This window comes from Dama dama, chromosome 4, assembly GCF_033118175.1.
Source record: "Dama dama isolate Ldn47 chromosome 4, ASM3311817v1, whole genome shotgun sequence".
Classification (NCBI taxonomy): Eukaryota; Metazoa; Chordata; class Mammalia; order Artiodactyla; family Cervidae; genus Dama; species Dama dama.
In genome coordinates this window covers 40780587-41934019 of record NC_083684.1, presented here as the reverse complement: position 1 = coordinate 41934019, position 1153433 = coordinate 40780587, and the positions used below count along the sequence as shown (strand labels likewise).

At 43.2% G+C, this 1153433-nt stretch overlaps 25 protein-coding genes, 5 long non-coding RNA genes, 9 other non-coding genes and 1 pseudogene across 72 annotated transcripts; 18 read left to right on the top strand and 22 right to left on the bottom strand.

Moving 5' to 3' along the window:
- Positions 1-4302: 4302 nt before the first annotated feature.
- On the top strand, positions 4303-17349 carry NQO1 (NAD(P)H quinone dehydrogenase 1). 2 transcript variants are annotated; one of them, XM_061138854.1, is made up of 6 exons: positions 4303-4433; positions 12034-12198; positions 12307-12437; positions 14600-14713; positions 15436-15537; positions 16422-17349. In XM_061138854.1, the coding sequence occupies exons 1-6, from the start codon at positions 4427-4429 to the stop codon at positions 16725-16727; spliced, it is 825 nt and encodes a 274-aa protein (XP_060994837.1). In that variant the 5' UTR covers positions 4303-4426; the 3' UTR covers positions 16728-17349. The 2 variants fall into 2 exon arrangements, with proteins under 2 accessions (XP_060994837.1, XP_060994838.1); XM_061138855.1 differs by lacking the exon at positions 4303-4433 and adding an exon at positions 4931-5420.
- A 4358-nt stretch (positions 17350-21707) lies between these two features.
- NFAT5 (nuclear factor of activated T cells 5) lies at positions 21708-143742 on the bottom strand. Of its 6 annotated transcripts, none has more exons than XM_061138843.1 (15): positions 143366-143742; positions 141580-141633; positions 83170-83295; positions 71571-72129; positions 66195-66387; positions 63999-64189; positions 62341-62513; positions 52617-52751; positions 52438-52490; positions 44499-44631; positions 40472-40549; positions 34663-34811; positions 31038-33525; positions 30133-30376; positions 21708-29668 (listed from the first exon to the last, which is right to left on the bottom strand). In XM_061138843.1, exons 1-14 carry the CDS (start codon positions 143436-143438, stop codon positions 30141-30143), a joined length of 4641 nt encoding a protein of 1546 aa, XP_060994826.1. In that variant the 5' UTR covers positions 143439-143742; the 3' UTR covers positions 21708-29668; positions 30133-30140. The 6 variants fall into 6 exon arrangements, with proteins under 6 accessions (XP_060994826.1, XP_060994825.1, XP_060994831.1 ...); XM_061138842.1 differs by having other exon boundaries at positions 40472-40552; positions 143366-143741; XM_061138848.1 differs by lacking the exons at positions 141580-141633; positions 143366-143742 and adding exons at positions 72584-72645; positions 76786-76898 and having other exon boundaries at positions 40472-40552; positions 83170-83297.
- On the top strand, positions 47463-50867 carry LOC133054142 (sugar phosphate exchanger 3-like). The gene has a single exon (XM_061138852.1). It carries the CDS (start codon positions 47886-47888, stop codon positions 49371-49373), a length of 1488 nt encoding a protein of 495 aa, XP_060994835.1. The 5' UTR covers positions 47463-47885; the 3' UTR covers positions 49374-50867.
- Positions 60627-61172, top strand: LOC133054139 (large ribosomal subunit protein uL23). The gene has a single exon (XM_061138841.1). The coding sequence runs from the start codon at positions 60642-60644 to the stop codon at positions 61116-61118; it is 477 nt and encodes a 158-aa protein (XP_060994824.1). The 5' UTR covers positions 60627-60641; the 3' UTR covers positions 61119-61172.
- A 78757-nt stretch (positions 143743-222499) lies between the features above and the next one.
- On the bottom strand, positions 222500-246652 carry LOC133054137 (cytochrome b5 type B). The gene is made up of 5 exons (XM_061138840.1): positions 246398-246652; positions 237746-237874; positions 237185-237214; positions 229084-229112; positions 222500-226155 (listed from the first exon to the last, which is right to left on the bottom strand). Exons 1-5 carry the CDS (start codon positions 246635-246637, stop codon positions 226065-226067), a joined length of 519 nt encoding a protein of 172 aa, XP_060994823.1. The 5' UTR covers positions 246638-246652; the 3' UTR covers positions 222500-226064.
- Positions 246653-282472: 35820 nt separating this feature from the next.
- TERF2 (telomeric repeat binding factor 2) lies at positions 282473-304630 on the top strand. Of its 3 annotated transcripts, none has more exons than XR_009692376.1 (10): positions 282473-282866; positions 282984-283079; positions 283721-283851; positions 293807-293893; positions 294902-295048; positions 295491-295600; positions 296879-297271; positions 299667-299885; positions 301354-301439; positions 302984-303027. XR_009692376.1 is itself a non-coding variant. In XM_061138832.1 (10 exons), the coding sequence occupies exons 1-10, from the start codon at positions 282488-282490 to the stop codon at positions 303629-303631; spliced, it is 1629 nt and encodes a 542-aa protein (XP_060994815.1). In that variant the 5' UTR covers positions 282473-282487; the 3' UTR covers positions 303632-304630. The 3 variants fall into 3 exon arrangements, 2 of the variants coding, with proteins under 2 accessions (XP_060994815.1, XP_060994814.1); XM_061138832.1 differs by lacking the exon at positions 299667-299885 and adding an exon at positions 303473-304630 and having other exon boundaries at positions 302987-303027; XM_061138831.1 differs by lacking the exon at positions 299667-299885 and adding an exon at positions 303473-304630.
- Positions 283863-315545, bottom strand: NIP7 (nucleolar pre-rRNA processing protein NIP7). Of its 4 annotated transcripts, XR_009692377.1 has the most exons (6): positions 315348-315541; positions 315142-315228; positions 314910-315048; positions 314061-314201; positions 305303-305510; positions 304581-304653 (listed from the first exon to the last, which is right to left on the bottom strand). XR_009692377.1 is itself a non-coding variant. In XM_061138837.1 (5 exons), exons 1-5 carry the CDS (start codon positions 315401-315403, stop codon positions 285467-285469), a joined length of 630 nt encoding a protein of 209 aa, XP_060994820.1. In that variant the 5' UTR covers positions 315404-315545; the 3' UTR covers positions 283863-285466. The 4 variants fall into 4 exon arrangements, 3 of the variants coding, with proteins under 3 accessions (XP_060994820.1, XP_060994822.1, XP_060994821.1); XM_061138837.1 differs by lacking the exons at positions 304581-304653; positions 305303-305510 and adding an exon at positions 283863-285673 and having other exon boundaries at positions 315348-315545; XM_061138839.1 differs by lacking the exon at positions 304581-304653 and having other exon boundaries at positions 305045-305510.
- Positions 305920-312125, top strand: TMED6 (transmembrane p24 trafficking protein 6). Its single transcript, XM_061138836.1, has 4 exons — positions 305920-306989; positions 308203-308329; positions 309838-309986; positions 311892-312125. The coding sequence occupies exons 1-4, from the start codon at positions 306777-306779 to the stop codon at positions 312123-312125; spliced, it is 723 nt and encodes a 240-aa protein (XP_060994819.1). The 5' UTR covers positions 305920-306776.
- Positions 315546-315583: 38 nt separating the features above from the next.
- Positions 315584-324501, top strand: COG8 (component of oligomeric golgi complex 8). Of its 3 annotated transcripts, XM_061138829.1 has the most exons (6): positions 315592-316078; positions 317533-317740; positions 318506-319333; positions 321085-321253; positions 322019-322192; positions 324069-324501. In XM_061138829.1, exons 1-6 carry the CDS (start codon positions 315684-315686, stop codon positions 324224-324226), a joined length of 1932 nt encoding a protein of 643 aa, XP_060994812.1. In that variant the 5' UTR covers positions 315592-315683; the 3' UTR covers positions 324227-324501. The 3 variants fall into 3 exon arrangements, with proteins under 3 accessions (XP_060994813.1, XP_060994812.1, XP_060994811.1); XM_061138828.1 differs by lacking the exon at positions 324069-324501 and having other exon boundaries at positions 315599-316078; positions 322019-322474; XM_061138830.1 differs by lacking the exons at positions 321085-321253; positions 322019-322192 and having other exon boundaries at positions 315584-316078.
- On the bottom strand, positions 319329-322134 carry LOC133054136 (uncharacterized). Its single transcript, XR_009692378.1, has 3 exons — positions 322007-322134; positions 320384-321248; positions 319329-320289 (listed from the first exon to the last, which is right to left on the bottom strand). It is a non-coding gene; the product is annotated as an uncharacterized LOC133054136 (long non-coding RNA).
- A 3039-nt stretch (positions 324502-327540) lies between the features above and the next one.
- On the bottom strand, positions 327541-338261 carry VPS4A (vacuolar protein sorting 4 homolog A). Of its 2 annotated transcripts, none has more exons than XM_061138834.1 (11): positions 338091-338261; positions 334140-334251; positions 333892-334039; positions 332646-332707; positions 332429-332548; positions 331772-331928; positions 331093-331241; positions 330682-330763; positions 330246-330465; positions 329109-329249; positions 327541-328402 (listed from the first exon to the last, which is right to left on the bottom strand). In XM_061138834.1, the coding sequence occupies exons 1-11, from the start codon at positions 338109-338111 to the stop codon at positions 328301-328303; spliced, it is 1314 nt and encodes a 437-aa protein (XP_060994817.1). In that variant the 5' UTR covers positions 338112-338261; the 3' UTR covers positions 327541-328300. The 2 variants fall into 2 exon arrangements, with proteins under 2 accessions (XP_060994817.1, XP_060994818.1); XM_061138835.1 differs by having other exon boundaries at positions 332646-332704.
- A 2838-nt stretch (positions 338262-341099) lies between these two features.
- On the bottom strand, positions 341100-411170 carry SNTB2 (syntrophin beta 2). The gene is made up of 7 exons (XM_061138826.1): positions 410588-411170; positions 377153-377366; positions 365699-365909; positions 358981-359123; positions 352624-352820; positions 349849-350033; positions 341100-348166 (listed from the first exon to the last, which is right to left on the bottom strand). Exons 1-7 carry the CDS (start codon positions 411153-411155, stop codon positions 348074-348076), a joined length of 1611 nt encoding a protein of 536 aa, XP_060994809.1. The 5' UTR covers positions 411156-411170; the 3' UTR covers positions 341100-348073.
- A 10846-nt stretch (positions 411171-422016) lies between these two features.
- UTP4 (UTP4 small subunit processome component) lies at positions 422017-448102 on the bottom strand. 2 transcript variants are annotated; one of them, XM_061138817.1, is made up of 17 exons: positions 447985-448102; positions 446207-446367; positions 443920-444111; positions 442953-443037; positions 442151-442240; positions 438411-438622; positions 434271-434442; positions 434069-434160; positions 432988-433084; positions 432126-432190; positions 430753-430875; positions 430216-430372; positions 428306-428412; positions 426880-426975; positions 424685-424870; positions 422993-423103; positions 422017-422213 (listed from the first exon to the last, which is right to left on the bottom strand). In XM_061138817.1, the coding sequence occupies exons 2-17, from the start codon at positions 446363-446365 to the stop codon at positions 422097-422099; spliced, it is 2061 nt and encodes a 686-aa protein (XP_060994800.1). In that variant the 5' UTR covers positions 446366-446367; positions 447985-448102; the 3' UTR covers positions 422017-422096. The 2 variants fall into 2 exon arrangements, with proteins under 2 accessions (XP_060994800.1, XP_060994801.1); XM_061138818.1 differs by having other exon boundaries at positions 446207-446313; positions 447985-448073.
- An 8-nt stretch (positions 448103-448110) lies between these two features.
- CHTF8 (chromosome transmission fidelity factor 8) lies at positions 448111-456167 on the top strand. The gene is made up of 4 exons (XM_061138827.1): positions 448111-448187; positions 455113-455170; positions 455435-455552; positions 455943-456167. The coding sequence occupies exons 2-4, from the start codon at positions 455148-455150 to the stop codon at positions 456165-456167; spliced, it is 366 nt and encodes a 121-aa protein (XP_060994810.1). The 5' UTR covers positions 448111-448187; positions 455113-455147.
- On the top strand, positions 456164-458598 carry DERPC (DERPC proline and glycine rich nuclear protein). The gene has a single exon (XM_061138825.1). It carries the CDS (start codon positions 456164-456166, stop codon positions 457784-457786), a length of 1623 nt encoding a protein of 540 aa, XP_060994808.1. The 3' UTR covers positions 457787-458598.
- A 7-nt stretch (positions 458599-458605) lies between these two features.
- On the bottom strand, positions 458606-485227 carry HAS3 (hyaluronan synthase 3). 3 transcript variants are annotated; one of them, XM_061138821.1, is made up of 5 exons: positions 485166-485227; positions 484789-484859; positions 466164-466799; positions 463192-463293; positions 458606-462380 (listed from the first exon to the last, which is right to left on the bottom strand). In XM_061138821.1, exons 3-5 carry the CDS (start codon positions 466797-466799, stop codon positions 461457-461459), a joined length of 1662 nt encoding a protein of 553 aa, XP_060994804.1. In that variant the 5' UTR covers positions 484789-484859; positions 485166-485227; the 3' UTR covers positions 458606-461456. The 3 variants fall into 3 exon arrangements, with proteins under 3 accessions (XP_060994804.1, XP_060994805.1, XP_060994807.1); XM_061138822.1 differs by lacking the exons at positions 484789-484859; positions 485166-485227 and adding an exon at positions 470026-470133; XM_061138824.1 differs by lacking the exons at positions 484789-484859; positions 485166-485227 and adding an exon at positions 468937-469004.
- Positions 485228-485270: 43 nt separating this feature from the next.
- Positions 485271-662942, bottom strand: TANGO6 (transport and golgi organization 6 homolog). Its single transcript, XM_061138812.1, has 18 exons — positions 662837-662942; positions 648928-649571; positions 646661-646777; positions 644333-644474; positions 642243-642379; positions 639594-639756; positions 635763-635845; positions 617480-617592; positions 615638-615814; positions 611939-612071; positions 610030-610221; positions 602422-602556; positions 594256-594732; positions 592989-593046; positions 560320-560460; positions 523205-523356; positions 515347-515460; positions 485271-486004 (listed from the first exon to the last, which is right to left on the bottom strand). Exons 1-18 carry the CDS (start codon positions 662931-662933, stop codon positions 485828-485830), a joined length of 3252 nt encoding a protein of 1083 aa, XP_060994795.1. The 5' UTR covers positions 662934-662942; the 3' UTR covers positions 485271-485827.
- Positions 596935-597061, top strand: LOC133055344 (small nucleolar RNA SNORA40). The gene has a single exon (XR_009692631.1). It is a non-coding gene; the product is annotated as a small nucleolar RNA SNORA40 (small nucleolar RNA).
- On the bottom strand, positions 630560-630632 carry TRNAG-UCC (transfer RNA glycine (anticodon UCC)). Its single transcript has one exon. It is a non-coding gene; the product is annotated as a tRNA-Gly (tRNA).
- A 2206-nt stretch (positions 662943-665148) lies between the features above and the next one.
- CDH1 (cadherin 1) lies at positions 665149-736972 on the bottom strand. 2 transcript variants are annotated; one of them, XM_061138813.1, is made up of 16 exons: positions 736568-736972; positions 735568-735682; positions 688795-689018; positions 683779-683922; positions 683496-683651; positions 682412-682556; positions 680659-680834; positions 680256-680384; positions 678623-678805; positions 676612-676856; positions 673275-673420; positions 670839-671063; positions 670284-670514; positions 669437-669567; positions 668603-668746; positions 665149-667065 (listed from the first exon to the last, which is right to left on the bottom strand). In XM_061138813.1, the coding sequence occupies exons 1-16, from the start codon at positions 736955-736957 to the stop codon at positions 666856-666858; spliced, it is 2994 nt and encodes a 997-aa protein (XP_060994796.1). In that variant the 5' UTR covers positions 736958-736972; the 3' UTR covers positions 665149-666855. The 2 variants fall into 2 exon arrangements, with proteins under 2 accessions (XP_060994796.1, XP_060994797.1); XM_061138814.1 differs by lacking the exon at positions 735568-735682 and having other exon boundaries at positions 736568-736683.
- Positions 736973-747059: 10087 nt separating this feature from the next.
- Positions 747060-751012, top strand: LOC133054128 (uncharacterized). Its single transcript, XR_009692374.1, has 3 exons — positions 747060-747214; positions 748876-748968; positions 750815-751012. It is a non-coding gene; the product is annotated as an uncharacterized LOC133054128 (long non-coding RNA).
- A 9633-nt stretch (positions 751013-760645) lies between these two features.
- Positions 760646-761344, bottom strand: LOC133054117 (small ribosomal subunit protein eS8-like). The gene has a single exon (XM_061138811.1). The coding sequence runs from the start codon at positions 761321-761323 to the stop codon at positions 760697-760699; it is 627 nt and encodes a 208-aa protein (XP_060994794.1). The 5' UTR covers positions 761324-761344; the 3' UTR covers positions 760646-760696.
- Positions 761345-768873: 7529 nt separating this feature from the next.
- Positions 768874-813049, bottom strand: CDH3 (cadherin 3). Of its 2 annotated transcripts, none has more exons than XM_061138815.1 (16): positions 812885-813049; positions 812132-812252; positions 788142-788224; positions 786642-786767; positions 786255-786410; positions 786026-786170; positions 784796-784971; positions 783919-784047; positions 782844-783029; positions 780985-781226; positions 780401-780546; positions 779393-779617; positions 776027-776233; positions 772935-773065; positions 772424-772570; positions 768874-769709 (listed from the first exon to the last, which is right to left on the bottom strand). In XM_061138815.1, the coding sequence occupies exons 1-16, from the start codon at positions 812999-813001 to the stop codon at positions 769500-769502; spliced, it is 2547 nt and encodes an 848-aa protein (XP_060994798.1). In that variant the 5' UTR covers positions 813002-813049; the 3' UTR covers positions 768874-769499. The 2 variants fall into 2 exon arrangements, with proteins under 2 accessions (XP_060994798.1, XP_060994799.1); XM_061138816.1 differs by lacking the exon at positions 812885-813049 and adding an exon at positions 812465-812866.
- On the top strand, positions 792548-792620 carry TRNAC-ACA (transfer RNA cysteine (anticodon ACA)). The gene has a single exon. It is a non-coding gene; the product is annotated as a tRNA-Cys (tRNA).
- LOC133054129 (uncharacterized) lies at positions 812546-813426 on the top strand. The gene is made up of 2 exons (XR_009692375.1): positions 812546-812635; positions 812896-813426. It is a non-coding gene; the product is annotated as an uncharacterized LOC133054129 (long non-coding RNA).
- A 3638-nt stretch (positions 813427-817064) lies between these two features.
- LOC133050665 (uncharacterized) lies at positions 817065-821376 on the top strand. Its single transcript, XR_009691658.1, has 3 exons — positions 817065-817146; positions 817610-817856; positions 821107-821376. It is a non-coding gene; the product is annotated as an uncharacterized LOC133050665 (long non-coding RNA).
- A 22381-nt stretch (positions 821377-843757) lies between these two features.
- Positions 843758-843829, top strand: TRNAC-ACA (transfer RNA cysteine (anticodon ACA)). The gene has a single exon. It is a non-coding gene; the product is annotated as a tRNA-Cys (tRNA).
- Positions 843830-876910: 33081 nt separating this feature from the next.
- Positions 876911-896723, bottom strand: ZFP90 (ZFP90 zinc finger protein). 2 transcript variants are annotated; one of them, XM_061138820.1, is made up of 5 exons: positions 896502-896723; positions 896205-896273; positions 883177-883303; positions 882754-882849; positions 876911-878961 (listed from the first exon to the last, which is right to left on the bottom strand). In XM_061138820.1, the coding sequence occupies exons 2-5, from the start codon at positions 896235-896237 to the stop codon at positions 877310-877312; spliced, it is 1908 nt and encodes a 635-aa protein (XP_060994803.1). In that variant the 5' UTR covers positions 896238-896273; positions 896502-896723; the 3' UTR covers positions 876911-877309. The 2 variants fall into 2 exon arrangements, with proteins under 2 accessions (XP_060994803.1, XP_060994802.1); XM_061138819.1 differs by having other exon boundaries at positions 896549-896715.
- A 73026-nt stretch (positions 896724-969749) lies between these two features.
- Positions 969750-969822, top strand: TRNAG-CCC (transfer RNA glycine (anticodon CCC)). Its single transcript has one exon. It is a non-coding gene; the product is annotated as a tRNA-Gly (tRNA).
- A 2985-nt stretch (positions 969823-972807) lies between these two features.
- SMPD3 (sphingomyelin phosphodiesterase 3) lies at positions 972808-1056489 on the top strand. Of its 3 annotated transcripts, none has more exons than XM_061138801.1 (9): positions 972808-972936; positions 1029869-1029939; positions 1043852-1045382; positions 1050056-1050131; positions 1050241-1050396; positions 1050907-1050996; positions 1051190-1051253; positions 1053016-1053178; positions 1053437-1056489. In XM_061138801.1, exons 3-9 carry the CDS (start codon positions 1044063-1044065, stop codon positions 1053536-1053538), a joined length of 1971 nt encoding a protein of 656 aa, XP_060994784.1. In that variant the 5' UTR covers positions 972808-972936; positions 1029869-1029939; positions 1043852-1044062; the 3' UTR covers positions 1053539-1056489. The 3 variants fall into 3 exon arrangements, with proteins under 3 accessions (XP_060994784.1, XP_060994783.1, XP_060994782.1); XM_061138800.1 differs by lacking the exon at positions 972808-972936 and adding an exon at positions 1029163-1029297; XM_061138799.1 differs by lacking the exon at positions 972808-972936 and adding an exon at positions 1029562-1029770.
- On the bottom strand, positions 979827-1000868 carry LOC133050664 (uncharacterized). Its single transcript, XR_009691657.1, has 4 exons — positions 1000696-1000868; positions 983095-983293; positions 981069-981134; positions 979827-979856 (listed from the first exon to the last, which is right to left on the bottom strand). It is a non-coding gene; the product is annotated as an uncharacterized LOC133050664 (long non-coding RNA).
- On the bottom strand, positions 1056479-1097092 carry PRMT7 (protein arginine methyltransferase 7). Of its 4 annotated transcripts, XM_061138798.1 has the most exons (19): positions 1096894-1097045; positions 1093489-1093666; positions 1090644-1090680; positions 1085137-1085286; positions 1078642-1078750; positions 1073696-1073808; positions 1071371-1071612; positions 1070993-1071173; positions 1066916-1067043; positions 1066375-1066510; positions 1065283-1065366; positions 1064774-1064821; positions 1063994-1064083; positions 1062717-1062878; positions 1061465-1061539; positions 1058958-1059118; positions 1057957-1058053; positions 1057556-1057728; positions 1056479-1057049 (listed from the first exon to the last, which is right to left on the bottom strand). In XM_061138798.1, the coding sequence occupies exons 2-19, from the start codon at positions 1093581-1093583 to the stop codon at positions 1057046-1057048; spliced, it is 2085 nt and encodes a 694-aa protein (XP_060994781.1). In that variant the 5' UTR covers positions 1093584-1093666; positions 1096894-1097045; the 3' UTR covers positions 1056479-1057045. The 4 variants fall into 4 exon arrangements, 3 of the variants coding, with proteins under 3 accessions (XP_060994781.1, XP_060994779.1, XP_060994778.1); XM_061138796.1 differs by lacking the exon at positions 1056479-1057049 and having other exon boundaries at positions 1057513-1057728; positions 1096996-1097092; XM_061138795.1 differs by lacking the exon at positions 1056479-1057049 and having other exon boundaries at positions 1057513-1057728; positions 1096894-1097044.
- LOC133055331 (small nucleolar RNA SNORA19) lies at positions 1087785-1087913 on the bottom strand. The gene has a single exon (XR_009692620.1). It is a non-coding gene; the product is annotated as a small nucleolar RNA SNORA19 (small nucleolar RNA).
- A 50-nt stretch (positions 1097093-1097142) lies between the features above and the next one.
- Positions 1097143-1103167, top strand: SLC7A6OS (solute carrier family 7 member 6 opposite strand). 2 transcript variants are annotated; one of them, XM_061138810.1, is made up of 5 exons: positions 1097143-1097372; positions 1097499-1097780; positions 1101180-1101383; positions 1101659-1101779; positions 1102518-1103167. In XM_061138810.1, the coding sequence occupies exons 1-5, from the start codon at positions 1097178-1097180 to the stop codon at positions 1102640-1102642; spliced, it is 927 nt and encodes a 308-aa protein (XP_060994793.1). In that variant the 5' UTR covers positions 1097143-1097177; the 3' UTR covers positions 1102643-1103167. The 2 variants fall into 2 exon arrangements, with proteins under 2 accessions (XP_060994793.1, XP_060994792.1); XM_061138809.1 differs by having other exon boundaries at positions 1097145-1097372; positions 1102502-1103167.
- Positions 1103153-1134707, bottom strand: SLC7A6 (solute carrier family 7 member 6). 7 transcript variants are annotated; one of them, XM_061138803.1, is made up of 12 exons: positions 1134608-1134707; positions 1132815-1132939; positions 1126444-1126498; positions 1125105-1125663; positions 1114863-1114988; positions 1112700-1112844; positions 1111977-1112100; positions 1111677-1111780; positions 1109359-1109455; positions 1107324-1107473; positions 1107017-1107200; positions 1103153-1106581 (listed from the first exon to the last, which is right to left on the bottom strand). In XM_061138803.1, the coding sequence occupies exons 4-12, from the start codon at positions 1125625-1125627 to the stop codon at positions 1106487-1106489; spliced, it is 1548 nt and encodes a 515-aa protein (XP_060994786.1). In that variant the 5' UTR covers positions 1125628-1125663; positions 1126444-1126498; positions 1132815-1132939; positions 1134608-1134707; the 3' UTR covers positions 1103153-1106486. The 7 variants fall into 7 exon arrangements, with proteins under 7 accessions (XP_060994786.1, XP_060994789.1, XP_060994787.1 ...); XM_061138806.1 differs by lacking the exon at positions 1134608-1134707 and adding an exon at positions 1134347-1134367; XM_061138804.1 differs by lacking the exon at positions 1134608-1134707 and adding an exon at positions 1134021-1134333.
- On the bottom strand, positions 1114020-1114092 carry TRNAE-UUC (transfer RNA glutamic acid (anticodon UUC)). The gene has a single exon. It is a non-coding gene; the product is annotated as a tRNA-Glu (tRNA).
- Positions 1134708-1136036: 1329 nt separating the features above from the next.
- On the bottom strand, positions 1136037-1151204 carry PLA2G15 (phospholipase A2 group XV). 2 transcript variants are annotated; one of them, XM_061138793.1, is made up of 6 exons: positions 1150993-1151204; positions 1144857-1145013; positions 1142280-1142398; positions 1141933-1142031; positions 1141314-1141538; positions 1136037-1139446 (listed from the first exon to the last, which is right to left on the bottom strand). In XM_061138793.1, the coding sequence occupies exons 1-6, from the start codon at positions 1151102-1151104 to the stop codon at positions 1138935-1138937; spliced, it is 1224 nt and encodes a 407-aa protein (XP_060994776.1). In that variant the 5' UTR covers positions 1151105-1151204; the 3' UTR covers positions 1136037-1138934. The 2 variants fall into 2 exon arrangements, with proteins under 2 accessions (XP_060994776.1, XP_060994777.1); XM_061138794.1 differs by having other exon boundaries at positions 1139183-1139446; positions 1141314-1141413.
- Positions 1140892-1140964, bottom strand: TRNAG-UCC (transfer RNA glycine (anticodon UCC)). Its single transcript has one exon. It is a non-coding gene; the product is annotated as a tRNA-Gly (tRNA).
- LOC133050657 (small ribosomal subunit protein uS19-like) lies at positions 1145072-1146583 on the top strand (annotated as a pseudogene).
- TRNAR-GCG (transfer RNA arginine (anticodon GCG)) lies at positions 1149188-1149259 on the bottom strand. The gene has a single exon. It is a non-coding gene; the product is annotated as a tRNA-Arg (tRNA).
- Positions 1151205-1153433: the final 2229 nt, after the last annotated feature.

Sequence of the window (1153433 nt, the reverse complement as noted above, 5' to 3'; positions counted from 1 at the left end):
GTGCATCAATGAAGATACAGCATAGCCAAAATAAATAAAAAAGATGTGGTGTATATATATATATACACACACAATGGAATACTAATCAGCCATAAAAAAGAATGAAATGATGCCATTTGCAGCAATGATTCTTATAAGTGAAGGAAGACAGCTAAAGACAAATATCATATGATACCACTTATGTAGAATCTAAAAATTAATAATACAAATGAACTTATTTACAAGACAGAAACAGATTCACAGATACAGAAAACAAATTTACAGTTACCAAAGAGGAGAAAGGGAAAAACTAGGGGTTTGGGGTTAGCAGATACAAATCACTATGTATAAAACAGATAACCAACAAGGTCATACTGTATAGCACAGGGAACTATATTCAATATCCTGCAATAAACCATAATGGAAAAGAATTTGAAAAAGTATAGACTGTATACACAAATTACTGAATCACTCTTCTATATGCCAGAAACTAACACAACATTGTAAATCAAGTATGCTTCAATTAAAAAAATTCTAAGTGGAGTCTTTTTTAAAAAATATTTATTAAATAAATAAATAAAAAATATTTATTTACTTGGTTGTGCCAGGTCTTAGTTGCAGCATATGGGATCTAGCTCCCTGACCAGGGATCGAACCCAGGCCCCCTGCATTGGGAACAAAGAGTCTCAACCACTGGACCACCAAGGAAGTCCATAAGTGGAGTCTTTTAAGCTCAAACTTACTTTAAGTCTTTCCAAAAGGCCCCTGGAAAATCCAAAGGATTTGTTGCTCACCAGATAAGATGTTGAGCTAATTACATTTATTTGACTTGTTACATTACTTGGGAAGTGTTATCCAAAACAAAAAAAAAAGAAGTGATGTTAAATCTTCTTAGATTATATTTGTATGATGCATGTTATTAATATAGGTGGTGTTTTAGAAATTCCCAGAAATTTGATACATGCTAGTATAATGTTATCAATCCTAACTCCGATTATGATCTTAAAATTTGTATATCACACAAATGACCAAATTTCCTTGTTAATTCCACTGTAAAAAAAACTCTCATCAAATCTTTAATCATGGGCATTTTGAAGTCTTTTGGCTACAGACTACTACTGTTTTATTCCGATGCTTTGCAAAGGTCAGATTCAAGAAAAGGGTGCTACCAAGTGCTTTTGATCACTGATACCCCTGTCAAATTACAAGGTGTCGAACCTTGGGTGCATATTTCACAACTGAAGAAGGCTCTACCTGACATCTGGTCCTGTGCAAACACTGGAGACCTCAAAATCAAATTGACTAGGAAGAGAAGTAGCCAACTGCAAGGTGGACTGCTTCCTCCAAGATGTCGGATCAAGAATATTTCTACAACAAAAAACCAAATAACCCAATCAAAAAAATGGGCAGAAGTCCTAAATTGTCTGTGTGTGCTCACACTATTTGCAGCAACACGGATACAATCAGAGATTATCATACTAAGTGAGGTAAGTCAGAAAGAAAGACAAGTATCTTTTGCTGAGCAAGGGGGTAACTGTGCTGTAAGTGGCCCATACCACTTCCTATACTTGGACTGACACTTCTGAGGAAGTTAAGACTCAGGTACGTAAGATCACCGGATAAGTCAGCTGACTTTGAAAACAGACCCTCCTTCAATAGTCTTTCTTTGACGTACTTGATTCTGATTGGCTTGGGACTTGGGGACCAGGGCTCTCAAGTGCACTCCAGACACTCCTCCTTATAAAAATCATAGTCGTCTCCTTCATATGCTGTATTTTCTCAAATGTTTTAAAAGCATATTTGCAACTGTTAACCACCAAACCAAGGATTTCCCAAAGATTCTCAGAAGAGAATCAAAGAAAAGACCCGACTTAAAGTGAACCTGACAGGAATTCCCTGGCAGTCCAGTGGTTAAGCCTCAGTGATTTCACTGGCCTCAATTCCTGGTCTGGGCACTAAGATCTCGCCAGGTCCACAGTGCAGCCAAAAAAAGTGAGTCCGATATTGTGAAAACAACATAGAGACTCATCAAAAACTGAGAATTCCAGAGTTTTGCTGGGAGTAGCACTAAAACTTAAAATTTTTTTTTAAAGTCACATCTCTCAGGCTGAGACTCTGATCAAAAGGAGGACACTGTTTAAAACAAAACAGGCCCAAAATGGAGTTGCCTAGGCTGTTTCAGGTCATTGCTACTGCTAAGTCACTTCAGTCGTGTCCGACTCTGTGCGATCCCATCTCTGGGATTCTCCAGGCAAGAGCACTGGAGTGGGTTGCCATTTCCTTCTCCAATGCATAAAAATGAAAAGTGAAAGTGATGTCGCTCAGTCATGTCTGACTGTCACTAAACCTCAACTTAATTAGTTTTGGTTCTCACAGAAATGGACTCTTAAATTTAGTCAACCTGGAATCTTCGGTAATCTGCCTGAGAGATTCCTGCCAGCCCTTAAAGGAAAGTAACCTTGCAATAATTAACCCACCTTTTGCCTCGTATAACTTCTTGTTCCTGCTTCCTTTCACCTAGAAAATTCTTCAATTTGGACAGCTCCTCAGAACTCCTTTCTGTCTAAGTCTTGAATGCTGCTGGATTCCTGAATTGTTGAATAAAGCTAGTAAGAGCTTTAAAACTTACTTGACTGAATGTTGTTTTTAAACAAAACAATCCGTTTCAACTGACTCTTCCTTTTCCTTTAGGTGCAACATGGCTTGGCTTGGTAAAAGTACTAAGCCCATCTTTATTTAACATTTTAATTTTTCATCTTTTCAAGCTTTTTGCCTTCAAATGCATTTTTAATAAATTGCACTAAAAAGTTATCTTGATTACTTTTTGAGTTTTCTCTCCCCCTTAAATTTTGCTTCCTCCCCTAGTGCGCTTCCCATCTTTCTTCCCTCTGAGTCTTCTTAGTTATCACCTGTAAATTTTCTGACGGTTACACTTTTTTCTTTCCACCAGCACAGCGTTAACATGTGGGATCCAGTTCCCAGACCAGGGATCCAACCCGTGCATACCACAATTGATGCACAGAGTGATCCAACCACTGGATCACCAGGGAAGTCTCTCTGAAGGTTATGTCAGGTAGTTAGAATAGGGAAAAAAAGTCCAGAATGGCGGTGGCTAAAAGGCCTGGAAGGGAAAAGCCCACAAAAATAGAACAAAGGAAGGTCCGAGGACCGGAGTGAGAACCTCAGGTAAAACAAACAACACTCCTGGCTGGCCCAATTTACATAAGACAGGCCCAGGGACAGAGAAGCACATAAAAAGAGGAGCCAAAGCCCTCTTCTCTCTCTCTCTCTCTCCCGAGAGATGATGGATTTTCCTGCTATTATCTAAATAAATTGAGTTGTAACACTGATTTATTTAAGAGCTATAACACGGTCTGTCCTCCAAGAGCTGTGACCCGCCAAGGGGCTTTAAAGCCCGTCACTCCAAATTTTTGTTGTGATGAGACAAAGAACCGAGGAGCATACACTTGCCTGACATCTATGTTAGTATTTTAGAGTTCTATTTCTTTTTCCTTAGCTTCTTGACAGTGTCTTCCTTCTGTAGGATGAAGACTTTACTGTAACTTTGAGAATCTTAAATACTCAAAACTTTTGCTCTGTTTCGATCAATTGCCCAAAGTAGTACTTTCGGTAAAAAGCACTACATTTTTATCTGCCTTGGCTAGTCTTTAAATGCTTCCCCTGACGATGATAACAAGCCTTGGACTAGCTCTTCAGGAAAAAAAGCTCTTCTCCAAATTATGAGAAGGGGTTTGTACCCGGGCAGTGCATTCTAGGGGACACCCCCGCCCCCGGCCCCACCAAGTGCAAAATGTGAACCTTGCAAAAAAAACACGAACAAATTCATTTCTCTAGAAGCAAGTCTCCAGGTCATCTCAGCCCTCGGAACCTAAGTCTAGTCACAGTGACTCAGCGAATCTGAGTCTAAAGAACTGCACTCCTCTCTCTGGCCGGCCCATTCCAATTCAGAGCCATTTCCCGGAGCCAGGAGAAGCCTGGATAGCGCGCCCAACGGAACCCCGGACTCCATCGGACACTTCCTCCTTTTGTCCCGAGGTGGTTTCAGAACAGGGTCCAGAGGACATGCCTCCCATACCCACCCAGACCCATGGGTTCCTTACGCCCTATCCCCTAGGAACCCTTCTTCCACATGGGTCCTTATACCTGCACTCAGACTGCCAGTTCTTCCTAGAATCTCAGCCAAGGCGTGCTCCGCCCTGCACCCCAGGGCCTGAGCCGCGGCTCCGCCTTTGCTGGCTAGTTTATGGGCCGGGCCAGCCAGACTGGGTATAAAGTAGCCGGCGCTAGGCGGCGGGCAGCACCGGTGACAGTGACGCCTTCTAGGTGGCAGCTCGCTAAGCAGCCTGAGGACCTTGCCTCCAACCCCTCCCCAGCTTGAGTCACCCGGGCAACCAGCAGACCAGCCAATCAGCGCGCCGCCCGAGCCATGGTTGGTGAGTGTCCGCCCCCCGCCCCCCAACCACTCCAGGAGCCTTGCTGTCCCCCAGCCCTCCTTCCTCTGCAGGAGCTTGTAGTTTTCTTCCTCGGCTTAAAACTGGAAACGGGGAGGCATTAGGATAGCTGGATGAACCCTGGCAGATGCCGGGAGAGGAGGGGCTCCTGTTTCTACCCCGCCCCCAGAAACTACGGTGGGCCGTTAGGAGATAATTGACCTTGGAAGCAAAAGGTTCCTTCCCTCTGGGGTCAGAATAAGCCGTCAGAGACCAAATTGGCCCACTTGCACACCCTGTTTGACTTTAATAGTATTTAAAATCTTTTGGAATAAGTTGCTAACATTTAAAATACATATAGGCAATTTCACTTAAAAATGTGGGTTCCCAACTTTTTTTTCTTTTAGTTTAAATATTTGCTTGCATTTATTTTGGTTTTTCTAAATAGACATTCACATCTGTAAACAATAGGATTTTGGCTTCAGCCCCAACCCCCAATTCCTTACAAGTTTTTCTCATACATTGGCTAGAACTGCCATTTACTGTTGTTTAGTCACTAAGCCATGTCCAGCCCTTTTGTACTCCATGGACCGTTGCACACCAGACTCCCCATGGGATTTCCCAAGCAAGGATACTGAAGTGGGTTGCCATTTCCTTCTCCAGGTTCCTAACTTCTGAAGGAAAATTGGAAGATCTGGCAATGGGGGTGCTTGAGCTGGGGAAGCTGCTCCCTTTTGTTTGATGGACATCAGACACAGCTCCAGGCTGCTGGGCCAGGAGACTTTTCAGACTGTGACCCGTGGAGTGGGCAAACCTGATCTGGGTGCTCGTTGAGTGACAGAGCCTCCCTTCTCCACCGTCAACCGTAGGGGGACCTTGGAGATCACCACAACTTGAATCTAATGTGTGGATGGCCTCTCACACATACTGGACAAGCTGCAACACCTGTTGGGTCTGGAATCCCTGTTTTCCAGACAGCCTTGCTCTGAGGTTGGATGATGAGCTAAAATCTAGATATCTATTTCATTCCTAGAAGGCAGAATTCTACCTTTTTGTAATTTCCTTCCCTATGAGCCTAGTTATGCCTTCTGAAAACACACACACAAACACACAACCTCATCTTGCTAAAAGTAAGTGGGTGAGGAAAGACATTGCTTTTGGAGTTGAGAGACTAATTAGGTGCTCAAGAGAAAAGGGCTAGGCTGGGGACTGGAAGCCCACCCAAGGTTTCAGGGCCTAAGGGGTAGGGCTTGGCTGACAAGGCTTCCTGCATGCAGATTAGTGGCTGTTTCCCTCTAGGTTATTTGTTCCTCAGCTGTCTGGAGGGCATCAATACCCCTCTTGAAATACTAGGACAAGAACTATTTCCCCATTCTCCAATCCTATAGAATGTCCTGTGTCTATGCGTAACTTAGACCAAAAAAAAAAAAAAGTTGGGGGAGCTAGTGAGGGAAAATGGTAAGATTTAGATCTTGTGTAACTAGTATTAAGCTTCCTAGGTGGTGTAGTGGTAAAGAATCCGCCTGCCAATGCAGGAGATACAGCTTCAATCCCTGAGTAGGGAAGATCCTCTGGAGTAGGAAATGGCAAAGATTTGTTTTGTGTTGATATGTTGATGTATCCCAAATGCCTAGAGAGGTGCCAGGTGCATCCTAAGTGCTCAGTAAACCAAGGTGGGGAGGCTGGGTCAGTGAGAACATTAGCATTTCAAGCTGGGGAAAGAAGGCTGGCTGGTGTGAATGCAGAGTGGAAATAGAAGGTGTAAGGTGGTGGGGACACAGAAATGAGGATGGACTGGGAGCATATTGCTTAGGGATTGAGACCTGAAAAGGAACTGGTGCAGGGAGAGAGAGGCATTAACAAGATGTGCTTAGCTGTGTTACATAGTCGCTTCTAGCAGATGGGTTAATCACGTGCAGGACAAGCAAAACTGAATGGTAAATTAGAGGTACTGATAATAATCCCATTTGTCTTCCAAGACTCAGCTCAAATGCAGCTCCTTCTCAAGGCCTTTCCTGAGGGGCTGGCCCTGAAGTGAACAGTTTTCCTCTGTTAGTTACTTGTGTATGTGCCTTATGCCTTTCTTTGAGTAAATTCTGATAAAATCAAGCTTGTGTAGCTAGTTAAATGGCAGGAAGGGAAACTGAGCCCTCTAAGTCCAAAAAAACTCAGATTTGGCCATGAAAAATGACCTGAAAATTAGAGAGGTGGGCTTATCTCTTGCTTTACCCTTACCTCCAGCAAATATGCACAACTGTTCTATTGATTGCCCATTTATACCCTCTGACCATTTTTCTACTGGGTTGTTTTTAAGAAATCTATATATTACAGATTTTGAACTCTATTGGTTATATTTTTTGTGAATATATTCTTCCTGTTTGAATCTTTTTTTTTTTTTTTAAGGTAACAGGCATGGCTGTACTGTAGTTAGTAGGTGTAAGCTCTTTGAAAGTAAGAGATAGATGTCTTGACTTTCTCATTTCCTGGGAATCACCTTTATGTTTTACTACTTATAAAATGTTTGTTAATGTTGGTAAGAAGTGAAACTATATAAATTTAAAAATTAAAATACACATATGTAGGTAAGAAGTAAGCCAAGAGAATAAAAACTGACAAAGCAGTATTTAGTAAACTGACATGACTAATGCAAAGACAAATCACAAAGAAAACACGTTAGAGTTTCATATACTTACATTGCTCTCAGTAGTGTTCAGTCCATGAGTTGATAAAAAATCGGGTGGGAATTTGTTGAAGCAGCCTCAGGAATTCCTTTTCATTTTCCCAGGCTATATCAGAAGAAACTAAATCACTTCTGTAGCGTTTAAATCCTCACCAAATTTATACCCCACGGAATCTGAGTTTATGGAGTCCAAAAGGCCAGGCCAAGCTTGGGAATCCTTTTTTTTTTGACAAGCGGGAACCTAAAGCTTACACATGACTGAGTTTAAGCCAATGGGAGATGCCTATGCCAAGTGTGGTTAATGCTGAAATCAGGGAAAGAACTAAAGGCTTACAGGTGCCCTAATTTTCTTCAAACAATACTATAAGAAGTTGCAGGTGTACTCTCCTCAGTCCACCCACAGCCACTGCTTTTAAAGAGTTAGGAAGGTGTGAAATTGTAGCTCCAGCTTCAGGAGGATGGTGGTGGTAAACTTCCTTTCTCTGGTACTCTTCCCCATGCCCTGCATGTTGGTGTGTGGATTTCTCTCTATATATTTTCAAGTTATTCCAGCTTCACCATTTAAGAGGTAAATTTGGGTAACTTGCTTAAAGTTTCTGTGCCTCAATCTTCCCATCCCTAATGATATTAATTCTGTTTACCGCACAGGGTTGCTGTGACAACTGAAAAAGCATACAGAGTACTTAGAACAATGCTCAGCATGTCGTAAGCACCCTTTACATGCTCTTGTTGCAGAATAGGGATGTTCTAATGACTTTATTAACACAAAGGATGTCCAAGAAAAAGCTCATCTTCCTCTCTGCATCTACCCCCTTGCCATCTCTTACTTGCCTAAGAAAACTGTTAACGGTGTCAGGTGATCATGCCACATCTTTTTCTCTTCAGAGCAATAGACTGCAATCTACCTACAAATATGGAGTTTCTTTTTTATAAAAGTAGATTCACTTTCACGTTATAAAGATTTTTTAAATGTGGACCATTTTTTAAAGTCTTTATTGAGTTTGTTAGAATATTACTTGTTTTATGTTTTGGTTTTTTTTGCCACAAGGCACATGGGATCTTAGCTCCCCCACCAGAGACTGAATCCACACTCCCTGAATTGGAAGGAGGTCTTAACCACTGGACTGCCAGGGAAGTCCCCATTTTATCATTTAATGATATATCCCGGATATCTTTCAGGGTGACAGTGTATCAATACACGCAGCAAACTTCATTCTTGTTAACAGCATAATATTCTGTTCAGTTCAGTCGCTAAGTCATGTCTGACTCTTTGCGACCCCATGGACTGCAGCACGCCAGGCTTCCCTGTCCATCACCAGCTCCCGGAGCTTACTCAAACTCATGTCCATTGAGTCGGTGATGCCATCCAACCATCTTATCCTCTGTCGTCCTCTTTTCCTCCTGCCTTCAATCTTTCCCAACATCAGGGTCTTTTCAAATGAGTCAGTTTTCAACATCAGGTGACCAAACATTGGCGCTTCAGGATCAGTCCTTCCAATGAATATTCAGGACTGTTTTCCTTTAGGATGGACTGGTTGGATCTCCCTGCAGTCCAAGGGACTCTCAAGAGTCTTCTCCAACACCACAGTTCAAAAGCATCAATTCTTCGGCACTCAGCTTTCTTTATAGTCCAACTCTCATATCCATACATGACTACTGGAAAAACCAAAGCTTTCTTTTTTTTTTTTTCCATTTATTTTTATTAGTTGGAGGCTAATTACTTTACAATATTGTAGTGGTTTTTGCCATACATTGACATGAATCAGCCATCGATTTACATGTGTTCCCCATCCCGATCTCCCCTTCCACCTCCCAAAACCAAAGCTTTGACTAGACGGACCTTTATTGACAAAGTAATATCTCTGTTTTTTAATATGCTGTCTAGGTTGGTCATAACTTTTCTTCCAAGGAGCAAGTGTCTTTTAATTTCATGGCTGCAGTCACCATCTGCAGTGATTTTAGAGCCCAAAAAAATAAAGTCTCTCACTGTTTCTATTGTTTCCCCATCTATTTGCCATAAAGTGATGGGACCAGATGCCATGATGTTAGTTTTCTGAATGTTGAGTTTTAAGCCGACTTTTTCACTCTCCTCTTTCATAAAGAGGCTCCTTAGTTCTTCTTTGCTTTCTGCCATAAGTGTGATGTCATCTGCATATCTGAGGTTATTGATATTTCTCCCGGCAATCTTGATTCCAGCTTGTGCTTCCTCCAGCCCAGCGTTTCTCATGATGTACTCTGTATTATAAGTTAAATAAGCAGGGTGACAATATACAGCCTTGACATACTCCTTTTCCTATTTGGAACCAGTACTGTTGTTCCATGTCCAGTTCTAACTGTTGCTTCTTGACCTGCATACAGATTTCTCAGGAGGCAGGAGGCATGGTCTGGTATTCCCATCTCTTTCAGAATTTTCCACAGTTTGTCATGATCCACACAGTCAAGGCTTTGGCATAGTCAATAAAGCAGAAGTAGATGTTTTTCTGGAACTCTCTAGCTTTTTCAATGATCCAGTGGATGCTGGCAATTTGATCTCTGGTTCCTCTGCCTTTTCTAAATCCAGCTTGAACATCTGGAAATTAACAGTTCACATACTGTTGAAGACTGGCTTGTTGAATTATGAGCATTACTTTGCTAGCATGTGAGATGAGTGCAATTGTGCAGTAGTTTGAGCATTCTTTGGCATTGCCTTTCTCCGGGACTGGAATGAAAACTGACCTTTTCCAGTCCTGTGGTCACTGCTGAGTTTTCCAAATTTGCTAGTATATTGAGTGCAGCACTTTAACAGTATCATCTTTTAGGATCTGAAATATCTCAACTTGAATTCTATCACCTCCACTAGCTTTGTTCATAGTGATGCTTCCTAAGGCCCACTTGACTTCTCATTCCAGTAGAATATATCATAAAATTTATTCAAATGTGCTCTATAAACAGGCAATTGAGGCTATGTTTAATTTTTGCTAATGACTACAAGGGTCCAAGGGTTCAGTACACATCCTTGCTCATCTGTCCTGATACTTACAGTCTGTAGGACAGATTCCCCAAAGTTGGACAACTAGATCAAAGATTTATGTGTCTTTAAAATGTCTAAAGATTCAGCTTGATTACTCTCACCAAAGGCTGAAGCAACACATATTCCCACTGGCAATGTGCCAGTTTTCCTGCACTCTTAATAGCCCTTGACGTAATTTGTCTTAAGTTGTTTTGCCAATCGATCAGTAAATAATGATGTCTCATTTTAATCTGTTCTTCCTCACAGGCCTGCCAGGGCACCTTCTCATTTGTTTACTGTTTTTGCAATTTCCTTCTCTGAATCGTATCCTTATTTTCCTATTGCATTGTCTTTTTCTGATTATTTGTAGGCATTTTGGGGGGATTTTAACTCTTTTTGGTAAGAGTTGTGAACATCTTCTCCTGGTTGTCAGAGTACCTGTCTGGTACTCTGTTTACGGAACCGTTCATTAAACACAATTTTTAATGTTTCTGGGGCTTTATCTGTCAAGCTTTTCCTTCATGGTTTCTGAAGCTGTACTTTTTTTTTTTTGTCACTCAGTCATGTCTGACTGTTTGTGACCCCATGAACTGTAGCCTACCAGGCTCTTCCGTTCGTGGGATTTTCCAGGCAAGAATACTGGAGTGGGTTGCCATTTCCTTCTCCAGGCTGTAGTCTTTCTTAAAAAGTAGCCTCTGTCCAGAGGTTATACAACTTCTCCCTTTCGTCCCATGCTTTTTAAGGTTTTAAAAATAACATTTCTTAAAAGTTAACATGTGCATAATAGGAAACCAAAAAACACAAGAAGCAAAAAAAGAAAAAGTTATCCATAACCAGTTTACCTTTTGATGTGTCCTTTCTAGGTCCTATTTGCATATTTAAACAATTAAGCATCCATTTTTTTATAATTAAGATCATACAGTTGTGTGTCATGGTTTTTTCACAAATTGTGAACATTTACCATTTCAAAGTCCCAAAGCTATGAGTATTTTGATAACCAATGATACACTACACCAACTCAATCTAGAAGAGAAAAATGTAATCCTGCCTTTCTTGGCACCAAAAATTTCATAAAAGACAAAAGTGACAGCAAGCGTCTAGAAAAAGGTATTGGCAGAGTTTATAATTTAAACACTGTAGTCCCTTGATGTTCAATTAAAAACGAGACATAAAGCAACACAGTACATACAGCATCCCATACTAGTCTAATAGTTTCAGTTTTTAAAATTTAGATCTTTAATCTTCGAGTAAGTTGTTGCTGTATGTGATGTTAGTGGGAAACTTGTATTGAATATAATAGACACACTGGAACGTGTACAAGTTCTAAGTGAATTTTCACCAACTGAACACATGCTTGTATAATCTGCATCCATTTCAAGAAATAGAACAGAGGACTTCCCTGGTGGTCCAGTGGCTAAGACTCTGTGCTCCCAATGCATGGGGTCCGGGTTCAGGGAACTAGATCCCACAGGCCCCAACAATCCTCCAAGCTGTAATAAAGATGATAGATTCCCAAGTGCTGCAATTAAGACCCAGCGAAGCCATATAAATATTTAAAAAAACAGAACACATACAGCACCCCAGGTGCTTTGTCCCCTTCCAGTCATTATTCCCTGATGGAGGATAACCACTGTACTGACCTCTAACACCTTAGATTTCTAAGGGGATAATTTTATTTTTATGCAGATGGTTGATTAAGTATGCCAACACCATTTATTAGATTAGCTATTTTCCCAGTGAGTTAAAAATCACTCCTTTGATCGATGGTACTTATAAGGAGAAAATATATTTCTGGATTCAGTGGATGGGTTGCATAACCCAGTGTCTAACGAAATCACGTCTTCCATTATGGAGCCCAGCTGGGCTCCCCTGCAGCCTGAGCTTTGCTGGTTGGTGACTGATTTTCTCCATGTGCCTTGTGTGTGTCTAAATAGTCAGAAAAGCACTGATCGTACTGGCCCACTCAGAGAGGACATCCTTCAACTATGCCATGAAGGAGGCTGCCATAGAGGCTTTGAAGAGGAAAGGATGGGAGGTCACTGTGTCGGACCTGTATGCCATGAACTTCAATCCAGTCATCTCCAGAAAGGACATCACAGGTGGGAGCGGCTCTCCCCTTTAATTAGGTCTTTGTGGAACTTCTCCCTTGTGGGCTTTCTGGCCCCGCCTTGGCCCTCTGGCGTCAGCTTCTCTTTTCCTCTCTGCAGGTAAACTGAAGGACCCCGGGAACTTTCAGTATCCTGCGGAGACTGTTTTAGCTTATAAAGAAGGCCGTCTGAGCCCAGATATTGTGGCCGAACAAAAGAAGCTGGAAGCTGCAGACCTTGTGATTTTTCAGGTGTGGTAAGACATCAGAAGGGGTGTTGAGACACTTGCGTTTTTTTGTCCCAGACCTGACACCTAATTAGCTATGTGTTCTTAGGAAAGTCACAGCCCCTTGACCATACTCTCCTTAAAGATGGATAATTACTTCAAAGGTGCAGTATTACACAGATTTATAGATGTTATGAAGCTGGCTGTATATTCTTTGAAAGTATGACTGTGACTGCAGAGATGACATGTGAACCTTGAACTCTTTTTCCGAGTGTTTAGTCTTTTCTTCAATTAGTAATTTCTCATGGAATCACTCAAGTTTGCAGTTCTCACCCCATCTCCATAAACATCCTGAAAACAGTTTTGTAGAGCGAGGCATGAGAGCTTGACTTCTCTGCGACGGGAGCTCCCAGGGCGGTGTGCACTGCCCTGCTTAATGTGTTCTAGCAGCAAAACCATGGCCTTTCTCCTCCTGGAAGCTGCCTCACCATTTAGCGGTCAGTACTGAAACCGGGTATGCTTCTTTAAGTCACCTTTCCTGACAACGCTGGACTGTACTCAGTGACTTTGCTGCTACCAATCCCAACCAGCCTTTTGGTATTAAACATGGAATGTATGCAACACTGGAAACTTCATAAGAAGTTTGATACTGGCTGTAATTTTTGCAGTTATTCAATCAGCTGCAAAGACTCTAACCTTTGAAGTCCCATCTGTTGCTATGAATCAAAGCCACATAACATTAGCCGGTGCCCCAAAGGATCCCTTTTTGATCTACATTTTCTACTCTCTCTTATTGCAGCACAGCCAAGGCAGTGAGCAGTAGCAACTGTCAGTTCTGCTTCTAAGAATCACCATATTTTAGAATTGGAAAGGACAGCCTTTCAATTCAGCTTCTATCCAATGCACACATTTTCTTTACTACCAGTACAACTGTATAGGTTGCACACTGCAAAATAGCAACACAATGAAGGGCAATGTAAACTCCACAGATTTGCATATTTATTATATCAGTTTTGCAACAGATGACAGGAAGAGTCTTATTCCAGCAAAAGCAGTGTGCTAGAAATGATAGTCTGGCAACATTAAAATAAATGTCCTGAGGAAGGACTGCCTTCATTCCTACCAACGTGCCACATGGGCTAGGCCCTGCTCAGTTGTCTCACTTCTCCAAAAGGAACTTGAGAGAGTAAACATTTAATATCAAACAAGCCAATCAATTCTATTTTCAGCCCTCACTGTAGAGCATTCACAGGGGACCAAACCTACTTGCTTGAATAACCTACACATCCTAAAAGCGGCAGATATGGCCCGTCACAACTGGAGCATCTTAAATGTGAGAATATAAGAAGCTACTAGAGACCCCTCAAGCCCCTTTTTTTACGGATGAGGAAGGGGCTTGTGTGGCAGAGGTCATGCCTCACATTATTGGCAGATTCAGGGTAAGAATGCAGGTTTCATTCTCAGTCGTGTCCAAAACTTTACTTCCTTACTCTCTTTCCTGTAGGTCTACCATTCTTCAAAGAGAGAACTACCAAGTCCTACAAATTTCTTCTCTGTCCTAGCTTTTTCTTTTAACCTCTGGGCATGTTCCTGTCATCATAGCCTTTAAGTGAGTCAAGAAGAAATACTGGTGTGGCCTTGCTCGACTTTTACCAGGACAAGAGCCCCAGTAGGTCTTTCTTGTGAGAATTCCCTGATGAACCTTGGTTACGCTGATCATTTGGTAGCATTTGTGAGTGGTTCTGTTTATTGTAAATGATGGGATTTTACATCCGTGAGCACAAGGTACAGGTTTCATATTTGTGATACCACACCCACTGAAGCAAGTTCTTAAGAAAATATTGATTTAGGTGTCACACACTGAGGCCAACTTTGCCTGCAATCCTTGCTGTTTAGACTTCGCTGCCAAACGATATTTCACAGAAACAAGTCTTTATTTCATGTGGCTCTCTTCACACCCACCCGGTATTTGTGATTTGTACATAGAAACTGGAGTGTTTAGTTGACTGACTAAGGACAAGGATTTTCTTTAAAATTTTCTTTTCTTGAATGTTCTACCTTCTCCAAGAGGAATAACAGGGCCTGAAGAAAGTTTGCCCCTCAGTGATGTCATGGACAGCAGCTAAGCACTGAACCTTCTGTGCTGGGGGTGTTCCCGATCTAACCTCTCTGTCCTCTGTCCCTCAGTTCCCCCTGCAGTGGTTTGGAGTCCCTGCCATCCTGAAAGGCTGGTTTGAGCGGGTGCTCATAGGGGAGTTTGCTTACACGTATGCTGCCATGTATGATAAGGGGCCTTTCCGGGTAGGTGGATAATTGGTTTTTTTTTTTTTTTTAATGCCTGGATTTTAGGAAGATTCTGTCTTGAGACAGAGTTTTGAGTACAGTTAGATACCACAATCAGGCTCCAGGTCCCTTTGGGAGAGATGTATGGAGATAAGATAAACCTAGAATGGCAAAATACTGAGTTAAAGCAGGATGGTGGATATATCATTATAATATTTTCTCTTTATGTACGGATATGTTTGAACTTGTCCATTAAAAAAAGGAGTCTGTCTTCATTTTCTAGACACCCAAAACTATACAAGAAGCATTTTTGAGACCTTGATCACAAGCATGATCAATACACATTGATCACAAGCTTGATCAATACATTAGATCAATACATGCCTAGTACTGTGAGGAGACAGATTTAAAACACTCCACCTAGGTACCAGCAGTCAGCACTGATTTTGCATTACCATGACAGCCTTTACCTGACTTGCCACATGCAAGAGTGTGGAATCCTGGGCCTGCCCCTCTGCGTACCACTTTCCAGGCTGGTACTTTTGCAGAGTCATACTGCACGGCTCAGAAGAGTCAATGTATGAAGTAATACAAGGAGCCGATCTAGGCAGCAGCAGGGTGGGGTGGGGTGGGGGTGGGGTGGGGGGTATGGGGGGACTTTTATATTCTTTTACCTGGGGCTGTTTCATTAACTTCCTGTCATCAAAGAGATGTGGATGCTAATGACTTTTCTTTTACAGAATAAGAAGGCAGTGCTTTCCATCACCACCGGTGGCAGCGGCTCCATGTACTCTCTGCAGGGTATCCATGGGGACATGAACATCATTCTCTGGCCAATTCAGGTATCTAGTTTTCAGTGACCCTTCAGGGGGATTAACTGAATTTTCTATTGGGTCCAGATCCTCCAGATAGGATTTCGAAACAGACTTGAGGTATGAAGATGAAAGAACTATAGAAGGGGCTTCCTCTTAGGACTGACCTGTCTTCCCAGGACCCCAGGCTTATAGAATAACTCATGTGTCTACACGGTCAAATACCACTCTCTCCTCCTAGCCAGAGGATAGCGTGGATGACTCCCCCAGGTTTGCACAGCCACGTGACTGGCATCTCTCACCAATCTCCCTGTCCTCCTCCAAGTTGCTGCTACAGTCTCACAGACTATCAGAGCCCAAGAAAAGTTAAGAAATTATTTAGTTCAGCTAATAAAACTGAAGTCTGAAGCAGGTTTTTTGATGGTCACTGGACCCTCAGGATAATCTCCTAAGGCTGGCAAGAAGAGCACATGAGGTGGCCATCTACAGGATGAGGGAATCAATATTAATAATAACACTGGAGAACAAATGGCAAGAATAGTTTATGAAGACTCGTCTGGTAATGTGGAAAGGCAGAGAAATGCACCTCTGCAGGTCTTGGCAACAGTCAGCTGCTGAGAAGCTGAAACCCTCCCTGAGGTAACAGAATTTTGGGTGCTTTTGGCAGATAGTGCCAGGTTGGCACAGTTTCAAAGGCTTCATTCACTAAGAGAAGAGTACAGCTGAACAGGCTAAAATAGGAATAACAGCTAGGTACAGAGAGCACAAGGTGAGAGGATGGAGCTATGAACTAATTCTCAAGGCCTTCACATCAGGGTGTCCTACTGGGAATCCCAGATTAACTTTCGCTGTCTGTGGTACAAGGCGTGTGGCGTTTGGCCTCTGACTCACCTCTGTGCTCTGTGTGTCCCCAGAGTGGCACTCTGCACTTCTGTGGCTTCCAAGTCTTGGAACCTCAGCTGACATACAGCATTGGGCACACTCCCGAGGATGCCCGAGTTCAGATCCTAGAAGGATGGAAGAAACGCCTGGAGAATATTTGGGATGAGATGCCGCTGTATTTTGCTCCAAGTAGCTTCTTTGACCTAAACTTCCAGGCAGGATTCTTAATGAAAAAGGAGGTGCAGGATGAGCAGAAAAGTAAGAAATTTGGCCTTTCTGTGGGCCATCACTTGGGCAAATCCATCCCAATGGACAACCAGATCAAAGCCATAAAATAAGATTCACAAGACTGGACTTCCTTCTAAAAATGTAACCAAATCTTGGTTTCTATTTTTGAGCTTCCTTTATTTGCTTTAGTTTTTAAGATCTGTGTTTTTCTTTTTCCACGAGGAATGGATAGTAGAGAACAGACTAAATTCATATGTTTTTGCATAGCTTTATTAAATAATGTAACCAATTCTTATGATTGCTATCATGGCAAAATCTGACTAGACTCAAAAGGGCTCTTAGGATGTAAAGCCAGACAGAAAGTTAGAAAGATGCCAGAGAATATTCTTTAAGGTCCTCTACACAATTTAATTCCTCTCTCTTTAGGGATATACTTTTAGGAATAAATCTGGCTAGAGAGCATCCAACTCCTCAATGATCTATTTTTCTTTAATTACCTCTCTGTGGTTTATGGCAGAAGGGAATTGCTCAGAGGAAGAAACGACAGAAATCTGTCTGACCTAAGGGACTTGTTTAATAATTGCTACTCTCTGCTTGTTTGTGATATATATTAGCTTTATTACTACACAATGACTACCATGCCTATATGAATGTCCTTCTTCCTTCAACTTTGTTGTTAGTTAATACAGATACCTTGAAATGAAAAGTTAATAAAAATCTTTTTCACTTCAATCTTCTGATTTAGTATCTGCAAATAAACCAATACATCTATAACTACATCTGCTATAATGAATGAATTCACCAAAGGAAATAGTACTCCTAATACATAAAAACAGCCTTCCACAAATAGTACTTCATTTTTGGATCCATATAACTAACCTGGAAATTTTCCCCATATCATTTATAAACTGATGACTTTCCTTTCAAGGATGTGTTTTGGTTCCATGAATCTGGGAGCAAAATGTAAGCCTAGAGTTTCACTAACTTTGGTAAATGATTTTGGCATTCATAGTCTAACTTCCTGTTTAAATGACTGAGGTGCATCTCTACTAAGTGTTGGTATAATCCAAGTTGAAAATGATGAAAGAATGCCCTCTTGTGGTCCAGAGAAAGAAAACACGAGAAACGATGCAAAGCAAGGTTGCCTCTTACCTGCCAAGGAAATGATGGCGTCAGGCAGGAGAACCTCATGTGCCAGATGCCAGCAGGCACTGGGTATTCTTTCCATACTATCCACAATGGCAGATGGCTGGGTGCTTCAGTTTGAAAACATATGAAAATGTTTCCTGTTGCCTTTATCCTCACTGCAGTTTTATGTAAATTTCTAAAAGTTCCAAATGAAATAAAATCCATTTCTATAAAACAAACTCAAATTAACTGGTTTCAGGCAAAAGTGGAATCTACCGGGGAAGGGATCAGAGGATTCAGTGATAAACTGTGGCCAGAAGCCTAAAAGGTGACTTGGCTTAAGAGCTTGCCCAATAGGGCTGCTTCATTCTGAATGGTGCTTCAATCTTAATCCAATTAAGATTCTCTCAGGGGATTTAAAGGACATTTAAGAAGATTGAGGAAGGAGTGCTTAGTTGCTAAGTCATGTCTGACTCTTTGCAATGAATGTAGCTGGCCAGGCTCCTCTGTCAATGGGATTTCCCAGGGAAGAATACTGGAGTGGGTTACTATTTCTTTCTCTAGGAGTCTTCCCAACCCAGGGATCAGGAGAGTGGTATAGAAATCAAGAAAAACACAGAATGTAATAAATAAATGTCAAGGGGCAATATTTATTGTGACTTGCCTGAATTATCTTGATTAATCAATGCGGCAGGCATTCTTCTAGGCACTGGGAATACAGCAGACAAAATAGCTATCCTCATGGAGGACTGCATTCCATGACAGAAGAACAAATGTCAGTCAGGTGATAAATGTTAGAAAGGAAGAGCAGGTGAGAGGGTTAGAGATGGGATCTGAGTTTTACAGGGTGATCAAGAAAGATCTAGTAAGGTTATAACTGAGCAAAGACTTTATAACGTTAAGAGACTGAGACATGTGGATCCCTGAAGGAAAGGCATACCGGGAGTGATGTGAGCACAAACCCATGACATAGCAGCATGATCAGTCTGTTTTAGGGAGGGAAAGGAACTTAGTGTGATCAAAGCAGAGAAAGCAAGAGAAGGATGGGTCAGACACACAGCCAGGATAGACCACAAAGGGCCTTACAAGCATTGTGAAATGTAGAAATAGGAAGTCAGTCACTGGATGGTTTTGAGCAAAGGTGTAATATAGGGCTTATGTTTAAATCTGGCTGGTGTGTGAAGACTAAAGTATGAGGAGCAATGAGAGAAGTAGAGAGAATTGTTGGGAAACTGTTATGACAATCAAGGCAACAAATGCTTTGGTTCAAAGTGATAGCAATCGCTGTATTGAGAAGTGGCTGGATTCTGGATATATTTCAAAGGTCAGAGTAACATGACCTGATGACAGATTGTTATCAAGGTCAAAAAACACAAACCCTCAGAGGTATTTTAGCTTAAGTAACTGGAAGAATGGAGATTTCATTTTGCTTAGATGAGGAAGAATCTGGAAAGAGAACTGGGGGCAGAAGATGGGGATGGGAAGGGAAGAATCAAAATTTGACTTCAGACATGTTATGTCTGAGATGCCTGTTGTGACTGTCAAGTAGACAGTTGGGTAATAGGAACTTGGAATAAAGTCAACACGTATAAAGCAATGTTGACTGGATGGGATCAACTGGAAATTGAGTTATGATAGAGAAGAGATCTAATGATTGACTTCTAGAGGTCTCCAACATTAGGAGGTCAAGAAAATGAGAAGAGAAAAGGCCAATGAAGCAAGAGAGATGTGCGTGGTGTCCTGACAGCCAAGGGAAGAAAGTGTTTCAAAGGCTGTCAAATACTGCTGATAAGCTGAGTGAGTGAAACAGGCATGGGAATTGACTTTTGAGAGGCCATTGGTGGTGCTGACAAGAGCTATTTCTGGAGAGTGGGATGATAAAACCTGATTGGAATGGGTTTAAGAGGGAATGGAAGGAGAGGAAGTGGAAATAGTGTATATGTGGGATGTGTGGTCAAAGAAAATTGTTTTTTAAGAGATGAGGAACATTACAGAAAATTCATATTCTAGTGGGTATGAGAAAAGGTTTTGATGCTGGAGAAAGAGGGTAATTATATCTATAAAACTGAATCCCTTTGCTGTTTACCTGAAACTAACACAACATTGTAAGTCAACTACAACAGAAAATAAAAATCAAAAATAAGAATTAAATTAAAATTAAAAATTAAATTACAAATAAAAAAAGAAAGAGAATAATTAAAGGACCATGAATTTGAAAAAGCAAAAAGATACGGATCCAGTTAACCAGAGGCAGAAGAACAAAGCAGTATCAGGACTAGTATGACTAATACAGGGTTAACACTTACTAGGCACTTAGCTCCTGTGTGCCAGGAACTAAATAGTTTTATGCTGATTAACTTATGTAATTTTTATAACAACCCTTAGGGGATCATTCTAGTTTTCTTCCCACTTTATAAAGAAACTGAGGAATGGAGAAGTTAAACATTTGGTATAGGAGCCAGAACTTCACCCAAGAGGCAAACTCAAGAGCCTATGCTTTTAAATACTACTGTGCCTCAGTACAGGCAGGGGCAATGACACCATGATATAGAGCACAAGAGCAGTAATCAGCTGTCTTCCTGAAAGACCATAAGTGCTGCTATTGAGAAACTACAGCTATGTTTTAATTGGAAGATAACTGTTTTACAGTGTTGTGGTGGCTCCTGCCGTATAACATGAATCAGCCGTAAGAGTGTGTGTGTGTATGTGTGTGTGTGTCCCCGCTCTCTTGGGCCACCCTCTCCCTGTCCCCATGCCACCTCTCTCAGTTATCACAGAGCGCCAGGCCAGGCTCCTTGTGTTATATACAGCAGCTTCCCACTAGCCATCTAATTTACACATAGTAGTATATATTTGTCAGAAGCTGCTTTTACACTTCTAAAGTCCCCCTGTGTCCCTAAGCAGGGATAAATGATGTTCAGTTCTCTGACAGGCCTGATTATATGGCCGCTGAGAACTGTTTGCTCCTCACGAGATGACATAGCAGGACTCTTATCAGCTTGAAGTAAAGCAGGAAAACTCTCTCCCTTGTTCTGGACACTGTAACTTAGATTATGTAACCCAGGACCACATCAGCCTTTCTGGCAGCCACTTGTAGTCCCACTTCAGATTAAAAATACCCAAATTTTTTTATATTTATACTTACTAATTGCATTTGGTTATTACTCCTTTCCAATGCTGCTGAAGTCCATAAATGCTAAGAGACAACTTTTAAACATATTTAGAACAATGGCAGCAGTGCTATTACTTTAGACCCCTAAAGTGAAAACTCATTTAGATGGATTATATACATTTGGATGTTAAAAAAATTCAGTCACTTTCACAGAATCAACAGGTACCATCTATATTTGATAAGAAAGTATAAGAATATTGTTTAAAGCAGCACTACTGAAGCTTCAGTTATTTATACATCACATATACAATATTCATGTATCACCTGTATTAGTATTTATTTAGAATTTTGGCTTTGACTCACATTTCCCCATAGTCTAGTAAGTAGACACATTATATATTTTTCTAATGTATATCCAAACACACACACATACACACACACATATATGTTTAAAAATAATGTTTACCCATGTAAATCACCTAAAATCATTCTGAATGATTAACTTATAAAAAGAGACTGTCTCTGGATGTGGGACTGAGGGCTGGGGAGACTTTGTTTTCATCAAAAGCACCTCCACAATTCATAACTTGTCACCACATGTATGTATTATTTTACTAAACATGAAACACTTTAAGTAAATAAAAATTCTATCACACTAAGTCACTTTTGTACACTACCTGGTAAAACAGTAAGTACAATGTCACTATTAAAAATATTTCCGTATTTCATACCTTTTCCTAATGACTCTTTTTTAAGTTCAGTCACATACTCATGTTGTTCAAAATTGACATTCTTAGATATGACTTCATTCGCAAAGTCTGAGGAAAAAAGACAGTTAACCACTACAAAATGAAAACTTTCAATGTTTTATTTTTGACTGCAGCTGTTTACAGAAATATAGTTGCGAGTATACAAATGTTCCAATAGAAGCAAAATATCTTTTTAATATTTAACAAGTTATCACAGATAGCTAAAAACATAGATGCAAATTAAATTCCCCCAGAGAATAAACTGAAGTATCTGGTGTCAGTGCTCTGAAATACCAACTATGAAAGCCATATACACAAAAATGTAACCCTTATATCATTGCAGGACAATGGAAGAAGGCAGTTCAGTGGTTGATCAGTGTACTCAAGCAAATAAAATTAAGTAAAAAACTTAAATGGCAGAATGGTAGCTAAACCACTTGAGAACAGGTTAATGAAATAACTGTAGTATACTGATTAAAAGACTAAGTAAAACAAATGAATGAACTCAGTAAAAAGTATCCCAAAAAAGTAATAAATACTTGGAGCTTATCAATTCAAAGTAAGGGAACAAGGTGAAGCAGATACATTCATCAGATCAAAAGAAATTAGCTCAATGTCACTGGAACCAGTTTGTCACTGAAAGTCATAAACACTTCTGTGCAGGACAGTTCTTTAATCTGATTCCAAAGTCACTCTCAAACATCTGAGATGGCGTGTGTGTGTGTGTGTGTGTGTGTGTGTTCTTTAATCTGATTCCAAAGTCACTCTCAAACATCTGAGATGGCGTGTGTGTGTGTGTGTGCGCGCGCACGCGCGCGCGTGCTATACTGAGACTCATTAGCTAAAATAATAATAGCTATACAAACTATCTCAAATTAGGCAAATTACTTCTGGGAAAAGAAAGCACGGTGATATGGTTAAACACAGAACTTTTAAAGAAAATATTACAAGTTGGAGTTGAATAATATTGTGGTGTGGTAGAATGCCTTACATAATAAGAATATAATATGCAATAAGGTGGTAAAGATGGTAACAGGAACAAGAAAGCAGGAATGTAGCTAGAGCATCTCCCAACAGTTTGCCTATATATTTCCAGCACCAAAGTTTGTAGAGTAAGCCACTTACATTTCCACTGCTACTATTAAGCAAAGACAGCAGTGGTGATTTTTATTTTGAAATGTGCATTTTTCTTTCATGAATTTATTAATTGGTGATTTGTAAACACCAGCAATTATGGAGGTACTGAATTATAGAGGGAGATTAAAATGAATAAATAAAGCTATTTATCTTATGGTTAGTTGCAAATAATAGAAAAGGGAGAAATGCCTAAACTAAATAATACAGTGTCTTGTTTAACATCTCATCTGAAGCATAAGTTCCAACCAAGGGTAGTTATATTTCCAGTGCGTCAGTTTTCATATAAAGCAAGCTATTTTAAAAGAAGAGTTATCTATTTAAAAAAGAAATCAAATAAGGTGCTTTGTTGACCTGGCTAGCCATGTTGTTTAATAGCTCAGATACAAATATAAATATAAGGAATGACAAATAATTTTGTTCTGAGAGTTGGTCTAGCCAAGACAAAACTGTTGTCTGCTGGTAAGGTAGGAGGCAATGAGAATGAAGCTTGTGTTATCACTGCCCACAATGTACCCATTTTATGGATAAACAGGAGACTTTAGCACCCGTCAATTATGTTAGCTACTAAACGTCACCATAGTTAAAATAAAAATATAGACCATTGCACCTATATATTTAAATCAGTCATTTAATGTAAACTTTTTAGTAGGTGGTAGGAATACACCAAACTAAGTTAACTGAATTATCGATAACTGGACTAATTGTATATGTACATAAAATATATATCTATAGGTAGTACTGAGAATAAATTATCATTACCAGTAAATGATTATGGATAACCAGGTTAAACTGATTTTACATTTAGAACAATGTATAACTGTCTGTGTGGGTGGAAAAAAAGCCCTTTCTAGTAATACATTTTACTGTATACACTATAAACCAGTGGTTCTCAAACTTTGGCATGCATCAGAATGACCTTTAACAGAAGGCTTGTTAAAAACAGAGACTGCTGAGTCCCACTCCAGAGTTTCTGATTCACTGTGTCTGGAATAAGGCCCAAGATTTTGTATTTTTAACTAGTTTCCAGGTGATACAGACATTGGCTGGTGGGCTGAGGACCACATTTCGAGAACCATTGGTTTATACATATATGTAGAAAACTATATACTATGTTATTAATATGAAACAAACAATATAGGAAGAAAGCTGGTTAATTAACTCTCAAACATAGAGATTAGCAAGCTGAACATTTTAATGTTTCTAAAATGATTTTCTGAAGTATAATCATTTCCCCTTATAGTCAGTTATGTCTCAAAGCCTTAGTAAGTCCTACTACACAGTCATTTTAGAAAATATTCCCATAACATTCCAAGTTGGTTATCCAAAATAAAAAGGGACATAAATATTCTAAACAGTTAAAATGTATTCATCAAAAGGAATCATCACTATACAGCATTTTTTACTTCTTTGGAATGATTAAAGTGCATAATATCATTAGGGTATTGAGAATATTGCGTAAAGATCTGCAGTCTTTAGAGTCACCAGCAGTCACGGAAATACTCACATAGGGAAAGCAGCTCTATCTCTAAGTCACTACTATCCTGACCTGTTTGCTGCTGATGGCCCTTTCTTTAGGCACCACCACTATGGTGAGGAGCTGGAACATAGGCAAAATTAACAACAACAACAAAAAAAACCAGAGGGACATCCAATCCAACTGTATCTGGCTGCAAGGAATTATTTTAGTTCTGGGGGACTCAGATATAGCTTCATTTCTTTTGCAACTATTTTTCATGGGCAGATTACTAAGGTTCTGATGGGCAAGAGGCACAAAACAATGAATTATTTGACTCTCTATCATAAGAAAAATTGAAATTACCAAGCTTTACCTAAACTATGTGTTATCGATTTATTTTCATCCATCTTATAATTAAAAGCAGAGCAGGTGCTTCAAACACTTCCTTTCTGAAAGTTAACCATACACATTTGAGCCATAGTCTCATATATACTAAAATTTTTGACAGCATTCAGATTAAGACTTACTATTGGTTGGTCAGGATGAAGACAAATTTAGCTAATTTATATAAAGTGTAGAAGAGGATCTTTCACTTATCCTCTTCCAAAGAAACAATCCTAGCTATATATCTTTTCTGTTCCTCTTCTGCCAATGGGCGTTAGGGAGGTTTGAAACTTTTCTATGGTGATCAAGAAATGGAGAAAAGAATTACTAAAAAGAAAAAATTAAAGCCGAGACTATTAAAGTCATTTGCCTATGTGTTTTTGGCAACAATGAAAAAAAAATTATAAGAAAGGGGCACTATCATGGTAAAAAGGCACTTTTCCATAAGCATTTAATCTAGATATAAAATATTAATTAAAAAAATTTCCTGAAAGAGAAAGTAGAGTAAAAATAGATTTACATTAATAAATGAGGCTAGAATGACACAAAAACAAAGGAGGATTAAAGAAGTAATTAGAATGCTGGGACAAGTCAAAAATTATATTCTAGGTATTATTCTGGTATTTACTACATTATGAACATTATCTTCATTATTGAGCTCTAAAGTGACACAAATAAGCAGACAGGAAAACCTCTTTTTAACACATGTTATGAGATTATACTATCCCATTCACTGGAGTATACATATTCCAAGTCATTTTTCTAATAAAGCCACTGAACTATACACTCTCTCTTTTATTAAGTCCCTCCACAAAACAAAGGCATGCAGATATAACATAGCTGTCTTGCTAAGGGAAGAAGCCTGTGGTCATGAAACAGAATGGCCAGAAGCTAATAGGTTTAATATAATTTTCAATTACTTAGAAAATAATCAACTAGAAAACAAACACTAAAACAGAACTTCTCACCAGAAAGATGAAAAAATTCTCAAGTACTCCCAGTAAGTATTTATAAAACCATGTTGAATTTTGAGGCTTTGATTAATTTTAATTTAAGCATTTAATTTCTGGTCTATAATTGCTGATGCATCTAAACAGGTTATACTTTTCCAAAATAAGCATCTATAATGGCTTAAATGGTCAAAAGGAATTATTCTCTTAGTTCTAAGGGGGACTTAGATATAGTCTCCTTCTCATTCCCTTTGACACAGTTTTTCCTAGGTGGATTAACTGAGGTTCTGATGGGCAAGAAATGCACTGTAATGAAATTACCAACTACAGCATAAACAATATTACAAAAAAGAAAGGAAGGAAGGTCCCTCACTAATACTGCTTCTACGATAAACAAAGCCCTTTAAAAATCTGTTCTAGGGAGACTGGTGAAAACAGATTTGCATTGGTTAAATAACAACATGATACTCTAATTACAAAGGTAACAAGATAAAGCTAAGAAGCAAAATAGCTAATTGTTGTATACAACTTCTCCCATGTTGGTGTGGATATATAATGGAATGACAATAAAGAATAAAGGACAAACACACACATACACACACACACTCATGCAGACATACAGATAAGCTCCAAGAATTCATGTGAGTTCCTAAAGGCAAGAACAATTGAATGGAACAATATAAAGGAATAAAATGTGGTTTGTAGTTCATTTAAGTCCTTCTGCCATAAGTAAATTTAATAAATTGTTGTTTCCAAGGACTCTGCTGGCTCTTGGAATCTCTCCCATATATAGATGTAACTTGTAACAGTAATCTTGAATCTGTATTATGAGCACAAGTATCAACCACTGACTACTAAGCTAGCTCTTCAATACGAAGACAAATACTTTTTGTAACCAAATAATATGTTCTGAATGCTGTACTTAACATTGACCTTTTAGCAGTAAGGAACATTTAACAATGTTAAAAAAAAATCACTACTGAATTAAGAATATGGTATCTTAGCACAGCCCTTGTACAAATAACCACAAAATTTATGAAAATAAAAGTTGGGTTTTCTGCCTCCATCCAATCAAACCACTACAGTTCAGGTGTATGTTCTGTTCTAAACTGAGATATTACAAAACAGAAAATTGGTCCCTGGTGACTTGGCATTGGCAATCAGCATTTTACAATGATAAACTTCTTGCTAAATAACAGAAATCAGCACACAAGCCAGTCTTCTTGCCACCACTTCATCCATAGAGCAGTGTTAACAGTGGAACTTGATGAACAAATAGATTTTCCTGAGTCTCCTGTGTAATCTCTTGGGAAAAAAATTCAGAAAACTCAGAAATAAACTTACAGCATTTTATTTCTACTTATTTTTATACCACTGGATAAGCTTTCTAACATCAGTCAACCCTCTGTAATTAGTTATCCATTTTAAAACTGAAGCACTGGATTGTGTGGCTGGTCCTTCTCATAACCTGAACTATACTGGGTAATTTTTCCTGATGGGGTGGGGAGATTATATATATATATATATATATATATATATATACACACACATACATACATATATATATATATAGGAAAATGCTTTTGGTTTAGAGAATTTATAAAGTAGCTCTGGATATTACAAGATGGGGAAAATGTTATTAAAATTACAAACATTTTTTTTAGTGTCTTTATAAATAAAAGGCATAGAATACAGAAAGCCAATTAATAATAACAATAACAACAATAATAAAATATTAAATATATAGTGAGCAAAGACTGGATGGCTCATTCTTGCGAAACACCATTTGACACAACTGCCTAGATGGGTTTCCTTACTTTAACATTTTGCTGAGTGTAAGATCCAGCAAACACACAGTAAGCTGACTTTAGCCCACTAATCACATCAAGGAACTGCCTGATGGAATGGCCACAGATGAACAGGTCATTTGTTTCAAAAGATACTTAAATACTCAACAAAGACATAACAAACCCCCCCCCTCACTTTATCAGACGCCACGTTGTGGTAGAACATCAGACAAACTCACAAATTTACCACAAAAATGTGTGGCAAAAAAAGAATAGTTTATATATATGTATATATATAAATTTCTATATTTATGCCAATGTACTCACTCAGTACAAATAGCAAAATAGTATACCATTTCCTAAATACAAAATATAGCTTTCCAAAAAAATGAAACACACATTAGATATAAACCATCCAAAACTTGAACGATTGAAAACTGTATTCAAAATTAAATGACCCAGAGTAGGTCTCTTTCTGAAAAGTTCCCTTCATATCGGCAAGAAGCCTGTACTACTGAAAACATAATTCAATGCCTCTCAATCAGAGAGAGAAAGAAAGGGTTGGGGGTGGAGGGAAGAATAAATGAGACCAAAGAGAATAAAACAAATTAAAGAAGAGTACATTCAAAGAACCAAGGAAGACCATCACAAAAAGGGGGAAAATTCCGGCTGTATAAACAAAACCAACACCACAATTCCACAAAGTTCAACTAAGTGTATAGGATAGAAAAGACAAAAACAAAAAACAGAAATGTAGCCTTCTACTAACAATTAACAGGCTATTTTTTGTACATTTAAAAAAATAAATGAAACAGACAAGAATGCCAAAACATCTTATCTACATATAGAAGCCACACACAATTTGGCCTTAAACTGTATTAACAGCTTTCTACATGCCAAAAGGAGAATAAGACGTAAGCATATGTCCAGACAACAGGTTGTAGTGAGAAGCAGGCATCCCATGGGTGGTGAGAACACCCAAATCTGTATAACTAATACTACAACTGCAAGTTCTGGAGTGTGTTATTTTGCTCTCTATAGATGTAACACAAATGAATTCCTCACTTTAAGTCAATGATATGACCCTGTAAAGCCCAAGGCTTGTGGGAACCATCAGGTAAATGACCACTTCAAACTGTAAAGCACTGAGGTGACAAGTGAATTACACTCACTACAGCTCAGGGAGAAGTGATGGTTCAAGAAATTTTAGTTTGTCTCTCTTTTTTTAATTAACATTTACACTGCTTCCTATAAGAGGGAAAAATTTGAAGACTTCAGAACAGCACCGTTCACGGGGAAAAAATGCATTGTTTCTTATCTCTCAGGAGTCAGTTCCCCTCATTCCTGAAAGGGTACCCCCCTGCCTGTGCTGCAGGAGTTGCTGGGTTACCCTAGATCAACATGGTCTTTTCATTTAAGTTACTACAGGGTCACAAAGCTAGTAGCATATTACTAACTGTCTAAAATAAAGTGAAGAGGGGAAGAATAACATAGATGAACATAAAAAGGGAATACCAGTCCAAGACTGGGATAAGAAGAAAACAGACTCAAATTACTGTCAGCTTTAACTAATATAGGAGGCTATCAGAACATAATTTACCATACATCATCCTCTTCATTTTTTTAATAAAGCAAGATATTTCTTTTTCTATGCACAGTTATGGCTAAAACCCTTAACAGAAACAGAGAATTAATGACTCTCTGAAAAATAAAATCAATAGCATTCCAGCTGTTCCCTGGTTGTAAGTGTGTTGTCTGTGATAAATAGAGGCCTCTTATCCGTGCAGACCTCTTAATACAGCCTACTTGTCACAATGTTACCCCTTTAGTTTCTCCATAAGAACTGAGAAAAGATTCCTTCACTATAGCCAATAGCTGTGCTTTTTATACTGAAAAATCACAGCCTTAGTTATTATTTGAACTCTTTTTCATAAGCCACTACTTGACTAAACAATGCAGAAAACACAAATGAACAAAAGTAAACATGAAACATGAATTATTTTCTAATAGCAATAATAACTGAGTGATCCAGCTTGTCAATTTAAACTGTACTTTTAAAGAAAGAGTGCCTACGAAAATACTAATAATTAATTCTGTCAGCTGGAAACAAATAGATTCTCAGTCATCACTGTTATTAGGAACATAAAATATAAAGATGTTAACAATGGTGGTTAATCACTGCAATAGGTAGCCAAGGTGTGCTCTTTTGCAGCCAGAGTAAAATCTATCCATTTACTCAATCACAGTTTTTCATATTTTGTTTTCTTTTTAAAGTGACAGTTCGATAATCCTCATGGAATCACAAGATCTCAGGATATCTTGAAATCAGGATTTTCTTCATGGAATTTCTAAAAAAAGAAGATGTTATATATAATATAACTCACTAGGGAGGGAAAGCATTTACAAAGTTCCTGTTGCCCTGAATGATCCCAAAGTATATTACAGTACTATAAATGATACTTTACTTATACTGTCATATTTTTTCAGGTTCAAGGTTTACTTCTTAAGGAAGTGAAATATGAGATGTAATTATCATTTATCAGATGTTTCATCATTTCAAGGGCAAAGAAACTTAACAGCCAGAAGGAATGCCCAGTATTAACAATATGACTATAAGTTATCATTCAGAGCAATCAATTCAGGGTAAAAAAGGTACCATTTTGTAAGAAAGCCATATTTTTCTTTTTTTTGAGAAAACCATATTTTAAAAGATCAGAGTCTAAACAGTGTTATTACTTAACCCAAATATGCTAAGAATAATAAAATTTATTGATGCTTCTCAATAAGAAAGAAGCCAAAATGCATTACTTACATATCCAGTTAAAAGGAGCCAGTTAAGTTGTTCCCTTGGTTTTGCAATGAAACAAGCAAATCAATCTTTTCAATGTTCTGGTTGGTGTTTATAGAGGATGCCATTGGAGAATTCTCTGGCATTTGCTGAGAAAGAAGTGTTGTCACAGGTGGTTGGCCCTCGTTTTGTGGCTGGCCTGGTGGACTTATGGCCATCAACTGATCTGGCAATGTACCTGGTCCAGAAGTTAAAAGCTGACTACAGTCTGCAGAGACATTGAAAACAGAGAAGCTACCTGATTAGTTATTTTCTGTTAAGATTCATAAGAAGGTATTTACTAGTGGCTGAGGTATATAAATGCATTATTTTGTTCACTCAGTAGAGACTTAAAAGTGAGGAACCTGACAGCCTCCAAAAACGTTTTCATCAGACAGTAGTAGAATTCATCCTTGGTTTTCTCTAAGCAGTATAAAAATACAACATTGTTTAGTTATCAACGTAAGTCCTATATAATTTCCTTGGTACATAAACATTAAAGAAACATGAGTTTCTACCTCCTTGGAAACTACTTGCTTTAACTGGCTGAAAAATTTTCTGTCATTTGTACTTCATCTTCCTTTCTAGGTTATATCTCAAAATGGCAGACACAACCATTTATATATATCACCACCTTTAATCCTCTCAATATCCTTGTCAAGTATGTAGTATTACCACCATTTTAGATGTGGAAATTGAGGCTCATGCATGTCAAATAACCTGTCCAAGGTCTCAGTCTATAAGTGGTACAGCTGAGACTTGAACTCAATTCTGTCCAACCACAATCTATGCTCTTAAAACCACTATGTTGTGCTTCCTTCTGGTAACAATAATGTGACCATTTCAACCAATAACATTTAAGAAATGGGAAATTAGAAAGAGTTTCTTACTATTTTGAATGCCAAATAAGAACATTCCAGATGTCTGTTGAGAAGAGCCAGGAGAATTCTGTAGCTGGTTCATTGTACCTCCTGTAGTGTTGTGAAATAAAGTAGCCTGTGGTTGAGGTGAAGATGTGGCTCCCTGGATTCCAGGCATGTTGTTCTGAGGGGAATAAAGGGGAGACTGTTGCATGTCTTGTTGGTTTATACCGGTCTGCAATGCAGACATGGATGCTGGAGAGAGGAAGAGTGTTACTTGCTGCTCTTGAGAACTGGGTGATCCTTGGACCAACTGAATCTGAGGCGAGCTATGGAACAAGGAGGTCTGTGATGATTCGGATTGGGCAGGGCCTGGGTTCTGAAGTGAGGAAACTGTGGTCTGGTTCTGAAACTGCATGGGCTGTTGCTCTTGATTCATTGGTGCCATATTATTTTGCTGATGGAAAATTGATTGGTTCTGCTGCTCCTGATTAGCCACTGGATTTTGACTTGGATTGAATATCATGTTTGGTGGTGGCTGCTTTTGAGACGCCATTGGTGCCATGGCGTTCTGGTTGCTGAATAAAATGCTCTGCTGTTGCTGCTGCTGCTGCTGCTGCTGCTGCTGCTGCTGCTCCTGGGATGGAGAGTTACTCTGGATGGCAACCATTGAGTGCTGTGCCTGAAAGATTGTTCCTTGTTGGTTTTGAGGCATTGGGTTAGGAGGAAGGGAGCCCAGGGAAACCTGAGGCTGAAACAGACCTTGCTGGGAGGGTTGTGCCTGTTCCTGGGAAAGCATAGGGGTCTGAATGTGTGATATTGGAGCCTGCTGCTGGAAAGCAGCTTGCTGCTCAGTGTTTGATGTTGACTGAAGTGGAGAAATTGAATTCTGAGCTGCAAAAAATGAAATCTGTTCTTCTTGGGCCACTGTGTTGGTTTGAAGATTATTCATTGGACTTTGGGAAAGAAATATGTTGGCTGACTGTTGGTCTTGGGGAACAGAAGAGCCCTGCAGCACAGCCATGGTATTCTGAGAGTGAAACATTGGAGGCTGCATTTGTTCAGAGGAGGCTGTAGAAGTCTGACTGTGGACAATAGGACTTGGACTGTGAAAAATAGAACCTTGAGTTTCCTGGGAAAGGTTCTGAGCATCAGCAATAGGATTCTGAGGATGAAAAAGCTGAGCCTGTGAATGAGAAGACTGCTGCAAAAAATTCCCTGATTGAAGTGACATCATCTCATTACCTTGCTGGAATAAACCATTGCCTTGCTGCTGGGTACCACTATTTTGAACACTTATCATACTTTTTGTAGATGAAAAAAGGCCAACTTGAGGCTGAGTGTCCCCACTATGCTGCATTTGGACCATGGTCTGAAAGACACTGTTCTGAATCTGTTTTGCTTGTGCTCCAGTTTCTTCTCCATCTCCTGAATTTGATGTCTGAAACAGGGTAGTGCCAGAAGTTGCAACCTGCTGTGTGGTAGTTGTAGTAGTTTCATTTCCAGAAACTGCCGGAGGAGAAGAAAACAATTCACATTGCATTTGCATGTCCTCATTGGCTGATAACGCGCTCATCATATGAGAAGTCTGCTGGTAAACTGGAGACTGCTGAAGGTTTCCATTTGCTGAAGCAGATGAAGGAAACAGCTCTGACTGAATCTGGGCAGCTGCCTGGCAGATACTCTGTTGCATCTCTATCACCATTGCAGCTGAGGATTCCATCACTTGCTGCTGCTGCTGTTGCTGTTGCTGATTAGACAATGTGTTTTCATTCTGTGGGTGAACACTTTCAGCTCTTCCAGCTATTAAATTATCTGGTCTGGTATGGACTGCTGGCTCTGTTGAGGAAAACATTCCAGGGCTTACGCTATTTTGAATTTGACTGACTTGTTGAAAAATGTCTGCACTAAGCTGTTCTTGAACATTCTCATTACCATCTGGAGCAGAAAATAAAACTGAAGATAACTGTTGTTGTGCCTCTAAAACTTGTTGGACCAAGTCAACATTTCCATTGCTGCCACTGGCAGTACTGCCTGTAAAACTCCCTGCCTGCAAGTGTTGTATCGTATTTTGTAGTTGCTGACTCACACTATTTGGTGGTGGGAAAATATTCGATGAAATCTGCTGCTGTAAAGTCTGTGCTTGTTCTTGCAGTGGAGACTGCTGCTGTTGCTGCGATGTCTCAGTCAGGTGTGACAAGTTAACCACTGTACCATCTGACTGTAACACCTCTCTAGACTGAGTTTCTCTTGTTTGAAACTGTGTAGCCTGCTGTAGTAGTGCGTCACTGCTGGGCAGCTGACTAGACGCAGAAACCGCTGGAAAAGTACCAGGCTGTGAAATGTCCTGCGTTTGGATAGTTGTCAGGGTCTCTGGGTTGTATGCCTTGGGCTGAATCTGTTGTTGCTTATCATTTTCAGAAGTTAAGTGGGAAGATGATGATGAAAAAGACCCATTTCCTGCTATGTGAGAGATATTCTCTAATGTTTGTTGAGTTGATCCAACTGTCTTCGTAGTCTAAAAAATAAAAGCCAAATAATATGTATGTGTATAAATGAGCTCATATGATTCTTCAAAAATTATTATTATAAAAACATATGCAGGACCAATTTCCCAGTCTATATTATTATTTGGAAAGCAAGTGTAAGACTATGATTACCAGTGATAACATTATGTCTTACTGTCATCAGAATTTTTAAAGAAGCATGTAAGCAAAGACAGTCAAACAATAGAAGTAGACATAGAAGAATAATCAGCTATTGATACACTTAGGACAGTAAGTACACATTAATTCTGTGGTTCATGAATTACTAGCAAATTTTAAAATATCTTTTTTTTTAAGCTGTTTCCACAAATTTATACTAGTTTTTAAATTTCATTAGTTCTTAATTTTGCAATCCAATCAGTATTCCATTTGATAATAGTACATTTTTAACTCAGTGTAAGTCATTCACATTTTAAAAATTCATCTCACAATTCCAGAATTTTTATGAGGCTGACCCATAATATATAAATTCTAAAAATTACATATGGAACATTACACTAGTCTATAATTTTTGCCTTTTCTGAAAGTAATAATAATTTGAGTTCTTTTCTACTTTATTTTTATTTTTTTCCCCCAATTATTTTTATTAGTTGGAGGCTAATTACAATATTGTAGTGGTTTTTGCCATATATTGACATGAATCAGCCATGGATTTACATGTGAAATATCTCCACTTGTGCATCACTTATAACATTATTGGGAGGGTGAAATAAGAGAAAAATGGAAAAGGAAAGAGAATCTTTCTTGGAAAAAGGAAAAAAGAAATAAGGGAAAAAGGAAAGAAGAAAAAGGAAATAAAATGTCTCTAGTTTTGAAAATGTTAAGCTTGTACTTTCATTATACCAAACATCACAAAGGTCCAGCTAATGCATTAATGCCTCTCTTGCCAAAAATGTATATTGGAAGTTCGCTGTAGGCTATTTTATTTGAGTATAACATCATTTATTCTACAAAGCAAAATTCATTAAGTGCATCCAAAGAGAAACAGCTATAAAAGAAATAGAAAAAGTAAAAAGCATTATCAGGGAAAAGAAATCAAACTACTCAAAATATAACTATTTTTATATTTGAGGTTAATATGTGACAGGGCACTAGTCAATGTAGCTCACCTTAAAAATAGAAGGCGATCTTTTCTCTGCTGTTACTTCCATTGGAGTAATGTCTTCACTTTTAATCATAGTGCTTGATATGAGCGGAGTGATCAGAGCATTAGAAAGCATATTTACCTTATCTAAGTTACATCCAGTAGTTTTCATTGCTGCACACACACCAAAAAAAAAAAAATTGAAAATCACTGAAATCAACTATTATCATTCTACTGTGTGTTGACACCTTAGTCATGAATCAAAACATTAATTTTTTGATGCTCTGATAGTAGCATGAGATACAAATGTGCCCAAAGTGTGTCCTCCCTCTTTTTAAGTAGCAGAACCTTGAGGACTCCTGGTAGTAGCCTGAGACTATGAGTTAAATATCAACAAGCTTGAGCACTCAGTTATCAAGTTATACCCCCCAGCACTCTTCAAAAGGCCCTGAATTACACTGCTTAACATGACCATGCAGCTGGAAATCTCCAGGAGGCTAAAGCTACTCAGTTACAACTGTTACATTTTCCTCTTAGTATCTGACTGCCGGGAAATTACAAAGTCAAACTTTGGGGGGTTATAGGATTGCTTGAACATTTCTCTCCTCAACAAAACTCAAGCTTCTCATTAGAAGATGCCATCAACTGATCAAACAGATTCACTTTTCTAAATTAATGTCTTAGAAAACTTGAATTTACCAAGTTAACATATAAACATATTTCTCAAGACAGGACTTAATTTTTTTCTTTTCAGAAATTTAAGTACAACTGATATTTTATGTTTACCAATTAAATTTCCAAAGCAAAACTAGCAAGTATTTTTCTACTTCCATCTACTTCCATTTTCAGAAGTAGTTACAGATTAGAAACCAAGGAGAGGCAATATGTAGCAGATAGGTAGGTTCTAGCACTTCATTCTATCTACTTTTCCCCCTTGACTCTCTTTTTTCTTTTTTGTCTATTTAAGCCTGCCACTGGCACTTAGTGGAGCACACTGATGAAGCATCACTGATGGCAGGCTTCTGAATTGAACACACAGCCAAATTCTGAGCTAAGGTTTACCACTACTTTGAGACCCTGTGTAAAGAAATACAGATTCCTTAGAAAGCTTAGCTGTTAAACTTTTTTTTTAGTTGAAAAACTAACATAATATTATATTAGCTTCAGGTGTACAACAAGGTGATTCAATATTTTAATACATAGATTTCTTAATTTGTTACTAGAAAAGAAACCCTGGCTACAAAGAGGGTTTTTAAATGGAATATGGTATATAAGCAGGATAGTTACTTTTCTAAATATTTTGACTTAAATCTTCTGGTCTTTATTCAATCTTTCTCACAGCCAATTGACCAGAAACAATCACTATGGAAACTGATTATACTAGGGGAGGAAAAAGTGCCCACTTCTGATATTCTGCTTTCATTACTCTAAGAAATCAATCATTTACGCATGAGTTCTCTGGATCTATTTTCACCTAGATCCTATCAATACCAACACAATTCAACTTACAACTCAATTTTCTCAGAGTCAAAGCTTCAGATATAGGCAGGCATTTAAAAGTATTACAGGCCCACCTCACAGGATAATTTGAAAGACAATTAGTATTGTCTTCTGTTGATCCTGTAACATCAGCTGCTATTCTTGCTTTTGGATTCTATTAGAACGTAAGTTTCATGAAGATAAGAGATTTTGTTTTGTTGTTCCTGGTGCATACTAGGGAATAAATAAATATCTGCTGAATGAATGAAGAAACAACTGTTTTCCATGTCTTGACATAATGTCACATTTGTGTATCAAGTTCTAAATCTTATTATAATTGATGGCTATTTTAAAGGATGTTATATGGAGGATTATGCCACAACACAAATTTAAGTCATTTATGTTGCTAAGAATTCATCATTAAAGCATAACTAATTAAATCTCTCAGAAGGACACCTGGGTGTTATACTAAAGCTCTGATTTCAAGGAACCACAAAAATAAGCCATTTGTCAAGGGAAATTCCTACTTGAAAGTGACTATCTTTTTTAAACTGATCAGGAATCTCCAATTAATGATGTTGTATTTAAAAATGACAAATGAAAAATTTAAACTGATAAAATAGTTTGAAAGTGAAAGTTGCTCAGTTGTGTCTGACTCTTATTTTTTGTGTGTGTGTGTCTGACTCTTAGTAACCCCATGGACTATACAGTCCATGGAATTCTCCAGGCCAGAATACTGGAGTGGGTAGCCTTTCCCTTCTCCAGGTGATGTTCCCAATCCAGGGATCGAACCCAGGTCTCCCACATTGCAGGTGGATTCTTTACCAGCAGAGCAACCAGGGAAGCCCAAGAATACTGGAGTGGGTAGCCTATCCCTTCTCCAGCAGAACTTCCTGACTCAGTAATCAAACCAGGGCCTCCTGCACTGCAGGTGGATTCTTTACCAACTGAGCTACCAAGGAAGCCTGATAACATAGTTTAATATTCAATTTAATTTTATATCTTCATAAAATTATTTTACATGATTTCAGCTGATAAAATTATCAAAATAAGATCTGAATTGTGAAAAAGAATAATGTGTGTGTGTCTGTTTCTTATTCATTTTTTAATCTTGCAAGATTTTGATTAAATGACTATATCATTTTATTATCAAAAATTAAACATAGTGTTTAACACCTTTTAACCTTCAATCTGTAATCTTGTATGAGAAATTTCACATTGGATGAGGTTAGCGTCTCTGATACTCTAGGAAAAAAGCATTTAGGAGTTTTTGGAGAAAAGCATGAACCCATCAAAGTTGGCAAAGAAAAGACCAAAAACTGTCCCTAACTTTAACGATTGATTAATTATGCTATTATTAACCTAATGAACATGGTTTGAATTATTATTGCTTAGACATTACCTTTCACACGAAAACTTGATCTATCTTTTTAAATCCTAGCGAAGTGACCTTCAGCAAATTACAGAACCTCTCTGGAATCTTGATTTCCTCATCTGTGAAATGAGAATCATAAACTACCTACCTCAGAGTTTGACTAAACGAGATAATGCTGGTAAAGAGTGTGGCATGCTGACTAGCACTTAATATATGTTCAAGAAACATTAGCCATGGTTATCCATAGCAGAGACTTGTAAATTGTCCTGTAGTTAAATCAAATTACGCACTTCAGTTCAGTTGCTGAGTCGTGTCAGACTCTTTGCAACCCCATGAAGAGCAGCACACCAGGCCTCCCTGTCCATCACCAACTCCCAGAGTTTATCCAAAATCCTGCCCATTAAGTCAGTGATGCCATCCAACCATCTCATCCTCTGTCATCCCCTTCTCCTATGCATTCAATCTTACCCAGCATCAGGGTCTTTTCAAATGAGTCAGTTCTTTGCATCAAGTGGCCAAAGTATTGGAGTTTCAGCTTCAACATCAGTCCTTCCAATGAACACCCAGGACTGATCTCCTTTAGGATGGACTGGTTGGATCTCCTTGCAGTCCAAGGGACTCTCAAGAGTCTTCTCCAACACCACAGTTCAAGAGCATCAATTCTTCAGCACTCAGCTTTCTTTATAGTTCTAGTCTCATATCCATACATGACTACTGGAAAAACCACAGCTTTGACTAGACGGACCTCGTTGACAAAGTAATGTCTCTGCTTCATAATATGCCGTCTAGGTTGGTCATAACTTTCCTTCCAAGGAGTAAGCGTCTTTTAATTTCATGGCTGCAGTCACCATCTGCAGTGATTTTGGAGCCCAAAAAAATAAAGTCTCTCACTGTTTCCACTGTTTCCCCATCTATTTGCCATGAAGTGATGGGACCGAATGCCATGATCTTAGTTTTCTGAATGTTGAGCTTCAAGCCAACTTTTTCACTCTCCTCTTTTAATTTCATCAAGAGGCTGCTTAGTTCCTCTTCACTTTCTGCCATAAGGGTGGTGTCATCTGCATATCTGAGGTTTTTGATATTTCTCCCGGCAATCTTGATTCCAGCTTGTGCTTCATCCAGCCCAGCGTTTCTCATGATGTACTCTACATATAAATTAAATAAGCAGGGTGACAATATACAGCCTTGACGTACTCCTTTTCCCATTTGGAACCAGTCTGTTGTTCCACGTCCAGTTCTAACTGTTGCTTCCTGACCTGCATACAGGTTTCTCAAGAGGCAGGTCAGGTGGTCTGGTATTCCCATCTCTTTCAGAATTTTCCACAGTTTGTTGTGATCCACATAGTCAGAGACTTTGGCACAGTCAGTGAAACAGAAGTACATGTTTTTCTGGAACTCTTTTGCTTTTTCGATGATCCAGTGGATGTTGGGAATTGGATCTCTGGTTCCTCACCCTTTTCTAAAACCAGCTTGAACATCTAGAAGTTCATGGTTCACGTATTGCTGAAGCCTGACTTGGAGAATTTTGAGCATTACTTTGCTAGTGTGTGAGATGAGTGCAACTGTACAGTAGTTTGAGCATTCTTTGGGATTGCCTTTCTCTGTGACTGGAATGAAAACTGACCTTTTCCAGTCCTGTGGCCACTACTGAGTTTTCCTAATTTGCTGGCATATTGAATGCAGCACTTTCACAGCATCATCTTTTAGGATTTGAAATATCTCAACTTGAATTCCATCACCTCCACTAGCTTTGTTCGTAGTGATGCTTCCTAAGACCCACTTGACTTCACATTCCAGGATGTCTGGCTTTAGGTGAATGATCACACCATCATGATTATCTGGGTCATGAAGATCTTTTTTGAACAGTTCTTCTGTGTATTCTTGCCACCTCTTCTTAATATCTTCTGCTTCTGTTAGGTCCATATCATTTCTGTCCTTTATTAAGCCCATCTTTGCATGAAATGTTCCCTTGGTATTTCTAATTTTCTTGAAGAGATCTCTAGTCTTTCCCATTCTATTGTTTTCCTCTATTTCTTTGCACTGATCGCTGAGGAAAGCTTTCTTATCTCTCCTTGCTATTCTTTGGAACTCTGCACTTAAATGGGTATATCTTTCCTATTCTCCTTTGCTTTTCGCTTCTCTTCTTTTCACACTAGTGCATAATTCCTAATTAATCTATTTTGGAAGTGTTGATGGTCAGAAATTATAACGGCAAGCCATACTGAACTGTATATGTGAATGCTGAATTTTACTATGACATAGGGAAAAATTCCATGGTATTTGATAAAATGTATTAAGGATATTATGCCCCTTAAAAATATAAGTATATAAAATTTTAAAATTTGACTCATGAATTTAATGGCAAAAGTGTAAGAAAAAGCTAGAATTATGGAATAAATCAATGGCCATTATGTAATTGACATCTTAACATATAATGGCACAAAAGCATCACAATTGAGCATCACAGATGTATTAGAAATCTGCTAAGAAAACAGTCTTATTCTAACACACTATAACATCCTGAAGGTATCGTCATTGTCTGCTTGGAAATAATGATATCAAAAGAAAGAATGGTACCTAAAGCAACTTTTTCAAATGCCAATAGTTCTTATTTTGGTTCTTCAGCCTCAATGTCAAGTCCTACTTACTGGCAGCAAGAAGCTTTATATAGCTATTTTGCATACCTTATCGTACTCTATACTTTTAAGATTTTTAATATTAGGGAATAAAAAAACAAAACAAAAACTCCTTAACTGTAAGATGTTTTTTAAAAAGTTGTTTATATGGCAAATGAGGGGAAATATCAAGTTAGGAAGCAAGTCTCTGCATTCAGTGAAGTTAAACAAGTATTTATTTTACAGTATCAAAGATAATCTGCTAACTGTTTCAAGTACACAACAGTAAATAAAATAGTAAGGTTTGCTAGAGAAAATACATAGCATCACTGATTTACAATTTTTGAGCAGAATTAACTTGGTACCTTTCATGGCTTCTTCGAAAGAGCAAGGTCTTGCTGGACTAGATATTTCCTTCTTTACATTCACATTCAAAGCAACAGCTGCTGTTATTAAACAAAAAAGATTAATGTATTTATTTAGACTTCCTGAAAAATGTATATCTTAAAATTCTTTAACAGGAGTATTTTCTCATAAAACATTATTAAATTATTTGTTCAGCAGAAATTCTAGGTTCAGATGAGTTTTTATAATCTATACTCACCAGTTTACCCTCTAAAATTCACCAGTCTCCAAGTGGGCAGAAGCATATGCTTATTATTAAAACAAAATAAAAATAACACTACTTTAAAAAATCTTTCTTGTAACAGTACAAATGAGTAGAAGATTGACATGAGATCTTTAAAAACGTATTAATACCAAATATACTCTAACACTAGCATGAAAAAATTCACCATTCACCTACGTAAATGATTTAAAAAAATACTGATTCAGAAACATAATTGAGATAATTAAAAAAAAAACTGTGCTGAATATACAAAATATATAGTATCATTACTTTTTAATAAAGCCTTAGAAATAATAATCTTTGCTATTATTAATGAAAATTGCTACACTATTATATCTACACATGTCAAGTACACCTACTATGAAAATTTTAAATTTAATGAGCATAAGAGTAGAGATCAGTTCTGAATGGTAAAGTTAAATTCCAAATAAAAAGATTTTCTTCAAATGACTGTATAATAATTTTATTTAAATAGATGCTAATTTTTATTTTTCAATGTATTTATATTCCCTAACTTATTCCAAATAAGAACTGAGTCAATTTATTATCAACTTATTCTTGACATCATAATGCAAAATGATGGTTATAGAGAATATAAAGATAATTAACTGTGAATAAAGAAACAAAATGTACATGTCTCCTAAGAATGAGGTTAAAAAATTTATCTAAGCATGCTGTATGTAAGGGCCAACAAATGATAATCTGAAAGAACTGTTAATTGAATGAAATTATCAAACTGAATAGAACTGACTGGAAAAGAAATTCATAGGCAATTTTAAAGCATAACATTTATTCTAACAATTACAGATTTAAGAATGGAAACTAATCTTCAAAAAATCTTTAAATTTCTACTTTTAACACAAGTTTTAGTCATTTGTTTTTAAAGCAACAAAAAAATATGAATAAGTATTTTATCCTCCATTTCTTATAGCAATTCCCACTGCAGAGTCACTACAAAAAACAATATGATTTACTTAAAAGATGAAAGTAAAACAAATTAATGGTCAAGCATGGTTCAGTGACTAGCAATGAAACAAAGGTTTTTTAAGTCTGCAAAGTAACAGTCTAAAAGAATACATATGTGACGTGTTTTTGGCAGTACAGACTCAGAGGGCTTTAGAGGGGCTTGTGTCTGGCAAAGCATGCAGAGCCAGTTTATGCTCACTTGAGCCCCTGTTCCAATCCTACTCTTAGAGTATGTACCAAGTACATAAGATACCAAAATTTTCTGCACAACTACTCTATAGACTATGTGTGCCACCTTAAGCCTACAGGGTGAACAGAGCTTAGGAGCATCAGCTGGTGCATCAAGGCCCTCCAGGTGAAGGATGGAGCGGGAGAGGGAAAAGAAGGGTGGCAGGCTGGGAAGTCCTCTTTCTTCATGTTGCCATATTCCAGTTTAGACCTCCAAGCAGTCTGAAAATCCTAAATTCAAATCTGGCCTTCCAGGTTATTGAAGGTATCTAGGTCAAATTAGGATAAAATATATTTATTTGTTATTTTTTTATCTGTAACTTAAATATTTAGACAAAATGGTGCAGCAGTCACCATTTCTACTCTTAACTCACAAAAATGAGGGTGGGTCTTGTTTTAGCTGTTATAATTACTATGTGCTAAGTCTCATCAGTCGTGTCCAACTCTGTGTGACCCCATGGACTGTAGCCCACCAGGCTCCTCTGTCCATGGAATTCTCCAGGCAAGAATCCTGGAGTGGATTGCCATTCTCTTCTCCAGGGTATCTTCCTGACCCAGGGATCAAACCCGCCATCTCTCACATCTCCTGCACTGGCAGGCAGGTTCTGTACCACTAGAGCCATCTGGGAAGCCCTATAATTATAATACGCCACTGAATATGCAAATCTTTAACCACAGTCCCCAGCTGAGTCAAAACAGCAACTAGTTTATCATAATGAGACAGTGCAAATTATCATAACCAAGTTTTCCTGAAATATTCTCTCATGTGCACACCTAAAAAGACATTCACAGTTTATAAAACAAAAAAAGTGAAATTATGGGAAGATTCTTTAATTAGCTATATCATAAAGGCAGAAACTGAAGCATTAGATCTCACTATAAAATTTGCACAAAATATATTTATTCAAATAAGAGTTTCTGAGAGCGACTGCTATCTAGTACATATAAAATACAAGGGGGAAAAACATAAAAGAATAAACATACGTCAGTGATGGTCTAAATGTGGCCAAATATAGCCAATTAGTGTAGGCTTTATATTTGGCAATTTATCAAAGAAAAATTTTTAATAATGAGCATTCATCACTAAGAAATGAAGATTCATAGTGCTGATGCTAAGCACTTCAAAGTCCTGAAGTTCTTTATTATTGATCAATAAAAAGAAACAAAGACAACAAAATCTCAGTAAGTATTTTAAGGATGGTAAAACTTTAAAGCTATTCACCCTCCCCCCACACACACTTCCTTCTCCCCTTCCCATACGAATGTATTAATTACTGTATGCCATTTTTCTCCCTCTATGAGCAAGCTTCTCTTCACATAAAATACTAAATATTCTAGCAATTAATTACTAAAGTGCTTTAACTACCATTAGTTTTAAATCAAATTTTCTTGGATTTTTGAGACTTTCATAGAAAGAAAACAATCAACTGTTTGATTTTTAAGTATAAACCAGTATCCTCTTTCCTAGTTTTGTTGAAGCCAGTATATTATTTCCAAACTTTTGTCTTTTTCTGTCTAAAATCTCTACATGTGATCTTTTATTCTGAGACAAACATTAGAAGAATTTCATAAGGGCTATATTATGGCACACTTTTGTAACAAACTGATGGGAAATAACCAATGTTGTGAAAGTTGGACATGATTCACAGAAGAAAAAGGGAACAGATAACATTAAGTGATAGAGAATAATTATCAAGACTAATTATAACTCTGTCCTAGCTACTGTGTTCATCACTTCTGTTACCAGGGCTTTCTTTCCTTGCTACCATTTTTCACTTTGCACTTCACTGATTTCTGAACAATTTGCGAAAAATGTTATCAGTAAACTTGGAGATATGGAAGAACTTCTAATTCCGAAGCACGCCTGAGATACGAACAGAGTAAATCAATGGCAGTGTGGCAGCAGCCAAGTCTACGTCAACAAAACATGTGAAGTGTTTCCATTTCCAAAATGTTTTCTCTACTTTTCCAGGAAAAGGCTTGTCCAGGCAACTAAATGGATGTAGGTAAAAATCTCGTAAGATACTTCTTACCCAGAGATATAAAATTTTAAACAAACAACTGCTCTAGTTTCTAAAGCACCTGTTTTACCTAAATGCTTAAAATTATTTTTAAAATACTTATTCACCAGAAGTCTTTGATATTTTTGACTACATAAATTAGAAAATGTTACAGGCATATGACTCTATTTGTGATATTATCACTTATCTCTCTGAGATTCTCTCTCGCCTGTCCCAAAATGCATCCTGTAAGACAGCCAGACTGAAAACTACTAGCAGTTTTCCTAAAGTAGTACATAAGAGGTATTCAATAAATGGTAATTCTTACCTTATCATACAAGGAGTACTTGTATGATAACTCTGTAAGGCGGAAACGGTTCTCTTAACTAAGAGTAAAAGCAGAGTTTGGTGGCCATCTTTTTGGGAAATAATGCCATCTCCAAAAAATATTGGTATCAATTTACCTTTGCACACTACTTCCTCTTTTAAGTTGGCTGGTCTCCATATTCTTCTGAAGAAGCAGAAATGGATTACTCCTTTTGATTCAGAACTTTTAATATTTTGACATACCTGGGTCTGGAGTGTAAGTGAATGGCTGAACATCATGAGATCTTCCAGCATTGGTTACTACATATATTCCCACTGCTACTGGCAAAGTTATATGTTGATCATGATACGGGGGAACCTTCACAATAAGATGATTCTAATTGAAAGAAAATTATAAGAGGCAGAAATAAAGCAATATATAAATTAAAAATATGAAATAAAATATTATAATTAAGTACTTTCCTGTTAGCTGTAAAGTTTAAAAAGTTTGACTAGGTGGAAAAAAGTATTATTTAAAAGTTCGGGTCCACAGGCATCAAGACATTAATCTTAAAGTTGCTTTTAAGGTTAAATACCAATGTTTTGCAATGGCATAAAAGGTCCCTGGTCCTGTCAACTTTATCTCATTCCCATTCTCCTCTAGCTTGTTACACTCCAGGCACACTGACCTTCTTACACTAACACACTAAATTCATTTTTACCTCAGAGCCTTTACAACTTGCTATTCTCTTTCACTGGAATACTCTTCTCCTTTATCTCTTTAAATATCCAGTTCCTTACCCATTTCCAGATCTCATTCAAATGTCATCTCCTCAGAGAAGCCTTCTCTGACCATCCTCTTTTGGCACCCCTCTCCAATCTGATCACAGAATCCTGCTTATTTCTTATCACCACCTGAAATTACTGTGATTATCTGCTTGTTTTTTGTCCCCTCTACAACCACAAGAATGCAAGTTCCAAGAGAAGCTAGGATGTTCTGTTCTTCATCCTATCTCCACTGTTAAGCACCTCACACAGAATATACTCAAATAGATTTGTTGAAAAAAAGAATGAATATATTTCCAAGAAAAAAAATTGCCCACCAAGCAATATCAGTTACTATATGTTTTGTAAACCTTAACAGTGAGATGTACTTTGCAGTGCAGTTCACTGCTTTCTAACCACTGACAACTAATTCTCATTTAGTCTATTTAAATTTAAAATGTTTCAATTTGTATTTAAAACTAGTAACTAATTCTCATTTAAAGTCAACTGAGTTCAGTTTACCCAAAACCCAGTAAATCAAGATCATTTTTTTGTGTGTGAAAATAGTGGTAGAAGCATCCTTTTAAGAGAAAGGAAGAGTTCCATAAATGCTTCAGCAGCACTTATTCAAGGGGACTACATCTTCTTAGAAGATATCATGAACTGCATCAGACTCATTCTCTTCTTCCCTGCTATGTTATAGCACTGGAGAAGAACAGCAAAAGGTAGTGACTGTGCTTTTGTACTATGTGATATGCAGGAGGTCAGTGGTGACAGCTGAGGATGAAATGAGTTTAATGTCATTTTTTACTTAGACTCTGGAAGTTGGCTGACTCAGTTGAACAGAACATGACAAAATGAGTCCAAGATTTCAATTTTTGAGTACTTAATTTGTTTCTAAGCCATCTTAAAACATGCTCCAAAATAGTCATATCGTAAATTTTAAAATAGCTTCTTACTTATGGTAATAGTAGAATGCTTTCTGAGTCCAGTTAGCTATCTCAAAAAAATCACACTTCTAATTCAGGTGGAAAAACATATAAATGTATACATCCACAGGAATTAGGGGGCAAAAATCTGAAAGCACATAATTGTATATGAAGCCATCAAAAAATGTATCTGCATTGACTCAAATTCTTAGAAATAAGAGTTTTAAAATCTTGCCCACCTTCATTTTTCCTCCTTTGTTTAAACACTGCAACTACATCACAAAGCAGTTCTACCTACATTTAAGGAGATGGCTGAATGGATGGACTTCCGAAGTATCTTCCCAGTCTTAAGATTATTTGACCAACTCAATAACTGAAAAGATGTTTCCAAATAAAAATTTGTTCTTGGTAATTAGTAACAGAATTAGTATCTAAAAGTCAGATGAATATATATATACACATATATTTATTTATTTACATTTATATATATTTATTTATATACATATGTATTTTAAATCTTTTACTCCACTTGTTTTAGAGAGTGTAGTTAAACAAACCTAATTTGAAACTTCTTAAAAATCAAATGAACAAATTATTCACGTACTCAATCTGAAATCAAGAAATTCTACAAATGATTTGAATTAAAAACTAAGTAAACTGTGAGTACTGACAGTAAATTAAAAAAAAAAAAAAACACCTAATCTCAAAAATTAAGAGCAATCAACTACCACTGAACTAGGAGTACAATACACCCAAAACATACAAAGGGCTGGGAGGCCTGTGGAGCAGGTAGAATGTTTTCTGAGGTAAAAAGGGAAGAATATCTAAATTTTAATTTCTTAGAAAAATCTGGTTGGATTCAAAATAACGATTTTCTTTATCCCAGCAGATGATCTTTTTTCAGGGTTTATAAGCAATGGTGGTAGATATTTTTCACATTCCTAAGGAATAATTTATCATTGTCAAAATTGTCATTTTGCAGCTGGGGGCATATACATAAAAATAACTGGAGACACAAAAAAAATTCCTAATAAGACCAGTTTGAAAACATAATCTCGAAACTCTCAAGTCTTTGTTTAGCCTAGTTGTTCCCCAAAATTCTGAGGATCTTTTGGGCATTTGTTCCGAGAATTTTCTTTACATAGTTCTACTAAAATTTCCATCTTCTTCAAAGCTCCATCTTATTTTTTTTTTATTCTTACTCTCTAAAAAATACAATATAAAGAACCCAGAAGACTAGAAGTTGAGGAATTATAATCTATACATTTTTCTATTTTTAATAGGCTAATGTCTATTTCATGTTCTGTAAAACAAGTTATACTTACATCAAATTATAGACCTCTGATACAAATGAACTTATTCACAAAATATAAACAGATTCACAGACTTTGAAAATAAACTTATGCTTACCAAAGGGGAAAGGTGGGAGGGAGGGATAAATTAGAAGTCTGGGAACTTACATATAGGCATTACTATGTATAAAACAGATCATCAACAAGAACCTACTGTACATCACAGGGAACACTACTCAATATTCTATAATAACATATACCCATATAATTACCTATATGGGAAAAGAATCTGAAAAAAGAATGGATATACTAAATCACTTTGCTGTACACTGGAAACTAACATAACATTGTAAATCAACTATACTTCAATATAAAGTAAATAATTAAATGAAAAAAACAAAAGAAGCTAAAAAAAGATTAAGCTCTCCTAGGCTCTAAAATACTTGCTTCTAATTTCCTTTTAAAATCCCTTCGGGCCCGGGTGAGGTGGCGGCGGGAGTGGTGGGGTTGTGGGCGAGGCTGAGCAAGCGTAGCAAGCCGAGCGGCCGGCCAGGAACGTGACGACTATTGCGGGTCTCGGGTGCGCGAGTGGCGAAAGAAGAAATGATTAAACCATTCACTATCCAGACTTTAAGGTCACAGTGAGAAGGAAGGTCAGGAGGAACATGGCCTGGCCAAATATTTTTCAAAGAGGAACTCTGCTCTCCCGGTTCAGCCATCATCACGTGGTCGTGTTCCTGCTCACCTTCTTCAGTTACTCGTTGCTCCATGCGTCAAGAAAAACATTTAGCAATGTCAAAGTCAGTATCTCTAAGCAGTGGACCCCAGGTGCTTTTAACAAGTCAATTGAATTACTGCCTGTGGAGATTTGGAGCAGCAACCATTTGTTTCCCAGTGCAGAGGAAGCCACTCTTTTCCTCGGAACGCTGGACACCATTTTCCTCTTCTCCTATGCCGTGGGCCTTTTCGTCAGCGGTATCGTCGGGGATCGGCTGAATTTGCGATGGGTTCTGTCTTTTGGCATGTGCTCTTCTGCATTAGTGGTGTTCGTCTTTGGCACTCTCACGGAATGGCTGCATTTCTACAACAAGGGACTGTACTGCAGCCTGTGGATCGTGAACGGCCTGCTGCAGTCCACCGGCTGGCCCTGCATGGTTGCTGTTATGGGCAACTGGTTTGGGAAAGCTGGGCGAGGGGTTGTTTTTGGTCTCTGGAGTGCCTGTGCCTCAGTGGGCAATATTTTGGGCGCATGTCTCGCTTCTTCTGTTCTGCAGTATGGTTATGAGTATGCCTTCCTGGTGACAGCGGCCGTGCAGTTTGCTGGTGGGATTGTCATCTTCTTTGGACTCCTGGTGTCACCGGAAGAAATAGGTATCCCAGGTATCGAGACAGAAGAAAATTTTGAAGAAGACTCGCACAGGCCATTAATTAATGGTGCTGAAAACGAAGATGAAGCTGAGCCTAATTATTCAATCCAAGAAGGCAATACTGTGACCCAAGTGAAGGCAATAAGCTTCTTCCAGGCTTGTTGCCTTCCTGGAGTTATAGCGTATTCACTGGCCTACGCATGCTTGAAGTTAGTGAATTACTCCTTCTTCTTCTGGTTGCCCTTTTATCTGAGTAACAACTTTGGATGGAAGGAGGCCGAAGCTGACCAGCTGTCCATCTGGTACGACGTCGGAGGAATTATAGGTGGAACGCTGCAAGGCTTCATCTCTGACATGTTACAGAGGAGAGCACTGGTGTTAGCTCTCAGTCTGCTTCTGGCCATCGGGTCCCTGGTTGGATACAGTCGTTCTCCAAACGACAAGTCCATCAATGCGCTTCTGATGGCTGTCACAGGATTCTTTATTGGTGGACCTTCTAATATGATAAGCTCTGCTATTTCTGCGGACCTGGGTCGTCAGGAGCTGATCCAAGGGAGCAGCGAGGCTTTGGTGACCGTCACTGGGATCGTTGATGGAACCGGGAGCATTGGAGCTGCAGTGGGCCAGTATTTAGTGTCTTTGATCCAGGACAACCTGGGATGGATGTGGGTTTTCTACTTTTTCATTCTTATGACAAGTTGCACAATTCTGTTTATTTCACCATTAATAGTGAGGGAAACATGCTCTCTTATGCAAAGACGACAAACTCGCATATTGAATGAGTGACTGGTGCCCACAAAGAACATCAGGACTCTTCCTTCTTTTAATTCTCCCTATTTTGGGTTTGTCTTAAGAACTCCAACATAACCTCAGATTATCAGGCCTCTTTCAGCATTGTCAGCCGCCGGAGATGCTGACCAGAGTGAAGGCTGGGTTGTTTTTTCTACACTACAGGAATTAATGATTTTTATTTATCACCCTTGTTCCGTGAATGTACCGAATGGCCTGTGAATCTGCCAGCAACTCTGTTGGCCTGTGGAGGTTCATCCCTTTAACCGTAAATGCTTTATTGAACTTGGACCCTTGTTCTCCAGCCTGGAAAGCTGAGTGACCACGAGGCAATTGTGCCTGGTTTTGTAGCAACGATGTGCTCCACAAATAGAAAGGATCATTGCATTTTGCTTCGGTCATGAGTTTACAGAGAGCAGCTCATCTCTGAAGCATCACATTCTGGTGCAGCACTCCAGCTGGGTCCAGCATAAGCCTGTCTTGGACAGAGAATCCCTTAGTTAAACTCTAAAGTGGGAAAAGTCACACTACGTGCTGAGTGACTCAGTTACTTTGTGTCTGCTCTGAAGCAGAAATATCTTCCAGTGATTGTCAGCTGTTCTCCTCCATCTTCATTCAGAATTACCTTCAACTCCTGGAAGTCTTTTGTCTTCCTGTCAAGGACCATGAGGTACCTCGGTTGTGAACATTCCAGGATGTAATTTACAACCGAAGTACTCAACCCCAGGCTTGTTCTCTGTGAACTTTTTAGGATCCACTAGGAAGCCAGTCGGCTTAGACCTATTTTCAGAGTCTCGGTCTCTGTCATAACCAGGTTCCTTGTGTTACCTCAGCAGAAGACTAGAATTAGAGAAAAAGGAAAGACCTTTTGGCCTTCTATGCATTAAGTACGTGACATTGAATCACAGTGGATTACTAGGGCCTGAGAGGTATCTAGGTGTCTACTCTTTAGATGTTTGTAGAATATACATCTTCAAGGCTGTGAATTCTATACTAATTATCAATATTTTAAGGTCATCCCGTATATATATTTTAAATTATGAAAGTGAGCAGGCGAAAAACGTGCAATTTTGAGGGCTGCCTAATTTACATGGAGTTAGGGGAGAATTTTCAACCTCTTGCTTTATACTCTCAAATGTGTGTTTATGAACTTGTTAATGTTATTTAATCAAGCAGACTTCCAATCGGTTAACTGCGCATTACTGACAGAAAGGGAAACTTTTGAAACACAGGGAAAATAAACTGACTTTTATTTAAAAAAAAAAAAAAAAAAAATCACCTTCACACTCAAGCTGCTAAACTCTTCTTTCTTTTAAAACCAATTTATCTTTAAAAACAATACATATATATATGTAGAGAGAGATCTGTCTTTAAGATATGTATCTTATATATACATTTAATAGGCAATTAAGACCCTACAGAATTCATCTAAAGTTGTTAAAATGGGAGTAGATTTAATAACCATGTGCCTATTGCTTTTGGTATACATGAGTATGAGATATATTATGGCATTGACTAGAAGAGTCAAATATTAACAAAGAATTATTTTCCCAGACTTTGTTAGCCTCAATTTTCAAGTAATAAAAAAGTTTAAAAAAAAAAAAAAAGTTTAATACCTGATGAGTTGATTTTTGGAGTTTCAAATGAATGGCTATCACAATTATATTTGCAATTTGCAAAGTCATCATTAAGTGGTCTTTTCTACTGTACCATCCTCTGGTCATTTTTTATTATTATAGGGGGCCTTTTAACTTTTCATTATAGGCCTGTTATTTTTTTATTGACCACACTCAATCAAAGTCTCTTTACTTTTCATGTATTTTCTGATCATACTTTCTTCTAAGTGTTTAATTTTTGTGTTTTTTTCTTTAATATAAGTATAATCTTTAGGATTTATTTTGTATATCTCAGCTCTGATTCCACTCTAACATACTTCCCAGAAAGCCCTTTAGAAAGAAAGAAAAAAAGAAAGTTTTCTCTGAAAAAGATCAAAAAATTTTAATAAATAGCAGAACCACAGAATTAATGAAAGATCATATTATGATTTAGCCTGTTTACATACTTGCTTACAAAAACCCCAGAGTCTCTATATATAGCCACCAAATGAGGATGTAATTCCTTTCCATTTCACCAAATTTTTATGATTATTCTGCATTAATCCACTGTATAACTTGTTTTACAGAACATGAAATAGACATTAGCCTATTAAAAATAGAAAATTCCATCTTCTTCAAAGCTCCACCTTATTTTTTTTTATTCTTACTGTCTAAAAAAATATAATATAAAGAACCCAGAAGACTAGAGGTTCAGAAATTATAATCTGATCTGTGTTCTTTTCTATAATAAAACTGAAATTGTTAAGTACAGTGCTTTCCTGAGTTCTGTGAGTTCTACTATCAAATCTTTGGCGGTAGTGGAAACCCTTGAATTTGAAGCTAACTGTTCACAAGTAAGACCTGTTCAGGGGACCCCTGAACTTGCAGCTGGTGTCTGAAGTGAGGGCACTCTTAGGCAGCACTGTACCTTTAGTTTTGAGTTTGGCAACATATTGGATATAATATATTGGATATATAATGTTAAATTTATTTTTTCAGAACACAAAGGAATTTTTAAAAATTTTAAACCAAAAATGAATATACACCAAGGTCCTACAAATACAGACTCTAAGTGTAACAAGTAGTGCTTCTGAGTGCAAAAGGTAATGGACAAATATAAAACACCTGGCACATAGCAGGTACTCAATAAATACGTTTCTCTTATTAAAAAGTAGGTGAAGATAATCCAAAGTAGGTAAAGATAGCAAATAAATATTAGGAAAGACATGTTTCATTTATTAATAATGGTGATTTTCTCATGCTCTTAACTTTTCAAATACAGAACTGTCATTTCTAGCATCAGTGGAATAAATCTATTTCAGTTAAACTCAAGAAAGAAACTTTAAATGATTTATATCAATTCCATATAAATAAGAAATTTAATCTGCTGATTTAGGAAAATCTTGGAGCAAAACTCAAGTTTCTCAGGGAATAAACAATCAAACTATAAAAAGTTTAAATTATACCTGATGAAATAATTCCATATCGATTTCAGCTTCTGACTTCCAAGAGTTTTCATCTGATTGAAATAAAAAATAGTGACTTACTAAAATTATGAAACATTTTTTACTTTGTTGCTACAACTGTATCTTTGTAACAAAGTGAAACACTCAACAATTTCTAAGGCAGTGTTATGCCTACTTACCAGAAACATTTTCTTGGAAAATAACTTTAGTTCCTTTCAGAAAGTTCTTGCCAATTAAAAATACTTCTTCCTCTCCTTTCACTGAACAGCTATGCAAGCTCTTCTTTAAGATTTCTGGCACTCCTGCCGGTTGAGCTGTAGGTATACATAAGCATCCCATAAGAAGAACCAACACATTTCTTATCTAAAATCAACTCTCGATTATTCAGTTCTGTAAGTTGTCTTTGTTGACCCCTGAATTTGCCTTCTTTTATTCTACAATGCAGGAGACTCCAGTTCGATTCCTGGGTTGGGAAGATCTGCTGGAGAAGGGATAGCCTACCTACTCCAGTATTCTTGGGCCTCCCTGGTGGGTCAGAGGGTATAAGAATACACCTGCAATGTGGGAGACCTGGGTTCAACTCCTGGGTAAAGATCCCCTGGAGAAGGAACGGCTACCCACTCCAATATTCTGGCCTGGAGAATTCCATGGACAGAGGAGCCTGGCAGGCTACACAGTTCTTGGGGTTGCAAAGAGCTGGACACCACTGAGCAAATTTCACTTTCATTCTGCAAATTAAAATTTACCGTAACAGAAAGCAAAGTTACATGTCATCTTTGTTTTGTCATTACATGAAAAAAAAAGGTGTAAAAATGAACTTGGTCAGGTTTTTGTCTTAACATTAAAAAAAAATCAATTTAATAACAAATATCTCACAATCCCAACCATAAAAATGTTAGCTGTGCTACGCCTTCACAAGACTTCTGAGGCAAAGTGAGTCTCTGGGTGGTATTAAGAGTATCTTTAAGGATCCAAATCTAGGATTTAGAGGCTCTAAATGAAAAGAACACCTGAAAACAGACTGACTCCATTTCAGAATAATTCTTTCTACCAGAGGATCTCCCTGAATTAGGATACCCTGAGGACAAAAATAAAACACACACATTTTTCAATTATAAAGACTAACTAACCACTAGTAAATTAACAAAGAGGTAGAGAAGTATTGAGGAGGAGCCGGATCTAATAAACTATAACTGGCTTACTAATCTTCCTGGTTTTCTTAAGAAAATTTAATATGTACCGTTTAGTAAAATAGGTTCCAAAATTTCCCCACACATTTCACATTCTGATGTACACTATAAATATCCAAGAAATAGGTGTAGTACACAGTTTTCTCAATATATCTGACCCCAGAAACATTCTTCCATATTGACACCTAAGGACTAGGTTTCCACCAGAATACTCCTTGGAATACGGCTTAATGCAAATACATACCTTTTAGGTACTCAGAAAACTGCTCCCTTAAGATTAAGCACTTTGAAACAGATTACACCATTTGCTGTTTTAGTAAATCCTAATAATATATATACTGCAAAGGTAATTTTAACATGGCTGTATAACTCATCAAATTCTAAATTAATGAGATAGTCTAATACACGTTGAATGTTACAAATCTCTGTCCATAGTTCTTCAGGCATTCTGTCTACCAGATCTAATCCCTTGAATCTATTCGTCACCTCCACTGTATGATCATAAGGGATTTGATTTAGGTCATACCTGAATGGCCTAGTGGTTTTCCCTACTTTTTTCAATTTAAGCCTGAATTTTACAATAAGGAGCTCATGATCTGAGCCACAGTCAGCCCCAGGTCTTGTATAAAGCTTCTCCATCTTTGGCAGTAAGAATATAATCAATGTGATTTCGGTTTTGACCATCATCTGGTGATGTCCACGTGTAGAGTCATCTCTTGAGTTGCCGGAAGAGGGTGTTTGCTATGACTAATGTATTTTCTTGACAAAACTCTGTTAGCCTTTGCCCTGCTTCATTTTGTACTCCAAGGCCAAACCTGCCTGTTACTCCAGGTATCTCGTGACTTCCTACTTTTGCATTACAATCCCCTATGATGAAAAGGAAATCTTTTTTAGGTGTTAGTTCTAGAAGTCTTGTAGGTCTACATCGAACTGGTCAACTTCAGCTTCTTTGGTATCAGTGGTTGGGGAACAGATTTGGATTACTGTGATGTTGAATGGTTTGCCTTGGAAACAAACTGAGATCATTCTTGTTTCTGAGATTGTACCCAAGTACTGCATTTTGGACTCTCTTGTTGATTATGAGGGCTATTCCACTTCTTGTAAGGGATTCTCGCCCAAAATAATAGACATAATGGTCACCTGAATTAAATTCGCCCATTCCCATCCATTTTAGTTCACTGATTCTTAAAACACCAATGTTCACTCTTGCCATCTCCTGCTTGACCATATCCAATTTACCTTGATTCATGGACCTAACACTCCAGGTTTTTTTTACAGCATCGGATTTTACTTTCATCACCAGACACATCTACAACTCAGCAATGTCACTGCTTTGGCCCAGCCTCTTCATTATTTCTGGAGCTATTTTTCTTCTATTCCCCAGCAGCATGTCGGACAGCTACTGACCTGGGGGACTCATCTTCTGGTGTCATATCATCTTGCCTTTTCATACTGTTCATGAGGTTCTTGAGCAAGAATACTGGAGGGGTTTGCCATTTCCTTCTCCAGTGGACCACATTTTGCCAGAACTCTCCACCATGACCCATACATCTTGAGTGGCCCTCCACCCATAGCTCACAGCTTCATTGAGTTACACAAAGCTCTGATTCATGTGATCATTTTGGTTACCTTTCTGGGATTGTGGTTTTCATTCTGGAGGTTGTGGGACTGTAGTTCTTGCTTCTTCTGTTTGCCCTTTGATGGATGAGGCTAAGAGGCTAGTGTAAGCTTCCTGATGGGATAGGCTGGCTGTGGGGAAAGCTGGATCTTACTTTGGTGGGCAGGGCCATGCTCAGTAAATCAAATCCCTTATGATTATACAGTAGAGGTGACAAATAGAGTCAAGGGATTAGATCTGATAGACAGAGTGCCTGAAGAACTATGTATGGAGTATTCTAACATTATAGAAAGCAGTGACTAAAACCATCCCAAAGAAAAAGAAATGCTAGAAGGCAAAGTGGTTGTCTGAGGAGGCCTTACAAGCTGAGAGATAAAGAGAAGCTAAAAGCGAAAGGGAAAGATATAATCAACTAAATGCAGAGCTCCAGAGAATAGTGAGAAGAGATGAGAAAGCCTTCTTAGGTGAACAATGCAAAGAAATAGAGGAAAAACAACAGAATGCGAAAGACTAAAGACCTCTTCAAAAAAACTGGAGATACCAAGGGAACATTTCACGCAAAGATGGGCACAAAAAAGGACAAAAACAGCAAGGACCTAACAAAAGCAGAAGAGTTTAAGAAGAAGCGGCAAAAATACACCAAAGAGCTACACAAAAAAGGTCTTAATGATCCAGATAACCATGATGGTGTGGACGCTCACCTAGAGCAGGACATTCTGCAGTGTGAAGTCAAGTCACCATTAGGAAGCATTACTATGAGCAAAGCTAGTGGAGGTGATAGAATTCCAGCTGAGCTATTTAAAATTCTTAAAAGATGATGCTGTTAAAGTGCTGTACTCAATATGTCAGCATATTTGGAACACTCAGCAGTGGTCACAGTACTGGAAAAGGTCAGTTTTCATCCAATCTCATATAAAGGCAATGCCAAAGAAATTTCAAACTACTGTACAATTTCACAGGCTAGCAATACTCAAAATCCTTCAAGCTAGGCTTCAGTAGTATGTGAACTGAGAACTTCCAGATACACAAACTGGATTTAGAAAAGGCAGAAGAACCAGAGATCAAATTGCCAACATCTGTTGGATCATCGAAAAAGCAAGAGAGTTCCAGAAAAACATCTACTTCTGCTTCACTGACTATATACTAAAGCCTCTGACTGTGTGGATTACAACTGTGGAAAGTTCTTAAAGAGATGGGAGTACCAGACTACTTTACTTTACCGCCTTCTGAGAAACCTGCATGTGTGTTAAGAAGCAACAGTTAGAACCGGACATGGAACAATAGACTGGTTCAAAATTGGGAAAGGAGTAGACAAGGCTGTATGTTGTCATCCTGCTTATTTAACTTCTATGCAGAGTACATCATGCGAAATGCCAGGCTGGATGAATCACAAGCTGGAGTCAAGAATGCCAGGAGAATTAAACAACAACTTCAGATTTGCAGATGATACTATTTTAATGGAAGAAAACAAGAGGAACTAAAGAGACTCTTGATGAGGGTAAAAGAAGAGAGTGAAAAAGCTGGCTTAAGACACAACATTCAAAAAACTAAGATCATAGCATCTGGTCCCACTGCTTCATGGCAAATAGAGGGGGAAAAAGTGGAAACAGTGACAGACTGTATTTTCTTGGGCTCCAAAATCACTATGGACAGAGACTGAAGCCACAAAATTAAGACACTTGCTCCTTGGAAGAAAAGCTATGACAAACCTAGACAGCATATTAAAAAGAAGGGATATCACTTTGTCAGCAAAGATCTGTATAGTCAAAGCTATAGTTTTTCCAGTAGTCATGTACTGATATAAGAGCTGGACCATAAAGAAGGCTGAGCACCAAAGAATGAATGCTTTTGAAATGTTTTGCTGGAGAAGACTCCTGAGAGTTCCCTGGACAGCAAGGAGAGCAAATCAGTCAACCCTAAAGGAAATTAACCCTGAATATTCATTGGAAAGCCTGAGGCTGAAACTGAAGCTCCAATACTTTGGCCACCTGATGCAAAGAGCCGACTCATTCGAAAAGACATTGATGCTGGGAAAGACTGAGGGAAGGAGGAGAAGGGGGCGAAAGAGGATGAGATGATTGGATGGCACCACTAAATGGACAAGAGTTTGAGCAAACTTTGGGAGAAAGTTAAGGACAGAGAAGCCTGGCATGCTGCAGTCCACGGGATCACAAAAAGTCGGAAACAACTTAGCAATTGAACAATAACTAAACTTTAACCAAAGTTTTAAAGTTTTTTTCTCCTTAGGTACTTATATATTTGATAATCAATTTTATCTTTACAAGAAAGTAATGTGGGAAATTACTATTGTCCAAGTACTTATTGCCCCGTTTTCCCTGGCCTGCCCTTTCTGTCAGAAGACTCTTGCTCCACACAAGGTCATTCTTGCCCCACTCATGTAAGGACTGGCCACGTGACTTGTTTATATAATGAAATGTGAACTGAAGTAATGTGCCACTTCCAGGCTTTACCATATCCATGTGGTTCCACCATCTTTTTTTTCCTTCACTAAAAAAACAGCAATATCCCAGAAAAAGGCAGCTTCTAAAGCCTGGTTCCCACAGTGAAGAAAATGGAGCTGCTCCTCAATTGCAGCCAATATTATCATAAAATGAGGGAAAAGTAAAACTGTGTTGTATAACCACTTAGATTTTTTTTGGTTGTTTATTACTGCAGCATCATTTAGTTTCATTTATTGATACAAACAAGTATCTTATCCTAATTAAATGCCAAATAATATTTTCAGCAATGCCTAAGAGTTTAAAAAAATTGTGATTGTATATACATATATACTGTCTAGAACCACAGGGTTAATGTATGAACAGATGGAAACAGTTATCAGTCATACACTGGTAATCATACACCCTTTTAAAACAAAGAACCAATTGAACTAATTTATAACTTTTGGGAGTAACACTGGAACTAGATATTCGTTTTTAAATGACATTCAAGAAGAATATGATAAGTATTATTTTGATTAGAAAACAGTAAGAGGTACAAAATTATATGAATGTATTATAGTAACAAAATGAATGGAAAGTCCAAAATATCACTCCCACCCACTTATAAAATACTATATGGAAACTCCACTTTGCTCATGATTATCAAAACTTTTTCCTATCTCCTTTTTCCCTTTTATTCATTAAAAGGCATAAGATGGCCAAATGAGGCCCCTCTGAAAGTACAGTGTATATTTATCTTTTATATATTTGTATTTACATTAGACAAAGAACTAGTCTGCTCAAGATACTTTAACTTTTGACCTTAAAAGGTCTTATCTGTTAAAAAGTTTGGTGGTTACCTAACAGGACATACTCTATACCAAATAGAACTGAAGTCAGGATTATTAAAGCATTAGCTGTTTTATTTTTACCTTTAATTAGTAAGCTGCCTCTTGAAAGGGATCACATTGCTTTAAAAAATTATAACAGAAAAAAGCAGCCACTTTTCTGGTATTATAAAAAACAATGTGCTTTTAGATGCTGTTCAAATAGGAGCCTCAAAAACAAAGCTGAAGAAAATGAACATCTGAATACTGAAAAATAACAAAGCAAATATTTCAACCTGTCAAAAGAATTAGAAAGCCTTTTTAATGTCTGTGAAGAGAACAAAAGTTAACTGAATGATATTACTCGTTACCTAAAGTTGTGGAAGAGCCAGAAGTAAAGCAAGAACTTATTCATTTCAGTAAGACTTACTATAGTATTAGTAAGATAAAGCCTAATATACATTATGTTGAAGAAAGCTATGATTAATTTTGCCACATTAAAAATTATTATAGAAGGGTAGATACCAAAAAAGTATGAAAATTGATATTTTTACTTTGATCTAGTATATATATATTTTCTGGAGAAATCTAAAGGTGTGCAAGGAGAGGATTCTTCTATCCCCTTAAAAATAAACGAGCTAAAAGAAACTGGATCCAATGGCCACTGTTAAACCAACAAGCAGAAGCAGGGCTGTTTTTCTAAGGTCACAAGGCACAGCACGAACTCTGGCATGAGGCCTTCTTTCCACCGAGAGCCTCTAGAGGGAAGATCAAGTATCTGTTTCCTCTCCTCCCTCCCACCTCTAGCACCTTCTGGCCCCTCTTCCTTTCTACTTACCTCTCGTCTTCCTGTTTCCTTCTACCTCCCACTCCATTTCTAACGAATTATTACTGCAAAGGTACCTCTTTCTTTAAAAGAGAGTATTGCTCAAGTTTATCTAATTCAATTTTGCCAAGCAGATGGCAATATAAATGCCAAACAGTCAACTAAAGGAGTAAAAACATAGATCCTACACCTCCATAATAAATGACGTTTACAGAAGGAAATGAAAGGGATAATATAGGTATTCAAGCAAAATCCCCTCATATAAATTGAGATCTACTTTCTAAATTCATAAAAAATCTAAATTATACAACATAAATCTCATAGGTAGAGGATATAGTTTTCTAACATAATTTCATACTGTAACTATAGTCCTAACCATCCGGAGGCTACAGCCGGGATAAAGTGAATCATTCGAGTTTTGTTTTTAGCACTGCTACATTTTAAGTGACTGTGGTGGCAACACAGCGCAATGGCTAGAGAGGAGGCTTTTAATCCTGTCTTACTATTTACTAGCTACGTGACCTTGAGGAAGTTATTTAAGTCTCAGTTTCACCAACTGTAGAACAGAAACAATAAAAGGCAACGGTGAGCGTAAATGACATAATGCTTATAAAGTTGTTAATAAAATCTCTGGCATACTGTGAAAAGTTCAAAATATGGCAATTTTTATTATTAGCACTATATGCCGCTGCTTCTTAGGACTATCATATTCACCCAGACACAGCTTCCAAGGGAGATAACACTTTTTGCAACATGAACATATTAATATGTTACCATTAATGGTGATGATTAACAAATGAAAATTATAACTATAGATGAAAAATTTCAGAAAATCATGTTTTCTGTTTCTTTTATATTTTCTATCTTTGGCTGGATACATTTATATTTATATTTTAACAATACTTCAATTAAATAGGAAATAAAGAAATGAACTACTGAAAGAAGAAATAAACAATTATTAATAAAATAAAACTGAGGGGGGTTCGGGACAGGGGGGACACATATACACCCATGGCTGATTCATGTTGATGTATGGCAAAAACCACCATAGTATTTATTGTAAAGTAATTAGCCTCCAATTAAAATAAATAAATGAACTAAAAAATAAGATAAAGTTGACAACCATCCCCCAGTTCCTGCTAAGGCAGTATGATCTGAATTATCTAGCATCTCCTGGATCTGGTCTTCAGAGAGTGGCTATGGTCATGCTCAAAGTATTAGATCACATAAAAGAAGAACTGCATGTACCCAACTAAAATTGAAATTCCATCCTTATAATATTCAAGTTGAGAAACCCTTTTCATGAAGATGGCGCCAAAGGCGAAGAAGGAAGCCCCTGCCCCTCCTAAAGCTGAAGCCAAAGCAAAGGCTTTGAAGGCCAAGAAAGCAGTGTTGAAAGGTGTCCACAGCCACAAGAAAAAGAAGATCCGGACGTCACCCACCTTCCGGCGGCCCAAAACACTGCGGCTCAGGAGGCAGCCCAAATATCCTCGGAAGAGCGCCCCCAGGAGAAACAAACTTGACCACTATGCCATCATCAAATTCCCCCTCACCACCGAGTCAGCCATGAAGAAAATAGAAGACAACAACACACTGGTATTCATTGTGGATGTCAAGGCCAACAAGCACCAAATTAAACAGGCTGTGAAGAAGCTCTATGACATTGATGTGGCTAAGGTCAATACTCTGATCAGGCCTGATGGAGAGAAGAAGGCATATGTTCGACTGGCTCCTGACTATGATGCTTTGGATGTTGCCAACAAAATTGGGATCATCTAAACTGAGTCCAGCTGGCTAATTCCAAATATAAAAGTTTTCACTATGAAAAAAAAAAAAAATTCAAGTTGAGACATATTGTGATTTATAGTAAACTAGCACCCAGATTAGAAAAACTTTAGAATTCAATAAACCATCTACAGATTACTTATTCTGTCCCTATCTGAACACAACAGAATGGACGTGGAATCTACACAAACTTTAAAAGGAGTATATTTATAAGTGAACATTATCCAGAAATAGTCCAAGAAAACACTAATACCATAACAAATTTTTCATAATAATGAAAAATAGAAGTCTTCTGAGTTCTCTTGAGATCACAAATATATTTACTTACTACCCTTTTAAAACAAGGGTGTTTGCCAAGCTAATGTATAGGTATTCACATCTGAAATGAATTAAAAGGAAGGGAAAAATAAGATTTACTAAGGGTGAAGAAGTTGACAAAACTAAGCTACAATTAAATAACAAAGACTTTGTAAGTGTCTGGGGGTACCAAGGTCACAATACCCATAACCCATACAATAGGAAATTCAAGTGAATGAAACTCAGTTTCTTCTGCTCTTTTGAATTCAGAAGCAAGGCCAAAGAACATAATACTTAATGAAAATCTTCTTAAGGGATGTACAAAGGAAAAAATTTTCCTATGTATTACTTGTACTAACACTCATTACAGGGAAACCAGACTATATGGTAAGGCACATTGATAACACGACTGAATTTAAATACACACATATATACATCATTTATTTTCTATGCCAAGGTCAGCAAAGCAAGAATTTAATTTCCCATTATACTACAGCACTTTAATTTGTAATCTGAACTCTCACTGCTATATATTTACAAAGTTCTGCTTAGCTTTCTGTTTCCTTACGTTCTAACACAAAACACTTTAGATCACAGCAATTTACCACAAAATGAAGATGCTGTGAAAATCCTTCGGATTTGTAATTTACTTAGGCAAACTATTCAAGTTACTTTTTAAATCAGTATAAGATTAACAGGAAACTAAAAAATGCTATATAACTTCTGAATCTTATTAGAAATTACCCACCTTTAGTTTAGTCTAGAAAACTTGACTACAGCTTTTAAAATGTTGCAAAGTTTGCATAACCATAAGCTTAAGTATGTAATACAACTGAAATCTAGAGATATCTGAATGATAAACAGAAAATGGAAAAAAAACACCTCTATATATTTAGTATCTTCATATTTTCTTACTTACTACATAAAATTGGAGAAGAGGGTGTTTGCAGTGTCAAAGTGGAGCCATCTTTCCTTGTGATATTAACTCGAAAAACCAATCTGGCACGAGTGCTCTTTTTCTTGGAACCAGCAATTCCTATTCTGGCTTCAACATCAGCATTCCTCAATTTCAATATCCCTACGCAGTCAACCCTAATACAGAAAAAATATATTAATTGATATATAAATAGTAATATATTCTTAAACATTTTCTTTTTAAGAATAATTTGCTTCTTTATTTATTTTTGAATATGTAATATAATTATATGGTTCCAAATTTTAAAAAATAGAGAAGTGTAAATTCTAAATATTCATAACTTCTCTGGTCAACTTTTTGTTTATAATAATAATGGGAAAAACAGTATAGAAATCACTATCTCAAAATCTGAACATAAGTTATGGTTTACAAGAGATACTTTTGCTTTAAAAAATTAAATTTATCCTCTTTCTTTTTGTACCTAATTCGGATACTAAAATAAGGGACAGATTTTACTTGGAAAAAAACTAGCAACTGTCTCCCTCCAAAATGGAACACTGTACAGCCATTAAGATGCATGCTTTAAATAATATGTAATGTTTATATGGGAAAATGTTCATAGTAAGTGAAGAGTAGGTTACAGAGCAGTGAGTACAGTATCATCTCATTTTATCAGAAAAAAGGATGGAAAAATAAATGTCAAAATAGTAATTAGTTCTATTAAGTTGGAAGTTGGCATTTGAGGAGTATGTTTTTAGCTTTCTATTACTACTAACTTTTACTAATTTAAAAAATTTATTCTGTTTTCAACTTATAAGGAATAGGTACTATTTTTATAATTAGTAACTCTATCTTCCACCATATACATTTACTTTTATAATTTCAAAAGTTAAAAAAAAACCTTTATTAAATATGTTTCAAAATATCTCTTTTCCAACTTATTATTTCCCTCTTTCTTATTCAAAATAGCTTAAAAAAACAAACAAACAAACAAAAACACCAAGTAAAGAAAAGTCTTCAGCTAGCCAATACAAATAATTACAAAAATGTCTATCCCATATCAATACTTGCTGCTGTTAAGTTTATTTTTCAGATTAAAGGTCCTCAACAAAAGGGTTAAGGAAAAAAGAAATTTAATTTAAATCCTTAACACTTGTAATATATTTCAGGAAATGAAAATGCATAACATGAAAAATAGGTAATCCCGGGACATAATTTTTTTTTAACACAGGAAAACAGAAATAGAAGGTAAATTTAGACTAACAATATGCTTTTTCATTCCAAGACTGGTTAAAGACACCATGAATGATGCCTGTCAGTTTCTACTGCAAACACTACAAAAGTGGAATTTAGGAAAGTAAATCAAATTGGTTGTAATTTTAGTTTTTAATGTTAATATTATAAAACCAACATATAAGTCTATATTATTTTCCAAAAGGCCAGCATTCCACCTTGCTTTTATATCCTTGCCTTTCACTATGGGAATTCTCTAGCAAAGGGCAAGAATTCATTTCCCCCATAACAATTCTGCCATAATCTATTCTTTTTATTTGTAATGCTTAAAACTCAAAATCTTTTACATTTACATTAGAAACTAAAAACTTTTCCTCCTATTGCAAAAGTGTAATGAACTAACAAAAAAATTTTTAGTAAGTACTCACGCCAGTGTCATATTGTTGCTTGGATCAAGGCCAACTTCTATAACAGTAGTGCCTTCGATATCCACTTCTTTGCAGGGAGTTGTATTTCGCCCAGTTACCCTGCAGGCCTGATAAAATCCATGTGGTTTCACTCGACCAGAGTCATTGCCAACAAACACCTGCAACACCACTGGCTCATTATGGCCTTCCAGCTGGAATGAGATAACATGGAGCATAAACACTAATTAGCATTTCAAATAATCAAACTGTAAAAATCAAACATTTAAGGTCAAGTCTTATATTATTATATTTATAACTGGATTACAATAAAGAAATAAGTCTTCCAGAAAAACAGAGGAAAAATGTTTTCATAAAGGAGAATTAGCTAAATTTTTGAAGAAAACTTAAAGTTTTAGTTCTGCAACAATCACATTAATTAAAATTTTAGATGTATAATGAAAAATTATCATCTGTAATTAATTTTTACAACCAGATGAGAATGAATACACAATCCTTTGAGGTATTTATAAATTTATGGACTGCCAAAGTATGTAGGTTACTCAGGATTTACCACCACCACTAACGGAAAATTCACTGAACTGTGTTAGTGGCATCATCATCAAGTAAGAGTACATCTACTAAATTTTTACTCTGTGAAAGTTATTGGGTAGGAAAGCATTTGACCTTCAGCTATATAAATAATAGGGGAATGGGGCTCATTTTCATAGACTAGATGCATATATGCAACATCATAAAATCATGCGCCAGAACACTATGATCTGAAAAACTGCTGGTTCAAACCAAGACCTATGGGTCATTTACAGGTCTCTAACAAGCCTTCAAAAATTAAATTACAGCTTGTATGCTGACGAACAAATAAATTGGGTTCTTGATAAGATTTATAGTTAAACATTGAAGCTGCTAATATAGAACATAGAAAATCACACAATAACTTGTACAATGCACATCAAAGTGCTTAAAAATAACTCATAAATGTTTTTTATTAAAAAATAGCTATATCTTAGTATCTATGGTATCATAATGAGTCAAATAAGCAGGCAAATAAGCAGTCTACCCAAACTGTTAGTCAGCAGTACCACAGAACAGTGTCTGGCACATAGAAGGGTACCATATCTGTTGAATGAGTGAATAAATAAACTTTTAAGATCAGGCAATTCATCCCCTATTACAGGCAATTAATCTAACAATACTTCTATAGACAAGTACTTAGACAAAACTTAATTAAAGCCAGAGCAATTCGGTTAGAAAATTAAAACTATCAAAATGTCTGGTTAAACAAATATTTACACAAAGCATAACTTAAATGTCTCACTTGCCTGTTACTTGTCCTAAGTTTGGGGGACTAAAGAAGGATTGGTGTGGTGAGCAGTAGAGGGGTAGAAATGATATTGTACATGTAACTATTAACCAACCTTATAATGGTCATGAGTAAGTTTCTTGATTTCAAGTTTCTGCCATTCTTTCTTTCAAGTATAAAAAGAAAGGCAGTTCAATGAAATGATGTTCAACTAAAACATTTACACAAGCTGTATTTACAAGAATCTACCCTGTGACTAGCCAAAATTCCTCCCTGTTTAGTATTTTGCAAGGGGTAGGAATACTTGTTAAATATCCCCTACTCCACTTTTATTTTGGTTTGTCTTCAAAGAGAAAAAGTCTTTATAAAAAGGTAGGTCAGGTGCTGAAATTTAACTGCTCCCTCTTTTTCTTTTTAGTCTAAGTTCTGAAATGCTAAAGACTCAATTGGTATCCTGTTTCCTAAACTGAAGACTTCAGTTACCTATCAACCAACTCTTTTCAGAGTTGAGTAGACCTGATTGCTTTCGACACCTCAAAAACCTTATTTTACAAGTCCACAATAATTTCTACAATATTTCTTTGGATTCACTTTAAAACATTTTTAAAATATAGGTTTGGAAGGAATGTAAAGGAGTTGCTACCAATGTCAAACATAAAGGGAAGATAGTTCATGACTGCCATATATTTTACTTGTTAGAACACATTCTGTTTCCATTTAACTAAAATTCAAATGACATCTGAGTAACAATATTTGGCTTGTGATTCAGTCAGACTTTTACTTTAATTTCTAATATATACAGTGATTAGCTTTATTTTAGACAGCTTTTATTGATTAAAAACAAAATAATAAATAAAAGTGGATAAAATTCTTCATTTACTGCTAAATAAAATAAGTACCTTCACTGTAGGAAAGCCTTGCTGTGTTCTGTCCTTTACTGAGCCACGACTACCCTCAGTCAGGTACCGAGCTCTGTGCTGGGTCTCAGGTTGTACAACTATCTTCAGCTCCTTTCCCTCACTTTTAACAGGATACTGTCCACATAACATAGGGCTCTTCTTTACTCCAGTTCCTTTTTGGTTTTCCAATGTTCTGAGAAACCAAAGCACAAAGTGGAAAAAGTATCAAAAAGAGTTTTTCTACAAAAGTCATCCAAGATAAAGGAAGAAAGAGAACAGGCAAAAACATTAAAAACAACTAATTATCTTACTCACAAAATAAATACAGCCTAAGGAATGATACATTCCATAAGCAAAGTATCTTTTAAAACTTTGTAATTAAAAAGAATGTGTGTTTGTACATATATATATACACACACTAAGTCACTTTGCTGCACAGCAGAGATGGGCACAACATTATAAAGCAACTAAACACTTCAATTAAAAAAACTGAAAATTGAATTGTGTAATAAAGTTGGATAGGGAAGACAAAGAATGCATATGTGTGGCAAGAGGAAGGAAGACTGAATGCAATAAACCAAGCATAACAGGAAAGAGAATAGCTAATGTCACTGTAACCTTTCACATTGTACTTCAGTCAAAATAAAGTTTAAAAATTACATATATGTGTGAATGTTACATAAAGTTACAAGATTATCATTATCTTCTAATAGGTCTTGCAATGCAAAAGTAGGGGTAGCAAAAAGAAAAACAAAAAACCATAAAAGGCCTTATAAAAAAACCAAAGGTACAGGTGCATATTCTTTTGGATATCTTCCTCAGTATATCAAACTGAGAAAGTTATACTTAAAAAAAAGTGATTTCATTTTTATTTGGAAATTAGCTTTATTCTAAACAATTTTTCCCAGAATTTTAATTTTTCAGAGTATTTTCATTTGTGCTTAAGTAAATAAAGCCTTTAGCATATAAAAAATGTATAATCTGGGCTTTACAGATAGTCAATTTAACTTATTTAAGTTGGGTTTCCAGTGTTTACTGAGGTATCATGCATTTGCTATGCAGAATGTATGTTTGAAGAAATATTTCAAGTGGTGGTTAGGACTTCAGGTCAAAACATTTACTCTGAAGTACTGTAAATATGGGATAAAAATAAATAGAAAATAATACTATTAGTTTAAAATTTATCTATATTTAAAAACAGAGTCAGGGCCTATAATGCTTTTGGCATGATTTTCCCAGTCCTAAAGTTTACATTCATATTGAAGATACAGGATCCAAGAGGTGACTGTGGCCAAAATGCTGTCCAAAAGCAAACAAGTCCCAGGAGAAATATTATGACTTCAAATATAGGTGGCTAAGCAGCCTAAAACCTAGCTCCAATGTTTACCTCTCTCCATTTTCTTTCTTTTTTTTAAATAAAGTTTTTTTTTTTAATATGTGGACTATTTTAAAACTGTATTGAATTTATTACAATATTGCTTCTGTTTTATATTTTGGGTTTTTATTTTTTTGGCCTTGAGGCATGTGGGATCTTAGTTCCCTGACCAGGGATCAAATCTGCATCGTCTGCATTGGAAGGTGAAGTCTTAACCACTGGACTGTCAGGGAAGTCCCTACCTCTCCATTTCTAATCAAATTGTTGCCTCAGTAGTCAATAATAAAGAGGGAAAGGCTACATTCTAAATGGAATTTGGGACTGGGGTGAACGCATGGCTAGGAAAGGGACAAAGAATGGAGGGAAGAAGGGATGCAAAGGAATGAAGTCAGACTGACTGAGAAAAAGGGTTCTGAGGGGGAAATACATTGCTCAATTATCTTCATATTCCTTAAACCTTGCACAATTCCCAAAACAAAAGATGCTGAAAAAGTATTTGCTGATGAAGGCAAACTTGTTGATGAAGTCTGACATAATTAAGTCAAAGATTACCTGTATAAGAAATTTAAAAGGCCTTGGAAGAAAAAATTCTATGAACCAAAGTATGGAGTCAAAGTCAAAACAAAAACAACAACAACAACAAAAAAAAACAAAGTCAAAACAAAGGGCAATAAATTCTACTTTTTCATCATTCTGGGTAGAAACTCAAATCTTTGCAGTGAATACAGTATTTTGCATATGAAATTCTATAGTGATACTGTTTTTTAATCATTTGAAAAATCAAAGCAGGGACTCCTTTGGAAGTCCAGTGGTTAAAACTGCTCCCAGTGCAGGGAGTCAGGGTTTGATCCCTGGTTGAGGAACAAAGATCCCATATGCTGCACAATGTGGTCAAAAAAACTTTTTTAATTTAAAAATTAAAGCAAAAATATTCACTCAAACCATATAAAAACATCCCCAAATATGCACTGAAAGGGACTAAAAGAAAATACAACAAAATTCTAGTATTAGTTGTATCAATTTACTAGATTGTAGATTATTTCTTGTCTTCTATTTTTCTGCATTTTTCAAATGTTTGTAACTAATATCTATTAACTTTACAATGAAAAAAGGAAGACTTTAGTCTGAAATATAAGAAAACTGTAGCACATCATTAATTTGGCAAGATATGGCTTTTGTATTCACTTATGCTAGCCAAAGCAATATTAATGAGAATAAATAAGATACTAAGCTTGATTATTTCAATAAAAACATTTCATTTGGGATGAAAACTATTAAGTTAATGAAGTAAACACATTATGGTTTAAAGAACAACACATGTAATCAGTTTCTGAAATGATACTTTTAAAAGCCCTTAAAACTAACTTTATTCTCTAGGTTTAAATGTAAAAATGGAATACACACATATTTAGATCTCAAGCTGTGTAAAATAGAACATCAACTACTTATTAGAAAAGTATTCATTCAAATTACTAATTTTTAATGCATTATGGCTTAAGGAAAAAATAAGAAAATAGCAGCCATTTGTATGGGATTTTACTTTTAAATTGACTATCTAAAAAGAAAATCTACCATCTTGCCATATTCTATTCAGAAGCCTTAAAATGACACTTTAATTCCTTTGTGCTACACATCCTTCTGGTTGCCTGTCACAAAAATAATTTTTACTACAAAATGCCTAAAACAGTTTCACATATATCATATCTTAATTTCTAGGAATATCTAGAAGAGACACTGGGCTACTGATTCTCAGGATATTTAGGTGAAGAATTTAAGAAAAATATGTAATGCTTAAATAACTGAGTAGTTTTTTAAAAATTGTTTTGTTTTCTTAGCAAATTCTTTCCTTTAACATTTTAATTATACAAAATGCTATTTCCATCTTGAAGATAAATAAAAACTGCTGTACCAAAATATTTGAGAGTGTATTTTCTATAATGTAGCTTTGTATAAATTGAAATTTTACAGCAAAATTTCTTTCATTTTCTAACATCTATGAACTTGTTTTTGAGATCCTCTTAACAATTGTTTCCAAAGACCTATTTTTTTTATATTTACATATGGTTTTATCCTTTCCTCAATAGAGTTCTTATAAATTCAAAGTTTAAATTTCTTCCATCATTTTCATAGGCTAGTGTCAAATGTTTTTCCATTACCTAAGAAGCTGGACATTTCTTCTGCTGCTTGATGAGTTTCTGTTCCATGAATTATTTCATGAGAGATTTTGTCTTGACAAATGTTATTATACTTTCCCTGGGTAACCTCAAATCATTTCTAAGATATATCTATCATACAAAAGCAGAAGCAGAAAAGATGTATGTCAAGATATCTTTTTAACAGCAACTGCAAATCATGTGTGTTGACTAACTGTTAACTCAAAATTTTATTTGTTCTTCATCAGAACTTTAACATTTATTTCAGTATAAAAATGAAAATCTCTCTTATGGAACTTCAAAAAAAAAAAAAACACTTTCTCCACAGAAGTCCAAATAAACACATACCTGTATTTAATGACAGATACATATGAACCTTTTATATCTATGCTACTATGTTTCAGAGCATTATTCTACAGGTAACAGTTCTACAAAATGTCCTACAATTGTTGACTCTGCTAACAACAATACTTTTGGAAAGGGTATATAAATATCTTTTAGATAATTTCCTAACTTGGACTTTCTAAAAATGAAAAATATTTAAATGGGCATTTTTATTTAACTATATCACCCCAAAGGAGTAACAGGCATTTTTGATTAACTATATCACCCCAAAGGAATAATGGGCATTTTTTATTTAACTTCATCACCCCAAAGGAGTTTTAGATGAGAGTAGAGAAGAGAGTAGTATAGAATAATCTTTGCTTAAACAGTAGATATTACTTTTAAAATATACTGAGAAAATATTTAAGGACAAGTTTAAGAAACAATAAAGATATTCTCTGTAACTCTCAATCAGATTTTTTTTTTTTTCAATCAGATTTTTAACTAAAAATCCACCAATGATGTAACCAAATAATGAACCAATCAAAAGCATCTCCATCATATTCTGTGACAACCTAAAATTGTAGGAGATCCTGGTCAACTACAGGACCATTCAAAAAAAGTAATCTCTCAAGATCCAGTAAGTTAAACTTTATCAAACTACGCTGAATATACTGTAGGAAAATGTAATCAGAAGTCTAGCAACTAAACGTTACAATGAAAGTATCAAAGGAACTAGAAAATTAAGTCACGGTATTCTGTATTTTAGAAGTGAACCTTCTATAATATAGCTACTGAAATATACTTAGTATGTGTTGTAAACTGGCAGAAATGAATGAAAACTCAAAATAGGTACCATGATTCTATTCTATTACCCTTTATACATAACCCAGAATCACAGAAAAAAAAGTGATATATTTATTTTTATATTTACTTTATTTATATTTTTATATTTATTTTTAAAGAAATCCTAAACTTGCAAAATATATTAAACAAAAAGCTTAAAATAAATACATGAGTCTAAATCGAGACTCAAACTATCAATTTAGTTTTTTGTTTTCATCAAATAAAAGGAAAATAAGGTCTTCACAAAAATGGAAATAAACTGAATCGTATGGGGGAGACAATGTGAAAGAGAAAACAAATTAGCCCTCTGTAAAAGTCTGTTTTAGCTAGAGCCATTACTTTACAAGCTATCTCAATGAGTAAAAATATTTTAAAAATCTTTTAAAGTATAAATTCATCTGAAATTTAAGTTATTTCTTAAACAGATTATTTTCATTTTCTACTACTTAATCATACCCTTACTAAGATACCTACTGGTAAAATCTGCTGGTATTTTATTATCTTCTCTTGTGAAACCTGATCATTTTAAGTTAAAATTTTCTGTGATATCAATGATAAAATTAGTATCTTTGCTTTAGATGCAAACTTGAGCTGAGCAATTAAGAAAAATGATGAATGACTTATTTTTTTGTTTTGCATAATGGTGAGAGAACTTTTGAAAAAAATGTGAATACCAACCCATTTCCTGCTTTTGAGTTGCCTTTGTTGTCCGTGGTAAGCTGAGAAAGCACATAGTGAGGTGCTTTGGCACTGTCGGCATCAAATATATCCATATTAGATTCTTCACAATCTCGTCGTTTGACCCCCGGCCTCTGCTTTGGATTTCGTTTTCGTGATTTACGAGGTACCTCAGTGTTATCATTGTAGGAACTGGTGCTCATGTTACTGAAGTTGGAGGGGGAATCCTCCATCCACATACTGCAGCTCTGCTCAGATTCCAATCCACACCCCTCATCCTGGCAGGACATCCGACTGTTATCCAGCAAGTCCTCAGGTGGTGGTGAGATGTACAAGACTGTGTGCCTCTTCGGTGTTGATGGATGCTGCTGAACTGTGTTACTGGTTAACTGCTTTTCACTTACCCCTCGGTTACTTACCCCCAAGGCTGAGGAGCAGCTCTCGACTTGCATAGCCTTGCTGTCGGTGACTGAGGTAGAATAAATGGTAGGGCTGGAAGAGGTGGTAAAGGAGCTGCAAGCACCGCCCATGGAGGAAGAGGAGGGAGCTGAAGAAGCATCTGCAGTGTACAATTTAAGAGTAAATACACTATACATGTTTTCACCTACGCTGGCTAGCAGTCCCATTGAAAAGTGATTTGTAAACTGATTGTTTTCCCCATAATGAATAGTTGGAATTTGGTTAAGTTTTAGAATATAAATGCTTCAAGCAATACAAGGCCTAAAAAAGCACAATTTTAAAAAAATGCCAAAATAGCATTATTTAACTTGTTATAATTGATAGATTTTTAAAAATCTAATTTAATGTTTTAAGCTGTAAAGCAAGAATAAAGCTTTTATTGCCTCAGCTGGATATTTCTATTGAATTTTAATCATTTAAAATAAAAAAAAAAAAAAAACCCCAATATGAAATATATGCTTGTGGTCCACATTCAATGCCAATTAAATAATTCATTATAGAATTTGAAAAGTGGGACTGTGCTTAGCCACAAAATATTAAAATAAGTTTCTAACCTATGAAGCAGAGAACTACAGGTCATTTTTAATGCAGACACTCCCTGCTTCAGAGGCAAATCCTGGAATAAAAATATGAGAAAATAAATGAGAAAAGAGCTGCTGATTATTCCAGATATCAATTATAAAATGAGAAATAAATAGAAAAAATATATAATCAACTGAATTGGAGGCAAAATGGAACTGGTACCGTCACTATGATTATTTTAAGATCTAGAAGAATAAAAATGAAAAAGGCTTGATTTGGAACAGGGTGGGCTACAGAAGATAAGCAAGTTAACTACTGAGGGTTTCCAGAAGTTGGAAGTGGCAGTTCAAAACCATGATCTCTAATAAATCCATCCTTTATGGCAGAATGAAAAACAGAGGAAGGACTTATTAATGGATGGATTTTTCTTGTAAAGTACTTGATTATACATTCAGCACTTGGTTACCACTGTCCATTTACTCTCTCTTTAAAAGGTCTATTTGATTTTAACTATTAAGGGAATTTCTTCAGGTGAGTAAACAGTAAATTTTATTGACTGAAGTCTAATGAAAAAGAGTTGAACAGAAAAAAAAAAAATCTCTGGAGAGAATCAGATCTATCAATAGTTCTTATAAAAAGGTTTTTCATAAAATCACTTCCCTTGCCTGTGCCTAACCGAAAAAGTCAAAAGTAGATCTTTTCAAAATGTGTGGCCACTGGCAGATCAGTTCGTTGAAAAATACGACTACTAAACCCTTTAACAGCATAATCTATGGAAGCACACTAATGTTACAGTTGGAAGTTATCAGTCCTATATAATTTTATCTTGTATAAGATACAGAAGGGTTTATAATCATAAACATATACAAAAATGAAAATAGGCAACATGTGACAACTAAAAATATGTTTAAATTGAAATTAATTTTTATCTATAGCATGTATGCTACTGTTTTAAAGTGGCATGATAAAATTTAAAACTGTGATGTGCAGTTACTAGAATTGCAACATCCACATCAATTATGTAAAGAGTGAAATGTAAGCATGCCAATGTTTAGATAATCAAAAGCCAAGTGCCAAAGATCTATTTTTAAATTGAAAAAATGCACCAAAACACTCAAATCATTGAAAGAACTAAATTCACCTACAATTTTTCACTGTTCTCAAGGCTGAAGAATATTGTTAATATTAGCCATAAATAATGTAATCTACATAATGCCACATGGAGAGATTTTTCTCAACTACCATGAGTTAAGGCACTTAATGCAATTAGATGATACCAGTTCCATTTTCCAGTTTGTATCCTTGTCAAATGCAGTAGTTGAAATTGGAAAAATTCAGTCACTTTAAACTGCATTCCAATTTAAAGAAAAATTTTATCAATTTTGTATCATGCATTAATGCAATGTTTTCTTAGTAAATAAATATTTTAAAAGATTTGTAAAAACTACAAAATTCTAGATACTAATGTCAGTGACAGTTTAGGAGCTGATTTGTAGCCACTTTGGGTTTAAATAACAAGGTTTTTCCTTATTTTTTTGAAAACCATGACAGAATTCATTTTAAAAAAGATAAAAAAGGTATTATGTCTAACATTCCTCCATCTGTTCCAACTATTGGCAAAAAAGAAACTACATGTGTATGAGTCTATGTTCATCATTTTCAGAGAAATACAAGTCTGCAGCATGCAGTATTTGCAGTGGATCACACAAAGCATGCAACATGAATGCTGTGAACTTGTATTTCTATAAAGACGTTTGCTCCCAACCACTCTTTGAATCTAGGTACCATGCACACGAGGATGCAGAATATGAACATCTCAGGGATTTCCTGTCCATGAAAGACGGAAAGTTAGGTAAAATGTAATCAAGAACTCAAAAGTAAGTTATGTGATACTTATGAATTTAATATGCAAGATATAATCTAGCAAGTCTTATTTAAAAATCATGGTTATAAAACCCAATTGATATAGTTGTACATAAATATCTGTTCCGGGACAGGTATGCCAAACTGTGATATCATACCCTACATAAGTTAAAATATTCTCTATATTTTCCATGGACATCTAACACACATTTTGAATATTATACCTGCAGTTTCCTGGATATATTTATTAAATTAAAAAGCTTATGAGCACAAAACTATTAAAGCTGAAAACATAAACTGTCAAAAGACAGTAGCAAGCATCTTTTTTTTTAATTACTTTTTAAAGGTTACCTCAGTTTGATCCTAAATTACTAAAGTTCTACTTATTTTAAGAACATAATGAATATAAGACAATTTTTTGAACTATATCTTTACAATAGTATCATTGTTCCTCTGATGCTGATGAATATGGTGTATAAAACCCTTCACAAAAGCATGTTACATTTTGGTTAGGAAAACATCACCTAAGTGCATTAATAATGCCAGGTGAGGTGGTGAAGTAACGGATAAGAACCATGGGCCCCTAGAAAGCACGGACAACATCTGTCTCATCTTAGACTCCCCAGACACGTAACATACTATGACTTTCATGTAGTAAAAATTCTACTTTTTAATTAAATTGATTTATGGGCAGGTCAGTATTTCCTATGTATGCTGAGTTACACTAAACTGGTAAATAAATGTACTGATGTGTTCATAATAGACACATAACAGGTTTTTTTTTTAAAGATTTACTACTCAAAATGTTTAGACTATATCTTACTGTAACAACATTATCTGCTACAGGGAAAGTTTGGAAGTAACTTAAAAGAGTTTAGAGGTAACTTATTTTTACAAAAACGTGCTAAGAACCTTGTTTCTTAAAACTCATATATAAGTCAAGTGACCTACTTGTGTGCATGCACGCTCAGTCGTGTATGACTCTTTGCAATCCTATGGACTGTAGCCTGTCAGGGTCTCTGTCTATGCAATTTCCCAGGCAAGAATACTGGAGTGGGTTGCCATTTCCTCCTCCAGCAGCTCTTCCCAACCCAGGGATCGAACCCATATCTCCTGCATTGGCAGGTGGATTCTTTAACACTGGGCCACCTGGGAAGCCCCTACATACTTGTAGATTAATACATAAATTTACTAAAAAATATAGCAAATTCTTAATATATTTATTAAAAATAAATGCATAAAATAATAGCAAGAATAGTTTAGATTTCAAATCTGTGGATGAAGAGCCAAGGATACAGAATGCCAACTGTGAAGTAATACATGGATTTTTGACTGTGCTAAGGGACAGCACCCCTACCCACTCCAACCCTCCATCGTTAAAGGGTCAACTGTATTATTAATTTGTTTGGAAAGATGAAAATGGAGTTTTAAATGATACTACATAGAGAAACCCATGTATATTTTACACAGTTTGCTTAAATTACATTTTAAAATTAAGACCTATTAGTTCTAGATTTGTAAACAAGAAATTAAATTATCACATCATTTTACTGCTTTAAAAACCATAAAAAAGAGACGACACTTTGTGGACCTAACTAAACTTTTTACAGAAAGCTATGAGATTAGAAACATTCTTTAAAGTCCTCAAAAGAAGCAAATACCTTTCACTGATTTTAAAAAATATAACAGAAATGACATTTAACTAAGCTTCCAAGATAAAAAATGTGGTCCCTAGTATTTAAATATGCACTTATATTTTATAACTTTTCAACATCAGTGCAAAATCAGTTGAGTTTCCTTAAAAAAAAAAAAAAAGTCATAAAAATTTACAAGTGTGCTAAGTGAACCAATAGTGGAACGGAGAAGGAGTAAACAAGACTGTTCAGAAAACAGTAATAAAAAACAACACAGGTGACCTGGAAACCATTTCTGGTCTAAAACACTTACTGTTCAGCCTAAGTTATTCCTTTTTTTAAGTATTTCATTTTTCTTACTGGTAACAATGACTTCAAATCTAAGTACTTTGTTTGATAAAAGTCACCAGATATAAGAACATATTTTCAGATCAAAGAAGAAAGATATTGAGAGAAAAAATTTTATAAGGCCAACATTCATATTGCCAAGGGATTGAAAAATCTAGAACACACAAAGTGGCTGCAAACCTGCTTTGTCAACACCTTACATGCCAACCTTCGTTTTCTACTTTTCTTCTTCTTCTTCTTAAAATATTAACGTAAAGTTTAAAACTTTACATAAAGCTTTAGTTTCAATCAGTATCAATTCACTATTTAGAAACAAAAAAAGAAAGGAAGGAAGGAAGAAAGAAAGAAAGAAAAAAAGACTTATGAAGAAGTCTGAAAACGAGACCGACCTATACCCTGGGTGAGATTGGATGGGTTAAGTGTCTCTGGCACTATTTGTCTTCACTATTGACAGACACTGTCACACAACCCACCACACGATGCCTGTCTCTGAATGGCGAAGCTAGAATGCAAGTTAAGTGTATTAATAGAAAAAACAACTAGCATCCCAGCATATAAAATAAGCAATCCAGATTACTTTACCAAAAAACAAAAATAAAAACAAAACAGAAAAAAAAAACCAATACCCCAAAATTGTAGTGTCTATCATTTAATTTACATGTTTAAAACAGTTTCAATTTCTCATTTGTACTTTTCCCACCCAACATAAGTTTATATGTTACAATAAGCAATGTTTTAAAACAAACTTTAAAAATTTAAATTAGTAACACCCAAATAAATGCATATGGGGAAGTTTCTTATTCAAAATGTTTGTTAACTCATATTCACCAATTTGCTCTTTTGTTTACTAATGCAATCTAATCCATAAGCCAGAATGCTCTAAGTGTTTTTAAACTGTTCCCTTACCCAAATTTCAGAACAGAAAATGTTATGTTCTGACAAATACACAAGAGCAGAAAAAAAAAAAATCTGCATTTTATAGCAAAAGAGTATTTTCATTTCTCAGGCCAGCTTCCAAACAATTCCTCATACCCCTCCCCCAAAAGTTACTAATGTACACTTAAAAAAAAATTTTTTTTTAATTTTAAAAAAATTTTGCCCATGCCACACAGCATGTGGAATCTTAGTTCCAAACTAGGGATCGAATCATGTCTCTGCATTGGAAGCTTGGTGTCTTACCACTGAACTGCCAGAGAAGTTCTAATTTACACTTTTAAATTAGATATACTAGTGTGCATAAAATGCTTGATCCCAGTGGCTCTATTTTGTAAAAAATTAGCTCTACTGATGAAACTGGTTTACTACAGACCACCCTTTTCTCCTCCAGTTCATCAAACTGCCAGTCAGAATTCTAATACTATATAATAACTAGTTACTCTCTCACTTTCAATCTAAATTCTCCTAAAATAATTATTTTTACCTTGTCTGAGTGCCATTAATAAATATATTCACAGAATATTTATTAAATAATGTTTACTGAAAAATAAAATGCTTACATTTGCAAGTGTCCTGACACTTACAGCAATGTTTTTAAAACATGTATTTTGTCCTATTCAACCCTAAGTATATAAGCACAGGGTTAAAACAGGTACTAAGTACACATTATACAATTTGTTTTTTAAATCTTCTCGGAAGAGAAAGATGCCTTCTATCATCCAGTGATTTAAATACTACTAGGTAGCATCAGTCGTTGATATTATCCTCACACTCAAATAATTTAAACACAATAGGGAATAACTATACTAGCTAACAACTGTATTTGTTGTTGTCACAGACCTCAGGAAGAACGAGGTTTAAAAAAAATAGACAGCAATTATTCTACCTGAAAAGTAATGTTTACTTGAAGACAAAAAGAGAGATTACCACCACATTAACTTAAGGACTGGAGAGAAAAAGCAGTTCTGAGGGATGCTATTTGAAGGTCACTTCAAAGCTTTATCATACAATACATTTTAAAATAGTTTAGAGTAAATAAAGGCACCCCTGCCAACACCAGTCCAATGTCTTTACATTTCTTTTTTTAGAAGTGACCAAAAAAAGGAAAAGAAAATAGTTTTTGTATCAGTATCATCAAAATCTTCTAATTTAATTATTCATAATGGTTTTACAACTGGATCTGGATTAGAGTGTATATTAGATCCAACTGTAGATAAAACATCTAGACAAAAACTAAAAGCAATAAATTGCTCTACTAAAAAGTTTTGATAATCGATCATCCAACTTTATCATTTAATGTTTTAAAAAGTGGGAAGAGCATTCTAGGGAGAATACTTAATCAGTCAAATTTGCGGAATCAAATTTGCGGAATCCTTATGATTCATCATCCTCCATCCATGTTTTTTTTTTTTTATTTACAAAGGTTCCCAGTGAGAGAGTGTCAACATTAAAGACTAACTCAGAGAGGAAATCCAATGGCCCATGTGTTGTCTGATACACAAAACTTCAAAACAATGTAAAAAACAGAGTGAGAATGGAAAGAAAGAAGCAAAACAAGGCTTAAAAACTTATTTTTATAAAAATAAGGTCTATTTTTAAAAACCTTACTAACAAATGAAAGGAGAAATCCATGTGGGAGGGAGGTCAATGTTCATCTAAACATTATTAATCATCAAGCAACATTAAGTATCTATCTTCATAATAGCCTTAAGAAAGTTGTCATTACTGTCCAGTTACAGGGGTAATATGAAAAATTTACTGAATTTCCACAAGATTCTGTCTGTATGATAGAAATGATAAGATAGCAATCAATTCATATTAGTTCTTTATGATTCCAAAGCTCAAGCTAATTTTATTGTATTTCACATATATGAAAAGAAAAATACTGTCTCAGAAATAGGTGAAGTCTCTTGTTATATCCTACCCATATCAATTCCCCTCACTCTAGTACAGCTGGAGTGTCTTTATATATAACTTGGTTACCATTATTTATATAACTAATTATTATAAAACAGTTATGGTAATACCTTTTGCTTATTATCAATCTTATTGGTAACATAAAAAAGTAAGCCTACTTCTGTACATTAACTTATTAATGTGAAATTCTACAAAACACAGGGAAAAAAGAAACTGTGTCTATTTGATATATGTATTTTATCTATGAATGGTTGAGAATCTGTGCAGTTTCAGAATGCTATTCTAAAACTCGGGTGACACAAAAATGTGCTTATTCTATCAGAAAATGAATAAATCACAATATTTATAAAAGTTGCTAAAAATTAAGAGGACAAAAAAGGTAAACATTTAGGGAATAAATCATTAATAGGCCATGTGTACTTTTTGTCAATGAAAATTTACAATATGGACAATCTCCCAAATTGGTAATTGTTTCTGAATTAACCATTACGGTCCAAGACTGCTGATGCTTTTTTCATTCTAATAATGCAGATGTTAGTAAACATCTATACACAGGTCCATATACACATATTTCTGTATGTATAAATGTATGTATTTATATGTAATTTTATTTTATTTTTATATGTAATTTTAAAAGACAGAATGAGGGGTAGTTTTAAAACCTACTTGGTAACATGTTTGAAACTGACTTACTTTTGGAAGTGGTCCAGTTTTCTAGGAAAAGTAGGAATTGATCATATGGAATAACCAAGATCAATTCACCTTTCAGTTTACAACAATATCTCAATAAAGCTGTTATTTAAGAAAAATATCTGCCATATCTCTTTAAAACCCCTAAATTCTAATGTGACTGTTTTAGTTCTTAGTAATTCTTACTAATATATTTTAGTGTCTTATAACCTACACTATAGGATTAAGAAACAACAAAAAGAATCCTTTCACAACTTGCATTTTTTATCTACTCCTTGAACAACTATTTATTTTGCCAAAAAATATAATAAGTTCATGTGGATAACTTTATGTTAGAAAAATGGCCTCTATCTTAATTACCAAAAACCTACAATATTCTTCAGGAAGTCTGTACTTTAAAACTTTTATACATTCACATATTGAATCTCAAACTACTAAGAAACTTTCTAGTGGGATAAAAACAGATGTTTTTAAAAAATGATTTAAAATACAAATTCCAGACTGCTGACTTTCAACTACACCTTCAGACTGTGACAGTTGGCCCTCTGGAGAGGGGAGACATTGTGAAGAAGGAAGCCCTCTTTCCCCTACTGCCAATCCAGGGTCTTACAAGACTGAAGAGATTATAAATGACAGTATTAAAAGTGTGTATAGTGTAGAGACAGAAAAGGAGGTTTAAGAGACATTCTTTTACCCAATATTCTGGATTGTGGATTAGCAGCATCATGTTTACTCAATCTTTCAGTAATAAGTAAAGGGAAAAAAATATAGATTGGCGAATCTGAGAAACACATTTTTAATAATTAAATAATTTTAAATGTACATGAATATCTATATGCCCAGTCTCTAAATTTTAAAATTTAAATTGATTCAGAATTTGTGAAACACAAACCTTTATGGCAGAACTAGAAGTCTGTTCCCACCAGGCCCTCATACCTGATAGCAGCCAATCCAGCTCCTTCAAAACTCTGAAGAATTAACTACATCAAGAGTCATCATTTTTATGCATTTCATATTAAAACAGCAAATGCTATAGATTAAAAAAAAAATCACAAAAGTCTAAATTAATGTATCTTTCCCTAAATATCTAGTCTTTTAGCCAGGAAACACTGAGTAACTGGAAATTTACTCCAAAACTCTTTTTGACATTTATGTCACTAAGGATATTAATATGCCAAATTTTAAAAAAGCAACTCTAAATATACATACTAACTGAACTCCCTACAATAATTATTTTGCAATTTAAACTCTCTTACCTATAATGTTATATGATGAAGGCTCTATCAATAAGACACTAGAATTCTAGAATAAGTCTATGTTGGTTAAAAGTAAATACATTAAAAAAATTACAAATGGGTTTTAGATCACAGAAACTTTCTGTGTGTGAATATATGAAAATTGTCAAGGTCATCTTCTTACTCTTTTCACAATCTTACAATGTCAATAACTGCTTGATCTAATAAAAGACTTCATTACTGCAGAACACTTCCTTTAGTTAATTCTTACTTTCAGGATTTTTCAACTCAAAGCCTTCATTCTAATTTATCTGGAGAGGATTATGGAGGGAGGGAGGGAGACAGGGAGGAAGAACCAACAGTCCATCAGTGACTCAAATTTAAAAACTTTCAATATTTATATATAAAAACTTCTAAAACTGAGTTTGGTATTATTTAAAAGGAAGTGTTGTTCTTTTTCCAAACCTAGCTAACATTTTTCAGCTTTTAAAAGGAACTGGATCTACTGTCAACAGATGTTAAAAAGCACAGAAGAAACAGACTTTTAGTTCTATACAGATTCAACATGGCTTTAAAAAAAAAAATCTCAAAAGATACAAAAGAAATCAGTTAGTCAATTTCTACCTGTGGATTTAAAGTGAAATATTTCATTTAAATTTTTTAAAAAATATTTTATTATCTGATACTATTTTAAAACTAAATACTTAAATTCCAGAAAAAAATATTCAGTGCATATAAAATGAAACCAGGTCATCTTTACAATTCAATTACTAAAAAGTTCACAATTAAATCCACAGAATCTGTTAGAAAATGTCTGGCAACACATGAACAGTGAGCAGGGCTGGTATGTTTCTTGGCCATGGTTAAAGTTTTCCTGCCCTCAACCAGGAAGGCTGCAGACTGCACTGTGCGGTTCAGGGGAAATATTGGTACACAAAATTGACTGGACTTAAGTTAATACAAATAAGAAAAATACCCAAAGTTCTACTTGAGTACCAATATCCTCATTTAAACCACAACCTTCCACTTCACTGTTCTCTTTGAAACAAAAAGAATTTACTGAAAACAATCCTCTGATGGATTTTAAGTACCATTTTAAAAGATGAGAGGTATCATATTGGGCAAGAAACCTCTAATTAGTAAGAGACAGATAAAACTTCAGAGTATGTACATATAATTTTCTAACTTTTTTAAAAAAACCAAACACACTTAGTAATCTGTAAACCCAACTAAAAAAAGAATTACAGTTGGGCAATCTAGTATTATTGAAAGCATTCTTATTATTTATCATAATCAAGACATTTTCTTATTAGTTTATCTGTCAATCTTTTCTTTTAATTCAGTAAAAATTTGAACCAATTTTATATAATTATAAAGTGTATGATTTGAGAGCTGATTAAAAATAAACTTGATAAATTTCAAACATTATTTTTCATACTTTTTCACTGATATAAAAAAAGTATCTTTATATAAACATTACATTCAGATCTTCCATTACTTTTGATTGAATTTAAAGTAAGTGTAAGGTCACACATGTTTTTAAATGTAGAGAAAAGGTTATAGTAACACGCTACAAACAAAAAAAAACTTGAGTGCTTGAGTCCTTTTTCAGATTACACGAAATAAAACATTTTCCCCTTTGAGCAAACTTTCCAAAAAACCTGTTTTATAGACTCAAATGTAATTTTCTATCCACAGCTTGGTATTTAATAACTATTATGTGCAGTCAACCAAAGAGCTTTAAACTCACTCCCATAGTTGAAGATAAGATCCATTCTGGGAGATGGCACTAACAAATATGCCAATGTGAAATTTTAAGAAATAATACATGTGTAAGACTATTTTATAGAAAATTTTTAATGTTAAAAGTATGTATTTTAAAACCTCCTGAAACAAACCCTCAAATCACACTCTTTAATACGAATTTTGCCAGCACTGTTCATGTTGACCAGATAATGCTTTAGTTTTCTTTAAAAAATAAAATGAAATGCATACCAGCAGCAACTACAGCTGGAGGAGGCGAGCCTGCCTCACCACCACTTGTCTGACTCATTGATGCTACAGATGTTTCTCTAGATGGAGGTAACTGTAACTCCTTTGGGAGAAGATCATAGACAGATTCTGTTGGGAGAAAGACAAAAAATTTTTATGAGCACAAAATTAATGTCTTTCCACTCACAAGGGTTATATTATTCATACACACACACACACTAAACTTCATGTAATTACTGTTGTAAAAATTATTAGCAAACATTTTTCTTTTATTATAATTTTAGTGAACTACACAAAGAATTTTCCATTCATTCTGACTCCCATTTTCTTCTTGGCTTTTCTTTTCATGCTGATGATATACAGAAAAAGTTACTAAAATTTTTAAACCATATAAAACTAGACAGTAGAGATGTCAAATAACCCAAGATGCTCCAACACCTTTCTTTGTATTAAAAAAATAAGTATTATATATCATCCTTTACATGTAAGATGGCACATACTAGTGTATATCAGCTATAAATTGGCTTCTTCAAACAGACCACTTAGTCTACTCCTGCTCTTTCATCCAGCACTTTCATCTAATATTTTAATTTGCTATCACATTGAATTTTTCCCTCCTAAAGAAGCTAAAAAGAGGAATGTTATGACTCAAGGAACTACTTCTTACTCTGAGGTATCTCCAACTCAAGAAAGGCACAAGTATAGAATTCTCTGAAATGAAAAAGCATAAATGCCTTTATTAGACTATGATTACTTTTGTATCCCAGATTAAAGAATACTGTATCTTTTAAACATATTTTATAATATTATAATTGTCCATAAAATAAAATTTATATCTATTCAAAATTATTTTATAATTATTATTACATGCATTTTGGACAGAAATAGTAATCAAAATATCCTCTAAAGATAGTAGAATCAATGTTGGAAAAAACTTCAGAAGACCAAGTAGAATCCTATGTTCATTTTCTAAAGAATCAAGGCACAGAGTTTAAGGGACTTGCCTAGTATTCCAAGAAAAGCAACATTTCAACAGTTAAGGAAGATTATTATTTGTACTAAGTGATTAAAAAAATAAAAGGAGCACTAGAAGACATTTGATCCTTGGTAGCAAACAATATTGCTAGCTAACTGTTTACTGATTTCAAAAATACTTTGATCCTCCCAGTTAAAATATGTATCCTGAATTTCATGCAGATAGGAATAAGAAAGAATATCATGAAGGAAAGCTAAAATTAGAAGTTGTAGTATTAAATGTTCTTTGTTCACAATAAAGAATCAACTCAAAATTTTCTTTTGAAAACTATTACCTAACACTTGAAATTTTCATCTTCAAAGCATTTGGCAAATTTTATATCTTTCTGAATGTAATAAAAATTTTCAGCTTCTTAAACCATTGCTAAAAGCCTTAAGTGTTAGTTCTACAAGGTCTTGTAGGTCTTCATAGAACCGTTCGACTTCAGCTTTTTCAGCATTACTGGTCGGGGCACAGACTTGGATTACTGTGATATTGAGTGGTCTGCCTTGGAAATGAACAGAGATCATTCTGTCATTTTTGAGATTGCACCCAAGTATGGCATTTTGGACTCTTTTGTTGACTATGATGGCTACTCCATTTCTTCTAAGGGATTCTTGCCCACAGTAGTAGATATAATGGTCATCTGATGTCCAAAAAAGATGTCCTTTTCATTATAGGGGGCTGGAATGCGAAAGTAGGAAGTCAAGAAATACCTGGAGTAACAGGCAAATTTGGTCCTGACATCCAGAATGAAGCAGAGCAAAGGCTAAAAGAGTTTTGCCAAGAGAACACACTGGTCACAGCAAACACCCTCTTCCAACAACACAAGAGAAGACTCTACACATGGACATCACCAGACGGTCAATATCGAAATCAGACTGATTATATTCTTTGCAGCCAAAGATGGAGAAGCTCTATAGAGACAACAAAAACAAGACCGGGAGCTGACTGTGGCTCATGAACTCCTTATTGCCAAATTTAGACTTAAATTGAAGAAAATAGGGAAAACCCCTAGACCATTCAGGTATGACCTAAATCAAATCCCTTATGATTGATTATACAGTGGAAGTGACAAATAGATTCAAGGGATTAGATCTGACAGACAGAGTGCCTGAAGAACTATGGACGTAGGTTTGTGACACTGAACAGGAGGCAATGATCAAGACCATTCCCAAGAAAAAGAAGTGCATAAAGGCAAAATGGTTGTCTGAGGAGGCCTTACAAACAGCTGTGAAAAGAAGAGAAGCAAACGGCAAAGGAGCAAAGGAAAGATATACCCGTTTGAGTGCAGAGTTCCAAAGAACAGCAAGGAGAGACAAGAAAGCCTTCCTCAGTGATCAATGCAAAGAAAGAGGAAAACAATAGGATGGGAAAGACTAGCGATCTCTTCAAGAAAATCAGAGATACCAAGGGAACATTCCATGCAAAGATGGGCTTAATAAAGGACAGAAATGGTATGGACCTAACAGAAGCAGAAGAGATTAAGAGGAGGTGGCAAGAATACACAAAAGAACTATACAAAAAAGATCTTCATGACCTAGATAATCACGATGGTGTGATCACTCACCTAGAGCCAGACATCCTGGAATGCAAAGTCAAGTGGGCCTTAGAAAGCATCACTATGAACAAAGCTAGTGGAGGTGATGGAATTCCAGTTGAGCTATATTTCAAATCCTAAAAGATGATGCTGTGAAACTGCTGCACTCAATATGCCAGCAAATTAGGAAAACTCAGTAGTGGCCACAGGACTGGAAAAGGTCAGTTTTCATTCCAATCACAGAGAAAGGCAATGCCAATGAATGCTCAAACTACTGCACAACTGCACTCATCTCACACGCTAGTAAAGTAATGCTCAAAATTCTCCAAGTCAGGCTTCAGCAATACGTGAACCATGAACTTCCAGATGTTCAAGCTGGTTTTAAAAAAGGCAGAGGAACCAGAGATCAAATTGCCAAAATCTGCTGGATCATCGAAAAAGCAAAAGAGTTCCAGAAAAACATCTATGCCAAAGCCTCTGACTGTGTGGATCACAGCAAACTGTGGAAAATTCTGAAAGAGATGGGAATACCAGACCACCTGACCTGCCTCTTGAGAAACCTGTATGCAGGTCAGGAAGCCAACAGTTAGAACTGGGACATGGAACAACAGACTGGTTCCAAATAGGAAAAGGAGTACGTCAAGGCTGTATATTGTCACCCTGCTTATTTAACTTATATGTAGAGTACGTCATGAGAAACGCTGGGCTGGATGAAGCACAAGCTGGAATCAAGATTGCCGGGAGAAATATCAAAAACCTCAGATATGTAGATGACACCACCCTTATGGCAGAAAGCGAAGAAGAACTAAGGAGCCTCTTGATGAAAGTAAAAGAGGAGAGTGAAAAAGTTGGCTTAAAACTGAACATTCAGAAAACTAACATCATGGCATCTGGTCCCGTCACTTCATAGCTAATAGATGGGGAAGCAATGGAAACAGTGAGAGACTTTATTTTTTTGGGCTCCAAAATCACTGCAGATGGTGATTGCAGCCATGAAATTAAAAGATGCTTGCCCCTTGGAAGAAAAGTTATGACCAACCTAGACAGCATATTAAAAAGCAGAGGCATTTCTTTGCCAACAAAAGTCCATCTAGTCAAAGTTTGATTTTTCCAGTAGTCATGTATGGATGTGAGAGTTGGACTATAAAAAAAGCTAAGCTCTGAAGAATTGATGCTTTTGAACTGTGGTGTTGGAGAAGACTCTTAAGAGTCCCTTGGACTGCAAGGAGATCTGATCAGTCAATCCTAAAGGAAATCAGTACTGAATATTCATTGGAAGGACTGATGCTGAAGCTGAAACTCCAATACTTTGGCCACCTGATGAGAAGAACTGACTCATTTGAAAAGACCCTGATACTGGGAAAGACTGAAGGTGGGAGGAGAAAGGAACGACAGAGGATGAGATGCTTGGATGGCATCACCAACTCAATGGACATGAGTTTGAGTAAATTCCAGGAGTTGGTGATGGACAGGTAGGCCTGGCATGCTGCAGTCTACGGGGTCGCAAAGAATCGGACACAACTGAGCGATTGAACTGAACTGAATTGAGAAGGCTTAAGTAAATTATTTCCATCTTTCAAAGAATATAAAGGGAAAGAGTAGGGAGAAACTAATTAAAACAGAAACGCCACATCATCAAATATTGATTTTAATACAATTATTTTTCTCAATCCATGCTGAAAACAAGCGCTTCTTATATATAAAAGAAAAGCATACTCAAGACCTTTTTTGGGGGGAGGAGATAAACAAAGAAATATGAAAACAAAATTCGCTTAAAGAGAAAGGATCTGCCAAAATGCATTTATGTCAAGGGAAAAAAAAAACAACAACAAACCTTAGAAACAGCCCAGTCACTAACCACATTTCACTTTCCCAAAGAGGAATACAAAGTTGAGTCTAAATTAGAAGTATAAAAGCAGTGCTAGTAAAAATATACTGGAAAGTAACTAAATATAGAACTTCTTATATCTCAGTCTTCCCCACAGCCTACCCTCCAAATCAAATAAGTCAAGTAGAAAGAAGGTGTAGGACGCATGGATTCATTCCTTCATCAAAGGTATTTTCTGATTAACTGACTCAAGTGTTTGAAAATTAGAGAATTCAGAAGTTTTATCCTATCTTTCCAAGGAAAACAGCAGTTAATAACAGTCCTTACCATCACAGGCTCTGACTTTAGACAGAACTCTGTTGGCTCCACTACTTTAAGCAACTTAAATCCTCAATGAAACTTTTATTTTAGCCTATTACCTCAAAGAGATTCCCTCCAAGGTAAAACTATACAACCTGACCACACACACTGGTCTTACTCTCAGGCCTGTGTGTGTGCTAAGTTGCTTCAGTTGTGTCCTACTCTTTGCAACCCTATGGACTCAGGCCAACCTGGTTCCTCTGTCCATGGGGATTCTCCAGGCAAGAATACTGGAGTGGGTTGCCATGCCCTCTTCCAGAGGCTCTTCCCAACCCAGGGATCGAACTCAGGTCTCCCACATTGCAGGCAGATTCTATACTGTCTGAGTCACCAGGGAAGCCCGAAGAAGAGCATAGGCCCTTTAAATACATGAAAACAACAAACAGTCCTGCCTCATGTTAAGCAGCCATATCTGTTTTCCTTGCATTATCTGTTAAATCGGCTAAATAAATATGGGAGGAATGAAATTCTAGATTTATAAGCATAGGATATGAAGAAAGAGAATGGGAAACCCATGATGGAAAAGCAGTTTGCCGAGAAAAGACTTTCTTAGAAAACAAAAGTATAATCTGTACTATATTTTTTTTAAAGAACCTACTAGATTTAAAAGAATTTTCAAGATTTTTCTTTTAGAGAGAAAAAATGGTTACAAGGTTTCTTTTTGGGGTAGTAAGAATTCCAAAATTAGATTATGGTAATGGCTATACAATTCTATAAAATATACCAACCACTACTGATTCTGTACACTTTAAATGGGTGAATCTTATGATATGCAAATTATACATGGGTAAAAGCTATTTTTAAAAAAGAGAGAAACAGGAATAGAATAAAGATAACTGAGAACTGCACAAGAGTGAGCTAGGTCTCTCAATGTTCCTAATAAACTTCACGGACAAAATACCTCTTCACATAGTTTCTGTTTGTAAAAAGTGAAACTGTGAAGGCTAACCTGCAAACTAATTTAATTGCATTTTAAGGCTCTTCTATTAGATCAGGAAAATTTGACAACCATAGGTATCCTACTTTCAATAAAATAACCTGATGAAAATCTTTAAAAGTTCTTATGAATAAGATGAATTAATGTAGACTTCATAAAACAGATGCCTCTAAGCAATAGCACTCAAAAATGTATGGGTTCCCCACCTTGAGAAATGCAGTTAGTTGTTACATCAACAACTTGAAAAAAGATAAGGAATTTGCAAATGACACAGGCCTAAGAGGAATACATCATATGTCATAATTCATCACAGATAATGAAAAGCTGGAATATCTGCCCAAAAAGAATAAAGTGAACTTTGATACAGATCAATGTAACAGCTGGTAAAAAACTGCTCTTGTGCAGTGTACTCAAATGCACTTACTCTCTTTCTCATTCTTTTTCTCAAAATCTAAAAATGATTTTACTTTTGTTTTTTAAAGAATTCTTTCCTTGGTCTGTCAGAATTGGGGTGATCATATTTTTTCCATTAATGTGCTAATAATTTGTGCAATATTAATGTTAATCAACTCATTTAATGGTTTATTATGAATTTTAGTTGACCAAAATTCCAATATAAGTGGGATTAAGTATCCATGTAACAGACTTAGATCAAGTACAATACAATAGTTACCATAAATTATTAACATAAGTGTACGAAAAAAAGAAATTAGGTAGAAAAGGGAACAAGCTCAGAAGGTCAAGAATTTGTTTTACGTTAGTGAAACAGTGCAGAGCCTACAGCGATTAAAGGAATGAAACCATTTTCGGATATTAAAAGCAAACTAATGCTTCCCAATGTTTGGTGGGAAGGCAAACAATGTAAAACTTGGCTGACTGGTTGGTGTGTGTGTTCAGTCAGTCATTCAAGAAATTCTAATTGATTCTTTTATATCACTAGTTATTTCTGGGCAATTTGGTCTTTAACTCTGCAACACCGGCTACACGGGGAGTCTCAACACACTGCATCAAACTCAAGGAGACAGAAATCCTATCCTGAGGGCACAAGGCAGTGAAAGAGAAGAAAAAACTGGTAACTTAATAGTGAAGCAAGTTTTTTATTCTTCTCAATCAGAAACTCTGTTTCCTAACTGCTGATAAACCAAATCCCATTGTACTATTTTACATGTTGCCCAGTTTCAAAAAGATGAAAGACTTCAAACCCTTATACTTCTCACTTTCCCACAGAAGAGTCCAGGGAGACAAAAACAAATGAAACAGCTGAGAAAAGACATGCTTTTCTAGTTTTTTCCCTTTGCAAAATAATGCAATTATTGCAATTGCAATTACAGCTACCATTTATTGAGCACTTGGCTGTTGGCACAGACACTGTTCAAAGGTCTTTTATATACATACTCACTTAATTTCAAAATAATTATGTGAGGTCAGTTTTACCAATACAGAATGTGAAGTTGTTTAACAGTTTAAAAAAAAAAAAAAAAAAGGAAAAGAAAAATACATGTGATAAAACAACAAAAGAAGGGAATGACAAAGTTTAGGACAGCAATTTCCTTTGATGGGGAGACAAGGATATAGGACAAAGGAGTAGCAGAAATAAGTTGGTCTGGATAGCAGGTTCAAGAATGTTCTTTTTACTAAAATATATAATCTATTCAATAAATACAATAAAAATTAAAGTTATGCATGGACAGTGCATAGCCTTCAGAGTTGCTATAAGGCTTAACTAAGATGATCTGTTAAAAAGAACTCCGTAAATTATTCTTGGGGCTTCCCTGGTGGCTCAGTGGTTAAGAATCCGCCTGCCAATGCAGGAAACAAGGGTTCAATCCCTGGGTTGGGAAGAGCTCCTGGAGAAGAAAATGGCAACTCACTGTAGTATTCTTGCTTGGTAAATCCCATGAATAGAGGAAACTGGCGGGGTACAGTTCATGGGGTCACAGAGTCGAACATGACTTAGGGACTAAACAACAACATCGCCATTTTGCCTTTGTTGACCTGATAGCTAGCATTCAATACTCAGCTGCTTCAGAGTCAGAAAGTAAAGATCAGAATTTTCAGAGTCCACCTACTCTTGAACTTTTTGAAGACACTTATTAACTTCCAGGTAACCAAACAAATCATAGTTGTACACAACTAATACCAGAGACTTATCTTCATACAGAGATGAACAATATAAAAGGGGGTAGTGGTGGAGTAAACGAATGAATGTTTCTGTTCCACTGTCAAGCAATCAGCTAAATGGAAGTATTTGTGGTTAAAAAAAAAAAAAAAATACTTTGTGTTGGAAATGCTTTTAAAAATTAATGAAAAGTAAATTAATGCTCAGCACAGATATTAGCTATTCAAATAATGAGTGCTCCCTGATACTAGATGCAAACACTCTAATAATACTGGAAATGTATTTATAAAAGTTTGTATCTTGTTTCTAAAATGGGATTTCACTTTGTTTTTTAACTCTATATACAAAGCTACTTTAGCATCAAGAAGAGTTAAAAAAAGACTTACAAAGAGTTCTTGTAAATGGTTTGGCAAACTAATTGCCTTACTCTTCCATGTCTTTATTAGCTACCTCAATAAGCTGGTGAATCCCAAGGCTATGGTTTCACATCAGACATTCTAAAACAAAATGCCTGGCACCTCCACTGTGCCAACATACTTCTGCATTGAAGAGAGACAGCATTCACTCTGTTAAAAACACTTTGGGCTTGACAGTCATCATACTTGGCATCTCCACTGGAAAATGTACTGGCTGCAGGTCTACTGGATATTTGGTTTCTAAAAGATTATTAAGTCCAAGAATAACTTGTATGTGATCTCTGTTTTAATAAATTTTTCTCATTTAAATTTAAATCCATTTATTAGTTTGCTGTTACTTATTTAATTGTATCACCTCTTTCTGAATATATTTTATTACTGTTTTCCTCAAGCTAGTGGTCTACAACAATTTTAAACAATATGCAGCAGCACAGACGGCAACAATTTGGGAAATAAGAAGAATAACTTGAGATCTATTTTTTCTGATAGGTATTATTTTTCACTTTAAAATTTCACAATTACTTTCTATATAACTTAGTAACACTTATGAGATACAGAATGGAGTATTCTATTTAACCATTTTTGTTATATATTATTCTTTCTTTCTTTATATTATTTTCAGAAGAAGCTATTTAAGTCTGTTCTAGAATAAACACTTTCAAAGTCCTACCTATGACCTGAGTATGACTGAGTAAAAAACCTTTACTGATTTATAAGTTCCAAACATCTTATAAGAATATTTTTTCAATACAGCTTTAAAGAACTGTAGAGTTCAGAGCTGAAGAAGGGTAAGGAGGACTTGGGCTGAGTGTCAGAAGTAAAGAATGAGGAGGGAACCCGTGGTGCGGGTGGGGGAGGTGGAGGACCAGCAATGGTTTCGGAGACCAAACAGGGTGAGGAAAGCATTAACGGGGAGAGGGAGGGAGGGTGAAGAGTACCCGGTGCAGAGTCCAAGCAACATAAATAAAATATCTACAGCCTAGTATGTGGTGTTAGAACCCAAGCACAATGAATAACTTATCTAGGGGTGGGGGTAGGGAAAGGTGGGAAAGAGTGGAAGGGTGGGATGACACCCAAGAAAGCAGGATGAGAAGAGGAGATTGCGCCTGACACACAGAAGGACAACCTACTGGGTTAGAGTCCAAGCAAAGTCAAAGTCTCCTGGGATGGGTAGACCAAACAGAATGAGGACGGTATGTAGAGGAGGGAAGGCAGAGAGTCTAGCATGGGTGTCGGAGTCAGAGCATGGTGAGAAATGTACCTTTAAGGGGATGGCACAGGATATCACAGCTGAAGCCAGTGAGGTGACAGAGGATAGCCAACACAGGGAAACAAAGCTTGAGCAGGGTACCAAGGGTATTCATGCAAGGGCAGCCAGCTCTGGGTGTAAGAACCCAAGCAGTAAGAAGGATGTCCATATAATAGGGCTGCCTGGGCTGGGTATCAAAGATTAAGCAGGAAGTAGAGTGTGCCCATGAGGGGAGTGTGGAAGACCAGCATGGGAATTAGAAATTTAAGCAGGGTGTGAAGGGCATTCATGTGAGGCCTTCAAGCCTGAGCAGGATGAAGAGGACATTCCATGGATGGGCAGCCCAGCATAAGATGTTGGAGTCCCAGTGGGGTAAACAAGATATTCATGAGGTTGAGGGAGGAGAAGCATAGGGCATCTTTTAAGTAGAATATCAAAATCTTAGTAAGGTGAAGGCTATCTGCCTAGCAGGGCTGCCCAAAATGGGGAGTCAGAACCCAAGGAGGGTGAGGAGGGTGTCAACAGATAAGCAAGAGGGCAGCTCTGGGTGTCACAGCATACATAGGATGAAGGAGGAAAGCAGTCACAGCCTAGAGGCAAGTTATGTATGTCCAAGTTGGATAATTAGGTATCAATGTGTAGGAAAGGGGGAAGCAAAGGCAAAAGAAGCTCAATTACACAGAGGGAGATTGCTCAAATAAGTAAATATATTAAAATTAAAGGGAATAAAGTTTTGCAGTGTTGAACAAAGGAGTTACAAACACAGGGAGAAAAACAAGAAGGAACCGTATAGTACTAAACTGCAACTGGAGGTATCAGCATGAACTCATAAAAGAGAAAGAAAAATAAAAATATAAATGTATACAGGTATATAAGGACTTGCCTCACAGCTCAGTCGATCAAGAATCTTTCTGCAATGCAGGAGACCCGGCTTCCATTTCTGGGTCGGGAAGATCCTTTTGAGAAGGAAATAGCAACCCACTCCAGTATTCTCACCTGGAGAATCCCATGGACAGAGGAGCCTGGCAGGCTACAGTTCATGGGATCGCAAGAGCTGGACATGACTTAGCAACTAAACCACCAGTGTCTATAACTTCCTGAGTTGGGAGACTGAGATTGGTGGATGACCAATGACAAATATATATATATAGTTCAGTTCAGTTTAGTTGCTCAGTCGTGTCCGACTCTTTGTGACCCCAGGGACTACAGCACATCAGGCCTACCTGTCCATCACCAACTTCTGGAGTTTACTCAAACTCATGTCGATTGAGTCGGTGATGCCATCCAACCATCTCATCTTCTGTCATCCCCTTCTCCTCCCACCTTCCATCTTTCCCAGCATCAGGGTCTATAAGCATACCTATATTCCCTAGCTCTGTCTTCCGAAAGATTCTATGACCCCAAAAGTACCCCAAAAGCATACTCATGGAAAATAAGCATACCTAGTATCCAGATCCTGGTTTCTAAATACTCTTTTCTACTGAAAGTAGTTAGGGCTTCTTTGAGAAACAGCTGTTATCAGGACTTGGATACGGAAAGTACAAGATTAGCCTGATATATATATATTGTTTTGCTAAAGTAAGGAAGTACTCAAAGAATTAAGGAGACATGTCAAAAGGATACAGAAACTATCTTGACCAGGCTCTCACTAACCAACATAAGCATGAAAACAAGCAATGGAAGCTCCCTGGCAGTCCAACGGTTAGTACTCAGTGCTTTCACTGCCATGTCCTGGGTTCAGTTCCTGGTTGGAAACTAATCCTGCAAGCCGTACAGCATGACCAAAAAAGAGAGAAATAACAGTAACAGATTAAAATCGAATGAAAACATAAAAGCTCATACTGACATAAAATAGTAATGAATAAACTGGAAGTATGATGAGGAATGAGATATTTACACAGTTTCAAAGTACAATGTCACAAAATATTTACTGATTACAAAGGAGAAATAGGGTAACTTTAGAGAAGTCTGACAGATACCATCTTAATCATGTGATCAAAGTGAGTATCATCGGTAATGATACAAATCAAAACTGTATGCCACCCTAGGATGCAGAAAGAATACATCATTATTTCTGTGGTATCTATACCAAAGATGCATAATTTGAATGCAATCATCAGGAACATTCCACAAATAAGTGACCTGTAATCTTCTAAAGTATCAAAACTGTGAAAAGTCCAGGAAAGACCAAAGAAGTTGTTTGACACCTTATATTTCACACTCATCAACTCAGTATTTTTAGCTATGCCATCTCATCTTCACTAACACCCTTCACACTAACCCTCAACCTGACAGAACAATTAAACATGCATTCATCATATATTTAGCTCCTGTACTGGACTAAGGACACAACATAAGAGGAAATCACTCTTAAGAAATTCACAGTTGAAAGAAAATAAAGTTAGTCAAGTTTAAAATAATGCAATATGCTACAAATGGGAGAAAATATTTGCAAATGATGTGATAGTCAAGGGCTTACCCTCCAAAATATATAAACAGCTCATACAACTTAACAACAAAAAACAAACAACCCAACTGAAAAATGGGCAGAAGACTTTAACAGACATTTCTCCAAAGAAGACATACAGATGGCAATAGGCACATGAAAAGATGCTCAACGTCACTAATTATTACATAAGTGTAAATCAAAACTACAATGAGGTACAGCCTCACACTGGTCATAATGGCCATCATTAAAAAGTCTACAAATAACAAATGCTGGAGAAAGTGTGTAGAAAAGGGAACCCTCTGACACTGCTGGTGGGAATGTAAGTTGGTACAGTGGCTATGGAAAACAATATGGAGGTGTCTCAGAAAACTAAAATCAGAATTACCATATGATCTAGCAATTCTACTCCTCTGAAAAAACTGTAATTCAGAAAGACAGATGCATTCCTATCTTCAGAGCAGCACTATGCACAATAGTCAAAACAGGGAAACAAACTAAATGTTCATCAACAAGTGGATAAAAAAAGACGTAGTCCATACATACAATGGAATATTATTGAGTCATAAAAAAAGAATGGAATAATGCCATTTGCAGCAACATGAATGCAACTAGATATCATACTAAGTGAAGTCAAAATGAGAAAGTCAAATACCATACAGTATCACTTATACGTGGAATCTAAAACATGCAACAAATGAAACTATCTATAAAACAGAAACAGACTTATAGAGAACAGATTTGTGTTTGCCAAGTTGGGGGTAGGGAGAGGAAGGGACTGGGAGTTTGGGGTTGGTTGATGCAAAATTATTACATTCAGAATGGCTAAACAACAAGGCCCTAAAGCAAACTATATTCATTAAGTGTTAGTGTTGGTTGCTCAGTCGTGTCCGACTCTTTGCCACCCCATGAACTGTAGCCCTAAAGGTTTCTCTGTCTATGGAACTCTCCAAGCAAGAATACTGGAGAGGACTGCCATTCCTTACTATATTCAGTATCCTGTAATAAACCATAATGGAAAAGAATATACAAAATAATGTATATATGTGTATGACTGAGTCACTGCTACACAGCATGGGTTGGCACAACACTGTAAATCAATTATACTTTAATAAAAAATGCAATATGTGCTTTTTTTTTTTTTTAAACATTTATTTATTTGGCTCTGCCGGGTCTTAACTGCGGCATGTGGGAACTAGTTCCCTGACCAGGGATCGAACCCAGGACTCCTGAACTGAGAGCATGGAGTCTTTGCCACTGGGCCACCAGGGAAATCCCGCAATATGGGCTTTAATAGAAATATGGACTGTTATGCAACTGGAGAAGAGGGAATCCTAAACACTGTCTGTAAAGGTCAGAGAAGGGTGCATGGAGTATGTGACACCTGAGGTCAACCTTGAACACTGAATTGGGTATTTGACAAACATATTTGTGAAGAAGGAGGAGAAACTGTAAAAGAAAATCTGAACAAGGAGAGTGTTTACATTTTGCTTGTTTCAGGGTTTTGTTTTTGTTTTTTTTTTTTTTTTTTTTCAGTTTTTCAAGTTATTCAGTTAAATTAGAATACAGGAGTTACATGGAGAAGTAGCAAGAGATGAGTCTACTGAAGACATGCAGGGGTAAGATCATGAAAGGCCCTGTATAATCATTCTAAGCAATAAAGATTTTATCCCTCAGCACACAGGGAGCTTTTGAGTGTTTCAAGAAAAGACATGATAAGCTCAGATTTATATTTGAGGATGGTCACCTGCCCAAGTATATGCAAAATAGACTATATCCTAGAGGTGGCGAAGAGTTAAGTTTTTTACAATCCTCTAAGTAAGAAATAATGAGGTCCTGAACCAAGGCAGTGTGAATGGCAAATAGAAGACAAATTTAAACATTTTCAGGAAACTGATGAACTAACTGAATTGGATGACTGGAGAGGAGAGTCAGAAATAGTTCCAGGCAGCACATAGAAACTCTGACACAAAAAATAATGTAAGGTGGTACAATGTCCCACGATAGAGAGTTTAGGAGTAAGAGTAAAACTGGAAAGTCAACAAATTTAGTTTTAAATGATGAGGCTGAGTACCTAGTGAATGTATAAACAGGAGAGGAATCTACAATTGATGATACTGGGTATATGACTGCTTCATTTTTCGCTTTAATACAAATCTTGTGCTAGAACTGGGGCAGAAAATGGTTAATTTAAAGTTATTGCTTGCTTTTGAAAATAGAGATGTGTATGAAAGAAAAGTAAATTTGCCCATGATCTCACCATCGAAAACATAGTATATTAATGTTTTCTTTCCCTATTTTTCTATACATATTTTTTAAAAGTTGAATAATGTACATAAACTTAGTATCAAACTTTTCATTGAACATAACATTAATTTCTCATGTGTACTGTAACTGACACCCTCATATTGTTATGTATCATCCTTATGTCTATTTTCTCTCTCACCAACTAGTTGAAAACTCTTCAAGGGCAGAAACTATGGTATGTCTTCTTTGAATGACTAAAGTTTAGTGGTACTATACTCACAATGGGAGTTCAATGTTTGCTGATGAGGTTATCAAAATACTAAAGAAAGTTACTGGGTAATTAATAATTTTTAGTTATGAAATAAACTTCATGAAAATTTCTAATTTCATATTATTTCAAAAACATTGCTAATATATAAAAGAAGTAATAAATGACATATCAGCGGTGACAACATTGTACCTGCTATAGAATGAAGCACAGTTGAATAAATATTCACATTCATTTACTCATTCACTCAACAAATATCTACTGAATGCCTAATGTAAGCCAAGCACTCTCTTGGTTCCTGGAGATACACCAGTTATAAATCAGACAATCTGTGTCACGAACCTTTCACTCAAGTTTAAATTTTGGTGATGGCTTGCTTGCTAAAAAGAGGAGGCTCCAGTGTCCCGTAATTTTCTGTCCTCACTAAACTCACATGTAACTGTGTGTGAAAGTCGCTCAGTTGTGTCCAACTCTTTGTGACCCCATGGACTATACAGTCCATGGAATTCTCCAGACCAGAATACTGGAGTGGGTAGCCTATTCCTTCTCCAGGGGGTCTTCCCAACCCAGGAACTGAACCAGGGTCTCCTATACTGCAGGCAGATTCTTCACCAACTGAGCTACCAGGGAAGCAAAATAAGTTCATTTCTGGAATATAAGCAGTAGAAGCATCTCAACCAAGAGTCAGACAGGACTGAGTGACTAAACACAGTGCATAGAATATGTATACACACTTGCAATTTAGCTTACTGTTTCTAAACCAACACTGAATAGAAATCTGTTTCACTGCTTAACAGTCAACCATTTTAAATAGTCATATATTTAATAAACTAAAATAACAATGTACTTATCAATGTATATAATAACCAATGAAAATGAAATAAATAGAGCATTATTTTATGCATATTTGGTTTTGAACTTGAAAAGACAGTTAATAAATGATAATCTGCTCATTCATTCATAAAGCACATTATTTTACTGTCCATTATGTGCTAGGCACAATAATAAAATAAATAAAATAGAGTTCTTAACTTCAATGTTATTTCTAATTGAATGGACTTTGGATTACAAGGTACCTCAGGAGATTATTTTCTAAAAGAAGAAAAACATAATTTTATCACCACTAATTTGTTTTGTGTATGTAAGTGTAGACACTAAAGTGACCTGTATCTGTTTTCAAACATTTACAGTCCAGTGAGGTAAACTGCATGGAATAGTTAATAATTAAATCCATTCTGCTGTTAAATAATTAATGTTTATAGTTTTTACCTTTTACAAAAATAATGCCATAAACATTCTTATATGTGCATATATATACTTCCATTGGATATATATAGGTTGAAATCGCTGAGTCAGAAGGTATGGTTCATCCAATCTTTAACCCATTTTTATATTTGGTTGCTGTTTTTTAAAAATATTAATTTGTAGGAGTTCACTATATATTCTAGATGCAAATCCTATGTTAAATGTACATACTGTAATATGTACATTTTAGAGAAGAGTTAACACCTATCTTATTCAAACTCTTCCAGAAAACTGCAGAGGAAGGTAAACTTCCAAACTCATTCTATGAGGCCACCATCACCCTAATTCCAAAACCAGACAAAGATGCCACAAAAAAAGAAAACTACAGGCCAATATCACTGATGAACATAGATGCAAAAATCCTTAACAAAATTCTAGCAAACAGAATCCAACAACATATTAAAAAAATCATACACCATGACCAAGTGGGCTTTATCCCAGGAATGCAAGGATTCTTTAATATCCACAAATCAATCAATGTAATACACCACATTAACAAATTGAAAGATAAAAACCATATGGTTATCTCAATAGATGCAGAGAAAGCCTTTGACAAAATTCAACACTCATTTATGATTAAAACTCTCCAAAAAGCAGGAATAGAAGGAACATACCTCAACATAATAAAAGCTATATATGACAAACCCACAGCAAGCATCACCCTCAATGGTGAAAAATTGAAAGCATTTCCCCTGAAATCAGGAACAAGACAAGGGTGCCCACTCTCACCACTACTATTCAACATAGTGTTGGAAGTTTTGGCCACAGCAATCAGAGCAGAAAAAGAAGTAAAAGGAATCCAGATAGGAAAAGAAGAAGTGAAACTCTCACTGTTTGCAGATGACATGATCCTCTACATAGAAAACCCTAAAGACTCTACCAGAAAATTACTAGAGCTAATCAATGAATATAGTAAAGTTGCAGGATATAAAATTAACACACAGAAATCCCTTGCATTCCTATACACTAACAATGAAAAAACAGAAAGAGAAATTAAGGAAACAATACCATTCACCATTGCAACAAAAAGAATAAAATACTTAGGAGTATATCTACCTAAAGAAACAAAAGACCTATAGATAGAAAAATATAAAACATTGATGAAAGAAATCAAAGAGGACACAAACAGATGGAGAAACATACCGTGTTCATGGATTGGAAGAATCAATATTGTCAAAATGGCTATTCTACCCAAAGCAATCTATAGATTCAATGCAATCCCTATCAAGCTACCAACGAAATTTTTCACAGAACTAGACCAAATAATTTCACAATTTGTATGGAAATACAAAAAACCTCAAATAGCCAAAGTAATCTTGAGAAAGAAGAATGGAACTGGAGGAATCAACCTGCCTGACTTCAGACTCTACTACAAAGCCACAGTCATCAAGACAGTATGGTACTGGCACAAAGACAGAAATATAGATCAATGGAACAGAATAGAAAGCCTAGAGATAAATCCACGAACCTATGGACACCTTATCTTTGACAAAGGAGGCAAGGATATACAATGGAAAAAAGACAACCTCTTTAACAAGTGGTGCTGGTAAAACTGGTCAACCACTTGTAAAAGAATGAAACTAGAACACTTTCTAACACCATACACAAAAATAAACTCAAAATGGATTAAAGATCTAAATGTAAGACCAGAAACTATAAAACTCCTAGAGGAGAACATAGGCAAAACACTCTCCGACATGAATCACAGCAAGATCCTCTATGACCCACCTCCCAGAATATTGGAAATAAAAGCAAAACTAAACAAATGGGACCTAATGAAACTTAAAAGCTTTTGCACTACAAAGGAAACTATAACTAAGGTGAAAAGACAGCCCTCAGATTGGGAGAAAATAATAGCAAATGAAGCAACAGACAAAGGATTAATCTCAAAAATATACAAGCAACTCCTGCAGCTCAATTCCAGAAAAATAAATGACCCAATCAAAAAATGGGCCAAAGATCTAAACAGACATTTCTCCAAAGAAGACATACAGATGGCTAACAAACACATGAAAAGATGCTCAACATCACTCATTATTAGAGAAATGCAAATCAAAACCACAATGAGGTACCATTACACGCCAGTCAGGATGGCTGCTATCCAAAAGTCTACAAGCAATAAATGCTGGAGAGGGTGTGGAGAAAAGGGAACCCTCTTACACTGTTGGTGGGAATGCAAACTAATACAGCCGCTATGGAAAACAGTGTGGAGATTTCTTAAAAAACTGGAAATAGAACTGCCATATGACCCAGCAATACCACTCCTGGGCATACACACTGAGGAAACCAGAGCTGAAAGAGACACGTGCACCCCAATGTTCATCACAGCACTGTTTATAATAGCCAGGACATGGAAGCAACCTAGATGCCCATCAGCAGATGAATGGATAAGGAAGCTGTGGTACATATACACCATGGAATATTACTCAGCCGTTAAAAAGAATTCCTTTGAATCAGTTCTAATGAGATGGATGAAACTGGAGCCCATTATACAGAGTGAAGTAAGCCAGAAAGATAAAGATCATTACAGCATACTAACACATATATATGGAATTTAGAAAGATGGTAACGACAACCCTATATGCAAAACAGAAAAAGAGACACAGAAATACAGAACAGACTTTTGGACTCTGTGGGAGAAGGTGAGGGTGGGATGTTTTGAAAGAACAGCATGTATATTATCTATGGTGAAACAGATCACCAGCCCAGGTTGGATGCATGAGACAAGTGCTCGGGCCTGGTGCACTGGGAAGACCCAGAGGAATCAGGTGGAGAGGGAGGTGGGAGGGGGGATCGGGATGGGGAATACGTGTAAATCTATGGCTGATTCATATCAATGTATGACAAAACCCACTGCAATGTTGTGAAGTAATTAGCCTCCAACTAATAAAAAATAAATAAATAAAAATAAAAATATTAATTTGTAGGAGTTCACTATATATTCTAGATGCAAATCCTATGTTAAATGTACATACTGTAATATGGTTTGCCTTTCCACCTCCATAAAGTTACCTTTAATAAACAAGAGTTCTTAATTTTAATCAAGTTCAGTATATGAATCTTTTCATTTATGATTAGTGACTTTTACATACTGTTTAAGAAATATTTGCATACCCGAAGAACATGAAGATATTCTGTTTTCCTCTGGAAGTCTTTGTGCGTTATCTTCCATATTTATGCCTATGATCCATCTGGAATTGGTTTTATTATATTATTGAACTCAAAGTTCATTGTTTTTCATGTTGATATTCAATTGATTCATCAAAGAACGTTTGCTTATAATCCAGAAAGAAATGTCTTGGAGGCATTCATTTTCAGAAAGATGGAATAGACACACTTTTCACTATTCCTTCCAAAAAGTTCAGCTAAAAACCTTGAACACTACATACATTTAAAAGGAAAAAGAAACAAAACTAAGAAGATTGAAAGGTGAGATAAAAAGAAAGTAGGCCAGCCACGAATTTTCTTTTTGCCTCATATATACCAGACTAGGTATTGGGGAGGCTGATAATCTGGTAACGCCAATGGGCACAGGCTAAAAAAGTCACAAGTTATTTTAAAATCAGTTTCAATTTATTGATATTTCTTGTTACATTTTATAATTTTCTGCCTCTTTCCATGACTGGTGGTTTTCGATAAAAATAAAACTTTTAGAACCATGGTAATGATTTTTGACTTGATGCCAAACATTGAGAATTTCACTTTGTGTCCTTATATTTTCATATTCCTATAAATATTCTTGAGCTTTACTTTGGGTTATAGTTAAGTTACTAGGGAACAGTTTGATCCTTTTAGTTCTTGCTCTTAAAGCTTTGTTAGCCGTGATCAGAGTATGTTTGGTCCAGTATTACTACCGAGGCAAGATCCTTCTTTTTTTTTTTTTTTTTAATTATTTTTATTAGTTGGAGGCTAATTACTTCACAACATTTCAGTGGGTTTTGTCATACATTGACATGAATCAGCCATGGAGTTACATGTATTCCCCATCCCGATCCCCCCTCCCACCTCCCTCTCCACCTGATTCCTCTGGGTCTTCCCAGTGCACCAGGCCCGAGCACTTGTCTCATGCATCCAACCTGGGCTGGTGATCTGTTTCACTATAGATAATATACATGCTGTTCTCTCGAAACATCCCACCCTCGCCTTCTCCCACAGAGTCCAAAAGTCTGTTCTGTACATCTGCGTCTCTTTTTCTGTTTTGCATATAGGGTTGTCGTTACCATCTTTCTAAATTCCATATATATGTGTTAGTATGCTGTAATGATCTTTATCTTTCTGGCTTACTTCACTCTGTATAAGGGGCTCCAGTTTCATCCATCTCATTAGAACTGATTCAAATGACTTCTTTTTAACGGCTGAGTAATAGTCCATGGTGTATATGTACCACAGCTTCCTTATCCATTCATCTGCTGATGGGCATCTAGGTTGCTTCCATGTCCTGGCTATTATAAACAGTGCTGTGATGAACATTGGGGTGCACGTGTCTCTTTCAGCTCTGGTTTCCTCAGTGTGTATGCCCAGGAGTGGTATTGCTGGGTCATATGGCAGTTCTATTTCCAGTTTTTTAAGAAATCTCCACACTGTTTTCCATAGTGGCTGTACTGGTTTGCATTCCCACCAACAGTGTAAGAGGGTTCCCTTTTCTCCACACCCTCTCCAGCATTACTAGAACAAATAATTTCACAATTTGTATGGAAATACAAAAAAACCTCGAATAGCCAAAGTAATCTTGAGAAAGAAAAATGGAACTGGAGGAATCAACCTGCCTGACTTCAGACTCTACTACAAAGCCACAGTCATCAAGACAGTATGGTACTGGCACAAAGACAGAAATATAGATCAATGGAACAGAATAGAAAGCCCAGAGATAAATCCACGAACCTATGGCAAGATCCTTCTTAACACTGTTCATGTGTAAAAAAGGTATTCTACGGATTCCCTGCTGGTCTGGTGGTTAAGAATCTACCTGCCGACGCTGGAGACACAGGTTCGATCCCTGATCAGGAAAGATTCCAAACGCCGAGGGACAACTAAGCCCTTGAGCAGCAACTACTGAGCCTGCATGCTGCAACTAATGCAGCTCACACGCCTAGAGCCCATACTCTGCAACGAGAAGTCACTGCAATGAGAAGTGCCCGTGTACCACAACTAGAGAGAAGCCCCTCCCTGCTCCGACTAGGGAAAAAACCCTCATGCAGCAATGAAGATCCAGTGCAGCCATAAATAAATAAATAAAACTTAAAGAAAGTACTCTACTCTTGCTGCTGCAAACAGGCATCATATCCAGCCCTTAGTGAGATCTGAGCACTATTTCCTCTCATCCTTTTAGGCAGTTCTTTCCTCAATTGTGGGTGGTTTTCCACCTGCATGTAATGATCACCACTTAGCTAAATATTCAAAGGACACCCTCTGCAGATCTCTAGAATTCTCTGTCTCCATTTCCCTCCTTTCTAATATTCTGTCCCTGAGAACTCTAGCTATCTTGGCTTTCCCAGACTCCTAGTTCTACCTCCTCAACTCAGAGACTACTGGACTCTATTTGTACTTCCCCTTTCACACCAAAGCCTGGAACTTTCTCCAAGGAGTAAAGCACTTGCAGGGCTCTTCTTGTGTTTGTTTGTTTGCTTGTTTTTTTCTTTAAGGATCACTTTCCTTCACTGCCTGATGTTAAATGTGAAGAGAACCATTGTCTCATATATTTATCTGGCTTTTTAGCTGCTTCAGGAAAGAGGGTAAGTAAGTAAATCTGGTCCCTGTGTTTAGCCTCATCTTGGCTAAACACAGAAGCCATTATAATTTTAACCCATATTAGTATGTTCTTTACTCAGAAAGAACTTAGAACTAATATCATCATGTTTTACTTGTGACAGTGAAGTGAAAGTGACAGTCGCTCAGTAGTGTCTGACTCTTTTCAACCCCATGGACTATACAGTCCGTGGAATTCTCCAGGCCAGAATACTGGAGTGGGTAGCCTTTCCCTTCTCCAGGGGATCTTCCCAATCCAGGGATCAAACCCAGGTCTCCCGCATTGCAGGCAGATTCTTTACCAGCTGAACTACCAGGGATTTAAAGAACTTTTTTAGGTTATTCAATTAAATATCTGATAAATACTATAATGTGCCACATGTAAAAAGTACTGGGTTAAGTCCTTCAAGGTTTTAAAAAAATGAGAATCTTGTAAAATTACAAAAATACTCTGTACATAAAGACCCATACAAATGTACCCTTTGTGTTCTATGCACAAAGGAATATGTAAAAGAAAATAAAGACACAGTAGGCTATGTCCCCCAAAAACTGAATATCTGAACTTCCCTGGTGGTCCAGTGGTTAAGAATCCACCTGCCAATGCAGGGGACATGGTTCAGTCCCTGATCTGGGAAGATTCCACATGCCATGGGGCAACTAAGCTCATGCACCACAACTACGGAGGTCCAAGCATCCTAGAGCGCATGCTCCACAAGAGAAGCCACTGCAATGAGAAGCCCAAGCACAACTAGAGAATAGCCCTCACTCACTGCATCTAGAGAAGGCCTGTGCATAGCAACTAAGACCCTGGTGAGGAGCCATAAATAGATCGTAGGCCAAGGTCTTGAATAATCAGTAAAATAGACTTTCAAGTCAGATACAGTAAAATAGGCAACACAAACCTATCATAAGACCAGTCTGTAGCAATAAGCAATTATCAGACTCAGATATCTTCTAAAACCTAGTTGTGATTGTTCATAGCAGCAAGAGTGAAAACTAGGCTATTAAAATGTATAATTATGTGACACTATAATTATAAGATAATAGCACCAATACTTGTTGAATGAGTATTTATGAGTATCTAATTTATGACCATGCACCCTTATCCCTTCTCCATTCTCTTTCCCTCCACACTCTCAAGATACAACGATTTTCAATACTTTAGCCATGCACTCCCTTATTTTATTTCTTTGCAAATGCTATTGTTTCTCCCTGAAACACTGACTTTCCCGCAGCCCCTTTCAACAGTTATTTCTTCCCCAAAAGCGTTTCCTAACCACTCTAGTCTTAGTTAGGCATCCTTTCTCTGTATTTCCTCTACCAGAACACTTACCACCCACTGTTTCACAATTACCAGTTTACCTCTGTGTACTTCTTATTAAACTACATATGTCATGAGGACAGTGGACATGACCATCTCATTCATACTGTCTTCTCAGCAACAGCACAGTGCCTGGCACAAACAGGCATTTATTTGATGAATGAACAAGAAAACAGAAGCAGTGGGAATACATAAGAATGCTGATAAACCATATAATGAATGAAGAGGCAGAAGGGTCAGAGTGAGGGGGGAAAAAAAGCCAGGAAAAAACATATAGAAAGAGTCAGAGGATAGCTTGGAGAAAGTGTCAAAAAGAACAGTCTTGGAAGCAGATGCCCCAAAATGAAAATGCCTCATTTAGTTCGAATAAGAAAAACTGGAAAGAATGTATTTATTTGATGTGGCAAAAGATATTTCTTGATACCTTTGCCAAGGAAGTATTAAGGGAGTGATGGGGATAGAAGCCAGGAGGAAAAGAGTTGACAACCAAATGGAAATGAGGAAATAAATGCAGTGTAAGCAGAAATATAGACTACTATTTCACAAAGTCCTTGCAAGGAGATAAAAAAGAATACTTAAGGAGACAGGGCCAAATAATGGGTTTATGTTATTTTACTGTGTGGAAGAAGAAATATGTATGCTTGACAGTATAAGGAAAACAGCCAGTAACGAGGAAAAGTTTGAAGATTCAAGAGAGAACATACAGAAGAGATTTAATTAAAACACCACCACCATATCTGACAACTGTGAAGTCACATCTGAATTTCCAAAAGAATGCTTGCGTGCTAATACAGGGTTATGGGACAATTAGATAGTAAAGTTGAAATTAGTGTTGCAATGAATATAATAAAACAGTTTTCTAGGGCATTGTTATGGAATTATACTACTATAAGGAGTCTGCTTTCTAACTTTTTTTAAAGTATAATTTCTTTCAGAATTGTGTTATCATGTGCCACAGCAATTTCAGAGAAATTGCAGTTAAACAGTTTGACAACTGCTACTATGAAGAAACAAAAAACATAATAGAAAATAATGAAAAACAAGAGATTGCCATGCCCTCCTCCAGGGGACCTTCCCAACCCAGGGATCGAGCCCAGGTCTCCCACATTGCAGGCGATCCTTCATCGTCTCAGTCACCAGGGAAGCCCATGAATATTGGAGTGGGTAGCCTATCCCTTCTCCAGGGGATCTTCCCTACTCAGGAATCAAACCAGGGCCTCCTGCATTGCAGGCGGATTCTTTACCAGCTGAGCTACTAGGGAAGCCCATGAAGAAAAAAAATCATAATAGTAAATAATTAAAAACAAGAGTTGAAAACTATTAAAGCAAAGTAGTATGTCAAAGAGTCAAGTCCAGGAGATTTGAGGGTGCCTTAGCATTTCTTCTACTAACATGAAAGAAAAAGAAAATAGAAAAATAAGAAGACCCAAACAAATTTTTGAGATAAAGAAGCAAAAAGTTGCTTTTTCATGAAGATGGCGCTGAAAGTGAAGAAGGAAGCCTTTGCCCCTCCCTGCCAAAGCCAAAGCAAACATTTTGAAGGCAAAGAAAGCAATGGTGAAAGGCATCAACAGCCACACACACAAAGATCCAGATGTCACCCACCTTCCAGCAACTCAAAACACTGTGGCTCAGGAGGCACCCCAAATATCCTCAGAAGAGCGACCCTAGGAGAAACAAACTTGACCACTAGGCTATCATCAAATTCCCCCTCCTCACTGAGTCAGCTATGAAGAAACAGAAGACAACACAAAGGTACTCATCGTGGATGTCAAGGCCAAAAAGCACCAAACCAAATAGGCTGTGAAGAAGCTCTATGACAGTGTTGTAGCAAAGGTCAACACCTTGATTAAGCTTGATGGAGAGAAGGCCTATGTTTGAATGGCTCCTGACTATGATGCTTTGGGTGTTGCCAACAAAATTGAGATCATCTAAACTGAGTCCAGCTGGTTAATTCCAAATATAAAAGTTCTCACTATTTACTATTTTTTAAAAAAAAGAGATAAAAAGTTGAGGGACTTTGGAAGGAGCACTTCAAAGTGCTCAAAGATAATTCAATTATTTCTTTTGGGCAGTGGCTGTGCTCTAGAAGTACATGCTTAAGAGGCATGTAAGAAATCCTTCTATATCTATTAATGTTTAAAGGGCCAATTATATAGAGGAATTAGGGATTAAGACTCAGGGTATGAAAATTCTAATACTAGAGGTTGTCAATATTATTATTAAACAAAAATATATGAATTTTCATTTGACTTCAATCAGAAAGTCAGTATCAAGAGACACTATACATACCAGATGGTTATTAGGTATTTCAAATATTATTGTAATCATTTTTGCAGGAGGTGGGGTAGGGAGGAAGGAGAAAACCACAAGGTTACATAGAAATGTATAAAAGCAGTATGATCCTTGTGTCAGGATACCAATATTGTTTACAATAAATAAGAGGTAAGTAGCATGTCATAATGAAAGAGCAAAGGTAGTGAGAACTGGGCTTTCATTACAGCTCTATCTACTTTCTGACTTTAGGCAAGTTACTCATCATAGTAAGCCTTGACTGCCTCATTTATAATATGACACAGTAAGCTTATAATATGACATCTATTTATCTTGTAGAGTTCTGAGCACTAGCAATAATATATACAACACACCTAAAACAAACTGTCCAGCATAATGTAGGCATACAATGATTATTATGCTGACAAGTAATTAACTCAACCAGAAATAATTTACTGTGAGCCAAGGATACAAAAATTAAATAAGACAAAAAGCTCCCTGTCTGTAAGGAATTTTTCTGTAATGAGAGAAACAGGAAAACAAGAAATCATTTTTAACAATTCAAAGTGGGACAAATGCTATGAAGAAGACAAATAAGAATCTGTAATCAAGAACAAAGTGGAAACTACTATAAGAGAAGACAGTCAGGGAAGGCCTCTCTGAAAGGTTCCTGGGTATAAGCGAATCAGCAACTCAAAAACAGAAGTAAAATCATCTGAGGAAACATGTACAGAAGTCCACAGGCAGGAAAAGACGTGGCTTGTTTGAGTAACCGAAAGGTGCACAGTGTAGCAAAAGCAGAGTAACCAAGAGAATGTGCTTCCTAGCATGAGGTAAGGTAGGGATGGTAGAGGGCAGCTCTTGCGGGACCTTGGCATCTTTGATAAGGTCAATATAGTGTTTACTAAATGGATGGATAAACGAACAGAAGTACAAAACAGAATTCAAACTTCAAACAAAGGACACAAGGCAGAAATACCTAATGATGTGGCCAGCACCTTTAAAAAAACAAAAATAAAAACAAGGAAGTACTACTTATTCAAATCAGGTCATTTTTTAGGGAAGTGAAACAAAGTAAAAATACAGAAATAATTACTATCGTCCTAGTAAAGCTAAAAATACAAATGTGATGGTAAACAATAGCTAAACACACACTAACAACACACTAACAACTACAGCTCTTTCCTCAACCTAAAATCTCCCAACCTAAAATGTGCCAGAAGTTTACATGTGAACTGGTTATAAGCTATGGCTATCTCTACCGTAAGTCTATAAACTCTGTTATAAAGGGAGCCACAGCTGCTAAAATTACATGCATTCACTGAGGGATTACCAGGAAACACTGAGTTATGGAGACATTAACTCGAGCTAATAACACAAATAAAAGGCACAATTTCTCCCCTCAAATGGGTATGTAATGAGGAGGTTGTTATGGATATGAGACATTCCCCGAGCATTATTTCTTTCATTCCAAAGGCAATCCAGTGAATATTCATGACCATTTAAAAATGACTAATTTCACTTTGAAATGCACAGCTTTTCTTTTTGCAGGTCTTGCACTTTCTACAGCATATATCTAGAGGGCAAAAGTGTTCTGTCTGGCCTGCACAGTGTTCTAAAACATCCTGAATTAGTAGTCAACATTTAATAATGGGATTTTACATAATCCAGATTTCTGGCTTCTCTTGACAAATCACAAGACCTGGCAACATTAAGTATATATTCCCACAAGGAAAACTCTTTTAGTGTGATTTCCAGTTACTGAAAGTACCACCCAGCCAATTTCACTGTTTTACATTACACTGAGTCCTGTAGGCATCTGAGTTTTCAATCCCTACACTAGGGAGTTTTATGACAGATTTTCTTGTGAAATGAGAGGAGGAAAAAACAAAAGATGAATCTTTCCTGAAGAAACTTTTCAAGAGCTTAAAGACTAAAATGGTGATCTCAACTTTCTTGATCATATGGATGATCTTCTTGATCTTCTTGATTCCTCTCTCCAGAGGCAAATTTAATGAGAAGGAAGCTGTATATGACAGTCAAGAGCTGGGAAGTACCTGATCTTCCAGAGTGTGAAATAAAGATGCAATACCAAAACACTTCATATTTTTTTTAAAAGGTATAGACTTTTACAGAACTTAATAATCAGACTTTTAGAGTTTATTTAGTCTACTTTCTTATTTTATAGATATAGAAACTATCTGTATAGGTCATAGATACCTAAACGTCATCTATATAGGGCCAAAGGTTAAGAATTTGCCCCAAATCAGAAAGCTGACAGCTAAATCAGAATTAGAAATCAGTCTCAAAACCAATGGTTCATTTTTAACATTTGCCAAACATCTAATACTTATAAGGCTCCATGCAAGATAATAAAGGCATAAACATGTACAATAGTACTTATTAATATATTGCTTTTCACTTTCTTTGTTAATATTTTTATAGAATTTTAAAGAACCCCTAAAGGCTACTTTTAAAAAAACAAAAAAAAAAACTACTTGCTATACCCTGAAGAATAGAAAGCTGGTACTCAAACAAATATATGTATGTGCATTCATAGCATGTGACTAGCAGCACTACTCACAAGAGATAAAAGGTAGAAACAACCTACATGTCCATCAGAAAATAAATGGATAGGACTTCCCTGATTGCTCAGTGCTAAAGAACCCACCTGCCAATTCAGGAGGAGACAAGGGCTCAATCCCTGATCCTGGAAGATCTCACATGCCACAGAGGAACTAAGCCCATGAACCACTATTTGGAGTCTGTGCTCTAGAGCCCAGAAGCTGCAACTACTGAGCCTACATGCTGCAACTGCTGAAGTCCACCTGCACTAGAGCCCACGCTCTGCAACGAGAAGCCACCGACGTGAGAAGCCCATGTACTGCCACTAGAGAGTAGCCCCTACTCGCCACAACTAGAGAAAAGTCTGCTCAGCAATGAAGACCCAGCACAGCCAAAAATAAATAACTAAAAACAAAAATTTTTTAAAATATGTGAATGGACAAAATACACTGTGCTATCCACACAATGGAACAGTACTCACCCATAAAAAAGAATGAAGTACTAATGGATGCTACAAGGTGGATATATCTTGAAAACACTCTAAGTGAAAGAAATCAGACACAAAAGGTCACATGTTGTATGCTTCCACTTATGTAAAGTAACCAGAAGGATAAATCCATACAGAAAGAATCTAGACTGGTGGTTACCAGGGGCTAGGGAGAGGGAGAGGTAGGGAACAACTGTTTAATGAGTACAAGGTTTCTTCTGGGGGTGGTAAAAATATTTTTGAGCTAGATACAGAGAGAGTGGTTGCCTAATACTGTGAACTGCTCACTTTAAAATGGTTAATTCAAAAAATAAAATAAAATGGTTAATTCATGTGAATTTCATATCAATAAAGACATTTTAAAGAACAATTCCTTATCTGACCACCTAATACAAAGTAATTGCTCTTCCTATTAGACAAAACAAAAACAAAACAGAAAGTCCCACATCCATGTAACCACCTATTAGGTACCCAAAGTTACTTTTAGCCTGTTTTCTGAACTGTAAAATAGATGAGTTACGATGTTACCTATACTTCAGATGTTACCTATACTTCAGAGGGTCGTTCTAAGGATTAAATGAGATAATTCAAGAATTTAATGACCCAGCTTCTTTGAAAGAATTAATTTTAGCTATTGTTATTATATAATTAAATAATCATTAATATAATATAGCTAATTTAATTAATATTAATATCATTGGAAATCTATAACTGGTAGGTCTCTCAATCACCAAAAACTGCTCGTATATAATAGTACTGACAAGTAAACTGTTCAAATCTCAAGTTCTTTGATTTACAATGTATATGAAACAAAAGACAATCCTGAAATTTTCCACATCACAGAAGCAGACCTTAATAGAGAAATAGGTTCTAAGCTCTGTATAAATGAAAAACATGAAGAGGACTTAGAGGGCTGAAATAAATGCAAACACTGAAAATTAAAATCTGTGAGGAAAAATTTAAAAGATGGTATCATAAAAGTTTCATTTAGTTACAATGTTCTAATACATGAAACTTCCTATTTTAGCATTTTGTTAAATTATAAAAGTGATAAAAGATATATAAAAGATACATCATTATAGAAAACTGGGATTATTTTTTAAGTATGAAGGAGAAAATAAAGCCACTTCAAATCCCAGTTCTCAGAGATAACCATTCTAACATTTTAATCTATTTCCTACTAGACTTTCTTTAATAAAATTTGGATCATAATTTTATATTTTCCTTAACATTCATCACGGACATTTTCTTTAATCAATAAGTATTCTTTGAATACATGATTTATAGTAATAGATTTAGTTTTATGCACACTTACTAGACAAAAGATAATGAAGATTTCTTTACCTTTTCTAACATAGAAAAGGAAATTCTAACATTAAATTGCATCCTAAAGGATTTTAATTAGCTAAATTAAAAAAAAATAAGTATTTCTTCTTAGTTATAAAATTTTCACAAGAAAAAAAGGTTTTATGCTTTAAATGCCTTTCATTCAACAAACTGGAAAGCTAAAGTTTAGAGTTCTACAACTACAGTTAGTAGCAGAACAAGGATTTGAATCCAAAGCCTAATAAGCATTTAACCAAAACATTATAGGATGACCTGGGTGTGGTTTTATCTAATTACAAGTGGGCAGTCTCCTTTAGCTACTCCATTTTCAAGATAAAGCTAAAAGATGCATCTCTGAAGGAAACCCCTTGAAATTTAACAACAGAACAAATTTAAAAATAAAAGACAAATTAAGTGGGTAGACTAGAGCTCACCATAGAGAAAACACTACATAAGTATTAGCTATTATCACTCACAGAAAATAATCACACTAGTGCAGAAAAAAAATTGCATGGTGTGTTTAAAACAGTTAAAAGAAAATAAAACATGGTGATGTTTGTAACAGTTAAAAAATAAAATAAAAGCGCACCAAAGATTAGTTGATTTAAGTATATTTTGTTATTACATTATGGAATACAGTCAGCCCTCTGTATCCCCAGGTTCTATATCCTTGAATTCAACCAACAGCTACAGGCTGGCAACTATTTACATAGCACTGACACTGTATTGGATATTATTAAGTAAACCTAGAGATGATTTCAAGTATATGGGAGGATGTGCAGAGGTTATATGCAAATACTAGCCATTTTACACAAGGGCTCCAAATTTTGGTATCCCCGGAGGTACAATCCAGGACTGAACCAATCCCTGGTGGATACTATGGGACTACTGCACTTTGAAGCTACTGTAAGAGTTATAATAGATCTATACATAACAATATCAGGAAGCAGATAAGAAAACATCTCATTTATGCAGAAATGTACAATAAGAACAAATAATATAAAGTAGATGGGGCTTCCCTGGTAGCTCAGTGGTATTAAAGAATCCACCAGCCAATGCAGGAGATGCAGGCTCAATCCTTGTTTCAGAAGGATCCCCTGAAGAAGGAAAGGGCAACCCACTCTAGTATTCCTGCCTGAAATATCCCATGAAGAGAGGAGCCTGACAGGCTACAGTCCATGAGATCACAAAGAGTCAGGCATAACTTAGCAACTCAACAACAATACATACATCGAGTACAGAGATGTCTGAAAGAATAATTAACATATTAATGGTGGTCATATAGAGATACAATAGACTTTCCTTTTAATTTGTTGTTTTATATCTTTCTACATTTTAAAAATTCAAGATAAATAAATATGTAAATATTCATTATACACATTAAATATAAGGCGGTATCAACAGGGAAAAGAAATAAAATGAAAAAGACCAATGGAGAATAACTTCAAGGAATAGATGGCTGTAGGTTATGCCTTGAGAATTTCTTTATCCAGCCCTTATTGCTTTTCTAACATATTCATTCTATTAATCTTGTACAATCCTCAATAACCCTAACCATTCATCTTCCTGAACCACAGCATCTAAGTTTCAATGCAGAAAATAAAAACAAACAGATTAGTACCACTATGAATTCATGATCTTCAAAGTAGCTCAGAAGTCTTTTTTGTTTGTTTTTTGTTTTATTTTTTGGCCAAGCCACACAACTTGCAGGATCTTAGTTCCCCAACCAGGGATCAACGCTACACCCTCAGCAGTGAAAGCATGGAGTTCTAACCACTGAACCACCAGAGAGTTCCCTCAGCTCTCCCATCCTAAAGCCACCAACTCATATCTATCATTCTTGGTAAATGAGTGTTCATTGCTCCAAAGAAAACAGGCAGGCTATAAGACACGAATTCCCCATTCTTCCTTTCCCAGATACAAATTATCCTTACCTTTGTCCCTTTAGGTCCAAGAGAAGAAGCAATCCTGTGTACTAGATCCCTTTTTCCTTCCTTAGTCCCTCAAAAGTTTCTTCTATTAATAAATTCCTATTCTTTATCTTCGACTCCCCCATTCCACAAAATTCCTATTTCTATTTTATCTCTTTCTAGTTTCCAGCTTCCCTTCCCTTCACAACCACACTTAGTACAAAAGTGGTCTTCACTAGCTGCCTCCACTTCCTCTACTTACGTTTATTACTCAACCTACTACTGCTTGGCTTCTGCTCCCACCAGTCCCTCAAAATTCCTGTCATCAATAAACTCCTGACTTGACTTATTTCCAACTTCTGACTCTATTACCGGTAATGCCTCTCTCCATCATCTTTTGTTTCTCTTCTTCCCTCTTTGATTCCTCTTTAGTCCACTACTTTTTCCATTCCTCTTAAATATTTTGAGTGTTTTGCCCTGGGAAATGAGTTTTCAACCTTCTTCTTTATTATTTTCCTTTCTTGATTGTTAATTTCAACTTCAACCACAAATTTAATGATATTCATAAATTGATGACTATCAATGTGTGCCTCCAGTTCCAGATTGTTAGAGATAAATACTGACCAGTATCTTCATTTGGACACTTATATAGACATTTCATCTTTAGTATGTCTAAACCCAATCTCTTTATTTACCTCACCCTCCCATCAGTCTTTTACCATCTTGTTAAAAGAGAACTCCATTTCTGCAGTCTGCTCAGTTCAAAAAATGTGGTCATCATCTTTCACTTACCTTCTTCTCTCACACCCTACACCTAACCTTTAAGCAATTCCTGTCCACTTTTCCTACAAAATATATAGAGAACTCTTACATTTCTGGCTACCTCCACTACTACCACCCTGGTCTAATTGTCTCACCTGAACTGTTATCTACATTGTAGCCTGAATAATCCTTTTAAAACCTAACTCAAAGAAATAACTGGAAAATAAACACACATACAAAACCTAATTTACATCACTCCTTAGCATCCATGTCAAAGTAAAACCTAAAGTCCTTAGATGATCTCAGCACCCTAACTTCTCTCTCACTTAATCTCCTACAACTCTTCTCCTTATCCACTCTGCTCCAGCACACTAGCCTCCTTACTAGTAGTTTCTTGAACATGCCAAGCACCTTCCCAAACTCAAATCCTCTGAATTTAACCATTCCTCCATCTGGAAAATTCTTTCCCTAGGTATTACCATAGCTTGCTCCCTCAGTTCCTTCAGGTCCATGTACAAATGAAGCGCAATTTCTTTGAGGCACTCCTACCACCTTATATAAAATAGCAGCCACTAGCACTTTATTATCTTTCCTAATGCTTACTTAGTTTTTTCACTCCCCGTCATTTTTTAATCCATGTAATTTACGTAACAAAAGTGTTCCCTTTTAAACTGTGCAGTTCAGTGGTTTGAATTATATTCACAAAGTTTTAAAGTCATCAGCTCAGTTCAGTTCAGTTCAGTCGCTCAGTCATGTCCGACTCCTTGCGACCCCATGAATCGCAGCACGCCAGGCCTCCCTGTCCATCAACTCCCGGAGTTTACTCAAACTCATGTCCGTTGAGTCAGTGACGCCATCCAGCCATCTCATCCTCTGTCGTCCCCTTCTCCTCCTGCCCCCAATCCCTCCCAGCATCATGGTTTTTTCCAATGAGTCAACTCTTCGCATGAGGTGGCCAAAGTATTGGAGTTTCAGCTTCAGCATCAGTCTTTCCAATGGACACCCAGGACTGATCTGCTTTAGGATGGACTGGTTGGATCTCCTTGCAGTCCAAGGGACTCTCAAGAGTCTTCTCCAACACCACAGTTCAAAAGCATCAATTCAATCATAAGGTAAAAATAAAAATTAAAAAAAAAAAAAAAGCATCAATTCTTTGGCGCTCAGCTTTCTTCATAGTCCAACTCTCACATCCATACATGACTACTGGAAAAACCATAGCCTTGACTAGATGGACCTTTGTTGGCAAAGTAATGTCTCTGCTTTTTAATAGGCTATCTAGGTTGGTCATAACTTTCCTTCCAAGGAGTAAGCGTCTTTTAATTTCATGGCTGCAATCACCATCTGAAGTGATTTTGGAGCCCCAAAAAATAAAGTCTGACACTGTTTCCACTGTCTCCCCATCTATTTCCCATGAAGTGATGGGACCAGATGCCATGATCTTAGTTTTCTGAATGTTGAGCTTTAAGCCAACTTTTTCACTCTCCTCTTTCACTTTCATCAAGAGGCTGCTTAGTTCCTCTTCACTTTCTGCCATAAGGGTGGTGTCATCTGCATATCTGAGGTTATTGATATTTCTCCCGGCAATCTTGATTCCAGCTTGTGCTTCTTCCAGCCCAGCGTTTCTCATGATGTACTCTGCATATAAGTTAAATAAGCAGGGTGACAATATACAGCCTTGACGTACTCCTTTTCCTACTTGGAACCAGTCTGTTGTTCCATGTCCAGTTCTAACTGTTGGCTTCCTGACCTGCATACAGGTTTCTCAAGAGGCAGGTCAGGTGGTCTGGTATTCCCATCTCTTTCAGACTTTTCCACAGTTTATTGTGATCCACACAGTCAAAGGCTTTGGCATAGTCAATAAAGCAGAAATAGATGTTTTTCTGGAACTCTGTCACTTTTTCGATGATCCAGCGCATGTTGGGAATTGGATCTCTGGTTCCTCTCCCTTTTCTAAAACCAGCTTGAACACCTGGAAGTTCATGGTTCACGTACTGCTGAAATCTGGTTTGGAGAATTTTGAGCATTGCTTTACTAGTGTGTGAGATGAGTGCAATTGTGCGGTAGTTTGAGCATCCTTTGGCATTGCCTTTCTTTGGGATTGAAATGAAAACTGACCTTTTCCAGTCCTGTAGCCACTGTTGAGTTTTCCAAATTTAAAGTCATCACCACTACCTAATTCCAAAACACTTTCATAACACAAAAAGAAATGCCATACCCATTAGCAAGTCATTCCCCACTCCCTCATGCCACAAATCTCTGGCAACCACTAATTTACTTTCTGTCTCTATGGATTTGTCCGATTTTACCCTCTAACATTTGATAATCACTTGTTCACTGTCTCTTTCCAACTACCAGCATATAAACTGGTGAGGGCAGGAACTTTGTTTTCTTTAATTCTGTGGCCCCAGCATCTAGATTAGTGCTTGGTATATAGGAGGTGCTCAATATCCCACAAGCATCTTAATTTCAACATACTCAAAATGAAACTCATCATCTTCTGCTTGGCTTTCCAGGTCATGCTAGTGGTAAAGAATTCACCTGCCAAAGCAGGAGATGTAAGAAATCCCTGGGTTTGATCCTTGGGTCAGGAAGATCCCCTGGAGGAGGGCACGGCAACCCACTCCAGTATTCTCGCCTGAAGAATCTCATGGATAGAGAAGCCTGCCAGGCTACAGTCCACAGGATCACAAAGAATGAGACACAACTGAAGTGACTTAGCCTTTCTTTTAGCATGAAATAATTATTTCGAAGCAGCACTTACCAAACTACGCTAAAATTGTGTCTGCTCTGTTATTAACAATGGTGAGTCTCTTTAAAGCACTGAGCACAAAATACATTAAATAAACGAATAAATGGCCACTTTCCCAAATACCTTAATATTCAGTGTATTAAAGACTAAAATTTGCTTAAAAATTAATAACTAAATACCATTATGGCAACAAATCATAATTTCCACCCCTCCATTCCTACTTTCTCCCTAACATCTTCTCCAGACAACAGAGACTATTAATATCTATCAAGGGTAACGCTCACTTACTTATTCATCCTCAATTAACTTTGGGTCTAAACCTAGTTTAGAACACACAAGAGGAAGATTAACTTACACATGCCAGAGTAGGGAAGCCAAAGCAGAAATGGCTGTAGCCAGAGCTAATCTCCAAGATTCACCATGGTGAATAGTGCAGTTACCTGTTTGCAACTATCAGGATACTGTGACTTTTACTGTACAAAAAAAACACAAGACATATGTAATAACTGTATAAAATGTCACTAGTTGACTATGATACTTCTATCACATTTATTAAGCTTTCTATAATACTTGAGGGTCTCTTCACTTCATCTGTGCTGCACTAATTCAGGTTCTTAGCATATCCAGCCTTGGTTTACCACATCTTGCACTGTTATACCTTTTCTCTCACTTAATTCTCCCCTTCCCCAATCTCTAGCTCTATGATCCAGCTGTACCGAATTTCTTTCAATTCTCCAACACACTCATCTCAATATTTTCCAACATGATATTCTCCCCTTTGCCTAAAACATACTTCCTCCAACAAAGTCCCTTCACCTTTACCTGATGAATTTTTATCATTTCAGAACTGAGTCTGGATTTCACCTTTTATCAAAAGCCCCTCTCTGATTCTCTGGCACACTGGCACCTTCTCATGTCCTACCTCATCAATCTGTATTTCCCTTTTCAGAGCACTTAAACATACTATTTTTAATGGGTTATTTATTAGTCTGTTTCCCCAACCAGAAGGCAAGCTAAGTTAGGGTAGGGATCACATTTTTTCTTTCACTATTACATCCACAGTCAGTTGGTAAACACATGATATTAGCCAAGATTACAGGGGGGAAAAAAGAACCGATCAGAAGTCAGAATACCTCTCAAAATCAAGCTCTTCTCCTGATTAACAGTGCAAACTTAGGCAAGTCTCTCAATCATTTGGGGTTTTGCTTTTATTATCTATAAGATGTGGATGATAACTATACCTCCCAGGTGCAAAAAGATTAAACAAAGTAATGTATATCCAAGTGCTCTACAAAGCTGTGAGCAAAGTGTAATACGAGTGTAAGCTGTCTACTTGTCCATTCTCCAACAATAGAAATAATCCTACTTGTTTATCATTACATTTTACATTGGTCTATTAAAGTTAAAAGGAATTTTTCTTTAAAAGAAACCAGATTTGGAAGATATACTAGAAGCAGAATGGTTCCTATTCCATCTCTTAGCAGTTTCAACTAACAAGCAGTAGATTTTTCTGAACCTGTTAGTCAAGTGCTAATAGGTTAATGAACAACTAGGTAGAAAAGGATAAATTCAGCCCTCTAACAGTTACAGCTGAAAATAGCACCTGGGGGGGGGAAAGTTCTAACATAAAAACAGGTTAAAATACAAGTTTTTCTTTATTAAAAAATGCTGATAATCTTGTATTCTTACACTGTACCAAAAATGGCATAGTTTCACATAATAATACTCAATTTATTTCCTCCTGTTTCCTTTTTCTCATCCTATTCTACACACCTACCAGTTATAGAATTACAACATTTATATCTGTATTCTCAAAATTACTTCGTTAAAAATGTAACTGTGCTGCAATATTAGAGGTGAATTAAAGTTATTCTGATGGCAAATGCCATTTCAGTATCCTCCATAGGTATTTCACTATAACATCTTCTAGAGACAAAGAGTAGCAACCCACTCCAGTACTCTTGCCTGGAAAATCTCATGGATGGAGGAGCCTGGTAGGCTGCAGTCCATGGGGTCACTAATAGTCGGACACATATGAGTGACTTCACTTTCACTTTTCACTTTCATGCACTGGAGAAGGAAATGGCAACCCACTCCAGTGTTCTTGCCTGGAGAATCCCACAGATGGGGGAGCCTGGTGGGCTGCCATCTATGAGGTCGCACAGAGTCGGACATGACTGAAGCGACTTAGCAGAAGCAGGAGCAGAGGCACAGAGAGATACAGAAACTTATTAAAAAAAATTTTTTTTAAACTTGACCAATTTAAATAAAATTCTGACTATGATTTGTTGTTTAAGGACTTCCTTGGCGGTCCAGTGGTTAAGACTCCACACTTTTACTGCAGGTGGCATGACTTGGATCCCTGGTGAGGGAACTAAGATACTGCACACTGCAGAAAGATTTGTTTAATGCATTTATTCATATTTAGTAAAGGTATACACATAATCTATAATATTCAAAACACACTGGTAATCTAAAACTAGTTTATTCATTTTGGACACTAATATAAGTAAAAAAATGTAGTTAAATCTGACATTCTCTCAAGTCTCCACAAAAAAATAAAATAATAATTTTTAATTTTAAAAATGTCTGCTAAATGCCGATTTCAGTGTTTAAGACTGACATCTGGAGTCACATATCCTGTGCAGCCTTCGCTGATCCTTTACAAACAGTGTTAAAGACTCCCTCTTCTCTACCTGCATAACACCCTTTATTTCTAATAAAGCACATAGTGCATTATTTTAAAGTTTGCTGATTTTATTTTCTCTCAACTGTGAACTTTGTAAGAGTGATTCCCTCTTATATTGTGTCCTTAGTCCAATACAAGAGCTATAGATGGCAAATATATGGGGAAAAAATGGAAATAGTGAGACTTTATGTTCTTGGGCTCCAAAATCACTACAGACGGTGACTGCAGCCATGAAATTAAAAGACACTTGCTCCTTGGAAGCAAACTATGACAAATCTAGACAGAGTATTAAAAAGCAGAGACATCACTTTGCTGACAAAGGCCTGTATAGTCAAATACTGTATTTCCAGTAGTCATGTATGGATGTGATAATTGGACCATAAAGAAGTCTGAGCGCCAAAGAACTGATACATTTGAATTGTGGTGCTAGACAAGACTCTTGACAGTCCCTTGGCCTGCAAGGACATCAAAAGGAAATCCATCCAGTCCATCCTAAAGGAGATCAATCCTGAATGTTCATTGGAAGCGCTGATGGTGAAGCTGAAGCTCCAATTCTTTGGCCACCTGATTAGAAGAGCCAACTCTTTGGTAAAGACCTTGACGCTGGGAAAGATTGAAGGCAAAAGGAGAAGGAGGGCAGCAAAGGATGAGAGGGTTAGATAACATCACTGACTCAATGGACATAAATTTGAGCAAACTCCAGGAGATGGTGAAGGACAGGGGAGCATGCTACATACAGTCCATGAGGTCACAGAGAGTCAGATACAACTGAGCAGTTAAACAACAACTAAGGGGAGGAAAGGCTAGAAAAAGATAGAGAACACAACTTGAAATTTATAGAATATTAAACATAAAATATGGCTCTCTAAACCACTTTAGAAGTTATTTTCTCCATATAACCTGAGACAAAGTAACTGTAAACAACAATTTTCTAATATTTACAAGCTGAAATTCAACTGAGTTTTATTTTAATGATACAAAGAAGAAATAATACTGTTCTGAATTATGAATCACCTCTCCTGAAAAACCCTGAGTTTCAGCTAATATGGTTTTCGTTTTTAAATAAATGCTCAAACCTAAAAATTATCTGGAAACCATTGTTATATATCATTGCCAATCATCTAAAGCAAGATTTGTCAATTTATTGGTTCATTCAGAATTATTTATTAATACTTAATCAGGATTAAGTCAGTTGGTATTTCAGTTCAGTTGCTCAGCCATGTTGGTATTTAGCACTCATTTAAATCTGTACTGAGAAGACTTACAAATGTCAAAGTAAGGAAGGCTCTTTAGAAACCCAGGGTGTCAAAGAATCACCTATGATGATAGATAAAATATACGGAAAAAGAATAGTGAAAAATAAAGTAACAAAGTATCAGAAAAGAAAACTTCCTGCTGAAGATAAGAAAGATCTGGAATTCAAGAGTCTTACCCTGAACATTCAAAGAAGTTATCTGAATCATCCTGAAGTTTCTATTCAATCGTAGTTGAATACTAAAATTAGAGATATTGCTTTTGTCTGTCTATTCCTAGCTGCTGCTGCTGCTGCTGCTAAGTCACTTCAGTCGTGCCCGACTCTGTGTAACCCCATAGACGGCAGCCCACCAGGCTCCCCCGTCCCTGGGATTCCCCAGGCAAGAACAGTGGAGTGGGTTGCCATTTCCTTCTCCAGTATTCCTAGCTATTTTAACTCAGAAAACTTCTTTACTTCCTTATTTTTACCAAATATTATCCCTTGAATTTTCACATTGAAGTTTTATCTACATTTAAGGATTTTTAGCAATCCAAATGTGGATTTGCTTATCTGTCCTAATACAGCACATCCACATCTGAATTGCTTAAATGGTACTTTTCTCACAGTATATCCCAACCGTCCCTTTATGAAGAGTTAAGTTTACTACAACCCATGGTCTCTTCCCTATGCAATTAACACACTAGTAGATGAACAATGTCCTGCTAAAAAGGAAGCAGGAAATCAAAGATGGAGCAGAGCATTACAGGGAGGGTCCTTCCCAGAGTAATGAAGGATCCTCCCTGTAACGCTCTACTCCATCTTTGGTTCCAGAACTAGACAGTGGTGAATGTTCAAACAGTTCTTAACGGAAGGCCTAGAACCTTGCTTTCCACCAAAATCTCTCTAATTTGACCTATCTAACAAATGGTTTCTCTCTCCTGGGCAACATTATAGGTTCCAATTTACAATGATTTTTTTCCAAAAGATCTTACTTTTCATAGTTCACTTTTTCTGTTTTATTCATAAAGTTTTGCTAAATTTCACTTTTAAATCTATTTTACTTGAGAGATTCCAACATACAGTTTATTTCTATATTGGCTGATAATTGATGTTCTAAAAAGGCCTAACAGTCAGTTCAAGAAATACTAGTATAAATGTATAGGAGAACAAAGCACATTAAATTTAAGAGAAAATGTACTTTGGATTTAGACATAAATAAGCAAGTATGATGAGAACACAATTACTCACTAGCTATCTTTCAGCTTTAAGTTACCTTTCTAATTTTAGAATTAGTGGCCATCTCCCTTCTGAAGTTTGCCACCTCAAGCAGCCCATCATAATTTCACCAAATGAGTAAAGCCAAGCCTGATTACAGACCTAATCTTACATATTCTTAGGAGTAGGTTGGTTTCTGTAATTAGGGGCAATATTAAGTTGGGGAATCTGTGATGAAATCAGTACTCAGTAAAAGCACTAGTCATTCTACAAAAATTACTGTAAATTATTTACACCTAACATATTATTTATTCATAAACCCTACTTGTACAGATTAATAAGCATTTACCAGTAAACTTACAAGTACTAGTCAAGATAAATTTAACTTCATTAAACTGAATCATATTTAAATTCTCTCATTTATTCTCAAACTTAAACTTGAGCTGTGGCAATAACTTAAGAGAACGTCCTTTTAAATAGAGAACATTTTAGTAGTCTGAGGACCAAAAGAAAATAAATTAAGCACTTTAATGCTTACACAAAACAAATACTGAACTACCCAACAATGCATTTTACCCAGGTCCTCTGATGAATACAATTACACCTTTATTAATATACCAGTATTTGAAAAAGAATAGGTACATGTATATGAATAACTGAGTCACTTTGCTGCACATCTGAAACTAACACATTGTTAATCAACTATACTCCAATATAAAATAAAAGTTAAAAAATAATAAAAAGATAAAAGATATCATTAACAAAATGAACAAAAACTAATAATCTAGCAGTACAGGGTCCTCATTATCCTCTACTAATGATTCATATAAATACAAAAAGAACACTTTTATAAGACTTAATAGGGTTTACAATTTCCATAAACAGTACAAAAAGGCCAGAAGATGAGGCCTCCGCACCCAGGTCAGAAGGTGTCCAGTATGCTACTGGGGAAGAGTGGAAGGCAATTACCAACAGATCCAGAATTACTAATAGCTCAAAGAATGAAGCGGCTGGGCCAAAGCAGAAATGACCCTCAGCTGTGGATGTGTCTGGTAATTAAAGTAAAGTTCAATGCTGTAAAGAACAATTTTGCATAGGAACCTGGAATGTTAGGTACATGAACCAAGATAGTGTAAAGTCAAGTGGGCCTTAGGAAGCATTACTACAAACAAAGCTAGTGGAGGTGACGAAATTCCAGCTGAGCTATTTCAAATCCTAAAAGATGATGCTATTAAAGTGCTGCATTCAATATGTCAACAAATTTGGAAAATTCAGCCGTGGCTGCAGGACTAGAAAAGGTCAGTTTTCACTCTAATTCTAAAGAAGGGTAGTGCCAAAGAAAGTTCAAATAACAGGACAATTGTGCTCACTCGCTCACTCTTCATGCTAGCAAGGTTATGCTCAAAATCCTTTAAACTAGGCAGGCTTCAGCAATATGTGAACCAAGGACTTCCAGATGTACAAGCTAAGTTTGGAAAAGGCAGAGGAAACACATCAAATTGCTAACATTCATTTGTTGGATCACAGAGAAAGTAGGGAATTCCAGAAAAACATCTAATCCTGCTTCATTGTCTATGTGAAAGACTTTGTGTGGATCACAACAAACTGTGGAAAATTCTTCAAGAGATGGGAATACCAGACCATCTTACCTGTCTCCTGAGAAACCTGAATGCGGGTCAAGAAGCAATAGTTAGAACCAGACATGGAACAACTGAATGATTCAAAACTGTGAAGGAGTACAACAAGGCTGTATATTATCACCCTGCTTATTTAACTTATACGCAGAGTTTATCATGCAAAATGCTGGGATGGATGAATCACAAGCTGGAATCAAGGTTGCTGGGAGAAATATAAAAAAAAAAGGTTGCTGGGAGAAATATCAACAACATCAGATATGCAGATGATACCACTCTAGTGGCAGAAAGTGAAGAGGAACTGAAGAGCCTTTTGAGGATGGTGAAAGAGGAAAGTGAAAAAGCTGGCTTAAAACTCAATATTCAAAAACTTATGATGATGGCATCTGGTCACATCACTTCATGACAAATACATGGGGAAAATGTGGAAACAGTGACAGACTCTATTTTCTTGGGCTCCAAAATCACCGTTTGGCCACAAAATTAAAAGATACTTGCTCCTTGGAAGGAAAGCTATGACAAATCTATACAGAGTATTAAAAAGCAGAGATATCACTTTGCTGACAAAGGCCTGTCTAGTCAAAGCTATGGTATTTCCAGTAGTCATGTACAGATGTGAGAACTGGACCATAAAGAAGGCTGAGCACCAAAGAATTGAAGCATTTGAAATGTGGTGCTGGACAAGACTCTTGAGAGTCCCTTGGACTTCAAGGAGATCAAACCAATCCATCCTAAAGGAAATCAACCCTGAATATTCACTGGAAGGACTGATGCTGAAGCTCCAATACTTTGACCACCTGATGGGAAGAGCCGACTCTTTATTTTTTTTTTTAATATTTATTTTTTTTCCCCATTTATTTTTTATTCATTGGGGGCTAATTACTTTACAATATTGTAGTGGTTTTTGCCATACATTGACATGAATCACCCATGGATTTACATGTGTTCCCCATCCTGATCCCCACTCCCGCCTCCCTCTCCATCCCATCCCTCTGGGTCTTCCCAATGCACCAGCCCTGAACATCCGTCTCGTGCATCCAACCTGGGCTGATGATCTGTTTCACCCTTGATAGTATACTTGTTTCAATGCTGTTCTCTCTGAACATCCCACCCTCGCCTTCTCCCAGAGTCTAAAAGTCTGTTCTGTACATCTGTGTCTCTTTTTCTATTCTGCATAAAGGGTTATCATTACCATCTTTTTAAATTCCATATATATGCATTAGTATACTGTATTGGTCTTTATCTTTCTGGCTTACTTCACTCTGTATAATGGGCTCCAGTTTCATCCATCTCATTAGAACTGATTCAAAGGAATTCTTTTTAATGGCTGAGTAATATTCCATGGTGTATATGTACCACAGCTTCCTTATCCATTTGTCTGCTGATGGGCAGCTAGGTTGCTTCCATGTCCTGGCTATTATAAACAGTGCTGTGATGAACATTGGGGTGCACATGTCTCTTTCAGATCTGGTTTCCTTGGTGTGTATGCCCAGGAGTGGGATTGCTGGGTCATATGGCAGTTCTATTTCCAGTTTTTTAAGAAATCTCCACACTGTTCTCCATAGTGGCTGTACTAGTTTGCGTTCCCAACAGTGTAAGAGGGTTCCCTTTTCTCCACACCCTCTCCAGCATTTATTGCTTGTAGACTTTTGGACAGCAGCCATCCTGACTGGCGTGCAATGGTACCTCACTGAGGTTTTGATTTGCATTTCTCTAATAATGAGTGATGTTGAGCATCTTTTCATGTGTTTGTTAGCCATCTGTATGTCTTCTTTGGAGAAATGTCTGTTTAGATCTTTGGCCCATTTTTTGATTGGGTCATTTATTTTTCTGGAATTGAGCTGCAGGAGTTGCTTGTATATTTTTGAGATTAATCCTTTGTCTGTTTCTTCATTTGCTATTATTTTCTCCCATTCTGAAGGCTGTCTTTTCACCTTGCTTATAGTTTCCTTTGTTGTGCAAAAGCTTTTAAGTTTCATTAGGTTCCATTTGTTTATTCTCGCTTTTATTTCCAATATTCTGGGAGGTGGGTCATAGAGGATCCTGTTGTGATTTATGTCGGAGAGTGTTTTGCCTATGTTCTCCTCTAGGAGTTTTATAGTTTCTGGTCTTACATTTAGATCTTTAATCCATTTTGAGTTTATTTTTGTGTATGGTGTTAGAAAGTGTTCTAGTTTCATTCTTTTACAAGTGGTTGACCAGTTTTCCCAGCACCACTTGTTAAAGAGGTTGTCTTTTTTCCATTGTATATCCTTGCCTCCTTTGTTGAAGATAAGATGTCCGTAGGTACGTGGATTTCTCTGGGCTTTCTATTCTGTTCCATTGATCTATATTTCTGTCTTTGTGCCAGTACCACACTGTCGTGATGACTGTGAGCCGACTCTTTAGAAAAGACCGTGACACTGGGAAAGATTGAAGGCAAAAGAAGAGGGCAGCAGAGGATGAGATGGTTAGACAGTATCACTGGCTGAATGGACATGAGTTTAAGCAAACTCCAGAAGATGGTGAAGGACAGGGAAGCCTGGGGTGCTGCAGTCCATGGGGTCACAAAGAGTAGAACACAACTTAGTGACTGAACAACAACCAAATAGCTTCCATAGTTATAGAAGCATATCTCACTTCATTTATGCAGTTTTTCTTCCTCCTAGCTCACTGTCACTATTGTGTGACATTTATTGGAAAACTGCAATCCTCATGCTACTATTAAATAGAAACATTTGCTTTCGAGAAATTACCAAAATGATTCAACTATGCATATTAATAGTCAAAAAAAATTTCCAATCTAAATGAGGTTAATCTACTTCATGAATTTTTCAACAATTCATCTGTAGTCTAATCGTGCTCATCAAAATTTTGTTTTTGATTATTGTAAAATGTTGCACACTCAGTATTATCCCATTTACATTTAAAGCACATTTAAATTATTCAGTCAGCTAATGTACAGTGTTACATGGGAAAATGAAACAGTCTCCCTTCCATGTGCCACCACACAATTACCTGTTTCATTAACTTTACCAAAATAAAAGTTACTATATCTCAGTCTTAAAATTACTTTTTTAAACATTTCATGTATGGGGTAAAATATACATAAAATGTACCTTTGTAACCATTTTTTAAGTCAACAATTCAATGGCATTAAGTTCATTCACAATGTTGTACAATAATCATCACTACTATTCATTTCTAGGACTTCTTTATCACCCCAAACATAAACTCTATATAAACCCATTAAAAAATAATTCATTGCCCTCTCCCCATAGTCCCTGGTGACCACCATCCTACCTTTTGTCTTTATTCTAGATACTCCAAGGAAACTGACAATATTTGTCCTTCCGTGTCTGGCTTATATCACTTAGCATATGTTTTCAAGGTTAATCCATGTTGTAAGATGATATCAGAATTTCATTCCTTTGTAAGAAGGAATAATATTCCACTGTTACATTTTAGTTATCCTTTCACCCGTTAATGGAAACTTAGCTTTCAGTACAGAGTTGTGCATCCATCATCACAATAAGTTTTAGAATATCTTTATCATTCTCCAAAGAAACTTCAAATGGTTTAACTATAATTCTCCATACCACTGTCCATCCCTAGGAACTACTAATCTACTTTCTGCCTCTCAAGATCTGCTTAGTCTGTAGATTTTATATAAATGGAATCATACAGTATGTGGTCCTTCATGACTGACTTCTTCCACTAAGCATATTTTCAAGACTCATCCATGTTGCAGCATGTATCAGTAATTGATTCCTTTGGCCAAATACTATTCCATTAAATTGACATACTACATTTTGTTTATCCATCTATTCATTAGTTAATGGACATTTGGGTTGTTTCCATACTTTGTCTATTATGAACAATGCTGCTAAGAGCATATATATACAAGATTTTATGTGTACAGATGTTTTCATTTCTCTTGGGTATGTATCTAGAAATGAGATTGCTGGATATGGTAACTCTGTGTTTAACTTTTTGAGGAACTATCAGATTATTTTCCAAAGTGGCTGTACTGTTTTATACTCTACCAGCAATATGTGAGCTTATTTCTCTACACACTTATCAACACTAATTTTACCTGACTTTTTGATTATAGCCATCTTAGTAGATCTGAAGTGGTATCTTACCGTGGTTTTGTTCTGCATTTCTGTAATGACTAATGATGTTGAAAATCTTTTCATGTGCTTATCAATTTACTATATTTTTATTAAATCAGTGCCTTCATTTTAAAACATTTATGTTTATCAATACTTATGAAAAATATATTAAAGTCAATATGCTCTTAAATATAACTTAAATAAATATGTTTAATAGCACGAGCAGTATTTTGCTATTAAACTAAATACACAGGAACAGTTAACCTCATCAATAAAATGTAGTTAGACTCTTCATACTGTGTTTCCTTATAGCAAATCACCTATGTATTTCTTTCATTTAACTAATATGTTTTTATTTAAATACCATCAATTCCTGTGCTCAAGAATGTCAGTCAGATGCAGCCACTAGGAAAACAGTACAAAGGTTCCCCCCAAAACTAAAAGTAGAATCATATGATCCAACAATCCACTTCTGGGTATTTACCTGAAGAAAACAAAACAACTATCTTGAAAAGGTATCTGCGTCCTCATTTTCACTGCAGCATTATTTACAACAGTCAAGACAAGGAAACAACCGAAGGGTCCATCGATAAGTGAATGGATAAACAAGATGTGATATATATACACACCTACACAGAGAAATATTACTCAGCCGTAAAAGAAGGAAATCTTGCCATTTAACAACGTGAATGGACCTTGAGGGCATTATGTTAAGTGAAATAAGTCAGACAGAAAGACAAGTATTGTATGATCTCACTTATATGAGCAATCAAAATTTTTTCTTAAAGACTGAACTCAAAGATATAGACTGGTGGTTTTGGGGGTGGGGGAGGGTGGGTGTTGTAAATGAAGTGGGTGAAGGTGGTCAAGTTTCAAGAGAACCTTCTTATTTGAGTATCCCGGATTTAGTGATCAAATCTACCTCCATTTTCATCTTAATTACCTAAACCTTTATCTTAACAGATTAAATAGCTCCAATTCTTTAAAGGCCTAGGCATCCTTCCACCTGTAATAATTTTAATTTAATTATTATTCCAATCAATGCTTTCTACATGGTTTATATAACTAGAGCACAATCCTCAGACTTCCAAGACCATTCCTTCCTTCTTTTTTGGATGTGGTATATTCACTCATTCACTCATTCATTCAAGCACCTTTCAGATATAAGGCACTTGTACCACATAAGAGAATGTGAGGTGTAGTCCTGTCCTTGAGAAACAAGGTATCAGTATAACTTCTTAAACAAAACTGGACTTTACTAAAAGCTCTTTATGGTTTATTGCAGCTTTAATTTCCATGGTTGATTCTAATATTGTACAGTCAGTTACCTTATTGTGGTTTGGGTTTCATTTCCTGATCACATGCATAAACTATTACTTTAGTACTAAAGCTCTCCTATGTTTTGAGAGGTCTTTCTTCAAATTATTTTCATAATTTTATTAAAAACAATGATTAAAAAGGATAAAATAGTTAAAAATAGATGCTTAAAAGATGCAAAATTTATATTCTGAAAACTATAAAACATTGTTGAAAGAAATGAAAGAAAACCTAAATAAAGGAAAACACATCCCATGTTCATAAAGACTGAATACTATTAATATGGTAATGCTCCTCAAACTGGCCTACAGATTCAGTGCAACCCCAATTAATATCACAGCTCACTTTTTTGCATAAATTGAGAAGTTGATTCTAAAATTCAAATGGAAATCAAGGGACCATGAATAGCCAAAACAATTTCATAAAAGAACAAGATTTAAAGACTCATTCTTCCTAATTTCAAAGCTACAGTAATCAAGACAGTGTGAGACTGACATAAGAATAAACATACAGATGAATAAAAAAGAACTGAGGATCCATATGCCTACAGTCAACTGATTTTCAACAAGGGTGCCAAGGCCATTCAATGGGAAACAGCAGCCTTTTCAACAAATAGTACTGGGGGCAACTGGATATCCACATGCAAATGCATGAAGCTGAATCCCTATTTCACACCATAGACAAAAACTAACTCAAAATGGATTGAAGACCTGAAGTTAAGAGCCAAAACTACAAAACTCTCAGAAGAAAACATAGGTGTAAATCTTTCTGACCTTGTATTAGGCAACAGTTTCATAAATATGACACAAAGCATAAGCAACAACAACAAAAACAGATAAAGTAGATGTCAACAAAATTAAAAAGATTTGTGCATCAAAAGCCTACCAAGAAAGTGAAAAGACAATTCACAGAACAGGAGAAAATTTTGGTTAAATCATTTATCTAATAAGGGACTTGTAAAAAGAATATAACAAGAGCTCCTACAATTAAACGACGAAAAGACAAACAGTTCAGTTTTAAATGAGCAAAGCCTTGAATTAATATTTCTCCAAAGATATTAATGGCAAATAAACACATGAAAAGATATTCAACATCATTAGTCATCAGGTAAATATAAATCAAAACCCCAGGAGACTGCTTCCTACCCACTAGAGATAGCTATAATCAAAAAGACAACAGTAAGAATGACAACAATGTGGAGAAATCAGAACCCTCCTATACTGCTGCTGAAAATGTAAAAAGGTACAGCTATTGTAGAAAGCAGTTTCGCAGTTCCTCAAAAAGATAAAAGAGTTACCATATGACCCACCATTTGCACTGGCCTAACCCAAGAGAGAAGGAAATGGCAATCCACTCCAGTGTTCTTGCCTGGAGAATCCCAGGGACAGGGGAGCCTGGTGGGCTGCTGTCTACGGGGTCGCACAGAGTTGGACACGACTGAAGCGACTTAGTAGCAGCAGCAGTAGCAACCCAAGAGAAATGAAAGCATCCACACACACAAAAACTTATACATAAACATTCAGAATAGCCAAAACCACCCAAATATCCATCAACTAATAAATGAATGGATAAACAAAAAGTATGTATCCATTTAATGGAATATTATCCATCCATAAAAAGAAATGAATTACTGTACAAGCTACAACATGAATGAACCTTGAAAACATTATAAGTGAAACAAGGAAGTCACAAAAGACCACATATTATATGATTTGTTTTATATGAAGTGTCTAGAATAGGCAAATTCATAGAGACAAAAAAGCAGATGAGTAGCTACCAGGGGCTGGGGGTGGGGAAGGGAATGGTGAATGACTGCTAAATGAGTAAGGGGTTTCTGCTTGGGGTGATGAAAATGTTCTGGAATTATATAATGGTGCTGGTTGCACAACACTATGAATGGACTAAAACTCACTGAATTATACATTTTATTTTATTTTTGAATTATACATTTTAAAACTATTAAAATGATAAACTTTATGCTCTATGAATTTCATCACAATTAAAACAAAAAGATAATCAGGAACCAGGTAGGTCTTTAAGAATTTGGATTTCATCCTAAAGCCCATGGGCACCATTATAGGATTTTTTTAAGCAAACAATATGATTAAATTTATATTTTAGGAAGATAAATCCTGCAAGACATACTGCTGTGCATGTCTAAGCTTCAGCATATAAATTTAACAACATCTGATTTGGGTGTTCAGAAGCTTATGCATCATAATAAAACCCTGTTTCCTTACTGTATCTTGAGTAAGTATGTTTGCCAAATAACTTATCTCTACATATGAATTTTATTTAATAAATATTTATATAGTGCTTACTACATAGCAATCACTATTTCAAGCTCTTTAGAAATACTAACAAATATCCAATCCAATCCTCATAACAAATATATGAATCTATTAACTCCACTTTATAGAAAAACTAACTAGAAAGGTTAAATAACTTGCCTAAAATTACATAGCTATTAAGTAATATGTTTTTGAAATTGTGTTTTTATTCACAATTCAGTTAAGTAAGTAGGACTTTGATTTACTTATTATCATCCCTACCACTTTTAATTTATCATGAATTTATTAAAAAAAAAATTTATCATGAATTTATTAGAAAATCACTTCATATTCTTCGATTTCAACTCTTCTTTTTATTTGTTCTCAATTCAGGATGCAGTAATTTTTTTTTTCCTATGCAGAATTTACAGTGTTATCCACTCTTGTGAAATTTGGGAAACATTCTAAAAAAAGTCATTTTTTAGTTTTTATTTACTATATTTTACACTATAAACATGTTATTTATGCTTACTATAACAGAGAAGTAATTTGGTTAACGTTCTTCAATAACTTCATTATCCAGGTTTTTTTTTTTTTTAAAGCAATAAAGAGTTTTTAAAGGAATTAAGTGGTGATTTTATCCAAGGCATATTATTCAATTATTATATATAAATTTTCACTCTATACACAATATCATAAGCAAAAGTAAACTAAGAAAACGAAAAGTTCTTCAAAAATAATTATAAAATTATATTTCCCATTCATTTACTTTACATCACCTAAAGTCTAGACTAGAATATAACCTAGCAATAAAAATGAAAAAGAATATAGGAAACAGTTTTGGAGTTCACAATACAATTTTATAAAACCTTATTCAAGTAAACTTTTAATTTATAGTGTTTCTCAAGTACTTATAACTGCCCATCATCTAGGTACTTATAAATTGAGCATTTATACTTGTGAACTTTCATTTATTATCATTAGTTATAATTTACAGGAGTATTTTTTTAAGTAGAAATCTTCCTTTCAGAATTTAAACCCAACAAGCAAGTTGTTACTTAAAAACTGGAAAAAAACAGTAACAGTAACAAACTCGCTAAGACTTTTAACTACAAATCAACAGTGAAGGATAGCTGCTTGTTAAGACTATGTTTGGATTTTTTACTGCTATCAGACACTTTTAAATACAAGATTTTAATTGACTCCCCTAGAAAATTGTAATGAATACTTTATTTTTATTTTTTAATTTATTTTTAATTGAAGGATAACTGCTTTACAGTATTGCTATAATGAAAACTTTAATTCAAGCAAATAGTTAAGGTTAATCACCTTCATCACCTTCATCAACAAACATTTAATTGTTCTGTTACACTGTTTAACAAAAGCATTTTAATGTCTAATGTTCAAACTAGTAGTATAATACGACTACTGGGCAAACATGAATTTTACTCAAAATTACTATTTATAATACACAATCAAGCACAAGATAGTACTCACATGGGACAGAAAACTCAGTTTATGATCAGTATAAATATGTACATACCCTCTACATATTCTTCAACTCTATAACCTTCTGAAGACTTAGATGGTTTCAAAAAGAAAGTTTAAAGTTTTAAACCTCAATTTACAGTTATTATGTAGGGGGACAAATAACACTCAGATACACTCTACACAAAAGCTTTTTCCTATTAACAAACAGGAACTTCATATTAACTTCATCCTCCACTCTAGATTGAATTATAAAACCCTTTAAAACTCTGTTATCACTGTTATTTACATACAATCTCTGTTACTAAACTATAAGCAATACGTGGCCAGGATACATGGGAATAAATTCACTTTGAGTGAATGAATAATAATGATATTACTATAATAATATAACAATAATATGGCTACATAACCTATAACCCTGCACCTAGGCATAAAAAAATTATCTCTAAAATAAACTACACTTGGCTACATTCAGAATACAGAAATAAAAAATGCCTTACTAACTTTATGTCCTTTAAAAAACTCATTTTCCTTTTTAGAAGGTTATGGTGGTTGAACAACAAAATTAAAGAGAAGAGTACACACTGTATACTGTAAACAGAGTGTGTACTGTATAAATCCATTTATACGAAATTCTAAAAAAGGCAAAACTAATCTATGGTAAGGAAAAATAGATCAGTAGTTGCCTGAGGGGCTGGAGTGAGCAGAACTGACTATAAAGAGTAGAGGTAGCTTTATGGGATGACTATAGCCTGTTAGGATGTTCTATAGCCTGTCTATAGTGGTTACACAATGTATATACTTGTTAAAAACTCAAGGAACACTTAAAATGTGTGTACCTGTAAAACTCAAAGAACACTTAAAATGGGTATACCTGTGTACCTCTATAAAGATGGTCTGTTTTTGTTAAAAGAGAGGAAAGAAAGGATACAAAAAGTAACAGCGGAACCAACAAGCAAAATGTAGAGAGAACCATGAGAAAATGGGGATATGGGTAAAATGGGAAGACTGGGGGGAAAAGAGAACGAGACAGTGGAAAGAAGAACCAAACTAAATTTAATAGGGCCTTTTGCAAAATATCACTATTTTTTTCAAAATCCTCTAACATTATTTCAGTTATTCTTCCTCACAACTCATAGGTAAGCAAGTCTGATGATAATGTCCCTGCTGGAGAAAAGGACCACTTATACGATTATCCACGTGGTCTAAAGGCTTAATCAAAATTAATATCCAGATTTTCTACTGCCTAACAATTTTCAGCAAGCTCAGAAACTAACACCAACCACAGCAAGAAACAGAACTAACTCCCAATACTCTATGAGTACTGCTTTTTCTATTGCTCATTTCTTCTTGGGTTTAGTTAGGCTCTGAAACATACCAGCAGAAACAGGGTGCAGGGACTTCTAAGCTTCTGTAAAACTACTGCCAAAGAAATGCAGAGACCAACGGCATCCTCCATTTTTAAAGCAGTTCTCCTTAGGTGGTGGCTTGCTTACTCCTCCCCTTTCTTTTCACTTCTGAGCACCATCATCAGTCAAAACAAAGGTTCAAACAGCAGTGTGCTTCAGATAAATCTTAAAGACACCCACCAAAGTCACGCATTGATTTGCTAATTTTGAGTGTTAAAATATTCCTCAAAAGGGTCATCATCATCATCTTTACTGATTTTTATGTGTGGCTTATAGAATTTCTCCCATTATTTTATGGGAACTGTTAAGCTAAAGAAATCTACACAATGTATTCTTTTTACACCATTTGAACAGTGGTATAATCTTATTAGGGCCTGAAGTATAAATGCCAATTACCAAATATTTGTACTGTTAAGAGAATAAGTAAAAACTCAAAACTCTGGAGTAAAAATAGTCAAGTTTCAAATTCCAGCCTCCTCCACTAGCTAGCTATGTGACCTTAGAAAATCAGTGAATCCGTCTAACAGTTTCCTCATTGATGAAAAGGGATACTCTCAGGATTTTTCTGAGGATTAAATGTGGAAAATATCTGTAAAAGCTGATAAACACAAATTGCTCAAAAAATGCTTTCAATCATTACTAACATTGAATTAACTCTTTCTTCTCTTTACCAACATTGTTTCTTCTAACATGTCCTACAAAGATGGCTTTACGTAGATTTTTTTTTAAACTAAAACTAAATTTGTAAAGAGTAATCAACAAATTGGCTCACTATTTATTAGTAACTTTTCTGTTCTTGTCTCATTTTAAAAACCAAGTACCAAATTTACTAAAGGACTAATAACATTTCTGAATGGGAAAGACAGGATAAGGATTCATGGCTGGCCTGCAGTAATAATCATTACCGACTTAAGCAACTAAACAACTTGTCAAGCAAATATTAAAAATAAAAGAGGAAAAAATATATTTTAATAGTTATTAAGAATAAACATAAGTAACTGAAAAATCTCATGCATCGCATCTTTAGTTTAAACCAAAAATATATTCTTCATTACAACATCAGGTTTTATTTATACTTGGAAGCTGAAATCATTATCTATAGTTAATCCATAAAGATGATTTCTACCTTTTCATTCAAGTACATGTTTATAATTAGTGTATTATACTTCATTAGTTTTTTTAATCTTGATTTTTATTAAGACAACAGGAAATATAAGACACATGAATCTCTTACACGTAACTTGAAGTAAAATCTTAATAACAAGAAAAGAGTATAATAAGCAACATTACTATTGAAGAACATCTTTTACCTCTCTAAAGTTAACAGAATTATCCTCTATCACTATATAATCAGGCCCAACTGATGGCTCAGATTAATTTGATCTTTATTTTTTCTAATTACATGTTATCCTTAATAGAAAACAATCTAATGAGTCAACTTTTTCTAATAAAAAGTGGCTATTTATATAATTATCGATCACAAAAAGAAATGTCTTTCTGTACTTTCATTTTCAAGTTTTAGGGAACTCCTGGAATAAATACAGTAGAGTCAAGAGTGAATTAAGAGCAGACCAAGAACCATCTGATTAATATGTATTTCTATCCTTTCACTGTAATAAGTAACTGAATTCAAGTACTGAATAAAAATTAAAATTAAAAAAATGAGAAACAGAATTTAGGTAGGTAGAGACAAAAAACAAATGAAAGGAAATCAGAGAGATGGATCCTAGAAACAAAAAGTTGGCATGAACTAGGTATAATTTTGTTATGTTTAAAATTCCTTTTTATAATTATTTCCATAATAATATTTTTAGTTTGTTAGGTATAAAAAATAGAGATTAATAGATTCTAAACCAGAAAAGGATTCAATAGAGTACTTTCAACATTAAATATTTCCAAAAAGTCCTTTCCAGTAAGTTATCTTAATACACATCATCATGTATGGCCTAACTATCTTATGAACACAAGCCCTAGGAAAAAAATAAACCAGATTTAAAGGTAATTAAATATCCCAGTAATATTCCATTAAAATCTGTTTAAAAAAAAAAAAAAAACCTGCTACTATTTTTAGGATTTTCAATTTTGAACTATAAAGTAAAATTACTGCATGGTACAATATCTAATAGATTTAGAGTAATGGCTTTTTTTTTTTAAGTAGATTATTTTTCCCTAACTTATTACAATATTTCATCTTTTCTTTTAAAAATCTTCCAGTCTTAAATGTTTAAGTCGTATCAGGGTTACATCATATTGGTGTTTAGCTCTTATCTAACCAGTTCTTTAATTTGATTCATATGTAATTTCTTGACTCATACTTTTAAAAGTATTTTAATGTAATCTCTTAACTCATACTTTTTGAAGAATTTTAAAATTTTAATCCCCTGTTTTTATTACTCTATTTTTTCTAATTTGCTTATATTATTTTCCCTGTTTTATCTGATTTTCTACCAACTTATATTACATCTCTATAGGTATGACCTAGAATGACCTCTTATTGCTTATTTTTGTATGTCAGTTTTTACATAGCAAACTATATATGCCAAAATAAACATTTTTTTAATATAGAAAGTGTTAAGAAATGGTACCTTTTTTTGAACATTTTTTTCCAGGCACAACAAAGAATCCTAGCCTTAAAGTCTGAACGCTGTTAAGTGTAAACCACTTTATTTTTTAAAAAATATATACAAACTACCTTCTTTAAAGAAGGTAGGGAAAATGCAAAAATAGAATCAAAAGGTAAAAATCTGCAGAATATACTTTTGTCCAGGACTTTTTTTATGCAAACTATTTTTGATGTAATTACAACAATGTCTTTTATTTACTTATTTTATTAAGAGTTTCACATGTAACTATGGGGTCATCAGAAACATTATTTTAATGGCTATGAATCATTATATTAACTAGCTAGACGGTTTTCCTACTGTTGGGTAACCACTACATTAAAACAGCAGTAGCAGAACTATGTAGGGTGACAGATGTTAACCAGACTTATGGCGATCACTTCCCAATATATATAAATATCAAATCTTTGTTGTCAACTTGAAACTAATATATGTCAACTATATCTCAAGTAAAAAAAGCAAAACCTAATTTCCTGTTCTTAAAAAGGAGGGGACAGAGCAGAAAGGTCCACAACTGATATGTAAGATAAATGCAAACAAACTGAATAGTAAAGAGATTTTGAAACTATTTTTAAAGCTAAAAACTCAACTGTAGGTTTTCCAACTTTTGTTTCAAATCCCCCGCACCCCGCAAAAAACTTTTAATTTGTAAAACCTACGTTCTTTAAAAAGCTTAACAAATTGTATGATAACAACTAAATTCCCTAACTCTGGGCTGTGCACACGTGTTTAGTTGCTAAGACATGTCAAGATTCTTGAGACCCAGTGGACTGTAGCCCACCAGGTTCCTCTGTCCATGGGATTTCCCAGGCAAGAATGCTGGAGTGGTTGCCATCTCCTCCTCCAGGGGATCTTTCTGAGTCTCCTGCACTGGCAAGCGGATTCTTTACCACTGAGCCACCTGGGAAACCCCACTCAGGACTGATTTTTTTAGTTATCAGATGGAAATCTGGACTAGTGACATAAGCATACAATAAATATTACTAGACAATACTTCATATTATATATCATAGCAAGTCAGTAGAGTTTAGTACTTTAGTACAGCACAGACTCTAAAGTGAGACTACTTGGTTTGGAATCTTGTCTCTACAACTTATCAGCTGTGTGACTCTCTATATAAGTTACTGAAACTCCCTATGCCTCCTTAGCTTCCTCATCTGTGAAATGGTGTAATAATAATGATCTCAAATAGTTGTTACGAGAATTGAGTTATTTGTAAAGTTCCTGGCACACAGTAAAAGCTATGCAGATGACTGTTTAAATTTTTAAAATTTAAGTAACATTTACTGTGTTTACTATGTGCCAGGTTAAATGCTTTATATGAATTTGCCTTAAATAATCTTAACAACACCTATGAAGATACTGTTATTGTCCCCATTTAAAAAACCGAGAAAACTGAAGCACAGAAAGACTAAATGACTAAGCTGAGATCTACACAAATGTCGAACAAGGATCTGAACCTAAGTCTGACCACATAACCTACAAATCTAGCATAGATTTTCTTATACACTTGAAGCAGTAGCCTCCTGCTATATTGTATCTTGTTGAAATAAATTAGATTATGTATTTCATGGAATAAAAGAGTATTTTAAGAAGTAATATAAGAAATATCACTCTAATACAGAGGTATTTATACATGAAATGATTATGATGTCTGATACTTGCTTTAATACAGCTTGAGGGAGGAGAAAGGATTAAGAAGAGTAGACATACTTTGATAATTGTTAAAGTCTGGTCATGGGTCTATGTGGCTTCATCATTTTATTCTCTCTACTTTTGTACATTCTTTAAAACTTCCATAATAAAAGGTTGAAAATAGAATAGGGTGCATAGATTAAACTCTTTTATCACACAAGCAAACAACTTCCTTTTGATACTTTGTATCAAAGATATAAAAGGATACGACAAACTTGATACTTAACACATTTTACAATTTATATATAATCTGTAAAGGGTGATCTTACTTTAAATAAGTGAATATCCTCTCAACCAAAATGAAAAATTAGTAAAAGCATTTTGGTTAAACATATAAATATACATATTAAATTGCTGTTTGCATTTCAAAACATTTGCTTAAGTAATTAACATGCTTTTTTTTTCTTTTCTTTCTCCTGCCTGATATCTCCACAATTATAACATTCTGATTTGTTGCCCATATTTATACAGGCAAATATGACTTCACAACATGGTCACAAATTGAACATTACAAATAAAAACAACAAATATGCTTCACTAAGACACACTTCAGAAATTCCTTGCCTCAAATTGTAGTTGATTTTTATACTAATATATATCTATGGACTTTTTATAAATATAAATATAATAACTAATTCATTTGAGAACATTTTATATGTTTTAAATTAGTTAAGACAACTTGGCTGATACCTAAGGAACAAATATACAACATTAAGCCAGACACTATATTAAGCACTTTCATACACATTAGCTCACTAAATTTAAGAGATTATATACATTTTAATAAAAGAATATTAAGATTTAGAGAAAATCACTTGCCCAAGGTCACAGCGCTAATAAGTAGCTAAATGGTATTCAAATTGAAGCTTACATACAAAACCCACCTTTCCCTTGCTATATATACCAGGCTACCATATGGGAGGCAAAAATCTACACTCAAGTCAAACTTAAATATTTAGGGCCTTTTTTAAGTGGACCATAAAATGCTTAAGTTATGGGTTACATATATATTACAGTGGCAGCTTGGTTTTGGGTAAAAAGTACCAACTACAACACAAAAGCACTGTTTACTTTGCTACTGTATGACTCTCTCCCCTCCCCAAGTCTCTTAATTTCAACCTCAGGTTACTCATCATAAGGAAGTTAATGTCCTTGCAGTCCAATTCCCAGGACTATAAAATTCAAAAATGACATATGTGAAATCACTTCAAAAACTACAAAAACAAAACAAATAGTCCTTTTTTTTTGGTTTTAGAACGCTTAAGGCAACACAGAATAAAGTTTTCTAAAGTAATTGTCAGCCATTTGCTCTACAGTCTATTAACATTTCCAGAACTTTCTAAAACCCTTTTTCCTAAGCATAACTCAATCATTATCTCTATTACTTGGCTTTTCTCATCCTTAAAAATGATGCAACAGTAATAACATCACTGCTTTTGTAATAAATAATTAATATGCCATTCCGAAATGCTCAGCCTATAGAAGTTCTAAATTTTGACTTTTCAAACTAAACATGTGTTCGGTGTCACTCTTAGTTATCTTCATTATCTTACTTAATGTTAGAGCCTTTTCACATTCAGTTTGCTTTGTAAAAAACTTGAATCAAGATACAGAATTCTAAAGTAGAACACCCAACACATAATTTTTAAGTTTTGTGGGTTTTTTCCCCAAAGCTTCTCAAAACAGATACAATAGCTAAGGACATCAAACACAGCAATAAAATCCACTAAAACATTCAGCTGCTCTAAAAGAAGGATCAGGCTCCTCAGGAGTAAACTACATTGTATGAGTTTGCAAAGTTTCTCATTTAAACTCCATTTTAGAGAAAGCCTTTGCATACTCACACAATATGCTTTAAAATGGCACTTTGCTGACCTTCCAATAGTCCAGCTCTATGAAAATTCTGTGATGGGTGTAACTTCAGAGAATCTGAAAAACACAAAAAGCATTAAGTACTTTTTATGCTGAATGACTAAAAAAAAAGCCAAGGATAGCATACATCTCTTATATAATTGTCACGTATTTTTAAGAGCTAAAGTCTGTATTTGTGAATGTATTCTCTGCACAGGAAGGCTGGATTGCCTCTACACTGGTCTTCACGCTAAACTGAGATTTTCATAAAGCATTTGTTTCATGGAAAATTATCTGATGATTACTGCACAAATGGTGTTAATGTCTTGACTATTTTTAACACCCAATTGTATCACATTAGCCCTCCTCTAAGGATCACCTCTAGATACCGTCTCTTCATGACACTCAAAATTATAATATTTTCAAGCTACTTCAGGTAATGTTGCCCGAAAAACATCCTACAGGATGGTGATTGCCAACTAAAGTCATCAGAGCAACAACAAGACAATGGCTACAGTCACTAAGTAGGACTCTACAAACGTCAGTCTATAAAGCTCAGTACCTCTCAGAGTAAACCATCGCACTCGGCTTCACTTAAGCGATTTAGATACAAGAAGGTGAGGCTGAAGCCGCCTTTTTTGGAGGAGGTGGGATCAGCGGGTGGATACATCAAACCCAAAACTGAAGAAACCCTGAATTTCTCAGTGAAGAGGTCCACACTGGTAAACATTTTTTTTTAAATACATCAAAACAAATAGCTAATAGCCCGATAATACCTTTTAGCCCTTCTCAATGTTTTAAAAAGTGGTGAAGAGTGCAGTGAGAGAATTTTGGTTCGATGGCCCTTGCACAAGGAACCTGTTCTAACACATTCTTGTGTCCAGTATAGGAATTTAACCCCAGTAGAGATCAGCTCAAGTGTTAATATTTTATATCCCGGGAATCCCCTCCAAGCCTTAGCCAACAGAGGTTTAAAACTGGAAACTCTGTCCAATGCCCCCTCCCTGCAACAAGCCTCAGAACGTTAACGAAAGAGAAAATTCTCAAAGGACAGCGTCTGTGCCCTGAGCTTGTACCCCCTGGGGCAGGAGAGGAATAAATAATGCAGAGAGAGCACCCATTTCTTTGTAAAACAGAGGGAGAAGTAAGTAATTAGAATGCCCCAGAGGTGGAAAGGGAGAAAAAAGAAAAGAAAAGAAAATTCGGGCTCTTTCCAGCAATAAGATGACGAGGAAAGAAGGACGCCTGGTCGAGGGGGGCCGTCCCAACAAGGGGAGGGAGTGGACTAGGCCGGAGAGAGGGGGGGAGAACCACGGCGCACAAACAACCTGGAGGGGGAGAAAAATGGTGATCCTGAACCCAGAACCAGCTTCAGGCTACACTCCCCCTTTGGGGGCAACTTTGCTGGGGAGGGTGGTTCTACTAAGAAGAGCCACGGCGCCCGGATCGCGGCGGCTCCAGCGCGGGGCCCAGTCCTGGGTGATCCCCAACCCGGGGAGGCCGGGGCCGGACCGCTCGGGGAGAGGGGAGAGGCCCGTCACCGAGGGGCGCTCAGAGCCACCGGGGGCCGCAGAGACCCGGGGGCCGACGGCATTTGGGCCCCGGGCGGCGGGCGGCTCCGCGGGGGAGGGGCCGCCACTCCTCTCGGGCCCCTTCCACCACCACCCCCAGCCCCTCGGCCTCCCCTCACCACGCACCCCAAGGCAGGCCATCCCGGCGCAGGCTCGGCCGCCCCCCGACCGGGCCGCCTTCGGCCCCCCCGGGTCGGGCCTCCTCGCTCCCCCGCACCCCAGCCCCCAGCCTGACTCACCTCGAGAGTAGAGGGACTTGGGCGACTCCAGGTCTAGATCCGCGCTGAGCAATGAGATGAAGTCCGAGGGCATCGCAACTCGACCCAGCCCGGCCCGAGGGCAGCGGGAGGGGCGCGCGGCGGTGGCGGCGGCACCTCCTCTCCGGGACCGCGGGCACCGAACCGGGGGCGGCAGGCGAGGGCGGCTGCCGTGCCTCCTCCTCGAGGGCAGGGACTTCCACCGAGCCGACAGACCGAGGAAACAGCGGCGCGGAGGACGGGGAGCTCCACGGGGGCTAATTCCCGGCGAGCCAGGAGGGGGGTTCAGGGCCGGGGAAAGGGAGGGGGAGAGCCAACGGGTCCGTTTCGTGCTTCTCCTCAGCGAAAACTGACGGTCGCCGCCACCGCCGCCGCCGCTGACAGGAATCTGAGCCCCGCCCCCCGCGAGGCACTGCGCAGGCGCGGAGGGGGGCGCCCCAGAGCTGGGAATAGCCCAGGCGACTGCCGGAGGGCGGGGAGGCGCGCCACGGAACAGCGTCAACAAGGGCTCCGCTTCCTGCAGCCGCGGCCCGGGGCTGCTGTTCCCGAGCTGGGAAACGGCCCCGCCTGTCGAGAGGGAGGGAGGGAGGCTGGGAGGTGTCCGCGCCTGGGGCCCCGGGGAGGGAAAAGGTATTTGCACCGACCTGATGGCGACAAGCCGGAGGCGGCTGGCCCAGCTCCGAGCGGAGCGCAGAAGGACACAGACCTAGGGGTGCCGAGGTGTCTCCGGGAAGAGGGGAGAGGCCCCCCTCCCCCAGAGCCGGGACATCCCGAGCGGGCAGGCGTGGGGTTTCAGAGGGGAATGGAGTCGCGTCCCTTGGAGTTACCACTCCTTTGGGGTTTTCATAGCAATGTCTGAATTGAGTTGGCCAAAGGACTATCAAACTCATTTCTTAATTAGGAAATGGCAGACCATATCCTGAAAACCTCGAGTTATTGGTTGTTTTTAAATTAAAGTACCTTCTCTGCCATCTTTACCCTTCCCCTTCTTTCTCTCCCCCCTACCCCCAACTTTTAGACGCTGGAAAAAAAAAAAAAAAAAAAATTAAGTCTCTCATTGTGCTGGGATGGCCGGATGTTTTCAGAGTGGGAGATAAAAGTCAATTTAAAAACTGAGTCCTATGAATCCACATGACTATTGTAGAGGGAAAAAAGCAAACTTAAAAACCATTCTTACAGTTTTTCTTTTTCTTTGTTTTAACCTGTGGACTAGACAAGAATGGAGAAAGGACACATTTAATTGAGTTTTTGCTGTTCTATTCATGAGACCAAAAGTTTCCGTTGCAAAAACTGAAAATTCTCACATACACCGCAGACCGTTTCCTGACTCTAATAGACTTCTGAGAAATTTTTAATCAAGTTATTAAAAATCAATCAAATCATATCAATTGGAGTGCAGGGTATGCTACATAGGAAATAGTTTTACTCTTGTGTGGAATAGTAATGCCAGCAGCCACTGAGGCAATATTTTTAAGCTATTTGAGTTGGTTTAGTTTCTATTATTTACAAAGATAGTTACAAATCATTAAAAAATTGGTCTGTTATTTATATATGTGTGTACACACATACACTCACACACGATTTGTAGAACCTTTCCCCTAAGAATTTGAGCAATTCGTCTGGACTTGGAGTCATGGGGATAAGGGAGAAGCCCTAAGTAAAGGAGACCCCTGTGCAAGTCTCTCTGGGGTAGGGCCCTCTGCAAAGCTTTACCTGCAGACCTGGAATTTAAATTTGTGTCAGCAGAGTCTACCTATCTTTCCATCTTTACATCTGAGTCACATTGCCCAGTTCTCTTCACTGCCTTCTGTGTAGTAACCAACCCTGTGAACATTCTCTTCATGTCAGAGGTAGGAAAGCTTTTCAGAGCCACCCCAAGATGGCAAAGCAGAACCAGAAATTATTCTCAAATGTACATCACCGCTGTACGCTGTTGTAACAAGTCCCAGCGGAAGTCTCTTCAAAACGGGCCAACGTCCCATTCATTTGAGAGAGGAAGATTCAAACCCCACATTGCCCAACAGGCCAAGGCTTAGGCCAAAGCTTTTGAATCTAAGTGGGTGTGAACACCTGTTGGAGACCTCCCCACTCCATTAGTCCATAGATAATGAGAATAAAGGAAATTGCAAGGTACCAGGCAGAACCCCAATACAAAAAAAAGAAAAAAAAGTTGAGTGAGTCACTCTGAGCTTATCCCTCTCCCCCAGACCTATGTAATCATTCAACAAACTTCGGGTATAGGAAATCCCCATTGCTGTCCTGACCCTAATTAACAAGTCAAGAATTGGCAAGGCCTCTTCCTTCCCCTTTCCCTTAACACTTCTCTGCCCCTTTATGGCTTTTTTCCTAGTACTGTGCTAAGCTTTGTTGTTTATGTTAATCAGATTTTCCCTGATTGAGTAAAAGCAAAGTGAATAAGTGTCCCCCAAAGGGTAACTTGACCTCAACTGAATTCCAGGGATTCTTTGGGCTCAGGACCCACTCCGTCAAGCCCTGAATCAAGCAGTGATTGTATCTAAACAAACACTAGTAAACTCAGTGGTTAACTCCACCTCCCATCCTCTCACAGAGATACTTAAAAAAAAAAAAAAAAACACTTAAATGGATAGTTTTCATGGTCATGCTTTGCAATACCATAGAGATGCAAATTTTCAGTGACTAAAAAACAAACACTAGTAAACGGTGTTTGCTCTGCTCTGATCACAAAAATACAGTATGACCTTCCTAATATTCAGGGTAACCAAAAATAATTATCCGATCATTGTGTTTTTAGTAAATTACATGCACCCTCAAGTTCCGATGGTATTTCCTTTTCTGGTCATTAATATCTTATTTGCTTTCCCTTTTATCTGATATTTGAAATAGTCTCATTTTATATTTTAAAAACCACTCTATTACTAGAACATAATAGCACCCCCTTGGTGGTTCAGACTATAAAGAATATGCCTGCAATGCAGGAGACCCGGCTTTGATCCCTGGGTCGGAAGATCCCCTGGAGAAGGAAATGGCAACCCACTCCAGTATTCTTGCCTGGAGAATTCCATGGACACCGGAGCCTGGTGAGCGACAGTCTATGGGGTCGCAAAGAGTTGGACACAACTGAGTGACTAAGACTTTCACCTGAACATACACCTTCATAAAACTTTTTCTATGCACAACATGAAGTAAAACCTTAAGCATATAAAATTTGGAAATTTCCTCTCACTGGAAATTACAATAGAATCATGGGACAAAACATAAAGAAGAATTAATAGTTTGTAGAATTTCTTTACATTACTTCCCAATTGTTATATCATATTCCCTAGTTATTTGATTAAGATGTTCCCAGAAGCCCAGATTCAACTACAAGGTTGTGTAGATTATGCAATAGAGTGGCAGTTCTTACACTGGCGGTGTGTTCTTTAACCCCTCCTGGACCTGTTTAGGCACCTTAGTGAATAGCTGGATCTGCTCTCACTGAAAGAGTTTCAAATATCAACCACTGAAAAGGAATTAAATAAACTCATACAGAATAGAGGCATGTGTTGTTACAAGATCTTCAGAATTTTCGTCATTCTAATACAATTAAGGCTTTTAAAATAATTTTAGTCACACGTATATTGTAGTGAACCTGCTAAACAAACACAAAACCTGAATGGAAAATTTCCAGAGCAATTCAAGAAACAGACCAAAAAAAGTTTAGACCGCAAATTATCTTTGCCCCACCTTGGGAGCACTCCTTCATAGTAATGGAGAATTGATAGTGGTGGGAAATAGCAGTGACAGTATTTGTGCTGAAACTGTAACCGAATTATTATTTGATGATGTTTATGCATCAATTTTCACCCCTAGAACATGTTCTAGCAAATATTTCTGAAGGCAAAATTTGTTTCAATAGTTTTGCCATGGAGTTTAGAACATTCTCACTTCTGACATCTTTCAAAGTGCACCTAAATCTGATAATCAGGCATCTCATTCACTTTGATGAAGTACTTTGGCATTTTATGAGTTGCTTGGTCTGGGTCAGAGTTTTCATTTGAAGACCCATGCAGACGAGTCTCTCAAGATTTAGAATGATTCCAAGTCCTGAGATACAGTGCAATCAGTTTGAATCCAGAGGATTTAGCAGTGAGGAAAGAGGTAAATGCCAGAGGAATTCAAAGGATGGATAAGGGAGGAGTAACTTATATGGGAAAAAAGAAATCCTTGAGCCCTTTAAACCAAGAAAGGAAGAAAGACATCTCTAAGTCATCCCATTCCAAGAGTAGGCAGGTTAGACTTAGGCAAACTGCTCAAGTCCTTATTCACACTGGCCTTGATACCACCACCTATCTTTGCCATGGTGCTCTTTCCACATCTAATTATAATATATATTGAGTCTAGTAGCCCCACCTTGGCTGTGATATTAGTTTGACCAAGAGTACAAATTAGAAGTGGTTTTACAATCTCCTATTACCCTCTCTCAATTCATTGAGTTTTAACCTGAGGTCCCTAGGTTTTCTTCAAGACATCTGTGATCTCCTTAAACTTGTATACAAAATTTTATAAGTGTGTACCTACATATCTCTCTTTCTTTAGGATGAAAGTCTCTAAACTTTCTACATTTTCAGAAAAAGAAATACACTTAATCTGGAAAAAAATGAAAAGCCATTCCTCTGTATGAATACTATCTATTCTTATGTCTTTCCACAAATGGGCTCTGGGAACTATGCTAGGTACAAGAAACATGAAGATTTTTACAAAGATGAATATGAGAATGTGTGTGTGTGTGTGTGCGCGTGCACGCGCTTAGTGGCTCACTCATATCCGACTCTTTGCAACCCCATGGATTGTAGCCCACCAGACTCCTCTGTCCATGGGGATTCTCCAGGCAAGAATACTGGAGTGGGTTGCCCTCCTCCAGGGAATCTTCCCAATTTAGGGATCGAACTCAGGTCTCCCTCATTGCAGGTGGATTCTTTGCTCTCTGAGCCACCAGGGAAGCCCTATGAGAAATTTACTCTGTCTACTGGAGGAGCTGACCTGTAAACAAGCTCACACTGTGACAGGTGCTAAGCTAGAACTCTGTACGGGTATCTAGAAATGATTTATCATTTTGCTTTCTTAGCTGATAGAGGGGAAGAGGAAGGAATGCCACCTGTCACTCTTTCTCCTCCCCCTACTATCCTCCACGGCTAATATCTCTTCACTACAACCCTAATTTTGTAAAGTGGTTAAAGGAGGCTAGATCATTGCTGAGCAAAGTCCTAACATACCAATGTTTATATTGTGATGCATCACAGCTATTTTGTGTTGATACAAGTATTCCAAGAAATACCTGGGTTTCACTGGACTTTGTCAGTAGATGGTCAAAGAAGCAGAGTGTCTTTTTCTCAGCTTTGCTGAGGATTATGGCTAAATACTTAGGTTAAGGATGCACTGACAAAATAGTTGAATTGGTCATCCACATCTAAGCTCCAGAATTGAAGGGCTAAGCTGAAGTTATAGGATAAACTAGACTGCTTTGGAAATAACATATTCCACCTGAGAAACATGTCTTTCAGCTGAATAAAGAAATGTGGACTGCTCCAGACATGGGGAAGTGACACAAAGGGATCTACCCACAGGTGTTAGGATCTAATTATAAAATATGAGGCTTAGAGAGAATATTCATTTATTTATTTATTCAGTTTCTCTACCTGCACAAATCCTACTTATCCTTCAAAGTCCAGCTCGGATATTAGTTCATCTGTGAATCCATCCTGAACCATTCCAACCAATATTAATTTTTCTCCCCTCTGGGTTCCCATAGCATTTTGTTCAAACTGTTAGTACAGCAATTAACACAATGAATTACATTTCATGGGTCTCTCTCTAGTATATTGTGAACACTGCTTGTACAGTCTCTAAGAATATCAAAATAGATAAAACACATCCTTGCCTTAAATAACTTATAATTGACTGTGAGCACATAATTTAGCACCAAGACAAAATGAAACAAACTCTCGAACAAGCCATTTACAGATATTTTAATAGGAATTTGATGCTGAGTACAGAGATGGATAGAATGAAAGGAGAAACAAAAGAAGAAAGAAAAGGACAGAGGTGAAAGGCCTTAAACGTTATGCCAAACATTTTGTTCTTTATCCTATAGGTACTGGGGAACCACTGAAGGTTTTTTGACGAGGGAGATGACCAGCCCAGAGTTGTATTTTAAGAAAGTAACAGAGGCAGCAGTGTAGAGAGTAAATTGGCAGCTGAGAGGCTGGAAAGAGAACCCAGCCAAGATGAATAAGGCCTGAAAAAGAAGAGCCTGAAAAAAATGGAAGGAAGGCTTTGTGTACATAGTATGAAAAGTAGAATCAGAAGAACTCAAAAATACTTAAAGGATGAGTGAGGGAGACAGAAGAGTCTGAGGAAATTCAAGAAAAGAAGATAATGGGACAAAGGTTTGAAATATCCACCAACAGTTTCTTCATCGTTGCAGCCCAAGAGCTTAACGTATCAAAAAAATAATATTTAATGGAGATACAAACACCACTAAATATGAACTACCCTCAAGAGACTTTACACTTTGTTATCCAGAGTAGCAAAAATCCTAACTAGAAAAGAAATTATCCTGTATTTACTTCTTACCAATAGGAAATCCAAGTAAACACAATTTGCTGAAACTCAGTAAAGCAGTAAACTGGTAAGAAACAAATCTATGTGAACTTGCATTCCCAATTTTCACTCTAAACATACATCAGCCTTAACACTGAAGCCTTTAAATGCTCACCTTCAGAGTAGCTATGTTTGAAAGAATTTTAAGAATCCTAGGGCTTCCCTGGTGGCTTAGTGGTAAAGAATCCACCTCCCAGTGTGGAAGATCCGGGTTCGATCTCTGGTCTGGGAGGACCCCACATGCTGTGGAGCAACTAAGCCCTTGTGCCACAGCTACTGAAGCCTGTGCTCCACAAGAGAAGCTGCCGCAATGAGAAGCCCTTGCACCACAACTAGAGAGCAGAGAAAAAGAAGACCCAGAACGGTCATAAAGAAATAAATAAAATTATTACTTAAAAAAACAATCCTAAAGGCCAACAATTTTGAGGGGAAAAAAAGGAAATAAACAAAAAGGCTTGTAGAAATAAAAAGCAACCACGATGTTTTTAAAGATCAGTTTGCAAACATTCCATTCATGGAACAGTTGGGTAATAATGGACTTAAGGTTTACTCTGTAAGGTCTGGACCAAGACAAAAGCATTTAAAAGTCAGGTACAAAAGAAGGTGTGGGAACTCTGAACTGAGCCCTGACTGACTGAACTGGAGCCCTAAGGAACAAATAGATGGTCTGCCCTTCATAATTATCAAGTAAGTATCCTTTTGGGGGTGCAAGAGATAGGAAAATTGGGGAAATTCAGGAAGAGAAAAACATGAAAGAAAAACGCATGGAGAGGTGATCCAGTAGATATCCCTCCAGAATGAAAAAGGAAGATGTAATTTTTACTACTCCTCTTGAGCAGATTCACCCTAAGGTCCAAATCTGACTTTGTCTTCAGAGTTGGGGGCAATCTTTAGAGTTCTAATTGCTTCTAGATAGACTTGGTATTTTCTCTTCAGGGTTCACAGATACATCAGTGGCCAAAAACTACCTAAGGAGCATGTGATCACATGATCCAACGGAATATGGGACAGATCTGTATTTCTCATGGATGTCACATATGCCTTATTAAGTCCAGCAGAAGGTATTTGATGAAGTGGCAAGTAAACTGAATTGGAACAAGGAGTCCTCTAAGTTCTAGTTCTCAGCACATACTAAGCAGAGGATGTGCCCTTTTGGAATGCCTAGCAGGCAGTCACACTTCTCCTGAGTGGGGTGACTTCCCTCCATGGAGTTTTGGCTTGCCCTCTGGACTTCATCGTGGGTGGGGTCAGGCTGGAGCAGCTGGCATCACCTTGCCACACAGAGGAAAGAGCCTGTCTGAGATGGAGGGAACAGAGAAAGCATTGCCAGGAAGTGGAGAGAGAGGGAACGAAACACAACCCAAAAAAGTCATCTGAGTTTCTGAAGGAAGCCATGCCTGACTTGAGTGATTTGAACTGATGAATCCATTTTTAAAATTTTTTTCCATGGGAGGTATGGCATTGGGTATTCAGTCACTTCAAAGAGAGAAAGTCTTAACTTGATACACTCTGTCCAGGATTATGGAACTTTCTTGGGCCTTTGTCTCCCCTCTGTGAAATAAATGGGTCACATTATTTATCAGGCAGGCATTGTGTTTAGATGTTAGAACCATGTTGTGCAGGGCCACTCAAGACAGATGTGTCATGGTGGAGAGTTCTGACAAAACGTGGTCCACTGGAGAAGGGAATGGCAAACCACTCCAGTATCCTTGCCTCCAGAATCCCATGAACAGTGTGAAGAGGCAAAAAGATAAGATACTGGAAGATGAGTACCCCCAGGTCAATAAGTGTCCAATATGCTTCTGGGGAAGAGCAGAGAAATTGCTCCACAAAGAATGAAGAGACCAGGCCAAAGTGAAAACAACACTTACCTGTGGATGTATCTGGTGGTAAAAGTAAAATCAGATGCTGTAAAGAAAAATATTGCAAAAAATCAAAACAAAACAAAACAAAAAAAGGAACAATATTGCATAGGAACCTGGAATGTCAGGTCCATAGATCAAGGGAAATTGGACATGGTCAAGTAGGAGATGGCAAGAGTGAACATCAACCTCTTTGGAATTAATGAACTAAAATGGATGGGAACAGGAAAATTTAATTCAGGTGACCATTATATCTACTGCTGTGGGCAAGGGTACCTTAGAAGAAATGGAGTAGCCCTTATAGTCAACGAAAGAGTCTAAAATGCAGTACCTGGATGCAATCTCAAAAACGACAGAATTATCTCAGTTCACTTCCAAGGCAAACCACTCAGTATCACAGTAATCCAAATCTATGCCCCAAGCACTGATGCCAAAGAAGCTGAAGTTGAACAGTTCTATGAAGACCTACAAGACCTAGAACTAACACCCAAAAAAGATGTCCTTTTCATCACAGGGGGCTGGAATGCAAAAGGAAGTCAAGAGATACCTGGAGTGACAGGCAAGTTTGGCCCTGGAGTATAAAAGGAAGCAGGGCAAAGGTTAACAGAGTTTTGCCAAGGGAATTCACTGATTATAGCAAACACTCTCTTCCAAAAACATAAGAGATGACTTCTACACGTGGACATCACAAAGTGGTCAATTCTGAAATCAGACTGAATATACTGTTTGTAGCCAAAGATGGAGAAGTTCTACACAGTCAGCAAAAACAAGACCTGGAGCTGACTGTGGCTCAGATCATGAGCTCCTTATTGCAAAATTCAGAATTACACTGAAGAAAGTAGGGAAAACCACTAGGTCATTCAGGTATGACTTATATCAAATCCCTTACGATTATACAGTGGAAGTGACAAATAGATTCAAGGGATCAGATCTGGTAGACAGAGTCCCTGAAGAACTATGGATGGAGGTTTGTAACACTGTACAGGAGGCAGTGACTAAAACCATCCCAAAGAAAAAGAAATGCAAGAAGGCAAAGTGGTTGTCTGAGGAGGCCTTACAAATAGCTGAGAAAAGAAGTGAAGTGAGAGGCAAAGGGGAAAAGGGAAGATATATTCAACTGAATGCAGTGCCACAGAGAATAGCAAGGAGATAAGAAAACCTTCTTAAGTGAAGAATGCAAAGAAAGAGAGGAAAACAATTGAATGGGAAATTCTAAAGATCTCTTCAACAAAATTGGAGATACCAAGGGAACATTTCATGCAAAGATGGGCACAATAAAGAACAAAAATATCAAGAACCTAACAGAAGCAGAAGAGATTAAGAAGAGGCGACAAGAGTACACAGAAGAACTATACAAAAAAGGCCTTAATGGCCCAGATAACCATGATGGTGTGGTCACTCACCTAGAGCCAGACATGTTGGAGTGTGAAGTCAAGTGGGCCTTAGGAAGCATTACTACAAATTAGTGGAGGTGATAGAATTCCAGCTGAGCTATTCCAAATCCTAAAAAATGATTCTGTTAAAGCACTGCACTCAATATGCCAGCAAATTTGGAAAACTCAGCAGTGGCCACAGGACTGGAAAAGGTCAGTTTCATTCCAATTCCAAACAAAGGCAATGACAAAGAATATTCACACTATCATACAATTGTGCTCATTTCACATGCTATCAAGGTAATGCTCAAAATCCTTCAAACTAGGCTTCAGTAGAACATGAACCGAGAACTTCCAAATATAAAAGCTGAATTTAGAAAAGGCAGAGGAAACAGAGGTCAAATTGCCAACATTCTTTGGATCATAGAGAAATCAAGGCTGTTCCAGAAAAACATCTACTTCTGGTTCATTGACTACACAAAAGCCTTTGACTGTGTTTGGAAAATTCTTCAAGAGAATTTGGTTCTCCAAACCACCTTATCTTTCTCCTGAGAAACCTGTATGCAGGTCAAGAAGCTAAAGGCAGAACCCGACATGGAACAATGGACTGGTTCAAAACTAGGAAAATGGTACATCAGGGCTATATACTGTCACCCTGCTTATTTAACTTATATGCAGAGTACATCATGCAAAATGCCAGGCTGGATGAATCACAAGCTGGAATCAAGATTGCCAGGAGAAATATCAACAACCTCAGATATGCAGATGATACCATTCTAAGAGCCTCTTGAGGAGGGTGAAAGAGGAGAGTGAAAAAGCTGGCTTAAAACTCAACATTCATAAAACAAAGATTATGGCAGCTGGTCCCATCACTTCATGGCAAATAGATGGGGAAAAGTAGAAACAGTGACAGATTTTTTTCTTGGGCTCCAAAATCATTGCAGACAGTGACTGCAGCCATGAAATTAAAAGATGCTTGCTTCTTGGAAGAAAAGCTATGACAAACCTAGACAGCAGATTTAGCAAAGACCTGACTTTGCCAACAATTGTCCATATAGTCAAGGCTATGGTTTTTCCAGTAGTCATGTATGGATGTGAGAGTTGTACCATAAAGAAGGCTGAGCACCAAAGAACTGATGCTTTTGAATTGTGGTGCTGGAGAAGACTCTTGAGACTCCTTTGGACAGCAAGGAGATCAAACCAATCAATCCTAACGGAAATACCATGCATATTCATTGGAAGGACTGATGCTGAAGCTGAAGCTCCAATACTTTGGCCACCTGATATGAAAAGCTGACTCGTTGGGAAAATCCCTGATGCTGGGAAAGATTGAAGTCAGGAGAAGAGGGCAACAGAGGATGAGATGATTGGATGGCATTACCAACTCAATGGACATGAGTTTGAGCAAACTCCAAGAGACAGTGAACAACAGGGAAGCCTGGTGTGCTGCAGTCCATGGGGTTGCAAAGATTCAGACATGACTTAGTGACTGAACAACAACATACCCAGTGGCTTACAGACTTTATTTTTCTCATGCAATGAGTTTGGATTATGCAATCCAGGACTCGTCTTGAAGTCCTGCAATGCACACAGGCTTTCCCCTCTGCCAGAGTTTAAGATTTGGGCCCTCATTCATATGTTTGCAAGATGACTGTCACCTCTAGGCATCCTGTCTGCATTCTAGGTGAAAGGCAAATGGAAAGATGAAGGGTAAAGAGAGCAACTCTATCCCTGGAACCCCCACACAGTGGCTTCTCCTTACATATCATTGGCCAGGATGGTGTCACATGATCATCTCAGCTCAAAGAAGCCTGGGAACTGTGTAGGTACACTAGATGGCTACATTGATGCTCTGAATTCAATTTCGGGTCAGTTGGCAAGGAAGAGGGGAAGAACAGATGTTGGGTAGACAATTACAAATGACCACAGCACCTTCCACAGAATTTATAATAACAAAGGTAACCTCCTTCTCCGAAATTCTGTAATTTTAATCTTCTATTTCATTTTGCCTATTTCTTTCCTTTTTCTTTTCTGGCTGTGCCTCGAAGCTTGTGCAATCTTAGTTCCCATCAACCAGAGATTGAACCCACAGGCTTGGCAGTGAACGTGCAGTGTTCTAACCACTGGACCACCAGGGGATTCCCCCTAATCTTTTCTTAATGAAAAAGAAGTAAATATTTTGTGGAAAGGGAGCACATTTTTAAAATCTCAAATTTTGGAGAAGCAGCAGTACATCTCATAAATGAAAAGACCATAGGTCCATGTGAGCTATCAGATTATTAGTCAGAAACCCTTTGCGTTTACTTTCTCTTTTGTGAAACTTCCTTCAACTTTTTAATTTCAGTCTTTAGGAAGCCTGTTCCCACTCACCTCCACTATTTTGATGTCTCCTTTAATTGAACTAAGTTCTCTAGTTTTTCCTCCTAGTTTCCAGTATGTACTTCTCAAATTACTTAGAGCCTCATCTTTTATCTCTCCAACTAAATTGTAAACTTATAAAGAACAGAGCCCAACACTTAGCACAATGCAGGATGTGTAGAGAGCAATCGATAATAGCTGAGCAATGGCTGGATAAATGAATAATTGAAATCTGAATTTCTATTTCTTTTCTCTCCTCAGAACTCCTGTCCTCAATGCATGCTTGTTAACTGACTATATCTCAGAGTCATTACCAAGGCAATTTGTATCCTGAGAAGCCAGCTTTAGAAAGTCTTTGGTTTTCTACCTTTAGATGTCTCTGGCACTGTACATTCAGGTCAGCCCCAGGAGTCAGCAATCTGATCACCTCCCTTCACTTAAGTGTTTCACCTGTTTCTTTACCTTTGCCTCCTCCCACCACCCTTGCAACTTGCAGGATCTTTGTTCCCTGACCAGGGATCAAATCTCGACCCATGCAGTAAAAGCACAGAGTCCTAACCACTAGAGCACCAGGAAATTCCCTAGACTCTTGCCATTTTAACAGATTTGAAGGTCTTACCTTGAAGAAATCTTTATATCTAAATTCTGTACATAGCCATCTCCTCCCCCTTCACTCTTAAAGTTGACAGAATGTAGCAGTAAATTACATGTTCACTAATGCCTTATAAAGGCCTGAGTAGGTTTTTTTTTTTTTTCATTTAAAAAAAGTTATGTGGAGGTTTTATACTGCAAAAACAATATGTGTTCATTGTAAAAAAAAAAATAGCAGAAAACATAAATAAGAAGATAATAATTAACAGTCAAAAACTCAACCACAACCTAGAGAAGATCAAATTTTTATGTATGTTTGCATTATATGTACAACTGACTGCACCATGTATACTATCATCCTGCCTCCTTGACATAACTGTGGACGTCAGTACACATCAATAAATATTCTTAATAATGTGTGATGGCAGAGAAGTACTTAACTGTAGAATCTCTCTTAATCAGCCAATCATCTACTTCAGTCATTTAGTTTACTTCCTTTTTTTGAAAACCTTTGTAAATATGGAACACTTATTCTATGAATTTTATTGTTATTGTTCAGTAAAAGTGTCTCTATACTATAATCTTAAGTGCAAAAAACAAGAGTATATGGACAAAGGCTGAAAGATAGTAGGCAACAATAAGAATGAACTGAGATGAACATCCTTGTAGCTAATCTGTGTTTATAGCCTTATCTTAACTATTTTCCTTGGATATATATCCCTCCATAAGCTTTACTTTGATGAGCAGTAAGGAAAAAATGTATGAAATGAGGGAATGAAGCAAGTCCATAGTAGTTTTTCACCATTATTTGGGGACCTAAAATGCATTTGGCTTGCAGGTTCCAGGGCTTAGTCAGCATAACATAATGCAATGATTTTAAAATATTTTCCTGTGGCTCAACACCTGGAAATCTGAGCTCTCTGCAAAACACTGCAGAAATGCTGATGGGGAAACTTAAAATCACAAGACACATAACTTCATGCTACATCAGAAACCATCTACTCCAGCATCTTGTATAGACAAGCAAGAGGTATCCATTTAAGAAAAACACATAAGAGAAAAATTTATAACAGAAAGTTTGGCCCATTAATTAATTATTGTTCTACTCTAAACTGAAAAATGGCTGGCATTATCTGATTTGGTGGAGCTCAAAAACTATTAGTGCAGATGGAAAAGCAGAATAGTTTGTTTTGAGTCTCTACTCTGCCACTTAGTAAATATATAAATCTCTTAATCACTCTGAAGCCTCAATCTTTTCTTCTGCAAAATGGGCTTATAATAGTACCTTTGCAATTCACAGAGTTATTTTAGGGGAAAAAATGAGCTAAGTTGTGAGAAACAGCTTTGTGAAGTATAGTATTGTAACACAAATGTTACTGGTAATGGTTATTATAATTAATGAAGTGTTGAAAAATTCAGACATTCCTAGAACTGAGTTTGTCACATGATAGCATAAATAAAATCCTAAATATAAGAATTTAATGATTTGAGAGTACTCTATATCAAAACTGTCATCAAATAAATATAGAAACAAATACTTACATCAGCCTTTAAAAGATGAGGTAAAAAAATTCCCTTAAGTTCTAAAAGTTCTTTTATTCTCTGACTCCAGTGGGAAGGAACATTTATTCTGTGAACTTTTATTGTTATTGTTCAGTAAAAGTGTCTCTATACTATAATCATAAGTGCAAAAAAACAAGAGTATATGGACAAGGGCTGGAAGATAGTAAGCAACAATAAGAATATTTGCACCTAGATGGCAGCTTTACAGATTTTTCTTTTTAAAATTCCCCTTGATCATATTACATCATTTCAAATAAAATTTTAAATATATAAAGAATAAAGTATTTCCTCTTTGTCTTATCTTTTTCTTTTCTATTTCTTAAAGTTTATAATCACATGGGCAAATTGATTTAAAGAAATGTATCTCATTAACAGTTCTTAGAGTTCTATGTCCCTTAATTAGTTTATTCTTATCCAACTTACAAAATATTTATAATTAGGCAGAAAACATATTTCTAATCAATGTTCTAGAATAATAAAATCAATCTTCCTACCCTGGTTTGAAACAAGTCACAAGATAAATAAATGTTATAGGTGAGATGGAAAGAATATTTTAGAGGAGACAAACTTATGGTCATCTCAATCAATGTGTAATATTTATTACTCAGTCATGATGCAAAAAAGAAAAAAGCAACAAACAATAACAAGAAAAACTCCAAGCAAACTAGGAATAAAAAGGAATTTCTTTTATCCAATAAATGTTTAATGAAGATAAGTTTACCTGCAAATGACAAAACAAACCAGTGGGTAAAACAAGAATTTATTTCTTACTCATGTGAATATGGGCAATTCTGGCTAGCATGACAGCTCCATGATCATCAAAAGATCAGCTATCAAGAAGGTAAACCTGGGAATTCCCTGGTGGTCCAGTGTCTAAGACTCCGAGTTTCTACTGCAGGGGGTGTTGGTTTGACCCCTGGTTGGGGAGCTAAGATCTTGCATGCCTCACAGCCAAAAAATTAGTTAATTAATTTTAAAAGCTCGCATACTTTAAGAAAGAGGAAAAGGTAAAGCTGTCAGCAGAAAGGAGGAGGAAAAGGAAAGGAGAGAACATTCCCCCTTCCCTTTAAGGATATGGACCACCTCGATCATACATTCTTGTCCGAAGCTTAGAGAGGACCATATCTTCTAACTGCAAGGGAGGATGAGAAATATAGTATGCATTTTGTGTAGCTATTTGATCAGCTAAAAATCTGGGGTCCTATCACTGTAAGAAGAATTAAACAGATAATGAGAGATAACTATATACCAAAAATCTACAGCAAATTTACAGTAAACCCCATGGTTAGTGCTGAAAAATTACAAATATTTCATTAAAATAAGAAACAAGACAGGCTTTCCTCTCTGTGCTACTATTCAACATTGTTCTAGAAGTCCTAACCAATGCAATAAGAAAAAAATAAATAAGAATAAAGATTCAAAAATAATACAGAAAAATCTTTGCTATTTGCAGTTGAAATGGTTGTCTATGTAGGAAGTCCAAGAAAAACATTCAAACAGTTCAGCAACTTGCTAGTAAAAACAACATCCAAGAATCAAAAACTTTGGTAATGACAAAAAAATACAATAAGAGCAACGAAAACTATGAGATATCCATGAGAAAACAGACAAAAGATGGACAAGACCTTTAAGGAGAAATTTACAAAATATTATTGAAGGATATAAAAAATTACTTAGGTAAACAGAGACTATACTTTGTTACTGAATAGAAGGACTCAAAATTAGCCTGTAAATTCATTAGTTTATAATGTCAGTCTACAAATTCATCATAATAATCAAAATTCCAAAAGGACATTTTATGGCTCTTGATAAACTGATGTTAAATTTCACATGAAAGAACATAATGCCCAAAATAGCCAAGATAATTTTGAAGGGAAAAAATATGGAGGCGGGAACTTGGACTTACCAGATAAAAAAATTTTATCATAAAGCCATATTTTAAAAAAACAATTTGAGACTGGTTTATTAAGAATAGACAAACAGATTAAAGGGACAAAGGCCCAGAAACAGCAGAAATACATATGGAAACTTGGCATAAAATAGAAATCACATTATAAATCAGTGGTAAAAGATTAAAAACTCAATAAATGATGCTGGAACAATTAGCTACTTATACAAAAAACAAAATAAACTTGTTTCCTACCTTACACTAGATAAAAAGAAATTCCAAGGGAATTTAAAAGCTTTAACGTAAAAAAGTAACTTGCAAAAAATTGTTAGAATAGAACAAGTAATATCTTTGTGACATTAAAATAGGGAAAGATTTTCTACACAAGACTCAAAAGTACAGAAATAAACAAAAGCATCTGATGCTATTAACATTTTAAATATCTGCCCAGACCATAATATACTATAGAAAGTATCAAAGGATGTTTACCAACTGAAGATATTTACAACTCAACAAAAAATTAATAGATGACCCAATAAAAGATTAATACACTGAATACATAAAAATTCCAACAAATCATTTAAAGAAAACAAATGTGTGTGTGTTAATCAGTGTCACACACTCAGTCGTGTCCGACTCTTTGCAACCCCACCAACTGTAGCTCACCAGGGTTCTCTGTCCATGGAATAGCACATTTTAAAAAAATAGCCAAAGGTTGTAAACAAGAAATTCATCAAAGAGAATCCTGGATAGTCAATAAATATATGAGAAGATGCTCAACCTTACCAGTAACGAGAGGAATGAAAATTAAAATAACAATTAAATACCTTTAGGAGTAAAAAAATTAATAGACATTACATTCTGAAATGGCTTTAGATTTACAGAAAACCTGAGAAAACAGTTTCCATGTACCTCATGACCAGGTTCCCTGTACGTTGATATGTGTGGTACATTTGTTACAATTAATGACACATCATTCTTCATTAAAGTCCCAGATTTTCTTAGTTTACCTAACACCCTTTTTGTATTCCAGAATCTCTCATCCAGGACCTTTACATGCGGTCCTCATGTCTCCTTAGAATTCTCTTGGCTGTGACATTTTCTCAGACTTTCCTTGTTTTTGATGACCTTGACAGTTTTGAGGAATGCTGCACAGATATAGTGTGGGATACTCCTTTATTCGAATTTGTCTGATATTATTCGTGTGGCTATATTGAAGCAATGAATTTCTTAAAGGAAGACCACAGAGTTAAAATGCCACTTTCATCACATCATATCAAGCATACATACAATCAACATGATTTATGATGTTGATCTTATACACCTGGCTAAAGAGTAGAAACATTTAGGGACCTTAAAATTCAAAATATAATCAGACAAAAAGTAAATGAGAACTTTCATACACTGCGGATCCTAGTGGAAATATAAACTGACAAAACAAAAAATAAATAAATGAACAAATTCCTAACTTTGTGTAGAAATTTGGCAACAATGTTTGGAAAATAGGACATCTCTATACTCTTGACTTAGCAATTCCCCCTCTAGATCTGATAAACTTTCACTCATGTATATAAGCATGCAATAACATGCTTACTGCAATATTATTTGTAATATTGAAAAAACTAGAAAGTGAGAATAGATGTCATCATTTAAGACCCTGGATCCACTGGTGCTTGAAGCCTGACCAGCTCTCCTGCAACCCAGAGTTCTTCACTTACGCAGCCAAATAAAAGTCCATCTTAAGCCTGTTTGAAGTGATTTTTCTGTCACTTGCAAGCTTGTTGAGACCTAACTGATACACCTAAATGTTATTGTCAAGTACATCTAAATCCATGCCTAGTTTTATTTAAAAAAGGAAAAAGGCAACAGCTATTAAGCCAAGCCTAAATGCCTAGACTTTAGACCCTAAGAGGATAATTAAACCACAATAACCAACATCTCTGGGGTTTACAGTGTATAAACTATTCCAGACAGGTCTTGCTCAGAGTGAAAAATCAATAAATGAAAGACATGAAATAAAAATAATACTTGAAATTGAAGAAAATATTTTTATGAAGTGATGTCTTACAAAGTTTGACATTCATGTAATCAAAGTGAAGTCTTTCCTTTTGTTTATTTTAAAATAGGAAATATTTCAAATGTGCAGGAAATAGATGCCATATATCCATCACCCAGATTTAATAAATTCAACTTTTCCCTATATTTCTTCATAATTTTTAGAAAGACAGAAGACACTATATATAATGTAGAAGTCTTTCTCATCCTTTTTTACCTTTTTCTACCCCTACAGTAACCACTGTTCTAAAGTTGGAGTATGTCATCCCGTGCTTGGTTATGTACTTTTACTACATATATTTATCTCATTGTTCGAATTTGTATTTTCTTATTATTAATGAGTCTGAGCATCTTTCCAGATATTTACTGACTAATAAATGTCCTCTTCTGTTTATTTCCTTTGTCACTTTTTTTTTTCATTCGGGTGGCATGTCTTTTGTTAGAGTCTTTCATATATTCTGGATACAAACTTGTTGTTGGTTATGTGTGTTGCAAATATCTCCTCCTCCCTATCCATAGCTGGTCTTTGCCTTGGTTTATGGTGTCTCAAGAACATCTGAATGACCTCAGACTTGAAAGCCAAGTCTTGGGTAAGGTGGATCTCCATCCATTAGAGATTTGCTCCTAGGTCACAAAACTCTGTCCAATATATGAATGGACAACTGCCTCTAAAATAACTAAAGAAAGCTCTTTGTTATAGGATCAATAATCTGTAAGGCTCTCAGAACTTTCTGAGAATCTGAGAATTAGTACATGGTTGTCAACACATATTCTAATTTATGCCAGTATTCTTTTATCACAGATTTTTTGGAGTAGTCAACTAACTTCCTTGAGTGAATTAAGTTTTCTTGAGTGGACACAAAAAGAAGGCCCCCAATTCAGATGCTTCTATGTAATATGAGGGAGTCATATCTTAAACTAATACTCAAAGTGTGTTCCACACAGGACATTACTTTTTTCGGATGTTTATAGATGTAAAAGGAACAAGAGAGTTTTGTGATCAAATATGTGGGAAATGTTGGGTTAAATTCTTTTTACTTTGGACTTTTTAACTTCTTCACTTTTGATATCTTACTGTGCACTGTGAATCAAGGGCTAGCTAGAATAGACAGGGTTTCCCAAACTCATTTGACCACAGAACATTTTTTCCATGGATTTGTTTTCAGCCATTAAGATCAATTAAGCAGGATCAAGCTTTTGTTTTAAAGGATAAGGAGATAGCAATAATAATGATAGAATGAACTAATGCCATTTGCAGCAACGTGGATGGACCTGGAGATTGTCATACTGAATGAACTAAACTCAGATAAAGACAAATATCGTATGATATTGCTTATATGTAGAATCTTTTTAAAAAAGGTACAAATGAACTTACATGCAAAAGAGAAACAGTTACGGCTGTAGAAAACAAGCTTATGGTTACCAGGGAGCAAGAAGGGAGGAGGGATAAACTGGAAGGTTGGAATTAACATACACACTACAATGTATAAAACAGGTAGTTTTCTCACTAGTAAGTCAGAAACTACTACATAGCAGAGGGAACTCTACTCAAGTACTCCATAATGCTTATATGGGAAAAGAATCCGAAAAAGAGTGGATATCTGCTTATGTATAACTGATTCACTATGCTGTACATCTGAAACTAATGAAACATTGTAAATCAATCATATTCCAACTTTAAAACATTCTCATTTTAAAGGATCAACAGATAATAATAACAGCTGTCAGTTCCTTAGTGTTTGCAACATTGGAGGTCCCACGCAAGGCACATTATTATCTCATGTTCTTGTCACAACAGCCTAGAGATACATATTATTATGATCTGTGTTACATGAGAAAAGTGAGGTTCAAAGGGGTCAGGTATGTGGCTGAAGGTCACATAGTAGTTGGAATGGAACCTCATTCAATAGCTGGAGGGCTCCCAGTGCTGGGGAAAAATGGCAGGGAGCACATGTGTCAGGCACAGGGTGAGTTTTTGATATTCCTATTATTGTTAACTCTCATCAATCATCCACTCTGAGGCAGGTACTATTATTGTGTCCATTTTGCAGATGAGGGAACTAAGGTTTTAGTCTCCTATCCTGCTCAGGATTCCCACGCCTCAAGGTGGATGTTAAGATGCAGAACAATGGTTATAGTACCAGCACTGATACCTCGAAACAATACTATATGTCACCAGACAATTTTTATAACCTATAAATAGGAATACATTTAAAAAAACTACTCAAGAGAATACCACATATTGTTCATATAAAATGTATGCATGTATTTCCGTATGTATACACACACATATTCAAAAATAAACTGGAAGGGAAAATCCCAACCTCATGATATGAAATGGCGGTTACATCAGCCTTTAGCTTTATCTTCAGTGTTTCTTTTTTCTTTAAACAAACAAACAAACAAAACAAAGATTGGTAGCAAACATTAAAAAATGTTAATTTTCTTTCCTGAGTCAGTGGTGAGAACATAGGTCTGGTTTTTATTTTGTTACTCTGCATTTTTCCATATTTTTGAAACATCTCAAAATATAAAAGAATTTCTAAAGAAAAATGGGAAGGAACTACACCAAAATAGTAATAGTGATTATCTTTTCATTCTTCCTTCTGCTTTTCTATCATAATTTCCAAACTTTTGTAATAAGCACATCTATACTGGGAGGAAAATTACCACATCATTTTTGTCTTGTTCTAAAGTTTTGTTTCTAGCAGACATGATCCTAACATCTGGAGGTAATTTCAGTATAAAATCAACACTGAACTATCATCTTATGCATTTTTATATACATTCTTATTAATATAATCCCAAGGACTGAGTAGCTACAATTAAACAGGAAAAGCCCATACTGTGTTAATACTAATCCTAACTCAGATCAGTAGGTGAAAGCCCTCTCAACGTGTTTGGAGTCATGAGGACATGAGTCATGGACATGATGTCAATGTCTATTGAATCTTTAATTTCTAAGGAATATAATATATATTTGCCTGCACATGTGGGTATTCTGATATCCTGAATTGTGGTTACTGCCCGGAGACAATGGACACATTCAAGATAAATAGAAGTGAGGTATTTATTGGAATTAGATAGGGTTCCCCTTACAAACTGTTTTATCATTCACTGCATTGATATTAACAGTTGGGTAACAAGAGGTATAAGCGGGTAAAATGACCCTAAATCACAATCACGTGGCGGAAGTTAGGAAAACTGTTCATGGCATGGAAACCTTTTTACTTTTGTAACGATCTGAGCAAGCAGAGCTTGCGTTTCCAACTCTACTGACAGATTTATTTTAATGTAATTGAATAATTGGAGTTTTCCACTGTCAGAAACTTTTATCCACTTCATTACTTAGAGGATTAAAAGAAAATCTGATCTGGTGTTTTATGGAGTTTTCACTTCCCAGGGACCTAGAGAGGGAACAACGGGGAACACATGACCCTGGATATTATCTGTTTCCACTGCATCTGACTGAGCACAGTATATATGAGATCACTGCCAAGAATTTAAAGTCAGCCTCTCCCCTCTATTGTCTCAGGATGATTGTGTTTTACGAGCTGGCGGAAAGAAACCTTAGAAATCACTGAAACCCTCTCATTTTACAGATGAAGAAATTAGGGCATAATTTTGGCAGGAACTAGTGAAATTAAACTTAGGTATTCTCTGTTATCAGGCTTCCCTAGTGGCTCAGCGGTAAAGAATCTGCCTGCAATGCAGGAGATCTGGGTTCAACCCCTGGGTCGGGAAGATCCCCGGGAGGAGAGCAAAGCAACCCACTTCAGTGTTCTTGCCTAGAGAACCCTGTGGACAGAGGAGACTGGCAGGCTGCAGTCCATAGGGTAGCACAGAGTCGGCCATGACTGAAGTGACCAAGCTGCAGCATTAGCATTTTCTATACCCCAGCAATTCCACTCTGGAGAGCAACCAAGGAGATGTTGATTGCAGTATTGTTTGTGACAAAATGAAAATAAAAAGCTAGAAACAATTAAAATATTCATCAGTAGGAGAATGGCTGATAAAACATAAAATGGTCATACCATGAAGCATTATGCAGCAGATAAACGGAGGGCACTAGATCTAAGTAGACAGATGTCAAAACCAGACTGAATCCAAGAGGTAAGTTGCAGAAAACTGTGGGAAATAACATTTATATAAAAATTCATAAAACAAATGCTTTGAATGTACTTACCAGGGGCCTGACCTCATCTTTAAGAGTAGATGAGGAAAGCTTCCCTGATCATATGACAATATGGCCTGGTCTTTTCACCAAACCCGGACAGCACCTGTCTGCCATGGGCACAATTCTGAATAAATAAGTTCATGCCAGTGATCTGTTGCGAGGACATAAGATGTAACTTCTATTATCTAAAGCTTGCTCCACTGGCATATCTTGGGCGGACTGCCATGAACCTAAGACTAAATCTGCTAGGGGACTTCCCTAGTAGTCCAGTGGTTAGGACTTCACATTCCAATACATGGGGTGCAGGTTTGATCCCTGGTTGGGGAGCTAAGATCCCATAGGTTTCGTGGCCAGAAAACCAAAATGTAACACAGAAGCAATATTGTAATAAACTCAATACAGACTTGAAAAATTGTCCACATTAAAAAAAAAAAAAAAAAAAAACCTTAAAAAAAAAAAAAAAAAAGATGAAACCAGCTGGTAAAAAAAAAAAAAAGAATGGAGCTCGGCTATAGGCACTGTCCTCCTCACAAGAGGTCTGGAGGTCATAAATAATAAAGCAAAAAGAGAATTCAGGATTTACCATGTTTTATATTTCTCTAAGAATTTGAACAGAATCTCTCTCTCTCCCTCAGAATTTGAACAAGGCTCCCTCCATTAGAGCCTTGACAACAAAAATACAACCAAGTAGAGAGAAATGGAAAAGACCTGTTAGATCACCAAATACCTCCATCCCCAGTGACTATGGGAGTCAGGAGTCCCTGGTTGGAAGACGTGATCAGATCTTTATTCGTTTTCTTAATGAGGCCAAAAGGGACTTCTTGGAGCTGAGGCATCTATTTTAACATGTTGACAATTGTGTTTTCAAAGCACCTTTGCATCTCACTTAAACTTCCTAATTTTTTCCTCCCCTGAAAAAGAGTGGTACCTTGGACTTAAGAGAGGGAGCTTAGCGATCTTTTGCCCTACCCACTGATACTATACAGGAGAAAACCAAGGCCCAGAGAAGGGGAGCATCTGACTTACAGTTACACAGCTGTTTATGACAGAGGCATTCTCGATCCTCTTGATCTCTTCTTTCACCTATATTTGGGTGAAGTATATATATACTATATATACACAAGAGAATGTATGGAAATATATATATACATTCCCAAATATAGGGGAACAGATAGATACATAAATTCAAAAGTGACACAGCTAAATGCAATGTGGGTCTGAGAGATCCTGGAACAGGAAATGGACACTAGAGGAGAACCAGTGAAGTCCAAATAAAGCCTGAAGATTAATAGTAGTAATTTACCAATATTGGTTTCTTTGTTTTGACAACTATTCCATGATTATATAAGATGTTTACAGTAGGGGAAAGCGGATAAGGAGGATAAAGAATCTCAGCACTATTTCTGAATGTTTTCTGTAAATCTTAAATAATTCCCCAATAATATTATTTTTAAAGGTGCATTAAAACAAGTTCAAACAAAACAGAAATGTTCAAATACAAACCAAAAGGAGACCTTGTAGAGTCTTCTACACCGTTGGCGGGAATGTAAGTTGGTGTAGCCACTATGAAAAACAGTATGAAGTTTCCTCAGGAAAAAAATAGAATTACCGTACAATCTAGCAATCTCATTGTAGGAAAATACCCAGACAAAACCACCATTCAAAGATACATGCACGCCTCTGTTCATAGCACCGCTATTCGCAATAGCCAAGACATGGAAACAACTTAAATGTCCTTTGACAGATGAATGGATTAAGAAGATGTGGTACATTTATACAAAGGAATACTACTCAGTCATAAAAAAGAATTAAATAATGCCATTTGCAGCAACATGGATGTAACTAGGTATTATCATATTAAATGAAGTCAGTCAGACAGAAAAAGACTAATACCATATGATATCACTTATATGGGGAATCCAAAATATAACACAAATGAATAATAAATAATATTAAATTATTATTTATTATTTATTATCTATGTCCAAATAATCATGGACATAGAGAACAGACTTGGATTGCCAAGGGGGAGAGGTTTGGGGGAGGGGTGGAGTGGGAAGTTGGGGTAAGCTTTTATATACAGAATGGATAAACAATAAGGTCCTACTCTACAGCACAGAGAGCTATATTCAATATCCTATGATAAGCCATAATGGAAGAGAATATTTTTCAAAACAGAATGTGTGTGTGTATATATATATATGTATAACTGAATCACTTCGCTATACAGTGGAAATTAACATTGTAGATCAACTATACTTCAATTAAATAAAAATATAATATGTACATATACCAAAAGAGACCTTGTAATTCTGCCTCTAAATTCTAACCACTTTTAATAGCTCCTTGTGTCTCTTTCCAGGCATTTTCTTTCATGTTTATTCAAAGAGTCGGACATGACTAAGTGACTGAACTGAACTGAAACACACACAAACAGTATTTAAATAGTCTATCTCATTTAAGCCTTCAAACAATCGTACGAAATCACAATCAAATGAGGAAACTGAGGCTCAGAAGGTTAAGTAACTGCGTCAGGGTCACAGTCAGACAGTTCAGTTGCTCAGTCGTGTCCAACTCTTTGTGATCCCATGGACTGCAGCACACTAGGCTTCCCTGTCAATCACCAACTCCTGGGGCTTGCTTAAACCCATGTCCATTGAGTCAGTGATGTCTTTCAACCATCTCATTCTCTGTTACCCCCTTCTCCAGCCTTCAATATTTCCCAGCATCAGGGTCTTTTCTAATCAAGTCAGTTCCTTGCATCAGGTGGCCAAAGTATTGGAGCTTCAGCATCAGCCCTTCCAATGAATATTCAGGACTGATTTCCTCTAGGATTGACTAGATTGATCTCCTTGCAGTCCAAGGGACTCTCAAGAGTCTTCTCCAACAGCTAGTAAATATCTGGGACTAGATTCAAAGCAGATTCTACCTAAATCCAAACCCATGCTGTTCCCAGGGTCCACGAGGCTGTGCACTGATAAGGGGAGCCCCACTATATGCTCCGTCAGTCATGCACTCCGGGAAGGGCTGTATCTGCCTGTGGGGCGGAGGCCTCGTTTCCTTGACATGAAGGCTTATCTTCCTCTCTCCTATGCCAAGAGGATGGTGATGCTGGCCATGGTCATGATTTTTATAGAAAATAATGAGTGTAATTTTCAATGTGTTTTGCGTTGCCAGTGGTGAAGTGTACAAAGAGGGGTGTATCCTGTAAATATCAGGAAACACAGGGGCATGGCATTTCATAACAGGTTAATAGCCAGCCCATATTCTGCCCATCATGGGCTCACGTTTTGGGTCCTCCCATGTTAACCAATAGCAAAAGATTCAAAACACAAAATAGGTTCAGCTCTCTTCCCCAAAGCAGTGTGCTCTGCCTGCCAGGAATGGAATTTTCACACATTTAAGGTCAAAGTGAAATTTCTGGGAGGGATCTCAGTGAATCATAAAGCTAGTCACCACGTGGAGGGCCTCTGAATAGGAGGAAATCGGAACAACAATATGCTGAGTTTTTCAACACTCGCCTGTGGGCAGTTCCTGAGCCCTGTGTGACCTTCCCAACAGCAAAATCACCTTTGGTTACGTTATCAGAGTAGCATTCTGTAAAATTCACGGCTAAAACAATGTATAAATGTTGACCCTTAGAACAGAAGAAACTACACTGGTATTAACCTTCACTCTGTGCTGAGTCCAGCATCACACACTTTTATGTGCTCTTATTTCATCCTCCCATCTCTCTGTGATGAATGTACTATTATCATCCCCATTTCACAGGGGAGGAAACTGAGACATAAGGAGGAGAGGTGACTCCACTAAATGTCATACAACTACTAAGCAACTTAAAAAGGACTGCAATTCAAATGCATTCGACTTGGAAGCAGGTATTCTTTCTAAATGTTTTAAAGTAACTTTGCAAACAAACTATATATATATATATATATATTTTTTTTTTAATCTCCTAAATTAAAAAAAAACCTAAACCATTTCTACAGCATATGCTATTCCCACACTATGGTTTATATTCTGAGACCAGATGGTAAAATAACCAACAGTCCTTTCCAGCACTCACACAAGCTCCGCTCACACTTTTCTACTCAAGGAAGATCTAAATACATTGGGTATGATCAAGGAACAGATTACACATTTCAAATTTGGCATAACGTGCTTATCTTGTGCCTGACTTCTTCTAAGATTTGCCCCATTCTCTTTTTAGTAAACAATCCTGTGATCAACTAACATTAATCTACGAAGTTGTCCCTTCTCAATATTTTATTATGAAAACTTTCAAACACATAGACACATTGAAATCATTATTAATATATAGGGAACATATATACCCACCACCTAGATTCTACCATTAACATTTTAATACTTAACATTTTTAAAATTGGTTTCAATAGGTGCCAAGAACTTTGCACACCTCACCTCAGCTACGCCATGAAGTTGGTACTACTATTACTCCCACTTAATGGATGAGGACACTGAAGCTCAAAGAATTGGAGTGACAGACAATGAGGTTGTCTCCAAAGCCACGACTCTAGTTATAGTCATAAAAGGGAAGCCAACTTGAGTTGAATTTAATGGAATCTTACTAGTTCAGTTCATTTTGGAGGTTTGTTTCCTGAATCAGGGAAGGAATTTCCAGGTATAAAATTCAGCAAAGGAGACTATATGTTGAGCAGAAAGAGGTTTGTTCTTTTGAATTCTTTATTTTAAAAGTGTACAGCAGAGATATATACACAAATATGTTCACTGCAGTGTTATTTAAAATAGGAAAAAATCTGAAACAATCTAAATACCCTGAATTAGAAAAACAGTTGATCACAGTATGCTCAAAACATGGCAGATGATGCAAATGCTAAAATTCATCTTTCCTTTGCCTCATAGAAATATTTGTCAGTCTAGCATAGGACATACGTGCACAGTCCAAACGTAATGTGATAGTCAGAAATGTAAATGCTAAGACTGCATATTATTCTCTTTGGCATAGGAAAATAACAGACTGAGTATCAGAATCTGAAAGGCACAGAACTCCAGGAGAAATGGATCTGTAAAAAGGACTATCACTGAAGACATGTATTGGGTGCATTTATTTCAATCTTGAAAAACCTAATATAAAGTGCAACAACAACAACAAATCACCAGCGTCTTTCATTGTGCACACATTTATCAAGTGCTTATTAGATGCAGATACTGGAGACTCACTGGCGTAGGAAAAACGTTCCTATCTTAGTGAGGACAACAGTCTCTATAGGAAGTAATCGTCCTACCTCATCTCAGGGTCACATCAAATGACTTGGGTTAGCAAAGACTCCTCCATTTAATAATACTTAGAGCAGTGGTTCTCAAACAGAGGCACTGTTTCCCCTGCCCCCTCACCCCAACGGCATCTGGAAGAAGTGGTTTGTCACAGTTTGCAGGGAAGTGCCACTGGCGTCCAGTGGGCAGAGGTCAGGGATGCCCTAAACAACACAAAATGCACAGGACAGCTGCACATTTCCCTCCCTCCCTCAGCAAAGAATTATCTGACCCGAATGTCAACAGTGATGAGGTTGAGAAACTCTGGCTTAGAGAGACTCTTAGGATTCTTCCTTGAAAGTTACAGAGGAGGAGAAACATGGAAGCCGAAGGGTATCCCACAAGTAGATGACAGCCCAGGGAGGCGGGGGTGGGGGGGGAATGGGAGGGGACAGAGATGATTTACCTGGGTGATCTCAGAGGTCATTAGGCAAACCCAAGGGTAGAGACAGCTCCAATTTGTTGAGAATCCTACTGCAAAAGTTAATTTGTAAATATTTCTTTGGCATATCTTGGATCCCCTGCCTGCCTCCCTACAGAAGACCATATGGTCCAAATGAAAGGTCCAAATAAAATCAGATGATCTGGGTGGAATCCCAACTTTGCAGTAATGAAAATCACTTTTGAGAAATGGGAATGCAAGTGATCCCCCTCCCACTGAGGAGATGAGCACAGGTGTTTGAACTTGCCTGGCTCTCTTCAGAGGCTCAAAGGTGACACTGAAATCATTATTGTTTGTATGTTCCCAATGTATCCTTGAGTGAAAAGAACAGTTATAAAATAGAACATATCATATGTGTCCAATTTCTGCTCAATATGACTACCTAGGAGAAGAGAGTCTGGAGATATTTGTATCAAATGGCTAACACACATTGTATCTGAGTGAAGAGAAACAAAGCAAAACAAAATAGAAAGCAAGCTATTGCAAATATACTTTGCTTAAAGTCTTAAAAGTTTTCTTTTCCTTCAAAAAGATATTTTATGATATGAAGAAACACTTAGGATACAATTTAAGCAATAACTAAGACAAGATAGAAATTGTATAGAGCTGGGCTGATCAACAGCGTTGCCACTAGCCCCGTGTGTCCACTGATTGCTTGAAACCTGGCTAGCCTGAATTGAGATGTGCTATAGTGTAGGAGAAAAATACAGGTTTCTTTTTTTTTTGCCATGCCACTCAGCATGCCGAAACTTCCCCAACCAGAGATTGAATCCTTGTTCCCTGCAGTGGAAGTGCCGAGTCCTAACCATTGGACTGCCGAGGAATTCCCCCAAAAAAGGTTCCAAAGAGTTAAAAAGAATATAAAATCTTTCATTAAGAATTTAATGAAATTATTAAATTTTCAGAATTTATATATTGATTTTACATTGAAAAGGTAGATCTACTGGGTTAACTATTAAAATTAATTTTACCTGTTTATTTACATTTTTCTTTAATGAGGCTACCAAAACAGTCACATATCTTTTGAATAGTGCTGTCTCAAATATAAACAGCATAAACTTGACTGTAGAATCTGAGAAAAAAAATTGAACGGAAAAATACCAAATTCACCATCATGACTGGATCTAAATGATAGAACTATGGGTGCTTTTTTTTTTTTTCAGCTTCTTTACACTCTTCTGAGCTTTCCAAGTATTCAGCAGGGTGCAGATACCCCTGTGATAATCTAGAAACAGGCACAAAGAATCGAGAATCTCTCACACATTCCAAGACAAAAACTGTCCTTTCTTCAAATGATTGCATCATGTGGGGACTATTGCTTTGCGGATTGGAAAATGACCTGGTAGCTAGCTAGCTGACCTCTCCCCTGGTCCTGGTTATGACACAGGAGGTCCAGTACTCTGTTCCTGCTCTCCAGAGGCAGGCAGGATGATCCTCCTGGGGTCTTCCCCACAAAAAGGGAACAGAGGGTGTAAGGATGAGAGGAGCAGCTCGGTGGAGGCTCACATCATCCCTGGGCAAGGAAATGAGTCAGCCAGTGAGTCAGCCCCGCAACTCGGCTTTCATTCTTGGTATTGTTCCACCTCACTGCTCCTGTCTGTCTGTCACCCTTTCCCCCTAAACCACACGCGCGGCCTCGAGGCGGCCCAGGCAGAGCTGGCTGAGTAGGGCATCTGGGTGTGAGCACCTAAGGTGCCTCCTTCGTCCCTTCCTTCATCCTTCACCTGTGGTCCCCACTTCGTCTCTCGCCCTCATGGCTACCCCTTCGACATGGGTGTTGTTACATCCTCACCTCAAAAATGAGGAAACTGAAGGACACAGACCCTGAGTCAAGGACTCACCCACAGGAAGAGGCCAAAGTGAGGTTCAAAGTCAGACCTGACTCCAACCCAAGCCAGTTCTCCCAAACATGACAGACCCCATGGCTTGGCCCTTCCTAGAACTTTCAGCCAGGTCTACCCACCTCCACCCCCGAAACGACTAAGACGTAATCAACATGTGTCTTTCCATTGCCCTGTATTTCAGGTGTCCTGAAGTGGCCCAGGCACCTGAAATACAGGTGGTCTGCTTGCTCTCTCCCAAAATATGTCTTTGGGAAAGCATCTAAGAGTCTGATACCAGACATGTAGGCGAAAGCATGACTTCAGGCCTATAATTTACTCCTTCAGGGAGAATCTGTAGGGTGAAGTTCTACTGCAGTTGTGGGGTGAGAGAGAAAAAAAGAGATTTCTGCCATTGGGAGACATGTGGGAGAGAGGCCTGAGGGAGAACAAGGGTGTTCTCAGTTCTGTTCCCTCTTGAGAACCCCATCAACCCAAGGAGCCAAGTCCCATCTTCAGTCTATTAGCAGGGTGGGTGGGGCAGAGGCCGAGGAAGCAGACGCTCATGTGATGTGACTGCACAGAATGCCACCCCCTCACAGATTCCAGCGGAGGAGAGTCATGCCTGGGGATTAATGACTTCCCCTTCTTTTAAACATTTTTATTTCTCTGTAATTTAATGTTTATATGGGTAATACATCCACATAATTCAAAAACTACATACCATTTATATAAATGCATATAAAATGACATACATTTTTAACCATGTGAATGTCTTACACACACACACACACACACACACACACACACACACACACACCCACACACACACACAGTTACACGTAAAAGTCTTTCTCCGATTGGATCCCCTACCTGCCCAGTTCCTATCTCACTCCCAAGGTCACCTCACTGCTGCTACTAGTTTCTTATATATCTTTTCACACATACATATAAATATAAATACACATGCACAGACTGCCACCTTTTTTTTTTTTCCTACAAAAGTTGCAGGCTCTTTTTACCAAAGTAAAAATGCTGGAGAGAAGAACACATTGTTACTAACACTTTTGTGCAAAGGAGTCTGTAGCTATTTTCTTCCTGGGAAGCATTGAGCTAGGCCCTCTTCCTTTGTTTGGACTTTTTTTTTTTTTTTCTTTTAAAGTCTTTATTGAATTTGTTACAATATTGCCTCTGTTTTATGTTTTGGTTTTTTGGTGAGGAGACACTAGGATCTTAGCTTCCTAACAGAGGATCCAACCCACACCCCCTGAATTGGAAGGACTGTTAGGGAAGTCCCTGTTTTGCCATTTCAAAAGTCAGGTCTAACGAGGCATCACTTACAGGAGAAGTCGCCCGTTTCAGTGGACAGTCCTGTGAGTTTTGACTGTCATGTATACAATCATGTAACCACTACTGCCGTCAGGATATTTAAAGATTTTATCACCCGCCCCCCCTTCAAAAATTCTTTCCGGACCCTTTGTAGTCATTCACTACCCACCCTCTCTGCCACTCGATTTACACTCCCATCTTTGGCCCATGAGCCACAAATGGGCTTTCCCTGTGGTTCAGCAGGTAAAGAATCCACCTGCCATGCGGGAGACCTGGGTTTGATTCCTGGGTTGGGAAGATGCCCTGGAGAAGGGAAAGGCTACCCAGTCCCGTATTCTGGCCTGGAGAATTCCATGGACTGTACAGTCCATGGGGATCATGGTGTCGCAAAGAGCTGGACACGACTGAACAAATTTTCACTTCTCCAGGCCCTAGCAACCACTCATATGTTTTTTGTCCTTAGAGTAGTTCCTTATCCAGAATGTCATATAAATGGAATAATCCAATACTGTAACCATTTATGTCTGCTTTCTTTCACTTAGAATACATTTAAGATTCATCCCCACTATTATTGTATATGTTGTGTGTATCAATACATTTGACTCTTGAACAACACGGGGGTCAGAGGCACCGACTCTCTGCTCACCTGAAAATTCATGTATAACTTACAATTCACCCTATGTATTTGAGGTTCTTCGGTATCCATGGTTCCACACCCTCAGATTCAATCAATGGCAGACCATGTAATACAGTATTTATTAATGGAAAAAACTGGCATGCAAGTAAACCAATACAGTTCAAACCCATGCTGATCAAGGGTCCATTGTAGCTTATTCCTTGTTTTCAGGGAGTTCTGTCCCATTGTATGGATGTAGCAGTTTGCTTATGCATTCATCAATTGAAGGACATTTGGGTTGTTTGCAGCTTGGGGCAGTTATGAATAGAACTGCTGTAAACATTCAAATATAATTGTGTGTGTGTGTATATGTGTGTGTGTGAGAGAGCATGTGGGAACATGCATTATCATTTTCTCTTGGGTGAATATATAGGAATGGGATGTCTGGCTTATATTGAAAGTGTGTATCATCTTGTTTTAATCCTTCCAATAGCCCCATGTTCTGGTCTTGTTAATCCTCATTCTCAGAGGGGAAATCTGAGGGCCAGAAAGGTTTAGCAGCCTGTGACCCACATCACCCATCAGGTTAAGTGAAAGAGCTGCAACTTGAACTCAGATCTGACAGAAAAAACCTCCTCTGGTAACTGTGATATAGTACAGTTCTTTTTGCTCCTCTTGTTAAAAGTGGTCAGAGACACATATAAGATATAACGGCTCCAGGTATTAATGAGACATAAACTGTATTTCTAATTCCGGCTCCTTTACAAGAATTCAGACTTCCAGCTGAGAGGAAATCCTAATGGGGGCCCCCCACTTGGCTGGTATACGCTCTGTTGCCTCAAGAACACCAGCTTTCCCGAAGGGAATGATTCCTAATGCTTCTGAGTGGGTCTGGAATGTTCTTTAAAGTTTATAGGTCACTTAACATGCATCATCTCATCAGAGAACAATTTCATGACGAGTGGATCTGTCTCTCCCTGTAACCGACCCAGAGCCACCGACAGCTGGTGAGCCTTGCGCAGAGGGATCCTCTTTTTACCCTAATTTCACTCTACCCTGAGTTGCACATCCCTCCCTTTGTGCAGGGACAACCTGGCAATCCCAAACACTCTCCCCGCACACCTGGATTGGCAGCCTGGTGGCCTGAAAAGGGTGCGGGTCTGGGAGTCCAGTTCTTCTCTCAGGAATCTGTTGGGAATTAGGAGGGCTAATATGGGTACCCAGCATGGGATCTGGCACCCAGAAGACTGTCAGCAAATGCTGGCCTCCTTCCCTTTCCCTAATAGAGAAGATAGGCACTGAGCCAGCAAATAAGACACTCAGGGTTAATTTCTGCCACCAACATACTGTTCGCTTTGAGCAAGGCACCTCCCAATCCTGCGCCTTCAGTCTCCACATTCATACAAGTGGACCACGTCCAAGTTCACTATATGGAATGTAATTATAAATGGAGCCTTTCTTTAAACCTAAAGAAGAGGGATTAAGGAGAAAACTCCTTAATCTCCTGGCTGCCCAGAGGCCCTGTCCTCTCCAAGCTGAGAGGAGATTTTAGAGCCATGGAGGGGAAGGAGTAGGGAGCAGCCTTAATCTTACTGATCACACATTACTTCACTAGATCGTTTTGGAGTGAAATGAGACCATTTCATTTCACACCATGAAACGTGAGCCAGAGGTCTCACAAGAGTTCTGTGGGGACTGCACGTAAGGTAACCAACCTGTCCTAGCTCACAATGCAACTTCCACACCCCAGGAAATCCCTGAGTCCTAGGCAAACTGGGATAGTTGGTCATTCTACCTACACACCCACTTTTTAAAGTTGAACTCACAGCCAAAGTTCAAAATTTAGAAGCTCACATTAAACATCCCAAATGTTCAGAATCTCTTAAAAACTAGAGGCTCTGTCAACTCTTTGCCCATATTTATACATGGAAACAATGGGCTGGGGCCGAGTGGTAGCAGCTTTTTAAAGACAGATCAAGCACTCACCACACTGCCACAGTCCCCACGACTCCCTTGTGTCTTTTACCATCCATGCACCTCACTTACTGACACTACCTGCCTGGCTCCTGTAGCACTAAGGTTTGCAATCCTTGGTGTAAATTCACTCTAACTTCAGAAGAACTCAAAAATTTAATAGATATAACTTGTAAACGTTGCCCCTAGGTTGCTCCTTTTCAAATGGTCCAAGACAGTATTACACCCAAATCCCAACATTTTGGTGGCTACAAATCACCATCAATTTTTTTCACTAGTTTCTTTACTTAAAAACAAAGTAATATAAACTGTAATAACCTATACTGTTTTGCCATGAAACTTAATGTATTGTCATTTTCTAATGTAGAAGAAAATGCAAACTCAGATGTTCTCCTCCTGAACTGACCCTCAAGCACAAATTCTAGTTGCAAGTAACAGAAATGTAATCTAAAGCAGTTTAAGAAGGAAAAGAGAATGGATGAGCAGAGAGCAAGAAAGCAAAATAAGGCAGGAAAGAGAGATGATTAATTTAATGGCTACTGTAATCAGACTGCAGACAAGTGGGAGTAGGGGTTTGGATCTAGGGTCAATAGGATTCAGAAACTTGGGCTCTGCCCAGCTAGGAGTCTCTGGCCTAGGTGCTCTCTGCAAATCAGCTTTAGTCTTTCAGGCCAGCTTCTGTACACAAAGGAGGAAAGGAAGAAATGGCACTCTGGGCTCACATCTTTACGGTTGAGAAGGGAAAGGGGAGTGGTGACGTATAATGATATTTGCTTTTCTATCATTGAAAGATCCAACTGGAAAAATCCTAGAGAAGAATTCTGATCGGTCTTGCTTGGTTGCTATGGCTGTTCCTGGACCAATCATTCATCTAGCCCAGAAAAAAAGAGGGATAAGTACTACACCCAAATCACAGCCAGCAACAGGTTTCTCTCTGCAGGTTTAAATGATCTCTGGGGCCCTCCAGCCTGGGACGCTCTTCTCTGCAGTCTAGTTTTTTGGTAGCAATTATGGTGATGATGATTGTGCCAGGTACTGACTTAACTGCTTTGCCTATATTCTCTCATTTAATCTCCTCATTGACCTTCATTAAGGATTTAATCATTCCTGGTTTTACAAACAGAAGAAACTGAGATGCCAAGCAGTTAAGCAACCTGCCCGAGTGTGCTGTGAACCTGGGGAGTCAGGTCAGAAATCACGTGACCTGCTTGTATCGCAGCCACCTATCTGGGAAGCGCTACCTGCTAGACTATAAAATTTTTGTCACAAATGCCCATGTGTCGGCAGTGTTCAAAGGTGTGACCACTAATGGGGTGGCTTTCCATCTGTGCGCATGGGTGGGGGAATGGGTGAGAGGTCCGGATTCCTGCCACACTTACTGCCTGTGCTAGCAAAGCCAGCTTTGATCTGCCTCTGAGCCATTGGGCACAGGCTATCTGTTCATCTAGCCCTCTGCCAGGCACCTTGGCCCAGACTTTCCTTCTGCTGCATTTTTGTTCCTCATCAAGTCTTTCTCCAGTGACCCAAGCCCTGAATCAGGAGTCAGAAAAATCGTATTTTGATTTTTGTTTTGTGTTTCTGGTCCTGGCTTGGACTCAAACAGAATACAAATAACAATGTGTTCCTTGTTTGGGTTTTAGGGGAGTTCGATTCAGTCCAACAAATGCGTAGTTTCTTACCCTGAGCCTAACTATGAGGCCAGGGTTAGAGCAATGAAATGAGAAGCAGACTCTGCCCTTAAAAAAAATTTCAGGCTACATTTTTGGTTTTTAATCCCCGTTCCTAAACGGCTCCATCCTGGACTAGGCAAAAGCTTTCTCGACTCTCTGGGTCCCTTCAGTTTCTTGATTTTTGGAAAAGTCCTATGGACCACTGCCAGGCTAAATGCTTTAAAATGCTGCTTTCATCCACAACTGGGGTGTTATTTTTCCCCAACACTCAGTCAGACCTTTAACTCAGGCCTTGCTTAGAAGTGTGATAGCCTTCTCTCTTTTCCACTCCTACCAAGTGAATTGATTTGCTCCCACAAAGATACCACAAATAGGTATCTTTAACCTATTATTGCCTTCTGGTTCACACTTGTTTGGAATTCGCCTTCAACTGCAGGTCTTAGTAGGCTTAGGCAGCCATGTTTGAATCACGAGCGTTGCCTCCTGCCTGCAGCTGATTGGTTCTGAGCGGTCACCCGACCCAGGGTACCCATCTGGAGGCTGAGCTGAGCCAATCGGCTTTTCTTCCCTTGATGTTCTGACCTAAAAGGCGGATGGGGATGACTGGTCCTGAGGCAGGAGGGTACTGTGGTGTTAAGGTGTGAAGCTTGCACCGAGTAAAATCCTAGCGAGAGAGAGAATCAGGGGAAGGGAGCCGCGTGTGGAGGCAGTGGTAGAGGTCGGAGACAGTCCAGGAGGCGCTGCAAGGGGAAAGAGAGGGAGAAGAACCAGCCCGATGTACCAGATCGAGCCTTCTGGTTTCCCTTTTGAAAGAACTCTACTTTCTAGCCTTGGATATCTGGTACACCTTCCCACAGACTCAAAACTAATTGAGCAAGTTGGACATGACCTCAGTTCCTTGCATCCAAACAGTGATTGGAGCCTCAAAAGATTTCTTCCTTACTATCATGTGCAAAATTATTACAATAAAGTGCAGCCGTTCTGTCCATCCCCAACAAATGCTGATGCCTTTTAATTAATCTTTAGATCTCTACCACTTTCTTTGGCCTCAGCACCTGGAAAATGGTCCGCGTTCAATAAAAGCTTGATGGAGGAAGGTTGATGGCCTCTACATTTTTTTTGCCTGGCTTTCCAGCCTCCCCCTGTCTGGCCCCATATCTAACCTCATTCCCCACTACTCCTCACTACACACCCTTCACTGTGGTTAAACCAGTCTCACCAAGACATCCGACTCATTTCTCAGGGCCTTTCCTCATGCTGGAATGCCCTCCTCCCTCTTCCTCACCTATTTATCCTCCTAATATCGGCCCCCTCCTTCTACATTCCTTCCTTTAGTATTTACTGAATCTCCACTCTGTATCAGGCAGTATACTAAGTATCAGACCGCAGCAGGGAACGGAAGACAGAGGCTTTCCGTCACCGTGGTGCATCTGGCCGCTCTCTGAAGCCTCCTCCTGCCTTCTCCCTCTTCTCATACTTCCTGTGAGATTAATTCTTAGTACCTCGAAACTGCTCTCAGTTCAGTTTCTTGGAGTCAGTTTTGCCCACCACGCCTCCTCCCGCTCACTGGATTTTATGTGCCTTGAGGGCTGGAGCCTCAATTCTGTACTTTTTCTATTTATATTTACGAGGCTCAGCATTGGGGACACTGTGGGCACCTCGAAAATAATTCTTCACTGCCTGGCTGCCTGATTGAAAGTGTCTCCTGCCCTCTTGGCCTGGAAAATGGAAGGACAGAGAGGCATCTGTCTCTGCAATCCCAGGAATAAACACCAGCCTGGGTTTTGGTTGATCCCCCTAACCCTGGCCATAAAGCACCATCTAAATCCAGGGGCGAGAGGAACAAATAGAGGTTTCATTTGTTCTGTTTAGTGCCAGGTCCTCTGGGGAGGGCTTCACCGACCTCCTTACCACAAACCCACGCTGACAAACAAGAAGCCACTTCTCTCTGGCAGCCTCATGAACGGGCACCCTTTTTACCTACAAGTCAACTCTCTCGTCTCCAGGTTTTCTGAAAGACATCTTTCAGCTCTGCATGTCTACAGGGTGGGAGGGGAAAAGGAAAAAAAAAAAAAAACAACAACCAGGGGCACTAGATTTCATTCTCTCCCCAGACATAAGCAAAAGTGGTTCATCCCCAAACCAAGCCCAGCAAGCCCTCACCACAGAATTTCTCTGTATAAAGAAAGTACCTTTTTGAAACACAAAGTTACTCTTTCAACTCAGGAAGGGGGGGAAAAATTAATCCTCTGAGCAACCCCTAAACCTGCACTTGGCTGGAATCCTGAGGTTTACGGCAGGATCGAAGTGAATCATTTCTCTCTCCTCTGATTGCATCAGCGACAGAGCGACAGGCAGACGTGTCTGGGAGCTGTTCGGTCCCCAGCAGAGGCCTCACACCACACTTGTGCCTAACTCTGATTGCCTTTTTGTTTGGAAGCAGGGCCATCTTAGCCAATGCAGGACAGGAGTTAGGTTCAACCCAACCAGCTGAGGCCAGGGACTGAGAGCTCTGAGGAAGAATCTGTTGTGTACTCATGAGGGAGTACTCCTCCTGAGTCGAAAAGTCAAGCCCACCTAGCTCCATCCCTCTGTTCCCTTTGAACACTCATCAATGCCTGCAACAGGAAGTCTTACTTTATAGGTATCTCTTCACAATAACAATAACTACAAATTTTGGAGCCAAGTCTTCCTAAGTACCCTGCCCTTGCTAAATGTTGTTGGTATGTCATTTCATTAGTTCCTAAAAACAAAAACAAGAAAAAAAAAAAAACAAAAACACCCATTAAAACAACAACAACAAGCCTATGAGGTCAGTGCTATGGTTATCTCTGTTTTATAGACATGGAAACTGAGATCCAGAGAATTGAGGTGGCTTGTCCACATCTAGTAACTGACCAAGGCAGGATTTGAACCCACAGCAGCTGACTCCACAAGTTCTTACTCACTATGCTAAAAGTTCTCTTTCACCTCACTTTTCCAAGGACTCCCCATTCTCAAAGACTGAAGAAAATTCCATCCCCTCACAGGTATCTGTAGGCCCCTCTGGCCTTCTTCCATCTGACTGACTTCCTCTTACCTGTTAGCATCTCTCAGGCCCTTCTGAAGAAACCATTCACTCATGCAACAAAGACTGAGGGGAACTTCCCTGGTAGTCCAGTGGCTAAGACTCTGCACTCCCAATGCAGGGGCCCGGATTCCATTCCTGGTCAGGGAACAAGATCCCACATGATACAGCAAGATTTCTGCAACCAAGAGTTCACATGCCTCAACTGGGGGTGGGGGGGGGGCAGGGCAGGGGAAAGCAAAGGGTACACTTCCCTGGTGGTCCCACCTTCCAACGCAGAGGGCATGGGTTCAATTCTTGGTAGGAGAACTAAGATCCCTCATGCCACAGTGAAGCTTTGGCATGCAGCTAAATAAGTAAATGAATAAATATTTAAACAAACAAAAACCCCCAAATACTGAACACTCACACATGACAAGCACTCTTCTAGAAGACTTGGCAGTGAACCAAACATATAAAAATCCCTGCCTTCGTGGACTTGACATTCTAGTGGCGGGGGGGGGAGATAGATTTTAAAAATATAAATACATGAAAATACACATGTCTAAGATGGCAAGGAGTGCTGGCAAGAGAAATGAGGCCGACAAAGGAGAGAGAGAAGACATAAGAAAATGTACAGTTTTAGGCAGGGGGGCTAGGGCCTCACTGAGAAAGTGATACCCAGGCTTACGCTCTCATAGACAAGAGAAGAAATTGAGCGGTGGAGGGGGAAGGGCATTTGGAACAGAGTGAAGGGGATGTGCAAAGGCACACAGAGGCAGCAGTGCGTTCGAGGAATGCCCAGTGTGACTGCAGTAAGACCAGTGAGGACGGAGAAGCAAGGAGACGCGTCCAGGCCGTGCGGAGCCTAGCAGGCCATGGTAAGGATGCTGGCGTTCACTCCGAGTGAGTCAGGAGGCTGACGGAGTGTTTCAAGCAGACGTGCACTTTAACAGAATCACCCTGTGTTGAGATCAGGCTGCTGTGTTGAGATCAGGCTGAAGGGGGATGGGGTTGGGAGGCTGTTGATGGTGCAGGTGAGGAATGCTGGAGGCTCGAATGGAACGAAGGTGGTGAGAGCAGTCAGAGCCTGGGTGTCTTCTGCAATGAAGTCAGCAGGACTTCCTGACAGATTGGAGGTGGGAGGTGAGAGAAAGGGAGGAGTCGGGAATGACACCCAAGTTTCTGGCCCAAGCGTCTGGAAGAACGGAGGTGCCATTTACTGAGCTCTCTGTGGGAGGAGCAGGTTTGAAGGAGGGAAAGCAGGAGCTCGGTACTGGGTATGATAAATGTCAGATGCCTATTAGAGATCCAGGTGAACAGGCAGTTAAATAAACAGTTCTGGCATTCAGGGGAGCGATCTGGCTAGACACACAAATGTGGAAGTCATTAGGGTGTGGATAGTATTTTTTTAAGCCACGAAATTGAGTGGAGTCAGAGAGAGTGAAAGTAACTGAAGAGGTAGGGTGTAAGGACCATGCCCTGGGGGGTTCAAACATTTAGAGGTCAAAGAGATGAAGAAAGTTGGCAGGAGACCAAGAAGGAATAGACAGGGAGATAAGATGCCACCTGGAGGAGTCTTTCAAGGAAGAGGGAAAGATCAACTGGCAAAGGCTTCTGATCCGTCAAGTGATGAGAGAAATTCACCCATCCGAGCAAAAGAAGAAATGTTTAATTGAATAGTTTTCTTGTTTTGTTTAGATGTGCATTCATCTAGACTTCTCAACCAATCACAAGGGTGAGAAGAGCAGAGTTGGATCCTCATCCACTGTGCTTCTGTCCCCTACTTTTCTCCCCATCTCCCTCTTTTCCTCCTCTCCTCCCTGTCAGCCCTCAACCCCTTCCCCCCCACCTCTAACCTCACCTCCAACTTTTGGTGGGGGTTGACTTACCTAAGCCAGGGGAATCTTGGGCCTGAGCTGAAACTCCAGAACAACCTCTGAGGCAAGTCACTGCTTCACAAATTTGGTGAAAGGAGTAAGCTACTCTCTCACTTTAAAAGGGCTTCCCAGGTAGCACTAGCAGTAAAGAATCAGTCTGCCAATGCAGGAGGCATTAAGAGATGTGAGTTCGATCCCTGATTTGGAAAGTTCCCCTGGAGGAGGGCATGGCAACCCACTCCAGTATTCTTACCTGGAGACTCCCATGGACAGAGGAGCCTGGTGGGCTACAGTCCAAAGGGTCACAAAGATTCCAACACGACTGAAGTGAAAGAAAGGGTGTGGGACTTCCTTGGAGGTCCAATGGTTAAGACTTTGCCTTCGAATGCAGGGGGTGTGGGTTTGATCCCTGGTCGGAGAGCTAAGATCCCACATGCCTTGTGGCCAAAAAATCAAAACACTAAAAAAAAAAAAAAAAAAAGGAAGTAATATTGTAACAAATTCAAAAAAGACTTTAAAATGGTCCACATAAAAAAAGAAATCTCTAAAAAAACGGGCGGCAGTAAGAGGGATAAACTGAAGGTGGCAGAAAGGGAAGACACAGATACCCACGTGAAGGGAAGACAATTTTGTTTTTAAAGAATGCCTGCAGCAATTTTGTTGTTGTTGCCGTCAGGAAGCAAAGGAATTTATCTTGGAGCTGCATAGCTCTTCAGTTTAGGTAAAGTCTTTAGTGAGCCTTTTCTAGCTGGCTCCATCCTGGAACCTAGAATAGGGTAGAGGTTGAGAACTAAATTCCTCTGCACTGAGTTTTCCCCTAGCAGGTGAGGGAGATAGGCGTGTCAGAGGCCAGGAACTGGGAGAAGAGAAACAGGAGAAAAATGGCTGGCAAAGAATTCCCAGGGGTGGGGTGGGGCTGAGGAACCTGTTTTAAGAGCGGTGAGGTCTAACATTAATTTTTTTTTCTGGAACTCTTTTATTGAAGTAATAATAGATGTAGAGATAAATGTCTACTACTTGCTAACTTTTCACACACACCCATGTAACCAGCACTCAGGCAGTTTAGCAGCTGCCCTTGTGTTCTCAGTCGTGACTCCACCCCAGGGCAGTCACTATCCTGACTTTGAACAGCATGGACTAGTTTTGCCTGTTTTTGTATATTATCAAGATGGGCATGCCCTTTAGTATCTGCCTTCTTTCACTTGACATTGTATTTGTGAGGTTCAACCATACTGGTTCATATAGTTATATATCTTTCATTTTTTATTGCTGTAGACTATTCCACTTTAATGATTATAATGCAATTGATTTATCCTCTCTATTGCTGATGGACAGAGATGTTATTTCCACTTGGGGGCCATTGCAAACACTGCTGCTACAAATGTACTTGGACATTATCTAGTATTCACTTTTTCCCCCAACTGTTTATTTTCAAATACTACAAACATGGGAAACTACAATTATTATATAGTGAACATCTATATACATACGACTTTGGATGCATTTCAAAGCAAGTTGCACTTTCCCTAGCATTTCAGAATATGTATCATAGACAAAAGTTTACTGTTTATTTATGGGGTTTCCTTTGAGGGAAGACTTACATGAAGAGAAATGCATTCACAGTAACAGTATATAATTCATTGAGTTTGAGAAATGCTTTCACCTGTGTAATCGAAATCTCTAACAAAATCTAAAATTTTATTATCATCCAGAAAGTTCCCTTGTGCCTCTTCCCAACTCCCCACTACAGTCATTGTATTCTCTTTTTCCATCAAAGATTAGTCTTGCCTGCTTTAGAACTTCGTATAAATGAAATCATACAGTATGGACTCTCTGTCTAAGGCTTCTTTCATTCGCATAATGTTTCTGAAATTCATTCATGGTATTTCATGAATAAGTAGTTTGTTCCTTTTCATCGCATGAATGTACCACAATTTGTTTATCCATGCTCCTGTTGATTGACATCTGGGATTCTTCCAGTTTGGGGCTTTATAAAGAAAAATGCTATTACCATTCTCATACTACTCTTTCTGTTGGACATATGCTTTTATTTCTCTTGAGTAAATAACCTAAAACCAAAATTGCTGGGTTGTAGGGGTATGTTTAGCTTCATGTGAAACTGCCATACCTTCATTTCAAAGTGGCTGTATGACTTTAGACTCCCAGCAACAAGACAGGAAAGTTAATACTGGTTCAGTACCTTTGCTAATATTTGACTGTTTTTGTCTTTTTCATTTAAGCTGTTATGGTGGGTGTGTAGTGATACCTCACTGTGGTGGTGTTTTTTTTCTTAAAGATTTTTTTTTAATGTGGATAATTTTTAAAGCCCTTTATTGAATTTGCTCCTGGACCAGGGATCAAACCTGAACCCCCTGCACTGGAAGGTGAAGTCTTAACCACTGGATCACCAGGGAAGTCCCCTCACTGTAGTTTTAATTTGCATTTCTCTGATAACTCAGCCACCCTTGTTAGTATAGTGGTGATTATCCCCGCCTGTCATGCAGGAGACTGGGGTTTGATTCTCCGATGGGGAGGCAACACACTGTTTTAGGGCTTCCTAACTTCATGTTATCAAGTGCTTATTGGCCATTCATCTAGCATCCTTTGTGAAGTGTCTCTTCAAATTTTGCCATTTTTAGTGGGTTGTTTGTCTTTTGTACTCTTGACTTAGAGGAGTCCTTTCCAAATCCCAAATACCAATCCTTTGTTAGATAAATGCTTTCTTTACAAAGAATATCTCCCGTCTATGGCCTGCATTTTCCTGTCTAAAAAAAAAAAAAAAATCTTTGCTTATCAACCAGTCATAAAGATATTCTCCTAGAGAAGTTTTATAGTTTTAGTTTCTACATGTAGGTCTATGCTCCACCTCAAAATAATTTTTGTATATAAGCTAATGTTTGATTTTTTAAAAATTACACATATCTAGCTGTTCCAGCATAATTCAATGAAGAGTCTCCTTGCTCTGTTAGACTGCTTTAATACTTCTGTCAAAAATTAAATCATATTATATTTCTGAACTTCCTATTCTGTTCCATTAACCTATTTGTTGATCCTTATAATAGAATCTTGATATAGAGTCTTGACTACTATAACTTTACAGTAGGTCTTGAAATCAAGTAACATGAGTCCTTCTTATCTTGTCCTTCAGCTCCTTTTTCTTTCAGTTTGGGTATTCTATCAATAGGTCCTCCATATAAATTTTAGAATCATGTCATTTTTAAAAAGTTGCTAGGATTATGAAAAAGACTTGCTGAATTTCAACATTTGTAGTGATATCTTTTATTTCTAATGTTGGTAGTTTGTCTTCTCTTCTTGCAGGGGGTGGAGCGGGGAAGTAGTTAGTACAGCTGGGGGTTATTCCTGTTTATCTTTTCAAATAACCAATTTTGGCTTTGTTAAATTTGTTTATCTGCTCTTTCTTTTATAACTTCTGTCCTCTTTCTTACTTCCTTCCCATCATTTACTTTAGGTTTATTTTGCTCTTCTTTTTCTAGCTTCTGAAAGTGAAACCTAAGTCTTTTTTCTGCCATTTGGTTTTAAAGCTATAAATATATCTCTAAGAACTGTTTTGTCTGATCTCACAAAGTTTGTATATTTTATTTTTATAATCAGTTAAAATACTTTCTAATATTTGCTGAGACTTTTTGTATTAATTATTTGTGTGCATGCTAAGTTACTTCAGTCAGGCACGACTCTGTGCCCCTATGAACTGTAGCCTGCCAGGCTTCTCTATCTATGGGGATTTTCCAAGCAAGAATACCGGAGTGAGTTGAAATGCCCTCCTCCAGGGGATCTTTCTGATGCAGGGGCTGAACCCTGCTTCTCTTACATCTCCTGCATTGGCAAGCAGGTTCTTTACCACTAGCGCCGCCTGGGAAGCCCACTAATTATTTAGATCTGTGCTATTTAAGTTCCAAGTATTTGGCATTTTTCTACATACATTGTTATTACTGACTCATAATTTCATTGTGGTCAGGTAACATTCTCTATATGATTTTAGCCATTTTATTTTGTTTTATTTTTTATTTTGGCTGCACCACGCAGTTTTCAGGATCTTAGTTCCCCCAGTATGGTTGGAACCTGTGCCCCCTACAGTGGAAGCACTGTCTTAACCACTGAACCACCAGAGAGGTCCCAGTTTTAGCCACTTTAAATTTACTGGGAATTGTTTTACAGCTTAGCATATGATCATTGGTGAATACATCAGGGGCACTTGAACATGAAGATAATGTGCATTTTGTTGAGTACACTGTTCTGTAAATATCAATTAGATCAAGATAGTTGATGTGTGTGTCTGTGTGTGTGCACGTGCTCAGTCATGTCCAACTCTTTGCAACCTCATGGACTGTAGCCTGCCAGGATCCTCTGTCCATGGAATTTTCCTGGCAAGAATACTGGAGTGGGTTGCCATTTCCTTCTCCAGGCAATTCTTCTGACCCAAGGATTGAACCTGAGTCTTTTCCATCTCCTGCATTGGCAGGAGAATTCTTTACCACTGCACCACCTGGGAAGACAGAGAGAGTTGATGAAAAGTGAAAGTAAAGTCTCTCAGTCATGTCCGACTCTTTGCAACCCCATGGACTGTAGCCTACCAGGCTCCTCTGTCCATGGGATTTTCCAGGCAAGAGTACTGAAGTGGGTTGCCATTTCCTTCTCCAGAGAATCTTCCCAACCCAGGGATCGAACCCGGGTCTCCTGAATTGTAAGCAGATGCTTTACAAAATAGTTGATAGTAGTGTTCAAATCTTCTATATCTTTTATGATTATTTTGTCTTGGCTGAAAAGGTGTTAAAATATCTAATTATGATAGCAGATTTCTGTATTTCTTTGAATTCTGTCACTCTGTTTTTCCTTCATGAAAACTCTTTGAAACTCTGTTATGTATGATTGCTATACCTTCCTGGTGATACCCATAACCCTTTTTATCTCTGATAATAGTCACTGTTCTTGTGTGTCTTGTAGACAGGGTACAGTTGTAACAGACATTTTTATCTGTTCTGACAATTTCTGCTTTTAACTGAAGTGTTATAGACTATTAACTTTTAATGTAACTGTTGATTCGGTTGGAATAGGGCCACCATTTTATTATTTGTTTTTTCTTTGTCCTCTGGTACGTGTTTGCTTCTCTCTTCTTCCTATCTTGTCTTCTTTTGGATTAAATATTTCTTCAGAAATCTACTTTGTCTATCAGCTTTTTTGTTATGCTTCTTTGCACTTTCAAAGTGGTCACTGTACCCTCCTACACTGTTGGTGGGAATGTAAGTTGGTGTAGCCACTATGGATAACTTAAAAAAACTTTTATGGAGATTCTTTAAAAAACTTGAAAACAAACAAACTAAAAATAGAACTACCATATGATCCAGCATCCTACTCCTGGCATATATTCAGAGAAAGCCATGGTTTGAAAAGCTGCACGTACCCCAATGTTCACTGCAGCACTACTTACAAGCTGAGACATGGAGACAACCTAAATGTTCATGGACAGAGGAATGGATGAAGAAGATGTGGTACACAGACACAATGAAATATCACTGCCATAAAAAATAATGAAGTAATGTCATTCGTAGCAACATGGATGGACCTAGACATGACCATACTAAGTGAAGTAAGTCAGATAAAGAAAAAGTCATATCATGATATCACCTATCTGTGGAATCTAAAAAAAAAAGTTACAAATGAATTTATTTACAAAACAAAAACAGACTCAAAGACCTCAAAAACACATTTATGGTCACCAAAGAGGAAAGGTGGAGGGGGGGAGGATAAATTAGCAAGTTTGGGATTAACATATATGCACCACAATATAAAAAAATAGACAATCAATAAGGACCTCCTGAATAAGCACAGGGAACTCAATTCAATATTCTATAGCAATTTATATAGGAAAAAATCTGAAAAAAGAATAGATATTTGCATATGTATAACTGAATCATTTTGCCATACAACATTGTAGACCATCTATACTCCAATATAAGATTAAAAATTAGATTAAAAAATTTAAAAATGAGGTAGTCAATGTACAAATTAAAATATATAGCCTTGGGAATTCCCCAGTGGTCCAGTGGTAAGGACTTGGCACTTTCACGCTAGCCCCTGTGTTCAATTCCTGGTCAGGAAACTAAGATCCTCAAAGCCATGTGGTGCAGCCGAAAAAACACATACATATATTTCAGGATCTTAGTTTATATATATATCCTTAGATATAGATTATATATACATATCCTTAGATATAGGTTATATATATATATATATCCTAACATTTCACGGTCTATTTAAAATTAATATTGTGCCATTTAATGTAAAATACTTACTATTTCATAAGTATTTTAAAGAAATGAAGTATTTTCAAATGGTTCTTAATATTACTCTTTTTATTTTGCCCTTTTTATATTTGCCCTAAGATCCAAGTTTCTATCAGAGACCATTTCATTTCACTCTGAGAAACACCCCTTTAGTGTTTCTTACAGTGCAAATTTGCTGGCAGTGAATGATCTTAGACTTTACTCATCCAAACATATCTTTTTAAAAAATTTAAATAGTTTCCTGTCCTGAACTGTGCTATAGTCTCTTTGTTCCCCACAAACCTTCAGGAAAAGTCTCTTACACAAAAAGCCTTGTTGCTGATACCTTGGGGACGTGGGGAAAGAAGTGTCTGCATGGAGTGAAAAGCATTACCAGGAGAGGATCACAGCTGCATGGGGGAGAACTTTTTGAGTGTTAGAGAGTCAGGGTAGCAGAAACTGAAAGCAGAAGCGGACAGAGGCAGTGCAAACCCTTCTCCCTTTCCCTTGGGAGCATCCCAAACTCTATGCAATGACGCCCAAGCCTCTTGTTTGATTGTTAGAGGAAAAATAACTTCAGATTTTGTTGTTATTCAGTCGCTAAGTCATTTTACGACCCCATGAACTGTAGCATGCCAGGTTCCTCTGTCCTCCAATGTCAGAAACATGGAGCATTTGAGAACATTCAGGTGACACCAAAGAGAAGTTGAATTCAATTTGACAGGTATTATTAACTGCGTAATGTGTACCTTTGTGCCTCTGTTAGGACTTTCAGAAGTTTTACTTTTCATCCAGGGAATGTGGAGACTCAGCAGGAAGACACCCTCTGTCACTGGTCTGTCGGGTCAGCTGACCCCACGACAACACCTGGCAGCAGGACGTGCCCCGTGAACAGATAAATGTGTCCAAATGGAAAAAGTTGAAAAAAAGTTTTCTCCTGCCATCAGTGATGCCAGGGAGAGAAATTTCAGCTCACAAGTCAGGCACACACGGGGTGGGTGGTGTGGGAGCTTCTTGCCAGCTTTCCCTGGCAAAGATGTTCAGGGCTGGGGTGAGGCAAGAGAGATATTTGTCTCAACTGCAGAAAATTTAAGGGGGTGCCAAAAATTCAGCAATCAAGATAAATAATATTTTAGTGCAATGTTTTCTTTTCCAAAAAAGAAATATCCATGATGAATATCAAAATTCTAAATAAGACGGAATCTGACTCTGCACTTGGAGAACTCACGTCATTCATCACTTTCTGATTCCAACCCTGCCGGGTCTTGCCTTTACTTAAAATACTAGCGTTTTGTTCATCATGGATTCTTTGAATCTTTGGATTAAAGAATCAAAATTCTTTAATTTTGATTTTAAAAAAATATACCATTAAAATGGCATTTATCTTGATCACTGTGGGTTCTGGCAAGCCCTTAAATTTTGCATCTGCCTCACCCTTGTACCAGCATTGTGTATCAGTGAGAACCTCTTTAAAATCCCTCTTTCTATACCCCCATACCCCCAAGAGAAACCCGCCAGCATACCATGATGATAAGAAGGCACTGTTTTTCATATATAAAAATAAAACGCTTACTGGTGACACTAATAACAGCCAAATGAGGAATTTGGGTAAGTTGTTGGCACAGTTCGTTTAGCAGTTTTATAACTGGGAACTCTAAAATACTTCTGGATCTCAGAGTAAAAACTCACAACTAAAATGATCCTAAATTTTCTCATTTCAACATAAAAGACTAAGAGTTGAGGCTGAGAAATTCAAGAAATTTGTTACATTTCATTATGTTTCTTACTGTGCACACTAATGTATTTGTTATATATTCAGGAATGGCTTCAGTTGGATAGAAAAATTAAAATTCAGGTCAGATACTTAGTGATTGAGAATGGTCATCATGAGTACCATTCATAAGATACTGAATCCCTTTTATTCAGTGCTACTGCATGTGGGTAGAGGTAACACAGAATAAAAGTAGAATTTGAGATTGAGAATCCCAAATGTATTTACCTGTATCAATTTGAGCAAGTCATTAAATGTTCCTTGGTCTCACTTTCCTCATCTGTAGAAGATTGCTACAATTTACTTTAAATGTCACTTAAAAACGACAACAAAAAGGACTTCCCTGGTGGTCCAGTGGTTAAGAATCCACCTGCCAATGTAGAGAACATGGGTCCCATCTCTGATCCAGGAAGATCCCACATGCCGAGGAGCAACTAAGCCCTGGAACCACAACTGCTGAATCCATGCACCTGGATCCTGCACACTGCAATGAAGAGGAGACCTTGCTCGCTGCAACTAGAGAAAGTTCATATGAAGCAACAAGGACCCAGTGCAGCCAAAAACAAACAGATAAATAAATAAATATTTTTTTTAAAAAGTGGACTTTGAGTCACGGAGTTTACAAACACACACACACACAAAACATAATACAACAATGATACTTATCTATATGAGATGATGAACATTAACTTATTGTAATTATATCACAAAATGTGCAAGTCAAATCGTTATGCTGAACACTTTAAACTTATATAGTGCTGTATGTTAATTATATCTCAATAAACCAGAAAAAAATTATCATCTGAATGCTAATGGCATCTAAACATAAAAACTCTACAAGAGTGTGAAAAAAGAAACTAATAGCCCTGTTCTTTATTTATGCTAAATAACTACAGGCCATCTTAATTATGTTTGATCTCAAAAATTATAATTTTATAAAAATTATAAAAAGAGATCTCAAAATTTTACAAAAATTCTAAAGCTCTGAAAAACAAAGTATTGTTTCTAAAAGAACATTTTGAAAAAGGAAACAGGATTAAGCAGAGTCAGATACTGTTTTAAAAGTAAGAAGAAGGGCTTCCCTGGTGGCTCAGTGGTAAAGAATTTGCCTGACAATGCAGGAGACACAGGTTCCATCACTAGGTCAGGAATATCCCACGTGCTGTGGAGCAACTAACCCATGGGTCACAACTACTGAAGCCCGCATGCTCCAGAGCCCATGCTCTGCAACAAGAGAAGCCACCGCAATAAGAAGCCCTCGCACCACAACTAGAGAGTAGCCCCTGTTCGCCACAACTAGAGAAAAACCTGCTCAGCAACAAAGATACAGTAAATCAAAAATAAATAAATAAAATCATAAAAAAAATAAATGTAATGAGAATTCCTTGGTGGTTAGAACTCCATGTTCTCACTGCCAAGGGCCCAGGTTTAATCCCTGGTTGGGGAATTCAGATCCTGCAGGTCATGAGACATGGCCAAAAATAAACATATACAAATAAATAAAAGTAATAATTTCAATGGTTTTTCCAGCTATGGTTTTTCCAGTAGTCATATATGGATGTGAGAGTTGAACCACAAAGCTGAATGCCAAAGAATTGATGCTTTTGAACTGTGGTGTTGGAGAAGACTCTTGAGAGTCCCTTGGACTGCAAGGAGATCAAACCAGTCCATTCTAAAGGACATCAGTCCTGGATGTTCATTAGAAGGGCTGATGCTGAAGCTCCAATACTTTGGACACCTGATGTGAAGAACTGACTCATTGGAAAAGATGTTGATGCTGGGGAAGATTGAAGGCAGGAGAAGGGAACAACAGAGGATGAGATGATTGGATGACATCACTGACTTGATGGATATGAGTTTGAGCAAGCTCTAGGAGTTGGTGATGGACAGGGAAGCCTGGCGTGCTGCAGTCCATGGGGTCACAAAGAGTTGGACACGATTGAGTGACTGAATAATTTCAAAACTTTTGGGGACCTAACATATTGGTCTGCATTTGCCAGATGCAAAGCAGAGATCACTTTTTTTCTTTTTTTGCCATGGGGCATGCAGGATCTTGGTTCCCAGACCAGGGATGGAACCTGTGTTCCCTACATTGGAAGCTCAGAGTCTTACCCACTGGACCCACCAGGGAAGTCCCACGACCACTTCTAATCTGAAACTTCAGAGAGTTGAGAATAGACGCTCTGGGCTAAAACATCAGTGATCTGATGTTTTTTAAAAAAAAAAATGGGAGGGGCACTTAACATCTGGGCTAAAGCTCCAGCAGACAGAGTAAGAAAACTGCTCTTGACAGTGGCTGAGTGTCATAGAGGATGGAAACCACAATCTCACCAGGACTTAATTAGGAATCCAGGTTCTACTATTAATTTCCTCCCCAAAGTCTAATCTTGTCAGGGTTACAGTTCATGATTCTGATTGTACAGCATTTGGTAGGTTAGATTTACTCTTTAATGATTTTAGCAGAATATATATCTGCTCCTTGCTTCCAATTCCAGCAGTTCTTCTCTACCATGTAGCCAGGTAAATCTCTTAGGACCTTTTCCATGCACCTGGGATGAGAAACATTAACACTGTCATCGAAAAGAACAGGAACTAAACCCCTATGAGGTTTCTAGGATAGCTTGTCTCTTTATAATTTTTTTTACAACAGCCTTATTGAGATGTAATTCACATAACAAGTTACCTTTTCGAAGTATACAATTCAATGGCTCTTCCTAAATTCATAGATTTCTGCAACCATCACCACAATCAAGTGTAGAACTCCAAAAAGAAACCCTGTATCCACAGGGGCTCACCACTCCTTCTCCCATGCCCCACAGCACTAGACAACCACTGGGTAACCACTAATCCACTTCCTGTCTCTATAGATTTGCCTGTTCTGGATGTGGCATATAAATGAATCTTACAACATGTGGTCTTTTGTGACTGGCTTCTTTCACTTTAGCCAAGGTTCATCCATGTTACAGTATGTGTCAGTACTTCATTCCATTTTATGGCCAAATAATATTCCACGGAATAAATATACCACATTTCATGTATCTATCGATCAGTGAACATTTGAGTTGTTTCCACTTTTTTTTAGCTGTTGTGAGTAATACTGCAATGAACATGTTGGAATATGTTTCCAATTCTCTTGGGTATATATCTAGGAATGGAATTGCTGGATCGTGTGCTTCTCTATACTTTTCAATGGAATAATGTATCAATTATGTATTCCTGCACAGGAAATAACCCCCAAAGCTTCATGCATTAAAATAATAGTAATTTCTTGTCTCTCAGTTTATGCGAGTCTGGAATTTGGGAGCACCTGGAATAGAGGTATTGCCTCCAGGTCTCTCATAAGGGTGCAGTTAGATGCTGGTCAGCGTGGCAGTTGTCTGAAGGCTTGGCCAGAGCCAGAAGATCCACAGAGATGAAACTCGCGTAACTGGCAAGTTAGTGCTGGTTCTTGACTGGAGGAGGCGGAGGCGCTCAGTTCCTCTCTATCTGGGCTTCCCCACCAGGATGACTGAGTGTCCTCAAAATATTAATAGCTGGCTTCCTCTAAAACAAGCTAGCCAGGAGACCAAGTTAGAAGCTGCCTTATCTTTTACGACTTAGCCTATTAAGTTAGACTGTGTTGCTTTCACCATATTCTACATAGGTCAGCCCAAATCCATGTGGGAGGGGACTAGTTCCGTAAAAGGGGATACCAGAGGAGGCAAGGTTGGAGACCGTCTTGGAAGTTGGCTACCATCTTGGACAGGATGACTTTGAAGATCTGTTCTCTGTTGCTCCTAAGAAGATGATCCAAATTTACAGACTCCAGGCAGGAGGTCAAAAAAGTACACATCAAAGTCTGTAGGATCCTAACAGCCCTGTGATTCACTCCTTCTATGTGATGCATTTAACCTACAGTGGAGCTTCCTGACTCCCCTGCAGGGGAATTTGAGGAGGAGAACCTTAGTATACTCAGTGCCTGGTGGAAATAAGATAAAGAACTCCAAGCCTGCTGCTGACCTTGGGTTAATGCCCTAGGTATTCACCTCTGGAAGTGCCAACACTTTGTCTCTCTATCCACACCAGCAAAACCTTCCTGGAATGTCATTTGGGTTATTTAATCCAGAAGTCAAATCCACTTTCTTTCCTGGCAAATCAACAAGTACTTATTAGCATCTACAGTGTACCCGAGATCAAACTCCAGGATCATTTGAGACCAGTGTAGATGGAGAAGCCAAAAAAATGCCCAGGCATGACCAAAATAGATTGTTGTCAAACCCACCTGTCTTGAGGCTTCAGAGGCAAGGAATTGAAAAGGGCTTTCTTTTTTTTTTTTTTTTTTTCCTTTGAGTTAGCATTTAGAGAAGTCACAGTCATGAAAATGCTTTTAGATTTAAATTTGCTTAGAAAACTCCCGAGGACATGAAAAAGAAAGAAAGATTAGGGAAGGATTCTAAAGTAAAGAAGTCAAAGACACCTATCTCCAAAATGAAATGCTTATCCTGGATGAGATACTGGACAAAGGGAAAATAGCTATAATATACATAATCAGAAATTGGTGCAACTGGAATTCAAACTGGAGAGTAAATAACAGTGTTAGGTCAATGCTCTCTTTTCTGAATTTTATGATCATATTGTGGTTAAGTAATAAAATATATTTGCCCTTAGGAAACACAAACTTAAGTATTAAGGGGCAAGTATGTCTACAATATATTTTCAAGTGGTTCTGAAAAAAAATTCTGTATACACACACATATACATACATACATACACACATATAAGGCTCCCCTGATGTCTCAGAGGGTAAAGCACCTGCCTGCCAATGCAGGAGACCCACGTTTGATCCCTGGGGTGGGAAGATCCCCTGGAAAAGGAAATGGCAACCCACTCCAGTATTCTTGTCTGGGTAATCCCATGGACAGAGGAGCCTGGTGGGCCTCTGTCCATGGGATCCCAAAGAGTCGGACACAAGTGAGCAACTAACAGACATGGAAAGGGACAGAATATATGCAGCAAACAGACTGAAAGAGATGTAGGAATTCTTTATAGTATGTTTGGAACTTTTTTCTAAGTTTGAAATTATTTCAAAATAAAAAGTTTTTTTAAAGAAAAGGAAGCTCCTGAGGGTCTTCAGTGAAGAACAGGATTACTGGGGTGCCACTGCTCCTTCGAGGAATATACAAAGACAAATCGAGGTCGGATGGGTGTCAACTCCCCACATGACCCAGCCAACATTGTGGCTAGGATGCTGGAGGTGACTTCTGTCTGAGTTGACATCTCCTGGCAGTTATTAGGAACCTGAGCATTACCACAACTTTGCACGGTGTTTGTGACCCCACCTTCAGCCCCTGGAAGTGGTGGTTTTGGCTCACTCCATCCCTGACCTCTGGTCTGACAACCGTCTGTATGGCTCCTCCATCATGTCCCAGGTTGGCCAGTAGCACCACCTGACCCCTTGCTCCCCAAGAATCAGTGTATTGAGCCCTGAGATGGAAGACAGAAATCTCTCCCATTCCCTCCAAATCAGAGGCAGCCTAGCCAGAAAGCCATAGTGCAGAATCCCCCAAGTTTCCAAAAACATCTCAGAGCCACAGAGTTAGCCAAACGTCTCTGAACTGGCCCCAGAAATGCTCAGTCTTAGATGTAGGGTGCACACTCTGATTCCCATTCTACTAGGTGGGTAGGAGGCAGTCGGGAGCACCACTGACTTAGAAGAAACAGATTCAATCAAAGTCCAGAGGATGCCCAAGTGAAACAGACTGGCCCTCTGGCCTGGCAAACTCACTAAATCCTAATTTTACCGAATACTCTCAATACCAGCCATATCCAGGCATCACCATCTACCTGCCAAAGCCAACCCACTGACTTCCAGTGAGCAGTGAGAGGAAGTAGAAAGCTCATCAGTCCCACAGGGTTTCAGAGAGGAGGAGGTCAGGGGAGCTCCCTGACAAGACTCAGTCACAGCACCCACCATGCGGACAGGACAACATGGCATTTCCAGTTCCTAGGAAAGTGGCTACTGGGACTTCCCTGGCAGTCCAGTGGTCAAGTTTCCATGCTTCCAATGCAGGGGACTCAGGTTCAATCCTTGGTCAGGGAATTAAAATCCCACGTGCTGCAAAGTGTGGCTAAAAAAAGATTAAAAACTTTAAAAAATTGTTTTAATTAAAAATAAAAGTGGTTACTAGACTGTGATGGCCCCCGGTGAGCCCACAGCCCGGTGGCCACCTGCTGGGGACAAAGACCTGTCACCTCCAGCTTGAATTCTCTGCTGTGTGTGTAGAAAACATTAGCCTCTGTCTATTCACCAGTCTCCTGGATGTTCTCAGCCTTCCTGACCACCCGAGATGTGGCAAATGAATCACAGGTCCAACACACAATTTCTCAGCAATGGCAAACACTGTCATAGCGCTTACCAAGTGCCAGGCGCTGTCCAAGTAGCTTTACAGATAACACCTCATGTAACCTCCCAGTAACCCTATGAACATGGTACTTTCCTATTACCCCATTTGGCAGCTGTGGAAACTGAGGCATAGAGAGGTAAACAACATGCTGCAAGTCACTGATCTAGTAAATAATGAAGCCAAGATTTGAACTCAGGTGTCTGGCTTGCATGTGTGCTTCTAGCCACTTTCTCATGTGAGGCCTCCTGGCTTGTTCTGCGAGCTGCTTCTAAAGAACCCATAAGCGAAGAAATACGCACCCATATTTCAAAAATCATATACAGACAGGAAGAGAGGGATAAGGGGTCTGCAAAGCAGGTTGATAGGTGATGGGAAAAGGGAATGGCTCTCACCATTCCCCAGTACATTCATCATCTGTACTGAACCATCCATCTGCCAATTCATTACTCACTTACCCCCTCATATTTAAGATTCAGGACCTACTAGATGTTAGGGTGGGAGGAAACAAGAGTCCACTTTAGTTAATGTAATGAAACCTGGGCACACAAATAGTGAAATAATCAGGGAAGGAGGATTTGAGGCAGAGTGAGTGGTGCTGACGTCAGGAGCAGGGTGGGATTGGAAAAGGAAATTTGGGCCAATTGCAGGGGCACAAGTCTTGGAAGTGCTACCCTGACCATTACCACCGCCCCCACTGGTTGAGGGGGGCCCCTTCTTTAGTCCATCTGTATCCACCCACACTCGGTATCCTGATTTTAGCATTTCTCAAACTGAGTTGAAGTTGCCTATCTGCTTTCCTGCCCACTATTAATTTCTGTATCCCTTAGGCAAGGCTTGGGATTAGTTACTCGGTATTTGTTGAATGACTTTCTGAACGAAGGCCACACAAACATACTTGTGAGGGTGAAAAAGAGGGAAAATGAGCAAGCAGGCTCATCTGAGCAGGGTGGGTTAGAGCAGTGGTTCTCAACATGTGGGCGCATGAGACTCACCTAGGGATCTTGTGAAAATGCAAATCCTGACTCAGCAGGTATGGGGGGCAACCTGAGAGTCTTCCTTTCCTACAGTCTTGCTGGTGATGTGGATAATCTGGATACTGCTGGTCCCTGGACCTCACTTTGAGTTATGGGGCCCTCGATGATCTCTGGCCCCTTCCAGCCCCAAGAGAGCCTCATTCCACCCTAGGACTCCCTTCCTCTGCCCTTGTGCTTCCTCTAAGGCCCTTCACACTGCCTCAGCCCCTCAGCCTGTGGTTTCCATTTGGTTTTGGCCAATGTGGTCACTGCTAGGAGACCTGAGAGCAAGAAAAGAACATGGAGGGACTTCCCTGGTAATCCAGTGACTCCATGCTCCCAATGGAAGGGGCCAGGGTTCAATCCCTGGTCAGGGGACTGAGATCCTGCATGCCTCAAATGAAAAGATCCCACGTGCTGCAACTAAGATCTCAGTTGCTCAGTTGTGTCTGACTAGTGTTACTCCATGGACTGCAGCACACCAGGTTTCCCTGTCCATCATCAACTCCTGGAGCTTGCTCAAACTCATATCCATCAAGTCAGTGATGCCATCCAACCATCTCATCCTCTGTCATCCCCTTTTCCTCCTAAGAGCTGGTGTAGCCAAAAAAATAAATATTAAAAAAAAGAAAGAGAGAAACATGGAGATAATTTCATCCTCCCACACCTGAGCAGTGTTGTATCTCTACAGCCTCATCCCCCTCAAGGCGACTCCTCCACAGCTCCCTTCAGCTTCACCACCCCAGGATGCTAACAGCTGTCTGCTGTCACAAGTCCCAAGGCACCTCGCCATTCCTGTTGTTTCTTTCTGTCCTCCCCACTTCACTGGATGGAGTCCTGTCACCAATTAGCTTACTTGATTTTATTTTTCAGTTAAACCCTTTGAGTGAACCATCTGTTCCCTGCTAGGACAGAATGTTGCATTTTTTGTCAGGTACAAGGTCCTAACTTGGCTTAAGCCAAAGCAACGGAGTTCTGATCATGGAACCTGGGGCCAGAGGGAGTCCAGAGACAGAAGGTGCTTTGTGATGGGGGAAGTGTGCTGGTGCATCTCAGTGGCCTTGAAATCCAACTACATCAAGACCCAAAAGTTGGCATCAAGATAATTTTATTCTGTTCCACTGCTGTGTTCCAGACACAGTGCTCAGGCTTGTGGGAACCAAGGGCAATGAAGCCCAGGCCCTGCGTCCCAGAGCCTCACACTCGGAGCCAAGGCAGAATGAAAGCCCTGGAGTGGAATTGAATGTGACAGGCAGCCAAGCAGGGCAAAGCTGGCTGAGATAAGGACCTAATCAGAGTTCAGACAGAGAACAGTAGCCAAACAGCAGGCAGAGGCTTTGTTCCAAAGCTCAGGACCTGGGAGGACCTCACAGGGTGGAGGAGGAGGTCACACAGGACCTTGGAGGATCATGAAGCCAGCCAATCAGCTGCCTCAGTGCATAAGCCAGAGCAGGGCCCCTTTCTGCAGCCTCCTGGGGAAGCCTTCTTGGACGCTCAGGCAGTTTTACTTGCTCTGAATTCTTCCCACACATCTAAATACTTTCCTCCTGTAGCTCACACTGATGCAGGGCCTACCCTGGGCACAATGCTGGGGCTTTTCACCTACACGTGCCCAATCAATCCTCCAATCCCCACTTTGGGTCGATGCTATCTACCTCATTTTATAGCTAAGGAAACTGAGGCTCAGTCCAAGTGACAGGCCCACAGTTTTATGAACAGGCCCTGGAGGAGCCAGGCTTTGAATCCAGAATGCCTGTACCAGAAATGCACTCTCTCTCAGTCACTTTTATTTCATCTGCCTTGATTTCTAAGTGGAGGCAGCGGTGGCGCTGAGCACTTTGTATCAAGTATCTCATTTGCTCCTCACAGTGCCCCCAAGAGGTAGGTCTGAGTATTATACCCACTTTTCGGAAGCCGAAAACTGGCCTCCAAAATTGCTCTTTCAAGGTCATAGTGGAGTCAAGGTTTGGACCCAGGAGATCAACTAGGAATTCGTGCCCCCAGCCACTACATTCCTTGAGAGCATAGCCTAGGTTATTAACGTTTTAATACATCTTGTTTTGTAGAATGGTTTTAGATATACAGAAAAACTATGAAAATAATAGAGTTTCCTAACTGTTCTTGCTAGGACTCTCAATACCATGTTGAATAAAAGTTGCAAGAGTAGGCATCCTTGTCTTGTTCCTGATCTTAGAGGAAAAGTTTTCAGCTTTTCACCATTGAAGACAAAGTTAGTGGTGGGCTTGTCATCTATGGCCTTATTAAGTTGAAGTACATTCCCTTTATAACTTTGTTATTAACTTTGTTATAAACTTTGTTGAGAGTTTTCATCCATAAATGGATGCTGAATTTTGTCAAATGTTTATCCTGCATCTACTGAGATGACCATGTGGCTTTTATCCTTCATTTTGCATCCCTAGAATAAATCCCACTTGATCATGGTGTTCAATTCTTTTAATGTGTTGTTGAACTTGGTTTGTTAATATTCTGCTGAGGATTTTTGCATCTATGTTCAACAGGGATACTGACCTATACTACAATTATCAACATTCATTCATTCTTGTTTGACCTATATCTCTACCCACTTCTACTCTATTCATTACTATTTTCTTACAGCCCACACCTCCCCCTTTTTTTTCATCCCCACTCTTCAGACTTCTTTCACTGAGTATAGTGTCTCTGAGGTTTCCCCACACTGTTGTGTGTGTGTTGGAATTGTATTCCTTTCTGTTTCAGTGGCATTGCATTGAATGCATTTGCTGCAACTTGTTTATCTGTTCCTCTGTTAATGGGCATTTGGATGGTTAACAGCTTGGGCTACTGTGAATAAAGCGTCTGTGAACATATTTGTCCATTTTGGGGTGTATGTTCTCATTTCTCATGGATAAATATCTTTTTGTATGTTTCTGTAGCCACCAATGTTTACAAGCTAATCACTACTCGAAAAAAAGTGTGATAAAACGAACTGAATGGTGGAACCAAGAGCTGCTAGGTGGCAATAATCATTTCATATAGTAAAGTGCATTCCATTAAATTCCAAAGTTGAGTACAAATGCCAACAGCAAAGTCTGGATAAAAAGAAAGGACATCTGAGGTAGGGACTGAGTGATTCAGTCAAGAATTTTGAAAAAGAACAGGCTGTGAAGAAGAGCCAATATGTAAAGACAACCAGGAGACTTCCTCCTGCAAGGGACAGAGACTCCTCTCCAAAACATTGGCTGGACTGGGAGACCAGTAGGGTGTCCCAAAGCAGGACAGTTTGGGTGGGGCAGATGCAGCTGGAGCAAAAATCAATGCCCAGCGTTTGTTAGTGAGATTTTTCATGATGTTTTATTATGTCTTGTTGAAGATCATTGTTACCCTTTGTTTTTTCCTTTCTAAATCTGCTCCTGAACTGCCACACTAGAACAAGAGACCATCCAGCAATCTTTCCTCCTTGGCGTGGGAAGATGTTTGTGTATCGTTGGGAAACCTGGGCTTCTGCCATTAACTAGCCATGTGTGCCTTTGTCTCCAAAGCTCCTTCCAGCTCTGAAATACTATGACCCGGTGGCTATACTTCTTTTTTCAATCCATACTGCTTCTTATTACAAAGGTACAAGCATTCACCATAAATAGTTAGAAAATGTAAATAAGGGAGTCAAAGAAAACATAAAATCACTCATTGGACTCCCCTGGTAGTCCAGTGGTTAAGAATCCACCTGCCAATGCAAGGGATGTGGGTTTGATCCCCGGTCCAGGAAGAGTCCGTATGCCGTGGGGCAACTAGTTCTGTGAGCCACAACTACTGAGCTCACGCCCTAGAGCCCATGCGCTGCAACAAGTGAAGCCACCCTAATGAGAAGCCCTCCGTACCACAGCTGGAGAGTAGCCCTGCTCTTCGCAACTAGAGAAAACCTATGGGCAGCAACGAAGACCCAGCACAGCCAAAAATAGATAAATAATAAAAAATAAAAATAAAATCACTCATCATTTTGTCACCCAGTGCTAACCCTTATTAACCTTCACTCATTCATTAACACATATTTATTGAGTGTTTGCCATGTACCAAGCAGCATATGAAATGTATCTTTCTAGGAAATTCCTATTTTAATGAAATCGTCCTGCTTTGTAACCTGCCTTTCACTTAATAGACAGTTGTGAACATAGTCTCACGTCAGTAAATATTTTCCTACAACGTTCCAGTTTCTCACATTAATGAACACTCTGAGAGTTAAGATTTTGAGCAAATTCATAGCCGTTACTTTAAGATAATTCCCACATGTAGAAATCCTAGATTAATTAATAATCACCCTTATAAAGCCTCTGGCAGGCGAAGCCAAAACAGTCAGCCTTCCTAGCCTTTCTTTACATCCTCCCACTCAAATGCCTGCATTTAAAGGGCCTATGACCCCTGCTACCCATTACAGCAAACATTAGACACACAAGGCTGTGGATAGTTAAGTTAAAACTAATTAAAATAAAGAATTCAGGTCCTCAGTTGTACTAGCCACATTCCAAGCACTCCATGGGCATATGTAGTGTTACCGTGACAGCACAGAAAACATTTCCATTATTGCAGAAGGTTCTACTGGACATCACTGGTCCAGATGAGAGGTTTTATTGATGTCAACTATTTTTAGTTTGGGGTACAGAGATTTGGGGGGACTTTCTGGAGATTTTCCTTTTTATTGCATCTCTTGGTCCTTTTTTTTTTTTTTTTTTTAATTTGGCCATGAGGCTTGTGGGATCTTAGTTCCCCAACCAGGGATTGAACCTGAGCCCTGAGAGTGAAAGCACCAAGTCCTCATCACTGGACCAACCAGGGAACTCCCTCTTGGCCCCTTTGTAACGAGCATTTACCAACGATTGTATTACATCTACCATGTTTAAAAGCTTTCTCCTCTTTGGAAAGGTGTACCTTCTGCTCACTGGTCCCTTGTAGATGTCTGGCTATGGGGAAACCTCAGAGCCCTTACGTCTGGTCACTGGGTTTAGATTCTGATTTCCTTCCTAGAGACAGAGCTCCAAAAGAGTTGCATTAATCATCTCTGTCCAGGGACTTCCCTGGTGGTCCAGTGGTAAATAATCCACCTGCTGATGCAGGGGACACGGTTCCACCCCTGACCTGGGAAGATCCCACGAGCAGCAGAGTAACTAAGTCCGTGCACCACAGCTACGGAGCAGCGCTCCAGAGCCCGAGAGCCGCGACAAGAGAAGCCACCACAGTGCAAAGCCCACGCGCAGCAATGAAAACCCAGGAAGCCAAAAATAAACACAAAGAATCTCTATCCAAATTTACTTACATATACATAAGGAAATTCTGGAAGGATACCAAAAAAACCCCTTAGGAATGTAACTTACATTCTCTATGGCATGCAGAGCACCTGTCTTTGCAGATGAAGACAAGAATGGGAAAGAGATTTTCCAAGTGAATGTACCACCAGTTTAAAAATAGATCAAAAATAAATTTTAAATGTTTTATTAAATTACACAAATAGCATACAATTGTAAAAAAAAAAAAAAAACTAATAGTAGACAGCGAAATTCCTTTCACTGAAGGTTATTAATGGGAGGTTGGTGAGACTCCTTTCAAATTTGGGTCTATTATGAACAAGCATACATAATACCCTTTTTTAAATATAAGTAGGGTCATAGGCAATTATGCTCTTCAGCATGCCTAACACATCTCTAAAATTTTATCTTGTCGGTGTGATTTCACTCCTTAGACATCACCAGAGCCTTCCTTTTCCTTCCTGACAGCTGGAGAAAGTGGGCTTTTAGAACTCTAGGAGTTTTTTCTCTTACGTCTCCAGGTGGCCCTTGGTAACACCTCCACGTGTCTCTCTGGAGAGCCCGTCTGTCAGACCCGTTTCTAGATGACGGCAGAACTGGCGTCAGTTGGTCCAGGCCAGTCCCACCCTCACTGGCGTTGCGGAGTCAGTTCCCCCTCACATCCCTCTCCCTCCCTCAGGGGTCTCCTGGTCCACACCTCTCCCAGGCAGTGGGAGTGAAGGGACCAAGGGCACTTCAAGATGGAGTGTCAGGGCAGGAAAGAGGCGGGGACGCGGGGGTATGAGTAACCGCCAGGTGCCCCCCTCCTCCTCCAGGCAGCCAGTAACAGCCCCGTTTCGGATCCACTTCCAGACGCTGTCTTGATGGACATGTGCCTGAACATGCATCCTTTTCTGCGTTTCCGGGACGGGTTTCCCACACTGACCTTGGCGAGTCCCTCCCCTAACACTGCTTGGGTGCATCCTTGTTCGTCATCTTCCACAGGAGAGGAAGGGGCATTTCCAGAGGACTGGGTAGGCCTGGGGGGGTCACAGCGAAAGATCCCGGGTGCCACAACGAAGACTTGCAGCCAACTAAATAAAAATATTTTTAAAGAAAGAAGTAGAGGCAAAGGGTGACTCACCTACAGGTATTGCTGATGCCCTTGGAAGTCACCCAGAACCTGGGCCAAAAAGAGAAATACCAGTTCTGGGGGGTGAGTGTGCCCCTTCCCCAGGGGGCCCCGTCACCGGCCCAGCTTCAAAGACTCTGATCCCGGCCCCGCAGGCCTGGAACCAGCAAGTCCACAGAGACAGAAAGTAGATTAATAGTTGCCAGAAGCTAGAATTGGGGGAATGAGAAGTGACTGTCAGTGGGTACAGGGTTACTTTTCACGGTGATGAAAATGTTCTGGCTAGTGGTGATGGTTGTTCTGTGAATATGCTAAAAATCACTGAATTGTACACTTTAAAAGGATGAATTTTATGGAATGTGAATTGTATCTCAATAAAAAAGTAACTTGGACGGTTTCCAATCTATTGAGATATAATTGACAAGTACTAAAATGCACCTATCTTAATGTAGAGTTCAATGATTTTTGACAAAGACATCCATGCCACAACCACCCTAATCAAAATATAGGACATGTCCATCACCCCAAAGTTCTCCTGTGCCCCTTTAGCATTCTTTTTTTCCCACAAAATTGAATAGAGTAGAAACTATCAGAATCCATTACACATAGTAAGGGGTGTTAATTCATAAAATTTACATTTTACTTATATTTAAAGGTACACACACACACACACATTATAGTGTTGTGATGTGAATCACAGCAAAAAGATCTGAAAGTTCCTATTGAAACAGAAGTACCATGGACGGTGTAGAGGGTTGTGGCAGAAATGTTATGCACAGAAATGTTATGCTCTGAGGTTGCTATGAGCTGAGCTCTCTGCTCAGCACATAAATGCATGACTTCATTCAATACTTACAGCCACTTTCTATCACGGGTCTCATCACCTCTTTCTGCAGATGAGGAAACCAAGACTTTATGATCTTTGCTGGAAGCTAGATCTGATTTCAAAACGCACTGTCCCTAATGCCTCAGTTTTCTCGTTTGTTTTTCAGTCGCTAAGTTGTGTCAGACTTTTATGACCGGACAGACTGTAGCTTGCCAGGCTCCTCTGTCCATGGCATTCTCCAGGCAAGGACACTGGAGTGGGTAGCCATTTCCTTTTCCAGGGAACCTTCCTGACCTAGGGATCGAACCCGTATATCCTGCATTGCAGGCAGTTTCTTTACCAATGAGCCACCAGGGAAGCTTCAGTTTTCTCTTTGTGGGCTTATAATTCCAGCTGAAATGTCAGATCCTAGAGGATGAAGACAGTATCTGTCAACCTCTGTCCATTCATTCAAGCACAGCAAAAACAATAAAAAGATGACGACACAGGGCTCCCTCCATGGAGCTTGCAGTCTAGTCATAGGTGTGCACACCCACCAGAGAGCCTGAAATACCAAAGGCAGGAACACAGTGTCATGTTTCTCTTTGTGACCCTGGGTGTAACCCTGGGTGTGATGGGCTGGCTTTTCCTGTGTCCAGTTGCTGGGAATGTTGCCCCAGTCTTTCTCTGAGACAATCCCAGGCAGTCAGACAAGGTGGACCCTGTGAGGCCCACTCCCTTCTAGGTTGTTCTGCAAGGACAAAAGGAGTCCTCATGACACACAGAGTCCTGAGGCTCTGGTATCCTGAGGACTGGTACTCCAGTCTCCGGGCCAGGGGTCCTGCTGGAAACACTGGAGTCCTCCAGAACCCTCCAGAGTCCTCCTGCCATGCAACTGGCTGCAGAGCAGCAGGGGAAGGATTTAAAACAGAATTTCTCAGTAGAGTCTCTGTCCCTGAGTTACACCTCCATGATAAACTGGTAGCCACCATCAGTCTCTCATTTCAAGAGTCAAGCCAGGTGGCATAAATTCTACCTTCCAGTAAGCCCTAATTGAGTTCACCCTTACCGAGTTGTTGCTAGTTAATGAGCCTGTTTATCTGAAGTCTCAAATCCTTCTTTCTCCCTTAGTTTCTCTGGCATCATTAAATCTTCTAAACATTAGGGAATGTCTCTAAATGCAAGTCTTGGACATCACTGCGCTCAGCACACCCCATGTTCTGAAACAGTCAGGGGACTCCCCAACAGAGGCCAGTTTTCATCCAAGGAGTAGCTAAAACCCTGCGAGCTTTGAGGTTACTAAGTCCTCCTCAATGTGCTCACCTGGAATGGTGTGGAAAGCTTTGGAACCACACTGGCCTGGGTTTGGGTCCCAGCTCTATCACTTGTTCTCTTTGTGACCTTGGGCAATTTACCTAACCTCTCTGAACTTGCTTCCTCATCTCAAAATAAAAAAAGAAAGAAAGAAAACACCAAAGCAAAACAAAACAAAAAACCATGAGCCCTGTAGGGTTACTGTGGGATTAGATGAAATCAAGGTATGCAGCTCTCCTCCCCCTCCTCTTGCCTGCCAAGGTGATTAATATTCTGCAGACAAGAACAGCCAAGCAACTTTCTCTAAAAGAGGATTCGTTTCTCTGTTCACATTTTTCTTGGAAGGGCGCTAATAGGAAACCTTAGACTGGCAAGAGCACCTTAACTTTGGTCCTTCTGCACAGTAATAAAAGGTTCCCACAGAGTCTCACCTGCCTGGAGTTGTCATATATTACATGATATGAACCACGTGTGTTCATTGGAAAATGGTTCTGTCTTGCCATCTGTACGGCCACCAAGAGGTCAGAGCCCCCATCTCCCACTCACCTGGGCCAATCGTCAGCCTTGCTACGGTCCGTCTTCCACTCTTGCTCTCCCTGAAGACACTTCTTCCGCGGAGGCCAAATCTCAAAATGCAAATCTGCAAATCCAGTCACAGACGCCTGCTCTGCCCCCTCCATCGTCTTTCCTGCAAACCCCAACACAGCCCACCCGCCGCCTACCACTCCTGTCCCCTTCCCAGCCTCCTCTCTCCCGGAAGCTGGACCTTCCTTCTCCCGGAAGCTGCACCAGCCACAGGTGTTTTTCCTTTTCCTTAAGCAGCCCAATTTGTTTCAGCCTCAGGGCCTTTTCAGCAGCTGCTCTCCACCTGGAGCTCTTCTCCTCCAGATGGAAGCTTCTTTTGCAATATGTAGGTTTTGGCTCCAATGCACCTTCTCAGTTCACATCTATCACTTCACCCTATTTTATTTTCATCCTTGCCCTTGTCTCTACCTTTAAAACTCTCTGGTTTGTTGTCTGTCTGATTCACAGTGCACCCCAGGGACGCAAACCATGCCTGTTAAATAAATGAACCCAGGGAATTCCCTGGTGGTCCAGAGATTAGCTGCTCTCACTGTCGATGGCCTGGGGTTCAATCCTTGGTCAGGGAACTAAGATCCCACAAGTTGCACGGTGTGGCCAAAAAAAAAAAAACAAAAAAACGAACCCTCTAGTCTCGCCATTTAAGTATAAATCAATGATCTTCAGGAAGGTCTCTCTTCATAGAAGAGCTTCTAGTGTGTGTCTAGACGGTCCTTTTATTTTTGGCATTTTTGGCAAAATGACTTGCTTCTGGAATTTAACAAAACCAGACAACGCCTGTCTCCCTAGTCTCACCCAAAGCTGTGCCACCTCTCCTAGAATCTCCGAGACTCTGGCTGCCCAGCTTCTCCATAATAACCAGGCATGGATGAGACAGAGATTTTACAAACCCTACTGGAATATCCTGCTGCCTGAAACCAGAGGCAGCCCGAATCCAGCCAGTGTCCCTGCTCCTCAGCAGGGGTGATTAATTCAGGCAGCAGCCAGGCAAGAAGTGCTGGGGGATTTTAAGATCCAGATGGGGAAGAAAAGCTGGAGGTGGGAGCGGGGGTGTGGGGTAGGAAGAACAACACTCTTCTTCTTCACCCAGGGGACTTTAACCTGCTAGGATTGATATTAAATGTGAAATTGGGGGTATCTGTGTGTATGTACATTTGGGGGACAGGGTCCATAGTTCTTATCAGAGTTGCAATAGGGTCTCTACTGTAAAAGGTTAAGAACTCTGGATCTGGAAGGCAGGCAATTAGGTTAGCAAATCATCATCCTAAACATGACCTGAACTGAGACAATCACGAGAAAGGAAAAGTGCTTCATGCTCCAAAGAAAACAAAAGCTATTTCCAACAGGAATTGGCTGTCACATTCTCTGCACTTGGAAAAAAAAAAAATCAACAGAGCATCCGCCCAGCCTGCCCAAGGCCCATCCCTTAAGCCTAGGTCTCCAGGGAAGGCTTCGAGCCTTTGTTTTCCAGTCTGTGGGCAACTGGTTGGGCAGAGAGCCAGAGGGCAGAGACCTTGACAGAAGAAAATATAGAGATGTGCCAAATTGTGAGGGCTAGAAGCACCCGAAGGTGGGCTCTGGCTGCTGCCAAGAGACCCACCAGGTGAGGAAAAAGGTGCCGGTTCAGACTCAGTTCTCTTCTGATGCCTTGCTTTGGCTCTGGCCATGATGTCAGGCCTGCTGTTTCCTCCAAGTGCTCTGGGCATCATGGTACTCATCAGGGGCCTGGGTGCCTATTTCTAAGCAAACTTTGGACCCTTCATAGTTAGCAAGCCCACTTTTCTCCCTGTGGCCACTGCCTATTTAAGGCTATGTGTCCCATCTGGTGTTCAGAAGGGACACTCCCTTTCCCTGGCCCTTCTTGCCTTTGTAAGGGGAGGACCTCAGACGTGGCAGAAGGCCCAATAAACACTGGAAGGAGCCCCACGAGCAGGCGGGCGGGCTGGGAGCCAGAGCGCTGTGCCAGCGCTGGTGTAACCTCCAGGGAGGGTGCAGTCCACACACGTCCTGGCTTCCGAGGCAGGCGCTGGGCGTCAGCCCTCAGCCATCGCCTCTCCTCCTTTGCCTCTCTGGGCACCCCACGGACTCTTGCTTGGCCTTGATTTGTTATTCTTCTGCGTTTTATAGGTTCTATCTTTAATATGCCCCTGTGCCGAAGTTCCTGAATTTCCTCCCCTACACCTGACTTTCCTCTGATCTTCCCCATCTTGACCAGCGGTGCTTTCGTCACCTTGGGGCTCTAACCCTCCAGGTCCCACCTCAACTGCGTCTCCTACCTGGAAAGACCTTCCCAAACAGCCACCCACACCCCAGGATGCCCTCCTTCACGTCATCCTGTATGTTGATCACATTCTGTAATTGTTTTATTTTTCTCTTTGTCTCTCCACTCAAAACCTAAAGTTTATGACAACAGGGGCTCCTAGGCAGTTCCCCATTTGCCTCTGCAGGGCCACTGTCCAGCCTCCTCCCTTAGGTCTTGCTGGGTTCTCCTAACCCTGTTGTCTTCCCAGGTCCAGGTGGCATTGGCTGCCAGCTGTTGCCACCCCAAGGTGCCACACCACCATTCATTCACCAGGGATCTCTTAGCCCTGCCCCCACTTCTACAAACTGTCCCTGCATTAAAGTCTCCCTGGTGACCCCCCCGAATGTGCATTGGCTACCCAACGGTGGTTCTGACCAAAATAAGGTTCATATCTAACTCCTTGACCACAGTTTTGCCAACACTGTGCTAAGGAACATCTGGCATGTCCTAGGTATTCAATACATGTGTTTTGAATAAATTAATGAACAATAAGGAAACTGTTTGTATTGACGTTTCTGTTCAGATATAATTCACATACCATTGGTTAAATGGAACATCCTTGTAATACTTAGCGTGCCATAGAAAGTGTAGGAATCAAAGAATGATGGAGGGCCTGAAAAAGTGAAAGTGAAGTCGCTCAGTCATGTCCGACTCTTTGTGACTCCATGGACAGTAGCCTGCAGCAGGCTCCTCCATCCATGGGATTTTCTAGGCAAGAGTACTGGAGTGGGTTGCCATTTCCTTCTCCAGGGAATCTTCCCGACCCAGGGATCGAATGCAGGTCTCCCGCATTGTAGACAGACGCTTTACCGTCTGAGCCACCAGGGAAGTCCGGAGGGCCTGAGGGAGACACTAAATAAATCTCTGATAAGTAAAGAAAAGTTAAAGAGAATTAGAAAAGTTGGTGATCCCAGTTAAGTAAAACAAAAATGCTTCCCCTTAGGATTTGCCTGATGGTCCAGCAGATAAGAATCTGGCTGTCAACACAAGGGACTGGGTTTGACCTCTGGTCAGAGAAGACTCCACATGCCTCAGGACAACTAAGCCCATGTGCCCTAGAGCCCAAGCTCAACAAGAAGAGAAGCCAAAGCAATGATAAGCCTGTGTGACGCTCTAGAGTGGAGCCTGCCTGCAGCAAAGAAGACCCATCACAGCCAAAAATAAATAAGAAAGCTGTTTTAAAAAAAAATGCTTCCACTCGCATGACCATTGTCTGAGGTTCAACAAAGAGTTTATCAAAGAGGGGGAACATCCAGCTAAAACTAGAACCTCAGAAGGTTTAACAGAAGGTTAGAAACACACCTATTTTAAGGTTTGCAGCCTAAACGTCAGATAGGAGTAATAAGGAACCCCAATGAAGGACTCCTCACATAGAATTCCATCACAAATTAATAGCAGGCTATCATAAGTGAGGGAAATGGCAGTATAGCAGAAAGAATTTATTTTAATTTATACCTCTAATTAAGCAACATTTGAAACTTTTTTGTTTAGTGGAAAGTCTTTCTGTTTATCTACTGCTGAATAATAAAATACCCCCAAACACACACATATGTTTAACTCACATACCATTAAATTCCCCCTAAGGCATACAATTCAGTGGTTTTTCAGTATATTCACAAATTGGTCAGACCATCACCACTAACTTCAGAACATACAGTGTCAAGTGTAAACTGTCACTCACTCAGCAGTGTCCAACTCTTTGTGACTCCATGACTGTAGCCTCCCAAGCTCCTTTGTCCATGGGATTCTCTAGGCAAGAATACTGGAGTGGGTTGCCATTTCCTTCTCCAGGGGATCTTCCTGAACCAGGGATCAAACCCTGGCTTCCTGCATTGCAGGCAGATTCCTTACCATCTGAGCCACCAGGAAAACCAATTCCAGAACATATTCATCACCTCAAAAAAGAACCCTGTACCCATCAATGTCACTGTCCGTTTTCCCTGCCCCCTTGCTCCTGGCAATCAGTAATCTACTTCTCTTCTGTGAATTTGCCTATTCTGGACATTTCATATAAGCAGAATGATATGTAACTTTCTGTGTCTGGACTTCTTTCACTTACCACAAAGTTGAAGTATAATCAGCGTTTCATTTCTTTTAACGCTGAATAATATCCCATCGTAGGTACACACCATATTTCGCTGATCAGTTGATGGACACTTGGCCTATTTCCACATTTTGGCTATTATGAATAATGCTGCTACAAAAATTCATGCCCAAGTTTTGTGTGAACATGTTTTCAGTTCTCTTGGGTATATACCTAGGTGTGGAATTGCTAGGTCACATGGTAATTCTATGTGTAACTTTTTGAGGAAGGATTCTGTTTTATTCTTTTTTTTTTTTGCCTGCACATGGGAATGTAGTTTCCCCACCAGGGATTGCACCCACGCCTCCTGCATTGGAAGCTTGGAGTCTTAATGACAGGACCACTGGGAAGTCCCAGGATTCTGTGTTTTAAATCTGTGTGTCCCACAGCACTATGCAGTAATTGCCTTGTCCTGTGGCCCCAGGTACAGGCATCTGCATGAAAGAGAGCCCAAACTGACAAGGACACGGAGCAAAGCAAGTCACACACCGCAGTTTGTCTCCTACTTACACACCCACGAGATAGCCTTGCACGTGTGCACCAGCATACAAACAAGGATGCTTCCGGTCATACTGTTGGCCAAAAGTCAGCAATAATCCAGTGCCCATTCACAGTACCTTGCATAAACACATTGTGGACTATACATCAAAGAAAATAAATGAACTTCAGCTACACATCACAGCATGGATGAGCCTTACAAACACGGTGTTGAAAGAAATAAGTCACAGAGAGTATGTATAGTACAGTTTCATTTATATAAAGTTCCAAAACAAAGAAAGTGAAATCATGTGGTTCAGGGATGCAAATGCGGGTGGAAAAACTATTAAAAATTATTTCAACCAAAAAACAGGATACTGGTTACCTCTGGCAGGGAGAACAGGAGACGACGTGTCAGGGAGGGACGGAGGAAGCTCCTCTGAGTGGCAGCCAATTTTCAAGTCTTGTCCTGGGTGATGGATACACCAGGATTCGCTGTGAATTATTTTTAACTGTACATAGGTACTTACTTACTCATGCACTATTCTTAAAAGTTTTATTTCACAATTCAAAGGACAGATGGAACAGAACCCACGTCGAGGGGTCAGGACACCTGGATTCCAGATCGGGTTACCCCTAGAGAGCCGAGTGATATAAGACCAATTATTTAATCTCTCTGCCTTGACTTCCTCATCTTTAAAATGGGAACAATGATAATAATTGTATTTACTTAGGACTATTCCCAGGCACCATGCGAAATGTTTTTACATATGTCATTGGTAATATGTCCCAAGAGCACAACAAACGTAACTGAAGCTAGCTCAAGCAAGAAGTATGACATGGTTGCAGAAATGGCCTCAGTCACCTAAGGGCAGGGTGCAGGGGGAACAGAATCTGTCTCTCATTGCAGCTCTTCTCTCTGGAACTGCTGCATTCTTCTCTTTTGCTGTGAACTGGTTGTTTCTGCACTCCACTCATATGCGAGAGGAGAAGGCAATGGCACCCCACTCCAGTGCTCTTGCCTGGAAAATCCCATGGACAGAGGAGCCTGGTGGGCTGCAGTCCATGGGGTCGCTAAGAGTCGGATACAACTGAGTGACTTCATTTTCATTTTTTACTTTCATGCATTGGAGAAGGAAGTGGCAACCCACTCCAGTATTCTTGCCTGGAGAATCCCAGGGATGGGGGAGCCTGGTGGGCTCCCGTCTATGGGGTCGCACAGAGTCGGACACGACTGAAGTGACTTGGCAGCAGCATATGCGAGAAAATGACCACCCACAGCTGCCCGGTTTATAACTTCTCCATACAGTAAGAGACTTTATTTCTGGGGGCTCCAAAATCACTGCAGATGGTGACGGCAGCCATGAAATTAAAAGATGCTTGCTCCCTGGAAGAAAAGTTATGACCAACCTAGACAGCATATTAAAAAGCAGAGACATTACTTAGCCAACAAATTTCTGTCTAGTCAAAGCTACGGTTTTTCCAGTAGTCAAGTATGGATGTGAGAGTTGGAATATAAAGAAAGCTAAATGCCGAAGAATCGATGCTTTTGAACTGTGGTGTTAGAGAAGACTCTTGGGAGTCTCTTGGACTGCAAGGAGATTCAACCAGTCAATCCTAAAGGAAATCAGTCCTGAATATTCATTGGAAGGTGGGAAAGATTGAAGGCGGGAGAAGGGGGTGACAGAGGATGAGATGGTTGGATGGCATCACCGACTCAATGGACATGAGTTTGGGTAAATTCTGGGAGTTGGTGATGGACAGGGAGGCCTGGTGTGCTGCATTCCATGGGGTCGCAAAGAGTTGGACATGACTGAGCAACTGAACTGAACTGAACTGATTCAAGACACCTCAACATCTCTCAGTACAGATTACACAGTTCCTTGAGGAAAGAACTCTTACTGCTCGTTTGGATCTGGCCTCAGCCCTGATCCAATCAACTGTGGCACGGGGCAGAGGCACACCATGCAAAACACCTGTCAGGGACAAACATCATGAAACCAAATGGGAACTATGGATAGTCGGCAGTTCAGCCCATGGAGATCTAACTCTGGAGAGATGTCTATTCCAAAGAGGGCGGCTCTGAGAATGGCAGGGAGAATGAAAGAACAGACAATCTGACATCAACTAGTATTTCATCTACTCTTCCTAACAACCCAACTAGGTACTGTCAGTATCCCCACTGTATGGATGAGGAGACTAAAAATCAGATTAGAGTCAGGGGTTTCCTGACACTTCGGGCTGCACAGTCCTTTACAGTAGGGAGCTGTCCCATGCGCCACGGGATGTTCAACAGCGTCCATGGGATGCTAAGGGCACTCCTCTAGTTGCAACGATCAAAAATGTCTCCATAGGTTGCCATATGGGGGTTAAGAACAACTGACCACTCAGCTTGAATATATTTCACAACACAGTTCCACTGGTAAGGCAGACAGGATTCAAACACAGGTCTGAGACTCTAAGGTCTGTTCTCTTAGTCACTGTCTCTTTTATGATCATATCTAAATTACCTACCTCACAAGGCTCAGCGAGGATATTATACTGGATGTGTAAGCACCTTGATGAGTTAGGTGGGACAGAAATTATGTTTCCACATTCTGATGAGCTTCCAGTTCTGCAGGTCAGCGTAACTCCTCAATCAGGACAGGGCTATAAGGAGCTAAGGAATTTGAATTCCATGGGTCTGACCACCAACCAGATTCCCCATTTAGTATCATGATGTAATCACTCTCCAAATCCACTCCCTCATGAGGATTTATATTACCAGCAACTTGCTACCCCAGGTCCAATTCCACTCTCCATAAAGTTACAATTTATGGTAACTTTTATCTTTAAAAAAAAAAAAAAAATTTTTTTTTTAATGTGAATCATTTTTAAAGTCTTTATTGAAGTTTTAACTATGGTTTCCATTTATTATGTTTTTGTTTTTTTGGTTGAGAGGCATGTTGGATCTTAGCTCCTTCACCAGGGATTGAAGCTGCACCCCCTGCATTGAAAGGCAAAGTCTTAACCACTGGACTGCCAGGGAGGTCCCTATGGTAACTTTTCTTACCAGGTTTTCTTATCTGGTTTTCCTCTAGTGGTGCCAATTCTTTTTCCAGATAATTTGGTCCCCAAAGCCTATATATTCTTCTTCCACAAACAGCTAACTCAACATCTTCCATCCCTTCCTCCATGAACCAGAGGCCTCAACCTAGGCTGCATGAGGTGGCTGGCTGCAGTCTTCAAACTCTGTGGTTTCTCTGGAGTGGACCCTCCTGTAACTAGAAAGCCTGAGAAGGACCAAGCCTTATGTGGACAGGCGCTAGTCTGTAAGCTTTCATTTTGGTTTTGATAGTCATTGTGACTGAACGATGAAGTACTTCATCTGCAAGGATGTGACGCGCTCCCATCCGAACCCTACGGGAAAGTATTCTGGCTGAGATTAGAGAAGGCTGGCCACACACCAGTGACAAGGGGTCTTCACAATGAGATTCTGGAAGCCTATCAAAGAAAGCACATCACTGCAGCTGAGTTTGGCTGCCTAATAAAATGACCACAGTATGGCATTCATATCCTTCCACTCAAGATATAAACAGTTTGTATGGAGGTCTGGTTACAAGGTAATATCTCTACAAAAAGTTTGCTAAAACTTGCTTTTAAAAATTGAAGTATAACCGCCATGCAGAAAAGTACACAAACCGTTAAGTCTACAGTCCAATGAATTTATCCCAAAGTAAACACACTCACCAAACCACCACCCAGATCAAGAAATTACCAACATTCCAGAAGCCCCTCTGAGGTCCCCTCCCAGCCACTGTTTTCACCCTCTCCTTAAATGTAACCACTCTCCTTTTAGTCTTATGACCTCCATACTTTTCGTGTATCTGATGGCCCAGATAATTATCTCTGGAGGCCAGAGTTAATCAGAAGTTGGGAGGACTGTTTCCCCATGAGTCATTCCTCTTAGGGATGGTTTATCAGTGAGGATGCTTCCAGCTGCAAGTAATAGAAACCCCAACTTAAAGGGCTTAAACAATAAAGGGATTTACGATCTCCACCTAAATGGAAGTCTTGCTAAACAGGGTGTGCTTCAGGGCTCACTGTGTCAGCAGCTGGCAAGTCTCCTGTTCTCCCCTTCCCCACTCAGCCATCTTGATGTGTTGCTTTCTTCTCAAGACAGCGGCAAAACAGCCATAGCAGTTCTTTCTGTGACCCTTGTCTTTGGAGAGAAAGTTTCTCCCACAAGTTTCATCCCACCGGTGAGAACTGGGTCACATGTAGAACCATGTGGGACAGAAGTCAGGCCCAACTGTCCTAGGCTTATCAGCTCGGGTGTGATGGATGTTGAGAAGCCCATGCCAGTGCTCCCTACAGCAATGAATGCGGAAAATGAATGAAGGCGGAAAATGAATGAAGGCGGAAAATGCCTGCCTCCGCTCATGTATACACATGCTTTATATTGATCAGTGGTAGCAAGGGTCATAAACAGGGGAGATTTGTGGCTGAATCTAATGTTAAAGAGATTCAAGGTTAGAGGTAAGTAACTCTCTGGGAGGAGAGAATAAATTGACCATGGCAAAATAAACACAGCGGCCTTCTGCCCTCTCTCCCTCTGCTCTGAATTCAATGATCCTTCCTCTTGGAATTGCCCATTTGGGCACTGAGTCATAAACATTTTTTGAAGTTACTCAGGTGGTGTCTGTTACCAGTTATGTTGAGCACAGAACATAATGCTTCAGTATACTCTTAGGACAAATCCTACCTCTTTACAGATCCCATGATGGCAGGCAGGACTTATATAGGTAATCAAGGCTGACCTGGTGATCAAGGACAACCTCATCAATCATACATCATACTGATAGCATATACCCTTGACATGACATGACAACAAATTACATCTAGAGCTTCCCTGGGCCCCAACCAGACCTATAACCTCAGTCTAATTATAAGAAAAACATCAAGTTCCAATTCAGGGCATTCTTCAGTATACCTATCCAACACTCCGCAAAACTTTTAAGGTCATCAAAAACATGAGTCTGAGAAATTGTCACAGTCAAGCAGAGGCAAAGAAGAAATGACTAAATTTAACAGTGGAACAGAAAAAAAAATTATGTAAAAATAGGAAGTATGAATAAATTACAGATTTTGATAATGATGTATTGATACTGGTTCATTAACTGTAACCAATGTACCATACTAATATTTAAGATGCTAGTAACAGGGGATGCTAGTAACAGGGTGCTGAGTTTATGTCAACTCTTTGTATTATCTTTGTAATTTTTCTAAATTTAAAACTGCTCTAAAATATAGTTGTTAAAATATGTCTATGAAACCAATAAATGCTGGCAGCTGAATTTATTTACAGAGAAGACAGAATGGATTTGTAGGGACACAGGAGTGAATGGGGTTCTTGGTTGTTAGTGATGTGGGAAGAATTAAGAATTCATCTCAAAATTCTACTTCGGAGTCCTAGATACTTCTGCAACAAATTTGGATAGGTTGCTCATTTAGACACAGCATGATAAAACCATACGGAATCTATTTAGTCCTTCTTATGGTCCAGCATAAAGCAGGGCAACTTGAAGGATGCAGAAGATGCTTCCTTCAGGGAGCATATAGTCTATTAATGAAGGCACTCAGACAAAATACACAAAGTATATGATAACAGTACCTGCCTTGGCTATCTGCTTCCCCCGATCCTTCTCCCAATCAAACCTGAGGAATGTATCCCGTTCTCTTTGATGGGACCAGAAATGGACACTCTGATGCTATCTGGCTAATTACATTCTCACTTCTAAGAGTTAGTCTTCCTCACAGGTTTGAACTAGAAACCAATGTAGCCACCTTGATTCCTACTGGTTCTAGTGCACATGAGGTTCAGTCGTGCTCCTTACCCCTAGGTCCCATCAGATGCCCATTCATAACTGATTGATATCAAGTTCCCTTTGCAATGGTTATCTTAAATATATTTATGTATCTTATTCTGACAAAAATAAACTTGTATATATATATATATATATATATTTTTTTTTTTTTTTTTTTGAGTGTGTATCTTTTTAAAGTAATAAATAGTTCTTTGCAAAGATACTTAGGACTTGGCACAGAATAAGAAAATGAGTCTCTGCCCTACAGGAGCTAGGTATACTTGGAGAGGCTGAACCTTTTCAAAGATGCTACCGAGGCAGGCATTTTAAGGTCAGGTAAGCTGCAGAGGCCACTGTATTTAGGATATGTTTTAGAAACCAAGTTTGAACTAGCTTGAGACAAAAAACAAACGTATTGACTCATACATGAAAGGTCCAGAGGTAGAATTTAGTCCAGAGTGATGTCAATAAAGATGTTCCAACAGGACTGCACTAGTTTACATGGATGGCCCAGCTTATAAACAAATCAGCTTTATTTCTTTCAAACGTTTTCTAAGACAGGCCAGTGTGTATATTTTTGGACCATAATACTTAAAAATCAAGAGACACGTAGCTGAGGTGTAACCTTGTCACTTATTAGTAAAACATGAGCCAGAGTAATGTAGTCTAAGGGGGCCAGATGGAGCAGAAGGAAGTGTATAAAAAGTCTAAAAACTGAAAAGCCTTAAAACAAAACAAAACAACAACAACAAAAAAGATTCAGGGAAAAAAAACCCGGGGGTGGGGCTGTCAGATTTGGGAGTCTTGGAAAACTCACTTTCCTGGACTGCTCTTGATTAGATTTCTTGGATAATTAAATCAGAGTGGACAGGTGTGTGAGATTTCTCTTTATTGTGGACATCTCCCTATTATTCTGTAAGGTAATGCCACCTTTCTTCCTGAAAAACTGCAATGAGGAAACTGGGGGGAAGATCCCCAAAGTAAGTTTCTCGAAGGAGAAATGAAATTCAGGCTCCTGGGTTCTTAAATTTTTCTCTTACCAGGTCCATGTGGTTCTGAAGTTAACATGACATTGATGTTTCAGGCACAGAACTTAGGACCAGGACCAAACAATAGGAAACTGCTCTGAGACTGGCACTGAAGGGTCAAAAATCCACTTGTCACACTTGTAACAAACAGCATTTGTATTTGCATTATGTTGTGCCCTCCAATGACCTTGAATCATCTTTTGCAATGATATAACAAAGCTAGAAATGACAGTTTCCAAGTCTTGTGTGCTTCATGGCATGAAGTGGAGGACTTTCATTTTTCAGATTTCCTCATGATTTATAGAGATAAGATTCAGAAAAGGCAAAGGTCAAGCCAACCTATTAACAATTACTCATCATTAATAACTGTAAGTTTACATATACATATATTTCCAAGTTAAATCTCATCCAGAATCCTAGACTGGATTACAGGATGGAAGAAGTTATGTAAGAATGTCTCATCTCTGCTGCCTAAGGATTTCATCAATAGTCTTTAACTGTTTTACAGGCTACCTTTTCTCCAAAGTTGACTCTAATAATACAGTTCAAATCTAAATTCTCATTAACTGGCATCAAGAAACTGTTTCGCGAGGAAGGGAGTGAGGGTCATTTTAAATTGTTCACACTAAACCAATATGATTCTCTTCAACAATGAAGACTTTGGGGGTGGATTCCTAAGATACCACCTATTTTCTGGTATCTACTGATTAAGAAAAATGATTGTATTATTCATGATTCTATTTTATTGACCACAGAAATATCTATATATGTAAAAGATAATCAGTAGTAGAATACCAGGCATATTATTTTGGTACAGCTAGAGCTCAGTTTTGGGGTCTTTTTAGTCATACTGCATGGCCTGTGGAATCTTAAGTTCCCTCACCTGGGATTGAACTTGTGCCCCCTGCAGTGGAAAGCACAGAGTCTGAACCACTGAACCTACACAGAAGACGCTAGAGCTTAGTTTTCATGTGGGAACAACCAACAGTAGAAACTGAGAGCTGTAGGGCTAGATTTGGGTTTAAAGTCTAGCTCACCTCTTAGCTGTGTGGCCTCAAGTCATTGGTAAAATTTGGATATCCTCGATTTCCATGTAAAGACCCTGCAGAATCAGAAGCGTGTAGAAGTCGTCTAAGATACGGCATGGCAGAATAGGTGACACATAAATGAGCGTTACAACTGTGTCCTCATGTTTTGCCTGAAATCCAACCCTAGTCTCTCCTGAATGCTTCATACAAGAATTGTTTTCTAAGATGTTAAGTTTGTGATTAAGCTGACTGGCCCTGAAAGGCTTAGTGTGGTTTAACTTATAATTTCTCTACTTTATGAGAGTGGAAGTGATATGCATCCAGTAAAACTCATACTTTTGAATTTTTATCTTTACCTGGGCCAATGACATCCAGTACGATACTCACTACTGGGACGTAACCATCTCATAAATGGATGAAAACCTGCAGGGTATACAGATATAAGCTGATTAATGTTAGGTCACCTACGTTACCTGCAGTTACCAATTATTTAGCAGACTGTGTGGGTGCTTGGTCCCTTAAATTAACACAACAGAAATCACAATCTTCCATCTCAGGTTTTCAGGAATCGACCAGGATTTGTCAAATACCTGCCAAACACTCAGCATCGGGAACAGTGAATTATTAGGACTGAAGATTAAACATTAGACTCAAACACTAGCAACAAGAATGGGACTTTTCTATTTGTAATCCTCAATTCATATGATAGTGAAATAACTACACCCTAAAGAACGATGTCTCATTGGTAACGTTAGAAAGCTATCAGTGTGTTTCAAAGGTTAATTATAAAAATGGCTTATTTACCTTGCTTTATTACCAGTCACTAGAACTTCGATCTCAATGCTTAATTTCCCCCAACAGTTTAGCTATTTCCAAGAAAAACAACCATTTGAAGACTGGCATTATAGATAACAAATATTATTACCTTGAACTGGTTTCTCTTTATCAGATGGTTTCAGTAAAAACCTGGCTACCTTGTTGCCATATCACATCTGTTAATTCAGCAAAAGTCTTGGTTTGTGCCTCTCGTGATTATCAAATGAGCAACACGCATCAAGGAAAGAGCAACAGCAGCAAAAATCCTGAAGAACCGCAGAACTCTCTTCAGTTACACTAAACCCAGTATCAGCATTGATACAGGTGGCTTTTATGCTTCCCAATTCTTTTCTTTCAGAACACCTGAGAACTACAGAACCAAAATTTCTACTAAAAAAATAAATTAAAAAAATAAATAAATAAATAACTGTAGTCAGGGCAAGAAAAGGAAAACAGTATCTTTATTGTGTGTAGTTCTAAACAAACATTCACTGTGTGCACATTCCAGCAGACAAAGATCTTTGTTCAAAATATGCTGAAATAAAATAGGTACACAAACTCCATTTATTGAATACACAAAAGGAATGTTAATATCACTTGCTCAGAGTGGAGGGTAAAATCAAAAGAAAGAAAGTGAAATTACCATGCTTTGTCTAAACAGCAAATGGAGAATATAGGTGCAGGTGCAAATTGGCCCCTCAAGTTCATGAGTGAGAAGCTAGGTGTGGAGTAGGTAACCTGAAAAATACCTCTGCTTCTTGGAACCTCCCCTCTGAGATCACCCCCAACAAATTACAAACCCAGCTCTCGCAGAGCACAACAGCCAGATGGGACTAAACTCCTCATTACTTTCATGATATTTGGCAAAAGAACAAGATGGTTGAAAGAAAGAAAAAAAAACAACAGTCTCTGTTGACACAAGACACATCTGAATCCATTTCTCCCAAGGAAGGAAGTAACCAACATTATTGTTCTATGTTTCTAAAATGGAATTTAATCAGATGGGTATCACTTGAGATTTTAAACATGAGATACTCTGTAAGTAATGATACATCTAGCCTGAAAAGCGTTTTTCATTGCTCCACATGGGAACTGTGTGAGTGTAAACACAATAATATTCTTATTTCACAACATGTGCATCTACGACAACTGCTGAAAGAACTTTACAGGGTCAAATTACAGGTTCCAATGGGTTTTTGTTGCAGCTTAAGTGGTCACATGAGAACTAAACACAGTATAAACTCTGTCCCCACTACTTTCCTGTCTTTACAAAACGTAAGTCATTTGGAAACCAAAACCAACTCCTGAGAGAGAGAGGCAGGAAATCTTGGGACCCGGCACTAACATCCTTATTTGGGGGCACTAATTTCCCCTCATCTCCTCTCCTGTGATCTCCAGCCATTATGCTGACAGTATGGTGGGCGCCGGTGGTTAAGTCTTCCTTGGGAATAAACAACCCAACACTCCAGAGACACCCCAGGAGGCTCCGGACAACAGGGACTGGCTCCACTGGCTCTGCAGAGGGGTTTTTCACAACCCATCAATGTCGAGGCTGTTTCCAGAATTCCCATCCATGTCTTAAAACAAAAGTCCTTTTTGATAGATTTGGCTAATATACTGTATTACATTATTGTTTAAAAAAAAAACCTCTGCAAGCTCTCACACAAGCTCTACCTTTCACCTGGCTGTTTATGTAGGCAGCAGAATAATAAGAAGTGGACCCAAAAGTGGTTTTTATAACACAAAGTGACATCACATTAGCAGATCAAAAGAGAGCCCTGGGTATTGGATGGATTTCATGGCTGGCTGAGACAAAGTCTGAAAATCTTTTCCTCTGGCTCTGAATAAGAACAAGTCCAGATGTAAACAGGAAACGACAACCAATATGAAACAGAAAAACATACCTTTTGCAGTGGTCTCTACCTTAAAAAATACCAAAAAACACAAATTTTACTTAAGAATATTGTTCTTTAACATTTCTTCTAAGCCAGATGTTTTCCATTCAATTTGGGGGACTGCCAACACATTTTTAATTAATCCAAGTTATCTTCTGGCTTAGTCTTAGCTCGAATGTTTCCTTTTTCAGCTCAATACTCCTTTGTTCTTCATTTCTACCCCAGTGTGGGCCCATCTCATCAGGTGACTTAAATGATTACAGCAATTAAGTATCAATTCTTATTCAAGGCAACCCTTCTTTACCTTCAAATTGAGGAGTAAAAAGTCACAACCACCTCTGTTACATAATCATCAGAGATTTTTCTTTCAGTAAATTGTCTTAAAGTGGCATCTTATAATACATACAAAATACTTTCTAAAGATAAAAATTTAAAAGTTAACCCACATCCCTGACATATAAAAGCTGGCCAGAAATCCCCTAAAATTACTCCATAATGTCATAACCAAGTGCACAATTACCAGGTTAATGTTATTTTTATGAATTCTGAATTTGCTCAACGGCTAAATCACAGGATACAAGACCTAGGCTGAACTTTTTCTTAAGGAGTTTGCATGGGCAGACCCAGGTTTGCTGTGTAGTTTCCTGTCCTGTCAAGTCTCTGGCAAGCAGGAGAGGGGAGGAGATGCTGAGCAGTGACCACGGTCCTTCCTGAACCACGCGGTTCCCTGCTGTACGTGACAATGGCTCAGAGCAGACTGGTCATCCTCAAAGGACACGGAGGAAGAATCACCACAGTTGTCAGCAGAAAACTGCCAGTGGACGGTCTCCTCAGGTGCTTCCACAGAGAGGAAGAAAGCACTTAAATACACCAGAGAAATGCCTGAACTGAGGAGAAACAGTAATATAATTCTGAATAATAACCTACTCCTCATGGAAACAGTTATCCAAGGGAAAAAAAAAGTAACTACCACTTTTTTCCCCCCTCTCAATGGAAAAACAACAAAACCACAAATTGGAGCCATGGAGGTAAAATAAGATGAAGTGGAAAACACTCTTGCCCCGCTCTCCTGCTTCCAAATGCCGCTTTACCATGGGAGTTACTTTACTGGGGCAAACAGAAGATCAAATACTGTATCTTTGATCAATTTGGAGTCTCTCACTTCTATAAAATGGCAAATAAAAAATTGCCAATTGGTTAAAAAAACAGCAAAATCTTTTACAAAACTGTAAAGCCCTAAAGATATACTTACTTGCATTTTACCAATAAAAGATGGTAACTTTAAAAGAAAAAAGATGGTTAGGAACTGGTGCCAAATCAAAAAAAAGGATGAAGTTTTAGTGGTTCTTCTGAACTCTTGCCCTTAAAGTTGTGTTTTTCAATATTTTTCAAAAGAAAGATTACTATGAATTCACTCTGTCATCCTAATTCATCTCTCCCTCTCCCTGTTTCTCTCCACTCCCAATGAACAAAAGGGAAGCAGAGTTCTGCCCTGCACCACCATCTGATGCCTTAGAGGGTGGCAAGGGCTCCTTGCTACACTTGGTCAGTTTTAACAATTACAAACAAGGAAAAGGGTAATTCTGCAGTTGTGTTTTAAGTCACAGATGTGCAACCTGATGCCATGAATTAAAACCTCTTATGATAAATAATAAAATTAAGTCATAATTTAAAAAATAGGAACATTTACTTAAAAGAAAAAGGGAAAAAGAAATGCTTCAAAACCAGAATGCGACACGCTGTTAAATATGTCTAACGTGCGTTCGAAGCACTGGAAAGCAGGCAATTTTACCAAAGGGAATGCCACAATGACATGTGGACTGTAATCAAAGAAGACAGTTCTGAAACATAAAGGCGCTCATGAACAAGAGTAAAGAGAGGAAACAAAGGCAAGGATACAGAAAAATGAGCAGGTGCTTTGAGAGTAAGGCTCTTGAGGAATGACTTGGACATAGCCGTGGAGCTGAGGTGGATGTCTGGCCAACCATCTGGGTTCCAAGGGCTAAGAATACAAATGGCAGGACTCAAGAAGAGGGCACCGCTGCAGGCTCCAAGTAAGTCTCTAGTTCTTGCTCCCAAGTGGAAATGCTCTCCAGACTTCAACAAGGTCTCCTCAGGAGGACTTGCTCTCTGCCATGTAGTAACGATACAGAAAACCTAAGAGAATAGCACCCACGATGGGGAAGATCCAATACGACCAGTAGCTAGATGTTCAAGGGCGAAAAAAACATAAAATTGTGAACATTTCATACCAAACATTCCCTATCATTCAACATTCATATTTTAATACTAAAGTATTTAAATACTTTCACATTTAATATTCAAAATTCTTTGATTTGGAGAAATAAAAAATAAAAAAAACAACAACAAAGATTTTAATTAAAGTGAGAGTTCAACAATAATTTTAAAAGGACTAAAAATGGAACATATAGCATGATACCAAAAAAAGATAATACACACACACACCTCAGTATGTGTTTTCACAAAGACATAAATGGTTATTTCTGGTTTATGGGATTACAGATAGTTTAAATTTTTCTTCAAGACTTTTCACATATTCAACAATTAACATCCTTAAACAGGAAAAGGCCACCATTTTATGTATATAATTATCAATGTAGAACCAATGATACCTAATACAATTGCTGATGATATTATATCTGCCCCAAATTATTTTAAAAATTTAATCCTCACAACAATCCTATGAAATGAGTACTATTATTATTCTCATTTTACACATAGAAAACACAAGCTCTGCACCCAAAATCACAAAGGGAAGTTAGTCAAGCAGCTTGATTCCTATCCTTGTTTGGATACTAATAAGGACACACACACAAACACACACAGAACATACTGAGAGTGCTAATAAAATTAGGCAAATAGTTCAAGAAGGCTGGCGTAAGAAGTCCTACAAAGAAACCCTCCTCAGTTTCAGGACAGTCATCATTCTCCTCAAAATAAAGAGAATTCCCTGGTGGCCCAGGGGTTAAGACGACTCACTTTCACTGCGGTGGCCCTGGGTTCAATCACTGGTTGGGGAACTAAGATCCTGCAAGTCACATGGGACAGTCAAAAAAAAAAAAAGAAAAAAAAAAAATCCTTCTTCTCTATTAGAACTTATTAACACTGCTAGTTTTAATCCAAATGACCTGGCTGCCCCTCCACTTAAGACATATGCAGTCTTAGTACTAAAAGGCTTTGAAGTCCACAAAAACCAGCTGTGGTTCAATAATAAAAATGATTCTTTTTGCCTGAACACACCAAGCACTTTGTACATTAAATTATGGCAGAAAGCTGTTCTGGACAAGTTTAGAATGTCAGCCAGGTAGCTTTGCTTAAAGACACAAGCAAGTCGGTCAGTATGTACAACAGCTATATGGCACAGGGAAACATAAAAGTAATCTCCCCAAAAGAGAAATGATTTCAGGCACCTTCCAGGGCAGCCCAAGAGGCAAAAGAGATCAAAAGCAGGACCCTTGACAAAACACATAAGATAAAGCCTTCTGTGCAAAAGACTAAGAACGGTGGGCCATCAGTCCTCAGACGATCCTTTGTCCCTTTATGACCACGGAGAAGAGAAGTAGAGGAAATGCACCTGTACTTCAGCAAAGGAGACACAGGCTCAACAACAACCTCCTGCCCGTAAGACAGAACTCTATCCACTCAGATTTACCCAGGTTATTGCCTGTAGCTGTGACTGTTACTTTTATTGGTTTGTAGTATCCCACTGTGTGAATATCCCAGAATGAATTCATTCATCTTACTAATGAATGGTTATTTAGGTTGTTTCCAATATTTTAATATTTTGAATAATGTTGCTATGAGCATTTCTGTAATGTGTTCACTGGTATATATGTATACACAGTTTTCTTGAGTGTATATGTACATATATATATCCCTAGAAATAGAATTGCTGGATCAAAAGTTACTATATCATCAAATTTACTTGATAATGCATAAACTGTTTTCCACAGTGACTGTACCCATTTACATTTCCTCAAGATCCTAACAGGGCCTAAGAATATTGGTAATTCACTTCCTAAACAACTCCTCTTATTTTTAGAATTTTTAATTTTGGCCAATCTGATAGGTGTGAAATATACCCTATGATTTTAATTTGCATCTCTCTGATGACAAATGAAATCAAACCTTTTTTTTTAATATGCTCGTATTTGTGCTTCCTCTTCTGTAAGGTGCTTAAATCTTTTTCTCATATTCTACAAAGTTATTTTTTAATTGATTTGTAAAAATTCTTTATGTATTCCACAGAATAATTCTTAACCAATTTTAAGTGTTGTAAAAGTCTACAGCAAGTTTATGGCCTGTATTTTCAAATTCTTTACGGGACTTTGGGCTGAGTATAAATCAGCTGAATTTACTAACAGTTTCCTTTAATTTCCACTTTTTAAAAATATTCTGACTATCATCTCAAACAAAAAGACACGTTAGTTTTATAGGGGCGGGGTGGGGGAAGACATATTTTCTCTATGAAATGCCTTAAGTGAGATCTCAGAAAGATGAAACAGCTCTATATAATCTCTATAAATTTTTATGAGCCAAGGATTCTACAATCATCTCAAGTAGAGACACTATTTAAGGGACGCCAAATGCATACTTTTCAGGGCTACTACTACTGTATTAGCAACATTACTGCAAGGGATATAAGGTAACCTTTGAGAAAACTCAAACTCCTGAACATGACTGCAATACACAATTTTTTTCTTTTGTAAAATGTAATAACAGCACCCACATTACAGGTGTGTTGTGAGGATTAAAAGAGAGTAAGTTTTTAGTGGAAACTGCATAGCTGGGCTGAGCTGCAGAGACTGTGGGTCTGACTCAGGACTAATACTTGTCCATGCACTCTTGCCTCTTACTACCTATGACTTTAATTAATGTCACAACGAGATTTAAAAGTTACTCAAGGCAAGAACTTTTTTTTAGATTATTCAAGATTACTGAAACTGGAAAAATTAATTTTGCTAAAGCTAAGAGACTACTGATTTGCAATAATTTTGACCAAAAAAAAGAGAATGAGTTGTCAAACTATACTCTTAAGTTATGTCACACATGTATACTTATGGCCACACAGTATTTTGGAGCATAAGAAAGTCTATTAAGGAGATACCAACCTTTTGCATGTATTGCTTTTCGGAGGTTCCTGAAGAAGATGCATATTTAAAAACAAACAAAACAAAACAAAGATTAACACAGAGTATATAAAACTTCTCATGAATATTCATGTAAACTATGAAACTAAATAACAACTTCATCTTTCATGTAATTTGATGTTTGCAAGTATCCATATGTATAGGAAGATGCGCAGTTCTTTTTCTGATAATATACTGGCATTCTCTAGTAAAGAATCACTATGAAAGCACACAGAAATGACCTAAACTCTTTTTATTTATTGGAAAAAAAATGCCATTGATACAAACTATATTACAATAAATTAATGAACTCATTTGAAGTCACAATGATATGCCTAGTTTAGCTGGGCTTGCCAGTGACAGTAGTTAAAATCACATTTCCTGAAAGCGTATTTAAAAAATAAAAACTCCTCTCTTGTAACAGAGAGATCAATTGGGAAATGCTCAAAAGCATGCAGATGACTGCTCTGTGACTTAGAAAAGCAAACTGGTTTACTCTCTGAAATCATAATAATTAAGATTAGAGATCTTAGGACTTTTCATACTGAAAACAGGAAAAATGGGGTTAGGGTTAAGAAAATACCAAAATAAATTTTTTTTTAAATGTGGCAGTAACTAATCAAGAGGTACTGATACATCAGTGACAACACTGATGAACCCTGAAAATGTTACTTGACAAAACCAGACAAAAAGACCATGTATTACATAAGTCTATTTATATGAAATGTTCAGAACAGGCAACCAAGAGGCAAGAAAGTAGATCAGTGGTTTCCTAGGGCAGGGAGAAGAGGATCTGGAGGGACACGGAAAATGACTGCTGAAGGTTATGGGGCTTCTTTTTAGAGTGATGAAAATGCTCAAAAACTGATCTGTGATTATGGTTGCACAACTCTAAATATACTAAAAACCCTTGACCCGTACATCTTAAATAGGTGAATTGGATGAAATGTGAATTACATCTTTATAAAGCTGATACCAAAATTTTAAATTCAATTTATGTAAACATCAAATCAACTTATGGATTTCATTAATTAGTTGTAGAGTACAAAAAAGCATGCTAACTTACTGCCAGAGGACAGTAACCCATTAGCACAGGTTACCGCTGCCCGAAAGATCATCTCTGCCAATAGTCAGCAGTATGCCAGGGTATGAACACATAATTACAGTTCTCAGTAACCTCCAAGAATTCCAACAACCCTACATACATACTGGCCTAGATACTTTAGAGCAGACCATGAGGTGAGTTTTAGCTTCCTATATTCAGAACATTGCAATGCAAATGAGACCATGCCTGAAACCTGAAAGAAATTCACCTACAGCCAAATAAAACCTCTAGGAAGTTTTAGATAAATCTTATTACTTTACTACTATATTTCTTTGAGACCCTGATGATAACAATCTGGGATATTTCTCCTTGAGTAGAATGAGTCAGGCTAGTTAAAACATGTTACTGTCAATCTTTGAGAAATACAGCCAATGTTTTGCAGAGTTGAAAGGTGGGAATGGTACTGACGGTTGTGTCTGCATCTCATTTATAACACTGCCTTTCAAAATATTCCACTACAGTAACCAAAAAATGATTGAATTCTATGAAGAAAATGTCCACGGTCTTTTATGCTTTCATTATCCACAAATATACCAATGATTTATAAAACAAAAAATGTAGAATTAGCATTTTTTTTTTTAAAAAAAGAAGGTAATCTGAAAAAAAAAAATAAAAAATAAAAAAAGAAGGTAATCTGAAAGGCTTACATGAGAGCATAATGGATAATAAATGTATCACTTTGCTTAACCGATAAAAACATTAAAAGCCATTAGTTCATATAAAGGAATTCTCTAGAAGTTTTCAGCCTCTTTTACAACCACAAGCACTGGGTGTGTGCTAACTCTAGTGAACCTTAGACAATGCAGTAAGCAACCCAGAGAAGAAAGAGGGGGGGGAAGAGAGGAGACATACCAAGACCATAATATACTGAAATGGTAATAGTTCCTAACAAGCAATTTTTAAAAATTTAAATATATATGGTTTGCATCCTTCCTTCCTACCGCTCATTCCTCCTTTTAACCAAGTACCTCAACCCGTTTTAAGATCAAGCTTTCCCTGAATGCAAAAAGAACTACCCTAACACTGGAGGAAAGAGAAGAGAAAGCAGCATATCCTCTTTAGAATACTGACAGCCAAATAAATGCCAAAGCACAGTTACTCTGCTTTTAATCAACTATAAATGAAAGAGTTGTTTAAGGCACTGCTCATGGTAGCCAAAAGTGCCTCAGCCAACTTAGGAAAGAAGCCAAAAAAGTTATTTTTAATTTAACAAAATTAAAAAGAAAAATGTTCTATTAATACAAAACCTTTCTTCGAGTCTACCTTTCTGTTCTCACCATGCATAGTTCTCATTTCCACTCCAGAGCTCTGCGCTGAGTCTAACAGATGCTTAGGTAAAATTCCTACAGTTTATGATTGACTTTAATTTACCCCTGTGGGTGTTCAGGCATATCTTGGCTGCTTATGTTCTTGCCCACACGTTACTTTACATGCAAGATTGGTCAGGAGAAGGCACTGGTCTCCATCTTTGGCACAGACAGTAGTAACTACAATACCCTATGATTTTAGTTACAAAAGAGCAGTTCAAATCCAGAGTTCTTCTACCAAAAGCTTTCCCAAGTAATTAACATCCATGTTTCTTTCTCCTTCAACAAGTCCGGAATACACTTCCAAACAACCACCTCGAAGTCTACTCTAACTTTAATTCAAAATTAACAGAAATTAACTGTTTAAACAAGGTGGTTCCTCAAGTTCAAGATTCACTAAGGCTTTAATTCCCTCATGAAATACATAAATAAATACATGCACATACATATAAATACTAAACAAAGGAAATACTTCATAATTTTTGAGTAACCTTTTTATTAATGCTGATTGTAACTGAAATTACAGCTGGTATCTTCAGGCTCCATGCTAAATCAGTTTCCTCACTTGTGAATTGAAAAGTTCAGATCAGATGAACCTGAATTCTAAAGTCATACTCAATTAACACATTTCTCTGACCCAAGGGCATTGTAGTAGCAAAACCTATAAGAGCAGACTTCTAAAGATGAGAGAGATGTTGACATCATGCTCCCACGTCCAGGAAGACTGAAGGAGCACCACAAAGAGATGCTTCTATCTCACAGTAGAACATAAAGATGCGTTCTTCCAGATGCTCTTCCGATATGCTTTCCCGTGGTTAAAAGAATGATAAAGAAATCTCATAACTGGCAAACATATGGGAAAGGATTTAGGGATCAGTGGGGGGTGATTTCACTATGAACCCTGTTTAGGGAAAAAAACAGGAGAACACATTCTTAAGGAATGGTGTATTTTGTCACCAGAATATAAACATAGGAAGCAGTGAGTCAAAATTATGGTTATGAGGCATTCAAATATATATACAGGGCATTATACATATACTTTCAAGCCTAAATAGCTTATATTTAGACTTTCAGAGATTTAAATAAAAGGGAAACATAAGAAGCTTATATGTTAATTCCTAAATTGAATATTTGCCATTCCTAGAGGATTCCAAGTATTTAAAATTGGAAGAAGTGGATTTTAAGCCACAGGACACCTTCAACAAATTTAATGAGTATCTGGGTGGCCTGGTAGTTTTTGTAGCTTTTTATTTAGAATAGTTTGGTTTGTATGTGGCCAGAAACATGAAAAACAACTTGGGAACTTTGTGCTTCAAACTACTGCAAAGGATTCTCCCCTCAGAATACAAAGGACCGTCGGTAACATCAGCTCTCACTACGTGAATTCCAATGCGAGGTTCACTGTACAATCCAGGAAAGCTGAGTTTTGAAAGTACATGATGTCAATATATTCATGGCCATGTGGTGTGGATCTTGAGGACAGCCTTCTCATGAAGCTCCAATGTACTAATATTTCCTTCTAGATGAGAATACAGTTTTAACAACTACTGTCTTGTAAAGCATAAACGCCTGGTCAGCCCAGTCATACAAAAAATAGTTCCCTGTACATAAGGGCAAATGCAAACATGGAAAACACCTGCTGAGACAAATTTCTACACGACTTTCTCAAGAACTCATTGTGACAAGATATAGAAGATAACACAGAAGGAAAAAATTAACACACTCAGAGACTATTCTACTTATCACCACACTGGAGGGCTGATTTGAAAAAGATGTTACCCTTGTCTTTCTGACATCTTGTTTTGCAAAACTACCCGTCATTCCTAAATAAAGCATTACAAGGAGACACACTAACCCTTGAGATTTCTCAAGAAGGGTATTTTGTCTTTCAGGAGTGACCTTGCCATTATAGTCTGCTTTATTTCAAAAGATTATGTTACAAAATACAAACGTTAGGTAAACAAACAGTCAACAATGAAACAACCACACAAAATTCTTTGGTAAATAGCAAGCACTACTCATCCAAAGGCATATCCATTTCAAATATTAATAAATTGGGTTGTAGGTATGATAGGAATAATTAACAATTCTTAAAAGGAAATTTTTAGTATGCTGCAACCAACTACATAACAAAACTATAAAGTACGTGTTCTTTTTAGTTTCCCTCTCAGAAAAGAGGAGGTAAATGGAACATTATGTATGTTCCTGGATGTACCTATAATAGAAAACTCTGTACAACAAAAGTCTGTAGAGACATCTGGGAGAGAAAAATGTACCTGCCTTTAAATGCAATTTACAAATTGCTTCTAACATAGATGGAACTGACTAGATTTCAAAAGTTAAATTTCTTAAGTTGAAAAATGAAGTTTAAGAAACATGCTAAGCTTTTATAGAGACAACCTTAGTTGCTTTAAAAGATGTTTATAAATTGATAGGAAAGTCACTAAGGTAAAATGCTTTAGTAGAAAGAAGCAAGGGTCAGAACAGTATGTGCAAGATTTTTAAAGGATGGGGTAGTTGGTCTGTTGGTCAATCCATATGCCTTCCACCCATCCATCTACATTTACGTATGCATAGAATCTCTTCAGAAGAGTAAACGAGAAAATGGCAGCTGGCTACCTCAGGAGAAGGGGACCTGGGAGACAGAGCTGGCAATGGGGGTCATTTTTATAGTATACTTTTTTGTACTATTTGAATTTTTAGCCATGTACACCACAAACTTTCCATTCAAAAAACTTAAATGGAAAAATGGTCAAGTTACTGGGTCTATTCACTGCAGTGAGACTTGACTAGTGAAGCAGTTGGGAACTGTAACCTAGAAAATACCTGCTGAATAAACGAATGAAACAGTACCCCGTTTTTTGGTCAGGTTGCATCTGTATGTGACCTTATCTCCTGAACTGAAAGTAGACTCATGACTGATAAAGATTCTAACCAAGAATTAAATGCATAATCAAGAGACATCACTGACCACAAATGTATCTTGGTTACTTGCAGCACAGTAGACAGGCAAATGGGCACAGAACAGTTTCTAAGGTGAGTTTCCATAACTCAAAAGCAGACCAGAAAAATGTTAACTCAAATGTGAACAGAAGACTGATAGCTCTTGGGACACGGGGACTAATTCAGCTGAGAAGAGATTTAAGAGATAAAAATGTTTTTAATTTTAGTTATCTTCAACTGAAGCAGCTAAGAAAAACATCCGTAGTCTCTAAGCTTTTAAGCTTTGGTATTGTAACAAACACTTCAGGGTCTTGAACCTCAGGCATTACAAGGAAACAAAGGTGACCATGCGTGTCAAAGCAAAAGTAGTATGAAAAGCAGTTTCTAAAAAACTGGGGAAAAGTTCCTGGTTTGCACTCTGGAATAGCATGTTCTAGGTGCTTTAAAAAAAGGTTTTGTTTTTTTTTTGCAGGGGTGCAGAGGTAGTTTCAGACGGGAAAGAGATATGGAGTTGCGGAGGGAAGAGAGAAGCAGAGAAATAAAGGAAGAAGGGAAATGAAAACTCTGTCCATAAGGTGGAAGAAACCTCTAAATGAGACATTGTAAAAAAAAAAAAAAAAATCAATTCTTTACAGAGGTTCTGGAACCTTAACCGAAAGAATAGTAGTGCAATGAACTTGACATTTACTTCTTCATGGTAAATGTAAAAAAAATTAAGAAAAGAGATACCTGCAGCCTAGATGCAGAAAGGCTTATTTAAAACTCATGTAAGAAATAAATCTGAAGGCGCAAGAATTTCTTCCTGGAACTAAAATCAGACTGGACTATATAAGCTCTATGACAACCTATGTAGGTGGTCTTGAAAATTTTCCCAAAGGTTTCCCTTGGCTGGTCTGCCTGAAGTACAGCAGTGTGACTGGAAACACTCAAAAATCAGACTCTCTATTTAAAGGAGACTGTCCTTTGAGTACAGCAGACATGAGGAAAACAGAGCCTTGAAAACACTGCCCTTAATCACTGTTTAATTTAAGCCGGGCTGGGGCCAAACTACATTTGGAGACTTCTAAATTCTTAACAAATTTCATCAAATCTCACCAGCTGAAAGGGTTTCTTTTTATTTCTTATAAAAAGTTCAAGGCTCAACAGTTTTAATTTATCTGAGACATCTCTAGTTACTTCTTTGGTCTACAGAAGGCAGACAGTGCTTTCCACAGAAGAGAATTGAAAGCTCCCTAAAAGTTTTCACATGAGAAGATGGGCATGTCATTCAGCCAAATGTCTGGCACTTGGCTACCTGGGTTACTGAAATGCAAACTCCCACCTCCAGAGAGCATTAATCAGTAGTAGTAATGGAAGCCCAGGGAATACGCACTTCGGAAAACATGCCAAGAGATTCCAATACAGGCGGTACAAGGAACAGAACTGTAAAAACACTGCTCTCCATTCCTAAGAATGGCCCTAACTACATATATAGCACCAAGGAAGAAAAATGGCAACAAGAAGCAATTTGTAAGACTTCTGGACACTGGAACTCCCCCCCCCCAACAGATTTTATTTGTTTTAATATAAAAACTGCTCTCAGGGTGCTGTGAACAAGTGAGTTATGGTTACTGAATTAAGGTACATCTCCTGTACAAACAGGCATATCCCTCAAACCAGATGTTGACCTCTGAGAGCAATGGTTTCTGGACATTTTCAATATCCCAAACAAACTATGCTTAGTTCAAATTTTACCTTAATTACACAAGTGAAGATTCAAGAATGGATAGTACACATGTTAGGAGGAGGGGACAAACAACTACCAGTGCTTGCAAAGCATTTAAGGAACCACTTCACATCCCCTTCATAAACAATTCAACAGTTCAGAGTAGCAGAGTGCAACAAGATGGAAGAGTTAATTTACACAAACACTCTGGATGGTGGGGGAACAGGTGGCAGAATCTGTCAAGAAACCTCTTAAGTTGAAAGAATCCGTGTGTCTTGGCCAACTTTGCTGTCACACAGGTTCAGTAATTCCAGCTCAATGTGGGAAGGGAAGCTAGAAGGAAGAAAAGGGGAAGGAGCATCGCCTCCATGAAGTTCTGGTGACAACTAACTGTTGTGTCTTTAAATTAAGAGGGTAGAAGAGTCGAGGAAAACAGAAAAAAAATGAGGGAATATGGGAAGTGAGGCATCCAGCTTGTGGGAAACAAAAAGGCATTCAAATTTTCTTCCTGGTACATTATGCAGTACACATTAAAGTTTTCAAATATTTAATCTTTTACTTTTGTGGTATCACCGAGTGAATGGGAAGGGTGTGTAGACCTATTTGAGTCCAGACAACAGGGTAATGGGGACAGAAAGGTCTGTTCCAGTTGATTACTCAATTATTCCAGTCTACAACTTGTTCTAAGACTTGCAAGAATAAATCAACTTTCCAATTCTTTTTCCAACACAGAAGCAATTATTATCACCTATACTATTGAATGTAAGAACACGGGTCATAGCTTTAGAGTTTCAATTAAAAAAAAAAATGAACAGAGGCCTGAACAAAATGTTCCTATTGTTCAAGACTCTGCTACTTTTTTCTGAGATGGTACTGGACGCAAATTCCTGAAAAATGGGATTTTTGCTTGGAGAGAAACGTTTCTTGTTAAAATACTTAAAAAAACCAAAACCCAGCAATTCCATTTGAGTAAATAGAAATATAAACACTTGAAACACACAAGATAAATAGAGGACTTCTTACCTTGCTCCCACCTCCAGGTTTAAGGTCATTCTGTTTAAAGAGGAAAATAAATAATATTTTAAGACACATCCAAACAAACTCATTACGTGCTTATTTCTAACTCTGGGACATGAGACTACCTTCTGGTAGCAATCCCCTAGGAGATCAGCGTCTGTAGAAGGGTCCTGCCACGACCCCCTACCTCACCCCCGCATCCTTGACTCTGAGCACATCACAGTCCCTTGTTAGAATGGCATGGTCCACAGTTACCACTTTTAGCAAAGAATTTGCAAGAACAATCAAAGCACTATTTTAGATCATGATATTAACCTCATTACAAAGAAACTTATCAACTAAAAACCCACTTCCAAAATCAGTTCCTTTTCAGAGATACTCTATTTGCTGATTTACAAATAAGAAGCTTCAGCTTAGCACAGTAAGGCTGGATGATTTTGGAGAAAATTTAGCCTGATGGCTGGGCTGAGTGAATCTCCATTTTAGTCATTCATTCCTCATCACGACCCCGTGGCTGCTAGATAGCTTCCTCTCTCTACAGGCACTCCTAGCTCAGCTGGTTCTTACCGGGTGAACATCACCAATGTAGTACTGCTTGAGCATTTCTCTGGCGTCAGAGGAGTGGCCTACATCTTCAAAGCTTTCAGTTGCATCTCCTCCAGCTTGTTCCATCAGAACCTCTTCTCCGCCAGGATGCTACAAGAAAAAGATATTATTAAAGTAAGGGCTCTCTGAAAAGCTAACTGATATAAGCTCCTCCCCCGCTGCTCTCCTCTTTTCCCTTTTCTCCTTTAAAATGGCAGCAATGGGATGAAACAGCATGTATATCCTGTGACAGGAGCAAACGGGATAACACTACATAATTCCTGTGTCTTCTGGCCAAAAATGCATACTGTGGGTTCAATTATGAGGAAACCTGGGAAAACCATAAACTGAGAGACATTCTACAAAATGATCTGCCTGTGATCTCCAAAAATATCAAAGTCAAGAAAGCCAAGGAAAGACGATTACTCTATTCCTGGTCTGGGATGATTCCACATGCTGCGGGCAACTAAGCGCACGCGCCACAACTGCTGAGCCCGATTACTGAGGAGCACGGGCTCCAGGCCCACAGGTTCAGGAGATCAGTCACTGCCTAATGGTGATGAAGTTTGTTTGGGGTAATGAAAAAGCTTTAGGAATGGATAGCAGTGTTGGTTGTACAAACTGTGAATGCACTTAATGTCACCTAATGGTACAGTTAAAAATGGTTACAATGGCAAATTTTATGTGTACTTTACCACACACACATACAAAGCTTGGTTTACATACCTATAATTAATGTAACCCAAAAATTTACTTTTGTCTGAATCATAGCAAAATAAAACAAGTAAGACCAAAAGAGTCTGGATGTTAGTGAACTAGATTGGTTACGGGTGCTATTCAAATCTATCACACAATCATAAATTTCTCCCTATTTTTATTAAGCAGATCTAACATAAGGTGGTACACATTTCCCACTTTTTTCTGCTTTGCTTTTAAGTCTCATATGAATCTGCAAAAAAGATTCTTCTGAATTTGACAGCCTTTATGTTTTAAGACTAACGGATCTTGTCTTAGCTTTTATTGTATAAGCAATTAAATAGCATTACAAATATTTCAAATAAACTATATGGCAGTCAAGATCATAAACTTTCAATTGATGAAACAATGCCTGTGATGGATTCATTTCTATTTCAGTCCAGCAATAATCAAGTGAAATACTTTATACAGATACAAAGGAAACTTGGTGATGTTCTTCTGTGAAGGGTTTTAGTAAATTCACAAAGCATGTGGCAGGGAGCAGGGGAAATCTTTCAGCTTTTCATTAAGTTCATGTACTAAGTATTTATTGAAAGGAGGACAGAAAAGTCATATTTTCATACAGAAAAGAAAGAGGACAAATTGCTAACATAAAATAATATTTCTAGATTGCTAATTCTATGGAACAGATAAGGAACAGATGGACAGAAAAGAGAATGTGAAGAATGCCAGTTACAGAATAAAAATCTTGTTGGGAAAAAAATTACACAAATTCTCTGTGAATGGAAATTCCATGGTGATGTAATAAAAATGTAACAATAGGATATGCTAAAGACCACCTGACTTGGAAAATGAAATCTAGAAACATTAAGATTACAGAAACTGCAAAATTAGGCCAGGCTAGCCAAACAGGATTAGCAGAATACTAATCATCAAAATAAGATATGGAGGTTAAAGTTTTGGAGAGGATTAAAAACTACTTCCTAAAAAATAGTCTGACAACTCAAAGAAAGATAAGAGACCTGGGTGGTGAACAGCAGGAAATGGTGCGGGTCCACAGGTATTTGCGTTTGGATTAGAAAGAACCTCGTAAGGCTGCGTGTCACCTAGGAGAGGTTAACTTGATGGCTGCCAGAAAGAGTGTAACTTTGGCAGTTCCAGCTGCTCAAGGTCTAAATATCAGGTCTGCAGATCCAAACATAACTCACCCCCACCAGATGATACACCCTTATTCCCCACCATGTTAGGTCCTACTGATACAGATTTTCACAATTCCTTAGGCATCTTCATGGTGTTTATCACAACTGCAATTGTTTATTTCATGTCTTCTTCCTCCACTAGACTATAAGCTCCCAAAGAACAGGAACCATGGCTGTCTTACGCCTGGCTATATTCCTGAATATAGCACAGAACCTGGAACACAGTGAGATCTAGGGGGCGCTCACAATGCCCTCCTCCACTCCCACCTGCCCTCTCTTCCTCTCTGGCATGTAAGCCGCACAAATACACACACCAAAGTCAAAGTGTCAATCAGGGCAGCTCACCTGGACAGTGCTGGAGGTTAAATTTTGCCTCATGTTATTTCTAGCTTTCCCTAGGACTAGCCACATGGACCTGTTTGAGGAAAGAAAGCATACTTTCTATAGATTTGTTAATTCCACAAGCTAGATAACGACGGAATTGCATTTCATTTGACCAGTCTTGGAGAAAGACAGTAAGAATTGTGCTTAGTCAAACTCTGAAACTTTCAGGGGGTACCCTAGGGTGGCACCAAGCAGAGCCCACATTCTGTCTTTCCTAAGGCAAGACTACTCTACCATGCACAACAACTGCTTGTGCACAGATCTCATTTTCCCGGCAAGTCCAAAGCATCTAATTCACCTTTACATCTTCAGGGCATGTGCTAGTTACTATGCACTCAAAAGATGCTATAGGAAACAACATAATTTTTAATTATTAATAAAAACAGCCACTAATACTTACTGAGCTCTTTATATCAGGTACCATGATAAGTCTTTGTATGAATTACCTAAATTAACTGTCTCAACAACTCCGTGGAGTAGGTACTATAATCTCCCTTGAACAGATGGGAAAAGGTCTTCACAGAGCACATTTTCCTAAGGTTACAGTAAAGTAGGAAACTGAACAAGACTCTTTAACCCCACAGCCCACATCTAGTCATCAGAATGTTTTATATACCAAATGTGTGTGTATATATACATGCATGTACATGTATATATATATACATCTCACCAAAATTCCCTTCAAAAGACACCTAAGAAAACGAAAAGGCAAAATACAGACTGTGAGAAAATATTCACAATACATATTTCTAAAAGGACTTGCATCCAGAATATATAAAGACTGCCTTCAAGTCAGTAATAAGAAAACAATACAATTAAAAATGAGCAAGACTGAACATACACTTTACAAGACACACACAAGGCCAATCAGCCCTTGAAGATGCTCAAAATCATCAGTCATCAGGGAAAAGCAAGTTAAAACCATTATTATATACCAGCACACATCTATCAGAATGGTTACAAGTGAAAGCACTCACAATCCATCATGCATCAGTGAGGATGTAGAGAAACTGGAAGACGGACACATTGCTGGTGTGACTGTAAAATGATGGGGCCACTCTGGGGAGAAAGTCTGCCAATTGCTTCAAATGTAAAACAAAAACAAAAGAAAACAAAAAAATATGACCTATGGGAATTCCCTGGCATCCAGTGGTTAGGACTCAGAGCTTTTACTGCCAAGGGATCCCTGGTTGGGGAAATAAGATCCCACAAGCCATGTGGTACAGCTAGAAAAAAAAAAACAAAACCCCAGCAATCTCACTTGTAGGTATTTCCCCAAGAGGAATGAAAATGTGTCTACACACAGATTTGTATATGAAAAGCTCACAACAGCTTTATTCATAATAGCCAAAAAAAAAAAAAGAGGAAACAAGCCAGTGTCAATCAACAGGTGAACAGCTAAATTTTAGTATAGTTACAGTGAATAAGCACTAAACAGGAACACGCTGCTGACACACAGAAAAAATATAGACGACTCTCACAGATACGTTAAGTAAAAGATGTCAGACACAGAACAAAGCATATTATTTTGCAATGTGAGAAATCAATCACTGGTTGCCCAAGAACACAGATGGTAGAAATGTTTGAAACAGTGATGGTGATGGGGACTATACAGGTGAGACCTTTGTCAAAGCTCATGGAATTCCACATATAAAATCTCTACATTCTGTTGTATGGACATTAGATCTCAATAGAGTTGACTTAGATGGGGGAAAAATCTACACAGCAAAATATTACTAACAACCCAAATGCTTATAAATAAAAGACTGCTTGAATAAATCAGAATCAGTTCAACAATTTCTATGAATAATAAGGAAGTGTTCCAGATGTGGATATGGAAAGACTCCTGAGATATACAGTTATGTGAAAAAGGCAAGGCATGTTATCAGTTATCTTATGGGTGGGGGGTCGGGGCGGGTGGGGGAAGAATGAGAGAATTACATTCACTTTTGCTTGCAGGAACAAAACAAAACTCTGGAAAGATTCACAAACAGTAGTAGTTAATTTTAGGAGGTGGTGATAGTGGGCAGATGGGAAGAAGGCTTTGCACAATATACCTATATGACCTACTCAAAAATTAAAAACTTACCTGGGTTCCAGAAAAAAGGTGCTAGTTCTAACTTCCCTCTATCACATTCCCACCCTTCCAAATTACGTCTAAGATGTGGAAGAAGGTGGCTGTAAAACAGACCTAATTCCATATTCTATAGCCACGAAAAAAACAAAAAAGAGACAAATCCTAATGTCATGGGCACAGGCTATCTGGTCAGACTGCTTGTACCACTTAGCATTATGACTTTGTGAAAGTTATTTCTCTGCTCCTCAGTTTTCTCATCTCTAAAATGGGCTATTAAGTGGATTAAAAAAAGCAAGTTGTTAGGATAATAAGCACCTAACACATACTATTACTATTACACTGAATCAATTAATAGACACTATAACTTGATCAAGGAATACTATGATTCTATTTCTGTTTATCAGTCAGTTCAGTTGCTCAGTCATGTCTGACTCTGCAACCCCGTGGACTGCAGCACTCCATCACAAGATGGAGGATTCAAATTCTTGGGATTTAAAGAGTTCCTTTCTTCCCTTCTGTATTGTTTTCCCCTTCAATTTATTCTCAAAACCTCAGCAAAAATAATATATTTGAAATAAATTTCTTCAATGTCACCCCCACCTTAAAACACATCAGTGGTTTTCCATTTACTTATGGTATGGTTCACAAATCCATACCACCTACCCAGCCTTGCCTGTCCTGGCTCCTGCCAAGTTCTCTGGCCATTCTTGACCTTTACTGGATACACTAAAGCCACAGATGCTTTCAGTCCCACCAACATGCCAAACTCTTGCTTGACTCTGCAAATGCCGTAGGAATGCTCTTTTCTTTCATCTTCCCAAAGCTAGTTCCCTCTCATCAACGAAAAGTCATCTTCACAGAAGCTTTCCCAGATCACTCTTATTAAAGTAGATTTCCCCACCATGGCCATTTTACTTTCTCAACTCCTTGCCTGGCTGTTTTTGCTTTGTCTCCCTTAGAAGGGTAGCTTCAAGAGGGCAGATCTATGTCTATTTTTGTGCTAACAGGACCTAGTACCACAGCACTTGAGAAGAGTCAGCACTCAACAAATGTTTGCTGAATGAATAAAATGCTATCCTGTCTGTGAAGCAGATCCTAAAGCAGTATACCCACTCATCCCAACAGTCACTAAAAAAGTACACAGAAAGCTTTAAAACAGCATAACAGATATTTTAGGTTACTGTTGTCAGAAATGGTTAATTATACATAAGACAATGGTTTCCCAACTTTTCCCACTTGTGATACAGTAGTAAGAATATAAACTGAAACGAAGTTCACAAAATCATATTTACCCTTGCTAAAATAGATGCACTTCGATATTTTGTAGTCAATGGCATAGATATCGTAACCATTTCTACTGTCATTTTTTTCAAAACCACTAAGTAACAGAAATACGATGTGTATGATTGCAATGTTTTGGTTTTTCATTTGTGATTTCAATAAATTAAATCAATACCACTGACTGAAACCTATGAAATTAATCTTTTAGATAATTATATTATCAATCCTAAATTATCATATTCAAAGCCCAGAGTAACACTCTAACCATATTCATTAATCAAAAAAGAAAGCAATCTATAAATGCTAGATATTCAAATGAGGAAACTCTTTCTAAGGAGGAGCCCCAAAGTGAATTCAGATTGGAAAGAAAAGGATGAAAATTGATGTTTCTTCCTGACCTGATCTAACAACAACCCAATTCCTCCAGACCTGCAAGGCAAAAACCTCGGTCACCCTTGACTCTCAAATTCAAGGCATCATTAAAAAAAAAAAAAAAAAAAAGGCATCATTAAATTTATTGGCTCTACCGTCACAGCACATCCAAAATCTGACACTTCTCACTACCCCGACTACCACCACCACTAAGCCACTATCTCTAGCCCGAGGTACCGTCACAGCCTCCTAACTGGATTCGAGTGTTCCTTCAGTCTCCTCTCAACAGGGCAGTCAGTAATGCTTGAATAGTAAACCGTTAAGTCACATGTTACTGGTCCTCTGCTCCACTATGCTTACCCATCTCAGAACAAAAGTCAAAATCCTTTCTAAAACCAGCAAAACTGTACATGACCTGCTCCTCACCTTGATCATGCTGACCTCATCTACTACTCTCCCGCCACCATAACCTCCCTCACTGTTTCTCAAACACACTGGACATACTTGCACCTCAAGGCCTTTGAACTTGCTTTGAACAAGCTCTTCCTGCTGATGTCCACAAGGCCGGCTCTCTTAACTTCTCTCTGGCCTTTACTTTAATCATCTTAATAAAGCCATTTTTGGCCACCATATCTAAAATTTCAACCCTTCATCTTCATGCTGTCACTCCATACATGTCCATAGTCCTCTTCTCTGCTTCACTTTTCTCCTTAGCACTTGACTTGGAATGAACAAGAACAGAGGGACAGAGACTCTGGAACAGGATAAGAGAGAATGGCGAACTGCAGGTAAAGATCTGCAAGTCAAGCTTGAAAGGCCCTGCTGGCACACCTATGATGTCTCTGGCTCCATCAGCATGTGGTGAACCAAGCTAGTAACTGTTCAAGATTAAACTAATGTCCACTATGTGCACTGAGTGTTCCTTCCAAGTTCATTATCTATTCTGAATTAATCAACAAGAAACTGAGTGGGGGAGGAATGAAACCACAAAAGAACCCATCCTGGCTTACCCATTCTGAACTATGCTTTACTCTGCTACAAGCCACACTGGAAACTTATGAGGCATACACCATAATACAGCTAAGACTAGAATTCCAAAGTATTGCTATGTAGACAAGATAAACCAAGGAATTTATCGAACACACCCTGCCACTAATCAGTTGCCTGACCAAAATCTTTCTGAACCTGTTTCTTATATCCCTGCTAAAATAAGGATCAGTACTATCCAACTCACTCTCAATTAGTTACTTTGAGGCTGAAGTAACGGGCAAACACTTTTAAAAGCGTTCAACTGCCATAAACCCCACAAATACAAGAAGTTACTAAATGCTAAGACGTTAACTTCTTGGCCACTAGAAAGATTTATTAAAATCAGTGTTGTATGGGGGGGGGACTTTAAGTTTAAAATTTTTTTTTAGAGATTTATGAATCAGGATGTAGAGCTTTGTGCCCTAGGCCCCAAATTAATAGAAAAAAAAATTTTTTTACTAGTATATTTGCTTCATAAAGAGAACTAAGAGAAATAAAACTTTTTCTCAGTGTTAGTAGGTTTATATTATACAAATATGCCCAAGAAATTAACGATTAGATTATTAATCTACTGCTCAAAATAAAAATATGCACATCAAAAATAAACCACCAAACACATTTACATTAAAAAAAAAAAAAAAAAAAATCCCAAACCCTCAGGGATTGGGAGTGAGAGGAATGACTACAAAAAAGCACGAGGGAAATTTTTACTGTAATGAAAATGTTCTTTCTCAACTGGAGTTGTGATTACATGGGTGAATACATTTGTCAAAACTCATCAAACTGTACATTTTAAACATGCATGATTTATTGTATGTAAATTACACCTCAGTAAACACATTAAAAGTATATTTCTTTAAAAAAAAAAAATCACTTGCACCAGTCTCAAGGAGAACTTGTAAAACGTAATACACATGCTTGATTTACAAAAGAGGTAACAGAGTCTGAGTCAGAGCTAAAAAAAAAAAATCAACTCATAACCTCTGGGCTCAAGGTCTGCTCAAAATAGGAAAAAGAAAGGCAGCATGATGGTAGGAAGGGAGAAGGCATCTCAGCTTCTTCTCAAGAAAATTAAAACCAAACACTGGTATTACTTCAGAAGTGAAGTGAAGTGAAGTCGCTCAGTCGGGTCCGACTCTGCGACCCCATGGACTGTAGCCTACCAGGATCCTCAGTCCATGGGATTTTCCAGACAAGAATACTGCTTCAGAAGGGACAGTTAAAAAAATGAGTAGAGATCTGGCGCTTTCAGACCTAGGTTCGAATGACTCTAAGCAGTTAGGTGAGAAACTCTGAGGCTCGGGTTTTCTTTCTGTAAAATGGTGATACCGGTGACTCAAAAGTTTAGCCAAGCAAACAGTAAATGCTCAACATGTGACAGAAGCACATTATCAAAGGTACCAGAACTTAGTGCCGGAAGAAATGCACGCAGACCTAAGGTTCCCCCCCAACCCCACCAAACTCGGCCTCGAAGGGTCGCGGTCCCTTTTGGCACGCCTCTTCGTCCTCAGCTAGGCCTCACCTCCCTCCCACACACAGCCTACCAGCGTTTCTGGGCCCGTACCCCCTCAGCGCAGTCCACCTCCTGGGCCCCACCTCGTTAAGAAAGCGGCTGACATCGTAGACTCGCCCGTGGATCACCAGCCATATGTCCTCCGGGGAGTTGCGCTTCGCCACCTCCTCCAGTCGGTAATAGGTGACGGAAGTCTCCACTCCTTGCTCTTTTCCATCGCTGCCGCTTGCTACCACAGTCGCCATTGGGCCTGAGAGAACCTCTTTTCCACCGCTATTCCGGTTTCCACTACCAACTTCCTGGAAGTCGACCTCCCGCTCCATCCTCACCGGCTTCCGTAACCGGGGCAAACCTGTCAACAGCCAATCACGCTTACGAATAGCTTCTGGTTCGTTTTCTTTTCACCAATGAAACGAGGAATTCTATTTCAAATCCCACACACTCCTCGCCAGACCCTAGGGGCGTGGGCCTGGTTCGAGGTCCAACTAACCAATCAGGCTCACCCAGCCCCTCCAATCTCACCAATCAGATACCGTGATTTTGGAAAGGCGCCTAAGAGACACGTCCGTCTGAGAAAGAGGTTTCCTCTTCAGTCGGCTTATGTGCTGCGCTTAGTCGCTCAGTCGTGTCCGACTCTTTGCGACCCCATGGGCCAAGCCCGCCGGGCTGATCTGTCCATGGGGATTCTCCAGGCGAGAATAGTGGAATAGTGGAGTGGGTTGCCATGCCGCCTCCTCCAGGGAATCTTACTAACCCGGGGATGGAACCCAGGTCTCTCGCATTGCGGGCGGATTCTTTACCGTCTGATCCACCAGGGAAGCAGCTTACAGACCTGCAGAATTCTGGAAGACGGAGCAAAGTCACTCCCGGCTGTAACCTGGCGAATCCAGTCTCTTTAAGGCTCAATTTCCTCTTCACCAGTAAAACGGGCATGATAATCTCTACTTTAACAGAGAAATTTGGCCGATTGAGAGAGAGAATGTACCTGCAGAGCGCTTGGTGCCTAGTAATCAGTGTATAAATGACAGGCGGTGAACCGGCACCTTGAGATAGTGTTTGAGGGTACGATATGGAGAATCCCAAATTTGTGCCACTACTGAGAATCTTATTTTCTTGTATGTCAATTATCTCTAAATAAGGCTTAGGGCGGGGTGGGGGAAGGGATCTGTTTTTAAGTGAATTCTTAAGTGATCAGGACAACTACACTGTTTCTACGTGGTCTAAAATAGAATTTCGCCTCAACTGTGGCTGGTTAGAGGTCCCAGCATTTTGGAATTATAAGTTTGGTTAATATGCAATATTGTGAGCTACGCATTCTTAACTGCCATTACAACTGACAAACTGGTCATGGTGAGATGTTATTTTCATCATGTTACTCTCCCATATTCTCCATGCATGCTAAGTCACTTCAGTCATGTCATTACTCTCCATAATCCTCCCCAACCATTCCCTCTTACAAGCCTTGTGCACCAGTCACTGACTCATAAACCTACTGGTATTAAGCCCACATCTGTGGTCATATCAGGTCCACCCACTTATCCCTCTTCCTTCTGATGCCTACTCACCTTTCAAGCGCCTCGAATTCCTTCCTTTTCACAAACTCTGCTACCATTCTGAGCTCCAGTGATCCCATCTCCATATGGTACTTCAGCACATTATTATTTCAGAAATTTCTGAAAGGAACTAAAATATTTACATATATATAAATTTAAGTGCTAGCAATAGAGATTTGTAGCAAATGCAAAAGGACACAGCTCTGTAAACATATTTGTTAAATGATAATTCATACTTAACCCTGGTGTGCATGCGTCAACTAGAAGGCTATGTTAAAGATGCAAATTCCCAGGAATTCCCTGGCAGTCCAGTGGTTAGGACTCTGAGCTCTCACTGCAGTGGCCCAGGTTTGATTCCTGGTTGGGGGAACTAACATCCTACAAGTCACGCAGCTCAACAACAATAAAAAAGCAGATTCCCTCCAGCCCAGACATAGAGACTTTCAGTTCAGTTCAGTCGCTCAGTCGTGTCTGACTCTGCGACCCCATGGACTGCAGCACGCCAGGCCTCCCTGTCCATCACCAAATCCCGGAGTTTACTCAAATTCATGTCCCTTGAGTTGGTGATGCCATCCAACCATCCTCTGTCGTCCCCTTCTCCTCCCACCTTCAATCCTGAAGGTGAGACTTTTCCTCACCTTAAATCTTGGCTTCCCTTGTTACTTACTTTGGCCAATAGATTATGACAGAAATGGTACTGTGCAAGGTACAACATCTAGACTTCAAGAGACCTTGAAATTTCTATCTTCACCATCTTAGAACACTTCATGATGCTGTGAAGAAGTCTGGGATTAAAGATGTTACCTATACATTGGCACTTGCCACCTACCTCTGCTGCTGCTGCTAAGTCCCTTCAGTCATGTCCGACTCTCTGCGACCCCATAGACGGCAGCCCACCAGGCTCCACCGTCTCTGGGATTCTCCAGGCAAGAACACTGGAGTGGGTTGCCATTTGCTTCTCCAATGCATGAAAGTGAAAAGTGAAAGTGAAGTCGCTCAGTCATGTCTGACTCCTAGAGACCCCATGGACTGCAGCCTACCAGGTTCCTCCATCCATGGGATTTTCCAGGCAAGAGTACTGGAGTCGGTTGCCATTGCCTTCTCCGGCCACCTAGCTCTACAAGGATCAAATTATAAGCCACTGCAGCTGCAGACCTTCAACACCCCATGAAAGGAATTAAGGTGGAGATCAGGAATGAGGCACTCTGTGCTCTGGGAAAAACTGGCAGAACAAGTCTTCAGATAATTAGGGGTTTTCAGGAGATGATTTTATGAGCCCAATTTTTGCATCTCCTTGAATTTAGAAGTGCACTAAAATCCTTCATTGTGACATATGCTCCTCGTGACTAGCAGTAATCTACAAAAACTATGTGTTTCATTGCATGTACTCTCCCTTCACCAAAATCACATATATATATATTGACATTCCCCCCTACCTCTTTGTTGCAGTGTCTCAGAGCTATATGAAATGCTATTTCTTGGGCTACAGAAATGCTGTCTCTTTGGGCCTATTTTTCCCCAAATGAGGCAAAACACAGCTCACACATTATGCTTTGTTTTTGGCCCCCCCGCCCCCAGTTGACAAAGATCAGCTACTAAAGGTGTCTCAGCTGAGACTGCCCCTTAATCAACTTAATGCAAACCATGACTGTGTTCAGGCTATATCAGCAAGTCAGCCCCATCAACCCCAGAATTATAAGATTATAAAACATTGTTTTAAAACACAAAAAATTTTAAAAAGCAAATTCCCAGCCCCATTTCCAGTGATTCAGGCCCAGCAAGTCTGGATATAGAATTAGAAATTAACATTCTTAGCAAGTATTTTGAATGACTCTGATGCACATGATCGATGGGTAACTTTGGGAAACACTGAACTTTTCTACACAATTTTTAAAGGCTTCACTCATTTACAGTTATTAGAAAATATTGGCTATATTCTCTGTGGTGTACAATACGTCTTTGTAACCTACCTTACACTCAATTATTTGTCCTGCCACTCCCCCCAATACTGCCCCTCTCCCACCCACCCGCACCCCCTGTTAACCACTAATTTGTTCTCTATTATATGTGAGTCTGTTGTGTTTTTTTTTAAGCCATTCTATTTTGTTTTTGTTCTGGCCACACCTTGAGGTTTGCTGGATCTTTGATCTCCAACCAGGGATTGAACCCTGGCCCTTGGCAGTGAAAGCACAGGGTCCTAATTACTGGACCGCCAGGGAATTCCCTGTGAGTCTGTTTTGAAGCATATTTAATATGTGTTTATCTTTCATATAGTGAATTAGTAAAATCACACAGCATTTCCTTTACTACCTCCACCTCTAGGAAACTGAGTCCAATAGTGTTTTTGAAGACCCTAAGAAGCTAGCATGGAAGAAACTCTCCACAAAGGGAGGGGTTGGACAAATATATTTGGAGTACCACAAAAGCTAAATTGGGCTTCCTGAGTCTGGGAAGAAGAAAGCAGTTTGGGATTCCTCCAGTAGCAAGAACCCTATAAGCTTTGCCAAAGGGACCCAGGTTAGTGACAGGATTTTGAAGTGGAAGGGTTACATGATGCGTGCAGAAAGACTGGACCCTTATTGCAAACGCTCCCAGCTAGCAGACATATTTCAGCATCAGTGCAGAGGTTGTCAGTTCTGCCTGATCTTCAGGAAGTGACCAGTGTGGACTGAAGACTAGAGGGCCCTTCCTGAATGTTCTGCACTATGTAAAACCCCTGGGACAGAGGAGAGAAATGCTCATAAATGACTGAGATTCAATTTGCCACCATCATGGCAATTGGAATTAGAATCAGATTAAAGTGTTTTTTTAAATTAATATTTAAATTTCCTTTTTAGAATTTCAAATGGTTTTTCCAGTAGTCATGTATGGATGTCAGAGTTGGACCATAAAGAAAGCTGAGCACCGAAGAATTGATGCTTTTGAACTGTGAAGTTGGACAAGACTCTTGAGAGTCTCTTGGACTACAAGGAGATCAAACCCATCAATCCTAAAGGAAATCAGTCCTGAATATTCATTGAAAGGACTGATGCTGAAGCTGAAACTCGAATACTTTGGGCACCTGATACGAAGAACTGACTTATTGGAAAAGACCCTGATCCTGGGAAAGATTGAAGGCAAAAGGAGAAGGGGACGACAGAGGATGAGATGGTTGGATGGCATCACCGACTCGATGGACATGAGTCTGAGCAAGCTCCAGGAGTTGGTGATGGACAGGGAAGCCTGGCATGCTGCAGTCCATGGGGTTGCAAAGAGTCAGACATGACTAAGTGACTGAACTGAAGTTGAAAGAATAATACAATGAATTCCCACTTTAACTTAGATTCACCAATGGTTATTATTTTTCCATATTTTATTTCATTTATATTTATTTTTATTATTGTTGTTAATATTGTTAAACCAAACCATCTCAGAGTAAGTTACAGACCTCGTGACACTTTCAGTTGAGTCAGTTCAGTTGCTCAGTTGTGTCCGACTCTTTGCGACCCCATGAATCGCAGCACGCCAGGCCTCCCTGTCCATCACCAACTCCTGGAGTTTACTCAAACTCATGTCCATCGAGTCGGTGATGCCATCCAGCCATCTCATCCTTTGTCGTCCCCTTCTCCTCCTGCCCCCAATCCCTCCCAGCATCAGGGTCTTTTCCAATGAGTCAACTCTTCGCATGGGGTAGCCAAAGTATTGGAGTTTCAGCTTCAACATCAGTCCTTCTGATGAACACCCAGGACGATCTCCTTTAGGATGGACTGGTTGGATCTCCTTGTAGTCCAAGGGACTCTCAAGAGTCTTCTCCAACACCACAGTTCAAAAGCATCAATTTTTTGGCGCTCAGCTTTCTTCACAGTCCAACTCTTACATCCATACATGACCACTGGAAAAACCATAGCCTTGACTAGACAGACCTTTATTGGCAAAGTAATGTCTCTGCTGTTTAATATGCTATCTAGGTTGGTCATAACTTTTCTTCCAAGGAGTAAGCGTCTTTTAATTTCATGGCTGCAATCACCATCTGCAGTGATTTTGGAGTCCAGAAAAATAAAGTCAGCCACTGTTTCCACTGTTTCCCCATCTATTTCCCATGAAGTGATGGGACCAGATGCCATGATCTTAGTTTTCTGAATGTTGAGCTTCAAGCCAACTTTTTCACTCTCCTCTTTTACTTTCATCAAGAGGCTTTTTAGTTCCTCTGCACTTTCTGCCATAAGGGTGGTGTCATCTGCATATCTGAGGTTATTGATATTTCTCCCGGCAATCTTGATTCCAGCTTGTGCTTCTTCCAGTCCAGCGTTTCTCATGATGTACTCTGCATAGAAGTTAAATAAGCAGGGTGACAATATACAGCCTTGACGTATTCCTTTTCCTATTTGGAACCAGTTTGTTGTTCCATGTCCAGTTCTAACTGTTACTTCCTGACCTGCATCTAAGTTTCTCAAGAGGCAGGTCAGGTGGTCTGGTATTCCCATCTCTTTCAGAATTTTCAACAGTTTATTGTGATCCACACAGTCGAAGGCTTTGGCATAGTCAATAAAGCAGAAATTGATGTTTTTCTGGAACTCTCTTGCTTTTTCGATGATCCAGCAGATGTTGGCAATTTGATCTCTGGTTCCTCTGCCTTTTCTAAAACCAGCTTGAACATCTGGAAGTTCATGGTTCACATATTGCTGAAGCCTGACTTGAAGAATTTTGAGAATTACTTTACTAGCGTGTGAGATGAGTGCAATTGTGTGGTAGTTTGAGCATTCTTTGGCACTGCCTTTCTTTGGGATTGGAATGAAAACTGACCTTTTCCAGTCCTGTGGCCACTGTTGAGTTTTCCAAGTTTGCTGGCATATTGAGTGCAGCACTTTCACAGCATCATCTTTCAGGATTTGAAATAACTCAACTGGAATTCCATCACCTCCACTAGCTTTATTCGTAGTGATGCTTTCTAAGGCCCACTTGACTTCACATTCCAGGATGTCTGGCTCTAGGTGAGTGATCACACCATCGTGATTATCTGGGTCATGAAGATCTTTTCTGAACAGTTCTTCTGTGTATTCTTGCCACCTCTTAATATCTTCTGCTTCTGTTAGGTCCATACCATTTCTGTCCTTTATCGAACCCATCTTTGCATGAAATGTTCCCTTGCTATCTCTAATTTTATTGAAGAGATCTCTAGTCTTTCCCATTCTGTTGTTTTCCTCTGTTTCTTTGCATTGATCGCTGTGGAAGGCTTTCTTATCTCTCCTTGCTATTCTTTGGAACTCAGCATTCAAATGGGAATATCTTTCTTTTTCTCCTTTGCTTTTCGCTTCTCTTCTTTTCACAGCTATTTGTAAGGCCTCCTCAGACAACCATTTTGCCTTTTTGCATTTCTTTTTCATGGGGATGGTCTTGATCCCTGTCTCCTGTACAATGTCACGAACCTCCGTCCATAGTTCATCAGGCTCTCTGTCTATCAGATCTAGTCCCTTAAATCTATTTCTCACTTCCACTGTACAGTCATAAGGGATTTGATTTAGGTCATACCTGAATGGTCTAGTGGTTTTCCCTACTTTCTTCAATTTAAGTCTGAATTTGGCAATAAGGAGTTCATGATCTGAGCCACAGTCAGCTCCCGGTCTTGTTTTTGCTGACTGTATAGAGCTTCTCCATCTGTGGCTGCAAAGAATATAATCAATCTGATTTGGGTGTTGACCATCTGGTGATGTCCACGTGTAGAGTCTCCTCTTGTGTTGTTGGAAGAGGGTGTTTGCTATGACCAGTGTGTTCTCTTGGCAAAACTCTATTAGCCTTTGCTCTGCTTCATTCCATGCTCCAAGGCCAAATTTGCCTGTTACTCCAGGTGTTTCTTGACTTCCTACTTTAGCATTCCAGTCCCCTATAATGAAAAGGACATCTTTTTTGGGTGTTAGTTTTAAAAGGTCTTGTAGGTCTTCATAGAACTGGTTCAACTTCAGCTTCCTCTGCAGGGAGTGGGCCTGAACGTACAGGCCCCTTACGGCCCTAAGAGAGAACAAAAGGTCTCTCTTTGTCCTGCCACCCCTTCTTGTTAAAGTATAGACTGGCATTTGTCTCCTTCAGGGAAAAAACACCCCGGTGACCTTTTGCCTGTTTTTCTGGTGCTGATAAACTCATCATGCTCGAAACCTGTTTTCCATCTAGATAATGTTCTATTGATGAAGCCTGTTTTCTATCTAATGTTCTATTGATCTTAATCATGTTGGGCGCTAGGGTAATTAATGCTTTACTGATCTTGAGTGTGGGAATTTAAAACATCTGTAGCTCTGCACGTATTCAAACCCTCGATCTATTCTTAGTAACTCCTGTTATCGTATATATAGGTGTGGTATTCTTCAATAAAGTTGGCAGAGTCAGACACAAGCGGACTCCATCCCTCTCAACCCCATCTTTCTGAGTCTTATTTTCCTAGGTACTCTGGTAATTGCATTCTTGACCAGTTCGTTTGCTGGCAGGCTCCAGCATTCCTCAGTGTTACTGGTTGGGGCATAGGCTTGGATTACTGTGATATTGAATGGTTTGCCTTGGAAACGATCAGAGATCATTCTGTCATTTTTGAGATTGCATCCAAGTATTTGGATTGTATTTCGGGCTCTTTTGTTGACCATGATGGCTATTCCATTTCTTCTAAGGGATTCCTGCCCACAGTAGTAGATATAATGGTCATCTGAGTTAAATTCACCCATTCCAGTCCATTTTAGTTCGCTGATTCCTAGAATGTCAACATTCACTTTTGCCATCTCCTGTTTGACCACTTCCAATTTGCCTTGATTCATGGACCTAATATTCCAGGTTCCTATGCAATATTGCTCTTTACAGCATCAGACCTTGCTTCTATCACCAGATCCATCCACAACTGGGTATTGTTTTTGCTTTGGCTCCATCCCTTCATTCTTTCTGGGGTTATTTCTCCACTGATCTCCAGTAGCATAATGGGCACCTACCGACCTGGGGAGTTCCTCTTTCAGTATCCTATCATTTTGCCTTCATACTGTTCATGACACTTTACCTCCAAATAATTCTGTGTCTTCTATGAAAAGCCCCTATATGATTTTCAAGTTCAGAGAATTTAACATGCAGATAAAACTATTATCTAAAAAGCTGTCCACATTATTTTCCAATCATTATAATACTGTTCTTTGTGAAATTGTGGTATGTCTATGTGATCAAAGATCCAAGTCAGGATAATGTATTGCATTTATGTATGTCTCCTTGGTTTCCTTTAATCAGGCATGATTCTTGAGCCTCTGCTTTTTTTTTTCCATGACGTAGGCATTTTTTTTTAGAATGTGGCTTCAAATTGAATTTGATTCAGGAAAATACTATGGCTTAAATAAATTCATATTCAGAGTGATAGCCCATGATAGCCAGAAAGTCTAACTTGAAACCTGTGTCCCTGCTACTCACAAACTTGGTGACCTCAGCTGGCTTTCTAAATCTTTTTTCCAAGTGGATACTCAGGGTTTCAACACTATTTGATGAAAACAGTTCCCCACTGAATTGTTTTCACGTTTGTCGAAAACTGACCATGTAAGTATAGGTCTTTTTCTCAACTTGCTATTCTGTTCCAGTTATTTGTCTAGCCTTACGCCAGTCCCACACTATCTTGGTTATGATCGCTTTGTAAGGCTTAGAGTCAAGTGATGAAAGTACTTCAGGTTTTCTGAGTTTTCAAAATTGTTTCTACTATTCTAGACCCTTTATGTTTTCACCAAAGTTTTAAAATCAGCTTGTTGAGCCACACGATCAAGGTTAACAGCACCAGTGACAAATCATGTTGATAGCATGTACTCCCTGGTACGTGCTCCAAACCACTTCCCCACTGTGGCATTCTTCCCCCAAACCCATAATTCAGTCTAAACAGGAGAAAAACACTAGGCAAACCCTAGTTTTGAGGAACATTCTATAAAATACCTGACCAATAGCAATCAAAACCATCACACTTATTTAAAAAATAAAAAGGAAACAAGGAGAAATTGTCACAGACCCACTTTGACTAAGGAGACAGAACAACTCAAATGCAAAGTGGCAACCTGGATTGGATCCTAGAACAAAACAAAAAGGATATCAGGGGAAAAAAAAGTAAAATTCAGATTAAAGTAACAGTAATGCACCAGTGTTGATTTCTTAGTTTTGACAAATGTACTATGATATATTCAAGATGTTAACATTATTGGAAGTGGGGTGAGAGGTATATAACAACTCTGAACTATTTTGCAACTTTTCTGTAAATCTGAACGTATCCCTAAATAATATGGTTACTTTTAAAAATGAGCCTGTTAATTTCTGTAAAAGCACGTATGGATGAATTTATAAAGCATGAACACCTTAATAATCCTGAGGCTCACAATCCACCAACATGGTACACTGCTCCATTTATTTGAATGTTTTTTCAATTTGTGGTTTACAGCATAGAGGTCTTCTACATCTCTTGTCAAGATTATTTCTAAATATTTTATGGTTTTCTGCTATTACAAATGGAATTATTTCATTTTCAATTGTTTGCTGCTGTAATAGAGAAATATAATTGATTTTGTACATTGAATTAGTATCTTATAACCTTGCTAAACTCACTTATAGTTCTAGTGATTGTAGGTTTCTTAGAAAACTCTACATGGCAATCATATCATCTCTAATAGAGACGGTTTCACTTGTTCCTTTCCAATCTATATGCCTTTTTCCTTGCCTTATTTCACTGGCAAGGAGTATTTCACACTAGCATTTCTAGTAGAACACTGAATAAAAATGGTAAAATGAGCATCTCTGGCTTGTTCCTAATCTTAATAGGAAAGCATTCTGTCTCTGACAATTAAATATGGTGTTTGTAGATTTTTCAGTAGATACTCTTCATCTGATAGCATTCCCCTACCTACCTTGTTTCCTGAGGTGTCTTTTTTTTCTCTTTAAATCATAAAAGGAGATGAAAGCCTGTCAAATATTTTGTCTGCATCTATTAGGATGATGATTACATGATTTTATACGATCATCTAGATAATGCTACGCTAAGTTGCTTTCAGTCGTGTCCAACTCTTTCCGACCATATGGACTGTAGCCCACCAAGCTCCTCTGTTCATGGGATTCCATATGCACATAAATAAATGTGTATGTGTCCTTACAATGAAATATAATTCAGCAGTAAAAAAAAAAAAAAATAGCATGTTAAAACATGAATGTACCTTGAAAGCATCGTGCTAAGTGAAAGAAGCCCATCACAACAGACCACATACAGTATGACTTCATATATATATAATTTCAAGAAAAGGCACATCTAGAGACCTCCCGGGTGGTCCAGTGGTTAAGACTCTGCATTTCCACTGCAGGAGGGGAGGGTTCGATCCCTGGTCAGGAAACTTAAGATCCCACATGCTGCAGGGCAACTAAGCCCGCCTGCCACAACTAAGACCCCACACAGCCTACTTAATTATTTTTTTTAAAAAGGCACATCTATAGAGACAGAAAGTACATTTAGTGGTTGTACCTGGCTGAGAGGGTTGGGAAAAAACGGTGAATGACCACTAATGGGGATGAAGCTTCTTTTGTGTACAGTAACAATGTTATAAAATTAGATTGAAATGATGCCTGCACAACTCTGTAACTACACTAAAAGATACTGAATTGTATACTTTTGATAGATAATTTGTATAGTATGTGAGTTACAAAGCTGTTAAGGAAAAAACAAAGTTAATTTAGTGGTTAGGGGAAGGGCACAAGGAGGGAATCAAAAAACATTAAAGGGCTACAATACTTTCCAGACGGAGCCAATGAAAAAATGGATGCAAAAAGATGTTAACACTTAGACATTCTTTACCCTGTAAAGGGTTCTTTTTGATAAAGATGATCCAGTTCAGAGACTGGATGATGTCATTGTTTTTACTACAATCTACTGAGCCAAAGGCCACTTTGAAAAATCATAATGTTTCCATAAACACAAAGTTTCCTTTAGGCTGGTTTTGCCCTCAGAATGTTCCAAATGTCTTTGGTCAATGACCTTTATTTAATCTGTGGAGGATGAGGGGCAAAGCACAGAAATCTCCTTCATGACTAGATTAATCTCTAATGTGTTTTTTAAGTCAGCTTTTAAAAAATATAATATATACACACTAATGTACTTTTTATAACCATCATCCACATTCATTTAACTAAACACTTCCTCAGGCTGGAGGAGTGAACAATGGTTATGGATTAAGTGATAAATTAATAAATTAAGATAAGAGGTAATAAAGGGAACAAGTTTTAAATTTAATTTTTAAGTCTTAATATATTCACATGGCTCCAAACTAAAAAAAAAAAAAATTAACATCTCAATAAAAAGTGTCTTGCCCACCACCTTTCTACCTACTTTCCACTCCCTTCCACTCACCCACCACAGAAACCATTTAACAATTTTTTTGTGTGTATCCTTCCTGAGTTTCTCCATGCAAAATGCAAGTAAATACACATATTTATACTTAGTTTTAAGGGCTTCCCTTGTGGTTCAGACAGTAAAGAATCTGCCTGCTATGTGGGTTCAATCCCTGGGTCAAGAAGATTCCTTTAAGAAGGGAATGGCTACCCACTCCAGTATTTCTGGAAGAGCCTGGCAGGCTACAGTCCATGGGGTCACAAAGAGTCAGACACAACTGAACAACTAACATTTTTATACTTAAGTTTTCTTTACATATAAAAGGTAGTGAACATCACCCTTCTGTATCTTGCCTTTTTTACTTAATGACATCTTAGAAGTGTTTAAATAATGATACATAAAGTACCTCCTTATTTATTTTTACATAGTTTTTACAGTTGCATAGTTTTTTATAGTTCAGTATTCACAGTTTGGTGTGAATATATCATAATTTAACTAGTCTCCCGCTGATGGAGATTTGGGTTCCAGTGTTTTGGAGCTGCAAATAATGCTGCAATTAATACAACTTTGATCTTTCATCACTGTACACATGTATAAGAAGAAATGGGAATTCTAAGTCAAAAGCACATGCAATTGTAATGTTAGCAATTGCACCAATTTATATTCTCACTGGTGATGTACATGAGTGCCGGTTTCCTCACAGTCCCAGAGTGTGTATCAAAGTTTTTGGATTACAACAGCGAGACGTTTTTAGGACATCCCTGGTGGACTCAGTGGTAAAGAATCCACCTGCCAATGCAGGAGACACAGGTTCAATCCCTGGTCTGGGGAATTTCCACATGCCGTGGGGCAAGTAAGCCCATGCACCACCACGATTGAGCCTGTGGATCTAGAGCCTGGGAGCAGCAGCTACTGAACCCACGAGCCCTAGAGCTCGGGCTCGGCAACAAACTGTACACCGCTCGCCGCAACTGAAGACAAGCCAGCACAGCCAGCAAAACAAAACGTGGGACATTTTAAAAATTATACCACACTGTGGTTTTGACTTGCATTTCTCTTCTTATGAGTGAGGTCAAACATCTTTTTTCTATAGTTAAGAGTGAGAGAGGAATTTATCAACCTTCCATCTAGATCCATATCTGAAAAAAACAAAACAAAACAAAAAAACCCCTAATGGCCAAACATTTCTTTCTTGAGTCAAGATGGTTTGACTTCTATATGCCAAGCACAAGCCTACTTTGGGGATATTCTCTCTGCCCAACTTCACGTTTAGATTTATCAGTCTAACCTCTGGTTAAATGTCAACCCCTGGGTGAGGCCTCGGTGAGCCACCACATCCTGAGTGGCTACTCTGTCCAAAACATCATTGTGTTTTCTTTCTATAGAGCTCATGGCTACATGATATTTTTCTATCCTTTTTCTCTCTCAAAATCAACTTTATTGGCATTCTGGAAACTAAGCAAAAAATTACAACAACCAGCTGAATGCTTAATCAAGGGGAAAAAACCAGATGAATCTCAGTCAGAGAATTCTGTGATGTTTTAACTTGCCCTGTCTCCATCCCCTGCTCTCCAGTTCGGCAGAAAGCTTTGACCATGGCAGTCACCATCCCTAGCACAAGTTCCTAGTCCTGGAGGTGGTAGCAGTGATCTCATTCTTCAAAAATCGTGGTTGTTCATTTCAACCAGTCTGGTGGCTCTCTGAAGGGCCAGCTCAAAAACTTTACCTTCATTTTGCTTAACTCAGAACTCCTCCAAGTACCAGGAAGCTACAGGGGGCAGGGGGTGCATTTGATAGATTTAAAGGCAATGTATTAGTCGCTGCCTCCCAGAACAAGAAATAATGGTTGGGCAAACAACAAACCAACCAAAAATAATAATATTTAGGTATAAGGCATTTCTTTGAGACCCCGATTTTAATTCTTTTGAGTACTGGAAAGGAAATTGCTGGATCATATGGTAATTCTATTTTTAAGTTTTTGAGGAACTGCTATACTATTTTCCATATAGCAGCTATACCATTTTACATTCCTATTCTTATCAGCAGTGCACAAGGGCTCCAATTTCTCCACATTCTCACCAATACTTAGTATTTTTAAATTCTTCATAGTACTCATCTGAATTGGGGTGATGGGAAAGGAATCTGGCTTTGCTACTGGGCTGTTGAGGCAGCCTCAAACCCTGAGGCTTTATTCTTAAAGCATTTTAACTTCGTGCTAACTTTGAGCAGTGGACGTGAGATCCACCCCGGTGAAGTTCAGGTTAGCTTTGGGACACTGGCATATTTTCTTTCATCCATAATCATTGGATCTGGGCCTATAAATCAAATAGTTAAGAAACTAAACACAAACAAGGTCATAATTTGTTTCTTCCTGCCCTCTGTTTTTCTTGGCATGGAAAAACTCAAGCCTTTCCTGACTGGGGATGGGTAATGACATTGGTTGGGCCGGGGGGGGGGGGGGGGGGGGGGCGGGCAGCACGGTGATTCATTAAAAGTAGCCTGAGTAACTAGCCTTTTATTTCTTCTCATTCTTTTCCCTTATTGTCCCAACTCATGTAAGGAAACACATGGAATCAAATAATTCTCCTGCTGATAAAGAACTTTCCCTCAGCTCTTTGTTCATTTGCAGCTATATGCTCCCAGAATCAAAATCCTGGGGCTCTGGAGGCAACTATGGTAGATGTGACGGGTATTTCTGAATAGAGAAGGAAGGTCAAGAACCCTGGCTTATGGAAGCCACCTTCCTCACTGGCTTTTCTCAACAAAGGTGTCTATTACGTTAGGAAATGGTTTGTGTCCCCTGGGATCCTGGCCACATGGCAGGAGCTGGGTGTGGCTGTGGTTAAGTCACAGATCCCTGTCTCTAAAGCGGGTGTGATGACACTAGTGCTTTCCTCAACCATTGCTGAGGCCAGGAGAGGGAAAAGGAAGCAGTGAACAATAGAAAATATTCACTTAATAGCATACATAGATCATAATACTAAAAGAAATAACATTATAAGAAATAGCATAATATTTTCCTCTTTTACACTACATGCTGCTATTTTATTTGAAATATTTTTATATTTTTTTTAAAGAAATGAAGAATACATTAAAAAAAAATATGTGTAGAAAGAAGGCTGGGTAGTAACAGACCAAAATCCTAACGACAGCTATCTCAGGGTTGAGGGCTTAGAGTGGAATTTTAGTTTTCATGTTTATGCTTTTCTGTATCTTTTTCCATTCTTTTCACAGATTGCATATTACTTCTGTAATCAAAAAGAAATTATAGTGTTATTTTTTAAGTTGATTTGTGTGCCCCAACTTCCCTCTCCTCTGTGGAAGTGGAACAATTTATTTTCAAAGAGGTGCGCTTGGAAGGACCCGAGTGGGATGGGAGAGGTGAGAGACACACATGTGACTACACTCAGGGTCAGGGTGAGGTTGTGGAAAAATACCAGCGATGCCACACCCTTAGCACGGTTTTGGTCAAGTCTACTATTTTTACTATTTTTTTTAATCCGTGTTTTTTATTTTATTTTAAAAATTTTTACTTTTTGGCCACATTCTGCAGCATGCAGGATCCTAGTTCCCTGACCAGGGATCTGGCCCACACCCCCTGCATTGGAAGCATGGAGTCTTAACCACTGGACCGCCTGGGAAGGTCCAAGTTACTCCTGAATCACCCCTCTGCTGGCTTTCCCCCCCACCTGCCCATGTGAAATAATCCCAGTTTCTCTCACCTGCTGTTGTAAATCTAGCTTCCTTGCCTCTTATCATTTTTGTGGCCACCCTCTGAGCCCACTCCCAGCACTCCACTGTCTCCGTGGACAGCTTCTCCTGTGGGGGACCCAGCCAGGAAAGGGAGCATGAAAGGATGAAATCTGTGGGTCCCTAATAACTGAAGTGGATGGTTCTTGTGGACTTTTGAGAAGGGGCTCAATAAAAAGGACACCTCCTCCATATTCAGGCTCTGAATCAGTTGGGGGTCTGGGTGGTCAGGAGATGAATTATCTTCTGATAAGGCTATATGTTAAGAGATGTGGCTGAGCATGTGTGCCCAGTAGGCTTTCTTGAATCCTAATTAAACAGACTTTCCCACAGGCCCAGGAAACAGTGGACCAGGGTGCCCTCCCTGGGTGCAGGGATGCTGCTTCCCAGCATCTCGACCCTGAGAGCCCAGGAAGAAGACGACAATGGGAGACTCATGGCCAGCTTCTCCTAATACTCCTTCTTCCCTGAGCGCAGGAGAAGGAAGGCATGGAGAGGAGCTGGGAGCGTTAATGCTAATTGATGACCCTCCACAGGAAGGAAATATTTGGAGTGGGGAAAAAGCATTTTCCTCTCCCAAAGTTTTACTATTTCTTGGACTATAGAACATTGGGAAGATATGAAGCAAGCTATAAACCACCCCCTCAGAAAAGTGAACAAAAGTGCCCATGGCTTTGGTATTAATGGTTTCTGTCTGCCTTTCCCTTTCTTCTGGTCTCTGTACCCCATCTTCCCAGGAGGAACTGTTCCTGCTGTGGTGTATGCAAAGCTAGCAGGGCTGCCAATCAGATGCTGTTGGGGCATGTGATCCAATCTGTCCAATCAGAGAAGCTCATTTCCCTGGCCCTACTGTTTCAGGAAGAGACACTTGATCTAAGGCACCCAATCAGGAAACAGGACTAAAGGCAGGAAGACTGCTTAATATCAATACCGGACTTGGAAAAAGAGTAAAACTCAGAGCTCTCCACAGCTATTTTGTCTGCATAAGTAGCAAGAATCTAAAGAACAGAGCCCAACAAAGCAGAAAGGGGCCCTAGGGGTGTTGTTGACCCTTGGATCTAGTCAGAAATGAAATCTATATAGCCTTGTGGTTACATGAGCCACTAAACTTGCCCATTTCTGGCTCAAGCTAGAGTCAGGTAGGTTGTCCGTTCCTTGCAATGTATGCACACACACAGAACTTGGCCTCCACTCTCCAAGGGTGCTTAGGCTGAAGTCAAAACATCCACCGGACATTCAGAGCCCCTTCACGGTGCCCTTTATAAACTTGAAAACTGATCAAGTATTCTGAAAGATTCAGATAGCTCTGGTTACTGCATTTGGGGCAGCAATACTTGCGTCTTCGTGTTGCTGCCATTTCTTCTTGCCAGCAACCTGTAAGTACAGACTGGAGGGCCGATAGCTTGAGAGAAGACAAGTAATATGGGTGTGTTGGAATGCAGAAAATGCTAGGAGAAAGTGACTGATCCTCTTTTCCTTTATATGTAATGAATGAGAGCTGGAGGTAGAAAGAAGAGAAAGACAACCCCAACCAAAAAGAAGAGGATGTGTGGGCAAGTTAACTTGCAAGATGGTGCTAGGATGCAGGGCAGTGTGGGAAAAACCGTGGAAAAATAACAGCTAACACTTTATTTAGCATTTAATCAAGAGAGACATTAGGCACTTCACATGCATTGTAACAATTCTGGGCGGTAGGTACTATTGCTATTTCTACTCTACACACACCGAAACTGAGATGAGAGGGGTTAGGCACTTGTGAGAGGGTTCCACAGCCCCTGGAGCCAGGAATCTGCGTCATGGTCATATGAACCCTGCACTTCCTAACTACCATGTCCTCCTCTCATGTTACACGCCTGAATCAGAACCTAGCTTTTGTCTCTCACTTGTTGAGTGACTGGGCAAATCAGCCTCTCTGAGCATGTTGCCTCACCTGGAAAACTCATATCAGATAGATCACCATTTTCTTAAATCTCTTTCGGGACTTCCCTGGGGGCCCAGCAGGGGGCGTGGGTTCGCTCCCTGGGTCAGGGAACTGAGATCCCACATGCCACAGAGGGCAGCCAAAAAGTGAAAACAAACAAAAAAACCTCTTTCAACTCAAAATTTCAGGAAAGCAAAACTTTCAAAACACAACTCCCCAATCTAGGATTTATATTCTTGGCCTGAGCTTTGCCTGTCAAGATCATATAGATTGGTTTTTCCCATGAATTTAGGATCAAAGGGCTTCGGGTTACGTGTTCCTTTGAAATGGATTCAAAGGCACGCGTTTTCAAAGTGCAGGGGAAACTGGAAAGCCTTCATCCTTGCTGAGTGAATCACCATCCCAGAGCACAGGTGACAAGTCCTGACCCATCCCTACACTGTCTGATAAACCCACAGGTCACAGGTCTAAAATCAACCCCACTTTTCCTTCTTCCTGGCTCCTTTGTGGGCTTTCTGATAAGGTGCCCTAAGTCAGCTGTGACAGTGTTTTCTCTCTCTGCAAACAACAGTCCCCAGGGCGTGCACTCTGCCTGCAAGCTCCCCAGCTGCTTCCAGCTCTCCCTCTGCCCAGAGCCCTTTAATTGCTGCATTCCAACAAATTAGCCATGTGACAGAAGATTATTTTTAACTTCAATAGAGCAGCTCCCTTTCTTTTAATATATCATGCTTGGCCCACATTCCCTCGGTGAAAAGGGCACCATCGGCTACTTCTGAGAACTTTTAATTACTTCAATTGTTTGCAAAATCCTTAGAAGCTTAAAAAAAAAGTTCCTTCTCCTTTTCCAGTTTTCCCATTTGCTGTTTAATGAAAGCTGAGGCTGACTCCAACATGGGGATTTACCAGCCTTAAGGGGTCTCCCCAAAGCCCCTCTATCTGCTGCCATTCTCTGCAGGATAGTTTTCTGAAGTGCAAACCCGTTGGGAGTTGAAAGGAAGGCAAGCTCCAGAACAACAGAGGCTCCTTCCTCAGCCCCACATGGAACCCCAGAAGGTGGCAGGATGGGGGTGGCTGGTGGCCTTAGGAAGATTGAGTGCCAAACACTTCCTAGGTCTTGGGACCCTCCAAGAGGCTCCTGATGATTGAGCTTGACACTGTGCTGAGCCTTTCACCTTGAAGTAAACCACAGAGAACAAGGAGCATCTCAGGGACCGCCAAGTGGACCAAAGACCCTTTAATTTTTCTGAATTTCCTAAACTCCAGATATTTCTTGGCTCAGGAGTCCAAGTTGGCAGAGTGGCCAAAAAGAGCAACATTGTGTCACCCACCATCACCTTGGAAGGTAGAGATAGTGTTGCATTTAAGTTCCAGTCTCCCCAAAATTGAGAAATGTACATTTTCTTATGCCTGAGTTTTACAAAGCAATTCATACAGGTTACAAAGTAATTCATACAGTAAATGTATCATTCCAGCCATTTTCTATCTAATCCTACCCCTTCCCCATGGTTTTGCTTTCTACCATTTCTGTTACCCACAGTCAATCAAGGTTCAATATTAAGTGGAAAATTCCAGAAATAAGCAACTTATACGTTTTAAATTGTGCACCATTCTGAGTAGCTTGATGATATCTCATGCCATCCTGCTTCATCCCACCAGGGCTGTGACAAGTATCCACAATATATATGCTAACTCGTTAGTCACTCAGCAGTCTACTAGGTGATAACTAGGTGATAACTAGGTGATGTGACTGTCATCACATCAGTGTTCAGGTAAATCTTACTTTACTTAGTAGTGTCCCCAAGGCTCAAGAGTAGTGATGCTGGCAATTTGGATATTCTCTTACTGTGCCTAATTTAGAAATTGAACTTTATCACCCTGAATATTCACTGGAAGGACTGATGCTGAAGCTCCAATACTTTAGACACCTGATGGGAAGAGCCAACTCATTTGAAAAGACCCTAATGCTGGGAAAGATTGAAGGCGGGAGGAGAAGGGGACGACAGAGGATGAGATGGTTGGATGGCATCACCAACTCAATGGATGAGCAAACTCTAGGAGATGGTGAAGGACAGGGAAGCCTGGCATGCTGCAGCTCATGGCGGGACGGGGGGGGGGGGTCACAAAAAATCAGACATGACTTAGCGACTGAACAACAAATGTGTGTGTAGGGGAAAACATAGTATATGTGGAGTTTGGTACTCTCTGAAGTTACAGGCATCCACTGAGGGTCTTGGAACATACACCCCATGTATAAGAGGGAACTAATATATATATATATATATATTTTATTTTTTATACTTTATATTTTTGATGCACTGTGAATTATAAAAAGACAGATGTAAAAAAAAAAAGAGATGTGCGTGCGCATGTGTATGTGTATGGGTGAATGGGTGTAGTTATGTGTTGGTAAAAAGGAAGGAGTGTTTCAGGCAGTGGGAATAGCATACATGCATGCTGACAAGTGAGAAAAAGCACAGTGTACTTGGGGAACTGAAAAAAGGCCAGCATGACTGGAATCTGCAGGCAGTAACATGGTATACCCTCAAAGTCCAGTTCTTTCAAGTTTTTACTTGTTTTCTTTTCAAGTTTTTAAAATTGAGGCATATTTTACAAAAATCAAATATCTACATTGTAACATAGGTCAATGAGTTTTGACAACCGCAAACATTCAGGTAAACCACCACCAAATCAAGATATAATGTTTCCTTCTCTTCAAGAAGTTGCCTAATATCCCTTTTCCAAAGTTTCTGTCCCCCAAACCTTGGGCGGCCACTGTTCTGATTCCTGTTACCTAGATTTGTCTCGTTTGTTCTTGGAATCATGCAGTGTGCACCTGTCTTTCTACATTGTGTTTTTGAGATACATCTGTGTTGTTCCAACAGCTCCCACCTGGGTGATGGTTTTCTGTTGGATTTGCAGGAGTAAGTGGAAGCCATAAATTCGGGCCTAACCAGAACAATTTCATTAATGATGGATTTTCTTAGAACAGGCTTATATCAACTGCCATGGACCACAGTAGCACTATTTAGACGTGGCAAGGTGCTTCTGATTAAAAAGAAGCTGGCAAAATGTAACTCAAAGCTTATCCTTGACCCAGCTCTTTTACATTATGAGTTTCTCTTACATTTAAATATACTCACGCATGTACAACATGATGTCTGTACAAGAATATGAATGCCAGGACTATTTTTTTTTCATAGCTGAGGATTAGAAACAAGCTAATGTCCATCAGTAGGGATCTGATTAAATAAATAATAATGAGTCCGGAAATGGAACCCTATCCAGTTATGAAAATAAGTGAGAAGGTTCCTTGTAGACAGAAATGAGATGATTTCCTAAGGGCAAGAAGTGGAATAGTGTGTTCATTCACTTTATTCAATGAATATTTATGAAGAAACTACAGTAAGCCAGGTGCCATTCTACACGCTGAGGATATAACATTATACCATTAAAGTCCCTCTCCTCGTGCTGCATCCATTCTAGTGGCAGGAGTAGAAGGAAAAATAAACAGATGAAAAATATATTTGTAGGGTGTGCTATCAATAATATAAGATAAAAGAATAAAAGGGGAGAAGAGAAACATAACCCTGGTGGTCCAGTGATTAAGCCTCCATGCCTCCCCTGTAGGGGGCGTGGGTTTGATTGCTTGGATAACTAAGATCCCGCATGCTGCAAGGCACAGCCAAAAGGTAGGAAAAAAAAAAAAAAGGAAAAGAAAACATAAACATATTCTTTTATTCTTTTATTTTTAGCCATGATCTTAGTTCCCTGACCAGAGAGTGAACCTGGGGCAGGGCAGTGAGGGCTCTGAGCCCTAACCACTGGACCACTAGGGGATTCCCAATGTGTTTTTAAAAAATATGCATAAAATCTCTGTCTTGAAGAAGATACTCCAACTGGTAGCACTGGGGAAGAGAACTGGGAAGGTGGGGGACACGGACATAGGAACAAATACCATTTTGTGTTCTTCATACCCTCTGAATTTTAAAATTTTGAATGTTACCTAACCCAGAACTAATGGATATAATTATAATTTTTTTTTTTTTTTAAGTTGGAGGAAGTATTTGGCAGTATTTCCAAGCACCTGGGCCCTCAAGTTGTGGGAAACACCCAACTGCTTTTGAATCAGGGCTGGAGGAAACGGCTAGCTCCAGGCTGTCACTCACTGCTGTCATGAAGCAAAGTTATAGCATCACTCCAGGAAGATTAAAGAGGCATCAGGGGGACAGAAGGAAATAAAATCAATCTTGAGTCACTTATGTTTCACGGGTATTTATAAAAGGCTTAGGCAGCTCCTTCCTAAATATGAATTAATGTCAAGAGCAAGTCATCTCAGGAAATGCAAGTTCCTCTCTTTAAACTTTCTGGGACCATCCCATTCTGGAATGAACTGCATAGAGCCAAGTTCTTTCACAGGGAACATCTGTGTGTGGGCAAGTGGAGGGATGGGAGCATAATAAAAGGACCATCTGGAAAAAAAAAAAAAAAAAAGACTGAGCAAGACCTCATCTTTTTTCTCAGCTTCCTTTGAGTTGTCCATATGTTTAGCTGTATGGGAAGGAAGGTCTATAAGGATTATTGTTTGGGTTTATTCATGTGAAAGTGGCAATCTGAAAGAGGAGCCTGACTCAACTCTGTTATCTTTTTTTTTTTTTTTTTTTAATTATTATTTACTTGGCTGTGCCAGGCCTTAGTTACAGCATGTAGGATCTAGTTCCCTGATCAGGGATCAAACCCAGGCCCCCTGCATTGGGAGTGTGGAGTCTTAGCCACCGGACCATCAGGGAAGTCCCTGAAATCTGTACTCTTTGTGAATGTTTGTATTCCAGAAGCTTCCCAGAATTACTGGATGATGGCTCTATGACTACTGTCTCCGTGTGGCCTCCAGTCAACCAAAATGGGAAAAAAAAGTTTGGCTTTGAATAACAGGTCTATAATTATCTCATCTCACAATAAATTACCCCTTTAAAAAATCCCATCATTATTTTTCTTATATTTTTATTAACTTTTAATAACTAGTTAACATAGGAATCTAATTTTGAAAAAATTAAATTGTTGCAGATAAAATTTTGGTTCTCTTTAATCATTTCCTACAATGCTAATTTAATTGGTCTGGAGTGTGGCTGGCAAGTATTAACAGTTACTTTCTTACAATGATTCTAATACTCAGCAAAGTACGAGAACCACTTGTTTAACTGATAAAGGACTCCAATATTTTTGAAAACTCAATACCTAGATGTTATGGAAAATATATATATATATATTTAACATAATAAATGGTTTTCTTTCTCTAAGCGAAAGGTGAAATTTCCCTTTCAATACAGACTGCATTTTAGCAAAAGCACTTCCATAAACTTTTGGGCTTTGCAAATAAAAAGCCAATTTGTGGGACTTCCCTGGTGGCTCAGTGGCTAAGACTCTGCACTCCCAATGCAGGAGGCCTGGGTTCGATCCCTGTTTGGGGAACTAGGTCCCACATACTGCAACTAAAGACCCAGCGTGGTCAAATAAATAAATAAATGTTAAAAAGCCAAAAAGCCAATTTGCAATCCTGGAATGAAACCTGAGGACAATGAGACCCTAAACTTATATCAGAGTTGTCACTGTTGGGGAATGTTGCACCTCTGTAGATCATCAACATGTGGCTTGAGACTGGGGACTGAGGAAGAACCAATGGAGAAGTTTCTTGGCTAGAGACAGAGAAGGTTGTCCAGACCCTTCTGGAAGGTGAGGCTGAGACATTTTGAGGACTGTGCTGTCCAACACAGTAGCCACCATCTGAATGCCGTTATTTGTCTTTAAATATAAGTGAATTAAAAATTAAATCAAATTAAAAATTCAGTTTCTCAGTCACAGTAGCCACATTTCAAGTGTTCAATAGCCACGTATAACTAGTGGCTACCATACCGGATGCAAACATAGAACATCCCCATCGTCAAAGATAGCTCTTTGGGACAGCACTACTGTAGAAATCATTTTACATGGTCTTATCCAGTCGGGAGTTTAAAATTTCCTTTCCTGAAATGTAATTACTTGCTCTTATTACCAAGCTTTCGACACAGTTTTAAAATGCTAATAACAGCTAACATTTATTGAAGACTTACATAACCGTCACTTCTCTTGGTTGCAGACAGCAGGTTTCTCTCTTGCTAATTTAAGCATGAAGGGACTTATTAAAGGGTATGACTTTAGCTCACAGAATCAGTAGGAAAGTCAAGAAACAGGCTCTAGGCTAAACATCCGGGAACCACTCCCAAAGTGATACTGTGGAACTCGCTGACGAGCAAGCCACAGCCACTGCGTCCCTCCGGAGGCCTCAGAACTGCTAAGCTGCCACCACAGCTGCTGGTTCTAGAATCACGAGGCCTTGGCCATGAACGGCCTCAGCAAAATGGATGCTTCACACCTGCCTCTTCCTCCACGTAGCTCCTAGTCCTAAAGACTCACACAAATGGAAGCTAAGTCATAAACAGAACTGGAGCTGCAAGGGAGTTTGAGACATGTTATGCACGTTTATCCCTCCAGCCTCCTGAAGTTCAGAAAGTGAGCTAAGACGGGGCAGGAATGGGTTTGGAGCAAACCAGTCAGTCCACGACCTGCTGCGTGCCACGTCCTGTGAACATGCCCGATGGCACTGCCTTCTTACAAGAATCCAGGGAGGAAGGGCCTGTAATCAACCGCCTTTGACAGAGGAGGACACTACAGGAAACGGTGGGGCACACAGTCGGTCTCAGCTGTGCTTTGCGAAGTTAGAAGAGGGCCCTCTGCCCACTGGGGAGAGAAGAAAGTGGAGCGAGGAGGGGACAGCTGCCTGGAGAAGCAGGGATGGAAGATGACCACACAGGAGAAAAAAAGCAGCAGTTCCAAGGTGACAAAGGACAGCCAGAACGAATTTGAGAGCTCACGAGTGCTGTGCTGTAGAAATTCATGCCAGATTGCAGAGTCCCTGCCCTCTCCACAAACCCATGCTGCCCTCAATGGGAAGAACCGTAACTCACGCACAATCGAGACACAAGGACACTTGTCTGTCTACATCCCAACAACCCCAGGTGCACCTGTGGCAGAGGACAGGAGTACAAAAGTAAAGAACTCAAGCAGGGAAGGCTTCCAGAAGGAGCTGAGTTTTTAGTGGGTCTGAGAGGAGATGTGTTAGCTTATGCACAGCTGTCAGAAGGCAGAGGGTTTCAGATGAAAGAGCGCATCCACATGCCAAGACTCGTGCCAAGGCTGAAAGGGGGCAGCCACTGTAGCATATCAAAGCAGTGCCCTTGACTGAGGATGAAGGAGGTGAGTCAGTGTTTGGGAGAAAACAATAAATAAGCAGGGTTGGGAAGGGAGTTGATTTGTAGGATAAAAATCATGGGAAACCTTTCCTATGATAATAATTAAATTCAAATATTAGTGAAGTATGTATTGAAACTGGATTTGAAGCAGAATGAAAATCTCAGGGAGTGGGTCCTAGACATTTTCTAACAAACACTCCTGGGTTGATTCTGGACTATTCCCAGTCTTAGCTTTCTTTCTCTGCGATGCAGCTCAAGTTTTGGTGAGCAGGGGTTGGGGTCCCCTTGCCACATAATTCTTTCCTGGAGACATTCTAGTAGGATCAAAAGATAACTACATCAGGGAAAAGAATACAGCTCAAGAAAATGGGACTCCTGGAGTTGGGCAACTCAGAAAAATTTAAGAAAGGGGTGTCAACACCCCAGACATATGGTGGCATGTATGATTCTCACCGTGCTTAAGCTTTACCAAACAATACATTTTCACAAGTGTTTCCACCTGCCAAGTTCAATCTTAAGCCATCTAATAATATATTAAATCATTTAACCCTCACAGCAATTACCAACACTAAGCTATCCTCATTTTACAAATGAGAAAAATGAGGCTTAGAGGGTCCCACAGCTAAGAACTTGACTCCACAGCCCATGGATTTAACTATCCTGCTATGCTGCCTTGACTTCCTCTTCCTCATTTGTGTTTTCTTATTATTTTTCACATGTTATGTTCATATACTTGTCAGCTTCAAAAATTAGAAGTTTCTTAGAGAGAAATGATCAAGTCTAATAATTCATCCTTTGATACCCCAGCACTTGCCAGAGACGAGCACACAGTGAGTGCTTAATATACATAAGCGAGACAGCTTTGTGACACAGTGATCGTTCACCTTAACTCATCAATTCTTGCAGCTATTCGCAGCTTCCAGAGAACAAGTAGAAGGAGTGAATCCTCATTCATAGAGGACCACAGTCAAGGCTCTTGGATCCTGACAGTCACAGGCTTAAATCCTGACTCAGACACTTTAGTGGTGTAATCTCAGGCAAACGTTAAAAGGAAAAATAAATTACAATTTATAGGCACTTCCCTGGTGGTCCAGTGGCTAAGACTCTACGCTCCCAAGGCAGGGAGACCGAGTTCAAACCCTGGTCGGGGAACTAGATCTCACCTTCCATTTCGAACAGTTTGCATGCCACAATGAAGATCGAAGATCCCGCATGCTGCAACTAAGATCCGACACAGCCAAAAAACTAAATAAAACTAATTAAAAAAATTATAAAGGATTATTCTTAAAAAAAAAAAAGGCACTGCTGTTGGGGCATGAAAAAATAGCTAGGAAAGTTTATGATTCAGGATTTAAATACATATATTAAATATGTGTTTATAAAAGTGGTAGGTGGCTGTGTTCCCAGAAGAGCTCAGTGTCTTGCTAGCGGGCCTATTGACTCTCCTGGGCCCCACCTATTGAGAAAGACCCAGCAGCAAGAACAGGGACTCATGGTTAAATGTTAACTTGTGTTTATTTCTCTTACAACTGCCTGCTGTTTAATTTGGCCAACCCAGTGAAGATTCTTTCGTAAGCCTGTGTAATTTCTAAACACCAGACCTACGACCTTTACACACATGCTAAACATTTATAGAGTGGGAGAGTTCTTTTTTCTCCGTCATTGGAGTGAGTAAATACCAATATCCTCCCCACCCCTCCCCTCCCAAAAAGTATTCTTTGATCTGCACTACAGATAAACCAGTAATAATTCATCCTGATCAGCTAAGAGCTATAAAGCAGATTCTTTGATAAGCCAATTAATTTCAGAGGGCACTGGGGCTTGTTTCTTCCTGATGCCAATTTAGATTCTTAAAGTCATAGAGTTTTAGAGCTGGAAAGAGATCTTTGAAGATTAGCTCGTCAAACTGTCTGATGTTAACAGACGGTTAAAATCTGTTAAAACGAGATGAGAAAACTGAGCTTCAGAGAGGAAAAAGGCAGTGTAGACTCACGCACAGATGTTAAGGAAGAAAGAGCCCTACAGGAATTATTTGTCACAAATTTCTACAGAATTTTAAGCTTTCTGTGATATTGCTTTTTGTTTCCTTTGTAATCTGGTAATTCAAGTATAGTGTTCGGGCCTGGAATTGGAAATCTGTGGACACTGATCCTGTTTTACGCTGACATCAGAAATATGTGAGAATCACTGCTGCCTCCTGCTGGAAGTTTAAAATCTCATAGGTTTCCCAAGTTACAGGGAATTTTTTTTTTAAATCAAAAAAATTATAAAAGTGATGTTTCTTTAGGTTAATAAGTTTAAACAGCATGAAAGGCTGCGGGGAAGGGGCAGTTAGAGAGTCTGTGATGGACATGTATACACTGCTGTATTTAAAGTGGATAACCAACAAGGACCTGCCGTATAGCACACGGAACGCCGTCTGCTCAATGTTATGAGGCAGCAGGATGGGAGGGGAGTCTGGGGGAGGCCGGATACGTGTATATACGTGGCTGACTCCCTTAGTTGTCCACCTGAAACTATCACCACATTGTTAATCAGCTGACCCCAATACAAAATAAAAAGTTAAATAAAAAGCAGGAACGGGTATAAGGAGAAATTAGAAATTTGCTTCCCTTCAATCATACTTCCCAATGATAACTGTCACTAACAATTTTTTGGGAACATTCTTCCACATGTTTTCTACTTATGTATATATATATGCATATGGGTATGTATGTATTACACACAAATAGGACAATAATTACTATGTGCACTGTTTTGCAACACTTTTTTCTTTTTTCCTTAATTTACTGATTTTTGAATAATACATTCAAACTAATCTAATGTCATTTCAATTATATCTCAATTTTTAAAAAAAAGAACTGTCTTGAACACCTTCCAAAGCCATATATATTGACAAACCTTGTTCCTTTCCATGGCACAATAATATTTATTTCACTGCTTGGGTGTATCATAAAGTATTCATTCAGTACTTCTTTGATGGAATAAAACATAAATCTCTATAAAAGTAAGGACTTTATTATTTTCTTGTTAGTGCTGTCTCTTATAATGAGAATAAGGCTCAATAAAAGTTGTTTAATGAATGATTTGACATTTTCCTAGTTTCAAGTATTTTTCTGTTTCAAAAATGCTGCCCTGAATATGTTTGTGTCTATATTTTGGGGCACAGGAAAAAAATCTAGAAAGACATACAGGTTGAAAGGCATGCAAATTTTAAATTTTGTTTGATGGCCAATTTGGTACTTTTAATGAACAATGGATCCGGGAGTTTAATAATCCTATCATTCCCACCCCTTACTGGGCATCAAAATTCAGATTCTCCCAGAGAATTTATTTTTTTTTTCTATTTTTTTTTAATTCTTTTTTGTTTTTTTCTCCCAGAGAATTTAAAATAACTCCTTTCTGCACATACCTTTTCGGTTCTAATTCGTGTGTGTGTGTGTGTGTGTGTGTGTGTGTGTGTGTGTAGGGAATATATATATTGCATAGCCCCTCCACAACACCGTGATTCCAATGCATACCCAGGACCAGGAACACCTTACTTCTTGCTACACTGCAGCAGATGGAAATGTGCTCTCCTATATCCTGACTGTAACATGCTTCCTTATTTGTTATGCACGTGATGCTTATTGAGTGCCTACTGTGCGCAGGGCCCTGTGTTCTCTCTCCCAGAGGCAAGACGCACAGGGGGTGTGGTATGGATCGCGCCACTCCCTGGGTGTTGGCGCCGGGTTAAGTGGGTGAGTCTGTTGGCTGTACTCACGCTGGCCGGTGGCTGGGGTTTGGGGAGGGAGCAGCACGTGGGTGAAACTCAGGAATCCTGCAGCACTGCAGTGGCAAGAATTTTTAAAAGGCCTCGATGACATGTCTGTGTGTCTGACAAACACGGAGCCAGTCCAATTCTAGGTCCTCTTAGGCGACTGCTACTGGGGTTCCCTACAAGTGATGCGTGGGGTGGGGCACAGTCCTTTTCCTCTGGGCCCTTCTAAGGCAGGTAAAATAGAATGCAGATGAAATACACATGGGAAATGCACCATGGCCAGCCAACAGATCGGGGTCATAAAAAAGGATGACAGATTCCACGTCATTCGTGACCCACCCAAATGTCACATCCTTCGGCAGTTCCTGCCACAAGCAGGTTTGTTTCCACATACTTCATAGCACTGGAAATATAACAATGGAAAAAAAATATATTGTTACTACTGCCACTTGAGGTTTATTATGTCAAAACTTCTAGCTGCTTTACTGAGCGACCCCATCATATTCTCCCAATAGTGCAGGAAACTCAGGGAAGTTAAATGACTAGATAAAAGCCATACAATTTGTTTAACAGAGTGGTCTTCACAATTTTTCTGCTTGTACATGCCATCACATGGGCTTCCCTGGTGCATCAGTAGTAAAGAATCTGCCTGCCAATGCAGGAGACTTCGGTTCGATTCCTGAGTTGGGAAGGTCCCTTGGAGAAGGAAATGACAAACCAATCCAGTATTCTTGCTTGGGAAATCCCATAGACAGAGGAGCCTGGCTGGCCACAGTCCATGGGGTCGCAAAGGAGTCAAATACAACCTACTGACTAAACAACAACAAATGCCATCAAATAATTTCGAAAAATGGTGTATCCCTAGAGACAGACACACTTCTATGAACGTGTAACTTAAAACAAAGGAGGCACTACAAAGAGTGGGAAAAGATCTTTAAAAAATAGTGCTAGGATCCCTAGATACCTAGTGGGAAAAAAATGAAACTGGACCCTTCTTCATTTCATATACAAACATAAAATCCAGGTGGATAAAGACTTAAATGTGAAAGGCAAAAATCTACAGTTTTTTTAAAGATTTTATATATATATATATATATATATATATATATATATATATCTTTATGACCTGTGAATGAAAGGATTTCTTTAACAAGCCCTGTCAGCTCTCAGGATACAAGAATGATAAATTAAATTGTACTTAATAAGTAAGTTAAGATACCCAGTGGTTCTTAAGTATACTCTCTAAAGAGTATAATAATAGATAAAGCAGAGAGTGAGAGAAGGTATTTGCAATAAATAACTCAACAGACTGTTGCATTATTAAGCTTAGGCAGCAAGGTTAAATGGATTTACTGGAAAACACGCATTCTTTGAATGTATGTTATATTTCACAAGAAAAAAAGAAAAGAAACTACTGCCTAAGAATATCCCCTTGTCAATTTTAAAGTTGATATCTGGGAGGGAGGCTCAAGAGGTGGGGATATATGTATACTTAGAGCTGATTCACGTTGCAGTACAGCAGAAAGGAACATAATATTATAAAGCAATTTTACTCCAATTAAAAAATAAATTAAGTTGACATCTAAAAGTTTTTCATCTTATTTACATTTTTAAAACTTGTACAATAATGCTCAGAGCAGCCTTATTTGTAACTCCCAAATTGGAAACAGCCCAAGTATCTATGGAGAATGGATAAACAAATTGTGGATTTTACGGAACATTACTCAGCAATAAAAAGGAACAGGGACGAATCTCAAAAACATGGTGATACCAAAGAAGTCCAGCACAGAGCATCTATTATACTACATGATTCTGTTTATATGAAATTCAAAAACAGACAAAACTAAGGCGTTGAAACCCAAAGAGCAGTTGGGGACGGGGATTGACTTGAAAGGGGCATAAGGGAATTTTCTGGAGTGGTTCATCATGTGTTAACTAGATACAAAAGATGTAACTTCTGCACATTACAGATCTTAACATTTAAAAATAAAACTATTATATCACTGTCATAAATATATCCAATGAAATATAAATATAATAGTGATTTGATATCTACCATCATCCATTTAAAAATAAGATATGGGGATTTCCCTGGTGGTCCATTGGCTAAGACTTGGCACTACTAATGATGCAGAGGGCCTGGGTTCAATCTCTGCTCAGGGAACTAGATCCTGCATGCCACAACTGAACATTCCCTAGGTTGTGTCTGAATCTTTGAGACTTCATGGACTGTAGCCCAGCAGGCTCTTCTGCCCATGGAATTTTCCAGACAAGAATACTTGGAACAGGTTGCCATTTCTTCCTCCAGGGGATCCTCCCAACTCAGGGATCGAACCTGCGTCTCTTACGTCTCCTGTGTTGGCAGGTGGATTCTTTACCACCGGCGCCACCTGGGAGGCCCTAAAGATCCTTCATGTGGTAACTAAAGATTCCTGCAACTAGAAATCCCATGTGCCACAATAGAGATCCCTTGTTCCTCAATTGAGGCTTGGCACAGCCATATCAATAAATATTTTAAAAAATTCAAACATATATGATCTAACTCAAACATATTCATTACGGTATCTTGGGCAAGTCATCCTCCTGGGGACTTGGTTCACTCAACAGTAACACTGGCAAAATGAGACCTTTTTTGCAAGATTTTGGTTAAGATTAAATGAAATGGCAGTCTAAGTCATAGTAAGTGATAAAAAGTAAACATGTGAAAAAATTTTTATGAGTATTATTTCTATAAATTCATTATGTTTCTATCCTTTTTCTCTTATTACATCTTGAGCATAAAATAATCTTTGGGTCCATAATTATTGGTTTATTTTATGGTGAGGTACAACTTTTATTACCAATAAAAATTCCTTACTATGAACACACAATGACTTAGTTAACAATTTTATTATCAGATCTTTTCAGTTCTAATTTTTTTTTATATAACAAGTAGTGCTGTGATGAAAATCCTTGTACTTAAATCTTGGTGCTCTCATTCATGATTATTTCCATAGAGTAAATTTCTAAACAATGGAATTTGTATGGCTTTTTTTTTTCCTTTTTCTTTCTCTGAGTTTCTCTCTGGAAAAGCTGTACTGATTTACTCTCACCAGCACTGGCTGACACTGCTTATTTCACAGCACTCAAGGTATTATTATTTGTTAAAATGTTACTATTACTATAATAATTTAACTGGAGTGTATCAAGCATCGTTTACAGGCCTTATCTCATTTCCTCTTCACTACAACCCTCTGAAGGGTCCATTTGGTAGTCTGGTGTCTTTAGAAGATTGGGAAACCAAGGCTTCCAGAGGTTAAGGTCTTAGCCAAGCCAGTATAGGTATACCTCATTTTATTGTGGGTCACAGATGTTGAGTTTTCTTTTTTTTTTAAACAAATTGAAGGTAATTCATGTGACTCATTTTATTGCAGTGGCCTGGAACCAAACTTGCAGTATCTCTGAGGTATGCCTATAACGTCACTGGGCCAGGATAAGCCTATTTGGTCCTTAACATGCTAACTATGGGGCTTCCCTGGTGGCTCAGCTGGTAAAGAATCTGCCTACAATGTGGGAGACCTAGGTTCAACCCCCGCGTTGGGAAGATCCTCTGGAGAAGGGAATGGCTACCCTTCCATGGACTATATAGTTCATGAAGTCTCAAAGAGTTGACCACAACTGAGTGACTTTCACATGCGGACCATGGCTTCTCCCCTGTACCACACTGCCTCCTGCTGGTACCCACTGAAAGGCCAAGAAGTCCTGAAACTCCTCTAATCAGATTCCTTAGGTGAGATTTGGGTATTTGTGGTCAGGAAGAGAATGATGCTGGGACAACCACATGATAGTGGGACTTTGAAAAATGAGAAAGATCATCAAGCTTTTCCCTTAATATTTATGCAATTTATGTGTTCTACATTAACTTAAAAAAAAAGAAAAAAAATGAGAAGATTTTTGATATAAAAGAAAAGGAAAGGCTTTTCAGGCAGGCAGGCAGGCAATGAATGGATAAGTTAATAAAAGTAGCTCACACTTACTGAGTCCTCACTACAAGCCAGACCCCTCACCAAGGGCACTGAAAATACTAATTCATTTAATTTTTATACAACTCCCATGCGGTACCTCTGTTATTTGTGCTTGACAGATGAGGAAACAGAAGCACAGAGATGGTTAAGTAACTTGCTCAAGGTTACGCATCTAGCAAATCGAACAGCCAGGATTTGAGGCAGGTAATTTGGCTCTTGCCTAGAAGCAGGTAGGCTGGAGCTTCCCTGGTGGTCCAGTGGTTAAGAATCTGCTCTGCAATGCAGGGGATACCAGTCTGATCCCTGGTCTGGGGAGATCCCACATGCTGTGGGGCTACTAAGCCCATGAGCTGAAACTACGGAAGCCCGCGCACCTAGAGCCTGAGTTCCATTACAAGAGAAGCCACCGTAATAAGAAGCCTGTGTACTGCAACCAGAAAGTAGCCCCCACTTGTTGCAACCAGAGAAAGCCCGCGCAGCAATGAAGACCCAACTCAGCCAAAAATAAATAAATAAAGCAGGCAGGCTGGGATCACAAAGCAGCCACAGTCACCAAAGATCTGACAGAATGAGAGGCCTCTTCCCCTATTCTGGAATGTTCACCATAAGGAGATTTTGTCAGACCAGGATACTGAACAGTTTAAGGTCCAAGTCTAATTCATTCAAGGATCCAGCATGTCATGTCACGTCCTCAGTGATGCTGCCACTTGCCTTCCTGAGTTCTCCTTTAGTGGCCCCAAAATAGATCTCTGCTGATTCTGGTCCAGTGGCGTTAGTAGAAAAACGTTTGAAGCCAGACTAGTTACTGGGCCTCCCAGAGAAAGGGCACATGCACCCACCAGAACTTGGATTTCTCGATTTAGTCCCGATGATGTGCGATGAATTCCAAGCGCATCAGAGACACCTATAGGTGGCTCACATCCTATGTCCTCACTTGCTACCTACACCCACAGCCCACCTAGTCCTTTGCAAATGCCCCCTATTCACTAACTCTCCTGCCTGTGGAAGATATGGTAGATGTGGAAGATAGTGATATATGCAATGAAGAAGGCTCTCCAAGGTCAACGTGGCAAACCCAACACAGAAATGCAAAGAAGTAAGTAAGGTTCAGGAACCCAGCTCGTGTAACCCCAAGCTGGCAGTGGATTTGGAACTGGGGTTGGACAAGAAAAGATTTGGAAAAGGAGAGATGGACCTCTCCAGGCCTGTCTACAAGGATAGGAGAAAATAACTCAGGGTATGTATCCTGTAAAGTCATAAGATTATGCAGTCAGCGGCTCTGTAGCTAGAAAATCATAACACAAATATTTAAGAAATGGGAGGCAGTTACAAGAATGTCCCTGTTTGAGTAAATATAGTTTCCTGGTGGATACAGAATTAAATTTCAGTAAAAATAACACACTGGTGGTACAGTTTTCCAACATGCATCAAAAGCCTTACTCATGTTCCTGCTCAATTCTACCCAACCTTACGTGGCAGGCCCTGGGCTAGGCTCTTGGATGCACGCTAAACAAGAAGACAGAGTGCCAGCCTGCAGATGAGCTAACTGCGGAGAGCGTAGTTCAGGAAGGGGGAAGTATGGGGTGCTCAGGACACAGCACAAACGGGATTTAACCTAACCCAGAAAACCAAGAAGGGGTGAAATGTCTTTTAAGTGACACTTGAAGGACAGGAAGGATTTACTAAGGCTGGAATGGACAAGTGAAATCAAAGTCGCTCAGTCATGTCTGACTCTTTGCAACCCCATGGACTATCCACAGTCCACAGAATTCTCCAGGCCAGAATACTAGAGTCGGTAGCCTTTCCCTTCTCCAGGGGATCTTCCCAACCCAGGAATCAAACTCAGGTTTCCCGCATTGCAGGCAGATTCTTCAGTGAGCCACAGGGAAGCCCAGGCGAAGGCTCTGAGCAAACGGAGTAGTAGGTGAAAAGGAAATGACAGCAGTTGTACACACACACACACACACGTACACACACACACACACCACACACACACACCACACACACACAAACACACACACGTACACACACACACGACACACACACAACACACACCACACACACACAACACACACACAACACACACACGTACACACACACACACCACACACACACACACACCACACACACACACACCACACACACACACACCACACACACACACACACCACACACACACACAAGACACACACACAAGACACAACACACACACACAAGACACACACACAAGACACAACACACACACACAACACACACACGTACACACACACACGTACACACACACACACAAAACACACACACACACACACACACAACACAAGCCCAAAATGAAGTTGGCAAATAGGCTACTTCTTTAGGCTTTAAAAGTCATTTTAAGAAGTCTGCATCATGTTCAAAAGTAAAAGGGAAGAGTGATGAGTGAAATTCTGATCAGTGTTCTACTGTATATTCTTTGACTCAATAATTCTACTTTAAGGAAATTACCCTAAAGAAATAATTATGAATTTGTGCAATTTAAAAGGATTTTTCTAATACTGAGATAGTCTAGAATTACAAAATTTTGAAATAAACTGAGTAACTTATGATGGTGAAAGTGATAGTCTCTCAGTTGTGTCGGATTCTTTGTGACCCCGGGGACTGTAGCCTGCCAGGCTCCTCTGTCCATGGGATTTCTCAGGCATTGCAAGCAGATTCTTTACCATCTGAACCACCAGGTAAGCCCCCTTACAGTAGTTGTTTAGATAAATGAGACTTTGGTTCATCGGTAAAATGTTATGTAGCTGCTAAAGATACCATAGGAAAAAAAAAAAACAATGACATGCAAAGATGTTCATTACATGTTGGATGCAAATTGAAGGTTATATAAAATATGCATAGTATAATCTCAATTTTGTATATACGCACACACACACATACATACAAACACAGCGAAATAGGTATACAAGACATTGGAAAGCTATAAACCTAAATGTCAACTTCTCTTTTCATGTGGGATAATGTTAATATTAACAGCTGATTTAAACTTTCACCTTTTATTTTTTCTAATTGTTCTAAATGTGCTACTTTTGTGATTTTAAAAAATGATGTCTTGGAAAAAAATTTAAAAAGAAAAAAAATTTAAACAGAAAAATTTTAAAAAGAAAAAAATTTTTAAAGATTATATGTCTTACATGCTTAGAGATTTCTGGGGTGCAGACCATATTCTATTTCTTGACCCCCTGCTGGGTTAACACTGGCCTTTTGCTTTACTTGTTAAAACGTAAACTTTAGAATAAAGTTTCCTCCCTGCACATTACATTTCACGATTTTTAAAATGCTTAATAAGATGCACGTTATTTTTCAACAGTTTACACACAGCTCCGCGTCTCTAAGGTTCCGTAATTCCGGACTTGACCACCTCAAACCGTGGTTAGTGTAGCCGTCTTGGCAACGTAGACTTCAAGTCCCAGCAGGCATTGCGGCCAGCACACTGGGATCTACGGGGTCCGAGAGGGAGGCTGGGAGCCTCCGGTTCTTTTCCTCCCAGAAGCCCGCGGGCGGCTCGGAACGCCGTCCGTATCATGGCCGCGGGAGCCGGGACGGCGGGCTCCGCTTCCGGCCCGGGCGTCGTGCGTGACCCAGCGGCGTCACAGTCGAGGAAGCGTCCCGGCAGGGAGGGCGGGGAGGGCGCGCGGCGATCAGACGCGATGGCGGGAGGAGGCGGGAGCAGCGACAGCAGCGGGCGGGCGGCAGGCAGGCGGGCGTCCCGTAGCGGCGGGCGGGCTCGGCGGGGGCGCCACGCGCCCGGGCTTGGGGGCGCCGCGGAACGCGGCGCGGGGGAGGCGCGGCTGGAGGAGGCGGTCAACCGCTGGGTGCTCAAGTTCTACTTCCACGAGGCGCTGCGGGCCTTTCGGGGTAGCCGGTACGGGGACTTCAGGCAGATCCGGGACATCATGCAGGGTGAGGGCCGGCCCTGGGGAAGGAGGCTGGGGGCCCCTGGGAAGGGGATCTGTGCACTCCCCCGCCCCCACGTGTCGCGGCTGGGGGTCGCCGAGTCTATGATGTCTTCTTTCCCAGCTTTGCTTGTCAGGCCCTTGGGGAAGGAGCATACCGTGTCTCGGCTGCTGCGGGTTATGCAGTGTCTGTCGCGCATTGAAGAAGGGGAAAATTTAGGTATGGCAATTTTTTTATGTTCTTCTCTTAGCTTACTTATTTAGGGTTACATTGTTTTCAAACTTACATCCTCGACTGAAGGATTCAGGGTTAAGGTGGGCTATTATGTTTCAGTCACAGTGGTCTTTTTCCTTCTAGGACGAGTTTATTCTCTGGCTCTACTTTTCTCCACTTAGTATTCTCTTGGCTGCTTTTCTGTGTTTATTTCCTCCCACCTGTTTCTTGCTCGCCCCAACTTTTTGCTATCTAGATTGAATTAGGTGAAGATGGACATTTTTCCTCCATAGTAGATGAGCACATTTTTTTTTTTCTTTTCCTAAATTGATCTTGACAGCTGTTTAGCAAAATGATCTATAGTTTCTGACTGTTTGTATCTGATTCTGACATTTAAGATGCATATGCATGTGTTAAAAAAACAATTTTTTACCTGTCCTGAAAATTACTGAAGGTCGCTTGAAATTAAAGGATTTGAATTTGGACCCTTAACATGTTTGTAAGCCTGTAGCCAGTATATCAACAAATTAAATACAATTCTTACTATATTTGCATGTTTTCTTATATATATACACATATAGAGAGAGACATAATTCTTCTGCTGTTTAGAAAATAGGTTAAAGTGAAAACTGTGCTTTTTGTCCTAGACTGTTCCTTTGATATGGAAGCTGAGCTCACACCACTGGAATCCGCTATCAATGTGCTGGAGATGATTAAAACGGAATTTACACTGACAGAGGCAGTGATCGAATCCAGTAGGAAACTGGTCAAGGAGGCTGTAAGGCTCTATTTTTAATTTCTTTTTTCTTTTAACAAAGATCAGAGTTGTTTGAGGAATCAGTGCTTATATTTCCTGTGTGGGGTGGAGGACAGACAGGGATGGAGAGAGAGCAAGTGAGCACACTCAAAACACATTAACTCACACACATAGGTGTTACTTCATCAGGTGACCCTTCTTCCTAGCCCAGTCTTGGAAAGGACTGTTGAGGCACATGCTCAGCTTTTGTGATTTTTGATGGTCTTCCTTGTGGCCCTGACAGGAGGGGCCACAGTACACAGGAAGTGAGTTGGCATTGAAGAATGACATTTTGGAGGTTGTACCATTCAGAGCAGCATGTAGAAAGTGCTAAAAGTAACTGGCCTAGGATTTGGTCACCCTTGTTTATTACAGACCAAGGAGAAGAGCTGGTGCCTTGGAAAATGTGGGACCGCGTTGTGCTCTTTCATGCAATTACTGAGAGGCTTAGGGAACATTCCCTTTGAGCAGACAGAATCAGAGATGCTGAGATAATCAGCCAGTTAGAGAAATAGTAATGGTAGGAGGCTGGCGCAGGGAGCGTTCTTGACAAGAAAAAAGCTTGTAGAGTGTCTAGGAATTTGGGACTGGAACTATGTCATGGTTCAGGTAGCTTTGAGTAGTGGAACTTATCTATATTTAAAACATTGAAGTGGCCATGGAAACCAGTCAGAAAAATCTTTTTCTTCTCCAATAACCAAGGCTGGGGGTGTGGAAGCAGATGCAGAGATGGGGACTGAACAACAATAGCTCAGCACTGTCTTAGTGGTGAAAGTAAGGAAATTGGTAAGAAAAGATAAGAGCACCTCCTAAAAGGATGAGATCTCAAGAGTAGAGAGGTAGGAAATAAAACCTTGCTTAGCAAAGAAGACTTTTGGTCCCTTGACTGTGTGCTGGGTACTCAGACACCCTGTTTAAAAAAAAAACAAACAAAAAAAACAGTTAAAAAAACTGTGTGGGATGCCGATATTTTATTTATTCAGTTAAGGACCTTGGGGCAGGATCTACTTTTGGTCTTGCAAGGAATGCTGAGAAAATTCTCATTCCAAGGAGGAATGATTACAAGAATAGATTTTTAGTACCCGTGAGTCAGGTTTGTGTCGGAGATAAAATGCCAGAAAAGACATTAGCAAAGGAGGAGAAATCCATGCCTACTTGGAAAATAGCTTAAGGATCTTTTGAATGGGAAGAAATGGTGCCAGTTCAGGGTAATTCATGTAACTACTCTTAAGTGGCCAGCTAATTCAGAAATGCAACTCTTCCAGAACCCAAGGGTTATAGTTCTGTCTTCTAGAAGAGCCTGTTGGCTTTCATCTTCAGCTGCATGTTTTTTATTAAAGTTCATAGATCTCTTGTTTGGACACTTCATTAGGAAAAATTTGTTAGCAAAATCTAGATTCCCTTAAAACAGTCAACCATTTTCTTATGTTGACTCCCTTCTGCTTTTTCATTTTCCACCAGGTGCCAGATCTCTTGTTATTATATTACTGTTTACTGCTGTGTAACAAAGTAAGCCAAAACTTTAGCAGCTTAAAAAAATAAATACTGTCTCTCAGTTTCCAAGGGTCAGGAATCTGGTAGTGATTTAGCTGTGTTTCTAACTGGAGGTCTCTCGTGAGATCATAGTCAAGCTGTCTGCTACGGCTGCAGTTATCGGAGTTTTCCGGGGCTGATGAGTCTGCTTCTGTGCTGACTCCACTGGCTGGTTGTTTGCAGGACATACTTTCTGGCTGGCTGTTGGCTCGAAGACTTCAGGTCCTTGTCTCTCCTTAGGATTACTTAAGAGCACAGTAGCTTGCTGCCCCTAGAGCAGTAGTGATCAAAGAGAAGAGAAAGCTGTAGTCTTTTATAAACTAATCTCAGAAGTGACTTACCACTTCTGCCATATGCTCTTGTTCACATAGACCTGACCAACTGGATTAGTATATGGAATGGGACTATGCAGGAGATGGGGATCACTGGGAGCCATCTTAGAGGCTGGCTACCATAGTAATATCCAAGTTATTAAATGATATTGTATCACTTGTCTCTTCGATTTATTTATTTTTTAAATTTCTTATTTTGTCATAGAATCTGTTAATGGTCATCTTTAGGAAAATATCTTGGAATGCCTAGGCTCAGTGACGCTTTTTGTTGCATTTTTAAGCTTTGTAAAGTATCACAGCAATTTATCTTAAAGTTTATTAAATTTATTTTTTAAAGTTTACCAAATAAGTTATTTGTTCAGTTTGAACTTCTCCATGTGCGGCCCGGGGATCTTTGCAGGTCTTTGGGAACCTTTCAGGGTTCAAAACTATCTTCATAATAATGCCAAAATGTTAATTGAGGTTTTCAGTGCACTGACATTACTGACATTTACATTGATGATGCAAAAGCAGTGATGGGTAAAATTTCTGGTGTCATAGCATGACCAAAGCAATAATAAAATGTATTAGTAGTCATTGTATTCTTCATTGGCACATGCTTACAGTTTAAAAAAAAAAAGCCAGTTTCAGTTAATGTCTTTGATGAAGCAGTAAAAATTACAATTTTATTAAGCCTTGAACAAAATGTTTTTTCAGTATTTCATCTGACAAAATAAGAAATTTTCCTGTAGCATTTCTATTGCATACCAAAACATGATGGTTTTCTTCAGGAAAAGTACTTGTGTGATTGGGCTGCATGCTGACCTAGCTGCTTTTGTAATGGAACACCGTTTTTATTTGAAATAATTGACAAATTTTGGTTTTTTGGATGTGGTAATCTGGTAGTCATTTTCTTAAGAGAGCAGAGTGAACTTGTCATGTCAATGAAAACAGTTGGTAGCATGTGTTGCCAGAGATAAAATTCAAGCTGTTCAGGTGAAAATTAGAATTTTGGAAAACCTACATTCATGTGCTGGGTATCTTTCCAATACTTAATTCTGATATGATAGTAATATTAATAACTGTAATTTTGAAAAGATTTTTAATGAATGTATCAAACATGTGGAAGATCATAGCTCAGTAAACCAATATTTTCCAAATGATCAATTGTATTGCAGAATCATTCAAGGGTAACAGATCCATTAAAAGTGCAAGCTAGACTATGACATTTTAATATAATAATGATAATGATAATATAATAATAATGATAATGATAAAAAGTTCACTTGCCAAAGTTTGGTGCAGAGTCAAAGAAGAATATCCAGATTTTCTAAAAGAGTTCTTAAAATAATCCTCCCTTTTTCAACTTTGTGTGAGGCTGTAATTTTTTAATATCCTTCAACCAAAACAACATATCACAACAGAATGAATATAGAAGCAGAATACCATCTTTCTTCTATTAAGCCAGATATTAAGGAGATTTGCAAAAATGTAAAACAATGCCACCCTTCTCATTAAACTTTTGTCTTAGAAAATAAGTAGTTGTCATAAAGATGTCATTTATATTAACCTGTAATAAGTTTATTGTTATTTTTCAGTGAATAAATATCTTGAATTTTTATGTTTTATATTTCTAATAACAGTAAATATCAGTGGATATAACCCATGTAAACAAAAGTTCTTTGGAGTCCTCATTAACAGTGAACAGTATAAAGAATCCTGAGACCAGAAGTTTGAGAACTGCTTCTGTAAGCTGATAATGGTATTGAGACTATGTTGGTTTTCTTTTTATAACTAAAAGAGAGAGGCCTCAGGTTTTTGTGAACACGGGAGAATAACATATATGGCATGTCCTTGGGGAAGCATTTGTGTGTTGCTTTTGCTGTGCACCTTTGGTAATAGCACCTTGATTTTCTTTGGGGGGGAACTTACCCCATTTGAGGGACTGGTGCATCTCACACTGTCTTAAAATTTAAATTTCTTGAAACAGAAAGCTTTGCCAAGGGTTTTTGAGCATTTGTACTTCCTTAACATCCAGGTTTCTTTCCAAGTTTGCTTCTTTAGCCTTTCTTCACTTCTGTGAGTTTGGCTTTCTCTTCTTAGGTCCTTTCTGGCATTTCCTCCAACATAAACCTAGCTCAGCTATATTGAAAATCTCTGCTTGGAATTTTGCTTTAGTTTAAGTTAGCCAGAGACCATTGCTGTTGATGATAAGAACCTTAACAGATACATAAGAGCAGAAATTATCCTTATCTTTGAAAACTTCCAAGTTTTCAAAAAGCAAAGTTTCATCTCCTAAAAAAAGAAAAAACAACAACAAACAAAAACTTATCGGGAATCAAATTAATGCATAGCTTTTTTAAAAGCTCATAGTACAAACTTTGGAGGTAGGCTTTCAATTTAGATTTTGAAAGCATTCACATTTCCTTTCTTGTTTCACAAATTAAACATAGTTGGGCCTGTATTCCAGTTCTAGGAAAGATAGACAAGCATACTCTTCTGTCTTTCTTAATGCAAGTATAAATCTTGGACAGAATGAATGGAGCAGCTATCTGAGAACACAGAAATGTAAAGGGCAGTAAGCAAATGGAGAAGACCAGAGTATGAAGGTCTACCAAACTGCTGATGGGTAGATGACCATTTTTCCCCTTTCTAGTATCACCAGGCCTGGACTTGAAGGATTCTGAAACTGGAAGTACACTCCAGGTGTGAACAGAAATAACGCCAAGAGAGGCTCTCTCTGGTCTGAAGGGCGGGAAAGGGGATCGGCTAAGGGTCAGAGAGGGTGGAAGAAATCTCAGGGGGCTTTTTTCTTCCTTTTTCCCTCCCTCTCTATCCTAGCACCCAGGCAGTATTTCACTGGTGGCAGCAGTGACAGAGTAATGATTACAGCGGCAGGAGAGCAGGCACCTCAAACCAAAGGAAGAGAACTTTTTTTCTTCAGCAGTGGAGCTGTGATTCCCAGAACTTGAAATGATTCCACTTTTTTTTTTTTTGTCTACTCTGATGCTTAGTCCTGGATGCAGATACAGTTAGTATGTGGCAGAATGGGGAAACTAAAGCCCAGGAATGCAAGGCTGGTTCAATATTTGAAAATCAGTGAATGTACTTTACCCTGCTAGTCCAAAGAAAGAATCATATGATCATATCAATTGAAGCAGAAAAAGCGTTTGACAAGATTCAACGTTAGTTCATGGTAAAAACACAGACAAAACTAGGAATAGAAGGAAACTTACTCAACCTGACAAAAGACATCTACAAAAAACCTACAGGGAACATCATAGTTAATGGTGAAGAACGGAATGCTTTGACCCTAAGATCCAAAATGAGGGAAAGCTGTCTGTTCTCACTTAAATTCTACATCATACTAGAAGACCTAGCCACTGCAGTTAAGTCAAGAAAAATAACAGATTGGAAAAGAAGGAATAAAACTGTCCCTTTTTTCAGGTCACATGGCTATCCATATAGAAAATTCCATGGAATATATCAAAAAGCTATATAATAAATAGTTTAGCCAGACTGCAGTATATAAGATCAACACACAAAATCAGTGAAATGCTAGCAGTGAAATGAAATGATCAAAACAGTATCATTTATAATACTTCCAAAGAAGAAGAGAAAAATACTTAGGTATAAATCTAATAATAAAATATGTAGGTGGGACTTCCCTTGTGTTCACTGGTTAAGAATCTGCCTGCCAATGCAGGAGACATGGTTTGATCTGGGTCCAGGAAGATCCCACATGCTGCCTGCCAACTAAACCCATGTGCCACAACTGCTGAAGCCTGTGGGCCCTAGAGCCCATGCTGTGCAACCGGAGAAGCCACCGCAAGGAGAAGCCTGAACACTGCAACCAGAGAGTGGTCCCCACTTACTACAGCTAAAGAAAGCCCATGCACAGCAACGAAGACCCAGCCAGCCAAAAACAAATAAATTTTTAAAAAAATGTAGGATCTGTATGTGGAAAAATTACAAAATGCTAATGAAGAAATCACAAACTAGTAAATGGAAAGAAATACCCTGTTTGTGGATTAGAAGACTTAATATAGTTAAGATGTCAATTCTCTCCAACAGATCTATGGATTTACTATACTTCTAATCACAGCCTCCGCAGGATTTTCTGTTAGATACAGACTGATTCTAGAAGACATATGGTAAGGTAAAAAAACCCACTAAACAAGACAGTTCTGTAAAAGAAGAACAAAGCTGGAGGACTTGCACCCGATTTTAAGAATTACTATAAAGCTACAATGTTCATGACTATAGACAGATGAGTGGAACAGAAGATAGAGTCCAGAAAGAGACCCATACAAACATGGCTCATCAATTTTTAACAAAAAAATGTGAAGGTGAACTTCCCTGGTGGTCCAGTGGCTGGGACTCTGCGCTCGCAGTGCAGGGGGCCTGAGTTCGATCCCTGGTCGGGGAACTGGATCCCACATTCTGCAACTGAAAGATCCTGCATGCCACAGCTAAGACCTGATGCAGCCAAATAAATATATATATATTTTTAATGTGAAGGTATTTCAGTGGAAAAAGGATAGTCTTCAATGAATGGAATTAAAACAACTGGATGTCCATATGCAAAAATAAATGAACCTTGACCTAAAACTCATACAAAAGTCGATTTAAAGTGGATCATAATCTAAATATAAAGCAATAAAACTGTTAGAAGAAAACATGGGGGAAAAAAACCCCAAAAAACTATGTCCTGGACTTAAGGCAAAAAGCTTCTAGATATGACAGTAAAAGCATGCTCCACAAGAGCATGAAGTAGACATCAAAATTAAAACTTGAGAAAAACACTGTTCAGAGAATGAAAAGACAAGCTATGGAGTGGGAGAAAATATTTGCAAATCACATATCTGACAAAGAATTTGTATCCAAGATATCTAAAGACCTCTCAAAATGAACAAGAAAACAAACACCCCAAATAAAACAACTAAAGAGAATATACTGTTGGCAAATAACATGAAAAGAGGTTCACCATTTAGTCAGTGGGGAAATTCTGGCACATACCTATTAGAATGGCTAAACTTTAAAACTCCTCTAACACTAGTAAGTGTGAGTGTGAATATGGAGCAACTGGAATCTTCATACATTGCTGATGGGGATGCAGAAAGGCATCTCAAGAGCATTATTATACTAAGGGAAAGACACAGGTCTCAAGGGCACTACACTAAGGGGAAGAAGCCAGACTCAAGGTTATATCCTTTAAAAATTAAGCTGAGTGACTCCATTTATATGATGCCATTTATATGACATTCTGAAGAGATGAAACGGTGAAAAGATGAAGGCTTAGGGGCGGGAAAGAGGTGGCAGCAGAGTGCAGCACAAGGGAGGTTTATCAGATCATTGGCTCTTTGGCATCACTGTTGTGCAGCAGGAGTTGACACGTATTTAGAACAGTATGCCCAAAAAGAGTTAAAACATAATAGGACCTAAATGATTTATAAAAGGTAAAACCTTTGTATTCTTCAAAAAAGTAAGTATAGTCTTAGTATAGTTTTTCTGCTGATAATGATGTAAAAGTGAATATGATGATCTGATTAAAACGAAAAGACTTACTTCATCCCCCCCGCTGGCAACCAGAACTTAGTGTTGTAACTGCTATTCAGAAGTGTGTGACACCAGTTTCCTTTGCCCTGTATGGTTGTGCTCAGCCTGTTGAGGACAGAAGCACCAGAAATTTGTATTTTCTGAATTCCCTTCCCTTGGTCTGTATGTATCTCCTTAAACTCTTCCCTGTGAAGAACTGAAAATATCTGTGGACCATTTTCCTTCCGTTTTTGTGTGTGTGAGGTATGTTTCTTTGACACTGGATTTAAATTCGCTACTTTATCCTATTAGATAACTCCAGGTGGTACAGATTTTTTCATGGCTTTCCTCATCAAAAAAATAAAATAAAATGTGCACATAAGTTTTTAAATATCCTTTTTAATTTTCAGTCACTGTTATTTGCCCTCTGTGTGTGTGCTCTAGGAACATAGAACATAGGTTTCTTGACTGAAGGACTCTCCTTTTTCTCTGTGGCTGAGGAGACCTTCTCATCCTATGTAGAATTTTGTCCTGTTTTCTTTGCTGCTTGTGGAGTTAGCCCCCTGGGGTTTATAGTATGGGAGGCTGTGCTAGTTCTACTGAACTGGCCTGAGTTCCACTAGTGGAACTCTGATCAGCAAGTCCCTCCCCCCATCTCCGCCCCCCAGTATATCCTCCTCTCATTCCCCCATTACATCAAAGCTTGTGCATACCAAAAAAACAAAACCAACTGTTCCGGGGGCCTGGAATGACTCCTGTCCATTTTGCCTTTCCATAGGAGGCCCTATTCAGATTGAGTAAATGGTCTGTAATCCAGTAGATCATATTCTGCTGTATCAGCTTTTTTTTTTTTATTCCAATGTAATATTGAATTAGTGGAGGTGATGGAATTCCAGTTGAGCTAGTTCAAATCCTAAAAGATGATGCTGTGAAAGTGCTGCACTCAATATGCCAGCAAATTTGGAAAACTCGGCAGTGGCCATAGGACTGGAAAAGGTCAGTTTTCATTCCAATCCCAAAGAAAGGCAATGCCAAAGAATGCTCAAACTACCGCACAATTGCACTCATCTCACACACTAGTAAAGTAATGCTCAAAATTCTCCAAGCCAGGCTTCAGCAATACGTGAACCGTGAACTTCCAGATGTTCAAGCTGGTTTTAGAAAAGGCAGAGGAACCAGAGATCAAATTGCCAACATTCGCTGGATCATTGAAAAAGCAAGAGAGTTCCAGAAAAACATCTATTTCTGCTTTATTGACTATGCCAAAGCCTTTGACTCTGTGGATCACAATAAACTGTGGAAAATTCTGAAAGAGATGGGAATACCAAACCACCTGACTTGCCCCTTGAGAAATCTGTATGCAGGTCAGGAAGCAACAGTTAGAACTGGATATGGAACAACAGACTGGTTCCATATCAGGAAAGGAGTACATCAAGGCTGTATGTTGTCACCCTGCTTATTTAACTTATATGCAGAGTACATCATGAGAAATGCTGAGCTGGATGAAGCACAAGCTGGAATTAAGATTGCCGGGAGAAATATCAATAGCCTCAGATATGCAGACAACAGCACTCTTATGGCAGAAAGTGCAGAGGAACTAAAAAGCCTCTTGATGAAAGTGAAAGAGGAGAGTGAAAAAGTTGGTTTAAAGCTCAACATTCAGAAAATAAGCTCATGGCATCTGGTCCCATCACTTTATGGCAATAGATAGGGAAACAGTGCAAACAGTGGCTGACTTTATTTTTTTGGGCTCCAAAATCACTGCAGATGGTGATTGCAGCCATGAAATTAAAAGACGCTTACTCCTTGGAAGAAAAGTTATGACCAACCTCAATAACATATTAAAAAGCAGAAACATTACTTTGCCAATAAAGGTCCGTCTAGTCAAGGCTATGGTTTTTCCAGTAGTTATGTATGGATGTGAGAATTTGACTATAAAGAAAGCTGAGCACTGAAGAATTGATGCTTTTGAACTGTGCTGTTGGAGAAGACTCTTGAGAGTTCCTTGGACTGCAAGGAGGTCCAACCAGTCCATCATAACGGAGATCAGTCCTGAGTGTTCATTGGAAGGACAGATGTTGAAGCTGAAACTTCAGTACTTTGGCCACCTGATGTGAAGAGCTGACTCATTTGAAAAGACCCCGATGCTAGGAAAGATTGAGGGCAAGAGGAGAAGGGGACGACAGAGGATGAGATGACTGGATGGCATCACTGACTCGATGGACATGAGTCTGGGTAAACTCCAGGAGTTGGTGATGGACAGGGAGGCCTGGCGTGCTGTGGTCCATGGGGTTGCAAAGAGTCGGACACGACTGAGCGACTGAACTGAAGTGAATATTGAAAATCTAGTACCTTACATGCTGAAGGAGAGTGTATGGTTGTTCATATGGTTGAACAATAATTGTTAGTTTTTAAACAGGAATTTGATAGAACGTGAAAAAGTTCTTGGGTATATAAGACTCACTTTTACTTTTCAGTGGAGCTTATTTTGATATTTGATATTCTGATTATATCTTTCATTATTACAACAGTTAAAAATTTTCCCCCTTTTTTAGGCAGTCATTATTTGTATCAAAAACAAAGAATTTGAAAAGGCTTCAAAAATTTTGAAAAAACATATGTCCAAGGACCCTACAACTCAGGTAAATTTGATATACTTTTGCTTCCATTACCTATATCCAGCTCATTGCTTTTTGTGGGGAAACAGGGAAAGGGTTCTCTGTCAGGAATATTAATATTCAGTACCTTGAACATGTCTTTTATATCTAGGCTAATTTACTGTTAGAATGGCTTTTCAAAAATGTGAAAAACTTACAGAAATCATTAACTTGCCCATTTCTGCCAGGTGTGTGACAAAACTCTAGTGCTCAGCACCGGTACTAACACATCTGAATTTATTTATATAAATGCTGATCCTGCAGACTTGAGAATCTGCCTTACTGAGGACTCAATGCCTCTGTTTTCTGGTGTCAAAAACTCTGCTGGTACCTTGCTCTTTTTTTTATATATAAATATAAATTTTATTTTTGAAAAGCTAATATATGTATATAATACAACATTTATAAATACAACAAAATAGCTTAGTGAAAATTCTGTCATCTCTGACTTGGCTATCTCATTCCTCTCCTTAGAGGCAACCAATGCTTTTTTCTCCTTAAGAGATTCTGTGCATATGCAGGCAAATAAGTGTGCATGTGTGTATGTACAGACATACACATATATCCAGTCTTCCCTGTTCTTCCAGTATACATATGTGAGCATATTCTACACACTTGACTTGACCATTAAATTGCTATTTTCACTTAATGTATCTTGGAGATCTTTTTATATTAGTACATATGGAGCTTTTCACCTGTTTCGGTTTTCTTTTTGAAAGTTTAAAAATCTTTATATGTAAAAGTAGAAAAATACTTTAGATCCTAAGTTCTTCATCTCCCCCCCCCGCCCCCCCCTTTTGTATAGCTACATAGTAACCAACTGTGACTGGTCAGTAATTTTTGACCTGTTCTACACTGGTAGGCTTCCTTTTCCCCCAGTGCTATTCATTGATGGTACTGAGGAAGTTCTGATAGTGCTATCTTAACTCATCATCACTGAATCTTTACTGGAGTTTTCCTTTCTCACATTTCAACTATTGGTCCTTTGTGTAGAAGCTGAGAAATGACCTCCTAAACATTATCCGTGAAAAGAACCTGGCCCACCCTGTGATCCAGAACTTCTCCTATGAGACCTTCCAGCAGAAGATGCTGCGCTTCCTGGAGAGTCACCTGGATGACGCAGAGCCCTACCTCCTCACGGTGGGGCTTGGAAACACTGGTCATCCTAAGTGTCAAAGAAAACCAAAAGTCTGGCTTTTGCATGTGACCCCAAAGCTCTATGTGGGAATTCAGAAACTAGATTAGAAAGGATAGAAGAGGAGACACAAAGTAAAATCACTTAATTTGTTGTCCAAAATAACTGTCTGGAATTCTTGCAACATCAAGATCCTTTTAGCACCACTCAGATTGAGTTCTCCTTTAGTATAGAAAACTATGAGCCATTGTGTGGGGAAGGAAAAAAGAAAGAAATCTGAGACAATTCTTTAAGTTCTCTCCCTTTTTATGTCCTCCTATAGTCTATGCCTAAATTGGGTTTGTAAGTGAAATGTGCTTGCGTATTGAATATGTTCATGGTAAAAGAAGCAGAGAGTTAATGAAATTCTGTGACTTCCTCTTCTTGATGGTATTTTTCCTTTCTCAGATGGCCAAAAAGGCTTTGAAATCTGAGTCCTCCACCTCAGCCACAGTGAAAGAACCACAACCTCAGCCAGCACCAGAGCCTGTGGAAAAGCCACTCAGAGAACCTGCCAGGTAAGAGAGATGCACTTTTGTGATGTTGGGATGAAACACAGAGGTAGTTGGAAGCATAGTCATCATCTTAGAGCAGAGTCAGTCAGTTCTTCCTGGTGATTTGACCTCCTAACATGTTACTGGGTTACTCAGGGAAGGCACTGTGGGTTTCACAGAGCACACCCTGGGAAAAGGGGAATATTGAAAACAGGATTTTAGGTCTTTGGCAGAAGTTCCTGACTGTATTTATTCCTCAAAGGCTCTTTCCTTCTGTTTCTCTGTCTTTGCCTCAGTACTTCCCTGTTGATATATCTCTTAATACAGTGTTCAGACTTGTGAATCAGATCCCCGAGACCAGTTAACAAAGCAGAGATCTCTTTGAGGGCCCTGTAGGAGATGTAAAGGAGCAAAGTGGGCCCAGGATAATACAGTTGAGAGCACAGGACTGGGACCCAGCTTTGTGTGATTGTTGCTGTGTTCACGGTCCAGGCTTCAGTTCAAATTTTATGTGAGATGTCCAAAAAATATTTTTTGAGATTTCTCACATAAAAATTTGAACTGAAGTTTTTGAATGTTGGTGGTTAGTCCAATTAAGGGGAAAAAAAAAAAAGGTTAAACAAGACACATCTGCCAGCCAGGATTGGCATGCAGGCTGCCAGTTTGCCTTCTCTTTAGAGTGTTTACTTAAAACTTTACAGGAGTTCTTCCAAGTGCTCAATGAACTTTATTTTGAAAAGGCAGTTTCTCATTGTTCCAAGACTGGCATGCTTCTCACTGAGAATTCTCAAGATCCCACTTATAAGTGTATTGTAGGAGAGAGAGGGTGGAATTGAGACCTAGTCTTACATGAGGGTTGGACTGGGACAGCTGGAAGAAGAGTTTACATTTGAAGGTGAGATTGCTGGATTATCAGTTGGTCATCCAGATGGACTTGTACCTGTTAGACATTCTGCAGAGCTCTTGCATTAAAGGAAAGCATTGCTTTAGTACATGCAGAGTAATGAATTAGCACATCCGCTGAAGAGGTCTCCATTATCATTGGCCCTGGTTCCTTTTAGGTTCTCTTGAAGTTTAAGCTCCATAATTCAATTTACATATCATATTTAAAACCTCTGCTTAACACTTATAAATGGAAGTTCTTATAAATAAAAGCTGTATCACGCACTTTCTCTTTTTTTAAATGAAGAGTTCTCAACCTGAGTCTATAATTTGAAGCTTCACAGTTTGAAAAAGTTGTGGCTGCTTAGATGGGCCTCAGCAGTGGTCAAACTGATTTCTCTGTGTTTGCATTGTTTGTAGGCAGCTACAGAGCACACCAACCACCATTGGGATTAGGACTCTGAAAGCAGCTTTCAAGACTCTGTCCAGTGCACAAGATTCTGAGGCAGCCTTCTCAAAACTGGACCAGAAGGATATGGTCTTTCCTAATAAAGTGTGCCCGCCATCACCAGCCCTCAAAAACAAGAGAACAAGAAAAGATGACAACGAAAGTTCTGCCCCCGCTGAGGGTGAGGGTGGCTCTGAACTGCAGCCCAAGACCAAGCGCATGACAATAAGCAGACTGGTTTTGGAGGAGGACAGCCAGAGTACTGAGCCGAGCCCAGGCCTCGACTCTTCCCAGGAGGTCACACCGGCATCACCATCCAAGCCCACTGTCCTCAACCAACCCCTCCCTGGGGAGAAGAATCCCAAGTATGAAGACCTTCTTTGTAGAAGTTTGGGGGCTGGTTGGTGGTCCTGGTTAGGCCTGGTATTGCTTCCATGAATGAAGTAACTTTCAGCTACGTTATTCACCACCAAGGCTTGCTCAGACTGCTAGAGTGTGACTCAGGGTGGGGAGGGACGCCGTAGCCATTCTGCCAGTTCGGGAGGCCTGTGCTGGGCTTCCAGGCATTGCACTAGGTGGGAGTGGAAGGGTGTCAGAGCCTCCTCCTCACCACTGCTTCCATTTTTAGCGAACTGCTGAGTGCCTTGACTACTAAATAGTAGTCTTCTTACAAGAAGTTTGTTTGAATTGGGCCACATTATACTCTGATCCTTAAAAGAGATTTATGAATATTTATAGTTTTGCACATTCAATGGACATTTGAAACTTGGCAAATTCAGTAAATACTAATCTCTCACATTCTGCTAGGCTCTGTGGGGCAGTGGTTAGAGTGCTTTCATTTCGCTCCACTTCATGACCCCAAGCTGGCTTCCAGTCTTGCTACCTTTGTGCCCGCTCGTGGAGCCTTCCTTTAGCCTGACTGGTCTGCTTGCTCTCTTAGCCCTCTTTCTGTCACTGTGCTCTTCTTGCCGCCTCTCATTCCCCACGTGTGGACCTTCATTCCTTCACCATCGCCTGTCAGAATCCCATCTGTCTTTCAAAGGGAAGAGAAACTGATGTTAACTAAATATTTTCTGTGGGCCAAGCACTTTCAATTATTATCTTAATATCTACACTCCTCACTCTGAGTGATTTATTAGCTCCATTTTATAGGTGAGGAAGGTTCAGAAACATTACTAACTTACCTGAAGTCATACAGCTAAAAAGTGGCAAAACTGGGCTTTGGGATTTTTAAATCCTAGTCAGTCTTGACACAAAAACCCATGTACACCAAGCTGCCTCGTCTCCCTAAATTTCCCCTGGTCACCCTGCTATAAGGGATCACCTCACTGATCTCCCGAGGTCATTGCCATCTCTGCTTGTGCACTCTGTTGTAGTTGTTTGGGGACCTACACCCCAGCATGCTTGTGCTAGGTAGTCTGTGGGGTGTGGCATCTGATAAGTGATTTATACTCGGGCACAGATCTGCACTATATACCACTATCTGCATTTGGAAGTGAGTCAGTCATTGTCTGGGCAAGCTGAATAACACAATTATTCTCATTTGATACCTGATCTCAGCCTCTCACAGCAATTCTATGAAGTATAGGTGTTGCTCCCATGAATAGATGAGGAAACTGGAAAGAGTATGATTACACTGGCTTTATAAATGGAAGGATGTGTCAAAGGTATGAGGTATGATGGGTACTCTAAAGCAGAGGTTGGCAAATTATGGCCTCTTGGCTAAGTCCACCTGTTGCTTGTTTTTGTAAATAAAGTTTTATTGGAACAGCCACACTTACGAATTATGTATTGTCTGTGGCTGCTACCTTGAGTTGAGTAGTTGCAACAAAGACAGTAAGGCCTGCAAGGATTAAGACACTATATGCGTTTTACAGAAAAAAGGGATTCCCTGACTCTGGTTCTAGAAGAAGCTTATGTGAGGTGCCCTGGGAGCTGCAGGGAAGAAGAGCTGACCTGGGCAGCAGAGTTGTGGGTGGGGCAACCTTGCAGAGGGGCTAGCCTTGGAGAATGAGTAGGAAGTCATCCAGCATATTGGGAGGTGTGGGGTTCTGGGCAGTGGGAACCTCTTACAGCTCAAGAAAGCCTGGTATGCTCTGGAAACTGTCGTGCAGTCTGTATGGCAGGAGAATACAGTGCACAGAGAGGATGAAGGGAGAAAGGTCTGGAAGGTAGATGGGCCAGATTTTGAGCTCCTATTACATTCTATCAGGCAGAGGTTCTCAAGCAGGGCTTCACATCAATTACCTGCAGTGTTGGGCTCCTGACTATGGAATGAGAAGGCACGGGGAGTGCTCCAATCTGCTTTGCTTACTGTGCCCCAGATAAACCTAATACACCTAATCTGAAAGCCTGAGCAGACATCACTGACAGCTTCTGTACTGACACTGAGGGAAAGGAGAGGAGGGTGGTGGAGCCTGCTGCCTGGTGAGCAGTCAGGACCCAGGGGAAGCTGGGCCAGGGGAATCAGAAGCAGAGAAGGCAGGCTTAGGGTCTGTCACCTTGATGGGGCCACAACTACTAGGCTTTCGTATCCCTCATGGTTCTTGGTTCTTGGAATTTAAGGGGCCACCAGCAAAACTTCTATAAAAGGGTAGGAAAGGAAACAATTTAGCCTTTGTGGGCCACTTGTGTCTCTGTTGTATGTTCTGTTTTGTTTTTTTACCACCCTTTGAAAAATATAAAAACCATTCTTAGTTCAAGGGCTGTGGTCTGCCAACCCCTCTAAGACCATTAAGTTGTTCTAACTTCACCACTTAGGAGCGCAGTGAGCCAGGAGTCTGCACAGCCAGCTAGCAGTCAAGATGAGAACCAGGTCTGAGCCCCTTCTACAACATGAGAAGTTAGGAAATACTGAAACGTTTATACATGTAATAAATGCTGAGTTCAGAGGAGGCGCAGAAAGTTACCAAAGTGATCTGCAAAGACAGTCTACAGGAAGAGTGACCAGCCACTTAGGTGAAAATGACGGACCCAGAGGTAAAAACCAGTTTTATCCCAGGACTTGGATAAATTGATGAAAAAGTTAAACTCTGATCCTGACTTTTATTTAGCTAACATCCTGAAATGGGTAAACCTCATATAATTTTTACTTTGTCTCAAATCAGTTATTCTTAGAAATATCCTTTTGGAGGTTATGACCTAATTTAAAAACAAAAGAGTCCACTATTTGTCTCAGTCAGTTAAGTAACTGTATAGAAAACTTACGAAATTTTTTTTCAAGTATATGCATTTATTAAGCAAATTGTTTTCATTACTCATTTGAAAAATACTGACAGGATTTGCAACAAAATTTCATAGTGGGGAAGAAGACAGCAGTTTGTACTCTTGTCAGGTTTTTCAGGTGATTTTGATCTATATAAATTCTTCAAAACTTAGTTCAGCTACTTTCCATGTTTGTTTTGTAAAGGATGTTATAATTCTGAGGAAGGATTTGTGCTATGTTTGGTAAGACTGAATATAATTTTCATTTATTTAGCATCTTGGATTATTTTTTAGTTTTGGAACTGTTTTTGGTTGCACCTAGGTACTAAAAATTTCATGTTACAGGGAGGGTTCTTGTTTGCTTACTATTGTTAATCTTTGATAGTATAATTCCTTTATGGCTCTTTGATAATCCACTTGTTAGCTTAATCTCTCTCCAGCTTCTGTTAGGGTATGTGTTACAGTGCAAGGTGTTTGGGGTAGACAGATGAGGATAATGGCCTCTTATGTCAAGGTGCTTATGGTTACGGGTATGTCGTGAAATGGTGTAATACAGTGGAAGCAGAGGAGCAGGGGATTTGTGTGTGTCGGGCAGTCTTCATTGAGAATGACGGCCTTGAAAGACTTCACTTGGCAGGGAAGGGAACCCCAAGCAGAGAGAACAGTAAATAGAGAGGCAGGAAAGCAGAGCTCATAGGAGGAAGGAGGGTGAGGCCGTCCTGTTTGTGTGGGTGTGTGGGTGGTGTGGCAGGAGTAGTTGGTGGGGAGAGGAGGAACTGATGAGAAATTGATGGGCCAGACTGGATGATCTTGGCTCCCCTCTATGGGCATTTAGTCTTACCTGTTTACACAGTGAGAAGCCATCACTGAATAGAGGAGGGATCTGTAAGTTTAGGATGACTGTTCAGGTGGGTTTGGAAGGAGAAGGGGTTGGAGGAGAGAGATTCCAATTAAGAGGCTAGTGTGATACTGGTTAAAGGTACTGGACCATGGGCTTGGGCTTGAGGAATGGGGAGGAAAAAGAGAACACTCCAAAGATAGGAACAAAGCATCTCTATGACAGAGGGGAAGGAATTTGCAGCTTCTAGGTTAGAATAATGCTGAAATCCTTTTGAGTCCAAACCAACTAAACAAAAAGCCCTAGGAAAATGAACAGGTTGGTGAAAGGGGATGGTGATGTATTCAGTGCTGAGTTTGGGGTGACTTTGTTTTACACTTTGTCCTCTCATTGATCTTCCCTCAGAGTACCCAAAGGCAAGTGGAACAGTTCTAATGGGGTTGAAGAAAAAGAGACTTGGGTGGAAGAGGACGAACTGTTTCAAGTTCAGGGTAAGCCAGAAGATTCTCACTGGTTTCTCCCCTCGACACTTGCTTAAGTATAGATGCATGCTACTGTCACATCAATGTTCCAGAAACTGCTTGTCTCCAAAATAGAAAAAAGTTTAAAAGTTCCACATTGTGATTCATGAGGAATCAGTTTTATGTCTTTTTCCATTAAACAATGGAGACTATCAAAGCAACACTTAACAGTTAAAGAAAATTCTTGGTTTGGTTTAATAAATCCTGTATTTAATGGTAGTTGATATTCTTCCCAAAGTATTTTAATTAGAAAAGGTAGAAGTGGTCATTCCCTACATTTCTTATTTAACTAAATGGTCTCTTACCAGTTTCTGTATAGTAAATGTTTTTTTTCCAAGATGAGAAATGTTACTTTCCCTTAATGAATACTAAGCTTCATTGCATTTGCATTAGGATCCCCCCCACCACATACTTTGCACTCTAATGAAAATATCTACATGCTAAACCTTAGTCTTGCAGATGCTGAAGACTTTTGTAACACAGCAGCAACCAGTAATCTTTTGCCAGTCTCAAAGGTTTTGTCCTTAAGAATTACCTTTTGTTGGCAAAAACATAGTTGGCAAAATCAAGGTTATACAGAAGATGGGAGAAATAACGATGAATAAAGTGGCATTAAATATGTTTAAAACAGGATATAAAAGTTCTAGAAAACATCCACTTCTGATGCAGTCCAGATTTGTCAGTTTCAGAAATCTTCTACTATATATAGTAGGAAATACTTCATAATTTAAAAATAAATAATCTGCTCCTATAAGTACCCCTTCTCCTGTGTCACCCTCCCTCATTCTTTAGGAAGCATTCCTGGGACAGTGATGTCTGCTAAGGCAGACACTGCAGCAGGTTCCACGTTTATGCAACTTTGCCAGCTTTTTAACTGGCTCTTGTTGGCCTGAGATGGCATGTTCATTACACTTGTATACCCTCCTGTAGCCCTCTGGTCCTTTAAAAAATTATCTTGGACCTTGTTTTATGAAGCCTGACCTATATCCATAATGATGAAAAGGTAGAATCTGAATAGATCTCACATGGTCTGTTGGAGTGGGAAGCAATAATTATTACCCCATTCCTTTTGTTTGAGGAATTGAGCCAAATTTTACTTACATCTAGTATTTTGGAAATTAAAAAACAATAAAACTGGGTTATTTCAAAGCCATGGTTAACAAGGAGTTAACAGAAATTATATATACACACACACACATACACTCATATATAGGTGTATGTATATACACAAAAAATTAAGTTTAGAAAATTATATTGGTTTTACTAAAGAGCCTGAAATCCTGATCAACATTTACTGAATGCCTGTTTGTGAAGTATTTGCTTTGTACAGATTCTCATGGACTGAAATGATTGGTATCTTGCAAGCAAAGGACAAAAACAAATTATCCTTTATGCTCTCAAAGTCTGTAAAATCTGAATCAAGTTTTCCCTTTGGGGATGTTCTCTGTCTTTTTCTTGTGGGTTGTGCTGAGAAAGGTGAGCACTGACATGAGTCTGCTTCTAATGTTTTCCAGCAGCACCAGATGAAGAGAATGCAACCAATACAACAAAAAAGCAGGTAATTTTTTAAACTGTCTTTTCTAATCTTTTCTGGTTGTAGGGGTAGAACAGAGGTAAAATAAGTACCCACATTTCACAGGCATAGACTACCCATGCACCTGGTAAAAAATTTTATTTGTAATTTCCAGATAATCCAAACTAAGTAATAGTTACCCTCTGGAAGAAAAATCTAGGTCAGAATGCTGACACATTTCCCAAACATGAATACATGTTTAAAGTTCTGAATGCAGAAATGATTATTAGTTGAGAACAAAACAGTAAGACACTGAAAATTAGTAAATGTTCAAATCCATGGTGTTAACTTATAATCTGTATCATGTTTTAAGAATATAAATCCTTCCTTTGGGTTCAGATTATTTTCCTAGACCTCTTCACTATATGAAAATATAAGTGGAGAGAACAGGTGGTGATAAATCCTTTGCTTCTCTCTTTTTTTCTTGCAGAAGTGGACTGTAGAGGAAAGCGAGTGGGTCAAGGCTGGAGTGCAGAAGTATGGAGAAGGAAACTGGGCTGCCATTTCTAAAAACTACCCATTTGTTAACCGAACAGCTGTGATGATTAAGGATCGCTGGCGGACCATGAAAAGACTTGGCATGAACTGAAACAGGCTTTCATTTCCACAGAATTCACAGGAGCATGGTTCCTAATAATAGCCCCTGGTAGTCTGCTGTTTCTTTCAAAAGCTGGGCTGGGATGAGAATTTTGGGCATCCTCCTCTCATGTGGGGGAGGTCCCGGTTCCACTTCATCACAGTTGGAGATCATGGAGCTGAGAAACAAAGCCAAGTCCACCCCATGTCCTTGGCAGAGATGACAGGCACATAGCTTGTACAGTGCCAGAATACCATTAGTATTTCCCTTCTTTAGTGGTTTGCTTGAATTTAAATCCCTGGTAATCAGTAGAACCTTCTCCTAGGAAATGGTGGAGTCTATTAGGAGCCACTTTTGACTCCGTGTACCTGTTAAAACCAGCAACATGAGCATTATTTGGAGTGAACTTCTTCCAGGTAAAGCTTTGGCCTTCTGATGCAAATGCAAAGGAACTTCAGCTGTCGTGAGCCCAGGTTGATGAGAAACCAGTCCTGATGGAGTCAGAGTCCCTTTAAACATTGTTCAGCCGATTGTGACGTCGACACCTAGAAACGTGACTGCCTTGGCATTTTGCTCTATTTGCTGGCCTCCGTAGGCAGGTGTAACCTCTGCTTCTCATGTGGTGGAACCAGTGTGTTTTTTGGTAAAATGGTGATTGTAGATAAGCTTAGCCCCTGGCCCCATCCACTCTTCCCAATTCCCTTCTTTATGCTGGACTTTTAAAGCTTAAAAGAATCCTGATTAAGTATAAATGCCTAATTCCATTCTTTGTGAAATGGTTGCTTCCGCCTGGTTCCCTAATTGTGCTGTGTTAGTGTCTTGCACTGGAATTCAACATTCCCTTCTCCTTTTGTACTGTGTTGTGCTTGCTGTCTCTCAGATCCTTAAAGACTGTCTTTTTAGCAAAAAAAGAATTTCAGTAAAGTGTTTTCTGTAATCTTTTTTTAAAATGAGAACTAATTATTGTCCATAACTTGTAGCATTCTTCATTAAAGTCTTGCTTCTCTCAAATTTAAGTAGCTGATTAATTGCAGCTGAAAAAGCGGAAGTAGCAAAATGCTGAACAAGCTTTGGTAAACCCTGCTGTCTGTATTAAGAAACTAATGTCAAACTGTATTGAATGTTAGAAGCTGTGCCGTACAGACATGTGGAAGTTCCTTCTTAATCTGTCTCATTGTTTCATATACCATACCTCTGAGGACAAAAGAATTCCTTTTTGTCCATTTCTTTTGACAAATGTTAAAGTTTAAACATTCATCCTGCAGTTAAGATTTGTAAACTTTGTACAGCTTTATTACCTACTAACTACGTGTTCAGGGGTTTGGTACTGCTGTTCTTCTAAGTTCACCCCAGATTAAACTAGTGAGAAGGTGAGAACTTGATCTCCACTTGATGTGGTGGTAGCTAGTCATGGTCTCCCTCCAGGCCAAGCTTTAGGATCCCGTAGCTTCTTTATTTTCAACTCACATTGTTAGATGGCACACTCTAAGTAAAAGAGTGACACTGGGATATACTTAAGGAAGCAAAATATTCCAGTAAGTGTTTCTCCAATTTGAGAAATGCATAGATCCACTAGCCCCTCCCCTTTTTTAATATAACTTCAGAGTTATTTTTTACTATAATGTTATGGAATGTGTACGGAAAAACCTCTGCCTATAGTTTCTATGGAACTAGACAACTTACCACGAACTGATGGCTGTCTTGGTGAATGTCACTGCTTACCACATACTGGTGAGCAGTGTCAGGACTGGGGCAGTGGTGGGACTCCAGTGGAGGTGCCGGTGTCACTGTGTCACTGGGAAATGATCCCACTGTCTCCGACCTTCACCTTAGCGACACTGCAGCCACTGTGCCTCCAGACTGCTGTGATGTCATCTAGCCTTTGCTGGAACTGAACATAATTATGAAGTACATTGTTCATAACAGCACATACTTGGTGACTGTTAAAAGTATTACCACTTGGAGTCATTGTGATGCATTCTGAGGCAATACTTGGTTAGAAGGTACTCATGCTTAAGATGATGGCTGAGATGAAAACATGTACACTCTGTCAGAACTCAAAGACTGGCAGACATACTGTCCTGAGGGGTAAGAGTGTGAGGCCCACTCAGGGCCCCAGCTGTGCCTATAGATGGTGAGTTAGACACTGGACTCGATGTCCATTTCATTTCTAATGTAGTAGATAATGGTACTTCCCTTGTAGGCTGATGTGAGAATAAGATGCAGGTAAATCTCTCCTCCATGAAGACAATGGGTGTTCAATAAGTCTTCTTCCCCCTGTGGGTGCTAAACAAGCCACAGATAAAAGAAGACATATCAAGTGTTTGAACAACATAACAGTCTTTCAGTGGGTTTTGGATAGCTTTAGGTGACTGTTATCATTTAGGTGGATGGTAGCAGAATGAGGAGGGCTATCTGTGGAGGAGTTTAACCACTGTCTCTTGCTCACTCTTCATCCATTTAAATGTTTCTACACACTTCCATGCTGTGCTTTGCTCTCCTATGCTGTAGCACTGGGCAGAAAGAAGTCCAATGAAACAGGTTTTGCCCCTTGTATCTTACAAGAGCAATAGGTATCATCTAGCAATTTGATTGGAGAAGGAAATGGCAACCCATTCCAGTATTCTTGCCTGGAGAATCCCAGGGACAGAGGAGCCTGGTGGGCTGCTGTCTATGGGGTCACACAGTCGGACATGACTGAAGTGACTTAGCAGCAGCAGCAATTTGATATGAATGAAAAAAAATCTCCCAGTGACTGTGCACTAAGTCCATACATTCAGATAGTTGGAAATAAACCTGCTCAATGTTTATTTCCAACAGGTAAAAACTGAAAAATGACAGCCCAAAGGAAGGGTGGAAATCACTCTTCTGAAGTAATAGATTCTATGTAGAAACCTGTTAAATAGATTTGGTAAGCCACTGAGTTTCTGAAGTTAAAGCAAAAATTCTTCCTGTGAGCCAAACGTGGGGTCTCATGCCAATTCTATTCTGGAATATCTTATGTGTGGCCCTGAGACTGGCCTAAGTGTTACTTGTGGAGTTAATCATTACCCCAGCAGTTGTCTAAATTGCTTGATTCCGTGCTTGGTTTGACAGCACATATACTGAATTGCTTGATTCCACTGGGCTGCACACACAGGAGTCTCCAGAGAGCAGCATGTTCCCTTTGCTCTTTGGGGCTGGACTGGTGGTTCTGAACCTAGTGAGCTCTGCTAGGAGCCAGAAGACAGAACCCCTTAGTAGCAATGGGGACCAGCCCCTCTTCCGTGGAGCAGATCGACACGACTTTGCCATTGTGATCCCTCCAGGAAGTACAGAATGCTTCTGGCAATTTGCCCACCAGACTGGCTACTTCTATTTCAGTTATGAGGTGGGTACGTGGTAATACTGGGGACTTGTTTTTCTTGTTTGTTCATTTCCTTTTATAAAAGGGGTCAGGTTTTAAATAAACACAGGGTTCTAGTTGTCTTTATTATGCTGTGACTCCCCACCTGTTAATGAAATGGGTCTGCAGTTAAATGGAAACTCTTGATAGACGAATAATCACTAAAACATATGGCTTGGCTTCTCAAATTGGGGGCTGTGGCAGTGTGCTCAAAATCATGGGACAAACTGGGTGCCTCTTCCTGGAGAGGTGATCATCACATTTACTTGAATTTGATGAGAGGGGAAATAAAGAGTCCATTTTTTAAATATAATAATAATATGGATATGGTACCAAGCTGAATGAAAAAAATCACATGGACTTTGGAGATAGACCCAGAGATTTCAAAGACGCTTCAGTTTTTATGAAGTTGGGGGAACAATATTACTGTCTTGCCTTTAGGGGTAATTCCAGCAAATTGAAGAATCACTGACTCAAGGTTTCTCTATGTAGTCAGTCCTGTTGCTTAAATACTTTAAGCCAAGTACTTTAATCCATGCTGTGCCCAAGGATGGTCTGCTCAACCGCAACTTAGAAGCTGTTCATTTCCTTTGTTCTTTATCTTGGAAACCTATTAACTTTCTAAATTTTGTCTACATATTAAAAAACTATATTGATCTTATTCCAACGTAACTTAAAATTCATTTTATACTAACTTATCAGAGGTTTTCCTTATCTCTCAATTGGTAATGGAATAGTAGCTACCACACAGCTCACAGCCTGGGCTTACCAAAGACCCAGCTTGGAGACAAGTACCTATTGAATGCCTTACTTGCTGTCAAGTATCAAATAAGCCCAAGTCTGGTATACCACTGGGGAGGTCAAAACCAAGTGAGTTCAGCCAAGAACTACATGGCCAGATTCAAGGTCTGAGACGTGTTTTCTCACCAGGGGTGCTATTGGCATTTTGGACAATTCTCAGTCTTACTTACTGTTTCTAACATGGCAGGATGTTCAGCATTGCTGCCTCCCTGCCCTCCCCTACTCGCACACATCATCATTGCGAAACCTCGACCCAAATGCAAGGTGGGGGTTGGGCAGTACCATCCCTGACTCAGAACCACTGTGCTGATGGTCACTGGACGTCAAATCTTACCATTCAGTTAGCTTCCTGATGATGTAGCAAGCGCTTTTCTCCCTCTTTAATGTGTCTCGGCAGGTTCAGCGGACACTAGGAATGTCACATGACCGGCATGTTGCTGCCACTGCACATACCCCACAGGGTTTCCTTATACAGACCTCTAAGAATATTCGGGGCCAGATTAACTTCTCTACCCACGAGACAGGTCTGTTTTCATTCTCACAGCTATTGTAATAATCATGTATTTCTTTGAAATTGGGAAAATAATGAGGAAATATTGAAATTAGTAAGTACTGAGATGCAAAAGCCCTGACTTTTCCACATATGGATGGTGAAACCGTAGGGGAAAAAAATTAACCTTGAACACCAGAAACCAGATTTCCTGTAGACTGCCAGTGGCCAAGGACATTAATCAGATGTCCTTGATTAGGCTCCAGAAGCTTGATTTTATCTCTTCATCTCCAGCGAACCAGATTATGGGAAAGTGATCAAAACAGGCAGACCCATTTATGATACAGAATTACAATTAATAAATTTATTATGGGATAGTACTCCAGTCATCAGAACAACTTGAGCCAGTTACCAAAAAGCAGACTCAGAATATAAGGAAACGCACGGCCATGACAAATATCCACATTCTACAGCAAAGCACTTCTTCAGTCACCAGAAATTTCCCACAGCCAGATCGAGCCTGTCCTCACTCCAGACAGCACTAGTCAGTTTGAACTGTTCTCTGTACCAGCCAGGTGCACAAAACAAGACAGTATTTCTCAACAGGTACATAAGACAATCCTTCAGTTCATAGCACAGGATATCAACATTATTATTTAACATCTTTGGCCCCGATATGCCAGTAGCACCTTCCAGTCACTTAGACAATCAAATACACTGACACATCTTTCGAACCCTGCTTCTCCCCACTGCTCCCCCACCACCACGTGCAGGAGGTGACCCCAGTTGAGAATAAGCATCAGTACATACCCCAAACCAGCAGCCCCCATACAGACCACCTTGCAGGAAGTCACTCCTGGATAGTTTCTTTCATTCACACAGCATCCATCTCTCCTACTTTCAAGATCAAGATGATATCCCAGCTCTAATGGTGTACAAGCAGGCAAACAATATGCTCTTAATATGCCTGTGGTTAGAAATTGCTTAGAAGATGTGAGAATTAGAGGTTGAAAAAGATGAAAACAAAACAAAACAAAAAAAAGATGAAAACGTTTTCCATCCAATACAGAGCTCAAGTTACTAAAATCTGGCAAAACAACATTATGGTATTTAGTAAAATACATGTCAAGGTCAGGATCTTCCACATCAAAATCTGAATCTTTGCAGTTTTGTCTATAGGAGAAGGCAATGGCAACCCACTCCAGTACTCTTGCCTAGAAAATCCCATGGACGGAGGAGTCTGGTAGGCTGCAGTCCTTGGGTTCACAAAGAGTCGGACACGACTGAGCGACTTCACTCTCACTTTTCACTTTCATGCACTGGAGAAGGAAATGGCAACCACTAGTGTTCTTGCCTGGAGAATCCCAGGGACGGCAGAGTCTGGTGGGCTGCTGTCTATGGGGTCGCACAGAGTTGGACACAACTGAAGTGACTTAGCAGCAGCAGCACACTTAACTTTGGAGAACAGTTATCTCCAGGGAAATTTAGAGGATGGGAGGGTAGGAGATCAAGAACTTGGTAATGATCTCAGAATTTGTACAGGTTTTTATCAGCTTTGTCTAGCAAACCAGCAAAACCGCTTTGGTTCCGTGCAAGTATACCTCAATTTTGGAGTCTTCTATGAGGGGACTGAGATGGACCACAAGGAGAATGAAAGAAAACAACTGAATGATACTCTGGATGCAATTGAGGTAATTGTTCTGTGGGAGAGAAACATCCATGGAAATTAAGTTTAAATTTGGAGGAAAGATTAGAATTAGTAGGAATAATATCATACTAGTGAAAGCTCGTTTCAGTAGAAACCAAGCAGGCAAAAAGATCTGAAGCCTTTAATTAATTTTGTGACTTGGAGCTCTTGAAATTCCTCACTTGTTTTCTACCAGGCATCAGCAAATAATGGCTCACAGGCCAAATCTGGCTCACAGCCTTTTAATTTAAATATAACACACCACTTTTAGTGTACAGTTTAGTGGTTTACAAGGTCTTGCAACCATTACCAGCATCTAATTCCAGAAGTTTCATCACTCCAAAAATAAACTGCATGCCTGTTATTCACTCTCTGTTCCCCATGCCCCCCCAGTCCTGGGTAATCCCTCACTAATCTACTTTCTGTTTCTATAGATTTGCCTGTTCTGTACATTTCACATGAGCAGACTCATACAATGTGGCCTTTTGTGTTTGGCTTCTTTCACTGAGCATGTTTTCAAGGCTCAGCCACATTGTAGCATGTGTTAGTACTTCATTCCTTTTTCTGGATGAATAATATTCTATTGTAAATATGCATCCTATTTTGTTTCTTATCAGCTGGTAGACATCTGGGTTATTTCCACTTCTTGGCTATCATAAATAATGATGCTGTGAGCACCTGCATATAGATTTTTGTGTGAACATACTTCTATTTCTGTACACACAAAAGTGGATACTCTGCTAGTATATATAACTTTTTAACTTCAATGAGGTACTGCTCTTTTCCACTGTGGGTAACACATTTTACATACCACCAACAGTGTTTGTTGAGAGCTGCAATTTCTCTATATTCTTGCCAATGTGTTATTGTCTTTGTTATAGCAATCCTAGTGGGTCTAAGTGTTATCTTGTGGTTTTTGAGTTGTGTCTCCAATGACTAATGACACTGAACATTTTCCCATGTTTTTTTGCCTTTTGTATATCTACTTCAGAGAAATGTCTACTCAAATCCTTTGCCTATCTTAAAATCTAGTTTTTTTTAATGGTGGAGTTCTAAGAGTCCTTTATATATTCTAGATAATAGTCCTTTATCAGATACATGGTTTGCAAATATTGAGTTGGCCAAAAAAGCTTGTTCAGGATTTTCTAGCCTATCTTCCAGAAAAACTTTTCAGCTAATACAGTATTTTATCCCACTGTTTGGGATCTCTCTCCACTTTCCTGACAGTCTCCTTGATGCACAAAAGCCCAGTTTTTGTAAGTGAAGTTTTACTGGAACAAAACAATGCTCATTTGACAATTACAGTTGGTCCCCCTCTATATCTGCAGGTGGAGAATCTGAAGATATGGAGGGCCGATAACGGGACCAGAGCATCCTCTGCAGGTCCTGGGACCAATCTCCCCGCAGATACTGGGGAACAGCTCACTGGACATATGTCCGTGGCTGATTTTGTGCCTCAGGTGGCAGAGTTTAGTAACTGCAACAGAGACTGTATGGCTTGCAAAGCCTAGAATATTTACTGTCCGGCCCTTCAGTAAAAATTTGCAGGCTCTTATCTTTTACCATATACAAAGAACAGAAGACACTGCCCAGAATGGCAATGATGTGCTGAGTATATGTCTACATCTAGACATACACTGGAACAGCTTTCTGGTTTCAGCACTGAAATTTTTCATTGTAAACATTTTTAAAAACTGAAGTCCAGGTAATTTTTTCATATACAACAAAACTAGCCATTTACCAACAACTCCAATAGCCCATTTTTTTTTTTGTTCTGCACCCTCAATAGCCAACTTTTACACATCATAAAATCATGTGACTATAGGAGGTTAGTGCTGGTGGGTACCCAGGTGAGGCTAGATGAGAGGCAGAGAGGAACCTTTTCTGTATTTCCTTTTCTGTCCCGCAGGAGAGCACACGAAAGGTGCATTACAATATCTTTCACATGTGGCGACACTACAACTTTGCTCGCATGAGAAAAACAGCTGACTTTTTCCTTCTCCAATCAAACTATAACTATGTGAATTGGTGGTCAACAGCCCAGAGCCTTGTCATTGTTCTTTCTGGGATCCTGCAGTTGTATTTCTTGAAGCGTCTCTTCAATATCCCAATGACGACAGAAACACAAAAGCCAAGATGCTAAGCTCAAATGACTACAGTGCCCTAGCTCTTTCCTTCTGGGACACAAGCTTTGTCAAATCTTTATAAAGTTGTTGGGAAAAAAATCAATTTTAGAAAGTTGTACTCCATGGCTCTCATCTACACAGGCAAAACAGCAATAAAATAATAAAGTGTATAAGTTCTGACACTGATTATTTCTAAAGTATGCACTAAATGATACCATAAAAATACTGCCCATCATATTGCAACCTCTTAACCTTTACTATATCTATTTAGAAATTAACAGAGAACCTTGGAAGGGAGAAGAGTTGAAACAAATGGGACAAAAATATATAAACTGGGTTTTATATGTTGCATACTGAAACAGGAGTTGTAGAGTGCTTTGCTATAATTGAAAAATGCTTTCTTTTTAGAGATGTCATCTTCAGAATTTAAATCAGTATATACACTAAAGAAACAACAATACTGGAAGTTAAATTTTTTCTATGATATGCTTTTTTGCTAAAAAGTACTTTAACAATTCTAAAAGTAATTTTGGAAGGCACGGGGGAGGATGGAAGAGCTGAATTATTATTGCAGGGTCTCTGATTAGTGCTTTTTGTCCAATCCAGTGAATTAAAGACTTATAAGAATATATATATAAATGAGTCACTCTGCTGTACACCTGAACTAACACAATATTGTACATCAACTATACGTCAAGAAAAAAAAATTTAATTAAAAAAACCAAAAGATTTATAATAGAAATCAAGGTGATAAAAATAACATTCAGCCTGGGATCATACCATTCAAGAAAAAGATCAAGAAAACCACTTGTTAAAGCCAAGGTAATATAATCAAACTATATTCATAATATCCTATTCTTAGTAACAGAAATACTCAGTATAAGTGTTACAAAAACAAGTCTTAGCATGTATTCAACACCATCATTTGCCAAGCGCTGTGTTAGGTGCTTTACAATCATGATTCTGAATTCTAAAAACTATTCTTAGGAAGATGGCTAAGGTATTTTGAAAGAAGAAGGAAATGAAGCTTATTGAAGTTTAATGACTCATCTAAGGCCATATAGCTAGTAAATGTGAGAAACGGTGTTTGAATCAAGAGTTTTTTCTTCCACACCACACAGCACCTATCATATAGAAAAGCCACAGAATAAACTGCCCTTACTATTTTATCTATATTTCATTTGTAAAATGCCAAACCTGACCTACTTCTGATATGGCAATATCTATTTTTCATAATATTAATAAATATTTAATAAAATTCATTATGTTCTTACCACGTGTTTGGAAAACAGTGTTATCATAGATAACAATAACAAGCTATTCTTGTCCTCAGTTCCAACAATTTAGAACCTGTTACTCAAAACAAGAAGCCCTCTGATTCAAATATAAAACACAGTAATCTATTCAGTCACAATCACAAAGATCTGAAACCTCATTTTTGAGTCATTTCTGCACAGTAAGAATCCAGCCTGTATTTGTCCATGATAAGAGAGAATTATTAAACTAAGAAGTCCCTGAAGAGGTCACAGTGTTGACAAAAATTCAACATGACGGTGGCGCCTACAGAGACACAGGAAACAAAACTAGGCCCTTCCACACAGCCACAAGTCCTTGCGACGATTTTGCTTTAAGTCAATGTCTCTTCGTGCCGCACATATTCCCCAATGTCTGCTTGATGAAATACCACAATCGCCATGGGGTCTACTTTCCTGCAGTCTTGTGTGGACTTTGCTGCCACCCCAAAACCCTGGGATTCAAAAGAAGAGACACTGATTCACTCAAGTCATTCAATAAATACGCACTGAGGTCTGGAAACAACAAAGATGAAAAAATACAGTTCTTTGAAAAATTCAAAAGGTGCCAAGAATTTAGCCTCTCAAGAGCAGACTGAAAACACATCCTTCTTGAAAGAAAAGATACTTGATTTTTTAACAGCCACCATCTCTACTCACCAGAGGGACATCTGCCATGGAGTAGACCACGACTCCCTGGTACTGAGAAGTGTTTTCAGTGATTCGCCCAAGTCCAGATTTCAGCACATGGTTCCCATACAGGAAGGACTGCTCTGCTCCAGGTTTTATCCACACTTTATACTAGAAGAAAAAGAATTAAACCCAAAAGACATAAAAATGCTAACAGTTACACCCTTGTAGATTAGCTAACTACTACGTCTGTAGTTAATTTCTTTTTTTCTTATGAACTAAGCTTTTTTACTTTTATACTGAATTATGTGCGTGCATGTGTATGTTCAGTTGCTCAGCCGTGCACGACTCTTTGTGATCTCAAAACTGAAGTACTGTGACCTACAATACTATGTCAGTTGCAGGTACAAAACATAGTGATTGTTATTTCTACACATCATTTATTTTGTGATATGAATTTTCAAGGAAAGAGGCCTGTTTCCCTTAAACCGTTCACTCCATGACGAGAACTACCATGAGATTCTTTCCTCAACTCTTCAATTTCTCCCATGGGCTTAAAGTTTAACAGCTCTTTTTCTGTAGCCCACTGTGCTCCTCTTCATAGCCACCCATTTGCTTTTCGGTCTCGAGCTGCGTTTGCATAGGCTTTTCAATTTTTGCTGGAGATAAGGACCACTACGCAGCCCCACAGGGTGAGCTCCTACCCCCCAGCACCAACGACGCCCAGGTAGCAGATGTACGGCTACAGGCGCTGGCACTGACCCTAAGCATGGTCAGGGACTCCGTTGCATAGCAGATGTGCCTAATTCTGCGTTCTGATGTGGCCCTCTGCCTAGACTGCCTCCATCCCTAGTGGCAAGCTGAAACCACCCTACAAACCTTGGCATAGGGTGCGAGGTAATCCAGAGCCGTGATGTGCAACCGAAACTTATGGGTCTTAGTGAATTTTCCGAAGCACGTTCCCAACGACACCAGCTTGTCACCGGAGATATTGGCGGCCAACTTCAAAATCTTCTCACTGAAGGGATAGGGCAAGAGGAAGTGAGGGAGTACGGTGGGACCCAGGCCCGCACCCGCTCCACGCTGCCTACCTGGCCCCGCGCCGCCTCACCTCACGTAGTACACCCGGTCGTTGTGCAGCCTGAAACAGTAGGTGCCGTCGGGCCTGTCGACCAGCAGCTGAAGATTCTCCCCGATGCTGAGAGCAAAATGAGGACTGGAGACCGCGCCCGGACTCGTCCACACACCGCGCCCCACGCCCTACCCACGCCCCTCCCCGCCAACCACACACTCCCTCTTCTGCTCCAGCGCTCTTACTATTTTGCTATCTTCTCAAACATTACTCGGGTCTCCTCTTCAGTCAGCGGCCGCATTTTCTCGCTGGGTTGGAACGCCGGATCCTCGTGCCTCAGTTAGCGGAAACGGAAGCCCAGCCGCCAGCCGCTCCTTGGCAACCCCAAAGCCGGCCTCTCTAGCTGCTTTCTAATAGTTCCCCACGCTAGCGCCCCGTAATCCGGAGGACTCTCGGGAAAAGAAAGCCGGCCTGACGAGAAACCATAGAGACTGGAAGTGAGCCCCAGCCGCTTCCGGTTCTAGATTAGAAAGTCAGCGCCCTCCCTGGACGGGAGAGGAAGTGACGCTGTTGCCGAAAAGATGGCTGCGACGGCGACGATTCCATCTTCAACTACGGCCTCGGCCACGACGACAGCCACCGCGGCTGCTCTCGGGGAGGTGGAGGATGAAGGGCTCCTGGCGTCGCTGTTCCGGGACCGCTTTCCGGAGGCCCAGTGGCGGGAGCGGCCTGACGTGGGACGCTATCTCAGGGAGTTGAGTGGCTCAGGACTGGAGCGGCTGCGGCGGGAGCCGGAGCGCCTGGCCGAGGAGCGAGCGCAGCTGCTGCAGCAGACGCGCGACTTGGCCTTCGCCAACTACAAGACCTTCATCCGCGGCGCCGAGTGCACCGAGCGCATCCACCGTCTCTTTGGGGATGTGGAGGAGTCGCTCGGCCGCCTGCTCGACCGCTTGCCCAGCTTCCAACAGAGCTGCAGGTGCGGCGGGCCCGGAGCTAGAGGGGCTTTTAATAACTGTAATAGTTGTCTTTATGATGATAGGAATACTTAACACTTAGAGCTTACTATATGCCAGCTTCTCCTCTGAGCATTTTATTAATCCTTTTAAGCATCACAGCAGCCTTCGAGGTACGTACGCCATTCCCATTTTGTGTATAAGGAAATTGAGACCGCCCTAGGATGGTCCTAAGTCAGAACTGGAACCCAGCAGCACGTCCCTCTTATAGGGCTGTTGTGAGCACTAAATGGAATGCATACAAAGCACTTATCATTGGGTCTGACATATCATAATTAACACCCTACAACTGTCAGTTTAATATATGTGCATATTTACGTAAACATACACACATCACACATACACACAACACACATGTACATACAACAGCTTGGATGAGAGATATCTGAAACAAAACTTTGACTGACAGGAGACTGACAAGAAAATCCCATTTGGGAGCAGTAATAATCCTCAAAAAAAAAACACAAAAACTCCACCAAACTTCCTTTTTGAACCATATTCTGCCTCTCTCCATCATTATCCCTAATTCTGCCTTCCAGCCTTTCATGAGAAAAGTGTTTTCTTTAGAGTCTTTCAGTACTTGAGAATAGCTTTCATATTCTTCCAGTCCTCTAGAATAGAGAAGGGGCTTCACAAAGCAGGCCTCTGCAGTTACAAAGAAGAAAGGGGGACTGTAGCAGGAACTAAGGTTGGACAATAGCAGAGAAGATTAAGAGGCTGAGGGAACTTGGGGGTTAGGTTGTAGTTCAAAGCTACTTGGGGCAAATAAGAACAGCCATTATTAAAGGAACATTTACTCCATATCACATTCTGTGTTAAATGGTTTATACCCATCAGCTGATTTAATCTTCACGTCCTTATGAGGTGGGTCATAGTACTATTTTACCAATGAAGAAACAGTTCAGAGAGATTAAGTACCTTGCCATGGCTTGTTAAGTGGCATGCTGCTACTGCTGCTGCTAAGTCGCTTCAGTCGTGTCCGACTCTGTGCGACCCCATAGACGGCAGCCCACCAAGGCTCCCCTGTCCCTGGGATTCTCCAGGCAAGAACACTGGAGTGGGTTGCCATTTCCTTCTCCAATGCATGAAAGTGAAAAGTGAAAGTGAAGTTGCATAGTTGTGTCCGACTCTTAGCGACCCCATGGACTGCAGCCTACCAGGCTCCTCCGTCCATGGGATTTTCCAGGCAAGAGTAGTTAAGTGGCATATCTGGATTCACATCTTTTTTTTCTTTAATCACTTACTAGTTGTGTGATCTTAGACAAGTTGCTTAAAATCTTTGGGATAAAAGTACCTGATGAGTTTGGTGTAAAGATTAAATCAGATTAATCATCTAGCCTAGTGTCAGTTCATAGTAAGTGCTTGGTAACTGGATGCAGAGCGGTGAACCACCAAATGTTCTCCTGACTGTTACTAGGAATTTTGTGAAAGAGGCTGAAGAGATCAGTTCCAATCGCCGGATGAACACCCTGACTCTAAACCGGCACACGGAAATCCTGGAGATCCTGGAGATCCCTCAGCTCATGGACACCTGTGTCCGGAACAGCTATTATGAAGAGGCCCTGGAGCTGGCAGCCTACGTACGCCGACTAGAAAGGAAATACTCCTCCATCCCTGTCATCCAGGTAGCCAGCTTGCCCAGAGAAGACTCAAACTTATGTTCTTATGGTCAGTAACTCTGTGGTCATCACTGACCCTTTAGGCAGAAACCCTGGGGAAACTCCTTACATGTTTCACATCAGTTACTGCAAGGCAGGCAGGCTTGATCATAAAACATACATTCATTATTCAGTCAGCTGATAAATATTACCCATGTGCCAGGCAGTGATCTAGGTGCTGGGGAAGTAGTGTGAACAAAGACAAGGCTGTGGCTCTTGTGACTATAAGCTGTTAACTGGCAAAGAGATAATATCCTTTCAGATAGTGAACTACACCAGGGAGTGGGGTAGAAGACTAGGTGGGTTGCTCCAGAAAGAGTGGTCAGAAAAGGCTTTTTTGGAGAAGTAACATTTAAACTGAGACCCAGATGATGAGAATCCAGCCACATGATGATGTGGGGAGAGACCAAACCAGAAAGTGTCTGACAAAGTATAGCAGGCTAAGGAGAGAAGAAGTTGGATTGTTTAGAAGTAAAAAAGACAGCCATTCTGGCTGGTCTGCAGTGAGCAAGGGGAGAGCATTAGGACGCAGGTGAGGGCAGGAGAACCAGGCAGGGCCTGTAGGCCACAGTGAACCAAACCTTTGTTGGTGAGCCTGGATGCATCAGTTTTAGGAGGTCCATCTCATACGTCAGGACAGCAGTGGGAATGTTGGTTGGCAATATTCAGGGCTAGCAGAATGGGTTCCGGGGCGTGTCTTCCCCAGCGTACTGACTCACCCCGTTTTGTCAGGGCATTGTGAATGAAGTGCGCCAGTCCATGCAGCTGATGCTGAGCCAGCTGATCCAACAACTGAGGACCAACATCCAGCTCCCCGCCTGCCTCCGTGTCATTGGCTTTCTACGGCAAATGGGTGTCTTCACTGAGGCTGAGCTGAGGGTCAAGTTTCTTCAGGCCCGAGATGCTTGGCTCCGTTCCATCCTGACTGCCATCCCCAATGATGATCCCTATTTCCACATCACAAAAACCATCGAGGCCTGCCGTGTCCATCTGTTCGATATTATCACCCAGTACCGTGCCATCTTCTCAGACGAGGACCCTCTGCTGCCTCCTGCCGTGGGTGAGCACATGGTGAACGAGAGTGCCATCTTCCACGGCTGGGTGCTGCAGAAAGTCTCACAGTTCCTGCAGGTGCTGGAGACCGACCTTAACCGAGGGACTGGCAGCCGTCTGGACTCTCTGCTCGGCCAGTGCATGTACTTTGGGCTGTCCTTCAGTCGAGTAGGGGCTGATTTCCGGGGTCAGTTGGCACCTGTTTTCCAGCAGGTGGCTATCGGCACTTTCCAGAAAGCAATTCAGGAGGCCGTTGAGAAGTTCCAGGATGAAATGAACTCTTATACCCTCATCTCGACTCCAGCCGTCCTGGGCAGCAGTACCCTGCCAGCTGCTGCTCCAGTCACTCAGCCAGGGACCCTGCAGCCGCCCATGGTGCTCTTAGATTTCCCGCCCCTTGCCTGCTTCCTCAACAACATTCTGGTCGCCTTCAATGATCTACGCCTCTGCTGCCCTGTGGCCCTGGCGCAGGATGTGACCAGGGCCCTGGAGGACGCCCTTGACAAGGTGAGTGCAGACTGTTGGCTCTCTACTGGGGCCTCCTTTTTTTTTTTTGCGGGGGGCGGTAGCGGGGTGCTCCTTTTGTTACAGGTGGCCAGACTTTTGTAACACACCAGTCTGTGTGACAGGGTGCCTGCTGACTTAGGTTTAGTGTGGTTTTAGAGGTTTTTCTGTTGAAAAGGTCTGGTTAGTCCTCCTTCATGAAGTGGCTCACCTGGAGTAATTTTTCAGTGATGTATTGGTTTTCTGTTGCTGCATGACAAACTCACACAAACATAGCAGCTTAAAACAACACATATTTATCATGTCTCAGTTTCTTTGGGTCAGGAGTCCAGGCACAGTATAACTGGGTTGAGCTTCTGCTCACGAGGTTGTAATCGAGGTGTTGGCCCGACTGTGGACTCCTCTGGGGCTCGGGATCCCCTCCTTTCAGGTTCATTCACAGTGGCATATTCCTGTTCCTTACAGTTGTAGGACTGAGGCCCTCAACTCCTGGAGACCACCCCACTCCATGAGCAGTTCACAGTTTTTGATTCTTCAGGGCCAGTGGGAGCACATCTCTCCTGCTCAAAGTCTCTTCCTCAGCCCGCTTTTTAAGAGGTTCATCTAATTAAGTCAGGCCCACCCAGGATAACTTCCTTTTTCATTAATTCACAGTCAGCCGATTTGGGATGTTAATGAAAACTGCAGAATCCTTCACCTTTGCCATATCCTATTGGTTCTGCCTGCGCTCAAGGAGGAGGAGAAAACACAAAGGAGTGGGTACCAGGAGGTGGGGATCACAAGAGCCGTCTTAGAATTCCATCTAATATAAGTAACACTACTGATCCTACCAATTTCTGAGTATGGTGCACGTTTTTAAACATTACATCTTTAGATGTTGAGGTGCTTCTTACAGTTGATGGCATCCTATAATCCCTGTCAACCAGGTGGCAGTTGTGACATGCTTGCATTGAGTCTTTCTGTTGAAAACAGCAAGAAAGCGTGAGCAGTGAGGCTTTTTAGGGTCAGTGAAATTCAGATAATAGAATTAGCTAGTACCCATCTAGAGCTTACCTCCACAGAAGCACTGAGTGCACAGCTGGAACTAGAGCCCAGAACATCTAGCACCAGAGGCTCTTCGTTATTTACTTGTTTGTTTGGCGGGACAATGCAGCTTGTGACCAGGGATTGAACCCAGGCCCTTGGCAGTGAAAGCATAGATTTCTAACCACTGAAGCACCAGGCAGTTTCCCAGAGTCTCTGTTCTTAACCCTGTCACCGTGACACCTGTCTGTAATGTTAGCTATGCTTGCTCTGTTATTTGTATGTGGAAATAATGAATGTTCTTTGTATGTGGAAATAATGTATGTTCTTTTCCAGCTCTGTTTTCCTGCTCCTTTACAATTTTCTAGTGGTTCTAGCATTTTGGAATTTCAGAGGCCTTACTCAGTAAAACCTTTCATGGTATTGCTGGTATTTTCCTGGATCCATCAGAGTTCCAGTCCATCTCCCATTGGAGCCAAAAATGTTGTATTCTGTGTATTTCATGATGTTCCTGCACTGGAATTGGAAACTGCGCCAATAATGAAACTAGTTGAGTAAGGAATACATCATTGAAGTGACAGAATTGTGAAGACTGACCACAGTTGTGAAATACAAGATAATGATGTACTGTTTGGAAGGAGTGTTCTTTCAGAAAACTTGAGGGCTGCACATCTTTGTCACTGCTGATGGGGATAGATTAACAGGTAATTGGTGGTGCCCTTTTCTCCTAGGTAACTAAAGTAATCCTGGCCTTCCATCGTGCAGAAGAGGCTGCCTTCAGCAGTGGGGAGCAAGAGCTCTTTGTCCAGTTCTGCACTGTCTTCCTGGAAGACCTTGTTCCTTATTTAAATCGCTGTCTCCAAGTCCTCTTTCCTCCAGCTCAGATCGCACAGACCTTAGGTAAGAGAATGGAGAAGAAAAGATTTTTAAAACTATTTTATTGACATAATTCACATACTAAGTAATTCACCAATTTTTTAAATTAAGAGTTTTTAGTAAAAATGTACAGAGGTGTGCAACCATTGCTACCATCTAATTTTAGAACATTTCCATCACCCCAAAGATCCCTGGTGTTCATTTGTGGTCATTCCCCAATCTCACCCTTAGCCCCTGGCAGCTACTAACCTACTTTCTGTTGCAGTCGATTCTCCCTTTCTGGACATTTCTTTTTTTTTTTGGACATTTCTTATCTATAGACTCATTCAATATGTTTATATCTGGCTAAGTGAAAGAAGCCAATCACAAGAAACCACAATGTATGATTCCATTGCCACGAAATGTTTATAGACGGTGTTTATGAAGTATTTTTTCGTAATTTGCCTTCGTATCCCTTTGTCCACTGTCTCTGTGTGGTGAAGGGCATGCGGGAGGGCAGTGAGCAGTGGTCCCACCAGCAGAGTGGCTGCTCTTGGCTCCCCCAGCTTCTCCTTGGCCCTGTCCGGGGAAGCCGGTGCCTGCCCTGCACTGTGCTGTTCCGATTACCTTCACGGTCTGGCTTTACGGCACAGCTCCCTGTCCCCTCTCACAAAGGTGATTTTTACAGTACTGAAATGTGGTAACTGTGTTCGTTACTCCCAGTGTTTTCGGATTTTTTCCCTTGTGACACATCAATATTTAAACTTATTAAAAGTTTTTTTCACTTATGTTCTTTACCTTCTGGATCAGGCATTCCACCCACTCAGCTCTCCAAGTACGGAAACCTGGGGCACGTGAACGTCAGCGTCGTCCAGGAGCCTCTGGCCTTTATCCTGCCCAAGAGAGAGCCGGTCTTCTGTCTGGACAAGGAGCTAGTCCCGGAGCTCCCGGCTCCAGCGCCAGCACTGCCCCCCGAGGCGCCGAGCCCGGAGCCCGTCAGCCCCGCTGTCCCTGACGCGGGGCAAGAGGAGGTGGAGTCCGCGGGGCCCCCGCAGCCCGACGAGCCTAGTGCGGGTATCTGACAGGCGCTGCCTGCCCCCAAGGCCGACGTGGTGGGTCCCCGGGCGCGGGGCGGGGGAAGGTTACGCAGCTCCGATGGGAACGGGTGTTGCCGCGCGTGGGAGAGGCTGCAAAAGGCGTAATTCAGGAGAGAACCCCCAATACTGTAAAGCAACCATATTCCAATTAAATTTAAAAAATAGTGAATCTCTTGGCTATTCTTGTAAATGCTTGGTTAAACTATCAGAATCGGGAAAAAAAAACAAACCTATCAGAAACGGGACTTAAGGCTGAAAGACGCCGCGGAGAGGCAGGCTGTGTACTGGGAGCGGCGCCGGCGCTCCCGGAAGGCGCACGGAAACTTCACTTCCCGGCGTCCCTGACGGCGGAGCCTCGGCTACGGGGGCCGACGAGGGACGCGTCCGGGCGGGCGACTCTGCTCCACGCGCCATGGGTCACCTGGGAGTTGGGCTGCTGCTGCGGTGGCTGCGGGCGCCGCGCTGCGTTGGGTCGGCCCTGCTGTGGGGAGAGCGGGTAGCGGTCGGCGGCGCCCGGACCTACAGCTCCACGCCCGCCCGGGATGAACTCCAGGGGCCGGCGCGCCGGCGCTCCTACTGGCGCTATGTGCGGCGTCTGGTGCGGGGAACGCCGGAGCCGCCGTACCCGCACGTGTGCCAGGTCGGGGACCCGGCGCTGCGGGCCGTGGCGGCCCCGGTAGAGCCGGCGCAGCTGGCGGGACCCGAGCTGCAGCGGCTGGTGGAGCGGCTAGTGCAAGTGATGCGGCGCCGGCACTGCGTGGGCTTGAGCGCGCCGCAACTCGGGGTGCCGCTGCAGGTACTGGCGCTGGAGTTCCCCGAGGCGCTCTACCGCGCTTGCGCGCCGCGTGTGCGCGAGGCCCGTCAGATGGAGCCCTTCCCCCTGCGCGTGTTCGTGAACCCCAGCCTGCGGGTGCTGGACAGCCGCCTGGTCACGTTCCCTGAGGGCTGCGAGAGTGTCGCTGGCTTCCTTGCTTGCGTGCCCCGCTTCCAGGCGGTGCAGATCTCAGGTGCGGAAAGGTGGGGTCCCTGGGGCGGCGACTGGGTGCCTGTGTGCTCCCCTTCAACCTGTGTAAGGCGGCGGGTTCGGATCCCACGGAAGAGTTTACACCAAGTTGCAGTTAAAGTGTAGACACGTTGATGGCTGATCTGAGGAGCCTACCGACATGAAGAAAGAGCAGACCCTAGAGTGGACGAAATTCAGGGCTGATGGGACGGGGCAGGAGGTGCTGTGGGAGCAGAGCCAACTCAACTGGGGCACAGGGGTGGGGACTGGAAGGAGGGCCTGGCTCCGCTGTGAGCGATCACCCTGTGTCTCTTTTCTCTCTCTCTCTCTCTCTCTCTCTCTCACATCTCAGCTGCTATTAGATCTGTCGTGGTGGCTTGGGAGAAGTGGAACCCAGCTTTGCCTAGCTCAGGGTGATAAGCCAGTACCTGTCTGTCGTCCCACAGGATATTCTGCAGAATGGGATTCTTTGCTGGAGGGTTGGGATGGTGGTTCTTCTTGAGCAAGCCACTTGGGAAGATCATGTCTCATTTTAGCCCCATAGTGAGCCTAGCAACCCACCTGTCAGGATTGGGAACCTGGTTGAATACTTGGTAGAGTCAGAGTTCAGACTTCGTTTTTAGGATGGAGAGGGGCTGCCGTCTGCATTCCCTTCTGATGTTGCCTCTTGTAAACACAGCCGGGGGCAGGGAAAGTCTCAGCAGGTTGAGAATGACGGAGTTCCAGCATGTCCTCACGCAGGGTGTACCTTCCTTTGCAGGGTTGGACCCTAGAGGAGAGCAGGTGGTGTGGCAGGCAAGTGGGTGGGCAGCCCGCATCATCCAGCACGAGATGGACCACTTGCAGGGCTGCCTGTTCATTGACAAAATGGACAGCAAGACGTTTACAAACATCCACTGGATGGAGGTGAATGACTAACCAAGACACACACACTCCGGCTTTGAGCTGGGCACATCTTCCTTGCTGGACTTGGTGCTGGCTCTGCTCTGACAGAAAACAACGGACTGCCAGAGCTACCAAACTGAGTTGGAGGAAGATGCTAAAAATATGTACTCTGAAATGAGCTATGGACAATATATTGCTTTCAACCTGAGAAGAAAAATATCTCCTCTAAAAGAGTGGACATTTCCTGGCAATTTTGTATAGAGATGGGAGGTGAGGGGTGCAAATAAATAGCCACTCAGTAGATGTGATTTCAGAGGAGTATAGCTATCTATTCCCCAAGCCAAGATTAGATAATGATGTAACCCCCAAACATCTGAAAGCTGTATTTAAAATGCAGATTAAGGTTGTGGTTGATCGTCTTCACCAATTTCTTATGTTACAGAGGGTCTATGTGTGTTACTCGCAGATACCAGTCTGCCTGTGGAAGTAAAACACAGGGCAGAATATCTCCAGTTCAATGCAAGTATTAACGTAACTGAGTAGTCATACATTTTTCAAGGTTCAGATATAGTTTAGGTCTCGGGCTTTTGCTTTCTATCTTTAACAGGCCTGGGGAAGATTTTTCTGCTGAGATCTCTTAGGTTGCTGGTACGTGGCTCGTTCTTTGGGTGGAGGCCATGCAGCAGGGCTGGGAAAGGGGCAATACAGGTTTCCCCAGGATCTGAAAGAACATTCTGATGAAGCCTTTCCTAAGCTGAAATAGCATACATGGAAGAAGCAGTTACCTTAGGACACATCATGCTAACAGATGCTCACAGACACAGTTCAGAGCGATGGCGGCTTGACGCTGAGAGGCTAAGTGTAGCTCCTGGGGAAGGAGCTTGGTGGTGCCCCCCTGGCTGCTCTGAGTGTTGCTGCTTCTGTAAGAGCTTGCTGCAAAACAGAAGCTGAATGCTGTTTTAGCTTTTGCCTTTTTTTGTAAAAGTGAAAGTCCTCTTCAAGTTTCTTTCCATTTGAAAACAGATACTAATGTAGGTCTTTCATAAAAGTGAAGCAGTGCAAAGTGGTTTCAACAAGTGGGGACTGCCTGTAGTTGAGAAGAAGCAATGAGCCTCCTGTCACAGTCGGGGCAGAAACAGAAAGCAGAACTTCTGCTTCCTCGTCACCACACTTACTCTGAAAAAATAAACCAGCACCATGGTGACTGCAGTTTTAGCTTTAAGATCCTGTCAGAGCTTTGTCAGGAGGTGAAAGAATCTCATTTTTATGTTGAGTTTTGCCATGCAGGTACTCTGACCGAAGTCCTCCAAAATCCAAGTACAGGTATAGTAAGAAGTCCAGTAAGCTGTTTATAGAGAAAATGTATCTTAAATGGTAGTTAATGAAACGACCCAGGAAAGACCCACTCTCCCCAGGTGCTTTCTCTAAATAGCCAAGTCTGGGGGTGTGTGGGCCCAAGCAAGCCAGCCAAGTCTGGCTTTGTGTCCATCACACTTCAGGGAGGAGCAGGGCCTAGCGCTGCCCTGAGGTGAGGACAGACTCAGCCCTCGCGGAATCTGTAGTAAGCTCTCCTTTATACTGAAAACATGGCTCCTTAGGAAAATTAGGATTCAGTGAGCTTCCTTTCCCTTGCAGGATCGTATTAAAACATTCTGAAGGTTCCTTACAGGCCCTGAGGTTAACAGTCCTTAATCATGCCTTTGTTATACAGATTGGTAGTATCTGCTGGACGCTTCCTGACTTAAGGCCCAAAAGTCAATGACTGCTCAATGTGGACCTCGGGGAAAGCCTGAGATTCTGTTGCTGACAATAGATTAGATTTATGGTTGTAATAAACAAGGATGGATTTGATCAATTAACCCTAGACAGTACAACCCAAAGACAACAAATCCTTGCCTTTACGAGGAAGAAACTCTCTTCCACCTTGGGCAGATACATCAGCTGCAAGACCACACACATGATTCAGCACCTTGAGCTAATGAAAGTTTTAGAGGTCAGCTTCCACAGTGTAAATCAATGTAGGCAGAGGGTTAAGAATGGAATCCCCAGGTAGGGAGGAAGTGAATTTCAGAGTAAGCGCTTAGGGAAGGAAGTTCCTCTGCACTTTTAAGCCATGTTGAGCATCACCACTGTGCCAGCCTCAGCAGTGAACAAGACATGTGTTTGCCCGTCACTCAGGGTAGAGAGAGAAGTGGGAAGGCAGAACGGCTGTGATGAGAACTGTGACGATGAACCCCAGCAGCCCTCTGGTAACCCCTGTGACTTGCCAATGCATTCAAGCAGCAGCAAGAAGGAAGCAGGTTGAAAAAAAAAAAAGGCAAGGGCCTTCTGATTTAAATAAAGGTAACGAAATACAACTGACTACAATGAAGCAGTACAGGGAGGGGGTGGCCAGTTAGTTTTCGAATGTATTTTCAAATGGTAACTGGTGGCCGAGGGTCCATCAGGAACATGATGTGGAAACGCTCCAGCAAGTGACACAGCTCCCCCGACCCAGCACAGCACCATCTGGGGGTCACGCCTGCTAATGCTCCAGATAACGAGAGCGGGGCTGACCCACTGCACTGGAAAGGAGCACTGCGCCTAAGCCTTCAAGGAACAGAGCAAAAGCTGGCTCAATTCAGCAGAAACCCCTACCCAGATCAAAGAAACCCCACGGTGCGATGCTAACAACATCAAGAGGTGGCCACATCTCATCAGTCATGGGCCATTCTGGTTGGAGATACTGAGGACTGGGAGGGGGAGGAGAGCTAGAGCAACTGGATGCCAGGCTGCTCCTGCCGCCCCTCAGACGGTACCCCCGTCTGGAGCCGTGGCTGCCCCACTACGAGGAATCACAAACTCAAGGGGCCACCGGGGCCGGACAGGAAATGCCACGGAGTGAGGCAGTCCGGGTGGGGAGGGTGAGCCGGAGGGCACAGTCCCCTGACGCAGAAGGCAGATCCTGGACGCAGGGCCAGGGTTTCCCTAACCTGCTTCAGAAGCCAGAGATCTCAATTTTTGTCAGCTCTTGACTTTTAAACGTTGGCAGCAGACCAAACCAAAGCACAATGGCAGGCCGTGTCTAGACCACAGGCCTCTCTGCTTGCAGCCTCTCATGTGGAGGTTGAACAGTTCTTGCCCAGGTCCCTGAAACACACCCACCACTTCCAAGGTCTTGGGGGAAGAAAGGTCTTGTGAACGCAATGGGAGAACAGGCCCGGAACTGCAGCTGCTGGTGACATTCCTGTTTACTTGCAGCTCCGCTGAAGAGAAGAGAGCAGAGACCAGAGGGTCTTTCTAGGGGAAGCAAGTGTGGCCTTCAAGGAGCCCGACAGGAGTCAAAGATGAGATCGCTCTCAGGTGGCTCAAGAAACGAAAAGGGTTTATTAGCCCGCTTCCAGGACAGGGACCCAGCGCAGAGGCTGGGATCAGTGTTCTCACATTCAGAGGGATTAGAAAAAGGCAGCAGTGACACCTGCCTGACTGCCTTCCCTCGGTCTGATCTACAAGCTTTGTGCTCACAAAACCATCCTCTCCTCCTGCAGGGAGGACACAGGGCCCGCAGGGAGCAAATGGCTTGGCTCTACTTGTGGCCCTTACAGGCAGAGTCTGGGCTGGGGACTCTGGGCAACAGCCATTCTCTTCACATGGAGCAATACTTGGATCTGGACGGGAGGGGCAGCGGGGGGCGCTGGGCAGCCGTTCTGAAGGGCCACTGCGCCAACCCCAAGGCCGGGGGCCGCTCTCACTCCCTGATGCCTTGGGCAGGTTTTGAATTTATAAACAAGTCAAAAATCCAAGCAGCATTAATTTAGGGGAACAAAGAATGGTTTAAAAAAAAAACCATGGGAGCGGGGCAGGACAAGGAGATGGTGAGCATCCAGAAGAGGAGGAGGAGGAGGAAGCAGGAAGAGCCAGTACCCCCCAGGCACTGAATGTGCTTCTGCGGCTCCGTGGCGGGGAGGCCCTTCCTTCCTGCTCCCCCACTGACGGCCGGTCAGCAGGGGGACGCTGCAGCGGCCTTGGGACGAGCGCGGGAGCTCTGTGTGGCCACTGACCTGGGGAGTACTGTGGATTGACCCCAATCAACCTCCCACCTTCACCATCAGGCAGGTGAAGAAGCTTTTAACTCTCCTGTCCAAAGTCCTCTGAGAATTTCTTCACTTTCAGGAGGTCTTCTGCATTCACAGTGGGCCGAGTGGTGGCCAAAGACCGGAGCATGTCCGACTGCAAAGAGAAGTGCGGGCAGGTGAGGGGGGCTGGGCTCCAAGCCCAGCTGAGTCTCAGCCACACGCAGTCCAGGGTGGGAAGAGGGGTGGGAAGAGCCCTGCCTCAGAGGTCACCCCCAAGTCCCAAATGCAGAACCTGGCTTCTGCCCGCAGGCCTCCTGGGGCAACCCATGACATTTCTAGACAGCCTACTTCTGGTTGAGGGAATCTTAAGTCCCTGTTATCTCTTAACTCCTGTGAGAAGCTCTTTGTAAGTGCACGCCCACCACACCAGGCCCAGTGATCTTGCCTGACACCACCTCACAGCACAGCTAAGACCACTGGCAAGGCTGAGATAAGGAGAGGCGAGGAGCAGTGAGCTGAGTGGCTGCCTGTCCAACTGTACCAGATCAACAGTGCTGAAGACAGCTACCGGTTCCTTCTGGGTTAGGAGGCCAACCCCAAAGGTACCAAAGAAGCAGTCCTCACCTGGCCTTTACTCTTCCTGTTGAAGAAGATACAATTCTAACACTATGGCCTCCAGCCTGGGTCCCCACTGAGTCTGGTATAAGGAGCGCCAGCTCCTCAGAGCCCCAGAGACCATTCTGTCTAGGAGGAGCCACAACAGCCCAGAACATGGAAGGGGAGGAGCAGATTTTATTCTTGGATCCAAACCCCCAGGTTCCTGGGCTCTCTGTAGTCCTCTCTCCCAGCCAGCCACTTACCATGCAAACTACAGGCTCTAGCAGTTTGTCACCAGGGACATCCATCCAAGTCATCTCCATGGCCCCTGGGTCCCCCGGCGAGCATGGGGTCAGGAGGTCATCGATCATAATGCTAGGGTTGGTGCGGGAAGGGCCACAGACCTGAAACCAAACAGGAGCCTGACTGGCTGGAGGGGCTGCCCCTTGGCATCCGGGGAAGGGGCGGGACACCTTGGGTTTCTGAGCCCTGAGGAGAAGGTAACAGCGTGATGTGGACGAAGGCCTGGGTTTCTAGATCAGCAGTTTGATCTGAGTGATGGGCTCCTTCAAACTCTTGGGCCCTGGGAGTCTGGGTGGCTCCAAATCTGATTTCAGAGGTTTGCGATCAGCATGCTGTTCTAATTGTTGTTCTCCAGAACCGCAATCTGTGACCCAAAGGTCTAGAAAGCTTCCTTTCCTCATCAACTCCATCAAATCTCACCATGAACGCAGTGACGTCAAAAGTGTTTTTCCAACCAAAGGATGCCTGCTCCATTGGCAACATTTCCCAAGTATCTCCAGGGCTCAACGCTTACATCCTTCAACTCCTGACTTGGTTCACCCAGGGCGCCCCATCCATTAAGAGTGCAACCTACCCACACCCCCTCCAAATCGCAGAACACCAGCCCTCCCTCCCTTGCCCTGTTTCCCCCATCACCCTCTGAGAAAGGAGTCTTTGCTGTCTGTCTCCCCACTAGAAACGAGCTCCTGTAAGGGTTTCTGTCTGCTGTGGTCACAGGTGTCGCCCCAACACCTAGAGCGGAGCCAGCAGTGCCCGCAGTGACCCTGACAGACATCTACCGTGTGAATGCAGTTCCTCTTCTTGGTGTGCCGTTTTGTGGCCCTTGCTTTCAGACACGCAGCAGGGTCCAGGGCTGACGCAGGGGGCGGAGGTGGTGGTCACGGCGCCCTGTCCTCTGGCATCACCCGATTTGAGGTGGTCGCCCTCAAGCGACCTTGCAGGGGTGATGGGAGCAGGTAAAGCCCAGGCCCCTGAAGGCCAAGAACTCACCACGCACTTAACCTCGGCTCCCAAGATGCGCTGTCTCCCAAGCAGCCAGCCAGCCAACATCCCCTTTCCTGTGACACTCCTAAGCGGCTCCTTGTGGGCCCGCTCACCTTTTTGAAGTGTGTCGCTGACTGCACTTTCCTCACGGGCTGCATGAGGGAGTCCCGCACAATGACGCTGATGTCTGCGCCCGAGTAGCCTTCCGTCTTCCGGGCCAGCTCGTGGATATTGGCGTCTGTGAGGTTGTGAGGAGTGCTTCCCAGATGCAATCGGAACATCTGGGCGCGGGCAGCCTCCTCCGGCAATGGGATATAAATTCGCTTTTCAAACCTAGAGAGCCAAGCACACAGCAGGACTTGAAAGCGGAAGGCGGGATGGTCTCAATGGAGGGCTCGAGGGCCCTCCAGGAGCCGGCCTCACTAAGGGCTCTGCAGACTCGGAGAAGCCGCCAGAGAAACAGGGTCCAGCTACATGCCTGCTGCCAGCTGCAGGCTGACCACGGCTGGAGACAGACCTCGGCCCTGGGCTCCTCCAGGGAAGACTCACCTCCTTCTAATGGCCGAGTCCAACACCCATGGGATGTTTGTGGCACCTAGCACCAGAGTCCCATCATTGTTGTTCCCCACCCCTGTGGACAAAGGGAAACACAGACGCTGACTCAGCACTGCCAGGCTCCTTCAGGACCTCGGGGGCTCTGTGTCCTGAACTGGAGCTGTCCCCGGATCCCCCGGCAGGGCCCCGGCAAGCCTTACTGGGGTACAAGCCCCACAGCCCTGCCCGCCTCGGGAAGGGTGGAGAGGCAGCCGGCCAAGGCCTCAATGAGAAGGAGCTAAGAACTGCTTCTCTGCTAGTCCCTCCACCATAAGGGCAGTCAGATTCAGCCACAGCTAAATCAAAGTCCGGGGCTGGCTTCAGGTGGGGTGAGGAGTGGGGAGGGGGCCGGGGACTGGCACACACCCTGCATCTGGACTAGGAACTCCGTTTTGATCCTGCGGGCAGCCTCGCTCTCATTCTCATTGCGGGATCCGCAGAGCGAATCCACCTCGTCGATGAAGATGATGGAGGGCTTGTGCTGCCGGGCCAGCTCGAACAGGTTCTTGACTAGCCTGTGGGGGGAGACACGGGTGGTATCCCGGCCCAGCCCGGGTCCCTGGCACCACCCTCCTCTTGCCCTTCCCTTGGAGAGGCTGAGTCGACAGAGAAACAGTGGTAACAAGTCCTCGGGCAGCCCCGCACTGGGAGGAAGAGCAAGCCTCAGCATCAGTCTCAAATCCGGCAGCCCCGTTCATTAGCTCTGGATGGAGGACAAGTCCCTTCCCTTCCTCTCAGCCTCAGTCTCCTCATCTGCAATATGGGAGCCAGTGTGGAGAATAAGTTAACTGTATCAAGTCCCCAGTGGAGGACACTTAGCTGAAACCCAGTTACTGTGAGTGCCTCTCCTTTCCCCTCATGTGGACTCATGGCTCCCAAGTGACCTTCCAGTCTCGGCTTGCTCTGTCAGGACAGCGTCCCACCTGACAAGCTAGCAAGATACCCCTCTCCCGGCGCCTCTGGGAGGCGAGTCCAAGAGCCGGGAAGCCGGACCACGAGCAGCCACTGCAGCTGCCGTGGGAGCGGAGCCTGGCAGTGGACTCACTTCTCGCTCTCCCCCAGCCACTTAGACATCAAGTCTGAGGAGGACACAGAGAAGAAGGTGGAGTTGTTGGCCTCCGTCGCCACTGCTTTGGCCAGGTAGGATTTCCCGGTGCCGGGCGGCCCGAAGAGCAGTATCCCCCGCCAGGGGGTGCGCTTGCCTGTGAGAAAGAATGAACTCGAGTGAGCTGCTTCCTGACTGCGGAAAGGGAGGGAACAAAAGCAGAGGGGCCGGAGTCACAGTAAACATGGCCAGGGATAAAAAGCTCTACAAGGCGACTTTGCTGTAGAAGCAGAGGAGTCAAGGCAACTAGATCACCCGCCGAGAGCTTGGTCCTGGCCGGGGCTCCTGACCCCCGAGACCCGCAAAGTGACGCTGGCTGGCGCAGGACGCCCTGCCTTCCACTGGAACGATTCAAAGCTCTAGTCACGAAAGTGCCTCTGACATGGAGAGAAGCCAAGGAGTAGGTGACCTCAGTGAGCTGGCCCTGGACCCTCCCTTGACGGAGAGCACTCAGGAGGGCCAGGGCCTCGCCTGTTAGGGGCGAAGGGAGCCGAGTTGCCACCTACCCCTTGGATGCCTGCATCAGGGGGGCCCTGAGCTGGCGCTCTCAGAAGCCTGACTTTTGTGCACTGGGGCCTAAAGTGGCTTAACTCTTACCTGTGAACAAGTGCGGGAATTTAATTGGCAAAATGACAGCTTCTTTGAGGGCCTCCTTGGCTCCCTCCAGCCCGGCCACGTCATTCCACCGGATGTTGGGCTTCTCCATCACGACGGCACCTGCAGGACCAAGATGGAACCTTCGACCTGGAGCCTGACCCATCTGGGGGTCCCTGCCACACCCACCTCCCACCACCATGGGCCTCAAGCTGCTTACCCATCAGCTGCTCTTGCAATTTCTTTTTCTCTGGATTATCTCCTTCACTGTCACTATCGCTGCTGGGAAAGGAGACAAAAGACAACAGGCTGGAGTGAGAGGCAGCTAGCAAGGCGGCTCAGAGAGCGAGGCCAGGCTCTGACAGCCAGCCCCGTGCTGAGCAGACACTTTCCCTGCTCGACAGTGGTTGAGAGGTCTGCACGCAAGGCACCCCAAGGATGTCGGGGCTGCACATCGTCAGCAATCCTCTCTGGATCCTCCAGGAAACACTCTCCTCACGCACCCTCACTTCTTCACGAGGGGCAGAGAACTGAGATGTGTGCGCTCTCATGAAGGCCAGTGAGGGCCCTGTGCTCTGGCAAGCACTGCGAGCTGCTCCTGGACTTTCACAGGGACTCGCAACGGGACAGTACATGGCTGTGCCTCCAGGGCCAAGCCCGACACGGACACGTCATGTGTCATCCTTCGAACTCTTCCAGGCCCCTGGGCGGGTCCTTTCAACCCAGGAGCAGAGCTTCCCCGCTCGGGGCAGAGCTGACACATTACCCTTCTCTCTCCTACTCCACCACCTCTGGGCTGCACACCCTCCCTTCACCTCCAGGACATCACTGGCCTTTGTGTTCAAACCACAGATGTGAGGTGAAAGGCTGTGGAGGGAACGCTGGCTTTAGAGCCCAAAACAGAGCCCCCAGGTCTGGGTCCAGACCCCATCAAGTAACAGCTCTGTGACCGTGGCCATCCCTGAACCTCTCTGAGCCTGCTGCTGTCCATCACGTGATGATGAGAACCTCTGATAACACAGCGGGCACTTATTTGATCCTTACTGCGCTCCAATCTCTCTTCTCTGGGCTTTTCCTGCATCATCTCATTTGCTCCTTAGGGCAACACTGGGAGGGAAGTCCCACTACCTTCCTCCTACAGATGAGGAACCTGTAGGCCCAGCAGGGTCATGGCGCTTGTCCAGGGTCACACGACTAGGAAGTGGCAGCGCCAGGCTAGATCCTGACAGTCTGGTTGCGGAGGCCAGGGCTGACTCCCTGCCATGCCCACAGCTTTTCCATCCAGATCTAGTGAGACAACGGATGTATATTTCCTGTAAAGGGTTCGGTGAAGGCAGCTGCAGGCATCATCTCTATTACAAGTAGAATTCCCCAAAGGACAGCACCAAGATGACGGCGACACAGGAAACGGACCCTGCTCGAGGGGGTGCTGGCCCCCGCCGGGTCCTCCACTCCTCGGTACTCACCCCTTACTCTCGCTTTGATTCTCTTTGACTGGCTTCTTGCCATGCTTCTCTTTGTTTCGTAAGTAATCCTTCAGTTTCTCCGCCCGGTCCAGGTACTGCATGCACTTGGCTCGAATGCTCTCCTTGGCCTTGTCGCTGTGTGCCTCATCTGCAGAAGGGGAACCATGGAGGGGCCCCTGTGAGCGCCGTGTGCCCACCCTCCTCTCACGGGGGCTCTGAGGCCAGGCAGGACCCTGTGGGGGACTCACATTTGATAGCGTGCAGGAAGTACTCCACGGCATGCTGGTAGAGCCGGAGCGCCTCCTCGTAATTCTTGGCTTTATCCTCTTCTGTGGCTTTTGTCACCAGATCAATGGCTTTCTGGAAAGGCAAAACACACAACCCAGTGCTTCCCACGAGATCCAGAAAGTCCCTGGGTTCCGGGCAGCAGGAGTACACTGATAAGAGATATTGCCAGGCCCGGGAATCCATCAGCTGCAGACCTTTATGTTGGCCTACTTGTCCAACATCAACTAGAAAGGCCTTGAGAGGAAGCTTTAAAAGACAGCTGTCCCACTTCACAATACACTCATACAGTTAAAAGCAACTGTCTTCTCAGTCAAGTGGAAGCCTGATCAAGTATCTCAGGTTAGGGCCCAAAGGAGAGTTCACTTTCTATTTCGCAATTTCAGGGGAAAGAGAAATAGAGCTGGACTGAGAGCCTGCAACAGGGCAAACAGCAGAACCAACTGATTGCTGCGCTGTTCAGATGGAGGCCAGAAACCGCCCTTGACCCTGTGGGCCAGAAAGGACCCAGCCAGCTAGGAAGGTCCTTCATCAACCCTAGAGTTTTATGATATGGACTTAAAGGGATCTCTACTTTTTTGTATTAGCTCAACTCACTTCTCGAGGCTGAAAAGAGAAGACAGTTTCCCTAAAGTTGATTCCTAGGGAAGGGATGCTTAGCCACGTGACTCAATACACGGATTGAGGACCTCTTCCTGGAGGTCCAGGAAGAAAAGTGCCTGCTTACTTCAAAGGCATCTATGTGCTGCCAGTGGTGGTGAGCTTCCAAACCCTCCTAAGAACTCTGCAAGAGTGTCTTTGTGAACCTCCTAAATCCTGTAGGCCTGTGCTCTGGACTGAACTGAAAGCCTGCTGGATCTCAGGCAGCTGCCCTACACCTACACAGCCAGTTTTAGAAACCATGGCTTCAGCAAGCTGGGAAGCACTACCAGAATTCTCCTCCTCAAACAGACAGCACTAGACAGCAGGCAGGCAGAAACCACTGGCCACACAGTGAACAATAAGCCTCCTGACTAGCTCTTGGCAGGGCCCAGGGCCTTTGTGCAGCCCTTTCTCATCGGAAAGTAAGAAGTCTCAGAAAAACACAGAGAGCTCTACAGAACTAACAGACTGGGACAGGTCAGGCCAGGTTGATGTTATACAAGCTCACCAGCTTGAAGAGATGAGGAAAGGCGACTGCTTTCTAGCCTCAGTGCCCTACTCTCCTTACAAACAGATAACGGCTGGGAGCCCTGAATCTTCCTGGATGATCAGCTTAGACACAGACTTCATGTGTTTACTGTCCTCCACGAGGCTGCCCTTCAGACAGACATGAAATGGGGTGCTCCTGTCACCAGGGGCTTCGCATCTCCAGAACACACCCCCAGGTCCTCGGACTTTTCCACTCTACACACTTTGCTTGGGTCTTTTTTGAAAGGGTGGGGGGAGTGGTTCAGAACGATACTCTAGGAATGCTCTGCTTCTCAGGTGGCAAAGCAGGCCCACCCCCTCCCTCCTTCTAGATCCTCAGTGCCCCTCAGAGCACAGTCACTGTTTCTGGCAACCATACATAGTTTTTCATGTATGTGGCCTGAGCTGCAATTTAGAGTCAAACAGTTTTGCTTAACAGGAGGCAAAGGTGACAAAACTGTCAGCTCTGTGGAGTCTCTAGTAACAGGTGTGGCAGAGGATAAGGATGAAAGAAAAGGGTAACAAAGACATGCTAACAGGCGGCAAACTTTCCATAAAGGACCAGAATGTAAATATTTTAAGACTCTCCTGCTGTATAATCTCGTTGCAACTACTCAACCCTGCCTTTGTAGCCCCAAGGCAACCAGAGATAATATGTAAATGAAATGAGCAGGGATGGGTTCCAATAAAACTTTACAGACACTGGAATTTCAATTTCATGACTGTCACATATCATGAAATATCCCTTTTTCCATACACTTAAAAATGTAAAAACCGGGGCTTCCATGGTGGCTCAGTGGTTAAGGAAGCCACCTGCCAATGCAGGAGACATGGGGTTTGACCCCTGATCCAGGAAGATCTCACATGCGATGGGCACCACAACTACTGAGTCAGTGCCCTAGAGCCTGGGAGCCACAACTACTGCACCCCTCGCACCCTAGAGCCTGTGCCCTGCAACAGCAGAAGCCACCACAATGAGAAGCCTGGGCCCTGCGACCAGAGGAGCACCTGCTCTCTGCAACTAGAGAAAAACCCACACAGCAATCAAGACCCAGGATAGCCAAAAAATGAAATAATTTTTTTTTTTTTAATGAAAGAACCCATCACACAGGATCACATATTATTGATATGTAATTCCATTTATATGAAATGCTCAGATCAGACAAAGGCTTAGGGACACAGAATGGATTAGTGGTTGCCTAGGGTTGGGAGAAATAGACATTTGGGGGGTGGAGAATTGTGACTGCTAAAGGAGGCAGCATTTCCTTCTGGAGTGATGAAAGTGTTCTAAAAGTGATTGTGACGATGACTGTACAACTCTGAATATACTGTGAAAGTCGCTCAGTCGTGTCCAACTTTGTGACTCCATGGACTATATGGTCCAAGGAATTCTCCAGGCCAGAACACTGGAGTGGGTAGCCTTTTCCTTCTCCAGGGGATCTTCCCAACCCAGGGATCAAACCCAGGTCTCCCACATTGCAGGCGGATTCTTTACTAGCTGAGCCACAAGGGAAGCCCAAGAATACTGGAGTTGGTAGCTTACCCCTTCTCCAGCGGATCTTCCCAACCCAGGAATTGAATTGGGGTCTCCTGCATTGCAGGGGGATTCTTTACCAACTGAGCTATCAGGGAAGCCTCTGAATATACTAAAAGCATTGAACACTTTAAATGGGTGAATTGTATGGCATGTGAGTTATATCTTAATAAATCTTTGCTTAAAAAAAAAAAAAGGAAAAGGCATTCTTAGCTCACAAGCCCTGGGAAGGTGAGATCTGCAAGCCATGTTGGTCCACCCCTGTGATAACAGCTTCCACTGGTGGCTGTTAAGGTTTGACTCTGGACACCAGCAAATTCCTGGCCTAGAACCCACTGTATTCCATGCCTCTGTTCCCCTTTTTCTCTCCACCTGGAGTAACTATCCCTCCCTCAGCTGCTGGTATCTGCCATCCCCCCATTCTTTGATTACCGACCCAAATGCCTCTTCTTCCTCGACCTCTTGCCCAACTCCCCCAAGCACTGTACCTGTCACCACTTAATGAGCACTTAATATGTAGCTGACACTGTGTTAAGAATGCTTCACCTGAATCACTCAATCTAAAGCAACACGACAACCCTACAGGGCATTACCCCATTTCACTGACAAGGAACCCGAGGCTCCAAGATCAGCTAACGAGCCCAAGGTCACATGCTAGTGAGTGGCAGAACCGAGATTCAAACTCAGGTCTGAGACAAGAAGAGCGCGTTCCTGTTTTCCGGCCGACCTAGGGCCAGCAGCACCTGGAGGACGGGTCAGTCATGCATCCAGGTGGCGCCACCCCAGCACCACCCGACGCGATCCAAGGAATGAATGAAGGGTCTTAGGCCGAGAAGAGGAAATTGGAGAGCGGGGAAGGAACGGGGATCTGTTCGAAGGGAGGCAGGAGGAGAAGGAGGGAGATCCAGCAGCCTGACCGCAGACCCGAGCTTCCCGGGCGTCGCTTGTGAGGCCCGGGTGAGGCTGATCCCCAAGGCAGCTCCGGGTCGCCAGCTTACACACAGCGACCTCGAGGCTCGGCCCGGTCTAGCGGGCCGGGCATTCTAAACGCGAAGCGACCCACGGTTCAGAGCGCGAGAAAAGAGAAACGGGCACAGAACGACGGGGCGGGGGCGCGAGGCCGTGGCTAGGAGGAGGCCGCCCGCTCGTCCGCAGGCCCCGCCGCGCCTCCTTCGGCCTCCGTAAGCCGGGCTGGGCCGCGCCGAGGTACCTGGAGGGTTGGCGTTGTCATTTCATCTCCTGGGTCTGCCCCACACCCCGCGGCGCTGCTTGCGGCCTCGGTCCTGCCCCGGGAGCCGAGGAGCTGGTCCGGCGCGGAGAGCCCGATGGGTCGGCGCTGGGCGCGGGCAGGGCGGCCGCTCGCAGCCGGAGCAGAGTCCGAGGGCGAGCGAGGAGGGCGGCCCAGAGCGGTCGGGCCAGAGCCGTGCGGCTGCCCCCCGGCGGCCACGGCCGGCACTGCAGGCCGCCGCTCTCGGCAGAGGCTGTGAGACCAGGGCGTGAGCCAAGGGGCGTGTCGGGGGCGGGGCGAGACTGGGGCCCCCCGAGGGGGCGGGGCCAGAACCGGACCGGAATGAAATCATCAAGTCCAGAATCCCACTTGGAATAAAACATCTATTGGGCAGGTTTTTCTCTCACAATAAGCCTGCCTTCTCAGAGCTTTGGGTTCCTGATGTTTAATAAGTTATACTACTACTAATAATTAGTATCTGCCTTGTCTGCCTTTTGGAGGAAATGAATGAGCGAGCTAACGTAAACAGTGTACCCCACACTGGGTCTTAGACCCTGGTTACTAAGATGTCAGTGGCTCTGTCTAGAGCCAGTTCTGTTTTCCTTTATATTCCTTTTCTCCCTAGGAAAGTGATTTTCTTAAGTCTCCAAACCTGGGGGCTCTGCCCAGGAGATCTTAAGCATAGCAGATTGGTTATTAACAGAAGCGCTGCGTGTTTAAAAACCAATAGGAAGAATCCACTAAAGAAAGCTAGCCGATGGGAATGGGACCAAAGCCTAGGTGGATGCATTGGCTGCAGACAGTAAAGTGGCAGCGGAGAAGATAGGTGCCTACCTAGGCTGGGCAGAAGATAACAACAAGTTGGGAGAGTACCTTTGGATGGCTTCTGTTTTCTTGGTGAATTAGAAGAAAAGAGAATCTGCTGTTAGAGGGAGAGAAGGTGGAAGGCTTGGGGTTTGAGGAGAGTAAGGATGGTTTGAAATCATTTCAAGTGAACAAAGCTGGTTAAGGGTGGCAACTCTATAAATGTATAGAGGTGACAATTTGTGTATCTGTTAATCCCAAACTCCTAATTTATCATTCCCCTTTCCTGCTTTAGTAACTGTTTTCTATGTCTATGACTATTTCTGTCTTGTAAATACATTCACTTGTACCATTTTTTAAGATTCCACATATAAGTAGTGTATCTTTCTCTTTCTGATTTCACTTTGTATGATCATCTCCGTTGTTGTTGTTGTATAGTCTATAAATTGTGTTTGACTCTTTTGTGGCCCCATGGACTGTGGCCCTCCGGGCTTCTCTGTCCGTGGGATTTTCCTGGCAAGAATACTGGAGTGGGTTGCCATTTCCTCCTTCAGGGGATCTTCCTGACCCAGAGATCAAACCCTCGTTTTCAGCATTGCAGGTGGATTCTTTACTACTGAGTCATCTGGAAGGTACATGATCATTTCTAGGCCCATCAGGTTCATCCATTTTACTGCAAATGGCATTATGTCATTCTTTTTTTATGGCTGAGTAGTATTCTGTTGTATATATGTACCACATCTTCTTTATCCATTCCTCTTGTCACCAGCCATTTAGGTTGATTCCATGACTTGGTTATTGTGAATAGTGCTGCTATGAATATTGGGGTGCATGTACCTTTTCAAATTAGAGTTTTCATCTTTTCTGGATATATGCCCAGGAGTGGGATTGCTGGATCATATGGTAAATCTGTAATTTTTTTTTTAATCTATAATTTTTAAGGAACCTTCACACTGTCCTCTACAGTGGTTGCCTAATTTGTTGTTTCTCACACAGTACTTTACTATATTGGGTTCTAATGACACTGAGAATGTGACAGTTGTAAACCCAAGCTTGGACCAGTAAGTCAACTCTGCTTAGCCCGTACAACTTCATAAAATCAGACTGGCTCATGCCAAGAATGGGTCCTGAGCAATTTGTTAAGGAGCTTCTTGGTTGAGAGCAAGAACAGTGTGGGGGAGGAGGAATAAAAACAAGGTTTAGGATTGTAACGTTTCGGAGAGGTAAGGCCAGGGCAAAATTATGCTGAGATATCACACAAAGTGAATGATACCAAAATAAATGGAGCACTGATCTCCTAGCAAGATTCCTGAGAAACTCTCACCTCACTTTCCTCTGTGTGACTGAACGTATGATAAAGCTCAGACTGATCCAGTGATTAAGCTCCCATCACACAGATGGTCAGTGGTAGAACTAGAACAAAAACTAAGTTTTTAAGAGTTTGGAGTTGCCCTAAATATGTTTAAAAATGGCATCAGAAGAAGCTAAGATGTGACAACCAAACACATGTGATACTGGATAGGATCCTGTGCCAGGAAGGAAATGGAGACATTCATTGTTGGGAAGACTGGCACCATTAAGTGGGGTCTTTGGATGGGTGGTAGTGCTGAGCCAAAGCCGACTTCCTGATTGGGAGGGCTGTAGGGTGGCAGTACAGGAGAATGTCCTTGTGTTTGCAAAGTACACACTAGAGAATTTAAGGGTGATGAGCATCATGTCAGAAAAAAACGACAGGGTAATGGAACAAATGTGGCAAGATGTTAACATTCGGGAAATTTGGGTGATGAGGATGCAGGAGTTCTTTGTACTTTTTTTTTTTTTTTTAAGATTATTTATTTTTGGCTGCGCTGGGACTTTATTGCTACACTTGGGCTTTCTCATGTTGTGGTGTGCAGGCTTCTCATTGCAGTGGCTTCTCCTGTTGCAGAACAAGGCTCTAGGCACACGGGCTTCAGTTGTGGTGGTGCATGGGCTCAGCAATTCCGGCTCATGGGCTCAAGAGCACATGATCAGTAGTTGTGGTGCACTGGCATGTGGGATCTTCCTGGATCAGGGATTGAACCTGTCTCCTGCATTGGCGGGTGGATTCTTTATCACTGAGCCACCAGGGAAGCCCCTTTGTACTGTTCTTAAAACTTTCCTGTAAGTTTGAAACTATTTTAATATTAAAAAGTGAAAAAACAAGTCTAAAAGCAATTCTTTTATTTACAGTATAAAGGTTACAAAGGTATATATGTATTTATATATATAATACCCTTAAGTTACAAACCTCATTGTAATGTACAATGCTCTATGTTGATGTGCAACTCAAGGGAAAGTGTTGTCTATGCATTATACTTACAGAGTACACATAAAGCTTTCTCATTATTAAGAACACAAATACTGCCCTGTTTTACACCATGGGTTTTGATTTGGTAATCTGGTAATGCCAGAAGACTTGAGACCTAAATTTTAAACAATACTTAAAAAGAAGTCTTGTTTAAATACAGGATTCCAAAAGGAAGGAAAAAAACAGAATATCACATACTTTTAACTCCTTGTAGAAGTGTTATGCTAGCTTTCTAGGTCTTAATACTTAAAAAAACGAGAGTTGTGTGGGACAGAATACATACAAGAGGGTATAATCAGAGTTTGCACAGATCAGCCAAAACAGGCCTTTATAGGTGGTGTTTTGCCACATTAGTTTCTAAAAGACCTTGGGTCTGGTACCACAAAGGAAACAGATTCTTTGGGTACCCAGGTCTTATCACGCTGAACCCATCAGTGTTACAGTGTTACCCAGACTGTAAAACATAACACTGGAGTCCAAACTAGAGAAAAACAGTTGGAAATTGGTTCTTATGATAGAGAAGATTTGGTTTAAAGTACGAAGAGTGTCATCAAGATTGATGACTGTACCAAACCCCAAACTTGTAGCTTAAATCATTTCTTTTCCTCCAAATTCTATTAATTCACAAAACAAGAGGTGACAAAATGTAACTGACACCCACCTGAACAGGACTGATAGAAGGAAAGCACTTCTTCCCGCCTAGGCAGTACAGACACTCACAATACAGGCTGGTTCCAACAGCATCATTAGCACCTGATTGTCAAAGGGGGCGGTTTAAAGTCAAGACCAAGACATTAAAGGCATGACCTAAATTCTGTGCACAACTACGGGACACTGAAAACCGTGGAGAGGGAGCCCAGGAGGATGTGCTCCCTGCGCCATTCCAGTCACTGACACTTCAGCGCCTTTCTGGGCATGACAAAGGCTGTGACCGAAAGGCTGCCTCTAGTGACAGATGGGAGGCAGGCTGGATAGAAGGGACTGATACTGAAGGAAAAAACGGAAAAACTCATGCAACCTCCCTTATTTTTGTAAGGTGCCCTTTTTACTGAGTTTGAATGCCCAAGTGTTCTAGAGTAAGTGAAATTTTGCTAAGTTTTAAATATCTTCATTATTTTGATTTCTCAGATGAAGCAACAGTCTATCTATCACATGTAAGGAGTTTGAGCAAATGAGATGTTTAAAAGCTGTAAGTGTGGAAATGATTGGATCAGCAGAATCTACAAAGGGGGGTAGATAAAATATACACTGATCTCTTCTGTTGATAGACAAGTATTTCTTTAAAAAGACTTTCTCATTGATCCACTTAGGGCAACAGAGCTTACTTTTAGTTGTGATTTGCCTTACTAAGAATATTCTACACTATTCTGCATCCCAAACTTAAGTCTGATTTTGCATTAAAAAAAAAAGATGCATGATGAAAAGACCAACCTTCTTAAATGTGCTTGGAGTTCTTTCATGCTGGCATAGACCAGTGACTGAGCATCCTTTTAAACACTGTCCAGTCTGCCAGGTGAGCAGAACTGGAGGTTTACTTTGGTAAAAATATGAGGTGGTTAATGACTTAACCTCTGACTGATAAATAGATGGCATGGTATGACTGAGAAATAATGGATGAGGTGTTGCTTGAGGGCAGGAATTTTCTTTTGGACCCTTCAGAGTGCCTGTGAAGAACTGCACATGAATAAATGCTTATTAGATGAAAGAATTCATGAATTAATATATAATTAACTAGATTTGACATTTCAAAAATTTCTCTAGGGCCCCAAAGAACCTTTTGTCTATTCATTAGGGACTTATGTCACCTTGGAAGAGGTGATAATTAGGATCCAAGGGTCTATATGGGACTAGGATAAAGAGGGACTCAAAAAATTTTGCATTTGTGTCAATGGCATGGAGGTAAGATTATTATTAAACTGAGCCAAAGTACTTCCAGGACACAGAAGTTAGAAATCTATCAGAATACCTAATTTTACAATAAAATGAAGCATCATTTCTCTGTTACATCTTTTTAGTTTCAACCAATCTATTTTGTGGCAATTCAAAGATTATAGGTCATATGGTAGACTTTTGTTGAATACAATAAAATGTTCATCGGAGAGCAAGCAATAAACGCCATATTTATGCATTACATCAAGGATACATTTACTTTTAAAACCAGAATAAGCTTTGGTTCAGTCAGCTAAAGTGGAAAGTAAGAACAGAGGTGACAAGAAATTCAGCTCAAGTTTATAAAAGAAGAAATCTTGTTAAGATATTTTTTAAAGTTAATACATAACAACCATTCTTCCAGTTGGCAGTTTAGCTAGTGTTGAAGAGACAGATGTGTTCTATGTGTCTATTAATTGTACCTTACCTTAACTGGAAAATACTGATCTGCTAGAAGTATGCTTGTGTATGTGTGTGCTTTAGGGAAAGGGTTTCAAATCAACCACCTATGTAGTCTATTACTAGTGTAAAATAAACTTCACTTAATATTATTATACCATAGAAGTAGCTCTATTGCTCAAAAACACATAATCCTGATATACAGCATAATTATTTTAGAATTGTCCATCATCACACAGTTAAGGAGTGCCTCCAGGCCCAGCACAATGAAACATATAGCTTAAAAAGGTGAGCGGGGGTGGGAGGACTGCTGCTGTCCGTTTTTAAAGACAGTGTGCATAACAAAATAATTCTAGATCACCAGGCAAATAAAATAGGGACATAGAATGGTAGAAAATGGCAGATTCCTCTACTTTGATCTAATGGAGAAAAAAAAAAAAAAGCCATGATAAGAATTCAAATTTAAATGAAACATATTTCCAACAGGATGTAGTACCACTTGGCATGTAATATATCTGATAGACATCGGTAAAACAAATGAATATGACTATAACAAATTCAACTTAAAGTTTAAGCAGAATCCCAAATCAGTCTCTCTTCCTTACACAGATATGCAGATCTCAGTATGCTTTGAGACGAAAGAGATCTGGCATTTTACTTCTTCATTGGATATTGGGGAAAAAAAAAGACCTTTGGCTTTCTAACCAGCCATTTCATTCACAGCATCAATAGTGGATGGCAGTGACATGGAAATGTATGCTGGATATTTGGATGGTTTAAATATTATGTACAATCAATAGCTTATAACCAGTGAAAATAATAAGAACATAATTCAGCGTGTCTAAGATATAAGAAAAAAAAAAAGCAGAGAAAGTGCTTAAGTCTACAGGTCTTCCCTGAAAACTTCAAAAATGTTTAACTTTTTAAGTAGGTAGGGCTTTTAATAGATTTTGCATAGCAGCTTACAAGATACTTTGAATTTAAAAATATGGATATAAATTAAACAAGAAGACTGGAGGTTCTCTCAAAATTAAAAACAATCCATTATAACCTTTTCTCAAAAGTGGACACACTTTTGTCCATCAAAACCATTTACAGTGAAATGTAGTCTTGTCCATATTCCACACAGCTTAAATTTTTTTTAAAGAGTAAATTTTGGTTTATTAGCTAAGTGCATGTAATCAGCTGAAAAAAGCTTTGTTACCATTCTGTTAGGATGATAAATAAAGAGAATAATCAGTAACAACTTTAATGACTTGTTGGTCAGAGAGATTTTTCCACTTATAAAAATATAGGAAATAAACAGTTTGATCTTTCCTGCATGCAATAATTTTCAATAACTTTGTGAGAGTAGATGACAGGAACAGGCACTATCAGACTTCACCTAGCCTAAAAGGTGCTAAAACATGGCTTTAAAATAGGCAAATGACCTTCAAAGTAATATTTCTGATTCCTGTACATGTCCCAATATTTAATCTGAAACTTTTCTAGGTAGGTGAGTTTACAGTTACGACTACCTAATAAATACTGTGTAACATACATTAAAGTATTTCTTCATATAAAATATTAGATATAATTTCCAGGTAAGGTTTGTTTGAAGACTTGAGGAAAGGACTCACATTTTCCAACAAAAGTATAATTGAGCCTTTTCTTCCTTTCCTTTTGCTTTTTTGGAGAGGGAGGGAGGAAGTTTTAGAGAATGAGGAGGAGGAAAGCTCACACCCCAGCTGGCTGCTTGTAGCCATCCGTGTGGAATGTGGAGAAGACATCTACACCCTCAGGTGGGTCCCGAGGACACAGGATGGGTCCATCGGAACGAGGGGATGCTACTCTGCGGCTCCCTTCCACTTGACACAGGGAAGCCCACCACATCCTCAACAGTCTTCCTAATTCAAAATCAAAGAGAAATGAAAAGTCAGCTGTTCTAGAAAAGAGGTGAAATATCAAAACTGCCCATCTGCAGTTACCATTTGAAGATAATTTGCCACATTTTGGCATCTTGATACAAAATAGCTATTTACCAAGGCTGTCTCATTCATAAAAAGCACCTGATTTGTGGTATGAGAGTCCCACAAACACACTTATTTGAAGAACAACCTGGTCACCCATGATTGGAAAGCTGCTGACATTTGTTAAACAAGCAGCTGAAGGGCTCTTGTTCTTGGGGGTGCTTGTGGTAAAAGGAAACCCCCCATACACTTTCATTTTGCATCAAGACTCAAAAGATGCTAAGAAACCTAGGGATCTTGGTGCTATGACAGTTAAAGCTTGAGCAAAATGAGCCAAAATGCACACAATGCTTACCTCTCCTGTGCACGTTTAAATCACAACTCTTTAACAGATCTTTTCCATAAAAGAAATGAGCGGGTGGCTCAGAAGTTCCCCCAGAAAAAAATTCTCAGTGGCTTATTAGCCTTTCGTACTAACACAGAAAACCTCACCAAATGGCTTTGCTGTGTAAGTCTATGACTGTATTGTTCAACTTCTCAGATTAATATTACTCTCACTGCAAAAAGTGTCTAAGCTTACTTATCTGAGGGTATTTTGTGTTGATATTCTGCTTCCGGAAATCTTGGCTGGATCTTCAAGATATTTTCTTTTTTTCTGACTTGCAACATATCCCAGATGAAACCAAACTTAGATTTATGAAATTTCAAAACATTAAGAAAAGCTCTTAGAAGTTATATTCCAGCCTAGATTTCAATTTCCAGTTTTAAGTAGAACATTTTGGGGACTGGAGCTGGGAGAAGAACTGACTTATGGGGTGGAGGGAGGACAATGAGTTTACAAAGTCTAACTTGAACCATCTCTGCTCATTGGTCTGCTCTTTTATATGTCCTGCCTATAGGTCAGTCTGCACTCAAACCAAATAGCTCTTTGCAAACGTACATTTGTGGGTGGTTTTTTTTTTTTTCTTCTTCTTATCTTTGGATTGCTATCCTCTAACACCCTCCATAGTACACACATCCTCTATGGCATTCCTGATAACTCTAGTAAATGAGAACTATTCCTAGACCCCTCCCCAGAGAGCACAGAGAACAGCCAAGTCAGTGTTATCTTTTCTTTTGGATCTGGGGACTGTACTAACCTTGACATTTTATATAGCTATTATACTGTTGTAAATGGTTTCAGATATATACCTCTTTCATAATTAGGAAAAGAAAGCTGAATGTGATTCTCCAGTACGGCAGAACCAGCCCTTTCGCTGCTGCTGTGGTCTCCTGATGACACATCGGGTGAGGCTCAGCGAAGCCCAGGCAGCTGTTCCAAGGTCTCGGTGCCCTGCCCGCTGCAGGAGGCGTGACGGAGCCAGCGCTGAGTGAGCAGTGCTGATGGACGCCGCTCTGCTGCCCTGGAGGGAGAGGGCCTGGGCCTGGATCCTGCCTGGGCTCACACAGCCCAAAGCGACGCGACACGGTGTTTGTGCTGACGGTGTGCTGCTTCACTGATGTGTACTCTATAAAACAAGCTGGCTCTATAGGATTTATCTTGCTTCAAAAGATCTACCAGTTGGAAAAGATACCACACTAAGGAAACCCACCTCAAAGACTGTTCCTCAAAATTAGGATAGATGACTTCCCTGGAATGGCAGTGATATCCAGTTATTCAAACAGTGACTAATAAAGCTCCATTAACCCTCACCAAAGGCACATTTGGTCGGCAATAAAAAAATGGCTTCAGCTAATGAGGATTTTCTTTTAAAAGAAATCTTACCCCTGGCTCCTACCAAAGAGAAAAATCAGAAAATCCTAAAACAAGCAAAACTTTGCTTTCAGAGCAGTGGTTACCAACTTGCTCTTCAAGTTGGTCACTACCAGATAGGGAGTGGAAAGCAAGGCAAATCAAATCTCCTAAGTTCTAAGTCCTAAAGTGAGCACTTAGGCGTGGCAAAGCCAGGGGCGTGGCGGGACATGATGGTCAGGGTAGGATACAGGGAGAGCCAGGACATGTGAAGAACCCTTTGGTGATGCATTTCAAGGACTTCCGAGGGTAGGAGGAGTAAATGAGGACAGTAAATTCCAATCAAATGTCTAACCTACACGGAGTGACCAAGAAGCCCAGGCTGCTGCAAACTAGCACCTGTGAAGGGATGGTTGTTCTAAGTAAGTGGTCAAGGTTAAGCCTGAAATAAATTCTATTGGAAGGAGGAGAAGAAAACGCTCAGATGTTTGATTATGCCCAAAATGAAAATGAATGAGCCACCCTTCTTAACAAGGGATATAAACCTAATTACTTAGAAATCACATTAGGAGACGAGACAATAAATTAACAGATTCATTTTGGAGCTTACTAGAGTCCTAGAATTTCTGGCCAAGGTAGCTTGTAAAGAGCAAGCTCTTCTTCAAACACGGTAAGTTCAGCAGTGATCTGCAGGTCCTTGTCAAGGCACTGTGCTGGGGGAGGGAGCAAAGAGCTTTCTGTTTGTGCTTTTTTTTTTTTTTTCTGAGGTGGAAATACTTCTTATGACATTCAAGGCTCTTTAACTGATTTTTTTTTTTGCTGCTCATACAAGCAGTCCCATGCGAGTGACTTTGGCCGACAAGAATGTGTGCAACACAAATACAATCGGCTTCGGACAGGAGTGCAGGTCCATGGTCTGTGGAGAAAGGACATTGATTGTCACTACTATACAGAGATGCTTTAATATACAAATGTGCAAAGTAAACAAATTTGAACATGATATTCTACTTAAAAAAAAAGATTTATTCATTAATTTTTTGGCTGCACTGGGTCTTCGCTTCTTTGAGAAGGAAAATTTTCTCTGGTTGTGGCGAGTGGGGGCTACCCATCCTTGTGGTTGGGCTTCTCATTTCAGGGGCTTCTCTTATTGCAGAGCATGGGCGAAGGAGAGCTCGGGCTTCAGTAGTCACAGCTCACAGGCTCTAGCGTGCTGGCTTAGTAACTGTGGCACACAGGCTTAGGTGGTCCCTGGCATGTGGGATCTTCCTGGACCACGAATTGAATCTGTGTCCCTTGCATTGCAAGGTGGATTCTTAACCACTGGATCACCAGGGAAACACTTTTTTGTGTTCTACATTTTAAAAAGAACTTGGATAAAGGATGTGCCAGATTTATGGCCACACGGGCAATTAGAGCTGCAAATGGAAGTATATTCAGAAGTAAGGCTATTCCATGGCACAATTAAACACTAGCGTGAGAGTTCACATCCACAATTAGGACACTCTTAGTGGTGTACTAGATTCCACCATGCCAGATAGGAAGAACTTAAAAGTAGAAGAGGTAAAGAAAAGAGGAATATCCTATATGGAAACCACTAACTGTAAGTATATTTCCCACAGGAAATCACAGTGAATTCAGCTGAAGTATGATCATCTATTAAGATTTTTGACACCCCTTATCAGTTTGTGGTGGGAATGGCAAATCTTGAAGCTAGTTGGGTGGGCTAGTTATACCTTCCTAAGCACAGGCCTCTAATTTGGACAGCTGACAGATGAACAGGCTTCAACAGGCTTTTGAAGTCCATGGCTATCCATAGTTTCCTAAAGGTTCATCATTTAAAAGAAGATTTCTAGTCATAGTTTTCTCATTTGGAGTTTGAACTATATTATCCCTAAGATCTCTGTTAGTTCTAAAATTTCAAGTTTCTGTTTTCCAAATTTATACCTGTTGTGACTGTATCAATAGACATAAGATTACAAATATAAGACAAGACTTGAACTACTGGCTCAATACCGTAAGACACAGAGGCATGACTTTTTGAATCCTTTATCATAATTTCAGATTTCTGAAGTACCCTCGACACACTTCTCTAGTTCTCCAAGGGGACTCAAGAATTCCTGTGGGTATTTCCTTTAAAGGACAAGGAAGTCAAAACAGATGATGGGTGTATGGCCATATCTTTGCATTTTTTTTTTCTGACCAGCAGAATTTCTATAGCAACTAAGTCACTATTACTTTTAACTCTTATCCCAACAAATTGCTGATAACAGCAATGGATAGAACTCATTTATTAAAGTTTGCGAGGCGTAGTATTTTATATCTTACATTTGACAAAAGCCTGTTTCTTACAAGGTTATCTAATTTTTCCTGCTGATACTCAAACAAAACTTTAAATAGGCAATGATTTCCTAATGTGGGGAAAACACAAAACAAAATCCCAAAGCCAAACCCATACATCTTTGAAACCTGAAGAAGAATTTCCTTGTCTCCAAATGGAATATTAGATGGAAAGTCCATAATTTTCTATAACAAGAGGTAAAAAATGATAAGAAAGAGAATATCTATTAGAATAAACATGTTTTTCAGAAACATGCTTACCAGTTCTCCTTCGGGTCCACCAAAATCCAGATACAGATTTCTGATGCCATCATCAGCAGACATTTTCAGCCTTTCAAAGGGGTAGCGGTACAAGACGCTACTGGAACCTCCATTTTCCCTGGAGATAGTGAACCCACTTTCATAGTGGACGGTAAGTCTCACCTCTTGGCCATTTAATGTGCAGCCTATTGAAGACAAGCAACAGACATCACTAATGAAGTTCCTACTTCAGTTAGAGAGTGACAAACGCTTCTTCTGACTTTAGAAAAGGGAAAAGAATCTTCCTGAGAATGTATGATACCTAACCTATTTGGAATGTTCTGAAATAAGTTCTGTTTTGGTCACTCAAGTCAACATCTTGATTGAGATGAGGAAGAAATTACTATAACTTTACTTGACATCTGATCTGAATCAGTTCAATTCAGTGAGTATCAACTGAACACTGTGCAGACAGTAGGCTCTGTGTGGTGCTGGAGAAGTAAGAGGCATGGTCTCTGCTCTCAAGACCTCTTAAGTGACAGGTGTAGACATGAAATCCCTAACTGCTTAAGGTAAAGGGTATAGAACGTGACTAAATACTAAACTCAGTAAGGCCCAAGTTGAGGAATGGTTTCCTGGAGAAATGGGACTTGAGAAAGGCCTGAAAACGTGGTCAAATCTGATAGGCAGTGAGGAGTAGGAAGAAGGTTTCGAGTGGGCAAGAAGGAGGAACAATCAAATGAGAAAAGGTAGAGACACCTTTCAGGGGCAGTTACATGGTTGGTAGTTGGAAAGTCACGCTGTCAATCCTACCAAAGATAAAATTCGAAAAGATACATCTGAATTGATGGGACCAAAAGAACTGATCATCAAGACTGGCAAATGTCTCCTGTCAAGACTGGTGAAGTCCCTGTTTCACCAACACTTAAGCTGTTTTATTGTTAGTATAGAGGCTACTGGTGAGAGGCCTTCTGCCCCATGGGAATTAACACACTCCTCTGAGAGCTGCGCTTATCATCACTCAAAGGGCCAGAGCCGAGAGAGGGAGCATGGCTGTGAGCAGGAAGAATGGTTCCCAAACAAGCAAGTCCTCATAACCAGACCAATGTATCCTTTCACTGGACATGAAAAATACTCAGTCAAGGCAGCTGGCATGTTCAAGAAATAAGGAAAAAGAATAACTCACAGAGGAGAGTTTTGAACAATGAACTCTGAATATTAATTACTTCAGAAAAGAAACGAACAATTTAACAGAAGAAGGTGGTAACGCGCATCTGAAGGACATGCCGGCTTCTTTATGTACGTGTGTATATGTGCATATGCACACGAAGCACGCACGTCCTATTAGAGATGTGACAGACTAAGTGCCTGCCCCACGCGTGAGTACGTGCACACACATACACTTCAAAGACGTCCTGGTTCTTGTCAGAGTGATTTACTTTCAGCCAGTTTAGTATGTCTGGAAAGCTCTAAATACAGAATAAGTGATTAATAAGTACTTGACTTGAACTGTGGAAATGAAAGTATTACCAAGGTAAAATATTGAAATAGAGTTGTCAATGAGAACAAAAAAATTCAAAATTACCAAAAAACAAGTTTCTTTTGTCCATTTAAAAATATAAGGAACCAGGTGGTCCTTATTTTCTCTCTATTCAAGCCATTTGTATTTAAACAATTGTGAGCCAAAGACTAAATAGATTTTGGCTTCCTGTATTATGAAATTTACAGACACCAAAGGAACAACACGAAACTAAAAAATGTTCAAAAGCCACATTGTACTCTTTGTTTTGGGAAGCATATCTCTCCAGATACTTGAAGATATGGTGACCCCATGTGCCAGTGATAAGTGTGCTGGCCAGACCCCTGGGACTCCACACAAGGACACAGAGCATCCAGCCTGTCCAACTGAAGACTTCTCCATCCCAGAAATCACATTCTGTGGCCAGGACAAAAACCAGAGCCCACAGTCCTCAATGTGGTGACCAATCACAATGGGTGGGAGACAGGCAAGTGAGAAAGACAGTGTGGTATGGTGACTTTGGTCAAAATCCAAGGCGGGATCTAGTCATTGGTGTCACTGCTTGAACCATCATTGTGGTTGTAAGGAAAATACAGAGCACATCCTAAACAGCTGAAGAATTGTGACACAACCATATTAAAAACTGCAATTGTGTCTTAATTTTGACAACTCTCTGTTCTCCTTAAAATGAAAAGCAATCTGGAAATACCTATACATACCATATACACAGATACACACATATGAACCCATCCCTTCAAATTCATACAGACAAGCCACAAGAGGGCGCTTCAACAATGGAAAGAGACCACCAGGGTCATTTCCTTTAGATGCTCATTTCAGTACTCACTGGCACACCTCTTCCAACTTTGCAACAGAAACCCCAATTCCAGATTCTTCGCTTTTCTACAGCTATAAGCTCTTCCAGATGGTCACACTTTTAAGGGTGTCTGTCCATGTTCCAAATCTTAACAAGAGGGTCAATACACCTAGTATTTAGTAAGTGAGTCCTCACATTATTAAATATTTAAATAATGAGTAAAACTGCCATGTTATCTTGTATAGAAACTGTTGTGAATGTGTTCAGAGTCACATAAAAAACTTATGAAAACTTTGCTACTGAAATAGAGAAACCCAGTTTCTTTCCATCATGATCACCTTCAGGTGTCTTATTTCAGAACATTTTTAAGTCTGGAACACAGGATAATGATTTTCAATTTAAAACAAAGAATGACAGTTCCATTTAATTACTGTTAGGAATGAAATGCCAGGATCTATACCTAGAGAGACTTCCTTGATCAACTCAGCAGCTGCATGGCAGCCCTGAACAAGCATCCGGGTCCAGGTGGACAGATCCCGATGTGTCTCCACCCTGAAGAGATGCATCTCGATGCCCTGCCGAGAGCCTGTCCTGGTGGCGAACGTCAGGTCAGATCCAAGGGAGGGTGAGCGACACCCAGAGCCAGAATGAACCAGCCTAGGACCACAAGCACAGCAAAGTTCAAAAGTCATTAATGCACTGTCAGAGGACAATCTCAACAATTTATGCTGATAAAAATGCAGAAAATTATAAGTGTCATCAGCAGTTTTTAGGTAAGTATATCTCAAAACAAGATTATAGTCTTTGACATAGATAGTATTCTGTTTTCCCATAAAAATGACTCCTGGTGTCACAAGCAGAACACTAGGCCAGATGGCCCAAGAACCTCAATTTCCCATTAGCTTTTTCATGCTCCCATGAAAGGCTGTACTGTGCTTAGTCACTCGGTCGTGTCCGCCTCTTTGCAATGCCACCAGGGAAACCCTCCCAAGAGACTAGGCATGTCAAAAAAAAAAAAAAAAGAAAGACTCAATTTTGATTAAGAAATAAGCCACAAACATGCATATCCTCCCCCACTGTCAGTATCACCAGAATGGTAATTTTTTTACCAAGGATAAATGTATACCAATACATCATAATCAGTCAAAATCCAGGTTTGGACAAATATATCAATATAAAGACATATAGCCATCATTATAATATTTTCATTGCTCTGAAAATCCTCAGTATACTGCCTACTTATCCTCTCTCTTCCCAGGCAACACCTGATCTTTTTATTGCCTCTTGGAGAATGTCAGATCTAGAGCAGAAAATATACAAGTCCAAAATGTTCTATCATAACAGCTAATATGGCAATTCTCAAATTTTTCTTTTTGGGCCACACAATGCAGAACTTCCCTGACCAGGGATTGAACCCATGTCCCCTGCAGTGGAAGCATGGAGTCTTAACCACTAGACCACTGGGGAAGTCCTCAAATACTTTTATATAAAAGCCCTATCAAAAAGGCTCAGAAGTCCAGCTGAAGAGGCTACTATTGGCCAAAGATAGACCATGATTTTTTCTTTTTTTAACTGACTGGTTCTTCAAAAAGTTAAACAGAGGTACCATATGATCCAACAATTCCACTCCCAGGTATGTACCCAAGAGAAATAAAAACATATATTAGAATAAAAATTTGTTCACAAATGTACATATCAGCATTATTCTTAATAGCCTAAAAGTGGCAATAGCTCAAATATCCATCAATTGATGAGTAGATAAAATGTGGCATGTATATACAATGGACTATTATTCAATCATAAAAAAGAAACTTTAGAACTACTTGGCTACAGCTCTTGACTCTCATTCACTTAAAATATACTACTCTACTAAAAAAAAAAAAAAAAAATGATGTGCCATCATTTTACTTAAAAAAGTGAGTTCCAGGAATTTCCTGGCAGTCCAATGGGTAGGATTCGGCACTTTCACTGCTGTGGCCTGGGTTCAAACCCTGGCCAGGGAACTAAGATCCCACAGGCTGTGCAGCATGGCCCAAAAAAATCATTCTGGGGAGAACAGTCAAATCAAGAATGGGACAACAATGAAACAAAACAGAGAAGAGAAGAAACATGAGAAACATAAGCAAGAAAGAGCCTTAGTTTCTACAATGTGTCCTACATATTCTGTCCCATGAGATGCTCACAAGAATAGGGTTTCAAGGTCAAAGATAAGAAATGTGACATTCATGAACTAAAAAATATTTTCAGATAAAAGGGAAAGGGCAGAACATTGTCTAAGAAAGTATGACTGTTAAAGAATTTTAAAAATCCCTTCAACTAATAGTGAAAAGCTTCCCACAAAGAAAAGCTTAATCCCAGATGGCTTTGCTGATGAATTCTACGAAATATTTAAAGAAGAATCAGTACCAATTCTTTATAAAGTCTTCCCAAAAACAGAAGAGGAGGGAATATCCCCCGACTCTTTCTATGAGGCCAGTAACACCCTAATACCCAGACCGAAGACATCTCAAGAAAAGAAAAACTACAGACCAAGATAATTTATAAATACAAGACACAAAAATTCTCATCAAATTATTAGCAAATTGAACCTAGCAAGCCCAATAAGATTTATCTCAGGAGTACAAGGTTGGTTTAATATTCAAAATCAATATAGTAATTTATTTATAAATTGATCCAATTTGAAAATTATTTTAAAATTTATTTATAAATTGATAAGTAAAACCATATAAGTAGAATAAAGGACAGAACCTTCAAGATCACTGTAATAGACATGGAAAAAACATTTTAACAAATCCAAAGTCATTTAATCAAATCAAAAATTGAAAACACTCAACAAATGTGGAATAGAAGGGAACTTCCTCACTCAGATGAAGTGTACCTAAAAAAAAAACCATAGCCAACTTTGGGTTGTTTAGGGCTGGGTGAGAGAAAAATGAAGAGTGAATGCTAATGGGTAAAGAGTTTCTTTTTGGGGTGATTCAAGTGTCCTAATATTGACTGTGGTAGTTGTATAACTCTGTGAAAATATTAAAAAGCATTAAACTTCATACTTTAGGGATTCCTTGGTGGCTCAGTGGTAAAGAATCTGCCGCCAATGCAGGAGATACAGGCTTGATCCCTGGTCCAGGAAGATCCCACATGCTGCAGAGCAACTAACCCATGTGCCACAACTACTGAGCCTGTGTTTTAGAGCCCAGAAGCTGCAACTAGTAAGTCCATGTGCCGCAACTGCAGAAGCCCACGCACCTAGAGCCCGTGCTCTGCATCTAGAGAAGCCATGGCAATGAGAAGCCCCGTGCACCACCTGCTCTTCGCATTTACTATATTAAGAAATACAGTATATTTACTATAATGAGAAATTAAAACTGATAAATCTTTAAAATATTAATTCATTTAAAAATAAAAATAACAAACCTATTAGGTGCTAATATAAATAACATACTTTTATTAAAAATAATATTTTTCAAAACTAAATGAATGTGAAGACTGGCACTGTTTTAATTTTCTTCAAATCTCTTTCATATACAGCTTAATAAAAGACAGCTGAATTCTCTTACATGTATCTGCATTCTGCCACAGTATGTAGCTGAAGTATACCCAGCCTCACACAGGTATGCAGTAGGACAAGGAAGGAGTCTTTTAATAGCTATTTCAGATAATTGTGGCTATCTTTCTGTCCACCAAACCATTTAAGGATTCACATTTATTGGTTCAAATACAGTACCTAACATTTGCTAAACATGCATTTCACACTTGTTCACCAAACCAAAAATCAACAAGTAGTTTCTTAAAGGTTAGTTTCAAGGTAGGATCTGAAACCTTATCAATAAAGTTTTTACGTGTGCTAAGTTGCTCCAGTTGTGTCCGACTCTGGGACCCCATGGACTGTAGACCTCCAGGCTCTTTTATCCATGGGACTTTCCAGGCAAGAATATTGGAGCGGGTTGCCATGCCCTTCTCCAGGGGATCTTTCCAAGCCAGGGATCAAACCTGCTTCTCCCTGCAGCTCCTGCATTGCAGGCAAATTCTTTACCACTGAGCCACCAGGAAACTCTCAATTATCTTGTTACATTAAAAAATCCAATGGTCTCTCTTGCAGCTTGAATAGATCTTTTTTACCCTTGCATGATTTTGCAGCATCATGTATTGGTCATTTGGAATATATTTTTTTATTGGGTTATGCATATTTTCCAAATGTTAAAAGCATTTTATTATACAAAAAAAGTCACATTTGCTAATATTGCTACTGATCTCATCAGATAAGTCTTTAAGTACTAGGCAGCTGTCAAAATTCATAGTGAGAGATGCAAGTTTTCCAGAATTCTAATTTTTTGTTTGGAAGATAGAAAGTTATAATTGTTAACAAATACCATCAATGCTTTCTTTAAATGACAAATTCATTTTGAATTTTATTTTAGAAAAAATAAAAAGTCTGACAAATACCCAAGTCTGAGTAGCCATAGTCTGTCAGCCAGTTGTGTTTTTTTTTTTTTTTGAAGGGAAAGTGGTGTTCCATTAAAAACAAAAAAAACCAGTGAGTTCAGCTCACAAAACCACACATGCTTTTCTTTGCAACAAACCATCACACCTTGATATGCAGCAGAAGTGTACTCTAAGCACTTCCTCCTTTATCTCACAGATTATCAACAAGATGAATACTCAAGGGCTGAGATTAAATAAAACTAGCAATTTTCTGCCTCAGCAAAGGCATTTAGAGGTTAAACTGGCATGTTTTCTCCCTGCAAGGCCATACAGTTCAGCACCAACTGCCTTGATTCATGATAAGGTACAAGCAGTTTTACCACACTCAGTGCAAATGTCAACAGTAAGAAAAGCAAACAACATGTTAGTATTACTGTGAAAACAGTTTTGAACTTACAGAACCCCTGAAGAGGGTATCCCCAGAGATCCATGAAATTATTATTTGAGAACCACCTCCCTGAGCTGACCCCTGTAGAACCAACATGCCAATTACACATTAGCTACATCAGCAAGAGTTAAATGAGTTTCAAAACTACTCCACATACAAGCCAAGTAATACAGAATGTGAGCAAAGTGTCAGGGTGTATTCCCTCATATTCAGTTTGATTGCTAATCTCAAATCAGACCTTAAAAAATATAAAGTCCAGGAGAATTTTTCCTACAGATTTGATTATGAAATATTTGGAAGAGGGAATCTAATTCAAACCAGCTGCTGGACTCTTGCGGCACAGCAGTTGGTTAGAACACACTGCCAGAAGGCCCCCTTAGCGGGGAGGCCTGATGAGCTCATGCAAAGGCGGTATAGCGGCTTTGGCCCCACAAATCCCATGAGCACACCACCACTCAATTTTCCACATTGTCAAGTAGCCACGCTTTCTCTGAATCTTTTTCTTTTCCAGTCAAAGAAGGCATATAGGAAAAGACTACAAAATGCACATCCTGCAAAATCTACAGCACCTGTATCTAATTCTCTACCTGTATCGGGCACTTGGCTTTAACCTCAGGTAATGTGTCAAATGAAATAAAAAAATTAAATAAAAATCCTCTGCACTTATCACTTTCATGTTTTACTTAATTCCACAACCATCCCAAAATACCAACTATTAAGTAAACACACACATATAGCTTTGGTTTCCAAGAATCTGTAAATTTGCAAGCCAATGTAAATAGTAACTCACGGTAATTTATATCACCCTAACAGTGTTCTTTGATTTTTGAACAATAATTAATTTATTTATTTATCAGAGACTATCTACCTTTGCTACTGAATCATCAAGGTCCTTTCTGCAGGACTCTTATGTCCTGAAGGAATTAATGAGGGCACACCTCTCTAATTCTGAAGCTCAATAAATCCTTCATCTCTATTCTGTGATCTAAGGGCTACAGCTCTAAATTACAGAGAAACTCCTGAAAAGCTAAGTGAAAATTAGATTTTTATAAAAATAATGATATATGTAAGGGAACTTGGCAAATTGAAGGAAATCCTATATAACGTAAAAGTCTTCCTGTAATTTAAGAATTCTCTTCCTCACATGAATCTTTGTCTCCTGAAAGCAGGAATGCCCACACTGTTTCCCGTGGGACATACCAGATAACTCCATCATTTAGCCTTTTTGACTACCAAGTATGTTTTTGTGGGACTCCTTTTTAATGTGTAGTTTTTGAGTTGTATCAAAACCTGATTCTATTTAAAGCCCAAATTAACACTGAATGTGAATATGTTTCCTAGTTTCACACTAGATTACTAGTTTCTGGTTATTTCTTAAGACATATTGGCCTCCAAATCTACATTTCTCCATTCTTTTCCCTTCCAGCTCCCCACATCTGGCATACTAGAAACATCCTGTTGCTTCAGGTCAAATAAATGTTTATTTGATGGAATCAAATGTACTCTTATACTAGAAAGAGAAGTTGAAGAATATTTTGGTTGAGTTGTGTAGTTTATCCACAGTACCTCATTCTGGTTTAACTGATTTCATCACTCAGTCAAAATGCTGCCACAATTTCAGTGGTTTTCTAGTCACAGTCAATAAGGAAAAAAAAAACAAAGCACAATTACTTATCTTCATAAGTAAGCAAGTCTTGAAAAGAGCAGTTAGGGAGCTGCTTTGACAACTTAAAAAATACACACAAAAATACTAGTGACAGAAACCATATATTCTGAGCTAGGAGCTGCAAAAATGATCAGTAGGGTTGTGAAAGAAAAGTTTTTGTCTATATCGTCTACATCAGCTGCTTGAATGCTATTTTAGGCACCTAAAAGATAACAGAAGTTGTTTTAAAATTCCTTCGTAGAAGCAGAGTAGGACAGATATTTTGTCATCTTTAGTCTTACCTTGTGGCAACAAGAGGGTAGCTATGACATGGTGATGCCCAGGCATCCCTGGTCCATGGCATACAGTCATAAAGCAGCAGGTCCTTCTCAGTCACGGCCATGAGGACAGGTCTCCACTGCTGCCTTCCACCATCTAGCTTTGCCTGTTACAGAGGTGAGATCCAGAAAGTAGAGCTAACTATAATGATATGCAACTGTGAAAGATCCTTCAGTGACCACCTAAGACAGTGGGTCTCCATTCTGCCTCCCCATCCTAACCCATGTGAGACAAAGGATACGGCCCACAGGTTCCTTCACACTGGCAGGGCCTCTCCACTGGGAGGTGTGAAGTAGATTGTGTAGCTGGAAAAAGTGCTCCCTGAGTGAATTACACACATTTTCTAATGATATGACACAGTTTCTTCCCCCTACTCCACAATAACTAATTATCACCAATTCTAATTAAATACACAGCACTCAGTTCAAAATGGTAATAGTTTTAGTATGTAAGTGCAAGATAGAAACTGTTACCAAGTAAGTCTGTAGAATCTAAATATCAAAAATATTTTTGATCAAGACCTGCTATAAGAAATACATTTTATATTGCAACTCAACACACACATATATAAACACTGAATTTAAAAATTTCCTCAACAACCAAAATTCCTATCCTTTGTACAATGCACTCTGATAATTTCTATTTTATCTTTTTAAAATGGCAAAATGACCAACTATGTTCTATTTTGGAAAACACTGATATAAACTATTGTCAAAAAGATCCCCATTACAGTTCAGGAAGTTTATGCTTCAGTTTCAAATGTACCATTGCATTTAATTGCACAAAGCTCAGTTATCTCTGTGATAGTTTAAAAACGTAGGAAAACAACCACTATTTATATATATTGTCAAGGATCCAAGGCCAAAAAGCAAAAGACTATGTTCAAGTAAACCCCTGGTATCATCAAAATGTTTGCCTTCCTAAGATGAGACCTTTGAGCAGGGAGCGCTTAATAACAGAGTATTTCAACCCTCAACTTTTCAGCTCACTATCACTGACGGCTTCGAGGTAAATTTAAAATTGATGAATCACTTTTCTCTCACTTGTCTTCAGATCCACCTTTTATCTTCTCTTCCTTAATGACTTCTGAAGGTAATATGAACATGTCAGAGCACTTTAAGAATACATCTATAATCTGAAAAGTGGCCTGAGTGGTTCATTTCTGTGTTGTAACATCTACACTGAGCCTCTATTTCTGCTAGAGCTATGACTGGATTCCACGAGTGGAAACTGAATTCCAGCCAGTGAAGCTACCCATGTTCAACCATGTGCTGAAAGCCCAAAATATATGACCCAACCCTGAGAATTCTAGCAAAATACAGGAGAAATAATTAACTCTTTCCTTACTGGTGAACCTGAGTTTTCTAAGACTTTATAGGTCTATGGGTAAAGACTGTGATGTCTTTCTAAGATTTTATACATCTAGGCTGAAAGACTAAGACTGTGATATCTGGAGGGAAAGTATCAGCTGTAAAGAGGCTGTCTTGGATTCTTCAATGTTGGGGTCACAGATACTCCAAAGGGATTTCTAGCTTATATGCACTACTAAGTCTTTGCCTCTGAGATTGTTATGGACAATATTTCATAGGGAAAATAATATAAAAATCTATCTTCCCAAAGGGATAAAATGATAACCTAATTTTTTAAATGAACTTTTTTTGCTAAGTTATAAGACAGATTGTGAACGCTAGGTCACAGTATATGCATTTAGAAAATCTAAATTAAGTGTATTTCTTCTCAAAGAAGAGAAAGGAAAACTGCTAATGTCAATAGAAACAATATCCATATTAAAGACAGAGAACTTCTGTTTTCAATAAACAATTTTTAAAAAGTGTTTATTCTTTAGCTCTTTCAAGTCCTTCGCTTTTGGAGAATATCTTTTCCCTCTTCTACTTAATCACTGGAGAAAAATGAAACCTCAGTTTCAGTCATTCTGTTTGTCTGTCTGCCTTAACTTACAAGGGGACTGTTTGCCTTCGCTGGAATCAGAATGCCACTGGCTATATATAGCATGTGTTTTCGGTTGTGGTATCAGTACAAGCAGCCTTGGGGCTCAGCTGCTGAGGTGGTTTTTTTCCCCTGCTATCGAGTTTTTGGCCAGAGGAAAAAAGGATACTAATGTTAGGGTTCTGCTTTGCTTGTGTTTCAACACCCACACATGTGTACACCTGGCCAAACAATGGTCCTCTCCAAATTTTATTTTTTAACAACTAGAGTTGAATAGCACTAAAGATGAAAAAATTAACCATAGTTATTATTCATTCCCTAAATCTCTTCATCCTACAAATCTTTTTAAGAGGTGATATACTTCTGTTCTTTATGCATTTTAGTATTACAATAGAAAACATAGAGCAAAAATAAACTGTGCCATTAATCCTGATTTAGTGTATATGTTTCTAATTTGAATCTTGACACATTTTGAGAATAATGAGGGACAAAGTAGAAAGTGTGAAAACAAAGCTTTCTTTGGCTATCTTGGCTTTTCCATCAATACTCAAATGCCTAAAATACTTATTTTGTAGATAACATATGTCTCCCCCTTGGTAGACTTAAAGAAAATTCCCTCTTAAGAATATAAGAGGTATAGTTAGAATATAAGAATATAAATAATAAGAATATAAAAATTATAGTTATCAGTCACATAAAAATCATCATCAATAAAGAGATAAGTCCCTTGCACAGAAATTATTTATTAGCTACCGAACATCTATAGCCTAGGTTTTCCCTATTTTAGGCAAACTCAATTTATGACAATGTGAAATAACTAACAGATAAATTAAAGAAAGATCATTAAAGTTAAATAAATAATCCTTCCTTAAGTTATCTGCCCCAAATGCCTATCTTTTCTAGGTACGACTGAAACAGTTTCAATTACGTGTATGCTTTTCAGGAAATATATCTATTGCTAAAAGAAATGCTTACCTATTTTAAAAAGATTTATATGATCTAAAAATATATTGGTCATTTTCACACTCATAGAATTAAATAATATTACAATTAAAGAAGGCTTTGGCATTTACCTCGTTTAACTTTTATCAGATATGTAAGTTCATTATAAAATTCCTCTGAGAAACGATATCCAATCTTGCCTGAACACCTTATTCTGAGTGTATTTGATTTGGGCAACCCAAACAACTACTTGGAAAAAGTAAAAATCATGAATAGTTTAAAAACAGCACTTTGGATTAGTTCTGTAGTAGTATTTTTTAAAGAACTTGAAACTATTCAACTTAGTATTGTTTCCCAACCCTGAGCTTATGTTCCTGGATAGTTCCTGGATATGTAAGTTCATTATAAAATTCCTCTGAGAAACGATATCCAATCTTGCCTGAACACCTTATTCTGAGTGTATTTGATTTGGGCAACCCAAACAACTACTTGGAAAAAGTAAAAATCATGAATAGTTTAAAAACAGCACTTTGGATTAGTTCTGTAGTAGTATTTTTTAAAGAACTTGAAACTATTCAACTTAGTATTGTTTCCCAACCCTGGGCTTATGTTCCTGGATAGTTTTATAATTAATGACCTGTCTACTTGCCTTTTGCATGTATATATGTAGACAAAGGAAAAAATTACTGAATATCTACTATATACAAAGCATTAGGCTAAGTTCTTTGGGGTGAAAGATTTGAGAGAAATGTGCTCCTGTCTTTGAAGAGCTCATAACTGAGTGGAGGAAACACACACATAAAATATAGTCCATCAAGGGCAGACTGTGATGGATTTATGGCTTTATTTTTCTCCTTTCTTCTGGTCTGTATATAGCATAAACCAAATTAACTCCACTTTAAAAGTCTGGCAACTCTCATATATTGCTGGTGGGAATTTAAATTAGTTCAGTCCTGATGGAAGGCAATTTGACAATATCTATCAAAATTACTGATACAAAGTGTTAGTCCCAGTGTTTGTGGTTGTGTGTGTCAGTCGCTTGGTCCTGTCTGATTCTTGGCGACCCCCATGGACTGCAGCCTGCCAGGCTCCTCTGTCCATGGAATTCTCCAGGCAAGAATACTGAAGTGGGTTGCCATTTCCTGCTCCAGGGGATCTTCCCAACCCAGGGATTGAATCTGGGTCTCCTGCATTGCAGGAGATTTGTTACCATCTGAGCCACCAGGGAAGCCCACTGATGCAAATGCCTATATCTTTTGTGGTAGTTTAAAAAGATGTCCACACATTCTTTACCATTCTTCCCTTTAAAAGCTGGAGCCCTGGGGTGTAGACAGGACTTAGTAATAACTCACTTCTAATGAAAAGAAGAGAGAAGAAGAGCCTAGGTCATAGCCACATAGGTACTGTAGTGTCTGTCTTGTTCTCTCTCTCAGATCACTTGCTCTGAGGGAAACCCACAGCTGTATCTTGAGGACACTCAGGCAATTTTGTGGAAAGGCCTGCATGGCAAGGAGCTGAAGACTTCTGCCTACAAGCAGCAAGGAACTGAGACTTCCTGCCAACAGCGATATAAATGAGTCACGTTGGCCCTCAGATGACTGCCACCCTGGCTGACAGCTTGACTGCAACTTCCTGAAGGGTCCTGGGCCAGGACCACCCCGCTAAATGGCTACCAGATTCACAGTCCTTAGAAACTGTGGGACATAAGTGTTATTCCAAAGACACAAGTCTTGGGGGTAATTTGCCTTATAGAGATAGGTTATTAATAAACCCTTTGAAACTGCACTTCTGAGATGTATCCTACAGATATACAAATATTCAGTTCTATGAACTCTAATGATCAAAGCTCAGGAAATGATGCTGAAATTTTAGATAAATCCTTTTCTAACCAAAGTTTTACAACTTACTACCAGAAACTTAAGAACCAAATACATTCAGATAATGTGTATTCTCTTGTTACCTGCTCTATCTGGATTCTGGAACCAAAGAGTTTGGACAGCACATGTGTGAAAGGACAAACTACAAGGTTATTCATTATAGCAAGGTTATTCATTCTTTATCAGGGCACAAGATTATGACAACAACACTGGAAGAAATGCTTATTTAACTACAGCCACACAATGAAAAACTATACAGTTGTAAAAAAGAATGCTCCATATGTTTTGATATAAAAAGATCTCCAGGATATACTGTTTCATGAAAAAAACCAGCAAAGTATTGATATAAAGTAGTGTGCATAATATGCTTTCTTCTTTTATAAAAGAGAAAAAGAACATATTTCATATTTGCTTTTATCTGCATAAGAAACTCTCAAAAGAGTCACTATAAAGGAATCAAAGTGATTACCTTTCTGGGGGCTGAGGGGTGGGAATTAGGTGGATGGGGAACCAGAAGGAGGGTAAGACTTCACTTATTAACTTCTCATTTTAATCTTAGAACCTTGTGGAAGTATTCTTTTAAATCATGAAGATTTCTAACATTGCCAAAAGCACAGAACTACCACTCCATTGAGTTTTTCAACCAGCATATAAAAACATAGAAACAATGATAAAATACTAAAACTTTCAAAGTCATAAGTACTTACACCATGATTTTCATTAGTTTCTTCTGCTTATTCTAGTCATGCCTCCTAGAAATCATCACAGTACTAATTCTGTGTTCTAATTTATTAGAATCATTATTTGAAGTGTTCATAAAATTTCACAGCTGAAAATAAATAGTTCAGTGGAGTCCAAAACTGATTCACCTGGGGGAGCAAATGAGATTGCCAGGCCCCACCATCAGTCTACCAAATGGGGACTCCTGAGGGGGACCACGGGGAGCCAGACTCTGAAACTGTATTTAAAATAAAACAAAACAACAACACAAAAGAACAAAACCTTTCTGGGCTGATACTGATGCAATCCCTGCCCCCCTGGCACACACGAAGGAACTAGGGTGCAAAGATATAAAGGAACTTTTAAAAAGAAAACCAATGAAGAACAGTTAGCACTCGAATGAACACTCATCTTTGACTCCCTAATCCTGTTTGTTTTCAGCTCCCTCTGGCCCAACTGACGGTGAAGGCCCCGAAAGAAAAAGGATGTGTTGTAACATCATGTAGAACTTTTAGTCTCCCTTTTGTCAAACTTTAGATCTAAACTGACTAGGGTTATGTTCTTCCTTTCCTTTCACCCAACCTCTATTTAAGTTTTCTGGTTTCTTTCCATTTGTCAGTTGTAGAAGACAACTGCACATGTGTTTAATAGCTTGTAAAATATTTTGTATATTTTAAATTTTTCCCAGATCAGGATAGTAAGCCTGTTGTCTCTGAAACTCTGTCAATAGACTAGAGCAAGAATTGGGAAACTATGACCTGTACAGCCCACTATCTGTTTTTGTAAATAAAGTTTTATTAAAGCACAGCCATATCTATTCATGTTCATGCTGTCTATGACTGTTTTGCTGCTATCATGGCTGACTTAAGTAGTCGTGGCACTAATAGCCCTTTGCAAAATGAGTTGCTGATTCCATTCTAAAATCATGAAATTTATCTCCAGTCACTAAGGACAGAAATGATAAGAATCTCTTCATAGTTATGTTATGATGATGACTATCATGACAGTCAATTCTTCTGGTGGAAGTGATAATTAGCAATAAACAGCTAAAGACTAGGGGAGGAGAAACAAAAGATCTACAAGTTAGGCATTGGCGACCTGACTGTGTGATAAATATTCCAGACATACGAAATGGGGGAACAATCCTGGCTCTGAACGGTGACCCGGTGAGACCTCGCCCTGCCTCCCAGCCTACCTGTTCTGCCAGCCAGGCAATGTGCTTAACCTCCTTGCCGCCTCCCGCTGTGCTGGTGGCACCCAGCATGGCATTGAGTTCAGCCAACACCTGTGGGAGGAGAGCCATTATGTTGGTGTGGATAGCTACGAACCAGGAGTGTGCTGTGGCTGTATCCTTGCAACGGAGGATCAACGTGTTCCTGCTATCAGGAGAATGGAGCTCTATCAATCTGTGTGGAAAAAGAAAAAAGAAAATGAGCTAGATCAGAAGCCATCAAAACTGCCATGGTTCAACATACATAACTGAAAATCAACTTTAATTTTACATTCCAGAATATAAATGCTTTTTCTTAATTCCTTAGAGTCCAATCCCAGAGAAATCCACATGTGGAAAGATCATCACCAGAAAGACTAACTGCTGGGTCTGCTGTTTCAGTATTCATGAAATGACCTGAAATGAGAGAACCTAGTATAGAATCCGTAGCAAGAACACTTCGCTCCACCTTCATTTCCAAGTCAAAGAAATGGAGAGCCTGCTTGTTGAATCTCATGGGCACATTGTAATGAAAGAATTTTTTTTTTAAATACTTAGAAAATTCTGGTATATAGAATTGCTAGGTAAGTAAAACTTATTGCCAAAAATTGAACTGAAATTTCCACTGTGTGAAATAAAATAGCTGAAGAATACGACTCTCTATGAAAATTTGGAATTGTTTTCTAGGATCTGGGTAATGCCGAATGATTAAATCATCCTCCAAGTAGTGGAGGAAAAATAGTTAAGAAATCTTCAACTCTATGACTATTATTTATTAATGCTCAACTGAGAACAATCTCTACTTCAAAAGTAACCTTTAGGACTTATTTAAATTTTTTTAAAGGTACATGCAACCAATTCCTTATAAAGCAATTTGCTGGGTACTATCTTGTGTTTTGATCAAAGCTTTTGCCAAGATGAATTTTAAAAATCAATCAATAAATGACTAGCATATGTTCACCACTGTGCTCTAACAGTGAATATTTATATCTTTTAAAAGGGAAAAAATAAAAAGCTCTTAGGAGTGTTTTTCATGGTAGGCTGAAAACTGACAAACTGCCACTGACCAAGGAGAGAACTTCTTATTCTTTCATCTTTCTGAAGACAGTTTTTGCTTCCTTGCAGCCCTGTCACGAGATCCCACAGTACCTGACAAACATGACTGGTTTACAGGTACACCAACCAGCATGTCTGCCTTGAAGCTTGCCATCCCCCTCTCTGGTCATATTTAGAAATTCCTTTATAATTCCACATATTAAAAAAAAAAATTCCACATATTTTAACTTGCCATACTCAATGTGGCAAATATTCATTCTCATTTGAGCTCTGGTCAGTCCATCCTTTCTTAAATAAACATTTAATGAAAACCTACTGTTTTCTAGATTCTATGCTTGACACTGTCCTAGAGATACAATAGTGAAAAAAATAGAGAAAAACTAGTCTCTCCTCTCACTGGGCCTATCATCTAATGGGGAAGGCAGAAAGTTTATATTTAACTAATATACAAGTTACAAAAACTACTTCTATAAAGAACTGTGATGACTACCACAGAATTCTTGGCTCAAAAAGGCACTCCTGAGATGTTAGCAGCAAAGCAGGACTGCAATGGGGGCCTCTTCACCACTAGGGCACACTTACCAAACTGGTATACAGCTTATAAACACATCTATCCATGCTACCTACCTACTTATCCACTGACATGCCCTCCCACTAGACTTACCCTGCTAGCTACCTGAAGGTCTACCCACCAGTCTATCCATGTTTCTTATGACTTCACAGTTTTACAGCAACAGCCAAATAGGCCAAAGAGTTCTAGAAAATAGTCAAAACATAAAATAAGATCTGTGACCAGTCGAAACACTTCACAAAGCCCATACCTGAAGCATCTTTAGATTGCAAGTCACAAGCTATTTTGCTTCTGTTTTAGTTATAGTTCTGATGAGCTTATTTGATTTCCTAACCTATAGCTAAATACAGCAAGAAGTAGTTTGAGATTAAAACTTTGGGGGTTTTGAATAGCAGGTTAAGTCTGGATATTAATTGGTAAGCAACGTGGAATCACTGAGGATTCTGAACAAGGGGACAGTACGATCAAGACAATGAATTAAAAAATTAACTTTATGAGATATGTGTACACCTAGGTTCAGAGGAGCATCATTCACAATAACCAAAAGGTGGGAATGACCCAAATGTCCATCAATGGGATGGATAAACAAAATGGGATACACACACACATACATAATATTCAGCTTTAAAAAGGGAAGAAACTCTGACACATGCTACACAGTACGAGTGAACCTTGAGAGGATTATTCTAAATGAAACAAACCTATCAGAAGAGGGCAAATATTATATGAGTCCACTTATATGAGGTACCTAGAGTAGTCAAAGTCACAGAAACAAAAACTAGGATGGTAGTGGCTGGGGGTGGGAGGAGAGGGAAATGGAGAGCAGTTGAATGGGTACAATTTTTGTTGTACAAGAGGAAAAAGTTTTGAAGATTGGTATTATAGTAATATGAATATAATTAATACCACTGAACTACACATTTAAAAATAGTTAAGATGGTAAATTTTATGTTGTGTGTGTGTGTGCATGTGTGTGCTCAGCTGCTCAGTCATGGGATTGAATCTTTGCAACCCCATAGACTATAGCCAACCAGGCTCCTCTGTCCATGGGATTTCCCAGGCAAGAATACAGGAATGAATTGCCATTTGCTCCTCCAGAAAAATGCTTATAATGGTAAATCTTATGTTATGTGTATTTTATCACAATTAAAAATAATAAGCTACAAAATAATTTTATGGTGTGATGTAAGGTAGATTACAAAAGAGAAATGGCCTGGGGAGATTTAATTGGACCCAAAAAGGATGAAACTATCTGCTGAGTCACCAGCAGGACATACACTCCTAGGCAGGAGGAACTCTTCCATCCAAAAAGCCCAGAATAAGTAGAGAGAAGAAAAGACATTTCTGACAAATAGCTTAATATTCACACTGACCTTTATTTAGTTTTCTATACTATCTTATAATGTTTTTTTCCTTTTAATGTTATTTTTCACTATATCAATTGTTGCTGACATGGTCCTTAACATAAATATTGATATTTGTCGACTAAAAAATGATTCTATTCTCTAAAAAAAATTATACACTTATTATAGAAGATTTAAAACAGTACATTACCCCAACTCCCTGGCCCTGAACTCCTGGCAACTGTTGATCTGTTTCCAAGAAATCTGTAGTATGTAACTTTCTCACTTAACAATATGCATTTAAGGCTCCTCCATGTCTTTTGTGGCTTGAGAGCTTACTTTTTTCTGGCTGAATAATATTCCACTGTCTGGAGGAACCATAGTTTGTTTATCCATTCACCTATGGAAGGTCCTTTTGGTTGTTTTCAAATTTTGGCGATTATGATTAAAGCATTCATGTGTAGGTTTCTGTGTGGACCTAAGTTTTTGACTCCTTTGGGTAAATACTAAGGAGCACAATTGTGGGGTCACATGGTAAGACTACTATGTTTAGCTTTGTAAGAAACTGCCGAACTGTCTTCCAAAGTAGCTGTATCATTCTGCATTCCCCTCACTGATGACTAAGCCTTCCTGGTATTGTACGTCTTTACCAGCATGTGGTACTATTGGCTGGATTCTAGCCATTCTAGTATGTGTACAGTGACATCTTATTGTTTTAATTCACAATTCCTTAATGGAATATGATTTTAGCACCTTTCATCTGCCTATTTGTCATCTCTATTTCTTCTTTGGTGAAGTGTCTGTTGCCCATTTTGAAATTGGGTTGTCTTCTTATTACTGAGTTTTAGAATTCTTTGTATATTTCAGTTGTCAGTCCTTTATTTCATATGTATTTTACAAAGATTTTTCTCCCAGTCCTCAGCTTATCTCTTTGTTCTCTTAACAGTGCGTGATGGTTAATTTTATGTGTCAACTTGACTGGGCTAAGTAAGGTATGTCCAGGTAGCTGGTAAAACATTGTTTCCAGGTGTGTCTGTGAAGGTGTTTCTGCAATAGATTAGCATCACCAGTAGAATGAGTAAAGGAGACGGCCCTTGCCAGTGCGGCTGGGCATCATCCAATTCACCGAGGGCATAAATAGAATAAAAAAAGCAGAGGAGAGGCAAATTTGCTCTGTTTTTAAGTTGGGACATTCATCTTCTCCAGCCCTCAAACACTGGTGCTCCTGGTTCTTGGGCCTTTGAACTTGGGGTGAATTTTAAGACTGGCTTTTCTATTTCTCCAGCTTGCAGACCATGGGACTTCGTCTCCACAACTGCATGAGTTAATTCCTATAATAAGTAAATAAACCTATCTATCCATCCTATTGTTTGTTTCTCTGGAGAACCCTAGTACACAGTGTCTGTTACACAGCAGCAGCTTTCATTGTATTATTAATAAAGTTCAACTTGTAAAGTTTTCTTTAATGTACTGTGCTTCTGGTATTTTATCTAAGGAGTCATTTACAAATTTAAAGGGAATTTTTAAAAAGCATAATCCTACAAACTCAGGGAGAAGATCAGAGGAGCGACTACAACAAAATTTTGGAAGCTGGCAAGCAGACAGAGAAGTTAAATGATTTAGCAAACCTAAGAAAAGTAGGGGAGAGTCAAACCCGAGCCAGTCCATGTTGCAGAATCCTGAAGAGACCAAGGAATTGGAGGCACCAGTTACCTCTGGAAGTGGGAGTAAAGCACGCAGCTAAAATAGAGAGGCCAGCTGACCAGTTCAGCATTCCCCACACCCAGCAGCTAGTGACTGCCCCACCCTCAATCCAGCAGAAGCCTGACCTCCACCCTCATCCCACCACACTGAATGCAGGAGCCAGGGATGTCCTTAGTTTAGGCCCTTTACTGGGCTGACCATTTTCTACAGAGGCTGTTCATTTCTACCTGGTTGCTTTGGCACTGTGACCAGCTTAACATCCTTAATCACGTGCTAAAAGTTCAGTCGCAAAACCATGATGAAAAATTTCTTTCACTCCTCCTACTGACCTACTTAACACTAAAGGCAGGAATCAGCTCTTCCTTCTCTGGGCACAAAACGTTCACTTTCTGAAAAAGCCTTCAGACCTCATACAGTTCCTGTGAGAGTCTCTCAGGCACAGGCCCTTGGCCATAGTTAAAACTCTGAAAATCCTGATGTTAAAGTTCCTACTTATTAATAAGTGAAAGAAAGGAAAATAAGTCTGTTATAAAATAAACTTAACCTGATTAAGCAGAAGATCATGGGACCACTAGGCTAAAAAAGGGGAAAACAGGAAGTAAAACAGTTCCCTAGGACAGAATCACCAACTTTTCATCAAAAGAGAAAATTTGCAGTGTTTCTTAAAATATGATTGTAAAATAGGAAATTAAATTAGAAGAAACAGAACATAAACTCCACAACAGGACTAATGATTCTAGGATCCAGAAGTCTGCCTTTGAAGAAGCAGCCCCTGGAACTGATAAAGGGAACAAAGTGTTTCCTAATGTTGACTGCTGTCTTAAAAGACAAATTCAAATGAAAACTACTAAGAGTTTGGAGGCAGTCTGCCAGTCATTGTTTGGGCCCACAGGAGAGAGGAGGAGACAGCTACAGTGTGAAGAGGTCTGGCCTCCAGTCAAACCACTGAGGATTTCCTGAGAAAAGCAATTACATTCTGACCAGATGAATCAGATCATGGTTAGGTCCACAGGGTATAAGATTCTGTAAGTCTAGCCTGCTTTATTTCTTCTGTTCAGAAAAGTCTTTGTCATAAAGTATGAGTTCAATTTATAATAATGTTCAATTAATAATCATGTTGTTGTATGTTATAAAGCCAAAATTTACCTTTTACATGGAAAACGGCCAAAGCGAAGATGACCCAGACTTTGTGAACCTCTTCAATGATAACAGTTACATTTCTGAAAAGCAGTGTTTAAGAACACCTTTTTCTCGATAAACTCTGCACTGCCCATAATGCTGTTTGCTAAGGAACAGGCTCATGTTCTCTCCCTGGAGTTTGTCATTATTTATTTAGCTTTCAGTTTCCACAATGAACTGCTTATAATGATCAGAAGCATCTAGTGAGGTCTTGAAAGAGGAGAGGTGGAAAAAGCAAATAAATTTCTTCCCCCTCCTCACTTACACATTCTGATAGTCGGCACTTTTTTCCAGCTCTAGATAGTCAAACTAAATCAATGTAGTGAAACAGAGGGAAAAAAAAGGTTGCTTTCCTCTCCTGTCAAAGAAGTCTTTACATAAACACAAAGGATGAACCACAAAGAGATTCCACTACACATTCATCAGAACAGTTAATGTTAAAAAGACTGACACTATCAGTGTTGGTATGGATGTGGCTGGTAGGAATGTAAGACGGCACAACCACTTTGGAAAAAAGTCTCGCAGGTTTTTGAAAAAAACTAAACATACACCTATCCTTTGAGTCAGCAGTTTCACTCCTAAGAACTTACCCACAAGAACTAAAAATGTATGCCCGCAAGAATTGTAACCATCAATAGGAAAATTGATAAAGAAACTATGAAACTGTGGTATGTCCATAAAATATGCTAATACTTAGCAATAAAAGAGAAAGAACTACTGTTACACATAACAGGAAGGATGAAGCTCAAGAATCTTACACTGGAAACCAACACAACACTGTAAAGCAATCTTACTTCAATTAAAAAATAAATTCAAAAAAATCTTACATTGAGTAAAATAATTCTATCACAAAAAGTACACATGACATGACTATAATTTTACGAAGTTTTAGAATAGTTGAAACCAATATATGACAGCAAGTCAGAACAAGAGTAGCCTTGGACTGTGGGAGAGGGAATTGACCGGGGAGGGCAAAAGAAAACATCCTAGGGTTAAGAGTAATGTTTTGTACCTTGACAGGCTTGGGTTACACAATTGAATGCATCTGTTAAAACTTATGGTTTGTGTATTTTATTGTATGTAGATAGTATCTCAAAAGAAAAAAAGTTACAACAAAAACACTGAACTCTATATGCGTGCTTGAGTAGACGTAAGCATAGTAATGTATGCAATTCACTTTGAAATGAATCAAAAATATAAGATGGACTGATGGATGGCTAAATGGGCCTATTTGTGATAAAGCAAACATAGTAAAATGTTAATGGTTGAATCTAGGTGGTAGAAAAATGAACGTTGACTGTAAAATTATTTTGACTTTGCTATAAGTTTGAAGATTTTCACAATAAAACATGAGGGAAAAAATTAGGGCTACAATGTGATAAATATCTTGGTGACAGATGTCCTGATAAAACTTATTTTTATTGTTCCTAAATGAACTGTTTCTCTCCATGGCTTTAAACATTGCAGTTGTGTTACCTGTAATGACATTCCCTTTGACAGAGCTGAGATAAATTTTAGGATGAATGAGCTCGAAGTGATTTTATAGATACCATCTTATTTATTCTTGAAGTAGTTCTAAAAAACAGAGTTGAACATATATTATTATGCTCATTTTATGGAAGGAAAAAAATAGGAGGACAGGAAACTTAAGGGACTTATTTAAGGTTATAAGGACACCAGCAGCAGGTATAATAATAATATACTGGGAGCATTCTATGCCAATTTTATAATAATTTTCTTATTTAAGCTTTCTTATATTTTCTTATTTAAGCTTCTTATATAAGCTTTCATTTTCTACAGGAGGAAACCATGGCTTATGGAAAACAAATAGCTTGGCTGAAGTGTCCAAGTTCACCACCCTAACTTCAGTCTAATGAGTCAATGGCTCTTAACTTTTTTTTTTCTAACCAAGACACAAAGGACAAGCACCCACACCCCTGCAGGGATAACCAAAGTCACACGGAATTCTTCCAGGTGCCTGCAATTCTACTGTTTTTCTTTTTCTCTAGAAAGCACGCTTGGAATGCAAGTAAGAGTGATATAAGAATAACTTTGGATTTCGTGGTTGGGGGGGACGGGGTGGGGTGGTAAAAAAAAAAAAAAAAGAATAACTTTGAATCTCTTTCGATTTATATTTTACAAAAAGCAGATCATATGCAAATTTGTTATTTCTTTTTTTGGCTGCATTGTGGGGCATACTGGATCTTAGTTCCCCGATCAAAGATTGAAACTGTGCCCCCTGCAGTGGGAGCAGGGAGTCAACCTCAGGACTGCCAGGGAAGTCCTCAACTTTGGTATTTCAAGCAACATCAGAAATGAATTACTTTACAGAATTAAGCCTGAGAATCTGCAACAGCCTGACTCTTCTAAGAATTTCCCTTGTACAGTACACTCTGGTCAAGTAGACCAATCAATGGTCTTACTAAAGAGCATGGTGTGATACACTCTTGTAACCCAAACTGCACTCTCCATTTGGTTCTAAAAATCTATTTTAAATTTGACCATTGATCAAATGTCTTTAGCATATGTGCTAAAGAGAATGCAGCCCCAAGTTTCAATGAAGGTCAAGATTATTGAGCTCTGAAAGACGTCTTTGTGGATGATAAACTAGCAGAGCTTTCAGCAATATAGCCAAGTCATTTCATCTTCTTCCTTCCTTCTTTCCTCACTCCCACAACTCCAGTATCCTACAGAAACTGTGTAATACTTTTTCTTTTTTGACAATACTCAGATATAGCAGCAGCACTCCAAGTGCTATAGACGAAATGTTTGTGTCTCCGCCTCAAATCCCTATGTTAAAATTCTAACCCAAATATGACAAGATTAGCAAATGGGGCCTCTGTCAGGCAATTAGATCATGAGGGCAGAGCCCTCACAGATGGGACTAGTACTCTCCTGTGAGAGAGACCCCAGAGAGCTCTCTAGACTTCTCTGCCATTGTAGACATGGCAAGGAAATGACCATTGGAAGCGGGCCTTCACCAGACACTAAGTCTGCCACTGCCTTGATCCTGGACTTCCCTCCTATCCCCTAACCATGAAAAATAAACTTCTGTTGTTTATAAGCCACCCAGTTTATTTATTTATTTATTTATTTATTTTTAACAGCAGCTTGGATGGACTAGGACAACAATCTACTCTCATTCTCAGAAATGATTTATAATGGAGGGACATAGCCTGAATACTTTCCTCAGCCTGACAGTCAGTTGACAAATTTAGTGGCTATTTGTTCTTCTTTAGTCACATTACAACTCTACTCTAGTCCTTACTATTTTTTTTTTAAAGTCCATGATTAACAGATCAAAGTTTCTACATAAACCTATCTCATTTGAGGAAAAAAATTTAATTTGGATTTAAGAGGTGATAATTCACTTTACAAATTAAATTCTTACTGTATAAAAAAAAAAAACAGCATTTCTTCAAAGATCAAGCTATTTTGTATTTACATATGATCCAATATATATATAATCTTTCACAAAGAAACCTGTATGCCTGTATGCAACACAAAGTAATTTCTATGTCTTGAACTTTTAAAAGAAAGCAAATAAAAACAATACAAACATATCAGAATGTAATTTTCAAAATATGTATATATGAGAATTCACTGGTGGCCCAGTGGTTAGGTGGAGAAGGCAATGGCACCCCACTCCAGTACTCTTGCCTGGAAAATCCCATGGATGAGGGATCCATGGTAAATCCGTGGTAAATCCCTCGTAGGCTGCAGTCCATGGGGGTCACTAAGAGTCAGACACGACTGAGCGACTTCACTTTCACTTTTCACTTTCACACATTAGAGAAGGAAATGGCAACCTACTCCAGTGTTCTTGCCTGGAGAATCCCAGGGACGAGGGAGCCTGGTGGGCTGCCGTCTATGGGGTCGCACAGAGTCGGACACGACTGAAGTGACTTAGCAGCAGCATCAGCCAGTGGTTAGGACTCCACACTTTTACCTCTGTAGACTCAGGAACTAAGAACCCACAAGCCACACAGCAAAGCAAACAAAACGTGTGTGTGTGTGTATGTCTGTATACGTATGTGTGTGTGTGTGTGTGTGTATATATATATATATATATATATATATATATATACAGGATTCCCTGGTGGCTCAGACATAAAGAATTAGCTTGCAATGACACACACAAAGTTAAAGTTAGCAGTTAAGACTTTTTAAGCTACTATTTCTTATGATCCTGCTGTGTGTTTGACTCTATGCAAAGGGCTGCATGTGGTTATCTCATTTAATCTGCACAATTAAGCCTTTTTTCTTAACCAGTGAGAATATGAAGGTTTACAGAGGTGCAGGAACTTGCTCAGAGCCCTCCTTGGAGCAAGTGACCGAGTCGGGACTCAAACCAAGGCCTGTGTGATTGCAGAACTCAGAACAATATACTACAGAGGAGGAGCTTCTATATCCCTATGGCCTAAGATGCTCAAGAAGGTCATTCACTTTCTTGTTGTCTTCTGTGAACCATCCCATCCTGACTAGGCAATCAGATCAGAGGAGACCATAAAAGTCAAAGTAGATTATAAAAAGTTTGTCCTTGTGAAAGTTAGTCACTCAGTTGTGTCCGACTCTTTGTGACCCCATGGACTGTAGCCCACCAGGCTCCTCTGTCCATGGAATTCTCCAGGCAAGAACTCGGGAGTGGGTTGCCATTTCCTTCTCCAGGGGATCTTCCCAACTGTCATTATCTTTCTTTTTTCCCTTAATGTCTATTCTAATACTAAATTTAATGGTACCACTTCATGGCATTAATGAAGACAAAGTCATAGAAACCAAATGGTGATATAACTAGGAGGGACATTAGAAATTATTCAATCCAATGCTCTCATTTTATAAATGAGGAAACTGAGGTCAAGAGAAGCTAACTTGCAAGGGTGACATTAGTAGTTGATGCAACCTGATCTATAATGAAGATCTCTGATTCTTTTCACTATCCATAGAATAAGGAATTTCCTTCTATGGAGATATTTTTAGAAGTTTCTTGAACAAGATTTTTTTCAGTTATTAAGTCATAATCACAATGAAGGAGTATTATTAACACTCCATAAAGGCATAAAATGAAACGTAAAGGCCTCTTCTTTCCTTCTACCTTCTAATCCCACTTCACTCCCCAGGGATAACCATCATTAAGTTTCTTGTGTGTTCGTCCAAAATTGTTTGGCCACCTGATGCAAAAAGCTGACTCACTGGAAAAGACCCTGATGCTGGGAAAGATTGAAGGCAGGAGGAGAACGGGACAACAGAGGACGAGATGGTAGGATGACATCACTGCCTCAATGGACACGGGTTTAAGCAAACTCCAGGAGATAGCGAAGGACTGGGAAGCCTGGCGTACTGCAGTCCAGAGGGCCGCAAAGAGTCAGACAAGACAGAGAGACTGAACAACAACAATACACATATATGTGTGAAGTAATTTAAATATGGAAGTCCAGAAGTGATTCTCTCATCTCAGATTGATGCTTTTCTTTACCTAATTTAGTCAACAGTCATAATATTGCATAACATATGCAAAAGCAGTATTATAATATATCCATTTAAGTTTGCAAAGCTGTGAGTAGGATGTTCTCCTTAGGTACAGCTCACCTGTTCTCCAGGTCCGGCATGCTTAGGTTTCTAGCAGCAAAGCACATTTTGAGCGGGATGACCTTCCTGTCCTTGGTGCTGTTCTGGTGTTTTGGAGAACCCGAGTCCTCACTGCCACTAAAGCTGGGTGACTGGGGAGCGGCACTTTCCCAGGGCAGATCTGACACCAACGATGGCTTCTTGATATATGGTGTTACTTCTCGTATGAATTTAACTATGAACAAAAGTCAAAGGAGAAGGTCAGTATTTTTACTTCCTATGAAAAATAGCAACTGAAATATATACATACAGGAACCATCTGGCATGAAGTGAAAAAAAAATACACAAAGTTAAAGAGCCCGCCCACAGAATTTTAGGATTAGAGGGTGCTTTAAGAGCACAGGTAATCCAAATGACACACCACTACTCTATCCTAAAAACTGACTTCTGAGTCTTTGCACATTGTTTCTTCTCAGGACTCCCTTCTCCCTTTGCCTGCCTGGTCAACTCACCTCCTCAGCAGCCTATCCTGTTTACTCTCTCCAGGGTGTTGCCATTACTCACTCCTCTGTAATAACTTCTAAGCACCCTGGGGTGTAATCCTTTGTTAATAATACTTCAGTTCCCCTGCTGGCTGCAAGTTCCCCAAAGGCAGGGTTTATGGTTTAGTCAATCTTGATGTCCAACGTTCAGACCAGTGCCTGTTCAGTAAATGTTTGAATACACGAGTAAAGGGAAAAAATGAGCAATTAAATACTTGAATTATCTCAGTAGTTGGACAACACGAATGAATCTGGAGATAGATTCATTACCTCCTGAGAGAGCACCATCTAGCTTTAAACAACTCTTAGCATTTAGAAACTTGAAACTTTCACTCACTGGTTTGCTGTCTACAGAGGACATACAGAACAAACTTAATCTCTTCCACATGAGGGACCTTCAAACATCTGAAGTTCGAGATTATCTCTCTCTTCTCCAGGCTAGGTATCTCTACTTCAATTAGATTCAACTCAATCAACATTTGTAGCTACCTTCCAAGTATCAGGCATCAGGCTAGCCCCTGAGAATACAAGAGCAGCTTAGGCATGGACTGTGCACTCAGGAATGCCCAGTCTAGTAAGGGAGACAGTTATGAAAACAAACCATCATAGCTTTGAAAAACAAGTACAAACATATTGTACTTGTTTTTCTATTACTGGTAGCTTTCTATTAATGGTATTAAAGGGTTTTTCTATCAATGGTAGTCCCAAATTAAGATATGGCTTTTAATCAACAGAAAACATTTTTCTTTTTAAGTTCACTTTTAAAGATGTATATTTCTTTTACCTCCTTTATGACTGGCAACTACTATCATTTGAGGCACGGTGTTCTTATGTCAAAAACTAGATAAACTGAACATTATTAAAATCTTAAAAAGCATTAAAATTTCAATAAATAGTTGAATATAGATAAATCAGTTGCCATTTCCTCTGCTAACATCAATATATGTTACTTCAGCCATCTGCCTCCTCTCAAATTACACTGTGATAGGTCATTAGAGTAGTATCAAGGGAACTGAAAAACTAGAAAGATATGATCATTATCAATGCTTATCAATGTCATAATAGCTAGTATTAATATTTTATAGCCTTAGAAGCTTTACAAGCCTTCGAAACTTTACTAATAAATAGATTGTACGTATGTGTGTTTGTCAGTTGCAAGCAAGTAAAAATTCTAGGCATATATTAAACATTCAATAAATAGTAGATGCCTTTCTTCTCTAAATTAAAAAGCTAGAAAAGTTAAAAAAATTTAACAGCCATCAGTAGAAGAGGCAAAATTATTTTCTTATAAGTTATTGAACAAGATCTGCTAAAGTTAAACATAATTCTAGAAGATACAATAATACTAATGTCAACATTTAGAAAGATTTATGTGTGTTTATGTGGGTGCTTTCTATGTCTAGTTATAATACATGTATTTTCTAGGCAGAGACAGTAAGAGTTAACTGCTTCAGGTTACCAAGGAGACTTTATCATCCTAGAAAAATGAGCAGGGGTGCACCTAGCATAGGCCTTGAGCAGCTGACTCAGGCATTTGAACACAAGCTTTAGTTTAGCTCCGTGCTTTCAAGAGAGAATAAGATCACAACTTTGGCAGAAATTCTTATAGTTTCCAGACATTGCTAATGGCAGAGACGTACTTTTTAAACATTTAAAGCAGTATATTAACTTTTGGGCTCACAACTGGGAGAAATTAAAGACATTCTAAATGACTATTCTTAAATACTATAGTGTTAGAAAAGCCCCCCATACTCAGAAGATCACAGAGTAACATCAATGAGCTTATTACTATATATATTTAAATGAAACAGACATAAACACACAGGCTAGTGCATGGCCTTATTAAAGGAGCAATGAGTTTTACTTGAGTTGATAATAATGGCACCCATACCCCCATCTAACTGGCCATCCACAATGGTTGGAGAACCATAAACAGAGAGATATCTAATTTACCTGGGAAGCAGTACATGGGCTTATGTGATTTCAGTGTTCTGCTTTAAAACAAAGTAACTATCGCTTGTGTTTGTCCTGAGATTTTTAATTAATTTCATTACCCATCTTCCTGGGCTTCCCTGGTGGCTCAGGGGGTAAACAATCTGCCTGCAGTGCAGGAGACCTGAGTTCCATAACCTGAGTTGGGACGATTCCCTGGAGAAGGAAATGGCAACCCACTCCAGTATTCTTGCCTGGAGAATCCGGGGGACAGAGGAGCCTGGCAGGCTACAGCCCATGGGGTCATAGAGTCAGACACGACTGAGCACCTAAGCAGAGCACCCATCTTCCTACTCCATTTCACTCCAAGGCCTGTCCAAGTCCATAGAAGTAGGAGATACCTCCTTTCTGAGGATCTCAAATTACTACTGAGATGGAAAGGAGAACTCAAATTTCCTTTTAAACCTCTAAGCTACAGTGGAATAAATCCAAACAAACCAGAAATAAGGCAGCTCTGAAATTTGTCCCCAACAATTAAAATTTTAAAATTATGGCCTTTTATAATAAATTTATGCAAACTGGCAAAAAAGGATATTTTTTAGGCCTCAATTAAATTCTAACATGGCTATCTATTACTTTTATTCAAAAGTATTAGCTTTCATGCTTCTATATATATGAACATAGAACAAACAGTTGAAATAATTTGGGTATTTGGACTGTTTACTATATAATTTCTCCTTGGTAGTCTTCTTCAACTACTAATCTTATATGGTAAAACCCACTGTGGGTCATTTATAAAGTAAATATTTAAAAAATGAATTTAAAAAGTGATTTTCTTTGGAACGTTTCTTCAAACTGCAAAAGAATATGCAAGCTTTTCAATTTTTCACAAAAAAATGTTTTAAACATCTTAGGTTTGCATTTTTAAATGTTTTTGTAAGGAAGACAGCTACCAGCAAATTTCCTTGTGGAAACTGCTAAACAGTAAGTAGATGTGTGTTGAAAATCCTTTATATAACTCATCCACAACCAGAAAACACTGTGCATTTAAAAACTTACTTCAAATTACATATTTTTCTTTTCTTTTTGGTGTTGACATTTATGTTTATTTTCTGTGACACATCTCTGTTTTTATAAGTCAATTCTACTCTTAGTGCTTCTCCCTCCCCTAAAAAGAAGTACTGCTTTATGTGAAATAATGCCATCTGTGTCATTCCCTTTTTGCTTACTTCAAAACATACGAAAACAGGGACTTCCTTTTGGTCCAGTGGCTAGGACTCCATACTCCCCCATGCAGGGGCCCAGGTTCCATCCCTGGTTGGGAAACTAGATCACACAGGCCGCAACTAAAGATCCTGCATGCTACAACTAAGACCTGGCACAGTCAAATAAATAAAATAAAAAAATATTAAAAAAAAAATACAAAGCAGAGGACTGTTGACAACTGTAAGTCTTGACCACCTATATCATTAGAAAAAATGGAAAGATAAAGACTTTTATTTTCATTAAAGCAGAGGCAACAAGAAAGGCACTTTGCATAAGGCTGATTAGGAATAATTTATATTGCTTCTTAATCTCCTGCTAAGTAGAGGCTAGTTTTGTTTTGTTTTTTACTTAACCTTATCAGATTTTTAAAAACGATGTAAAATGACTCAAACACTATAAAACCAAAGGCAAAACTCAGGGTATATCAGAGTTACTAGGTGAAAAAAGTAAGTTCTCAAAAAAAAAAAAAAGCTTTCATGTTTTAAAAAATTATATATAATTAGTATGTTCATAAAGTACTCAAGAAAATACGCCCATTTGCTAATAATGGTTATATCTGTATTGTAATTACAGTGATTTCTTCTTTTGAAAGTTATTTCTACAATGCTTGAACTTTTAAATAAGCATGTGTTTTTGTTCTATTAAATAAATAATACTAAAGTTAATTCTGGGCTTCCCTTGTGGTTCAGCTGAAACCCCCTGCAATGTGGGAGACCTGGGTTCGATCCCTGGGATGGGAAGATCCCCTGGAGAAGGGAAAGGCTACCCACTCCAGTATTCTGGCCTAGAGGATTCCATGGACTGTATAGTCCATGGGGTTGCAAAGAGTCGGACACAGCTGAGCAACTTAATACATGCCCTCAAATAACAAAGAAAAACATGGATTAGAAGGCAATTTCAGAAAAAGATTCAAGAGTGGAGACAATAACAGTGGGGAAAAGGACTGTTCCATAAATGTGGAGAGGACAACGGAGTATCAGCGTGCAGTTGGCGTCTGTCTGTATCTCACGTCCTCCAATGCATTTGCTAACCTACAGTTGATGCTCTTTGGATAATTTTTGTTAAGTCATTGAAGTATAAAAACAGAGCAACAAATTTTAAAGTCAAATGAAATTCAGTACAGGCCTTGATATTACCATTTACCTTTTGAGAGGTTTGAAGCACATAATTTTCTTGTCTAAGCCTCAGTTTCCACATTTGTAAAACATTAATACCAACTTCAAATGGCTATGGCAGCTGAATGAGAAATGTAGTAAAAGTGTCAATGCCTGTGCTTGAGCACACAATGAATATCAGTGTATATTTGGGTGTGCAATTAATATAATATACTCTGGACAAAGTAGGAAGAGGTTAAGATATGAAATTGAACAGACCATATTTGAATTTCAGTTCTGTCAATTATAAACTTCATGATTTGGACAAATAACTCAACTTTTCAATCTCAATTTCTAGTCCACAAAATTCTAATATTAACCTTAATACCAACTATCCTGAGAGGATTAAATAAGATTAACTACTTTCCTAGGTTCTAAAATCACTGTGGATGGTGACTGCACCCATGAAATTAAAAGCTGCTTGCTCCTTGGAAGGAAAGCTATGACAACCCTGGACAGCATATTAAAAAGCAGAGGCATCACTTTGGTGACAAAGGTCCATATAGTCAAAGCTGGTTTTTCCAGTAGTCATGTATGGATGTGAGAGTGGGACCATAAAGAAGGCTAAGCCCCAAAGTCTCAGAGGCTCAGAAGATCCTACAAAATCTTGCTGGACTGCAAGATCAAACCAGTCACTCCTAAAGGAAATCGACCCTAAATATTCATTGGAAGGACTGATGCTGAAGCTCAAATTCTCTGGCCACCTGACGTGAAAAGCTGATCCACTGGAAAAGACCCTAATGCTGGGAAAGACTGAAGGCAAAAGGAGAAGGGGGCAGCAGAGGATTAGATGGTTGGATGACATCACTGACTCAGTGGACATGAATCTGAGCAAATTCCAGGAGATAGTGAAGGACAGGGAAGCCTGGCATGTTGCAGTCCATGGGGTCAGGAAGAGTTGGACACAATTTAGCAAATGAACAACAATAACATATGTCACAGTTTCTGTTTTGCTCATCTTTTCCATTTGACCAAGGGTCACTGAAGGGATTAAAAGCCAAGACTACAAAAGTCAACAATAATTACAACACATTACCTCTATAGTGTTTATCTGTCCATGGTTCTTCACTCTTTTTAGTCACTCCTCAGAACTGTGTTGCTGTCTGTGCAGGACTACTTACGGTCCTGAATACATTCTCTTGCACATTCATGAGGCGAAATTCATGTACTTTTGTAACACATACACAATCTTTTTGTGACTCTGGCTTGACATCACACTTGCTTCCAACCTTTCAGAGCAAGTTTTACCCCAATCCATATGACATCACTGTAACAATATGTGTACTTAGTTTTAGTACAAATGAATGTAATACACTGGTCAAAATTTGGCAGTATGTTGAGCCTGGCGGGCTGCAGTCCATGGGGTTACATGACTGACCATGTGTGCATGAGGGTGGAGGGAGATGGGTTGGTGGCAATAAACTGGTAGAACTAAAAAAAAAAAAAAAAAGAATCTGCCTGCAATTCAGGAGATGCGGGTTCGATTCCTGGGTTGGGAAGATCCTCTGGAGAAGGAAATGGCAACCCACTCCAGTGTTCTTGTCTGGAGAATCCCGTGGACAGAGGAGCCTGGCAGGCTACTGACCATGGGATCGCAAGAGTCGGACACAACATAGCGACTAAACCACCAACATAAATGATAGAAGACAATTTTTACTCTTTAAAAAGAAGATTGCAACGTTTCCCCCTTTTCAACATCAATGAACTCTCTCTATGCGCACAGCATGTAGGTTATTTAAAATGTTTAATATACACTCTGACCTCAAGTTGTGTGGTTGAAAAGGAAAAGAAAGATATATAACCCTCCCCCAAAAAGACCAATAAATAAAGCAGAAATGAGAAAAAAAATAAAAAAATAAAGGAGAAATGAGAAAAGGTACTATATGATGAAAGCTGTTAAAGAAGTAGAAAAAATAAAATGTAACACAAAATTAGATGTAACAACAGCAAACAAAATTAAATAACTGAAAAATATTTAATAAAAACACTAATACAGTAATGTTTTTCCACTAGATCAGAAAAAAAAGACCTCGCAGTTTAAGCACAAGGAAATCCTTATCCGTTGCAAAGTGGATGTCCTGGACTAGCTGGATACACCGGATGGTTTGTTTTAGATAGGCACTCCAAGTGATAAACTATAGACGGAAACACAGTATTAACCCAGCACAATAGCTGTGCTCAAGGGGTCAGCAAGCATTCCATCCTGAACATCCAGTCAGTTACCACTGGGGAACAAGAATGCCATCCAAGTTTCCATCTCTTTAAACAATTCACAATTTTTTTATTGTACAAAAGAACTGCTATTAGTAACTGCCAAGCTTTTGTTGTCATGAGGGATTGGCAGAATTAACTGAGTTCAGGAAGAGGAGAAAAGACAAAGATGTGTTCATTTTCTTTTCCTCCTCCTCCTTTTTTCCCCCTCATTCTTATATAACACATGACTGAGGAGTCCAGTTGTGGTAGACCGAGAATTGTCAGAATGCACAGACATCAACTACTGTAGTGAATTTAAGCTACAATGCAATGTACTGGTCAATCCACAACAAATAACGGCTTTCACTTATAATTCATTTTATTAACTTTTTAAATTAAAGGGTAATTTTCAAAAAGCTGGAACAATTTAAGCATCAAAATAAATAATAGTGGTATGGGATTATCATGAGTCCACACAGATATAAATAATTGAATAAATAAATAAATGAGGGATAAGGGACAGCTCTTAAAGAAGAATTTCAATTAGAGAATCCCCTGGTGGCCCATCCACCGCTTAGGTCCATTCTCACGGCAGAGGGCTCAGGTTCAATCCCTGGTCAAAAAATACACAAGGTCCATTTGTTCATGATAAAATGTGACACAAATCCAAAGTGAGAGATATTTTACAAAATGATTCAAATGGTTCAAAATCGATTCCCACAATAAGGTAAGTTAACACATCTATTACTTTACATAATTATAATTTTTAAGTGTGGTAAGAACATTCAGATCTATTCTCTTTTGCAACTTCCAAGTATGTAAGACAGTTCTGTTAACTATAGTCACCAGGTTGAACATCAGATCCCCAGAACTTATTCATCTTATAATCAGAAGTTTGTACTCTTTGACCAAATACCACTTTGCATTTCCCTCCACTCACTTTTCATTTTACTTATTCTTAACGAGTCAGAGTAAATTTGAGAGGTCAGAATAATGACAAAACCAAAGAACAGTGTCATTCTAGAGGCCATTCCCTTCTCCAGGGATTGAACTCAGGTCTCCTGCACTGTAGCCAGATTCTTTACCAGCTGAGCCACCAGGAAAGTCCTTTTCATTCTAAAGTCATCTACATGTAATTCCAAAATTTCATGCCAAGCGTTCCTGTCAAATAATACTAAGCAATATTATAGCGCAGCTTTGGATATGTGAGAGTTTGCCCTTGCAACTGACAGTCAATTTGTGTTAATATTAGCTTCCTATAATCAGTAAGAGTGCTTATCTTGAGATTATGTTTATCTTCATGCATTCTAAATCCACCTCTCTCCCAGAGATTATTCTAGGAAAGGAGAAAGATCCACAAGTGTAGAGTGTAGTATGTACCCTTGAATTATAGAGCTACAGTCAATATAGCCTAAATAAATGATCATATTTAGAGGTGAATGAAATAGCTATCAATTTCATGTGCATTATGTTTTGACTCCTTACACACATACACACACACAGCCGTCCAGAGTTTCCTGTGGACAAATACTAATCTAAATAATTTACGAAACTGCAGAACTAGAGGAGACTTCAGTGATTATTTGTACAAACTGTTCATTTTTAAGGATGCTAAACTGAAACTCTAAAAAAAAGGAGGCTCAAAGAATTTAGAAAACTTCTTCCAAGCTGCAGTCTGTGGCAAAGTCACGGCTAAAAACTCGTCATCTTTTCCTGAATATGTCCTCAACTTTCAGTTTGGCTTTTGAGATAGTGGAGTCATAAAACACTGTTTGTATAGATCCCTCAGCCACCAGTACAAATGAGTCAGCACTCAAACTTGCTCACTGGGTCTATATAGTTAAAAAGTGGAGTAACGAGGTCTTATCTACGATTAACAGGATAATCTCACCGTGTGTGCAAGCAAGTAAGCATTTCAATTTATGTTTCAAGAATGGGGAGAAAAAAAAGGAAAAAGGGCTGGCTTGCAGGATGGTGTATTTTACGATGACCTTTCATTAGCATATTTTAAAAACTCAGGTCAGAGTCCTTTCACCCTGTGGTAATTCACTTTTTCTGCATCAGACACAAGACTTTAATAATAACAACCAGGGATCAATATTTAACTCACTAGCCTGCCCACACTGCCGGCACACGGTGCTCTGAGCCGGCAGCAGCACAGAGGCGCCAGAACCGTCAGAGCCGCTGTCTCCATCCCCGCCGTGGGTGGGGCGGCGATAGGGTGGGGGGCGGAAAAGCGGCTGGAAAGCCCCAGCCAAGACAAAACTAAACAAAAAGCATGAGTCAAGAATGCTATTTTTCAAAAGAAAATGATTACTTTTTGGAAAAGAGTGTGCTTCTGTGTGTCCATCCTTCAGAAGAATTTACATCCACGCTCATGGCTTAATTCCATTTTTTTGGAGTTCAGCTTCCTTATATGTGAAAATCATAAAGTCTATCCTTAGGGGGTTATTGTGAAGATTAAATAAAGCATGGACTGGAAAAGGATTTTATGAATTATAACAGCCATACAAATTTGAAATATTACTATTATGACCTAGTGCAGAACCTGACCGTCATTTTCACCAGTTTCAGAAACTAGCACAGCACATGGTAAAAAGCATCTGTTAAATGAATGAGTGTACAAACTGGTTAAGACCTCCTGCCCAGGAGCATTACCGTAGAACATAAAGGATTACATGTGGTGTGAACTCAGAAAAATGACTACTGTGCCTTTCTGCGTCTGCCCTAATCACGGCAGAGAACTACTGTGAGGGTTAATGAATAAAGCTCACATAGCAGACCTGCTCTCGGAGGAAAGAGGCCCCTCTCAGCCCCGCCATCCCTGAATGATGAATAAAACGCATCCCATGTCTCTACAAGGCTCAAGATATAATAGATGACACAAATATTCAATCACCAACCTCAATACTCAATTAATGTTCAAAAACAGAGTTAAGTGTTTTATGTGAATAATATCACTGAATCTCACGATAACCCTAGGAGGTAGGGACATTTATTACTCCCATTTTACAAATGAGGATATTGAGACCTTAGAGAAAAAAAAAAAACTTGGCATGTGCCACTCTACCAGTAAATAACAAAGAGAAAGACCAACCATGTAAATACTACTATATTTTACCAATGAATAAGTAATAACAACTCAGTATATTAAGCTCCATTACAGAACCATGTACAGAACGTATTACACAAAGTAATAGGAGACTTGAAAAGATAGCAGAAGTATCCCAGGCAGACAAGGTGGGAGTGAGTGTGCCTGGCTGAGGTTACAGCATCCAGTCGAGGACATGAAACATTGAGAGAAATGTAAGCGGTTAGGAAAGGCCAGAATCGGGGTCAAGGTAAAATGCTGCGATCTGTTCTTGAAAGGTTGTTGGTATTTAGTGAAGGGTGATCAGATACTGTGAAAGGCAGCCCTGGCTGTCATGGACCATTCCTTCTTACGGAACTACCAGGGTGAATATTCAAAAAGAAAAAAGTGAGATCACTACTGAAACACAGATCACAAACTTCATAATAAAGGGGATAAATACGTACTTTTAAAGAACTGAGTTAAAGAAAGGATACAAGCTAGACGTCACTCAACACACCACCTGAGCTGTGAGCAGGGTTAGCATAAACTGCGCTCCGGAGCTCCTGCCCTCAGGTGGCAAGAGGTAATCAAGTCAAAGGGCTGTTTGTCTGCACTCCAAAGATAGCTGCACAGGATATCTTAAATTTGTCCCTAGCCTAATCTACACACCTATGTGTGCAAAATCTGAAAGAAGTAGGCTGGAAGTGCTAGACACTGGGAAGAAGAAATGGGAAGGAAAATATTATCCAATTAAAAGAAAAAGCCATTATGTTACACCCAACAAACAAGACACCAGAATTACCCCTCCACACACCCCAAGGATCAGCAGGCAAGAGAAGGAAGGAAAAAGGAAAGATAAAACTGGAGATCTTTCTCCCTGCCTTACTAGGAGCCTGTGAAATATCAATTCTGTTAACAACCTCTTCCCTGGGATCGATCTGAGGGCACATGTAGAGAAAGTGTTTCATATAACTTCCCTTAAGCTCTAAGAAAGTAAATTAGGCCATGCATATGAGAATTCTCCTTTTGCTAAGATTTCCCTGGTGGCTCAGATGGTAAAGCATCCACCTCCAATGCGGGAGACCCGGGTTCAATCCCTGGGTCGGGAAGATCCCCTGGAGAAGGAAACGGCTACCCACTCCAGTATTCTTGCCTGGAAAATCCCATGGACAGAGAAGCCTGGTAGGCTACAGTCCATGGGGTCACAGAGTCGGACATAACTGAGCAACTTCACTTCACTTCACTTCATGATTCTGTAAACAGGCAATTAAAAATATAACTTCAGGAAAACAAATTATATACATACCATGACCATATGTGGCCAATGCAGCAGTAACATCACAAATGATTTTCATTTCCACTTCCATAAATGAATTCGGCCAAACAGTCAAACTAAGGATTTGAACTAAGTAAAAATGTAATTTGATGCCAAGAAAGATGTGGTAAACTGAAGAGCAGAAAAATACTTGTTTAAGCCACAAGCTATTCAATTGAGATAGACTATTGAAGGGGCTGAAGTTGCCAGTTTCCGTATGTTGGTAAGAGTATTGAAAATATCTTGCTTCAGTTTAAGACTGGATGCTCTTAAATATGTTTTAGGTTTCCCAAAGCTTAAATCTGTAGTCAGTTCATTTAGGTGTGGGTGGTGTATTTAACCTGAGATCCTTTCTTTCCATAGAGCGAAATTAATGAATCATCTGTCCCTGTGAAAAATCTGTGCTTCTGAAAGAATTTTAAATCTAAGCTAGGAAAGGCCTGAGGTGTTACATCTAAAAGGAACTGTGGCAAAGTCTGACTTCTTAGAAACTACTGTCTCAACACGTTTTTCTTTTGAGGAGCAATAAAATTCCATATTTGGAATAATACCTGATGGTACGAATATAACCAGTGAATCTGGTGCTAGGTGGGAGATTTCTGGTGCTCCTGGTGCTCCTGTGGAAGCAAAAGCCCTGACCAGCAATGCCATCCACTGTGGCTTCCTCACACTCTGAGCCAAGGAGGAGAGTCCTCACCAGTCTCTAGCTTATAAGACAACATTAAGAGAAGAATCTCAATAATAACAGATTACTAATGGAGATTAAAAAAAAAAAAAAAGCAGGAGGAAAGGGTTTGAGGAACTGTTTTAAATGGAAAAGGCAAAAATCCAAAGGTTAATATTTTTAGAAATTCCAATAGTTCATAAAATTCACAACCTACATGTTGTATGAATAGGAACCATCACACTACCTTCTACTATAAGCTCTTTAAAGGTAGACATTTTTCTTTGTTCAAAATAATTCCTACTAACCAGGGAGGTTCAAGGACTTACTCCTGCTCTTCATAAGCCTTAGGGTAAAAACTGGGAAGGACAAACACAAGGAGAAAGCCTCTAAGCCAATGAAGAGAGGAAGGAGACAGGGCCAGAGCCTGTACACCCTTAAACAAATAATCAGTGACTGCAAAGAAGTTTGCCTAGGTCAGGGTTAAATCTGATATGCTGGTAAGGGATCACAGAAAGGCTGGGAACAAACAGCTGTAGCTAAACATTACAGATATCCAGGTAATTGCTGAAATTACATGAGCAGATGACCTAAACACTGGGTGTATACAAGGGAGATAAGTAAGGCCCTGCTCCTAAACTAGCTAGCACCAGTTTCTCCAGACAGGCAGAATGAGATCCTAAAAGAATTTTCCATCCAGGTATAAGGCATAGAAGGGAAGGAAGATTAACACTGTTTGAACACCTGTTATGTGTTTCATATAAATGGACATAAATTTGAGCAGACTCCAGGAGAGAGCCTGGTGTGCTACAGTCCATGGGGTCACAAAGAGCTGGACATGACTTAGTGACCGAACAACAACAGCTTCACATAAAATCGTTCATGTGACCTTTGGAATCATTTGACTGAGAAAGAAACAGAGGCTTAAAGAGAATAAACTGTTTTCCCCACAACATGCAGAGCTCTAGGTCTGCTAGGTTCCAAAGCCAACGCTATCTCTACAACACAATCATCTGCATGGATTCAGTCGGGTGTATTCTGCTCAACAGGAAAACTGGTGGCCTTCTGATCACCTCATTTTGTGGACCTACAGGTTTCTAGACCATAGTAAGCCACTGATTCCCTAGCTCTTGCCTTGATGAAAGCTCCTGGGCTGTGTCTATACTGACTGACAGTAAGTACAACTTACTCCTGCTGCTGAGGAGACACTGCTGGGACAGGGTCATGAAAAGGCATGTGTGAACAGCCAGGAAGCTGAAAACATGTGAAAGCAGGATTCTGTGGGAGTCAGGACCTCCAATTCCCCCATTCTCACTAGTTGAAGAGATAAGGAAAGAGTTCACAATAGTGGATACTCCCAAAAGAATTTAAATTTATGGGATTTTTTTTTGTTATTTTGTAGCAGCAGCTTTAACTCCAATTACATTTTGCTCAAGCAAATACTGGCCTTCCCTTGTGACTCAGCTGGTAAAGAATATGCCTGGAGATCCTAAAGATCTGCCTGAAGATCCCCTGGAGAAGGGAAAGGCTACCTACTCCAGTATTCTGGCCTACAGAATTCCAAGGACTGTACAGTCATGGGGTTGCAAAGAGTCAGACACGACTGAGCGACTTTCACTTTCACTTTCTTTCACTTTCAAGCAAATATTAAAATTCATCTTCCATCTCATAGTAAATGCTACAGATTATGGTAATTCACTCTTCACCCAGAGCCAAAGAGGACAAGAGAAACTCGATTGAGATGAAATATATTAGAAAAATAATAGCAAAACTGATTAATCTCACATGAATAATTAAAAGTTGATTATGCAAAGAAATGTTTTAAGACAAACTCAAGATTATTACCCTTCAAATAAGAAATCTAAAATAACCTGCTCAAAATTTTTCCTGAAAATCTGAGAATAATTTCAGGTTGGTCTTTTTTTTTGGATAGTGTTATTGACAATAAATATAATCTAACAGGATTAACATTCTTCTAGCTGTAATCTGTATCCTTTTCTGGTTAATATCCAATGATTTAGCAACCGTTCCCCTCCCCCAACTTAAAAATATACTCCTTTTTAAAGAATTTCAGATTTCTACAAATGGATAAAATGAATATCTTACTAAGCAGTATTAAAGGATTTTGTGTCCTTGCCTCCTTAATCCTTTCTATTTTGCCACAGCCCCCTCCCCTATTCAGTACATCAACATTACAAAAATAAGTTAGTTGCTGCTTTAAGTACAGATCTGCATTTAACAAAGCCTTAGGAAAAAAAAAAAAGAAAGCCTTAGGTTCTGAAACTGCTACTTTTGGTTCAGAGCATTCTCTCCCATGAAAGGTCCTTCTAGCTCTGTGACATTAATACCATCACAATGCTAACACTGCACAAGATGCTTAAATAAATGGTAAGCATCGAAATCCTTAAATAATCATGCAGTCACATGTAATACTTCATTATCTCAATAGCAACCCTTAGGCCAGGATGCTGTTTTCCTTTGGCTTTCCTGAATACACTGCTATAAAATCAGGCCCTTGGAGGCCCTGAAGGTATAATGGGGTGTAATTACAAAAAAGAAAACAGAGAGAGATGACTCAATTTGTCTGAGATTTCAGTGAGACACCATTAAAGAGGGAAAATACAGAAATAAACAGGTGGCAGCAGTGTTTATAGGGTTTGGTAAAAGTTATATAGAGAGTCCCCTGCCATTACCCCCAAAGAGAAATAGTGAGAATATTAAAGGTAGATGAACCTTTACCAGATGAGGGCTACCTATAGCAAAGAAAAGTAGTCAATGTACAAAAGATTACCTCAGGATGGACTGTAGCTCTAAACTTGAAACACAATCACAAAGCTTCTGGAAGAAAACATGTGCCCTCGAAGCGGGCAAAGATTTCTTGGGCAGGAAACATAATGCTCCCACGAAAGAAAAAACTTCACATCATCTAAATCCACCATTAAAAAACTGAGTGGTCTTACAGTTTAGGGCCTATTGACCTGTGGCAGCTCCCTATGCTGGAGAAGGAAAGAAGGGTCTCAGATCCTTTCAGGACTCTTGGTCTTTCACAAGGGACACAAAAGGGTTGAAGGGAAGAGGGAGGAAAAAAAATCCCTTAGATCTCGGCACAATTAATTTACCCAAAAAGAAAATGAGAGACAAATACTCAACATGCAAAAGTCTTGTGAAGAAAAAGGAGGAAAACCACAGAACATGCTAAAGGCTGAGGAAGACAGCCCTTGGGATGGTGTACCACAGGAGGCAGAAGGAAATCCTTAACTCTCCAAAGAAGGTGCAAGCCAGGAAGCAGAAGGAAACCTGAGAGGAGGGCTGACTCTGCCTGGTCACGGACACACCCGTTGGGCATCTGGACCATGAAGAAATAAGAGGAGCAGATGAGTTTGGAAAGGCTTAGAGAAGAGATAAGAAAAGTAAGAAACAAATCTGTGATGATGGATTAGAAACTGGAAACAGTATGAGCACTATGAAAAGACAAAAAGATAGGACATTGAAAGAGGAACCCTCCAGGTTACTAAGTGCCCAATATGCCACTGGTGAAGAGTGGAGAAATAACTCCAGAAAGAAAGAAGAGATGGAGCCAAAGCAAAAACAACACCCAGTTGTGGATGTGACTGGTAATGGAAGTATAGGAACCTGGAATGTTAGGTACATGAATCAAGGTAAATTGGAAGTGGTCAAACAGGAGACGGCAGAGTGAACATCCACATTCTAGGAATCAGTGAACTAAAATGGACTGGAATGGGTGAATTTAACTCAGATGACCATTATATCTATTACTGTGGGCAAGAATCCCTTAGAAGAAATGGAATAGCCCTCATAGTCCACAAAAGAGTCCAAAATGCAGTACTTGGATGCAATCTCAAAAATGACAGAATGATCTCTGTTCATTTCCAAGGCAAACCATTTAACATCACAGTAATCCAACTCTATGCCCCGACCAATAATGTTGAAGAAGCTGAAGTTGAACGGTTCTATGAAGATCTACAAGACCTTCTAGAACACCAAAAAAAGATATCCTTTTTGTTACAGGGGACTGGAACACAAAAGTAAGAAGTCAAGAGATACCTGGAGTAACAGGCAAATTTGGCCTTGGAGTACAAAATGAAGCAGGGCAAAGGCTAACAAGAGTTCTGCCAAGAGAATGCACTGGTCATAGCAAATACCCTCTTCCAACAACACAAGAGAAGGCTCTACACATAGACATTACCAGATGGTCAATACCGAAATCAGACTTAATCAGTCTTTGCAGCCAAAAATGCAGAAGCTCTATACAGTCAGCAAAAACAAGACTGGGAGCTGACTATGGCTCAAATCATGAACTCCTTATTGCAAAATTCAGATTTAAATTGAACAAAGTATGGAATACACTAGACCATTCATGTATGACCTAAATCAAATCCCTTATGACTGTACAGTGGAAGTGACAAATAGATTGAAGGGATTAGATCTGACAGACAGAGTGCCTAAAGAACTATGGGCGGAGGTTCATGACATTGTACAGGAGGCAGTGATCAAGACCATCTCCAAGAAAAAGAAATGCAAAAAAGGGGTTGTCTGAGGAGGCCTTACAAATAGCTGAGAAAAGAAGAGAAGCTAAAGGCAAAGGAGAAAAGGAAAGATATACCCATTTGAATGCAGAGTTCCAAAAAATAGCAAGGAGAGATAAGAAAGCCTTCCTCAGTGATCAATGCAAAGAAATAGAGGAAAACAATAGAATGGGAAAGACTAGAGATCTTGTCAAGAAAATTAGAGATACCAAGGGAACATTTCAGGCAAAGATGGGCATAATAAAGGACAGAAATGGTATAGACCTAACAGAAGAAGAAGACATTAAGAAGAGGTGGCAAGAATCATGAACTATATAAAAAAGATCTTCATGACCCAGATAACCACGATGGTGTGATCACTCACCTAGAGCCAGACATCCCGGCATGTGAAGTCAAGTGGGCCTTAGGAAACATCACCATGAACAAAGCTAGCGGAAGTGATGGAATTCCAGTGGAGCTATTTCAAATCCTAAAAGATGATGCTGTGAAAGTGCTACACTCAATATCCCAACAAATTTGGAAAACTCAGTAGTGGCCACAGGACTGGAAAAGGTCAGTTTTCATTCCAGTCCCAAAGAAGGGCAATGCTATTGTTCAAACTACCGCACAATTGCACTCATCTCACATGCTAGCAAGGTAATGCTCAAAATTCTCCAAGCCAGGCTTCAACAGTATGTGAACCGTGAACTTCCAGATGTTCACGCTGCAAGTGGTGGATTTAGAAAAGCCAGAGGAACCAGAGATCAAATTGCTAACATCTGTTGGATCATCGAAAAAGCAAGAGAGTTCCAGAACATCTACTTCTGCTTTATTGACTATGCGAAAGCCTTTGACTCTGTGGATCACCACAAACCGTGGAACACTCTTCAAGAGATGGGAATACCAGACTAGCTTACCTGCCTTCTGAGAAATCTGTATGCAGGTCAAGAAGCAACACTTAGAACTGGACAGGGAACAACATACTGCCTCGAAATTGGGAAAGGAGTATGTCAAGGCTGTATACTGTCACTCTGCTTATTTAACTTATATGCAGAGTAAATCATGAGAAATGCTGTGCTGGATGAAGCACAAGCTGGAATCAAGATTGCTGGGGGAAATATCAATAGTTCACATCTCAGACATGCAGATGACATCACCCTTATGGCAGAAAGCGAAGAACTAAAGAGCCTCTTGATGAAAGTGAAAGAGGAGAGTGAAAAAGTTGGCTTAAAACTCAACATTCAGAAAACTAACATCATGGCATCCAGTCCAATCACTTCATGGCAAATAGATGGGGGAACAATGGAAACAGTGAGAGACTTTATTTTGGGGGGCTCCAAAGTCACTGCAGATAGTGACTGCAGCCATGAAATTAAAAGATGCTTGCTCCTTGGAAGAAAAGCTATGACAAACCTAGACAGCATATTAAAAAGCAGAGACATTACTTTGTCAACAAAGGTCCATCTAGTCAAAGCTATGGTTTTTCCAGTAGTCATGTATGGATGTGAGAGTTGGACTATAAAGAAAGCTAAGCACCGAAGAATCAATGCTTTTGAACTGTGGTGTTGGAGAAGAATCTTGAGAGTCTCCTGGACTGTGAGGAGATCCCACCAGTCCATCCTAAGGAAATCAGTCCTGAATATTCATTGGAAGGACTGATGCTGAAGCTGAAACTCCAATACTTTGGCCACCTGATGCAAAGAACTGACTCATTGGAAAAGACCCTATGCTGGGAAAGATTGAAGGCAGGAGGAGAAGGGGATGACAGAGGATGAGATGGTTGAATGGCATCACTGACTCAATGGACATGAGTTTGAGTAAGCTCCGGGAGTTGGTGATGGACAGGGAAGCATGGTGTGCTGCAATCCATGGGGTCACAAAGAGTCGGACGTGACTGAGTGACTGAACTGAACTGGAAACAAAGACATTCACACTGCCCTCCTCATCCTGTTTGCTTTAGGCCTAGAATTTTTTTTTGGTCTAATATTAAAAACTGGCCTCTGCTTTTTTTCTGTTAGCATTTTCTGGTGTGTCTCTGATTTTTGTTTTATTTTTAATCACCTGGTGGAGTTTTGTTTTAGGTAGTTTCCTTGTTACCAGCATCTGGATTTTCTATTTTGACACATTCTCCAGGTGTATTTTTCAGTTGGGAAGTTTCACACATACGCATGAAAATATGTTCACCCCATATCATAAAGTAAAATTTAACAGGCTACAAGGCAGTATATTCAGTATCAGTTTACATATGTAAAAGAGAATCTCAAATTGTGTGTGTGTATGTGTGTGCGTGCACGCGCATGTGTATACATACATACATCAAAAATTTAACTGTGCCTATTTCTGTGTGGTATTTTTTTCTTTTTGCTTATATGTATTTCTTAAAGAACACATCAAACATATAAAAATAATTAAAGATTTTTCCATAATAAGAGTCAATCAAAGAATTTGCAATCAGTTTATGTAAGGGCAACTGGAGCACCTAAACACTTGATGGAAGAATTGTTTAAAAAAATGTAAACTTCAAATTACCTCTCGATCTATAAGCCAGAAGAATAAAACTGGCAATTTTATAGCTTAAAAAAAAAAAGAAATTGAGTAGACAAGATACAGAATTGAAAAAATAGTTACAACATAGACATCTGACAACAGACTTGTGTCCAGAATATATAAAGAGTTCTACAAACCAACAACAAAGAGATAAACAACCCAGTAAAAATTTATAAAAAGACTTCGACACTTTTGATTCCACTGCAATAAATTTCAAGAACAGACAAAACTGCGACTCACCTCATGGCACAGTGGATAGGAATCCACCTGCCAATGTAGGCAACAAGAGTTCCATCCATGATCCAGGAAGAGTCCACACGCCTCAGAGCAACTAAGTCCATGTACTGCAACTATTGAGCTCTCTCCCTAGAGGCTATGAGCCTGTGTGCCCTAGAGTCTGTGCTCCACAAGAAAAGCCACTGCAATGAGAAGCCCTCACTTGCTGCAACTAGAGAAAGCCTGCGCGCACGCACGCGCACACACACACACACACACAGAAATGAAGATCCAGCACAGCCAAAAACAGATAAATAAAATTTAGAAAAAAAAGAATAGACAAAATTAATTTGTGGGGAAAGAAATTAAAAAATGGTTACCTAGGGGTGGGGTGGGGAAAGGAATTGACTGGAAATGGCCATGAGGGAACTTTCTGGAGGTGAGAAATGTTCTATAGCTTATGTAGTGGTTACACAGGTATATACAATGGTAAAAGCTCATTGAAATGAACAACTAACAACACATTATTGTATGTTAATTATACTTTCCAAGTTTTTTTTTTAACGTTAAGAAGTCAGAATCAAAGTGGTAGTTAAGTGATCCAGCATAAAGCAAAACTGGACAGTTGTCTAAATTTTATCTGAATTTTAAAAACTGCGAAATATTTAAAATATGCTTAAATACATAGAATACAGCATAATGAACATTCACATAACTCAACTTTATCAATCTTAAAATTCTGTCCCATTTGTTTAGTTTTATTTCCTAACAAAACGCCCCCACGAATCTCTGCCCAATTCCAGTCATCTTCCTTGTCATTGTTGTTGTTCAGTCAGCTGTGTTCTACTCTTTGACATCTAGATTCCTAAATTTATTCCATGAATAAATTTGCTGGACAATAATGGTCAACACAAATAAATATAATACATGTGTAAATAATTTACCCCTTTCTCTAAAAGGGCAAACTAAAAAGGGCAAAGAAGAAGGAATTATTTGGCATCTAAGTCCCAGGTTTTGGTTTTTCTTTGCAATATTCATTAAGATAGTCTTGCCCTTGCTCACTAAAGAACAATGAACAAAGCTCAGGTTACACAGTAATCAGTGGAAAAATTAATCGTAATCTATTTTGCTCAGTTTTCCTTCTTCCTTAAGTGATTCTCCTCTGCTTGGAGTAAAAGCTTAATAAATGTTACCTATGTTGTTCTAAAGGAGATTAGTTACTAGTTATAATGAAAGGTAGACACGACTAAACAACAGAACAGCAAACGCTGATTTTTTTGCAAATCTCTTATCTGGCACTTCTGTGTATCTCTCTCAACAATAAAGTTGAGGGAATTCCCTGACGGTCCAGTGGTTAGGGCTCCATACTTCCACACTGCAGGGAACAGAGATTCCATCCCTGGTCAGGGGAACTAAAAAAATCTTGCCATGCCCTCAGGTACAGTCAAATAAATAAAGTCCAGAACGAAGTATTATAAATGCTGAGGTTCCATTTGAATGATCAGGGAGCTTCACTATATTTAGAATATCTTTACTATTAAAATTAATTGGATTATACCCTCTCTGACAATCCATCTATTTATATAGTCAGTTTATAGTAACCATAACTGTGCATTCTCTATCTCATATTAGAACTATAAAATATGAGAACTAAAAGGCATTTTATCTTTAATAGATAAGAAATGTGAGGCTTGTAATGCTAATATTTTTTCCAAGGTCACACAGAGAGCTGATGGCCACTGGAAACGCTTTGCTGTTTTTTTTATTTTTCCTAAGTATCTTGTCCTCTCATGCTTCAGTTTGGGACCTAAGCATTTTTGGTACAAGACTCAGTTTCTGTGACTATATCCCTAAGAGTGGAGATGCTTAAAGATCCCAAAGACTTCTCTTGAGTCCCAAGCACAGAGGAAGTAGGACGGAATATGAGAAATAAATGGAGACTAGTGGGAGGAAACTGGTAGGTGGTAGAGAAATAAGAGCAAATTGAGATCTTTCTCCAACCACAATCTCCTTAGAGACAGAGCAGAGGGAAAATATCCAAGGAAAACATGTTTCTTATCAAAATGTATTGTGGGAAAAAACCCTACAAATTTGGCTTTCTGAGAATACCTGCCAGATCTGGCTGCTACAAACCAGCTTGCTAGCATTTAAAACTATTACACTTCTTTATTCTCCAGTATAAATACTTTACACTCATCTTGTGAGGACTGTCATTATTCTGCATCCTAAGATGAAATTAACAAGTATAAAAATCAACTCTATTGTACTGTAAGTGGACAAAGTAGATCAATACTAAAACATCTGTTGTGAGCAATGATTTTTAGAATTTTACTTTAGGCTTTTTTGTTGCTGTTTTGGCTGATGCTGGGAAAGACTGAAGACAGGAGGAGAAGGGGATGACAGAGGACAAGGTGGTTGGATGGCATCACCAATTCAATGGACATGAGTTTGAGAAAGCCCCAGCAGATGGTGAAGGACAGGGAAGCCTGGCATGCTGCAGTCCATGGGGTCGCAAAGAGTCAGACATGACTGAGTGACTGAACAACAAACAGTCAGCTTAATTTTTTCAGTTACTTTTACTTTATGTTCACTGTAAAAATAAATGCAGTTCACAGGATTCCTTGGTTGTCCAGTGGTTAGGACTCTGTGCTTTCACTGCCCGGAGCCTGGGTTCAATCCTTGGTCAGGAAAATTAAGATCCCACAAGCCCGACAATGTGGCCAAAATAAACAAATAAATAAAAATAAATGCAGTTTTATTCTAGCATGTAATCAACAGTCTTTGAAGAAATTAGTAATACTTTCATCCTGCAGACCTCCCACACCCATTCCACAGCCTGCCCCTTTCACACCTGAGAGAAACACATTTCTAACGTCATTCCTGTACTGCAAGTTCTCTCAGCATTTGTCTATCACTTGTATAACATGTATAAGACAATCTAGATTAACTTAGGTCAGTTTATTAGCATTTATAAAGCCACTTGGAGGTAAGGGTGGTGGGGCTCATGTTTTCTTTCTACCTCTCCAAGTGTCCAGCAGAAATGTGGGTATTCAATGAACTGACTAATCACATACAGCTATCTATTTGTGCCTGGCATGGAAAATCAAAGATTGGGAGGCACTAACAATAATAACCTTCAGAGGACTGATGCAACAACCCAGAATCCAGAGCCTGACTTCCTGCACATGAAGCCAATCATAGTGATAAATTCTACTGGTCTTCAGGCTGGCTAGCTTCTTAAACTGATTCATTGGAGAAGCAATCTATTAAAACAGTAAATAGCAGCAGCTGTGGAGTCTGAGAAATCTGTGCCTCTACCATTCAAGTGCTGCAACCTTGGGCAAATTATTTAATTTCTACAGGCTTCAATTTCTTCATATTTAAGATGGGCATGATGATACCTGCCTCACAGGGCTGTTAAAAGAAACTGTGACAACGCATGTAAACAGCTTAGCAGAGTAAAGGTCTCAATAATGTCATTATTACTTATTTCTATTGTTTTAACTTTTAAAAACTTTATAATTTAGCTACAAAAATATTTCAAGCACTCTAGCTTCAAAGTCTGCATTATTATCATGGACATAAGCTTGCTTAGCATCCACTCCATTCCACATTTCATAGTTTGGTGATGCTGCTGATCTCAACACACCAAGGATGGGTACATGAGGCAAGCCTAGATTATAGTCTCCACCATTGTGGAAACAGAGATACGTCCTAAGGGTAGACAAAGTAGAATTAATCAGAGTCCTTCTCGGAAACTGCAGGTGCTAGAATAAAAACTTTCCTTTTTTAAAGGGGTTATTAAGTTAGGGCAATACATTCCTACAACTGCTGGCGCCATCTTAGCTGACTACACAGAATTAGATTCTCCACAGCAGATGTTGCAGCCAGGATAATTTGAGGCTTTGGATCCCTCCGGGCCTAAACCTAGATCCACCCCCAATCTTAGCAGTTATATGAGGCAATACATTCCACTTCTGCTCCGTTTGGTTTGGGTTTCTGCAAACCAAAATAATTCTTACTAAAAAAACTGTCTAAGTCTGTTCTGATAGACAAAGATTTTTCTCCATCCCAGTCTACCTCTAATGTCAGGGCCTGTCTGTAAGCTCTAGATAATTTTCTTGCCATAGTTATAAAACAATAATCATAATACAATCTTGAGAAGTTGCTTGAAATGTATATAAAATTGATGTTCAAAAGAGGATGCTGAGACTAATAATTTATTATGCACTTTGGAGTTTCAAGAATCTTTGAAACGCTCCAACTAGCTTGCCTGTACCCAAGCAAAGGTATTCTTCTTGCTTTCCTTTTACAGCTGTTTATAAAGTTTCTAAATCTCTTAACTAATATGGTAGTTTCTCATTTAATCTCTAATAAGAACCTTTGGTGGTTTTAGAACATTGAAGTGGGTGTCATTTGTTTATGTCTGTCTACCATCCACTCCCCCTTCTTTTGGTAACATCAGCTTGATTATCTTTTGAGAAACTCCCATGTGATTTAGGCCTGGCCAACTGGAACATCCCGTTATCTCCTGCCACATGCTTGGAATATATATGTATGAGTGAGGTCTAGTACTTCTGGCAAAATGACTGGGAAAGAGACATTACAAAGATCTCAGTTCTCTTAAAAATTAATTTATGGACTTAATACAATTTTAATCAAAATCCCAAAGGATTTTCTTAAGAAATGATAAAATCACTCCAAAATTTATCTGGATAAATAAGTAATTACACCAGCCTCTAATTATTCATTGTTATTTTTCCAAATTCTTCTTGACTGGTGTAATCCACTTGAATGATCACTTATTAACTGTTAAAGTTACAACATACAGTGTGGTTACAAAACACTCAAATAAAAAGTCCAGAATCAGATTGCAGAATATAAAAATTAAATATATAAACAATGGTGCAATTCAAATCAGTGAGGGAAGAACGCGTCATTCCTATGGTGACAGGTATGTAGCATGTGTATTGTACACCTCAACGCAGCACTCTCATTGCAGACGTCCCTAGTTAAGCATAGACTGTTTTCCTGCTGCACCCAGATATGACTTTGGAATCTTTCCGCACATAGCACTCCAGGCAGCCCATCAATCTAGCAGATAGTGCATACAAGAGGTTTATTTGACAAATGCTGAGACAATCGTTAACTATTTGGAAAAGCATAGAAAGTGGACTCTCTTGCATACCTGTGTCAAAATAAACTCGATGTAGATTAAAGAGTTAAACGTAAAAAGTGAAACTGTAAAAGGACTAGAACAAAGCTGTTGCAAAAGAATGTTCTCAGAGAGAAACAGAGAAGCTCTGAGATGAGGAGACATGAGCAAGAGTGGAAAGCGTAGTCCTCAGCACTGCCTGGGTCCTTGACATTTCTGAGGCCTGGCTGCTCAGCTTTTCCTGGAGTCCTGAAACCTGTCTATATCTTTCCAATACTTTCACCCTTCAACTTGAACTGGTGGTGAAACCAAAAAAGCCTTGAATAACGCATGTGCATTATCTTTTCTTTAAAAAAAAAACAAAACTCGTTATCAACTACTTTTACCAAAAATAAACCTTTGTCTCTTTCAATGAAAAATCAAAACTTCCCAATTTCCAAGTGTGAGGTGTAAATATTTTATGTATACGACAGTTTAATTAAATTTGAAAGATAAAGATTCAACTTTCTCATCTTTCTATCCCATCAACTTTACTTTCATAAAGCATTCTGAAATACTTGCAAAATTAAAAACAAGAGTAGAACACGGTAGAAAGAACAAAATGTTGCAGAAAGTCAAAGTAATTTTTGTAAAAAGCTGCACTTTGGGAATTCCCTGGCGGTCTAGTGGTTAGGGCTTGCACTTTCACTCATGGGGTAACTAAGATTGGCAAGCCATGAGGTCTGGCCAAAAGAAAAGGTTGCACTTCACGTATTTTTCACTAGTTACATGTCGAATCATTCTAGCAATGTCATGGGAGCCAGATCACAGAAACCAAACCAAATTTGAGTTTTGTAACTCTACTCTTTTTAAATCTACTGATATCATAATCACTGGCACTCTGTTTATATACAGGATTATTTCATTAATTTTTGTTTTCACACTGAAGTAAAACACACATTTTATGAAGGACTCGGTGCATATTCCTTAGAATGGCACTTAAGTAACTAAATCAACTGCTACTTCTCCAGATACAAAATATTAAACTCACCCAAATATACCATCATTTCTCCAGAAGGAGCCCCAAACTCCTTATACTAATCTAGGGGCATAAAATCTTTAAAGGAAGAATATGCTCTTATACCATGTGATTGATGTGATGTTTTATAAACTAAAGTTTTTCTTCTCAATCCCCATAGCCAGCTGACAAGAGTTACGCTGCCTAAGGGCTTTATAACATGGCTGAGTGCTTCTGCTGTCCCTGTCCCAGAGTTAATTCACTATATCCAATCTACCCCCACATCCTGTCATTTCTTCCTTCAAAACAGTGGCTCTCTAGTTTCCACTCCAATGACTCTGAGGGATCAAATTCCTGTACTAATAACAGAGGCCAGAGATTCTCTACAAGTGTCCAAACTTTGGGAGTCCCAGGCAGTCAGAAGGAGGCTATCTGGGCAGGAAAAGGTCCCCAGTGGATTCTGCTGTTCCCTGGCAAGAGATCACCTGCTTTAAAACGTTTCTTGCACTGACCCTGCCCCTGTTCCCAGGGCCACCACTGTCAGCCCCCCAGCGGCTGCCATCTCTGCTCTGGACTCTTCTCCCCAACAGCTGTACTCTCCTACCTTCGCTCTTTCCTCTTGCGTTGCATCCAGTGCATGCGCTGCTGCCAACCCCAAATTCTGTTCCCATCATGTCACTTCCTGGCTCGAGAATGGATTGCATCAGTTCCCCATCCTTTCTATCTCTTCAACCTCTCCCTTCTCGGCAGGCCTTTTCTCCTTACTGTACAAATAGGTGGCAATTCTTTCCCTTAAAACAAAATAAAATCCAAAAACCACAAAAGTAGGATCCTTCTTGGATACTTTATTCAACTCTAGTTACCACCTTTGTGGCGTTTATTTTTCTGAGAAGCTTTAGAAGCTGAGGTGGCAATTCTTTCCCTTAAAACAAAATAAAATCCAAAAACCACAAAAGTAGGATCCTTCTTGGATACTTTATTCAACTCTAGTTACCACCTTTGTGGCGTTTATTTTTCTGAGAAGCTTTAGAAGCTGAGAAGTATGGTCTATTCACTGCTCTCTGCTCCTGTCAGTCAGCTGAAATTGCTCTTGAGAGAACTCTCATGACCTTGTTCTCTAATCACCAAATCCAATGGACTTCTGTTTCCTTCTTGACTTCTCCAGCATCTCAAGATGCTGATCACCTCCGCCTTTTTGAAACCACTTCTTTCCAGATTTCTGTTCCTCCACTCTTGCTTTTAAATAGAGCAGTTCTACAGGGTTCCATCCTGTCCCTACTTCTCTTTTTAATTTGCACTCTCCTAACGATTACATCGACACTTATGGCATCAATCACCACTCCTACACTAACATCTCATGAATCTGCAGCTCATTTCTGACATTTGTCTTGACTACAGACCTGTACTAGCCTTCTGCACCAGGATGTCACACAGGTGACTCAAATTCTACATGTCCAAAACCAAACTTCTCTTCCCCACAAAAAAACTAGTTCCTCCCCGATTCATTCTGACTTCACAGTTACCCACTTTCCCAGGCCAGACATCTAGGAGTTATCCTCCCTCTCTTTTCCTCTCCCCCTCAGTCTCCAAACATCATTTAGTACTACCACTTCTATCTACTTAATATCTTTCAGCTTCATACTGTCCTATCCAGTCTCACTAGCCTTATGGTGTCGCAACAGGCTCCTAAGTGCTTTCCCTGACCTCAAAGTCTTGGGCTCCTACACTCCGCATCTGCCACGCTTTCGGACAGATTGCTCCTCTGTTTAAAGCACTCCTTATTTAAAGCACTTTAACAACCTGGGTGGCTTGCCAGGTCTAAAACTCTTGATAGTACACACCCATCAGTAAACGTGTGAGTCTACGTGCTCATCCTATGAATATTCATTAAAGTATACGTATTATAAAACATATACAAGACATAAACATCAAGAATGAATGAGATAAAGATGAAATAAATACACTAAATATATCCCTGATGAAGTCATGCCATCATTAGCTACTGTATGATTCAAAACACAATACAGCCTTATATAGTTCATTATTAAGGTTCATTATTAATGGTAATGTGTTAATCCACATTTCAAATACTCTTCTTGATGATTTCATTTTTTAGGCTGATGTCTTAACAGACAGGATTACCCTGAAATGTGACAAAGAGCTCCTACTAGGAGAAACGTAAAGCTCTACTGTTTTGTTATTATTTGTATTGCTAGAATTATCATGAATCCAAAGTTTCTCTGTGCAAATCTTTAAGTCACTTGTTCACTTTGTAAAGATAAATGCAGTTAAAAGCAGATAATATATCATAAATCCACTCAACCAGGCTCAAGTAGTAAGTTGTAATGACAGGAGCAGAAAAATGAATAAAGTCACCACTCTCAAGTCCTGTCCTCTGCGAAGCTTTCACTCTTCCCTGGAGACATCACCCTGTGTATCAAGTGTGAAATGTCACTGTCTTCTAAGACTGAGGAAGAGAACCAGGGTTATCTGTGCATTAAATATTAACACAACTAAAACTCTCCTTTTAGGTTTTAGGTTGCAAATATAAATCCCACTTAGATACCACTGCTTGGCACTGCCTATGAGACCCTTACCAATCTGGTCTCTGTCCACCTTTCCAGCCCGCTCTGCTGCTACACCCTTCCCACACCTTCCCACGCTTCACTTCTCTCAACACACCAGCTACTCATCACTTCCCTGCCTTTGAGAGGCCGTCTCCTTTGCACTGCCACCTCTGCTTCCAGGGCACCACGTTCTCATCTCTTTTAAAGCATTTATCACAGCCTGCTGTAATTGCTTCCCTACAAGTCTAAAGGGCAGAGATTACTCCCAATTTTGAGTTCCCAGCATCTACCACAACACCTCATTTGCAGTAGGTACTTAAGGTTGACAGAATGAAAAAGGTCCAAATTCCTTGGCCTGCTTTCAAGGCCTTGCATAATCTCGTTTCAATTTATCTATTCGGCTTAATTTTCTTCCCCCAAGTCCATTCCTATTCTCACTTCCTATCACAAGTCATGCTTGTTTTGGCTTCTGCGCATGTTACCTGCCTTCCAACTAGAGAGAAGCGACTCATCCTTCAAGCTCAGACAAAATTATCCTTTCCCCATGAGGTCACACTTGACTCTTCCGTCCCCCAGTGGATCACCTCTTCAGAGAATTCTTGAAGAGTGAGTACTACACATTGCAGCAATTACTCTCTATTGGGTGCTCTTCTCTCCCCAATTTCAGTCTAAGTTCTCTGATGCCAGGGACCAGCCACCTTCAACTTCTTTTGCACACTGATCTCTCACAACACACTGCAACATGATGATGCACATGAGATGCCAGAAGTTCTGACTGACTGGTTGGAGATATCATGGTACAAGGGAGACAGCAGTGAACTAACTGGGTCTTAGTCCAAGTTCCATAACTGGTTAGTTAGATGACCTTAAACATGCTTATTTGACCTCTTTGGCATTAAGTCTTCATCTGCAAGATGAGACTTTTTTTTTTTTTTTTTTTTACAATTTTTAAAATTCCAGTAAGACTTTTCTTCATGCTCACAAGAAACATGAACATTTTCCCCCTAAAAATAAAGAGAAATTCTGAGACATTCAGTAACTCACTTAACATGAATGAACTTCAGTGCAATCAACATCAGCCTCAAAGGACGGTGTAAAGGTCAAATGAGAAAATACTCAGGAAAATGCACATATAATGATACACATCTGACCACAAAGTAAAGTAACCTTTATCCTTGAAGGACTATGGGCCAGGGAATATATCAGTTGAAGTTCTGAGTTACAGTTGAGATCTAAATTAAAGCCCGGGTATGGTTTCCAAAAATGCTCTTAGAATTTTCTTAACCACTCTGTATTAGAACCAATAAATTTCTCATATTTTTCTAATAATTTAGAGAGCATATTTTAGCAAGAAGGGGACTCTATAAGAAATAATCTGGTTACAAAGATATGGCTGCTTATATAAACATGCTTAATCACTCAAATGAAACACAATGAGGCTAGTCAAAAAAAACAAAACAGAAACATAAAATGTCCTGACAATTTAGTGGTTCTTTAAGACACAGACTGATGAATATACAATGCAAAGTCCAAAGAAAATGTAAAATGTTTTCTCCAGAAGACTTTCAAACTTTCCAACATACAGTGAAGAAAACAGCAGTGTAAGAACCCAAACTGGCTTCTTCAAATGAGCAGCCTAATAACATCAGTAGTTAAATGTCCTTTAACATACACAAAGAATCAGCCATACATGACACTCAAAATCTCAAACTATTCTAGATATAAAAATTATTTTCAACTCTGAAATTAAATTTCACATCAGTCTACTTCCTCTATATACTTAACTATTTTCTTTTCCATAGATTTGATAACAATAATTTTAGAATCATATTTACACAATAGAAGATGATTTTCCAGCAATATTCCAACGAGAATTGCTTCAAAAATTTACTGATTCTTTTCTCAAATTTCAGATCTTACGCTGAACACCATTCTGTGTTTCGTAACCTCCTCTGGAACACTTTTCGATGTGTAGTCTAATTCAAATATAAATTCTAGAAGCTTTCTGGATAGACTATCTCTAACATACAGATATAGTTAAACTCATACAATATGATGGAAGAGTAGTCATCCCTTTATGCTGAGAATCAGTGTATCTCTGCATATCTTAACATCAGACATTAGTCAAAACTACAAGTACCAGGTTATTAGCAAGTTTTAAGGTTCTGAGCAGCAAGTGTGAAGGAACAGGAACAATCAGAGGGATGAAAAAGTAAGTGCAAAATTTAAAGATAAAAAAGTTGGCCTACACAAGGGATGACAGGAAAACAAGATTAAAAAAGGGGTTTGCATATAAGAAATGCAAAATCATTCTTGACCTGTTCACCTAAAATAACTTATTCTTAACATGTATTTCTTTTCAAGGAAAATGGAGCCCTGGATTTTAACAACTTGATATTCTGGCTATTCTGAGTGTCTTTGTTAACTCATCGCATACCTTCATGACCCAGTCCTACCTTCCTTATTCAGACTTTGTTTTCATTACTGTTGCTTACTGCTTCAACTCCCAGTTCCCCAAAAGGCTCCCGGCACATAAACTGTCAAATGAACAACGGCCCTGTGAAGAGGTGTTATTATCATCCTGGTTTTACAGATGAGGAAACTAAGGCACAGCAAGGTTGAGTTAAGTTGCCTAGGGGTTACAAACCACTAGCCAGAAACATACCCTGGTCTAGCTCACCACAAAGCCCTCATTTGTGCTCTAACCTCCCTGGGCAAAATGACTTCTTCAGGTCTCTCACTTGTCTTTACTGGTGGTAGCTCTCTCCTTGATTCAAACTTGAACTTCTCCAACAACCTTTTCTTGGGCATCCTCAACTTCTGATGCCCACAAGGGTCTTTGTGCTGCACCCTTTTCAGAGTTGTAGTCTCACACTGTTTTTAGCCCTTAGCTGTACTATTTCTTAACTCTCTCTTATCTCAACTCCAAACTTCCTGAGGGCAGAAATCAGACTATCTTTAAGCGCCTCTGGCAAGTGGAAGAGCTGAATAAATTTTTGTTTGATGTATGCATGAATAATCCCTACAAATCCATGAGATTTTTTAAAAAAAACCTTCAGTTCACTGGGTTCCCTAACCACAGGCAACCAGAGACTACAGCTTTCCTTTGCCTGGGGGTGATAAAGGCATGCCTAAAATTCTCTGCACGCACCACAAAAGAGCATCACTATGCTATGTTAAGGCAGTTTTTCAAGTTTTGAGACATCAAATGGAAGGATCATTCAGTTCTAAAACTCTAAGGGCTAAGCATAAAAATTTATCATTTAAAAGTAGCCTTCCTGGATGGGTCACTAGCTCTCAATTTTAAATGTCTGACTGATCCTAGGAAATCACTGTTTTCAGTGGTTCTGCATATTATAAGCAATTTTATTTTTATATCCTTTGATTTTTAAAGTTCAGTTTCATACCTCTCCACACATATAAGAACAAAAATGTCCTCTTTTAGAAAATGGGAAAATAAGGTAGAACCTGTGTTAGGTAAACAGACATTCATTAAATGTTACGCTGCCATTTGTAAAGCCTCCTTCTAAAAGCACATGCGGCCTATTTTAGGTTAAGGAATGCTATGAAGTGTTTACTAGATGATTTTTATTTAAGTGGTATGAATACCAGGTTCAAATTATATCTAAACAAAAACTGGATTTAAAAAATACAGATATGGGGTTAAGAGCTGAAACATCTGCCCATCACCACTGACCACCACATAAATAGTACTATAGTCAGTATTCTGGCTCTAAGAATTTATAACCAAATTCTTAGCTAGCACAATTTCAAGATACACATTAATGGCAACTTTTCCTTTTTTTACACACATACCACTCACACCGCCACAATTTATAATTTTACTCCTTGTATTAACACTAATTTCTGAGTAGTGCCTAGCCCCACCTAAGCGAAATACAAATAAGACTTATAAATAGGATATTATAAGGTGGGACACTGGAATTTCACAATTAGAGCACATTAAAATATTTACTTGGAAACTAACACTTTCCCAAATGTCTACTAGCAGATTTAGAAAAAAGTGAAAATCACTTTGCCAAGTTGGACTTCTGGCCCCTCAGTTTGATGACTGGCCCCTTCCTACCTCCACTCCCCACCCCTTCCCTTCTGTTCTTCCTCTGCCAGGAACACCCTCTTGACTCATCCCTGCCTATGTCCATCACCTCCTTGGAGACCTGGCTCAAGATTCAGCTTCTTGAAAAACTCCTCCCTGATCAACCTGATTTACACTACTTCCTAACTTTGCACTCCCTTGGTATTCATATAGTTTGCACTCCACAATCTATAATTTGTAAGTTGTTTTGCATTTTTCTATCATTTTCCCAACTAGACACCAAATAGAGACACATCATCTTTTATATTCTCTTCTATATAGCCAGCAGTAAATGCCTCTAAAATGACTGAATAGGTGAAAGAAGGCTGATTGCTCAAAAATTTCTGAAATAATATTCCCTCCAACATCATGAGTCCTTCAAGAAGATAAAATTTATTTTGCCTCAGTTCCATAAAAGACCCAGGTAACAGATCACATTCAAACTTAAAAGAACAATTCTGGATATTCAAACATAACTTGAGATTTAACACTTCAGGCTTCTGAATAAGCTTAAAGCCTTGAAGCCTGTGAATGGTAGGAAGCTGGCACCCAGTCTCCTGCAAAAAGGGGCAAAACTCTAGTTGGCAGTAAATGTTCAAACACGTGAGCCTCCACTGTTAAACAAGGCTCATTAACCACACAAACTTGCTGTTTCAGCTTTCTGGCTTCGATGAAATGCTATGATCTCCTTTGGTTATTCTTGAGAGCCAATGATGGGTTAAATTCCCATAAATTAACCAGCGTTTTGGTGGTTTGCCCAAGCATACCGCTGGCATCGGTGTGGATGAGTTTTTTTTGTTTTGTTTTGTTTAAAAAAAAAAACCGACCTGCCCGCCCTGAGAAGCCAGAGGTGAGTTAAGAAAGCGCCACTCAGGAGGCAAACGGAGACCTTCAAAAGTCCTGCTCTAGTTCTAAGTGTCAGCTTAGCGTGCCGAGGCGGGGTTTCGAGCACGGCTGCTCCAAACTAAAACCTTCCTAGGGGACTGCAAGCCACACTTCGGCGGCTGCCCAACTTTTCCTGCAGGGAGCATCAGTTTTTCCATCCTCAAAGCTCAGGCAACGGGGTTGTGGGGAAGCCGGCCGCCAGCAGAGGGGAAGGTGAGGTCTCCGGGTGGGAGGGAAGGGGCTGGCCCCGCAAAGGGGGCAGGGTGGCAGAACAAAGTGAACGCCGGCTAGCCCAGCCCAGCGCCGCCCGCCCGCCGGCCCCGCTCACCCTCCAGCAGCACCTCCTTGCCCGCGCGCTTCAGCGCCTGCACGGCCTGGTCGTGGGTGGCCTGGCGCAGGTCGGTGCCGTTCACCGACAGGATGGCGTCGCCCAGCCGCAGCGCCCGGCTCTGGTCGGCCGCCAGTCCCGGGAAGATCTTGGAGATGAGGATCGGCATCCGGTTCTCGCGGCCGCCCTTGATGCTGATGCCCAGGCCGCCCGCCTCCTGCTTCACCACACGGACCCGGCGCACCGGCGGTGATGCGCCCGCCTCGCCCGCCGGGCTCCCCGGAGGCGCGGGTGGACTCGGGGGGCCCAGGCCGCGGCTCGGGCTCCCGGGCAGCGAGTCGCCGGCGCCGCCGCCGTTCGGGAGGCCGTTGAAGGCGGCCGCCGCGGGCCCGAACTCAGCCACCGCGGCGTCGCCCGTCAGGCTCAGGCTCTCCCCGCTCAGCTCGGCCACCACTCGAACCCAGCGCTCCCTCAGGAGCAGCTCCACCAACCCCGCTTTGGTGGCCCGCGTCCACACCGCCATGGCCGGCCCCGCTCCCGCCGCCGCAGTCGCCGCAGCTACCCTCATTCCAGTCAGGCAGCCTCGGCGCTTCCCCCTTCCCGCCCGTGGGGGCGGGCCCGGCCCCGCCCCCGGCGGTGATTCATTATTAATGAGGCCACGCCCACCTTCCGGAGGTGCGAGGAGAGGACAGCCTAGCCGCTTCCGGGAGGTTAAGGAGTTGCCCGCAGTCCAGTGGGTTACATTTCACCGGACGTGGGCAGCTCGCGTGGTTTGGGCTCTGTCTCACGTTCTCCCTCGTACGCCTCCGATCTTCCCACCCCCAGCTCCTGACCTCTACCGTGCAACTCGCCAGAGCTGCCTGGGCACGGAGTAAAATCAGCTTCGAGAGGAACTTTGCAAGCCTGCAAGACCCAGTTGCAGGTACACTTTTGCATTGATTGGTTTACAGAACGCTCCGCGAAGTGTGCTCCTTTTTGAGGCCTAGAGATGAGATGAATAAAATGCACCACAGCTGAGAGTCTAGTTGGGGAGGAAAACAAGACTATCAGCTAACCTGATGTTATAGTATGTGGTTAAGTGTCAAGTAGAAAATGCCCTGTGAGCAGAAGAGAACATTTAGTTGGGCCTGGGGTCATCTTTACAGAGGTGACAATGGAAACTCAAAAGTCCAACCATTTGTCACTCTGCTTTATAATCCCCCATTTACTTGCCAGTAATGTCAGAGGAAAGGTATTTTTAGCCCTGCAGTCACAATAGGTAGGTCTCAAAGATATCTGTAAAATGATGGTTACTTAGGGAGATGCCAGAATCCAGTGTCAACGGAGAACAGGGTCAGTGGCAACGACAGGATACTAGTGTAAAAAGCCCCATATAACCACATATTTGGAAGTATTTGAACTTGAATTTGTAGATCTGACTTTCTCACCCTGGAGGCCATGGCCTTATGTTGGGGCAAGTGCACATGGGCCTCCCCAGAAACACTGCACAATGTAGGGCCTGCAGCAGCTTTTATCCAAAGACATAGGTGATACAATTCACTTGCTTCTTCCAGTTTCATGGGCTTGAAGAGCAGAAAGTAACACAACATTGTAAAGCAATTATACTCAAAGGAAAAAAAAGACATTGATTTAGTAGAATAGGGAGAATAAATCAGCTATCTCACCTTAAAATTACAAAACAAAAAAAGAGCTGAGGAAACTGAGGCATAGAAAGTCAAAGATTCTGGCCCAAAGCCCACAGTGAAGAAACAGACAACTCACGTTTCCCACCCTCCTGGTCCAGTGTTTTTTTTTTTTTTTTTTTTTAAAAAAAGGAAAATCACGCTGGAAAGATGGATCTCAAAAACATAAGATCACCGTGCCCTCTAACTTTCCTTTTTTTTTTGGCAAGAAAACCAAAATTCCCCTATTTTCATTTGGGTAGGAGGGGAGTTGGGAGGGGCGGGGAGGGAGAAGGGGGATGCCAGCAGAGGGAGTGTACACCAATTCCTGTAAAAGGGGGTTGTATACCTGCTTGCTCAGGAAGTTCATGTTGAAGCTCGTAAGCTGTGTCCATGCACCACTCTGAATGCACATTCAAGTATGGGCAGAAACTTTCAAAGAGCCTCCTATACCAGAAGTGAAAACAATAAAAATAGAGACTAGAAATCACCCAGAGCCCAAGTGAAGAAAGAATTCACAATGAGAAGAGTATCTTACCCCTAAAAAATCATTACAGCAGAATCCTCTTTGCAATTAGCAGAACAGGATTTTCCAAGCTGCAAGTGTCAGCAGAAGCTCAACCCTCCAGCCTCTCCTAAATCAACGGCAGTGAGGCCAGCTCACTGTTCCGGCAGGTCCCGATGTGCCCACGTGCACCTGCAGTCACAGACATTTCTGGCTTTGCTCCCGCTGAGGGGTGAGCCCCCAGAGACCTGAGTTATGTGAAATTTCTGCTTATTAGAGAGCACTTGGCAGCTGATTCCTTAGAGTATGAGCACAATTTTGAACCTTTTACATACATAATCACCCAGAGGTTGGGCACTTGAAGACACCCTGAAGAGCAAAAGGGAAGGGCTGGAAATTCTTTCCAAAAATGTCATGACCTTTTTGTCAACAGAATTGAAGGAAGTCACAGATCTTACAACTAAATAGTAGGTGAGGGCACTTACATAAGTTATATAACAAAATAACCCTAGGAAGAGAAGGTAATAGAGATTGATATTGGGATTCCAAACTATTGAACTAGTTTTATAAGCTCTTCCATCAGAACTTAATTTTCCATATTCTCTTTCATCACTATTTTCAGATTGGCCAAACTCACCCAGTCTCCCAATGACACACCACACATTCCTGCTGGAGGCCATCCTTCTAAACGCTTCCTGCCCCTTTTAACCACTTAACCACCTTGCAAGATCTCATCCCAGTTTTCCCGTCTTCCCAATTTGTTGGGATTTTTTTTTCCTTTGAACAACTTTATTCTATTCCTTGCTTGTTTGTCCAAGTAGGTTACAGAATACACGAGGGCAGGAACCACCCATCGACTTCCTTTTGTTCCCCACTCTTCCAAAAATACCACCTTGCAGAGAAGGAACTCATTAAACATGTGATTGACTGAAATTCAGTGCCTCCTGCGCTGCAGTCATTTCAAATAATCCCTCTGAAGGTTATTGGTTCCTTGCAGAGTGAAAATTGCCATCTAGGAAATCTCAAGTAGTCAGTGGAAATCTACTTACTGTGGATAATGAAATCTGAATTAAAAAGAGTACACATCTGTTCCCATAGTTTCTTAGGGATGGCAAGACAAGCACACATAATTCTTTGAACAAGCAGGCTATTTTATCTGCCTCTAAAAAAGGGAATGGTTGTGATAATTCCTAATCACCCTTCATTCCTGTCACCTATCAGTAGGTATTCTCTGCTCAAGCTGTTATCTTACCGTTTTCTCAGAACAAGGCAGGCATCGTTGCTACAATACTTTAAAGTGAGGCGGTTGGGTTAGCTCTCAGTTCCTTAATTTCCTACAATTTTGACTCAGGCTTTGATTCTGCTGCTGCTGCTGCTAAGTTGCTTCAGTCGTGTCTGACTCTGTGCGACCCCACAGATGGCAGCCCACCAGGCTCCCCCATCCCTGGGATTCTCCAAGCAAGAACACTGGAGTGGGTTGCCATTTCCTTCTCCAATGCATGAAATGAAAAGTGAAAGTGAAGTCGCTCAGTCGTGTCAGACTCTTCGAGACCCCATGGACTGCAGCCTACCAGGCTCCTCCGTCCATGGGATTTTCCAGGCAAGAGTACTGGAGTGGGTTGCCATTGCCTTCTTTGCAGGCTTTGATTCTAGGCTCTCTCGAAAGCCAATGGCCTTTTTTCCCCTTTCTTCTTTTCTCTCATACTAGATGTGTGAGACAGCATGGTAATTAGGAGCACAAGGTTCGGCTCTGTGATGACTTAGAGGGGTGGGAGGGAGGCTGGAGGGGGAGGGGTGTATGTATACGTGTGGCTGATTCACAATGCTGTACAGCAGAAACTAACAAGTATAACTGTAAAGCAATTATACTCCAATTTAAAAAAATTAAAAAATAAACCTCTATCAGGTGCTTGCCTCAAAACAAACAAAAATAAAAGCACAAGGTTCAAATCCTAGTCTGGCCACTTACTAGTTAGATGACAATGTCAAGGGACTGAGGTCACAGGCTTCAGTGTCTTCTTCGAAACACTTCAGACATCTTCTACCTTGAAGGGTGGCTGGGACGGTTGACTGGGATGATGGCTGCAAAGCGCTTAGCAGCACTGTACCTGATGCAAGAGTTCCATGGGAAGTACCACTGCTGTCCTCATTACCTGCTGACCTTTAGCAGCAGCCACAATAACACCTTTGGAAGAAATTCTCCAGCTCAGAGTCTATACTTTATCGAGGAATGAGTCCACCATCATATTATTTGATTCTAGGCTTAAAGGGCAAATGGCCAAATTAATTTCGGTGACAAACAGATCTCGTGTAAAGCTACACTTCGGCTAAAAGGGAGTACAGAGTGCCAAAAGTCCGCCAAAGGAAAGAATTAGTGGATCTGGGGCTGCTTCCAAGGTTTGAGTGTTGTGTAATTTCATGAGGAAGGAGGGCCTCAGGCAAAACTGCAGCCCTTAGCAAGCCTGAAGGTTATACCACAAAGGCGGCCTGATGCCAGAGGAACAAAAGCAAGAGCCGCTCTAACGAAGAGGCCAGAGGGAGAAAGCAGCTTGGAAGATAACCAATCCAACATCCAACTCTGAAAAAGTATCCACCCCCGTCAGCGAACAGTGAGATCAACTGTCCCTCTCGACAGTATGACTTTGTCTTCCAGGAGAAACATCCTAGAGTGTGTTTTTCTCTCCAGCACAAACATGAAGTGCAAGAGGAAAAGGTGCCTACACCCTTTAGCTGATGCAAGCGCATTTGAAAATTCATCCCACCAAGATAAATCACTATCCATCTGAAACCCACAAAAACGGATTAACTATCTCAAGCGTTATAACTATGAAAACCCACATCTGTTAACCACATTCCTAATGAGAAGCAGCTGGTGACAGTTTTGTAGTTCTGCGACTTTCTTTTTAGGAAAATATTAGTGAGGACATTAACAAGCAGAGGGTTAGTTCATTGAATCCATTTAAGTTACGGAAAATCACCAGTGTTTTTTATTGACAATCATGGTAATTATATCATTTCCCATGAAATTCAAATAAGGTCCAAAAATAAAAATCCACTTTCCTTCCATACTGGTTCTAACGGAATTTCCAGTGCCTTGCAGTTAACACCTACAGTCCTCTAGTCAGCTTAAACTCTTTCTTCATATACAAGTGAACAACAAATCATGTTTATCAACGCCTGTGGCGTTTCCAATAAGGCCTTCGTCTCACATCTTATAAATAGCCAACTGGGGAGGGATCATGGATCCTTTGAGCTTCCCAAGTGGCACTAGTGGTAAAGAACCCGCCTGCCAATGCAGGAGACAAAAGAGATGCAGGTTCAATCCCTGGGTCAGGAAGATCCTCTGGAGGAGGGCATGGCAACCCACTCCAGTATTCATTCTGGCCTGAAGAATCCCATAGAGAGAGGAGCCTGGTGGGCTATAGTCCACATCCACAGGGTTGTAAAGAGTCGGACATGACTGAAGTGACTTATCACGCACATATGGATCCTTGGGAATCAGTTGCCTGCTGGGGACCCACCTCAGACAAATGCACATTTGTGTAAAACTCAGCATTCAAACCTGGGGGCTCACAAAGCCCCTGAAGCCCTTCCACACACTGTCATGGACTGAATCGTTGTTTCCTCAAAATTTATAGGCTGAAGTCCAGGTCCACAGCACCTCAAGACTGAGACTGTGTTTGGAGACAGGGTCTTTACGGAGGTAATTAAATTAAAATAAGGTCATTAGGGTGGGCCCTGATCCAGTGTAACAGCTGTCCTTATAAACAGAGATTAAGACAGGCACGCAGGTAAGACTCAAGGAGAAAAGGGCCCTCTACAAACCAAGGGAAGAGGCCTCAGAAGAAACTGACTCTGTTGTTTCCTTGATCTTGGATTTCTGGCCTCCAGAATTGTGAGAGGATGAACTTCTGCTGTTTAAGCGACCCAGTGACCCAGTGATGCATTATGGCAACCCTAGCAAATTAATACAAACCCCCGAGTTAAGAACCTACACGGGAGCCTGTTATTTGCCTCCCTAACTGCCAGTCTCTTCTGCCCTTTACTTACACAAGTGGACATTTTTACTGTGCCATCCCTTTGAATCTGAGTGGTTCATAACTGTGTCTTCCACTGAATGGTAATTCTTAACTGCAGACTTCAAGGTCCACTCCTATCTGGCCCTATTTTTCACAACACATGGGCTTAAGGGCTCTTGATCCAAATCTACTTACCTAAGCTGCTTAACTCTCCTCTGCACTGGCTACTCTTACCTTTCCTAGGTACTTCACCTGCTTCTTGTTACCATCAGCTGGGGAAGCTGTCACCCTCCAGGGTGCGCCCAGTACTACAGTACCTTTCAGCCTCATTTTCCTCCATTTCTGATCTATGCTGTTTCAACCACATGGAACTACTGGTGAACCCTCCGACAGGCTATGCTCTCGCTTCGGACCTTTGCATGGAGAATGCTGCAGGAAGGCCTCTTTTCTTCTCTTTTCCACCTTGCTAATTCCTACCCAATTCTCAAGGACTGTCTCCTTCTTTTAACCTCGTTAGGTGCCCCTTCTTTGTGCTCATCTCTAATGTTGATGGGCTTCTCTCAACTAGGCAGTGAAGTTCTTGAGGGCTAACACCATCTTCTGTCTGTTGGCTGATACAAAGCATATAGTGGACACTCAATAATTCTATGTTAGATATTAAGTTCTAAAGACAGAACTGACACAAGCTAAGCCTTAATATCTAGAATTGTGTTGTCCACTAAAAAACCCACTTGCTACACATAGCTATTTAATTTTTTTTTCTGGTTGCGCTATGTGGCTTATGAAATTTTAGTTCCCTGACCAGGGACTGAACCTGGGCCCTCAGCAGTGAGACTGCAGAGTCCTACCCACTAAATAGCTAGGGAATTCCCAGATTAAAGTCAATTAAAATTTTAAAATTCAGTTCTTTTGTCATACCAGCCACATTTCAAGTGCTCAACAGCCATATGTGGCTATGGTACAGCACAGATACAGAACATTTCCACCACCATGGAGAGTTTATTGGATACTGCATCATAAAATGCCTTGAAAAAGACAACACATTAGGAGGAAAAGGAGAAGAGGTCATGCCATTTACACAATTAGCCAAATAGCCAAAATACACTAAAAAGTGAGCCAACTCATGAGTAAACAGGGAAAGGCAAAATACTATTTTTCACCCACTGGACAGGCTAAAACTAAAGTCTATCACTACAGTGTCAAAGTTTTAAGGAAATAAGTAAGTGCTTTCAAACCCTTCTGATGGACATATATTCAACTCCAAAGGGCAACTGAAAGTGAAAGAAAATGAGCACCATGTGAGTTAGCAAGTCCAGCCCTAAGAATGAACCTTAGAGTAACATCCCCATGAGAGCACGAGCAGACAGCATGCTAGTTTGTTCATTACAACACCCTCTGGTTTACACACAAGACTGCCCACAGAAGTCACTCTAATAGCGAAATCAAGTGCTCATCAAGAGCAAGAAATGCTTAAACACCTTCTCTGCAGCCTGTGGAGTGGAAAATCCTTTGCAGACCATGCCTACTAATCGTATTTATGAGTGCATCCCTCCTGCTAAGAGACAGTAGAGGAATAATTATTAAGGATGCGACCTTGGCTTCTAATGAACCATTGTGTAACCATGGGAAAAATCACCTTCTCTTGTTCTTCATTTCCACGAGTGTGAGTATAAAAATGAGGCCAACAGCCACACAGGTTTCTTTCAGAAAATCTTGGGCATCGCTCCCCCACCCCCACCCCCACCAGCCTAAACAGCTCCACTTTTATCTGTAGCATATATTTCAGTTTGGAACAAAGTTCCATTTGAAGAAAGTTTTGATACTTAAAAAAATCAAACTTTAAAACCCTCAAAGTACATGATCTCTAACTTTCTTCCAATATTCCAAGATTTCAGTTTCTCTCCATCTAAACTGGCGTAATCTCCCTGGTAAAGGTTTCATTATCCATTCAGAGATCCAGTTACTAGTTACTGCATGAGAAAAGTGAATTTTTAAAGCAATTGAATCAGGTTAGCAAATATGACCTTTCTCAGGTTGGTCTCAGCTCAAAATTTTTCTGTAGCACTCGAGTATGAGCAGCAGTCTGCAAAATGCCTGAAACAGAAACATAACGCGTCTAGGTTACACAAACTCCTAAAGTAAAATCACCCTAAAACGCAGGCCCCAAAGTGTCCCCTATATACACTGTTTCCCTTTCCCTTCCCCCAATTTCTCTAACTTTCTGCCCCAATCACTTTCTGCTTCATTTGTAATTCAGAAACTCTCCGCTTAAGAAGAATTTCAAGGCCCAAAGCTTTTACTTCCCATACCATTTATGGAAGTCCAAGTCATTGGCTAGACATGTTGCAAAGGAATGCTTTCTACTTTCAGAAAAGTTTTACTTCTTTACTCAGATGATCTGAGAGCCCTCTCTGTCAGAATTACACTCGCCAACATCAACGGGATTTCAGAATATGTTTAAAGTTAAGTAAATCAAGTCTTAAACTAGATTCCAGTTAATTAAGAGTCTCTGAATTTATAGCTCTACAGTCAGGGAAAAGCGAGTGAGTTAATATTTAAGGCATCCTAGCCTCCTCCTGGTCATAGTCACTGTAGCTCAGTGACTTGAATTTTTATTTCAATCACACAAAAAAAGACCTCAAAGATTTCTTAGGAAAGGTGGGATATTCCAGTCTACTGAAAGCCTGGGCTAGTCCAGTCAAATGCAGACTGGAAGAGTATGTCTCACTAAGAAGATGTACTTAAGAGAGAGGAAAGTTATTTTACACAAATGACCTGAAAAGTTGCATCTATTTTGTTTCCTCTTCTCACTGGAAAGAAAACATAAAAAGATGGGGCAGAAAGGCCATTATACACCTTGTTGTATCTGTTCACTCTTAGCAAACCCAAAATAGGCTTTCCTTTATATTATAAATTATACGGCTCTGTTTATCTTATTACCTCTGTTAATTCTCCTACTATAAATTTTCATTTTTCCCCCCTTTCCAAGCTGGAGGGCAATACCAAAGAAAGCTCAAGCTACTGCACAACTGCACTCATCTCACACACTGGTAAAGTAATGCTCAAAATTCTCCAAGCCAGGCTTCAACAGTATGTGAACTGTGAACTTCCAGATGTTCACGCTGGTTTTAGAAAAGGCAGAGGAACCAGAGATCAAATTGCCAGCATCCACTGGCTTATTGAAAAAGCAAGAGAGTTCCAGAAAACTTCTATTTCTGCTTTATTGACTACGCCAAAGCCTTTGACTATGTGGATCACCACAAACTGTGGAAAATTCTTCAAGAGATGGGAATACCAGACCACCTGACCTGCCTCTTGATCTGTATGCAGATCAAGAAGCAACAATTAGAACTGGACAGGGAACAACATACTGCCTCGAAATTGGGAAAGGAGTATGTCAAGGCTGTATATTGTCACCCTGCTTATTTAACTTATATGCAGAGTACATCATGAGAAACACTGGGCTGGATGAAGCACAAGCTGGAATCAAGATTGCCAGGAGAAATATCAATATTTCACATCTCAGACATGCAGATGACATCACCCTTATGGCAGAAAGTGAAGAACTAAAGAGCCTCTTGATGAAAGTGAAAGAGGAGAGTGAAAAAGTTGGCTTAAAACTCAACATTCAGAAAACTAACATCATGGCATCCAGTCCCATCACTTCATGGCAAATAGATGGGGAAACAATGGAAACAATGACAGACTTTAATTTTTGGGCTCCAAAGTCACTGCAGATAGTGACTGCAGCCATGAAATTAAAAGATGCTTGCTCCTTGGAAGAAAAGCTATGACAAACCTAGACAGCATATTAAAAAGCAGAGACATAAATAAATGGGAAAAAAAAAAGCAGAGACATTACTTTGCCAACAAAGATCTGTCTAGTCAAAGCTATGGTTTTTCCAGTAGTCATGTATAGATGTGAGAGTTGGACTATAAAGAAAGCTGAGCGCCAAAGAATTGATGCTTTTGAACTGTGGTGTTGGAGAAGAATCTTGAGAGCCCCTTGGACTGCAAGAGATCCCACCAGTCAATCCTAAAGGAAATCAGTCCTGAATATTCATTGGAAGGACTGATGTTGAAGCTGAAACTCCAATACTTCGGCCACCTGTGGCGAAGAACTGACTCACTGGAAAAGACCCTGACGCTGGGAAAGATTGAAGGTAGGAGGAGAAGGGGATGACAGGATGAGACGGTTGGATGGCATCACTGACTCAGTGGACATGAGTTTGAGTAAGCTCCAGGAGTTGGCGATGGACAGGGAGGACTGGCGTGCTGCAGTCCACGGGGTCACAAAAAGTTGGACGCGACTGAGTGACTGAACTGAAGCTGGATGGTGGGGTTCATCTCAGTAAAAATGTTTCTCATCAGCACTTTACTCATGATGTCATCAGAGCCCTCATATTCCTCTGTCTGTACCACAGCCTTTCATCTACCCCAAACAAACAAAACCACACATACTGGCTTTCCACAGGCATGCAACAGAATATATCCACCTAGATGAGAAAGAAATCTGTCTGCTTCATTCAGGTCAACTTTAGTTCATGTTCTAATTTAGAAGATCACATTAAAACTCATCAACTGATGACACCTATAAGAATAACAATGTCAAAGCAAGCAGAAGAGAACAGAAAGGGTGAAATATTATACAGCAGGCTATTGGGTCCCCACCTCCACTCCTGCTCTGTAAGAAAATGCCCAGTGTTTTCCCTAACCTTTGGAATGGACTTAGAACATAAAAACATGTGTTACTGAGACTGATATCCCCAAACCTGATTCTTTCCTTTCAAATAAAATGTAATAGTTCACTACCAAAGGGCAAGGGCATCTATTTTTCAGATGGAGCATTACAGTTAAAATTCACTTTTGAAACATAACCATGATTATGGCTTTTGGTAGTGAGGCTGGCCTGAATAAGCAACCATAGTTTCCCTATCCTCGAAGGCAACTTGGGCCAAGTTCCCACACATCTGACGGGCTGTGGGCTGCAGGCTGGTAGACAATGAAAGTTGTCCGCCTTTGGAAGCCTCAAGCACGTGTTAGGGAATAGATGGCAACTATCGCCTTCCCCCACCCCTGACAGTAAGGTCTGAAGAACAGGATACTAAAAAAAGTTGGATGAATTTGCGGTTAACTGGAACATTATCCAAATGACAAATACCTGGCAGTTTCTGTTCACTTTCAGTCGATGAAGGCAAATTACTGTCCAGTATTTGAGAGACTAACATTCATAATGACTAGTCCTAAAGAATAACTTTGTTTTATTATCATGATTTGTGAAAACAGGGTAGACAGTTCAAGGAAGGACACAGACGGTGCCCTTTTTAGGTTCCAAATTTCTTCTTTTTGATGGGTGGTGGGAGCTGAGCAACGATGTCATCCAAAGGCCGTTCTACCGCCACCAGAGTCTTTTCATCCAGGAGATCCACAAACAGCAGAGGCTGGAGAGAGATGGTAAGGTTCTCACCAGGAGTTAGATTCCAGGGCTAGTTCTCAACTGACTATCCAGGGCCAAAAGGCTAGCCTCCTGCAAGCTGGAGGGGAGTAAATCTCTGATGAGCCTTCCTGCCCTAGAACTCCAAAGGTTGGGAGTTTTAATAACTGAATCCAATCATTTAAGATTTTAGTAGGATTCTTCATGTTTCTCTGTAAAGAAGGTCTGTGAGCTTCTAATTTCTTAGGAATTTATGTTAACAGAGGACTCTGGAGCCTAAATTGACAAATGGCAAGTTACAAATTACTTTAATTTAAAACACCTCCTCCCCTAAGAAATTCTGCATACCCCCAAGAAAATGTTCTAGGATTCAATGAATACCTGTTCTATCACAGTGGAAAGCCTAGCCCAGAAAGGGGATCATAAATTCAATGACTTCCATTTGCTTGAAACTTATCTTGTGGAAGAACTATTTTCCACTGGAAATCAAATTTAAAAGCCCAGCTTTAACCCAAACAGAGACCCAACTGAGCTCCACCATCACTTCTCACAACCGATGTATTTCATTTTTGTAAAGTATGATGTGCCTGACTCTAATATACTGAGGCAAGAACAATCAGCTACAAACCTAAGGGACAAACAACCTCAGAAAAGCAGCTTATTTCCCCAAACCAGGTTCCCGGCATATACAATGAAGGTACTCTTGTCTTCCTCTTGTGGGACTTACTGTATTTTGATAATATCACAGGGAACCAACCACTCAGAATATGATGGAAGACGTATTACCTTATATTTCTTAGAAATTTTAAAGGCATGAGCTGTGCGCCTCCTGATGACATCAGATTCATTTGTGGGAGGCAGTGGGTTGTACAGTAAGGTTTTGTCATTTGGAAGAGGCTAGAAAGACAAAAATATATTGTTTAATCATTACTATTTTTTAAATTGGGCCTCTACAGACCAAAGGAGTCTAGTGACTTTTCAGGAAAACCCCATCTTCTAAACATCATATTATACACTTACTACCTCTGATTCTTCTTTTTTTTAATTAAAATATTTTTGACTGTGCTGCACGGCATGAGTGACCCTAGCTCCCTGACCAGGGACTGAACTCACATTCCCTGTGTTGGGAGTACAGTCTGGATCACCAGGGAAGTCCCCCCGCCCCGACTTTTCTTACGTCAGGGAGAAAGCTGGAGCCACACCCCCAGCTCTACTGTGTAACGGGGGGAATATGTGGCAAAGAGAGCTTGGTACCCTATGCCAGCAAGATCAAAGGGCCGGCCTGGGGCTTCTGGCCAGTCTCGTTAGTAACACTTTGTGAGCCAGAAACAAACTGGCATGCATAGGAGCTCAGCCTGTGCAGGCTCTGCTTTCTAGACTCTCTCCCAAACAGATAATGGGCTGGCCAAGTGACACAAACCACCCCCACTGATGTCACGGACACTGCGAGAGATGACGACCTCTGGCCAAGCAAGTGATTATTTCATTTCTGACTTCCTTGGGAAATAGCTCTGCCCTTCATGAGGAAGTGATGGACTTATCACCAACACTGGGAGAACAAAACCACTTGGGCTGATCTGGGTTGAGTTATAAAGACGCAGCTGAGTGGGAGGGGCCCTTCCTGTATCATCATCTCACAGAAGCCACTTGTCAGCCAGCTCTGCTTCCCACACCCGGAGCACGCGGGGCCCACGAGATGAGTTCCAGTGACACATCACGCACACCTCCTTTAAAGCCATCTGCTGCGTCCCCCGTGCTGCTCCTACCCCACCCTCACAACACACCAAAACACTGCGTGCTGGCTGTGCTTAAGCCCAAACTGCATTAGAGGCACGGCCACAGCTCGCGCCGCTGCTGGGAAGAAAGCGCCTGCCCAGAGAAAGACACGAAATTTAGGGTGAATCAAAAGAGCAGCTGGCAGAGGCTGGAATCTGGAACGGAGAAGAAAAAAAGTTCACATCCCACCTAAACCACAGCTACAAAGGATGGAATTTTCCTAACTGGCGTTTTCTCAAGACGCTAACAACAGCTCAAACTGGCAGATAGCGTGTCAGTAAACTCAACCCAGTGCGGGCACAAGTGGTCAAACCCCCAGCCTGTATCCTTCAATGAAATCGTGTCAGTCACCCCAGGGTGCAAAAGAGGAAGTGACTGAGAGCCTGATTATGGCTACTTTCTGAATATGGACTTCATCTTTTTCCTACTTAATTTTATGTGCTCAGAGGCAGAGCAGGCAAATAGTCAGATCAGCAAAAACCAGCACACCAGGGCCTGCCCCTTCCCTCAGAGCCTCTGGAGACTGGGAAGAAAAATGAGGAAATCTGCAAAACAAAAAGCTCCTTTCCTCCAAAGAAGGTACCAGCAACCTTTACTCTGATTCTCCTTTCTCTAACTAGTGGTCCTCCTTTGTGTTCAGAACGAAGATTGCCAAGGAAAGCAGAACCCAGTGAGAACAGGAGGCAGTGGTGAAGGACTCACCAGTGACTTGTCGATAAGGCAGAACATGTAGGTGTCGTGGAGAAGGATGTGCATTGGTCTCTTGGGATGAAAACTGATGTGTGTGATGGGAGTGTCCCTTTGGAGCCAAAGATGATGAAACCCCTGCTTCTGGACGGCCCGGCTCCATTCTGTGTACTGCTTGTCTGCGATGCTGTACTCAAATACCTGAGAAAGGATGTGACACAGAGGAGATGCAGGCTGGCACCCAGAAAACCAGAAGGTCAGCCCTGACCGGAAAAATAGCTATGTAAACCCTGCCTGGATCATATTCAGGATACGCATTTTCACTACTTTTTTTTCTTTTCGGTCACACCTCACAGCATGCGGGATCTTAGTTCCCCACCTGGGGATCAAACCCATGACCCCTGCAGTAGAAACACAAGAGTCTTAACCACTGGACCATCAAGGAAGTCTCAACTACTGTTTTTTAAAATAAAAACAATTTAAGGTAAATTAAAGAACAATAAACAATTTAAACAGCCCAGAAAAGTTTATATAGTGAAAAATCACCCTGCAATTTTAATATCTCTTTTCCCCAAGACAAAAGTAGCCTGTTCCTTATTTACATCTTTTCAGAGATATTTTATGCACAGAGTACATAATGTTCTGCGTGTTGCATTTTTCACTGAGCATTGTATCATGGAGACTGACTCATATCAACATCCACACACGTCACTTATGCTCCCTTTGAAGAACACATAATAATAATCTATTCACTTCCTGGATGTAGCAGGATTTTTCTATCTGTTTAATGAGCACTGAGGTATTTCCAATCTTTGGCTACTACACATGAGGCTGTAATGATTCTCTCTGTATCAGTGTCTTTTTTGTACAACCGAAAGCAAACACCTACCGAGAATTTCTAGAGCTGGAACTTCTGAATCAAAGATGATGTGGATTAAAATATTTTTTTTAGGTTTCTCCAAATGCTAAGGAGGTCATACTAATTTATGCAATATATGAAGTGCTGTCTCCTGGTACCCTCACTGCAGTGTGTGAGTAACGCTATTAATCTCTAATTAAACAGGTACAAAAAATTTCCCTCTAGTTTTAACAATAGAAGCAGTTAAAATGAGAGATTCCATTTTCTTCATGTAATGGATATGTTTGTGTAAAAACTGCTAATCAAAGTAGCCAGCATCATCTGCCTAGTGATCTACTCAAGCGTGCTTCTTGGAGCCCTGCACTGAGATGGTTCAGCTTTTTAAAATGTTTCTGAATTTTATGATAATTTATAAAGTCATATGTATATCTGTATATAATATTTATAAACTTAATAAAATTTATAATAATTTGGTTTTTTAAAACAGTGCTTCTTGGATCACATTTAATCTTTTGTATAATAGCTCAGTGAGGCAGGTATTATCAAGCCTATTTGACCAGAGAGGATTTATAAGTATTGATAAATTCATGCATAATGTGTTCTGTAGCTCAGATATTCTACAGCTCTTATAATTATATTCTCATTACAACTTGGTATGGAAAAGAGTGGTAGATAAAGCACTAACTTTGTCCACTGTATATTCTTGTTTCCTTTGTTGAAGATAAACTAACCCATTGGTGAGTGGGTTTATTTCTGGGCTCTCTAGTCTGTTCCATTGATCCACATGTCTGTTTTTGTGTCACTACCAAACTGTTTTGATTACTGTAGCTTTGTAGTAATGTCTGAAGTCTCGGAGGGTTATGCCTCCTACTTTTTTCTCTTTCCTCAGGACTGCTTCAGCAATTCTGGGTCTTTTATGATTCCATATAAACTTTAGGATTATTTGTTCTGGTCCTGTGAAAAATGTCACAAGTAATTTGATAAGAATCACATTAAATCTATAGACTACTTTCAGTAGTATGGTCATTTTAACAATATTAATTTTTCCCACCCAAGAGCAGGGGATATCTTTCTATTTCTCTGAATCATCTTTGATTTCCTCTATTAATGTTTTATAGTTCTCAGCATAGAAGTCTTTCACTTCCTTGGTGATGCTTATTCCTAAGTATTTTATGCTTTTTATGTGATTTTAAAAGGAATTGTTTTATGTGAAAGCTTTACTACACACAAGAGGAAACTACTTTTATATCATTCAGTATTTGCAAAGAAAAGCTCCTCCAAAATTGTCATTATCTCAGCTTTTTAGTTCCCATCCATTTGGAGGGAATTAGGAAGCACTGGGATCTCTTACCTGCTGGTCAGAATGAGCAATGACGAGGTTGTTGGTATTGGGTGCGATGGCCAGAGCAGTCACAGGGAAGTTGTAAGCAGGTACTGTGCAGTGAAGCTGGGGACAAATCAAAGACACAGGAAACTCTAAAATGGGATTCCATGCCCCAGGAAAGACCGGATGGTCTAGGTCAGTAGTTTTAAAATAGTGTTCCTTGGAACTCAAAACGTTCTATTCTACGGAAGTTCCTGTAAACATCAGGTATTTTCCCAAATAATAAACTTTAATTCCATTTTTTTTAAAAGTGCAAGTTTAACTGCCAAGAAAAATGACAGCGTTCACAGAGGACTTGGAGGTAAAGCCTTCTCTGCTATCTCTACACAGGTATGAATTGCTCATAAATACATCACTGAACAGGGGATCTACAGTTCTACACTGAACTTAAAAGAAATTAACGCCTGTACAGCAACCATATGCCAATAAAAATTAATTAAAAAAAAAAAGAAATGAATGCCTAGGCATTAATGGACATATATGTCCATCACAAGGCATGTACACTGGTACACAGGAACACTTTTAAATGCCAGGCAAGGCTCAAAGAGCAGCACATGCTCTTGCCACAATGCAATAAAGATTAGGTTTAGGGTGATTCTTTTTCTTCTTTTGTATTTTTTTTTACTGAAGGATAACTGCTTTACAAAGTTTTGCTGTTTTCTGTCAAACATCAACCTGCATCAGCCACAGGTATACATATGTCCCCTCCCTCCTAAGCCTCCCTCCCGTCTCCCCCGCCATCTCAGCCCTCTGGGCTGATACAGAGCCCCTGTTTGAGTTCCCTGAATTATAGAGCAAATTCCCGCTGCTACCTGTTTTACATTTGGTAACGGAAGTTTCCATGTTACTCCTTCCATACATCTCACCCTCTCCTCCCCACCCCCACCCCCCTTACGTTTAGGGTAATTCTTATCTGACTTTCAGATGAAGATGACAACCTGTAAGGGAACATGAGTAATTCAATCTGGGGATGACAATATCATTGCTAATTAGTGAAAAATGTTTTCCTGCTATTCCTAGTTCTGTTTAATTTGAAAATATCTTGAGATTACAAGGCAAGCTATCGAAGGAAACTGTTTCTATCTACATCAATTCCTCTGTAGATCAGAATTTTCCTCCTCAAAATATAGACAAAACCTGGATGTAGATTTCATTACTCATAAATCCTTAACTTCAAATTTCTGAGCACGAGTGGCTTCACAGTTTCTATTGACTGATTTTTAATTTCAGATTATAGCTTTGGGGTTTCAAACAAGTAAAACAGGAAAAATTCTTTGTTTAAAACAAACAAAAAAAAAGGCCAGTAATTTTCCAGGTGCTGTCAGTCTTCCCTGAGTCTTGTAACTGCAGGGCTAACTTCCTCCTGTTTGCTGTGACCAAACCTCACGCTCACCTTTAGTTGTTTCACGTTGTACACGTGGACACCAGCACTGGTGCCTGAGGCAGCGAGCCAGTTTCCGTCTGGACTGACTGACAGCAAACACATGGACTGCACGGTCCCTGCGAGGACAGAAGAGCAGCTCAGTCTCCGAATTCAGCGCCCACAGCCCGCCAGCCCTGCCCTGAGTATGACGGCAAGAGCCACCTCAGTTTTCAATTACACACAGGACAATTTCTTAACAGTTTCACAGATAAGTTCTAGGTGCTAATCTGTCTACTACTGTAATTTAAGTAGCCATCCTTCATGTAAAGAGGAGCCAGACAGAGAGAGAGAGAAACCGCAAAGCAGCGCTTGCTCGGGAAGGAGATGAGCTCTCGACTATGAGAGTGGAGACTTAGAGTAAGAGCTATCACCAAAATCTATACCTCTAAAGTCCTTTCCTATCAAATGTTTTTAATCAAAGTTACAAGCAGCAAATTCAATAGGTCTGAGGCAGATCTTTAACTTACAAAGTGCCTGCTATATATTTAGCACTAAGGGAGCATGGGTACAGATGAGCCATCTCTGTCATTAAGAGAATTTTAAACCAATGTGGCAACATGAAGACTCTTGTGGGATAAAAATCAGACAGTGATGCGATATGCCAAAGTGAGTGCTGCCTATAAAACATCCCCAAACAATGAAAAAGTTTTACAACTAGACATAAACGAGATGCTAAAGGATGAGGGAGGTGGGTAGAAAAGGGTGGCGAACACTGTGAGCCGAGTGACAAGGACAGGAAAACAGGTTTGAGGGCTGTGAAGACACCAGCCTGACCATCAGAGGGAGTAAGATGAGAGCGGAGGACAAAATAAAGTCACGTGCATAATGCAGACCACAATTTTAAATGCGTGCTAAAGGCAAAGAATCTAAGGTAAAGAATCTAAGTTTCCTAATAAAACCACATATAGGTACTCAATAAATACTGTCAGTTTACTTCATCTGACTCCTGACTTGTATGTTTCTTTTCCTGTTTGCTTCTGGGGCAGCTTATGAGCAGTGAGACTTTAAGTTGATTTTAAAAAGTTGATTTTCCAGGGACTTCCCTGGTGGTTCAGTGGTTGAGATTTCACCTTCAATACAGGGGGCGTGGGTCTGATCCCTGGTCAGGGAACTAGGATCCCATATGCTTGGTGGTCAGAAAAGCCAAAGCATAAAACAGAGACAATACTGTGGCAAATTTCATGGGGACTTTGAAAATGGTCCACATTAAAAAAAAAAATCTTAAAAGCTGGTTATCCATACAGATGGAGTCTAAATAACAGTGAAGTCATTACAATCCTGGACAAGGGAGGAAAAAAAAAAGACCCATGGGAAGTACTGAGTACTAAGTTCTTAACAGTCAACTCACTAAAAGTTATCTACCCATAGCCACACATTCATGCACACTCATGTTCTCAAAACATACAGAAACATAGTCAAAAACATTCAGGTAGTGAAACTGTATGCACAAGTTCATCCTTATAAAAAAAATTAACAAACCCAAAATTAACATGTCCACAAAATACCTACATACAAGCACCTCCTAGAAATATACACAGATAATAATGGTGGTTATCAGGATCACAAATGATTTTAAATTTCTTCTTGCTCTACTAACAAAACTCCAAGAAGCATGATGAAACTTCTCTGGCCCTAAATAAGGAATCAAAAACCCAGTGAGAAAAGAGTAGGTGTGAGTGAGCAACACTTCATATCTCATCAAGCGGTTTCACTTGCTAGGTATCTCCTCCTGCTTTAAATCGCAGATATATGAGTGAGTGTGTAGTTTTTGCAGGGCTGAAAGGAGCATTAGTAAACCCCCCAAAATTGAGATTTAAGTGGAAAAATAGAAACATCGGAGACTGGCAACTCTCTCCCGAGGTCAGCTCCTAACTTCTCACCTGACTGGGGCTGGAAAGTATGCAGGTGCTTGAAGCCTCCTTCCAGCAGCCGAATGACATGAAGAGACCCTTGATTTGATGCCACAAAGAGTTTTGTTGAATCCTCAGAAAACAAAATCTGGAGGGCAGAGCGAAGGAACACTGGCATTTTGGAAACCTTGGGGGAAATATTGGTAAAGGTCAGAAGGAGAGAAGTTAGACCCGAAGCCCATAAAAAATTACCAGCGCCAGGCTCACATCACATGAGTACTTCCTATCTCCAAGGAGGCCCACTGGCCAAGGGCCTGGAACACTGACGTGCCTACTGTAACCCCTCCACTCCCCCGTCATCTCCTCAAAAGCCTAACCTTTTACTGCCATTTTGTGATATTTACCTACTCCTCCAAAAACATAATTTTAAATTTGGCAATAAGAGACCATTTTATAACAGTTTTCTCACTGAACAAGGATTCATATCCAGAAAATTTCCACTTCACACAAAAATCACCCACTTCTAAGGTTTCTTCTTATTCATCTAGACCCTGGGTTATCACTTACCCTCTGCAGGCTTATGTTGTCATGCTCGTAATTCAGTCGATAGAGAAAAAAACGAGAAGCTGTAGAACAGGCTATCCAGCCACCACACGGGGAGACAGAGCTGCAGATAATGTTCTCAGGACCCTGGCAGAGTGAGGAAGCAGGACAAACGGTCATGTAAAACTCCACACGAGGTTCACTGTGACACGGATCCTCAAGCTACTGCCACCCTGAACCCACAAATACCTACATGTAATCCCGACAGCCGTGTGCTGTGCATCACTATCATTATTTCACAGGTGGAGCATCTGAGGGGTGCAGCTTTGATTTCCAGAACAGAGGTCTCTGAATAATGTCAGCTTATCACAGCCCTTCGCATACTTCATAGGTAGCTTCCTACTAAACCTAACTCTAAAAACCTGACCAGGCAGGCGTTGAATGCAGGGGAGCTTTGGAAGCCTGGTGACTTGGGGACTGGTTTTCTGTTTTGTCAATGACAACCTGCTTTAAAGACCTCTAAGAAATATTAAGTGAAAAAAAATTTGCACAACAAAGGAAAAGTTTAGTGTAACATTTGTTAGGATTCAAAAACTCAAAGAACGTCTAAATGTAGGTAAGGGGACTTCCCTGGCGGTCCAGTGGTTAAGACTCCACGCTCCCAAATCAGGGAGCACAGGTTTAATCCCTGCTCAGGGTAGTAAGATACCCCATGCTGCCCAGCATGGCCAAAAACGGGAAAAAACATTTAACTATGTATGTACACACACATACATATTCTCATATGCAGAACAAGGTCAAGGAAGATATATAGCTAATCAATTAACAGCAATCACTTCAGGAAGGGTGACTAGTATTAAAGAGCTGGACAGAGATGTGAACTACCACTGTTTGAATTCTTTATAGGAAGACTGTAATTCACAAGTATTTGTGCAACTGAAGATGTTTTAAAAGGAAGATACCAAAGCTGTTTGTATGGCATAGTCCCATTAGTATTGAAATAAAGGATATATACATATACACACAGGTGAACATTTTTTCTAAAAGAATATATAAGAAACCATTGGCAGCCATCATCTCTGAGGGGTTGGGGGTTAGAAGGAGGTTCATTTTTCACTGCATACTCTTTTTGCATTATTTGAATTTTTAAGAACATGCATATTATCTTCATAAATAATACCAAAACAAGAAATATCAATTTCTTATATTCATTCATCTAATAAATTCTGAATGCCTGACTTACAATCACAGGAAACCCAATTCTGTTGATATAGTACTTCATTCAAATAATTTTAGATTTTACAGTTTAGGATGTCAGCTAAGGACCCCCACCCAAATTTAGAATGGGAAATATGTTCTGGATTTCAGAGTCTGAACACCCAGTTCAACTTCCTTACCTTTGTCTTGAGGTGAAGTAAATGATCTGCATTTTTAGAGAGTGGAAGGGTATCCCCATTCTTTCCTGGAACAAGAAATATCTCTGATATTTTCCTTCCCAAAGGAAGGCTATACAAATGTTTTCTTCTTTTAAAAAGTCATTCCTGGGTAGAATGGAATCTCTGCTACTGGGAAATCAGAAACATGTCTGACAGAGTGAGCTTAGAGTTTTCTGGGAGTATGTATAGGAAGAGGAGAACGACGAGCACTTTCTCAGCTTCTCCGTGGGGCCCCTGAACATGGCCACGGCACACACTCTTTTCTGAAGCTGCTCCCCACAGCCAGGCATGCAGGTGGTGGAAGTGAAGTGTTTGGCCTCAACTTCAACTTCTTTTGCTCATCGTGGAGCCTAAAGCCAAAGCCTCTATTATAAAACAACAGCACCAAAAAAAAAAAAAAGAAAAAACCAGCACCCACACACGTGTGTCATACCTAAGGCCATGAGGCTGTCATCCTGGTAAGATCTGCATGACCTTCTTTTTCATGAAGGCTTGTCACAACTCAACATGCAAGTCTGTCATTTTTCAACAGCCTGTTCTGATCCCAGTCCAGCCAGGGCAAACCACTCCACTACCCTTGCCTCCCCTACACCCTGCGGTGCACTGTACAGAACTGCAAACTTTCCAAAGATGATCTGGGGTCCAGCTTATGATTTTAACACTCTGAGGAACTCCTCTGCTGTATCTAGTGGATGGGAAACCGAAAGGATGTCAAACAGACAGAAAAATAATTGACTTCCGTTTTTCCACAAGCAGAATTTCAACTGCAATTTCTGGCTTCTCTCTCACAGTTTTCTTGTTGCAAAAAAACCTCCCAGTTTACCTGTTGCAACTGTGGATCCCAATCGCCAGAGTTCCAAGTGATGAGCAAACTGGAAGAGGAGAAGCTGCTTCTTTTTTGCACAGGAAACAAGCCGTCGCTGTACCCATCCAAGAATCAAAAAGACAGAAACAAGCTGGGGTCATCTAGTGCAGCAATACCTCAGAACACTTTTACTGTTGAAATCCACTGACTTGACAAGTATTTCCTAAGTACTACCATACACCAGGCACTGTCACAGTGGTAAATAAAAACCTAGCTACTGGGACTTCCCTGGTGGTCCAGTGGTTAAGAATCCACTTTTCAATGTAGGGGATGTGGGTTCGATCCCTGGTCAAGGAACTAAGATCCCACATGCCAGGGGGCAACTTGTGTGCTGAAACAGGGGACGCCCGTGAGCCACAACAAGGATCTAGCACGACCAAACGAACAAACGAAAAACCTAGCTACTGCTCTCAAGCTTACAGTTTAAAGGGTTGACGTAAAATTAAACAGGCAATTACACTAAAGGTGCAAAGAATTTTAACATGGCTAAGCACAGTATGTGATGAAAAAAAGGAGAAAGGATATTTAGTTTAACCCCACGGCAGTAAAGACAGGAGCCCAGACGAGGTTCATTGGTAAAGATCACTCAGGAAAGAAAGCGGGGCCGGACGTTCCAGGCAAACATGTGGCTCGGGAAACATCTCAAAGGTAAGAGAGCATCACGGGGAGTAAAGGGGAGTCCTTCAGAACTGCCAGACTGGGTGGGGGTGGGTATGGAGGTGCTGCAAGGGTGTGAGAGCAGAGGGGAGGGAAGAAGCTCTCTTCTTCGCATCAAGACAGGTGTCATGAGCCATGCTAAGGAAGCAGGTCGTTATGAAGGCAACGAGGGCCAACCAAAGGTGTTTAAGCATGGAGCAAAGAATAAAGTTGTTTTCTGAACAAATCTTTGCCAGAGGCTTGCCTGAGAAACATTTGGAAGGAAGAAGAAGGCAGGTAACTACAGAAGACCTACAGATTCGCCTAAGAGTGAGTGGTGCTGTCTGTGGGACAGATGGACGGGGAGGTGAGGAGGCGGTGGGGGTTAGAGGATGATACTCACGTGGGGAAAAGTAATTTTTCGGAGAGCAGCATCGTAATTCTTTACCTCCACCTTCTCCATCAGAGGACGAATAACTAAGTGGGTGTCGGTGCCTGCAGTGAGGAGGACAGGGGGAAAAGCATCGGAATTAGAAAAAGCTCCGCATGAATGTAACTGGAGATAGGCAGAATAAAGAAGCAGCCAGGCGGAGAGCAAAACCCACCTCCAGATATCAGTGCGGTAGGGCTGTGAGCCACGGCTCGCACGTCGTGGGTGTGATGCTGAAATAGCTTCGTCCGCACCCACTGCTTCTCGCTGCTGCTGGAAGTCACAGAGACCAGCTGAAAATGGAACACTGTCCCCTCGGCTGTGCCCACCACGAAACTGTCTTCTTGCTGAGAAAGGAAATCATCAAGGAGGTACATTTGAGCAAAACAAGGCCCATTGTTAAAATAAGGTTTTCTACCTGGAAAGCTTATGGGGGAAAATGCCCAGAATTGGGGACAGGAGGTTGCAGGGGTCTTTTTTCCTCCAGGAGCTAACAATTCCATGAATAGGTAACAACACGCCCCCTACTGACAAAATTAATATGAAGTACTTCAAACTTAAGAATGCTTTCATATAATGCAAACTAGACCTCAACAGAATAGCAACAGTATTGGGCAAAAGAGGAGGGGCCTCAAAAGAGGCAGCCAGAAGACAGAAGTTCAGAAAACCCTAAAATTCACTGATCTTTTTAGAGAAGCAAGGGCAGGCTAAGGAGGGGAAGTGGCCTGATCAATATCACAAAGATGCAGGTTCCCTGGTTCCCCAGTTTAAGGCTCTTTCTGGTCAGTATGTTGAGCACAGGGATTCCTGTTAGTTTTAAAAGGTCTTGCTGTGTCTACAACTACTTTTTAAAATTTCTCTAAAATCATTTTCATTGTAAACTTTTTTTTTTTTTTGCACATAATTCTGAGTAAGAAAAAAACAAAACAGGATACTTGATAGGGTAGTGAGAAAAAAATCAGGAACCTGGATCAGTAGTTAAACCAGTCAAATAATGTAAAGAGTAGGTGAACTGGTCAAGAATAGTGAGATCTCTGAACACGGAAGAATGGAGTTGCTGTCAACTACACACTGGGATGGGAACTTTAAGTCCCATCATCTCTAATCTTTCAACAGCCTGAACGTTAAGTATCATCTGCCCCACTGGGAGCAACTGTAAAGCACTGCAGTGAGCATAGCAAGTCCTTGCCAAGGGAGCCCTCTGATTGTTCAAGAGCTATTTCACAACTCTACAAATTGTGAAAAGCTGAGAGTGACGCAAAAGGTTCTCTTCCGTAGAGATGCAAAGGGATTCTGCTGGGTAGAAGGCAGTGGATGACTGCCCTGTGGACAATGAGTTTGCAACAAAATCGTAAAACATTTCACCTTCCTGATGGCCTGACATAACTGTGTTCTCTGATTTCTTCCTTTGAACTGCTTGTGACATCTTACTGGCTCCCTCATTCATTAATGAGTTACAGAAAATCCTGGACATACGTCCATTTCATGTTTGTATGAATCATGATTTTACCTTTCTTTTCCCCTGCCTAATCATCATTTAATAGGCCTCTACCCTGATAGGGAAACTGGAACTTCAAAAGTTTACCTGCTTGTCCATTAACAGACTTGACAAAGCTACACGCTCTCTGCTGCCAAAGCCTTTGCTCTGGGCACAGGCCTCTCCTTTACCTCCTCTAAGGGTACAGTTTGAAAGTCATCAGCCCAGAGCAAAGTGGAAAATACTGAGTTGCTTAGGAACTCACGCACTCTTTGCCTCTACCTCCACTAAACAGATCAAGTGGCCATCTGCTCAAAGTCCTACCTATAGAGAAGAACTGGGAAGGCAAGTTTCTCACTCCACATTCTCTTTCCTTGAGGTCGAATCATAAAAGCACTGAGAAGGAAACAAAAGTTCTCTTGGGGGCTTCCCTGGTGGTCCAGTGGTTAAGAATCTGCCTGTCAATGCAGGGTTCAATCCTTGGTGGTGGAACTAAGTCCATGGGCCACAACCAGAGAAGCCCAAATACCACAACTACTGAGCCCAAGCTCCACATGAAAGAAGCATGCTCACTGTAACCAGAGAAGCCGTCGCGCCACAACTAGAGAAAGCCCATGCTCTGCGATGAAAAGCAGTGTAGCCAAAACAAAAGTTAAACTAAAAAAAGCAATTTTTTTTTTAAAGGGCTTTCTTGCAGTGCAGCAGGAACCAAGCAAGGGAAAAGCCGACTTGGAAGAGGCGTGTATGTGATTATGGACACACACACAAGGCCTCCAAGAAGATCAAAGGTCTGGGTGTTTGCCAAAATTCACTCTTAAATCAATGAAAAACCATTAAAAACAAACCCACAAATAACTATCTGTTCTGGCAAGAAAGTGTGGAGAAAAGCCTTGAAATTAGGATTGGTTTCAAAAGAGATGTAAAAATGGTAATATAGCACACTCACTGTGCCAGACACTGTACCTAGCACTTCACAAATGCAACCCATTTAATCTTTCCTCAGACAGCTATCAGGCATGTATTATGAACATCCCTGTTTTCACAGAGGAAGAAACTGAGGCGTAGAAAGCAGCAACCTGCCCAAGGAAGATAAGGAGCTATATTAAGTGGCAGAACTGGGATTCAAACCCAAGTCTGCCCAGTTCCAGAGTTTGTGATAAGCATTTCTGAGGACTAGAATTTGTATCACTGCATTTTTTTCAGCTAAAAAAAAAAAAAAAGTACCACAATCCCTTGATTCTTAGGCACACACTTACCCACATTTTAACATCTCCAAAATAAAAATATCTTTTATCTGTCAATCTTTGCATGCGTGACATCTTCAGATAAAGAACGAATATCAAAACTTGTAAAAGAGTTGTCAAAAGCCTAAAAGAAAACTTTGTGGCCACAGTGGGGCATCTTCTATGAACACTGTGGATGGCAGAGAGGCACGTGTGGGAACCATGGACCCTGAGAACTGAGTCCAAGTAATTCAGAGCCCAGCTGACAACGTGAGGAAGTTCTAGGAATACCCTCACTGCTTTATTTCACACACTTTCCATTTAATATATGCGTAAGAGTAATATGACAAAAATTTATGTCGAGGTCAGAGGATTTTCCAGGCAAGAGTGCTAGAGTGGGGTGCCACTGCCTTCTCCAAGTTTTCTAATAAGAAAACATAAATTCTACATTTAAAAAAAGCATTGTCGTCAGAATGGCCATCACTAAAAAAATCTACAAACATTAAATGCTGGACAGGATGTGGAGAAGAGGGAACCCTCTTGCATTGTCAGTGGGAATGTAAATTGATACAGACCCTATGGAGAACAGTATGGAGATCCCTTAAAAAACTAGGAATAAAACTACCATATGACCTAACAATCATACTACTGGACATATACTCTATGAAAATCATAATTCAAAAAAACACATGTACCCCAATGTTCATCGCAGCACTATTTACAACAGCCAGGACATGGAAGCAACCTAGATATCCATCCACAGATGAATGGATAAAGAAGCTGTGGTACATAGATACAAGGAATATTACTCAGCCATAAAAAGGAATGAATTTGAGTCGGTTCTAGTGTGGTGAATGAACCTAGAGCCTGTAACACAGAATGAAGTAAGCCAGAAAAACAAACATTGTAATCTAAACGCATATCTATGGAATTTAGAAAAACGGTACTGATAAACCTATTTGCAGGGCAGGAATAGAGATGCAGAGAGAACAGACTTGCAGACACAGTGGGGGAAGAGGACGGTGGGACAAAAAGACAGAGTGGCATTGAAACATATACATACGTAAAACAGCTAGTGGGAAGTTTGCTAAGTAACACAGGGAGCTCAAATCTGTGGCAACCTAGACGGGTGGGGTGGGGTGGGAGGTGGAAGGGAGTTTCAAATGGGAGGGAACATACGGATACTTATGGCTGATTCACATCTTGTATGGCAGAAACCAAGACAACACAGTAAAGCAATTGTCCTCCAATTAAGAATTTTAAAAAGCCTTGTATCAGTTTATATTGTAAAAGCTTATATGTTTATAAAATACGAATTTTACATTAAAAAACCCTGTTCTGTCAAAAGCAGCTTAATCCCTGGGTTAACCAGAGATGAGGAGAGTCTGAAAAAAACCTCTCAGCTAACTAACCTTTTAGGGACTATTCTCTTAACTGTTGGAGAATAAGAGTTCAGGCAAATTCTGTGGGTTTAGAGACACACTGTCCTGAGCTCATCTTCTTCCACTACAACACTCAGGATTAGGGAACAGTGTTGGTGGCATATCACGGACACAGCCTTCTCCCCTCGCTGCCCAGGGTATATAGGAACTGCTCCAACAGGGGCTATACTCACATCGGATACAGCAATGGACTGCACGTCAGCATTCGAGACCAGATGGTTCTTCACGAGCGTCCCGGTAGCCGAGTCCCAGATCTGCACCTTCCCAGCAGAGTCCACGCTTATGACAGTGCCATCCGACAGGAAGGCCACACCCCAAATGACGCACTTCCGCTTAGACACGCCCATGTACTGCCTATCCACCAGCATCTTACCAACAGCGCTCCCTGGTAAAACAAGCAAAGCCCACGTTTGAACAACACTCATTTCTCCTTAGTCTTGAAAAGCTGCCTGTGTTGGCATCTGGTTAAGTTCAGCTGCTTGAGCCCAGACCACAGAGAGCCCGTAAACAGTGGTTATGGTGAACTCAGGGATGGAACACCAAAATGTTACCTAGAGAAGGAGGGTGGGGCGGGGGCACGATGACAGAAGAAATCTGTGGTGAGGAGATGAGATGGAAAGGAGACATTTGAGACTTCACTCAAAAATGGCCAGCTGCGCATGCATATGTTACTCTGTTCTTTTCCAAATCTCCATGAGAATGGGACAGAAGACAACAGTGTCAAAATTTGGGGACGGAAAGCAGACACAGAGTAGTAACTGACTTAGTAGAACCTGAAACTAAGTCCCAAATTAGCAGTAGGAAGAGCCAAGAAACCACCTGATTTCTACCATGGAATCCTCGGAAGACCCAGCAACTGGTGACTCCAGACACACTGGAAATAGAGGTGAAAGTGGGGTTAAAAGGAGGGACTGGTTGAAAAAAAGTTTAAGAAACCTGAGACGCTAAAGGCAAAGGAGAAAAGGAAAGATATATCCATCTGAATGCAGAGTTCCAAAGAACAGCAAGGAGAGATGAGAAAGCCTTCCTCAGTGATCACTGCAAAGAAATAGAGGAAAACAAGAGAATGGGAAAGTCTAGAGATCTCTTCAAGAAAATTAGAGCTACCAAGGGAACATTCCATGCAAAGATGGGCACTATAAAGGACAGAAGTGGTATGGACCTAACAGAAGCAGAAGATATTAAGAAGAGGTGGCAAGAATCACAGAAGAACTATACAAAAGAGATCTTCATGACCCAGATAACCACGATGGTGTTATCACTCAGCTAGAGCCAGACATCCTGGCATGCGAAGTCAAGTGGGCCTTAGGAAACATCACTATGAACAAAGCTAGTGAAGTGATGGAATTCCAGTGGAGCTATTTCAAATTCTAAAAGATGATGCTGTGGAAGTGCTGCACTCAATATGCCAGCAAATTTGGAAAACTCAGCAGTGGCCACAGGACTGGAAAAGGTCAGTCTTCATTCCAATCCGATAGAAAGGCAATGCCAAAGAATGTTCAAATTACCGCACAATTGCACTCATTTCACACGCTAGCAAAGTAACGCTCAAAATTCTCCAAGCCAGGCTTTAACAGTACATGAACCGTGAACTTCCAAATGTTTAAGCTGGATTTAGAAGAGCCAGAGGAACCAGAGATCAAATTGCCAACATCCACTGGATCATCGAAAAAGCAAGAGAATTCCGGAAAAACATCTACTTCTGCTTTATTGACTATGCCAAAGCCTTTGACTGTGTGGATCACCACAAACCATGGAACATTCTTCAAGAGATGGGAATACCAGACCAGCTTACTTGCCTCCTGAGAAATCTGTATGCAGGTCAAGAAGCAACACTTATAACTGGACATGGAACAACAGACTGGTTCCAATTGGGAAAGGAGTACATCAAGGCTGCATATTGTGACCCTGCTTATTTAACTTATATGCAGAGTACATCACGCAAAATGCCGAGCTGGATGAAGCACAAGCTGGGATCAAGATTGCCAGAAGAAATATCAATAACCTCAGGTATGAAGATGACACCACCCTTATGGCAGAAAGTGAAGAACTCAAGAGCCTCTTGATGAAAGTGTAAGAGGAGACTGAAAAAATTGGCTTAAAATTCAACATTTAGAAAACTAAGATCATGGCATCCGGTCACATCACTTCATGGTAAATAAATGGGGAAACAATGGAAACAGTGACAGATTTTCTTTTCTTGGGTTCCAAAATCACTGCAGATGGTGATTGCAGCCATGAAATTAAAAGATGCTTATTCCTTGGAAGAAAAGTTATGACCAACCTAGACAGAATATTAAAAAGCAGAGACATTACTTTGCCAACAAATATTCGTCTAGTCAAAGCTATGGTTTTTCCAGTAGTCATGTATGGATGTGAGAGTTGGACTAAAAACAAAGCTGAGCGCCGAAAAATTGATGCTTTTGAAGTGTGGTGTTGGAGAAGCCTCTTGAGAGTCCCTTGGACTGCAAGGAGATCCCACCAGTCCATCCTAAAGGAAATCAGTCCTGAATATTCATTGGAAGGACTGATGCTGAAGCTGAAACTCCAATACTTTGGCCACCTGATGTGAAGAACTGACTCAAAGGGAATTGCCAGGATGGTTGAAAAACCAGAATTCAAAATTTCAGAGTTGTGTAGCAAGCCCAGAAACTGGCTTCACTCGACTGAGGCAGGGCAGAAGGCTCTGGGAGAGAATCCTTCAAGGCAATAAAAGTGGTAGAAAGAAAACCAGAAGTGGGAATTACCTAGTGGTCCGTGGTTAGTGGCGGTCTGGTGCTTTCACTGCAGGGGCCCAGGTTCAATCCCTGCCCAGGGAACTAAGATCCTGCAGGCCATGCAGTGCACCCCACCCCACCCCAACCAAAACAAGAAAGAAAACCAGATGTAGCTGAACCTACGTTATACAACTAGAAGAATGTAGAGATGAATTACTGATACATGTATCAATCACACACAGGAGAGAGAGAGAGACACACACAATATTAACGGTAAGTATACAGGGTACTTTCAAATCAAAAATAAATTTTAAAAAAGCATACAAGAAAGGAAAAGACATTTACTCTGCAAGTAGTATCTATATAGTCTGAGAATAAAAACCTCAACTGCTAATCTGAACAAAATTACAATATAACCGTACTGGGAGGATCAAGAAGAAATATGAGTACATGTGGCAAAGGGCAAAGAAAGAGGGTTAATAGAGCAGAAGTCAATAAACAATGGGCTAAAACTGAAGAAAATAAAATACAGTATTTTAAGCATACTATGTATAGCACAGAGACAAATACCAAAACAAACAGCTAAGAGTTGCAGGTTATTGCCCTTGAGGAGCAGGAGAGGAGATACCGGGGGAGTCCTGCTTTTTTGTAAAAAGCCTTAAGGAATTCTTTTACTATACGCATATATGATAACAATAAAAAACTTGCTTAAGCAGTACAGAGAAAAAGGCGACATCCCTGCCCTGTGTATCCTCTCATCTTAGAGGGGAGTACAGACGGCCACCTAACAGGTTGAAGTCAGTCTCATCACTGAAGGAATCCATCAGCCAATCCTCCAGGCCAAGAGCAGAGGAAATACGTTACTGTGTTACCAAGAACTTAGGCTCCTCAAAGACAGACACCTTCTTTTATGAAGAACTGGTATATATAAATAGGTATCTACTGATTATTTACAGTAAGTGGCTTACTGGTTGAAGGAAAATTTTAGTGTGAATTCTTATGATGAAAAACACTGTATTCCATTGAAGAATCAAGATTCTCCTAAAAGCAGCAGTAGGAATCCAAGAGAGATATGAAATTCATGGTGACATCTCAGAAGGTTGGTGAAAGCACAAGGTCACAAGCTTTCGGAAACAGAGAAATGTGAATCTGACAAACAAGACCCACATCCCGAATGAGCTGAGAAAAACAGTCACCTGATTTGGCGTCAAACACGCTAATATAGTCTATGGAGCCAGCCGCAACGTGAGTACCAGCAGGATGCCAACTGAGACTCAGGATTCGACCTGGGGAGTTTTACAACCAAAGAGAAAGTGACATACACGTAAATATACAGCCAACGGTAACAGTTCTCTTTCTACAGCAATCTACAGGGCTAGTGTTCTATAGACTTAGTGCTCATCTACTGCATTTTTGTGAAGAACGGTTTTGTAACAGGTTGAGGAACAACTTTTTCCTGGGACCCACATGACGTATTTGATGCTTGCTTTTAATAATGGATAAACGGCTGATAGGAGTGTAAACAAGCACAAGCTTCTGAGGGTGATCTGGCAGTAACCAAACAAAATTTAAATGTGCATATCTGTCACAGCAACTGCACTGGCAATTTAACCACAGAGAAATATTGCCGGAAGTGAATAGCCCAAGTGAAGAAAAGAATGTTCGTTACAGCACTGACTTGAGTAGTAAAAAATAATAATAATATCTATTGATAGGAGTTTGGTCAAATAAATTATGGAACACCATAAAATGGAATGCCACTCACATGGGCACAACTCAACTCACACAGAAAGATGTCTATGATATAGCAAATGAAAAAAACAAAAAAGCTGAAAAGCAAGTGCAAGCACTCTTGGAAATGTATCCGTCCGTTTGAAGATACAAAAAGGTCTAGGTTCATTTAAAAATGTTGCCTACAGACTGAAATGAGCCACATGTGGCACAGAACATAACTTCTTGTTAACACTATTCACTGCCCTGATGACAAAGAACCCTTACTTTTCTGACGATCAAAATTTCTTTCAAACTGGATTCTGTCTGGGGTGATCTGAAATAATTTCACAGATCCATCTTCACAGCCAACCTATCATGGAAAAGGGGGTGGAAAACAGAGAAAGCATTTCAGAGAACTAAATATACTCATTTAAAATACACACATTTCTTCCCTCAAGCTAACACTTGCTCTGAAAGAGGAAAAATAGTTTGTGAAAGGGAAAAAGTACTGGTATCAAGAAATTTGGTTCCTGGCCTTCACATCCCAACCAGAAAGCAGGCCAATGAGTGGCCTAATTCCTACACAGGACATGGAGGACAAATAGGATTTCACGGCATGTCTGTGCTAGATACAACGGCCTAAATTAAAGACCCAGTAACTGTGTCACCTTCATGGAGATATGTCAAGATACTGTAAAATAGTACAAAAAAAAAAAAAAAATCAGAAACTCATTACAGAAAACTAATGGTAAGAATGCGCGGGGAGGAGGGAAATCTTGTCTGTGCTCAAAAAATTTTTGAGAAACATGGTTCCACAAGTTGACTTGTAAGAAGACCTATCAGAACTCTTAATATACTAACGTGTGCTGTGAACCTACAGAAGGATTTAATACCTGGTAATTCTGAAACAAAACGTATCGTAGAACACAAAGCGCAGCAAAACAGAAGACAGTGTCTGTATCTCCCAATTCCAAACTGAACCTCTGGGGTCATAAATGAACAAACAAGATCCAAAGTAGAAGCAGAAAGGGTGCAAAAGGACAAGGGATTTTTACATCTTCAGTAACAACCCTAATCGTGTATCTCCTATTGGAATTCAGGTACAATTGGTTGCTTGGTTGCTGGAATTCAGCTCAGACTGGAATTGCGACTGGCCATAATATAACTTCACCTTCCTATGAACATAGGGAAGCAAGTGTAAATGGGCGCAAGAGGAAATCTCGGTTTGGATTACCAATAGTTGTGTACTGACCAAAAGCTGAGAGCCACTGGGGCTGGCGGCCATGCTCCAGATGGGCCCTCCAAAGGCATCCACAGCATACTTGATGGTCAAGTCCTGTAAGTCATACTCGATAATTTCTCCATTGAGTCCAGCACTGAACAGTCGCTGTCCTTTCGCCCAGCACAGAGCTTCTGTGGCCCGAGACTCATGACCTGGGAAAAACTACAGAAACACCATAACTTCTCAACCCACCGTGAATTCACCAGCTACCAGAACTGAGTGGTCACAGGCAGAAGGGGAAAATTAAAATACCTCTCTAGAAATAATTTAGTGTGGAGTTTTACACTATCTGAAGATCATGATACTGATATTTTCATTTTTTTTCAGGCTCACATTTTAGTTATATGGTTGGTTTTGTTTTTTTTTCTAGGACTTGTTCTACAAAATGTTTTCAGACAATAAAGTCTGCAAGTAATTGTATTTGATGTTACCTGATTTTTAAAAGTCATTGCAATGATCTTGATTGATGATTTCAAAGGTGTATACGTGTCAAAAATTATCAATATGTATACTTTGAAAACATGTTGCTTATTGTGGGACAATTTCACCAATAAACATTGTCTAAAAAATGAAAATAAAAGAAATGAATGCAGCTCACTCCAGCTTTTCATTCAAGTCTCAGATTTCTAAGTGTTTTCTTCTTGCTCAAAAAGCATTCATACAATCAAGGAATTTTATTCTTATAGCTTCTTGCTACCAAAGCCAATGAAGAGATACAATTTTTCCTATCTGAACTTAAAAAAAGCACCTGTAAATGAAGTGATCTGCCCAAATTGCCAAAGTCAATCACACGAATAGAAAACAACTCTCCTTACTACTAGTCCCTACTCTTCACTCACAGTTACAATGTTTTCATGATCTGAGAGTCATCAGCCTAATCAATCTTCAATAGCCAGGAAGGGAACAAGGAAACAAAGTGAAAGACCAGACTGAATCAATTGTTCAAGGAAAAAGAAAACCGATGGGAGTGGAAAATAAGATGTACTAGGTAAAGACCAGTCGAACATATATTAACTCAGTGATGTCTTCGTATTAAACACTTGCTAAATGCTGGGAATACAGCCGTATCACTGACAAGATCCCTTTTTCATAAAATTTGAAGTTCAGCAGGGAAGAAGACATTAAACAAATATATAAACAATTATATAGTTGCAATGATAATAACAAGAAAAATCACATGATGCAACAAGCATGCATCACAGCATGTTTTTCATGCTATAGAATGTGACTCATTTTTGGTGATCAGTGATTTCTTAACTCCTGTTAGTGTTTCAGGGGTCAGCTCAGGTAAGTCATCCCTTTCCAGGAATCCTAAACCCACCTCATCAGAGGAAGGCACCTCTCCACTAAGGTTCTATGCCCATGCTTAGGTCTACCATAAAACATTACACTATTTCAAAACTGTATACTCATCTTTCCCCCACTGGATTTTGAGCTCCTTGAAGAAAGGGCCTCTGACGTTCATCTCAATGCCTAATGCTTGCAGTCACTTAGAAACAGTTACAGAGCACCTAAATTCCAAGTACTAAGCTGCTAGACACTGCATTCATTTTTCCTTCTATTTATTTGTATCATGGTGTTGAGGGCATGCAAGGCCCTCAATAAATGTGAACTGAATTATTTTGCTGCACCTGAAATCTGTAATCAGAGACTTTGAAAAATATGCTGCTCTAACAGCCCTTTGCGTATACCCAAATGATATTTTACCTAATTTAAAATCTTCTTTACTTCCAAACATTAGGTATATAAATCTACCTTCTCTCAGATAACTTAGGAATTCATCTTCTTGCTATCACATCACCAAAAAGTTTGATATTAAAATGTCTCATCATTTTTTTCTGAATTAACAGTGAAATGGGTACTAAAGTGGCAGGAAATGCCACTTTACTAAAGTTACAATGGTGCAGAGACTGATAGGAAGCAATGATCTTGACAATAAGAACACTGTGCCCAACAGATCTAGTAAACATCAGTTTCCAAATGGCAGTGAGCACCACAATTCCTAGGTAGGATCTTTCTTTTTTTTTTTTAGGTAGGATCTTTCTAACCAACATTACATAGATTGAAGCTCTAAGCTCATCAGTCAGACAAGAGACTGTATATTTGTTCTGTGTTTCTAAACAACAGGGAGAGTAGGGGAGAGTCACTGTCTTCTGATCTCTCTGAATACAAAAAAGACATAGAAGATTTTGCAGAACTGAACTTAAGAGAAAAAATTAACATCAACACCACCAAATCAGGCTCCCAAATGACTTACTTTCTCCTGAAAGTAGTTTGCTGACAAATTATAAATTTCCACAGTGCCATCTGTTCGTGAAACAGCCAATCTGTTTGACTGGTTATTGTAAGCCACACAGCGGATCCCTGATGGAACATAATTAAAGAAACGCACTCGATGGACATTAAATTCACCCATTCCTAGGAGGGGAGAAAAGAATCATTGTTAAACAGCGGTATGTCACATCTATTGTTTATTACCACCACTGTTCTGGACTTCCCTGGTGGCTCAGATGGTAAAGAATCAGCCTGCAATGAGGGAGACCTGGGTTCCATCTCTGAGTTGGGAATATCCCCTGGAGGAGGGCATGGCAACCCACTCCAGTATTCTTGCCTGGAGAAGTCCCATGGACAGAGGAGCCTGGCGGGCTACAGTCCACAGGGCCGCAAAGAGTCGGAAACGACTGATTGACTAAGCACAGCACAGTACCACTGTTCTACGTGGCAGACTCCAAATGTATCTCACTGAAATTCATTTCTATTCCCTCCACCTTTTTGGGGGTGGAGAGAAGGCCAGGCAGGAACTGGGGGTGGGGAGGATGTGGGATCTTAGCTCCCCTGCCCCCTTCACTAGAAGCTCCCAGTCTTAACCCTGGACCTCCTGGGAAGTCTGACTGAGGTTCATTTTAAAATATTCAACTAAAAATGCTTTCATGGCCCCCACAGAATCTATCAAATGGTCTCCAGAAGCTCAGGATTCTTCCACACAAAAAAATTTAAAGATCAACACATAGAGCATCACCCAGCCTCCTGGCAAACCTGCCAACTGCCTGAAGGAAGTGCTCCAGGAAGAGAGGTGAGAATCTAAAACTTGATCTTAGAGCAAAAGACTGAACATAACCTCATTTTTTAAAAATCGGGAGTGCATACTTGAATGAAGCCACAAAGAACTGACCAATTGTATTCGAAAAGAAAGTGAAGTCGCTCAGTCCTGTCCAACTCTTTGCGACCCCATGGACTGTATGTAGCCTACCAGGTTCCTCCATCCATGGGATTTTCCAGGCAAGAATACTAGACTGGGTTGCCATCTCCTTCTCCAGGAATTGTATTCGAGGCAGAACTAAAGTCTCCTTAGTATTTGGTGCGTGAGATTTCTGGGGTTGGGGGTGGTGAAGAGGAGGATCAATACCTCGACCATTCTAAGAAAGCAAGAAATGTTGACAGTCTAAAGGAGTCTCTCAAAGTCAGGTCCGCAGAACTCCTAAACCAAAACGATCTTTAACATGGCAGGATTCCGGGTACTAATCCATAGCTCCAGAATCCCAGTCTTTTGGGGCGAGAGGAGGTCAAGGAAACTGCATTTTGGCAAACATCTGCATCTCCACTGCATGCTGTTTGCAAATCACAGACTCAACTACGGTGGTGACGGTGGGGCTGATGGGCAGGAAAAACCAAGAGCTTCTCAGCGGGAAGAAGCGACAGGACTGATCTGGCATCTGTCAATTACTTTCTCTATCCCCACCTCCGCCGCCGCCAACAGACGCACTTCGGGTCAGGTTCGCCCCTTACTCATCTCCCTTCAAGGTGAAGAATCTTTCAGGAGAGAACGCACGTTCGGCCCAGCTAGGCTATGCGTGCTTCCGAGGCGCGCGAGGGCTCCGCCGCCCCTTCCCTCTCCCAGGATCTCTGGAGTAGCCCCCATCCAGCCTCGGCACAGGGGAATCGGCGAGTTTCCCGGGGGGCCGACCTAGAGCAGGCCGCACTCGCTAGATACACCCCCATTTCATCCCCGCTCCCTACGCCCCTTCCCCAACTCACCGGTGGAAGGGCTTGCCACTCAGGGAGCTCGCCTCTCTCCGCCCCGGCCCCACGTGCGCGCGCTCGCGTGTTCTGCCCCGGAAGTGCTCGCGGCGCAAGGCCGGAAGTGCGCAGGCAGTGCTCGCGGCGGCGGCGACGGCGGCGGGAGGTTCGGTTGTCGCCCGTTGGCCGCGCGGCGCCGCGATCGGCGGCCGCCATTGCAGGTCAGGCCGCGGGCAGGGAGCGCGGGAGGCCGCGGGGAGCGAGGGCTGAGCCGGGGATTGGTGGGGGGCGAGGGTGCGAGGGAGCGGGAAGCTAGGAAGCTGGGGCCGGGCGGGGCGCGCGGCTCGAGGAGAAGAATGGCGAGCTGAGGGGCGGGGAGCGGCGGGCGGGGGAGGGGAGGCCGGGAAGAGGGAGGGGAGTGGGGAGGGCCGCGCAGAGGTGGGGGCGACCCAGAGGCGCCCCGGGGTAGGAGAGCCGGGAATTGCGGAGAAGGGAGCGGTGCGGAGTCGGAAGGCGGAGGAAAGGGAGCGAGCAGGGCGGAGTGGGAGAAGGGCGGAAAGAGTGGCCGAGCGCGGGCGGAGGACGGAGAAGGGGGCGGCGCGGGCCGGAACCTCGAGGTATGTGCGGGAAGGGGCTCTTCCCTGGGTGGGGAGGGAGCCCAGCACGCGATGCTTGCCAGAGAGAGGAAGATCTGGAACCCAGGAAGTAGCGGGAACATCAGAAGGGGTCTAAGCGGGGGGTAGGACTGTGAGTTCTTTGGAGGGGACATTTTTAAATCTTGGGAGGAAGAGGCTATTGGGAGCGGTAGTTAGGAGGGTGACTGGAAAGAAGAGACTGGAGAGTGATCCAGCTTCTTTTGTGGGTGGAGTGAGAGACCGGAGAAGAGTGGGGTGGAGTCGGGTCCTGGAGGAGCGAAGTATTTAAGAATTGGGGGACATAGGGAACGATTTGGAAGATGAGGGTGGTAGAGGAATAACGTTTAGAGCGATCTTTAGGAGGGTGAGCGGTTTGGAAAGACCATTCTGGGGTTGGAGGATGGAGTTTAAAATAGTTTCCTTGGGAGGTAGAAGAAAGGGTTAAACAGCTTGGTAAGAGGTCCTAGAAAAAGATGGGGGGGGTCATGGGGGGGTGGGCAAGAGAGGGGAAGCGGACAGAGAAGTCCCAGAAAGTGGGAGGGGCTAGAAATAGGAAGTGCTTGTAGCTCAATTTCAAGGGAGAGGAGGAGGGGGTCAGGGGAGATGGTGAAGATGGGGCTGGTGGGAGGGAAATCCAGTATAAAGGGAGACCTCAAGCAGAACTAGACAGGAAGGGACTTTGGGCAAGAGAGGGGCTCAGGGCAGTAAGAGGAGGAAGGGTAGATGGGGCCGCAGAGTAGCAGAAGATGGAGAAAACTGGAGTAACTCAGAACGACTGAAGCCATCTTTTCTACCTATTGTCTACGAATACCAGTAATTGATTCCCTCCATCATGGGGATCTTAAAACGTGATGGGAAAGTCCCACATGTATGCATAGTGTCCACACACGTTTTTGAACACACTGTTCACTAATGAAAAGTTCGGAAGCATTCAGTTCCACCTACCCTCCATGGCCCCTTTTCGGAGGAGAGCAGGCTTTTCATTTAGAAACTGGATTTTAGCACTTAATAAGTCTGTCAAGAGACAAGGTCTTCCCTTGAAACTTTGACTATCCCCATCAGTCACAAAACCACAATAACACTGCTAATAAAAATAATCTGTATCCAATTGTATATAAAAGTTCATGAATTGTTCATTTGCTGGAGAGGCACACAGAGAAATAGTTACCATGCTTAGAGAAGAAAACCTTCCAGAACTTAATCCCTGAAGCAGCTTGGTAAACCCTGACTGCCATGTTTGAATTGTTCTCCCATTGTGTAAACTTGATATTATTCTTACAACATGCTGCTTTTTATAGGACGTTTTAGTCCACTATAAAGATTAAAATAATAATTAAACAGAGTAGTGTAAAGTCATTCTATTGGACATGTACTAAGAAAATGCCATGTTCCTCCAGATAATCAATAGCTTGACCTTAAGTTTTACCATATGTTAGGCATGTGCTAAGGACTTCACATTCACAACTTCATTTAATAAAACAACCTTTTTGAGATAGGTTCTTTTTTATGCTCAGTTTATTGGTGGAGAAACTGTGACAGATTACGTTACCTCCATCATACATAGGCTAGAAAGATGGTAGAATCACAGAAGGCAGGTCTGACACTGAATTCTCACTAAATCCCTGAACACAGAATAGTCCTTGGGACCAAATAAGGACTCAATAAAGGCTAATTGTTGGCCCAGCAATTTGCAAATATTTTGTCATATTTAATTTTTTTTAATAAAAATGGATTTTTAAAAAATAAAGTGAAAGTCTTTATTCCCCTTTTTTTTGAAAAAAAATTGAAAGGGCCTAATGAAAACAATTTTTAAAAGACTGTTTAGCTCTAATAAAATTAATACCATACATACCACACTTTCTGTTACATCTTATTTTGGGAGGTGTTACCATTATTAAGGATCCTTGCTCATGCTGTTCTCTGTTAAGCACTTAGTAATATTAACAAACAATTCAGAAACCAATGGATAAAAAATTTTGTAGATTAGATGAATCAGTGACAAAGAATGCTCTGTTCTTCTGACTTATTTTGTCTAACATTAAGGAAACTGGTTTGAGCTATAGTTTTGAATCCTGGAGCTGACCTTGAGTACATCTCTAGGGATTTCAGAAACTTAAGCCTCATCAATTGGATATGATGAAAAGCATGCTTACTTGATTTCAACTGCCTACCCCACAGATGTCATAGTGGCAGTATGTAAGATTTTCCTCATAGGTGGTTTATTTGCCATCCTGTGGTAGATGCTGTGAGAAAGGCATGTTTATAAAGCAGGTTCCTCTGTAGACATCAGGCATGGTGGAGGGGGGTTGCTATGTGAGAGGACCGCAGGAAAGGATGGATTGTGGGGGAGTTAAGGTCATATTCCACACCAGCCACTCTGAGGTGTTTGACCAGTTAGTTACTTAACCTTTAGCTTCTCTAAACATTGTTTCCTCACTGTGAAAAGGGAGTGACAGACAGTGCCTGTATCATAGGATTGTTTTCAGGATAAAAAAAAATCCAGGAAAATGTTCAGAAAGGTTTAGCTATGTAAGAAGCAGCTTTCTGTATTATAAAGATAATGCTTTGCCTGAACTTTTTTTCCTAATTAGGAAACTGTGGTGGCACTTCGATTTTTTGGGTTTTTAACAACTTGAATAGTAACTGACTTCAAAATGACAGTTAAGATATATCCCAGATTTGGTCTGATTTCAGACAAACCTTTTGAGTTTTGATTAGGGCTCCCATTGTGAGTATGGGTTTGTTTTGAGAAGGGATTCCTTTGCTACTCTGTAGTTTGTTCAGGCCTCTTGAAGTCATCTGGACTACTGTCTTGAGAAACAACAGTGTTTCAGCTTTACTTGCAACCTCCAAAATAACTCCAGGTCTTAAGATTGGGAGTGATCTGGGGTAACCTCAGATATTTCTAAAAAAATTTTATATACTATTTCTAGAAATCTTGAAGCCCCCCCCCCCCCAAAGACATTTTGTTTTTGTCTTTCCATAAGGGAAAAAAAATAGGAGTTAAAATGTACACAGTGCTTTTTAAAAAGCTTCTTTTACATAGCTAAAGTCATTTGACTAATGAGTACAGAACATATGTATTTATTTAGCCATGTAATAGCCTCAAAAACTTAGGTAGAAAAAAATTTCCCCTTCTATAAGAGGGGATAGGGAGTGAAAATAATTCATTGCAGGGAAAAGGTGTTTGGTTTTTTCCATACCTTCCATCTCCAAGTCCATACTGTAGTCATGGCTTTTGAGACTCCACTCTGAAATACATTGAATTTAAACATCTTTTTGAAATGTGAGATCATAAAATTCTTTCTGGCTCTATAGGAACTTGGAATTATTGTTCTTAACCAAAAACAGTTGATCCTATCTAAATCTGGGATTAAACTGAAGGCTGTTGAGAGAGAGGGGTGCTGGGCAATCTTTTCCACTGACTTTTAGTTTCGTGATTTGATATGGTACATTGGTCAAACTGTGCCTTCAGATATTGCTCTTGATAACAGCTGCAGTTTCTACACAAGCAGTACCTTAGAACAGACACTTAAAAATTGCTTTGGTTATTTGTAAATCTTGGAATGAGTTGAGACTGAAGCCTTAGAAATCTCTGTTTTACAGAAATTTTTCATTATAATGTTACTTGTTACCAACAGGATTTGACTTGTATTTTACTTCTTCACCTCTTTGTTTTCCTAACTTGCTCTGCCTGCTCTCAAGGGGATGGGAACAGATTGGACTGCATGTTCTCATGTTTTTTTTAGCTATCTCCACACTGGGTGAAATGCACCTCTGTTAGGTGTTTTATTAGTGAAGTGCCCAGGTAAACACACCTAGTTTTAAGAACAGCTGTTTAGAGCATGGAGCAAGAAAAAAGAGTAATCTCATTCAGCCAATAGGATATTTTAAGGTGCTAAAGGAGAATTTTAAAATTCAAAGGGATGCGTTCTCCTGCATTATTTATTAATACTAACTTGCTAAATACACCCCCATATACATAAATACAGCCATATCAGTCCACGGGTTCCTGTGAGCTACTCTTGCAAGCTGGATGTGAACTTCATTTCTTGTCACATCTCCAGCCTCATTAGGTCTAGCACAAGTGTTTAGGCCATAGGATTCTTATTTTTAGGAGAATTGCTAGCTGTCTGCCTGTATCAATAAGTGTACTCAAGCAGGGCCTCCTACATAAGTGAATAGAGAGCTGTGTGGGCTTGTTGAAGCATTAGCAACAAGTATGGAGGTGCAACTACTCTGACCCAGCTATCAGACATCTGTTTTCCTTTATCCACTTCGACCACTGTTTCTTCTTGTTTTTATTTATTTAGCTTTTTTGGCCACACCTCACAGCTAGTGGGATCTTAGTTCTCTGACTCAGGCCCATGGCAGTGAAAGCCCTAAGTAGGCCACTATTTTGAATTCTTGTTCTAGCAGGAGACTGTCCAGGAAATAAGGAATGCACCGAAAATATTTCTATTAATACATACCCTTTTTCTAAACAGTCCGTACATTCCTACCTCAAAGTCAGAGGTCTTAAAGATTAATCTCCTTCCTTGCTGTGATTTTCCTAAAATGTGTATCTATGTGAACACTTTATTGCTTCTCTGAAACTACCTGTATTTTACTATCACTTACACTTAGCAAGGAAAATACACTGTATCATCAGTCACCAGAAGTTTATTTAAATTAAACAAATATTGTAAAGCAGTTACCAGTCAAAAAATAAATACAATTTTAAGAACTCATTTACAAGAACTCTTTCTTGATCTACATGCATTTATTAACCCTTAGAAACTTCACAACTTCAGTTTCATTTATTGAGACTTTTTTGATTTATGGCTAAAATGTACCTACCTCTTAAGTTTTATAGTTATAATGTGGAAATGCTGATTTACTTGTCCTTTGAAAAATTAGCTATATGTTAGTGTTCTAAAGCAGTTCCACATGTCTTAATAATATTTGGTTTTCATAATAGTTAAATGAAGCCGACAATCTAGGTTTTAGCCCCACAGTGACTTGTGTATGATGAGTGTCCACACTTCAGGCTGGAACCTGAACTTAGGGCTTCTAAATTTAAATTGTTAGTCTTTCTCCTTCAAGAGACCTTGGAAGAATATTAAAAGTGCCTTGGTTGGTCTGTTGATGGTGGAGGTACGGCCTTCTTACTTGTCAGACCTTTGCTCGCCTGAGGCAGTGTATTACCTGTGGTCAAGGGGTACCACACTAGGTGGTGCTGCAGAAGGTCTGACTTACTCCAGCATGCCTTCTTGATTTAGCTCTTGCTAAATGCATGTAAGCAGTGCTTGCCTGATGCCTTCATGCCTTTTTGTTCTCACTTAGTTTTCTCCTTGGTTCAGAGGTATTGATTACAAATGTGAAGTTAGATGGCCTAGGTTTTTATGCTGGCTCTGCCACCTGCTAGCTGTGTTTGTACCACATATAAGCAAGAGTATATCCCTCAGTAACTTTTATCTGCAAAATATGGGTAAGTCCCTGTCTAACAGTAGTTGAATGAGATACCACTCATAATATATATGCACAGCGTCTGATTCATAGTAAACATTGAATAAATACTAGCTGCTGTTTATACTTAAAGTCCAGTTATTGACCAGCCTCGTGATTCCAAAGTGTGTCTGGTGCTCAAGAGTAAGAGGTTCTGCTGTCATACAGGGCTGCTGGCAGTATATTTATACTTTTCCCTGGAGATTCAAAACAAAGATTGACATGTCAATAAGGAAACCTGTTTAAGCAGGTGTTTGCTAATTGTGAGCACAATTATAAATACCTGTTAACTTGTTTTACAGTTTGTAAACACTGATCTGATAACCTTGCACTAGCCTTCATCTATTCATTGGAAAGATTTGTACAGAAGTCATAGTTTAGATCCCCCATCCCTTCAGTCCCCCCGTCAATCTACCTTTCTTAGGAAGACAAGAAGCCAGTTTCAGTCAAAAATGTCCCATTTTAACTCATTCTTGTAGAGTACTGCAGACTTGCCACCAGATGGGGCCATTGTATAAAATGAAAGATGAAGCGTGAGTGTCTAAATGAAAGATGGGCAAAGTGTTTGATGAGAATCACGTTAGAAATAAGCTTACAATTCACTAAAGTCTGAAGGACCTTTTCCGTTCTCTTCAGCTTTTAGTTCAGAGGGATCCTTTAAATCTTGAAATATAACCAAAGTGGCAGACATCCACTTACACCATCACCAAAGGAAAAAGTAAAATCTAAAAGAATTCCTTAGTTTTTTAGACAAACACAGAATGGAAAATATAATGCCCCTGAGAAAGGCAAGTTAGCATACTGACGAGAGGGTGGGCTCTGCAGTATATGTCTTGGGTTCAAATCTTGGCTGGTTGACTAGTAGCTATGTGACCTTGAACACAACTGTGGTACCTATTAACTTTCCACACTGTAGCTGACCCTTGGTGATCTGAAGCAATTCTCTGTGTCTAAAGCATTTAGAAAGTGCCTGGCACACAGTATTAGTTATGATTATCCTAAAAAATATATTTTTCCTTTACAGCTTCTTTTCCGTTGCTTTTTAAAGACGTAAAGCTCATGGTGCAGATTGTTATTTCCAGGTGAGTAAATTTTGAGAGCTTTAATTTAGCTTGAATGATTAAGTCTACATAGGTTTGAAATTTCCCTGGAAGAATTGGGGTCCTCAGATGCATCCGGCACAAATCCCAGCCTTTCAGTTTTAAGTTCAGTGCTTGGCACTGCCCAATTTCCCAAGAACTTGTGCTCAACAAGGTGTTCCCTTGGGCCTTGAATGGTGGTGTAGGACACTATGATTCATCCTTCACCCCTCCAAAATAGTGTAACCGCCAGCCCTTTGCTTGCAGTGCTGGGGCTGGAGGCCTGGCAGAATGGGTGCTGATGGAGCTACAGGGGGAGATCGAGGCTCGCCACAGCACTGGATTAGCTGGAAACCTCCTGGGAGACCTACATTACACCACTGAGGTGAGGGGACTTTTCTTTCCCTGCCTAATGCCTCAGGAAAGCAAGCTACACCAAGGTGGTGCTCCCAGGACCCACAGTGAGGACTGCCCTCAGGTTTGTTATTCAGGGTCTAGCCAGGCCCCACTTGTTCTCCCCTCTACCCCTGCCCTCTGCAGTAGCAGGGTAATTTAGCTTTGGGGAATCTGGAAAGGTCATGGTTCTGAGAGGAGAAATTCTCTTACCTGGGGCCGGAGAGAATAAAACGGGTGTGAGGGCGGTTGTCCGTTGTGGCCCCTCAGCAGCGGCAGGGGGTGTGGAGGTGCCAGCACCATCTGAGAGCATCTCTGGACGGCACCTGGATTCTGTGACTTGGCCCTGAGCCTCAGGCGTCTCCTTCTTGTTCTGCCGAAGGGAACCCCTGTGCTGATCGTGGGGCATCACATCCTGTACGGCAAGATCATCCACCTGGAGAGACCTTTTGCCGTCCTTGTTAAACACGCTCCTGGGCAGCAGGACTGTGATGCACTTGGCTGTGAGAGTGGCACCCGGTACCTGGTGACAGCCCTCATCAAAAACAAGATCCTTTTTAAAACTCGCCCCAAGCCCATCATCACCAACGTCCCCAGGAAAGTATGAAAGAGCCTCGGATTTTCCCTCGAGAGCGGCCAACTCCTTGGACTCGTGCCCCCCTGCCACCTCGAGGACGGCTGGACGGTTCCCTGGGACCCCAGGGGGGTCCTGTTCTAAACACAGGCCACCCACTGGGTATGAACTCGGATCCCTTCCTTATGGCAGGCAGTTCTCTTGGTGGAAATTTGGCCCCGTTTCCAAGGAACCCCACTCCTTTTCCTACTTCATCAGGCTCACTGGCTTCAAATCCAGCACCTTTCCCTGCTGGTGCTCGTGACCCAGGCCTGGCTTCTTTCCCAAGAGGGATGAACCCCACTGGCACAGGTGCAGTTTCTTTCCCAAGGCCAGGTGGGCTCTTGGGCCCAAGCCCAGGGTCAACTCTGAATCCTAGGGCAGGGGCTCTTCCAGGCCCAGGGCCTCTGTCTAACCCACGGCTAGGGGGTGTCCCAGGGCCAGGGCCAGTGTCCAACCCAAGGCCAAGTGGCCTTCTGGGAGCAGGTCCTGACCTCAGAAGTGGTGGCCCCATGGGCCCTGGATCTGGACCCAGCCTGAGAGCAGGTGTCCTGTTGACTTCTGGGAATGGTCCTCCCAATCCTAGACCTGTTGGCCTGGGCCCTGGACCGAGTCCCAGTCTGAGGTCAGGCTTTGTAGGTACAAACCCTGCCCCGAGGTCAAGTATGTTTCCAGGTCCCGGCCTTGGGCCCAACCCAAGATCAAGTGGCCTGGGCCCAGGCCTTGGGCCTAATCCAAGGGCAGGTGGCCTGGGCCCAGGCCCTAATCTGGATGCCAGAGCAGGTGGCCTCTTGGGCACAGGATCTGGTCTTAACTTAAGAATGGCTGGGCCTCAAGGCCTAGATCTTGCTCCCATTCTAAGAGCAGCAGGTCTTTTAGGAGCAAATTCAGCTTCTTTCTCACAGGCTTCTGGAAACATGGGCACAAGCCCATCTTCCATGGCCAGACTTCCTGGCCCCATAGGCCCAAATTCAGGGCCTGGCTCTCGGGGGATTAGCCTTCCAGGGCCAAATCCATCTCCCCTGTCAAGGGCTCCTGGCCCCATTGGCCCTAATTCAGCTCATTTTGCAAGGCCTGCTGGCCCTATGGGAGTAAATGCTAATCCCTTTCCAAGGGGGACAGGTTCAGGGGCGTTGAACCCAGCTGCCTTCTCTCAGTCTTCTAACACATTGGCTTCAAACCCAATTAACTTGCAGAGGTCTGCTGGCCTCCAGGGTTCAAGTCCAGCAGTTTTCCCAAGAGCCTCTGGGCCACTAGGCCCCAACCCAGCTAACTTCCCAAGGCCCACTGGCTTACAGGGCCCAAGTCCAGCTACCTTCCCCAGGTCTACTGGCCCATTAGGCCCTGGTCCAGTTACCTTCCCCAGGCCAGCTCCAGGGCCCCTAGGCTCTTCGCCAGCAGGCCCCGTGGGTATCAACCCAGCTCCTTTTGCAAGGCCAACTGGGACCCTGGGTGTAAACCCAACTTCCTTTCCAAGAATGAATGGCCCTGTGAGCAAGACTTTGGTTCCATTTCCTAGAGTGGGGAGCCTCCCTGGCACAAACCCAGCTGCTTTCCCCAGACCAGGGGGTCCAATGGCTGCAATGTACCCAAATGGAATGTTACCCCCTTAAACACCATTTTCTCTCCAGGACCACCTTGGTTTCCAGGCACTGTGGTTCTGGGCAGGTGAAGGAGTAGATATGGAACTACAGTCTGAAGTACATACCTGGGGCTCAAGTTCAAACGAGCCTTTTCCCCACTCTGCGTCTTTCTTGACTGACGGAAACGTTACCTGTGGGATGTGGACTCTGGCATGTGGGAATGAACCCACCTTGAGAGAAGGAATCTCCAGCCTTCAGGAGCCTGCTGTGCTTTTGTCCCACAGCTTTCTGCCCCTTGTTTCTTACTAGTTTCTTGATTTGTTCTTGTGGACCTTTCCTCAGGGATACATTGGCCTGCAGGTCCCAATTCATACATAGTCCCCTGCTCACCACTGGAGAAGGAGCTCACTGCTCTCTAGAAATGTTGCATTGGTGAAAGGACCATGCTTCTGCAACACTGACCTGGTCATCCTCTCCTGCCATACCTTCTTCCCTCGGGGGCTTGAACACAGAACAGGGAAGTGCAGCTACTTCAGAGAGCCACCAAATACAGCATCTGCTGTATCCCCAGACGGACTGCAGCTTCCTTCTCCTGGGACTTAGAGGAAGCCAGAACCAAGGCTCCACTGCTCATCCAACTCCCTCTCCACTGGTACTCCCAATCAAAGAACCTCAAGATTAAACTGATGTGGATGGGATTATGGGAATTGGGGTGGGGGTGGGGGGATAAAGGGGAGAAATCACTGTGCTCTGTTCAGCCTGATGTGAAAGGATGGTTGGTGTTTTTCCCGCATTGTATCTTTTCTTACTGTTTCTTTAATAAATGAGACGAGAGGGCTGTTGATTTCACTCCCTTTTTATTACCTGTTCCACAGGGAAGGAAGTTTAACCACTGCTTTTCATTGTTTCAACTTGGCCAGAATCCTCCATGACCTCTCAAGATAATATACTTTCACTCAAGGAGGAAGCAAGCTTTGATTTTTAGCCTTAACTGGTTAGCTAGGGCTAACTCATTGGCTCAGTAATTTCTCCATAGACCCTATGCATCCTCTGCAGTAAAAACCAAGCCACCACAGGTGTGCAGTTACCAGGCAGGCCTACTGTATCCCCAGGTCCAGAGGCAGCTTTGACAACTTACCTGCTTCTGAGTTCCATGGGAATTACCTTGCTGAAACTAGTTCTGCCTCAAATACCCATCATGGAACTGAATTAAAGAGCTTTCATTAGTTCAAAGAGGAAAGGAGGAGTTCAGAGATACCAGCCTTAAGTGAGATTCTTTATTTTGACAAATAAGTGCAGTATAAAAAAATTTCACCAGAAAGTAAAAAAAAAAAAAAGTAAAAATAAATATGTTTACAAATTGTAGAAATAATACAAAAGAGGATTAAAATTCTCATTGAGGAAAAAACAAAACATGTCCAATTGTATAAAGGCTCTTCCCTTGCAAGAAACGGGAATAAAGCTGAAGACCCAGTTTGGTTTCGCTGCTGAAAAATGTACAAAATAACTTAGAAAAACCAGTCGAGGTCAAACGTTGTGAGCCCACTTACTTGTACCTGCCTGCTTGACCTGGGGAAAGTTGATAATCTCCTAAGTGCAAGGCAGAGCTGAGAGTAGGACTGCCGAGTGTTCTCCATCTGGGAGTCCATCCCACGTTAACCTTCAAGTAAAAGCTGAAGAAAAACAAGCCCTTAGTGAAGTCTGAGCTCTGCAGTTGGCTGACCGGATTTCCTCCATTGTAGTGCTCAAAATAGTTTACTTCTTGGCCAGCAAAAACACGGAAGAGCCCGGAACAACTGCCTTTAGCAAATGCCTGCTGCCTCTTCCTAGCCTTCATGGATTAGGCCTGATGTCAACCAGCAGTCTTCTTAGAAACTCGAGGCCTGTGCGATGCAGCAGTGTTGGCGCACCTGGAAAACCCATGATGAAGGGAAGCGGGCGATGAAGGGAAGCACCAAGGTTTGCCAGTCGCTCAGAGTGCACCTAATTCCTTTATGGGCAGCACCTGGGCACACTAGAGGCTTGCGCCCAACGACTCTCCACCTTGGTGCTGGTTCTGACAGGTCAGCAGGCCCTCTGGAGTGGACATCTGGAGAGAGAGCACACTGGAGCAAGCAACCCCTAAGTCAAAGGCTTAGTCAGTATCCCAGGTTTTAAACCCAAGAGCTCAGAGCAGTCTTGTGGATTGCAAATCTGTAGAAAACAGCCTTCCCTCACACCCTCTCCAAAAAAGCAGAGGAAAATCAAACCTCCTCAAGAGGCGTGAGAGAAGACAAGAACCTTAGAATTTAGATACCAGTTCCATCCCTTTGTTTGGTTTCTGGACAGGAGCAAGCAAGTGCAGTAGTGACTATCCACAACTTGGCTGTAAGCATTCCCTGGAGAAGCCACTGAGGAGGATGGACAGTGTCAACGATGACCGGCTTGGACTGAGGGCTCACTTAGGGAATGCTGAAAAGCTTTGCATTAGAGGTGATTGTCAAGAGCTACAGCCTGAATGTCATGTGTGCTGTCCAGCTGCCAAGGAACCTGTCCAGGCAGCTCCAGGCTGCAGCCAGTTTGGTCAGAGACTCCTGATCTCCCCCCACATGCTGATGGCAGGCTGGCCGACTGCAGAGGGGCCGAGGAGAGCCCTAGGCTCTGTCTCACTCGCCACCTTGAAAAACTTGGTGAGGAGGAGGGTGGGAGAGGTGACTATCACCGTGAAGGGAAGCCAAGTAAGGAGGCTGGCTTAGAGCTGAATTTGAAAGAGGAATTCAGGAGTATACAGCTTGTGATACCCAAGTCCTCACTTCTTTTCTTATCACATTAGGGTTTGATCTTCTTGGTAGATGACCAAAACATTTCACCTCCTCAGAAGAGATCACAGACAAGCTAATCTAAATGTTTGGGCAGTTTCCAGGTAGAATACAGTCAGCTCCCAGCCTCCATGTAACCCATGGCTTTTAGCACCACCATCAATGTTTGTTCCTCCTGGCCAGCTTTCCTTTTTAACACACAGACACACACACACACACACACACACACACACACACACACACACACACACACTTAAAAACAGTACAGTGCTAACTCCCTGCTAGTCTGGCTCATCCTTGGGATGCTGAGATGTGGAATGAGGTACTTCACATAAGAAAGCACCATTCCTGGACCCTGTTTTCTGATGCCCAAAGATCAGGCTTCTGGGCCTTGTATTTCAGGCACAATCTTATTGCATTGATAACTAGATTGAGGTGGGGACATGTTACTAGCTGGCCCAGATCACTCAGAAGTACTCCCACCACCTCTGATTGTGTTCAGGTGGACTAAGAGAACCCCCTCCCATGGGCCCTCGTTGCTCACTCACCTGTGAGAAGCTGCCACTGAATGGAACTTACTGTTTGCTTTAGCACACTTCTGAGTTCCCTCTGGATTTCAGGGGAGGAAGTGGAATCTTGCCCAGAGGCCCCCTGTATGTGCGGAGGCAGCAGACAAGTGGCCTGAAAACAGTGCCTTCTCTGCCTTCTCTGCCTCCTCCGCTGCACTGGACTTGCCTCCTCAAAGCAGAGCTGTCCCAGGCCATACGACAGTCACCATTCTTTGCACTTTGGACCATTAAGAAACTAAAACAGCACTCCCTCTCCCTCCCACCCTGTCTTCTCTTCCGTTCCCCTTCCCTCCCTTACCCATTGCACTCTTCCCGCTCTGCTTGGGGGCTGCATCACACCTCAGCAAAGGCTAAGCTATACTGTTCTGGCTTCTTCCCACATCGCCGGGCGATGATGGCCAGGTACAGCATGAGGAGGGCCACCCAGTAGCAGCCATACAGGATGGCCCCAGAGACCAGGAAGGCCAGCTCTGTCTCACTGAACAGATCCTGGCAGTAAGCTGTGTAGGCCAGCCCCCCAAGGAGGACTGCCACCCAGATGGACACAGGGATGAGGCCAATGAAGTTCACCACAATGGTTTTTCGGCCAGAGGTGCCCCAGCCAGACTTGTTGATGGTAGCAATGGCAAAGATCTTGGCCGGCAGGAGGCTGGACATATAGAGAAGGGAGTAGAGCGACATGAAGATCATCTCTGCGTTGCCTCGCAGGAAGCAGGCGTAGGTGGCCTTGATAATGCCCACTAGCTGCACTGTCAGCAGAAAGAGGAGAATGTTCCAGATGCGGCCCCGGTAGAAGAGCTGTATGACCGTGGCAATGAGGAAGAAGGGGAAGAAACCCGTGACCACCGACTCGTAGGTCATCCAGAGGTGGTGCTTGTGGAACCACAGAGAGTTGTAAAGCCACTCCCGGAAGTAAGACTTGCTCCAGCGGGTCTGCTGGTTGAGCCACCGGAGGTACTTGGTGGGGGTCTCCGTGAGGCATTTAGAGCGAGCTGTATACTTAGTCCTGAAGCCGAGACTCAGGACTCGGTTGGTGAGGTGCCGGTCATCCCCAAAGCTGCACTTGCTGCCCAGAAACTTCTGGTGGTACCAGTCCTCCAGGAATTGCTGAAGGAGGCTGTTACGGTACATGCCCAAGGGCCCGCTGATGCACTGCACACAGCCAAAGTAGGATTGGCAAGCCCGCTCCACGTTGAAGGCCATCCAGTACCGCACACTGCTCAGGAAGGAGATCCATGAATCGTACTTGTTGAGGATCTGCAAGGGAACCAGAGATTCTGGGCCTCCTTGCCTGAGGACGAGAGCCCCAGGAGACAGACACCAGAGACCAGGAGGCCTCCCTACACTCTGAGATCCCTAGCCCTTTGCTCTAGTTCCTGGCCACGAGTCCCAGCTCACTCAGAGCTGGGAAACCAGAGGCTGAGAGGAGGCAACCACACCCAGTCAACTCTTCTCAGCACCAGCCCCACCTCTCCTCTGTCATAGGCACCAACTGTCCCAATGAAGTTGCTCTAGCAGCCAAAGCCACCTTTAATCTCAGGAGGCAGCCTGTGGTGGTGGCTGAGAGAAAGGCTTGAGAAAGAAGCAAAGTAACACCCCAGCCCCCCATCCTGACCCTCTCTGCAGTTTGAAAGCTTCTTGGGAAGACATGGTATGTTGCTAGCAGTTCCCCTGGAAGAAGATCTGGCCCTTTATTCATACCACACTGCACAGAGCTCTTCAGTGTCATGTCCCATCAGGAAGCGTTTTTCAGGGGGTCTAACTTTGGAGGTACTTGCTGCACCACCAGCCAAAAAGGAAGCACCCTCTAGGATGGATGGCCTCAGAACACTGTGCCCCTCCCAGCAGCACAGGCTCTCCTCATACCGGTTATTTTCTGCCCTCCCTCCCTCCAGTGGAAATAGAACAGGAAAGGGGGTGGGTAGCAGATGAGCCCTTCAATGCCAATGAAACTGTCAAAGAGGAAACCCCCTTCCAAAACAAAATGCACACTTCCCCAGTATATCCAATTAGATGAAGAAGCAGAATCCAGACCCTCCACCCCCAGGAATCCTCGGTTACTTCTTACTTGGACATCTCCCCCGACTCCCCCTACTTGAGGGTCCTCCTCCAGGACTCGAAGCATCTCAATGGTGCAGGCTGGATCCAGCACTGTGTCAGAGTCACAAACCTGCAGAAGGAAGGCACTGTCAGTCCATTCTGACACAGACACACACACACCCACCCCTGGTGGCTCACTGCCTGAGGGACATAACCCCTTCACCAGACACACTTCAGACCACTAACAAAGAGACCTATGCCAAATAGAAGGGGTGAAAAGAAACAGGAGAGTTCAGGTACCGACTTGATAGCTGCTTGGCTGAGAGAGGAACCCAGGGGACTCTCAGTGGTGGGCACAGAAAGGGAGAAGTGTCTAGTACTGGACAGATCTTTAGCCCTGACTGAGCCAGGCTCCTCAGAAGTGGTCTTAATGTATTTCTCTGAGGTCCTTGGGAAGAAAGGAAAACGTCACTGAAATCAGATTGACAGGCACTGTGACTCGAGCAAGGCCAGCAGACATTGCTCAGAAGGCTGAGAAATGGCTCCTGCCGGAGGCTACCACCAAAGCTTGCTCACGGATCATCACGAACGGGGCTGCCCTGTTTCAGCCCCTTAGCCAGCCAGCCCCAGTGGAGGGTGTATCTAGCCCAGCCACAGCCCCACCAGTGTGGCTGCCAGGCCATTTGTGCCCTGCGGGCCGGGACTCCCAGACTAGGGCCCAGCAGAGCCAAGGGCTGTTCTCGCCTAGGTTCCAGCCCTGGGTGGGCCTAGAAGCTGGCAGCAGCTCCTCCGCTTAGAACCTGGATCAAATCCTGCCCATCCACCCTCCTCTCCATGGGAGACTCCTGGTTTGATTCTGTTGGGTGACCAATTATTGTTAATAGTTGAACCTTGTACTACAAACACTTATCCTATTGCCTGACTCCTTGTCTACATTTTAGAAAGTTATTGAGATGGTGTAAAAATCCCAGATAACCACTGGGTAGGGGAAGTGGTTTCCTGACCCCTGACAGAGCAAGAAACAGTACCCACAGATGAGCCCAGAACCTATTCTGCAAAAGCCTAAAGTTCTTCTACTGAAGTTGCTGAGTGAGAGCCTGCCAGCCTGCAGGAAGGGGGCTGCACCCCAACACTCTGCTTCTCTCTCCACGCTGGAGCCTCAGTGCTGCAGACAAGCAGCGGAGGGCAGAGGGCAACCAGGCAGTCATCGCAGCCATTCCCTCCTGCCTCCCCCCTGACACATCCTTACAGTACTGGCCCAGACTGGGAAGGCCGCAGGAGCCCCAGGCCACACTCCCAGAACCTCCTCAGCTTACAGGTCAAGCTTCCCAGCACTGCTGGTCACACAACTACTCCAGCCCTGACTCTGATTCCTCACACTGTGGCACTTCCTTCACCCCAGGGAGGTCTTTCCAACTGAGTAAGATTAGGAAAGGCTATCGCTCTTGGCTGCCTGGGCTTCCCCACTGGCTGAAGCAGGCTTATCTCCTGAACAGGGAAAGACACCTTCAGCGGGGCTCATGAAGACAGACTGAAATCCAGAGTGTTCACTGACAGGCAGGCCCAGGGCTGCCCCAGGCAGTGAGCCCATGTGAACACACTGAAAGGAAGGTGGGTTCCAACCCACCGAACACACAGGAAAGGAGGAGGTGTAGGAGGGCAGGGTTGGGGGGATCCTGTGCTTCGAGGGAAGAGACAGCAGTCACCACGGCTTTAGCCTGTGCCAGGGATCAAGGGCTTTTTCTAAGTCGTCTGAGTCCACAGGCAAGTCTCAGAGGCCCCTTGACCCTAAATGGACTGCAGAGTCAAGACCTGTCTCACAGCCCTCCCTCTCTGGTGCTGAGGAGGCCCTTGGGCCTAGGAAGGCAGGAAGAGGCAGGTGTACCAACTCTTATGTGAGGGTGCAACTTTCCAAACAGCCAAGACAAAAAAACCTGCAGCAAGCTAATTTAGGTGGGTACTGTATAGAAAATTTAAATACTGGAGTACACAACATGCTGTCAGCAAGACTGTGCTGGTACATAGGTGGGCGGCCACAGCAGCTGCTGTTCATTCAAGCGATGGGCATATGTGGAGAAGGGCAGGAACAGAGACCGAACAGACGCTGGACCACAAATCTGGGTCCTGGGTGTCAGTTTCCACTTGGTACTGAGATGCATAATCTTTGATCAGTTTTCTCTAGATTTTGTTATATGAAAACTGGAGCCATGTTACCTTGTCAACATAATAAAATTTCCAAAGAGGTGTCAATGCTCGCTTTAGCTGGAAGCAAGGCAGGGTCTGTTGGGGTCCTGGCCCTGCCAAGATGGCTGCAGCACTGAGCCGGGGGGTGATTCGCACCTGTGTCCCTCCGCCTTACAGACAAGAACTTGACACCAGAAAGAGTGAGACTTTTCATCAACCCATAACTAAAACTATCTGAGTGCTTTGGAGCATGATTCTTTTTTGCTCTTCCCCATACTGTGTGAAGAGGCTCATCCCCACTCTGCCAATGGTGAGGCAGTACTGCACAAGGACAAACAGCCTGGGCTCAACTCCTGGCTCTGCTCATTACTGCTGTGTGACAGTTAGGCAAGTTAGGCATTAGGCAACTGCACTTCAGGCTCAGTTTCTGTAAGTAGAAATAAGCGTGGTACCTATCCCCTAGGAATATTATGAGGATTAAAAGAACTAAAACATATGAAGTACCTACAACAGTGTCTGGTATAAAATAAATGCTATACATACTTGTTTGCCACTCTGGGGATACCAATCCACAGACCTGCCCAGATTCCAGAGATCTGCTCAGATTCACAGAGTTAAGTACCAGCAGATCCAAGATTCCCGCCTAGGTCTTCTTGACCCCAGGACAGCTGTTGAAAATTACTGTGTTTACTGCCTTCTGAAGTGTAGGGGAGGAAAGTACATGACACAAGGGACCTTGACTGGACCTAAAATTCCCCAGGAGAGTATGCCTCGCTGGCTGGACACGTCCACACACACCTAGGGAGGCACCCTCACCTGGATGTAGTCCACCGAATCACCAAGGGCCTTGAAGGCTGTGTACATGACCTCTCGCTTGCCTCCCCACTTCTGCATGATGCATGAGAAGGTGCTGGCCCGCACCACGTCCCGAACGCGGTCCATGCCCTCCTGCAGGCTGGCCTCCGTCTCGCCCTCACCCGCCTCATGGAAGTTGCTGCGCCACACAAAGAAGCCGGCTTGCTCGGTGCCGCCGAGCACCTCATGGAAGATGTCCAGCATGTAGGCATCCTCCTGGCGGTTGCCGTCCACCACCAGGACCACTTTGAGGTCGGGGAAGGCAATGCGCTGGGCTGAGCGCAGGCACTTGCGCAGGTAGTCAGGGTCCTCCTGGTACGCAGCGATGCAGAGCGCCACCGAGCGCCGCAGTGGGGAGGGCAGCTTCAGGGTCCGGCCTGCCCGCCGCATGCGCCGGTGCTCCAGGAAGGCAAATAGGCTCTGGATGAGCAGGTGCAGGCCCAGGATGGCACCGTACAGCCCGAAGGACAGATAGTGTTTTTCTGTATGGATGAACTGGTAGCCTGTCACATAAGCTGCCAGGATCCCACCCAGCACTGCCAAGGCAAACAGGCTGGTGCCCACCACGCGCAGGGCTGTTGTCAGCTGCACCGGCATCTGGTGGGAGAAGGTGCGAGAGGTGGGTCAGCGGGAGGCAGCTTCTCTGGTCAATGGCCATGGGGGCGTTTTCTCTGGGCCTGGCCTAGACCCAGGGAAATGATCCACTAACAACAACCATCCCCATTTACTGAGCATGACTAAGACTAGAGACTTGAAAGCCAGACTAGTAGTAGTAGTAGTTGAGTTAGGTAGTTTAGTAGTAGACAGAGGACAGGCTCCTCTGTCCATGGGACTCTCCAGGCAAGAGTACTCAGTTCTGCCACTTACTGTGTGCCTGTTCTGCCCCTTAGTTTATTCCCCTGTAAGATGTGTGTTGCAGCACTAACCTCCTAACATCCTTGAGGATTTAATGGGCTGTATACATAAAGCACTCAAAGCAGCATTTATTATCATTAGCTAAACCCAAGCCAGAGAGATCTGAGAGAGACCTAGCTGGTGGCAGAACTGGGATCTACCTGACCCAACGCTCTCACAGGCAAGCTTCAGTAGGGGTGAGCCTGAGGCCAGAGGAAGCTCTGAGCATCTGAGAAGCCAAGAAGAGGGAGGAAGTGGAGGGGCAAGGGCAGGTAGACAGACTTTATGCCCTACACCCACCAGGGGATCACACCATGAAGAAAGTGGGGAAGGAAAAGATGAGAAAGAGCAGGAAACATAAAGAGGTGCCTGAGGGAAAAAAGGAGAAAACAGCTTCCCTTTCTCAAAACAACTAAATCTGTAAGAGAAAGTTTACCAACGTTCTCTGCTTTCTCACCTTTTTCTCTTTGACTTGAGAGGCAGCAAAGAAAGGGAAAGTAACCAGGAAAAGCAGACAAGGGAAAGAAAAGGAAATGAGAGCTGGGGTGTGGACAGCCCTCCTGGAAGCCCAGCACTGGGGCACCAGGGGGAACTGCAGCTACCACTGCAGCAGCCCAGCGGCTGGGAGGGGTGCCTGCCCGGGAAGCCCCATCCACTTGGTCCTAGTGCCCGTGTGGAATCTCTGTCCATGTACCCCTGCCCCGCTACTCCAGGAAATGCTGGCAGGTTTTGTTAGGAAAACTCAGGACTTCTAGCATCTACCCATCTGGAAAGAGCTGTGTTTTAGTGAGCCGAGTCTAGCACTTGGTACTTGAAGCCTTGTGCTGGAGACAGAGTCCTACTATCGCCCTGGCTGCCTGATCTTGCCCAAATTCTCTGGGACTTAGCAACTCCCCTGGGGAGCGATTCCAATGGTTTCTTGTTCCATAGGTCCCAGGTAAATCATTATACTGATTAGTAGCCCTGAAGGACTATCTGAGTGGGGGAGGGGAGAGGTTGGGGGAAGGCTGATGAGGACAGCTCCCTGCCCTCCACTCTGAGGCCCTCATCCCATCTCCTCTCCTTGCCACCTGCCTGATCTGGAGAATCCTGTTACCACCACCGCCCACCCTTTACAGACAAAGGGGTCTCACTTCCAAGCTTGCTCCAAGTCTGGGTCTCACTCAAACTGACTCCTGACTGCCACCTCAACACAAACACACTTTCTTTCTAGGGGCTGGTTCCCCTGCCAACCTTCACACAGGAGGGGTGAGGAACACGCAGTCGGTGCCTAAATCAACCGGAGACTCAGGCCTCAGCAGCATTCCAGCAGCTTCGGTCCGGAAAGTGCTGTTGGCAGCCTCACCTCTCCGGGAAGCTCGGCCTCCGGGCGCTCTGCCCCACTGTCCCGGGGAGCCTGCCCTGTGCTTCCTCTGCAGGATTCCCAGCCGTCCTTGTCTCCCCCGGGTGGGGGGGGGGGGCGGCCCTCGTATGCGCTTGCAGCCCACGGGTCCCTAGGCCCTGCATCCACCACCCAGGAGCGCCCCCACCCCCCTCTAGAGCTTATATGCCATGGGGGCGCTGCGGGCACTGCTGCCTGCCTGCGCGCTGGTAAAGAGCAGGGGGCGCCGAGACCAACCCAGCAACCTGCCCGGCGCTGGCGCCCCGCCTCGGTGCAGTGCCAGAGGCGGTGCCCACCAGGGTAACGCAGCCCGGAAGGCACTAGCCATGCTTCTCACCCCCACCAGACCTTGGCTTTCTAACGAACGCGGTCCCGGCCACACCCACGTGCCCGTTTCCCACGACCCAGCCGGGAAGAAACGGAAAATGCAAGGAATCAGTCGGACCAGGCCCCACTCACCTCCTGGGGGGTGGGGGGAGGCGGGCGCTACCTTGGCAAAGTGTGCCTGCAGACAAAGGCGGCATCCTCAGTGTCGCCGGCCCCCTCCTTTCCCGGGGCAGGACCCCTCCTCCCCCGCTCAGGAACTAGAGGCTTTATCCTGGCACCCCTACATCACAGAGGCCCCAAGAAGGTCCCGCAGCCAGAGACCCCATGTGCAATCAGGCTCTGGTGCCAGCTCCGCCTCAAGTGGCCCTGCCCAGACAAGGGGCCGTGTCACCCCTCAAGCCGGCGGAGAGGAGTCTCTTGTCCCCCTACACCCCCTTTGCTCAGAGGAGATCCAGGAGAGCTCGGCCCCTGTAGGTTAATGCGCACCCGGCTTCAAGGGCAAGAGATTGGGGACGCTCTCTGAGCCCTCCCCCTACACCGAGAGACGTGGGAAAGAGGAAACCTCCAGCCGAAGACGAACGCCGCCAATCTGCTCCCGACGCTGCGCGGGGCTGCCCAGTCTGTAGGCTCTCCAGCTGACAGGTGTGCCCTTCTGCGGGGCCCACAGGCGCGGCAGGACGGAAACTTGTGCGCGGGGCACGGGCTCTTTCCTTTGCGCCTGGCCGCGCTCCCAGCCCCTCCGAGGCCGCAAGGGAAGGGGAGCCCAGGCCGCGGGTACTTGCGGCCATGGCCCGGCTGACCCGCAGTAACCGGGGCGCCGAAAATCTTGGTGCCTGCACAGGTGCGCACACCCGGGCGGGCCTGAGGCAGCGAGAAACTCCAGCCAGCCTCGTGCCCCTCACCGTCGTTCACCTCCTAATCCATTCACAAAACGGGAGCCGCAAGGGAGGAAGGGAGGAGAGGCTGGAGAAGCAAAGGATGGAGGAAGAAAGGGAGGAGGGGTCAGTGGGGAGGGGGCTACAGGAACGGCCGCCGGGAAGCCTGGAGATGCCGCAGCCCTCAGCCCGCCTCGCGGCGCTGCACGCAGCACCCACACGGCTGGGGGAGCCGGCGGGGTCCGCGGGGCTCAGCAAGCGGCACCACTGGAGCCCGGCGCGCCCGGGTCCCTCGGGCAGCCCGCCCCTCCGAGAGGGCTGGCCGGTCGGCCAGGCCCGCGCTCACCGTGCCGCCGGCTGCCCGCGCTCCGGTGCTCAGCAGGCCCGCGGCGGCTCCATGCCCCTCCTCCCGCTCCTCGCCGCCGCGCCTCTCTTCACGGTGCGCCGCTGCTGCCGCGCGCTCCAACTGACGAGCGCTGGCCCCGCCGAGCAGCCTTTAAGTACCGAGCGCGCCCCCGCCGGGAGAAGCGCCCTCCTCCGGCCCTGGGGCCGGGAAAGTTGGGAAGAGTGGGAGGGCTCCCCCGAGGGCTGCGAGGAGCACCCCCTTCCCGGCTCGGCCGGGGGTAGCCCCACGCGGCCGGCGCGCGGCGGGACGCAGGGTCCCGAGTGGACGCGGCTCCTCCTGTTCGGAAAGACTCGCAGCCTCTGCACACTCCGAAATTGCGGTTCCTCAACCGAAGCCGAAAGCCGAGTTCCGCCGCGCTCGGCCCGGGACCAACTGCCCAGGGAAGAGGTGGTCATTGTGCTCAACCTGGAACCTGAAGCGCAGTTAACTTCAGTATAACCCACAGGGGCTTCCAAAATTGTGACTCTCAGTTGCCCTCTGCCCCGCGCCCCGTCTTCTAAGCCTCGAACTCTACTCACCCTGCAAACCAAGCAGGTAGAAATCCCCCGACTGCTGCAAGCGAAGGGGCTGTGCTTTGTGTAGAACACTCCCTAAAGCCAAAACAGCAGAACCTTCCTGCTGGGGGTAAAGAAGGCTCAGAAGACAATACTCGTTAAATACAAAAAAACTGGTCAAAGAAGGTGTTAACAATTGTGACAAGCTCTGAATTCCGCAGTGGGGCGCTGATGACTTGAAGGCTTTCAAGAGCTGCAACGGTTTTGCAAGAACCTTGAAAGTTCCCTGTGTCCTAGAGCCAAAACCAATTCCTCCTCCCCGTTTTTTACACCTTTACTTCCGACACCCACGACTTCCTAAATTCCCAACTGACCTTATCACCAGAGGTTTCCAAGTTCCCCAAAGCTGACGCTAGACCTGGGTGAGGTGAGGTGGGGTGGGGTAGGGTTAGGGAGAGATGGAGAGTTCTTAGCATTCAAGGAAGGAAGTTTACAATCAGCTGAACAATGGTTTCTAAATCTCGGAAAATCATGGATGTATTATAATTGAAGACTAGTAAAAAATGAATTTACATATCTCCTGGATACCCCTGGGACAATTGCTATGAAAATTTATAGGAATGTGAGCTGCAGTCTCCAAGTTGCTCCTCTCAGAAGTCTTCGGGGCTCACCGTGACTCAGCTGGGCCACAGAGCTCACCCTTCAGTCCCCCAGGTAAACAGACCCTTGACACATCACCCACTCCCATCTTGCAGTATATAAACCAAATCATTTTGGACTCTTGCTTGAGAAAATCAAGTTTAAACATTCTTTTTGTGTGTGTGCTTTTTATAACAAGTGTTCAGGACTTCCCTGAGGGTCCAGTGGTTAAGAATCTGGCTGCCAATGTAGGGGACATGGGTTTGATCCCTGATCCAGGAAGATCCCACATGCCAAGGAGCAACTAAGCCTATGCACCACAGCTACTGAAGCTCAAGTGGAGAGAGAGAAGACCTTGGTTAAGCCCTTGGAGTAAGTTCTGTCACTAGCCATGTGGCAATAACCTCAGTGTCTTCATCCCAGAGATGGGACTACTTGACAGGACTGTCATAAAGCTTGAAAAGACTGACTGAGAGTTAGTGCCCAGTAAAGGTTAACTCCAGCCAACTTCAACCAGAGAATGGCATCTGCTTGCCAATGCTATGGATTCTACACACCTATCCCTCCAGGGTGTGACACTTGGTGGCAGGAAGTTCAGTGTTCATGAAAAATGCCTTGTCTCAATTGCATTAAGGACTCCATGAGCTCTAAACTACTGCCTCTACACCCAGGGGCTTGCCAGACTGGAGGAGCTATCTAATTCTACCTCCCACCCAAATTTGCAATCTACAAATTTTTAGAGCAGGGGAAACAAGCAGAGGCTGGGCAGCTATGAGTGACCAGCTTGGTGGGAAGTGAACGCCCCATTTAAAGGAGATGTCCCTTTGAGAGGGATGGCCCAGCGTGGCCAGGTGCTCTGTTGTTAGAAGCCAGAAATTCAGATTCTTATGTGAAGTCTTCTCCTATTGAAGTGTTAGCTACTAATTCAAACGTTAAAAGACACTCCATAGGTCAGGCCAAATGTGTCTGAGTCAGATCCAGCCAACTGGCTGCTTGCAAGTGACCTGTTTAGACGATTAAGAAACAGAGCAGCCAGTTTGGAAAGATCCCTTCTGCCCTCAGCAACGCAGCAGCATGACTTCTCCGCATGCAAGTTTCCTGGGGCTGCTCCGCGATCATCTCATGCCTAGTTAATTTCCAAGACTCTAAATTTGTCCCACAGGCTTAGTGCCTAACTCACTCAGCTGGTTCCAGGGAGGTTTATAGGTGGTGAGCTGGTATAGCACCACCTACTAGTCAATTAAAACCTCTGAAATAAATAGCAGGCCCAGGGCACCATTATGAGAACAGTAAACACTCTTCCCATATCCACTGGCTTGGCCCCCTAAAAGGCTTCCCCTGGGGAGCAAATTCTTTTTTTCTGGTCTTCAGGGCCAGGTGACCTGGTGTGATCAGACAGCTAGGAGAGCTTTACCCTTGTGGCCAGGCAGAATTTGCCTGTAATTAACATCCACTTTGCTGGGCCCTATTTGCATTAGTCTCTTCAGGGGGAGGTGGGTTGGGGAATCTTTAAGGGGCTGATACAACAAAGCTCACATTTATCTCTGCTTACCACTGGGGATTTAGAAATAGGAATAATTCCATACCCAATTACTTAAAAACATGATTTCAGAGGGTGCTGAACTGGCTGCTACCCAGGTTCCAGAGGGTAAGCCTCCTATTCAGTTCTGTGGCAGAAGGTTCATGCAGTATTTCAACATTCATGTATGACCTGCTCTGAGCCGAGAAGAATGCTTTGGCACTGCAAAGTCTCAGGCTGGTCTGTGCTGTCTAAATGGTTATCCATTTTGAAGACAAATACACTTGAAAACTTAAGTTACCATAGAAGAAAGTTTATAACTAAATGTTGCTGAGAGACTCCAATTAGAAGAATTTGAAGATTTTTTTCAGGAAAGAGATCTCTGAGCTGGTATGGGCTGGGCAGAGTTCCACGGAAAGCGGCAGTAGCATTCTAGACAGAAGGCATCATTTACAAATAAGAGTGTATAGAAGAGGAACTTCCCTGGTGGTCCAGTGGTTAAGAATCCATTGGCCTTCCAAAGCAGGGGACATGGGTTCCATCCCTGGTTGGGGAACTAGGATCCCACATGTGTGCTAAGTCACGCAGTTGTATCTGACTCTCTGTGATCCCATGGACTGTGGCCTGCCAGGTTCCTCTGTCCATGCGGATTCTCCAGGCGAGAATACTGGAGTGGGTTGCCATGCCCTCCTCCAGGGGATCTTCCCAACCCAGGGATCAAACCCAGATCTCCCACTTTGCAGCCAGATTCTTTACCATCTGAGCCACCAGGGAAGCCCAGGATCCCATGTGGTGCAGGGCACACATAAGCCCTCGTGGCAGCACAGCTCCTGAGCCTGTGCACTGCAACTAGAGAAGCCAGTGAGCCACAGCGAAGATCCTGCATGCCACAAACTAACAACCTGACGTAGCCAAACACACATTCTAAAAAAGAGCAGGTAGAGGAATGCGTCTAGACAAGGCAATGGCAACCCACTCCAGTATTCTTGCCTGGAAAATCCCATGGATGTAGGAGCCTGGTAGGCTGCAGTCCATGCGGTCGCACAGAGTCAGACACGGCTGAAGCGACTTAGCAGCAGCAGAGGAATGTGTGAGGTATGTTTGAAGTCCAGCAAAGACCAGTCACGATGAGAAAAAAATTTACACTGAAGAACCTGCATCGCTGCCTGCCATGTAGAAAGTGCCTGATACAGTCTACCTGCAGAGGAGGAAGCTGGGGATGGATTCCGGAGGGCCTTGGGTGACACAGTGGTCTGGGTTTTATCCAGTAGGTAACAGAGAACTACTGAAGATGTTAGAGCAAAGCAGTAAGAGGTTACAAGTCTTGTTTGGTACTTTGAGGTAAAGACTAGGAGTGGGGTAGGAGACCTGTTAGGAGGCAGAAGGGATCCTCCTTCTGCCGAGTCTCTCATGTCTCCAGCACTGGCAGGTGGGTTCTTTACCTCTGGCGCCACCTGGGAAGCCCTAGGAGGCAGATAAATCACAACAAAGGGGCGAGAAAAGGCTGTTGTGAGAATTGTTGGTGCTGCCTTCAGGAAGCGGAGGTAAGGGCTGGCAGTGTCAACTACCGGGGCACAAGTGAGAATACAGGTGGTGGAGTAACCAAGGGAAAGAGACTTCTAGAGTTTGGAGGGCAGAAGAGGCCATTCTCAAAGCTCTGGCGGGTCTGAGGAGACTGAATCCGACACTACTACAAACAAATCCAACACTACTACAAACAAATCTCACCTTTGAAATTTTCAAATCCAAACCCACGAGATATTAAAATGCCTGTGCCAATAGGAGCCCGCTGTGCGATCCCTGCCGTCACCACTCAGGCTTGAAGCTGTGGGATCGCCCTGCCAGGTGCTGCTCTGCCCCACTGGTGGCCTAGAGTCACTGGGCAGAGGAGGGGTAGAGGGATGTTCTAGCTCCACAGCTCCCTCTGACCTCTGACCTCACGCTTCAGTGCTCCACCTGGCATCCAGCCCACAGCTTCCAGCAGAGCGAAGCAGAATGGAGGATGGCAACCAAGCCATGAGGTCTCCTCCAATGGCTACAGGCTTCATCCCATCAGCTTCCTCTGGGCTGACCACAATCAAAACCTCTCAAAGCTAATGAAGGTGAAATTTAGAAGGTGAAATTTAAATTGGCCCCCAAAGAGCAGCAGGCTACGTCTCCCAGGTGACTAAATAGGGCCTTCTCCTCAAGGCAGCTTAATCTGCAATACTAGTTAATACATAATTCAAAGTGGAAGGTGTGTGCCTTGACAGCAGCCAGGCAGCTACCATCAAACAAAGTTATCCTTTCATAGCTCTCCCCTCTTACCGACAAGTAGTCTGTAATCAGTACCATTTCTAGGTGCTACGTTTGAAGAAGGAGGCTTAAGGACTTCTCTGTCCTGAAGTTACAGTTGTTAGATTTTAACTCTAGTCTTTCTCTCCTTGGATGGAAGGGTCGTTTTCATTTCAAGTTAAGGGGCCTCTACTCGACTGGAGGCAGGGCTGCCAGGTCCTAAGGGGCCAGGTTCTTTCATGCTGGCTTGAAGGTCAGGATTAGAAGGGCACATGATAATGAAGAATCAAGCCAGACTTGGAGATGATTTTCTTGGAATCCTGAACAGGAAAAGCTCTTCCTGGCCATCTTTCCTTCCTCTCCCTCCCCCAGGTGAATGCAGAAAGAAATCCAGAAGGCGATTTTAAAGAATAATCTACCTTCTTGGTGGAATATTATGCAGCTACTAAATATGATGTTCAGGAATAGAATGTAAGAATATGTCAAAAATACTCATAATGCAAATGTTAAATGAAAAGGCAGGATACAAAAATCATCAAGTATGAATGACTGCATTTAACATTGCTGTTTCCTTTTGACTCCTATGAATTAAAAGGCAGGAGAGAAATTCACCCAGATATTAATATCAGGTTTGGGTGGTAGATCAATGAATTTTTCTCTTTGCTTTTTTCTCTGTACTCTCCAAATATTCTATTAATGGTACAGTGCGTAGGAATCTGCTTGCCAATGCAGGGGACACAGGTTCGATCCCTGGTCTGGGAAGATTCCATATGCCTCGGAGCAACTAAGTCCATGAGCCACAACAACTGAAGCCCGCGTGCCCTAGAGTCCATGCTCTGCAATAAGAGAAACCACTGCAAGAAGAAGCCATCTCATTGCAACTAGAGAGCAGCCCCAGCTCTCTGCAACTAGAGAAAGCCCATGCAATAGTGGAGACCCAGCACATCCAAAAAATTAAGTAAATAAATAAAAATAATAATATAAAATAAAATTATATAAATTGTAAATTCATAGAAACTGGTGCTGGGTGGGATATAGCATCATATAGGGGTTCACATTCAAAACGTCTGGCAACCTCAGCATAATGAAAAAGCAGTGAGTTGGGAGGGCCCGGATACAGGATTAGTGGTCGCCAAAACTCCAGTAACTTGCTTTATTTAAATCCCTCGTACTGTTCAAGAGATTTTTTGCAGGGAAGAAGGGAGTATGTAGTTCTGGGCCTGCTCATCCAGCAACTCTGAGTGAATTCCAAAAACACTCTTTCCTCTTGGCAACACAACCCTGAGCCAGGGCACAGGATTTGTCTGGCACAACCCAGCTGGTGTCAACCTCCACTCAGCCCCTCATCCAGGGTCATGGTGATCCTGGGGAGGAGAGGCAGGCACTCTAAATGTGGGCTCTAGGAGCATCCTGAGAGGATGCTCTTCCTGAAAAAAACCCATTTCCAAGAATGGTGATGTCAACAGCATCTCACTCCTGCCCGGGGAGAGGCTGTCTTCTCTGGGTGCTGGTACCCATGCGCATGTCCACACTCACACGTGCACATAACATACTGTACACAGAACCAACACGTGCACACTCGTTCATCACACAAGCACACACTCACTTTTCCCAGACCTGATCGGGACATAATCCCAGCCTACAGCCTCAGTTGCAGGATCAAGGATCAACAGGAGGGGAACAAACGGCTTAAGGGTAACCTCGTTCCATATTCACCTGGGCTTTGTTACAGTATTGTCAACCACAGTTCTTAAATGTGCTGGTACTTCTGCTTCATGTCCTCTTTCTTGATTAAAGACACAGTTAGTCACTGTCACAGAGGAGGTCCAAAGCTCCATCATCCATAAAAGCAATTGGAGAAGAGCCAATGGTAGGGGCAGTTCCCATCAGTCCTCTGTAGGGAGAGACCCCCCCCCCCCCCGCCACAATATGTCCCACACTCATATTTTTTGTCAGGACACCTCCTTAACACACACGCTCTGTTTCTTTCTCTCTTCCTGCCCCCTGCCACCCTTTTCTCACCAGATAAGCTAATACACTGGTTCTCACGTCTGGCTACTGCACATTAGACTTTTAAAACTCCAGGAGGTTTTTTAAAAACATGAATGTCTGGACCCTATCCCGGATCAATTTAGTCACAATCACTGGGGGTGAGCTCCAGGCTTGAATTTTTATTGAATTCCCTAGGAGATTCTATTATGCATCCAGCATTGAGCACATGGGTTTGCAAGCGCATCTCTGGCACCCGGAGGACAGCAACCAACCAGCCAGTCCTGGAGCTGAGCTCCAGAGCAGACGAGTATCTACCCAGCACCCTGCCTGCCACACTGGTCTGAATGAAGTGACCTTAAAGACTTAACAATGAACCAATGAACTACTGAGCCACAAGGTAAAAAGGAAAAGGAGAAAAGACATCAATTTGAGGTAGAAATTAACAGGGAGCGCCAAGGAGATACACAGAGGTGGATGGGACCACCTAGGCGTGTCAGTCCCCAGATCTCTGAATCTGCCTGGAATGGGGTTGATACAACCTTTCCATTGGCAAAAGTGTTGCCTGCTTTTTCCAGGATAACCGGGGCAAAGCCAGGGAGGAGAGAGTTGCCAAAAAGCAACCAGGATTCGTTTGTTTCACAAATGACAGGATCTCTGTGCATGGAGGGCTTTTCCTCCCTGAAGGACAGGTTAGGGTGGTGGATCTGGGCTGCTCTCTTTTGGGGCACAGAGTCCCCACGACTCTCTCTCACATGGTCCTGGCCCTGGCCACAGAGAAACTCCCACAAGGCAGATGCTGGAGCCTTGTTCTTTGCAATCTCTGAACAACACTGATATAGTTTCTTTGGGAAGTGGTGGTGGGAGGGTGGAGACTCACCCCAGGCCCAGCTCTCTGAAGCATCGGTACCACATTTCTTTTAGTACAGACAGCCTAATTTCAGGCTGGCCCTTCCCTAGGATTAATATGGTCACCATAGGTTTGAAAGTGTGGAAAGTGGCTGTGTGGTCTAATTAAGGTGTGTGTGAATGTGGGGGGTGGGGCGGGGTGGGGGTGGGGGAGCCTGTTCAGGCTCTAGAGACTCTGGAAGCTTGGAGCAGGCAGCTTTGTTCTCCCCAGCGCCCAGCTACCTATGCGTGTGATGACTAGGGCTGTACCTCTGAAAAGCCCCACCCAGGCACTGTTCTCAGCAGGCTTTAGCTCTTAAGGCAGTCAATGAAGATTAAATCTTACATCATTTAATAAACCACTTAAAGGCCCAGTAGCTGTCCCCAGGCCCCCAGCAGAGAGGATGCTCCTGCAGCTCCGAAGCGGCTCCTCACAAGGAGCGCACCCTTGGCGCCCCTGCATCTCTGTGATGGAGTCAGGCGCTGGCTACCTGGTTCCTATAAGAACCATCGAATAGGGACTTCCCCAGAGTCCAGTGGCTAAGACTTCTCGCTTTCAAATGCAGCAGGCCCAGGGTTCCACCCAGATCAGGGAACTGAGATCCTGTGTGCCGCAACTAAGACCCGGCAGAGCAAAAAAAAAAAAAAAAAAACCTAGTGAATAATATCAGAAGCTTCTCTGCTCTAGTGCACTCACTCATTGCTCCCTGTTTCTCTTTCCATTTTTAAGAACTTATCTCTCTTATTTTCCCCTTCTGCAAAATAAGCCCATGAATTCCAGTCTCATTTTCTTTTCTTTGAAGGAATGGTATGGAATAGAGGTATCAGTGTATATATGCAGGAAATATATACCCAAGAATTAAAACCATCCATTGTTATTATTCTGAGATAGTGAAACCTGAGAACTTTTCATAGGAAGTGAAAAGTTAAAAAAAAAAAAAAAACCTTTAAGGAGACATTTCTGGATTCTGATTAGAGTTCATGGGAAGACTTGCTACATTTTCTATGCCCCTACACACAGCTCTGCAGCCTCAAAGGTCTACTGCCTTAGCCACCCCAGAAAGAAGAACAGGTCCTTCAATGAGTAATTTACAAGAGCTGTCTAAGTACAGCAGCAGACAGGCTAAGGGGCCTGAGCAAATCTCACGTCCGGCTGCTGGACAAAGGACAAGGTCAAATACGGTATGTGTAACAAGTTCTGTTGTTTGAAGTTGGGTTTTGATGTACAAGGACACTATCCGGAGAGAGTCTGGACTGAGGTTTACATTGAAACACATGCTCCATCTGAAGAGCCAGGGAACCATTGTCTTTATCCTCACTGATATTAAGAACAGTTTTTTGGATTTCTCTGATGGTCCAGTGGCTGAGTCTCCACGCTCCCAATGCAAGGGGCCCAGGTTAAATCCCTGGACAGCGAACTAGATCCCACATGCCGCAAGTAAGGATTCACATTCCGCAACAGAGACTGAAGATCCACGAGCAGCAACTAAGACTAGCACAGCCAAATAAATAAAATAAATATTAAAAAAGGAAAGGGAAAAACAGTGTGTGTGTGTGTGTGTTTTACCACTTGGAAACATAGTGTATGTCTATTGGGTAGCAAAGCACAGTGGCTAAAAGCCCAGCCTTGGGAGTCAGACTGACTTGAGTCCAAATACTGGTTTGGCTCCTTTTCACTAACTACGTAATCTGGAGCAAGTAATTAGCCTCTTATGTGTCTCAGTTTTCCCATCTATAAAACAGGGATAATAATAAAACCTCCCTCCTAGGCCTAGTGTGAGGATTTAGTGGATTAATAAAGGTCAGGTATACAGAAGAGCATAATAAGCTCTTTTTAGTATTAAGGTGATGCGGAGCTCCAGCAATCATTTCACTTGGGTTTTACAGGATGAACCTGATACTCTGAGGCGCCGTCAGACCCTAGGTCCTGAGTCTGCTTTGGGAACCACGGTCATTATCAAGGGGGCACTTCTAACCCTGTGAGAAGGCACTCCCTGAACAGAGAGGACTGAGTCTCCGAGTGGAGAGCCTCGTCCAAGCACTTCTGAACAGACCTGCGGGGGCTCAGGCTCTCTCTCCAGGATGAGTACTCGTAGCTGGCTGCCAGTGAGCACAGCTGCAAACAGTGTCACTGTGCCCCTATTAGTGGCTTTGATCCACAGAAAACTCCATCCTCTGAAGACTCCTTGGGCTGGAATTTTTTAGAGGATGGTGTTAACACTGCGCTATGGTGACTGAACCTGTATGGTATGGCTATTAACACAGTCAGCTGAGGATGGAGGAACAGAGATCAGCAGAAGCAGGTTGATAGACGTTTTGGTACAAACACTGAAAAGATTTGTATCTTTTGAATCTGGTCTTCCAACCTCTTAGGACTTATAGAACACTTCAGGATGCAAAGAGTTATGTCTGAGAAGCACTGGAAATTAGAGATAATTCAGTTGACCATCAAGAGGCAAATGCTTAAACCAGCTGTGGCTCATCTATACAAGGGAAGACACACCACATCACAGGGCAGAGTCTAAGATACGTGACTAAGAAAATGTCTCCAAGATATGTGACTAAGAAAAAAATATACAGGACAGTCTTTATGGTGACAATCCCATTTTTCCTTTTGAAAGCAGTAATGTACATTTGAGTGTTCATTTGGGAAAAGGGTGAAAGGAAGGAAAGATCTGGGGATATACACCCAACTGTTGATCAGTGGTAACCTTGGGTAGGAGTGGGGGTGAGTATATCTTTGTCACATATACTTTAAGTCTGTTATAATTCATAAAACATGTAACACACATGTGCGTGCACAGACAGACAGATGCAGCCAGGGCGTTTGTACCTGAGGAGCTGGCTTTGCTGCTCGTCAGCACTCTGAGGGCAGGGGACAGGACAGGGCCAGCATCCCTCAGCACAGGTCCTCGGAGATTCAACCACTGCTTCGTGACTCACATGCCGGGGCTTCTGTGTGTACATGAGCATGAGCCCCTGAGTGTTTCCCGAACTGTGCTCTAGTTGGAAGTGTTTTCCTTCTATACTAATTTTGTGGGGAGAGGTTCCCTAGGATTCAGCGTATGTTCAAAAGAGTCTGCTTCAACCCCCCAGGAGACTTTGGCCAAATTCCACCGAAAAGGAATAACAACAGTTTGCCTCTTTGCTCCACAATGCTGTCCTGAGAATTAAACAACCTCATGGATAAAAAATGACCTTCAAACTAAAGGAAACCCAGAGGGATTGGCCTTGCTCTTCTATGCCCAGGGATGCAGAGTGTCCTGGGGGTGGGAACAGGTAACACCTGAGTCCTCCTGGGAACACGGACCCCGAGTCAGCATGAAGGACATGTGGGGAGGGACCACAGGGAGGACCCTTTGAGTAAGTGGAAACAGCCCCTTTCAGGGCTGACGGTGCGGGTCTGCATTCCCTCTACACGGCTGGCAGGCACGGGTACCCTGAGCGCAGCCCTGAGCCCTGGCAGCAGCCGGTGTTCTAAGAAGACAACTCCCCAACCCCCAAGCGGCCAGGCAGCTCGGAGCAAGTGGTGCATGGAAGGGAGAGGAGCGCGCACTGCAGTGAGGCTGCCGCGTGTGACTGCAGAAGCTCTGTGGCTGCAGAACTCGCTAGAGGACACAGCTGAGCCCTTAGAGGTCATGCCTCTCCTGTCCAGGGTGCAGGGGAAGAAGCCCATGCCTACCCCTCTTCCATGGTCAGGCAGAGTGGCTGCCTCCCAACAGCCCACCCTGAAACTCAGTTCCCGTTTTCTGCCGCCCCCCGCCTTGCACTGAAATTCCAGCTGAGCCTTTGATTCTGTGCAGAGACTGCAGAGGCCAGTCTGATTGTGCACAGGTCAGATGAATTATCCTCCCACCCACTGATCAACTTTCACTCGCCCTGGCTGTCCCTCCATGGAGGGACTGCCCGTGAGTCACAGGCAGGTGGCAGGCAAGGCTCCATTCACTCACAGCCTCACAGACAAAGAGCTGGAGCAGGGCGGGGATGGAGGCCAGACCCACAGGGCTGCTGTCCTTTCTTCTGCTGCCAAAGAAGGAGGGTGGTGAAAGGGGACAGGGCTCACTGCTTCCATAGGACGGAGGGAAAAAAAAAACCAAAAAACTGTGGTTGGGTATGAATTCCCTCTGCCTCAATGTATTTCCCATTTTATAGCTTTCATCACCTTGGGCTCAAAGTACTTTCCAAAAACAAGCTGAAAGAGACTTCGCCTTCCAATGCAGGGGGTGCGGGTTTGATCCCTGGTCAGGGAACTAAGATCCCACATGCCTCCTGGCCAAAAAACCAAAACATAAAGCAGAAGTAATATTGAACAAATTCAATAAACACTTTAAAATGGCCCGCATTTAAAGGAAAAAAAAAGATCTTAAAAACACCAAAAACATGCTGAAGGGGCTGCAGGTAGAAATAGGTCTGTGGCTGCCCCTACCTCACTCAAAGTGGTCCACAGGCTATGTGTCCCACACCCTTTCCCTCCATTTCCAGTGGGCTCACACCATCCCTCCTCTTTCACCTCTCTCCTCTCCCACCTTGGACCCTGGCAGTCGCCACTTCCTCTGCCTGGACTGCTCTTCCCCCAAGTATCTTTATGTCTGCTCCTTCACCTCCTTCTGATCTTTACTCAAATATCAGCTTCTCAGGGAGGCCTTCTCTAGACAACTTCTCCAAACTTACAGCTCTCAGCCAATACGCAGCCCAATTCCTGACCTCACTTTTCCCTATAGCACTTATCGCCATTTGATGTTCTATTCTTTATCTTATTTCTTGTCTGGCTCCTTCTGCTATAGTGTCAGCTCTCCCTGAAGGTCAGGGTTTGTTTGCTGCTGTGTTCTCAGTGCCTGGTACAGCATCTCGCACATAGTAGGTGCTCAACAAACTGTTGTCATTGTGATTTGCTTTCCTACCCAGCATCCCTGGTTGGCCATTATCCGGGGATGGATTGGCAGAGCCATAGGAAAGTGAAGGAATGGAGAAGAGAGGTAAAGAAAGAACAAGAATATGAAAATATGGAAAAGTATGTGTTTGGAGAGATGATAAGGAGCAAAGTGCAAGTTAGGAGATTTCTGATTAAATAACAGAGGGTGGGGACGTCCCTGGTGGTCTAGCGGTAATACTCCACACTCCCAATGCAGGGTGCGATCCTTGGTTGGGGAACTAAAGATCCCCCATGCCACACAGTGCAGCATAAATGAATGAATGAATAGATAAATAAATAAATAACAGAGGGTGTGTAAAAGGGCAGGTATGTGCTAAGGAGGAAGGACAGCATACCAGAGAGGGAAGCTATCCAGAATGTCCAAGAAGTCTAACCTGATGAAGCAGTTGACGCTTGGGCAGAGTGCCTGGGCTTGGCTGCAGCCACAGCTTTCGGCCCCTTGCTGGTCTTTTGCCACAGTCCCATCCTCTGGAGATCAAGGGAGCTGTGCCAGTGGGCCTGGAAGCGGAAGAAGCAGGGAAGGGAAGGGGGTGCAAGTAAAAGACCCATGAGTGACACAGGGGAGCTTGGGGCAGACCACTATGCAGTGGAGGAAGTGGAGGTGAGAGGCCAGGAGAGCTTCAGTGGCAGAGACGGAGGGAGGAGCCTGGAGGAGCAGCAGGAGAAGATGGCCCCAGGAGGAGGAGAGGGGGGCAGAGGCGGAGGCAAGTGGAGGGATGCAGCTGAGACACAGAAGCAGACACACCTTACAGGCCTATGCAGGGAGCTGTCACCACTGCTCCTGCCATCTGCCCCTGGAGTTCCGTTCCTTTTTCTAAGTTTTGTGTTTTTATTATCCTAAAGCTCTAAATTCTCATGCTCTTTCTCAAGGATGGAGATGTATATAGATATACATATCTATATAATATCTACATAGATAAACATGGGAGATTATAATTTGGAAACTTTTAATGTTTTAGTCATATTTGGTGTTTAGGAGGGTGACATTAAGGTATTAAACTCCCCTTGAGTTTGGGATTCCCAGGTGGTGCTAATGGTAAAGAATCCACCTGCTAATGCAGAGATGCAAGAGACATGGGTTCGATCCTTGGGCTGGGAAGATCCCCTGGAGTAGGAAATGGCACCCCACTGCATTTTCTTTCCTAGAAAATTCCATGGGCAGAGGAGCCTGGCAGGCTACAGTCCAGGGGGCCACAAATAGTCAGACACGACTGAGCAACTAGGCATACACAATGACCCTTTGAGTTTGGTAACAAGGACAGAAAAAGTCACTTTCTGAAATTGAATCCACCAAAATCAATAAAGAACAGATGCTTTTAGCCAGTTGCCAAATAATTCAAATTAACAGGCAATTTCTAAATGGAGATAAAGGGACCAGGATGCTCTGTGAGGCACTCCCTATATGGGTGTTTAGACTGGAGTTTCTCATTCTAATCAAGTTGATCCAAGAGGGTATGTCCTAAGAATTGCAATGCATTTAAAACAAAGCTGTAAATTAAACCAACGGTCTGACACATCTGATTGTCTTAAGAGGGTGGTATGGAGTTTAGTTAGAGGAAGGCCAAGAAATAAAAACTTCCAGTGTCTATCCAACTGGTCCACAGGAGATTCTTCTCTGATCTGAAAGTCCAATCCTGATGTTCTAGACACCTTTGATCTGGAGAATGGAATAATCTCGATACCCTAGCTGAATGGAAATATTCCTTAAAAACACCTGATTGCCTATGTTCTAATTCACTGCTCACCACAAAGGTTCTAAGCTAAGGACCATGTCTGTAATTTGGCCAGACGGAAATAGTCTGAGGTAAACCGGCAAATGGACCTGCTTGCAGACAGATCCTTCAGTCACTTGAGTGTTTTGGGAAACTGTGTTTTGCTTCTGCTGGGCCTGGTCACCAGAGAGCGGGGATAAAACGCCAACAAAATTCATCCCTGAGGACTGGTTAAAGACTCTGGGTTAGCCTCACCAAGGTGTTGATGACAGAGAGGGCTTGTCTGAAGCAGTCATCCAGTTTCTCCTTTTTGTCTTCTCTTTTAGCTGTAATCAGAATTCAGAGGTCGAAATATGTAAATTGATAAAAAGGCATCTATAGCACTACATGTGAAATTACTTCAGCAAACATGGCGTCAGGTCACCAATAAACAGTACACTTCCAACAGGCATTTAGCATGAACACGCTGTCTAAACATTCCTTAATCTAAAGGAGCATAAGACTGAAGGCAGGATATAAACGTTCATCTGCGATGTTCATGGTTCTTTTCTCCTATTATCAGGGCAACTCTATGCAAACGTTAGCAGAGGAAGTGAAAGAAAATGGTCTGGGAGGGCAAACACAGTGCTTACCCTTCTTCTCTGGAAGATTCAACCAGTTTGATTCTTTTTTCTGGAGATCGAATCCTCAATGCTACAGCTTTTCATCTCAATAGCAGAAGACCAGATTCAGACCTGTTATTCTTTCCAGCTGAGATTATTTTATTCCATTTCTGCACATTTTGATAACAAATTCCTTTCCCTCCCTACCACCAGCTGTATCTCCATCTTCTGAAATGCCACCTGAGCAGCCAAGGATGACTAGACCTGGCTGTTCCTCATTATAAAAGGACCATCACCAGGGAAGAATATCAGATATGTGATAGGTGAGTGGTCAAGTCTATACTCAAGTCGTAAAAGAATGGTTAGTTAACCAAATTCCATCGGTTGTGTTAAAAAATATACTTCCATCAGGTAGATGTCCTTCTCTGAATGCTACGGGACAGTGAAAAATGTTCAGATCAATGAGATCTGTAATATCTTCTATTGGTACACACTTTAGGCTGGATGCAGTGTGACTAAACACATGATACAGGAAGGTCCGCATGAAGACACACGTGACCAGAGACAGAAAGCCACCTCCAGGGGCAGCCATGTTGCCAGCTCCAAAGGGGCAGTGGGGCCACCTGCTGGAAGGCCTGACACTGCTCAGGCTGCTTGGTCCCTCTGCCTCCTCCGAGTCCTTCGAGGCTGGTCTATGGCAAGACCGTGATCTTTTTCTCCAGCTTCTGTGGAGGAAACAGGACGTTTCTCATGATCTCATCCAGCTCTTCCAGGGCCAGCTGGGCATGAAGCCTGGCCACGTCATCGGGCTCCAAACACAGCACGTGCTTCAGCAGGTGGTAGAGATCCTTGAGGACATCCCTCAGCACCTGGACGAGAAAGACAGAGTCAAGGCCATCTGTCTACTGTGCCAAATTTTCTCTGAGTGACCTAACTGCCTTCTCCTATCTGAGGCATTCTGGGAGGAAACCCACAGGATCCTTTAAGAAGATAAAAAGTGGTCCTCTCAGGTGGGAGATGGGAGTGGGGCAGCTATACTGAGATAGGCTTCCCTTTGGGTTTCTCACACACTCTTGACCCCTTACCACGCTGGCCTTTGTGGTTGCTACTCCCTTTTAGCTACTGACCCAAGTAGAGATCCCAGACCCCTTCCTTCAGTCCCAAAGCATGGCACCAACCTCAGGACCACAGGCAGGCAGTAATTCCCAATGCAGGTGTTGTTAGCATCCTCCCCCACCAACTCCCACAAAGCCCTCTGTGACACCCACAGAACTGGCATCTAGCTTATGAAACCCAGGGGGCTATTGTTTGGCAACCATGCTTTTCCTTGCCACTCCTTTAAACATTTGCCACTAGTTTCATTCTGGTGTAGTTCTCTCAGCCACTCTGTAACTTTTTCTCAACTCCAACTCTGCAACATGAAACAAGATAGGACTCCATAAACACAGACCCATTTCTTCTTGTCCAATACTCTGACCTGATGGTCTCATATGGAACTGGGAAGGTGCCAAAGAACAGAGCACCTCCTCCTAGGAGCTTCTAATTTTGTCCCAAATCCTCCTGGCTTAGAAGTCAGAACTTCTAGCAAGAAATGGGTTCTTCTAGCAAGAGAGCAGGGAAACTCAGTATAAGGGGACTTAGGGATCATTTGGTCAGACAAAGGACTGAAGAGTCCAGGTCACAGTGGATCACATATCTTGTCTGCAGCTACTTGCAAAGTTACTTCCGGTCTAGGACTCTTTGCCTCAAATGCTACATTTTTTGGTTCAGGTACTGTACTAGATATTTTCTTTGTATTATCTAATTTTTATGCCAGTCGTACAAAGGGCAATTATTAACCCCACTTTACAGATAAAGAAACAGAGTCGATTAGAGAGTTAAGTAAACTCCCAACATCATTTGGCTAAAGAAAGGAGGAGCCAGTTTTTAAACTTTCAGAGTCTGTGTTTCTTACCTGTTTATTTTTATTGAAGAGGTATAATACAGTATAAAGAAGACCATATTAAAAAATAAGTCTCTCTTCTACCAAGACTCCTAATTTCTCTTCTCAGAGGATATCATTCTTAATTGTGCAAAATATTCCAGGTGTTTATAAGCATATGTGTGTGTGTGTGTGTGTGTGTGTGTGTGTGTGTGTGTATCTGTCTTTTTTTTCCCTTCCCCTTTTTAAAGCACAGAATTATATGCTACACTGCTAAGTACCATGATTCCCACTCCACCGAACGTATTTTGAAGATCTTTTCCTATTACAAAAAGTATTGCAATAAACATTCTGATACCTAATCTTTGCAGACATGCACAAGTGTATCTGCAGGACAAATATCCAGAAATGGAATTCCAAGGTCAAAGGGTAATGTGCAGTAAAAATCTTGATAGCTGGCCAGAGAGGTTGTAATAATTTATATTTTTACCTATCACTTTGAAAACTCCTATTTCCCCATATTCTCATAAGTACTGCAAACTCTTTGCTAATTAAATTAATGGAAAAACAGGACCTTGCTGTTTTAAATTTGCATCTTTCTAATACATAAAAAAAGAAATAGAATGGAGAAATTCTTTCATTCTTTCGCTTCTATAGCTTTCCATAAAAATCATGTAATAAATATATATATAATAGCTTATATACAATAGACACAGATTATCTCTGCAAAATACTGGTTGCCTCCAGCAAGGGAAACTGGAGAGAGATTGGGGGGGGGGGTGGATTATATACCCTTTTGTGCCAGTTTAATATTGTATTTTATGAATATATAATCTATTAAATAAATATGCCTTTTTTGAACTGAATTAACTACTAGACAAAGATTTTCCTAAGGCCACTTAATAGGTAAAGGAGACACAGAACCTGCTTTTAAAAGCTTACCCTCTGGTGGTGAGTCTGCTTACCCTCTGGTGGTAAACGAAGGCAATACAGAACAGAACATGGAAAGTTCCTGAGAGCAGAAAGTATGTGAAAAGAGGTTCGAGGAAACAGAGGTCACCTTTTAGGAACAGGAAGTGAATTGGAAATGGTGAACAAAAACGATGGGAAATGGTTAATTCAGTGGGTAGCAAGTACATTTATATCTATGATGTAGTTAAATTTATCAATTTTGGGGGTGGATCTGGCCCCCATGGCCCCCTGAACGTTATACACAAGTACACTAAGCGTGTAGCATCACACATCTTTAACTTGCTAAAGAACAAAAGATGAGGGACTTCCCTGGTGGTCCAATGGTAAGACTCCATGCTTCCAACGCAGCGGGCCTGAGTTCAATTCCTGGTCAGGGGATTATGCTCCAACTAAGCTCCCATAAGCTGCAAATAAGCTCCCTTATGCTCCAACTAAGAGTTCACATGCCTCAACTAAAGATCCCACATACTGCAACTAAAAAAAAAAGATTCCTTACGCTGCAACTGAGGATCTGGGGCAGTCAAATAAATAAATTAATAGGAAAAAAAAAAAAAGAATAGAGACAGAGCCCTTCCCATCATTTGATATTCTTGAACAGCATGGGCACTGGGGAGTGGAAGGAGCTAGGTAGGGGGTGGGGGACACAAAACCAGCTCCCCAGGCCACCTGCTGATCTCCCTCTTGTCCCTGGGCTCCAGCTGTGTAGGCCTTCTTCTTTCCTTGTCTGAGCAAAGCCCCTCCCCAGCTCAAGGCCTTTGCTTATGTTGTTCCCTCAGCCTGGGAGACCACTTTTGCTCTCTCTTCACCTACAAGTCCTCCTCACCCTCAGCCTGAAATGCCATATCCTAGCTCCCACCTAGCTAAGCCTTTTAGAGTTGTGTCTGTAGCCTCTCTCACAATTGCAATTTAAATACTCACTGTGTAACTAAAAATATATTTTCCTCACTAGCTCACACTACTGATGCTGATGCCATGTCTTGCCTTGTACACTCTGGTGTAGTCTCAATGCCTCATAGAGTGACTGGCACATGGCAAATATCTGAAAAATATTTATAAGTGAGAGAAGGCACACATGCATGCTATTCCTGTCTAGTCTGTCACTTGGTAAAAGCTAAAAATTCCAAGAACATTCACTGAAACAGTGTCAAGAAACCAGGCCTGATTCACAGGTGTGTGACCTGTGCAGCCACACAGGGTCCCATGATCAAGAGGGCCCCATGCTTGGTTTAATGGTCTGCTGCTGCAACGTGACACTTAATAACTGCATCTTTGAGCTTGTATTTTATAAGTGAAGTTCAAGAGGACACAGGAATCTGATGGTGAGCAGAGGAGACCTGCCCCATACGTGTTTCCCCCATTCCTGCCGGTGCCCCATGAGCTCTGCTCTGATGCACCTACATGAGGGAGTTCAGCTAGTCCTGAAGCCTCTACCGGGGGAGGGTCTCTGTTACATTCATGACTGAAAAGTGAAGGCACTGAAAGCCTGGAGAGGCCACACCTTTGTGGAAACCACCACTTGCTTCAAACATAGTAAGCAGGCAACGACTTTCCAAGAAACATGGATGAGGAAGGAACCCATCATATCCTCTGCATGGATTCCCCGTGTTAGCCAGCCATTTATGCTGAAAATGATGACAGAGAAGGAAACAGGACAGCCCACAGTTCTTGTTCTTTCACCTTTTTCTTATCCATCAGTAAACTGAAGATAAAAGGGTGTTGGTAAGATGAGCATGTATCAAGATGTGAAATAAAAACAGTTAATTTTGTGCAGACTTTCCACTGTTCTGCTCAGAAGGAAATACATATGCATGCACCAGCTACAGAATACAAATTGTGTAATTGTGGTGATCCCACATATAAGTTAAACATGTGTGGGTTTAAATGAGTTAAACATCTGAAATTGGCATCACACAATATAAAGATGATCAGTAAAATAAATGCTAATGGTCTAACACATAAAAGGTTCTCAACTTAGAACAGTGTTAACAGCAAATAATAACCCCCTTGACAAGTCAAAGGACAGAGAGACTGTGGAAGAAAGGAAAACAACTTGATATTTAAAAACCCTGAACAGTACTTTCTCCTTGTTTTGTTTTTTTTTTAACAAGTGACCCTGCATTTTCATTTTGCACCGGGCCCCACATATTATGCACTTGGCCCTACAGACAACTCTCTCTGCTCCTTGCCCGATGTCTCAGCATTAAATGCCTGAATCCTACAGGCAAAGTCCACAAAGATGCCACCCCACCTCTGCCGTGTGGTTGTCTCCTGACGTTCTCCGGAGCTGCTGGGTCATGACACGCAGGTGTCTGACTCTGAAACTATCACCTGCTGCCCTTTCTTTCATAACCTAGCTTTCTCCTTCCCCAAGGTTGCCAGTGTGAAAAGGAGAAACGATTCTGAAAAGAGGATGACTCCCCACAGTGACTGCCTCATGCTTACTCACTCATTCAATAATCGTTATTGAGGGCCTACTTCGTGTCCAGGCAGTGTGCTGGTGATAAAAGGTGAATAATGTACAAGCCCTACCCTCTGGCAGCTATAGCCCAGCAGGGAGGCAGACACGCACACCAGTGTGATCCTCAATCTAAGAGATAAGTGTATGTGATTCCACGGAAGCAAAGGAAGTTATTTCTGCCTATGGAGGTGAGGAGGAACATTTCCCTGCCATGCGGAAAGGTCTTCGTTCTGACTTTTATTTGTAGCCAATGGGTGGCACCACAGAGTGGCCAGGGGAAGTTTTACTGTCTGTCCCCCCTCATCCTCAAACCACCTCAAATAAACGCAGAGTCTAAGCAAACTAGCATGCCTGTTTGTGAATAAAACTTAAAGACAAATCTCCCGACACTCTCTTCAATGGATTATAGCCCAGTGTCTCTTATACAGAGATTCTAGTACTCCCATTGTTTATTATAAGGTCATCTCTTTTTCTTCTTCTTTCACCTAGCCAGAGATACCTTAGAGATTTTTTGCTAGAGCCTCCTAACGGGAGATTTGGACTGACACATATACACCACCATGTGTAAAACAGAGAGCTAGTGGGAAGCTGTGGTATACAGCACAGGGAGCTCAGCTCACTGCTGTGTCATGACCTAGAGGGGTGGGATGGGGAGGGTGGGCGGGAAGTCCAAGAGGGACTTCGTGTACGTATGCACACGGATGACTTACTTCACTGCACAGGAGAAAACTAAAACAACACTGTAAAGCAATTGTATTCCAATTTTAAAAACGGAAGACAAGAACAAAGTAAGATGAGCTTTTCTTTGTTGAAAAGGAGAGTTCTAAGGCATTCTGGTAGCTAAGGTGCTTTTTCTTTCCCGGTGTGGGTAGGAATTTTTTCTTGGCACTGCTGTGTCCTTAAAACAACAATAATGCTTGTGCAAACACCACTTCATACTTCAGGGGTGCTGAGTCCCTTGTTATCAGTTACCGGATCTCCTTTTTTAGGTAACTGAGTGTTAGGAAAAAGACTCCTTCTTAATTAATGGGTCTGTCTTAGCAACCCGCCCTGAGACTTCTCCCCAGTCCCTATAGAGCTGAGGATCCCACACATTACAGGACTTCCTCTGGACTCCCCGAGGATCAAAGCTTTCCGCCAGCCAGGGATTGTCACCAAATCCCATGGATCAGGGGCTGAATACAAGGAGAGTTCAAAGGTAAAGTTACTCACAGGAGCCTCTGTGGTGGGCAGGATATAGGCAATCCCACAGAGGAAACCTCTCATTAAGAGTTCAACACACCTGCTCTTCATCCCCCCAAGCAGCAAGGCCCTAGGACTCTAGGGAGAGGTGGTGGAGGGTGCGAGTGGGGTGGGCCAGGGATGGCTTCAAGAAGTACCCAGATTCCTAGTCTAAAAGCTCTTTGGAAACGGATGGGGTTCAGGTGTTTTTAAGAAAAGAATTTAGAGTGTGGGTGCAACACACACACTTCCTCTCCTCCCCCCTCCACCCTCGCCTTCCAGGGGCCAGTTCCCTGGAGCGCACAAAGCGGACACTTCAGGGACACAGGCAGTCTTCAGGTTAGACATGGCTTAGAAAAGCCAGATGAGGCACGACCCACCGAAAAGAGACTGTGTGAGCAAAAGACTGCCTTGGGCGCACAGGTGCCTTTTCAATGGAAAACCAGGAAAACTGTTTGCCTCTTTCAATAAGCTTGACCCCCAAACACGCCCAGAGTGGTGGTTGTATCTCTGTGTTAAGATCAAAAGAAGAAATACAGGGCGAATAGCTCTCTTCAGTGTAATTCCTAAGCTTATTTATATATTTGATTATAAAGACAATATAACCACAACCCAGAATATCTGGGAAACAGAGGAAGGAAAAAAATGTCTCTAGTCAAACTACCTTTCTAACATAAACTCCATGAGTAAATACATTTAACAATTAGTATTCATTTACATTTTAAAATTATTTTAAAAGTCACCCTTCCAGGTGATTTTACAAATGAAACTAAAGGAAGTGAAATTGCTATTCTTTTGTATTATTATGTGAGATCAATAAGACATACAAATGGCCATAGATGAGACATTTACAGAAATAAGAATTTCAGAAAGCGTGATCTACAGGAGGACTTTCCACCTACACTTTTGTAATATTTAAGGCAAAAATGGATTATTAAATATGAAAGGATTAAAAAGTTAAACGCTAACACACACTAACTGTATTTAGAAATTCAGTCTTCCATAGAGCAAGAAGAATTGTGATTCCTTTTGTGGTTAAGAAATAAGTGCTGGGCACAAAGACAAAAGCAGAGAAAGAACAGGGAAGTCAGATATTGAAATAAAAGGCAGGAGTTGACATGAGAAACAAGTGAACTGGAGTTGGTGGCTGGATACTGACCTGGCAGACAAGAAAATTCTCTGACTGGGGCCCAGAAGAGGAGGAGACCCCAGGATCCAACTAGTTCTGTTTAAAGACAGGCTGAAATAAGCATCAGGTGTGGCATGAGGAAGTCTGGTCAACCTTTGAGAATCCTCATCTTGACCCCTGTGCTTCCATGTTAAAACCAACGTATGGGGACTTCCTTGCTGTCCAGTGACTAAGACTGCATGCTCCCAATGCAGGGGGCCCAGGGTCGACCGCTGGTGAAGGAACTAGAACCCACTTGCCACAATTAAGGGTTTGAATGCCACAACTAAAGATTCTGCATGCCAAAACTAAGATTAAAGATCCCACATGATGCAATTTGGCCTGGTGCGGCCAAATAAATTAAAACCAAAAACCAATGTCAGCCTAATGTCTGAGGGAAGTGAGTGAGATCAGAAGAGACTAGTTATGGGACACAGTCAAGCATCAACAACAGAGCACAAGCTGGCCAACATTTCCTGAACTGTGTGCAGGGGACTGAGGTCAGCCAGCTGGGTGCTGAGGGCCGGCTCCAGCCCTCAGCAGCTCACCACTGTCTGGGAGACAGACGTGCAGAGTCGAACCTAATGGTCTGCTGGCAGGTGGACTGGGTGAAGTGAATCCTGGCACCCCAATTACCAGCTGGGGAATCCTGAGCAAACCACTTGGGCTTTTGGAACACCAAAGATTTCCTCTCGGGATGGGAATAACACTGCTTCCTTTTAAAGCTGCTGTGAGAATGACTGTCTGTAATGATCCAAGCGCAAGGATTTGCATGTGGTGGCGGCTGCACAGGTGATCCAGTGACTAAGACTCTGAGCTCCCAATGCAGGCGGCCCAGGTTCCATCCACAGTCAGGGAACTAGATCCCGCTTGCCGCAACTCAAGTTTCTGCATGTTGCAACGAAGACTGAAGATCCTACGTGCTGTCCAACTAAGACCAGGTGCAGCCACATAAATTTTAAAAAATACTGCGACCTCTCTGAGGCCAGACTGTGTCCATCTTACTGCTCTTGCATCACTGAGACTGCAAGCAGAGCCTGGCAGGTAATAATCTTTAACGAACATAAGAATGAATGAACATGTGATAACAACAACCAATCTCCACATAGTATCTATTATGTGCCAAATGTGGTTCCAGGCAATTTATCTCTAGTAACTCACTGAATCCTCACAACACCACGAGAGACGTACTATTATCTCCAATTTGTCCACACAGCTGGTGACAGCAGGAGGCAGGATTCACACCCTGGCTGTCTGGATCTGAGTCAATGCTCTTTATTAACCACTAGATTATCCTGCCTCTCCAAGTGGTTATTACTTTCACTACTACAGAGTGGGGAACATAAGCACATATATTGCCTACCTTACAAGTTTACTGTGAGAGCAAAAGAGATAATGCAGCTGAGGGCACTTTGCTATCACAGTGTGGTGATCAATAATTCAAAATATCAGTGGTACTATTACTCTGACATTGAGGCAATTGGATTTACCACCCAGGGGCTAAGAAAATAAGGGGAAAGGCTCAGCTCTGAAGATGAAAAATAGAGAGCAGGAGCCAAAGAAGGAGCTGAATATATGGAGGAGAGTCCGGAAACAAGGGGAGGGCGGTAAGAGAGGGGAAATGGGTCTGATGCAGTCTGAGCACGGGATCAGGGCCAGCCTCAGGCTCTGGTTGTCGGGAACACAGTGTGCACCCTGCACAGAGCTTAAAGTACCAGCAAGGGCTCTTCTGGTCAAGCAGAGAGCAGCCCAGCTCTGAGGCCTCCCTCGGATAATGGGCAGGAAACAAAATAAAGTGGGGAAGCAGGACGGAGGCAGACAATCTGAACTTCACTGAGGAAGTTCGGTCCAAAGAAGGATAAATGCTTTACTGATAAAACCTAAAACTTCACTTTGATGGCTCTATGAAAAAGAAATCAGGCCCAATTCAAACAGAAAGACCTGGCTTTTGAGACACTTCATTGAAAAGTGCTGGGTGGGTCAGCAGAGAAAGACAAGATTACTAATGGCTGAGAGATTCCTATTTGTGCCTGACAGATCATCTCAAACATGCTGAAGTTCAGGGCGGCATTCTTATTAATGCTGGAGGTTACTGAGCTTTTCAAAACCTTTTATTCTTAAAGTATTTTTCTCTGCTAGGCCTAGAGATAAATGGCATTTTTATCCTTTCTGGGTTGTGTCTGGCTATTAAATAAGAAGGGCATCTCAAGTGCAAGGTAGAGATGGTGGGAAGGGGGTGAGGGGGTATCAGGTGTGATTTTCATTGAAAAATAAGGGGAAATTTGTAACTAGTGATGTGCTCAAAATGCTACAGGGATGCAGACAGGCTGGGCAGTTGAGGGGCAAAGACTAAGATGGGCTTTATGGTGAACCCCTGGGAGAGGTAACAGTTCAGGGATCCTAAACAAAAAGTAGGCACTGGGGCTGTTCACTCGCTGTGGCAGGGACTGGAGCAGCCGCCGCCGTGGCGCTAGGAGCAGCGGTGGCAGCATCTCTCAGAATGTCTTTAAATAGCAACCTGAGGAAGGCAGCAGTTTTCCTACATCCCCACAGGCACGGAAATAGAACAAAGAAGGCAGGAAAAAATGGCCGGAGGATGTGCAGAGGCAGCAGGCTGCTGCTCACAGGAGAGGAGATGGGGCGCTTTGTCTGTGGAAGGGGATTACAATCCCAGCTTTCAAACTGTACTCAATTACGGCATCTGGGGGAAAGGGGCTTCATTTTCCTTGGCCCTCGAAGCTTCCCATGCAGACACCCTGCCGAGGGAGCACCAGCCTGCTCCCTTTCTACCCCCATGCCTCCCACGTGGGATCAGACAGCGCCTGTGAAGGCTCACTACTACCATTCACTGAGTGTTTACTAGCTTCAGTCACTGTTAAGCCATTCATGCGCATTATCTCATTTAATCCTATGAGGTAGGTGTTATGAGGCCCAGCTGACAAAATACGGAAAGGGGATGTAGAGAGGTTTAGTGATTTGCTCAAGGACACAGCTAGAATTCAAACCTGCATCCATCAAGTCTCACTACAAACCCTGCTCTTACTAGGAAATCCAACACACAGGCGGATGCTCTGGAGAGAATCTGACCTTTTCCCTGCCCTTTCAAAGTAGCTGATTTGGATGAGGCCTGGCTAGGGAGGAGGAGGAACAGCAGCTGGGTTCCTGGCTGACTGAAGGTGGTAGGCTTCCTCTGGGGCACTGCTTAGCTTGGGGCATCTCACAGCACCCCAGGCTCCTGTGGCTCACACAGCCTCCTGTCCAGCTTGACTGGCCATCAGGGAAGTGCAGGCCACTCTCCTCAAGGTAGCAGTCCTCAACCGTTTTGGCACCAGGGACCAGCTTCGTGGAAGACAGTTTTTCCATGGACTGGGATGTTGGGGGATGGTTTCAGGATGATTCAAGTGCACTACATTTATTGTGCATTTTATTTCTATTATTACTACAGCAGCTCCATCTCAGATCATCAGGCATTAGATTCTGGAGGTTGGGAACCCCTACTTAGAGGGTCTGCCTAGTGGGATTCAGGCTTCCTAGATGGCTCAGAGGTAAAGCCATCTGTCATCTGTTGTCACCTGTCAACGCAGAAGACATGGGTTCAATCCCCGGGTTGCGAAATCCCTTGGAGGAGGAAATGGCAACCCACTCCAGTATTCTTGCCTGGAAAATTCCAAAGACAGAGGAGCCTGGTGGGCTACAGTCCATGGGGTAGCAAAGAGTCAGACACGACTGGGCGACTGAGCACGCATGCACACACACTAGTGGAATTCAGTGCTCTGTGCAAGATGCCTCAGGAAGAAAAGGTTATAGAGTTACACCAAAAGGCCAGAGAAAACCTCAGTCACTGAAGTCCTGGCGGGGTTGGTAGTATGTGTTCATATATACACGGCATGGACTACAGCAGAAAAAGCAACCTGCCCACCAATGCTTAAGTATTGCTACACAGCCCAGACTGCCTCTGAGCAACACCACCATTCTAACAGTGATTCTCTACCTCTGCTGCAGATTACAATCCCCTGGAGAACTATTAAAATGTGTGGGCCCCCACTTCACACCTAAGAATCAGAATATTAGGGGTATGAGGTTAAAGGCTTAAAAGAATTTTTTTTTTAAAATTTCTTTTTATGCTCTCCAGGTGACTCTAACAAGCAGCCAGGATATAGCGATGCAACATGTGAGGCAAAAATACTGGGTGTTGCTGTTGTTGTTTAGTCACTAAGTCATGTCCAACTTCTTTGTAACCCCAAGGAGCAGGCTGCCAGGTTCCTTTGTCCACGGGATTTCCCAGGCACCCCATGAAATTTTCCCAGGCGTGGGTTGCTATTTCCGTAGGAGACATGTCATGGTTTCCAAAGAAGGCTCACTATGACAATTTGGCCATGAAAAATCTAAGTGCCAAGAGCAAGGGTGATGTGATCAAGACATGACCTGTTGTACTTTATAGAATTTTCTTAACTATCAACTACTAGATTTTGCATTTTCTAGCGAGGGGACTGGGTCAAAAACATTTTGATCCACAAATTAATACTGCATCTTTTTTTCCTGAAATATTTTAAAAATTTGTTCTTAAACATGTACATTGGAATACAATTCTTTTATTTTTTGAGTGCAACTCTGAAGACAGAGAAAGTTATAGGCTCCCCAAAAATGCATGCAGCTGCCTCCATTACTAGGTTAGCTGTAATTATGGCAAAAAACCTCTGCTCAGATGGGAGAAATTAAGGAAAATACATATGCTACAATTTTGACAGCAACGTACACACACATACACACACTCACACACACACTTGTGTGTGTTTGAGTGTGTGAAGCCAAGTTTTGAAATGCAGCCAGTTCTGGTTGCTTGTCAGTATGCTTTCTGTCACCGTGCCTCAGGACTCCTCCCAGCTGATCTGGGGACAGCATGTCTACAAACCCAACTGCAATGAAAACTGTAGGCGTTTCTGAGTAAGGAAGGTAAAGCTCCCTCCTAACGAGAACACCTATTTGGGCAACTTCTGATCTGGGGAAAGGTGAACACTGGAAAAGTTAGGAAGCCCCAGAATTTCCAGTTTAAGATCTAAGCAGTCTGTTTGTTGCAAAGGAGGGTACAAAGAAATTTAAGACATGTATTGCTCCATGCATCTTAGACAAAAGATTTCATGCACTCTCTCAACAGACATTTATTAAGTGCTATTCTGTGCAAAGCAATGTGCCAGATTTGGGGAATATAAGAGTGAGTGGAAAAGTAGTCAGATTCAGAGAGACAGAGATTGCTTGGGGCTGAAGGGTGGGCTTCCCTGGTAGTTCAGTTAGTAAAGAATCCGCCTGCAATGCAGGAGACCCAGGTTCGATTCCTGGTGTTGGGAAGATCTCCTGCAGAAGGGACAGGCTACCAACTCCAGTATTCTTGGGTTTCCCTGGTGGCTCAGCTGGTAAAGAATCTGCCCGCAATGCAGGAGATCTTAGTTTGATCCCTGGGTTGGGAAGATCCTGGGTTCGATCCCTGGGTTGGAAGGGGCTGAAGGAGGGGGAGAGTTAGTGTTTAACAGGTACAGGGTTTACGTTTTATGAGACGAAGAGTCCTGCAGAGGGATGCCGGTGGTTGTAGTACAAAAACGTGAATGTACTTAATGCTACTGATGTGCTGTGTGTGTCATGTATATTTATTACATTTAAAAAATTACTTATTTATTTGTTGCACTGGGTCTGAGATGTGGCATTTTTGATCTTTGCTGTGACATGTGAGATCTAGTTCCCTGACCAGGACCCTGCATTGGAAGCACAGACTCTTAGCCCCTGGGCCACCAGTGAAGTCCGTTTACCGCATTTTCATTAAAAAATATATATATATATGATCGGTGTGTTCAGGGGCTGCGCCCTGTTGACAACAGAGGTGAACAAAGAAGTGCAATATCTACGGTGGTCCTGAGCTGATACATAAACTACTATAGAGCCTGGAAAAAGGAGGACTAAATTTGCCTGAGAAATCAGGATAGGCTTTTTACAAAGACCAGAACATTTAACATTTAGAGTTCTAAAGGATGAATACAAGTTTATCAGATGGACAGGTTGGGGCAGGAGAAGGCATCTGAGGCATAAAGAACAGTATGGACCAATACGCTGGAGGCAAGAAATAGTACGTTGACTATGTGAAGCTGGTGCGAAGTTCTCAGGGCTCCTGGTTGGGGGTGGGGGGTAGTATAGGAGAGAATTATAAAGTTCAGAGGGGTCCCGATTAAAAAGGACCTGCCCATCATGCTAGGGAGCCTGGCATTTATCTTAGGGACCACAGGGAACCTTTGAAAAAATGTTAGTTGAGGACAGGTCTTCAGATTTGCATTTCAGAAAGATCTCTTTGGCTGCTCTCTTACCACACTGAATAACTGAACATCTACTAATTGGGAGAATTAAAAGAGCAGAAGTCCCGTGGTGAAGGAAAGAAGTCTGAGGAATCCAGGTCTGTCCCAGGACACTTGTAACAGTTTACGTCTTCCTCAAGTATAACCTCAGGCCTATTCTTCTTAGTTCCTTCAGAACAGATAGCTGGCAATGAAGCAGCTTGGGTTTGGCTCAGTTCTCTTCTGTCTGACCTGGGCACCTAAATGTAAACTTTCCCGACTTCAGTTTTCTTACCTATAAGTAGGGTTATGAGTGGAATTATCTCACAAGGTTGTCAGGGTTCAATGAGATAAAGCATGTGAAGAACTCAGTGCTTGGGATTCCCCTGGTGGTCCAGTGATTAAGAATCACCTTCCAATCCAGGGAATGCAGGTTCAATCCCTGGTCATGGAACTAAGATCCCACATGCCACAGAGCAACTAAGCCCACATTCTGCAACTAAGATCTGACACAGTCAAAAAAAAAAAAAGAACTCAGTGCTTTGCCTGGCATATAGTAGACCCTTAGTACACGTTAGTTACATCATTAAATACTAAACCTCAGAGAACACACAATTTGTTTGGAGCAGATTTGCTAAGAGCAAACACACTGTGGGGTGATGAGCAATGAGCTGGAACAGACCCCAGAGCATTAATCCAAACTGTTATTTTAAGTTACTCCAAGGAGACTACCCTTAGTCAGAACCTCGCCCTTTCAGAGGATGGAGCAAAGATAAGTGGGTTTTGCAACCCAGAGGCCTATCTGATTATTAGCACAATGACTCTTAGAGGAAGAGCAGATTCTCAATCAGGCTGCAGGGCAGGAGGGAAGTCCCAAGCCTCTCACTTCCCAGCCTGCAGCCCCAGAGGCACTGTGTCTCTTTCAGTTTTTTTCAGCTCCCTTCCTTTTCAGTTCTGGGTCCATTATGAGAAGTTGCTAGATGGCATAGTCCATGGTTGGCCTATGCTTTTGGCAAGGGCTACAGGAACACGAGGAAGAATAAAAATGAAGCCTGGGCTGTTTCCTGTCTCTGCTCTCTGAACAGTTCACTCTGGCAGTTCCCAGGAGCAGGGCATCTGGGTCCAAGGCTGGTCCCAACACTCTGCTCTCCCTCTCTGTCATTCTCCAGGGTAGACAGTAAACCAACACTAAAGAGAGACTCTGGTCTGTTTTCGTTTTGGTTTCCAGGATCCGAAGCTGCCTTCCATTAGCTGTATTCTATGTAGAAAATGCCCAAGTGACTCAGTTTCTGAGTCCTTCAGATGACAGTCACAGAACCTGTGAGGACAAGTTCGGGAGCTGCACTGCCTGGGTTCATTGACTGGGCTGTAACTTACTATTAAATAGTTGCTGAACAAGTTACTTATCTTCTCTGTCTTAGTTTCCCCATGTATAAAATGGAGATATTAATCATACCTAAGTGGGATCATTATGAAAATTAAATGAATGAATTTAAAGCACTTAAATATATGTGCTACCATATAATAAATGCTCAATAAAAGTATTTTCACTAGGTTGTATGATAACACTGAATTTTTTAGGAAGGCAAGTACTATATAAATTGAGAGAAGCTAATATTTTTATTTGTTTGGAATTTTACAGAGAGCAGTTTACCAGTTTGGAAAATCAGGCTACTCAACTTACTTCTCAGTAGCTGGTATAAGAAATTTATTATTGATTTGTATTTGTAGCTCTTACATTCATGATAGTTCTACATAGAAGAGGAACTGAACAGTTCATTGTATCTTTAGAGTTGGCCTAGATATTTCTATATTAAAATATGTTATTATAAAATACTATTCTTTTATTCCTTCTTTATATTATAGTTGAATATTACATTGATTTTTAAATATAGGTAGGTTAAGGAGCTATACATCTCATTTCAGGAAGATAAAAAGCGGAACTCTAAAATATTTGTTAAAATAACTTGTTGTAATCAAAGTATGTTGGTTCTGATCTAGAGAAAGGGAGCTGACATTGATGTTTTCACATATGATGGTTATCTTGTGCTCCAATTCACTTTCATGATGTGACCTAAGACACTGTGGATAAAAAGGTGAACCTTGTTCAAGTGGGTGAGAGAATTAAGCAAGAGGAAGAGGGGGAGATACTATATTCTCACAAGCCCTTGACCAACATAAGCTCCCAAGAATAACTGGAAACAGTGCTAATCCTTCCTGGCATTACCTTTGGAAAATCGTAACCACAGTCTCTTCATGAACTTCGTTTCTTCATTCATAAAACAAGATGGTTGGATTATTTTCCAAAGTATGTCCCATGGAACATTACTACTTGGCATGCTTATAATGAAAACAGGGTTCCTTGGTAAATGGCTGAGGAGCTGAGGAAGCTGGTAGTTTTCTTTGTCGCAGGACTTCTCAAACCCCTTAACAGGCAAACGTAAACAGAATCTCCAGGAGGGGAGTATACAGCAGTACACAGCATTTTCCAAAGTTATTTGACCATGGACACCTCATGTTGAAGGAGCAACTCACGGAGTTAATAAGCAAAGTGAAATTTTTTGTGAATTGTAAATGAAATAGTCTCTAAGGACTTTTCTACCAAGAAGATTTCAAAATTCTGTGCTTAAATGACAGTATCTTCTTAGTGATTTTAGATCAGATTAGGAAGGGTAAGGATAAAGCTATCCTACAGAAAATAAAACAGCTTAAGTCTGATGTAGAAGAGGAAGACAACTCAGGTTCTAACATATGTAAATCTATGTAAATGAGTATGCAGAAGAGGCAGAAAGTGAGCAGTCTTTAAATGTTAGGTCTTCCAAACTGTCACTTATGTTATCACTAGAAAAAGTTGTACACTTACATTTTAGCAGAAACAGTACGGTACTGAGTCCCAATTTTTTCAGTTTTACTTCTTAAATCCATCACTCATGTCATATTGATTTGGCCAAGTTACTGTTGAGGAAATCTACGGGACTAACCCCTACTCCCAGGCACTGGCTCCAGCCTCTTCTCTCATAAATGGCTATGGGGGAGGCTGAACCTCATTTTATACAAATCAGCAACCCCACACGTCCCACCTGGCCCAGGCATGCTGGCTGACCTGGGATGGGTATCCGATCTTAGCTGGCACATTATGTTTCTCCCCTGAAATTTTTGCATTTGAGGCCAGAGAGAGAATATCTCAGTGTTAGATGTAAGATGCCACACTGGGCTACCATCAGTGGTCATGCTGCTGTCAGAACAAAAAGAACTAACAAGGCCATGGCAACAAAAGTTCAGATGCTAGAAAGCAACTGGATAAATCCTACGGTCATGGTTCTGATTTGCCCAGGTTAGTACAGATTACATCTACTGTGATGCTATAATTATTAATAGTGTCCTCTCAGAAGTGTCCTGGTTTGGATGGCAAATTGATTCTTAAATCTAAGAAGCCCAAAAGCAAGTCTAATGTACCACAGAAATGGAAAAAACTTCAGGAGTTGGTGCGCTATACTTCTTAACATGGAGATGAACAGAAGCGCTGGTTAGAAGTGTGTATGAGTAGTATTAGGTCCCCCAATGCCTTCCACTCTGTATCCAGGTGACTGCCCCTCCCCAACCACAGCAGAAGTCTAGAGTTTTATCCTCTTGAGGTCCAATTAGAGAGACTCTGGATAGATGGACATCAGATAAAGATAAGGATGAGGTTGCTAGGTTGAAAACAACAATTATGTGAAAGTCCACACACTGAGTGGTGAGACTGCCACCCTCCCCCTTCCACCTGTCTTTCAGAACCCTGACAGCCAGGCTCACATCCTCCAGGAAGGAGACAAGACAGTTCTTCTCTAACCAGACTCAAAAATAAGACTTCAAAATAAGTTGGAATCTCCCAATGAATTGGCCAGATCACCCTCCTATAAAGTCCACCTGTTCATAAGTATTGCCCATGCACACAGAGCATCATGAGCTTTTAAGTGTTCTGTTCTTAAATCTTGCAACAGGTTTAGAAAGTAATGGGTCCAGAGAAGAGCAAGTGGATGAAGGGTTGTAGGAGTCATGTGAAGATATTAGAGTACTTGATGTATTTGAAACTTTTAAGAGATTTATAAACTTTTAGCAGAGACTGGGGATGAACTGATCATAGATTTATAGAAAAGGAACAACTATAAACCTGAGGCATTTATCAACCTCAGAGAAAGCTGAAATTCATATAAGAAAGGAAATATAATCATATTACATGGCTCAGCTATGGATAACGGTTATAGTCAGAATAATATAAACATTAAATGCTGTACAGTAAAAACTGTAATGTAGTTGTACAGGGAGAATGGGGAAGAGGAATGCATATATTTGTGGGGGGCACACTAATAATAACTAATACATATTGACTTTTTAGAGCCTATACATTCTAAATACTTTATATAAAGAAGTTCATTTAATTCTCACAGCAACCCTATAAAATGGTATTATTATTATCCCCATTTTACAGATGAGGAAACCAAGGGGACTCAATCTTAGACATTCTAGTCTTAGAGTTCATGCTCTAAGTCTAAGCCACATATACTCTGCTGTTTCATTCCTTCTCACTGCAGGCCAGCTTTTTTATACCTGAGGAACATAATGACTACATCCCACTTGTACATATTAGATCTAGTCAGAAGTCATTAAATGAACTGAAAAATCAAGAAATAAGAGTATAAGCATGCTACTTAGAAATGTAAGAGTAAACATTTTAAAAAGCATCTCATCAGTAGGATCTCTGGTTCCTCTGCCTTTTCTAAAACCAACTTGAACATCTGGAAGTTCACAGTTCATGTGCTGTTGAAGCCTGGCTTGGAGAATTTTGAGCATTACTTTACTAGCATGTGAGATGAGTGCAATTGTGCAGTAGTTTGAGTATTCTTTGGCACTGCCTTTCTTTGGGATTGGAATGAAAACTGACTTTTTCCAGTCCTGTGGCCACTGCTGAGTTTTCCAAATTTGCTGGCATATTGAGTGCAGCACTTTCACAGCATCATCTTTTACGATTTGAAATAGCTCAACTGGAATTCCATCACCTCCACTAGCTTTGTTCATAGTGATGCTTTCTAAAACCCACTTGACTTCACATTCCAGGATGCATGGCTCTAGATGAGCGACCACACCATCGTGATTATCTGGGTCATGAAGACCTTTTTTGTACAGTTCTTCTCTGTATTCTTGCCACCTCTTCTTAATATCTTCTGCTTTTGTTAGGTCCATACCATTTCTGTCCTTTATCGAAACAATCTTTGCATGAAATATTCCCTTGGTATCTCTAATTTTCTTGAAGAGATCTCTAGACTTTCCCATTCTGTTGTTTCCCTCTATTGCCAACATCAGCTGGATCATCGAAAAAGCAAGAGAGTTCCAGAAAATAATCTATTTCTGCTTTATTGACTATGCCAAAGCCTTCGACTGTGTGGATCACAATAAACTGTGGAAAATTCTGAAAGAGATGGGAATACCAGACCACCTGACCTGCCTCTTGAGAAACCTGTAGGCAGGTCAGGAAGCAACAGTTAGAACTGGACATGGAACAACAGACTGGTTCCAAATAGGAAACGGAGTACATCAAGGCTGTATATTGTCACCTTGCTTAATTAACTTATACGCAGAATACATCATGAGAAACGCTGGGCTGGAGGAAGCACAAGCTGGAATCAAGATTGCCAGGAGAAATATCAATAACCTCAGATATGCAGATGATACCACCCTTATGGCAGAAAGTGAAGAGGAACTAAAAAGCCTCTTGATGAAAGTGAAAGCGGAGAGTGAAAAAGTTGGCTTAAAGCTCAACTTGCAGAAAACTAAGATCATGGCATCTGGTCCCATCACTTCATGGCAAATAGATGGGGAAACAGTGGAAACAGTGTCAGACTTTATTTTTTGGGGCTCCAAAATCACTGCAGATGGTGATTACAGCCATGAAATTAAAAGATGCTTACTCCTTGGAAAGAAAGTTATGACCAACCCAGACAGCCTATTAAAAAGCAGAGACATAACTTTGCCAACAAAGGTCCATCTAGTCAAGGCTGTGGTTTTTCCAGTGGTCATGTATGGATGTAAGAGTTGGACTGTGAAGAAAGCTAGGCGCCCAAGAATTGATGCTCTTGAACTGTGGTGTTGGAGAAGACTCTTGAGAGTCCCTTGGACTGCAAGGAGATCCAACCAGTACATCCTAAAGGAGATCAGTCCTGGGTGTTCATCAGAAGGACTGATGCTGAAGCTGAAACTCCAATACTTTGGCTACCTCATGCGAACAGTTGACTCATTGGAAAAGACCCTGATTCTGGGAAGGATTGGGGGCAGGAGGAGTAGGGGACAACAGATGGCTGGATGGCATCACCGACTCGATGGACATGAGTTTGAGTAAACTCTGGGAGTTGGTGATGGACAGGGAGGCCTGGAGTGCTGCGATTCATGGGGTCGGAAGGAGTCGGACACGACTGAGTGACTGAACTGACTGAGCTGAACTCATCAGCAGGATACAAGATTAATATACAGAAACCTGTTGCATTTCTTTACACTAATAGTGAAATATCAGAAAAGGAAAGTAAAAAACAATCCCCTCTAATACAGTATTGAAAAAAAAATACTTGGGAATAAACCTGACAAAGGAGGTGAAAGACTTATATGCTGAGAACTTTGTAAAACACTGAAAAAGGAAACTGAAAATGATTCAGAAAGATAATCCCTGCTCTTGGATTATAAATGTTAATATTGTTAAAATGACCATAATACCCAAAGCAATCTACAGATTTAATGTGATCCATATCAAATTACCCACATTTTTCATAGAACTAGAACAAATAACCTTAAAATTTATATGGAATCCAAGAGACCCAGAATTGCCAAAGCAATTCTGAGGAAAAAGAACAAAGATGGAGGCAAAATCCTTCCAGACTTCAGACATTACTGCAAAACTACAGTAATCAAAACAGCATGGTATTGGCATAAAAACAGACATATGGATCAATGGAATATAATACAGCCTAGAAATAAACCCAAATCCTATGGTCAATTGATCTTTGACAAGGAGGCAGGGTATACAGTGGAGAAAAGATAGTCTCTTTGACAAGTAATGCTGGTAAAGCAGGACAGTGGCATGCAAGTCAGAACACTTCTTAACACCAACACAAAAATAAATTCAAAATGACTTAAAGGCAAATATAAGACATGACACCACAAAAGTCTTAAAAGAGAATATAAATCATAAATCTGACATAAATCACATAATCATATTACATGGCTGAGCTATAGATAATAGTTATAGTCATAATAATATAAAAACTAAATGCTATACAGTAAAAACTGTAATGTGGTTATAAAAGGAGAATGGGGAAGAGGAATGCATATATTTCTTATGTCAGTCTTCCAAGGCAATAGAAAAAAAAGCAAAAAACTTAAACAACAACAAATGAGCACTAATCAAACTAATAAGCTTTTGAATAGCAAAGGAAACCATAAACAAAAAGAAAAGAACCTACAGAAAGGGAGAAAATATTTGCAAACAATGGAACCAACAAGAGCTTTACTTCCCAAATATACAAATAGCTCATGCAACTCAATAACAAAAAGACAAATAACCCACTCAAAAAATAGGGAGAAAATGTAAATAGATATTTCTTCAAAGAAGACATACAGATGGCCAATAGGCATAGGAAAAGATGCTCAACAACGTTAATTATCAGAGGAATCAAATAAAAATTACTAAGTTAAAAAAATACACACCAGTCAGAATGGCCATCATGAAAAACTCCACGAACAATAAATGCTAGAAAGGGTGTGGAGGAAAGGGAACCCTCCTAAACTGCTGATGGGAATGTAAACTGGTACAGCCACTATGGATAACAGTATGGAAGTTCCTGAAAAACTAAAAATAAAGTTGCCATATGATCCAGTAATCCCAAATATGGGCATATACCTGGACAAAACCATAATTTGAAAAGATGTATGTTCATTGCAGCACTATTTACAATAGCCAAGACACAGGAGCAATCTAAATGTCCATCAACAGATAAAAAATGAATAAAGAAGATATGGTCACATATATACAATGGAATACTACACAACTATAAAAAGAATGAAGTAATGCCACTTGCAGCAACATGGATAGACCCAGAGATTATATTAAGTGCAGTAAGCCAGACAGAGAAAGACAAGTATCATATGATACCACTTACATGTGGGATCTAAAATACAAGTGAACTTACGTGTGAATCAGAAACACTCACAGATACAGAAAACAAACATATGGTTGCCAAAACGGACAAAGGGGACGAAGGATAAATGAGGAGTTTGGGATTTGCAGACACAAACTACTCGATACAAAACAGATAAACAATAAGGTCCTACTGTATAGCACAGGGAACTAATATTCAGTATCATGTAATAACCTACAACGAAAAAGAATACATGTAACTGAATCACTGTGCTGTATATCAGAAACTAACTTAACATTGTAAATCAACTACAATAAAATCTAAAATAAAGTACACCACTTTACACCCAGCAGGATGGTTATAAATCTGGTAAATGACAGACAAGAGCTAATGAGAATGTGGAACATTTGAAACCCTCATGTGCTGCTGGTAGAAATAAAAAATGGTGCAGCTGGAGAACAGTCTGGCAGTTCCTCAAAAAGCTAAACATAGAGGCACCATACAACCCAGCAACTTCACTCCTAGGTATATATCCAAGAAAACTGAAAACATATGTTGCACAAAATCCTGTACACAAATGCTCAGAGCAACATTATTTAAAATAGCCGAAAAGTGGAAATAACCCAAATGTCCATCAATGAATGAATGAATGGGTAAATAGATATGCTAGATCCACATAGTGGAATATTATTCAGCAATAAAAAGTAATGAAATCCTGATACATGATCATCATATGGATGATCTTGACCACATTATTCTAAGTGAAAGGAGCCAGACACACAAGGTTGCATATTATGGTTCTTTTTTATATGAAGTATCTAGAAAAGGCAAATCCATAGGTAGAAAGTAGGCTATCCATAGTAGAAATCCATAGGCAGTAGTGGTTGCCATGGGTTGGAAGGGGTCATGGGGGAATAACTGCTAATGAGTACAAAGCTTCTTTTTGGGAGTAATGAAATGCTCTGGATTAAATGGTGGTGATGTTTGCACAACTTAATGAATATACTAAAAACCTTGAATTGTAGACTTTAATTTTACAGATATGAGTTACGTCAGTTATATCTCAATTTTAGAAATTATGTCAGAAAAACCTACAAGGTGAGGGGAGACAGGGGCTACTGTGCTACTGATGGACAGAGCATGGTCATTTTACCTTCCTTTGGGTCAGCAGCAGTGGCCTTGCATAAGTGTCTTTGTCTGCCTGGACCTGGCCTTGCCTCTCTTCTATTCACCAGCTTCCCTCAGGCTGGGTCTGTCTCCAGCCTGGTCCTACTCTCCTGACAACTTTCCAGCGGCTCTCTTGGACCCTGGCTCAGAGCCTGGGACAAATACACCACTGAAAAATGCCCTTGACAATCTCCAGGGTTATCTAGCTGCAAACCCTTTCTTTAACTCAGGGGTTTCGAGGCATGACTTCTGAATCAGTATCCCATATAGAAATCTTGAGAGATGGTAGAGATCCTTGGAAAAACAAGCATTCATTACTGACTAAACATTTAATTTTTTTTTTTTTTTGTATTGCAAAATGTACAGCATTTATTCACATACAGACAAAAAGGCACAAATTCTACTAAATAGTTCAACAAAAAAATACAGCTGTCCTCAACTAGTTTTATAAATACTTTCAAAAAGGGGGTAGAAATAAATACAGGATTGGGCCATGTAATATAAAATAGTCATCTCTACATATACTTTTTTAAACATTTAATTTTTAATGTGTGGGAATGAACATTTGAAAAGTTGTGCTTCTGGTCTGACTGGGTCTTAGGAAGTAAAGAAAGTCATCACAGTTTCTTGGCAACACCTTGCTAGAGGGAAGGGATGAGTACTTGCTACTTACAGAGAAAGTTTATGGCTAAACAGGAAATGAAACTTGGTACCAAGTCTCCACTCAATAAAGCGCAACATTGCTTTAAACATTCTCAGCATGGGAAATTAAATCAGTGACTGCTTATTGTATATTTTCACATATTACTGGTGTAATTCTTTGCATTAAAAAATAATCTTTATCCACTCTTTGTTTTTAAAAAAGTAAGCAGCATGAGGTTCGGAACAGTAAAGCAGGCTAGAGCACGGGCCTTACAGAAAAGCAGCCAGGGCTTAAACCTCTACCACTCAGCACTAGCTGTGTGAGCTTGAGTGGCTTGTTTAACCTCTGAAGGGCTTCCTTTAGCTACCTGTAACACGGGGGTAACAGCACCTACCCCTCAGAGGTCCTGAGGGATCAAGTGAGACAAGACAGCAACGTACTAGCTCAGCGCCTGCTTTATGAGAGCAGACAGCATGATTCTTCTTATTTGTGGTGCTATATCCATGGCTTCCTTGTGGTAGGCAAGAAAGGGGGAGAACAACAGTGTTGGAGGTTAATAAGTCCAAACATATACGTCCTTGTAGTTCAATAACTACAAAGCTTCTAGGCTCTTGTGCATTTTCCCAGTCAAGTTGGTACCAATTATGAGGTGGAATGAGGTGATGTATACAATTGTGAGATGCTTGCAGAGTTGAAAGGCTCAACTGCAAAATCTGAGATGACTGAGGGTGAGGGGCTGACATGATAGAAGGTATAAGGTTCTAAAGTTCCAGCCATGAAAGAAATTTCCTATTCATTTGGATTGAATATAAAATTATCTTTGGTGGGTTTTCACTAGTCATTCCACAACCCAGCAAATCTATGGATCAGACATGAGTGGTGGTTATGGTGGTAATGATAATAACAACATCATCCCCACTATAATCCTCATCACTCTTGTCTTTGATATTTGAGACACTCCACATAGAACAGGCTTTTTCCAAGATGCAACAATCATGAACAAGTGGAGAAGCATGAGCACAAGACAGAAAGGACTACGGGATCCTAAGGGCCGCTGATGAGTTAGATTTTGTCTTCCAGTCCCCCTGTGTTTGGGTCCTAACGCCCAGTACCTCAGAATGTGACCCCACATTATTTGGAAACAGAGTGGGAGTGATACAATTAGTTAAGATAAGGTCATACTGGAGCAGGGTGGGCTTCTGACCCAAAATGACTGGTGTCCTTACAAGAAGAAAGCCATGTAATGACAGACACAGAGGGAGCATGCAGACCACCACAGAGGCAGACTGGAATAAAGTAGTGTCAAGCCAGTAAACACTCAGGATTGCTGGCAAACCACTGTAGGCTGAGGAGAAGCAAGGAAGAATTTCCCAATTGACCTCGGAGAGAGCAGAGTCCACCTTGATTTTACACTTCTGGCCTCCAGAACTACAGCACAGTAAATATTTTACTTCATTATATTATTTTAAAATCATTTCATTTTATATTTTTTTGGCTGTGACATGTGGGATCCTAGTTCTCTCACTAGGGATCAAACCCATGCCCCCCTGCAGTGGAAGCGCAGAGTCCTGACCACTGAACCACTCTGGGGAGTCCCAAGGCAGTCAAGTTTTGTTGTTTTAAGCCACCCCATTTGAGGTACTTGTTATGGGTGCCCTAAGAAACTGATACAGGGCCTCAGAGGATTTTTTCTATAAGACTGAAATGGAGCAACAGCAAGAAGAATGTCTAAGAGTGAGTCAGAGGGAAGTGTCTGTGGGGGATACAACATACTTTAAAACCCCTCTATGCCTCTGTCTCCAGGGCATCATAAACAATGTCACAAAATGCTGAATTCCTATTAAATGCCTTTTATTAATATTATCAATAGGTAAACACCTAAGCCCAGGCCAGTAGTGCATGACTGACAGAACTCCTGCCTTGTTCAACTGGCAGTGGCATTATGCTCCCAGGAAGGGGTGATACTCCTTAATTTCAGTCTTGAAAGGCCTCTCCTCAGCTCTTTTTCAAAGTTTACAAAGGAGTAATTATTACCTGGATCCAAGTCATCTTTATATAAATGTTCTTTTCATTTGCTCCTCATATGGAACCTCTGATTTGTTAAAAGGAGTAGTGTCTGTGGAACCAGCTCTGGGAAGGAAACTGGGCTCGTTTAACTGCACCCACAGCACCAAAAAACCCCACAACAAATGTCAAAATAATTTGGGGGATAAAGCAAAGCCAATAAAATGCAGAAAGGATTCCATGTAGTCTGTCAGTTCACTTAAAACCTGCTGTGTCAGAGACTGTCACATCCCCCTTGGTTTCTAGTTCTCAGTCTGGACAGACAGGCACAAGGTGAACCCAAGACACATTTGCTAATCTTCTGGATGAACCACGTGTGACTGCTGCCATTAAAAAAAATAACATCATACACAAATCTTTTCTAAGCCTTGGTTTTTGCCTCCTCTCTCATAAAAAAGTAGGAGAGCAACTTCCAACTGCACAAAAGTGAGTGAACCCACTATTCCTAATGTTACTGGGAACAGACTGCTAGTATCAGAGTTCAACACTGGACTCAAAAGAAGGAATTAAAAACCATTCCTGGGACTTCTCTGGTGGTCTACTGGCTAAGACTCTGTGCTCCCAATGCAGGGGGCCTGGGTTTAATCCCTGGTTGGGGAACTAGGTCCCACAAGCTGCAACTAAGACCTGGCACAACCAAACAAATAAATAAATATTTTAAAAAAATTCCTGGGTGGAGGCCTGGATTTGGCTCTGAACCTGACTCAACCATCAATTAATAATTAATCTTAAACTCTTCTCCCTGAAGATGCTTCCAGATTTTGCTTATTTTTGAAGACACAAGATGGTGTTGAGGGTTGGTTGTCATCTTGAAGGAATAAATTCTAAAGCCAACTTACTTATCTCCCATTAGAGTATAGATTATTCTTTTGTCACTTAAAATTAGGGATTGGAAGGAAGAAATGGTATGTGCTATAATTACTTTTTAATGTTAAAAAACAAGGGAGAAAGTTTCCATATTAAAATGTCACCATACTTAGTCACTACAAACCTATGTGCAAAGTTCTAAAGTATTTCATAGTTGTTTTTTTTTTTTTTCTTTTTTCTGACCACAACATGCAGGATCTTAGTTTCCTGACCAGGGATCAAACCCATGCGGCTCGAACCCATGCCCCCTGAAGTGGAAGTGCAGTGTCTTAACTACTGGACTGCCAGGGAAGGCCCTCACAGTTCTTCTAAGTCAACTTTCAGTAAACTATGCAGAGGACTGTGGTATTAGTTACCTACATAAATCTAGAATTATGGTCAACCCCACATCATTCATTCTTTTTCTTAAGATACTCAACCTTTTCCCCGGTGTATATATAGTTGATTCTTGTTATTCGTAATATTAATAGTTATGTTCTATAAAATTGTGTGAACACTGAATTAACAGATCCTGAATTAATGGATACTGAACTATTGCTCCTAAGGGAAATATACAGTCAGGATTCTGAGAGCCTCTGGTCACACCAAATCACTCATTCAAAAATCTTTAAAAGGGTTTTCCTGGTGGCTCAGTGGTAAAGAAGCCAACTGCCAATGCAGGAGATGAGGGTATGATCCCTGAGGGAAGATCCCCTGAAGAAGGAAATGGCAACACACTCCAGTATTCTTGCCTGGAAAATTCCATGGACAGAGGAGCCCGGTGGGCTTCAGTCCATGGCGTCACAAAAGAACTGAACACGACTTAGCAATTGAGCATGCATGCACCCCTAATGCACTGCATGCCTCCCAGATACAACTGGTAGGCTGTTGCTCAGCCATTACTGTTCCAATCATTCATTACTGTCTTTGGAATGAATGAATGTCCTAATAATATGGATGTGCTAAACATTTACAATTCTCAGAATAAACAAGTCACCTTGCAAAGACTTAACTTGGGGATAGTTGGAGAGTTAGGCACAATTTTCCCATGCTGTCTCCTGTCTCATAACTTCCATGATAAGGAGGGCTGTTCTTAACTCTGAGGCCAACAGAAAGCACAGGTATAAACATATCTCTTCTCCTTGGCATTCCTTGTAAATTCAATTTTCAGCAAAGGTAAGGCAGAATTAGCTTATAAAGGGGGTTCCCTTCTGGCTGCAGGTTATACTTGAGAATGAGTAAATAAACAGATATGATTACAAGGCCAAAACAAGGCTAAGCAGAGAAAGTGTTTCATTAAGAAAGAGAAGGCTATATTTCCCTCCAAAGTGGCTATTCTAGCTACGTACAAATGGGAAAAAGGTAAAAGCTACCCCATCGGTGGGGGTGGTAATGTCTTCCCTCTCTGATTCCAGTCTATCTCCTGATCTTCTGGACCTCCACTTCTTACTGGACTCTGCTTTCTTTTCAAGCTGCCGGGAGCACAGTTTGTAGGCCAGCACATCCAGGAGAAACAGAGAATTCACTGAAACCTAGGATTATCGTTTGGCACTCTGCAGCTTGAGAGACAGTGATTAAGAGGAAACAAAACAAAACAAAACTTCACCAACAAAGTGGCATTTTCATTTCAGCTGTTCCTGGGGGCAAAACAGAGCAGTGAAGAAAACCTTAGATTGAAAGCTCTGCGGTTATCTCCGCTTTTCATTAAAGTGTCCCTGATGATAATCACACCTACGATTACAAGACTTAACACACCTGGTCTCAAGGGCGCACCAGGAAGAGAAATTGTACACTCATCTCATCTCATTTCATTTTCTTTATTCACTGAGTAAGCATAATTTATAAATTTCAGTGAGTACAGACTGGAGACAGTTTGGAGAACAGAAGTTTTTCATTCACATGGCTTTTTGAAAGTGACACAAACCTTCCATGGCTACAAATTATTTCCGTACTGGTGAGACAAGCAGTGTTGCTTTCAGTGGCTACATACAGATGTGAAAAAATCTGGACAGCGTTTCTATTTCTTCTTGCACTTTACTAACCAGACATTTGCTATGCTACACACATACACACACACTTTCTCTCTCTCCCTCACTGAGTAAGGATGTGTGCACTTACAGAGTTTTTAAGATTTAGTTTAATAGTGTTGTGACTCAACTTTTAAAATAAATTTTTATTTTGACATAATTTTAGATTTACAGAAAAGCTGCAAAGACAATACAGAGGATTCCTGTATACTCCTTACCCAGTTTCCTCTGTTGTTAACAACTTACATAACAATGCTATATTTGTCAAGAGTTTCGTAGATTTTGACAGTGGGTAAAAAAAACACTTTAAATTTCATTTTGTACAGCAGATTCTCAACAAGAACAGTGAGTACCCTAAAACCATTATCTGCAATGTCAAGTTATGATCTCTCCGTCCCCCACTCCAATCAAGGTCCTAGATAAAATAACTGGGGGATAACTAATGCTTGTACAAAAATGGTGTCAGGAACTCGATTTGGCAAAATTCTAGCATGAACAAAGCCAAACTGTCTGACAAAACACTTTCCTAATGGCTTCACTGATACTTGGTTAAATACTGATGTGTCGGCCGTAGACAAGCATTGTGGATGCCAAGAAGTGAATTATTAATGCAAACTCTATAAAGTCAACTGGGAATGTGTTTCCAATAAAATCAAGCAGAAAATTAATTTAGAGGTCATTCATTCTCAGCACACATGTGAACAGATATACTTTCTTCCTAGACTGGCCACACACTGGGGAGAAATCCAGCCAAACCCACTTGGAGGAATAAAAGTTTAATTTATGCAATGACTAAAATCTCATGGATTGCACTCACAGCTAGAAAGGAGACATTTGAAATGAAGCCCTTTAGTGATTCCATATGAACAATGAAATGAGTCAGGAAGACAAATCACTCAAGTTCACACTATAAAAAGCAGGCTTGGTGCGGTCCATAGCTCACCCTGGAACCTGTCCCTCTGAAGGGAATGCTGGGGCCCAGGACCTCAACCTATAAACTTGTGTCCTGGTTTTTCTGGAGGTTAGGATGCAGTTTGCCTAATGTGATACAGAGAAAATGAGACTCTTACTGAAGATGCAAACAACAGAATTTTCCTGCTATAAAAGTCCCTGCTGACTTGATTCATCTGTATGAATTCACCCAGGAAAAAGGTTCCAGGCCTGTCCTGGTGAAAGGAAGACTGATGAACAGATAAAGAACAAAGAGGGAGGGGATTTGCAAATGGTAAGAGACTGACTTACCTCAGTGGCCTTCTGGCTGAGTCCCCGAAGCAGCAGCACAATCACGTGGATGGCAGCTCTCCGCACCTGGACTTCATGGTCTGTTTTTGCCACAGCAATCAGACAAGCTGTTACCTAAGAGGGTGAGGGAAGAAGATGTCAATAAAAATCAGAGTTGCATAATTACCTAAAGCCTTTCAACTGTGTTCCACTTTCTACACATTCATTGCAAAAATCTGGCTTAGCCAGGGGTAGACTGCTTCCTCATTCTCCATGAAAAGGGAGAGATGTAGTGGTGGAGACCTTGATTTAGTCTGGCTTTTCTGGAAAGGGGCAAAATCTGGTTTGGAATTCAGGAGGGAGGTTTGGGAGTGGGAAGGAAATATACGTGCATATAATAAAGGCATGGTCAGAGGTAAATTTCTCCTCCAAAGTGGGAGGAACTGTTACCTGGCCCACTTTGGGGACATCAAGTTGAAGAAAGAAAAACTGATCTGAAACACAGTGGTGTATAGGGATGTGAGGACCTTGAAGATTGACCCAAGCAGGCTTTCGAGTTCAAGGCTTGGCATGAGGATCAATGTGCCAACTGATGAAATTTTCAGTCCAGGGATAGAGAAATACATAAATATTCAAACTGATATTCTAGCGTGTCCAGATACCCCATCCTACAAGTCCAGTGTATGGCCCATGGGAGTCACAACGGGTCAGTTTCTGAGACTCCCTGCCTGAGCATCTTCACTTGCGGAATGGGTCTTTTAGTGTTCATTTACTTTAAAAGACAGTTCTATAACAGAAAAGACTTGGGAATTATTTGCAAAACATGGTGTAAGATATATAGTAATAATTATACATCATAAAATGAAAAATTTTTATACCTTGTACCAGCCATCCTGCTCCCACCCTGCTCCTGGTAGGCACAACAAAAATATTCTAAAACCTCTGTAAAAAGATACCACTAGAAACAGCAGTAATGATCCTTTATGAGGTATTTGTGCAAGATCGAGAAGGAAAAAACAAACATTTTGGAGTGTAACCAATGACAGCAAAAATCTGAAGGTAAGTCTAAATTATTCATTTGGTTTCTTACATACTTTGCTATGTGATTTACTGTGTGAGTGTGTATCTTGGCCAACTGGTAGGATTGCTAACCATGATAAGAAAATAGCCAGATTGTGTGCTTGGGAACATGTATAAATACATACTACATTTAAAGAATGGTTTTTTAAAAAGGTTTAAAAAAAGCATGTAGGCACAAATGAGGAAATAGCTTGTGCAGAAATTTTAACTATGCAGGTTGTATTTTTCACAGCTTTCAAACAGTTGGGCATAGTTCAAAGTGTCTAATTAATCAGCGATGGCAAAGGGATTAGAAGAAGTAGCTTGTTCTTAAATATAATTGCATCTGTGATGTACTGGCATTTAATCAAGTTGTACATCTATTAGACAAGCCTGACGCTTACAAGTGAAGGGAAATCCCAGAAAAACTCAACTCTTTGGGGACTGTTTCTCAATAAGACTCAGCAAGCTGCTTTTGCTTTTCACCTGGGACCCCAACCCAATGCCATCAGTGGCTTCCATGCCTCTGGCATTAACGGTAGAAGCAATTCAGTCCTCGGAGGAGTCCCTTGGGTGACCTCCAAAAAGGCAACAGTATAATAGGTACCTCCACTTGCAGGCTTAGTATTTACGAGGTAAGAGCTGAAATCAGAGAACAAGTTGGAGCTAGGTCTGAGGCCTTCCTGACACATAAAAGTTTAGCTTATTCAGTCTGATAACTGAAGTATGAAAGCCAGCCCAGGCCCATGTAATACACAGACTCTCCAAAGCCTTTTGCCTGCTTCCTTCAAGGTTTGGTTCTGGCCCACGTTTCTACATTTGGTGGACAAAAGCCTCCTGGCCTGGAACCCGCCTGGTCCAACGCTTCTGCCTCAAGGTTCAGTGTAGAATCAGCTCTGACTGTCAGGCATTTATTTCACAGTCAGGACAGGCAAAAGCATCTTGACTGGAAAAGGGCTTCTGCTGTAAGGCCAGTCCTTGAATCCCTGTGCCACCTTAAAGATGTTACTGGGAGAAGCCAGTTATTCCACACCTTGCTGAGATCAGCCGTAATGGCCTTGTGCTCTTGGTGACTTATGACCAGACTGTACCAAGGCCATCTGCAATCAGCCACTCAGGACAGTCAGGCAGAGGTCTGTGACCAGAAGTGTTTCTGGACCTTCCTCGACACCTTCATCACAGTACCAAATCCCATGACATGTATACAATGTTCGGTTGTGCAAAATGTTTTTTCAAGGCATCAGAATTTTAATACGGTCTTGCACATACCATCAAAACATACAAACAGCTTCTTCCGTTCAGGTCAAGCTCCCATAACCAACTCAGAATGCTGTCCTTCAGCAGGCCAGTGTGGCAGACTCCTCGTCAAACACTACAAGCAGGGAAGACGCCTGGCCGCTCTCTTCCATCTGGCCAGTCTGAACAAGTCACTCTCATGGCTGGTCGCTCTCACCTCCAGCCCCAAGGACATACTCAACACTGCCTTCCACCCCCCTAAAAGCTTTGGAGAACAGATAGATGATGTAAGGTCTTTATTAATTTATGAATTGGGATAGTATTTCTCTTCTAAGTCTTCCCAAAGGGCAGAAACCCATTCCATGGTATCTTCATGTCACCTGCCCTAAGGGCCAATGCACCTATTCTAATAAACCAAACTATGGAAGGGTTTTTTTTTTTTTTAATTGGATAAACTATGTAAATCATCTCCACTTCTGAAAGTCAAGCAGAGAGAAAAATGACAATCGCTTTGGAAATGTTAAAGGTCAGTTTAACCAATTTGACACCTGATAGGAGCCAACAGAAATATGGAAAAATATCACTCCCCAAACAGCTGGCACACACCAGGCATAATCAGAACTATATAAATAAAGATAAAACAAATGGCAAGAGGGCCAAAAATCAACTTTGGAAAATTTCAGAAGAGAGGTGGCAGGGTTCAGGTATCAAGAAAGCATGACTTCAACTTTCCAACAGCACCTTCCTCCCCTTTCCCCAAACTTCCTCTGTTAAAAGCCAGCCAGTCTGCTAACTTGTTCAATACTAAATCATTTGTCTTTCTGTCAACTAAGAAACTTTAAGGTGGGACAAAGCGAGAGTAGCACTGACATAAACATACTATCGTATGTAAAATAGCTAACAGGAAGCTACTGTATAGTACAGGGATCTCAGCTTGGTGCTCTGTGATGACCAAGAGGGATGGACGGGATGGAGGTCAATGTGGGAGGGAGGCTCAAGAGGGAGGAGACACATGTGTACATGTAGCTGATTCACGTTCTACGGCAGAAGCCAACACTGTAAAGCAATTATTCTCTAATTAAAAATAAATACAAATAATCTTGCAATTGAAAAAAAAAGAAAAGAAACTTTAACAGCCAGGCAGGATGCCTCTAATTCCCACGTGTTCTGCTTGCTCACTTAATCTGATGAGAAACAGAACCGTGGTGGCTCTGTTCGCTTCCTTGAGGTTTCCTAGGACATCTACATGAGCCCTCATCTCAGTGTTTAAGCTGTTATTGAGGAAACAGCACTGATGGTGACAAATCTGGTCATCAAATCAAATCATTCAGTGGAATCAGAGGTGACAGCTCTGCATCAGCCTTCAAAGCCCGAGTCTGTGGAATTTTGGGCACCACCTTACAAGGGGCTTGCTCCTGTACTTGTCACCTGGGGCATATCTTATTTGCTGTTCTGAGGATGGGCCTCTCACTGCAGTTCCCTTAAATCATATTTACTTTTCATGGAGAATGATAAAGATGAAACAGACTATCAAGATTTGGTTTCAAGCAACACAGTTTTTGACAAGAACAAGGAGAAATTGGGGAAAAATAATAATGGTTTCCAGACAGGTTAAATCTTGACATCAACAGAGAGGAAAAACCTGAATTCCCAGTAGAGGCTGTGAAAGGGCTGGTCCTTTCAAATCCTTTTATGTTCCTTCCCTACTTGTAAGCAGTGTCACGCATAAACAGTACCCAATTCTGGACTACCCAACGGGGTGGACAGCTTTGCTCAGAAGCCCGAGAGCCATAGCTATGACCCCTGGATTGGATCACGTTAGAAGGCTATGAAGGCTAGTTTGTTCAATTTTATATCAAAACAGATTACACTTCCCCTTTCCTCTGCCTGCCTAACGCTTGATCAATGTAACCTCCTTGCTGCCCCGACAGACCTACCTGAGGGTCCCAGCTCTGTGTTCCCTCAGGACCTTGGGCTTGTCACAGGATATCACTCTATTCCACTGTCTATTTATTCCTGTGTGCCACAGTCTACTGAGATTTCTTTGGGGGAAGAGATTGGGTCCTTTGTGTCCTTCCACATACCTGACACACGACAAACACCCATGAAGAAGAATTCCTTCAGTTTGCAGCCATAGACACATTTCCCCAGAGTTAAAAGTTCTTTCTCCACTAGTACATGCTGGGGTCAAGCATTTCTGAGACTACAAAAGACTTCAAGAGCTTTCATGAGACAGGGAAAAAACTTTTGTAGAAGACACAATAAACTTTTAAAATAAATTAGATAGGACTTCCCTGGTGGTCCAGTGGATAAAAGTCTGTCTGCCAATGAAGGGGAGGCTGGCTCAATCCCTGGCTGGGAAGATCCGATATGCTGCAAGGCGACTGAAGCCTGTGTGCTACAGCCACACTCTAAGAGCCTGTGGCTGCAAGAAGAGAAGTCACTGCAATGAGAACCCTGTGCACGGCAACGGAGAGCAGCCCCTGCTGACCGCAACTAGAGAAAGTCCATATGCAGCAGTGAAGACTCAGCACAGCCAAAAATAAACAAACAATTAAAAAAACAAGTCAGATAATTTCATTCCTCTGCTCTGGTTACCCATCTCACTCACAGTAAAAGTCAAAGCCCAGAAGGCCCTCTCCCCATGTATCTGCCGGGATCTGCTCCTGCTCCTGCTCCTTCACGTGTGCTTAAGTCACTCATCCCTGAAGCTTTCCTTATTCATCCTGGTTCACAGATTCACATATAATAGCAAAGTCCCTCCATCCCCTTGCCTGACTAGATTCATCTCCACTTACTCCATCTGACACAGTACATATTTGTTTGTTCACTTGCTTGTTTGTCACCCAACTGTCCTCTTTAGAATGTCAGCTTCATGAGGACAGAAACTCCGTTCTGTTCAGAGATGGATCCCGAGCACGTGGCTTGGCTCCAGTCTCATAACTGGCACAGAGTAAGTGCTCAGGAAGTATTTATCAAATGAAAAACAAATGAATGAACAACTACAAAAAAAACCAGGCCAAATCTCCCACTTATGTGATGCGAATGGACAAGAGTAACCTAACTACAGGAGGACCCAGTGGCTGAAATACGAAGGCTGTCAGGTGTCCAATCATGTTCAAACTTGCAGTCCACCCAAAGCAGCTGGTTTGGCACTGATGACAGAGCAGGCGTGGGGTACTACATAAGAAGGAGCATCTAAAAAGAGACAGGAATTATGTGGGATGGAAACACCTGGTTTTTCAAATCAGAGGGAATACATTGTCTTCTGAAGTTTCATTGCCAAAAGCAAGTGCTGTTAAAACAAAACTGCATGACCCTTCCTGTCAGGAGCTTTTCTCATATGGCAACTCTCCTTCTTTTTCAAGGGCACAAAGCAATCTTATAAACAAAATGAAAACATTCATTGAGAGACAATACAGAGGAGTCGTTAAGAGCACAGGTTCAGGAACCGAATGCCTGCATTCAAATCCCAGCCTGGCATGACCTTGGCAACGAATTTAATCTCTCTTATTTTATTTACTTAGGCTGTGTCGGGTCTTAGCTGCAGTGCATGGGCTCTTCGTTGTGGCATGCTGGCTCAGCTGCCCCGCAGCACATGGGGTCTTAGTTCTCCAATCAGGGATTGAAACTGCATCCCCTGCATTGAAAGGTGGATTCTTAACCACTGGACCACCAGGGAAGTCCCTAACATACTATATATTTTAACAAGTATATCATTTATTGTCTGTCTCCTCTCACTAGAACATCCCATCCAAGATGATGGGAGTCAATGTCTATTTCGAAGAATGATAGATATCCAGAATGTTATTTAGCATATATGCTGTTTGGCTCTCAATAGCAATTGTTGAATGAATCACTGTATACTGTATCTAGGCATATACATTATCCCTAGATCCTTGTAACAATCCTGCATTATAGATATTTTAATCCCATTTTCTAGGTCAGGAAACCAAACTCAGAATCTAAGTCATCTGACCAAGTGAACACACAGGTAAGTGGGTGGTAAGGTGGGGCCTCATTTATTCCCATCCCCAAGTATGCCTGGAAATTTGGTTCTCTTCCAACAGGTCAGGGGGGTCTCCAGAAAGATGACACGTTTTTTTCTTTGACACTTCTTAAATGTTGCAAAACCTGCTTTGGCACAATCTTTCTAATTAACCAAACCAAGAAATTTCTCTAACACTTTCAACAGGAAATGATATGCCATCAGCATGTTACAGTTTCCTTAAGAGAAGAAAGGAAAGATGAAACTAGGAACTCAAAAAGAAGTATGGTCGCAGTTTCCGGGTTCAGAGAAGATCATGATGTCAAGCATAGTTTGAGTTCATTGGTTTTAGAAAATGTATGGGATATGGTCAAATCTGAACTGATTCACTTGGAGATTTGGATGAAATTTTTATTCAGGTCATATATTGTACTGTTAGTCGTTCAGTCGTGTCCAACTCTTTGCAACTCCATGGACTGTAGCCCACCAGGCTCCTGTGGGCTCCTCTGTTCATGGGATTGTCCAGGCAAGAATGGGAATACTCCATTCCCCATGGAATGGGTTGTCATGCCCTGCTCCAGAGGATCTTCCCGACCCAGCGATCAAACTTGGTTCTCCTGCATTGCAGGCAGATTCTTTACTGTGAGCTACAGGGAAGTACCTATTCAGCTCATGGCTATGTTCAAGAAAATTGGGGGATGTTCCCACAACTCTGAATATACTAAAAACCATTGAATTGTACTCTTTAAGTAGATGGATTATGTACAGTATGTGAACTCTATCTCTGTTATTAGGAATAATAGTATTTGGGTTTGGTTCAGATCATGGTCCAGGAGTTTTTTTTCAGTTCAGGGTTTATGGTTCAGTTTGGGTTGAGTCACATGATCAGATCAAATAAACGGAGTAAAAAATATGGGAGCCATTTCAATACTGGACCCAGAATATTTATAACAGACTGAAATCTTTAGCTGATATAACAAAACAGACCTGCAAAGTCCTTAACTGTTACAAGTTAATAGACTAAACAGTAAGAGAGTGCAAAGTGCCATCTAAAAAAAGTAAAAATCAGATGCCCAATGGTTCATGTGTATTAGTATACTGAAAGATTTTAAGTTGGTAAAAATCATTGTTTTTAAGTTATTAAAAACTTAAATACAAAGGGGCTTCCCTGGTGATCCAGTAATTAAGAATCTGCCTGGCAATGCAGGATATCTTTGACCAGTGAGGGCCAATTAGAATATGTATTTGCCTGAGATGTTTCTGTGAACAAAGATGACACTCATAGGTAGCCCAGAGATCTAGGGCAAAGTTTTTTTTGCCCTTCCTCAAAGTTTTTTCTGTTCTGTTTCCTTGGAATATTTACAGTATATCCCCTTTTATGGCTTAAAGTAGGTTAAGATGACATCCTCTCACTTGCAATTAAAAAATTCTTACTAATACAACTTTCAACATACATATGAGACTATCAAGGCTGAGGGAGGTTAAATGACTTTCTAGATCTAGACAAAGAACACAGGTGTCCTAACTCCCAGGGCCAAGCTACATTATAGGTCCAAGTGAAAACAAGCTATAGAGAAAGGAATCAATCTGCAATACCTCATGAACCACGGAGCCCAGCATAAAGTCCAGTCTCTGGCACAGCTCTCCAAGGTTGGACAGGCTGCTGGCCCTGTGAGCACTATCCGGATCTCTTGCTCCTCTGAGGAAGGTGTGGATTAAAGGTTCTCGGTACTTTGAGACCATGTCCCCTGTAGCAAAAGGGAAGAAATCACAGTCTTGTAAAACAAACTTTCAACTACTTAAAGAAGGAATAATATATCACCATTGAACAGTGTATGGTGTTTTATGCTTTTCAAATTACTTGTATAACCATTAAAAAATCATATCTGGAAGAATAATGCTAGGGAAAACATGCATGATGAATTATTTTGTGAAAAAGCAATTTATATATATATATATATATATATATATGAAAGAAAAATGTATATATCATAAGTACATAGCTTAATACACTTTCAGAAATTTAATACAACTCTCGCAGTTACAGAAATAGCAAGTCTGGTCCTAGGCTAGACCCCGGTCATCAGCCTAGTACTTTTCTTACACTATCACCCTACCTACTCAAGCAAAGTGAGTGAAAGACAATCAAGGCATTTTGGATCCTTGTCAAGGAAAGCTCGATGATTTATTTATTGAGAGACCTACTATGTGCTAAGCACAGTTGCTGATAGTTGGGATACACCTGTGAACAAAAGAAACAAAGAGCTTTGCCCTCTTGGAGTTTCCACTGTAGTAAACTATACAGTAGGTTAGAAGTTAATAAATGCCATGAGGGGCAGCAGGAGAAAAGCAGGGTAAAAATATCAGAAGGAACGAGGATGGTGGCAGATTTGTTTTTATTTTATTATTACTATTTTTTTGCATGCAGGATCTTAGTTCCCCAAGCAAGGATTGAACCTCTGCCTCCTGTGGTGGAAGCACAAAGTCTTAACCACTGGACCACCAGCGAAGTCCCAGACTTCTTTGTTGAGTTGTTTGAGACATTTAATCAAAGGCTAGAAGGTGAGGCTGTCTCCATGTGGATATGGTGGGGAGGAGCACATCAGGAAGAAGGAACAGCCAGTGTAAAAACCCTGTGGAGGAGCATCAAGAAGGCTCAAGATGGGACTTCCCTGGAAATCCTGGCTAAAACTGTGTGCTTCTAATGCAAGGGGACTGGTCAGGAAACTAGATCCTGCATGCTGCAACCAGCCAAATAAATAAATTAAATAATTTTTTTTAAAAAAAGAGAAAGCCCAAAAGGAGGCTAGAGGGGAGATGGTAAGGGCGGGTGGTGGTGCAGATCTTGCAAGGCTTTATAGACCTCTGTAAGGACTTGGGACTTTTTCAGAGTAAAATGAAAGGCCTTTGGAGGATTTTGAGCAAAAAAGTACAAAAAGATCACTCTGGCTGCAGTGCTAAGAACACACCTTAGTGTATGTGAGTGTGTATGTCTTGTGGAAACAGGGTACAAATCAGGAAGCTGCTTGAGAGAGAATGGTAACTTGATGAGAGGAGGTGAGAAAGATTCTGCTTATTTTCTAAAGATTGTACCAACATGACTTTCGGATGACTCCAATGATGACTCCTAGGATTTTTGCCTTTGCGTGGTAGAATGAAGTTACTACCAACCAAGATGGGAAAGGCTCCAAGTAAATCAAGTTTGGGGCAGAAGGAAAAGTCAGAATTCAGTTTTAATATGTTGAGCAAATAGTAGAAGATATACAGAGTGTTCAGAAAAGAGAAGTCTGGGTTGAAGATATACAATTTTTAGTCAAGGGAATGTAGATTATAAACTTAAAACCTTGAAACTAGATATATAATCAAGGGAGTGAGTTTAGGTAGAGAAGGGAAGTAGACCAAGGACCAAATCTGTATGCTTCCTTCAACCCTAAGCCTGGGATGAGTCTGGGAAGGGAAGAACCAGCAAAGGAGACTAAAAAGAAATAACCAGCCACATAGGGGGAAAATTAGCCTGGTATCCTAGAAATTAAGAGAAGAAAGTCTATCAGAGAGGACAGAATTGTCTGCATTAAATGCTGCTAATAAGTAAGGTAAAAGAAGACTAAAACTGACGATGAGATTGAGCAACAATGAGGTCACTGTTGACCTTAACGAGAACAGTTCTGATGGGCTGGTAGGGGTGAGTACATGACAGAAGTGGGTTAAAGATAGAAAAGGAGAAAAAGAATTGGATCATTTAAGGAGTTTTTCTGCAAAGCAGATCAAAGAAACAGGTGATAGCTGGTCAAGGAAGTAGGGTCAAGAAAAGTTTGGGGGGACTCCCCTGGCAGTCCAGTGGTTGAGACTCTGCGCTTCCAGTGCAGTGGGTGTGAGTTCAATCCCTACTCAGGGAACTAAGATCCCACATGTCATGCAGTCAAAACAAAGGAAGAAAAATTTGTGTTTCATTTTTAAAGAGAGAAGAAATAAAATGCTAAAGCACTCTGAATTGACTTTAAAAACAAAACAGAAACAACTTCTTCCTCCATGGACATGCTGAGAACTGAAGATGTTCTGGCTTGATCTTGGGTCTGAGGCCCTGGTTCCAGAGCCCAAGTGCAACACTTCACTTCCAGCCTATTTGTAGCCCAAAGGTTACATGACATCTAAACAGTGACAATGGTTTCTGAAACATATGTTTAAAGTCACCAAAATGGTAATTACACAGAAAAATCAACAACCTGCTCTCTCAGGCCCAGCTCTGTGCTGCCCTGTGCTTAGTCCCTCAGTCGTGTCCGACTCTTTGCGACCTCATGCACTGTAGCCCATCAAGCTCCTCTGTCCGTGGAATTCTCCAGGCAACAATACTGGACTGGATAGCCATTCCCTTCTCCAGGGGATCTTCCCAATCCAGGGATTGAACCCAGGTCTCCCGCATTTCGGGCAGATTCTTTACCATCTGAAGCTCAGGCCCAACTCAAATGTCTCAAATTCTACTTCCTTTGTGAAAACCTTCCTTAATATTCTCTTAGCCTTAATTAGTTCTCCTTTGAAGCCCCACAATACTTTCGTTTAAATCACATTTGTTACTAACACCTTGATTCCTAGAGAAATATCTATTTCTCACATTAGACTCTAAATTCCTTGAGGGAGAACTTTGACTGCTTCATCTCTGTTGTTATCAGTTCTTAGTAATCTTTGCATATCCTAGACACTTAAAAAATGCCAGTGTTGACTTGAATTTACTCATTTCTTCAACAAAATATAATTATGTGCTGGTATTATGCTCATGTTCGAGGGATACAAAAATTGATAAAACATATCTTTACCCTTTAAAAAACCCAAACTTTAGGGGGTGGTTATAAACAGATAAGTACCAACAATTATAGTCCTGTGTGGTTAATGCTGTCATCGAGTCAAGCAGAGGTTGCTTAGTATAATTTCACTAATTTTAGTCACTTGGAAGGGGGAAGAGGAGAAAGTTTATTTTTTGCTTTCCCTCAAAGTCAGGAACACAATGTACTTTCCTTACAATGTAAGAAAAAGATGAGGGGCAATTCTCTAAAATGCTCCCAGTTCCTAATATAATACATGCAGCATGAGACTCACCCCCCTGCCCAGTTAACATCAACATACAATGCAGAAATTGAACCAGTGATGACTTAGTCATACCCTGTTTTCAGAACCCTGTGCCTACTTAGACCTAGTATTTGCACTTCTGAATACCAGTCCTAGTGAATGCAGTCATATGTTATGCACAAGAATTTGCATAAAGGCTTCTCTGCAGAGCTGTAATAGTGAAAAATGAGAAGATATAAATTAAAATGAATTAGCGTGAAAGTGGTTAAATAACCATACACATTGTGGAATACTACATGGTCATTAAAAGGAACAAGACAGAACTGGAAAGGTATCCCTGGGACTGTCCTGGTGATCCAGTGGTTAAGACTCTGTGCTTCCACTTCAGGGGGCGTGAGTTTCATTTCACAGGCCTCTTGGCCAAAAAAAAGAAAGAGAAAAACTACTAAAGAAATATTTTCTGAAGACGATATTAAGTGAAAGAAACTAATAGAACCAGTATCATTCCATGTACTTACATAAAAATGCACACACATAATTTCTCTCAATATTAACAAACCCTATCTATAGATTTAAATATGTATATTAAGCATACAAATGCATAGAAAGAAGAGAAAAAGGATATACTGAAAGAGAAAGGTTAGATAACTTGTCCAAAACAACCAAGATCAAATGTAGGCAGTCTTACACTTAACTCCTATGATACAATGCATTTAAGATATTTCCAACTAAAAGAAAAACATTTCTCTACTTTTGGTATAACATCGTCCTTTTCTGGAGTCAGAAAGGAGCTTGCTTGTTCTGCAGTGAGATGTGCATCTAGAGTTAAGAGCTCTATGTTCTAATTTTGTTTAATTTTTATTTTTTCGCAGCACCACTCGGCATGCAGGATCTTAGTTCACCCAACCAGGGATCAAATAGGTACCTCCTTGCAGTAGAAACGTGGAGTCTTAACCACTGGACTGCTGTGTTCTAATTTCTTCCCTGAAGCCAACTAGCAGTGACTTAGGGCAAATCCCTTCACCTCCTCAGACCAACTGGAGATGAGTCAATTAGACGAGACGGTCTCTCTGGCCCCTTCCAGTTGGAAGTCTATGAGGTGATGAGTCACCTTTGGCTTAGCCATCAGGGGAATGAGATTCAGGAGAGCAGGAAGGGAAGAAAAAGCATCTATTCATGAGCCCTAGAGTGGGAGGCTGCTGTGGTTAAAGGAATGAAGGTCTCTGTTGGGAAGGAAGTCACTGAGAAATGACAGAAGTCTGGAATCCATAAAGGAGGGGAAATTGCAGGTTGAAAAGGTAAGAGCAGATGACAAACTAGTTATTATTTATTAATGTAGGGATTTAAAGTTAAAAATAAGCGGTAAACTGTAAAGCAACTATATACCTCAATTAAAAAAATAATAAGTGGAAAACTAACACAGCACTGTAAATTAGTTATATTTCAATTTAAATGTAGGATTAAAAAATAAGTGGTAAAGAAAAGGTACTATATGTTAGGTACAGAGTTCCTCCTCTCATGGTATTCAAAGCATACTGAGGAAGAGGAAAAATACTGACCAAGCAACAACACTGGACTGAGATGTCCCCAAAATGGTAACAGAGAAGATACTTTTATGAGTAATGTTTTGATCTGGTTCCAATTTCCATTAACAACAGCTCCAGTATTCTTATTCATCCAGACTCAAAAGCCTGGTGTTCTTTTTTGACTTCTCCCTGTCACCCTTCAGTCAGTCAGGCAGTTCATTTATTATTCTTCAACCCTCATTTACTTCCCTATGGGAACTGAGGCAACTTTCAATAATACTGAAACTGAAATGAATATTTTTTTAAAGCTCTACAGTGAGGAAGTACCGACTATCCCATGCTAAGAATGGTTATTGCAAACGAACCCCAAATTTAGTTTAGCAATTCTAATAGCTAAGGCAAAAAAAGAAACAGAAAACATATTTCACATTAGTCAATAAAAGAAGGTACATCTATTTCCTTCTTTAGGAAGAATACCAAGAGGTATCTCACTCATTCATTCAGCAAATCTTAATTGAGTGCCTAAAACGTTCCAAGTATGATCTCAGTACTGGAGATAATATATAGCATGAACAAGAAAGCAAAGTTCCCATCTTTATGAAGCCTACTTCTATTGGAGGAGAAAGACAATAAATAGTAAATAAACTTTCCAGCAGCAATAAGAGCTATGAAGAAAAATAAAGAAGGGGGAGCAGTTAAAAGTCAGGGGTGAGGGCTCAGGGAAAAGGTATCAGAGGAGAAGAGCTGAAGGAAAAAGTCATGTGACCTGGGGGAAACTGAAGAACAGAACGGACAACAGAAGTTTTATATTCAATGTAGAAATCATACGGCTGCTTCTTACACTTTCTCACCATAAAAGTTAAGGGCATACCATTACATTAACAAAATCAAAATTTAACATTCCATTTATATAAATTCCTGCCTTGCCTGAGCTTCATTACAACTTTCCAAATGAGCATCCATTCAACTGCATGCTCCACCAACCCCACTCCCAAGTGTACCTAAGAACCAAGAGGAGCCAGTGGAGACCCGGAATCTTGAGAGCCCCACACTGAATCCAGCAGCTGGCTCTGGGCCCACCTGCTACCTTGTTTTCCAGGTACTGGACTGGATGAGCTGGAACACTCCCTGCACCCACTGTGCATTTCTCAAAGTGCCACGCCATCATGTTTTCTGCAGCCTGACCTCCCTCAGACCTCATATACACAGCCAGGACATGTCACACCTTGCTCAAACCTGGTCTTCTTTGGGGATTTACAGCTCTGCCCCCATTTCCTGAAGGCTCTGTTAACCTCTGACGGTCTTCGCTCTCCCTTGCTCCTATCGTGCTGTGTGGTTGGTTTCTTAAGATTATACTGGATCCCAGTTGCCAGTTAGCCCTGACCAGGTTTCTATGCAGAACAAAATGAATGTATGTGAACAGAGAACGCAGCTTCCAGGGCTACATGTGACACCATCACAGAATTCAAAGACCCTACAAAAAGGGTTCTTAATTTTAGCTTAAGGGATCCCCATGTGTCAACTTTTCTTGTGTACGTCTCACTGGCATTCTCCCATTCTTCCTCGTAAAACCACTCTAATTTTGCTCAAATATCCATCTTCTCCCTGTCCAGACACCACTTATCTGATTCAGGCTAAGGTCTTTATTGCTCTAAATGAATCATGGTGGACATATCCTCTTAATTGCTCTGGGCATGTGATCCAGTGTGAACAAAGAGATGTGAAGGAAAACCTGATGGAAGACCCTAAGAAAATACTTTGCCTCTGGTTATGTGTAGCCTGGTGGGCTACAGTCCATGGGGTTGCAAAGAGTTGGACACAACTTAGCGACTAAACAACAACAAATGATTTTAAAAACATAACACCTCAGAGTTGCTGCAGCCAATGGAAACTCTGAGGGACTAGGAGATGAGGTTGGCAGAGTAGAAAGATGAAGAGATTTGGGGTCCTGAATGATGTAGTGGAGGCAAAGAATTAACCAATTCAGGGCTTCTGTCATGTGTAAGGATTTATTCCTCATTGTTTAAGCCAGTTGAGTTGAGAATTTGTTAGCTGTAGCCAAAAGTATTCTAACTGATTTGACATATGAAAATTTAATGGTGTAGAGGTTTTCTATATCAGTTCTATGTCTATCAATACAAAGTCTAAAAAGTTAGATTTGCCAATACAAAGAAACTTAAGACGGTGTATGTTTTTAAAAGGATTCAGAAGTCAATTTTATAACATATAAAAGAAAAAAATAAGCCCGATAATTTTCTTTCTTCTAATTACAATTTTAATTGGGACAGTAGCCTAGTACACAGCATGACTCAAAATATCAATGTATATATATATTTTGGGTTGACCAAAAGGTTCATCTGGGCTTTTTTCCATAACATCTTTTTTGGTAATTTATTTTTTAATTGGGGGAAAGTTGCTTTAACCATGTTGTGTTGGTTTCTGCCGTACAACAACGTGAATCAGTCATAATATATATTTATCCCCTCCTTCTTGAGCATCCCTCCTCTCCCCCTCATCCCATCCCTCTAGGTCATCACAGAGCCAGGCTGCACCCCGCTGTGTTGTGGAAGCTTCCCACTAGCTCTTTCACACATGATAGTGCATATATGTCAATGCTACTCTCCCAATTCCTCTCACGCTCTCCTTCCCCCGCTGTGTCCACAAGTCCATAAATTTGATTAAACCTTCTGGCCAACCCAATACATACAAAAGAGCAGAGTCATCTTTTTACATCTGCCAACTTATTAAATAAAGAAAAGTGAGTAACTATTTACAGTAGGAGCTCATGTAAGGGGGTTACATGCTGAGTGTATTTCACAACTACTGACTAACCACCCATTTCATTATGAACTAAAACCTCAGGCTCTGGGACATTCACTGCTATTCCCTAGTTTCTGATTAAGCAACAAAACCTCAATTATCCTATCTGGGAGGGTGTTGGTTAATATATATTTTTGGCTTCTTTTTCTGCTCTTCTTTATCCAGATGAGATGTTTGTATTTCTTCAGTTTGAACTTACCTGAACCACAAGGTTCTAAGATCCTAATTCACCTTTAGTTAGAAAAGGTGGCATACACTTGCCCCTAGACAAGGGCAAGTATTTGTTACCATCCTGCTATCTCCTTCAAACTATGCATACTGTACGGCTTTTACAAAAAATAGTATTGATTTCTGAACTCCCTAATCCCTATTTTCAGAAAGTATTTCCCATAGACTACAATATTTAGACTAAGATATACCCATGGAACTGAAGTTGGAGAGACTATCATCTTTTCCTTTAGCATTTAGCAACAGCTTCAGGGAAATGAACACAGTAAACTCAAGACCAACTTTTAGAAACTTTCGCAAGTTGATTTTAGTTGAGTTTTTCCTAGTTCAGCTCTAATGGATTTTACTTTGTGCAATGACAATGATAACACCTGGCTATTTGCATCTCTGTATTCTTCTCAGGAAGTCAGCAATAATCAACCCTATTTTAAAGCAAACAGCTGTGCATTCAAGGGAACAAATGAAGGATCTAGATTTGTTTGAACAAACAAAAAATGAGTTTCTTTGGAAGGTAAAAAAATCAAGTGCATAGTGAAAAGAGAGAGTTGAAAGAATGTCACCTGCCTATGACTTGTGTGTATCAATTATCATCTACATGAAAAGATTCCTTCAACAAATTAGGATTCAGAAGTTTTTTGTTTTTTTTTTAATCAAGTGTTGCTATGGTACTTTGAAGTCTAGATTGTCAGATTCGTTTATGCCTATCAGATCCTCCCTTCTCTCATAAAGGATCTGAGATGACCATCTGCAACAAGAGACACTTACACACTGAAAGAGCACCATCAGATCCGAACTGACACAGTGAACTTCTGTAGTCGGGGGATCTGCTGATTTCAAGGGCTCACCTACTCTTCTAGTTCACTGAAACATGTCATAAAGGTGATATTGAGAAGAATTAAGTGAGAAAGAAGATCTCATCCTTGGTCAAATCTTTACAACATCCTTTCAAAACTCTATTATTAATGTCTGTGTGTGTGTGCTCAGTCGTATCTGACTCTGTGACCCCATGAACTGTAGCCTGCTCGCTGTCCATGGGATTTTCCAGGCAAGAATACCGAAGCCATTCAGATACTGAATACCATTTCCTACTCCAAGGGATCTTCTTAACCCAGGGATCGAGCCTGTGTCTCCCAAGTCTCCTACACTGGAAGGCGGATTCTTTAACACTGCGCCACCTGGGAAGGTCTGGAGGGCCTCTATTCCTTCCTTCTTGCCTCTCTCTCTTTCTCTCTCCCTCCCCATTTTTTTTTTTTTTTTTTGAAACACAGAAGTGAGTACAAATAAAATTATTCCTAACTAATCTCTTCTATCTACCAACAGGAAGTAACTAAGAAATATCATATCCTGCTAGTGAAGGTGCTGCTGGGTAAAAGCAATTATATTTTCCACAGATTGAATGATCACGTACAGCAAGCACTCCTCTGTAATCAGAAGTTTACATATATTCTGAGTAATGTTTTAGATCAATGTTTGTCAAACACAAACATGGGTACTGAAATTGCGCAGTGCAACTTGATTATAATGTGTATCCAGGTGATTCAGAATTATCATTAAAATGAAAACATAGCACTTAAAAAAATATTTTAAAGAATTCACAGATCCCTGAATTCTATCAGAATTTAATCTCCATACTCCAGCCCATCCATATAGCCAATTCAATGAAAACATTTAATGTGTACTACTATACACAAGGGACTCTGCAGGGCACTAGAGATTTAGTGAAAGTGAAAGTCGCTCAGTTGTGTCTGACTCTTTGCGACACCATGGACTATACAGCCCATGGAATTCTCCAGGCCAGAATACTGGAGTGGGTAGCTGTTCTCTTCTCCAAGGGATCTTCCCAATCCAGGGATGGAACCTAGGTCTCCCACAATGCAGGTGGATTCTTTACCAGCTGAGTCACCAGGGAAGAGATTTAAGGGTGAAGGAAATTTTGCATATACACTTCCAGTTGTTCCAGTACCATTTGTTGAAAAGACTGATAATGCTTTTTTGAGGAAAGGAATGGTTTAACTGGAGACTGAGTTTGGAGAATCTGATTGTATACATGTGTTCACAAAGAACAAAAGTTTTTGTTCTATGATGGAGAGTGAGGTTTACATTGCAATGACTTATATGCAGAGTACATCATGAGAAACGCTGGGCTGGAGGAAGCACAAGCTGGAATCAAGATTGCCCGGAGAAATATCAATAACATCAGATATGCAGATGATACCACCCTTATGGCAGAAAGTGAAGAAGAACTCAAGAGCCTCTTGATGAAAGTGAAAGAGGAAAATGAAAAAGTTGGCTTAAAGCTCAACATTCAGAAAACTAAGATCATGGCACCTGGTCCCATCACTTCATGGCAAATAGATGGGGAAATAGTGGAAACAGTGTCAGACTTTATTTTTCTGGGCTCCAAAATCACTGCAGATGGTGATTACAGCCTTGAAATTAAAAGACGCTTGCTCCTTGGAAGGAAAGTTATGACCAACCTAGAGAGCATTTTAAAAAGCAGAAATATTACTTTGTCAACAAAGGTCCGTCTAATCAAGGCTATGGTTTTTCCAGTAGTCAGGTATGGATGTGAGATTTGGACTATAAAGAAAGCTGAGCGCCAAAAAATTGATGCTTTTGAACTGTGGTGTTGGAGAAGACTCTTGAGAGTCCCTTGGACTGCAAGGAGATCCAACCAGTCCATCCTAAAGGAGATCAGTCCTGGGTATTTATTGGAAGGACTGATGTTGAAGCTGAAACTCCAATATTTTGGCTACCTGATGCGAAGAGCTGACTTATTTGAAAAGACCTTGATGCTGGGAAAGATTGAGGGCAAGAGGAGAAGGGGATGACAGAGGATGAGATGGTTGGATGGCATCACCGACTCAATGGACATGGGTTTGGGTGAACTCCGGGATTTGGTGATGGACAGGGAGGCCTGGTGCACTGCGGTTCATGGGGTCGCAGAGTTGGACACGACTGAGCGACTGAACTGAACTGAAATGCCTTCAGTGTCCTCTTACTCTGTTAACTGGTTGTAGAGTCAGTCAGACAAAGGATATGATAATCTTTTAGGGATCAACTTTTTTTCCCCCCAAAATGATCAATGATTCAAATAGTAAGGGGTTTCTCTACATAATAAGGGTAGTAAATAAGATATCAAGATGCATGCAATGATTGAAAACTTTTACATTCTTTAGCAAGAGAAAGTCTTTCTATGATAGTCACAGATGAATCAGGTCATTAACACAATCACTGCATGGTGTGGCCTCATCAGGTCAGAAGTGCTAATACCTCCTTCACTCTCAATGTAGGATGGGGGGTGTGTGTGTGTGTGTGTGCGTGCGTGCATGTGTGTTTTTCTGTGTGTGTGTTTGTGTGTGTGTTTTCCAGTCATGTCCAACTCTGCGACCTCACAGACCATAGCCTGCCAGACTCCTCTGTCCATGGGATTTCCCAGGCAAGAATACTGGAGTGGGTTGCCATGTCCTCTTCTAGGGGATCTTCTTGACCCAGGGATCAAATCCAGGTCTCCTGCACTGCAGCCAGAGTCTTTACCATCTGAGCCACCAGGGAAAGATACAAAGAACTCTGACAACACAATTAAAAAAGACAAATAAGTCAGATTCACATGCACACAGCTGATTCACTTTGTTGTACAGCGGAAACTAACACATTATATTCAAATAATAAAATAAGAAATAACCCCCCCAAAAAAAAGCCAGTTAAAAAAAAGGCACATGTTTTATGACTTCATTTATAGGAAATATCCACAATAAGAAAATCCTCAAAGACAGAAAGTAGGTTAGTGACTGTGTGACTGGTAATGGGTATAGGTTTTTCTAGGGGTAGTGAAATGTTCCAAAATTGATTGTGGTGGTGATGGTTGTACACCCTTGTGAACATACAAAAAAATTTGATTTGTGCACTGTAAACTGTTGAATTGTAAGGATGAAGTATATCTCAATAAAGTTTTTTTTTAAAGTAAGTTTTTGAATAAGAGGGGTAAAAGCAGGGCTGCAGAATCCAGTTTATGTTGAAGCTGGAAAAATATATAACAAAAAAATCTTTACATATTAGAAGAGAAGAGGTGTATGTGTATAAGCAAAATCTGATATGAAACATAACTCTGCCTTTCAAAAGATCAGAGATCAAAGGCTTGAGGCAAATCTCACAGACAATTCACAATAGTGGCTCCTTTCAAACATGAAGCGGGAGATCTGGATTCTTTGATGGTATGCCCACTACAGGAACCAGGTAGTGCCCTTGACCGCCAGTCAAGCAGAACCCAGAGATTTCCTACTGCTTTACGAATGGCATTGCTTCTGCTAGCTCTATGCTACCTTATTTGTCAGTAAAAGATGGTGCCAATACAGTTTCAGTCTTTACTGCCTCATAGCTGGCAGTTTAACAGGTAACATTTTTTTAAACCTTTTAATTTTCACTGCATCAGTTTTTTAAAAAAATTAGTGTAATATAAAAGTCTCTTAAAAGAGGCAAGGAAAATACTGAAGGGACAGACTCAGAGGTTCTTACATATTGTTATAGCCATTTGGACCAATACTCCATCTCTGGGTATGCCAAACCACACATGACAAACATTAACCCAGGGACAGTGAAGACCTCCTGCCAGTGTTTTAAAGCCTTTGTGCTCCAGCCTTTTTATTAAGTCTGTCCCAGTTGCTTCTTTTTATTTCATTTCCTCTTAGGGACCAGATTCAAGTGGAGATGGAGAACTGAGCTCTTTGTGTGCATATCTTTGAATCTTATCTTTCCAGGTTCCAGGATCTCAATTACATTGTTTGAATCCCCTTTGTAATCTAACCAGTTCAAGTAGTCTCTTCCTTTTCCACGACAGTACTTTTAGATTTGATATTAGATATTCTGGGGAGAAAATAAGAATAAAGGCATAAAGAGGTCAAATGTCACAACACACACTTGACTTCACTAAATCTCTTACTGGAAAAAGGGATCCAGAAAAACTACTTTTTCTCCCATTTATTTGGGAACTAAAGTGACTAGATCATTGGGGTAAGTACATGGTGGAGAGCCACATGCACTCACAGAAATATTCCTGCTGACCCAGTCAGTGAGAGAATAGGAGACAAAATACAGATCTGACACTTTTCATGGACCCTTTTATGTCCTTCATAACATCTATTAATTTTTCCTGCATTTCAGGGTCTAGAATTCTATTTCACTACTGAAAGAAACATAGTAGAATTATTACTGGTTTCTTTTAACATTTCATGATTACAAATTATTGCCACATGTGGACCAGAGTCAACAGAGACAATAATTTCAATCAAGGTCAGAAGGAAATTAGATTGACACAGCAGATCCTAAAGCTGTTTAGAGAATTAAATAATTTAAATGCAATTAATTTTTTTATGAAATTCATCATTTAAAAAATTCACAGGTAAATTCTGATCTATTAACAACAATTACTTTTCAGCCATGAATTTTCCCTACAGCTCTGGGGAAATCACTTCTTTTCTGATTTTAGTTTCCCTTCTCCACACAGCCCTTTACAAACACAGAAGAGATTTTAGTTATGATAAGATGTGCAGCTACAGTACAGTGGGAGAAAAAAATGGTGTGTGCATTTGTAAGCCTCTTTATCTGCAAAACACCTGTGTGCCTATACGTGCATAAGAATTTGACATTGGTAGAAAAAAAAAAAATGTTCTTAACTCTGTGCTAAGGAAAGAAAGAATTTTAACAGGCTGATCCCAGGTCACACAACTACAGAAAGACAGACACATTCTCTAGTCTCCCGGGCAGAGGCTCCTTCTACTGCCATCAGGACATTTACTTGGCTCACTAACAACAGCAGGAACTTCCGCTCTAAAACAAAGGATATCAGTGTGGCCCCCCGATTCCCTGACACCTCTGACATTTCACGGTCATCACCAATTGTCATTCTTGTTTAACCTCATAAGGCATGAGTGGAAGAGAAGCCAGGGATTTATGTCTTATAAAAGGGCATAAGCAAAGGGGCATAATGGGAATAATTTCCTAATTCTAGCCTGAAGAGGAAAACAAAAAAAAATTCCCCTCTTCTTTACTATCTTCAAAGTGGTAACACTTCCGGTTTCCTAATGGTAGGAGATGACTGGTAAATGGCCTTGTGAAAGCTGCTAAAGCCCTATGCTTGATGCACATATTAGGGCATTAGAGGGCTGGAGCCAAAGCCATCTTCTGGTCTTGATGGGGCTTGCCAGGGAGGCAGGTCGCAGGAGTCACTGGGCAAGAATGCTGGGTAGTCCCTGGATAGAGTCTCCCTTATTGGTGTCTACATGTCAGGACCCTTTTTCTCCCTCAGGTGAATTGTTGATTTGCTGTTTTTTGTTTTTTCCATTCATACTGTGATCCTTTTTAAGGAAATGTAACCAAAAGGTGACCCTGAGCTAGGAATAGATTAGCAAAGATCTGAGAGGCTCATTGTACCTCATCACACAGACTACACAGGACTGGATGATCTGGATATAAGTTGTAGGGAGACAGACTTTGACAGGCTTAGATATAACCAAGGGAAGATTTCTGTGGGACAAGTTATTTAAAACAAACAAACTTGTTAGTAGGACTATTGTTGGTGCAAGTGACTTACCAAGTGTGCTTTAAAGAGATACAGAGACCGTCTTGTCTCCAAATATCTCTATTTGCAAACTGTATTGCGTCAGAGTCTGTTTAATCATTAGAACTATGTTTCTTTAGCCTAAAACACCTCCTTATTCAAAAATGCAAACCATTTTCCAAGAAGGCAGCAACATAGGAGGCTATCATTCACACCTTAGTAAATATTAATATACCTACTACCTCCTTTTAACAAGCTGGGAAAAACAAGAATGATTTGAAATGATTTCTGAAATTTAATGACTTTCTGGTGATGGTCAAGATGAAAGTTTTAAGTGCGCGGGGAGAAGAAAAAGGTGAACGATGGGCATTGAAAAGAGAGGGAAAGATTGTACTTTACACTCTGACTCTTCCCATGTCTTCCAATAAGAGCAATGTGCAAGTAAGAACCATAGATAAACATCTTTTGGACAATGTAAAACAATAGACAGGAAATGCTTTGTACCACTGGATTTTTGGCAACCGAATGAACTAAGGTAATATAGAAAGAAAGACAGTTTGAAACAGAGGATGCCAAGATTTCTGTAGCTGTGTATTAACTAGGTTACTCATTCCATCTCAACAGGTCATTGAATTCCAAGATTGGTTTAACCAGTGTATAAACTTTCAGTTTACACAGTTACCCTACAAGGAAAATCTACAACAAATGACTCTACCCCAGGATACTGACAAGACAGAGATTAATTCTTCTGAAAACTGTGCTGAGACAGTAACAAACTTCAGAAACATGGTGGAATTTTTTTGAAGGGTGGAATTAATAAAGTAAAGCCAGAAATGTGATCACAAGGGAGGAAAAGTTCCAGGTTTATGGTAAGTTATTTTAAAAGATGAAAGAAGAAAAAAAAAACTAGGTATTTTAAGTGAAGTAAACTCTCTTTATGATTTTGTAATGATGAAAGTATTAAAACCATTCCAGTGACTTAATTAATTTAATTTGCTACCTAAATGTTTGAACTCGTTAAAGCATGCCCAAGAGTTAGTGAGCCTCATAATATTGACAAACAGAAATCAGGAAGCCTGTGGCCTGAGAATAAAACTTCATGCATAAATTCTTAACAGAAAATCCCTCAAGTGCTATGAAATCAGTCTTTACCACATCAGGTCCAGAGAAAAGAAAACTAAGTTACAACTGCTTTCTAAAGGGAATATTATATTCCAATCAGATTGCTAGCTTACTCTCTTGCAGGTCCATAAATAAAAGTGAATGCAAGAATCTATTTTGAATTCAAGAATCTATTTTAAAACTTGTAAATAAAAGATATTTCACTGTCCTATGTTGTTTCATAGCCGTAAGAAAGAAACCAAATTAATGCTTTAATTTACTCTAAAGTGGAATTGGGGCTTCCCTGTTGGCTCAGTAGGAAAGAATCTGCCTGCTAAGCAGGGGAAGGGTTCAATCCCTAGGTCGGAAAGATAACCCGGAGAAAGAAATGGCAACCCAATCCAGTATTCTTGCCTGGGAAATACCATGGACAGAGGAGCCTGGTGGGCTACAGTCCATGGGGTCACAAACAGTTGGACATGACTTAACAACTAAACAACAACAACAACAAAATTGGAATCAGGGGTGTGAGATGAGAAAACAAAAGTATGAAGACAGGGAAAATAAAAATAACAGCAGAATAAAAAACTGAAACATTCAAGTATAGAGTGTCCTTCAATATCTGTGGGGATACTGAAGTTTGTTCCAGGACTCCCTGAGAAAATAAAAATCCATGGATGCTCAAGTTTCTTAGCTGGCCCTTCATATCTGCAGGTTTACAGAAGCAGGGCCAGCTGTAACTGTGTCATCTTTAGAGCAAGGACTCTTTGCCAATGATATCTTCTATCTCCTGAGCTAATAACTGCAGCTTGTGATTTTAGAAAAGAAATGTAATATCTATCCAAATCTATTTAAAGAGCTCTAATTATAAAGGGTAAGGTTTCTGCTATTTAAAGTAAGACACAAAGTTTGATGTAGCAGGAAGAAAAATTTAACAATGATTTTGAAAGATGAGTTATACTTCCAAAGAAACTTCACTGATGAGCAAGCAATGAAGGGTTGCCAAAGAAATATATACATGTGTATTTACTTGAATAATGGTTACCTTAGAAAAGTGTCAGCAGACTTTTTCTATAAAGAGCCCGACAGTAAATAAATACTTTTGGCTTCAAGGACCAATTTATGTTTGTCATTGTAACTACTGAATTTTGCCAATGGAGTGCAAAAATAGCCATAGCCAATACATAAATAAGCATGACTTTTAATAAAACTTTCAATGGACATTAAAATTTGCATTTCACATGTCACAAAACATTATTATTCTTTTACCTCCCCCTCCCCCAAACCATGTAAAAAATGTGAAAACCATTAGCAGCTCATGGGCTATATAAAACAGGTAGCAGGTAAGATTTGGCTCAAGGGCAGGGGTTTATCAACCCCTACAATTCCCTAACACAGAAGTCCCATGGAATGTAAACTGGTGTAGCCACTACGGAGAACAGCATGGAGGTTCCTTAAAAAACTAAAAATAGAGCTACCATATGATCCTGCAATAATTTGAAAAGATACATGTACTTCTACGTTCACAGTAGCACTATTTACAACAGCCAAGACATGGGAGCAACCTAAACGTCTATCAACAGAGGACTGGATAAAGAAGACATGGCATGTTCTGTGTGATACACACACACACACACACACACACACACACACACACATATTATGTTTATACATATACACACATACAATGGAATAGTACTCAGTCATAAAAAGAATGAAATAATACCATTTGGACCTAGAGATTATCATGGGCTTCCCAGGTGACTCAGTGGTAAAGAATCCACCAATGCAGGAAACGTAGGTTTGATCCCTTGAGAAGGAAATGGCAAGCTGTTCCAGTATTCTTGCCTGAGAAATCCCATGGACAGAGGAGCCTGGCGCACGACAGTCCATGGAGTTGCAAAAGAATCTGACTTAGTGATGGAACAACAGATATTATCATAATAAATGAAATCAGAAAGCAAAAGATAAATATTATATGGTATCACTTATATGTGGAATCTAAAAAAATGATACAAGTGAACTTATTTACAATACAGAAAGAGACTCACAGACACAGAAAACAGACTTGTAGGTAGTTATCAATGCAGACAGTAAAGGGAGTGGGAAAGATAAATTACGAGTTTAGGATTAACACATACACACTACTAAAAAGCAGAAAGGGAAAGATATACCCAACTGAATGCAGAGCTCCAAAGAATAGAGAGGAGAGATAAGAAAGCCTTCTTAAGTGAACAAAGAAAAGAAATACAGGAAAACAATAGAATGGGAAAGACTAGAGATCTCTTCAAGAAAATTAGAGATATCAAGGGAACAATTCATGCAAAGATGCACACAATAAAAGGACAGAAATGGTAAGGACTTAACAGAAGCAGAAGAGATTAAGAAAAATGGCAAGAATACACAGAAGAACTGCACAAAAAAGGTCTTAATGACTCAGATAACCATAATGGTGTGATCACTCACCTAGGGCCAGACATTCTGGAATGTAAAGTCAAGTGGGGCCTTAGGAAGCATTACTATGAACAAAGCTAGTGGAGGTGATGGAATTCCAGCTGAGCTATTTCAAATCCTAAAAGATGATACTGTTAAAGTGCTACACTCAATATGCCAGCAAATTTGGAAAACTCAGAAGTGGCCACAGGATTGGAAAAGGTCAGTTTTCATTCCAATTCCAAAGAAGGGCAATGCCTAAGAATGTTCAAGCTACTGTACAATTGTGCTCATTCCACATGCTTATAAGGTTATGCTCAAAATCCTTCAAGCTAGCCTTCAGTAGTACAGGAACCAAGAACTTTCAGATGTACAAAATGGATTTAGAAAAGGTAGAGGACCCAGAGATCAAATTTCCAACATCTGCTGGATCACAGAAAAAGCAAGAGAATTCCAGAAAAATATCTACTTCTGCTTCATTGACTACACTAAAGCCAATGTGTGAATCGCAATGAATTGTGGAAAATTCTTAAAGAGATGGGAATACCAGACTACCTTACCTGCCTCCTGAGAAACCTGTATGTAGGCCAAGAAGCAACAGTTAGAACTGGACATGGAACAATGGACTGGTTCAAAATTGGGAAAGGAGTGTATCAATGCTGTATATTGTCACCTGGCTTATTTAATTTATATGCAGAGTATATCATGCAAAATTCCAGGCTAGATGAAGCACAAGCCGGAATCAAGATTGCTGGGAGAAATATCAACAACCTCATATATGCAGATGACACCACCTTAATGGCAGAAAGTGAAGAGGAACTAAAGAGCCTCCTCATGAAAGTGAAAGAGGAGAGTAAAAAAGCTGGCTTAAAACTCAACATTCAAAAAACGAAGATCATGGCATCTGGTCCCATCACTTCATGGTAAATAGATGGGAAAACAATGGAAACAGTGACAGACTTTATTTCCTTGGGCTCCAAAATCACTGAGATGGTGACTGCAGCCATAAAATTAAAAGATGCTTGCTCCTTGGAAGGAAGGCTACAACAAACTTAGTGTATTAAAAAAGCAGAGATATCACTTTGCCAACAAAGGTCCATATAGTCAAAACTATGGTTTTTCCAGTAGACATGTACATATGTGAGAGCTGAACCATAAAGAAGGCTGTTCAGTTCAGCTGCTCAGTCATGTCCGACTCTTTGTGAAATAACTCCAAAGAGTTATTGGAGAAATAACTCCAGAAAGAATGAAGGGATGGAGCCAAAGCAAAAACAACACCCAGTTGTGAATGGGACTGATGATAGAAGAAAGGTTTGATGCTGTAAAGAGCAATATTGCAGGGGAACCTGGAATGTTAGGTCCATGAATCAAGGCAAATTGGAAGTGGTCAAACAGGAGATGGTAAGAGTGAATGTCAACGTTCTAGGAATCAGCAAACTAAGATGGACTGGAATGGGTGAATTTAACTCAGATGACCATTATATTTACTATTGTGGGGCAGGAATCCCTTAGAAGAAATGGAGTAGCCATCATAGTCCACAAAAGAGTCTGAAATGCAGTACTTGGATGCAATCTCAAAAATAACAGAATGATCTCTGTTCGTTTCCAAGGCAAACCATTCAATATCACGGTAATCCAAGTCTATACCTCGACCAGTAACGCTGAAGAAGCTGAAGTTGAACGATTCTATGAAGACCTACAAGACCTTCTAGAACTAATAGCCAAAAAAGATGTCCTTTTCATTATAGGGGACTGGGATGCAAAAGTAGGAAGTCAAGAAACACCTGGAGTAACAGGCAAATTTGGCATTGGAGTACAGAATGAAGCAGGGCAAAGGCTAACAGAGTTCTGCCAAGAGAACACATTGGTCATAGCAAACACCCTCTTCCAACAACACAAGAGAAGACTCTACACATGGACATCATCAGATAGTCAACACCAATATCAGATTGATTATATTCTTTGCAGCCACAGATGGAGAAGCTCTATATAGTCAGCAAAAATAAGACTGGGAGCTGACTGTGGCTCAGATCATGAACTCCTTATCACCAATTTCAGACTTATATTGAAGAAAGTGGGGAAAACCACTAGACCATTCAGGTATGACCTAAATCAAATCCTTTATGACTATACAGTGGAAGTGAGAAATAGATTTAAAGGACTAGATCTGATAGAGTGCCTGAAGAACTATGGATGGAGGTTCGTGACATTGTACAGGAGACAGGAATCAAGACCATCCCCAAGCAAAAAGCAAAATGGCTGTCTGAGGAAGCCTTACAAATAGCTGTGAAAAGAAGAGAACCAAAAAGCATTGGAGAAGAGGAAAGATACACCCATTGAATGCAGAGTTCTAAAGAATAGCAAGGAGAGATAAGAAAGCCTTCCTCAGCGATTAATGCAAAGAAATAGAGGAAAACAATAGAATGGGAAAGACTAGAGATCTCTTCAAGAAAATTAGAGATACCAAGGGAACATTTCATGCAAAGATAGGCTCAATAAAGGAGAGAAATGGTACGGACCCAACAGAAGCAGAAGATATTAAGAAGAGGTGGCAAGAATACACAGAAGAACTGTATAAAAAAGATCTTCATGACCCAGATAATCACAATGGTCTGATCACTCACACTCACCAAGAGTCAGACATCCTGGAATGTGAAGCCAAGTGGGCCTTAGGAAGCATCACTATGAACAAAGCTAGTGGAGGTGATGGAATTCCAGTTGAGTTATTTCAAATCCTAAAAGATGATGTTGTGAAAGTGCTGCACTCAATATGCCAGCAAATTTGGAAAACTCAGCAGTGGCCACAGGACTAGAAAAGGTCAATTTTCATTCCAATCCCAAAGAAAGGCAATCCCAAAGAATACTCAAACTACCGCACCACTGCACTCATCTCACATGCTAGTAAAGTAATGCTTAAAATTCTCCAAGCCAGGCTTCAGCAATACATGTACCATGGACGTCCAGATGTTCAAGCTGGTTTTAGAAAAGGCAGAGGAACCAGAGATCAAATTGCCAACAACCTCTGGATCATCAAAAAAGCAAGAGAGTTCCAGAAAAACATCTATTTCTGCTTTATTGACTATGCCAAAGCGTTTGTGTGGATCACAATAAACTGTGGAAAATTCTGAAAGAGATGGGAATACCAGACCACCTGATCTGCCTCTTGAGAAATCTATATGAAGGTCAGGAAGCAACAGTTAGAACTGGACATGGAACAACAAACTAGTTGCAAATCAGGTAAGGAGTACATCAAGGCTGTATATTGTCACCCTGATTATTTAACTTCTATGCAGAGTACGTCATGAGAAACGCTGGGCTGGATGAAGCACAAGCTGGAATCAAGATTGCCAGGAGAAATATCAATAACCTCAGATATGCAGATGACACCACCCTTATGGAAGAAAGCGAAGAAGAACTAAAGAGGCTGTTGATGAAAGTGAAAGGAGAGTGAAAAAGTTAGACTTAAAACTCAACATTCAGAAAACTAAGATCATGGCATCTTGTCCCATCACTTCTTGGCAAATAGATGGGGAAACAGTGGAAACAGTGGCTGACTTTATTTTTTGGGGCTCCAAAATCACTGCAGATGGTGATTACAGCCATGAAATTAAAAGACGCTTACTCCTTGGAAGGAAAGTTATGACCAACCTAGACAGTATATTAAAAAGCAGAGACATTACTTTGTCAACAAAGGTCCATCTACTCAAGGCTACGGTTTTTCCAGTAGTCATGTATGGATGTGAGAGTTGGACTGTGAAGAAAGCTGAGCGCCAAAAAATTGATGCTTTTGAACTGCGGTGTTGGAGAAGACTCTTGAGAGTCCCTTGGACTGCAAGAAGATCCAACCAGTACATCCTAAAGGAGATCAGTCCTGGGTGTTCATTGGAAGGACTGATGCTGAAGCTGAAACTCCAATACTTTGGCCACCTGTTGCAAAGAGCTGACTCATTTGAAAAGACTTGATGCTGGGAAAGATTGAGGGCAGGAGGAGAAGGGGATGACAGAGGATGAGATGGTTGGATGGCATCACCGACACAATGGACATGGGTTTGGGTGGACTCCGGGAGTTGGTGATGGACAGGGAGGCCTGGTGTGCTGCGGTTCATGGGGTCACAAAGAAAAAACATATTAAAAAATTAAAAAAATAAAGAAGGCTGAGCACCAAAGAATTGGTGCTCTCAAACTGTGGTGCTGGAGAAGATTCTTGAGAGTCCCTTGGACAGCAAGGAGAACAAACCAGTCAGTCCTAAAGGAAATCAGCCCAGAATGTTCATTGGAAGAACTGATTCTGAAGGTGACGCTCTAATACTTTGCCCATCTGATGCAAAAAGCTGACTCACTGGAAAAGACTCTGATGTTGGAAAAGATCAAAGGCAAGAGAAAGGGACAACAGCAGATGAAATGGTTGGATGGCATTACTGACTCAATAGACATGACTTTAAGCATACTCTTGGAGATGGTGAAGGACAGGTAAGCCTGGCATGCTGCATGCAGTCCATGGGGTCGCAAAGTGTCAGACACAACTTAGCAACTGAACAACTTTTACTACTGTATATAAAATAGGTAAACAACAAGGACCTACTGCATAACACAAGAAAGTATATTCAATATCTTGTACTAATCTAGGATGGAAAAGAATTTGAAAAAGAATGTATATATATATATTTTTAAAATATATTTATATATATAAAACTGAATCACTTTTCTGTGTACTTGAAAATAACATAATATTGTAAGTTAACTATAATTCAATTTTTAAAAGTCCCTGTAAGTTTTTTATTACAGAAATTCTGTGTTGCTACTACAGTCACCAAGGTGTATTTTACCTCTAAGAATTCATGCCGATATCAGACAGCTGATTTTGTAATTTCACACTAAAATTTGGCTTTTACAATCTTCACATTAATTCAAACAAAAATTTGGGTTAAAGCAAACAACTGTTTATTACAGTTGTGATTAAGGGCATGATCTTTGCAATCAATAAAATCAGGCTTTGGGTCCCTGATTGAGCACCAACTAGCTATGACCCTGGGCAAGCACTAAGTACTCCAAACATGCTACCTTCTCTATAAAATGCTAATGATAATGAAAGGAATCACCTTGTAGGGTCATTTCAAGGATTATGTGAGAACATGTACATAAAGTGATTAATGGAAAGCCTGGAATAAAATAAGTATTAAACTATGATTTGTATTCTTGAATAGGACAGGATGATCATACATTTTACTTATCTGAAGGGCTGTTTATTCAGGGTGGGCTTTGGCTGTGGGAGAATGGAGGAATACACTGTACTAACTCAAAAATAACAAAAGGAAAATAATAGCAATCAACATTTATTCACCCCTTACCATGAAAGATGCTTGTTGTGAACACTTTACACATATTATCTTTTTAATTTCATAACCATGCTATCAGGAAGCTACCATAATTATCCCCATCTTACAGAAAAGGAAGAGAGAAGTTATGGAACTTGTTCATAGCTATTAAATGTTAAGAGTTAAGATCAAAAGTGAGGAAGTTATGACTCTGGGGCTTGCAGTGCATACTCCTGACAGAGAGAGGTTAAATCTATACATCAAATTCCTATTTCCCTACCCAATGGCTGCCATTGTAGATAGTCCTACCTCTCTTCATTGGTCTCTGGCAACCTCAGTACAGGAATTAATATAGCCATAAATATATCTCTATAATGATACTCAAATATTTTTAAGTGATTTTATATGTGTGTGTGTGTGTGTATGTGTGTTTTATTTCATTTGAGCCTCTCAACATTTCTATGAGAATAACTGGGTGGACTACACTAGGTAGAATTGCTGGGTGGATTATAACTTCATCTCCACTAAATGTTAAAAAAGATGACAGTCTCTCATTTCTTCCTCTGAATTGCATATAATATCTACTTTTTCTCACCATTCTCACAGACATCCCTCTAATCAAAGTCTTCATCTCTTTATGCCAGAGAATACCACAACAGCCTCTTAGCTATCTCTCTGGCTCCAGCCTCTCCTTTCTTCACTCATGTTTCATGCCCCTGCCAACCACACCTATGTATCTCTCATCACGTTGCTTCCTTTCTTAAGAGTCTACAGTGATTCCCAAATGCCCCTCATATCAAGTCCTAACTCCTCTGCCCAGTCTTCAGGGCTCTTTGTGGTCTGCCCCATTCTATCTAGCCTCACTTCCCCAAGGAACCCAACACAATCTGCCGTAGGGTGACACGTCGTCTCTATTCTCCATATGCAATGCGGGCATCCCACTTTTGTTCTGTTCTCACACTTTCTTTCCTATCTGGGGACATCATTTTTCCTCTTTATTACATGTAAACCCTCACTCAATATCCATCACCATCTCTACCAGACTGTCCAACAACATTCTATCAGTCTCCGTTCTAGTCTCGTCTCATTCTCATCCTTCACATAGCAGCCAAAACGACTTTGCTAAAAAGTAATTATGATCAATTCTTCCCTCCTTAAAATCTCTCACTGACTTCCATTTAAAGTCAACATAAATCCAAATCCCTTAACACAGCACATACAGCTCTTTATGATTTTGGTTTCCTGAGCCAAGCCAGGCCATAGCAACCTGGCCTGGGTTTAAAAAAGGATGGGAATGATGGCTTCTTCTTTTTTTAACGTTATTTTCTCCCAAAGCAACAAAAAGGCAGGACAAAGATTATGAGGGAGATAAGTATTCAGGTAGCTGAATATAGTCTCCCATTGTCTCTCTTGGATCTCAGGGAAATGTGCTGAAATTAAGTATGTGTAGACCAGACACAAAGCAGCTTGCGGCTAAGACTAGAAGAAATGAAGTGAGATTTGAACTACTGCCCGCTTCAGGTAAGACAAAAATCTGAAGTTTGAGTCTAATTTAATTGCCTGCTAAAACAAAAAATTTAACACTTTGAAGGACTATAACAGAATCCACAGCCTTCTCAACATAATTTAATAATGTCCAGGACATAATCCAAAATGACTTGTAATATGGCCCATTCTCAAGGAGAAAGATACTCAACAGAAGCCAGGATTGAATGATATAGACATTTCAATGATCAGAGACAGATTTTAAAGCAGCAACTATAGCTGTGCTCAGTGAGGTAAAGAAAAATACAATGAATGAAAAGATAGGAAAAATACCTGAAGTTTAAACAAAAAACATCACATTTCTAAGTAAGCCATGGTAGGAAAAGAGATCACAAGCAAAGCTAGAAAATATTTTGAAATGAAAACATATCAAAATTATAGCATTCAACTAAAGCAATTCTTATAGGATAATTTACTAATGGGACTTTCCTGGTAGCTCAGACGGTCAAGAATCTGCCTGAAAGGCGGGAGATCCACTCTATGAAATAGTTCTTATTACAATGATCATTGTACAAATGAAGAAACAGACACAGAGATGTTTAAGTAACTGGCCTATGGTCACATATTCAAGACTTAAGAAGTGGCAGCTTTCAGATTTGAATGTAGGCAGCCTGACTTCAAAACAAGGGTTTTGTAATAGTTCATACAGAAGAAAAATATGGGAGTAAGGATTCATCATACAACATATAAAAATTTGGGCATGCTGATGTAAAAAAAAATTCTTCACCATAATATCAGAACCATATTTACACTGTGAGCAGTGACTTCATCTCATTTCTCATTTTAGCAACACATGATGTATCATATCAAAATAATGTCATCAATTTGATTTTTTTGTTGACATTAAAATTTTAAATTTGTTCTTAAGCTGTGAATGAGCTAAAATATATCACTAATTTTATGTTTTTTCATATTAATATCATCATTAATATTATGATAAATATTTTCACCAGAAAAAGCATCTCCTCAAAAGACACCATTAAAGAAAACACTGGTAGAAACTACTAGCAATACATATATATGACAAAGGACTTGTATTTACTCCATACAAAGGACACTTACAACTCAATAAATACTTGGAGAAATAAAGAGAAACAATCCAGTTAAATGGAAAAAGATCTTAACAGTTCCTTCAAGAAAGAGATACAGGAGTAGAAAATAAGCACATGAAAAGACAAGAGCTTAACATAATTAGTCATCAGGGAAATATAAAATAAAACCATAATGACATGACACCACACATTTTTTAAAATGGCAAAAAATTTTAAAGAATGATATTAAGTGTTGGTAAGGATATGGAGCAGCTCGAACCCTCATATCTTGCTGGTCATAATGTAAAAGTACTTTGGAAAACATTCAGGTAGATTTTTATGCAACTATTATATGATCCAGCAATTCCACTCCGAGTACTTACCCAAGACACACACACACACACACACAAACACACACGGCTTCCCACGTGGTAAAGAATCTGCCTGCGATGTAGGAGACTCAGTAGATGCAGGTTTGATTCCTGGGTCAGGAAGGTCTCCTGGAGAAGGATATGGCAACCCACTCTAGTATTCCTGCCTGGAAAATTATATGGAGAAGTCTGGTGGGCTACAGTCCAGAGTAAAGAGTCGGACACAACTGAGCATGCACCACCACCACATATCTTCACTCTAAGACTTGCATGAGAATATTCACAGCAACTACACTCAGAACAGCTCAAAACCGGAAACAACTTGAATGTCCATCAACAGGTAAATGTATGATCGCCTGTGGTACATTCAAATGTAGTACTACTACTTAGTAATAAAAAGTAGTGAACTACCAATATACACAACAAGGATGAATCGCAAAAACTTTTGCTGAGCAAAAGAATTCAGACACAAAAGGGTATACACTTTATGATTCCATTTACATAAAACTCTAAAAAACAAATCGAATCTACAGTAGCAGAATGCGTATCAGTGGTTGTCTGAGTTGGTGTGTGACATGGGAGATGATGTGGGAACAAAGGAACTTTCTAAGGTGACAAAATGTTCTATATTTTGACTGTAATGATGGTTACATCAGTTTACAGCAAACCTCACTGAAATGTACACTTGAAATGGGGGCATTTATTGGATGTAAATTACAACTTGGTAAAGCTGATTTCAAAGAAAGCGAACTGCAGACTAATACTATGTAATAGTATATAATTATAGTAAAAATAATAATATGTTAAGATTCTGTTTTTTGTAAAAGAAAGCCCATGTAAAAAGCCCACATATGTTTGCATTTATCTGTAGGAACATAGGAAGAGGTGTGAAAGAATACATACCAAACTATTATCATTGTTTACCTTGGGAGGTAAGAATATTAACTATAACATTTGGCAGAGACTGGACTTTTCTTTATATACCCATATAGATCCATGTATTGTTAGGCTTCTGTCAACAAACACAATAAGCATGCACTAGTATGCAGATATGTTTACCAATACGCCATCCCTGAACGTGGTTTCTCTCATCAAGAATCAGAGGCTACTTCCCTTCCCCTTGAACCTGGGCTGGTTTGGGGACTCACTCTGACAGCAGACTGTGGCAGAAGTTATACTAAGCCAATTCTAGCTTTAGCTCTTAAGAGCCCTGGCAGTTTCTGTTTCTGTTTTCTGGGAAACCATTCACCATACTGAAAAGAAGTTTGGCTTAGACTGCTAAATGATGACCATCCACACGCAAGAACAGACTGAAGCCATATGGAGGAGCACTAGGGAACCCCAGTCAAGGTCCCAACTGAATGCAATCTCCTGGGTGAGCCTAGCTGACTCCGCAGGCAGTAAAAGAGCCACCAGCTGAGCCAAGACAACACCATGTGGAGCAGAGATGAGGTGTCCCTGCCAAGCATTATGTGGTTCACAGAATTCTGAACAAATAAATGGTGGTAGTTTTTTGTTTTGTTCTTAAATTTTGGCCATACCCCGCGGCAAGTGGGACACTAGCTCCCCAACCAGGGACTGAACCTGCGCCCCTCGCATTGGAAAGCAGAGTCTCAACCACTGGACCTCCAGGGAAGTCCCTAAATGGTGGCTGTTTTAAGCCATTATGTTCTGAGCTCTTTTACTACATATAAGGGAACCACAACATATGCGATGAAGCAAAAAGCCCTTAAACTAACATTTTAAAATTAGTAAATTAAAAGTTTAAATATTTCTGGAAACTACTTAATTAGAAAGCCCTTAAGGTGATTGATTATAATGCTGCACCTTTAAACAAGTTTCATTGAGCAAGATATTTCTAAAAGCAATTTGTCATTCCTTGACTAGTATTATATGTTATATTTAATAGCAAAATGCATTAATAATGTATTACTTTTTTTAGGCTGCTGCTGTACAGCTTGCAAGACATTAGTTCCCCAAGCAGGAATTGAACCCACGCCCTTGGCAATGAAACCATGGAGTCCTAACCACTGGACAGCCAGGGAATTCCCAGGAATTTATTACTTAAAATGCCTTTCTTCCCATTGCAATCAAGACAAACGACAAAATAGCACAAAAGAGGACATTTTTAGTCCACTCTCTTTGAAAAACAATTTTCAAAAGATATTTTTCTCTATTTGACAATAGACATAGCAGGGGGTTCAAAAAGCCCTGTCTCACCTACAATTTCAGGAAGCAATCTGCTAGTACATAAACAATTTAAAATAAAAACAGCCAGTGACTGAGTGAATCCACTTTGGCAAGTATCAATCTCACAGAAATAAAGGTCCAGTACTTTAATATTTACATATATGTGAACTTTGCATATATACATATCTAATAAATATTTCCATTGGCCCACATATATGAGAATTTATATTGCAGCACTGCATGTCATAGGAAAAAAATAGGAAAAAAATGAAGTTTCAGCCACAAACGGCTGAATAAGTGAACTGTGGTGCATCTACACTATAAAATTCTATGCAGCTATTTAAAAGCTTCTCTTTGGACTTCCCTGGTGGCACAGTGGGTAGGAATCTGCCTTCCAATGCAGGGGACACGTGATTGTTCTGTGGTCCAGGAGGATTCCACGTGCCACAGAGCAACTAAGCCTATGCGCCACAACTGCTGAAGTCCGAGGGCCCAGAGCCCTCCGCAACGAGAAGCCACCATAATGAGAATTCCTCCACCACAACAAAGAGTGGCCACCGCTCACCCAACTAGAGAAAGCCCTCACACAGCAGGCAAGACCCAGCCCAGCCATAAATAAATAAATAAAGTTAAAAAAAATAAAAACTGACTCAAATTAAAAAAAAAGTTTTCTTTTAAAAAAGCTCCTCTCCTCATCTTAAATCCCAGGCTAACCCAACTGGGTTAACTCACAGTAGCCTGCTGGACAAATCCAATTATTCCATTTTCCTTTGTTTTCTACCACGGGCTAGAAGGTGTTCATCAGAGCAGAGCCTGGTGCTGAATCTGCTCCTCTATGGGCAGGGATCGTCAGGTTTTCTAGAATCAGACTACGGGCTTCATCCTGCAGTTGGAGGGGATCATGGGCTACTTATCACGTAGATGAATTGTAAAGTGGCAACACTGAACTAAAACAAAAGCAGATGATACAGAAAGAGTTGACAAAACACATTAAATGAGTGTTGTGCAGGCTCTAAGAGATATATATATATAATACACACATATATACATCTCTTAAAGGCCCAGGACCCACCCTTCTCGGGGCATAGAGAGTAATTTGAGAAAAGGTGCTTTCTAACCAAGAAGTATAAGCTGCTGTGCCCCAGGATTCTCAGTGTCACTAGCTGCCATGGCACAGTCTAACAGAGACCTGAAATTTAGTTCTCTCCTCTCATTCCTCCTTCCAAATATTAATTCCTTGTTCTTTCTTACAGTGTTCCCTGAAGGTAAGCTCTTCAGATGAAACAATGTGAATTTGACTTTCTATTTCTGCTCTCAATTTTCGATGTTTCTGACCTAGAGTAAACTAGAACTTGTCTAAGCTTGCTGACTAGAAGACTACGTTCTGCCTCTAAAAATAAAGTGCTGTTCTTTGTATGTCATGATGACACTACCAGATCTGAGTTGCTCTTCCAGGGCAGCTCTGAGTCATGCATCCACCCTTCCATCCATCAGTCCCTCCCTGACCTCCTTCCGTTCATCCACCCCCTCTCCCTCCAACATTCTCTGACAGATTCCTCCATTCATTCAGGGAGCAAAGGTACATATTTCAGAGATGGCTGGTCAGAGTTAGCCGAGAAGGCAACGGCAACCCACTCCAGTACTCTTGCTGGAAAATCCCAAGGATGGAGGAGACTGGTAGGCTGCATTCCATGGGCTAGCGAAGAGTCAGACACGACTGAGCGACTTCACTTTTACTTTTCACTTTCATACATTGGAGAAGGAAATGGCAACCCACTCCAGTGTTCTTGCCTGGAGAATCCCAGGGACAGGGGAGCCTGACAGGCTGCCGTCTATGGGGTCGCACAGAGTCGGACACAACTGAAGTGACTTAGCAGCAGCAGCAGCAGGTCAGGGTTAGAGGATAGGTATGAAGCCATGGAATAATTTTTCTCTGATATTGGCAGTCTCTTTCACTGCTGACAAGAGAGTACATATCTGAAGGGCAACTTAACACTAAATATCAAGAGCCTTAAAGTATAAGCATGCACATACTTTGACTAAGTAATTTCCCTGTAGGAACCAACCCTAAGGAAAGACTCAAAGATTCACCAAAGGATTTATGTATAAGAATAATCAATAGCACACTTTTCATAATCCTCATAAAGTTCCTCATAAAGTAAGAAACCAGAACCACCTAATTAAACACTAATATCTTTTGAGAAGATAATTAAATAAAATTATGATAAATTCAGGTGATTAATTATAATAACCAATAAATCTTATATTTTCAAGAAATATTTAATGACACGGAAAAGTGATTATAAATAATGTTAAATGGAAAAAAGGCAGCATATATACAGTATAATTACAAGTCTGAGAAAGAAAAACAAACTAAAGGAAACATCAAAATATAAACAAAGAATGGCTACTTCTGAATGGTGAAACTATCAGTGATTACTTTTTTATACTTTTTAATATTTTCCAAACTGTCCAAAATTATTACATATTACTAATACAATTAGGAAAGGAAAGGTCTATAAAGTAACTTTTAAAGTTATAACTCTAAAAAAAAATTGACATGAGGAAAAGAAAACAGAAAGAAGTGAAGAAAAAAATTATTCAGCCTGAGCTACAACTTTTACTTTTGGCCAGATTAATATTTTTAATTCACATTAATGTAAGTATTTGTTGAACTATACTGATGCTAACCTAGGCAAACTTGGCAAGAAGCATTTCATTTGATTTGCTGAATTTTGCTGAAAAATTCTCCTTTCCAAGTATGTAAACTCTAATACTTGACAGTCATTCATTGCTGCTGAAATCTATGAATACTGAACTCCCAGACTGGTATCCAATTATTCACACATTCAACATACTTTTTCACTTTAGATCAGGCTTTGCCATTAGTTGAAAATCTCTGAAAGCTGACATACAAAAGCTGTTGTTCAAAAACTGACCTGCTGTGTTTGATAACGATGCAGAACTGATGTAACCCCACAGCATTCTGCCACATTTAACTGCAGGGTCTAAGCAGAAAAACGACAGATGAGACTGTTTCCTCTGAGCTCCCACAACACTCCACACAGGCCTCACCATAAATTAGCAGGTCACCTCACAACGATGTGTGTATGAGCTGACCTCTCTGACTAAACTATAAGCTCCTTGAAGGACGAGACTGTGGATTTTCCGTGTTTCTATCTCCAGCCTCAGGCACAGAACCCACCATTCAGTGCATACTCAAAAACTATTTTTAAACTGGACTACACTGATGACTCTATGCACCAAATTAAGGGAAAAAAATAACCATATTCAAGATAAATAAAACCAACTTCGAGCATTAGGAAGAGTTACCAAATAACTCAGGAATGTATATGATTTAGAACTTGACAAAAGCAGGAAATTAAACAAGCATTCAGAGAATGTTCGGGCATTACTACAGGCAGAGGTGGAAACTATTCTTCCACCAAAGACTTCTGATCCAAGCTCGAGATTGAAATGAGAGCCACAAATGAGTAAAAAGCAGTTCCATTTATATCTCCCCCTTTTTCCTTAGAATGAGAAATAAATATAAACAAAGGATAGAAAATATTCCCTAAATACAAGAGATAATTTTAAATTACACTTTAGTTCTTATTATGGTTCATTAAATGTAAATAGAAGGCAAAAAAAGAGACATATGTAATTGCTTCAAAGGTGGTCACAAGCTCTAATAAGGACATGCTCCTATAGTTAGCAAAAATCAGAAAAGGCTATCCACTAAAAAGTATGCTTGTAAGATTCATATAAAATACATACTATTAGCCATGTGCAGAACCTCCCACATGCAAAAGGATTTGTAAATACATTACAAAAATGAATTAATAACTTTTTCCAACTCTCTCCAGTGAGAGGGCAATCTAGGTTGCAACTGAGATGGGGGATAAGCTGGAATTCAGCTAAGGCCATGAGGATGACTGCACAGCTGAGTATGGGGACAGCTCCAGAGCATGCCATTCATACAGTGATGTCTCTCAGACTTTCCGAATCTGTGAACAACCTGCACAATTTTATGTGGCAGTCCTGGATTTAATTAATGCATCTGTGATGTTATGAAGCAGGAACAGGAGCTCTACAACAGGGCACATCAACAGAAGGCCTACTGACATTCTCTGCCAGGTCATTTTTGGTTGCAGGGGGCTGTCCTGGGCACTGCAGGATGTTAAAATAAAAAACTTTCCTAGTGTCCACCCACTTAATGCCAGTAACATCCTCCCTGCCCCCAGCTATAACAACTAAAGATGTCTCCAAACATTGCCAATGTCCCTTGGGGGGCAAAATTCTTCCCTCCACTCCCCCATTTGAGACTCACTGGTCTAGAGGAACAAAGAATTGGGTAGTGTTGGTCCACCTCTGCTGGAGAGAGCGAATACACTGTATCTGCCATACGTGAGCAAGGCGTGTAGTCTACAACAGATCAGGAATAACACTAGGCAATCTCAGAAGGAAATATCCTCACAGATGAACTCAATACCTTTTGCTTTAATTGCACTTGCCAGGTGTTGTCCCAATTATCAATTCAATATCTTGAGCACAGTTAGTTAATTCTATACATTTAAAAGAAGTTTTAAAAAATGCAATGACATATAACAACCCACAGGTTATTGCTGACACTGGGCCATATAAGAGGAAACAGATGGGGAAACATTTGGAGTGACTGGTAATTTAGCAATGTGTTAAGATTAAATTTCTAAAAGTACAATAAAAAAACTAAATAGTTCTTTAAACAAAAGAAATGAAACTAAAAAAGAAGAAATGGAGAAAAAAGGAAATGAAACTAAAATTCTTCCACCATATTTTCTATGTTAAGGAATAGAGATTAAAATATTGGTTTGCCAAAAACTTCATTTGTGGTTTTTCTATAAGATTGTACAGAAAACCCCAAACCAACTTTTCGGCCAACACAATATATAGATTCATACTTATATGATGTTGCTTTAAGAAAGCCTTTCTCTGTAAGAGAGAAAACTTAAAGGAAAAGATAGATTTGCCTACATCAAAATAAAAAGCTTCTGCAATTCAAAACAAGTTAAACAGAAAATGTGAACAAAACTAAAATGTAAACCCAAAGAAAATATTTACAACATAAATGTTAGTGGTTCAAGATCTATAAGTATACAAAGCTTTACAAATTAAATAACAAAATCAACACCACAATGGAAAAATGAAGAAAGGATGGGAAGAAGCAATTCATATGCACACGCACACACAAAAATTTAGCCTATGAAAATTATTTAACCCTATCAATTGAAGAAATGGAAATAAAAACAATAGCATTTCTTTATATATCTGTTTGATAAAAATAACACAGCGTAATAGTGCTGATGAAGGTACAAATATTCTCAAACATTAAGATACAGACTGGCACAATTTCTTGGGAAGACAATTTAGCAATAAATACATTTAAAAATATGCACATGCTTCTAAGAAATTATACTTTTAGAAAATTTTCCTAGGAAATTGTCATGGGTCTGCACAAAGATTTAGCTATAAGAATATTCGTCTTAATATAATTCATAATAGTGAAAAATCAGAACAACTGTAAGCTGGTCAGTTGAAAAAAATTATGATACATTCAAATGATGTATTATCATGCAATCATTAAAAATTATAGAGGATGTGGAAAATGTGCATGTTAATGACAGGAAAAAGATGCTTACTGACATGGGAAAATTTTCAGGATGCAGTATCGTGCAGTGGGTAAGAGACTGGGTCTGGAGTCAGGCTGTCTGGGTTGAAATTTTGGATCCATCACTAATTAGCTGTGTAACATTAGGCAAGTTAGTAACCCTCTCCGAAGCTGTTTCCTGATGTGTAAAAAAAGGTAACTTCTATGAAATAACACCAACAATCAAGGCAACAACCACCAGTGGTTACTTAAAACCAACAGAGGGAAGGTTGATGGGTAAGTTTATTACGGATCTATCCTATGGGAAACATCACTGATCAATCTTCACATCACTAAAAGAGGACACCAGACATCATACACCTCGAAATGTGAGACAACAGGAAACAGAAGGCACAACATAGTCTGTGATATATTCTTGCCCCTTAAAATCTGACCCAAATTTTACCGAAGAGCCTGTATCTATCAACTTACTAGAAATATGGGGATTTAATTCCATTAAAATGAGATTCACAAGACAATCAAAGTAAATTAATGCTGATAAAATGTCAGAAGAGTGCTTACCTCTGGGGCAGGTATAGACTAGGAAGGGAAAAAAGGAAACTTTATGGGTTATTAGAAGCTTCTCTGTATTGATCTGGGTGGTGGTAAATATGTAAAGAATAATAAAACCACACTATTAAAATTAGTGTGCTTTATATACTTTTTTATATGCATATAATACTTCAATTGTTTTAATGGAAAGTAAAAAAAAAAAAAAAGCTCCAGCTGACTTTTCACCATTGTCTAGCAGCAGGAAGAAAAGCAGGGGTGGTTCGAGAATTGAAGCCAAGAGGAAGTGGTGGTGGACAGCACCTGGCTGCTACCTGTGGGTCTCATGCTCTCACGGAACTTCCCCGCTGCAAAGAAGAGCTGGAGGGTGGGGACAGCACAAGGCTTGGACCACTGGGAAATCAGGGTACTTATTAAAGAAATCTTATAAAGGGGCTGTCACAAGGATTTCCACACCAATAGGAAAGTAAGGATATTGGCTACGTTGTAAAAATGGGTTTTAATTTCACTTAAAGGATTTCAATAAGCCATCTCATCTATGCACCTGGACAAGTTGGTAAAGTGAATTAGAAAGTAGCAGTTAAAGCTAAGGCAATGTTTACGGCTGGGTACTTGTTGGAATAGACATCAGGAAGATTAGAACTTTGAGCACTGATGGAATATGCTTTGAAATGCCAGAAGGCGGTTTTGGAAATTGTGCTAATTATAGGAACATGTAAGGAGGAGCAAAACCTGTCTCCCACTCAACCTAGTTCTTCATCCCCACTTTCACTCTCACCACAGGAAGTGATCTGGACTGGCCCATGGAGACAAAGAACTGTGCATTTTCAGTGTTTATCTTCCCAATGGCAGAGGTCTACCAGAAGTTTCAGAGAAAAGATATGTTCTTCTGATGCCACCTATGTATCAGACACATTCTTCCTGAGATCGACAGTCACAATGTTATACACAAATGGAAGTCGGAAGTTGCATTTGATCCTGCAATACATTAAACTGAGTACTCACACCTACTGTGAGAGAATCATCACTCATAATGGTTCACTTGCCTGGTATGTTTCAGACCCATATTTAAGACAAAGGCAAATATAGAAAGTTGGCCGTTCTTCAGAGGAGAGAAAAAAATTATCTTTTTAATTTCACTCTCATGAGATTTCCCTTTCAGTTATGAAAGAATTTAAGTGTTTGGAGATCTAAGTTCTATCTTCTTTAGCCAGAAGGGTCACCCAGAAATTAGGAAAATTAATGGCTATATCCATAGACATGATACATGACTATGTGAAATCTTTTGAAATCCTTGGACGTACTGGTGAAGGAAGAACTCAATGAGATTTCGTGATACCAGAGGCAAAAAAGCTAGTTAGTTTTCCAAAATCTTCCCCTAGTGAGTGAAGAGTAAAATTTAACCCTTACAATAGGCATATGAGGTTAAGTATTATTAATATCTTTTTATATATCAGGACACTGAGGCATCACGAGGTCAAGAACCATTCCTATAATCAAAAGCCACTAGCAAGCAGCTTGGGATCTGATCCCAGGCAATGTGACTCTGGAGCCCACAGTCTTAATACTCTCAGCTCATGGTTGTGGTTTTGAGCAATTTCCTCTGAGTTGGCAGGTTCACTTCTTATCTTTTTTTTAGTATTTGTTTATTCGGCTGCACTGGGTCTTTGTTGCGGCATGCAGGATCTTTAGTTGCGGCATGTGAACTCTTAGTTGGGGAATGGAGGATCTAGTTCCCTGACCAGGAATGGAACCCAGGCCCTCTGCATTGGGAATGTGGAGTCTTAGCCATTGGAGCACCAGGGAAGGGCCAGCAGATTTAATTCTTAGCACTACTATTTACCAGCTGAATGAGTCTTGAACAAATTGCTGAAGTTCTTTGTGCCACAGTTTCCTCATCTATGAAATGGACCTAACAACAGCCTCTTTAGAGAATGTCTTGGGAAAATCAGATGATATCATGAATGTAGATAACCAGGTACACAAGAGCCATTTAACCAGAGTTAGCACCCCTCCTTCTCTGTCTGACATTCCCCTTCTTTTCATGCTCACTGTTGCTCAGCAAGTGGGAAACCTCTCGTCCCAGCTCTGAGGAAAATCAGGCCCTGACATAGCTCAGGGGAGGAGACTAAGCAGTTGCAGGAGCACGCGCACTACTGGGCCCATCTCTCGGTGTGCACTGAACATTTGCTAAATCGCTGAACATTAAATAGTTCATCCCAGCTCCCAGACTGTCCTCCCCTTGCTAGCATAACAAGCCTCCAGGGTGCACAGACTTTGGTTCCACAGCCACACGACTCCCTGAACCCATTTCAGAGGCTGGAACAAGAAAACTCACCCAACGCCCTGACGATTCGCATCAGGATTTCCCCCACTTTCATTCTGGTCTCCGGTGTGTGCCTGTCTTTACTGCTGTCATACTGAGCCAGCAGGCCAGGCAAGATTTTCTCAGGGTACACGTCTGAGAGGAGGGCAACCCCTAGGGTGAAAAATGGAAAGAAAGGATTCATTACTGTTTAGCACTGAAAGGAAAGTAAGCCCAGACAGCTTGTGATGGGATGAACACAGAGACATTTATTTTTATTTATTTATTTATTTATTTTTTCACAGAGACATTTAAATCCACCTCTGTAATTCCACCAGCAAGGGCTGCCCTTCATTTGGAATGACAACATTGGTAGTGGAAAGAACATGGGTCTTAAGAGTTCACACTCCTGGATTCTTCTGGTCTCAGCCCTATATGATCTCTAAGATCACATTCAGCACTGACATTCCATGACCTATGGATTCTAGACTCTGGAAGCTGAGGCTAGATGATTACATAACATAGCAAGGATTCACACAGCAGGGGAACAGACTCGATCAAATGCCCTGGAGGGAGTCTTTCAGGTCTGAGTCAGTAAGGTTCTAAGTCTAGTATCACTCCTGCCAATCCATCAGCCTGAAGCACAGCAGTGCTTCCTATCTTTGCTGCAGTTCTTTACCCTAGAATGAGTTTTCTCTGTAAAACTGACAATGATGAGAGCAATTTCCATAAGGAAATAAGGAATGCAAATTCTGGGCATGATGAGGAGTAGAGACCCAGCTGAGTTTCCTGATCAGGAGAGAAGAGTTTGCTCCGGATTCCTCCTTCCTGGTACTTGCCGACACCCTCTCTTCACACAGCACACCTAGACGTGGAATCTGCGGTAGAGGTAACACTATCTGGGCCCAGACCCACAGCAAGCAAACTTCACAAAGGCTGAGAGAAGAAGGGAGCTAAGACTAAGACAGGACCAGAAATAAAAACCCTAGTCTCAAAGCTATATAAACACAAATTCCATTACTTTGGGGTGAGGGAAGGTTTGGGGAGAGGTTACGTACTTCTAAAGAATAGTGAGGAAAAAGAAACATCTGCAGGTGTTCTATCACTGATGTCATCACAAAGCCTAGTACATATTACAGATCTGTAGCAACCGTAACTCCTATTTCATCAGAAGTTCCCAACTTAGCAATTCCATGGATCTGTCTCCTTTTAGGAATATAGTTATACCTTTATAACGAAAATCGGTGGGGAAAGGGGATTTGCTCTAAAAAACTTTGATCTGTATCTAGCTTCTCTGAATATATCTGTATCTAGCTTCTCTGTAATATACCAGAGTCCCTTCTTCTGTCATTTATGCCTAATTTTCTCTCACTAATCTTTAGCAGAGAAGTTATTTACTTCTGTGAGCATACCCTGCTGTATACTTCAAAACCAAGTGAACTGGGACATCCCTGGTAGTCTAGTGGTTAAGAATCTGCCTTCCAATGCAAGAGGTGCAGGTACGATCCCTAGTCAGGGAACTAAGATCCCACATGCCACAGAGCAACTAAGCCCACACACCACAACTAGAGAAGTTAGTGCATTGCAAGGAAGACCCAGTGCAGCCGAAATTAAAAAACGAAACAAAACCCAAGGGAGTTCTTGATTTTCTCTCTGTAGCAAACAGACTTTGGTTGCACACAGCATCAGTTCTCTCTTCTGGTAACGACACCTGTTGTTCCTTTAGGAAATATTCCTTCCCTATTCTCAGTCTATGTTGATTGAGTGGGGCTAATGACCCACTTTCTCTCTCTTCATATGTGAACTAACTCATATCAAAGGTGCCTTAGGATAGTCCATCCCATCACCACCACAATGTCTGGTTCAGGAATGAGGAAAGAGACTCAATTCTAGAACCAATTTTGGAACTACTAGGGAAGATGAGCTCCTGGAGTTTGTGTGTTTGTGTGGATGGTTATTTCGGCTCTTTGTTTTCTTGTTTTTGCCTGTTGAAGTGATTAACCTGGAGCTCCCAGTGACCATCATTGGGAGAAAGTCTGCCCCACAATGGTGCCAATACAGAGGAGGGTCAAACCAAGAGACGAAGGAGGAAAAGAGAACTGCATCACGCTTTGAGCCCCTGGATCCAATTATACTTCTACTCATTAGAACCTTAGGGTACATAAGCCAATAAATATCCTTTTACGTTTATACCAATTTGATTTTTTTTCACCCAAAGGAATACTAATATATCTTTCTTAAGATTAAAGAAACAATCCAGGTTAAAAAAATAAAGTTTCCCATAATGCTAGACCTGTAGTTCTACCAGGGAGCTTTAATTCTTCCAATCTTTCATAAAAAGGTTGCCAACAGCACAGTACAGTTTCCTTGCTTCCCACAGTTCCAGGTTAGCGATTGTTTATCTTCCTGCTGGCCTGCTCCACTAAGGGTTGCCAAATGGCTCTCTGTTTGAATTTACCTTCTAGGATACAGTTGCTACCTATGAATTAATAAATCCCTAGAGAACATTGGTTCCTTCCTTACTCTTACACAAAGCAGTGAAGAGGAGCACATACGATGGTTAAGACTACAGAACAATTTTTTTTTTTTTTAAAAGATAAGATTTTTAAAATTTTGACAACTGAGGAAACCTGGCCTTAACCTTCCTATAACCCTTGGCCCCTCCTTTGTAATCTGAAAAATGGGGTAATTTCTGGGTCAGTCCAGGCTTTAAGGAAACATGACACATCAACCCCTTTGGCAATAAGGACCAAATGATTGTGTGAGAGATACCTGCTCCTGCTCTGATCACAGGAAAATGACTAGACATTTTGAGATGTGGTGGAACAGATAAGATACACAGAAGGCAAAGGTGAACCAGATCTGGCAAGAGTTCATAAAAATGTTCTGATCTGTGTTTGGAGGCAAAGCATAGGATAAGGCAAATTAACCAACTGAAAAAATATTACTGAAAGTAATTATGCAACAAAATAGAGATAGTCAATTTTGTAAGACAACTGTTTATTCCCCCAAAGACTTTCATTACAAAGCCAGAACTGTATTCTGATCCAGTGTTGACTTCAAGATGATCCCTTAGCATACTGCTCAGTGATCTGCAGACCTTGGAAAGTCACGGTAGTTTAGGTCTCACTTTACACAAGGGTTTTACATTGTAGGAAAGATAGTCTAATCCCAAATATCTTTGCTGACTAACTCTCTCCTGGAAATCTGCTAAGTCATCCCCACTTTAAAACTAATCTAACTTACTCTCCTGAGTAGGTAACAACTTAGCTCCCAAAATACCCACATCAACTTGGAAAACCACCTACTCACTTGAATTTCTGCTGAAAACTGTAGAAACAGAAATGCCTGCATACAGTATGACTCTATTTACATAAAAATGTCCAAAATAGGCAAATCTGCAGACAGAAAGTAGATTTCGTGGTTGCTTAAGGCTGTGGGAGTTGGGTAAGAAATAGAGACTGACTGCTAATGATATGGAATTTCATTATGGAAAGATAAAAACATTCTAAAATTAATTACGGTGATGGTTACACACACTGTGAGTATAATAAAAAGCGCTGAATTGTACACTTTAAATGGGTGAATTGTATGAAATATGAATTATATCTCAAAGACCTGTTATTTAAAAACCGTAAGATTCATAAAACTCAATAGCAAAAAAAAAAAAAAATGACTAAAAAATGAGCAGATGATCTGAATACGCATTCTTCTAACGAAGACAGACAGATGGCTAAGAGATGCATGAAAAGATATTTAACATCACTAATCACCAGGGGAATATAAAACAAAACCACAATGAGATGCCATCTCACACCTGTCAGAAAGCTATTATCAAAAAGATAAGAAATAACAAGTGTTGGAGAAGATGTGGCAAAAATGGGATTCTCATGTACTGCTGGTGGGAAGGTAAATTGGTATGATTACTATGGAAAACAGTATGGAGGTTCATGAAAAAATTAAAAATAGAGCTACCATAAGACCTAGCAATTCTACCACTAGGCATTTATCTGAAGAATATAAAAACACAAACTCAAAAAGATATGTGCACGCCTATGTTCATTACAACATTGTTTACAATAGCCAAGACACAGAAACAATCTAAATGTCCATCAATGGGTAAATGGACAAAGAACACATTGGTAAATAAATATAATGCAATGCTAATCATCCATAAAAGGAAAACTCTTAAATTTTCAACATGGATGGACCTTGAGAGAACTATGTTAAGTAAAATAAATCAGACACAGAAAGATATTCACAAGAAAATGAGAAGCTTTTAAAGAACTTTTATGGAATAAATTCTAAGATCCACTGTTAAGTGAAATGCAAGGTGCAAAACAATGCGTATAAAAATTCAACAATTTGTGTACAAAGGGGAAATACTCATGAATAGTTCTGTACAGATACACAAGAAACCAATGGTATTGGTTCTTTCTAGGGAGGGAAAAGGAGTAACTAGGGGATAGATAAAAAGGATTTTTTAACTCTGCATCTTTGTATTCTTTTTTAATTTTGAACCATGTAACGTATCAAACATAAATAAATAAAATATAAGTTAAAAATCTGTGCTAAGGGGCAAGGTCTTTTAAAATGGAACAGCCTCTTTTAGAGGTGAAAATGCAAAAATAATTTTCAATCAGATGTAACAGAATGACCACAAGCATCTTCCCCCTGAAATCTCTCTACAGTTAATAGCCAAGGAGTAAAAAAGGAATAAACTGATCAACAAGAATGAAAAAAATATAGATATCCAAGGCTGAAGTATGGGTAAAGAGAACAAAGATGGGACAAAATAATGACATGCATTTGATAGAGCTGTTGGATCATTTGGGGAAAAACAGCAATTATCTGATAGAAAACTAAGCAAATACATAAGAAAGGACAACTGAACTAGGTGTAGCCACGAATAATATTCATTGAGTCAGCAGCAAACACTGTCCAGTGATTTAGCCAAAAACTGTGAAAGGGAAATGGTAGGAAGAGAAGGAGTGCAGGCATGTGTGTGTGTACATGCATGCATGTGCATGTGGATGTTAACCCTCCATCCAATCTACAGGGAATGAGTAGATAATGTGCAGAAATTTTAACAGCGAGATCTGTGAAAGCATTTTTCGTATAAATATATGAGAACTAACTACTTAAGGTGGGTGGAGGGGATGATTATCACTGAGGACTAACTGTGAGGTGTAAGCTGGGAAGGAGACAAGCTTCTTGATTCTTCACAAAGGATGTTCAAAGAAATTAACAGATACATATTAATTTTAAAAACTAGAAAAAAGGTAAAATGTATATTAACCTGGGAAGAAGCTCTAGTTTGAAAGAACAATGATAGTGAAGAGGTAAGGCACAAGGAACTTTTCCTTCCAATTCCAAAAAGATAATCACCAGCCCGTGACTGTCTTCTCCTGCTGCAGCTCAAGGACACAAAGAGAAGAAAGATTGACCCTGGAGAGAAGGAGACTGCTACCCTCTAGCAGATACTTCAGTTGTTACATTAGAGACTGCTCATTATAATGGAGATTAACAATCATTTCAGCTCCAAGAAGCCAGGAAGCTGCACAAACTGGGGAAGTTGGTTATTAAATCAAGGAAGTATGGCGAACGCAACTGAAGAGCCAGGTTGTCTTTGTAATTAGAGTAAATGATAATGTCTAGCATGCCAACATAATGTTCAGTTTCTCTAAAGCTCCAAAGTTGTGCTAAGTATGGACAAGCCCCAACACATCTATAAAGATTTAAAGTGAGTGAGTGTTACTCAGGCCTGAGGAAAAAAGAAGGTTAGACTAATAAGTTGAAGATTTGTAAGAATGGCGGTACGGTACCTACTGTCTGCTTCTTTAAACCAAGATCTAAATAATATATTCAAACACTAAAATCAGGCAAATATATTTACTTACATTGTTCTCTAATTCTCATTTTGGAAGGAAAAAAGCTATAAACTATACTTAGTGACAGTTAACTGTACTTGCCAGAAGCCATTTGGATTATGAAATATTTACCTATCATAATAAATTAAAATCTTGTAGCAAAGGTAGTAAAAATTCTTAACGTTTAATGAGTGTTTTCAATATGTCAGGCATGGGCCTAAGCACTTTACACGCATTCATCTGTTTAATGCTTCCAACAATCCTTTGCAGTAGATGCTATTAATACTATCATTCCTAATTTTACTGAGGGAGAAGCTGAGGAACAGAAGGGTAAAAAATATGGTCCCAGATCACAGAGCTGCCATGTGACAAGAGCACGACTGCAAACCCGCATCTGCTATCCCACCAAGAAAGCACCAGCTTTGCAAATCCTAACCCTAAAGACAGCAAATCTTACATTTTCAAGTGTTTCTCAGCCGTAAGACTTACTTTCTATTAGACTCCAAGGTCAGAGGAAGGAGAGGCAGTCTGCACACACTGCATCCTGTATGAACAGGCAGAATCCTCGTGGGTTCCAGCTGGGCTTCATAGGGACTGCTTTGTTCTTAATTGGTATATTTATTTATTTATATTTATCTTAATGTGGAAAAGGGAAGTAGCAATGTTAATGAAATTCACAAATGACTTTGACTTGAGATGCTGCTGACATTAGCGATGATAGAGGAGACCTACAGGGAAACTTGGATTTTAGTGAGTTTCTGTTTTTAATCATTGATTTTCAAATATCTCCATGTCACTTCTTTATGGGCTATTGCAATTCCCCTAAATCTCTTATTCTACTACCCACCCCCCAAATAAATAAAACCCAAGTCAGCACCAAAAAGCTTAGAATCTACCTTGTTAGGACTGCCTCTATCAATTACTTCTGGGAGATACAGAACAGAGCTGAGAAAAGTGAGCCTTAAGAACACAATGATCAAGGGCTCTATTGTAAGTACAGAAATACAAACAAAGCTGCCCTAATACTGACTGAAGGCATAAGTGAGGAAGGAAGGAAGAGAAAACAGCAATTAGTGCTGCTTTGAGAGTAATCATTGCCCTGTGCATTCAGAGAAACTTGCATTTCAGCTGATCCTGGGTGAGAAAGAAGCAGGATGTTATTTATTGAGTTCTCTTTACAGTAGCTTTCAAACATTAACACTCTCTTTATGCCATCAAAAGAAACAATTGCTGATAATATGAAGAGAAGGCCTTCTGATTTTCCAGAAAACTGTCTGTAGTTATCTTTTAGCTGTATCTAGGTAAGAAACAGTCTTGGAAGACCCCCAAGCTAGGTGGTCCCAGTAGAGGGAGTACTACCTGAACTCCAGATTCATTTCTTTCTAAGTTTTCTACTGACATTTCACCTCAAACTTAGGCAAAGAGAAGCTGCACAATCAGCAAAGCTGACTAATGTGTCGGGTTCTCACTAGTTTTGAGAGAGTCGAAGCCTCCAAGGGGAGTGATCACCTGGCCTGAAGCTCTAACAAGACATGCTGATCTTTCTCATGATCCAGTGTCTTAAGGCTCGAAGATCTGCTCTGTGCTTTGGATACCAAGCAGTGATAGAGGCAAGATAGAAACTCCAGAGTTCTCCCTTTTTTCCTTCAGTTGAAGGTAGCAGATATCCTGATAAGATAAGATGATTAGGTAAGTCTTTAGGAGCTCTGGGCCAAGACTGGCTTAGAAAAATTGACTGTTGTGAAATCAGTAACCATGACATGTAGGATATAAATGGTAGTTTCATATGGAAACCAGGCAGCGCTGCTGTAAATCTGCCCTGATAAAATGCATATATATACTTAAACACCCTGCCTACAATCCTGGCAAGTGACCAGACCTCTAGTCAGGGCCCTCAGGTTTAAATAACTCTGCTAAGCAGGACATCTATAAACAGAGGAGAAAAGGAGAAGCCTTGAAAAACTATTTCCACAATCAAAAGAACGTTACTTTTTCCCCCCGATCATACATAAAAAATACATGGTCACTATAAAAGATTCAAATACTAGAGAAAAACATAAGAAAAAAGTCACACATGGATGTATGGGAGGATTGAGGAATAAAGGCTATGGGGAATCGGTCTCCTTTTAGAGTAATGAAAATGTTCTAAGATGGATTGTGGTGATAGATGTGCAACTCCGAATACACTCAAAGCTATTATATTACACACCTAAAAAAAGCAAATGGTATGGTATGTGAATTATATCTCAATAAAGCTGTTTAAAAAAAAAAAAAAAAAACTTGAAACCTGAAATCAACATATACCTCACTCTTGTGAATAAATACACACATGCGTGCACACACACACACACACACGTATACACACACATTTTTTATAGTGAACAATTTTGCTTTATTTAACAGTCTTTTTTTTTTTCTAGGAAGATTGGCAGGGGGGGATGTTTATTCCCCCAGATGGCTTGGCTTTCACACTAGGTCATTTGGAGTGGTCTAACAATAATAATGAAAACTTTAATAGCAATACTATTATTTAGCATGGAGAAATAGTAAGGATTCTTTTCAATTTTACTTTCTTTAAAAAGAGGGGGAAAGGGGTCAATTAAAAAAATACAAATTGGTTACATAGGAGCATATAGAAGTAATCTGCAAAAAAAAAAAAAAAAAAAAAGAAGTAATCTGCAGCTATGGCATAAATCCTAAAGCTTGGAAAACAGTTTTAGAATAAAGGCAATGGAAATCATTCTTTCACACATTCACACATTAACAGAGTTCTACCATGTGCCAGGTACTAAGTGTTACAAATGTAATACGACAGTGCCTATCTGGGAGAGGCAAATCAGACAATGATTACAAGACAGTGTGGTTAGTACAGCATTTGGGGGTGTAATGAGAACACAGGGAGAGAAGAGTGAAAAAAGGGTTTAGGAAGGGGTGGGCTTCCTGGAGAAGGGGAGAAATGAGCTATGAAAGCACAATGTTCTTCAATTGGGTTTTTTAATCGAGAGCTGTCCTTGGGACCAAGAGCCATTTGCAAAATTATTCATCGATGGAAAACATTTCATAGACCTTTTTAGACAGAATTAGTATAAGCACCTAACTCCCATTTATATTCTTAGGGTAGATTTCCCCAAAGATAAAGAACTGGCTCCAAGGGTATAAAAACATTTTCAAAGCTGCATTCCTAAAATGTTCCAGTTACTTTTCCTACCAATAGAGTTCAAGGGTGCCCTAGTGAAATAGGCACCCTACAACTGGCCAGCACTGAATATTCTTCCCGTCTTAAAAAAAATCTGTTTTTTGAAATGGTGTTAAAAATTGTATTTCATTATTATTTTAATCTACATTTCTTTGCCTATTAGAAAAGTTCCTTAAATCTTTATTCCCTGGAGAAGGGAATGGCAACCCACTCCAGTGTTCTTGCCTAGAGAATCCCAAGGACAGGGGAGCCTGAAATGCTACAGTCCATGGGGTCTCAAAGAGTGGGACACGATTGAGCAACTTCCACATTCCTCTACCATGAATTGCCTATTTTTTTAAATTATTTTTTTACTGAAGGATAATTGCTTTACAGAATTTTGTTGTTTTCTGTCAAACCTCAACATGAGTCAGCCGTAGGTATACATATATCCCCTCCCTTTTGAACCTCCCTCCCATCTCCCGCCCCATCCCACCCTTCTAGGTTGATACAGAGCCCCTGTTTGAGTTTCCTGAGCCATGCAGGAAATTCCCGTTGGCTCTCTATTTTACATATGGTAATATAAGTTTCCATGTTACTCTTTCCATACATCTCACCCTCTCCTCCCCTCTCCCCATGTCCATAAGTCTATTCTCTATGTCTGTTTCTCCACTGCTGCCCTGTAAATAAATTCTCCAGTACCATTTTTCTAGATTCTGTATATATGCATTAGAATACAATATTAATCTTTCTCTTTCTGACTTCACTCTATATAATAGGTTCTAGGTTCATCCACCTCATTAGAACTGACACAAATGCATTCCTTTTTATGGCTGAGTAATATTCCACTATGTCTATGTACCACAACTTCTTTATCCATTCATCTGTCAACAGACATCTAGGTTGCTTCCATGTTCTAGCTATTGTAAATAGTGCTGCAATGACAATGGGATACATGCATCTTTTTCAATTTTGGTTTCCTCAGAGTATATGCCTGGGGGTGGGGTTGCTGGGTCACATGGTGGTTTTATTCCTAGTTTTCTAAGGAATCTCCATACTGTCTTCCATAGTGGCTGTATCAATTTACAGTCCCATCAACAGTGCAAAAGCATTCCTTTTTCTCCACACTCTCTCCAGCATTTACTGTTTGTAGCTTTTTGATGATGGTCATTCTGACCAGTGTGAGGTGGTATCTCACTGTGGTTTTGATTTGCATTTCTCTAATAATGAGCAATGCTGAGCATCTTTTCATGTGTTTGTCAGCCATCTGTATGTCTTCTTTGGAGAAATATCTGTTTAGGTCTTTTTCCCACTTTTTGACTGGGTTGTTTGTTTTTCTAGTATTGAGTTGTATGAGCTGCTTGTATAATTGGGAAATTAATTCTTTGTCAGTTGTTTCATTGCCATTATTTTCTCCCATTCTGAAGGCTGTCTTTTCACCTTGCTTATAGTTTCCTTTGCTGTGCAAAAGCTTTTAAGTTTAATCAGGTCCCACTTGTTTACTTTTGTTTTTATTTCTGTTACTCTAGGAGGTGGGTCATAGATGATCTTGCTTTAATTTATGTCATTGAGTGTTCTGCCTATGTTTTCCTCTAAGAGTTTTATAGTTTCTGATCTTACCTTTAGGTCTCTATTCCATTTTGAGTTTATCTTTGGTATAGTGTTAGGAAGTGTTCTAATTTCATTCTTTTACATGTAGCTGTCCAGTTTTCCCAGCACTATTTATTGAAGAGGCTGTCTTTGCCCCATTGTATATTTTTGCTTCCTTTGTCAAAAATAAGGTACCCATAGGTGCATGGGTTTATTTCTGGGCTTTCTATCTTCTTCCATTGGTCTATGTTTCTGTTTTTGTGCCAACACCACACTGTCTTGATGACCATAGCTTTGTAGTATAATCTGAAGTCAGGAAGGTTGATTCCTCCAGCTCCACTCTTCTTTCTCAAGACTGCTTTGGCTATTCAGGGTCTTTTGTGTTTCCATACAAATTGTGAAATTTTTTGTCCTAGTTTTGTGAAAAATGCCGTTGGTAATTTGATAGGGATTGCACTGAATCTGTAGATTGCGTTTGGTAGTATAATCATTTTCACAATAGTGATTCTTCCTACCCAGGAACATGGAATATCTCTCCATCTGTTTATATCGTCTTTGATTTCTTTCATTACTGTCTTCTAATTTTCTGTGTAGTTTCTTTGTCTCCTTAGGTAAGCTTATTCCTAGATGCTGATTTTTTTTTTTGCTGCAATGGTGAATGGGATTGATTCCTTAATTTCTCTTTCTGAATTTTCATTGTTAGTATACAGAAATTCAAGTGTTTCTGTGTATTGATTTTATATCCTGAAACACTAATTAGCCCTAGTAATTTTCTGATACTATCTTTAGGGGTTTCTATGTGCAGTATCATATCATCTGCAAACAGTGAGAGCTTTACTTATTTTCTGATCTGGATTTCTTTTATTTCTCTTTCTTCTCTGATTGCCGTAGCTAGGACTTCTAAAACTATGTTGAATAGTGGTGAAAGTGAACACTCTTGTCTTGTTCCTGATCTTAGGAGGAATGCTTTCAGTTTTTCACCATTGAGAATAATGTTTGCTGTAACCTCTCTTGGAGAATTTTGAGCATTACTTTACTAGCATGTGAGATGAGTACAAATGTGCAGTAGTTTGAACATTCTTTGGCATTGCCTTTCTTTGGGATTGGAATGAAAACTGAACTTTTCCAGTCCTGTGGCCACTGCTGAGTTTTCTAAATTTGCTGGCATATTGAGTGCAGCACTTTCACAGCATAATTTTTTAGGATTTGAAATAGCTCAACTGAATTCCATCACCTCCACTAGCTTTGTTTATAGAGATGCTTCCTATGAACAAAGGGTGGACTTTTGTGTGTGTTACGATGTTGGATGTAACACACACAAATTATTAAGTAACAAGGCTTCCTATAACAAAGAAAAATAAAATGAGCTTGAAAATATCTTCAGGGATAGAAAACAACCAAATCTGATGTAGCACATTTGAAAAATAAACCAAAGAAAATGTTCAAAGAGTAGGATAAAATTAAAACTTCAATGAATGAGTTTTACAGTAGACAAAGCTAAGAGAGAGTTAATGAATCAGAAGATAGAAAGGAAGACATTATGCAGAATGCAGCAGAGACAGTATTTAATCTCTGGATGGAGAAATCAAAAAGAAAAAATTAATAGATGTCATCTCATAAAAGTTTAAAGCTCATTAATGCCAAAATAACTTAACCTTAATTGAAATGCAAAGTATAATTAAAGAAAAAAGATTTGCAATGAGAAGGACAAACATAAATCAGGAGAGACAGAAAATAGATTTGCTGTTACCAAATCTAGAGCAGGGACTCTGGACAGAAAAGGAAGGTAACTACATAAATGAAGGAACAAACTAGAAACACAGACATCCAAACAAATGAAGAGGAAGTAGGCAAACTACCTGAAAAAGAATTCAGAATAATGATAGTAAAGATGATCAAAAACCTTGAAAACAAAATGGAGGAAATGCAAGACTCAATTAACAAAGACCTAGACGAATTAAAGAATAAACACACAAACAACACAATTACTGTAATTAAAAATACTCTAGAAGGGATCAACAGCAGAATATCTGAAGCAGAAGAATGAATCAGTGAGCTGGAAGATAAAATGGTGGAAATAACTTCTGAAGAGCAGAACAAAGTAAAAAGAACAGAAAGAATTGAGGACAGTCTCAGAGACCTCTGGTACAATATCAAATGTACCAACATTCGAACGATAGGGGTCCCAGAAGAAGAAGAGAAAAAGAAAGGGTATGAGAAAATTTTTGAAGAGGTTATAGTTGAAAATTTCCCCAGCATGGAAAAGGAAATAGTCAATGAAGTCCAAGAGGCACAAAGAGTCCCATATAGGATAAACCCAAGGAGAAACACGCCAAGACACATACTAATCAAACTAACAAAGACTAAAGAATATTAAAAGCAGCAAGGGAGAAGCAACAAGTAACATACAAGGGAAACCCCATATGCTTAACAGCTGATCTTTCAACCAAAACTCTGCAGGCCAGAAGGGAATGGCAGGATATATTTAAAGTATTGAAAGGGAAAAAATCTACAACCAAGAATACTGTACCCAGTAAGGATCTCATTCAAAATTGATGGAGAAATAAAAAGCTTTTCAGATAAGCGAAAGTTAAGAGAATTCAGTACCACCAAATCAGCTTTACAACAAATGTTAAAGGGACTTATATAGTCAAGAAATACAAGAGAAGAGAAAAGATCTACAAAATCAACCCCAAATAATTAAGAAAATGGTAACAGGAACATATATATCAATAATTACTTTAAATGTAAATGGACTAAATGCTCCAACCAAAAGACACAAACTGGCTGAATGGATACAAAAACAAGACCCAAATACATGCTATCTACAAGAAACCCACTGCAGACCTCACGACACATATAGACTGAAAGCGACAGGATGGAAAAATAAATTCCATGCAAATGGGAAGCAAAAGAAAGCTGGAGGAGCAATCCTCATATCAGACAAAATAGACCTTAAAATAAAGAAGATTACAAGAGATAAGGAAGGACACTACATAATGATCAAAGGATCAATCCAAGAGAAAGGCATAACAGTTGTAAATATCTATGCACTCAACATAGAAGCAACTCAGTACATAAGGCAAACACAAACAAACATAAAAGGAGAAATTGACAGTAACACAATAGTAGTCGGAGAGTTTAACACCCCACTCACACCAATGAACAGATCATCAAAACAGAAAATTAATAAGGAAACACAAGTCTTAAATGATACATTAGATGAGATGGATCTCATTGACACCTTCAGGACATTCCATCCAAATGCAGAAGAATACATCTTCTTCTCAAGTGCACGTGGAACATTCTCCAGAATAGACTACATCTTGGGTCACAAATCAAACCTCAGTAAATTTAAGAAAATTGAAATCGTATCAACCATCTTCTCCAACCACAACGCTATGACAGTAGATATCAATTACAAGAAAAAAACTGTAAGAAACACAAACACATGGAGATTAAACATGTTTCTAAATAACCAGCAGGTTACTGAAGAAATCAAAAGGAAAATCAAAAAGTTTCTAGAAACAAATGACAATGAAAACACAACAACTCGAAACCTAAGGGGTACAGCAAAAACAGTTCTAAGAGAGAAGTTTATGCAATTCTACCTCAAGAAACAAGAAAAACATCGAACAGACAACCTAACTTTACACCTAAAACAACTGGAAAAAGAAGAACAAAAACCCCCAAAATTAGCAAAAGGAAAGAAATCATAAAGATCTGAGCAGAAATACATGAAGAAGAAATGAAAGAAACAACAGTAAAGATTAATAAAACTAAAAGTTGGTTCTTTGAGAAGATAAACAAAATTGACAATCCTTTAGCCAGACTCATCAAGGAAAAAAAAAAAGAATCAAATCAACAAAATTAGAAATGAAAAAGGAGAGGTTACAACAGACAATGCAGAAATACAAAGGATTATGACAGACTATTATAAACAACTATATGGCAATAAAATGGATAACCTGGAAGAAATAACAGATTCTTAGACAAGTTCAACCTTCCAAGACTGAACCAAGAAGAAACAGAAATTATGAACAACCCAATCACAAGCACTGAAACTGAAGCTGTGATAAAAAAAATCTCCCCCCCAAAAAAAACCCAGGACCAGATGGCTTCACAGGAGAGTTCTATCAAACATTTAGAGAAGAGCTAATGCCTATCCTTTTAAAACTCTTTCAAAAAACTGCAGAGGAAAGAACACTTCCAAACTCATTCTATGAGGCCACCATCACCCTGATACCAAAAACAGACAGAGACAACACAAAAAAAGAAAACTACAGGCCAATATCACTGATGATCATAGATGCAAAAATCCTCAACAAAAGTTTAGCAAACAAAATTCAGCAACACATCAAAAAGCTCATACACCATGATCAAGTTGGGTTTATTCCAGGAATGCAAAGATTCTTCAATATAAGCAAATGAATCAATGTGATACGCCATATTAACAAAGTGAAACATAAAAACCATATGATAATCTCAATAGATGCAGAAAAAGCCTTTGACAAAATTCAACACCCATTTATGATTAAAACTTTTCCAAAAATGGGCATAGAAAGAACCTACCTCAGCATAGTAAAGGCCATACACGATAAGCCTATAGCAAACATTACTCTCAATGGTGAAAAACTGAAAGCATTTGAAAGCATTCTCTCTTAAGATCAGGAACAAAACAAGGGTGTCCACTTTCACCACTATTACTCAACATAGTTTTAGAAGTCCTAGCTACAGCAATCAGAGAAGAAAAAGAAATAAAAGGAATCCAGATTGGAAAAGAAGTAAGTCTCTCACTGTTTGCAGATGACGTGATACTGTACATAGAAACCCCTAAAGATATTATCAGAACATTACTAGAGCTAATCAGTGAATTTGCTTTTGAACTGTGGTGTTGGAGAAGACTCTTGAGAGTCCCTTGGATTGCAAGGAGATCAAACCAGTCAATCCTAAAAGAAATCAGTCCTGAATATTCATTGGAAGGACTGATGTTGAAGCTCAAACTCCCAATACTTTGGCCACCCGATGCAAAGAACTGACTCCTTGGAAAAGACCCTGATGCTGGGAAAGATTGAAGGCAGGAGGAAAAGGGGATTACAGAGGATGAGATGGTTTAATGGCATCACTGACTTCACAGACATGGGTTTGAGCAAGCTCCGGGAGCTGGAGATGGACAGGTAAGCCTGGTATGCTGCAGTCCATGGGGCTGCAAAGAGTTGGACAGGACAGAGCGACTGAACTGAGCTGAATTGAAGTCCAACATCCAAAGTCTTCTGGGACATTTCCTTGTGCTTGGCTATTTCGTGACTATGTTATAATTACTATACATAACTAAATATACAATAATTATCTTAAGAGAAGGAATGGGTAGTTATTGCTTAATGGTTAAGAGTTTCTGGGTGGGCTGTTGAAAAAGTTTTGGAAGTAGAAGTGACACAACATTACAGATATATTTAATGCCACTAAATTGTACATTTAAAGATGGTTAGAATAGAAAATTTTATAATAAATTTACCATAATAAAATTTTTAATCATTAAAAATTAAAAAAATATTATGAGGATTCTTTTGGGTCTAGGGTGACGGTCCCTTCTTCTATAGAGATATGCTTTTTTGTAAGACATCCACAGACACCACGAGTATATAATATTTAAAACTCTAATTCCCAGTTTGAACTTTCCTGAATCCCAGTAATACAAATATGCAAGAGAGGTGGACCACTCTGGGATTACACTCTCTCCAGTGACAAGACAATGCCCTTTCCAGTCCCTGGGGATAAGATGAAGGAATATCATTTTCACTTTTCATTCACCTGAAGGTGTATTCCTTTGGGATCTAAGCTTAATGCTAGAGGTCTTCTATTAGACTCCCCATTTCAAGTTGGGACTAGGGCTTCCCTTGTGTCTCAGACGGTAAAGCGTCTGCCTACACTGTGGGAGACCCAGGTTCGATCCCTGGGTCAGGAAGATCCTCTGGAGAAGGAAATGGCAACCCACTGCAGTACTCTTGCCTGGAAAAACCCATGGACAGAGGAGCCCGATAGGCTACAGTCCATGGGGTCGCAAAGAGTCGAACATCACTGAACGACTTTACTACACTTCACTTCAAGTTGGGACTAGCCAGGCTATCACTTCTACAGGTCTGACCTTCAAGAGCAGGAAACTAAAACTTAATTTCAGCAAATTTCCTGAGGGCAAATGCAGGTTCTTAAGCTCCATTTACCTTTTAGGATCTGGTTTTCTCTTAAGAACCCACTCCAGTATTCTGGCCTGGAGGATTCCATGGACTGTAGAGTCCATGGGGCTGCAAAGAGTCGGACATGACTGAGCCACTTTCACTTTCTCTTCAGATGTTGGCTCGGTAATTCGCTATTTTCTTGTTGGCTCTTTTATGCTTTTAAAGTGTCTTAAATATGTTAACCTGCATAAAATTGTTTCAGTTGAGGTATCTCATCGTGGGACATCATCGACTCAATAGACATAAATTTGAGCAAACTCCAGAAGATAGTGAAGGATAGAGAAGCCTGGCGCACTGCAGTTCATGGGGTCTCAGAGTTGGACATGACTGAGCGACTAAACAACAATATCTCATAATTGGCTTCCCTGGTGGTTCATTGGTAAAGAATCTATCTGCTAATGCAGAAGACACAAGAGATGTGAGTTTGACCCCTGGGTCAGGAGGATCCCCTAGAGGAGGAAATGGCAACCCGCTCCAGTCTTCTTGCCTAGAAAATTCTTTAGATAGGAGCCTGGTGGGCTACACTACAGGTCACAAAGAATCTGAGCACATATTGAGCATACATCTCACCATTATTGGAAATGGAAGAGAGAAATGTATTTTCTTCTAGATTTTTGTCTAGTTGAATAGAAGGTTTAATGTTTTAACACACCTGACAAACATGGTACATATTGAGGTTTCTTTGTTGTTAGTAATAGTTAGCATGTAAGATTCTCCATTTATCAAATCTGTCATCCTAAACAAGTGATAAGTGCCTTTCCTTTACACTGCTGTCTCACTGAGCTTAACCTGAAGCTATTTTCACATTTTTCACACACAATTTTTGACCCACTCAACAACCTAACAAGTGTCACATACAAAAACGTCTAATACGAACTGATGAAAGACCAAACACATGGTGCCACCAGAGAATCATATTTAAGAGCAGAGCAGGGTGGCTCTATGAGCTATAGTTTTCCTTTTATGTCCTTGTTATGAATAGCAACTAGATAGACATATCTGGACAAAATTTTGCTTCTATTTTAACCATTTGGTCGCTCAACTGCAAGACAAGAAATAATGGATAGATTCAATTTTATCTAATTAGTATTCCTTGACTTAGTAATTCTGAAAACTGAATCACTTTGCAACCTAAATATAGAAAAGTTATTATTATGGTCTGGTTCCTAAGCAACCATTTCATTAAGAAAAGCTCCACTTGGGAAAAACATCTGTTTGTCAGTAAGGTTTCTGCTGTTATCATATAATTTCACAGTGAAAAAGCCATGGTCACCCTGTGCCTTAGTAATCCCTAGTTGTGAAAAGGTCAACAGAGGGTACTACAACAGAGAGCCATCTGTTTCAATCTGGGATAGTCCCTGAAACTTGTTACCAGCTTTCCTAAACAGCCACATAATTTAAAGGCCACTATCTTCTGGTTATAAAAGCAATAAATGTGGAGAAGGAAATGGCAACCCACTCCAGTATTCCTGCCTGGAAAAGTCCATGGACGGAGGAGTCTGGAGGGCTGAAGTCCATGGGATTACATGACTGAGCATGTGTGCACGAGGGTGGAGGGAAATGGGTTGGTAGCAATAAAGTGGTAGTACTAAAAAAAATAAATAAATAAATAAAAGCAATAAATGTTCATGCTAGAGAACATGAAACCGCTAAGAAAAAAGGCACAAAGAAAATAAAAGTCATTTGAGCTTTTGATGCCTTCATATTAGATCTCACTTGAAAAGTGTATTCTGTGCTATAAAAAAAAAAATTGAAAACCACTGACCTAAAATAACTCCATATGTTTCTGCCTTTGTCGTCTGCAACGAGAGTATTTTCTGTAATGGTTAGGGGCTGTGTGTTGGACAACTGCACTGAGAGATTTCTACAGACAGTCAAACATTCAGTGACAATCTCTAATGGGGTGAGAAGGTGATGAAAGGTATGTGTCACATGACATATCACATGTGACATGGATTATAAAACTTCCTTGTCAGGTCACATAGACGGCCCAGGACAGTGATTTTTCTAATCTTTTGTTGTTTTTAAAGCAGCAGAATCTTGTTTTCCCCTGATGTTTTTTAGAGGAGGCTCAATGAAAGAGAGAAAAAGAAAAGAGCCTATCCAGTCCACCCCTTCTTCACTGACCTTTGGGGTCCTTCCAGGCTGCAGGCTCCTCCCCGGTACAGCACTGCTACTTCATTGTGCCCTCGGTCTGGGTCACTGGTCCCTCCCTTCTTCACTAGGCACCAGATCTCACCTTAAGGGTCACTTCCTCCTACCCCTTTCTGTCAGGTAAAATGTCCCTAACACAGGCTCTAGTATCACTGTCTACCTTCCTTCCCAGCATCTGTCAAAGCCACATTTCACATCTGTGTGACTTTTTTAACTTTTAAAGACTTTTTTTTTTTTTTTTTGGATGTGAACCATTTTTAAAGTCTTTACTGAATTTGTTACAATACTGCTTCTGTTTTATGTTTTGGTTTTTTGGCCCCGAGGCATGTGGGATCTTAGCTCCCCAACCAAGGATCGAACTCACACCCCATGCATTAAAAGGTGAAGTCTCAACCACTGGACTGCAAGGAAGTCCCATTTGTGTGACTTTTGATTAGCATTTGTCCCCTCCACCTCCTCCCTGCCTCAAACTATACATATTCCATGAAGGCAGGGCATGACTGTTTTTCCTCAGCAGTATACTGAGTGCAGCACCCTTACACAGAGTAGGTGGTCAATGAATATTTGTTGAGTGAATGACCATTTAAAACTATTAAGGAAAAAACCAACAGCCAAAGATATTTTACAGTCTTTCTGTCACTGTCTAAAGTCAGGTTATCAATAATGGAAAACAGATGCTGAACATAAAATACAAAAGTGCTTCAGAGTGGCTTCCCTGGTGGCTCAGTGGTAGAGAATCTGCCTGCAACCAAGCTTGTGCGCCACAACTACTGAGCCCACGTGCAGCAACGACTGAAGCCCGAGCTCCCCTGAACCTGTACTCTGCAACGAGAGAGCAGTTCCTGCTTGCCACAGCTAGAGAAAAGTCCTCACAGCAACAAAGACCCAGCACAGGCAAAATTAAATTTAGGAAAAAGAAAAGAAAAAGAAGTGCTTCAGAAACTGTCTTCTCCTAAGAAAGAAAACTTTAGCAATCGTGATTTGGCAGGTGGACGGAAGGATGACCTAATTAGGTCTTTGGTAGTGCAGAGTCTGTGATCTGCATTCCCTGAGGCTCAGTTCATTCCCTATCTTCCAGCCTCCTCGGGGACAGTAGAGATGCCACCAGATCAGGAAAAAAAATTAAGTGTAAAAGTCTAATGCAAAAATCTAAAGGTGAGTTGCTCCAAACTACACTGTTTAAGTGCATTTTTCCACCACTGCCCAAGATCTTGACGTGACCACAGAGGGGGAAATTGATATTTCAATCAATTAAAAATGTTAAAACTATGATTCAGCAACACAAATAACTATGTCAAGGTGAATAAAAAATATAATTGGGCTTATTAAGTGTGTGGATAACTTCAAGAATCATCTTAATCACACTGGGTGTGATTAGGAATTTTAATTTGTATTTGAAATGAAGGGTAAGATAAACACTTTAGTTTGGGAGGGAAGAGCAAGGGAGGGTGACCCTACAGCTGTTGCCTCAAAGAAGTTCCAGTAAAATATGGGACAGACATAGAAAACGGACTTGTGGACACAGGATGGGAAGGGAAGGAGAGGGTGGGACGAATTCAGAGTAGCACTGACATATATACACTACCACGTGTAAAACAAGGGCTTCCCTGATAGCTCAATTGGTAAAGAATCCATCTGCAATGCAGGAGATCCCAGTTCAATTCCCGGGTTGGGAAGATCCACTGGACAAGGGATAGGCTACCCATTCCAGTATTCTTGGGCTTCCCTTGTGGTTCTGCTGGTAAAGAATCCACCCACAATGTGGGAGACCTGCGTTAGGAAGATCCTCTGGAGAAGGGAAAGGCTACTCACTCCAGCATTCTGGCCTGGAAAATTCCATGGACTGTATAGTCCATGGGATCCCAAAGAGTAGGACACAACTGAGTGACTTTCACTTCACGTGTAAAACAGGTAGCTAGTAGGAAACTGCAGCGTAGTGCAGGGAGCGGACCCCGGTGCTCTGTGATGACCGGGAAGGGTGGGATGGGGGTGGGAGGGAGGGTCAAGAGAGAGTGGATATATGTGTACTTATGACTGCTCCACACTGTTGTACAGAAGAAACTCATACAACACTGTACAGCAATTATACTCCAATTAAAAGAAATTAATGTAAAAAAGATTAATTCCTTAGAGATTAAAGGAATACTGTACTTAAAGATAAGTCTTGAGAGTAACTTGCTATTTCAGTTGTGTGCTCTCTTTTATCCTTCTTAACTTGTCTTCAAATATCAACTTGACTAAAGAAAGGATGGCTCCAGGGCAAAATTTAAATAGCTGTTCTGCAGGGAAGGTATTTACAACCTTCTTAATAGCTTGTAGACATTGAAGCAACCGAGTTTTTATCCCTAGGTGTCTCATAAGTGCCTTATTGGTAATAAATTCTGCCTCTGTGACAGCTAGTTTACACAAATAGGAGGTAAAGGATTTGAAATGAGCCCTGGAAACCAAGAAATTAAGACGTATGTAATTGCTTAGCAGAAAATGTCAAGATCCACTGGTTCCAAGGCTTAATTCTACTGTCTGTAAGAGCAGAGGCCATGGTGATTGGAGATGGTGAGAAAAAGGAATGGAGAGAGAGGAGGGAAGGACAGGGAGGTCTATGGCCTTGACTTTGGAGTTGATGCTAGACTTCATCACTCCCTGGTTAGCCTTTTACTTGCAACAATCTTTGAGCTTTGGTTTCTTTGTCTGAAAAATGAGTAGATAAAGATGTTGACTCTTATATGGTTTTTATGGGGAGTAAATCAATTAATGCAAGTTACATCTGATATGTGGTTGGTGCTCAATAAATCATGAGTGAGTATATACTGGGTTGGCCCAAAAGTTCGTTTGAGGTTTTTCCAATATCTTAACCTGAACGAACTTATTGGCCAATCCAATACAAACAAGTAGATAAAATAACAACCATCAACAAGCATGATGCTTTCAAATCCAGGCATGCCATCACCAAGACATTACTGGTGGACTGGCAACAACAAAAAGCTTGTAAGGCCCTCCTAGAGCCCACATGGAAAGTTCAGCTGCCTTGTCCTGGCATTCTGACAGCTTATGGATTCCAGCCTAGTCACACTTCTCCCCATCCTGCCCACTTTGCTCCACTAACAATCTGAACTGCTTACAGTACTATCTGCCTTTATACTTGCCCTGCTCTTGACTACCTTCCTACCTCTGCTTTTCTTTCAACCTCAGTTCCCTCGTTCCACCTCCACACTCTAAATCCTGCTCATCCCTATTAACAGTCCTAAGAACTCCATGAAAAACTGCTTTGGATTTTTCTAAGTTTATTTTTTAAAGTATATATAATGCTATTAAACTGATAACAAAAAATAAAAGTATGTAACTCAGTGATTTTTTAGTATATTACAAGGTTGTGCAATGATCATCACTATCTAAGCCCAAAACATTGCATCATCTCCCCAAAGAAACCTCACATCCACTATCAGTTCAGTACAGTTCAGTTCAGTCGCTCAGTTGTGTCTGACTCTTTGCGTAAATCACAGCACACCAGGCTTCCCTGTCCATCACAAACTCCCAGAGTTTACTCAAACTCATGCCCATCGAGTCGGTGATGCCATCCAGCCATCTCACCGTCTGTCGTCCCCTTCTCCTCCTGCCCCAATCCCTCCCAGCATCAGGGTCTTTTCCAATATGTCAACTCTTCACATCAGGTGGCCAAAGTATTGGAGTTTGAGCTTCAGCATCAGTCCTTCCAATGAACACCCAGGACTGATCTCCTTTAGGGTGGACTGGTTGGATTTCCTTGCAGTCCAAGGGACTCTCAAGAGTCTTCTCCAACACCACAGTTCAAAACCATCAATTTTTTGGCACTCAGCTTTCTTCACAGTCCAACTCTCACATCCATACATGACCACTGGAAAAGGATAGCCTTGACCAGACAGACCTTTGTTGGCAAAGTAATGTCTCTGCTTTTTAATGTGCTATCTAGGTTGGTCATAACTTTCCTTCCAAGGAGTAAGCGTCTTTTAATTTCATGGCTGCAGTCACCATCTGCAGTGATTTTGGAGCCCCCAAAAAATAAAGTCTGACACTGTTTCCACTGTCTCCCCATCTATTTCCCGTGAGGTGATGGGACCAGATGCCATGATCTTAGTTTTCTGCAAGTTGAGCTTTAAACCAACTTTTTCACTCTCCTCTTTCACTTTCATCAAGAGGCTTTTTAGTTCCTCTTCATTTTCTGCCATAAGGGTGGTGTAATCTGCATATCTGAGGTTATTGATATTTCTCCCGGCAATCCTGATTCCAGCTTGTGCTTCTTCCAGACCAGCGTTTCTCATGATGTACTCTGCCCAGAAGTTAAATAAGCAGAGTGACAATATACAGCCTTGACATACTCCTTTTCCTATTTGGAACCAGTCTGTTGTTCCATGTCCAGTTCTAACTGTTGCTTCCTGACCTGCATACAGGTTTCTCAAGAGGCAGGTCAGGTGGTCTGGTATTCCCATCTCTTTCAGAATTTTCCACAGTTTATTGTGATCCACACAGTCGAAGGCTTTGGCGTAGTCAATAAAGCAGAAATAGATGTCACTCCCTATTCCCCTCTCTTCCCATTTTCTGGCAACCACGAAACTGCCTTCTATCTCTATGGATTTGCCTACTCTGGACATTTCATACAAAATGTGGCCTTTTGTGTGTGGTTCCTTTCATTTACCATGTTTTGAAGGTTCACTCACTTTGTAGTATGAATCAGTACTTCGTTCTTTTTTGTTGCTAAATAATACTCCACTATTTAGATATACCACCTTTAATTTATCCATTCATCAGGTGATAGAAGTTTAGGTTGTTTCTACTGTGAATGAAAAATATTGCCTGCTCTACCAGTAAATAAAAGATGTTACAGCCGTTAAGCCATCACATTACAGTCTCTCTGACGGTGAGCTCTGGGGGAACTCAGGATGAAACAGGATGCCCGTCATCTAGCAGTCAGCCACCCTAACGGTGCCCCCCGGGGAGACTCAGGATGAGAAGGCACAGGATGCAGGCCCCAGACAGCTGAGGTGCCTAACAAAGGAATCACTTACATCTTCCCATACACAGAAAAGCACTAAATTCCTTAACTTGACGTATCTGGTTTCTTTAACAGTAATCTTTTGATATTCTGACTATCTGGTCTTTGTGACAAAAACTCTTATATATCCTGGTTCCTCCCTTACCTCTTCAGAGTTATCTAAGATGTTGTGTCCCAGGCTTGAAGTCCTCAGAAAGTCTGCCAAATAAAACATAATTCTTAACTTGTACGTTGTGCATTTTTTCAGTCGACACTATTTTTTTTGGCTATTACAAATAATGCTGCTATAAGTATTCATATGTAAGCTTTTGTGGGGACATATGTTTTCATTTCTCTTGGGTGTATATCTAGGAGTGGAACTGGTGGATCATATGGTAACTTTGTTTAACCTTTTGAGAACTGCCAGACTGTTCTTCAGAGGAACTGCACCATTCTATGTTTTCACCAGCAGTGTATGGGCATTGCTTTCATAAACTGTATTATTTTAAAGTAAGTAATTTTAAAATGCAATTTATTGGCATCAGAAATATAACAAATATCAAAAGTCCTATTCAGAAAGCTACCTGTTTTTCTAATCCACAATCTCAGGAAACTATATATATCCCAGGATTGTTCTGAAGACTCTCTCCTGACACTCCTAAAATGAGGCTGGTGTCCCCAGTGCTGAAACAGTAATGACCAACAGTGGGAAGAAGGACTGGCAGTGTGAGGTAACATACACATGCCACTAACAGAAGATGAGTTTCAAAGATACACATAGAGATTGCTTAGAAAATAACACAGTACTGGGCTTCCCCAGTGGTCCAGCGGTTGAGAATCCGCCTGCCAATGCAGGGGACATAGTTTCAATCCCTGCTCTTAGAAGATCCCACATGCCACAGAGCAACTAAGCCCATGCGCCGCAACTGCTGAGCCCAGGCCCCACAACTACGGAAGTCCCCACGCCCTAGAATCCATGCTCCACAACGAGGCAAGCCACAGCAAGGAGAAGCCCACGCTTGGCTCCTAGAGAGAAGCCTCTGCTTGCCACTACTAGAGAAGTCCCTGTGCAGCAATGAAGACCCAGCCCCGCCAAAAATAAATTAATTAATTAATTAAAAAACAACAACAAAAAACAGTACTCACTGACAAATGAGTAAAACCACATACATACACACAAAATCAAGCAAACATGAGATCAGCGTATTATTAAGCTATAGGAAGAATTCATTTGTAGTGAAACCATGTCTCATACACAGGCCTGGTTCTCCCATACCTTCGGCCATCTGAGAACTCAGCCCTTGTGCCTTGGAAACAGGAAAAACTATTTTAGGATTAATTATTTTTCCCTGTGGCAAGAGCAGTCTTCAGAGATGGAGAGACTGAAGATTCAAATCATGGTATTAACATTTGGTATCTGTGTCACTTTGGGCCAGCTGCTTAACCTCTTTGAGCCTCAGTTTCCTCATCTGTAAAACAGGGATAAAAATTTCTAACTCACAGAGTTACTGTGACAGGCACATAATAGTAAGTGGTGACTTCTATAATGTTTATTTCCATCTCTCTTATATGGCAGCTATCCTGGGAAATCTTAGAAGGTGAAAAATAACTAAACTTGAAGTAGCTAATTATCTTTTACTTATAGGTAAAAGTACTAAATTGCTAAATGTGTGCATGCATGCTAAGTCACTTCAGTCGTGTTCGACTCTTTGCGACCCTATGGTTTGTAACCTGCCAGGCTCCTCCGGCCATGGGATGCTCCAGGCAAGAACACTAGAATAGGTTGTCATGCCTTCCTCCAGGGGATCTCCCTGACCCAGGGATGGAACCCACATATTTTATGTCTCCTACACTGGTAGGTGGGTTCTTTACCACTAGTGCCACCTGAGAAGCCCAAATTGCTAAATATTCTGATGTAAATATGAGTGAATCAATCTTCAATTGATAGAGGAAATCACTGGACAGGTATACAGTCTCAGACTTGGAGAAGACATATTTTATCTGCACTGCAGTAAAATCAGGTACAGTGGACTGGGAATCCCTGAAACATGGGTCTGGTGTTCTATTACTCTCCCAATCTTTATGACTGTAGGCAAGTCAATTCTTCATTTATAAAAGAATTTTAATATGTTTTTATTGTATTTCAAGACTTTTGAACCAGTCCTAATGAGATGGATGAAGCTGGAGCCCCTTATACAGAGTGAAGTAAGCCAGAAAGATAAAGAACATTACAGCATACTAACACATATATATGGAATTTAGAAAGATGGTAATGATAACCCTATATGCAAAACAGAAAAAGAAACACAGAAATACAGAACAGACTTTTGAACTCTCTGGGAGAAGGCGAGGGTGGGATGTTTCGAGAGGAATCGGGTGGAGAGGGAGGTGGGAGCGGGGATTGGGATGGGGAAGACGTGTAAATCCATGGCTGATTCATATCAATGTATGACAAAACCCACTGAAATGTTGTGAAGTAATTAGCCTCCAACTAACAAAAAAATTTAAAAAAAAAAAAAAAAAGACTGTTGAAAGAATCAAAGCTTTCTAGATGACTAAGTGAAAATGAGAGTGAAGTCGCTCAGTCGTGTCCGACTCTTTGCAACCCCTACCAGGCTCCTCCATCCACGGGATTTTCCAGGCAAGGGTACTGGAGTGGGTTGCCATTTCCTTCTCCAGGGGATCTTCCCAACACAGGGATTGAACCCGGGTCTCCTGCATTGCAGGCAGCTGCTTTACCGTCTAAGCCACCAGGGAAGGTAGATGATTAAGCATTATTCAATTTTAATATATATTGATAATCATAATCATATCTGTTTTCCATCTTTAAAAGCACAACAAAAGGAGCAAATTCTACCATTATTTGGCAAGTTCTAGAGTAACCAAGTGTATTGGGGAAGCAGGGACAATATTTGAAGGTCAACAACAAGGTCCAAATTATTACTTGCTATGTAATCTTCGAAACAGGACTTAATCTGTGTAAGTCTCAGGATCTTTAGCTATAAAAAGAGGATCTCTCTCATCACACCTAAAAATTAACTCAAAATGGATAACTGACTTAAACGTTAAGAGCTAAAACAATAAAACCACTGAAAGAAAACACAGAAGTAAATCTCAATTATCTTGGATTAAGCAATGATTTCTTAGAAATGACACCAAAAGTGCAAGTAATAAGACAGGAAACTGATAGTCAGACTTCATCAACAGTAAGAAGTTTAGTGCTTCAAATGACACTAGGTATTTTTCTAAAGAAGATTATAAATGCACAATAAGTTCATGAAAAGATGCTCAGCATCATTAGTCATTAGAGAAATGCAAATCAAAATCACACTGAGATACCAGCTTCACACTCTAATATGGCTATATAAAAGGATAGACCATAGCAAGTATTGGTCAGGATGCAGAGAAACTGGAGTCCTCATGCATTGCCCCTGGGAAAGTAAATTGGTGTGGCCACTCTGGAAAACAGTTTGACAGCTCCTCAAAGGGTTAAACATAGAATTACTATAGGACCCAGTAATTCTGCTCCAATGTGTATACCCATAAGCAATGAAAACGTATGTCCACACAAAAACCTGTACATGAATATTTATTACAGTGTTACCCATAATAGCTTAAAAGTGAAGACAATGCAAATGACCATCAACTGAGGAATGGATAAACAAAATGTGGTTAATTAGTAGTACAATGTAATATTATTCAGCCATAAAAAAAGAATGAGGCCCTGATACATGCTACAACAGAGATGAATCTCACAAATGTTATGCTAATTGAAAAGAACCAGACACAAAAGTCCACATATTGTATGATTCTATATTATGAAACATCCAGAATAGGCAAATCCATAGAGACAAAAAGGAGATTAGTGGTTCCCAGGGGAAAGAGGGAGTAAAGAATGGGAACCAACTGATAATGGATATAGGGTTTCTTTTTGAAATGATGAAAAGTTCTGAAATTAGTGGTGATGACTGTATAAATACTAGAAACCACTGAATTGCACATTGTAAGACAGGTGAATTTCAGCTGTGTAAATTAAATCTCAAGAAGTTTAAAAAATGGGGATAATGCCTATTTCCAGAACTTTAATAATTTACTGAGCTAGCATATATGAGAGACGTTCACTAAATGCCCATTTGTTAATTAGGTGGTACACAACACAGAAGGAATCTTCCCATTTCAAGGAAATAAGTGAAGATGATAAACTTCCCAGGACCACATTCCACATTTCAATGCCCAACTCATTTAGGTGGTCCTTCAAGGGGTAGAATTATTTTCAGTTAATGGTTGCCTAACTTACTTTACTTGAAGTAGAAATCTGAGAATGAGATAGGGAGTTCAGTCTCTGACAAGTTAAGACATGTAATCCTGCTCAGTTTGAAACTCTGTAAAAACAATTTCACTTTGTATCTACTTTCCTGCCTTCCAGGCTTTTTGCCTTTCCCTCCTCTTAGCTCTTCTGCCAGAACTGAAAACTCTTCTGTGAAAGGAAAAGGGTGGAAGAGTCAGTGCAATTTGTTCAGGCATGTTATGTTGAGATGACTAGATTCTCTTCACGACACTCACTGGCATACTTTCACCTCTCATGCTTGGCTCAGAGCCTACAGTTTCTTTCTTTTTTTCAATGAGCCAAGAAGTTTCGCCCAAAGATTCTTTTGACACGGATGGGGATCACTTGGAGCTGTGAAATGCATCTATCGCTGGTGTTGCTTTCAAAATGTTCTTTAAATAATTAAAAGTGATCATGAGGAACCATGAGTAGATCCACGCTAAGATAGATAACTGGGCCATAATATCTTATTTGAAGAATATCACATGTTTATCACATTCATTACGGAACGTCTATTTCAAGACTGAAATGTGAAAAGTGCTCAAAACATCAAATATACATTATGGGACTCTTAAGGACATATTTTATCTCCTATTTTTGAAAAGAGGAAGACTTTTACTTTTTATCTTGAACACCTTCTTGCCATTTAAATGTTTTTTAAAACAATAAGAATGTATTAACTTACACTATAATGATGATAAAACAATGAGAAAAAGAATATACAAGGAAGTCTGAAAAGGAAAGACACTTAAAGGACACAGTCTAAGATTAAGTGTTCTATTTATAAACTCTGGATTGTAACTGGAACTCACTAACTTGTATAGAATTCTCTGCCTGAAGAAGCTGCTACTGAGTGTCTGGGAGCAGCTGCTATGAGAATTAAATCAACTATCACTTTCTCAGTAGAAATAAAAAGAGATGTGGTCTTTCATAAAATTAAATTTTAACTCAGAGGGAATTTAGTTCTCAGTCTGTTTTGATGTACAGATAATATGTACATCAGAAAGTTCTGGGATCCCTGGTGGTTCAGTGGTTAAGCACCCACCTTCTAATGCAGTCCCCTTGCACTATAGGATATCTACATGCGGCTGGTCTTGTCTGCATGCCTCACTGGAGTCCAGAATGGTTGGCTCTGGAGTGTTAGGCCTAGGCAAATAACACTGACATGCAGGTGGGAAAATTCAGCTCTTTCCTTTCTTAATGGGAAATTCACCTAAGGCCTTGGCCTTGAAGTGCATGGTACAAACACCAAAAACATCAATTAATTCAAACTTGTCTGCTGTGGGGAACTGAGAACAGAAATTAGACCTCTACCTCCCACATTCCTTCATCTCCAAATTAGCTACTAACTGATTAGCACACCAATTAAAAGTACTATAAACAAACACAAAACCAGCAGTTGTGATTTTTATAGCAGACCCTAGAGGCTAATGAGCTCAGTGGGTTAAACAGCTAAGAGGCTTACACAGCAGCGTTGCTATATGAGAATGACACATCGCTACTTCCCGAAAACCCTGTCCAAAAAAAAATCAATGAGAAACATCTCCTGGACAGTATCACAGCTTCCTGGAAAAAGTACAGGATGACTGTTTCTGAGACTTACTAATTATCAGCATTTCAGGTCCTTGCTTCATTGATTTATTTGATTTCCATAAGTGCCATTCACTGTCATGTGGAATCCTGAGCCCCATCAAGTCCTCAGGCTTATCTCAATTCCTGGCTTCTGTAACCTCTCGGCTGCCAATAATTACTTTCTCTCTCAACACACTCCACTCTTCTGCTCTCTCAGAGCTGTCCTTTTTCCTTGAGGAATGGTTATTTTTGTCTCCTCTGAAGAATGGCCTCTTGAGTTTATTCTTGCTCTTGTGCATTTCGGCCATCACCATGTGAATGTACCTGGGAGGCCCTGGACCAGAAAGGATCAGGAACAAGTACAGCAGAGAGATGTACACGGAACAGCAGGACTGCCCAGCCCAGCCAAGGTCAGCCGAACCCCACTGGTCTACAGATGTGTGAGTGATCACAGATGAGTGACAATAAATAAATAATACTGAACACTGAGGTAACCTGTCACATAGCAGAAGCCACCTGATCGAATACACCTACTCAAGCTTTAGCTCTGAGAAGTTACACATATCACCATATTATTACCTAGCAATCTAACAAAAGAAATAGTAGTGACATGCACTGCTATATTAAAATGGATAATCTACAAGGTCCTACGGTACAGCACAGGAAACACTGCTCAATGTTATGTGGCAGTCTGGATAGGAGGGGAGTTGTGGGGAGAATGGATACACGTATATGCATGGCTGAGTCCCTCTGCTGTCCACCTGAAACTATCACAACATTGTTAATCAGCTGTTAATAAGCTATACTCCAGTATAAAATGAAAGTTTAAATCTAAAGAAAAGAAATAGTAGTGATATGATGACAATGATGATAACATTAAAATCATAATTAGCTAACACATATTGAACACTTAATATGCACTAAGCACTTTCAAAGTACTAACTCATTTAATGTTAGCCCCCTTCATAAATAAACTTTTACTGATAGAACAGTATTAGATTTACAGATTTATTGAGAAGATGCACACATAGTTCCTGTATACTGCATACCCAGCTGTCTCCTATTACTGACTTTTACTTTAGCATGGTACATTATCACAATTAATGAACTAATTCTGGCATTTCGTTATCAACTAAAGTCCATAATTTACTCAGATTCTTTAAGTTTTTCCCTAATGTCCTTTTTTTGTTCCAGGATCCTATCCACCACATTATATTTAATCTCCTTAAGCTCTGATGGTTTAATCCCTCTCCTCCTCATTAAATTTTATTATTTTTTTGGCAACAGCTTTATTGAGACACAATTCACATACTGTAAAATTCACAATCTAAAATATACAATTCAGTAGTTTCTACCATACTGACAGAGTTGTGCAACAATCACCACAGTCAATTTTAGAATTGTGTGTTTTCATCACTCCCCCAAGGAAATCCTATACCCTTTGGCCATCACCTCCCAAACCCTTCCCCTTTCTCCCCAGCCCTAGACAACTACTAATCTACTCTCTGTCTCTGTAAATTTACCTATACTGGACATTTCATATGAAGGAACCATACAAAATGCGGTTTTCTCGGAATGGTTTCTTTCATCTATGTTTTCAAGGTTTACCCCCATGTTTCAATACTTCATTTTCATTGGCTGAATAATATTCCACTGTATATACATACCACATTTTGTCTATCTGTTCATCAAATGTTAGATATCTGGGTTCTACTTTTTGACTACTATGAACATTAATGAACAAGTTTTTGTATGAGCATATGTTTTCATTTTTCTTGGGTGAATACTTAGAATTGCTGGGTCAAGTGACAACTCTGCATTTATTTTTTTCAAAGAACTGCCAGACTATGTTCTAAAGCAGCTGTAGGGACTTCCCTGGTAGTCCAGTGGCTAAGACTCCACTCATCTAATACAGAGGGCCTGGGTTCAATCCCTAGTCAGGGAACTAGGTCCCACATAATGGCAAAACTATGACCTGGCGTAGTCAAATAACTAAAGCAAGCAACTGTACCATTTTACATCCCTACTTAGCTCCCTTTTTTACAGGTAAGAAATTGAAGCCAAGAGGGATTAAGTAATTTGTCAAAGTTCATATAGCTGAAAAGCAGGAGAGGTGGGGGAGGGTTGGTACATTCTGGTGATCAATCTCTAGACCCCAGCTCCTGAGGACTACAGCACACCACGGAGCCCAGAGACTGTGAGTTAATTCTGCCTTCTTACCAGGTCTGCCCCTCACCCTTCTGGGGAAAGGTGCTTAATTCTCCACACCCCTTTTCATAAAGCCCCTCTCTAGACTTAAATCCACAAATTAACAGGAGACAGAATCACAACAAATAATCATAAATGAGAAATAAAATGACTGCAAAAAATGTTTTAATAATGAAATATATTCCGAGATTCTTTTAGTTTAACAGGAGAGCAAAGGTGCATAATGACAGTAGCCATGTACCTAAAAGGTCAATGTAATAGGAGCTCACATGTGAGGCATTCTTTACCTCTTTAAATTTGAGGAAATGGGATTTAATCTACAGAATGGTAAGTAAACATAAATAAAGGCTTCCCCATCGTTATGAGATACTGAACTCTTCAGGGTCCCTTTAGGAGCCCTCCAGAAATATTACTATCATGACTGAAATTAAGTCCTAGCTAGGGGGCAGGAAGATGGACAAAATGACCAGCAGGTTATGATTCTATGACTTTAGAGATTTTGTGAAAACACATGATTTAATTTTTGGTCCACTGACTTAAAGTCCTTTAACCAGGACTAACTTACCCTGAATAGCAGACAGATATACAAAGGTGTCTTCATGCTCCAAGTTCTCCAAGAATATCTGAAACCACAAAATATAGCAGTGCCATGATTCACAAAGAGCAAGCGAGATTTAAGACACCTTTAGAGCAGACTCAAAAGAATAAATGCTTGTACTCCTCTTTGCTGTAGTTAGATACTGGTCTGACTGTGAATCTTGTGAGAAAAATAGTATATATGTTTCAAGTTCCATTTTTATAATGGTTAAAAAAGTGTAGCGATCAGGGGGAGATACTTCTTGAAGTTGTCTAGTATACATTAAAAGTAGGCATGGAAACCAAAATCTGAAAGAACAATTCTCAACATTTTTTCCACTACAGCCCACAGTAAATAACCCATTCTTAGAAAAGACATGACAGACTATAGCCCCTGACACACAAGAGGCCAGGTTTGGGGCTATGTTCACTGAATGGCACATCTGCTAACTTGATCCTTTTCTCTTACACTCAAGAAAGCATATGGAAAGGCAAGGGCAAGACAGAGATGTTATTACTGGGATAACCTTGAATCTATTCTAATTTATTAAAAAAAAATCTTTTGCAAACTTCAGCTCTTCAACTGACATTAGTAACAGCCTGTAAAAACTCTGGCCTTCTGCTCATGTTCAACTGAGTCTTGCTTCTGTAGAACAATTACAATTTCCCCAAGGGTGGCCCAGGACAGGGCGTGATACACAGTCAAGGCTCCTGGACAGGCTCCTGGACAGTGGGCCTCACTGTGTGTGTGTGTGTGTGTGTGTGTGTGTGTGTGTGTGTGTGTGAGGCTCCTGGACAGTGGGCCTCACTGTGTGTGTGTGTGTGTGTGTGAGACACAGTCAAGGCTCCTGGACAGGCTCCTGGACAGTGGGCCTGTGTGTGTGTGTGTGTGTGTGTGTGAGAGACACAGTCAAGGCTCCTGGACAGTGGGCCTGTGTGTGTGTGTGTGTGTGTATGTGTGTGTGTGTGTGTGTGTGTGTGTGTGAGGCTCGTGGACACTGGGCCTCACTGTGTGTGTGTGTGTGTGTGTGAGGCTCCTGGACAGTGGGCCTGTGTGTGTGTGTGTGTGTGTGTGTGTGTGTGAGGCTCCTGGACAGTGGGCATCACCGTGTGTGTGTGTGTGTGTGTGTGTGAGACAGGCTCCTGGACAGTGGGCCTCACTGTGTGTGTGTGTGTGTGTGTGTGTGTTGTGTTCTACTCACTGTGTGTTTGTGTTCTACTCACCATGTGTATGTGTCTGAGTGTGTTCTACTCACCTTGAGAAGCTTCTCCTGCATATCAAGGACTTTTGCTTCTCTCTGCTCTATCCAGCGAGAAAGAGTTCGCAGGGCAGCAGCCCGTGTTGGAATTTGAGGATCATAAGCTGATAAAAGAGCTTCCTGGAGCTCTTCTGTGGTTTCACCTCCTGATTTTTGGTTTGCAGTGGTGCTGGGCTCGTGGACTTCATGAGAAGCAACATGGCTTTGCTGTGGTTCAAGGTGGCCATGAGACACATCGCTGTATCTTTCATAACTGGTTTGTTGCTGCTCTTCCCTTTTACCTTCTGGATCCTTTTTGTTTAGGGTACTCTGGGCAGCCACACTGACAGCCTCAGTGGAAAAGGCCCCATGAGTAGAGATGGTAATGCGGAGATCAGCAGCAAGTTCCTGGATGACAGGGTCAGGGTATGTGCTGGAGACCTTCTCCAACAGAGGCAGCAATTGCTTCAGGACAGCAAAATCACTTGACTTCAACTACAAAATGAAATTTTAAAAATGCAAACCCAAATTAACACAGCACAAGGCAAGAGACGCTAAGAAAAAGTTGGAAACAAATCTTGTTCCTGGTGTAATTCGCACATAGCCTGAACCTGGCACTCTAACACTATGGTCTTATAATTAACATTTATTGAATACTTACTGTGTACAGGTACTTTTCTAAGTAATAAAGTACATTAGGAACAAATATTATTACTCTTTTCTCCCCCTCCCCACTCCCTCGCATATTATTACTCTTAATATTTATAATCTGATGGGCAAACACGACTGTTATTACTTTAATTTGCATTAATCGGCCTAACAGCACTGTTAAGCATCCTTCCATGTTTATTAACTGTCTACATTTCTTCTGGGAACAGCCAGTTTTCATCCTTTGTATCCCACTTACCTCTTAGACCTGTTTGTCTCTATAGTTGGTTTTTTTTTAATTAATTTATTTTTTAATCAAAGGATAACTGCTGTACAGAATTTTGTTGTTTTCTGTCAAGCATCTACAGCTATTCTTACCATGACATATTTTAATACCCAGTCACATGGTGAAATTCTTTTATATTTTGATCTGTATTGTATTATTATACTTTTTACTAGGATGTACCTTTTGCCATAAAAAGATGAGTTCACATTAGCAAGTACTTAGTGCCTGACACACAGTAAGTACTATGTGAATGGTTTAAATGTAAACACAATAAACAAACAAATCACACACACACATATTCACAGCCCTATAAAACAGTTACTGTTACTATCTACATGTTAAACAGGGGAGGGACTTCATGAGTGGTCCAGGGGTTAAGATTTCACACTTCCAATGCAGGGGATACAGGTTCAATCCTTGGTCAGGAAACTAAGATTCTACATCAGGGTGGTGCAGCCAAAAATTTTTTTTAATTAAATTAAAAAATAAAAATAAATAACTAAACAAGCGGGGGGAACTGAGGTACAGAACAGTTAGGTAACGTGTGTAAAGTCACACAGCTGAAAGATGGTAAGATGTGAACCTAATAAGTCTGGCTCCAGAGCCCACACTCTTAACTAAACCCACACAGTCTCATTTGAATGAATAAAGCTATTCTTAACTGCAAGATCTAAAGTGGCTGGTCAGCATACAAGGGCACCTCAGGCGTGGAAGGGACTGGGATGGAAACTGGCAGAAGGGAAGTTCCCCTAGAAAAGGAGAGTGAAAACTACTTAAGATTTTATTCTCTCTAGAAGCTTTGTTCTCATAAAGCCTTACTAGGAAAGGTGCATAGGCAGTCAGTGAAGAAAAATCAGTGGTGATACTTTTCTGTCTGAAAATACTGGAAAAACTGTGATATGAAGCTTCATGAAGCCCTGATCATTTGAAAACCTTACACATCTAAAATCCTTTTTAGAACAAGGCAGGGTATTTATTACTCACTCATTCACATGCTTCATTATGCAACCAACCAATCAATTAACCATTTTCATAGGACCTACATAGTATTCTCATATTACATTTCAGCTTCACAGAATTGTTATTGTTCATTTTCTCTACCACTTTCCTCGCAGGTAAATGAAAAGTTGAGATATATGTCAGGTTTGTACCTGGAATTTCACAATAAAAATATATATCACCTAAGAAAAAGGTCCATCTTATCAAAAATCTATGTGGTACTGGAAAAGATATTTTAGGATAACTGTGCTAGCATTATCACCATGCTGGACTTCATTCAGTGCCTCTGTAGTATCATGTGTCTTTGTTTGTTCTTTAAGTACCTGAAATGAGAATATCTACTTCTAACTATAGTGTATGGCTTCTTTTTCATTTCTAGTATATGTAACAATTTCTTCTTTAAAAAAAAAAAAAAAAAAAAAGACAAATAGACCAATGGAACAGAATAGAGAGACCAGAGATAGACCCACATAAATACAGTCAACTGATCTTCGACAAAGGAGCAAAGGCACTACAATGGAGAAAAGATAAACTTTTTCACAAATGGTGCTAGAACAACTGGACATCCATAGGCAAAGAAATGAATCTAGACACAGACTTTACACTGTCACAAAAATCAACTAAAAATGGATCATGGACCCAAATGTAAAATGCAAAACTATAAATTCCTATAAAATAACCTAAGAGATATCTAGCTGACCTCAGGTATGCTGATGGCCTTTTTAGGTGAAATACCAAAGAAATCCATTAAAGAAATAACTGATAGCACTTGTGTTTGTTTTTGTTTAATTTGTGGACAAAGACTTACAGACAAGTGCAAAAGTAAGTCCTCTTTTGCAACCCACAACTCATTGTTCAGTATGAGTTTTGATACAGATAAGAAGGAACATGATCCATAAAATGGGTGTGTATTGATGAGCATGAAGATTGCTTCCAGGGCTATAAAGTTAAATAAGCTTTTAAATTACCAGCTGTCTTGATCCTAGTACTCAGTTTTAATGTTGACATAAAACAAACAATGGGCTCCTCTTTTTAGGCTTTTATCTTCAGAATACAGTGTCTGGATTTTCCAAAGGTATTGGCATATCCCAATGATCTCTGTCAAGTTCTAGGGTGTGATAACTTAGGAATTAATATCATTTGAACTTGATAAGCTTTTAGAGAACTAGACATCCCATCTCCTGACCCTAAACAGGAACCTATAGTGAACTGCTTGAGGAAATTGGATCTTAAAGATTACAGGCATCACAGCTGTGGATTGAGCAGAACTTTTTGTAGGGCTGCCTTGAAGATGACAACTTTGGAGGAACTATGGTGACTGGCAGTGGAAAGAATCAGGATGTGTGAAAATCCTTAAAAATTTATTGACTTAAATAACTTTGCCTATGTTATGAATAAAAAGAAACCTTTGTGCAGAAAAAAAAAAAAAAAGAAATAACTGATAAGCTGGACTACATTAAAACTTAAAACTTCTGCTCTGCAAAAGACAATGTCAAGAGAAAAGACAAGACAAACCACAGACTAGGAGAAAGTATTTGCAAAACATACATTTGATAATGGACAGTAATCTAAAATACACAAAGAACCCTTAAAATTCAACAATAAGAAAACAAACAACTCAATTAAAAAACGGGAGAAAGACGTGAACAGACACCTCACCAAAAAAGATAGCAATCGAAGATATGCTCAACATCATATGTCATCAAGGAATTGAAAATTAAAACAACAGTGTGATAACATGACACAATCATTAAAATAACTAGAATCTAACATTAACAACACCAAACACTGATGAGGATGCGCAACAAAAGAAACTCATTCAGTGCTGGTAGGCACAAAACGGTAGAGCCGCTTTTGTAAGACAGTCTGGTAGCTTCTTACAAAACTGAACATATTGCTGCTATAAACTTGAACAATTGAACTCCTTGATATTTACCCAAATAAGCTGAAAACTTATGTCGACACAAAAACCTACACACAGATGCTTATAGCAGCTTTACACATAACTTCTAAAACCTGGTAGCAACCGGATGTCCTTCAGTAGGTGAATGGATAAACAGATTGTGATATATGCAGACAATGGAATATTATTCAGATCTAAAAAGAAATGAGCTATCAAACCACACAAGACATTGAGGAAACTTAAATGTGTATTTCTAAGTGAAGGAAGCCAATCTGGGAAGGCTACAGAGTATACGATTTCAACTACATAATGTTCTGGAAAATGCAAAACTAGGGAGACGGTAAAAGATCAGGAGTTAGGGGGAGGAAGGGATGAATAAGCAGAGGATTTGGGGGTTAGACCAGCTATTAGGTACAACACTATAATGGTGGATATTATACATTTGTCAAAACCCATAGTGTACAACACTAAAAGGGAACCCTAATGGAAACCACAGACCACAGGTGATAATGATGTGTCAATGTGTGTTCATGGATTGTACCAAGGTACCATTCTGGAGCCAGATGTTGATACAGCAGGAGAGGCTTTGCCTGTATGGGGGCAGGGGGTATACAAGAAATCTCTGTACCTCCTGCTCAGTTTTGCTCTGCACCTAAAACTGCTCTAAAATATAAAATCTATTTTTAAAAAATAACTATGTTTTCTCCCTATTTTCAAACTTGGTCACTGTGCAATTCATCTTATTCCACTAGGTAACGTCTCTAATCACCATGGATTCTGAACCAAATAGCTTCTAAGGAAATGAAAGTTATGTATTCGCTCAGCTTCACAAGGCTACAGATTTCTCACTATGAGAATAACCAGGGAAATCTAAGACTATAATATAAATGTTCAAAAAAGTTTTTGAGGTATAAAGTAATAATTAATTGATAAATGAGAACACTGAAGCACTAAGTAATTATCAATTATTTTTCAAGGGTCACCAAGGGCTGCTACCAAACTTGAGAAGTAACTGTAGTCCTCATTTTTCCTCCTGCCATTGCTTCTCAGCATAGATCTCACATCTAGATCTCAGAACTCTGTGTAAAAGCCCCGAGGTTGGAAAGAGCATCCCACAAGGGAGTGACAGACTCCTTCATCTGGCTGCCTCTTTCCCAGTTTTTGGAATGTTTCAGGAACAGAACAAGCAGTGCTATGTCAGCCCACTTCTACAATCTCCTTTAGGAATGGAAGTTAGGTAATGACTTGAAGTAGAAGTTAGATTAATGATTTGTTCTAAATTTCTGCAAATTCTCAAATTTAGAAACTGGTGGTTAGATCAGTAGGGGTGGGATTAAGGGTGGTGGGTGGTGGGAGAGGGCATGTCCTCTAAGACCCCAAACTTTTTAGCACCAGGGACCGGATTTTTCCGGAAGGCAATTTTTCCGTGGACTTGGTGGGAGGGATGGTTTCGGGATGATTCAAGTGCATTACATTTATTGTGTACTTTATTTCTAATATAATGCCACTGATGATCTCATGGGAGATACTGGTCTTTGGCCTGGAGGTTGGGGACCCCTGCAACAGAGGAGAACCTGGGTGGTCAGCCAGAGGAGGGCATGTACCCGAAAACCCCCCACAGGAGACTTTACAAAGCTCCCCTAGAGGACAAACACACTCTCACTCTGCCTTACCTGCTGCAGTGAGAATTATTATTTTGGAAGAATCCACAAGTCTCTTCCAGCAATAAAATGCTGACCGAAAAATTCCTAATTCTGAAAAATATTTACATTTATCTTGTGTTCTCATTTCTGTATATCACCTATGTTTCTTCAGATATTTAGCTGAGCAGTTTATATGTCTAGGTCCTTATTTATAATGTTGCTGAATTTACTCATAAGTGGAACTTGAAGGCAAACTCCATGAGGGATCGGACACTTGATAAACATTTCCTGAATGAGTTCATCCCATGATACTCTTGAAAAAGTATTAATAGCATGAAATCTCAAAGTCTGGCTTCAAGTCCCAACCCCCCAAGACCATGTCTCCTCCACGTGGCAGGGCTTCAGAGGACTCTGTGGGCCCTGGAACATCATGCATAAACTGCTTCCTGGGGGGACAGGGAAGTCATCAACACCATACTTTTACTGATGACCAATCTTGACATTTAGAAAATACATTTGGAATTACAGCTGTCTAGCTAGCAGCCTTAAACCTATACTTTCTCTTCTTAGACACTATGTTCTAATAATCATCTTACATAAATTAGAAAGGAAAGAAAGGTTCAAAAGCTGTTAGATTTTGTTTCATTAGCTAAAACAATGAATCATGATCAGGGATAGGTATAATGCAACCTTCTAGACTTTGAAGCAAAAACCTAGCCTAGCGTGACAATGAACATCTGAAAACATAATTCAGGATCATGACTTTTTTTCTAATACAAAGACAGAAAACCTAGCATTACTATAGAAGCCACTTATAAATCCTTCAATCAAACAGAAAAAAAAAATTAATAGATCTAGGGCAAAGGTATGGGGTGACGTGTTTATGTTCACTTTAACTGCAAAGTCAGAGGAACTCAGGATACAGTCGGTGAGTCAGGATGGCTCATGGAAGGGCAGGGTCACAGTAAAGGCTATACTACATCTGCATCAGTCAGGTGAATATCTGTTAGAACAGGACTAATCTGCATAGCCAGCCCCACAATGATGGACTTCAATAAGGAATTGGAGATTTCTGTGTTTTGTTTTCCATTTGCAACATGGTTTGAAATTCTAAGTGTTAAATAAGCAAAAAAACACACTCTCAACTATGGAAACAAAGACTAATAAAATCAATACTCAACCAGAAAAACACAAATCAACCAGGTCAGCTAAATCCATTAACAGTACAACTTAAGAAAAACTATTCCAGGGACTTCCCTGGTGGTCCAGTGATAAAGACTCCACGCTCCAAAGGCAGGGAGGGGAGGCCGAGTTTAATCCCTGGTCAGGAAAACTAAGATTCCCGCATGCTGCTTAGTGCACCCAAAGAGAAAAACAATTTCATTGGTGAACTCCTCCTTGACAGTTCTAACAGGAGGAATATAATACAGCAACTGAACCAAAAGTGCTTTTTTCTAAAACAATAAAAAATTAGGAGTGCTAAGTAAATCTACCAAGAAATGGGGTTCACATTAACAACAGGCCCAAATAAAATTTCTTTTCTCCTAAAGGACAAGCTAGAGAGAGGCAAATTCTAATAGATCAAGAAGCAGTATCAGAATTTAATCCTTAAACGCAAAAATCCATTCCCAGAGGAGTTCCCTACTCATTGCTAAGAGTTCTGTCCAGTCTGATTTCAGGGCAGACTTCATCATACTGGCAGTAACCCTATTCCCCTTTCGCGCAGTCTTCTCATGTGGTGTGCCACACACACAGATGCTTACCTAGCCACTTGTTCTGACCCCTGGTCTACACAGCTCAGCTACACAGCCTTCTACCAGGGTCTTAAGTGCACAGAGCTCCTTCCTGCTTCAGTCCTCCTACCTGACGCAGTGTCACTGAAAGAGGCCTCTCCATCTGCCCTACACACACTCCCCAATTCTTATGCATCAAGTCTTAGCTTAAACGTATAGACAGTCCTTATGGAAATCTCCCCAGCCTAGGTTAGATGTTATGTTCTCTTGGTACCCTCTACTTCTTATTTGAGGTACTTCACTCAATTCTATTTTTTGACACAATTATTTTATGCCTGACTCCCTCATAGGTTCTAAGTTTCATGGCAGGAGGGACCATGTCTGCTTCATCCACTGCCCCATTTCCAGCACCTTGGCTCAGCCTTTGGCACATAACAAGTAGGCAATACATATTTTTGAGTGAATAAAGTTAAAAAATTATAAATTAAGTATGTAAAAGATACATGTACTGGAAACAAAACTTTTAACATGCCGCATGATATGAGTTGAACAATGGATCCTGTGCCAAAATAGAACTATTGAAAACATGGAATCCTATGCAGCCAGTAGGTTACAGAGATTCTTCCCTGACAACAGCAGCAGTGACAAGGGTTGAGCTTCAGAGAACCATTACAGCGAAGGGCAGAGAATCCAGTATGCACCACAGATGCAAAACAGGTAATGCCAAATCCAGCTTATGCCAGGTCAGAAAGGGCCCTGCCCTTTTGATAGGGAAGTCTATCCAGGTAACAGGGAGGAAGTGGTATCATTTTCTTGTCTTCTTCTTGGAGAGAATTCTTATCAACAACCTGACTTGTTTATCCCAGTTCTCCTGTGTGCAGTAGCCATTCTGACTTCTCACAGGGGTATGGATGAGAAGCAACATGTTTTTCTCTTCTTCCTCCTTTCAAGTTTGTCTCACTTCTCACTCACCTGAACAGCTCCTCCCAGCATGACGGCCACCAGCCCCATGGACATGCTCAGTGTCTGTGACTCCACGGTGCTCTCTGCCTGGTGGGCCAAGCTTGCACATGCTCGCTGCAAGGTTGCTGCTACAAAGTCCACGACCTACCACAGAAATGAAATTTAGAATCAGCAAGGAGCAAGGAAAAAAAGAAAAACAATTCAAAATTCTCTTTACATCTGATGTCTACACCTTCATCTCCTCCCTCATCAATGTCACAATAGCAAGAAGCTTCAAGAACAACTGCTACCATGTAGCACGCATGGTGCTCAGTGTTCTACATGCACAAGTTCACCTAGGTATCATATCAACTCTAGGATGTACTCGTCCTCATTTCCAGATGAAGAATCTCAGACTTAGAGAGGCGATTTGGGGGACTTCCCTGATAATTCAATGGTTGAGAATCTACCTGCCAATGCAGGGGACATGGGTTCAAACCCTGGTCTGGGAAGATTCCACATGCCGTGGGGCATAAGCCCTAGCTACTAGCATAAGCCCAGCTATTAAGCCTGGGCTCTAGAGCCCAAGCTCTGAAACAAGAGAATCCACCACAGTAAGAAGCCCGTGTACCGCAACTAGACAGTAGCCCCGGCTCGCCAGAACTACAGAAAGCCCCTGAGCAGCAACAAAGACCCAGCACAGTCAAAAATAAGTAAATAAATAAAATTTTTAAAAAGAGGTGATCTGCTCAAAGCCACACAGTCAATAAATGAGAAAGTCCACATACACTTTCTCAAATCTTTTAATACACCAATCTCACCTTCCTTGACTTTTCGTGAATTTTGCTGGGAAATTTAAATGAAAGATGATTTGTTAAATTTCTGACCATCTCCGAGTGTCTTAGATCTGCTTCTCCTAATGAGGATTCCTCCTCAAATATTCCTTACTCCCATTTCGATAGTCTAGTTCTAGTAGGCAAAGAATATGCAAAAAGGCATTCATTTTTTTAGAATTCAATGTCCCCAAATGATCTGCACAACCAATCCAGAGTCATTTTTTAAAGTATTGAATGGTTGTAAAGGATTAAGATTATTCATATATAAGAGTTTACACAGCATCTGGATAACAACTAAGCCTTAAATGGAATTAATTTGGTCAGCATTACTTTAACTGTGCTTTGATTAATCATCTTAAGTAGAAACACATTTGAATAAAAGACGCCTACACATACCCATATATGTGCACACACACAGACATACATGTGCACACACTCACACTTACATTTAGGATTAATGACTCAAAAGGGAAAAATCAACTTGAAAACGGGATGGCTGAGATAGGTCATAATAAATCCCTAAATAACATGCAAGTTTGTATGTTCAACTCTCTAGGCAAATCACATGCTATGCTAGAATCTTTACTGCAGACATAAAGTCAGGAGAATGGCTTGTTAACACTTGTCTTTGGCGCTAAGGCAGGAAACTAGAAAGGTTATTAAAGTTCCACTTACTGGAATAAACAACATGGATTATGGCAATTTTCATCACCCTCTCAAGCCTGAGAATTTATTGATTACTAGAAGTTAAGGACATTTGCTTTTCCCAGAGAAACTGGTGCATCTACCAACTTAGGTTCCACCTATTTTGCCTTCAAAGAGTCTTCTAAAGCACTCCTTGATTATAGGAAGCTTCTATTTCAGCACAAATACACTGTTAAAATGCTGGAACAGAATTATCTAGCCTTCCAGCTTTTTCTAAATTCCTCTCCTCTATCTCTCTGCCTACCTACCTACTGATCTATCTATCTACCCCCCATAGATTGATCTATCTACTATGCTTAATATTGCTAAACAAGTAGTATGATCCTAATTTTGTTAAGAAAGAAACTTTCAGTTTGTATGTGTATTAAAGGAAAAAAAAAAAAAACCTGGGCACTGTTAACTGGTGTGAGAGCCAACTGCTATTGTTACTTATGAAGTACCTTTCCCCCTAAACTTTCCTATAACAACAAAACCTCTATACCCATTTTGACAACACCTCCTCCCCCACTAATCATTTCCTGTGATTTTATGAACTGTCAGCCATAAGAATAGATAGGTATGTGACTGCTGTTGGTCCTAGAATTTATGTATATTGAGCAGACAATGGAAGACACCTTTATTTTTTACTTAAACATTTTTGTAAAGCTATATAATTCTAAAAGCCAAATGTTCGTGGAAGTTTATAAAGAAAAAATGGCAGTTCCCTACCCTATTTCTCCCCATCTGATTCTACAGAGGCAACTGGTTTTACTTAGCTATTTTAATGATAATAGTAAGCATTTACAATTTACCAGGTACTGTTCTGAATGTATTATAGGTATTTACTCAATTAAATCGTCAAAATGATCCTTTGGGGATATGTAAACCTGTTGCCAACATTGCCCTTACAGATGACTCTAAGGGAGCTGAGGCCTCACTGTTGAGCCTACAGACTTCAACTTAATCCTCCCATTCTGCAGCGTGCTGCATCAGCCAAGTTCAAAGTCTTTGGGTTCAACCTCTCTCAAGAATAAACCTCTAGTCTTCTGCTGGGGAGGGGAGGTGGCTGTACAAAGTTAAAGAAGGAATCAAATAGTTTACGGACTCTTGTGGAGCTTGTCAACATGGTCCAAATTCAGCTCCATCATTAGGGCTTGTCTGGTGCCCCCAGTCCTTCCACGTTTCTGCAGGGAGAAGTGGTTTGTTTGTTTGTTTTTTCCTTTTCTCAAAAAACTTCTAACAGCTCTTTAGAGGCACATGGCTTTGCTTCCTGACTTCTCTCATGCAAGCACTTAGCTTTCCATTTTCTGAAGTTGCTACTATCTTCCAGTTTCCAAATTTTGTTACTCTCTTTGATCCACTGTATCTCTCCTCCTGCTCTGCTGGTCACTGTGGTTTCCAGAGGGAACAGATAAGCACCATCTTTTGTTCAATATAGCATCTTTAATCAGAAGTCTCTACTTTTTAAAAAATTTGTACTTCTATGTGGCTTGAATATTTTTACAGTGAGCAGGTGCAGGTGTTACTTATGTTAAAAAATGTAACATATGAAAATAAAACCCCTTTTACTCTGCCAATTACAGTGATCCAGTTATAGAATGGTGCAGAGGGTGGCAGTTTCCTGGAAGGGCAGGAAAAAGGCAATCTTGTTCATTCCACTCCATATACACTGGCCCGCTTGCTGATCCTGCCACACACTGGGCATACTTCCTCTCATCTGGAACACTCTTCCCTTAGGTATATCAATGGCTCCCTCGTTCCCTGCTTCAGATCTTTGCTCAAAAGTTACTTTTCTCAGTAAGATTCTCCAGGACCACCCTGTTTACCTTACCACACTCCCTTCACCATCCCTTTCCTTGTTGGATTTTTTTCTCTCTAGTGTTTACCACTGTCTAACATGCTGTGTCTTTCTGCTTGTTTACTGTCTCTCTCTCTATATATATGAATCTAAGTTCCATGAGAGCACAGATATGTCTGTTTTGTTCATTGATATGTCTCTGATACCCAGAAGAGCAGGTGGCACATAGAAGGCCCTCAATACATATTTATTGAATAAAAGAACTTGGGAGTTGGAACAGGGCTCTGAGTCAGTAAAGACCATTCCATGCCTCATTCTTCTCTGCATTATCTCACATACTAATATGCCATTTGCAACACAGTTTTTAAAGTTTTTCCTCTTTCATCCAGGAATCCTTCAATATGCATTTGTAACAAATAGAGAGATGTGTCTTTTTACATAACTGTGCTGTGTTTAGACGCTCAGTCGTGTCTGACTCTGCGACCCCATGGGCTGTAGCCCGTCAGGCCCTTCTGTCCATGGGGATTCCCCAGGCAAGAATACTGGAGTGGGTTGCCATGCCCTCCTCCAGGGGATCTTCCCAACTCAGGGATCAAATCCAGGTCTCCTACACTGCAGGCAGATTCCTCTTTACTGTCTGAGTCACCAGGGAAGCCCAAGAATACTGGAGTGGGAAGCCTATCCCTTCTCCAGGGGATCTTCCTGACCCAGGAATCAAACTGGTGTCTCCTGCATTGCAGGCGGATTCTTTACCAACTGAGCTACCCAGGAAGCCCCTTTTACATAAGTACCACACTACAAATACACAAAATACAAATTCCTTATATCTTCTAATAATGGGTCCATGACTTTTGATACAATCGGTTTGTTTGAATCAAGAACCATTCAGTACACTTCCCTGATAGGACTCAAGTCCCTTTTAAGCTGCAACAGCCCTGTCCCTCCTTAATGCCATTTATCTGATGAAGAAACTGGGTCATTTGTACTATGTAATTTCCTGCATCATGCATTTGGCTAATTGTTTCTTCATGGCACTTAATTTGCTCCTTTATCCTGTGGGGTAGGGGGGGTTGTTTTATATTGTTTGGGGGTTTGGAGAGGAAGAATAGTTCCTGGTGGTGAGGCATACGTCATACTGCATTACATGAGAGGCACAGAATAATGTCTGCGTCTCTTCTTATAGTGATGTTAAGATTACTCAGCCCAGTGAATCCCTGGCAGTCCAGTGGTTGGGACTACTTGCTTTCACTGCTGAGGGTGCAGGTTCAATTCCTGGTTGGGGAACTAAGATTCCACAAGCCGCACAGTGCAACCAAAAAAAAAAAAAAAGATTAATCAGAATAAGCTGAAATATATAGGGAAACATATACTGACACTCTTTCTTTGACTCTCTGGAATGAGTCAAAGAGTCGGACACGACTGGGCAACTGAACAACAACACACTGATATTAGCATTAACCGTGAAATCCACCAAAAATAAAACGAACAGGCAGATGGAGATGTAGACAAAAATATGATAAAGCAAGTACAGTAAAAGATTAAGGACAGAATCCAGGTGGTGGATACCCAGATAATCACTATACAATTCTTTGAAACTTGAAAGTTTTTATAATTAAATGCTAGGAGAAGAAAGGATAAGATGGTTCGGGTCTATTTGGCCTAATACATTCATTATAAAGGATCCCTAATGGTTTTTGCAGACATTGATGATTGCTACCTCAATCGATTATTTCATTAGGGGATTGCAAAATATTAATATAATTTTCTAGTTCTCATTTTGAATTTTCCAGCTGTGGCTCATACACAAAGAAAAAAATGTCTTCATTGACTAATTACATAGAAACATAGTTGCCACAGGAAAGATAAATGTCTTATTCTTTCCCTGCATTTATGGATTTACAAAGTAGTGAACTGATCACCTAGGAACCTCTAAAGATGTCCTATGAGATACCTTTTGGGGGGAACTTGATACATTTCAAACCACTGCAGGCATTATTCTTTTGCATGCTCAAATTGTCCTACCTGTGGTCAGTGGGAGCCCCTCCAAGTTAATCTGAATGCTACTGACATGAGCCTGTTAATCTCAGACTGCTCTCTTGTCTTCAGGCACAACAAGATGCCCTGAGGCTTACACTGTACAATTTCTGCCCTGGACCTGAATGAACCTTAAATCCAATGAGCTTTGTGCTCTTTTGGTAGGAAGTGGTGTTTAGAAACTATAATCTGGTACTAGTGATGCTTAGGGCTACTGGACTGTCATTGCTTCTTGGCACTGACAATGGACTGAGCTAGGAAATATCTGTTTTTAAAAATGAGAAAAATAAACTATGAGTTCATACAAACACTTCGAGGTAAAATTTAATATGATAGGGGTTCTACTTAACTTAATTTTAAATTCATTAAACTGTTTTATTTCTTATACTGAAAGTCTTCATTCCTAATGATATTAACAAAATTACTTATAACTTATTTATTACTTATAATTTATCCATATGCATGTATGTATTTCAAAATAATATACCAAAATTATCACCATCAGTAAGTCTACAAGATGCAGTTCAGTGGGGTTTTCTGTGGTCCTTTTTGTCCTGCTACAGTTCAACCTCAGATGAAAGAAAATTTAATGGGACAAATCACTTTTGGATCAGCCTAATGCCATTGTTCCTTAATTAGGTATAAAGGGAGATAAGTGGGAAAGTTTAAGTCATATCAGTTTTTAAAACATTTCCCTTTCCAACGAGCATTCTGAGACAAAAACAAGGTCTGGGTGAAAAATTCTTTAGCGAATTGATATAAACACAGGAGAAACAAATCACCCTACTGAGTAATACAGGGTCAATGAACTGAAGGAGTAAGAGGCCAGAAAAGAAATCATGAGCATAAATCTCATTAAACAGGCACGCTAAGTCAGAGCTGACAGGCAGCTGCAAATTTTCTCAGCAGGAGCTGTAGTGAAATGCTGCTTAGCAACACCCGAAGGCAGAGGACAATGAGGACGATACAAAGAGCTGGAGTGTCAGATTTAAGTGTGACAATCAGACCGTCTTACAGCTGATTACTCACCAACCAAACCACCACCAACTGTGGTAAAAGGGTAAATTATGGCTACACTGCCTATGCTTTAGTACTTTTATTTCCTACGTTTAAAAAATGCTGGCAAAGGGTTTCCCTAGTGGCTCAGAGGTAAGGAATCTGCTTGGCAATGCAGGACACACAGGTTCATTCCCTGGTCCAGGAAGATCCCTCATGCTGTGGAGCAGCTAAGCCCATGCACCACAACTATTAAGCCATGCTCTAGAACCCCTGAGCTCAACCACTGAGTCCATGTGCATAACTATTGAAGCCTGTAGGCCCCAGAGACCATGCTCTATAACAAGAGAAGCCAGGCCAATGAGAAGCCCGTGCACTGCAATGAAGAGTAGCCCTTGCTCGCTGCAACTAGAGAAAAACACTTTCAGTAGTAAAAATCCAGCACAGCCAAAAGTAAATAAATAAATAAATAAATATTTTTAAAATGCTGGCTAAAAAAAAAAAGGCTGAGCCATTAAACCAAGCACTGATCTGATCCACAGTTACTTGACCCTGAAAGCACTAAAAAAAATCTGTAAACCTCACAGGCAAAATAAAAAGGCAACAAAAACACTTCATAGGTTGTGATAAGCTATGAGTTAGAGGACCTATAAAATTCAATGTGATCTTATCATTAGTGATTTTTTTTTTTTTTTTTCAAATTTGAGTTTTAATCATTCTCAACATTTTTTTTTTCCTGCCACGACATACAGCTTACAGGATCTTAGTTCCCAGACCAGGGGTTGAACTCGTGCACTCTGCATTCAAAGGCCAGAGTACTAACCACTGAACTGCCAGAGAAGTCCCTTATTCTCAACTTTTAGTGTACATTAAAATCATCTATGGAGCTTAAAAAAAAAATACATATGTCCAGACTCTAATGTAAACATGCTGAATCAGAATCTCTAAAAGTGGGCTGGACATCAATATTATGAAAAAGACCCCAGGCAATTTATTTGCACCAAAAGTTGAAAACCACTAAATATTTAAAACAGTTCTGTTTTATGTGCATGAGAACCACTTCAGGAGCTTGTTAAATATGCCGATTCCCAGGACCTATGAAAGTAGATTCTCTTAGCCTGGTGTGGGCTCAGTAATTTACTTTTAACCAGAATTCCAGGTAGCACTGACACAAGTGTCATCAAAACACACTCTGAGTGACATTTTAAAAAATATCATTGGGAAAGAATGAAAGAGACCAAAACAGACAAATACCACCAGGCTGGGATCCGTTATGTGGCAGCCACTGACCTGAGTGATGTTGGTGAATATCTGCTCAGACATTCTCTCGCACAGAAGAGCCACCAGCTGGAGAACCAGCAGCTTCCGCTCCTGACCTTCCACCAGAAGAGTCTGGTGCTGCTCTAATTCCAAAAGGCTTTTGTTGGAGAAAGACTTCATTTTAAACTCTGTTTCATCTTCCACAGCCACGTGAGTCAACTCCTATCAGTGTGGGAGAAAAGAAAAAGTAAAGAAAAATCCTACAGAACTAAGGACTTTAAAAACAGACAGAAAACTCATTTGAAATGTGTATATGGAGAACCAGTCTGTGTTCATTACAGCACTAGTTATAATAGCCAAAAACTGAAAACAAATCTCCTTCGATAAGAGAATGAATAAGCTGTGATGTTTTACTATATTGTAGCAGTTGAAATAAATGAACTAGATCTACACAGATATCAATATAATCTTAAAAACACAACTGAATGAAAGAGGTAAGTTGCAGACTAATACATATATCATGATGCCAAGTATATGAAAATGTTAAACTTTACAATAAAAATCATAAACACACACAAAGAACTAGTCTGACAAACTACTTACTTTATCACTATTTTTATTATCTCTACCACTAGCCTCCCTTGAACTGAGGTCATATAACATTTCCAAACTCTTTTTAGTGACTATTAAATGCTTTCACCACCAGAGTTCTTTTTCCCTAGGATATTCAGAACTGAACTGCCACTAACAGGTAATTCATTACTGTGGGTTTTATAAGATTTTCCCTAGCTTTCATCTGCAAATTTGCTTGGGAAGGGAAAACCTTAAGCTCCATAACAAGGAATACTTTACCACAGTATTAATAACTGACAGTTCAGAGCAGTGGTGCCCAACTGTTTCTGGGCAATTTTGTTCTCCAGTGGGCACTTAGCGATGTTGAGGGGCCTTTTTGGTTGTCATAACTGGGAGATGACACAGACATCTATAAGTAGAGGTCAGGGATGCTGCTAAACATCCTATGATGGACAGGAAGCCCCCACTCAAAGAAACAAATACCTAGCCCAACATGTCAATAGCACCAAGGTAGAGGAAATCTGGTTTAGAGCAAAGCCCTTTGACTTTTTGAAACCAATTTTAAAGAAATCATCCAATTAGAGGAGTATTTTCTTGGGATGTTATTTACAGTGAGTGGGGTATGAATGTGAATAAGAGAGGTGAGAAACCTCAAAAAAGTATCCCCCACTTCAATTCTGTGAACATTAGCCCTGATTTCCTCCTTGCATTCTCCCAACCCACACCAACCTTAAACTCCATAGACATTCTCTTAGAGTGGACATTTTCTTTAGGGAAAATATCAAAGCAGGCAGAGATCAGCGATAGAGAATCAGAGACACTGGCTCATGGTCTCTAACAATGCAGATAAGGAGTAACAGGGTGCAAGTTACTGACATCGGAGCAAAAGAAAACAAAGCCACCAGCCTAAGAAATAAACCCGGAACAGGTTTCAAGTGGCTACAAAATGTAATGAGAGAGGCAGAACTGGTAAATCTCCTTTGCAAATACCTGACAAAACAACAGTCAGAAAGGATGAGGGATTATTCCACAGCTGTAAAACCTGCTATTAACTTCAAAAGAGTTCTTACTGTCAACACAGAGCAAAGATTAACCCTTTCATAGATCAATCACTTTACTTTGGTCATCTCTAAAAATTCAGTGGCGATTACCTCGCAAAGGAGTTCAATCCTATGTGTACTGCTGAAGGCAAATTTCGTTTTGACTGAACCAAACACTACTAAAAAATAAATTACCCTATGGACTTTATTTCTCCTAAATTAAGATCTAATTTTAGAACCTAAAATTATGACTGCCTGGCAAATTCAAAGGAGTTCCTGCTACTACCCTAGAATAAAAATGACTGTGAGCTATACACAATTCTTACCTTCAAGCAGAAGATGAAGAAGTCACCGGCTAAGCCACATTCCTGGCAATGGGACAGCAAGCCCCCAAGGTGCTCCACTCGGCACTGCTCTGAGGACACCTTCTGGTATAGGGCTTCATCTTCATCTTCATCGCTGCAATGCAGGGGGAGGTTTATCACCCAGAGTTATTCTTTTTTTTTGGAGACCCCATTAATAATCTTCTAAAGTAACATGTTAATTTCATACAGTAAATCATTATAAAAGCTCAAAAGATGTTTAAATTATTTTCTTGTTTCTCCATGCTGAAAAAGTTATTTATTCTCAGAAGTTAGGCTATCATGTCCTATATAGTCATTTGCTCAAATGAGGAAAAGATTCACTTGAAGGTGGATATTGAAAGATCACTATTGATATTATTTCAATAAGCTTCAAACGCAAGGAGGAATTAAAGTATAGGCCTACGCATATATTCTGGTTCCTGAAGAAGAGACAAGAGAAGGCTGAAAAGCGAGGCCAGACCACAGAGAATGGTGGATGTCATTCAAAGGAGCTTGGATTTTTTTTCAATGAGCTGCTAAGGGTTATGAGCAGTGGAAAAAAAGACATAATCTTCATAGGAAGAGATTCAGTCAATCTCAGTGAGCCAACTGTTGACTTGTAAAAATCCATAGATTCAGAAAACTGAGTAGGCTGAATTTCCAAGTAATAAAATGTGGCTAAATTATCAAAAACAGTGCTGTGATTTCTGCAAAAAGTTTAAAGAAAATTCTCACGAGGTACTACAGCTTCTAGTTTTCATTCATCAGGTAAGTGTGAAAAAGCCAACACATAATATTCTTATACTATATCATGTAAATAAATTCAAAGGTACAAAAGATACACTAAAAACAAGACACTAAAATCATGTAAACTGTGATTAGGATAGTTGGTAATTTTTGTTTCCTCTTTATGCTTTTTTATGTTATACAAAGAACATTTATAACTTTTGTGATGAAAGAACAAAACTTCTTTCAGATTAAATTGAGGGGAAAAAATGACAGGTGTTGCTTCATTTCAGTGAAAACTACAATTATTAAAGTTAATTTAGCAAACTATCTCACTGGGCAGTATGTCCCAACCTGCTGGTTCACTAGTAACATAGTATTTATACTCCTTTAGTAGAATGAATCACCTAGAAGTTAAGTTTAGGATTACTTCCTATATTATCCTAGAATCTTCTAGAGGTCAGTCATGTTATCTCCGACACATTTTAAGTTAGAAGAAAAGCTGAAATTGTGTCTAAGCTTCTGTGAACCATCCTATCAAAATGAAATACCATATTCAAATATTCTTTAAAAAATAAAAAATGACATGCTAACAATGACCTTAAGAAGCACTGTTTTATTCATTCAACACAATGGAAGAATCAATTTCAAACAGTCATATTTAGCTCCGGAAAAGTAAAAATTCTGGATCCAAAGATGACAAAATCTAAGCTGCTCTTCTAGAGTTTCTTTAATCAGACTTCTTATTGATAACTAGCGCTGCTGGGCAGAATGTTGGAGTGAAAGGTAAGTGGCGATAAAGACCACTGGCTTGGGGGATGAACACCATGAGCAGTTTTGGAAGAAATCGTAAACACACACACACAACACATACCACCACCACCCCACCACCCCGGTCTGGTACAGTGTCAACTTACTGGAGACATGGAGTGTCTTCGATATGTAATGAAAGCTATGGACCCTATTTTCAGCAAAGAATCTGTAGTGGCATATAAAAAATCCCTTGTGTATAATTTCAAGGGGATCACAGAGTCCCAGAAGTCCAGGTAGAGACCCCTGGTTAAGGATCTATAGCTTCTGGCAGTGAATGGAAATTCATTCAATCACTACCAATTTACTTTTTTTCCTGCCAAGGAGAGAAACTATAGTTTCAATAGAAACTATTAAAAAAAAAAAAAAAAAAAGAAACTATTGATTTTGACATACTTGCACTAAAGACTTGTTAAGATAGCAATAAGTTTTAACTGCTCATAAGTCAAATACTCTGAAATTCTCTATGCAGTCACTAAATTGATTTCAGGCTAAATTGTTCCACAGTGGTTTTAAATAAACATGACAAAAAATATTAAGCTCCCTTCATTCAGGGGCATGGTTATAACTGCAAAACCTACACTGATGGTTCTATTTGCAATCAGTATTTTTTTTCTATTTTTCTTAAGTCCTTCTGATTGAATAAGTGTTTTAAAACTTAACCAAAAAAAAAAAATCACTTAATCAAGCTAACCATGAATAAAAATATTAGACTTAAACACTTTAACAAATAGCAACACTTTGAATGTGATATGACATTTGAGTAGAGCAGCTGCCACCAGTTAAATATTACATGGACTCTGACCAACAAGAACTTATGTTCTAAGTTGGTGACATATACATATATCACCCAGAAAATGGAAATAATGTAAAATACATTTGTGAGACATTAGTTCAGTTCAGTTCAGTTCAGTTGCTCAGTCGTGTCCAAGTCTTTGCAACCCCATGAACCACAGCACGCCAGGCCTCCCTGTCCACCACCAACTCCCGGAGTTTACTCAAATTCATGCCCATCGAGTCGGTGATGCCATCCAGCCATCTCACCGTCTGTCGTCCCCTTTTCCTCCTGCCCCCAATCCCTCCCAGCATCAGGGTCTTTTCCAATGAGTCAACCAACTCTTCGCATGAGGTGGCCAAAGTACTGGAGTTTCAGCTTCAGCATCAGTCCTTCCAATGAACACCCAGGACTGATCTCCTTTAGGATGGACTGGTTGGATTTCCTTGCAGTCCAAGGGACTCTCAAGAGTCTTCTCCAACACCACAGTTCAAAAGCATCAATTTTTTCCGCGTTCAGCTTTCTTCACAGTCCAACTCTCACATCCATACATGACCACTGGAAAAACCATACCCTTGACCAGATGGACCTTTGTTGGCAAAGTAATGTCTCTGCTTTTTAATATGCTATCTAGGTTGGTCATAACTTTCCTTCCAAGGAGTAAGCGTCTTTTAATTTCATGGCTGCAGTCACCATCTGCAGTGATTTTGGCTTCCCTTGTGGCTCAGCTGGTAAAGAATCTGCCTGCAATGCTGGAGACCTGGGTTTGATCCCTGGTTTGGGAAGATCCCCTGGAGAAGGGAAAGGCTACCCACTCCAGTATTCTGGCCTGGAGAATTCCATGGACTATCACACAGAGTCGGACATGCCTGAGTGACTTGTGAGACACAGGAGAAATAAATTATCCATTCCACTAATATCAGTTAGCTGTTTTCTAAACAATCCCTAAGAGAAACAAACCTCTATCACAAAATTACCATAAGAGTGCTCTGAGAGAATTTCCCATAGGAATAAGTCCGACTCTGAACACACATATACCATTTTGAATGTCAGAAAGAGAACTGGATTGTTATAGTGTTGAGGGTGAAAGGTGTCTGCCAATTACTCTGATTCACTGGCAAAGACCCTGCGAAGTAGGTGGGCTTGTAATGACACAGAGCTGTGAGACTGCAGTAAACTGCACCTATTAGCATCTAGCAAAAACCTGCAGGATCATTTAAGGCTCACCTTCCACTTAGAGATTATAAATAGCACCTCAGCTGCTTAATTTCTGGTTTCCTTTCTATCAGCGCCCCTTAGTGGACAAGTCATAGAACAGCCTCTTGGGTACAATTAAATCTGAAGAGAGAGCAAAGAATGGGTGGACTCACCAAACGGCCTCTTTGATGGCGATCATAATGCCGCCCTGAGCGGCAGCTCTAAAGTGGCACAGAGAATGGAGAGAGGGCACAGATCTGTCCAACCCTGCAAATCCTTTTAGGCTAGCAATTGCCTTCTTTCTCTCCAGTCTCCCCAGAATCCATAATAAGATCTCTTGGCAAAGTGACCTGGCAGAAAAAAGCAGTTATAAATGAGCCTGTCATCTTATTCTACATGTCTAACAAGTTAACACAGAAAAAGAAAGAATGACTGTCAGGTTCCATGCATTCTAAACGCTGGCACAATCACCTAGTATTACTGACGTGTGGGAGAGGAAACTATGCTTAAGAATTTCAGAAAGCAAACATCCTGAAATTTGATGAGTGACTGACTAATCTCTGGCTGTAGAAGCAGCTCTGATATGACACATGAGCCCCTCATGATTTTTTTTTTAATTCCAAGTGTACTCACTGCCTTTGCATTAGGCACTGTGAAAGAAAGTTGGCACAGATAAAACTACCTACCGTCAATGGGACCTATAACTGGTGACCAAGAAATAGTACACCAGCAAATTCTTGCTGATTCCTTATCCCCCTTATCTGTGCCAATCAACTAGGACAGAAGTGGAAAAAACGTTTGCTTCTTCCTTCTCAGTCTGATGAGGACATGATAGTGCTTTGAGGACTTCAATTTCAAAACTAGAACAAGAATTATTATAGGAATGGTCTTCAGAAGCCAAATTCACACATTTATACCCTCCATCTTCCAATGCACTTTCTCTTGTCACTTCCCTCATGGCTGTAGGTTCAGTGACACCCTAACCAAAAGGCAATATGTAAGCTGTGAATAATCTGCCAGACTGAGTACTTCCCTTTATCAACTAACAATGATGATGATAATGACTATTTACTGAGCCTACAATTTTCCAAGGATAATGCTATACACTTACTTCAATATAGTTAGTCTTCATAATAACCCCATGAAGAAGATAATATTACTGTATACGAGATTACATATGGGGGGATCTCCAAACAACAAAAATCAGAATTCTGTAGGGCTTCGGAAAGGATAGAAATTTTTAAAATTTTTATTGGAGTATAGTTGATTTGCAATGTTGTGTTAGTTCCAGGTGTATAGCTAACTGAATTAGTTATACATATACATATATCCACCCTTTTTTAAGGTTCTTTTCCCATATAGGCCATTATTGAGTATTGAGTAGAGTTCCCTGTGCTATACAATAGGTTCTTATTATCTATTTTATACCTAGTAGTGTGTATGTGTCAATCCCAATATTCCAATTTAAGTCTAAGAAGGAGGGAGAAACCACAAATCATTTGAGAATAGAGTTGATGCAAAATGAGTCCTACTTAAATTCCAATACAGAAGATTATTTTCTGGATGACTGAGGAACTCCTTCATTCTCATTAACACTGTGCACAAACACCAAATCCAGGCCTAAATTACAGAGTACTCAATTCAGATTCAGGTTTCCCAAACTTGATTTCTAACTGCTCACAAGGTGTTTATGGTCCAACCTCTATTTCCTCCTCTCCAGACATTCAGTTTCAGTATTGTTCACTGGTCAAACAGGGGCATGCTCATACGTGTAAACAGAGATTTTCTCTCTGCTGTCTAAAACAGAGGCTGAGGAAAGTCATTCTAGAAACTAGATCCAATTTCCCTGCAATCTGGAAAGCACTCTTTCTTTTCTAGAGGACTGTCAGAAGTTTTTCTGACTTTGAAAGAAAAAAAAAAAAACTACGAAGGGGCATAAGTCATACTCAAAATAAGAACAACATGCAAGAAAGACTTCACTGTTTACAAACAAGAAGGTTCTCTAGGTTGTTTACCTTATGTGAGACACGCTCTGCTTGGTAAAACAGTAGAGAGAGAAGAGGACTCCCAGGACAGGAAGCAGAGAATCCACCAAAACTGGTAAAGGTTCATTCCCGACCACGTAGACCTAGGGAAAAGGACACAGTGGTACAGTGAGTGCAAGGCCTGAGGAGTGGGAGTCAAACACTGCACACGCATCAACAGGGCCTGAAGGCTGACCTTAAGCAACACTCTAGTCCTAAGGCGAACACTTAGAAGGCTAAGGCTAAGGCAAACACCTGAGACTGGCAGACAAGTTGGAACACAGAGAGACTGAAATGAAGCATCACCCTTCATGCCTGCAGCCTGAAGAACCGCTGGGGAACCAGGTAGGTGGACCCATTTTCTGACCTCTTCCTTTCCTACTTCTGACTAGCTCAGAGCCTCCTCAGCTACTATTCAGTTATACAATAATTATCTTACTGCTAAAGGCTCTGCTACTAGGACTAACAAGCAAACAGAAAAGCTTAAGACTAGATTTGAAAGAAAAGAGCAAAACAAAATTTGCTCTAGGTTTGTCCTTTTTTAAAAACATTTGTTTTTATTTATTTATTTGGCTGTGCTGGGTCCTAGTTGCAGCACGCAGAATCTTCTACCTGTGGCATGTGGGATCTAGTTTCCTGACCAGGGATTGGACCCGGGCCCCCTGCATTGGAAGCACAGAGTCTCAGCAACTGGACGACAAGGGAAGTCCCTAGATTTGTCATTCTCCAGATGTGACTGCCACATGGACAAATCCTATTCTCTCCAGTTCAATCAATGTGCACCTAGATCTGCACTGGCTTTATAGGGTTAAGCGTGTGAGGATGCTGAAGCTGATTAACAATAACTATGTTAAATATTTTATTTGTACCTTTCAAAAAGGATTCAACAAACTTTTCTGAATACATACTGGAATCAAAGTACTGTTCTAGGCACTGCACTGCTCTGAATATCAAAGTGAAGAAGAATTGTTCTCTTTCATTGCTTGGGATCTAACAGGAAGAATAAAATGAGTTAAACCAATAATATTGTTATTATTATTCAAAGTGGGTAATTTAAAATACCTTACGAAGTGCTAAAATGCTATTCAAAACTCCAATCAAGCATAATAGGATTTTAAAATGTACTTAATTCTGCTCTAATACATTAACTAAAACCTGATGGTGTCAACGGTAATGATAATAAAAGAAGAAAAAAGAGGCTCTGACAATGATTACACACTTGATATGTGTTCCAGGAACTATGCTAGGACTTCTATCTTCCAGGTACCAGGTTATTCTTTTAAAGAGTTGGCTCACTGAAATTATAAAAATCTCACAAATTCTGTATTAGCAGACCTATTTTTTTTTAGTATAATTGTTTTACAATATTGTGCTAGTTTCTGCTGTACAAGTGAATCAACTGTATGTTTACATATGTCCCCTCCCTCTTGAGAATCTCCCTCTGACAACCTCCCCATCCCACCCCTCTAGGTCATCACAGGGCACCAAGCTGAGCCCCCCTGTGCTACACAGCAGCTTCCCACTAGCTATTTTACACACGGTAGTACATATATGTCAATCCTACTCTCCCAATTGGTCTCACCCTCCCCTTCCTCCAAGGTGTCCACATGTTTGTTCTCTATAAGCAGACCTATTTTAAAGGATGAAGAAAGGAAAACTTAAAAGAGGCCCTAATTAACACAAAGAGGAGTGAGGTGGAAATCAATGATGTTTATGGGAAACTAAAGGTCAAGGAGGCACAAGGTGGAAAAATCTCTGTGCTTTTCCAGAGAAGCCTGTCCCTTTAAATCAACCCTAATTTTTCATACTCCTTAAGCCTCCCAACTCCTCTGTGGAGCCTGATAACGAAGGAGCCAGCTTCCTGTGCATGATCTAATCTCCATAAGCCCAGCTAAATGAGGTACATTGTATGGCAGTGTTCAGAAATAATATGCAGGCCTAATTATGATATCACAAATTACAGGAGGTAAAAAAGGAGATCCCCCAGATAACGTAAGGGCCTATTGTTTGGCTCTGGATTGTGTGTTCCCAGAGGTAATCCCTGTGGAGCCATCCTTCCTTACCAGCATCTTCAATACAAAAAACTAAAAAACAAATGAAGCTAAATCTGTATTATTTACTGGGCCAAAGCACTTCAAACTTTAACATGAATTCATATCAAGCACATCTCTCACAGGGTATGCTATTGTTGATAAATTCCTCCAATGCTTAAATTCTCTTCTAATACTTTTCTGTATTTTCTTAGAAGGAAGAGAAAAAACTATAGTTACTTATACATACAAAAATGTTATCCATTTTTACATAAAGGTGCAGCATATGTTTACTGAGTGCCAATTTGTGAGACATATTCGTGGTTCCGAGGATATAGTGGGAAACAAATTATCTGCTTCATTCTAGTGACAGGACGGAAACTAAATAAATATACAATATCAGGTAGTGAAAATGCTAGGAAGAAAAACAAGTTTAAAAGGACAGAGAGTGATGAGGGGAAGACCATGTGAAAAGAGGGAGAAATTAGGAGCAACTCTTATCAAGTCACCAACTAATAAACCAATAAGTTCATAGATAAGAACAGAGAAAAAATTTTTTTCAAAGTAGAAAGATTTAAAGTCTCCTTTGGCTCAAACTGATCAATTAGCTTTTTCTATGAGAGCTCAGAGAACTTAAATGACTTCTGCTTGACACAAACAGGATTGTCACCTCCCTTCCAACATTAATAGTTAAAATTCTTCCTTGGACTGAGCTCCAATCTACTTCTCTTTAAATGTACTTACTGGAAGTATATCTATTTTCCAAAAGTTTTGGACTGACCATCTAAAAACAATCATCAAAATCTGTTTTTTTAAAATCTACCCTATGATTGCTCTGCATCCTAATGACCAGACAGCATTTTACAGATGAAAGACAGGCAGTGGTACTTATGCAATTGATTCAGCTTAAGTTCTACGTCTTCCATAGGTCTGCTATATTATTTCACTGTTCAACAGTTCATTCATTCATTCTCTAATTCAAATAACCATTAAGCATCTAACCACCATCAATGACTTTTCTTCTATCAATTCCAAAAGCACTTTAGAGCTTGTAACATACAATCAGTCCTTGCATATATAGTTATCTCTGACCTCTTCAACTAGCCTGGAAGGCAGAAGTCAAGTTTCCTACTTTAGCACCTGTAAGAATAGATGATTAAGTTGTGTTACCTGAATTTTTGGTGAATAAGCAGTTGAAACACAGCAGTATACAATTTAAAGGCACCCCACTGTTACCGCTTTTATTAAGCAATCAATAACAACCATTTATTGCATGTCTCCTCAAGAATGAACCAGGTATTCAGCTAAATATTTAACATATAATCAATCCTCACAAGAGTCTTGCAAGTTAAGCGTTTTACTCTCATTCTAAAACCGTGGAAAACTGAAGCTCAGAGAAGTGAAGTTAGTTGGGCAAAGGCAGACTGTTAGGAAATGGCAGGGCCAGGATGAACCCAGATCCGTCTAACATAAAATCCATGCACAGCCCAGAGACTGAAAACAGACTAGCAGCTCCCAGGGTTGAAGAGGGGGAGAAGTGGGATCCGAATGCTTAATGGGTGTGGGGTTTACATTTGGGGTGATGAAAAAGTTCTGGAGCCAGCCAGTGGTGCTGACGGCTGTGCAGCACTGTGAATGCCACTGAATTATACATTTTAATATGCAAAATGTATAATTTTATGTTATGTGTATTTATCAGTAAAAAAAAGAGCAAAGCATATACCCCATGGCCTCCCAATACTGATCTCCTCTTGTGAATAATATTTTTCTTTCTTCAATCCCTAACCCATCCCAACTTTATCCCTGCTGGAGCCCCTCAGAATCAGTGGATCCCGGCTTGTTAGGCTATTAATGGCCTGTTTCTGCAACCTCTGCCAAGTAGGGCCGAAGCTCCCAGTGGCACCATGGACAGCACCTCAGTGTGGCCACCTCTTCCTTCTACTGCGAATCTTAAATAGCCCCTTTCTATCAAGGTGTCCATAAATCTCCAGGGCCACAGTGTAGCCAGTCTCTTCAAAGGACAGCCCCCTCCTTCCAATCTCTTGCCTCACATGCAGGTTAACAGTGTGGTCTGCACCTGACATCTAACATTACCCTCCACTTAACACTCCCGAAGTGAAATCTGGTCACTTTCCCCTTAATGTGGATGTTCCACATCCCTGACTTGTATCCGGAATTCAGTGACCCACAAAGGGACACGGAAGGCTGGACTGATTCAGCCAATGCTGCAAACCGATCTCTTGGTGCCAGCACTGATAAGGACCAAATGCATTAGGGAAAAAAAAACCCTTGCAATGAAGTCACACCACAGATGGAAAAAACCGTTGGGGCCAGTTTTCCTCCTAATTGCCTGCACACTAGGCTGGTGACAATACCAAATGAAGAAGCAACAAAGACACAAACGTAAGTTGTTCCTGCCCAACCAAGAGGAGGATCTGACTGCCCTACCTCTGCGCTCTAATACCCAAACGTTGTGGAATTTCCTTGGACTATGCTTATGTGCAGTCTCTTTCTAGTGGACAGTCTTCCCTGCTCACTAGGAGGCAAAGTGGGATGGGGATTCAAGTTCTGAAACACAATCTAATACTTGTTATCTTATTTCTCTTCCTGTGATAAAGATGTTGCACATCATTTGGAAGTTTCCTTTTTTAGCAGTAAAACTACCAGGTGTGTTACACACAGGATTGCTCATAAATACTTCCACTGACCTGTTGAGAGATTTAACATGAATCAATGGACTGCTCTGAATCTTAGTTTCCTTATCTGAAAAATAACGTAGTAGTAGTAGTGTGAGTTGCTCAGTCACGTCCGACTCTTTGCGATTCCACAGACTGTAGCCTGTCAGGCTCCTCTGTCCATGGGATTCTCTAGACAAGAATACTGGAGTGGATGCCCATCCCTTCTCCAGAGGATCTTTCTGACTCAGGGATTGAACATGGCCTCCTGCACTGCAGGCAGATTCAGAAAAATAAACAGGTTGATTTAATCACGCTTTAAAACTCTTTCCTATCTCATCTAGTATTCTCTGACTGGACTGCAAGTTTGCTCATGGTGGTCTATACTTTTCTGGTCGGCCATTGAGCAGTAAGACTAGTTGAAAAAAATTAACCATTCCTCCCTACCCCCAAATATTTGAAACACTGACTCTTCAACTTGACTAAGATATAAAAAATTTCTAACCTTTCCTCACATGCTCTCTGTTCCATCAGTTCTGAAGTTAATACTCTAAAGATAAATTCCTGTTTAGGTGAAAGGTTTCCTGGTACCTCAAGGGTACTTAAGGTATCTGTACAACTAGGGATCACCACACAAAATACCAAGAGATGGGAAAGCTAAAGCAGGGACGGGAGACACAGACTCCCAAGGTATCTTTTTAATTCTTCGGTGTGAAAAAGCCTCTCTGAGAATAAGTGAAATGGTGCTTTGAAGAAAAGTGGAACTTCTATAACAACTTGTGACTTTTTCAGTATAAATGCATAGGACAAGACACAGGGCCAAAATAAGAGACCAGTGTGTATTCTGAAAAACCAAAACAGCTCAGAAAAGATTAGACAAGGAGACAGATGGGTACCAGTGACCCCACTGGCAGCCTTGGGATTTCCTCGTTCCTTTTTGGGGATTTCCACATCCATTTAGGAATGCATCTTGGCCTACTATTACAGATCCAGCCCTGGGAAGAGGCGTCTGTGGTTAAGCCTCACAATCCTTCATCTAAATCTAGAGGACTGCTGCTCTGACAAGTAAGAGAGGCATGTTTCTGGGTGCTCTTACCTATAAATCACACTCGACTGTAACTCTTTCTTTGCTTGATTGGGAGCTCCCTGAAGGTAGCAGCTGATTCTTAGTCATTTCCCTACTTGTAAAGTGAGCAGAGTGGCATTCAGTAGGTACTTGGTAAACTTTTTGGCATCTGATTGACTGAATCAAATGAACAAAGTAGACTGGATGCTCTTTACTTTCTCAAAAGTTCTATTTTTGTGGGGAAGTTACAATGCCCTCTCTATTTTCATTTTTTCTTTAAACAAAAGCTGCAGCATCTAGAAATTATCAATCAATGCCAATTAACTAAACAGAATCACAGAACTTCAGCCATGGAAGGAAGAGCAGATTGAATAGGAAGTTTGATTTTATTCTATTGACTTGTTCAGCATCTAGCTTCATGTCTGGAGGACTGAGTTTCTCTGGGAAGATTGACTGGAAATCTGAATTTTAAAAGAAAGGAAAAACTAGGAGGAAACAAAACAGTCAAAAGTATTAAGAATAAATATGTTTTTGTTTCAAAGCAAAACAAAACAGAAAGCAGCCCTCATGTGCTCATTTCATAGACTTCCATCACATTGTTAAAGACATCCCTTAGACACCCCTGCAGAGTAGCTGCAAAAGCACCGGGAAGCACTGAAAGAGCACCTGGTGGTCCATTGGTTTAGACTCCGAGCTTCCAATGCAGGGGGTGTGGGTTCAATCCCTGGTTGGAGAACTAAGATCCTACATGTCTCATGGCCCGCCCCCCCCCCCCGCCCCCCCCGAAAAAAACACATAAAACAGAAGCAATATTGTAACAAATTCAGTAAAAACTTTAATTAAAAAAAAAAAAGGAAACATGGGTGTGAACTTTGTTTCGGCCACCTATATGGTTGCTCAAATCTACACAGTAAGTGAACACATTTAAACCTCTCCAGGTCCCAGTTTCCTCATGTATAATGTAGGCATTAAGCTTTTAGCATAAGCACTGATTAAGATAATTCATGTTAAAATATTTTGTAAAATTTACAGCCACATGCAAATGTTAAATTTAGTCCTAAATATTTTATTCTTGTTGCTGCTACTATAAATGGAACAGTTTTCTTAATTTATGGCCTTATCTTCTGCAGGGATGTACATGTATGGAAATACAAATATGATGAGGCTATTCAGAATCAAGCTGACTAAATCCTAACACTGAAATTCAATACAGGCTGGAACTTGATTTTACCCCTGTTAAAGATTAAACTAGTCAAATGCTGACTTCTAAAATATCCCAGTGATCCTTTTGATTAGTAGTGTTCCAGAATTTCTAATGCACTTACTGAGTTTAATTAAGACTTGTAAGAAGCAGAAGAACCCAGCAAGTTACTTAATATAGTATTTTGTACTGTTCATGTTTTCAGAGCATAATGCATAAAATAGTCTTTTGAAAAAAGAGTTTCCCTGAACCAAAAAGAACTGATGTTTTTTGAGCACCTATTATAGAATATAATGAGCCTACCAAAAGTTACTTTATTCATCCAGTAGGCAACTCAAGTGTCAAATTTAAGTGACCTAACATCACCTGGATAGTCAACCCTGGAGCCAAATTCCAATCTTAAGTCTATTTGACTCAAAAAGCCAAGTGCTTTCACTACATTATACCACAGAATCTGAACTGCAGCATTTAAAAAATTTACTGCTTGAATTTCCCACATCCTTGAAGGATTTTTTTTTTCAGTCCTTTGCATGTTATTCAAGGTTACAGTTCAACAGGAGACGGAAACATCCAGAAAGAATGACTGCCTTTAGGGAGCGTCCACAGGTGAAAGGGAGACTAATGTCTCACTGCAGAGCCTTTGGCACTTATTAAATTTGTACCTTGTGCAAATATTATCTTTCTAAACAAAGAAAGAGAGTAAGAGAGAAAGAGAGAAGGAAACATTGGTTCTGGGACCAGCTCTGCCACTCACTCGTATGGTTTGGGACAAGTCACTTCACAATCTTTTGGATTTCGTTACCTTTACTGTAAAAGGAGGGATTAATTTGTCAAAACCCAAAGAATGTACCACATCAAAGGTGAACCTTAATGTAAACTATGGACTTAGGGTGATATTGACATGTCAATGTCAGTTCATCCACCGTGACAAATACACCATCCGGTGAAGGATGTTGACAGTGGGGGCAGCTTTGCACATGTGGGGGCAGGGGATACATGGGAACTCTGTACTTTTCACTCAGTCTTTCTGTGAACCTAAAACTGCTCTACAACATAAAGTCTATTAAGGAAAAAAAAGGATTACACTAAATAATTTCTAAAATTCCTTCCAGCTCTAAGAGTGCAATATTCTAATTTACTCCACACAAATCATTAAAAATTCAGAAGGAGGAATAAACTGGTCAATCTTTCATTAGAAATTCATTAAGATTAGATGCAGGAGTCGGGTGGGAGAAAGACTTGGATAATTAAAGTCAAGATTTCCTAAACCTGGAAACAGAGAGATAAAATGGAAATGAGAATGTAGAAAATAAATTAGGTTCTTTCTAGGCTTTCCAGTCCTAAAACTTACTCTGCCATGAGGGAGTCTCGGGCAAGCACAGGGAGGAATAGAGAGAGGGAACATCCCTCCACCGCCAGTATTGGATTCTGGCCAGTTCTCTTAAAAGCAAGAAATGTGCTAATCAGAAAGAACTGGAATTCTTTTCTTGGCTGTGTCACACAGTACGTGAGATCTTAGTCCCCCTACCAGGTATCAAACCAGGCCCCCTGCATTGAGAGTGAAGAGTTTTAACCACTTGAATGCCAGGGAGTTCCAAGAACTGGAATTCTATCCTGTCCTACCCAGAACCAATCTCCATGCCATCTGGGCCACTCTTCACCTCTGTAGGTAAAGAAAAATACATGAATCCCTTTCATACCAGGGAGGACAAAAGAATATAAACATTCTAGAGATCAGGCTCCAGACACTCAGAGGCAGGAGACAGAAAGGGATGCCACTGAACTAAAAGCTATTTGAGAGGCATATACCTTTTTTAGCTTAATTTTGCCAGAAATAAAGCACACATGGAAATGATAAGAATTATTTATGGAGATTAAGTACAAGTGGCTACTCCAAGTTTTCACTTCAGTTCAACCAGCACCTGTATATATACTACCTGTACTGCTAAGAACTTTCCACCTGGCCCACAAGGGTCACCCGGCTCCAGCCCATACTGTATGTGAAGGATGCAAGAGTTAAGTGCCTTCCCTTGTCATTGTTCCTGCCATAAAATTTGCATTTAGAGAGCTGGTAGCTGATTCCTTTAAATATCAAAATGTATTTCAGTTCAGTTCAGTTCAGTCCCTCAGTTGTGTCCGACTCTTTGCGACCCCATGAACCACAGCAGGCCAGGCCTCCCTGTCCATCACCAACTTCTGGAGTCTACTCAAACCCATGTCCATTGAGTCGGTGATGCCATCCAACCATCTCACCCTCTGTCATCCCCTTCTCCTCCTGCCCTCAATCTTTCCCAGGATCATGGTCTTTTCAAATGAGTCAGCTCTTCACATCAGGTGGCCAAAGTATTGGAGCTTCAGCTTCAACATCTGTCTTTCCAATGAACACCCAGGACTCATCTCCTTTAGGATGGACTGGTTGGATCTCCTTGCAGTCCAAGGGACTCTCAAGAGTCTTCTCCAACACCACAGTTCAAAAGCATCAATTCTTCGGCACTCAGCTTTCTTTATAGTCCAACTCTCACATCCATAAGTGACCACTGGAAAAACCATAGCCTTGACTAGATGGACCTTTGTCGACAAAGTAATGTCTCTGCTTTTTAATATGTTATCTAGGTTGGTCAGAACTTTCCTTCCAAGGAGTAAGCGTCTTTTAATTTCATGGCTGCAATCACCATCGGCAGTGATTTTGGAGCCCAGAAAAATAAAGTCAGCCACTGTTTCCCCATCTATTTCCCATGAAGTGATGAGACCAGATGCCATGATCTTAGTTTTCTGCAAGTTGAGCTTTAAGCCAACTTTTTCACTCTCCTTTCACTTTTGTCAAGAGACGCTTCAGTTCTTCTTCACTTTCTGCCATAAGGGTGGTGTCATCTATGCATATCTGAGGTTATTGATATTTCTCCCGGCAATCTCGATTCCAGCTTGTGTTTCCTCCAGCCCAGCATTTCTCTTGATGTACTCTGCATATAAATTAAATAAGCAGGGTGACAATATACAGCCTTGACGTACTCCTTTACCTATTTGGAACCAGTCTGTTGTTCCATGTCCAGTTCTAACTGTTGCTTCCTGACCTGCATATAGGTTTCTCAAAAGGCAGGTCAGGTGGTCTGGTATTCCCATCTCTTTCAGAATTTTCCACAGTTTATTGTGATCCACACAAAGGCTTTGGCATAGTCAATAAAGCAGAAATAGATGTTTTTCTGGAACTCTCTTGCTTTTTCAATGATCCAGAGGATGTTGGCAATTTGATCTCTGGTTCCTCTGCCTTTTCTAAAACCAGCTTGAACATCTGGACATTCACGGTTCATGTATTGCTGAAGCCTGGCTTGGAGAATTTTAAGCATTACTTTACTAGCGTGTGAGATGAGTGCAATTGTGCGGTAGTCTTAGTATTCTTTAGCATTGCCTTTCTTTGGGATTGGAATGAAAACTGACTTTTTCCAGTCCTGTGGCCACTGTTGAGTTTTCCAAATTTGCTGGCATATTGAGTGCAGCACTTTCACAGCGTCATCTTTCAGGATTTGAAATAGCTCAACTGGAATTCCATCACCTCCACTAGCTTTGTTTATAGTGATGCTTCCTAAGGCCCACTTGACTTCACATTCCAGGATGTCTTATATTCTAACAATTTTGGAAGGAATTGTATCTAAGATGAATTGTGTGTAACCCTTGCCTTCTTAAAGTACACTGAACACAAAATACTTTGTTTTTCAACTAATTTTATACCCTTTGGGGGTATATTTTTGTGTCTCCTTTCTTGTCACAGTGCTTTTGTCACTGTGCCTTAGTCAGTTTAACTTCTGTTACTTCTAATTCTGCTGTGGTCTTTAAAAGATAACCAGTCTGATCAGGACTGTGTATAAAGCAGAAATGAAACTGGCTCTGAGGACTAAGGGACTTTGAGTAAGACTAACAGGGCAGCCAGTTGGACATCTGTCATAACACAGGTGACATGGGATGCTAAATTGGAAATGTCAAGTAAAGCAACAAGATAAAATGGACTTAAAACTCCAAAGTAAGACACCAGACTATGATGCGATCAAGATTATAAAAACTCCTCATTTGGAAAGAGGGAAGGAAAGATCAAAGGTGTGGAGACCAAGAAGTGACTGATGAGGAGGATTTCTTCAGAGAAAGCTGCTGGTGAGAGTGAGTCCCACTCCACAATCCACCAATAACAAAAAGATAATAACCCAATATAAAAATAGGCAAAGGCTCTTAATAGAAATTTCTCCAAGGAAGACGTGCAAATGGCCAGTAAGCACATGACACGCTGTTCAACATCATTAGCCGTGATGTTGTTATTTAGTTGCTAAGTTGGGTCTGACTCTTTTTGCGACCCCATGGACTATAACCTCCCAGGCTCCTCTGTCCACAGGATCTCCCAGGCAAGAATACTGGAATGGGTAGCCATTTCCTTCTCCCGGGGATCTTTCCGACCTGGGGATTGAACCTGTGTCTCCTACACTGCAGGCAGATTCTTTACCACTGAGCCACCAGGGAAGTACGCCTCATTAGCCGTGAGGGAAACATAAATCAAGGTCAAATAAATATTTCTTAAAAAACCATCAAACACTGAAGAGTCAACTACAAAAGACCATATATTATATAATTTCATTTACATAAAATATCCAGAATAGGCAAATCTATAGAAATAGAAAGTAGATTAGTGGTCGCCTAGGGTTGGGGCAAAGCAAGGAGAAAGGGAGGTAGCAGCTACAAGATATAGACTTATTTAGGGGCATAAAAATATTCTAAACTTAGATTGCGGTGATGGCTGCACAGCACTGTGAATATACCAAAAAAACTGAACCGAGCATGTAAATGGGTAAACTGTGTGGTATGTGAGCGCCATCGCAATCAGTCTGTTAAAAAGGCAAGAAAAGAAAGAGAGCGAACACCAGAGCTGGAAACATTCCCAAATGCCTCTCTAAAATTAAAACACCCTCTTGTACCCTCTCTTGTTTCCGAGTGAGTTGCTGGATCAATTCAACCACCCCAGATGTTTTCCTTATTTCCTGCCTTTGAGCTGTACTCTATAATTTAGTATTAGCAGAAAGTTAATAAAGACAACACACTCTTTGTTGCTCAATTTTACACCATGTTTACCATTTTCCTCCAACATACACATTTCCTCTGTTTTCCCTTCGCAGCTGAGCTGCCAAAACCTTGTAGAGGGAATAATTACCCTTTTGTACCCCTTCCTGCTTTCAAGACGGTCCCAGTCCTTGTGCATAATCAAGTGTCTACAACAAACTAATGTTTTGCCTGTCTCTTCAGGAAGTTTTTACTTCACTCAACTGTTCACTGAGCTATGAGGGGATTTTTCCCCCTCATGGGGGGCAAGAATAGGAGAAATGGACAGGACTCGCTATTTCTCCATCTCTTTGATTTTTAGAGGCTATTTCACTTGCCAGAAAGAAGTTGTCTTGCTTTCTTTTTCGTCTAAAAGCAATTTATTGACTTCCACTGAACACTACGAGGAGTTTGTACCAAAGTTTAGTCAAAATTAGTCCTATCCCTACCAGCACTTTCAAGTCTTTCTAACATTCCACACCAGGCTATTTTACTATTTTTCATCATAGTATTTCTTAGCTGGAATATGACTGAAGATAATCTTTCTAAAAGTTATTTGGGCCTTATTCTGTAATTTAGAACATTTGCTTTCTAGACTGCTCTGTATAATTTCTTGTCTTCATGTTATCTGAAAAGTACTTGCCCACTAACAAGTATAACAGGACATAAGAACTTCCTTTTCATAAGTCTCTAATGAGGCATTAAATGAAAACAAACAGTATTATAGCCACTAAATCATCATGTCTTGTTTTATCCATGAACAATTCAATTCTGTACTTGTGTGCAGGTCAATGCTATGAAAGTTATACTCTATTTTTTTCAACAGCAAAATTTAATAAAAGGGTAGTAAACATCAAATTTTAGTAAAAAGTGACTGTTACAGAGAATGAGTTTTGAATTTTTAAGCAGCATGCATTTATATCTACCAATTTATTAGCATCATAAAGTGTAAACCAAACCAAAAGCATCTGCCTTCCTTTTGGGTTTTCTTTTGGCCATGCCATGTGGCATTTGGGACCATAGCTCCCTGACCAGGGATTTAACCTGAGCCCCCTACATTGGAAATACAGAGTCCTAACCACTGGACCACCAGGGAGGTCCACATCTGCCTTTTTATCTGAAAGAACATGACCTAAGATCAATTTTATAACCTTATACACTGCTGGGAGCAATGTAAAATGGAAAATGATCTGACAGTACCACAAATGATTAAAACACAGGATTACCATACGATACAGCAATTCCACTTCCAGGGATGAGAAATGAAAACGTATGGACACACAATCACTTATACATGAATGTCCAGAGCAGCATTATTCATAATAGTCAAAATGTAGAAACAACCCAAATGTCCGCCAAATGGTGAATGGATAAACAAAATAAGGTATAATCTACAACAGAATACTATTCAGCAACGAAAAGCAATGAAGTGCTGCTTCATGCTATAATAGAGATGAACCTTTAAAGCATCATTTTAAGTGAAAGTGAAAGTCACTGAGTTGTGTCCAACTCTTTGTGGCCCTATGGACTATACAGTCCATGAAATTCTCCAGGCCAGCATACTGGAGCGGGCAGCCTTTCCCTTCTCCAGCAGATCTTCCCAACCCAGGAATCAAACCAGAGTCTCCTGAATTGCAGGCAGATTCTTTACCAACTAGGCTATCAGGGAAGCAAGAAGGTAATCACAAAAGACTACATACCGTATGATTCCATTCATATGCAGTGTACAAAACAGGTTAATCCCTATAGACACAAAGTAGATTAGTGGCTGCCTGGGGAATGGTGTGGATTTCTTATGAGGTAACAAATGTCCTAAAGTTGACTGTGATGACAGCAGCACATATCTGTGAATATTCTAAAAGGCCATTGATTTGCATACTGTAAATGGGTAAATGTATATTACATAAAATATATCTCATAAAGTTGTCTAAAAAAAAGATTTACTCTAATGCAAAAGACCATCAACTGATGACAAATAGAGTATGTTAAATACTCATAAGATTAAATATTTTACTTACAATAAAAAGGGCCAAAAAAAAAAAAAAGGGCCAAAATGCTAACTCATGCAACAACCTGGATGGACCACAGAAACACGATGCTAAGAGAGAAAAAGCAGCCAGTCACAAAAGAACACATGTTGCATGATTCCCTCATATAAAATATTCACAAAAGGCAAATCCACAGAGATATAGAGCAGATTAACGGTTGTTGGGGATTAGAGGTGGGAACAAAAAGTGACTATACGTAGGCACAAAGGATCTTCCTGGGGTGATAGAAATGTTAAAACTGCACTGGGATGAGAGACTCACAACTCTGTAAAATTACTGAAAAATAACTGAATCCTATACTTAAAACATTATTTTTTTATCTGTAAAGTATATTTCAATAAGGCTGTTTTATTAAAAAAGTTTATTATAAAAATGTTTTAAAGAGACAAATAACTCAATTATAGGAAAAGGAGTACGTCAAGGCTGTATATTGTCACCCTGCTTATTTAATTTATATGCAGAGTACATCAAGAGAAACGCTGGGCTGGAGGAAGCACAAGCTGGAATCAAGATTGCCGAGAGAAGAAAAAAAAAATTGCCGAGAGAAATATCAATAACCTCAGATATGCAGATTACACCACCCTTATGGCAGAAAGTGAAGAAGAACCAAAGAGTCTCTTGATGACAGTGAAAGAAGAGAGTCAAAAGTTGGCTTAAAGCTCAACATTCAGAAAACTAAGATCATGGCATCTGGTCCCATCACTTCATGGCAGATAGATGGGGAGACAGGGGAAACAGTGGCTGACTTTATTTTTTGGAGCTCCAAAATCACTGCAGATGGTGACTGCAGCCATGAAATTAAAAGACGCTTACTTCTTGGAAGGAAAGTTCTGACCAACCTAGATAGCATATTAAAAAGCAGAGACATTACTTTGTCAACAAAGGTCCATCTACTCAGGCTATGGTTTTTCCAGTAGTCATGTATGGATGTGAGCGTTGGACTATAAAGAAAGCTGAGTGCCGAAGAATTGATGCTTTTGAACTGTGGTGTTGGAGAAGACTCTTGAGAGTCCCTTGGACTGTAAGGAGATCCAACCGGTCCATCCTAAAGGAGATCAGTCCTGGGTGTTCATTGGAAGGACTGACGCTGAAGCTGAAACTCCAATACTTTGGCCACCTGATACGAAGAGCTGACTCATTTGAAAAGACCCTGATGCTGGGAAAGATTGAGGGCAGGAGGAGAAGGGGACAACAGAGGATGAGATGGTTGGATGACATCACCGTCTCAATGGACATGGAGGAGGAGGGCAGGAGGAGAAGGGGAGGACAGAGGATGAGATGGTTGGATGGCATCACCGACTCAATGGACATGGATTTGGGTAGACTCCAGCAGTTGGTGATAAACAGGGAGGCCTGGCATGCTGCGGTTCATGTGGCTGCAAAGAGTCAAACACGACTGAGCGACTGAACTGAACTCAGTTGTTAAAATGGGTAAAATATATGAACAGGCAAGTTAAAGAAGAGATAATACGAATGAACCAAAAGACAAAAAAAATGTTTAACCTCACTAGTAATAAGAGAACTAGCTACTAATTAAAACCACAATGCACTCAACAGATAGACAAAACTCCCTGGAAACAACTCAAATGTCCATCCATCAAGAGAAGAATAAACAGATGATATGATTATAAAGTGGACTAATATCTGGTAGTAGAAATGAATGGATTTAATTTACATATATATATTACAATGCCACTTAAATAAAATTTAAAATCATGCACAATACTAAAAACACCCTAAGGAAAAATAAATACAAATTCAGGATAGTGATCTCATAGGGTGAGGAGCAAGGGAAATGTGATCAGGAATGGGCTGACAGAAGATTTCAACTGAATTGGTAATATGTAATAAAGGTTTGATTCTTCATACTTTTTTGGTTTGTTTGAACCATTTCACTACAAAGTAAAATTTTTAAAATTTACTCTAAAATATTTAATTTACTGCCATAGAAAAGAAGTAAATTTGGAATAAATTTTTTTTAATTATTGAAATTAAATTCATAGGCCATAAAATTCACTCTCTTAAAATGTACAATTCAGTGATCTTTAGTATTTTCACAAAATTGTACAACCATCACCACTATTTAACTCCAGAACATTTTCTTTACCTCAGAAAGAAACCCCATTTCCATTATCAACCACTCCCAATTCCCCAGACCCAGCCTCTGGCAGCTACTAACCTCCTTTCTGTATCTGTGAATTTGCCTAGTGTGAACATTTCATTTAAGTGGAATCACATGATGAATACTCTTTTGTATCTAGTTTCTTTAAAAATTAAAAAATCACAATTTTCAAGTGCTCATTCATGCTGAAACATGTATATCCATACTTCATTCCATTTTATGGATGAAAAATATTCTATTATATGAATATACCACACTTGTTAATCCATTCACCAGCTGATAGACATCTGTTATTTTCACATTTTGGCTCTTATGAATAGAAGAAGAAAGTCGCTCAGTTGTGTCCAACTCTTTGCGACCAGGCCACAATAGGAGTGGTAGCCTTTCCCTTCTCCAGGGGACCTTCCCAACCCAGGGATCGAACCCAGGTCTCTTGCGTTGCAGGCAGATTCTTTAACAGTTGAGCTAGTATGAATAATGATGCTATAAACATGTGTGTACAGATTTCATATGAACATATTTTCACTTCACTTGGGTACATAACTATGAGTGGAACTGTTCAGTCCTATGATAACTTAAAGCTCAACATTCAGAAAACTAAGATCATGGCGTCTGGTCCCATCACTTCATGGGAAATAGATGGGCAAACAGTGGAAACAGTGGTTGACTTTATTTTTTTGGGCTCCAAAATCACTGCAGATGGTGATTGCAGCCATGAAATTAAAAGACGCTTAACTCCTTGGAAGGAAAGTTATGACCAGCCTAGACAGCATATTAAAAAGCAGAGACATTACTTTGCCAACAAAGGTCCGTCTGGTCAAGGCTATGGTTTTTCCAGTGGTCATGTATGGATGTGAGAGTTGGACTGTGAAGAAAGCTGAGCGCCAAAAAATTGATGCTCTTGAACTGTGGTGTTGGAGAAGACTCTTGAGAGTCCCTTGGACTGCAAGGAGATCCAACCAGTCCATCCTAAAGGAGATCAGTCCTGGGTGTTCATTGGAAGGACTGATGCTGAAGCTGAAACTCCAATACTTTGGCCACCTCATGCAAAGAGTTGATTCACTGGAAAAGACCCTGATGCTGGGAGGGATTGGAGGCAGGAGGAAAAGGGGACGACAGAGGATGAGATGGCTGGATGGCATCACCAACTCAATGGACATGAGTTTGAGTAAACTCCGGGAGTTAGTGATGGGACAGGGAGGCCTGGCATGCTGCGATTCACAGGGTCACAAAGAGTCGCACACAACTGAGTGACTGAACTGAACTGAACTGATAATAACTCCATGTTTAACTTTTTAGAGAAGTGAAATTGCCCAGTCATGTCCGACTCTTTGCGACCCCATGGACTGTAGCCCACCAGTCTCCTCCATCCATGGAGTTTTCCAGGCAAGAGTACTAGAGTGGGAACTGCCAAATGATATTCCCAATGCAGCTGTACCTTTTAACATGAAATATAATTCTGAAAGCTATTTACTCTTGTAAATGTTTTCAACAGTATGATATCAGTATAAATGTATTGAAATAAACTTTAAAGAAGAGTATTTACCCCAATGACATCTGGGCCTAACAGTAATGGATTTCATTTTTGTCCAAAAGATGTATTTCATATATATTTAAGATTATAATCATAGAGAACATATAATTTGTATAAATATTTTTTCACTTTTACTGTATATTTAGGAAGTCATTTCCATAACTCATTTACTCAAACTTACTTCTTCATGATGATGATTTGATCAAAAACTATAAAGTAGATTCAATATTATCATACATGTTTAGGAAGCCTACAGTATTGCAAATGCTTTTATCAATTTCTTCTAAGGCTACGCTTTCATCAGTGACATATGCACTTAAGAGAATCTGAACTGCTTAAGATTCAAAGTAAATGATAAAATTAACAGCTTATACTTTCCAATTTTTAAAGTAAAAAGATTTTGGTGGTTTAGAATTTAAGATTAGTAATTCCAATCTTGAACTATCAGTTTAAAAGACAAAATTATTTTAAAAGACTAAGTACAAATATTAACTAAAAATATTAGTGACTTAAATTACCAACCTTATATATATCCTCAATACATCTACTAAGTTGTTCTTCTGTCACCAAAATGGTCCCTGGCACCACATCACTCTCTGGAATCTCTAAAGGACAAAAAACAAAATTACTTATGCTTAGCATCTCAATGGGCCTAAGGAAAAATACTTTACTAGAAAGTCTGGGAAGTAACAGCTAAAATTAGAAAATCAACATGGTTACAATACAGCACCATTCAAATACAATATTTCACAAGAATGTTTCACTGATTACAAACATGCGTTGTTATTTTATGTATCAATAAGAAAGGGAAAAAAAAGCACTTCCAAGTAACTTATGAAACATTATCACTTAGAATTCTAATTTTAAATTAATGAGTGGGAAGTTGCAAATTAAATTAAATGAAAATGGCAGAATCAATAGTTGTATCTGGGTTACTGGTACACAGATGTTCATTATACTATTCTCTGTGCATGTATTTGAAAATTTCCCTATAAAATTAAAAATTTTTTAAATTTAAATTAAAAAAATTTTTTAATTTGAATTTTAAAAATATAAAAATTTAAAATTTAAAAGCTGAACTTTAAAAAATCATTAAGAGAACTTAGGTTTATTTTACACAGTTTTGTTACATTTTTTTTTTTTTTTTTTTTTTTTGCTATTCTGCATGGCATACAGGATCTTAGTCCCCTGACCAGGGATTGAACCTGTGCCCCCTACAATGGAGGCATGGAGCCCTAGCCACTGGACTGCCAGGGCAAGTCCCTATCATTCCTGATAAAAGCTAAATAATTGGAATAAACAGGATAAAGAATTAAAACTTCCCATTAATTAGTGTCCAACTCTTCTGAAACATTTCTGGTATCTGTGTTGTGCCATAATATACTGATTTCTGAGCCACAGAGCGCAGTGGTGTGATATCCTCAAGAGCCCTTGGCTTTACTACTGTCACCATAGTTTTCTTCAAAGTCACTGACATCCATTCTACAAGTTTTAACACTCACTTGCAGGCATAGACAATATCACAGTTGCTACCTGGCCAACAATGATAGTGAGACGCAGCTAGATATTAGAGTTGCTACAATGTGAAAGAGATTACCAAAATAAAGTTTTTTTAATGTGAAAAAAAAGTGCATCTTGGAATTGATAAAATATGGTAATTCATCATATTTGCTACATACCCCTAAAAAATGTGCTATAATATGAAAAACAAATAAGAAAGCGTGTACGTTAGATTGTTTTTCCAGTGGCAATGATGGGGTTTACGTATAAGATCAGTCATATTCTAACTCAGTCCTTTTTGTTATTAACAGATGTTATATGCAAAACATGTAGCTGGCATAACAGATGTAACCTAATGCATGAGAATGCCTGGTAAAGAGATGCTCAATAAATATTCTTTGAATGAATGAAGAAACAGGACAAAAATAACTGACCCACAACTGGACTGAATCGAGGCCTCCCAAGCATACTGCTCTAGCAGTAGTGTCAGCCACTCAGCCATGTCTGACTCTTGCGACCCCATGGACTATAGCCTGCCAGGCTCCTCTGTCCATGGAATTTTCCAGGCAAAGAATACTGGAGTGGGTTGCCATTCCCTTCCCCAGGGGATCTTTCCAACCCAGGGATTGAACCCAGGTCTCCTGCACTCCAGGCAGATTCTTTCTCACTGCGCTACCTGGGAAGCCCTAGTGCTCTAGACCAGGGCTCAAACTGGAACACACACTTGAATTACCTAGTGGGCCAGTGAAAACAGTCCTGGGCCCAACATCAGAGTTTCTAACTCTGTAGGTCTGAGGCAGAGCCCAAAAAGTTGTATTTCTAATAAATTCCCAGGTGATGCTGATGCTTCTGGTCCTGGGACCACACACTGAGAACAACTGCTCCAGACTAAAGGAAATATCTGGTCAGTCACAGGCAAGAAGATAAACAGACTAGGAATGAGGTATGGTCTCACATGAAATTAGATATAAATGAAGTCCTAGGCCTTGATGACGAGTGCCAATAGAAATAATACCTCATTTCTTGAGTCATTTTTTGAGGAATACACTAATCCCAGACTAGATTTCTATTAAATACATAAAGGAATTTTAATTATTTATTCAAATATCATGTTTATCATGTTTGAATAATCACAAGTTTCACTTCACCAAAGCTCAATTTGGTGAAGCTTTACTAGCACAAGAATCAGGCTTTCTTTATTCTCATCCACTGAATATTCACTGGGAGGACTGATTCTGAAGCTGTAACTCCAGTACTTCGGCCACCTGATGCAAAGAGCTGACTCATTGGAAAAGACCCTGATGCTGGGAAAGATTGACGATGGGAGGAGAAGGGGACAACAGAGGATGAGATGATTGTATGGCATCACTGACTCAATGGACATGAGTTTGAGTAAACTCCAGGAGTTGGTGATGGACAGGGATGCCTGGCGTGCTGCACAAAGAGTCGGAGACGACTGAGCGACTGAACTGAACTTAAACCCCTCTACACACATTCAGAAACATTTATACTATAAATGACTTCTATACAAAGTCTACACAGAACTAAACTGGGCTTAACCACACATCAATTTTTCTCTTTATTTTGAAACTCAGAAAATACTATTACGGAAAGGTTTTGTTTTTTTTAAAAAACTCACTAAAAATGCTGAAATGATACTCTGTATCCTAGTACTAACCTCAATAAAGCATGAAAATATACAGAGGGAAGTGGTTAAAAGACATTAAAACACAAGGGAGGGAGAGGCTCAAGAGGGAGGGGATGTATATATACAGTTATGACTGATTCCTGTTGTTGTAGGGTAGAAACCAACACAACACTGTAAAGTAATTATCTTCCAATTAAAAATAAAAAACAGACACACACTTAAACTCTCTGGCCAAATCTGGGAAAATGTGAGCATCAAAATGAATATAGGAATATTCAGTCATCTACTGAATTAAAGAAGAATCTGAATCTGTATGGGTATTTAAATAAATTTTTTTAAAAGAGATGAGGCAAGGAGGAAAAAAAGCTCTTCCTTACAGAAGAATATCAACTAACAAAATAGAAACAATTAAAAAAAAAAAAAGAACGTCATCATTTCATTGGCAAAAATTATGAGGGGATACCAAACCACAGTATGAAGGACTGTTCGGAAACAGGATATTCACACTGTCTCATATGTCGACCATCCCATAGAATATTATTAATTAAAAAGGGAGGAAGGTATTTTTACAGTTGATAAATCTGGTTGCTACCACCTTAATCAAATAATCACATTTAACTTCACTAATGGAATAAACTGATGACATGTGTCCATAACCTGATGGACTGAAAAATAAAATCAGATACAGTATTCCTGCCAAAATGTTTAACCTAGATCTAATCACAAGGAAACAATTAGACAAATACAAACTGAAAAAGAGTCTATAACTTGGGCTTCAAAAGCGTCAGAGTGAAAGACCATTAGGGATCTATTCTACATTAAAGAATTAATGTAATAAGTAAATGCAATATAATTAAAAAAAAAAACAGATATAAAAGAAATTCTTCAGACAAATAAGAGATCTGAATAAAGTCTACATATTAGAGGATGTCTGGAACTAACTCTCAAATGGTTCAGGAAAAAAAATATGTATGTATGTAGGAAGAGAGAAAGAGAAAGTGAACATGCCAAAATGTTAATTATGTGAAGTATAAGGGATGAGACGATGTATCCTTCTTAGAACTTCCATGAAGTGGATTTTTCAAAATAAAAAGTTGAGAAAAAAAACTAAAGGCACTGAACTACACAGACTTAAGTCATTTAAATCCAAAACACAGAAGAAGGTCCTTTAGAGGGTCCCCAGACTACCAAACTTCCTTGTTTACCTGCTGTATTTAAACATCGATGAAGAGGAGCTAACACAGGCTGAACTAAGTACTTGGCTGCCAGTTGTGGCTGTTCTCTTGACATAGTTACAAAGGTTGTGGTGGCAACTCTCTGAAACTGTCGTGCCGCCAATTTATCTTGAAAGTGAAATAAATCCAAAATCTAAAAGAAAAATTCCATAAGGTAAATACCAGGCTCTTTGTAAGAAGCATTACAACAACTAAGAACAGAACACATTTCACATTAATTTCTTTACACCAAAAAATAAACTCACTGCAGTAACACTGATCCAACAGAACTGTTTTTTTTTTTAATTTAACAACCCAGCACCAAAGGGTATGAGAACTGAAGGAGCTACGTTTTATTAAACAATTTTATCAGATTTATAAAATATGTGTTATTTGTAGAAAATTCGGAGAATAATTTTTAAGAAAAAAAATTAAATTCCAAATTACTATAAACACTTTTGGCGTATTTTTTCCAATATGTTCCCTGTATAATTCTTTCCTCTTTTCAATTGAGACCATACTTAATATTCAATTTTGTGTATTGCTGAAACCTTCTCATATTGTTAAAAATATTATTTCCAGATATTCAGCTTTTCCCCCAAATTTTGCTATGATAAATAGCAATTATGGGGTCAAGGCATATAAATATATTCAGAATCTGAAGAGCCTGTCAGATCTGACCAAGGGTCTACTTTATTCTCAAAAAATAAACATTAAAAATCAAAAACCAAACAAACAAACCACTGATCTCTCATGTTTGAGTCTAAGCACCCAACAGAAAAGTACATTCTGTTCCTGGCTTAAAAGTGACTCAAGTGTTCTGTAGACAGGAGAATCCGCTGTCTCAAAACTGTATGTGACCTGTGATGCTGCCAAAAACAGGCTCAGCAAGACTAAAACCTATGACTTGATTATCTCATTTCCTTAAGTGCCAAAATTATAGCTACTAGTTTTAGAAAATGTTTAGTCATCATTGTAAATAGCTTTATCCTGTAAGATAATTTCTACTTAATATCTTCCAGTGTAAGATTTTACTTCATGATATTTGTTCCCATGCATGCTTCCCCATGAGAACCTGAAGACCAGCATAACAGCTGAATGACTTTCTTTACACTGTACTCCAAAAGGCATATCTTACATCTAAAAGCATGTGGAGTGGTGACACATTTTCATCTATCAGATTAACAAAGAAAAGTTTTGTAACACACTGTGTAGGCAAAGGTGTAGGAAAATGAATACATATATAATATCAATCAAAAATTTAAATACATATACTCTTTAAGCAAATCATTTTGATTCTAAAAATTTTCCCTATTAACTGGAGCACTGTAACAGCAAAACAATGGAAACAATTTAAATGTCCATTAACAGGAAGCTGGTTAAATAAATTATGGTACATAATATGATGAAATACTATGCCCCCAAGAAAAAGAATGAGACAGCTTAATATGAAATGATCTCCAAGGTACATTGTTAAGTGAAAAAAGCAAAACTGAAAAACAGTGTGTGCAGCATATTATCATTTGGGTAAAAATTAGAATATAAAAACAAATACATACACATATAATTGTATACACATGATTCACAGATTGTCTCTGCAAAATAAATAAGAAATTGGTACAGAGACAGGAGAGAGACTTATTTTTCCACTTACTCTTTTGTGCTTTTTAAAATTGTATACCATGTTAATTTACCTTTTTTATTTACTACATATTTTAAAAAAATAATTAAAAACACAGAGAAGATGGGATGGGGAACACATGTAAATCCATGGCTGATTCATGTCAATGTATGACAAAAACCACTATAATATTATAAAGTAATTAGCCTCCAACTAATAAAAATAAATGGGAAAAAAATTAAAAAATATAAAAAAACCTTTGGGAATAAAAAAACACAGAAAAGATAATAAATACAACAAAACTATAGTTTCATATTCCAGTTTTGAGGGCAAGCTAGTCAGTTACTAATGATGGAAGTGAAAGTCACTCAGTCATGTCTCACTGTTTGCAACCCCAATGATACAGTCCATGGAATTCTCTAGGCCAGGATACTGGAGTGGGTAGCCTTTCCCTTCTCCAGGGGATCTTCCTGACCCAAGGATCAAACCCAGGTCTCCCGCACTGCAGGCAGATTCTTTACCAGCTGAGCCACAAGGGAAGCCCAAGATTACTGGAGTGGGTAGCCTATCCCTTCTCCAGGGGATCTTCCCGAACCAGGAATTGAACCGAGGTCTCTTGCAGTGCAGGTGAATTCTTTACCAACTGAGCCATCAGGGAAGCCTAACAGATCAGTCTCTCCCACAGGTTTTTAACGTTATTAAGAAAGTCCTTCACTGAATAATAAACATTATATTAACTCAATATTGTTGTTGTTTAGTCACTAAGTCATATCCAACTCTTTGCAACACCATGGACAGACAGGATTTTCCAGGCAGGAATACTAGAGTGGGTTGCCATTTCCTTCTCCAAGAAGATCTTCCCCACCCAGGGATCAAACCCGCATCTCCAGCACTGCAGGCATATTCTTTACCACTGAGCCACTAGGAAAGCCCCTAATGTAATATTAGGTGAACATTAAAAGTCCTCTTTCTATAAATAAGCAGATAATCCTCAGACAGACAAAAGAAACATGATTTACCTGGGGGCAGATATCTCTATAATAATCCTCTGGTGAAAGAGACTGCTGGGGACAAGAGGCTAAAATCTTTGCAATCAAGTCACACTTCTTCCAGTCGGCAGCTGTGGCCTCAGCATCACTCCCTCCAGCCGCCCCGGCTGTCAGCAATGGATACAGACGTCAAAAATTCATAGCACCTCACCACATAAGGTCCTTAAATTAGAGGAGAAACTGTTTTCTTCCCTACTGAAAGTCGCTAATTTCTTCTGTAAGATAAACCACGTCTTTGTACTTTCCTTTTGATGTTGGTCTCTGGCAAGTTCAGAGGAAAAAATAGCACTTAACCATTGTAATAAGAGTATTCATATTATCTGAACACTAGTTTTTTCTTTGTGCTTACTACTGACATGTTTTAAACAATTAGTATTTCTATTATTCTGTCTCTTTATATGCATCATGTCATTCAAACTGCCTTAAACTAGAGTTAGGGAGCAACAGGTATCAGATTTCCCTTACCCCCTTAGAAAAAATATGTAAACGGTGGCTTTCAGACACTGGACAAAAGCAGCCCAAGACACTGGTCCCTAAGAGAAGGAAAACAAACAAGGTGAACCCCATGAACACCCTAGCCTACTACCTTCAGAGAGGATTTTTTTTTTTTTTTTTTTTAATTTTTTTGTCCATACATACTACGAGGCATGTAGGAACTCAGTTCCCTGACCAGGGATTGAACCAGTGCCCCTGCACTGGGAGCATGGAGTCTTAACCACTGGACCGCCAAGGCAAGTCCCTAGAGAGTTTTGAGGCCACACCACAGGTAAAGGAGAATCCAGTGAAGCCTGCTATGTTGCTGAATTAAAGAAACACAGTTCAGAATTCAGGGACGTCAACACAGCTAGAGCTTTCAGGGTAAAACAGCAGAGAGGAGAAAACTACACAAAGAGGGAACTCCAGAGATCAGCAGAGGAATCCTCTCTCAAGTCTTCTGCAGAGTATGGTGTGTATGTGTGTGCTGAGAGAGAGGGAGAGCGAGAGAGAGAGAGAAACTCAAGGCAAGAAACACCAGAAAGGAGTAGGGAGAACAATCCCCAGAGTTCATGCAGGGCTTGGAATAGTTAGTGTTCCTACTAGTGAGCATGGAAAAGCCTCTTAATACATACAGAATCAAGTAAAATCCCAAAAAGGTATCGCCTTAGTATTGGTGCCAAATTACCTTAGGTTAAAGGCTATTATCCACCCACAGTAACAAGGTTTAAGAGCCAGAATTGAAGGACTCAAACTGATACCAAGAAAATTAACCACATCCTAGCACAAAGCCCAACAAAGGAACTCAACAAAATATAGCATCTGGCAGTGTTAAATTAAAATGCCCGCTATTCATCCAAAAATTACCAGGCACATCCACTCCAGTGAAATATTTTTTAATATAAGGATTATGGTTAGAAAAAAGAGGTAAATATCAGAAGAAACCTGCTCAAAATGTGCCAAGTGGTTATTTCTGGGGGTGGGAAATGGAGTGGAAAGCTGCTAAGGACTGCTATTTTTCTCTAAAAGCACTATAGACCTATTGATTCTTTAAATTATGTGCATATGTAATTTTGTTTAAAAGTAAAAAAATATAAATTAAAAACTACTACCATACTTAGTATGATAATTAACATTTCTTCTCTTAATGAGGACTAAGAGACTATAACTGGAAACGAATCTAAAATTTCTTTCCAAAGCTTGTATCTCTTGGGTATCTCCAGCTTGAGGAGAACACTTTTGTATTTTAAGTCCTGAGGTGAAGTATTCTTAGGACCTCTGGCCTTTTCCACAGAGAATTTCATGGTTTCCAGAGGGTTTACTTAAACTGTCTGTACAATGTTTTCCTCTGACATTATAACTTATTTGAAACAGTTGACAATATTATGCAACTAGAGCAGTGTATCACAACTATTTTGGGGGAAAATAGCAAGAAAATTAGTTTTTTTGGAAAAGGAGTTCATTAAAGTTTAACTTCCTCACGCCCCACAAAGGCACAAAGTCTAGTCTCCATCAGGTGTTACAGTCAAAGGCTAGAGACCAATAAAGAAAAGTGGATGCTAAAGTAACAAACGTCTATTTCTTACCACCTGCTCCTTCCAAAATGCCCCGGACTACTGCCTGAACACCGCTGGGTCTCATCAACCTTTCAGAGAGGAGCTGCCCACACAGACGCCGGAGCCAAGCTGGGGCCCGGCACCTAACTTGCATCTTCCCTTCTGAGCAGGACTGAAAAAAGAAGGGAAATGTGTGAATGAATGTCAGCACAGTGGATAGGATTTTTTTTTTTAGATAGGATTTATAGAAATTAAAAATATACAAATATACTGAGTCACACTGATAATTAACAGTACGCCATACAGACTTCAAAAGGGCAAATTTTTTTTTTTTAAAAAAAGGGGAGGGGGGAGTTCCCTGGTGGCCCAGTTGTTAAGATTCTTTCAACTAGGATTTCTTCGACTTTTGCTGTCATGGCCTGGGATCAATGCCAGGTTGGGGAACTTAGATCCTGCAAAGCCATCATGGCAAAAAAAAATCTTTATAAAGAAAAAAAAAAAATCTTCGTAAACATTTATAAAATCTTATTCAGCCTCACTTTTAATTTTAAGGAAGTAAAAACACAGTGAAATTTCTTCAAGTAAAGTATCAAGTGAAATTTCAAACCCAGAAATATACAAATATGCTTGTGAATAAAATACAGATTTGGGGGACACAAGATCCATGTACAAATCTGAACACAGGCCTTACGATCAAATGCAGCTTCCAAAGGAGACTCACCACTAAGAGGAGAGGCCACAACAGTGAGCGGGCACTCCTGTCCTGGCCTCTGAGGTCACGGCTACTCTGATTCCTTTTGACACAGCAGCTTTAAGAAGAGTTAGATTTCCTCAAGAACTCCTTTTTGAGAGTTCTGTGGCACCACCATGAACAAAACAGACTTGCTGTCCCTTATTTTGGGCTGGAGTGCAAATTATAGTGTGGTCACTCATTGTGTTTAACTGTGTGAGCATAAAACTTAAGTGAAGGAAACATTTAACCCCAACTAGTTTCTAATTCTTAATAATTAGAGAAATTTGAGGGGGTTGATGTGCCGTGCACTGTGTTAAGTACCCCCCCACAATCGCAAAAGGGACTTTATGAGGAAGGTACTGTTGTCACCCCCATTTTATGGGTAAGGAAAGTGAGGGATGGAAAGGCTTACTAATTCCAACAATTGCACACTGGGGTTGAATTCCAGTGTGCCTAACTCCTGAGCCTCTGCTTTCCACCATGTCCTTATAAGGTATTTTGTTTCATCTGGCAAACTGTGGACTCACTCAGAGAAGCAGAGCATGAGCAAGAGGGTCCCAATATGAGGCTCTAGTAATATTCTAGGGATGCGATGAAAATGACTTCAGCAAGGAGATGTCTTTGTAGTCAGCTTCAGCTCGTCCAACAGTTAACTGTTTTGACCCTTCATGCTTTTTTTTTTCCCCCCTTCATGCTTTTTTAAAAAAAATACATATTTATTTATTTGGCTGAACCAGGCCTTAGTTGCAGCACGTGGGATCTAGTTCCCTGCCCAGGGATCGAACCCAGACCCTCTGCATTCAGAGCACAGAGTCTTAACTCATGGACCACCAGGGAAGTCCCATCCTTTGGACCTTCATAGTTTACTAACCTAAACTCATAATAAAATTTAGGTACTAAAAGAAAATAGATAATTCCAGCTACATCACCAAATTGAATCATTTTGGATAAATAATTACTTTTAAGGAAAAAAGAAACTATATTATGCTGAGCAGAATATATACTATTACATTTTTCAAAAAAAAAGATCTAAGAATTAATAACTCTAGTTTTAAGTCATTGACTTCAAATACTCCATTCAAAGAATAAGATGTCCAAATACTTCTGCCAGAAGAATACGGTCAAACAGCCAAATTTTAGTTTAAAAAAACAATACTCAGTTTGAGAATGAATAAAATATATTTTTGTCATAAGCCCTAAAAAATTATCACAATATTATTGGGGAAAGTGTCCATTTTTCATTAAAAGAAAACTCCCTTAAAATTATTCCAGAGGTTGGTATAATTTAGTTTGGCAAATATCATTTAACAATCTAAAAGACGAAATAGGATTCTACTAGACTAATTTCCAGGAGAAGACAGTTGTTTAGTCACTCAGTTATGTCCAACTCTTTGCAACCCCATGGACTGTAGCCAGCCAGGCTCCTCTGTCCATGGGATTTCCCAGGCACAAATACTGGAGTAGATTGCCATTTCCTTCTCCAGGGGACATTCCCCACCCAGGGATCAAACCTGGGTCTCCTGCATTGCAGGCAAATTCTTTACTGCTGAGCTACCAGGGAAGAAGACAGTATGCTACACTCTATCATTAAAGCTTCACCCACAAGAGTCCCCAGGCATGCATACCTGGGGCGGTCCTCCCTGGAGGATAAGTAATTCTCGGACTGCTAATGGCTGATATACTTGATCCAAGATGTCTCTTAGGGCCTTTCTCGATAGGGCTCTCTCTTCTTCAGTTAACACCTAAAAGAAACATGTCCTTGGCTTCTGTGAGATACAAAACAGGCAAGCAATAGAAGGTAATGCTCTGCAACAGTGAACAAAGATGCTTGTGAGGAGAGCAGAAGGCTGACTTCTTTTGCCTCTTGTTTTTTTTTTTTTAACTTTTTATTTTGTATCGGGGTATAGTCGATTAACAACGCAATGATCATGTGAGGTGGATAGCAAAAGGACTCAGCCATTTATATACACGCATCCATTCTCTCTCAAACTCCCCTCCCATCCAAGTTACCATATAACATTGAGAAGAGTTCCATGTGCTATATAGTAGGTCCTTGTTGGTTATTCATTTTAATTCTTTTGCCTCTTGGTTTCCTTCCATTCAGAGGAAGCTATAATAAGGAAACACCCCGGCCCCATCTCCATTCCCTCACCCACTTCTGGGCAGGAGATTGCATGCACTCATCCGATTGCTGAGTTCTGGCACACACAGAGGAGCTTGCCCCTCTTCGGTCTCTTGGGTGTGAGTGGTCTGTTCTGCTCTTCTGTGTCACAGATTTTTCAGGGGCATGTCCTCTGCATTGGGGCAGAAGGAGCTGCAGTTTTCTACCATCCTTTAAAACTGGGTGAGAAGTGTATCTCATTGTGGAATGCACTGTTAGGAGACCCATGGGTCAGTCTCTATAGACCTTCCAGCTCTGCCTTGATGAGTAATAAGGGTGACATTCTGACTTGTCATCTCTTACTCTGTTAACAGTCTTTTCATTCACTCAGAATTTGGGCAGCAAAGAGGGTGCTGTTTAATTGGGTCCCTGCTCCAAGCCACAAGAGACTGACCCTCTTTGGGAGCTTCACAGTCAAGATTCAGAATCCTGTTCGTTGTGATTTAGTAAATTGTGCTGCAGATGCTGATCAGAGCAGGAGCTGTTGCAGAACCTGTCCAGCTTCATACCGTCCACCCACCATGTTTCCCTCTCTCCTTCCACCCCATTACTTGGTCCTTCCTGTGGTTCCCTTTTCTTTTCTCTCTTCTGCCTGAGTCCTCTGGGTACCGCTTAGCTCAAACAATAGTCATAAGACCTGCTCCAGACCCCTCATCTCAAGGAAGTGCAGGCAGCAGGCACTGATGGAGCTGTCAAGACGCACACCCTGTTGTAAAGAGCACAGAGCTCTCCTCCACAAAACATAAGGGCACTGGAGGAGACCATGATTTCATGTGACTACTCAGGTGACCGTGGCTTTTAAATGTCTTCTGTTTTATTTTCTTTTGTTAGCACAGGGAGAACAAACAGAAAAGGAACAAGTTGGAGGGTGACAGAGAAAGGCTGACAGAAAGATGAGGTGAGCGGATGTGATAAAATCTGGATGCAGACCCTGGTTACATTTACACCTTCAGGGCGTCCTCTGTTTAGGTTCCTGTGCTAAGGCTGCAGTGCTCTCATGGGGAAGCAGTGGTCCCTGTTAGGTTACACTTGTGAGTCTTGTCTCCCCAGCGACTGTGTGAGCTGTTTGAGAAAATGGCCACGTCTAATGCTTTTTCATCCTTCCCATCACTTTATCGTCTAGATGCTCAAATCCTTACTGACTGTCAACAAAACATTTGCCTGTACCCTTAACACCTAATAGTAACAAGCAACACTGACTGGATTGTGCAGGGTACCCAGTGCTTGCATACTTCATCACTTAATCTTCCCAAGAACTTAATGAAGGAGGCATAAAAAGTTTAATATTAATATTAATAGTAGTAACTTTTTGGTGAGCACTGCTGGGTATTGGGCCAGGTAACTTACACACATTATCCTTATTCCTCACAGCCACCTTCCAAGGTAGGTATTGTTTTTTTTCCTCAAGGCAGGCATTAATAAACACATTTTACAAAGGAGGAAAAAAACAGAGATTCAAAGAAAAAGCTTGCGACCGCTGTTTCAAAAAATGGAAAGAAGGGAACAGGTGAAATGGACTCTCCAGGAGTGAAAGGACTCATACTTAATAAATGAAAGGTCCAACCCCCTAAAAAGATTGGTCTATCCACCAGAGATGCTTAGGCATTTAACAAAAATTCTAGGTCTTTCCATCAGCCCTTTTCCAAAGAACTGAGATGATCTCTTATAGCAACCACACACAAGTACACACAGAGATTCTCCCACACTCTCTCTCTCCCCATGGATGCTTACCTCTTCCTCAGGACTCAGCGGTGATCTCTTGCTTGGGCAGAACCCCAGCTGGCACAGACCTGCTGCAATATCCCCAAAATGGCGGCAGAAAAGCAGGCTCCCCAGAGACGCGTGCTGAGCAGCGCTGAGGAGGGCCCTGCAGCTGGCGTGCAGCCTCCGGGCGGCGCTGGGCGCGGCACCGAGACACACGACGTCCTGAACGACGGCCCCGAACTCAGTCCTGCACCTCAGCGGGGCTCCCACACCGGGCGCGAGATAGGGGCAGACACCCAGGGTCACCACAAACTGCAAAACTGACTGGACAGTCTTTTGCTGGGAGACGCTAAGCGTGTCCGGGCTGAGGGCAGGAGCAGCTTCTGGAGCCTTCGGGTTGGGTTTACCTGGACTGAAATCAGCTGCCAGGCGGAGCAAGGTTTCCTTCAAGCACAGCAGCAGCAGTAAGGTCTGGGAGGTAAACTGCCAGGTGACGTCCATAGAGTCTTGCGGCCATTCCGCCTTATTAGCAATTTCATCCCGTAGGAGTTTCAATATCTTCCAGTGAGGATCTTTCAGAAACTTGTCCTCCAAAGCAGACAGGTTAGATTTTAAAGTAGCCAACAGGACGTCATGTTTCGTGATCTGCAGTGAATTTGAGCCTGATCCTTCTGAAGAAAAATCAAATTACATACATTGAAAACAAATTCTGCTTGCCTCCATGAGGAATGCCTTGCCCACTCCAGTTCATCTTCTGAAACCTGACTCAGATGTCGTTACTTCTAGAAAGAGGCCCCCAACTGTGCCTCCCCAACCAAGACAGAATTCAAGACCACATTTCCTATCTTACCACAGCACTTTGCATGTAGTTAGAATTATGTTCATAACACATTATATTGGGTTAGACAAAAAATTCATTTGGGTTTCTGATAGCATTCTATGGAAAGACCTGAACGAACTTTTTGGCCAACCTAATACTTCATGGAGTTTGTTTCCATTCCCCACACGTTCTGAAGGGACAGGGTGCTTGCTGCCCCAGAACCAAGAGGCCAGATCTTAATCAACTTACTGGGCTGAAACTATAGCCAGAATAGAAATCTGAAAAGGTAAACATTTACCACAGAAGGCTCATTCAAACTGTTCTAGATCCCAGGGATAAGGCATTGAAGAAAACAAAGTCCTTTCCGTCATAAAATTACAACCAGTGAAGCAGATCACAGAATATGGACACGGGATGCAAAGATATTAATTCAATCACATACGGTCCCTTATATCTAGTCTCAATTTTTCCTGAACTCTCCCAATATGGTCTTTACTGCCCTCTGCTGGTGAAGGAGCTCATGCACACTCTCAGCAGCTGACATCCTTGCTGACTCTCTCCTTGAAAAGCTCCTCTCTTAGGTTCTAGGGCAGCAAGCACCCTGTCCTGGTTTTTCCCTCCTAGCTCAACGGCCATCTCGAAATGTCTCCTCTACTGGTTCTTTTCCTCTACCAGATATCAAAGTGCTCCAGGGCTTGTCTTGAACTCTGGATTATCTTCCTCGACAGTTTTATTACATGCCTGGCCCATGACTAGCCTCCAAGTTTCAGAGACATATTTCCAACTGTTGAATGAAATCTCCACTTAGATATTTCTTAGGCTTTTCAAATTCAACAAATTACTGATTCTCCCAAGTACCTTATACTCCCAAGTACAATCTAACCTGGTTACTAACTGGTTACATCTCCACCTTTTTCTTTTCTACAACCCATCACCAAGTCTTTCCTGTCTGCTTACTAAATCACTCTCAAGTTTATTCATTTTTCTCCATTTCACGACTACAACCTTTGTCAAAGCCATGAACATCTTTAACGTGAAGTACAGCAGCACCTTCCTGACTGGCTTCCCTACTTTCATGCTCCCAAAAATTTACTTTTCACACATCAGATCCTCTTAATATTTAAAATAGATTTCTCTTCAGAATTCCCTGGCAGTGTAGTGGTTAAGACTCTGCCTTCCAATATTGGAGCACAGGTTCAATCCCTGCTCGGGGAACAACCTAAGATTCCCACATGCCACAAGGTATGGTCAAAAATTAAAAATAAATAAAAAATAAAATAGATGTCTCTTGGTGGAAGCACACACACATTCCTGATGTGTGCACACCTAAAAGCGGAAATGCTGAGACACAGGTATCCGGAATCTCAAGCCAAACATTATCTCCTCAGAGGTAGCCTTCCTTGACCACTCTAAAAGCCATCCCCCACACTATCAACTCTGTGATAACATCCAATTTCTTTCCTCTATACTACTTATCATAGTCAGTAATTATTTTATTGGTATTTTCTTTCTTCTCTATTAGAACTTAAACTTAATGAGGGTGGGTACCACGTCTCTCTCATTTGGTCGGTGCTTTGCACAGCTTACATAAAGTAAGCCCCAAACAAGTATCTGTTAGTTGATTGAGTAAAAGAATGAATGAAGAGTGATAATAAAGATCTCCTTAGAACTCCTATAAGATCAAGCCTCTCACAGATAACTATCAACTCTGAACAAAGAGTAAAAAGCAAATATCTGAAGGTGCCTGAAGGTGATGAAAGTGAACAAAAACTAGAGAAGGCACCCGAAAGGAAAGAAAACAGCACTGAATAAGTTTCCTGCTCTTCAGTCTGGGGTTAGGTCTTTGCATACCAAAAACACTAGAAGAAACTCATCTTACTGACTTGAGAATCAAAGCACAGAATTCAGGGAAACTACAGCAGGTGGAAAATAAGAAATCTCAGAAAGTATAGAACCAGAGAGGAAGAACTCCCAGTTCTGCATAGTCACTTCAGTTCAGTTGCTCAGTCATGTCCGACTCTTTGCAACCCCATGGACTGCAGCATGCCAGGTTTCCCTGTCCGTCACCAACTCCCAGAGCTTGCTCAAACTCATGTCCATCGAGTCGGTGATACCATCCAACCATCTAATAAAAACTGTGCTTAAATCTGTGGCTAATCTTTGAACTAAGCATCTATGGGAAGAACTTTAAATACCTCAGCTAAAATGGAAAGAACTGAAAAGAGCTGTTGCCCATCGCAGAAGAGACAGAGCTTACAGTATGAATCAGTCAAATGAACTGCCTACTTTAGGGAACTCCCTGGTGATCCAGTGGTTAGGACTCAGCACTTTCACTGCCATGTGCCCAGGTTTGATCCCGAGTCAGGGAACTATGATCCCACATGTCCCATGGCATCGCAAAAAAAAAAAAAAAAAAAAGCCTAATTAAAAACCAAACCAAACCAAAAAAAAACACCAAACCAAAAAAGTCCTCTGGAGGACTATAATAGAATCTAGAGTTTCAACAGCATATCCTTCATGATGTCAGTTATATAATCCAAAAGTCCTAGACCTGATGAAGAAACATGAAAGTGATCCACCTCAAGAGAAAGACATTCAAATAGAGACTGATCCAAGATGACTCAGGTGTCAGACTGAGCAGACAAAGATTTTCAAGCAACTCTTATAACTGTGTTCAAACATATGATGGAAAGTACTCATTAGGAATGAACAAAATGCAGACTCTCAGCAAAAAAGTAGCAAGCATTTCTTAAAAACCCAAATGGAAATACTACAATTTAAAAACAAAATATCTGAAATTTTTTAAAACATCAATGGATGGATTTAACAGCTTTGAGATGATCATCCCAAAAAAGTGAACTTGAAGATATACCCCCAGAAATTACCAGTCTGAACAACAAAGACAAAAAAGATTTTATAGAAAAAGAGCCTTAATATCTGTGAACACTATCAAATGATGTATTTGTAATAAAATAGAGAGTAACTAGAATAAAAGGAGAGGAGAGAAAATGGAGCACAAAAGGATGTGAAGAAATAATGATCAAAAATTTCCAAAATTTAGTGAAAAAGCATAACATTTACAGATTCAGTAAGCTCAGTGATGCCCAATCAGGATAAGTAGAAAGAAAATCACATCTAGGCATATGATAGTCAATCATTAAAATCAGATAAAGATCACACTGACACAGGGCAGAAACCAACACAATACTGTACAGCAATCATCCTCCAATTAAAAATAAATAAGTAAAAATTAAAAATTAGACAAAGAGAAAATCTTGAAAGTAGTCAGAAAAAAACAGCATAGGAGACCAATGCTATGAATGAACTTATCATCACAAGCAATGACTGTTAAAAGATAATGGAAAAGCAACCTAGATGCCCATCAGCAGATGAATGGATAAGGAAGCTGTGGTACATATACACCATGGACTATTACTCAGCCGTTAAAAAGAATTCATTTGAACCAGTTCTAATGAGATGGATGACACTGGAGCCCATTATACAGAGTGAAGTAAGCCAGAAAGATAAAGAACATTACAGCATACTAACACATATATATGGAATTTAGAAAGATGGTAACGACAACCCTATATGCAAAACAGAAAAAGAGACACAGAAGTACAGAACAGACTTTTGAACTCTGTGGGAGAAGGTGAGGGTGGGATGTTTCGAAAGAACAGCATGTATACTATCTATGGTGAAACAGATCACCAGCCCAGGTGGGATGCATGAGACAAGTGCTCGGGCCTGGTGCAGTGGGAAGACCCAGAGGAATCAGGTGGAGAGGGAGGTGGGAGGGGGGATCGGGATGGGGAATACGTGTAAATCTATGGCTGATTCATATCAATGTATGACAAAACCCACTGAAAAAATAAATAAATAAATAAATAAAGGGGGGAAAAAAGATAATGGAAAAACATTAAAGTGGTAACAGGGTAAGAAACAAACAAAAAATAACCACCACCCCCTGATGTGATGACAGGAGGGGAAAAAAAACCACCTATTAAGTTTCAATTCTATATCCAATAAAAAGTAACCTTCAAAAATGAAAGGAAAAGGAAGACATTTTCAGATCAATGAAAACTAAGATAACTGTCTGCCAGCAGATCTGGAATACAAATGCTAAAGGAAGTTCTTCAAGCTGAAGGAAAACAGTACCAGATGGAAACTTGGATCTTCAGGAAGGAAGGAAAAAGCATCAGAAATAGTAAATATGTGGGTAAATATAAAAGATTCATTTATTTCCTCTTTATTTGTTTAAATATATATAACTGTCTAAAGTAAAATCTATAAAACTGAATTATGGGGTTAGGGTTTGAATTATGGGGTTTATATCTTATAAAGACACAATAAACATGAAAACTATAACATAAAACCCAAAAGTGGTGGAAAGCTATAAAAGAACCCTTACACAAGGTTTTCATGTGTCCTGTGAAGTGGTACAAGATAAATTCTAAGCAGATTGTGAAAAATTATGATGTATATTGTAATTCTAGGATGACTACTAAAAATGTAATGCAAAAAGGTAGATTATAGTTATAAAACTACAACAAAATGCTGAAAACATAAATGAAATCAAATAACAATAGACTTCAAAACTAAAGTTAATATATCTTCTGAGAAAGATGCAACTGATGATAACTAAAAGGGTGTTCAACAATACATTATTTATAATAGTGTAAAATTAGAAATACACCTTGAGTAAATTATAGTCTACATGTATCTAACATATATATTTTATATGCAACATTTGTTTTGCTTATTATCGTCTCTCCACCAACGAGAACAAAAACTCCTTGAGGACAAGGATATTGCTCTGTTTTGTTCACTGCTATGTTCTCCTTGCCTGGAACAAGGTCTGTCTGACACAGTAGCTGTTCAAAATAAGCAGTTATTTATCGAATGATGAATGATGGATGAATTATTTGAAGCCATTATACTATGATGAACATTATTCAATGACATGTTCACTAAAAATATTCTAAAGTGAAGAGAACATGAAATACTTACACATGGGGAAAAGATATGAACAGTTTACAGAAAAAGAAATGCAAATTGCTCTTAAACATGAACATATGATCAACCTTGCTCCTAAGAGAAAAGTAAATTAAAACTATACCGAAATATCACTTCCCATCTATCAAGTGGCTAAAATCCAAATGTTTTTATAACACATTGTGTGTTTCAGGGAAACACACACTTTCATACACGGCTGGTAAGAGACTAAAATGGTACATTCCCTAAGAAGAGAAATTTGGCAATATCTAACAAAATTATATAGGCATTTAACCACTGGCCCAACAATCCCTCTTTTAAGAATCTATCCTATAGATAGATGCACAGGCAAAAACGCAAAGTGGCACACACACAAAGCTTACTCACGGCTGTATTGTTAGACAGGCAGCAGCAGGGAAGGGATGGGGCTGAATCAAAGTGCGCTTTGTCTTGCAGAAGCTAATGCTTAAATTACACCAGGTGTCTCCAAAAGGTTACAAAACATCCAACAAGACATTGTAGTACAAGCAAACACTCAAGCACCTGTTTGCTTTCAGTTTTGGGCAACCTAGAGTAGCCGCTGCCTCTTTATAATGCTTATGGATGATCATGCCTGCCCTTTCATGAATATGCATACCTCCCAGGCTTAAAACTACCCAGGTCCAATGGTTAGGGGAGATAGTGCTTTCAGGCCTATTTAACACAGAACAAACCTGACTCCATACTGGGTCTATTCCTTTAGCTCTAATCTTCGTGCCCTCATGTCTGAAATATACACTACAGCCTTTTCTCTACCTCCTAGGTTTGACCTTTAAAGGTGTAACGCTTTCCCACTTATACAGAGATAAAAAGGTGCAGAAAGAAAATAACATTTTTCTCCACTGAACATTTTTCTCAGTTGGAGGTTTATAGGAACATCATGGTTAGATCGACAACTGCGCCCAGTCTGCAAAAAGCCACACCCTATCCCCTGTTAGTATAAAAGAAGCCTGAATTCTAACTAGGTTAAGATGGTTTCCTTGTACCACCATCTTCTCAGTCTGCTGGCTTTCCAAATAAAGTTGTTATTTCTTGCCCAGACACCTGTCCCCCAATTTACTGTCCTGTCATGGTAGAGCAGTGAACAGTAATAGCTTGAACTTGGTAACACTATCTCCCTGATTCCTTACTTATCACATGTAATAAATGCTTCTACTTTAAGAAAGTACTTGGTGTGTTCACTAAGGACCCCAAACCCACTGAGTCTGGTAAAAGTATTTTTTTACATTAACAAAAGCTTTAAAACAACTCAAATTTACTTTACAATATTGTAGTGGTTTAAAATTTTTTTTTTAATTTTAAAAGTTTAAACATTTCTAAAAAAAGAAAAAGAAAAAAAAAACCCCAAATATCCATTCATAGAAAACTGATGAATAAACAGTGGCATATTCACATAATGGAATACTATGCAGCTGTAAAAGGGAAAGAGGAAGATTTCCATGTACCACTATGCAGCTATCTCTAACACATATTGAATTTTAAAAGGTATAGAAGAATGTATATAGTATGCTAACTTTTGTGTTAGAATGGGAAGGTACACAGATTATTTTTATTTTTTAACAGTAGTGGAAGAACAAATTAAAAATTCACTACAATGAACTGTCTATAGAGAAACGGAAAAAAATCAGTGGGAACAGACACGGATAAATGTATCCAGTTTTAGAGTTTTCCTCTTAAAGCACTGTATGTTTCTCATGGGCTTCAAAGGTGGTGCTACTTTAAAGAATCCGCCTGCCAATGCAGGAGATGCAAGAGACATAGGTTCAGTCCCTAGGTTGGGAAGATCCCCTGGAGAAGGAAATAGTAACCCACTCCAGTACTCTCGCCTGGAAAATTCCATGGACAGAGAAACCTGGTGGGCTACAGTCCATGGGGTCACAAAGAGCTAGACACGACTGAGCACACACATGTTTTTTATAGTTTTAAAAAAAACAAATCAAAAAGAAAATTCAAAATATTCCTAAAGATAAAAGATTCCAAGGTTGCCAAAATACAAGCTACAGGTCAAATCTGGCCCTTTACCTATTTCCACAAATAAAGTTTTACTAGAACATAGTCATGCTCATTTATTTACATATTACATATGGCTGCTTTCGAGCTATGATGGCAGATGTGAATAGCTGTAGCAGAGACAGTATGGATCACAAAGCCCAAAATATTTACTGCTTGCATTTTACAGAAAAAATGTTCCAGCTCTTTCTCTAAGCCAAATTAGCAGCATAACCACACATAATTATTTCAAATGACTTGAAATATAGAACTTTGTACATCCTGAGGACAAAAACAAACAAAAAATCCCTTAGAAACAGTAGGATTGTTGATGATAGTAATGTTGGACTTGTTATTTTAAAACATTATATGCATGTGTGAGTGTATATGAATATGTGACTATATATTTGCGTGCATATATATATAAGTAAATAACTGTATTAATTTTATTAGGAATCAATATCTACAGGTAAGAGAAAAGAAATACAAAGATAAAAATGTAAAATATAGTAAAGAAGAATGGCTAGATAGACAAACACATGTTAAAGAGTCTAGGTCATGGTAGATGAGTTTTCATGGTAAAATTCCTTCAACTCTTCTATAAACTTAACATTTTTCTTAATGAAATGTTGGGAAAAATTTAAATTCTGTAACATTTCATTTTAATTAGGACTATCAGTAAGAACTTTCAATTTGCTTTTGTTTTCTGAAAATCCAAATATTTCCTGACTCTAATCATTGAAAAAGCCTGGAAGCAATGACATCTCAGTGGCAATAAATATTACTAATGTCCATCTTGTGGTCCCTAAATATCACTTATTCTTAAAAAGAACTGCTTTCAAGCATAGAGCAAGAAATGTATAAGATGAATCAGAATATCTTATGTCTTAAAGCAAAGAAGCAATCAAAGACTACTAGGTCACATCAAGAGCTCATTTGAATGACTCCCACAGGCCACAGATGGAACTATTAAGAGCATCAATAATAATCACTACAATAAATTGAAACATACATATACAAAAACACGACTACATAATAAAACAAAACCAAAAAATATCACTCCGTTGGCTACCTTTGGAGACTAAGACACTAATGTATTTTTCTGAAAACTGATCGATAAAAGAACAGGAGGAACCTAACTGTATGAAAACTTATGTGTGTGTGTGCCTCAGTACATACACAGAAAAAGATCTCAAAAGCTATACTTCAAAGTGTTAACAGCGATGATCTCTGGGTGGTAGGGCTTTGGGCGATTTTTCTTTTTTGGTTCATTAAAATTTTTTTCACAGTAAATATGTATTGTTTCTGTACTAAAAATATATTTTAAGGTTAGAAAACAGTATGTAGTATATAATATCACTTTTATAAACAAATTATACATATACATATATCTCCAAAATGTAATCTCTGGATTGTGGGATTAAGGTCATTTTAATTTTCTTCTTTAAGCTTCTCTTTTTTTTTTTAAAGCTTTACTATAAGGAATATTAGCTACTTCTATGAAAAGAAAAAGGAACAGTAACATTTTAAAATGTTATTCAATTTAGTGAGAATCACTAAAATAGTGAGAATCAGAAGAGGAAGATTTTTCAGTATTTCTCTAAGATTGTTCAGGGCAAGTGTTCTGACCCACTGGCATGAATATCTGTTGCCTTTGAGTGATATACAACTAAACAGGAAATGAGTGCTTTCACAGCTTGTTGCCACTAATGACTAAGATCAATAAACAATCTCTAAGTAACTTTATAAGATCTTGGAACTTAAACAGGGCACACAAAGAAAGTGATTAACAAAAGCTACTAGCCCCTTTTTCTTAAGAGCTCCTTATAAAGTGGTCTCCTCTGCCCTCTTCTGGTGATAAAAACAACAGTTACTTGAAAATAAATATGGTTTTCTCTGAGAGCAGCAGTTCTCAAAAGTGTGGTACAAGGTCTCAGGTTTTGAGGGCCTTCCCAAGATTCTCTCAGAAAGTCAGAAAGGTCAAAACTATTTTCAGATTAATACTAAGACAGTGCCTTTTATGTTCTCATTCTTTCTTGAGTGTACCAAGCATGAAAATTCATTAATATGAGTTCATATTCTATATTAAAATCAACTTTTAAGAAATTACTTCTTGTTGAGTTTTAAAGAGGAATACACAGTTATCTGAAAAGATGATGGAAATTTCCTCCCTTTTCACTTACATATATAGATGTGTGAGTCTAGATATCCATCTGTTTCAATAAAAAAACCTGTCATGATAGATTGAACACAGAAGCAAATATGAAAACCCAGCTCTCTTCTAATAAGTCAGACACTTAAGATTTGCAAAAAAAAGTGTAATAAAACAATGCCATTCAAAAGTAAAACAATGTTACTCTTCCAACTGTTATTTTGGTAAAATATATTTTTTTATGTGAACATGTAAGGTTTGTTACTGTTGTATTTAAAGAAATTTAAAAGGGTTCTCCTAAAGTCTTAATTTGTAATACAGTAAATATTGATACACATAACCCACATAAAAGCTCTTTTAAGTCCTCCACTTTTTAAGAGTGTAGGAGTACTGAAACCAAAAAGTTTGAGATCTGCAGCCTTAAAACAGTGTTTTTCAAACTAGAATCATATAGTGCTTCCATAACTTTTTGGCCATTTATTTTGAGCACCAGCTGTATTGCTATTTGCTTTATTCATTTATTTCTTCAAGTTAAATCTTTTTAAACTTAAATTAGCAATAGTTAATATACTATCCTAAGGGCTTTATGTATTTAGTTCAATCCTTGCACCAACTCTGTGAGATATGTACGTGTGTATTAGTCGCTAGTCGTGTCCGACTCTTTGCGACCCCATGGAATGTAGCTTGCCAGGCTCTGCTGTCTGTGGGATTCTCCAGGCAAGAATACTGGAGTGGGTTGCCATTGCCTTCTCCTCTGTGAGGTATAGAGTATTATATTAATATCCTTATTTCCAGATAAGAAGACTAAGCTTAAGGCATTTGCCAGAGAGCATATTCAACTCTGGCAACCCAGTTCCAGAACCCAAGCTCTTGATCACTATTTGAAGCTTTTCAGCCTCAACATGTTTCTCTACATACTGCCTACAACCATCCCCATCATGCTTTGGGAAATGCTGCCCTCATAAACAAAGTTATTTATTCTTCCCACCACCAATTTAAAAGTCTATGCTTTGTGACATTTAAAAGCAGACTTCATAATTTGTGTGGTACTTTCTAGTAAATTCAAACTGTAAAATAAAGGACTTTGCTGGTGGTCCAGCGGCTAAGATGGTGCACTCCCAATGCAGGGGGCCCAGGTTCAACCCCTGGTCAGGGAACTAGATCCCACATGCCACAAGAAAGATCAAAGATTCTGCAAGACACAACTAAGACCTGGTGCAGCCAAATGTGTATATATATATATATACACACACACACATACATATATATATGTATATATATATGATACAGCTTTATTATATACAAATCACCAAAATTTACAGCCCCCCAAGCACCACATAATTCAATTTTAATGACTGAGTTCAATGAACATATATTTAGTCTGGCAAGTTAATTTTTTAGGAAAACTACTGCTGAAATGCTGGGAAAGACCAATGGTGAGAAGCGGGGAACAGAGGATGAGATAGTTGGATGGCATTACCAATTCAATGGACATGAGTGTGAGCAAATTCCGGGAGGTAGTGAAGGACAGAGAAGCCTGGCATGCTGCAGTTCACGACATCACAGAGTCAGACACAGCTTAGTGACTGAACAACTGCTGAGATGACCTCAAGCAAAGCTTCACTGAAACTGACAAAGCCCTTTCCAATTCTGCTTAACACACTTCCTAATAACGGAAGTGCAGCTATTACTCTTACTTGCCCCACAACTGAGAACAGAAATGGAAGGCAGGTGAAGAGAAAATAATGCTGTAGACCTTTTAATAGCTCAAAAGGGAAAGACTCAGTATCTTCCTTCCTTTCTGTCTGTTCAATTTTCATCTAGACTGAATTCTCCTTCCTCTTGTATCCTTCCACAGCCCCATCCTCAGATAACTCCTTCACTAACTAACCAACTGCTACCTGTACCCTCCATTCACCACTAGTATTAGTATTATCTGCTATGTTGACCCTGGTTAGATCCCTGGGTCGGGAAGATCTCCTAGAGGAGGAAATGGCAACCCACTCCAGTATTCTTGCCTTGGAAATACCACTGACAGAGGAGCCTGGCAGGCTACAATCCAAAGGATTGCAAAGAATTGGACACAACTGAGCGACTGAGCACACTGAATTTGGAGTACCATCTCCCCCAACAAGATACTTGATAGCACAAGTTGTTAAATAATATTTCTATCTCCAAAATTACTGAGGACAGAATACTACATACAGTTGACTCTCAGTAAATATTACCTCAAAAGTAGTCAATTGAAAGAAAAAGAAGTTGAACTAGCTGGAAGTACTTTTAGCAAATACTTTCATCTTGTCTCAACACCCTCTGTCCATTGGGAACATATGAATACTTATTATGCACAGGTATTTTTGTAATTCCTTCAGCAGTTGATATGATAAAAGAAAACAGCAGAAAGATTCACACAATATAACCTATTTGTGAAAATAATATCATTTTACCAAATTATTCTTTTTCAGATAACAATGCTTGATTTCTCTTAAGCTAAAGGAGTACATGTAGTTAACTCCACCACATACTGAGAGTTAGAGAGGGTCTTCCAAAAACGAAGTGTATGTGCTTTGCAACAGATGACTACTTCCAGACTATTTAACTTATTTAATCCCTGTTCTCAGTAATGTTCTAGATCGTTGAAGTTGCTAGACAAGCAACCTCTCCACTAATAAGTCAAAAATGTATTTTGCTGTTTAATTCTTCACTGTGGCAAAGTAGTATATATAGTTCCATACTACAGTTAAAGGCATCTGAAATTCAAATCCTAACTCTACCACTTAGGAGACTGGCATTGGGCAATTTCCAATGTACCTGAGCCTTGGTTCCTTCATGTGTAAAATGGAACACAAGTAATATCTATATCATGGAATTGTTGTGAGGATAAAAAGATCCATACTTAAATAGCACACTACAGGGGCTGACACTTAGCAGGCACTCAATTACTTTTTTTTTTTTCTCCTTTTTGCTCATACTTCTCAGCTTGTGGGATCTTAGTTCCCCCACTAAGGATTGACTCAGGCCCTCCACAGTGAAACCAGGGAGTCCTAACCACTGGACTGGCAGGGAATTCCCCCTACTAGCTTTCACTTGCCCCTAGTATGATATACTTACTGTTCCCTGACTTTTCTCAGTTTGGGGTGGAGGTGGGGGAATCTCAAAATCTGAGACTGGGAACGTAACCTTCATGTACCTTACCTTCCTCACCCTACAAACCCCTTCCTCCAAATTATACTCTCTAATTTAAAGTAGGACCCTATTGCTTGTGTATCTTAAAGCTCCACATAACAGCAGCTCCATACTGAATAATCTGCCTTGGTCTGACAAGAGGGTTCGGTAGACTTTGGTTCTAAGTTCGTGTTCCGCCTCTAATCTGACCATCTGATCTTGGTCAGGCTATTTATTCTCTTTGATGAGTCGGAGGTGTCCTCAGGAGTAAAAGGAGAGTGCCAGGCTACACCACTCCCAAGGTCCCTTCTGGTTCTAAACTGGGAAAGATTAAGAGTGACTGTAAATCCCTACCACAGACTGTAAATCTCTAAATCCTCTCCCCAAAACGCAGCTCAAACGTCACTGCTTCCTTTCTCTGGACTCCTTGGCACTCTGTACAAATGTCCAGTGTCCACATCAGACCCTGCGCTCTCAAGAAGCTGGGACCTCTCTGAGGAAGCTCTGGGAGACTCTGAGGCAGCTCTGGGAGATTCTCTGACGCTGTGGTTGCAGTCCTCGCAGAGCTGCAGTGAGGACGGATGAAAACACGTACCCACGGTGCTTAACACAGTGCCTGGCCCAAGGTAACCGCTCGAGATAGTTAGGCTAGTCTCAATATTCAACGGTTCCCATCCCTCCTTGAAATCTCGGTTTCCTCAAGGGTAAAAATGACGCTGGACAGACCCTGCCCAAAGGCCCCAGGTGCAGCCCGGCGCCGAATTTCGTCCTCTCACCTCCCGGGCTCAGCAGCAGCTTCAACGCCTCCAAAATCTGCTCCAGACCACACTTTTCCAGAACCCTGCTGCAAGCGACCTGACTGATCGCCGCCATGACTGAAGCGCAAAGCTCTACTGGCGACCTGCGCATGCGCCTCAGCGGATCGGCGCCGCTGCCGGGTGGCGTGTGGCTGACGCACTAGGGGCGGGATCGACTTGTCTGGGAACGCCCCCTTTGGGAAAAAATGTCATTCTCTCGCCACCTGTATTTCCCTGAGGTTCGGTTCAGTTCAGTTCAGTTCAGTCGCTCAGTCGTGTCCGACTCTCTGCGACCCCATGAATCGCAGCACGCCAGGCCTCCCTGTCCACCACCAACTCCCGGAGTTTACTCAAACCCATGTTCATCGAGTCGGTGATGCCATCCAGTCATCTCATCCTCTGTCGTCCCCTTCTCCTCCTGCCCCCAATCCCTCCCAGCATCAGGGTCTTTTCCAATGAGTCAACTCTTCGCATGAGGTGGCCAAAGTATTGGAGTTTCAGCTTCAGCATCAGTCCTTCCAATGAACACCCAGGACTGATCTCCTTTAGGATGGACTGGTTGGATCTCCTTGCAGTCCAAGGGACTCTCAAGAGTCTTCTCCAACACCACAGTTCAAGAGCATCAATTTTTCGGCGCTCAGCTTTCTTCACAGTCCAACTCTCACATCCATACATGACCACTGGAAAAACCATAGCCTTGACCAGACGGACCTTTGTTGGCAAAGTAATGTCTCTTTTTAATATGTTATCTAGGTTGGTCATAACTTTCCTTCCAAGGAGTAAGCACCTTTTAATTTCATGTAGGGGAAGTAAAAATAGCGAACACAAGCTGTGAACGTGCACGATTTGAGAAACAAAACGTGATTAACTTCTGTATAAAGGATGAGAAGTAATTTATAAAATAATATGAATTTTATTCAGTATGAAAACATTTTGTCACCGAAAACACTGTAGTGAAGTAATCAGATGCTGCACCTTCTTATAATGAAGTTTGGCATGTAAAATAATATTCAATTGTTTAATTTCTTCACTAGTGATATTTAAAAATAACTACTAAACACACACCAATTGCAAATAGCTGCAAATATTGTTCTTGATGATATGATTTCTTAAATGGACTAAGTACAGCTCCCAATAAAAGCTCTATCTTTGTTCTATTCACAGACATTCCTGGAAAATTCAGTGTTTGTTAAAATTGTGCCACAGCAAAATTGTGTTAATATGTAAAACAGAATGGGTTGGAGATATATCATCAGTAACAGCTTTTCACTTACAGGAATCTTGGTGGGACATTCAAAATTCATGTTGTCTGGAAGGCATGCTACAAATCCAGGACAATGTTTCTGAGGGCAAGACTAGCATGCCTGCCTCTCCTTTAGTTAAAAATCAGTAACCTCGCCTACCATTGTTACAACTGGCTCCAACACCCACTCTGTGAGACTGCTCCCAAGAGGCTGTCCTGCTTCTCTCTGAGATCCCTTGAGTTGATGACTCCTCTTTAGTACTTAGCTGCTGAAAGCCTTGGGAAATGGGATGTGCTCCATATGCAAGACCATGCCACTGGGGGAAGAAATGGTTCATTTAACTCTCTCCTCAGTGAGTCAGGCCCCTTCCTAGTCACTCCCATTTCTCTGGACTCCAGCCCTATGCCATCAGCCATCACCTACTCTCTAAGGTAACAGAGTCATTTTCACGAGGCTATCTTGGGGAGTCAAAGTGATACCGTTCTCAAGTATTTAGCAACGTCTGCCACAGAGGGGATGCTTAATAAATTGCACCTGGATCTTCCTCATCTCTTCCTTAAAGAAAACCTACTAAAACATCTTTAAATTGGAAACCACATTTTTCAAAAAATATTTATTTATTTGGCTGCACCAGGTCTTATTTGTGGCAGGTGGGATCTTCAGTTGCAGCAGGTGGGATCTAGTTTCCTGACCAGGGGTCAAACTCAAGCCTCCTGCATTGGCAGCACAGAGTGTTAGCCACTGGAGCACCAGGGAAGCCCCAGCCTTGCTTCTTTCTATCCCTGCATGCAACCCACAATAGCTTCCCCCTGACAAAGAGATTTTATTGGTTTCACCACATGCCACATCACATGCCACATGGATGGATATCCTTCCACTAAATTGGCCTTAGAAACAGTTTCCCCTTCCCCCTATTCAGTCCCAACAGAATGACACAAACTTCAGAAGCAGACATTTTAATATGAAGCTTCTCTCTCCATGTTTCGAATGAGCTTACCTACCATTTGTCTAACCTGGAATTGTGCGATCAAATAAAAGAAGTTTGACAATGGTGTAACAAAATTCTTTAATAAAATTTATAAAAAAACAAATATTTAAGAATAATTTTTGCAGCTTGAATTGCTTTCCTTTTCCACTCCCACAGAAAATACAAAATTATCTGCACCCACACACATATACACTCAAAACTATAGTGACATTCTCTACGTAGAACTACATTAGAGTTTAAATTGCTGAAAAATCAAGACAGTTCTAAGAAGTGGTTGAGAGATGTTCCTTTTCTTCTAAAAACAGTTGATAGGTAGGGAAGTAATTTAGATAAAATTCTTGTCTATGGTTGTCAAAAGTTTCTTAAAAGATGCATTTCAACTAAAGGAAGATCCAAATTAATGTACTTCCTACCCTCACCTTCCTTTGCTAACACCCTTTCAGCGAGTGTTTTCTTCCTCTGCAAAGGAAAAACAAATTGGATTTAAAAAATATTCTCAAGTTTCATAGCTGGAATTTGGGGCAAATGTGTCCAGACCAGCTAGCATTTTCTATAAATATCAACAAAAGCAGGCTTGGGGATTCTGTGCTTTGGGTGCAAGGATCCTGGCAAGAAACACATGGTGAGATTCCTCTAGTTCAGAATTTCCAGGGGGTGGAGGTAGAGCCACCTCAACTGTCCTCAGCCTCAGTTGGCTCAATGACAATCGCCCCTGCCATCTCCAAGCCCATTTTTCACTTTTGCCCTCTGCTGTGCCCTCTTGCCAGCTTCTGTCTTTGGCTACAGACTTTAGGCACAATTCCAAGTCCTGGAATATATCACTCTTTTGTTTTAGAGAGAAATAAACATTAGAAGTCTAGTAGTGGGACTTCCCTGGTGGTCCAGTGGTTAAGAATCCTCAATTCCCCTGTTAAGGGATGCAGGTCTGATCCCTAGTCAGGGAACTAAGATTCCCCATGTCCTGCAGGGCGGTCAAAAAAAAAAAAAAAAAAAAAAAAGGTTCAGTGGCACCTGAAACTCACTGCCTTTTCTGGCCCAGCCTCCCTATTTAGAACCAAAGTACCTTGTAATGATATTCACATGACCAACATCCTTACTCAGAACAAGTTAACTGAATAGATGCCCATTACAAGTTACGTACTCAGAAGATAAAAATGAAAAACCGTTAAGCCGTTAAGGTCTTAAGAGTACACAATACCCACTCAGTACATGGCCAGCCTAAGACATAATCCTCTTTCCCTAAAAGGGCCCAATAATGTCTGCACCAGAGAAATGTAATAGAATTCAGAAGGAGTAAGAGTGGATCTCAGAACACAGGACATCAGTGCAGTGATAGGAGGAACAAAAACACACAATTTATATATATATATATATATATATATATATACACACACAATAGGGAAATTGACCCCTCCCCTTCCTTTTAAAAATGAGACAAAGCCCTTAAGGAAATCTGCAAGTTCCTAGCAGAATCTTCTGAGGCTGAAACCATTCTTTTGAAGTATTAAAATTTAGGGGTCTTTTGGACATCATCACCATGTCAAGAGCGATAAAAGGAAAAAGATTCAAGGAATAAGTCTAAATCGTTCTAGTACACAGATTAGATCTATAAAGTGGAAATCAGGACTATGCTATCACTGATCAGTCTCTTCTCCAGAAATGTATCCCAAGTGAAGGGAGCTGGCAAACAACCAGGAGTATGATTCCCGCATTTTCCATCACACGAGTGTAGGGACCCATCTCTCTTCCCATCAGTCTTGAGTCCCTTAGTCATCCTCGCCACCTCCATACATGTCCGCCAGCTTCTTGAAGCGATTGCCCCATTCATTCAGGTAGTCATAGTCCTGGTCTTGGTCTGACTCTGAGGAGTTCAGGGAGCTCAGACTAGCAGCTTCAGAACCACTTCCTTCATAATCAAACACCAGCAGAGAGTCATAGGGTGGGGCAGTGGGGTCAGTATCAGCTGCCTTCAGGTTCTAAAGAAGGAAGACAATAGGATCTTTTATTGAGAGGAATTGCACACCTGTCATCTTAAGCAAAATACCTTCTCTTGGTGAATAAAGCAAAATGTACACAACACACAACAATGCAGCCATCCTGCAGAACGCCAGGGCAATGAACGCCAACAAAGTAAACTTAATACCAACGGGAACAGAAGATGGTCATTATGTATTTCTAATGAAAGGAGAAAGTATGTAGCAGAATGTTTAAAGTGGCAAATTATATGTAGGCAGGGGAGATGAGCACCAGCCAATCCAAATGGACAGAGACTAAAAACAGTCACACCAGGATAGTCTTGTGTGCGTGCTAAGTCATGTCACTCTTTGCGACCCACTGGGCTCCTCTGTCCATAGGATTTGCATTCTTTTCTTTATATACATTTTCATAATTTATAATTTATATTTTTAAAATAGCAAACATTTTATTTTTGTAATTAACAAACAGCTACAAGCACAAATAAACATAAATGGAGGAAAAGACCTGATCCAGATGTATCTTAAAGGGATGGTTTAAACTGGCCCTTCCTGTTTTCAGTTTTTCTAAGACCCATTGCTAGAATGGATCTGACTTGGTCATGTCCAACATAGCGGTGCTTTTAGAGTCCCTGGTGATGACAACTTCCCCTCATTTAAGGCCAGTGGACCGTCAGACCAGTCCTGAAAATCATTCCAGTGACCGAGCAAGTAATCAGGTAACATAGTTTAAGGAAACAGATCCCACTGGTTCTTTTTATTATTTTATTATTTTTATTATTATTTATTATTTTCCCTGGTTCTTTGCTTAATCCCACCATTTCTTCCTCATCCTACCTGAAGCTAATTAACTTAAAGGTCCTGACCAATAACCTGTAGGATGAATTTCTTTCTTGCCTAACAGTTTGCTAGAAAGATTTTGGTCCTCTGCTCTGCCCTTCCTATGTCTTGAATGGAAAACAGACCCAAGGCCTGGAAGCGTGGCAGCCATCTTGTGGTCATGAGGCAAGAAGCATGAGAACAAGGATCTACATGCTTAGATCATGCAGCAGAAAGATAGAAAAGGCTGGTGCTCCATACTAGACTACTTTACCTCAGTCTTCTATTTGCACACAGTATCATATTTATTTAAGCTTCTGGTATTTATAGCTGAATGCATTTCTGACATATACAGAAATTTAATATTACATCCCAGTGCAATGCAGGGAAAGAGACCCATTAGTGAAACCAAACTGAATCTACTTTGAATCTCTTTTTCCTTCCTAATTCTATTAAATCCTTTCAAACAATTCTCAGTTTTTCAGCATGGGCTTTGCAAATTCCCAAAGACTAATTTAAAGTGCTATTAGTTCTGAAATTTAGATGAGGCACAAATTAAAAAAAAAAAACGGTGGTAAGAAGGGAGGTAGCTCACGGATCATGCAAGATGAAAACATGGTGAAGGAAAGAACCTAAAGACTTTTCACTTTTGACGCAATTGCTCCTCTCCAAGTTTACAGATGAGCTTGCTGTGCCTTGACTTTTGACTGTGCTTACTTACTTCATCAATAAAGTTTCCAATTTCATCAGGATTGGCGGGGCGGGGTCGGTACTGGGGCACACTCATGAGGGTTGGTGCCACGTCATTGCGAGTCACTTCAGGCCGAGCATCCAGGCCCCTATGTAATTGGCTCAAGTCAAAGTCCTTCAGAGAAAAAGGTAAAAACAGGATAAAGAGTAAAATAGAAACAGTCATAAACACAGGGTCATATATGGTTTACATATTACAGTACTGGATGAGGCCTAACTATCAGCTGTATGATGTCTACAACCATGTACTAATGTAATCTGAAATGGCAGTTTTTTTTTTTCCTGAAATGGTAGTTCTCAACCTATGAGTCTCCAAAACAGTACTGGAAGGAAATATAGCATAAAAGCCTTGTGAGGAACACTTGTGGGAAGAGATGGAGATTGTTTTAAGAACTTTTCAAAGGGTATGATTATTAGATTATTATTCAACAAATATTCACTCCTTTCCCAACATATCCTCTGTGAAAAGAACAGAAATTCAATTCTGTGGGGCTTTATCCTTTGACTTGCTTTGACCAACAGGACATTAAAACATGTGACAGAGGCAAAGGCTTTACGTGTACTTTGCCGGGACAAAGAAGGTAGGAATTACATGGAACTTATCTGAGTGCAAGAACATAAATGTTAACAATGTTTATTAATGATGATGGTTAATGACCACATCTATTTTCTTGGGTAAGGTCTTTCAAAAAAAAATACACAAAGTGACACAGAACTATTTTACTTGTCTGCCTTCTCCTAATCATTGCTTCCTCCAAATAAAGAGATTGCCATTAAGCTTTGTCCCACGGTTTTCAACACCCACCTGGTCTTCTTCTCCACCTCCTTCTTCATCATAGTAATACACATTGTCCCGGGTGTCATCTTCTGGGGGCAGTAAGGGCTCTTTGACCACTCTTCTCCTCCGAACAAGTAGCAGAAGCAGCAGAATAAGGACTGGAGTAGGGAAGAGAGAGATGAGAGTCACAAATCTGCAAGGCTGTAAGCAGCAGCCGGCACAGACCAGATAGACGGCTGTTAGGCAACTTACATGTCTTCACAGCCCTGAGGCTAATATAAGCAGCACAACACAGTAGACAATTACATGTGACCTCAAGTGTGGTCTTTAACTGGACCTTAAACCCATCGGTCATTTCTCGAAATCTGGGGCAAAGTACTCCAGGAGCAGAAACGGTCCAGGTAAAGGCCTTGCAGCAGGAGCAAATTGGTGTGATTAAGGAAAGGCCAGGTCAGCGTGGTTGTAGCAGGGTCATGGGGGGGAGAAAGAAGTTGGGGGGTGGGTGGTCAGCAGAGGGACCTCGTGCAGACCTCTGGAGGGACTATGGCTTTGTTTCTGAGTGAGTTAGAGCCATTGATGGTTTGTGACCAGGGCTGTGTCAGCCTTAAAGTGATCGATACATACATATTATTCTTATTCAGTTATTCGGGTGGGGCACAGACTATAAAATCACATAGCACACAATAAAAAAAAATATCAAAAAATTTAAAAGTTAAAAATAAATGACAGCAAAATAAATTACTTGGCATACTCTTTATCTTAAGATAAGCTTTAAAATATGTTAATTAATTTTCAAAGTTTTCACCTGCTCTTGGGCTATATACAGTTAACATTGTAGAAGTAAAAGGCTGGAGCACTCACTAACAGTACTTACTCAGAAAAGCAAGGATGCCTCCGAGGATTCCCAGGATGGCGGGAACTTGCAATCCTGCTTCGCCATAAACTGTGGCCCTCCTGCAGTTGCTGACGATCCCATCACAGTCACACACGTGCACGTCAAGTGTGGTCACCTGGTCTTTGTTCTGGTTGTCTATGAGCTTGAGATTGATTTTGTGGTCACCCACCTCTAAGGTTTTCTTTGGCTTCAAAATCAGAGATTCACGTTCTGGAGGAAGCAACAAAAATGAGGGGACTGAGAGAGAAAAAGTTCATTCCAGACTAAAATGATTAAGGAACTAGAGACATTCCAAAACCGAGTGAAGATGACAACTATTTGAGCTACAGCTTAATGGGCAGCATGTCACAGACTCAGGTGGGAGAAACACAAAAGGACCTTTGGTTCAATGTCACAAATGTAGAAGGGACCAGGAAACACGCCTTAAAAGGGGTGACAAGTGGATACTGAGAAGGGAAATTCAGAAGGGCGGGGGAGAAGGGAAGCAGAGAGTCAGAGAAAAGTTTCCAAAATAAGAAAGACTCCGGTGCCCACCTTGGTCATTGTACTCAATGGTCCAGTTGACACTCGCCCCGTGTGTCAGTTCTGCTGTGAAGGGGGAGGTGTTCGGGGGGAGATCGGGATCAATGATGTTGATGATGTGAGGCTCGGGATTCCTCTGGCAGAAGTCCATGACCCGGGGTTCTGGTACGGGGCCATTGTCATTCACATCATCGAGGAACAGGAGCAGGGTGCCTGTCCCAGTGGCCGGCGGAGAACCTAGTACAGAGGAAATGACAGAGATCAGGATCACCAACGAATCCCTACTGCCTCCCATCAGACCAAATCCAAATCTTGTCCTGGCTCTTCAGGGCTACAGCACCAAACCCCAAGCTGCCCTCCAGAGCCACCCACCCTGCCGGTCCCCGGCCATCCTCAACTCCTGGATGGGCAGGCCTCTGACTTCCTTATTCCTCACTTTGGTAATAGTTACTCAAGTTATTCCTCACACCAAGGACTCCCGGTCTTCATACATAATTCATCCATTAAATTTATCCTCTCTATGCCAGGGTGGGAGGTGTGTAGGGAAGGGAAGGAATGAGATGAGCTTGGGATTAGCAGAGGCAAACTATTACATAGAGGATGGGTAAATAACGAAGTCCTACAGTATAGCACAGGGAGCTGTATTCAATATCCTGTGACAAATCATAATGGAAAAGAATATGAAAAAGAATATATATGTGTATAACTAAGTCACTCTCTGTACAGAAGAAATTAATACATTATATGTCAATTATACTTCAATGAAACTTAAAAAATATGTATTTTAAATCACTCTAAAAATTCCTCATCACAGGACTTCCCCAGGTGGTCCAGTGGCAAAGAATCTGCGCTCCCGATGCAGGGTTCACAGGTTCAATCCCTGGTCAGGGAACTAGATCCTGCATGCCACAATCAGAAACCAGCATGCCACAAGGAAGATTGAAGTGCCTACATGCAGAAACTAAGACCTGATGCAGCCAAATAAATTAAAGAAAAAAAAAAATCCTCATCGCCCCCTACTCATTCACTTCTTCTGAACTTCTAAGGCTTTAGGGTCATTATCACAGAGTTGAGCCTTTTAAAATCACTGCAAATCAATTTTCAAATAAAATTTGGAGATTTGTACATATTTCTGTTTGTATTTCTTTCACATCCTGACATAGCATTTGGTAATACAAAAGGAAGGTCCTCAAGGAATTATAGGAGAAAAAAGCCCAGAGGAATATATCTCAAATCCATAAATATCTATACCTGGGTGGCTGTAGTAATTTTTTTTTTTAACCTCTTAAAAAAATTGTGAATTAAAGAAATTTACCATTTTAACCATTTTTAAAATGTACAGTTCAACAGTGTTGGTATAATCACATGTTGTGAAACAGCTCTCCATAACTTTATCTCACAAAACTGAATTCTGTACCCACTAAACAATTCCTAATTTCCCCTTCCAGTTCCTGGGAACCACCATTCTACTTTATTTCTATGAATCTGACCACATTAATCTCTCATCTAAGTGGAATCACACAGTATTTGTCATTTTGTGACTCGTTTATTTCACTAAGCACAAAGTCCATTGGGGAGAGAGAGGGAAAGAGACTTAACCAGACGAACTAGCAGTTCTCTTTAACAGTAATTCTGCTTCTGAATATCTATCTGAGGGAAACACTTGCCTCCCAGAGGCATGTACAAGGATGTTTACTATCATTCACAGAAATAATGGAGAACTAGAAACAACCCTGGTGTTTTTTAATGTGTGAATGCTTAAATTATGCTATATCCACATAGGGCTTCCTTGGTAGCTCAGCTGGTAAAGAATCATCCACATAACATTTTACTGAAAAGAGACAGATTTACAGTGTGCCAAGATAGAGCTCTGTGTCTTCAAGGCATATGTTCAAGGGAAAAAATTAAACATGCATATGATAATGGGATTTTTTGTAATAAAAACAAAAATAGGCTATAAACCTGACAGTAGCTTTATAATAAACCATATTTCCATATGTATATAAATGTATTTGAATACAGAGAGTTTGGAAGGAGCCACGTTTCACTAATGGTGATGATAATACAAATAAATGACAGTCCTTACAGAGCACAGAATAGGTTAGCAGGCACTCTCCCAAACACTTCTACGTAAATTTAACCTAGATAGGGCATCATCATTTTGTCAGATAAAAGAAGTAAGGGACATAAAAATTAGGTTCAAGTTCACACAGGTATTAAGCTTTCGTCCTAGGACCTAAGCCCAGGCCGTCTGGCTCCCATGGGGAGTGAGTGGTAAAAAGGAACTTCTACTTGACCTAAATTCTGTGCACTTTGGACAATTATTTTGAGAATGCCTTAAGAATGAAAGAAAAAGAAAGAACTCATGCCTCCAAAAGGACAGGGGCAAGGAGGTAAGCTATTTAGGAGCAGGAGACAGCAAACACTCGATGGTAGGGGCATCCTCACCATTGTCAGTGGCTATAATGAGGGCCGTGTATGTGCTGTTCTTCACATGCTCGACATTCTCTCTGTCCAACTCAGCCCGAGTGGAAATGGCACCTGTGTCCGGATTAATCTCCAGCCAGTTGGCAGCATCCCTCCAAATCCGATACCTGGAAAGACACAAGCTCTGGTTTAGAACAGGAACAGTGAACAGCAGATAGCTGAAGAAGGTGAAGGTTCCTCTTTGTTTGTTATACTTTGCTTCCCTATTTCATTTAAAAAAAAAAATCACATCTATAGAAATTCTACCAGAAAGGTTTGAGGACCATCCAGGTACCCTTCACCCAGATTCACTCATTGTCAGTATTTTGCCGTATACATAAGTGGATGCACATACAGACATAAATCCCTGTTTTGCTAAACCATTTGAGAATAAGTTGCAGACACCATGTTCCTTTACTGATGAATACTTCAGTTTGTTTTCTCCTAATAACAAAGGCATTCTCTTATATAATTTGATTTTCAATTTCAGGAAAACATCACTTCATACATGGTACATATCCAAACTGTCCGCTTCCTCAGAACTGTCCTTCATAGCATCCCCACTCACCCTTGCCCAATTCAGAATCTAATCCAGGATCAGACACGGCATTTAAATGTCAGATTTCTTTCTTTTCTTTTTAAGCACCTTGCGGCCATGTTTTTCGTTTTGTTTTTAATTTATTTACTTGGCTGCTCCAGGTCTTAGTTGTGGCACTTTCGTTGCCGTGCGTGGACTCTCTAGTTGTGGTGTGCAGGCTCGTTAGTTGTGGCATTTGGGCTTAGCCGCTCTGCATGTGCCAAGCAGGATCTTAGTTTCCCAATCTGGAATTGAACCCTGTTTCCTGCATTGCAAGGCTGATTCTTAACCACTGGACCACCAGGGAAGTCCCAGACATCAGATTTCTTTAGTCTTTCTCAGACCAGCCCCCAAATGGTACAGTAGTTCTCAACTGGTCACAAAATGGCACCCAGCATCTCTGCCATGAGCATTTGGAGATCTGTGTGGACACAGTGTGGGGCACTATTGGCATTTAATGGGAGGTGCCAGGGAGGGTAAAGTTCCTTCTGGTATTACACAGTGAAAAATAAATAAATAAAAACGCCAAGAAAATATTGTTAAGCAGCATCTTATTAAGAAAACCAGAATCAGAAGAAACATAAGCACGAGAAACAGATACACTGCCTAGTTACCTATCGGGGTCATGGAAAGGCTCAGAAAGGGAAATAAAGAAATTGAAGGAGGAAAGGGTCCTGGATAATCGTGGACTTATCCTCAGGACCTAAGACGTGCACAGCAATGAACTACATATACAGAGTGGTCTTTATTCCAGGAGTAAGGCTCTCTGCAAACATTATTAAGACTTGGTCCTTGAACTTCCCCCAAAAAGATGCTTTGAACATCTGTTTCGCTACCACAAGCTAAAATACCAACATAGCCTGGAGAACATAGAATCCCAGGCTTTACTAGCAAAACAAAAATCCTACAATATCACAATGTCACTAACACACCTAGCAAAAATAATAATTACTTAATAATGTCTATTCTATGTGCAAGTTTCTCTATTTGCCTCAAGGCTGCTTTTTATAGTTGGATTGCTTGAATCTGTCTTTAAGCATAGTCTACACATTACAGTTGGTTGATTTGTCCCTTAATTAATATCTTTAATCTATGGAAGATTAACACCCTCACCCTTCTGTCATTATTTGTTAAAGAAACTGGGTCCTTGGACATAGAGCTCCCATATTCTGTATTTGACTGACTGCTTCCTTGTGGCATTTAACTTGTTCATTCCCTGCACTGCATCTAAACCAGATCCTAAGTCTTGATTAGATTCTGTTTCAGCCTTTCTTGTCTCTCTCAAATATTTAAGTTGTACATGCTGTTGAATCACACTGAGTGGCACGTCGTATTGGACTGTCCTTGCTTTTTCAGTAGATGTTGAAATCTATCAGGAGGTTTGGATGATCCCAGCTGAGTTCCTCCATTAAAAACTTCTCATTATCCTTAATCCCATTGCTTCTAGCAGCCGTGAGGATCACTACCTGGAACCTTTACCTGGTCCATCCTGTACCGTGCACACTCACAGTTTAAAGGCATTTATGAGTCATTCCAATCAGGGTGCCAGGATAACCTCGCTTCCCAGGATAACCTCAACAGTTGAGGTTGCACTTGTTGTGAGGTTGCACTGAACTCTTCTTGTTCAGTTTATATATAATAAGTTACAAGCAATGATACTAGAACACAAACACCCCTCCCCTAAACATGAATATGCTCAGTTAATCACTACACCTGGCTCTACTCTGGATTTGCATAACTTTTTTCTTAGTAGTTCAGAGCATTCTGACAGTTTCCTCTAAAGTAAATATTAACTGACAGGAATCTCTCTCTGAGAAGACATACTGATCAAGGTCTTTGTTATCCCTGGAAAACATGCCCTTGCTAACAAGACCCAGATGTGCCACGCTTGGATTTGTGCTTATAGTCTTCCCTTTGTGCTTCCACCATTGTCACACTGGAGCACCAAGCATGCAATCAGACCCAGCCCTCAAAAGAAGAAAAAGGTTCTTTTTCATACATGGCCACAAGGGTATTGTCGTAGGTTGATTTGTCTGTGTGTTTTCAGCATCTGTGGCTGTGATTTACATTACAGAGGTATCTTCCAAGTTAGAGGAAAAAAGAAACAGTAAGCTACTTTCAACACAATGTCATGTGTATAACTGAAAACCACATTCCTGTTATACTTTGTGAGAGAAGCACAGTAAATCTACAATGGCTGACTATGGAGGAAATGGAAAAGGTGTGGGAAATGGGGGCAAAAGGCTGGAAAAAAAAAAAAGTCAGGGACTTCTCCTTGGTGGTTCAGTGGTTAAGAATCCGCCTTCCAATGCAAGTGACACAGTTCGATCCCTGGTTGGGGAACTAAGATCCCACAGGCTGTGGCGCAACTAAGTCCATGCACCCCAACTAGAGAAGCCCACACAACGCAGTGAAAGATTCCACATATGACATATACGTATGACTGAGTCCCTTCACTGTTCACCTGAAGCTATCATGACACTGTTAATCGGCTATACCCTAATACAAAATAAAAAGTTCAAAAAAAAAAAAAAGACTCCACATGTGCAACAAAGATCCTGTGCGTTGCAACTAAGACCTGAGGCAGCCAAATAAATATTTAATAAATAAGCAAGCAAGTCAAACAAGATAAAGGTCTTACACAGGCCAACGATGATAAAATGCCATGAACAAAATAGTTTGTACACATACATACGCACACACCCAGTTGCTCCAAGTCCATGGAAAGCCCCTCACACTTACGTGATCTTCTGTTCCATAAATGTGTCTGGCTCCCGGGCGGTATAGGATGTGATCTCCAGGCCCACGCCAAAGTCCTCGGGCACTTCCACTCTCTTTTGAGGAGGTACAAAGATGGGGGCTTCATTCACATCTATCACGTCCACAGTGACGGTGGCCGTGGAAGTGGGGAGAGTGACTTCAAAGGGGGCCACATTTGTCACTGCCACGTACAGGATGTACTGCTGCTTGGCCTCAAAATCCAAGCCCTAAGGAACAGAAAAACCAAGTTTAAAAAAATACATTCTATGTTACAAAAAAAAAAAAAAACACATACACATTCAATCCTTTTTGATAATCAATATATCAGTGGTTCTGAAATCTGGCTGTAGTAAGAATTAACTTGAGGGACTTCCCTGCTGATTCAGTGGCAAAGGCTCTCTCTGAGCTTCCAGTGCAGGGGGCCTCGGTTCAATCCCTGATTAGAGAATGAGATCCCACATGCCACAACTAAGACCCAGCACAGCCAAATAAATAAAACAATTTTTATAAAGGAAAAGAAATTAACTTGAAAACTTTTTTTTTTTGGCCATGCAGCTTATGGGATATTAGTTCCCCCATCAGGGACTGAACCAGGGCCCTTGGCAGTGAGAGCGCAGAATCCTAAGCACTGGACTGCCAAGAAATTCCCTTGAGAACTTTTAAAGAAAACAGATGCCTGGGTCCTAACCCCAGAGCCAGTGAATAGGAATCTCTGGGGCTAGGGTCTGGACGCTGGTATTTTTAAAAAGCTCCCAATGATTAATACGCAACCGGATTCACGGTGAGGTCCCCAGGAAGAGAATCAAGATGAATTACATGAAATCTCAAGTGGGAAGCCTCTGCTAATAAACATAGCCCACTGAGTCATTTATTAACCTGAGACTAGTAAGAACGTTCACATCCTATGCTGACAAGATGTTTGTGTGGCAGCAGAGAGACAACCCTGCCTGGCCATCTCTCTAACCCCAGTCAGTAAGTTTAGTGGCAAGAACATGAAGTTCAGAACCAGTCAGCAGTGAGCTCAAATCCTGGCCAGGACATTTCCTAGCTGTGTGTTTTAAGCAATTTAACCTCAGGGTCTGTTTCCACATATAAATAGGTAGGAAAAGAAACTATCTCGCAGAGGCAGTGTAAGGAATAAACTGAAACTTTTATGAAGGACCTTGTACGTGAAGGAAACTCAAATTACTACCATCTTTCTTTTTTTGACAGAATAACATGAGAAAACCTTGATATCAAATGTTTAGTGGGAGAAAAGACTATGTACTAAGTGATTCAGAAATGAAGTGGCTCCTCATTTGCTCAAGGGGAGGTCAAACCTCTGGGGCTAATCTTGGGATTCGCTAACTCTTTGACTAACTTCAAGAAGGAAATCACTCCGGTTCTTAGAGTTTCTTAGACATTTTTCACAGGCATATCTGTCCCACTTCTAACGTCATCTAGCAAAATAGCAGTAACCATAAACCATTTCTCTTCTCATCTGCAAAACAGTTGTGGGAGATGGGCAAATGTTCCAGAGAAAGAGGGTATTAAAAGAGATGGATATGTATGGCTAAGTCTCTTTGCTGTTCACCTGAAGCTACTAAATACTGTTTATTGGCTATAGCCCAATACAAAATAAACAGCTTTAAAAAAATTGTATTTTTTAAAATGGTATTTCCTGGGGAATTTCCTGGTAGTCCAGTGGTTAGGACCCTAGGCTCTCACTGCCAAGGGCCCAGGTTCAATTCCTGGTCAAGGAACTAAACTCCCACAAGTCATGAGGTGTGGGGGAAAAAAAAAGCAAAAACATTTAGGGTGCTATGTGGGAGCTTCCTGACTTCCCACATGAGCCTGAAGAGTCACTGCAAACCCCAAATGGCCCACTGGAAACTGGGAGAGCCATCTTCCCCCACTCCACCCAGGCCACGCCAGACTACACTGGAGAAGGCATCAGGGACAAGGGTCATTGGCTGGGTGGTCAATTTCTGCATCTCGCAGGAACCATACAAACCTTAGCTGTTTTCAGAGTGCCTTCATTGGTGACTGGGTCCGTGACAACGATAAATTGCTTCTCGTTATCATTTAATACTGTGTAAACAGCCTCCCATGCTGGGGTGCTGGGGACGTCGGCATCGGTCACTGTGAGTGTGGTGATGGCCACGTTAGCCTCGTTCTCAGGCACCGACCCCACATACTGAGGAGCAAAGGAAAAGATGGGTCACTTAGGACATACTCAGACCGAGCCGTGGAGCCAGGACTCAGGGGGCTAAAGGAGTCCTTTCTTGAGCCCAAGCTTTGAGAAGAGCCTTGGAAGAAGTGCCCACCATATCAGTACGACCCTTATTTCCTGTCAGTGAAGCAGCCGGCACTTAGGTGCCCTGTGGGTACGTGAAAGAGCCAAGGCCCTGCCTGCCCACACTACTCAGCACACTCTGGCCCAATTGCTGACTCCATCGCTTATCCTCTACTCCCCTCTGCTCACATCACTCTCAGTGGTGCCAGTAATTTTCATAAAAGTCTGGCCATTACAGCCTCCTGCCCTTTGATAACACCCCACTGCACTTAGGATACACCCTGACATTTTAAATTCAGTTCTGTAGGAGGCAGCTTCATTTGGCTCACTACATTATTTTTCAGTTATTGCTATGCAGCAAGCTTTCTCTTGATTCAGGGCATCAAACTATCTCTCCGAAGCTTCTCTTGAACTCATAAAGCCTAGGCTAGGGTGGCAGACACTGCTGTCTACTGAATATCCATTCTCCTCTTCTTCTCTAACATTAATACATGGTTGATGGCAGCAACATGACCAGGTAAAATACTGTATTGCCAGTGTTCCTTTGCGGACAGCAGTAGCTAATGAGAGGTAAATGAAATTTATGGGATGGGTGTTCACAGAAATAATAAAACTTGACTTAGCATCAAAGTCATAGGCACCTCTCACCTTTGCCTTCTTTCTGAACAAACCAGACACAGCTGGAGCTCCATGCGCCATCCTGGGCCACAAAATGACATTGGGGATAGAATCCATGCACCAAGGATGGAGGGAGACTGGATAAAGGAGGCTTGGTTTCTATTGACAGAGTGGACTACGTACCTCTGAATCTTTTAAAGTGTAGAAAAAGGCAACCCTATTTGTTTAAACCATTAAGAGTCAAATCCCTGTTACTAACCATTAAGCTGATTTCTAAGGAACACAACAAGGTTTCAGGTTCCCAGTACCTTCTCCCTGACTGCATTTAATAAAATTACACACAATAATTAGTTGTCTAATGTCTCCCTAGCTAGACTCTAAGTTCCACAAGAACAGTATCATCGTCTGCTGTGTTTGTGATAATATGCCCAGTGTCTAAGACAGTGCCTGGTATAAACCCAGAGGATATTTATTCAATAGATAAAACCTGGTAAGATCTGCTACCAAGATGCCCAATATGAGGACATGGATTCAGGAGGTGCATTTTGCAACTTTAGAAACCTAGGCCAACAGGCACCAGGCTGAGGATGGCAGACAACTGGCACCTCGACCTGCTTGCTCTTTAGCTTGAAGTTGACTAGTCTAGGAAGAGTTACCCAAGGGTTCACCCCTGAGATACTGGGTAACAACCAAGGCTCTTTCTTGGAGACTGTCCAAGAAGGGGCAGGGTTACCGTGGTCGGGTCGAATCTGGGAGCATTATCATTGGTGTCCAGGACCGTGATCACGGCCGTTGCAGTTGTGCTCAAGCCTTCGCCGTTAAGGTCTGCTGCTTGGACCGCCAGGGTGTATGTGGGAAAACTCTGCAGATATCAAACAAAGCCGAGTCAGGACCCACAGCTACATCAGGTCCCACCTGGCTCCCAGCAGAGAAACAGAGTATTTTTTCATCTGCTTAAATGCCAATAACCCCACCTGCCTGCCTTGCCCCAAATATCTAGACAAACACTGAGATGCAAAGCTCTGACCACCACCATGCTAAGTGGCGACCAGCCTTGGCAGAGTTTTGCATCATCCAGGAAATTGAGTTAATGTGTATTTGCCCTCCACACCCTCTGGATCCTCCTGACCCCTGACCTCCCGGTCCAGCCCGGTGGTGAGCACACTGATGACGCCCGTTTCCCTGTTGATGGTAAACATTTGGTTGTGCGGCAGCGTGGGCTCTTGGGTGAGGATTTTGTAAGCGATGGCAGCATTGTGGGTGTTCACGTCGTCATCTGCATCTGTGGCTGTGACCTGCATCACAGAGGTTCCTGGAAGCAAAGAAGATTCAGTCAAGCTACACTTGATAGTTTCCAAAATTCTAACCAAAGTGCTAGTGGAGGAAGAAAGCATTCTACCAAATGAATGAATGGTGTTCTCAGAACCCAGCTAGTTCAACTGAAACATTTTTGCTCTCATACACTAAGCGAATAGTGCATACGAGAGGAAAAACCCCAGAAATTTCCACAATTCGCTTCTTAGCCACATTTCCACCTGAGAGAATGGTCATCTGAGATCACTGCCTTCAAGATGGAAGGAAATATTTATAACATTTGTGACAAAGCACTAGTTCCCAGGATACTGAAATAACTCTTTAAGAATCAATAGGCAGGGAATTCCCTAGTTGTCCAGTGGTTAGGATTCTGTGTTCTCACTGTCAAGGGCCTAGGTTGACTCTCTGGTTGGGGAACTAAAATTCCCCAAACCGAATAGTGGGGTGGGGAGGGGTGGTGGGGGGTGGGGAGGAGAGAACCAATAGATGAAAGACAAAAAGCCCAAGAGAAAAAAAAGGGCAAAAGACTTGAACAGATAAGTTGTAAAGAAATCCACATGGTCACCAAACATATGATGCTTCTTTGGCCCATTAATAATCATAGAAATGCCATTTTACATTACACTGAGATATAATCACATACTCAACAGACTGGCCAAAAAGAAGTCTAACAATTCCATGATGCATATTTCTGGTAGGAGTATAAACTGGTTCAACCACCTTAGAAAACTGTTTGTCACCATGTAGAAAAGTAACCAAACTAACAAGATGTTACCCAGTGTTAAGTACACACATCAGAAAAGATGAATGATAATATGGGAATGATTATCACAAAAGTCAGGGTGAAAGTTGTTCAGTTATGTCCAACTCTCTGTGACCTCATGGACTATACAGTCTATGGAATTCTCCAGGCCAGAATACTGGAGTGGGTAGCCTTTCCCTTCTCCAAGGGATCTTCCCAACCCAGGTCTCCCATGTTGCAGGCAGATTCTTTACCAACTAAGTCACAAGAGAAGCCCATAAAAGTCAGGGTAGTGGCTGCCTTTAGGGGACAGAGAAAAATGTGATCAGGAAGGACTGTACAGGGGCCATAAACTACTAACAAGATCTGTTATCTCTTCTTGGCTGCACAGCACGGGGAATCTTTAGTTCCCCAACTAAGGTTTGAACTCACATTCCCTGCTTTGGAAGTGTGGAGTCTAAACCACTGGACCACCAGAGAGGTCCCCGAGGATCTATTTCTTAACAAGGGAAGGTTGTTCTTAAACTGCTCTATAGTTGTTTATTTCTGTAGCTGCCCCAGGTCTTAGCTGTGGCATGTGGGATCTCTGGAGTAGAGAGTCTTAGCCACTGGACCACCAGGGAAGTCCAAATTGCTCCTTTCTTAAACTGGGCTTGAACATTTTCTACATGTTTCCGTCAGGAGGATATTTTACACACACACTATCTTCCAAAGAGGTTCTGTGCCTATGAAGGGCCTGACTCCAAATGCCAGCCCCAACACTTAGAGCAGGGAGGGGTCCAAAGAATCCAAATTGTCTTGGTGGGTGTTGAGCTCCTCGTGGCTGGACATACCTGGAAGAGCGCCTTCCAGGACAGACCCCTTGAAGACCTCCTGGGTGAACTGGGGCTTGTTGTCATTCTGGTCGGTCACGGTGATCACAATCTCCATAGGCTCCTCAATAGCTTGTCCGTTCGAAGACACAGCATGAGAGAAGAGCTGCAAGAACCAAGTGAGGGTTACTCGGGAAGAGGACGTGGGAGAAGTTGTCCAACCAGAGCAGAGTGGGCTCCACTGGACCCCACTCCTTCCACTAAAATAAGGACTCCCCAACACAGAACCTATCCCACACATGTGCTGCTGCTTCAGTGAGGTCATGGCACTGGTTAAGACCATGACATGGGAAGACCCATGAGCTGGAGAACAGAGGCCCCACTGCCCACATGGGGGCTGAAGACCAGGCCGAGGAGATAAGTGGAAGCCTGAGACTCTCTGACTTACTCCAAGCAGGGTCAGATCTGCTCTGGACACTTGAGTCTAGGGTTTCCCCAAGACCTTTCTGCATTTGGCATCAAGGCATTACCTCCCAACTTCCCGGAGCTCACACTGCTCTCAAGGCCCAGAAATGATTTTTGTTCTCCATCATCACCAGCCTCTGCCTTCGTGTCGTCGTCGTTGTTTAGTAGCTAAGTTGTGTTTGACTCTTTACGACCCCATGGACTGTAGCCCACCAGGTTCCTCTGTCCATGGGATTTCCCAGACAAGAATATTGGACTGCGTTGTCATTTCCTCTGCCAGGGGATCTTCCTGACCAAGAGATTGAATCCACGTCTCCTGCATTGGCAGGCGGATTCTTTACCATTGAGTCAGTAGGGAAGCCTGTCTGCCTTTATGTCAAGGACTTTCAATCCCAAGAACAGGTTGACATCTTGGGTCTAAGATCATGTCTGACACCTCGAGACTTTCCCCAACTTTATTCCTAACAAAAACAGCCCCTGGTTTTTCCCAGGTCCTCCTGTCATTTCTTCTTATTGACAGGTCTAGAGGAGTCAAGCTCTTCAAATGTCTAGAGCATCTGATCTACGATCAACATAAGCTGACCAAAATATTTTGGAAATATGTAACCCCATCGTTAACAAGCTTCCAAGAGACACTCACGATGTACTTGGCAATGTGTTCTCTATCCAGAGGCTGCGTCACTTTTAACCATCCTGTTTCTCTTTCAATAATAAAAACACCGACAGGGGGTGTGTCAGCTCCTTGGCCAGTGATGCTGTAGAAAACTTGGGTTTCTTTATCCCTGTTAGATTTGATCTGGAGACAAAGCAGAAAGAGATGAATGAGTATGAAAGGATCCTGACATTGGTTGTTTCCCCTTTCTCTCCTAGGTCCTTCTCAGCCAAATTCTCTCCCAGAGAAATAGGGGAACTTCCTTCTGTACCTGGACCAGTGGCTTAGGAAATGGGCCTTTCTCATTTTCTGGGCAGCTGATAGGAGGAATAACCCAGTCTCTCTTCTGTCTCCTGAGACCATGGTAGGGGCTGGGAAATGTGAGTACTTCCATCTGGGTTCCAGAAGGAGAGTCCTGAAAGGAAAGAAGTTGAGGAAAAAAATGGGATAATTTAGGTGAGATGATACAAGCTGAACAGTTCAACCTATCCAATAAGAATCTCCTGTCTTCTGAGAGAAGGACATGGTTTCCATTTAGTAACAAAAGAAACAGCCAAAACAAAACCCAATGAACCCTTTACCATATCACCAGGTTGGTTTCCTCTTTGGATCTGTCTTGGTCTCCAGAGTTCAGGCAATCATTATGCATACAAGATTACAGGGTTTGAGGGTTGACATTATTTTACAAGTTATATCAAGTCCACATCTCACACCTGTGTTGTTTTGGGGTTGTTTTATGCTTTTTGGCTGCATAGCATGCAGGATTTTAGTTCCCTGACCAGGAATTAAACCCTCACCCCCTGCAGCAGAAGCACGGACTCTTAACCTCTGGACCACCAGAGAAGTCCCAACACTTGTCATTTTTAAAGGACATTATGCCCCCAATGACTTAATATCAGAGCTTATGCAACAATTTGATATTTCAGTATTTTAAATTTTTTCTCTCATATTTTTCCTAGGGATATAGGTCTCCAAAAGAGGAGTTAGCCTAAAGAATAAGTTTTGGGAACTGATACTAAGGATTACTTTGTGATCAATACTAATCCCTTAATCTCACTGTGTTATTTTATTGGTTTGGTTGCATTTTTTCTAACAGAAGTTGTTGGGATAGGAACCAAAAACGCCCTTTGAGACTCAAATTGAACGGTTTTTGTGTGCGATAAAGATAGCTTTACGCACAAACAGCGAAATAAGATAGCTGAAGATGAAAGGAAAGATCTTCCGAATTGTTTAAATGTTAAAGTGATTGGCGGTAACACAGTAACGGCTCCAGAGTACAATTCCATCTTGCCATCTTCCACACTGTCACTGATGCCTGTCTATGAAGTGTGTGTCAAACCTTATTTCTTACCTTTTAAAAATGTGATTCAAAATGCACAGGACAGACATGAAACATGACCAGATAGCATCACAAATCCTTCTCATTCCTTCGTACTAGCCACTCACACACTCCTTAACACACACACACACACACACACACACACACACACACACACACACACACGCACGCACGCACGTGCGCGCGCGCTCTGCATTCATCTTCTAGAGAAGCAATCCCACCCTGGCCATGGGCAGGCTCTGAAGCCAGGCTGACTGGCTTTGCATCCTCACTGTGACACCTTGGGTTGGTTATTTAACTTCTGTGTCCCACATTTTCCTAATGTCTAAAATGAGGATTATATCAGTACCTTGAATTCCTAATGTCTAAAATGAGGATTATATCAGTACCTCATAGGGTCCTTAAAAAGTGAAAGTCGCACAGTAGTGGCTGACTCTTTGCAATTCCATGGGCTGTAGTCTGTCTCTTTCCTCTGTCCATGGAATTCTCCAGGTTGTCATTTCCTTCTCCAGGGGATTTTCCCAACCTGGGGATGGAACCCAGGTCTCCTGCATTGCAGGTGGATTCTTTACCAGCTGAGCCACAAGGGAAGCCCTATAGGGTCCTTGAAAGGATTAAATGTGATACTAGTGTTGCCATAAAGCACTTAGGATAGTGCCTGAGGACTTCCCTGGTGGTCTAGTGGTTAAGAATCTGCTTGTCAAGGCAGAGGACACGGGTTCAATCCCTGGTCCAGGAAGATTTCACATACTGCAGGGCAACTAAGCCCATACCCCACAATGAATGAAGCCCAAGTGCCTAAATCCCGTGCTCCATAACAAGAGAAATCACTGAAGTGAGATACCCCTGCTCCTTCAACAAGAGAAAGCCTGCAAGCAGCAAATGACAACCCAGTGCAGCAAAAAAAAAAAAAGAATAGTGCTTGAAACAGTATGTGCTCGACAAAATGCTAACAAAGATGATGGTTGGACTGGTTGGAAAACAGAGTTATAGTCTTAATGAAATGGAATTTGAGGTGTGACCTGAACACAGGAACAAATATTAAACTGATTCTCGGTACTATATCTTAAGACTAAAAATGACCATCTTGCACAGCCATAGTGAGCAAACAGACCTTGATGTATGAATGCAAATTCATTTGCCATACTGAAGAGGAAGGCAAACAGCATACTTTGCTGACATCAAGATTACAGAACCTTTTCAGAGAATGATAATAAATAATGATGAACACTATGCTGGCAAAACATAACATTAACACCTTTATGTGTGAAATTATTATTATTATTTTTTAAATATTTATTTATTTAGCTGTGCCATGCAGCTTACAGGATCTTAGTTCCATGACCAGGGATTGAACCTGGGATCTTGCCAATGAAAACCCAGAATCCTAACCACTAGGCCACCAGGGAACTCCCATCATGTGTGAAATTAAAGGGAATCATGCCTAAGCATAAACAAACTGAACATGGGATTCATCCCTCAGGAAAAAAGGATACCAGACTGGAAAACTTATCTAACCTAAGAGAAAGAACTGGAAAGTTAGATCTATTTATAGTCTCCGCCCCCCCCACCCCCCCCCCCCCCGGCTTTCTTGAGGTATAACTGACAAAATAAAAAACTGTTTCTATTTAAGGTATACCATGTGATGTTTTGATACAAATACATAGGACCTATTCTTATATGAATGAAAAGAGAGATAAGATTATCATCCCTTCCAATGTAGGGCCACCTGGCACCACAAGAGTGGTTTGAACTAGAGACAAACCAAAGTCAACCTCCAACCAGTTGTGGCAGACTTGCCACCTTACCGTCCAGGCTTCCCTGGTGGTAGAGAATCCACCTGCAATGTGGGAGACCTGGGTTCGATGCCTGGGTTGGGAAGACCCCCTGGAGAAGGGAATGGCTACCCATTCCAGTATTCTTGCCTGAAGAATTCCATGGACTGAGGAGTCTGGCAGGTTACAGTCCATGGGGTCACAAAGAGTCGGACACAACAGAGAGACTTTCACTTTCACTCAATATATTCTTTTAAAAATCTCTTTCTTTCCCTTTCTCCCACGCTCTCTCTCGAGATTATATACATAATCCAACAATGTATCCAAGTAGAACTACATTTCCTGTACTACACCTGTTGCTAGGTAGGACCATGAAGCAAAGTTCTGACTAATGAGATGTAAGAGGAAATACTGCTTCAAAATGCCACAGAGCCTTCTTTAAAAAGTGGACAACTAAGTGATACATTTTGGGGCTTCATCATGTTCAACTTCCTACTGTCCAGAGGAAAGGTGTGATGACTGGAGCTCCAGCAGCCGTCTTAGACTATGAGGTATCACTGAGGACAGAAGCCATATATGTGCTAAGGATGACAGAATGAAAAAGAAAGAAACCTAGCCTCCTGATGACTGTAAGAATCTCAATAATGGTCACAAGTTACAACTGAATTGCCTAAACTTGAAAGACAAATACTGTTTCACATAAACCACTGCAATGTGTGCTTTTCTATAATATGTATTTGAACCTAATCATGAAGGCAGGTGGCAAAGGTGAAGAAGTAAAGTTGAAAGACCAACTTTGGCTCATAAGAGGGCTCCATGCACCACTATCTAGCAAGAACTTATCAGATAGGACTAACATGAATGATGGCATCAGTTGGAGACTTGAGTCAGGAAGCTATGTTAATTTAGTTCTACTAAGTTCCCCATTTTCTGGTCTGTCCAATTACACCAGGGAGAAAAACAAGCTCTCCCAGGAGTATTAAATTCCTAGAATCTCAGCAGTCTTCAGGGAGAAAAACTAGAGCCAGCCTGAAAGGCCTTGGCACTTACAACACTTCCACACTCCCAGGATACAACTGGAGCAGCCCCCTAGAGAGACGTTCAATAGGAAGCACCACGGGAGCAGTTTAGAAACTGGCGAAGGCATCTGGCTTTGGGTAACAATTTCAGAAACATTCTTGCCAAGAATCTGGGCAGACTTATATCCTTTTCTCTGTGGCCAACTCACCCATCTGTCCACTCTGGGCTCCTGGTATGTGCCAGACCCAAGGGCCAGGCATTGCAAATTCAGGGGAGAAGGAGCTCATGGAGATTGCAATCCAATCAGGCCAAAGATTCACAGTGATTCCTCCCCTTCTTTGCCAAGACCCTCCCCATTAGAGACATGAAGAGCAAAATGACCAGAAAACTGACTTCGTGTAAATTCTTCCTCCAGGTAGAGACTGAGCAGAAAAGTTATAAATGACTGACTACTTCCATAGTTTCAGCATCTTACAAGTATTAATTTATGTAGTCAGTAGCATTTCCATTTTACAGATAAATTCAAGCACAGACAGAGTAAATAACTCCCCCATGGGACTTCCTGGTGGTCCAGTGGCTAAGACTGTGTTCCCAATGCAGGGTGTCCAGGTCAGGGAACTAGGGAACTAGATCCCACATGCTGCAACTAAGAGTTCACATGCTGCATGCAACTAAACATCTCAAGTGCCACAATTAAGACCTGACACAGTCAATAAATATTTTAAAAATAAATAACTCCCCAGTGGAAGGGTTGGTACTCAATTCCAGACAGAATCCATGCCCTTACCCTTATTCTACACTATCTGCAGAAATAAGGTAGTGTATCTTGCCATCAGCCCAACAACAACAACAACAACAAATCAACAGCAAGAATTAGTTCAGTTGGACCATGCGGCTATTTTGCATCCCATCCCTTTACGCCCAGGGGGCACTGGCAGTGTCTGGAGGCAATTTTGATTGTCACATCTGGCAGTGTTACTAGCTTCTAGCAGTTAAGACCAAGGATGCTGCTAAACCTCATAGAGCACAGAGGACATCCGCATAATCCCCATAGAAATTATCCAGCCCCAAATGTAAATAGTGCCAAGGCTGAGAAACCTGGATTAAGCAGCAGACTAAAACAATAGTGAACTTCCAAGACCCTCCAACTTACATGATGGTGGTGGTGGTGATGGTGGTGCGCTGACACCTTCAGTGTCACTTTGGTGGAGAGCTTCCTGTGGGTGGAGTCCCAGGCGTGGATAAGAAAACTTAGCTCTGGGCGATGAAGGTGCACAGGCCGCTTGACTGTAACCACGCCATCTGTGTGCACTTTGAATCGGGTGTCGTCAGAAACATAGACTGTCCTTGGTAGGCCAGCACATCCTTCAAAACTCACTGCAGGGCATAAATGACAGTGATTAGAAAAAGGGGGAGATGAAACAGCATTCCTTTTCTAGAAACTGAACTTCCTTCACCCACTAAAAGTCTAACTCACACAAAACAGGCACAAGGAAAACAGACCACAGTCTGGTGACAAACGGCAAAAGTAGCAGGTGCCATCTTCACAAGTCCAGGGCGACTTCATTGTGGTGGTTCTTTTCTCGTCTACTTGGAGGCTGAGAACAAACCTGCCTAGAAAGTAACTTCTCCTTTTCAGTAACAAAAAAGGGCCTCTCCTTCAGATGACTCTTGATAATGTGAAGAATAACTGAGACAGAATACCTATTGAGTCTAAAAGTTAGAGACTGAGGTTCAGTGAGATACTATGGATTAACTACATTTAAATAAACAGTGGAGGGACTTCCCTGGCAGTCCAGTGGTTAAACAATGCAGGGTGACGCAGGTTCAATCCCTGGTTGGGAAGCTAAGATCCCACATGCCGCAGGGTAACTAAGCCCACAGTTACTGAGCCCGCGTGCCTCAACAAAGAGCCCATGCAGCCAAAATTAAAAATAAATAGATAAATAAGCAAACAGTTTACATTTCAATAAACAGTGGCAGATAATAAGAGAGAGCCAGCAGGACATTAACGGTTAAGAGCAAGGGCTTGGGCAAAATTTTTAACCTCAGTCTCTTCATCGGGCTTCCCTGTGGCTCAGCTGGTAAAGAATGCACCTGAAATGCGGGATGCCTGGGCTTGATTCCTGGGTTGGGAAGATCCCCTGGAGAAGGGAATGGCTACCCACTCAAGTATTCTGACCTGGAGAATTCCGTGGACAGAGGAACCTGGCAGACTACAGTCTAAGGGGTCACAAAGAGCCAGACACGATTGAGTGACTTTCACTTTCTTTTCTTCATCATCAAAATGAGGATAATCATAGTGCTCACTCTTCGAACATGGTCTTATTTACTGTCAAGGGTAGGGCTCAAGTCCCAGCTCTGCTTATTAGCTCTGAGACCTTGGGCACATCACTGAATCTCTCGGTGCTCCAGTTTACCCATCTGTAGAATGAAGGTATTTGACAACTACTTCCTAGGGTTGTTTTAAGATACGCAGAACAGTGCCTGGCACATACTAGACACTTCATTTATTCAGTATTCCACAAAAGACATTGATAATGGCAGATATTCATTTAGAACTGATTATATGCTTATTTTCTGAGGCATTGTGAGGTAATGCCTGCTTGCAATCTGAGACCACCCAGTGGAGAAGCTCATCACTATCAGGGGAGACCATGAAGATTTCACAGGAAAATCTTCAACCTGATCATACAGTGCAGTGAGACAAATGCAAAAGACAGAAGAGGACTACTTGGATGAGGGAACTTAGGATCAGTGGCTTAGAGACAAAGCTACTTAAAATTTCACAGTCATTAAAGTATTAAAACTTAAAAAGTATTAATACCCAAAGCTGGAGAAGCTGTGGTGAAAAGCGTCTGCATTAAACATCAGAGTCCCAAAGGACTCATTCAACTAGTTTCCATCAAATAATTTGTCAGACATTGTGCTTGGCAGTAAGGACAAAATTGTGAATAGACAGGCAAGGCACCTGCTTGCATTGAGCTTATACTAAATTGTGAAAGAGATGGACACATAACAAAACTGAATCTCAGGTAGTGACAAATGCTAGACATAAAGGAATTTAAAAGAGGATAATGTAAGAGTGATGGGGCGGGGCGGGGGGGGGAGGAGAGTGATGCAGAAGTATGGGGAGGTATAACTTTTACTGGATGGTGAAAGCTGGTCTCTCTGAAGTTGTAGGTGTCTGAGCTGAAACCTGAAGGAGTCAGCCTTACAGAAATCTTGGCTCAAGGGCCTTCCAGGCAGAAGAAATAGTCGAGAAAAGTTCCTTTTGGCAAACTCAAATGGGTCTGTTCTCCCTTTCAAATAATTGTCTCTCATTCCTCCAGCGCAATTTTTAGTTTTTTTTTTTTTTTTTTTAATTTTTAGTTTTTCCAAGATATCTTTTATTAAAAAAAAGAGAGAAAAAGTCCTGTTCTTTTGCCTATTTTACATGGCTAGACTAAGCACAGCATAGACACTTCTACCTGGACATGGAACTCTGCCAGAAAACCCTCAAGTGGGTTATGGTGTCTGGGCTGCAGTTTTCATTTGTTCCACTAGGGGCCACCATTGCCAACTTTTCTGACACCAACAGCCCCACCCTTGCTAGAGAAAATAAGACCCTGTTAGGGGGCAGGAGGATACGCAACATGATTATTCCCATTTTGTAGATGAAGAAACTGAGATTCACAGAGGTTAAGATATTTGTTTGATCCCTATAACTAGTGAACAGCAGAGTTGGGATGGCCCTTAATATGAGTAACCTAGTCTCAATCACTCCCTGAACCCTCCTTTGCCAGTCTGTTTAAAAAAAAAAAAATCAAAACCATGCCACATGCCTACCCTCACCTTTTAGTCTGGTTCTACAACTGATTTCCCAAATTTGAAGGGGTTGGGGAGGGGTGAGCATGGCATTTTTTAAAATGACAGGAAGAGGTCGGCAAGAAGAGTCTCAGAGTCTGTGACTGGAATGATTATATAAAACCAGATTCTGCAGATCTGTTCTTGCAGAGTGACCTTACACAAAATGCTTAACCTCTCTGGGCTTCAGTTTTTTCTACTGGCACCTGAAGGATACCACCACTGACTGAGCCCACCTCTTCAGGGTTTTGTGAGATTAACCAAGACAGTGAATGTGATCACAACCTTGTCCCAACCACACCCCAGCAGAAACAATGGGGCCACTGGGTTGTGTTTGGGGGGCTTGCCATATAATCAGGGAACAAGAGCCGCCCTCATTTTCCACACTGAATTCTGCGCTCCAGCCGGCCCAGATCTGGGCAGTGAGAGCTGGGATGAGCATGATTGGACTTGCCAAGGGTGGCAGCCTGAAAAAATGAAAATGGTTTTGCAAATAACTTAATGCAAAGCTCTTAACCTGCTGTGGGGCATCTTGTCTTAATGGTAGCTAAGTCCTGCCCTGTGAGAAGTGACAGAAGTAGTGTACGCGCCACAGGCAGGCCCAACCTGAATTTCCAGGTACTCATTAAGGCCCATTATCTTTCTGTGCAACCTGAGCCTCTGGGCTGATTAACCAGAAATTACAGAAAAGACTGAGGGGATCTCCAGTTCTGAGAAGGCTCTGGGAAGCTGGCTTCAACCCTGGCAAGGGCTGGACAGTGTCTCAGAGCCACAGGGAACACTAACGCCAGCATGTACGGGGAAACAAGACTGGCAAACTGTAGAAACCAGAAGATCAGTATATGAGGATTAGGTATATTTGAACATTTCTTTAAAAAAAAAAAAAAAAAAAGTGTTTTTTTTTTTTTCTGTCTGCACTGCACGGCACGTCTTAGTTCCCTGACCAGGGATTGAACTCTCGCCCCTTGCAGTGGAAGAGTCTCAACCACTGGACTGCCAGGGAAGTCCTACTTGAACATTTCTAAAATAAAAAGTTAAATAAAAAAGACAGCAAAGGACTAAGTATTAAATCAGCATGTTGTCCTTTCTTAAACCAGTCATTTGGTCACTTGGTTTCGAAACTAGATCCTAATGACAAGAGCCAAGAACCCACTGGCCATCTCTAAATGGGAAGATCTTTTCACCACAATAACATTATCATCACCATCAAAAACTACATTCAACAGCTTCAACTACCTTTTATTCACTATTTTCTTAATATTTAAACATGTGAGAACATTATGTGTCAGGTTCTATTCTAAGCACTTCATAAATACTAACTCATTTAATCCCAGAACTCTGTGAATTTGCTGTCATCAGCGTCCCCTTTTTATAGACGAGGAAGCTGAGGCAGTTATTAAGTGGCAGAGCCTGGACTGGGACTTAGGTACGTCTGAGAGTCCACGCTCCTCTCCACCCTGCCTCTCTACAGGTCAGACGCTTGTCCTGTGTGCTCTTGGTGTCCAGTTTTCTGATTGAGGCCATCCTGGGGTGTAGGCATCACCAGTCCCATTTTCTTTGCCCTGAATTAAAGGCTGGTGGGAGGAGGGGCCAGGCTGTCTGATCCCAGAGTGAGTGTTCTTCACTACTATTCCCATTTGCAAAATGGGGATAGACTACTTCTTATGTGGGAGGAAAAAAAAAAACCATGAAAAAAAGACACTCCAGAGCAGTTGGAATTCCACACAGCAGAAGGTTGACAGTAATTTGAGTGGAGGTGGAGGGAAGGTTGAAAGAGGTACAGTTGGAGGCAGTTTTTAAAAACTTAACTTCCTGAAACATTTTTGTATTGTATGGTATGTTACAATTACAGTGAGTCACTTTTTAAAAGGACAAAATGACGAGTGTCATTTGTAACAAGTGTCTTTAAGGATTTCCCTCATCGTCCAGTAGCTAAAGACTCTGTGCTTCCAACCAAGAATTTGCATGCCGCAACAAAAGATCCCACAACTAAGACCCGGTGCAGCCATGCAGCCAAACAAATAAAATATATATATGTGTATATTCTAAAAAGCATCTCTAGCACACTGTGACTCCCGTAAGTTGCCATTCATCCTACAAGTGCCCCATTTTCTTGCGTATTTGGCAGAAGCAGTAGCTTAATCTGAGAACCCCCGGAAGAGATGCCTGAAGTCCAAATACAAATGAAACCCAAGTCCATGAAAAGCTTTGTAGTCCTAGGGCGGCAACATTCTTTGCTTGGAATTGCGTTGTGCCACAAACAGTCCTGCCTGAAGGCTCCCGTTTCTTCTCTCACCCCTGCCCAACTGGAATGTCAGTGGGTAGGAACAAGACAGTCTCCAAAGCCTCCATATATTTTAGGGAGATGTAAGGACAGGGCCTGCCATCAGATTCAGCTACCCGTAGTTATTTGGTAAGGAGCAGGATCTCCCGGTCTCTCAGAAGCAACTACCTGCAAGTGGGGTCTTCCCCACAACACACACAAAGAGATGCCTTCTGGGATGTCTCCCTCTCCGCAGGAGGCATTTTCCATGGCTAACACCAAAGAACACTGCATTTGTTTTTATTTCAAGGACCACTGGAACAAAGCATCAGATGAGAAAATTTTACACGCGATCTCAAGGGCAAGATCACAAGCCTTCTGAGGCCCTTGGAGATTCTGGGGGCCACACTGCCATTGTGTGCATCCCCAAACCAAGGGCTTTGGTTTCTAACTTAAATACTCCAAATGAGGAATAAGAAGTCTTACTTGATGGATGAAAGGAACCCTGGGAGACAGATGTGTATCATCTGGCTGGGCAGGCGTTTGCTTTGCTAAAGAGCCACAGTGTTTCTAACTAACTCCAACTACAAAGCCCTAAATCTCCATGGGTACCACCACCTAGAAAGTTTCTTTCTAGGTTCCACTTTCTTTGATGGCACTGGGTGACCAGAATGTCTTCCTTTGGTGGGTGTTCATGAAATTACTAGCCATTCCAGGTTTAATAGCCACCCGTGCTCAGCAGAAAATGTAATTCAATGTTTAAAAAATGGGAGAGAAAGGATGGCGAGGCCTCCAGTTTGTCCACACTCGGACAATGTTGAGATTCAAGTTGCACAAGGAAGACTATCATTTTATTATTTTTTTCTTTTTTTTTTAAAAATTTTATTCAGTTTGGCTACAGTGGGTCTTCGTTGCTTTGTACTGGCTTTCTTTAGTTGTGGAGATCAGGGGTTACTCTTTATTGTAGGGAGTGGCCTTCTCACTGTGGTAGCTTCTCGTTGTGGAGCATAGGCTCTAGGTGCGTGTGCTTCAGTAGCTGCAACACATGGGCTCAGCAGTTGTGGCTCGTAGGCTTAGATCCATAGCATGTGGAAACTTCCCGGACCAGGGATCAAACCTGTGTCCCTTGCACTGGCAGGCAGATTCTTATCCACTGTGCCACCAGGGAAGTTCCGAAGACTATCATTTTAGCCCCGATAAATCTCCAGTTATGTGTGCCCACTTGTTACTGAGAACTACGGGCAGTAACACCACCTGACAGCCTGACTAGACATAGCAGCCCTGGTGGGTAGAGTCCAGCAGCCCTGGCTTCTAAATGAGGAACTGGGCTCAGAAGTCTCAGTGAAGAGACTTGGCCAAGCCACCTAGCTATGAAGTGGCAGGGCCTGTAGTCTGACACCCCGTCAGGACTTAATCACCAGGCAGCCTACCACCTGCTTCGTTGAGCCATTTGTGAGACTGGTTGCTAGCTGAATGGCCAGGTGGAGGGGAACCAGAATAAAAATAGCTAAGTTTCCCTGTCCCTATCTCCACAAGACACACACACTCACCCCCCTCTCTCCTCGCATGAAAGATGAAAGTGACACCTTGGACATCCAGTGCTGGGGCCTCAGAAAAACATAAGGACAACCAGACAGCCAAGCAAAGGAGGAAGTTTTAAAGATTCAAGAATGTTAGGTCACTGCGTTACATAAGTTGAAGTAAGTCAGAGTTCCTTTGATTGGCCAACTTAACACCCAGACCTTTTTTTCTGGCTAAGATAAGCAGCTTGGAATATCACGTTGCATAAGCACAACTCGCAGGTGTGTCCACAAGAGCCTGTGGATTGTGCTCCCCCGGGACGTTCTCGGCTGGGGCACCGGCAGCCCATCAAATCGCCCTTGTCGACAGGCAGCTCCTGTGGGATCCTGGGGATGGGATATTTTATTTTATTTTTAATACTTATTTGTTTGACTGTGCTAGATCTGGGGTGTTCGGGATCTTCAAGGGAAGTTTATTTTCATGAAGCTTATCGAGTTCTTTCTCCTGGCCTCCCAGCATGTTGTTGCCCAGAACAAATTATAAGTGGTCTCTGTCTTCATTTAACTCACACCCTAAAAACAGATGTCAACAACGGGTGCCGCCCAGGTGGGAGGCAAGGAACAAAGTCTCCTCCTCTCTGTTTCCATCCAAACAGACTGGGGTGGAGGGGGAAACAGTGTACAGAGAAAAGGGTGAGGCTGCGGTGGAAGGACCAGTTATCCCAGAGCCCTGTGAAGAGGTGTCCACAGGATAAAGGGGTGATCATCACCCTGGATCTCCCCCTCTTTTTTTAAAGATGTATGGATTTATTTCTTTATCTTTGGCTGTGCTGGGTCTTCATGGCTGCCTGTGGGTTTTCTCTAGCTGCAATGAGTGGAGACTGCTCTTCAGTTGGGATGCATGGGCTTCTTACTGTGGTGGCTTCTCCTGTTGCAGAACGTTTGAGCTTTTGGAGTTGCAGCATGGGACTTCAGTAGTTCCAGCATATGGGTTTAGTTGCTCTGTGGCATGGGGGATCTTCCCAGACCAGGGATTGAACCCGTGCTCCCTGCATTGGCAGGTGGATTCCTAACCACTGGACCACCAGGGAAGTCCTCCACCTCTGTTTTAAGGTTACACTCGGGCCGCCTGGGTCACTCGAGCAGGCATGTTTGCCTGTTTTGTGTTTCTGCTTGGGCTAACGCAGAACATTCTCAGATAGCAAACACCATGGATGCTGATCGCAATCAGAACAGTGAAAAATGTCACAAACAGCACTTCCACAGTTGGGTACAAGCCAGTGCAAATACTTTTATGGTTTTACATTTGTGTAAACGGGGTCAACCACGGTAGGGTCAAACACCAGCTTTGCTTTTTTAGGTGACACTGTAGACAAGTCACTTCGACCTCCCTCCTTAAGTATCATTTCCCCCTTTCTGTAGAAGGAAGCAGCTTCACTTCCTTCGAGGGATTGCTTCAAGGATTCTTTCTTCAACAAATATTTACAGAGCCTTGACTTGGTGCCAAGCATCATTCTAAGGCCTGAGAAATACAGCAGTGAACAAAGCATGCATCCTGTCCTCATAGGGTTTTCATTCCAGTGGGGAAGAGATAATTAACAAATAGAATGAAAAGTGTTAACAGAGAAAAACAAACAGGTAAGGGGGTTCCAAGCTTCTTTGCAGCAGCAGGGCCAGAGGGGACAATTAAAATGCATTTAGGGAATGCTCAAAAAGAGGCATTTGAAGGACTTTGCCTGACAGTTCAGTGGGTAAGATTTTGTGCATCCACTGAAGAGGGCATGGGCTGATCCCTGGTTGGGGAACTAAGATCTCACATGCCACAAAGGCATGGCCAAAAAATAAACTAAATAACAATTAACACACACACAATATTCCACTGTATGGATACAGAACATGAATAATCTTCCCTGGTGGTTCAAATGGTAAAGAATCTGCCTGCAGTGCAGGAGACCCGGGTTTGATCCCTGGATCAGGAAGATACCCTGGAGAAGGAAATGGCAACCTACTCCAGTATTCTTGCCTGGGAAATTCCATGGACAGAGGAACCTGGTGGGCTACAGTCCATGGAGTCGCAAAGAGTTGGACACAACTGAGCGGCTAATACACACACAACAATAGGAATAATAAAATAATTTAGAAAAAAAGGAGGGGGAGCATTTGAAGAGATGGCCCCACCCAGGTTCTGGCTGTGTGCCAGACCAAGGGATGAGCTACATCGCAGCAAGGGGCAGTAGGTGGCCTGCTCAGCACTGCATACCCACTTTCGCTGGGCTCTGTTCCAGGGCTGAAGACCCAGGTGTGAAACAACAAGTAGTGATCCCTGCCCTCCCAGGGCTCACGTCCTAGTGGGATGAGAGTAACACTAGCACGTTGCTCCCACACAGGCCTGGGAGGGGCGTTGGCTCCTGTCCCTCCAGTCTGGAAGGAACAGGGGGCCTCCCCAGACCACCTGCCCTCAAGATCAGGGCCAGAAAAGAGTTCAGTTTGAAATCCTTTGCCTTTCTGGGCCTGTCCTGGACAGTTCAGAAATGAACCTATTGAGAAAAACCTCACCCTGTTCAATCACCATCTTCCTGCCTAGATGGGGGGAGGGGCTCTGGTGTCTCAACTGGAGATACAGGGCTTGCTTTTCTGCTCAAGTCTGAGACCGAGGCCTTGGCTTCAGTTTCCAGGGTGGACACTAACTGCCAAGGAATCTCACTGCCATTCATTTTAAAAAGGGAGGCAGGTGAAGCAGGTGAACCCCACTGTTAAGAAGGAGCTGGCCGCCTGCCCACTGCAGAGGTGCACAGGGACCTCTTTGCTGTCACAGGGAGGAGGGAAACTGGTTTGGTTTCATCCAAGAGAACAAGAACCCTCTGGTTTACACACTTAAATTGGAGGAGTTTTATTATCCAGCTCCTGGCTGCCAGTTAAATACACAAACACCCGACCCGCCTGCCTGAATAGAGGTGCTAATTGATTATTCCCACCGGCTGCAACCCAGGAAACATTCCTGTGGCCAGGTTGGGCAACTCCAGGAACTGTTTGCTTATTGATTAGAAAGAAAAGACTTCCACCCACACCATGGAATCTGCCCACTTTTCCTTTCTGTTGGGCTCCCAAAGGCCAGGGAGCGCCCTTCTCCCTCCACCTCCTGCTGACTCCTCAGGGCAAGAGGTGACTGGCATTCCTGGGCTGGGGGACTGGCTCCTAGGTCCCCATGCACTAGGAAGGGGTCTCCAGTTCTTGACTGCCCACTTATGAAATAAAGCACTTTGACCAAAATATCCCAACCTCATCTCCATCTGGGATCTAGTGTAATGTGCCCTGCACAGAGACTATCCTCATCAGTTCAGTTGCTCAGTAGTGTCTGACCTCTTTGCAACCCCATGGACTGCAGCACACCAGGCTTGTCTGTCCTTCACTATCTCCCAGAGCTTGCTCAAACTCACATCCATTGAGTCAATGATGCCATCTAACCATCTTGTCCTCTGCTGCCCTCTTCTCCTTCTGCCTTCAATCTTTCCCAGCATCAGGGTCTTTTCCAATGAGTCAGCTCTTAGCATCAGGTGGCCTATCCTAGAGACTACCCCTGGATGCGTCTTAAAAAATACCCAGGCTTGGGCTATGCCACAGGCAAACTGATCTCTGAGGCTAGAGGATATTGAATTGTAAACCTTTCCCCCTGGCACTTGGAGCAGGGCCTGGAGGAGAATGGTCCTACAAAGGCTTCCCCAGGGAGAGACAAAAGGCAAAATTAACACAACAACCAATGAGGGAAGTTATCACTCAGGTTTTAATTATAAAGGCTCAGAGATGTTAAGTGACTCTCCCAAGGTCACACAGCAATGAGCAGCAGAGCTGGGACTCAAATACAGCTCTGGCTGGCCCCAAGACCCATAGTAGGGACCTGGCATTGTTCTGCTTCTCCAGCCTGAGTCTTCTTCAGTCCCCACCACTGTCTCTCTGATGGTAGGATATAAGCCCACCTGGTGATCTCCCTTCCATTTACTCTGGGCTGTTGGATGTTACCCTGGTAGGTTAGCACACACCTCACATTCCTCAGTCACTTCTTATCAAAGTCTTTGTCACCCACACCTATTTTTTCCCCAAATTTTAGTTTTTTGTTTTTAATTTCAGAAACAATATTTGTGTATACTAGAGGAAAGAAAGTGACAAAGCAGAGAGGAGGTAGTATTATTTATGACAACCAAAAAGTGGAGACAAATCAAATGTCCCACTGAAGAATAAACAAAGTGTAGCATATCCATCTACACAATAGAAATCACTCTGCAATTAAAAAAAAGATGAATTAATTACTTTCTGTTAATAATTAATTAATTAATTACTGCTCGTAATTAAGTCATTACTACTACAAGCTGCACCATGGGTAGGTAAATGTTGAAAACATTATGCTAAAAGAAGTCAGTCACACAAGACCATGTACTGTAAGGCTCAGTTTATATGAAATATCTAAAACAGGCAAATCTATAAGGAGTAAGTAGTTGCTTAGGTTTTAGGTTGTTTTTTTTTTCTTTAAACTAACTAAAATTGTCTATGGTAGCAAAACTCTGTGAATATATGGAAAAGCCATTGTATCCTACACTTTAAAAAAGGGGGGAATGTTAAGATGTGTGAATTATATCTCAGAGCTATTATCAAAAAACTAAAAAGGAGAGGGGAAAAAAAAGAGAGAGCCAAAAGCACTCATGGACCCAACCACACGCAGGGAGCCCAGATTTGATCCCTGGCCAGGGAACTAGAATCCATGTGCCGCAACTAAGAAGTTGCACATCACAACTAGAGATTCTGCATGCTGCAACTGGAGGAGCTCACATGCAGCAACTAAGACCCGGTGCAGCCAAATAAATAAATATTTTTAAAAGATTTAATAGCATAGATAAACTTTAAAGGCGTTATGCTAAATTAAAGAAATGACAAAAGACGACCAGTCATGGAGATAGGATTCAGTTAGTCTGGAGCAGGGTTCTAGAAATTCTAGGAAACCAGAGATTCATTGGAAAAGACCCTGATGCTGGGAAAGACTGAAGGCAGGAGGAGAAGGGGACGACAGAAGGGGACAAGTTGGCATCACCAACTCCATAGACATGAGTTTGAGCAAGCTCTGGGAGTTGGTGATGGACAGGGAAGCCTGGCATGCTGCAGTCCATGGGGTCACAAAGAGTCTGACGCAACTGGCAATTTAGCATGCATGCATGCAAGAGTATTCTAAAACTAGCCTGTGCAGCTACCACACAGCTGCGTACATTTATAAATATGACCTGGCTGTATGCAGTGGGTAAACTTTATGGTATGTAAATTACATCTCAATGAACCTGTAGAAATATAGTTATTACTAGGATTCCCTTTGAGGAGGACCCCATGAGTTCAAGTTCCAGGGTTCAAAAAAGACACAAACCCATTCATCTAAAAACACAAGGTCAGAGTGATGAAAAAGTGGGGAAAGAAAAGAGGCCATAAATCATTCTTAATGAATAATAATTAGAAGAGTAAATATTCCATATAATGACAGTCATTATGTGCGGGCACTGCACTGAGCGCTTCACAAACACTGACTCCTAAACTGCTAGGAAGCAGGTGGGGTTTTTTAATCCCCTTCATCCTGATGAGCCCCTGAGGCCCAGAAAGGCTTGAGTCACCTGTTCAAGGTCGGAGAGCCAGCCAGTCTATGAAGCGAGAGTCACACACCCAGGACCAGCCAAGGCTGGTTGAACCACTGGGCTAAAACTGCTCTGCCTTGAAGAAGGAGAGAGGCTCCAGGGGAAGGTGACAGCCAGATAAGATGGGTCCAAACCCATGCTGGGCACAAAGGCAGGTTGCTGAACCAGAGACTGACTCTCTGTACATGGATATAACCCAGATAGAAATGTTCCAGTCTGGGGGCAGCATTTCCCCAGCACTAGAGGATGTGGAAAAATGCTGACACTAACAAGGAGCTCCAGATTTTGAATCATTCAGTAAGTCATGGACAAGGTCCCGAAACCTCTTCTCCAACACAAAGAATGAATATGAGGCTTGCACCATTTCCAGCTGTGCGCTGTGCTGGAAAAGCTTGGGCCCTCTGCCTCTGACATTTGGAGCAGAACTCCCCAAGCACAGATGGACGCCAAAGCTGCACAAATCAGGCATTTCCCACAGAGCCTCCAGGTCACATGCACTTGCAGATGACTCCGAAACAAGTGCTCACTTGTCCAAGAGTGCTTACAAGAGGAGGCTTTCTCTTTTTCAATGGAGGCCAGCATCGTTTTTCCTCATCAAGAACAAATAAGCATTGATGGGAAAGGCCGTTGCTTCCAAGAGCGTTTGCCTGATCTGCTCAGCTGGCTCTGGAGGTGAATGCTCAGCCCCCATGTGCACAGGCTCCTGGGAAAGAAGCCCCACAACCATTCCCTCCTCTGAGTCCCGGGGAAAAGCAGAAATGTCTCAGGCCAGGGAGCTCACCCCAAGACTTCCAAGTAGGCATGACAACGAAAAGAAGAAAATTACCCGAAGACTCCCCAGGCCACAGGTCCCACATGCAAGCATGTTAGGCACAGCCGGGGTCCCGGGGCTAATTCTCTGGGTACACTTGCTGCCACAAGGCCCTGTGGCACCTGCCCCAGCAGTGCTTCTCACACTTTACTTTTCTGGTTGCACTTCTTACAAGACTCAGTGGTTTTCTCTACCTGGCTTCTTCCCATTTTCCAATCAACAATTGGAAACTTGCATACACGCAGAATGACGTATGTACAAGGTTATTCACTAAGGCATTGTTTGTACTAGCAAAACATGGCAGAGAACTCAAGCATCCATCAAGAGAGAGTTAGTTTAAACTGCAGAATTTTCTTACAATAAAATCTGATGTGGAAAAAAAAAAATCTAATGTGGCTCTAAAACAAATGAGAAGGCTCCTGATGCACTGCTGTGAATGTACTCTAAGACATTAATGTGATAAAAGCAAGGTGCAAAGCAGTGCAGGGAGATTAAGAACACAGGTTCACTTTCCCTTGTATTTGCATCTCAGAAAAATAACTGAGGTTACAAGTCTGGGGGAGGGGCTGTTGTTGGACCCAAAGAGGACTGGGCAGGGGTAGAAATTTTTCCTGTATAATTTTTTATATTGGTTGATTTTCCGTTCAAAAGGTTGAAAAATAAAACCAAAAACCTCACAGGGAGCACAGGCAAATTGCTCATTATTTACTTTGTAGGAAAACATTAATTTTTGCAATTGTTGGGAGGACCTCCATCCCTCAGAATCTCAGCAACCCAAGATACAGGAGACTATAGGAAGGGCTCAGTGGGAGTGGTGGGAAAGAGCAGGGATGACCCACACATGACTGGAGAAGGAAGAGTTGCTGCGGGGGAAATGGTCAGCTGGTCTAGGAAGAACTAAGTCAGGTGATGGATTCTCTCTGGGGTTTGTCAGGAAGACAAGTGCTCAGGCAAGTCCCTTTCATTCATTCATTCAGGGTTAATTTACTCACTGGTGACACAGAGGCTGAAGTGTAAGAAGTGGTGCTCAAAGGCCGTGAACAGCGTGGCTGGTAGAGTCAGTATGACTTTTTTCAGAGGGCATCCAGACCACATGTATACATGTCACATGCTCACATCCTGTCATCCAGCAGAGCCCACATGTAGGACCTCATCCCACAGAGGGACCCATACATGTGCACAAGACAGATACACAAGGAACCTCACCACGTAGCAAAACGTGGAAACTGCATCAATAGCGGACTGATGAAATAAACGATGGCCAACCACTCAATCTGTTCCAATCCCAAAGAAAGGCAATGCCAAAGAATGCTCAAACTACAGCACAATTGTACTCATCTCACATGCTACTCATAACTCGGTTGGTAAAGAATCCACCTGCAATGCAGGAGACTCTGGTTCAATTCCTAGGTGGGGAAAATCTGCTGGAGAAGGGATAGGCTACCCACTCCAGTATTCTTGGGCTTCCCTTGTGGCTCAGCTGGTAAAGAATCTGCCTGCAATGCGGGAGACCTGGGTTCGATCCCTGGGTCAGGAAGATCCCCTGGAGAAGGGTAAGGTTGTCCACTCCAGTATTCTGGCCTGGAGAATTCCATGGACTGTATAGTCCATGGGGTCACAAAGATTCGGACACGACTGAGTGGGCTTCACTTTCACTTTCACATGCTAGTAAAGTAATGCTCAAAATTCTTCAAGCCGGGCTTCAACAGTATGTGAACCATGAACTTCCAGATGTTCAAGCTGGATTTAGAAAAGGCAGAGAAACCAGAGCTCAAATTGCCAACATCCACTGGATCATCGAAAAAGCAAGAGAGTTCCAGAAAAATATCTACTTCTGCTTTACTGACTATACCAAAGCCTTTGACTGTGTGGACCAAAACAAACTCTGAAAAATTCTTCAAGAGCTGGGAATACCAGACCACCTGACCTGCCTCCTAAGAAATTTGTACACAGGTCAGGAAGCAACAGTTAGAACTGGATATGGAACAACAAACTAGTTGCAAATCAGGAAAGGAGTACATCAAGGCTGTATATTGTCACTCTGCTTATTTAACTTACATGCAGAGTACATCATGAGAAACGCAGGGCTGGATGAAGCACAAGCTGGAATCAAGACTGCCGGGAGAAATATCAATAACCTCAGATATGCAGATGACAACACCCTTATGGCAGAAAGCAATGAGGAACTCAAGAGCCTCTTGATAAAAGTGAAAGAGGATAGTGAAAAAAGTTGGCTTAAAGCTCAACATTCAGAAAACTAAGATCATGGCATCTGGTCCCATCACTTCATGGCAAATAGATGGGGAAAGAGTGGAAACAGTAACAGACTTTATTTTGGGGGGCTCCAAAATCAGTGCAGATGGTGATTGCAGCCATGAAATTAAAAGACGCTTGCTCCTTGGAAGAAAAGCTATGACCAACCTAGACAGCATATTAAAAAGCAGAGACAATACTTTGCCAATAAAGGTCTGTGTAGTCAAAGCTATGGTTTTTCAAATAGTCATGTATGCATGTGAGAGTTGGACTATAAGGAAAGCTGAGCACAGAAGAATTGATGGTTTTGAACTGTGGTGTTGGAGAAGACCCTTGAGAGTCCCTTAGACTAAAAGGAGATCCAACCAGTCCATCCTAAATATTCACTGGAAGGACTGATGCTGAAGCTGAAACTCCAATACTTTGGCCACCTGATGCGAAGAACTGACTCATTGGAAAAGACTGACTCTGGGTAAGACTGAAGGCAGGAGGAGAAGGGGACAACAGAGGATGAGATGGTTGGATGGCATCACCAACTCAATGGACATGAGTTTGAGTAAACCCTGGGAGTTGGTGATGGACAGGGAGGCCTGGCGTGCTACAGTCTATGGGCTCGCAAAAGAGTCGGACATGACTGAATGATTGAACTGAGCTGACCCACTCAATAGGAAACACCGCAGAAATTTAAAAGAACAAGCTAGCCTCTAAAAAGAATCAAGTAAATCTACACATAATAACATCAGAGGAATCTGTCTCTAAAGAAACGTCAAGAAGCAAAATAATACGGTAGAGAAAATGTTTAGAACATCTTCCAAAGGATACACTGGTACCACTGGAGAAGGGAGCGACAGTGGATAAGATGGTTGGCTGGTATCACTGACTCAACGGACATGAGTTTGAGCAAACTCAGGGAGAGTGAAAGACAGGGAATCCTGGAGTGCTGCAGTTCATGGGGTTGCAGAGAGTCAGACATAACTTGGTGACTAAACAACCACCACCACTGGTTGTCTCGGGGGATGAACTGCTGGTGGAGGGAGTAAAAGATGGGAGGGCTGCTAGCCTTTATATTCTTCTGTACCACTGGAATTGCTTCATGTTTGCTTCCCCATCAACTTCACTGGTGGCTCAGATGGTAAAGCGTCTGCCTACAATGCGGGAGACTGGGTTCAATCCCTGGGAGAGGGAAGATCTCCTGGAGAAGGAAATGACAACCCACTCCAGCATTCTTGCCTGGAAAATCCCATGGACAGAGAAGCCTGGTAGGGTACAGTCTGTGGGATCACAGAGTCGGACACGACTGAGTAACTTCACTTTGCTTTCCCATCGTCACATAAAGACATTTTTCTTTTCTTTGAACTGAAGGAGGGAAGGTGTTAGGTTGACTGACTTCAATGGGAAAGTCCTGCACTCAGGCTCCCCAAACCCCTAATGCTGACTTCAGTTGCATTATCCGAAACAAGACACCCAGGATAGGGGAGGCCATCTGGTCCCACTCTGGTCGATTCTATTTGCGGTTTGCTAAGTACACTTCTCTGGGTTACAATCTAATGGTCTAAATGACAAATGCTGTTTTTTCCCCCAAGAGTCATGCTTTAAGAGGGACATTGACCCGTGGAACTGGTCCAGAGGAAAGGGGGCACAGAGGGTAAGTGGCAGAGTGAGGGACAGACTGGTCCTCAAGATCCACAGGGCAGAGTCCTTCTAGAAGGGTCGGTGATGGTGGCACCAGAGGGCAAGATAAGGACCAGAGTAGAGCAGAATTAGTGAGGCCACCTGAGAAGAAAAGGAAATGTTTTTGCTAAGAGCTGACCCCAAACACAGAAGGGGGCTGCCAGACTCCCATAGCCTGATGGCTTCCTCGGGTGCAGCCTCTATACGGACTGAGGTCCTGTGTATAAGCTTGAAGTCTTCATAGGAGAAGGAAATGGCAACCACTCCAGTACTCTTGCCTGGAAAATCCCAAGGACGGAGGAACCTGGTAGGCTACAGTTCATGGGGTCACAAAGAGTTGGACACGACTTGACTTCCCTTCACAGACCTGGATTTTAAACCTCATCTATGCCTTGAGCCATGTGACTTCAGCTTCCTCTTTCTAAAGAATGGTCCCTATGCATGGGATCTTTGGACAAGATAAGAGTTCTTATCAAGAGCCCAGCAGGGCCTTCTTTGTGGTCATTCATGTTATATCAATAGATTTATGGAACTAGAAACTGCAGCTGTCTGAGGTCACCCTCCCAGAGAGACAGGGCCACCAAGGAGGATGCTCTCATGAAACCAAAACCCTATCAGGGCCTCCCTCTGGCCCATCCACACCCCTGAGGATCTGCCGCTCCTGCTGTGGGGTGTGGTGGTCCCTTGCCTGTGGGCAAGCTCTAAACCAGACTGATGGGAGGTCAATCTGCTCCCATCCTTCTTTCCAACCTTTCAGGCCCAGAGGGAGCAGTATCATATCTGAAAGTTAAAGTGAAAGTCACTCAGTCAGGTCCTACTCTTTGCAACCCAAGTCAGAATATTGGAGTGGGTAGCCTTTCCCTTCTCCAGGGAATTTTCCCAACCCAGGGATCAAACCCAGGTCTCCCACACTGCAGGTGGATTCTTTACCAACTGAGCTATTGGAGAAGCCATCTTATCTGAGGTTACTGATATTTCAGTATATCTGAGGTTACTAATATTTCAGTAACCTCAGATATACAGATGACACCACCCTTATGGCAGAAAGTGAAGAGGAACTCAAGAGCCTCTTGATGAAAGTGAAAGAGGAGAGTGAAAAAGCTGGCTTAAAACTCAACATTCAAACAACAAAGATCCAGTTCCATCACTTCATGGCAAATAGATGGGGAAACAATGGAACCTGTGAGAGACTTTATTTTCTTGGGCTCCAAGATTACTGCAGAGGGTGACTACAGCCATGAAATTAAAAGACCTTTGCTCCTTGGAAGAGAAGCTATAACCAACCTAGACAGCATATTAAAAAAGCAGAGACATTACTTTGTCAACAAAGGTCCGTGTAGTCAAAGCTATGGTTTTTCCAATAGTCATGTATGGATGTGAGAGTTGGACTATAAAGAAAGCTGAGCGCGAAGAATTGATGCTTTTGAACTGTGGTGTTGGAGAAGACTATTGAGAGCCCCTTAGACTGCAAGGAGATCAAAATAGTCAATCCCAAAGGAAATCAGTCCTGAATATTCATTGGAAGGACTGATGCTGAAGCTCCAATAGTTTGACCACCTGATGTGAAGAATTGATTCACTGGAAAAGATCCTGATGCTGGGAAAGATTAAATGTGGGAGAAGGAGGGGACAACAGAGAATGAGATGGTTGGATGGCATCACCGACTCAAAAGACATGAGTTTGAGCAAGCTCCGGAAGTTGGTGATGGACAGGGAAGCCTAGCGTGCTGCAAACCATGGGGTCACAAAGAGTCAAACACAACTGAGCAACTGACCTGAACTGGAGCAACATCCACCCCTTTGCAGGCCACCTGGAAACCTCTCTGTGGCCATGAAAAGAAGTTTCCCACATCACTGTTCTGCTCAGTCTGACGCCCTCCCTGAGGACTTAGCAGTGAGCACCTGTGACTTGAGCCAAGGTTCCAGGTCTATGAATGGGCGTCAGAGAAAATGGGAGCCCCTGGAATTACAGTGGAGACCTACAGAATGCTCCATGGTCTTCGATAAAGGGGTCTGAGATCCCCAAAGAGGAGCCCTATACTAGACGTGTTTAGGGCTTAACATCGTGGGTGCTGGGAGGGAGGAGGAGAGAACGAAGGGCTCAACCAAAGCCACAATGACTGGCTGCTTCCAATGCCTCCCAACCCCAATTGATCTGAGCACCAGGTGATAAATTCACTTCAAACCTCCAAACCTTGAGTCCTGTGAATAATAAAAACAAAGCACATGTGATGGGCAGGGGGGTTAAAATGGGGCTTGAGAGACACATCAAACACCCAACTCTCTGCTTCCCACAGACCCACTTCATTTCTTGACACCTGACTACTGCTTGGATAAGTGCTCTGTCGTGTCCGACTCTTTGTGATCCTATGGACTATAGCCCGCCAGGCTCCTCTGTCCACGGGATTTTCCAAGCAAGATATGGAAGTGGGTTGCCATTTCCTTCTCCAGGGGACCTTCCCAACCCAGCAACTGAACCCACGTCTCCTGCATTGCAGGCAGATTCTTTACCGCTGAGCCACTGGGGAGCACCCTGGACAATTGCAGTAGCCTCCAAATTGTCTTCCCAATTCTTGCCCATGTCCCCAAAGCCTCTTCTCTGCACAGAAGTCCCAGTGAGCTTGTTAAAATCTCAGGTAGATCCTGACATGCCTCTGCTCTCCTCACAGCCCTCCAGAGATGACCCTCTCTCCTTTCCTTCCCTCACAGGTCACCCCCCTGCCTCCAGCACTCCCTCCTCATCCTTCTTCACTGCTTCACTCGTTTGGCATATCCTCCCAGTAGAATGTAAGTTCCATGAGGGCAGGGGTTTTGCCTGCCTCTAAAATGTCATCTCATCACTGTATGCGTGCATGCTAAGTTGCTTAGTCATATCCAACTCTTTGTGACCCTATGGACTGTAGCCTGCTGACTGAGGGACCTGCAGTCAGTCCCAAGAGAAGAGAGGAAAGGATGCTCATTGAGCCAGAAATAACCCACACAACTTCATAAGTCTTTGCAGGCAGATTACAACTCTAATGATTCCATGCTATAGTTACTAGCAAGTGATCAGCAAGTGATCAGTTACCAGCAAGGCACGAGAAGCACCATGGAGACTCTCAGTCAATCCTCACACCCTGGCAGGCAGGTACTATGGCCCCATTTTACAGGTGAATAAACCAAGACAAGATTTACACAGGTGAAGTGACTTGCCCAAGGTCACAGAGCCAGCAGACAGGCAGAGCTGGAAACTGAACTCCAAACTTACCCTAAAGCTGTCACCTTCACCTCCACCTTGCCCTGCCCTTCTGATGTGTTTGGTCGGTATGTCTCCTCCCTGGCTGTCTCTGCCTTTTCTCTCCATGCACAAAGTCACCAAAAGGCAGTGTCGTGTTCCAGATGGGAGCGCTTTGTTCCTGAGACAGCCATTGGGCATCTCATTAAACCCGCAGTGCAGGTGGAAGGCTAAAGTGCTGACAGGCAGGCAGTGTGCAGACATTTGAAAAGACCCTTTTAGATGAGTTCTTTGGGGAATTTCCATGGCACAGGAACTGGCTCTGAGAGCTGCAAATAAAGCTGGCTCAACACCCTGGCTGGTAATGGGGCTCGTTGGCCCCAGCAAAACCTGAGCATCCACCTGGCCATCCCCCAAGGCCTTAATTTGCTTAAACGAGAGCATCACCTTTGGGTGTTAATTCCAGACAACTTCCTGCTTTCTAACATAAAGGAGTTAGAGCTAGCATTCCAGGATTGGGGGGGAAAGCCCTCCCTCAGTCAGTCAAGCCCACGGGAGGACTGGGCATTAACTAAACCCCATACCACAGGGCCAAGGGGTATCACTCATGCCAGCTTTCATACTTCCCCTCTCATTCTTAATGCGCCATTTCTGCTGACTGGGCAGAGGTTGGAGAACCGGTCGGGCTACAGCTTTCTCTTCTAAACACCCTTTTAAGCCATTAGCTTAAGCTCATCTGGAAAGTCTGCCTGCCTGCCTGCCTGCCTTTTGATTACACAATATGTCAAACTTATCTGAGCATCCATTTTCCTGGGCAGGTAGGTGGCTGTGGCTTCCTGGAATCCCTTCTGTTTATGTGAAGCCTGCAAACCAAACCAAGGTTCTTCAGATAGCGTGGTGGTGCAGACCCACCCAGCAGCTGAGGCTGGTGACTAACAGCTCGGAGCAGAAGCTCTCCTCCTGCCAAGAGCTTTCTGTTTCACCAGCAATCTTATTTTCTCCCCCTGGGCATTTTACTTTCAAACTAAGATATTAATTCACATAAAGTTTCACCAATTCAAAGTATACAATTTCAGTGGTTCTTAGTTATTCCCTATGTTGTACAACCAGCACCACTGTTTAATTTCTGGAACATTTCCATCACCCCAAAAGGAAGCCATGTACCCACCCCATCAGCAGTTAGCCCCAATTCCTCCCTTCCCCTGGCCCCTAGTAACCACTCATCTGTTTTCTGTCCCTGTGGATTTGCCTCTTCTGGACATTTCATATGAATGGAATCATACAATATGTGGCCTTTTGTATCCGGCTTCTTTCACTTGTTTTTTAAATTCATACATGTCACAGTACGTATTAATATTTCATTCCTTTTTTTGTGGCTGAATAGTATCCTGTTGTATGGATATACCACATTTTGTTTACCCACTTACTGGCAGATGAACATTCGGGTTGTCTTCACTTTTTGGCTACTCCGAATAATGCAATGAACAGTTTTGTGTAGACATATGTTTTTAAGGCTCTTGAGTATATACCTAGGAGTGGAGTTGCTGGATTATATGGTAACTAAGTTCAACTTTTTGAGGAAATGTCAGACAGTTTTCCACAGGGGCTGCACAATTTTACATTCCCACCAGCAGTGTATGAAGGTCCTAATTCCTCCATATCCTCAAAAACACCTTTCATTTTCTGTTTGCTTTTCAATTATAGACATCCTAATGAGTGTGGGGTGTTATCTCACTGTGACTTTGCTAATGACCTTTTTTTAAATTTATTTTTTATTGAAGTACAGTTGAATAAAATGCCTTTTTTTTTTTTTGACCAGGGATCGAACACACGCCCTCATCAGTAAAAGCATAGCGTCCTAACCACTTGACCACCAAGGAATTCCCACTAATAACCTTTTAACGGAACACCTTACTTCCTAACAAATACTTCTTTGAGTATTATCACCTAACAAATACTATTTTGAAGGCAATCCTGGCTAAAGCCTTTGGTGGTCGTCAGAGTAATCATAATAATTCTAACAATAGCTACTACTACCACCATTAACACCACTGACACTTTCTATAGAACATACCATGTGGCCAGGCTCATTATACTAGACATTTTATCCTCACAATAACTCTATGAACTGGGTGGTATTATTCTCCATTTGACTGATGGAAAAACCGAGGCACAGAGGGGTTGAGCAGTTTGCTCAGGGTCACAGTGCTTACAAGTTACTGGTAGGAACCTGGAATCTGACCATAAGCAGTCTGGCCCCAGAGCCCTGGAGCAGTGCTTTCATGCATGACTTTCTGGCACCAAGTTTGCTGGGAAAGCCTGGAAAACACAGGAAGCACAACATATCTGAGCACCACCCAAAACAAGCCCAGGATGATTCTGCAGCTCAAGGTACAAAGCCTGTACACACCAACATTCCATCTGTGACAGGCAGGACTATCAACACAGGATGTGGGACCGCATGGTGTGTCTGCTCCGAAGGCAGATGCACCTGGGCTGAGGTGTCAGCTCGACCACCCAGACCTCCAGCTAGAGCGAAGTCATCTGCCCTCCCCCAGTTCCTCATCCATCAGTTCAGTTCAGTTCAGTTCCTCAGTCGTGTCCGACTCTTTGCAACCCCATGAACCGCAGCATGCCAGGCCTCCCTGTCGATCACCAACTCCTGCAGTTCATCCAAAGCCATGTCCATTGAGTTGGCGATGCCATAAGAGGGGTCTAATGGTGACCTCAGAGGACAGTAGCAAGACATTCTGACAGAACACATCAGAGTAAGTACAAGAAAGAGACCAACAGGCTTGCTGACATTCAAGCCTGGCAGACTCAGATTCTACCCACATGTTGTTTTGCAAAAAACCATGCATCACTCAAAAAGCACTAAGTTTTCCCTTAAAAGTAGATGTGAAGGATTCCCATTCTTTTAAGTTGCAAATAAAATGACACTTTACCATGCAGGGAATTCCCTGGCTGTCCAGTGGTTAGGACTCGGTGCTTCCACTTTCAGGGGCCCGAGTTCCATCCCTGCTCGAAGAAATGGGATCCCAGTTTTTTGGTACCAACAATAAAATGAGACTTTCCTATGCAAAACCTTATAGTGCAGGTTCAAGTTTGACTGATTCAAACTCACAGAATATGAGTGCCGTGTTCAAGGGTTAACACCCAACTCTGTGTATCAGGCATCACATAAGCACTGAGTCATTCATGTTTAGGAAATGGAGATCGCAATTAGTCAAAATAGCAGAATTATATCAACTGCGCTTGTTACCTGCCATTGTATTAAAAGAAATGTAATAAGATAGCTCTATTGGGGGACTTTTTTTTACTATCACTGCTAAAGTACCTCCCTTTGTGGTCTGTGGAAGACACAGGAAGAGTGGAAAGGGGGATGTTTAGCTAAAGAGAAAGGCCAAGTATCAGAAGTGAGACCTCTGGAAAATGCTCACATCTGAGCTTATACAGTCTTGAACTTGAGGTCTAATTTCAGGGTCTATTAAATCATAACCCTTTGTTCCTTTTGAAAGCAACATGCTGACACCGTCAGCTCTGTTCACCCTTAGAAACCTCAGATCTGGAAATGCCAGCTAAGCTATATTACAGGGGAGAGAAATACAGTAGGCCTTTTAAAATTACAAATTACAAATTAAATTTACAAATTAAAATTACAAATTAAATTTACAAATTAAAATTACAAACTTGAATTCCATATATGGCTGTGTGTACGTGGGTAGAGCTTACATGAAACTTGTGTGCTTATAAACACAAAACAGAAACTTCCCACCCACCCTTCCTAGCATCCAACAGATGCTTCAAGTTCTGCCCCAAACTGGGGGAATCAAAGGGGGCCAGCAGGCTCTGGTCGGAAGGCAAGAAGCCATCTTTCTTCTCTCCTTGCCTGCTGTGTACACAGGGGCGGCTATGATCACTGAAGCCAATGCTTTAAATGGCTAGAGTGTAAGATTCTATAATAAATAAGAGACATTCTTGAGATTCTTGGGGATATTTGAATCTGAGGCAGATGGTTAGATGATATTGTAAATTTTCTTTGTTGTGATAATGGTTCAAAACGAGAGTGCCCTTACTCTTGGACAATGCAGGCTGAAGTATTTAGTGGTGAAATGTCTGTAATATATTTTCAAGTGGCTCACAAAGCAACCATTCGCACAGATAGAGCCAACACGACAGTGTTGGTTATAAAATGAGAGTATTCAGGTGTTCACGGTACTATTTTTCAACTTTTATGTATTTTTAATGTTTTTAATAATTAAAAGTTCCAGGGGTGGGGGAAGATTCTAAAATAAGAATTAACCAAATTAACTGAAAATATATTCAGGACTGACCGATATTCAACTAGTTTTCACACAGATACACCAATGGTCCAAATATCGAAAGAGCCCCCTTTCAGTTGGTGAGAAGCCTCTGCCCTGGAGTGGGCTGCCCCCATCCTCCAGCTGATGCTCAGGACCCTGGCACCTGCTTGACTACCAAACTGCAGGCGTTCCCTTTGATCAAAGGGTCCGTGCTGCATGGGTCAACATTAAACATTTCAAAACATCAGTTTTGCATCATCTCAACTACTGGCCATTCATCACGGACCATGCTCTCCTTGGGGTTCCAGAATCTCTCCTCCTGGCCAACCCTGTCCCCACGACTTGGTTCCCGGGAATGCGAATGGGAGAGCCCTGTGGCACAGAGGTTAAAGGGTATGATGGACCACAGTGTAAGTCCCAGCCCTGCCACCTCTCAGATACATAACCCTGTGGCCAGTCACTTTAATTTGCCAAAAAACTCAGTTTATCTCACTGCAAAAAAGAACTCACTAACAGTCAGTTATTCTCTAATGCTAGTTTTGAAAATGAGATCTTTTTCTCAGCATGAATGATAGGGAACAATTTGATCATAACTCAAAGTTTCAAACTTGCTCATGTTGTGTGATTTTGTCTGAGAGAAGCACTAGGTGAACGTGGAAAAGTACACTCGGAGCAAGTGTAGGAATGTACAAAACACGCATCTTTCAGTTACCTTGGTTCCTAGCGTGATATGTGCCACAGCCATTCCATCTGGGGCTACAACTTTCCACTTCCTTCCAGACTATCCACCTTCCACAGTAACTCACAAGCTACAACCCTTCAGACTTACTCCCATAAGCAAACTGTTTTTTAAGTATCACAATGAAGTTTCTGAACGTCATGCCCCTAGCCATTTTATTTCCCCATAAACCTTGGTTTTTATTGGGCAGTTCTGCAAAGCGTGGTGATTAGGAAGGCCTCCGTCACCTTACCGCAGAGCTGACTGGGGTTTCCACCTCCCAGAGCATGGTGAGGTGTATACAAGACTCACACAGGCAGAGGTTAGCCCAGTGCTGGGCATGCTGTAAGCACTTAGTCAATGCTGGTCTCTTGCTCTGAATGCAGACAGAGCCTGGTGTATAAAATGTGCTCAGTAAACCTTTCCTTGAAAGGTCTGTGGCTCACTAATTTTGGTGGATGAATTAAAGAGGTTTATCCTTCTCTCCCAAGAGGTTGGGAGGGGTGGTAGTTGTCAAACTAAATCTGAGCTGGGGCTTCAAATTGCTGATGGAGCCCTGACCTTCACGACTGGCCTGAGGAGAGTTGTGACTGTGTGTCTCTTTTGTGCAAAGAGTCCAGGACTGTTGACCACGGGGCTGCTGCTGCTGCTGCTAAGTCGATTCAGTCGTGTCCGACTCTGTGCGACCCCATAGACGGCAGCCCACCAGGCTCCGCCATCCCTGGGATTCTCCAGGCAAGAACACTGGAGTGGGTTGCCATTTCCTTCTCCAATGCACGAAAGTGAAAAGTGAAAGTGAAGTCGCTCAGTCGTGTCCAATTTTTCATGACCCCATGGACTGCAGCCTACCAGGCTCCTCTGTCCATGGGACTTTCCAGGCAAGAGTACTGGAGTGGGGTGCCATTGCCTTCTCCACAGGGCTATATGGGGCCAATTTTGAGACAAGGAGCCTAGACTCTGAGTACTTCATTCAGGGCCCCGGTAGAGTTATTAAGTGGCTAAGAGCCCAGGTGAGAGGTCACATGACCTGAGTTCAGTCTGAACTTTCCCCTTATCAGCTATGCCACCTCAGGCCCGCAATGTCACCTCCTGCCTCCCACTCTCCCAAGTACAGCAGAGAGGTTGATGGTTCCTATTTCCTAAGGGGGTGAGGTGTCAAGTCCTTAGCACAGTGACAGACCCAGCAGGAAAGTTCAGTGCACATTAGCTACTACTTTAGAGCTAGGGAAAAAAAATTAGAGGCCACCAGAAGCAGAGTTGGGGCAGGAAACAAGCAGCAAGGGGAGGTCTGACTTAGCTGGAATTGCAAAGGCAGGATACTGTGGGCAGGAACTCATTTCTATCAGCCATCCAACCCTAAATCCCTTCTGACACGGAGCCCACACTCAGCTAAGCCACGTTCACTGAACAAACTTAATGGTCTGGTCTCCAGATGGTAATTTCCAAAAGAAACAGAGAGCCTCCTCTGGCTGAGGGCAAAGTTTCCCTGATTAGCTAGAAGGATGCATCAGCCGCATGGACTGGTTGGCGGCACTTCATCTGGGTGGAAGCTGATGCGGAGACATTCCTCTGCCTTTCAGAAGAGATCGTCCGGACCAGAGACAAGCTCTGGCCTCCTCCTGCCCCTCCAGTGTCACCTGTGACCCCATCGTGTCTACCAGGCCCTCGCCCCCTCCGGCTCATGAACCCTCTGGCCTCAGAAGCTTGGTCCTTGGGGCTTCCTTTCCTGGGGATTTTCTTCCTACAGTTCTTTTCACAGCGTCCTCCTTCCCGACATTACAAACCTGTGATCACGTGCCTGACCCACTCAGCTACAGTGGACCCCTCCCCACCCAGGTTCTCCCCTCCCCATTTTTCCACTTTATTTCTTCATAGACAGATGAAAATCGGCTATGGAAACCCACTCCCTGAAATCCTATTTATTTACATGCAAACGTCTACTTAGACACTAGGACTGAACTTCCTGAAGGCAGAGGTCTGGTGTGTCCCCGGACCAGTACCTGGCACACACAGGCCCTGAATACACACGGACTGACTGAGGCGGGTGTGGAGCTAGTTATTTACCCATAAATAGTAGAGGGCTGGGTACTATGCATGGGGCGGTGGGGGGAGAGGGGATAAAGAGAGGCCCAAGCCCTGACCTCAAGCCCCACGGGAAGGACGCAGTCAGAAGGGGCCTAGCCAGGAGTGATGTCACGGGAAGCAGGTCCTTCGTAGAGTAGGAGGAAGAGGCAGTGCTTCCCTGGGGCATATACCTGGTGGTGACAGGCAAGGCTCTCAGGCCAGCAGGTAGGAAGCTTGACCATCTAGGCCAGAGAAAGGGCTGGACCACTTGGCTCCCAAGAGCCTTTCCACCTCTGAAACTGTGATTCTTGGGCAGAGTTGAAGAAAACCAAATAGTGATCAAGATAGGACATGGAACTGATCGGGAGGAAAGGTTTCCAAGATGGATGATTACCTAAAAAAGGCGGGTGCACAAAGGACTCCTGACAGGAACCCAGAAGCAGCCAACAGGTGTTCAGTAGGTCCAGCATTGCAAGATCACGGTCTTGAATTACCCACATGTACACACATCTGTCTACAAAACACTTACATAGGCCTTTATCTGTAGTTACTGATAGAGATCATATCTGTAATAAATACAGAAATAAGAGATCTCTAAGACCTACTATGTGGACTTCCTTGGTAGCTCAGTCAGTAAAGAATCTGCCTGCAATGGCAGGAGACCCCGGTTCGATCCCTGGGTCAGGAATCCCCTGGAGAAGGAAATGGCAACCCACTCCCAGTATTCTTGCCTAAAAAATCCCACACACAGAGGAGCCTGGCGGGCTAGTCCATGGGGTTGCAAGAGTCAGAAACAATCAAGTGACTAAACCACCACCACCACTGTGTGTGTGGCAGCATTCTGGGCCTTAGAAGTACAACAAAGGATAAAACAGACCAAGTCTCAGGACTTCCCTGGTGGGCCAGTGGCCAAGACTCTGCACTCCCAACACAGGGGGCCTGGGTCCGACCCCTGGTTGGGGAATTAGATCCCACATGCCACAACTGAGAGTTAGTATGCTGCAACTGAAAGATCTTGTGTGCCACAGTAACACCGGATGCAGCCTAATTAATTAATTAATAAAAAAAAAAAACACCGGATTAAGTCTCATCCTTAAGGGACTCACATACTAAGAAAAGCAGACCGGGAAATGATGTACAAAATTACGTTGAACAGTAACCAAGACCATGGGGGAAAACACACACACAGGGAGAGACGGTACAGTGATAGGGTATGACGTGCACTACTGCGCAAGACGGCTCTGGTGAGGGTGAGCCTGGAACAGAGACCCGAATGACCTGAATGAAGTAGGAAGAGAGCCCCAGGGAGGGCTGTCCCAGACTCAGGAGGCAGCAGGCACCCTGGCCAGAGGCAGCAGAGTGCTGGGGAATGATACCCACTGGTAAAGTCTGCACCATTACACATTACTGCTTTAACAGGCATTGGTATCACCACCTATAAGGTACAGTAACAGAAACCTTCTCCAAAATGTTTCCTGTAGTGTTATCTAGGTAGTGATGCTATGCACACTTTTCCCCTTCTTAGCTATCTACATTGTCTAATGTTTCCCCACAACAAACATGTGCTAGTTGTATAATGAAGACAACTACAATATAGGAGGTACAGGGAAGATAAGGGAAGTGGAAGAGGTACTGCCAGGATTTCAGGCAGGCTCAAGCTCTTTGGAACAGCCAGATTCCCAGCTAAAGCACTGATTTGTGCTTAACGCACAGAAACCCAATCATGCAACTAATCTTATTTCGCTCTGTGTTTTGACTGGTAGGAAGCTCAGAGTCAAATTAGTGTTCTTGTTTTAGCAGGGGCAGAGGCTTTGTGGCAAGCATCTGGCTACTCAACTCTCCTCACTTTTATCTTTATTTTTCCTTAATCCATTTCTGATTCCTATCTGAGACACATGCATTATATATCTAGGTACCTGCCCCACATCTTTATTAATTCTTCATTGGAATGAGATGAGAATGAACAAAGCGAAGAGACCAACAGAGGCTAGAGGCTCTTAAAGAAGTCTTGAAAGCGAATTCCCTGACAGTCCAGTAGTTAGGGCTGCGTTTTCACTGCCAAGGGCTGGGATTCAATTCCTGGTCAGGGAATTAAGATCCTACAAGGGGACTTCCCTAGTGGCCCAGTGGCTTAGACTTTACTCTCCCAATGTAGGGGACCCGGGTTCAATTTCTGGTCACAGGACTAGATCCCACATGCCTCAACTAAAGAGCCAGCATGTGCAACTCAAATAAATATTAAAAAAAAAAAAAAAAAAAATCCTGCCAAGCCTCAGCATGGTCAAAACATTAAATAATGATAATAAAATGATTCTTCTAAAGCAGAAGAAGTAGTAGTCTTGAAAAAGGAATTGTTTCAGGAAAATTTAGCATCATGGGAAAGAGAACCCCCCTTTTCTGGGGGATCCTAACTTGACCATCATTGACCATTGCCTAAAATGGAGGAGATGATCCAGTTCACCAGCTTCTATCATGAAGAGGATAAGATTGCCTTGAAAAGTGAAGGTTAAAGTCACTCAGTCATGTCCAACTCTTTGTGACCCCATGGACTATGCAGTCCATGGAATTCTCCAGGCCAGAATCCTGGAGTGGGCAGCCTATCCCTTCTCCAGTGGATCTTCCCGACCCAGGAATTAAATCCATTGCAGGTGGATTCTTTACCAGCTGAGACTTAAGGCATTCTAAGTAGCAGATCTCTGTGTCTAGGTGGACCCCAAGCTAAATGAACCTCACTGAGTCTCATTTCCTCATCCACAAATGAAGTCTAGAACCTACTACTCCCTCAAGAGTGGTGGGGAGAATTAGATAATGCAAAGGTTCAGGGCACTGCCCAGCAAATAGTAAGAGCTCTATCAATTCTAATAATAAAAATAGATATTATATTTTATAATTATCAATAACAGTAAAAAACCAGTACTATTTCTGAGTGCCCAGTGAATGCCAGACACTTTATAGTCCCATTTTGCAGAGCATCAGTCTGCTCATCCACCAAATGGGAATAATTATAATAGGGTTGGTATGAAAAATACATAATACCAAGTTTGTATCCAGAACTGAAGGGTTCTTGATAATGCCCTTTAATTATGTGATTCATACACTGAGGTAGATTAGCTGAGAAAAGGCACAGGATATGAGGGAAAACCAGATCCAATTACGACAGGGAACTTTCCCATGAGAGAAAAATCAGTCTTTAAAAAGTGTTCAATATCTAAAAGTCATGACACGTCCAGAAATACTGGGCTGGTCAAAAAGTTCATTCTGTAACATCTTACTTATTAAAAAAAGAAAGACTGAAAAGGAGATGAATCACATGTTTTAGGGAAAGCCTGTTCAACAGCAAGCAAAGGCAACCCAATAGTCGTCAGGTTCATGATCAATTGCCCTCTCAAACAAAATAAAAATATCTGAAACGTCTTACATAATCTCTGGATCTGTTATCAAATTCCACATGGATTAATCATAAACCACTCCTTCCTCCCCACCAAAAAAGATAGAAAAGCAACCTTACTCCCTGTCCACAGTAAGGAAAGTCCCTAAAACTATTTCTTGGCCCAACCTAAACCTGAAACTTCAGCTGCCTTATCTCCGTGTTGGATCTGTTTTCTGCTCCATTTGAGTTTCATGCCAGGATAGCAGCAGGGCTTGCGAGGCATTTTAATATTGGGCTGGGCAACTCATAAATTAAGGAGCTGTGTTTCTAGGCTAGTAAGTGACACCTTGGTCCCAAACTAAATGAGTTAACTTGTCAAGTCATCCGTCAGCCTGAGCTATCAGGCTGCCCTCCTTGCTCCAGCAGCCTGGATGGCTAAGATCTTGGATAAAGCAGATGCCCAGTGACTATCTGAATGGAAGAATGAATAATGGGTGGATGGCAGGATGGCCGGATGGACAGGTGATAAGGAGGGAGGGCGGAGCCCCTTGGTCATCCAAGCTCCAAATACACTGAAATTCCTCCTCCAGTGATTTTGCTGTTTGTTAGATGTCTTACATATTTTGTTCGTATTTGCTTCTCAAATAACACTTGGGGAGTTTGTAGCCCTCAACCTTAACTTCCCTTCACCCCTGCCTCAATGGACATGGAACTGGTTCCCACTTCAGACTGATTCTTCCAAGGACAGCCAAGGCTTGACCACCTGTTTTGGGGAAACCTGAATGCCTCAGAATATAATAAAAGTTATGGACCCTGTGAGCCAAAAACTGCACGCACACACACTCATCTTATCTACAGCTTTGGGTGGATTCATAGACCCTGCCCCCTTCGCCGCCACCACCACCATCAAGAATCATTTGGAGAGTGTGTTAAAGGGGAAAAAAAATCCCCTCAAGTCCCCTTAGCCCTCTTGACTCCATCTCTGGAGGGAAGGACCCACTGAGTCTATACTTCTAAGTCTTCCCACAGAACCTGACTCTAGTCCAGGTCTGAAGTGCCATCCCGGGCCCTCCAGAGCAAGCACACAATGGGGCTTATTTAAAAATACAGATTCCTAGATCCCACCCAGATTTATAAACTGGCATCTCTGAGGGGGTGAGACCCAGCAGCCTGCATTTTTAATTAGTTCCACAGGTGGTTCTGAAGCAGGTTAAAGACTGAGACCTGTTTCCCAGAATAAAGGGTTTAACACTTTTGGGCTGAAAGCCTGTAAACAATTGTTAATGTATCAGCATTTCAAACGGCACAGCCTGGGTGACCACATTCCAAGGAGTGGGGAAGGGGAGCGAGAGACACCCGCCTTGAAAGACCACATCAGCCCACCCCTCCCCCTGCCCACCCATTCCCAGTCCCCCTGCACCCCTCCCACACAGACACCCACAACCCTCTTCCAGTTCCGTCTCGCCTTCTCCATTTCCCTCACCCTCCCAGCCACTTCCTCAACTGCCCAGACAACCCAAGTAATGCCCACCATCCCTTCTCTCATCCCCACCTCTGAGCTGTGCAATGGGAAGGAGCCTGGGACCCACAGCAAAATTACAGGTGCAACCCCCCCATCAAGACTCCTCTCCCGGGTCCTCCCTGGTGGTCCAGTGGTTAAGACTCCATGCTCTCAATGCAGGAGACACGGGTTCAAACCCTGGTCGGGGAACTAAGATCCCACATGCCATAGAGCATGGCCAAAACAAAACAAAAATAAACACCTTAAAAAAGAAAAAAAAAAAGACTCCTCCCCCCCAAAAAGAAGACTCCTCTCCCACCCACCCTGCTCACTCAGGGTGGTTGGTGTGTACCAACCACCTTCTAACACTCTACTTACTCTGTTTGTTGTCCCTCCTCCTTCACTTCTAGAATGGACAATCTGCACACTGGGTGGATTTTTCACCTGTGACCTCGTCTTCCCAAGGCCTGGTCTGAATGCCCAGCATAGGGCAGGCGCCACAGATTGTAAACTTGAGTTGAAGTTTTGGGTTCAGTCCCTGGCTGATGCTAAGCAAACACTCAAAAAAAGCAGTAGCGATCAGATCACCTTAACTTCCCTTCCATGTAAAAAGCAGGAATTGAACACTTTCAATGAGCTGCTTTTAACAATTGATTTATCTTTAGGAAGCAAACAGCCATGGAGGGAGAGGAGGACGAAACTTTTAAAAATTCCATTATTGTTTAAAAGGATGACCACAGGGATTGCATCTAAGCTCAGCTGAAAGTGGGGTTTTTTAGTTTGTTTTTCAGAAGAGGAAGACCAAAAATCCAATGGAAAAGATAAGAGACCTAGGAATCTGGCTTCCTCATCCACATTATAATTCACTACCCCCATCCCCAGGGACCCTACACCCTCATTCTCCACAGCAAATGGGCCCCTCAGAGGACTACTTATTGTCGACTACATTCTAGGCACCATGCTGAGGATCTGTCTCAAGGCACACAGCCTGGTGGGTGAGGAGAAAGGAGAACTCAGGGGATCTGAACCTGAGAAGGTGTTGGGGAGAAAGGGGGATGTCCTGACTCATGTCAGAAGATCAGGGATGGCTTCCTGGAGGAAGTAACCACTGAGCTGGCCCTGAGAGAGGAGTTAGTTGGGCAGGGAGCACAGGAAAAGTATGCCGGTGGAGGCAGGGAGAGCCCAGATACCCTGGGGAGGGACCCATGGGCCACATCAATGAGAGGCCCCAGGAGCCTCTCTGAGCTGAGAGCCTGGACCGCCCAGAGCCTGGGCTGTCAGAGGGCAAGGTCCAAGCTACAACCACCAGCCTAGTCCTCCCGAGGGAGGAGTCCCTCAAACTACCTGCAGACTATCCCAGGGCCCAGAATAGAGCTGTGGGGATAGGGGGTTGGGGGTGGGGAGTGGTGAGAAGACAGAGCTGGCAGGATATGGGGACTGGATCTGGACTGCACTGGAGACACACAAGGCCCCCTCCCATCACCTCTGCCCCGATCCCTGGAATCCTCACTTACAGGGCTCTGGACTCTCCCGCTCTGCCCCAGGCCTCCACTTGCCACTCCCACGGTCTGGAACACACCCACATATCCTGATCCTTCACTTCTCTGGATCTTTGTTCAAAGGACCCCTTCCATGAGGCCCTTCTCAGACCACCCACTACTTCTCAGCAACTGCTCACTCATTGATAAACACCCTCAACATTTCACATATTTATTATGTTTCTTGCCTGTTCCCATCAATGCACTAGGATACAAACGCCACACAGAAAGAGATTCCTATGTCTCTGGTTCTCTGCTGTATCCTCAGTCCTAGATCAGTGCTTAGCACATAAGAGCTACCATTATTTATTCAAGGAATGAATGAACAAAACAAATGAATGAATGAATAAATAGGACAGGTGTGCCATTTGAATGAATGGTGAGTAGAACAGGTGTTGCCATTTGCTGAGAAGGGAAGCAAGGTTGGGGACAGTAGTGGATTTTGGACAAGCATTTGGAGTGGTTGAGGGACAGACAGGCTTGAGGGCCACATGGATGGTGGGGCTCATTTCTGGTTCTTGGAGGCCACTCCAGATGGCCTCAGAGGAGCCTGGGACTGAGTCAGTCCAGTGGCCCCAGGGCAGACAGAGGGAGGAGAACCTGCTGCTCCTGTTCCCCGAGTTCACCCAGCCTGCCCAGGTCTCTGCCCACGGGGCCCCACCCAGCCAGCCAGCAGCAGCCTTGTTATATAGTCCTTTTATGGCCTTTGCAGCCAGAGGCCAGGCCGGAAGAGCCTTGGGGGACAGGGTGGTCCTGGTAGCCCCCCACCCTCCTGGTGAGGCTCCAGGACAGGAAACTCAGTTTCACCTCAGCTACCTGAGTCACCACCCAAACACCCCCTGTGTCATATTCCTGGCCCCCATGAGTCTGCATGAGAGGTCCCTCCCCTCCACCTAGGCTAAAGGCACCCCCTCCCTTGGCCAACAACAGACATGCCCCTGTCTCCTCCCCCCCTCGCCTTCCTGCTCACATGCCACCCAACACCCCAGACCCGCCTCCCCCTGCAAAAGCTCCGCCAGCTGCTCCAGCCCACACAGGTCTTCCCCCACCTGAGTTGTGAATGCTCCCATTGTCTGATAACTTGGCATCTCAGCATTTTGATGCTCTTCACCGCATTTCCACAGCCCTGTCTCACTGCATGCCTCCAAACCCCCAGGGACAGGAGAAACTTTGTGACTAACACAGAGCACATAGTAGGCACGCAAACACTGTACTGAGGGGACTTGGTTGGCGTCTGCGATACTAAAAACACCTTCCTGAGGTTGGACAGAGTGAGAGGAAAAAGCTCCATAGACTGATTGTCACATCTTTCCATTTGCAGGAAACTTCGGTTTTTTAAAAACCCACAAATATGGGCACATGTGTCCTGTAAGTGATTAGAAAAATGTCTGGGAGGACGCATGCCAAATCGCTAATGTCAGCCACTTGAGAAGGGGAGGGTGTTTGAATTTTCTCTCTCAGATTATTTAGGTTTTCCTTGAATGGTTTGTTTAAGCTTTATAGTGGAGAATTTGAAACATATCCCAAAGCAGAGAAAATAGAATGATGAGCCCCAGGTACTGAGTGCCCAACACCAACAACTAACTGCACAGTGGTCTTATTACATCCACCCTCCATCTCAGACCCCTTATCTTTCCAACCATAAATAATACACCCCTGGTTATCTCCAAGGGATCAATAACTGTAGACAGACAACTAGCCCTTGAACAGGCACTGGGTCAAGAGTGTTTTAGATCTGGGGAGGTCAGGAAGCCAAGTGACAAAGCGATGTAGCTCTCCTCATCCTCAGTTCTTCTATCTGGCTCCTTCACTCTTTACATTCTTTTTTTTTTTTTTTTACCCCCTTGACACAAGTCTAAAGTGGAAACGTCTAATAATAAAACCTCAGTACTTAAAAAGAGTGTTTGCTGTGTGCCAGGCACTGAAACCACTTTATGTCCGTTAGCTCATTGAATCTTTGTAGCAACCCCGCGAGGTAGGAACAACAATTTTATCCCCTTTTTACAGGTGAGGGAACTGAGGCACAAAAAGGTTAAGTAACTTGCCAAGGACATGAGGCAAGAGTTGAATTAGGATTTGAACCCAGGCAAACCTGTTTCTCATTCCACCCTCCCCAATTCATCATCACTCTCGGAGGCTCAGGGAAGCTGACTCCTTCATTTCACAGGTTAAAAGAGAAATAAATGCTGAAGATGAAAGCCACAACCTTGCTATCAAAACTCTGTTGAAACTAAGAGTCAAGCCTCACACCTGCTAAGTGATGTAAGTTTTCTAGGCTGAACAGCCTCCTCGGGTATTTAATTCCCAAGTCTTAAGTACTCCCATGGCTTAGGCGAGAAGATTAGCAGAGGGGAGAGAAAAGAAAAGAAACCATAACTGAATTCCAAAGTCCAAAGAAAAATCAGCACAATTTACACAGAAGTTTCAAAACCAAAGACTCTGACAAGCTCTGAAGTATCCATCTGTGAGGCACAGACGAGCATTTCTTCAGAAAGGCAGACTTGAGAAGGCAAAAGGTACAGGAAGCACACCCACAAATTCTCATTTCTCTATAAAGTTTAGTCATGATGACAGGCCCAGGAGGTGGGGTGGGAATGAAATCAGCCACGTGACCCTCCCCAGCAGCTGTTGAGCCCAGTCATTCCCGCAAGGCCACAGGCTCCTTGTTAAGAATGCAGAGATCTAGGGCCAGTATCTCCCAGGACTTATGAGTAAGAGCTGGCACCAAGAGTACCTGTGACCATGAGAGGTGATGTCAGGGAGCTGATTCAATCTCTGATACAATAACCTCACCGGGAGAGGCCTCTCGATGGCCGTGATTCAGGGCCCTGCCCCACCTGTCAATAGGCTCAGGTTCTTAGACCAAGCTGACTCAAGGGGTGACGTTCTCTATGGAAAAGCCACAGCTTTTCCACAAACAAGTTGGTCAACTCATTCCCTTTTCAAAGGCTCCCACACAGTTGTGATGAAGAATTTGTGGGGGAGGAAGTTTGCTGTCTGAAAACCCTCATATGAATCCAGACTTCATTCTGTCAGGTCCTGGGACCCTGGTAGACATGCAACCCTCCTCCGGCCCCCTCTGCCATGAGGAAGAAGCTATATGTGGAGCCACATTCCTCTTGGGCCACACACCAACATGGGGAGAGGGGTGGGTAGCAAGGAAAGAGAACCGGATCCTGGTTTGTGTGGTGACAATTAGTTCTCGGGATTATTCCTCTAGAAAAATGCCTGCCCAGAGTATGGTCATTACCTGGCACCAATGTGGCCTTAAAGAATGGAGGGAGGGACTTTCCTTGTGGTCCAGTGGTTGACTCCCCATTTCCACTGCAAGGGGCAAGGGTTTTATTCAGGGAACTAAGTTCTCTCATGCTGCCCAGCCAAAAAAAAAAAAGAAAGAATGTGGAAAGTCCCGCTGTCTCAAGAAACAATCCAATTCTAATTACATATTCAGCATCTCACTTCTTCAGGTCTTTACACTAATGTCTTTCTTCTTAGTGAAGACCTCCCTCAAATCCCCCCACCCCAGCACACGCAATTCTTATCACCCTTCCTGCAGTATTTTCTTTCCCTTCCATAGATCACGATCCAACTGCCTTCCCCAGTCTCTTCCAACGAGAAGAGAAGGAAATCCACGAGGACAAGGATTGTCTTTTGTCCTCTGCTAGATCCCCAAGAATAGGACATGACTGAGCAACTGAACAACAAGGTCCCCAACGTGTAGCACAGTGCTAGGTAAGTGCCCAACGTGAACTTGTTCCGTGGACAAAGGAATGCCTCAGTCATCCCGAGGGATGTCTCTCCAAGTCATTCAGAGCAGGAACTATCCATCGCCTTCACTTGGCTGCTCACAGACCGTCTGCTTAGTTGGCTTTTCCTGCTGTGAAGAGTGCAGACCTTGGAGTCTAATAGCTGCTGAACAAGCAGCCAGGCTCTCCCACTTCTGGTCTGTGTGAACTGCAGCTGCTCAGGGTCTGTCACCACTGGCTTTGTGAGGTGCAAGGGAGAGACAGCATTGCGAAAGAGTTCGGGAGACATAGCACGTACTACCCGTCCAGTGTTATGATAACAACTCTTCTGTCATAAGAAGAGAGGATTATTGTCTTTGAGTATTTTGCATCCTCCAGTTCTCTACCAGCTCCCTCCAGGCTCCTATGCACTGCCAAGAACTGGAAGAACGGAAACTGAGTCTTGAACAATTAATGGGCATGAAGGATACCCGGGAAGGTGTTGGGTGTATCTGGAAGCCCTGCTCAAGGAAGGTGTCACCCAGACAATAGGAAACCAAACAGATGGCTCTGGCGGGCTCAGGTCTCTTGTTTAGATTTTGATCAGGTGCTTCTTTACACCAAGAAGTGTGGGGAAGAAATGGCTCATCTGACTTTTTCACTCTAGCCGGCAAGCTGTTTTGTGACAAGACAATGAGGTAAGGTTACACCAGGGATGCGCAGGGCTCAGAGAAACTGGGGAGTGCCAAGCGGAGACACAGGCCCTGAGAACATCCTCTTCTCCTGGTGTCCCTTCTGTGACCGATACTGAGAAAATTTCCTCTTTTCTTTAAAATAAAAAGCACAATAATACCTGAAACTAATATATGTCAATTGTATCTCAATTTGTTTGGAAAAAGGCACCACAGTGGAATAACTTCTAAAAGCAAAAGATATGTACAGACCTATATGTACACTCTGAAACCTCATTCATTCATTCAACAAATAATTATTGATACCAAATATGTGCCAGGAACAATTCCAGGTGCAATACCAATACAGCCTGTGAACTCAACAAGACAAAAAGCCCCTGGCCTCAGGGAGCTCTTGTTCTAGCGGGAGGAGACTGACGGTAGACAGGAGAAATAAGTGAAATATACGTTAGATGGTGAAAAGCAATACAGAGGAAAATGAAGCAAAGAAGGGAGAAAGGGTTACCGCCTCCAACACGGGGTTCAAGAAAGGCCTCGTTGAGAGGGTGACATTTGAGCAGAGACTTGAAGACATAAAGGAGTGAGCCATGCAGTTGGCAGGGGGAAACTACTGTTGATGATAGACAGTGCAAAGGCCCTGAGGCAGAAGTGTGCCTGATGTGTTCTAAGTACAGTCAGGGCAAGAGGTAAGGTGTGGGGCAGGGGGTGGGGGTAAGGGAGGCAGATTGTGAAAGGCTTATAAGTTGAGAAAAGACTGGCTTTCACCCTGTGTAAAAATGGGAAACCACGGCAGATATTGAATAGGAGTGATGGTCTCTAACTTAAATTTTAAAAGCCATCACTCTGACTTCTGAGTGGAGAAAAGACTGTGTTGGGGGAAAAAAAAGAGATAAGACTGTTGGGGGAGGGGCAGAAGAAGCAGGGAGACCAGAGGGGAGGCTGTTGCAATATCGGTGTGAAGACGCTGGGGGGAAAAAAAAGTCTTTTGGGAAAACTCTCCTGGGAACAGAGGAGGTGCATTGGTGTGTCTGAGTGCCAAACCACAGAAACAGGTGTTCCTCTTAGCCTTCAACTTGCCCAGGTATCGTAAATCTGAAGGGCTTTTGGCCTGTTACATGCTCCTCTAATTACAAAGCCCACTAATGATTATCTAGACCTTGGCCAATTATCCCACAGGATCCTGTGCTGGCCACCATTTATGATTTTCCTCAGGGGGAGCAGGTTCAACTCTTCAGGCAGGTCCCAGGCGGTCCCAGTAGTGACACCCGAGCTCACAGGGACCCAGGTACGTGTTCCCTCTTCCTGGTGTGGACAGATCCACATCCAGACCTCTGCCTGGCTCTCACACATTGAGCTGGTCCTGGGTTAGAACATGAGTTTGTTTAGGACACTTTCCCTCCCAACCCGCCTGGAATGCCAGTATAATTGTGCATGTTCAGAGACCCAGAAAGTTGAAAAGACAGAAAGGTAAAAAAAAGTGCAGTTCACCTAGTATTTTTCTGAATGAAAGTCAAAAGGGACAGAGGCTGAAAATGGCTCAGAGGTGAAAGACAAAAGAGGTCCTCCAAAAAAACAGGCTGAATTCTAGCATCACAACTAAAAGTAGCGAAATGCAAAAAGTGTGAAGACCTGTTTTTCAAAGGGGAGAAGGAATTTGCCTCAAAAAGGTGAGTTAGCAGGCTTCCCTGGTGGTCCAGTGGTTAAGAGTCTCTCTTGCAATGCAGGGTTCGAAACTAAGAAAGCTGAAACTACTACAGCCCAGGCACCTAAAACCCAAGCTCAACAAGAGCAGTCACCACAAGGAGAAGCCCGAGCATCACAACGAAAAGCAGCCACCACTTTCTGAAACTAGACAAACCCTGCACACAGCAGCACAGACCCAGGGCAACCAAAAAACACTAAAATAATTTTTTTTTTAAAGGTGAGTCAGTCTCACGGGAGATGCAGTGTGGCGACAGGGTGGTTGAGGGGCGTGGGAAAGAGCACAGTTTTCCGAAGATAAAAGTCCAGCCCTGCCACTACCTGGCTGGGTGAGCCCAGACAAGCTGTCCAACTTCTGAGTCTGTAGGAGATAACACCACTTCCTGCCTTGGGCCACCGGGAGGATTAGCTCAGCTGTCAGGTCTGTGAGGACCCCACTTTTGCAGGTCCCACTCCTAATACTGGTTAGAAACAGAACACTTGTATTTTTATTCGCTGGCCGCCTCCAGATAAATACCCTCAGCAGAGCCCTTCCATCATGTTCTCCTCCAGTGTGTGGGGTCCCTGTAACACCTCTGCATCTACTGACACAAGATTAAGGGGAAAGGAGCACTGCCCTATACAAATTCCCATTTATACTGGTGCCTGCTGTCTCTCGGCCTCCAGACCTTAAATTCCCAAATGCCTCCAAGATGATGCCGCTTCTGGGTCTTTAGAAACTAACACTCTCCTAACCAAGAATTAATTTTCCTTCTCCACTGGCTGCTCTTTCCCCTCTCTTCCCCAGCAAAGGACCGCCATCTCATTCACCAAGGTCCAGGGGTATAACTGACTGCCGCTCCAATCCTCTGAATATTTTCCCACACCAATGACTTTCTCCAGTAAATGGGAATAGCCACTGGTGGGGGGCGGGGAGTCTCAGAATTTCTAGAATCTCCCTGAAGACCCCCAGCACTGGGTGCACAGTGAGGAGAGGTTTGTGTACTGGCTACTTCCCAGCGCCACCCCCATCTCCATCCCATGGGCTCTACCCATGACCCCTAGAGGTCTCCTTCACTGGCATGGCGGAAAGATCAGTCTTATCCTTCTGGATCAAGGGTGCCCTTGGATCCCTGGACAACAGATGTCCACACCCTGGCTGCCACTGGGTATTTACTCATCAAACATTCGGGAATCAAGCCACTGGAGTCATCTGGGGTGATGAATCAGGTAGACTTTTTGGGAGCTTTTTAAAATGCCCTGTCAGAAGTTCCCCTTTCAGAGACTATAGCTCAGTGAACCTGCAGGGGATTTTTGAGGTAATCTGATGCTTAGCCAGGGTCTCAGGGGCTAGGGCACAGCATTTTATGAAACTGAAGAATAGACAGGCATCCTTAAGCCACGTGTATTATGAAATATGTTTCAAAACCAAGCAAAGGCTGCCAGGTTCAAGGTTACCCTCATTTTCTGGCCCCTGCCCTAACCCAGTTGTTCCTTGCCCACTGACCCCTCCCACCCCAATTCTGAACAATATTTATGGGCAGGTCCACAGGCAAGCCCACCCCAGCCTCGCCTCCCACCCCCCAGCACACTGCACAGCGGCAAGCTAGAATACACTGGAGCATTTCCTTTCCTAGCAAAGGGCACTCTGGTCTAGTCACTATTTGCTGTTTGCAGAGCAGTGTTTGCTTTAACACAGAAACGGGGAGAGTGAGGAAACTGGTTTGGCTGGTTTGCTGCATGAGAGAGCACACAGGGAAACGTCTGAACCAAAGGTAAGACAAGGCAGAGTCTCACACACAAGCACCTAGGGGCTTTAACGTGTCACCTTCACTGGGCACCTGATGCACAAGGTGACACGCGTACTAGTACGCCCAGTTAACAGAAAGGCAGTCTGAGGTTTAGAAAGTCCTGGGCCAACGTCCCTCAGCTGGCAAGGAATTCCTGATTCCAATCTAGGCAGTCTGACTCAAGAACCTTCTGAATCTTCTTGGGCCTTGAGAGGTGGGGGAGTGGAGGATTGAGGTTGATAAGAGGAAGGAAAGGGAAGGGGAAAAATAACAGAAAGAGGGGGCATAAAACGCTCCCAACAGTAACAAGCAAAAGCTGAAGTATATAAAAGGAAAACTTCAATTAGTAACAGAGAAAAGGAGAGGAGGGGAGGGAGAAGGAGAGAGACACCACAGTTTTTTTTTTTTTTTAATGGACCAAAGACAAAAAAAAATTAAAATGTCTAATAACTGCCCTTCCATTTCCAGAATCAGGTTTGAGGTCTGCCCTCTGTGCTCTCCCTGGCTTTCAGAGGGAAGCACTCAGTACCCTATATCCGTAGACACACTTATCAGTATACCCCAGCCTCAAGAGCCACTGGCTGGGCCTGAAGCCCTCACGAGCATCTAGAAAGTTCTAACAGACCCCATTCTCCCTGACAATTACAGTCAATACCAGAGGCTAGCCCCAGGCCACAGTTTGAGATGAGAAAAATAAACCAAGGGGTGAGAGGTAGTGAATATTCATTCATTCATTTGTTCAAAATAATATGAGTACAAACTCTGTCCTTAAGAAATATGAGCCATTTAATGACTCTTCCCTGTTTCCTTACATCCTTCTCACTTTATGTTCAACCCACATCAGCTTTATTCATGACTGTAATCCCATATCCAGCCCAATGCTGACACTCAATCTGTGCTCAACTCACAGTTGTTGACCAAAGAATCCAAGTGAAGAAATGAATATTCAAATTTAATCCTCACAACAATTCTGCCCTCCTGCCCCCCAGTTTTACAGATGAAGAAACAGGGTCATAGAAGTAACATGATTTACCCAAGGTCACACAGCTAGACTAGTCAAAGCTATGGTTTTTCCAGCAGTCATGTATGGATGTGAGAGTTGGACCATAAAGAAAGCTGAGCCCTGAAGAATTGATGCTTTTGAACTGTGGTGTTGGAGAAGACTCTTGAGAGTCCCTTGGACTGCAAGGAGATCCAACCAGTCCATCCTAAAGGAAATCAGTACTGAATATTGAAGGACTGATGCTGAAGCTGAAACTCCAATACTTTGGCCACCTGATGTGAAGAACTGACTCACTGGAAAAGACCCTGATGCTGGGAAAGACTGAAGGCAGGAGAAGGGGACAACAGAGGATGAGATGGTTGGATGGCATCACCCACTTGATGGCATGAGTTTGAGTAAGCTCTGGGAGTTGGTGATGGACAGGGAAGCCTGGCGTGCTACAGTCCATGGGGTCGCAAAGAGTTGGACACGACTGAGCAACTGAACTGAACACAGCTAGTAGTGGAAATTCAAGTCTGGTCTTTCAACTCCTGGAACTCCTATCCTAATCAGCCCCAGCCCAACTGCCTCCTTGAAAGCCTACAGCCCTGAATGGAGATGCGGGTGGAGGCAGAGTGGAAACCCAGGAAGTCTGACTGTGATGGTTGCCTTTAAGGGATTTTGGGGTTTTGGCAGCTTCTGGGAGATGTGAGAGCTGATTATTTCAGCGTCTGGCATATCTGAGGCTGGAAGGAGCATTCCGGAAAAAGGTTCATTCAATAAAAAGCCCCAAAAAGCAAACAGGGATTTCCCTAGCAGAGGGGAAAGGCAGTTCTAGTGGCCAGTAGAGAAGCAGCAGCCACCAGTCTTCCTTTGGTGACCTTCCTCGGGTCTTTTCTGCCACTTCTCGTGAGACACAAAGGCAAGGGCAGGACGATGGGCCATTAATCTCCTTCCCCAGGGTCTGGGCACCAACCCTTGTCAGTAAAGGGAAGTAAGAGCCAGTAAGGGAAATGACATCTGGGAGTTTGAGGGGCAGGGAAGTGGGGATCTTATGATGTAAGGTAACCCCAACCAGGCTTCCATATTTGTTTTTTAAAGCCTGGTTTAATTAGGGGGCCTGCATACTGTTTCCATCACCTTTCAGCACATCTTTTAGAAGGAGGGGGAAATGGGTGTATTTAACCCACACAGGTGGGTGCCTGTGAGCACGGGCCATCCATCAAGCAGTCAGAGCTCAAATGCAAAATATAAGCCCTGTTTGCCTAAAGCCAGGTGGTGGAGGAAGCAAAGCAAAGAAACCATCAGTTTGAAAGCCTGCCTGGCTTTTTTCTTTTTTTAACACCACCCCTCAATCAACTCAAAGCTGAATGCACTAGGATAATACTCCTGAGACCCGAAACTAACGCCTGGGTTTCGCAAACAAGTTTGTATTTAAAAAAAAAAAAAAAAAGGAAAATAATCAGAAATTCTAAAGACCAATTTACAGTTGTGCTTTTGATGTTTTTTGTTTGTTTATTTGAACATTCTCCATTCTAAAACCTGGAGAGAAACCAAAGTAATAAATACAAAACTGAGTGAGATGGTGGGGTTCAGCCATTTCACAGGACACAGGAATGACCCAGAAAACTACATCCCAAGACCCCCCGAGTTTGGTCAAAACCCTATTCCTGACATTCTTCAGCCACCTGTGGACATAACATCACAGTCTCCTCATTCTCATGCTCCCATGCAGCAAATTCCCCATGGGGCCAATGTTTAAACCTGGCACTAATATCCCAAGCCTCCATCTTCCTGGACTGTCCAAAGGGAATGAGGCTGCCTCCCTAAATCCTGGTTGCCTTTTTTTTTTTTTTTTTTCCCAGTGGGTTTTGTCATACATTGATATGAATCAGCCATGGACTGGTTGCCTTTTTAAAATCACAAAGCCAGTTCCCTGAAGTTGCATGTTTTTACCAGAAGGGCACTTTCATCCTGGGGCAAGTCCACAATGGATTGGAAAGAGACCTTATGGTCCAAAAAGGCCAAAAAAATCAAACGTCAGGAAATCCGTTGAGTGGGGCTAGGTGTGTGTGTTTCTCTGTGTGTGCTCAGTTATGTCTGACCTTTTGGACTGTAGCCCACCAGGTTCCTCTGTCCATGGGGTTTTTCAGGCAAGAATACTGGAGCAGGTTGCCATTTCCCCCTCCAGGGAATCTTCCCCACCCAGGGATTGAACTCAGGTCCTCTACATTGGCACATGGATGCCTTACTGCTGAGCCACCAGGTGTGGAGACAGAAAGGGAACTGGAACCAACATCGTGAGCACCAGGATTCCAGAGGCCGCTTCTCTCATCACCACCACCAGCTACAGGCTCCTTCCACCTGCCACCAGGTCTGGTCCACCTCCATCACCACCAGCCCCCCTTGGGGTCCAGTTCTATCACCACCTCTGCTCTCCAGGGCACACCAGGAGGAGGACTTCACAATGCGCATGAGTTCCCCAAATACACTTTCTTTTTTTTTTTTTTTTGAGATTAAGAGGAGAAAGGAATGGGAGAAAGACCAGCTGTTGATCCCTGAGCAGAGTATGGAATTGCCTTATGCATCAGTTTCCTCATCTCAAAACAGAAATGGCAATGGTGCCCAGCGTCATAAGGTTCAATGAGGTGAAATATGTGAACCAGAGTTTGAACCAGAGTCTGGTTCAAAAGTGAATAGGTGTGATTATTAATAATTATAATAATATAATAATAATAACAATATTATTATTATCATGTAACAATAATAATATCATGTCAGATACAAGAACTTGGTGGTGGGGGATAAAAACTAGACTAGCCCACCTTTGGTGTTACCAGATGTCTTGGTGAAAGAAAACCAAGAAAGTGATCAATACTTGTGTCGCAACACCTCACACACAGATGTACACACAGTTTCTAACCTCTGCCCTGAATTCAAGGTTCAGTCAACTTTGCCTCCTCCCAGAAGCCAGTCTTTGCTCCCCACTGATACCCATCCCCAGCCACCCACACTGCCACCTAAGTGCCCATAGACCACAGTGTCCTCTAAGCAGGTCCTGAGACATTTCAGGACATTTCTCATCAACCTGCTGGAATGGGAAATACCAAGGGCAAGGGTACGGTATTCCTTTAAGTCCTCAATCACTCCTAGGGTCCAGCACAGGGCCCAGCAGAACACAAGCTGAGACGGGCCAAGTAATGGGGGGCCCAATGCAAAAATCAAGCAGACAACACCCTATTTTTTCCTTTTTGACCCAAAAGAAAGCTTCACACAACACAGACGGGCCTCAGAAAAACAAATACGTTTAATCAATCAAGCTGCAGTTTCTCTGTTAAAAAAAAAAGTCGCCTACTGTTGGAACAACTTCTATAGTTGAAAAAAATTTTATAGCATGATTGCTGCATTTTTCATGTGGCCAAAGACTGGAAGAATAAACAGTGAACTCCCTTAGGGGTATTGTGGGTGAGTCCTTCTTTCAAAAAATGTTCCTTTTATTCTTATGATACTCGTCCAGTCAACCAAATCAAGAGGGAGGAGAAAGTCCTTTGATAGGAAATAAGCACCTGGAGATCAGTGAAACCAGAAGAGAAACCAACCTTTCCTGGCTCTCAGTCCCAGGCAATAACGAAGTGAAACAAAGCAAAATCTAGAATCCTGATTATCACAGTGATAAGACCCAGAAGTACACTGTGTCTGTTTTTCATTCCCTGAGTCAGGGCCACCAGGCTTTAAGAAAAAAAAAAAAAAAAAAAAAAACACCAACGCCCCCCCCCCCCCACTATTCCTTGGGGAAATAATACCTGTATAAAAATATTTTCATCTCTATGAGCAAAAATTACAGCCTAGTAACCAAGAGAGGACTCCTCAATCATCCCAGAGATGCTGAATGGGGCCTGGAAGTCAGAACCTAGATCAGATTTCTACTTTGACCCTGGGGCCAGTGGACTCCACCCTCCTGAGCCTCCCATTTGCTCTTCAGTTAAAAAACGGGAATTACCACCTCCCCCACCTCCCTCTTCCCACACATCAAGTTTTAGATGTTGGAAAGGACAGACTGTCTTAAAGCGGTCAGGATAATATGGGACACACCGAAGGGCCCCGTAACTAAGTCAACCATACAAGACAGCCTCTCAAACCCAACGCTGTATCCTGGCAAAAGTTTAGATGCCCGCATCTGTGTAATCTACAAAGGGTGTCACCTGAACCAGGAAAGACGGTGCTCGCCCAGTCCAGCCCTCGGGCGTAGGAGCGCCATTTCTCCGACCCTGCCCACTCCCACTCCACCCGGCTCAGGGACACTGGCGGCGCGCCCTCACCTCTGCCCAGGACTCGCCCTCTCTCCAAGTTCCGCCGGGGCACTGTGAACGTGTAACTCTCAGCGCCAAAGCCAGGAATGCAGGGCTCCGGCTCCTGGCAGAGCCACGATGAGACCTGGGGTAGGGGAAAGGTATGAAACCGGGGTGACTTGGCGGGGCCCCCCTCCTGCCCACACCGAAACCAGCAGCGCCTCCCTTCCCTCTCTGCTGGCACCAATACTGTGGGAGGGGTGGGCCCACCCCACCCCCACTGTCCCGCATTTCCCCCACCCCCATCCCCCCACCCCCATCTCCCCCCATTCCTCCCCACAGGGCAGCCAGCCAGCCAAGTCAGAGTCTTTCATTCGGAAACCTGTGGCCGCCAAGCCTCCGGGACTTCTCAGGAGGGAAGGCTGCTGGCTCACCTTCTCCAGCCTCAGCACCCCTTTCCTTTCAGTCTCCTTTTCAGTTTCATTGGAGGCATCTTCCCGATTCCACTCTCCCTATACCGGGACCGCTCGCACTCCTAAGTCCGGTTCCTCAGACCGCGGGCGTCCGACCTCTCTTCATCCTTTCTTATCCCGGGGGTGGGGGGCATACCTATTCACTACCCGTTACAGGGCAGGTGCCTTTACCTATTGGTTCCGCTTTCCTTTCCTCGTTCCCAGCTCCTCCCGGACTTAGACCAGGGATCCCCGTCCCACACCCCGACGCCCACCCCGCTGCCTGCGCGCTACTCCCCGCCCGTCGCCCACCCGAGTACCCGGAAGCTGCAGCGAGGCGCGCCCCCGCCTCTGGCATTTGCGGGAGGCCGTCCGCAAAGCCGCGCTCGCCCTTCGCTATCACTGGCTCCCTCTCCCACTCCCTTCCCCATGGAGTTCTGAGCGCGGCGCAGTTTCCGGGCCATTCGGGCCCTTCGGACCCAAACTTTTTTAGAATAAGAGGGAGCAGGGGACGAGAGAAGAGTTTGGGGGCTTATGGGGCCGGAGGGCACCCCGCGCAGTCAGGGGACCCAACGTACCTGCAGCAGCAGCAGGAGCGCAGACAGGTTGCGGCACCGGGGGCCCATGGCGGGCCGGGCGGGGGCTGAGTAGGATCTAGCTGAGTTGGGCCGGGCTAGAGCCTGGCAGAACTTCCGCGGACTCACAGGTGCTCTGAGGCTCCGGACGCCACTGAGCTGCCGGGCGCCGCGGGAGCCAGGTGAGCCTGGACGGCCCCGCCCCCGGCACCAGGATTGGCTGAGGATGCACCTGCCGGCCGCAGCCAATGAGCGGCGCGGCAAGGCCTCCGCTTCCTCCGCGGACTTGGGCGGACGCTCCGCCCCCGATCCCGCCCCGGAGCCGCGAGCTGACCGGGTGACCTGGGAGTAGTCATCACGTAATGGTAGGGGCTCCACGATCCCTATTACCATTAGGTTTGAATACCAGCCTCGCGGTGGCTCGCTAACCTCTGGGGCCAGAGAGGATTTCACCCTTTCACTACTTCTGTCTTTTAAACTTCAGATCTCCATCGGTTCTTGAATCGACAAATCAATTCACTGGGCAGAATCCACCCTTTCAAAGCCTCAGTTTCGTCACCTACTACATGGTAAAATAATCACAAACGCCTTCCTGTGTTGTTGTGAAGTTGTCATACAATTAATTAAGACCAATGTTTTGTGCACCACAAAAGCTCTATACAGATGTGAGGGACGATAAGAAGTAACGATTGATACTGGGCATTAAAAGTTACTGTGCCACAGGCTCTGTGCTAAGCATTTGACATTATCCATCGTATTTCCTTTCATCTCAAAACAACACAAGAATTGTGCTATTATTCCCATTTAATAGAGGGACAACCCAGGCATAAAGAATTTGAGGCCAGTAGGAAGTAGTAGGGGGCTTCCCTGGTAGCTCAGATGGTCAAGAATCTGTCTGCAAGAATAACTTGCTTCAATGTCCCATGCAAGGGACATTATCTTTCCTTTTACCCTGGGTTCGATCCCCCGATCGGGAAGATCTCCTGGAGAAGGGAATGGCAACCCACTCCAGTATTCTTGCCAACGGAACTCCATGGACAGAGGAGCCCGGTGCACTACAGTCTATGGGGTCGCTAAGAGTGGGACACGACTGAGTGACTTTGAAAGATAGAATAGAAGACTGGAACCCACCTCCACTGCCTGTTCTTCTATTGGCTTCACCTCATGTGGCCCCACATAATCTTCCGGCTGGAGCTGCAGGTTTCAATCTGTCCTTTAATGTTGACAGGAAGAGATCCATCAGAGATCAACCAAACCTGTCATTTGTGAATAACTCACTTCAATGTCTCATGTAAGGGACATTATCTTTCCTTTTACCCTTGAAGCATGATCAGAACTACAGTGTGTTTAAAAAGAAATGGTAATTATGTGATATGATGGGAGTGTTAGCAATGAGTTAGGTATGTGTTAGCTAAGTGTTAGTTATTATGGTAGCAATCATTTTGCAATATATGTATCAAATCAACATTTTATACCCGATAAATTTATACAGTGTTATATGTCAATTATATCACAATAAAGCTGGAAATGCTGGAGAAGGGACAGGCTACCCACTTCAGTATTCTTGGGCTTCCCTTGTGACTCAGCTGGTTAAGAATCTACCTGCAATGCAGGAGACCTGGGTTCAATTCCTGAGTTGGGAAGATCTCCTGGAGAAGGGAAAGGCTACCTACTCCAGTATTCTGGCCTGGAGAATTCCATGGACTGTTTAGTTCATGGGATGCAAAGAGTCAGACACGACTGAGTGACTTTCACTCACTTACTCAAAGCTGGAAATGGGTTTCCCTGGAGCCTCAGGTGGTAAAGAATATGCCTGCAACGCTGGAGACCCAGGGACCTGGGTTCAATCCCTGGGTCGGGAAGATACCCTGGAGAAGAGAATGGCAACCCACTCCAGTATTCTTGCCTGGGAAATCCCATGGACAGAGGAGCCTGGTGGGCTACAATCCATGAGGTCACAAAAATTTGGACACGATTGAGCATCTAACACACAAACACACAAAGCCGGAAAAATACAGTAACAACCAGAATAACAAAAACTACAGTGTGTAGCTATGTGACTTTGGGCAAGTCAGTATTTTCATCTGTAGAAATAGGTCCTTAGGAGCTAATATAAGAAAATCACAAAAAAATAAAAAAGAAAAGAAAATCACTGGGGCTTTCCTGGTGACTCAGTGGTAAAGAATCTGCCTGCCATCGCAGGAGACAAAGGTTCCATCCCTGATCTAGGAAGATCCCACATGCCTCGGAGCAACTAAGCCCTGTGGGCCACAACTACCGAGCCTATGCTCTAGAGTCATGGAGCCACAACTGCTGAAGTCTGCACACCCTAGAGCCTGTGCTCTGCAATGAGAGAAGCCACTGCCGAGAGAAGTCCGAGCCCCACAACTGGAGAGTAGCCCCCATTCAGCCCAATTGGAGAAAAGCAATGAAGACCCGGCACAGCCAAAATAATAATAGTAAAATAAAATTATAAAAAATATAATAGAAGGCTGAATAATATTTTTTTAAGAAAGAAAATCACTAAGCAGAGTACTTAGCACCTGGTAGCAACTGCTCAGTCAGTGTTGAGTGTGGAGGTTGTTCTTCAGAAATAACCAGCCCCTATCCCCTATGCTCATGGGGAAGACCATGTTTAGAATATTTCACCCAGAGTTGAAGCTGAATCTGAGCCCACTGCAGCTACTTTCTCAACCCCAGAGAAGGGGCACTGTCTCAAATCAAGACACTGTTTCAGGTCAGTACAGCTCCCTGGCCCCCACCTGTCCCCTCCATTTTAATGGGCTTCTGAGCACACGCCCAGGCCATTTGGATTTCTGCCTCCTAACCCACCAAGAGGTTTGAAGGATAAAGGCTCCAGTATTTCCTTTCCCACTGGGGCTCCAGCAGGACTGCACATTAACCAAGATAATGGAAATACAGAGAGGCGTTTCCCCCATGGGGTGGCTCATCCGTTTATTTTTTTTTTCCCTCAGTTATGTAAAAATTCATATTTTATACCATCACTTGGCCCAGGGAGCCTTTAGGGCTTTGCTTTCCTCCTCTCAGCAAGCCCTGGCCTTGCAGCTCCACAGTGGCTCTCATCGACTCCTCCATTAAACTCTGATAATTCAATATAAAGGATTTTAGAGAACAATTAGAGGCAGTGAGGACAGGTTGGGCATGAGCTTGCTTCAGACTTCTCGGCAAGCCCTTCTCCAAGCTCCAGGGAGTGGGCTGCCTGCCCTCAGCTGTCCCGGATAAGCCAGGGTGGACAGGGGACACAAAGGGGGTCCCTGTGGAGACAGGGCATTGTGTGGCCCTCCGTGAACTGCCTCAATGTCTTCTTCCATCAAAAAAGGATACCTCATTGTGAGGCTCAAATGAGCAAGTGAAGGTGAGCCTCTGCTGCCTGATCTCAGGCTGATGGAGGGTTCAGATTCCTGCTCTGCCACTAGCTGGGTAACAAGTCCAGTCTCAGTTTCCCTCATCCATAAAATGGGGATGTTGGTAGCACTTAGTTCACAAGGTTCTTGGAAGTGCTAGTGAAGTCAGCTATTAGCTCTGTCTGCTCAATGCATTCCCCTCCAGGTTCCAGGAAAAACTGTAAGCCCCCAAGGAGACGCCTCACCCCCAGGCTGTTAGTCTCTTAGGTAACCCTGACCTCTCCTAGGAAAATCTCTTTCATGGGGGCTGTTTAGTTATTTAGACCTTCCCAGAGTCATTCGCATTTTAAAGAAAGCTCTGGGATATAATTCTTTCAAAGGCAGGGAAAGTTTGAAACTAGTTAGTAAACTCCACCCCGTGTTCTTTACCTGGTGTCTGTGGGTGGGCATAGTGGGGTGAGTGGTCCTGAAACCCCTGAGATTGTTAGCAAATCTTTTGGTGCAGGAGGTATGGTCCATGACGTTCATTAGCTTCTCAACTTGGGGGAAGAAAAATCAAAATCTTGGCATCAAGTTCTCTCTGAAGGCCAGTCCAATGTAAATGGTAGAATTTCAGGCATTAACCGGGAAAACAAATGTTGACCAGCGGCCTTGCAGGTACTACCCAGGCGGACAACAGACCCTACTGTACTGCTGGTGCTAACCAGGCTTTCATGGTTGGCATGACCAACATCAGATTTCCTTAGTGCCTGCAGGGTGTGTCTTGGAGGACCTTCAGTTCCTGGGTGTCCTGGCAACGGATCAGTTTGGAGGCTAAAGATTAACTCCCCAGGCAGTCCTGCCCCTTTCATCTTCTGGCAAAGGGGTGGTGATAATGGCACTCAAACTGGGAGGGGCACCTCTCCCCTGGCCTCTGCCAAGAGGAGCCCGACCCCCTAGCCCGCTGGGGAGGAACCCCAGGGACGATGGAATTGCTGGGGATCAGCAGCTGGATCAGGCTCCCCATTGAGTGGGGAGAGGAGGCTCCATACCAGCTGCTCCTGGGTCTCCTGACACCTCTGCTGGCCTGTCTGCTGGCACGCAGGGGAAAAAACTGGATATCCCACGTCAGTCTCCTGTTAAAATGTGGTAACTGATAGGGGTGCCACCCCTTCCAGCTCAGTCTACAAAAAAACATTTTTATTTCAAACACAAGGAAAATAGTATAATGCACATCAGCATATAGTATAATAAAACACCATGTATCCATCATCCAGCTCCAGAAGTTATTTTTTTTGCAATTTGTATAATTTTGTAACGTGCGAACATTGTATCAAATCTCATTTCATAATTTCATCCTTGAGTTTAAAAAGAAAATTAAAAGACTGTTTCTTATGGGAATTTTCTGTATGATTCAGGGAACTCAAACCGGGGCTCTGTGACAACCAAGAGGGGTGGGATGGGGAGGAAGGTGGGAGGGAGGTTCAAGACGGAGGGGACATATGTATACCTATGGCTGATTCGTGTTGATGTTTGGCAGGAACCAAGGCAGTTCTGTAAAGCAATTATTCTTCGATTTAGAAAAAGAAATACATTTAAAATTGAAAAAAAATTAAGACTTATTTTTTTAAAAAGTAGTTTTAGGTTCATAGCAAATTTGAGTAGAAGATACAGAGATTTCCCAAACACCTCCTCCGCACATGCATAGCCTCCCCAACAACAACCCCTACTATAACAGTGCATTTATTAAAAGTGATGTGTGTGTGAAAGTCATTCAGTCATGTCCGACTCTTTGTGACCCCATGGACTGTATAGTCCATGGAATTCTCCAGGCCAGAATACTGGAGTGGGTAGCCTTTCCCTTCTCCAGGGAATCTTTCCCAACTCAAGGATCGAACCCAGGTCTCCTGCATTGCAGGCAGATTTTACCAGCTGATGAACTGCCCTAAAAATCCACTGTGCCCTGCCTGCCTGCTCATCCCTCCCTCCTCCCGACTCCAGTCAACTACTGATCTTTTTACGGTCTCCAAAGTTTTGTCTTTTCCAGAATGTCATATAGTGGGAATCACAAAGTATACAGACCTTCAGACTGGCTTCTTTTACTGAGTGATATGTATTCAAGGTTGTTCCATGGCTTTTCCTGGCTTGATAGCTAATTTCTTTTTTTAGCACTGAATAATATTCCATTGTCTCAATGTATCACAATTTTCTTATCCATTCACTTACTGAAGGGGATCTTGCTTGCTTCCAAGTTTTGGCAATTATGAATAAAGCTGCTACAGACATCTATGTGCAGTTTTGTGTGTGGATGTAAGTTTTTCAACTCCTTTGGATAAATACCAAGAAGCATGGCTGCTGGTTATATGATAAATATTTGTTGAGTTTTGAAAAAAAGAAAAAGCCAAACTGGCTTCCAAAGTGGCTGCATCATTTTGTATTCCCACTGGCAGTGAATGAGGGTTCCCACTGCGCCACATCCTCACCAGCACTTGGTGGTGTTAGTGTTCCAGACATTTTGGGCATTTCAATATGAATGTACCCTTGCATTTTTATTTTTGCAGAATATTTTAAAGCAAATCCCAGGTAACATAATTTCCCCTGTAAATATTTCAGTCTTCATCTCTGAGAACATGACCATCATCCAAGTAAGTCGTAATGCCTGATAAAATTCTCAATAATTCCTCAATATTGCCCAAAAGCTAAAAAACGTGTTTTTTTTTTTTTTTACAAATAAATTTTATTAATAGCTTGAAAATCTATGAAGTTCAAAGAGTTATCAATATATCATTTGTTTTACTTTTTTTTTTTTTTGGTCATACATTGATATGAATCAGCCATAGATTTACAAACGTGTTTTTTTAACAGCTTAAAAAATATATTTACTTATTTATTTGGCTACACCAGGTCTTAATTGTGGCACTCAAGGCCTTTATTTGTGGCATTGCTGTTTAGTTGTTAAGTCATGTCCAACTCTCTTGTGACCCTGTGGGCTATAGCACACCAGGCTCCTCTGTCCATAGCATTTCCCAGGCAAGAATACTTGAGTGGGTTGCCATTTCCTTCTCCAGGGGATCTTTCCAACCCAGGGATCAAACCAACATCTCCTGCCTTGCAGGTGAGTTCTTTAGCACTGAGCCACCAAGGATTCAGTTCAATCACTGAGTCATGTCCGACTCTTCGTAACCTCACGGACTGCAGCACACCAGGCCTCCCTGTCCATCACCAACTCCTGGAGTTTACTCAAACTCATGTCCATTGAGTTGGTGATGCCATCCAACCATCTCATTCTCTGTCGTCCCCTTCTCATCCCAGCTTCAATCTTTCCCAGCATCAGGGTCTTTTCAAATGAGTCAGCTCTTTGCATCAGGTGGCCAAATATTGGAGTTTCAGCTTCAGCATCAGTCTTTCCAATGAACATTCAGGACTGATTTCCTTTCGGATGGACTGGTTGGATCTCCTTGCTGTCCAAGGGGCTCTCAAGAGTCTTCTCCAACACCACAGTTCAAAACCATCAATTTTTTGAGCCACCAGGGAAGCCCCATGCAAACTCTTAATTGCAGCATGTGGGATCTAGTTCCCTGACCTGAGATCAAACTCCAGGCGCTCTGCATTGGGAGCATGGAGTCTTAGTCACTGGACCACTAGAGAAGTTCCTACAGTATTTCTGTATCAGAATTCAAGCAAGAGTCACACTTTACATTGGGCTGTATGTCCCTTGCATCTCTTTATCTTTGTAAAAGTCTCCCCATCCTTTTTAGTCCAGCTTTTTAAAAGTATAATTGACTGCATGTATTTCAGTAGACAGTTTGACATTTGGCATATACACACACTCTGAAACCATAAAAACAATCAAGAAAATGAAAAGATCCTTTTTTGTTTGTTTGCTTGTTTCTGTTCTGATGTAATTCCAGATTTTGGTTTGTTTGCTTATTTCTGTTTTGATGTAATTCCAGATTTACAGAGTTTGTTTGTTTGTTTAGTTTGTTTGTTTTTAAGTGGCATTTATTTTTTAAGATACCAGGTCATTTGTCCTGTTAGAGGTCTTGCATTTTTATATTTGGCTGAATGCATCCTCATGATGTCACTTACCATGTCCCTCTCTCCCATATGTCATGGAAACTGGTACTCAGATCTGGAGCTTTGATTTACGTCAGATTCAATTTTTTTTAGGCAAAAATATTTCATAAGTGGTATGGAGTCCTCCCTATAGAATCATATCAGGAAGCAAGAAACTGGCTGACTCACTTTTAGGATACCAAGATTCAGCTGGTGTCAGCTGATCGTTGTATTATCACATTCTCCATCAGCCTTTCACCTTGTGGTTTTAGCACCATGGATGATGGCTGCCCACATCTATTATATCATTAGGGAAAACAACAAACATTTATTAAGCACTCTCATGTGCCAGGTACTCTGCTCAACAATGAGAACACAGAAATAAACAAAATTTAAAAAAAAAAAGAAATAAACAAAATATGATTCCTGCCCTTAAGAAACTCATAAGGTGAGAGATGCAGACAGGTAAACATTCATCCACTTAATTATTAAATATTATTTGAATGCTAACTAGGTACCAGTATCATGCTAAATGCCAGTAATTATAATATAGTGTGTAAGAAAAGTGACAGCTACCATTCCTCAGAACTCACAATACTCTAAGTAGCATCAGTCAACATATAGACTTTGGGGGCTCTCACTACACCCATTTTATACATTCGGAAGCAGAGGCTCAAGAGATAAAGAGGTCTGCCCAAGGTGACATGTTAACTGACAGAGCCGGAATATGATGGGTTCAAAGCCTTTTCATCTCCATGCTGCACTGCTGAGATCAGGGCGGCCTTTTATTTCCAGGTGCCATTTGAAATGAGAGGTAAACCTTGCTTAATTTAGCAAGAAATGGTCTGTCGAGTTGACCTGACATTCCAGACTCTGGGGTGGTAAATACTGGTTTTTTGGGCTTCCCTGGTGCTCAGACAGTCAAGAATCTGCCTGCAATGTAGGAGACTGGGGTTTTAACCCTGGGTCAGGAATCAGGAGAAGGGCATGGCAACCCACTCTAGTATTCTTGCCTGGAGAATTCCATGGATACAGGACCCTGGCAGGCTACAGTCCTTGGGGTCGCAAAAAAACAGACATGACTGAGCAACTAACAGTTTCACTTTTACTGGTTTTTGAGCCAGGCTGGAGCTTCCAGTACATGAGGGGTGGGGTAGGGGTAATGATGAGAGCTGGGTCCTGGATCGAACCATATGGTCCTCCAACTTGCCCATAGAGCAAAAGGTATTCTCCCCATTTTGCAGAGGAGGCAACTGATGCTCAGAAAGATGAACAGTGAGGTCATGGCAGAAACAGGCCTCACGTGGGTGCTCTGGCTCCAAGACCAGTAAGACAAAATGGTTCCCAGCACAGACGTTAGTGCCTCTCTGCCTGGGTCTGAATCCTGCTCTTCCCCCTGCTGGCTCTAAACCTGTGAATGAGTCACTTAAAACACTTTGGACCTCAATTTCCTTATCTGCATAAATGGGAATACTATTAATAATACCATCCACCTTGTTGGGTGGCTGTGGGAATTGTGTGAAATAACCTAGGTAAATGTGGAAGGCAGGAAGTCCTAAGTAAACATTTCTAAGTTCTAGTAAACATGAAAGAAGAGAGCTCTTTCTAGTCTCACACCCAGGTGGACAAGGCCAACCCTCTCCAGGACCAGCAGCCAGAAAAATCACTCTGTGCCACATTTGGCCTGGCCTAACCTTAACCAGTCCATCCTAAAGGAAATCAACCCTGAATACTCTTTGGAAGGACTGATGCTGAAGCTGAAGCTCCAATACTTTGGCCACCTGATGCAAACGGGTAACTCACTGGAAAAGACCCTGATGCTAAGGAAAGACTGAGGGCAGAGGAAGGGGGAGACAGACGATGAGGTGGCTGGATGGCATCACTGATTCAATGCGCATGAACTTGGGCAAACTCCGGGAGATGGTGAGGGACAGGGAAGTCTGGCGTGCTGCAGTCCATGGGGTGGAGAACAGTCCATCACGACTTGGCAATTGAACAACCCTAATCCTAACCCAAAAGTTCATTCAGGTTTTTCTGTAAGATATTATAGAAAAGCCTGAATGAAGTTTTTTGGCCAACCTAATACCAAACTCCAGGAGGCAGCTAGAGCACAGTGTAGGGAATTGTAAGGTCTTGTGACTTGAAGCAAAATCTCTTTCCTTCCCCAAGTCTTGGTTTCTTGTCTGTAAAATGACTCAGTTGGCTTGGCTGGAAGGATCCTTTAGTTTTCTAAAAACCATGATTTTCTAAAAACCATGATTTTGAGCTTTTTGAGACTAAGTCAGTGAGCACTGTATGTGTGTGTGTGTAGTATACACACATGTGCTCACCCACTCATGTGTTCATGAAAGGGGTGCATCTTGGTTGTCCCGGGCCCAGCAGTTCTCAGCAAGAGTACAAGTCTTGCAGGAAGGGAAGGTGAAGCTGACCAGACAACAGTCAGACTATGGCAGTTGGAGAGACAGCTTCCTGCAGGAGTGGCGACCAGTAGAGCAATAAAACCTGGGCAAAGAGCAAGGTTTTCACCGGAAGTCTAGGAGAAAACTCCACAGTTCAGACTGAGGATGGGGGTCCATAATTTTCCAGAAAGACTCTCCAACATTTTAGAGCACAGTCATTCATTTACTCATTCATCCATCCTTTTATTAGTAAACACGCAGTATGTGCCTAGTGCTTTGCTGGTGAGGGAGGTGCCTCCCCATCCTCAGAGAGCTTTCAGTCTGGTGGAATAAGACAAGGGAACCAGGTATTTATGATCCAAGGCAATAAGCAAGGATGATATTAATATTTAACAACTGGAAGAACCAGGACAATCAAAAATGATACCTGCCAACACATCAACACACCAACATAAGGTCCTCAGTCCTCCTGTTGTGCCAGGCTTTACCCTTTCAGTTGCTGGGTGGGGGGGAGGCGTGGGGGCGCAGGAGGGGCTGGGGCTTGGGGGCCACTTGAGGGACTCAGGGAAGCAGCTGCTTACCAACTGATGTGGAAATTTTTCAACACTGTATTTTAGTCATTAGAATACCCATATCAGTGATCCTGGTTGGAGGATAGCCCTGGTGATAATGATTCAAGATGATGAGAAGGCACAGGGGCTCGGGGAAAGCTCTGTTGGGGGAGTGACATTTAAGTTGAATTAGCCAGAGTGTGCCCGCCTGGGCAAAAGTCAGGAGAGGAGGAGGGCTCAGCATTTTCAGGTGATTCAGTTTTGCTGGAGGAGGAGGCAGAGATTAGACCCAGCAGGCAGGTAAGGAGAGTGTGTGTTGTAGGGTTCGGGGTAGGGGCCGTGTTAGTCACGCTCAGTGGCTTGGACTGCGTCTCCAGAGCGATGGTGAGCCATTGAAGGATTTTAATTAGGATCAGGGTAGCCACCCGATCCAGTTTGCAACCCCCCCAGGCAACACTAAGGAACTCATTTTTCCAAAGACCTGAACCAAGGCTCAGGGAGGTTAAAACACCAATCAGATGACATGACGCAGGTTGGATATAGCATAAATGGAACTGCTCACTTCTGGGTCCCCTTTTCTATTGAATACCATGTGTATCAGAGGCTGCCCCTTTCGTATGGAGCTTTAGAGTCTGCAAAGCAGACTAAAGAAACTGCAGGAACATATGTGCCTAAGTAGAAAAAGAAAATTTGAGGGCTCACATACCAAAAAGCACATGATGGGTGGACTTCAGGCATGGATAGCTCCAGGTGGTCAAATTATGTCATCATAGATCTGTCTTGCTCAGTCTCAGCTTTCCTCTATGTTGATTTTCTTCTTAGATTCTTCTATCAAGGCAGAAACAGACTACTAACCCACCAGTTTAGCAATCCTAGCCACTAAGTACCATGCTTTTCCAATAGGTACAGCAAGTCTCAGGTTTCACTTTTATGCCCTGACTTGGCTTATGTGAAGACATGAACCAAGCCTGTGGCCAGAGAGATAGCTAGGTGGTTCTGATTGGCTAAGACCAGGTCATGTGTCCAGCCCTGGCATGATGTAAGAGGAATCAGCCTTCTAGGACCACATGGACTAAGAGCAGGGGAGGTGTGGTCCCCTAAAGAAAAATGACGGTGTTGTCACCTAGAGAAGAGTGAACAGATACTAGGCACATAGAAACTAACATTTAAGCTATAGCCTGATCCTTCAGCATTAGGAGGAGGCTGCTCACCTGGGGGAGGGTGGTCGTCTCTGACCAAGGACCTCAAAAAGGTGGGGGGCATGGTCTGCCTGGTGCCTGCTCCCTGGGGCAGGAACCCTGCCCCTCTGCAGAGCTCCACCTTTCCAGCCAGGGAGCTCCAGTCCAGCTTGGAGCCCCCAAAACCACTTCCCTTCTTCTTAATTCCAAGTTTTGGCCTGTGCCTGCTGGGGCTGGGGTTGGAGGCTGGGTTCCCTGCAGACGTTCCTCTTAGTAGACCGAACTTAGTCATGATGTGATGGAAAAATTTTTAAAAGTTTAAAAATAAAATTTAAAAAGCCAAGAGCACAAAGATAGATACTGAGACTGTGTTTGCAGTAAGATCTTCCCCCTTGTAAGCCTCTCCTTCCCCTACTCTGTCCCTGGTGAGACTTGTTGCTGGGCTATGGTTTACACTGCAGAACCCCCACTCCCCCAAAAGCAGAACTGGGTAGTGCTTAAGAACATACTCTGGAGACAGGCTGTTTGGGCTCAGATCTGAGCTCTGCCATTCAACAGTTAGTTATGTGCAAGTTATTGACCTCGTGCCTCAGTTTCCCCACCTATTAAATGGGTTTGCTGGTGCTGCCAGTAGAACCTCACATGTAGGGTTGAGTAGGAATAAAGTGAGCTAGTACCTGTTCAGACCAGTGTCTGAATAAGCAATATTTCACAGAATAAGCAATATATATATATAAAGGGTGGCTATTATGTGCCACATCAGCTGCTTTGAATTCCTTTCAGGAGATGGAGGGCCCTGGAGGACAGGGCCTGGTCTGGCTTGTTTGTTACGATATTCCTGGTGTTCACTGCGGAGCCTGATCAAAGCAGGCCGAGGTAAGTAACTACTGAATGAATGAATGATTGAATGGCTTGTGCCATGGGAGCAAAGACTACCAGAATCTAGGCTGGCTGTGTGACCTTAGGTGGTTAGCTTCCCCTCCTGAGCCTCAGGCTCAACCTGAGGCTGAGATTAAAAACAGATTAAAACAGATCAGATTAGCCACTGTTACTCAGACTTTTCCAATCTGGGCCCCCATTTATATTGTGCTGGGACATACACACACTGAAATTGAAATTTTCGCAAGATAACACTTACTTTTCTCTGTGCAATATACTCTGATATATTCTATTTTCTCCTGTATTAGTCTATTTTACCCTTTTTCATTTTTTAAAAAATGTGATCCTGACCCAGTGAATAGATTTGAAGTCTCACTAACTTCTGGAGACCTACAGTTGAAAAACTGAACTGGATAAAAGCACGGTCTTTTCTGACTTGGACCCTGATGATGTTATAAATCTCACCTAAGAAACATCATTTGATTCTGTGTGATGGATAAGAGCTTGGACCCTGGCAGGAGAGGGCTGGGTTCAAGTCCAGGGATACTGACCTGTGCTGATCTTGTTATTAATATGTAATCTCTAGGTGCCTAGGTTTCCTTCTTAATACAATGGAGGTAAAAATGACTCTTTCCTCTTCGGGATGGTGCGAGGGTTAAGTGAATTGACACCTGCAAAGCACTAGATGCTTCTAAATGCTCCAAGAAGAACTTTTTAAAAACATTTTTGTTATTTGAAAAGAATATCTATAACACTTTGTGGGTAGTCTTCAGAGAATCAGACCTCAGGAGATATTTGTGCATTTTTTGGAGGTTATCAGAGCATTCCCCTCCCTCTCTGGGAAAAAAGACAACTGAGTTTTCAGGAGGGGAAGGTACTTGCCCAAGATCACCAGCAAGTCAGAGACAGAGCTTTAGGCATCAGGTCTCAGACTTTAAGAAGGCTCTACAAACTGTCGATTGCAGCGAAAGCAAGGGAAACCCCCTTTCCTCACTGCTCAGAAGCCACAGATCTCAAGCCTTCTTTCTTTTTCTTTGCATAAACCATTTTCCCCTGTTTTTAGTTCACTGATTTCTAAGATGTCAGTGTTCACTCTTGTCATCTACTGCTTGACCACATCCAATTTACTTGATTCATGGACATAACATCCCAGGTTCCTATGCAATATTGCTCTTAACAGCATCAGACTTTACTTTCACCACCAGACACATCCACACCTGAGTGCCGTTTCCGCTTTGGCCCTGCCACTTCATTCTTTCTGGAGCTATCAGTAATTGTCCTCTGCTCTACCTCAGGAGCATATTAGACACCTTCTAACCTGAGTGGCTGAACTTCTGGTGTCATACCCTTTTGCCTTTTCATACTGTTCATGGGGTTCTCGTGGCAAGAAAACTGCAGTGATTTGCCATCCCCTCCTCCAGTGGACCACATTTTGTCAGAACTCTTCACCATGACCCATCTGTCTTGGGTGGCCCTGCAAGGCGTGGCTCATAGGTTTTGAGTTACACAAGCCCCATTCACCACACCAAGGCTGTGACCCAGTCTTGTAGAAGGGCATCTATCTTTAAACACTGAAGTATGCTTTACATAGAGTAAAATTCATTCCTTCTGGTGTAAAATTTTCTGAATTTTGACAAACATATACAATCATGTATCAACCCCCAAACTCAAGATATAGGACAGCTTCTGTCATGCCAAAAATTTCCCCTGTGCCCTTTGGGTCCAGTCTCTCCATCCACTCTTAGTCCCTCCAGTCACTGAGCTCTTTTCTTTTTTTTTTTAAAGTCTTTATTGAATTTGTTACAATGTTGCTTCTGTTTTATATTTTGGTTTTTTGGCCCAGAGGCATGTGGGATCTTAGCTTCCTGACCAGGGATCGAACTCACACCCCCTGCATTGGAAGGTGAAGACTCAACCACTAGACCACCAGAGAAGTCCCAGCTCTTTTCTGTTTCTATAGTTTCGCCTTTTCTAGAAATACTTTTGAGATTCATCGATGTTGTACATATATACATTTTTGCTTAGCAGTATTCCACTGTACGGTTACCACAAATTGTTTATCCATTTACCAGTTAATGGGCATTTGGGCTATTTCCAGTTATGGGTTATTATGAATAAAACTGCTGGGAATATTCAGATGTCTTTATGTGGACATATGTTTTCATTTTTCTTGGGTAAGTATCTATGAATAGAATTGCCAAATCAGATGGTTACCATAGGTTAAACTTTCCAAGAAATTGCCAAACTGTTTTTTCCAAAGTGGCTATGCCATGCTGTCATGCCATCAGCAGTGCATCAGAGTTCCGGTTGCTCCACGCATGCTCCACACCAGTGTGGGCACTCTTAAGTTTTAGCCGTGTAGTGATATCTTACTGTGGTTTTAATTTGTAATTACTTAATGACTGATATGGAGCACCACACATCTTCCTTATTTCTTTACAAAAATTATACATGTAGTAAATAGCCACAGTAGAAAAAAATTAATGTAAAGATAAGCAAAAATAAGAAAAATTAAAGATCATCTGTTACCCTAGAGTTAATCATAACTGACATTTTGAGCTATATCCAACCTCAGTCTCTTCAGATAAACATATAAATTGCATTTTACTTATTTATCTGAGAACATGACACATGCACCTGATACAAAGTTTGAAAGGAATGAAAGGGTAAATATTGAGAAATAAGCCTCCCCTTCATTCTATTGCCAAACTTAGAAAGCCCAACCAGATGTGGGATATCAGAGAACAGGTATTAACTGCGTCCCTTTGATGCGCTAGTGAGGATGTACACATCAAGTCCACTAAAACTGAACACACACAAGACCCAGCGCACCCATTCCTCAGCCTTCAACCAGAGGAAACAGCAGCAACCTGTGCACCAGGATACTCAAACAAGGATATTCACAGATGCATCATTCATTACAGCGAAAATCTGGAAAAATCCTGATGTCCATTGACAGGATAATGGATTTTCAAAATGCAACGGTGAAAGTCACGCAGTCATGTTTGACTCTTTGCAACCCCATGGACTATACAGTCCATGGAATTTTCTAGGTCAGAATACTGGAGCCTTTCTCTTCTCTAGGAGACCTTCCCAACCTAGGGATCCAACCCAGGTCTCCTGCATTGCAGGCAGATTCTTTACCGGCTGAGCCACAAGGGAAGCCCAAGAGTACTGGAGTGGGTAGCCTGTCCCTGCTCCAGCAGATCTTTCTGACCCAGGAATTGAACCTGGGTCTCCTGCATTGCAGGTGGATTCTTTACCAGCTGAGCCATCAGGGAGCTCCTCAAAATGCAATACATTCATCTAATGGATGGATACAGAGCAATGAGAAAAACGGACTGCAGCTACACACAACAGCATGAGTGAATCTCCATAGTATGATGTCGAGTGGAAAAACTAGCTTCAAAGGATTCCATACAGCATGACATTCTTCTTATGAAGATTAGAAACAACTCCAAATACACAATACATTATTCAGATCATAAGTATACATGTATCAACTATACAAAGGGAGCAAGCAAAGGAGAAGTACAAACATCAGAAGATTGGGTGACCTTTTGGGGGATGTAGAGATCTTGGGATAGAGAAGGAGCCCATGTGTACTGTCTTTCTATCCCCTGGGTTGGGTGGAGTGTTAAAAATAAATGATCAAAAAATAAAATAAATGATCAATGACTCCATGGGCCTCTGTAGTGGTCCAATCATTAAGAATCCGCCTGCCAATGCAAGGGACATGGGTTCAGTCCCTGGTTGGGGAAGATCTCACATGCTGTGGAGCAGCTAAGCCCATGTACCACAACTCCTGAAGTCTATGTACCTAGAGCCTGTGCTCCACAATTAAGGGTGGCCCCTCTGCTCGCCACAACTAGAGAAAGCCCAAGTACAGCAATGAGGATTCAGCACAGCCATAAATAAATAAAAAAATTTAAAAACATAGTCAATTAATCAAATTGAAAACTGGGCAGGCACAGACCAATGATATAAATGTATCATGAATCCAGGATTATGATTCATCTAATTTTGAGCACATGAGATGCGTTAAAAATTAAAAAGGAAAAAACAAAAACAAAACAAAAATTAAAAAGGAAGTCTTCCTCTCTGGGCCCCAGCCACTTCATTCGCCTCCCTAAAGACAAATACTGTTACCACTTTCTGTGTTTCCCTCAGAAATAAACCACCTTACTCTACCTATGCTATAGAGTAACTGTTTTTATTCAACAGCATTTCATGGACAACCTACCACATCAATAAACATAGATTCCTAACAGCATTTTAATGGCTGCATAATTTTCCACTAAAGATGCCTATATTTTATTAAACTATTTCCTTTTCTGATGGACCTAGGTTTCCCGCCCCCCTTCCTCGCAGTGTTTATTCTCATAAACAGTGTTATGAGGAACTCCTTTATATACATGACTTTGATGAATTCTATAGAGAGGTCTTTAGGGTAAGTTTCTGAAAGTGGAGTTACTGGGTCAAAAATGATGTGCATATTTCAGAATTTTGAGCCATATATTGTGCCCACCAGCAAGGAGAGCGGTCTGGGGGCTGGCCTGGTGCTGAGAGGTCTTTTGTTACTGAAGCTACCCCAGAGGTTATTCAACAGCAAAGCCCTGTTAACCATTCCCAGGACCTCCCTGTGGGGCAGCAGGAAATGGGGCGGCTCCCTGGACAGAGGAGAACAATGAGTCTTTATTAAAATGCAATTCACCGAGAATGCTTTATTAGCACAGATCTTGCCCTTGCATTTGGGCAACTCTCTGGGACTGGTGTGGGACTGTCTCCTGAGGGAAGATGAGCAGGAGCCCAGGGTATGCCCGGCTCCTTAGTGCCATATCCCACTTCTGGTCACTCAATTATACAATTAATAATGTGCCATGGGGAAAAGTTAGCATGAGAGTCAGATGGCCTGGGTTAAAACCTTTGTTCCTCTGCTTCCTAGCTGTGTGACTCTGGGTAAGTTTAGAATCTCTCTAGTTTAAGTTTGCCCTTCCCTAAACTTGGGGCTAATGCTACCTAGCTCATGTCTGTTTTGACACATAAATGAGCTTATATACATAAAGTATTCAAAACACACTTGGCTGGACTTCCCTGGTGGTCCAGTGGTTAAAGAATCTGCCTTCCAATGCAGGGGACATGGATTTGATCCCTGGTCCAGGAAGATCCCACAAGCTGCAGAGCAAATAAGCCCGTGCACCACAACTACTGAGTTAGTGCTCTAGACCCAGCATGCCACAACTAGAGAAGCCTGGATACTGCAATGATAAGCCTTTGTACCACAGTTAGAGAAAGCCTGTGTGCCCCAACAAAGACCCAGCACAGCCAGAAAACAAACAAACAAAATCGAACACTTGGTGCGGAAAGTGCTCTATAATCATGAACTACCCCTAGGTACCTGCCCTTGGCTAGACTCACAACCCCTCCCCTCAAGGCATCCTCAGACTGGTGGGGGAGATGGAAGCTTTTACAATTCAGGGTGATGAGTACATTAAGGTAGCTGCCAAACCTGGAAGACTTCCTGGAAGAAGAGTCATCAGGGCAAGAACCAAGTCACTTGTAGGCTAAAGGAGAGGCAAAGTGGCTTTGAGAGAGGAAGGACCAGCCAGGAATTGGAAAGATGGGATTCAGAGAAGGTCTTGGATTTTAAGTCAGCAATTTCTCAGCACCAGCCTGGTCCCAGGTACTACGTTCAGTGCCAGAGGTGAATGCAGGCTGGAGATGATCAGGCAGAGATCCTCAGTAAGCTTACTCTCTAACTGGAGAGTGGAACATGAACCCTAGTACAAGCACTGGACTCCGATGAAATCTACTAGAGGAAGGAACACAGTGTCAAGGGAGCAACTCATTCTGACTCCAGGATTGTGAAAGGCTTTGCAGAGGAAATGCTTGCACAAATTGATCAAATTTGGGGGGCAGGGGGGCAGAGTCGAGGAGAAATAAGACACCCCTGATCGGGGAAAAAGGCCCAAGCAAAGGTGAGGCAATGGGAAAGCCAGCATCCTAAAAAGATATCGTGTGGCTTGTGGGGCCTGAACCGGGGGAGAGGTGAGGGGTGGGCAGGATTAAGGCTGTAAGGTCAACTGAGGCCAGGATTTGGAGGGCATCACATGACATGCTACTTGGACTTCATCTAGTAGGTCATGGGAACGGAACAGAAGTCTTTAATCAGAGAAGGGACATGATGACATCTGTGTTCTGGGAAGGTGACCTTGGCACAGATTGGGGAGGAGTCCTGGGAGGCAGCACCGCACCACTCAAGGGCCGCTGCAATTGTCTAAGCAACAGAACGGGTGGGCACAGAGAGCCCAGGGTTGGGGGAGGGCGGCGGCATGTGTATAAGCAGCTCCCTGAAACACTTACAATCCAAACCCCTGAAGTTATTCCCCGGTGACAATTGAGCCGAGCTGTCTAATATCACTGGAAAAATAAACCTGCTCCTGACCCCAGGCGGCGGGAGCAACAGTAACCCAATATGCTTGTTGATTAGGATGAGGGTCAACGGAATTACTAGGGGGAAATAGAGCGACATATTAAAGTGAAATGACTTGCTTTCATTGTTTTTTCCTTAACGGAAACAATACATGAGATCAGCATTTCAAATAATTCTCAAGGATGGTAAAGTGCAGTCCACCAAAACCAATCTTGGCGTTGGTTTCCATACAGACATTGGGGGGGGTGGGGTGGGACTAAAGTGTGGGGAGATCTCAGGAGGAGGAGGAGGAAGGGGAGAATCTGGCCCAGGGGCAGAGGGAGGAGGAAGGTGGCCTGGAAGGGAGGCTAATGCCCTGGGCCTGGAGGTGGACTGTGGACGAACCTTGGAACTGGAGGCCCAGCCAAGTTTCTTACCTTTCTCAGCTCTGATTTTCTTGTCAAACGGGGGTAAAAACAGCCTCCTCATAGGGCACAATAAATGCTGTTGGATCTGTATCTTAAAAAGATTCCATTGTCTTGGCCACCTGACTAGCACGGGATAAAAGGAAGTGCTCTGCATACTACCTGGCTTTTAAAAACTTTCTTCGGAAAGTTTTTTTTTTTTGTTTTTGTTTTGCTTTTTTGGCTGGACTGCATAACTTGGGGGTCTTAGTTCTCTGAGCAAGGACTGAACCCAGGTCCATGGCAGTGAAAGCATGGACCTGGGTTCAGTGAAAGTGCTGGGTCCGAACCATGGGACCACCAGGGAATTCGCGAAAACTCCCAAGAAGTTTCTTAAGATGAAGGGTTGTTGCTGCTGATAGCTTTACTGACTACCATTTCCTTCTGGAGGTCTCACTGGCCACACGTCATCCACGGGGATTCAACTGCTCTTGTTTGAAACCTCTCTCATGGGGTTGTCCAGGACGGGGTGCTCTCACAGCCTCAGGACCCCAGGTCCAGTGGCTCACAGCTTCCTCCATCCCCAGCTTCCAGGACGCGCCAGGCGTCGATGGGGTGACTTGCTCCTCTTCCTCCCCACTGCCCACAGCTGCCTGGCGGCTCATGAAGTGACTTACACGAGGGCCCTGAAGCTCTTGCTTTCACGGCCTGTGCTCAGGCCTCGCCCCTCGGCTTTTACTTCTCTCCAGTAAACCACCCACGGGAAGAGAAGAGGAATATGCGGGACAGGATGTGGGTTCCCTTCATGATAAGGGGTCACCACTTCTCCTTCACTCTTCTTCTTCCTTCCTCTCCAGCTGGTGGCGACTTCCCTCTCCCATCTCTAGAAGGAAGCAGAACAGAAGCTGAGAAGCTGGCACCAAGGCCCCTACCTTCCAGGGGCCCCTGGCCTGCAGGCAGCCCAGACCCCTCTCCAGAACCCCACACAGGTAGAACCCTACTGCACCTGAACATTTCCACTTCCATGTCCAATAGGCACCTCAAAGTGCTCAAAAATACAGGCAAGTTCAGAACAAAATCCACCATTGCTCTTCTCTGACCTGCTCCTCGGCTTGTCTTCATTTCAGAAAATGGCACCATTATCAGCCCAGCTGCCCAGGGCAGACATTCGTGTCCTTAATGCCTTCCTCTTGCTCACTGCCTACATCTGATCAGCCATGGAATCCTTCCAAAGATCCCTGAATCTACCCATTTCTTCTTTCTTTGGCTGTGCCGTGCAGGTTGTGGGATCTTAGTTTCCCAACCATGGATCAAATCCCGCACCCTTAACAGGGAAAGTGCGGAGTCCAAACTGCTGGACCGCCAGGGAATTACCTCTACCCACTTCTGCCCACCCAACCCCCCGACCTTTGTCCCAGCCACCTTCACCCCTAGTCAGACAACAACAATGCCCTGTATGCTCGCTGGTTCCCCTTTGCCCACAAATGCACTCTGCTTGTTTCTATCCCTGCTTTGTGCTCCAGAAGCCCGACCTGTCTGTATGGGCGGCACCAGCCCCAGATCCTTGCCTTCTGGCTTCCAGCATGGAACCCAGAAGAGACGGGGCTGGGAGGAGAGTGAGTTCAGACTCCGCTCTCCCGTCCCTGCCCGCTGAGGTTTGGCAGTGGCTGCATTCTACAACCTACGGCCATAGCTCCTGCCGTGTGGACGCTCTACTGTGGCTCCAGCTCTCACTGGGGGGTGAAAAGTCATTTCCTCCCCTTGTCCTATGTCCCATCAGACCTAAGGGTGGTGATGGCTTCCCATCTGCTGGTCCCAGGGGTGTCCAGCTATCCCACACTGGTGATGGAGCCCAGTGATTCTCAACCAGGGATGACTGTGCCCCTCCCTGGGAACATCTGGCAATGTTGAGAGAGGTTTTTGCTTGTCATGGCTGGGGAGGGGCGCCACTGAAATCTAATGGGGAGAGGCCAGGGATTCGGCTGAACATCTTACAATGCACAGAACAGCCCTCACCCCACCCCTCGACAAAGAACTATCCCTCCCACAAGTCAACAGCGCTGAGCTTAAGCAACCTTGCCACCCTACCCACAGCACTGAGAACAGGACCTGCACCAACTCTGCTCACTTGATCTTTTGAGGTTCGTCTCTGTTTCTTGCCAGCATCCTGACTGACACATCAGGTCTCCCCCTTTTCTCTTTCTCCCTCTCCAGTTCATTCTCCACACAGGTAGCCCAAGGGCTCTGCCTCGCTGCCTCATTCCTTTCATTTTTTTAAAATCTAACTTTTGAGATGGGTAAGGCATTCAACTAGTTTAAAAATAACAGGAGGACTTCCTTGATCGTCCAGTGGTTAAGACGCTGCACTCCCAATGAAGGGGGCATAGCTTCAACCCCTGGTTGGGGAACTAAGATCCCGCGTGCTACACTGTGTAGCCAAAAATAAAAATCAAACCAAACCAACCAACCAACCAAACAAACAAAACAAATCACACGACACAAAAAAGGTATGAAGTACAAGTGTCCCTTCCACTCCTGTCAGCCATCCACCTAATTAATTCCCAGCCCTATCCCAGCAGTTAACTAGCTACTGTTAGGAGTTTCTTTATATTTTCCTAGAGCTGTGCAGTCCAATATGGTTTAAATTTAATAATTAAGTTAAAAATTATGTTCCTTGGTCACAGAAGCCACAATTCAAGTGTCATCTGTGGCTAGTGGCTACTGTGTTAGTCAGCTGAAATACAGAACATTTTCACCATCAGAAAAAATTCTATTACACGGGACTGTACTACAGTTTTTCTTTGCAAATTTATCTAAAAAATTCATGTAGTCTCATTTTTTATACAAAAGGTAGCACACATTCCACATTGTTCTCCAACTTTGTTTTTTCACTTTATAAGATATCTTATGGATCTTTCCACATTTGTGCATAAAGAGCTTTCTTTTTTTTCTTTTTCGTTTTCAGTTGTAGAAACCTTCCCTGATTCCACATCAGGTCAGACTAAAATCACTAGTCCTGTAATTGCTTGGTTCTTCCTGGCCTGCTGGTCTCCATGCAGTGAGCGTGACACAGTTTATTTAAGCAACCACTCACTGATGGACTAAGGGGTTCGATTAACCTTTTGCTTTTACAGACAATGCAACAACAGTGAATGGCCTTGTCCACCTGGAATTTTGCATGTAAACATATGTCTATCTAGAACACAGCCCTGAGGGATCATTCTAGAGTACCAGTTTGGTCATGCCTCTCCCCTGCTGAGCACACCCTGCTCCTCCTGATCTCCTTCTCCAGCCCACAGCCCTCAGGTCTCAGCTTGGATGTCACCTCTTCCGGGAAGCCTTCCTGACTCCACATCAGGTTAGACTAAGATCACCTGCCCTGTAATTGCCTGGTTCGTCCTGGTCTCCTTCCTCAGTCTGGAGCTTTATAAGGGATGCACAGGGTGGGGCTGTCTTGTTTTTCCCTGTATCCCCAGGGCCTGGCACTCAGTAAGGGTCCAAAAAATATTTGCTTAATGATGAGGCGGGTACCAAGTTCTAGCAGTGGTTCTTACCAGCACTCCATGGGCTCTCGAACCAAGAGAGAGAGCCCATGAGGAGAACCCCAGCGAGCAGCTGATTCAGATGGGGAAACTGAGGCACAGAGGTGGCAGGCAGCCTTTAGATCAGCCTCCCTGACTCTAATCTCTTTTTTCTAGCTCACTTTATGGTTAACAACAACAATAATAGTAATAACATTAACTATAAGGTTAATATTTACCAAGTATTTCTATGTGCTAAGTGCTGCTCTGTGTGTTACATGAATTAACTTATTTGATTGTTGCAGCAACTCTGTGAGGTAGATACTCCCATCATCCCCATCTTACGGGTAGAGAAACTGATAACTTGTCACAAATGGCAGAGAATGACTTGAACCCAGGCTCTGGGGCTTCAGAGCTCACACTCTTATGCACTCTGCTGAGCTGTCCACTAGTCTTGGCAGCTTCTCCCTTATCCAAAGTTCACTGTGGCTCTTCATCAACTCTCAAACCCAGAGCTTCTTCTCTTGTCATCCCCATCCCTCCCAGCTTGACTAAGTTTATTTTCTACCTCGTTGGGTTCTCCCGGAACAAGATCCTGAGGCCTGAGCCAGATTGGGCTCTCCTGGCCATTTTTCTCTACGCCTCAGTTTTCTCATCTGTACAAGTCAATGGCAAAGGAAAGCATGACACTCTCCTTTCTTTCAGCCTCTTATCCAACTCCCATGTATCCTTTAAGGACAATTTAAAGAGCCTCCTCCTTCAGGAAGTCTTCTCAGATTTCTCCAGCCCCTAAAGTTCCCTCCCACTCTTCCCTGAAGTAGGCAACTATTAACACTTAGATTAGCACTTAATTCTTCCTTTATATTCTGGATTGTAAATTTCCCCCCATACCCTCCTCAACAAAGAAAGCGATACTCTTTGAAAGAACATATAAGATAAAAAACAGCATGGATTTCAATTTTGGAGCTTCATTCTTTGAAGTACCACCTTCATGTGCATGTATACACTTGTATACATGTTTATGGCATACCTGAGTCCCACCTTCACTAATCTTTACTTAATACTGTTTCTTCAATAAACTCACTATTTAAAACTGAAAAAAATTATTTTAAATGAAAAACTAACAGTATTATAAATGAAAAACCAGCATCCTTTGTCATAACTAAAGTGAAAATAAATACAATGATGATGGAACAGTGTCATTAATTTCTAGACCTTGCTTCTCTGGTTAAAAGAGAACCATAGGGGTACTCTTTCTACCCCCTTCTGATGTCTATGTCAGAAGCTTTCTCTATCTCCTTTATACTTTATTTATTTATTTATTTATTTTTAGGGCATAGAACAGTATACGCCTTTATTAGATGAGCTAAGACAGGAGTGAAGAGGGTTTATTTGCCTTTCCGGGCCTTGATCTTCCTCAGATAGAACTCGAGCTCTTTTCCCTCTAGCACATAGCCGTCTGCTCGGCCACACTGGCCTGGTCTTGAAGCGATGCATGCAAGAAGCTTGCCCTGCTGGAACTGCTCCTCTAGAAGACTGCTGATTTTCGCATTCTTTTTCCTCTCATCGTATTTCTTCTGAATTTTCTTTGATCGTTTCTTGTTTAAAATCTCTTCCTCCTCAGGAGTCAGCTTGGCCCCCTTCTTGCGGCCCAGGGGCAGTGCATAGCGGGACTCGTACCACTGTCGGTACGGTGTGCGGTGGATGAGCACAATACAGTTCTTCACCAGCGTCTTGGTACGGACCAGTTCGTTGTTGGATGCATTATAGACAACATCGATTATTCTTGTCTTGCGTGTACAACACTCCGAGCCCCAGGAGAAGTTCCCCACGTCCAGCCTCAAGGCCTGGTACTTCTTGTTGCCTCCCCGCACACGGACTGTGTGTATGCGGCGGGGGCCAATCTTTGTGTTGGCAGCGGGGCGTCCCAGCTCATACTTCCGCTTCTTGTGGTAGGGCTTTCTCTTGCCCCCGGTCTTACGGCGCTTGTGCCAGTTGTCCCGAGAGATGCCCATCGCACGGCGCTGGCTGGAAAGAGCTCCTTTATACTTTAATAAAAACTTTATTGCACACACACACACACCAAAAAAAAAAAAAAAAAAAAGAGAGAACCATAAAGGTTAAAGTCACTGTAGACTTGCAAAGCACAAAAAAGGGGACCTCTTTCCTTGACCCAAGAAGAAAAAAGATTGAAAGAAAACTGAAAATGGAATGACTTTCTCTGTGTATGATTCAGGATCACGTAAGACTTTAATACCTTGCTCACGCCTCACCCAACACCCTCTCACATCCCACACAGGCCTGAAGCCTATACTCTATGACTTGGTCAGAACAGACAGAACTAGCACCATCTTTCATCTCCTCTCTCTAGCCTCAGTCTGTAGGATGGAATGAGCATAACCACCCCAAGACTGCTGCAGGGTTAAATGAGATGTTAAAAAAAAAAAAAAACAAGCAATGTTACAAGTGGCATCCCTGGATTCTCTCAGCTCTGCTGCTTACCATCTGGGCGTGACCATGGGTGACTTACCTTGCCTCCCTGGGCCTCAGCTTCCTCACTGCCAAAAGGGAAATTATAGAGGACTTCTCGGGTGGTCCAGTGGTCATGATTCCACACTTCCAGTGTGGGTTCCATCCCTGGTCAGAGAACTAAGATCCTGCCTGCCACATGGTAGGGGAGGTAGTTTATAAAACCTTCCTTGAAGGCTGTAAAGCACCTTTATTCCTTTATTTGACAAACATTCATTGAATACCTACAATGGAACCAGGAACTATTCCATGGGCTGGAGATGTAGTGTGAAAAAAAAAGAAATAAAAATCCCTGTTCTCATGGAGCTTATATTAAATGGGGGTTTGGGAGGCCAGAGGACAGATGGATAAAATATATTTTCTCTGTCCATGGGATTCTCCGGTCAAGAATACTGGAGTGGGTAGCCATTCTCTTTTCCAGGGAATTTTCCCAATCCAGGGATCGAACCCGGGTCTCCAGGACTGCAGGCAGATTCCTTACCATTTGAACCACCAGGGAAGCCCCATAGTACAGTACAATGAGAATAAATACTATGGAAAAATAAGGTGTGGTGGGTGGGGGCAGGGTTGCACTTCTGAAGTGGGACAGAATCTCTAACCGGTAGACATTTGGATGATGCCTGAAGGAGGTGAGGAGCCATGATACCCCGGGGTGAGGGGCATGCCAGGGAGAGGGCACAGCAAGGGCAAAGGCCCCAAGGTGGGAACCAGCCTGCATGATCCTGAGAACAGGAGGCTGACTAGCCAGAACAGTGGTAGGAGTGAGGGGACAGCAGTAGGAGGTGAGGTCCCGGGGCTATGGGGTCAGAGCCTTCAGAGCCTGCTGGGCCATTTTAAAACTCTGGTTTTGATTTGCAGTGAAACATCAGGGTATCATCTTACACATGGTACGTGCGCATGACTCACAGATGCTCTAAACGTAGTAATTCCCGAAATTACTTAGCATTGTCTCACCAGAAGCCCTGGGCTGTCAAGCTCCAGGGTGACTAGAGGCCTGCCCTCCGCTGCCCTGTCGGCTGGCCCTGGTTTATTGGAAGGCAGTGGGGATGGGAATGGATGGAAGCGAGCCCGGGCATTCCTGACCCACCCATCCCCTCTCAGATTCCTCTCCAGGCCCGTCACGCCCCTGCCGCATGCTGGGCAGTGGGCACAGGAATGCTGAGGCAGCTGAGGGCTGGACTCCACCCGGACTTGCAGAAGGTCTAACGACAAGCAACAACAACAGCGATGGCGGCGGTTACCAGTTATTGAGCCCCAGCTGCCCGTCTGGCAGAGCACTGAGTGCTTTCCCATATCGCCTCACACTGGCCTGCTGTTAGCCCTTGGAGAGAGGTGTGGTCTGGGGGGAAAGGAGGCTGGTGAGCCACACCCTCACCTCTGTGACCTCCAGGGGCTCTATTCTTCACCAGGGCTCTGTGCCCCCAGACTCGGGGCTTCTTTGTGACAGCTCCTTTCCCTCAGTCCAGGGGCCCCCGACGGAGAAGAATCTTGCCGCTCCGGCCTGCCAGCTCTGCAGCTGCCCGCAGGCCTGGACAGGTCCAGGCCGCCTTCTCGGTGGCTGAGAATGGAGCAGGGGAGGAATCAGGTTTCGCCGCTCTGGGATGGAGGCGAGGCTGCTGAGTCGGCTTTTCCAGGGCTGCTGGGATCAGGCCCTGCCTTGACCTCAGCCTGCAGGCCGGGTGTGGAGGTGACTGGGCACGTGGACCCTACTTCCTACCCTTCCGACCTCATCTCCCACTGCGTTCTTGCTCCTCCCTCTGCTCCAGCAGCCTCCCTGTGGGACTCAGCTCAAGTTCCCCTAGCACTCCGGCCTCAGGGCCTTCGCATTCGCAACTTCTCCTAGACATAGCTGCATACTTGTTCCCCAGTATTCTTCATTCTTTGCTCAAATGCCCCCTTCTCAGCAAGGCCTTTCCTAACTACTAGAATCAAACCCCCATTCCAGCCGCTTATTTCCTATACCCATCCCAGGGAGTTGGTGATGGATAGGGAAGCCTGGCATCCTGCAGTCCGTGGGGTTGCAAAGAGTTCGACATGACTGAGCAACTGAACTGAACTGATCCCAGCTTTACCTTCCTCTATAGCCTCACCTTTCACTGTTCTATTTTACTGATTCATCTTGTTTATGGTCTGTCTCCCACTGAATGTCAGCAGGATGGCCCTTAGGCTGGGCAGGAAGGCCTCCTACCCTTCCTAAGGAGCTATGGAGTTGTGATTCCTAGCACCTGTGTCTCCCACCCTGCCCAGCACAAATGGTCCCAGGCCCTCCCCACATCTGTCCTGAGGGAAGCCAGCACAGCCCTAGTATACTCCCAGGCCCAGGGTCAGTGAAAGGCTACTTGTCTAGATCAGTGGACTGAGCTTGGATGGGTGGGCTGGGGAATACATACACACACACACACACACACACACACACACGTGCACAAGGACCCTCATGGTATAGGACGGAACCTGGGGTGGGAGATTGGCAGGCTGACTGCCACTCCTGGGCTGGAGGCTAACTCTGCCCACCTAGTACCCTACGTGTCTGGGAATCCAGATTAAAACCTGGCCTTCCAGATAGCTATGAAGACATGTTTGTCCATATAGGAAGAGAGGCTCTTTTATTTAACAGTTTATGACCTCAACTTATATGGTATGTGGACCCTACACACATTTTTTTCCCCAGTGCCACTCCCTGCCTTCATATATTAGGACTGGACTTTTTCATTTTCTGCATTTCTGTATTCCCTGAAACCTAGAACAGTGCCTGGCACAGAACACATGTTCAATAAATAGCTGTTAAATTAATGAATAAAAAAGCTCTGGGGTGATGTCCCATATGAACCCAGAAACAGTTGGAAATGCTGTGGCTTTTCTGTGTCAGGACTTTGGCGTCTCAGGACCAGGTATGGCCAACTCTGTCATGGTGGGAGTGGAATGGGAGGCTATGCCATATCTGAAGGGTCTCCTCTGCTACCTGCCTGCACTCAAAAAAAGAGCCTGTAATACTAGGGAATCAAGGAGACTGGACCCCAAAACTGTCACATCCTGGCTCTGTATGTTCGTTAATCTCTCTGATGCTCAATTTCCTTTAAAAAAGAAAACCATAAACCCTCTCCCCACATGGTTGCTGGTGGCAGAATGTACATAGCTGACTACACGCAGGTGAGGGGCCTGGCCAGTCATCGCCCGATGAACAGTGACCGCCACCACCACTCCCATCACCACCATCACCATCAGTGTCCGAGGCGGTTCCTGCCACAGGGCAGCCGGTGTGACTGCTCCACCCCCAGTTCCGTCTCAGGGACCAGGTTGAGTGGCACTGGCCATGCTGTGGTGTGAGTGAATGGTGCCCTCTGCTGGCTGCATAGGGGAAGTGCCTCCAGGGAAGTAACAGCTATGGCTGACGTCTTCTGTGGTCAGGAAGGGCGGTTTCCCTCCAAGGTGTGAGTGTGGAGATAACCGGCCCTGTCAGTCCCTCAACCACCACCACTGCACTGACGAGAACAACACCTCCTCCTGTGCCAGACACCCTTCTAAGCACTTTCCAGATATTAACTCACTCCTCCATCTTCCAGTCGATAAAAAGTGAGGCACAGAAAGGTTAAGTGATTAGCCTAAGGGGTCACTCTAGAGGTGCTGGGATATGAACCTGTGCCTTGAATCATGCCTCCCTGGTGGGAGTATTTTAGTGGGAGGTGAGAGGTAGGCTCTGCCTTTAGCCACAAGGCATGGGACCCCCAGTGAGTCTGGAACTGAACACGCAGGGTGTGGGCTGCCCGAGAAGCTTCCCAGGGTGACTGCCCCACCCTTTCAATGACAGGACTGTTGCCTGGCTGACCTCAGGGCCCCTCCCTTACTGGCCAGCCCTCAGCATTTCCCTACCTGGGCCTTCTTGCTGCATCCCTGTGTGGGCCTGTGGTTAGGAAGGTCCACGTCTAGGACCGTAGGAAACCATGAATTTGAGGCCTCAGCTACTTGCCAACCTTCTAGGATGAGAGCCATCCCTTGGGGCCCTTCCAGGCCTGGGGCAAAGCCTGCCTGGTGATACAGGTCCTATCGGTAGCCTTTCTGGGAGGAAAAAAAAAGATGGTCAGGTCAGGTACCAGGGAAAAGGCATGGTGAGAAGTGAGCCTTGGGCTCTGCCCATCTGAGCTCTATTGGAGGGATCTTGGGGGGTGCCTGGTTTTGGAACCTCTATCTTTTCCCATCTGAAAAATGATGGGAAGATTTTCAAAATGCTCTGCATTTTGGTTCTTAAGGAGAAACATTGGGAGGACAAAGCCAAAGGCCAGTCTCCGAGCAAACTGACCCCTTCTTCCCATGGTTTTATCTTTTTTTTTTTTGGTTAGACTTGGGTTCTGCAACTTTGGCTTTAAGTCTGGAGGGGAAATCATTTAACAGAATGAGCCCGAGGGGTCCTTTCAGCACCAACCCATCATCCTGGACCTTCACTCAGAATCAGGCAGCCTTGATCCCAACCAGGACCACGGGCCCTCCTCACTTCTCTGCAGGTGTTGGAGGACTGGCGTTGAGGCATCTGCAGAGATGGATGCTCCAGGGAATTTATTTTAATGCTGTTACGGGCAAAAAACTAGAATCACTAGTGGCCATGGGTGGCGGTGAGACTCATTCAGTTCAGTTCAGTCACACAGTCATGTCTGACTCTTCGCAACCCCATGGACTGCAGCAAGCCAGGCCTCCCTATCCATAAATCCAGGCTAACATGAGACTTCCCTTGGTGGTGTCCAGTGGTTAAGACTCTGTGCTTCCACTGCAGGGGCCCAGGTTCAACCCCTGGCTAGGGAACTAAGATCTCACATGCTGCATGGTGCTAAAAAACAAAAAACAAAAAACACCATGCTAACTCATCCAACCTAGATGTGTTGGAGACAATAAGGCAACATATCATTGCACAACCTGTTAGAATAGACACAATGCACATTGTGCATGTAGTGCATTGGAGGGCGGGGGGAGTAAAGGATGGAAGGATTCATGCTCAACTGTTGGACATCAAAATGTGAAGGATTAACGTTCAGAGTGCACAAAGGCCAACATTCAGGTAGTCCCCGCTGGTATGACTGGCCACACTGGTTATCTACAGTTAGCATTCACTCTGAGTGGTTGGCCCTGGCGAGTCACTAGCTACAAATATTCTGACTTATTACAGGTCCTAAAGACCAGAGTTCATTCTGCAGAAAAGACACAGGTCCCAAGTGAGAGGGTAACATAATATCCATCCCCATCACAGAGCCCAGGATCCTTCTTTCCAGATCACTCAGAGGCTGCAGGGCAGTTCCACTGCCAAGGGAATCCAGATCCACTGCAGAGAGCAGGCTTGGCTAGAAAAGGTTGCTTTTGCTCCTCCACTCCCCACCCCCGCCCCCCAAAAAAAATCTCAGAGGAGGAAGGGCAGCCTGGACAGTGGCTGCTTGGTTTTATTATTAGTCTCAGTGAAGATACAGGCTTTATTCAGGCTTCTCAGAGAGGAGTTTAAGATAACAGGTAGCAGGTGTTTGCTGGTTGAGACACCTAATCCTTCCCATACAACCTTATCAGCAAGAGCTGCAGGGCCCTGGTGGAGGGGACGCTGAGGTTGAGGGAGCCAGAGGCTGCAGCTCCAGGGAGAGACAGGAGGCAGCCAGGAGCGTGGGCTGAGGCGCTGTGGACCTAGGGTGGGTGAGACACTTTCTTATCAGACTTTGTTTCCTTTAAACTTCCCCATCCAGGGTCTGAGGCTTCAGGACACCCACAGCCTCACCCTTCAGAGTCACTTCAGTCGCTCAGTGGTGTCTGACTCTGTGACCCCATGGACTGCAGCACGCCAGGCTTCCCTGTCCTTCACCAACTCCCGGAGCTTGCTCAAACTCATGTCCATCGAATCGGTGATGCCATCCAACCATCTCACCCTCTGTCATCCCCTTCTCTTCTTGCCTTCAATCTTTAAGACTTTTCAGAGTCTCAATCTTAAATTGTGTGGGCATCAGAATCATCTGAAAGGCTTGTCAGATGAGACTGCAGGGTCCCGCTTGCTAGTAGTTTCTGGTTCGGCAGTGGTGCTGAGGCTGCCGGTCTAGGGACGGCCCCCTGGAGTACCATTTCTTTACAGAATCAGTCATTCTTTCGCAGGAAGGAGACATCTATTTCCACTTCAGTGATCTTCTCGGCTTCACTTCAGATTCTTTTCTTCTAGTTCATTGTAAAGATAAATTTAAAACTTTGCTTTAACAAGGGCACACATGGAATTCCTGCTGCCTCTTCATCCTTATTCCTGCCATCTGTGCCCTGTTTTGTCAGGAATGTTCTAATTTCATTGACATCCTGGGTGAGTTCTCAAATCTTCTGGCTTGATTCTGGTGTCAATCAGGCGTCATTTAACAAAAAATAAAATGAGGCCATTCTTAAAATGAGGAAGATTCCCTCAGAGGGTGATTGTGAGGATTTGTTGAAAGGAAATAATTGGAAGTGCTGTCTGGGTCTAAAAAGTATTGACTAAACGGTGGCTGTTATCAATGAACACGGATAGCACCTGCTATGTGCGGGATGTGAACTCACTTCATCTCCGCAGGAACTCCCCATTTTACACATGAGAAACCTGAGGCAGGTAGACGTTAAGCAACTTGCTAGGAAGTAGTAGTGCTGGACCCTATCCCCACCCACCCCCCGCAAACATCCTGCCTTTTGACATAGAGCCCACAGCACAAAGAGGAAATCTCCCCATACTGCTGGTCCAGAAAAGAGGAAACCTCCCAGTACTGCATCTGTGGTGCGGCTCGATCAGGAGGAAGGAAGTTAATGGTTCTCACACAGGGACAGCAGCTCTCATCTGTAGGTAGGCGAGCTGACGTCTGCCTCCTCCGGGTCTGTAAACAAATCCTGAGCTTCCACTACTATCAGGAGGAAGCTGGGGTGAAGCCCACAGGGATAAAAGCACAACTCCACACAACTCTGCAAATTCTAGAAAACCAATGAATTGTACACTTTACATGAGTGAATATGGTACGTGAATTATACGTCAACAAAACTATTAAAAAAACTTCACTCCCCTGCCACCTCTGGGAAAAGGTTCCTTTAATAAAAAAGTTTTAGTACATTTACAGGATTGTCATCACTCTTCATCTACAGCACTCGATAGGGAAAATAAAAAATAAAGGGCCACCTAGACGCGCTCAGTATAAAAACGCAGTTATCCAATCAAACAGGAGGCCTGGGGGCCCAGAGACCAGAGAGAAATGCGTGAGGGCATGCCTGGGCTTCTGGAGGGCTCCAGGGGTGGTTGAGGACCTGCCTCTCACTTTTTGAAAATAGCATTAAAAAAAAATGCAGATTGTGGTAAGAGGCCTCTTACTAAGGAAAAGGGTCCATTCCAGAGCAAAGGCCATTATGGGGGAGTCAGAGTCGGTCAAGGCCCAGGACCCAGGGCTGAGCATTTTATGGCAGCAGGGAGACTCCCAGAAATTGGGCAGCCCTGGCCTAGCCTAAGAGGTGCTCACTGTTGAAATCAAACTGCCCACGTTCCTCCATTCTGAAAGGCATAGACACCTGCCCCTTTGAGGTCAGCTTCGAGGCCTCTTCCCTCCAAGTTGCTAAGGCCACTTCTCAACAAGCTGCAAAGTCCTTGGCCAAGGTGGGGACAAAGACCCCTTGGAGATGCTGCTGTGGCCCGGTGTTTAGGGAGTCCTAGTCATCCTGGCCCCCGCCGTACATGTCCGCCAGCTTCTTGAAGCGGCTGCCCCACTCGTTCAGATAGTCGTAGTCTTGGTCCTGGTCAGAGGCCGAGGAGGTGAGCGAGCTCAGAGAGGCGGCATCCGAGCCACTGCCCTCATAGTCGAACACCAACAGGGAGTCATAGGGCGGGGCCGTGGGGTCTGTGTTGGCCGCCTTCAGGTTCTGGGGGATGGAGAGCAGGGTGTTAGGAGCTGCAGAACCAGACACTGGGCAGCTGCGAGAGCTCAGGAAAGGGAGCTCATCCGGCTGAGCCTGCATTTCTTCATCTGCAAAGCCCCGTCTCCCCTCCCGTAAGGTTTGAAGGCTGAACATGAAGTGCACATAAATCCTCAGCACAGGGACCAGCGGAGAGCGAGTGCTCAGCGCCACAGGCCAGCGGTTCAGGGTGGGGGCTCTGAAGGCAGACTTCACACACGAGTGTGTAGACCTGGGCAAGCCTCTTCAAGTCTCCATGCCTTTGTTTCCCTCATCTCAAAAATGCGCGCTAAGTCGCTTCAGTCGTGTCCGACTCTTTGCGACCCCATGGACTACAGCCCGCCAGGCTCCTCTGTCCATGGGATTCTCCAGGCAAGAATACTGGAGTGGGTTGCCATGCCCTTCTCCAGGCGATCTGCCCGAATCAAGGATCGAACTCACATCTCTTATGTCTCCTGCAGTGCCACCTCGGAAGCCCCCCATCTCAAAAATGGGGAGACTTCATATAGTTTCAGAGGAAGAAATGAATGTATGTTAGTATAAAAGTGCATATTAGAGTTACAGGGGAACATAACAGAATTCCTCCTCTGCAGAGTTGACGTGACCAGGCATTAAATGAGACAGTTATTTGCAAACTGTCCAACACAAATATTCTGAAAACTGTCTTCATTCAACTGGAGAGAAGATCTCCTGGCCTTTGGCTCCAAGGCAAAGATGCTCTGAGCAACTTCCCCCAGATGCTTTTGTTTCTGTATAGGATTCTCAGATGTGCTTAAGGCTAAAGAACAGAGTCTCACCACCAGGCTAGTTCGAGAAAGCAAGAAAGGTAAGCAGCGTTCAGGCCAAAGTAAGGTATCCTGACCACCCACTGAGCCCTGTGCCTACTGCTGCTTCCTCCAACCCCCCAAATCCATCCATCCTTCCCTCCTTCCTCTCCTGCTCCCTCCTCCTTCCCTCCCTCTTATTTTTTTTTTTTCTTTTGTTTTTTTTGTTTTTTTGTTTTTTTTCCCTCCCTCTTATTAAAAACCTCCTTTTACTGACTGCTTTCATGGTACCAGCCTATGCTAGCCTCACATGGTTTATCTCCTATGTACCTAGGTTGTGATTCTCACAACCCTGGCTGTATATTTTATTTCTTGGGGAAATAAAGAAACATCAGAGCTTATGAATTCCCTGGTGATCCAGTGGCTAGGACTCTGCGATTCCACTTCAGGGTGCACAGGTTCCATCCCTGGTTGGGGAACTAAGATACTGCATGATGTGCAGCATGGCCAAAACAAAACAAAAAAAAAATCAGAGCCTAAAAAAAAAAAAAAAACTGAATATCTGGGTCCAAGGCACTGATATTTTTAAAAATTCCTTAGATAAATCAAGTATGTGCCCAGAATTGAGAATATGGGGGACACTTAGCAGCAAGAGCTGTCATTACCTAATATAGGATAGGTGCCAGGCCAGTGGTTTCCAAACTTAAATTACCTGGGAATCTTTTTTTAAAGTTAATTTATTTTTTAATTAAAGGATAATTGCTTTACAGAATTTTGTTGTTTTCTGCCAAACCTCAACATGAGTCAGCCATAGGTATACATATATCCTCTCCCTTTTGAACCTCCCTCCCATCTCCCGCCCCATCCCACCCCTCTAGGTTGATACAGAGGCCCTGTTTCAGTTTCCGGAGAGAGTAACAGGGAAACTTATATTACCATATGTAAAACAGATAGCCAAGGGGAATTACCTGGGAATTTTTTTTAAAAAAATTCTGAAGCCTGGCCCACATGCAGATCAATTAAATCACAGTCCGGGAGGGTTGGGGGGTGGGGTAGGGGGGTGGTCAGAGGCTTCAGTGTTTGAAGTTCTCCAGGAGATCCCCTGAGCCAGCACTGCTCCAGGCTTACTCATCCAGTCCTTAAGCCAACCTATCCCAGAGGCCCTCCACTTTACTCCACGCTGGAATCACCTGAGATCTTTACAAATTCAAACCCAGGGAGTCCGGCTCCCGAGTTTTCTCCTAACAACCACTATATGTGTTGAATAAAGAAATAATTCCTAATCAAAAGTCCTGTCAAACCAGAGATCACCTGGAAAAGTCAAGAGCCTTGACTCCGAGTTCATCTAGACTGCAACAGAGCCTGCTCTTCCTCATTGGTTTTTATTGATCAAATTGCTCATCTGTGCCAGATCCAGTCCTCTCTTACCTTTGTTCAATGATAAATGAAAGTGAAAGTGTTAGTCACTCAGTCATGTCTGACTCTTTGTGACTCCATGGACTGTAGCCTGCTAGGTTCCCCTGTTCATGGAATCCTCCAGGCAAGAATACTGGAGTGAGTTGCCATTTCCTCCACCAGAGGATCTTCCCAACCCAGGGATCGAACTTGGGTCTCTAGCAATGCAGGCAAATTCTTTACCACATGAGCCACCAGGGAAGATGATAAACATCAACAAATTAAAAGAAAAGAAAGAATTCCTAACCTATTCTTTAACCACTTCGAAACTTTGGGTTTAATGGAGGAGGAAACAGGAGGCCCAGAAGTTGCTATATATGCCAGAGGTCAGTCACACTGCTAGCTTGTTGGTGACCGACCCAGGATTTGAACCCAGAACTAAGACTCCAAGCCCGTGCTCTTTCTCTCATGCTGCTGGTGCTTGAACGAAAGACTGCCCTGGGCTGGGCCCCCACGCCTCACCTCGATGATGAAGTTGCCGATTTCATCTGGGTTGGCTGGCCGAGGACGGTACAGGGGCGTGGGGATGAAGGATGGTGCCACATCATTGCGGAGAACCACCTCAGGACGGGCCTCCAGACCCCGGTGGAGTTGGGTGATGTCATAGTCCTTCAGGAAAGTGAAGGAGGACATGGGATGGAGAAGAACCCTCCCACTCCCCCATTTACATTTCACCCCCTTCTGTGCCCCTTGGATGTTTGGGTTCAAGTGTAGGTCTTAGAAGACAATGTCAGAGATCTCTGAAAGCCTTAGATCCCACATTCCCTCCTCTCAGATTAAGCACAGGCTCAAAGTTGGGCTGGCTGGGGCCAGAGAGAAGAGCAGTGGATGAGGCACTCTCTCAGAAGACTGACGCTTCAGGCCACGGTCTGGGCGACGCAACTAACATGGTCAGTTGGTTGACCCAACCATCCCTGCCAGGGGCCATGGGGGCACCACCTCTCAACCCCAGGAGGGCCCCCCAGTGCCCTACCTGGTCCTCCTCGCCACCCCCCTCTTCGCCGTAGTAGAAGACGTTGTCACGGGTGTCATCTTCTGGGAGGAGAAGGGGCTCCTTGATCTTCCGCTTCTTTCTCACCAAGAACAGGAGCACCAGCAGGAGGACTGCAAGAGTTGGGGAGTGTGAATATTCACCCCCAAACAACCACATGGCTGGCCAGCACCCCCAAACTCTTGAAGGCCCATCTAATTTTTGATCCCTCCACTCAGTCGCCAGAGCTTCACACACTTCAGTGGCCCCTGTGCGCCTAGGAAAACCCTCGCCTCCTCATCAAGGCTACAGGACTAGTCCGACCTGTCTCCAACCCTCCCTCTCTGCCCAGGTCTGGTCACATTGGCCTCCTCAGGGTTCCTTGAATATACTCAGCAGTCTCCCACTTCAGAACCTTCATCCTGGCTCTTTTCTCACCAGGAACACTCTCCACGCATACATATGGCTCTCACCTTTCTGCTCTCAGCTTAAAACCACTTCCTCCTACTGGTATTCTGACTTCATTTCCCCACCTGTAATTCTGTATCATTTTACTGTTAGTCTTCCCATATTGATGTACTGGTCCTTATGGAAATCCTCCTTTGTGGGGATGGGAATCTCCCAGTAGATGTTATTTTTTTGTTTTTGGCTGCACCATATGGCTTTCAGCAGCATTCCGCAACCTTTTTGGCATCAGTTAGCGCTACTTTCTTCTCTGTGGAAGATAAATCTTCCACAGACGGAGGTGGGGGATGGTTTTAGGATGCTTCAAGGGCATTACATTTATTGTGCACTTTAGTTCTATTATTATGATCAGCTGCACCTCAGATCATCAGGCATTTGATCCTGGAGTTTGGGGGCCCCTGGCTTACAGGATCTTAGTTTCCTGACCAGGGATTGAACCTGGGCCCACAGCAGTAAATGCACCCAGTCCTGACCACTGGACTGCCAAGGAATTTCCAGATGTTACTTTTCAAAATGACTTTTCAGTCATGAGGTGTCCCATAATAGCCAGAGACTTTAAGTTAAAAGCAAGACAATGCAACTTGGATGTGGTGCAGTAATCTGAACTTAGGTGCAAACACTATTTTGGAATTTTAAGATAGGGAATGAGTTTCAGTGATATGATCTAAAAGGCTGGAGGTCTACTTGGACACAGTGGGGACTGGCTGATTAGTGCCCAGCTGCTGCCCCTAACTGCTGTGACTACCCCCAGTTAATTCCACATGAGGAGGGCAGCCCTGGCCCTCTCTGCAGCTACTTAATGGAGGAGGATACAGCCACTGCTCAGCTTTATCCCCCTTATTCACCTGCTGAGGGAACCATTGTCCTCTCTAGCCAGACAAAACTGATGGAGTCATTTTTGTGAGTCCCTGGGTTCTCAGGATGCACACCCTATGTGGGTCAGACTGTGACCTTTCCCTCCCCTTTCCTCCCCACTGGCTTAAGGAAAGGCAGGAGGCAACCTGGACTGCCTACCTGCACCCAAAGCCTGTGTTCAGCTGCCTACTGTTACCTCCATTTGGACTTTTCCCATGGTCCTTCCCAAACTGGTTAATGGAAACTCCGTGTATCTACTTGTTCAGGACTTGAAGTCATAGATGGCTCTTTTCCTCATCTGAATCTGAATTGATTCTACCTTGAAATATAACCAGCTCTCACCGCTTCTACTGCCACCCTGGATCTGAACCACAACTCCCCCCGCACCCCCAGATTATGGTAGTAGCAGCCCTCTACAGTCTGTTCAGGAGGAATCCTGCAAAACTCAAGTCAGATCATATTGCTCCTCTGCTACAAACCTGATGACTTCCCATTTCACCCAGAGTCCTTACAATAACCCACAATGCCCAACGCAATGCTCCACCACAGCCATCACCTCTCTTCTCCCTCTTGCTTTTCCCACCACAGTCATTGCTGTTTCCACACAAAGCACAGAGCCAGCTCAGGACCTTTGCACTGCGTGTTCCCTGGATAGCTGCATGATCTGCTTCCTCAACTCATTCAGGTCTTTACTCACATGCCCCCTTCTCAGTAAGCCTGTTCTTGCCAATCCTACATAAAATGCCAGATCTCCTCCTCCCCTCACTTTTTTTTAATCCATAGCAACACCTATTTCTCTGGTGGCTTATTTGCTATCTGCTCTCTGCACTGGAAAGTAAGCTCCATGAAGGCAGGGGCTGGTCTGTTTTTTTTTCTAATTAGCTGGGGGCTAATTACTTTAGAATATTGTGGTGGTTTTTGCCAAACATTCACATGAATCAGCCATGGGTGGACATGTGTTCCCCATCCTGAACCCCCCTCCCACCTCCCTCCCCATCCCATCCCTCAGGGTCACCCCAGTGCACCGGCCCTGAGCGCCCTGCCTCATAAATGTTGCACTCTCAGCACCTATCACAGTGCTCAGCGCAAGTACGATGATTAATTAAAGCTTGTGCTTATTGCATTCATGTGTGAGTGAATGGGTGTTTTCTTTTTTTCTTTTGCGATCCCATAGACTGCAGCCCACCAGGCTCCTCTGTCCACAAGATTTTCCAGGCAAGTATACTGGAGTGGGTTGCCATTTCCTTCTCCAGGGGAATGGGTGTTTTCTGTGTAAGGACAATTCAGAGAGTGAAAAAAGTAAATGTGATAGGTTCTACCATGAGAGCAAAGAAATTAGTTTCCAACTAAACACTTCTGCTCACCAGACCAGTGTCTCTCAAGCTGAAACATGCATTAGAATCCATTGCAGGGCTTGTAAAAACACAGATTACCAGGTCTTACCCCTAAGTTTCTGACTTGGTAGGTCAGGGGTGAGCCAGGGAGTTGGCCTGACCAATTCCTGGTGATGCTGATGCTCTTGGTCTGGAGACTACACCTTCAGAACCACCACTGTAGCCACCAGACGATGCGACAGCAGGGCCAAGTCTGCTCCCCACTGTATCCCCAAAGCCTGGCACCTCCCAGAGGCCCCACAAACATCTATTAAACAACACTTCCAGAATTAAGAGGACAAGGAACAGATGGGCAATGTCGGTGGCCCGAGTCTCTAAGTTTGGGGTAGACTCAGGTTTCTAACTACCCCAACCTCAGAGGGGAAGCGTGCCGGCACTCACGCAGCAGAGCCAGGGCAGCACCCAGGATGGGGAGGAGGAAGCCCCACTTCCAGGGTTCCGGGCAGGTCTTCACGTGGCCATGGCAGTCACACACGGTGGCGCTGATCACCGTCAGCTGCTCCTTGTTGCCGTGGTCAGACAGGGAAAGGTGCACATTGTATGTGTCTTGCTTCAGGAACTTCTTCAGGGACAAGGCTACTGCGTCTCCTGGAGCAGATAGACAATTATTCACCTCGGGAGGCCACGAATGGTGGGACCCAAGCCCAGCACGATGGAGGTTTGAGGAGGCAGACTGCATCTGGGCCACGGGGAGCAACGTCTTCAAAGCGCACTTACGCCGAGCGTTACAAACGGACACTTGGTCCAAGCCAAATTCCCCACTGAGGGAAGGATTATTTGGATAGAAGAATAAAGTCATCATTCTATTTTAAAAAATCAATAATCACAGTATTTCTAAATATGACATTTTTAAAAATTCATGGCATGCAGGGCCAATAATTTCTCAGCATCACTAGCTGCCAGATTGTTCTTTGCTTCAAAACAAACAAGCAAACAAACACTGTTCTTCCTAAGAGACAGCTAGCACAATCTTTTAATATTTGTATTAACTGGCCACCTTTTTTTCTACCTGAAAATTTATTACCATTTGTTATGGCAGCATTTTGCTCTTTCAATTGTATATATAATGTTTATACCTCAACTCTATGATAGAATTTCAATATATCTGAAACTTGGATAATTCTGAGCGAGCATCAGTTATCAAGAAATCCAAATGCATATGAGCTGGTGAGGTAACTGATGCCGGGAGCGTTAGTGAGTGCACACAAGCTCAGAGGTGCCGGCAGCGAGGCTGTGCTGGCCACCGCTAGCTGGCCTGTGAAGGCCTGGGGCAGGCAGCAGGCAGCCACAGAGCCGAAGCCAAGCTTTGGAGCAGCCTGCACAAGGGGAGCCGCTCTGCGGAGGCTGCTTGGCCATCATGGAGTGGGGAGGGGAGCTACATTTGTGGGTGGGAAATATAAGGTCAGAGGCCTCTCTGAAGAAAGGCCTTCGGTTTAGACCCAAGTTTCTCAAAGAGGGCACTGTTAGCTTGGGTGGAACTATTCCCGAGCACTCAAGTCCTCATCACCCAATGCCAATAGTGTCCCCCAACCCCACGCATCATTGGGACGTTTAAAAACAACCCCGCGTTTCTAGCCCGCCTGCCCTCAGGCTTGCTGGCCTATCTCAGCACTGACCTCAAGCCACTTTCAGTTCACAGCCTCTGCACAGTCACTGGGCCCCTCTCAGCTGAAAGGCCAGAGGGAGAATTCACCCCGTTCCCACTCAGCAGTGGCAGACAGAGAGAGTTTTGCACGCTGGATGTCTGGTCCACCGAGTGGAGAGGCCAATGTGGGGCATTTCACCAGAACATCCCTCCTGCCTTCCTGTTCTCAGGCTGGAGAACTGACTGGTCAGCTGATGATGGTGCTGGTGGCGGCAGTGGGGACTCAATTGACACTATGTGCCAAGCCCAACTCTGATCTTCACCTCAACTTTAAGAGAAAGGTTCTGTTACTCCTCATTTTACAAATACAGACACTGAAGCTTAGGGAGGTCAAGTAAGCAGCCCCAGTTCACATGAGTGTAGAGTTGGGATTAACTCCTCTGACAATAGAACACAGACAGACAGAACGACTAAGTTAAAACCAAGAACCAGTAGCAGTGTCAGGTTATTGGCACCACTGGGCTTTGAGGTAACGCTCACTCTTGGCAGAGCCGGATTGTGCGTGTTGGTGAAGACGGCCACTGGCATGGACTGAGCCCTGATGCACCAGAAGAAGCGCCTGTCATGTACTTAGTCTTCACAGTGGCTGTGCAGAGCTACATTACTGGCACCATCCCACAGGTGGGGAAAACTGCTGAACGGCAAGGTTCAGTAACTTGCCCACAAGTACAAGCTGGTAAACGGAGGGGCTGGATCTTGACCCAAGGTATTCTGACTTCAGAGGCTATGCTCTGTAAACCAAACAGTCAGGGAGGGGAAAACGGCTTCCAGGCCACAAGGAGGTGATAGGAGACCAACTTGGGTTTCCTCAAGGAAAGGTGCTGGGTATATACCCCCAAATCAGAGGAATCATAAAAACGGGACAATGTGTGTGTCTGAGGCAGGTCTCCTCAGTCCTTTCTGGACCGGCTCAGCAGCAGCAGCAGAGGGCACCAGACATTTGGTTACTTCAGGGAAGAACCTGAATGTACTGGTCCCCCATCCCCTTCCTGGGGGACCCTACCCCAAGAGAAGAGGGAGGCATTTCAAACCAGGGTGAGCTTCTCCGGGGGCCTTATTGGCACTTGGGCCTGGATGCGCTGTTCTCACGCAACTGAGTCCTTGCCCACTTGATGCCAGTAAGTCCCCTCTTCAGTCCTGTGACAACTGAAAAACCACTGAAGGCTGAGGAGCGTTATGGGGTGGGAAAGAGAAAGGACAGGGAGGTGGCCGGGAGCAGGGGCGTGAAGGCCAGGGACCCTGTCTTCAACTTCTGTTCCACTGCTTACCCACACTGTGCCTTTGGACATATTTAACCTTTCTGAGCCTCATTCTCATCTGTAAATAGGGATAAAAATACTGACAACAGAGGATGGTAGAAATTTAAAATAAGAAAAAGTATAAAAAGCCTCTTGCACATTGCCAGGGGTGGATAAATGGTAGGCAGCAGAGGATCCTGGTAGAGCAGACTGCCTGCATCCCAATCCTGGGGCCATTATTTTCTAGTCATAATGTCCCTGGCAGGATATTTAAGCTTCTGTAAGCCTTGGTTTCCCTATCTGTCCAATGGGTGCACATACATGTATATGTATGATTAACAGTACCTGCTTTACAGGGTTGTTGTGAGGATTCAGTAGCTGAATCTATGTGAAGTGTCTGAAGTGCACATAGCACATAGCAAGCATGCTCAGGAATGTTAGTTGTTATTACTATGCTGGGTTCCCGACTCTCTCATTATGTCACAGTGAGAAAGGCATGTCCCAGCTCTCTCTGGGCCTCAGTGCTTCCAACTGTACAGGAAGGTGATTGGGCTAGAATGGTCTTTAAGGATTCCTGTGGATTCCCAAAGGTTTAGACTAAGTTAATAAGCAGCACTTGACTGTCATCGCTTTCGGTTTTTTAGGACTGTGCGGCTTGCAGGATCTTGTTCCCTGACCAGGCATCAAACCCATGCCCCCTGCAGTGGAAGCCAGGAGTTCCAACCACTGGACTGCCAGGGAATTCCCCTGACTGACATTCTTGAGGAGACCGGTAACTTGTGACCCACAAGACGTTGGAGCAGGAAGGTAGATGCTGGATCTGGGTAGGGAAAAGACACCCATCTGCCACCACCACTCAGTTACCTTTCTCGTTGACTTCCGCTGTCCAATAGACGTCCGAGTCGTGTGCGAGTTGGGCCTGGAAAGGGGCAGTGTGGGGGGACAAGTCCTTGTCTGTGATGTTTAGCACCTGGGGCACAGGGCTTTGGTTGCAGATGGTGATCTGACGGGGCTCGGGGACTGGACCGTGGTCATTGATGTCCATCAGTGTTAGCAGGAGGGTCCCTGTGCCAGTGGTGGGAGGGCTCCCTGTTCAAATCACACATATGATCCCTTTTCAGCATCTGCCTTTGGCTGGGTTGATGAATCTATATTAAGCTCCCCCAGGACTTACCCAATAAACCTCAGAAGGGTCCTGTTTACTGTCCAACTGTAACCTTTCAAGAGTTTCCCTGCCCTCGCTTCATTATAGATCAAACCAGTGATGGCAAATGCATGGCAAACATGCCATCATTCTCATTTTGTGTCCACAGCAGACATTACTAACTGATCACAGCACAGCCACTTCATCCAGACAGCCACTACCAATCTATCACCATGAGAAAAAGATTGGCCACCTCAGGGCTGATGCTGTGTTTGCTGACAAGCTTCAGGGAAGTTTCGCTTCCCAGCCCTGCAGTAACCTCTCGCCTGACTCCAGGTCTTGGTTCAGTATGTGTCAAATAGAAATGTCATTACATCATTACCCCCAACCCTGTTGTGGCGTGACATCACTCAGCAATCGTAACACTTGTAAGGCAGCCTCTTTCAGTCAATCACAAGGGGAAACCAAGAGGCCAACTCAGGGCTCAGTGAAGCACAAACAGGCTGAGAGGTATCTTTAGGATAACTCCTAACTCCTGGGTCTTAGGGAAACTGGAACCAGCCAACCCTAGGACCAAGCACTCTAAGTCTCCTCTGAGAGACCACTTTGACCTCCCAGATAGGATTGCTGACACCCCTTTCCCCACATCACACTCAGCCTGCAGAGGGGATGTGCTGTGTCCTGGGCTCCAGAGGGGCCCACACAGAGGGGCTGAAGGGAGCTCTCACCATCATCTGTGGCCAACACCATGACTTCGTAGATGTTGTTCCTCACAAACTGCTCATCCTCACGGTCCAAGACCCCCGCAGCAGTGACCTGTCCACTGTCTGGGTCCATCGCTAGCCACCCTGCCGGGTCTCTCAGGATGTGGTAACTGGAGCAGAAAAGTTGCAAAGAATCACACCCAGGATACTTCAGAGTTCCAATTTAATATATGTGCTGCCGAAGCGAGCACTACCTTCAGAGTTCTAGTGTCATCATTCAAAGTCTCCTCATGTCAACTGGCAGAGGGTTTCATGGGACTTGGGGATCCTAGGCAGGATCATGTGGAAAATATATCTCACTCCCAGTTGGGCTCCTGAGCAGAAGGTGGGAGGGGGCCAGCAGGGACATGTGAGAGGGAGTGGGAAACACCTGTCCCCTGGACTTAACCTCCTCTGTTTGGACGGTAGGAAGGGAAGGCCCTGTGCAGGGGTGGTAGTCAAAATATTTAAGTCTTTATGGCAATTAGAACAAATACTGCTGCATATAATAAACAACCCATCCAACGTACCCGTGTCTTTGGCTGAACTCAAGCCAAGCCCTTGCATACCTGATCTTCTGACTCCCCTTGTCTGGGTCCCGTGCGGTGTAGGCACAAACAGGCTCCCCAGTGGAGATGCCCTCCTGGACTTCGATGACTTTGGAGGGTGGGACGAACACGGGTGGCTCATTCACATCCTCCACATGGACCACTATGGTGGCTGTGGAGGTCGGGAGTTTCACCACAAAGGGAACCTCATTAATCACTTCAACGTAGAGGGTGTGCTGGGTTTTGGCCTCAAAATCCAAGCCCTGGGAGAGAACAGGAAGGAGGACCAGAGTCGTCATTTTGTGAGGACTGTGATGTCTGGAAGAGAGGGCCCACCACAAGGGGCTGGGGCTCCCATCAGCAGCAATGCTGCCCCTGGCTGCCCCATAGAGCCTCCTGGTTTCCTCCTGAATTTCTGGAGTGGATACCTAGGTGGGCCTCTCAGACCATCACCCCAAAGGCAACTAGACTAGTAAGCCCAAAGCCTAGAACTGGTTCCCAATGGGGTGACGACGCTCCATAGTGGGTGTTGTCGGAACTTGGAGGGGCCATTTCTAGGTGTCCTAATGACAGGGAATGCCCCTGGTGGGGGCAGGGACACAAAGAACTATCCCATGTCCCACGGGACTTGCCAACATCTAGGTGTGAAGCTCTGTTTATGTTTACAGTCTAGAATGTGTTTTCCATATAAATCAAGTTTTTGGTGTGGTTTTAATTTATACTAAATTTCCTAGGAATGCAACTTCTGAGGGGAGCTCATAATTTGTTCAGGCCTTTCCTCAAGTTGTTTATTTGAGGTTCTGGAAAAACATCAATACCACTTGTGGTATGACTCACTACAGCGACACACAGTATCTACTACACTTGGATGATTCCACAAACAGATGCAAGAAACTGACCACTTCATCATGTTTTCTAGTGTAGTTGCGCCCAAAGGTTTACACAGGGAAGCATTTTATTATCAGTAAATTTTCCTGAAAATTCTCCTTTATTTTAATTAGGGCATTCCATTTTTCTAGAAGTTACATAAGTTAGAGAAGTTATATTAAAAACAAAATTCATTTTACAATGTGAAAGGGGCATTACAAAACTTTGGTTACAAGAAGGGGACAGCTTTTAAAGTATTGTGGCTCAGATGGTAAAGTATCTGCCTGCACTGCTGGAGACCCGGGTTCAATTCCTGGGTCGGGAAAATCCCCTGGAGAAGGAAATGGCAACCCAGTCCAGTACTCTTGCCTGGAAAATTCAATGGACGGAGGAGCCTGGTAGACTACAGTCCACAGGGTCACAAAGAGTTGGACACGACTGAGCGACTCACTTTCACTTTCTTTCTCAAACTGGGCCATTCTTTATAATAAACCAAGAGGTAAAAGACATCAAGAAAGATTAGTCTGATTTTCTTGAAGCATCAATTTTACTCAAGATTTTTCAAGAGGCAAGGGTATGCCTAGATGTAATTTAAAACAGTTAAAGTAATTTAAAACATTTGAAGTAAAACATTTTACTATCCAAACACCAAGATGTGAACTATGGATTGAAGGCAAAATAGCAAGGATTCCAATAAAACAGACCCTCTGTGTAAGACCGATTAGGAGCAGCCACTAGATATACTGGGAGGAGGGGCCCCATTGACTGGCCTCAATTAGATCAGTGACTCTGTTTTATGCATCTGTTTTATGAACTGAGTCCCTGGAGAAGATTTAAACAAAGGGATCCCCCCACATAAGAGGGATGGGAGAGTGCTGCAAGCCACGGGCCTGGTACACTCCCTGGTGAGTGGTCCCAGGTATGTGTCCCGGGCAGACGGTACCCCTAGTCCTGGAGACTGGAGACCTCCCTGCCCCAGGTGTGGCCCCTGTGCAAAGCCCAAACTGACTCACCTTCTTCGTTGTCAGGATACCCTGGTTGCTCTCGGGGTCAGTAGTGATGGTAAAATGGTCCCCGTTGTCACCTCCCACGATGCGGTAGGTGGCACGCCATGCCGGTGAGTTAGGGGCATCCAGATCAGTCACTGTCAGCCTCTGCACCTCGTGGCTCACTGCGTTCTCGGGCACGCGGGCCTCGTACTGTCAGCATGGAAAACACAGCCCTGTCAGAGGGGAGAGGCTGACTCCTCCGAGAGGCGGCTCTCCTCTCTTCACCGGCTGAGTCCTCCACCCAACTCCAGGGGAGCCCCAAGCCGCTCACCCTTTCCGGGACATGCACAGATGCAGAATGCCCCAGGAGTCAACTTCACAGCTTGCTAGGACAGACACATTGTAGTGACCCTGGGCCTGTTTTCCCTAAATCCCATGGCCTGATGCTCCCAGAATCTCAGCCATCTGGGTGCCCAAGCCCCCAGGGAGAGTGGTCAGCTATATCTAGCTGAAATCAGAAAGGCACAAGGAAGATGGCAAGAAGGGCTAGGTGTCTGATTGCTCTGGGGCACTGACCAGGGACTTTCTTGGAAATTCAGAATAGATGGCCGTGATGGGGAAATCAGCTATTCTGAACAAGTTTTCAACAGGCCTGAACAGTATTTAGCAGTCCAAGTTACCTAAAGATGGAAGCGGTGGGTATCATCTTGACTAGCACTGAGTCCTCTGTCACATGAAGTGACAAGCATTCACCGGGGCTAGGTGGGCAGGTGTAGGTGTGAGTCAAGTTAGGAATTTCCACATCAACAAAGATTTTCATATTGAGCACTTAGGTACCAGCGATTATGCTAAGAACTGTACATAGATTATTTCATTTAAAACTCAGAACAATGCGGCAGGTATTAACATTGTCTCTATTTCACAGACTAGGAAATAGGGCACAGAGAGGTTAGGTGCTTCGCCTCAGGTCACACAGCTTACAAGTGCTGGGGCTGGGACTTGAAGCAATGCAGGTTGATTTTGGAAGTTTCATCAGAAAGGAGAAACTCAATTCCTCATCATCTGACAAGGAAAGAATGCATGAAGGAAAGGGTGTTACCTTCTGGGGATCAAACACAGGAGCATTGTCGTTGGCATCGAGGATTTCCACTATGGCCGTAGCCGTGGTGCTGGAGCCGTCCCCATCCATGTCTGTGGCCTGGATGGTCAGTGTGTACTCAGGGACTCTCTGGGGAGAAAAGGAGGGTGGAAGTGGAAGCCCCTGAGAGCAGGGCACAGCCTTGAGTGTACGTGGAGGGAGGGGAATGCTTCTCCCTTCCAGTGTTCTCCTGATCCCTTGCTCGCCCACTGCAGGAAAGACCAGGAGCCAAGGGTGGAGGGAGAGGGGAACTGTGGATCCAAATGGTTCTCCTGGGCTGGTCAGTCGTGGGGTGCAGCCTGGGCACTACCTCCTGACTCAGGGCGGATCCAGAAAGGGAGCTCTGAGCAGGAGTTTGACAAAGGTATGAATTAGGGAACTCTAGTACCCATGGATGGAGAAGGAAATGGCAACCCACTCCAGTGTTCTTGCTTGGAGAATCCCAGGGATGGGGGAGCCTGGTGGGCTGCCGTCTATGGGGTCGCACAGAGTCGGACATGACTGAAGTGACTTAGCAGCAGCAGCAGCAGTACCCACGGAGCTAACTGCTTTGTGGTACACATGGGACAAATCTGGGCAATGTGCATGCTAAGTGAGCCATTCCAAGAGGAAATGAGAAAACCTACGGAAAATATCAAATGTCTGTGTTTCACAGCTGCCTCCTCAGCCTTAATGAGATGGCTTGGCAAAGTGCCACCAGCCCAAGGGCGCTGTGGGACATCGATACAGGACCTGGCCACAGCCCTTCCCGGCCGACTCGGGCTCTGGGGCAGGGGCTTCTGCTCTAAGTGTCAGGGCCCGGCCTGGGCAGGCAGCCCCTTCCTGAAGGGCCACTCACCTCCCGGTCCAGGCCACTGGAGATGACGCTGATTGTGCCCGTGCTCCGGTGGACTGTGAACATGAGGTCGTGCGGGTCCTTTGGCTCTTGACTGTAGATGGAGTAAGCAACCACCCCGTTGTAGGTGTTGATGGCGTCATCCTCATCTGTGGCTGTCACCTGCATCACGGAAGTGCCTGGAGGGGAGAAGGGCTGATGAGTGAGCACCCTGCCCTTCCAGGGCCAACTTCAGCCTCACCCACTTCTGGAACCCTGAGAGGTTCCACCCTGCACGCCAGTTTGGACCCACCTTCCCCTCTCATCAGAGACTGCTAATTGCTGCCCACTTCCCATTCTCCCCTTCTTCCTTAGAAACATAATCCTCATAATCACTCTATTCTGGGCACAGGACCACCAGGAACCAAGGCCATTTCCCAGCACTTCTTGCAGCTAGCTGTGGCCACGAGACTGAATTGTGACGAATGGGATAAATAGCTTTGGGGGAAGCATTTTTCTGAATTAAGGGGCTTACTCTTCCCACCCGTTCCCTCCTTCCAGAAGTAACGGCTGGAGTTCCAGCAGTAATCATGAGGTGATCTTGGGAACGAAGCCAAAACAGCAGAGCAATGAGATACAACGAGCCTAGGTCTCCTATGCTTTAAAGCACCATTCCAACCTGGCCTGACCACGTCTAGGCTTCTGGAATACAAGGGGGAAGAGGCTCCATCTTGCTGAAGGTAGTTTTTCATTTAAAAATGTCTATTGGCAGTCTCACCAATTCACATTTCTCTGTAATTCTCTACAATTTTAAAGGAAGAGGAGGAGTCCTCCCCAAAAGTACCTGTCTGTGAGGTCATTAATATGTACCTATTTCGCTAGTCTTTTGCCCCGATTAATTTTCTCTCTTTTCTTTTTTTGAGCTGCACCACGTGCCATGCAGGATCTTACTTCCCCAACCAGGGACTGAACCCACACCCCCTGTACTGAAAGCATAGAGCTTTAACTGCTGGACCATCAGGAAAGTACCTGTTCTAGGATCAATCCTATTCAGGGATTTGGGGATGGAGTGGGGGAATATGGATTTTTAAGAGGATCCCAGGTGATCTGATGTACAGCCCAGGACATCGCATGTGAAGGGTTCTTCCAGCCTTTAAGAGTCTGGCTGACCTCCAGATGGTTCCAGAAGTTGACTCAAGGCCAGATCTGGGCCCAGGAGACCTCTGTAGCTCCTCACCTCCCCAGTCTCCTTACCGGGTAGCACCCCTTCCAAGACGCTCCCTCTGAAGACATCCTGGGTGAACATGGGCTTGTGGTCATTCTGGTCTGTTACAATGATGGAGATGTTCATGGGATCTTCCACAGAGGCGCCGTTCTCCGACACAGCATGGCCAAAGAGCTGTGGGTGCATAGGTCTGTGGTCAGGCCGGCACTCCCCTCCCCAACAGCTCTGGGGTCCTGCTGGATGCCAAAGGTTACTTGCCTCATATTTGGCAATCTTCTCCCGGTCCAGTGGCTTATTCAGCAACAACCAGCCTGTTTCCTTCTCTATGGCGAAGACACCCTCTGGTGGGCTGTCTGCCCCAGGCCCTGTGATGCTGTAGAAAATCTTGGTGCCTCTGTCCTTATTAGATTTGAGCTGGAAGCAAAAGAAAATGGCAGCTGACAAAATGATAACGATCTCACAACTGTAGCAAAGAACCCTCCATGGAGAGGGGTGGAGAGGCAATGCCTGATCAGAAATTGCTCCCATCACAGAGGCTTTCCTTCTGGAGGCCCCAGGGCTCAGCAGCAAGAAACCTCATACTCAGGCCTTTGAATGAGGGTCCCTGCAGCCACCAAGACTCCCGGGGGGAAGGCACAGCCATACCTGATTCAGCCTCTGGGGGAAGGGACCCTTGCCATTCTCAGGCACAGATATTGGTGGGACCACCCATTCTCTCTTGCGCCTTCGTAAGACAGGTGCGGGTGGAGAGATCTTCGGTGCTTTCCTTTCCTGCATGGAGAGAAGATGCCTCAACCCAGGTGTGCAAACACACCTGGAACACACCTATCATCCTCTCACCTACAGGGGCTCAGGGTGGGGAGACCAGAGGCCTAGATGGGTGTATTGCAATAGAAAACTTGGAAATAATCTAAGTGTTCACTTACAGAGAAGGCCCAATTAAATACACTGTAATATATCCATCTAGTGGAAACTGTATACAGCTTGAAAAATGAGGATGAGGAAGGTCTCTCTGTGCTGATATGGAAAGATCTTTGATATACACTTAAATGACAAGGAACACAGTACAGAACAGATTAATATGTTAACAGTTTAGTATTCTATTTAACAAACATTTATATAGGGCTTCATATGTACTAGGCATTGTTCCATCTTTTGTGTAAAAGAGTAGAGAAATAAGGCATATATTCATATCTCCCTTTACATAGAGTTTGGGGGATACTAGGGAAACCAATAATGGTGGTTATCGGTGAGAAGGTGAGAGGCCTTGTACTAATTTTTTTTTTTGCTTATTTATTTTATAAAATATTAAAAAATTCAATTTTATATTGGATTATAATTGATTTACAATGTTCAGTTGTACCGATGTACTTTTTTAGTTTATTTTTTTATTGAAGTGCAGTTGAATCACAATGCTGTCTTAATTATCGCTCTACAGCAAAGTGACTTTGTTGTACACACACACACTGATGTATTTTAGTGCAAAGAGAAAGTGAAGCCATGGAAGTGTTATTTTTTTCACAAAAGAAGGAAAAGTCTGTTTTATACCTACATATACATAAATATATTTAATATAAATATAGAACAAATACATACATCAATTCTAGAAGGAAAGAAACTGGTAACGGTAACCGTGTATTCTGTTAGAGGGGTGGAGAAGGCATTAGGCAGGTGAGGAGAAACAAGGGGAGGTTATGTGTTCTGTAACTTCAATATTTAAAATTTTGGAACCATGTGGATATATTAGCTGTTCAAAGAATTAAAACAAAGAAAGAAATGTGGCCCAGAGCTTCAGGTCCATCTTCCCAGAGGGTCATGGGATTGACAGTCCCATGTTGGGATCGCCTTCACTTGTGGTTTACCCTCAGGATGTGAGAAAGACAAAAAGGAAGATGGGACAGAGAATTCCAGGGAGGAAGGGCAGGCCCCACTCTGGCACCCCCTACTGCGCAGCAACAAGCACTGCCCTGCTCAGATGGCTGCCCACGCCCACAGCTATGGGCAACTGATGGCTAACCCTGCATGTTCTGCAAGGGTAATGTGGCTCCCGACAGCCACGGCAACCTCGGACTCCTGGCCAGCAGCAAGCTGGGCGTACACGGAGAATGTCTTTCTTCTGTCCTGCAGGTGCACACGGCATTTTACCTGGACTGTTTCATCGTTCAGAACAATGACGTCATCGTCAGTCAGCAGGACTGACTCTTGCCCAGGGCAGTCTGTGAAGACCACTGTGGGGAAGGGAGGAAAAGAATATTAGGAAGGAGGTGGCTTCTGGAAGTTACCCCATGGGAACCAAGACCTGACAACAGCCCCCTGACTGGATCAAGGGCTGTTCCAGGCCACTGCAGAAGGAGACTTGACTTACTTCATCTGACCAGCTGTGTGACCAAAAATGAGTTTCAGATGGGCTCCCAAGTTTGGTTTTGAGAAGGAGGACCACTTCAAGGTTTGTGGGACAAAGAACCAAGACCACAGATATTTATCAACATGAGGCCCATGGAGTCTCACGAGACCCAGGGCTGACCCAAGGTCACAGCCGGAGGCAGAAGAGTTGACGCATTTCTGAAGGCTACATGTCTCCCTGCATGCCATAGGCATCCTGCTATGCAGTCACCCACACAGATCACTCTGATAACCTTTGGCTGTTTCAACCTGTCATGTTCTTTCTGAATTATCCCTGCTTGGCCACCCTTTACATAAGTAGTCTGAGTTAATAACTACCATTCGCTAAGCCGGAGACTGGGTCCATTTCATCTTTACAACTATGCTACCAAGGTAGGTATTAGCCCCTTTTCAAAGAAGAGACAACTGAGGTTCAGAAGCCTGACCCCAAGGCATATACTAGAGAGTATTCACAACCAGTATTCTTACCCTCCCTTCCCTGTGGCCAAGCGTGTAATTAGGAAACCTGCCGGGGGGCACCTCTGGGCCTGTCGGCACCATGCTCTGACTCAGGGGTTCCCTTATGTTGGCCTAGGTCAGTTTCCTAGACTGCAGCACTACCAGGCCCACAGGCAGAGTACTGTGCCATGAAAAGGTCAGGGTGAGGTCTCCCAAGTGTCCATTTTTTGAAAAATTGTCCTTTAGTTTCAGAGGATGATGATAATTGTTTTAAAAACCCTTCCCTAAAGAAAGGTTAATAGATGAGAGACTGTAAACTATAAAAGTGATGTGAACATCATGAAGTATTCAAAGCAATATATAAGAATATAACATAAAAAATAGAATTCCAAATAATATTCTGCTATATAACGAATTCCTAATCTCAAGAACAACAAAAAATACACAACCCAGCCTATAAAGAAAAAGACCAAGGTGAAAAGACATTTCTTCAAATAAGGTATACAATTGGCCAGTAAGCATATGAAAAGATGCTCAATACCACTATCATTTGGGAAATACAAGAGCTTCCCTCATAACTCAGTTGGTAAAGAATCCACCTGCAATGCAGGAGACCCTGGTTCAATTCCTGGGTCGCGAAGATATGCTGGAGAAGGGATAAGCTACCCACTCCAGTATTTTTGGGCTTCCCTTGTGCCTTGGCTGGTAAAGAATCTGCTGCAATGCAGGAGACCTGGGTTTGATCCCTGGGTTGGGAAGATCTCCTGGAGAAGGGAAAGGTATCCACTCCAGTAATCAAAATCACAGTGAGATATCACTTCATACCTACTAGGGAGGCAAAAAAAAAAGTAACTAAGATATAAAGACAGACAAAGTCTTCTGCATTGGAAATGTGAAATGGTGCAGCCACTGTGAAAAAGTTTGGTGGCTCAAAAAGTAAACATAAAATTACCATATGATCCAACAATTCTACTTCTTGGTTTACACCCTAAAGAGCTGAAAGTAGGAACTCAGACAGACATTTATATATGTATTTTCATAGTATCCCTATTCACTTCCCTGGTGGCTCAGAAGGTAAAGAGTTTGCTTGCAATGCAGGAGACCTGGGTTCGATCCCTGGGTCAGGAAGATCCCCTGGAGAAGGAAATGGCAACCCATTCCAGTATTCTTGCCTGGAGAATCCCATGGACGGAGGAGCCTAGTAGGCTACAGTCCACGGGGTCGCAAAGAATCGGACACGACTGAGTGACCTCACTTTCTTTCATTTTCTATTCACAATAGACAAAAGATGGAAGCAACACAAGTGTCCATGAAGATCTAATAAACAAACACAATGTGGTCTAAACATACAATGAATATACACACATACATGTATAAACATACATTCTTTATAAGGAATGAAGTTCTGACACATGCTATAACTTGGATGAATCTTGAAAACATTATGCTAAGTAAAATGTCATGCAAGTGCGTGCATGCTCAGCCATGTCTGACTCAGCGACCTCCATGGGATTCTCCAGCAGACAATACTGGAGTGGGTTACCATATCCTACTACAAGGGAACTTCCTGACCTAGGGATCGAACCTGAGCCTCCTACATCTCCTGGATTGGCAGTCGGATTCTTTACCACTGTACCACCTGCCAGGCACAAAAGTGACTGCACTTATATGAGGTACCTAGCATCCTCAAATTAACAGTAAGTAGAACAGAAGTTACATGGGACTGGCGGGGAGAATGCGTAGTTATTGTTTAATGAGTATTGGAGTTTCTGTTTGGGATGATGACAAAGTTCTGGAGATGGACTATGGTGGGGTGATAGTTGCACAACAATTTAAATGTACTTAATGCCACTGAACTGCTTACTTTAAAAGAGTCAAAATGGTCGATTTTATGTTATGCACATTTTTACCTCAATAAAAAAGAAAAGAAGCAATCTGAAGTAGGAGTGCAAGATGGGATAGTCACTTTGGAAAACAGTTGGGCAGCATTTACTGAAACTAAATATACATGCTCCCCAAGACCTAGTAGTTTTACTTTGAGGTATGGACCCAACAAAGATCCACTCACTCAAAGACAAGTATAATAATATTGAGAGCAGCTTTATTTATCATAGCTAAAGACTGGAAACAGCTTCAATATCCATCAAGGTGGAATGAATAGAAATGTGGTGGAATATTCCCATAATGAAATAAATCAATTACAAGGACATACAACAACATGAATGAATCTCACAAACAAGGTTAAGTGATAGAAGTCAGATACAGAAGGACACATGTACAATTCCATCAACATGAAGTTCAAAAACAGGTAAAACTGGGTGAAAGAACTTAAAGACATTTGCCATCTTTCGGGGAGAGGAGTTGTAAATGGAAGGGGGAGGAAAATGGTCTTAAAAGCATATAAACCTGCCTTCAGTGCCCCAGAGCCCCAGAGCTCATACACAAGGCAGGCTCCTTCACGGGAAAGCTGGAATGTACCCGTGAGAAAGAGAAGATTGCTTAGAAACCAGCTCTGCCTCCTTGACAACATCCCCACTGAGGAGTCCTGGGCTGTGACAACATGCTCGGCTAGCGAGAGGAGGGGAAAAAGAGATCTAGGCCTGAGTCAGCTCCAAAGGGCCCCAGGCACAGGGAGATCCCCATGGGGACCCTGCCAAATTTATTTATTTGACTGTACTGAGTCTACGTTGTGGCATGTGGGATCTTCCATGTGGCGTGCAGGATCCTCAGTTGCAGCATGCAAACTTTTACTTGTGGCATGCAGGATCTAGTTCCCTGACCATGGATCGAATCCAGGGCCCCCTGCATTGGGAGTTTGAAGTCTTAGCCACTGGACCACCAGGGAAGTCCCTATAGTAAGAGTTTTTAAATTATCTACAGAAGTTCTTATGCTATGAAGATATAGTATGCAGAATGTAAAACTGCATATATAGTATAGGTAACTCTGCACAGGAAAGAAAAAAAAAAAAAAAACACTGGAAAGAAATGAAGCTTTCCAATGGCTGGAGTTACCAGCAACTTATTTTCTTATTTTTCTCTAGGTCCAATTTTTCTCTTAACATGAATTGTGTCCCTACCCCCTCAAATTCATATGTTGAAGTCCTAACCCCCAGTACCGCAGAATGTGACCATATTTGGAGAAAGGGCCTTTGAAGAGATGATTAGATTAAAATGAGGTCATGAAGGTGGGCCCTCATCCAGCATGATGAGTGTCCTTTAAGAAGAGGAGGAAATTTGGAAACAAGACAGTTACAGAGAGAAGACTATGTATAGACACACGGAGAAGCCCGCCATCTACAAGCTAAGGAGAGATTCCTCAAAACAAACCACCCCTGCTGACCCGTGCTGATACTGGACTTCAAGCCTCTTGAGCAGTGAGAAAATAAATCTCTATGTTTAAGTCCCTCAGTCTTTGTTTCTTTGTTACGGCAGCCCTAGCTGCCTAGAACATGACAGGCATCCATTGAGAGTCAGGAATCCCTCCCGTCATGAATTACTATTATTTACAGCTAACATGTTTATACTTTCTCACTTAATCTTCACCAAGCACCCTATGAAGTAGATTTTAGCACCCATTTTCTAAATTGGGATGAGAGGTTAAGCGAATTCACTAAAGTTACATGGCTAGGAAATGGAAGAGCTACAAGTGGTACCTAGACCTGTCCAGATGGAGTTATTTATTTTTTAACCACTATGGTTATATTGGGGTTTCCCTGATAGCTCAGATGGTAAAGCGTCTGCCTACAATGCAGGAGACCCGGGTTCGATCCCTGGGTCGGGAAGATCCGCTGGAGAAGGAAATGGCAACCCACTTCAGTATTCTTGTCTGGAGAATTCCATGGACCGAGGAGATCCCAGTCCACAGGGTCTCAAAGAGTCGGACACGACTGAGCAACTTCACTCTATGGTTATGTTATCCTTCTGATATACCTGAGAGTATGTTTTCTTATCTCCTCCCCAGCCCCCATTACCTGTTGTCCTTCTCCATCTATTGAAATAGCAAAGATTGATTTTAAGATGCCCAGTGGGGCAATGTGATATTTGGAGAAAAGTACTAGATTTGGGGATAATAACAGTAACTCTCTTAGAGTTGTGAGGACTAAATGTAAAGAGCTGAAAAATAGGAAAATGCATTATGGCTGGGTCTTCTGTTAATATTATTAATGGGGATGAAGACCCATTCTTGTGTAGGCAGTGACCTTAACTTGCTGGGTGAGCCTGGGAAAGGCACTTGACTTCTCCGGACCCCCAGAATCAATTGTTTGCTAAAGCTTTGAGCCTAAAGTCTACCTTCCTTTGGTTTGAAAGGAGAGAAGTATGCTATTAAAAGATATATTCAAGAATGGCAGGACCAAACACAGTTTCTCCTTGATGTAAAAAGAAGAAAAGCTTAAAGGGAATACTTCAAGTCACTAGGTGATTCAGCATGGCTTAAAGAGGTGCTAAGGACACATGCAAAGGTTCCTCAAAACTCCAGTAGCTGGAACTATCAGTGTGTTGCTGCAGAACTTGAATTAACTTATTAGGAATTCAGGTTTTCTCATTTGGAGATGAAAATTAGACTGACTTCACCATGTCATCTTGAATAACAACTAAGATAAAACCACAGAACACAAATGTGTAAAGCTCAGAACTTTATATGGACTCTTATACCACCGGAGAAAATGGGAGTTCAGAGGTGAGATGGCGTGCCCAACATCGTACAGCTACTGAGTGGACTTAGAGAGGTGGGAAGGAGGCTTAAGAGGGCGGGGACATACGTATACCTACGGCTGATCCATGCTGATGCATGGCATAAACCAACACAATATTGTAAAGTAATTACCCTCCAATTAAAATTAATTTTAAAAATTGATTGGTAAAATTCACCAGTGGGGTGGGTGGTCATATTCTAAAATCAAGTTCTTCAACACAGCATTCATTCAAGAACAAGTTGAGTGTTTCCTAAGTGCCCAACATTCTTCTAAATACTAGGGATGCCTTGGGGAACACAAACATGTATCTCCAAGTACCCTTAAGTTCTTACAGGATACTGCCTCCTGTCCAAAATCACCTTTCCACAGCTATCTACCAAACTAATCAATAATGCATTGATTGCAATAGCTAAAGTCTAGACAACCTAGATGTCCATCAATGAGAGATTAACTTTGTGTTATGATACCATCTATACAAGAGAACACTATATAGCCATAAAAAAAAAATGCTATAAAAGATAAGGAAGCCCCTGTGTGTTGATATGGAAAGATCTCTAAGACATATTGTTAATTGAAAAAATATGGAACAATATAGTCTATGCTAACATTTGTATTTTAAAATGAATATTTCTGGAAGGTGACCCCAAAAACTGGGTTTATGGGTGGAGAGGTCAGAAGCTGAGAAAGAGTAAACAGGCTTTTTACTGTGTACCTCTCCAAATTCTGACTGACATGAATGCATTAGCTATTCAAACACTGATTTAAAAGAAATTAACCATCATTTGTCCTATTCTTAAAACAGCCCTCTTTCCTGGTGGCTCAGCCAGTAAAGAATCTGCATTTGGGTTTGATCCCTGGGTTGGGAAGATCTCCTGGAGAAGGAAATCACAACCAACTCCAGTATTCTTGCCTGGAGAATTCTATGGACAGAGGAGCCTGGTGGGCTACAGTCCATGGGATTGCAAAGAGTTGGACACAACTGAGCGACTAACACTTTCACTTCCTAAGGGAAGGTCTTCAGTGAGCAGAGGGGCTGGCCAGATAAGCCTGTCAGCCTTTTCACTTAGTAAGAGACTCTCAATGAACTCTCCAATCTTCTACCCAGCAGGGAGCTAATGGACTGACACTCCTATTACTCAGATGTCTTAATTCCCCAAACTCTAAAAGCTGCCAGAAACCCAAAAACCCTCTTCCTGCTGCCTACAAAATCAGCCCCCCAGGAGTGTACAGCACACTTCACTACCCTGTTTGCTGGCACAGTCCCATGGTTTTATGGTTCCAAACATTTGCAGCCTTTAATCTGGGCTGTCCATCTGTTCTGAGAGGGGACAGTGCCAACAACAAGGAGACGTCAATAGTCATGTACTCCAGGTGTACGTGCCTCCCACTCAGACTGCACATTCCAGCGGCACCAGCGGGCCTGGTCCCATCGCTTCTCACCCACGTTGAGCAGGATGCAGAATACAACCAAGGGGCAGGAGTCAGGCAGGCAGGAACAAGCTTCAAAGACCCACTCTGCCTGAGACACCCAGCTAAGTGTTTTCCTATCCAAGTCCTCAAAAAATAACCCGCAAGGTGGCTATTACCATCCTATTCTGACAGCTCAGGAAACGAGAGACTGCCCTGGGGTCAAAGTGTCTCAGGAAACAGTTTCAGAGAAGAGAGAGAAGTAGATGGGGCCCCGGAACCAGGAAGCGGCAGGACCAGATTTCAAATCTGAGAGGCAGAGGCAGAGGAGTAACAAAGAATATAGGATTTGGGGACTTCCCTGGTGGCCCAGTGGTTAAGAATCCGCCTGCCAATGCAGGGTACACAGGTTCAATCCCTGGTCCAGGAAGATCCCACATGCCTCAGGCCAACTAGGCCCACGTGCCACAACTACTGAAGCCCATGCCCACATACCTAGAGCCTGTGCTCCACAACAAGAGAAGCCACCACGATGAGAAGCCTGTGCACCGCAACTAGAGAAAGTCAGGGCAGCACTGAAGACCCAGTGCAGCCAATAAATAAATTAAAAATATGGGGTTTGGAGGCCAAAAGACTTGGGTTCACATCCATATTGTGTGAACACACAGAAGCTGTTTTCTCATCTGGAAAATGGGAATAATACCTAGCTCATAAGATTATTGGGAGAAATAAGTGGCCTAATGTTCACACAGCAATGAGCACTATGTCTGGACCAGAGTCAGCCCTCAATAAAAGGGACCTTTAGCCCACTCACAACTAACCAGGATTTCTGACTCCAAGTCCAGGCCTCTCTCTGCACCATAGAGAAACCATCTCTCAAAGCAGGCATGGGGTTAGCTACAGCCATGTAGCTTTACCCAAAGGCTGAAACATTGAGAGGAGAAAGGAACACACAGGACCAAAGAGCGTCACAGGGTGCTGGCTCCGTCTGCACTTGGAGAGGACTGTTCTGTAGGGGGTACTCCAGGGTTCACTGGGAGAGGTGGAGGATGGAGACCTCACAGTCAAGCTGACCTGCCCAGGGAAACTTGCTGAGGCACCTGTAGAAACATGAGCAGTTTTCTCCGCAAGCCATGAGTCACACAGAGGCTGGTAAACCATCAGCCCTGGGGCAGACCATTACAACTTCCTCCCAGATGCTTCCTGGCACTGCTGGCTTGTATCACTGGTTTCGAAATGAAATTGATCCGAAACCAGGTCTCATCATCACTCATCCCTCTTCTCCCCTTCCTTCTAACAGCTAGTGAAGTAAGCTGATTCCCATTCCTGACTGCAATCTAGCTCCACAGGCCACATATCTTGGCCAAGTCATGGAGGCATGAATGGGCTTGTGGCAAACTGTTTCTGGGGCAAGTTGGTGAGCACTGATGAGCACATGGGGCAACAGTTTAAACTGTAAGGCCGAAAAACAAGAGACCTAAACATAGCTTTTACTTCCACACCCACATAGGATCTTAAAGTCATTTGACTGCTTTAAACTCTGTTTCTCCCACAGGGATTCTGAATCATAAAGTCTATGAACCTGATGAAGAGGTGGGCATCTGTACCAATATAAATTGATAGGTTTCAGCACTGAGTCTAAATACACAGTACCCGGGACTTCCCTGGTGGTCAGTGGTTAAGACTCCAGGCACCCAATGCAGGGGGCCTGAGTTTGATCCTTGGTTAGGGAACTAGATCCAAAATGCCCCAAACTAAGAGTACACATGCAGCAATGAAGGCCTGGTGCAGCCAAATAAATAAATATTAAAAAAAAAAAAAAAAACAACACATGCAATTCCTAGAATACTGTTGAGGAAGGGAGTTAGTAACCTGAGGCTGCTTCTAGAAGGAAAAAAAATCTTTTTTTTTTTTTTTTTTAGATTAGAGCTCTAGGATATCTGCTAGATAGAAACATTCAGTGGAACCAGGAGTCCCTGGCCTGTGCTCAAAGCTCCTCTCTAAAGACCATCCTGCCAAGCATGGCCTCAGATCCTGAGCTGGCAGCACTGTAAAACCCGGTCAAGAAGGGTTGAGTCCCTGGGGTACTAGAGCCATTGAAAGAAGAAAGCTTTTGCTTTTTAAATTGACTTCTAAGAATTAATGGATACTAGACTGAGAACTCATTTCAGGCCTGCTTTTAGGTTGGAATTGAGTAGACACCTCCAAACTCTCAAGGGCACACCCTTGAAAGTCAGAAGCTTGTCTTCTCAGCCATGACACAGAGGTGCTATGTAGTCCCAATGTCCAACCTTACTGGATGTTATGGTAAAATAAAACCATCCATCATTCTGGGGTAAATGTCCTTCAAATGATCAATCTTGGACAGTTTCCCTATTGATCTTTTGATATCTTGATGAGAAGGAAATAATAATACCAGTTTAAAAGTGTTACAGCCCAAAGGCACCTTGTTGGGGAATGGGGGAGATACTGTCAAAGACGTTTCCATTCTAGTTTGCTTTAGGGACACCTCTACCTTATAAAGCAAACAAATTTATCCTTGTAGCTATCACTATCTTTTGTTAAGGGATTAGAATAAAAAGATGAGAGGGAAAGTGTATGGAATTGCCTTCAAAGAAGATTCTGGCATTTTCCTGAGTAAAATCATACATAGAAAATAGTTCACTTACCAAGAAATACAAATTAAAAGGACAAGTGTTGTGAAATACTTGGGGAATGGATGCTGCTAAATATTGTTAGAGGGTTAGAGGAATGTAAATTGGCAGAAACTTTTTGGAAATTAAGACTTAAAGAAATCCTTTGATCAAGGAATTGTGCCAGGAAATCAACCAAGATGTGACAAAACCATACCTGCACCGATGTTCACTGACTATTGCTTAGTGTTTAAAAAGTCTCAACAACTTAACTTTCAACAGAATACTTAAGTACGTGTGCTACAGTAGCTCAAACATCTCATCTACAGCCTTCAATGTTGTAAAAAATATCAATGAAAAACAGTGGTCTGCTCGGGGGGAAAAAAACACGTCATACAAAACCCACTGGGAAAAAAAAAATAATAATAAAAATTAAAAAAAAAATAAAATAAAATAGAGGATCAGAAAAAAAAAAAAACACGTCATAAAAACAGCCATTTATAGCTTATAGCCTGAGCCTGACAATTATAACATAAAATATTAATATCTTTATACTTGTAAAAAAAAAAAATGGTGGGGGTGGAGCTGAGTCTTGGCCACCAGGAAAGCAGACTAGTTCTCTCTACAACCAATGACTTTCCAAGCCAGAGAGGTCCAAGATGGAGGAGGGTGAGCAGAATCTGATCTGACGAGGCCAATAGGCAGAGGTCAAGAGGCATGCTGGGTGGCAGGGCTAGGACATAGGGAGCCTGTGAGGCATGCTGGGAGCCCCAGCGGCTGTCCCGTGGTATGCCAGAAGATGAAGCATCCCAAGTGTACTGCCATAGCTGTTTGGCGTTCTCGGAGGAGCCAAACTCTGATTCCCAGATGCTGAGAGCAGCACAAGAGGACCCGCTGCCTTGGATGTGTTAATGATGACCCATCACAAGATTACCACTGTGGGGAATGCTAAAGTCAAGCGCAGAGCTAGAGCTGAAGCATTTGGTGAAAGGCACTCTCAAATGGCTGTTGGTGCAAGGAATGGCTTTACAAAGCCCTTCTCTGATTCACAGAAGTAGAAAATGAAGCTGGATTGTTGAGGAAGCAAGTCAGGAGGGCCAGCTGTGGGGCGATAAAGCAATGGGACTCAGGGCCTCTCCCTCAGATATCCTCAAGGAAGACTTGGTTAGGAAAACGGATGTGGACGATCTATTGAAAATGTTTGTTTGAAATGACTAATGTCCTTGATGGGTGATAGACCTCCATTCTGCTCCTCTTCCAGTTTTTTCACAGTAAACATGTTTTGCAATCAGAAAGAGATGTGATTTTGCCCACCTCTGACTAGTAAAGTTACATGGTAACTTCATGTTGTTGAGGAGGAAGCAATTCTTTCTAGAGAAGTTTTGCCTCTCTGCAGAAAGCTCTTTGGAAAGACCTAAACAATGTTACTCAGGTTCTTCTCACCTTTGGGAGCTGGGTCCTCCCCTGTACTCTCCAGAGAGAAACCCAAGCTAAGCTGTACTCCCCGGCACTCTGGGAGTTCCAGACACAGCTGACTCAAAGTTCAGTGTTAGCACGCTGTCGGTGATCCCACCCCAAGAGTGAGAGCAGAGATCTGGAGATTGACCTGGGACCTCTGGGATATCAATCAAGGGTCTGGTGGGCAAAAGTGCTGCACGCTGGCCCTGCAGCCTGGGGCAGGTCACTTCATATTTAAGCTGTTAACAGTATGCACTCAACAAATTATTTTTAGTCTCTAAAATGGGAACACACATACACATACAAACCCAGGCTCTGGTTAGGGCTAAATAAGATGTATTGTGTTTTTCAAAGCACAATTAAGTATTCAAAACTTAAGCCAGTATTCAAAATCATATTTAAGCTGTTAACAGTAAGTACTCAACAAATTATTTTCCAGTCTCTAAAATGGGAATACACATACACATACATACACAGGCTCTGGTTAGAGCCAAATAAAATGCATTGTGCTTTTCAAAGCACAACTAAGTATTCAAAACTAGTGACAGTGATTTAAAAAGCAAAACAAAAAAACCAAGAAGGTAAAGGTCATTTGAAATACTGAGGTAAGCAGAAAATTAAGAAATAAAAAAAATGAATCAACTGCCATTAAGACAAGCATTGGAAATTAAATTCAAAATGCCATGCTTTCAGAAATTCCCTGGTAGTCCAGTGGTTAGGACTTGACGTTTTTCACTGCTGGTGGCCCAGGTTCAGTCCCTGGTCAGGGAACTAAGATCCTTGCAAGCCAAGGGGCCAAAGGATGTTGGGGCGGGGGGAGCCACACTCCATTCACATCTCACAAATCTGTCCCTTTCTTTTATATCCTCTCTAAAAGAGATACACTTAGCTCTTCACAACGGTCTTCACGATATCACAGAGCAATGGTTCCCAAACACAACTGATAAAATCACCTGGAGAACTTTTAAAAAAACATTCAGATTCCCTGCTTCCAGCTCACCCATTACTTCTACTGAATCAGTTTCTGGAGGAGGATCCAGGGAAGACAGTTTGTTGGTTTTTTAAAGTTCCTGATTCTCACCTTTATTTCTTGTAAGGTAAATTGGTATGGATTTTTGAGGGTGCTTCAGAGTATGTATTAAAATTTCAAATGTCCAGATCCTTCTTCTGACCAACATATATACCTGTCTTTTCAATATCTCCCCCCTGATGCTTTAAAGGTATAATCCATAATCTTAAAATCATTATGTCAAAAAGCAAATTCATGATGATCTTTGCTCTTGGCCTGAATCTGGTCCTTTTCCAGTCTCTCTCCCAGGGAAGGGCACAGCGTGTACTCAGCTACACAAACCCAAAATCTGGGCCTCAGAAGCAGCCCAAGGTCTGTGTCTAGAATACCTGAATTCAAATGTTGGTTTCAGTGACAAGACTTTGAGCAATATGTTTCTATTATCTATAAGTAATACCGGTAATACTTATCTCAGTTAAAGGAGTTACTACTTAGCATAGTGCCTAGCCTACGGTTATCTAACATCCTTTTCTTTGACCATTTCTCCCTCAGACTTTTCTTGCCAGTCAATCGCCAAGACTCATGTCTCTCCATCTCTCCTTCCCCTAGTTTAGTATTTACTATATCATTTTTAGCCTAAATGAATACAGTATTCTCCATTTTAGTAAAGGAGGATCCTTTAAAAATTCTATAGATGATACATTTGAGAAGATAAGATCACTTCTTTTTTGAAGCTTATCAGTGATGTGCCACTCTTCTCAGGATAAAAACCAAAATCTCTAATGTGCCCATCCCCATCTCCACTATCTAGCCACAGTGGCCCTCTTAAGAGCATCATAAGCCCTTACCACAGGGCATCTGCATACCTGCTCCTTCAGTGTCTCCTATATTCCCATTCCAATGCTACCCAGTTACCTTCCAACATCTTCCAGATCCAAATTCAAAAATTACTTTCTTAGGAAAACTTTCTCTCACCCCTCCCAAAGTAGATCAGTTTCCCCTGTTAAAAACTCTCCTGTGCTCAGTCTTGTCCAGCTCTTTGTAGCCCCAAGGACTGTAGCCCACCAGACTCCTCTCCATGGAATTTTCCAGCAAGAATTCTGGCGTGGGTTGCCGTTTCTTATTCCAGGGGATCCTCCCGATCCAGGGATGGAACCTGTGCCTCTTGCCTCTTCTGTATTGGCAGGCGGATTCTTTACCACTAGAGTCACCTGGGAAGCCCATGTAACTCTCGTCCACAGGATTCATTACAACTTGTAATTACACGTTTACTTCTATTGCCTATCTCCCTTAACTAGTCTGTATAATGCCCAAAGGCAAAGACTGCTAGAATCTGCTTATTACTATATCCCAACACCTAGCACAGGGCCTGACACAAAGTAGGCATTCAGTAATTGTTGAATGAACTAGGAAAGTCCCTTGAGCCAGCAATTTTGCCTCTAGGAATGCAGTCTAAAGATACATGTATAATAACTAGTCTAGTTGTAGCAACATGGCTATTATTACCACTGCCAACACCTAGCATTTATTTATTTCATGCTTTTTTATACACTAACTCAGCCTTATGAGATCCTCATTATTACCCATATTTTACAGATGAGGAAACTGAAGAATAGAGGTTAAGCAAATTTACCCAAGTTTCTACAGCTAGTAAGTAGACAGACTGAACACAGGCACAGTGGCTCTGGAACTCCACACAGCTATATTTTTTGCAGACTTCAGTTGTCAAATTTGAAATGTTGCTGAAAATACTAAAGTCTCACGTTGCGTGCAAAGTTTGAAGAAATTAAAATCTCCCAAATTAAGAAAAATGTAAAAAGTCACATAATTTCAAAACAAGAGAGAGTAGTGAATTATAAGCATCTAATGGTTTTAGAAAAGGCAGAGGAACCAGAGATCAAATTGCCAACATCCGCTGGATCATCGAAAAAGCAAGAGAGTTCCAGAAAATCATCTATTTCTGCTTTATTGACTATGCCAAAGCCTTTCACTGTGTGGATCACAACAAACTGTGGAAAATTCTGAAAGAGACGGGAATACCAGACCACCTGACCTGCCTCTTGAGAAACCTGTATGCAGGTCAGGAAGCAACAGTTAGAACTGGACATGGAACAACAAGACTGGTTCCAAATCGGGAAAGGAGTCCATCAAGGCTGTATATTATCACCCTGCTTATTTAACTTCTATGCAGAGTACATCATGAGAAACGCTGGGCTGGAAGAAGCACAAGCTGGAATCAAGGTTGCCAGGAGAAATATCAATAACCTCAGATATGCAGATGACACAACCCTCATGGCAGAAAGTGAAGAAGAACTGAAGAGCCTCTTGATGAAAGTGAAAGAGGAGAGTGAAAAAGTTGACTTAAAGCTCAACATTCAGAAAACTAAGATCAGTCACATCACTTCATGGCAAATAGATGGGGAAACAGTGGCTGACTTTATTTTTTTTGGGCTCCAAAATCACTGCAGATGGTGATTGCAGCCATGAAATTAAAAGACGCTTACTTCTTGGAAGGAAAGTTATGACCAACCTAGACAGCACATTAAAAAGCAAAGACATTACTTTGCCAACAAAGGTCTGTCTAGTCAAGGCTATGGTTTTTCCAGCGGTCATGTATGGATGTAAGAGTTGGACTATAAAGAAAGCTGAGCGCAGAATAATTGATACTTTTGTTGAACTGTGGTGTTGGAGAAGACTCTTGAGAGTCCCTTGAACTGCAAGGAGATTCAACCAGTCCATCCTAAAGGAGATCAGTCCTGGGTGTTCATGGGAAGGACTGACGCTGAAGCTGAAACTCCAGTACTTTGGCCATCTGATGCAAAGAGATAACTCATTTGAAAAGACCCTGATGCTGGGAAAGATTCAGGGCAGGAGGAGAAGGGGACGACAGAGGATGAGATAGTTGGATGGCATCACTGACTCAATGGACATGAGTTTGGGTGGGCTCTGGGAGTTGGTGATGGACAGGGAGGCCTGGTGTGCTGCAGTTCATGGGTTCGCAAAGAGTTGGACACGGCTGAGCGACTAAACTGAATTCCCTTATTCCACACATGTACACTTCACATATGTTCATAAGAGGACATGTCTTGAATCATGGGAGTTATGAATTATTTGAGGTTTTCAAGGGTAAATCTTTAACATCAGTGAAGTCACCCTGTACAAGACTGTTTACTGCAGTGATATTTGGGTTTAAGAAAAAAATCCATAAGCGCCTTTTAGAAAATAAGATCAGAAATAAGTATTTTCTTTAAGAATGGAAATCAAGTTTTATTCATCAAAATGCTTGCTAACTAGATTTTGAAAACTAAAGAGAAACTTGAGAAAAAGTGCATTTCACTTTGATAAATCACACTCTCAAGCTTTTAACATCCAAGGAAAATAATACAAGTGCTAATACATGTTGTTCACATCTGAGTTCTGCAATTTAAATTTTTAGAATTTTTTATTTCAAATGCTTTTGAAACATTCAAATAATTAAATCTTAAAACAATGGTTAGTGTGAAAACTCATGGTTTTTAAATGTTATTGTAACCTTACTAGGCTTACTGCAAAGTCTGTCTTGAAGGTATTATTCAAACATAAAAGTTTAATTTATCTGAATGGGGTCAAGAGGAACAATTCATCCAATCGTCTTTCTGCAGCAGTCTTTCCTAATAAGGTGATTCCTGAGAGTTAGATTTCTAAAAATCCAAACACCTCACAATTTTTATGGTAACTCCCCCCTACTTCCACGTCTGCAGAAGATAAAAATAGGGGGTTAGCTAAATAAATCATGGTATATCTGGCAGGTAGAAAGACTATGGAGCTGTCAAAAGCAAGATAGAAGTGTGTTTACCAGTCTGGAAAGATGTCTGTGAGACAGTAAGTTAAAAAAAAAAAGAAAAGAAAAAGTAAGCGGCAGAATGATTTTAAGTGTGATATAGGTCCAATCCTTGTTATAAAAACTCCTGTATACACACCTAATTTTGTTGTCATGAAAAAGGTCTACAAGGATTCATGCTCAACTGTTAGCTGTGCTTGTCCTACAGGGGCAGAATTGAGGAAGAGAAGCACTTTCACACGTTTACTTTTTATTTGCTTCTGTTGAGATGCAGTGAAGCTCAATGGTTAAAGCTCAGGCAGTTTAGATTTGAATCCAAGTTCTGCTATCTACTATTTTCACAATCCTGGGCAAGTTATTTACCCTCTCTGGCCTCAGAGGCCTCATCTGTAAAATGGGGGTGGTAATAGTACCTACTTCAAGGCACGATATGGTGATTAAACAAGGTAATACATGTAAAATACTAAGAAGCTGTACCTGTCACATAGTCCATGCTATTATTTTATTGAAAAACACTGTCTTTACAGTGAACAAATCTTCATGTATTAATGTGAAATCCCAGCCAGTGAGCCCAACTCTACACAAACTATATAAAATACTATATATGAAAGGGGGTGTGACAGAAATAGAAAGCTCCCTACAAAATTCTGACAGTCAGCCAAGCTTGCAAACTACTGACTCAAAACCAGTTGGGTTCCAGTTGGGGAATGCAGGAGCATTCTGGAAGCGGAAAAAGACCATAAAAGACCAGAAAATAGTAGGTCTTGAAGCCCTGGTGGGAAGCCCCGGCTGAAGCTGATTCTGGGGTGAGGGCAGGGTGTGGGCCTGGCATCTTGTTCTGGCTTGTATGCGGGGAGCCCACAAGTAGCTGTCTTCTCTCTCTGCCTGAAGCTACAACAAGATGGGGCTCGTTGGGAGGAGGCAGGCGGCCTTAAGCAAGACACCCAGGATGGCAGCTGAGCCCTCCGGCCCTGCCCTCTATCTGACCAACCACATCCAGTGCTAGCCACGGAGGCGCTTCCCACACAGGGGAGTTAGGGCCGCAAGGCTGAGGAGCTGGGACCAGAGCCCCTGCCTCAGGCCCAGAAGCCCGGTCTCCCTCGCCTGCGCCCAGACGGATGCCATCAGGTGTGTCCTTTGACAAGACCCTGAACAACTTCTGAACAGAAGGGGAGGGTGGAAGACAGTTCCAGTGGGGAATATACTAGTTTCCAAACTTGGGGGAGGAATCTTCTCAGAAAAACCCACAGGCATACAATTAATTCCAGGTAAAGCAGAGACTTCTTAAAGTTAATGTGAGACCCTGAGGTCTGACCTCCCTGCTGGGCAAGATCAACCTGTTTCTAGTCTCCAGCACAGGTTTGAGGCTTCTTGGTAAGGGAGAAATAATTTCAAGCTAATCACATGTGCTCTCAAGCAAGGAAGAGTGGGGTTACTGAGACTGAGGAGGAAGAGGAAAGCCTGGGCTCATGCCTCCCTGGCCCCATTCCCATTCTAGCCCCTGGGACACTCAGAGTCCTGAGGGAGGGCGGCTCTCTCCTCCTCCTAGGGTTCTGTGTGGCCCACAGAGGCTCTGGGAGCGGGAAGCATCCCCCAGCCCTCCCGCCTCCTAGCTGTGTGGCCCTGGCTCCTAGCCCTCTCCTCGGATGGCAGTGACAGAGCCCCAGGTGTGAGCTCAAAGACAGGGTAAGGGAGGAAGGAAAGTGCTCACTGGGCTTCCCTCCCCAGGAGAAGGTGTTTCTTCTGTTCACTGAGCAAACAGCAGGAGCCCAGGGCCCCGAAGTTCATCAGGACCCTGGCAGCCGCAGCCTGGAAGGATTTTGGTCAGTTTGAGGAATTTGCAGGCTACTAATGTTCGAGGAGACCCACAGCCACATGGGTGCCCAAGTTTGGCTGGGAGAGCAGGGTGGGGGCTGGATATCAAGCCCCTCCACTCAGAGCAGGGCTGGGGGAGGTCCCTGGTGCTGGGGGAAGGGGAACATGGGGTGAGGAGAGGGAGGGGATGAGCAACCAGAACCGACAGTGAGAGCACTGTCAGCTGGGGGCCTGGTATCTGGGCCCTTCCTATTCCCCCACAACCTAAAAGGGAGGCTGGGGGCCTGGATGGAACTGTCCCCGCCTCAGCCCCGCCCCCACCACTCCAGATCCTGGTGATTAACAGAGGCCTGCCTGTGGAGGGAACAGGAATTCAGAGGTCTCGGGTCAGATGTTAACCATTTCCAATCTTCTCCAGCGTGGCTGAGGCCAGGGGACTCACAACCCTGACTCCCAAGTACCTCACACATAGGAGTCCAACCTGCTTCAAGTCCTGACTCCACAAGTTACTGGCTGGGTGACCTTGGAGGAGTTACAAAGTCACAAGCCTAGATTTCCTATCCAGTGAAATGGGGCCAATTCCGCTCCCCTCATGGGGCTTTTAGGAGGATTAAAAGGGCTTATTACATAAAGTACGGAGTGTAGTTTCTGGAACTCAGTAAGCGCTCCAGTAAATGGTATTTAGGTTGTGTTTTTTTTCTGATTTGTTTTGTTTGAAAGCCCTTCCGTGCCAGCCCTGCTGCCTGGTAATGCCAGCTAACTAAATGAAACGAGGGGGGAAGATTCAGCTGAGGCTGACCACGTCTTCGGGTCTGGGACAAGTCGGGAGTCGAGAAGGGATGGTGGAGGTGGGCCCAGGGTCCTGGATCCAGAGGAGACTTACAAGACACTGGCCTCCATGAGGGCACACCTGGAACTCCAGCCACATCTCCCGCCTTTCCCAAACACTATGCGGCCTCTCCTATGGGGGACGGAAGTTCTGAGCTGGACTGGACCCTCCTACTTCGCTTCTGTTCTCCACACCTTACACTCCATGGTCCAGCCAGACTAAACGTGTTTAAGGTCCTGGACCCCATATGCTGTTCCCTTGGCAGGAACACTCCCTGCCACCCCTCATGTCCCAACCCCTTCCCCAGCCTCTGCCTTGGACATCACTTCCTCCAGGTGCCCTCCACCTTCTAGAGCACATCAGCAGCTCTTCGTTTGTGACTCTCTATTTTTCCCCCTTGATTACATATACATATATTACTTATTTTGTCCATCTCCCCCCAACTAGTAGGTGGAATGGCCTGCAAAGCCCACTAAGGTATACCTGGCACCTAGACTAGAGCCTCACACTTGGTAGGTGCTCAATAGATATTTGCTGAATGAAGGATTCATTTCTAAAATTGCCTGATGATTGATCAGCTTCCTCCTGTAGTTAGGGAGCTCACTGAGGTGAAGGAGCTGTGGGCCTTGCTTGCCTGTGAACTCCGAGCATCCAGCAGGTACTCAGGTGTTTGCTGGCAGCATGACAACCAGTCAGCTTGACCTTGAGTCTCAGATACCTCACTGCCTCTATGATGAGGGAGGAGCTGGACTCAACCACCTTGGCCTCATGAAGAGGCTGCCGCCCACCCACACGCTGGTCAGGATAGACATCTCCACCCAGGAAAACATTCTCGCCTGAGAAATTCAGGGCCCTTTCCAGATTCCCCTTCTACTTTGGGGGAGCGTGACAAGCATGAGCTTAAGAACAAATAAAGGAAAGATTTCTCCCTCAAAACAAAGGATGTGACCACGTACTTAAAACTGCTGTCTCTTAGCACAGGGCCAGGTGGGAAGCAGGAACCCAGACGGGATGGGTCTGGTAAGGAGACTGTTGGGAGAAGGGAATGGTAGATGAAATCCAGAAGAGGCTCAGCAACTTCAAGACACAGAAAAGCTGACATCTCAGTACTCAGTCACTGTGCTGAGATCCCAGGTAATCCTCAGTCAACCCGGCAATTAAGCTCCCAGGTATGTACCTAACAGACCCGCCTCTACAGTTTCACTTTAACAATGGCGTTCATGCAGCACCAGCTGCAATGGCCAAAAAGATGGAAACGTCTCAGATGGCCATCAACAGCAGGAGTGTGGATGGCCCCATGACGAATACTATGGAGGGATGACAGTCTACCACGACCACATCCAGAACTATGCGAGAATCCCAAATGTGCAATGAAAGAAGCCAGATCCAAGAGGATATTCAGTTCAAATATAGGCGAATCAATCCATGGTATTTGAAGTCCGGACAGTGGTTTTCTTGGAGAGGGTAGAGATGGGGAGGGAAGTGGCATCTGAGGTTCTGATAATGCTGTTTCTTGATGTGTGTGCTATAGGGACACGGGCGTGATGTTCAGTTACAGTGGTTCTTTGAATGGAGATGGTTCAGCCTCAGGACAGAGGACTCCACTGCTTTGGGAAGGACTCCACTGCTTTGGGGAAAGAGGCCCTTCTCTCCCTCCTCCTCCTCCTTCATCATTCTCCAAACGCTCTGCAGAGCTATCGTTTCCTAGAAACTCAAGCCTGTGGTAGGCCATGCCTTCCTCATGCAGCAGGGAGGTGAGGGCACCCTGCATGGGTAACCTAGGAACAGAGTGCCGTGTGACGAGGTGGGAAGGGAGACTAGAGGTTTGAGACCTGCTCCCCAGGCACCAGCTAACGGTGATGAACGTCAGGCTTTGGCAACCAACCCTACTTGGCTGCTGAGCCAGGAAGGCAAGCCAGGTGGGCTAGAAGCCCCAGTTCCCAACTATTCATTCCACAGAGGCAGATTTATTGGGCATCATGGAATCCCCTTGGGTATAAACTCTGGCCTTACTGCTGACTTCCCTGGAGACCTCTTGCCAAGTTTCTTACCCTCATTTTACAGCTGAGGGGGAGATATCACCACCTGCGTGGTAAGGCACTTATAAGCATAAAAAATAACTAATCTTAGACAGTCAGCTCCTCCACGGCAGGGTCTTAGTTTTGTTCATTTTTTTAGCCACAATTCAAGAGTAGTGCCTGATACACGCAGCTGTTAAATACATGTTTACTGAAAAAAATAACATGTAAATAGAGGGCCTAGCCCATAATGGCAGCTCCAAAACAAAAGGCGATTTTTATACAAGTTGAAATAAACAAAACCATTTTGAAGTTAACTCCTGCTCGGTCAGATTTATTACCGAACTTTGAAGTTTCCTACCAGAGCTAATGAGGGTTAGCTTTAATCTTACCCAACACTGACTAAAGGTGAGTTGAACTTGTGCAGGGGCCATAATGAAGTACTGGATTTCTTTTACTGTAATTAAGCTGCTTCTCTCAACCGTTCACCATGAAGGATGCATAGACCACTTGAAGTCACTCACTCTTAATCACTGCACCAATACCATACAACCTCCTTCTTCCCACATCGCCTTTGTCTTTGGTTTTAGACCACACTTGAAGGCAGGCAGACCCCAGACTGTGAGGTTGGGGCAGGGGAATATTCCTGATCTACCTCCTTCCAGATTAACCTCTCACTCTTGGTCTCTGTAAGCCTGGTTTCATCTGACCCAAGCCCCCATCACTAGGACACTTAAGAGACTGCATTCAAGCTGGTTCCCTCTGCAGGTGTGTTTCTGGAAAACTATGATGAAAAGGAATAAATGGTTAAGTCCTCTTGAGGTAGAAGGCTGCTGTTGGTGGGATTTGGTGCTCCAGCATTGCACTTTTTCATTTCATCCACCTCCCACTTTCCGGTGGTTTAAAAAAAAAAAAAAAATTCCAGGAAACTTGGGAGTCAGAAACCTCCATTCAAGACCCATTGAGTCACTGCAGAGATGACTCTGGTGAAGTCACAACCACTGAGGTTTCATCTGTAAAATGGGCAGAACTTCACAAGATTGTCATAACTTTTGCAAATACCTTCTGGGACCTGTAAGTAACAGGCCCTGGGCATAGACCTAGAGGTGAAAGTCATATCTGTGACCCCCCAAGGAAGCCCACAAGTTTAGCCTAGGGAATTGAATCCATTAAGCTGTTCCTGTGTTTCTCCACCTCTAAAACCTCCAGCAGGATTGAGATACAGTTTCTGAAGTCCCAGCTCTGGGATTAAGAGCTCAAGTTGTTTAAATGTACCTCACCGGCTTCAAGAGAATGTCAGGAGGATAAAGCAAGCTCAGAGTTGTGCAAATGCTTTGAAGAGGAAAGTGCACATACAAACAAGGTATTAATTATATCAGATAATGTCTTTGAGCTCAACTTCATAGACACCTGTGAAGTTCATAACCCGGGGGCAAACAACAGGGGCAATTGTTCCTTGGCTATAGGGAAACTGTTGTCTGCTTGGTCAAACTTGAGAGTTTGTATGTACCCTCAGGACAGCCCTTTCAACATGGCTGGAGCCAGGCTGGGGCTCCCACGTACTGAGGACAGGGAGATGGTTTGGAGGGAGGGAGGTAGAAAAGATATCAGCTGTTGAGGACTAAGGGGAGAAATACCTCTATTTTTTTGCTGCAGAGTCCCAATTTATTGGACAAATTGGGCCCAGAAACTTGCTTTTATTTAAAAAGAAGGCAGCATCCCATTTCATGGGAAGACTCCTCTAAGAACTCGGCACATTGCAGGGAGCTCTGCTCAAGGTTAGCCAAGCACTTTGACCCACCTTTTGTTTTATAACCCAGGTGTGCTCCTGGCTTGAACCCACCCTTTTTACAACCATAAACCAGACATCCGAGAAAGCAGAATTTTCTCAAAAGGTTTAAAATGACTGACGTCACTGAGAAGCAAGCACTTGGCAACCGGACCGTGAAATCGAAAACCTGATCACCACTTCCCCACAACAACCTCAAGTGAAGTGACAGTTAATCTGATATTTCTTCCTTCAGTAAGAAAGATAAGGTGCAGACTACAGTCAAAGCTATAGCCTGAAAAAAAAAAAAAAAAAAGCTATAGCCTGCTCTCCCAGAGTGTAGCTGGAGAACTTGACAATGAGGGGGAGGGGGTACAGATTTGGCAGAAGTCTGGTTAGCAATAAAGCTTCCTCAGGGAGCCGGAATTGGATTTGGGGCCCTGCCCAAGTTAACATTTTTACAGGTTGGCTGAGCTGCAGTTTGTTAGCCACTCAGTAATAAACCCATGTGCAAGAATTTAAAGTTTATGAGGCATGGCCTCTTAATGCTTCTCCTCAGCTCCCTGCAGTCAAGAGTTTAAGGAGCTTGGCCTAGCCTGGGTGTTAATTGTTTTGTCAATCTGCAGAGTTATTTGGGAGGGGGGGGGGGTGTGGAAGAAGGAAAAAAGGCTACCACAGACTGTAGGCCCCCAATCCTCTTTTGAAGAGACAAGGGAGAGCCTTTCTGTCCCCCAGCCACCCCCACATTCAAGCTCTGGGAATCCGAACCTGGGGTGAAGGGTAGGCTGATGTGGAATCAGAAAAATGCTAGGTGGCACAGGTTTTTAAATTGCTTTGAAAATTTTAACTGTAGATCCCCTACCCAGAAAAATCCACACACAAACTCTTAAATAACTTCACAGGTTAAGGATCCTCTGGACCCCAAGGATCCGGGGATACACTTGTTTAAGAATTTGGGTTTGAGCTGTTGGAGAGCCCCCACTGTCCTGGATGGAGGGAAAGAGGCCACCATCTGCCCCTCAGCTGCCTGAGTCTCATAACAAGCTGGTTCTGCTCATCAAAGTACCCACCCCCATCAAGTTTTTAAACTTGAGGTGGGGGGGGGGGGCAAGTAATTGTGAGATCAAAAATGAGCTTTGATTCCCCATCCGCCACGCCTACAGATGGAGACTTTCCGGCTTCTGGATCTCCACTCCCTCAAGTACCCTAACATTCCAGTACCGAGACACTGGGGGTCGGGGGTGGCCCCAGGGCGTAACGGCCCCAGTTCAGGTGTGCCAGGCCCAGTTTCCAGGCTGGCTGCAGGGGCGCAGGCCCTCCGGGAAGGGCAGGGTTAAGAGTGCATTCCAGCTGCCGGGGGAGCAGGGGGGCGGGGGGAGGGAGCGCGAAGAAGAGAAACAGACCGGGTCTGTCTGTCGGAGACACAAAGCGCGGTACACAAAGGGGGCCCGGGAGGGGCGAAGGGGGCTGCCCGGGGCACGGCTCATCCCCACACCTGCGCGGGGGCTGGGGAGGAATGTGGACTGCGCATTCCTCCACTGGGGCCAGCAGGGGAGAGCTTCCCACGTCCAGGCGGGGAGAGTAGCCCAGCCGCCCCGCACCCTGAAGGAGGGGGGCAAGGTAAGCCGCCGCAGAGGGACAAGGAGGGGCTGGACATCAGAGGGCTCAACGCTTCCCGGCCTCTCCCGTCGGCCGCCCACCCCTCCTCAAGTTCCCGGGATGCTGTCTGCGCCTCCCCCACACCTGAGGCGGCGCCAGGAGTTGCCCACGGCAGGCTGGACACCCCGCGTGCGGCCCCCGCCCCGCAGTTCCACGGGCGGGCCCGGGGGCGGGGGCTCCTTACCTTTCCCCAGCGCCCGGCCCGGCTCCAGCTCCGCGCCTCGCGCCTCCAAGGTCACTTCAGCTTCCCCGAAGCCTGCCCGGCACGGTTCCGAGGCCGCGCGCGGCAGCCAGTAAACCTGCGCCTGGGGGAAGGAGGAAAAGAGGGAGGCTGGGTCTCAGGCGTGCCCGGCCCTGCAAACCCATCCCGGGGAGTCCTCACAGGCTGTCCCGGACAACCCTGGGCCCCACGGAGCGCAGCCCCGCGCTCTCCCTGACGCCGCCGCCGCGTGCGGACCCCGCCCGCCAGCCCTCTGAGGAGCGTTCCGGCCCGGGACAGGGCAAGGCAATGGAGTACCTGGAGTAGGAGAAAGAAGCGGAGGAGGAGGGACGCGAGAGGCCCACCACGGAGCCCCATGGCTGGAGAGAGAGGGGTGAAAAGCTGCCGCAACAGCGGGCTAGGGCTCCGCTAAGCTCAGCGTGAGCCTTCGAGAACCGCGGCCCGCGGGAGCCGGAGGGAGGGGGCCAGGTGAGCGCAGGTAGGTGCTGATTGGTCCAGCGCCGAAAGATCCCGCCCTCTCGCAGGTGGGGCCCTGGTTGGCGCGGTGGAGGCACCCAAGACCCCCACTTTTACACACACACACACACACACACACACACACACACAGAGTCTTTCCCCCTTCCCTCCTGCGTTCTCTTGGCTTTTCTGGAGTTCCTCTCGGCAGGGACCCAGGCCCTGTCTTGCAGATTCTGGTTCGAGAGAAAAACCCCAACCCACCCCCTCCTCAGCCTTTGCAGCACGCGAAGAAAAAGGTTTCTGTGCCTCGCGGCCAGAGTGGGAAAAAGAAGTGGAGATGCATCTGAAATCGGCTGGAAACAGAGGCGCCCCGTTCATGCTTCCCTGAGGCGCTCTGTTACCCAAAGCTTTGATGGAGGCCGGGTGTGTCCGCCCCACACCCGGCGACAGCGCGGGTGCGCGGGGGGGTGGTACCTTCTGCCTCTTTCCAACCTCCCACGTCAGCCTGCTCCCAGGACTCCAGAGTTTAAAACTGGCAGTGAGGTCACCAGGGACCGCATTATAAAATCTGCTACTACTCACGGAAGACTCATTACTTCCCTGGCACAGCCGAACAAATGGAGGCTAGGAGAGAAGATTCCAGAGGTCGAAGCCTTGGTGACACCAAAAGGTGCGAGGCAGAGAGGTGGTTGTTAGCCCCATCACCTCAGGCAACCTCCCCAGTCCCCCTCCCCACGTAAGGTACATAATTAACAATTTCTCAACTTGTGAAAACGCAAGTAAAGGCATTTTTTAAATCGCGACTGTTTTTTATTGGTCTGCAGTACTGAGTATAAACTAAGTGAAAACTGCTGGCTGCGCGGAGCAGTCTTTCCGTGAACCTCCCTTCAAAACAGCTCTTCTGCATCCTTCCCGGGAGCAGACGGCGGAGCTGGGCGGAATTCGCCTCTCTAATGCACACCCAAAGTGTCCTCCCCCTGGCCGCACGCAAATGGGCCCTGGGCCCTGAAACGGTCCTGACTCAGTCGCCCCGCAGTGCACGCCGTCTCCGCACCGAGCTGAGCTTTCCTGGCCAATCCCAGCCTCTTGTTCCCGAAGGTCTTCCCACTTTCCTTAGCTGTCTTGAGAATTTCAGGCTGACTCCTCATTCCTTTTCTCCCTTCTCCCCATCTCACATTCAGAGGTTTGAGGAAGAGACTGGAGGTCTCTAAGTACAGATTTTTTTTTTTTTTTTTGGCCCTCATAAGGCTAACCTGGAAGTCTGCCTGTCTTTACCACAAGGCCTGCAGCGAAGAGGTGGTCGGTTTGCGCAGTGAAGGTGGGAGTTCTCTTTCAAAATGAGCTTTGGCTCTGGGGGCGCACCGCCTGCGCTTAAGCCACCACTTATTAGCGCGGTGGCCTCAGGCTAGTGAAATAACACCTCTGAGCCTCAGTTTTGCATGCCTCTAGTGGGGCTATTGTGCTAACTGCTCTCTAAAGTACTAGGATTGAATGCATTAATGCAAATAGAAGAGGATTAAGTTAATTAACACGTTTAAAATGCTAAACTCGGCACTTGGCATAGAGCAAGTGCCCAAATGTTGCCTGATATTATAGCTTTAGGATCCAGCTCACTGGTCCCCTTCCTTTGCCTCACGAGCCGTTTATCTCCTCTGTAATACCTTCAGGTTCCCCAAACTAAGAGAATAAGAAACGCTGTAATCCTTCAAGTTCACGACTGATGGTAAAGCGAGCAATTGCATCTGGTATCAGGGGAGCGCTCGGTTATCCGGCCTGTGGTCTCGGCAGCTGGAGGTGGGGGAGGGACCACGCGCGGTTAAAACCCAAATCCATTTGCTGAGCACCAGCCCCCCTTGCCTCGCGCCTCTCTCTCCCGTAGGGGTCGCTTTCCGTGCTCGAGGGGAGGTTAGATACCCGAACAGAGGCTTTTCCAGGCGGCGCCGGCCCCAGACTGTACCCGGGGGGCCCCGCCTACCCTCGCCTCGCAGGTTCTCCCGCGCCCGCCCGGAACCAGATGAAGCCATTAGGCGGACAGTTAAACACCAACGAGCGTCGGGATACAGGCCCTAATTAAGTAAACACCCGACTGGAGGGCTGTTGAGCGCACTCATTTCCGTCTCCTTCCAGAGAACTCAGCATTCCGGGCGCGGGAGGGGAGGGGAGCGGAGAAGCTGAGCGTCAGCTCTTCTGCCTGCACCTTGGACCACACTGCTGGCTTCCCTATAGCTCCCCTAGCCGTCCGTTCGTTCATTCATTCATTTAGGAGATATTTGCTGACGGCCTACAGTGTGCCAAGCATTGGAGATACAACACTGAATGAAACAAACACATCTGCAACCTTGGATTGCAGATCCCAGATTGTGAGGGGTGAGCAAAGTAAGTAAATATAGCATGTTAGTCAATATGTGCTATGCAGTAAAGAACAGAATGGGAAGTGCCAATTCACAGGACAGAAGGCAGAGTTGAAAACTATGAATAATGTGATCCGGAAGGTGGTTTTAGGTCAGGATCTAGCGGGAGACAGAATCCAGCTACATGTTGATTGAAGTCTTAGTGAAGGGACTAGAGGAATGGGCAGGGTTCAGGAGTGTTGAAGGTCCGGAGATAGCAGCAGCAGAAAGGCAGCTACAACTTGGAGGACTGGATGGCAAAGGGAGGAAATGCTGTCACTGGGAGTGGGGGGTTGGGGCAGAGGGAGCTGGAGTGTGGAGGACCACCCCTCTCAAATGGAGCTGCAGTCTGGGAGGGACAGGACACTTGCCCAGAGCAGAGCAGGGAGGATGTGTGTGTGGTGGGGGGAAATAACCCAACATCTCTCTCCTTTCACCTTTCATCTTCTGGCATTGTCTCTCATGAACCAAACCCACACAGAAACCTGAGGGCAAGAAAGAAAGAGAAAGGCAGAAAATGGAGGAGGGGCTGATAAGCAATGGGGAAAGCCCAGAGTCCTCCTTGAGGAATACAAACCTTAAGGCAGTGGGGAGCAAATTACACTAGGATAGCTGAAGTACGAGGATTGAATGAATTAATACATACAGATGATAATTAATTAATATTTTTAAAACTCTAAATTCAGCACCTGGCATAGAGCAAGTGCCCAGATGTTGCTTAGTAGTATTTCCAAGCAGAGAAATAAGGCAAAAGGACCTGAGGCAAGAGATTACTTTGGACAGGGTGAAAAAAAAAAAAAAGCAAAGCATGGCTAGAGTGGAGTGAGCTAGTAGGAAATGAGTCAGATTCAGGAGGGTGAGAAGCAAATCTTATAGAGCCTTCAAGGCTATTGTAAGAATTTTAGCTTTTCTCTGAGAGGGAAAGGAGGAAGGCCCAGGAGGGTGTGAGCGGAAGAGAGGTGTTGAAAAGACTGCTGGACATGAGGGCAGAAGCAGTGAGGTCAGATGGGATTCCACTGTAGTCAGTCAGGCAAAAACTGAAATGGCCTGGTTCAGGGTGCTCCTTGTGGAAGGGGTAAAAAAATGATCAGATTTTTAAACATTAATTTTTAATTGAAGGATAACTGCTTTACAGAATTTTGTTGTTTACTGTCTTTAAAAAAAGAAAATAAAAAGTACTGGTGAAGAAGAAACTGAAACACTTGTGCACTGTCGTAGGAATGTAAAATGGTAGAACCACCATGAAAAATAGTAAAGCAGTTACTAAAAAAAAATTAAAAATCGAATTACTGGAACTTCCCTGGTGGTCCAGTGGCTAAGACTCTGCACTCCCAATTCAGGGGGCCTGGCTTTGATCCCTGGTCCGGGAACTAGATCCCATGTCACCTGCCACAACTAAGACCCAGCACAGGCAAATAAATAGATAGTAAAAAAATAGAACTCCTGTATGATCAAGCAGTTCCATTTCTAGCTGCTGCTGCTTAGTTGCTTCAGTCATGTCCAACTCTGTGCGACCCTATGGACTGTAGCCCGCCAGGCTCCTCTCTGTCCATGGAATTCTTCAGGCAAGAATACTGGAGTGGGTTGCCATGCCCTTCTCCAGGGGATCTTCCCAACCCAGGGATCGAACCAGGGTTTCCTGCATTGCAGGCGGATTCTTTACCAGTCAGTCACTAGGGAAGCCCTTCTACTTTTAGGTATGACCCCACAAGAATTGAGTGCAGGGACTGTAACATATTTGTACATCCATGTTCATAGCAGCATTATTTACAACGGTCAAGAGGTAGAAGCAACCCGAATGTCCATCAACAGATGAACAGACAAACAAAATGCTTAACAGGTACAGAGTTTCAGCTTTGCAAGATGGAAAGAGTTCTGTGAATGGATGATAGTGATGGGTACCCAAAAACGTGAATGTACTTAATGCCAATGAACTGTGTGTTATGTGTAGTTTACCACAATTTTCAAAAGTTACTTAAAAAAAGTGATCAGACTCAGCATGTATCTTGAAGGTATTGCCAACGAGATCGACTAAAGGATTGGATGGGGGTGTGAGACAGAGCAGGTCAATGATGACTCCCAGGACTGGGGCCTGAGCACCCAGCAGGATGGCAGTGCCGTTTCCTGAGATGGGTAAGGCATGTGTAGTGGACACTGTCAGGGTGCTGCCAGGCCCCCTGGGATCCCTTTGATGGCTTCTGAATGCCCCCTGTTTGACTTCTGTGTGCTGAAGCTCCCAGCAGCCTGCACATGTGAAGAGCTAGAGGCTTGCCCTTTAGTTACTGGGATCCCTTTTCCCTTGTAAGTAAGTGCCCAGGAGTTCACTTTCCCAGCCCTTAGCCAATAACCAACTGGTGCTGGAGTGTGGAAGCTGAGTGCCCCCACCCCTAAACTCCCAGGGGTAACTTACATCCAGCATTCGTTCCCCTGTTGGATCAGGATGAAGCTACTCTCCAGGGGCTTGGTCTGAAATCACACCCTTACTTGGCTTCTTGCCCTCTTTATCCTGTTCCTCCACTCCTTCACCAGTTCCTCCTGGGAGCCCTTCCGTATTTAATAAGTCCTTCAGGGTTGGCTTCTCGGAATCTCATTGCAGGCAAGGCAAGTTCGGGATCGGGGGAAGATCAGGACTTCGGATTGGGGCATGTTTAAAGGTGCCCAGTGGTGGCATGTTGAGGAGGCTGTGGTTGGAGACACAGGTCCAGGGGAGACATCTGGCCCAGGATATACCTTTGTCACAATGAAAAAGCATCAACTTGTGGAGAGAGACTTGCCCAAGTGGAACCCTGAACTTCAGGCAGGAGCTTCCCATCTTGGCCAAAGCACAGCCTTCTTCGACACAGGTATTTGCTCTGTCCTTGATGCCCTCCACCCAGACAGGGCTGAGACTCTCACTCATTTTGCTCTTTCATAAAGAAGTACACTTTCCCTGGGTTTCTTGTCTCCATTTCATATTTAAATACACGCTACTTACTGCCTTGTGGGATCTCTGGAATTATTCCTTTCCTTTACTCAGACACTCTCCTTCTGCCTCACTCTCTACTATCTCTTTCCCCCTCCTTGAAAGCTCCTGAGGTCAGGGATCAGGACATTCAGAATATCACTTCTGTAGATTTCCTCACAGCACACTACCAGCCAACAGCCTGTGGCATTTAAGTTAGGGTTGGAAGACAGACATCTGAATCTTGCCTCTGAAAACGACTGTCTGGGTGATCTGGGGTGAGCTATTTAATCTCTTGACGTCCTCTGGAATGAGTAATTCCTACTTGGTGGGTGATGGTGAGAATTATCCCAAACTGAACTGACCTTCCCTTGCAAACCTGCCCCTCCCACAATCTTTCCATCTCAGCAATTGCATCCTTCCAGCGGCTCAGCATGAGCTGTCTTTCAGGTTCTGACTCATCTTCTACCACTTGTTCACTCTGCTTTTCCAGTGCTGGCCTCCCTGTGGTTCTCCGAACACACCAAGCGTGGGCCTTGGCACAGTGCTTCTCTCTGCCTGGATCCCCCTTCCCCGGGTGTCCACCCCCCTCTCTCCCTCACCCCTTCAGGTCTCTGCTCAGATGTGGCCCCTCAGGGAAGCCTTCTCTGCCCTCCCTGCATAGACAGCCTTCTCCAATTATCCTCCTCCCTTTTTACCCTGCTTTATTATTTTTTTCATAGCACTTACCACACCCTAATCTAATCTATAGGGTGTGATGATCTATTAGTACATATATAATTTTTTTAAGAGGTAACAGTAATGATTAAGAGCAAGGACTCTGGAGTAATGCTGTCTGGCTTTGAATAATTAATTCAGCTCTTCTGAGTTGTGAGACCTTGGCCAAGTGACTCTCAACTCCCTTGTGCCTCAGTACCCTCATCTGTAAAATGGGATAAGCAAAATAACACCTTCCTCACAGGTTATGAGTTAATATTTGTAAAGCAAGTTGGAAGACAGTAAACGTAAATATTCATTAGACGGTATTGATTGCCACTCTCCCCTCACTTAGCGTATCCTCCCGAGGCAGGGGTTTTTGTGTTTGTTCATTGCTGTACCTCCAGGACACAGAACAGCCTGGCATAAAACAGATACTAAAATATGTATTGACTGAGTGAAATCAACAAGATAATAACTGTTAGGCATCTGGCAGGGTGCTGGATGCAGAGTAGATGCAAAATCAATGCATCTGAGGCAAATCTGACCTGCCTCACAGAGCTGATGTGAAATCCAATGAGCTAACAGAGGCGGGGAGTGTTCTGCAAAGTGTCATATAAATAATACAAGCCCTAATAAAATGAACTACTACCATTTCCTGAGCACGCTCTGGATTCAGATGTTAAATATTTTCATGCATTATCTCATTCTCATCCTCCTAACTCTATACACTATTTCATATTACACATTCCCTTTTCACAGCGGGGGGACTGAGGTGAAATCCCTTGCCCAGGGCCACACAGCTAGGACAGAGGCAAAGCCACGGTGCAATCCAGTTCTGTCTCACTCTAAAACTCATTGCCTGAATCAGTTGCCAACCTGCTATCCACCAATGTTTGCTGAAAGAATGAATCTGAGGAGCAGGTCTTTGATATATTAGGAAGAATCCCACGATATCCGATCTTTTCTCTTAAGAACCTCTTAAAATAAACATATTTGCCTCTGGTCCAAGGTTAAATTCTGAGTCCTCCAAGAAATATTTAGAAAGAGCTTTTCTGCCCATTTTTGGTAGCAAAATTCCCAGAGCTCCACTCCCACATAGCACACTTACAGGGATATGTCCCAAAGACAAGCGGGTTTCTGCAGTCTTTTCTAGGAAGTATCCTTAAAATCGGGTGAGGGCCTATTTCCTGCTCCTCCCCTGCCCTGACCAGTGCCCTGTACAAATGCTTCCACAGTCTTACTTCTTTGGGTCTCTTCCGGAGTGTTCTGGGACCCTCTGTTCTCCCTAGTGATATCTCTGGCCAGCTTCCCGATTTATCACTTCTGAATCCTTAAAGGTGCTCAGGCGGCTGATGCCCAGCCAGAAACCTGCTCCACATACCTTCCTTTTCCCTGAATCTCTGGCAGGGCTCTGCTGCTTTCGGCATTGGTGAATGTTTGTCAAGACCTGAGCTGTCAGTTTCCAGAAATCAGAGGCCAAGCATTTATGTATGCGTGAACACTGAAGGCATGGAATTGATTAATCAATAAGCACTCATGAAGCCCTGAATCCCTGTGATTGGCTAAGGTCTAGAGACTTTAAGATCTGTTCAGTTCAGTCGCTCAGTCATGTCCGACTCTTTGCGACCCCACGGACTGCAGCACACCAGGCCTCCCTGTCCATCACCAACTCTCGGACTTTACTCAAACTCAAGTCCATCAAGTCAGTGATGCCATCCAACCATCTCATCCTTTGTCGTCCCCTTCTCCTCCCGCCTTCAATCTTTCCCAGCATCAGGGTCTTTTCCAAGGAGTCAGTGTTTACATCAGGTGGCCAAAGTATTGGAGTATTAGGAGGACCCAAAAGACCTTAGAGAATATATTAACAACAAAATAATGACAATCTGTTCTCAGAGTCATGCTTCATCCTTCCCTTGAAAGGCAGGGGTGGAAAAAAAAAAAAAGAAAGGCAGGGGTGACCTCTGCAGATGGGGTTTCCCCAGGCTCACGTGAGAGATATTGGTTCAGCCAATAGGCGGCACTAGAGGGCCTGGAGGGTGGGACAAAGGGAAAAGCCAGGGTATTCCTGCTCCTTCAGCTGTCTTAACATGGCTGTGTCTAAGCTAGAGCTACAGCTCCTGCTGTGGGTCCAGGTTCGACCAGACTCTGGGCTCCAGAAACACCACCATTTCCCTCTCTTCCCCCTGCTAAGGGGTCAAAGACTTCCTGCTGCCTAATCTCTAGGTTGTTTCACTGCCTCCTGTTTGGCTTCTCAGCCTCTCCATCACCTCTGCATTAAGTTCCCTCTGCTTTAAATATGCACAGTGGTTTGTCTTCCTGATTGGACCTTGACTGACAGAATAGTTAAAACTTACCCAGTACTTACACTGCTTGGAGCACAGACACTGCTCCAAGTGCATGATGTAAATTAACTTATTTAATTTTACTGTCTGAGGAATGATTATATTTTACAGATGAGAAAACTGAGGCACAGAGAGTTTGACCTACCCTAGTGAGATACCAAACCGGGATATGTATCAAAAACTAATTGCCCAGGAAGAGGTGGGCTTCCCTGGTGGCTTCCTGCCAATGCAGGAGACACAGGTTTGATCCCTGATCTGGGACGATCCAGCATGCCATGGACCAACTAAACCCGTGCACCACAACTTCTGAGCCTGTGCTCTAGAGACCAGAGCCGCAACTACTGAAGCCCGAGCACCTAGAGCCCGTGCTCTGCAACAAGAGAAGCCTCCGCAATGAGAGGCCCCCACACTACAACTACAGTAGCCCCCAATTGCTGCAACTAGAGAAAAACCTAATAGCAATGAAGACCCAGCACAGCCAAAAATAAATAAATAAAATTTTTTTAAAAAAACAGAGGAGGTGATGGATGCCATTCTAGCCCTACTGAATTGGAGTCATCAGTCCATGAGGCCCAGGAATCTGGAGACTTAATAAGCTCCTTAGGAGATTCTGATTACACTATGCAGCACCCCTCCGTGAACTGGTACTCAGGAAACCCTGACCTCATTGGCTGATGAGGACACTAAGATCCAGATCAGCTGTACAGCAAGCTCTGTGGCAGACAAAAACACCGCCAAGGACAGCGCTTTCTGCTACTTCCACTGCCTTCTCCTTCAAGGTCACATGGCTGGCCCTGATGTTTACACTTGCTCTCCCCGGAGCCATCTGAAGGCACTTCTTATTAGAAATGTTTTGGAAAACTCAGTATACAAACAGATGTGTATGCAGGACTGCTGAGTGATTAATCAGTATTTGGGAAGAGAAACAGGGAGGCGGTTTAATTCACTTAATCTCTTATTTTCAGTCTTTTCTGAATCACTTCAGGGAGACAGTTACCCCTCCCTTCATTCTACCTTCCCCATTCTGACTAAGACTTTGGTCCGGCCAAGAATCTGTATTTTTCAGCAGGGGCCCAAAGTGATCTGCCAATTAGAAAAATACAGTCAAAATCCAAAATGTTCAGGGACTTCCCTGGTGGTTCAGTGGTTAAGAATCTGCCGCACAACGCAGGGGAAGTGGGTTTAATCCCTGGCTGGGGAACTAAGATCCCAGATGCCGCAGAACAACTAAGCCCAAGCACCACAGCTACGGAGCCTCAGCGCGGCAACAAAAGATCCTGGACGCTACAACTAAGACCCAAAGCAGCAAATAAATACTAAAAAGCCCCTAAAATCCCAAATGTCCAGAATCTGAATCGACTTCTGCAATAGCGTCAGCCCCACAGGGGTTGAATTGTTGCTGTTCCTCCAATGCCACTGCCATATTCCTAGCACCATCAATAGTGCCTGTCGCACAGCAGGTGCTTAATAAAGATTTACTGAATGATATTTTTCTTGCATTTTGAAAATATATTCTGTACAGCTATTCACTGATCCTCACGATGGACAGAACAGACATCAGAGTCCTCATTTGACAGAAAATGAAACTGAGTTCAGAGAGATGAGGTGACTTTCCAGGTCACACAGTTAATGAAAGGTGTCAGAAGCTCTCTCCATGAAATTCTTCCTTTCCAGCTGATGGTGGTGAGAAGGGACACAGGCGGAAGAATGCAAATGTGAACACAGAATGAATTACCATTCACTGATAGAGGTCAAATTAACTCAATAAGGATAAGAAGTTCTATCATTTATCACTGTAAAAAGTGATTAGAGAGTCAAAGATTCCAGGGGATACACAAGTCCCTCTATCATTGGACCCCAGCTTTCCTGTCATTAAATTCAAGCAGTCTTCACTTACCTGCTATATTGGTAATAGTAACCTGACCGACCCCATTCCTTATGGTTAAATGCTAAGCACTCTGTACATCTTATTCCATTCAACCCTGTCATCTCTCTCGTCTGGACCATTTCAGTAGCTTTCCTTGGTTACCCTCCCATTTCTTTTCACCAATACTGTCAGACTGAACGTTTACAACTGCCAGACCTGATCACTTTGCATCTATGATTAAAATCCCAATGCCTCTCCATGCTGCTCTGTTAAGGGCCTGTTTGGTCTAGTCTCCACCTACCTTTCCATTTATTACATTCAAGAAATATTTACTATGTGTCAGACGCTATTCTGAGCACTGAGGATGCAATGGTGAATTAAATAGAGCAAAATCTTTTATTTTCATGGACTCTGTAATAAAAATGTAGAGAAGTAAATAAACAAGATAATTACAGACTATTGAAAGTGCTAAGAAAGAAAAAAAGCAATAAGACAGTCACTAGGGAAGCTCATTTTTGATAGAATGGTCAAGGCAGACACTCTGAGGAAGCAGCAGTGAAGCTAAGACCAAGACTGAGAAGGAGTCAGTCATAGAAAAGCTGAGAGAAAGTACGCCAGGTGGAGGGAACAGCATGTGCAAAGGTCCTGAGGTAGGCAACTGCTAGAAACCAGGAACACAGAAGTCAGTGTGGCTGAAGCAGAGTGAGTCTTCAGAGAAAGGGAGATGAGGTTGAAACAGGTGAGAGTCACAGATCATATAGAGTTCTAGAGCCACAAGTAGTCTGACTTTTACTCCAGAATAAGAAGAAAGCTATTGAAGAATCTTAAGCAGAGGAGGAATATGGCCTGATTCATATTTTATAACAATCCTCCTGGCTGCTATATGAAAATGAGAATTGGGGCAGGAAGAATGGAAGTAAGAGACAAGAGAGGAGGCTGGTGCTATGTCCAGATGAGAGATGGTGGACCTGGCAAGGACTACTGCCAAGAAGATGAAGAAAAATGGTCAGATTCTCAATAGTGTGGGGTAAAAGTCACAGGACTTGGTGATAGACTGATTCTGAGGCTGAAGAAAGGAAGAATAAAAAAAAAAAAGAAAGAAAGGAGGAATCAAGGCCTTCTCTTAGGTTTGAGGCTTGGATCAATAATAGTGGACTTATTGGAGAAGAATCAGGTGCTGGAAGAATCAAGCGTTCCATCTGGACCATGAAGTTGGAGGAGCCGTGAGCTAGCCAGGTGCAGAGATTGACTTGGTCATGGGCTATTTGCATCTGGTGCTAAGAGGTTAGGCTGGGTCAGAGATACAAATGTGGGTATCTCCAAACATGATGCTTAAAGGTATTGGATGAGCCCCGAGACACTCTGACATTCAAGGGCTGAGTGGAGGAGGAGGGACTAAGACTAATCAAAGGAAACCCAGAAGATTGAAATCAACAGAAGAAAGATTCAGAAGAGAAGTGGTAGGCTGGGTCAAATGCTGCTGAGAGGCTATGAAGGATGTGGTCAGAGATGTGTCCATTAAATTTAGCTGTTTGAGGTCATTGGGAGAAGAGTTTCACTGGAGAATCAACCTAGAAACCAGACTGGATTAAACAGAAGAGGTGAGAAAGCATGTACGGTCTTGACAATTCTTTTCAAATTTTCTTTTAACAGGAGTAAGGAAGTGGAGTGTAGCTGCAGGTGTGTGTGGACTCAGGTGAGGGTGGCTGTTGTTTTAAGATTTTTTTATGTGGACCATTTTTAAAGTCTTTATAGAATTTGTTACAATACTGCTTCTGTTTTATGTCTTTTTTTTTGCATTCGAGGCATGTGGGATCTTAGCTCCTCCACCAGGGTTGAACCCACACCCCCTGCACTGGTAGGGGAAGCCTCAACCACTGGACCACCAGGGAAGTCCCTGTTGTTGTTGTTGTTGTTTTTAATGGAATTTACTAGAGCCATTTCCTCCAAACTTCAGTCATTGAAGAACACTCTGTTTTTGTCCCATCCTTATACCATGGGTACTCCATACTTAAACTGTTTCTTAAAATCAACTCACTTTTAATTTAAACAAATTTACCTTGAATACTTACTTTAAGCAATTACTACAGTACATCAAATGGGAAACCAATATATCTTGCCATGAACAAAAGGTAACTGATTTGAAAATCAGTACAATGAAAATAAAGCACAAAAAAAAAAAAAGAAAAGAAAAGAAAGCACAATGTCAGTAAACTAAGTAGTTATTATTGCTTGCTGAGGACTGATCCTGGGACCAGCTCTGTTTGAAAAGGGAAATCATGAGGTGTTAGATGTTAAAGACATATCAACATCAAAGGGAAACATTCTCCTTGAAGGACTAAAAGAGAATTGAAAGGAAAATAATTGTTTCTCTGTGTGATTTAAAATCACCTACTACCAGATCTAACCTCTCGGAAACACCTCTTAGAACACTTCCTTTTTAAATTAAGATATAACCTGCACTTAGTTGAGTGCACAAATCTTAAATGCAGAGCTTGATGAATTTTTACGTATGTATATACCAATGTAATCACCACTCAGCTCAAGACATAGAATTGTCCAGCAAGGCCAGGGCCAGGCTTAAAGCATAACAGACAAAGGCTGTGTCCTCACGGCATTGACTTTGCTCCTCCTGGTACCCCTGGTGCCTAGTACAGTGCTAGGACATAGGAGGTGGTCTGTCTCTTTTTAGCTTATTTATCTATATATATATATTTTCTGTAAGTATTCTATAGTGAAAGTGAAAGTTGCTTCAGTTCAGAAAGTTGCTTACTCACGTCCAACTCTTTGTGACCCCGTGGACCATATAGTCCACGGAATTCTTCAGCCCAGAATACTGGAGTGGATAGCCTTTCCCTTCTCCAGGGGATCTTCCCAACCCAGGGATAGAACCCAGGTCTCCTGCATTGCAGGTGGATTCTTTACAAGCTGAGCCACAAGGGAAGTCCAAGAATACTGGAGTGGGTAGCCTATCCCTTCTCTAGTGGATCTTCCCAACCTAGGAATTGAACCAGCGTCTTCTGCATTGGAGGCGGATTCTTTACCAACTGAGCTATGAGGGAACGCTGTAAGTATTCTATAAAGAATATGTATTATTTCTGAGTTAAAAACCAGTCTTATCTGAGCTCTAATTTTCTAGAGGGTCTAATCCAGAACCTATCAGTCAAAATCTATCAGAGCAACATCAGGATATCCCTCTGGATATAAAACCCAGCCTGAGAAGACAGAAGTGTCCAAACAGAAAGATCCAGGAACAATTCTGTTTGAGATGCAAACGATTTCTCTTGCTTCCCCATTTCCACCTGGTCCCCCATTAACCTGTGTTTTTGCTTTCACACCCTCATACACAATAGCTGAGAACACCAAAGCCGATTTGTCTGCTCTCCTCAATAAAATAGTGACAGCAAGACAAGTAAGTCTTTAAAAATTTAAAGAGCCTGATAAGTCCTCCATTCAGCATCTGCCACAGAAGGAAACGGCCTCTGGCGTATGCCTCTTGTGCTCCCCACTTCCCCATACGCCTCCTGTCCAAACACCTCTCTCCATGGCTTACTCTCAGCTGCTTGCAGGAGGGTGCTAGGGCCCCTTGCTGGGGGAGTTGGAGGAAGGGGAACCCCCTTAAATTCAGAAGAGTGAAATTAAGAGTTGTTCTTCAAGCATGTTAGGGATCAAAGCCTGAGATCTGAAGCTTTGGCAAGAAGACAGCCATCTGCCGGCCTGGGTGGGCCCCAGCTGGGGGCCTGGATAGCGCTGCCAGGTGCTATCCACACCCAGCTAAGCCTGCCTGTGACAAGGCAGGCATTAGGACTGGCCCGGGAAGGCCACATCCCTGAGCAGATGCTGCAGGAAAGGAAGCACTCAGAACCATTGTGATTAAATTAATACAGGAATTGGGGCAGGGGGTCGGGTAGTAAAGAGGAAGAGGAAAAGAATTACCAAACCAAATTAACCCATGTTGCCATTTTAACTTCTTTGCTTCTAGTGTTTTTCCTATGCATAACTTTAAAAAAATGATACAACTAGTATCCTTTTTGCATAATAAGTAAGAAGAACATTATTTTTTTTTTTTTTTTTTTTAAGAAGAACATTATGATTAAAACCAAGATCCTTCTTGATTCCTACTTAGGCATTCCCATCTCTGCCTTCAAAGAGGCAAAGACTCTGAGGTGCCTTCCTCTGTACATTTAAAAAATACTTTTATATAAATGTCATAGTCCTATAACTTGCTTTTTCCAGATGATCATATATTTTTGAGTATTATCCAAGTTGTTACTGTTGTTCAGTCACCCAGCCGTGCCTGACTCTTTGCGACCCCATGGAGTGCAGCACGCCAGGCTTCCCTGTCCTTCACCATCTCCCAGAGCTTGCTCAAACTCATGTCCATTGAATCAGTGATGCCATCCAACCATCTCATCCTCTGTCATCCCCTTCTCCTCCTGCTCTCAATCTTTCCCAGCACAGGGTCTTTTCTAGTGAGTTGGCTCTTTGCATCAGGTGGCCAAGGTATATCCAAGTTGATACACATGAAATTTACTCCTTTCTTGCCTTCAGCATGTATGTAACCCACATGTTTCTGGTAAGCATACCAACAGCCAACACTTAATCTCATTCCTCTCTACCAGAAACTATTCCAAGTATATTAACCCCTTGAATACTTTTGAGACTGAGGAGGACAGAGGGATAAGTCAAATAAATTTCTTGTCACACAGCTGCTAAGTGGCAGGGTGGGATCTGGTGCCCAAGTCTGAGGTCAAAGTTCAGACTCTTACCCACTACACCATCCAACCTGCATCTGTGTCGCTTCCTAGTTTTTGATTGTGCAAATGTGGTCCCAGTGTTGGATTAGTTAGGCACTGCTGGGTAGCCAACCATTCCTAAAATGTAGTCTCCTAAAGCAGTAACAGTTTGCTATTTCTCATGATTCCGTGGGTAGACAAGATGGTTCTTCTGATCTTACCTGGACTCACTCAGTGGCTGTGGTCAGCTGGCAGCTTGGCTGGCTGGCCCACAATGGCCTCACTCTCATGTCTGGAGCATCAGTTAGGACGTCTGGCCTTCTCCTTCCAGCCAGACCTTGTCACGTGATGGCAGAAATGTTCCAAGAAAGTAAGGGCAGAAGGTCCCTGAGATCTAGCTTAGAACCTGGCAATAATCACTTCTGTTGCATTCTGTTGGTTAAAGTGAGCCACAAGACCAGCTCAAATTCAAAAGATGGGAAAATAGACCCCACTTTTTGATAGGAGGGACTGCAGAGAATTTGTGGCCCTTTTTAATCCATTAAAGCAACTATCTTTACATGTATTCCTGGTGCACAGGGAGCATGTGTCTCTAGGTTGTGTACCAAGAAGTAGTAGTGCTGGAACTACAATTCAACCTCAGTTCTTTAACTAGTCAAAGAGTTGTTTTTTTTTTAACTGATATATAATTCATATACCATAATATTCGCCATTTTTAAGTGCAGAATTCAAGAGTTTCTAAGTTGTGCAACCATCACTATTATATATTCCAGGATATTAATTAATTAATTTCTTTTATTAAAAAGAAATCCCTAACCCATCTGCAGTCAGTCCCTATTCCTCTCTCCTTAGCCTCTGGCAAGCATCTAAGCATTTAACTGTTTGGACATTTCATAGAAACAGGATTATACAATATGTGATCTTTCATGTCTGGCTTCTTTAGCTGAGTATAATGGTTTCAAAGGTCATTCACACTGTAGCATGTATCAGGATGGCATTCCTTTTTTTGGCTGAATAATATTCCACTGTGTAGATTAACTACGTTTTATTCAACCATTCATCAGTTGATGGACATCTCTGTTGTTTCTATTTTTATGCTACCATGAATAATGCTGCTAAGAACATTCATACACAAGTTTTTGCACAAACACATTTTCAGTTCTCTTAGATATATATACCTCAGAATGGAATTCCTGGTATATATTACCAGGAATTTAGGTATATTACCAGAATGGTAATTCTATGTTTAACTCCGTGATGAACTGCAAAACCTTTGTCCACAATGGCTAGACTATTTCACATTTCTACCAGAATGAATGAAGTTTCTATTTTCTCCATATCTTTGCCAACACTTGTTATTTTCCATGTTAAAAAATTAGTCATTTTAAAAAACAGCCATCCTAGTGGATGTGAAGTGGTAGCTCACTGTGATTTTGATTTCTGGTTCCCTAATGACTAGTGATGGTAAGCATTTTTTCATGTGTTTGTTGGCCACTTGAATGTCTTAGAGACAGATCTATTCAAATCCTTTGTCCATTTTAAAAATGGGTGCTTGTCTTTTTATTGTTGAGTTGTAAGAGTTCTCTATATATTCTGGATACTAGATCCTAATACTTGATGTCTGTTCATTTTCACAATAGTGTCCTTTAAAGAACAAAAGTTTTTATTTTGATGAAGTCCAATTTATCTATTGTTTCTTTGGTTGCTCATGCTTTTGGTGTTGCATCTAAAAAATTGTTGCCTAATCCAAGGTTATGAAGATTTACACCTATGTCTTCTAAGAGTTTTACAGTGTTAGCTCTTACATTTAGGCTTTCAATTCAGTTTGATTTTGCTTTTGAGGATGGTGTGAGGTAAGAGTTCAGCTTCATTCTTTTAGATATCCTGTTGTCCCACTACTATTTGTGGAAAAGATTATTCTTTCTCCATTGGGACCATTACAATATCAAGTAGTAAGAACGACAGCATCCTTGCCTTGTTCCTGGTTTGGGAATGGTTCTATTGTTTCATCATTAAGTTTGGTTTCATGTAGGTAGGGAGATATGTCAAGAACAGGAATTTCCCTTTAACTCTGATTTACTAATGTTTAATCATAAATAAGTAAGAATTTTATCACCTACTTTTTCATGCAGGTATTGAGATGATCACATTTTTCTCCTTTAACCATACAGTGTAGTATATTACATAAACAGTTTCTTCCTTTTTTTTTTTTTTTTGGCTGTTGAAATGCCCCTGCATTCCTGGAATAACCAGTTGTGATTATTTTCTGCCCTGAATTCCTTTTCTAGCTCCATGTCTTAGATTATGCTTTGGAGGGGCAATGGCATTTCCTGTCTGGGTCCTCATCAAAAACTCCAGTTTCTTAGTTGAATGTTCTCCCAGAAGCTTCTGGAAGCTTGGATTTGCTCATTAGTAACGTGGTGGGGGTGGCCAAGAGGCTCCAGGGCAAAGCCAGTGCTTTCAGCTGTGTGAGTATTTGCTGGAGAGAAACCAGGTGAAAGTCAGGTGGGAGGCAAACAGCAGTCTCCCAAAGTCACCTGCTTTTGTCCTTAAGCAATGGAATTCAAATTCTCTGTCCTTGTCTCTAAAGTTTATTCTATCTCATGAACATTTTTTTTCCCTGTGAAAAGTATAATTGAACCATTCTGTGTTCTGAGCACTTTCTATATGCCAGACAAGGTGCTTAGGGCTCTCATATTAACACTGGTAACAATAATTCCAGCTACCATTGGCTGATAGTTTACCTGGTTCTAGGTTATTGTTTTACAAAAGCTATTGCATTTCGGAACTTCCCTGGCAGTACATTGGTTAAGACACCATGCTCCCAGTGCAAGGGGCATGGGTTCGATTCCTGGTTGGGGAAATAAGATCCCCCAGGCCCCACAGTGTGGCCAAAATAGATAAATGAATTTAAAAAACCCAATTTCTAAAAAAAAGTATCATCTCTAATTTACAGATGAGGAATCTGAGGCTGAGAGAGGCTAACTTGCAGAGGTTAGGTTCAAAATCAGACAGAGCTGAGGTTCAAAATCAGGCTTGTCTCACTGCAGAACCCGTGCCCTTAACCACAGCTGGACACACTGTGGGTAATTAATGAGCTCTGTCAGCCCAAACTCCCATGATCAGTATTAAGCACCGACGGTTCCCTGTGACCAGCGCGTGACTGAGCAGGGCCACACGTGACGGGCTAGAATCATCTGTGGTCTAACTGGTCTCAATGTCGGGCCATGACACTTGCTCACATGAGGTGTTCTGCAGTAACATCTCCCTTAGGGAAATTAGTGTGCACATTTTCAAAAAAGCTTTCACAAAATAACAGCTTTGAAATGTAATTCATCTACCATACAATTCCCCAATTTAAAGTGTACAATTCAGAGGCTTCCATGGCATCCCAGTGGTTGGGAAAAGAAGATTTCATTACCGGGGACTGAGTTTGATCCCTGGTCCAGGAACTAGGATCCTGCAAGTTGCATGGCATGGCCAATAAAATAAAAGGTTTCAAAATAAATTAATTAAGTGCACAATCCAATATTTTTTGTATAGTTACAGACTTGAACAACCATCACCATGATCAATTTTAAAAATAGTTTCATCACCCCAAAAAGAAGTTTTAAACTCTTTAGTAGTTACCCCTCATTTTCTCCCAAAGTCCCCACTATTGGGCAACTGCCAATCTGCTTCTGTCTCTACAGATGTGCCTATTCTGAGTATTTCACCTAAATGGAATTATACAGTAGGTGGTCTTTAGTGACTGGCTTCTTTCACTTTGAATAATGTTTTCAAGGTTCATCCATGTTGTAGCATTTGCCAGTACCTCATTACTTTTTATTTTTAAGTAATATTCCATTGTGTGGATATACCACATTTTGTTTATACATTCATCATTTGATGGACACTTCTCAACTATTGTGAATAATGCTGCTATGAATATGCAGAGAAGCTTTTAGGTGGACATATGTTCTCAATTCTCATGCTTCAGTTTTTACATGGCATTACTTATTTTAGTGCAATCTTTGTCCATATCCAAGTTCAACCTCTTCCAACTTAAAATGCTCAAGAACATGGATAAAGAAATGGCAACCCACTCCAGTTTTCTTGCCTGGAAAATCCCATGGACAGAGGAGCCTGGCGGGCTACAGTCCATGGGATTGCAAAGAGTCAGACAACAACTGAACAACTGAGCCCGCATGAAAGGTGTTAACAACCTAATCCCTGGAACCGGTAACTATGTTACTTTTCAAGGCACAAAGGACTTTGCAGATGTGATTAAATTAAGGATATTAATTTAAGAGAAGGTAAGATTATCCTTCTCTCAGCAGTGGCCATAGGACTAGAAAAAGTAAGTTTTCATTCCAATCCCAAAGAGAGGCAATGCCAAAGAATGCTCAAACTACTGCACTATTGCACTCATCTCACATGCTAGCGAAGTAATGCTCAAAATTCTCCAAGCCAGGCTTCAACAGCACGTGAACGGTGAGCTTCCAGATGTTCAAGCTGGATTTAGAAAAGGCAGAGGAATCAGAGCTCAAATTGCCAACAAATCCACTGGATCATCAAACAAGGAAAAAAATTCCAGAAAAACATCTACTTCTGCTTTATTGACTATGCCAAAGCCTTTCACTGTGTGGATCACAACAAACTCTGGTAAATTCTTCAAGAGATGGGAATACCAGACCACCTGACCTGCCTCCTGAGAAGTCTGTATGCAGGTCAGAAAACAACAGTTAGAACTGGACATGGAACAACAGACTGGTTCCAAATCGGGAAAGGAGTACATCAAGGCTGTATATTGTCACCCTGTTTATTTAACTTATATGCAGAGTACATCATGAGAAAAGCTAGGCTGGAAGAAGCACAAGACGGAATCAAGATTGCCAGGGGAAATATCAATAACCTCAAATATGCAGATGACACCACCCTTATGGCAGAAAGTTGAAGAAGAACTAACGAGCCTCTTGATGAAAGTGAAAGAGGAGGGAGAAAAAGTTGGCTTAAAACTCAACATTCAGAAAACTAAGATCATGGCATCTGGTCCCATCACTTCATGGCAAACAGATGGGAAAGCAAAGGAAACAGTGATAGATTTTATTTTGGGGGGTCTCCAAAATCACTGCAGATGGTGACTGCAGCCTTGAAATGAAAAGACACTTGCAAAAAAAAAAGACACTTGCTCCTTGGAAGAAAAGTTATGACCAACCTAGACAGCATATTAAAAAGCAGAGACATCATTTTGCTTACAAAGGTCCATCTAGTCAAAGCTATGGTTTTTCCAGTAGTCATATATGGATGTGAGAGCTGGACTATAAAGAAAGCTGAGCACCGAAGAATTGATGCTTTTGAACTGTGGTATTGGTGAAGACTCTTGAGAGTTCCTTGAGTCCAAGGAGATCCAACCAGTCCATCCTAAACGAAATCAGTCCTGAATATTCATGGGAAGGACTGATGCTGAAGCTGAAACTCCAATTCTTTGGCCACCTGATGCGAAGAACTGACTCACTGGAAAAGACCCTGATGCTGGGCAAGATTGAAGGCAGGAAGAGAAGGGGATGACAGAGGATGAGATGGTTGGATGGCATCACCAACTCAATGGACATGAGTTTGAGTAAACTCTAGGAGTTGGTGATGGACACGGAGGTCTGGTGTGCTGCAGTTCTGTGGTCACAGAGTCAGACATGACTGAGCAACTGAACTGAACTAAACTGAAAATTATTCTGGATTATCTGGGTCAGCCCAATGTCATAAAAAAGACTTTTATTCATGAAAGAGGGAAGGCCAGAGATGGAGAAGGAGATATGATGATAGAAGCCCTGTGATGACCCATAAGGAAGGCTCAGTCAATCATTGCTTTATTTGAGGATGGAAGGATGTCATCCTCAGAGAATGTGGGCAGCCTCCAGATGCCAGACAAAGTAAAGGGATGTGTTCTCCCTGACAGCTTCCCTGGCAAGAATGCAGCCCTGTCAACACCTTGATTTTAGCCCAGTGACACATGTTTTGGGACTTCAGATCTCCTGAACTGTTAAGATAATACATTTATTCTAAGTCACCAGGTTTGTAGTCATTTGTTACAGCAGCAATAGAAAAGTAAGACAATATACTTCTGCTTTCATTCATTCAGCGAAACTGTATAAAACACCTTCTATGTGATAGGTAATAGGCATAAGAGACTCTGGAATGAATAATCAGATGATGTCCCTGTCCTCATGGAGTTTTCTAGTGGGAGAAAGTAGATACAAAACAAACAAATAAAAATGTAGTATGTCAGGTGGTGTTGAATGCTGTGGAGGACGGTGAGACAGCTAGAAACTGATGGAACTCAGGGTTGGGTGGAGATGGAGGAGTGGGCAATGAAGGAACATCTGAGCAGGCATAGGAAGTGAGTCCGTTAAGTCTCTGGGGGAGACCATTTTACACAGGGGGGAGAGCAAGTGCAAAGGCCTGGAGATAGGAAGGCACTTAGTGTGTTTAAGGGACAGCAAAGAGACCAGTGGCTGAAAATGGGTGAACCAGGGGCAGAGACGCAGAGTGAGATTACAGATACAGGAGAGCGAAGAGGGCCAAATCATGTGGGGTCTTGAAGCCTTAGTAAGGATTTTAACTTTTACTCTGAGCAAAACGTGAAGTCCCTGGAGGCTTCTGAGCAGAAGAGTGATGGGATGTGACTTAAACTCTAAAAGGATCGCTCACTGCTGACTGGAGAACACAGTGGAGGGGAGCCAGGAGGGCAGCAGAGAGACCAACATGGAGGCCCTGGCAGTAATCCAGGGAAGAGACGATGCGGTTCAGCCCAGGGTGATAGTAATGGAGTTGGTAAGGATAGGAGTCAGGATATATTTTGGAGGGGATGATATATAATTTGCTGAAGGAGCAGAAGTGAGTGTGAGAAAAAGGGAGGAGTCAAGGAACGGCACGTTTTTTGGCCTAAGCAACTGGAAGAATAGAGGTAATATCTAGGGAGGTAAAGGCTGTGAAGAAGGTATAATGGGAAGACTTGTGTTTCAGTTACCTATTAGAACAAAAATAAATCACCCAAATATATTAGTTTAACAATGATTTATGATTTCTCTTGAGTACATGGCAGTCTGGCTGTTCTTTGGCTGATCTAGCCTGGGTTGAGTCAAGTGGTTATCTGATAGCCCATCCGGGGCTGGAAGGTCCAAGACAGCCTCCCCCACATGGCTGGATCCAGGGCCAACTGCTGGATGGGCTGCCTTGCTCAGCTGCTTTGCTCAGCTTTCCACGCGGGCTCTCATTTTTAGTGAGGTGAGTTTGGATTCTTTTCCACAGTGGCCGCAGGATTCCAGAATGGGAGAGTAAAAGCTGCAAAGCCTCTTAGATTCTAGGTTCTGACATTTCTACTCCATCACTTTCTACTGATAAAAGCAAAATACAAGGCCAGCCCAGGTTTGGGGAAGGGGTAGAGATGTGTGTGAAGAAATTAATGCTCACACTGCAAACAGGCATGGACACAAGGGTGGGGTGATTCACTACGACAATTCTTAGACCAGTTACTACAATGAGGAATTGGTTTGTGGGCACATTAAGTCTGAGATACTTCATAGACATCTGGGTGGAGATGTTGAGTACGCTGCTGGATACAGGAGTCTGGAGTAGAGGAGAAGGGTTTAGGGAGAGTATACATTTGGAAATAATCCTATAGTAATTAAGTCCACAAAACTATAGGAGATAACCAAGAAAGAGAGTATAGACAGAGAAAATGGTTTAAAAACAGAGTCCTAAAAAAAAAACAACCCCAAAACTGAGTCCTGATGCATTTCAATGTTAAGAGGCTGGCTCGACAAGGAGAGATCAACAAAGTTGACTAGAGAGGTAAGAAGAAATGGAGGAGAGAGTGCCATTCTGGAATCAAGGAAAAGGAAGTTTTATAAGGAGCAAGGAGGAGTCAAATTCTGCAGCTGACAGACTGAGCAAGACTAGGGACTGATAAATGGCTGTTCAGTTGATCCTACAGTGGAAATCACTGGCAAGCTTTGTGAGAGACATTCCGGGTGTCCACTGAGGCAAAAACTTGATAGGAGTTGGTAAAAGAAAGGATGGGACACATGGAGACAGACGTTCAGACCAGTTTTTCAGGACTTTCACTGGGAAAGGGAGCAGAGAAATGAGGTAACAGCAAGAGGGAGATATAGGTCAAGATAGAATTTTTCCCCCAATATTTTATTAATGAAAAATTTCAAACACCAAATGGTTGAAAGAATTTTACACTGAACACATAGAGCCACCACTTGGATTCTTCTGCCCACATTTTCCTCGACGTGCTTTATCATATATATGTCCATCTATCTACCCATTTCCAAGATAGGCTTTTAATTTTTTTTTAACATTGACACATTATAGTGAGACTGAAGGCTTCTGGGAAAATCCAGTGGGTAGAACAAATTGATGAGGCAAGAGCAAGTCAGGAGAAGGATTATGAGTATAATGGGCTGGGTGGGAAAGAGGGGCTGCGATCGAGTGCTAAGGAAGGAGTTGGCTTTCAAAAAGAAGCACAGACAGAATAGCCATCATTACAGGAGTGAAGGTGAGGCACGGATGCCAGAAGGTAGGTGCATGCGAATGTGGGAGCTTGTGGAAGTTATCTCCTAATGAAGTCATCCGCTGAGAGTGAATACAGGGGGCGGAGGAAGTGTTGTAAATTAGAAGAGAAAGGAAAGAGGTGTGCAATAATCTTCTAGAAGAGTGGGAGGGTGATTTGTCTCAGAAATACAGGAAGAATGCCAAGCAACCCTGGGGGTCCATCTGAAGTTAATGGTCAGGCATTTGAAACAAGACAACATGGCTTTGAGTTTTCCTCAGCCTTGTTCAGCTGCGTGGGTGCAGGTGCAGTCGAAGAGTTAGATGTAATAAATTTTTTTCCCAGGTGAGTACAGCAGAGGGGCAGAGAAGTTGAGGATGTACATGAAAGTATGCCAATAATACTGGAACATGGAATTAAAGCCACACAAAGAGGGAAGTGAGGAAACGATAAGGGTAAGAGACAATGGAAAGGTGGTGGGATAAATGCACTGCAGGTCCCCAAAGGGTCAGAGAATAGATAGAGTTTCAGGTGGCAATTAGTGAGCAGGATGCTGGAAGCTGAGATTATGGAGGGGCTGAAATTATTGGAATGATAAGGTCAAGGCCATGTTCATGGGAGTGAGTGACTGAGGTGAGGTGTAGAGGACAGAGTATTGGGGGAAAAGAGATCAGGGAACTGAGCAGTTTTTAAAAACAGCTTTCCTGAGATAAACCTTTCATACACTTTGCCCACTGAAAGTGTACAATTCAGTGGTTTTTAGCATACTCACAGAGTTGTGTGAATCCATCACTAAAATCAATCTTAAAAACATTTCTTAAAAAAAAAAAATTTCTTATTACTTCCTAAAGAAACCCATATCTGTTTGCCATCAACTCCTATCTCTCCACATTCCCCAGCCCTAGGCAACCACTACTCTACCTACAGTATCTATGGATTTGCCTCTGGACATTTTACACCAATGGAATCTTATAATATGTGGTCCTCTGTGACTGGTTTCTTTCACTTGGCAGGATATTTTTGAGAGTCATCCTTTTTGTTAATACTGGAATGACTAAAAAATTATGACTGCTGGTGTTGGAAAGAAGGGCAGTGATCCAGAAGTTAAAAAACCTTCAAGGAAAGGGAAGTGACCCAGTGTCTGCAGATGTCTGCTGTAAGGAGGGGAAGAAGATGGTACAGTTTGATGAAATCAGAGTCAGTGCAAAGAAAGAGAGGTTTACTCCAGGCAGTCCATTAAGAGAAGATGATAAGGCTGGCTATAAGGTACCAGAACCAGAAGGTCAAAAACCAAAGTTGTGCACCCAGGGATCCCACACTCTCTCAGGCTGCCTGCCGGTCCTTTCCCTCATCTCACCCACCACAGCCTCCAGAGCTCCCACACACCACAGCCTTTCCTTTCATGCATGTTAGGTTGCTGTCTGATTGACTTCATCACCAGGTCCTACATTTCCAGGACAGGGAATGGGACTGGCTCAACCCAGCCCGACAGTTGGTGTCCCCCTGGATCTGTTATTCACTCCCGGTTCACTCCGTCATGGCCTGAGTGGTCACAGTGGGGTCATGAGACAACACGGCAGCTCAGACAGTGGATTGAGAGCCTCTCAGAACTGACATGACTGAGAAGAGGAGGAGCAACCTCATGGGATCCCTGAGGAAGACACCAGAGAAGAAGGCAGGGCAGCTCTGCTTAGACGTTCAGGGCAGTGCTGTCCCTGTGGTGGAGCTCTGGGCTAATGCCACCTGTGGGCTGTCCCAGCCTGGGGAGCAATTTCTGGCTGTCCCACACCTCCCCAGCCATCCCAGCAATAAACCCTCACTGCTCAGCAGGCAGGAGTCAGCCCTGCTGCCTGAGGAAGCCTGACTAACACACTATCTTCTCACAAACCAGTGCTGGAGGATTTGCTGAGGCCTTTTCCTCTCATTTCACAGAAACTTCAGGAGAGAGAAATCTCATCAAAAGAGGTCAGTCCAACCACAACCCTGCCAATGCCCTGAGCTGATCCGCATAGAAGAGACAGAAAGGAAAACAAGAACAAAGGAAAGAACTCTCCGAATTTGAGGGGGAGGGGAGTTGAAGGTGATTTTATTTTTAGAAAGTATTATGATTAAAATAAATAAATAAACATACAGAGACAAACAACACAATTACTGAAATTAAAAATACTCTAGAAGGAATTAATAGCAGAATATCTGAAGCAGAAGAACGAATCAGTGAGCCGGAAGATAAAATGGTGGAAATAACTTCTGAAGAGCAGAATAAAGTAAAAAGAATGAAAAGAACTGAGGATATAGTCCCAGACCTCTGGGACAATATCAAACATACCAACATTTGAATGATAGGGGTCCAAGAAGAAGAAGAGAAAAAGAAAGGGTATGAGAAAATTTTTGAAGAGATTATAGTTGAAAATTTCCCCAACACGGAAAAGGAAATAGTCCATCAAGCCCAAGAGGTACAAAGAGTCCCATACAGGATAAACCCAAGAAGAAACATGCCAAAACACATACTAGTAAAGCTAACCAAGACTAACAAAGAAAGAATATTAAAAGCAGAAAGGGAGAAGCAACAAGTAACATACAAGGGAAACCCCATTTGCCTAACAGCTGATCTTTCAGCAGAAACTCTGCAGGCCAGAAGGGAATGGCAGGATATATTTAAAGTATTGAAAGGGAAAAATCTACAACCAAGAATACTGTAGTCGGCAAGGATCTCATTCAAAATTGATGGAGAAATAAAAAGCTTTTCAGGCAAGCAAAGTTAAGAGAATTCAGTACCACCAAACCAGCTTTACGACAAATGTTAAAGGGACTTATATAGTCAAGAAATACAAGAGAAGAAAAAAGATCTACAAAATCAACCCCAAATAATTAAGAAAATGACAATAGGAATGTATATATCAATAATTACTTTAAATGTAAATGGATTAAATGCTCCAACCAAAAGACACAGGCTGGCTGAATGGATACAAAAACAAGACCCATATACATGCTATCTACAAGAAACCCAGTTCAGACCTCAAGACACATATAGACAGAAAGTGAGAGGACAGAAAAAATACATTCCATGCAAATGGGAAGGAAAAGAAAGCTGGAGGAGCAATCCTCATATCAGACAAAATAGACCTTAAAATAAAGAAGATTACAAGAGATAAGGAAGGACACTAGATAATGATCAAGGGATCAATCCAAGAGGAAAGTGAAAGTGAAGTCGCTCAGTCATGTCTGACTGTTTGCGACCCTGTGGACTGTAGCCTACTAGGCTCCTCCATCCATGGGATTCTCCAGGCAAGAATACTGGAGTGGGTTGCCATCTCCTTCTCCAAGGGATCTTCCCAACCCAGGGATCGAACTCGGGTCTCCCGCATTGCAGGCAGACGCTTTACCCTCTGAACCACCAGGGAAGCCCAGCTGTAAATATCTATGCACCCAACCTTGATACATAAGACAAACACTAACAGACCTAAAAGGAGAAATTGATGGTAACACAATAACAGTAGAAGACTTTAACACCCCACTCACACCAATGGACAAACCATCAAAACAGAAAATTAATAAGGAAACACAAGTCTTAAATGATACATTAGATGAGATAGATCTCATTGATATCTTCAGGACATTCCATCCAAATGCAGAAGAATACACCTCTTCTTGAGTGCATGTGGAACTTTCTCCAGGGTAGACCACATCTTGGGTCACAAATCAAACCTCAGTAAATTTAAGAAAATTGAAATTGTATCAAGCATCTTCTCTGACCACAACACTATGAGACTACATATCAATCACAAGAAAAAAACTGTAAGAAACACAAACACATGGAGATTAAACAACACGTTTCTATATAACCAACAGGTTACTGAAGAAATCCGTAGGGAAATCAAAAAATTTCTAGAAACAAATGACAATGAAAACATGACAACTCAAAACCTATGGGATGCAGCAAAAGAAGTTCTAAGAGGGAAGTTTATAGCAATACAATCCTACCACAAGAAGCAAGAAAAACATTGAATAGACAACCTAACTTTACACCTGAAACAACTGGAAAAAGAAGAACAAAAACCCCCAAAATTAGTAGAAGGAAAGAAATCATAAAGATCTGGGCAGAAATAAATGAAAAAGAAATGAAGGAAACAATAGTAAAGATTAATAAAACTAAAAGCTAGTTCTCTCAGAAGATAAACAAAATTGACCAGTCTTTAGCCAGCTGCTGCAGTTGCTAAGTCGCATCAGTCGTGTCCGACTCTGTGCGACCACACAGACGGCAGCCCACCAGGCTCCTCTGTCCCTGGGATTCTCCAGGCAAGAATACTGGAGTGGGTTGCCATTTCCTTCTCCTTTAGCTAGACTCATCAAGAAAAAAAGAGAAGAATCAAATCAACAAAACTAGAAATGAAAAAGGAGAGGTTACAACAGACAATGCAGAAATACAAAGGATTATAAAAGACTATTATGAACAACTATATGGCAATAAAATGGATAACCTGGAAGAAATAGACAGATCCTTAGAAAAGTTCAACCTTCTAAGACTGAACCAAGAAGAAACAGAAATTATGAACAACTCAATTACAAGCACTGAAATTGAAGCTGTGATCAAACATCTCCCCCAAAAATAAAAGCCCAGGACCAGATGGCTTCACAGGAGAATTCTATCAAACATTTAGAGAAGGGCTAATGCCTATCCTTCTAAAACTCTTTCAAAAAATTGCAGAGGAAGGAACACTTCCAAACTCATTCTACGAGGCCACCATCACCCTGATACCAAAACCAGACAAAGACAACACAAAAAAAGAAAACTACAGGCCAATATCACTGATGAACATAGATGCAAAAATCCTCAATAAAACTTTAGCAAACAGAATTCAGCAACACATCAAAAAGCTCATACAGCATGATCAAGTTGGGTTTATTCCAGGAATGCAAAGATTTTTCAATATATGCAAATCAATCAATGTGATACACCATTTTAACAAATTGAAAGACAGAACCATATAATAATCTCAATAGATGCAGAAAAAGCCTTTGACAAAATTCAGCACCCATTTATGATTAAAACTCTTCAAAAAATGGGCACAGAAGGAATCTACCTCAACACAGTAAAGGCCATATACAATAAGCCTACAATAAGCAAACATTATTCTCAATGGTGAAAAACTGAAAGCATTCCCCCTAAGATCAGGAACAAGAAAAGGGTGTCCACTTTCACCACTATTATTCAACATAGTTCTGGAAGTCCTAGCTACAGCAATCAGAGAAGAAAAAGTAAATAAAAGGAATCAAGATCGGAAAAGAAGAAGTAAAGCTGTCACTGTTTGCAGATGACATGATACTGTACATAGAAATCCCTAAAGATAGTATCAGAAAATTACTAGAGCTAATCAGTGAATTCAGCAAAGTTGCAGGATACAAAATCAATACATAGGAATCACTTGCATTTCTACATACTAACAATGAAAAATCAGAAAGAAAAATCAATGAATCAATCCCATTCACCACTGCAACAAAAAGAATTAAGTATCTAGGAATAAACTTAGCTAAGGACACAAAAGAACTGTACACAGAAAATTATAAGACTCTAATGAAAGAAAACAAAGATGACATAAACAGATGGAGAGATACTCCATGTTCCTGGGTAGGAAGAATCAATACTGTGAAAATGATTATACTACCAAAAGCAATCTACAAATTCAATGCAATCCCTATCAAATTACCAATGGCATTTTTCATAGAACTAGAACAAAAAATTTCACAATTCATATGGAAACACAAAAGACCCTGAATAACCAAAGCAGTCTTAAGAAAGAAGAATGGAGCTGGAGGAATCAACCTTCCTGACTTCAGATTATACTACAAAGCTACAGTCATCAAGATAGTATCGTGTTGGCACAAAAACAGAAACATAGACCAATGGAACAAGATAGAAAGCCCAGAAATAAACCCATGCACCTATGGGTACCTTATTTTTTGACAAAGGAGGCAAGAATATACAATGGGGCAAAGACAGCCTCTTCAATAAATGGTGCTGGGAAAACTGGACAGCTACATGTAAAAGAATGAAATTAGAACACTTCCTAACACCACACATGAAGATAAACTCAAAATGGATTCAAGACCTAAATGGAAGACCAGAAACTTTAAAATTCTTAGAGGAAAACATAGGTAGAACACCCAATGACATAAATCAAAGCAAGATCCTCTATGACCCACCTCCCAGAGTAATGGAAATAAAAACAAAAGTAAACAAGTGGGACCTGATTAAACTTAAAAGTTTTGCATAGCAAAGGAAACTATAAGCAAAGTGAAAAGACAACCCTCAGAATGGGAGAAAATAATAGCAAAGGAAACAACTGACAAAGGATTAATCTCCAAAATACATAAGCAACTCATACAACTCAATGCCAGAAAAACAAACAGCCCAATTAAAAAGTGGCAAAAAGATCTAAACAGACATTTCTCCAAAACAGATACACAGATGGCTAACAAACACATGAAAAGATGATCAACATCCCTCATTATTAGAGAAATGCAAATCAAAACTACAATGAAATATCACCTCACACTGGTCAGAATGGCCATCATCAAAAAGTCTACAAACAATAAATGCTGGAGAGGGTGTGGGAAAAGGGAACGCTCTTGCACTGCTGGTGGGAATGTAAATTGATACAGCCACTATGGAATACGGTATGGAGATTCCTTAAAAAACTAGGAATAAAACCACCATATGCTGGGTCAGCAATCCTTCTCCTAGACATATACCCTGAGGAAACCAAAATTGAAAAAGACACATGTATCCCACTGTTCACTGCAGCAATATTTACAATAGCTAGAACATGGAAGCAACCTAGATGTCCATCGACAGATGAATGGATAAAGAAGTTGTGGTATATATACACAATGGAATATTACTCAGCCACAAAAAGGAACACATTTGAGTCAGCTCTGATGAGGTGGATAAACCTAGAACCTATTATATAGAGTGAAGTGAGTCATAAAGAGAAAGATAAATATCATATTCTCACACATATGTACAAATCTAGAAAAATGGTACTGAAGAATTTATTTACAGAGCAGCAGTGGAGAAACAGACATAGAGAATAGACTTATGGACATGGGGAGAGGGGAGGAGAGGGTGAGATGTATGGAAAGAATAACATGGAAACATTCATTACCATATGTAAAACAGATAGCCATCGGGAATTTGCTGTATGGCTCAGGAAATTCAAACAGGGGCTCTGTATCAATCTAGAGGGGTGGGATGGGGCAGGAGATGGGAGGGAGTTTCAAAAGGGAGGGGATATATGTATACCTATGGCTGATTCATGTTGAGGTTTGACAGAAAACAGAATTCTGTAAAGCAATTATCCTTCAATAAAAAAAAAATTAAAAACAAAAACAAAACTCTAGCCAGTTCCAGCCTTCCACATGAGAGAAAGGAAACACCCAATTTCAGTCCACCCTAGACTTCATGTCCCAACTGAGGGGGGAACAACTGAGAAACAGTGAAGCTCACAGTCCATATGTACTGGCTCATGAAAAGACTGAGACCTGATCAGAGGACCACAGCACACTTCAACGCCCACACCTCACCACCTCACTACTTAGCCTCCTTTCTGGAGTTCCTTTGGGACTTCCCTGGTGGCTCAGATGGTAAAGCATCTGCCTACAATGCAGGAGACCCGGGTTCAATCCCTGGGTTGGGAAGATCTCTTGGAGAAGGAAATGGCAACCCACTCCAGTATTCTTGCCTGGAAAATCCCACAGACGGAGGAGTCTGGTAGGCTACAGTCCATGGGGTCGCAAAGAGTCAGACACGACTGAGCGACTTCACTTTTACCTGATACATTAAGTTTGGAGATATATATATATCAAGCTAAAAGGCAAAAATACAATTTGATGAGACAAAGCAAGCATCAGAGCCTGACTCAGACTCAGATATGACAGGGGCGTTGCAATTATCAGACCATGAATTTACAATTATGCTAGGGGCTCCAATGGATAAAGTAGACAGCATGTGAGAAAGATGGGCAACATAAACAGAGAGCTGGAAATTCTAAGAAAGAACCAAAAAGAAATGCAAGAGATCAAAAACACTGCAACAAAAATGAAGAATGCCTTTGGTGGGCTTATTAGTAGGCTGGACACAGTTGAGGAAAGAGTCCCTGAGCCTGAAGATATTTCAGTAGTAACCTCCAAAACTGAAAAATCAAACAATGAGAAAACAGAAAGTAATACTGAAGAACTGTGGGACAGTTACAAACGGTGTCACGTATATGTAATGGGAATATCAGAAAGAGATGAGAAAAATGAACAGAAAATATTTGAAATAATAATGATGGAGAATTCCCCCAAATTAATGTCAAGACACCAAACCACAGAGCCAGTAAGCTCAGATAAAATCAAATAGAATAAATGTTGCCTTAGTCCACACTTCACTAGGCATAGCATTTTCAAACTACGGGAAGTCAAAAATAGAAAAAATCCTGAAAGAAGAAAAAGGGGGAAAAAAATCACTTACAGAGGATCAAAGACAAGAATTAAAGCTGATGTCTCCTCAGAAACCATTTAAACAAGAAAAGAGTGGAGTGAAATTGCTAAAGTGTTGAGAGAGAAATTCCACAAACTCAGAATTCTATACCTTGTGAAATAATTCTTCAAAAGGAAAGGAGAAATACAGATTTTCTCAGGCAAAAATCAAGAGAATTTGTTGCCAGTACATCTAACTATATGTTGTCTACAAGAAACCCACTTTAAATGTAAAGACACATATAGATTAAAAGTAAATGGATGGAGAAAGATATACCATACTGACACTAATCAAAAGAAAGCAGTGGCAGCTATACTCATTTTGGACTTCAGAGCAAGGGAAGTTATGAGGTACAAAGAGGGGCACTGAATAATGACAAAAGGGTCAACTGTCCAAGAAGACCATAACAGTCCTTACCATGTAGATGCCTAACAACAGAGCATCGAATTATGTGAGGCAAAAACTGACAGAACTGTAAGGAGAAACAGATGAATCCACTATTACAGCTGGAAACTTCAACAATCCTCTATCAGAAATAGACAGATCCAGCAGGCAGAAAATCAGTAAGGACATAAACTCAACAACACCATCAATCACCATCAATATAGACTACTTCACCCTCCAACAGCAGAATATATATTCTTCTCAAGCCCATATGAAACATTCACCAAGACAAACCACATTCCAGGCTATAAAATATATCTTACTAAAATTAAAAGGACAGAAATCATACAATGTCTGCTTTCAGACTTCATGGAACTAAACAAGAAATCAATAACAGAGAGATAGCTGGAAAATCCCCAAGTACTTGAAGAAAAAACAATACACTTCTAAATAACACACAGGTCAAAATTCAAGATAAATTTTAAAACATTTTGAACTAAATGAAAATACAACTCATCAAAATGTGTGGGATGCAGCAAAATTCATGCTTAAAGGGAAATTGTAGCACTAAACCATGTATTAGGAACTTGGAGCACTGAATCATCTATTAGAAAAGAAGATTTAACTTCAATTATCTAAGTTTTCACCATAGGAAACCAGAAAAATAAGAGAAAATTATTTTCTTTTGTTTTGGCCATGTCATGCCACATGTGGGATCTTAGTTTCCCAACCTGGGATCAAACATGTGTCCCCTGCAATGGAAGCATGGAGTCTTAACCACTGGACCACCAGGGAAATCCCTAAGAGAAAATTAAACCCAAAATCAGGATGAGAAAAGAAATAGTAATTAGGGCAGAAATCAATGAAATTAAAAACTGCAAACCAATAGAGAAAATCAACAAAACTAAAAGTTGGTACTTCAAAAAGATCAATAAAATCAGTAAACCTTTAGCTAGACTAAGAAAGAAAAAGAGAGAGAAAAATTTCTGATATTAGAGATGAAAGAGGGACTATCACTAGAGATCCCCAGGATATTAAAAATAATCAGGGTATACTATGAACAACTCAATGTCCACAAATATGATAACCCAAATGAAATGGACCAATTTTCTGAAAGATACAATCTGTCAAAACTCACACAAGAAGAAATAGACAATCTAAATAGACCTGTATCAGTTAAAAATATTGAGTAAATGATGAATAACATTTCAAAACAAAAAGCATCAGACCCAGATGGATTCACTACTGAATTCTATCAAATGTTTAAGGAAAAAATTATACCAGTTCACTACAATCTCCCTCAGAAGACCGAAGCAAAGAAAATACTTCCTAACTCATTCTATAAAAACAGCATTAATCTAATACCAAAACCAAACAAAGACATTAAAGGAAAGCACAGAACAATATCTCTTATGAACACAGATGCAAAAATCCTCAACAGAACAATAGCAAATTGAATCAAATAATGTATAAAAATTACACATCATGACCAATTGGGATTTACCCCAGGTATACAAGGCTGGTTCAACATTTGAAAATCAATGTAATCCATCACATCAACAGGTTAAAGAAGAAAAATCATATGATAATATCAATAGATGCAGAAAAAGCATTTGGCAAAATTCAACACAAATTCATGATAAAAGTTCTCTGTAAACTAGGAATAGTGGGGAACTTTTTCAACTGAATAAATAATTATCTACAAACCTCCTGAAGTTAACATCATGCTTCATGATAAGAAACTTGAGGTCTTCCCACTAAGATCAGGGACAAGGTAAATGTCCCCTCTTACCACTGCTTTTCAACGTCATACTAGAAGTCCTAAATAATGCACTAAGGTCAAAAAAAGGAAATAAAAAGGATGCATACTGAGAAGAAAGAAATAAAACAGTCTTTGTTTACAGATGACATTATTGTCTATGTAGAATATTAGAAAGAATCAAGCAAAAAATTCAGGAAATAATAAGTGATTATAGCAAGGCTGCAGGGCACATGGTTATTAATTTTTTTAAAGAAAATCTGGAGAAGGAAATGGCAACCCACTCCAGTATTCTTGCCTGGAAAAGTCCATGGACAGAGGAGCCTGGCGGGCTGCAGTCCATGGGGTTACATGACTAAGCATGTGTGCACGAGGGTGGAGGGAGATGGGTTGGTAGCAATAAACTGGTAGAACTAAAAATAATAATAATAATAAATTAAAAATAAAAAGAAAATCTCTTTCCAATATATCAGCAATAAACAAGTGGAATTTGAAATTAAAATCACAATACCACTTACATTAGTATCCCTCAAAATGAAATACTTAGGTATGAGTCTAACAAAATAATTTGAGGTCTAAATGAGGAAAGCTACACACTTCTGATGAAGGAAATCAAAGAAGTTAATAAATGGAGAGAAGTTCCATGTCCATGGATAGAAAGATTCAATACTGTCAAAGTGTCAGTTCTTTCCAACTTGATCACTGGATTCAATGCAACCCTAATCAAAATCCCAAAAACTTATTTTGTGAACACTAACAAACCTCTCTAGAGTTTATATGGAGAGTCAAAAGACCCAGCATGGCCAACACAATACTGAAGGAGAAGAACAAAGTTAGAGGACTGACACTACCCAACTTAAAGACTTTATTAACCTACAGTAATCAAGACAGTGTGGTACTAGCAAAAGCACAGACAAATAGATCAATAGAATAGAACAGAGAGCCCAGAAATACACCCACATAAATAAAGTCAACCAATTTTTGACAGAAGAGAAAAAAAAATACAATGGAGAGTAAATAGTCTTTTCAACAAATAATGCTAGAACAACTGAACATTCACATGAAAAAAAAAAAAAAAAGCATATAGATACAGACCTTACACTGCTCACAAAAATTAACTCAAAATAGATCACAGACTGTAAGATAAAACACAAAACTATAAAAACTAGTAGAAGATAACATATGACCTTGGGTTTGGCAATGACTTTTTAGATACAACACCAAAAGCATGATCTCTGGAAGAAAGAACTAATTAGTTGGAGACTTCATTAAAATTAAAAACTTCTGCTCTGTAAAAGACACCTTTAAGGAAATGAAAAGACAAGTCACAGGCTGTATTTGCAAAAGATGTATCTGATAAAGGACTGTTAATGAAAACACACTTAAAATTCAACAACAAGAAAACAAAAAACCCAATGAAGAAACGCACAAAAGATCTGAGAAGACGGAAAGTAAGCATATGAAAAGATGCTCCACATCATATGTCATGAGGGAAATGCAAGTTAAAACAATGAAATACACACCTATTAGAATGGCCAAAATCCAGAATGCTGTAACACTGCCTGCTGACAAGGAGCACCAGGAATTCTCACTGATTGGAGGTGGAAGCCTACTGGCAGGGAAGTCTGGGAAGTAATCCTACATCAACAACTAGAAGAGGGTGAATGACCCAGGTGGAGAGAGCCAATCTAAAGTATTTACTTCACCCTCCAGAGGTGTTACCAAATTTCACTCCCAACCACACAGGATCTTAGCAATACTTTCAGCTTTGCCAATTCAATAAATGAAAAACATCACCTTATTGTTTCAATTAGCACTTCTTCCCAGTTGGCTTAATGATAAAGAATCTGCCTGCCAATGCAGGAGATGCTGGAGACAGCTGGTTTGATCCCTGGGTTAGGAAGATCCCCTGGAGGAGGAAATGTCAACCCACTCCAGTATTCCTGCCTGGATAATCCTATGGACAGAGGAGCCCGATGGGCTACAGCCCATGGGGTCTCAAAGAGCCGGACACGACTGAGTACATCTCTTCCTTTGGGAGAAGTGGAGTGTCCTCGCTCACAGACCACTACAATGTGCACCCCTGTGAACAGAATTCAACGGGAGTACTGCCCTCTGCTGCAGTGCAACATGGTGGGCCTGTAATATAGCTACATACAATTTTAATTTCCTTTTGTGAATTCTTTAGATCCTTTGCCCACAAACTGGCTTTTTTTCCCCCCATGATATATTTAACTGAAAACATACATCAGGGCCTGAACATATGGCATCTTCAGTGTCACAGATTTCCAAACCTACACCTTAGTGTAGGTTAATTTTGTGTCAACATGCCTGGGCTAAGGGATGCCCAGATAGCTGGTAAAACATTACATCTAAGTGTTTCTGGATAGATTAGTATTTGCACCAGACTGAGTAAAAAAGACTGCCTTCACCGATAGTGGTGGACACTATCAAATCCAGTGAGGGCCTAAATAGAACAAAAAGGCAGAATAAAAGTGAATTTGCTTTCTGCTTGAGCTGGGACATCCATCTTCTCCTGCCCAGGAATACCTGCACTCCTGGTTCTCTGCCTTTGGACTTGGACTAAGACTTCTACCACTACCCCTCCTCCTCCTCCAGGCCTCTGGGTTTGGACTGGTACTACATCTCCAGCTTTCCTGGGCTGAATTCTCAGTCTCCATAATTATATGAGCCAATCCCTCACAGTAAGTCTCGTTCTATGTGCCTATATCCATCCTATGGGTTCTGCTTCTCTAGAGAACCCTGAATGATAAACCTAATGACCACATAACTTTTCTCCCTTTCTGTCTTCTCCCTCCCCGGGGATGGTCCTGGTGAAGGGTAAGGGAAGAATAACCTCAACTTGAAATGTCACAAGCATTTCAAGCTCTGGGGCTCTAAGAACTCTAAGTTGCATTCAAAGTGCTTCTCCCACACAGTTTATAAGAAATTCTCTTTTGCCTCCTGCCTGCTGCAGATTTAGTAATGAATCATGCTGGATGGACCTCTGAGGACACGGTGTGCCTGGTGAGTTGGGTGGCCTTTCCTGCCTGCTGGGCTTGCGTTCTTGAGGTTTATAATGTCTTCTTGGTGAATAATAGCTTCGTGTTCATGCCAAGGCCTTTTCGTCTTTGCTGACCAAAGAGGATGGAAGCCTGAGATCTCAAATTCATCAGCAGGCCTTTTAAAACTGGTCAATCAATCAGGCCACATGGAGCCACAGAAAGTACAAGCTGCTGATGCAGAAGGGCCCAAGCACTCAGAGGAACACACCATTTGCCTGGGAGTGTGGGGCTGAAATTTTTTTCTCTGTAAAATGTCCAGTTGCTAAGGGGCCTCAGGTGCTCAGTGGCAGGGCCAGCGAGCAAGGAATGTACTTAACAGACTTCCCTCTAAGCCCTGATCTTATGCACCAAATTCCATCATTAGATATTAATTTCTTTGGCATAAATCTTCACACAGTAACCCAGCAGTCTCTCCCGACTTGCTGATTATTTTTCACTTGATCAGTCTCAAAGCATCCTAGTCAGTTTTAATCCCTTCCTCTTGGTCCCCTCCTCCCATCCCCCATCCAATCAATGATGGAGGTGCCTTGATTATTCCTTCAGTGTGTTGCTGGCAAAGGTCTGCTGGAGTGGGAAAAGCACTGGTTGTGTGACCTTGAGCAATTGATTCAAACTCTCTCTGAGCTTCAGTTTCTCCATCTGTAAAGTGGAGCTAATAACATCCTACCTCATAGGGTTTTTTGTAAGAATGAAAAATAATTCATGACTTTGTTAAAACACACACACACAGTGCCATTTCCCCAGAAGCCTCTTCAGTTGGCTAGTGTCAAGCCTAGTGATTTATAAGACCCTTTGCATATACTATAAGATACACAAATAATACATGGTTTTATAAAAATGAGATCAGAGTTCATCTTTTGAAAAGAGAAATGTGGCCCAAGTTGTTTTTTTTTCCTTTCTGTTCCCTGCTCCATGACCCTAATTCAGGTCACTACTACTTTCTGCAAAAGTTTCTTAACAGTCCTTTCTATAACCATCTCCCCCAACCCTGCCCCATGTGAAGTTTCCCTCTCTCTAAAACACCCTCTTCCTCACTGATGCTGCTCAGGTAATTTTTCTAAAACAATCTATAGATTAGAACCTCCTCATGCTCAGACACCTTCAATGGTTCCCACTGCCTTTGAGTATTGAGTCTAAACTCTTTAGTCTGGCAGTGAAGTTCTCTCCTGAACTGACCTAAATCTCATCCAGTTCAGCAAGCATTTCCCCAGGGCCCATTGTGTGCCAGCCTCAAGCTTAGACATAAGCCTCAAATTGCCTACATTTGTTGGATCATGGAGAAAGCAAGGAAGTTCCAGAAAAACATCTACTTCTGCTTCATTGACTATGCTCAAGCCTTCGACTGGGTGAATCACGACAAACTGTGGAAGATTCTTCAAGAGATGGGAGGTAATGACCAGACCACCTTACCTGTCTCCTGAGAAACCTCTATGCAGGTCAAGAAGCAACAATAAGAACCAGACACGGAAGAACTGACTGGTTCTTTTCCAAGTTGGGAAAAGAGTATGACAAAGTTGTATATTGTCACCCTGCTTATTTAACTTCTATGCAGAGTACACCATGTGAAACGCCAGGCTGGATGAATCACAAGCTGGAATCAAGCTTACCAAGAGGAATATCAACAACCTCAGATATGCAGATGATACTACTCTGATGGCAGAAAATGAAGAGGAATTAAAGAACCTCTTGATGAGGGTGAAAGAGGAGAGTGAAAAAGCTGGCTTAAAACTCAATATTCAAGAAACTAAGATCATGGCATCTGGTCCCATCACTTCACAGCATATACAAGGGGAAAAAGTTGAAGCAGTGATAGATTTTCTTTTCTTGAGCTCCAATCACTGCAGACAATAACTACAGCCATGTAATTAAAAGACGCTTACTCCTCAGAAGAAAAGCTATGACAAACCTAGATAGCATATTAAAAAGCAGAGACATCACTTTGCCAGCAAAGGTCTGTATAGTCAAAGTATGGTTTTTACAGTAGTCATTTTCAGATGTGACAGTTGTATCATAAAGAAAGCTGAGCACCAAAGAATTGATACTTTTTTTTTTTCATTTATTTTTATTAGTTGGGGGCTAATTACTTTACAATATTGTAGTGGTTTTTGCCATACATTGACATGAATCAGCCATGGATTTACATGTGTTCCCCATCCCGATCCCCCTCCCACCTCCCTCTCCACCCAATTCCTCTGGGTCTTCCCAGTGCACCAGGCCTGAGCACCTGTCTCATGCATCCAGCCTGGGCTGGTGATCTGTTTCACCCCAGATAATATACATATTTCGATGCCTTTCTCTCTAAACATCCCACCCTCACCTTCTCCCACAGAGTCCAAAATTCTGTTCTGTACATCTGTGTCTCTTTTTCTGTTTTGCATTTAGTGTTATCGTTACCATCTTTCTAAATTCCATATATATGCTTTAGTATACTGTATTGGTCTTTATCTTTCTGGCTTACTTCACTCTGTATGATGGGCTCCAGTTTCATCCATCTCATTAGAACTGATTCAAAGGAATTCTTTTTAATGGCTGAGTAATATTCCATGGTGTCTATGTACCATAGCTTCCTTATCCATTCGTCTGCTGAGGGGCATCTAGGTTGCTTCCATGTCCTGGCTATTATAAATAGTGCTGTGATGAACACTGGGGTGCACATGTCTCTTTCAGATCTGGTTTCCTCGGTGTGTATGCCCAGAAGTGGGATTGCTGGGTCATATGGCAGTTCTAATTCCAGTGTTTTAAGAAATCTCCACACTGTTCTCCATAGCGGCTGTACTAGTTTGCATTCCCACCAACAGTGTAAGAGGGTTCCCTTTTCTCCACACCCTCTCCAGCATTTATTGCTTGTAGACTTTTGGATAGCAGCCAAGAATTGATACTTTTGAATTGTGATGCTGGAGAAGACTCTTGAGAGTCCCTTGGACTGTAAGGAGATCCAATCAATCCTAAAAGAAATCAACCCTGAATATTCATCAAAAGGACTGATGCTGAAGCTGAAGCTCCAATACTTTGGCCACCTGACACAAACAGCCAACTCACTGGAAAAGACCCTGATGCTGGGAAAGATTGAAGGCAAAAAGAGAGATGGTTAGATAGCATCACCAACTCAATGGACACAAATCTGAGCAAACTCCAGGAGATACCATAGATATTGTAGAGGAGACTGGTGTGCTGCAGTCCACAGTCAGACATGACTCAGCAATGAACAAGACTTACTCAGTTCCACCACCTAGTGGGGAGGGAGACAACAAACAGGTATCTTCTGTAAGGTAACAGTAGGATAAAGGTAATCAATCCCAAGGAGCTCTGAAAACTTGGGAAAGCACCTGCCTACCTGGTCATGTTCTCATCTCTCATCCAAACCCTCCCTATTCTGAGTCCTGCACATGTCAAGGCAACGTTTCACCCCCCAGGTGGGTGGTGCCTGGTGACTCAGATAGTAATACTGAAAAAGCGTCTGCTGTCCATTATTGCTTTCATTGACTGTACCACTGCCAAGACTGCATACTCTTCAAGGACATCAACAGTAGAACGGACAAATCAACTGATACGCTCACCCAGCAGAACACTAAACAGTAATGGGAATGAATGGGCTGGAATGACACGGTCAACATGGATGAATCTCATGGACATAATGTTGAGTGAAAGCATCCAGACACAGGGACTCCCCTCGTAGTCCAGTGGTTAAGAATCTGCCTGCCAATGCAGAGGACATGGGTTTGATCCCTGGTCCGAGAAGATCCCACATGCTACGGTGCAATTAAGCCCACACACAACTACTGAGTCTTCCCTCTGCAACTAAGAGTAGCCCCCACTCACTGTAACTACAGGAAGTCTGTGCACAGCAATGAAGACCAAGTGTAGCCAAAAACAAGTAAATAAATAATTTTAAAAATGCTCAGCACACAGTAAATATTAAATATATGTTTGCTAAGTCAGGATTCTTTCCTCTAGGATACTGGAGTCACCTCAACAGCCTCCCACTTAATTTCCTCTTTAAAGGGCTGTATTAGTTAACTGTTACTGTATAGTAAACCATCATGAAACTCAGTGGCTTGAAAACAATTTCTCACGAGTCTGTGGGCCAGATGGGTGGTTCCGCTGATCTGAGCAGGCTTGGCTCATCTCACCCGGGCTCATTTATGTATCTGTAGTCAGTCAGCTGGCAGGTCAGCAGGTGGCTGGCGGGGCTAGGACAGTCTCATTCATGTCTGGAGTTGGCTGACTTCTGTCTGGGCAGCAGGGGTGACTGGGCCATGATGATCCAGCAGTCTAGCCTGGGCTTGCTGTCATGCATGCAAGGCTTCTTGGGGCCTGAGTGATCCACCATCATTTCTGCAGCACTCTATTGGTCGAAGCAAGGCTGGTCCCTATTCGAGGCCTGGGGTACTTTTAGATGGGAGAGCAGCAAAGTCGTATTATGAAGGGTATGGAGATGGGAGGGCTGAGTGTGGCTAGTTCTGATATAAAACTAGCACTAGAGCATTGATGCCTGGGGTGGGGAGCTCAGAATATACTTGTCAGTTGAGGAAGTAGGAGTGTTGCCTCCCAGTTTTAAGGCCAGATCAGAGTGGATTCAAAGGCTGGCTCCAGTAACCGTCTGAGAGGCCTTTGGGTGACTTACTCCACCTCCCTGAGCTTCAGTTTCCTCATAGGCTTGCTGTGAAGGTCAATCAAGGGGATGCAGGGAAGGGGCTGGGTACAGGCCAGTGTACCTGAGGCTCACAGAGTGAACAGTCCAAACTAGAGCTCATCTCATCCTCAGAACACACGGTTCATCCTGGGCTCTGCGGACTCCTGCCTCGGCTTCCCATGGCTGAGAGGGAGATGGAAACCAGGCCATGTGGGAGCATGATTTCATATTGAGAACCATGAAATGGCAGTTACAGAGTAAGAGCTTCACTATAGTTCTTTGGGAAAAGAAGTAAGGAATGCGATCCAGTGGGCAGAAGGAGGGGGCTGAGGAGGAGGATGGGGGCAGGAGAGAGAGATGGAGGTCCAAGAGGGAAACGCTGAGCCATCGGAAAGGAGTCTCCCCTCATCCCCTAAAAAATCATGTGAGTGACATTTTTATTTGATGTTTTGTTTTTGCTCTGATTACAAAATTACTCTGCGTTGACTTGACAGAGTTTTAAAAATGTACAGACCGAGAGCATTATGCCAAGTGAAGTAAGTCCAACACAGAGAGACAAATAACATGTGTGCTCACTTAAATGTGAAATCTAAAATCAAAACAAAAAACTCAAACTCACAGATACAGAAAACAGATGGATGATTGCCAGAGGTGGGGGGTGGGTAAAATGGGTGAAAGGGGTCAAAGGGAGCAAACTTCCAGTGATAATAACTCATGGGATGTAATATACAACATGGGGACTATAGCTAATTATACTATAGTGCATATCCGAATGTTGCTAAGAATAGATCTTAAAACTTCTCATCACAAGAAAAAAACGTGTAACTATGTGTAGCAACTAAACCACCACCATCACATGTGGTGATGAATATCAACTAGACATATTGTAGTGAGTAGTGATCATTTAACAATATACGAAAGCAAAAGTCACTCAGTCGTGTCTGACTCTGAGACCCCATGGACTATACAGTACATGGAATTCTCCAGGCCAGAACAGTGCAGTGGGTAGCCTTTCCCTTCTCCAGGGGAGCTTCCCAACCCAGGTCTCCTGCATTGCAGGCAGATTCTTTACCAGCTGAGCCACAAGGGAAGCCCAATATATACAATATGCCTATATATATATACTTGTATATATACAAACAGCAAATCATTATGTTGTATAGCTTGAAGTAATATAATGTTAATGTCAGTAAAAACAAAACAGAACAAAAGCAAAATACACAGACTTTTTCGCTCCTAATCCCACCAACCAGGTATCATGGCTGATGTTTACAAGAGCCTCAGTGTGTGTGCCCCACTGTCACAAACGCTTTGCATTCCCATGACTCTCGTGGTAACTCCATGAGCCGGATGTGCTGGCCCCACTGCACAGGGGAGGGGCGGACAGGAGCACAGAGGATGTAAGTCACTCACCCAGGCCGTCAGCTCTGGTAAACAGCAGAGCCTGGATTCCAATCCAAGCTACCGAGGGCCTGAAGTCTTGCATGTCCCCACAGGGCATGGCACCACCTGGGCACGGCTGACACTTGGTATATTTCCCTCTATTTTCATTCACTTTCTGGAAACTGTACCACCACTTTATTACTTTTTCAAAGGCTATTTGAAGAATGAGTACTTGTTAGATGTGGCTGTCTTCCCTTTCCCGTTTTTGTTTTTTTTTTTGTAATTTGTAATTTTGACTTATAGTCACCCCTCCATATCCATGGCTTCCCTAATGAAGGATTCAACCAACCACAGATTGAGAATATTTGGAAGAAAAAAACCCCAGAAAGTTCCAAAAGCAAAACTTGAATTTGCCATGTGCCCAGCAACTACTTACATGGCATTTACATTGTATTAGGTATGATAGGTAACCTAGAAATGACTTAAAGCATATAGGAGGATGTGAGTATTGTGTTATATGCAAATACTGTGCCATTTTCTATAAGGGACTTTAACATCTGTGGGTTTTTGGTATCTACAGTGGTGGGGAAGGCAGGGGGTGATGCTGGGACCAATCCCCTGTGAATACAAAGGGACAACTGTGACTTCAAACTTACAGAAGGGTTGAAAGACTAGTATAAGACACTCTATATCAACCAGTTGTTTACCACTTATTTTCTCATTTTCTCTCTTCACATAATTATTTCTATGTATGTATGCATTTTTCTGAACAATCTGACATTAAATTGGAGACATCATGGTCTTTAACCCCTAAATGCTTCAGTATGCATTTCCTAAAAACAAAGACATGTCCACTCATAACCACAGTACAAAGAGCAAACTCAGGCCATTTAGCATTGTAGCAATACTATCATCTAATTTATGGTACGTATTTAAGCTTATCAATCTGCTGTGTGTGCATCTATGGGTGTAATTTTTTTTTCCCCAGTCTAGGATCTAAACCAGGATCCTATATTGCAAGTAGCAGCCCTATCACTTTAGCCTCCTTTAAATTGGAATACAGTCTCAATCTTTGTCTTTTTTTTCTTTTAAATGAATTACATTTGATTTACAATATTGTGTTAGTTTTAGATGTACAACATAGCTATTCAATATTTTTACAGGTTCTATGCCATTACAGGTTATTTCAAGATAATGGGCATAACTCCCTGTGCTGCACAGTATATTTTGGCTGTTTTGAATAATGCTGCTAGGAATGTTTGTGTCCAGATTTTGTAAGGACACATTTTCCTTCCTCCGGGGTATATGCATGAGAATGGAGTTGCTGGGTCACGTGGTAACTCTACATCTAGTCATTTGAGGGGCTGGGAGAGTCCTTCAGTGGCTGTTCCATTTTATCTTCCCACCAGCAGTGTAGGGGGGGTTCCTTCCAGAACACTTCTACAAATAGAAACAACCCCAGAGATGGGCATCACTACTCTCATCTTCCCAACAAAGACTGAGGGGCAGAAAGGGGATGTGACTTCTCAGAAGACACCCTGCCCCAAGGACTGGGCTCCAATCCTGGGACTGCCCTCCTTCCTTCAGGAAACCTGACTTTCAGCCCAAAATAGTAGGTCTTTGAGAGGTGATGAAGTGAGTGATGGGGTAATGGGCAGAGAAAAGGAATCTGCAGATACCAAGCCTCACAACGGAGATGGAAGTTTCTGGTTTTAGGAATGGAGATAGCAAAGCCACTTATGTTTTTGTTTTATTAGGCGACAGCCAGAGCCAGGTTCTGACTAATTAATAATGATCAAAGTGCTCTGGCAAGATGGAGTGCTCTGCAAACACCAGCCATGAATTATTCACAACTGGGTCTTCTTAGCTGGAGGGGAGGAGGCTGCCAAGGAGCAGAAAAAATCAAGGTCCTCACTTCCCCCTCAGCTTGCATGAGCCTGAGCTCTCCTGCAGGACTCAGTTTCTCAATCCAGAAAATGGGTCTAGCTATGAGCTCTCATCTCTTTAAAGTCCTAGGCCAGGACTCGGCAACCTGAGTCCTGTTCCCATCAAGGCAGTACATGCCAAGCTGCCTCCACCAAACAATAATTAATAATACCACACAAAGTTCAGGGGTAGACAAACATTTTCTATAAAGACCAGGTTTTTATTAGGTCTTTGGGCTAATTAAACACTTGGGCTTTGCATGTCTGCCACAGCACTCAACCCTGCCTTTGCAGTGCAAAGGCACCACAGACAATACATAAATGAATGAAAGCAGCTGTCCCATGAAATTTTCTTTGTGGACACTGAAATTTGACTTCTGTATAATTTTCACATGTTATAAAATATTCTTCTTTCGATTTCTCCCTACTATTTAAGAATATAAAAACCATTCTTGGCTCTTGGACTATATAATAACAGGTGTTGCCTCAAAATGTTAAACATAATTGCTGTTTAACTCAACAATTCTACTAAGTATATATTGAAAATAAATGAAAATGTAAGGGACTTCCCTGGCAGTCCAGGAGTTAAGATGACTCCACACTTCCACTGCAGGGGATGCGGGTTTGATTCCTGGTCAGGGAACTAAGATCCCACATGCTACGTGGTCAAAAAAACAAAGTAGAAGAAAAACACAAATGTCCATCAACTGATGAATGGAAAAACAAAATGTGGTATAGCCAATGAAATATTGTTCAACCATAAAAAGGACCAAAGTTTTATGTACACATGTTACAATATGGATTAGCCCTGAAAACAGTCAGGCTTTCGAGAAAGCCAAGGCTCAGAGAAAGAACTCACAAGGACACAGGTAACCAGTGGTGAGGTATGAGCAGAACCAGGTCTTTGAAATCCCTGTCCAGTGCTTGCTGCAGCAGACTTTCCCAGAGTTGCATTCAGAAACCAGTATGTCACTCCTCAAAGCCCCAGGGGAGAAGACTTCTAGGTAGGGGACACCTCCCTAGACCTGTCCCTCCCTGCTATGCCTCCGCATCACCCTGCCCATTACCCATGCCAGCTTCCTCCTCTCCACCTCTCGGCTCCTCCCAGTCCTTTTCTCTCCTTTCCTTCCCAGAACCACGAACCAAGGCTGTCCCTTCCCACTTCTTACTCAGGGTGCCGGGGAGAGGGGCAGTGGGGAGCACAGGGAGGCTTCTCCAGAAATCCAGTCCATGTGACATATCTGGAAAAGGGCTCCAAAAAGGGGAGGAATAAGTCCAAGGTCACACAGCAGATATGGAACCTTTGAGTTCCTTTATATTTTTGAGAATGAAGAGAGACGGTTTGGGGCAAGAATAGGGTTTGAGATGAGCCAAGCTCCATCCCATTCCTGATTTTTCTCCACACAACACATACCCCCATAACTTCCCCCCACCCCTGCCCTGCTTTATACCTTCAAAGGCACTACTAGGGAGGCCTGGCGTGCTGCGATTCATGGGGTCGAAAGGAGTCAGACATGACTGAGCTGAACTACTACAAGAAGGGCTTTTAAAAATATTAAAATACTAAGTGTAGAAAAAACCCAGCACCTGGATTCAAAGCTTGGCTTCTTCACTCACCATCTGTGTGACCTCTGGCAGCTCATTTCATATCTCTGACCTCAGTTTCTTCACCTATGATTTGGCACTAATAACAGTACCTACTCAAAGAGTTGTGTGACAATTAAATGAGACTATAAAAAGCACTAAAAACATGTGCATGGCCCTAGCAAGCACTTAATACATCTTTGCATTTTCCCAGTGATTTCCTTCCTACATATTTTTTCCCTACAAAAACGAAATCATTCTGTACTCACTATCTTATAATGGATTTCACCCCTCACCTTAACTGAATTAACATCTTTCCATAGCATTAGAAATCTTTCTATAGAACATCTTTCTTTTTTCTTTTTTTTTGACTCACCATGCATGGCTTTTGGGATCTTAGTTTCCTGACCAGGGATCGAACCCAGGCCTTTAGCAGTGAGAGGAGAGTCCTAACCACTACACCACCAGGGAATTACCTAGAACATCTTTCTTAAGATAGCATGTGCATATGTAGTATTCCATTTCCTGAAGTGGGATCCTTAGCATGATCTTTGTTTTCCCATGACCAAACATGTTCTTCCTTGTCTTTGACCAATTACTGCTTCAGGGTAAATTCCTACGGAAGCTGCTGAGTCAGAGGGTGTGCAGGTGTTTTAGGCTTTTAGCCCGTAATTGTCAAACTGCCCCTAAGAAAAGTTCACAACTAGTTTCATTTCCACCAACTTGGAAAAGAAAGCCCCATACTCTCCAAGGCTTTGTCTCCTCTTATCATTTAGAAACATCATTTCTAACTTGACCCAAGAGAAGTGCTATTTGCTGCCATATTTTGATCTGCAACCCCAGCTCTTCCTAATGAAACTCAATTCAGGCATCTGCTTAACCCTACGATTCTCTGGGTGGCTCTGGGCTGGTCATCAACCTCTCTGAACCCAGAAGTCCCAGCTATAATTCACAAATAAATCCTTAGTTTCTCTCTCACTCTTTTTTTTTTCCTGCACCAGGTCTTAGTTGCAGCATGTAGGTTCTCAGTCGCAGCATTAAGGATCTAGTTCCCTGACCAGGGGTCAAACCTGGGCCCCTGCGCAGTTTTAACCACTGGACCACCAGGGAAGTCCCCTAAGTTTCCTATATAACATAATATATGTAAAAACTCAACCCCAAGTCACATTCTAATTATTTGAAACATGGCTGTAGCAGAAACAAGGATGGCATCTCAGGAGACCCCTGTAGGTAACTGTGGTGCACATGGGGAAACTGAGGCCTGGGAAGTGGAAGTCTTCCCAATAAGAAAACATCAGAAAGATTTTATAGAAAAATGGGTGAAAACATGACTAGGCAATTTAGAGAGGAAATCTAAATGTGTGCCACTAGACAAAGAGACGTTCAAACTCATTAGTTATCAGGGAAATGCAAGCCAAACAAAGAGAAACCAAGTCACAGAGTAGCGAACATCAGGAAGCTGGATAAAACCAAGTGTCGCTATGGTATAGGGAAATGGGACTTTATACACCACTGCAGAATGCAGACTAAGACCGTGAAACCCAGCAATTCCACTCCTGGACAAATATCCCAGGGACCTTCCCACCAGATAAGGATGCTCACTGCAGTTGCTGTCTGTGGAAGCTAAGTAGTGTAGTGTTAGTGGCTCAGTCACGTCCAGTGCTTTGCAACCCCACGGGCTATGGCCCACCAGGCTTCTCTGTCCATGGAATACTCCAGGCAAGAATACTAAAATGGGTTGCCATTCCTTTCTCCAGAGGATTTTCCCAGCCCAGGGATCAAATCTGGGTCTCCTGCACTGCAGGCAGATTCTTTACTGTCTGAGCCACCAGGGAAGGAGATAAATGCCCCTCACTGGGAGCAGATGTGCAAAATAAAATGAAGGCCTCGTATAGAACAATTATGCAGAGATTCAAAACAATGAAATAAAAAAAACACAAAACAATGAAATAGACTGTGGCTCAACGAACAAAGGCCTGTGGGCCAAATGTGACACATCACCTGTTTTTGTACAATTTCGCTCAAGCTGAGAATGATTTACATTTTGAAATGGTGGAGGAAAAAAGAATATGTTGTGACATATGAAAATGAATAAACATATTATCTTCCTCGACTCCTGTGGGTCAAGAGTTTGGGAATGGCTTGACTGAGTGTTTCTGGCTTGGGATCTGTCACGAAATTGCAGTTAAGATGTTGCTGGGGCTGTAGTCATCTGAAGGTTTGACTGGAGTGGGAGAATAACTCAAGATGGCTCATTTACATGGCTGGCGAGTTGGAACTGTTGGCAAGAGGCCTCAGTTCTTCTTAGACCACTCCACGGGTCTGCTTGAGCGTCCTCACAGCATGGCAGCCGGCTTCCCCTAGAGTGGGTAATCAAGGACAGCAAAGAGGATACTGCAATGTTGTCCATTCCCTAGCCTTGGAATCTGCACACTGCTATCCTTGCCAATAGCCTATTTGTTGAGTAGGGTCGGCTCTATTCGGTGCAATTCAGCAACTATTCAGCTCTATTCAGGGACTGCTCAAAGATGTGAATACTGGGAGATCTCACTGGGGGCCATCTTGGAGGCTGGCTACCACAGTACGAAACACAATGTGACCTCTAATAGATCCTTTTTAATTAAAAGATTAAATTCGCAGTCACATAAGACAACACTACACACTTGACAAAGCTACATACAAATTCAAAGGTATTTATTATAAACGGAATGGGGGAGGAGGGTAACGGGAGTGGAGGAGAAGGATGACAAGAAATGAATGAAAGAGTGAATTAATAAAAGCAGAGAAAAGTCTTGCACAAACCAACTAGGAGTGGGCTGAGATGATTAACCAACTAAGAGGAACTGAGATGATTAATTCAATTCTCTTTACTCAAGCCTCCATTCTACTTTGTACCGCTCCCACAAAGGGAAGAGAGATGAAGAAAACAGTTTCCTTGATTTCTTAGATCACAAGAACCCGGCCTCCCTCATTAAGTGCCCCTCTCTCTGCCTGACACACATTATTCAATTCATGGTTGTCCTGCAGGGTCTCCAGAGTTTCAGTTCCTGGTTAAATAGAGAAGATTTTTTGCCTGCAGAAAGGGGGATGGGGACCAGCAGAACAAGCCTGGGAAGAAAAGCCCTAGTTACTACCCAAACAGTGGTGCTGGTGGATTGCTCACCCCTCTTGCCAGGGTTCTTCCCTCTCTGGAGACAAAGGGCTTTCAGAGTGCAGAGGTCTGCAAGTGCCCTGAGGTCTAGCGTGTGGGTGGTGGGAGAATCAAAGCTCTCATTTCTTCACAAATATATCTTGTGGCTCTAGACCTTGTGACTTCTTTTATTTCTTTTAATCTTTGTAAGCTCACCATGCAAGAATTGTTATTTCAAGATATCCAGAGAAGTTACATTGTTTTTAACTGTTTCACCTTCCTGTAAAATCATTCATTCATTCATCCAGCAAATACTTACGGAGAACCTACTATGTGTCAATATTAGCCACAGAGCAGGGAACAAAGCAGGCAAAGCCCCTGTCCTCATAAGGGGGTGGGGGAGTAGTGGGAACAGATATTAGACAGTATACAAACAAAAAATACATACATAAACTAAAATCAGTTAAAGAGGCAAAAAGTCATTGTATTATCAGGGAATTCTTGTATTTGAACTGAGACCTGAAGGGTAATAAGGAGTTAGCCCAGTGAAGAGATGTTTTGGAGAAAAAATAGCAGGTGTAAAGGCCCAGAGGTAGGAATAAATTTGTGTTGGAGATGATTAGGAAGGCAGGCAGGACTCATATCAGAGAGGTTATGGTAGTTCTTTGTCTAAAGAACTTGGGCTTTATTCTCAGAGTGTCAGATACAACTGACTCCACTATAATTAGTCACATGACCTTGGCCAAATTACTTCTCTCCTCTGAGCTTAGTTTACCTATCTTTAAAGTGGGTAATATTGAGTTAGCCAAAAAGTTCCTTCAGTTTTAAAGTAAAAATAAAAGACACATTTTCCATTTTCACCAAGAACTTTATTGAACGTATTCACCGTTTTGTTCTACTACCTTCTGCCATTTTTCAGGCAACTTCATAATCCCATCTTCCCAAAACTTTTTGTCTTTTTGAGCAAAGAACTGGTCCAGGTGCCTTTTACAGTCTTCCAAGGAATTGAAACTTTTTCCATTAAGAGAATTTTGTAAAGAACGAAATAAATGGAAATCCGAAGGTGCAATGTCTGGTGAATACGGGGGATGAATCAGAACTTCCCAGCCAAGCTGTAACAGTTTTTGCCTGGTCATCAAAGAAACATGTGGCCTTGCATTATCCTGATGGAAGATGATGCGCTCTCTGTTGACTAATTCCGGACGCTTTTCATCGAGCGCTGCTTTCAGTTGGTCTAACTGGGAGCAGTACTTGTTGGAATTAATCGTTTGGTTTTCCGGAAGGAGCTCATAATAGAGGACTCCCTTCCAATCCCACCATATACACAACATCACCTTCTTTGGATGAAGACTGGCCTTTGGTGTAGTTGGTGGTAGTTCATTTTGCTCACCCCACGATCCCTTCTGTTCCACATTATTGTACAGTATCCACTTTTCATCACCCGTCACAATTTGTTTTAAAAATGGAACGTTTTCATTACGTTTAAGTAGAGAATCACACGCAGAAATACGGTCAAGAAGATTTTTTTCACTTAAGGTACGTGGGACCCAAACACCAAAGCGATTAACATAACCGAGCTGGTGCAGATGGTTTTCAACACTTGATTTAGACACTTTGAGTATGTCGGCTATCTCCCTTGTGGTATAACGTTGATTGTTCTCAATTAATGTCTCGATTTGACTGCTATCAACTTCAACTGGTCTACCCAACCGTGGGGCATGGTCCAGCGAGAAATCGCCAGCACGAAACTTCGCAAACCACTTCTGACACGTTCGATCAGTCACAGCGCCTTCTCCATACACTGTACAAATCTTCTTTTGTGTTTCAGTTGCATTTTTCCCTTTCTTGAAATAATAAAGCATAATATGTGGAAAATGTTGCTTTTTTTCTTCCATCTTCAGTATTAAAATGGCTACACAAAAATTCACCAATTTTGGTAAGTTTTTTTTTTTTTTAATGCATGCTAATATGACAGCTATCGCGATACAATCTAACAAAATTGTTTCCAATGAAGTTAAAGACAACTAAGCACTACTAAATCAATCTTGCAGAAAAAACCAAATGAATTTTTTGGCCACCACATCTTAAAATTCCCATGATGGAGGGAATCAATTATTGGTATTTGCAGACAAGGGGTAGAAAAAATGGCTTCAGTCATTCTGAGTTACTCCAGTTTTCTCTATCTTCTGCTACTCTGAGGCCCCACCTACCCTTCCTCTTCTTACTGCCCTGAGCACCAAAGCCTCTTCTTTTATAGCTCTGCTTGAGGTCTGCCTCTATACTGGTTTCCCTCCCACCAGCCCCCATCTTTTTCCACTCTCCCCTGAGCCCCTTCTCCTCTGGCTTGAATTTGAGCTACAAAGACTTCCTTCCTACTTCTAGCCCCGCCCACTTTCTGGGACACATCTGTCGACTTCTCTCTTCCCCATCCCTCCTCCAAATTACACCCCCCCATACACACTTTCTCTCATACATCTCACTAAGCTGTTTAACCCTTTCTCCTATCTTCCAAGGAAACTACTCTAAACTGCCTTCCTCCACCCCCTACCAGTCCCGAAACAGTCTTTCCAAACTGTTCACTCTTCCCAAAGTTTACTCGTGAAACGTTATTCCTTTACCATCCTCATCTTTCAAATCGTTCCCTATTTCCCCCAATCCTTAAGTACTTCGCTCCTCAGAACCCGACTCCACCCCACTCTTCTCCCGTCTCTCACTCCGCCCACAAAAGAAGCTGGATCACTCTCCAGACAGTCTCTTCCTTCCAGCCACCCGCCCAACTACCGCTCCCAGCAGCCTCTCCCTCCACCACTTAAAACGTCCCCTCGAAAGAACCTCACAGTCCTACCCTCCGCTAAGTCCCCTCTCTGATGTTCCCGCTACTTCCTGGGTTCCAGATCTCCCCCACTCTCGCAAGCATCGCGCGCTGGGTTCCCTCCCCACCCAGGGAAGAGCCCCTTCCCGCACATACCTCGAGGTTCTGGCCCGCGCCGCCCCCTTCTCCGTCCTCCGCCCGCGCTTGGCCACTCTTTCCCTGTTTCTCCTGCTCCGTCCTGTTCTCCCCCTTCCATTTCTCTGCCTTCCGACTCAAAGCCACTCATCTCCTACTCCACAAAAGGGGTCCTCCCTACCCCAGGGATCCCTCTGGGGCTCCCCTACTTCTGCGCACTTCCAGCCTTGCGCGAGCACTTCCGGGGCAGAGCACACGAGGGCGTGCAGGTGGGGCCCCGGCGCAGAGGATAGCGCCTAGTGTCAAATCCACCAGCTGTAGAGCTGGGGAAGGGGCGTGGGGAGCTAGGATGCGCTGGGGATGGAGAGTGATGGTGTGTGGAGTTTGAGCGGATGCAACTTGCAGTGGGGCTAGTGGTTAGAAGAGTGTTTGACAGATGCTGGACCAGTCCTGTCGGAAGCTCTGGGTTCTCCCTGCCCCATGAGTCCCACCGGCACTACCGTAGTTGAGTCTGTGATCTGCAAACTTAGCATGCAGTAGAGATAGAGATGTTTGCCCAAATGCAAGTTCCAAGCCCCTGGCCTCAAAAGACTGAGATTCCGGGGCTATGGAATAGGACCCAGAATCCTGCATTAAAAAAAACAAAAACGAAAAACCACTTTTCGACATGAAGTCGAAACAGTGGTTTCAAAACAGTCGCAGACATAGAAGTCTGCGAAACTGACTTTGAGACTCAACAGACTGTCAACATTTCTTGCTTTCTTAGACTGGTTGTGGTATTTATCCTCTTCTTCACCACCCCCATCCCTACCCCTCAGAAACCTCACACACAGAATACAAAGGAGACCTTAGTTCTGCCTAGAATACAACTGGTCAGCTCCGTGTGGCTCCACTCAAACGCGCACTCCCAGTTAAAGAATGAGGTTATATTCAGTCTTCTGCTCCAAGATCAAGTTTTAGATTCTCGTCCCTCTTTTCCTGGACCACTTCCTTCAAGCAGTTAGTTGGCAGGACTGCTAGAAGTCTGGGTGATGCTCTATCTTGATATTTTAAATTTTTTTATTTTAAATTTTTTTTCTGAATTTTGATAGAACCTGTGTGTGCCATGAAAGCATCATTAGTTGAATATTTAGAAATAAACCTCCGTTGGACTTCCCGGACTGTCCAGTGATTAAAGCTCTTTGCCCTTAATGCAGGGGGCCAAGGTTCCATCCCTGGTCAGGGAACTAGATTCCACATGCCACAACTAAGGGTTTGCATGAATCTAAATAACCAGAAACTAGCTCTCAGGGCCTCCATCCGCAAGGAATGCACCTGAGGGGAGGAGATCTGGAGTACCTGGCAATAGGGCAGATCAGCGTCAGCGATGTTAAGACAGATCCAGGCTCGCCTGGTACAAGTTGTGCAGCCTCCAGAGCACTCTGCGATATGACACCGCCCTCTGGTGGCCACCAGCATGCTTGCGGCGTCCGGGAAGGGAGAGGACGGGACCCTGTAGCACTAGCTCCCATTGGGACCCGCTTTGGGAGAGTTCCCCACAAGGGCAGCCCCGCTTTGGGAGAGTTCCAGACAAGGGCAGCGCCCCCGCAATCCCAGCTTGTTCACCGGGGGACCAAACGTTTTAAAGAACACCAACTACGAGCCGGCACAGGGCAAAGCGCTTTACAGATATTAACTCAATCCTCACATAAGCCCTAACGGGTAGCCTCATTAAGAGTTTGCTACAGGTCACTCAGAGAGCAAATATTGACTGTTTTTAGATGTATAAAAGATATTTGCTCGGGGCTGGTGCACTGGGATGACCCAGAGGGATGGGATGGGGAGGGAGGTGGGAGCGGGGTTCAGGATGGGGAACACATGTAATGGCTGATTCATGTCAATGTATGGCAAAAACCACTACAATACTGTAAAGTAATTAGCCTCCAACTAATAAAAGTAAATGGAAAAAAAAGATATTTGTGTCTCCATTTCTTAAAGATTTTGCTATATACAGAGTTCTAGGTTGACAGATTCTTTAAGCACAATGAAGATTTCATTCCCCATTCATAGGGCTTCCACAGATGCTATTAGGAAGTCAGAAGTTGGTCTTTTCCTCTAGTTGCTTATTTACCTTTTATATACCACTTTTTCACCATGATATATCTGTCATGGACTTACTTTTAGTTATCCTCTTTGAATTTCATTGGATTTCCTGAATCTGTACCTTGGTATGTCTTTCATATACCTTTTTCTGTATTTTCCTTCCCGGAATCTGATTAAATCTATGTTGCTCTTTCTACCCAACAGCTTAAGGTGTTTGTCTTCTGTACTTCTCTGTGCACTAGTTTCTGAACAATTTATTCTCACCTATATTTCAGTTCATTAATTCTTTCTTCTTTTATATTTACTTTGCTGTCTAACATATAGCTGTTGGAGTTTTGTTTTTTTTTTTTAACTAGCTTAAAAAAATAAACACATTTGGTTATTTTCTCAAGCCTGCTATGTCAGTTTTTTAAGGTTTGTCTTCATAGATGTTTTCAACAGGGTCTTTTATCTCTTTAAAAATACTAAGAAAAAAAATCAAGAAGTGCTATTTTATACCCTGTTAATCCCAGTACCTGATGTATTTGTGTCTGTATTTGTTGTCTATTATTTCTGCATGTTCTCTTTCACGATTTATTTCCTTGAGGGTCTGATTATCTTTGAGAATGTGCTGGATGGTATTTTAAAAAGAAGTGTGTGTGTGTGAATGATGTCTGAGACGATAATATCTTTCTCTAAAGGATCATTTTCATTTGCTTTTGTTAGGCAACTGAGCACACCACTAGGTCAAAGTTTTAGGGTTTGAAGGCTGAGGATCTCTACACCTCCAAGACAAGCTGAATTTGGGAGACATGTCTATGCCAGGGCTTATTTCCAGCTTGACATTTTCTTGAGGGTGTCTTCATTTGGGGTCCCAGTTCAAATGTGGGGCGATTATTCAGACTCCCAGCTTTCAACATACTTACAGTTGTGTCCCATATACTGCAAGCCCACCAACCTTACAGCCGGGTTTCACAGGTGTCTCCTTCCACCAGCAAATGCCTTCAGGCAAAAGTAGCTTTGGGGGATTGGGATTATGATTTCATCTCTTGCTTCTCCTAGAGTTTGAGCTTTAATTCTTCCCTCTCCCTTAGCTCTTTGGAATGCTTTTCTTTTCTCAGCGTGTTATTCAGCTTAAGTTATTTTCCATAGAAGAGTCGGCCCTAATTACCTAGACTACCATTACCCTTAGTGTAACCCTTCACTCAACGCTAGGTTACTCTCCCTCCAGCCTAACAGCACAGGACCCTTCCTGTCCCGAGGAAGAGAGCTGACTGGAAGAGAGAGGAAGAGGCGATAGTGTTTCTGGTTTTATGGCTCTGTTTCAAAGTAGAAATTCACAGTTCCTCAGGAAAAGCCACACTTTTTCCAGAAAGTGGAGATGTTACCTTAAATTTCTCCGCTTACCTAGACTACCTCCTATCATAGGGTAAGGGAGTTACAGAAGGTGAGGTTCGGAAAAAGAAGGAGACTGGCACTTTACAGGAACAGATCACCTTTAATGAGGCGAGAAGGGGCAGAAGTATTAGCTGCTGCACTAAACCAAGAAAAGAGTAAGTATATATAGACATATATGTGGAAATCTACTGTCTTAAGGGGGCCTAGGCTGTCTTCTGTCTTCTCCTAGGCTGTTTAGATTAGTTATCTCTTACACAGCTGGGGCAAGGAATTCTGGACATCGGCCAGAGGCTGGGACTGGCTGGGAGCTGGGCGTAATCAACCTTAACGTCCTTTTTTTCCCCTACCGGTGAGCGAGTTCTTTGTTTTGCATAGAATGGTGGGGAGCATCCAGAGGGGAGTTTTAACTCCAGGCTATTTTGAGCGGTGTAACTTTCCCTTAGTATGATTCATCGGCTCCCAAATTATCCAGATCACGTGACAGAGATGGTAGTTTCCGGCCAATGGGCAGAGCCCGGGAAAACAGAACAACGTCCCGGCCTGGGGTGTTCTACGCTAGCCATAGGACACGGGTGGAGGCCATAGGAGGAGGGTAGCCTGGCTATGGGCAAATATCACGCGCGCGCCCAACTCTTTCCCCCTCCGCACTTTCTCAAAAGGGAATGAACACCTTACGAAATGCAAACGTCCCCGCGCAGCTCGAAACTGAACGCTGTCTGGGGTCAGACCCACGTTCCTCTCGACCGCCCCCGTCGGCGGCGGAATACTTCAAAACGGAAGTGCTCCACCGCCAAGGCTTTCGGGAAGTGTAGTCTCCAGTCGCGCGACGAGCCCTGGGCCACTCCGTCCGCACGCGTGTGGCCGAATTCCGTGGACTATACTCCCAAACCAGAGCTGGTACAATGTTCCGGGGTGGAAATGGGCTTCCTTTCTTTTTTCTGGCTTCGCAGCATGAGTGATCTTAGTTCCCCAACCAACACCAATGGAACCCGTGCCCCCTGCAGTGGAAGCGCCCGGGAAGTCCAAGTGGGCTTCCTTTGACACTTCTTTAAAAGGCACACCCAGAACTTCCTGTTATTAATTCTAACTTTTATATTATAAAGCTAATGTGACTGGAGTCACCCTTTTAAAAGGCCTTCTCGCCCTTGCCAGGTTATCAAATACCTGTTAGGAGCTCATAAGATGAGAAAGAGCAACTTTGTGCTTACTTGGGTTTATTAAAACTTAGACTAGACCAGTTCAAAACTCCAGATTCACACCTTAAGAGGCCCGAATGAGTCGAGCAGTGGTTGAGAAGGAAGGTGCCGGTCGGCTGTGTTAGTCCTGTTGGGCCGGAGGCCGGTGGCTTGCCCCGATAGGTGGCTTCCTCACAGGGAGATGCGCGCTGGTTTGGGGGCTGCAGGCAGCTTCATCCCGGCCCACTGTATTCATTCATAGAGGAGTGGGCTACCTTAGTCCTCACCTCCAACCCCTCTCCAGGTGGGTCACACGCGAGTTTGGTGGAGCAGCCCCTGGGACACAGTCCGATGGCTCCTGCCCACCGTCTAACTTCTTTCCTCGGGTGGGCTCAGGCACAGGATAAACACATGTCCCGGTGTGCCAGCACAATCCCAGCTTCCCATCTACTTAGCTCCCCCTTGAGAATGAGCTCAATGGTCCTGGTTTAGTGAATCAATAACGACTGAACACGCACTGTATACAGTCACCCTACCCAAGATCCACTGAAAACCCAAGATCCTGGTCTTGTGAACACTGATAGCAAAGAAGTAGGAGAGAGCGGGCTTGTCTCAGTTTCGAACTCCGCCCACAAAGGCGGACCCTCAGAGGGCTTCACACTCAGCGGGTAGAGGTTACTCCAGCAGCACACCCCTCCCCTCAGAAATCTCCAGACTGTTGCAGCACCTATCCGTGTTAGATTACTCCCCACCGCCTTGCCAGCAAATACACACGTCATGAGTGCACGGCGAGCTCTCCTAAGAACTCGGGGTAGTAGCCGCGAAGTGGGCCTGTGGTTTTGCTGGGGATAAAGACATAAGTTCCGGTGATTTCAGATGCCCCTAATAGCTCTTGGTGCCTGATATCCCTAGCGCCATGCATGGGGAGGGACAGAGGCCTCAGCCTATGACCAGAGGCACCATCTCCCCTGGATATGACTGTTCTGTGGGTACGTCAGTGGGGCCCTAGGAGTGAGAGGCTGTGCATCTCCCACCTCCTCATGCATCCCGTGGGGATGCATGTGCCTGCTTCGTGTGGTGCCCTCTAGAATGCAGGGGAACATGACATTTTTCATCATTCAGATTTTAGCAGCAATTCTAAGCTAATAGAAAAAAATCCATTGCAAAACCCTGTGACAACTCTTTAACTTTTGAAAATGAATATTAAAATTTGAGAACTGGTAATTGCTAGTTTCTTAATGCATATAGTAAAACAAAAACCCCGTTAATCATTACAGCTAATACTTATCTGGTCATACCAGAATAAAATACCATCTATGTTACCAGGTCCAAATTTCCTGGCTCCTTTATCCATTAAAATGTTTAACAAAAAAAAAAGTTTTTTCAAAATGATAGGGCTTTCACTAAAACTTGCTAGCAAAAATTAGCTCTTTCCTTCCACCAACACCTGCCAATAATCATTTATGCTGCTTATCCATAGGAAGCCCTCTGCTCCCCTGTCCTCCCCTTCTTTTTAATTATTCCCTAAAATGGCATTTCTAGAGTGGGAACTGCTCTACTTGATTTTGACAGTACCAACACGTCCCTTTCTTGGGCCTGGATCAACTTCCCATCCTTGGAAACACGATTGCCCATTATTCCTTTTCCTAAATCCTTCAGGCATGCTGAATAGGTCAGCATAGGTTCATGGTACCAAGGTGGAACCAAGCATGAATCCCCAGCTTGGTTGTGTGTGAGGAGGGACCAGATTAAGAGCAGGTAGGCAAACTAACTGTAAAAGAGTTTAACATTCAGAGACACATATACAACAAATATGCATCACTTTCTTTTAGCAAATATTAATATTTTGAGATTTTTTATTAAAAAAAAACTATAAAAGTTTTGTCTTTCTTTATCCTTTCCCCTCTAGCTCCAGAGGAAACCACCACTCTAAAGCTGATATTTTAATACTTTCCTAATTTTACTTCACAAGTTGATTTAAAAAAAGGTGATATGGACCTTTAATAAGTTTTATCACATTGTATATAATCCCTCTGTAACTTTATTTTCAATTGTTTTTGATGTTAGCCTTGTTAGTACATGTACATGCAGTTCAACCATTCATTAAACATTGGCATTATCTCCTATACTGTGGAAAGGGCACTGAGCAAGATATGTAAGTTGCTGTTCTCAACCATCAAGCTGTTCACCTATTTTTGTACCTTAAGAATGTTATGTTTCAATAAAATTTACACACACACACCCCCCAAAAAAAACAGAAGGGCATATAAAAAGTAAGTAAAATATTTACTATGTCAGGTGGTGGTAGGTATTGTAGAGAAAATGAAGCTGGGAAAGGAGATGGGAGTGTGCCATGAAGGGGGACTGCTTTTTTACTATTGTTATTTTTTGGCCACACCGCACAGCTTGTGCTATCTTAGTTCCCCTGAGCAGGAATTCAACCTGTACCTTCAGCAGTGAAAACAGAGAGTCCTAACCATTGGACTGCCAGGGCACTCCCACGAATCGCCGTTTTGGTACAATAGTCAAGAAAGGGTTCACTGAACAAATATCTGCTGGAGGTGAGGAACCAAACCAAGTGATATTAGGGGAAGAGGATTCCAGAAAGAGAGAAAAGCAACAAGATATGGCCATCCTCATACATCCTGCAAGTTAGCAAACAGAACTTAATGAACCTTGGATGTGGGATGTGAAAAAAAGGAAATCAAGAATGGTTACCCCCACCCCCCCCCAAAAAAAGAATGGTTACCCAGTGTGGGGCTTGAGCAACTGGGGTTACCTTTTCTCAGATGGGAGGTTTGAGGGAGGAACTTGATAAAAGATGAGATTGGGATGGGGAGATCATGAGTTAGTTCATCTTTGGATATATTAAATTTGGGATGTCTGTTAGAAGTCCAAGTGGAGATGTCAAGTAGGCAGCTGGTTATGAGTATGGACTCTTGGAATGGAGATAAAATTTTCAAGTGGGTATTTAAAGCCTTCAGACTGGATGACAGCCCCAGTGAGGGGGACTGTAGAAAAAGAAAAGAGGTCCAAAGACAGAGCCCTCTAAGTCCTATATCAAGAGCAAGGGAAGATAGGGAACTTCCCTTACACTGCCAATGAAGAACAAGTTCTCATTTTCTCCCTGCCAGACTTCTAATTTTTTGCGAACCTAATGAATATGAAATAATATCTCACTGCTTTCTTTTGCAGTATTCTGATTTCAAAATGGAGCATCTTTTAATTTTGAAAAGCCAGTCTTCTTTGACTATCAACACATCTCCACTGTACTGTTAACAAGACTACATTAAGTACCTATTGTGTCCCTGGCTTTTTGATAGGCAAGGGAACAAAAGTTAGCCAAATGATGTGGACTCTGCCTTCCTGGAACTCACCATCTACTTCAGGGTGGGGAGAAAAACCAATCCATCAAAAGTACAAATCATGGTAAAATGAAGGACATCAACATAATCCATTAGAATTTAAAAGGAGACCAATTTAGCTGGGCAGTCATTAAAACCTTCCCTGATGTGACATCTGCATTTTTTTTTCCACATCTGCATTTTCAACAAAAAGGAATTAACTAGTTCAGTATCTATCAAGGCCCACTGTAGCTATAAAGACCTGAGCACCAGCATCAGTATACCTAATAACAGAAGAATTGTTTTCTTATCCACGATTGCACAGAGAAATGCAAGAGGCTTTGTAGGACCTAAGGCCTGTCCTGGGGCTTTTCCCCACACATACCCAGGCAACAGGAGTGGAAGATTGGTTTTCTCCTGTTTCTCTTTTGCAATTTTGAGACTGTTATTCCTGCACTATTATATCTATTTCACTCTTACATGAACCTCACACCATCTGGTTATACTTACCTATACATGCTGACACAGTAACCCCATTCTAGATATTTATCTCACTATGGGCATTTTAAGAAAAAAATTCTATGGAAATAAAAAGGTGAGGGTGCTTCAAAAGGTATAAGTATTCAATATTATTATTATAAAACCAATGCCCCAAACTATCCAAATATTATTGCAATAGTAGTGGATTTGTTAAGGGGATCATGAGACTATGTAGCAACATGAAAACATTTGTAAGAAGGTTTTTTATTTAAGTATGATACAAGATTTTATCTACAGTACAGGCAAATACAAATAATTGATATATTAAGGGATGAAGGTTGTGGGTGAATTGGGGGGACTTAATTTACTGAAATAGTCAAGAAAAACCTTCCAAGGTCCTTCATTTTGTTTCCACTTGGGTCTCCAGTTTAAACTATCACCATATCCCTTCTTCCATTCACCCTCAAAAGCCTGTTATATGCAGTTCCTTGAACATAACATGGCTCTGAAGACATGATGAAGATTAGAGAGTAAGAGCTGTGCCTCTGCAGCCAGGCAGCTCTGGGTTCCAAGTCTGATATCTCTTTGGGTTTTTCTCCCCATTAGAAAACAAAGATATAATACACACATTGTTTCTTCAAAGCAACAAACAGAAATATAACAAAAGGGGAATCATTCCACTGGTCGTGGGGAACCCACTGAATCCCAGGAAGAGCTTTGGAAATTGACCAGTCCAGGGACTTTAGGAATGAGAAATGAGAATACCATCATGTCGCCTCATCCTGTGCAATGACAGCAGACCTGCCCTCTCTGGTAAGGAATTAGGTTCCAAGCAACTTTAGGCCTTCACCTTATCAGCCTAGTAACCTCAAATCAAAGTATCCTTGCTAAAGTCTGTTTTGAAAAAATTCTGTTCAAAGACTCTAATTGGCTCAACAGTCCCTGAACTTATCTTTGAGCTCCTGGATGTCCTGACTTGTGTTCTTGTGGTCAGTACAGAAGGGATTGTTACAAGAGGAAGAGGGGGGCAAAAGCTGGGCAAAGACAAGATACCACAAGACCTATTAGGGCAGCTGTAAGGATTAAATGAAATGATGGCTGTAAAGTACTTAGCAGTGTCTTTCAAGAAGTAAGCATTCAGTAAATGCTATTATTAACTCACCTGGCTGTGATGAGTTTAGCAGTTAATCCCTCTTCCTTTGATGCACCACTCTTTAATCTTAGCCAAGTTCTGAAAATGGAAAAAGATAAACTGACTCCCATTCAGCTAAGAAGGCTATTTATTGAAATAATACAATGATGTTCCAAGGATGTAATTCATATTGCCTAGAAAGCTTGGTGTTCATAAGTGCATGGTGTGTGGTTGCTGGACTAGGCAATCCTCCATTCATACATACATCCTGGGCTACCCCCCACCAATGACGATGTGCTGAGATTCAGGGGTGGTTGGATCTAGGCCAGACTCCACACACAAACCAGTGGTCTCCTTTAGGTATCCTGGAACCAAGTCTTTATAAACTTCCGTAACAGTTACGTTGCACTCAACTGGTTACAATTCTTGCAAACAGTCCAGTATGGGGATCCCCAATCAAAATCAAAAGGAGTTTCTGATAGGCTTCCCAGCTAAGAAGCCAATCAGTGGAGGAGGTTCTGAGTAGAATTATTGACAACATAGGCATGGTCTTGGCACTCAGTGTGTACAAAGCACTAAGCGGAGAACATCACAGAAAAGGTTTTTTGGAACAGTTAAAAAGTCTTGGGAGGACAAATCTGCTACAGAATAACCCATCCTGCTTCACATGTGATAAATGCACTGGGCTAGACATCCCACATTTCTGACCCCACACACATTTTTCCTGCAAAGGATTATGAAGGATGTTTCGGAGCTGCATCATGTTATCCAGGATGAGACAAAAAGGATAGCTCCTGCTACCTGGCATGCAGAGAAGCCAGTAGAAAAGGATTACCATCAACACCAACCCTTATCATTCCTCCCCATGATTCATCATTAGGATGGAAAAATCTGCTTATTCTGGGGGCAGGGGCAGAGGCTCTTTCATGAAAGGTGTCAATTTCCACAGTTGCTCCCAAGTTTATCTGCACTACTGGTGCCACTGAATGAACAGATTCTGGAAATTCCTTTAGAACAGCCCATGGGAGGCTTTAAGGGATATTAATGACTAGAGTGGGCTCCTGAAGCTTACCTCATGCTTTACTGATAGAAAAGCACCATAGAGCCAAAAAAGTTAATTTTTTAATGGTGAAAATTTCCTTGGCACACAAAATGATCCGCTATATGCTGATTCCCTAAACTGATTTAAAGGCAAGTTTTATGACAATAGATAACTGGATTCATACTTTAGAGTAAAATTAAATTGGGGGATTTTTTTTGTCTATGGATCTGTGCTGTTTTCCCATTGATCAAATCAATATAGGAAACTTGGCGCAGTGCTTTCTCATGGGAGGATCATGAAAAGCACAGCAGGAAGGCTTAATAAATTCTATGAAACTGACCACATGTTTCTGAAATATGATACTTGGGAAAAGGAAAGAAGTCATTAGTAGCTCAACTATTTACAACTTTGGTTGTAAGCTTCCAACAGGCAGCTTTAAATAAGTATGACAAATTTGCATATGTCTTGCTGCCTCTTATATTCAACTCCTGAGTGCTTGTTAAATATTTGTGCATCTGATTTATTTTAAAACTTATTTTAAAGCCCTGAATTCCAAAATATCTTTTCAGTGGCAAGACCATGGGGCCAAAGATCCAGAAGTCCTGCATTTTCCACCCAGCTTTACTGTTATAAACTGTATCAGGCTTGCAAACCACTTCACATCTTTGGCTTTCAGTTTCATCTGTACAAGGAAGAGGCTGGACTAGCTGATTTAATTCTTTGAACGGTGAATTCCTGGAGGTGAAACTGGTTTCCATGGTAAATTTAATGTAAGAGCTGCAGTTGAATTCATTTGTCAAACAATTTAAAAATGAGTTTTGGTCATCACTGTGGGAGTTTTATTTATTAAAAAAGGCTGTAAACACTGAGAGTTACAAATTAAATTGTTGAAAGTTGGTGATTCCCTGCATACATATATTCAAAAGCTTTACAAAGTCCAATATATAGGCATGTCATTTCTAACAGGTTATATGTCTGTAGTTGTTTTCACATGTATGTAATCAGATCTGAGAATGTGGCTTTTATTAAAAAAAACACTGCTAGTACAGAGATTTCTCAACACACAATGCGCACAAGCATACACACCTGCATGCATGTGTGCATGCACACACACACAATTCATTATATCCTCAAGCTTCCTCTCCAGTAAGAATCGTCTGATACTGAGTAATATTTTAACTAAAGCTTTCTTCGTATTTCTTAATGTCAAGGGCCTTAGAGTTTATTTCGTGTATGAATTCGCAGATGTTTAGTAAGAGCTGAGCTTCGACTGAAGTTTTTCCCACATTCCTTACAAGCATAGGGTTTTTCTCCAGTATGGATTCTTTGATGATCATGCAGATTGGTCTTCTTTCGGAAAGCTCGCCCACATTCATTACATTCATAGGGTTTTTCTCCAGTATGAGTTCTCTCATGCTGAATGAGGGATGAACTCTGACTGAAGGCTTTCCCACAGTCAATACATTCATAGGGTTTCTCTCCAGTGTGGGTTCTCTCATGTTGAGTCAGTGATGAGCGTCGACTGAAAGCTTCTCCACATTCATTACATTCATATGGTTTTTCCCCAGTATGAATTCTGTGATGCTCTATGAAACTCGTACTCCTTTTGAAAGCTTTTCCACATACATTACATTGATAGGGTTTCTCACCAGGGTGAGAAATAGGTTGTTGAATGAAGGCCTGCTCACAATCATAGGGGTTCTTGTCTCCAGTGTGGATCCTCTGATGGTCAGAGAAGTCTGCAATGTGACTAAAGTCTTCCCCACAGGCATTGCAATGATAGGATTTCACTTCAGTGACATTGCTTTCATCTTGAGTAAGAGATGAGCTGTGCTTGAAATCTATGCTATAGTTATTGCTTTGGTATGGTTTGCCTCTCTTATGAATCCTCATGTGTTTGTAAAGGGATGGGCTCTGACCAAAAGCTCTCCCACATATGCTACATTCGAAAGGTTTCTCTCCTGTATGTGTCCTCTCATGTTGGACAAGAGAAGAACATCGACTAAAAGCTTTCCCACATTCCTTACACTGGAAGGGTTTCTCTCCACTGTGTGTAACCTCATGCTGAGTGAGGGATGTGCCGTGCCTAAATGACCTCCCACACAAATTACATCGATAAGGTTTTTCTCCCGTGTGAATTCTCTGGTGCTGAACGAGAGAGGAGCTGCGCTGGAAGGCTTTCCCACAAAGACTACACTGATAGGGTTTCTCTCCAGTATGAGCATTCTCATGCTGACCTAGGGAGGAGCTATGCCTGAAGGCCTTCCCACACACATTACATTCAAAGGGTTTCTCTCCAGTGTGAATTCTCTGATGCTCAGTAAGTTGTGTCTTCCAGAGAAAGGTTTTCCCACAGTCAGTACATTCATGGTGCTTCTTTCCAGGGTAAATTCCCTGATCTGTACCAGTGGGGAAAGCTCCGTCTCCTTTATGAGTTTTCTCATGTTTAGTCAGAGATGATCTGTGAATAAATGCTTTTCTACATTTATTGCATTTATAAGGTTTCTTTTTTGCAAGGATATTATTCTGATTAAGTAAGTCTGAATTATGTCCCAAATTGCTCCCAAAGGTATCACATTCACTAGACCCTGGAGGAATGTTCAGTTGTGTAACCAGGTCTGTGTTCAATCTACAGGTTTCACCAAATGTATTTTGCTCACAAGTTTCCTCTGGTGTGATTATTTTCTTCCGGGTGGATGAATCTGGCCCCAGATGTCTCTTCCAGTTTTCCTTATGCCTTTCTAACTGGCCATTAAGGTCCCAAGCATCTTCTCCCATGGTATGTGAGAGCTCATCTGTGCTAAGGGATACTTTAGATATGCTCTGCTGCAGATGTGAAGATTTGGCTTCAGGCCTGGTCTTCCAGTCTGAAAGAAACCCAAAGTGCAAACATCCCCTATTCCCCTCTGTTAAAACAAACTGCTACAGTAGGAATGAAAAGACAGCAATTATACATCACTTTGTTTTGAAATTAGTCCAATAACTTCAAAAGAAGACCCTGAATGGAGAAAGGAAGAGTGGAGAGAGATGACAGAGCTATCATTACAGAGATATCATGAAGGATAAGTCCAGAATGAGAAAGCCTACATAGAAGGGCTTGTTAGGGAGTAAGGGAACCAGTGAGCATGAGAGAGTTAGGCACAGATACAAACAGAATAGGATCATAGTCTTTCATGCAGAGTCCTATCTGCTATTCATGCCTCTTTGTCCATTTTACAAACTGCCATGGAATCTGTCTTCCTAATACAGTCATTTCATAATTTCTTAAAAGTCACTTCTGAGGCTTCAGATCTTCAAACCTTGCTGAGAAAATCTGTAGCCAGTGAACTAACTGAAATGATTTTTTGACGTAACTAGAGATAGAGGGCTATACTTCCCAAGCAGATAAAAAAGTAATATTTCAAGAGGCAAATCATCCTTGCCCTTACAACTAGAGCTGTGGTTGTAGTCTATTTGAGTTCTGATTCTACATTAATCACCTCTCCTAAGCAAAAACAATTTATTTTAATTTGCCTAAAAAGTTAGACCTTTAAACCTTTGTTTAACCTCTGAATACTAACAGAAAATTAATTACTGTCTAGGTTCTAAGAATGGTAATTTTTAAAAAATAAGGGGAGGGAGGTTTCTGGAATGCTGGAGATGTTCCATATCAACGGAAGTTTGGGTTAGATGGGAGAATGCATGTGTCAAAGTCAAACAGATGGTGCTTATAAGAGGTGTAAATTTCACTGTAATTAATATTTTTTTAATTAAAAAGAAAAGAACTATGAACAAATATTGAACTCCTGTCAATGATATACATGCTGAAGTATACAGGGGTGAAATGTACTCATGTCTGCAACTCACTAGGAAATGCATCAAAAGTAAGACAGATTAATAGATGGATAAAGAATTATGTGATAAAGCAAACATAATAGGTTACTATATAACAACAGGTTAACAATTATAGCATCATGGTGGTAGTATATGGTGTTCACTGTATCTTTTCAACTTCTCAAATTTTGAAAATTTTCATATAAACATTAGAAGGGGAAAGAAAACAGTAACTAAAGAACCCTAAATTCCCAAATTCCTTACCCTGGAACAAGACTCAATTCTAAATTCCTGAAGACAGAGAATACTTTGTATTCCTTTTAGAATATTTCTCAGTGGGACATTCAAGAAATGTTTGGTGAAATTAATGAATGAGAAAGTTCTTTCTCCAGCAAGATTCCATAACAATCAATAATTTTCTGACTGCCTTCTATATGCTCTGCAACACAGAGGGAAAACATTTAGAAACACAATAAATAGACACTCCAGGAGCTTAAAAAATCTAAGAATAAAAACAAGACAATCTTTTGATGACCAAAAAAAAAAAACCAACAGATGGCATGTAGTAAATTTGATTTTGTGTGGTAGAGATGATATAAATGGTATTTGTGACCAGGGAAGAAAGAAACAAGTATATTAGCATATATTAGGTTTTATGAATTAGAGAGACCTTGACCTTATAGATGGCTTTGGACAGAGAGAAACTATTATCTAATGAGGGAAACTGCATACTTCTTACAGAGAACATCAGCAAGTATGTAAGGGTGAAATGTACTCAGGTCTGTAACTTCAAAAAGAAATTCAACCTAGGTGGAGCTCTCTCTGGCAGGAACAGAAAGATATTACTGGAAGGTATGATGGGGACCTTAAAAATCAAGGGAGTTTCTGCTTCCTATAATGAGGTAAAAGGTTCTTTCAGAGACTGGCAGTTTATGAGATAAAGCATTAAATTTCAACATGGTCCATGACGTGATGAATAAACAAAATGTGATATATCCATACAATGCAATATTACTCAGCAATTCAAAGGGATGAAGTTCTGATACATGCTACAACATGAATGAACCTTAAGCTAAGTGAAAGAAGCCAATCACAAAGGGCTAAATATTATGATTCCATTTATAGAAAATATCCAGAATAGGCAAGTCCATAGAGACAAAAAGTAGATTAATGGTTGCCAGGAGCTGGGGGGAGTGAGGAGTAGAAAGCGACTGCTAATGGGTATAAGATTTCTTTTTGGAGATACTGAACATGTTCTGCTTAATTAGATAGTGGTGCATAACTCTGTATTTATCCCAAAACAACCACTGAAATGTACACTTTTAAAGGGAGAATTTTATGGTATGTCAATTATACCTCAATAAAACTATGATTTAAAAAACCCAATATGGATTACAAAAAGATAAGATAGAGTGAGCAATTTCAACCGGGAATTATAGTAATCTAAATCTGAGGCATGGTTTAGGATATCACCAGTCCAACTTAAAAGGCAGGAAAATCTAAGATACTTCTCAAAGGAGGAAAATAACTTGGATTGAAAGAAAAAGACTAGACTGACTGTGGTTTCTGGCCTGAGGAACTGGCAATCTGATAATTCCTAATGGGCAAGAGAAGAAATGGGTAATAGGTAAGGTAGCAAAATGTGCTGTCTGGGGATGCAAAATGATTAACTTAGATTTTACATCTTTAATAAGAACTCTGTGGGACTTGCATTGGAGGGGTCCTGTGGGAAGGGAGAGAAAAAAAAGTGACCAGGGTATAAGTAAGGACAATTCTGAGTCTATAGCACAGAATAAAGACCTGTGACTACCAGAAGGCAGGCACCCTTTTACAGGGAAGTAATATAGAATGGGCTTCCCAAGTAGCTCAGCTGGTAAAGAATCCACCTGCAATGCAGGAGACATCGGTTTGATTCTTGGCTCTGGAAGTTCCCCTGGAGAAGGGATAAGGTTACCCACTCCAGTACTCAGGCTTCCCTGGTGGCTCAGACAGTAAAGAATCTGCCATGCAATGTGGGAGACCTGGGTTCGATCCCTGGGTTGAGAAGATGCCCTGCAGGAGGGCACGGCAACCCATTCCAGTATTCTTGCTGGAGAATCCCCATGAATAGAGGAGCCTGGCAGGCTATAGTCCATGGGGTAGGAAAGAGTCGGACATGTCTGAGCAACTAAGCACAATATAGAAAGAACGAAGAGGAAGCCAGAAGGCAGGCTCCTTAAGACAGATTCACCAGGAGGGAAAAGCAAGAAAAGCCAAAGACCTGAAGCCAAGAAGCACTGAACAAGTGGGCAAGTCAGGAGAGAAGGATGCTCAAGGAACTCTGGAGGGAGGAAATGAATCAGACGGGCAGGAGTGCAGGACAGTGCTCCCCAGACCGGTGGAACAGGAGTACAATCAGGCAAAGAAGCCTGGAGGGAAGGAGACTCAAGATTATGGGTATTCCCTACAAGTCTGGGCATTGACAGTGAAAGCAGAGACACGAAACAAAGAGGAGACACGGGAGTTCAATTAATATCTGAATGAGTAAGAAGAGAGATCTCCAAACAATGCAGGGAGACTGAGGATACTAGAGGAGAAAATGATCCAGAAGTAGGGTTACAAGACAGGGAGAGATGGCATTCTGAGTAAGACAAAGGGCTACTTTCACAAAGGAAAAAGGGGTACCTTTTCCTCTGAGACCTATCAATAGCAACAAACCCTACTGGAGAAGGGAGATACACAGAGGTGTCATCCAGGAGACTGTGCAGCTCTTATGGGGAAGCTCCCAAGGCAGCAAAGTGAAGGTGCTTCCCTCTCCCTCAGCTGTGCCACATTCTGCACTGACTCTTGGATCCTCCCTCATTTACCTGGACAGACAGGTCTTTGGATTTCTCCCTCTGCTATCCATGGTTCTTCTCCTTGCTCCAATTTGAAGATCACCTCTGGCTTGGAAACTTGATATCCTGCTCATAGGTAAACACATAAGATTTGGTTGTTTATGTAAGTTGACAAAGAACCCTCTACAAGTCAGAACTAGGACTTGATCCTCAGTAACTCTGAAGGGGAAAAAAAGGTGCAACTTGAGGAGTCATGCAATCAAATGGCCTATTTCTGGTTCCTATTTACCTAAAAAGCAGGCTCAGAAACCCATAAACCTGGGTCTCAACAAGATGAACAAACTCTAACCCTGAACACCCTGCTCACAGTCACCCAAACTATGAGCCCCACAATCTGAACATCTGAGAAAGGGAAAACCTGCCAATACATAGACAAGAAGATGTGGTCCTTACCAAGAGAAACCAAGTGGCTATAGTTCTCCAGCATCACATCCCTGTACAAGCGCCTCTGAGCAGCATCCACGTGGTGCCATTCTTCCTGGGTGAAGTTCACAGCTACATCCTTAAATGTCAGTGATTCCTGTAGGAACACATTTTTGCTCAAGTAGGGATCAACCCCACAAATGTTCCCATGGCAGTACTGGGAACCTACTATAGGGTCTATCAGAAAAGGTGATCACATGTTTGATATCCTGAGGTAGTAAAGTGGGTTAAATATACTAGTTGTTATATAATTTTATAGAGAATCTAATATGGCACACAGGAAAGTCATGAGGGGCAATATATTCCACAATCCTGTAAGCCTACTTAGCTGTCTTCTTGTTACCTTCAAAGCCAAGTCTTTCTATATTATCACTAATTCCTCACTGCCCATGCACTGTCTTTGCTACAAAACCCAAATACAGCAGGGAATAAAAAGTGACTGCACCCCTTCACCCCCATTGCAAATTCCACTAAACTCCCTACAAGTAACTACTATTAACAGTTTGGTGTATATACTAAGCCGTCCCTTTCCACGTTTCCTTCACCCTCTCCCCTCCCCCACACGGTCTTGTTTTATGAACTATCATTTATATTGTTCTACATCCTGCTTTTACATTTAGCTATGTATCTTGGAAGTCTTCCCTTAGTGCTTTGTATACTTTCACCTCATTACTTTGAATTGCTTCACAGCACTCCAGAGTACATTTGGAGTACCATCACACACCCATCACCTAAAACTCACAGCACTCCACTGTGCTAAGAATAAGATTCAAACTCGCTCCATCCCTCACTGGGCTCTGGCCCTGCTGACCTCGCTGATCCCTGAACACATCAAGCTTCTTCCCACCCTGGGCACCGGATTCCCACATGGCTGACAACCAGTCACTAGTCCTTTAGGTCTCACATCCAGAATTGCCACCTGAGAAAAGGTGTCTCAGCACCTCCTTCTAATTTACTATGCGTCATATTACCATGCTTAATTTTCCTCCTAGCACAGACAAGTATCTCTCACTGTCCAAATTCCTGCCACCTGAACTTTAACTCAGGAACCAAACAGATGCAGATTTAAAAGGATGCTTGTACTTCTAATAATTATCTGGAATTTCTTGTTAGCTTTTCTGTCTCCCTGACTGCACACTCTGTGAGAATAGGGACTTGACTACCTTATTCACAGTTATATGCCCCTCAAGTGCCAAAAGTGATGCCCAGCACATAGTGGGTGCTGAAAAAAATACTTGGTGAATGAATAAATGGACCAATTCCTTTTGGATATTTGGATTAGTTCCAATATTTTGCTATTACAAGCATCACTGCAATACACTCTTTGGGCAAATATGCTAGAATTTCTGTAGACTGGCTAGCTAGAATTAGAACTGCCAGATGAGAGATATTTTGCATGCTGTACTTCCCTCCAGTCACTCCTTCCTCACCACCCACTGAAACCAGGCTGGCTAAAGACTTCCATGCCTCTGAATAGTCAAGTTCTGTTTTTCATGTGTTGATTTCTGTCTTGCCTCACCAAGCCTTGTTAAGACACCTGTCATCATGCTCAGTATGAAATATGTCCTTTGGTCTTGGTTAAACCAATTTCTAACTCAAGAAGTACATAATAAAGTATGTAAAGACGATCAGCAGCAAAGCAGGGCCATGAGATTGCTGGAGCAGTGAGGGAAAGTTACATGGTTTCTGCCTGATTTCATGCCCTCCCTGTGTGCTGAGCCATAACTGAACAGGAATTCTCAAGTTCTTGGAAGACATCATCCTCTCTCCACCCTCCCGTCCATCTGTCCCTTGTTAATTACATTTCACACTTCGGAGGTAGATTAGCACATCTTCACTGAGGTCTTCTGATCTCCCAATAGAGGGTCAATCCCCATATGATGTGCTTTAAGCCACTCTGCAAATCCACAACTATTTAAACAGACCTAGTAATCTATTTAATCCTTGGTACCACCCTTATGGCAGAAAGCGAAGAAGAACTAAAGAGCCTCTTGATGACAAGTGAAAGAGGAGAGTGAAAAAGCTGGCTTAAAACTCAACATTCAGAAAACTAAGATCATGGCATCCAGTCCCATCACTTCATGACAAACAGATGGGGAAACAATGGAAACAGTGACAGACTTTATTTTTTGGGGCTCCAAAATCACTGTAGACGGTGACTGCAGCCGTGAAATTAAAAGACACTTGCTCCTTGGAAGAAAAGTTATGACCAACCTAGACAGCATATTAAAAAGCAGAGACATTACTCTACCAACAAAGGTCTGTCTAGTCAAAGCTATGGCTTTTCCAGTAGTCATGTATGGATGTAAGAGTTGGGCTATAAAGAAAGCTGAGCACCGAAGAATTAATGCTTTTGAACTGTGATGTTGGAGAAGACTCTTGAGAGTCCCTTGGACTGTGAGGGGATCCAACCAGTCAATTCTAAAGGAGATCAGTCCTGAATATTCATTGGAAGCTGATGCTGAAGCTGAAACTCCAATACTTTGGGTACCTGATGTGAAGAAGTGACTCACTGGAAAAGACCCTGATGCTGGGAAAGATTGAAGGCAGGAGGAGAAGGGGACAACAGAGGATGAGATGGTTGGATGGCATCACCGAGTGACAGACATGAGTCTGGGTAGGCTCCGGGAGTTGGTGATGGACAGGGAAACCTGGTGTGCTGCATTCCATGGGGTCGCAGAGAGTTGGACACGACTGAGCGACTGAACTTCCTAGTTAGATGGTGAGCATTATGAGGGCAGGGGCCATATTTTTTCTTTTTTTAACTCTAAAATACCATTGTCCAGTAAGTATCTGACCCAACACTAAATATCTGTTTCCAGACTGAGCTGAGCCTTAAGGAGATGGCTGAGATCTGAATTTTAGAGAAAAAGGGGAGTGGCCCCCATCTCGTGACTGAGGTGCATGATCACATTCATAAACAACAATGGTTCCTCCCTATCACACCTCTGCTCAACACTGTGGCTATGTCTCCACAAGAACAGCGAAGGGCTGAAATGTGGTAGATTTTTCTGACAGAGGTCAGGAATCTGACTGTGCCAGGTAAGATGATACTAGATTAAAAAGAAAAGAAAGACATTAGATATCTATTAGGTACCTGGCTTTACCATATGCACTGTGGTAGAATAAAAATGCAAATGAAAAACACTGCAGCCCTTGAATAGGTTTCAGTTTATTTTAAAATGTGTTATTTATTAAAACATGGTATGAGACAATATATAGTAAAGTAAGGTGCTACCAATGTTCTGGGCACAGGAGAGAAACTTTAAGGAAGCTTATGTACTGGGCCTTGAGGGGTAAGTACCATTAAGAGGGGAGAAGAAAGAATGGGAATCTGGTCCTGGGACTGACAAATGAGAGAAGGGAGGCTGGTCTTGGGATGCAGATGACCAGCAGGGAAAAGGTTTGGACCAAAGCAGACATTTTAAGTTAGGTTGTGAAAAGTAACACCTTTCTATTCCTACTCTGTCCTCTAAACACACAGCCCCTGTGGTTTAGGAACAGAACTGCCAACCAACCTGGATTCCTTTGCTTAACTGGTTCCCTATGTTTAAAGCATGGACTCTTGACTTTATTCTGCTTCCCCAAATAGGCTGAATGAATGGTAAAGTATGTGCTGACCAGTAAACACATGTCTAGTCCATGACACTCATCACTTCTTGCCCTGGTTGGACAACTAACCTGTTCTACTACTCATGGTCTCATCAATTCTTTCCTATGTACTATTAGAGTCACTTCTCTAAAACACATTTGATCATGCATACAAACCCTTCATTTCTTCCCACTTTTCCCAACATTTACTGCCCTCACTCAGCGCATGCCACCATCATCTCTTACCTGGATCATTGCTACAATCTCCTACCTTGTCCCTCCTTTTCCACTCATGCCCCAACCCTCCCAAGTCTGTTTTCCATATAACACCTAGACTCATCTTCTTAAAACCTTTCAGAGCATGTCATTCCTTTGCTTAAAAAAGCCTCTGATGGCATCCCAATTCACCCCACGTAAAACTCTAAGTCTCTACAGTAGCTACACAGTCCTTCACAATCCGTCCCCTGCCCCATCTCCCTGCCTTCATCTTAAACCTCATCTTCAACCTACTGCTCTCTTACCTTCACTCACCCCACCCTCCTAACAACTCCTGCACATATTTCCACCTTGAGGTCTTTGCTCTGCCTGTTCCTTGACTTGGAAGTCTCTTCCTGCAGATATGCACATGGCTCCCCACTCACTTTCTTCAGCTTTTTGTTCAAATGTCACTTCACTAGAGCAACCTTCCCTGACCACATCATATGAAATAGCAACCCCCCCATCCCTCAACTGTCACTCTGTTTTCTTTTTCCCTTTTCATAGTCCTTATACCTGATACGTGATATTTTCATTTGTTTATAGGCTGCATCCCACAGCAGAATATAAATTCCAGGAGAGAAGGAACATTACCTATTTTCTCTACAGCTAACAGAGCAGGTGCTCCGTAAATATTTAATAAACTTTCCTTGAGATTAAAAATTAGACTCCTTGTTGTGAGCTCCTGAGCCCTTCCTAACCTAGTCCTCACCTAATTCCGCAGCCTTAGCTCTGGCTGCTGTTTCCCTTGTACACCATGGTTCAGTGTGGAGAACATTTACACCTCCTTGACACAAAACGAACTTCAAAAGGTTGGTCTTCCCTCCTCTGCCTGACTAACACTTACTCTCCCACCAAGACTCAGTCAAGTTCTCTCCTCAGGGCTCTATTCCTACCTACAGGTCTGGGCTAAGTCCACCCCACCACAGCTCCCTCCCTGGGCTTCTTTTCAGCACAGCTCGTAAGACTACATTACAGTGACTGTTACCTATTGTTCAGTGGTCTTCTAGCAGGTCAAGTTCCTTGTCTCAAGAACCTTCAAATCTTCAGAGGCCAGAACCATTTCGGGACATAAGGACAGTCAAGAGTTTGCAAGATTAAATAGGTAAAAAGAGCCTTGGTGTGAGTCAGCCACTCTGAATTAGATCACCTTTAGGGCATTCCAAAGCAAGTCACACCTCAGACTGTAATGATCCAGTGATGTCTTGCAAACACTGCTTATCCTTCTTTCAGATATAACTGGAACTCATAATCAGTACCTTTTAAAAATTAACAAGGAGTATTAAATATTCCCCTCCCTCATGCTGACATAAAGAGGACCTTGGCCAAAAGATGAAGCCCAAAGCAAAGAACTGGAAACAGCACATGCTAAGTTGAGAAGACCCAATGTTATGGGCCCCTAAAAGGCTCCACAACTAATAAATGTGTAGTTTTCTTGGGCAAATCACACACACCTCCTGGAGATCAAATTTTCTCATCTATGACACAGACCCCCTGAACTGAAGAAATAAAGAGTTTTACCAGCAGAAGGGTGAAACAGTATATCCAGAAAGGCCATTTACAACTGTAAGGCGACATGTCCCTCCGACTCTACCCTATACCAACCCGGTGGGAGAGCTCCCCTAAAACTAACACTCAGGAAACTTTGCAGTTTTAAAACTTCGCAAAGCTGAAAACCAGAGCCTGGCAGCTAATGAGTAAAAATAATCTTATTTATTTGTTATATATTTTAAAATATTATATTTATACTATATATATATTTATAATCTTTATTTAATATAAAATGTAGTATTTAATTATGTACATTATATACAATTGGCCACACAATGCCCTAACTCTCTAGATCTATGCTGTCTAATACAGTATCCACTAGCCACATGTGAACACTGAATACTTATAAAGTGGCTAGTTCAAATTAGGACATGCAGTTAACTGTGAAACAATGGATTTCAAAGACTCAGTACAAAAAAAAAAAAGTAAAACATGTCATTAATAATTTTAAAATGTTGATTGGTGTAGAAATGGTAAGATTTTGGCTATATTAAATAGTATACACTGCTAAAATTAACTTCACCTTTTTTTTTTTTTTTTTAACATTGTGGCTACTAGAAAATTTTAAATTATCCATGTAGCTTGTATTATGCTTGTTTTGGCTAACACTGTTCTAAATTGTTCTAGATCTCCAGCTCAGGTCATTCTCTCTAGGTGACTGAATCATCTTTCTCTTATAATTTTGCATCCTGCCATACATCCCATGCTTTCCACAAGTGGGACTCTTTGCCCTGACTATATTATTACTCTTTCATGTTTCCTTGCCTTTGCACATCCTGTTCTGACCATCGTTTATTTTCTTCCCTCAGCTCTAGACAAAAAATTCTGAGTCATCCTTCTAGAACTAGTTCAACAGTCTCTTCCTTTCTGAAGCTTTTCCAGATCCCTCATCCTCCCCCTGCCACCTCTGGTATTTGGTCTCTATCTCCATTTCAGAACTGTAGCTATATTTTCATGTTCTTCCCCCTCAACAATTTCTCAGACTTCTTTTCACTTCAGTATTTTCAAAACTATGTATGTTGGAATTTTCCAGAATCACATGGGCAATTTAGAAAAATTGGCCAAACATGAAGGGCCCTACCAGGCAACATTTAAAAGCCCCTCATGTGATACATCATAAAAAAGCAACAATTAACATTTATTGAGCATTCACCACAGCCCACACACCCTCTCACTAAATTTTCTCACTGACTCCTTACTGCCAGCCCACAGGAAGCAGGCACCTTCTCCTGACTGGTTCTGAAGGGTGACTCTGGCTAAGAATACCACCTGGCACAGAGAAGGCGTTCCAAAAATGTCTGCTGAGTAAATGAATAGGGTCTGGGTAATTCTTACCAAAGGAAAATGAGGGGTTATTTTGAGGATTAAAAAATATAAAAATTAAAAATATATATATATAAAAATTAGTGAATTCTGTTCTTAAATTACAAAAAGCAGGGGTAAATGGCAAAATGGTGGCATTAATAGCCAAATCTAAAAGCTGGCTCCTCTGAAATGCTGGTCAAAGAGAAAAATCTCTGACAAATCTAGTGAAGGAAGAAATAAAAATAAATAAAATTTAAAATAAGGGGAAACAAATGTCTATTGCTCAGGCATATACAAACTAAGGAAGATTTTTAGCAAGAAGACCCACCAGCAAGATTTTCTGATGTCCAGGTGGACAAAGAAAGATACCTTGGTTTTGGTGATATATATAGGACAGGAGCCTGCCAGCAGAATTTTTTTGAATAATCCTGAGGCAGACTAATCTTGAGTGGCCTGTTCTGAAATGATCGATCAAAGGGGCAATACAGGTTGCCTTGAATGCGACTACTAGGTGTAGCGGAAATGAGTATGGAACACAAGTTCTGCACTACCAGTGTTTTAACGGTTTGGCCAAATGCCATCCTGCTGTGAAGTGATTTATAGCACCCAACTTTACTTTCCAGATAATTAACAGGTTTCATATGTGATACAATGTTTTTTTTTTTTTTTTTGAAAAGCAGAATACTTATATGCAAACATATACACTAGATGGACCTTTAAAAACACAAATAGATTCTACCACAGGGTAAGATACAGTAGTTTGCAGCCGACCAGAACAACAAGAAAAGCAATTCACAAAAAGCATCTAGTTAAATGCAACCTATTGGTGTAGAAACAGAAAGGGCTAGAATGTCAATATTCGGGATAGAAGTAAATGACAGAAAGGATATGGGAAAATATAGTTGTTTTTCCTGGGGGCACTAGTCGATTTTGGCTACAGGAAGGAACCTGAATATTGAGCCCGTCTCGGGCAGAGGGCTATAGCTTGCGGAGGTCACGGGTGGGGGTTAAGGGAGATCAGAAACCAGGGAATGGCAGAACTTTGGCAGCCAAGGCTGGAGTGAAAATTTTTTAAACATAAGCGGCTTCAAACACATAGCCAGTTTCTTGAAATTTTCGGAATACCGACACAGGGCAGGAACTTGAAAAATCTAAGCTGAAAAACACAGTAGTGGGGGGAGAAAATGAACAGAATTCATGAGCTGCCAGTAGAACAGACTCTTAGAGAACACAGCATGCCATCAATAAAAGCACAAGGTCATCCCAGAGGTAGACTGTATCTCATCAAAACTGCAAACAATCCATGACTCGTATTTAAAAATCTACCTAGAAGGAAAACTCATAGAAACAGATGTCTGCACTCACTGTAGTCATTCTAAATGTTTAAAAAAGAATACCAAACCTTTATAAACTTTTCCAGAGAAAGGAAGGTGGGACCTTTCCTGTTCATTTCATGAGGCCAGTACAACCTTGACACCAAAACCTTTAAGACATTTCAGTAAACTAAAGTTAGAGATCGCTATCTTATGAATTTAGATGCAAAATCTTAAGATGAAAAAATTCCAGCAATATCAATGGACAATATACCTTGACTAGACTAAATGATGTTTATTAGAGGAAGCAAAGGATGGATTTAATATTTAAAATTCAACTGACTTAGCCTTCTACTCCTCTTTACTGCAGATTCTCCTTTCTCCCTTGCATTTTGTACATTTCTCTTCTGCCTTCCCTTCTTAAGTTGAAGAGTCAGAACAGCCCTGCCTTGGGAGATGAGAAAGATGGTGTGGCGATGTACCCACCTGCATCAAGAGTGCTGAGGGCGGGTGGAAGAAATGGTTAGCATGGCTGAGATACCAGAAACACTGAGCAGATAAGTCAATGTATTGAGAATGTTGAGAGCCTGGTTTCTCACCACTGGAAAAAATTATCTAATAAAATTTAAAGGAGAGAAGCTAGGAAAACCACCTGGAGTATTGGACTGGAATGTAACTCAAATTTTAAATACACAGAAATAGTTATATTAAAAAAAAATAAGGGGATAAACCAATAAAATATCCAACAGTGTGTTAAGAAATGTGAAAAATCTTAGTGAAGTGGGTAATTTTAAAATCCTAGGCCACCAATGTTGGCAGAAAAAAGGAGAGACAGTAACTGAGGAAGAAACAGAGAAAATCATCCTTGCTATAAAAAGCCTGGATCCAAATATTTTATAGGTAAATTATTTTAAAAGATAGAACTGAAAATCAATCAAAATGTTTCTACAAATTAACTGTGAGCATGCCACCAAAACCTGCCAAAGATCTCCCTCTTGCTCTGAGGGTTGCTTTACTTAAGAACACAGATGTAATTTTAAAAAAAAATGTTTTAATCATCTATTGTAACCAATGGGATTTTATCCCAGTATTAATAGTAGAAATTTTAAGAGCAATTTAAATGTTTTATGAGAAATGGTTAATTTTGTCATATCATACAAAGCAATATAGAACAGCCATTAAAAATGATTTAGAAAACGAAAGATTATCTCAAAAATTATACTTAATGTTTAAGTGAAAAACATGCATAGGGAGAAAAGGAAATTCATGAGAATAAATAAAGAAGCGCTAAAAGAATTTTCTACTAAAAAGTCTGTATTAAATACATGCTCACATACTTTGATAAAATGTATTTTAATAAAGGTAGCAGAAGTCACAGAAAAGTCAGGAAAAGAATTGTATTTTTGAAATATGTCTTAGAGAAATAGGGTTTGACATACTAACACTGTCTTTAAAACAAAGTTCTTAAAACTGTTCAGTGAAAGTCACACTGTTTCATGCAGTTACTTTGTCAGAAAATGAGCATCACCACAACTGGAAAAATAACATTTTTGCTATGTGAGGAGAAGAAAATGCAGAAAGTGTAAAATGACTTCTTAGGCTTAAGTGATTACTAATGTTTGTTCACATGACACCCACTTAAAGCATGTGTACTTTGGAGCAAAGGATGAAAGAAGTCAGGCGGCCCCACTGCACAAAAGCAGGAAGGCCCGTACACAGACAGACGGGTAAGCGCAGCACTCCATGACCCAAGAGAGCACCATGACAAGCATGCATGGTGCAAGGAGAGGCACTTGATCTTACCCAGGGGAAGGAGGGTCTGAATTGAAGCTTAAAGACCAGCGTCAGTCAGCTCAGGAAGAGGTTAAGAAAGGGGGCCTCTGCACAGAAGGAGCCTGAATATCCCTGACCACAAATATCCTGACCTGGTTCAGCAAGTGGCTTGGTTTCCCGGGAGCACCATGTCTGAGTTGCAGTGACCTGAGACAGCTTTCACTGGGAATGTTCATCCTGATGACTGAGCCACAGAGCTCTCTTGCGATCTAAAGTCAATAGACACCAGGGCCTGGTCCCTTTGCATTGCCTCCCCTTCAAGATACAACACCGAGAAACCTGGTCTCCACAAGCAGCTTTTGTTTACAAAACCTTCCTCATTTCTTACTTTTCTGGTGGCTTCAACTTTAAGAATGGTAAACAGCTTTTCAAAATCCTAGCTAAAAACACAGTACACATATAATGGGAATAAAAAAAAAAGAATGCATAGTGTTCACACAGCTATACTTACTAACAATCTATACATAGATCCCCAAGACTTAGGGGTACCTCACCTGGCCCGTCTCTGCTCCCACTGACCTCCCACCATAGGGCCACTTTAATTGTTTGCTAGCCAAGACCTGGGAGAAGGTCTTACCTGCAGGAGTCCCAACTTCCAAACTCTTGCTCCTGCACATCATTCACAGCAATCTTTAACTGTACAGTTCCCAGCTCAAAAACATGGGCTCAAGCTACAACAGTCTCCTTGCAGCTCCTTGAACACACCAGACACACATCCCACTGTTTCTCCTACCCAGAGCACTCTGCCCCAGACCTGAATGTTAACTCCCATACGTCCTTCCATTCATTCGTTCATACAGTCATTCAGCATATAAAGAACCCCTATGATATGTTAGGACACTTTTTTAGGCAGTTGGGAAACATTAGTAAACAAAAAGCAGAGACCAATACAAGTTTTGTTCACTAATGTATCCCAACCACCTAGAAAAGTGTCTTGGGCTTCCCTAGTGGCTCAGCTAGTCCAGAATCCACCTGCAATGCAGGAGACCTGGGTCTGATCCCTAGGTTGGGAAGATCCCCTGGAGAAGGGAAAGGCTACTCACTCCAGTATTCTGGCCTGGAGAATTCCATAGTCATGGGGTCGCAAAGAGTTGAACACAACTGTGCAACTTTCACTTCACTTCTTCAGAAAAGTGTCTTAACACAACATAGGGGTTCAGTGACTATCTGCTGAATGAACAGATGGATTACACCAAGGCCAAAAAGAAAAAAGCCCAAACTCCCTTGTATTCTCATCTTCCCACATCCACTGTCATACAGGACAACGGTTTCAGGTGTAGGCCCCTCATCTTTATGCCTCCCAACCGGTGTGCCCAGATGCTCAGTTGTGTCAGACTCTTTGCGACCCCATGGACTGTAGCCTGCCAGGCTCATCTGTCCACAGGATTCTACAGGCAAGAACACACTGGAGTGGGTTGCCATTTCCTTCTGCAGGGGATCTTCCCAACCCAGGGATCAAACCCACATCTCCTGTACTGGCAGGTGGATTTTTTTTAACCACTGAGCCACTTGGGAAGCTCCCCAACCCCTGACCACAGCCAATCAGCTCTGTTCCCACTCCCTTCATTTTCACTTGCTTCGACCCTGCTCCTATTCAAAGATGCAATCCCCACTGACTCTTTCCTGCAGGCACACTTTCCTTTCCCTTCTGCACTCCCAGCAGGCTCTGGATCTCTGCAGCAACACTTGACACCACCTTTCTAGTGCTATACTTCTACATGAGGCTGTCTTCCCCTACTAAATTAACTTCCTGGATAAGTAGTCACATGACTCACTACTCAACTTTTGTACTCCTCTAAGGGCCATGCTCACAGAAAGGGAACCACTGACAAAGGGAAATTTCTGCCTAAAAAGCCCCATTTGTAGGGCCAGTGTTCTGTCACGTCCTGTCCTCTGACCTGGTCATCAACTGCAGCCTGCGGTAGGTAAACCAAGTGAACACCGTCAGGCCATTCTATGAGAATACAGCTGAACCAGAGTGCTTTAGGGAACACAGGCTAAAAAGTGAAAGTTAAAGAGGTCCCTAAATTCACTGCTCAGAATACAGATCCATTTTCACCATCAAAACATAATCCTACCCCCAACGTGGAAATGATCATCACCTCCATGAGGCGTTAAGTATGTTAAGTCATCTGAATTCTCACAAGCTACTGAGGAAACACTTTATGTGGAAAGGTGCTGATGACAGTGATTTGCTCTGGCTCTCCTCAAACCAAGTAACTGTTTTGTTCTAGTTTTGTTACTTGTCTTACTCCTGAAGGCTCACTCATTAAAATGAAAACATGTAACAAGAAGTAAAATAATATAAAGGCATGATATACTGTGTTTAATTTATTATAAACTGCTTTAAAGAACATCGGTAATTTTTATCTGATTCGACTGTCTCCTGCCCTAGCAATCAGAATTTGTGATTTTTTTTCCCCCTTAACTGTAAGGAGAGTGTGGATTAAAACACCAACTGAACCTTGTTATACTTTCACGGATAGACTCTATGTAATTCAATGGGTAAGCTCAGAGTTGGGATGCTTCTAGAAAGTACCTCCTCTCTCACAAGAATAAATAGGTTCACAAATCAGCATCATATTAATTAAGTTGAAGGCTGGACATCCTGGGACATGCATTACTATACCAGTTAAAGCAGAAAAGAACACGAAAAGCTATGGGACAATCTTCCTTTGTTGTTTCCCTCCTTGCCCGGGAAGAGACCATCTCCAGCCTCTTCCTAAGCAAGTCCAGACCAGGCTTCTCTGGCCCCTTAAGGTCTCTCTCTGGCCCCTGGGTCAGAAGCTGGGGCTCCTCTCTCCTTCACTCACAGTCACTTTCCCCTCTAGTTTTCTATCCTGTCACCCCACCCTCCAGATACCTAATCGAAAAAGAGTTCAAGGGATTGGCTGGGCACTCAGGAGTCTCAACATTGGCACTCCCCAAACCATCCACTCTCAACTCCTCCCACAAGCCCACTCCTCCCTGGTCCCCTCCTTCCCACAATGCAGCCCCCCTTCGGAGAAGCCCGCTCCGCCGAGCTCTGGACACCCTGGTTTCGCAAGGCTAGGAGGCTCGGAGGGGGCGAAAGAGCCGGGAAAGGGATTCGCTCAAGTGGAAAACAATGACCGCTCCAAATACACCCCGGGAGAGCGACGGGCTGCTCACCTGGTGCCTGGCCGTCGGAGGCCTCGGGGCCATCCCTGCGTCGCCGGGCAGGGCTTCCAGGGACAGGGTCTGGGGAGAGAGAAGAGGGCCCACTCAGCCGGCCGTGACCGCCGACCCCACCGCGGCCCGCCCGCCTCCGCCCCCCAGCCACTTCTCCAGAGTAGAGAGGTGGGGAAGCGCGCGGGCCCCGCCTGGGCCTGCCTCCCAGAAATGAAAGGCTCGCTGCCGGCCGGACACCCTCCTCCGGCCACGCCCAGTCCCACCCGCGGGACGGTGGGCGCGGCCGCGCGCACGCACGCCAAGCTCGTGGGAGGGGCCGCCCCGACCCGCGCTCTCGGAATCACCGCCTGCTGGGGCTCCAGACTTCGCAGCCTCGGGCCCACACGGGGCTCCGGCCGAGGCTCCCGCCCCCGCTGCAGGCTTAGTGCTCTGCAATTCTGAAGCGCTCGAGGCAGCCCAAAGCGGCCTTAGCCGCACCGCTGCTGGACAATGGCCGCAGCGGCCTGGTAGAGCGGGAAGTGCGCCTGCGCACGCGGAGCCTGGCGCCCTCCACACACCCGGCCGTGGCGGGCGCGAGACTACACTTCCCAGAGGCGCCCGCGCCTGGGTCCCACCGAGGCTGCCGGAGAGGACGCGCGTTTTCTGAGGCGCCCGGGTGGGGACCGCTGTCAGGGCCCAATGGGGCAGAGAGTGGAGCTTGAGTACTCCTCCGTCCGAGTAACAGTCATCGAGCGTCTTCTCTGTGCCAGGGTCGTGTTGCTCGTGGCAGGATACTCCGATAGATCGGGCAGGAAAGATCCTGCTTTTGCGAAGCGAGCATGCACTCCTGTGACTAGGCATAAAAGGTAAACATGTCAACAAGACAGTTTCACTTACTGACTTCAGCCATAGGAATAAGACCGTGAAGGGCACGGGGTAACATGTTACTTCTATGCCGTCTTCACTCGTGGGTCACTGCTGAAAGCCTGGACACGGACTCCCCAGACCACATATACTACGACTAAAATACTTGATGAAATAGTTGGTACTATAGAAAGAAAAAACAAAAAGCCTTCAGATGAATCCCCCGGTAGCCTCTTGAACAGTATTCAAAAACAAACTGTACTGTGGTTCTTATGGTTTAGTCGCTAAGTCCTGTCCGACTGTTGCGATCCCATAGACTGCAGCCCACAGGCTCCTCTGTCCATGGGATTTTTCCAGGCAAGAAGAATACTAGAGTGGATGGTCATTTCCTTCTCCAGGGGGTCTTCCAGACCCAGGGGTCCAACCGGTGTCTCCTACGTTGAAGGTGGATCCTTTACTTGACTGAGCCACCAGGGAATTACAATGTTCTATCCGTTCAGTCGCTCAGTCCTCTCCTTCTCTTTAGGACCCCATGGACTGCAGCACACCAGGCCTCCCTGTCCATCGCCAACTCCCAGAGTTTACTCAAACTCATGTCCATTGAGTTGGTGATGCCATCCAGCCATCTCATCCTCTGTGGCCCCCTTCTCCTCCTGCCTTCAATCTTTCCCAGCGTCAGTCTTTTCAAAAGAGTCAGTTCTTTGCATCAGGGGGCCAAAGTATTGGGGTTTCAGCTTCAGGTCAGTCCTTCCAATGAATATTCAGGACTGATTTCCTTTAGGATGGACTGGTTGGCTCCCCTTTCAGTCCAAGGGACTCTCAAGAGTCTTTTCCAGCACCACAGTTTGAAAGCATCAGTTCTTTGGTGCTCAGCCTTCTTTATGGTTCAGCTCTTATATTTGTACATGACTACTGGAAAAACCATAGCTTTGACTATATGGACGTTTGTAAGCAAAATGATGTCTCTGCTTTTTTAATAGCTAAGTTTGTCATAGCTTTTCTTCCAAGGAGCAAGCATCTTTTAACTTCATGGCTGCAGTCACCATCTGCAGTGATTTTGGAGCCCCCCAAAATAAAGTCTGTCACTGTTTCCGCTGTTTCCCCATCTATTTGCCATGAAGTGATGGAACCAGATGCCACAATCTTAGTTTTCTGAATGTTGAGTTTTAAGCCAACTTTTTCACTCTCCACTTTCACTTTCATCAAGAGACTCTTTAGTTATTTTTCCCTTCCTGCCATAAGGGTGGTGTCATCTGCATATCTGAAGTTATTGATATTTCTCCTGGCAACCCTGATTCCAGCTTGTGCTTCATCCAGCCCAGCATTTCTCATGATGTACTCTGCATATAAGCTAAATAAGCAGGGTAACAATATACAGCCTTGATGTACTCCTTTCTCGATTTGGAACCACTCTTGTTCCACGTCCAGTTCTAACTGTTGCTTTCTGACCTGCATACAGATTTCTCAAGAGGCAGGTCAGGTGGTCTGGTATTCCCATCTCCTGAAGAATTTTCCACAGTTTGTTGTGGTCCACACAGTCAAAGGCTTTGGCATAGTCAATAAAGCAGAAGCAGATATTTTTCTGAAACTCTCTTGCTTTTTCAATGACCCAACGGATTTTGGCAATTTGATCTTTGGTTCCTCTGGCTTTGCTAAATCCAGGTTGAACATGTAGAAGTTCAAGGTTCACATACTGTTGAAGCCTGGCTTGGAGAATTTTGAGCATTACTTTACTAGCATGTGAGATGCGTGCAATCGTGTGATAGTCTGAGCATTCTTTGGGATTGCAATGAAAACTGACCTTTTCCAGTCCTGTGGCCACTGCTGAGTTTTCCAAATTTGCTGGTATATTGAGTGCAGCACTTTCACAGCATCACCTTTTAGGATTTGAAATAGCTCAACTTGAATTCTATCACCTCCGCTAGCTTTGTTCGTAGTGATGCTTCCTAAGGCCCACTTGACTTCACATTCCAAGATATCTGGCTCTAGATGAGTGATCATACCATTGTGGTTATCTGGGTAGTGAAGATCTTTTTTATATAGTTCTGTGTATTTTTGCCGCCTCTTCTTAGTATCTTCTGCTTCTGTTAGGTTCATACCATTTCTGTCCTTTATTGTGCCCATCTTTGCATGAAGTGTTCCCTTGGTATCTCTAATTTTCTTGAAGAGATCTCTAGACTTTCCCATTCTATTGTTTTCCTCTATTTCTTTGCATTGATCACTGAGGAAGGCTTTCTTATCTCTCCTTGCTATTCTTTGGAACTCTGCACTCAAACGGGTATATCTTTCCTTTTCTCCTTTGCCTTTTACTTCTCTCCTATTCACAGCTATTTGTAAGACCTCCTCAGACAACCATTTTGCCTTTTTGCATTTCTTTTCCTTGGGGATGGTCTTGATCCCTGCCTCCTGTCCAATGTCATGAACCTCTGTCCATAGTTCTTCAGGCACTTTGTCTGTCAGATCTAATCCCTTGTATCTATTTGTCACTTCCACTGTATAATCATAAAGGATTTGATTTTTATTTAGGTCATACCTGAATGGTCTAGTGGTTTTTCCTACTTCAATTTAAGTCTGAATTTAACAATAAGGAGTTCATGGTCTGTGCCACAGTCAGTTCTCAGTCTTGTTTTTGCTGACTGTATAGAACCTCTCCATCTTTGGCTGCAAAGAATGTAATCAGTCTGATTTCAGTATTGACTATCTGGTGATGTCCATGTGTAGAGTCTTCTCCTGTGTTGTTGAAAAAGGGTGTTTGCTATGACCAGTGCGTTCTCTGGGCAAAACTCTATTAGCCTTTGCCCTGCTTCATTCTGTACTCCAAGGCCAAATTTGCCTGTTATTCCAGGTGTTTCTTGACTTCTACTTTTGCATTCCAGTCCCCTATAATGAAAAGGACATCTTTTCTGGGTGTTAGTTCTAGAAGGTCTTGTAGGTCTTCATAGAACCATTCAACTTCAGCTTCTTCAGCATTACTGGTCAGGGCATAGACTTGGATTACTGTGATATTGAATGGTTTGCCTTGGAAATGCACAGAGATAATTCTGTCGTTTTTGAGACTGCATCCAAATACTGCACTTTGGACTCTTTTGTGGACTGTGATGGCTACTCCATTTCTTCTAAGGGATTCTTGCCCACAGTAGTATATATAATGGTCATCTGAGCTGAATTCACCCATTCCAGTCCATTTTAGTTCACTGATTCCTAAAATGTCGATGTTCACTCTTGCCATCTCCTGTTTGACCACTTCCAATTTGCCTTGATTCATGGACCTAACATTCCAGGTTCCTATGCAATATTGCTCTTTACAACTTCGGACTTTATTTCCATCACCAGTCACATCCACAACTGGGTATTGTTTTTGTTTTGGCTCTGTCTCTTCATTCTTTCTGGAGTTATTTCTCCACTGATCTCCTGTAGCATATTGGGCACCCCTACCAACCTGGGGAGTTCATCTTTCAGTGTCCTATCTTTTTGCCTTTTCATACTGTTCATGGGGCTCACAAGGCAAGAATACTGAAGTGGTTTGCCATTCCCTTCTCCAGTGGACCACGTTTTGTCAAAACTCACCATCATGACCCGTCTGTCTTGGCTGCCCTACAAGCATGGCTCATAGTTTCATTGAGTTAGACAAGGCTGTGGTCCATGTGATCAGATTACAGTGTTATTTGATTACTTATGATAGTTCACTTGGTAACGAATCTGCCTGCAATGCAGGAGACCCCGGTTTGATTCCTGGGTCAGTAAGATCCTCTGGGGAAGGGATAGGCTACCCACTCCAGTATTCTTGGTCTTCCCTTGTGTGGTTCAGCTGGTAAAGAATCCGCCTGCAATGCAGGAAACCTGGATTCAATCCCTGGGTTAGGAAGATCCACTGGAGAAGGGAAAGGCTACCCATTCCAGCACTCTGGCCTAGAGAATTCCATGGGGTCATAAAGAGTTGGACACGACTGAGCGACTTTCACTTAATTTCTTGATTCCTTAGTATCAATAGCTTAGTATACCATTGCTTAGTGTCCCCATTTTGTGCTTGGGGAAATATATAAATGACGGGAAATTTCGACACAAAGAATTAGATTTATATAATTATGTTTTGTCAGGAAGATCCCCTGAAGAGGGAAATGGCAACCCACTCCAGTACTCTTGCCTGGAGAATCCCATGAACAGAGGAGCCTGGCAGGCTACAGTCCATGGGGTCACAAGAGTTGGACACATCTTAGCGACTAAACCATCAATTATGTTTTATATATCACAAATAGTCTAAAAACTTACTAGACTTAGACTTGATTTTTTGACATTAGACAATCACACATCCATGTGGTAGAAAATAATTGCAAGTAAATGTTCCTTACATGCTTTACCAAGAGGATGGATATTTAAAAAAAATAACGCTTTCTACCACTGCTGCAGGAATATAATGCTCTGGAACAAAGCAAGCATCATTCAGAAATATGAATGAGGGGTCTAAGGAGGCTGCTCTGAGGCAAGGACTTGGTAGACTGAGACTTAAGGAGGCAACTGCAGGAACACGAGGGAGAAAAGAACTTCAGGCTGGAGGAACTGAGGGTGCCGAAGTGCCAGGGTGGAGACAAACTGGATGGGTTTTCAAAACATACCTAATGTAACTGCAGCAGAGTGAAGGGGAGGGAGAGTGACACAGAGGTCAGGCAGTTAGGCTGGGGTTTGAGAAGCAAGGTTTTAGAGGCTATGATAAGGAGTGTGGGTTTTACTTTAAGTGTGATGGGAACCACTGGATTAGCAGCAGTGGAGTCACTTACTGCTATGAGGGGATAAGAGAAATATTTCCTGTTGTTCCAGAATTGGTAACCAGGACTCAGAGCTGAGACTAAATTCTTCTGCATTCAAAAGAGAGATGAGGGACTTCTCTGTTGGTCCAGTCGTTAAGAATCTACCTGCCAATCCCAGGTCCTTCTCGAACCTGGTTCAATCCCGAGTCCGGGAAAATTCCACATGCCACGGAGCAACTAAGTCCGTGCGCCAAACTACTGTGTACTCTAGAGCCCATGCTCTGCAACAAGAGAAGCCATCGTAATAAGAAACCCGAGCACCTCAACTAGAGAGTAGCCCCCCACTTGCAGCAACTAGACAAAGCTCTTGCACAACAACAAAGACCCAGCACAGCCAAAAATTAATTAAAATAAATAAAAATAGATAATTAAAAAAGAGAGGGACAAATGGTGTTTTTCACAGAACTAAAAAAATTATCCTAAAATGTGTATGGAAACATTAAAAACCCTGAATAGCCAAAACAATTTTGAGAAAAGAACAAAGTCGGAGGTATCACACTTCCTGATGTCAAGCTATATGATGAAGCTGCAGTGATCTAAATGGTATTGGCACAAAAGCAGACACATACATCAATGGAACAGAATAGAGAGCCCAGAAATGAAGCTACACTTATACGGGCAATTAATCTATGGCAAAGAAGACAAGAATATACAATGGGGGGAAAAAAGAGAGCCTCTTTGATAAACAGTGTTGGGAAAACTGGACAGCTACATGCAAAAGAATCAAACTGATACTCTCTCACACTGTGCACAAAAATAAATTCAAATGGATTAAAGGCTCAAATGTAAAACCTGAAATCATAAAATGTCCAGAAGAAAACATAGGCAATACTCTCTTTGACAGAGGTCTTAGTAATATATTTTTTGATATGTCTATCGGGGCAAGGGAAACAAAAGCAAAAATAAGCTAATGAGGCTACATCAAACAAAAAACTTTTCCCCTGCAAAGGAAATATCAATAAAATAAAAAGACCACCTACTAATGAAACAGGACACCTACTAATGAAACAGGAAAAAAAAATCTACTGAAGATACCTGTAAATGATATATCCAATAAGGGGTTAATATTCAAAATATTCAGAGAACTCAAAATATTTGTACAACTCAACATAAAAAACCAAACAACCAAATTTTAAAAGTGGGCAGAAGATCTGGACAGACGTTTTTCCAAAGAAGACATACAGACATATGAAAAGATGCTCAACATCACTCATCAAGGAAGTGAAAACAAAACCACAGTAAGATATCACCTCACACCTATCAGAATGATTATTATAAAAAAGACAACAAATAAAAAATGTTAGGATACTGAGAAAAGGGAACCCTCATGCACTGTTGGTGGGAATGTAAAGTGCTACAGCCACTATGAAAAACAGTTGGAGATTTTTCAAAATATTAAAAATAGAACTACCATGATCCAATAATTTCACTCCTGGGCATTTATCCAAGGAAAACAAAAACACTTAGTTACAAAAGAGATATGTACCCCTATGTTCACTGCAGCATTATTTACAATAGCCAAGTACCCATCAACCCATGATGGGCAACCCAAGTGCCCATCAACACACAAATGGATAAAGAAGATGTGGTATATACACAATAGAATATTAGCCATAAAAAAGAATGAAATCTTACCATTTTTTACAACATGGATGGACCTAGAGGGCGCTATGCAAGGTAAAACATGTCACAGAAAGACAAATACTGTTTGATTTCACTCCTATGTGGAATCTGAAAAGCAAAACAAATGAAACATAAAACAGAAACAGAGTTACAGATACAAAGAACAGAAGTGGTTACCTAGGAGAAAGGGTTGGGGGGAGAAATAGATGAGGAAGATTAAGAGGTACAAACTTCCAGTCTTGAGATGAGCCATCTGTATAAAATTACAGTGTGGCAAATACAGTCAGTGACAAAGTAATGTCTTTGTGGTGCTCTACTGTAACTAGGCGATCATTTGACATGAATAGAAAAAAAATCACTATGTAACAGAACTAACATAGTGTTGCAGGTCAATTATACTTTAAAACCAAATAAACATACAAAGTCATAGAAAAAAAGATCATATTTGTACTTACCAGAGGCAGAGGTAGGGGGGACAGGAAACTGGATAAAGGCAGTCAAGAGATATAAATGTCCAGTTATAAATGAGTACTAGAGATGTAATGTACAACATGAGCCGTATCATTAACACTGCTGTGTGTTATATATGATGGCTTTCCATGGTGGCTCAGGCGTAAAGAATCCGCCTGACAAGGCAGGACACGCAGGAGAAACAGGTTTGATCTCTGGGTCTGGAAGATCACATGGAAGAGTAAAAGGCAACCCGCTCCCGTATGGGCTGGGAAATCCCATGGACAGAGGAGCCTGCCAGGCTACAGTCCATGGAGTTGCAGAGACACAATTTAAGAAATTGAGCATACACGCACGTGAGGTGACTAAAGGAAGAATTCTTCAGAAGAGCAAGCCCTCCACCTAGTGGGGAATGTGAGGTTCTACACCCTCAGCCAGAAGAAGGGAAGAAAGAAAACATTGCGAGCACCCAGAAGAAGGGGAGGGTTTATAAACTACCCCAAGGCCTCCCCAAAGCAAGGGAAAGGGGAATTAGAGAACAGGATGAGGGAGTGTAAGGAGAGCAGGCTGCATTTTCATTATTTGTGTAGTAAGTGGATGCAGTGGAAAAACGACTGGGCTTCGGTTGCCGGGGGAGGTGGGGCAGGGGTGCAGCTCACAACAGTTAAGAGGCTGTGTAATTAATTGATTATGAGAAGAAGCTGAGGCGGTTAGAAGAGGCTGAAGCAGAGTCAGAGCTCGCAAGTCTAGTATTAGCGGGTTTCCTCTAAAGAACTCACGAACACACGTCCATTTTATCGATGAAATATTTTGAAAATCTTTTTAAAGGCATTGGGGAATTACAAAATGGGTAAGGAACACACAGAGCCAAAATGAAGCAAAACTAACTCAGAGTAGTAGACAGACCACGGAAAACTAGTTTTCACCTGGAAGTCATTTGCCAGATGAGACAAACCTGAACTTTGCTTCATGGTCCTGTAAGTACTGAGGCCAGGTGATGAAACTCAAACCCCGTCCAAGGATGGGTATCTAACAGAAGACACACAAACACACCCCAATTCAAATTGGGACCCCAAGGGTGAACACCCACCTGGTGGAGACTAAAGGTAAATTGCCTGTTTCAAATCTTGGCAATGAGTGGAAGAGGTGGAAGATATCTCCCCAGAGCATTTGTAACAACAACAAGAGGGTCCCCATGTGGATTAGCAACCTGAATTCACAGTCCCTGAGCGCTCTAAAAAACTTCAAGCTAGGGGCTTCCCTGGTGGTGTAGGCGGTTAAGAATCTGCCTGCCAGTGTGGGGGACACAGGTTCGATCCCTGGTCCGGGAAGATCTCCAACATGCCACAGAGCGACTAAGCCTGTGCGCCAGAGCCCATGAGCCACAACTACTGAAGCCTAGGAGCCTAGAGCCTGTGCTCTGCAACAAGAGAAGCCAATGCAACGAGAAGCCCAAGCACTGCAACAAAGGGTACTACTAGCCCTGACTAGAGGAAGCCCGTGTGCAGCAACAAAGACCAATCACAGCCAAAAAAAAAAAAAAAAACCTTCACAAGCTAAAAACTTAGTTTCTGTTGGTCCCAAGTTAATGGAGCATCTGGCAAAAGTAAGCACAAATCCTGCCTGGAGGAAACTACATTCCCAAGAAATAGGAGCTCACAGTCTTGAATCACAAAACACATATAGGAAACAAGGAACAAAGAATGACAGACAGGAAAAAACTGTATAGTCAGATTTATAACAATGTCAAATGGAGTTCTCAAACACAGAATTAATAATAATATGACTAATATGTTTCAAAAGTTATTTTAATAAATTCAAGTATGGGTTTAGTGTATGAGTAGAGATCAAGATTTTTATGTTAATCTTATAAAACAGAACTGAATAAGATCCAAGTAGAATTCTTATAAATGAAAAACTATAGTAGGTTACAGGCTTCCCTGATAGCTCAACTGGTAAAAAATCTGCAATGCAGGAGACCCTGGTTTGATTCCTGGGTCGAAAAGATCCACTGGAGAAGGGAAAGGCCACTCCAGTGTTCTTGGGCTTCCCTTGTGGCTCAGCTGGTAAAGAATCCGCCTGCAATGCAAGACACCTGGGTTCGATCCCCTGGAGAAGGGAAAGGCCACCCACTCCAGTATTCTGGCCTGGAGAATTCCATGGACTGTATAGTCCATGGGGTCGCAAAGAGTCGGACACAACTGAGTGACTTTCACTTCACTTTCATGTAGGTAACATTTAAAACTTCACACACAGAGTTAACAGCAGATTAGGCATAGCTGGAGAGAAAACCAGTGAGCAGAATCTAGACCTCAGGAAATTATTCCCAAAAGGACAAAGAGAAGGAAAAGATGTAAAGCAGAGAGCTATAATATATCTGATCTGAGTTTCCCCAGTGGCTCAGCAGTAAAGAATCTGCCAACAAAGCAACCTAGATGCCCATCAGCAGACGAATGGATAAGGAAGCTGTGGTACATATACACCATGGAATATTACTCAGCCATGAAAAAGAATTCATTTGAATCAGTTCTAATGAGATGGATGAAACTGGAGCCCCTTATACAGAGTGAAGTAAGCCAGAAAGATAAAGACCATTACATTATACTAACACATTTATATGGAATTTAGAAAGATGGTAACGATAACCCTATATGCAAAACAGAAAAAGAGACACAGATGTACAGAACAGACTTTTGGACTCTTTGGGAGAAGGCGAGGGTGGGATGTTTCGAGAGAACAGCATCGAGACATGTATATTATCTAGGGTGAAACAGATCACCAGCCCAGGTTGGACGCATGAGACAAGTGCTTGGGCCTGGTGCACTGGGAAGACCCAGAGGGATCGGGTAGAGAGGGAGGTGGGAGGGGGGATCGGGATGGGGAATACATGTAAATCCATGGCTGATTCATGTCAATATATGACAAAAACCACTACAATATTGTAAAGTAATTAGCCTCCAACTAATAAAAATAAATGGAAAAAAATAAAAAAATAAAATCAGCATGTCAGTTTCTACCAAAAATAAAAGAATATGCCAACAGTGCAGGAGAACCAGGTTCGATCTCTGGGTCAGGAAGATCCCCTGGAGGAGGGCATGGCAACTCACTCCAGTATGCTTGCCTGGAGAATCCCATGAAGAGAGGAGCCTGGGAGGCTACAGTCCAAAGGCAGACAAAGAGTTGGACATGACAAGTGACTGAGAATGCATAATATATTTAACTGGGTTCCAAAAGAATAAAAGAAGAAAATAATGGGTCTGAGTAATATTTGAAAAGATAAAGGCTGAGAATTTTCAGAACTGATGAAAGCTACAAACTTACAGATTCTGGAATACCAACATCCCGAGCCAGATAAATAAAAAGACACTTACACTGAGACACATCTTAGTGAAACAAACAAACAACAACAACAAAAAACCCAAAGATCTTAAAAGTAGTGAGAGAAAAGACAGGTGATCTTTGAAAGAATGAGATGTCACTCATCACAGGCTCTAGGGGTCAGAAGGGATCTCTGAGAGGCAGACCTGAGCTGGGCTGGAGCTGGGTGTGCTCAGCCTTCGGTGCTCAATGGCAGTAGGATAGCAAATGGTGCAAAGATAGGTTTATCCATTTTTTAACCTAAGATTAAAACATTTTCAAATGTCCATTTCAAGGATTATTTATAAAACCTGAGAAGGGACCAGCTGGAGATTTTGGAGGGCAAAACCTCTTGAGTCACATCGCTCTGGTGGCTGGCTTGGATTTCTGCATAGACAGATTCACAGACAGACACACACACCCAGGAGGAATCTCTGATTCCTTCTCATGTTCTGAAATCCTACCCCAAACCCAAGCTACCCCTAACCATCCTCCCAAACCAGTTCACCTAAGGTCTGAGTGCTAACTGGTGCCTGTCAGCTGACTGCCACTCCGGATATCCCACAGGGCTCTGAGCCCTCGGGAGGAAGCCAAACCCACTGCGGAATGGGGGGATGGTCTGCGGGGAGTCCAAGAGCAGCCTTGAGTAGCTCTAGACACTGACCCCTGGGTCCCAAGCATGGTCCCCTTCCTTCTGCTGGAGGTCTGCACTCTGGACGGGAGGGTCGGGGCACCTCTCAGGGAAAGTGAGGCCATACCCCATCCGGCTCTGCTGCTGGAGGTCAGGGGACAGTTATAGACTAGCCACAAAGCACAGACATCCGAGTGGCCAGTTTCCTCGAACAGGTTCATACCTGCGGGTAGACCACCATGCCAGCTTGCCGTTACAAGCCGCCCAGCCAATGAAGAGTCACTTTCTTCTCTGCATCCTCCTGTCTCCATGACAACTACCTCAGCATCTGCTGCAGACTCGCAGTTCTCCTGCTGAAAAGACCTTCCTGCAGGTCCCGTCCAGGTTCCCTGCAGAGGGGTTGGGCTAGGGAGATTGGGGGGGGGGAGCCTCTAAGTGTGCTAGTGGGCTAGCGAGATTGGGGGGGAGCCTCTAAGTGTGCTAGTGGTACCCTAAAGCCTCTTTACACCCTGAAACGTGGTGGGAAGGGTGTTGCGGAGCAGAAGATGCTAGATTCAGCGGGACTCTGTCTCAGCCAGGGCAGAGGTAATGTGTTTTCTACATCGCCTGCTCTTTTACTGCCCACATAGATTTGACTGTTAACTCTTCACTCGGTCTGCTAAGGGTCTAGGTTTCTGGCTGGGGCCTCCCCTATAACACAAGCATATTCAAGTTCCAGTCATTTTAAAACATTCATTAAAATGTGCCACTCTCCGGTTTCCATGAAAATTCGTGACAGGATACGGGTCCCAGCAAAAGTAGCTGGCCCAAATCCAACCCTGTTATGTCAGAAAACCAGCAATTCCTGGAGTACCAGGGAACTCAGGTCCCCTGACTATCTTCCGTGTGCACACTTGAGCCAGAAAGACTAGACGGGGGCCCTGAGTGGGGGCTGTGTATCTTCAGCCCTCCACTGCAAGCAAGATCTTTGGCTGAGCTTTGAGTCTGACTCAGGGAAGCGAGTCTCAGCACCCTGGTCCTCTACTGCAGATAAGACCAAGCACCTGCTTCAGTCAGTTTGCAACTTCCAGAGCATCCTTCGGTGGAGTGTGGGGCTCGAGTGCCACCTGCCTGCCACTGTGCATCTACTGCTGAAAAGATATCCGCATAGCAATAACAGTTATTGGAAGTTTCTGCCTGGCTAGGTGCCTCACATTCACTACAGCAACTGAATTCAACAACCTATGAAATAGATATTCTCATCCCAATTTTACATATGAGGAAACAGGTTCAGAAAATTTAAGAAGTGTGCCAAGGTCACTTAGCTACCAAGTGTCAGCTCCAGGATTCATCCTATCTCAGGCATGCTCTTGGAAAGTGAAATGTTAGTCGCTCAGTCATGTCCAATTCTTTGCGACCCCATGAACTGTAGTCTGCCAGGCTCCTCTGTCCATGGAATTCTCCAGGCAAGAATACTGGTGTGGGTAGCCATTCTCTTCTCCAGGGGATCTTTCCAACCCAGGGATCAAACCTGGGTCCCCCACATTTCAGACAGATTCTTTGCTATCTGAGCCACCAGGAAACCCTGTGCATATACTCTCCCACGTTACAGTTGAGTCTCTGGTGATCCTGTTCCGAGGGCCCTCCAATGGGGTCTTCTGCCTGCCTCTGACCCTATAGGCTCAGCACAGTTTTCCCCCGAGCTCTCATGCCCCTCTGTGGATCACCACCCACTAGTCATCAGACCAGAGTCTGGCTGCTACTGAGACTCGCCTGATGGTCACTGTGCATGCAGGCCACCACACCTGCACCTTAAACTGGACCACCAGATTTTTCCCTTATTGTCATTAGATTCAGGGCCTAAGTTTTCATTAATTACTAGGATAACCCATTTAATATGTTGTAACGGGCATCTTTCCCGCCCCCTTCTGCTCAACATCCCTTCCTTTCTGTCTCAGTAGCATCCCCCTTTCTTGAAGGAATTTCTTGTCCCTCCTCTATGAAGGGATGGGCGATGGAGGGTGGGAGAAGGGAATGGGAAAGGGGGATGAGAGAGAAAACATAGGAGAGGAAGATTGTCTGAATGAGTCCTGCTGGATTTGTGTGTACAGCTGTTGCCCGGCTGGTGCATAGTTTGATCACATGCACCAATAATTTCCTTTGTCCTTTGCCAGTTTAAAATGACTTCTCCATCTCTTGCAACTAGAGTCCTAGACACTACATTACACTAACCACCTCTGAACTTGAAATATTCAAAACAGATTAAAGCCCCTCACTAGTCCTGTGAGTGGCTTCACTAGAAATGAAGCCTTTGCATAATTATAGAGGGCGAGGATTTCAAGATCAACCAGGCCAGCTTCTTCATTTTATAAAAGCAATAGAAGCCCAGACAAGGAAAGACACTAACTGGAGAGGAAGAAAATGGTATAGAAAGGAAAAGATGCATGTGATCAGCTAAAGGAGATTCTTCAGTTACACTGTAGCATTATATATATGCATACACACAAGTATATTTAAACGTGGGGTTTACAACATTCTAAAATAAAAAACGGTAATAAAAAAATGACACGTTGTTGTACTGGTCTTTCTCTCCAGCTCCATTTACAGGACTGCTGTTGTGTGGTCTCCTGCACGTGTCTTTCCCTCTCTGGGTTTCTATTTCATCTTTAAAAGGAAGGCTCTGGTTTGGCTGATCCAAAACCCCATTTTATATTTCTTCCACAACTGCTATGCCTGGCTCAACCAGGAAAAGTATGACCTGAGTGGAGTTGAGAAAACAAGAAAGTGAGTTGCCTGAGTCCTTCGTCCCTGCCTGTGCCTGGAGCTGATGGCCACAGATGCAGGAGCATTTGTGACACCCAGCTTGGGCGTTCTCTGCACCTCCCTGCCAGAGTAGGGTAAGGCAGCAATGGGTTCTGTGGTTACCACGGCAACCCGCCTGGCTTATCCTCTGTTTCCCTCTAGTGGACATCCAGGATACCTACAGCTCTGTCATTTTTCTCTTGGGCGGCCTGTCCCGCTGGCGGCTGTCCAGGGAGGAGGCTCTCCTACAGGCCCTGCTCTGCTAGGCCATTTTGAGCCTTGACTTCAGTGGGCCCGGTACCCATCCCACCAGTTCAACCATTCCAGCTTCTCTCCCCTGGAGCTAGGTTTCTCTGACTTTGTTGCCCATGCCCAATAGTCCTAACCACTCACCCCTTCCAGTCAGAGTCCTGGGGTCTTAAGGGCTCTGAGCCAGGGCTCTTCCAGAATCTCCCTAGAAAGTGCAAAGTCCAATGTGATGTGAAATAAAACACTCTTCCTTCGGCCAGACTCCACCCCTCACCCCAACAGCCCTTAATTCAGACTTCGGCTTCCAGAGCCACTTTTCCAGATGGACTTTGTCCATCCTTAGGATGGGGTCCCATAGACACAACAGCCTGGCCAGGATCCAGGAAGGGACCAGTGTGGTGTGGGCATTACCAGAGCTGGGTATGGCAGCCTCAGTGGGAAATAGACAAGCCTACAGATGAACTAACCCAATATGGGACTTGGTGGAGGGGATTTCCCTGCTGGTCCAGTGGCTAAGACTCTGAGCTCCCAATGCAAGGGCCCGGAGTTCGATATCACAAGCTGAAACTAAGAGTTGGCATGTCACAGCTAAAGATCCCACATGCTGCAACTAAGACCCAGAGCAGCCAAATAAATAAATACTTCTTTAAAAGTACATGCATGAATTTTTTAAAAATGTGACTGGGGATGGGCAGTGACAAGGTTGGTGGTGCAGGGTACACTGGGAGCAGGCATGAGGAAGGGGGACTCTCCCTAGCCTGAGCCAGAAAGAAAAGCTTCTTGGTGGATGCAATGTCTGTGTTGAAGCTCCAAGGATGAACAGGCACATGGCCTAGAGTAAAGATGTGAGGGACAGTTAATAATGGACTGGGGGGTCTTTGGAGTCTGCCTTCTTGAGGATACATGATCAGGGTCCATGGATCCTGTCCTTGTCCTTTGACCCTTCTCACCCTGCTCCCTCGCTCTGAGCAGTCTCCTCCAGCCCCAGGATTATAACCAGCATCCCTTTGCTACCTGTGGTCCATTCTACCTTGTCACATGCAATCCCTGCTACCTGGACTGCCCTTGACTTACATGCCTCTCTGGGGAACCCATCGCTCAAGACCCACCTTGATATTCCCTCCTTTTTGGTGCCTTTTCAAAACCAATCTTTCAGTCATACATTCATTCTACAAACTGCTATTGAGCACCAAGCATTAGGTCCAGAATGGGTCCCTACATTGTAACTGTTTCCCTGTCTGTCTCTCCCCAGCTGACCAGGATCTCCTGGGGGCGGGCACAGGCAGGATTGTGTCTTTTGTTTTCTTAAACCTCAGCTTTTAAGATTCACTCCCTGTATGAATGGATGGATGACTGAATGAATTTAGGTATAGCATCTCCTTGTAAAACCACAAGAAACACTCCAGTTACCAGAGCTGGAACCCTCTGACTCCCAGTTTTGTCTCCTGACACTGTCCCCAAAGAATTTGGCCATATGTTATTAAATTGAAGTGAATTAAAATTTGCTTGAAATAACCACAGACTCCCCCGCTCCCCTGAGCCTGCAGTGACCGTATTACATCTCTTCCAGGCACAGAAGTTTGACATTTCATTGCAAAGTCATTTTCTTCTCATTTCCTTATGTTGCTAAAAAATTCTATTTCTCTTCACTTCCCCTTTGTGTTCCCATTACTCACGTTTAGTTAAATTTATCTGCTGCCATTTAATCATCTGAGATAGGCTTGCTGGTGGGGACATTCTTAGGGCACTGCCTTCCAGACCATCTGTCTCCTCTGGGGCCACTCTGAAAACAGGACCCAGATCACTGCCCCAGGGCTTCTAGGCTGACCCTCAGACCTTCGGTTTGTCCCCAGGGCAACTCTGACTTGAGTCCCGTCTCCCTCCCATACCTATTGCCTTCCTCACCCCAGCTTTCTCCTCTTCTGTTTCCTGGGGTCTGGTTTTCATTCTGCCTCTAAGCCCAGGAAACAGAAGAGAAGATCTTCTAAACAGAAGATCTTCTAAAACCCCTTTGGTCACGCTGAGCAAGGGGTCTCATAACTGTTCTCTCATTGGGTCTCCTGAGTAAATCCTTAATGGTCCAAGGTACCCAACAAGGCAGCCAGTGTGGGGGTTGTTTGGTGCCTGCCTGGGACTTGGCCATATCCACCATATTTCTGTGGCTGCCGGACACCTTTCTTCTTACCTGCCCACCTACCCGCCTCATGTAAGTGTGGGGAGTATTCTTTTTCCTGGAGACAGTTGGCAAAGACCAGGAAGGCAACTTTGGCTTGGAGTGGAATCCCAATTTCCCTTTTCAGTAACTGTCACTTAGGGATCTGGGGTTGCCCTTGGGGCTGAGGGCTTAGAACTGCTCAGGACACGAGTGGTCAAGGCCCAGTGGCCACAGAGCCCCTGCCTGGGCCCTGGCAGAGGGCAGGACCAGGAGCCCAGGATGGCTGCCATTTCCTGGGCATTTTCAGTGTGCTGGTTGCTGTGGGCACATCTGGAGAGCTGGGGCTATGAATCTCCTCTTCCCAGGGGGATAGTGAAGGATGCTCGCTCCCCACCTCAAGCTTGGGGGAAGGGGCTTCTGGGAGACCACTGCAGAAAGCTCAAGACAAGTCCTTTGGAGCCTCAGGGACACACTGAACTGGGGCGACTTATGCCAGAAAAATCCTGATGGAAGGAGACAGGCTGGCCAGATGGCTTCGCGGGGCAGCTAGGAGAGTAGTCATGTCGGGATCTGCCTGCCCGCCCAGAGATCAGGAGGGCAGAGGATGAACGAACACTTGCAGAGGATGAGAGGTGGCCGCTGACAGGAGAGAGCCAGCATGGGGCTGTCTCACGGCCTGATCAGAAGGCCTCCGGGAGGAACAAAAAGACATCAGCCAAGGGGTGAAGAAGGGGTCAGAAGGCGATTTAGTTTAGATTTCACCCAGGGGCTGGGGAAAAAGGTAGCTTCATAAGTACATTTAAAGGACAAAGGGAGACAAAGATAAATTGTTTTATAGTTAGTTCTATTTTATGAGTCATGTCTGTAGGGCTACACATAAATTACTTTTTTTCCCTAATAAAATGTACGTCATTCTTGTGTCAATTCAAAACATCTTCATCTTTCTAGAACAAGGTCGTGTTTCCAGTCTTTACTCATCTATATTTTCTATGGTCTCCGGTTGCACTGAGGTTAAAAACATCCATTATCTTTATTATATTTGAAATAGTTTATGCCCTAGAACTCTTATCTCAATTTTCACAACAACCCTGGAAGGGAAGGGCTCATGTTAGCCCTGTTCTGTTTTCGAGGGTCAGAAATTCAGACCAGGGCTAAAGGGTACACAGCAGTGAGTGGCAGAGGCAAAGTTTAATTGGAAAAGTCAGGCCTGTATTGGGGTGAGGGTGCAGGCAATGGTGATGCAACAGGGATGAGGGGCGGCCCTCCCCCAAGCTCCATCCCCACCCTCATTATATATATATATATATATACACACATATTTATTTGGCTGGGTCGGGTCTTAATTGCGGCACACAGGAACTTCATTGTGGCATGTGGGCTTAGTTGCCTCGAGGTATGTGGGATCTTAGTTCCCTGACCAAGGATCGAACTCTCATCCCCTACAATGCCAGGCAGATTCTTAACCACTGGACCACCTGGAAAGTCCCCCCAATTCCCATCTTAAGTATGCGCGGCTGTTGTTGAGATGCCCTCTGAGGATGTTCTGGGTGGGGCTTCCTGACAAACACCTATAGGACAGTGGCCCTCGCTGCCCAGGACTTTGACAAGAGTGCATGAACCACTCTGTCCCCTGGAGACTACCCCACGAAGGAGCCAGAAGGAGATCTCCTTAGTTGATAGCCGTTCTCACACTACTGGATCAAGTGTGATGGCTAGAATTAGTGAGCCCAGAGTCTTTTGTGAGTTCAGGTTTTAGGGGGAGTAGGACCCAGAGCTAGGAGACAGGTGAGCAGCCCCAGGTCCACACCGGGGGATGCTGCCTGTGACTGACAGTTCCTGGGAGGCTTGGAGGACTCCCACATTTGGTTCCAGCCCAGGATCTCCCTGGATCCCTGCAGGGACACTCCCCCTTGTAACTTGGGCTGTTGATGGTTCTATTCTCACACCAATAAACCCCCAACTAAGAAACTAAAAACTGGCCTTCACAAAAAACTTACAATTCCCAGCCTGCACTGACCCACACCAGACTCCTCCTTTCTTAATGCCACTTAAGAATGCTATGTGGTGGAGAAGGAAAAGGCAACCCACTCCAGTATTTTTGCCTAGAGAATCCTGTGGACGGAGGAGCCTGGTGGGCTGCTGTCCATAGGGTCGCACAGAGTCGGACATGACTGAAGCGACTAAGCATGCATGCATGCATTGGAGAAGGAGATGGCAACCCACTCCAGTGTTCTTGCCTGGAGAATCCCAGGGACGGAGGAGCCTGGTGGGCTGTCGTCTATGGGGTCACGCAGACTGAACGACTGGGGCAGCTTGGCAGCAGCAGCAGCAGCTGTATAGCAAATTACCCCAAACCTAGCAGCTTAAAGCAAAAAAAGAAGAAAAAAGAAAAAAAAAAAAAAAAAAAGAATGCTATGTGGTCCCAGGAAGGCCACTAGCCCTGCTCTGGTCCCCTAGCCTCTTTTCTGCCACTTTGCTTCCTTGGACTAGATGGAGAAAAATGGGAAGACTGGTCTAACATCTAGCCCTTTGTGCAGACATGTGGCTGTTGCTTGCAGGAGGGACAGAATGAAGTCCCATGGGTTTTTTTCAGCCCAATCTCACCTGCTTGATAGGTCAGAGGGGATGTCTGCCAGAGGCTCAGATGTAGCTGATGTCAGACTGGTTCTGAGTGGGGGCGGCGGGGGTTGAGGGGAGGTATAGGGGGATGTCTTGCATTTCACTCTTTCCTGGGACTTCACAAGCGATTTAATGTGACTGTGGTAGAGGCCACACTGGGGGTGTTTGGCAGGTGCTATTTTCAATCAGAAGCTCCTCTTTCATTTTTTCTGGTGAGGGGGTTTCAGCAGGTGTTGAAGAGTCTGAGGCAGTAGAGGGTGAGCTGCAGTAAGCAGTGTGTGTCTGGCATCTAATTTGATTTGACTTGTTTTCCTGGCCATGCGAACCTGTAGCCAGAAATAAAAAGCACAGGCTGCGGGGGGTGACAGCTCCCTGCCTCATGTCTCTGGCTCCCGCCAGCCCGAGGGCTCGCTCTATAGCTACAGGGCCATGTGAAGGGAGCACGGCCAAGGACTCCTGCTAGGCATACACAGCCTGGGAGATTGTTTTTGGTTATGTTTGAAAAGCCCCAGAAAAATCTCTTCCCCAAACTTTCTGCAATTATGCAAGGAGGTGATTTATGAAGCATGGGTCAGACTGGGCCAGCTCTCCTGGTTGGCTAAAACTGGCCTAAAAAATAATGTGTGGTTGTCAGATCCTAAATTAAATGATTCAAATACTACTGCAGCTGATTAAAGGACTTTATTCAATCTCCTCTTGACCACATGCTCTTCTGTGAGGGCAAGAGAGATACCGTTTCTGGAAGAATTGCAATGTTTGGAGACCGTTGATCTAAAGTCATGGATGATGTTTATTAAATATGGTTCCTCCTCCCTTTGATGAAAGGCGAGACTAAAGAGGGAGGAGGAAATGACCTACTGTTGGTTTTACTATGAACGACCCTCCCTCCGCCAGGCGTCTGGGTAGGAGCCTCCACAGTGAACCAAGGCTGGGTGGCTGAGGAATTTTTAAGGATCCTTAAGAGATATCTAGGCAATAATAACAAAGGTCAATAAATGAAACTCAAGCATGAGTAAACAGATTAAAACAGTGAATGCATCTGGGACGCTGGCAGACAGTCTTTAGTGGTGCCTGCCGCAGGACTCTCAAGAGCACCCAGAGACTGGCAGGAGAGGCAGCCCTGTGCTGGTCTGTCCGTGTCCTCCCTTCTTAGCCCTGCTGATTGGACCAGGAGAGGATTGTGAGCCAAAACAACCCATCCAGAGACACACAGCACGCTGTGGCAAAAAGCGGGTGAGCGAGCTTGGGCACATGACAGCAGAAGTCCAGCACGGAGGCGGTGAGCGGCTGGTGCAGACGCGGACAGGAGGAGAGGGAGAGGTCAGGAGTTGAGGTCGGCAGTATGTTCAGATGTGAGGAAGCAGAAACTATCCGGAAGCGGCAGCTAGGAGACGGGAAAGGAAATTCAGAGTGAAGGAGAAACCAAGGAACTGTTGGTCAGGAGAGAGAAGAGAGCAAAGCAAGCTCAGAGACTGTGTGAGCCTGAGAGAGACACGGAGAAGCCCGCCGGCCCCCGGAACGGCCCTTCCTCCTGGCTGCCCTCTGTTCCCGGCTCTGGCCCAGTTTGTGCTCGTCTTGAAAACCCCTTCGTGAGGTGGCCTAGGCAGGACTCTAAAGAACCCAGGGGGACACAAGAATCAACAGAAGTTTTCAGCACTGACAACAGGGCAGTTCACCATATGAAACACACGCAATTTATAGAGAGTGAGTCATCGAATCTCAAAGGGACGTGATGAGGCGAAACCAGCGGTGAAAGGAATGGCCTTTTGGCCGCAGCAAGAAGGAGAGTGGCAGGCACTGGGCAAGAACTGGGTTCGCCTCCTCCAGGGCCACCCCTGACCCTCCTCTGGGCTTCCGTCTCTGGAGGAAAGTAGGCCATGCAGACAACAGTCATGTCCTGGCCCTTCTACTCCAGGGCAACTGTCAGGGACCTCACTTAAGGGAAGTTCGCTTGTGAATCCCAGGTGCCGCCTAGATCTGGAGAGGCAGAGAGACATGGAGGCCTGGGCACCCACGACCCCGCAGGGCCCATCGAGAGGTGCAGGGCGCACTCATCCCCAATTCCCTCTGGCCCCTGTGTGGGCTGCTCCCTCAGAGTCTGGGGTTTGGGCTGCATGGTCCCCTGGTCATCAAACCTCTCTCATCGCATTTCACAGGGCTGACTTTTGCTGCCATCCCAGCTGAGAAGGGCAGATCTGGGTTAGTTATCTCCACCCAAATATTCGTGGGGGCTTCGCTTCTACTTCCCCACATCACACCCTCCTCTGCTGAGACACATGGGGTCAGCTGTCACATGGGACTGGTTGCAGAGAAGTAAGCAAATGCCCAGGGCATTTTCCTCACTTAATGGTTGGCAGGCAAGTCCTCCCTAAACACCTCCCACGGCCTGGGCACTGGTGATGGGCCAGGGAGGTGGGACGGGAGCCCACCACCTCCTGTCCACGCAGACAGCGCCTTCAGCACTGACCTCAGGTACTTGACCAACGCTCCTCTCACTGACAACCACCAGGCTCCCTCCTTCCCTTTCTTTAGGTCTCAGCTCAAGTGTTACCTTCTCAAAGAGGTTCAGCTGACGCCTGATTTAAACAGGCCCCCTCCTCCTTACCCTGCTATTTTCCCCCATGCCCTACCCCATGCCATAGAATATGGTTTCATGTTCACTGTCTGTCTCTTCCCACTGGAGTGTAAGCTTAAAGTTTTGTAGGTTTTGGCATCTGTTCCCCTGCATCTGAAGTAGGGCCTGGCTCACAATAAGCATCCAATAAATACTTGTAGAATAAATTAATTTACCAAATAGTTTTAATTTACACTTCACTTTTTAGCCAGAGTATATGTTTTTTCACATGCTGAGAACAAGTCTGGTGTCATGAGAAAGGTCCTAGACTCTGGTGCCAGGCCGCAGAGTTAGATACTGGCCATGCCACTTACTTTATAACCTTGAGCTAGTCACTTTGCCTCCTGTGCCTCAGTTTACTCATCTGTGGGATGGGAATACTCCCTAGTAATGCTTTTGAGATTTAAAGGAGTTGATGCATATAAAGGCTTGCAACAGATCCTGCCTATGTAAACATCATCTTAATGTTTTATTGAGCGTTTGTGTTTCATTTCAAATGTCTCTGTTCCTGTCCTTTGACCACATTTATGGGGGTCCTTTTTCTAATTGATGGGCAGGCTCTTTAAGCCAGTGCCCTCCTGGGTATGTGCTGCACATTCAGGGCTCGCACTGCCTCCAGAGGGCGCCCGGGTCCCACTGGCACTGGGGCACGAAACTCCAGGTGGAACTAAGACCTGTGGGTTCGTCCCCCTCGTCTCCACCCTCTTCACGCTCCCTGACCCAAGGACAGGGAGCTGGCGAGGGGTCCAGCGTGGATGGCTGGACGCATCGTCTGGGGAGCACAGCCTCCCAGATCGGCCCCTGCTTTGGATATCACCACCCACCACCCCCACTGCACCCCGCAGAAGCAAGCAGGGATGCCCAAGGGTCTCGGAGGACGACCCTGCAGGTTGCCCACAACTCAAGCGAAAGGAAGCCCTGGTTATTTTACTTGGAAGAATTTGTACATTAACATGTCTTCATGGGTGTCTCACTGTGATGGGAGAAACTAGGGACAGAAGCAGGGGTGGGGTGGGGTGGGGGAGTAGGAGGGAACCGGGGTGGGGTTCCCACCAGCCTGGCTAGTAGGGTCACCAGGCAGCGGCTCCCTGCCCAAGCAGGGGTCTTAGACGGCAGCAGCTGGAGCCAGGGAGGCAGATGATGGGCTTCAGGGGCCCCAGAGGGAGGTAATGGGATAGACACAGGGTCCCAGCTGGAAACGAGGGGACACCAAATCCTCAGGGCTGCTGACCAGAGACCTCCTGAGAGGGACACAGAATGCTGGGTGTGGCCAAGACTGTACGGGGTCCAGTGGACACAGCAGCCTGGAGGTTGCAGCAAGAGGAGGGGCATCAAGGAAACTTGTGACCTGGATGGTGGGACGGGGCGTTCACACCTCATAAAAGTTACCCAGGATGAGGACGGGTCTTTGAAGTGGGAAAGAGTGAGTCAGGGCCCAGAGCAAGGACTGGGAAGTGTGGGGACAGCATGAAAGAGCCTCAGAGGTAGGTTGGGGGCTTTGTTTAAGGGCCCAGGAGCCATGGTCTTCAGGGGTGTCTGGGGAAGGGGAGGGGCTGGAGAATGAGCAACAACCCCCAGGGGTTGTGGGGAAGCTGTGGTGGGAGGGGGCAGGTTAATAAAGTAGGAGATGGACAGAGAGGCGAGCAGTTTCTACAGGGATGGTGCCTGTGGTGGGAGGACGGCAGAGGGGAGCAGGTGAGAAGATGTGAGACTTCGCTGGATGGGGGTGGGAGAGGGGGACACTGGGCAGGCCCCAAAGCACCCCAGGGCCTCTGGATAGAGGCCAGGACAGCAGAGCCCTCGCCCGTGCCCCCGACCTCCCTCCACTGCTGCTGCTTCTTCGCAGGACCCCTCTCCTGTCAAGAACCCCCAGCACCACTACGGGGTGCTTTGGAAGGAGGGAGCCTTGGGCTCTCAGCACACACCCAGGAGCTACGCACGTGAGAAAGCTCCCGGAAGCCTTTAGTGCTTTAAAGGGCCCCGGCTTGGTGTGCTGGCCCCATTAAAGGGAACATTTTCTCACAATGGAGGCACAAGTAGGTTGTTTGATGGTAATTGCTTTTCTAACCCATAGAGAAAGTGCATCACAAACCCACCGCAATTAAGTGAAGTGGTCACAGTCCTCTTTCTTTTTTGATTTAGAGCTATTTAGAAATATAAGCAGCTGACTTTGCTTCCAGGGTTTTTTTTTCCCCTTCCCTCAACTGAATTTTTACTTTTTTTTTTCTTTTGAATCCCATTAAATAATCTAAGTGTTCCAGGAGGGAAGAATGAAAAGATGTTTGCGTTTCCAACTCTGCAGCCAACCACTGTTCAGATAATACCCTCAGTGCATAACCTGGGAGTTTAATATCCTCAAATATTTATAATTATGTAAAAATAGCCCTAAGAAATGTTCAGCTTACTCACAGCTAGGTAATTATCCGTATCCAACATTCACAGACTCAGAGCTGCTTCTCACAGTTCAGGGGCATTCATTCCTCTGCCACCCGAGGCATTCTGGGCATGTGGAATCAGTGGGCAGATCCCTAAAGGGGCAAGGAGATGGCTTGTGCGGGTCCCTCTCCTGGGCACACTGCGGCCCCCTCCCCTGCTAGGGTTCAGATCCCTTTTCCTGGGTTGGGAAGATCCTCTGGAGAAGGGAACAGCTACCCACTCCAGTATTCTGGCCTGGAGAATTCCATGGACTGTATAGTCCATGGGGTAGCAGAGTCGGACATGACTGAGCAACTTTCACTTTTCCTTCGTCAGAGCAAGAGAAGTCCCAATGTGCAAAGCAAATGGCGCCCAGCCCCTCTAGTCATGAGGAAGAGTCACTGCATTGTACAAACACGCGCAAAAGGAGGACTCAGTCATTCCCAAGAAATCCTTTAGTCAACCCGTAGATGAAGTCCCACACCAGGAGTATCCATGGAGTCTCAGATGCCACGTGAAAAACGATGCTATGATCCGACAAGCATGGGGTAAGCACACTGTACTCCGTGGCCCTTTGGAGAGGCACAGCGCACAGCCTCTATTAATACATTTCCCCTTTCCTGTCATCTCTCCTGCTGCTCTCTCTGCTCCACGCACATTTCCAGAAGAATATCAAGAAAACTATTTTCCCTGCATAATTACCCGCCTCCTCCCCACCCACCTACACACATCTTTCCTGCTTTGAAGTGGCAGCTGCTCTGATTTCTTTAAGTGGACTGCACTCTGCATTTACCAGTCAGGTAGAGTTAAAGGGAGGGAGCCCCAGCCAGGCTGGAGGTGAGGGACCCCAGCCCAGCCCTCCCCTCACCAGACCTGCTGCCCCTTGGTTCCTCTGTCTGATCAAGGGTGCTTTCCCACCTCTCCTGGGCTGGGGGTGCAAGGCTGCGGGTCCCTGAATGGGTCACCAACCAGCTGCCTAGCCCTCATTCTCCTGAACCCAGGCAGCCCCAGTCTTGACCTTGCAACCTCATTGGAACTTACTGTTTAGTGAGATCAGCTAGCATACTCTCAGCTGGAGGTGACAGATAACGCAGCCCAAACTAACACAACAGAGTGGGGTGGTTCCTGCAGCCTCAGAGTCCAGAGGAAGCCGATGTTCCAGCCGAGCAGGGCAGCGTCTCCATCACCCCGGAATCCTCTCAGGCCTGCCTGCCTCTGGACCTCATCCCCAGCATGGCCACACTCAAAACCGCAAATGGGACAAATTTGTTCCAAACCCATGCCCCCATGTCTGTGCTCTGACCACTCAGACGAGTCAGTAGGTCTTTCTCCAGATGGTTAAGATAACATGTCTCAGGGGCCCTTCAAAAGTTCCCCTGGTCTTGTTGACCCAGCTTGGGTCTGAGGTCCACCCCTGAGCCAATCACTGGGGCCAGGTGGACAGATGTGTTGACTCATTTCACTCAGTCAAGGCCCACCATGCAGCTGGGGGCGGGTGGGATGTCCACAGGCTGCCAGGGGAAGGATGGGCATCCCAATAAAATGTGGAACGGGGTGCCAAGGGAAGGGAGGATGGATGCCAGAGGCCACAGGGGCAAATGTCCATTTCTCTGGGTAACTCACCTTATCTCTTTGAGAAGCAAAGGTGAGCCTCTTTCTCTGTGCACCTCAATAATGAGATTTCCCAAGTAGGGTCCTTGCCTCTCTTGTGTCTCTGGCACCTGGAACACTGGCTGACCAGCCAGGTGCTCTACCTGTCAGAGTGGGGGAAGGGGTCAAAGGGAGGGAGAAACAGGGCCGCCAACTCCCCGCTGGCTGCGTGTGGCTGGCTCTGGGCTCTGGGTGAGTTGACGGACTGTCAGCCCTGGGACCAATGGAGTTGGCTGGCTGGGAGCCCAGGGCCCAGAGTGACACATGCCCTTCTCCACAGGCCTCGCTTCTGAGATGGCTGGGAGGAGGGAGCGCTTTCACCAACAGATCTATGTGTGCCTGGCATGTAAATATGTCACTACCCAGACTACAGGGGCAATTCAATAAAATTCTGGAAGCATCTGGGGAACGTCTGCTTAGGCCAGGTCCAGGAATGGGTAGTGCAGAGCTCAGAGCAAGTGGACAAGACACAGCAAGCCCCTGCCCTCTGGGTGTACAGTCTGGTGGACGCAGGCCACAACAAAGCTGGCGCAGAATCAGGGGCACTCCATCACCAGAGGTGGGAGGGGTCCCCTCAGGGCACCCTCTGTGTCACCTAAGGTCTGTCTCTCTGCAGCCAGGAGGAGCCCCGAGGTGTCCTCGTATAGATTCTGGGTGTGCTGGACATTTTCCTTTTACAAACACACGGTTTGTGAGAAATCAATCCAAACCTGCATGTTTTCACCTTAGATGCTAAGGCTTGAAGGGCAGAGCGCCTCTCCAACTTTCCTTATGAGGAAGTTGGTACCTTGGACATAATGTTCAGCTTCCTTGAGAGCTCTTCTTAGTAAGAGGAATGCACTTATTTCTTCAGGAAAATAATCTGTTGCTCTAAATTTTTGAAAACTGCCTTAATCTCTATGCCTAATTCCAGAGTGGATGTGTGTTCAATGTCAAGGGTCAGGAGACAGCCCAGGTCAGGTGTTGGGGCAGTGGCGAGAAGGGATCCTGTGGCCTTGCAAATCCAGCTCCCATTTTCCAAGAAACAGAAAGAGGAATAAAATGAATAGGAGCCACACGGCAGCATGTAACATAAGGGATGCAGTAGGGACTTTGTTAGTAAACTTTCTGGCAGCTCTTTCCCGGATTGACCCCTTCAGTGAGACCCCCTAGAGCCCCTGGGTCTGGGAGTAGCTGGGTCACCTCAGAGGGGCACTCTTGGGGTTGGGATCCATGGTCTGTTCAGTGGGAGTCCATGTTGGTCACCCCCGGAGGGCACTGCTTCCCCCTCCCTGCCTATTCTGATTCATTCACCCAACAACCGTGTCCATTCACCTTGCAAATAAATGTGTCGGGCACCGTCCATGTTTCAAGTTCTGTTCTAGACGCTGGGTCTGAAATGCTAGGCTACCTAATTCTCAGGACTGAAGAGGGTCTCCATGTTCTCCCCGTCTTCTCAGCCCTAAGGAGGTGTGGCTGAGAACAGGTGCCAAAGAAATTTCCAATCTAGGCTTCTCCCTGGGCAGACTGTGTTCCTAGAATACACGTGGGCTTTTCTCACTGACATGTCAAGCAGGCAAGTGCATACCTATGCCATCCACGTTCAAGGCTGCCTTACCAGACACTGGGAGAGCATCCCTGAATAAATCTCACAGGCTTTAGTGGGAAGAATCCCCAGTGACTCTCAAGTTCATCTCTCTTGTTTGATGGGTGAGCAAACTGAGGCCAGGGAGGCTGGAGGTTTGCCCGGGAGCCCATTAAAGCAGGACGGGGACAAAGTGGTGAACAGAGTCCTGGACTCCTGATCCCCAGGGCAACATTTCTATCAGATGGATTAATCAGGAAAAAGCCCAGCAGTATCTGCTGAGAATGAGGGGACTTGGGTGAACTGCCTACACTGGGATAACTGCTTTCTGGGCATTATATAATTTTCCAGGGTGACCAACTGTCCTGGTTTGTCCACTACTGAGAGACTCCCCTAAAAGTGGGACTTCCGGTGTAACAATGGAAAAGTCCCAGGAACTTCCCTGGTGGTCCAGTGGCTAACACTGCACTCCCAATGATGCAGGAGGTCTGGGTCTGAGCCCTGGTCAGGGAACCAGATCCCACATGCCACAACTAAGAGCTTGCATGCTGCAGCTAAGAGTTCACATGCCGCAACTAAAAATTCCACCTGCTGCAATGAAGATCAAAGATCCTGTGTGCTGGATCCGCAGTTGGGACCCGGCACAGTCAAATAAATAGATAAAAATAAACAGTTAATAATAACGAGAAGTCCCAAATGGGACGAGTTAGTCACCCTACATTTAACCCTCTCAAAACCTTATGAAGGAACCACCATTGCTGCTTCCATTTTTTTCTTTTTTTTATTAATTTATTTTTTTATTGAAGAATAATTGCTTTACAGAATTTTGCTGTTTTCTGTCAAACCTAAGCATGAATCAGCCAGAGGTATACATATATCCCCTCCCTTTTGAACCTCCCTCCCAGCTCCCTCCCCATCCCACCCCTCCAGGCTGATACAGAGCCCTGTTTGAGTTTCCTGAGACATGCAGGAAATTCCCAGTTGGCTGTCTATTTTACATATGGTAATGTAAGTTTCCATGTCACTTCCATACATCTCACCCGCTCCTCCCCTCTCCCCATGTCCATAATGCCGCTTCCATTTTAAAGATAAGAAAACCAAGGTTCAGAGATAGCACATGACATGTTAAAGGTCTCAGTCAGTAAATAAAAGCAGCAGCCTTGGAACCCAGAAAATTCAACTGCAGAGCCCACCAGCCTAATCACCAAGTCAAATCAGGGACCTTTCCTAAAAGAGGAGGAAACTTGCAAAATTTGGCTTGTGAGCACATATTTGGGAGACTGTTTTTTTCTGGAAGAAGAGTCTAAGGCACTGATCAGATGTTATAGGGGCTTAGGACCCCATAGAGGCTTAAGAGAAGGTCTGGGGAGGCATCACAAAGATTCCTATACCAAGTTCACTTCCCTTTTTGCTCTGAAGACAGAAAAGGACTCACGTGTAAGATCAGACCTCTCAGGGTTCATGTGCAACCGCAGGAAAATACAGAAGATGTGGGCTGTGCAATTCTGGATGGGTCCTGAGGAGTAATGAAACTGCCTTCCCTGGAAGTGTTTGCAAAGGGGAGAGTCCCTGCTCAGTGGCTATGACTCAAGCTTGACCTCCACCCAGCTCTGGGGGATCTGGGGGTGCGAGCCCTCGGGTGCCCAATCTGGGGAGGCAGGAAGCAGCTCCCAGCTTTACCAGCTCAGCAAGTCCGCTTGCCACTTCCTGTCCTCCCTGCTTTGGTCAGGTCAGCAACTAGTAGGGGGCCTTGGGATTCCCCTGGGAAGGGCTTTTCTAGAATACACCACGTAAGCTAATATTGATGGAGTGGGTGTTTACAATTTGAAGTACTGTGCTAAGTGCTTTATGTGAAAGAACTCATTCATTCCTCACCACAGCCTTATGAGGTAGATACTATTATTATCCTCATTTTACAGGGTAAACTGAGGCTCAACGCTGGTAATGGACTTGCTGAGGTCAGCCAGCTGGTAAGAACTGGCTCTGCATTGGAATCCAGGCAGTCTGATGCCAACCATCCCTCTGCCAAACGCCTGGCTGTTTGCTTCTCCTGCCATTACAGTCTCTGTGGCTTGTTCCTCCCCCGTTGGGTGCACAGGGGCACTCTGAATGTCCCTCCCCACAGCTTGGTGCTTAATCTGTTTACAGATCCCTTGGGAGACACTACAGACATCAGTACGGTGACAGAGGTCAATGCACCTGCGTCAAGGATGGAAAGTGAGAGGAGAGAGAACAAGATTTCCTCACCCCGACATGCGTGGCATTCCCCAGGATGAGCCCAGAGAAGACAGGAGCGAGGGGCCCACAGCTACTCAGCCTGGCAGGGCAGCAGCGGGGCCTCACCTGCAGGATGAGAAGGACAGCTCTGACCCGGAGAGAAAGGCTCTCATCCACAAAGGCACACCCCAGGTCCTTCTTCCCCACGTTGGCTGGGGAGTCGTTTTCCCACCAGCATCCAAATAAGCATCCCATCAGCTGTGGCTCCTCCACAGCCCCACATGCTCCCCTGAGCTCCAGGCCTGTGAGCTGCCTCCGGATGTGAGCTGCCGCCCAGAGCTCGGGAGTCTGTTTACCACACAAGGGCAGGTGGGCGGCCAAGGGGACCCACGGGGCTGAGGTCCAGCTGTGCTCTGCTCACCCAGCCGTGTGACCTGGCAGGAGGCCACCTTTGCCTGAAGGAAAGGATGCCCTTCCCGCCTCTGCACAAAGGCACCATATGGGCTGGTGGAGCCTTGCATTTATATTGGCCTCCTGATAGTTCCACTAGGTACCTGACAGGCATCTCAAATGTTGTAGAATCAAGACATGAGCTCTTGATGTCTGCCCCTTCAACCTGCTCCACTCTGGACTTCTTCTTTTCAGTGACAGGCACCTCCATTCACCCAGTTCCTCACCCAAAACACTGGACTCTTCTCCTTTCGTTGCCCCTCACGTGCAAACCAGTGGCAATTCTATCAGCTCCACCTTCAAGCTGGCCAGCTCTCCTGTCCTCCATAGCTCCATCCAGGAGAAAGGCCACTGTCCTTAAGACCGGTACAGTAGACATGTATCATTTCACTGCCCTGCCTCAAACCCTCTGCGGGATTCCCCACATTCTTAGAATGCTAACATCCAAACCTCTCACAGTGGCTGACAGATGCCTACAAAGTGTGCGCTCCACACTCCCAAGTCCTCAACAGAGGGAGCTGACCTGGGCTTATCATAACGGGATCTTGTCCAACAGAGCTTCCTTCCAGGTGAGGGGCAGTGACAGAAAGAGGCTGGCGTAGGTCACAAATGGCCACTGGAGGAGGTGAACCCCATTCCAGAGAACTGCATCTGTAGGTTCCTACTGGGGAGGGCATGAGGAGGAGCTCTGAGGAACCCATGCAAGCACCCAGCTGAGAAAGATCCAGAAGTTTCACATCAGTCACAGAGAAGGCCAGGATGTTGGATCCCAGCTGCAGCATCAAGAAAGACCTTCTTGGGACTTTCCTGGTGGTCAGTGGTTGAGAATCTCCTTGCCAATGCAGAGGACACCAGTTTGATCCCTGGTACTGGAAGATCCCCCATACCATGGAGCAACTAAGCCCTTTGCCACAAATGCTGAAGCCAGCATGCCTCGTGTCCGTTCTCCGCAATGACAGAAGCCCCTGCTTGCTGCAACGAAGACTCAGCACAGCCAAAGATAAATAAATGAATAAAAATTTAAAAGAAAGTCCTTCTTGCTTCTCTCTCTACCTCATGCCTCCTCCCTAGTCCATCCCCGAAGAGATGGACTGGCAAGTGGAGGGTGAGCTGGAGCAAGAAAAACAAGACAGGCCCCCCGCAACCTCCTTGTCCCACTGCTGGCTTCTGTGGTGAGGCAAGATGAGGTCAAAGTAGGACAGACACTTGATTACGTGAGGGTGGCTGGAAAAGATCTGGAGCGTGCTTGAGAGGTTTTCCGACAGGTGGAGGTGAGACTAGAGAGAAGGCGGGGTTTGCAGAGGCCAAGTCCAGCTCATTTGATAAACTCCATACAGGAAAGTTGGAGACAGAAAAGTGCCAGGTGGTGTCCAGGGAACAATTCACTCCACGTAGCTCCTATGTAGCGCATGCTGAAGGCAGTTTTGGGGATGGTGGTGGGGAGCAGGCAGGGACAGGTCACACCAGCCTAACAGATCAGGTCAAGGCATCTGAACCTTCCCCTGAGGACACTGGGGAGCCAGAGACAGTGGTAGGCAGAGTCCCAAGCTCTGATTTATATGTTATAAAGTTCATTCTGAGTGTGAAGGGTCAGAACTGAGGTCTAAGGGGCCTGAACAAGGTCAAGGAGGTGGGATTGGCAGGGAGGGGGCGGACTGGTGAGAAATCAAGGAACTGAAACTGGCAACACATGCTATATTGGTCCTAGGGTCCCTTGCTACACTAATGAGTCACTGAGGCCTCAGGGGAGGAACTGTGCATCGTAGCATGCCAGCCCCAGGCTGGGTCTTTCCTTCTGTTCTCCCACCAGTCCTCAAATGACCCTGGAGGCAGGAATCATCACCCCAACATGGCCTGTGCGGGGACTGGCTCAGAGAAGCCCAGTGATTTGTTGGAGGCCATACCTTTGGGTAGTGAAGCAGCCAGGACTGGCCTCACTACTAGCTCTGAGGCGGGGATCCATCCTTCCTTTCCTGCCACTCACGGGGGAAAGGGGGTTGCAGGAGATCGACTGTCCTTGTCTATTCACTGAGGGACACAGCAGGGCTGGGACCAGTCTGAGCCACAGGGGCCTGCAAAGTGTCAGGCAGGGTTCTAAGTGCTTCCCGCTTAACCCCTTTAACCTTCTCAGTGGTCCTCGGTGTAAGTTACTATTATGACCCACATTTTACAGGTGAGTAAGTGTTAGAACAGAGAGATTGTCTAACTTGCCCAAGGTCACACCACATCTGGTAACTGACCAGGCTGGGGCTTGAACCCAGCTGCTCTGGCTCAAGTCTAACAGCAGTGGACGCCCCGCCCCCATTCCTCCAAAGTCCCTCCTGCCCCCCGCATGTATCCTCTCCTGAGATTTTCCATCTCATAGGATGTTCCTACTCCCTCAGCCTGAGTGACCTTGATCCAGCCTCAGCCCCTCGTCATTACCATGGCTTCTGAGCCAACCCCTAAGCATCTGCCTTGACTTGCTCAAGTGCCTCAGGCCAGGACCTCTGGACCGACCTTCCCTGCCCACTTGGCCTGAGGGGAGTCAAGCAGACCTTTGGGGTGGAAGAAGGGCACCACCCCTGCATGACCCTCGGGGGGTCAGATGAGGGCTGAGAGCTGGGCCCCTGGTGTCCCTCCCACCACAGCCTCGCCACATGCACAGGCCACAGACCACAGAGACACCAAGTCCCTTGTTCCACCCAGTTTAAAATAAGTCCAGCCCTGCTCCACAGCGAGGGTGTCAGGCTACCCTCCTCAAATGGACTTGTGCCTAGGGAGCTCTGGGACTGCAACTCATGGACCACGATGACCACCTTAACCCCTTCCTCTCCATGGGGACAGTTTCCGGGCCAGACAGCATCCCTCTTGTCTCTACTCTGGGCTCCTCGCCCTCCAGGAGGGGCAGTGGTTCCCTGGGCTCCAAAAGGCCTGGGGTCAGAGGTCCAGGGTCCCAGGGCAGGCAGAACGGGGCCTCAGCCTCTCCTGATCCTTTGGTGTTTCTAGGGGGTCTGTGCAGCCCAGCCCACCAGGAACTGAGATAAGGTAGTGAGGCCTGGCCCTGGAGAGGGGAATGGCAACTCAATCCACTGTTCTCGCCTGGAGAATTCCACGGACAGAGGAGCCTGGTGGGAAACAGGCCAGGGGTCGCAAAGAGTCAGACACGACTGAGCGACTAACACAGCCACAGTGAGGCCTGGAGAGGTAGGAGCTACCTGAGGGCACCCAGGGAGCCAATGGCAAAGCAATGGTTCGGGCTCCAGCCAGTTCCCATAGCTGTGGGCGCCCTGCCCCATGGACACTCCGTAACCACGCCTGAGAAAGGCCGTGTCTTGTTCTGACGCCCTAGGACACCCCAGTCATGCCAACGAGGCAGTGACCTCGAAGCCTGTTCTCTCCAGCAGTTTTTCCTAACCGCAACACCATGGTTTTCCCTTTCATTTATTTTTCCAGTCATCCACATGAAGAGAACATAAAGAAAACATAATAAAAGAGCTCCTTAATTAGAGATGGTCCATAATGGTAAAGAAGTCTCACTATAAATAGAAGAAATCTGACCTCTCCAAGCTGCCCCTGGGATTAGGCAGAGACCTGCACCCTCTCATTAAGCAGCCCCTCCATCCTACCTCGGGCCCTGGGAGGCAGCTGGGCTGGGGCAGGGATGGGGGTGGGGGGCACCTATGGGCCATGTTGCACAGACACACTTCGAGTGTGGGGGTTTTGGCATCTATTGTGAGCAGCGTTTCCTCTGCTGGGGCGGGAGGCCGGGGACAGATTTGGGTGTAGTTCGTGGACGGGGTCACCTGGGCTTGGACAAGATGCCTGGCCACTCTCTTAGGACACATTCTTAGACATGGATGATGGATGTTCAAGGAGATTCACAAGCAGCTGGTTCAGCACCCTTGATGGCTAACCTTCCTTGACTGTTTACTGTATGCCAGGCCCAGCACTCCCCACACATGAGCTCATTTAACCCTCACAACAACCTTGTAGTATTTTGATTGCCTTATTATACAGATGATGCACAGAGAGGTTAAGCAACTTGCCCAGGGTCGCCCAGCAGATAAAAAGTAGAGACATTTGAACCAGGAAGCTGCCTCCAGTGCCTGTAGGTCTAACCGCAACACGGCCCTGCTTCCCGGAGAGGGCTGGGGAAGAGATCTATGTCAGCTTGGAGAGGGGTCTCTGATGCCTTAGCCCCAACTGGTTTGACAGGCCTGGGATAAGGAAAGAGGTAAGTAATAGACTGGCTATGATAGAGGATGACAGGGAGCCACGAGGGAGAGAGGAAGGGAGGGGCGGCTGACGTGAAGGAGGATGTTCCTGATCCTCAGAGTTACCTGGCAGGAGCTACCAGTCACCTCCATTAGAATGCAACATCCCTAGGGGGGATGTGGAGAGCTGGGAAACAGAAACAGGAACCCACGTGGAGGGAAGGTTGTGTGCCACGTCCTAACGGCAGTGCATGGTACCCATCCAAGCAAGTGGGTAGAGAGGACCACATACTAGAAGCTGGTCCAGGGTCACAGGGCCTAGAGTCAGCAGCAACTAGGTGTATGGGGGCCCAAGGTCAAAGACAACTAGCATCACGGGTACCCTAGGCAGCAAATCCTCAAGATCCTGGGCCTTCAGGGCACCACGTCCCCAGGCCTTTGAAGGCACCCAGGGCCACAGATCCTGACACATACCTCCCTCTACCTCCAACCTCCCTGGTCAGAGAATCACCCCTGGCAGATGGGTTTGTGTTCCCAGTGTCTGAGGGCAGCAAGGCTCTGAGAGGCGAGGACAGTTCTGCTCAGCATGAAGATGCCCAGCATAGTCAGGGGCCCTGGAGGCTGGTGTGAGGTACTCTTGGGTGGGCGGCCCAAAGGGTGAGGTAGTCTGAGGACCCACCCTTGGGAGGATAGCACCAGATCACAGGAGGCGAGAGGTTGTGCCATGTGGCTTTGGGAGAACTCAGAGCCTGCTAGGGGAGGGCGCTTGAGGGGCCAGGAAGGAGTCACAGACAGGAAAGGCCTGAGCTAAGGCAATGTGGAACAGTTCCTCGCTCACAGGCTGCCCTGGGCTGAGGGCAGAGCCAATCTTCCATTCAGGGCCCCAGAGTCCTGGCTATGTTCAATCCTAGAAGGCATGCCAAACACAAAAAGCATGGCCACCCGGGAAGATGGCCAGTATCCTCACCGGGGCCCCGAGATTTACAGAAAATGAGATGCCAGATGCCACCTTCTGTAGGCCTTGAGGGACCCTCACCAAGACTGCTGGGGGCGGTCTGCCTGATTGTCCTCCGAAGACCCCCATCAGAAGCCTGGCCACAGTGCTCAGGGTGGCCACCCTGGAGCCCTGGACCAGTCCAGACCACTCAGACCCTAGGCATGGCCTGGAGAGCCAGACAAGAGGCCAGGAGAGACAGCTTTGGTCTGGCCTCAACACCCTGCGATCAGTGTCTCCAGCAAAATAAGGCAGCGCTAAGAAGGCTGGCTTCTTTCTCCAGTGTAATACGCTGGCACTAATAAGGCCACTGCTGTGCACATTTACAGAACCTCTGATTTCACAATCACCAAGGGCTTTGCAAGTATTAATTAAGGCTCAAAGCCCCTGGAGCCTGGAGCAGATTCTCATTAACCTCATTCTGCAGAAGCTACGATTGCCTCTACCCCAGCCCCATGGATGTGGCGAGAGCTCCAGCCCTGGGAGCTGAGCGGGCAGGGCTCCCACCCCGTGTCTCAGGGTGGAGGGTAGATGAGGCTCTGGGCTCCTGATGACTTTGTGACACTCAACGTCAGAGCCGGGTCTAGATCAGACAGATCGCAGCTTCCACTAGAATAGCCGACACAGAAAGGATTTCCCTCCTTTTGGCTTTTTAAAAAACAACAGCTTTGGGAATTCCCTGGTGGTACAGTGATTAGGAGTCTGTGCTTTCACTGCCAGGGCCCGGGTTTGGTCCCTGGTCTGGGAACTAGATCCCACAAGTTAGCTGCGTGGTGCAGTCAAAAAACACCAAAAAACCAGCTTTATTGAGATATAAGTCAAACACCACATACTGTGCCCACTGAAAGCGCTCAGTTCAATGTTTTCTAGTATATTCGCAGAGCTGTGCATCTGTGACCACAATCAATTTTAGGACAATTTCATGACCGCATTCTCATGACCACAAAAGGAAACTCGCACCCCTTGGCCATGACCCCTGTTTTCCCAGTATCCTCCCCAGCCCCAGGTAACCACTAATCTACTTTGTGTCTCTATAGATTTGCCTCTTCTGGCTTGTATTTATTTATTTTTATTATGGGAAAATGTGCATAACATAAAATTTACCGTTTTAACCGTTCTTAAGCATCCAGTTCAGTGGCATTAAGTACATTCACACTGTAGTGCAACCTTCACCACCATCCATCTCTGGAATGTTTTCATCTTTCCAAACAGAAACTCTACACCCATTAGACAATGGTTCCCCATCTTCCTTCCTCCCAGCCCCACTCTAACCACTATTTTACTCTTTGACTCTGAATTTGTACCCTAGCTACCTTGTGGAACCGTATACAATAATTGTCTTTTTGTGTCTTGCTTATTTCACTTAGTGTAATGTTTTCAAAGTTCATTCTGGCTTGTTTATTTATGAACTACTTAAGCCAAAGGTAAAGAAAACAATTTGCAACACAGCTCCCTTATTTAAAAGGTCTTCCCTGTAGCTCAAACGGTAAAGAATCTGCCTGCAACGCAGGAGACCCGGGTTCGATCCCTGGGTCAGGAAAATCCTCTGGAGAAGGGAACGGCAGTCCACTCCAGTATTCTTGCCTGGAGAATCCCATGGACAGAGGAGCCTGGCGGGCTACATACCGCGGGATCACAAAGAGTTGTACACAACTGAGCGACTAACACTACACTCCCTTATTTAAATCACATATCCCTGATCTGTTAAATGTGTTTGTTAGCCTCTTGCTATATTTGCTGTTTTCATCCTTTTTTGCTGTTGTCTTCCTCAGAGCTAATCCACTTGTGTCTTTCTTGTTTATGTTTTCATATTTTCATGACCTAAGTTTATAACCATAGCAACACATGGTACTATTCTGTGTCTTTACAACATATTTAAACGGTGTCAGATATTGTCCCATCTTGTCATTTTCGCTCCACTCCACATTGTATCTCTGAGATAGAGCTGTGTTGGTCTGGGCAGCTCTGGTTTGCTCATTTCTCCTCCTACACAGTGTTCCTGGGCATTGTGTACCCCACTCTGGCTTTCTTCAGGGGGTTCCCACATTTGGATTCTCACAAGAGAAGCTAGGGTCACTCCCATCTAAGCTGGACAGACACAGATATGCTCCCAAGCAGTGGAGCAGCCACCCAGCAAGAAAGCTGAACGTGGCAGTGGGCCCAGAGCCTCCACTACTCACACCAGCGCAGGCTCTGGGCTTGGAGCCGTGAGGGCCACGGCCTGCCCTCCTGTGCAGGGGCCAGCACCACAGAGACGGAGCAAGGGTATCATTCTTTGTTCCATGACCTTGGTCTCTCTTTCTGGGTTGCAGACTCCCTCGAGAGGCTCACAAAGCTAGGATTTTCTCACCCCATGGAAATGCAACCACAGAGAACCTGTAAGCTCACCCACTGGCCCCCAGGGTTGGGCTCCGGTCACCTCTTCCCATTGGCTTCTCTACACAACTCGGGGAGCCGTGTGGCTTGAAGGTGTTAGGGAAGTTTGACTGGACCTTGTAAAGATGCTTGGTAACTGCTTGCTGAGTGAGCGGTCAAGTGAATGGGTGGATGAGAAAACACACAAAGCCTCTGGCACAGTGTCTAGTAGGTGCTCAGAAACAGTGGCTGTGATTAACATGTGTATGTTTTTAAAGTTAGTTTTAATGAAGTATCTTTTACATAGAGTGGAATCTACCTTTGTAGTATACAGTTCTATGAGTTTTGATAAATACACAGTCACATGGTCACCATCATACTCAATGTATAAAATATTTCCATCACCCCAAAAGGTTCCCTTGTGCCACTTTGTAGTCAAGAGCCCCAGCCCACCCTACCCCAAGGCCCCAGAAACCACTAATTTGTTTTCTGTTCCTATAATTTCGCTTCTTCCAAAATCCAGATGAAATCAATAGTATGAAGTCTTTGAGTCTGGCTTCTTCCACTCAGCATAATACATTTGACATTGATCTCTAGTGCCACTCATATCTATAGCTGTTTTCTTTTTATTGCTGAGTGGCATCCCGCTATGTGGACGTACCACAGTTTGTTTATCGATTTGCCAGCTGAAGGACATTTGGATTGTTGCCCAGTCTGGGGCAATTATGTATAAGGCCAGAATAAATGGTGGCATAAAGGTTTCTGTGTGAACCTAACTTAATTTCCCTTGGCTAAATATCTAGGAATTGGGGTTTCTGGGTCATATGGTAAGGACATCCTTAACTTTATAAGAAGATACCAAAGTGTTTTCTGAATTGGTTGTGCCATTTTGCTTCTCTCGAGCTATGATTCAGAGTTCCAACTGCTTCGCATCCTAACCAGTAGTCGGTATTGCCAGCTTTTTTCTTTTGACCATTCTAGTAGGTGTGTGATGGTATCTCTTCATGACTTTAATCTTCTTTCCCCCCATGACTAATGATGATGAATCGATATGTTTTATTGCCAGTCAATCCTGTGGCCTGTGGTGTGTGGCTGACCAGCCTCCAGGTACAGATATTGCAGGGGGAGTGCAGGGAGCACCCCGGTCACCATGAGGCACAGGTGGGGACAGGAGGCAGGACTGGACCTGTGCCAACAGCCCCATTTTGCTCAAAATGAGTGGGATGCCTGCTGTCTCACCACGCTCAGCTCCTCACCTGGGATGAACTGGCTGGCGGGGTGGTAACTTGGCTCAGGCTGTGACAGCTAGTGCTGAGAACACCTTCAGCTACCCACGGCGGCCCCACTCGGGGCACAAATGCACTTGTGGTACCAAGAGTAAGGGTGAAGGATGGGGCAGAGCTGCCCACGGCAAAGGCTCATTCAAAGGCCACACTTGCTTCCCATGAGCTCCACTCCACACCTGTAAGGACAGAGGTGCTGTCCCATTTTATGGGTAGAACTCCACGAATAGGGGTATCTACTTCTGTACCCAAAATGAGCTCTCAGTGGCTCCCAATAAGAGCCTGTCACCCTGCCCCACACCCAGCTTCTGCTGCCTGGAGTCTCAAGGGAGGCTGCAGGTGGCAGGGCCTCAGGCTCACCTCACCAACCAGAGATATCCAGACCTAGGTCTCCTGGCCTCCCCCATCTTCCTGTCTTTTCCATTGACCACAGCCGCAGCTGGTACCCCGAGTGAAGCACCTGCCTGGCCCCACCAGCCCAGCTCTCTGACCAGGCCTCCACTGTTCATCCACCCTACCCGTGCTGGCAGACTCCAGAGAGATGATCTCCCCCTCAGGCCTCGCTCCTCCTCGTTCCTGGAGGCCTCCAACCTCCACTGCGGCCCCACCCAGCTATAGATCTGCTGGTCTGGGTCTTGCTCACCTCCCACTTCCTTCTCTGGCAGCCTCCCTCACTGGCTCCGCACCCTGCCTGAGACTCGTAGCGGGACAGGAATAGAGAAGGCAGGATGTCCACAAGGGCTGGGGCAGCAGGGAAAGCTTCCTGCAAGACCTGGAGGACAGAGCGGGCCTGGGAGGGAGCAGGGGAAGCCTGGAAGAGGGAGGAAGGGATGTCAAGGAGCAGGAGTCGAGTTACTGCTGGGGCTGAAAAGGGCGTGAGGGGAAAGCGTGGAGGAGGGTCTGCCACATCTGAAGGACTCTACGTTTGACTCTAGAGGAGCTTGGTGACCATCAGGAAGGCCAAGGTCAAGGGCTTGTTCATTTCTTCCCACCATCCCCCATCCAGACCTGCTGGAGCCCCAGTCGCCCTCCCTCCCACGATAACTGGTGGAAGGCCTGGGGGCTGCGGGCCCATCTGTCTGGCCACTTGCTCCTCCCCTTCCATCACTCACTCAGCAAACAGCCAGGGAGATCTCTTCTGCCCCTGAGCAGGCAAGGCCTGAAGGACACAGAGAAAAGCCCAGAGGACGCTTTGTGGGGGTGACTTGTGCCTTAGGGCAGGACCATGTCCCTCTGGATTGTGTACCTCACATCTACAGTTCCCAGGTAGCACCGGGAGGCCTGGGGAAGTGTTTGCTGCACAAACAGCACAGAGATCACAGCCCCCCTCCCCGGGGCATGCCCTGCCCAGCCCTTCCGCATTCCTCCTCACTCACCCAAGGCGGGAGGGCAGCCACCCCAGGCGGGCCCCCCTGGCGGTGCTATGGAGATTTACAGAGTGCCCCCTCCTCCAAGTTCCCCAGTCGTCGGCAAGAATTCATGCCATGGGTCCTGGGATGCCCAGCTTGTACCATCTGGCCTGGGGCCAAACACCTCATCACGGGCCTCCTTCCTGGGGTTTCTCAGGCTGGCACCACCAGCCAGTGCCTGGCGCTGGTCTTTCCCATCGAACCAGGGGAGGGCCACCCTGGACTGAGAATAATAACACCTCAGGGCTCCTGCGCTGCGTGCCAAGCACCGCCCGTTCAGCACAAGCCTTCTCTCCTGGCTCTGGGCTTCTCCAGCTCCATCCTGCCCTGGGGCTCCTCACCTGTGCTGTCCATGCCTGGACCACTTTCCCCACACCTGCTGCTATCATGGCAGTAGTCTGGGGGACAGGAAGGCCCTATCCTCCAGCAGGCCTGACTGGGCAGGCCCTGAGAAGTCGCAGTGATTCAATGGGCAAGGGCAGGAAGGCCCTGCTGGTGGTGCTGCAGGGCAGGGAACAGGCCAGTTCTGAGTCAGTGACCACTGGTATCCTGTACCCCACAATGCCAAACATGGAGGATCCTGGGGAGCCCTCAAGGCCCAAGTGAACAAGTGTGGCCATATCTGCCAGTGCCTCGACTCCTCTTCCAACCTCTCCAGGTCTGCATTTCACCTAACAGCAAATGGAGGGTTGGGTGGTCACCTCTAAGTGCCCTCCCAGCTCTTATAAACTAAGGTTCACTCACTGTCAACCCTCAGCGTCAACTAGTCCACGAGTTGCATCCTGAGCAAGAGAAGCAGGAGTAAGCATCTCTGACCCCTCTTCCCAAACCCAACTCGGGGGGTCTATGCCCAGCGTCTTAACCCTCCCAGGGTCCAGATTGAGGCCGAGGGAACGCAGACACAAATACCAACTTGTAGACCCTGTGACCAGGGTTCGGATCGTCTCAGAGAGGAGAAGGGATTGTCTCCCCTGGTCACCCCGTGAGGGTGGTGCAGGGGATTGGAACTCAGGACTCTCAGCTTCTCCGGCATGACCCCCGTGCTCTAGCCTCTACACCAGACACACGCACAGCTCCTGCCCATGGCCCCTCTCAGCTCTCCCACCTAACTCCACCCATGCACACATTTTGAAGATGAACTCTGGTTATTGTGAATGCCATTCTGAGGTCACCTGTGGACTGAACTCTCTGCAGGTCAGTCTAAATCACAGAAACCTGCCAGGACAGTGAGTGAGTGACGGTGAGTGAGTCCCATGGACTCACTGTGAGTAACCAGAAAAAGGTGACATGACAGTAAGGCTCAGGGACCACAGCCAAGACTCAGCTCCTTGGCGTCATCAAGCTGAGTCCTTTGACCTCCCCACCAGGCTCTGGCTTTTCCTCCCTTCCCCTCCTGTCCCCAAGGATGGGGACTCTATGGGAAACTGAAGCCTTTCCTTCCCAGAAGTTCAAAGTTATGGTCCTTGACTGTCTGAGGAATCCTGGCAAGAAGGGACAGCAGGGCTCTGTTTCACAGGTGACTGATAGCCTCCAGGAGTCAGTCTATTTGAAAGCTATCAGATAGGAATCACTAACATCCTGCTGGGCCAGGGAGATACCTGCGGTCCATCCCCACCTTTGCCTCAATGAAGGATGGCTGCCCAGGCCGGAGGTGATGGATGGGTGGGCAGGAGATGTGTGCCTTGACTCGCTCCTGAGCCAAATGGCCATCCCTCTATCCCTCCAACCATCCTTCCATTTATTTTTTATGCATTCTGGGTTTTGGTGGGAGCCGGGAAAGAGAAGTGTCACTAAAGCCGAGACAAGAAAGGGCTGGTGGCCGTGGGGAGTGCGGACTCTCCTCTTCCTACAAGAGAGTCCCTTCCTCATCCTCTCACCACCACCAGCCACTCAGATACCCCTCGCCTCTTCCTAATGACCTTCCTGCCCATGGTGTGTCCACACTCAAATCCATTCTCTGCTTTGGCTGCCAGGGTCCCTTTCTAAAACACAAGCCTGATCTAATTACCACTTGTGCCCCTCCCATAAATGCCATCCGCATCCCTTAGCAGGGACTGGAGGGTTTCACAACCTGACCCCCACCTGCCTGAGTCATCTCTGGTTCCAAAGAGGCGTTGATTAATGTTGATGAATGATTGAATGGACAAACAAAGAGCACACTCCAAAGTCTGGCGGGGCTCACTCACACCATACAAACATCAGGATTCGGAAAGGCCAGGCCCCTGCAGTGACCAGAGGGACATTGACGTCAGCCTTGCCTTCTAGTCCTAGACGCTGCTCCACAGCTCCAGCCTGAGGGGAATGGGCCCTCAGATCAGCAGCCTTGACCTGGGTGGTCCCCAGGGTTCTAGAGCCTTTGGTTCTATGGCTCTTCCTAGGAAAGTCTGACCTGGAGGCTGCCTCCTTGGAATAGGGCCCTGAGCCAGGGGTCAGGTCTCTCTCATAACTGACCGGGGCCCTGACACCAGCTGAAATCACTTATTAACACAAAAATGAACTTCTGTGGAAACTGGGCTGTAACTGTTGGACTGTGGCTCTTTGGGCCCAGAGGAATTTTCTCAAGTACTGAACTAGAGATGCCTTAGTTCATTACCCTCAGGTCCTGTTCAACTCCTCCAGCTTCTGGGGCAGTATCATTGACAAACAAGTCTCTTAAGATGATACCAAGTCTGACACCATCTTCTGGAAGGATTTCCAGGAGACCCCTCCCTCCCTGTCTTGGGCCTGAGGAGTGCATGTCTCAGGGATTCAGTTGTAGTCACCAGCTAGACAGATGCAGTGGAGATTCTGTTCCGAGGGTCCACCCTACATTTCATAGCCAGTCAAGAAAGGGTATGTAAAAAAGTCATACATTGTTCATGGGAATGTGAAATCAAACAACCACTTGGAAAATAGTCTGGTAATTTCTTTAAAAGTTAAACATATACCTATCATATGACCCAGTCATTCCATTCCTAGCTGCTTACCCAAACATTCACATGCAGATATTCATCAGCTCCAAACTAGAAACAACCCAAATGTCCATCAGCAGATGAAGAAATAAACTGTGGTATAATCCATGCAATGAAATACCACTAAGCAGTGAAGAGAAATTAATTATTAACATATACAACATGGATGAATTGCAAAACAAATACGCTGAGTGATAAGAACAAGCAAAAGTAGTACATACTGGATGAGTTCATTTCTATAAAATTCAGAAACATATAATCTAACCTGTAGTGACAGAGAGCAGAGATGGGTGGTTGCCTGGAAACAGTGGGGATGGGATGGAGGGATGACAAAGGGACACAAGAAAACTTTCGGAGGAGATGGATGTGTTCATTGGTGGTGGGGATGGTTTCACATGTGTACACATATATATGTTATATACACATATACATTAAAGCTCACCAGATTGTACACATTAAGTATGTTCAGTTTATACATGTCAATTATACCTTAATAAAACTATTTTTAAAAAGGAATAAACAAGTGAGTCTCCTTGGACCTTCACTGCAGCCTTCAGGACAGAGTCCCCACTCAGCTTGGTCTCCAAAGCCTAGTTTCCTGCAGCCTGGCTGTTCTCTCCAGCCTCTTTCTGTGTTTCTCTATTGCATGGCAACCAGTCAGCTCTGGCTCCCTGAAGGTGCCAGGCCCCCTACGGCTTTGTGCGCACTGTCCCCTCCAGCAGCTGGGTCATCTGCTGCCTCATCCATACAGAGAACTCCCCCTGTGTCAAGCCCTGCTCAGCTGTGCCCTCTCTGGGGAAGCGGGTCACGATGAACAGCTCCTTCCTCTGCGCCCCACAGCCCAGGTACTCAATCTGTCACCAGCATTTGTCTGTCCCAGCCAGACCAGGGGCTCCATGAGGTTAGGGACACTGACATGTCCATCCTTATCCTACCAGCACGAGGCACATGGACAACCGTGAGCCTTTACTCAGAAGATTCCACCTCCCCAAGAAGGTGAGGTGGGTCAGCATGGGGTGAATGTGAGGGGTTCAGAGCTAAGGAGCTAAGAAGTGGGGGACTGGGGCAGAAGGAACAGCTCCAAGGAGAGGCAGGGTGCCTCCCTGGGAAGGGGGAGGTTTGGGGTTCAGCCAGCGCCTCAGGCCAGGTGGGGATGGGTGGGGTGCACCCCTTCCTCCCTTTCCAAGGGAGCACAAGCAGCCTTGGCAGAGGAGAAGGACTGACTCTGCCTCTTGGCCCCAGGATTCTTCGAGAGTTTCCAAAGTCTGTTTGTGCCCCAGGTCAGGTGGGAAACACAAGAAATCCCATCTGTGCTGAGCAGCTCAGAGGAGCAGAGTGGGTGGCAGGCGCTACAGTGATTCCTGGACACCGTGAGAGAGAAACACCACAAAGGGACCCACAGGAGGGCCCCGTGCTATGGGTGACTGTCGGCCAGTCCTGACCTCATCCTCCATGGTGCAGGGGTCCTGAGCGAGTCTCTGGCTGGACACTGTGCCAGGGCGACCCCTTTGCCACACAGCCCTGCAGCCTTGACCTTTCCATTTAGCGTCAGCCTAAGCTAAGCTAGCTCATCTTTGTGTTGGGAGCCGGGCCATGCAGGCAGATGAGCGCTCCCACTCAGCCTCATCAATCAGGGAACAGTGCAGAGGCTGAGCGCAGAAGGCCTGTGGGAACTCAGTCATCAGGGTTCAAATCTGGGAGACTAAATACCAGAAATGATGCCCCACAAGCTTCTAGGCTGGTAGCTAGAGACACAGGTGTGCTTGGGGCTAAAATTCCTGCACCTGAGCAGCATATTCGGGAGGAAGGACAGTCACGAGCCAGAGGCAATGCCCAGGGTAACAGGCCTGGGCTGGAGGCAGAATGCTGCTGTTCCAACTCTGGTCAGACTAACTCCTGACACCACAGGCAGACGATCATAAACACTGCATTTCTCTCAGAACTCGAGTATCCCTGTGGGGGACTGCTCCCATTCTTTACCCCTCAGGAGAACCACATGTGAGCTGGCTGTTCTTGGGTCCCATTCTAACTGGTGTAGTAACTGGTTTCCCACCAAAGGGCTCATTAAAGTTTAGTCTGTCCTTGAAGGTAATCCTATGACACCTCCCTCAGAAATGGACCTTCTAATGTCGCATTGCTCGAAAGTTTCTCAAGCGGGCATCACCAGGTGAGGCCCTATAAACTCATTCTTAAGTCCACATACTTTGCTTTGGAAAGTTGCCAAGACTCTCAGCATCTCAGCATCTTCCATTTCAAAGGGCCTGCAACTCACTCCCTTTCTTTCATTTCACAAGTACTTTTAGTGTGCCTGCTAAGGTGGAGCCCTATACTAGATGCCTCAGGGAAGACAGAGGAACACCCTACTTCACGGAGGTCGCAGCCTGCATTCAGATGCTCAATGATCCACAGAGCCTACAGAGTTTGGTCCAGCGCGCCTGGACCTGGGGATGTGGAGAGTAGGAATGAGGGGTAGCGGGGCACTCGGTCCTGTTCACAAGGGGCGTACAGCCCAGTGGGGGAACCAAGAAGCCAACACAATCCCAAGTGCTCTGTGAACTGATCAAAGAATGTTCCAAAACAGGTGTACCAGGAAGGAAGGTTGGGAGTAGCACTTGTTTTATATATTCTCATTCAGAGCTCACTCCCCAGCAGAATTAGATGAGCTGCATCTTTTGATTGGGAGTGTCAAGGGTCAGGGCCAGCTTGTGGGGAGGTGCTGCTTGAACAGTCTCTGAGTAATAAACAGAGGTTTTCCAGGTAGGTGAAGGGTGAGAGGGCAGCCCAGGCCAAGGAAACAACACAAGTAAATCTCCAAAAAACATCTTATGATGTGAGATAAGAAGCATCTTGAAAGAATTATAAACTTTGCTATGGGAGTTCAAAGAATTCCAGAAAAATTCCCAGATTAAAAAAAGAAAAATGCAGTGATGTTTGCCTCTAGATACAAGAACGGGTGCTGGCCTGATTCTCCTCCCTCTGCTTCTGTAGGGAATGTCTTGGAGACAGCTCATGCTAAAAGCCCTTAGTAATGTTTTCCTCTGAAGACACACCGATTCCCCACTGGATAATTAGGATAGAGTTGAACCTTCCGGTAAGGTTCAAGAAGGATATTGCCTTCCCCCAAGGGCCTAAACTGCCACAGCCCAGGGACCAGGGCTCCTTAATTGATGCATTTTATCCCCATTTGAATCTCATTTTCCATTTTGTAAGGGCTTGTACCTTTTTTTAGCTAGATGAGCTTGTTTAAAAGCTGTCTATTTTATGCATGTGAACAGGTAAAAATGGAAAAAAGGGCTGCACTTGATAAGACAGTGACTTCCTTCTATAAAGTATTCTATAATGAGTGAGGATGGTGCGACTTCTCAATCTTACAGACCTTGGCTGCTCTATAGCCAGTGCAATGGTCTCCAACCTGCTCCCACCCCACCTGACTCTGAGATCAAGAAGAATCTCTCTGGGCTGGGACCCTGCAGTGCGCACCGTCAGAATGGATGTCTGAGAACTGGTGCAAGGGCCATGGGGACCAAAATGATAGAGGTTAAGCTCAGGGAAGGACAGGAGGGTCCCCAACTAACACCAAATGGGGCTGGGGAGCAGGATACTGCAGTGTCATCCAACCCTGAGTTTCAGGAATTCTCTTTGGGAATTTTATGTTATCCATAAAAAGCAGTATCTATGACCTTGGAAACATGCTAAAACCCTCTGCAGTCAGGGAGAGCTGTGGTGACCCAGGCTAACACTGGTGGTGGGGTGGGTGGGGGTGAGAGAACTGTAATGGCAGCAGGTGGAGGGGTCAGAATTGACTCTGGGGAGAGCCCGCACAGCCTCCAGGGGACTCCTTTGTTCCAGCTCCTTGGGTCAGAGAGAAGCACTCTGACCTTCTGGCTCCAGAAACTGGTTCCTCTGGGAATGAACACTTCCCAGTGATCTTTTAGACCCAGGGGATTTTTTTTTTCCCTGCCAGAGGCTAGGTTCACAAGCCAAGTGTGAACAAACTGCGCAGCCAAACATCCTTGGAGGCCTGATAGGTATCATTTCTGGGGATGCTGCTGAGGCCATGGGTTCAGACTTCACCAGGGGCCCTTCATACTCCCCAGCACTGAAGCTGGTAGTCAGGGACCTCCTCTGTCACTGGCAACCAGCCCAGCTTGGCTGTGCTACAGACCTTCATGTGGGGGTCAAACTTTAGCTGGTACCTCAGGGGTTGAAGGAAGATACACAACTCTGGGCATTCGCCCCCCCAGGACCTTTGGCCTCAGACTTAATGACTGGGCTCCCGCTTTGTCCCAAGGATCCAGCCCCACCAGGACATAAGAGGAAAGGGAATAGCTGTTTACTATGCCAGGAACAAGCACTATGTGTAGAGTTCTGTCTTTACTTTCATTTTCTCATTTAATTCTCCCAGCCACCCTTTGAAGTAAACAAGACTGATGCCCAGAAAGGAAAACTGACCAACTCAAAATCACACAGCATGAATATATTGTATAGCACAGGGGAATACAAACATTATTTTGTAATAACTTTAAATGGAGCATATTCTATAAAAAATATTGAATCATTAGGTTGTACACCTGAAACTAATATTGTAAGTCAACTATACTTCAATCTTTAAAAATCAAACAGAATGAAAAGATCCTCCAACTTCTGTTTCAGAGAAAACAGGTGCTGAAAACAACCCAAAATACTAGACAAGACATGAAAAATCCTTTTTAAAAAGTATCAAAAAACTGGCAAGTGAGAAAGGAATAAGGTCAATATCAAAGGAGAGGCAAGAACTGTGAAAAGTAAGGAGCACCAAAGTCATTTTGGCTTTGTGAGTGTTAGCAGCTACAGGTATATGTGAATCTCAGTCTGAATGGCCTTGAGGGGCAATGGGGACAAATGTTAAAACTTGGGGCCTGTCACAAGTCGGGGATCTACCAGGAGACCCTCTTTGATTAAGCCGGCACCCTAGAAGGCCTTACCTCCAGGGGAATGCAAAAGAAGAGGGAAGGGTATGTCCCTGAGCGCTTGTAACCACAAGCTAGGCTGCTTACAGAGTAACTGCCCAAATTCATCTCACTGAGTAGTTCAAAATGCCTCAAGTCATGAATTCAGTTCAAAGGACTCCTGGACTGCTGCCTGGCAGAGGGTAAATCCTCTCTGGAGGAAGGCAGCTCCACCCCAGGCTTCAGCAAATAACCATCAATAAAATTTCAAGTAACTTTGAGCAGTACACAAGTCAAAACTAACCAAGTACACAAGGAAACAATGAACAAAAACCAGCAGAGACCACAGACATGGATGTACAACAACTTCAGATAGTGGACAAATTATAAGCCAATCATGCATACTAAGCTTAATGAAATAAAAGACAAGCTTGAAAATATCTGCAGGAAGTAGAAGACTATAAAATGTGACCAAACCAATTTGAGAAAGAAGTAAATGGAACTTCCAGAAATACAAAATCACATAACTGAAATTTTAAAATGCAATGAAAAAAATACATATGTATGTATAACTGAATCACTTTGTTGTACACCTGAAATTGACACAGCATTATTAATCAACTATATTTCAATACGAGTTTTTTAAATAAAATGCAGCAGAAGATTAGATTTAGCAAAAGGGACAACTGTGAACTAGCAGGTGGATTAGAAATAAACAACAAAAAACAGCACAGAGAGACCAAAAGACAGAAAATAAGGAATAAAAGCTTAAGAGACACAGAAAAAGAATGGTGTATCATTAGTAGGAGTTCTGGCCAGAGAGGAGAAAGAAGAGAAGAGAGGCAATACTTGAAGACATACTGGGTGAGAATTTTCCAGAACTTGTAAGAGATGCCATTCACAGAGGTTAAGTATCCCAAGAAATTCCAAGCAGGATTGAAAAAAGAAGGGGAAATGAAAGAAATACACCATTAAACACATAAAGTAAACTGCAGAAAATACACTCGGGCTAGAGAGGGAGAATCAAAGAAAAAGTCGGTGTGCTTAGATTACAGCTGACTTATCAGTGGCAACGACAGAAGCTGGGAGTGGGAGAGACCTGACAAGCCAGAATTCTTTATTCGGTGAAAGTAACTCATTCACTCTGTGAAAGAGCACAAAACAAACACATTTTTCAGACAAACAAAACCTGAGAGAATGTATAACCAGGGAATTTTCATTAAAGGATATTGTAAAGGATGTGCTGCTGCTGCTGCTAAGTCGCTTCAGTTGTGTCCAACTCTGTGTGACCCCATAGACGGCAGCCCACCAGGCTCCCCAGTCCCTGGAAATCTCCAGGCAAGAACACTGGGGTGGGTTGCCATTTCCTTCTCCAATGCATGAAAGTGAAAAGTGAAAGTGAAGTTGCTCAGTCGTGTCCGACTCTTAGCAACCCCATGGACTGCAGCCCACCAGGCTCCTCTGTCCATGGGATTTTCCAGGCAAGAGTACTGGAGTGGGTTGCCATTGCCTTCTCCGTGTAAAGGATGTATATTAGGCTTAAAAAAAAAAAAAAAAAAAGGCTACAAATGAACTTATCTACGAAACAGAAATAAGATTACAGATGTAGAAAACAAACGTGTGGTTACCAGGCGGGAAGAGGGGCGGGGTAAATTGGAAGATTGATATTGACATATACACACTACTACACATGAAACAGGTAACTAACAAGAACCTACTGTAGAGTGCAGAGAGCTCTACTCAGCACTCTGCGATGGCCTATACGGAAAAAGAACCTAAAAAAGAGTGTGTGTATACACATACACACATACAAACTGGCTCACTTTGCTGTATACCCAAAACCCACACAACCCTGCAGATCAACTCTACCCCTAATAAAAAGTTTAAACGGATGTACAGTAGGCAGAAAAAAAAGTTATCCCAGATGGAAAATCTGAGATGCCAGAGGCATGAAGAGCCAAAAAAAAGTGGTAAATATGTAGGTAAAGCTGAACAAACATTTGCCGTGTAACAAAACAGGAATTATAAGGTCCTGTGAGGTCACAGCAAAACCAGAGGGAAGTAAAGCACATTACGATAATGTAACAGTCAGGAGTGGGTAGACAGAGTTAAGATGTTTCAAGATTTTGCAAAGAGGAAGGTAAGTTGATTAACCTTAGATCTTGATAAGTATGCATGTAGTAATGTCTAAGAAATAGAAAAGGAAAAAGAAAAAGAAATACCATGTATGACTTTCAATTAATAGAGGAAAAAAAGACAATAATAAAAATAATAAATTCAAAAGAAAAATAAACACAAAAAAATGAGAAAAACAAGAAGCACAAAATAGGATAGTGGATTCAAGATCACTGTGTGTGTGTGTGTGTGTGTGAAGCTGGCTTCATCTCTGGCTCCACACAACCTTGGAAAGTCATCCTCCATCCCGAGCAATCCCCCTGCCTCCTGACACAGCCCCCAGCATTACTTGTCTACTTGTCTACTGCATGGGCTTCACATCCTGCCCCTTCCAATGACCCTCCATCAGGGTCAGGCTCCCTAAGGCTAGAGACTCAGTATGGCATTAACAGTGATCATCTGTCGAGTGCCTCCTGACTGCCTGGCTATAGGTACATACTGTGCACGCCACAGCCATATCCTCATTTATTCCTCACAGCTACTTAGCATGTTGGTTGTGACATCATCTCAGTTCTACTCATGAGGAAACTGAGGCTTTGAGAAGTGAACTAACTTGCCCAAGGTTACCCAACTATGAAGCCAAGGTTGCCCAACCTGGGCCTGTTTGTCTAATTCAGAGGTCATATCCCTAAAACATTAAGGTGGCATTCAAGGATTTTGGCAGGGGTATGGTAAAATACCTACAACGTAAAATATAACATCTGACCATTTTTATATGCCCAATTCAGTGGTGTTAAGAACAGCCACGTTGTTGTGCAAATTCATCTCCAAAACACTTCATGTTACGAAGCTGAAAGTCTGTAACAAGTCCCTGACAAACACCATTCTACCTTCCGCGTCTTGGTTTTCCAGGAATATATACCAACCGGTCCCAAGCTCCCATCTAACCATCTCAGCCTACCCTCAGGCAACTCAGTCCTGTCCTCTGAGTGTGCCCTGCACGATCCTAATTCCTTGCCTTCGCTCACACAGGTTCCTCATCCTGCGATTTCCTTCTCCAAGCCCTAGTCTTCTGAAGTCTCATCCTAAATGTCTCCTCTCCAGGAAATAGCTCCTGCCTTTATCGACTGTCAGGGACTTGCATCATGCTCAAGTTATGTGTTCAACGTGTCACCTGCCCTACTGGGCGACGAGTTTACTAAGAGCCGGGACCTTGCCTGGTTTGTCCTTCAGCCCCCAGAGTACCCTCTGCAGTGCATGCTGTGCATGTTTTCTGAAACCTTTAAATCCAGTTCAAGCAGACTGGTAGAGGCTGCACACAAGCAGATCCTTTCCCCAGAAATGCAACTTGAAGGACGGGGCACATTCTCCTGGAGTTGGGCACCGAAGCATTCCTGCCCTCCCCATGATGCAGCGATGGAGAAGCCTCTGTAGGCAGGGATGCTCCTGGTGGTGGAAGCGCTGCTTCTAAGCTCAGGACCCCTCTTCTATAGCCCCTCACCTTCAGGAATGAGCTCCAGCTCCTATTAAGCCCCAGCCTCTAGCCCTGAGAACAGTTTGCATCTCTGTGCCACCACAGCCTGTTTCCTTTCCAGAATTCACAGGAAAACTATAAACTACAGCTGGCAAACCTCTCACCTTCCTTCTAAGACTCAGACCCAGGCAAATCTAATTGAAGCAATCACTGCCAATTTGGTGCTGCACCGACGAGGCCAGGGGCTGAGAAGATACAATGGAATGAGGAAGAATCAGTCCTATTCCTGCCCAGGAGGAGCTTACAATCTAGGTGGGGAGATAAGACACATGGGAAAGCTATGCAGAGGAAAATGAAATTAGGCCTAATTACCAGTTGCAGGCCACAGGGGAAGAGGTTCCACAAGACTGAGCCTCAGAGACAGGCTTAGCACACGTGAGGGTAGCCAGGCCTGAGGGAGCCAGGGCCAGAACAGGCCTGCCCAGCTGGGAGAATCTGGGACCCAAGCTGATTCTCAGGCGACTGAGCGCAGGGTCATTCCTATGTGCAAAACTGAGGGACCGGAAGAAGGGTGTAGACCAGGTAAGGGGTGTGGTATCTTTGAGGTGATCAGCCTAGATAGGTGGACAGAGGGCTGATGCAAGGGTCAGGGAAAGGTAGGTGAGGTTGGAAATGGCCAAGCTGAGGACACCAGGCTGAGAAGCTCGGGTCTTGATGGGGACAGTGCTGAGGAAGATACACCAGGCAGCGCCGCCCCACCTCCCGCTTCTTTCTTCACAGACTCAGCGCAGTGAGCTGACCCCTGACCCCTGCAGAAGCACTCCCTTTCCAGACCCAAAAACAGTAGAAGAAAAAAACAAAGCCTAGATCCACTCGGAAAAGGGTAAACCAGCCTCTCCCAAACTTTCCTTTGATTTGCCCCCAAGACCTTAAATACACCCTTTCAACCCCTTCATTCATCGCAGTTGCTTTTCTTTGAAACCATCAAAAAATGTGGGGCTGTAGTCTGTCTTGCTGGCAGGAAAATTCCACATGCAACTTGCAGCATTTAAAGGGTGGGAATTGCTGGCCTGGGAGTAGAAGTCTGAGTGTGGTTCTTTACTGGACCCAGGAGTTAAGTCGCATTGTGATGAACTAGTTGGGTAATCTTGGGCAGGTCACTGAATCTTATGAAACCTCAGTTTGCTCACTTCTGATATGAAGATAACAATACCTGCTCCCACTCAGGAAGGCTGCCTACCTTCCAAGCACATGGGTTTCTGTAAGTGTCAACTAGGATGTCAGGCTAGTTGAGATTCCAGTTGTTTTTTTAGAATTCTAAAATTTGCTTCTCTCTCCCAGCAGGGAGTTCCAGACCCTCTAGCAGTCACTGTAAGAGATAACTATCTGGGAAGGCACATTGTCACCAGCACTACTGTCCATCAAGGCTGGAATGGCCTCAAAGGGATGCTGTCCTGGTCTTTGCCTCCATGATCAATGCCAGATGGGCAGGCGGCTGGACATCCAGAGCAGGGGGAAGGGGGACAGTGTTTCTGTCCCCACCAAGTGCTTGAGTGTGAGCAAGAGATCAGAGGCTGAACAGCTTAGGAAACATCAGAGACCAGACAGAGGCTTTGGGAAGAGGTGGAAATGTGGAAGTGTGGCGGTGGGAGAGAGGACAGAATACTAACTAACCCAGAGCACCAGGAATCTTGGAAGAAAATGGTTGAACCTAGACCCTTACCTCACACTGTATACAAGCATTTCAATGGATCATTGACTTCAATGTAAGAACTAACATTATAAAATGACTAGAAAAAAATATGGGAAAAATCCTTTATGGCCTTGGATTTGGCAAAGATTTCCTAAATAATATGCAAAAAGCACAAGCTCTATACTGATCTAAAAGTCTTCATCAAGATTTAAAACTTTTGTGCTTCAAAATACATTGCTACAAAAATGAAAAGGTAAGCACAGACTAGGATAAAATATTTACAAACTATGTATCCACCAAAAGGCATATTTTGGTGAATATCTATATAATATAAATTATATAAACGTTACAAATATATATTTAAGTAAGCAAGTATAAACTTTAGTCTCCTTGATGTTTCAATAGAGTTGTTACCTGATTCCATTTTACCACAGAAACTGTCAATAAGTTCCCAGAAAGAATATAAAATATTTGAATAAATATTTGAAATACAAACCTTTTGGTGGATAAACAGTTTGTAAATATTTAAATATAACATATAATCTAAAAATATTTTCTAAACCTATGATATATTTTTATTTTAATGTATAATATGTAACATATAAAATAAATTATAATTATTTTGCATATTATATTAATATAAACAACCCAGCTTTAAAAATGGGCAAAGAATTTGAAGGGACACTTCGCCAAAGAAAATATATGGATGGCAAATAAACACATGAAAAATGCTCAACATCACTAGTTATTTGGGAAATAACTAAAGGTAAGGTAATAAGATACCATGACACATCCCCTAGAATGGCTAAAATTTAAAAGACCAACCAATTCTGAACATTGACAGGGATAGGGAGAAACTGTAAGTGGAAATGTAAAATGATTCAATTATTCTGGGGAAAAGTTTGGCAGGTTTTTTTTTAAAAGTTAGACACATGAGCCAGCCATTTCATGCCCAAGAATCATAAACGCATATACTCACACAAATTCTTGTATTGATATATGAACATTGATTGAAGCTGTATTTCTAGTAGCTCCAAGCTAGAAACAACTCAAATGTCCATCAACGTATTAATGGATAAACCAATTGTGGTATATTCATAGGGTAGAGTACTACTCAGCAACAAAAAGGAACAAAGTAATCATATATGCAACAACATAAACAATAATGTGGAGTAAAAGAAGGCAGATTAAAAAAAATACACACACTGTATGATTCCACACACATCCAATTCTAGAAAAAGTAAACCAGCCTGTAGTGACTGACAGCAGATCAGTGGGTGGCTGAGTGGGGCAGAAGGGGCAGGAGGGTGGGGCTTCAAAGGGGCACAAGGAAATGAGTGACAAATACGCTCAATGTCCTCATGGTGGTGATGGCTTCACAGCGGAGACCTAGGTCAAACTAATCAAATTGTATTCTTCAAACATGTGAGTTTACTGTACATCAATCATACTTCAATAAAGCTGTTCAAAAGGAGGAGGAGGAGGGAATGTGGCAGCCCTTGACTCATTGGTGAGACCAGTCACTCTGCTCTCCTGGTTGAGTGCAGGCATGGGTGTGGGGTTTATCTACAGAACTATGTCTCCTCTGCCATCCAGGTATTCTTTACCTATTTGGCTATATCTCCCCCAGTTGTTTCAAGTTTCTCAAAGGCAGGGCAGTGCCTTTTGTGTCCAGCCTCCCCCTTGGGGAAGAGGAAGACGAAAGGATGGGGCAGCCTGCATGGGGAGCAGAAAAAGGGCTGGTCTTTCACTGGGACCAGTGGTGATGACATGAGGATCCTGGAGGGTGCACCCAACCGAGCGGAGCATGCAGATGGCTGTCATTCCTGCCTTGTTTGTGGGATGTGTAGCAATGCACTTGGGGAATACTCCTAACACTGCTGCAGAACTGGATAAGGCAGAACTGAGATGCTGAGCCCCATCAGGATCCCAAAGGAGCTTACCCTTCAGGTCAGGCCTGTTGGACAAGATGGTTATTACAAAACCTACAACAAGTTGTGAAATAATTCTGGAGCCAGGAAGACAACGCTGTGTGCAAAGTGCTCCTCCAGCAATTGACAGAACCCAAATTCCAATCTTTACCATGCTGACCTGTTTGAGATCTCTATGGTCTTCTGGACAGACTGTCATTTTGGCTGACTCACCCAGAGGTTGGTGACCTTGCAAAGCCAAATTCTTAGCTCTCTCCCTTCTAGCAGCCAGGCCAGCAATTCTTCATGTCATCAGGGCTTGGCTTGCTTTTTTTTTTTTGAACACAGCATGTTTTTCTTTTTTTCTTCATTTATTTTTATTAGTTGGAGGCTAATTTCTTTACAATATTGTAGTGGTTTTTGTCATACATTGACATGAATCAGCCATGGATTTACATGTATTCCCCATCCCGATCCCCCCTCCCACCTCCCTCTCCCACCCGATTCCTCTGGGTCTTCCCAGTGCACCAGGCCCGAGCACTTGGGGCTTGGCTTTCTGAGGGCCCATACTCGACTCTACATGAGGGAGTTAACTTCTGTTGCGTTCAACCACTACAAGGGACTACAGTGGCAATGGTTCCCATTGTTGTTTTGTCGATAAGTCGTTTTCAACTCTTTTGTGACCCCCATGGACTGCAGCACGCCTGTCCATGGCTTTTCCCAGGCAAGAACACTGGAGTGGACTGCCATTTCCTTTTCTGGGGGATCTTCCTGACCCAGGGATCAAACCCGTGTTTCCTGCATTGGCAGGTGAATATTCTACCACTGAGCCACCAGGGAAGCCCGACAGTTACCATAGATTTATATAAACTGAAGTATGAACAAGACTGAGAATGCAATTCCCCACCCAGCTGTCAGTCCTGCCAACAACTATGACCCTCTGTCACCCCTTGTGGGTTATCCTTGACAGCATCAGCCTCACTGAAGGAAAGCCTGATTCAAAATGTTGATCACAGAGTGGACATTTGCGACTACTTCTTTCATGACCAAAGCAAAAACTGTTTCCTTCACTCACACTACTTCTGATACCAAATATGTGGGGTTTTTCCTTATATTAAGCAATTCTGACCTGGAATTAGAACAGACCCCAAAGATAAAAGGCTCAGCCCCACAAGACTGCCCCTCTTTAGACAACCATCACAAGTAGTGGGTCTCCAGGTTACCCACACTTCCCACTTGGCTACAGATTGGGAGTTTCCATGACCTGCCCCCTCTTTCATGTTCCATAGTTTGCTATGTGGCTCACAGAACTCAGGGAAACACTATACTTACTATTATTGGCTTATTATAAAGGTTCCAAGCTGGGAACTGTCAAACAGAAGAGATGCAAGGAGCAAAGTATGGGGAAGGGGCACAGAGCTTCCATGTTCTCTGTGGGCACATCACCTGCCCAGCACGTTAAGAAAAGAAAGAAGAAAGTGTTAGTCATTCAGTCATGTCCAACGCTTTGCAACCCATGGACTGGAGCCCACCAGGCTCCTCTGTTCATGGGATTTTCCAGGCACGAATACTGGAGTGGGTTGCCATTTCCTCCTACAGCAGATCTTCCCAACCCAGGGATCGAACCCACGTCTCCCGTGTCTCCTGCATTGCTGGCAGATTCTTTACCAGCTGAGCCCCTGGGGAAGCCACCACCAGCACCTGAACATGTTCACTAACCTGGAAGCTCTCTGAAGCCCTTCATTTAAGGAGCTGAGATGCACATGAGCCTGAGACTCTCTGTTGCTGCAGCTGGCTTCCAGCCTCGGCTTTTCACTTGCCACTTCCCTCCAAGCCACCTTCCTCAGGTGTTGGCCTTCTCAGCCGTATCACTCGTGTCCAGTCTTCGCTCACTCTGGGGACTCACCTCAAAGCTGGACTTCCTTGGCCTGACTCCTGAGTATTCCCGTGTCCAGCTGCCCTCTTCCTCCTCTGGCTAATTTGCCTCCTATCTGATCCAATCTGGCCTCACCCCACTTGCCAAAGTATCGATCAGGCATTCCCTGATCCCACTTGATGGAGGATGATCCAGAAGGAACAAGGGGGTATGACAAAGTATGGGGGTTCAGGGTAAGAAACTAGGGGTTTCTCAGGAATTAGATGGGAATAGGCATGAGCTGGAGGCAAGTTCATTCAAGATTCGAGAGACATGCTTGAGGGGGCCATCATGACTGAGGGTGGAAGCCTCCTGGAGATCCCAGGAGCTAAGCTGAGGTGCTAAGAGCGGCTAAGCTGGGCTTCAGGCCAGGAATCAGAGAGACTGAGGGAACTCAGCAATTGGCTGAGACAGCTCTCAAACTGGGCACCTTTGTCAGCTGGACTCCCTATGTTCTTGTGTGCAGCATCTCAGAGACACTGCTCAGCAAAGCACACCAGAGACTGGAAAGGCCAGAAGAGGAAGAGCCACAGTGGCCAAGAGAGCTCCCCCTTGGGGTGCTCCGCTGGGTGCTCCGGAGAGTGGCTGCACACTCACCTTGCAGCCCAGGCTAGATTCTCCCTAGGACACAACACCACAGGTCTAGAACGTCAGAGTTTTCTTAGCTCCTTCAGGCCACACAGATACAGTTAGTAAATCCAGCCCTAAGGAATTTCAGATTAACTGCTCCCATCTGTTTATCATCCAAAATCTAGAGTGGAGTTGGGATGAGGCAGGAAACACATATTACAATTCAAGATGCCAGGATCTCAAATAAGCGTCAAGGAGTTAATTTGGAAACATATAATCAACTCCCAAGAAGAATGTGGCTCCAAGGCTTCTAAGAAATGAGAATGACGCTAAGATGCCAGCATCCACCTACGAGTGCCATCTCTAACCATCAGCAGCCTTGTGGCATGTGCTGACCCGAACCAAGGCAGTGAGAAGCCCAGCGCTGAGCCCAGTTCTGCCACGATTTGCTGCGGGGTCCTGGGCAGATCACTTCTTTCCTGGCTTCAGGTTCCTGGTCTTGACGACACTCCCTGCCCCATGTCAGGCTGCACAGGGAGCCTCATCCACTGCGTGCAGCTCAGTCTGACAGGTCTGATTCCCCAGTAAAGGCTCTCTGGGCTGTTTATCTTCCCCCATCAGAGAAACTGAACTTCTCTAAACCTCTGTGGCTCTTGGACAGCCTTGCTGGCACAGAGCACTCCGGGGCCAGTCCTCTGAAAGCAGCCACGTCTCTTCATGTGACCCTGACACAGGACAGCCAAAAGGAGAACAGAAAAAGGAGAAGCAGACCAGCGGCGTGCATACCCCCAGAGAGTGCTCGGCTTCCCCCCACAGACCCCAGGGCTCGCTGCTGTTCTTGAGAGGGACAGAGTGTTTGAGCTGGATGGCTCCTGTGGCTTCTCTGCTCTGTGGCCTTGCTGAGTGACTGTCCTGCCCTGTGCCTCGGTTTCCCTGTCTGCCAAGGGGCCCAGTCGTGAGGATTAAGTAAGGATGTGTGTTAAACAAGTGTCATAAAACAAATCCCTCACAAGCGTAACTTTCCTCCTTGCTCTCTTTCTAACCACTTCTCACTCATCTCCAGGCATGCAAGCAGCTGCTCTGTTGCTCTCAGTTTGCCGTAAGTTCAGAGCGAGCCTCCAGGCTCTGCATGAAACAGTTAATGAATGGCTGTAAAAATGTATAGTTATGTTACGAATAAATGGAATTTTGGGTGTTCCCTGTTGCTTTCTTTAAAATTGATTATTTTTTCCTAGCAAACTCTACCACCAGCTGAATTTTGGAAATCTGGTGTTTTTGATAATCTTAGTGGATAGGCATAGCAAAAAATTATGTTAGCCCAAACCACTGTTTTTAAAAAGAACAAAACTGAAACTGAATTCATTTTTAGAAATGTCTTTTTGAGGGCAAATATTTATTTTTAAAACAGCAAGAATATTAACACACATATGAAAAGGATTTCGCCTACCAAGTATTTGGCTGCTCAGGCTCAAGAAATCCCAGAACTCTTCAAATTTTCCATTTTGATCTAGATCCAATTTCAGGGCTTTCTACTCATACTGAACAGAATATGAAATTAACTTCTTCTATTCTAAATAATATTTGTTGAGGAAACAGTCTTCTAATTTTAAAAGCAAATTTGTTCACAAATATTTTAGAACCAGCTTTTATGCTGTTTCTTACCATGCCTTACTATTGTTTGCACTGGAGTGTAGTTTGGTTAGTCAAAATTGCCTGACTTCCACTTGACTTTATATTTCACTAGATTAGACAAGGAGCGACATACTGGAGAAGCCAATCACAGCTGTAGTTGACTTAGTCTCTAGAAAGAGTTTCCATACTTTTCCATCATATGTTTAAAAAAAAAAAAACATTTATTTTTATTTGGGCATGTTGGGTTTTAGTTGTGGCACACAGGCAAATGAATTAGAGTTACCTGTGTCAACATGGAAGATTCTGAGATGTAACATGGAGCTGCCAGCCCTATAGGCACAGAGCCTTCATGAGCCATGCTGTTTCACTGGGTCCTGGAGCAGGTAGTGGATGGCTTCCTTTGGTGAATGTGAGAATCACATACAAGACTGATCTGATTCAAAACCACCAAGGGTCCAATGCCCAAATTTCCATCATTAGAAATTTAATCTTCTGGGTTAAAGTTAACGGGCTATTTTAGAAATCAAAGAGATCCAATAGTTTCTGGTTCCACTGTATTCTGCTGGGCAGCCACCGGCCACAGCCAAACCCCCTTCTCACTAAAAAGCTCTTGGAAAGAAGCTGAGGCAGGAAGGCTGAGCAGCAGGGCCAAGGACAAAATTGGAGGCACACCAGTAGTTAAGGTTGATGAAAGGAGGTCAGAGCAAACAACTGGGAAACATTAAGAGACAAGAAAAGCCAACGAGGGACTTCCCCGGTGGTCCAGTGGTTAAGACCCCAAACTCCCAATGCAGGGGGCTAGGGTTTGATCCCTGGTCAGGGAACTAGATCCCACATGCTGCAACTAAAGATATCATGTATTGTGACAAAGATCGAAGATCCTATATGCCGCAACCATGAACTGGCACAGCCAAATAAATATATTTTTTAAAAGTCAGTGAAATCACAGGAGTTTAAGGAGGCATTACAGAAACTGATCCCATATCACAGAGGTAAATCAGTTCACATGAAAAGATGTCATTAATAACTTGACAAAATACTGCTAGTGGCCTCAGCAAGGGCAGTCTTGTTAGAATAATGGGGGTAGAGTCCCAACTTGGTGGGGAATAAAAGAAGGAAATGGAAGCTCAAAATGTGGGTTACTTTCAAGACTTTTGTTCAAAAGACAAAGGTGGGGGTGCCAGGGGAGAGAGAGTAAAGGGTGGGGGGGTGCCAGGGAAGAGAGAGTAAAGCTAAGGTTTTCTAGAATGGGATGGAATTATGCTTGTAGAGAGAAGGAAAGGAAAGGGAAGGATTAGGGAATCAGATAAAGAGGGTAATTTATTGAACTGGGTCCTGGAAGAGGCAAGAGAGGGTAGGAGCGGGAGCCTAGGAGGAAGTTGCTCTTGGAAATGATGCATGGATCCTGTTGGCAGCCAGAAAGCAAGGAGCTGAGAACCTGATACACTCCATGCTCCCAGAGCAGCAGATATTACGGTCACTGGAGACAGAGACAGCAGTGGGGTGGACCATCTGAGGAGAGCTGGACAAGCAGGAAGCAGCCACCACGGGGAATGAAATTAGTGTCTGGCCAAGTGTAAATAAAAGGACTGACAAAGAGCTGGCTGAGGTGGAAACCACATCTCTGTAGTGGTGCTAATTTTCTTTTGTCCCAGTGGAGCTGGACAGACCTGAAGCCCCACAGAGACATTGAAAAGCTGGATTATTCCAGGAGGGGGTAGGCAGAGAGGGTACAGCTGGACATGGGGCTTAAGGCCACCGAGAGTGCTGGTTAGGTGACAGCAGCTCTGGGGACAGCTGGGGTTGGGGGACAAAATAGACTTCTCCAGTTTTCTTTTTCATAAGAGACAACAGTATATTGTTGTAACTTAAAAGCCATTATATAGAAAAGCCATTTGAATGACTGGAGTTGACATTTTCAACACTGAAGTAGTAGTCTGCACCCCATCCTGCTTCTGGGTCACTCACCAGAGTCAAGTGACTGCTACGGGCACACAATTTTCCCCGCCTATGTCTCTGGGCCTCAGGTCCACTCCACAAACTCAGAGGTAACAACCAAAGGAGGTTTTTGTCTTTACTTCCCACCCCTGCACCAATGACAGGTACTTAAGGTGTCAAAAAGAGAAGTTTACAAGTTTCTAAAACATGGTATTTTGGTCAACCTGATGAATCATTACTGAAAGAATGCCTGAGTTGAAGACTATTGTGTCCAGTCTTTGCTTTTTGAATAGGGACTTGCTGCTGACCACTGCAGCAGTTTCGTCACCCTCTTAAACACCTTTGAGCAATTTGTCAGTCTTTCAGAATTTAAAGATGTGTTCTACTTTTTTGCGCTTTACAATTTTTAACTCATTTTCTGGCAACTATTCCTGCTCTGCACTGTTTATACTCATAAAAAGTCAGAATTACCTAAATATCCAACAGGAGTTGTTTATAGTCCTCTTTTCTCTTATTAGAAAAACAATGCATGTTCATGTCATAAAAGGTAAAAGTGCAGACAGGAAAAAGAACTGAAGGATGTGTGGACTCCCTCCCAGAGACACCAGTGCTAGTTAACACCCAGAATCAAGCTTTCCAGGTCTTTCGCTAAGCCTGAATATAGTGGGTTCACACCGTATTTACTTTTTGCAACCACTTATAATTGCCTTAAGGAATTCAGCACTCCAGGCTTAAGTCCCCAGTCTATTGCCTCCCTCCCCAACACACCCGCTGCCTGCCTTGTGCCCTAGGGAAGGGGTTTTGCAAGTGAGAGCTGAGGATGCGGTGAGGTAAACTTAAAGAGGAGAAAGACATTGTGGGCTCTTGTTGGAAGGTGAAATGGCCACATCTACCTCAGGGACTGAAACGCCCTCACTGAATAATCATGTTTACCACCACCCCTGGACATCTGTAAATCATCTAGAACCTTGTAATTTGTGCTTTTGGAGAGTTCCACAAAGCCGTGGTGAGCCCCTCAGCTGGGGACACTCAACTCATGGCCGAGTGGAGACAGTGAAACTTGAACTTGAGCCATAACAGACGAGGAACAAAGTTCAAAGGATTGAATGAACTACAACTGCCAACCGCCATCCTGAATGGTTGTTGTCCTGAAATAACATAGAAAGAGGGCCCTTTTCAGCATGCAGCATCCCAGGGTGTGGGATGTGGAATGAGAGGATGTGCTCCAGACCCCCAGAGGTGCTGCCTTCCCCTGCCCACCATCAAATTCTGTGACCCGGTTCTTTCAGCTTCCAATACAGGAAGATAGAACATGGAGAGTTTTTTTCATGCCCCTAGGACACCGCAGTGGATGGCATTCCTTATGCAGTCTTCAGGAAACTGATCGGTGGATTGACCTCAGTGGGCCAGACGGTATGTCATACTTGGTTCTGCCCCATTCTAAACCTTGAGAAAGTTACCTAATTTCTCTGATTCTCCAATTACTTGCCCATAAAATAGGGACCCTGGTAGGATTATGAGGACTAAACTGAGGCTGTGTAGGAAAAACACCTGGCACCTTATCTGTCATGTATGTGGTGCCCAGTGAGTATTAAATTCTTTACCTTCCAGCCCAGTGGTCCCATCATGCCTTCTCAGACTTACCACAATCTGAGTAAGAGCATCCCAGAGATGGGAGTGAACAGCATGTATTCATTCAAGTCACAGTTACACAAAGTGCCTGTGTGCCTAGCACCCTGGAACATCGACTTCACTTAAAGGTTTTTCAAAATACTATTTTAATATTCAGACAAATCTCATGGAGAAGAAAGCAAAATTTGCATTAACTTTAAAGAAAAATGTGAATTATCTGGCCCATGCCCCAGGCTTCCTAGGAATCCCATACAGAGAGGCTTGAAGGTGCTAAGTCAACCAAGGACATGACCTGAGGCCCAGGTCACACAGGTCGTCACATTTTCCTGCAGTGAGTCATAAACCAGAAGTGACATGGTCCCTCCCTAGAAAAATCAGGGTGGAAAAGAACTGGTCCAGAGAAAACCAGCCAATTACACAGCGAGCCCTCATGGTCACTGTGTTCATTGTCCCCAGAGCCTTGCTTGCACAGCCTGTCTTTCTGAGAGTCATCCTTGGGCCAACTCTTTCAAGATTATCTCAACTTCAGTTCTCTGGAAAAGATACTCCCATTTCTAGGAAGACATCATGAAATTTGCTGTATGTCAAATCTGGGATGCTTGGCCAGGTCAAAGTTGTTTTCCTCACTCACTTCCTAGTCTAGCCTCCAACACTTCCAGGGTCACCCTGCAAGGTCAGATTCTGGGATGTAAACTGGATGTCAATCCATCCATTTACTTTTGTTCTCTGTGCCCTGAGGGACTCAGATCTGTGAGGTCCTCTTAACACAGGTCGACCTGGGCTGGAAATCATATCTCCCATGTTTATCTTCTCATCATAAAAATGTAACTCCTCCACTGAATCAATCACCATGTCAGATGTCAGCTAATTTCATATTTGATATAAACAGAAAAATAATAGCCATAACCATCTCTGAGTTGTGGGAATATAAGTGATTTCTAATTTCATCATTTTGCTTACCTGTATTTTCTCAATTTCAACAATGAAATGTACCTTTTGTGCACAGAGAATGAGGAAAAAATGTAAAGACTAACATTCCTCTCACTTAGCTGTTTCCCAGTAGATTTGCATTCTGAATTCAAGCTTAAAATTCAAAACAGAAAGCAACAGAATGTTTTTCCATATGATAGGAGACTAGAAATCCAGTGACCCCTCCTTGCTCTTGACCAAGCTGAACCAAATTCCAGTTTATACTGAGGTTTACCAGATGAAAGGAAATTGTTTTTGAGGCAGGATTATTTACCCAGTGTATTTTGCATATGGTTATGAGCCAAAATCACAACAAAAGCAGAAAATCTACTGGTAAAATCATTCAAAGCCATGGACTGGGGAGATCACATTATTCTCCAAAACAATGTAGGAACCTGAGGAGGTGACACCAGTTGTACAACTAGATTTGTAATTCATTCAACAAATATTTGCATATTCACTGTGTTCTAGGCACATTCTAGGACAGGGTATGCAGCAGTAAACAAAACTAGCAAAAATCCCTGGCCTCGGGAAGCCTATATTCCCATCAGGGAGACAGAAACAGGAAAATCCTTAGCTTAGTATTAATACTGTTTCTATTGTTTTGACTGGTTTCCTGTCATTTTTCTCAGTGAAAGAGAACTTTCTACCAAGTCACTACTATCTCCAGTGGCTGGGTATTTCTTGACACAACCCTTTCAGGAGTGGGGCAGACTGGATTCCAGTATCTTTGGAGTCACAGTAATTAAAGAACTGGAGAGCTGCCCTGCCTTGATCTTGCTGCAGTGATTGTCACAAGGACTTAACTGATACCAAGTGGTTCCTTTATTCCTAGAGGAAGAGGATGAAACACCCCAACCATGAATGGAATAGAGAACTGAGCCAGAACACTGGGAAACCAGGAGCTGCCACAGCGGGCTACGGGGATAAGCTGAAACAGGAATAAGACTGACATAGGGAGAAGATTTTAGCTCCAGGTAAGTGAAAATATTTCAACAGCCAGAGCTGCCCCACAGTGGAATGCACTGAAGAAAAGGCAATTCCCAGGCTCTGCTGATGAATGATCAACTCAGCTCTGCCACTTACTGACTGTGTGACTCTCAGCTACTCCCATAAACTTGATGGGTCTCAGTCTCCTTGTCTGTAAAACAGGAATTGCAATGGTGCTTAGTTCATGGAATTGTGGTAAAGATTTAATAAGAGAAGCAGGTAAAGTTTCAGGGTACTGCCTGATACAAAGTAACTTAGACACTGAAAAACTCTACTTAGATCAGATGATGTTTGAGAACTTACATCCTATGCTGGTTTTATAGTGGATTTTATCTTATTTGATAATCAAAATAATATTACATACAATCATATTTGGCAAGAGGATTAAAATCTACAACTGTAGTATTAACATCACAAAGATCACTAGCTACAGCAGGGATAGAACCTACAGTCACCTATGAGGATCGCTCTGAACAATGTGAACACATTTCTGATACACTATGGTCCAGGCCCAGCCCATGACCTCTGGCTGATTTGGACACACCATGACCTCTGTCCTCCCCGGAGGTGCATCAGGGTACTGGGCAAAAGCCAGGATCAGGGCAGTACCAGTGTTCGGCGCTCAGTGAGTGCCCTAAAGCAGAAGCACCACCCCTGTTACACGTCCTGGGCTGATTCGGGCATGATCGGGGGTTCAAAATAGAAAGTCCCCAGAGAGGCTGTGCTCAATGTCATAAAACTCCCAAGGGCCCATCATGGCACGGCAGCAGTGCCAGCCTCAGCCCCACTCTGGGTCATCCAGGGCTGATGGATTCAGATGGCAGCCTGTGAGGCAGGACTCCGGAGGCACAGCCAGGCAGGACTGGAAAGCCCCAAGCCACAGCTCAGTCGCACGAAGGGCAGCCTGAAGGCAGCGCGGGGTAGAATCCCAACCTACTCATAATCCCTCCTGTGTTTCCTGTGGTGGGGGCCGTACTCAGACAGGTCTCCTCTTCCGGCCCAGGGGCAGCTGCGCAGCCACGGGTGACCTGCTCAGCCCCTCCTCCTGCCCTGGCTGTTGGTAATGGTCCAAGGGTAGGGGAGGGCAAGTAGCCAGTCCACCTGTGTGTGCCCAGCAGGCCCTCTGACAACTGCCATCTCCATTCCAACGGCCTTGGGGTCAGTGGTCAGTCTTTAACTGTTGAGCCAGTTCTAACCCATAAGTTCCTGCCATCACACCCTCCCACCAGCTTTCCAGGCATGCCTAGACCTGTCTGAACTCTCAGCAGGTACAAAGCTCAGGCCTACCTCCTCTGACTCTCCTCATGCACACTACTTAAGTATCAAAATCCCAAACAATAATACCTTATATGTGTGCGGTGCTTGGCATTTTTCAACGCACTTTTCATATCCCGTGTATGTGCTGTGTGTTGTGCTTAGTCGCTCAGTCGTGTCCGACTCTTTGTGACCCCATGGCCTACAGCCCACCAGGCTCCTCTCTCCATGGGGATTCTCCAGGCAAGAATACCAGAGCGGGTTGCCATGCTCTCCAGAGGATCTTCCCAACCCAGGGATCGAACCCAGGTCTCCCGTATTGCAGCTGGATTCTTTACCATCTGAGCTATCAGGGAAGTCCAAGAATACTGGAGTGGGTAGCCTATCCCTTCTCCAGGGAATCTTCCTGACCCAGGAATCGAGGCAGGGTCTCCTTCATTGTAGGCAGATTCTTTACGAGCTGAGCTACCAGGGAAGCTATTCCATGTATAGCTCACAAAATCTCCGGGAGAGTTGAGATTCAATGCCCCAAACCCCAACTTGGCAATGGTCTAAGGAGATGCCCCCATGACTAAAGTCCAGCACACAGGCCCTGCCACCTGCACCACAGATGGTGCCCATACACTGCTCTCACTGGAAACTGAGATTGCACCCATCAAGTCCCTACAAGGCTTGTGAAGCAGACCCTGCTCCTTTGCTGTCACTGGCTTCTAACTCAAAACTGGCGAGGGGTGGCATGGGCTGGGGGTGGGGCTTGTCTGACTGGAGGAGCCTGAGCCTGAGACCAATGTTCAGGTCTTAGCTGCAAAGGAAAACGGCTCTACTTCATGAGGCATGGAATTCCTCAAGCACAGGAGGGAGGCTCAGCTGCCGAGCAACCAGAATGAGTGACAGATGTCCAGCCCTGCATCTCATTCCATCATCCCACCAACACTTGAAGTTGTCAGAGACATTCTTATTATCCCCATTTTAGACAGCAGAAGCTGACCAGGGCAGCTTCTCTACACATTGAAATAAAACAAGGAGAAAAGCAGTCTTATTTTCAGTCAGGTTTAAAAAGATCAGCTGCAGAAGTATGGAATAACAGGATCTAGGTTTGTCTGAAGGCAAAGTCATGTAAAGGTAAAGGTCATGTAAAGACAGTCTTAGAATCTCAGCAGACCTTGAGCTTCATATGAACTGGCTAAAGAGGCTGCTGACATGGCCACTGCAGACGTGTGAGTGCAACAACGTCTTGGCCTCTGGGCCTGCCTGACTTACCTGGGGTTGACCATTCCAGTCTGACCACATATTTGCAGAGATGGGCAGCCAAGGTAGGGAGGTTCTGTAACAACTGGTGTGTGGGCTCTGCTGCTTCAGAGGCAGAAATGGGGCCACAGGAGAGCTACAGGGACCACATGCCAGATCAACACCTGTAGAACAAGGCAAAAAGAAGACAGGCTTCTTTGTGAGGTGGAGAATACCTCATGTGTGTATACCTTCATGTACAAAGAATACCTTCATGTGTATACCCCACTGCCAGGAGAATACAAACTCTGGTACATAAAGCCATCTATCAGAAATTTTAATTGAACTAGATGATAAATAGAGTCCCTTCCAACTCTAAGAGGCTATAAACCAATAATGTGTTCTAAACATTGGGCATAATCTACAAGATAGAACAATAACCTTCCAAGAGCCTCCTAGGGACCCACAGAACTAAACAATGACAAGGAAAAATAAAAATGTGCACTTTCCTAGACATCAATTACACACAAAAATAAAAGGAAAGGTCATTTTATATGTTACATTAGCCTAAACTGAAAAGTAACGTCCAATACTGGAGAGGTTGTGATAAAGCTGGAACATTCGTGCTGGCAACTGGGTAAAATAGGTACCAATCATTTTTGAAATCAATGTGGCAGGTGGTATCAAAAAACCAAAAGCATATTTAATCCTTGACCGCAATAATTGTTCACTTGGGAGTCTACCTTAAAGAATAATTTGTAAAGGGGTATTGCTCTATACTTATAAGGTCCTCACTACATCATTATTAACAATAAACAAGCAGTCTTAAACAGGAGAGAGATTAAGTACAGTATGGTGTTTGATGGCATATTAGGCAATCATTGTAGATGTTGTTTATAAAGAATCTCTATTCCTCAAGGGCAAGTCCTGCATCCTATTTACTGCTGTAGCCCCAGGACTGTCCGGATCATAGAAATGCCTCATTTGGTATTTGCTGAATGAGTGAATGAACAACTGAACAAAAGAATTCAATCTTAGCAAGGAAAAATGCTCATTATATGTTGAAAAAAAATAAGCAGAACTCAAAATTATACCTAATTTATGATTTCCAGAATATGAAAGATTATATACGTGTGTCCTATATGTGGACTGTGTGAAAGTGTGTTAGTAGCTCAGTTGTGCCCGACTCTTTGTGACCTTATGGACTGCAGCCCATCAGGCTCCTCTGTCCATGGGATTTTCCAGGCAAGGACACTGGAATAGTTTGCCATTTCCTTCTCTAGGGAATCATCCCAACCCAGGGATCAAACCTGGGTCTCCTACACTGCAGGCAGATTCTTTACCAACTGAGCTACCAGGGAAAAATAAAAATAGATGCTAGGGTCATGTACTAAGGATGATGTGTTATTCATTCACCATGTTTTTCTGAGTACCTGTTATGTATCAGGTGCTATGCTACATGCTTGGAGCAGAGCAGTAAACAAAATAAGACACAGTCTCTACCCTAAAGGAGAGTTAACTCTGGTGGGTTAATGGAGTGAGAGTGGGGAAGAGACAGATAATAAACAAATAAGTAAATGAATATACGTCAGGTGGTAGTAAATGCTATCAGAAAAAAAAAAAAGAAAGAAAGAAAAGCAGGAAAGGGGGATAGAGAGCTCCAGGAGAGGAAAGGCTGCCATTCTATATGTGATGTCCATGAGGATATTTGGGGACGATCTTTCAAGCATTGGGAACAGCATGTGCAAAGGCCCTGAGGCCAGAGTGTACCTGATGCAATCAAGGAATAGCATGGAAGTCAATGAGCTGCAGCAGAGGAAGCCTAGGGGATGAGGTGAGAAGCTATAGGAGTCAGAATAGATGAGGCCCTTAAGCCACCATCAAGACTGTAGGGCTTGCACTCAAAGAGACAAAGAGGACACTGGAGGCATTTATATAGAGATGTGACTTATGTTTAAAAAGGAATCACTTCTTTTATATCCTTTTATAAGAATATTTTATGAAAGTTTAAGATGAAAGGAAGGATTTTAAACAATGGACAGATTATCATAACATTCCTGAGTTGATTCACAAAATATTTTCTGAGCCCCCCTGCTCAGAATCTATTTCAAGATTACAAAGATATATCAACCATACAAAAGTCTTTTTTTTTTTTTTTGGCCTCACAGCACAGGATCTTAGTTCCTGGATCAAGGTTTGAACCCAGGCCCTCGAACAGTGAAAGAGCTGAGTCCTAACCTGAGACTGCCAGGGAATACCCCACACACAAAGTATGTTTAAATAACACTGTTTTTTTTCTTTAAAAAAAGAGAGAGAGAGATTATTCAAATTAATTAACTGATTCTGTCCTTTTTTTCTTTAGAAATTATGGAGGTAATTTTTTAAATTAACACTTAGATGTACATTTCATATTCTATACCAAGTCCCTTATTGTAAAGTAAGCTGCTGCTTGGGAAATCCTAAAGTTGGCTGCTTATTTGACTCTTAAATATCTCATGCACAACTTCTACAGCATCACTCACAACCCATCATTACTGACAGGAGACCCTTGTGGGAAGTCTGTATGTGCTGGCAAGATTATCTGAAAGACTAATAAAATCCTTTTCAAGGATGCAGAAAGGAAAATGGCTACATTTCAAATTCATGGCATTTCAAAGGCATGAATTAAGCTCTAAACTCTACATTTGAAAAAAAATCAACACAAGTTCTCTAATTTATGTTTTAAACTAAGAAAACAAATCGTTGCTAAGAAATGAAATTTGCAAAATTCTTAAACACATTTTCTAGTTGATATGCATGTACTTAAAACTACAAACTATACCAAAATATAAATGCAGGAATCACTAGCATTGAACTTGGTTGATATGATTTCATCGTGAAATCTGGAATTGTTGTTTGGTTTGGTTAAATTTATTCCTAGATATTCTGCCTTTTAGAGATATATAAAACTGATCATGTGTAGATGATGTTGAGATGATACTTCTGTGAAAACATATGAGAGAGTTTATTCCTTCTTTTCCTCCTTACCCCTCATGCCCTGGGTAAAAGGGCTCCTTCCTAGCTCGCCAACACCTTGATTACTGTGATAATCGTATCAGAGGGCTCTGCACCCTATCCCTTCTCCTCGCCCTCACCTGTTAACTTCTCACACAATGTAGTTTGGCACGGGGCTACAAGACTTCCTCTCTCCTTCAAAGCAGTCGTATTCCTGGAAGACTTCCCAATGACCCTTCCAACAAATGTGCTTCTCAAACCCATGACCTCCTCTGTCCACTCCAGCCACCCCACCCCTGCCCCATAGTTCTCCTCTACCTCTGACCAGCATGTCTGACCTCTCTGCTCTTCCCCATTGAGAGCCCCACCCCTCCCATTTTTCCACCCCATTCTGGCTTCCCCTCCTTCCTCTTTCTTGGTGTACTACCTCTTCCACCTCTCTTGTCAGCATCTCCAGCTTCCTGCAAGAATTGTCTCCTTTGTCCTGCAGAGCCCAGCCCTGGATCAGCCTCACCAGTAGCTTTCTCCCTGCCTTTCTCAGGGCTGATGGGATGCTGAAGAAAGCCCATGCCTCACAGATTAGTGCTCCCACAAATCCATGGCCTCCGGCCTCATCAGTCCCTCACCACTAGCCCGCAGTCTCTGTGGGCTGCTCTTAGCTTTCCCTCCCCTTCTCCATAGTAGCCATCTTGAATATTTTCTTCTTTCTTCAAGCTTCCCACCCCATCTCACTTCCTCACACTGAGCAGGTATCCTTGCCTCCCATCCCAAGAGAAGTAATAGCCATTAGGCGTGAATTCCCTCCATTTCCTGAACCCACCTCCCGACTACCTACCAACCAACTTTTGATCTACCTGCATCTCCAACTCCTCCCTCCCTTCTCCTGCCTGAGGCTCACTCTGAACCTCACCGCCCCGCCTCCACCCTCTTGCTGACCTCACTTCATTCTTCAATCCTTCTCTTTCCTGTATCCTCAACTATTCATATACTGGCTTTTTCCTATGAACATTTTTAAAGGTCCTAATCTCTCCCAACTTAAAACTGTCTCCCAATGCTATTTCCTTTCTGGTTTTCTCTCTCCTCCCCTTCAAAACTGCTAACAAGCCTTATCTACATCTACCTCCCACACACTCAGACTTCCACCCTGCTGCTCCATTGAACCTGCTCTCTCCAGGATTGCCAGTGACCTCTTTGTTGCTAAATCTGGTGTTCGTTTGTTCAGACTTTGGCTTACTAGACTGTTCTACAGCATGTCAACTCACACCCTCCATGTGGCTCTGTGCACACTATTCTTTGGTTTTCCTCCTATTTCTCTGTTCTAACCTTTTCTTCTGGGCTCTTCTTCCTTTACTTGTCCCTTAAATGCTGGCATATCTCAAGCGATTTTTGTTTTCTCTTTCACCCTCTCTACAGAAGGGTTTCATTCATTTCCATGGCTTCAGTTATGATGTATATGTTAAGAGCCTGATAACTTAAGCTGCTTTCTCCAGATCACATCTCTTAAGGATGACAGGCTCTCAGGCTCTGTCTTTTTGGTTGGAATTAGGTTCAGGGTAAGAGTATCCCTGATCGCTTCTTCTTTGGCCTGAATTCATTACTCCCATATATTAAGGCATTCTCCCAAGATAAGCTCCAAATCACCCAATGGACATCTCCCCTGATGTCCCACTCACCTCAGACTCATCTCCTTCTCTTCCTGCCTAAGCCTGCTCCTTTTTCTATTCCATACCTCACAGGAAAGCACCACCATCCACTCACCTAGTTACCCAACACAGATACCTGGACATCATCCTTGACTCACCACTCTCCTCCTCACCCTCAGCTCATCACTCACAAAGTCCTCTGAATATTTCTTTCTTTTTTTTTTGGCCATGTTACGCAACTTGTGGAATCTTAGGTCCCTGAGCAGGGATCGAACCCAGGTCCCTGGCAGTGAAAGCATTGAGTCCTAACCACTGGACAGCAAGGGAATTCCTTGAATATTTACCTCCTTAATACAGCTCAGATATACCCCTTTTTTCATCTTCAAGGACTCTATGCTTGATAACTGCAGCAGCTTCCAACCTACATCTAAGCCTCATTCTCTCCTGGTCATTCTCCACACAGGCCCTGAAAGTGCAAGTATTAGTCACTTAGTCCTGTCAGACTCTTTGCGACCCCATGGACTGTAGCCCACCAGGCTCCTCTGTCCATGGAATTCTCCAGGCAAGAATACTGGAGTGGGTAGCCATTCTCATCTCCAGGGAATCTACCCAACCCAGGGAACTGAACCCAGGTCTCCTGCATTGCAGGCAAGATTCTTTACTGTCTGAGCCACCAGGGAAGCCCCTACACAGGCCCTAGACCTTTGCAAAATGCACATATTCTTAAAAATCTTCATTCTCGTTTAAATAAAGTTATATTTCTCAGTCTGATATACTAGGCTCTTCAGGAGCCAGCCCTGATTAATCACTCCAGCCCCATGTCTGAGATTCAGCAGCCTAGTTGAATTAGAAGATCTATGGAACTTCACCAAGACCTTTTGTCTCTCTAACAAGGTAGGAGGCTAGCTCAGGGTTCCCCTGGAATCCTTTGCAACTCCAGTTTATAAGCATCTAGAATTTCTCCTACAATACTCTGCTCTAATACCACCCCCACCCCACCCCCACCCCCACCCCCCCACACCCCCGCTTAAAAAAGACAAAACAAGGGCTTCCCTGGTGGTCCAGTGGCTAGAACTCTGTGCTCCCAATGCAGGGGGCCCAGGTTTGATCCCTGGTCAGGGAACTGGATCCCACATGCTGCAACTAAGTTTGCAGGCCACAACTAAAGATCCTGCATGCTGCAAATAATATGCAGTGCAGCAAAAAAACCAAATATGTTGAGCACATGTCTGAGCAAAACCATATAATAAGAGAGGGAATGGGGATTTGAACTCAGATTACCCAGAACATTACCTCCTGTCTATTTATTCATAGTCAAACCAACTTCTGATTAATTCAAGATGAAGATTGTAGAAAGAGACAAACATTCATTCAGTGCTTAATATGTATGAAGTGTTTTACATAGGCATTTCATTTCTCCCTTTCAACACTGTCAAATAAGCAAACTGCAGATCTGAGAAGGTGGTTTTACAAGGTCACACAGCTAGTAAATGGGTTTGAATTCCCCACCTCCATCTTATTAGCTGCTCTTTACCACCAATAAACAGCATTTTACAACTGAAGAAACAGGTCCAGCCTGGGGTCATATACACCTAGTCAGAGGCAAAGTCAGAATTAGAATCTGGATTTCCCGACTCAGCTTGGGTTAGCAGATGCTATTTTAGTCCCTGCTTTCTGGGAGAATCGTGGAACCCTGACTTTTACCCTGCTGCTAACAATTTCCTGAAAACTAGCACTACTCTTGAGAGACTAAGTTGACCTCTAGAGTTTCAACTGTTGCTCCAGGAGGTCTTCTTGGGCAGCCCCCTGCTGATACTCTGTGGCTGCTGGGATGATGCCCACCCTGTGGTGTAGTCCTCCCCCCTTCCCGCTTTTCCAACAACCTCTGCTCTCACGGCATCCACAGAACTAGGCACTCTGTGTCAGCACAAATCCCCTTTCCCCCTGCCTCCTTACACTTTCCTCATCCTCAGTAATAAGACCCCCAACTGTCCATTCAGCTCCAAAGGCCTTTCCTCATGGTCTAACCAGGATCAAAGCCTCTCTGCCATGCCCCATAGAAATCCTGTTAGTTCTTCTCTAAATGCAATCTATTTGACTCCTTCTCCCATTCTAGCCTTCCCTGCCTGCATGTCATCAACACAAGGACTGCAGTGTTGCTTTCTCGGGCTCTGTCCTTTTGGTTTGAATCAGATTCAGGGTAATAAACCTCCTTGTTACTTCTCTGGTCACAAATTAACTATTCCTGTTTATTAAAGCATTCTTCCAAGAATGCTCTAACTAAAATATATCCAAAACGTCTGGACGTAGTGATGTATGAAGCACGTGTGGGATTAATTGGACCATCTGGCCAATACCAGGGTTCCGGATGGGGAAGAAAATCAGAAAAGATGCTACCTAGCAAGGTGGGATAGCACACCAGGGGCCTATGATGCTGAGAAGAGGGCTGAGAGAAGGGCAGGGATCTCAGACTGTCTTTACTTCATTACTGACAGGAGCAGGAGCTCTTTCCCAGAAAGGGAGTGGGAGGTAGAGTGTTTAGGCACAGAAAGAAGAAGGGCCAACAGCTAGAAATAGAGGAACACGAAGAACTGATGACATTTAGGGGAGAATTCACAGGACTTCTAAGGAATAATAAGCATAAATCTATCACTCCCTGCGTCACAGGACTGAAAACGTCAAAGGCCCTCTAAGCACTCAGGCAAAATTTCAAGCCATTGTGTGAATAACATGAACATTTCTTCAAAGGGGTGGCATCTCTCTAGTTGAACACTTTCAGCAATGGGAAATGTCTAACCTTAGGAGATCAAAATCATGGAGGTGGAAGGCAAATTCAATTACACTACATTCAGTTTCAATTCTACAAGTATCTACTGAGTACCTACTATGTGGCAGACACTACAGGCACTAAGTGTGAATAAGACACGGTTCCTGCTCTGTGGATCTTATCTGTGGAAGACAGTTATTCAAACAAGTAGAATGAGGGAAGCAGAGAGTGCGGCTCAAACACAAGGTGAGGTACCTCATAAGTAGCCGGGCATCTGGGAAGGCCTCACTAAGGAGGCAGCGTCGAGGCTGGGGCTTGAAGAGCGTGAGGAGTTAGTTGAGCGCAAGGTGGAGGGACCCACGGGAGAGAACCGGAGCTTCCAAAGAAGTTCAGAGTGTGGCAAGATAGTGGAGTCTAGATCTTGAGGGGCCTTTGGATTGATACTGAGGAATGTGGTTTAATTCCAGAGGCAATGGGAAGCCTGGTGAACGCTTTTTTTAAAAAAAAAGCAGGATAAGCGCCCTCTCTCTACGCTGTGAAAGACGTTACGGTTCGAGGAGGAAGGGCTTGAACGAGGCCAGTAGCTAGGATGGGAAGGCCTTGATGGCCCAAGGAAAATGACCAAAAGTAAAGCGCCTCTCTACGACAAGACAGGGCCACAAACAAAGGGATAGAGTTCAGAAAGCGCCCCTTCCTCTCAAGCCTAGAGTCTCCGTCCCATCTCCCCACTGCTGGGAAAAGCACTGAGGCTCCGCTCCCGGTTTGCCCTAACACCGTGGAGCGTGGGCGGGGAGACGACTCCACGCCCTTCTTCCAAGATAAGAAAACTGAGGCCCACAGTCCTGGCGTGGGGACCGAGGCGAAAAAAGAATGCAAACGGCCTCCCAAGAGGCTGCCCGAAGTCACGCACAATCCGTCGAGGGTCCCGTGGCCTGCCCCATATCTCCATCAGCCATTCCCAACTGGCCGCCTTTGCTATAGAAACAGTCCTCCCGCCCTCCTCAGCGCCTCGGTTTCGTCAGTGCACCCTGGGAAATGCAGTCTATCTCTCGTTACCTGCCCGATGCACGAGCCCACTCTGCGTCCTTAAAGGACTACAAGTTCCAGAAGGCTGTGCGAAAACTCCGGTGGTCTCTCGGGGATGCGGTCTTGTAGGAGAGACAGAGGAACCCCGCGGGCGGGGCCAAAGGGAGTGGAGATGGCACCCCCCAATGGGCGGCCTCCTGGGCGGAGCCCAGGCCGCCATTGGCTACGGCGGCACGGAGGAGGCGGGGACAGCGGAATGAGGCGCGGAGCTGTTCGCAGCTCCAGGTGCTGAGTCCGAGGGAGGCTCTGGACCGGAGAGCCGCGGTCGCAGCCGTCGCCGCCGCTGCCGCCGCGAGAGCCATCGCCTGGAACAGCTGAAGCCGTGAGGAGCCCAGAGGAGCTGGGTGCGCTGCCGGGCGGCGATAGCCCTCCCGCCTCTCTGAGGTCGGTGCTGCTGGATTCGCTTTTGTTTTTTGGGGAAAGGAATGAACCGAGGCGTGAGGGGACCTGGGAGTTGATGGGACCAGTCCTCGCCGCCCCCAAGACCATCTGTCCCGGAGAGCTGCTGACCGGCTCCTCGTGAGTCTCTCTGTGGCCCTGTGCCTGGGATCGGAGCAGCTTTGGTTAGTTTTTGTCTTATGGTGAAGGAGGCTCTTGAGCGTGAGGGGCGAGGAGGGGACTGGGGACCTGCCCCACCGTCTCTCCTGAGACGGTGCATTGAGAGACCAGAGTCTCTCTCAGCCTGTGCCTGAAGTCGAGGCTGCTTGGATTATTGAGGATGGAAGGGAGTGTTCCGGGACGAAAGATTCGGAGGCAGGAGGACCATTCCCCACAACATCTCGGCTGCCTGACGTTACAAAGAGGGTCTCGATGTGATGGATGAAACTGCGGTGCTCCACCTCCTCTGCTCAGACCCTCCTGAGGAAGGGCTGTTTGGGGATGTCAGAAAGACCCTCGCACCCACCCCTCCCCCGAAGGCTAGGGTTTTTGTGAAAGTGGCGGGGGTGGGGGGCGGGAACAGGATGAAGATGGAGACAGAGGACTCTTCCCCCTCCCAGTTGGACCCACCTAGGTTATTGCGGGGGGTGGGGGGGTAGGGGGGAATGCGATGTGAAGAGAAAAGGCGGAGAGACCCCTCCCCACCCTGTTAGGAGTCGCTGGGACAGGAAAGCACTGACGGATTCTCCGGGTCCTCTGCGGTCTGGGCCCCGTGTCTAAGGTCGGAGTGGCCTCGGGGTGAGGTGTGTGGTGGGGAAAAGTAAGAGGGATTGAGGAACCCCCTCCCGACCTCTCCCCTCCCGGGCCTTATTGCCTTGTCGCTCTCAAACTGGATCCAGGCCAGAGGCCCTTACTTGAGACGACCCTCCCCGCCCCGCCCCGCCTTCGGGCTCCTGAACCGCAGCGGGTAGCCAGACCTGGATGGGCACGTGCTGGGCGGGACGGGGCTGGTCCCCTCTCAAGCGCCCTAGAGCTCCTGGCAGACGCTTCCCCGCCCCCCGCACCCGCCCCGTCCCCATAGACCCTCGGGCTGTTCCGCTCGGCGAGGGGCGCACCTCACATACGACTGCCGAGACCTGTGTCCCAGGCGTACGGCGGCCACTCGGGGCGCGGGGCTTTTGCGCTCGGCCCCCGAATCCACGGGCGAGAGGACAAAGCCGCGGTCGCCGCACTGGCGGGCCTGCGCCACGGGCTGGGCGGGGGGCGCGGCCAGGAAAGGGGTGGGGGGGCTTCGGGCGCGGCGCGGGGAGCTTCTGCGGAAACGTGCGAGAAACCAGGCGGGAGACAAAGCGCGCTCGCTCCTCGCCGCGGGCCCGCGCGAGCCGCGATGGAAAATCCCGAGGGAGGAGGCGGCTGCGCCCGGCAAGGCACTATACCCCGCACCCTTCTTCCCCGCACAACACCACCCTCGCTGGTCCGGCACCCAGGATGCTGTGTGTGCGACGGTAGCCAGGGTCCTTTCTGTGGAGCGTTCAAGACCTGTGACCACGAGGACGTGGACAATTAAGGGGCTCCGCCTCGCGAGGAGGGGCCCGGGGTTCAGGATGCATGAGTGGGCCAGGGGTTGGTAGGGGCATCCTGACTGGACCCCCTAACCCCACTCCATCAGCCGGTGTTGGGTCAAATTTGGTTCCAGGATTCAAATGTGTGTGTGTGTGTGTGTCTCACAGTGTTTGCAAGGGTGATGGTGTGGATCAGAGTGTGAGTGTGAATGTGTATGCCTGGGTGAGGTGCCAGTTTGTGCTCCAGTGTTCATGTGTGTGTCATGGTGAGCTTGTGCATCTAGCTGGTTTTGTGTAAAAAGAATCAACTACTGCTGGCCTTGGATGGTGGAGTTGGGGGCAGGGTAGTCATCCCTTCAACTCTCAGGCCGCAGTAATGACCTAGGGTCCCAGTGCATGCCCTCAAGGTGGAGGTAGCTTCAGAGCATGTGCATGTGGTGTGGCCCAGAAAGTGGGGCCCCACAAGTATGTGGAGCTCTCGTCAGCCCTTCTGGTGCTTTGGGTCTGACTCTGATATCCTCACCAGCACCCTGCCCTTCCCATCCCTCAGAAACCTTATCTTGCTGTAATGGGCTGCCCTGAGAACCAGAACTCTGCTCCCCACCATCCTGGGCTGACAAGTGGAGCTTGGGGAGCTCATCAACAGAATCCTTTATGGGGCGGGTGCAAGACTGTGTGGCAAGACAATTTTCATCACTTTGGCCTCTATCTGGAAGGGCTATGAGGCCGGAGTTGCTGGTCAGTTGACAGGTGGGCTCTCAGTAATACCAAACACTTATGAGGAAGGCACGAACATGACAGAGATATCACTGTGGGCAGATATCCTACAGGATGAGGCTAGCCCTCCCAAACCTGCCCACTCCCACCAAGTGACCTCAGTTATACAGCACTTTGACAGCAAAGGTGCTGTCACCAGAGACTCCTTTCCCGTATGAGGGGCAGACAGTGGCCCGTGGAACCACAGGAAGAACAGTTACCAGACAGAGCCGCCCTACCCGGCGTCTCCACAGCGACCTCTGCTGGGCAGAAGTGTAACCAAGCTGAAATTTGGGAACGAACACTCCCTCACACTGTGAAAGCTCAAGGTGGGTGTGGGCATTGTTAGGTAAAAACCATTTGGGGGCTACTTGTCTGCTTTTGGAGTCCTGAGTTGAAGTTCTTGTCTGCAGTTCCTTCAAGCAATGGAACTGCCACTGTCCTCTCCCATATGGAAATATTTAAAGAGAGCCTAAAGACCTTTGTTCAAGGTTTCATCCAACTGAGGGTGGACATTAAATCTGTTTAAGAGAAAAATGCATGAAAAGCATTCATCAAGCTCAGGGAGGTTTTCCTCTCTTTCTTCAATGCCTTTCTCCTTTTTCTTCCTATTCTACTTCTGTCCTCCCCTCTTCCTCATTATTAATCAGAAGCATATTTTTCAAACATATACTTTCTTTTTCTCATCAACATTATGGCCTAGAAAGTGTCAGACCCAGGTATCAGGGTGCTATTTTTAAATGCAAAGAACTAGTAAACACTGGCTCCTCCAGGCCTAATGATATGGGAATAGGGGGGATGGATGGGATATGCTCAGTCTTAAATGCCCACCTGCTGACACATGTCTCCTCTCCTGGAGTTGCTCTAATGTGATTTCATGCAGCCACAAACTCTTCAGTGCTCCTTAAAGTAAAAGAGATATTTAAATACCTGGTATTGTTCTTACTTTGACATCCGTGCGATTTGCATTGAACTACATGACTCAGTATCATAAAGTAAAAATAGGACTTAATCTCTTCCTTGCCTGTTCAGAAGGTGACTGCGTATGTGTGTTGTGTTCTGCACTGTAGAGTGAAAAGATAAATTATCTCATAAATTGAACTACCTGCTTATCCTGATTAGAGACTGTCACTTAACATCACATACAGGCAATGACATTATGTTTTTTTCATTCATACATGAGTCTCTGTCTTATAAAGCCTTTCTTCATGCTCATACATTATTACTTTCACTCAAGGTTAATCAAGAAGGTTTAATCCTTGTACTGAAGCCAAACAAATTAAATATCAGCGGATACAGGAAGATGTGGGTGGTATTTCTGTTCTTCTTGGGTTCAAAAAAAACAAAAAACAAAAACCCTTGGAGTTCTTAGGAGAGAAGGAAAGGCCCTGATGATTTGGTAACTCCTATGGATAGGGTTTCTGAGGAGGAGAGGCTCCTCAGAATTTTCCAGGAGGGCTGGTTGTATTGAAGAATCTGAGCATGCACTCACTGGTACACCTTCTGGGAGTGAGACTGAGGCCCTTGGGATCCCTAAATCCCCACACTAATGCAGCCGTTCTGGGAAAATCCCCCAAGTCCTTCATGCTTCTTCAGGCAGCCCAGCAGTCCCTAAGGAGTGGAGCTGTCCAAGGTTCTGGAGCACTGGCCTCAGCCCATGTAGAGAAAAAACAGTTTTAGGGCATAGAGTAGGAGCAAACTGTAAGGACCAAGAGCCTCTGTGAGGATTTCCCCACAACTGGTCACAGAATGGAACAAGAGAAAACATAGCTGTCGATGATCTACTGCATCACTTTGTTTTTTGTTGTTTTTTTTTTTTTAGTTCTACTGCATCACTTTGAATGAACCCAGCAGCAGTCCCTATTTAAAGAATTGCAAGCTAATAATAAGGGGAAACATTTCTGAGTCAGGCTCTTCACATGTAAGAATGTATTTAATTCTCAGAGTCCTATGAGGTGGGTGGTGTTGTTATTCCCACTTTCAAGATGAGCAAATGAAGCTGCTTCAAGAGGAAAGGGGTTTGCCCATGGTTATACAGATCAGAAGGGGCAACATTTATGTTCCAGTCTGGATGTCTTAAAACTCCAGAGACTCCTCTTTACCACTAGTCTTTTCCCTACTGCTATTGTAGAAGAAATATTGAAATATTGTCCTGTCCTCTAGGATATTCTAACCAAATTTTAGAAGAATTAAATTGGGGACCAATAATATTCAGACATAAATCACAAAGAGGATTTCAAACTGAGCAAGTGCATTGTCACATCCGTATTACATTTTATCCTGACAAAGGGCTCCTAACCCGAACTTGATTACCAAAGAAGGAGAAAGGTATATGACCCTCATGGCCAGTGGTGCAGAGTTTTCTTTCCAGCATGGAACTGTTTCACAGGAAGCCAAGCATGCAAGAAGAGAGAGAGAACCATGAGGATGCTGTTATTACTCAACAGAGTTCATATAGAGCTAAAGAAGTAGGGCTTATCTTTATCTGCTAGCATCCTGTTCCAGTGCTGAGAACACTTGGATATTGTTAAGAGGCTTCTTCCACCCATTCTCACTCTCAGATTTTTCACAGCAAACTTTCTAACACAAAAATGAATTTTTCACTGTTTCGAGCCTCACCTAATCTCAGGGAAACATCACATTTCTGCCCTCATGTCATCACAACCAATGTTCCACTTCCATATGTGGCTACAGGAGTCCTGAAGGTGGGCAGGTTTGGGGCTTGATAGGCTTCAAGCCACATATCCTCCAGGTGGCAATGCCAATTGCCCTGGTCTTGCAACACACATCCAGGAGGCCTGTGCCTGAGAGCTGCCCGTGTGGTTGCTGCAGGTTTGGGTGTCTAAAGAGAGGAGAGAGAAACAGGCTTGTGCTTTTTCTCCTCTCCCTAGAGTCAGTGTGCACAACACCCAGGTAGGGGGCCTGGTCTTTTAAGAAACTGTTTCACATCATGCTGGGTCTCCAAGCCATTCTGAGCAACTCCTTCCCCTTCTAGGTTGGGATTTTGCAGGGCTCTGACAGCTGTTATTGCTTTCCCCCAGGGCACTTGGAGGCCAAGGACCGGTTTCCCATCTGGGTCTGCTCTGACTCATATGACTGCAGACAGATTTGATTGTTTTCTTATTTAGAGTCATTAATTAACTCTCCTCAGCATCAGAACAGCATGTAATAAGAGGGAGACCATTTGCGGGGGTCTCTAGGCAGCCATGCCTATAGCTGAGCACCATCTCCTTGGCTAACAGGATCAGGAAATGGTTTCTAATCCTAGCTATTACCCTTCAGAATGCTTAGATTGTCAGGATTTTAGGCCAATATGAGAAAGGAAATAAGAGTATAATTAATTGCTAAGGCTGCTATAGTTACTCTAGCAAAAACTGAGAGGCCCAGGGGTCCCTCAGAGAACTGGATTTTCCTTCATTCAACAAGCATTTCTTGTGCCTGCAGCATGCCAGGCACAGAGCTGGGCACAGGGATCACATTACTCCAGCTTGGGATAAGCCCTGTCACACAAAAATTGTGCCTGGAAAGAGGAAACGGCTGCAGAAACCCTGGAAAGGGTGTGTGCAGTAAGCAGAAAGAGATTTTTAGAAATGGAAAGAACCAGTAATCATAAACCATCATCTTTCTCTCTCTTTCTTTTTTTTTTTTTGGCCACACATGCATGGCATGTGGAATCTTAGTTCCCCAACCAAGGATTGAACCCACATGCCCTGCATTGGGAGCATGAAGTCTTAACCACTGGACTGCTAGGGAAGTCCCCATCACCTCTCTTTCAACATGAGGAAAGAGGCTGAGGGAAGTTGAGGGTTGCCCTGGCCACATCCCCAGTTAGTTGTGAGAATTGAAACCCAGGTTTTATAACTCTTGAGGTATGTTCCCTGGGTTGGGAAGATCCCCTGGAGAAGGGAAAGGCTACCCACTCCAGTATTCTGGCCTGGAGAATTCCATGGACTGTGTAGTCCATGGGGTCGCAGAGTCAGACACGACTGAGCAACTTTTACTTTCTTTCAAGGTATGGTCTTTCTGCTGTCCCAAACAGCTGCTATGTATTATTACATTATCCAAAGGGCACATTTCCATTAGGGTAGCCTTTTATGATCCAATCCTCATGCAAAACCTAAATTTAAAGTTGAAATAGAAACAAATAGATGAAATAGGAAAAGGAGAATGCCTATTTATATCTGTGTTGTCCAGTATAATAGCCATATGTGGACTGAGCACTTGAGCTATGACTAGTCTGAATTGAGAGTGGTCTGAATTGAGACTAGTGCTTTAAGTATAAAATATACACCAGATTTTGGAAAGCTAGTATGAACAATATAAAATAGCTCAATAATGTTTTGGGTAAAATATAGTAACATTTTGGCTACATTAGGTTAAATAAATGATATTAAAATTAATTTCATTTGTTTCTTTTTACTTAGCTGCTGTTGTTATCAGAAGGGGTTCATAGAATCTTACAAGACAGAGGCAGGAGAAAGAGGAACAAACAATTTTCAGATAAATCAAGCAAGATTTACTACTAGTTAAAACATGATTGAAAACATTGGCAAGTATTATCTCATGAATTACCTTGATGTGGGCCCCATTTTCTTGCCAATAGGAATACTAGGGGAGAAAGAGAAAGACAAATACTATATATTTTTAACACATATATGTGGAATCTAGAAACATAGTACCAGTGTTCCTACAAGGGGGCAGCAAAGGAGACTCAGACATAAAGAGCAGACCTTTGAACTCACTGGGAGAAGGAGAGGGTGGGATGATTTGAGAAAACAGCACTGAAATATACACATTACCATACGTAAAACAGATAGCCAGTGGGAGTTTGATGCTGACACAAGGCACCCAAAGTCAGTGCTCTGTGACAACCTGAAGGGATGGGGTGACAAGCAAGGCGGGAGGGGGGTTAAGGAGAGGGGACACATGTATGCCTATTCATGTTGATGTACAGCAAAAACCATCACAATATTGTAAAGTAATTATCCTCCATTAAAAAGAATACTGGGGAAATATTTCAAGCCATTTACATAAGCATACGATGAATAGACAAATCAGCTAACTGAATTATGCACAGGGCTTGACCTTGGCTAATGAGTTGAGGAAGAGGATGATTAGAGGGTACATATAACAGATGACCGAAGAGCTCTAAATCTCTTGGACTCCAAGATTCCTCAAGGGAAATGAGAGCCTTGTGCTTTGGGAGAAAGATGCTGGACAGGAGTCAGACATATGCGAGGTCAAAGCTGCTCTGCCACCCATTGGCCTTGATCAGGACCTGGATTTTTAAGCACTCAAAAAATGATAGCTATGACTAACTGGGATTTCAGGTGTTCTATAACAGAAAAGTTTCTATTCAGAACATGCATGATTTTCTCTATAATGCTACTGCTTCACTCCTCATCTTTGCTTGGTCCCTGAGGAGGCTTAAAGGACAGTTTCATTTGATTGTGTCTACACCAAAACATTGGGTCTCAATAATGTGGGGCACACCTCACCATGTTTCTTGTTCTCATCTGTCCAATTAACTCACGTGAGGTTCTTTCTCTGGGATGGTGAGGCAAGCAGCAAAATGGGCATCATTCTGTCATATTTAAAGTTCTAACATTCTGATCTTGGTGTTTAGAGCACTTTACATTCAGTTTTACTTTAAAAATAAAGGGATGTAAATCCAGAAACCGTAGCCCCAGGAGAATGTGGCCGTGGTCCCTTTACTGCACAGTCCTGAGGGAGTACATCATTGCTATCCTTGACCATCTCTTTTCCAAACGTTTGCCTTCCAGATCAAAGAAATACGTGTTAAGCTCAGTGAAGACTTACGTTAACAGATGGTGTTGGAACCAAACTCCTTTCTATAGACTAGTCCCACAGGAAGTGCAAGAATACCTGGAGGTGTTTTAGAAGGAGAGAGACACAGTCAGAAATCCTGGATCAGTGCGGTAGGCAGGCTGAAGTGGAGAAGAGCCTGGAGGTGGGCTCATCCCTGGTTCTGTTGAGAGTCCCCTGACTTCCATGGACTTAAGTACCAGGGCTAGGTTCTTCAGGGATAGAGTCTGGTCTTGAAATGTATTTTCCTCATCCATTCACTTTTTTGTCCACTCAACAGATACATAGCTGGGGTGAGGAGATTTGAGAAACCTTGCTCTGGAGGAACCCAGGGTCTGGGTGGGGATAGAAGGGAGGCCCACATGAAGGGTAAACTGAGGAATAAGGGCTGACCTAACCACAGGAGGCCTATTAAGGTGGGTTGGCTATAGCAGTGCAAAAGCTGTGGATCTCAAGACAGACCTGACTCTGCATCTCAGCTCCATGACCAAATATGTGACCTTGGGCAAGTGCTTTAATCTTTCTGAGCTTCATTTTCATCATCTGGGGCAATGAAATCTACTTTTCCTGGGATGTTACAACCTTACATGGCAACATATAAGGAAAATTCTTAGGATAACGCTAACTCTCCTTTACTGAGTGGTTACAGCACATCAGGCATTGTGCTCAGCCCTTTAGACGCAGAAAAGAGCTCCTGTTATTATCCTTATTTTATAGCTGAGGAAAGCAATGCCCAGGAAGTTCCAGTAACTTGCCCAAGGTCACACAAGCAGTAAGAAGTGGGCAACCTGACTGCGGAGCCTCCCCTTAAGCAGTGTGATTACTGCCTCCCTGGTTCAAGGTCAGCAGAAACACAATAAGTTCTTTTGAAGGAGTACAGGGTGCTTTGTGGGTCAGCTTGAGGCGAGGTCTTCTGCTTGGTCTTCAAGGGTGGGGACAACATGGAGAAGCTCTGAAGGGTAAGTAGGGTGGGGAGGGCAGGCAGGGAAAAGCTGTGACTAAAGAAAAAGGGCTGGGGATGCTGGTGGTGTATTCTGGAGGCTCCGAAATGGAGAAGAGAGTTTCAGTAGGAAATGGATGTTTGGAAATAAGGGTTTAGAAGATCTATGGCTAACAAGTGTTGGCCAAAAAGAAGTTCATAGACAAAGGGTTGTAAAATCTGAAACTACCAATTTGGGGTATCTCACTGAAATGGGGCATTTTGTTGCAGTATGGAATGCACTCATCAAGCATGCCCAAAGCCAGAGCTTGTGGAGGGTGTGGCCAGACAGCACTTCATCCAGCATTCCTACCAGTGCTCTTTGCTTTTTAGAGGACATGCATGGACTTTTCTCTCATTCAGTCTTCACAAAAGCTCTAGGCAGGAGAAGGGTGGGAGGTCTGCTACAAGGATCACTGCCTGTGTCAAGTGAAAGGCAGCATGAGCTGCCAGGAAGCACACATTCCAACCAGAGCTGCAGTGCCCAAGTCCAGGCATAAAGCTAAGGAGGGCTTTTTCTGTGAAGGAGGAGGCAGAATGTTTGCCCCCTGGGCTGAGACCTTTTCTCTGGGCTCCAGGAGGCAGGTGGTATTATCCTTTGGTTCATGATTCTTCAATGACAGCCCTGAAGGGCTGTCTCCCAGAGTGGCTTCTGCGAGAGCCTGCGGTGGGGTCACTGTAAATCCCACAGCCCATTCTGGATGCAGCGCCTGTCAATCAGTAACCCGTCCCATGCAAAGAGCTTGTTTCACAAAAAGGGATTTTGGAGGGGACTTGCCATCTTGAAATTGTTCAGCTTATTCTCTGCAAACTGCGGGGACTAGACACCAGACCCCATTCTCCTTAGTCAGATGAGAAGGAAAATCTATCTTTTCTAATGGCTGCAGTCGCTGCTGACCACCAGATTTCTCTCCATGGCTACGCTTCTAATAACAATGGAAAACAAAGGCAGGAAGGGAGAGGGACATGGATGCGGCATTTCTTGCAAGAGGCACCTGCGGTTCTGTGAAGGATGAGAGGCAGTGGGGAGGTAATACTCACAGCTATGCAAGAGTCCCTTGATGAGTGGAGGGGGGGTTTTGATGTGCGAGATGATAGAAGATGAAAGAGATCATGGTACTGCGCTGCGTTTCCTCTGGAAAGTCACGTGAGTTCCAAATGCCCTCCACACTTCTGGAAGGATAAATCCACGGTTTGGCAAGGCCATGCAGATTTTGACAAGTTGTCCAGGGAGAAGTCCCTAGCGATTACAAACATAACACTAATGAGAAATGACAAACACTTGGTAATGGAATGTTAAGGGCTCATCTGGTCATTGACCCCAGTAATGATTAATGTGTGTCCACACACACTGAGTGTTACAGAGTGGAATGGTGACTTCTGAAGAATAACATCAAATTGAGAAGTCAGAATAATAATAAAAGCATGGATGTTTGGAATGGTTGGGTATCAGAAAGTAGACCTTACCTGATCATTCTGACCCCCAGGCTCTGACATGCCAATTCTTAGACATTCCCGGCACAGCACCTGCACCTACTCTGTGTTAAGCCCTGCACTAAGCATTGGAGAGATGGAAGTGAATGAGACACAGTCCCTGTCCTTAGGGGGTTAACTGAATCTAAAGCAGAACATGGAGTACAGAGTAGGAAATGTGAAAATGAACCCGGCTACTTTGGGTTGTTACTTATAAGTGCTGCCTCACCTGTAGCCCAGCTGCTGAGCCAAACCAGTATCTTAAAAATACCGCTAGCCAAATCAAAGCAGCCGGGATTCCAGCTATGGACCCTAGGGTAGCAGAGTGAAGGCAAAGGAGCCATAGGCTGATGTATTTCTGCATGCATTCAGCAAAAATTTTTTTCTTTACATGTCTCTTTTGAAAGACCCATTCTTAAGACCCTTTGCCTGCAATTAGAGCATGCTGCCACAAGGGGCACCATGAAGCAGTGTGGCCCAAGCAGCTATGCTCCTCACAGGCACAGTCATCTTAGCAGAGTTTTTCAGTTATTAACCTTCAGAGGAACATAATTTTAAATTAATTGATCATAGAAAGATTGCATATTTAATAGGGCCAAGAAATGGTTACCTGTTTATAGTGAGCAGACAGTGAATTCATCAATATTCATTAAACAAAATTCATGTTTGCCTACTGTGTATAAAACACAGCACAAAGTACTTTAGGTACTCACTCCTGTCAGGAGGCCAAACACAGATAATTCCTGTGCAGCTAGATAAACGGTATGATGGAGGGATGAGCAGAGAGCACTGGAAACACAGAAGAGGAATGACTATCACTGACAGCGGAAATCACACACACACACACACACACACACACTTGTTGGGTCTGGACACTAACACCTGAGTCAGAGGGTTTGCACCAACCCATATGAAAAAGAAAAGCAAATGTGTCAAAATATTTTTAAATACTGTAAAGAACTGGAATCAGCCTGTTGAGTGACCTTGGATATGTCGTCTACATCTCTGGACCTCAGTTTCCTCATCTGGTGTTTCAAGAGCTGGACAGTAGCCATTGTGACCATGTGAGTCTGGAGCAGCAGGGAGATTAGAGTGATGACCTTGACTCCAGTGGCCAGGCGTGGCTTTGTCCCTCCTTGGCACCTGCTTGTCTAGACCCTGATGATGCTACCTCTTGATTCTGGCTTGAATGTTCCAAGGCTTCCCAGAGGATCAACTGAGGTGCTAGTCCTAAAGAAACATGGTGTTTGTGAGGTGTCAGCCTCTCCTGTCTGATGGAGATGGTCTAGCTCTCCTGAGTAGTTATTGGCTCACCACCCTCCCCAGGAGCCAAGTTGGCCCTGTCAAAGCTCTGACCAGTGCAGGCACCCCCCGCTTTTCACCAGCTGGTCTTCTGACCTGTGGCCACTCTGAGGACAGCCTGGGTCCTGTCAGGCAGAGGATCCCTGGTGGTAGGATAGCCCCACCCTCGCCTCTCAGGTCCTACAGAAGATGAAGCCTTGTGATAATCATTTCACAACATATACATGTATCAAATCATCACATTGTTCACACACACACGTTAAAACCTACACATGTCACATGTGATTACTTCTCTACAAAGCTGGGAAAAGCAGAAAACAGACAACGATAAAGTCCAGCCTGTCCTGTCTCCCTCTGGAGACCTTCTTGGCCTTGGCAGACTGTCCCCCCAAGCAGCCCCACCTGCCTTTCCCAGGCCCCAACCCTCCCCCATCTGTGGCTATGGTACTGTCATCTCTGGAACTGGCATCTCTGTGGTAGAAGATACAGAGGAGCAACTTTCTTGCATAAATTTAAAAAATACCAGAGTGTTTAAATTCAAATAAGTCATTTAAAGCTGTTAATTACCCCACAGAGAGAATACCTGGGAGCAATACATAGGAGCAATACCTGGTTAAGGGAGAATACAAATCGAGGCCCTGAGAAATCCCTCACTGAAATTCTGTTTACAAGTCTTAAAAAGCACACCCACCCCTGCCCTACACACACACACACACACACACACACACACACACACAATATTTTTTGGCATGTGGAATCTTAGTTCCCCAGTCAGGGACTGAACCTGTGTCCCCTGCAATGGAAGCACTGAGTCTTAACCACTGAACTGCCAAGGAATTCCCAAAACAAGCATAATAATTTATGTGCCCACAACACTGTAAATCAACTATACTTCAATTTTAGGAAAAGAATATAAAAAAAAAATTATGTGCCTGAGAATTTTCACGCCGGAGACTGACAGGCCCTGAACCACCTGTCTAGGCCAGACCCTGACAGCTCCAGTCTGCCATTCCCCACCCACCCTCACTCTGGTCCCTCAGCCCTGGGACACTCTCTCTGCAGAGAGCTCACCCCTGCCAGCTGGGCCAGGTCTGCTCAGGCCACATATCTCAGCCAAAGGCCAACAGGCACTTCTTCCCGGGACTTCCACAGGCAGCAATAATGATAGTTCCTGCCTTCCCCCATCACCATCATCACACACCCCCACACCCCCACTCCCCACCCCCCACTGGCTAGAGCCTGGATGGTCCCTCCATCTTGCTGGAAGCATGGGGCACCTCCTCTGGAGTGAAGCTCCTGCCCAGCTATGCGGGAACTCCCTTCCCAGAGTGAGCAAACAAAGAAATCAACAGAGGGCCTTTCAGCCATTCTGCAGAGGGTGTCACGCCCAGAGACGCTAAGCTCCAGGCTGAGATAAGCAGAGCTGCTTACAAACCAAACACAGAGACAAATTAGGACCTTTGTTGGAGGCCATAGGATGCAGACCAGTGGAGTGAGAAACAAGATGTCTCCCTTCCAAATCACTGTAGAAGGTAAAAGAAAGCATCAGCTATGGCTCACAAAAGTCAGAAAATAAATGAAATGCAGAAAACACAAAACAAGATGACAGGAGGCCACCCGAAATGATTGGACAATAAATGAAAAGTCTTTCCCATTCCCTTGTTAGAAGACAAAGGCTCCCAGATTAAATTAATACAAGATACTCACCTAAAATAAAACGATTCCAGAGTAGGCAAAGCTATACCAGGTAAATGCAAACAAAAGAAAAAGCGTGAGAGGCTCTGTCAGACAAAGCACAATTTGAAGCAAAAAGCAGCATCAAGCAGGATAAAAAGGGTAATTTTATATTCATAGGAGCAATTGTGAAAGCATAAATGTTCTGAACATTTGTACACTTAGTATTTTAGCATCAAAATACTTGAGGCAAAAACCTGTAACCATTAGAAATACAAGATGAAGACAGTTGTGGGCATAAATTTACATACTACTCTCAGTAACTGACATCACTGACATCAGGTAACCAAAATATATATAACAGAAAGGAGGAATATAATGAAGATGATTGAATTGAAAGGTGGGTGCTGACCTTTGTAGCAGTATGAATGATGTTGGCCATGTTTTAAAAGACCAACCCTAGATTGATGCTTGTGGTATAAATGTTAAATTGTGTATAAATTTATATACATGGTATAATTATAATTACAATTAAAAAAAACTCTAAACCACTGAAAACCTGCAAGAGTCGCTGAAAGAAAATGTACCAAAACATTAATATGTGGTGTGTTCAGAAAGGGTGGAAATTAAGTATTTAAATTTTTTCTTTCCACTTTCTCTTCCAAATGTTCTTTAGTGATCATATCATATTCTATTGACTATGTAAAAACAAATGGAAAAAAACAAACTGTAAGATTCCTCCCCCCATCATAGGATTGGTAATTTCCAAGATTTGGGTACATTTTATTTTATTTTATTATTTTTTTAATTTGGGTAAATTTTAAAGAACAAAAGCAGCAAAGGGAGTCCCAGCTGGCTCAACACAGCCTGGGCCTCTTGGCCAGGGGCCCTCCTGCTCACTCCCTCTTTCAACCCTCTGCTTCTTTGCCCTGAGGCACTCTGTTTCCCCAGCTCAGCTGGAATCTCTTCTGTGCCCTTCAACCCTTCCGCCCTCTACTGGCAGCTCAAGCACAGTTGCCCCAAGACAGATCACAGTCTTCCCCCTCTGCCCACACCCCTGGTGACCACACCCACTCTTTTTATTCTAAAATTATTTACTTGGCAGTGCCAGGTCTTTGACCTTCTGTTGTAGCATGTGAGATCTAGTTGCCTCACCAGGGATTGAACCCAGGGCCCCCTGTCTTGGGGGCTCAGGGCGTTAGCCACAGGACAGCCAGGGGAGCCAAGTCCCCTCACCTATTCTTGTAGAGATGTGTAGCTCCCCTCCATGTGCCAAGGACTCCTAAATTCATCTCTAGCTCCAAATTCATCAAAGTTCCAAGTACATCAACCTGCAGACTGGATGTCACACTATACGTGGGAGTCAGGTGTGGTAGACATGCCTTCAGAGGAAACTGCCACTGAAGCCCCTCTGAACATATGACAATGCGGGGCAGGATTGACTGAGGGTGAAGCAATGTCCCAAGGGGTGGTCATGAGAGCATTTTATCATCCAATCAGATGTAGAAGGTATCATGACAGACTCAGAATAAATCATCAACATGAGCAAGGCCCATTTGAAAACAAAACCTATGGTTCTGATTTATAGGACTATGAATATGGTTGTTGCAGTAATCAAGAAAAACAACAGTCAAATTGTAAAACCTAGGTCCAGGCTCCCCTGCCCTTTGGGATGCTCACCTGGGGTCCCTCAAATTCCCTTCTGCTCACCACACACATCTAGCCACCAGTTCAGTGCACAGACCTTGATCTAGCACCAAGATTTGCTGGGCAGTGGTTTCTGGTCTGGCCTCCTAACTTTTCAAGACAGAGTAGAAAGTCTGTAAATAGCCTAGTCTTTAATCTACTGGCAAAGGGAGTGAGATGAGATCAGGTTGTGAGCCCACTGATGTGGTATGCTAATTTAAAGGTACAGTGTCTTTTGAAAATGACCAAAATAAACTTAAGTACTAATTCTAACCACACATGCTTATCAATTTCAGCTCTAAATACATACTCTCATGGGAAAGTAAATGACTTTAAGAGAGCTTTCTAAAATTGTTCCATATAATTTCTCTTGCATTCCTAGGTCTAGATTGCTATCCACTTACTGTTTTATTCTGAAAGGCAAAGATGCATGGGATCCCTCTTTAGAAAGGGGGTTAAATGAAATACTATGCAGCTACCTGGTTTGGAGAAGAGAAGTCATCTCTAGAGAATCATTTCATGTCTGACTCTTTGGGGGCCCATGGACTATAGCCTGCCGGGCTCCTCTGTCCATGGCAGAGGACAGGCAAGAATTCTTCCCAGGCAAGAATACTGGAGTGGGTTGCCATTCCCTTCTCCAGGGGATCTTCCCAATCCAGAGTTCAAACCCTTCTTCTGCATTGGCAGGTGGATTCTTTACCACTAGCACTACCCAAGAAGCCCTTTCTAATTCGCAAACTCTTCTTAATCATGAAAAGAATCATCTCTACCATAAAATACTGTTATAGAGTCATATTTGCTCATATAAAGTGCCTTGTACAGTGTCTGTCTTGAAGTAGGAGCTCTGTGAAAAGCAGTTACTATTCTCATATTAGTGGCTTGCAGCCTCCCTGCCCTAGCCCATGCACACGATGGAGGGGAGTCCCAGTTACCCCAGTTTCCCCAAATACAGCTCGACCTCCACTTCCTTTCCCTTCCTACTCCAGAACCATCAGTAGGCACATGACTGAAATGGAAGTGATGATAGGAAAAGCTCCTAGAATGTCTGCCTGTTTGTTTTTTAGGTATTGGGTTGGCTAAAATGTTTGTTCAGATGGTATGGAAAACCTGAACAAACATTTTGGCCAACCCAATATGATAGTTTCGAACTTTATTATCATCAGTAACAAATTGGTAGTGCTTCCCTGGTGGCTCAGTGGTGAAGAATCTGCCTGCCAGTGCAGGAGACACGGGTTTGATCCTTGATCCAGGAAGATCTCACATGCCATGGGCCAACTAAAACCATGTGCCGCAACTCCTGAGCCTGTGCTCTAGACCCCACAAGCCACAACTACTGAAGCCTGCATGCCTAGAGCCCATGCTCCACAGCAAGAGAAGCCACCGCAATGAGAAGCCCACACATTGCCACTAGAGAGTCCCTCCTGCTCGCTCCAACTAGAGAGAGCCCATGAGCAGCAATGAAGACCCAGCACAGTCAAAAATAAACAAACCTTAAAAAAAAAACCCAAAAAACTAGTTGTTTAAAAAAACAAAAACAACTCAGTAAGGATGCATCAATGTTTAAAAGATAAGTCGCAATTAGAGAATCTAGTGTCTCAGAACCAGCTAGAATATAACATTCCCTGGGGATCAGAAGCCCTAACATCCACCCCCCCCCCCCATCCATCCATCATGTGAGACCTGATGTTCTGTCTCCTTGCCCCAACCAGACTCTCAAGCCACTGGGTATCGAGGGCCACATTTCTTACTCCCCTAAACCTTGTTCTCTCCCCCGTGGCATGTTTCCTGGCCTTTAACTGACAATTAATAAATATTTCATGAATAAATGCATCTGAAATCTGGCCCCACTTTTGCATCTCCTTGCACTGGGACTGGCAAATGTGTGTTATGAGCCAAAATCAGGTCAGGTGACCTGGCTTCCAGCAATAATGTGCACAGAAGACAAGTGATTAAATAATGCATGTCTACCCACTCGACACGACATTCTGCAGCCAGTGGAAATGATGCTCTTGAAGACTTAAAGGCCACACAGAGTTGCATCTAACATTAACTGAATAAATAGACCATAAAGAGAATTCCCAGGTCCAGCCACCACACATATGGGTGCAGATTGAAGAGGGAAACCTAACAGAATTTGTTGCTCTGAGATAGGCCCAATTCCACATGACATATTTTCAAATTCTCTTCCATAATGTTTGGTTTTCATGCTGAACAGTAGGGGTGATAAGGGGGAAAGGCCCCCAAGGTTGGAAATTAGCCCAGGGCTAATGGCCAAACTCAGTGTGCGAACGCAAAATGAAAGCTAAGGAGCTGAACCAGGGAAAGGAGGGGTAAGCCAGTGTCCATTCAGGAGTGAAATGTAGACTTGACCCAAAATAGCTGTCATGTTCAGAGTCCGGATTAATCCTCCTCTTAGTTTATTGACATCTATGAAATTGATTCTCGCCACAGAATCACAACCCGTGGCCCTGGCATTGCAGTCGATAAAAAGCGTGACTGGGAAGGCAAAAGAAAGCAGCTGCTCCAAATATTTGCAGAGGGACACTATAGTGGGCTTTGCTGAGGTTTACGTGTTCTCTCTGGAAAAATGTTCTTGTGCATTCCCAGAAAGAAAAAGAAAGGGAGAGAGGGGAAGGGGAAAGTGGGAGATAGCATTATGTAGGTAGAGTAGCTGGCAGGGAGGGCAGGAGAGCAAGTATTGTCTCCTCTCACAATCACCCTGGAAGCCTGGCCCCACTTTAAATTCCTTTCCTCACTGCAGACCCAGAAATTACTCCCCCTCTCTTCAGGTGGGGGGCTATGTAGTAAAGAATCTGCCTCCTAAGCAGGAGACCTGGGTTTGATCCCTGGGTTGGGAAGATCCTCTGGAGAAGGAAATGGCTACCCACTCCAGTATTCTTGCCTAGAGAATTCCATGGACAGAGGAGCCTAGCGGGCTACAATCCATGGGGTCTCAAAAGAGTCAGACATAACTTAGAGACTAAACAACAACTTCAGATGGGCCTCACTGTTTGGTCCAGGAAGAGCTTCCTCCCTTGGTCCTCAAGTTCTTCATTTGGAAAAAGAACAGGGAAGGGCACAGCCCAAGGGGCTGGTAGAGACTCATGTTGACAAGGAGAACTGGGACAGGCCTGTGTCAGCCTTGAGCTACACAGCTCTGCCCATCCCCAGCCAGGCTGCAGTTGATCAGGCTTCACTGCAGGCCAGGAAGGAAGTGGCCATCACGTGAGCACCAAGCTCCCACTGAGAGCAGAAATGATGGTTCTCCTGGAATCAGTGTTGTAGCCCTGAGGCCCAGCATCCCCCAACCCAGTCAGAGCCTTCCCAGGAAATCCAGTGGGGCACCAAGGTTGCCAGGACAGTCAGAGTTCCCTGGTCCCCAGACACAGAGGCTGGTGGAGTTTTTAGAACAACCATGCTCCAGGACAGAGCATGAACCTGCCTGCATGTGGTTCTGATTGGTTGGTACCTGGCTCTGTAAGTGAAAGTGCAAGTGTTAGTTCGACTCTTTGTGACCCTAAGGAACCCATCAGTCTCCTGTGTCCATGGGATTCTCGAAGTAAGAATACTGGAGTGGGTTGCCATTTCCTCCTCCAGAGGATCTTCCCAACCCAGAGATCGAACCTGGGTCTCTCACACTGCAGGCAGTCTTTACCATCTGAGCCCCTATTACACTAAGCTTCACCCCAAAAATGCAGGGTCTGGCACGCACATTGGACTGAACCTACTACGTCCAGTAGTAAAGCAGACAGCCTTGGCTTTGCCACACAGGAGCCCAGATTTCCAGTAACACAGCTCTTAGCTTCCTTATACCCTAGCCTCGGGGCACCTGGTGGGCCAGGATCAACTCCAGATCCATAACCCTACAGGAGCCTAGACCCTCACCCATGTCTGCCTCATCTTCAGCACCTGTTGTGCAGCCATCACAGAGGGGTCACCTCCCATGGGGCAGCCAAGTTTGGGCACATCACTGAGGCTCCCCTGGCTGGAGCAGGCTAGCCTGCTCTGACTGTCCACTGGGATTTCTGACCTCACTGTAGTTTCCAGAATCAAGAGCCTGACTGATCACGGCCTGCTCTGGGTGATTTGTACATAGCACCGTGGCCACCTGTGTCCTCCTCTGACCCTCTCCAGCCCCTAGTCCAGGCTCACGCACAGATGGAAGGTTCCAGGGTGTGGGAACCTCAGGGAGGTCTTGTAAACTTCCCAAGTACACTGCTGCTTCTCCTCCTCCCATAATCGGAACAGGAAAGGAGCTGGATGTCCCAGGTCTCAGCATCACACCCTGGGCCCTTCACTCCCTGTGACTAGTCCCACGGTCAACTTCCTGCCCTTTTCAGTCCAGGCGTCCAGGCTCAAGGCAGCATGAGGAAAAAGGGTAATTCCATCCCAGCCCTTGAAAGCCCACAGCAAGGACGCCCCTCTGGAGCAAGTTGCTCAGGCCTTCTGGCATTTCACGACTACCCCCACATCTGCAGGGTGCAGCAGGAGCGGGCGGAGGGCCATATTCAGCTTGCCAAAGCAAAAGCGGGGCGGCCGAGGCAGCCCACAAGGCTGTCCTATTCAGTGTTGCCTCTGATGCCTTGTCAGGGATCTGCCCGAGTCTTTCTGATCACAGGCGGTTTATTGCCCTCGGCCTCCGATATTTTTTCCCACGGGCAATGCTTGGGCAAAGCTTCTAGGGCAATGTTCACAGAAGCAAAGGGCCTTTGAGTTAGCAAATCACAGGCCATCAGCCCGCTGTAAGTGGAGCCAAGTGAGTTTGTCTCCACGGTGATGTTTATTTTCCAGCCCCCAGGATGAGGCACAGGCTGCTTGGATGCTCCAAAGCAAACAAAGGAAAAGGATGTGGACAGAGGTGCACACAGCTCACAGGAAGTCTAGGGCACCTGGCAGAGGGACAGGAAGCTGCTTCCCCTCGGGGCAGAACCACTAGCTGACACTGAGAAGACTTCTTTCCTTCGCATTCATGCGGCTTTAGCTCAGAGAACAAGGGACCGGGTCCTCGGGTGAACTCATCTGATACCTGCCTCCACTCTCCAAGCCCCTCCTCTCGCCTCTACCTGCCCACTCCTCCCTCCCTCCTTTCCGTGATTTAATGTCTCAGCTCCCACGTCTAGAGGTGACTGCAGAGGCCTCACCCACTGAGGCCCGAGCTCACGGCATGCCAGCTTGGGCCCCAGCCATTTTCAATTCCCTGTCCTGTCCTATGACCCAAATGCATGAGTTGCACAGATCCCGACCTAGCGTCATCCTGCTGGTTTCTGCCCACAGCCCTCGGTGACTATTAGTCCAGCACAGTAGCCACTAGCCACATACGGCTATTTAACTTAAGTTAAAAACTCAGGGGACTTCTCTGGTGGTACAGTGGGTAAGAATCCATGTGCCAATGTAAGGCACACAGGTTTGATCTCTGGTCTGAGAGGATTCCACAGGCCACAGAGCAACTAAGCCCATGTGCCACAACTACTGAACCCACGCCCTAGATCCCGCCAGCCACAACTATTGAAACCTGTGCCGCCAGAGCCCGTGCTCCACAACAAGAGAGGCCACCGCAATGAGAATCCCGCGCACCGCAACACAGAGGAACCTCTGTTCACAGCAACTAGAGAAAGCCCATGTGCAGCAACAAAGACCCAGGGCAACCAAAAATAAATAAATGAATGGATTTTTTTAAAATTCAGTTTTTCAGTCACATTTCACATTCCCTATAGCCATGCGTGGCTATTGGCTGCTGAGGTGGATAGCCCAGACACAGAACACTTGCATCATCACAGAAAGCTCTATCGGACAGTGCTGCCCAGGGCCTCAGGATATCTTTAGGGCCTCTTTCACTGAATGTGTTCCCAGTGCTTCCCAGCTCTTCCCTGCCACCTGCAAATCTGACAACCAGAGAGAAGTAGACCATCTTATTGGAATCAGACAGACTGAGCTTAAATCTCTGAAACTTGGGAGCTGAGCGACTGTCAGTATCTATGAAATGGTAAAAATCATCGACCTAAGCAGATTGATGGGAGGATTGAATGAGCATGTTTAAAGCACCTGGCAGAGAGAAGTTCTCAGATGTATTGTTGTTGTTAATAAGGCGGCGAGCACCATGGGGCTGAGGCCCAAGTCTGGCTGGTGGATGCAAACACGGGCACAGCCACAGCTGGGAAGCAGGGCCGTGACAGGAAGAGTCTCGAGGAGAGGAGATCTGTTTCTCAGCCTCTGGGGGATATTTCTATGTGGGGTGCTATTTCCTCATCAGACTGATTTTATATCAGTTGTTAGGAGCTTTTCATTGTTGCATGTTTTCTGAAGGCTATCTCTTCCTCGGACACTCAGCAGCTGCCACTGGAAATGCCATCAGTGAGTCACTTCTGTGAGAGTCACGGTGAGCTGCTGGGTCAGCTGGCAGTCAGCTTGAGGCGGCCATGGAGAAAGCCAGAGGAACTTCCTGGTCTGATCAAGAACTGCTTATCAGTTTGACCTTGGCCAACCTGCCCAGTGGTTCCTCTTTTCCCAGCGCCCTCCCCATGTTGACAGGGTTGTCATAGACCAAATGAGGTTATTGAGTCAACATTCATTTCCTTGTGGGTGTACCTGTGTCTGGCCCCCCTGGAACCTGGTTCTGCATGAAACTAGACACTCAGGACACATGTTGCCTGAATGGCTGATCATAGAAAAATCCTGTTTAGAACTATGCTCTGCACTTTGCAAAAATGGGGCAGGATGATTAGTGCAATAGATAAGAGATCCTAAAATAGAGCCTCTTTTATTTTTAACTTTATTCTACTCTCTGAACTCTAAAGATTTTCCTTAGAAAAATCCAGTCCATGGTCAGTACCAGGGGTCCCCATTCTTTTTTTGGTCAAACCCACCCCCTTAGCACTCCTCTGGGCACCCCCAAATGCCAGGTTCTGTGCTGCAGGTACATCATCAAGCTCAGGGACCCACATGCAGCTGCCTTCTTTGCAGCATAAGACAAGAGAGGAGGGGCTGGCACCCCCAAGTGTGTCCCTTCTGGGTTGTGTGCATTGCCCTCACTCGGCAGGGCTGCCTGTTTTCTGAATCCCTGCCACTGGGCACTAGCCGGGGGTGGGCCTGGTCCAAACATCTTGTTTAGTATCCACCAGCCTCCCAGCATACAGGAAGTCTTCTCACAGCTCCAATAATCCAAAGAGTTTAGGATCTGCTGCTTCCCACAGGGCCTCCAGCTTCCTGCCACTGTCCTCCCAGCCTTTTGTTATGCCTTCTTCCCATCCTAGATCTGCTCCAGTGGCCAGATCTCTCGCTTCTTAGGGGCCCCTCATTGTCCCCCTGGCATTCAGCTGAGTTTCCTCTCATTCCTGTCATGTCCCCCAGATCCAAAGGTTCTTTTAGGGGATGAGGAAGCTGGTCCCCATCCCTCCCCGCTGGGGGAAACCCAGCCACTGGCTCCTCACATGGAGTCTTTGAACCTTGTGGCTGGAAGAGACCCTATTGGCCTGCAGGGCTCCTGCCTATAATACATCGGCCCCAAGCATCATTGTTGTTGTTCAGTTGCTAAGTAGTGTACGACTCTGTGACCCCACTGGCTGCAGCACTCCAGGCTTCCATCTTTCACTATATCCCAGAGTTTGCTCAAACTCATGTCCACTGAGTTGGTGATGCCATCCAACCATCTCATCCTGTGTCATCCCCTTCTCCTCCTGCCCTCAACCTTTCCCAGCATCAGGGTCTTTTCCAGTGAATCAGCTCTTCGCATCAGGTGGCCAAAGTACTGAAGCTTCAGCATCAGTCCTTCCAATGAATAGTCACGATTGATTTCCTTTAGGATTGGCTGATTTAATCTTCTTGCAGCCCAAGGGACTTTGAAGAGCCTTCTCCAGCACCACAGTTTGAAAGCATCAATTCTTTGGTGCTCAGCCTTCTTTATGGTCCACCTCTCATATCCATACACAAAGCATCCAACTTCTTTTCAATAGAGGAGGTCCCCCTCATCAGTTCCAGCCTTGACTGCAGGCCACCTCTAGTGACATCCATGAGGATTATCTTTTTGTTCCATGTGCTGAGAATCTACAACCAAGAGTCTAAAGCCAGAATTTCTGATTCTGGCCCTTCTAAGCCTATTATTGTCTGATGATGTGTGGGTGGTATGCCATGATGGACAGCATTCTATTGGTTGAGGCCCAGGCCTCTCTTCCACCCTGTCTTGTGAGATTTCTGTACCTTTTACTGGGGACTATTTCTTTAAGGATTTCTTCTCATTTATAATAGAGTCACCAGGGCCACAGTTTTGCAGGAGAAATACATAGCATCTATTGAGCTTTTGGGTACCTGGCACAGTGCTAAAACATTCTATAAGAATTTTCTCGTTTCTTCCTCTCAACCATCTTATAGACGAGAGAACTGGGTTCAGAAGTGAAGTCACTTTACCCAGTCATGGTGCACTCGGGTCCAACCTGACTTCCGTGATGCCACATCCCCCTGGCACCCACCACCAGTGCTCTCCACATAGTGTCCAGGAGTTACAAGGGTCTCCAGAGAGGCCTACTCCCATGCAGCCCCCCTGACACCACATGGAAGGGTGAGCAAAGTGGGCAGTAGAGCAGGGCTGGTGCCCTGGGGGGAAGGTGCAGGATTCAAAGCCCCCAGACACCATCTGCAGGACGGTGATACTATGTCATGTACACACAGGGTCTCCCCAGTGGTGCAAGGACATGGCAGCGCTCCTGGCCAAAGAGAGGGATCAGAGGAGACCGTCGTCCCAGTGGCAGGACGGGAGGGTGGTGATCACCCCCTGGCCCTGGGCACCAACCTGCCGTGCTTCTGTGTGTGCTGGCCCAGCGTCTCCCCACCACCTCAAACCCACACCCGAATCCCTGAAGGGTGAAGCCAGGGTCCTGCAGGGGTTTCCTCTGATGGAGCAAAGGGAAGGGACAGTGAGGAAGGCAACATCTGGAGAAGGTGGAACCAGATTGTCTGATTTTGTGCAGGAAGGGCCTGCCTGAGCAGGAGTGCTCCCCAGTCCCTGGTCACCTTGACCTCTTACCCTCATGCTTTTGGCCACGTCCACCCCAGTGTGGGCTGCCCCACCCTCTACTGAGGCCTCTAGATGGTCCCTCTTTCCAACGCCACTGAACAGCAGCCTCCACTCAGGCCCTGCTGGGCTCCAGGGCCGCCCACGCCAGCCTCCATGACTTGCTGCATCTGTCAGCCTGTTCCTCCATGCTGAGGGCTCCCCAAGGCCTGGAACAGGGCCAAGCTCAGAAATACCTGATAGCGGGTAAACAGTGGGGTGGGCCAAGGCCCTCCGTCCAGGCCTGAAGCAGAGGTATCCCAGGACAAGCTTGGAGCCTGGCCAGGTGCGGTCACAGAGCAGGCCTGAACAGGATGTTCTTCAAGCTCCCTGCTGTGTCATAAGGAGGCCAAGGGGAGACCAGAAAAGCTCAGTCAAGATTCTGGTTCTGAGGACTTCCATGAGGTCCCGTGGCTAAGACTCCACACTCCCAGTACAGGGGGCCCAGGCTCAATCCCTGCTCAGGAACTAGATCTCACATGCCACAACTAAAGATCCCGCATGCTGCAACCAATGCCTGATGCAAATAAATTAAAAAAAAAAAAAAAAAATCCTGGCTCTGACAACTACCTTAACCCAAACATATCACCTCTCTGAGCCTCGGTTTCCTCAACTGCAAAATGGGACAATACCAGTTCCAGCCTCAGAGGCTGTGAAGATCAATGAACTCTTAACTTTGCAAACAACCACAAAGCCCCCCCAGGACAGTGTGAATGTGATCAATCATAACCAAAGCCCTATAAACTATATGCATAATGGTAAAAGAAACTTCCTTGTCAAGGAGAATCTAACACTTTAAGCTGGAAAGTGGCCTCAGAAATCCTAACTGTAACCCCCTCACTTTGATGAAGAACCAGTATGGCTCCACCCAGGCGCTCCCAGCTCTGCCTCCTCCCTCTGTGGCAGATTAGCCCACAGGAGGCAGAGATTCACTCTTCTTTCCCTGGAGGTTAAACTGAGGGGAAGCAATCTGCCTTCATCTCAGATCTGAGCCTCAGGGGACATTGCCCCCCATTTCTCTGCAGATCCTTGGCATCATCCACCTATGGCAGAAACCCCCAGTAACAACCAGAATGCTTCCCCACTGCTTCTCCCCTTGCCGGGCACTTCAAACCGCTGGGGCTCATACTTCTGTGACAACAGCAAAATTCTCATTTTCCTCTTCCGAGCACCTTCCTATCTTGTGTCGCCCACACTCTTCTGGCCCATTTCCAGGGGGCTCATCCCTCTGTCTTGCCCAGGTCCCAGCTCAAATGAGGGCCAGGCCTGACACCCATGGCTTCCCCTATTCTGGGCAGGGAAAGAGGTTGATTGTGATTTTGTGTCGGCCTAGGTAGAATCCAGACAAACCTCTTCTCTTGCCCACATTAAACGATACCTCCTACTGGGAACTTCTGATGTAGTTGGACGATGCTGAGGAATTTATTATCTCACAGTTTCAGAGGTCAGAAGCCTGAGATAAGCTTCTCTGGGCTCAAATCAGTGTCAGCTGTTTGCCACTCCTTCTGGAAGCTCCAGGGGAGAATCCATTTCCTTGCTTTTCCTAACTTCTAGGGACTGCCTATATTCCTTGGCTCATGGCGCCCTCCTCCATCTTTAAAATACATCACTTCTGCTTTTATCTGCCTGTTTCCTCTTACAAGGACTGTTGTAATTACATTGGGCCCCCTGGATAATGCAGGATAATCTCTCCAGGTGAAAATCCTTGACTTAATCACATCTGCAGAGTTCCCTCTACCACATAAAGTAACACAGTCACGGGTTTCAGGGATGAGGGCGTGAACACACTTCAGGGGCCACCACTCAGCCCAGGCAGGCAGGTCACTCAACCCCTGGGCCTTGGTTTCATCAGCCAAGTGGGGAACAAATGCCCACCCCTAGATTCACGTGAGTCAACTCAGAGGTGGCCTGGCATGTCCACGGCCCAGGAGTGGAGGCTGAGCGCTCAGTGCCGGGCCTCAATCCCTGGCTGAGCCAGAAAGGATCGTGTCTGGGAGGTGGGAGGTGACAGCGAGGGTTTTGGGTCTGGTTGTTCGCTCTGACATGACTTCACGGGGAAGCTGGGGGAGCCCATCTGCACTAACAAGGCCAAGTTGGCCACAAGTTTCCTGAGCCCAGTGCTAGACACGGAGGGCATAACTGCCCAGTGGAGTGGGTCTGACAGCCCAGAGGGTCATCTAGGGATCCTCCTCCTTTCTCATGCTGCCTCCAGGGAGTCACGAAGTCCTGTCAATCTCCTCTCTATTGACATGAACACACTGCTATATTTAAAACGGATAATCAACAAGGACCTACTGTATAGCACAGGGAACTCTGTTCAGTGTTATGTGGTAGCCCGGATGGGAAGGGAGTCTGGGGTACGATGGATACGTGTATATGTATGGCTGAGTCTTTCTCCTGTCCACCTGAAACTTTCACTGTTAACCGGTTATAGTCCATTACAAAATAAAAAGTTAAAAATCTCCTCGCTAAACTCCTCTCAGGCTCCTTCCCTCCATTGACACGGCCCACTAGAGTCCCATCCCTGCTCCCCTGGCTCATCACCACGGCCTCCTCTTGGCCCCACGGCCTCTGGCCTCCCCCTCCCTCACCGCCCACACGTATCTCCCTGAACTGTCATCTCAAAGCATAAATCTGACCCTGCCCCTCCCTTTTGTGGTTCCCCCACATCCTTGGGTAGAAGCCCAAGCTTTCTACCCTGAGTTATGTGGTCTCTTCCCACCTCCCCACCAGCTCCGGACGTCAGAGCCACAGTAGGCAGGCGGCAGACGTGTGAGGGTAGAACCGGGAGTGGAGGGTGGGGGACGCTGCAAAGGTGGTGCAGGGGCCAGCCTGACCCGAAGGTCCCACGTACAGGCACAGTGGGTTTTGACATGCTGGAAGGTACCAGCTGTGGGCTACACCGGCTCCCCTCTAACTGAGGTGGGCTGGGGGTGGGCACCAGGTAGCGCCCAGCCATGGAGCTCTTGGCCTGGACCTAACTCAAATGGGAAATGGCTTCTGAGTACTGGCTATTATTCTGAAGTCTGGAAGAACAATCAGGAAGTCTTTTCTCTACAAATGATTCTGGTCAAACCCCAGGGATGAAGAATGCCCACTGGGGCCTGGCCAGGCTGAAGGCCAGGGCTTGCTGGGGGAGAGACTTGGTGTCTTCTTGCATCAGCTAAAGACATAGAAAGTGAATCCAGGGCCCCCGCATACCTGAGCCGCAGCCATGAAGCTTAATTAATGCTTGCAAAGTACTTGGAGGCCTTGGCTGAGAGGCCTCCCGTGAATGCAGAATGTCCTTATTAATCACCGCCGCAGCGCCAAGTGGGATGGCCAGGGGGGCAGCTGCCTCCACGCACAGAACAATGGACGCAGCAGAGCAGTTAAATTGTGATTCTGAAGAGCGGTCCTGATCAGCTAGCTCAAAAGCAGCTCAGCCAGGGGAGGCAGGCCTGTGTGGGCACCGCTTAACTCACCTGGCCGTTATCTCCATGCATTAAGTAGAAGCAGTAGAACCTCCTATCTGGCTGGCAGGGATCACGGTGAAGCGCCGCTTATCATCCCGGTAACCAGGCTGTACGGCTTTGCAAGGGTGAGACCAGCTCCGTGCCAGGCTGGGTATCTTTGGGCAAGTCCATCAACCTCTCTGAGCCTCAGTTTCCTTATCTATAAGGAGTGATAATGATAATAATAATAATAATATCTTCTCCCTTATAGGATTGTGAGATTCAAATGATACAGTACATGAAAAGGCCTCGTGCCTACAGCAATGATATCAATAAAATAAGAATAGCCATAGCTGGTAAGGATGCTATCACGTGTCAGGCACCCATCTAAACACATCCCATAATTAGGCACTGAGTTCCATTTTATAGATGAGGGAGCCTGACACAAAGAAGTCAAGTGACCTACAGTTTCCCACGGCCGGTGAGAGGTGGAGCTGGCCTTCGGACCCAAGCAGTCTGGCTCCAAAGTCTGTTCTCTCTCTGACGCTCTGCTGCTGCCTTTATCACTGTTGTCATTATCCTTGTTTGAGGAATAAGGCTGTGTGCTTCATCACCACCACCACCACCATCATCATCATTACTTGGGGTAAATGCACCAGCCAGTGCTTGGAAACTGGACCCTGAGGCATCTGCTATGTCGAGCACAGGGGAGAGTCCCTGGTCATCTCTGACCCTCTATCTTCCATGGGAAGGGAAGAAACTTATTGAGACGGAGGTGAAGTATGTGGGTTTTCTCACTCATCAAAATTCTGGAGGTGCAAGGAAATGTGTAGGTAACAGGTTTTTAAGGGAAAAAGTCCGTAGATGCTAAAGGAGACTGAAAATGAAGCCCTGCCCCACCTGCTTCCTCAGGCTGTGCACCGAGGGGGCAGACAAGGGGGCTGCCTGTGCGTGATAGAGCAGGAGTCCCTGGTTCCCCAGGCATCGACTGTCCCTCTGCACTGACTGACCCCAGAAAGGAAGGCTCTTGAAGCCTGACCTGAAGGGTCGTCAACCCTCAGCCTCTCCCCCTCTCACCAGTGGCCGTAGCAGCTCAGCAGCAGCTCCTCCCAGATTCACCTGGCCCCTCTCAAGCCAGCCTCAGGGCTGTGACCTGCTACCCCTCACCCTTCCAGGAGTAAATGCCCAGCCAGGTCCCAGCTTCCCCCTACTTCTTTGCTCTTCTCCCCGCTCCTGAGGCCCGCTCCTACAAAAAGACCAACCAGGGCTTCCTCTGTGCCCACCCACTCTCCATCCTGCCCTTGAGCCCCATCCTCAGCATCCTGCCCTCACACCATCCCCCTGTCCTCCCTAAGAGGATGCACCCCGGAGGCCTGTCCTAGACCTGCCTGCGGGTGGTTCCTGCTCCATACGCCTCACCCCCAAGAAAAACTAGCATCTCCAGTTTCACACCCAGTTTGGGATGAGCTCCAGGCCAAGGGTCAGGTCCATGTGGCTTTTACAAGGGGAAGAGTCAGGGACCTGTTGACCTTAGGGACAAATAAAAGATTTTCCCAAGCCACTACCCTCTTGAAATGGGCTTTTCTGTTCCAATACGGCTTCCAAACTGGTTTGCAAGGTGAATGAGTGGCACGTGGGGAGTGAGGGCAAATGACAAAATGTGTAGAAACCCTCCTAAGCTGGCTGGGGAGGATGTGATGCCGGCGGGGATGTTATTCTTCGCCTTTTCCACTTGCCTTCTGGGGAATGTGTCCCTGCAGGAAAGTGAGTCTCTCACCCGAGGGAAGATCTCAGCTTTAAAAAATTTAGTGCAATTCTTTTTATATCAGGCGGTTATATTTAAAGTATTCAAAGGCCTAGATTTACATCGTCTTGGTTAAATTACTCATCACCAATCTCTCATCTACAACCTTTTTTTTTTTTTTTTATTTGCTGAAGGTTCAGTTTACATGAAGAGGTTTTAGTTTTTCTCAAGTATGTGTTCATTTATATCCTGAGTGTTTTAATTGCGTATCTACCTGCCTGGATAAACAATCTGTGAACATCTCCACTGGCCCTGCTATTGGTCCACACAGTCTGCTGGGAGCAGTGGATGCCTGGGTGGGCATCCTTCTTCCACAAGAAAGTGGAAACTCAAGGGCCCAGAAATGCATCTTGGTTAAGAGCCATCATGTGACAGGGAGTAATGAGAGAGATCAGACTACCCGGAAGGACAGGTTTGCGAGAGCAACACAACTTCATTTAAAAAGTGCTATTAACGTCTTCCATTTATTGAGCACTTGGTGTGTATTAGCCATGTGTTTACTGTATGTATCTTCAAAATAATCTAGTGATGCAGGCATTGGGCCCACTGTCTGGCTGAAGAAACTATGGTTCAGAGAAGTTGTGACTTGGCAAATGTCCCACCTGATAACCAGCAGCCAGATCTGTCTGACAACACAGCCCTAATGCTGTATGTATGTGCTTATTCATTTATACCCCACCTCATTCCAAACAGACTTGAAGGCAACTCTGAGAGAGCTGCATGATACAGCAAAGCAACCTAAATAACAATACTGAGGAAGGTGTGTTAAGGGAACTCAGAGGGTACCAGGGTGTCTTGCAACACATGGAATGGGCTCCAAGCTTCCTAGCAGCCAAAGCAGAGAGAGCCCAATCGTGAACCCAGTTGTTGGTGTTGGTAGCATGACTACAAATCAAACACAGACTAGGTCTTCCCTGGTGCCTCAGTGGTAAAGAATCTTGGGTTCGATCCCTGGTGTGGGAAGATCTCACATGCCTCAGAGCAACTAAGGCCAGGAGCCACAACTACAGAACCTGTGCTCTAGAGCCCAGGAACCCCAACAACTGAGTCCATGAGCTCCAACTACGGAAGCCCAGCACCCTGGAGCCCATGATCCTCAACAAGAGAAGCCACTGCAATGAGAAGCCTGCACCCCAACAACTAGAGAGTAGCCCTTGCTCCCTGCAACCAGAGAAAAGCTTAGCACAGCAACAAAGAACCAGCACAGCCTAAATAAATTATTTTAAAAAAAAAAAGGCCAGACCAAGGGCCCAAAGCAGCACAATTTTTTCTGACTTCTGGTCCAAAACCATGTATCTCCCAAGTAACCTCTTAGGAAGGCCTGAGTGTAAGAACAGAACACCTGGGATACCTTAGCAGCCCTGCCACAGCATGGCCAGGCAGCTGGCTCTGGATTGAGAGTTTGTGGGAGGGTGGGGGGGCGTGCTGGGTCAGCCCTGCCTCTCTCTGAGCTCAGCCATGGCAGCTCTCTTAGACTGGACTCCCCGAGTTGTGTGCAGACTTGACAGTGAGTGCAAGGAGGGAAAAAAGGCAGGACTGAGCGGAGGGAGAGACTGAGCCGGACTGCCGTTGTACCTGAGGTCTCAACAGTTCTCAGGGAACTGGGGAGCTGAGATGGCCCCTCAGAGTTGTCCCAAACAGTGGCCTTAGGGCCTGGGCTTGGAGCCTCCTCCCCCTCAGCTGGTCATGGCCACAGGTCAACCTCTGGGAAGGGGCTTAACCTTGAGAGATGTAGTTCACCTCCCCCGAGGGCAATTCCAGGAAGGGACGTGGCTGTGAGACAGTCCCAGCTCCATCGAGGGGATGGTGGTGGCAACCCTGAAGACTTGGGCTAGGCAGACCCCACAGCAGCCACTGCCCAGAGCCTCTGGGGACAGCCTTCGTGACCGAGTGCCCCAGCACTCCGTAGGGAGCTCTCCCGCCACAGAGCTCCTGGGGGGCACTGACACATCCTCCAAGGACACAGGCCTCTCGCCTGGGCTTGGACAAAGCGGCCCCCAGGACCAGCCAAGGCGTCCCGGGAATGTAGCACTGCCTGTGCTCTGACACATCAAGCAGACAGTGCTGGAGCCCCTGGGGCTGCTCGGGCTACGTGGGCAGCAATTAACTTCAGCCTGGAAACTGCTCAACACCCACCGAAGGGACACCTACCTACACAAACGCAACTTCAGAAAGTAAAGGTCCATCAAGCGCCCGCCTTTAGCAGTATTATTGCTTCCCGGTGAACTTGCCAAAGTAAACTATTTGCTAAGCATACGAGGAGGAGGCGGCAGGGTGAGTTGGGTGGTGCCAGGAAACCTGCCCGGGTTGGGAGAAGACAATAATGGCCTGAGGCTTTGCAGTTTGCTGGGGCCGTGCTGCCTGAGAGTCAGGAGGGACTGGGGGCAAACCCTGCTGGGGCGGCTGCAGTGATCTGGGGAGGCAAGAGTGGGGCGGGAGTGTAGGCCTGGGACAGCTGAGGGTCCGAGGCCCCAGGGAGGGGTAGACGAGAAGGGCCTGGCAGGACACAAGGGAGAGATGAGGGAGGGGAGAAGCAAGGCAGAGTGAGAGAGGAGTTCAACTCTGAGCCGTGCCCCATGACAGTTTTCCTTCCCAGCGAGGAGTCCTCCCTGATTGGGGTCCAGCAGGCAGCGGCTGGCACCTGCCTGATCACCAGGCAAGGAGGCGACAGCAACCTGGAACCTGTCTTAATGGAGGTCTGCTCTCGGAGCCCCGCGGAAGGCAGAATCCACGGCCCCATTCAGGTTCCACTTGGTTCTGCCCGGCCTCGCCTAGCTGCCCTTGCGGCACAGCTGTTGTTGGTTTGAAGCCCATTCAATGAACTCTTTAAATAGCTGCCCTAATGGATAATCAATCATTTCAGAGCTTTAATACTAAATCGGGCCGTTGGACACATCTGGGGGCAAAGCTGCTGTATCCGAGCCAAAAACAGCCCTTTCTCTTTTACTTTGCAAAGCGGAGTGTGTCACATTAAATACCTAATGGCCTAAGACAGGTCCCTGGTGACCTGAAATAAAGCTGAAGAGGTAGATTCTCTCTGAGAGCCTACAAATTACACACGTAATTTGCAGATCTTTTAAAATTAGGCTCTTCATTGAAGAGCCTAAAGGACAGTAAAACAGAACCTCATGTTAATGTTTAAAATAAGCTTTTGCTATAAACATTTTTGAAGTCAGATTAAAATAATATACACACAGTAGCCCTGGTTACATTTTAATCTAAATTAAAAAGATCCTGTCAGGGAGATAATTTAAGATGTGGAATAAAGTTTGCACTGACAGATCTCCTGGGAATTCCCAAGGAGCCCACTTTGAATCTTCTCTCCAGGAAAACAGACCATCTGCAGAGCTAGCTGAAACCACAGCATGAACCTTAGCATTGCTGATTGGGTCAAATCCACCTCAATCACCCACAGGTTAACCCAACCAGGAGCCCAGTCTCTAAGGCAACCCTCTCCATGGCCCTGACCCCTGCATACTCTCATCTCGGGGTTCCCTAGACACCACCCTCTCCCAGTCACCCCTCTTTCTCTCCTTAGGTTTCTCCGTAGAGTCTGTTTCCTTAATCTTGAATGCCCGTCATTCCTGGAGCTTGTCCTGGCCCTCTTTAGGCCTCACCCTATACCCTCCCTGTGAGATCTCGTCCACCCTTTGGCTTCAGTTACTGGCCACCTGTGAGCCGGCCTCATCCACTTTTCCACCTCTCGCTTGACTCTCTCCCTTACTGTGCACACCTATGTCCCACGGCATCTCAGTCACCTGGTAACCCTCAGGCACGTCAAATTCTACCTGCACGACTGACTCACCATAAACACCCACATTCACACCGCCTCTCCCCTTGTGTTCATCCCATACTGAGCCCTCACATCTGTGCAAGTGGCCAGGCCTCCTCCCAGGCCCACCTGTCCCTTGCCCTCCGTGTCACACCAGCCCACCAGCTCTCCAGATTCATCATCTCTGCTTCCCCTGCCACCATGTCCCCAGGTGACTAAGGCGACCAGGTCCTGCTTCCTCCGAGCCCTTTCCCTCCCGCAGCCCATGTGACCTTTGTGGAGCACAAAGGAGACAGGCCACTCTCTCCAGCTGGTGGCTGTGGGATCTGGCTGTGGCCAGCCTCGTCTCCTGCCACACCCCAGCTGGCTGGAGCCAAGAGCCAGCACTCTCCCCTACAGATTTTGGCCCATGCCGTTTCTTCTGTTTCTGTGTGTGTGCTCTGTCATGTCCAGCTCTTTGCAGCCCCATGGACTGTAGCCCGCCAGTCTCCTCTATCCATGGGATTTCCCAGGCAAGCATACTGGAGTGGGTTGCCATGCCCTCTTCCAGGGGATCTTTTTCCCAACCCAGGAATTGAACCCACATCGCCTGAGTCTCTTGCACTGGCAGGCGGATTCTTTACCACTGCACCACCTGGGTTGCTACTTGGCCACAAATCAAGAAACAAAAGTCAGCTCCCATATGTGAGAGCCTCCCACGTCTTGAAGGGTCTGCCACCAGGAAACCTGACTGCATCTCCCAGATGCCATCAGTCAGGGTGCTGGTGAGAGAGAGACCAGGCTGGGCCTACAGAGAGACCACGGGCAGGGCTGCACAAAATTGACCAGAGATGGGGCCTTGACTTGATAAAGAGGGGACACAGCTGTTCCTTATCTCCCCCAAAAACACCCTTAAAGATCTTCTCCAAGCTTTTAATAAAGAGGAAACCCAGGATTTTCCTGTCCAGGCTGAATTTTCAAGATACTCTATCATTCCCCCAACAGTTGCTTAGCTTCACAAAAGCAGTTAAATTACCAAGTGCCCTTTAAAATGTCCTGTGACATCTGTGACAGGGATCTCACAGATACTTGTTTATCTTCTAGCTGCAAGGCCTTCACAGGTCACCCAAGTCCATTCGGCAGAGCCCATCAGAGTCTGGGAACGTCCGGGAGGCCAGAGAGGGGGGGAAGGCCAGAGCAGGGGATCTGTCTCCGGGCCAGACCGTGGTCCAGCAGCGCCCTCCATACTGCCAGCAGGCCAAGCCAGGACACACTTGTCTGCCTCTCAGGTGGCGAGCGTGGACGGGCTATTGGGAAGGTTCTCAAAGGCCCACAGGCCTGCACCTTGCCAGGCAGCACCCAGGCCACTAAAGAGAGCACCGACACCGGGGCTCTTCCCCATTCTGCAGGTGAGGGAAATGAGGTTCAAGGGGTGAGGCTTCACTCACTCCAGGCTTCACACTTGGTGTGGAGTGGCTGGTCAGAGATTCTCAGCCAGGACCCCGGTCTGCACGGCCCAGGCTCCACGCATTCAAAGTCACTTGCGTGTCCTTGAACTTAAAAACAGAAACTTAACACACATCGGGGAGAGTAAAGAGGGGATTATTATTATGAGCTGTTTCTGAAGGAGGATTAAATCCCTTTGGGGATCCATTTTAATACACCGCCACGTTTTCATGACTAGCCTGGATTTCTCTGAGTCCACTTATCTTTTTATAGTTTGACCTTTACACAGGAAAAACCTCAATGATTTTCCACTGTTCTGAATAAATGGAGATGGATGTATTTTTCTGAATGATTAGGGAATGAAAAACAGAGCCTGTCAGCATTCGAGTTCTTCAGGAGTGATCTTCCCTGGAGGATGGGGTTCACAAAGCCACCCCTTGTGATGGGGCTCTTGCAGCTTCGATTTGTCTTTCAGCTGCAAACACCGTGCTGCTCGTGGTCTGCCCATGGAGTGGGGGAAGGAGGCTTTGTCCCGAATCCAGGGGCAGGAGCGGGGCTGGTTCCCCCCCGCTGCCACCCCTCAGATTTTCCAAGGCTGTGGAGGCCGAGGCAGGAACATCGGGCCCCACAGTGAGAGGGTGGGGCAATGCCAGCATCAGCACTGCCCCAGAAGGCATCACCTGGGTTCTGGCCCAGAGCGCCCACTTGTTGTCAGAGAGCAGGCTTTCCACACACGCCCCTGCCAGAAATCTCTAGGAAGCCGAGGGTGACGTGGAAAAAGCATTAGCAGTGTGTCTGGGACAAATCACTTCAGCTCTGTTTTCTATAAAGTGGTAAAGATAATAATTACCTGCAGGATTGTTAGGAGGTAAACATATTTAGGTTGGTGAATATACAGTAAGGCTTCCCTGGTGACTCAAGTCAGTAAAGAATCTGCCTGCAATGCAGGAGACCCAGGTTCAATCCCTGGATTGGGAATATCCTCTAGGGAAGGATTCCCCACTCCAGCATTCTTGCTTGGGAAAATCCCATGGACAGAGGAGCCTGGCGGGCTATCGTCCATGGGATCACAAGAGTCGGATACGACTTAGTAACTAAACCACCATACACAGGAAGCGCTCAACAAACGGGGTTTCATTCCCTGCTCAAGAACCTAAACTTTTAAAAACACTTCCTAACGTGTACCATACACTGCCCTGCCTTCTTTTTTAAAAAATTAATTTTTATTGGGGTATAGTTGATTTGCAAGGCTGTGTTAGTTTCTGCTGTATAGCAAAGTGAATCAATTAAACATATATCCACTCTTTCTTAGATTCTTTTTTCATTTAGGTCATTACAGAGAATTGAGTAGAGCTCCCTCTGCTATACAGTAGGTTCTTATTAGTTATCTATTTTATATGCAGTACTGTGTATATGTCAATCCCAATCTTCCAATTTATCCCCTGCTTCCTCCATGGTAACCATAGGTTTATTTTCTACATCTGTGACTCTATATCTGTTTTGTAAATAGGTTCACTTGTACCTTTTTTTTTTAAGATTCCACATCTAAGTAATATAATGATATTTGTCTTTCTCTGTTGGACTTACCTCACTCAGTATGACAATCTCTATTGTCCATCCACGTCTCTGCAAATAGCATTTTTTTCATTCTTTTTTATGGCTGGGTAATATTCCACTGTGTATATGGACCACTTCTTTGTTATCCATTTCTCCATCTACGGACATCCATGTTGCTTCCATGTCCTGGTTATCATAAATAGTGCTGCAGTGAACACTGGGGTAATAATACATGTATCTTTTCAAGTTGCCCTGCCTTCTTAAGCAACGGAGATGAAATATTATTCCACAATGTCTTCATAACTCTAGGATCCTCTTTATGAAAATGTGGCAATCATACACTATCAGTCTTCAGTGGGAACCGAGAGCCTGGCCAGGCCAAGCCCTCCCCATTATGATCTCACACATTAGAGATTTGCACCGCCATTTACCTTGTGCTTTTTTCTCTTGATTTTGATTTAAAAAAAAAAAAATTGAAACCAGGTTACAATGTTGATCAGAACTGTGTGTTATATAAAAGCAAGTCAGCTCTGAGGGGGAAGGATGGGGGAAAGGATAGTTAGGGATTTGGAATGGACATGTACACTCTGCTATTAAAAGGATAATCACTCTATTAAAAAGGATAACCAACATGGACCTACTGTATGGCACATGGAACCCTGCTCAATCTTATGTGGCAGCCTGGATGGGAGGGCGGTTTGGGGGGAACATGGATGCATGTATATGTATGAATGAGTCCCTTTGCAGTTCACCTGAAACTATCACAGCATTTTTAATCTGCTATATCCCAATACAAAAGTTTAAAAAATAATAAAAGAGCCTGAATAGGGAAAAAAGCAAGCTGACTCTGAGTGAGGGCTTCAGGGTCCTCCCCTCTTATCGGGGAGTGGTGGCAGCCACTATGACTGATTACTTCTGGATTCACAGATACGTTTGGGGAGGTACATGGGGCTGGAAATCTGTTGAATGTCCTGATCCTGACCTTTTATATGTTTGGTGTTAGGTGGTCTGATCACTTGTGGGGCTTGGGGGCTATCACCCAGGCTGTGGACTTCCTCCCCGCCCACGCCCAAGGGCTGTGTCTGGCAGTCAGGAATGGCAAGTATCATGGCACTGGGGCATTGGGCTAGTGGGGACTCATGGTTCTTAACAGGTACTATGAGGAGAACCTTGATTGTCTGTAAAATGTTCTTCTGTGTCCCCCCATCCCCTCATTCCTCGTAATCTGCATATCATCCCCGTCCCTCCGCCATTCCTCTCCAGCACAGCTCTGCCTCTGTCGCCCCAACCTCCACTTGATGCACCTTCCCAGCAATCTCCTGCCTCATCTCCTCCCTCCTGTCATCTCTTCTAGATGCATCTAGATGCGTCACTGCTCCCCACAGCAATACCTTTGGCTTGTTTCTCTGCTCAGCAAATGCCCCTGTAAGTTGCTCAGTCGTGTCTGATTCTTTGCGACCCCATGGACTGTAGCCCGCCAGGATCCTCTGTCCATGGAATTCTCCAGGCACAAATACTGGAGTGGGTAACCATTCCCTTCTCCAGGGGATCTTCCCAATCCATGGTCTCCCGCACTGGAGGCAGATTCTTTTCCATCTGATCCACCAGGGAAGCCCCTTGGCTCTTCATAAACTTCCTGTTGCAACCAACCCTCACCAGCCTCCTGCCTCTGTGGCTTCCTCGGTCCAGGCTCATATTTGCAGCTGCCAGTCACCTTCCCGAATCATTATGTCACAAAACACACTTCCTCCATGCCCTCATTCCTACTCAAGGCACACTGGCCTCCCAGCCACCCTGTCTCCAAACCTGGTGATCAGACTCCCGAATTCCTTGGGTCTGCCAATCACTTCCACTTCTACCCCCAGCTCCCACCCTCTGCACTTCCTGATGGCCATCCATCTTCCCTGGGGTCTCTGGGGTATCAGAGCCCCTTCCTGTGGGTACTACCAGGACAGAGCAGGGAGGGAGCTTCATTTCACAGAGTCAGAAGTCAAGACAAAGCTTGGGGCTCACTTTAGTGACCCAGCTGGTTTTAGAAGGATGCTCTGCATGTTGGCTGTGCCTTCCTCCCCTGCTGCCTCCTCCTCACCTTTGATCTTTACCCATCGTCACTTCCACCTGCCCCACCTTGATTCCTGTGGGTGGCCCAGCTGGCCATCAGCTCAGCCTCAGCCCTCCTTCCTCTTTCACCCAACGCTCCCCACACCTCCATCTGTGACTGCAGGGGAGGCAGAGGTGACTAAGCCAGGAGTCAAGACAGGGGCTTGACTGGGCCCCACAGGCCTCCATCCTGAACTTTTGCGGTCATGTTGGCAGAGGATGGTGAAGGGTGTCAGGGAATTGCCCTCAGACCCCAGCTCTTGGCCCCTACCTGGCCAGGCAGCATGACCCCTGTCACTGGAGCTCCCCACTCCAACCCCACAGCAATGCCCCAGTGCCAAGTGCCTGAGGAGTTTGTGCTGGTCTCTGATCACTGGATTGAGGTGGTCCTGGCAGGACGACAGGCCTCCGGGAGCAGGGGGACTGGGTTGACCCTCCCCACAGGTACAGCCACCCGAGGGATGGCACACAGGCTGGTGCTGTCTGGACACTGCCTGCACCACCCCCACCCAACCCCACCCCATGACCTCAGGGGCATTCAGATCTTAGAGCAGTTCAGCCACATGGTCTCCTCCTGCCGGTTTCTCATTCTGGTCTCTCTTCACACCTTCATGCTGAGCAGCCCCCACTCTCTTGCAGCGGCCGCCAAGCTGGCCGGCGGACTCCCCACTTGGGCAGAACCCCAGCATCTGCTGCGGAGCCTGAGCGACTCCTGACCAGACATTTCAGATGCCATGGTCCTGCCATTAGGAGTCCTCACCCTGCCTAAACTCTCCGTCCACTGCAGACTCAGGGCCAATACCTTGCGGCCAATACCACTATCACTGTTTATTTTACCTGACTTACTTGTTGGCCCTTCCTCTGGCTTATAAGTCCTTTTCCATGTCTGGGCAACTTTGCAATTGACAAACAAAAAAACTAGGATCTACTCCAGTATTTTCATCCATGGTGGTAGAGAAACATAAAATGATTCTCAGTGGAACCCTGACGCTAAAATCTGCGCCTGGAGCCCTGTATTTCCTAATGCCTGTGGAGCAACCGTGGTTTCTAACACTAACTAACGCAGGCCCTTGTGGGGCATGTGTGTATGGCTCTATGCTGTGAGCCTTCTGGGGACTAAGTGCCCACGAGGTGGGAGGGATGGGGGTGGGGACTGCCTCTGGGGGCCTTCACAGCACTCAATTCACAGCCCTCAGGGGACAGGTAGGGCAGTCAGACGGCCGCACTTCTCACACAGGGTCAGGCAGGCCACAGCGCTTCCCTGAGTGGCTAACAAGCTCAGCGTCTCCTCCATCGACGGAGTGAGGACTTGCGGGGACGGAACTGGAGGGTCCTTCATCTTCCAGGGGAGGGTCACCAGCACAGTACGGAGCTACGGGAGCACAGGTTGTAAGCCAGACCTTGCAACAGGACTTCGAGAGGCCTTTACCCTCAGGACCCCTTGATCCAGTGTTACTGAGCAACTACGCCAACCCCCACTTCAGAGATGGCCCCTGCCCGCCCTAATCCTGCCGTCCTGCCCAGACCAGCGCTCCCGCAGTCTCCCAGCACCTCGCTTCAGACGCAACTGCCCCCCCCAACACACACCCAGTGTGGGACCCGAGGGACCCACACAGCCTACCCCAGACACAGGCCACGTCCTGCCGGCAGAGGCATCCCCCTTCCTGGGGGCTTGACGTCCACGTCACAGCCTCCCGTGTGGCGCCCCCAGCATTCCCGACCTCAGGGGCCTCCACGAGACCCCGCCCATCTGAGCCCAGGGCTCCACCCTGTGGCAAAATCATTCTCTGCAGGGCCAAAACGAGCCCTCTAGGGACTCCTCAAAGAAAAGGGTGAAACAGAAAGGCTCTTCAGAGCGGCTCAGGAATCTTCACTGGGCGACTGAGGATAAAAGGCGGCTGCAAACCAGCTGGTGGAATGTGGCACCTGCTCGAATCCCTAAAGCCTGCTGGGAAGAGAGCTAGAGACAGGTCAGCGCTGTCACTGAGGGTCCCTCCCCCGCCTCCCCACTTGCAGGGCCACAGGAGAACCGACACAGCCCACAGAGCCCTGCAGTCAGTGTTCTGTCAGAAGGGCCACAAGGGAGCTTTTGGAAAAGAATTCCAGCGTCACAACTGCACCCACTCAGCCAACTCGTCATAACTACCCCCCTCCCCCGCCTCCGCCAGCAGGTCCATCCAGGAGTTCTCCACCATGAAAGCTGGCAGATTTGACCGCGGCCATTGAGAGTTGGGAAAATGCTGCTACTAAGTTGCTCCCATGAGCAGTGGTTGGCATTTTATGGTACTTTTCCCCTTTTTAGTTTGTGAGCTATTAGCATCCAACTCCATCCAGCTGAGTAGCTACTAGGAGCCACTATTAGGACTAGGCGTCCCGGCGTGTTGGGACCGCGTCCTTGCCCTCCTGGAGTTCTCAGCCCGGGAGAAACAGAGCCATGGTTGAGTTCTTTATGTGCACGATGTACCAGGCACTGGTACAGAGAAATAGGACACGGCCTCTTCCCAAGGACAGGCAAGGCACACCAAATGCCTGGGTCCTGGTCATGACCTTGGCTCGCTCACCACTGAAGTGATTTATTCAACAATAAACTGACCGCATCGGAGCCACCCCAGGTTCACCCACCCAGATCTTGGTGAATGCATCAGTCATTGGTGCCTAAGCTTTGCTTCTCACCAAAAAATTTCAAAATCCATCCTTCCTTTTCCAGATAGTAAAAAAAAAAAATCTCTCCCCCGACTTTCACATATGTTTCCTCTGCCTCTCTGGCTTTTATAAATTCACAAATAATCAAATACTACTGAATTGACATGCTTTGTCCTAAACGTAGCTGAACCTATGTAATTGATTGCTTTCCCTCTTCATCTTGGATTCCAGGGAGTTCGGGATTAAATTTAGAGCTTGATCACAGAAGGTTAGTCGCTGTAGTTAGAAATTTTGTACTCTCTTTTCTGACTGGGTTTTAATTTCCCATTTCTATTTTAATAACCTCTCTGTCATATCTTTTGTTATAAGCCTCCAAAACCCTTTTTTGATAAGAGGCGGAGAATGAACAAAGTCAATTTTTAAAAGGCATATACTCTCCAGGCATTCTTTCAAGAGGTTATTGATCATTTAAATTATCCTTTTCTGAGGAAGACGGCTTTAATTTATGCCTATAAGGAGCATTCTCTGCACTTCCAGCATGCTGTCTCAGATGTGAATTTTACAAATTGATGGGGACAGTTCTCATTGCCTACATTCTATTTTCCCTAAATGCCTTTAGTAACCTGTGTGTGAATCAATGCATCCCGCCAAGCTCCATTTATGATTAAGCATTAATTATAATATGCCTGGCCCTGTATCTCAAAGGTTAATCTCAAGCCAAAATGTGTGTCCCCTTTCAACTTTCCTGACCAAGCCTCTGCCTCCTATCTGGCCCCCACACCCCATCCTCGCTGGGAAGTAATCGGAAGACCATGTTAATGAACAAACAGCCTGGAACACCCATCTGATTTTAGAAGATTTCCCGTAGGCGAACATTAAATCCTGTCTCTACCAGCACTCCACCCCCCACCACCACCACCCCGACCTCTGCTGTGCTGCTTTCAGCGACTTTCATGCCTAACAGCTGATTCTGTTCAGCAAATGTTTGTAAATGTTGGTGGCCGTGTCTCCTCCATGCTACGGTGAGCTCCTGCCCCCTGAAACTGTGTTTTCTGAGGCTTTTGTGTCTCCTAATGGCGCCTGGAACATTTTAAACATGATAAGGAACTCAAATAAAATGAACAATACACATTCCCAACCAGCTAGAGCTTTTGATGAGGCCCTTAATGAAAACACTGAGCCGCATCAACGCGTGATAAAGGCAAACATCTGGAAATGCCAGCGGCAGATGTCCAATCCTGCTGAGGCTGATGAATGGGCGGCAAGCTCCGTGGGGCTCAGCTGGGCCTGCTGCTACCTCAGCAACAGCCGTCCCCCTTCCCAGGACCATCCGGGCTGGAGAGGGCTGGGAATGCCAGCATGCCCACTCACCAGCCTGAGCCACCCCAGCCAACCACCACCAGGGGATTGTGCCTAGTCTCCAAGGCAGAGGAGGGGCAGGTTAAATGTATCTTCTCTTTCACTTTTCCATTTCACGGAAATATATTTACTAGATGAAAGTGTTAATTATACATAGGCACCATCAAATGGCACTAAGTGATAACTAAACGCTCAGGAGGTTGACGTGTATAGTGTTCCAAGTGGCTCTGTGATTTATTACCTAATTTAGATAAACGGCAAGTAGTGGTATCGTAATAGCCCCCTTTTATTCTGGTTTACGCCTCATTGTCTCTGGGTGTAGAATAAGAAATGAATCATCCGACAGGCCCCATGGGAAGAATGGCAGACGGCCTAAGATCACAGGCTCCAGCATTAGAACCATGGGGCTTGAAACCCCAGCCCCGCTGCTGACCAAGGGCTAAAGCTGTGACCGCTGAGGGCTTCTGGGACGGGACCAGGGTTATACACAGAGTGAGGTGAACCCCTTGGCGCCATGTCCAGCATAAACACAGGGCTCCACCTGTGTTGGCTGTTGTTAAGTCTTGGATTGAGGGCTGAGGGATGACTGGATCTCCACTCTCTGAGGTGAGGGGCACTTGCCCACATGAGCCCCCAAACTGTACACAGTGAGGAGGCGGTGTGAACCAGGGGTTTTACTATGAAAGGGTGGCCCCTGTGGAGTGCCATCCTGTGGCTGAGATGGCATCTCTCCAGGGCCCTGGGCCTTGTTTACTTACATTTCCAAAAGAGGAAAAGGCCTTTCAGGCTACATGTTTTCCTCCTAGTCACTATTTTCTTCTGAGTGTAGCTTGGCTCCTCATGATGAGAGAGGAACATAAGGCCTCCCAGACAGAATGATTTTGCGTGTCTCCTTTCATGAAGGAGGCAGTCTTGGGAACCACGTGGTCCTGCCATGGGAACAGAAGACACAGGGCAGCCATGAGTCCTAAGGATGTGACCCCAAACCTTTATCAAAACACCTGCCTTGGGAGGAAGTAACCTCGCTGTCTCTACCCATAGTGCCTCAGATGTAGGTCTCCATTAAAAGCTACAGATTCCAGAAATAAGTTAAAAATCAAATCATCAGAAGAGGGAAATCCCATTTTCTAAGTGTCTGGGTAAGAGCCAGGGTCTATCCCAGCCAGGCCCACAGGCCCTCACAAGTCTGCACACACGTGACCAAGGTTACAGCAGTTGCCCCACTTCCGGTGTGGCCAAGAACAAGGTCTCCCGCAGAGTGTTCCAAGTCACTGGAGGGGCCCCACCAAGTACCAGTGCCTTTTCATTTCCAATTCGGGCAGAGAGCGTTCTTGTCTATGCTCTATTTTTGGAAACAGCGTTTCAGGCAGTCGTGATCCCCCTGATTCTGTACTGAGCTGCGCTGAGCACAGCCTCTGTGGGCGGGAACCTCATGACAGGTGGTCCAGAGACACAGGTGCTCGCCTCCTGCTCCTGAGGGACCTAGACTCATCCAGCAGTCCCACTACTAAAGGTTCCCCCCTACCCAGCCTTGCACACTCACCCTTGCATCTGCTGAGCTGTGGTTGTGGGTACTCCAGGAGGAAACATGGTAACCAGGCCAGGGGTGGCCTGCTGCCCCTCATCTCAGGACTGGCACTCCCTGCAGAGTGAACCCCCCAGGGGTTCTGAGAGTTCCTCAAGGGCCTCGGCCCATTCAGTTATGGGCATTCTGTAAAAATGGGGATCTTCTCTCCTCCAGGTAGGAGGATCCAGTGACGTATCCTTCAGGGTGCTGGCCCAGCCTTGGGGCTGAGGGAAGCCGGGGTGAATTACCCTACAGATGATCAAACATCAGCAAACTCACTCTAACCCACTTCATTTAAAACTTTTGTTTTCCATAAAGAATTAAGCTAGGAAAGAATTTAATCATACCAAATCCACTTCCAAAATGGTCACAGATTCCATGATCAAGAGTAGTGATTAGGGGGGAAAAAAAAAGACTTAAAAAACTCAAAAACCCTGGATGTTGAGAACTCCTGTTTGGTACCTAACCCATCAAAGCAGGCTTCCTGACTCCAAGCAGTAGCCTTCCTCTGGGTTAGGAGGAGAAAGACAAATGGAGGGGAGATCAGGACACTTTTCTTTACACAGAAGGCAATTCTGACCTGCAGCAAATTTGCCCTGGTGTCTGCTATGAGCCTGGTGACTCAGTGGTAAAGAATCCTCCTGCCAATGCAGAAGTCACAGGTTGGATCCCTGGGTTGGGAAGATCCCCTGGAGAAGGAAATGGCAACCCACTCCAGTATTCTTGCCTGGAAAATCCCATGGACAGAGCCTGACGGGCTACAGTCCATGGCGTCACAGAGTTGGACACGACTGAGTGACTAAACAACAACTGCTATAAGCTGGCGCTGTTCTGGGTGATCATGGGGAACAAGACAGACACAGTCCCTGCCTTGAGGGGCTTTACCTCCTATTGGAGGAGGAAAGACAATACAGAACTGCATACTGTGTGCAATGGTGATATTCGGGAAAGGAAAATGGAGCCAGGTAAGGGCATAGAGAGTGGTGGAAAGAGTGTTATTTTATATAGGGTGGTAGAGGCCATGTCAAGGAGATGACATTTGAGCAGGGACCTGAATATAGTGGACGGGTGTGCTGTGTGGATAGCCCCTGGGATAGAGGCGGTGGTTACCAATCTCATCTCCAGCTTCAAAGAGGCAAGACTAGCTCCTCATCATTCCAGGAACAAAGCCTCCTCACCAGCAAGTCAGCAAAGCTGGTCCCAGTCCCAATGAGCCATTCTTGCCCTTCTCAGCATCTTCCTGGAAGCCTCCTAACAGCACACACTGGCTTTCAGGGGAATAATATGCCAACTTGGGGGTGAGTCCTGGACTGAGATACCAGCATCCGAAAGGAAAGGCTCTGCCCAGCCATTGCCTTTAACACTCATTTACAGTGCCCACCAGGGTGGGCAACCCAGTCAAACCTTTGGAAGGCCACCCACACCTTCCACCACCAGCAGGACCATGTCTGCCAAGCTCACGTGAGCCCTGCTCCATGGGGCTCCCACCACCGGTGCCAGAAACACTAAAGCCCAACTGAGAAATGATTCTGGCCTAAAGCTTGTCCTCTTACTCCTTATGCTCAGTTGTATTTGACTCTTCGCAACCCTATGGACTGTAGCCCACCAGGCTCCTCTACCCGTGGGATTCTCCAGAAAAGAATACTAGAGTGGGTTGCCATTTCCTTCTCCAGGAGATCTTCCCAACCCAGGGATAGAACCTTGCATCTCCAGCATCTCCTGCACTGGCAGGTAGATTCTTTACCACTAGCACCACCCGGGAAATCCTCAGCTTGTCCTCAGATGGTGACAAATGTACCTGCCAGGATCAATCCCAGGCCCACAGCCCTTAGCACCTGGATGCAATCCTCCTCTAAGGCCTGGTATATCTCACACCACCCCCATTTTATGGGGGAGACACACTGAGGGTGCTGTATTATCGCTCAGGGCTCAGTCAGGAAGGCAGAACCATACAAACATGATGGCATGAGATATTTATTCTAGGAGTTAGACCTGACCAACTGTGAGAGGAGCTGGGGAAGCACAGCCCTAAAGAGGGACTTGACGGATCAGAGGAAAGTCACTAGCCGGCCCTGGTGTGGGTGGGGAGTGTTCTTCCTTGCAGAGGGGTCTAGAAGGCAGGCTTCTGCAGCAAAGGGAGGCTGGGGTAGGAGTCTGAGGGACGTTGTTGGCTCTTAGTAGCCACCGCCTCCGTGAGCTTGCAGAGAAGGGTCTTGGATCACTCCCTGCTGGTCAGCTGGGCTGGCAGTCCAGAACAAACTGGGGACAAAAATTTCAATCTAATCTGGAAGTAACAGATCCAATCAATCCTCACTAATCTGATTATGATCTGGCCTATGTGACTCCCAAACCACCAGTTAGCAGAGAAATTCTCTCCCACTCAGAGCTGGTCAGACATTTTCTATGTCCATGAACTCCATGGCTGAGAATTTTATGATCCTCAGGCACAGAAAGCGAAGGGCCAGCCCCACTTACTGGCTGATCTCCCAGCTTCGGTTTTGAATAGGGCAGTGTTCCAGGCGTCTAAGCACCTCTGTCAGGACTGGAAAGATGAGACCATAGCAGGATGAGGCTGCAGGTGTGCACGTGGCTAGTCTGAAAGTCACCCCATCTACATTCGGGACACATGACTGTGTATAACTATAACGTATGGCACTGAGAAAGTTTGTCTCTTCCAATTAATTTTTTTTAAAGCTCTCAGAAAGTACTGGTTGGTTCTTCTTATGAGTCTAATCCAACCATCACTGTTGTCTAACTCACTGGACCAGCTTCTGTATCTTGATAAATGTCGATAGAGTCACTCCATTGAATTAGCAGCTGATTATATCTGATTTACCATATAACAGGGTTAGGTCCATTTCCTGGCATGTAGCAGAAAGGCCTGATGGTCACCAAGCTGATCACGATTGCTTCTTTTTTTTTCTTTTTTTTTTTTTTAACGATTGCTTCTTAAATTGCAACCCAGATGGGTCACGCTAACATGTCCCCCAACTAAGGAGGACATCCAAGAAGACCTGGGCAAGACTTGACAAGAATCACCATGGCTGTCAAGAGCCCTTGACCCTCACCCAGGACCACATCACCCCTGATGCTGACATCTGAGGGTGCCCCCTTCCAGAGACCACTTGCCAAAGGCAGCAGGTGAGACCAGGATGCTCTGTGACAGGACAGATTGAGAAGCTCTCTGGTTTCAGAATCAGATGGACCTGGGTTCAAATCCCAACTCCTCCCTTGCGATCTCAGGCAGCGTGCTTTACCTCTCTGGGCCTCAGTTTCCTCATCTGTAAAATGGTTAACAATAGTAGTTGACCTGCTACGATGTCAAATGGGGAAGTGTGGCAACGTCAGGAACTCGGCCTCAGCCCCACAAAGCCAAGGGCTTTGCGGTATCACTGGCCTCACCGACCTGCTGCATTTGTAACAAGGCGCTCCTCTCTGGATGTGGTCATTTCAGAAGCGACGTCGATACCCGGCTGCTGGTCAAGTCCTCTGATCAATAAGGACAGGGAACTGGGCAGTCTGGGCAAGGAGCAGCCAAGTGGGCTCTGAGTCATCCAGGAGCCACAGGGACCACCACCCTCCCCCCACAGTGTAGTCTGGGGGAGCCTGGGCCTGGAGGGTCCTGGTATGTCAGTGTCCCCAAGATGGGATGGATGGCATTTAGCTCTTCTGACTCTGTGGGACTAGAAGGGGTCCCCCCACTCCCCCTCCCCTCCTTCCCATGGTGGGGAGAATGGGGGGGACCCCACTGTCATCCTGTTTACATACAAACCTGTGGGACCAGGGACCACCCCATTCAGGAAGCAAGGTGGTAACATATGTGCAGTGTAGCATCAGGCCACCGGGCAGTGGAAGCTGGCCCCTTCCGCCTCACCCTCCCCACCTCCACCCTGAACCCCGAGTAGGAGCCCAGCTAGACAGAGTGGCCAGAAGTCCCCACCTGCAGGACATGAGCCTTACCCTGCAGCCCAGCCAGGCCTGATTTTGAATCCTGAAGTGACCCCCCACCCCCACCCCCCCATCCAGGTAAATTAAAGCATTAGTCACTCAGTCATGTCCACCTCTTTCTGACGCCATGGACTATATAGCCCACCAGGTTCCTCCGTCCATGGAACTCTCCAGGCAAGAATACTGGAGCGGGTAGCCATTCTCTTCTCCAGGGGATCTTCCTGATCCAGGGATCAAACCCAGGTCTCCCATGCTGGAGGCAGATTCTTTACCAGCTGAGCCACCAGGGAAGCCAGAGGGACAGTTTTCTTCCTTCAGTGGTCGAATGAGAGGCCGAGAGCCCAGGCAGCTGGGGGAGAAGCTTCGAGGCCCGAGGAGGCCTGGAGGATCTGTTCTGTCTGTTCTGAGCCAGAAGCTACAGGCTCGGTGTTTAAAAACATTCGAATCAACAGAGGAACTGTTTATCAATATTTAAAAAAAGAAATGTAATGAGAGGTTGGCGCACCCTGAGGGCTCCAGGCCATATATGTCAAAGGCTCCCTTGATCTGGAGCCTGGGGGTGGGGGTATGGGGGGGAGGACAGGGTGAAAAGAGACCACAGACACTGGACTGCTATACCGCAAACCCCACTGGGCAGGGCTCCCAGTCGAGGCTGCTGAAAGCCACCGTGGTTGATGGAATGGCATTCACATGCATCCACATTTTTTCTTCTAGGTGGTTTTTCTTTCTAAACTTGGGAATACGGACATTCTATTTTAAGAACATTAATTACTGTCCAATTTTAATGTAACTAGTACGAACAAAAAACCCCAACTTTGAACGAAGGAAAGGACACAAAAGTAAATTTATGGGGTGATTCTGTGTTCACATCCCTCAAGACTGCCTGTGGACATCTGTCTAACGCATTTATTTCTGGTCAAGAAAAGTGAATACCTGGCTTTTCGGTGGTGGTTTCTGAAGAACGAGCTGAGGGCTGGCTGAATCTGCCTCGGAGACGCCAGCTCGGGCCACTTCAGGCCAGGATGCCTCCTCCAGGCTCAAAGAGGTAGTGTGAGGAAGGTAAAAATAGAGAGGGACTCAGCGGCAGCTTTGACACAAGGCTTTCTCATCCCAGGGACTGCCACGTAGGGCCCTCCTGTTTCAGCTATTCTAAGGGAAACAAAAAAAATTAAGACTATCTGAGAACTAAATAAAAACAGTGCTATATCTTAGCTACCTTTTTTATTTTTTCCGCTGCATTCTTCCACCTTTTCCCAAGTGCTCTTTTTGGCTCCTCTTTCCTCACCAAGCCAAAAATGGGATAAGTCTTCAGATCTGTCCTTGACCTCTTTCTTTCCTCCCCCTGCCTTCCTTGAGAATGGTGTCCACAGCTGTGGCTTCAGCTTGGGGTCCATGTGGCTACAGCCTTGTACGTTCCAGGCACTGACTGCCTCTTCGACAATCCCCCTCCCACCATAAGACCCCCACATCCTGCAACCAGATTTGGCATCTCTCTCTGGACGGTCACACTTGGGGTATGTTGCTGCCCCCACGTGTCAGTCCCCTTGGCCTTGTCAGTATGCAGGTGGCTAGGTCCCAGCCCCTTCAGAGCTCACCTGGGAGGCAGGGCTGGGAGCACTAATGCTCCCTGCAGGAGGCCCTAATACTGAACACTGGGGGAAATCAGGAGGGCTTCCCTGAGGAGGAGATTTTTCAGCTGAGGAGCTACCAGCCAAACAAGGTGGGGGGACTTCCAGCACGAGGGGACAGAATGAGGAAAGGCCTGCCCTCAGAGAGACACGGACCACAGAGGAAAGTCCTCCTCCACAAGCAGAGGAGGAGACTAGCAGAGAATGAACTGGGAGAGGACGGTGGGCTCAGGGCAGGGATTTTATTCTGGGGGCAGTGAAAGTGTGTTAAGCTTGGAAGGTGCTCAGGTTTGCATGCAGAAAGATCACTTTGGTTTCTGGGTGAGAACAGATGGTGGGGGGCCAGTCTGAAGGCACAGGTAAGATAAACTGAGCTTGGCCAGCATGACCCTCAACCCCTCCCTGGCCTCTGTCTGGCTCTTGTGGGTTCTATTCTTCCAAGCCTCACCAGCTGTCTGTCCAAGGCAACAGCCCCGTCCACACTCTGGTGCTAAGTTCCCCGGGGGGAAACGGAGGAGGGCATCAGAGACGGGAGGGTGGAGGCTACAAGGCTTCCCAGACCCCTGGGGTGTTCGTCCCCGGACTGCACATGCCTCTGTGGCATTCGGGAGTCCTGGGTGGGGGGTCAAAACCTGAGCCAGGAGGGGGCCATCGATAAGTCTTCCCCACAGAGTCTGGGCTCTGCCACTCTCTAGCTGTGTGACTCGGACAAGTCACTTACCCTCCCCAAGCCTCTGTTTCCCTCTCCAAGTATGGGAACAATAATACCCAACCTTCCCAGGCTGTGTAGAGAATTAAACAAGTGGTTCTGCATGCAATATCCTCAACACAGTTCCCAGCACAGTGGGTGCCCCCTAAACGTGGGCGATGGTGATGGTGCGACCTCAGCCAGCCGCAGGCGCTAGGCACTGCGGCCACCCACGGGCGCTCACACGGGTCCTTTCACCTTAAGGCAGCCTAATCACTGCACTAGTTCAAACAGTGGGGAGTTTTCTCACAGCTCCTGCTGTGCCACCTGGAAAGTACAGAGGGAACTGAACCTTCTGGAATTTCCGGAACTGAACCTGGCTAGAAACCATTTTATTATTTCAACCAAGGTTCCCTGGGTGCCTCTCAGGGACTGGGCTCAGTGCTTGCTGCTTTGGGGGCTCTGGGCTGCCAGCACAAAGCCCAGTGGGGGGGCGACTGAAGGGAGGGGCTTGAGAGCTGCAGTGCTGAACCTTAGAGGCTGGGTGCCGGGTAGACCAGCTGGGGAGGGTGTTCCAGAACAGGGACAGCATGTGCAAAGGCACAGAGGCGTGAAAGAGCATGGCGTGTTCCAGGAAAGGGGAAAGCCACAGGCTGAGGCCATCCGAATGCATCCATGGCAGAAACGAGGCTATGGAGGGCAGGGCCCCCAAATCAGGCAAGGGAGGCGGATTTTCTGAGTGTGGAGGGAGATCTGAGGCGCTGGCCAAGGGCAGGAGGAACTCAGACTGCTTGTGGTGGGGGTCACGGGCTTGGACTTGCAGCATGAAGGGGCCACACGTAGGCTGTGTGGCCTACATGGGGGCTGTGCCACCATGCCGGCAAGAAATGAGGAGGCCTGAGTGGAGATGACAGCCAGAGAAGGGGGAAGCAGGGACTGAAAATGGACAGCAGAGCTGGGAGGGACTGCCTCCAGACAGGACAAGGTGAGGGAGAGGAAGAGGCCAAGGAACAAGTCTCTGCCCACAAGACTGCAGGGGCCGGGCCTGTCCTGTGGGGCTGGGAGCAGGGAGGGCAGGGGGCAGGGGGAGGCGGTATCCCTGGGGCCAGGACTCTGGCCCCTGCCTTCCCTCCACTGCTTTCAATCTCCTCTCTTTCTCTCTTCTTTAAGTGCCACCAGTAGGAAACCAAATACTTTTTAAATTGTTTAATATATTTCCTTGTTTTTCAGTTCAGTTCAGTTCAGTCACTCAGTCGTGTCCGACTCTCTGCGACCCCATGAACTGCAGCACACCAGGCCTCACTGTCCATCACCAACTCCCAGAATTTACCCAAATTCATGTCCATTGAGTCCGTGATGCCATCTAACCATCTCATCCTCTGTCATCCCCTTTTCTTCCTGCCCTCAATCTTTCCCAGCATCAGGGTCTTTTCATGTTTTTACTGTAAAAAAAAAGTAAGTGGAATGTTTTCTATTTCTTCCTCAAACAGAAAAGCAAAATTACCTACACATGGGCATTAATGTGCATGAATCTCTTGATTTTTATGTTCCCTTGATGCATTAAAATAAAAGGGGGAAGGAAGCATTTCAGGCACCAGGATGAGGTTTGGCAACATCCTTTGGTGCCCAGCTGGCCCTGGGTACCCTCCCCTCACCAGGAGAGCGCCCAGGCTGGCGGCCACAGCCAAGCTCATTACTCAAGGACTCAAGTGAGACTCTGACATTACAGCTCTTTACCTGTGGGATCTGCCAAACTTCCCTTAAAACCAGAGGGCAAGTTCTCAAATCCCAGGACGATGACATTTTGATAAAGTTAAAAAAAAAAAAAAAATGCTGATCTCACTTTGCAAGACAAACAGCTAATAAAACAAGATCTTTTTTGGTAACCACCCATACAGCAATCAACCTGTCACTCGGAAGGCTGTTTCCTGAGAGGTGTGAAATGAGGCCACCCTGGCGCGCCATGGGAACAGAGAGCCCCCACCCAGAAGACACTTGCCACCCCAAAACAGGGAAATAATCCAATTTAGAGCACAGGAAATACACAGCTAATTAGCTGCTCAATCAATACTGACTTTTGGAAGACGAGCAGGAGATAACTTCCAGTGTTTACATGCAGCCGCGCACACGACACGAATATATCTCACCTGTTTCTTTTTAACTCTATTCCTATTGGGAACAAAACAAAAAAGCGTTTCCCACCCTGGGGGCTTGCAGACTGAGCTGCACCAGGGAGCCGTTCTGTGCTGCAGCCGTTCAAGTAAGAACTTGAAGGGTCAACAGCAACAAACATCAAAAGGACAGGTTTTAGTCATAAAATGAATCCCCTCTGTGCCCATCTGAGGTCAGAATCAAGACCCTCCCCTCATTCACTCCATCCTCCCATCTCTGCTTCATGTTTTTTTCCACCTTTATTTCCCTTAGCCCTAATTTTCCCACTCCTTAAAAAAAAAAGTCTTAGTACATTGCACATAGAACATCTTTTTAAAAACAAGATGTAATAAATCTTAGTTAATCAGAATCTCCCTCAAAGCAGCTCTAACTGCACAGTTCTGAGTTAAACTTGAAAGAGAAGCAGTTACCACAAGCTAGGTGCTGAGCAGCCTGTCTCCACACAGTGGACCCTCAAGAAACCTCAATTAACTTGTTTTTTAGATGATGGAATCTGCAAAGCCTCAGGAGCAAGTAAGGCGAACTTAGTAGTAACTACTTTGAAAGAAATACATAACCAAAATACTATTAACGGGAACAGATCAGAATGACAACAACAACAAATGGCTGTAATTCCATGACTATAAAAGAACTGAAAACATCTGGATGTAGCAGTTTGCATAACTGAAACAAAAGAACAAAGGAAACAGTGATGTTGAGGATAAAAGAAAACATCCAGCCAGAAATGGAGACACAGAAAACAAAAGAGAAGCGTAAATAACTGATTTGGAAAATGGGAAATGGGGTCGAAGCCCAAAAAATAGGAGACAGAGTGATGAATGGGGTGGGGTATATGATGAGGGAAACATCTGGAAAGAAATAATACAAGAAAAGTTTCCAGAGATGAAAAAACAGTTCAGCCTAGAACTAAAGTACACACACTGTGCCTTCCAAGTCTGACTCTCAAGGAAAGAAAGAAACATTTGCCAGTTATATTTTTGAATGATAAATTATCTGGCAAGCTGAAATGAAGACAGAGAGGTTCTTTTGAAATTAAAATGACGAAAGGACTAACATCTTGAGAGCTGAAGCTGAACCTGAGGGGAAAACGTGCAATTCTACCTATATATTAGTTATGCTCTGAAACAAGATTTGCTCTGCACAAGTGAAAAGAAACAAACTCCTCTCACCAGTCACACCTAGTAGTTATTCTGGGATACTTTTGCAACCCTGCTAAGGTCCCAACCAAACGCATAGACTGGCCATCTCAGCTTGCCTTTCCAGCCATGCCTCTTCCCTTATCTTTGTGTTGGGTTTCTAGGGGTAACTCCTTCACCAGAGTTCAGTCAAGACATTTCCCCAAGGTCAGCAGTTGCTTCCTACCCTCACCTCAAGGGATTTCTGCCAACCTAACTTAGTCTCAGGTCTGCATGAAGTCTGACTCTGACACTCAGTTAAAGGGCTGTGTGACTTTGTGTAAGTTACCAAACCTCTCTGGGCGTGAACCTTGTTGAAAGTAACCTGACTCCAACATCATCATGTGGATAAATAAATCAACCTCCTTGGTGCTAGAACCTTTGCAAACATTATTTCTGAACCTATGAAGTCAGTGTTGTTATCCTCATTTCAAGAAAGTAGAAATGGAGACTTGGTGAGATGCCCTGCTTGATGCCCACTACTTACTGGTCTTGGGAGCAGATCCATCCAACTCCACAGTTGGTTCTGCTGCCCGGGCAGGCTGTGTCTCAGGACAGGTAGAGGTATCCAGGAACTCGGACCAAGCTCCGTGCATCTGGGCACATGGTCTCACTTGGAGCAGCACGTCCATCAGGGGTCATCCCAGGTGCTGGTCTGTGGTCTAGGGGCCTGTGGGCTTGAGGCTCACGGTGGACAAGCAGGCAGGCGTGTGCTTAGGACCACTGCTGGCTCGGCAGACACTGCCTGGCTGTGCTGGGTAAATGGCCCACTTTCCATGCCCGCCACCCCTCCCCCCGCAAGACCCTCCCACTGCCTATTTAAGCAACAGGCCCTGACTCCACTGGCCCCAGACACCGCCAGCTTCCGGAGCTAGGAGAGCAGTGCTGCAGGCCTCGCTCACTCAGGATGAAAGGCCCCTCTGTTTCACCATTTCCTACCGGTGCGTTCTGAATTATGATGCTAAGCTGGGTTGTAGTGGGAGCTGATTCTGCTCACCTAGGAGTGAACTGAGATGTATAACTGGCAGAAGGAGGTTCTGATTGAATTTTTCCCATTTCTAATCCCTGACTTGATGTGATCTTATTTTCAAAGAGGGAGAAAGGCTGTAGTTTGTTAAAGGACAGAGGGGAGCATATTTCAAAACAAGGTCTGGCTCAGAATACCAGTGCTCTGACATGTTTTTCTTTTGAGAAAAGAAAAGGTCCTGTAATCTCAAGGTTGCAGAGATTCCACTTCCCCTCAGGAAAACCTCCCTAAATAGTTAGTTCCTGTCATTTAATTTTATTTTGAAAAAAAAAAACACACAGGGGATTTTTCAGACGAGTCTGGGAGGGGAGAGATGCTATGCAGCCTGTGGGGGATAAGATGGGGAACATCTAAGGACAAAGACCCTCTTTAACAAATCTCTCATTGAGAGACGAGGTGGGAGCTCCTCACTGCTCGCGGAGAAGGCGGTGGGAGCTGAGAGCCACACAGGTTGGGAAGGCTCCGGAGAGGAATGCCTCTTTTATGTCCACTTCCAGATGCATGCCAGCCTGTGGTCTAGGGGCAGGTCAGCCCAATGAGAGGGTGAAAGAGAGAGGAGAGGGTGGGTTATCAACTTACTGAGGGTGAGGAGGCCGGCATCCAGGGCACAGGGGACAAGGCAGCCCCTGGAGGCCAAGACAGTAGGCCATCCTCTAACCTCTCAGCAGAGTGGACTCCCCATACCACAGGTGGAGCGGGAAGACTGGCAAGGAAATAAGCTCATCAGGAAACTCAGGAAAAGAAGCCAGGAAATAAGCCAGGGTGTCCCCATGGAAACAAGGGCCCCCTCCTGCACAGTGAGGACCTAGGGCTCCTCTGGCGTCCTTCTTCCCACTCTGATCTGGTAACATTAGTCCCTGTGCTCACTAGGTCCTGGCCATGATCATCCAAGACCCTGTAGTGACCCCCAGTGTTACAGGGGACGGGGTATCTGAGGCTCAGAAGTTAAATGACTTGTCCAAGACCTTTCAGCCGGCTAGAATACTGGTCTCACTGGAGCTTTTCCAGTGGGACCCTAATCAGGAGGGCGCCAACTATTTCCCAAGTGAGAAGACACACCTTCCAGCTCTACTCAGGCTTGAGGGCAGAGGGCTTGGGACACAAATTTCAGGTTCCTCTGAAACAACGTGGGTGATTTGCAAAATAAGTGTAACTAAAGGACAGAGGCTGATCCACAGGGACCCTGGGGAGTGAGTGACGTCTGCCTTGCCTGCGATGGGAGGGTGGTTAAGAGGGCTCTGCGCCGCCGGCAGCAGGACTGGCTTGAGAAAGTGGAAGACCAACGAGCTCCGCGCGGGGTGTGGGCTGGGCGGAGACAAAAAGCCAGGGATTCAGCTGGAAAGTCGCGGGCGGGACTTGGGGTTGGAAGGTGGGACTAAAGAGCTAGGACTCTGCCTGAGGCCCGGGGGCGCGGCCAGAGAGCTCTTGCCTAGGGCCAGGTTTCAGGAGGCGGGGCCAGAGAGTCAGGCCAGGCAGTGTCCGAGGCCCAGGGGCCGGGACCAGAAATCGGGGCGGGTCGGGCACCTGAGGCCGGGGCGGGGCTAGAACGGCGGGGCGGGGCCAGAGAGCGAGCCCGGGCCCAAGAGACCCTCCAGGGGCGTGAGTGTCTGGGCCCGCCCGATCCACCGACTGGGTCAGCAGGGAATGGGGGCAGCCGGTGGCTTCGTGTCTAAAGGTCTCCGCGCACACGAGTGCCCTCCCAAAGGCCCCCCTTCCGAAGACCCCACTGGGTTCACGAAGTGTCCCCGCCGAGCCCTCCCTCTGCCGGTCTGTCTCTTCAACTCCTTATCTGCTGCCAAACGGCTTCCTCCTCCCACCCACCCCTGTCCCAGTAGCCACGGCCCCTCTTTTTCCGGGTCTGGGTTCAGCTCTCCACCCCCCCCCCCCGCCCTCAGGTATCTCGTGAGGCTGAGATTATACAAAGTTCCTGGGAAGAGCTCTGATTGCTCTAGCTTCAGTTATCAGATCAAACCCAGGCCCCGCTGCTGGCGCTCTGAACTCGCCTCTCCCCGCCCCGCGCGCTGCACAGCTCTGGGCTGGTCTGGAACAGCACAGCTGTTCACAGGGAAGCCTCATGCCTCCCACGCACAGAGCCCTCCCCACCTGTCAACCCGCATGTCCCCAGCCTGTCTGTCCCACAAACCTCCGCCCGCACCCCTTCTGGCTGAACTTCGAGGGGACCGCGGGGCCCACACCCTCTCCTTGGCGACGTGGAGGGTGTGGCGATGCCTCCTGCACAGGTGCGGCCCCTCGGTCTTTGTACCTGGCTCACCTGTACTGGGCTGCTGGGTGACTGTTGAGTTCCAGGCACGTCTGTGAACCGTTCATTTCTTTTCAGGTCCTTGACTCCGAAGTGAGTGCTCCCTCTTCCGCCAGAAAGACCAGAAGCTCCCAGCGGCGGCTCCTCAGGTATGAGGGGCTTCTGGAAGGGAGAGGGAGATGGGAGAGGACCCTTCAGGCCTCCCTTCATAGATTACTTATTCACATTTTATATAAAGAGGTGCTGTCTGAGATTGAGAAAAGGTTCTGCTTCTTGGATAAAAAGTTTGAAAACACAGTTCTTGGGTAAGCAGTCTGGGGCAAAGAGTTTGCTCCCATTCTGAACCCAGCCTGTGGTTCAGTGCCTGCAGAAAGGGGTATGTCTGACACACGCACATCTATGGAGACTGAAAATGCAAACTCCTTCAATAAGGAGGAAAAAGATGGAGGCACAGTATTTTGCAAAAATGAAGGAATACAATTTAAATATTCTGGAAAATATAATCAGATATCATTTCCCACTGAACTATTAAAAAAGAATTTTTTAATGCTAATACCTAGAGCTGGCAAGGATACTGTAAAACAGGCACTCTCAAATGACCTTCGAGAAAAGCAGTGTGGCAATGTGTATCAGAAGTTTTGAACTTTACCTTGTAATTCTAGTCTTGAATCCATCTCAGAGAAATAATTCAAACCTTTAGAATAAAAGTGGAAACTAGAAACACAGAGACCCCTGGAAAGTTCAGAACATCAGTCCAGTAGCCAGGACAGCGAGATCATTTTAAGAACCTGCTCCCTCCCAAATATGCAGATTAGATGCTTTCTTGGTTTCTGGGGAGGTCACCAAGCTGGGGGAAGGGAGATATGGGGGCTCAAGGTGATGATGACTAGATGGAAAAACAAAAAGGGAGCTGGATGAGGCTGGCAGTTCCCATGGAAGATTACTGGGGTCTTCATTAAGGGCTCAGTGGGGGTAGGTGACAAATGTAACCTTCAGGGACTGAAAAGGGAGGGGTAAGAACAGGCAGGACAAGGGGGATAGTGTGGTGAACTTGTCCCAGAGGTAGGGGGGCTTGGTGCTGGACAGCGCTCACTTGCATATTTTGCATGTGTTTGCATATCATTTGTATTTAATCTTGGCGGAAATGCAGAGAGGAAAGGAAAATTGAGATCCGGTGACCAGGCTGCACCGCTTAGGGACTGCTGTTTACTTTCCGAGTTTCCGTTTTCTCATCTGTAAATGGAGCCAATGGTATCTGGTTGGGGTGGTTGTACCGTGTAGATGCACCATTCAGTGTCAAGAGCTCACTCTGGGAGGTGTGTTCTGTGCAGCATCTGCTCAGATGTCCCATGAGGTGGATGTTGGTTCTGCTTCTCTGAGGCTCATTTCTAGTCTCCCTTGTGTCTCTGCCATGGACGGGCTCGTAGCCACCGCCCCCCCCCTCCCCCCCCCCCCCCCCCCCGCCCCAACACCCCGCACAGAGAGACAGTATGGAAGGGAGGGAGGGGGAGCATGAGTCTGAGGTCCTGATGGGCCACCCAGGATGAGCTGGATTGCTGAAGCCACCCAGGCCTGCAGGGGGCAGGGCTGTCGCCTGTCAGTCAGTCATCAGGGGTTCTAAGTATCTGCCTACAGTGCCCAACATACAGGTGGTGGGATAAAATACTGAGTGACTGCAAGGGGAAAAAGGAGCTCGAATTTCCCAGGACTGGAGGTTGAAGTGGGTGGATGAGCTCCCAAGCAGGTGGTGTCACCATGTGGGCAGGGTCCCTGGCCCTGCAAACACCTCACTGGGCCACACACAATAAGCCCTCCCTCCCTTTGTGTGAGGGATGGGATTTGCCAATGTTGCTCAAGCCTCCCCTCTTTGGGTCTTTGTCTAGCGTGGTAGATCTGAGCATGTGGGAGGCTGGTCATCCTTCTGGTCTGCAGCCAGCACATGGGTAATAAATGCTCGGAAACTACCAGCTGTCAGGAGAGAAACAGCTCGTTTGGCCGGGTCAAAGGTCTCTAGTTACCCCTGGGGCCACAGAGGAGGGGACTGGCGGGGGTTGGTTATAAAACCATCATCGTGACTTCCAAGCCCTGAGCCTCTGCCGAGGCCTTGTCCCTTTGCACAAATAGCTGCAAGGAAACCACCTCAGCAGAGGCATGGAGCATGGGAAGGGCTTGGGGGGAAACTGCGCAGGTTGGGTGGTGGTGGGGATACCCTGGGACTTCACAAGTAGGTAGGGTCACTGAGCAATCAGGCTGCTGGGCCTCACCTGCTCATTCCTGCCAGGTGCATCTCCCTGGGGTCAGCAAGGACCACTAAGAGTTTAGTGGGCAAGCAATGTGGTCCTATGTGTAGTTTAGAAAGATGCCACCAGCTGCCACAAGGACCAAAAAGGGAGACCAGCTCCAAGATCAGGTGGTGGCTGTCACAGGGTCTAGGTAGGACAAGGTGAGGCCTGAATTGGGTGTGGCCAATGGGAATGGATGCCAGGGATTAGGGAGGCAGAACCATGGGCTAGTGAGAGGAGGGGGTGGGTATGGAAGAGGTCCAGGGACCTAGGACTACTCAGGAGACAGAGCTGGTATTGGGGAAGTGGAAGAAGACAAATGATAAACTTTTAAGAGAAGATGGAGAGCTGGTCAACCACTTAAAGTCATGGGATCAGAGATCAGGAGAGACACCTGGGAATAGGTGACCCACAAAAGATCAACCAAGAGAAGAAGAGGCAGGGGAAGGTCCAGCACTTCCAGGAGGTGGGCCAGGGAGGAGGGAACAACAAAGGGCTCAGAGAAAGAGCAGTCCCAAGGGCAGGGAGGGAACGAGAAGAACAGAGGTCCAGGACCAGAGGAAAGGCTGAGGGACAGATGAAGGAAAGCAGCTGAGGCCTGTTAGGCCTGTATCTTAGAGCAGATCTCATTGAAACTGCATAGACTGTTTTCTCAGTGGTGCTGATCTCTGTTCCGGAAATTTTCTTTCCACATCTCTACCAGAAAGGCCAGTAAGACACCCTGTCCACCTTCTGTCCAGCAGTGGGGGGAAGGTGCAGGTAGCCTCAAGTTGGGGGCTGCCCAGACTCCCAGCTTACCAGAGGGTCACAGCCAGAGGGTCACTCAGTCCTCCCAGAGCACAGCCAGCACGCACCGTGTGCTCTCACTATTCTGAGACCCAGAATGGGATGCTAACAGGACATTCTAAGCACTTAAGTGAAACAAACCCAACGAGGGTAAACTGCAAGTGAATGCATTGGCCCCTCTCTCAGGGCCAGTTTCCATAGCTGCCCCTCCCCTGGTGTCTCCTCCTGGCCTGAAACCTGGGTCACTGTGGCCACCAAGGGCGCAGGCTGTCAGGCCGAACTCCTGAGTGGCCCTGTCTCCCTCGTGCCTGCTTGCAGTTCTCTCCACCTCACTTCCCTCTGTTGCTCACTGCTTGCTCCACCCACCACCCACCACTTTCCTGTCTCCATCTAGAAGGACACCCCCACACTCAAATATACATACCTAGAAAGCAAGGCTCTGCCCCCAGGAATTCTGGGGCAGAGTGAAATGCCCCAAGCAGTCAGGGTGCTGCCTCTGACTCACAGGGAATGGAAGCCAAGCACCCCCAGCCTCCCTGGGCTCTGACCCCCCAAGCTGCTGGCTTCATCTCAAAGCTCCCTCTTCCCATCCCCTGCAGGCCCAGCGTGGCCCCTGGGACCAAGCTGTCTCACCAGCGGTGCAGTACTCTGGCCCCTCTGAGACACCCATCGCCTTCACTCACAGCTTGCGGGGCAGAGGTAGTCACTCAATCCCACCCCACTGCAAGGGGACCAGGAGATGCAGTCTTGGCCTGACGCCCACAAAGTAGGCCCAGAGGAAGTAAGGCTTCCTAGGCTTGCAGGCAGGATGTAGGCTAAAGGGAAGAAAAGCCTATCTGGATCTTCACAAAGGCAAAGGATGCTTATCTTTTTAAGTCAGTCACTGTCTACACTAGCACGTCTACACCAGCCATCTGGGGACATGTGGTCTCCAGCCAAGAGTTCTTTTCTCCCTTTTCCGAAGTATATGATTCAGCAGCAGGTGTAGACAGGGCACCACTACCAGAGAGGCAGGGGTTCATTGGAACCCAGAGGCTCAGAAGACCCTTGGAAGCAGGTTTGGTGGCAGCAATTAGAGGGGAGTTGGGGGGCTATAGACCCGCAAGACAGCTTCCCTGTTGGTCTTTGCTGTGGACAAAAACTAATTCACAGTCTTATGCAAATGAAGCTCTATGTTCCACTCCCTGGGGTAGCAGACAGCAGCCCCGAATCCCCTCCCAGTTATATCTTCTGGAGCAGGCCCAGCACAGCCCCGCAGGCAGGTCAGCGGCCTCCCTAAGCAAGTAGTCCATGGTTCAGCCTGAGCTGGGCCATCCTCCTTCAGGAGGTCTTCTGGTTGGTTCTTTCAGAGCCAAGGCCTCCTGTGGTACCCTGAGCAGAGGGAGGACCTGAGGAGGGCAGTGGCCAGGGTCCCAAGATCTCTGAAGGGGCCCAGGACAAGGGCCTCAGCCCTCAGTGGTGAGTGCGATCCAGTCACAGCCCAGAAACTCAGCCCTTGGGCCCAGCTGCCCAGGGCTATGCCAGAGGCTTGTGAGACGCTGATGCCCGATTTTATTTACTCATCTGCACTGATTTGCTTTTTAATCTTTGCATGAATTCTCCTCTCTATGACTCAGTTTGTTAAATGTTCTTTGCTTGGAAAACCTGAGGTTGAGTGTGAAGTGATTCCCTTCAGAAGAATCTTAGCAAGTCCCTGCCGTGTCAGGGAGGTGTATTGTCTTCATCTGTGTTCTCTGGTGCCTTGAAATGCCCGCATGCCGCTCAGCCGGCCAAACCATTCCAGGAGGAAACGCTGTACTTGAAATGCAGCTGAACACTGAGTCTGCATAAATCCTGCCATTTGTGTGGACTTGTATTTAAAGCTCTACTCCCACAGAAAGTATGCTGTCACTTGTTCTTAAGTGAAGTGTGTTCCCAGCCTTGTTCGGCTCAGGAACCATTAACATCAGTTCTCGTGTCAGGGCAGCAGGGACTTTGCTGGGACGGAAGCCTCAACAGCAGAGCCTGAAAGAAGCGAGGTTCCTCCTAGTGTTGGTCCCTGAGGAGGGCCTCTCCTGAGGTGGAGGTGGCGCTGGGCAGCAGGGAGCTGGTTGGGGGCTGGTAGTCAGTCAGTCACGCAGCAGATACCCCAGGGCTCACCTGAGGCAGGTGACGTGACCTGCTGGAGAGTTCCAGGATCCCCAGCTTCTGGCCACTTGCCAGGTGAGGCTCAGGTGTAGACCTCAGCACCCAGAAGGCTCAGAGCTCTTGAAGTAAGAGGCCCAGGCCCATCCAGACGCTCGGCTATTCGCACGTGGTCTCTCCAGTAGTCACAACTGCCTGCTCCGGTCCTGTCCTGTCAAAGCCAAGTGGAGCAGACCCTGTGAACGGGGCAATCTCAGACCTGATATTCATCGTGCAGGAAGCCCTCACCCCCCAACAAAGCCCCTACCCTGGGCTCAGCCACCATGAGGGCACAGGACTGGTGGGCACGTGTGGGGTCCAGCCCTCAGCAGACTCTCGGCAGATAGATCTGGCTGCAGACAGGTGCTTGAGCCTAAGACAAGGGTACATGGGAAGAGGAGAAGATGCCATTCAGGATGGCTCAGGTGTGGATTTAGATATCAGCCATCATCCAGCCTTCTCCTTAATGGCCCCCTTTTCAGTTACCAATAGATGATTCTGGAATGGCAGGCAATAGAGGGCTGGGTGGCCAGATCTTCAAACTCAGCCCCCTCCCACGATGGAGCCCACACTCCCAGGGCAACTGACCTATGACCTTGGAGCACAAGGTCCTGAACCCAGAGGCACCACAAACACTAGGTGGTATGGGGTACCCCGGTGCATCTACCTCCAACCTGCTTAAGATTTGCTTTCCAGTCATGCAGAAACTGACTTTATCTGGGCTTTCTGAGCTCTGACATGGAAATGCCGAGGCTGACTGAAGGAGTGCCACAGAGCTGCTTGCAGCCTGTTCCTATTCTCAGAAACCACATGACGCATTAATAGCTCCCCTGGAAAGTTTCTTTTTGAAAATTTTATCACCCCTCTACCTGCGTCTGGCTTCTGCAGAGGCCTGTGACTTGGGCTTGCACGAGCAGCCCACAACAGACAGCCCTGCCCAGAGATGGAGGCCCCGGCACCCCCTGCACCATCCCTGCCCCTCAGGTGGGAGAGCAGGGCATACTTTGTCAAGCAACTGACCACACCAGGAGGAAACTTTGACGGTTCCAGCTGTATCTTCAGGGCCTTTGCTACAAGGAAATTAATAGTAGTAGTAGTAATAAAATGGGCTTCTCTGGTGGCTCAGTTGGTAAAGAATCTGCCTGCAATGCAGGAGACCCAGGTTCGATCCCTGGGTCAGGAAGATTCCCTGGAGAAGGAAATGGTAACCCACTCCAGTATTCTTGCCTGGGAAATCCCACAGACAAAGGAACCTGGCGGGCTGCAGTCCAATGGGGTTGCAAAGAGTCAGACATGACTGAGACCACCACCACCACAGTAATAAAATATTACAGTCTTCCCTCAGTATCCACAGGGGATTGGTTCCAGGCCCTCCCACAGATATCAAAGCCCACAGATGCTCAGGTCCCTTAAGGTCGGCTCTCTGTGACTGCAGGCTCCACATCCATGGATATGGAGAACTGAGAAGCCACAGAAACCGAGGGCTGACTGTACTGGAGATGTGTGAGGCACTGTGCCAAGTGCTGCCCATCTGTCATCTCCAACTACCCTGAGGTGTTACCATGTGTGCTTAACGGATGAGGAAACTGCAGCGCAGAGGCAGGCAAGCAGCCTATCCAGTATCGGCAGGACTTGAACCTGGCATGGCTGACACCAGGGTTTGTGTCTGGCTGTCTCTTGAGGGATGCTCATGGGGCACAAACCACAGGCGCCAGGTCTTGCCAGGCCTTCGGGGACTCAGGAGAGAGACTCCCCCTTTGCCCAACAGGCAGGCCAGGGGGCACCACAGGAGGTTTGCACAAGAAGGGAACTGATGAGAATTAAGTTTTAGAAAGATCAAGTAGAAGGTTGATATTAGACCGGATCCTTTTAGTGGCAGAAACCCAACTCAAACTGTCTAGAGAGAGGAAAAGGGCATTTTGCCAACCCATTAATTAGAAACTCTGGGGGCTGTGTTGGCCTCAGGCACAGGGAAACTGAAGCTCAAAGGTGTCACCAGGACTCAGCCTCATTCTGCAGCCCTAAGGTCTATTTTCCTCCAAACTGGATTCACTCTCCAGGAAGGCTCTGGAAGCTTCAGGCTCTTAGTGCTTCCATCTCAGAGAAAATGCAGGCCTCTTGCCTGAGGGGTCCAGAAAGAGCTAGGGTCATGTGACCATGCAGTTGGAGGTCAAGAGGTTGTGGTGCTGAGTGGCCTGGTAGGGCTCACTGCCCCCCACCCAGATGGCTGCGGGGCAGACAAAAGTGGGTCGCCACAGTCAGAGAGCTGGAGCCAGCTAAGATTTGGGCCTGTGCTGGTGCTTGAGGCTCCACTGGGAGCTCCCAGGGTGGTGGGGGCCAATGTGCAAACTGGCACATGCCTGATGAGATGGGCAGATGGGGGTTTGCAAGGGAGGGAGAGTGTAGGAAGGGCAGGGAGGCTGGGGAGGGCTACAGGAAGGGGAGGCAGGGACTTTGGCTCTGGAGGGGTGAACAGGCATCTACCTGGCACCGCTGTGTCGGCAGAAGGCGTTGCTAAGCACATGTGTGGACACTGGACCCCAGTCCCCAGGTCTGCTTCTGGGACTTGGCTTGCAAGGATTAGCCCGGATTTGTCTGACCTGCTTCACTCGGAAAGGCATCCTCTTCCATTGTTCTTTGTGTCCTCCCAGCCACGAGCTGACTCCAAGTTTCAGCAGCTCAGAGCTCATGTTGCCATGCCAACCCCTCCCAGCAGGCATCCAGGCAGAAATGGGCCGCCCCGATCTCAGCACTGCCAGCTAGGCGAGCACATTCTGATAATTGTATTGGAGCAGTCTTCTCCACCTTCCTTGAGGAAACTTGGGGCTTGGCCCAGCTCCACCTAGACATGAGCCTATGGACACGATGAGGATACGAGGAGATCCCACTGCTCCAGTACTCTCAACCCTGCTGCCAGGAAGAGCGCTCAGCAGGCATGAGGACCAGATGGAAGTGAGGGAGGGACTGGGTCCAGCCTAGCCCCACATGGGCAACACCTGACTCTCACTGATCCTCAGAAGTTCCCAGAGCAAGGCTTAGAAATCCCGGAAGATGGCGTGGGCTTCCTCAGAGCGGGCAGGGCTTGCCTTCACCAGCAGGACTGATCTGGCTTACTCACTTTCTCACTGCAGGAGAAATGTAAATTCAAAGTCAGCACTCCTAGGACCCTGTGGGCCTCTGTGCAGTTCACCATGGGGACCAGCACACATGCCAGGTCCACTTCCCAGGGAGATGGAAGCGGGATGGCATCTCAGTGCCAGTGCCATTAGGCATCCAGTACAGAGCTGTCCACTGCAGCTCGCCCACAAGGGCTGTTGGGGACGTGTCTCTCTATCCTCGAATCCCCTGCATCTTCACCCAAACAGGACCAGGCCTGGCCAGGCCCTATTCCTGAGGATGCCCTCTCCAGGGGAATGGCAGGTCAGCCAGCCCAGGAGCCCTGAGCACAGTGACTTTGATGGAGCTCAGGCCTCTGAGCAGTCTAAGGCCCCATTCCTCATGCTGTGGTGGCCGCAGGTCACAGGTTAGCAACCACGGGTCTCCATGGTGACACGTCACCGCAGATCATCAGTCACCTGCAGGAGCAGCTGCTGGCAGTCAATGGCCCAGGCGTTACCTGCCTGGGAGTGGCTGGGCCTGTGACCTCCCAGGTCCTGCCAGTCACCTCTTCCTCTCTCACCTGCAAACTGTGGAGCTCTCTGCTCCTTTGTCCATCCTGGCTCCACAGCCCAGTCTCCTTGTTGCAATCAGACCCAGTCCAGTCCTCGCCACGGTGGGAGGAACAAGTTAGTGAAGGCCACCTCTGAGGATCCGAAGGCACTGCAGGTCAGTGTGGGGCCTACAAGCAGGTGAGTTCTGGCTTCCCACAGAACAGCACACAGAACCAGCTTGTCTTGTCTGCAAACTCCACTTAGTTTACATGTCAAGGAGAGCAAACAGGGCACATAGGGGCCAGCCTCAGGGGAAGGGTGGTCAGGGAGGTCCTGCAAAGAGCAGGGGAAGGTTGGAAGGAAGTAGGGTCAGCCCTGTGAGCTGCGTGACCCCTCTAATCCTCAGGATGGTCCTGGGAGGCAGGTATTGTTATTCCCACGATGAGACAGAGCCTGATTCCAGTGCCAGGATTTCAATCAGGTCAGCCTGACCCTTGAGCCCGCCCTGAACATTGAGCAATGCAGCCAGGGGTGAGGAAGTGAGTCAGGGGGTCTCTGCTTTTAGAACAGAGTCTTTGAGTCCTGGGAGCCCTCCCTTGGGCACTGTGTAGACCCCTTCCTGAGCCCAGAGCTCAGAAGTGACAATGAGGACCCGAGGGTGTCTGGAACGCCAGGTGAGTTCTGGAAACACTGCTTTTAGGGAAGAGGTCATCCCAAGCTACCCTGGAAGCCACACACCAGGATTCACAATAGGGATAAGCCTGGGAGTGACTGTTGGCTTTAAAACTGAAACCTCAAAAAAGCAACCCTGCCCGTGGGCTTGGCTGGCCACAGCTCAGCACACAGGGCCTTTAAGGGACCCATCAGCTCCACCAGAAATGGCCACAGTGGACTTTGCTTGGCAGAGGTGCCAACCCCAGGACACATAAGCAGAGACCTGGGCAGGGAGGAGGGACAGGTGTTCTCCCTGGGAGAAAGAACTCTGGCCGGGTCGGGCTGGGGGCACAGGCTGGACACCCATGCCCCGCATCCTGCCCTCCAGGCTGCCGAGGACTCTCGGGCTGAGAAGCTGCCAGCCTCCAGTGTTTAACTTCCCTCTTCTCTTTCGTGAGGAAAGTGTAGATCAGACTAATTAATGTGTTATTGTTTGTTTACCCTCCTTTCATTTCACTGAGACAAAATAATTAACCACAAAGCTTTAGGAACTGGCTCCATTGGTGGCAATCCCTTCTGTGTCAACTGCGTCAGCAGCTCCCGTGCCTGGAAGCGGCCACAGGGCAGGGGGGCAGCACTTGAGGTTCCCTCCGTCCACGACACTGTGGGAGGGGGATGTGGGGGGGGGGGTTCTGGAAACGGGACCCAGGGGAGCCGTGAAGGGCCAGGGTGCTTGGATCTACCCCATCTTGGAGAAGCACCGTAGTTCTCTGGGCTGCCAGCCTATCGATGCCTGAATGGGGCCAAAAAACATTCCTATGACCAATCCAGGGGAGACAGAAAGGTCACACCTACCACTCAAGCGAGGCTGGGGAGGAAACTTGCCCAGAAGGGTTCCTGGGGCCACAGCAGGAGTGAGGAGGACCCAAGGAAGCTGCAGGGGGACAATAGCCCTGTCCCAGCCAGTAGCAGATCCCAACCCTGACCAGCCAGTGTTGGGGATGAGCCACACAGAACAGAAGGTTAAACAATTTCTCTCAGGAAGCCTTTTATGAAGGGAGGCTGCATTTACCTGGCCAGGGAGGGCAGGGGCCCAGAGGACCCCTAGACAGATACTGGGAGACTGGACTTTGTCCCCCGAGACAATGAGACCACCACAGGGAGAACATAATCAGATTGTTTCCAAAGCTCCACTGACTACTGTGCAGACTGTGGGTCTAGGGCTTGCGGTCTGAGACTGGTGGTACCAGATGGGGTGGTGCTCAGGGGAAGATGGTGTTGGTTGGGCCGGGCTGATGACCTCAGGCTACAGAGGAGGAAAGAGGGGAGGGAGACAGGGGAGGGGGCCTGCTCTGTGACACTGGGGCAACATCCTGGTGTCCCCAGGTGTCTGGCCGGGACCTTTACCCTCAGCAGCACCTTGGTACCAACCGCAGGTGCTGCTGGCCGCTGGGGCACCTCTGGACAATTCCTGCACCCTCCCCAGCCATAGGAACAGGACCTGCAGGCCCTTCCTCTGGGCCATGTCCTCTCCTGTAGCTCTCGTTCCAGCCAGTCTGAAGTTGGCAGGCTCCACATAATGATGTGTGCCGGTCTGTGTACACTCTATGCGCCAGCGGTGGTGGGGGCAAACCCATCAGGCTACATGGGCACATGAGTGGGCTGTCAACCCAACTCCAGGTTAAACTCACATTAAACTGCTGGGATTTAAATAAAGAACAAGTGAGTGTGTCAGATGGCAGGTGTGGCCTCCCTGGGCCACCAGTCCCTCCAAGCCTGAGCCACAGAGATAACACTGCTCCTGCAGGGGGGTCAGAGGAGACCACGGCACAGAGGGTCAGCAGGCTTGCAGCAAACCCTCCAATTTCAACCACTGTCGTTACAAAGTTGGTCTTGGAGCCCTAAGCCCAACAGTCTGGCCCAAGTTCACAGGCACCCTGAAACAGCTGAGGCCACCAGGGTGAGGACACCCCCCAACCTGTGGTCTGGCCTACAGAGGCCAGGATTTGGGCTGGGTGTGGGGGAGGTGGTGAAAGCCACTGGCTGAGTCCGAGGCTCCAGGCCTCACAGCAGCGAGCGGTGGGTGGGGGAATGGCGGGGGGTGGGGGTGGGGGGGCACGCACGTGGGACATTGAGGCTGGCTCTCTGGCCCCACCACAGGGAGCCCCATTGCTCACATCTGAGTGAGGGGCTCCTAGGCAGATGGCTATGGTCTGGGTAGACAAACCTGCTTTGAAATGTAACCTTCCAGTGTTTGCTTCAAAGTGATTTTCTCTAAAGGAAGTAAAGATCTTTGTGAAATGCATCCTATAGAACCAGATACAACCACCAGCTTAAGTTTACCTTTCGACATGAAGCTCTGTTCTGGGGAGAGCGCCTCACCCTCATGTCAGACGGTGGCTGCAAGACAGCAACTGGGTGACAGAAACTCCCCCTCCTTAGACCGCGAGGCAGGTTGACCTGCATTTACTCACCCGTTTCCTGAGCTCCCATTGGCGCAGCTCCAGGAGCCCCAGCGCCCTCAGTGCAGCTCCGTCTCTCAAGGAGCCCCCAGTTCCGCAAGGCGGCAACCTCATCTCACGCGCAGTCATGATCTAGAACTGCAGAGAGCAGGCCATGCACAGGGGCACGGGAGTCCCCGGTGGAGGTAATGGAGCCACCTGGCCAGGGGGACAGAAGGACCTAAGGTGGTGATTTTTAAGCCGAGTCTTAGAAGACAGGAGATGAACTAGATGACGGGCAGAGGAAACAGCAGGGCATAGGCAGGAAATCACATCTGGAGGCTGGGAGGTGAACATGAAGAGGGCTGGGGCTGCAGACATGGGTGGGCCTGGCTGGGGAGATGCAATGCCCAACAGGGGCTGAGCGAGGCTTCTGTGGGGCTGAGGCATCTGCAACCTGATCAGATCAGATCAGAATCCCTCCAGCCATCCTGTGGAGGATGGCCTGATGGGGAAGAGGCCGAAAATGTGGGTGGCACGTGATGCAGTCCTGGAGCAGCAGGGGGCTCCACAGGGGTTTGGGTGGGTAGCGGGGACTGATGGGATGAGGGGACTGAGAGAGGGGCAGAGTCCAGATGACATCCAACTCCCAGCCGAGGTGGGCCAGGAAGGCAGGAGGAAGAGAGGGCATGGGGACAGGATGGATGGCATCGGGGACACAGACCCCCAAGGGGCCAGGGCAGCAGCCTAGCTGGGCTGGTGAGATGATGAACAGGAAATGAGTTCCCCAGCTGATCTGGTCATGAAAACTCTGGGTTATGGTTATACCAGCTGCACTGCAGAATGATCACCCTGGATCCCTGGAGGCTGGGTAAACACTCCAGAATCTTGTCTTTATTGATTCTACGTTTAGCACAATGAATGCACCTGCGGCCTCTCCCCGACGGGGCCCTGGGCCGGCTCTAAAACCCATGGCAGCTCCCATATGGGCTGGGATGGACTTAGTCTGGCAGTTCTGGGCCTCAGCTGGGCCCTGGGGCTTATCTCAGGGACTTAAGGGGGAAGTCACAGGGACCATCAGGCTCTCCTGTAACTGGGTGACTGAGCATTCTGGAGCTTGGGAAGAGCCATGCTGTGTGCCTGGGTCCCCATCAGGTGGGGGTTCCTGCAGGAATGGGAAGGCAAAGATGGTCTGATGCTGCAGGCTGGGGCACAGTGAGAGCCTGGTTATGGGGGGCCCTCCTCTCAGGGGTCCTCTGCCCCAGGACCCTCTAGCCCCTTTTCTCTGCAGTTTGTTCCCTCACTGTCCTGACCCAGTGGGCACCTGGTCACAGCTCCTGACTCAGGCTCACCCCTCGTCTGTTCTAAACACATCCCTGGCTCCCGATGGGCTCCAGGCCAGCGTCCTGTACACCCACAGCCTGTGCTCAAATCCTGGGCCAACTTCTAACTATTAGGTCACAAGGTCAAAATGGTCACCTAGGGAATTACCTAGCAGTCCAGTGGTTAGGATTTTGAACTTCCAGTGCCTGAGATCCAGGTTTGATCCCTAGTCGGGGAACTAAGATCCTGCAAGCCGTAAGGCATAGCCAAAAAAATAACAAAAACAAAAACCCATGAACAGAGGTAGTCACATGATCAGTCAGTTTCCTCCAAGAGAACCAACAAACACTTTGCCTGTGTTTACACAGAGTGCCAGGCTGCCTTCTGGCCCCAAACACCCCCATGTGAGTCTGCTGGTTCTCAGAGCAGTCCTGCTGGGGTCAGAGGAGGCAGGAACAGGGTGAGCGGAGTAATGGCCCAGCATCTGATCTACCCAACTAAAGATGAAGAAAAGCCCCTCACTTTCTGTCTTGGGCTTTCCTGGTGGCTCAGTGGTAAAGAATCCATCTGCCAAATGGAGGAGACGCGGGTTCGATCCCTGAGTTGGGGAGATCCCCTGTAGAAGGGAATGGCAACCGACTCCGGTATTCTTGTCTAGGAAATCCCAGGGACAGAGGAGCCTGGCGGGCTACAGTCCATTAGGTTGCAAAGAGTCAGACATGATTTAGTGACTAAACAGCAACCATTCCTTCTGTCTTGCAGGTTCTCCAGCAAGCCTTGGTGGCCCAGCATGGCCCGCTGAAGGAACCATGACTGGCTGGCCGACACACACCACTGACCACCCAGAGTCGTGTCTCACCAGGAGGTGACCCTCCTCCAGCTGCTCCCCTACTCACCCGCCCCACCCAGGAAAGTGCTCTCGCTGCCAGGGACACCATGTAGTAGGGCTGGCCGTGGTGCCCAATGAGCTGCGATGGTTTTGTACACGACCCCCTTTCCTAACAGCTGTCTGTCCGCCCTGCACGCCGTGTCCTGGGCCCTCATCTTCCCGTGCTACTGGTTGGCGGACCGGCTCCTGGCCTCCTTCATCCCCACCACCTTCGAGAAGCGCCAGCGGGCAGACGACCCGTGCTACCTCCAGCTGCTCTGCACCGTGCTCTTCACGCCCGTCTACCTGGCCCTCCTGGTCGCCTCACTGCCCTTCGCGTTCCTTGGCTTCCTCCTCTGGTCCCCACTGCAGTCTGCCCGCCGGCCCTACATCTACTCCCGGCTGGAGGACAAGGGCCCCACCGGTGGGGCGGCCCTGCTCAGCGAATGGAAGGGCACGGGTCCTGGCAAAAGCTTCTGCTTCGCCACCGCCAACCTCTGCCTCCTCCCGGACTCGCTGGCCAGGCTCAACAATGTTTTCAACACCCAAGCCCGTGCCAAAGAGATCGGGCAGAGAATCCGCAATGGGGCCAGTAGACCCCAGATCAAAATCTACATCGACTCGCCCACCAACACCTCCATCAGCGCCGCCAGCTTCAGCAGCCTGGTGTCACCACAGGGCAGTGATGGTGTGCCACGGGCCGTCCCCGGGAGCATCAAGAGGACGGCCTCTGTGGAGTACAAGGGCGAGGGCGGGCGCCATCCTAGTGACGAGGCTGCCAACGGCCTGGCCTCCGGAGACCCAGCTGACGGAGGCAACCTTGAGGACGCCTGCATCGTGCGCATCGGTGGTGATGAGGGGGGTCGGCCCCCCGAAGCCGTCGATCCCCCCAATGGGGGCCAGGCCAGGAATGGGGCTGGTGGAGGCCCACGGGGCCAGACACCCAACCACAGTCAGCGAGATGGGGACTCGGGGAGCCTGGGGAGCCCCTCGGCCTCCAGGGAGTCCCTGGTGAAGGGCCGGGCTGGGGCTGATGGCAGCAGTGGGGAGCCGGGCACCAACAGCAAGCTCCCATACAAGGCCTCGGTGGTGAAGAGGGCGGCCGCGCGCAGGAGGCGCCACCCGGATGAGGCCTTTGACCACGAGGTCTCCGCCTTCTTCCCTGCCAACCTGGACTTCCTATGCCTGCAGGAGGTATTTGACAAGCGGGCGGCCGCCAAGTTGAAAGACCAGCTGCACGGCTACTTCGAGTACATCCTCTACGACGTCGGGGTGTACGGCTGCCACGGCTGCTGCAGCTTCAAGTGTCTCAACAGCGGCCTCTTCTTTGCCAGCCGCTACCCCATCATGGATGTGGCCTATCACTGTTACCCCAACGGGCGGTTCTCCGACAGCCTGGCCTCGAAGGGAGCGCTGTATCTCAAGGTAGGAGGCCTTCACCAGCAGGTCTCAGAGTTGGAAGGGTAGGGGGGATGCGGGCTGCAGCTGGTTGGGGGCAGACCTCACTCTCTGGGAGGGCAAGGGGCGGACAAGGCCTTTCGTGGAGCTGAATCGAGGGGCCCCTGGCTCAGAGACAAGGGAAATGAGAATGCACGGACAGGAGCCAAGGCTCCAGACTGGGTGATCTCTGCATCACCATTTCCCTGTCTGTAAAGCGGGGGCAACGTAGAGCCTACTCACATGGTGGGAGCCATGTGGGAGGGGCAAGGCCTGGGAGCGTCTCAGGGTGCCAGTGCTGAAGGTGGCAGGGAGCGCCTGCTCTGAATCACTGCAGACAAGCGGGCGCAGCTTGCAGGCAAGAGTTCTCAGGCCCGGGTGTTACCACAGCCATTCCCTCAGGCCACCAGCCCTCCCGGCCGGGATGTCCTCTCCCTCCTGGCTGTCACGCAGCTGCCATGCCAGGCACTCTGCCCACCAGCTCCAGGCTTCACTTCCGGAGTCACTAATTAAAGTGAATCATAATTATTTCTGCTAATTTGGATGCAATTGGAGTTTTTAGACCATGGTAATGTGGTCATTACACATTATCTTCTCCTGAGCCTGACAGGCTCAGCGTGTCGACTTTCTGCTCCCTATCCAAAAGCTGCTCTTGGTGCTTCCAGAGTTTTCTGAAGCCCCGTCTGGCCAGCTGTTACAGAACAGGCGTTTCTGCCCGTAGAGGCAGCAACTGCTCTGGGTGTGGATTCTCTCCACACTCCCCTTGAGACTTCTCAGTTGCGCTAGCAGGGGTCCATGATGGAGGTGGCTGGTGAGGCTACCGGGCAGGCCCAGTATGGGGGGCACTCATCCCCAGGCCTCAGCTCTGACCTGTCCAGGAAGCTGCTGCCTGTCAGCCAAGCTCCTGCCAGGAGTGAGGGCCCAGGGAGATCATCTGCACGGAGCCTGCCAGGGCCCCAGCCCAGCACCCAGATGCCCCCACTCCTGTGCTCAGGCCTCTTGTGTGGCTCAGCAGGTGCAGAGCTGGGGTCCCCAGCTCTCCATTCATAGCCTGAGATGCTGAAATTGAAGACACTCCTCTTGCAGGAGACCAACCTCCCCATTCTGGCATGTGGTTCGTCAGTGTTTCATTCCACAGATGTATTTTTGTCTCAGCAGCCGGAGTGACTTTCTGGGGAAAGAGGCGACATGCTGTCAGTTCGGGGGGTGGGGGAATGTACCCTTTCCCTTGCACCCGCCCTACTACAGATGACTCAAAGGCCAGGGTCCCCCTTAACCCTGCTCCCAGCCCACACACCACCTCCTCCTCTCTCTCCCCTCAGGCTAGCACCCCAACTATCATGCACACCAGGGCCAGCCCCTCTGCCATGGAATTCCCTCCCAGCCCCTAGCTCTCTGGCTGTTCCTTCCGGGCCTCTTCTCACCTGCTCATCCTTTAAACACTTTTGCCTCTACCTCCTGGATCTAAAACTAGTCTGCAGATATGTTTAATTTGGTTCCTACCATTAAAAAATTTCTCATGTTGGCCAACATTTAAAAATCAAGCTATTTCACATAGAGCCCAGTTTGCAGCTCCTCTCCCCGCCCTGGCAAATCTGGCAGCACCAGGCCTGCTGCATTCTGCCCAGCTCCCAGCCTGAGTTGGGGGTTGGCAGCTCTCAGAGCAGACAACCCCACTTAGCTAGCACTCTTCACTGCTGAGTCGTTATCATGGGCAGTCAGCCCCAGGAACCTGCCCTGGGGTGCCTCTGCAGCTTCCATTTCCAGACTTGCTGAGGACTCTCTAACCCTGAGCCCAGTGAACCCACCCCCAGGCTCCCAATGTCACTTCCCAGATGCCTCTGGGTCCACCCTGCATGTCCAGCTGCGACGTCACGGCTCAGGCCACCACTCCTCTGAGATTTGGGGCTGTCCTCCCTCTTCTACCATCCTTCTGGTGTCGGGTCTGACTCCTGTCACCCTCTTCCCACTGCCTTGGGGAGAAGCCAGCCTCCACCTGCCACCCTCCCCGAGCTCTGCTCCAGCCACATTCTTAGGGGCCTCCATGTGTCACCCTATGTCGGTGGAGCTTTCCTTGGTGGCATCCAGCACAAGCCAGCTTTCCTTTGCGGGTTCCTCAGCCCTGGCCCCAGGGCCTAGCGGCCCACCTCTCCTGTCAGGCAGAACTCAAGAGTGGAGCGGCGGTGCCTGGCACACCAGAGCCAGCTCATCTCTGTGGGCGAGAGCGTGCCTCTCTCTCCACATGGAGGAGTGAAATAAGTGAGGTTTCAGGAGCCGGCCCCGGCAGGGCCTGGCTGCTCCTTTCACCTGGGGCTCCCCACCCAGCCCCACCTCCCCACTCACTCCTTGAGTGCCTCATCCTCGGAGAGGGTCTGAGAGGCGCCTGAGAAGGGAGGGAGGGACTGGACCGGCTCCTGCCTCCTGAGCGAGAGCCTGGCTCTAGGCCCTGCTCTGTTGACGGTCTTTGCCCACCAGGACTAAAGGCACAGCCTCTCAGAGTGAGTGTTTGTTTTTGCAAGTGAAACATGAGCCTCTGCGGCTCCCCGGGACTCAAGCCAGGGAATCAATAAGTCCCAACACATGATAAAGCAGATCTTGGACTGACTGGAGGAAGGGGGTGGGGGGGCTGGCATACCTTCTGCTGGGTGCCTCCCCCTCCGGGAGGGATCTCCTCAGCAGCAGGGCCTCCCTGCACTTGTCTGTCCCCACCCAGGGCTCGGCACAGGGAGGTGACACCAAGTGCTGAGTGTGGGGCTCCTGCACTAGAGACGTCACATGGCTGGCCGCCAGCTCAGAAAGTAGCGTGGGGCAGGGGGAGGAGCTGGGTGTGAGGATCAGATTTCAACCTGCCTCAGTCACCAGAGCCTCAGGACCCCAGCCACCGATGGTGTTAACTTTAGTGTAATCCTCACAGTTGCAAGGCCACATCCATGAAGCAGCAGGTCTGGTACTGACGGGCATGAGTATTACTATTGAGAAGAGAACAGGCTCTTGGCCTGAGGATGCAGAGAGCACCATCGTGTGGCCTTGGGGGGCACTGTGGTTTTAAACTGTGTTGTTTTTGCAACAGGGGGCACCAATGGTGTGTGATTCCCCAGGGATTCCAGAGGCAGGAGTACCACTGGGCTGAGCTGTGGGTTTGGACTATGGGCAAGACGTGAATGGTGAACATAGGAACTTATCAACAGTCCCAAATCTGGGCCCATTATCAAGTAACCAGACATCCATCCACCTGGGAAATGGGATGAAGAGCTGTGGAAAGCTCAAGGTGTTTAATAAAGAGAAAGTCCTCATGGAGGGGAATGCCAATCTGACTTCAGCAACAGAAAGAAGGATGGACGCCCCCCGAGGCCCTAGGAGCAGAGGGCCTGTGCTGAGTCCCGGCCACCGTCAGCTGGAGGACAAGCAGACCTGTGCTCAGTAGAAGCCGGGGCACCCACCCTGCTGCTGCCACACCTCAGCTAAGAACTGGCCTCTGTGGTCATGCTCCCTGGGGACTTCCCAGAGTTCAGGGTCTCGTCGTCACAGAAAACCCAGGCCAGAATAGATTAGCAAAATTTGGGGAAGACAGCTGAGGCTCGGAGGGAGGAGAGCCCAGAGAGGACGAGGGTGAGGATCCAACCACAGGCCTCTGGTCAGGGTGCCCAAAGATGGAGCCTCCAGCAGAGGGCCTGAGAATCCGAGGCTGGGTTGTCAACCCTCACCTCCCAACCACAGCCTGATAAGGGCTTGCACCACACTCACCACTGGGGCCGAGTTGTCTGTGCTGTACAATTGAGGTGCTTGTTTTCATTATGCCAACCTGTGGAGACGGTCTGCCAGGGTCACCTGTGGTTCGGCAGGGAGTTAGCGAGGAACTCTCAGCCCCACTCCACCTGCCAGGGACTCTGTCTCCAGTGGAAGAGTACAAGAGGCAAGGACCAAGCTTGGGCAAGTAGAAAGAGGCCCCTGTGGAGGAAGCGCTGGGCATGGGGCAGAGGTCACAGGGGAGCCTGGGGTCAGCCATGACAGGCGCCATGGAGACACCAGCCACAGCTGTCATCCCAGATCTGGGGACTAATGGGGACCACGGCCAAGAAGCAGATAAAATGATTGCTCATGAAGCCAGAGAGGCAAAGACTGGGAAGAGACGACAGAAAGCAAGGTCCAAGGCTTCTCACGGGGAGGAGGGTGTTGAGCTATGTGGCTGGGCCACATCCTAGAGGGAGCCTGACTTAAGACTTTAGAGGAACAGGCTCCACGTCATGATCAGGTCCAGGGTGTGACCGAGGGGAGGAGGAAGGAGCCACCAGACACAAGTGGACCAAGCAGGGAGGGACATTCGTGTGGACACTCCAGTCGTCAGCAGATGGCAGGGGTTTGGGGAGGAGGTCTGTGGTGGTTTCTGCATCTCTCTCCCACAAAGTGCTGCATGAACTGTCGGTGGCATTCACCGTGCCATAAAGCAGGTATTTCTTCATGCATCTGCCTCCCACACTGGAGCAAAAGCTCCTAGAAGCAGGTGATGTGCTGTTCTTCTCAGGCCCCAGGCTAGCCAGAAGTCAACAAAGCTGGGTTTCTGAGGGTTAGACCTGGCTGAGGTCGGGCACTGCCAGCATCCCTTTGTGCTCAGAGCAATGTTAACTCTAGGTCTCATCACCAACACTTCCTCCCCCCCACAGGTGCAGGTGGGAAGCACACCTCAGGACCAAAGAATTGTCGGGTACATCTCCTGCACACACCTGCACGCCCTGGCAGGTAGGATCCAGGGGCCCGAGCTTCATGGGGTGGGGTCCTCAGAGGGCTAGGATTCGCCTGGCCGGGGTTCCGGCAGCAGCCTCATCACCTCTGTACTTCCGCCCCACAGAGGACAGTGACATCCGGTGTGAGCAGCTGAACATGCTTCAGGACTGGCTGGCTGATTTCCGAAAATCTACCTCCTCGTCCAGCGCAGCCAACCCCGAGGAGCTGGTGGCGTTTGATGTCATCTGTGGAGATTTTAACTTTGACAACTGCTCCTCCGGTGAGAGGGCTCCACCCCATTAGGGCCGACCATGGAGGAGGCATGGGCTCTGCTCCTTGGGAGCACAGAAGTGGGACGTTTAGCGAGAATATGATTTCTCTGCCCTCAAGAAATCCTAGAATAAGAACCCCTGCTCTGCCTAGAGTTTAGAGGCCACCTTGCTGGAGGTCAGGAGATGCCCTGCAGATAAACCTCTGGCAGTGAAGGCAGGGAGTCTCTGAAATCCAGACTAATGGGGTTAGCTCATGATACTCACCAGGTCTGTATTCAGCTCTTACTTTGTACCAGCCACAGTTCTGACAGCTGTTAGAGGGGGCATTCTCAAGGACACAGAAAGCCAGTCACAGATGAACCATAGCTCCATCTGTCCGGAAACAGACCCTACCCAGAAGCAGTTACCTGAGGGACAGGGATCGGGTGACTCTGGTCAAACCGGAACCAGAGGCAGGTAGCTTTCCAGGGCATGCCAGACACCCTGAGCCCCGTAGTACTCCTTCCCTTCCTGCACAGATGACAAGCTGGAGCAGCAGCACTCCCTGTTTACACGCTACAAGGACCCCTGCCGCCTGGGGCCTGGGGAGGAGAAGCCGTGGGCAATCGGTGAGCTGGGGCTGGGGACAGGCGCGGGGGCAGGAGGGGCACTGCCGAGGTCTGACACCCCATGGGCTTCCTGAAGAGACCTTTCCCCAAGACCTCACCGTTGGGGGGAGGGGGCCCTGAGCTGCCCAGCTGGCAGAAGCCCTGGGCTTGCCCCTCCTGCCCACAGTAACCTCTCTCACCCCCTTGTCCCCAGGAACTCTGCTGGACCAGGACGGTCTCTATGATGAGGAAGTGTGCACCCCTGACAATCTGCAAAAGTAAGCGCCCAGCATCCCCAGTGCCATGGTCAGGCGAGTAGGCAAACCCAGGCAGCTCCCAGGTCTGGGATGAGCACCGACCCAGACTAGGTGTGGAGAGGTGGGCCGATGACAGCCCACAGCTCCCCAGGACGAGACGCCTGTTAAGAGCGTCAGGGATGCAAGTTGGGGGTGGGCAGAGGCTGTGGTGGACCTCACGCTCCAGGGGTGTCCTTACCAAAAAGAGGATCCCAAGGAGGCCTGGGGTCTCGAGGTGGTTTTTCCTATACCAGCACCCCAAGTCTGGACTCATTCTACCACAGCTTGGCCTGCCCTGAGCCCCAGCCTGCCTCAGGCACAGGAAAAAGGACCACAACCTCCCAGGGCGACAACAGATGCCACAGAGATCCCTGTTCTGACCAGAGGGCCCTGGGGATGGCATCCGTGGCAGGGGGCCAGCAGCCAGCAATCAGACAAATAAAAACACAGACAGAGCTAACACAAGCCAGTCAAAGTAGAGACAGATCCACCCCAGCCAAACTGTATTCTTGAATCTGAGACTTCTGAAAAGGACACATTTGAGAGGCCAGCAGCAGAGCCAATGTATAATTCACAGCCCGAGACAGCCCAGAGCCCCAGCGATGGCTCCTTGCAGCTAATTTGAGCCAATTAATTAGATTATAGACTAAATTTGAAACATCATCCCAGGCTGAGAAAATTATCTTTTTATGAGATGACGATTTAAAAATGACTTATCAGTAACTCTTAGATCACTGATGCTGGAATTAATTATCAAAGGCAAAGGACAGAAATAGATTACATTTCTGAGGTAGAATGATGTTCTGTGTGTCATTAGTGTATATATCTCAAGGCTGATAAAAGACCTTGCAAAAACTTGTGTTTGCTGCCATGCCTGTCCAGGTGCCCTGTTCATGTGTCCAGGCATTAGTTGGGCGGGTGGGCCTTTGTAGTGGTTCTTGGTGGCTGTGCCTCTTGCCCCAACACTGCCCTCTGAGATGGGATGTCCCTTGAAGGCTCATTCCCAATGGTGCTCGGACTCTGGAGGAAACTTGGCAGAAAGCAGAAGGCAGACAAGGAGTCAGAAGACCTAGACTCAGGGCATAATTCCACCTGAGCGCCCTGCCCTCCCTGTATAACTCTGACCAGCAACTGCATCAGTTTCCTTCCTCTGAGAAATGGGGCGACAGCCGCATCCCACTTTGTTCCTTTCTTAACACACCTGGTCCTTAAAGTGTCCTGGAGTCTTGGGGACAGACTGACACATGAGTTCAGTCCTAGGATGGGGTCTGGGTGCTCTCCTGGCTCCCCTGGCCCCCTGCTGACCTGAAACGGGAGACCTGGGGGGCCTGGGGACTTCCAGAAGAGAAGGGTCTCTGGGGTTCACTGCAAAGATCAAGTTCCCCCCAAACAGGACCCTATTAGCTCAGAGCACAACCCTACCTGGAGAGGGGGTGGGCAGTTCTGTCCCCAGCTTGGTTACAGGCTTTGGGTGGTGCCAACGTCCTAGTTCAGAAAGGGAATGTGAGTGCTGCTAACCCCAGGTGGACACGGGACACTTCCAGGCAGTGGCTCAAGTCAGTCAGGAACTCACAGGCTCGGATCCAGTCTCTATCCACCCCAGTCCCTTTCTGGGCTCACGGACAAGACAGATCTTAAATTTAGGGGTCTGGTCTGACTTGGGGGACGGGAACGTGGCTCCACCCTCAAGACATGGGGCTGGGGCTGTGCTCACCTTGCCTTCCTGTGCCTTCTGCATGGGCAGGGTCTTGGAGAGTGAGGAAGGTCGCCGGGAGTACCTCGCCTTCCCCACCAGCAAGAGCCCCGGAGGCGGCCAGAAGGGACGCAAAGAGCTGCTGAAAGGCAATGGCAGGCGCATCGACTACATGCTGCACGGGGAGGAGGGTCTGTGCCCGGACTGGAAGGCCGTGAGTCTGGGCTGGGCTGGGCTGGGCTGGGCTGGGCAGCCAGGCTGTGCCCGTAGCAGGGCATTCTTACTCTACACCCTTTGGCAGCACTGAGCTCTCCTCTGAAAGGGGGATGTGCCAGTCCAGCAGGCCTTTGGGGCCCCCAAGGACACCCCCACTCCCTGCCTTCAGGAAGGTCCAGACCAGGCCCCTGCTTTATAGGATGCCCTCTCGGTCTAACAGGGATGTTTCTTCCTTCCCTCCTCCCCAATCCCGCAGGAGGTGGAAGAATTCAGTTTTATCACCCAGCTGTCAGGCCTGACGGACCACCTCCCGGTGGCCATGCGACTGATGGTGTCTGCAGGGGACGACGAGGCATAGACCAGCCCAGTCACCACGAGCAGCGGGGCCTCCGCCAGCCCTTTGAGTCGCAGTCCTTCCCTGGCCGTGTCCCCTCCAGCGAGCACTACTGGTGCTGGCGGAGGAGGGCAGGGGCCCGGGAGAGCCGCGGCCAGTCCTGGGTGGGCTGGAACCAGCGCTGCCCGGCACCTCTGGGCACTCGCCATGGACAGGGGTCAGGCCGGCCTGGGGAGTGCTGGCTGCCCAACCAGTGCCATTCTTTTGAATCGTTGATTTTCTACAAACCTACAGCACAACCTAGTTTATAACCCATGGGTTAGTATGAGATCCGGGTTTCTGTACTCTTTGTATCTCTTCTCAAGCTTCGTCCAGGGTTCATTGTTTCTGTCTGCTGCCATGTTGTCTCGCATGCCTGCACCCTCGCATGCACGCTGCCCGCATGCCACGTGCCACACCGTAGCCACAGACCCCTCACTCGGGCCTCACCCAAGGCCAAACTCCAAACACAATCAGAACCAGCCAAAGAAGCATTCCTGGACACGGGACCGCCAGCTCACCGCCTCCAGCCTGGACAGCTCACGAGCAGGGACCATGAAGGCTGTGTCCAGTTACCAGCGAGCCCGGGCTCTTTCCCAGGGTCTTGCATTCAAGGGCGATTACATTTTAAAAAGAAAAACAGAAAAAGAACAAAAATAACCCTTCACTTTAAAGGGTCTGCAAGCCACAAGGGAGAACGCTGTTCTTCCTGAAAGGGGCTCCCTGCCCCCGGCACAGCAGAGCCCAGGGCCTCCCTTAGAGACTCCAACGTGGGCCATGGAGCCACAGACAGGATTCTAAGGAGACAGCATACTTTTTTTTTACAGGAAGAAGGGCCACTCACGGTTTAAGGGGGGAGGGGGACTTCTGGTTTTGAAAACGGTAAGATTTGTAGCTTCTGTTCTGTCAGAACCAACACATTCTCTTTCTGCCTGATCCTGTCTCCCCTCCGGACACCCTTCTGGTTCAGGACCAATCCTCCCTTGGTGACTGTCCCCATCCGCGTTCTGGCTGAGCTCAGGAACCGTCCCCCTGCATCGGTGGGGGTGGGGGGGGGGTGGGCGGTGGGGCTGCGGCTCTGTCCTCCTAGGCCCATCCTCCACAGCGACCCCAGCCCTGGATGAAGGGACTTGGGGGTCAAGGCACAGGGCAGCCAGTCACCTCACCAGTGTGCAGGCTGGGGGTGGCAAGGCCAATGGCCACCGCTTGTCCCCCGCAGGGAGCAGTACTGGTTGATGTTCAGGTGCACAGGCATCCAGTCTGCCACCACGCAGCCAGGGCCAGCCCCGGGTACCTGTGCACGGCGTGGCAGAGCCTGCGGGGGAAGCCCATAGCTCCTCATCCCATGGCAGCACTGCCTCTGCCCACCTGCCTTTTTAAACACACCGGGGGACGCCCCCCACCCCGTCACACAGGGAGGGTTTTGTCTATTTCCAGGTGCAAGGCCCCTCCAATTCAGGGGGTTACTAACAACCCCCAGCTGGTCTCCCCTCCTCACAGCGCCCCAACCAACGTGCCACCTGGCTTGAAGCCAGTTTTTCCCAACGAGGCTGGGGACGTACCAGGACTCTGCTACCAGGAGCCTCCTGGTGCCAATATGCTGACGCTGTGCCTTGTCACCCACTGAGCTGCAAGAGGGACCAAGACGGACAAAGTCAGAGGCCAGGCCCTGCACTGGAGGGGACACTCCCAAGAGCTGCACCCAAGGTGGTGTGGGCTGGTCTGAAGCCCCCTGGCCAGGGCAGCAGCTAGGCAGAGGGCTTCACTGCCTGGAGCACTCCCCTGGCCAGGCCCCCAGCCCCACCCCCACATCAAGCTAAGAGGGCAGCTCACCATCCAGGGTACAGTCCTCCCTGGCTCTCCAGTGCACCCCTCCTCCAGGGCCATGGCTCCTGGGGCCCTGGCTAGGCTTCCCTGGGTCAGAGGCCTCCAATCCTAGGAGCGGCCAGAAATCTGCTCGCAGGTGGAGCTCGACAGGGTAGATGTGATACCCAGACGTCTGGGCCTGAGCCAAGGCCCCAGACTGTGAGCCAGCTGTGTGCCCAGGAGAGCCTCGGGGGCAGGGCCTGGCTCCTGAAGTGGAGTGACTCCAGCACAGCTTCCAGCCCTCAGAGGGGCTGCTGGCCTCCCGGGGCAGCTGGAGGGGAGCCAGGGCACGGGGCACATGCTTCTCTCCCTACACATGGGGCGGCCTTAGGCAAGTCATACCTCCCTGTGCCTCAGTTATTCTCCCGTCCTAACACGGTCGCCTCTGCCCAGCCTGCCTGGTCTCCAGAGAAGGGCCTGCCTGCCTCCCCACTCCCTTTGCGCCGCCCTCCGGGGCCTCAGTGCTGAGGCCGCCATCGCTCAGCCACGAGTTTCATCAAACCTGTGCACCCCCAGGGCTGTGTACAAGCCAGACTTTTCCACTTTGATTTTTAAAAAAGGAACATCTCAGATGTTTCTGTGGCATCTAGGCCTGGAAGGACGGACAGGTGTCACCTAAATCCCCAAGGCCCTGCACCTGCCCCGGGCCAGCCTCCTCCACAGAAGCCAGGAGGCAGAGGTCAGCTTCAGAGAAAAACGGTCACTTCATCTGTCCAAACCACCTTCAGTTTTAAGTATGGGTATTAATCTTGATGCTTTTTAACTATTGTATTAACTTGCTGAAATTTAGAAATACTGTTTTAAAAAAGAAAAAAAAAACACTTTTTTAATTTCTGTATTTTTTTCTGTATTGTATCCTCATGGGACATTAGGGGTTTTCTATGGTAAGCACACCTAAGGTTTTGGTAAAAATGTTATCAAATATATTATCCAAACAATTCTTCCCTAGAAGAAAACAATCTTTACACCTGATAAAAGTATTTTGAAAAGAGAAGTGTTTTTTTTTCCTTTACTGGTGCTGAAAAGAAGGATGGATAATGAGGAAAAAAAAATAAAACTGTGAGGCTCAAGGCTGGTGTTCTGCACTTATTTGAGTGAAAAGCTGGTCTGGGCCCTGCTCTGACTCCAGCAGGCTAGGCGGCCAGGCGGGGCTATGGGGAGACCGCCGTGCAGGGCCTACCTTTCCTGACCTTCCCCATGTGATAAGCACAGCCTGAGTCTGCCCTGAACCACTCAAAAACCAGGCCACGTGGGTTCTCTTACTCACTCCCTCTGGAACTAGAGTAAACAGCAGAACGGGGCCTTGTGTGTGAGAAGAAGCCAGGCTGGGCCCCCTTGGGACTCCCTGTCCTCTGGCAAGGCGAAGCCAGGGTGCCTGCACTACTACCCATCTGCCCAGACTGCTGGGGGATGAGGTCCTTTTGCTAGAAGGGGGGCACGTGGGAAAGGGCTGTACCTTCAGGCTCCCTCCTCCTGCTGGCTGGTATCCTGGATCTGCGTCTGAACTGCTCTGGGACAGCCTCCGCCCTGACTTCAGAAGAGCAGCCTGGTGTCCAGGTGCTGGTCTTGGTCACCTGCTGCTGCTGCACACGGAGGCCAAACCCTTACAAATGTGGACTGGGGCCATTACCTAGCAAACAAAAAGAGTCTGAACTTGGTTCTCAGTTTGGCCCTACCAGGGTCTTCAAGACCCAGAGCCTAGCCACATCAGTAACTGTGCCCATAGGAGCCTCTCTGAGCTGGAGTGGGCAGGTGGACTCAAAGGTACCCAGAGCGCAAGGCCAGGCTGGCCCAGCTCCAGGAGAGTAGTAGACCCGCCCGGCACAGTCAGCCCTGGCTCCCTCCCAGGGAGAGCAGGAGGGACACTGTGGCCATGAAGCTCTCTGAGCACTTTAAAAACCACTGCGGGTGGGCTCCTTGGCCCCTTCTCAGTTCCAAAGTAATCCCCACTTCCTGCCGTATCTGGAGCAAGGAGCCAGCAGAGCAAAAACACAAAATAGGAAGTGGTCTCCTCCAATCCCCGAGGCCAAGATGGGTCCTAAAAGGCAAGGTGCCTTCACTTTTCTCCACAGAAAGCCACCATTCAGAGCCCAGAGCCCTCCTCCACTTTATTTCTCAACAAGTGAGGGTCAGCACCCATGGTCCAGGGCATCTGAGAGTGTGAAATCCATGGTGATGTCTCCAGTGTCTGGGTGGAACTCCACAGTGTAGGTGACGGTCTGCGGGCCGCCCAGCGGCACTATGGGGTCGAGTGTGGTGTTGAAGAAGTACACGGCCTGCTTACAGTGGGGGTTCCAGCAACAGTCCCCCTGCAGAGAAAGCAGCAAGAAGGCAGTGAGGGCTTCTGATGTCCCAGCCAGCCCCCTCCTGGCAAGCCTCCAGCCCAGGCAGCTTGCAGTGAGAAACTGCTGTTCAGAGCTGGATGACCCAGGACCACTGAGACGTCACTACCCGGAACACCCAGAGCACACAGGATTGGCATGATGACACCTGCTCTCAGGGTCCACCTCCTCAGGGACCTGTGCACACAGCACTACCTTGTCCTCTGCAGGCTTCAGGAGGCCGGTGCTGACTGTGCTGTCCGGGGTCAGGTGGTATTCCATCCACAGGACAGCTCCATGGCTCTTCCCGGGCCTAGAGATGGGGTGGGGGTGGAAAGGGACCAGAAACAAATGGCTGCACGGAAGGCTGGCATGGCCATGGCTGCCCTCTGCCTTTCAGAAACTGCTCATCCTCCCTACTTCCACCCTGCCCTGTCAGGAGACTCCTAAGACTGAATCAAGGCCACTTAGTAAAAGTGGCCTTCTCGCTGAGCAACCAAAGTGCCCACTCACTCCCCACAGTCTGGCCAAGTATTCAGAGTAACCCTGGGGCAGGGCCAGCTGGCTGCCAGCCTGGCCTCCTCCACCTGAGATCATGGAAAGGTTGGCCCAGAAGGCTGAGAGAGCAGTCCAGGCATCGAAGTCTACATCGCTCCCAGATAACTCTGGGCAGCAGGCACAGACAAGCAGCTGCCTTGCCTCCTCCTTGTCAGAGGAGCCCCAAGGGGCTCTAGGCTCATGGCCTCACCCAGTTACAAGAGGTGGCTTCCTCCAGGAAGGAGACACCCCTCCCCGTGAAGGGAGCTGGAGCTGGAGCTGGATGGGCCTGACCATGTAGCAAGATGATAGCCCCTGCCAGTTCTTAAGCTGCTTCAATTCCCAGGAGGGTTCAGGAACGAATATGGTCCAATGGGTAACCATAGCAACCAAACTCACATTTCTCTGCAGCTGTGTGTATCATGCCACTGAGCTCAAAGGGAGCCTCAGATATGGGAGGATGAGCAAGCCCACTCTGGCTCTTTCCCCTACCCAGAAGCTATGGGGACCCCCACACATTTCAGGGCCACTTGAAGAAGGGCAAGGCTGAGACAAGGACAGCCATCCCACCTACATGAAAGTGGCCAAAGTAAGTGCTTATAGCCATTCAGGCAATAACTATTAGAAAGCAAGCCCTGCCACTTCCTTCCTCACTCCCCGACACTGGAGCCTCCGCTCACCTTCTCAGCTCGATGGTGCCCTCAGCATGGACAGGCTGCAGGGGGACTGGCTGCCGAAAATCAAAGGTCAGGATCTGCTGGGGCTCGGAGAGGCTGTGGCACGGGTATTCCCACAGCGGGTGGGGCTCGGCCTCCTTGCTCTCCCTGAAGTCCAGTGCACGCTGAGAAGGGAAGAGAAGGCCGGGGTCTGCAGAGATAGAGCCAGGTGGCCAAGAAACAAGGGGCTCCTGTCCCCATCTCCAGAGTTTATCTATGCCAGTGGTCCCTAACTGCCATGGCCCTGGTCCCTCACGGTAACTGCCATGGTCATGTGGGGCAAGTGGACCCCCATAAAAGACCACAGGCGCCTGGCCAGACCAGCTGGCTTCTGGCACCACTCACAAGCAATCTCCTCAGCAAGGCACTCAGCTTCATTTTCTGCCTTTTAAGATTCAAAGCCACTGCCCATCTCACAAGCTACCTTGACCAATGGCCTACACTGGTGAAATCACCCATCACTTGGACACTTGCCCATTCAGTGACCCTTACTGACACTACAGCTGCCAGATCACCACCCTACAAGGCTACCAGTCTAGAAGGAGACAATTGGGGAACAACTGCAGTGTCCAGGGGACACTGACCGGCTAAGAACAGGGCTGGGCAGGAAAGCTGCCCGGAAGGGTGACCTCTAGGCTGCCTCTTGAAGGTTACCAAGGAGCTGGCAGCAAAGAGCAGAGTGCACACAGCCCAGCAGGGAATAGTCAGAGAGCAGAGTGCAGCCAGCAGAGTGGCGGGGGCTGGCTGCAGGGGTGAAGGTGGGGGCTCAGGGTTTTCCTGCAGAGGACAGACAGGGCCAGACTTCAGATCTACAGATTCACTTAAGCTCCCTGTGGAGAAAGGCTGACGGGAGAAGCAGCGGGGTATACGGTCAGACACGAGATATAAGTGGCCCAGACAAGTAACAGTGGGGAAATAAAACTTGTTCACAGAGGACCTGGTGGTTATGGAACCCAACAACCAGCTGAATGAGAAGGCGAAGGCTTGTCTGGGAGGTTGCTGGGGCCCTGAGCCCTGCCGGCCAGGTATGAAGTGACAGCGGGTCTAGGACAGCAGCACTGGGAGGGACCAGACTAGGGGCGGAGGAGGAGCAGGTGGATTCTGGAGGCAGTGGGTAGGAGCGCCTGAAGACATCTCAGTGGAGTCACTGCTCTCAGCTTTTTGGTCAGAGCTCAGGAGAGAGGAGGCAATTGGCCAGCAAATAGAGAGAATGGAGACAGCCACAGGGGTCTGGGCAGGGACCTAGGGGAGCCCTAGAAGACAGGACACCTCAGGGGATAAGAAGAGGGGAGGAATCCAGGAAGGAGACTGAGAAGTGGCCAGAGGGAGCTAGAGCGTGTGATGTTCCCAGGAGCATGGTACACTCAGTGATCTGCTGTGGGCAGGCAGGTAAGATGAAAAACTGCAAATGTCCACTGGACTTGTTTTACTTAAAAAATGTTTACACAAGGAATCCACAATCACTGTAGAAAATGTAAACAGAAAGAAGCAAAAGGGATGGAGAAGGAAATGGCAACCCACTCCAGTATTCTTGCCTGGAAAAGTCCATGGACGGAGGAGTCTGGAGGGCTGAAGTCCATGGGATTACATGACTGAGCATGTGTGCACGAGGGTGGAGGGAAATGGGTTGGTAGCAATAAAGTGGTAGAACTAAAAAAAAAAAAAAGAAGCAAAAGGGAGGAAAAACTAACCACTTCCCATCACAGAACTAACATTTTGGTGTCTGCTACTTCACCCCTTTTTCACTGTATGTGTAATTTTTTTAATAATTAAAAATAATTTTAAATGTTGTATATACTTTGTACTTTCCATTTAGTTATTGCATGTGTGAATTTTCTTAATACATAAAATGTGATGGTGCTCTCTGTCCTGCCCTCTCACGGGCTCGTGACTCTTCACATCTATCCTGGTCAAGTATCGCTGGCATTTTCATGACTGCCCTCGTTTCTGGGAGCTGCAGACTATGGTGGCTGACTGGATTCCCTGCTAATGTATAGATAACCCTGCAGGAACCCTCCTTCTATATCCCACCCACCTCCATCCTCAAGCACCGTCCCCTGAAATGGAGTCCCCAAAATGAAAACAGCTGGCTCAGAAGGTTGCCAAAATCGCCTTCTAGAGATGCCATCCCAAAAAAGGAACTAGCTGCTGACACTGGCAGGAGTAGTTCCAGTGGTCTGGTGACAGACGGGCCCCAGCCCAAAATTCTGATTCAGGGGTTACAGCCCCAGGCTGAGAATGGCCTAACACCAGCCAGACTTGGAGATGCAGTGGCTCTCAGGTTCATGCTCATGGTGAACCAAGTAGAACAGGTATGCCTGCTTCTGCTGCCCCCAAGAGAGGAGCTCTCTGCACACTGCCCACATTGCCCAACCCAGGTCCCTCCATGGAAGCCAGACATCCCCTTCAGAAGCCTGTGGCCCGATGGAGTGTGGATGGAACACTGTGGCGGGAGCTGCGGCCCTGCATACCTTAATCATGTCATCCATGATGTGCACATCGAAGCCTTCACAGTCACCACAGGGGCTCCGGATCCGCCACAGGTCCTGAAAGGAAGGTATAGCCTTCGTTGACACCCACCCGCCAGGGCACGCCAACACTCACACCCACCCAATGGGGGTGGGTGGGCAGGCATGGCCATTGTTCTGTGGGACAGCACACAGATGTCGACACCCACTCAGGCACACGCAAGTGTGGTGACAGGAGCAGGAAGAGTAAGAGGCTGGGGCTGCCCCAACTCCAAACCTGAGGCACGTCTTGCTGCTCCCACGGGCCTGGAAGAGACTCCCACAGCTGAAGGGACCCAAAGACACCAAAGACCCAGGATGGTTCCTCAGACCTGCAAAGCCTCTCAGGATCCCAAGCCCTCTCACTGAGGGACAGCTGACCAGAGCTACTCAGACAGGCTCTCTAACCCCTCCCTGTCCATCCTGAACACTGATTCATTGGGAAGAACTCTGTCAACCACTTCTTGAGCCTCTGTGCCCATAAGAGAGTGTGAGGACAACAGGATCCTAGAAGGAGACCAGAGGTTACTCAAGCCAGTCAAATCGGTGTCCTCTGTCTCTTGGACATATGCCTGGGAACAGCATCATTCTCCATAGTCCCTCACTGGCCATGAAAACCAGAATTCCCATGGAAATCTGGTCAAGTAAATATGTAACGCAGAAGAAATGGCCAAAAAGTAAGTGACAGAACCACTAAGCTACCAATGGATAAAGCCATCCTTATCAAAGAAACATCAAATGAAGTTCACTCTATATTTCAGGTTAAAAGCATTTTAAAATCCTTTTAATAAAAAATACCTTTCCCAAAATGACTCTGTGACTATGGTTCTGCTTTGATGAGAAAATGAAAATGAAGTTTTTCCATTTTTCTTGCATAGGGAAGCTGACTCGCCCATCTCAAAACGCTTTTAACAACTGGAGCCTCAGCCCTTAATGAGAGCAGAGCAAGCTGCACAGCTTGTCTCCTGAAACTCAATTTTTATTTTAAAATTATCCTGATAAGCTGTAATTGTAAAATGACAACACACAGCCATTTCCATTTCATGTGCCAAATTACTTCATTTTTACAAAGGCGAGCCTCTTCTATTCAGCTCTGTGGTGTGCTGATAAAGAAAAACAGAGGTTCAAACCATGAAGACCCTAGGTGCTCCATCTGCATCCAAGGTCCACACAAGAAACCCTCACCCCCTGCCAAGAAAACCTCTGGGTGGCCTACCCTGAACTCCACGACCACCACGTGCAGTGAGGCGGCCTGGGGCATCACCACAGCGCCAGGCCCCAGGTGTTGGTCCACAGCAGTCCGCACATACCAGAAGTACAGGTTGTGCCATGGAAGCAGGCTGGTGGTGAAGAACGGCTCACCCAGGAGGAGAGAAACCTGCCGATCAGAGAGAGAAGCAGGCCCAGATTATCAGAAGGATTCAGCTGAAGAGTAAAGGACAAGTTTCACAGGCACATTCATTCTTTCATTCACTCACCCACTTGGTCAGTCAGTCAGTCAGTCCACACGCACGTCAAGGCCTGCATCTACCCTTGAGGATACAAAGATGAGAAACAGACACGAGCCCTGCCCTCAGGAGTGCAGGGTCAAAGAGGGGAGCACACGAGGCTGGGTGCAGGTCTCAGAGTGCGGTAAGCTCTGACAGAAACAAGGAAGGGGCTCACAGTGGGACCCTAGATATTTTAAGGGCTTCAGGAAGAGCTTCCAGGATGGCATCCTGGAAATCCTACTCAAAGCTTTATCCTGACAATTTATTATCAGCGCTAGTCTGTCTCCCTCACCAGGCTCGGAGACCAGAGAAGTGGGGACACTGGCAGCACAGTATTCCCAACACAGTGCCTGGCCCACAGCAGATGTCAGTGAAAGTTTGTTGATCAGATGAACAAATGCATGAAGAGAAGACAGAAAAGCAAAAGAGCGGGGAGTCCAAGCAGAGGTATGGGCAGAGGCCAAAACAGGGGTGTGAATGACAATGAGAGCAAGGCCCTTCTGGGAGCTCGCCAGATGAGCAGGAGGGGTAGGACAGTAAAGGATGAGGCCAGAGCAGTGGAGAGGAGCCAGGTCACCCAAAGGTAGCTGATAACAGGAAAAGGAGACTGAACTATGCCTTGGAGGCATGAGGGGATCACTAAAAGCTTTAATTAGGGTTTAATACGAGAAGGAATGTGCTTCAGAAAGAATCTCAGGAGTTCCCTGGTGGCCTAGTGGTTGGGACTCGGGGTTCTCACTACCAGCCTGGGTTCAGGAGCAGTGCTGTGATGGAAAAAGGAAGGGGATACTATGTGTCTCTGCCCATCCCAGCACAGCCATTCTGCTCTCACTATAAGGAGCAACGATTGGAGAGCAATGCAAGTATTCATTCATCAAGCATCTCTGTGAACCTCATCACACCCTCAACAGTGGGGGACCCATGGTGAGACCCAGAGAAGGAGGCAGTCAGGCCATCTCAGAGCCATGCTTTCTAGAGCAAATGCACAGCACTCTCAACTCACCTTTTTACCCTCCAAGTCTGCGGGTGTTAATAATTCAGGCCGTTTCTCTATTATATTAATTTTGTCTTCCAAGTGGTTGGCCTTGAAGATCTTAGAGGGAATACAAAAGTGTTGGTTTTGTTGAGAAAAAGAACACAACTCAGAGTTGCTTTATCTGTGTGCAGTTCTCTGGCCAAACGATTCTGGAGCACCACTTTCAGCTACTCTGCTGAACTTCTCCCCTCCAAGGGCCTCCTACAGACTGCAGGTGACATTATGAGCAAAATGTCTTAAGAGCAATAGAAATGTCTCTTGCAGGCACACTGACAAGGCTCAGAAGTAGGCTTGTAGTCCTGGTGGGGTGGGTTATCCTTCAAAAGGAAATCAAAACCAGTCACTGGCCAGGATGTGAAACACCAGCACAGAACCAAGCAGTCAGGACAGCTTGTGAGCAGTGACTCCCTGGGTGCTGGTGCCCCAGAAACAATAACTTTAGTTCTATCACTGCAAGGAGTTTTGGTTTTTTGGTCTTAAGTGAAGTGAGGAGAAAAGCCTACACTTCTTCAGCCACAAAACACAAAGTAGAGTCTAAACTTTGCTCGCTGCTATTCAACAACAGCTCCAGAAGACTTTCAGGCCAGCTCTCGACTCAGGAGTCACGAGAGAGTCACTGGCAGCTGCTACTCCCCCCAGTTCCCTCGGCACTGACACTGACACTGATTCAAAGCAATTGATCCCAGACTCAGGAAGGCAAGCCCCACAGGTCCCCACATTATTTCAATAACGACAATTATCACTTACTTTTTTCATCAGTCTATGAGAAGCTGCTGAATTCTCTATTGTAAATACCTAAAGAGAATATCATGCTATTAGCTGTAAGAGATGCACTCAACAGAGAAAGTAAATACAGATTAAAATGCAACTCCAGGGACTTCGCTGGTGGTCCAGGGGTTAACACTCCACACTTCCGATGCAGGGGGTATGGGTGCCATCCCTGGTTGGGAAACCACAATCCCACATGAAAAGCAACTCCAAAGCAAAGGACAATACCTAACCAACTACATCTGTGCTCACAATCCCCCTGGATAGTACAACATTCTGTGCTGACCCCGGGTTCAGACTCAGGAGCTGCAGCTACAGGGCAACAGCTACAGCCTGACTCCCACCTGCACATGAGGCAACAACCCCTCAGACACCAACCCAAGCACACCCACAACGTCTGTGACGGCTGCACTTGCAAAGAGTTTTAGTCACAAAACTGTGACTAAAGAGCGTCATCAGGAAGCTGGCAGAAGGCACACGGCCAGTACCTGCTCTGCCCCAAGGTGATGGGCCAGCATGGAGAGCAGACTGCCATCACTGACGCACAGGCAGACACTGTCTGGCTTCAGCACCTGCAGGAAAAGAGCAACCTCAGCACAGATTTTCTTACAATGTTGAGAAAATTCCTGTTGACAAACTGACAGGCACATTTTCCATCTGACCCCCTAACCTACTCTGTGATCATTCAATCCCATCTCCTCCTCACTCCATCGCCCACATGGCCTGGCTGCATCTTCCTGTGCCCCAACAACAGTCATAGTGCCTCCCAGGCCCCAGTGGCAACCAGCTCACCCTCCAACACACCCTCTGCCTCACCTCTCCCCACTCAGACCCCACTGTCAGGAGACTCTCCTCAAGCCATCCTAGAAGGCCCCACTGAAGGCCTGCCCTGTTTATCGGAGGCCACCCCCCAGTGCATGACCACAGGCCTCTTCCCTGTGAAGTCACAGCACAGACAGCCACAGGCATGTCGAATGACTCCTCAAATCAGGGATGCCTTTGTGAGTCATAGATCCCTCTGAGAGAAACTCAGAATGTCTGGGATCCTCCTTCCCCACTCCCCCAAATGCAGGCATGTGCACATATGCACACATATTTCTGCATACAACTCCAAGGGGTCCAGAGACCCTCTATCCAAACCTTGTGTGTGGTCCCCAGGCTGAGAGACCCCTTCTATACGCAGCAGGGAGCAAAGGTTTTCCAGAAAAGCTACATGACCAGATTTACAATCTAGAAAATTTTAGAAAGAAAACAGCAAATGAGAAGAATAATGGGGTGGCTGAACCCGCAAGGATCACCAAAGGAATTGCTGGTGACCATAAAGGCAAAGTGTCCAGAGGGACAATAGCAAGGGCTAGGGAGAGGCTCCCATAGAAGAGCAGAGAACAAGCCCCTACTGATCCAGAAACAAGCTCCTAGCCTCAGCTCAAACACCCACCCAGTAGGAGCCAGTTGAAGCCACTCGTGGACAGACAGGAGAGCACAGAAGACAAAACAACTGATCATAAGTGAGCAGTGGACTGGGGTCCACAGGACAAACCCCTTCTGGCCTGTGACCACCCAAAGGGCTGGACACTTACCGTCCTCAGGGCCTGGATGTATTGATCAGTTCTGTTCCGATCATTGATCTCTCCAAACCGAGGCCGGTTCCAGAGCAGGTGAGCCTGGCAGTCACACACGGGGCGCACTGGGTGGACTCTCCCATTCTTTTCGGGACTGGACCAGAAAATGAACAAATATAGGATGAGGACCTGCTAGGCAATGGCGAGCATGACGGCACAGCACGGGGACCTACACCAGGGAAATCAAGGTGGGCAGGGGACACGTCCATGGTCCTCCAGGGGACATGAGTCTAGGCACTGGCTCTTGAGTGGGCCTTAGAGGTCGGAGGCCCTCCAATTCAAGACTTCTCATATATATTTCTGCCCCAAATGGGGGTCCTACCACCGGGGTAGCCTCCTCTCAGTACACACAAACAGGGACCCAGCCACAAACTTTTGCCCTTATTTGGTTCAGATACAAATGTGCCCACTCAAACCTCTACAGGGTCCATAGAGGGAATTTACATGAACCCACAATATCACAAGCCTAGTGTCCCACCCCACAAGGCTGGAGGCACACCTGGTCTTCTGGAGACTGTACCACACACAGTAGTCGTCGTGGTGCGCTACCAGGCAGAGGGCGGAGCCCTGGACAACGGGCTCCTCCTGTGGCAGGAAGTACACACACTGCATCCAGTGGTCCCGCCACTGAAACAGGAAGAGAACCAGTTGTCACCAAGCTGCAACAAGAGCAATGCATCAAATCCAGGGGCCAAAACCCAAGGCAGAAACCAATTTGCTGAGAGACCACTGTGTGAACTACACGTAGCTGTTGTGGCCAAAGAGATAAGGAAGAAAATTTTCAAGTCAGAGAAGCTAAAGGCCCGAAAACTTCATGAACGCTGTGGGCTTTAGGGCTGCACTGTGTGTGTGTGTGTGTGTGTGTGAGGGGTGTGTGTGTGTGTGTCAGGGGTGGGGGGGAAGGGGTGGAGTTGGAAGGATGGAGAAAGAATACAAATATGGTAAACATTCAGTTCCGTCACTCAGTCATGTGGGCTTTAGGGCTGCACTCTGTGTGTGTGTGTGTGTGTGTGTGTGTGTGTGTGTGTGTGTGTGTCAGGGGTGTGTGTGTCAGGGGTGTGTGTGTCAGGGGTGTGTGTGTGTGTGTCAGGGGTGGGGGGGAAGGGGTGGAGTTGGAAGGATGGAGAAAGAATACAAATATGGTAAACATTCAGTTCCGTCACTCAGTCATGTCCTACTCTTTGCAACCCCATGAATCGCAGCACGCCAGGCCTCCCTGTCCATCACCAACTCCCAGAATTTACTCAAACTCATGTCCATTGAGTCGGTGATGCCATCCAGCCATCTTATCCTCTGTCGTCCCCTTCTCCTCCTGCCCCCAATCCCTCCCAGCATCAGGGTCTTTTCCAGTGAGTCAACTCTTCGACATTAACAACTGGTAAATTTAAGTAGTGGGCATACTGATGTTTGTTTTCACTTATTTTATGGATTCAAAATTTTCAAAATAAAAAATTGGAAAAAGAGCCAGCACCCCTTCTCAGGAGGGCATTTAGCAACTAAATACTGTTTGTTCACCACTGGTTCTATAAGAATGAAGTCACTAGCCACTGTAGTCCCTGACTTTCAACATATCCTGAAAGGAGTTTAGGGTGGCAATCAGGAATGAGAGAGTCAGTGCTCTGGGAAAAACTCAAAGAACACGGCTTCAGATAGTTAGATATTTTCAGAAAATCTTATGAATCCAAATTCTTGTATCTTCTCATATCCAGAAAAGCACTAAATTCATTAACAGAGATATCTGTACCTGATGACTGGCAACAACCTTCTGCCAGAATGTGTACTTAACTGCAAGTATCTCCCTTTCGTTAAAATCACATATATACTGATCTTCACACACACACACTCCTCCTCCTCTTTCAGAGCAGCTCCTCAGAGCTATCTTAGAGGCTATAATCCCTACTTGGCTTCAAATCAAACTTAACTCACAACTCTCTTGTTGTGTTTTTTTTTTCCTCAGTTAAAACATTCTATCCTACCCGGTCTTGAATTTAACTTAAAGTCCAGTGAATGCCATTCCTATCTCTCTAAGATGTCTATTTGAAGGTGAATGTGAAAGTGAAACCTGCTCAGTCATGTCTGACTTTTTGCAACCCCATGGACTACACAGTCCATGGAATTCTGGAATTCTCCAGGCCAGAAAACCGGAGTGGGTAGCCTTTCCTTTCTCCAGGGGATCTTCCCAACCCAGGGATGGAACCCAGGTCTCCCACATTGCAGGTGGATTCTTTATGAGCTGAGCCACAAGGGAAACCCCTGAAGGTAAAAGTTAGAAATCAAATCTAACCAGATACACTCTGGGGATAATAAACAGTAACAAGGAGGGGGGAAAAAAAGATTCTCTAAAACTTGTTATTCATCCTTTACTATGCCTTCCCCGACCCCTCCCGGGCCCCGGCGATACTTCCCTGTCACCAGGTCCTTCCCACACACCAGACTCCCAGGTCTGAATGCTATAGAGCTGTGACAGAAGCCACTGTCTGAGTCTGATCAAGGGCAGCTCAGTGAAGTTATGAGGGAGATTCATTAGCAGCTCTTCAAACTCTAAACAGTCCCAAAGTCACCACTGGCAGAGGGATGACACAAGCCCCACAGCCAGGAGACCTGGGGAAAAGCACCCACCACCGTTACCTAGACACGAGGTCCTGCTCCCCTCACTGAGCCAGGCTCTCTGTGGTTACCCAGGGAGTCTTATATGAGGATTCAGGGAGAAACTATACATAGGAACACTCTGAAGATATGTAAATGAGAATTATTAACATTTTTTATGAAATTCTTATGCTAGAGAAGAAGAAAGCAGCCCAGTGGCAATCTGAATTCTGTGGGAGAATTCTTCCCCGCCCCAACCTGTACCAGACAGACAGACAGACAAGACACACACACACACACTCTCTCTCTCTCTCTCTCTCAGCCTGCAGTGGACTGAGGCTGTGAAGAGTCGAGCTGGGGCAGCTCAAGGGCCCAGGAGGACTGACTGAAATCCTGCAGCAGTCATGACCCTGTGACCTAAGCAGAAACTCAGGGGAGATGCTAAGGCCTTCCATGAAGTCACCATGTGTACACCCAGAACCATCAGCTGAGCAATCAAAATAAAGCCAGTGCCTAGCAAGCGGTAACTGAAATCAGAATACACAGAGGCTGGTCCCAAGGCCTCCCAGGTGGAGGGAAGACTGGATTCCTGGCCCTGAAGCACCTTTCCCACTCTCCTCCCTGTGTACACAGTGCTCAGTCATCTCCGACTCTTCACAGCCCCGGACTGCTGCCCACCAGGCTTCTCTGTCCATGGTATTTTCCAGGCAAGGATATTGACATGGGTTGCCACTTCCTACTCCAGGGGATCTTCCTGACCCAGGGATCAAACTCAAGTCTGTTGTGTCTCCTGCATTGGCAAGTGGACTATTTACCACTAGTGCCACCTGGGAAGTTCCAATGTGTATAGAGGGGTGGATAACATGCACATGAGAGAAAATTCAAGATATAAAAGGCTCATGGAGTGAAAGTAAGCTTCCTTTCCACCCCTAACCTTCAGCCCCCTTCCCAGAAGCAAACTTTTTTACAAATTTCTGTAAATTCCTCCAAAGATACCCTCATATACACACACCACACATATACACTCAGAAACACACACATTATTTTCCCACAATCGCACCATATGCACTATTCTGTACCTCTCATTGTTTCACTTGATCTATCCTTGAGACAGTTCCACACCAGTGCAGAGAGCCACCTTGCCCTCTGAGCATGCAGAATTGACTTAGCTGGTCCCTGCTGGTGGCCTCTAGGCTGTTCCAGTCTTTTCCATCAGAGCAGGGCTGCAGTGAGCATCCTGGCACACATGCCATGCTACACACAGGCAGATCCAACCAGAGCCTAAGTATTTAGAAGTGGCGTCACTTTCCATCCTGCCACACTGTGGGTCTCACTGTACTCTGTGACGCTCTGACCATCACTTTCCTGCTCTGCCCCACAGCTCCACCAACAGTCTGCAGACTTTGAACTTTATTCACTAACAGGTGAAAAATGGTACTTCACTGCATTTTAAATCTGCATGGTTCTTATGAGTGAGGCTGAACAGCTTTCCACAGATTAAAGAAGAATAAAATATGTATTTCATTTTCTGTATATCACATCCTCCCCACTTTCCATCGAGCTGAAGGAGGTAGATTTTAAGGTCACAGAAAATGAGGCTGTAGACAGGCTGCTGTTCTCTGCTGTTCAGTTGCTAAGTCGTGTCTGATTCTTTGCAACCCCGAGGACTGCAGCACGCCAGGCTCCTCTGTCCTTCACTATCTCCCTGAGTTTGTATCTCCCAGAGTGGTTCTCTACTGCAAGCTAATCTGAGGTCCCCTGGGATTACTCTAGGGGCCAGGTCTAACAGTAGCTGTGCCAAGACACAGGAGAGCCAGCACACAAAAGCTGCCCTGTGGTTCACTGTGACCACTGGTACTGACCAGGAACTCAGTCCCTTCTGTCTCTAAATGCTTTTGAATCTAAGACTCAACATGCTCCTTTCCAAGGACCAAAAGTGGATGACAACTTCCTGATTTCCATGAAAATGTGTTCAGCTCCTGCCTCTTACCTGGAGCTCCTCTGGGTTCGAATGTGCCCAGAAGGGGGCCATGGTGCACTTGATCTTCCCCTCAGGGTCCATTTCAATGTCCCACCAGGAGAGAACCACCTGAGCTTGGCCAGACACCAGCGGTTCAAACTGCCTGCTATGGCAGGCTGCTGAGCTACTGACTTGCTTGCTGAAGTCCACACTGTGGAAGAACATTTGGGAACTGAGGCAGATTTTAAGCTCACACAGTCAATTTTTAAGCTTTTATGGTGACCTCACCTGCAATGAGACTTGTTTGCAATGGACTCCTGATGTCAAAATGAACACAAAAACGACTGCCAAAGACCCAATTCCACCAAGTGTCTCCAAGCGCCATGACCCTGGGTGGCTCCTTGGTACCTGAACATAGGCAGCACGTCGCTGAGGATGGTGAAGTCAGCAGGTGACACCTGGTTTAGCTGAATGTCGCAGACAGAGGGCGCGCCAGGGCACCTCTCCAGTTCCAAGGGGGGGATGATGACCTGCTCTCCACGGCTGGTCTCAACACGGATGGGAAACAGCTTATTCCACGACCACATCCTCCTGGACTCTACCAGTTGTGCATAGACAGTTGCTCTGTGAGGCACTGCTTCACAATTTGCCTAAGTTTATATTCAAAAAGTAAAACAAAAGAACAAAAAAATAACCAGTTACACTGACCCACAGTAATTCCCATTGAGCAAAAGAGATTTATTCCCTAATATGAGGCAAGTTTAGTAACATCTAATGCCTTATCACTATTAGGACAGTGAACTGTTTTCATCCCAGTGCCCTTGGGTAAGAAACTAGACTGCATAAAGGACACACGTTATGTCTAAGATGATTTATGTCAGCTAAGTTCCTAGTTACCTGACACTCTTGAATATTTCAAAAATAAACCTTAATTGTCATGCTGATTAACTCCCACACAGACTTTGAAGAAAGAGTCTAAGTCTTCCTGTTAAACAGAAATCCTAGCACCAGGCTCAGAGCTTCCCTTCAGTGCAGCTCTCACCCAAACACTAGAACTTTCTTATGGCACAGCCCAGCAGACAAGTGTCCATCCTCAACCGACCTGACCTCCTGGCCTCACTGGGAACTGCCGACTTGGCTGTGGCTACAGCCCCTCATCCAGTTTCCCTCCAATCCTCCAACACATTCATCTGACACCCTCTACACACCAAGCACTAGGGGTCTCCCCACCTTCCCCCACCAGGGTGGGCAAGACCTCACCCCACCACACACCATCAGAACGGACCTCAAGCCGTACTGTGACCACCTGCCCACCTATTTGCCTTGCCAGGAGCTCACCATCATATTCTTGGTACCCTAAAAAGTGTCCAGCAAAATGAAGGCACCAATAAAGGTGTCTTCTGAGACCAATTCCTGGGCCACTGCAACACCACATGGACTGTCAGATGCCCCAGTACCCCAGTTTCATGACCTCCAATGTCCTCCAGGAAAAGGGACAAGGTACTGGAGACCATGATGCCATAGCTCCTTCAAGTTCAGGCTGGGCAGATGGGGACAATGATTAGAGTGGACAGCAAACACCTGGCCGCTATGGGCCAACTGGGAGAGAAAGCTGAGGATGGCTGCTAGTAGACCTTTTAATCATGAGACGAATCAGAGAAAGACAAACTGGACAACATTAACATAACTCTAAATATCCTTGTTCTCTATTTCAGGGATTCATCTAATTGATGGCTTTAATGTAGAGAAAAAATAATTTCAAACACAGAATTCTGTATTTTGGAAATGATGAGACATCTCACAGTATGGGAATCTGCAGAGTAAGTACCTCACATGCTGACCACGTGAGCAATGTGAACCCTGGTCCCAACTGCCTTGGGAGGAGCCTCATTCCTCTCTTCAGGGGCACTAATTTTAAGCACCCCCGCAGAGAGTTCCAGGCTGAGACAGGTCCAGGCTCATGAGAACGGTGCCCACGGGGCAGGTGTTGGCAGAAGCAGCAGACACACACGCCTCCCCAGCTGGCCTCTGCCTCAGTCTCTACCTCCCCGTTTATGTTCATAAAAAAACAAGGCCAACATCTCTGAACTAACATGCTCAGCATATCTTTCCCTTCTCAAAACAACTGTCAAAGGCTATCACCACTCAAGGTTATCAACAGCCTGGCATTCAAGGCCTTCTAGCCTCTACCCATTGTCCACTGTGAGCTCACAAGCACCATAGACTGGTGTTCTCACTGACCCAATAAACAGGTCCTCTGCCTGGGACACCTCTCCTTTTCCTCAGTGCCTTCCCAGATTCCGCCCTCTCCGCGCAGGCCCTCGTCTCCGTCCTGACCCTTGACTTTTTCCACCGGCCTTAAACCGAACATCAGCAGTGCTTCTGCCTACCTCTCCATTGGGCCCATCAAGTCCTTACCAGTGCTGACTGGTGTGGATCTTGGAAGCAAGAAGGACATCTTATACTTCTCCCTGGATGCTAGAAGACCTTACACACAGTGTAAGAATGCTTGTTGAACTGAATCTGAAGATAGTTTCTAGTCTTTTGACTCTAACCTACTAAGACTCAGCATTCAAGAGGAAGTCATGACTGAGGAGAACCAAAATCTCGGTAGGAATCAAAAGGTGCCCTAGGGGATACAGAGAGGGGCTGGGGCTGTGCAGAGTATTGTGCAGTGATAAGAGCCAAGTGAGATCACAACAATTTGCCTGAGGGAGGCTGTCAGTCCCCTACCTGCACGAGGTGCCTGTGTGCATGCTCATAGGAGGGCAGGGCTCCCTCCCCAATCAGTTCCGTGTCAAATAGCTCCGTGATCAGGATGTTGGCACGGCATGGCATGTCACCATCTGAGAAACACAAGGGAAGAGTCAGAAGCAAGCAACAGATTAGAGCAAATATTTACAACAAATATGTAAAAAAAAAAAAGTTAACAGGTCATTATAACTGAAAGCACACATATATGCTAAAGTGTTTAGAAGTGTCATCATGTCTGCAACTGACTTTCCAACAGTTCAGAAAAAAGTAAAATCCACCTTAGTATACATGTATATGTCAAAATGCTACGAACTGATTAAGTCTTGCTTAAGAGAACATAGGTGTTCACTGTACTACTCTTTCAGTTTTTCTATTTAATATTGCAAGGGGCTTGTAAAACTGATTTAAAAAAAACAAACAAAAAACCTACAAACATTCCAAAAGAACACCAGGTAAAAATACAGACAATTCAAAATAGAAAGCAAATCAATCAACTATACAAAAATGTTTTCACTCTTATTAGCAAATTGGAGAGATACAAACAATTAAACTATTAACTATTAAATTAGCAAAAATGATATGAAAAGCAAAGACTGAATGCTGGTACTTCAAATACTTCTAGGCTGCAGAGGAGAGAAAATCAAAGTAAGAGAGAGGTTGATTCCATCGGTACCCAAAGATACAACTGAGATCCAGAATTCAGAGGCCCCAGTTCCTTATACTAAATCCCCCTGAATCAAGTTAGTTTCTTGCTGCCAAACAATCCCCTAAATAACAGTTTTTTTGGATAGCAGGATTATGGAAGGTCTTTCTGCTTTTCTACTTTTAAAACCTCCATAATACAATGTAATTTTACTTCTACAATTACAATTTTTAATGAGCCAAAACAAAACTGACTTTGGAAGGGGTATTCATCACGGAGAATTAACTGTATATACTCCTAATGGCTCATGAATTATTATTTGACAAAGCCCACTCATCTTCCCTACAAAGAGGACAAGGACGGGTGATGCAAGAAAAGAACAGCCTAAGAGTTCAAAGGCAAGTGCAGCAGAAGAGCATGAGCCTTGAGTCATAGAGTCCTGGGCCTGGATCCCACTTTCTAACCTTGAACCTTCAGTCCTGACCATCAGTCACCTCATCTGTAAAGAAGCAGATCTGTTGGTCACGAGATCTGCTTCGAATGGTGGTGGTGATTAGATAACAAAGGTAAGACTGTCCAGTTCCTATAAAGTGCATGTGTGTTCAAAGGCAGCACGACATGAAAAGGGGCTGAGAAGAAACTTCCATCTCCTGGCACACAGACCACTCTCCAAGTCACTGCCCATCCTCTGATATCAAGGAAGACTGCAAGTGAAATACACTGTCCCAAACTAAGCTGACCACCCCCCTCGCACACACCTGCTTCTCTGTCCAATGTTTCTGCTCAATGAATGGCACCACCAATCACACAGTCCTGAAACATGGGCATCACTGGCCAGCTCCGGGATGGTACCCTAGCTGGCCTGGCGACCCCTGCACCCCAGGGCCTAGAACAATGCCTAGCAGCACCCCAAAACAGTCAACAAACGTCAGCTAAATGCTTGAACCCTCCCTCTTTGTCACCCTACATCCCAATCAATCACCAAGCCCTGCCAATTCTACCTTCTGAATACTTTTTAAGCTTTTTAAGCTTAAAATGATTTACTGTCCAAATCTGCTTCAAAAACAGAGCTTTATGATCCAATGGATTTCAAGAAATGCTTCTTGAGAGCCTGTGAATGCTTCTGTAGAAAGGGACACGTGCAGGGGGAGCCTGAGTGGGGGCAGTTACTCCAGGGGCCTCAGACGTTTTCACCAAATGACTAGATGGACGAATAAATGCTGCCCCAAGTCGGCTGCTACACATCTTGGTGCGTAATCCATCTCGGGGGAACAGGTAACAAACCCAGAAGCTGTTTTTTAAAAGAGCTCAGAACAGAAGCTTGGAAATAAGCATTTTGGGAGTAGGAAGGAAGCTGCGAAGGAGAACGAAGACTGGGAGATGTCCCTGAGGCCTGGGAAGAGAGAGTTTTCAGAAGGCCTGAACTGCGGCAGTATCAAAGTTGCAGTGTTTCCCATTTACCAGGGGTTAAGGACCAAGCAAAGTTGACAGTCTACTCACTAAACAAATATGGCTGAATTCGTCCATGTGTCAGGCCCTGTGCCAAGTCATGGAATGGAATGATTATTAAGATCACACAGTCCATGAGCTTAAGATGCTTCAGCCGTGTGGCGACAGAAACATTAAATATATAATTACATAATTATTTCATTATTGAGGTTAAAATCACTACATAGAAAGATACTAAGAAAGCTGAGTGTGTGAACAACACACAGCCTGGAGGTGGTACAGGACAGGGCACAGAGTAAGCGACACGGCACAAGTTCTCCACCTCGGGTCAAAATGGAGTAACTGGGTTCAGACCTATCTACCACCATGATCAACTAGAAAACGTGGCAGAACACATAAAACAAGTGTTTTTGGACACTGAACAGCAGGAAACAAAGTGAACCCTACTACTGCCCTGGCTTCTAGCCAAAAGGCACTTTCCAGACCTTGGTACACATAGTGAGAAGCCAAGCAAAGTGTCTTGCTGAATGAGATAGCAGAGACGAGTTCAGGGGAGTGGAGGCAGCTGGAATCTGCAAAGGAGAGAGTCAGACAGGAAGCTACGTGGGAAAAGGGCTTCGGAAATCTGCGCAAGGCTCCCTTCATGTCTCTTGCTGAATATATCCACACACACACATAGGGTAAGCCTCTAGAAGGCTGGGCAAAGGATGACCATGTAGCTATAAGCTGAACAATTGTCAGAGCTCAGAGGACTGAGCAACACTCTAGTTCTGATCAGCCATGACCCAGGCACTCAGCAGAGACCCCAGAACGGTCACGCTATACTAGCATAGCTGAAGCAGCCCTAGAGCAGGGGTTCTCAACAGGGTGAGATTTTGCACGCACACACCCCACACTTGGCACATCTGGCAATACCTGGAGACATTTCTTATAGGCACAAATGGTGCTGAGGAAGATGCTATGAGCTTCCACCAGTTCAGAGGCCAGGAGTGAACATTCCACATGCACAGGACAACTTTCCCAGCAAAGAATTACTAAACCCACAATGTCAATAGAGCTGCAAGTAAGAAACCCTGTCTTAACGCTATTCTAAGCCTGTGCCAACAAAGCTTACAAATAAGCCTTGAAAGGATCAAACTGATCTGCAAGAAACCCAACTGCATGCCAGACAAAGCTTTTAAGGGAAGACAACAAAACTCAGCACTTAGCAATGTAAATCTCTCAATATACACAACATTTGAATAAAAATTAATAGACAGGCAAAGAAGGAAAACAGGACCCAGAACCAGGGTAAAAATGAGTCAATACAAGCAACCCAGAAAAGACAAAGAAAGGCAGTGGAATAGAAGGATGTTAAAACAGCTAATATAAATCTGTTAACTATTTAAAGGAACACACAAACACATAAGAACAGCAGAAGTTATTAAAAAAAAAAAAAATCAAAGGGAATTTTAAAGAGGAAAAATACAGTATCAGAAATGAAAAGTTCACTAGATGTGCTTGACAGCAGATCAGACACTGTGGAAAAAAAGATCAGTGAACTAAAAGACCCATCCAGGAAACTACCCATGTCCATCAGCAGGTAAAGGAATGAACAGATTATGGAACGTACCCACATGAAGTAATGCTAACAGAAAGAAATGAACACTTGATACATAAAACACTGGACAAAACTCAAAAACACTGTATTACAGAAAAGAAAGCAGACACATAAAAGTATACACTCCAATTTCACTCAAAATTTTAGAAAAGGCAAATCTAATCTATAATGAAGAAAGCAGGTCAGTGAGTGCCTAGGGCCACAGATATCGGTGGAAGGCCTGTAAAGGGTCATGAGGAATCTCTTTGGGCATGATGGAGACATTCTAGTATCTTGATGGTAGAAGTGGTAACAAGTGTGTTTACATTTATTAAAACTCAAACTATGCACTTCAAATGGGTGCATCCACTTTATATAAGTTATACCTCAATAGGAAATTCCCTGGCAGCCAGTGGTTAAGACTCTCTACTTTCACTGCTGAGGGCCCAGGTTCAACCCGTGGTCAGGGAACTAAGATCCCACAAGCCATGTGGTATGGCCAAATAAATAAATCAAAAAATCATACCCCCGTAATGTTGATTAAAAATGGGATGATCTGTGCACTCTTTTGTATGCACAGAACACTTTAAAAATAAATAAAGGGAATATCAATCCCTTCTTTTGTGCACATTTCAGATTCTCCATTAAAAAATGCTTTTCAAATGTGAGAAAAATGCTGAATTTATGTAGATGCTTCTTTTAAAATACTGCATGTTTAATATCCATAACCTCATCCTAGAAGTTTCTCTTGTAAATCTTTTTCACTGTGTTCTCCCAGTATCAGTAGCATGTGAAATGTCAAAAGTCTGATTCAAATTCCCAGACTATAAAAAATATTCTGAAAACCCGAAGACCAAGCTACACAAGCAAATCTCTTACGCTGGATACTGAGACTGGATACTGGAACTAAGTGAACCTCTCACTGTCAACCTTTAACTGTTTTGCTTCTGTCTAAGAAAACTCAAAACCAGATATATTGAGCCAGACAAGTATTTCAACTTGCTTAAGCAAAAAGTTCCATTTGTTTACATAAACACTCATATACTTGATTAGCTCTGGTTTACTCATTCCTCATTTATTTTAATTAGTGGAGAAATAAACTAATAGAGAAGCGCTTATCTTCAGACCAGCACATGGACAGGTCCCAATTCTGTGCGATTACCTGAGTGCATCTCTCCCAGGAACTGAAATAAACCTTTTTCTCTCTCCCACAAGAGCAAGTAAAGCTTTCGACACAAGATGTGCTGCTCTCACCTGGGCCTACCGTCACCTCAGTGGAATGCTTGTTGATAACCTTAATCTTATCACTGAAGCCGTTTTTCTCCACAATCTTCACAGCAGCATCAGCCATAGGCTTGAAAACCTAGAAATTAGTGAAAACCCAAATAAAAATGACCAGTAAGTTAAATAGCATCCTAACACCCAGCTTTTCCAGTAGTCATGCATGGATGTGAGAGTTGGACTATAAAGAAAGCTGAGCACTGAAGAATTGATGCTTTTGAACTGTGGTGTTGGAGAAGACTCGAAGAATCCTTGGACTGCAAGCAGATCCAACCAGTCCATCCTAAAGGAGATCAGTCCTAGGTGTTCTCTGGAAGCACAGATGTTGAAGCTGAAACTCCAACACTTGGGCCACCTAATGTGAAGAGCTAACTCATTTGAAAAGACCCTGATGCTGGGAAAGACTGAGGGCAGGAGGAGAAGGGGATAACAGAGGATGAGATGTTTGGATGGCATCACTGACTCAATGGACATGAGTTTGGGTAGGCTCCAGGAGTTGGTGATGGACAGAGAGGCCTGGCATGCTGCAGTTCATGGGGTCACAAAGAGTCGGACACAACTGAGCAACTGAACTGAACTGAACACCTGGTTAGCAAGATAATACTTTGATTCTGGTCCTATGATTTGCAGTAAAAGAGGCTCCTCCACTATGGAATTTCTTCCTGAATACACAAAATGGAACTTTGTTATCATTTGATACAGGCAAAATATTCGTTGGGCTGTTTTGATCTAAAGACACAAGATTTCAACTATGTAATTTACATGCATCTCTAAATGTGTGTCATGGAAATGAATACAAAGGGATGAGATTCTGCTAGGTTTAACTTGCAGCTAGGCGTTCTCACTACACACCAGGCAAAGGAGGGATGCAGGGGACTTCCAAGGAGACTGCACCACCTAGTAAGGATGGCAGGTGTCAGTGCTATGCTAGAGGGAGATGCAAAGAGGATGTGCCTCACAAAACCATGATTGGGGACCTGGGATGTGAAGTGTATGTGCTCTCTAGAGGAAGGTAAGACTATAACTATATTAGATATGAAGTGTGAGCAGGTCACCCTCCTGCTCAAAACTGTCTCAAATCCCCATTGCTATTGGAACATAGCCTATATTCTCTCATGGTATCTGAGGCCCTCCATACTATGGACCACCTCATTTTTACCCAGCCTTCCTCCCCTCCCACCAGCTCCCCCAATGCACACACGCACTACCAATGCTACAGCCACCCTTATCTCCTCTGCACAGGCAGGAGAGGCAAGCCTGAGCCTCCTTTGCCCGACCACCACCTGCCAAAGCAAACCCAACTTTTCAGAGCAGCACAAACCCCCTACTGACGGAAGTCTTCCCTGAACCCTTCACGTGTCCCTAAACATAAGCTCCTTTATCTCTTAATTTCCCACCTGCCCAATTTAGATTGCACAGCTTCGACCACATCACTGCATGAAACATACAGATGCACATGCAGCCATACGCACATAGAGGAAATTTTCAGTTCAGTCGCTCAGTCGTGTCCGACTCTGAAACCCCATGAACAGCAGCATGCCAGGCTTCCCTGTCCATCACTAACTCCCAGAGCTTGCTCTAACTCATGTCCATCGAGTCGGTGATGCCATCCAACCATCTTATCCTCTGTCATCCCCTTCTCCTCCTGCCTTCAATCTTTCCCAGCATCAGGGTCTTTTCCAGTGAGTCAATTCTTCACATCAGGCAACCAAAGTATTGGAGTTTCAGCTTCAACATCAGTCCTTCCAATGAATATTCAGGACTGATTTCCTGAATATTCAGGAAATTGACTGGTTTGATCTTCTTGCAGTCCTAGGAACACTCAAGAGTCTTTTCCAACACCACAGTTCAAAAGCATCAATTCTTCAGTGCTCAGCTTTCTTTATGGTCCAACTCTCACGACCATACATGACTACTGGAAAAACCACAGCTTTGACTAGACAGACCTTTGTCAGCAAAGTAATGTCTCTGCTTTTTAATTTGTTGTCTAGGTTGGTCATAGCTTTTCTTTCAAGGAGCAAGCGTCTTTTAATTTCATGGCTGCAGTCACCATCTGCACTGATTTTGGAGTCCTGAAAAATAGTCAGCCACTGTTTCCCCATCTATTTGCCATGAAGTGATGGGACCGGATGCCATAATCTTAGTTTCCTGAATGTTGAGTTTTAAGCCAACTTTTTCTCCCTCCTCTTTCACTTTCATCTTGCTTTTTCAAAGATGCAACGAATGCTGGCAATTTGATCTCTGGTTCCTCTGTCTTTTCTAAAATCCAGCTTGAACATCTGGAAGTTCTCGGTTCACATACTGTTGAAACCTGGCTTGGAAAATTTTGAGCATTACTTTGCTAGCATGTGTGGTAGTTTGAACATTCTTTGGCATTGCCCTTCTTTGGGACTGGAATGAAAACTGACCTTTTCCAGTCCTGTGGCCACTGATGAGTTTTCAAAATTTGCTGCCATATGGAGTGCAGTACTTTCACAGCATCATCTTTTAGGATTTGAAATAGTGCAGCAACTGGAATTCCATCACCTCCACTGGCTTTGCTCGTAGTGATGCTTCCTAAGGCCCACTTGACTTCACATTCCAGGATGTCTGGCTCTAGGTGGGTGATCACACCATTGTGATTATCTGGGTCATGAAGATCTTTTTTGCATAGTTCTTCTATGTATTCTTGCCACCTCTTCTTAGTATCATCTGCTTCTGATAGGTCCATACCATTTCTCTACTTTATTGTGCCCATCCCTGCATGAAATGTTCCCTTGGTATCTCTAATTTTCTTGAAGAGACCTCTAGTCTTTTCCATTCTATTACTTCCCTCTATTTCTTTGCATTGTTCACTTAGGAAGGCTTTCTTATCTCTCCTTGTTATTCTTTGGAACTCTGCATTCAGATGGGTATATCTTTCCTTTTCTCCTTTGCCTTTCACGTCTTTTCTTTTCTCAGCTATTTGTAAGGCCTCCTTAGACAACCATTTTGCCTTTTTGCATTTTAGAAATGATTTTGCATTTCTTAAATGATTTTGATTTTAGAAAATGATAAAGTGATTAGTCTGAATGACAAAATATCCATTTTTTTCTAAGACCTTTTCTGCACCCAACTATATTTTCTGCCACAAAAGCATATTTCTATTACAATCAAGAGGAAAACACTATATGCTTCTACAAAGAATACATGCTCAGGGAGGGGGAAAAAAAACCTTCACAATCTGTTTCAAATTATTTCAAGGCTCTAGTTTGATGGTTTTGATGTCGTTGGAGGGCCTCAGACCCTCAGTTCTCACCAATCAGTCTGCTTCCACCCCAAAAGTATCACGTGCTCTTACCATCCTCTCAGCCCTCCTGCCCCTTGACTTATCATTCATCTCCTCCGCTGACCCTGCAGAGTCCATCCTTCACAGCCTCGTCCTCAGCCACCAAGAACTCAAGAACTCACCTCAAACACTATCAAATGAACCCCGAAGCTGATTTCCCAACATCATCATCCTGTGTTCTCCCCTAGCCCTCAAATGAGTGTGGAGAACTGATCTTTTTTCCAGGGGTGTACTGTCTGGTCTAAGGGCAAGTGAATCTTCTTGCCAGGTAAATGAAATAAATTGAATACCATTTAACCTTATTTTGGCCAATGATATATTCAAGGAGAGGTTTGCTGTAGATTCCTGGGAAAGTTCTTTTTGCCCTTAAAAAGGAGAAAGAAAATGAGGAAGCCAGGAGCATGCTTGGTTTTCAAGGCATTTTGCCACAGAAGTCACTGTAACCAATACATCTTCCCCAATATTCCTTCCTTTTCAAATGTCCTAAAAGAGAAGCCTGCAGACAATGCCTGTGGTTTCTTATATTCCATCCAATCCTCAACCCTACTCTCCTGAAAATATTGCTTAAAGGGGGTCACCAATAACCTTAGCTGCCAAACCACAGTTTTCTCAGTCCCCATTCTGCTTAACTTCCAAACCTGCACTAATATAGTAGCCACATGTAGTTATTTAAATGTAAATGGATTAAAATTGAGTGGTATTTTAAAATTTCAGCTCCTCAGGCCTACTAGTCACATTTCAAGTGCTTAGCAGCCACATGTGGCTAGGGACCACAATACCGGCCAGCACAGTCAAAGAAGATTTTCACCATCAGAAAGTTCTAATAGACAGTGCTGCTCTAGTAGCATCCGCACTTGCCGACCTCTCCCTCTTTCTCATGACTTCCACGCCATCTGCACCTGCCTTCCAGGGTCTCTGTTTCTGTCTGGATGTGACTTCACGGCCACTCTTGTTCCCTCAGCCCCCTGAACACATCCCGTCTTTGCTCTTTTCACTCTACTCTCTCTCCCTGGACAACCCCCTAACTGCCAGCTTTACCTGACATATCTTTAGCAAGTGAGTCCCAAATCCACTGTACATGCCACCCTCAAAAGGTTCAGATTTCCATTTCTAGGGACCATCAAGTTCTCTCTCACTCATTCTTCTGGACCTGTCTTTCCTGTTGCCATGCAGTTCAGGCAGAGCTGAAAATCACAGGTCAGTCCAAAGACAGGAAGACCAAAGAATCAAACAGGTAGTCACTAAAGCAAAAACTGGGAGGCCACCATAAAGATCTTAAGAGTCAAACGGAAGAGAGAGTCACAAGCCAGAACAGCAAGAGAATTAGAAATCCAGGTAAGTGAGATGGAAATATGGAAAAACCTGAGAAAACAGTTCTACCAATTCTATCAAAAAATATGTTCTCATCCTATATTTTTCATTAGCAGTCCACAAAGGTACTGGCTCCTGCCCCATCAGTTGTCTCATACTGAACATGTCCAAAATGAAATGCAGAATCTTTCCCACAAAATAAGTTACTGGAAAGAGGAACTCCTCTTACCAGTCAATGACATCCCTGCCTCCACCCTAGACACCCACACTAGCACTCTCTCCCACACACATACACCGTCCTATCAAAGCTACCAGTGTGGAGTGAGCACCAAATTAGGAACCAAAAGACCAAGATCCAGGTCTAGCCCTCCTACTTATTAACTGTGGGACTTAAGACTTTAACCTCTGTGTGTCTTGGCTTCTTCATTTAAGAAGATAAAATCTACTTGAGGCTATCATAGCAACTATCTCCAAACACTGATTTCTCTGTATCAGCTCAGAGCCTTGAGGACACCCCCAAAGGCAAGGAATGACCCTTAATCATTTTAATGAAATCCTGAGACAAGTGTACAGAATTGTACGTGGGTGCACGTGCACACACACAACCCTATCACTATCATGGAACTATCACGTGAGAGTTTGGACTATCACAGAAACTTGAAGCCCATTACTCACGATATTAAAGTCTTTAATGTGACACTCAGGTCTTCCAGAGTCTGGCTACAATATACCGTAAGGGTTTTTCTACCATGACACCATTTGCCACAACTCTGGACAACACTGTTCCCAAACACACCACGGTATGTCCTCAGCCTAAACTGTCACCCTTCTAGTCCATAAGCTTGAGGGCCACCCTGTAGACATCGGGGTGGGGGGCAGGTGCTAGAAGGAGTCTAGGCAGAACACCCTAGAGTGCTGACCTCTACACTTTATGGAAGAAAGCAAAAAACTTCTGTTTAAGCCACTGTTATTTTGTCATCTGCAACTTAATCACCATATGAAACAAATTTTGTAGGGCAAAATACACCAAAATTTTAACAATGGTTAGTTATATACTGAGTCAATACACTTCTTCCTATTTGCCGAATTTCCTATAATGGTATGTATTATTCACACTGCGCACGCATGCAGGTGTGCTAAGTTGTTTCAGTCTCGTCTGACTCCTGGCAGCCCTAGGGACTGTAGCCCACCAAGCTCCTCCGTCCATGGGATTCTCCAGGCAAGAATGCTGGAGTGGGTTGCCGTGCCCTCCTCCAGCTCCAGGGTGTCTCCCTCCGATCAGGGAATCCAACCTGGGTCTCTTGCATCTCCTGCATTATTGGCAGGTGGGTTCTTTACCACTAATGCCACCTGGGAAGCATATTATTTGCATTACCAGAAAAATAATTTTGTTTAATATTTTATTAAAGGAGTGAAATGGCAGATTGCCAAACTATGGGTAAATGCAGTAAGACAGCTGGCTCTGTCAGGACATTTAAGGTAGTAGAACTCACCCTTGATGCACTTTAAAAAAATCCCAATGCTCAGGCCACATCCCAGAACTATTAATTAAAATCAGGGACAGGGGAGTGCAGGACAACAACTGACGAGGCATTAGAATTTTTTAAAAGCTCCTCAGTGATTCTGACATTCAGTCAAGGCTGAGAACCACTGTTTTCAGGGAAGAAAACGAGCTCCTGGAGGAAGCAATGGTGTTTGATTCATCCCTGTGTTCTCAGAACCTGGAGCTGTGCTTGGCATGGAGTGAACACCCCATGCATGTCTGTGAACAAATGGATGGGGAAAGTACAAGGGACACAAAAGACTTTCCACACAGGACACAGGACACACACATGAAGAGTGTGGCTCACCTCAATGGCATAGCAGAAGTCGGCACCGGCCGTGACCGCCATCATTGACAGGAGTCCTGTGCCAGTGCCAATGTCAAGAACCAAGGCCTTCTGTCCTCTGTCCTTCACCCGGCTCACAGCAGCCCGGATGCCCTGGTAGTATTTCATATTCTAAGAGAAAGGGAGAAACAACTGTTACTTCATACCAGTTATTATAAGTGCTTTGTGAAGTTCTAGAGTCACAGTTGGCAGCAGCAGAGTTAAGTCCTGACCCTGCGGCCTCTGTGGCTTGCACTGGCTGAGGTGGACAGGCCTCCCGAGGCTCCGGGAGCACTGGGTCAGCCTCTTAACTTTATAAAGTAGTTGTCTCTCCCCTCCACACCCACTCTTCCATACTCTGCTTAGAGATGCTGAGGCTCACGCTCTGCAAACCACATTCTCCTCTTTCCAGCTTTTAGAGGACTGGACAATGGGGGAACTAGAGGAAGGAGAAAGCTTGTTCCTTCCCACATACACACTCTCCTCAGGCCCTTCAGAGCTAGGAGCAGCACTTGAGCAGCGATTCCCTTCAGCGATCTGAGCATCAGCTCCACAGGACCTCTCCTCCACAGGTCTAGGTTCTGGGAACTCCAGTCTTCTCCCTTTGTATCCCCAGGTAAAGGAATCGCTTCCTGCCATTACTACCACAAGGTTACTCTGGTGCGTCCCAGGCCTCCCATACCTGTGTAACCAACTCCTTCTCTTGAAACAGATGCATGTGCTTGTGTGCCCAGTTGGGTCTGACTCTTTGCAACCCCATGGACTGTAGCCCACCAGGCTCCTCTGTTCATGGAATTTTCCAGGTAACAACAGTGGAGTAGGTTGCCATTTCCTTTTCCAAGGTATCTTCAAGACCCAGGGATTGAACTCATGTCTCCTGCATTGGCAGGGGGTTTCTTTACCACTAAGCCACCAGGGGAGCCCATTGAAACACATAATGTGGCTTTTGGCTTCCTCACTAGACTCTTAATTCATAGAGCTTCCTGGGCTAAAAAATATTTTCTTCTCAGGAAATTGTTTCTTTGTTTTTAGTTCAGGTCCTTAGTAATATAAGTAGATTATTTTTCCCCTCCTCTGTAACACTTTGGCTAATTAAGTACCTGGTCCTAGGATCTCATAGGCTGTGTGGTGCAACCGAAAAAAAAAAGAATAGTACTATATTTCAAAATAGCAACACTGACCTCTAAAAGCAAATGCAGTGATAATGTCAAAATTATGAAGCAAAGTAATTTCCAAACTAGAATCCAGCCTTTAGTGTGAGGACAGAATAAATAAGTTTTTGGATAAGCCAAGCCTCAAAAACCTTATTCCCCAAGAACCCTCTCAGAGTAATGTGATAAAGGATGAGCTTCAGTAAAGAGGGAGGGAACCAAAGAGGAACACAGGGGACCCAGGAAGTGGAGGACTCAATACAGAAAGAGGAGCAAAGGAAATCTACAGACAACAAGGATACCAAGACGACAGAACGCACCCAATCCACACTGAGGCTGGGAAAAACGACCCCAGAAACAACCTCTAAGATGAAACTGACACAACAGCCGGTTGTTTTTACCTTCCTTCAGAAAGAAATTTTAGACTACTGGGAGAAAGTCTGGGCATAAAAGGATGACTACATAAAACACAAAGCAAAATAAGTTAATTATTAACGAAGAATAATGCAAGAAAGGAAAAGCAATCAAAATTATCACATAGCTCAACTGTGAACAGTGTTTACACATGCCTAATAAAGTCAACATGATTTTAACTAACACACGTTTATGTAGGTGTTTACCTCATCACAAAAGGAGGTATTATTGTTATCCCTATTTTACAGATGAGAAAACAGAGGCATAAAGAATTTAAGTGACTTGCCTAATGAAATACTGAATATTAATTTTGCAAAAATTATAACTGCACTGGGAGGAAAGGAGAACGAGTGGGAAGGAGGAGCTGAATACCAAATTCTTAGTTCTCAATGGGAATTCAATAGATAATAGTCATTTAGGTCTGGAAGTAAACATAAAACAAACAGCTCAAAGAGAAGAAAGGAGGTTGCCTCTGAGTGTAAGCATAAAAATGTTTTGTCTGGGGGAAATGATACACCAGGGGACTGTTATTTTTCACGATAAGCCTCACAAAAATATTTGACTCCTAAAGTAATTGTATTTTTGTCTTGGATAAAATCAGTATGGCATTTTATGTTATATGCTTTTTATGGCAAAGAAAGAAAAAAAGTTTAAAAAAAAAATCAGGATGGCAACTGATAGAATTGTTGAACTAGGAAAATGAACATCAAATACACTATCTCCACAAAAAGCAGGATGGTGCAGATTTCTCTGTGTAGCTATGGCTGTGGGGTAGCAGAAAGACAGCAGTTCTAGGAGCTGGTTGGGGAGCTTCAGTTCAATCTGTGAGCTGATCACCTGAGAACACTCATCAGCAGCATCCTCAACAGGAAACAAGGGTTAGGATATGTGCCAAATAAATAACATCCATTAAATGAGCTATCACTTTTAATTTTTTTAATTTAAAAAAGTTATATTTTCTACACAACAAATACTAAAACACCTGCAATACTTTTTCAATTTTCTTAACATACAAAACCATCACATGATGCAAAAAAATACAAACTGTAACTTGAAGTTATTGACTGTTGTCTGAAGGTGACTGACAGCAATGACTAAATTAGTCATGCTGCTAATTTACCTCCACATGTTTATTTAGCACATCAGAAATATCTTTTCTCCTGACATAAAGAAGAAAGACAATGAAATGTGCATAGCTATCACTTTTTAATTATCCAAATTTGAAGCTATTATTGGAGCCTCTTAAAAGACAACTGGCAGTATCCATAGAGTCCTATGTGCGTTCATAATCCTAGACTACACTAAAGATGACATTTGGATGGCAAATAAGCACATAGAATTATGTTTGACACCATTAGTCATTAGAAAAAATCATTTCATGTGCTTATTTGCCTTCCAAATATATTAAAACTACAAAGTTAAATAATGTACACTCAACATATAGACCCAGCAATTCTACTCTCATATATTTACATGAAAGAAATGAAAACATGTCCACACAAAGACTTACATGTGAATGTTCAAAGCAGCTGAAAACTGGAAACAATCCAAATGTCTATCAATTGGCAAATGGATAAAATACAGTATATCCATATAATGGAGTATTACTCAGCAATACAAAGGAATGGATACTAACACACTCAACATGAATGACCCTCAAATGATGAATGAAGGAAAAAAGACACATAGACTACATATTATATGATTTCATTTAGATGAAATTTCCAAAAAAGGCAAAAACTATACAGACAGAAAACCTATCACTGGTTGCTTGGAGGAGGGGGGGGCAACCAGAAGGCTGAGTACCAGGGTTGATTACAAACAAACATGAGATAATTTTATGGGATAATAGAAGTGTTTTAAAACAACAACAAAATGTAAGGAACCATACAAAAGTACAGAGAAACATGTCTTTCTTGACTGTCACTAACCAGCAACTTCTGACTCCATTTCCTCATGTGTAGAACTGGGAAGGGGAGAACAGAAGTTAGAGTTAAATAATGAAGACTTAGGAATGTTCCAGCAAGGAATTTGAAGTTTACCTCAAAGGCAACAAGAGGACACTGAAGGGACACAGAAGAAGGAAAAGAGGGGCCAACACCAGTAAATGAGGGCTGAGCGGGCAGTGGGGTTGAAAGAACCATAGAATTTGATGGTCAATCAACTACAGGCTTAGATAAGGGAAAGACATCATCTTTCTGGCTTGGCTGACCGGATGGATGACAACGCCATTTGTCCAAACCCTCTGGAAGCTGGGTCAAAAAGGACTCTCTCTGGGGACAACACTAAAAATCAGAGAGGCTCTGGGCATACATACTGAGGAAACCAGATCTGAAAGAGACACATGCACCCCAATGTTCATCACAGCACTGTTTATAATTGCCAGGACATGGAAGCAACCTAGATGCCCATCAGTAGACGAATGGATAAGGAAGCTGTGGTACATATACACCATGGAATATTATTCAGCCATTAAAAAGAATTCATTTGAATCAGTTCTAATGAGATGGATGAAACTAGATCCCATTATACAGAGTGAAGTAAGCCAGAAAGATAAAGACCAATACAGTATACTAACGCATATATATGGAATTTAGAAAGATGGTAACGAAAAAAAAAAAAGAAAGAAAGATGGTAACGATAACCCTATATGCAAAACAGAAAAAGAGACACAGATGTACAGAACAGACTTTTGGACTCTGTGGGAGAAGGCGAGGTGGGATGTTTCGAGAGAACAGCATCGAAACATATATATTATCTAGGGTGAAACAGATCACCAGCCCAGGTTGGATGCATGAGACAAGTGCTCGGGCCTGGTGCACTGGGAAGACCCAGAGGGATCGGGTGGAGAGGGAGGTGGGAGGGGGGAATCGGGATGAGGAACACATGTAAATCCATGGCTGATTCATGTCAATGTATGACAAAAACCAGTACAATATTGTAAAGTAATTAGCCTCCAACTAATAAAAAAAATGGAAAAAAAAAAGAAAAATCAGAGAGGCTCACAGGCCTGAGTTCAAAAAGAAGTCAAGAACATTAAACTACAGAGGATTAGTCAAAAGCCAACAATGTTTGTTCCCCATTCTGTAATTCCTCAACAGATCGGCAAAGGCACTCCGATATTTGACAAAAATGAGGGAGGCACCTAGCTCCTATGGTGTAGTCTGAACACTAATGGTGCTTAAGGAGGCCCTTCTGTCACAGTGTTGCCAAGAAGTAGGCAGTTAATCTGGGCTGGGTGAAAGAGACACTGCCACCAACACAGCCTCATGACCAGCCCTACTACCATGTGCCCTGATCCTTCTGCCAAGCACTGCTCAATTTTTAAGCCTGGCCCTGCATCCCTTTCCTTCAAGTCTCCCAATTTCTGAACGATCCAGATGAGGCTGACTAGTTAAGCACTCTGGGAGACCAGGAAATCCTGGGTTGCTAACCATGATGAGACCAGAACTGTAACGTAACTCAAACAAAGAGAACTCAGATGAAACAAAAATGAAGGAGAAAAGCTGAAATGTAATTCTGCAGTGAAAGCCAAATACACTTTACAAAATACAGTCTGCAGTGACCTCTAGAGATTCTATTTTAAAATTACAAAGTGACTATTCCAGGTGAAACTGTATTTTTTATCCAGAGATCATGGAGATCAGCTACTATGACCCACTCATTATAAATTCTAATAAATGAGATCTGCAGAGGTCTCATGTTTTCTCCAAGGTCATGCTCAAGTCAGTAACAGAGGAGCAAGAAGGACCCAGACTCATGCTTTCCCAAGCAGTGCACCCTATTGCTGCCTCTCTGCATCATTCTAACAGCTGTGCCTCTGGGGGCAGTTTTTAACCATGTAGTGGAAGGTTTCAAACACCACTTTAAGGTAATAGTTTCAAAAAGATAAATAAATAAATAACAGTTTCCTTTTACACTTACCCTATCTTTGTCATGCAACATATCAGCATAGGATGACCTAAAAAAAATAAAAAGACAGGTTAGAAACCTCTGCTAATAATGATAAACATCAACGTACGAGAATATTCACATATATAAATGCATTCCTACATCAGATAGAAGAAACATCCTGGTCCATTTTAAACTATTTTAACAGAGCTATAAGCTGTCATTCTCTCATACTGCAGAAAAAAAAATCTTAGAGAAACATGTTTATTTTTAGTAAAGAATCTTGGATTGAAACTGCTCTGATAGTTGGCCCTGTCATGGTAATTCCACAGTCCTAGCATACTGATCATGTTATACATCATATAATTTTTTTCCTCAGGAACAACTCAGATGTGTCTAATGCTTCACATAGTCTTACATACATTTGTATACAGGGATAACCACAGACGGCAGGAACACTGAGGAGGGCAATCGGGGAAAGAGAATCTATATGCCTGCTGTGTATGCGAGGGCACTTTCCCTTATGTCATCAGGGACAACTAAGAAGAGCTCACCAAACTACAGAGAAGAGGGCTGCTAATCCACATGCTCTACCACAGTAATACACAAATCTGAAAAATCTCTGGCAGGGTTAGGATAATCCCCGGAATTCAGCAGATTCAGCCCAAAGATGCTTTCTGAGAGTTCCAGGTAAGAGTTAAGGGACTCTCACCAAAGACAGAGTCTCCAGCTTCCGATCAACATCAGAATTAATGGAGAGCCTTTTTTTTTTTTTTTTTTTTTTTAACATGAGGGCTTCCCACAAAACAAGCAAAGAACTTTTGATCCAGAAGATGGAGCCAGACTTTGGAAATCTGCACTTGAACTGGCGCTCCAGGCAACTGTGACACAGGCATTTCATACGCCACATTTTAAAGAGCAGTACACCAAAAGCAAATGGTTCTGCTGTTTCTTTGTTTAAATGACTTACCAAGGTTTTTAACATGTGAACCTATGTATGAGTGTTTAGTTGAAATCTGGTCCTTTCTACTTTCCTTCACCTCTTAAGGGGCATTTTCACACCCGATCTTCCCTGCCCCATCACCCACCCACTCCTCCCACTCTGCTGACATCACTCTCCCTAAACACCACCAGCTCACTCCCCATCACTTAACACCCAGGCTTTCTCTGACCCTGCTGGACATTCCCCTTTCTGAAACATTCTCTTCCTTTCTACTCTCTGGCCATCCCCTGCTGGTTGTCTTGCCTCATCAGATATTCCAGGATTCTTTCTTCAGCCCTCTACCTTTCTAATCCCACACAATCTCTGAAAGCCTGCAATCTCTTCCAGCTTCAACTCTCACTAATAACTGCAAACTGTCCAGATCCATAGTTTATCTGCCCACTGGCATTTCCATCTGGATGGTCAAACCCAGATACTAATCTTCATCTCCCCAACAACATTCATTCCTGCGTTCTCCGTCTAATGGAACTATTTTCCATCCACCTAGTTACTCAAATCAGAAATCTTGGTGCTTCTTGAATTTTCTCTCTCCTTCCATCATTGCACCCAAGAGTTACCAAACTTAGGCTCCCTCAAAGCTTTCTCCACCTCTCTTCACCTCTGCTGTCTCAGCCATAGGGCTGCAATACCTACCCAAATGCCCACAAGTTGTTTGCTCCCTCAAACAATCTTTTTTTTTCCCCAAACACTCTTTCCACACTGCTCTCAGGGAATGTTCCAAAATGCAACCTCATCTTTTTTCTTCCCTATTTAACATCTCAATCACTCAGAAAATAACATCCAAAATACTTACAAAGTAATGGGTTTGAGCCCTTATTCTGTACCAAACATTGAACTTCATTCAATCATCAAACAATGGTAAGAAAAGGGTATCATACTATGGGATAAATGTTATTATACTGAGCCATGTACTGTTATACTGTACATGGGGCACATATTACTACTGCAAGGCTCAGAGAAGGTTAGAAGCTTGGCCAATGTCACAGACTTAAGTGGCAAAGCTAGAAGTTAAGGCAACCTCTTCCAGCATTTTGGTCTCACCAACTACAACATGACCCCTTTCCAGCAGCCTCCCTCACCACAGCCCTACCTTTACACCACACTCCAGTCACAGTGACCTGCTGGTCATTTCCCAAACTAGCTCATCTGTAAGTCTGCACATAATCCCTGCTGCCTGGAAAGCAACCACCCTCTCTTTAGATTTGGGAAATCATTCAAATTATCACTCTCCCAGCACAGGTGGTTCTTGATGTTTCCACGCCCTTTTGTGCCCATTTCCACTGACCTTCATCTCATGGTGTCATAATTTTTTATTTATCTGTCTCTTCCACAAATCTGCATGTTCTCTGAGAACCAGAACCTTATCTTCTTCATTTCGGTATTCACAGCCTTCACACAGTGTTGTACACACTTAATGATTGCTAAATAACAGTAACTCACTGACATACTTTTAAACATCCCTCCAAAGGAAAAAAAATTCACTTTCCCCCACGTTTTTTTATTAAAGAGAATTTAACCATATGATAAATGTGTCATCATTTCAGTGACACAATAATTAAATTTCATAAGCTCGTCTATTGCTGTTACTACTACTGAAGCCTGGGTCCTCTTTGGCCCACCAGACAAATCCTCTGGGGCTCTGGCATGGCTGAGACACAACATCTGCCTCTCCACACAGGTATGACTTTGTGGAACTCCCACACAAACCTACCTAGCTGAGCAGACCTGCTGGTGAGCAACACTGCCCTGGTCAGAGGCACTTGGTGACAATCTATTCCCCACTCAGACTTAATTCCAAGGCATCTGCTTTGAGATCAATGGCCTTACCCAACTACAGTGAACTGTGGGGAAAAAAAACAAAAAAACCCCCGTTACCTTGCAATCTCCTGGTGGTAGTCATAATGTTCATCCTCCTCCAGCCACTCCACAGATCCTGTGGTCGGATTGGCCCGCCCGCAGAAGACTTTCATGATGTCAATCAGCTTCTCAGCTTTAGCAGAGAAAAGCAGCCTTGCCAGCTGACTTCTTGTAGACAAATCTGATCGTCAGATATCTATTCAAGTCATAATGCCCCAAATTGTAGAAGAAAACAAATTTTTAAGACAAGGGAAGGAAAAAAAAAAAAAAAGAACTCAAGAAATGGATGAAAATGTCAGGGACACTGAAAATATTTGTTCATCAGAATTTCAATCTTCCCATCAAGAGTTACTTAGTTTTATATTCAGCACACAACATCAAAAATCATTAAGACAAAAATTCAGAAAGCTATCTGGAAACTTCAGCAGGCCTCCATGATTTCAGGGGGGTCAAATGAGTCTCAGAGTTGCACCTGAGTACAGCCTCAGGTAAAGGCAGATGAGAAGAGAAATAAAGCAGAACAAAGGGCTAGAAGGAAAACGGAGAACACAAAGAGACTGGGGTGGTGGTAAAGGAGTGTCAGCAATACTGTCTTAGAATAGTAAACATTTAGTTTAAGGAAATATACAAAGAAACAGTAATTCAAATCAACTAAGTAAACCTCACCTGAGCAAATAAATCATAGCTAATATTCAAACATGAACAATTACAAAAATATAACACCAAGCCAAAGAATAAGCAAACCACAGAGTATACACGATTGTATTCATATGAAATTCATAATTATGCAACAGAGCATATAGTCTTCAGGGATCACACCGAAAGCATAACAGGGAATGATGATAGTGGTTACCTATAGGAATGCAGGGAAAAGGATGGAATCAACAAAGGCCTTCAAAATCAAAGGCCTTCACAGGGGACTTCAAAAGTAATAGTAATTGTTCTTTTTCTAATGATACTGTCATTCTTAGTGCCTCACTATTATGTTATATTATTATGTTATATTACTGCTACATCAATTACTTATCTACTCAGTATTGAATTTTAAAACCAATTTTAACTTTCTTCGTCTAAAATAAAAAGGCTTCAAATAAATGAAATGTCACCAGATAAATGTCTTATATGGCCACCAGATAAATGTCTTATATGGCCTGTTTCCCACCAAAGATCTATTTCTAAGAGAGAAATACCATAGCTCAAAGTCTGAAGGTACTTCTCAGCAGACATGGCCTCTCACAGTGCCCTCCCTCTTACTATTCAAAAAATAGAAAGTGTTCCACACTTTCCTTCATTTCTTGATAAGCACTGATCCATCATCTGTAAACCATAGAAAGAATGCCTACTCCGCAAGACCCTAAACATTTGTAAGGCATTTTACTGGCCAGAGTTACTCACTTTCTTCTGAAGTCATCTAAACTAAGTAAACACTGAATTCTTATACAAGAGGATGGGGAACGATCTTTTCTGAAAAGACTCAGTCACTAGCCTGGTTGAAAGCAGTCAGTTAGTCCTTCAGCAAAACTCTACTTCAGTATATCTAGTCTCTAATTTAGTGGTTCTCAAGCTTTCTGACAATCCCAGTAAGAAATCTATTTTACCTTGAGATACAACACACACATGCAATATAAAGTTTCACAAAACAATTACTTAGTCTTCAGGTAGGCAAGACCCTCTGATATAGTCCACTCTATGTAATTTTTATTTGTCATGCAGGTCACAATCCACTAAATTGTTTTAATAACTTACCAAAGGGTTTCAACCTACAGCTTGAAACGCACTGCTAGAATCAGCTCTGCATATCTCATAAGCTAATGTAATTAAAAGGGAGAGTATCTAGAACTACCATAATCTGTAATATGCTTTAGAAAACACTTCCAACAAATGCTGTAGTAGAAAGAAGTTTAAAAGATGGGTAGGATTTAGATGGGGGAAGGGAGGGAGAAAGTACTTCACCAGATTAGAGAGGCTTAAACAATCATGCACAGTAAACCAATAAATTAAGCTGAAGTTCTACTGAACAAGAAGTCAAACACGTTGATAGGGTCCATATTGTGGAGACTCCTAAAACCCTTATCCTCTGGTCCAAGTATAATCAATCATGAAGTCACTTAAAGGTTAAGGGGAAGTAAGGTATTGTGATTTATGGAAATCTCTTCTCATCTATGATGTTGCAGAGTCTGTAACTAGGACCACAGTGTCTTTTCAGAACTGTAGAGAAGTCACTGGTTTCATATAAATCTAAATAAATGCTTGAGGACAGAAACTATGTCCTGTAACCTCTCTGGGTGAACACTACATATATTCCACACATGAATCCCCTCATGTATTACTATGACTTGTCCTCTCTCCCAGGAGGAGCCAACAATCTAGATTCAGGATACTCTAATCTCCTCCTCATTCTCCAAGAGCTGTGTGATCACATGGTTATTTACAAGGAGGGGATGGAAATCAACTGCCAAGCCCTAACTGCTTTACTAGTCAGATTTCAGAGTAGACCTCTGGTTCAGTCACTCAAAATTTACTAGGCACCTTCTGTATGCCACAGTATTAGGACTGGAGGACTACCATGAAGAGAAAGGAGGTTCTTGTCCTCCAAGAATTTATAGATCCTAATGAGAGAAAGAGAGTAAATACAATAATTACAGACTACCTGAGGGCAAGAAAGGAAATGCACAGGGTGCTATGAAAGAGAATAACAAAGTTATGGAAAGGCTCTCTGAGGAAAACAGCATCTAAGTTGAGGCCTGAAAGATAAGCCAGATTAAAAGCTATGACAGTGTAGTGCTCATATTTCAGGAATCCTTACCCCAACTTTTCCAAGAACAGGACGTAAAATGTCAAGAATTAGGTGCAGAGTTACAAAAGTCTGAGTGACTGAAGCACTTTAAGCAGAAGAAATGAGGGGAGATTAGGCATGTGGGCTTCTGCAAACCGTTGTGCCATGCTGACTTTGGAAAGGTGTTTTGATTTTGTTCTAGATGCACTGAGAGCCACTCAACGGTTTTAAGCAAAGGAGTATCTACGGCGGATGTCCCAAAGAGTAGGACACGACTGAGCGACTGAACAACAAACGGTGGGTGTACGCTTTTACAGAGACTCTCTGACCAATGTGTGGTAAGCAGACTGGTTTCCAACTACTGAGAGCACTGTGTCTGAGAAAGACCAGTGAACCAGAGGACCATGGACCAGTCAAGTTGCGACAGCTGAAGCTCCGAAAGACTGCGGTGCGGGTCTCTGTCGCTGAGGGGAGGCGCCAGGTACTCCCTGGAAGGTGCTCAGTCACAGGCCCAGCTAGAAGCAATTACCCGACTGAATGGCAGAGGCAGGGTCCCCCTAGAAACCCGCACTACCGCCGGTCCGGGAGCTCTGAGCCTCCCCATGCGGACTCTAGAAGTTCCTTCGGAGTCCCGAAGAGGTATGTACCTCAGTGTCCAAGTACGACCAAGGCTGTGGGCTGAGTACGTTTCTGGCTGCATTCGAGCCCTCAACCGCGACCCCACCTTCCCAACCCGTCCAGCGTCTCACCCGACGCGGGAACAGGTCCATTGACTTCCTCCGCCACCACCATCTTGCCGCGACAGGCGTGCGAGGGCGGGACCTCCCTAGACTCGCAGGGTGTGCCGGGGGCGGGGCCCGGAAGCGGAACTGAAAAGCTCTTCCGTCACACCCAACACAACACATTCCCACAGTGCTCCACGGCAGCCGCTATGGAGGCTGGACATACAGCTGTGCTGCGGGTGAAGCGGAAGCTCGGCGCAGAGCCCGCCGAGGCTTTGGTCCTCGCTTGTAAACGCCTCCGCTCCAGCGCAGATGAATTGGAAACGCCAAAGACTTCTCCAGAGGGTCTGGAGAGAGCAGCAGAAAATAATGTCTTCCAGTTGGTGGCCACCGTGCGCTCCCAGGTATTGGGCCGGGAAGGGGCCGGTGTGAAAGGGATCTTAAGGTACAGCTGGGGTGCATCCTTATCCGTGACCCTTTCACCATACCGTTTATGCCGCCCCACACCTCTGCTTTTCCCGCAACCCTAGGCGGAGCCAGTCCAGCCGCTCCTGCGGGCCGCCCTGCGCCCGTCCCAGGGCAGCCAGCAGCGTATCCGCCATCATCTCCGTGCCTCTGCTCGGGAGATCCGACAGGAAGGCCGCTACAGAGTAGTCTCTAGCCGCCGATCCTCGGCGATTCCCTCGGACAGCTTGGAGTCCGAGGACGCGTCAGGAACCCCAGAAGCCGCTGACGACGCAAGCTTTCAGCTATTAGATCTGGTCCACGAAGAAGAAGATGCAGAGGTCGCCGCCGCCGCTATCTCCTGCAAAGTGAGTACAGCCCCGGAGTCGAGCTCTGGGACTCTCTGGACAGATAGTGCGCAAAGTCAGCACACAGTTAAAGAGGGTACACGTGGCCTCACTTCAGAGGTGGATGATCCATCCAGCTTGATAGCCACAATTTTCAGGTTAGGTTATCCACTCAACAAGTATTTACTCAGCGCCCACTCTGTGCCAGGTATGGTTCTTAGGTTCTGTGGGTACAGCAATGAGGACCCAGCATTCAGGTGGAGAAGAGAAACATCAAACATATAAATTCAGTATCCCATGGTGATATGGGCCATAAAAGGGGCAAAGAAAAGAGGAAAAGCGTGGTCTCCCATTTCAGTGTCATTTTCACTGAGATGACTTTTGAGTGAAGACTTGGAGGTGAATGGCTGGGCACTGCAGATGTCTTGGGGAAAGGGATTCCATACTGAGGAGTAAGTGCAGAGACCCAGAAGCCAAATTTGTCTGGTGTTTGCAAGGTCAGTGTGCCTGGAGCCCAGTGAGTTGGGGGAAGATAGTAAGGAATTTTGGAAGACAGTATCTGCTAGATCCTTTCAAGTCAGTACTTGAAAGGACAGCTTGCCTTTCACCTTGAGATGGGGAATCCCTGGAGATTTTGACCAATGTAAAAATAAAGCCAATGGGAAAACTCATCAAAGGGAGATAAATGGACCAGGCCTGGGTAGCATACCAAGTTTGAGGCAGATTTAGGATTAGAATCCGTCTTCCTCACATTTAATTCAGTGTTACTTTCTACTAATTACATTTTCTAAACTAGTACCTCACTTCCAGAAAACAGTCAACTACATGCAATAAGACCAGAGAAATAGAAAATTCCCAATCTAAGGTATGCCCTCTTTTGATAAACATTTTTCAAATATCATTCCTTTTAATGGTTTTTGAAGTTTAAAAAATGAAAAAACACCACTATTTTTTGGCTCTGTTGGGTCTGTGTTGCTGCCTGGGCTTTTGTCTAGTTGCAGTGAGTGGGGGCCACCCCCCCTAGTTGCAGTGCACGATCTTCTCATTGTGGTGGCTTGTCTTGTTGCAGAGCACAGGCTCTAGGGCACATGGGCTTCAGTAGTTGCAGCATGTGGGCTCAGAAGTTGGGGCTCACAGGCTTAGTTACTCCAAGGCATGTGTGATCTTCATGGAACAGGGATTGAACCCATGTCTCCTGCATTGGCAGGCAGGTTCTTTACCACTGAGCAACCAGGGAAGCCCCCAAAAATGAAATTTATATTCAAACTATATCAAGCAAAAAATATTTTAATTAATATTACTAGTATACCTGGACATGATAGCCATCTGTTTTACCAAAACTAATTCGAGACTGTGTCATAAGTTACACATTTTAAAAGTGAACCCATGTTCAGTGGAATCAAGTCAGTTAAATAACTCATTAAATAATCTAAGAAAAATTAGTAGATAAGTTAGGAAGGATCTAAACACAGGTTTTCCCGACAATGCAGGTTTTCCCGACAATGCATTGCAAACTGTAAACACATCAAAAATGTTTGTAGATTAATTATTAAAAAACATAAAGCACACTTGAGGTTTTATGCTTACTGGATGACTGGGAAAAGGGTTGCTGATAGCACTGTTGGCGAGGCTGTGATTAAAATTGTACATGATTATAGTGCTTAAAATTGATGCAAGCCTTTGGGCTTTACAGTAATATCAGGCATCATAAAAAGACATTGGAGCCTATTTTTCAAACTATTTTTATTGTTTGCACTCTAAAGCCATCCAAAAATCTAAAGAAACTTTAAAATTAGTGATAGCAATCTCACCCCCAGGATTTATCCTAGGGAAATAATTCCACAGAAGCAAATAGCTATGTATTAACAAAAGCTACTGTTGGTATACTAAGTAATTATGTGTCCAGTACTGTGCTAGGTCCATTTTTTTTTTTTTAACTCATTTTATCCTCACAAAAACCATATAAGGTAGGTACTCTTATACTATTACCTCCATTTTTCATATGCAAGAAATGACATGTTCATCACAGAGCTGTGTATGGAGACTTAACAGTTATGTATAGAAACTGACATATACAACTGGTTAGACCATTAAATTGGTAACCATGAAGACTGGCAAGATGGAAAAATACCTATGTTTAACAACAGCATGTAGCATAATTAAAAATATAGGTAAACAGACTAGATTTAAATTTTTTTTTCTTTTATGAATAAAGCAAAATAAAAATAAGGGGAGGGGGCGGGTAACTTCCTTGGCAGTACAGTGTTAAGATTCCTTGCTTCTACTACAAGGGGTGTGGGTTCAATCCCTGGTCGGGTGTAGCCCCAAAAAATAAAGTGGGAGAAAATGCATTCATTTTACCCCCATCCCAAAGATAACTGGAATAAAACTGTTTTATTTTCTATGTCTAGCATTTTTGTTCTGCTAACTTCTGTAAATTTTTTAAAAATACTTAATGGGTGCATAATTTGTTGAACTGAGGTCTGTGGACTTGTGAGTTAGAGTCAGCACTTGTAAACAGCTTTGAGGTTGGTCAGGAGTCTTCAAATCCTGACATGTCTAGTTCTTATTAATTTTGACACAAGGAAGAATTCTGTTTAGCTTGTAAATGATGAGAACATTGCTCTCCCTCTATCTGCCTTGATCATGGGACACACCCTCTTCCCCCCATATGGTGTCTGGTTTGAGCTGTACAACTTTCAGTGATGAACTTGTTAAGAGTGACTTGCAGCATGTCCCTCTTGTTTCCAAATTGACCCATGCTACCCTGGATAACACAGCCTCTTGCCACTGGAGCACATCTTACCTGGGCAAGTTCTGTTCTGGGGCAGTACATCTCAAACTATCAGAAAAAGAATTGAGTCCCCTCCTAGTTTGTGAGCAGAAGCAGGATGTCAGTGTGAGCAAGCTAGTGGTGGGTGATGGATGGTACTAGTCACCAGGTACTAGTCCAAGAGACGCCCTTAGGCCCCTAGAGGTGGCCACACAAAATACAGACCCATTTGAGGGTTAACCGTAGGGGTGCTGCAGTGGGCCTGTGGATCTCCAAGAGGAGAACGTCATACCAAAGGAATTCAGAGAAGATCTGCAGAAGTAGAGCCTGGGGTGAGATGAACCACTTGTGCTGGCTCTCCCCTTCCTCTAGTGTTCCTGTGGGCTCTCTTGTGTCAACCCACAGAAGAGTAGGAAACTATCTTGTAAGCTTCTCCCTTAAAAGTACTACTAAGTGTTAATTTTATAGAGACTGTTTGTTTTTTTATTTCATAGATAAGTGAAGAGAGACTAGTTGGCCATGGGCATAGGAATCTTGAATTCCACATAGAACTGCAGGAAGGCTTCCTTCACCAAGTTCTTAGGTTTCTCCTCTTGGGACATCCATGTTTTAGGTTATGCATGTATCATCTGCTGTTCTCTTTACAGAAATCTGACCCAGATGTGATCCTCTGCAACTGTGTCAAGTTGATCCGTGAGGGGTTGAATGTATCTCAATATGGACCAAGTTCTGGGCATCAGAAGGAACAAAAGGATGACTTTGTGTATGACATTTACTATTTGGAAAGGGCGACTCCAGGATGGATTGAGAACATCCTCTCTGTGCAGCCCTACAGCCACGAGTGGGAGTTGGTAAGGGGCCCCATGAGGCAGCCTAAGCTTATTACCCAGTCACATGCTTTGCCTCCCTAGGTTCTATTCCTGATCATTGTTCTTACCCTTGCTTAAAAGGAAAAGTTGATGATAAATGTCTGAGGTTACTATAGCCACTAGCAGACTGCTGCATTTTCTCTTTTTCACACATCACCCTTAAATGATGTCTCTCCAAGTTGGTCTGCTAATAGCTTCCCTCAGAGCATACCTTTAGAGGTTTTAACTTACACTCATGTTTGTGTTGAGATGTGCAGGTGAATGATGACCAACAACCAGAGGACATTTATGATGATGATGATGATGAAAACAGTGAGAATAATTGGCGCAATGAGTACCCAGAGGAGGAGAACAGTGATGAAGATGAAGATTCCAGAGGTAGGTAATAGCAGCCCTGGTTGGGGAGGGATTGATGGGATCTGGGACTGAGGTGTGAGCAAGATTGACAAGTATATCTTAGCTGGTTTTCCTTTTCTGCCATTTGAGCTCCACTAGTTCAACCACGAGCTGTAGGAGATGCAAGGACCGGTATTTCCATGGGGGCTGCTAGAGGTATAATGTCAGTCAGGCCTGGGTTCAAATCCTTAGTTCTGTCATTGCCTCCCAACAGTCCTTTTCCCTTCTACTCTGAATAAAGTGCTGGAGAGGGTCATCAGTAGGAGTGGTCCCAGGGTTTTCTTAGGTACTTGTAAATTGTTGCATTTACAAGTATAACAACACAGACTTGGTACCTCGGGGAAGAGAAAGGAAGGATGCTCTGGCACTACAGTTCCTTGAATTGCTTAGTGTTTGGTAACGGAGGAACGATTCAACTATGGAATATTCTACTGGGGAAGTGGCAAGGAACAAAATTAGATTTGCAATATGACCTACAAGTGTTATAATTTTTAAAAAGTCCCATACTTAGGGGAGAAATGATGAGACACTCCAATGTTAAAGGGCTTGGTTTACATGGTAAGAATTTTATTGCTTTTTTTAAAAATTGTTCTATATTCTAGCAAGTATTTTATAATACAAAACTTTTTTGAGAAAGGAAGGGACTTTTCGTAGTCATTTAGAAAACCATACAATTAGAGCCCATTCCTGTTATCTTACTCTAGGCTCTGACAATTACAGCAGCGTCAGTGAAGAAGAAAGAGACAACAGCAGACCACCAATGTGGAGCAAATACCCTTTGGATGTACAGAAGGAGTTTGGCTATGACAGCCCCCATGACCTTGATTCAGACTGATGATCTGTGATAACCGTGAGGTTCTACTACAAGCCCCTGGGGGATCTGTGACTCCAGGGTCTGCCACAGCAGTTAGCATCCTCCTAGCCTAACATGGGGAAAGAAAAAGCATATCCACCAGCACCATTCCACCACAGGAAAAACATGCACTAAGGGAATGTCTTTTCTACTCTCTGTAGGGCCCATTTATCTTGATCAAAATCAACCCTACAGTCCACAGGGGGGAAATGCTATAAAAGCGAAGCTTCCTGGCCCAGGCGTTTTCCCAGCATTCCCATTCTCTTCCTACGCTGAAACCAGTTAAGTGGAAGAGAGTCTCATTTTATCAGCACTAAGACTGGGCTTTTCCAGGTTACCTGCCTCTAGTAAAAGCCAGTTTCTTTTGACAGAGGGATTCTAGAAAGGCTGCAGTGAGTCCCTTGTAGTGGCACAGACTGGACTCTGATAACATTTGTAACGATTGCTTGCTTCCTCCGGCAGTGGTGCCAAGGAACAGGGTATGTATAAATGTATTTAATAAAAACTTTGAACATTGGGAGCAAGTAAAATCTGTCTTACATGTTTTCCCACCATATTCCCTGGCTCCCCCAACACCTGCCAAAAGGGAGTGAGAAGTTTGAAACACTGAGGACTTAAAGCAAGTGAGGAAAAGCAAAGCACATCCTAAACTTGGCTTTCCACTGAGAAATGTTTTAACTAGTCACAGCAGTCACCAAAAACAAACTGCCATCAACAGGACCAGTATTGTTACCAAAACTGGTATCTCTTGTAAGCAAACTCTGTCCCTACTCCTTTCCAAACCTTACAAATGCCTTAACTCTGACTAAGATGGCATTTATTTTGTAATGACGAATATGTTCTCTATCTGCACTGTGCAGGAGTAGCCATTAGCCACATATGGCTATTGAGCATGTGAAATGTGATTATTGCAGTGGAGAAACTGAATACTTTTTTTTTTCCCATTTATTTATATTAGTTGGAGGCTAATTACTTTACAATATTGTAGTGAATACTTCCACTAGCTCTTTATGGCTAGTAGCTACCATGTTGCACAGGTCTAGGGAAAAAATACACAGAACCTTTGATTCAAGGTGTGCCCTCTTGCCCTGGGGCACAGACTTACTCTCACATGGGAAGATAAACAAGAAAATGTCTTCCTGCCCATTCTAAGATTTCATAAGCATTTCTACTTTTCTATCCTACCTCCATCCATTTCACTTTATATTTTTTGTACAACTTTGCCTATATTCTTATCTACATGAAGTTGTTAAACCTCCTAAAGTGACTCACTTCTGTCCTACTCTTGCAGTTATAAAACCAACAGACAGACTTGGTTTCCTATCCTTAGTATCCACTAAGGTGCAGTTCAGTGCTGCAAGTAACAGGCAACAACTTCCAAGTTTAATACCAGTCATCTCAGTCTTCTGCAGGCATAGAAGCAAAGGATTGAAAACCACTCTGCTATTATAACGTGCTCACTGCTCTTATGTACTCATTAAAGTTTGCCAGTATTAAAGGGCTGACAGCTTCACAAACTGTACCCACTGCAGAAGGGATTAGCACACTACGAGAAGGACTGAAGGAGATAAACAACAAATAAGACATTAATTATACTACAAAGCTGTAGTGCTGTAGGGAGTCTCTGGCTTCCCTCCCTCAGAAAGGTTCCCGGGAGAAGTCTGTATCCAACACAGAGGGGAAGAACATGGTCACCATCCAGTAATGAGGGGGTGACCTGGCTCACTAAGCAAGTATGAGGGAGCCTAGAGCGTGAGGCCCTTGCTTCCCTAGCAGCCACTGGGAGACAAGTTCCTGAGATAAACTGGTCATTTACTTCAGTGAAGAAAATTAAAGCATGGGTGGGGGATCCTTCAAGACAAGCATACTTGACTTGAAGGATTAGCTCCAGAGGATCCCTGGGATAGGTGCCAGCTTGGGTCAGACAGGAGTCATGTTTACATAGTCCGGGCAAGTCAGCCTTTGCAAAAGACTCCCTGTTGTCAGGCAAATCCACAACCCATGACAGGAGGAATGTACTCCTGTGTTCTCACAGAGGCATACCCTGAATCAAAGGCAGCTGTGGGCATGCTCCCCTAAATTGCCTTAATTGAACAAGTATGACCAAGGTCACTCCCTTGTCTGTAGCTAGGGCCAGTATGGTGAAGAATGCTCAGAAAGGTAGATTGCCTCATAGTTCCTGTCTTTATCATTGCTTGATTTCAAAACCTAAGGACAAGAACCCCATGGGGGCATACCAAGCCAGCAGGTTCTTCTGGGTCCAGGATGAGTTTCTGGAAGCAACACTGAACGGCTGTCCAATCCAGTGCAGCCTGGCGGCCCATGAAGGAACATCCATTAGGTCAGATGTACCACTCTGGCCACACCTGGGTGCTAAAGCGCAGCCTGAGCACCAGAATTAATTGCTTCTTATTGTGAGCCTGCTGAAGAGCCAGGTGGAGGTGGAAGCAGCTTTATTCCAGAGTCGTCACTGATGTCCACAGGGAGAAAACAAGTTCCCACAAGTACCAAGCTCTTCCTGAGACTGCAGCCCCCCAAACCTCAGGCAAGGGGAGGCAGGCAGAAGAGGAGTGCACTGTCCCGATGACCCACACCACGGTGGCTCAGTGTAAACAGTCTGGTGTCGGGGACGAGGAGGAGGATACAGCCTGATATGAGGTTTCCAGGAAAATGACCACTTCTAGCACCACAGTGGGCTTGCATGGGTCTGCACAGCAGCCCCTCAGAGCAGCCCTTACAGAGAGGAGCAACTTACTTGTCAGCTTGGGTCCCGGAAATGGCCTCTAAGCCATTGACAGCTGAAAGAATTCAAGTGATTCACCTGAATCCTAGGACAGTTTGTGCCTTCTTAGACTTCATACCAGAAACTGGGGATTTGCATTTTGCCAACTAGAGCAAAGAAGTAAGGTCTCAAGTAAAATAAAGGATTAGCCTTCAAAGTAGCAGTTTTACCAGGCTTCTGACTCTGGCATCTGTTCATCTGTCCTTGCTGGACTTGAGCCAGGTGACTGGTAACATGTGACCTATGTACATACTGAAGTGTAACCAGTACATGAGTAAAAAAAATCTTTACAGTTCACCTCTGGAGGTAAGACTCAACAGAAGACTGTGCTAAAACTAAGCAAAAAAATCTGCGGTCAGAGTCTGACCAACCACCACATAGATACCTCTAAGGTCAGAGGCACTCATTTTGGGGTACTTTCAATTTTTAAATACAATCAGCCTATTACAACCTGTAAATTAACGAAGACCAATGCTTTGCTGGAACTGGTGTTCTGAATTAAATAATATCAATAAATAATGGAAGACAACCCTCTCCCCAAGGAAGGATTCTGAGCCAGAGGAAGAAATGGTAGCATTTCAGACCTCTAAAGTCAGGTGCTTGGACCTGGTCAGAGGAAAACTTCCCATAGAGCAGCCCCTTCAGAGAAACTCCTGGTTCAAACATCAAATTCAGAAACCAACAGCCCCAGCTGTTAACCTAGCACTCCCTCTTCCCCCAGTGCAACTCACCAAGTAAGTGTTTGGAAGGGCTGCACCTACTCGCCAGAACAAAACTGAACCACCATTCCCCTACTGCCCAAGTCCTCTCCAACCACCACCCTCTGAAGTCCCCACCTTCAGGCTGGCCCCAGACCCTGAGATTCCTACAATAGCTTACCGATGAGAGTGAACACCTGAGCAGGCCATCAGCCCTGAGCCACCTTACATAATGTGGGCCAACAGGCCTTCTTTAGCACAAGAGGGTTGGGTCCACACAGTCTTGTAATCTGGACTTCGGTGGCTGCGGCCACAGGTAGCAGCCCTGCAGGCCTTGGGGCTATCACCTCTGGCCTCTACTCAGTTTTCCTCTCGACCTGTCTCTCTTCAGCTACATCTAGCTCAGTCAGGACGCAAAAGCAAAGCTTCTGGGTGACTTTGGTGATAGCAGCTAAATGAAAACAGAGAAGAGAATTTAGCAAACTGTTATTCAGTGACAGAATGACAGCCCCAATCTAAACAACACAAGGCTGACTGAAGTACATGGTTCCTCCCACCTGTCCCCTAGGCACCCTGTGCCAGGCTCACCCCCAGCAAACCTCACTGTTCTCTACTCCATACCCAACCAGAGGGTCTGATGCATGACTCCTTGTCTTGCTACGTTGACTGCACTTTCAGGGAGGGGGTGTTTAACCCCAAAATAGGACTCTAAAGTTAGAATTAAAGTGATCACATCAAGATCAAAAGGGGCAGCCAGGTCTCCAGCATATCACTAGTAAGGGGAAGCCATTAGCCATCACACCCACCTGTGCACACATCTTTGTATACACACACATACACACAGAAACACACACAGCCAGTGTATAATAGGCAAAGAGAAGCTCACCAAGAACATTCCGAATAAAGAGTGGCCTCCGAGACTCTGGCAGATAAACACCCAGGAAGTAGATGGGGACCCCAGAGAGGGTGATTCCAATGCCAATGAGGGAATTGATGGTGTCACTGAAGAGGGGCACAATCACCAGAAACAAGGAGCATATGCAGAACACGATGGGAAAAAACAGGCTCAGCTGAAATGAAGAGAGGTGAGATGTTAGGTAAAGTGTGATGAGGGAATGGGAAAATGGGGAATGGGATGGGGGAAGACCTTGGAGAGATGGCCCACCCCTCCTGGTCTGCCCAGAGTCACTGACCTTGAGAGGTCGTGGCCGATCAGGCTCCTTCCAGCGAAGGTAGAGCTGTCCAGCGACAGAGAGGCCCACAAAGAACCAATAGCTGAAGCTGAAGTAGTTGATAAGCAGGAAAACATCCTCCACAGTGAGGTAGATAAGGGTCATGGTGCACTGGAGGGGAAAGAGTAGAGGGAAGAGGAGTGGGCACTGTTACCACCCAGCCACTCCATCACTCAACAGTCAGCACCAGATCAGCTGAGAACTGACTCAGTTTCACCAATGACCTCCAGCTCTTTTCAGTGACCCCCTTGGCATCAGATAAGTCCATTCTCCAGACTGGCCTTCCCGCCTTCCTCTATTGGGGGCTCTTCCTGCATTCAATGCCTCCCTTATTTTCACATGCACTTCAGTAACAAACTAGACTCCTTTCCCCTTCTGATGGCAGACAGTGAGGCCCTCCTCACTGTGATGCACGAGCCTCAACGTGAATCACCCAGTGCCCTCTGAGACTGTCATACATGGGTCCCAACTCCCTGGCTGAAAGAGGAGGAAGTGTCTCCAGAACCATCTCACTACCCTGGAGCCTTAAAAATGCAGGTTAGCAAAACAGACCCATACCCCTGGGAAAAAGAAGTATAATAGGATTTGCCCTCTGGAACAAAAGAGTTCTGGAAGACAGGAGTAAGGGACTATAGAGTCTGAGGGGAAGGTTAGATTTAACTTCAAGGATATGGAGTTCCCTCTACCCGTCTTTTCACCAGATTATCAACAAAAAAGATTGAAAACAAAAAGAGCCCGTTCTAGAGAAAGAAGGAGACCCAATACTGAGAGGAGAAAAGTAGGGTGCAAGGTGATTAATTTAAAAGCTATGATGTCAGATTGCCCTAAATTTATAAACTTAGTGCTATCCCAATCAATATATTGAGGATATTTTTTTTTATTTTGATAAAATGATACCACAGTTTATCAAGACAAATAAACAAATAGGTGAGAACTGCCATGAAAATTTCAGGGGGAGAGGGGAACTGAAGAAGGACCCTTAGCCCCACTTTAGTTCTCAAATATTCAGTATAAAGCTAAATAAGGAAGTTTGGTGCTGATGGAAGGAAGAATTGAGATGATTATACATTTAAGGGGCAAATCGCTGTGCATGGCATGTAAGAAGCATACTAAAAAATCATCTATTTTTATATGATAAAAATGTGAACAATGCGGGGACTTCCCTAGTAGCCCAGAGGTTAGGATGCTGCACTTTCACTGCAGGGGGCACAGGTTTGCTTCCTGGTCCAGGAACTAAGATCTTGTATGCTACAAGGCACAGCAAAAGAAAAATCCTAAAAAAAATTTTTTTTAATTTGTTTGAAAAATGTAGAAAAATGGACTATTCAATAAGTGATATTGGTATAGTTGGCTAGCCATGTGAGAAAAAAAATTAAGTAAATCTCTTCCTCATTCCATTCACCAAATATAAACTCCAGATGAATACAAAAAAAAGTAATAAAACCATTAAAAAAAAGAAACTAAATGATAAAAACAATGAACTATATTTCAAATCTTGCTACCCTTTGCATCTAATAATACCTCAGTGCAAATTATAAAATGACAGTTCTTTTTCAGGACTCCTTCCATCTGTCAGAATACTTCATTCACTAATTTTGTTGAAAGAAAACACTTTAATGCCATCTACTATATAGAAATCTATCATGCCTATGATATGAACAGAGGCTCCTAGGGTAGCTGGTGTACACTGGCCTGGATTTCTAAGTATAATTTAAAAAATAAAAATGAGGAGCTAGAAAGAGCAGGAGGAGGAAAAAGAAGCCACTGACAGAAGAGATAGATAAATCTGACTGATTCACTTTTATATTCTTTTGTAGCATTTGCCTTCTCTATGTTTTACTTTTACATTTTTAAAAATTGTGGGAAAAAGAAACACTGAGAGGCTCAGGAAGCACCCCAAGAAGCTAGTATCCCTCCCCCCAACCAGTCCTCTCATAGACTCGGCACGAGTACCACACAGGTATGTCCAGTGCCCACACTCCCCAGCACAGCTTACGTTAAACAATAAAGCAGGGATAGGTGTGAAACGCTCAACGTGGATCATGGACAGGAGGTCTGGGAGGTGGCCCTCACGGGAGCCCACAAAAAACAACCTGGAAGGACAAGAAATGTGTCAGGAGGATTCTTATACTCAGCCATGCAGCCACACTCCTCACTCAAGCTAGGCTCAGCCAGACCCAGAAGCCAGCAGTGGGCAGTCTCTCAGGATCCTCCCATGTTCTCTGTGCATGACCAAGCCAACCTTCACCTCCTTTATCCATGGATATCCCCACCATAAGCCATGACCCACTCTTACCCACTGACACTCCCATGCCTCCGCTATGCAACTCACCATCACCCAACTGATACCTTACCCTGCCATCACCCACTGGAACCCCAATCCACTCCCCTGGGGTACCCTACTCTGGCACCCCACAGACTTCCTGCTTAACAGAACGGCTTTTTAAAGAAGGGCAGCCAGACTTCTGATTGTCTGACCTCTGTTCATCTTCCCTGAGCTCCTGATACATAAAAGGTCAGGGAGGGCCTGGGGCTTAAAGAGACAACTCAAGCTTCCTCTCTGCATTTAAAGAGCACTGCTGACTGGAAACCGAGCAGCAAAGTGAGAGCATCCAGGTAGTCAGCAGCATCATGGTGCACACAGCACCTGGCGTGGGGTGGGCTGGGGAGCAAAAAGCTCCCCAAGAGATGACCACATCTGCGCTGGGAAGAAGAGCTGGGGTCTTCCAGAAGATAAGTGTTGGGTGGGGACACAACACAGGCACAGGCAAAAGAGGTTTAGAGGCAATGAGAGGGTGTAGCCTCTTTGAAGGTTGATACTAGAATGCCCGTAGTTCCAGGATAAGGTATGTGAGGAGTGTGCAGGGAAGAACTTGCTTATGAGGCCACGCTGTGGACACTGAACTAACACCAAGAGCCAGCAGTGGCTCTAAAGTAAGGGCTTGACCGGACTTGACACAGAGACTCTGGTGGCATCACTGAGGCCAACCAAAGCAGGCAGAGGCCAGGATGTGGGGGAGGCCAGACAAGAAGGTCATCTGGGGCAACCCCCGACAAGAGAGGGGGCCTGAATGAGGGCGGAGGACAAATCTGGTGGTCTTCTGTGCCTGCGTGTGTATTTGAGGCTGGGAAATGAGGGTGGACACCAGGGTAAAAATCAAGAGGCCAAGAGGCTGGGAATTCCCTGTGGTCCAGTGGTTAAGACTTTGGGCTTTCCCTGCTGAGGGCCCAGGTTCAATCTCTGGGTGGGGAACTAAGATCCTACAAACTGTGTGGCACGCTCCCTCTACTGAAAAGACAAAAAAGAGGCCAAATAAGGAGGACTTGAACAGGTAGAGCACATGTTAAGTCTGAGATACTTATGGGCCAGCCCAGGTGGAGCCACAGGAGCTGCTGGTATCATCTGGAAGGGTGTCAGAGGTTCACAAGGCGAGTATCTGTACTGAAGCAGAGAAGCAGTACAGCAGGTGGAATGCGGGAGAGGACGTGCAAGTAAGGCAAAGGCATCGAGTACAAAGCCTAAGACAGCAGAATGGGTAATAAAGAGAGTGAAGAAGGTAACATGGGTGGAAACAGTTGTGCATTATCTTGACACGGCTGCAGTCCACTTTATGTGCAGGTCCACATTCTTACGCTGAGTCCCCTACCTTCATCCTGCCAATGCCACAAGATGGCTCAGAATGTGCCTACTACCTAAGTATTCGGGGGCAACTGGCAGAACCAGAACCTGGGAATCCTGGGATCAGGTAGCAGAATCAGCCTGGAAAGGCAGAATCAGTACTCTCTCTGAAACAACAGTGCTCTAACAGCTAAGTCTCTGTGTGGGAAAGAGAGCTGGAGCCTATGTGTTGGCCTCAGTGTTTTCTATGACGTGAGGGGCAGAGTCGTCCTGTACCAGTCCAGGTACACAGCAAGCGCTCAATAATTATTCATCACAAGAATGAATCCTAATAAATGAAAAAAAAAAAAGAATGAATCTTGTGCTAGGCCTGCAGCACAATCCACAGGAACAAAGAGTCTGGTCCCCAACAGGATGGCTACTGTCTTAAGCTACTGCATTCCTCCCTTGACCTCTTACCAATCTGTCCTCACCTCAGGTGAAAATGTGAGCTCCCAGCATACAAATGTTTGCACAAAGGCAAGTACACGTGTGCACACCCGCATACACAACACAGAGCACTAACCACTACACGATCGCATATACACTCTGCAAGTCCAAGAGACAGAGAAGGGAAAGCGGCTCCGATGGACTCACCTAGACCCTCAGAGAACTAAATACTGTGGTGTGTTATAGGCGAAGCAGAGACACAGTACCTTGATGAAGCGAAGATGGACGCGTTGAGACCCCCAAAACAGGACAGGGCGACAGCAATGGGAATGGTCCAGCTAAACATGCCAAATGTCTGGTCAGCAAATGTCTGGGGACAGAGCACAGAAAGGCACTCAGCACAGGACAGAGTGTCCACAGCTTCCTAAGCTCTCAGGACAAATGCCATCACTGCTGCAAACCTCACCCTCAGGCCCAGACCCACCACCTGGAGTGGCTGCAGAAACAGAAGATTCAGCCATTCAGTATCAGAAGATGACAAGCAGATGGGATCCCAAGAGACTCACCACAGCCACAGCATCACTGGCAAGGACATCAGAAATACTCAGCACTGTGTAATAGGCCACGTTGGTCAGGATGTAGATGAGTGTCACAATTGGCATAGAAATCCCAATGGCCAGAGGCAAATTTCTGTCAGAACAAATGAGACAGGACTACCTGGAACCAACCTCTCCTTGAGGGTCAGAGCTACCCAGGAATTCCCTGGCCTCTGGATCTTTGAGGCTGACTCCCCCTCCCCACATGGCCTAAGGGCAGGATGTGTCCCATGCACTGGACTCTTCCTACTAAGAGAGAGAGGAAGAAAGCCCCTTCTCTGTGAAGATGACTCAGGATGAATATTTGATCCTTGTCCCAATGGGACCACTGGGTCCCTCTGAAGTAATAGCAGTGTCCTTCAGGGACTGGAGGACAGGCTGGGGACCTGGCTGCTCAGAGTAAGCTTCTGGCTCCCCAGGCTTCAATGTCAACCCCAGCTGGGTTGGCTGTGGCCCACCAAAGGACCTCTCCTCCAAGAAGGACCTTGTGGACCCTCCAATGTTAAAGTGAGGCTGAGGAGCCAGGGGTTTCCCTCCTTACTCCCATCCTAGCCCCTCATTCCTCCGAGCTGGAAAAGGGGGAGAGTAGGGAGAAGTGATGAGAGATGAAGGAGGAGGGGCAGGAGGGGGCAAGTGTACCCACTATCAGCAGGAGTTCCAGCCAAGTTGAGAAGAGTGGGATCTCGCCTTTACCTTTCTGGGTTTTTGATTTCTTCTGTTACAAAATTAAGGGTGTCCCAACCTGAGTAAGAGAAGAGGGCAGAGTAGAGGGCAAGAGAGAGGTCTCCCACATCCCAGGAGGAACCCTTAAAGGCATCCTGAAAGTGCTCAGAGTGTCCTGTAGGGGCAAAGGCAAGTGGGGGTGCAGAGAAGAGTAAGAGGAAGGAGGAGGAGGAGGACAGGAGAGATGGAAGTGTAAAGAGAAAAAGGAGGGGGCGCAGGGCAGTGAGAAAGAGGAAGGGTAGATGGGGAAAAAAGGAGAAAGGAGGAGCATCAAGAAAAGAAAGAAAAGCAAGTAGGCAGGGAAAAGAAAAAAAAAAGAAAAACAATTTAGTACCAAAAGAACCACCACCTCCAGCTCCCTGCACTTCACCATCCCACCCACTCCTGAATCTTTCATTTCCCTTCAGTAGAACCCAACAATCTCAGAAAAAAAAAAAAAAAAAGGCACTCCTGGTTGCCTTCTGAAGTGATAACCCCTCTTTGAAAGCCCTAAGGAATTTCCATTTCCTGCAAAAGACCATGCGGTCAGCCACAGCTCTTCCTCCTATTTTTAGAAAGAACCCTCTTTCACGTAAAGGAATCATTTTTCCATTAACAATTAGATCTTCCTGTGGAACTACTTCTCTTGGCCCAGACCACTGCATATTTTGGTTCAATGGGTTTCTCAGTCTCACGGAAAGAACTCTGTTGCTCTATTCGCAGTGGTTATTTCACAGGAAATGGTAGGCTTTGTAGGAACTGAGATCTTATTTTTCATGGGGTCTGGGGTTAGGTATGGGCCACCTCCACCTTTGGAGAGCCTCCCTAGACAAGTCAGCCTCCTTGAGGCCTTTAGAGACCTCACACTTGCAAGCCAAGGGAACAGCACCCCAATGTCCAAGAGACAGACCTTCTAGATGCTCTAGTCTTGTCTTTCAACAAGACACAGACTTCTAAGGAAGCCTGCTGTGACCTCCTCAGAAGGCCTAGACCCATCCCTCAATGTGGCCAAAAGGGCTGGGTGTGCAACAAAGAGGAAGGAAAACAGAGACTCCCGAGCCCCAGGCATGCCAGTCATCATGCACGGCAGTTATTCCCTAGGGCACAGATCTTGGGGGGAGAATTACTCAACTACCCAATTTGGCCCCAAGATGTTTCAGAGACTCTAGGAACATCCAGATGGCTGGCTATACTAACTTGCACACAGGCACAAAGGTTCTAGGTCAGCTGCCTAAGATTCACCCAGGGCACTTCTTAAAAATATACCTTGTTCTCTGTTTGATTTTTTACCTGCACCACACAGGATCTTAGTTTTCTGACCAGGGATTGAACCTGGGCCCTCAGCTGTGAAAGCACGGAGTCCTAACCACTGAACTACCAGAGAATTCCCCAAAACACACCTTTTTCAACTCCAAACCAACCAGAGTTGGATGGGTTGAGATGGGAGTCTCAGCTCTTCGGGTGACTGTAAACACAGCCAAGTTTAGAGAAAGACGCCCTAGAGAACTGGGCTGTCTAATGATGGAGACATCCTTGGCGAAGGACACCTCAAGGCTTCTCTAAAGGGTCAGGGGACCTTGGAAGGCCTGTAACCCTCATTGCCAACCTGCTGTGGTCTAGGAATGAAAAACTCTCTAAAGTCAACATGCACAAAAGTCAGTGCCATCTTTGCAATGTTTTAATATTTTTGCTGAGACCTGACTCTGGGAGGGAATGCTAAATAAGAGCAAGTCCAGGTGAAAAGTAAAGGCTGCAAAATAACCACTCATTTCCAGACCCCATCTCCCCACCACATACACCTCTCACCCCTCTCAAGAAGGGCTGAGCCCTCCTCCCCACTGCCTGCGGTCACACACCAAAAACAGGAACCAGGGTTCACTATCTTGATCACTTTTATGACCCAATTACAACCCAAGTTTCAAAAGCTCCTAGGCCCTTGGCTGACATCTTGCAATACTCCCCACCTCCACAAAGGGATGGAGGCCCAAGAAACCTGAGAACAGATTTCTCGTTCTCATTGACACAGTCCAGGAGGTACACAGAAAGAGCTGAGCAGTAAAGCTAATGGAGTCCCCATGTTCCATGTTTTTCTCACGGAACCCAGGGGAACTCCCAGAGTCACCCACCCTCCTTCCTACCTGGGAGTCTCCTTACCCTGGCACAGTTTAACAAGGCCCATGACAATGATGGCAATGAGTGCCAGGACCTTGGCGTAAGTGAACGTGTCCTGCACACGTGTGCCCCACTTGACGTAGGCACAGTTCACAAATGTCAGCAGACCTAGGAAGAAAACCACAAAGTCAGCAGCAGGTGTGAGACGAGGGCACCGACACCCAGTCTCTCTTTACAAAGCACATCATTTGTATCCTGTCTGCCTAAGGCAAAGAGGCCAAAGGACTGGTCAGAACCAGGAGAACAGGCTAACAGGGTATATCTTCTATCTGCCCCAGCTGAGAGGAGAACATATACCACTGTGAACAAGATATAAAGGCATGTACTACCACATATTCATACATTCTGACAGCCAGAACCATTTTTGGAAATTCCTCCCAAGCCCATGAATGGTGAACTTTACCCACGCTTCCCCACTGAGACTCCCAAAGTTTTAAACCCTCTGGGGCATTAGAGAATGGGGACAAGAGAGGTCCAACAACAACAAATAAGGTCAATTTAAATGCAGGTGGCGGGTCACCCAGGAATTAGACAGGCAATGTTTTGTATGTAATTATCTTTAAAAAGTCTGTCATGTCATGTGCCTGACAATTTCACATACATCCTCTTAATTAATTCTCACAACCACAACACAGACATTCCTATTCCCATTTTCTGGATGAGGAAACCTGAGGTTGAGAGAAGCCAGCTAGCATTCCCAAGCTCACATGGCCCCCACTGACCTCCCCCACCCCCATTCCCATCCAAACATCCTAATTCTCAGGCCTGTGGAGACGTGGACTTGCATCAGCACTGCTGGCTTTATGTTTCAGCTCCTCACGCACCTCAGTGATGTCTGGTCCTGTGTTAGGGCTCCCACCACCTAACCCTGCTATACAGGGACTGCTCTAAGCCATGCAGAGAACGTGAGAACAATATCCAAGGGGCTCCACAGTGACACCTCTAAGTAATGCCCCCTAGCCTCCAAAAATGACTTTTATGGGAGCCTCAAATGTTATTACAAAATTTGGGGGCCCACCCTCCTGGCCCTATCTGCCTACTTCTACCCTCACTGTGCACTCTCCTGCAGCAGACCCTCTGTACTGATGCTGTATATACACATAAGGGAAATGTTCTCCCCTCCTCCTCCTGCCTTAACCAACAGCAAGTCCCACTTTCAAGGTCTTACTCAGTCCTCACTTCCTCTGCAAAACCTTGCCCAAATACATCAGCCAGGTCCTGCCTGAACTCTCTCTCCCTGAACCTACCATGTTCTCAATTCACAGCACAACTTAGAACTGCATGCGATGGCCACAGGGACACCTGTCACAGCAAGGTCCCTCTCTCTGCCTCAGGCATTTGGGTGGTACTTCCAAGGAGATCACAAATTCTTAGTGGGAAACAAAAGCATACGGTTTTCTTAAGCTTATTGCCAAGCAAATATAGGAACTGATGAACCGAGGTTGGAATCAAAATGGTGATGAATTTCATTTAACTGCCAATCCCCTGAAGCAAGGCAACTTTCAGAAACTTGGACATTCCTCCACGCAAATGGAAAGGAGAGCCATTGGCAAATGTGTGGTTATAAACATGAGTGGCTGAACAGCCTCCACAGGGCACTTAAAGAGCTTGCACGCAGTACTCTGGCAAATGACACAGGTGCTTACTAGTTAGTCATAAAGACGTGTGGCAGCAGGGGTCAAATAATGGCCAAAAGGGAGGGGAGAAGACCAAAAGAATGCACCCTGCCAGGCAGGTCTTTCCAAGGACCTTCCCTGCTAATCCAAGTTCATTGTGGGGAGCTAAGCCTAGATCAACTAATGAGGATTACCTAGTTTACAGCCACCAGTAATCCAGACTCCTGTGCAATAGAGTCAGCATATTTTGAAGTAACTGCCAGCCCCCTTCTTGGGAACTGCTCCCCCTACTCTATCATGGCTGGTAGAACCCAACTGGACCCAAGCTGAGCCTATTCGATCAACTCTGCCAAAAATATGGAGTTTGGATGCCAAGAGACTGAACCTAGCAAACAGCAGCTGGGTCAGGAGCAAGTAAAAATCACATACAAGCCCTTGTAATAGCGGAAGAAAAGCCACAAAAAGCAGAGGAAGGAAGCGGGACTACAAAAAGAAGTGACAGCAGTCTGTGAGGAGCTGTGCAGCTTGTGAGAAAAAAAGACTGATGAAAAGACACAGAAATACACACAAAACAGAGGTGGAGGAGAGACAATGAGGAGGAGGCAGAGACAAAGAGAAAGAGACAAAAAAAGAGACAGAGACAGAAAGATGGCCACACACGTGGACAAAAAGGCTGTCTCACAACGTCCTGGCTGCGCTTACTGTGCTCTGGCTTCCACCACCAAGATGCGCCTGCAGGACGGGGAGAGAAGCTCACAGATCCCTTGGCCAGGCACCCTCTCCTCCGGCTTCTGCTCCTCCTCCTTCCCTCCATCCTGCTACAAACTGCCCCCATGGCTTGGTCCTCTGTGCACACAGGGGAAATTCAACAAGTAAAAGCATCACCTCATGGCAGCTCCTGCAGAGCCCCTACTCAAAGGCGAGCCGGAAGGATACAGAAGAGCCTGGTCACAGCAGTTGCCTCAGGGAAGAAGACTAAAGTTGACAGGCAGATTTTTTTCACCGTACACCCTTTTGTACTTTGACCTATTTACCATGCACATACACTTCTTTCTCAATAAAAGTACTTCATTTAAAACAACATGTAGCCAGGGAGCAGGGCCAAGAGTAGAGTAAGGTGAGTAAGGAGGCTATGACACAAAAGTGAAGGAGGCACTCACTGTCACGGGATAGCTTGGCAAACCTGCGAGTACTGGCCCCAGGAGCCTCGCTTGCTTCACCGGACTCTCAGCCATGCCAGAGAACACAAAGCTCCAAGAATAGCATACCAAGCAAAAGCCAACTACCTCAAATGTTTTCCTCATTCTAATTAAGAAACAAAATTTCACCATCTGACCCCCATCCCTCCTGCCTCCCAGAACTCCCATTCCCATCCAGCACCAAGGATCCTATCAGAGCTCAAGCACCAGACAACCAGGCTGAGCCTGGAGGCCACAATTCAACAACCACAATGAAAACACCCAAGTCCTCCCTTTTCCCTGATCTCATTTCTTTGCTGAAAACCTGCACCAATGACTGTGGGACCCATGTGAGGGTCTTTTCAGGCTCTCTAGGTGCCTGTTGCTGGGAAATACTCAAAAAGCAGATCCAGACCCAACCCCTGTGTGTGTGTGTGTTTGTCACTCAATCGTGTCCGATTCTTTGTGACCCCATGGACTAAAGCTCACCAGGCTTCTCTGTCCATGGAATTCTCCAGGCAAAAATACTGGAGTGGGTTGACATTCCCTTCTCCAGGAGATCTTCCCAACCAATGGATCTAACCCAGGTCTTCCGCATTGCAGGCAGATTCTTTACCATCTGAGCCACCAGGGAAGCCCCAGACCCAATCCCTAAGCAGAAACAATCCCCAAAGTCTTTGTGGCAAAGATGGCTATGTATCTTCTAATATCTGTTCTTCCATCTTCCCTGAGTAATAGAAATTAAAACTGGAGTCCGGTTGCCCAAAATAAAGATGACATTTCCCAGCCCCTTTTGCAGGCAGGTATGGCCAAGTAACTAAGTGCTTAACCCAGGGATATAAGCAAAGTTTCACATAAATAAGACCTTAGAGGAGTATTTTTGATGGGTGAGAGGTTCCTTTTTTTTTTTTTTTCATTTATTTTTATTAGTTGAAGAGAGGTTCCTTTTTTTGTGTTTCCCATTGGCCACATGCAGACATGACTAGAACTTGAGTGTCCATCCTTAACCATCAGCCAAAAGTCACATGTTGAGAATGGCAGAGCCATAAAACAGAAAGAAGGAACCTGATTCCCTGAAGAATTATGAAGTCATTCTACCAGCCCCACACTGCCTACTTGCCCCATACTGCCTACTTTTAACATGTGAGAGAAATAAATTTCAATATGCTTGAGCCATGTTCCTTTTGGTTTTCAGTTGTTTGAAACCCAAACTAATCCTGATTAATTCATGTGCCCTCAGACAAAACTGCACCTCTTGCTGATAAGGAGATGGCCTAGCATCTGAAGCTGTAGTTCTAGTTATGCTGATTATCACAGCTTCCTTCTCCTATAAGTACTGGAAGGAAAGGGAACCTCCCAATTCCTCCCACAAACAAGCTGGGTATGACGAAGGGGCGTTCAAGGATAGAGTACAGTCCTGAACAACAACGACAAAGTGGGAAAAGAAAACGAAGCAGAAACAAACATCTATGAGTTTCTTAGGAGAGAAATGTTCTACAAGAGTCCAGAAGTAAACCCTTCCAAATGGAGCTCCCAGAATCAGAAGCTGCCTCTGGGCACGTGTATGGATATGTGTATGGATCTGTACTTGCCTTCTAAAAATTTTTTTAATTACACAAGTATACACATTGAGTCTTATTATCAAAACATTCAAACTATATATAGAGTCAGAGTCCAGGACCTTTGAGCAACTGTTGTCAAGACCAGTCCTCCTCAGGCCTGTTACTGTCAGAATATGAAAGCTGTCTATCCGTAACAACAACTGACCAAAATAGGAGACAGCAGCCTTCCTGCTCAGAGTAGAATCTTGCCCAGAAGGAAAAAAAAAAAAAGAACCCTACCCAGGCATGAGTCCAAGATAGCAAAAGGCAATAGGAAGCCATTCAGACACCACACAGTGTTTCCTCACCGCAGTCTCACCCTTGACTATGTCCCTTTCCTTCTTCTTTCCCCTCCTCTCCTCCTTCCTTGTCAGCCTTACCAAATAAACCCTTGGGGACAATGGAGTCTCAGCTGCGAGCAGACCTCTGCTGATGCCAAGTGTCAGTAATGAACTGACTTTCATGTCAGTTCATGGCAAATATTCTTCAATGATGTATTTGAGTTTATATAACAGGATCCCACAAAGATAAATGCACCAAGACCTAAGCCGGAAACACACACTTCGTAGGCAAATCAAGTACTCCTACAATGCTGAGCAGCTGGGTTACCAAGAATACTGCTGGTCACCTGGCCAGAGAAAGGAACTATGAACCTCAAGAAGTGCCATTTGCCCCCACAGTCCCATAAGTGAATTAGAGCCCCAAGCATATTGAGTTCAGTGGGCAGCCTGAGGTCCCACTAACCACAGAAGAGCCCAAGATCCCAGAATATACGAGGAGAATGACAGTTTCTAAATTTCAGCACAATTGACATTTTGGGCCAGAGAAGTCTGTCGTGCGGGGCTGTCCTGTGCATTATAAGATGGTCAGCAGCAGCATCCTTGACCTCTACCCATTAGATGCCAGCAGCATCCCTTCCCAGCAGTTGTGACAACGAAAACTGTCTCCAGACCGAATGTCTCCTGGGGAGCAAACTCACCTCCAATTGAGAACCACGGTTCTGATATAATGAGTAGTTAAGACAATCTGAAATTTTAAAGAAAAACAAAACCTGCTTGGATCTATCCCCCTACCAGTGTAACCTGGGACTGGGGTGGGGGGTTGTCAGAAGACACGATCTAAAACAGCAGTGCCTTCAGGACCCAAGAAGGTAATATAAATGAGCAAAGACAAGTATGTCTGGATACAAAATAAGAGGGAGTGGAGGACTGGGGTGAACAAGAGACTATATGGTTCATTTAGAGGAGTAACCACTATTCAAATGCAACTGATTGTGTCAGGATAGAATATAGGTCCAAGTTTGCCAGAACTCTTGATGTTTCAAGAGAAAGGGCAAGTCCTGATTTTTAAATGTTGGCAAGTAATTCAAAATTGTTTAGAACACTGTATGGCCCAATACATGTGTGAACCAAGTCTGGTCTGTGAGTCATAGGCTTGCAGCTTTAACCTAGAGTTAGCTACATGGAGACTGCCTGGACCCCTTCTTCTAGGATGGAACCTTAACTGTCCACCCTGGCATGGATATAACTTCTTTAGGCAGTCTTCAATAAACAACCTGAATCCCTGTCATATCTCACTTTCAAGATGAACTTAATTCTCCTACCCAAGCCTCACAATGGACTCAGTGAAGATCTTTGTTTTTTGCCCTAATTATGACATAATCGGTTTCTTCCCATGTATATCTCTTGAGGCCAGGCTGCTCTCAGTGCCACCCCTGCCCAAGGAGGCTCCCTCCAGCACAACCCAGCTTAGCTGGATGATACCTTAGCCTGATTCTATACCCTAATTTCGAAGAAAAAAAGTAAACTGAGCCCTAAAATCTAGTCTGTTAGGATGGGTCAAGGTTTTAACAACTTGGCTGCAGCTTTGACAAGTTCCTGCTCTCAGGCCTGCTTTATGGAAAAGCCTTAGTTTCTAGAAAGCAGGTTTTCAGGAATTCAAATACTGAGTAATCTGAGTAAGGTACATTTGAATGAAAGAAGTTACATGATATAACCACATTTTCTAACAGATGAAGACTCTCCTCCAATCAAAAAATTAGCTCCTAGTGTGGAGATAGGCTTCCTAAGCACAAAAAACAATGGGAAAAATCATGAAGAAAAAAAGATTTAACAAATAAAAATCTTCTTTATATGAAAAATGATGTAGAGAAGTGCCCTTTGACTTAGGGCTTCCCAGGCGGCACTGTGTAAAGAATCCGCTTGCCAATGCAGGAGATGTGGGTTCAACCCCTGGGTTGGGAAGATCCCCTGGAGAAGGAAATAGCCTGAAGAATTCTTCTTGCCTGAAGAATCCCATGGACAGAAAAACCTGGCAGTCTACAGTCCATGGGGCTGCAAAGAGTCGGACACAACTGAGCTCTCTGACTTAGTTATTCTTGGAATTCATATTGAAGCCATCACCAGACCAATGCCCAGACACAGGTGCTCAGAAAGAGTACGGATTCATAAAACCTTCTAAAAAGTAACTGGGTAAGACACAAAGAAACTTAAAACAGTTTAATTCTTTAGATACAGGGTTTTCTCTTACATAATTCTACCCTATTAGAATATGAAAAAAACTCTGAAAATGATTTCTACACAAAGATTTCCCATAGCAGCATTATTTTTAATAATAATATTATAAGGCACTCACTACATGCCAGGCAGGGAGAAGTACAATATGTGTACTGATTCATTTATTCCTCACAACAATCTTTTCAGATAGATATTATCAACAAACTGAAAAAAAAAAAACAAACAAAAATCACCTGCCCTATCAGCCAAACAACTGGATGCTGTGGCCATCAAGCCATTACAGCTGCCCCTCAGGGAGCCCTGAGGGAACTCAGGATGAAACAGGATGCCCACCAACTAGCAGGCAGCCACTCCCTGACAGAGTACCCTGAGGAGACTCAGGATGAGAAAGCAGAAGTACATATCAAAGGAAGGATGTTAATGACCCCTGACTTTTCTCATAAATAGAAAAGCACTAAATTCTTTAACCTGGGATATCTGGTTTTCTTTAATTAATAGTAATCTTTTGGGACTTCTCTGGTGATTGAGTGGATAAAATTCTGAGCTTCCACTGCAGTGGGCATGGGTTCAATCCCTGGTCAGAGAACTAAGATCCCACATGCCTCGAGACAAAAAAAAAAAAACAACAAACAGTAATCTTTTGATGTTCCAACTACTGGTCTCTGCTGCAAAAATTCCTATATATCCTGGCTCCTCCCTTACCTCTTCAGAAGCTATCTTGAGATGCTGTGCCCCAGGCTTAAATCCTCAGTTTTGTCTGCCAAATAAAACCTAACTCTCAACATTTAGGTTGCATATTTTTTTTCAGTCAACAGTACAATCAATATTCCCATTTTACAAACGAGATAACTAAGGCAATAGTTAACTATCTCCTCCTAGTTCAGTAGCTACTCAATGGTAAAGCTGGAATCAAACCCAGTATAGCATGGGAGCCTATGATTCCCCAGTCCCCCAACCCATAATTCCCCCAACCCACTCCCTTCCCCATGGCATGCAGGATGTTAGATCCTAGTTTCCTGATCAGGGAGCAAACCATGCCCACTGCAGTGGAAGTGAGGCGTCTCACTGGACTACTGGGGAAGCCCCCCACCACCAGCACTGCCGCCTTTTCTTTGCCAGGCAGAGCAGCTTGCAGGAAGGATCTCAGCTCCCCAACCAGGGACTGAACCCAGGCCACGGCAGCAAAAGCCTAGAATCATAACCACTAGGCCACCAGCAGGGAACTCCTAAAGAGTCTATGATTTTAACCATTACACTGTCTGGAAACTACTTCTGTGTCCCAAACCACGTTTTCTAGCAACAATTGATGAAAGGGATTTAATATTAAAAAATTTTAAATGCAATATACAAATCACAGAGAGTGTGATCATAAGGATTGCTGTGTCCAACTCTTTGCCACTCCATGGACTATAGCCTGCCAGGTTCCTCTGTCCATGGGATTCTCCAGGCAAGAATACTGAAGTAGGTTGCCATTTCCTTTCTGACCCAGGAACTAAATCTATGTCTGCTGCATTGCAGGCTGCATTGTAGCCACCAGGGAAGCTCTGATCTCAAGGGTACTTTTTAAAAATGATGAATAAACAGGAAAAAAAAAAAATACTGGGAGATATTTCACACAATATTTATAGTAACAATAGTTCTCTCAGAGGTAAAATCATGGGTGATTTTAATTTTCTTTTTGCATTTTTCTAATTGTATGGTCTATGCATTATCTTTTAATAAAAAGAAGATATATATAGAACAGAAGATTATATATATAATAAAGTAATATATACTTTATATATATAAATATATAATAGTAAAATATAAAAATAATAATTATATATATAATAAAGTAATATATATATTACTTTAAAAATGTTTAAGGGAGGGAAATTCATGATATACTAAGTTTAAAAAGTATAATATAAAGTTATATACAAAATATGGTTCCAATTCTATAACAGAAAGAAATGTGACTGAACTATTAAAAGTACTCCCATCTTGGGGTAGATTACAGGTGATTTGAGGCTAATTTAATTTTCTTCTTAACAAACATGTTTTCTTTTTTTTTTTTTTAACAAATGATTATCGAAAAATATGGAACACATCGCGAATTTCCGTATCATCCTTGCGAACAAACATGTTTTATAATCAGAAAATTACTGCCTTTTTTAGAGACCTCAGTCAGGCTAGAGACCCCTGGTGAAACCCTATCAGATACACAGCTGAGTAACCACCTTCTCTCCTCCCAGGGCTATCTGTAGACGACTTTCCTTTAATATCTGCCTTTAATAAATTCCTTAAAGTCAGGAAGCACAGCATATTGTACAGTTCTTTACTGCTAACTCCAAGGTACTGTCAGTCTATTTTTAACACTGGATAAACCGCACATACTGCCAAAGTTCTGCAAGCAAAGATATGGAAAAAAACAGTATAATTAAGTGCCTCTGGCAGCACCATGCTAAGGGACACAGGGAATTCTGGGTCACTTCTCAGCTAAAACACTAGCTTTACTGGACTAAGTTCACAATAATCTTCTCTCCCGTCCAGTGATTTCACATAAAATCCCTCCTTACTACCTCATAAGAAAAAGGAAGATAAAGAGAGATCCACTGGGATCTCTCAGGTTCTGTCCTCAGAAATCCAAATACAGGGAAGAAGCCACTTTCCTTACTAGCTGCAGAAGGAGCTTGTTTACACAGTCTGCATAAAGAAATCTGAAACACCAATAGGAAAAAGCCATTTTGGTGTGGTGCCTGCTGCTTAGATCGGCCTGCAGAGAGTAGAAGTTACAGGAAGGAGTGGTTTCACCGTGAGCCGACAGGATAGAAAGTCTTGGGACCCCCATAGTCTAAAGACGACCATTTCCTCACTGATGGCTTTAAACTGTTTTAAGATTAAAAGGGGGGAAGCAAAATAACTTTTTTTTTTGGAGTAGCAGAATAAAGGCCTCAGCACTGAGGGATTTTTCCTGGGTTAAGTTACAACTAGCCATATTGACACCAATCTAAACATCTGACAAGATAAATATAAGGCAATCACCAATCTGTCACGTAGACTAAGGAACAGAAATCAGGGACAGCCAAAAGTGGAAGGAAAGGGAGGCACCAAAAGCCACAGACAGGTTCAAACTTCTCCCATCCCTATCATTTACCCTCACTAATCTCAGGAACAAATGACTTCGGTGAAACTGCTTCTTCAAAAAAGTTAAGATGCCTCTCTTCCCAATACATACACAAAAAAGCAAAATAGGCTGTTCAAATATAAATTACTATTAGCATTGTAAAAATCACCCCCCATACACACTCCTCCAGTAAGCCCTCAGACTTACACATGCAGGCTGCAGCGAGGAGACGGCAGGCCAGGTACGGGGGCTCACAGGTGGGAAAGGAGGGCTGGATGATGTAGTTGGCAAAAGTGATAGCGATGATGGCCTGACCGGTGGGCTCAACAATTAGCAGCGAGGCCCAGAGGCGGATAAAAGCAATGAAGCCCCCAAAGGCCTCAAGAATATAAGCATAGCTGGCTCCAGATTTGGTGATGGTGGTCCCCAGTTCTGCATAGCAAAGGGCACCCACAACAGAGAAAAGCCCACCAACAGCCCAGATGACCAGTGACAACCCATAGGAGGCCGTGTAGACCAGCACACCCTTGGGTGAGACGAAGATTCCTGAGCCGATCATGTTGCCCACTACCAGGCTGACGCCATTCAGCAGAGAGATCTCCTTCTTCAGCTGCATGGTTTCTGTGGCCTGCTGAGGTAGCATGTGGTCACCTTCTTCCTCCCTGGGCTGGCTGGCCTCAGGAATGAGATGGTATGTGGGTGTGGGATTCTCCAGCTCCCTGGCTTCCATGGCAAGTGGTTCTTTCACACCTGTGTTTACTGCAGCCTGGCAAAGAATATAAGTATTGTCAGTCGAGGGTAACGGCTGATAATGCTCTAGTTGAGACCTGCAAAGTAGGCAGATTTCCCTTCCTACCTCTTATGTAGGGACCGTGTGACTCATATACAAACCTAAATACAGTGAGCCTGTCTTCAGTTCCTACCACAGTATACAGAGAAATGGAGGCAGGCTGACCTCCACTGCTCCCAGAGAGACGCCAAAAGGGCTCGGGCGCCATATGATGGTGACTTCCAAAAGGATGCCCAGGGTAGGCTAACATTAGGTTTATCCATAGCATAAATTCTCCCTGAGATGTAGGTTTTGCTCTGTTTTTTGGCTTTTTTTTTTTTTTTTGTGGTACTGCCCAGCTTGTGGAATCTTGGTTCTCCAAGCAGGGATTGAAGCTGGGCCCTCAGCATTGAGAGCCTGGAGTCCATACCATTGGACTGTCAGGCAATTCTCTATTTTGCTCTGTTCTTGCCAACTTAAAACCTGCAAACTTGCCCTGCAGAGAAGACCAAAGTCCCAGCACTAGCTAGCCTGACAGGCCTCTCACTTTCCATGCCGTCTTACCTCTGCCCAAACATAAACAGGCACTTCTGCAGTCTCTAGCCACATGTGGAGAGGTCTATAGCTACTCTCAGGCCAGCAAAGAACAAGAACATGTGATGGGAAGGGCTAGGAAGATGCTAAAGATAAGGGCATAACACTATTGCAGAGACTGGACCAAGGAGAGAAACTCCATGAAAACATATACCCATGTGTCGCTATGTTCACAACACTCACCTTACTTCCCACACTGCTGCTTGCCCGTTCAACACCTTTCTTTTTCAAAAATGCCCTAAAGAGAGGGATAACATAATAAGACCAGATGGAGAAAGAGCATCCAGGGGGCACCCTAATGTGAGACTCATCTGCTATTGGCTTATTTGCTTTCCTCCTCAGAACACCCCTCACTACCGCCTAGGGGTGCAAAGAGATTCCCCCATAACAGGACCCAGAACCTTGACAGCCAAACAAACACCGTAAGGCTCCTCTTATCCACAGATCTGGCATTGGAAGGCAACCTGTAGGGAGATGGTGTGCACACGTACATGTACACACACACACATACACTGCTACTCTTAGATAACAATGGGGCCAGTCCAGAAACCTCAAGGAAGCTGGATCCCATACCAACCTACTGATGAAAAACCCAGAATCTGTCAGAGGAAGGCAAGCACCTTCCTGACCTTGCACTCAGCAAGGCCTTCTCTCTCCCTCAATTCCTGTGCCCTAGGAACTGGGAATTCAGATCCCAACCGCTAGTTCATCTTTCTCATCTTCAGGAGGAAAGAATCTGATAAGCCACTTGATTCCACCCAGGAGGAGTCAGTCCTTTAAGGTCACAGAGATAACTTCCAGGAATAAGAATGGGAACAGTACATCATCTTCCCAGAAGCTTCTTATCTAGTCACAAAAATGGGTATGCTGGAGTCCTGCCTCATGGAGCTCAGAGCAAGTGAACCACAGCCACTCAAGAGTGAGTAGAAAACTCCAATCTCCACAGGACCCACTCAAAACTCCTGCCTTACCTGCCCCAGCCCCACTCCAGAGTCTAGACCTCAGCCCAAGCGAAAAAGCTTCTCTGGGGCCATTAATAACCCTTCCCCCACTCCCAGAGGAGTTGAGCCAGCCTACTTCTGCTTATTATGAGGCCTGGCTTTAAGGCAGCACCACTTTGCCTTTCATTCCTGGCACCAAGCCATGAAGGTGACTCTCTGCAAGCACGTGGGAAAATATTTGTTTTCACATATCTGTCAGGTGAGCACAGATATGCATGAAAACAAAACTAGGAAACACCAGAGGAGCCTACCGTCTCACATGAGAGTCAGGTGAAGGGTCTTCATTCATTAGTGAGTGCTTCCATGTGTATGCTCTATGCATATTAATAAACTTGATTGTTTTTCTCGTCAGTCTGTCTTTTGCCAGTCTAATTTACAACACCCCACCCAAGGAACCTAAAGTGGGTGAAGGGAAAAGGTCTTCTTCTCCCCTCCTTTACATTCCTTAAAAAAAAAAAAGTGTAAAGATACTTAAGTGGCACTTTTTCACTCACCCCAACATGGAGGCAAGCAGAGAAACCTGCTTGCCTATTTATCACCCTACTTATCACTCTAGCTGGCAGGGAGAGGGGCTGGGGCTACCAGGTATTCTATTTGGACTTCTGATACCAGACGTCTATGTTTTCTACCAAACAGTTCTGTAATACCAAGCAGATCTGGTGTCTGCTACAGTTTAATCAACTCTTACACCATCTACCTGGAGGCAGCAACAGATTCCCCAGGTTAAGTGCTCAATCCTACTAAACAGCCCTTTCCCACCCAACTTAAGAGGCCAAATTGCAAGTCCGGTTGTTCCTTTGCTTCTGACCAATTAGCTATGAATTGGAGGTTCTTACTACTCCCTCCTCAGGTTCAATTAATTTGCTAGAGCAACCCACAGAACCCAGGGAAACAGTTTACTTACTAGGTTACCAGTTTATTGTAAAGGCTGTAACTCAGAACAGCCAGATGGAAGAGATGCAGACAGCAAGGTATGAAGAAAGAGGCGTGGAAAGATCTCCAAAACTTGCCCTTTTGGTTTCCCTTTGGATGCTTTATTACAAAGGCAACACTAATCAAATCACTGACCATTGGTGATTGATTCAACCTCCAGACCCTCTCCCTTCCCAAGAGGTCAGACCTCAACTAAAACTTCAAACCCTCTAATCACAGGGTTGGTTGGTTCTTGGGGCAAGCAACCCCCATCCTTAGAGGATCTAGATGCTTCCAAAAATCACTTCATTGACATACTCATGAGTGTTGGAAGAGGCTTGTTATATAAATAACAAAAGACATCCACTTAACCTTTATTGATCTGGAGCTATTTGAGGAACTGGGAACAAAACTAATATTATAACAAAAGATGCCTCTATGGCTCTTATAAGGAAATTTCAGGAGCTGTGTGACAGGAACAGTGGACAAAGACCAAATAAATATTTTATCACGGGGTAGGGGGAGAAAGAGGTAAGCTCATTTCACTGGAAAATGTTAAAACAATATGAAATGTAATTGCCTTGACTTTTAACTTTCACTTAAGATATAGCAAGCTGAGAAAATCATCGCTCCCACTCCAATGTCAAGAAAAACCAGATAATCTACAGAACTATAACTTTTCTTGAAGTTATTAGCGAGATGAGGTCACAGGCCAACCAACAAGACTGAAATTTAAGGAAAAACGAGTACCCCCAGAGAGATGTAAGCTTTGGCTTACCTGTGGCAGAAGGAGAACGATGGAACCACCATACAGGCAAGAAAAAAGAATTCAGGTACAATTTTTAATAAATTGCTAAAGGTCAAGTTTAGTAATTTATTACTAATAACAGTCAAGTAACAGCCATAGACACTCCAAGGGTTTTCTCCAGTGAGACCTCAGTGGGTGCTCACGGGAAATACAGGCAGGCTGGCCTGGAGGAGGAAAGCAGTCACTGCTCTGGGAAAAATACAAAGGTCCACCTGCTCCCTTCTCTAAAGAATACAATCTTAAACCCCTGGGAAATGGGCAAAACTGTCACTCCCAAGGCAGCTGAGACAGAGTGAAAGAAAAATAAAACCACCCTCTTTGGCTGAGGGAGAGGCAGGAAATTCTGGTTCAGACCATAGGAGGTGGCAGGCTCACCCAGAAAGATCCAGTCCCCAGACCCAGGGCAACAGGGCCTGCCTAAGGCTGAGGCTGACCCAAGACAACAGAGAACCCCTCCACTCCCCACCACCAGGTGAGCAAGCATCCAGCAACAAGGCTGTGGGAGACTGTGCACTGAGGCACAGGTGCACAAAGAAGACCTAAAGCTGAGGGTGGAGCATAAACACTGAGAAAAATCCACCCTCAGGGCCAGGGGGCACTTCCCAGGTGGCTCAGTGGTAAAGAATTCACCTGCTAATGCAGGAAGCACAAGAGACACGGGTTTGATCCCTGGGTCAGGAAGATCCCCTGGAGTAGGAAATGGCAACCTGCTCCAGTATTCTTGCCTGGAAAATTCCATGGACAGAGGAGCCTGGTGGCTTACAATCCATGGGGTTCCAAAGAGTCAGAGGTGAGTAAGCACACACACACACACAGGGCAAGGAAACAGCAGAGGAATCTGAAGGGGCTAGTGCACCTAAGGTAACCACAGCAACAACAAAACCCAAACCCAACCCATTTCTGACTCAAACTCCCACATTAACAGGCTAGCAAAAGAAGACCTGTACCCTCTGTCCAGAATAAAGTATATATCTCAGTCTCTACTTTCCCACTTATTTTATCTGGCAATCAGTAACAAATCACAAGCCACCTAAAAAAAGCAAGAAAAACAACCCACTATCAAAAGGCAAATTAATCAACAGGACAAGACTTAGAGATGATCCAGATACTGGAACTATGAGACAGGGAATTGAAAATAACTATGATTAATACATGAAAAGCTTTAATGGAAACATTAGCCAACATGTAGGAACAGAGGTGGAACTTCAGCAGAGAAATGAAAACCTTAAGAATCAGAAGTGGTGGTGGGGGTGGGGGGGGAAGAGCATCTAAGAGTTGTAGGACAGGGAATTCCCTGGCAATCCAGCGATTAGGGTTCTGCACTTCCACTGCAAGGGACACAGGTTTGATCCCACATGCCTCCAGGCACAACCAAAATAAAAACAAAAACAAACAAACAAACAAAAAACAGAAAGAGAATTCTACAATATCAAATGGTCTGAAATAAATATTAAAAATATAATTTTTGCTTATTTTAATTGAATTACAATATATCTAACTACCTAAAGCAAAAACGGTACCAATACAGTGTTAATGCATATATAAAAGTAAAATGTATGACAACAGCACAAAGATAGAAAAAAAGAACTGGGCGTTAAACTATTGTAAGGTTCTTATATGTGAAAATGATGTAATATTATATAAGATATATGTTGAGATATTGCATATAAACTACAAAGTGTACAAATTCTAACTGCACAACTTAATAAATATTTATACATATGTAGTATAGAAAAATATTATTTAAGATAGACTTGTAATTAATTAAAGATGTACATTGAGAAACTAGGGAATCCACTAAAAAATTAAGTGTAAATAGTAAGCCAACAGTACAGCTAAAACAGATCAAATAGTCCAAAAGTAGGTAGAAAACAGAAGCAAAGAACATATTAAACAAATAGAAAACAGAAAACAACTAGCAAAGTGGCACATTTTAATCCAACCACATCAAAAACAACACAAAATGTAAATGATCTAAACACACCAATTATAAGACAGACATTGCTGGATTAGATAAAAATGCAAAATCCAATATGCAATTTATAGGAAGCCCACTAGAAATATAAAGACATAAATAAATTACAGATAAAAAGATGGTGAAAAACCATATAAACAGTAATCAAACGGGGAGTTAACTATAGTAACATCAGACAAAAGACTTCAGAGTAAGAAGATAAAAAGGGACATTATATAACGATAAAGAGGTCAATTCACCAAGAAGAAAATTCTAAAAGTGTATCTCCTCCAACAGGATAGCTTCAAAATACATGAAGCAAAAACTGATAGATCTGAAAGGAAAAACAGATAAATCCACAATTATAGCTGGAAATGTCAAGACACTTCTCTGTCGTCAGTAGAACACGTTAACATAAAATCAGCCAGGATCTAGAACACCTGAAAATGGAAGGCCCCAACATAGTTCTTGACTAAAATTATGTGAATTCTGAGGGGAAAAAAAAAGGGCCACCAACAATAGGGCTTACCTCCATAAAGGATGTAGCTCAGGAGTAGGAGACAGACTTACAACAGGTAAAAACTGCTTTGGCTCCTCTTTGTTTCACTACAGAATAACCTTATTATCTACTGAGTGTTGGTACAGAGCATAGTTAGAAACCCTTCCTCAGTTGCTGCCTGAGAGGTTTAGGATCAATTCCAACCTTCTTAGCAGGGCCTTATCACTAGACCCCCTGCTGCAGACAGTCCCTCCCATCGTCCAGTCACACTGAATCATTTGCAGTTTACAGAAACCAAAGGAGTCCAGGGCTTCCAGAGCTCATCAGACGAACGCCTTGGCTCATGTCCCTTTTGTCTCTAACATACACCTTTGTCTCTGACACCGTTCTCCCACCTTCTTCCTCAGCATTCTGGCTGACACCTTTCTCCACACATTTTCTTGTGTCCCTGAGTGTGTATGTCTCAGTCTCCCTTTCTCTAAAAGTCTCTAAAATCATTGTTAAAGACAAATTCCATTAAACAATTCCACGCACCCGTTCTTGTCTTGAGAAACTAGTGTTAAACCCCACTTGTAAGGACACAGACACAGTTTTCTGATAGCTTTTATCCTATTTTCCAAGTTCAAATAATGAGTTCAAATTTCCAAGGCAAATAATAAAGGAATTCACCAGACCACTAAAATATCATGAAAATTTAACCATGAAAATAACATATGCAATTTTCTGGGGGAAAAAAGTGGCTCTTTCACAGTTCAATTATGAAGAATATTTTATAAGCTAGATTTGAAAACTTTTATAATTGATGACTATGCCGAAAAATATGCTGCCGAAAAAGATAAAATCTTAAATGCGGTGACAACACAGAGGACCTTTTTTTAATTCTTTGAGTTTTACAAAACTTCACGATGAAAATGCATTGCTTTTTTTTAATACTTAAATTATATGTGTATATATTTATTATTTATGTATATTTACTTATTGTACTTCTACCAAATAATGAAAATTATGTGACTGTTTACATTTAAGTTCTCACCTATCATACCAGGAAACTCAAGATCAAACTCAGTTCCCAATCACAATGAACAGATATCTTCACTTTTCAACAATACTTGATATCTAGTCTTTTCCATGGCTTTGGTTTCCTATTTTTACTTGCTCATTGCCAGCATCATTAATTATAAACCACCACAATTACTCTTTAGAAAGAGATATAATAAATATATAATTTATCTAATAAATTTTAGTGTTACATAATTGTTAATTACGTGTGAGCCATTCTCTTCATTACTATTGTAACCACATTGTACTCAAGTAACTAAAACTCTTTACAACTCACAAAGATCCAAGAAAGTTAACGAAGAGCAGAGCAATTTTATTCACCTGTGAGGAAATAAGCAACCTCACACTTTCACAAGCCACTTCATCATAAATGGTCAGGTACAAAGAAGAAAATGAAGTCTCCCCAGTCAGACCTATTCCAAGTGTCTGTCTTGTTGAATTAATCTCTGCAACAAAAAGTGAGAGGCAACTTATCAAAACATGAACCTGGTAAGCAGCAAGACGCTATTTCCTTTTGTAAAATCTAATTTTGACATGCCCAGCAGGGGTAGCACTCAATTACTGAGAAGTTCCATCACACCCACAGTGGGGTGTAACTGAACAACTGTTTTGAGAACTAGCCTGGTCACTTCAAATCATGCATGTCTAGACATGCATGCTCCCTCTGTCCCAGGTCCCATGAGCACCACTTCAGTCACTTTTATAGAAAAGTATCCACACATCCTGGAGACTACAACAGGAAGCAGAGGACACAGGTCAGGAAATTTCCTGTACCAAGAAATGCCAGGGAGATCAGCCATATAACTGGTATTTACTTTTAGGCGGTAATAAAAATACCTTCACAGACAGGGATAGGACAACATCAGGCTTGTGGTTTCCCACATATTTGTCACGAAAGAAAAATCAAATATAAAGAACTTTAAATGATAATCTGAGACCAAAGTTGGCAAGCAAAAGCCACCAGCACACAGCAGGACCTCAGCAACGCAAGCAGCCTGGGTCGTTTACTCATGGGCCTCCCAGCAAGAAAAGAAAAGAGAGTTGAAAATGATTTCAGGAAGTACTCACAGGCTTTCAAAAGTCTGTTCCTCCCAGATCTTCAAAATCAGGCCATCAGCCCTGGGTGATAAGCACCAGATGGCTGAACTTTCTGTCACTGGGCACTAGATTTGTTGGCAGTACTTTTTTTTTTTTTTTTTTTTTCCCCCATCAAGGGTAGAGATTGAATTCTTTTTACCAAGCACAGTCCAGTGCTCAAAGAGGTATTCAAAAACAAATGTTAAATTAAATATTGATTCCTGCTTATCACTGCCTATAACACAAGTGGTGCCCAGTTTGCTCAGTGAGGAATTCTCTGAATGCTTCACAAATATCGCCTTCCATTTAACATGAGATGATTGAACAAGATGACGGGATGTGAAGACACTTAAGAAGAGACACCGTCCTCCCTCCAACAGGCGCCTCTCCGCACCCCACCCCCCGAGACCCGACCCCCGCGGCCCCAAAGAACTCGGCTCAGACGCTCACACGCTCAGTCTTGCCCCGTGAGCCTTGCTCAATTTGAGTCTCTCCCACGCAGCACAGGTTCTTTCTCAGCATGAGACTCACATGCGCTCTCTCTCGTGTTCGCAGGGCCACACTCGAGGCCACTCTGACCGCGGTCTCTCTTACACTCATGGCCTCTCACCATCTCCTCTCTCAGTCTCTTGCACACTCATGGGAGTCTCTCTCACACACAGCGTCACCTTCACACTCTGCGTCTCGCACACTCAGAGTCACCCTAAGATCAACTCTCTTTCTCTCTCTCTCACACACACATACACACGGCGTCTTCCTCACACGCTCAGTCTTACACTTCTGCAATTCCCTCACGCTCAAGGTCCCGCTCACACGCACGGCTTTCCCCTCAGGAGGGAGCGCGCTCACGCGCACCGTCTCTCACGTGCCCGCGGCCTGCCTGGCCCACGCGGGGTTCCCGGGACTGCATCCCGCACGCGGCGCCGGCGCGGCCCGGGCCTGGCTCTCCGGGCCCCGCTCCCCTAGCCCGGCCCTCCAGCCCCCGGCCGCGCTCTTCCAGCCCCGCGCCCCCGGCGCGCCTGCCCGCGGCCCGTTACCTCGCGGTAGCCTGGCACCTCCAGGATGCTCGGTCGTGCTGCCGCCGCCCCCACCGCGACCGCTCAGGCCCCGCCCCCGCCACGTCACCCGCAGCCGGATCGCGACAGCGCGCGCCGCGTCGGGACAGAGCGCCCGGCTCCGCGCTGGGCTCACGGGCGGCGGCGCTTCCGGCCAGCAGGAGGCCGCGGCTGCTTCAGGGATTCAGCGGGCCGCGCTCGGGCGTCCGTCCGTGCGGTCCCGGCTCCTGTGACCTGGGCCCAGCCACGCTCGCCGACTGGATGGCCGCTCCTCGACTCTGGAGACTCCCTGGGCCTCTGAGAGGACGCTTCCGCGGGGGAACTCTAAGTGACCCCACACGCGTTTCCTCTGTGGTTCTTGGCCCGGGCCACACTCCCTGGGGTGGGGGTGGGGGTGGGGGGCGGGACCCCATACAGCTCACACGAGAAACTCTGAAGAGCCTCCATACTTTGTTCGCCGCCAACACTGCTACTAGAGACCCTGGGGAGACACAGACCCAGGACGCGACCTCCGACTACTGCGGATCCTTTATAGTCCCCACAGACACATGGACATCGCCGGGCTTCCAAAGTAAACCCCAGGCTTCCCTGGGGCCCAGGTGTGAGGATCGTTTTCAGTCTTCATCCTGCCTGATTCCTCTTGGAACTGCATCCTCCTTTCTTCTTCCTCTCTCTGGTTCCTCCTCCTCTGTCTTCTTCTAGGGATCCTTTTCCTCTGGTAGCTCCGGGGCTGTGTTTAGGGCCTCCTGTTCTCACGGAAAGCTGAGGTTAATCCCTAGCTTCCACACCTCAGGCCATGATTCTCTTCTAGGCCATGGAGGCATTTCCCCCAGACACGTGTTCACAACTGTGCATATTGACTACACAAATAACCTCCCCACCAGGCAGTGACCCTGCAGAAGATGACCCCCCCGTGGCTCCTAGGTCCTGCATCTCATGGTTGTCTTCTCCCCAGCCAGAACAGCCTCCCAATTCCTATCTTTCTGTCTCTAATCCATTCCCCACAGAATAAGATGTGCTCCTAAAATAGATATTGGAATGATTTCATATCTAAACGCCTAAAAGCCCTTCCATCTCCTCCCTATAGACCTGAAATAATGATCCTTGAAAAGCTTTCACTGGTGCTGCCCTCCTTGTGCTCTCTGCTTGGAATATTTTCCCTAAGTGTAAATGAAAGTACAGGCATAACGTGTCTTATTGCTCTTGGCTTTATTGTGATATGCAGATATTTCATCTTTTACAACTAGAAGGTTTGTGGCAACCCGATTTTGTCAGTTGATGGTTAGCAGTCTTTGGCAAAGTATTTTTAACGTAAGGTATGTACAGTTTTTTAGACATAATGATACTGCACACGTAATAGGCTATAGTGTAAACAGCTTTTAGATGCACCAGAAAAAAAATTCATGACTCATTTTACTGCGATACTCACTTTATTGTAGTTGTCTGGAAATGAACTCGCAGTATGTCTGAGGTATGTCTGCTTGTATATATTTGGAATCATTAGAGTCTGACCCTTTGCCCCCTGGATCAGTCCCTCCTACCTCTCTGGCTTGGAGAGGAAGAGCTCTGGATACTTGTGTCACTCAACGGCAGCCAGTCCACTTGTCCTTGTATCAGCAACATACATGGCCTGCAAACTCCCAGAACCTCCGGCTTCACTTTCTCACACCCTGCCAGCATCCTGCCACCTGAAAGCTATTATGAATCAAGTGCTGAATCAGATGTTCTCTAACACCATCAGTGTTCCTCAGGACCACATGGAAGGTACATTTATTCATCCCCACTCTTCAAATGAACAAACTGAGGCTCAGGGAGTCAGACTACTTAGCTGGAGCTGGTAAAACTCAGATTTGAACCCCTGTCTGCCAGTCCTGAAGCATGCTCTGACTCCATATCCTTTCTCTGCAGCTGTGAAACTGAGGGTAGAAGTGGGGTTGAAATAGGTCAGGGGTGAAGGTGGCTATAAGGCAGTGAATATCAGATAAGATGTCAGGGCATAGCTAACAGGCTGGGCAGCACCTCGGGGTAAGGGCTTACTCCCTTTCATATTGTCATCATTTCTCTAAGGCCAGAGATGCAGCTGGATTTCCAGACATCCAGCGGTATTTCTATTTCTAGATATACATCCAATGTACTTCTAGACATCCTAACCCTCAGCGCAACACATTTTTCCAGGTTGGCCAGTAACTGGTGTAGTGAGAGGGTTCAGATCGCCCTCTACTGGCCCAGGATGTATTGATGCCTAAAACCTAGGCTAGCCAGGCTCCTATTGAAGGAGGCAGGAATTGGGGCTCCCACCACCCACACTGGCCCTCAGCTCTGCCCAACAGAATTCAGGCCTGAATCCCATCCCTATGCATGTTTTCCTGTCTCAGACGCTCTGTTTCTCTGTCCTTATCCATCTTTGTTTGCTCCCCAGTCTCTCAGTCCCTGTCTCTGCCCATCTTGGTCTCTCCCCCTTCCTCAGTCTTACCCTGTCCCCAAAGATGGACAGATGGTGGGCAGATGAGCTTATGAAGCTAAGTAGAAGGGTGGCATCCTAAAAAATTTCAAAGAATGCTGAGACCTGTAAGTTGAGGGAGGGTAGAGGCTGGGAAGGGGAGTCCAGCCAGGGTGACCGACAGAATTGCCCTTGGCTGCCAGCTCTCAGGTGACATTTGGGGTCTGTTGACCAGATAGGCGAAGGGAGAGGACAAGAACTTCACTCCAACAGGAATGTTTCAGGTTCTGGTTCTCAGTCCCAGGACGGGAACTAGATTCCTGGAGAGAGGGCAGGAGGATAAAGCCCAAAAAGAGCCCAGGAGCCACGCTTTGGTGCTGAAAGACCCCATCAAGTCCCCACGAAAGGTCAGGGTCTAACCCCCTGATTACCTGCCTCTCTAGCCCCCTCACCTTCCACTACCTCCCTCCTCTCGTGCTCAGAGCAGAGGCTAGGCCAGGGCATTTTACAGCATCCAGAATACTTTTATTGCCAGAATTGAGGTACAGCCTGCTTAAGAGTCCCATACAGGGCCCCCCACTCAGGAACAAAGGGGAAAACTGATGCTGGGTATGAATGCGACAGAGAAAATCCCACTTCTCAGAAACCTTGGAGGAGCGAAGCACAGTCCAGCCTGACTGTGGCTTTAGGGCCCCACCCTAGAGGCCAGACCCAAGTCTTGGGTGTCGCCCACTTGGAGACCACCAAGGCAGATCCTGATCCTCCTTCCCTCCTGTCACAGGGAGAGTCATGCAGCGCCTCTGGAGCAGGAAGAAAACCCCCAGGGGACCCTCAAGGCACCTGGCTCTCTCAGGGGCGCACTCGAGTTTCTGGGCTCGTCCCTGCTCACTAAACACCACTGAGCTACCTGCTGGAGATAAGTGCTGGGCAGAGTGGGCAAGAGTCCCACCTCCTCTCAGTCCTGTGCCAGCCTACCTGGGTGCTACAGAGACCCTAGGGCAGGGCAGCTAGCTATGTGGCAGGTTAGCAAGAGGGCAGCTCTGCGCAGCTCTGACTGGCCTTGGCTGCTTCCTTGAGTTCTGTTTCTTCATGAGTACCTAAAGGGCGAAGCACCAGGCCCGCTCTCATCCTTGACCCACAGCCCCAGGGTGAAGGGAGATAGCATCAATACTGTGTGCACAGCCCAACCATGGAGATCAGGGCTCCTGGGACCCAGTCCCTAGCCCTGAGCTAGGCTGTTCTTAGAGGTAAGAGAGGTAGGAGTGAATGCCCCAGGCCCTGGGAACACATGGAGAAGACAACAACCCACCCCTGCCTGCAGGGGGAACTAGGCTGCTCCCAGAAAGCCACAGTTGGACTGAGTGAGCAGTTAGGCCACAGGGAATCCAGCAGCTCCAGCCACTCATGGCCAGTAGCAGGCCGACGTGTGGCCAGTGTGTGAGAAGGTGCACCCTTGAGACCGGGAGCCTGTCCTAGGGACCACAGGCCAGTAAGATCCCTCATCAGAAGGCTGAGGAGCCAGGGCCTGGTGGATGAGTGTGAAAAGGCCACGGGGGTAGGAAGAACACATGGTCCCAGCACTGGCGAGTGGGGCCAGGTGCCAGTCAATCCCCCTATGGAGCTATCCTGAGGTCACAATTCCACCAGCAGTAGCACTCTTGCCATCAAGGGTCCCTCAAGTAAGTCCAGACTATGTCTTCCTCAATTCCAGAGAGGAAGGATAAAAAAACACCATTTCCCCATTTCACAACTCAAGATCTAGGAGTTTAGATGATCAGTCACAAACCGCTAAACTTGTGAGCCATGGTACAAGCAGCCAGAAGAAGCAGCGGCGGCTGGGTCACCCCATGGCCCTGCCCGCCACGGGCATCAGGGCCCGAGAAGCACATGTTTCAGGTAGGCCAGGGTAGTGGTGTTGGCCAGCATAGCGATGTGCTCATTGCCTGGCAGCACCTGCAGTGACACTTCTTGCTTCTGGACGCCGCGCCAGGTCTGGCAGTGCAGGGCACTCTGCAAGTTCACAGTGCCGTCACCACTGCCATAGTGGATTTTCGGGTCACGGTCTGGGAAGCTCTCATAGTCGAAGGACTCTGGCGTGGGGACGCCCGTGCCGTAGAGGCAGTGCAGCCGCACGCCTGGCGGCACTGTGGCCTCAACCAGCCCCTCCGTGTCCTGCCGCATGAACCAGCCGTCTTCGAAGCCGATGTCCTGGAAGAACTGGTGGTAGTCCTGCAGCGTGTAGTTGGCCTTAGGTGTGCGCACGAAGACCTTCTGTGGTGACCAGGTATAGTTGTAGGGCAGCAGCCAAGTGGTGGAGACGGCAGACCGCTGCTGTGCCCGGATCTTCAGGGACCCAATGACCGGGATCCGGTTGTTGTCTCCTGTGGGGTTAGGTCAGTCTGTGCTCAGGAATGCCAACTAGCTGGGCAGCGTGCTCACCGCAGGCCCCCTGCCAGCGCCCAGCCAGCACTCCACCATTGCTACACTGTGAACGTCATGACAACTCCCCTATTTCCCTGTATTTTTGCTCCACCTGGGAAGCACATGACCAAGATTTGTTCCTTTCCTTTTGCATTTTGTCACTAGGGGTTCAGGAGGACACATCCATGGGGTGATTTGTGGTTAAAAACAATACCCTCCTCAGAGTACTTATCACTGGGCCAGTGGGCACTGACCCTGTCGAAGGTGAGTCAGCAGGGTGGCAGCCCAGAGACACATTCTTCTCAATCTTTTATTACATTGAGCTTTGTAAACCTTTTTCCCTTCCTACGCTCAGACCTGCAGCCAAGTCAGCCCTGGTCTCATCTCACCCACCTACCTGGCACCTGGGCACCCGTACCTGCAGGAGACAGGGCAGGAGGGGAGGCCGTGGACAGAGAAATGCCAATAACACAAACACCACAGGCCAGTGAGATCTCCAGAAGATAAGCAGGAACTTGGAAACATGGACCCCATGTCCTACTCAGAATCCAGAGCCACCCATCACCCCAACTCTGACTGCAGACCTTCAGCTCTGCCTGACGGGGCCTGGCTCCAGAACCCCTCAGGAAAGGGAATCCCTAGCTGGGGGTCCATGACTGCCACCCTTCCTGCCCCATCCCCACTCCCAGACTGCCACAGCCTGACAGCAGTTTCCCAGAGTCTGAAGCAAAGCTCTAAGGGGGCTCACGGGGAATCTCTGAAAGGGCCAGCTCTGAATTTCCCCATAGCAACCTGTCTCAAACTCAGAGAGTGCCCACACCTCAGAGGGTGTCCTTTCAGGGCCAGGCTGGACAGAGTAGACAGTGTGATGAGTCCTCACTATAACTGGATCCGCTGTCCAACTAATTCAGGGTCACTCCAGACAGCAGCCTGATCACAGTGATCACGTGACCAATAGGCAAGTCAGGCAGTGCTGGTCACTTGAGGAAGAAACCTCATCAGATGCTTGGCCTGGCCCTGGCTCACAGCTCCCACAGTGAGGGGCCATAGAGCGCATGTCCAGTCCTAGCAGAGGGAGGAAAGCCCACTGGCTCCAGCTGGCAGGTTCTAACAGTTGTGAAAAGGCAGGTAGATTGGAAAGGAACAGGGAAGGAGGTGGTTTTCCCAACTGCCAACAAGTGGGCCCGGATAAACCTGCACCTGCTTCCTCTTTGTGTTGCCCACAGAGGCTGCCCACAGCTGCAGAGGGAGGTGTAACTCATAAACAGGAAGCTGAAGCCCAGCCTTTCTTCTCTGGGGTGAAAGTGGGGATGAAGAAATGAGGAGGGGGGTCAAAGAGAGGGAGAAGTCTCCTGCAGAGAACTTTTTTAAAAAAATTTTTTATTGTTTGGCAGTGACATCTTAGTTTCCTGACCAGGGATTGAACCTGCACCCCCTGCAGTGGAAGTGCAGAGTCTTAACCACTGGACCATCAGGGAAGTCACTCTTCCAGAAAATTCTGGATCAAACCAAGTTAGACCAGCCAGGCCCACACAGTGTGTGTGTGTGTACACGTGTGCCCTGATGACCAACAGTTACGCCACTCTGCCCACATGCTGCAAGCAACTTACACAGATAACAAGGGTCGTCAACTAAAGAAGTGAATTTAGTAGTGTTATATTCTCTTTCAGAAAGAGATGTCTGGAAAAGAATACCACTCTGGAGAGGGAAGGCTCTAAGACCCAAGAGAAGAGACATGAGGGTGGCCCAGGAGGACACAAGAGAGGGAAAGAGACTATGTCACCCCCAGCACCAGCCCTCCTGACGCTGGGCCAGGTGGGATCTTACCTGACGCCAGGACACGCAGGGTCTTGGCCACGCCCCCCCAGGGCGGACCCAGTGCCACAAAGGCACGGATGTACTTGTCCTTCCAGTCCTGTGGCTGCCGCTGCAGAAAGTAGAGCGTGTACATGTTGCCCATACTGTGGGCCACCAGCACCACAGGGCCCCCGTACAGATGGTACATCTCCTCGATCATCTTGCGGAGGGCCAGGAAGTAGGGCCCGTTTTCATCTGCAGGCCAAAGCCAGGCAGGGGTCAGGCAGGAAGGGTCCTTGGGCCTGAACCACGAACCATGTCTCAGGCCAGACCCAGGACTACACGGGTGGGGAGAGTGTGAAAATTCCAAGGGGAGGGGTATGGTTTCCCCTCAATTTCCACAAAGGGAGCAGAGGAGCTCCTTTCCCCCTCCTCTGCCTCATTTGCTCTTCCCAGGGCTCAGAGGCCCAGAAATCCTGGGCTGAGGGTGGGGGAAAGGCAGGACAGGGTGACCAGAGATGGGAGCAGTGACAGCTGGGCTGGATGCCAGAGACTCGGGCGTAGGGGAAGGCCCAGGGCCTGTGGTGGCTGTGATTTCCTCCTTCCTACCTCCCATGGCCTCCGGGAGGAAACCAGAGCAGCCACTTACTTGGAGCTCGGCGCCAGTCGTAGGGGGCCCCCCGGACATCCTTGCCTCGTTCGTAGCCCCAGCCCACAAGGCTCTCCACCATGGTATGGAAATAGGAACCTGTAGACAGAAATGCTTACGTTTAGACAGAGTACTGTCACTGTCAGCCAGCCACACCATGCCTACGAAAGAGACGGTGACATCTACAGCCAGGAGATCCCCAAGGGAGCACTCTACAGGTCTGTGCCCACATGGATCAGAGATGGTTCACAAGCCACCCCTTCAAACCAGCAGGGTTCCTCCCACTCTAGGAATCCCTCAGAACCTCCATCCCCATTCCCTAGGGGTCATGAGGAAGGGCTACATACCCACGCTGCTTTTGCTGGGGTCCAGGAACTCCAGTGAGAAGGTGTCCCCAAAGCCAGGGACACGCACATCCACACCATCGGGAAACTGGGTGGTGCGGGACATTTGGTTGTAGACCAGCCTGCCGGGAAGGGATACTGAGCCAGTGACCCAGAGGCAACACCAAAGTTGACATGTCCTAATACTGTCCCGGGCCCTGAGCCATATTCCCTTCCCATCCTCAGGTCTGGTCAGATGTATAGAGACCAGAAAGTAACAAAGCAAGTTTGTAAAGCATAGATCCAAGTTGTTGTTGTTTAGTTGCTAAATCATGTCTGACTCTTTTGCAACCCCATAGACTGTAGCCCGCCATACTCCTCTGTCCATGGAATTTTTCAGGCAAGGATACTGGAGTGGGTTGCCATTTCCTTCTCCAGGGGAACTTCTTGACGCAGGGGTTGAACCTGCGTCTCCTGCATTGGCAGGCAGATTCACTGAGCCACCAGGGAAGCCCACAGATCTGAGTAAGCACATCTAAATGAGGACCCCATCAAGGCTCACTCCAGAGACTGGCTCCAGAACCCATTGGGCAATATTCCCTTCTCCTCAGTGTCACCCACGTGAGAATGCACGTTTTAGATCTTGTGGGGAGAGGGACCTGGCTGCCAGGCCTGGCTCTGCCATGAACATCACACTTCACCCCAAAACGCAAGCAGCCTAACTTTGCAGGCTCACACCACTTTGTCTCCATGGATTCAGTTCCCGCCATCCACCCTAACATGACCCAGGGCAAAGCATATGATGAATTCAACACATAAAGAAACCAGACAGAGAAACCCTGAGCACCAGTGGCTGCCATGTGAGCTGGTGGGCAAGGCCTGGAGAAATGATGGGGCCAGGGTGGTAGGAGACAGGAGGAGAGCCTTGTGCCAGGTCAGGACCTCTGCTCTAGCCTCCCCTAATAAGGAAGCAAAGGTGCCTGAGGAAACACAGGCTAGACCTGCAGTCCCCAGGGGTCCTGAGTCCCACCCACCCTTAGGGATCAGCCACAGAAAGCTGATAAGTACCCAACACTGGCCCAAATAAAAGTCCTGGGACCCACTCTCTCCAGGGCGAACTGGAGATCATCTCAATGGCCACTCAATAAAGTTCTAGAAGGCCAAAGCACTCTGGTCTGGATTCAAGTCCCAGCAGGTCAGAGGCCCAATGAAGGTAGACAAGCCCCTCTCCGGGTCAGTCTGCCCCTCCAGCTGGCATTACCTGAGACCATTACGTCTCTACCACAAAAATAGAAATGCAGATCAACATCCCAGAAATAGCCGTGATCACACAAGGAGGAGGAAAGAGTCAAGAAAGCTGGTGAAATAAACAACAGGGAAAGGCAGGGCACCCAGAGAACTGGCTGGAACCAGGTAGTGTGCCTTCAAGGAAAACATTTTCACTTGTAAGACTCCATTCAGTTCAAATAGTTACTGAACACCAATTATGTTTCAGGTTCTACAGCTTTAAAGATAAAAGAGACACAGTCGCTGCCTTCAGGGAACTCAATGTGCTCAGAGTATGCTCAGGAGCCCTGAGCTCAGACACATACAACTCTGGGTTGAATTTCAGTTTGCCATTTATTAGCTGAGTGACCCCCAAACAATTTTGTAACCCTTTTGAGCTTCCAGATCTCCTCATCTGTAACACAAGTTACAGCACTATTTCACAGGGTTGCTGTAAGACTCAATGAAAAAAAGTGGGGGAGGTGTTCCCTGGTGGTCTAGCTGCTAGAACTTAGCGCTTTTACAGCTGGGGTCTGCGTTCAATCCATGGTTGGGGAATGAGATCGCGCAAGCTGCACAATGCGGCCAAAAAAAAAAAAAGAAGAAAATACGTAAAATATATAGTGTCTATGTTCAATAATGAGTAATTCTTAACAGTGACTATCTTATAATGGGAGAAACATCCTAGAAAACAATGTTTGGCAGGCCAGGAGTACAAGTTAGAAGAGGCAGAAAGAGAGATTAAGAGCTCTGAGGGGTGGCAGGGAGACTTCACATAGGAATCAGTCTGGGGGAGAGGGACGGTGGAGATTTGTTTGTTTGACTGCACCACGTGGCATGTGAAATCTAGTTCTCTGACCACAGATCGAACCTGAGCCCCCTGCACTGGAAATGCAGAGTCTTAACTACTGGACCACCAGGAAAAGTCCCAGGCTTGGGTTTTAAACAGTGAATGGGAGAAAGTTGATCAGGCAAATGGTGGAGAGAGATTCTAGAGTGAAAGAGCAAGTGGAAAGGAATCCCAGGAAAAACAAGAAGCTGGAGAAGCAGGCGTGACCAAGGCAGAGGCAAGGGAAGGGGTGGGGGGTGGGGGCGAAGTGAGGCTGTGAATAGGAACTGGAGCCTAGAAACCACAAACAGGGCAAGAAGCACTGGAGGAGGAGAGGGGAGAAAGTTCCGGCTGGGAGGGTGCAGAGGTAGTGCAGACCAGATAGGGGAAGGGAGAAAGGTCAGTGACCTCCAGGTCCCTTGAGGCACAGATAAGACAGAAACAGGCCCTGGAGGCATCTCTGGACTAGGTCAGGAAGCAGCACCCTGTTGTGCCCCAGCCCTCACCTGATATTGTCGATCCAGCAGTCAATGATGACAGGCAGCAGCAGCTCCAGGTTCAGCCACAGTGTGAAGTAGCTATCCGTCCTCTTGGAGCAGAGGTAGTGCACAACGGACGGCTTGTCCAGCTTTGCCTCCAGCTGGTTGCCCAAATCACCGGGCACTGAAGGGGGACACAGAGCATGAATGAGGCCCTGGGCCTGGCCGGATACCCACAGGCCTTCTCCCCACAGCTGTCCCAGGCTGCAGAGCAGGTGACAGCAGGGCCCTGTGGGGCTCCTGGACACAAAAGCCTTTCTGTGTCCACCATTTCTTTGATTATGGGAAACAGGCCTCTTTCAGCCTCATGACTTCCCCTGAGTTCCAAGGGGCAGATTCAAGTAGTGGTTAATTAGCAAAGGGAGGGGATGGGAGACCTGGGAGGAAAAGTTAGTCAGAAAACAACAGTGCAGCCTTGGGGCAAGGTCCTATTGTTCTCCATGAAGGCATACACACAGTATATCTTTGAGCTATTTTCAGATATCAAAACCCCCTCCAGGTAGAAGTTAACACGGTCTGGATGGTACACTGGAAGTGACAAGCATATTCAAGGGGTTAGATCTGACAGAGTGCCTGCAGAACTGTGGATAGAGGTTCATGAAATTGTACAGGAGGCAGTGATCAAGACCATCTCCAGGAAAAAGAAATGCAAAAAGGTCAAATGGTTGTCTGAGGAGGCCTTACAACTAGCTGAGAAAGGAAAAGACATGAAAGGCAAAGGAGAAAAGGAAAGATGAATGCAGAGTTCCAAAGAATAGCAAGGAGAGAGCCTTCCTCAGCGATCAATGCAAAGAAATAGAGGAAAATAATAGAATGGGAAAGACTAGAAGCACAAGCTGGAATCAAGATTACTGGGAGAAATATCAATAACCTCAGATACGCAGATGACACCACCCTTATGGCAGAAAGTGAAGAAGAACTAAAGAGCCTCTTGATGAAAGTGAAAGAGGAAAGTGAAAAGCTGGCTTAAAACTCAACATTCAAAAAACGAAGATCATGGCATCCGGTCCCATCACCTCATGGCAGATAGATGGGGAAACAATGGAAACAGTGACAGACTTTCTTTTCTTGGGCTCCAAAATCACTGCAGATGGTGACTGCAGCCATGAAATTAAAAGACACTTAAAAAAAATAAATAAATAAAATAAAAAAAATAAAAGACACTTGCTCCTTGGAAGAAAAGCTAGGACCAACCTAGACAGCATATTACAAAGCAGAGACATTACTATGCCAACAAAGGTCCATCCAGTCTTTCTGAAGAACCGACAAGACGATGGAAGTGGAACAGAAGAGGAAGCGGACGTTCTGCAAGTTCACCTACTGCGGCAGCGGACCTCAACCAGCTGCTGGACATGGCCTATGAGCAGCTGATGCAGCTATACAATGTGCGCCAGCGGCGGCAGCTGAACTGTAGCCTGCGGAGGAAGCAGCACTGCTGCTGAAGCGGCTGCTCAAAGCCAAGAAGGATGTGCCGCCCATGGAGAAACTCGAGGTGGTGAAGACACATCTGCGACATGATCATCCTGCCCGAGATGGTGGGTGTCTACAACCGCAAGACCTTCAACCAGGTGGAAATCAAGGCTGAGATGATCGGCCACTACCTAGGAGAGTTTTCCATCACCTACAAGCCCATGAAGCATGGCCAGCCTGGTATCGGGGCTACCCATTCCTCCCGCTTCAACCCCCTCAAGTAACCTGCTGGCCAATAAAGGCAGAGACTTCTCTAAAAAAAAAAAAAAAAAAAAAAAAAAAGATCCGTCTAGTCAAAGCTATAGTTTTTCCAATAGTCGTGTATGGATGTGAGAGTTGGACTATAAAGAAAGCTGAGCACTGAAGAATTGATGCTTTTGAACTGTGGTGTTGGAGAAGACTCTTGAGAGTCCCTTGGACTGCAAGGAGATCCAACCAGTCCATCCTAAAGGAGATCAGTCCTGGGTGTTCACTGGAAGGACTGACACTGAAGCTGAAACTTCAATACTTTGGCCACCTGATGTGAAGAACTGATTCATTGGAAAAGACCCTGATGCTGGGCAAGATTGAAGGCAGGAGGAGAAGGGGATGACAGAGGATGAGATGGTTGGATGGCATCACAGACTCGATGGACATGAGTTTGAGCAAGCTCCAGGAGTTGGTGACAGACAGGGAAGACTGGGGTGCTGCAGTCCATGGGGTCGCTAAGAGTCAGACATGGCTGAGTGACGGAACTGAACTGAACTGAACTGATGCTGTCCACAAGCATGTAGATGCCCCCAAATTGGCTGGAACCAGAAGGTTGATGATCCTCCTTATTTCACCACCAACCCATCAGAAGAATATCTAGAAAAATGTCCACAAGCTGATCACACTGTCTTTGAGCCTTTACTATAAAACTTGTTATCACCTTCTCCAAATTGGGACACACAGTTTTGAGGGCATGAGCCCACTGTGGCCCCTTTGCCTGGCAAAGCAATAAAGCTATTCTTTTCTACTTCACCCAAATTTCTGTCTTTGAGATTTAATTCGGTGTCAGAGTACAGAGGCCGGTTACTGCTTCATAGGCAGGGTCTTATACTCTGAAAGAAGGATCAAGAAACAGGACAGCGCACATGGACACTTAACCAGTTAAAGCTAAATCCAAAGAAGGCACTCTGGGACAGGCTGGTGGAAGGCGGCAATGAACAAAAATGGTTGAGAGAAGCTGGCACCGGCCAGCCTAACTAGGTCCTCAGACCTTACTAAAGGTCAGAGCCCAGCTGCTAAATCCTGCTAAAGATTCCAGAAGGCAACTCATCTGGGGACCCCAGCACCTTGGCACACCTGGACCCTAGGTTGGAAATGGCTCTCCAGAAGCTATATACGGTTCCAGTTACAGCGCCATGGGGATGGGTGTGGCCAGGCTCCACTGATGACTTCTCTCTACCTGTTCAGTCTATATAGAGTCCTGCTTTAATGCTTTGCCAGGCAAAGGGGGCCACAGCGGGCTCATGCCCTCAAAACTGTGTGTCCCAACTTGGAGAGGGTGATAAGAAGTTTTATAGTAAATGTTCAAAGAGAACATGATCAGCTCGTGGACATTCTTCTGATGGGTTGGTGGTGAGATAAGGAGGATCATCAACCTTCTGGTTCCAGCCAGTCTGGGGGTGTCTTGTGGGCAGTATACCGTCCATTAACTATTAACTTCTTGTGACACTCAAACCCACCCACCTCCATTCCTTCACTGTCCCACCTTCAAGGCCTTTCACTATCCCAGTGACCTTTACCTTTACTCCCAGTGACCTTTCAGACCTCACTGCTCCCACATGCCACTCTCTTCATACCTTCCAAACATAGCCCCATGTGGGGTCCGTGATCACTAAGTGGACAACCAGTGTTTGGCTCTCCTGGGCATTCACTGGGCTCCAGCTGTGAACCCAGCCCTGCCGAGGACACGCCCTCCTTGGTGTCCTCAGGGCAGCCATGGGAGGGAGGTATGGCACCGGTTCTCATCTCCCTTCGTGATGCGGTGCAGAAGTGGGGAGCACGACAGCCCCCAGATGACACGCCTGTGGACTAGACAATGCAGTGGCGAAACCTTGGTCACTGTGTCCGCCACAGAGGAAATATCTGAAAGAGGAAGTCACCAGATCTGCTCTGCCTGGATACTCTTTGCCTTGGTCAGGGCATGTGGTCTCTAAAAGGGTCACTTCCTAGAAAGAAGGAAAGAGCCATCCACATGCCTTTCACCTTAAGTAACACAGGAAGAGGTGGAAATGGCTTGCTACAGTTCCATCCCACTGCCCAGGGCCTTGTGTATCCCTCCCCTGGCCTCTACTTCCTCTGCCACCAATTGGAGACCCACCCACGAAGACTGGTCACCCTTGGATGCTGATCCTCTGATGGCCAAGGTCAGGTCCCTGCTTTGTGCCCAGAAACAACTTGTCTGCTGCCCACCATGGGGTTTCCCAGTGAAAGGTTGTTGCTGAACCACAGAAAAGACACCGGGATTCTTGGCCTCCAGAGGAGAAGAATTCAATCTGGGGCCAGAGACGAGGTTTGACCATTCAGAGCTTTTGTGTAATAAAGTTTTATTAAAGTATAAAGGAGATAGAGAAAGTTTCTGACATAGGCATAAGAAGGGGGCAGAAAGAGTACCCCCTTGCTAGTGTTAGCCATGGAGTTATATACTCTCTAATTAGTTATTAAGTGTGTAAGTGTGTAGTCGCTCAGTCATGTCCGGCTCTTTGTGACCCTGTGGACTGTAGCCCACCAGACTCCTCTGTCCATAGGATTCTCCAGGCAAGAATACTGGAGTGGGTTGCCATTTCCTTCTCCAGGATATCTTCCCGACCCAGGGATTGAACCTGGGTCTCCTGCATCGCAGGCAGATGCTTTACCCTCTGAGCCACTAGGGAAGCCCTAATTAGTTATTAGAGAGAATCAAAAGAATGTCTGGAGGTTCTAAAGACCTCACTAGACCTACTCCCATAATTTACACCTTAAGATAACAGGATTAGCCAGAAGGTTTTTTCCAGAAACTGTCCTCAAGCAGGATACATTATTGTTATATAATCCTAAGGAATGTAGAGGGACAAAAAAGTTTGTCCTTTCTTCCCCCTTGAGAATTCCAGACCCCTCTCTCCTTGGGGACCCCTAGACTTCTTATCAACCTGCCTAGGAAGTGACCCTCTCATCAGGACTAACATCAATAGCCTCATTCTCTGAGAAGCTGGGCAGGTTAGGATTCCAGTTGCTCTGTGTTTTTAGGTACACCCTAAGGCTCCTCTGCTGTGATGGAGGATAACTAAGAACTGAATGAATAAATGAGTGCATTTAGCACCAATCCAGGAGAAAAGGTCTAGGACCCAGCTGATCAGAGACCACATACTTTCCAACGCCACACTCTTCATATTCAGTACTCCTTAGGTCCACACAACGCACCTGGCAGGCCCCCAGGATGATGTCCAGGTGGCCCAACCAGTCTTAAGCCCTAACCATCCACTCCTTCCCCCACTCCATTCCAGACAGCCTGCACTGCTCAGCTCCCTCCCTCTAATACATAGTTCCCTCTGCCTGGAACTCTCCTGGCCTCGGCTCCAGCTGCGTACTCCAGGAAACCTTTCCTGACCCCTGACATGATGGATGGATTCTCTGTGTTTGCCTAGCACAGACCTTACCTCTGGGGATCATCCTGCAAACTTACAGAAGGCAAGGCCAAATATGCCCAAACTCCATGGTGAACCTGGGCCCAGCATCCCCCAGGGAGCATGTCCTGGCCCAGAATTCCTGGTGAAGGATCCTTGGGATCACACTGCCTGCCAACCCCAGCTCTTCATGGGAATGATGGCCTGAATGAGGCATCCAAAACCCCCAAGACAGAGATCTCATCCCTGCCATACCCACCACAAGGAAATACTGCTGGCCTCTGTACAGCTCCCCGGGCTAGAAGTGAGGAGGAGATAAGAGTGGGAGGTTGCCTAGCCGCAACACAGCATAGTCCAAGTAGGTCTGACAGGAGTAAGGGTGACATACAACATCTGTTCATAGCCAGGGTCTCAACCCTTCCCTCCACCTGTATGCATCCTCAGATTCCCTTGGGCCTCCTCCCTCAGGCCCAAGGCCACATATTTGATAAGTTAGGGGAAGGCCCTGGTGGCAGGCTAGGAGAGTAATCCTTCCCCAAAAAGCTTACTTTCAGTAATGCCCCCCCACCCCACCCCAAACGTGTCGGGCTGGAAGGGTGGAGGGAGGCAGCCTACTAGCCAAGCCCAAGTCAACGCTGAAACCCCTGGGGGCCAACTTCGAGGCCACTCTACCGCCTACCCTCAGGAGTAGGGTCAAAAAGCCTCAGTCTTTCCAGCTTAAAAATGGGGATAAGGAGAGGCGAAACTTGGAAATGAGACGACCCCGCGGACCGATGCATAAAAGCGCGATAAGCCTCCCACTTACCCCCACATTCTACAGGGAAAGGTGACAAGTTTGACCACACCCGCGCCCGGCATAGCGGGAAGTGGACGGACCGACCCAGGTGACAAGACAGTCATACGCTCCCCCACCTCGTGCTTAGAGGAGATGCAGACAGCCCCGCCTGCACCCCATCCAGCCGGACGCACGAACGAACGGACCCACAACTGGACGCGCGCCTCACCCAGCACCACCGGTGGCCGACTTCCAGCCGGGAGCGCCGGATCTGCGAGCATCAGGAGGAACAGGAGGCCACCCGGGAGCAGGGTGGGACGGTAGAGGCAGAGGCGACCCATGGCAGGGACCGCAGCTCCAGGTCGGAGGAGCGGACTCAGCTCTCGGGTCTCGTGCCTAGGCCCGGCCCGCAGCGACGCTCTTAACCCCGCCGCTCGCTGCCTTCACAGCAGCCGGGCCAATCAGGGCCCGCCTCCTGCAAACGGTCAGCCAATAGGAACTAGCCGCTAGGGTAGTCCTTCCCAGTCGGAGCTCCCGCCCCGCCCCTACCCATCCCTGGCCAACTCCATTAGCCGCGCTGCACGCCGAGCGCATCGATCGATAAAGGCTCAGCCCTGCTTTCGCGCACGCTCTCAGCGGTTCTCACCCAACCCGCCGCTGCTGGGTACCCAGCCCAGCCCTCCGCATCTTAAGTCCACGGTGCGCAGTTCTTATCCCTGATTCCTGGCGCTTCCCTGATCTAGGATGCACCGGGCCAAGTGGGAATTCAGGGTACAAAGCTCAGTAGCTCGCCTCTGCTGAGCTACCCGGGTCAAGCCTGAGGAAGAAGAGGACAAGTGAGCCTCGGGCTGTTCTTGAGCCGGAGGAAACTGACCAAGACCTTTGTTCAACTCCCAAACCGATTCTTGGCACCCTTCCCCGAGAGCACCTGAGTTCAGGCAACACTGACCCAAGGACTCCCCTGCCATCTGCCTGGGGTAGGGCCAGGTCAGCGTGTTTCGCTTCCCAGTTGAGAGTTCAGCCCGCCTGTTTCTGGTTCTGAAGTGTGTAATCACCCTCTCACCCCCATCCCTGGCTGGTTTGTTCGCGGGGTTAAGAGTGGGCTTGAACCTCAACCCTGCACCAGCCCACAGGCGAGTTCCCCTGATGTTCCTCCACCATTGCCACCCCACGCAAACCGGGCATCCAGAAAGGACACAGGTTCTCTGTGCATGGAATCGGGGGTGGGGGGGGGGGGGCGGGGGGCGGGTAGCAAATAGAGTGGGCAAAGGTCTGACAGCCAGTAATATTCTGGGAGCCGGCATTACTTTGTAATAGAGAACCAGCATGTTTGGAGAGGAGCTCTTGGCTCTTCACACATCCCTTTCTTGAGAGCCAGTCAACACCCTGGTCATCCCTGGCTGATTCTGAGATCTCTTCCTGCCCCTGCCTCCCTCCTTCTCTCCCTCCCTTTCTTTCTCTTAGTCAGTGGCTGATAGTTTCTAACCTCCTGGAGTGACCCTCAATGAATCTACTCACCACCTTGGCATGCCCCTCCCATGTGCTTTTAGTGAAACACATTTGTGGTTGGAATATCCTCCTCACTTAAGGTCAAATTATCTTCCACCTCACACCCTGGCCCAGGGACCCCCTTCTAAAACCCTTCCTCCCCTCCATCCCAGACCCCAGGAGAGTGGCTGCTGAGGACTGATCTGATGCAGACCCACTATGGGTGACCATACTAAGCAGGTGTCTAGAGCTATGGGTGGGGACATAGAGCTAAGTGGGGACAGGGTGGAGATCAAGACAGCCTGGCCTGCCTTGGACTCTGATCACAGTCTAAATGCCTTGTCAGCCCAGCAGCCTCAGGTGCCTATGGGCCCCTCAGAGGGTGGCCCTGTCCTTGAGAGGGTTTCCCTGCTGGCCCACTCCCATAGGCCCTGAAGATGATAGAGCCATGACCACTGGAGGAGGGGGTGCCAAGGTCTAGTCAGTAATAAACCAGTGCAGGCACTGTAGAGAGGGGCCAGAGGGTGAGGGTCCCCCATTTTTAACATGATCCCCTGGGCTGCAGACCTCTAGATACCTCCTTGACTTTCAGACGCACAACTACATAGTCACCAAGTTTTCCCAGCTCTACTCTCCCAAAGCCAGATTACCCGCATCTCCCTAGTAGCCTCCTTACTTTTGTCCCAGTTTATACCCTTATTCCTGTGGCATTAAACATTAAATGAGATCACATTGAGACTTCCCTGGCAGCCCGGTAGTTAAGATTCTATGCTTCCACTGCAGGGGGGCACAGCTTCGATCCCTGGTCTTGGAACTAAGAATTCTCAGGGGGAGGTAAGTGACCTTGGAGGCGATGTTAAGGGCTTCTCCTTTCACCTAGGGTGTCCTAGGGTGAAGTCTCCAATGCCAGCAGCTCCTGCCCACTCCGCAACACCAGGTTCCGTCGATGGAATCAGTGCGCCCTCTGGTGGGTACTCAGCGGATATTCGCGGAGCAAATGCATGAAAATAGAAACCCCAGGTAACCCAGTGCGCTAGCTATTCTGGAGGCTTGCTAGAATAGGTAAGAAAGGGTCGCAGCTGGCTGAACTGGGGGCCGCTGGCCGCTGAGGGTGGGAATGGGCCTGGGCTGCCGACTCTGGATCGCCGCGATGGACCCCAAGCAAGCGCTCAGCCTCAAATC

What these genes read in the sequence shown, in the direction of transcription:
- UTP4 (XM_061138817.1), bottom strand. Translation starts at nt 446,365, where the DNA reads ATGGGTGAATTTAATGTCCATCGAGTGCGTTTCTTTAATTATGTTCCA. An exon ending in TACCGCACTGATATCTGGAG is followed by an intron (nt 434,161 to 434,270) that starts GTGGGTTTTGCT and finishes TCCTCACTGCAG; the next exon opens with GCACCGACACCCACTTAGTT. An exon ending in TACTTTCCAGCCCCAGTCAG is followed by an intron (nt 428,413 to 430,215) that starts GTGAGAAGTTAG and finishes CTGTCCTCGCAG; the next exon opens with GGACCGTGCAGTCCATGTGT.
- TANGO6 (XM_061138812.1), bottom strand. Translation starts at nt 662,933, where the DNA reads ATGGCGGCGATCAGTCAGGTCGCTTGCAGCAGGGTTCTGGAAAAGTGT. An exon ending in CGCTGAGTCCTGAGGAAGAG is followed by an intron (nt 646,778 to 648,927) that starts GTAAGCATCCAT and finishes TGTTTCTTTTAG; the next exon opens with GTGTTAACTGAAGAAGAGAG. An exon ending in TGCTGGGAGGAGCTGTTCAG is followed by an intron (nt 594,733 to 602,421) that starts GTGAGTGAGAAG and finishes TTCATTTTGTAG; the next exon opens with TTGAAGTCAAGTGATTTTGC.
- PRMT7 (XM_061138796.1), bottom strand. Translation starts at nt 1,093,583, where the DNA reads ATGAAAGTCTTCTGCGGGCGGGCCAATCCGACCACAGGATCTGTGGAG. An exon ending in ACATCCAGGCCCTGAGGACG is followed by an intron (nt 1,065,367 to 1,066,374) that starts GTAAGTGTCCAG and finishes CTTTTCCTGCAG; the next exon opens with GTGCTGAAGCCAGACAGTGT. An exon ending in CTCATAGACTGATGAAAAAA is followed by an intron (nt 1,064,084 to 1,064,773) that starts GTAAGTGATAAT and finishes ATTCCCTCTAAG; the next exon opens with ATCTTCAAGGCCAACCACTT.
- COG8 (XM_061138829.1), top strand. Translation starts at nt 315,684, where the DNA reads ATGGCTGCGACGGCGACGATTCCATCTTCAACTACGGCCTCGGCCACG. An exon ending in AGCTTCCAACAGAGCTGCAG is followed by an intron (nt 316,079 to 317,532) that starts GTGCGGCGGGCC and finishes GACTGTTACTAG; the next exon opens with GAATTTTGTGAAAGAGGCTG. An exon ending in ACTGCCCCCCGAGGCGCCGA is followed by an intron (nt 322,193 to 324,068) that starts GCCCGGAGCCCG and finishes CTTCCTTTGCAG; the next exon opens with GGTTGGACCCTAGAGGAGAG.
- SNTB2 (XM_061138826.1), bottom strand. Translation starts at nt 411,155, where the DNA reads ATGAGGGTAGCTGCGGCGACTGCGGCGGCGGGAGCGGGGCCGGCCATG. An exon ending in TTGCCTGGCTGGCAGAACAG is followed by an intron (nt 359,124 to 365,698) that starts GTAGGCTGGGAG and finishes CCTCTGTAACAG; the next exon opens with GCAAAGCTAGATGGTGGAAG. An exon ending in GATCAAGGAAGTCTCTCTAG is followed by an intron (nt 350,034 to 352,623) that starts GTATAGATCCTG and finishes TGTCTTCAATAG; the next exon opens with GCTGCACATTAAATGGCCAA.
- CDH3 (XM_061138815.1), bottom strand. Translation starts at nt 813,001, where the DNA reads ATGAACGGGGCGCCTCTGTTTCCAGCCGATTTCAGATGCATCTCCACT. An exon ending in GGGGTGGCGAGGAGGACCAG is followed by an intron (nt 772,571 to 772,934) that starts GTAGGGCACTGG and finishes ACTTTCCTGAAG; the next exon opens with GACTATGACATCACCCAACT. An exon ending in TCGGCAACTTCATCATCGAG is followed by an intron (nt 769,710 to 772,423) that starts GTGAGGCGTGGG and finishes TCCATCCCCCAG; the next exon opens with AACCTGAAGGCGGCCAACAC.
- HAS3 (XM_061138821.1), bottom strand. Translation starts at nt 466,799, where the DNA reads ATGCCGGTGCAGCTGACAACAGCCCTGCGCGTGGTGGGCACCAGCCTG. An exon ending in ATTCGGTGGACTACATCCAG is followed by an intron (nt 463,294 to 466,163) that starts GTGAGGGTGCCT and finishes TTCCTTCTGCAG; the next exon opens with GTTTGTGACTCTGACACAGT. An exon ending in GAGTCGGGGGAGATGTCCAA is followed by an intron (nt 462,381 to 463,191) that starts GTAAGAAGTAAC and finishes GTTCCCTTGCAG; the next exon opens with ATCCTCAACAAGTACGATTC.
- LOC133054117 (XM_061138811.1), bottom strand. Translation starts at nt 761,323, where the DNA reads ATGGGCATCTCTCGGGACAACTGGCACAAGCGCCGTAAGACCGGGGGC.
- CHTF8 (XM_061138827.1), top strand. Translation starts at nt 455,148, where the DNA reads ATGGTGCAGATTGTTATTTCCAG. An exon ending in GTGCAGATTGTTATTTCCAG is followed by an intron (nt 455,171 to 455,434) that starts GTGAGTAAATTT and finishes CTTTGCTTGCAG; the next exon opens with TGCTGGGGCTGGAGGCCTGG. An exon ending in ACCTACATTACACCACTGAG is followed by an intron (nt 455,553 to 455,942) that starts GTGAGGGGACTT and finishes GTTCTGCCGAAG; the next exon opens with GGAACCCCTGTGCTGATCGT.
- ZFP90 (XM_061138820.1), bottom strand. Translation starts at nt 896,237, where the DNA reads ATGGCCCCGAGGCCTCCGACGGCCAGGCACCAG. An exon ending in CTCCGACGGCCAGGCACCAG is followed by an intron (nt 883,304 to 896,204) that starts GTGAGCAGCCCG and finishes GTGTTCCTACAG; the next exon opens with GAATCACTGACATTTAAGGA. An exon ending in TAGCCACTTGGTTTCTCTTG is followed by an intron (nt 882,850 to 883,176) that starts GTAAGGACCACA and finishes ACCTATGAGCAG; the next exon opens with GATATCAAGTTTCCAAGCCA.
- LOC133054142 (XM_061138852.1), top strand. Translation starts at nt 47,886, where the DNA reads ATGGCCTGGCCAAATATTTTTCAAAGAGGAACTCTGCTCTCCCGGTTC.
- SMPD3 (XM_061138801.1), top strand. Translation starts at nt 1,044,063, where the DNA reads ATGGTTTTGTACACGACCCCCTTTCCTAACAGCTGTCTGTCCGCCCTG. An exon ending in CTTTGACAACTGCTCCTCCG is followed by an intron (nt 1,050,397 to 1,050,906) that starts GTGAGAGGGCTC and finishes CTTCCTGCACAG; the next exon opens with ATGACAAGCTGGAGCAGCAG. An exon ending in GGAGAAGCCGTGGGCAATCG is followed by an intron (nt 1,050,997 to 1,051,189) that starts GTGAGCTGGGGC and finishes CCTTGTCCCCAG; the next exon opens with GAACTCTGCTGGACCAGGAC.
- PLA2G15 (XM_061138793.1), bottom strand. Translation starts at nt 1,151,104, where the DNA reads ATGGGTCGCCTCTGCCTCTACCGTCCCACCCTGCTCCCGGGTGGCCTC. An exon ending in CGACTGGCGCCGAGCTCCAA is followed by an intron (nt 1,141,539 to 1,141,932) that starts GTAAGTGGCTGC and finishes TTTGGCCTGCAG; the next exon opens with ATGAAAACGGGCCCTACTTC. An exon ending in CCTGCGTGTCCTGGCGTCAG is followed by an intron (nt 1,139,447 to 1,141,313) that starts GTAAGATCCCAC and finishes CTAACCCCACAG; the next exon opens with GAGACAACAACCGGATCCCG.
- TMED6 (XM_061138836.1), top strand. Translation starts at nt 306,777, where the DNA reads ATGTTCCCTTTGCTCTTTGGGGCTGGACTGGTGGTTCTGAACCTAGTG. An exon ending in CTTCTCTACCCACGAGACAG is followed by an intron (nt 308,330 to 309,837) that starts GTCTGTTTTCAT and finishes GAATTTGTACAG; the next exon opens with GTTTTTATCAGCTTTGTCTA. An exon ending in ATACTCTGGATGCAATTGAG is followed by an intron (nt 309,987 to 311,891) that starts GTAATTGTTCTG and finishes TCTGTCCCGCAG; the next exon opens with GAGAGCACACGAAAGGTGCA.
- NQO1 (XM_061138854.1), top strand. An exon ending in CTCCAGAAAGGACATCACAG is followed by an intron (nt 12,199 to 12,306) that starts GTGGGAGCGGCT and finishes TCCTCTCTGCAG; the next exon opens with GTAAACTGAAGGACCCCGGG. An exon ending in ATGATAAGGGGCCTTTCCGG is followed by an intron (nt 14,714 to 15,435) that starts GTAGGTGGATAA and finishes TTTCTTTTACAG; the next exon opens with AATAAGAAGGCAGTGCTTTC.
- SLC7A6OS (XM_061138809.1), top strand. Translation starts at nt 1,097,178, where the DNA reads ATGGAGGCTGGACATACAGCTGTGCTGCGGGTGAAGCGGAAGCTCGGC. An exon ending in CCGCCGCTATCTCCTGCAAA is followed by an intron (nt 1,097,781 to 1,101,179) that starts GTGAGTACAGCC and finishes TTCTCTTTACAG; the next exon opens with AAATCTGACCCAGATGTGAT. An exon ending in ACAGCCACGAGTGGGAGTTG is followed by an intron (nt 1,101,384 to 1,101,658) that starts GTAAGGGGCCCC and finishes TGAGATGTGCAG; the next exon opens with GTGAATGATGACCAACAACC.
- VPS4A (XM_061138834.1), bottom strand. Translation starts at nt 338,111, where the DNA reads ATGACAACGCCAACCCTCCAG. An exon ending in TGACAACGCCAACCCTCCAG is followed by an intron (nt 334,252 to 338,090) that starts GTACCTCGGCGC and finishes TTGCCTTTCCAG; the next exon opens with AAAGCCATTGATCTGGTGAC. An exon ending in GTTCCTAGTCCAGATGCAGG is followed by an intron (nt 330,764 to 331,092) that starts GTGTGTGCCAGT and finishes CTTTGTCCACAG; the next exon opens with GGGTGGGGAACAACAATGAT.
- DERPC (XM_061138825.1), top strand. Translation starts at nt 456,164, where the DNA reads ATGAAAGAGCCTCGGATTTTCCCTCGAGAGCGGCCAACTCCTTGGACT.
- CDH1 (XM_061138813.1), bottom strand. Translation starts at nt 736,957, where the DNA reads ATGGTAATAGGGATCGTGGAGCCCCTACCATTACGTGATGACTACTCC. An exon ending in CCAGATTCGACCCGACCACG is followed by an intron (nt 678,806 to 680,255) that starts GTAACCCTGCCC and finishes TTTGCTCCTCAG; the next exon opens with TATGTGGGGTCGGTGCCTGA. An exon ending in CATTATAGCCACTGACAATG is followed by an intron (nt 671,064 to 673,274) that starts GTGAGGATGCCC and finishes CCTCTGTACTAG; the next exon opens with GTTCTCCGCCGGCCACTGGG.
- LOC133054137 (XM_061138840.1), bottom strand. Translation starts at nt 246,637, where the DNA reads ATGGAGCGGGAGGTCGACTTCCAGGAAGTTGGTAGTGGAAACCGGAAT. An exon ending in TCAGCCGCTTTCTTAACGAG is followed by an intron (nt 237,875 to 246,397) that starts GTGGGGCCCAGG and finishes TTTTTCTTGTAG; the next exon opens with CATCCTGGCGGAGAAGAGGT. An exon ending in AAAAGCAATACATGCAAAAG is followed by an intron (nt 226,156 to 229,083) that starts GTTGGTATCTCC and finishes TTGAACATCTAG; the next exon opens with CTACTGGTCGTATTGGATCT.
- NFAT5 (XM_061138842.1), bottom strand. Translation starts at nt 143,438, where the DNA reads ATGCCCTCGGACTTCATCTCATTGCTCAGCGCGGATCTAGACCTGGAG. An exon ending in AACTCAAAAGCAGGAAATGG is followed by an intron (nt 66,388 to 71,570) that starts GTTGGTATTCAC and finishes TTGGTTTCTCAG; the next exon opens with AACATTGGAAAACCAAAAAG. An exon ending in TTTCCAAGAAAATGTTTCTG is followed by an intron (nt 52,491 to 52,616) that starts GTAAGTAGGCAT and finishes TATTTCAATCAG; the next exon opens with ATGAAAACTCTTGGAAGTCA.
- NIP7 (XM_061138837.1), bottom strand. Translation starts at nt 315,403, where the DNA reads ATGCGGCCGCTGACTGAAGAGGAGACCCGAGTAATGTTTGAGAAGATA. An exon ending in ACCTCGCACCCTATGCCAAG is followed by an intron (nt 314,202 to 314,909) that starts GTTTGTAGGGTG and finishes TTTTTCTTCTAG; the next exon opens with TATAAAGTGTGGATAAAACC. An exon ending in CCATGGCAGATGTCCCTCTG is followed by an intron (nt 285,674 to 314,060) that starts GTGAGTAGAGAT and finishes CTACTGCTCTAG; the next exon opens with GGGCAGCAAGCTACTGTGCT.
- LOC133054139 (XM_061138841.1), top strand. Translation starts at nt 60,642, where the DNA reads ATGAAGATGGCGCCAAAGGCGAAGAAGGAAGCCCCTGCCCCTCCTAAA.
- TERF2 (XM_061138831.1), top strand. Translation starts at nt 282,488, where the DNA reads ATGGCCGCGGGAGCCGGGACGGCGGGCTCCGCTTCCGGCCCGGGCGTC. An exon ending in TGAAGAAGGGGAAAATTTAG is followed by an intron (nt 283,080 to 283,720) that starts GTATGGCAATTT and finishes TTTTTGTCCTAG; the next exon opens with ACTGTTCCTTTGATATGGAA. An exon ending in CAGAGCCCTACCTCCTCACG is followed by an intron (nt 295,049 to 295,490) that starts GTGGGGCTTGGA and finishes TTCCTTTCTCAG; the next exon opens with ATGGCCAAAAAGGCTTTGAA.
- SLC7A6 (XM_061138802.1), bottom strand. Translation starts at nt 1,134,480, where the DNA reads ATGCAGTCCCGGGAACCCCGCGTGGGCCAGGCAGGCCGCGGGCACGTG. An exon ending in CCAGTGATGCTGTGGCTGTG is followed by an intron (nt 1,111,781 to 1,111,976) that starts GTGAGTCTCTTG and finishes CTCTGTCCCCAG; the next exon opens with ACATTTGCTGACCAGACATT. An exon ending in ATCGGCCACGACCTCTCAAG is followed by an intron (nt 1,107,201 to 1,107,323) that starts GTCAGTGACTCT and finishes TCTTCATTTCAG; the next exon opens with CTGAGCCTGTTTTTTCCCAT.